Source organism: Natator depressus, chromosome 2 (genome assembly GCF_965152275.1).
Source record: "Natator depressus isolate rNatDep1 chromosome 2, rNatDep2.hap1, whole genome shotgun sequence".
Classification (NCBI taxonomy): domain Eukaryota; kingdom Metazoa; phylum Chordata; order Testudines; family Cheloniidae; genus Natator; species Natator depressus.
In genome coordinates this window covers 224,861,398-226,014,830 of record NC_134235.1, presented here as the reverse complement: position 1 = coordinate 226,014,830, position 1,153,433 = coordinate 224,861,398, and the positions used below count along the sequence as shown (strand labels likewise).

General features: G+C 41.4%; 5 protein-coding genes, 1 long non-coding RNA gene, 1 other non-coding gene and 1 pseudogene across 21 annotated transcripts; 2 read left to right on the top strand and 6 right to left on the bottom strand.

Annotated features, from left to right (window-relative positions):
• Window positions 1-133: 133 nt before the first annotated feature.
• On the bottom strand, window positions 134-451,019 carry MALRD1 (MAM and LDL receptor class A domain containing 1). Its single transcript, XM_074946044.1, is given in 42 exon segments — window positions 134-293; window positions 1,698-1,763; window positions 3,430-3,505; window positions 16,979-17,075; window positions 17,169-17,251; window positions 60,185-60,251; window positions 63,371-63,496; window positions 72,059-72,334; window positions 94,943-95,144; window positions 103,700-103,857; window positions 110,368-110,529; window positions 119,173-119,301; window positions 132,701-132,881; window positions 196,197-196,354; window positions 198,889-199,134; window positions 228,877-229,165; window positions 233,550-233,797; window positions 241,201-241,414; window positions 244,259-244,369; window positions 249,390-249,546; window positions 291,096-291,273; window positions 297,281-297,457; window positions 305,091-305,178; window positions 338,990-339,411; window positions 343,263-343,630; window positions 344,987-345,092; window positions 345,241-345,393; window positions 369,218-369,364; window positions 373,505-373,625; window positions 377,438-377,611; window positions 382,129-382,238; window positions 387,510-387,656; window positions 397,055-397,259; window positions 399,527-399,619; window positions 406,345-406,502; window positions 413,091-413,237; window positions 418,426-418,519; window positions 424,970-425,131; window positions 425,212-425,306; window positions 435,818-435,958; window positions 446,621-446,726; window positions 450,924-451,019. Coding segments are annotated over 42 exon segments (6,645 nt in total). The 3' UTR covers window positions 134-182.
• A 152,763-nt stretch (window positions 451,020-603,782) lies between these two features.
• Window positions 603,783-693,393, bottom strand: ARL5B (ARF like GTPase 5B). Of its 3 annotated transcripts, none has more exons than XM_074946042.1 (6): window positions 692,589-692,835; window positions 683,392-683,452; window positions 681,918-682,065; window positions 676,245-676,328; window positions 674,146-674,297; window positions 603,783-603,922 (listed from the first exon to the last, which is right to left on the bottom strand). In XM_074946042.1, the coding sequence occupies exons 1-6, from the start codon at window positions 692,632-692,634 to the stop codon at window positions 603,889-603,891; spliced, it is 525 nt and encodes a 174-aa protein (XP_074802143.1). In that variant the 5' UTR covers window positions 692,635-692,835; the 3' UTR covers window positions 603,783-603,888. The 3 variants fall into 3 exon arrangements, with proteins under 3 accessions (XP_074802143.1, XP_074802144.1, XP_074802142.1); XM_074946043.1 differs by lacking the exons at window positions 603,783-603,922; window positions 692,589-692,835 and adding exons at window positions 670,548-671,796; window positions 693,327-693,393; XM_074946041.1 differs by lacking the exon at window positions 603,783-603,922 and adding an exon at window positions 670,548-671,796 and having other exon boundaries at window positions 692,589-692,831.
• LOC141983537 (U2 spliceosomal RNA) lies at window positions 651,861-652,050 on the bottom strand. The gene has a single exon (XR_012638386.1). It is a non-coding gene; the product is annotated as a U2 spliceosomal RNA (small nuclear RNA).
• LOC141983545 (U2 spliceosomal RNA) lies at window positions 655,723-655,862 on the bottom strand (annotated as a pseudogene).
• Window positions 693,354-754,289, top strand: NSUN6 (NOP2/Sun RNA methyltransferase 6). Of its 7 annotated transcripts, none has more exons than XM_074946036.1 (12): window positions 693,354-693,777; window positions 696,385-696,496; window positions 697,477-697,632; window positions 699,045-699,124; window positions 700,456-700,565; window positions 704,595-704,748; window positions 712,072-712,153; window positions 722,520-722,639; window positions 738,912-739,056; window positions 740,843-740,991; window positions 743,172-743,297; window positions 750,903-754,288. In XM_074946036.1, exons 2-12 carry the CDS (start codon window positions 696,410-696,412, stop codon window positions 751,113-751,115), a joined length of 1,422 nt encoding a protein of 473 aa, XP_074802137.1. In that variant the 5' UTR covers window positions 693,354-693,777; window positions 696,385-696,409; the 3' UTR covers window positions 751,116-754,288. The 7 variants fall into 7 exon arrangements, with proteins under 7 accessions (XP_074802137.1, XP_074802140.1, XP_074802138.1 ...); XM_074946039.1 differs by having other exon boundaries at window positions 693,357-693,777; window positions 696,385-696,484; XM_074946037.1 differs by lacking the exon at window positions 693,354-693,777 and adding an exon at window positions 693,799-694,051 and having other exon boundaries at window positions 696,385-696,484.
• LOC141983498 (uncharacterized) lies at window positions 746,158-748,318 on the bottom strand. Its single transcript, XM_074946699.1, has 2 exons — window positions 747,279-748,318; window positions 746,158-746,699 (listed from the first exon to the last, which is right to left on the bottom strand). Exons 1-2 carry the CDS (start codon window positions 747,859-747,861, stop codon window positions 746,158-746,160), a joined length of 1,125 nt encoding a protein of 374 aa, XP_074802800.1. The 5' UTR covers window positions 747,862-748,318.
• Window positions 754,290-759,465: 5,176 nt separating the features above from the next.
• Window positions 759,466-1,146,876, bottom strand: CACNB2 (calcium voltage-gated channel auxiliary subunit beta 2). Of its 7 annotated transcripts, none has more exons than XM_074946027.1 (14): window positions 1,146,654-1,146,876; window positions 1,130,022-1,130,114; window positions 898,432-898,551; window positions 820,863-820,985; window positions 815,326-815,462; window positions 809,916-809,992; window positions 804,260-804,279; window positions 800,816-800,896; window positions 800,396-800,454; window positions 797,230-797,339; window positions 782,427-782,578; window positions 781,291-781,386; window positions 766,248-766,433; window positions 759,466-761,253 (listed from the first exon to the last, which is right to left on the bottom strand). In XM_074946027.1, the coding sequence occupies exons 1-14, from the start codon at window positions 1,146,756-1,146,758 to the stop codon at window positions 760,759-760,761; spliced, it is 1,854 nt and encodes a 617-aa protein (XP_074802128.1). In that variant the 5' UTR covers window positions 1,146,759-1,146,876; the 3' UTR covers window positions 759,466-760,758. The 7 variants fall into 7 exon arrangements, with proteins under 7 accessions (XP_074802128.1, XP_074802127.1, XP_074802130.1 ...); XM_074946026.1 differs by lacking the exon at window positions 804,260-804,279 and adding an exon at window positions 804,426-804,559 and having other exon boundaries at window positions 1,146,654-1,146,875; XM_074946029.1 differs by lacking the exons at window positions 804,260-804,279; window positions 1,130,022-1,130,114; window positions 1,146,654-1,146,876 and adding exons at window positions 804,426-804,559; window positions 1,019,421-1,019,483 and having other exon boundaries at window positions 759,467-761,253.
• On the top strand, window positions 802,234-818,408 carry LOC141983196 (uncharacterized). The gene is made up of 3 exons (XR_012638315.1): window positions 802,234-802,364; window positions 804,286-804,384; window positions 818,372-818,408. It is a non-coding gene; the product is annotated as an uncharacterized LOC141983196 (long non-coding RNA).
• Window positions 1,146,877-1,153,433: the final 6,557 nt, after the last annotated feature.

The window sequence follows — 1,153,433 nt, the reverse complement described above, 5'->3', positions numbered from 1 at the left end:
GAACTATCACATAGGTTTAAACTTTCACATATGCATAGATGGTATTTTCACGGTAGTGTTATATTTAGAACATAATTATTTTAATTGAGGAATTATTTCACAGTATCCTAATCACATACTTTCCACTAGATTTTAGAAACAAAATCTTCAGACAAAGGAAAAAATTACACATAGTATCAATTCTATTGTATGTCTACTTTGAATAAATTGCACAAGTTCTCCATGTTTTCTGTTGCTTTGCCATAAAGAGGATTGGAAAAGGAAGAGACACTTGTATCTTTACTGGAAGCATGCTAGAAGAAAGGCATAAAAATGTTATTTCAGCAGTAAGTGCTGTTTGGAAATAGGTGCAAGAATGGCAGTAGATATTAGGATATCCAAGTAACATGCAATGACACCTGCCCCAGAGAACATCCTTATGTTCAAACTAAGCCAAGAATCCCAAACATTTAGGTCCAGATTCTCAGCTGATGTAAACGAGCATACTTCTCCTGAAGTAAATGCTTGCTGGGTGGCCTTGGGCTAGTCAGTTCATCTTTCTATACCTCTGTTTTCCACCTTGTCTGGATAGATTATAAACATTTTTTTTACAGTGCCTAGCACAATGGGGCCCCAATTCTGATTTGGATTTCACGGTGCTACTGTAATACAAATGAATAATAATAATGATCTATCCCCGTGAGTACATTTTTGTAGCACTGTTATTATAGGGGTGCTTTGGTTAAGTAACTGATTGCTCATCCCTGGAGAGGTATTTAAAGCACTATATACATTGACTTATAGACAAGGATATAAAGTTCCTCTCCATGGAAGGCCTTTTGTCATCCCTGACCATTTCTAGAGCAACTGCCTTACTGATAAGGGTTAAACTGCTGCACGACATTGTGAAATGCTATGCTACATTAAGCAACTGAATGAAGTTCATGGCAGTAGCTTCAGCTGTACCTGGGTTGCACTGCTGCTAAAAGTTGTGGATGGTGGAATATCTATGAATTTCAGGAAGTTCCCAGCCCTTCCTTTAATATTACATTGACGACACCTCCTAATCCTGCTGTATGTAATAAGGAAAGATGATATCCTATTTAACAGATTATCTAAGACTCTTCTGAGAGATTATTATAAGCAAGCAACGGAATGGCTAGTAGCACTTAGAACCATGACAGTGAATTTCCATTTTGTAAAACTCACAGAGAAGGTAAAGACTCAATTTCAGATTGGCACCTCTTAATACAATTCAGTAGCATCATCATTTGTCTTGAAATTTTCTTAATTCTGAGCTGAACACAGTACGCCCAGAAGAGCAGTCTGTTTGCATTTACTGTATTTGGTATAATGAAATGTTTCAAATTGAATAGCCATCTTAGTTCTTTTAAAGAGAAAACCCAAATAAGGAGATTAGAAAAACATTTAATTTAGGATTTGCAACTTAATTCAGAATTTCAAATTAAACTCCATACAAGGTTGTTTCAATCAGTAATCTAGTTAAAAACACTTTGTAGTAAAGTCATCTTCATACTTAGTACTCTGCCTAACTATGCTTATCTATTGGATCTTTTCTGTAATATTTAGCAAATGCAAGCAGAAACAAGGCAAAGTAGAGAAGTAGTTTGTCAATAATGCAATAATTTGAGAGAGGTTTGAAATACCCATCATAGGAATGAACATGGCATTTTGAAAAGAAAATTATTGATACATACCTCCTGCTGCGTTTGCCATGGGGAAACACTGATTTGAACAATGGGTGGGGCAACACACTCAGAAGACTACAAAAGAGATAAATAAAGTTGCTCTGAAGCTGATCTAACAGTAAGTGACATTAAAGAGACAGATACCAGAACTATTGTCATCAAATGATATAACTGAGAGAAAAAATTAAAGCTAAACAACAAATTATACAATTATATGGGCAAAAATGTGGCAATGCTAGGTCTAGGTTGAGTCTGTCAGGAAGGTCAGTTAAGCTGAGTTTGTTAAGTACTTAACTGTTGTTCATCTGAAGATTAGTGATACTGTTACTGTTTGCCTATATTTTCTGATTGGAGACATGAATCACTCAAACTTAATGTTCTTTAAGCTCTGGGAAAATAGCGGAACCTTTGTTTTGGCTCTTGCAGAAAAAATTATTGGAAGCACATATCATTCAATTCTTAAAGAAAACAAGAGAGAAAATCTAGTGGAGCACCAGATTTCAATCACAGTGCCCAGGGATCTTTTATCCAGTATGAAAATATCTCTTCTGACACCACACTTCTGTTTTTCAACTTGCTATTAAATGAAGCCTGTCAAGAATCTATTTTAACTAAAATAGAAGTGTCCTACTAAAACGGACATGATTGTAATGGGAATGTTTCCAACATGCTCTTAAAAACCCAAACCTGCAAGTGAATGAATCTGATCTAATGTTTCCAAAATCAGATGTGAGGAATTTTTTATAGAAAGTAAATGGCATGCCATCGTTAATCCTGTTTAATGCTCTGGTAGAATCTGATATTACTTACTGAGGAAAGGATAAGAGAAATTTTATTTGCCATGGTAAACCTAGCCTAGTTCTTATAGTTCTGATAAGAGTAGTCTCAAAATGAGGTAGGGAAGATACTTTAAGATTTAATTTGCACCTTTTATTTCCAAGGCATATGGATAATGTTCTTCATATGAGTTATTTTTAAATTAAAAATAAGTCATAATACCACAGCAATGTAACTGAGATGCATTCAGTTAATGGGCTTGAACTGTCTAACTTAGAGCAGAATTTTTGGCCCACTATATAATTTGATGCTTGAATCTTTTCTTCCTGAATCTTTACAACTATATGAAGCTGTTAGATTATAATTTAATTAGCAATGTTTTATTAGTAAACTCAGTTATGTTCAGCAAATGCGATTAGGCAAAGCCATACCAATGATGATATATTCTGCAGACTTTTTGTTTACTATAATATTTTATAGCAATGCAAATTGCAACGAGTTTAAAAGATTAGAGTGTGTATCATAGTTTTCACTAAATCCAATGGTGTTGCATACATGTAGCTAAGTGCTGTAGGTTAGCTAGCCCTCTATGTTTTTAAAGTGCTCTTTATTTTCAGAAGCACGAGGAGAGAAGGAAGCCCAGTGAATGGGCATTTGCTCTAAATATGTGACTAAATACTCTAACCAAAATAGGTGTTATTCAGATTCACCAGCCAGAGAATATTAGCTGCAACCACAAAGACATTCCTAACACTATATTGCCTTCAAATGGGACTATTAGTATGCTGAAAATACAGTGCAGCAGAAATCTTACCTTGACTGCCAGTGGCAATGAAGTAGTTTTGTAAGACTTATTTTCTCTATTTAAAAACATTCATTTGTTTTCCTGGGCAGCATGTTTGAACAACACTGTGGCTTTGTACTTTCTACTTCTGTAAGTGAACAACTGGCTATTACTACTTACCTTTACTTTCCCAGGTGAGCTATGATCCTCGTACAATGGGTTAGTGAATGCAGTATTATGGATTTCCTCCAGGTTCCTTAAAAAGATATAGACTCTCAAATAGTAAAACTGGTTAAGGCTGAGCCAAAAAGATAAAGGGCAAAATTCTTTCCTGATATAACTCCACTGAAGTCACCGGAATTACACAGGAGATGAATTTGGCCTGATGGGTTTTGTTCTGTGAGCTAGCAGTTTTTGAAAAGACAGTAAAAATATAATTGTTTAACTTGTTTCTGCTAAAAAATAATATACTATTGCACATCCAAGGACTTATGCAACATGATTTACAAAGTGTTGTGTAAGGATATTTGGTGCTATACAATAGGTAAAACTGGGCCAAACAGGTAAGTTACAGACTCAGACCTTGTCTACACTACTGGGGTAAGTCGACCTAAGTTATGCTACTCCAGCTATGTGAATGATGTAGCTGGAGTTGACGTAGCTAAGGCTGACTTACTGTGGTATCTACACCTTGCTGCGTCAACGGGAGACACTCTCCCACTGACTTACGTTACTCCTCTCGTTCCGGTGGAGTACCAGAGTTGACTGGAGAGCGCTTTGCGGTTGATTTAGCTGGTCTTCACTAGACCCACTAAATCGACCCCCGCTGCATAGATCGCAGCCGTGTCAATCTCCGGTAAGTGTAGACATGGCCTTCACTTTAATGGCACAAGCAGGCCCGGCACAAAGACATCACAGTACAGTGCAGTAAGGAAGAGCGTGGCATGTGGTCTTAGACCTGAATGCTATACAAAACAGATTATTTTAATGGAGGAGCCTGATGTTCATTAATTAGGACGCTGTTCCAAGAATAAGGGGGTAACTTGCAAGAAGACACAAAGTCAGGAGTGGTTGAAAGAGACAAAGGGAATTTTTGGGGGTGGAGAGCATAACAGAGTTATAGACAGAGGAAGACAAGAGGGGGCATAAAGGAGATATGGGCAGGAGCAAAGTTCTGGTTTGCTCTGAAAGAACCTGCTTTTGCAAGTTGCTCTCACTCCCTTTACTCTCTGACTACTAGTTGGAATTATATGTCTTGCTTTTCAGCAGGACATGACTAGCCAAGTGGGCCCCTGCAGCTCGCTCACCCTTGGTAAGTCCCAATTATTAATCAGTCTCTTATCCATAAACAAGCAGATTTTCAGCTTCCTAATCAAACCACTTATGATTTTTTTGAGGTATGGTGAAAATGGATTGGAGTACTGTTGCCAGACATTCAAACAACAAAGCTAGTAAGCAGGGTAATTAAATATCACAAGAACGTAACACTTCAAAAGTTATAACAGTGTTATATTGGCAGCAGTATGTGGGATTAAATCATTTTCTTTATACCATTGTGTTGCCACTAAAACTCTAGTGATTCAGTATTCCTTAGTGTAACATAAATTGCTCATGAATAATTACGTGCAACCAGATTTTAAAAGGGATTTAGGTGCCTAACTCCCATTGATTAAAAAACAAATCTTACCCATAGTCTTAGCTGGCCACTTGTAATGTTGAAATGAATGGATTTTTTAATCACCTTCCCAGTAAACAACCTGTAGTTATACTTTAAAAAAATCCATCAGCTTATTTTGAGATTACTTAAAAGGGGGCAGAGTGGATTTTCATCTGTAAAACCTGTCACCTATGTATGCAGTTGCTTGAATCCATCAACTATATTACAAGATGCTTGCCTGCACAAAGTTGTGCAAATTTGGACCCATACCCCATAATGTGAACATGGTGTATTATACCTTTGGCTAATTAGGAATATAAGGATTGTCATACTAGAACAGACAGCAGTTCATTCATTTCAGCATCCTGTTATCAATGTGGATGCTGCACAGAGAGGCATAGAACTGCAGTATTACACAGAAGATGAAAATTCTTCCTGATGCCAGCTGGTCATCAGTTTACACCCTAATTTTAAACTTCTTGAGCAGTCAGTTTCACTAAATATATAGCAGTGACTTGAGTTAATCTCATTCTTGTAATGCTTGCTGTTACTTGACATTACTCTCGTTGGAAACGATAGCTCATGGCTGCAGCCATGAGCTGTATGTCCATCACAAGGTCTCACGATGGGAACTAAGTTACATATCGTGTCAGCCCTCTACAGTAAAGGGCTGACTCACAAATATCATAGTCCAAAATAATCAGTCCATAGGTCAAGTTTATAAAACGCAGCCACGTAGAATACTTCACATGTGAAAATCTCAGATTAACAAAACTGGAAAAAAAAGGGCTCAATTAGGGGGGAAAAATGCCAAATGGTTGGATTTTTAGGAAAAACAAACTAAACCACATGTATGGGTGAAACAGCTCAGATGGAACTGAGTTTTCTAACATAACCAGAGCTACCACAAAAAGGAAAGGAAAGAATTAATCATCTTGGGTTGCAGACCAGATCACATGGGTGATACTTTTGCTAAACTCATTTCCATGACGGAGCAGCAGCTGTTGCTTTTGTACAGATTCCACTCACCACGAATAGCATCACACTCTTATCAGAGATGGGAGAAAGTTCCATTGATCATAAAAACACTTGTCAGTGTTTAAAGAGATCGTTGAGTTGCATAAGGCTTTTTTAATGGAAAAATCAATGTATCTGGATTTAATTGGTTTGGATGTGACAATTCAGAATTCAATCTAGACTGCAAAACCAAACACTGTCAGTTTTAGCCAGAATACAACATACAATGCTATACAGTCTACGTTATAAGAAGAGTGTGCCCTCAACTGAATTTTACCACACTTATAACCAAAAAATAAAACAAACAAACAAAAAACAGCTAAAAGACAGACGATTCAATTCTAATTACACTAATCTCTTGAACACATACTTTATAGATGTTTCAAACTGTAAATCTAATGAAAGGTCTCAGTTCCTAAAATATTCACAAAGCTTTTTACACACAATGTAGGTTTGAAAAATATATTGTAGTCATGCCATTCTGCAGAGGAAATGTATGTCAGGGTGCAATCTGGGTAGACTCAAAAGACAGTTATGGTGATTGGTTTAGAATTACTGTACCTCTGGGTTTCTTGCTTGATTAGGCTGCTAATATACTGTCTTGTCTGCCTGGTTCTGTACTTCATTTCCTTTTCAGTTATTTTTTGCTACTTTGTATTTTTTTTAAAACACCTTTAACCTGATAGACATTATATAAACAGGGGCCCAATTGTGCACTGATCATTCAGGCCAAACTCATTCTGAATAAAGAATGAAGGATTCTTCTCTTAGAGCACACCACTTTCCCCGTGCCTAACACCTAGCGCAAAATCACATCACTCCATGAAAGGTGCAAAGTGGACACTGGTCTTTGTAGTGAAACCAAGCTGTGGTAAAGTATCAAGTGCAGTTAACCCTTCAGTCACTTAAATGCCTCTGCTGCATCAAATCCTCTTCTTTAAAAGCAGGAGTAACATCTCAGGTCTCTGTGTGGTGCTATCACATTGTGCACTTTACAAGCTTATACAAGCTCAAGTTACTTATCATTATTATTATTTATTGGCACTGTCAAGGTCCCTCCCCCACTCTGAACTCTAGGGTACAGATGTGGGGACCTGCATGAAAAACCTCCTAAGCTTATCTTTACCAGCTTAGGTCAAAACTTCCCCAAGGTACAAAATATTCCACCCTTTTGTCCTTGGATTGGCCGCTACCACCACCAAACAAATACTGGTTACTGGGGAAGAGCTGTTTGGACACGTCTTTCCCCCCCAAAATACTTCCCAAAAACCTTGCACCCCACTTCCTGGACAAGGTTTGGTAAAAAGCCTCACCAATTTGCCTAGGTGACTACAGACCCAGACCCTTGGATCTTAAGAACAATGAACAATCCTCCCAACACTTGCACCCCCCCCTTTCCAGGGAAATGTTGGATAAAAAGCCTCACCAATTTGCATAGGTGACCACAGACCCAAACCCCTGGATCTGAGAACAATGAAAAAGCATTCAGTTTTCTTACAAGAAGACTTTTAATAAAAATAGAAGTAATTAGAAATAAGAAATCCCCCCTGTAAAATCAGGATGGTAAATACCTTACAGGGTAATTAGATTCAAAACATAGAGAACCCCTCTAGGCAAAAACCTTAAGTTACAAAAAAGATACACAGACAGAAATAGTTATTCTATTCAGCACAATTCTTTTCTCAGCCATTTAAAGAAATCATAATCTAACACATACCTAGCTAGATTACTTACTAAAAGTTCTAAGGCTTCATTCCTGGTCTATCTCCGGCAAAGACAAAATGTAGACAGACACACAAACCCTTTGTTTCTCTCCCTCCTACCAGCTTTTGAAAGTATCTTGTCTCCTCATTGGTCATTTTGGTCAGGTGCCAGCGAGGTTACCTTTAGCTTCTTAACCCTTTACAGGTGAGAGGAGATTTCCTCTGGCCAGGAGGGATTTTAAAGGGGTTTACCCTTCCCTTTATATTTATGACACGCCCCCCAAATCTCAGCTAGGGTGAAACACTGGCTGGGATTTCTTCCTGGAGCTCTAGGAAAACAGAGTTAATAAGACACATGCATCTCTAAATATACTACCAAGTACATAAAGACTAGCAATATTTTCTACATCTCAAGGACGATTTTAACCAGTTGATTCTGGGAAACTTTCACGGGAGAGTGCATCAGCCACTTTGTTAGAAGCTCCTGAGATGTGTTGGATGTCAAAATCAAAATCTTGGAGAGCTAAACTCCACCGAAGAAGTTTTTTGTTAGTTTCTTTGACGGTGTGATGCCACTTCAGTGCAGCATGGTCGGTTTGCAGGTGGAAACGTCGTCCCCAAACATATGGGCGTAGCTTTTCCAGGGCGTAGACAATGGCGTAACATTCTTTTTCAGTGATTGACCAGTTGCTTTCCCTCTCAGACAGTTTTTTGCTGAGGAACACTACAGGGTGGAATTCTCGATCAGGTCCTTTCTGCATTAAAACTGCTCCCACACCACGCTCGGACGCATCTGTGGTTACTAGGAACGGTTTGTCAAAGTCTGGGGCCCTTAGTACAGGGTCAGACATGAGTGTCGCTTTAAGCTTGTTAAAGGCCTTCTGACACTTTTCGGTCCACTGAACAGCATTTGGCTGTTTCTTTTTGGTTAGGTCTGTCAGTGGGGCGGCGATTTGGCTGTAGTGCGGTACAAATCGTCTGTAATAACCGGCCAAGCCTAAGAAGGATTGAACCTGTTTCTTTGACTTTGGGACAGGCCACTTTTGGATAGCATCCACTTTGGCCTGTAGGGGGCTGATAGTTCCTTGACCCACCTGGTGTCCAAGGTAAGTCACTCTGTTTAGGCCTATTTGACACTTCTTAGCCTTAACAGTTAGTCCTGCCTCCCTTATGCGCTCAAGGACTTTTTGTAGATGTTCCAGGTGGTCTGCCCAGGAATCCGAAAATATGGCCACATCGTCAAGGTAGGCGACTGCATATTCTCCTAATCCCGCTAGGAGACCATCTACAAGTCTTTGGAAGGTGGCGGGTGCATTTCGCAGCCCGAAAGGGAGTACATTAAATTCATACAGCCCGAGATGTGTGGTGAAGGCTGACCTTTCCTTGGCAGACTCATCTAGCGGTACCTGCCAGTACCCCTTGGTTAAGTCCAAGGTAGAGATGAACTGGGCCCGTCCCAGTTTCTCTAATAGTTCATCTGTGCGTGGCATTGGATAGTTGTCTGGGCGAGTTACAGCATTTAGCTTACGGTAGTCCACGCAAAAACGTATTTCCCCATCTGGTTTGGGAACTAGAACCACTGGAGATGCCCATGCACTTTCAGAGGGGCGGATTACCCCCATCTGTAACATATCCCGGATCTCCCGTTCTATAGCAGTTTTAGCTTGAGGAGACACTCGGTAAGGTTGGACTCTAATTGGGCGAGCATTACCTGTGTCAATGGAGTGGTATGCCCGTTCAGTCAGTCCTGGGGTGGCTGAGAACGTTGGCGCGTAGCTAGTGCACAGCTCCTGGATCTGCTGTCGCTGCATACGCCCAAGGGTCATGGAGAGGTTCACCTCTTCCACACCACCAGCACTTTTCCCTTCATAATAGACACCTTCAGGCCACTCAGCGTCGTCTCCTCCCTGGGCTATAAACTGACAAACCTTTAATTCTCTGGAATAAAAGGGCTTTAGAGAATTAATATGGTACACCGTAGGCTTTCGGTTGGAGGTGGGGAATGCTATGAGATAATTAACAGCTCCCAGGCGCTCCTGGACCGTGAATGGCCCTTCCCACGATGCTTCCATTTTATGGGCCTGGAGCGCCTTTAAGACCATGACCTGGTCCCCTACTTTGAAGGAACGCTCTCTGGCATGTTTATCATACCAGGCTTTTTGCTCTTTTTGAGCATCCTGTAAGTTTTCTTTAGCAAGGGCTAAAGAGGTTCGGAGGGTGTTTTGTAGGTTGGTTACAAAGTCCAGAATGTTAGTTCCTGGAGAAGGTGTAAATCCCTCCCATTGCTGCTTCACCAACTGCAATGGCCCCTTAACCTCACGGCCATATACAAGTTCAAATGGGGAAAACCCTAAACTGGGGTGTGGTACAGCTCTGTAGGCAAAGAGCAACTGCTGCAACACTAGGTCCCAATCATTGGAGTGCTCATTTACGAATTTATGTATCATGGCCCCCAAAGTTCCATTAAACTTCTCCACCATGCCATTTGTTTGATGGTGGTAAGGAGTGGCAACCAAGTGATTTACCCCATGAGCTTCCCAAAGGTTTTTCATAGTTCCTGCCAGGAAATTAGTCCCTGCAACTGTGAGGATGTCGGAGGGCCAACCTACCCTGGCAAAAATGTCTGCTAGTGCCTGGCACACACTTTTAGCCCTGGTGTTGCTTAGAGCTACTGCTTCCGGCCATCGGGTGGCAAAATCCATGAAAGTCAGTATGTACTGCTTTCCTCTGGGTGTCTTTTTCGGAAAAGGACCCAGAATATCCACAGCTACTCGCTGAAATGGAACTTCAATGATGGGGAGTGGCTGGAGAGGGGCTTTGACCTGGTCTTGGGGCTTTCCCACTCTTTGGCACACCTCACAAGACTGGACATAAGTAGAAACATCCTTGCCCATTCCCTCCCAGTGGAATGACCCCCCCAAACGGTCTTTGGTCCTGTTCACCCCAGCATGGCCACTAGGGTGATCATGGGCTAAGCTCAAGAGCTTGGCCCGGTATTTAGTTGGAACTACCAACTGTCTCTGAGGATGCCAGTCTTCCTGGTGTCCACCAGAAAGAGTTTCCTTGTATAAAAGTCCTCTTTCTACAACAAACCTGGATCGATTAGAAGAGCTGAGAGGCGGTGGGTTGCTCCGTGCCGCCGTCCAAGCTCTCTGGAGGCTTTCATCTGCTTCCTGTTCGGTCTGGAACTGTTCCCTTGATGCTGGAGACATCAGTTCCTCATTGGATTGTGGACCTAGGCTTGGTCCCTCTGGAAGCGATATAGGGGATGGAGCTGTTTCTGTTGACTGTGAACCGCTCTCCGCTGGTGCACTATGTTGGGGTTCAGGCTCCGGCTGAGCCTCTTGTGTCGGGTTATCGGCTGCTGCCAGTTCAGGGTCGGTGGGGCCCTCTGGTGTTGAGGTTGCAAGTACTGGATTCAGTGCTGGCAATGGGTCTGGTGTTGGTTGTTCGGCTGGTTCCGGTTCTGGGACTGGTTCCGTCTGGGTCTCTGGGACTGGATCCACTACTGCTGTTGCAGACATTGGTCTGGGGTCCGGGTCTATCACCTCTGACCGGGTCCTGATAGAAGTTTCCGGAACAGAGCTAGGCCTCACGGCTTGTTTAGCCTGGCTGCGGGTGACCGTTCCCACCCTCTTGGCCTGCTTCACATGATTGGCCAAGTCTTCCCCCAACAGCATGGGGATGGGATAATCATCATAGACTGCAAAAGTCCACGTTCCTGACCAGCCCTTGTACTGGACAGGCAACTTGGCTGTAGGCAAATCGAAAGAGTTGGACTTGAAGGGTTGAATTGTCACTTGGATCTCTGGGTTGATTAACTTAGGGTCCACTAAGGAAGCATGGATAGCTGACACTTGTGCTCCGGTGTCCCTCCACGCGGTGACCTTCTTCCCGCCCACACTCACAGTTTCCCTCCGCTCCAAGGGTATCTGGGAGGTATCTGGGCCTGTGGACCTCTGGTGTGATTCCGGTGCAATGAACTGTAATCTGTTGGGGTTCTTGGGGCAGTTGGCCTTTACATGCCCCAGCTCGTTACATTTAAAACATCGTCCAGCTGACGGGTCACTGGGGCGAGGAGGGTTGCTGGAGAACGGGGTGGTGGGACGATAAGGGGTCTGGAGGGTTCTTTGGGAGGTCCTTTGGGAGGTAGGTGGGGCTTTGGGCGGCCCCCGGTAATAGGGTGTGGTCTGGGGTTGTCCCTTCTGGTCTCCGCTCCAACTGCGACCAGTTTTCTTCTTCTCTGCCACCTCCACCCATCTGGCTCCAATCTCTCCTGCCTCGATTACAGTTTTGGGCTTCCCATCTAGGATGTATCTTTCTATTTCCTCAGGAACACCCTCTAAGAATTGTTCCATTTGCATTAGGAAGGGCAAATTTACTGGAGATTCAACACTTGCTCCGGATATCCAGGCATCCCAATGTTTCACAGTGTGGTAGGCATGTCGGGTAAATGACACGTCTGGTTTCCACCTTAGGGCTCTGAACCTCCGACGAGACTGCTCGGGTGTTATCCCCATTCTGACTCTTGCCTTGGATTTAAACAGTTCATACTTGTTCATGTGTTCTTTAGGCATTTCAGCTGCCACCTCAGCTAAGGGTCCACTGAGCTGTGGCCTCAGCTCTACCATGTATTGGTCAGTAGAGATGTTGTACCCAAGGCAGGCCCTTTCGAAGTTTTCTAGGAAGGCCTCAGTATCATCGCCTGCCTTGTAGGTGGGGAACTTTCTGGGATGGGAAGTGGTACTTGGAGAAGGATTGCTAGGGTTTGTTGGGATATTCTGCTGAGCCTTTATCTTCTCTATCTCCTCCACATACTTCCTCTCTTTTTCCTTCTCCTCCAGTTCTTTGTCCCTTGCTTCCATAGCTCTCCTGTGAGCAGCCGCTTGGTGTTGTTCTGCCTCTTTTGCTGCCTCTTTCGCTGCCTCCCTTTCTTGTTCCTTCTCCTCCTTCTTCAGCCGCATGAGTTCTATCTGTCTTTCATGTTCCCTTTGTCTTTCCTCAGCCTGAAATCTGGCTAATTCCAGCTGTAGTCGAGCCGCGGATTTGGTCATTCTAACCTCTCTGTTTTTAACTAACTTTAGACCCAAAGTTTAGAAATAAACAAACAAAACTTGGCTGTAAAATTTTGCTGTGCTGGAATAGAATACCTATTCTCTGATAGTGATTGTCAGCCTACAGAAAAAGACAATTCCCTTGTCTCTGCTCTGGGCCCAAATCAAAGCAAAAAACTTCCAACTACTTGGAAACGTGTTTACCCAGCCCAAAGAAAAAACAAGTTTCCTTTTTAAACTTGTGCTCCTTGTAAAAACTCAAAATCCAAAAAAAACCCCCTGCCACTTTTGTCTCCAGGCAAATGGGTAGAACACCCCCCCTTCTATTTACTTTTAGGGGAAAAAAAAAACTCTGGGTTGGAAGACTGTGAATTTCCCTGCAGGAGTTAAGTACCCTGCCTCCAGGCAAAGAAAACCTGCAATTCACAAAGATAATCCCCTTTTGTCTCTGCTTGGCCACAAAGCAGAGAAAAAAACAAGCTGCTTTCAGTTTCAGCTGCTTCTGGACTTCCTTTTTTAAAATCTGTATTTCTAGTTCAAAAAAATCTCAACTGGGTCTCAAAATGATTTCAGGTTAATCCCACCACTGCGCCACCATGTCAAGGTCCCTCCCCCACTCTGAACTCTAGGGTACAGATGTGGGGACCTGCATGAAAAACCTCCTAAGCTTATCTTTACCAGCTTAGGTCAAAACTTCCCCAAGGTACAAAATATTCCACCCTTTTGTCCTTGGATTGGCCGCTACCACCACCAAACAAATACTGGTTACTGGGGAAGAGCTGTTTGGACACGTCTTTCCCCCCCAAAATACTTCCCAAAAACCTTGCACCCCACTTCCTGGACAAGGTTTGGTAAAAAGCCTCACCAATTTGCCTAGGTGACTACAGACCCAGACCCTTGGATCTTAAGAACAATGAACAATCCTCCCAACACTTGCACCCCCCCCTTTCCAGGGAAATGTTGGATAAAAAGCCTCACCAATTTGCATAGGTGACCACAGACCCAAACCCCTGGATCTGAGAACAATGAAAAAGCATTCAGTTTTCTTACAAGAAGACTTTTAATAAAAATAGAAGTAATTAGAAATAAGAAATCCCCCCTGTAAAATCAGGATGGTAAATACCTTACAGGGTAATTAGATTCAAAACATAGAGAACCCCTCTAGGCAAAAACCTTAAGTTACAAAAAAGATACACAGACAGAAATAGTTATTCTATTCAGCACAATTCTTTTCTCAGCCATTTAAAGAAATCATAATCTAACACATACCTAGCTAGATTACTTACTAAAAGTTCTAAGGCTTCATTCCTGGTCTATCTCCGGCAAAGACAAAATGTAGACAGACACACAAACCCTTTGTTTCTCTCCCTCCTACCAGCTTTTGAAAGTATCTTGTCTCCTCATTGGTCATTTTGGTCAGGTGCCAGCGAGGTTACCTTTAGCTTCTTAACCCTTTACAGGTGAGAGGAGATTTCCTCTGGCCAGGAGAGATTTTAAAGGGGTTTACCCTTCCCTTTATATTTATGACAGGCACATTATTATTATTTACCAAAATGTGCTGGGTGCTGAACACGCATTTCAGAATACGGAGTTGCTGCCTGGATGAAGTTTGAAACAACGTCCTCATGATTTCATGGCTACAGTGACCTGTGCGTCCGGACTTTTGGTCCAAATCAGCTGCCTGTTAATAGTGACCTAAAACAATTGCTGTCTAATGGTGGTTTGGTGCTGTATGTGAAGTGAGTTGGTAATCTCTGTCTCATTCATAATAGATAGGTTTCAGAGTAACAGCCGTGTTAGTCTGTATTTGCAAAAAGAAAAGCAGTACTTGTGGCACCTTAGAGACTAACCAATTTATTTGAGCATAAGCTTTTGTGAGCTACAACTCACTTCATCAGATGTTGATGAATCACTCTAAATCAGAAAAGCCTCCACCATCACAAGCTACCTTTTTGGAAATCACAGCAGACAGGTCAAGGACTAATTAGGCCCTGGAGACTGAACTATCTAACTTTTCATCCCCAGGTCACAGTTGAGATACATGTAGAGGGCAGTGTGGGGAATCCTGCACTTATTAAGATCATTATTATTTGTATTACCATAGAGCTTAGGAACCCCAACCATGGACCAGAATCGCATTGTGCGTGGTGCTGTTCAAACAGAGAACAAAAAGGCTGCCTGCTTGCCTGCTGTTGTCATTTCATGATGGTACCTCATCTGTGTAGAAAAAGAAGGTTCTAGAGCTGTCATTCTGGCATCTTTTGTCAGCTTATTTAATTAAAATAAGGGGGGAGGATTCTGTTCCTTAAATCCTGGCTGGGAAGCTGGAAGACAAGTGGGTGAAAGTTCATCTAAAGCCATCTAAAGCCTTAAGCCATCAAAAGCAGGTAGAAGGAAAAATTTAGGAAGTGAGAGAAGTAGCATAACAATAAATAATACTTGATGCTACAGCCAGTCAAATTAACAGTAAAAATGTTTTGGGAAAAATACCAAAACATTTTTGCACAAATGCTCATAGAAATTTTAAAAATTTCAGTCAGCTTTATGTGACACCGAGGGTAGCACAATTCATCTCACATTTCTATAGTGCCTTCTATCTAAGAACCTCAGAGGGCTGTACAAACTGGAGTGAATTAAACCTCAATACCCAATGAAGTAAGATATTGAAATGTTATTATTCACACTTTAGAGGAGGAAACAGAAACAGAGTAGTTAGGTGAGGCCACACAGCAAGTTAGTAGCAAAGCCAGGATTAGAACAAAAATGTTCTTAGTTCAGAGCTCACAGCTGTGTCCAGGAGACCATGCTGTTTCCTAGTTATGGTGGAATGTTGATTAGTGGGGTCTCCTCAGCAAAAGCCTCAGTCCATAAGTTTGCAGTGTTTAGCAGTGGGGTTGGGAGAGAGGGGCAGCCGTAAACAGAAAAAGGTCTGCAGTAAAGTAGGAGCATGAAGGAGATGAGGTGGTTTTTGAAGATGAAGCCTGGAGAAGAGAAACTGAGGGTGAGGGGAGTCTTATAATACAAAAATGACGTGGACAAGGCGGAAGAGCAATAGGAGTTGACAATAAAGAGAGACCCTGGTAGCTAGTTGTCTGTGTGTGTGTGTGTGAGAATTGACACTATAGAGAGGAGAGGCGAGTGGCAGTAGAAAGAAAGAGAGAGAACAAGAAATCCAGAAAATGCAAAAAGAGAGAGAGAGAGAGAGAGAGAGAAGGAGAGACTGGACTGTAGGAATGGAAAGGAGGGTTGAGAGTAGAGGAACAGAAAAGGCAAAGAGTGTTGCTAAGGTAACCCCAAGAGACCTGTCAGTGATCTGTGAGTCTGAGGGGTATTTTTCAAAGGTTATGAGAAAGTGAACGACTGGTTAAAGAGAACCTATGTAGCAGCATTATAGAAACAGCACTTCTTTATTTCAGCCATCCTTGCAATGGTTTTCCTTTCTCCTTTGATAATTATGGTGGAGTCATTTTATATTTTGGCATGCCAGCAAGAGATTGCTTTTATTTGCACAGCAACAGCAGCACATGAGGCACATGATAGATAGGGCCCAGGCTCTGAGGAGCTCACAATCTCGATGAGTATGGGTGTGGAGAGGGGAGAAGAGGACGGGGGAAGTGGTAAAAGCAGTGTGAATGGTGAAAGAGAAGAGAGCACACAGCTTAGTAGTTCCACAAATCTTGTTTGAATTCTTATTTGTCTATTATTTAAATAAATGAATAAAGATATTCAGTCTTTCTGAACTAATCCTTTTGTTAGAAAAATGTTTCTATTCCATGCAGAGTAATTTTCACATAGGGGGGATGCTTTGAAAACAAAAGTTCTTCAAAGTTTCGCAAATATTTTAGAAAACATTTAGGGCAAAATTCTGCTCTCTGAAGTACACACAGTGCCTGCTGGCTTCCAGGGGAGTTGGAGGTGTGCATCTGAGAATTGAATTTGGCCTTAGAAGTTTTGAGAAACCACAGATATCTCCTATGTTCTCCCATTTGAACATCAAGTAAAAGAAGACGGGTGTTTCTGAGCTGTTATGGATCCTGGGGCTCTGTAATTCAGTGATAATCACACAATGTTGCATTTAAGATACTCTAAGCCATCAAGATGCATTTCACTGTTTCCAGTTTGAGGTCCACTAAGGTCAGCTTGTGGTGCAAAGCTAGGTTTTATGTTTATAGCTGCATATTTAAGGCAAACAGACTGAGAGGAGATTTAAAAGGTGAAACCACAGAAACTGGGGAGTTAGCTGTTGCTTTGTGGCACATTTTTGTCTGCTTTTGCACACAATAAAAGGCTTCACTTACGTTCTTGGCACTTTTTTCTTCCAAAAGAAACACAACACAGCGACTGTGATTTTGATCAGTAGGAAAGCTAATGCAATGCTCAAGCCAGTCCAAATATCTGCAAAGTCAGACCAATGAAAGAGATAAATAAGCACAGGGAAACACTAAAAGAATGGCTTGAGTGCTGTTAATGTCTTTTCACCTGACCTACCATTTTGAAGGGAAATGGAAGCTGAAGCTGGGGGAGGATTAACCTTGATGTGGCAACGATTTCCTTCCCATTCTTTTCCACATCTGTGAATAAGATAAAAAAAATAAATTTGTGAGAAAGGAGGACCTGGGAATGCGTTTAAGCTGAGAATGTAGGGAACATGCTGAAGGATGATAGAAAGCACTGGAAATTATAGTTCAGGTAGTCCAAATGCTCTTGGGCATTTATAGCTGTGTTCAGAATGCACAACCTGCAGGATCAACATTTATGGACTGAAAAGGCAAATTATAAATACAAAAAAACAAACCAGGAAGGCTCATAAACAGCCCCTACGTTAGCTGCTCTGTCATCACTGTCCATCACCAAACAGCATTGTTCTACACCAATACTTGCCCAGTGTGACTCATTCCCCTGTTATTCCTGTTTTCTTTGGCTCTAGTGAGAATAAGAAACATTTCTGAGTAGAGAAGCCAACCCCCGCAGTGGAGAGGAAGGCCTGGGAGCAGGGAAGGGAGAGAAAGAATCTGTGTTTCTTTTTCTTTCTTGCTATCTAATCATTTGTTATTTTATTCTTCTTTTCAAAATACAATCCTTAACCAAATTTCCACTGAAAAACTAACCAAAATAAACCAGCCACTATAACCCTTCCAAATGACTTTAAAGTTGCTGATCTCTTCACTTTAAGGGGCTAGAGGTTCAATTGTGGAATCCATAGAGCACACTCTCAATCTCACCATATATGAATGCAATTGAGAGATAGAAAGAATCAGCTTAGTGCATCGATTTCATTGACCTATGACTACATAAATCCGGAAGCATGTCTATAATCCCTATCTAGGATGGTCTAGGATCCTGGTAATTATGATGGCCTTTTGCCTTTTACAGATGCTTGGCTCCTTCTCTCCATGACCATTTTGTTTTAATATTTCAATTTTGAGCCAATAAACCACACAGAGACTGTTACATTGAGTTTTAAAATAAGGATAGGTAAATCTATATATTGTGTGAATTACACATATACAAACAATATTAAAAGAACATTATTAAGGTTGGAAAGTCAAGCACTCAAAGGTAGGAAATCCCAGAATTAAGGTTGCTTGTACAACCTTAAATTGGCCCCTTTGTGCCTGTACATTATGATACAGTCTTTAATTATATGATCACAACTCTTTTTGTTTCTATATAAAGGGGCTGGGGGAAGAAAGAGATTTCAGAGATTCATGTAGTTTAAGGCCAGAAAGGACCATTAGGTCATTTAGTCTGACCTCCTACATATCACAGGCCATTACATTTCACCGTGTATTGAGCCCAACTTGTGTTTGACTGAAGCATATCTTCCAGAAAGATATCCAGTCTTGATCTGAAAAAATCAAGAGATGGAGAGTTCACTACTTTGTAGTTTGTTTCAAGCATCAATCACCCTTGCTGTTAAAAACTGTGCCTTATTTCTAATTTGAATTTGTCTGGTTTCAGCTTCCAGTCATTGGTTCTTGTTATGCTGTTTTACTAGATTAAAGCGCCTTTTTTGGCACTCAGTGTTTTCTCCCCATAAAAGTACTTATACACTGCAATCAAGTCATCGCTCAGTCTTCTTTTTGATAAACTAAACAGTTTGAGCTCTTTGCATCTTTCAACGTAACGTATTTTCTCTTTTTTTTTTTTGGTGTTCTCTTGTGCACCCCCTCATATTTTTCAACATTCTTTTAAAAATGTGGACAGCAGTACTGGATACAGTAAGGCAGTACTGGTCTCACCAATGCCGCATACAGAGGGACATTTGCCTCCCTAGTCTCCTGTTTACACATCCAAGGATCACATTAGCCCTTTCTGTCACAGCATGTTGAGATGCTTGTCCACTATAACTCCTAAATCCTCTTCAGAGTCATTACTTTCTGGTATACAGTACCCTGTTCTGTAGGAATGGCCTTGCCTTCCTTGTGGCTAGAGGTATATCTTTGCATTTGGCTATATATATTAGATGGATTAAGAAATGGCTAACTGACAGATTGCCAAAAGTAGTTGCTATCGGGAATCATCATTGAATGGGGGTGTTTCTCATGGGATTCCACATAGTATAGCATCGTACAAGGCCTGAAGCTATTGAACATGTTCATCAGTAAACTGGAAATAAATATAAAATCACCGCTGATAATGGAAAGACATTTTGTGAAACAAGCGAAGAATAGAAAGGGAGTTCACCTACTAGTCAAGACTTCCAGCCTTGGCTTCACTATTTAATTTACTTTTTCCCTTTTATCTGTTGGTAGGGAAAACTTAGTGTTGCATCAGCCCCTAGAATAGAATGTAAATCCATCATACAAGCCCTGTTTGTAATCTGGAGATTCACCCAAATCCTTCTGAGGTTTGGCCCTTAGTTAATTACAAATTGGCATTTCCCAAACAAGAAGTTGCAAATGTTATTTTCTCCCTCCTGCTGAGATGCCTGCAGATTTCACTAAACCTGGAAATAAAGTGGGATGGGCTCCCCCCCAATCAAAACCCAACCCAGCATATGTGGATGCTAAATTTAGCTTTTACTGAATCCAAACTCTTTTCTGAATGGAAGGGAGGAAGGTGTACAAAATGTTTTTACAAAAGTTTGCCTACATTTATGTAGGGCCAGATTCTGATCCTTCTACTCATGTTGAATAGCACCTTATACCACATATGTGCTCACTGACTTCAGTGAGACCATTTGTGGAGAATGTACTGTCCAATTTGAATGGCGGGATCTGGTCCTTAATGATTAAAGAAAGATGTTAAACATAGCCAGTCCATGAATTAAAAACAATTGCAAACAATATTTCTGTACAAGCCATACAGTGAAATCTCAATTATCCCAATCAAGTGGGGGACACTGGGAATACTGAGATAACTGAGAGAATTTTCAAAATCAATAAATCAAATGGGCATGACCTTATTTAGGATAACAAGGAGCTTTGGATGACTGAGATTCAGAAAAATGACACTACTGTTTGTCAGCAATCCACAGATTACATCCTGCATTACATCACTTTCATAGAAAGAAAGAAATCTCTCAATATCTCAATATCCAGTGTCTGCCTGAGATCTGGCTGAGGTGGCACTGGTGGGGAGAGGGAAATTTGTCAGCTCTATAACATTGCCCTCAGATTGTTAAGGCAAACTTCAACCTTAGTGTACAACTGAATTTCTCACTGTTTTGTAATACCCGAATAGCCATTGCCACAAAAATTACCTTTTTTATATGGTGGCAAGAAGACTGCACCCCTTCCTGACAGATTCAGATTTTGGCACAATGATCGAGGCATTCATGGCTCTTGGTTTGGTTACTGTGATTCTCTATTCCTAGGTATGAAATTGCTGATCTTGTAAAAGTTAAAATTGATCAAGAATACAATAGCCTGACTGCTCAACAACATAGGCTGTAGAGAGCATGACTCCAAGGTGTTTCACTGGCTCCCCAGTGAATTTCAGCTCAAACACGAGGACTTCTCCTATTCTCCCAGACATTCCCAATTTACAGCTTTACGCTGCATGATTAGCACAACGGCAATGTTCAGTGGAACACAGAACTGTTGACCCTAAGAGTGAAACTCATGCATGCAGAAGACCAAACTTTCTCTGAAACTAATTCATAAACCTGGAGCTCACTCCTGGAAGAGACCAAGGTGATCCTAAAACCATCAGCAGAACCAAAGGCAAAACCCTATTTCTTTGACCAGGCCTTCACACAGGAACTCCATACTAAAAAAAAAACAACAGGAAAATGAACTAAACAGAACCAACCAAACCCCTACAACTGAAAGGAGAGAGAGATTTATGTGTACACCTCTATGGACTGGATCCTCCATTGCCTTGTGCCTTGCATAATCCCTTACATCTTTGCAAAATGGGTGTAAAATGTCATCATTCTGATCTGGTGGTGATTTACACTCACTTTGCCCTCTGCACAGGTATATATGACTAGCAAAGGTGGAAGGCAGCAGAAAAATCAACCTCATGGTCTCTCTTGGTCCTGTTTTGTAAGTAAAAAAAAAAATCTCCACAAAAGATGTGCAAGGCAAGCTTCTGATTCAACAGCAAATTAGACTGTAAACTCTAAATTAGACTAGACTCTATCAGGGCAGGGAATATGTTTCCAGGTGTGTTTGTAGGGCAAATTACAAAATAAGGCCCAATCTGGACTGTGGCCTTTGGGCATTATTGGAATAATACAAATAATAAATAACAGTAATCATAATATCAGGCAGATATATAAGGAAGAAGATTTCTTAACCTTCATTATATACATATATGTAATCTTGGTATCTTACTGTCTTGCAGTAAACTTTAATTGCTCTAACAGCACCAGGTAGGTCTTTGCAGCTTGTGGTATAAAGCCAAGAGTCAGGTCACTTGAAGTCAAGTTAATGAAGGAGAACACTCCTAATTACCCTGCCCACTGCTGTGGTTACACCGTACTCACAGCACATTACTTTCAGTTGAAAGGCAGATGAGTTGCTTCCTTCAAAGTCACTATTGCTTTCCTCTTAAGATTTGGGTAACTGGGGATACACAAATTATGATGTGAAGGAGACACCCTCCAGGACAGAGGTCAAATATGCTCTCTGGGCAATGTGTTAAGTCTCCACCTCCACTCCTGCAGGGGTGGCAGGAGTTTTGAAGGCATTCCTTAAAAAAGCCTCTCCTACCCTGGAGCTATTCATTTTATTTTGAAGACAGGCGATTGTAGAAGTCACTGAATAAATTCCTTGAGCCAGAAGTTCCACATTAAGAGCATACAGTTAATTTGCTTGGACTAATTGCTTGCTGACTAATTAGCAGTAGCATATTTCAAAGAAGTGCTAGGTTTCTAAAAGCCATCCAACTCCTACCTGAACTAGGGAGATAACCATTCCTATCCATCCAGGCAAGGGGCATCCTCATAGTGAAAACAGGAAGAGGAAGAGAGAAAAAGAGATAAACCAGCATTTAGAATCCTTCCATCCTAGTACACAATCCTAATCTATCCTGCCTGATAAAATGTCTTCTGCTATTAGCAAGTTCAGATGGGAGCGTCACCCTGGAGTGGGACGGTTTTAACTCTTCCAACTTTGCCCCTAGGATTTCCAACTCATTACTCCCTAATACCTATACTGGTAATGCTGTGGAATGAACTATAGCACTGCCTATGTTTCTGCACCCTGGGACTGTGGTCGTGGCTCGTTTAACTCAGGAAATAAGGAACAGACAAGATTTTTTCCTTTAGGTGTTCGTACAGGGCAGGTCTAATTTACCAGGAACATGTCTGGATGACACAGTGCTGCATCTCAGGTTACAGAACTTTACATTACATTAAAGACCGTACATGTAAAACTCAGAACAATTAGAACTAATGCAAATGCTTATTTCCAATGCCTTCAATTTGATTTGAATATCTCCACCTTGGATCTGATTCTCTACTTGTGCAGTCATTTGCACTTGTGCAAAGTGGATGTAAAATGCTACCTCTCTGATGTAATAGCATTATACACCATCTTTGCACAGGTGTAAATGACACCACCAGTGCAAGGCAGTGGAGAATCAGGCCCCTGACCTTCAAATGTAGAGGTGATAAGAGCTCCTCATTAGCTGAGAAGGCAAAACACACAGTGAGCTGTATTTTCAATGAAGGGCTTGATGTATTTGAATAACTGAATGCTGAAAGCTGCTGTTTTCCCTACAGCAATAGTTACTAACGTTCCATAATGAGGAAGCTGCATGGATGTCAAACAGTGTTCTGCAGTTCTCTTTTAGAATCCTGCAATCCTTTGTCAACCCATTTTATTGGCAATACCTCATTCAAGGGCTCTCCTGTTTAGAGTGGGATTTGATAAACGGAAAAACGACTTCTAATCACAAATAAATGCTTCAGCTAAAAGTATTAAATTTACCCTCCTCACGTGAAAGTTAACCTCTTAAATGCCAGATAAAATTTCAGTAAAGTAATTTAAAAGGCAGATTAAATATCAGAAAACTTCCTATGATAAGCCAAATTACTAATCACTGCCAGAAACTTTTTGAGATAATGGAAATGCAGACAGAATAATCCCATGTGTTTGTTTATTTCAGTCTATACAAATATATATAAAGGAGTGCCTAGCTAAAGCCCTAGGCACCCCAACACAAGTTATGGGAACCCAATATAATAATTGGTAGCTAACCTAATAACATTAAACAAAACTCGGTACCCTGCAGAACTCGCACAAACCTTCCCACCCTCCTGCCCCGCAAACTCAGACTTCCATCAAGTCCTTCCCTTACAGAATAGCCAGAGAAAATAGATGGGATTGTGGACACAATATGCATATAAAAATGTAAAAATACCACCAGCACACCATAGGAAATCAAATTTCAACTTCTGTCTGATACAAGAAGCAACTCAATCTGCTTCTGACATACAGTCCTCAGTTAACTAATGGCAAGTACAGAGTTAACCATCCCTGCCCTTAAATCAGCATCAAGCCGCACCCTCTCCCCTCTTCTTCACTCCCAAGCCACAGAACTTTCAGTTAGCCGCTGGGCCAAACTAAACTTTTTCCCCCCACTGTGAGCCCTCTTGGCGTCTCCTAATTTCACTTCCATTAGCCACAGAGAAAGCATGATGAGCCATGTCATGTATAAATTCAAAATGGCCCTAGAGCAAGCTAATGTAGTCAAACAATTGTTTCCTTCGCATGTGATCAGAATTAGGGAAAGGGGACAAGACATGGATGAAGATGAGCATTGACATTGCAAGATGTTCTTATTTTTAAAACTAAGATTTAAATTGGACTGACAATGATTTTTTACTTTGGTTGTTGTATACGCTTGGGATACGCCTGCCTCCTAAACTTCACACTGCGCTAATCTTGTGACTGCTTCCTGATCACAAATTCACCTTTGCTACATTTGTAATATGGGTATATGGTGATTATAATGTAGTGCCAACTGTGTGCAGGATGAGTGCTATAGCCATTCATGCCATTCAACATACTCCGGCCTGGGCAACGGCTAGTGGTGGGGCCAAGGTGTAAATGAAAGAAACAGTTTTGTTCTCTGGGAAACGCAGAGACTTTAGTTATGTCCAGTTGCTGTGTAGCGACATAAGAGGGTTCCTTGCACTCCCACCCCTGTTTTCCCCGGGCATCCAGGGGATAATTGGGCACAGTCTAGACCAATATTAAACAAATTGGCAATCCAGGCATCCAGGTTCCCAGACCCTTGCCAGCTCACCTGGCAGGGTGATGGGAAGCCAGGAACCCTGGAGGCCCTGGGAGTCCCGGCTCCTGAGATTACAGCTCCTTGGCAGCTCAGGCTACTCATTTCTGTGGCTCCGAGGCAGCCGCCACGGAAAACTGCCTGGAGCTGAGGCTTCATTCCCGTTCATGGAAGGTTTCAAAGTTTCATTCCTAATCAGAACCAAACCCTCCGTGAACTGGATTTACCTTCCTCGGCTCAGCTCTAATTTTAAACGTAGAGTTGCATAAATATTAGCTGCCTATCTTCAGCTAGAACACAGTGGATCTGAATCTGATCAGTTATACTGCTTTTAAACTGGAGTAACTCCACTGACTTTATTGGAATTACGCCTGATTTAAACCAGCAGGATGCCCCCAGAATGAATATTTTTCTTTATATCTTATACCTTCCTAAAGGAATATACATATGTGCAAATTGCTTGTTTAATCATTTGCCTTAGTGGCTTTGTACATTATGGTATGCACAGCAATCTCCATGGAGTATCACACAACCACAGTGATGTGGATGTAGGAGAAAGTTACATTTCCTTAGCTCTTCAAAGAAACAGCTGCTAGTTTATGTAATCCTTAAATCCAAGTTAAAATATGTTGCACACACTGTATATTATGGCAGAATTTGGCCCAGTGAGGACTACAGAAATGAAATGGAACAATTCCCATAGGAGACGATCAGACTTCAAATCTATCATTTCAAACATGTACAATCATTTTAATGCTATCTTTTCTCACCTTCTTAAATAGTGGTTCTTTTGTGTCTAGTGTTAGAGATTTTTCACTGTCATATAAAATAACACTGCTGGCTAAAAGCCAATATGAGACACTACAGAAAATAACTCCTGGTTCTGAAGAAAAGAAAGGTTTATGCTAGGTTCAGTAAACAGGAAAATTACTGCCTCGCCAGCTAAACCATTAAACAAAATAAAACTTACAAAATCTATTTTCCAGAAGATATATTTGGTTTCTTTTTTTTAATGTAAAGTGATTGTTTTTGATGCAATATTTCTTGGTGAAAAGAACATTTCAACACTATCACATTTAGAGGTCAAACCACCAAATAAGGCCCTTGTCGTTTCATCTAAACTGGTGTTGACATTAAAATGCAACACCACTGAAAAGAAACAGAGGCTGAAAGTGGTGTCGTGGGTTAAACACACTGGCCATTAGCCACTAGAGATCAGAGTTCAAGGGTGGCTCAAGTCACAAGGGAATACCAATATCCAATGGCTTCATCCTAGCCCACAGTTTTTGCTTTTTACAAAAGTACCATGCCACAACACAGGACAATAAATTAATCCTTGCTTAAGAGAAATTCTAGAGTAATAGCAGGAATGTTGTGAATTAAGCAGTGGGGCCCTTTGTCCAGCTGGATGGAGAAGGTGAATTGCTCCCTTTAACTGGAGGGATGGGGCTGTCCAGCAGGCTGGTAGCAAGGGGCATGGTGCCTCTTTAAGGTGCCCCTCCCTGAAAGAATTACCTGTTCCAGCTAAAGAGGCAGGAAGCTGTACAGGCAGACCGGATTGGCATGCGGGAGATGCTGCCTCCTTTCCCACCAACTGACGAGAAGGGAAAAGGGACATATTTATTCTCAGGACAGTTCAGGGAAAGCCCTCTTTAATCCGGACCAGGCTAGCAGCACCCACCCTCCCAGCCATGGAAGTAGTTAAAATACCAGGTTTCTTCATTATATGCGACGGCCATTACACTAGTCACTCCTTTCCTCGGAGGGCTGGGAAGGAATTTTCCCTCACTGCCAGAATGGCTGAGGCAGGGTGTGGTGTGTGGGAGGGGTTCACTACCACACAGCAAGTTAGGGATCTGATGGGGTAAGAAAATCGGGGTTAGGCTATCATGTCGCAACTCATTATGGAAGCTTGTGGTGGATGTCCAGTTCAGTTAATTCCATACGAATGGATACATATAAATATAAAACAAAACAGATGGGGATTAGAGATCAATAAAAAATCACTTTGATACAATTGATTGGTAAAGGATTTAAAGAAGACATCCTTTAAAGGAGCAGAAAAAGGGGGTTCAGGGCTCCTATGACTGGTATGGGACGTAGTCAACCACCCCTTCTTTACAGCCCACATTAACTTTCCTACAAGTGGGAGTGGCAGCGTCCCAGCAGTGGGCTGGGTGGAACCAGGATGGAAAAGGGGAGGTCTGACAGCAGCACCCACATCTCCAGAAATGTGTATGGAATTACCTGCACTATTTTACCTGTCAGATACTCCCAGATATTTAAGAATAAAGCTGCAGCCTAATTAAAACTACATCCAATGTTTCCTTCCTTCTGGCATTGTTGGACAATGTAGCTAGGGGTAGAGTTAAAAGACTGTACTAGTATAATAGGTCTCCATGCTACAATTGTGTAAAAAAGGTTTGACTCCCTTTTCTCAGTTTGCACTCCCCCCATCTCTTTTGCAAGGCTTTCCCTCTCTTTATGTTCCCCCTTCTCTCTCTTCTCATTTCCTAGTTATAATTTTTGTAAGGGTATTGAGTGTGGAATCTGAAAAAGGACTAATAGATGACAACTGAATCTCTGCATTGATCAAATTACGGCTAGGAGCCTGCCCAGTGTCTGACCATTGTATGTACTTAGTCAATCATAGTAAAAACATCCTTCTCTTTGACAAGTGCCACCAAATTCACATACAGCTAAAATAAGAGAGAGAATCTGTAGAGGAAATAATGGGTTGCAAAGCTGCACCTGAATGCAGAAGGTACAAACACTGTAGCTTTAAGACAAACTTGGTGGCTCCAGAGAAGAAAGCTTTTGCTTAATGATAATTTTTTTGCTAGAACAGATGGGGATTAGAGATCAATAAAAAAATCCAATAAAATACCTAAATATATTTACACTGGCTAGATTTTACCATGATCATCTTCCTTTTACTGTTTTGCTCTTATTTATTTTTATGTCTGTTTATTCATATTCCCCTTTATCCCTCCATGGTCTCTTGTTGCATTCTTTCTTGATTTAAAACAAACAAATCTATCGTCATGTTAATTTCATTATGATTTACTCTCTGTGTTTTTTCTTATCTGTAATTCTAGTGTTACTTGTCTCTTGGTTATATTTTCATGTCTGTTTGAGCATTTCCACATTGGGATGCTATAACCATTTTTGGACTTTTGTCTCTTTTTTTCCTTTCATTTTAAGCTGTTGTGGTTCTGCAGCTGAATTGAAAGCATCTTATTTTACAAGCTGGAGTTTGTTGACATGAATAAACTGGGTTCCGCAATAAACACTGGTCTTATTACTGTGCAATAATCAGAGAGAGTCTGCGGCACTGCATTATTTAGACACGACTGAACTATCAGTTCTATAGTGATAGGAAAGGGACATTTATCCCAGTCAAAGCCAGTCTGCTTTCAATAGTTGTTTACCCTCTGAATATCTTTCAAATGAATGAATCTGCAAAGCCCTGATAAAATAAAGTCAGTCATTTAAAAGGCTTGAGCAGTGACTATGTTTCATTGTATGTATTATGCTACACATCTTTGTTAAAAAAAAAATCTGTGATAAAGTTTATTTTCCCTTTTTAAAAAAAATCTTGGTCTGGTCTTCTTATCAGTTAAAATGGCCTGCTTTAACCTTAGCCTGCCAGAATAGGACATTACTCCTGCCAGGTGGGTTGCAGTACATATTGGAGATTCTGAATCACTTTGTTATTCCCAGACAATCATAACTTCATCTGCTCCCACTGGATACAACATTACACAACAATGTCTAACACAGCCTCTTCTTAACATTTTACAAGTCAGGTGCACAACTGTAGCACCAGAGTGCATCAATAATTATGAAATGTATGCTTTCAAAACTTTTCTTTTTCATGTTTCAGTTGTATGCTTCCAGGAATGAAAAGCAGCAGCTCCGCACTGTCGAACTTCCACATTATACGGAAACAGTGGTTTACCTTCCATCTGAAGCATTCATTTCCTAGCAAAGGCAGCACAGTAAATTGTTGGCATCATAGGCATCAACTCCATCAGTGCTCTGGGGCTCAAACACTCACTGAAAAAAAATAGGGGGTGCTCAGTACCCGCAGGGCCGGATTAATCTTTTGTGGGCCATGCCCCCTGCTCTGCCTATGCTCCGCCCTGAGGCCCTGCTCTGCCTCTTCCCCCTCCCCGTCGCCCCACCTGCCACTCTGCCCTGAGACCACCTGCCACTCTGCCCCCGCTTGGCCTCTTCCCCCTACGGTCCCGCCTACACTCCATCCTGAGGCCCCACCCCTGCTAGCCTCTTCTCCCTGAGACCCCGCCTGCCACTTGCACAGAGGGGAGGGAGTGGAGAGAAGCACCCACTGGCACAAACAAAAATCAGCGCCTGTGGTTGGTATACTCCACATGTAAAACAATAATATCATGACGACGTCCCCACATGGATTGTAGTTGTCCTCTTTTGATACCCACAAATGAATCCCATCGCAATTAGGGGAATTCTCGCTCCCATTTCCAGAAATATAGCTTAAATGATAAGATATTTAGCGGACTCTAGGACACTATATAACTAATTACATAAAAAAGTCCTGACATGAGAAGAATGTAATGAAGGTTGCATAGTCAAGCCCTCAAACGTTAGGATATAGCAGAATTAAGGATGCCTGTGCAACTATAATTCAGGCTTATTTTGCACAGGCATTAAGAGAATGTCTTTAATTACAGAACCCCCATGCTACTATTTCCTCCAACACTGGGAATGTTACCTCTGGCATTTCCTCATGCCCGAGTACTGGAATTGGTTAGTCTCTAAGGTGCCACAAGTACTCCTTTTCTTTTTGCGAATACAGACTAACACGGCTGCTACTCTGCAACCTTAAAATAGTCTTTGGTAGGCAACTTCCTATTTTTTTTAAAAGGAAAAGGAAAAAACAGATTTTATTCTGAACTGGGTAACAACTCCTCCATCATCACCAGGGTTTAAACCCTGCAACTTCAGCACTGGGAATGACCACATAAGCTGGCAGTACAAAAAGAATGAAATGTTCGCCTCCATCCACATTCCTGAAACTTACTGAACAAATTACATGGCCTGGAAGCTGCTTGTCTGCCAGAGTTCAATGGTGGGTTGAATGGTTTACTTCATGCCACTCTGCTGCAACTAAATCCTGCATGTCCTCCTTAGTGCCCAGCACTCCCTGAGTATAAAGTGGCACCCTTTCAAATAGCCACAACACTTCTCCACTCTATAAGCTAGATCCTCAGTTGCAGCATAGGAACACTCAGTGCAGGTGAGGAAGCAGGAGTCCAAAAGTGTCCATTGCTCTCCCCCGATCCTGGCATCACTCTGCAATAGGCCAGTCACTGGTGCAAATTGAAGCTGCAACACCTGGCAAGAGCCCTAGGGCTAGAAATGGCACCCAAGGATCTTTAGGGCACATGGAACCCTGCTCTTGTTCCCTTCCTCTGGCCATGGCCCTAAGCCACCTGCTGGGAGAGGGTGGCATGGAGCCACAACAGGGGTTCTAGATCACCCGAGGATCTCTGGAGGCTTGATCCACAGTGTTTAGGGCCTTTGTGCACCAACTGAGGGAGGCCCAGAATCAGAACCTATTTCTTTTTAAGTTGTGTAAATCTCACCAGTCAGGTCTTTTCATTCACCTATTTTTCCCAAATACAAAGACACTGACATTTTTCATCTATCTGAAACATAAAACATAAGCTATCACTGCAGAGCTGCGGTGGATGGTGCCCACTACGACACGAACACAAAGAGAACTATAAAGTAGGAACTTTGCCTCACCCTTCTATTCCACACAACCAACAGTCATAACCAGACAAATGATACACCATTTCACAATGCTTCTCACAGAGTTAGGGTGCTGAGACAAAAATACTGCAACTAATACTTTGCATTCTTGACAAGGAAAGAAAATCATAATGATCCTATTAGCATATAACGTTGAGAAGCATCCTGGAAAGCACTCACAAAAATGATTTGAATTAGTCAGTTCAGTGGCATATATAGGAGAATGCAGTGATGGGAACATATGACAGCTTCTCTTCTGACACAAACACTGCATCCTGAAAAGATGTTTCCTTTTTTTTTTTTTTTTTTTTTTTATTACTAGACAGACTTTTTCCTACCAGTTCTAGTGAATCTGTTCATATAGAAACCAGACTGACCTCAGGTTTCTCCTGTTCTCTAAGGCATAACTAAGGTCTTTTACAAAATTGTCAATTTTTTCTGTCCATAAATGCTACCTCTGTCCTCCAAGATGCACTGGTTTCTACAGATTTTACAGCCCACTGTTTCAAGGTAGACTTTTTATCTATCAGCTCTCCAACTTTTGCATCTTTGTTACTTATATTGTGGCAGTACCGCAAAGCCACAATCAGGATGAGGGTCTGTACACCTAGAAGAAAGAATGGTTCCCTCCCTCACAGAATTCAGAGTATAAAAAGACAGATATTGAGTAGAAAGGAGGGAGATAAATTATATAAACAAAATGGTAAGGATGATGATAGGCATATGCCACGTTAGTTCCTGTGTTGCCAACTCTTGCAATTCTATCACTCATGACATTTGATTTGTTTTTAAAGCCCTAACTCCTGGAGTCATGTGAATATGTGAGAATCTCAGCTTTCATTTAAAAAAAAAAGGGCAAGTTTCTAGCCCTTATGGCTGCAGAAAAAAAAGCTTAAAACATGACCCAAGTACATCCTAAAGATTCAAAAGCAAGAATTTAAATAAAAAGAATGTAAAAAGTCAATGTCATGATTTTTCAGGGCCTGATTTATGATGTTTGCACATTTGCAGTTGGTAATACTATAGTTCCTTTTTAAGATATAGATATAAACGTATCCCTAACTTATTTTCTAGTTTTGAAAGGCCCCATTTACCTGCAAGTACACATGTGCCAGTGGATCAACACCATTAAAAAATAAGATTAAAAATACTAAATTCCCCTGTTATGCCAAATTCTCCTCTGACCCATAACCCCATCTCAGGCTCATTGACAGAGTAACACCTAGTCCCACTTTAAGGGTTTTCTGGGTCTCTCTATTTCATTTTTGTCAGCTGAAATGATACTCCAGATTCCAGAGGGAGGGACTCAGGGCTGTGAAGGTGCAACTCTGTGTCTGTCTCTGGCCTTCTGGAGGTCTGGCTTCATGTCTCAGGAGATGGTTGAGGTTCCTACCCCATGGGTCCTTCCTCAGGAGTCCCTGGGGCTTAAATTCAGGCTCGGAGGAGTGGGTGGAAATGGGGAAACCCTCTCTGATTCCTTCCCTCCTACTCCCACTGCTGCTCTGGCTGCAGCCAAAAAATTCTCTTATCTCTTGAGGGGTCAGGACTCTGTTCCCTCATATGACTGTCCTTGAGGGGCTGGGCTAGTGAGGCCTAGGGGAGTTGGGTAGGAAGGAAAGGGGTTAATCCTAGCCTGTTGCTTTAAAAAGAGAAGTGCATTTTCAATGGCAAGCAGTTTTTCATTAAAGTACTTCTTGAAGTTGTTGTGCAGTGATCACTGTGCACTGTTAAGTTGTCACCACATGATAATGTTTATTTATTTGCAGTTACTCATAACTCTTTAAAACTAGGTGCTTTTGTTTTTTAAACCTTACTCTAATCAGATAAACTTTAGTGCTATTAAGTACCGTACTTCAAAAGTTTAAACTATTCTCCTAAAGAGACTAAAGCAACTTTATATTGTATGAATACCTTGAATTGGCAGCGGAGGTTAACCGTAGGACAGGAAGTCATGTGCCAGAGTAGACTATGGAATGGTTCACCATAGCTATTTATTGTAAATCTCACAGAGCTGGCCTGTGCCAGAGCAGTACATTCTCACATGCTCCAGAGGAAATGCTAATCCACAGGCCCGTCTGTAAACGACAAATAAAAAAAACCAGCTGCTTGTGTACTCTATGGCATTGGCAGCTGGTACCCAAATAAGTAGTGGGATTGGAGGTGAATATCTGCAACCTGCCCCTCTATCCTGCAAGCTGATCATATTTTCAAAGTGAAAAAGCTGAGGTCAAGGGGATCACAGAGAACTATGTTGGCAATGGATGAGGGAGCTTGGCAGTAGATGAGGGAATTAAAAGGAATGCCTGCTTCCCTCTCACACTATTCAGATCAAAGAACTGCGACACTTTTCTGTAAAAGGCAGGGTGGGAGAAAACAGTTTCTTTCTCAGTCATCCCTTTACTGTTCTCGCCTGATCTCACATTCTCCCCCTTCAATCTCTGTCTTACCTTAACACACCACTTTTCCTACACCCTTTAATTGACTCTCCCACCTTCCCATCCCCCCTCCCAGCTAAGAACTTCCTAAACCTTCTTAGCTTCCTCAAACCCCTCACCAGGTCAGAAACATACCACATTCCTCCCTGTCCTCAGGAGGAGAATCCACCTCTTCCTACCTAGCCTCTCTACTGCTCAGAACTATGTCCCTCAGCTCTGAATCCTTCACTACACATCCCTCGGACTCAGAATCTTTTCTCCTCCGAGCTGAGCTGAGCCAGGATGAGGTAGGGACATAAACTGCACTTTACTCACTTGATGAAGGGATTAAATAGCTGAATTACAGGGCAGTGAATTACTTCCTTTTGGAAGCAAAGAGGGGTCTGGAAAAGAATTGTGACTCAGGTCTGACTCATAAACAGGCTGAGCCTAAAGTTTCATTCAAGCCCTAACATTATATATTCATCTACTTGTTATCTTGAGAAATGCAGTTGGAAACCTACTCTAATCATATATTGGTTAAACCTACAGTTAAATGCAGTTGGAAACCTACTCTAATCATAATTGGCTTTGCACATTTTCCCCACTACTTATCCCATTTTTAGTAAGTGAAAACAACCATCATTATTATGAACTAGTGAAGATTTGGAGGGCCAGACAGCATACATATCCCAACGTTTGATACCATAATATTCCATGATCATATACAATTCTTGCAGTTCAAGTAACAGCACACACGCATCAACTCACGATATTTTGCGCTAAAAACACAGGCCTCTACCACTGAAGTTTAGAAGAATGTCCATTTGCTTTCCATGGCATTAGGGCTTATACACGTGAGTCGCATCATATATGCATTTAACTTACGCAAATTCAACTATATGCGCTCAGAAAAAAAGAAAAATAACAAGATACCTGTAAATAGTAAATTGTGGAATTTCAATACAAGATCCCACTAACAACCGGAAATGAAAAAAGAAAGCAAAAAATTACAAACAAAACCAAAAAAAGTTAAATCAATTGTTTCAAAATCTAATTCAGCTAGGTCTAAATTTGGGATGATTGATCTGATCACTATTTTATTTGAGCCAGTTCACCAATCCCTTATAAGAAGACATTTGGCAAACACTGGATTAGAACAAAGACATTTCATGCTGGAGCTGATCCATTTATTAGTAAGAGCAAACTGTACTGCTGAGCAACTGAGATTACACCTTTATGTTCAATTTCATCAGAGTGGAAATAAGTCAGTTATATTAAAAATTATGAAAATTATAGGAGGACTACAATTCAAACAGAGACCATTTCAGAGGAATTATTAGAATGAGATTAGGTTTGAAACAGTCAGGATTACTGAAATGACAGCTATAAATCAACTGGTGACCCCACACATATAAGGTCAGAATTTATGGCAGACCGCAAGATGGAGAAGGAAAAAATACAAGGTCAAATCCTGCTTTTAAGAAACATAGCCATTCAAATAATATGATGTGATGGTTTCATTATTCAAGGGACTGTCTTCCTTCTGGCTTTTCTTCACTACCGAGGTAAATTGACCTAAATTATGCTGAATTTTGTAGCTGGAGTTGACGTATCTTAGGTCAACTTACCCCGGTGTCTTCACTGCACTCTATCGACAGGAGATGCTCTCCCATTGACTTCCCTTACTCTTTTCGGGGATCTGGAGTACTGGAGTTGACCAGAGTGCAGCGTCAATCTCCCTGGTAGTGAAGACAAGCGCTTATTTTTGATCACTTGGGGATTTAAGCTTTAGAATCATAGGAGAAGGGACCTTGAGAGGTCTTCTAGTCCAGTCCTCTGTACTCAAGGCAGGACTAAGTATTATTTAGATGATTCCTGGCAGGTGTTTGTCTTATCCTGCTCTTAAAGAGCTCCAATGATGGAGATTCCACAACCTCCCTAAGCAATTTAATCCAGTGTTTAACCACCCTGAGAGTTAGGAAGTTTTTCCTAACATCCAACCTAAACTGCCCTTGCTGCAGTTTAAGCCCATTGCTTCTTGTTCTATCCTGAGATGTTAAGGGGAACAATTTTTCTCCCTCCTCCTTGCAACAACCTTCTATGTACTTGAAAACTGTTATCATGTCCCCTCTCAGTCTTCTCTTCTCTGTACTAAACAAACCCAATTTTTTTCAATCTTCCCTCATATATCATGTTTTCTAGATCTTTAATCATTTTTGTTGCTCTTCTCTGGACTTCCTCCAATTTGTCCACATCTATCCTGAAATGTGGCACCCAGACTTGGACACAATACTCCAGTTGAGGCCTAATCAACATGGAGTAGAGCAGAAGAATTACTCCTTGTGTCGTGCTTACAACACTCCTTTTAATATATCCCAGAATGATGTTGCTTTTTTTTGCAACAATGTTACACTGTTGACTCGTATTTAGCTTGTGATCCACTATGACCGCCAGATCCCTTTCCACAGTACTCCTTCCTAGGCAGTCATTTCCCATTTTGTATGTGTGTAACTGATTGTTCCTTCCTAAGTGGAGTACTTTGCATTTTCCTTTCTGAATTTCATCCTATTTACTTCAGACCATATCTCCAGTTTGTTCAGATCATTCTGAATTTTAATCCTATCCTCCAAAACACTTGCAACCTCTCCCAGCTTGGTATCCTATACAAACTTTATAAGTATACACTCTATTCCATTATCTAAATCATTGATGAAGATGTTAGGATATAGATATTCAGGCCTGTCTGCAAAAGCCTGTACTTTAAGAATTTAGGGGTATTCTTATCACTTGGCTAGTTCTAGAGGTATAAAAGAAAGAATCAAAATCACTGTCTGCTGGTGTAAGGGCCCTCTCTTACTGTGACTGTTTGAGGCCCTGTTCTTAGGCTAAGGCCTTTGGCTAAGCAGCAGAGGCAGCCATAAGCCAGGAAGCGAACAGTCACATCCTCACATTCCAAACTAGTCACATTGAAAGAAGGTGCTATTGGGCTGTTAGGAATACAATCCTGTCCTGATAATTCCTATCACCTCCAGAGAAAGGGAAGTGCCTAGAAAATGTAAAAGGAAACTTAGTTTGATAGCATCCTGTCTGGCAAGAACTCACTTATCAATAGCTGGGATGTGAAATCCTCACTTCTGTATTGTTTTGTCATTAGAGTTCCAACTTTGCTATTGTTTGTCTGTATAATCTCTGTCTGGTTCTGTGATTGTTTCTGTCTGCTGTATAATTAATTTTGCTGGGTGTAATCTAATTAAGGTGGTGGGATATAATTGGTTAGCTAATCATGTTACAATATGTTAGGATTGGTTAGTTAAATTTCAGTAGAATGATTGGTTAAGGTATAGCTAAGAATATTACTATATAAATTAGGAGCAAACAGGAAGTAAGTTGGGATTCGAAAATAAGGAAAAAGGAACTTGTATTTAAGCTTGCTGGAAGTTCACCCCAATAAACATCGAATTGTTTGCACCTTCGGACTTCGGGTATTGTTGCTCTCTGTTCATGCGAGAAGGACCAGGGAAGTGCGAGAGTGAAGGAATAAGCTCTCTAACAGAAGATATTGATCGGAACCGGACCCAGAACCTATCCCTGCAGGACCCCACTTGATATGCTCTCCAGCCTGACTATGAATTCTCTCAGAATGGTTTTCTAACCAGTTACGCACCCACCTTATAGTGACTCCATCTAGGTTGTATTTCCCTAGTTTGTTTTTGAGAAAGTCATGTGAGACAGTATCAAAAGCCTTACTAAAGTCAAGAAATACCATAGCTACCACTTCCCCCCATCCACAAGCCTTGTTACACTGGCAAAGAAAGCTATTAGGTTGGTTTCACATGATTTGTTCTTGAGCAAATCCATGCTGAATGTTACTTATCACCTTATTAACTTCTAGGTATCTGCAAATTGATTGCTTAATTATTTGCTCCATTATCTTTCCAGGTACTGAAGTTAAAATGACTGGTCTGTAATCCCCCTTTTGCCCTTTTCCTGTCCTCTGAAATCTCACCCGTTTTCCATGACTTTTCAAAGATAATCACTAATGGCTCAGATATCTCCTCAGTCAGCTCCTTGAGTATTCTAGGATGTATTTCATCAGGCCCTGGTGACTTGAAAACATCTAATTTGTCTAAGAATTTTTAACTTGTTCTTTCCCTACTTTAGCCTCTGATCCTACCTCATTTTCACTGGCATTCGTTAAGTTAGATGTCCAATTGCTACTAAACTTTTTGGTGTAAACTGAAACAAAAAAGTCATTTAGGACTTTTGCCATTTCCAGATTTTCTGTTATTGTTCCCCCCCCCCCCCACACTGAGTAACAGGCCAACCCTATCCTTGGTCTTCCAAGGATAGGCATCTGTGTGCCTTGTTCAGCCAATAAACTACAAGGCCAAAAGTGCAAAGAGAAATCCAATATTCCATTAAAAAAAACCCCAAACCAAATAACCCTTCAACCGTTCCACTGCTAAGACAGCTAAATGCAGGGTTCCATATCAACATGAAGATCTTTGGTAGCAGATTTACACAATATTCTGCCTCACTTACGTTCTGGACTTTGGTGTGCTGGCTTTTTGCTCTGGACTTGTCTTAGCAGGGTTTTAATGAACAAGGAGTGAACAGCACAGTTTATTCAGCCAGTGACCTGTTTTGTGAAGTAAAAGTTGAACTGGTATTTTTCTACATGTTATTCATCACAACATTCACCTGCTTTTTTGTTAAGCTAGGTTTGCAGATGGAGCTATGCTTATTTACACCAGGTGAAGATTTGGCCCATAATTTGGCCCACTACAATAATTTACATACATCATACAGTTTGATCACAAGTTAACACCATAACAACTGCTACTTCAGTCTGTCACTTCTAGTGTAAGCTATTACTGGAATTATCTTTCTACCTGAATTATACAGTTAACTTACCAAGCTATGCAAAATTGTTGTCCAATAATACCTAAAGGTATACAACGCTAAGTGGGGTGACAAACAACAATAAGTTTCAGCTTATAAAGTATGCATTTGATTAGCAATATAGAAACACTGCATCAAACTATGGAATAAAACTGTAAATCCAAAATATAAGACTTCAGTAGGATCAGTATGTGGCCTAAAACATATAAATCCAAGAGATAACAACTGTTCCAATAGACTGTTTTGATGTCATATATTGACTGGAACTAAAAATTGGGGGGTGGGGGGGACGGATGGACTGAAAGGTATAGGTCAAATTTTGGTGCCTCAGTTTTTGGATGGCCAAATCAATGCATTTAGGGCTTGATTTTCAGTCACTGAACAACTGCTGCTCCTACTTAACTTGTCTCAAGCTGACTGCCCAAAATCTGAGGAACGTCAGTTCATGAAGAGTTTTGAAAATGTAGCCCCTAACGTATACATTTTTCACCTTCATAGAAGTTAAAAATGGAAAAAAATATGTTAGTGCATCCAGTCCGCCTCCCTGCTGATGGAAGAAACTGTAAAACTGCATATCTATTCTCTCAGATAAGGATAGCTTCTGTATGTTTTCAACCATTTTTAAAATTTTACTAAATATGTTCTAAAATCTTGGCTCTGAGGAATAGCTTAGCCGGAAAGCTGCATCTTTGAAACCTAAAGTATAGAAAAGGAAACTGTGAATATTTTGCTCTGAACACAGATCTTAACTATTTCTTCCTTCCTGATAGGGTGGGAGGTGAAAGAGGATAAGCAGTTTTCATATTTGGCATTTTTCTGATTGAGCTACTACACAAATGTACCTATCTCTGGGTATAATTATATTAACTGAGCATTTGACTCCTATCAAGACCACAGTAGCATTACTTATTTATTTAATTATTTTTTTCCCCAAGAAACAAATGTTGGGAACTCTCTTTCCATGAGGTTTCAATAAAAAACAGCCTTCCTGTTGCTCTGGTCACCCACATGGCAAAAAGGAAGTTAAACTGTTTGCTGACATGTCTCTTATGGTTTGGACCTGAGCCTTCTTTCATGAGCCTGTTGCCAAAAGCTTGACTTGCACAGAGAATATTGTGTGGGTTGTGACTTCACTGGGAACTGAGACCCAGGAATGGGCAAAATATGCTGTGGAGGCTGCACACTGGCCATATCTGTGGTGATTAGGAAAGCATTACTGGTTCCACACTTTGAAAGCTGCAGCAGATGTACTTATTTTGTGGTGACTGCAACTCCAGCCCCTAAACCCTGGCTTAGCTAATCACAAGGAAGGTAAGTAAATGGACTATTTTCTCATGACATTTCATAAACACAGGGTTTCAAAATGAATGTAGATGGAAGGGCCATTTTGAGTCCAATAACCGCTCCCCGAGCCGAACCCCTTGTGATATGCATATAATTGTGGTTTGCCTGAACTGGAGGAAAGTTCAGGATAATAATTTTGAAAGACTGGCATTGCTTAGATAGTATCTATATCAATACTACCTATATCTATATCATTTCCTGTCTCACCCTTGAGCCACTTGAGAAGCTACATGGAACCAGGTACACAACCGCTTGGCCATCTAGTTTTACTGTGTATTGATAAACTCACTGATGGTCGATAATGACATTAGTAAGTTCCGTACACTGACCTAGATCCAGATGTCTAACTCCATTAACATCAATGAGAATTACACATAAGGAATTTAGTCTACGTGTGACCCCCAAGACAGCAGAAGAGAACACATTTTCCACAGTATAAATTGCCAAGAACCAAAGACTCAGAGGTATACTGGTTACACTTTTGGTCTAAAGGACTGTCAATTCCTATTGCATACAATATGTGACTACCTATAACCACAAAAGTAAAAATTCAAAACACAGCTATGCAAAGATAGGCGCTACTGTAATATAAATAACAACAGCAACAACAAAAATACTAAAGTCACAGTGGGAGGAGGAGGGGAGGTTTTCTTCTCCTTTTGATACATGAGGGATTTAGGCTAGGGCAGGTTAAAATATTTTGTTGAAAATTGGTGTTCTGATGAAACAACCATTTTCTAGAAAGTGCCCACTTCCTTGAAAATTTTTGATTTTCCATCAGAAAACTACAAATGTTTTGGTATTTTGAAAAAGCTGAAATTTTTCACTGAAAATTTCAGCAGAATCAATTCCACCCCTCCTCATTTTTGTTGAATTGTGTCTGGAAATTTTTTTCCCCCAGCTAGCACTAATTTCATTTCAGAACTTCTACTGAAGTCAAAGCACATTACAGTTCATAGTATTAAGGTTAAAATCTTCTGTCCATTTACATAAGAGCATAGCCAATGAGCTCAGTAGACTAGTGTAGGTTGTTCTTCGACCCAATTCTAAAACAAAAGACTAATGCAGACATGGCCAAGGTCTGCCTTTGGATGTGCATGCATAGCTGGAATGATCTGCATGGGAGCACCACTGAGAGCATTATATGACCCCTTTTGGCCTACACTTCACTTTCAGTGGTCTCCAGAGAATCATAGATTGCCTTCCTGTGCCAATCTGAAAAAAGAATAAGGCAGGTCTGCTTATTTCACATATTGCACTAGAAATAGTGTTACACCTCCCCTGGTGACACAGAAACCACTAAACATTCAAGTCTAAGCAAAAACTTGCTATATAATATGGCACTCTTTGAAGGCTGTTTGATAAATAAATGCTACCTTATCTTGTCTCCGAACAACTTTGTGCATATATCCCCCTCAAGAAGTAGAGGAGATTGGTCAAACAGAATCTCCAGCCATGAAATCTCAGTTGGTTATCTCTTATTTGATTACTATTGCAGTACATACATACTCAGCAGAGCTCCCTTATCAGGTTATATGGTACAAACTTGGCTACAGGTACAAAAGTGCTATAATTTTACATTTTCTGGACTCACTGTTATACATTCTTTTTCAGAACATTGGTTGAACAGCCTCTACACTATGTAAGAAAAATACTGAAATACATTTGACTGGCCTGAAAATACTCTATAAACATATTCATAGTGACTATCGAAAGCAAATGCCAAGTGCAATGTTCTTATACTGACTGTATACATTAAGTTATCAGAAACAATTCTATTGTGCTAAAGATTACACTAGAGGTGAAAAAGTAGCAAAATGAGCTCACATGGCAAGGTCAAGGATGCTATACCAAGTATTGGTTTTACGGGATAGCATGGGAAAATGCTGGGTACAGTTGTACAAGGTACTGAGTTTCTTCTGCCAGGCTTACTTAAGCTGAAGCTCTTTGGGGACGGGACCAACTTCTTGTTATGTACTGTGACAGGGTCGGGCCAGATGGCTACAGGTGAGTAATAGAAGGCATATATATTAGCCCCAGGCTAAGTAGGTCCCTTTTCCCTGGGTAAGGTAATAGGGAAGGTTCCATAACAATCGGGAACCTTCTGGAGACAATTAAGACAGACAGGTTGATTAGAACACCTGCAGCCAATCAAGAAGCTGCTAGAATCAATTAAGGCAGGCTAATCAGGGCACCTGGGTTTAAAAAGAAGCTCACTTCAGTTTGTGGTGCGAGTGTGAGGAGCTGGGAGCAAGAGGCACTAGGAGCTGAGAGTGAGAACGCGGACTGTTGGAGGACTGAGGAGTACAAGCATTATCAGACACCAGGAGGAAGGTCCTATGGTGAGGATAAAGAAGGTGTAGGGAGGAGGCCATGGGGAAGTAGCCCAGGGAGTTGTAGCTGTCACACAGCTGTTCCAGGAGGCACTCTAGACAGCAGCATTCCACAGGGCCCTGGGCTGGAACCCGGAGTAGAGGGCGGGCCCGGGTTCCCCCCGAATCCTCCCAACTCCTGGTTCAGACACAGCAGAAGTCGACCTGGAGTGTGAATTCAGAAAAACGGCCAAGCTGAGGGCTGCCGTGAAGCTCCAAGGCGAGCAAATCCGCCAATAAATGCAAGACCCACCAAGGTAGAGGAGGAACTTTGTCACAGTACATGTAGAACACTTAGCACAATGGGGCACCTAGCAGCTATAGCAATACAAAGAATTACTAATAGTATTATGCAATACTTGGTCTTTGACTTATATGAGCATTGCAGTTATACTCTGCTGCACTGTAAAACTGTAAATAATAGAGCAGTGGTTCCCAAACTTGTTCTGCCGCTTGTGCAGGGAAAGCCCCTGGCGGGCCTGGCCAGTTCGTTTACCTGCTGCGTCCACAGGTTTGGCTGATCGTGGCTCCCAGTGGCCGTGGTTCGCTGCTCCAGGCCAATGGGAGCTGCTGGAAGTGGCATGAGCCGAGGGACGTACTGGCCGCCGCTTTCAGCAGCTCCCATTGGCCTGGAGCAGCGAACCGCGGCCACTGGGAGCCACGATTGGCCAAACCCGCGGACGCGGCAGGTAAACAAACCGGCCCAGCCCACCAGGGGCTTTCCCTGCACAAGCGGCGGAACAAGTTTGGGAACCACTGTAATAGAGCAATAGGAAAAATGGCAAGTTCAAGTTTTAATGCTATTTTGTACTTCTTGCAAGACATTTTTCACTGCCAATGTAAATAAATAAACAAGTCCATAATAATTCTAGGAAGAGGCAAAGGTCAGTTTTCTCTTCATGCCAACCTATTTAATCACTTATCATCCTCTTATATTAAACAAAACATAACGCTATGTTTTCTATTCTCATCTTGATGCATGAGGATTTGTGTACTTAGGGCTATGATTACGGAGATGACTGTCGAGTTCCAAGCATATTAGAGTTCTACGTTTGTAAGGAATTCTAACTGATATGAATTGCATCTTTCCAATATAACAAAATACTGAAAAATATTTAATGGTATAAAGGGAGTAGAAATATATTATATGTGTAAAGCCAATGGAAATATATTAACAAAAGCTTACCTATAGTACAAGTTAGTACAATACAACATAATACGTATTCTTGGTTACATAGACTGCTAGCTTTATTATTTATTTACTGAGAACCAACAAAGTGTTCCACAACTACTGGCAGTAAATACAAATATTCTCAGTCTCTGGTCCATATCTGGTCTCATCTTAATAGGCTTTACAAACTGGACTTACACAAGGTTTGGGAGGAAGGGCTAAGGTCTGGAGCCCCTGTGCAGCCCCCAAATGGCCATTATTCTGCAGCACCAAAGCTGCAATGGTAGGGGTGGCACCCTAATAGGTAGCCACTACAACTTTGCCTTGACAAACCAAATCATCCCATACACAACCCTCTTTGTTCTGAACTGTTGTGATGGGAACTGTCATGCAGCAATAATCTGCATATTGAGGTTACCCCAATGGGTTACTATACCTATATTAGTGCAATATTTTAAGTGCACTTAAAGATAACACATTTTATAAGAGAACTTACTTCAAATTTCTTAAAATCTCCAGATAAACATAGCATTTGCATTATTATTACTCCATGGAGGACTGAAATAAAAAAAAGGATTGTTTTTCCCCCCCTGTTCAAAAGCTGTTGGAGATAACCTCTGGTTAATGAACTCCTACTGACCATTGTCCTTCTAGACTACAATACATATCAAACCACCCACTTTAATTCATGTGGGAATAAATCAGTGGCTTGCAAATAGCTTGTTCCAGAGAAGAGCTCCCTATTCATAACATTAGAATTCTATCCTGTGCAAACATCAAGATTCTGAATTGAGCATTCTGGTGTGTCTGGTGTCACTGTTTGAAAGGGAGTCCAAGAGCCCAGGTCGAAACCTCCACACCAGTGTCTAAGGGTACAAAATTCCTGTTACATTTTATGGGAAATCAGTCATCATGTAGTCTTAAGTATTTACCATCTTTGTTTTGTTTTTGTTTTACAGTCCCAGGCCAATTTTCGGCCTCACTGAAGAGAATGGAAGTTTTGCTATCAATTGGAGTAGGACAGGAGTTTGTCTGTGGAAACCACCAGTAGTTAACAAAGGAGTCTGGCAAGAATGGTAAAGACACAAAATTAAAAAGTTATTTGAAATACATATTTGAAATAGCTTTTTGCTGAGAGTGGACCAAAGTGCAATGCACCAGGGCAATACCCAGCTAGTATATGCACCCTGCCTCAGTGCTTATGATGCTCTAACACAGAGATTCTCAAACTGTGGTCCGTGGACCACCAGTGGTCCATGAGCTCCATTCAGGTGGTCCGTGGATAGTTCCCTCTAAGGTGCATGCCTGGGCAGCTGCACACAAGACAATGAAGGGCCACCCACCTAATTAGTGGAGCTGTGCAGTCGTGGCTCCACTAATTAGGTGCCTGGACCCTGGAGAAGATGCACATGTAAGGTGAGTCTTGTGGCGAATAGGGGGTAGGTGGGAGGGGAAAGTGGGGTGAGAAGAGGAGGTGGGGGGAATTTGGGACGTGCAGGGCTGTGGCAGCCAGAGAAAGGGGCGACTTTCCCCAGCTCCAGGGCTGTGGCTGCCAGGGAGAGATGGCCCTCCTTCCCAGCCTCAGCAATGTGGCTGCTATGGCGGGGGAGAGAGGGAGAGACCCCCCTCCTTCCCAGCCCCAGCTTGGGGGCTGCCGTGGCGGGGGAGAGAGGGCACATCCATCGCATTAGAAAGGTAAAACTACTGGTATGAAAATATGAGTTATGTGCTTTTATGGGTAGAAAAAAAAAGTTAATTATTAATTTTTTTTATATAGCGCTTTTATCCAAAGCTCTTTACAATAGTTAGCCAATGGTACAAACAACGTTTGGAAAGATCATTAAGTGTTCCTCCAAGACTCGCAGCAATTTTCAAGTGGTCTACAGAAAAAAAAATTTTTTGAGAACCACTGCTCTAACATGTATAGAACCAGAGGGAAAATCAGGCAGCCAGTTATGTCTGACAGTCATCCCTCTCTGCTGCAGAAAGGAAATGCAGCACCAGAGAGTTGTCCAGCAGAGTCCTGTAATAGACAAACCAATTGTTAAAGTTTTCCCAGATTTTCACCCTGCGCATTCCAACTGGCCTCAGTGGGAATGCACAGAGTGTAAAGTAGGACAGGGCTCAACAGAGCAGACAGTAATTGATACAATTATTTTCCAGCACTCTGGCCTGTGACTTGTCTGTGGTCTGTTTTGCTATTTAATCCCTGTGTTCAAAAGCACACATATTGTAAATAAACAGAGATGAGTATAAAATATCGTATGTTTTAGCCAAATCATTTCTCATCCAACAAGGAGATAGTTCACTCTTGGAGTCCAAACCTTTCTGATTGCTAAAAGGTCATGAAAGTAAAATTACATGAATTGTTTCAAAGTTAACTCTTCAGGGGTTTAATTGCCTTCTGCATCTTACAGTGTGCTAGACACAATGGGCCATATTTGTCCCGGGCATAACTGTACTGCCCACTATGTTAACATAAAGGATCTTTCTAAAATAAATGCATCTTAAAATCTGCTCTAATTTTTTCAAGAGGACTGTTTATGCAAATTGGCTAGATGACCTGGAGACTAATAGATAGACATGGTTCTTTGAACTTTAGGGTAAAAATAAGAATACTTCTTGAGGGCTGTGTGGGAATAGCACATAGTTACAGCTTTCCTCTTAGAGATGCAGACTGGTAGCTGATTAAAGCAATGGCAAACATGAAAGGGCCCTTCAGAGTGATGAGAAAAATCCTCTGTGTATATTTGTTTAAAATTAAAATGCACAGAGCACTGCAGATCTGTCAGCATCGTAATAGCTGGCAAGAGAAGTTCAAGAAGTTCTACTTAATTTGGCTTTTGTTAGAGGGTGCCTCAGCCACCTAGCAACAGCACAAAGGGTTTAATTCTCACATAGTTAAACTCATGCTGGCTGAGCAGGAAGAAAGACAAAGTAAGATCAGAGAGAGGCAAGGTAACCTGCAGCTCTTGTGCCACCAGGGAGTCTTGCAGGGGCGGACTGGCTGGGTCACAGGTCAGGATACTATGCTATCAACACAGAATAGAGGACATACCTCTTTGTCAGGACAAATCTCCCTCTAACTCTTCTAACCACCAACCTGCGTCTTCCCAACTATGGGTTCTCCCCGCATCACATTCTTCTCCATTGCTCTAACATTTAACCACACTCTTCCCAGGATACAGTTTATCCCCCCAGGTCCTCTTCATATTATATTCTTTATGGTCTCTTTAGATGTGCAGAACCAGCATGCCGGTGCCTCTCACTGAGAAATCTCTACATGCAAACTTCTCTTAGGCAATGGAATTCTGAGCTGGCAGAGCTACAGCAGAGACATGCTGCTCTAATCATTTTAGGGTGAGATTCTGATACTCTTATTCACCTGGAGTGCTATTTTAAATCTACAAGTAGCCTCGCTAAAGTCAATGGGATCGATCTCAGAGCAAGGTACTTATTCATCTTGGGTAAAGTAACTGAAGTTGGCCCTTAATTATTATTTAATTCTGTGGAGTCCAAAAATGTGCTAGACACCTTATGGACATATAAAAGGATAGATTCCTGCCCCAAAGATGTTTTAATCTCTATAGACAATATGCAGACAAAAGGCAGAGAGAAGCTGTGAGAGGGAAGGGTGCAGCACAAGATGTTTTATTCTTTGCCTGATTTCCATCCCCCCCGGCCAGTTTGTTTGTTTATTTATTTATTTACTTCTGGCTTTCTGGCTATTTCCCTCTTTTTCAATATAATACAGAATACTATTATTTTTACAGCTTCTCAGCCATGTTCCTAGCAATGCTCCAGCAGATACATCAAAGAATGTGATAACCTCCTTCCCCACAAAACACCCAAACACCATCCCTCCCAGTACAAAGTCCTCCCTCTTACCTCTCAAGCACGCACCTCTGCAGTACAGACTCCTCCCCAGACACTTACCTAACCTCTTCCCCATTTTAGACACACTCGCCCACACTGACCTCAACATTCAGTGTGATGATAGAGATGGTCCTGGGGTGCTAGTCATTCTGAGGTAAGGGTAAGCCATAAGGTACTGCCCAGTTAGCAGCCCTCACCCTGACTCTCTACTGCTCACAGGTATCTGCCTTCTCTTTGAGGAGCGGATTGTCTTGTAAGTGATCTGTAATTTTGTATTCTTTGGCACAACTAAAAACTGTGGCAATCCAAGCTGGTACACAGGACATATATCAGACAGGCTGGAATGCTTTTTGCATCTCAAGCATTATGGGTAAGCCTACCCCAGGAGTTTTGTATGGGGAACTACAAATCTCAAGTCCAAGAGATGACTTTTTCCTCAGCATTCTTACAAATCGGAGTCACTTTCACTTTCCTTGTTAAATTATGCTCCGCTGCTTCCACCTTTCCAGTAGAACAGATCCTGCATATTCCGATGGGACTGATAAAATACACTTTGCTCTGTTTAAGCAGTAACATTTACCATGTTCTCCTTCTGTTACTCTCAGAGCAGGGGCTGGCTCCACTCAGCTCCTCAAACTCATAAGAATGGCTGCATATCACTTTCATGAGTCTCTCCATTTTATTTAGCAACTCAGGATGCCTTGGGTTTGTACAACTGTTCCGTAAAGAAAAAACTATCCACATACCAAACAAGCAATAAAAAGGGAACTGGAAGATATCCGGGTAACAATTCGCTGTGCGATGACAATAGACTAAATCCAGCTAGTGTCCTTCCATAAAGAGTGCTGTCCTGAATATTGTAACAGTGCTAGTCAAACAATACTTCTGTCAGATCATCAAAGCAATAATATTTCATTTCAGACAGTGGGTTACAGAAAAGTAGAAGATACTTTGCTTTCTTCCAGTTTTACAGAGCAATCCGACCTTCAGTTTCTCATTGCAGAAAATATGCTGCTTAGTAAAAAAATTAAATCTGATTACTTAAATTGATTACCACATCTTTACAATGCTGGATGCTCAGAAACAAAAATTTGGGGCAGTGCTGTCACATTTGTTTAATCAAATAAGATGCCTGCATCCATCGTGCTACTCAGAGGTAGAGTTTAATAGGCACAGTGAGGCAAACTGTTTTTTGGCATTAAAGAAACTGAGACAGGCAGATTCCTTCCGAAGACACTGTATCCAGAACAGCCAGCTAGCTCTGTTTGCCCAGTAGTGAACTCCAAAACCTGGAAAGCAATTTGAAATTGAGGCTTCTCTTTCTGGGGGAGAAGGAAGTAGATCTTTAGCCACCCACTTCTCCAGGTTCCCATGGGGTCTATAGGTGTGTGTGGGGAAGGTCTTAACTATTCCTTTCAGAGACCCCCACAACCCAATCTGTCTTGCTTCCTCGTTCTCCCTACTGGCTTCTCTCACTGCTCTTGTGGGGGTTGGTCCAGGTGCTTCTGCCCAGCCCTCAGCTATCTACACTTTTGGGAGAAGGGATTATTCCTCCGCAAAACAGTCACATATTTATTATTTTTAGGTGTCCCTTTCTCCCCTTCTGTGGTCTCTTGGGACTACTGCTATTTAAAACAGATGTCCCTATGTGTAGGGATGCATGGGTCTACTTCAGGATAGGGCTTCTACGTGCAAACAGGAAGAGAAAGAAGAGAGTCAGAACCATGTGTGCACGTGCACACACACAGAGTCTATATCTATATGTATGTATGTATTAAAAAAACATGCTTAGCCATGTACTCAACCTACCCCTCACCACACACATATATTAAAAAGACCATGTTTAGCCATGTACTCAACCTACTCCTCACTTTTTATGGAAAAGGGCCTCACTGGGTAGAAACAAATTTTAAAACCCTGCTTGAGTTTAAGTGTACCAATTAAATTTTAAAAGTTACTCAAAATGAGTAGAGCTGAGCAAAATATTTCATGGCACAAAATGTACTCAACAAATTTAGCTTGCTTTTCTGCAAATGGAAGATCAGGATTTCTTCAAAGTCTAATAGTTATTCAAATTCACTCAATGAGTTGTCATGATTTTTTTATTCTATGAAGTGATTGCAAAAACTTCTCTGACAGTCATTGATACTCAGTATTCATAATCAAGCAATATTTCATTCTTACTCCTCACAAAATACAACAAATGTCCAGTATTTACTAGCCTAGCTATTACTTCACCACAGTCATGGATACAAAGTAGCTATGTGAGGTTGCATGGTCCTTGTTGCAAAGGAAGCAGTTAGATATTGGTGTGGCTTGTTAAATTGTCTCTGTGCCAGAGCTCTGGCAAGGGGTTTGAGGAACACGTTTCCAACCTTTGCGTGAAGCAGTGTCCCACCTTCTGTAAAATACACCAATGCATGGTATTTATTGGTTTGTAATTTTCTGTGTTACTCACAGACAAATCACATCTGGATTCAACATATTTCTGGGCAGTAGGTGAGGATGCTGTCACAGAGCCAATTAATTCTCAGGATGTGTAAGAGAGGAAAGATTAGGAGAGGGCTGACGTAGAGTGACAGAAGGAAGATACAACTAGAAATGTGAAAGAAAGAGCACCTCAAGGTACTGTGTTGTTAACACCTTGTTTCACGAGTGTCTAGAAACAAAGTGCACATTCCATCTGAGTATAGTAGAACAATAACTCAGGTACAGCAATGAGAGAGGCCATAGAAAGCAGTCGGACTGATGGAAAGTCCCATCCTGCTCTATCTGACTGCTCGATACTAGCAATCAGCATCCATCTGGGAAATAGTGAAGGCAGAAATCATGGATGTTGAAGTAGTTTTCATTTAATCCTGGACAGCTGATGAGTAAGCATGGAACTCACCTCAAACAGCTAGGTACCTCACCTCTCAGAAACCACACAAACCACAATGATAGTGATGTCTCTATTATTAATAATAATAATAATAATAATAAATAAACAATACATTAAATAAATAATAAAACCCCAAGATGGGCAGCAGCCTGACTCAGCTCGAGTGGAGCCTTCCTTACCAGCATGCCATGAGTTAGAGCTAGTGCCATCCTTGATGATGGGGCACAGCAGCACCCCTATAACTTTCATGGCTGGTAGGAGGCCCAGTTGACCTTGCTGAGAGCTCTAAGTGGGGCACCAGACACCACTATGCACATCCCTAGACCCTGCTACTGAATGCTGCCAGTTCAGAGAATGCTGGCACTTGAAAATGTGGAAGGAGAGGGCTTCTGGGAGCTGATAGCATGTACCATGATAGTAGGTGCCAAGCCATTTTTTGCAAAAGGCCAGGCACAGACTACCGATCAGTGAAAGCAGCAGATTTAGCATGTCCTTGCCAGTGGAGGGAATGGGAGAACTATGGTAAAGAGAACTAGTAGCCAAACCATTTCACACACACACACACGGTCAGCCTTATCTGCAGCATGTTTCAGTCTGACACTGTGCATGTGTGGATTTGAGTTACAGCACATTGTGAGCAATATGTTGGAGAAGCTGTATGCTGTCATAGAAGACTGCTTGATCATCTCCAGTCTCTCTTCTGGGTTTGAGGCCTCCTTAGACAATGGGAAAAATGTGGAGAAGTTAGCTCATGAATGCTGTTTCCCTCACATAACTTGCTTCATGACTGCTTAACCTAATCATGAGGGAGTGCAGTACTGAGAACGTGAACATGGTTCTTAGCATACCATTAGAGATCTGCGGCCAGTTCAGCTGGTCTTACAGTTTCATGCCTTCTCTAAGAGCTACAGGAGGAGAATCAGCTTCACTGCCATCAGATGAAGAAAGGGGTGGGGTCTGGTGGAATTAAACACTCTGCATGCGAGACTGCCTCTTGGGGTAGTTATGTATAGTGCCAAGTGTACTACTGCTACCTATGCTGATCCACTCAAGAAAAACACCAGCAGAATGATCACTCATAAAGGATTGTACCTTTGAAGAATCCACAAAGCTGATTACTGGTGAGGATGTTGGTGTAATGATTTGGGGAATCTGCCTATGCACAATTTATGAATTCTGGGTGATTTTATGAAACTGCTGCATCATTGAATTCCTCAGCAGATGTACAATCAACCATCTGGTACCAGGTTTGGTGGCACCTCTCTTCCAGACCAAGAACAATGGAGAGTCATTAACCTAAATAGCTTCCTGTTCAAATGAGAGCACTTTAAAATAATGGGATTGCTGGAGGCTAGGGAACCTGGTTCTTCCCAGATTATCTGCAGCAGAGTGGAAAATCTAAGAAGAATAAGAAAGAAACCAGGCATTAGCACTGGCTTTTAAAAATTCAGATGCTGGGAGGTTCAGGGAAGACACAAAAGGACATACTTTCTGAGGAGGAGGGAAACTTTTGACCAACCCCAGCTGAAGGGAGTCTGCTGCAGGAGTCAGAAAGGAGAAGCCATGACCAGGAAGAAAAGACTGAGTTGGAGAAGTAAGGTCCGGGAGCGGGGGGAGGACCTGGACCCTGAAAAGACTCAAACCAAAATCCAAAGGGCTCTTCGAGTGGTGAGGATACTGGAGGGAGAGTTTTGCATGCAGGTTTGTTGTTTTTGCATGGATCTATAAGTCTATGTGCTTTCTGTATGAATAAAGTATTCATAAATAAAATATTGCTTGGGCATGCAGGAGTGAAATCAGGAAGGTCAAATCACACCTGGAGGTGCAGCTAGCAAGAGATGTTAAGAGTAACAAGAAGGGTTTCTTCAGATATGTTAGCAACAAGAAGAAAGTCAAGGAAAGTGTGGGCCCCTTACTGAATGAGGGAGGCAACCTAGTGACAGAGGATGTGGAAAAAGCTAATGTACTCCATGCTTTTTTTGCCTCTGTCTTCACAGACAAGGTCAGCTCCCAGACTGCTGCACTGGGCAGCACAGCATGGGGAGGAGGTAACCAGCCCTCTGTGAAGAAAGAAGTGGTTCAGGACTATTTAGAAAAGCTGGATGATCACAAGTCCATGGAGCCGGATGCGATTCATCCGAGAGTGCTAAAGGAGTTGGCGGATGTGATTGCAGAGCCATTGGCCACTATCTTTGAAAACTCATGGTGATCGGGGGAGGTCCCGGACGACTGGAAAAAGGCTAATGTAGTGCCCATCTTTAAAAAAGGGAAGAAGGAGGATCCTGGGAACTCCAGGCCAGTCAGCCTCACCTCAGTCCCTGGAAAAATCATGGAGCAGGTCCTCAAGGAATCAATTCTGAAGCACTTAGAGGAGAGGAAAGTGATCAGGAACAGTCAGCATGGATTCACCAAGGGCAAGTCATGCCTGACTAATCTAATTGCCTTCTATGATGAGATAACTGGCTCTGTGGATGAGGGGAAAGCAGTGGACGTGTTGTTCCTTGACTTTAGCAAAGCTTTTGACATGGTCTCCCACAGTATTCTTGCCAGTAAGTTATGGGCTGGATGAATGGACGATAAGGTGGGTAGAAAGCTGGCTAGATTGTCGGGCTCAATGGGTAGTGATCAATGGCTCCATGTCTAGTTGGCAGCCGGTATCAAGTGGAGTTCCCCAAGGGTCAGTCCTCGGGCTGGTTTTGTTCGATATCTTCATTAATGATGTGGAGGATGGTGTGGAGTGCACCTTCAGCAAGTTTGCAGATGACACTAAACTGGGAGGAGAGGTAGATACACTGGAGGGTAGGGATAGGATACAGAGGGCCCTAGATAAATTAGAGGATTGGGCCAAAAGAAATCTGATGAGGTTCAACAAGGATAAGTGCAGAGTCCTGCACTTAGGACGGAAGAACCCATGGACCGCTACAGACTAGGGACTGAATGGCTAGGCAGCAGTTCTGCAGAGAAGGACCTAAGGGTGACAGTGGACGAGAAGCGGGATATGAGTCAACAGTGTGCCCTTGTTGCCAAGAAGGCCAATGGCATTTTGGGATGTATAAGTAGGGGCATTGCCAGAAGATCGAGGGACGTGATCATTCCCCTCTATTCGACATTGGTGAGGCCTCATCTGGAGTACTGTGTCCAGTTTTGGGCCCCACACTACAAGAAGGATGTGGAAAAATTGGAAAACATCAGGCGGAGGGCAACAAAAATGATTAGGGGACTGGAACACATGACTTATGAGGAGAGGCTGAAGGAACGGGGATTGTTTAGTCTGTGGAAGAGAAGAATGAGGGGGGATTTGATAGCTGCTTTCAACTACCTGAAAGGGGGTTCCAAAGAGGATGGATCTAGACTGTTCTCAGTGGTAGTGGATGACAGAATGAGGAGTAATGGTCTCAAGTTGCAGTGGGGGAGGTTTAGGTTAGATATTAGGAAAAACTTTTTTCACTAGGAGGGTGGTGAAATACTGGAATGCGTTACCTAGGGAGGTGGTGGAATCTCCTTCCTTAGAAGTTTTTAAGGTCAGGCTTGACAAAGCCCTGGCTGGGATGATTTAGTTGGGGATTGGTCCTGCTTTGAGCAGGGGGTTGGACTAGATGACCTCCTGAGGTCCCTTCCAAACCTGATATTCTATGATTCTATGATTCTTTAAGTGTTTAAGAAGTTACTTTGCTCACCCGCTAAGTTCTTGGCTTCAACTGTCATGTGTCCCTGAATGGTTAAACTGCAAACCAGAGTATGCACTAAGGCAGACTTCTGAGAAAGGGTATGCTTAAACTGCCCGGGAAACTTGATCGTTTAGCACCAGGGTAGCTAGACTGTAGGAGTCCCACTTTCAAGAAGGGGTATCAGACAGGGAGTCTGCATGCCGGGAGTGAGTCTATAGGCCAGAGCCAGAGTCTGGGCCAGGAGCCTGCCCAGACTCAGAAGAACCTGGATCCAGGGTGTGAGCCTGGACACAGCAACACACTAAGTGTCCAGCAGGGGAAGCTTGACCAACTCTGTGACAGTTGGTAATAGCCAGATGATACCGCTTCTCTGCCTGCTGGAGAAGAAATTCATCTCTATGGTCCCAGCAGCATGAACAGGAAACTGATGAGATAGGTCTAGTACTGGCTCACCGTATGCTGAAGGGCAACTGGAAAATTACACAAATACATAACCAAGAGCGTGATACCCTGGGTATGTATGTGGACCCAGATTTGAAGTACATTACTTGCCTTCCTACCTCAGGGATGGAGGGAGGAAGAGAGTCATGAACTTGGACTATTTGAATCTGCAAACTTTAAATTCCACAAGCATTCTGGTAAGTACCATTTAATCACTCATATGATTGCTAAAAGCAAACACAAAAGAGATGAAGGTGGCCAAAGCAAATTCATTGTTAAATGAAAGCAAATACTCAAGAAAAATGTTGGCACTGTTCACACAACTTCTACAAAACAGGCTCCACAACACTGATCTTAAGGAGCCACAGAACATTTGCTCTTTTGTACTGAGAGACAGTTCCTTTTATGTTGCGAATGCTGTATTTTCCTGTATTGCTCCCTATTACTCTTGTTTTTATGACATGAAAACAAGACATTGTTCCTGAAGGGTTCATTTTCTCCTGAAGCTTACTGTTCACTTGCACACTAATATTGTTTGTGACATCACACTTGGTGGCTCTGGAGATGATTATGATGTTAGAGACTTCAGGTGAAAAACAGCAATAGGAGCATATTAATCCCTCCTGAGCAAACATTTTGTTTTCATGCAAATATTCTTATTAAAAATAAAGTGTAAAAAGAAAACAGAACATAGTATAGGAAAAACAGAATTGTTTCTGATCAGGATGTTCAGCAAGGAGTTTTCCATGAGACATCAGCAAATCTAAAAAGGAGCTTTTCCATCAATACTGTATATTTCTTTTTGCAGCAGGTGGCTTCATTCTTATTTATACTAGGGAAGTCAAATATTTAATCTGTCTTCTAACTCACAAATACACTGAAGTCAGGAAAATTCTTTGTATTTGCCTTGATATCACTTTGCAGATGGTAGTAATATAATGGGAAGATGCGAAACTGAACTCCTCTGTGCTACCTATGTAATCTGTGCATGAATGTCTTCATACAAACAGGCTCGTACCTTCTTCATTCTCCAAAAGCCAAATCTCAATACTACCTGTCTTTTCAACTGTTCTATTCTTCTTTGAATTTCTAAACTCAAACAAGTGGTCTGCAACTGGCATATAGGCTTCATTTCCTCTAACTCACTCACTTTGCTCTATGAAACTGCTCCACCAAAGTCTCCATTGACATAATCAAGACTAAATCTCAAGGCCTAAACTCCATCCTCCTCCTCCTTAATATTCCAACAACCTTTGACACTTAGAATCACCTCCTCCTCCTTAACATTCTGTGCCACCTCAGGTTTCATAACACTATCTCTGCTTGGTTCTTTCCCCCATCTCTCTGACCACTCATTCAGCAACCCCTTCTCTCCTCTCCTCTTCTCCATTCATGCTTACATGTCCCTCAGGATTACATCAAGCCCTCTTTTCTATCTATAACTTATTCTTGGGTAACCTCATCCATTTGCATGGGTTCAAGTATCACCTGCACACCACTGATGCTCAAATCTACTTATCAACACCAGACTTATCACCTGCTACACTGAACTCCTTATCATGGCTAAAACAAAGCACACATTCCTTGAAACGCTTTCTCAGCAGCATGCATGATGACCAAAGAGTTGCTTTGCTTTCAGTTTTTAAAACCAGCCTCTGCTCTTACCTTCTACCACCCTCACTCCAAGATCCAAAAAGACAATACCTGTAATATAGCTGGTATACCACTTCCCATGTGAAAATTCAGAATCACAAACAAATATATGTGCCTACACATAGACAAACATATTCACATAAATGCAGGCCATAACTTGCAACTTGTGTACTCATTTCCACCTGGGCAAAGAGGACAAAACAAATCAGAATGGTAGCATTTTACACCAATTTGTGCAGGTGTAAGTGACTACACAAAGTGAAAGGCAGTGGAGAATCAACACCACAGGCTCCTCCCCAAACATTCATGCACAAACTCTATGAATGTTCCCACATAAGTGAATATGAATGGGGGCAAACATAATCAGCCCAAATTGCAATTTGTTTCCTCCTCCTTCAATCTTAAATAAAGTAGAATTTCTTGCTTCCATATTAAAAGAAAGCAAGTTTCAAATGACCGATTTTATTGCCAAAAAAAACTAGGTACTGAAACTGAGGAAAGAAGCAAAATTTTCTGATTAAGTATGGCAAACTGTAGAACATTCCAGTATTTGATATAGTTGTAGCTAGATCAAAGCAAACAGCACACATCTTGGATTGTCTATCAGGCCAATAATGCTTGTGAAGGGAAGTGGGTCTCCTGTACTGACAGCTTTTCTTGAAAACATCATGTGAAAAAGCAGTGGAAATATATAGTTTGTATATCTAAGTAAATCCCATGAAAGTGTCCAATGACAAAGTGAAATTATTTTTTAAAATGTAATTTATCAGAAATCTGCTGGGAGAAACTTATGTTCCTGATTCCTTATTTGCTTAGTTATAAGGCCCCCTGCTCTAAAGTAAGCACCTATCAACTGACTGACAACTTAGCTTTCAACCTTGGTTTCAAAGAGTTGCAGCTTTTTTCAGAGTAACTCAGGTGAATTCAGCAGGAAAAAAATCAGCTAATAATTTGAGTGCAACTCTTAATGTGCCCGTACAAAAAGTTAGTGAGCTGTGCATCAAGTATCACTCTGATGTTACATAGAGATTCCACCTGAACAATGTCTTTCATTAATAAATATACCCATGACACAACAGCTCCCAAATCTTGTCTACTGTTAAAATTAAGTCCAAAATGTTCTAAAATGGCGTTCGTTTACGAGGGCAAAATTTTGTGTCTGCAAATAACTGTGCCTGCATTTTTGCATCTCTAATCACTGTGGATGCCAACATGAGTATTCATGCACTGCTACCTGCAGCGCAATTTGCATTTTTCACTCTGACTTTTCCTTAATAGGCCATGTAATATTTATAAGGTGTGGAATTTGTAGAGACAGAAGCAAATGTATTTGCAGTAATTATCAGCAGCAATTTTTCATTTTATTTACTCTAATGAATCTAGTTATGGTTATAAGCATAATATAGTACATATCATATTTGTTTACATTGAGATTATAATTAATTAAAATAATAATTAAACGATTAAATATTTTAAATGGTATTTTTCATCAAAGGATCTCAAAGTGGTTTACAAAGGTGGGTACAGTAAGTTTTACCCCCATTTTATGGATGTGGACACTGAGGTATAGAGAGATTAAGAGGTTCACATAAAGTCACACACTGAGTCATTGGTAGAGCTGGGAATCAAACCTACACCTCCTGGTTCCCACTCTTTTGAACTCTAAACCATAGACAATAATGCTTCTAACAGGTGAGATGTTGCTTTACATACAACCTACGCTTGGCTGATTTTTCTGCTACATCCCCACTCTACCATCCTTTCAGCATGCATTCACTTATACAACATTTATGTCACCCTCAATCTTTGAACCATTGTGTGTAGATACAAGTCAATTTTAGACAGCCATTCATGTTAGTAACAATTTATTTACGGACTTTTATCTAGTATCAAAAATCCAATGTACTATGGCGTCATTTAGAATTGTTTGTGGGCACCTAGGCTTTCTAAGTACAAATTCCTGCCATATTACAGGATTTAGAATTTGAGAGACCAGCTCAAACACTGAGGAAAATGTCTAGCTACTAAAAAGTTCCACTTTCATCTTTTCATGCAATACTGCAAAACACTATTGTGCCACAGGCAATAAACCACTTTGATTGTGGATTAAAACAGATTATTTGGGTCTCTTAAGAGTGATGAGTGAAAATTTGAGACCAGCTAGCATATTTAAGAAGAAATAGTTAAAAGGATCTTCTGAATAAACTATAATCCTGTAATCTCAGTTCTCCTCTGTAAAATAAAAAGGAAAAGGCATCTTTCTCATTTCAATCTAGTAAAACAAAATCAAACCCTGATTTCTATATTTTGGATAAGAACTAACATTTTCTGAGACACACAGAACCTCAATTAGTAATCTGTGTATGATGTTTCCTTGACATTCTAATCTCTGTAGCTCAGTTGGCTAGATTGTACATATTCAGTATAATTGAAAAACTGTGTTTAATGAAGATATATTTCTAACACACTTGTTTTACTACAGGGCAGGGGATGTAATTACATTTACTGCTTAACAATAGACTATCCTTACAATTCAGGCACTAATAAAAGTATGCCCTTTGTTCTCTTTATAGTGGGCAGATGTAGCTGATCCTAAATTTGACCTGCTATATATCCAGTGTCTGCTTTAAATAGAGGGAAGATAAAACAGTGAATTGAATATATTATGTGTGAACAGTAGTATGTATTAAATGTGAATGTACAGTACTGTACATTCTGTCTGGCTAGTATTAGAGTTAAAACTGTGTATAATCAATTTGGTGAGAAAATATTCTCTTGGCCCCAGCTTTCATTCTGACACTTGCACAGTCTTCTCACCACTATACCATCCCACATCAGAGCAATATGACCACACATTTTCAGTGTGAGCCTCTTATTGTTAAGGCAATGCTTTAGTCACAGGTATTTTTAGTAAAAGTCACGGACAGGTCACGGGCAGTGTCATAAATATAAAGGGAAGGATAACCACCTTTCTGTATACAGAACTATAAAATCCCTCCTGGCCAGAGGCAAAACCGCTTCACCTGCAAAGGATTAAGAAGCTAAGATAACCTCGCTGGCTCCTGACCAAAATGACCAATGAGGAGACAAGATACTTTCAAAGCTGGAGGGGCGGGGGAACAAAGGGTCTGTCTATATGTGTGATGCTTTTGCCGGGAAGAGATCAGGAATGCTCTTCAGAACTCCTGTAAAAAGCTAGTAAGCAATCTAGCTAGAAATGCATTACATTTTCTTTTGTTTAATGGCTGGTAAAATAGCTGTGCTGAATGGAATGTATATTCCTGTTTTCGTGTCTTTTTGTAACTTAAGGTTTTGCCTAGAGGGATTCTCTATGTTTTGAATCTGATTACCCTGTAAGGTATTTACCATCCTGATTTTACAGAGGTGATTCTTTTACTTTTTCTTTAATTAAAATTCTTCTTTTAAGATCCTGATTGCGTTTTCATTGTTCTTAAGATCCAAGGGTTTGGGTCTGTGTTCACCTGTACAAATTGGTAAGGATTTTTATCAAGCCTTCCCCAGGAAAGGGGGTGTAGGGCTTGGGGGGATATTTTGGGAGGAAGACGTCTCCAAGTGGGCTCTTTCCCTGTTTTTTGTTTAACACGCTTGGTGGTGGCAGCATAGGGTTCAAGGACAAGGCAAAGTTTGTACCTTGAGGAAGTTTTTAACCTAAGCTGGTAAGAATAAGCTTAGAGGGTCTTTCATGCAGGTCCCCACATCTGTACCCTAGAGTTCAGAGTGGGGAAGGAACCTTGACAGGCAGTAAACAAAAATTCATGGCCTGTGACCTGTCCATGATTTTTACTAAAAATACCTGTGACTAAAACTTGGGGGGGGCGGTTGCCCGGGTGCCCCATGCGTGCTGGGGCATTGAGTTGCACATCCACTACAGACAGGAACTTAATCAGGTCAAGTAGGAATGCGTGGTGCAGTGGAGTGACATTCACACCAAAGCAAGCCCCAGCTCAGGGTTCACATACAAATCGGTGGGAGATCTTCAGGTCAGGTGCAAATAATACAGCCCCACCAAAGCTGCAATCCACCACTGCTCTATGTTTAATTGTAAGCCTGGCTGGAGACAACTTTGTCAATATACGCCCTGCAGTGTCATCCTTTCATCAGTTATATGAACAAAGGGGCCTCTCCCTTAATTTAAGTTATTACTTTTTATGATTTATCAACTAATGAATTTATATTCAGCAACATGAACTGAATGGCAGGATCCACATCTGCCAACACTGTGCTCCAGACGTCAAACAGATGTTGAAACCTGATCGAGACTTGTGCCTACTACATGATTTTTTCTACCTTGTCTCCTATTATCCCCAGCATAGGGATTGAAGTACCCACCCTCCACAAATGAACCTTCATACTCCCACCAACCTTTTTGGCTGTGATTATCAAAGGGATACAGCAACTGTAGTTTGATACTGTAAGTTTGAACAAGTCAAATGGAAGGCAGATTGAGGCTCCCGTGTTCTTGATTCTTCTCTTGCATTCACCCATGACAGAGACTTAAGGAGGGGCACCAAGCAGGTAAAGCCAACCTCAACTTTCACCCTGATTAGAGGGCTTGATTGTTTTTGCCCACTAGTGTAAACAGCCACCCCAAACTCACTCTCCCTTAATACTGTAGAGATCTTAATCTATCTGTTAATAGTCTATTTGGCTAGCTGGTGGTCCAGCCTGTGCTGAAAATACAGAAAATCACTGCTCGTGACAAATAAAAAGAAATTGCTTTTCAGAAGCTGGAAGGGCATTCACAATTGCTCCCCTGGTTTGCACTGCAACATTCCTAAATGCATTTAACCCCCCCCCCTTTTTTTTTTTTTTTACATAAGTGGAAAAGCAACAGGTGAAATATGTACAATAAGTAATGTTATGCCAGAGATACATCACAAATTAATGAAGAGCTGGGAACATGGCCTGCTGTGAATCTTCCTTGAGATGCACAATATGTCTGTTGTAAACAAGGCATTATTTTTCATAACCATATGTTCTTTTAAATGTTGATGTGCAATATGAGATGGAGGAAACGTTAGGTGTTGAAAAAATAGGCCATCCTAACTACAGGACAGATGAAAGCCATGGAAAATTCTGCTTGTTCGCTAATATTCTTCTCAAAACACCCTCATTATTTGTTGGTCTCTTATTCACTCAGCTACTGTAAATGAGAATAGTGCAAACTCATGCAGTGCAAATTTACTCTTCAGAAATACATTTCCATTGACTGTCATTTCTAATTGTAGGGAACAAAAGAAACTCTTCTCAAAAGAATAAGAGAATGAACCTTACCGGCATAAAGGAACAGCATCTTTGATGATACAAGTTCCTCCGTTTTTGCAATATCCTTCTGGACAATCTAGGAAAATGTAAGTAAACAAAGGTAACTAGATTAAGGAAGATGTAATAGACATTAGTCTGTTCCTCCTGCCAATGCACGATTTTTTTACCTACATCAGATCTTCTACAATTTGATTTTCGGAGGTGCTGAATACTCACAGCTCTCATTTAGTATATCTGGTGTTTTGGGTGCTGAGCATTTCTGAAGACCAGCACTGTAGGTCCTGATTCAGTAACACACTTGGTCACATGCCTATCCTAAGCATATTAGTATCTCCACCGAAGTCAATAGCACTACTTGTGCTTAAAGTAATTCCTATGTTTTGCTGGGTCCAGGCCCTAGTGATTTCTCAGGTCAAATTTTACATGACTCTCATAGTGGGGCTTTTGTCATTCATTGAAACCTTCAGATATTACAATATGAAGATTCCCAACACTATACAATAGAGCAGTGGTTCTTAACCTAGGGTGCATGTGGGGGAGCAAGATGCCCTTTCTGGAGATGCGAGACATGCCAGATTTTTTTAGAAGGTAAATCATCAAAAACACAAATTAAGCACAGGCACGTAAGTACAACTACTTTGTTTCATAAAACCTATGTATTTATTAACATTATATATTTTTAATGATTACTGTAATACACAAACAAAAACTATACCTAGGTTTAAAGAACTGACCTACTTCAACAATTTTTGATAAGGGGTGTGAGAACATATTTTGAGAACCAAAGGGGTGCAGTAAAGGTTAAGAACCACTGCAATAGAGAAAAGAGTTAGTTTAGAGTGCTGAACTTCCTCGACTGATTTAGTGCCTATGTCTGATATTCTTATTAATAGTTTAAATGTAAGGATGAGATAAGAACAGATGTTCACCATCTGCTGTGTGACCAGTCTTTTCATTAAAGACTTTTCATAGATATATGTTCATACAGCTTGAGGGAAATCAGTCTTAATAGAATAAGATGTTTAAGAAGAAAGACTTGCCAAGCCAAGTGTTGTTATGGACGTTCACCACACCTTGGGTATTTGGTAGGCATGAGATCAACCTAAGTTCACATATATTTTAGCATTTACAGATTTAATTTTAAAAAATATTCATTCACAAAAAAGCCCCAAATAAACCAAAAACAAAACCCAAAGGTTTTAATAGTAACAAAATAATTTTTACAAATGTTTGTTATTAGTTCCTTTTAAGAATATCTGTCTTGTTTTATTTACTATTTTATTACCACTGAATAGTCTCCCACATTATAGTTATATAATTACAGCAGGGTGGTACATGCTCCTCTAAACTTTCAAAACAGTCTGTTGGAGTTTATACCCATGGCAATATCTATAGCAGTAAAACAATTTAGGCTGCTATCCTGCAACTCTAGGCACATGCAAAACTTTACTTTAAGTGAGCAGCCTCATGAACTTCAATGGGGCTAGTCTCTGGAGTAAAGTCAAGTATGTGACTAAGTTTTGCAGAATCAGAGGCAAAATTATTACTTACTGGTATGCGCAGTGAATTCTGTGGGCCTCCTTATCTGAGTAAAGTTACATGCATGCCTAAGACCCTGATCCTGCAAAGATTTGTACATGAGCTTCACTTTACACATTGTGACTAGTTCCACGGAAGTTTGCAGGATTCAGCTCTTAATGACAGAACTTCCATTAACAACAATGGCAGTGGCTCATTGCTTTGAAAATGTATTCCAAAACAACAATGATCTCCTGAGGTCCCTTCCAACCCTGATATTCTATGATTCTATTAATAGAAACCAGATGGCATAATCTGAACAATAAGAAAGTCATTGGTCAGATAACACAGTTGCAATTTTGTGAGACTGAACAAGTTATTATAACCCCCACCATTGTCCTGATCCTGCAATTGGCTGGGCATGGTATGTGGCATGGCTACACTCCAACACCTATGTGATGCCTTGCCTGGACACAGGGGTCTATTGGTGTTAGAATCAATGGCAGGATTTGGGCCATCTTCCTGGAATGGGGGAAAATGTATGACCAAATTCACTGCTGCATCGAGTCAGATAAAAGAAATAGTATGGGCTGTTTGCTGGAGAAAAATAAAAGAAAAAATATCAGATTAGTTATTCCATTCAGATACCGGAATTTCCAGGAAGATAGTGTGGGAAGCAAATTATTTAAAAGATATGCCACCTGAAAAGCAGTAGAAGGCCCTTTTTTACCTCTATTCACATTTACTGCTTTATGTTTACCATCTCACAATCCTCTACATTTAACTGAATATTGAATATACTCCCTTGCATTTATAACATTCACTCAAAACATTAAAAAATTACCAACGATAGATGACAACATCTATTTACCAAGCATTTTATATTAACTGTGAATTTTTCATGGTAAAATATTACTCTTTCATATAATAAAACATAATATAACCTATATTTCTGGTCTAATTCTTTTCCAGTTGCTCCCCCAGAAGTCAGTAAATGCTTCGTATTAACATCTGGGCACAGAATATAGCTTTATGGATGCCTTGTGAGTTAAACACTTTGTATAATATAACAAAATGTGTGTTCTAAAGATGATTTTCATTAGATATACTGCATTTCCTATTTTTATCCATTATTTTTCTGTTGTACTAAAAATATTAGGCTTTGCAATATTTTTATTATGCTAAGATGCATTCTCTATTTCCTGTTTTAGGCCCCAGTCCTGCACGTGCATTGTGCTTAACTTTAAGCACATTAGAAATCCCAGGGACCTCCAAATGTTCAATTCACTTTACTGGGACTGGGCCCCAGTCCTGCACGTGCATTGTGCTTAACTTTAAGCACATTAGAAATCCCAGGGACCTCCAAATGTTCAATTCACTTTACTGGGACTACTTGCATAATTAAAATTAAGCCTATATGTTTTCAGGATAGAGGTTTTACTGCCATTCAATATATATATACCAAGAAATATCCCCACTTCAAACAGTCACCATTTTTTCAATTTTTACCCCACTCTCCTCTCTATACAAATAACATAATGTTTCAAATTCATCCCTCATGTAATCTGACTGAGCTTCAGCAGGATGATTCTGTCAATATTGTGCACCATTTGCAGGTTAAATAAAAAAACTCTATATATTTCTATTGAAATGATATTTTGATGTGAAACCGACTACCTGAACAGCTGGATTCATCAAGACTGAAATCAAAGCAGTCTGCAATACCATCACAGCGCTTGGAGACTGGAATACATGTATTAGTTGATGCACACAACAAAGAACCATTGAAGCAGTCCTTTGTGGCTGGAACAAAGTAACAAGATGACACGGTCAGACACATTTCCTTTATTCATTGATAAAACACTACTGGAAAACTATAGCAGCTTATTTGTGTCAGAGTACATAAATCTGGATCGGCATTTCCATTATAAACTTCCATTTCAGAGGTGTACAACTTAGACATTAAAAAAGACAGCTTAGGTTGCCGAATCAAGCTTTTACCATGTTCAAATCCTGGGAGGGGGTGTTTATATTTGATACGTTGTTGGTAGAATAAGGTGCAATGCTTAATGAAAATCCACAATCAGACATCAGAAAAGATAATCAGCCTGCCTAGATAACTCAGTTATAAAGATAACTGAATTAATTCTTAAACATAGAACAGAAAATTTCTGTAAATGTATCCCATTTTGTTTCTAGAAGCTAAACACTATATATGGTTGATGTAACAAAAGGGGAGTAAGGCTACATTAAAAATCTAAACCTACAGACATTTGTCATGTTGTAGCATTCAGTTATATTCTCTAAACTCATCTAAAGGAATTATAGAGGGGAAATCTTGACAGAATCACATAAGCCTCCAGGTAATTCATTATGGCATCACTGATTCTATAAGATGTACCCAGTGGTTCTGCATTCTGTCCAAGGATCTAACAGCATTTTGTCACTTTGAGAAATATTCCAGCTAATGAAATGTTCTGTGGTACTGTCCCTGAGCCATTATTTCTGAACATCTTGGTTTAAGGGACTGTGAGCTAAATTCTTCTCTCCATTATGCTTGCGTAAACCAGGAGTAACACTCTGTTTTCACTTGAGTTAGACATATCACCAGTGTAACTGAGCAGAGTTTGGCCCAGATTTTAGATTTATAACAAGCATGAGAGAATTTAGGAATATTTTAAATACTCTAAATGACTGGATTACACCGAGCCAAAAGAAAACGCTGAATATAAAATACTGCACTTCAACCTTGCAATACGAATATTACATCAGATCCTGCCAACTCTTGCTAATGAAGGCATTCTCTCAGATGACAAGTAGACTCCTAGGACTAAAGGTTCACAGGATCAGGTCCATAAATCTTACACACTGCCAATTTACCAAGGACTATAAATATATATGAAATTACTAGTCACTTTAGGAAATATTGGCTAGTTTTCCTCCTTTTGCATACATCACAGGGATCAGGTTTCAGAGTAGCAGCCGTGTTAGTCTGTATTCACAAAAAGAAAAGGAGTACTTGTGGCACCTTAGAGACTAAGAAATTTATTTGAGCATAAGCTTTCATGAGCTTTAGCTCACTTCCTCGGATGCATTCAGTGGAAAATGCTTGTAGCTTGTGTCATTTGCACACAAATACAAGTTTGTGCATATAACTGCAGTAAGCAATAAATGCATCCAAAATCAGGGGTGAAATTGCATACAGCCCTGAGAATTTGATATTTAAAAACTCAAGTCTTTAACCTCAGCAATTTCACTTATATCTCTTAGACCTTTTGTATGATTTTTCTTACCCACCTATTTTAAAGAAGCTCCGTGTAAGGATACATGTAGTATTGCTTATGTTGTTTAATGTACACCATGATAAACATAGGAATTCTGTACCTGGGCTACATTTAAGTTGTGCTCAGCTCAGCTTGTGTTGTGGAGACAAATGTGGCATACAGCCACTTCTACTTTCCCCAGTCTTGGGACTGGCTCTCCGCTAGACTGATATCACAGGGTAAAATAGAGAAATCTCTGGGCTGCTTCTCTGCTTTGTGCTGGCTGTCATTAGTCCCAAGGACTGTTTAAGTAGCTGGCGATTGTTGGGGCACAGAGATGCCCTGAACATGCCCTTTTCTCCCCAGTTTACCACTTCTCCACCCCCTACCCCTGTACCGGGGAGGGCGGTGAAGAAGTTGCTTGAGTGGCTCTGCACCACCCTAACATTCCCCTTCCAGAGGTTGGATCTCCTTCATGACTGCATTGCATCACTGCAGTGGGTGTTAAGAAAGGGAATATGGCTGAGCTATCAATGCAGCAGTAACTAACTTTTAGAATTTTCTGACTTTTTAACATTGATATTTCTACTTTAATATTACATTAATGCTTTGGATTCAGTCAATACACTCGGTCATTCACACAGCTACAAAGGACTCCAGCAGAGTTATAATTAAATGTCATGAGAGACCACCATGTGTTTTAAGGATGCGGATGCCAAATGCAGGGATTAAAATGGGAGCAAATGGGTACAAATACTCAGGTTTGCATCCATAATTCATTCCGTAAGTGCAAATTAAGTGTGTAAAAAGAAAAGAAAGAAAGAAACTTTTTGAAAATGTATGATTTTAACATTTGTCATGTCTTTGGAAGTTCATAGGTGCACACCACAGATCCATTTTATTGCACTGTAGCGAAATGAGAAATCATTTCTTATTCATTGCTGTTAGCAGTTAAGTCAGATTCTACTGGAGGCATGTGGAAAGTAATGCATACACCCCTCGGGTCTTTATGTTTATTTTATACCCTTTCCATTTTAGATCATGCAATTTACAAAAAAAAAAAAAAAAAGCTGGTGAGATAAAGAGCCCTTTCCTAACATTAGGAGTGACAGAAGGGCTAGCTAAGCAGAGCATTTGTAAAGGCAGCATAACTTGAAGCTTCTGTTGTAAAGAGCAGCAAGAAATAAAATCCACCATATGAATAGATATAATACAACATTAACATGACACTGCACAAGCAAACTGTTCAGTGACCGATGCAGGAAATTTCTTTCTACATAAATCTTTAAATCATACATGGCAACATTTTTGTGGTGGTGATGGTGGTTGTAGTAGAGATGTGACTAATGCATTTGTGTTTGTTTCTCTTTGCTGTGGCCTCTTTCAGGATTTATACTTTATCTCTAAAGAACACATTTTGCCAACCTGTCTTCATCCTGGGAGATGATGCTATCACTTGATACAATCTGGGACTGAAACAGGATGAGCATTTTGTGGCTTTCTGTTCATACATCCAGGTAAATGAAATTGTGAAGGGAAATAGTACACATGAAATGAGAGGAGAACAGGGCCTGATCCAAAGCCTACTGAAGTTGATGGGAGTCTTTCCATTGACTTCAATGCTTTGGGTGAAGCCTTTCAAAAAGAGTAGCAAAGAAATTTCATTGAAAAGGACAGAACTATGGTTGCTCTTTGGAAGGAGCTGATAAAAGAGAATTAAATGGACAGTGGGGGGAACAGAAAAAATGTTTACTATTTTGTTAAAAACGATCTAACCTAAAAGAATGACTCTGGTAGTCATCAAAGCTTAACTGCACTCTGCTATGTTCATTTATGCTGAGGAAAAATTTAAATTCAGAAAAATCACAAAGATCTTCTAAGAAAACATCATCTGACCTGTGTTATTACATTACATACAGAGTGTGATTATTAGCACAACACTCAGTTTTTTTACAGAACGTGCAAAAATTCCAATAAAGTAAACTGAGTTTGTAAGATAGGTGTTTCCTTTTCCCCCTTCTGCTTTTCCTCTGCTGACAAATGTTCATGCTATCTGACACGCCAAAAGTAGACAGCAAGAGAAGATGAATGCTGCAAAGCCCTCAAAGCATACCAACAGCAAAGAGAGAAAAGTCTGCACAATAGTAACCACCCTGCAGTTCAGTTCCAAAGCATCACCAACCTCAATTGTGATCTTGAGAGAGGGAATGTCAACTGTCATGGCAGTGTTATATTGTCAGCTATCATATTGTAGGCATAAAACTATCAAACTTTTGGAGTAGGGATGTGATGGTAGGTTTGAATAAGTTTCCAATCCACCCAAAATTCCTGGGTTTAAGATCTCAGCATCGAGCTGTTTGTTCTTTGAATATGCCAGGAATTACTTTGCCTGCCTCCCAAGGTGTAGCTTTAAGATTGAAAGATACAGAAGTAATATTTCAAGAGCATTGGAACTAGTAGTGGGAGACATGTGTGATCCCTGGAGCACACAACTGGCCTGGTGGACTGGAGTTAGGATCTTAGCCTTAGGACATAATGAGATAATCTAGAGAATATAGGGGACCAGCCTAGGGCAGAAAGAGGTGGCTGCGTATTGAAAACGGGGACTTTTGACACAGCCAGACTTTGGATCCCTTGAAGTAGGTAATGGTCTAAAGACAGAAACATCCTGGAGCTTGTGCTTTCATTGATTCAATTTCAGAATTTTCTACAAAAACACAGAGCTCAATTTTCAGCTCAGATTCATAGGAAAGTTCTTCCACATAGTTTGTAAAATCAACCGCTGAACACCTCTTGCATTGATTGTGTTAGATACAGTATGTGATTGTCTGCATGGATAACATGTATCAACAGAGACGACTGAAAAATCAAATTTCCATCCAGCAGGAAAATCTGATATTGCAATATGTGTTTTCATACTGAAATGAAACATTTGGTTTTAGCTTATCAACCCGGAATGAAACATTTTGGGTTGGGCAGCATTAATCTCTGTGTCAGCCTGAGCTGCTGTAGTGCCCCCTGGGAGTTGGAGTTCCAGGTCCCTCATGCTTTCATTCTCCCCTAGGACACAGGTTGCTGCTACTATAGCACCAGAGTTGCTTTTGAAACTCTAGTGAGGTCAGGAGTGTTCCCTGGAACACTGAACTGGCAGAATCGCAAAGCAATGCAGCTGAGTGATCTAAGAACAAAACCAGAAATGCTTCCAGTTATGTCTATTAACAGAAGTACCATACAGTCATTTAAAAACATTTGTCACCATGGTTACTCTGTGGAGCAGTACAGTATTATGGGCTGCACTCCTCCCTGCTTGATTAATAAAATAAAATCCTTTTATATGCCTTAACATATTAAATAAAATCTCTGTGTGGTCCATTTCCAATATGTGCACTATCCATGTTGACTCAGAACTCCCTCAGAATAGCTATCCAGTTCTGGAAACCCATTCATCATTGCTCTTTGTTTAGCACCAGACCCATCAGCAGTATTTTAGATTTAAGGAAGATCTCCTCCACCTTGTTGGACCTTGCAAAATGGCAGCCTCCTAGGATGCTCTGTTTCAGCCACGCAGTTTAATTAACACAGTAACTCCTTGCTTAACGTTGTAGTTATGTTCCTGGAAAATGCTACTTTAAGCAAAACGATGTTAATTTCCTCATGAATGCAATGGGGGGGTTACGTTCCAGGGAAATTTTTTTCAAGAGACAAAAGACTATATTTTATATATATATTGTGACAGTGTCAGGCCAGATGGCTACAAGAGAGTGGTCGAAGGTAGATACATTAGTTCCAGGTTAAGCAGGTCCCTTTTCCCTGGGTAAGATAACAGGGACTATTCCAGAACACTCAGGAATGTTCTAGAACTAATTAAGGCAGGCAGGCTAATTAGGACACCTGTAGCCAATTGGGAAGCTGCTCGAATTAATTGAGGCTAATCAGAACACCTGGTTTAAAAAGGCTGTCACTCCAGTTAGTGAGGTGTGCATGTAAGGAGCTGGGAGTGAGAGGACATGCTGCTGGAGGACTGAGGAGTACAAGCATTAACAGACATCAGGAGGAAGGTCCTGTGGTGAGGACAAAGGTGGTGTTGGGAGGAGGCCATGGGGAAGTAGCCCAGGGAGATGTAGCTGTCGCACAGCTGTTCCAGAAGGCATTCTAGACAGCTGCAGTCCACAGAGCCCTGGGCTGGAACCCGGGGTAGAGGGCGGGCCTGGGTTCCCCCCAAACCTCCAAACTCTTGACCCAACACAGGAGCTTCCACCAGAGGTGAAGGTCTCTGAGCTGGTCCCCGACCCACATGGTGGATCAGCAGAAACTGCGGGGATTGTTCTTACTCTTTTTTCCCCATGCTGGCCAGTGATGAGGTTATCTGAGTGAACAGCATATTTGAGCCATGAAAGTGGCCAAACTGAGGGCTGCTGTGAATCTCTGAGGCGAGCAAAATCTACCAATAAGCACAGGACACACCAAGGTAGAGGAGGAACTTTGTCACTATATATATATATATGTATATATATATATATATATATACTTATACTGTATATATATATATATATACAGTATAAGTTTTAAACAATGTAATACTGTACACAGCAATGATAATTATGAAGCTTGGTTGAGGTGGTGGAGTCAGAGGATGGAAGAGGGTGGGATATTTCCCAGGGAATGCTTTACTGCTAAATGATGAACTAGCACTCAGCTGAGCCCTCAAGGGATAACACGTTGTTAATGTAGCCTCATACTCTACAAGGCAGCAAGAATGTAGGGACAGGAGACAGAATGGCTGAGAGAGAAAGAGACACACACTGTGTGTGTGTGTGTGTGTGTGTGTGTGTTTGTGTTAGAGAGAGAGAGAGAGATGTGCATTGGTACTTTAAGTACGCTGACTCCACTCTAAGTACACTGCCTTTTTAAGTAGATCAGCAAGTTGAGACAGCAGCTGCTGCCAGCAAGCTCCCTCCGTCCTGGGCTCTATCTGTCCCCTGCCTGCTCTGTGGAGATGGCCTGATGGGGTAAAGGAGCAGGGGGGAGGGGGACACCCTGACATTAGCACCCCTCTCCCCTCCCCCCCTTGCACAGCAAGCAGGAGGCTCCTGGGAGCAGCTCCAGGGCAGAGGGCAGGAGCAGCACGTGGCAGTGGGGGGAGGGACAGCTGAACTGCCCAGAAATTGACAGCCTGCTGGGCGGCTACTGCACAGGGAATTTAGGGGAGCAGGGAGCTGATAGGGGGGCTGCCGGTCCACCCTGGTTCCAAGCCCCCACCAGCTGGCTGCAACAGGCTGCTCTTTCTGCAAGCAGTGGACAAAGCAGGCGGCTGCCACACAACATTATAAAGGAGCATTGCACAACTTTAAACGAGCATGTTCCCTAAATGATCAGCAACGTAACAAGGAAACAACGTTAACCAGGACGATTTTAAGTGAGGAGTTACTGCACTGTAACAGTACCAACCCTTGGCTGTAGATGCTTCCTAGCTGCCGCTTCCTTCAATTACTTGCACAGAAGCTTTCTATCTTCTCTCAGTTTGCTCTCTACAGTATCTCTTCCATGCCATGTCCCACTGCACCCTCCCAGTCTTTTCTTCTCTATAGATCATCCCTCTGGAAAGGGTGATCTCCCTCTCCCTGTTCTACCATCACATTTCCTGTTGGGTATTTCCTTGCACACCTTGAGGCAGCTACAGTGGAGGACATAGACTTCAATACTGTCCCTGCCTTAGAAACACTAGATGTACCTGCATGTAACACCAGATAGGAGCAACATCCCTCCTCAAACAGAGTTAGCAGGCAACACCCAGGATCTCCAGAACAAATACCACCTAGCTGCCAAGGGGATATGGCTCTTACAGAGAAAGAAATGGAAGATACCGTGGGAGTGAGGAATGAAACATATGGGTCCCTGCTCTACCCCACTAGTCCTTCACTGGACCCATGATATCCATTCTCCATGGACCTGACCATGGGGACAGCAGTGTGGGGAATGAGGAGGAAGAGTGGGTCTGGAATGCTCCCTTAGAATCATAGAATATCAGGGTTGGAAGGGACCTCAGGAGGTCATCTAGTCCAACCCCCTGCTCAAAGCAGGACCAATCCCCAATCAAACCATCCCAGCCAGGGCTTTGTCAAGCCTGACCTTAAAAACATCTAAGGAAGGAGATTCCACCACCTCCCTAGGTAACGCATTCCAGTGTTTCACCACCCTCCTAGTGAAAAAGTTTTTCCTAATATCCAACCTAAACCTCCCCCACTGCAACTTGAGACCATTACTCCTTGTCCTGTCCTCTTCTACCACTGAGAATAGTCTAGAACCATCCTCTCTGGAGCCACCTCTCAGGTAGTTGAAAGCAGCTATCAAATCCCCCCTCATTCTTCTCTTCTGCAGACTAAACAATCCCAGTTCCCTCAGCCTCTCCTCATAAGTCATGTGTTCCAGACCCCTAATCATTTTTGTTGCCCTTCGCTGGACTCTCTCCAATTTCTCCACATCCTTCTTGTAGTGTGGGGCCCAAAACTGGACACAGTACTCCAGATGAGGCCTCACCAATGTCGAATAGAGGGGAACGATCACGTCCCTCGATCTGCTCGCTATGCCCCTACTTATACATCCCAAAATGCCATTGGCCTTCTTGGCAACAAGGGCACACTGCTGACTCATATCCAGCTTCTCGTCCACTGTAACCCCTAGGTCCTTTTCCACAGAACTGCTGCCTAGCCATTCGGTCCCTAGTCTGTAGCTGTGCATTGGGTTCTTCCGTCCTAAGTGCAGGACCTTTCCACAGGTCTCTCCCCTTTTATGTCACATGCAATTGTTCTTATAGAGTTTTCCTGTATTCTGCTCAAGAAATGGATTGGGCATTTGTTCCCCAACTCTGCTTCATTACTTGCCTCTGATTAGTGGTGGGAGGTTTGAACAAGGAGTTAACCACTGATGATCATACCATAAATGATCCTATATGATATGCAGATACAAAAAAAAATATGTTCTTGGCTGTGAAATCATACTAAATTTACTGGATTTGGATTTGTTTAGTACAGCTGTATTATACTTTGTCATTTTATGAAAATAAGATAGCATGGATATAACTACATCACTAAATGTAACTTACGACAGTCAGTTTCATCTTCATTAAACTGGCAGTCAGGCATGCCGTCACATCTCAAGAGTGATGGGATACAACCTTTATTTGCACACAGGAACTCTGTTTCCTTGCAAAGCCATGGAGAAGCAGTAGTAGGAATCTCAGTAGGACAATTCATTTCATCAGTTCCATCTGTACAATCCGCTACCCCATTACATTTTACAGCAAGAGGTACACACTGCTGTACATACACACAAGTGAACCGGTCAGTGTTGCACGTTGGAGGTTGGGGTTTGGCTGTTCCTAGACAGGTGAAATAAGACCAAAAAAGGAATATTTATCACATCAGTCTTGAAGTCAGAATATATCCTGACTCCTAGGGATTACTGGGAAGGCAATTCATTTTGCAGATTCAACTCTTCTAATTTGATTAAAAATTATTTATAAACACATTCCACCCTTAGTATAGTATTCACTATTGAAAAGTCTGTGTATCACCTCCCTGTTTATTTTGTTGCAGCATTTTTCTTGCAGAGCCTAAATGCACCATTTATTTTGATTCTTTTGTTTGTACCTTGTTTGTGCAGGAGGTACAAACAAGGGTTGCTAAAAGTTATCTTTCACCCTATATTAGAAAAAGGTTTGTAAATATTTTTGGCAGCCATCAACTTATAGTGCTCCTCTTTCAATGGACTTAATGGATTAAAACAATAACAAAGAAGGGTTATATAAGCCTCTAGATCAACAAGAACATTTCACACAGAAAGCTTTTATGTACTCCAGGGTTTACCCTTAGACATCAACAAAATAGCAAGGGGAAAATTTTCACAGGGTAGCTGCAAAGAAAACTATTTTGTTATATCAATGTATTGCTTTGATTCTGAAGCATAGCTTCATTAAATGGGGGAATTAACTCAAAGGAAGGACTGTATAATGGGTTTTCAGGGTACAATTCATCAGCAGCACAAGCAAAAACTGTACAGTTATGTTACCCTTTTGTGATGCCAGCAGTTAGTCAAAAGTTGGGGTCTAATGGCTTGTTTTGGTCAAGAGGAGAATTTGACACTGGAGTCAGGTGTTTCTCTGATGCAATCCTGTTTATTTATAAAGAATGTACAAAATCTTGTTTCCCTGAACACAGCATGAATCAAACAGCAGGAGACAGTTTCTTTGGACAGTTCCAGGCCTCTTTTGAGCCAGCACTTAGCCTAAAAGCTCTCTCTTTAAGCTTTTCTCAGAGTCACATTACCAGTGCTTGTTCTAGCTGTATCCTTGCTTTTCTGCTGTTTCTCCTGCTTTTCTTATACAGACAGACACACACACACCTCCACAAACAATACCCAGTAAAACACCACCACCCACATGTGTCTTGCATGTGCCCATGTTTTGGGTGGAGGCTGTTATTGTTTCAACTATCTGGTTCCAAAAAGGAGCTGAACTATTTAATATGTTTATCAATAATAAAAAGTATCTCTTACACCACAGTTTCATTGAGGCTTAACCCAACACATAACATTTGTTTCTAGAGCTGAAAAACACTGGAACTATTTTCTGTGAATAATACTCAAATGAATTTACTTCAGCATTGCTTGGGCTCCTTTTTGTGTGTTTGTGTGTGTGTGTGCAAATATATTAGTGCAATAGAGTTTTACTGACACAAATACTCATGGACATTTTAAATCTACACATGTGAGTGTTTGTGCTGGAAGTGCTGGTGTGCTCATCCATCATGAAATAGAAGTGCAGTAGAACCTCAGAGTTATGAACATGAAAGTTAAAAACTGACCAGTCAACCACACACCTCATTTGAAACCAGAAGTACGCAATGAGGCAGCAGCAGAAACCAAAAAAAAAAAAAGAAAGAAAAAAAAAGCAAATACAGTCTAAATAAATACTAAAAATAAAGGGAAAGCAACATTTTTCTTCTGCATAGTAAAGTTTCAAAGCCGCATTAAGCCAATGTTAAGTTGTAAATGTTTGAAAGAACAATCATAACATTTTGTTCAGAGTTACAAACATTTCAGCGTTATGAACAACCTCCATTCCCAAGGAGTTCATAACTCTGAGGTGCTACTGTAATAACGTGCAACTTATCTGGCCGATCACAACTAATCAACAGTGATTGAATAGACAAATTTGGAAAAAAATCATTATGTTCTTTCAGATTTGAAGAAATTGCAATCATCTTGTGAATACTCTGCAAAGAGAAAGACGGGCTACAGGCTAAATTCTGTGGATAAATAATTTCTTGCAAATTCTGGTCCAGACTCTTTGTTGTACTGAGTTTTTGTTCTGTACAACAGAGAGGGAAGGAGCCAACATGGAAGTTTTTATGGCTCCCTGATTTTCTAGTGTGTTCTGTTCCAACCAGGGCTCTGGTGGAATTTACAGAAACCTGGAGGTTGCACTAAACTCTGCCAAATGGTAGTGTCTGTTGCATTCTGGTCATGCCCTATGTCTGCTCCCACATATTCCATACACCAGGATTCCTGGAGAGGGTGTCAAAAGGGCCTGATTATGCAGTCTGTGTCCAGTATAACAAAGATCCCCCCATTGGAAAGATGTGTCTGATTTCCAGAGCCTTTGTACTGTGTGAGTGCAAAAGGTACAGATAAGATCAGGCTGGAGAATCTGGCCCTGTATGCTCAATTCTCTTTATATCTAGATGAATGTGCAGCATACCAGTAAGCCCAATGATTTACATTACCACCAACAGTGTTAAAGACACTACATGTCAGACAAACAGTTTTCCCATTAAAGCCAATGGGAGTTTTGCTATTGACTTCAACAAGAGAAGAAGCAGGCCTAAATCTGGAAATTCACCTGTGGTGCCAGCTTGTTTTATTAAATCATGTGAATGATGTTACATTCATGAATGATAAGACTTAGCCAACAGGAGTGTAATGTGGGGACACCCATGCAAGTTTTTGTTTGCTCATGGGGGTAGACCCTGTGGACAGCAGCTGCGCTGAAGAAATGATTCCGTCAGAGAGACGACGTGAAATCGTGTGCTACTGCTGCAGTGAAGCAGGGCACCTTGTACGGGAATGTACAAATGAGGCTATACCCTTTTATATTTTCCTTTGTCTTCCGTGCAGCAATCACTGCCAACTTGTGTGCAACACATTACAGGACCAGGACCTATGACAGTAGAAAGTCTTTATTGATGTACGATTGGCATCTAAGAGAAGCGCTCCACAATTGACAATAAGCACTTCTTTCAAGATCTAGCTGCTTTACCATTCAAATAAACAGAATTTATAATATTTTTGTAATAGCCCCATCTAGTGACTTCCAGTAATATTATAGGGAAAAAGAGCTCCCATCTCCTGCCCTGACTCTACTACTCTAGACACTGACATTTGACTCTAGACACTGAGATTTGAGAAATCTCTGAGGATGATGTGGGTCCAGGACAGAAAATGGCCTTCATACTACAGGCATATTCCGGGCCCCCAGTGTCCTGAGAATGGTGGTGCTGTGATGCTGGATGTGCTATCCTTCATACTCTGGCCATAAGGCATACTTAAAAATAGTCCTCATCAATTGTTTTGACACAGTAAAAATTATAAACTACTGGTTTATGTCAGAATGTCAACGTAATCCTCCTACCCAAGATTAGAATGATGAATTAACTTTTTAAAGAAAGTTTTCAAGATCTGTGCAATGTCACATGTACATTCCAATCACTGCTGTTTCAAGCATCTCATTTTAAATACTGTCTCTAGCCATGACTAAAAGTCTTTGTTTTTATTCTGACAGATAACTAGTTTAAGAATTTCATTCTTCTCTTTACCACAATATCTTTGCAAAGATCATATTCACTATTTTTAGCTGTTTTAATTTTAAAAGCAGTATTGGATCCATATATAATTATTAAATAGAAAAAATGAGGTACTCAAATTTTTATGTAATGTTTTACCATATGTTATAACTTGTTTTTTGCTTTACAAATCTATTGTTTTCACTTTATATATCTTCAAAAGGCTCCTAAATAATAGTTATATTTGGCTGATTGATTTTAGGAATTTATTTACATCACATAGTAAATAATTTAAGAGCTCAGACGAGATGATTTAATGGTCCCTTCTGACCTGTAATTTCTTTAAAATATTCATAGAGTTTAACATATTTTAACCTTTTCAATTTTTTTTCCTTTTCGTTCTGAATTTGGGCTAGATCATTGTTAATGGAACGACTCAATTTATGTAACGGTGGCAGAATTGGGCCCAGGATGAGGATTTAGTCCAGAGGACACAAATTATGCCCTTTCTTATGCCGAAACAACATTAGTGAAGTCAATGGCTGAATATGGCTCACTCTCTACTGATGCAAACTTTTGTAACTGACATTGTTACAGATCAGGTAATGTTACTGAATCGGATCCAGGTTTCTAACCTCCCCCAGCTTCACGCTCAGAGGTATTTGAATTTGTGGTTCCATTTTGAACCCTATGTCTAGTTTTATATATACTTCTGGCTCATAAAATGCTGATAAATTCAAGCATATGGTCCTGATTCAGGAAAGGGCTTAAGAATATGAACAATATCATCCTGCTTCAGTAAAGCATTCACACACATGTATAAATGCTTTGTTGAATTGTGGCTTAACATTTCTGCTTTCCTGACTCCCTCCCTGTAAATCCAAAGCAACACCTCTGATGTCAGTGGAATTTTCTAAATTTATGCCAAATCAAGTATCGCTCATGGTCTTTAAGACACAGAAGTAAAATTTGTGCAGACCTGACTTCCATACTACTATGCTGTCTTGTTACCTCCCCTTTTATGTTAACTATTCCACATTTTCTATAACTTTAAATACACTTGGTGAAATTATGCTCCAAATGACAGCTGATAAAACATCACTGAAGTCCATGGGGCTCCACAATGTGTCCCCCAGAGGGTAACTTAGCCCTAACACAGAAAGTAGGTTATAAATGTTTATATACAGAACAAATGAAATGTTTGTGCTAAGAATATTGAGCATTTATCAAACATTCATTTGTACCTAATTACAAAGGATTCAAACTCTTTGATTAGGACTGGGTAAGTCTGCTGTGTCTAGTAACTAATGCTAAATTGGAATGAAATCCCATTCAACATTGTCATTAACGCAACATTAATTCTTTGCATTCAAAGCTACTGTCTATTTTGGTATTTACACCTACATCACTGTAGTATCTGGTACTGACATATTTCATCCTTAATAGTGGGAATATTTAAATTGTTTTCTTAATATTGGGGAGAAAAACTAAAATATTAGGGATGCAGTGAGGTTTCGAAATGTAAAATGCACTAATATGGCTGATAGCAAGCTAGTTGAACATCAGACTTTGAGAGCTTCCTTCATAATAAATATCCTGTTTTAGTGAGTTGCATAGTGGCCTATTCCTGTGACAGCTTTAGAACTGACACATACCTATTACATACACATGAGCATTATATACATATTGTGTGTATAGATAGGTGTGTGTCTGTACATGTAAATATGCACACAAACATTGTATATATTACATACACACACACCGTATATAAGAAGGTGAGACGTGTCTCTCTTCTTCCTCCAAATGTGGAAAAGCTGTTCCCACTCCAAGGCTGAACTCTAATTTTTCCTGGGCCTCAGGAAGGAGTAATTTTTGGGGGGGAAATTCCACATTTGAGAGAGAAAAAGGAAATACTTGTGTGGCAGGTCAATTTTTTAAAATTGCATTTGTTTGAAATTTAGAATAAATCTTGAAAGTAGTGGATGGATTAGGGTGAGCTGGGGTCAGACGAGGTGTTCAAAGGAACATGATAAATAAATGTATCATGCAATTTATCACATGGATATCAACTCCATATATAAATTATGCAGTATTAAAAAGGAGACTTTGCAAAAGCTGAGAGAATAGCGGGAAAGCACAGCTATGATAACATCAAGCTAAATATAAATTTTGCATGTTTGTCAAAACCAGAGGTCTTGAGCATAGAAGTAAAACTGACCCATTGGCTTAGTACATCTGAATCTAGTTGTTTTTATAACTGCTTACTTCTGCTTTTGACATGTGGTGCATGCTAGTGTTTTCCTAACAATGCCCACATACAGTAAGTAATGCTAAGCAGTTTCATTCAGTAATGAATAGTGGTTTATTTTTGCCCTCAGATGAAGGGCCATGAAGTTTAACTCATGTACTTTCTTGAGAGAATAACTTTTATTGCAACACCTGGAAACCAAACATACAAGCTTTCAAGAGCCAATGTTCGTCCATTTACTTAAGTGCTGACTAATTGTTGAAAAAAATACTTCCCCAGTCACTGAAGGATAGTGACTTGTACTTAGGGCAGTATTATTTGCTACAGCAATGTACTATATTATATACAGTTCATCCACCCATCCAAAAAGGGGTGGGAGTTAAGGAGGGCAGGGAGAGATAATGCTGTACAAAATCATGTATTCCAAACAATATATCATGAGAAAACTTGAACTTCTTCAATTTAGACTGGATAGTCATTCAGAGCCAGGTCTGGGAGATACTGAGGAATGCATTCAGTATAAGGACATGGAGGGAAAAACAAGCCAACCAAAAACAATTTTACAAGATGTAAAGGGAATATTATCATCAATACTCTGTTTTAATGAGCACTGAAGTGCATTTGGAACTGTACAAATAAGTCCTGCCCCAAAGAACATTGCGCCAGATCTTCAACTGGTATAAATTGTCGTAGCTCCATCGAAGTCTATGAAGCTATGACAATTTACACCTTTTGCATAATACTAAATAATTACATGGATCTGTGCTGTATAATCTGTTTTGTCTTGTACACTGCCATTCATACCTACAATACATACAATGAATATTGAAATTTAAAGGAAGGTTTTAAAAATGTATTTAGCAACCACTTTAGGTGAACATGGTACAATGAAATTCCATTAACAGTCCAAAATCCTCCATGCACCACCTAGCTGTGTTGGGCATAAGGTAGGGGTGTACTCTGATCTCAGGCCTGCTACTGCAACCTGTGTGCATGTGGAACTCTCACGGAGGTCAACTGAAATTGTTTGGTGCCTTATAAATAGCAGGATCAAGGCCTGCCAGGCACATGGGTGACATCTCTCCCAGTATGATGTGGGGAAAGCTGCTCCTTTATGCTAGCCAGCAGGCTAGTACAAAACATCAAGATTTAAATACACCTCTTAAACATTTCAGGTTCTAAGTCAGGAAGCACCAAACTGCTTTTCCTTGTCATTGAAAATAAACCTAGCTACATTTTAGAAATCAGCAAACAAGTCTAACTGTTGACTACACTGACCATAGAACACTCTTAAAAAGGAGGCAATTTTTCTGAAAAATTGCTAATGCTATTTTATTACTGAAGTGTCCCTTCCCCCTCTTCCTCCCCACCCCACAGTTCTTCTTGGCAGAGCTAGGGAGTTTGGGGAAGATGATCAGTTAGATAGATCGATTAGATCAGTTAAACATGACAGTCTCTACCAGGTAAGGCCAGACGCATGTTGGCGCAGTGTGAGGAAGTGTATGCGACTGCCACCTTTGTTCTAACTATTCTGTTGATAAACTGATACATTTGATTTTAATCTGTTTAAAATATAGAGAGAAGGGGTGGGGTGGGGAGAAGGGACAAATTGAGAAATTCAGAAGTAGAAAATAATCAAAAAAGAATAAAAAGAAAAACAATGAAGTACAAGATGTCATGAAATAAAGTTAAAAACAGCATTAAACACTACTGAAAAGCCTACTGTGAGAGAAAACAGACTAAAAAGAGTGAAATGAAAAGGTACAGAAAGATAAAGAAAAAAGGTGTGTAAGAGAAGAGAAAAGGGAAATTTACTGGAGTTCTTTTCTTAAAAAAAGTAACCGTTTTCAAATTTTCTGAAAAATGTTCATTGTTTAGTTAGCCAGTTTTATATAAACACTACAAGGCTGAGAAACTCCTAACATTTATGACTGAATGGAGCAAAGCAGATGATAGATTCTTAATAGGGCTGGCAAGCGATTAAAAAAATACAATAATAGAATACGATTTATTTAAATATTTTTGGATGTTTTCTACATTTTCAAATATATTGATTTCAATTACCACACAGAATACAAAGTGTACAGTGCTCACTTTATATTATTATTTTTATTACAAATATTTGCATAGTAAAAAACAGAAGATGCTGTGAAGAAGAAATAGTATTTTTAAATTCACCTAATACAAATAACATAGTGCAATCTCTTTATCATGAAAGTTGAACTTAGAAATATAGAATTATGTATAAAAAAATAATAGCACTCAAAAATAAAATAATGTAAAACTTTAGAGCCTACAAATGCACTCAGTCCTACTTCTTATTCAGCCAATCGCTCAGACAAACAAGTTTGTTTATATTTGCAGGAGATAATGCTGCACGCTTCTTGTTTACAGTGTCACCTAAAAGTGAGAACAGGCTTTTGCAGGCACTATTGTAGGCAGTATTGCAAGGTATTTATGTGCCAGATGCGTTAAAGATTCCCATGCACCTTCATGCTTCAACCACCATTCCAGAGGACATGTGTCCATGACGATGACGGGTTCTGCTCGATAACAATCCAAAGCAGTGCTGACCAATGCATATTCATTTTCATCATCTGAGTCAGATGCCACCAGCAGAAGGTTGATTTTCTTTTTTTGGTGGTTCAGTTCTGTAGTTTCTGCATCAGAGTGTTGCTCTTTTAAGATGTTTAAAAGCATGCTCCACACCTCATCCCTCTCAGATTTTTGAAGGCACTTCAGATTCTTAAACCTAGGGTCGAGCGCTGTAGCTATCTTTAGAAATCTCACATTGGTACCTTCTTTGCATTTTGTCAAATCTGAAGTGACAGTGTTCTTAAAACGAACAACATGTGCTGGGTCATCATCCGAGATTGCTATAACATGAAATATATGGTAGAATGTGGGTAAAACAGAGCAGGAGATATACAATTCTCTCCACAAGGAGTTCAGTCACAAATATAATGAACTCATTTTTTTTTAAATGAGTGTTATCAACATGGAAGCATGTCTTCTGGAATAGTGGCCGAAGCATGAAGGGGCATACAAATGTTTAGCATATCTGGCTCATAATTACCTTGCAATGCCGGCTACAAAAGTACCATGCAATCACCTGTTCTCACTTTCAGGTGACATTGTAAATAAGAAGCGGGCAGCATTTTGTCCCATAAATGTAAACAAACTTGTTTCTCTTAGCAATTGGCTGAACAAGAAGTAGGACTGAGTGGACTTGTAGGCTCAAAAGCTTTACATTGTTTTGGTTTTTTGAATGCAGATATGTAATAATAAAAAGCGACATTTGTAAGTTGCATGATAAAGAGATTTCAGTTCAGTACTTGTATGAGGGGAATTGAAAAATACTATTTCTTTGTTTATCATTTTTAGAGTGCAAATATTTGTAATAAAAATAATATAGTGAGCACTGTACACTTTGTATTCTGTGTTGTAATTGAAATAAATATATTTGAAAATGTAGAAAAAATCCAAAATATTTAATAAAATTTAATTGTTTTCCATTGTTTAACAGTGCAATTAAAAGTGCGATTCATTATGACTTATTATTTTAATTGCGATTAATTTTTTTGAGTTAATTGCATGAGTTAACTGCGATTAATCGACAGCCCTAATTCTTAATGGTCTCCAGTGGCCCAGAGTTTCTCATGATGTGTCTGCTCCTGTTTATACCTGTGGTTATGCTGTATAAATACTCATCATAAAATCTCAAGACAAAGGTCAATCTTCTAAAGCTGAATAAATCAAAATTGTAACTAATTAGTTTTAAAAAAATCTTATTTCCAAGCATAATTTAGAACCCCTCAGTGCAGAAAAAGCTGAAGCAGCAGTCAAAAATTAGCATTCACATGTATCTTCATTTTCAGCAGATCATCTGTGCAAGGGCAAGTATCGCATTTGACTGATCTCTGAAAGAGCCCACAAAGTCAAACTTTTGGCCTTGTTTATGGCCTTCTGACATACGTATGAATTGTCACGGTTGTTCAGTAAAGCATTAAAATGACTACTGATGCCTATAACTCACTGAGTGAGCCCCAAGGTCTTGCTTTTGGTATATAAAGCCAAACATAATTTAGGTCTAATCTACCTGAGGGACCATCTGCTTTTGAAATATTTGCGTTGGATGGGGTTGGAAATGCTCACCATCTCACAGTGTAATTCTGAATGTACAGGAGACTAGTACTTCTGAAGGCTGGTGACATTGGAATGCTCTCCTCCCTCCATATATCACTAAGATTGTTTAAACAAAGTTTATTTGCTGCAGTGTTTTCAGCAAAGCTAGTGTATTGTAACAGGAATATAATATCAAGCTATTATACAGAGCTTGTCATCAGTAGATATCGAAAATGCTTTACAAAAGAGGTAAATATCTTTATCACCGTTTTACAGATCAGGAAACTGAGACACAGGGAGGTGAAGCGACTTGCTCAAGATCACCCAGCAGGCCACTTGCCAAGCCAGAAATAGAATCCACATCTCCTGAATCCCAATTCAGTGCTCTGTCTGCATCCCCAGCAGCACAGGAGTTTGGCTGGGTCACTGAGCCCTGGCATTCCACAATCTGAGAGAAACGATTAAGCAGCAGGGCCACGAAGCAACCTTCTTGAAGCATTTAAAAGTCAAGTGCTAAGGGCTTTTTAGGTGGTTAAGTAGCCCATGGAACTGGACGAGGGGAAAGATTTGCAACAGACCAAAGGAATACTACTGACCTGAATGTGAACCTATTGTGAGCTTCAGAGTGGTAACCGTGTTAGTCTGTATCAGCAAAAAAAAAAATAAAATAAAAAATGAGGAGTACTTATGGCACCTTAGAGACTAACAAATTTATTTGGGCGAAAGCTTTCGTGAGCTAAAACCCACTTCATCAGATGCATGCAGTGGAAACTACAGTAGGAAGATATACATACACAGAGAACATGAACAATGGGTGTTGCCATACCAACTGTAATGAGACTAATCAATTAAGGTGGGCTATTATCAGTAGGAGAAAAAAAACTTTTGTAGTGATAATCAGGATGGCCCATTTCAAACAGTTGACAAGAAGGTGTGAGTAACAGTAGGGGGAAAATTAGCATGGGGAAATAGTTTTTACTTTGTGTAATGACCCATCCACTCCCAGTCTTTATTCAAGCCTAATTTAAGTTTGCAAATTAATTCCAATTCTGCAGTTTCTCATTGGAGTCTGTTTCTGAAGTTTTTTTGTGGGAGAATTGCGACTTTTAGGTCTGAAATTGAGTGACCAGGGAGGTTGAAGTGTTCTCTGACTGGTTTTTGAAAGTTCTAATTCTTGACGTCTGATTTGTGTCCATTTATTCTTTTGCGTAGAGATTGTCCAGTTTGGCCAATGTACATGGCAGAGGGGCATTGCTGGCACATGATGGCATATATCACATTGGTAGATGTGCAGGTGAACGAGCCTCTGATAGTGTGGCTGATGTGATTAGGTTCTATGATGGTGTCCCTTGAATAGATATGTGGACAGTCTTGGCAATGGGCTTTGTTACAAGGACAGGTTCCTGGGTTAGTGTTTTTGTTGTGTGGTGTGTGGTTGCTGGTGAGTATTTGCTTCAGGTTGGGGGGCTGTCTGTAAGCAAGGACTGGCCTGTCTCCCAAGATCTGTGAGAGTGAGGGATCGTCCTTCAGGATAGGTTGTAGATTCTTGATGATGCGTTGGAGAGGTTTTAGTTGGGGTCTGAAGGTGATGGCTAGTGGCTTTCTGTTACTTTCTTTGTTGGGCCTGTCCTGGTGTAGGTGACTTCTGGGTATTCTTCTGGCTCTGTCAATCTGTTTCTTCACTTCAGCAGGTGGATATTGTAGTTGTAAGAATGCTTGATAGAGATCTTGTAGGTGTTTGTCTCTGTCTGAGGGATTGGAGCAAATGCGGTTGTATCTTAGAGCTTGGCTGTAGAAAATGGATCGTGTGATGTGGTCCTAATGAAAGCTGGAGGCATGTAGGTAAGTATAGTGGCCAGTAGGTTTCCGGTATAGGGTGGTGTTTATGTGACCATCGCTTATTAGTACTGTAGTGACCAGGAAGTGGATCTCTTGTGTGGACTGGTCCAGGCTGAGGTTGATGGTCGGATGGAAATTGTTGAAATCATGGTGGAATTCCTCAAGGGCTTCTTTTCCATGGCTCCAGATGATGATGATGTCATCAATGTAGCACGAGTAGGGGCATTAGGGGATGAGAGTTGAGGAAGCGTTGTTCTAAGTCAGCCATAAAAATGTTGGCATACTGTGGGGCCATGCCGGTACCCATAGCAGTGCTGCTGATTTGAACGTATACATTGTCCCCAAATGTGAAATAGTTGTGGGTGAGGACAAAGTCACAAAGTTCAGCCACCAGGTTTGCCAGGGGATACTGTTCTGAGACTGTTGGTTCTCTTTATTTTAGCCTGCCTGAGAAAGAAAGAGCACAAGAAGAACTGTTCACTAGCAGTCTTGCTATATTTTATTTTGGAAAAGGAAAAGCTTCCAAGGTAATGTGGCTACAGATTGGCTGAACTGAGAACTTTATTGTACTTTGGCTTTGAAAAGGGGAGGAGAGAACAGACTGCAAGTTTCCCAGGGACTTTTTGTTGTGTTTGTACAGCACCTAGCACAACAGGGTCCTGGTCCATGGCTAGAGCTCCTTGATGCTACCTCAATATATAAAAATAAACAACAGTGTTGGGAAAACAGGAAATTTAGCTGTCCAGTCTTGAGGGCCTCAGACTGGAACTTGGAGAGCTGGGCCGGATGGAGTCCTCCTCTTCCCTCAGGTGCCTCAATTACAAAGAGATTTCCATCCCTTCTGTTGCAGCAAATGGAGCACAGCAACTCATTTAAACAGCCTTGGTACTGCAGTCAGAATTCATCTGTGCCCTCCTTGCAGGGCAAATAAAATTTCCTTTTTGGTTGGGTATTGATTTGAATGGGGAGTGTTAAGGATGCGAGATATTGGAGGATTTGCTAATAGGCTGTAAGATGCTTGATTATCAGCCAGATTGTCTTTTTGAAATGAAATGATTAGTTATGCTTTTGTTAGGATATGCCAGAGGCATTTGGGTATGAGGGCATGGTAACTAATGAAGTATAACTAATTAAAGCAGTGATGGGTGAAAACCAAAAATATAGAATTTTGGTTTGCTTTAGCAGACAAATGTTTGGTATATGATATGATCCTCTTTGAGCCCGAATTGGCATGGAAATCATATAAAACAAGGCATTTTAACAGTATTTCTGATCCTTTCTTTTTTCAGCTGGGCTAGCACTACAAGGAGAATAGCTTTTTGTGCAGTATTTTAGGACTTCATCATCTGGACGCATTTGAAATTAGGTATGGAAACATTGTTATTTTTTAAAGTTAATGAACTTTTTTTATAACACTAAGTACCGGTTAAAAGTTCAAAGAGGAGGTTTGGACTGATCCTTAACTATATTTTCCCATCCCTAAAACTGACCTTAATTCCTGGGCCAGTAATTCCCATTCTGAATCCTGCCTCCCCCGACTGGTGGAGGGGAATCTGAAATCTCTGCGTAGCTTGAGTGGCAGGAGAAAATTCTGGATCCCCTCCATGACAAGCCTTTTTCTTTACATCTCATTTGCCAGGCAGTTTTGAAGACAGCAAGGTTTTTTTGCAATCAGCAGTTGGCAGTGCAGCTATCAATGGGCAGTGGATACTAGTGGGAAGTTTCTTCAACACTAAACTCGGGATGAGCATGATCATATTTTATTCAAATGTTCAAAAATATTCTTGGATCCGTAGAAAGTCTCTTAGTTAATGAGGGCTCACTATTTAAAAACAAATAAAAACCTCAACTGAATTAGAGCTGCTAGAAATGCTTTATTGCTTAGAGCTCCCAACCAGCTAAATTATGATTGCTTCCATTTAGAACATGTTGCCCCAGGAAACCTAAAGTAATTAAAGTGAGGCTGGAGAAGTAATAATGCAGTGAGAGAGAGAGAGAGAGAGAAAGAAAGAGAAAGGAAAAGTCTGTAGCAGCAAAGCAATCTTTTTAAAAGGGTGAATATAAGAAAAGTGTAACTTCAGGTGTGACAGACTTCTTTATCTTGCAGTTGAGTAGTCTTTGAACAAAGACAAATAAGGGCAAAATCAAAACAAAAGCTGGCACAGAACTGTGTAATCTTTCACTCAAGAACTTTATATATCTGTCAACTGCCTTTTTGTTCTCTGTTTTGGACCTTTTGCAGAGTTCTGCATAAAAAGCAAATCACACTTGAAACTCTAGAACACTGCTCCTGTGCCATTTGCAGAGTAGAATCTTCAGATTTTACTGTAAAAGAAGTGGCCACTAGGAAAATACATTCACAAGGAGGTGCTGCTGCTAGGAAAGATCCTGAATAAACTAAAAGATGGATTCCTTCCTCTCTTCCTGACCTCATCACTGCATTCTCGTATAGACTCTCTAACCAGCTACGCAGCTCTGCTGCTGGTTTACTCTTGTTTCTTCACCAACCCAGGTCAGCAAGAATCATAAAGAAAGGCCTCTTCTCAAGATGGTCCAAGACCAGCGGAGAAAGAAGAGGGTATCTGAGTGTCCTGCCAGTCTATACCCGTCAGCAGCAGTGCCTAAAGGCCAGCAGCAGATCATAATTCAACTCAGGTACCATCTTCTGTCTGTCCAGGAGGCCACAATTGCCAGCTGTGACTCTCTCTGTCCCAAGTTCAGCAAGAGATTATATTACACTTTGGATTTTGAGGGTGAGTGAACAGGGAACAAGACACGGAGGCAGGAAGGGGACAAATATGGAATGATAGATAGAATAGTGAGTGTACAATGAAATTAAGGGACTGGGTGGGAGATGCAGATATTGAATGGGGGACATGGGATTGGGATGTCTGGCTGGGGAAGGAGAAAGAGAGTGACTTTTCAAATTGGGTAGGGCATTTGAGGCAGGGGCAAGATGGAATGGGGAGGTGGAATATGGAACTTTGGAGGGTTACCCTAGGGAAGGGTGAAAAGTGTAAATGGGGGGAAGAGAACAAAGAGAATTTTTGTTGGAAGGGGACAATTCTTCAGATCCTGAATATGAAAAATGACCTTCAATAAGTTAAATATTGTATTAAATTGAGATGGGAAAAGGGATGCAATGTGATAAGAAGGAAAAAAAAACCCCTAAAAAGTCCAGCTTCCCCCCCGCAACTGACTTCATCTGTGTGAGTCAGAGGTTGTTAACACTTAACAGGCTGCAGCTCAATCTTTACCTTTGGCTCAGTCTACTTCTGCCTGTTGTCCCTGTATAAAATTGCCATATGAGTCACAGTATTGTGCTGATAGGTGCACCTGATGTCCGCTTCTTGTGAATTTTCTTTCTGATACAACCTATGTGTCAGATCATGGTGATGTCGATTCTGATTGCTGGTTTTCTGGTATACTCTGCTTGCTACTCATGTGGTTCTTCCCATTGAGATATTTGTTGTGTAGCTATTGTTTGTATTGTACAGTCAGATCTTAGGTACCATGTGTTATGTCTGTACTTTTCTCCTGTAGGTGTTTCAATGTGATATGACCATGACTTTGGACCTGTTGCTGTCACCCTTGCTGGTTGCCAATTTTGTATTATTTCAACATGTACTGGATCTCAATGATGGAACACAGATAGTGGCTTAGCTATCTGGTTACAGTATTTCTTCTGTCTTTCCTGTAGCTGCTTTAATCTGGTGCGAGCCTTCTGAGGTATTTTGGGTTACAGAAATGCATGTGAGGATGGAAGAGTTGTTTCCAACATCCTCCCCATCAGCAACTGTGAAGGACAGTATTCTATACCTGTCAGTGGTGTGTTTCTCAATTCCAAAATAGCTAAGTAGGGATCAATATCTGATGCAGCTATTTTTTGAAACACTGTATTTTATCATCTGAATGGGTCTCTCAGCCATTCTATTAGATTGCAGGTATCCTGGACTGCAGTGAGCGAGTTTCACTCCCCTGGGTCTCATAAAGTTCTCATTTCTCTGTTTGCAAATGAAATCTAGTCACCCACTAACTTTTTAGGGATGCCATGTCTTGCCAATACAGCTTTCAGTTTAGCAATAATAGAACATGCTACTTATGTGGCAGATGCAGAACTTCTGAAAATATGGAAAAGTAGTCCACTAGGAGTAGATATGTGTGTCTGCTGTAGTCAATAATATCTGCAGCGATGGCCGATCAGGAATATCTGATCAGGAATATCTGCAGCCATGGCAGATCAGGAATCTCACAAGATCATAATGGTTCTTTTTGGTTACTCAGCCTACATTCCTGAAATACTTTGTCCATCCTTCTATAAGTTGTTCTATATTTTGTGTCAGACCTGGCCACTACATTGCCTTCTCAGCTCTTGCTTTTGTTCAGTGAATGCCTTGATGTGACTCATTTAAGCAGTTAAGCATTTTCTGTGTTGTCTTGTTAGGAATAATTATCCTGTCACCAGCGATTAACAACCCTTGTTGTAATGAAAGAAAGTCTTTCACAGAACAATATGGCTGCTGTCTGAGATTCATTTGTCTCCTCTGCAGGGCCAACTCTTATGTACAATATCCTGTACAACTTGCATTACAGGATCTTTCTGTGTGTCCTCCTTCAGTTTAACAAATCTGTGCTGAGTGTAGAAGTGGCCTCAACTGCATAGACAACCTTCTCATCAGCGATTTCATTATCTGTTTCCGTAGTATATTCCACTGCAACTCTCGATAATGTCTGCAAATGATATTTCTTTACCAGAGGTTTCTGTGTCTTTGAGATCATATTTCTGCAACTGAAGTAGCATGCACTGTAGCCTTGCAGATGCTTTTCTTCAAGGTTTGGAGAATATTGCTTCCAATGATTTATGATCAGAGTGTACCTCAGCCTGTACTCGATATATGTACTGATGAAATTTCTTTATGGCAGACACAATTGCCAGTAGTTCATTCTTGATTTGTCAGCGCTCGTGATGCATATGAAAAAGGGCCTTTGTCTTGCCATAGACAAACTCCTAAACCACTTTTGGATGTGTCTGCTTGAATAGTGACTGGCTTGTTGGGCTCATAGAGACTGAGTACCAGAACATTACAGAGCACTGTCTTTAGCTGTTCCATTGCCTTGTCTTGTTCCCATGATCATTGCCAAGTTATGTTCTCACATAGGAATGTCTCAGTGAAGCAAGTCAAAGGTGCTTCACCTGGCATGTACTGTGCAAGGAATCTCATCACCCCCAGGCTTCTCTGTAATGCTTTTTTGTCCTGTGCAGGTCTCATGTTAGCTGTGGCTTCAACCTGACTGTCATCTGGCCTAATTCCTTGTGATGAGAGAATGTGTCCCATGTATTTGATTTATTTTACCAGAAACTGGATTTTATCTGGGTTAAACTTGATATTCTCTTCATGAGCCCTTGCCACACTTTATTCAGTATCTGATCATGTTCTGCCTGAGTTGATTCTGCTATTATCATGTTATCTGCTATTATATGGATGCCTGCAATATCTCCAGATATTTCATTATTCTTTTGTTGAAACTCTTCACTAGCTGACTTTATTCCAAAAGGTGGATGGAGAAAATTGTATCTTCCCTCAGCTGTATTCAAAGTGCACAGTTCAGATGACTCCTAATCTAATGTGACATGTTGAATTAATTTAGAAAGGATATATGGGCTGAAGGTGTTAACATAACTTAGTTACTGTTTAATATTAAACAATGTCCAGGATGTGGTATACAGAGAGTTCAGCCTGCTTAGTACCAGGCAAACATTCCATTAAAATAATTTTAACCTTGTCTTAAATACAGAAAAGAACGAAAAACAGTTAAAGTATTTGACATGAAAAGTATTAATCAAGGTGTCCATTTTAATAACATCTCTTGTTCTCTTTTCTTTTGGCTGAAGAGAGTTTTTGTAAGGAACCACCCCGTTGTTTGACAGTCTCTTAGATGTTATCAAAGATGGCAATAACTGTCCTTTTGGGGAAAAGAAAAGAGGTTAATTGAGATGGGTTGGAGCTGTTGTTGTTAAAGTCCAATCCCGTTTCATCCCAGGTGGTCTTTGGCATTCAGCTGGAGCCAGTAGAGGTGGAGATGTCATCTGGGTCCCTCTCTCTGGCCGGATCTGGTCAGGACATCTCTCAAGGTCAAGATGATGAAAGCCTGGAGGTGCAGGAGATGGTGGGGGTGTAGCCCTGATGGTGAAGCTCACTCCAGTACCCAATTTTTCTTCTCAAAGCCTTTCATTAAGGACTCACCAGGGGAATGGTGGGTGGAACAGCCCATCCCCTCATCATTTTGTCCACCAATTAGGCCTGGTTTCTGACACACCAGTTTTGAGTCACTGATTTCTAATTCCACCTTCTTCTTGTTTATGAGGCTTGATCTTAACACAGTCCTTGAGTTATATCAGTTGGACTTTTTGTTTGGACTAATTCAGTCTATCTCCCTTTTGTACCTTTTCCCATCAACATTTGTTGTTATAGGTTATTGTAACATCTTAAGAACCTACCCTAACTGTGAGTTCAACTCTAAAAAGTCAGTGTAAATTTGTAGGCCCAATTATCACAACACTTGCCAATATCCATCTTGCTCATCTGAAATAGTGGATATGCATTTACCAGATAGTTAGCATTGAACAGCTGGGGATGGAGTAATTCTGTCCCAGTATAGCCTTATTAAGGTCTCTGGGATCCAAACACATCCTAATCGTGCCATTTTTCTTTTCAATTAAGACCAAGATGGTAATCCATGGAGTGGGTCAGTTCACTTTTCGTATAGCCCTTTTCTAATAGCCTGAATGCATCTCTGAGTCTGTCTGTCACTGCAAAGGGGATATTTCTGCAGGTGTGTATGATGGGGTGACTGATGGGTCTGTATTTATGTGATGCTCCTCATGGAACTCTCCTAGTTCTCTAAGGTCTTTTGGGTATTGTGCAATCAATTTTTCTTTTGTGTTGGTGCTTTGGTGAGAAGCATGCCTATTCTGTGTATTAGGTAGCTGCGTGTAAGCTTCTTTGCCTAACTGTGATGTTGTAATGCCTTAGTGATGAAGAACTGAAGACTGACCTTAGCCTTGGCCATCGCTGCTGTTAGCGTGACTTCTCTTTCAGAGTCTATTCTGGAATTGCCATACGCTGTGCAACATTAGATGGCTTTATTCTGATGGGACCTGGTATCTTTTTCAAAAGGTGAACTGATAAAACATTAGCTTCATCTCCTGTATCATGCAGGTCCATTCTTTATATTCAGTGAATGTATTCACTGCTGAGTGTGTGTTATATAATTTCTATTACCCTGGGATTCTATATCTACAAGGGATTGCTCACGTTCTAGTTCAGCCAGAGATTTGTGGCTATGTCTTTTGGGTATGTTTGTTGCTCTGCACATAGAAGAATAGTGATTTAATTGTCCACACTTGTGACGTTACTGTAAAGGCTGGGCAGACTCTGGGTGGGTGTATCTTACCACACAGCTTGTGTATTGTTTCTTTGTGTGAGTTGTTGGTGAGTTTGCTTTGCTGTGATTCTCATGTGACTGGGTCTTGTCCGTACTTTTGTGTAAAAGCCTGTATAAATTTGTCAGAATGTGGCCCAGACTTGACCTCTATTTGTGTCTTTATGGTTTGAGAGGGTCTGCAAATGTCTATTCTTTTTACAAGCCCAAATCAGTCTCCCTCAACAATCTTTCCTTTAGTCCTTTATCAGTGACACTGAACACAGTGTTGTCTCTGAGCATGTCATTTTTAATATTTCCAAACTCACGTCTTACTTTTTGTCTCTGTGACATACTTGTCTATCTTCTCTTCTCCTAGGTGTAGGTGAGACCAGAATAGGTATCATTTGAACATCACATTATTCTTAGGGTTAAATAGTTCCTAAGCATTGTTAAGACCTGACCCCAAATGGGACTATTTTCAGTTGGCAGCTGTAAGAATGTGTTATGCACTTCCAGAGTCTCCTCTCCCACTGTGTGCAACAAAATGGCTTCTTTTATGTCCTCCTCTTTTTTACAGGCTCCTGAGGCTGTCATATAGATGTGGAGTCATTGTCCCCCTCTCCTCCAATTTTCAGCAGTATAACCAAGGAAAGATGAAGGTGTGGGTGGCTTGCAACCCTTTATGTTCATTTTTTCTTATTAAAAAAACCTGTTTTCTCTTTTACTGTGTTAGTTTTGGTTTCATTTGTGTGTACTGACTATGTTCTGGGTCTCAGTACTCTGTACTTTTTGGTTGGCTCCTGGTGGTCTATAGCTTGCAGTTTCTTCCTCTATGCAGCAGTTTGCACTATTTTCTAATCCACTGTATTCCTGACAAAAGCAGCCACGTCTTGCTTCATGCACAATGTGGTCACTTCTGACATGTCGTGCTTTCTAGCACAGTCAGGCAGCCATGAGTATGTTGCAGCTTCTCTAGTTCAGGAGCCAGAGTGAGACCAGGGATATAAAGTTTAGACCACAACTCTCTTTATTAGTTTATTAGTTACATAAGACGGCTCATAAAGATTCTAATCGTTTAGACTGTGTGTGTGTCTGCCTCATGTGAGAGACCTCTCACAAATTCCTATGGGAGGTCCTATGGTGATTACATGTGACTAATTCTTTTTGCTTCAGCCATACTTATTCCTTGTTTTGTGTTTTTTATCAGCAAACATCTGTGCAATCGCTCTTTCTGGTATGAATGTTTTGGAGACAGCCAAAGTCAAAACTTCAAGAACAAATATTTGTGGAAACCAAATTTTAAATATGCAAGTAAAAGTATTTGCATTGACAGACTGGTGCTCGTCCAATTCGGAGAACAAGTACAATACCTTGTGACTTACCTGACCAATCACAACTAACCAGCCTAACTCAATAGCTATGAATACCGACTATTCACAGAGGTCTATTAATCATCAAGCCATGTTTTTAATAAAGAATAAACCAGAAATTGCTATCTGCCTGAAAATATTCTGTAACCAGGAAACCTTTGGAAAAATCAGAGAACAGTCAGAAAATGGTACTGTACCACTCGAGTTATCTTATTTCTTAAATTATCATCATTTGAAAAGACAACTATGCCTGTTTAACTAGAGATTTTTTTTTCTTGAGTTAACACGTTTGACTCCCTGTGAAGTCAATCGGAGTTATGGAAGTGAACTAAGACAGAAGACAATCTATAGATTTCAGGAGGTTTAAACAGGGACTGTGGGGTATTACAATTAGTCACAAGTACAAAAATATATCACTTAAAAACCCTCTGATGTGACCCTCCTCACTATACCGGGTAATTCCAACATTCAGTTAAAGTTCTTAAATGATTCTTGAGAGAATGAGTTTGTTGACATAAAAAATCTAGGACAAGCACTTGACCATGTGAGCATATCAGAGCTCATCGGAAGTCATTCTAATAATAGCCTTTGCCTGAACTGCACCTTTCAGAAAAAAGCTGCACTTTGTATTTCTAGATTTAGCAAATCTCACATAAGTGAGAACATACTGCATCATCAAAACTTCAAGTACAAACCAGCATGTGGCTTATCTCCCTAGAGACTGGTTTTATCATCACTGACAATAGAGGCAGTGTTTTAAACAGTGTGATACAAGTAATTCGCACATGGGCTGTGTTTCCTAGATGCTGTCTGAACAATTCTGGGTCACTATTAGAGCTCTGTGAACAGTGGAAAAAATTATTCCAGAACATTTTCATACAAATCTGTATCTTTTTTTTAATTTTGCCATATCCAATCCGTATTGGTTATTTATCAACAAACACTCATGACAAACTGTTTTTCATTCACATAAATGTTTAAGGAATGACTGAACTTCATGAAATACCATTATTTGCATGCAAACAATGGTGTACATGTGTGAATAAAGGTACTTGCTATTTGTGCTGAAAATCTCCATAGACGTTAGTGGCTGAAAAAGAGGTAGTACGGTATCTTGCATATACTTTTTCTTTTGATATTGTATTGTATGATACAGTACACTGGCATAATAAATAGTATTGTAGGGCTTTAGGATGTAAGCCATTTTTTTTTGCACAGTTCAAATCACAAAGCTTTTGTAGTAGAAGTTCAAGATCATAAATTCTCAAAGAGCGAGGCAGCATGGTAAATTTGTTATGTTGCTGAGATAGTTTATGAAGAGAGTAAAGATAAAAGAACAAACCATTTACTTTTTAAAATAATTGTGAGTGACTTCTGTGCTCATAAAACTATTCCATCCCAAGCTAAAACCTTGTCTGATTGTTTTCATCCTGGAGAGAATTGTTACAGTGCAGCAGTGATAAATCCCTCTCAAATAGGGTTCAGAATAAAACCCTAACAGGCCTTCAATTATATTGATACTGTCGGGGGCTGCTATAATTACAGGTTTATTCAAAAGTTAGTTTTAGGGCAGAATTGTCCTCAGAGATCCACATGACAAATATCTTTATTCAGATATTCTTCTCTTCCTATATGGGTGGAAATTTTTTGATGGCAATGGGAAATCCAAACACATAGAGAAAGCCAAAGGACTAAATCAAAATCTGCCACATGGATCAGAAAGGAGAAATTTCCCCTTTACCTCCTACCACCCAGTTTTCTTCTCCAATGCAGAGACACACTGTCCTGTATTGTGGTCAGACTAAAAGTTTGTTTTCCATTCTACATTCTGATGGATGTTGTAAAATGGGAATAGTACTGTGCTTTTCTTTAAAAAAAAAAATCCATGCAGTGGTATCTGAGATCTCACAGTTTTTCTCTATATTCTTCACAGGAATATATTCTTAACTGTGGGTTTTTAGATACCAAGGTTGCAATGACTAGAAAATGCTGACTTTTAAAATGATGATCTCTTTAAATACTTTTTACTGGCTACTTCAGTTATTTTGGAACATATTAGTATCACAACATAAACTCACCATTGTAAAATGGTAAACACCTCATTTCTGATTGTGTTTCACTGTATTTGTATAATCACATACCTGCATCCATACATTCCAGGGTGAAAGAAATATCGTCAAGAGCAACTTCTGTGAGCTCATTCCCTCCCACCTCAATTTCAAATGTGACTCTGAAAGGACTGTTGCTAGAGAGAACCACATTTGCATATGTCCACCTGCTTCCTTTATTTCCACTTGAAGACCACATCAGAATATCCATTCCATGTTCTTCAGCAGTGTACACCTATTGACAACGAAACCCAGGAAATAAAATGTAATCAGCATGAAACTACAGAGAAGTACAGCTAGTTAGGTCAACCGAACAAAGTTTGAGGGCTCAGCCGACTGGCTATGTAATACGGAGCCTTTCTGCTGTGGCTCATTACTTGGTTGGTAATGACCAAATCTTGTAGAGTGGCCGTGGTGGTCTCAATCCAGTTTCTAGTAAACAAGAGTTCACATAACAGAAAATGCAGTCAGAAGTTATTAATTGGGAAACCCTGCTGCCAGCCTTGGACAGCATAGAAGCTGATCCAAAATCCATTTACGTCAAAGGAAATACTCAGCACAGAGGTTCAATTGACCTCTCAATCCCTCAAGCTGGTCCCTCTCTGTCTGAAATGAGGTGTGAGAGTATGTGAAGCTTTTAGATGTATAAACAGAGGACTGCAGCACCCAGTGGTTTCAATCTGGCATCTATTACAAACACTTACAAAAAATTGCACCCAGTGATGCAATTTGCACTGCACTCAGAGATGGCAAATTGGCTCGTATAAACTTAGTGATAAATGTCAGTGTAAAACAAAATCAAATATTAAAACAAACTACATGGAATGAATTTGCAGCAAAACAAAGCTACTGAACCAGTGCCACTCAAACACAACAGAAGAGCCCAATAAGTCTTGATATACTGTGATTTTTTTAAAGCAATTTTACTCCATCAGCTGACCAGCAGGAGGCACTGAAGCATTATATTTTTGGCATCTCAGATTGCCAGAAATTGTGTGTATCACCTTTGGGACTGATATTCCACCACTCCAGAGTTCATTTCCCAACCTAGGGTCCCTGATATGGCAATGAAATATAAAGAAAAGCAAAAGAAATGAAATCCAAGAAAATTCTGGGCTTAAATCCAGGTTGATTAATTGCATAACCTTCAATAAGTCACTTGACCGTCATGTCCCCCAACCAATTCAGTTGGATAATTGAGTTAAAAACCAACCAGGACCTTAAACCAGATACTTTCTTTGAGCTTTACTGCATAAGAATATTGAGACAAAATGTTATCAAAGCAGATATCTAGTGAAACAGAGTCAGTCACTGCTTCCAGCAGCTCTCTGCAGGTGTCTACGTTTTAGTCATCTTTAGATCAATGAAAAGCTGGCTGAAGAATGGAAGTAAATATCCATGTTAGGGGCATGCTTCAATGAGATTGAAATGGGCAGAACCAGTGGTAACTCCCACCTGCTTAGAAGCCTCTACATAGGGGAGGAACAACTCCTTCACGCAGCTGTTCTTGTCAAGCATCAGTTGAAAAAGTCAGGTACTCACTGAAGGTGAAAGAGTGCTTGGTGGAAGGATCTTAGAGCTTTCCTCTGAGGGCAATTTAAGAAAAGAAATGATAACCAATAGGGTGAAAAATGATGTGGTGTTATTCCCTGAGGAACAGACTTCATACTCATAGATTCAGCAATCATTTCACTGGATAGGTTTGCCACCCCCACTGTCATGACAGAGTATGTCAATGAATATCTTTCATTTCTAGCAATGGACTGATTTGACTAGAACAAAAGAGACACCAAACAAAACTGAAGTGCATGTGTGTATTATTTCTTATATAAAAATATACACACACACACGTCTTCATGAATAGATGAGGGAAACTAAATATAAAAAGGCTTCTATGACAAAGAATTCTTCTGAAGGGGGGGGGAAAAAGGCCCACTTGGGTAGCGAGGGATGACCAGAAGGTAAAAAATGTGTTGGTTGTTCCCCATAGCATTTCTGGGATTTAGTCATTTATCTTTTTCCCAGGACTGTACTTTCTAATTGTCAGACTAAGTATATTTCCACATCTAGGGCTGAAGGGAATTTTTAATGATCAGGTATTTTTATACTTTCAGTTTCTTTATGGTTTTTGTTTGTAATCTCTTTCTTCTTCCAGCTACCTCTTTCTAAATTTCAGTTTGTTGACAGGCAGGATATGTACTAACTTTCAGAACAACAATGCAAATTCTGCTCCTTGGCTGATATAATCATAGAAATATAAGGCTTGAAGGGACCTCCAGAGGTCATCTAGTCCAACCCCCAGTGCAGAGGCACAAATAAGTAAATCTAGACCATCCGTCATAGGTGTTGGTCTAGCCTGTTTTTAAAAACTTCCAATGATGGGGATTCCACAACGTCCCTTGGAAGCCTATTCCAGAGCTTAACTACCCTCATAGTTAGAATGTTTTTCGCAATATCTAACCTAAATCTCCCTTGCTCAAGCCCATTACGTCTTGTCCTACCTTCAGTGGACATGGAGAACAATTGATTACAGTCCTTTTTATAGCAGCCCTTAACATATGTGAAGACTAATCAGGTCCCCCGTCAGTCTTCTTTTCTCAAGACTAAACATGCCCATTTTTTTCCCCTTATAGGTCAGGTTTTCTAAACCTTTCTTCATTTTTGTTGATTTCTTCTGAACTCTCTTCCATTTGTCCACATATTCCCTAAAATATGGCATCCAGAATTGGACACAATATTCCAACTGAGGCCTCACCAGTGCTGAGTCTAACAGGACAATCACTTCCCTTGTTGTACATACAACTCTCCTGTTAATACACCCCAAAATGAAGTTAGCCTTTTTTACAGCTGCATCACATTGTTTATTCCCAATTTTGTAGTTATGCATTTGATTTTTCCTTCCTATGAGAAGTACTTTCTGCTTGTCTTTATTGAATTTCATCTTGTTGAATTCAGACCAATACTCCAATTTGTCAAGGTCATTTTAAATTCTAATCCTGTTCTCCAAAGTGCTTACATCCTCTCCCTACTTGGTATCATCTGCAAATTTTATAAGTATACTCTCCACTCCATTATTCAAGCCATTAATGAAATATATTGAATAGTACCAGACCTAGGACTGATCCCTGCAGGACCCCACTATGGCATCCCTGTTTGACAGCAAATCACTGATAATTATTCTTTGAGGCTGGTCTTTCAATCAGTTGTGCACCCATCTTATAGTACTTTCATCTAGACCACATTTCACACTGCCCTTCTCCAATCTTCTGGGACATCACACATCTTCCAAGAGTTCTCAAAAATTATTGCTAATGGTTCTGAGATTGTTTCTGCTAGTTTCTTTGGTACCCTAGGATGAAATTCAACAGGTCCTCCCAACTTGAGTATATCTAACTTATCTAAATATTCTTTAACCTGTTCTTTCCCTACTTTGGTTTGTGTTCCTTCCCCCCTTGTTGATAATATTAATTATGTTGAGTATCTGGTCATCATTAACTTTTTCAGTGAAGACAAGCAAAATAGCATTAAACACCTAGATGTCGTCAATGATTCGCTCTCCTTCCTCGCTAACTAGAAAATCTACACTTTCTGTCATCTTACTCTTGCTTCTAATGTATTTAAATAATCTCTTCTTATTGCCTTTTATGTTCCTTACTAAGTGTAACTCATTTTGTGAATTAGCTTTTCTGATTTTGTTCCTATACACATGTGTTTTTCTTTTCTATTCCTCCTTAGCAATTTGTCCCTGTTTCTACTTTTTGTAGGTTTCTTTAATGACCTGAAAATCAAAAAGGGGTTCCTGGTGGATCCATATTGGCCTTTTACTATTCTTGAGAGAAATCAAGTTGCAAAAATTCCTTATGAAATGCTTGAAACTGAAGATGTCTATTAATACATAGTACATTGGGTTTTTTGAAGGACTCTACCATTTGTAGATCTGTGAGATGAATGTGTCAGTGAGGCTCTGCTCTGTGACTCTTAGTTCTTCTGCAAGGTGCCTTTGCACCTGGTTCATTTGTATTCTGGTGTGGGAACTGAATTCTTTAACAAATCCCATTTCTTTGTTTTACAATTTTGACTCAGTTTTAATTCTCTGAAGCGTGCATTGCCTGGCAGTGGTTTGCTAATTCTTTTTTCACCAACTATAAATTTTTGGGAGAGGGGCACATACTTTTGAAAGTCAAGTGAATGTAAACTGCTACTCTTACTTTTGGCACCAGCTGCTGCAGCACACAAGGCTCTTCCATGCCTTCTTGATGGCTTTTAAATATATATATATTTTAAATAACATATTATCTTACCTGATTGATCTTACTTGACTAACAGTTGTCATGATGGAAGGGTCTGTATTAATTACGTGATTTTCTGTATATCTGTGAACCGGGCAGATCTATAGGTTGCATAGCAAGAAGTGTGCTCTCAGGTGACTATGAACTAATTTTATAGAATCTGATTATTCCCACCATATGCACTGTATTCTCCAGTCATGGAACTAGGAGAACCCGAGTCTTGTGAAAGGCAACCACACATGTTCATTTTATTGTGAGCCACAACCCAGTTTTAATTGAGAAAGACACCTGTTGACTTTAATAGAGAATGATGACATGTCGTTTTGTACCACATCCTTGCAAGTTCATGTCTTCAGACTACACATGTCTTTTGTTCCACTGTAACTGGTAGAATACCTTTCCTCCTCATGCTGAATCAACATGATTTAAAGCAGTGCCTCCTGCCAGACTGCGAGAAGTGGGACCATTAAAACACTAATACAAGATGTGCCAGTATACAGAATGAACAAGAATGGCAGGAACTGATATAAAATTATATTTGGCGTTCACAGTGGGAATCGGATTCAGGTTCTGCCCTTCTGAAGGCCTAGCCTCTTCCTTACTTCCCTGAATATAATGTAGTGTAGAACATCTGATTTGCCAAAGTAAGCACATGAATTAATTAAGCAAAGTTCGCTGATTACATTGTCCACCACCCACTATAACATTGAAAATACATTGTAAAAAGTTGTTATCCAATGTCTGTTAATTTTTTAAAATAACAATAGTAATGCAAAACCCACTGGTCATTTTTAGTGAATTTACTGTATCCTGGTTCATAGCAACCTCTGCTAATATTAACTGCCTGAACAAGCCAGAAAGTTGAAATATTGAAACTACTGTCATATGGGGAATTAATTTAGTTTTAACTCTCCATGGTATGACAATGTGTGGAAGAAAAGCTGAAGAGGAAGAAAGTTGAATAGTGAAACTGTAATTGCTTTACTCCTCTCCATACAGATAGACTCATATGGAGCACAAAGGACTGAAGAAAAAACTTTAAAAGAGAAGCCAGCTGTTTTATGAGAGATTGTGCTTAATATGTTGGTTTATCCAAGTTCTCTCCTGCTCTGCATAAACTTGGGTAAATAGCTATCCAAATCTACAAAGAAATGCATTGTTTTTATTTGCACGGGTAAAGTATTGTAATTTAACTGAATTGACCTGAAACTACTCCAGTGAACAGAGAAATTGCCATACTTGCTTAGACCAGTGGTCTGTCTAGTCCAGAATTGTTTCTCTCTCAATGTCTACTACCACATATTTAAGAGGAAGATGAAAGAAACCCCATACTGGACAATTATGGAACAACTTGCTTAGACTGAGATAGCTGTAACCCATCTGAAGGTCTAGGCCTCTTCCTTGCTTCCCTGACTGTAACATACTGTAGAACTCCTGGTAGTTGAAGATAGCAGTTGGCTAATACCCTGAAGTATGAGGGCTCATCTCCCTTATAAATGTTTTATCCTATCTAATGCAATTACCTTTATAAACATCTAATTAATAATTTTTAATACTACCTAAGTTCTTCTCCTCAGTGAAATGAAATATTTTGGCAATAAGTTCCACAAGTTAACTATGCATTGTGTAAAAATGTGTCTGTTTTCAATTTTCCCTTTTCACTTCCATTGAATTTTCTTGTACTATAAAGGGGTAAACAGGATCACCCAGTGTGCCTCTCTTTACCATTCACTATTTTGTATGCCTCTAACAAATCTCCTCTCTAAACCACAGTCCCAGTCTTTTAAGTCTGTCTTCTTCTGGAGTATCTCCATGACTTGAGTCACTTTAAACTCCCATCTCTGGACTATATCCTATGAGATAGAGTAATCAGAACAGAGCAGAACACTCCAGGTGGTGGATGTACCGTCAACTCTCATAATAGCATTATAATATTCTCTCTCATTTTGCAGACATCCTAAGATGGTTTGCTTTTTTTTGCCTCCACTGCAAACTGAGCAGAGGTTTTCACTTAGCTGTTCACAGTGATTGTTTGATTTTTTTTCCCTGAGTGATTATAGTTAATATCCTTTGCCTCTTAAAAAAAAAAAAAAAAAAGCTTGCTGCTGAATCAGGTCACCTATTAGATGGCACGAGGGAAGGACACAATCAAGGATACATTGTCTTCAGTGTGCAACTTTTTCAGGAGAAAGAAAATATGTGTATAATTTCTGGCGGACTAGTTCTGTCTGTTATGAATTTTACTGTTATGTGCTCCCACATGGAAGGCCTAATCCTGAAGGAGATAAAGCACACAACCGTACTCCTGTGCAGGAGTAAAAGTTCATGTTTATGGATCCCTTTGTAGAATTGTGGCCTAAAAGTCTAACTAATGTAGTTTAATAAATGATCACAGAAATGCAAGTTTTAAGTGGCCACCTGCTACCTGACTCATAGGCCATATATTTTGACATACAATTTACTTCTAAGGGCTTGTCTTCATTACCAGGGCAAGTCGATCTAAGTTATGCTACTCCAGCTACGTGAATGATGTAGCTGGAGTCGATGTAGCTTAGGTCGACTTACCCCGGTGTCTTGACTGGTGCTACATCGATGGGAGACACTCCCCCTTATCAAATTATCTTACTCTTCTTGGGGAGCTGGGGTACTGGAGTTGACTGGAGAGGGCTCTGCCATCGATTTAGCAGGTTTTCACTAGGCCCGCTAAATCGACACCCGCTGCATTGCTGATCTCCCCGGTAATGAAGACAAGCCCTAAACATTTAGTAATGCTTACATGACTGAAAACTTCAGTCCAACAGAAGTTCTCTATAAAAATAAAAGTAAAATCTGGGTCTTGCACACTGTAATGGTCAGGAGACACATAATTAAACAAACCCCAGCCTAAAAATGTAAAATCAAAATACTTGAATAAAATATTCAGAAGTAAACACTATTTGCCTTTTACCTTAATATAATCTGGATATTCACAAAGCACAGAAATTGCTGACCTTTACCTACAACTCTTTTTCTCAATTAACTTTACTAAGCAAAACATAAAGGAGCGTGTGTGTGTGTGTGTAAGTGGTAAAATAAGAAGGAGAGCAGAAGTTTAAAAAGTTGTTCAGAATTACAGAACTGTAACATTTCTGTATAAGAATTTCTTAGAAGTTCAAGCTGAATATCTGAAACTAGTATCCCTGGAGACTGTACAGCTTTGAGAAATGTTTTTGTTTAATGCTTGGTATAAATGCTCAGTTGAATGCACTGATTTTTAATTATTTGACGCTTCTACTGATTGGATATTACATAGTATACTGGGGGTTATTATTATTTATTATTTGGTGGCGCCTAGAGGCCCCAGTTGAAATCAGCACCCCAATACCTATACATTGTGAATAAACATAGTAAGAGACAGTCCTCTGCCCTGAAGAGCTAACAGTCTAAATAAGACAGTAAAAAGGTAGAAAAATGAAGTAGTATAATTCCTATTCTACAGATCTGGAACCAAGACATAGAGACATGAAGGCCCAGATCCTCAAAGGAATATTGATTTCAAGGGAAGTTAGGAACCCAAATACCTTTGGGCCTATGTGACTTGCTCAAGGTCAAAAGGAAGGTGGTGCCAGAATGAATCAGTTTTAGAACACTGGCCTGTTGCCTTCCAGATTCCAAGTCAACATGACCATCTTTCCTCCTTCTAACACGTTTTAGACAGCTAAATTAATCTGTATTGAATTTTGTTTCATGTCACATGTAATATGACTGACATAATCTCTATTTTCACATTTCCAAACTGACAAACACACAAACACAAATTTGGCTTGGGTCAGTAAACACATTACTATCTGAGACGTTATTTGTTCAGTGGATTATGTGAAATGAGCTGATGATCACAAGCCAGTTTATAGACACATGACAACTAGCATTTTTATAAGCCAGCTCAGGAGAGAGGGCAAAAAGACTCACCCTATTACCCTTAGAGGTAGGAGCATTAGGTAGGCTTGAAAAACACTGCCAAGACATTTTCATGGAAGCTTGCACTATCACTCTCCACCTTGCATCTGTTCTATGAGTAAATAGTTTACGTCCAGAACTTTTAATCTATTACCCTTCATGAGCATTAAAATTCATATTTTTAAAACAATGTTTTTCTTTTTAACTGTGTATAGCACATTTCAGGATTAGTGTGTTATATAACCTGGAAATAGCACTTACTGTATGTTGAGGACAGAAGCATGCAAAGCAGAAAAGTGTTGCTGTTCAGTAAGATTGGTTGCAATGACCGGACGAGTCTCTGACAGTGAGACTCACATATGTACTAATGGCATTTCCAATGAAATTAGGACTAAAGCAGAGTTGTCAGTGTTGATCTTGTCAATACAGAAAGATTGGGTAAAGAACCGGCAACCAAGCCGAGATTAAACAAAGCTAATATAATGTTTGAAATTTAAACCATTCAAAACACGAGAAACACAAATATAGATATCAGATATTTAAATAGAAATACTTTTTCTCTTACCTTTAAAGTTCCTGTTTGCTTGGAATCACACAGCCAGAACCAGAACCGGACTCTACACACTCCAAGGCTGGCTGGGAAGAGTTTTGTAGTAATTATCCTTGCTCTATTTCCTTCCTGCTGGGCAGATGAGTTGACATACAAAAAATGTTGTCCACTACCTTAAAATGAATGAAAATGTTCTTTGAATACTACTTCATACTTAAGAGCATAAGCCATGATAGATAAGTAGATAGGTAGCTAGCTAGATAGTGAGTGCAATAATGTATCTTATCAGACCCAAATATATATTTACACATAGGCCAAGGGTCTGATAACAGATGTATATATTATTAACACATACATATTTTACAAATTTATTCCTTAAACCCTCCTAAAGCCACTTTTGCTATTCAGCCACTACCTTGGGCCTAGCTCTGTTGCAAACAAAAGACATTACTAGAGGTGGACTGAACATATTGGGAATGTTCAGATCTGAATGCAAATTCATCTCTAAAAGAACCACTTTTTTCTAAAAAAGGTTTGAGATAGTGATGTCTATCTATGAAAGTCATTGTTCTTTTGAAAGGGTTTTGCTAGTACTAGAATTAACAATAGCTCCAAGTTATGTTACCTGTACGTTCTTCATGGAAGCAGGGGAAACTTGAAGGTTATTGAACTGTCTCAGGGTGACTGTCTGCTTTAAATGAAGTAGGTCCAGCTCCCTTATGCCAGAACAGGTGCTCCCAGTTTGGCCAATTAAGAAGATGGGGCAGAACTGGGGGTTATAAAGAGCCAGGGTGTTAGTTGGGGAGCAGGGAGTGCCCTGTGAGGGGCTGCCAGCATCCCCTGCGAGGGGAGGCAGTAGGAACCTGCTGGGGGAAAAGACCTCCAGGAGAAAGCCCTGGGAAGTGGTGCTCAGTTAAAATAGCCTGGAAGAAGTCCTGAAGTAGGTCCTGAATCAGGAGGGACTGAAAGGGACAAAGGGGAAAGTCCTATGGGTGGGCTAAGGAACTGTTTTTTGTGAGGTTTTTGCCTGTGTTTGGAACATAAAACTGCCTAGAAAAGAAACTCTTGGTGTGGCAGTGGGTCCTTCATGGGCTGGAGACAAGCAGCACCTTACATGGACATAATTCACTAAAAGACTTAAATCTTTACCATTAAACCAGAGATGTAGCACAGTACATTAACAGCTCTGTGGAATATGAATAACATGACCCATTGCCTGGTTTTAAATAGGTCTGATTCCTTTTGAATGCACTTACTCTTTTTTCCTTTACAGTGGCTTTCTCCCTTGACAAATCACTCTTACTCTCTTTACTAGAAGAGAGTATATTGATATTGATATATTGGTAATATTTGATCCTAGGATAACCTAATGGCAAACATCTCTCATTTTCATAGAATCATAGAAGATTAGGGTCGGAGGAGACCTCAGGAGGTCAGCTAGTCCAACCCCCTGCTCAAAGTGCTTGTAAGGTGTCAGTAATCACTACAGCTTTATTCCAAACACTTCACTTCCATACAAACATTGCTTCTAAAATACAGTGGCCACCACAGCAAAGCCAGTATTGCCACCAGCTATCACACAACGGCATCTGATATGCCACAGTAGTCTCTTTTCTCCAGAATAGCATTGCACTAGCAGTGTAAATGGGCCTTAAAATGGAGGTCAGTTATAGCTAACCTCACTTTAGGACTTCTTTACAGAGTGGTGTAAAGGGCCTTAGCGTGATGGAGCACTCAGGCTACTATCTCTTAGGGCTTCATTACCAGGGTGATTGACTGCAGAGCACTCTCCAGTCCGGTACTCCAGCTCCCCAAGAAGAGTAAGGTAAGTCAACCAGAGAATGTCTCCCATCAGTGCAGCGCAGTCAAGATACCAGGATAAGTCAACCTAAGCTACGTTGACTCCAGCTACGTTATTCACGCAGCTAGAGTAGTGTAACTTAGGTTGACTTACCCTGGTAGTGAAGACAAGCCCTCAGATGGCACTCACTATGTACTGTTGTCACTTTCCTTCACTTGACTTCTTAATATTGATTGTTGTAAAAAAATTCAATCAAAAGTCTAAAGGACTATTATAGAAATAAAATTCACTTTTGACTTTGGCACATGACAAGGTTGTTGTGAGCTTCACAGCGGTGTCAGCTCCTAAAAGACATGGAAATGACTTTGCACCAATCAGTAGCTACATTTTACATAAACATATTCATGAAATAAGAGTAACACACAATGTGTAATTATACAACCTTCCAAGTACATTTTTTTTAAGCAACAAACACTTTTTGATCAAGCAAGCTCTCTTAATATCCCATTTTCAAAACATTTACAATGGCTCAATTGCTCAGGTAAAACAAACTATCTTTGTTCTGGTGGTAGCAGTGAGGAAGGTCAGGGTAATTCTCCTCTGGAGGATAAAGTTCAGAATTTTTCATATCAAGGAACACACGGAATACTCTTTCTTGTTTAAACATAATCAGCTACAAGCATATTCAGAATCACAATAGTAGTGTGTCCCGGCCCTTAATGGGCTCTTCTAAACCTTTTGGTACATAATTGGCTAACAAGTTGCAAAATCAAATTGATAGGTTCCCTGTGAGTTTGGAGAAACTTCTAGGGCAATTACAAGTAGATTAATTTGGTCTAATTAAGACAGGCTTTTAGCAATTCAACAATAAGATTTTCCCTGGAAGGAGGACTTCACTATCCATGGTGGACAGTTTCTCCAGTGATGTCTTGTATCATTTCAACAGTCAGCGGTACACCACCATGCAGTAGTATCTATTTCTCAAACCACCACTCTCCCTACCTTAAAGGTGAGCTTGGGTCCCATCTGCCTTGTGCTGGCCCCTGCCATGATGCCTCGCATTTGAACTCTTGCTCGTGTGTGGTTGAATTTGGGGCTGTCCAAATTCCAGTTTCATATGTTCTGGGATTTGGAGTATTCCAAACTCCATTGTGCACCAGATAGTCCAACAATTCAAGTGTGAGGCATCATGCCAAGGTGAGGCATGGGTGTAATGCAGCTGGCCTCGAAGATCATGGTTAAGGAAGGTGGAGCTGGGGTTCTTCAAAGACAGTGGTGATAACAGAGGGTGGAGGAGGAGGCATGGAAGAAATATTGGAAGGAAGAATGAATAGTCTAGAGGGGGAGGCAAGACCCATGGAGAGGACCAGTGAATGGTAACATACACCTATTCCACCCCATCTCAGACCACACACACACAAACACACACACACACACACACAGACACACACACTTGCCAAACCTTCCTAGATACCCTAGTGACAAGCATGCCCAACCAGTCCCCTTCTCTGGAAATCCCAAATCTTTCTGCAGCCTCATGACAACTCTGGTTTAACTCCTCCCTGCTAATTATTACTGTTATGATCATAGTGCCTAGAGAACCCAAATAAAGTTGGGGCCCCATCGTGCTAGAGTGCTGTACAAACACACATTAAGAAACAGACCCTGCCCCCAAAGAGCTACTGATGAATGCTGCTCTTTTCCTGTAATAGGATAACCGGGGTGGGACAAGAGAGCTGTGTTACAGCTTTAACAATTAGAATATACCAAGGTGAATTCATTACTAAGATATCAGATGATGCCACTCATTGGCTCTGAGGAGTTTGGCTGATGGAACATCTAAATAAAGATCTATTTTGGTGTGATTTTTTAGCACAAAACTGTTTCTGGCAATTGATCTGGAAATTTTTTTTTGTATTGTGGTAAATAATAAACCTTTTGAGAAAGTGCAAATGAACACAAAGATATTTGCTCACTACTTGATTATTTCAAGAATCAGGCTCACATGGACTGGCGGCATAACATCAAAGGCTATTTGAAGTGAAGTGCATTTATTTTTACCTAAAATTGCACACACACTTAGTTCACTCTTTCATAAAGTGAAATTGTCTACTGGATTTCAAAACTGGATACAACATGCCACTCTCACAGACCTGCAAATGATCACTTATTCAGAATGAGACATTCAGTTTGCACCTCAATCCCATGTAATTTCTGGCTGAAACACCACGAAAAGGGAGGTTTTGCAAATTGCAATGACTATCAGTGAAATGCTCTCAGTTTCTGTCTGTTTGTCTGTTGGAATATATATTTTATAAATAAATATAAAAATATAATTTTTTTCATATGATCTGCTTATGTTGGATTATCAGGGTGTGAGTGTTACACCTCAGTACTTTCAAGAGGTGCTAGATTTTAAACATTCTCAAGTAAAAAAGTTATTTCAAAGTTATTATAGTGACATGGATATGTTGTATTCTAAATCAAATGGAATGTTACTATATGTTTGTATCATACCCAGCAAAACAGAGACCCAACCTAGTTGGCTCCTTGGTACTATGACAATACAAATGATTAATAAAATCATAATTTTGCTCTGGCATTGGACTAAAGTGTTTGAGGTTGGAGTATTTTTTAATCGATTATCTGTCTTTTCTGAAGATTTATAAAGCAACGCCTCATGGATATGCTGGTGGAAAATCTGGGGAGGTTAGCTTATGAGAAGAGCAAAGCTAGATGTGTTAAGCAAACTGTTAATTTTGTTTTAATTCTATTTTCTCTGTTTAATCAGCCTTGTTTTTATTGAGATTACTGTTTGGATAATTTCATGCAGATGTCTGCCTGGGAACAAGGACCCCGTAATCTTCAGAGAGAGGTGCTGGAGGGTAAAGAATTTCTGGAACCTGCACTCCCCTCTCAGTCTTGGTCAAGGCACACCAACTACCAGTCATGTTGTGTTGCCAACCGGCTGTAGCAGGCAGCCCTAAGAGGAGAATCTGAAAGACCAAGGAGGAGATGAGAGCTGGCAGACATGTTGGTCACAGGTACATGATGAAGACAATGGATATTACAATATTTTCATCACCTACTAATACTTGGTCTGCATTATTTGTTTTCTCCTTAAATCTTAGCATGACAGACTGTTGTCTTCATCATACCAGGTCATTGTATTCCATGTTAGTATACTTTGTTCTGTGAGTAGTATCAAGGGTTACTTTGCTATCAGAAGCTGGGATTTGGGAGTTGGGACATGCTAATACAAAATGTATGTGTCATTAGCTCTTGACCAGCCACAACATGGGGGGAATAATTTCCACTGAGATTTTTTATTGTGGCCCTCAACGATTGCTCCTTTTTCCCCCTTTGCTCCTCAATCATCCTTTAAGGACCTGAATCTTTATCTGGAACCCATGAGTGTTATGCTAAGCTTCAACCCAGGACAGACATTGAAAATGATGACCTGCAGCAGAGCGCTATGGTTGATGTCATTGGAATTGCATGCATTTACACCAGCAGAGAATTTGGCCCCTGAAGTCAGATTCTGTTGTTGCAGTAATTTCTTACTCTTTATTATTTGCACTGCAGGAGCACTTAGGGCCATCAGTCCAGGGTCAGGACCCTATCATGCATGGTTCAGTACAGATGCATAGTAAAAGGATCACAAAGAGCTCATCCTAGATTATGACAAAATACAATGGGTGGATGAGGCAGAAACAGGGAAAAGGAAAGGAGAAGATAACAGTAAAGTAAGCAAGTACAATAAGCAGAAGTCTCAGCTCACCACCTGCCTGCACATTTGTTCATTTATGAAATGGGTTTGCTATTTAAAAAACAATCCATTCTGAGTTTCGAAAGCCAAATTTCAGATTTGTTTTTGTTTGTGACCATCTGAATTAGATGCTGTGGAAGATCAATATCTCTAGAAATGTGTTTACAGCTTCATTACACAGGATATACAAAAAAAGCCATTGAGCTCAGTGGCGTTACTTTGAATTCACACCAGTGTAACTGAAAGCAGAACCTGGGTCATTATGTAAAGTGCAGCAGAATTACAACAAAATGACGACACTCAGTCAGAAATGTATAAGGCATCTCCTATGGAAAAATCCAACAGAAAAGGAAACATTATGTCACTGACTGTATTCTCTTTTTTGTATTTAATTTTTCATCTTTGTAGGTCTAAATGAGTAGGTTTACAAATACCTCTTTAATTAATAAGGGTTTTGCCAGATGCTTGCAAATGGACAGTAGGTTTATTTAATCCACTGTGCCTGCTTATAAAAAGTTTGTTTCTCTCCAGGGGTCATGATTAATAAGTATCCTTAGATTTGATTTAGCAGCTCATTGTCTAGAGATGACTAAACAAATGCATCAAACCACAATAGAGTATCAAGAATGATATAATCAAGGCCACTTTGAAAAGAGCAATCTATAAAATTACACTGATGCTGACCCAACCAATGATTAAAACGGCTGATAACAGGCCTCTCTGTTAGGCTGTTTATTTTTAATTGCATTCAGATAACACTGGTGGTTACTATGACTGTATACATGACAAGATTCAATACACTCATCTGGCCTACTTTAGCACTGCCATTTATGATGTCTATCCCCTATTGTACCTTATCATCCAAAAGAATGGAACATTTTTATGGGCATTTTCCAATTAGCGCCACAAAACTGTGGAATTTGCTCACCACCACTACCTTCTGGCACAATACACTGAATTGATCACAGGTCGACTAAGCAGGCCTCCTGCCTATTGTGGGACTAATTCTGCAGAATACTTTGTTTCCTCAGCAGATGACTTAATGATTTTCAGAGCTAAGAGTGAGAATTTTCCATCCCTTTCCCCAAACTGATGTGAGAAACTTAATATTACCTGGTGTGTGGTCATCATCAGGACCACTTTGCCCTGTGACAGCCCTGTTGCCAATACTCCAATCAAAATCACTGACAGAATCTCGTGTTAATCCACATGCAATAGTCCAATCTTGATCTCCTGTTTCAAAGTTACAGCTTCCAGGGATACTGGTATATTGGCCTGAAAAGGCAATAAAAAGTAAATTCACTCTCATGATATCAATATATAGTATATCAGTTGGTATATTTAAAATATGATGATAAGCATACCGCACATAGTAATAGCAAGGATTCTGTTCAATGAATGCCAAATTTAAATATGTTAAGCTGAGAATGTTACTTACTGTATGTTTCCACATTGTGGTATACATATATGGTATATCTTGATATAATGCAGGCTCAAGAGACAAAGTGGTCTCTTTATTAGAGAGATATAATATTGGCTCTGTATGCCCTCCACCCTTTGGATATGTTTAATGTCATTGGTGTATGGCTATGGCCAATGGTGAGGACATTAGGGAGACATGACTGAGTATGGGAGTTGTTTGATATTGCGTATATATTGGCATGGTGGCCTATGAGCATAGTTTTATAAGTGAAAGAAGATATGGTGGTTAACATACTGGATTTGGACTTAGGAGATCTGTGTTTAATGCCCAACTCTGCCACAGACTTCCTGTGTCACCTATGGCAAGTGACTCAGGGCCAGCTCCAAATTCTATTGAAATCAATAGGAATCTTTCCATTGATTTTAGTGGGCTTTGCAGCAGGCCCTTAACGCACTGAGTTCCATTCCCTATCAGTAAAATGGGGATAATATTACTCCCTTTCTCCCACTTTTGGTTCTTCTTGTCTATTAAAGTGTGAGTACTCTGTGGCAGGGACTGTCTCTTAGTATGTGTTTGTACAGCACTTAGCACTGTGGAGCTCACTGGCTGGTGCATCAGGATGCTACCAAAATACCAATAATGATCATTTATGATTTTTTTTAAACAAAGAGGCATTTCCTCAGAAATTGCATCCACTCACTTCTCCTACTAATATAGCAGATACATGCTCTTGGAACCAAGATGGAAGTAGTCTCATATTGAACTACTATTCCCTGCTTTGACAGTGTTCCTTTAAATCAGCCAGCTCTAGGTATTGAGAATTAAATTAAATTTATTTTTATGTGGTATGTTTCAACACAATGTCTCAAGATGCTTTACAGTAAGAGATAAAACAACAAGATGTTCTCAAGAAATTCTTCTTTTCAGATCTGCGGAGATGATTCATATGACTCTAAGATACATTAATGTTCAGGATAAAAATGTGTAGAGGGCAGTACTGTATCCCTTTTGATAATTCACCAGAAGCACAATACATCCCCTAATCAGAGAGGGTATCTGGTAGTTTTGCCTCTGGTTGGACAGGAAGAATGTATGAGTGCACAGATCAATCTTGGAGTACATTACATTGGGAAAAACTGATCAATTGATTGATGAAGGAGACGCATATCTGCTCACTATTTCAGCATTTGCCCTCTTACTTTTTTTCCCAATGGGATACTATTTTCAACACTACAAGTCAGCTAATTTCATAATGATCACTAAGGTGCAAAAAGCAAGAACAGAAGATAATATTGTCACGGCCATAGGTGCTAATATCATTAATGTTATGAGTCACTGAGGTATAAAAACTCAGGATTAAACTCTTAGTGCACCTGGACAGTCATTAAGGGATAAACCATCCTTGGTTTGGGCAGGCAAACCTTTTCTGGAGTTCCTTTGGATTTCAAAGCATCTACACAACAGGAAGTTTAGAGACTAGGCTCACCTTTCAAGGCCAAATGGTCCCAGGTGAGCAGCTTTAGACTCAGGGGATTCCCAGGGGAAAAGCCCAGGGGGTTAGGGAGGACCAAGAAACAGTGTGTTTAAATTGTGACATTCCAGGAGAGGGACAAGGACTAAAGGCTAGATCTATACTACAGACTTCTGCCAGCATAGCTATATTGCTCAGGAGAGTGAAGAAATATTATCCCTGACCAACATAACTATGCCAACAGAAGCCCCTAGTTATACCTGCAAAGCTGAGCTTCTGCCAGTACAGCTTGTTTTGCTTGTGGGCAGAGAAGGAGGAAGGAGTATGTTTTTAATATACTGGTGCAAACTGCAGCTTTGCCAGTATAGCTGCATCTGCACTAGGAGCACCTTTGCCAGTGCAGTATAGCAGAATTCCTATACCGGTAAAGTGCTCCTAGTGTGGACATAGCCTAAGTCAGCTCCTCTTGGAGAGGAGGCGGTGATACATTCGCTGACAAGAATTGCCTGTATGCAGTTCATGATCACTTCAGGAAGCAGTATTTGTGTACAGTCTGCAAACGAAGAAGTTACACCAAGCAAATGCCCTCACGCAGCATCACAGATTTCTTCTCCAATGAGACATTAACCTGCATTGATGCAGGCAAAATTAAATGATTTTCCTAAAGTCACACAGAGAATTTTAGGGCAGAGTTAGGACTCAAATTCAAACCTCCCATAACCCAGTCATGGGCCTTAACCACCAGGCCAACCCTCCTTTCAGCTTTGTGTGTACTGAAATTCACATCCCCATAGCCCAGACTGAAGTGCAGTGTAGACAAGCATCCACATGCTACAAAAACTACAGATCCTCTTTTACACTCTTGGACTGTAAATTAATCTGTTCTCCAATTACAAACTGCACATCTTAGCTCCTTGAGAAGAAGAAAACAATCTAAGCAGATGGGACCATTTCTGACATGTTTAATGTTCAATTATTTAATAGGATGCCCCCAAAATATTTTGTTTGCAAAAATAGGCTTGCTGCCATTATAGAAGTATCTTTTCAAATGAGAAATTAAAGCAATTCTCTTTATTATGATGCAGATATGCAAAACTATAAACTGTAACCAATACTGTTTTCTAGGATTTTCTTGTAAAAATCTGGTCTAGTATAAATACCTTAAATAAAGATGATTTTGAGCTATGAATAACATATGTAACCCCCTTAGGGTTTAGAGAGAGCAACAGGGTGTGTGCTTCTGGAGCTCCAGACAGAAGGGAAACTCATGGCGATGAGGGGGAAGTCCCGGAAGACTGGAAAAAGGCTAATGTAGTGCCCATCTTTAAAAAAAGGGAAGAAGGAGGATCCTGGGAAGTACAGGCCAGTCAGCCTCACCTCAGTCCCTGGAAAAATCATGGAGCATGTCCTCAAGGAATCAATTCTGAAGCACTTAGATGAGAGGAAAGTGATCAGGAACAGTCAGCATTCATTCACCAAGGGAAAGTCATGCCTGACTAATCTAATTGCCTTCTATGATGAGATAACTGGTTCTGTGGATGAAGGGAAAGCAGTGGACATGTTATTCCTCGACTTTAGCAAAGCTTTTGACACGGTCTCCCACAGTATTCTTGCCAGCAAGTTAAAGAAGTATGAGCTGGATGGATGCACTACAAGGTGGGTAGAAAGTTGGCTAGATTGTCGGGCTCAACGGGTAGTGATCAATGGCTCCATGTCTAGTTGGCAGCCGATATCTAGCGGAGTGCCCCAAGGGTCGGTCCTGGGGCCGGTTTTGTTCAATATCTTCATTAATGATCTGGAGGATGGTGTGGATTGCACCCTCAGCAAGTTTGCGGATGACACTAAACTGGGAGGAGTGGTAGATACGCTGGAGGGCAGGGATAGGATGCAGAGGGACCTAGACAAATTGGAGGATTGGGCCAAAAGAAATCTGATGAGGTTCCACAAGGACAAGTGCAGAGTCCTGCACTTAGGACGGAAGAATCCAATGCACCGCTACAGACTAGGGACCGAATGGCTAGGCAGCAGTTCTGCAGAGAAGGACCTAAGGGTGACAGTGGACGAGAAGCGGGATATGAGTCAACAGTGTGCCCTTGTTGCCAAGAAGGCCAATGGCATTTTGGGGTGTATAAGTAGGGGCATTGCCAGCAGATCGAGGGACGTGATCGTTCCCCTCTATTCGACATTGGTGAGGCCTCATCTGGAGTACTGTGTCCAGTTTTGGGCCCCACACTACAAAAAGGATGTGGAGAAATTGGAGAGAGTCCAGCAAAGGGCAACAAAAATGATTAGGGGTCTGGAGCACATGACTTATGAGGAGAGGCTGAGGGAACTGGGATTGTTTAGTCTACGGAAGAGAAGAATGAGGGGGGATTTGATAGCTGCTTTTAACTACCTGAAAGGTGGATCCAAAGAGGATGGATCTAGACTATTCTCAGTAATAGCAGATGACAGGACAAGGAGTAATGGTCTCAAGTTGCAGTGGTGGAGATTTAGGTTGGATATTAGGAAAAACTTTTTCACTAGGAGGGTGGTGAAACACTGGAATGCGTTACCTAACGAGGTGGTGGAATCCCCTTCCTTAGAAGTTTTTAAGGTCAGGCTTGACAAAGCCCTGGCTGGGATGATTTAGCTGGGATTGGTCCTGCTCTGGGCAGGGGGTTGGACTAGATGACCTCCAGAGGTCCCTTCCAACTCTGATATTCTATGATTCTATGATAAGGGCTGCAGCAAGAAGGCCCTCAAAGAGTGAAGCAGCCAAAAATCTGCCTGAAGCCTGAGAGGGACAGAGCAGCTAATCGGGCACACCCCAGGACAGGAGCCAGGAGGAGCACTATGCCAGGAAGAAATTGCCCAAGAAGGACAAATTGGAGCTGGACCCAGTATCACTGCTGCCCAGAGCTGCATGGGGCTGAGTACTGGGGCTTGTGACTTTGCATTGGGAATAAGGAGAAAGGCTGTTAGCTAGTTAAGCAGGGAGGTTGTCGCTCTGTGTGGCTTTGCAGAGAGCGGCAGAAAAGGCCACCAGAGGGTTTGTTGGAGGAAGTTCACTGACGATGACCAGGAGTACCCGAGATTCACTGCTGGACTGGAACATTGCCCAGGACTCCTGAACAATGTGTGCAGACACATTGCTGGGTGTCTGCCCTTTCAGACTGTGGTACCACTGGGCCTGTGGGGCCTTGAGTATAATGCAACCCTGTTTTACTGCGCCCCTATATTTCCCCCTATTGTTTTTCTCCACTCACCCCTCTGTAAATAAACATTTCCCTTTCCTATATTCATTGTACTTTTCCAGTGAGGGTGTGTTCACTCTGGGGGGTTTGGAACAGGTGCCCCTGGGGTGGAAGGAACTTTCCCTGCTGCCTTCCTGGGCGCACAGTCTCTTGGCCAGAGCTGCCTGCAGAGCAGACTCCATCTTGGCCACGAGGGCGCTAAAATTACACGTATAGCATGTGAACTCTAAGAGGAAGATCCTACAACTGGTGCCTTAGGAAAACCATTAAAGAAAAATAGGAACACAAACACATGGAACATTCCACACTGGTCCATATTGTATGCTGTGCTGCACTACAAAGGAAAGCTGAGCTTTAATAAGTGAAATAGACAAGCAGGCACTGCAAAAGAATTTGGCTGCGCAATCTCAAAAGCAAGTACATGTGTCTTGTAGAGTTCTAAACAGATCAAAAACCAAATGAATTTTGATTTTATAATGCTATTTATAATGCATTGCCTGACAGCAGGAATTCAGCTCTAATATCTTACCAGTGCTTCAGAAAGCATTTAATAATAAATATTTATGAACAGCATTTGCAGGGCTGATGAAGTCACCTGCATGTCTGCACCTGCTGGGTATTTCTTTTTTTTGACGTAAACAGAGACTGTTTAGGAGTTATGAGAAAAGGACTGGTCCATTTGTCTGCAAAATTGCTTTTATTTCAATAATTCAAGCACTGCACGAGATGGTTCGCCAATGTTGAGGCCTGCTATTAATCAGATCTGGGTGTATAATTGACTACAGTTCATGAAAACTGAAATGGCTTTCATGTGTGATTTTCACATCCGTACTTCCAATGGGCTTTGAAAGAAAATGAAAATTGTGCAAGAATGCCTGACTGGAAGGAATGAAGCATATAAAAAACAACTGCTGCAATTTTATTTTTTTTAAAATAGGATGCAACACAATACTCCATTACACCAATTGTATGTGGATATGATCTCTGCTGGGCCAAACGCCGTTGTAAATCTAGAGAAATGTTTCAGTGGAATTACTCCAGATTTACACAACAGCAAAACTAGATCCTTGACTTCAATAGTTACACTGGTGTAAAACTGGTGTAACAAAGTGGGGGATCAATTCCAACCTGGAGCTGAGAGAAAAAAGAAAAATCGCAGACAAAAGTTTCAAATATCCAAAGGTGATGTGAGGGTGGGGCAGGATGGAGCAGCAGGCGTTTCTCTCACAGTCATTCTGCCCCCTGTCTTTAACAACTCCTGCTGCTTCTCCTCACCAGGGGAGGGTTGTGGAAGGTCCCTGCATCCAGGCTGAAGGGGCAGAGGCTTTCCCCTAGCGTTGTGTGAGAAAATCTGACCTTTGCTATTTGGAGCTGCATTATGCTGGGGGTGTGGAATGATCAACAGCAACCCTGTGCAGGAAGAGCTCAAGGTGGCTGAAGGATGAAAGCACGCTGAAGTACATTTTGCTCTTCATTATAAAAGAGTAGTTTATGCCCCCGTCTAGTGCTTATTCTACACCACAGCAGACACACCCAGGGATCACCTCTACCCCTGTCTCAAATCCAAACACCCCCAGACCTTGGTACTGTGGTATTGTAGTAGCCAGGCAAGGTACTAACAAACTTCAACAGGACTTTATTTTTTAAAGTGGAAACCTCTTTTCCAAGTTGCTGCTGCACCCTGAGTAGCTCTCCCTCAGCCTCTTCAAATCCTCCCCACTCCTTCCTGTTTCCTGTCCTTTCAGACTCCCAACAGCTCCCAATCCTAATAATTACAAGCAACATTTAAACACCACAGGTATGCTGGACAGGGCAACCTAGCACTTACTTTAGCACTCTATGTGCTACATTGCAATATGGACTGTTGCCGGACAGAGGGGAGAAAGAAGTTCCCCATGCTCTCTCCATCCGTGGTAAATCTGTGAAGCAAAGGCCAGTTTTGCCTTATACATTTAAGGTGCATTGAAGTTAATATTTTCCCAAGAATAGCTTTTATACATCATAACAAACCTTTGGTTTGTGACTTGGATTGATTTATGGCATTAAATGCTCCCATTCATTGCCTGACTAAGAAAAGAAAGCTGAAGGTCTCACAAGCTATCTCTAGAGAACACTTACAGAAAGCAGTGGCAACTACTGTATGCAATAACATCATTTACAGAATAAATCAAGATCTTCATTAGTTTTCTGAGTGTCATTAAAAAGCAGTTTGCATTAGACACAGTTTCAGTGTGATGTTTTTCTATTGGGGCCCTGTAAAATATAATCGTGGATAGTTTACGAAGTATTTTGTTGCAGTCACACTGCCTGACTACTGAAGAAATATTAATGTAATGCTACAAAATATGATCAATCCTTTAAAAATCCATTTATCTACTTGAACTGGTTATCCTTTTAAAGGTTCAGTTCAGCTTAGATTTATTCCAGTTGTGAATCTGGCCAAAAGACTGCATAAAGACACTGCTTTAGGATCTACACTTTAGATATATACATTATTTACTTTAAAACAAATAGGGAGAGAGGGAGAAGAGTTCCGGTATCATATAATATTTTAATGATAATATGCCTTTTCCTTCCTCTTCTTCCTAATATACTTCCCAGAGTGACATTATTTGCACATTTGGTCACAATACAGATTCTCAGTGAACACTTTATATGGCCTCTGCAATCCCTAAATATAGGATTTAAGATTATGCCACTCTATTCTTTTGGAGCCTTGTCTAATGTGACCTTTCACCATATATGAGAGGGAAAAAAAACTATTTTTGTTGTTTAAGATGCATTTTCTCTCCCCTACATATCAAGAGTGATTTCAGTAATAGTTTCACATGTGCACCATAGCAGAAATTTGGCCCTATAGATTCAAGATTAAGAAACACGGATTGATTGCCAGGATTAAGTAAATGCCTTAATAAACTGTTCTGTCCTCTTGCTCTTAAAATGTAGTTCTCGTCTCAAAAGTGACTCTGCAAAAATGGCATTGGAGGCAGGGTGGGGACAGAGGCAAGGGCTCCATGTGTGCTGCATCTTAACATCAAATATGATCAGTTTAAGTGTTTAAAGGTAGTTTAACTGCAAGCCCTATTAATGTATGCTCTACAAGTCAAACTGGGTTCTTTCCTTCTCACACATCATCATCAATAATAAAGTTCTGCAGGCCAAATTAAGTTGCAATCTTCAGTTGTCACTGAGGTTGCGCAGGTGTAAACAGATTGGAATTTATCAAAGAGTTCTACTGATGATGCAGAAGGAGGAAAGTAATCCAACCCACTCATTCTGGTCTTTTGTTAGTTTTGGAGTAGTAAAAAGCTATAAAAATGTACTTGTGTCACGAAAATGAGCACATACAGGGAGCTGATCTGAAGGATAATTTTTACATGGTCAGTGTTTGGAGCAGAACCTTACTCTAAATGCTTCTATATTTTTACCAATTTCCTTATTAGGCTTTTCCCTTAAATGTTGACAGCTCAAAATCCTTTCAAGTTTCTTCCTATAGATAATGTGTATAGTAATCCTTGGATTATCTTCCTTTAAAAAAAATGAAGTTGGTCTTCTATTTGCTCTTTGTTTTGAGTATGTTGCACATTTGTGACTCAGTCACATTTAAATATTTTTGCTCAGTAAATGTCTTTGAGGATCTGAAAGTGTAAAACTTTGTGTGATGGGGGAACAAGAGAGGGAACAGCATGCTTATATTACCTTCTCCTAAGCAGCTGTACAAATCCATCTAAACTGGTTACAGTATTTAGGGTTAAAATTTTAATATTAATATAGAAAGTTGTACTTACTGCAATCAGCTTCATCTGATTGGTCCTTGCAGTCTGGTTTGTAGTCGCAAACAAGGTGAGACTCAATGCAGTTCTTGTTCCAACACATAAAATCAGTGAGTGCTGGGCATTCCCTAGGACTCTCTCCAACTGAAACCAACAGGACATTTAAATCAATACTTTAATTAAATCAAAGTATGACCTTTTTGATTTGTTTACCCATTATACACTATCACTTTAGTGATTTACTGCATCCAACAGATGTTATTCAATCCCACTCTCTTTTAATGATGTCTTGTGCCTGCCTAGACTGCTATATTGGTGATAGTCAAAGCTGTGAGGATGGAATGTTTTGGTGAATAGGAATTCATTTCCACATCAGCACAACTCAATTCCTAATTTATTTGTGGTGTGATATCTGTGCATACAATTCAATTTGCTACAAATAGGTATAAAGGGGGCAGGGCAAAGGAGTAAACCTAATCTCAATATATGACATAATTTAGAAATAAGATCGTGTCAAATTGCCTGAAATTATCACTATGCTACTTTCATACAGTGCATAGTTTTCTGAAGTGTTTCAGGTCATCTAATTGTGTGAGATTTTTCAGTGTGTGGTAGAGAAACCTATTGCAGTCAACATGCAGGCTGCATAGGGATTCAGCCTAAACTATTTAAAATGAAGATTCATTTTACCAGAACAACTTTTCAATCGCTCTTGAATCTTGGTAAAATAGTGGAAGAGTGTGAATGGGAATGAATGAATAAATTGGGGGCAATATACCCAAGGAATGAGCCAAGGCCAGCTAACTCTTGGATTCAGTCCTTTGAGATCTGTCAAGCTTAAAATACTGATCTAAATGTTCATCAAGTGGCTCAGTGAACTGGCTACATAACTCCAATTAGCATTAATAGGAGCTGTGCTGATAACCCAAAGCACAATATTTAAAATGCACTTCTATGAGTCTGAGATTATTTTTTTCTCCCAGTGCCTCAAGCTGTTCAGTGATACACATAGGAGAATGTGCTTTGACTGTATTCTTTGTAATTTGTTCTATGGCTCCTTCAAACATGACTGAAGTGGGACTCATCATCAGCTACAGCTCTGGGCAGAGCAACTTTAAGTGTGTAAAGGAATAAGGCCAACATTTTTAAGAGATTTCGTTGATTCTGTATGGCTCTCAAAACTTGGATTGCACAACTTCAGACGCCTGCCTAAAACCTGATATTCAGAGGCAGACCCACAAGCTCTCATTGATGCCAAAATGAGAAAGCAAAACTAAATCCTAGTCCCACAGAGCATACACACAAGGAAACATTCAAAAGATACATGAGATGTAACTGAAATCCTTCAAGGGGAGTTCAATGACTGGCTTAGTTAAATGTAGCACTGACTGAGGCAAGTCTTCATATGCGATAAAAAGCTATGAATAGTACTGGGCCTTAGATCTAAAGGCAGGGCCAGCTCTAGGATTTTTGCCGCCCCAAGCAAAAGAAATTTTGGCTGGCCCCGCTTTTTTTTCATGCCCCCTCCGCCCCGCCCCTTCCCAACCCCTTCCCCGCCTGCTCCCCCGGATGTACCGCATTCCCCCCCATTGCTTCCTGCCCCCCCCGTAACCCCCCCGCCCTAGCTCACCTCCGCTCCGCCTGCTCCCCTGAACCCGCCGCCGCTCCGCTTCTCCCGCCTCCCTCTCAGGCGAGGGAGAGGCAGCACGTTCAGGGGAGCAGGCGGAGTGGAGATGAGCGAGGGTGGGGGAGTGAGTGCAGGAAGTAATGGGGGAGGGGGGGGTAGAGGAACTGCTCCCCGCCCCAGCTCACCTCCGCTCTACCGCCTCCCCCGCTGCACCGCTGGTCAGCTTCTCCTCCCTCCCAGGCTTGCCATGCCAACAGCTGTTTGGCGGGCAGCAAGCCTAGGAGGGAGTGGGGAGAAGTGAGTGGCGGCGTGCTCAGGGGAGGAGGCAGAGGCGAGCTGGGGAGGCGGTGGCACATTTCTAGGGGTGGCATGGCAGGCGCCGGAATGCTGCCCCTAGAAATGTGTTGCCTCAAGCACCTGTTTGTTTTGCTGGTGCCTAAAGCCGGCCCTGTCTAAAGGCCTCAAACCTTGTAATGAAAGATAATACAATTAAATAAACAAATAATAATCATAAATTAAACATGTTGTACAGATTTGGAAACCGAAGCACAGAAAGTTTAAGTGATTTACCTAAGGGCACTCAGGGACTTAAGTGACTTAGTGGTAAAACCAGAAATAGAACCCCGGTTTTCAAAATACTATATACTTCTTAAAAAGACAAGGTAGTTAAGGTAATAGCTCTGTATAAGGTCAAAATCTTGTCTCTTTCACTAACAGAAGTTGGTCCAGTAAAAGATATTACCTCACCCATCTTGTCTCTCTAATATCCTGGAACCAACATGGCTACAACAACACTGCAATATACTTCTTAACTAATTTAAAAATTAAAAACATCTCAGGCAGTAAGCTGTGAACTATTATGTTGCAAAAGTAAGATTGGATGAACTGTAGATGGGTCCTTCCCAAACTGCACATCTGAATAGACATAACTATTGGAAAGTTTGGATCTAGATTCAAAACATTGTGGCTTGGAGTCTCCTGGAGTAAGAACTCACATGAACACCATTTTTCTGGGTAGCTGCATATGACCTGCAGTATACATTTACAAGCAGTATATAGATTGTGCCAAAGACTCTGGCAAAGGCCAAGGCAAAATCTTTTTGGGAATCAACATGCCAGAATTGGTACAAATATCTAAAAACAAAATACCCTCCCCCAGACTTCATAGTCTATCAAAATTCAACTCTAAATGCAGGGTGGGTGGGTGTGGGGGGGGAGGGGGAGCTCAGCTTTCTGCTGCCTACATCAATACTGGCCCTGATTGACCATAGCCACTGTATTGACAGAAATTATACTAAAACAAGAAACATGATGATGGTTTTTTATCATAAAAAGTAACTACAGAAACTACAGTGACTGAGGAAATTCACAAGAACAGCACCCTTTCAAGTATCATGTTACCATTGTTTTAAATATTTTTCAAAAAATAGAAATACTTAATCCCAGAACATTTCTGAAAACTAATATATGTCAATCTCATTTCCGAGGCCTGGATGCAATTTAACATAAGAACATGTTAGAAGCTGCTATCAACATAGAAAACGTGAGGCTTTTCAAAATATTATCCTGCCAATTCCTACCTGTCTGCAATTGAAAAACTGGGTTGTCAGACTCTGGCATTCTACCATGATTTAACCCATTGAATTATAACACTACAGTGTACAAGAGTGGCATTTAAATCTTTCTGTGGAACTGCTTTATGAACCAATCTAACTCCTCCTGATGAAGTACTTGATTATCATGTGGTTGAAAGGTAAAATGATGTATTTCATGTAAAATAAGAGTTTTTCTCCACAATTTCTTGTCTTGTTGCATTTCTCCATACTGTGGGGGGATGTGTGCAAATAAATGGCTTTTGTGTTTCATCACATTCCTTGGCTGTGCTTTGACATTTAACCAAGTGGAAAGGTACTTTGTTACCTTATAGTCTCATTCAAGATTAACAATATCCTTTAATACATGTGAATTTTTTTAAAGAATCTAACTCCTAAATAAAGCCCATGGCAATCTAAACACCGCCCCCATCTCCACACACAGAAATCATTCCAAACCAATAAACCTCAGCAAATTCCTACATACAAAGCAAGAGTTTGTTAAGGATCTCGTTTTCACGTGCTGGGCTGCACTTATATATTCAAAGAGAAAGATATCGGGAGCCATTGACCCATGGAACAGCAACATGTTTCAAAAGATCAGCACGTGCCAATCTCACAGTTACATTCTATCATGATATAACCCTTAGAGCAAGAATGATGGCATTTCACAGAATGGCATTCAAATGGAGGCTTAGGAGAATGTCTGTGGTTTCCAAATGGCTAGAGAAGAAAACTGTATGACCCAACAAAGGGGACCCAACAAAGAGCTCTCAAAGAGTTAACTTACCTAATATTTAAAAATAGTGGAAGACTCAACTAGACTCCAAGAGGCTCTGTGAATTGTATATACTAAGTTCTGCAACATGATAGATGCTTCAAACTAACGTGTTTACATTAATTTAATAGGCATTTTCCTATATGTTAATTTATTCTTTTTAAGGCATTACAGTTTAACTTGCATGTTGTTAACAGTGTAATTTTCAACCAATTTTTTGAAATTACTATAACATTACAATGGAACTGTGAGCTAGCGAAAGGTAAAGAATTTGGCTTGTTCTGAGTAAAGGATAATCAGGTTTATAAAAAATGCCATAGGAAGTTTGAAGCAAAAAATCCTTTATATCCAAGTGTATGTTTGCCACACAATTAAGACTCCCTGACATGACAGTGAAATATTACTTTGGGAAGATCTATCAGATATAACCCCAAATATGTAAGCAGGGAACATTGGATTACATACTACCTTTCACTGCATGGCATGGAAGATAATTAATTGTGGCAAGGAGAAATGAGAGATGGTCTTGCGATTAAGGTCCTGGACAGAGTACAAGTCCCAGCTTGCTCACAGATGCTATATGATTTAGTCAAATTACTTAATTTCTATGCAGCAGCTTCCTATCAGTAAAATGGGGATAAACATTTATTTTTTCCTATCCTCTGACTGTGAGGTCGATTTAGGTTGTAAGCTAAGCTCTTTGGGACTTGGGCTGCCTGGTACTATGTATCTGTACAGCACCAAGCTCCAGTCTTGGTTGGGCAAGTAATAAATGGTGAACATACACAGCAAGGGAAAGAACAGCAGCTGTCTTGCATTTTCTTTCCTGGTCCCCAAAACCCAATGAACCCTCTATACAGACCCATGGCTTTGGGGGAGGGAACGTGGAGCCAGAAGGGGAAGTTGAGACGTAAATCTGTGCAGCTTGCTTCCATCAGATATAGGTATATTTCCCATTGAAAATCCATCTGGGAATCACTGTAGGTTTGATCAGCAGTAATTTCTCCTGCCTAGGAACAAACCCTCCTCCTTCCTCATCTACCCTCATGGGGAATTCTGCAGCAGCTGCCTGCAAGGACTACATAATAGCATGGTCCTGGAGAACAATATTTCTGTTTTTTATTTGGGAGAAAATGATGATGTAGTCATAGCATATAACACTCCAGTTCATGAGTATTTCAGCAGGATGTCAAACAGCAGCTACTACTGTTAGACATTTTTAAATCAGCAGGTCCAGAAAACTTGTTTCCAAAAGTTTTAAAAGAACTGGCCAAGGAGCTTACTAGGTCATTAATGATGATTTTCAATAAATCTTAGAACACTGAGGAAGTTCCAGAAGATTAGAAGAAAGCTAATGTTGTGACAATATTTAAAAAGAGTAAAAGATGACCTGGGTAATTACAGGCCTGTCAGTCTGATATCAATTGTGAGCAAGATAATGGAGAAGCTGATACAAGATCCAATTAAGGAAGAATTAAAGGAGGGTAATATCATGAATGCCAATCAAGATTGGTTTATGGAAAACAGATCCAGTGAATCTAAACTGGCATCTTTTTTCCCCAGAGATTAAAAATCTTGGTTGATAAAAGGTAATAGTGTTGACATAATGTACTTAGATTTCTGTAAAGCACTTGACTTAGTACCTCACAACATTTTCATTAAAGAACTAGAATAAGATTAATATGGCACGCATTAAATTAATTAAAACTGGCTAACTGATAGGTGTCAAAATGTAATTGTAAAGGGGGAAACATCACTGATCAGGTGCATTTCCAGTGGAACGCTGGAGAGATCGGTTCTTGGCCCCACACTACTTAATATTGTCAGTGACCCTGGATGAAAACAAAAATGATCACTATAAAGTTTGCAGATGACACAAAAAATCGGGGAGTGTTAAATAATGAAGGGGACAGGTCACTGACAGTGCCATCTGGATCTCTTGATAAACTGGGAGCAAGCAAACAATATGTGTGTTATTATGGCTAAATGTAAATATATATATCTAGGAACAAAGAAAGTAGGCCATATTTACAGGATGGACATAGGGGGAACTCTATGCTGGGAAGCAGTGTCTCTGAAAAAGATTTACGGGTTGTGATGGCTAATCAGTTGATCATAAGCACCTAGTGGCCCAAGGTAGGCACACTGGAACATGGTGAGAATCTCACCCAAAGAGAATAAATTATATCTATCAGTCACTGAATGATGATATAAGTGAATGATACTAAAAGGTTTCTAGATTTGTTAAAGTTAACTTTTTTCTCCTGTAATGATGAAAATTTAAAGATTCCCAGTGATTCCTTTCTAGTGTTTTGTAAATTCACCCATCATTGTGGTACCTGAGAACTGTATAGGGGCTGATAAAGTTATTTCTCTCCAAAGGCCTAATCCAAAGCCTATTGAAATCAAAGGGAATCTTTCCACTGACTTTGTGGGGCTTTGGATGGGCTAACGTCATGATCCGACTCCTTTGAATCTCATGTTTCAGAATAGCCTAATACAGGAGAAATGATAGAAAAAGAGCAAAGAATCATAAAACGTTAAGCAATACCAAAGGGGGAAGAAAAAAATAAGAAAGGGAATAACTATCAAAAGCCATAAAAAGGTAACATGCTTTGCATTATGAAATACTAATACTAATATATATCTGGAGAAGCTAAACCAACTCCAGCTTTTATTTCTCTCTGAAGTCCGTAGAAGACTACCATTTCAGGGCCAATTTCTGCAATGGTTGTTCATATTTGTTATAAACGCTTGATCTCTTCTTGAGTTCCTGAGCAGGGCAAACTAGCTTCTTCACTAACTATAACGTGTTGCATGGTGCAGAATTGAAAATTCAAGTAATAAAGTTTAAGGACAGAATGGACTACTGGATCACTTAGTCTCACCTCTGAAATTAAGTGACATATACCCAGATGAATCTAGCAAGAGACCTGCCCCACATGACGCAAAGGAAGCTGCAAAGCCCCCAGGGACCCTGCCAATCTGACTTGGGGGGGAATTCCTTACTAACCCTGCATAAGTAAAGTGATGGCCTATTTTAAAAAGAACAAAAGTTGGGCTAAGCAACCAAACACTGGGTTAGCCACAATCTCTTGGATCTGTATATCTGGGCTGGAATTCTCACCAGAACAGATTTTCCTCCCAACACTTTCCGAGCTTCCTTCTTCTGATGGGGCGAAAGCAAAGCTCTTCTGAGGTTACTTCAATACTTTCACCTCTCATCCATGCCATAAGGAGAAAGTGAGGAGGAACAAAAATGATAAAAAATATTAAAAAGTGAACCAAACATTTCTAAACCATCTGTACATTTTAGATCAAATCTGGTTAGAGCTTTGGGCAAGTGTTCTCGTCAGCTCTAACTATAAATTAAACTAGTTTTCCTTTAATAGGTCGCAGTCCCCATGGTTGTTTTTATTTTTTTTTAATTGGATATGTTTATAGCACCTCTACAAGAGCAACTGGAAGGAGCTGAGAATGCCAGTCCTAATCACCTTAAAGATAAAGAAAAAACCTTGTGAAATATGGTTCCAAAGAGACAGCTCACAAAAGTCACTGGAATTGTACAGCTCGTTTCTTCTTCCTGCATTTTCACAAGACTCATTTAACAGACCATGAAAGCCCAAATGAATCAGCTAATCATTCAGCAGACACATAACATGGATCATTCCTCTCACTTATCTGGAAATTTCCATTACATTTGAATTTAGAATTATTGTTATTATCTGTGTTCTTTAATGATGCCTTGTGATAAACAATTAGTGCCAAAGTCACATCATCTGGTTTAGTGAGGTATTTTTTCAGGCTGATATTCTCATCTCTTGCATCCAGCTGGAGTAGAACTTGATATTTTTAACAAATTATTACAGGCAGCGATTCTTCCACTACCTTATGTACAAAATCCAGACTTATGGCAATAGCACTTCTGAGATTTTGCACGCTTGATTTTAGCCCACTATTATGTGATGGCAAACTATCAGCTCTGAGCCTGTCTCTTTCATTTCAGATCAACAATGCACAATATGCTCTTTAGGGGGACCGGAAGTGGTCCAGGACTGCAACTTCTTTCCAACCATTTTTAGAAGTTGCAAGATGGCCATAACGAAGAGATCAAAAGTTAGAAAAAATAAAACAATCCATGGACATTATTTTGTACCATCAATAACCTCTGGTTTTCCATTATTATAGGTCTGCAAATAACAAACAATATATGTACAATAATAAAAATAACATTTTTAAAAATAGGTATCAACCATTGTAAATTCACTCTGGATCATTTAGGACAGTTGGGTGGTTTTTCAGCAAGAATTATAATACATAAATCTGCAAATTAGAAAAAGATCAAATCTGGAACCTATCAAACCTTTCCTCTTTAAAAAGAACTGTTTGCATCTTGTTTGTTTCTGACTCTGACAAAAGACTCCAGTACCATTTCTCACAGTTCCCTATGAGTCCTGACACACATTAGGGGTGCAAGTCCCTCAAGGTGCTGTTTACCCTCAACTTCCATGGATGTCAGTGGGAGTTTAGTGCACTCAGTCCTTTCAGGATTGGACTCCAGCTGCTCAGCAATTTAAGAAATAAAGCTATTTGTATGCTCTGCTCAGATAAGTGTTTTTAGTTAACAACACTCTAATGAGTTAAAAAACAAAGGAAATCAAGTGAAAAGTTTGTGTTTTGTTAGGTTATGGCTTTCACAAAGGCTCTGAATTCAAGGAACAAGCAATGCTGATCCGTCACCAGGCAAAGTCCACTATGACACATATAATATGCATTGCACCTTTTAGCCGAGAGTTGTTGCAGGAAACAAATGAAAGGGTGCACATGCACAGTAAGTCTTTTCCAGATCTGGAAACAGAACTTGTGAGCTCTGGCTATTAACTTCTGCTATAGCCACTATCCAACATTTCCTCCCTGCAAAAGCAATGTTAATATGTGTCCATACCCTGGAGAGCAACAGCCTTCACTGAGACCCCCTCCCCCCCCCAGGGGTAAATTAGTCCTGTTAGAAACAGAAAGGTACAAGTAACCTGGAATAGCCCTCAGCAGCTCCTGTAGGAAGAGAACATGTGAAGGAGCCTCTCCTGGGCATTTGGGATGACCAGAGGTGCGCTAAAAACTTTCCACCCCATACTGCCTGTTCTCTGGGTGAGTTTTCTGATGCATAGGTCATTGTCAAAAAATTTTCCTAACCAATTTAAAACACACTGATTTCCACTGCTTTCTGATTATCTCCGTCTTAGAATGCATCATCAAGCTGTATGGAGGGAGCTGCCAGCTTGATAGTTAATTATTCTTTATTTTATTTAAGGCTTTTGTGGGCTGTTTTAGTGATTTATTCCTCTGTGTTAGTTACAGCGGCTTGAATATCTTTTATATTACACTGCAACCCTGCAGGTCTCATTGTTTACTGGAGAATACAAATGTGGCCACCACTGCTCTCACCTTAGCAATTCTAGCTAGGCTATAGATGCCTCTGCCTTCACGGTGCCCAGAGCAGTGTCACAAGCAGAAAAGTCTGGCCTGTTTGCACGATACTTGTGCTCACGGGTTTAACAACCATCTTCCTCAGTCATACACATCAAATAATAAAACCACATGCATTGTGCTACAGAAACAACTTAGACACAACACGCTTTCCGTAGTCCTGAGTGCCCCAGGCTAGGAACAGATGGGAAATCTTGTTTTTGCGAATACGGCAAAATGCAATTTATTTGCCTGTTCTACAAAGGTAAAGGAGCCAATAACAAACAAGAACAAGTAAGGGAAGGGCAGGCTCCTTCGTGACAACATACTGAGACAAATGTCAGCACTCCAGATGTGTTAGGAAAATTAAAAAGCTTGGCCCAAACTGTAGCATAGAAGTGAACAAAATCATATTAATGGCCTGATCCAAAGGACATTAAAGCCAATGGAAAGAATCCCTTTGATTTTGATGAGCATTATTTCAGGCCCTAATTGCACAGAGCAGTCAGGAAAATGGTGCCAAGTTATATAGAAATATCCCCCAGGAAGGCACTAAACCTGCATTTGTGGTGAATGCAACAAGCCCAGCAGCTCCATTCAGTACAGCACATGCATACATGTTAAGAAGGAGAAATAATCACCAAACAGGAAGTGTGGCTGGGGAAGCCAACCAGTCCCATATCCTGTCTCCTAAAAAGTATGCTGAAAAGGCATAAAATTCACACAGCCCCTGGCAGATTAACCTGTGCCTTTCTCTAAAACCCCCGTGGAGAGGGAAGTCCCATAGTGGGAAACGGCATGGGTTCCATTCTTTATTCAGCACATTCTTGCCACCCAGGCACCAATAAGATTGAATATTTGTTATGCGGCCATGGAGTATGGAGTTCCTCACAAAAGACAAACACCTCTCTACGCACCTGTGCTGTGGTGGCACAGGGCCCTTATAATACGGCAACTACAGTAGTCATCTTACAACAAACAATAAGGCTGTATTCCTCTAAAATACTGTAGATTACTTAAGCACCAGACAATTGCTTATAATAATTATTATGACAATATAGGTAAGCCAAGACATTCATGATTTCAACCAGAGACACCTCCCTGGTAATTGCAGCTCTACTAGTCAGCTAGGCAACCAGGGTTTAATCCATTTGGCAAAGAAATGTGTCTTTCTAAAATTAACTGAATTTGTGCTTTTAATCATATTTCAGCATGGAGGGAACTCCAAAGAATAGGATATCTACCAAGAAAATTCTGCAAACCTCACTCATAAGCTTTGGGGCCTAAAACTGCTTTGATACTGTGAAAACACAGGTGGCAGGAGGTAGGAAGGGAGAAATGACATGGAGAGGAAAATGCATCCACCTACCTGAGATAATGTTGTTTCCTTGTAGCTGAAGGGCCACATGTGGAAAAAGGGAATGGGCCCTGGGGTAGAGGGAGGAATCAGGGAACAGCTGCTCTAAACAGCCTTTTCCCAATCTTCATGCATTCCTAATATCTGCATAAAAACCAGAGTAGCTAATGCTGCCTAAAGGAGTCTAATCTCCTCTTCTGTACACTTTCACTTCCAATGACGGGGTTAGAGCGCTATTGGAACCAATAGAAACAGAGCTCCATTTTGGGTTAGCTGAGTGGGTCATAGAGGGAGGGACCACATAACTAGGTGAGGAGTCACAGGATTGTAGCCAGAGTTTCTTGTAAATCTTCATCCCCCCCCGGCCCCCTCGAGAATTCCCAGTTCATAGTATGCTGTCTCTGTTACCACAATACAGAACTGAGCAGAAGGAAGACCAATAGCAAAACTTTCATAGCCGCTGGGGTTTTGGATTATTTTTCCTCCCTAAAAGAGGAACACAAAGACCAAAGTGTAGAATCTGAGACTGTAACCCATAGAACTCTGGGCTATCCAGAGAGTAAATACAGAGAAATTCAAAAAATTACTGGGGAATGAGATTTTCCTTCCATTGCCTGAAATACCTGGTCTTTGTAAAGCTAAAAGAAAAGGAGACTGTTAAAGAAATTGGACGTGTACACCTGAAGTTTAATGAAAACCTCATTGTGCACAATAGATAAATGAGTAATTCACCATTTTGTAAAAATTTCCCAATAATGTTGCCAAAGACGTCTGCCAGGCAAGTGATAGCTCTGTAAAGGAAGATTATCTTGTGCTTCTAACTTTCCTCACTATATCTTTTTTCGTTTCAGTTTTGTTTATAAAACAGCTTTGCGCCTCTCTCATAATCACTTGGCCTCCTTTTGGAGTTCAACAGCATAGCCCAGACACCTACAAGAAAAGCATCCCATGAGTCACGAATGCTCATAAACCCTAATATTCTGCAAATTACACAGGACGATGGTGTTGCAGAAGTTGTAATGTATGTGAAAATAATCCTGACTCATATGTAATTGCGTTCTCAGGAGAGCCCATTTTTGAAGAAGTGCTCTTAAAACAAATAGTCGCTATAACATCATAATAAACCAAAGTTACTTCTGAATTGCCTTACTGCACTGGTCTTTTCATGCAAGGGTGGTTATAAAACAATATTAACATTCAGGTTCAGACAATAAGTCAGAGAGACTAAACCTAAAGTAAACCCTCCACATTTACATATATTTTGGAATTGAAAATCCATTGATGAGCACCCTACTGAGGCAAACATTTTCTTTCAAATAAAGACAGTTCTATATAGAATATTTTCAATAATAAATATAGTGTTATTTTCAAAATATCTTACAATATATGGAATTAAAGAGAACCATGAATATTTATTTGTATATAATACCAATACTAATACATATATATATTTTGCATACACTCTCAAAATGCAGTGCTCATTAGCTCGTAAAGTTAGTAGAAGCAAATTTTACAGCATAACCTCAATACATACATCGTTTACCTTTAACTTCATATAATGCAAGGTAATTGTAAGTACTAATAGATTTTGCTTCTACTAATTGCACTAGCAAATGTGCATTATTATTTTAAAACATTATATTCACATGAAAATAAACTGGTACCAGACTTATAACATGAATTTACATTTATTTTTTTTGTAATTTCCTTGTCATTTTTGTTAGCTGAATCCCTCTTAAATTCTGTAGTGAACTCAAATTTGTAAATTGTCCTGGACACTGTAGGAAGACTGACAAGACACCTGGACTTTGGTTTAACTAGTCCACAGCTTTATTAATGTAATACATCTGGGCACAATCCAGCAATAACTTGTCCAGTGAAGGTTAACCTTCCTTTGGTTATTTGCACAACCTGGGGGACGGCTGCTTTCAGCCCCTCCATGCCTTTAACCTGTTCCCAGAACTATTGCTGGGACCCCACTGCTCCCCTCAATATAAGGGTTGAGGGAAAGGGCAAAAGGGGTGGTCTTCTCACTGTACCAGACATTAGGAGCTGTAACCCCATTCCACACCTTCTTTAAGGAAACAACTTTCACTTTCAGTTTATCAGGCAACTGGACCCCATATTAAACAGTTACCTGCATTGGCAACTGTGAAGTCACAACAGCAGGAATACAATATGACCTAACCTACCCACTGGATGTCACGCTGCTCAGAGGGAGCCACCCTGCCTGGGTCAATCTGGCAGTGAGGGAAAAATTCCTTCCTAAACCCCAAAAGGCTACTAGAACGATGCCCACAGTGAAGTCCACAGACACAGCGCTACTCTGATCCCAAGCTGGGGAGAGAGGGGAAGCCTTTGCTCCCAGGCATAAAATGGCACCCAGGTAGGTAAACTGGCTCATAAGCCCTCCTCCTTGGTTGCATGGGAGCCAGTGGGCTTTTATTCAAAACCAAATAGCTTAAAAAGCAGGAAAGAGAATTCAGATATTTACTGGCTTTTTGTCCACTTGCTTGAGAATGTTGCATGGGTGTGAAAGTTCCCATTTAAACAGAATTTCTATTAAAATTTCAAGAATAAAAATAATTTGTTCATGTCTGATTTTATATATAGTGACATCACAGCAAATCTTATCAGTTAAACCATAATATGCTTAAAATCAGTCATGAGCTCACTCTTTCCATTCCAGCTATTTCCACAGAAAACAAGTCCCTTTCACTTACTTATGGAGCAATTCTTGAACTCAATATCATCTATTGCTGCTCCTCCACCTAGGTCTTTGGCACGAATGCCTTCAAATATGACTTGAAAATTCCTCAGCTTCCCCAAGTGCAATTCTGCTTTCCTCCATTCATCAGCAGGGTTCCCAGACTCACTCCACGCTTTTGAAAGGCCGTTATCAGTCTGAAGATGAAAGGAGATATGTATAGTAAGATATATGTAAAGCACAGATTGCTAAATTACTACTGCATGAAGACAAAGGGAAGACCCTGAGATATGTCCCTTGATACTCCAGTATTATACTGAGTTTTGTCAGTAAATGATTGACACATGTTTTGCTGGGATAGAGAGGAAAAAAGAGTAAGATGAAGAGACTATCATACAAATCACAAAAACATCTATAATGGATGGAGCACTAATACACAAACTACTTTGTGTATGACCAAACTTCAAAGCAGTGTATGCTGTTATCTTACACTTACACACACACAAATCAGTCTGTCTTATCATTCTGAGAATACCCACTGTAATAGTTAATGCTGGTTTGTGTAATACTAGTGATCAAAAATGTCACCAGCAGTACGTTTGACTTTATACCTGACTCAGGTGCATTCTTTGTGTTTGGAAATATATTATTGGTTACAAGGATATTTCTTCAATTTTAAATATAGTGGATCTCTCTCAAATAGGTACAATCTTTCCCAATTGTTACCATGGTAATAAGTGTAATAAGAAAACTAACAAAGATAAGAAATCCATAGGTTTACCCAATATGCTTTAAATGGAAACGGTAACATCCTGAATTACAAGTGTGCCAATGTAAATAAAAAATTAGCCTCAAAAGCCTGTAGTACAATCACAGTATGCAAGCTGAGCAGATGTACAGCATTCATTATGCTTAGTATTTGAATAGAACATAAGAATGGCCATACTGAGTCAGACCAAAGGTCCATCTAGCCCAGTATCCTGTCTTCTGACAGCGGCCAATGCCAGGTGCCCCAGAGGGAAGGAACAGAACAAATAATCATCAAGTGATCCATCCCCTGCTGCCCATTCCCAGGCTCTGGCAAACAGAGGCCAGGGACACCATCCCTGTCCATCCTGGCTAACAGCCGTCGATGGACCTATCCTCCATGAATTTATCTAGTTCTTTTTTGAACCCTATTATTGTCTTGACCTTCACAACATCCTCTGGCAAGAAGTTCCACAGGTTGACTGTGAATTGTGTGAAAAAATACTTCCTTCTGTGTGTTTTAAACCTGCTGCCTATTAATTTCATTGGGTGGCCCCTAGTTCTTATGTTATGAAAAGGAGTAAATACCACTTCCTTATTTACTTTCTCCACACCAGTCACGATTTTATAGACCTCTATCATATCCCCCCTTAGTTGTCTCTTTTCCAAGCTGAAAAGTCCCAGTCTTATTAATCTCTCCTCATACGGCAGCCGTTCCATACCTCTAATAATTTTTGTTGCCCTTTTCTGAACCTTTTCCAAGTCCAATATATCTTTTTTGAGATGGGGCAACCACATCTGCATGTGTAACATCGACAGACCCCTGTCATCAGTGGGCAGGATAAACCAGGGACCTCTGGAGCTTAGTGCATGAGCCTCTATTGCATGAGCTAAAAGCCAACTCACTGTTAGCTAAGAAAACTCATTAATCTCTCTCTCTAAATGGTCTCGGTGCCACTAGATGGGACAGAATGCCACACCCAGGAGGTGTGTGGGTTACACATGCAGTATTCAAGATGTGGGCATACCATGAATTTATATAGAGGCAATATAATATTGTCTGTCTTATTATCTACTCCTTTCTTTATGATTCCCAATATTCTGTTTGCTTTTTTGATTGCCGCTGCACATTGAGTGGATGTTTTCAAAGAACTCTCCACAATGACTCCAAGATCTCTTTCTTGAATGGTAACAGCTAATTCAGACCCCATCATTTTATATGTACAGTTGAGATTATGTTTTCCAATGTGTATTACTTTGCATTTACCAATGCTGAATTTCATCTGCCATTTTGTTGCCCAGTCACCCAGTTTTGAGAGATCCTTCTGTAGCTCTTCGCAGTCTGCCTGGGACTTAACTATCTTGAGTAGTTTTCTATCATCTTCAAATTTTGCCACCTCACTGTTTACCCCCTTTTTCCAGATAATTTATGAAAATGTTTAATAGGAGTTGTCCCAGTACAGACCCCTGGGGGACACCACTATTTACCTCTCTCCATTCTGAAAACTGACCATTTATTCCTACCCTTTGTTTCCTATCTTTTAACCGGTTCTCTCAATCCATGAGAGAGCCTAATCCATGACTGCTTACTTTGCTTAAGAGCCTTTGGTGAGGGACTCTGTCAAAGGCTTTCTGAAAATCTAAATACACTATATCCACTGGATCCCCCTTGTCCACATGCTTGTTGACCCCCACAAAGAATTCTAGTAGGTTGGCGAGGAATATCAATATTATAATTCATCATATAGTAAAAAATTACATGAAAGTATTTTTGTGAATAAAATCACAGAATTTATTTACTATGGTTGGTGGATCTGTAGCTGTGACTGTTCAAACTCTAGTTATTTGTGAAAATGTTGTGGCCCACAATTTTCAAACAGTTTAGAACGAATGGTTTGTCACCGAATTGTTTGTATTTTAGAAGCTTTTATTTTGCCATGGGATCCATTTTATGAATATGCTTGGTATCAGTTAGATTTTAAAGCTAAAATCTAACAAACTAGATTTCCCAATTGGATAAGTGTTATAGCTAATATTAGAATGGAATCTAAATAGGAAAACCTTTTTTAATTGAGTTCAAGAAGTGTTAGCTTACTATTTAATGCTAAATTATTTTCATGTCTCCTTTTAGCTCAAATTATATTTCTTATATAGGTGCATTTGTTTATTCTTAACTAAACAACAATTTATTAACTCACCCAGAACCACATTAGTATACAATCAATAGTTTACCAAGAAATACAGACACAACCAAGTTCTTGGCATGTACTGAAATCACCAATGCAGTCTTGCAAGCAACTGTCAAAGACTTGGGTTGAGGCTCAGCAATTATATCAAGGAGCAGAGCAAATAACCATGATTTCTTATAACATTTACTTATGATTTATTGATAATCAGTTCTTTAGTACCTACCACATTTACCACACTTCTAGTATTTCTCGAAAGAAAAAAAATACACTTGTCTTGAAGGCACTTTTAAGAGAATGGTTCCTGCTATTTGAATGGATTGGTCCAAAGGGACAAGCTTAGAATATCAAAAGCAATTGCTTAAATTTATGGTTCAATCTCTCTTCAGCCAATTTGCTTGGACTTACAAAAGATGGCACAGATATATCATTAGTTAAAACCTAAAATATGGCTATTTGAGTTTTCATTAAAGAATGTAGACTCAGCAAGATACCTTACAGTATTGTATGTTAAAGAAAAAAAGGGAAATACAACCTTTGAAATGAAATCTCACCCCTTCTTCTTATCCTGTTACCCCTGGAATAAGGAAGAGTCCTTTCTATATAGCTGGTGCAAGTTTTGGTCGCACTGGGGATTCTGCAGCTAGTTTGTGGGTTCAGTCAACTCTGTTTAGTCCTGTGGCCTGTGAGAAGGGTAGAATCTTTCCCCCACAGGCATTAAACAAGGGGGAGAATCTTTGCTGTACAGGGGATAAACAAACTCTTCAAAATCTCTTCTAAAAAACAACAACAAAAACCAAAACCCTCTGGGGTCCCACGTGGAGCCCTCAGATATATATACACTGATTTCAAGCTCCTTGAAGGAGGCTACCCTCTGATTTCTATTGACTTGTGCCAACTGAGTGCTCAGATTTTAGCTCTCTTGGTTTCTCTGCTTTTTTGTTGATATCCAGTAGATGATATCAATATGTAACAAATTTATTCAATGCTTCCTTTAGGGTTTAATTCATTTCATTTCATTATTTGCACCAACTATTAATATAAATCCTCTCTTTAAAGCAATATCTCTTAGTATTCTGAAGTTATACCCTTGCTAGAGGCATTTATCTTTTAACATTCCTTTTTCCCTTCCAGTGCCATACAGTTCCTATCGCTTCTGGAGTGCAACAATCATTAATCAGAGAAAACAAGCAAAATCCCTATGATTTTCTAAATCTTGTAGACACATGGTACTTTGATTTGATTGATTTGATCAATCTTTGATTATTTCTAACACTCTTCACATCTTTCAAGGCTTATCATAGGATGTGAGACATTACATTAGAAGAACAAGATAGATTATTCACATATAGAGATTTCTATCTGCATCACAGAGCAAACAAATGTATTGTTTCCAAGATGGCATGAAATTATATATATATTATATATACAGAGAGAGAGAGAAAGAGAAAGAGAGAAGGAAGGAAGGAAAGAGAGAGAGAGAGGAAGCTCCTGAGGTACCAGGAAGTTTGATCTCTGGAGCTTTCAGGTTTTTGGATCATCAGTCAGGCTATTCCTAACTAATTTAAACCTACATATTTTTCTCTACTTCTCTAGTTCTTAATTAACATATAGGAGACAATGGGGTACTCTGCACAGGAAAGGGGACATTTACACTTGTCTGTTGCCTCACAGGGTTTCTCCTTTACTAGACCAAGAGAGATGGAAGTCTCATCCATAAGTAAATTATGGAAGTCCTTCGTTTGTAAAACTAACAGTAGCTGGAAAATTCCTTATCAAACACCAGAATTTTCCTTTCCTAGGAATTTTGGATTGTAGTTTTAGCTTGATTAATGCTACACAGACACTGTGTTTCACATCTTGAGATGGACCTATTGATTCTCATTGTCTTTAGCTAAGGATAGGATTATGCATATTGGTGATTACTACCAGATAGTTAAAAGAGCAGAGGAATAGTGAACTTTAGTTGTCAACAACATATATTCAAGCCATATTTTAATGTCTATCCACCTTAAAGCTATTTGTTATTCTCCTGTTTAAAAAAATAATCAGTCACCTAATCAAGCTGAACGAACACCATGTAATGTAGGTGACCTATCGAATACGACCAATAATGAAGAATCGTAGCAAACAGTTTGTAAACAAGCAAAATCTAAAAGGAATGGAGGCAAAAGTAAAGGTAGGCAGGGAAGCAAAAAGATGAATAACATCTTGGTATATGGTATCCCTGTTGGGAGCATGCTTATGTGAATAATATTGCATCACACCTGGTTATGGAGACTGAGAGAGGTAGAGAAGTGAAGTGGAGCACTTTTGGTATTACATAAGCAATCCGTGTATGCAAATATTTTATTAATCCGTTTTACAAATTTCCTAATAATTTAAGCATGGAATTGCTGGTACCTGTATTAAAAGGAGGTCCTGAGACACATCACACATTGAAAAAACTGAGATGCGACTAAGGGACTGACTCCAACAGCATTGAACTGATGACCCTATACATAGTGTCTCATCATTAGCTATAGATATCTCTCATAGGTTGTGGTAATGACGGAGCACAGACACACACTGCAAACTTAGCCTCTGACCCTTTGTAATGTCTCACTGATTTAGAACCTATGGCATGTTTAGTTAAAGATAAAACAACAAACAAAGGCCTCTCATTGGTACTTAGCAATATAAATGAGATGGATGTTGATTAAAAACAATTATGACTTACATAACTAATTTGCTTACAATGAAACTCCTGTACCCATTCTGTTTCTCTGCGTTCAAATTTTATAGATCTATTCATCAGGTGTGTCAACCCCCATTTTGGATTACAAGCAACGTAATTAAGGGTGATGAAATTCTTTAGTCAAGTGAATGTGGGCCTCTCTCTAACTGTTCTTTTGGAGCTACAGCCTGAAAGCAGAAGTGTATATTAAAATGTTCTTTTTTGGGGGAACCAAGGTGAAGGATTGAAATCAGGAGTAAGGATTCTAGGATGACCCTGGGACTTCTATCAGGTAGATGCAATATAGTGAACACTGATTGAAATAAGGTTTGTAAAATTGATTGTCAAATCTAATGTTATTTCATTCATGTATTATTTTTATTCATAAAATACATAGGTAACATTATGTGGTAAAGGTTTCAGTAACTCCAAAATGTCCATCCCTTTAATTCTATTTTCCTTGAACAATCTCTAAAACAGGATTACAATTTATTAGGTTTAATTGGTTTAAAATTTGAAAATCACTCTCATCTATCCAGCACACAAATAAAATGAATGAACACCAAGAGAAGCATTTGGCTTTTAGTTTTACAGCATGGTAGACAAAACAGAACAGAAGCATTCTCTGGCATTAAGTGCATTTAATCGTTTTGTTGTCTCTGCACATACGTGCAGTCTGCCCTTGAAATCTCTTTGGTATGGGAAAACTTCCCCAACATTATTAGAAAGAAACCACTAATTAATTTTTACAAAAAGAAGTAGAGTAATGTCTATTGATTGGGGAATTAAACACAGCCTTAAACTGAAGCGGATATTAAAAATGCTAAATGATGATAGAATTCCTATCAATTTAAGCATTTAATTGAAACAAAGTAAAGTAGAAATATCCAGTACCTTTGCAGAATTGGGGGTCTTAATATGGTAAAGATTTAAGCATGTACTTAACTTTATGCATATCAAAATCAATGGATCAATTATCAGTGTGTAAAGTTGAGCATGTATGTAAATTCATGCAGGATCAGGGCCTAAATGTACCCCCTTTAACCATATCAGGGGCCCAAATTCATCACTCCTTACTCAGTCAAATTCCTATTGATTTTAAAGGGCATTTTGACTAACTATTCCATTCTTGTCTGTTCAGGTTCTGATGCCACACTCATCGCCATGGTATATGTGAAAGGGGTGCTGAAAGGAGTGGAGGAAACTGATTAAACATTTTCATAAAAACTCGTGCAAAATTTGTTACCAAGCCATTTTGTATGACGTCACAGCCCCAAAGTGTAAATTCTTTGGGCAATCACAGAAGATGGAATATTTTCACAGTGAGGTGTGCAAATACGCAAAAATACACTTTTGCTCAAATGTTTTCACATGCAAATTTTGTAAAAGTGGAGGAGATGTATCCTCCTATCTCAAAAAGCCATATATACAGTCATACAGATTAAGCATAGGGCAGGGTGCCAGGAGACTAGATTTCCATTTCTATCCATGACGACTGGATTCAGCGATTTTCTGCACATATATTATAGTAGTATCTTGCACAGGGAACTAAAAGGCAGTAAGACACACCTTCCTCTACACAGCTGCATTTAGGATTGGTCAACCAGAGCTTCAGGTGCCCTGAACAATGTAGCCCTTGCACTGTGGCTGCCACCCACTGGAAGTGAAGGGGCTAAAAGGGGATGGAAGCTGCCTTGTCTCTGTTCCCTCCCCCCTCCCAACAAATGCCAGTCACTGAAGCTGGTTCAGCATGAGGTGGGATGTAAGGTGCACCCTTTTTTCTGGTATGTACCTGGCATCAGCAGTTCACAGCTCATTCTGACAATATTCTGGATTCTGTTTCTGGAATTATTGTTTTGTTTACAGCATTCTCCAGCCATTCCTTCTGTTTTACAAAAACAAACAAACTCCAGGGCGAAATAAACAAATAATCTATGCTTTGCCTTTGACCTTCCTATTGCATCCAGTCATCCTGTGACCCTTATGTGTTGTATGTATACATATGTGTATTGACATAAACAATGCAGCAGATATGACCATAAGAAAGGTGACTCAGTCCAGAAAAGGTTGCAGACCACTGAGAAAGACTTTTTATTTGTTAAGAAGCTATTCTTCTACTGACAAACACACATATTGAGTTTATCTGGACTGCTGTTTCAACCTGGGCTGATGGCGAAAGGCCCAGGCTAACCATATGCTCCATTAGAGTAATAAATGATATTGAAGAGTTGTTATTTCTGGTACTTATACCAGTGCTGCTGCTTCTGTGATCACTCTGGTTGTTACTTTCCCTATCAGCGTGGGGCAATGTAAAAGTATCTTCACAGCACTTTTCAAAGTCTGCTTTGTGTGTTTGTATGCGTGTGTGTGTAATCTTGTCCATCTGCCACTTATTCCTAGCTCTCACCACATGCCTCTTTTGCCTCATAGTACCCAGCCTCCTTTACCTTCCTCCTTTCTTTCCCCCACAGGCTTCATTTCCCCCGCCTTGTCATGTTCACCCCTTTACAGTTCCCACCAGCCCTACTTCCTCCTTCCTCTCTCTACCAGCATCAATCTAGGTCCTACATCTATTTCCTCCACCTCAATTTGGGTGACATTTGCCACATCCCTGACCTCCCTCCATCCCGAACCTCTCCGCCTCCCACACCCGTCCCACCACCATGACCTCTGCCCCTCTTGTGCCACCATTCCTAACCTCCCATCCATCCCTCTCCATCTTCCTCCCTTGTCTTGCTGTCTCTAGATCACCCATTCCATTTCTCCAAAGTTCACAGCCATTCGTGACATTTTCAGAGCTCACTCCTGGCTTTCGCAGTGTCCTGGACTTCTTAGTCTGACATGGCTTCTGCAGCTGCCCTCTGTCACGGAGGCCTGTCCTCTCACATTCCCCACCCTGGATCAGACAGTGGCGGGGGTGTTGGGCTTATACTCTCCCTTTTCTGCCACTTCAAAACCCTCCCTCATCCCCCTTCTCAGTCTCTCTTTTTCTTTTGAACAGCACTGCATGCACATTTTTTCTCTTCTTCCTCTCCACATTCCTGTCACCTATCATCCACCCAACTCCTCCCCATCAGCTTTCCTCTCTGATTTTGACCCCTGGATCTCGCTCTTCATCTCCTCACAATCTTCCACACTCATCCTCAGTGACTTCAGCTTCCATGCTGCTGACCCCTTCGCTGCACGTTTCTTTGCCCTGCCGTCTCCTTTCAACCTGCAGCCCTGTCCAACTCTCCCACTCACCAAAAGTGCTGTTCACTTGACTTGATCTTTACCATGCATTGCTCTTGCTCTGATATCTCTGTTGGTGAGTTCTCCCCCTCTGGCCACCACCTTGTATCTTATAGGATCACTCATCAGCCACCTCCCTCATGTCCTGTCACTCGGCTTTTCTCTGAGTTCCAGTCTACCAATGTTGATGACCTCTTGTCTGCTTTCAACCCATTCCTCCCTTCTCTCTTCTCCTTTTTTTTCATTCCTCACTCTCCTCCATTCTTGACTCTTTGGCTCCCTTTGCAATGTCTTCCGTGCCAACCCACATTCCTGGATCAGACCCAACATCCACTTCATCTGCTCCTGCTCTCACACTGTGGAGAATCATTTGGGGAAATCTGTTGACTCAGCTGACTTCCTCCACTAAAATTCATTCTCTCCTTCATTAACACCATATTTCTAGCTAACAAACTCCACTTCTCCAGTTTAATTGAATTCCAGGTCCCCGATCCCAGCTATTAACTTTTACTCAGTCCTCAAACCCTCCATACCCCCACTTCCCTCTCTGCACAGGATCTCAGCGATTCTTTCCAAACGTTTCTCTTTCTGATAAAAAATTCTTGACCAGCTCTAGTCAAGGCATCATCAGCAACAATAGAGCAGCAACTGACAGTGGTTTCCAATAATAGTAGTCATGACTTCCAGTCTGCCAGCACCCAGTCATGCTAAGTGACAGCTGCCCCAAAACAATGGGAGAATTACCTTTATATATATTGCAAGAAGTTTAGATTTGTATATTTACACACCTAGATTTATTGGGAAATTTATATTCTGAGTAAACTGCATCTATGGGGATTTTCTTGAGAGGAATCCAAAACTTCCTCTTGTGGTCTGATGGGAATTATTTTATAGTGATTTCACTAAATTTAATGTCTGATTTTCCTCAGGTTTGTCTTCATCTGCAGAAATTAAAGTGCTTAGAACTCTCCTTAATCTCAGTTAAAAGAACTCCAGAGGAAATAACCTCTCATTAGGCTCAAACTCCTCTTGAAGTTCCCAATCCGCTTATCCTCCCACTGGGAATAAGAAAGAGGGTTAAGAGTTAACAAGGGTTAAGACTTATTACTACCTTCATTTGATTGCCTTTTCTTTTCTGAACCAGATTTATTATTTTTCCTGTGTAGTAAAGACTATGCAATTCTTTGCTGTTATAATGTGTTCATAATAATATTAAGTAGTGACCTGAGATGCAGAGGAATAAGTGATATTTCCTTACACAACAATATATAGTAACCTGCTAAGAGATTTTAACTCTCTGACACAAGGACACACCAGATATTCCAGACTGAGTATAAAAGTCCTGCTTTGAAAAAAATACCTTAATAGTACAATAAAATATTGTTGGAATCCCATTGTTTACTGCTGCCATGTCTCTCCTTCTCTCCCCATACCATGCTGACAAAGGAATTCAAAATCTTTCCCCACCTCATTTGCATCTGATATCTACATCAGCAGATGCACAGGAAATGATACTGGATTTTACCAACTGGATGAAGGCAATGAAAACAACTGCTAAATATTCCTGGTCTCCTAAGAACAAATATCCTCTTCTAGGCTTTTTCATCAGGGATAGAAATCTTTCAAGAGATACATCATAAAAGTCTTAAAATATACATTATTCATATTTATAAAGGGTCTTCCAGGGTTCCTTTCTGTATGCCTTCCTCCATTATGCCTTTTCGACCTGTATGAGATCCTTTTAACCAATGGGCAATAGGCTCCTACCCTCTCCTTCAAGTCCCTTTTGAAAACATACTTTTTCCAAGAGGCCTGCAAATCCTAGTCCTTTACTCCAAAGATTTTACCAAATGATAAATATCACCAAAAATATAAAACAATCCTTGCCTCCCCCTCAAAAAACCAAGTCAATTCTGGAACTAACATGATGCTTGTTTAAATGTCACTGCCCATTTGTCCCCTGTCCTTTATATATTTCTGGATTAGACAGCACACTCTTTGGAACCATGTGTTCTTACTTTCTGCACAGCACCTCACACACTTTTCATGGTATGTAAATAAAATCAATCAATAAAAATGGTTTATGTGAAGTCCTAGTGACTGCTCACATTTGCTCTGCTTGCTGATATTATAAATATAATTGAGGCCTTCCAATAGCTGACCTGGTGTTTCGATGCTGGAATACCCTCTGTGAGACTCAGGTCTCTCACTTCTCAGCAAGGAGCAGAATAGAGACCTGTGCTTCTGCTCCTGCCAATCCAAGATGTGGAAAAATGAGGAAAGCTCAGTTTTTGTTTGTCTATCCATTTTTGTAGCCCACTAGGCACATGCAGCTCTGCAAATCACATACACATCAGTGGATTCTAGCAGAGATTTCCAGATGTGTCTAGTCATTTTTGGTGCCTCAGGGTTTATGTGACCAAGTTGTCATTGCTGAAAGAGTCCTGATTTTCAGAAAGTGCTGAGCTCTTGACATATGAAACTTAGATCCTGCAAAGCTGTCAAGCTGCCTATGCAAAAACTGAGGTACCCAGAACCACAAGTCAGCTTTAAAACCTGTGCCTGCTGGGGACTAAATCCCTAAAGCCTGGCTTGAAAAATGTACTGCTTAATTTCCAGACTAAAACTCAAAATAAAACAGAGGGCTTCAAGTCCTTTTTGAAAAACACATAAAGGTTCTGTCTCTCTTTCCATTTCTCATTATTTTCCTCTTAAAACTAAACCATCCGAAAACGAAACTGCAGAAAAACCTGAGTGTCTCTGGATTAAGTTTAGAAGTGTGAGCAACAAGAGTGATGTAGTGGTGGGAGTCTGCTATAGACCACCGGATCAGGGGGATGAGGTGGATGAGGCTTTCTTCCGGCAACTCGCAGAAGCTACTAGATCGCACGCCCTGGTTCTCATGGGTGACTTTAATTTTCCTGATATTTGCTGGGAGAGCAATACAGCGGTGCATATACAATCCAGGAAGTTTTTGGAAAGCGTAGGGGACAATTTCCTGGTGCAAGTGCTAGACGAGCTAACTAGGGGGGGAGCTTTTCTTGACCTCCTGCTCACAAACAGGGAAGAATTAGTGGGGGAAGCAAAAGTGGATGGGAATCTGGGAGGCAGTGACCAGGAGATGGTCGAGTTCAGGATCCTGACACAGGGAAGAAAGGTAAGCAGCAGGATACGGACCCTGGACTTCAGGAAAGCAGACTTTGACTCCCTCAGGGAGCAGATGGGTAAGATCCCGTGGGGGACTAACATGAAGGGGAAAGGAGTCCAGGAGAGCTGGCTGTATTTCAAGGAATCCCTGTTGAGGTTACAGGGACAAACCATCCCGATGAGTCGAAAGAATAGTAAATATGGCAGGCGACCAGCTTGGCTTAATGGTGAAATCCTAGCGGATCTTAAACATAAAAAAGAAGCTTACAAGAAGTGGAAGGTTGGACATATGACCAGGGAAGAGTATAAAAATATTGCTCGGGCATGTAGGAATGAAATCAGGAGGGCCAAATCGCACCTGGAGCTGCAGCTAGCAAGAGATGTCAAGAGTAAAAAGAAGGGTTTATTCAGGTATGTTGGCAACAAGAAGAAAGCCAAGAAAAGTGTGGGCCCCTTACTGAATGAGGGAGGCAACCTAGTGACAGAGGATGTGGAAAAAGCTAATGTGCTCAATGCTTTTTTTGCCTCTGTCTTCACGAACAAGGACAGCTCCCAGACTGCTGCGCTGGGCATCGCAACATGGGGAGTAGATGGCCAGCTCTCTGTGGAGAAAGAGGTGGTTAGGGACTATTTAGAAAAGCTGGACGTGCACAAGTCCATGGGGCCGGACAAGTTGCATCCGAGAGTGCTAAAGGAATTGGCGGATGTGATTGCAGAGCCATTGGCCATTATCTTTGAAAACTCGTGGCGAACGGGGGAAGTCCCGGATGACTGGAAAAAGGCTAATGTAGTGCCCATCTTTAAAAAAGGGAAGAAGGAGGATCCTGGGAACTACAGGCCGGTCAGCCTCACCTCAGTCCCCGGAAAAATCATGCAGCAGGTCCTCAAGGAATCAATCCTGAAGCACTTACACGAGAGGAAAGTGATCAGGAACAGTCAGCATGGATTCACCAAAGGAAGGTCATGCCTGACTAATCTAATCACCTTCTATGATGAGATTACTGATTCTGTGGATGAAGGGAAAGCAGTGGATGTATTGTTTCTTGAATTTAGCAAAGCTTTTGACACTGTCTCCCACAGTATTCTTGTCAGCAAGTTAAAGAAGTATGGGCTGGATGGATGCACTACAAGGTGGGTAGAAAGTTGGCTAGATTGTCGGGCTCAACGGGTAGTGATCAATGGCTCCATGTCTAGTTGGCAGCCGGTGTCAAGTGGAGTGACCCAGGGGTCGGTCCTGGGGCCGGTTTTGTTCAATATCTTCATTAATGATCTGGAGGATGGTGTGGATTGCACTCTTAGCAAATTTGAGGATGATACTAAACTGGGAGGAGTGGTAGATACGTTGGAGGGCAGAGATAGGATACAGAGGGACCTAGACAAATTGGAGGATTGGGCCAAAAGAAACCTGATGAGGTTCAATAAGGATAAGTGCAGGGTCCTGCACTTAGGACGGAAGAACCCAATGCACAGCTACAGACTAGGGACCGAATGGCTATGCAGCAGTTCTGTGGAAAAGGACCTAGGGGTTACAGTGGACGAGAAGCTGGATATGAGTCAGCAGTGTGCCCTTGTTGCCAAGAAGGCCAATGGCATTTTGGGATGTATAAGTAGGGGCATAGCGAGCAGATCGAGGGACGTGATCGTTCCCCTCTATTCGACATTGGTGAGGCCTCATCTGGAGTACTGTGTCCAGTTTTGGGCCCCACACTACAAGAAGGATGTGGAGAAATTGGAGAGAGTCCAGCGAAGGGCAACAAAAATGATTAGGGGTCTGGAACACATGACTTATGAGGAGAGGCTGAGGGAACTGGGATTGTTTAGTCTGCAGAAGAGAAGAATGAGGGGGGATTTGATAGCTGCTTTCAACTACCTGAGAGGTGGTTCCAAAGAGGATGGTTCTAGACTATTCTCAGTGGTAGAAGATGACAGGACAAGGAGTAATGGTCTCAAGTTGCAGTGGGGGAGGTTTAGGTTGGATATTAGGAAAAACTTTTTCACTAGGAGGGTGGTGAAACACTGGAATGCGTTACCTTGGGAGGTGGTAGAATCTCCTTCCTTAGAAGTTTTTAAGGTCAGGCTTGACAAAGCCCTGGCTGGGATGATTTAATTGGGGATTGGTCCTGCTTTGAGCAGGGGGTTGGACTAGATGACCTCCTGAGGTCCCTTCCAACCCTGATATTCTATGATTCTATGATTCATCCCCATAGACAGTTATAGACGTCAAGTCTTCCTAAAATAATAATGTTTAGAGTACTTTAAACGGCCCAATCCTCCAAACTTTCCAGAGCCAGGCTTTCTGTTGGCTTCACGTGAGGAAGGCTAACTCAACTGGATCCAAAAATTGTTCACTCATGAGATGGGCCAATACTAGAACTTTGAATCCAACATAGGGCCATTCCCAGACTTGCACATGCCCCTGTGGTTTTGATTTTGGTCTGGGCTAGAGCTGAAACAGGAAGGAGCCTATCTCTCAAAAAAAGAAAAGGAGTACTTGTGGCACCTTAGAGACTAACCAATTTATTTGAGCATAAGCTTTTGTGAGCTACAGCATCACTTCATTATGCTCAAATAAATTGGTTAGTCTCTAAGGTGCCACAAGTACTCCTTTTCTTTTTGCGAATACAGACTAACACGGCTGCTACTCTGAAACTTTTCTATCTCTGGTTCAATAGCAGCAGATATCTCATATAAATAACTGACCTCTCGAAATGTCCACCATTCAAGATGCTGGAAAACTCAGAAGAGCAGCTGACTGCACAATAACCGCATTCTAAATGTTGAGAGCATTCCTCACTCAGGTAGGGATCATATGGCTTTTTTTTTTTTAACACTGTTGTGTCAGTAATAGTCTTATAACCCCAAACGGGAGAAAGAATCCCAAATGGTTTAATAGAGAGGAATAATCTAAAAAGAAAAATAAAACAAGACCTTTTAGGAAGCTCATGACAGGAAGAAAAATGAGAGCAGACAGTAAGGTCACAAGAAAGATGTGAGTTATGAATGACTGTGCCTGTCCTCTGGAACGCTGTCATTCAGTAGGCTCATAACAATTCAATACAAACAGCTCAGTAGCATTTTATGACAGCATTACTGACAGTAACTCATCTCAGCTTTGATGTGCTATTTTATTTTGGGGAAAGACAAGCACTGTATATAATTTGTTAAGTAAATCAAAATAAGTCGTTGCATTTAACCTTGTTAATAATGTACAAATACCACGAGTATAGCAATAGTTGTACAGTATATGTAGCTATCTCTTTGAAAATTTGTCCCTCTTATTTAATGAATCCACCAACAGGGACCTGAAGGCTATCAGAGGAATCTACTGAAAATTAGTATTAATTATCTAAAACTGCAGCTCTACATCAAACACAAACTAGTCCAGGTTCAATTCCAAAAACAATTTTATTTGGAAGAACTGCAAGAGAGACAAAGAGAAACAATTTCAATAAATGTAAAAGCTTTAAAGGCTGAACTTTGTATTTACTTTAACCAAGCAGGCCAAAAGATTTGAAAATATTCAAAAAAATGTAGATGGAAAAAATATCTTACACAGATATCAACATGTGATGGGGTGTACAAACCCCATACTTGGCAACAAGGGGTTAAGGGATTATTTTGGGCTCAGCTAGCCCGCGCACATGCCGCCCCTCCCCCACCTGAAGGAAATGCACCATTTGCTGGAAGAATTAAAAGGCAGGGAATTAGCTCATTTGGGTGGCAGAGCTGGAGGTGGGCAGACCTGCAGTCCCCAGCTGCAGCAGAGCAGAGCAGAGCAAAGCAAAGCCTAAGACTCTGACACAGCTGCCCAGAGGGGCCCTCCCTGAGGGAAGGGAGGATCACCCCAGACACAACTCTCTGGTTGTGTCTGGGAAAATATCCTGTGGACCTTGGACTTTGTGGTTTGGGTCTCCCCACCAAGGGAAAGCCTTGGACTAAGCTGACCCCAGGGTGGTAGACAAGTGGAAGAGGCCCAGGGAGGACAGTCTTAAGCAGCCTTAGTTGCCAGATTACTGGTAGCCCACGGGGCCCTGGGTCAGAGCCTGGTGGAGTGGAAAGGCCTGGGCTCCTCTCCCCAAAATTTGGCTGTCAGGAGTTGCAGTCGCGACCATAAGACCATGCACCCCAGGAGAGGACCTTTATACAACCATATGGCAACAATCTCAATGGTGACCATTCCAAAGCAGGGGGAATGTAATCAATCAGCCACATGGCAGAGAGGGTTTTACTTTCCAAATCACCTTGGGTTTGATCCTGCAAAGTGTAGAGTGCCCTCAGTTCCAGTGCCTTTAATCAGAATTCAGGACACTCATCACTAAGCAGGATTGAGGTGACTAGAAATAAGTTTGCCTCAAAGACTAGTAATTTTTTTTCAGACTGGATCCACAAATGCCACCTAGCTCTACCTTGCCCTAAATAAATGCATTTGTAAAACCCTAACCAATACTGAGACAGAGTGACAGAGCTAAACTTTCCAAAGGTATTTTTCCCAAGCATGGTGTGTCATGTACGCATACATTGGCCTCTGTCAGGGTTCCCTCCCCACTCTGAGCTCTAGGGTACAGATGTGGGGACCCGCATGAAAGACCCCCTAAGTTTATTTTTACCAGCTTAGGTTAAAAACTTTCCCAAGGCACCAACTTTGCCTTGTCCTTGAACAGTATTCTGCCACCACCAAGTGATTTAGACAAAGAACAGGGAAAGGATGACTTGGAGTCCCTATTTCCCCAAAAGATCCCCCCAAGCCCTTACACCCCCTTTCCTGGGGAGGCTTGAGAATAAACAAGATGAGCACAAACCAGCCTTGGATTTTTAAGACCCAAAAAACCCATCAGATTCTTAAAAACAGAACTTTATTAGAAGAACAAAAAAAAAAAAGATAAGAGAACTCTGTAAGATTAGAATGGAAGATAATCTTACAGGCAGTCAGATTCAAAACATAGAGAATTCCTCTAGGCAAAACCTTAAGTTACAAAAAGACACAAAAAACAGGAATACACATTTCCTCCAGCACAGCGAATTTTACAAGCCAAACAAAGAAAACCGAACACATTTTCTAGCTAGATTACTTACTAACTTTACAGGAGTTGGAAGGCTTGCATCCTTGATCTGTTCCTGGAAAAGGTATCACACAGACAGACAAAAGCCTTTCCCCCCCCCCCCTCCAGATTTGAAAGTATCTTGATCCCTCATTGGTCATTCTGGGTCAGGTGCCAGCCAGATTACCTGAGTTTCTTAACCCTTTACAGGTAAAAGGACTTTACCTCTGGTCAGGAGGGATTTTATAGCACTGTATACAGAAAGGTGGTTACGCTTCCCTTTATATTTATGACAGCCTGTGTGAAAATTTTGCTTAATCGTCAAAGCTAACTTACAATCAATTGCATTTTCAAAATGTTGTATAAAAAAGGAGGAAAACATGGATGAAAAAAATACTGAAGTTTCAGTTCCTTCTGGGCCTTTATTAGGAAACATGCATGTATTGTTCTCAGCAGGCTTCTATAATCAGTTAGTGACACTGCCCATTCTCCTCCTTCATTTTCTAAGTTGTGCAAAGCAGAGGTCATTTTCACTCCCTGAAAGTTCTTTTTTCTCCCAATTTCTGGTTACAGAATTAACATCATCATAATAAAAATGCCTATATTTTCAGCAAAGAATATACACACTGAAGATACATTTTATTAAAGAAAATAGTAAATATAGTGCTATGTTACTACTTCCTTAAACATGCCAGTTCTGATCTCTCGAAACTCCTGCAGTGGCTGAAGGCTGCTGCTGCCGCCTCACACTGTGATGGGTGAAGTATTTTCTAAGAGCCAAGTGCTGAGGCTCACACTTGGTCCGTAACTGATATAAGCTTTCATTGAGTTGATGGGAGCTAGCCTGAAAAAGGACTGGGTTAAAAATTTGAGTAGAAACTGAGGAAGGATCTCAGGATTTGGTTATAAAGGAGTAGGCATTTCCGGGAATGTCACCTGGTCACATGGCCTTCCCCAGAAGTTAAGGTGAATTTAGAGTTTAGATTGGTTTCAGAGTATCAGCCGTGTCAGTCTGTATCCACAAAAAGAAAAGGAGTACTTGTGGCACCTTAGAGACTAACCAATTTATCTGAGCATAAGCTTTCATGAGCTACAGCTCACTTCATCGGATGCATGTAGTGGAAAATATAGCGGGGAGATTTTATATACACAGAGAACATGAAACAATGGGTGTTACCATACACACAGTAACAAGAGTGACCAGGTAAGGTGAGCTATTACCAGCAGGAAAGAGGAAAAAACAAAAAACAAAAAAAAATCTTTTGTACTGATAATCAAGGTGGGCCATTTCCAGCAGTTGACAAGAACATGTGAGGAACAGTAGTGGGGGAAAAAGTTTTACTTTGTGTAACGACACATCCACTCCCAGTCTTTATTCAAGCCTAATTTAACGGCGTCCAGTTTGCAAATTAATTCCAATTCAGCAGTATCTTGTTGGAGTCTGTTTTTGAAGTTTTTTTGTTGAAGAATTGCCACTTATAGGTCTGTAATCGAGTGACCAGAGAGACTGAAGTGTTCTCTGACTGATTTTTGAACGTTATAATTCTTGACATCTGATTTGTGTCCATTTATTCTTTTACGTAGAGACTGTCCAGTTTGGCCAATGTACATGGCAGAGGGGCATTGCTGGCACATGATGGCATGTATCACATTGGTAGATGTGCAGGTGAACGAATCTTTGATAGTGTGGCTGATGTGATTAGGCCCTATGATGGTGTCCCCTGAATAGATATGTGGACACAGTTGGCAACAGGCTTTGTTGCAAGGACTTCAAAAACAGACTCCAACGAGAGACTGCTGAATTGGAATTAATTTGCAAACTGGATACAATTAACTTAGGCTTGAACAGAGACTGGGAGTGGATGGGTCATTACGCAAAGTAAAACTATTTCCCCATGTTTATTCCCCCCTCCCCCACTGTTCCTCAGACGTTCTTGTCAACTGCTGGAAATGGCCCACCTTGATTATCACTACAAAAGGTTTTCTCCCCCCTCCCCCCACCCGCTCTCCTGCTGGTATTAGCTCATCTTAAGTGATCACTCTCCTTACAGTGTGTATGATAACACCCATTGTTTCATGTTCTCTGTGTATATAGATCTCCCCACTGTATTTTCCACTGAATGCATCTGATGAAGTGAGCTGTAGCTCACGAAAGCTTATGCTCTAATAAATTTGTTAGTCTCTAAGGTGCCACAAGTACTCCATTCCTGGGTTAGTGTTTTTGTTGTTTGGTGTGTGGTTGCTGGTGAGTATTTGCTTCAGGTTGGGGGGCTGTCTCTAAGCAAGGACTGGCCTGTCTCCCAAGATCTGTGAGAGGGATGGGTCATCCTTCAGGATAGGTTGTAGATCCTTGATGATGCGCTGGAGAGGTTTTAGTTGGGGGTTGAAGATGATGGCTAGTGGCATTCTCTTATTTTCTTTGTTGGGCCTGTCCTGTTGTAGGTCACTTCGGGACAGCGACTGCACAGATTGCCAACATTTCATACATAGTTCAGCCTTCATTTAGTGGAGGGGAAGGGGATACATGATTCCCTCTGAAGGAGTATTCTCTGGTTTGCAAACATCAGAGATGCACATACTTTTTCCTGTGCCTTTTCAAACTCCCAAACCTGTTAGACTTTCATTAAAGGCATCTTTCATCTAAAGACAACAAAACACCTCTCTCCCCAGATTATATCTCTGTACATTTCCCTGAAACATCTGCCATCAAGTGCTTATCAGCATGCTTTGGCTCTTAGACTACACTTTCATACCATGCATTATGCTTACTACTTTGGTCAGGGTAACACAATAGCTCTTCACTTTAAATTCTCATTCAATATGCACGGTGCATTGTTTATCAGCTTCATATCCTCAGACAGAATACCAGTCATCTTATTCCCCCATATGAAAACTCTTACCGTTTGCCTCTAGAAGTATTTTTTAAAAACTCTCCTCAGTGTGTCTTTCCTTTCTCAAGCAGTTTAATGGATATACTTTTTATGCTTTGGTTTCATTTCTGAGATTAGCTCTGCTAATACTAAGTAACAGTTAACATCAAAGCCATTTTAAATGGGATCATTTGAATTTCAAGCAGTATAATTGAATTTTTTCTCAAATGTTGTCACACTTGTGATTTAATCTTTTTTTTTTTTAACAGGTTTCCACAGTTTTCTTCTATTTAAAAGGCTCGGGGCACCTGTACCTTTGTGGAAATCCAGAACTAGCATTTGTGACAATTGTTGCTATAAAAATAAATGGGCACATTTTAGAAAACATTACAGCCTTTGACTTTTAGACCTACCTGCAGTTTTATGCATCCTAAGCATCCACAAGACATGATTCCTAGGCTCACATGCAAAAAATAAACTCAAACTCTTAGATCATTGATTGTTTGACTAAATTTACACACAGCAGTGTACACAGAGCACAACACCCTGTGAAATCACACAATTAGCAAGATACTTGCAACAACAAGATCAACTCAAACTTGTCATGTTCCTGTTCACATATGTCTTGCCAACTGGACACCATTTTTTGAAAGTGTGACAAACACAAAACAATATTGCCTGTAGAATTGCTCCCTTTAATAAAGTTGTTTTTATTAGTATCTCTGTCCTTAACTCATGCACTTTCACACATCTCTGCAGTAAAGGCAACAACTTTCATATCAGTGCTGATAACTTCACTGCCCATCTCATTTAAGAACTGCATTTTAGCTCCTTATAGCTTTGTTGTTTGAGCATCAGCAGCTTCTGCTATCAACTGAATTATGGACAGAGAGAAAGGAATCAAATTATTCTTTCAAACTACTAGTATGTAGGTGCTAGGAAGAGTGAAATTGGGTTAGAATAGCAATGGGCGACTATCCAGTAATGGGGTCTTGCTGAACTGCATTACATAAATGATCTTGTTAGCTTCTTTTGTGGCAAGTGAAGCTTGAAGATAAAGCTATCTGTGGCTTAAAGAGCTGAAAGAGCTTAACTGGGTCCAGAAAATGCTACATTCTGATACGTAGTCTATGGCCCATAAAAAGTAAATGGCAATGTTAGATAAAGCTCAAATAAGCATTCAGAGTTGGGATGCTTATCAGCCGCTTACCTGAACTATGACTCCAAACTTTTCCACCTTCTGGACCAAACTAGACAGATCGTTTTGCATGTGTGTGGGAAAGCTACTTTTGGAGGTGGACTGCTCCCCACTCTGGGTAGACACACATTTTAGGGAGTAGCTTCATAGCCCGCAAAACCCCACTGGATAAAAGTATTCCTTGGGTGTGTCCAGGAAGCTTGTTTTCCTATGTGGGTATAAACCCTCACCCAGCAGTCCTGATTTCGTTCTCCAAGGCCTTCTTCAGGATATGGCTTATGGTCCTACTGGTCCTCTGAGGGAGGAGGTAGTTGTGAGTGGGACCCAGTAATTCCTCAACCAAGAACCACCAAATTGCACTTTTACGTCACTAAAGTTTTCATCCACACCACAACATAGAATGGAAAAGTCTTGCAGCCCAGGAGATTCCTGGGTCCCTCACTTCCCACAAGAGCCACAAATTTCTCAGGGTTAGGTTGTGTGATTTAAACACAGCCCTGCAAAGGGGTTGGTATGGAGCCGCAGTCCTCCAGGAGAAATGGTCCTTCTCTGAGTTTCTTTTAACACAACATAATCTTCCCGCTTGGACATTGAGCCTGTACCATGAGCCAGGGTGGAGAAGCAAGGGGTCATGGCCCTGCCTCCTCCATGCTCCTTTTAGACCAAAGTCACAAAAGTAGCATGTTCTCCCTAAAGCAAGGGACTGCAAATGTGATAGGCCCCTGCACAAGATGGGGAGGATCCTGGTTCCCAGCACACATTTGCATAATGGTCAGGTATTAATGCAGCCCTCATCAAGGGAAGGCGAGAGAAAACTGGAATCGGTAGCAGTTGATTAATGCACTGCCCAGAAACAGGCTGAAAAAAAGTAATGCCGTAACAACACTTTTTAAAGGCTAATAAATGGTGTAGGTTTTCCCTCACAGCATTACTTAACAGTCACTTAAACAGCAGGTTCCCACCTCCTTTGGAAAGCAACTGTCTGTTGGCAGGGGGCAGAGTGAGAAGATACTGTCCTTCAAAAGCCCTTTAAGAATGTTATTAAAAACAACCACAATGCTTTGAACACCTACACAAAAATGAATAGCTTTTGTTCATTTGCTAGGATTTTGAACTATGGCTCCCCTCTTTCATCTCCACTGCCTTGGAGCTTCTTCAGCCACCCTACTCCAACTTTTGTTTCCAAATCCCAGCTGAATTCAGTCTAGTGGCATGAGGTTTATTTAGCATATTTGTGCTTATGTCCAATGGTGACTAAAAAACCTTTGCTGAGGAACAAAGTCCTTGAAGGTATCTAAGCTGCATCGTCTATTTAATTCTCTCCTCCACTTGCCACTGGCTACTCAGGCCACAGAGTTGGCATTCCTGATTGCTAGCATGGTCTGAGATTATCCTGATTTGACAAAAGTAACTGCTCGCCATCCAATTGGTTTTCCTCTTATATTTCTGATCCCTAGATTCATGGTTTTCAAACTGCGGGTCGCGACCCAATACTGGGTCGCCAAATGTAAGGCACTGGGTCGCAGTGGCTCTGGTCAGCACTGCCAGCCGGGATGTTAAAAGTCCCCAGAAGTGGCCAGCAGCAGGACCGGCTCCTAGGCGGGACGGCCACGGGGTTCTGTGTGCTGCCCCCACCCTGAGCACTGGCTCCGGACTCCCATTCTTGGCCAATGGGAGCTGGGGAGGCGGTGCCTGCAGGTGAGAGCCACACGGAGCCGCTTGCGTGCCTCCAGCTAGGAGCCGGACTTGCTGCTGGCCACATCCGAGGCACAGCATGGTCTGTGGTGCCAGGACAGGCAGGAAGCCTGCCTTAGCACCCCCGCTGCACCGCTGACTGGGAGCCGCCCGAGGTAAGCCTGTGCCCCAATCCAGTGCCCCAGCCCTGAGCCCCCTCCAAACCCAGAGCCACTTCCTGCACCCCAAACCCCTCATCCCCAGCCCCACCCCAGAGCCTGCACACCCAGCTCAGAGCCCTGACCCCCTCCAACACCCCAACCCCCTGCCCCAGCCCTGAACCCCCCCCCCCAAAACCAGAGCCCCCTCCTGTACCCCAAACCCCTCACACTGGCCCCACCCTGGAGCTTGCACCACCAGCCCAAATCCCTGACCCCGCCCACACCCCAACCCCCTGCCCCAGCCCAGAGCCCACTCCCACACCCTGAGCCTCTCATTCCCGGCCCCACCCTGCAGCCCTCACCCCTGCACCCCAACCCTCTGCCCCACCCCTGAGCTCCTCTCACACCCCAAACCCCTCATCCCCAGCTCCATTGGATCGTGGGCATCAACTTCAACTGGGTTGCCAGAAAAAAAGTTTGAAAACCACTGCCCTAGATCACATGGGTTTCCATTTGGCTTTATGGTAAAATACATTCCTCTGCTTCAATCTACAGCACAATAATATGACATGATCATCATATTTAATCATTATTCTTTTTGCTAGTGGTTACAAAATTAATTCTACTAGCTCTGAATCACAGAATTAATCTATGACCAAGTACAAAACCTCACTTTGCTCTCCAAATGTAAACAGCAGGAGTTTGCCTGGGATCTGTGTTGGTGAGTATCTCGGTATCAGAGTGTGTGTTTGTTGAGAGGATTGGAGTGTTTGTAGTGAGGGCAGCTTGAAAGTTTGAGTGAGTGCTTGTTTGGTTGGCTGAAAAGGGCGGGAGTTGGGAGTGTTTTGTTTCAGGTGAGCGTGGCTGTTTAAAAAAGCCGGCGCTCCGCGAACCAGCTGAGCAGTGGGGAACCAGCTGAGCAGCGAGGAACAGCAGAGCAGCAAACAGCAGGAGTTTGCCTGGGAGTTCGCCTGGGGTGAGCCCACTGAGGCTTACACCCTAACGGCTTCTCTGAGTAATTACTGCATCTCCTGAGGAAGCTCGTAGTAGGAAGGTAATATGGATGGGGAGTGTTCAGCTGTTGTGACCTGCACTGGATGTGCCATGTTTGTCTTTCTTCCACAGGACAGAAGCGACTTTGTGTGTACAAAGTGCAAGCTGGTCTCCATATTGGAAGAGAAGGTTCAAGGTCTGGAGCAACAGGTATCGACCCTGCGTTGCATAAGAGAATCTGAAGATTTCCTGGACAGATGTCAGGATATGCTTCTAAGGGCACAAGGTTCTGAAGATTCAGAGCAGGCTGCGCAGCGGGGACAGGAGGACAGTGAAGAAATTTGGCAACATGTGACCTCCAGAAGAAGAAGGGGGAACGTCCATGTACCAGCAACGCAGATACAGGTAAGTAACCGTTTTCATGTTCTCTCCACAGGTACCATTGCGGGGAGTGGCCCAGTTGATATGTCTGGGAGAAGGGAGCAGAAGGAGACTCCGCCAGTTGAAAGGCATGAGATGCACTGTCCTAACGTTGGCGGTCCCACGACCACCACTCCCAAGAGAAGGAGGCAGGTGGTGGTGGTCGGGGACTCCCTCTTCAGGGGGACTGAGTCATCTATCTGCCACCCTGACCTGGAAAACAGAGAAGTCTGCTGCTTGCCAGGGGCTAAGATTCGCAATGTGACGGAGAGACTGCCGAGACTCATCAAGCCCTCGGATCGCTACCCCTTCTTGCTTTTCCACGTGGGCACCAATGATACTGCCAAGAATGACCTTGAGCCCATCACTGCGGACTACGTGGCTCTGGTAAGGAGAATAAAGGAGTATGAGGCGCAAGTGGTGTTCTCGTCCATCCTCCCCTTGGAAGGAAAAGGCCGGGGTAGGGATCGTTGAATCATGGAAGTCAATGAATGGCTACACAGGTGGTGTCAGAGAGAAGGCTTTGGATTCTTTGACCATGGGATGGTGTTCCAAGAGGGAGGAGTGCTAGGCAGAGACGGGCTCCGCCTAACGAAGAGAGGGAAGAGCATCTTCGTGAGCAGGCTGGCTAACCTAGTGAGGAGGGCTTTAAACTAGGTTCATCGGGGGAAGGAGACCAAAGCCCTGAGGTAGGTGGGGAAGCGGGATACCGGGAGGAAGCACGAGCAGGAGCGTGTGAGAGGGGAGGGCTCCTGCCTCATACTGAGAATGAGGGGCGATCAGCGGTTTGTCTCAAGTGCCTATATACAAATGCACAAAGCCTGGGAAACAAGCAGGGAGAACTGGAGGTCCCGGCAAAGTCAAGGAATTATGATGTGATTGGAATAACAGAGACTTGGTGGGATAACTTGCATATATATATATGGGTATAAACTGTTCAGGAAGGACAGGGAGGCCAGAAAAGGTGGGGGAGTTGCACTGTATGTAAAGGAGCAGTATGACTGCTCAGAGCTCAAGTATGAAACTGCAGAAAAACCTGAGAGTCTCTGGATTAAGTTTAGAAGCCTGAGCAACAAGGGTGATGTCGTGGTGGGAGTCTGTATAGACCACCGGACCAGGGGGATGAGGTGGACAAGGCTTTCTTCTGGCAACTCGCAGAAGCTACTAGATCACACGCCCTGGTTCTCATGGGCGACTTCAATCATCCTGATATCTGCTGGGAGCACAATACAGCGGTGCACAGACAATCCAGGCAGTTTTGGAAACTGTAGGGGACAATTTCCTGGTGCAAGTGCTGGAGGATCCAACTAGGGGTGGAGCTCCTCTTGACCAGATGCTCACAAACCGGGAAGAATTAGTAGGGAAAGCAAAAGTGGATGGGAACCTGGGAGGCAGTGACCATGAGATGGTCGGGTTCAGGATCCTGACATAAGGAAGAAAGGAAAGCAGCAGAATACGGACCCTGGACTTCAGAAAAGCAGACTCTGACTCCCTCTGGGAACTGATGGGCAGGATCCCCTGGGAGAATAACATGAGGGGGAAAGGAGTCCAGGAGAGCTGGCTGTATTTTAAAGAATCCTTATTGTGGTTACAGGGACAAACCATCCCGATGTGTCGAAAGAATAGTAAATATGGCAGGTGACCAGCTTGGCTTAACAGTGAAATCCTTGCTGATCTTAAACACAAAAAAGAGGCTTACAAGAAGTGGAAGATTGGACAAATGACCAGGGATGAGTATAAAAATATTGCTCGGGCATGTAGGAGTGAAATCAGGAAGGCTAAATCACACCTGGAGTTGCAGCTAGCAAGAGATGTCAAGAGTAACAAGAAGGGTTTCTTCAGGTATGTTGGCAACAAGAAGAAAGCCAAGGAAAGTGTGGGCCCCTTACTGAATGAGGGAGGCAACCTAGTGACAGAGGATGTGGAAAGAGCTAATGTACTCAATGCTTTTTTTTGCCTCTGTCTTCACGAACAAGGCCAGCTCCCAGACTACTGCACTGGGCAGCACAGCATGGGGAGGAGGTGGCCAGCCCTCTGTGAAGAAAGAAGTGGTTCGGGACTATTTAGAAAAGCTGGACGTGCACAAGTCCATGCGCCCGGATGCGTTACATCGGAGAGTGCTAAAGGAATTGGCGGATGTGATTGCAGAGCCATTGGCCATTATCTTTGAAAACTCATGGCGATCGGGGGAAGTCCCGGAAGACTGGAAAAAGGCTAATGTAGTGCCCATCTTTAAAAAAGGGAAGAAGGAGGATCCTGGGAACTACAGGCCAGTCAGCCTCACCTCAGTCCCCGGAAAAATCATGGAGCAGGTCCTCAAGGAATCAATTCTGAAGCACTTAGACGAGAGAAAAGCGATCAGGAACAGTCGGCATGGATTCACCAAGGGAAAGTCATGCCTGACTAATCCAATTGCCTTCTATGATGAGATAACTGGTTCTGTGGATGAAGGGAAAGCAGTGGACATGTTATTCCTTGACTTTAGCAAAGCTTTTGACACGGTCTCCCACAGTATTCTTGTCAGCAAGTTAAAGAAGTATGGGCTGGATGGATGCACTACAAGGTGGGTAGAAAGTTGGCTAGATTGTCGGGCTTAATGTGTAGTGATCAATGGCTCCATGTCTAGTTGGCAGCCGGTATCTAGCGGAGTGCCCCGAGGGTCGGTCCTGGGGCCGGTTTTGTTCAATATCTTCATTAATGATCTGGAGGATGGTGTGGATTGCACCCTCAGCAAGTTTGCAGATGACACTAAACTGGGAGGAGTGGTAGATATGCTGGAGGGCAGGGATAGGATACAGAGGGACCTAGACAAATTGGAGGATTGGGCCAAAAGAAATCTGATGAGGTTCCACAAGGACAAGTGCAGAGTCCTGCACTTAGGACGGAAGAATCCAATGCACCGCTACAGACTAGGGACCGAATGGCTAGGCAGCAGTTCTGCAGAGAAGGACCTAAGGGTGACAGTGGACGAGAAGCGGGATATGAGTCAACAGTGTGCCCTTGTTGCCAAGAAGGCCAATGGCATATTGGGGTGTATAAGTAGGGGCATTGCCAGCAGATCGAGGAACGTGATCGTTCCCCTCTATTCGACATTGGTGAGACCTCATCTGGAGTACTGTGTCCAGTTTTGGGCCCCACACTACAAGAAGGATGTGGAGAAATTGGAGAGAGTCCAGCGAAGGGCAACAAAAATGATTAGGGGTCTGGAACACATGACTTATGAGGAGAGGCTGAGGGAACTGGGATTGTTTAGTCTACGGAAGAGAAGAATGAGGGGGGATTTGATAGCTGCTTTTAACTACCTGAAAGGTGGATCCAAAGAGGATGGATCTAGACTATTTTCAGTGATAGCAGATGACAGGACAAGGAGTAATGGTCTCAAGTTGCAGTGGGGGAGATTTAGGTTGGATATTAGGAAAAACTTTTTCACTAGGAGGGTGGTGAAACACTGGATTGCGTTACCTAGGGAGGTGGTGGAATCCCCTTCCTTAGAAGTTTTTAAGGTCAGGCTTGACAAAGCCCTGGCTGGGATGATTTAGTTGGGGATTGGTCCTGCTCTGGGCAGGGGGTTGGACTAGATAACCTCCAGAGGTCCTTTCCAACTCTGATATTCTATGATTCTATGATTCTATGATTTGCTCAGTGAAGAATTACAAACTTGTAAAATACAGGTCCCACAGCAAAGCCAGTTAAATACAACACTTATACGCTTCAATTTTGTTTATTTTTATCAACTTTTCAATTTAGGCTGTGGCCTCAGGAACCACTTTGACACCATTCTTTCCTCTCAGAGATCACAGAGGTCATTTGGGGGCAATTGCACAGGCGCTCTGAAGGCTCTTTTGTGTTGGGTTCTACAAGGTTCTTTTCTATCCCTGCTCCGTGTTCAGCCTACAAGTGAGGCTACCAGGTATGGCTTCAAGATCATTTGCACTGTGATGCCATCAGGATCCAGATGATATACAACTCTAGGTCTCATTTTCATCAGACCAAGGTAGGGCATAGACAATACAGTGACGTAGATGAGAGTGAGCTGCGTGAAGTTTACTTCAGGTAAGGCAGAGGTGATGTTATTGGCTTGGATCTTTAGGGTATGGCAGGGGTGATTATTGTCCCTGTACTGAAGAGGTCTGTAGTTGGGATTTTTTTGGGGGGGGCGGGGGGGGGTTGCGGGCACTGAGACTGCTCCTGGAAACCTAGATGCAAAAGGTCTTTTTGGCCACTCTGTCTAGTAAGGTGATTGACTGTGACCTTTTCTTTTTGATCTGGTCCTCAGCACAGCCCTTGTGGCTTTTAGTTTGGACTACGGCAGTGAAATCTACATGGGGTTACCACTGAACACTGCTTGGAAGCTAGCTGATGCACAATTAAGCATCCCACCTGCTTGGAAGTGTTGTGCACAGAGAACATATGGCACCAGTCCAACAACTGCACTTGTTTCTTTTTCCCTGTTTGGCAATTTAGATAAACATGGACACTAATTCTAAAATATTCTGTATTTCAACATCTCAGAGTTGGGTGTTCTCAGTGGAAGGTCCTCAGCTCTTTAACTAACTTCCTTCCAAGAGGCTGATATAGCAAGCATTTGCTGATCTTGTAATTTTTCCATCATCACATTTTTCACTTCCTAGAAGAAAGAGATGGAGTCACTCTAGCTGAGAGATTCAGGCATGTCATGCTTCATGTGGCAAAATGGTATTGCCAGTTGTTGGCAGCCCATTGGGCCAGATTGTCAGTTACTCTGATCCTGTGCCTGGGGACAAAGGTAGATTTCAAACATCTTTGCTCTCTCTGTATTCTCGGGCCTCACACTGGCCTGACTAATCCCGGGCATGAGGTAGAGCAGACGCAAAACTACTTCTAACTCACATTCTGCTTCCCATGGCTCCCACTTGGCCCGGGAAAGCACAGAACAGATGTACTGTAATACTGTCCAGCCATGGTCCCAACACAGCAGATCCATGTGAGGGACTGGGAGCAGGACCAGTATAGATTCCTTTCACAAGTTCTACACTGGCCAAGGAGGCCCTTAGTGAATTCACTGGAGGATATTCTGACCCATATAAAGCCATATAATGCTTACAAATCAGCATAAGGGGAATTTACCATCACTGAGAACCAGGTCTGTTGTTTTCAAACTTGGGGCTTTATCAGTGCCATTATTTTAATAAACATGCAGTGGTGAGTTGTGGATATTAACATGTTTTCTGGAAGACTTCAAGTATAGCAAACTTTTTGTGTGCAGGGAGCGAGAAGACGCCTGTTCCATTGTCACATCTGACCCCTTCTAGCTCCAGTACACCCTCCTACAGACCTCCTGAAGTGCTTGCTGTCACAGTTTCAGGGTAACTGTATCTGTATTCCCACTCCACGGATCCTCGAGGGCATCCACTTAAAGGTTTCCAGCCGCCAGCTGTCACCTATTTTGGGTGGAGACCCAGGTCTCTCCCCTTTCTGACCAGGGGCAAGGGAAGAGAGGATCTGTAGCATCACAGATTCTAAGGCCAGAAGGGATCATTGTGATGGTCTAGTTTGACCTTCCGTATAGAACAGGTCATAGAATTTCCCTGAAATAATTCACAGAATATATCATTTAGAATACCAATTACATAATATCTTTCAGAAAAACATCCAATCTTGATTTAAAAATTGTCAGTGACATAGAATCCACCACAATCCTTGGAAAATTGTTCCAATAGATAGTTACTCTCACTGTTAAAAATGTATGCTTTATTTCCAGTCTGAATATGTCTAACTTCAACTCACAGCCATTGGATTGTGATATAACTTTTTCTGCTTGATTGAAGAACACATTATCAAATATTTGTTCAACATATAGGTACTTACAGACTGTAATCATATCACCCATTAACTTTCTGTTTGTTAAACTAAATAGACTGAGCTCCGTGAGTCTGTCACTATAAGGCATGTTTTCTAATCCTTTAATCATTCTTGTTGGTCTTCTCTGAATCCTCTCTAATTTATCAACATGTTTCTTGAATTGTGGGCACTAGAACTAAACACAGTACTCCAGCAGTGGTTGCACCAGAGCCAAATACAGTGTTAAAATAACCTTTCTACTCCTACTTGGGATTCCCCTGTTTACACTTCGCAGAATTGCATTAGGTCTTTTGGCAACAGCATCACACTGGGAACTCATGTTCAGCTGATTATCCACCATGACCCCCAAATCTTTTTCAGAGTCACTGCTTCCCAGAACAGCCCCTCTTCCCCGCCCCTGCACACACTGTGTAAGTATGGCCTGTATTCTTTGTTCTCAGATTTATACATTTACATTTAGAAATATTAAAACAGCTATTGTTAGCTTGCATTACATTACCCTCCTTTAGTTCTTTATTAATGAGTCCCATATCAGCTGGTTCATTATCTTGCTTGGGATCAATGTCAGGCTGACAGGCCTATAATTATCCAGGTCATCCTGTTTACCCTTTTTAAAAATTTGCACATTACTTTCCTGCATCTTCTGAAACTTCCCCAGTGCTGCCAGACTTATTGAAAGTCAACAGTAATGGGAGGAGAAGTAGTACACTACATCCAAAATGGTATTACCTGTTTCCAAGTCACTGATAACTCAGAAGAAAATTATCTTGAATGCTTATGGGTCAATGTCCTAACAAATAAAGCATAAGATGGAATACGAGTTTGAGTCTGCCACAGACTAGGGAACAGAATCACACTAGGGAACAGGATGACTGCCTCCTCACATACCTATCAATAATATGTAGGGAAAAAAACCTGTGTGATATGGGGACTTCAGTGTGAGTGACATATGCTGGAGGTCTGATGCTGCCAGTATATATAGTGACAATTTTCTAACTTAAAAAGTGTTGCAGCCAACATGAGGGGATTCCACATTTGACCTTGTCCTAAGACATACAGAGGAACTGACCACAGAACTGAAAGTTAATGGTAGCTTAGGTACAAGTGATCATGATTTGATCACATTTATAATGTGCAAGCAGAATAAAGTCTAGACCAGTAATATATATACTTGGTGCTTTAATAGGGCCAATTTCACGAAATATATAAGCGAACAAATAGAAGAAGGGGGAAGTTAATAATAATGAATATAAATCAGAAGTTAGAAACTGCAGAAAATTGATAAGGGAAGGCCAGGAGAAATATATGGCCAGCAGAGCTAAGGACATTAACAAGGAACTTTAAAAAATATACTAGGAACAAAAACAATCCTGACAATAGCATTGGTCCGTTACTAGATGGAAATTGTAGACTTATCTATAATAATACAGAAATTTTTCAATAAATATTTCTGTTCTGTATTGAGAAGAAAACCACATGATGCAGTCTCATCACATGGTGATAACACTCTTTCCTTTGCACTAGTATCTCTGGAGGATGTTAAACAGAAGCTTCTAAAATTAGACATTTTTAAACCAGCAGGTATAGACAACTTGCATCAAAGAGTTTTAAAAGAGGTGGCTGAGGAGCTCACAATTTTAAGGCTGCAGAGTTCCCTGCCTCACACTGTGATATCCCTAACAAGCCAGTCTGCCTAAAGGATAGAGCCTGTGTTTTGATTTCGCTCCAAAAGCACACGTTATCACAAAATTTCTAAGCAAGCACATTTATTCTTAAGGTAAAAAGCATCACAGAGAAAACATATTAAACACAATAAAAGAACCTGCATGCATGCTAAAAGTTTACCGAAGGTCATCCCTAACTCCATCAGAGGGTTCTGGTAAGTACCAGTCCTTCAAAACCCACAACTAGGTTTTCCCCCTTGGTTACAAGTTAATGGTAGTTTTTAGATCAATAGTCAGATCAGAACTGGACTGTTCAGCTGTTTAAAGAAACAGCTCTGGACTTTAACTTAGCCCCTCCAGTCTCTGAGAAGACGTAATCACCAGTCAGTGGCCTTTTCCTCAGAGTATAGCTTCAAAAAGCTGGGTTTTTGCAGAACCAGGGTTGTAGAATTTCCATTAACCACTCCCCTTGGATTCCCTGGGAAATGCACTTAATATTTATTGTTCCAAAAGTCCATGCCTGTCTAGCACATTTCAATAATCATTTAAACTCCATACATTTCCAGGTCTCCCATTTATCTCACTTGTTTCCTACGTATCTTAAGAGGTATGCATGCCTGGAGGGTACTGGATAAATAAGTAGAAGGACAGTGGAGAAGCGAGCATTGGAGAAAGACGTGAAGTATGAGAGGAGAAGGGAGCATTGAAGAACGAGAGCATGGGGGCAGCAAGGGTGTTCATTCCAGCCCTCCTGAATATCTTTATAGATTATAAGGCCAGAAGGGACTGTTGTGATCATCTAGTCCAGTTGTGGGCAACTTGCGGACCATCAGGGTCATGAATTGGCCAGGAATGGCGAACTGCGGCCACTGGGAGCTGCAGATGGGCATGCCTGCAGAGAGTCAATGTAAACAAACTGTCTCGCGGCCTGCCAGCGGATTACCTGCAGGTTGCCCACCACTAATCTAGTCTGAACTCCTGCATACCACAGGCCATAAGACTTCCTTGAATTAATACCTATTTAAATTACATCATATATTTTAGAAAAAACATCTAAGTTTGATTTAAGCAATTCCAGTGATGGAGAACACACCACAATCTGTGGTAAATTGTTTCAATGATTAATTACCTTCACAATTAATAAATTGTACCTTATTACTAGTCTGAATTTGTCTAGCTCAAACTTCTAGCCATTTTATGCCTTTGTCTGCTAGACTGAAGAATCCCTCTATTCTCATATTTCTGTTGTCCATGCAGGTATTTATAGATTGTGATCTAGTCACCCCTTACCCTTGTCTTTGTTAAACTAAACAGACAGAGTTCCTAAAAGACCACCCCTCTTCCAGCCTTTGGATACTTGCTGGAAGCCTGCAAGACTTACTAGGCTTGTTGGAGGACTTCATCTTCCATACATTAGCACGCTTTGTGAGACTCTCACTACCTGTTTCCACACCCACTGAAGTTTGATTAGGGCTCATCAGATCCTGACCAGTTTAAATAAGATTGTTGACCCTCCACCCCATCATATTATGGGGCATCTATAAGGAGAGACAGATGATCCTATTAAGGCTCATCCAGTGGCTGCCAAACCCATTATAGTTTGATGTGGACTAACAAGCTTCCTGTGACATGAAGGAGGTGGTGCTGAAGGAGGAAGAGGTGGATTGGGATTGCTTGACTCTTTAAAGTAATCCTATGGCTCACAGAGTGGTGTGGGTGGAGGGAACCCATCAACCTCCTAAGCCTCATGTGAGGAGGACCCTATAAGCTACTTACAACTTGCAGGGGTATGGCTGGAGAGGCACACAACAAGCCTCCTATGGACTCCAGTGAGCCTGCTAACCGCTGAAAGACATGGGGTTCTTCCCAAAGGACACTTACCAACAAGAATCCCTTCCCCTGTGCATCCCCTGAGGTCTGCCAGAGTGGTGCTTGGTTTATGTAGACCCCCAAGAGATCCAGAGGAAGGGAGATAAGAATGGCAGCTGCCCACACAGTCCCTCTGAGCTCCTCACTGTCTAATTCACTAAAAGCTAACTATAAGTTCAAAGATTTCCCCAAAGTGTATTTCAAGTGATGTACAGTATACTCCTGTTTATCCAACATGGGGGACATGGATTTTGTTCAGATAATTAAGACGACAGCCTGTTGCCCCAACCCCCCCAGAACTCTCCCTTGCAGTCTAAAACAGCTGGCTAGGGTACAGACTTCACTGTTAGTATGCGTATGCAGTAACAGCAAGGCAGGACACTTCTCAGCACCCGGATTCCTGCAGGCCATCCAGGGAGCATAATGGAAGCCATGCTAAAGAGGGAGCTGTGCAGCTCGGTGCTACATCAGCCAGGGTCAGAGCTGTGACATAGACCAGGTGGAGAGTACCTACATGGCAGACATGCAGAGAGGAGGCGAGGAGGCAGAGGGGAGAGGATGTGCATGTAGGCAGCTGAGCATGGGTGGCAGAGGCTTTCAGTGGGGTTGGGGGGTGTATCGTGACTGATGGGCAGGAGATTTCACTAGAGGTTGCATGGAGGCAGTTGTTTTGGGAGCAGGGACAATGAAGGGATTTGGATAATGTGGAGGTTTAGATAATAGGGTATTGGATAAATGGGAATATACTATATAGGATTTTAAATTCAAGATTCGCAATTTGCAATTCACACTGTGGTGGCTAGTTGCATAAGTCATCGAATCAAGGAACAAAAACAATGCCACATGACTTAAATAACCAGTGAAGAGCAAACGTACACACATGCAACCGACTGTTGGCAATCTGCTGAAGTAATTTGATAATAACTACCGATAGGTAATAAATTTTAAAAATAGCAATCTGCTCTTCTTTAAACTTAAATATGGACCCCTACACAGCAACACCATAAGCCATTAATAAATAATATTGTATATCTCTTATACAGTTAGACATTACAACCTTTACGGTTTTCCTAAATATTCCAATACTTTGTTAAAGTGACAAGTCTGTAGGGCAAGAATTTACATGAACATTCCCATCCAATTATCGGAAAAAATGATTTCTTTTGCTCTTCTTTGAGAAAAGAGAGAGTGATTACCCTCAATCAGAGATTCCTGTGTGGTTTGACACAGGGGGAAGTTCTCAATCTATCAATACACTGTTCTCTACTGCAGTTTTTCCCAAACTTGTTCCGCCGCTTGTTCAGGGAAAGCCCCTGGAGGGCCAGGCTGGTTTGTTTACCTGCCGCGTCCGCAGGTTCAGCTGATCACGGCTCCCACTGGCCGCGGTTTGCCGCTGCAGGCCAATGGGGGCTGCAGGAAGCGGCGCGGGGTACATCCCTTGGCCCGCGCTGCTTCCCCGGGCGCCACTTCCCGCAGCCCCCACTGGCCTGCAACAGTGAACCGTGGCCAGTGGGAGCTGCAATCGGCTGAACCTGTGGAGGCGGCATGTAAATGAACCGGCCTGGCCCGCCAGGGGCTTTCCCTGAACAAGTGGCGGAACAAGTTTGGGGAACACTGCTCTAGCGCATTTGGGTAACTATTTGTCTCTACAGCCTATGCATATTTGTATTAAGAATATGCCCTTTTCCATTTGATTGAATTGCTGTTGGGCTTGTAGAGACAGACTAGATCCTATGGGGTGTTAGGAAGTGCTGGGCAGGCTCAGGGGAGCGAAAATAGTAATGCTGAAATAAATACCAAGCTCATTATCTAGTCAAGGCTTTTGTTAAATGGTTTGTAACCTGTGCTGTAAATAGATGCTGAGCACGGAGACATCTTTACAGAGGATGCTTAGTCCTATTGCCTTTAGAAATGATGGAGAAAATTATAGTTTAAACAGGAAGCAATGGAAATAGAGAGCTGATTTACAATGTTAATGTATAGTTGTCAAACACACACTCCCCTTAGAATTCGACCCAGTAAATACTTCACTATATCAAAGCTCTATATAGAGACCTCCTCCTTGCTTTTCCAGTAGCCAGAGGTCATGTTATGGATGCAGAGATTAGGAGTTTCACAAGTGCATAAGTTCTGGACCTTTACTCCTCCAGCATAATTCTGAAACATTTATCCTCTGACAGCATTAAAAAACATACTGTAACAAACTATGAATTCGCTGTAATTCCTGCAATCTTCAAGTGTTTTCTGAGAAACAGCAGATTTCCTTTTGTAAAGGAAATGCAGTGAATGGCTTTTCCCTCACTTATAAGATGATTATTATTATTTATTATTTTAGGTGATGAACATAATTTACCATGGTTTCAGAGTAACAGCCGTGTTAGTCTGTATTCGCAAAAAGAAAAGGAGTACTTGTGGCACCTTAGAGACTAACCAATTTATTTGAGCATAAGCTTTCGTGAGCTACAGCTCACTTCATCGGATGCATAAAAGTGGAAAATGCAGTGAGGATATTTTTATACACACAGACCATGAAAAAATGGGTGTTTATCACTACAAAAGGTTTTCTCTCCTCCCACCCCACTGTCCTGCTGGTAATAGTAACCTATTTCCCCTTGTTTATTCCTTCCCCCCCGCCCATTGTTCCTCAGACATTCTTGTTAAACCCTGGATTTGTGCTGGAAATGACCCACCTTGATTATCATACATATTGTAAGGAGAGTGATCACTTTAGATAAGCTATTTAGATAAGCATGAAAAAACTTGTACAGATACAGACAGACATCATCTTCCCTTCCAAATGCAAACAGATGCACATCGTACCAAAAGGACTGAAGGTAAAAAATCCATTACAATCTACATACCACACAGACCATGCTGACAGCTTGTGCCACACCCTCTCAAAGAAACTGCGGAACCACCTGATCAACATCCTCTACAGCAAACAGGGAAAGATAAAGAATGAGCTCTCAAAAATGGATACTCTCATAAAAAACCAACCTTCCACACAAACTTCCTCGTGGCTGGACTTTACTAAAACTAGACAAGCCATTTACAACACACACTTTGCTTCTCTACAAAAGAAAAAGGACACTAAACTTTCTAAACTACTACATGCCACAAGGGGCCACAGCAATGGTTACCTCAACCCACCCAGCAATATTGTTAACCTATCCAACTATACTCTTAGCCCAGCAGAAGCAGCTGTCCTATCTCGGGGCCTCTCCTTCTGCCCCTCCACCCCCACGAACATGATACAGTTCTGTGGTGACCTAGAATCCTATTTTCGACGTCTCCGACTCAAGGAATATTTCCAGCACACCTCTGAACAACATACTAATCCACAGAGACCGCCCTACCAACACTACAAAAAGAAGGATTCTAGGTGGACTCCTCCTGAAGGTCGAGACAGCAGACTGGATTTCTACATAGATTGCTTCCACCGACGTGCACGGGCTGAAATTGTGGAAAAGCAGCATCACTTGCCCCACAACCTCAGCCGTGCAGAACACAATGCCATCCACAGCCTCAGAAACAACTCTGACATCATAATCAAAAAGCCTGACAAAGGAGGTGCTGTTGTCATCATGAATAGGTCAGAATATGAACAAGAAGCTGCTCGGCAGCTCTCCAACACCACTTTCTACAAGCCATTACCCTCTGATCCCACTGAGAGTTACCAAAAGAAACTACAGCATTTGCTCAAGAAACTCCCTGAAAAAGCACAAGATCAAATCCGCACAGACACACCCCTGGAACCCCGACCTGGGATATTCTATCTACTACCCAAGATCCATAAACCTGGAAATCCTGGGCGCCCCATCATCTCAGGCATTGGCACACTGACAGCAGGATTGTCTGGCTATGTAGACTCCCTCCTCAGGCCCTACGCTATCAGCACTCCCAGCTACTTTCGAGACACTACTGACTTCCTGAGGAAACTACAATCCATCGGTGATCTTCCTGATAACACCATCCTGGCCACTATGGATGCAGAAGCCCTCTACACCAACATTCCACACAAAGATGGACTACAAGCCGTCAAGAACACTATCCCCGATAATGTCACGGCTAACCTGGTGGCTGAACTTTGTGACTTTGTCCTTACCCATAACTATTTTACATTTGGGGACAATGTATACCTTCAAATCAGCGGCACTGCTATGGGTACCCGCATGGCCCCACAGTATGCCAACATTTTTATGGCTGATTTAGAACGCTTCCCCTCAGCTCTCGTCCCCTAACGCCCCTACTCTACTTGCACTATATTGATGACATCTTCATCATCTGGACCCATGGAAAAGAAGCCCTTGAGGAATTCCACCATGATTTCAACAATTTCCATCCCACCATCAACCTCAGCCTGGCCAAGTCCACACAAGAGATCCACTTCCTGGACACTACAGTGCTAGTAAACGATGGTCACATAAACACCACTCTATACCGGAAACCTACTGACCGCTATTCCTACCTACATGCCTCCAGCTTTCACCCTCACCACACCACACGATCCATTGTCTACAGCCAAGCTCTGCGATACAACCGCATTTGCTCCAACCCCTCAGACAGAGACAGACACCTACAAGATCTCTATCAGGCATTCTTACAACTACAATACCCACCTGCGGAAGTGAAGAAACAGATTGATAGAGCCAGAAGAGTTCCCAGAAGTCACCTACTACAGGACAGGCCCAACAAAGAAAATAACAGAACGCCACTAGCCATCACCTTCAGCCCCCAACTAAAACCCCTCCAACACATTATCAAGGATCTACAACCTATCCTGAAGGACGACCCAACACTCTCACAAATCTTGGGAGACAGGCCAGTCCCTGCCTACAGACAGCCCCCCAACCTGAAGCGAATACTCACCAGCAACCACATACCACACAACAGAACCACTAACCCAGGAACCTATCCTTGCAACAAAGCCTGTTGCCAACTGTGCCCACATATCTATTCAGGGAACACCATCACAGGGCCTAATAACATCAGTCACACTATCAGAGGCTCGTTCACCTGCACATCTACCAATGTGATATATGCCATCATGTGCCAGCAATGCCCCTCTGCCATGTACTTTGGTCAAACTGGACAGTCTCTATGTAAAAGAATAAATGGACACAAATCAGACGTCAAGAATTATAACATTCATAAACCAGTCAGAGAACACTTCAATCTCTCTGGTCACTCGATTTCTGATCTCAAAGTGACTATCCTTCAACAAAAAAACTACAAAAACAGACTCCAGCGAGACACTGCTGAATTGGAATTCATTTGCAAATTGGATACAATTAACTTAGGCTTGAATAGAGACTGGGAATGGTAGATTCGTTATAAAAAGTAACCTATTTCCCCTTGTTTATTCTTTCCCCCTCACCCCCCAGTTCCTCAGACGTTCTTGTTAAACTCTGGATTTGTGCTGGAAATGGCCCACCTTTATTATCATACACATTGTAAGGAGAGTGATCACTTTAGATAAGCTATTACCAGCAGGAGAGTGGGGTGGGGGGAGAGAAAACCTTTTGTAGTGATAAACACCCATTTTTTCATGGTCTGTGTGTATAAAAACATCTTCTGTATTTTCCACAGTTTGCATCCAATGAAGTGACCTGTAGCTCACGAAAGCTTATGCTCAAATAAATTGGTTAGTCTCTAAGGAGCCACAAGTACTCCATAATTTACCATGTTTATCACGTATGGGTGTGATTCTACACAAAAAAGGAAGCTATTATATTATTTTCTCAAGAGCATCATATATTTTCTCCATGTTCCCTCTTTGTGGCAGATGCAAATCTAATAATTTTACCCCTCAAATAGGCCTTGACCATCTCCTACAATAGTCTGCTAGTTTTTAATGGTTCGTTTGTCTCCAGGAATGGTCCAATTTCTTTTCCAATAACAATTTTGAAATGGGGATCTAATAAAAGTGAAGAATAAAATATCCATTTACATAGTTGTTTCTTACCCAGATCTGTTCCTATTTCAAGAGTTACAGGTGCATGATGACAGACAGCAACTGTATCAATGGTGTCAATTACAAAATTAATCAAGTCACTGGAGAGCAAAAAGAAATCCATATAGGAGTAGGACCCATGTACTGGGGGAAAGTATGAACAGTCCCAACTCAAAGAATGTGTGAGGCACCAGATATAACATAGTCTTAGGTCTTTAATGTGCAATTCCAGGTCCATTCTAGTTTTGGTTGGTTTATGACCTTGCAGGTGAGTTTGGCCAGAAAAAGATCAAGCACTTAATTAAAATCCTCAGCAATCACAATAGGGATATGATGTTCTCCATACATTTTAGTAAAAAAAAAAACAAACAAACAAAAAAACCTATGAAAGTTTTCATGATCGCTGAGGTTAGGTCCTTCAGTGCTTAATTTTTAATAAAAGAGCTGACGGGTCTCAAGGAATTTTTTTTTTTTACTTTCATAACTGACCCGGCAAGCCAGAAGTGCTCGGGCTATGAACTGCCAAATCCAGAGGTGCCGGGGTTCTGGCCTGGCAAGCCTTGGCACAAATTAAGCTCTGAAGCCCATATGTATTAGCAATGATTAGTTCAGATCCATTTATAGAATCATAGGACTGGAAGGGACCACTAGAAGTCTTCTAGTCTAGTCACCCACACTGATGGCAGGACTAAGTATTCTCTAGACCACCCCTGACAGTTGTTTCCCTAATCTACTCTTAAAAATCACCAGTGATGGAGATTCCAGCACCTCCCTGGACAATTTATTCCAGTGCTTAACCACCCTGACAGTTAGGAATTTTTTCCTAATGTTGAACCACCCTGGCCACAATTTAAACCCATTGCTTCTTGTCCTAGCCTCAGAGACTAAGAAGAATATTTTTCCCTCCTCCTTTTATGTACCTGAAAACTGTTATCATGTCCCCTATCAGTCTTCTCTTCTGCAGACTAAACAAAGCCAATTTTTTCAATCTTCCCTCATAGGTAGGGCCCTACCAAATTCATGGTCCATTTTGGTCAATTTCACGGTCATAGGATTTAAAAAATCGTAAATTTCATGATTTCAGCTATTTAAATCTCAAATTGCAGGGGTGTTGTAATTGTAGGAGTCCTGACCCAAAAAGGAGTTGTGTGGGGGTCACAAGGTTATTGTACGGGGGGTTGTTGTACTACCATCCTTACTTCTGCACTGCTGCTGGTGGCGCTGCCTTCTGAGCTGGGCAGCCAGGGAGCAGTGGCTGCTGGCCGGAAGCCCAGCTCTGAAGGCAGAGCTGCCGCCAACAGCAGCACAGAAGTAAGGATGGCATGGTATGGTTTTGTCACCCTTACTTTTGCATTGCTGCATTGCTGTTGGCGGGATGCTGCCTTCAGAGCTGGGTGCCCAGCCAACAGCTGCTGTTCTCCAGCCACCCAGCTCTGAAGGCAGCACAGAAATAAGGGTGGCAATACCACAACCCCCCTAAAATAACCCTGCGACCCCCCCCCCTTACAACTCCCTTTGGGGTCAGGACCTCCAATTTGAGAAACACTGGTCTCTCCCATGAAATCTATACAGTATAGGGTAAAAGTACACAAAAGACCAGATTTCACGGGCGGAGACCAGATTTCATGGACCGTGACATGCTTTTCATGGCCATGAATTTGGTAGGGCCCTGATCATAGGTCATGTTTTCTAGACCTTTAATCACTTTTGTTGCTCTTCTCTGGACTTTATCTAATTTGTCCACATCTTTCCTGAAATGTGGTGCCCAGATCTGGACACAAAACTCCAGTTGAGGCCTAATCAGCGTAAAGTGGAAGAATTACTTCTTGTGTCTTATTTACAACACTCTTGCTAATACATCCCAGAATGATGTTCGCTTTTTTTTTGCAACAGTGTTACACTGTTGACTCATATTTAGCTTGTGATCCACTCTAATCCCCAGATCCCTTTCTGCAGTACTCCTTCCTAGGCAGTCATTTCCCATTTTGTATGTGTGCAACTGATTGTGCCTTCCTAAATGGAGTACTTTGCATTTGTCCTTATTGAATTTCATCCTATTTACTTCAAACCATTTATCTAGATTGTCCAGATCGTTTTGAATTTTAATCCTATCATCCAAAGCACTTGGAACAACTCCCAGCTTGGTATCATCTGAAAACTTTATAAGTGTTCTCTCTGTGCCATTATTTAAATCATTGATGAAGATACTGAACAGAACTGGATCCATAACCGATCCCTGCAGGACCCCACTCATTATACGCTTCCAGCTTAACTGTAAACCACTGATAACTACTGTATTGGAACAGTTTTCCAACAAGTTATGCACCCACCTTATAGTAGCTCCATCTAGGTTGTATTTCCTTAGTTTGTTTACGGTGATTTTAGATTAAAAATCTGCCCTGATTGTCTGAAATTGACTGTTACTGCCAAAGCTTGGTGAAAGAGCATGGCTAACCCGCTGGATATGAAGGAGAAGCAGCAAGATACTGCTTTTCCTACCTAGTCATGTTCTAATTTAGTAGCTTCATCTGTGATCAAGTGTGTCTCCTGCAAAATCACAATATCTGTTTTTGCTCACTTTAATAACGAGTCCACTTTTTTCTTTTATTTGGAGTGTTGAATCCCTTTACATTCCAGAAAATACGAGATTCAGGACCATTTGGCTGTGTGAGGAATCATTTTTGTCACGTGTTATCTTACAAAGGAAGGAGATGGAACATTTGGGTCATCTGCTTTATTACATCCCATCCTGCCTCTCACACAGAATCCCACAGGGGTTGCGGGGTTGGGCAGTCTATGATTGAAATGTCTCCAATATTTATTCCACAGATTTTTAGACTACCTTGCCAGATACTCTCCACCTGCTAGACCTCCAGAGATTAGGGAAGGTGAGAGGGAATTGGAGAGAGGCTGAGGCAGCAGCATTAGTTGCAGCTTGATGCATATCACAGTCATGTACGGGGTAATTTTCCTGAGTCTGAGGTTTAGGAGTGAGAATGGGGGAAGAAAGAGGGGTGGGGCTCAACAATAGGAAGGGGGACACAAGAGGACATCAAAAAGAAAAAAAAATTATAGCAACATAGGAACATTTGTGTACCTGGCAAAGTGTGGGGCTGATATAATCCACTATCACACACTGAAAGAATGCTTCTAACTACTGACAGCTAAAACTCTCTTATACTCTTTGGAAGCAGATGGAGAAATAGGCAGCCTGCCACTGCTCTGGGGTCCCTGCAGCATCCAAACCCATATATGGGTATAAAAATTGTTGTAAGTAATAACCCCACCTGGGAAACATCCCCCAACAAAGAGGATAGGGAAGGTTTGATGTTTATGTTCCATAATGGAGCAAGCATCCAACAGATGGTTATATCAGTCTCTGAGATTGTGTTGGATGCATGAGCTCAATAGGGTTTTGTGTCAGGGACCCTCTGTGCCAAACAGTTCCAAGTAGGTCCTTGTAATTTCAGAGTTCCTGTGTGTGGGTGGGGTGGGTGGGGTGGGTGGGGCAGAGTTAATTTTCTGTAGGAATTGCCATCCCCTTTATTTTAAAAAAAATTAATCCAACATCCATTATCCCAACTCAGACACACAGTTTGCCAGCTAAAAATGTTTGATAGTTACATTACAATCTTGCAGCAATATAAAGAGGTAAGCAAAGGTGTTGGTGGCTAAGTTCCCTTATTATTGCCTCTAGGTCCATGCTGCAGCTATCAACCAGCAATGCCATGGCACTGTCTAAATCAGAGGATCTCTTCTTCAGGTCTCAGCATTCCCAATGACATACAGACAGCCCTGTCTCACTGCAGTTCACCATTGTCTGTGTTAGGATCTTCACATTGCTTAGCTCCTCTGTGCAGCCTTCTGTGCATAGAGCCACCTAGTGGTTTCTAGTATATGGTTCAGGTTGGATTTGTTGTTGCCCACCAGTGCAGGGTTTGGATGGGGAAGTTTTACGTTTCTACTCCCTCATCATCAGGCAGCTCATTAAAGCAATCACAGCCTTGACGATTCAGTTATCAAGTGTATGGCATTAAGTATTCAGCAGTGAGATGGCCCACACATATCCATGCTATATTACTGTGATAATTCAAAACCCCATATAGAAAACATAGAACATACAGGTGGACTCTAACTTCAGTGCACCCAGCCAGGGGCAGAGTGTTTATGTGTAAATAAAATGGGAGCAAGTTAGATCTGCAAACCAAGCACAAGCAGTTGGAGTAACCAGGAACACAACACACCAAAAGAAGTTTATAAGTTATTTATGAAGCTCTCAGCCTTCTGAGGCTTTTGGAATGAATGGGTCATTTGTCCATGTAAGGAGGGTCTGAAAGAGTTCTCCCCTGACAGCTAGCTGGGATGGGGAGAGGCTTCAGGAGCAAGTTGTATTTACATGAACATACCTACTCTGCCTAGATATCTAGCAGATAGAGCGGTGGTGATCAAAGTGATCAATTTTGGCTGGTGTTGGGTTACAAATCACTTTAGTACCGAATACAGGGGTAGTGAAATGTTATCAATATTGTTATCTTTATTGTATGAGTAAAGGGAGCAGAACTGTGCTTAACCTGTCCCAAATGAGGGGGGTCACCCTCAGCTGAAAGGACCTCTTTACACCAGGGGCTCAAATGCCAGACCTCTGTGAAAGTAAGAGCAGTGGAGACAGGTAGCCCAACCACAAGGAGTGGGCTCTCCCTAAGGGTCTCCAGTCTGGTTTAACCTGTTCCTCCCCACAGTTCAAACATAGAGCTAAACAGGTTCCATTAGGAGCCTTTTGTTATTTTAAGTGCTCAAAAGAGCTGACAATCACTTGTGGTGGAGCAGTGTTCTGCCCAGCCTAAGAGCTGAAAATCACTAAGAACTGGGTGAAACCTCAAGAGACTGACCTGCAGAGGTCACAGCACAGAGGCAGGTGGCAGATGGTGACCAGCGAGTGGAATGGCAGCTGGTGAGGCGGTGAGCGGAATGAAATGAGCGGATAGCAGGGCAGCCAGTGAAGAGGAACTGCGGCTGGTGGGGCAGCCAGCCAAAGCAAGTGCTCAGATGGCGGGGCAAGCAAGGTGCCTTGTTCCCTGGATCGGAGGTGAACTCACACAGATGCATCTCTGAACCCTGGGTCCTCACTGACCAAGGACAACTGTGAGTGGGGTAAGATAAGGGAGCAGAGAGGGGCACAGTAAAGGAACTTTTGGTTGTAGAACTCAAGAACATGAGGCGGAAGGCTCTGCCCGATACACTCTGGGGTGGGTGTCCTGCTCACAGTTTTATGATTATGAATCCTGCTTGTGGCATTTTCCCTAATTAACGTTGGGTGACTTCCCTCCTTTCATTAAAAGTTTCTTTTCTACACTCAGACTCTGCAAGTGGGGAAGTAGTGCCTCTCAGAGGCACCCAGAGGTGGTGTGTAATTTTCCCAGGTTACTGGGTGGGTGGTTGAGCTGGTTCTGCGTTGTTGTTGAAAAGGAATCCCTAGATATTGAATCCAGCCCTGGTTGCTGCCAGCTCCACCCAGCAGAAGGGTTACATTCAGATACCACATGTAACAATGCTGGAAATCTCATACAATACTTTAGCCCTTTTGTTTTGCCAATGCTCTGGCCCTGACAAAAACTGCCCTCTGCCCATAACTTTTCTAGCAAAATCTTGAAAAATCATTCTTTGAGATAGGTTTACCCCAATGAAGCTCTCTTGTTTTGTCTTACATTGCATAGAATGGATTCTTTGGTTGTGAACTTGAGAAATTTGATGATCAGGGCTCTGAGTGTAGCCTCAGGGGCGGGCCTTGGGGCCAGAGACCTGTGGGTTCTTTCCATATCAAATATAAAGTCATCAGGCAGATCAATAATTTCTATTAAAAGTCTGGGGATTGCCTTGTTGTGCTCCCTCAGGGACTGCTATGATTCTAAGTTTACGTCTGCATGATTTGCCTTTCAGATCAGTCAATTTAGCTTTAATTTATTTTCTGTCCCTGAGGTGTTTCTCACTTAGGGCAGCCATGCCCTGCATTTGACCTTCTACTGAAGAAATACAGCCCTTGGCCTCTGACCTCCTACCTGATAATAGTTGCAAGGAGGATTCAATTGCAGACATTAATGTTTGGAGAGTGGTGACTGCAGCTTTAATTGTGAGGATGTCAGCACATTCTCACTGCTCTCAGCAGCAGCCATCTTGGGCGGGGAGGAGGAGATGTCTCTCGTCTTCTGGATGTATGGATCCAAGAGGTGTTTGCTATTGCTGATGAGCCCCAAGTTAGCATCTGTACAGTTTAAGATGTGCATTTTTTGGTTTGTGGAAGGAAAAGGATGGTGCCCAGCAGCAGATGGGAGTGGATGCTGGCAGATTGCTCCAGAGCACTCAGGAGTTTACTGTGCCATGTTCTGCAGGCCCATGAATACTGTTCTTCATGTTCCAAATGAACTCTTTACCACAACACAGTACTCCAAGCCAGCATTCATGCTCTAATTAACTGGCACACCTCACTGAACTCCCTTTGGAGAGAAATAGCTTCTCCATCATGATTTATTGACCCACGTAGTACATTATTGACCAAGAAGAACCTCAGGATAAAACATTAAAAGCTAATGAGTGAGGGGGAGGATTTTCATTAGTAGTTAGACCTCTAAATTTTTCAGGAAATCCTCCTTAATCATTAAAGCTTCCCAGTGGAAAAAGTAGAATTCACATTCCCTTGAAGAACCCATCATGTGCACAAAGTGTTAAGCAAGAGGATATCTGGTTGAACTAACCATTTTTCTACTGCATATGAGTTAACACCCTCCCATCACAGAGCACAGTTCTACTCCTGAACCAGACTATCAAGAATACTGGGATTATACTCTGCACAATAGGAGATCTTTCATACCTAGCTATATATTGTATGTCATAAATCACAGGTGTTCTCTCCTGTTTGCTGATCAATGAAATGAATCTGATGGCACGATTCAAAATTTGAGTACTGCCTCTTCTGGATCAAACTAAGACTTCTTATTTGAATAATTCTCTCTCTCTCTCCAGGATAGATCAAACCAATTAAAGATAGATGAGGGGAAGGTGCTAAGTGGTGCAATTCAGGAGAAGGTAACCGTAAGCAATTCAGATGAAGAGCCAATAAAACCTAAAAATAGGTCTCAAGTTTTCTTTTGACAAATGGTACTGCACTTTATCATGCCCAGGCTCAATAGAACAGGTAATATTTTTGCTTCCCAAGTGACACAGGGTAAATGTACAGAACAGAAGTCTAAACAATTGGTTTAAAAGCTGCAAGATGTTTCACCTTTGTTCCTAGATGTATTTATTGATTCAGCCTAATACTGACTGAGTGTCCTTGTGAGTCCATTTCATGGCAGTTCCAAACAACTGAACAGAGTTTCCAGCAAAAACAACAGTCTTTCAAACATCTTCCATGCACCGTAAACTGCTCTGGAATCTGATCTCTACAAGTACAATTTTCCCCCTTCCCTAACCAACAAAGGTACAAATAGCTGGAGAGATACTTCCCGCATTTCCAAAAAAAACTGTATGTGAGTTTTAGGTGTCTGAATCTCAAGGGCAAAACACAGATCAATAACTTTGAAAATTTAGAAATTAATGCTTCACTGAAGTAAAAACTTCCTCAGCATTTTCTGGTGAGTAAAATATGGATTTTTTTTAAAAATTACTATGTATCTGTCCCAAAGTGGTGGATTTTTTTGCATGTTACAGGTATAACTATTATACACAAAAAAGTGAGGCCTGATTACATACATTTAAAATGATAAATTCACACACAGATAAATAACACAAAATGTATCAATAAACTTCAGATCTCCAATCCAGATTGAAAGGCAACTAAGGATGGATAGGGAGAACATTTTTCTAAATTACAGCACAATTCTCTGAATAGGTACACATTTTAACAGTAGGCTTGAAGTACTCAAACAACCTATTTGGCCTGATACCTTGTTCTGTGCCTGTGCAATACAGAGACAGCAAATAGAAAACTAATCATCACTTAATAGTACCTGCTGACATTCATTATGGATATTTGCAAGCATAAACTCTTATTGTGATGACTCACTGCATTTTGCTGCTGAACCTTAGACATTATCGATGTTATTGTGATGTCATCATTCAAAAAGAAAATAATATTTTGATGTTTACCTAAACTTTCCATCAGTCATTAGAGAATGGTCAGCAGCCTCAGACATCATAACTGTTAATTTACATATCCACTACTGAGACTAGATATTCTTACAATTATTTTTATATTTATATATCTAAAATAAATGTCAATAATTTTAATTCCACTGTGCTAACAAAGCAAACAGAGGTTTTAAGTTGCACAGCAGTGATGCTGTAGTCTGATTAACTTCTGTTGAATTTACCAAGAAGATTCACCAAAGCAATCAGATTGAGATTTCCGTTACATACTCAATGGCATTGTCCAATTGTACGTGCGCGGTTTTTGGCAGAGTGTGTGGTTTTACAGGACCCTGATACAAGTGGGCTCTCCATTCCCTCACATTTCATTTCAGTGAGAACAGTGGTCGCCATTAACAAGACAACTGTTTCCCCCTACATTTAGAATAATAAATAATTGTAGCAATTGCATGTTAAATATTGACTTTTAAATAGTGTCCACTGTATGGTTGATTTATCAAAGAAACTCAAAATCTGGGGCTTGGAAAATTGTGTATTCCCCACTCCTCCTTCACTCCCTGCCTTCCTTACCCTTGCCGTGAGCATTGGAAACTGGAATTGGTTGAAAAATTTTTGTTGAATCTTTTTTCAACAAAAATAGCTTTTCAATTAACAAAAAAAAATCAATTTTGTAGAAAACTCATATTTTTCAGTTTTTGGATGCTGAAAACTGAAAAAATTCTGGTTTGGTGTTTTTATATTTCTGATGAAAATCTGAAAATATCCAAAGGACAATTTTGATGAAAACAATTTTTTTCTGTTTAATCCCAGTTTTTCCACAGATTTCCCTCCCTCTGCGCCCCTGCTAACCAGGTCTATTAGAAATCAAAGTCTGCTTCTTTGCAAAGTCCCCTTTCCCTGGGAAAAAAATTCACACACCCCTCCTTCCACTTTCTACTCGGACTTTGACTTTGCACAATTATGTTTCTTGTTAGCTGCTAACATTTGTGTTAAAAGTAAAGTAATTCTCCTTGGTAATTCCATAAAACAAACTTATATTAAAGGGTATTCCTGTTTATATTTGTGTAAGACCCTGAAGATTTTCCATGTGATTTCAATTTCCTTGAGTGGAGTAAAATTGGGAGCATAAAAAGAGTGAGCGCCTGAGATGTAGGGGAGACAAAAAACCATGACTTTATAGTGTTAGTATGAAATCAGGAGAGAGCACCATTTTGTGCAAACCTATAGTCTAAGTATTCAAGGTACTTATAACCAGCAGTAAGGATTTCATTACATTCACTTTCATTAGTACTGTATCATCATCTAAGTATCATCTCTCACCACCTAGCGAATTCAAACAGTAACTCACATTACCACAAGTACTTCCTTGGGAAAAAACCTGCTCTCTCAGCAGTAATACTAGAACTCCAAATTTAACGCTCGAAAGTCTCTTTGAATTTTGTGGATGGTGCCTTGCCCAAAGTCAGGGAACAGGCCAATAGAGAATGGAGCAGAGCAGCCATTTTGTGGGGGACTGGTTGGACAGCCTGAGTGAAAAGAGCTAAAGAATTGTGACTGAGTCCAAAGTATGTGATGGGGAGACTGAAGCCTGTGTTCTCAGGAGGGATGTGGTGTGGGGTAATATGGAACGTGGACAACTTTTGTTTATGTTCCAGTGTTACCTGCTACTGTTTATGTTACTCTTAAAATAATATTTTCAGTCTGGCTACCTGATACCCCATCTTGCTGAACTTACTGAGGTAAATGAATTTAATTTGGACCTGAGGGCTGCACATCCAGGAAGTGGTAACTTCACTTCTCTGAACCTTGGGATGAGAAGAGAGACCATAGCTTCTCATCAAGGGGAGCAAGGTTACAGGAGGAGCACTACACATAGTAATTCAAATTGTTCACATTTTAAAAGTCACACATACAGTATAAATTAAAAATGTGGCCCTGGTTCTCCATTTTTATTTCCAAATTTTCAGTTATGAAGAGCCATATATTGGAACTCTGGATACTTGGCAGTCTGGGCTTGGTATCTGCATATTGTTTACTTTTATCTTGATTGGACTTTTTCTTATACAATGTTGGACTAACTTGTTTTGTAACTCTTTCATAAGACTTAGACTTTTGCAACTCCCGGTTATTGCTTCCCTCACAGGCAAAGGCAAACATAGGAGTTTCCGCTGTGTAACAACCACATCCCTTCTGAGGTTTACTTTATCCGTCTAATTGCACAGCTAGTGCATCAGGCCTAATGCAATCTATCACCATAGGGAGGTAAAGCAGGATCTTTCTGTGCAGGTGTGGGAAAAATTAATCCATGAACAAATCATAGGGTTTAAGCACTAATAGACTCCATTGCGAGAATAGGGGTGACAGTTTTCAAAACAGAAAACTATGCAGGTACGTGAGTTTCATGCATTATTGGTGCATTAAGGCAACCAAACTCAGGGATAGCCTTCAAATAAATAACAAATGTAGTTTTGGATATGTAAGCAGTTAACTCCAGAAATTTTACAGATTAATAGTTTCAGGCAGAATTGATACTAGCTGTGTTACAAAACCAATCTCTATCATCAGTTCAGTGTAGCGTGGTTGTACTCTAGAAGTGCAAGTGAACACAGCAAACAATTTATGACCAGGGAGAGGTGAACTGTAATTATTTACAAATGGGAAAACAACATCAGGGACAGTGACTTCTGGCACTTCATTTTTGGGGTGACAAGTAATGCAAAGTTTCCGACCTGTCCGCCACACCACTGGACATCTTTTGCAGGGCATCCTTTGTAGTTGACCATATACCCATCATAGCATCACAATGGAACCATCACTGCTTTTGGTCAAGTATCTGAGATGCATGGTAGTTGTTAGATGTATAAACAGACAGACCCAAGACCAAAATGTGGATCTGAACTTACCACCTGGGGACTACTCTTGTAATGAGACAAGCCAAAACCTCAAAATATCACTGAACTTTTGGAAAGTTGAGATTAAGACCTGAACTCTAATGCTTACACCAACAGGGAATAAAGCAGTGAAGTCCATATACTGAACCAAATACATCCACTGTATCTTTCTATTATCACATTCACTCGCAGCCTGAAAACTTTCTTTACAGCAGTAGCACACCACTTGGAAGGAAAAGATAAGAAACACATTCTAAACTGGCCTTTGGTACATGGTCACCATATTAGAAAAGTCACTGTCTTAACATCTGGGAGTTGGCCTACTTAAATAGAAAAACCAAGATTCTTAATGTAGTGAAAAGAGTTTATAAAAAATAGAATATTTTTACCATATCAGGGTAGAAATGCAGAAAGAAGCAAAGTGGGAGAATAAGCATCCTTACGGCCATAGCATTGCATGCTATTGACAGTAATTAGGAAAGAGCAACAGCATTATACAGCTATTATAAGCCTGGTTTATATAAATTACACACACACAAATACATTAAAAGCATGCTGAGGTTGTTCTTGCTCCAAACCCTGGAGGCACTAGAGCATCTCAAAAAAACCAAATTTCAATACTGGGAAAACAACATATAATGCCCTAAACTCATTCTCAGAAATGGCTACGCTGTTTTGGCTGAAATGTTCTAAAAAATTCAGCCTGAGGCAGATACCCAGCTTTGAAAATATCAGCCCATATATTAAACTTTGGTAAAGGAATAAGTAATGGAAAATAGTCTTCTACTTAGAAGTGTTAGACAAACTTAACTATAGGCCTATCATAATTAAAGAAAAAAAATGTAGGATTACAATCTAAAGTGCCTACAATAGAGTCCTTTATGAAATATGATTCTTGAGCCTCATATTCTAAGACACTAATCCTGTTTTATTGCAATGAGTTTATTTCTGTTATGTCAGATTATTTATGGGGATATTAAAAATTTCAGCTAAAAATCAGACTAATCATAGAAGATTATTATTTGAAAGATGTACTTTTATGGGGAAGTTAGTCTCTGATTAGTTGAAACCCACAAACCTTTATTCTAAATCAGTTAGAATACAATTGTTCACTAATGGTAGAGTGAGCAACTGTCATTCTACTGGACTCATATTCAAACATGATGATTTCATCTGCATCCATCATATGTGAGATGAGAAGTAATATCTTTTAATAGGACATCTTTACAAAATAAATGTATCTGTTTCTTGATTTGTAAGTAAACAAGAGAGACCTGATTCTGAGATCATTTACCTCAGTTTAAATCAGCACTAACTCCATTGTCTACACTAATGAGAAGGTTGATGTAAATGAGATCAGAATCAGGCACTCCTTAGCTTTATCTGTGAGTTTATGTTCCATGAATGAGAACTCATGGCAATGTTTAGTTCTATTTCCTCTTAAGTAACAGACAACCATGAAAGGCTGGGGCAAATAAGAGAATAGCTGAAAATAGTGGTGTTGTCAGACCCCAGCTGTCCTAGCTATAGGAAAGGAGGTCTTCTCCAAACCAAATGGACAAAGTGTCATACAAATAATAAAGGTGGGCAAGTGAAGAGTCCTTTAAAGTGTGGTTACCCTGGCTTGTAACCCAGTTAAATCTTCATACCTGCATTTATGACACTGTATAATGCTGAAACCTGAGAAGAAATGATGGGAGGGGGGTATAGCAACTGGGCCATGGGTGGTCTTGCCTAATGGTTAGGGTGGAAGGCTAGTTTAATGGTTGGAACAGAGATAGCCAGGCCTAGGTGCCAAGTCAGGAGCCAAGTTATCAAGTCCAGGGGGAGAGCTGGAGCCTAGAGCCAGGGGTCTGAGCAGTGGTTAGAAGCTGAATCCCAAGTCCAGGGAGAGAGCCAGAGCTGAAAGCCAGAAACCACAAGCCAGGGGTTAGAGTTGTGGTCAGAAGACAAAAAACAAATCCAGGGAGCAAGCCAGAGCTGGGAGCCAGGAACCAAAGTCAGGGATCAGAGCCAGAGTATCCGTCAGGGTGGGGGCAGGAGCTAGGATCCAGGAGCAGAACCAGGGAGAAGGAGCAGGAAAGCAGGAGCGCAGATCTGGAGTGAAGGCTAGGAGCAAGAAGGGAGCTGAGAGCAGGAACAGGAAGTACAACCAGCACCATGACTGTGGATGTGGAACACTACTGAACAGCCAGGGACCAAGGGTTTAAAACTGTGCCCACTGGAGGCTTCAGCCACTCAGGAGGCTGGGTTCATTACCTGAGGACACTGAGCAAGGTCTGGGTTCAGCTGTGGGTACCTGACAGTTCGTCTTATGCCCAAATCTAAGACATCCTGTAAGAAATCCAAAAGAGCAAAAATGCCTTCTTTTCTAGTCTTCATGTCTCTCTCTTGACACCAACCACAGATTTGTGTCCAAACTCTTATGTGAGCCAAGACAGAGGAAAGCTTGCCGGAGGCTAGGAGTGTTTCCATTACTTGGTATGAGCATCCCATCTTGTTTAGGGCTTGCCACTCAATAGCTAGGCTGTCAACTACAAGTAACTGGATTGTAACAGAACCTGGTACAGGAGATCCTGCTGGCTAGGAAAATGGAGTGGAAACCTCCACAGTACCTTCCTCCCATGTGAATGATTCACACAGCTTTTTTGGTCAGTTGGTGACAAAAATGGCTGTTGACTCCTCATATTTTGAATCACTTCTCCAAGTAGCAAAAGAGGGCAGGAAAGCATAGAGAACATTTGAGAACAGTGTGTTTCCAGTGAGCTTTGGTCTGCTTCCATGTTAAAGAAGAGTTGCTTATCTGCTCTCAGTTTAGCCACTCCTCTCTCAATTATTTCAATAGTTCAACTTGATGGAGGCTTGGAGAGAAGGGAAGATAGGGAAGAAAAAGTTTCTGCTCACTGCTGCTCCAAAGTAAGCTGGGATCGCAATGATAACACATGGAACATTGAACTGTACCTCTCCTTTCATCACCAAAGGCACCGAATCTGGTCTGAAGGTAGAAGGGATGGTCTCAGGCTCTGAAGCTATATAGAGAAATCCCAAGTACTTGCAGGAAGAGAGATGCAGTTCAAATATCCCAGACAGAGGGAACAGTCAAATTCTGGAAAGATTAAACAACTCTATTTTTTAACGTTCTTCCCCCCGGGGTTCCCTACTCCTGGGCCTCTAGTTCCATGAGGCTACATCCAGTTTGAGGTTAGATGCAGTCTGAGGCTAGATCCAGTTTGATCAGGAAGTGAGGTCTGACAGGTCTGAAAAGGGTAACCAGCAAGAGTTCAGCTACCTTCTACCTCCTCCAGGAGAGAGGTCCAGACCCTACAAAATATAGGCAGGAAAGGGAACTATTAAGCCAGGATGAGGGGGGCTAGAATTCCTGGGGGATTGCTCTTACCAGTGGTGGGTAGGTGAAGGGCTGATGTTGAGGCTGCTTTTAGCTTGGATGGCCAGGACAAAAAGCAACTGACTGGGATTGGGAGCATAGAGGGCTCTGGAACCATTCCAATATCTGTAGGTAGATGCAGCCTATTTGGGCAGCATAGCAACCACACAAACTCTTTCCAGCCCACACATAACAAGGAAAGAAAGCTTTTAAAGAAACATACATATAATTTAAAAGTACTTAAATTTCCCTCTGTACACTGCATTAGAATCTTGCATAAGGAGCTGTGATGGGGGATGGGGGTTGGGGTTCCTCTTGTTCAATGGAGGAAAAGAATAACTCAATATCAGAAACTTAAAAATAAAACAGTGACACATGAAATGCTGAGAAATTAATATAACAATAAGCATCAATATGGAAAGGCTATCATTAAAATGAAATGCAAGACACAACTTTCTCCAGTCCTTCTACTAATTGTAAATTAGAATCCGCTTAATATTCAGCTGCTGACTGGGTTCCTCCATGTCTGGCCCTTTCTGGCATGCTACTTATAGATAGCAGGTGTTAATTCTGAATCTATCTAATTAGATGCACCAGACACTACTGTATGGTGCCCAGATACCACCATGACAGGTGTCATATATACGCATGTAATAATAAATAATAAAATAATAATAATACTAGAGAAATAGATGGGAAAAGGTTAATCAATATGTGGGGAAGATTTGTGAAATGTTACACTGTTTCTCAGTGCTGCTACTAATAATCTTGCTTTACCACCACTGGCAGGAAGCCAGTAGCTGCAAAGATGCAACACTTCTACCTAAGGCATCTTTCATTGTTAACATTTAATTTTACCATTAAATAATGCTATGTGGCATAGTTACAAGGAAGTATGCACATAGATCATGGAAAGTGCAAGTACAAGGCCTGAATAATATCTAATTTGACCTTTTTATACAATTAATGGGAAAGTGGTCAGATCCTGCCATCTTTGTAAAGTAAATTACTTTGGATTGTCACCAAAAGTAGAAACAGGATTGTTTTTCCGTAACCTACTTTAGTCTATAAACTGGAGGCCAGAAATTGAAATAGTTTCTGTAAGTAGAATTGGGCTCCTCCCGCTATGAGTCCTTTTGGACTAATCAAGATCATTTTAAACATACTAGGACTTAATGTTCTAAGTCTGTCAACTAGTCAATGATCATGAAATGGAATAAATCCAGGACTTTGAAAAAAACCACACAAACTGTGTATCAAAAACGTGTAGATAAAATTGGTAAACTGTTTAATTTCATGCATTGGGCTTCAGTGCTACCTTGGCACTAACTGAGCTTTTGCTAATGTATCATCTGTTCATTTCAGTCAATTTTCAATAGTGGGATGAGATTTTCTGAGAACATGATCAGAAGGGAAGAGGAAAGGGGCTAGAAAGGAAAACAAGAAGTAGGGAAGAAGACTTGTCAGCTTCTTACACTCTTGCTGAGCTTAATTTGAATCCTTGGCAACAGACATTGTCATTTTTTGCAAACTGGGATACTTGACTGGAGCAATTAGACTGTGTGCTAGAACTCACATCTGGTCAGCATGAGACAGCCTCTACAATATATTCATTTCTTCAACGAGTGTCAGATTCTATTACACATACTACCTTTTAGAATAATACAAAAAATCATTCCATTTCCAACATTGCATTTTTAAAAGAACAGGGCTTGATTCAGCCCTGGGATATACCAGCTTCTGTCCGTGGACTTTAGAGCTGCTACCCCTACTGGCTGTAAATGTACCCCAAAATGTGCTGTGCAAAGCGAGTCTGTCTTGAGAAAGCTCCACCACCCACAGAGTCCAAAACACAATTTAATACTGCCTTTCCATGACAAAACTACTGGGATAAAGGATGGCCAAGCAGACAACACAGATTTCCTCAAGGGTGACTCTACAAGTCCTCTAAGATGGTGGAGTAAATCAAGCCCAGGGACTCAGTATTACAGAGCTGAAGTATCATGCAATGAAGTCCAAGTGGATATTGGAGATGGAATCTCAGTGCTGATGCCCAGCCTAATGGCCTCCTCAGGACAAAAGAAGAAGAAGAAGAAGAATAAAAGGGCCAAGTTCTTAAGGAACTCAGGTCAAAAGGATGAATAATTCAGTTACAAGCAATTTTTTCTGATCTTGTCTGTTTCTCACAAAACACTCAAGGGTATTTAAATGATAAAATCCTCTGATCAATCAGTTTCTTCCTACTTTGTCTTCACAAACAAGATTTCCAAGTGTAGTAGTGACCCTTCCAGGCTTTGGCAAAACAGCAATTTGCTTTGTCCTGCACTTGCAAGATTCATTATTCCAGGTCACCAAACTGTTTTGAATGAATGTTTAAATTTGGCTGCAATTTAAGAACACAATAAACTACCCTTACTGTTATTTACCAGTAGGAAGACTAAAATAATTTCCTAACTTATTCATCAGAGAAAATGTAATACAGTAAATGATAACAGTCCTGCTCAGAGTCTCACATACCTTTCTTTGCTCCTGATATGAAAACTAATTCGGAAAGACATAATGTTTTCCCATTATCACTGGCTTATCTTTATATTTACTACTCATTGCTTCAATCACAATTTTCCAGGAGTTCTGCTCATAAAGTGCTGGAATCATTGTGTCAAATTCATCCCTGGTATGACTCCATTTAAGTTAGTGCCCACTAAGTGCAAAGCGAGCTAGCTGCATATGGTTTTGTTCAGTCTGTGCATTTGATTAGTTAGGGGGCATTTTCTTGCCCATGAATTCAATAGTGAAGCCCCTATTAGAGTCAGAATCTTCCACCCTCACTCAAGTTGAGTAGCTCTTATTTTGCAAGTAGCCCCAATGATTTCAACTGAGGTTACCTGGGTTAACAGATTGTGAACCCCTTACTCCCCTGAAACAGGTTTCAGAGTAACAGCCATGTTAGTCTGTATTTGCAAAAAGAAAAGGAGTACTTGGGGCACCTTAGAGACTAACCAATTTATTTGAGCTGTAGCTCATGAAAGCTTATGCTCAAATAAATTGGTTAGTCTCTAAGGTGCCACAAGTACTCCTTTTCTTTTTACTCCCAACAGTGAGTGGTTACTTGTATAAGTTGTTCAATTGATTTATATAGGACGTTTGATTCACCAATGGGAATAGGGGGTTGAAAAGTGGCCTTTGGCGAGTAATGTGCAACTCACTATAAATAAGAGTGACAGAATCTGGCCCTTACCTGTGTTATGTTTAACTAGACTCCCCTGTATATAAAATGAAAAACAAAAGGAGATTTTTTGGGGTCAAAAATACTTTAAAGAACTAATGAAGCAAAAGTCCTATATACAGATTTGAGATGATCAGACTATTAAGGAGTTGAGAGAAAAACAAGGCGAACATGTAACCTACTGAACCTTGCTATGAAAAAAGTTGCTAGCAAATTTTTGCATTTGTGCACCAGATTTTTCTAGGGATCTATTTGGGAAGATTTCTTGTATCTCAGAGGAGGGACTAAAAATCCTTATCCACAGACTTTCAACTTGTCTGATTACACAACTCCCATTAAAATCAAATCAGTGAAAACTTTATGTTACTCTTTGAAAATGTACTCTTTTATCCTGCAACTCCACAGGGCTCAGATACACTGCTAGAAATGAACCCATGCAGACGTAAGGATTTGACCATTTTCTATGCAGTCAGAAATGAGTGTCAATGTGATGACACAGGCTATTTCTAAGCTCCTAAGCACCAATAAGTAGTTTCATCAAACTGCATACTTTCTTGGGAAGCAGCTCAAGTAAATGGGGGCCACTGATACTGATTTGTGAAAATTTCATTTTTAAGTTTAAGTTCTACAAAACCTAAAAACACAGGTGGCATCTGCCACACCCCCATCCTTCAGATTTCCCTCTTCACATCTCACTATGGAGACTTTTTTTGTACACTTAATTCCACTAAAAATGATCTGGGAATTTCAGAAAAGCCACAGGTCATCTAGACTTTGGGTTGTAGAGCCGACTAAGCTGCACATTTCAATATTTCTTCTTTTCTTCTCTCCTCCCTTCCTCCTGATAGCTGAAAAATCAACATTTGTGACAGTTTATGACTCTTGATAATAAGCGGCAGTACCCAGGTGACAAGTTCTGCAATACATTAATCCATTAGCAGCTGCAGGACTCTGGCTGTTGGGTACAGCTGGCCCTATGCCTGACTTATCCAATGGGTCGGCTAGTTCATAGCTGTGGAACTATCTATGAGACTTTCTCTGTTTAGGCTGCCATGAGCTGGGTTGGATGTCTTGTCCTCCTAAATGTCATTACGTCTTTGCTCATTTACTGGATGGAATAAATTCCCTATGACAAGTTCAGGAATAAGGTCCACTGTAAATTCCTAATGAGATCCTGTGCATATTGGCTTTGTCATAGTAAATGGAGGTAGCTGCCAATGGCTATTTATACCTTCCTTGCACATTCCTCTATTGCTCTAAGGGGACTGATCCAAACTCATTGAAGAGGCCCCAAAAGCCTTGTTCAGATCCTAAATTAACCTTTAAACTACACTATGTTAATTCAATGCAATTAAGATTGGCATCTGAAAACTCATTGCATCAAATGACATAACTCTTTGATTTGTAGTTTCTCTTCCACTGTGATGCCCAAATTTTGTTTCTTCCTTTGGCAAAGACAACTTAAACAGTATTGGAAACAATTATTCAAAAATAAGCAGAGAGAAAATTGTTGGGTTTTTCCTTCAATTTGAAAATGGTTTCTCTAGCTCTGTTGTAAACGTATTACACAGTAATAGAGAACCCATGTTCTCCATGTTTTAAAATAAATCAATATTTGGGTGTTGAGTGGGAAAGTAGTACAAAACATTGGGCATGGGATATTTCAGAGTTTTCTTCCTACGCTTTAGCCTCAAAAAGTCAGTTTCTCTCACATTTAATCCTATTCTACTGCAACCATACACAGATCATTTTAGATAGGTCTTAAAGCAATAGTGATGTTCTGATTAGTAGCACTCAGATTCAGCCTGGAAATAATCTATCTGCATGTTGTGGTTGCTGCACTGCAGCTGAACACTTCACAGTCTCAAATGAGATGGATGGCAAGGTAGATAATAAGTATCAGGAGGTAGCCGTGTTAGTCTGTATCACAAAAACAACAAGGAGTCCGGTGGCACCTTAAAGACTAACAGATATATTTGAGCATAAGCTTTCGTGGGTAAAATCCTCACTTCTTCAGATGCATGCTGGTCCCACCGAACTCCTTGTTGTTAAGGTAGATAATGCAATCTTCAAACACCGCTATAATGTCAGTGTCTTTCATTTGTATAAATGGTGAGGATTTTGATTAGCAGTACACACACTATTTCTACAACTAGCTGAATTGCCCATCAGTGTCATTTCAATGAGATAATTCTGATTCTACACAGAGATTTATGTTAATAACAATATGAGCATTAAAACAAAACCTAACACATTGAAAGAAATTTTCACAGAAATTTTCTGCAACTGACTCCCAACAACAAGTCTCATTATGCTTGACAGCAACACATAAGGTTCTCTATGAAGTCGTCCCACATCAGATGTGTTATTGACCTCATTATCTAAGATAATACTTTAGGAATATAACAAATAATATGCTTCTCTTGCTGAAGGTTCATAACCCTTATTAATGCTAACATAAATCATCTATACACATCACAAGGATACTATGGGCTTGATCTGCTCTCACACTAATATAAGTCTGGGGCTAATGCCACTGAATCAGGAATAACTCCTATGAAGTCAATGAAGTTACACTGGAGCAGTAGTTAAAACAGATTGAAACAAGATGGGGAACTCCACTATGTCCTCTCACAGACAAGGTACTGGCTGATCAGACTTCAGTCATTATGTGAGACTGGATACTGCTAAGTAGAAATTCAGACTACAGCACTGCTGTTGGGATTTGTATATGCAAAGCAATGGAAGGAGAAGACTAATTTCCTGTAGAAGAATTGGGAGACTCCATCCACAATGTGAATTTTTTTCTTCGTTGTCCATCTCTAATCCATGACTTTGTTATAGGACAGAGAACTGGGCTAGTCATGTTCTCACTCAAATTTCTGTCGCTCAAACTGTCTTTAACTTGCATAATTATGCAGCCATTAATTATGAAAAAAGACAGCAGCTCACAGAAGGGTGGGATGGTTTAAAAATAGCCTACAGGCATTTATGCAATGACTATATGGTTTAAGTTGGTTTAATTAAAAAAGAGAGGGAAGGGAGAGAATGACTTAATTGAATAGTTTTGAAACCAAGTGGGTACTACAGAAAATACTCTAACACGTAGAGAAAGGGATTTTTGTATAGGTTTTTGAACCATTCTAAAGAATTCCATAGCAAGGATATAAATCTGTATTACATTCTATGGAATGATTCAAAAAGCTCTATAGAAAGGGTGTTTCCTTAAGTACTATGGATCGGTGTGTGTGTGAGAGAGAGTGTGAGACAGAGAGAACTATTTGGTAAGGATCATCTGTTCAAGTTAAAGAGAACTTTAACAATCCCTTTATTCAGTTGGAAGAGGGGTAAATTTCCTAGTTAGTTCTTCAGTGTATGGTTACTTCCTTTAAAAAATGCTAGAGCAAATGAGGTTGGTTTCATGGACTCCAAACTCATTTTAAATAGTACTGGGATGGTTTCAAAAGCAATTGTGTGGCTAAATCTAATCAGATATTTTATGCTAGTGTATGGCTTAAGGTAACAGTGATAGTAAAAATACCTTTAAGAAAGACAGCATGCTCCAAACATAAGTAGAGCACTTCAGGTAAAGAGCATCTAAGAATGCCCACAAAATGCTGTTTCTTTCATGTGGGTAAGGCTGACCTTCCTTCGGTTTCTGAGCTCAAATGTAAAATAACTGCATTTCAAACTCTAAAAACAATTAACACAACATTTACCAACTCTTTCCACCTACTGTTAAAGTAGTCATTTAATGTGTATATATTACATCTCTTTAACGAGCACCAGCTGCTCAGTCACAAGAAAAGAGGTAGAACAAAAATCAAGTGTTCAGTATTTAAAGAGAAAATTGCAGAACATTGTGTTATTTCAAAAGGAAAACCTCTTTGGCTCCAATCATAGAATATCAGGGTTGGAAGGGACCTCAGGAGGTCATCTAGTCCAACCCCCTGCTCAAAGCAGGACCAATCCCCAATTTTTGCCCCAGATCCCTAAATGGCCCCCTCAAGGATTCAACTCACAACCCTGGGTTTAGCAAACCACTGAGCTATCCCTCCCCCCCTGCAGAGTCCACCTGCATAGGTCACTTAGCAGGATTGGGGCCACTGGAAGATCAGTAGAGGAATCTGCTTTTGTTTTTCCTCTTGAATTTATTCTATGTAATCAAAGTGGGATATACATATAATAAATAGACATCTGCATGTCTAGCAAAATCCTCCATACAGTAGTGTATTTGTAGTTATAGTTACTTTGGCAATCAACATTGATATCACAGTGTGTATATACATAATACAATTCCTTATTTACTTGTCACCGAGGTTAGTCATTTGTACATAAGAATATTAATTATTAAGCATTTCTAAGTTGTTAATCACTATAGTATTTAGGTGTCACAGATAATATCTTTGAATCACTTAAAAAGATTAGAACACAAAGCAAACACTGAAATAAGTGTTTGCCATTGTACTTCATTCATTCTAAACACCAGGATCTTTCTGCCTTTACCTATGATTGGATTACCATTGAAGAGTAATTTTAGAAACACATCAATAATCGGAATTTCCAGTCTTCACCTCGCTGTTTGATTTATGGATTCGATCTCTTCTGGAAAATAGCTGTATAAATTTATCTCATGATCCATTAAACTAAACAGCTAGTTGAAGATCAGTCACCTCTTACTTGTATGTGTTTGGACTAATCCAAGAAAAAAAAATCTGCTAATGACTGCCAAAGGCCCATTGTTTTGTTTAGTTCAGACAGACCTACTCTGGGTCATATGTCCAGATGTTAGAGTCCACTGAAGTGTTTTAACTTTGAGGGATTTGAATCATTCGTATAATACACAGGTTATCAGAGTAAGAATTTGCTGTAGATTATTTTCAAGGGCAGGATGTAATTTAAAATAAAGAGTTAAGATAATGTGTTCATTGGAAATCAGAGATGTCATGAAGTTCCCCAAAATGAATTCTGTCCTGATCTTTATTAGGCATAATCTCCCTCTCCTGCAGGGAGAGATCGTAACAGCCAGATGGCTAATATATGGCCCGATTGATTTAAAATTGTATTTTTATTACTAATATACTGTACGTGCGCACACACTCACACATGGGATGATTTGTCATTGCACTTATAAGTAGAACTACATAGATTCATAGTAGTGAAATACTTTTAGTGGCTTATAATCTACAAAGAGTTGAAATATGTGTTTATATAGCATCAAAGATATTTTTCTGTATTTTGTTTATAATCAGCATTTTGACTGTCAACTTGCTTTTTCACTTTAATACATCTCTGCCATAGCAATAAATATAATAACAAGCTGGAGGAAGGGCACCAGTCTTTATTTGTTATTGGATGACTTTTATTCAGTAAACTTTTGGTTGTACCACTTATGTGTTATGACATCATCCTAACTTGTGAAAATAAATGCCATTTCTAAAACTAAAGTTATTGTATATTTTGTGTGTGTGTGTGCGCGCGTGTACACGCGCATGTCCTTGCATTTGTGTAAATAGAAAGAAATATGCCAACCAGGGCATACTTTTTACATTTTCTCTTTCTTTGTGCTGGCTGCTGAATGCATTCTATTCATGGATGTCAACGCATCAGATCCACAAGGCTACACACGGCTATCAATGAAAAGGGAATCAAATAAAAAGTTAAAATTGCTCTGACATGGAAAGTATCAAAGACGACAGAGGTTTGATATATCAAAAGAAAAGCAGCATTAGGGACAGTGAACTCAGAGGCAAAGTAAAAGAGAGGGAAATCTGGTTTAATGAATTATTTAGACCTGTTGGTTAAGAGGTAAATTCTATTTATGTGGCTTTCATAGTAGTGGGGAGAGGGTTTCTAACAGTCCTCTATGGCTTTTTAGGGGAGACATTTTGGGTCAGAAGACTGGTTTTGTGAAGCAAGTTAAAGAGATTAGCATACAGTGTATGGTACTGTATGAAAGGCACAATGCTGGGCTAAACTGGGTTTGGGAGTCGTGAACAGTGAGTCCTCACTGATCCACAAACAACAGAACTGAAGAGAAGCCTCTCACCAGCTGAGCCAGTGGAAAGTGTGTAGAATCATTCTCAGCTGGAACCATACATTCTTACAGACAGTATAAGTATCAGCACATTCAAATAGAAAAGATGATTTGACCATTACCTTAATGAGAACCTGAATGTCCCCTGTGGCTTTTGAGGATGTGTAGTACCAAAAACTCATCATACAAGCTGTGCCTGACTCTTTCCACCTGAAGCTCTTCACATGGGCTTTTTCACCTCTTAGGCCTACTGGTGCAGCTTCAAGATACAGGAATGCTCCTAGAATCAAGAGTTACATGTTATGAAGAACTGTTTTAGTCTTTAAAAACTCAGCAGAACTAATGCAGAGAATGTAAAGTATACCCCCTAATGCACACCCTGGATCAGCCAAATCCATTGCCTGCAAGTAAGACTGGGAGATGGGCAGAGGAAAAAGCACAGCCCATGTTATACTAGGAAGTGGGTGGGAACAAGTTAACTTTTCACTGGGGATACACAGGAATTCTGTCCCGTCTCATTTCTACCAGAATAAGCAGGCATAAACCCTCCTGCTAGCTCTTATGCTGGCCGAGAATCTGGCCCCATATGTCTTTATTGAGCTTTATCGGTGGGCTGCCAATAGTTGCATCATTTCATTTTAAAGTAGAATTGCTACTGGTAAGGTCATAACTCCTGAAGGAACCATTTCTAACAGGTGGCAATTCTGTAAGCAAGTCACATCATGCAACACGGATAAATCTGAGGGTGAGTCTTCTATGAAAGATGGTCTCCAAAACACCAGGTCACACCAGCTCAAAGCTAGCTCTGGTAGGCAAAGGGCCCAACCAACCCTCAAGTCCTTTGCATCTGTGTGGATCTATAGCTGTCCATAGTGAATCAGACTAGTTCAGACCATCTGTACTCCTCGGTACAAAAGTATTATCCTGCATTTCAGATTAAGTCCCCAAAAGATTGCAAATGAATACTGATACTTAAATAACATTTCAGGAGATGAGGTGGCATTTCAGTTCTGCATTTCTTTCGCATGATGAAAACCAATCAGATAGATATTTCAATCGCAAAGCATAATAAACACAGCAAGGTTTCATATTCAATCTTTTTTTTTGCGATGATGCTAACAATAGAGTTGGAATTCAAATAAACATAATCATAGTATAAACAGTACATTGTTGATCAATTTATAACTGCATAAAATATTTCATTTTATATTAAAACTAGGGATACAAATCCATTTGAGTGAGGTGGTTTCATCATTTAGAACTGACTTCAACTTTTCTCAGGCTTTCTTGCATTATAGATGTTTGCCATAATATTATGGTGGGAAAAATATTTATTTCTATATGAGATCAGGCAGATGTTAAAAATTTAACACCAGTAACGTATTTTCCCAGGGATGGTGTCCCTAACCTTTGTTTGCCAGAAGCTGGGAATGAGTGACAGGGGATGGATCACTTGATGATGACCTGTTCTGTTCATTCCCTCTGGGGCACCTGGCATTGGCCACTGTTAGAAGACAGGATACTGGGCTAGATGGACCTTTGGTCTGACCCTGTATGGCTGTTCTTATGACTTTTAAAAAGCCAAAAGAAAGAGAAGAACAAATTCTCTGGCCCACTCCATCTCTTCTGCACTGCTTCCTACTCGTGTCATCAGTGGAGGGTAGGCCACTTAGATCATGTCTAATTTTGGCACTAGGTGTACAATAGTTTCATGTAATTATTCTATACCATTCATACAAGCTTCCACAAGCTCTAACCTCCTTTTCTACCTACAATCATCCGGTAAACTCAGGCCTTCTTGTATTCAATCCATATTCCTCCTATAGTCCTTCACATAATCCAGCCTAGTGATTCCTTCTGGCAACTGCTGAGTTCAAGTCTCATGACCTCTGTGCACTGTAGAAGGTGGAAGATTTGAATTTCAGGATCATTTTGGGGTTTACCTCAGGGAAGCTCTGTGACTCTGTAATGGCAACTTCAAAGGCAGGAAGTGAAGCTAAAGCCTGTTCAGTGGATATTGGGAAAGAATAGGGGCTTGGCTGCTCTTGAGCAAGAGCAGGGAGACATGAGAGCTTATGGTTTTCTGAGGTTTTCTGGAAGATGTGGTGAGAGCTGCAGCCACCCTGGCTACAGTCAAGGGCGGAATTTTGGGGCAGTTCTTATTTCCCCCAACAGCTTTGTTCCTCCCTGCTTAAAACACACTCTTTAGAGATGATTTAGCACCTTAGAGAGAGATTTCTCTAAGGCATGAGGGCATATGGGCTATGCTCCAACTAAATTTCTATGAGAGCTGAGAACCTAACTGCCTTTTTTAAAATCTCTTTAATATATTAGACAATTCCACCCCTTCTCAACAGTATATTCTAACAGTACCAAGCGACCACTGTTAGTACAGAATGAAAAGCTTACAGCAAAGGTCTGAATGTTCCAGCATTATGTGCCTGACATGAACAAGAGCTTTCTGGATATGAGATCTGGCTCTGGTGGAGTGGAGACTAATGAATCTCTGAGCCTAGTTAACTCATCCTTAAAATCTGTGGCCAGATCAAATGTCACTCTCTTGCCAAGTAAAATAATGACTTGCTCATCACATGCAGTATTATTTAGAAAAAGGGCAACTGAGAATCAAAGTTTTCTGACCTACAGTCATTGTAGAACAGTAATTACTATTATGTTTTGATAACCAATTACATGTTTCATTTATTAATAATGACACCCTAATTAGATATTTAGAACCCTCCTGTTGTCTCATGGGGAACACATGAGAAGCTTAACAAATAGGATTATATCCTTGTTTGTGAATTGTTAACATACCAATTTCATTTCCAAGTGTGTGGTCCCTGGGAGGTCTGAGACTTTGAGGCGAGCCGACTCCCAGAACCCAGTCAAAGTTGTCAGCTAGGGAATTTTGCCAGCCACATCTGCCTTTCTCAAATGTGCAGGAAGTACCGCATTCATTCTCATCAGTATTATCCCCGCAGTCATCTACAAAATTGCAGCTTTGTTCTGGTCTGTAACACTTGCCGTTCTGACATTCCCAATAGCCATCTGAGCAGGAGCCTGAAAAGAAAAGAAAAGAATAGGGGTATCCTAGTGAATCACACTGTAGTGCCTTCTAGCAAGGTTACTGGAAGATTACATCTGAGACAGTTTGATATTTAGGAGGAGGAGGGTGGACCACAGCATTTTTTTTTAAAAAAGTCTTTGGTCCCCCTGAAGTGCCAATCCATTATCAGTTTATTTCTTTTGTGTTTTGTGAAGAGATGGCCTAAATAAATGACTGTTTTCCTTGTAAAGCCTTTGAGGGCAAGTTCCAGCCATGCATTCCTTCACGAACAAAGCTTTCTAGTCTGACTTAATTGCTGACATTTTCCTTTCATGTGGTGTAGGATTAAGCCATTTCATTTTAACTGCAAAGCTGAGTTTAGTTTAGCATTCCCAATTTAAAAAGAAAGAGAGAAAAAAACCTTTAACTTTACAGTTTTCCCTTTTAGTGGACTTTGTGCAAGCTAGTTCAATGGGGTGGTACTGTCCTTTTTGTTTCCTGGCATAACTGAAAGATAGCTTTGCTATTGTAAAACCTGAGCATTATAGGACTCATTTCACAGGATCCATTTCCAAGCTTCATATTTTCATTTCACATCAGTTCCTGAAATGCTTTGGCTAGAAGATGGTCCCTTTAGCACATCCCTGGTCCAGAAACAGAGACAGACATGAAACAAAAACAAACCAACAAACCCTCATTGTTTTCCCAAACTAAGACCCTGATCCTGCCAAAAATGTATTCACTTCACACACATGGAGGCGTCTCACTGAATTAAATGATTGTGCACATGTATGTAAAGAGTTACTCACCTAACTGTTGGCAGGATTAGGACCAATTGTTAAGAAAAAGCAAAGAAGAACAAAGCTAAACATTTTGGTTTTCCACTATCACTAGCCAAGTTACCAGGAGAGAGATGTGAAAAGGCCAGACTGTTCTAAGGAGCACTGAACAAATGGTTTATTAACAAAAGAAAAATAAACTAAAGAGGTGGGGTACACATTTTAGTGGAATGCTGACTACCACCAAAATTCAGAACTTTCATTCCAAGGCTATACTAAAGTTGATTCTCAGAGAGTCCTATCTCTCCAAAGCTCTTACAAGAAGTAGAGCTCAGTGTAGTATTTTTTAAATAAAGAGTAAAATGATTTCCATTTCTTCAGTCTTTGATGGACACATAACTGCATCTGTGACTCTTTAAATTAGTTATAGCTGGAGTAGATGGTGCCTAATGGTAACTACTAACCAGGGTGGGGTTGATTGCTTCACAGCCACTGCTGTTTCCTAATCAGGTAAGATAGCATTTACATCCTTGGGTTGGCAATGAAGGTGGGTGTAAAACAAACTACTAGAATGATTTTCAGATGTGCTGAACACCTTCAACTTTCATGATCTTCAGTGGGAGTTGCAGGTACACAGTACTTCTGAAAAATCAGGTCTGAGATCTTTTCCTTTACTCTGACAGACATTAATTTTCCCTTCCTAATTTAACTGAATTTCGAACACACTACAGCCCTCAGTCATCCAGTGAGTCCCTAAAATTAGGAAAAGAAATAAGGGAAGGCTCCTCTGCTCTGTGGAAGTATTGGGAAGACAGAACCCTGCAGTCATTTAAAGAAAGGGAGAGACAGAAGACAGCTAAATACCGCTCACAAACCACTTATATCATGTCCTTGTATCCAGGCTCACTTCAGAAAAGGGGTCTCCAAGCAGGACTGACTATAAAACTAAATGGGCATATCTCCACCTTGTCCTTTCAAGGTGCTCTGCAATCAGGGATCCAACCCTAAATAACAGAATAAACAGGAGACCGTGCAAGCTCCTTAAGAGCCCCTGCTTCCTATATGACCCAAGGGGGAATAAAAGGAGAGGACCAACCATATCATTAAAAAGAACTGTCAAAATGCCACATCCACAGCAACAAACCCTGTAGTATGCACTGGAGGAAATACAATGTGGACCTGGAAATCTGCAGGAATGTTACCAAAATCATAGCAGTCTTCTCCAAAACTGGTAGAATATCCTCAGGGATTTTAGCCAGTGTGGCAGAAGAGTAGAAGTGCAGCAACTTGGTTTAACTTGTCACCCACTTGGCCTTATTCCTATGGCTTGTATAGCAATGTTGATAGATTCCAAAAGGAGAGTCTTATCCAGCCCTCCAAATCAAGGTTTACTCTATGGGGAGGAGCAGGGGCTTTCCAGGGACACAGGAGAGCTAAGAAGCAGGGAGCCAAACTGGGGGAATGGAAGGCTTATGTGGTCTGGTTTGTCCTAAGGGTTGGTAGCTAAGTAGGGTATTAGGTTGGGGCATGCATCACTGCAGGGGTAATGTTGCCATTAATCATACTGGTTTTTCTAATTCCCAACCCCCACAGGTGGATCCTGTAAGGTGTTGAGCCCTCTAGTCACATCTGGCAAGGCCTCTGTAACTGCTCTTCTCCACGGCAAGCAGGAGTGCTGTGCATCACAATAATTTCAAATGACCCATTCTCTCTCAGAATCACAATTGCCATGCTCCCTACTTCCCCAACAGAAGACAGACAAACCTTTTTGCTGCTGTTCTGGATATTTATTAGCATTTATAAACCTAGGATTTTGTTAGGTATAATGAAGGTGGTGGCTGCTTAACTTGGTACCTAAATTAAGCTATTTATTTTAAAGATTTTACATAATATAGCAGGTGGATGTTTTTAAGATGTAATCCTGCTATCCCTGTTTAGGTGCTTGCCCTAAGAATTTAGGCATAAATTCAACTTTCCTAACAAACTCAGAATTCAAAAGCATACTAAAGGATAGTGTCTGCTCCTCTCCATGCTTTCCATTCTGCCCACCAAATGCTTAACAATTATGATTACATCTCTATAGCATTTGGTGTTCCTCTGTATCAGGGGTTCTCAACCTTTTTCTTTCTGAGCCCCCCTCACTCCAACATGGGCTGGCATTAGGGCAGGGCAATTGTCTGGGGTCCCATGCCACAGGGACCCGCACGAAGCTACATTGGTCAGGCTTCGGCTTCAGCCCTGGGTGGCATGGCTCAGGGCCCCGGACTTCAGCCCCATGTGGTGGGGTTTCAGCTTTCTGCCTTGGGCCCCAGCTAGTCTAACACTAGCCATGTTTGGAGGACCCCTGAAACCTGCTTGCGGCCCCTCAGGGGACCCTGGACCACTGCTCTATATTAGTGCGTCCAATTTGAGATTGAAAAACTTGGGAGCTGAAATGTGGAACTGGTTGTCATTTGCATAGAAAAATTAACCTGGAATGCTGAATCCTGGGAAGATTTTTTTTTCAAGCACCTGTAAAAGTTTCAGGGGAGAAATAAGTCCATTGAAATGTATTTTTAAGTTCTAACTTCCAAAACCCCACACTGTATGCTTCATGACATCAGTCTATAACATAAGCCAAAGCCTTCTGGGTGTGCCGGGGGGGAAGTAATAAGAAAGGCCTAGTTATTTAATTGAGAGAAGCATCTTCTCTGTGAGGCTGAGGAACTGTTTTCCTGCAGCAATGCTCTGTAAAGATTGTTAGCAGGTGGACTTCATGCCCCTCTGTGGCAGCTGCATCAACACACTAGACTATAATGGACCCAGAGGCACTGTGTAGTGTTGTTCAGATCAATAAACTTTGAACTGAGGAGGATTTACACACTAGAGGATAACGGCTGCACAAAAGCTACTAGAATCAGTCTAGGCAATAATCACTATTTTTAAAAGGCTCTGAATAAATCTTGAAAGCGGGGAGGGATTACATTTTTAAATATGTATTTGGGACTTGGAAAAAGTCTCATACAAATGTATATAGAAAAAAACAGGCACCAACAACCCATCATTAAAAAGCTAAGAGGACTAACGGTGCAAACACCACTGCATTTAATTATAGACAAATAACAAGGAAAGTCAAAGCCTAGTTTTATCCTACTATCCCAAAGCGATTGAAAGGATTTTCATCAGTGACAGAACAATACACCAGGGTTTATGGGCTGCGGTATTGAGGCAAAGCAGGATGTGTTACAGGTGGAATGCCTACATTAAAGACTTGATCTTGCACTCTTATTCACGTAGGCTCCTTAACTTCAGTGGGAGTATTTACATGTGTAAATAAGTACTCCCATGAGTAATGATTAGGGGAATCTATATTTATGTGCTCTTTTTTGCTAATCCCCCAAATACAAAGCTACATCTAACGCAGAGACTACTGGAGTGAGTGAATGCCACGCTTTATCTGTTATGCCACAGTGCTAGCCTTGTTCCCTGTTTATTTGCTTCTCTGACAAGCAGTTTCATGTTGTTTTCTGTACTGTCCGCCTGTGTATAAAACATGCTTTCTGAGCTGGTCCATACCTTCACTGCATACAAATCCCTCCTACAGATCCAGGATAACTATAAGGAGCTAACTGGCTAATAATGGGTAGACTGTGCGTTCTTGGAAACAATCTAAGTAACTCACCAAGACACCTCTGCACTCCCCTGATCCCTGTGGCTGCTCTGTGAATGGGCAGTCTTCCTGTGCCAAATTAGAGCAATTGGGAGGCAAAAACCACAGTTCAGGATTGGCCCTGGGTCTTTGTCTCTGCTACACTGGCAACAGACAGAGCAAGTGATATAAGAATTCTTAATTTGGGGTGATTTCTGCCCCCACTCCCAACTGCTTTAAGGATAGATTCCATTGGAGCTGCTGTGCAATGAGACTGTGCTGCACCAGGGAATCTGGCTCTGTGTTTCCTGACATGACCAACTCCTGCATTGACCACTTTAATTATATGTTATTATTACTCCAAATGCTGTCTGCTTGTTTGTCTTTTTAGACTGTAAGCTCTTCAGTGCAGGGACTATGCCTTCTTTCATGTCTAGAAAGCACCTCACACATTGGAAGCACTATCAAATAAATAAATACAAATAATAAAGGCTGACATGGTTGAATAGATCTGTCTTGTATACACATATGTACTAAAGCAGCTACTCATAAAATAGACTGAGACAGAAGAGGGAGCAAAGCACTAAACAAAGAATCTTCCTAGATATCAGTGATCTAACTTCAGTGTTTTTCTATGCTCTCTCTGTTTTCAGTTTAATCATTTCCAACCCTGTACTTTACTTCCCGTCCATAGATATCTGACAGATAATAAGTTGTCCATGGCAAAGGTAATCACTTCTGCAGTACTAACAATTGCCACCATCTCTGTGACGCTCTCTCTGTGAAACTGGCTATTAGTAACAACTAATAACTGTTCATCCATAGTTTGCTGCAACTGTAAAGGTACATTGGACAAAAGGAAGGAATCAAATGATAAACACAGGTTGCTAAGCACAGCCTGGTCAGTCACTGTGCGCCTGGATTTATTATGTTTTACAAAAACATCCAGAATTTTGGTTTTAGAAAGTATTTTACAGCTCCCTAATAGCTATTGTGGAATGAACGGGAGGGGTGAGGGGGTGGGGAGGAAAGGCGGAAGAAGCAACCAGTGACAACCATTTAATGGCAAGCATGATCAGAGCTCACAAGTATTTACACTGATTAAAGAAACCCACATTAAACAAACTACCATCCTTAGCAGGACATGGAATACTTGTTTTCATTGTATTTGCACTTCATTGGATGTAGCCCTGACTGAATTAGAAATTATCTTTAATGTTTTTCTTTCAATAAAATATATATGAAAAGGAAAAGTGTCCTTCTGTTAAATGCTCCTTATAAAAGGAGCTTGTCTTTTGGCAATGGTGTTAAGCCAGCTGCACCTAGAAAGCATGAAAATATAAATACTAGTGCATTAGAGTGGTCATGTATTGTGCCAATAAAGGTTAAAAGGAAATGAAGATACTTGCAAAGAGACCCAAAACTACTAAATTATAAACTGAAATATCAATGCTCATATACCACTGAGTTTAATTATCATTTGCATTGGTAGCCAGGGATTAATATTCTGATTAATTCCCAGGTTCTCTAATGGGGCAATTGCATGGAAAGTACATTTGTGTTCCATTAGCACTTAAAAGGTTGTAGAAACATTAAATCCACATCCTAGCTCCTTTTTTGACATATTTTTTTCTTAAATAGGCTCAGCTACTATTTCTCTCAGCCAATCAAATTCCTTTGCCAGTAGTTAGGCTCTCTCCATTAGGCTCTGCTGCTGCAATTTATTTCACCCCTTGGTAGTTTTACTCTCCTTAAATGTTTTTAAACAATGTCATTTCTTTATTTATTCTTTAAATCCATCCAAAACTATCACAAAGGCTTTGCATGATGAGACACCTAATTTTTTAAAAGAGTTCTTAATATACTAGTTTCAATTTCACCCAGTATATGTGAAAATGTATTGAGTCATACCTGCTTGACACAGTCATGAAAACTCTGTACCAGAATTGTTTAGATGGAATCAAAAAGTTCAGAAACACGTTAAACTATTTCTTTTTAAAACATAATCCAAAATTTTTTAGAACCCTATAAATAGTTTGGGTTGGGACTATTTCCAGGGTTGGGCAAAGGTTCCACACATAAGGGCTAGATGCCTATGCAAGACAGTAAGGTGGAGTCTGAACCTCCCCTATGTCCCTGGCACAGGCTAGCTAGAGCTTTGTTTTGGGAGTACAGATAAGCAAGCAGATGATGTACAACCATTAACCCTCTTCTCCCTCCAGGAGCAGGTCAAGTGCAGTCAATGGAGAGATGGCATCAAAGAATTTGGACTGATAAGTTCTCAAAAAATCTATTCATTTTCTAAAATTGTAGGTAAAATTGTATGTTTCTTCCTGTGTTTTCTCCTTTCAAATGGTTATCTTCAAGCACCACCTTCAATTTAGTGGAAAATCAATTAATAAATATAATCATGAAAATGAGCAATGATATGATCCAGAATCCCAGGGAAATTGCAAGGGAGAAGTGGTATTTGACATAGCATTATACTAATTATGGCTCCATCATAAAATATTTAATACTTAGCTCCTTAACAAGCACATCTGTTTGTCTCTTGTTTTCCATTCTTAATTGTACTTTGTCATGGTTTCAATCTCATCACCTGAATTCCAAGACCATAGGAACTAAAGTATTCCAAGCCTTCTTCCTAAAAGCTCCAAAAATGTATTTGTAGTAATCTTGTACTATTTATTAATTTTGATATGACTAAACATAGTTATTTTTCAAAGTTAAAAGCTAATTAAAGTGAATGGGGGGTAATTCACACCTCAGAATTATTGGGTAAATCTATAGGCATCTCTAGAATTAGAAAGACAGAACTTCAAGTCACTTTCAAAAGGTTTTCTTTGAAACCATATGACTAGAAATATATTTTTTTCTTAAAATGAAAGCTTGAGTTCTGCAGAACCTTAATCTATCACAGAGGCCAGAATAATTAATCAATAGGCAGAGAGTCTGACACCAATAGGATAGGGGCACTCTGGATAATTCAGATCTCTGTATTTTTTCCCCTCTGTGACACTTCCTCCATTATCACTTTTGCTGTGAGGCAACATTACTGTAGGGTTCAATTGTGTATGTGTGTTTTTTAAAACACCATTAGTTAAAAAGAACATTTTTCCTCAAATCCCTCACTGATATGTCCCAAGGACGCAGCATCTAGTGAAGGGCTTTCATCACGATTTGTGATGCATAAAGGTAACGATATGTCAGCAGAGCGAATGTGAAAAATGCACCTTGTTTTGAAAGCAATGCTTAAAAAATTGCAATGACTCTTAAGCAGTTTCAAAAGTTAGAGTGCTTGAAATAAAAAGCAATACTGTTTAAAAAAATCTATATACAGTACCAGCTCTCTGCAAAGAGTCAGTTTGCTCTTGGGCTGGGCTCAAGCTGTTGACTTTAAGGTTATTCTAATGTCTCAAATGTTTCTGCCTTTTGCTAAATTTATTTCAGTTCTGGGTAACCCAGAGCTTTTATAAAAACAGTGGAGGCCACTTGCAAAAGCTGCTGCTTCTCTTCCCCATGATGCTTGTGAGAAGGAAGGTAAGGATCCCTGACACCCCCTTCCATAGTCTCATGGACTGGAACCCAATCCAAAGATCTTCATCTCTCCTCTTATTCTTTTATGTGTTCTTACAGAGGAGCAATAGTCTACTTATCTCCCTTCTATCATCTACCAAGACGGTGCAGCCTGCCCACTCCCACTCTCCCATCTGACAGCAGTGAGGTCAGGGAAACAATTCCAAAGACAGACACCCACGGTCAAAGGGAAATCCATGTCTTCCCTTTGTCCTGGACAAGGCTTTTCCTGAACCTGGGTGGGGCTTAGGTACATATTCCTAGACAGCAGCCACTGTTCACAAGTCCCTCTTTTACTGTTATCAGTTGCATTCCAGAAGTGCCTAAAGGCTCAACCAAGGTTGAGTCACCATTGTGCTGGGCCCTGCACAAGATGCAATCTAAAAGACAAGATGGACAGATAGGTATAGACAAGCAACAACAAAGTCAATTTGCCAAAAACTACAAAACTTGTAAGTTGAGTACAGTTTCCTCCCATATTCCCTTTCAACTTTGCCCACTAACCTCCCCGGAGTCCATGCTGCCATTTTCTTCTCCTTACCTGGAGGACCAGGAGGGTAGTAATGGGAAGGCAATATAGTTTGTAGTGGGCCTGTGAAATTCACAACTCGAAGAAACTGCAGTATACTAGAGTGTAGACATAGATGATAAATATACCCTGACTAAACTAGAAAAAGCTTAAAGAACTTATTTGAGTTTTCTCTTCATGTAAGACAGTAACTAAATTAATGTAGAGGTTTTCAAAAGCTGTGGAAATATGGAACAAGATTTGTTTGACAACAAAATACCCCAAAGATTATAAAAAAGGAATCATAATTAGGCTTTCATTACACAAGGCAGCCATGATTTTCTAATTTATCTCTTGGTATTCACTGTTTAAAAGAAGGATCTTTTTTGGTCTGACTTTCTCAAACTGTTTCATGAAGTAAATCAAAGTAGTCTCTACCATGACTGTATAGCAAGGATGGCAATGGGAGAAAAATAATTATCAACAGTATGAAATTCACACTCTTCCAAACTATGTACAACAAAGAGTTTTCATTTGTGGTTTCTATGAGAAATGCTTGTAGCTGTTTGAGTATTTCACACCTGCATAGTCACATGTATTTTGAAATATGAGACATTTAACCCCCAACTCCAGCCGCTATACACCACATAAAAGAGCCAGAGCAGCATAAAAGCACCCTAAAAAGCTCTGTATCTGGCCAGGAGAAGATTTCCCTGGTAGAGGAACTGTAGAAGACAGCAGAAAAGTTGCCTCTTGAGGATCTCCCTCCCAAGCCCCAAATGCAGAGCTGTATTGGGAACGGCGGGCGGGGGAAGGGAGCACAATCTCTGTAGGCAATGCTGGTTTCTTTAGGGCAGTCCAAGGAAGCTAAGTTATGACTGGGCCTCTCCGGCCTCTGGAGTCATGGGGTGTGATTGCTTGTAGACATACCCAAGCTAGCTATAGTCTAGTTAGCTCGGGTACTGGACAAGTGAAGCCTTGCCAGTGTGGGCTAGACAAGCCGATCCAGAACCCTAGACATTTGTCCAAACTTCAAAAGGTAACAAATAATGTTCACGAATCATAAATCAGAGGTTGACACTGATTCTGAATCTTTATTCAGTTTTAATCAACCTTATCAGTGAAATACAATGTAGAATTTAGGTTTCAACAAAACAAGTATGTTGATTATATTATTGTCTGCACTCCAAACTTATCTGGAGTGTGGATAATACTGTCTAGATGAGGCAGCTTGAAATTGTGAGGGTGCTGCTATAAATGGTTAGGTATCGGTGTATTTAAACGCTTTAGCAATACTTATCTGAAGTTGGGTGGAGGAGAATCTAAAAAAGAAGCCCAAAGCTGATTAAAGTAAATCTCTTGACCCCCTAACAACTTTTCATCTCTCAGTGCTCAAAAGGAATAAGACTCAGGATTACCTCATTCCACAGTGTGAAATTACAAATCTCTCTATCCATCCTGGACATAATGCCATATTGAGTTGAAAGGAACATAATGATTAAAAGATGCAACTGATGCCCTGAGCAGCCTTCCACTCACCTTTGATCCCTCAATGGAAAGGACAATAGGTAAATACAAAATATCTGACTCCTGGCGGAAGGTACGGACATCAGCAACCTTTTAATCACTAGACATCTCAAAGCAACATGTAGCTTTTAGTACTTTAGCTTTCTCCCTTATTTGGGTTCTATTGCATTATTGGTTGTTCTTATACAGTGAGAGGCGATGAACAGTACACCTAAAAATCTAACATGAGTGGTGTGGTTCAAGACTTTTGCAAAGCAAAGTAAATTGCATTTGGAACCATATGTTAAAGCATCAGGAGTTTCCTTATTCATAATTACTTATATTTTCTAACCTGATTAAGTAGTTTTTGAGATTATGCCATCTCACAAACAGCAGAAGTTTTATCACTAGATAAAACTGTTTAGACAAAAATAATGTAACAGTTATCCCCATTTAATATCAGTCCAATTCAGTAGAATTTCCATATTGCAGTATGTGATAGTTATTAATTACTATTATTAACAGAGCATATCATCTAAGGTTCTCAAAGTACTTTATAAATAATCATAATTTCTCACAATACCTTCTGAGGTAGGTAGGTATTAGTACATCCATTTTACAAATGACAAAATTGTGGAACAGAGCAGTAAATGCCCAGGTTACACAGTGAGTTAATTTCATAGCTAAGAGTCCTTTCTCCCAAATCCTTTTCTAAACACTATCCCACAATCTGTTCACATTAAAAACATGTTTAGCAAAGCCACATAAGTCCATCAACTATTGTAAGGAACAAAACATTATTTGACAAACTTTGGAAGATATCCTGTCCCACCTCAGGCCATTACAACGAACAGGACTCACAGGAGATTACAAGACTCCCATTGACATAATGAGCGATAATTTAGATCTGGCCCTAAATACATAGAAGAATATTTGCTTAAAAATTAAGACCAGTTACTTTCAACAACTCTCCTATTCCCAAGATGCATCTTAAGAAAGGGTTGTTCCTGGAACATTTAGTACTAGTCAAAACCTGGACAGGATTTCAGAAGGCCACTCCCATCAGCAGCCAAAAGAATACAAGCAACATAAAGGATGAAAATCCTGACCCATTTCCTTTAATGGAACTAGGATTTCATTCAAAAGTCTGGCATGCCTTTGGAAATAGGTTCAACGATTACATTTACTTGCCTTAAATGTGATTCTCCACTGATTCAAAATAAGAAAAAGTGGATTATTTGTAACCCTCAGTAGCTACCTTTCTCTGAGAAAGAATGAAAAGGGAACTGAACAGGAAAGTATGAACTGATCCTGGATGAAATGAAAACCAACTCAAAGCTCCCCACAAAACTCATACTCAGCTGACTCAAACCCTCATTTAAAAGTCAAACAAAACCTTTCCTGATGTTTTTCATACAAAACCCTTTTTGAAGCCAATCATACATTGCTGTATGTGAGCTGGTTAACTTAAAAAAATATTTTTAAAAGTTCCTTTGCATTTCATATGTTTTGGCTAGGACCAGAAACAAAGGTGCCCAAATCCCACAGTATTTTTGCTACCCTTTTGCTGACCAAATAGGTCTCATTTGTTTGGAGAAGATCCAAGTAGACATCCACATTTTGGGCGCTTATCCAAAATGATTCTCCAAATCTTTCAAGGTTTACACAGCAATAGATCATGTATTGTATACATGAGAATAAACTGGAATACTGCATTGCAGCCCAGCTAAATAAATCTCTCTCCAACTGCCGATTTCACCCCTTAAAACTTTGTTTGTGCATTAAGAGGCAAGCTCCTGTTTCCAGAACTCACCCTGAATAACTGGGCTGGGTGGGGAGTAATTCTTCAGGGGGTTAGAGTGGAAGGAATTCTCTTCCCCTGGGCTGTGGTGTTGTGGAAGAGCTACTATGTGGCTGCTACTTCAGCCTCATGGATTAGCTTTGTAGCCCTGGTGTTGCACCTACATAGGTATCTCTGTCCAGGAGATCTGAGTACTGGTGGATCCACATGTCTCCAAATGGTCACTGTATGGAACCATGCAGGGATCCTTCACAGAGCTGGGCTCTGAGGGGCATGGAGCATCTATTTATACGTTGATAGTTTTATTTATTTAGGTATTTTGTGTCCCCTCAGCTTTGTATCCACATAGGAAATAAAATGAATTGTCCTACTTAAAAATATTCATTTGATGTGACCCTTGTTTGTCTAAATTGTTTAATCGCAAAGGTTTTAAGAACTTTTCTCCCATGCTATACTATTTACTATATATGAGATGGAAACCTACCAATATTTGCAATTAAGCCATGCAATTACTCTAATGGTTTATTAAATGAACCATACACAGGAATATTAATTACCTTGCTAATCTCAAACCATCATTTTTAACTAAACAACCTGGACTAACATGAAATTATAATAAACAACATTCAGAAACTGAACAAAAAAATTGCACTTCTTAATTCTTCTTCTGTTCATTTTTGGATTAATGTAGGACTAATGGGTTCCTGCTACCAACTCTGGTCAGTTCCAATATCTAGTCACCTGGTAACATATGCATCTTGGTAGAATGTTACTAGAAACACACACACATATGTATATATAAAGGGAGAGAGAGAGAGAGAGAGAGAGAGAAAGAGAGTAGGAATGCTCTATGCATGTAAATACAAATCTCACATTAGACACACAAGAAATGCCTCAGACAACTGAATATGTACAAGATAAACATTTATATTGGGCAACATCATGTTCTAAGAGGAGCTGGGTAAAATTTTTCAACTGTAACTTTTCTTCAGAAAGACTCAGATTTGGGTTCACTCAGAAATTTCAGTAATTCATGTTGAATTTGCCAGATTGTTTTCGTAAAAAAAAATTGTGAAAAAAAAATCAGAATACTTTCTTTCAACGTTTTTCAGCAGCAAAGGTTTCCATTTGAAATCACTTTATTTCTAAATTTCCTTCTATTTCATTTTAAAAAATTTAAATATTTTTAAAAGCTCATATTTGAAACAAAACATTTTGTTTTGTGTCATACTAAATGTTTTGTTCCACCTGAAACTATTCTTTGACTTTTGATTTGTAAAAATGTTGCAAAAAAAATCTTTTGGGAGTTAAACTGATTTTTTTTTAATTGCCAGTGGGGGGGGGAAATCAATTCTTCACACAGCTCTAGTTTTAAGACATCACCCCAAATTTCCGACATACACTGGGCACAGTTCTTCACTTTTAGTAGTAAATCATTTCCTTTAGTCAGCTGATTTTTATTGTTCCCCTTAACTAGTTTCTTAAGACAGTTTTCATTGTATTTATACCAGCCAGAGTGCTGGTGATGCCAAAACATTTAAAGAGGCTTAAAAGAACAACTCTACTCTCTTCTCCTGGTTACAGAAAATTCCAAATAGTACTAGATAAAAATGTGTGATCCATGCATTCTATTGTTTTATAGATTTTTATATATTATATACATAGATATTAGTCAAAAGATTTTTTCCATGGCCTGGAATGAAAGCATTATGCTCAAGTAGTGGCATTCTGAAGACATTTTTGTCCAATTGGAAGGCAGCATTCACTGGACCGTCTGCTTTCCTTTTTTCTTTGTATCATTGACAATAACTCTTTGGAAACTAAATGATAAACAAAACTGGAGAATATAGTATACTGTGTGGTTATAAAAATCAGCTATTAGAAGACAGACATTTGGCTAATATTGTGCTTGCATCTGGCCTTGCAACTTAATTCAGCCTTGTGCAATGAAATTTACTGCAAACATTTGCACTGCAACTCTTCTATCATACAAGGCACATTCTGTTCTTTCGCAAACCATGTAAATTATAGTTTACATGCCCTCAGGCTTAGCCATAATAGCATCAAGGTAACAGTGCCATATAACATTTTATATAGCCAATTCATACATTTCTTTAGTAAGAGGAAAAAAGCAGTATTGATGGATGCATCTGGGTGGTAAAATGCTGGTGTTGGTTAACTTACATGAAACAGTCTTTCTTTAGTTCAGATTTCAGCTACATTAAAGTCTGAGAGAACTCAAAGCTATTCTATAAAGCAAAATAGATTAAACAAGAAAGGAAAGGTTGGATGGCTATGGATTCTTTTAATCCCATTTATTTCCATCATCTTGGGGTTTTATTAACTATTCAAATTATTATTATTAGGGTGGTCAAGTGTTGAAAATAATTGTGATTAATTGTGCGATAAAAAAATTATCATGATTTATCGCACAATTAATCGCGTTGTTAAACATTAACGGAATACCATTTATTTAAATATTTTTGATGTTTTCTACATTTTTGAATATATTGATTTCAATTACAACACAAAATACAAAGTGTACAGGGCTCACTTTATATTTATTTTTATTATAAGTATCTGCACTGTAAAAATAAAAGAAATAGTATTTTTCAATTCACCTCATACAAATACTGTAGTGAAATCTCTTTATCATGAAAGTTGAACTTACAAATGTAGAATTACGTACAAAAAATAACTGCATTGAAAAATAAAACGATGTAAAACTTTAAAGCCTACAAGTCCACTCAGTCCTGCTTCAACCAATCACTCAGACAAACAAACTTGGTTACAGAAGATGATGCTATTTTGTAGGAGATAATGCTGCCCGCTTCTTGTTTACAATCTCCCCTGAAAGCAAGAACAGGTGTTTGCATGGCACCGTTGTAGCCGGCGTTGCAGATGGGCTAAATATTCATACGTCCCTTCACCTTCAACCACCTTTCCATAGGACATACGTCCATGCTGATGATGGCTTCTGCTCAATAATGATCCACAGCAGTGCGGAACAATGCATGTTCATTTTCATCATCTGAGTCAGATGCCACCACCATAAGGTTGATTTTCTTTTTTGGTGTTTCGGGTTCTGTAGTTTCCACATCTGAGTGTTGCTCTTTTAAGACTTCTGAAAGCATGCTCCACACCTCGTCCCTCTGAGATTTTGGAAGACGCTTCTGATTCTTAAACATTAGGTCAAGTGCTGTAGCTATTTTTAGAAATCTCACATTGGTACCTTCTTTGCATTTTGTCAAATCTGCTCTGAAAGTGTTCTTAAAACAAACATGTGCTGGGTCATCATCCGAGACTGCTATAACATGAAATATATGGCAGAACGTGGGTAAAACAGAACAGGAGACATACAATTACCACCCCTCGCCCCCCAAGGAGTTCAGTCACAAATTTAATTAACACATTATTTTTTAACGATCATCATCAGCATGGAAGCATATCCTCTGGAATGGTGGCTGAAGCATGAAGGGGCATACAAATGTTTAGCATATCTGGCACATAAATACTTTGCAACGCCGGCTACAAAAGTGCCATGTGAATGCCTGTTCTCACTTTCAGGTGACATTGTAAATAAGAAGCAGGCAGCAGCATCTCCTGTAAAAGTTAACAGACTTGTTTGTCTTAGCGATTGGCTGAACAAGAAGTAGGACTGAGTGAACTTGTAGGTTCTGAAGTTTTACATTGTTTTGTTTTTGAGAACAGTTATGTAACAAAAAAAATCTACATTTGTAAGTTGCACTTTCATGATAAAGAGATTGCACTACAGTACTTGTATGAGGTGAATTGAAAAATACTATCTCTTTGTTTATCATTTTTACAGTTAAATATCTGTAATAAAAATAATATAACGTGAGCACTGTACACTTTGTTTTCTGTGTTGTAAGAGAAATCAATATATTTGAAAATGTAGAAAAAATCCAAAAAATTTAATTCCAATTGCTATTCTATTGTTTAACAGTGCGATTAATCGCGATTATTTTTTTGAGTTAATCACGCGAGTTAACTGTGATTAATTGACAGCCCTAATTATTATTATTACTTCCAGAATTGAACTGAGTAGCAAATTTAATCTTTTAGCTCAGTTGTCAATGCTGATCTGTGGCTCCACAGTATCTAGAAACATGCTGTGTGAGAAGCTCCAGCCCTAGCCTGAGGTGATACAAAGCATTTCCCCAAACCTCTTCTGTCCCTCTCCTTGTATGAATCTGGCCCAGATGTCCTCAAGTGGGAATTACCATGATACCAGTTATAATTGAGCATCAATTCTGAGTCTGATTCCTTGATTCTCATTCTGCATTCCTGAATATGTCACTCTTAAAAATTATTAGCTGCAGCATGTGCAGTATCTATGCTGGGAGCAGCTTCACTGTTGTGCAGTGGACAAGAATGGTGGTGTCGGGCAGGCCTCCAGAACAACAAAAGGTCTGCTCAGAGAGGCAGAGACTAAGGACCTATTCCAAAACCCATTAAAGTCAAAGGGCTCCAAGGGGCCACAGTATCTTAGGAGGCTTGGGAAGCTCTCATTATCCTTGGTCTTAGATTTGTTCATGTTGGACAGATATCCCCAGTAAGATCATTCAGTGGCTTTACTATGGTAGCAAAATTCTTCACAAATTTCCGGTAGCAGATTTAGATAGTAGCCGCTAAATCTTAGGAAGGTCTTGAGCTCTGTAATTACGTGGGTGCGGCCATATAGTGAGCCCTTTTATTTTATCTGGATTAATACTTGCACCCTCTTGAGACACAATGTGACCCACGTATTTGCCTGCTGTTCTACAGAACTGGCATTTATCAATTGAAAGCTTCAGTCCTGACGCTTCCAACTCATCTAGCACTTTTAGAAGTGGGACATGCATTCAAACGGATAGAAACCTAAAAGCACAGATAAACTCTGTCTTCTCCTTATCTTCTTCTCCCAGAGGTATCTGATAGTATCCACTTCAAAGATTCAACACAGAGAATCACTGCCTCCCCAGCAAACAGTCCAAGCCATCTTGTACTCATAGCATGGTCTACTGGTCAACTACAGTGTGCCTATTTAGGGTTCGGTAGTCAATATACATCCCGATTTTCCCACTCTTCTTAGGGACTACCACAATAATAATGAAGGTGTATGGGCTGTGGGATTCTTCGACAATGCCATCTGCAAGCAGCTGAAGATAAGGCTGCACATCCTCCATCTCTGAGAGAGCAATCTTCCTAGATCGCTCCCTGAAGGGTCCTGAGTCTTGTAGTCTGATGATGTATCCCATTCCCTTTGCACATCTCAGATCCTACTCATGCAGTGAGAATACCTTGGACCTTTCACAAAGTTCGCTCCTTAGGCAATTCCTCCCATCCTCAGGCAATGGTGAATCCCCAAAGTCAAACCTTGCAGGGTCTATCATTATACACTGGGCTTCACACTGTGGTTCCATGATGGTTTGGGGCTCAGAGAGGTCTGCTATCTTCTGCCTTTGTTTCACTACAATATCACAGCCTGTTTCATTAGCAATCGGTATAGTCACCTTTCCGGGGGTAAGATTATGTACCTCCTGGGGATCAGTGCACTGTTCCTTCAGGGAGCCCTCCTTCTGTCAGCTGCTCTACCATTGCTCACGTCCTTTTACTGCCTTTTAGGCAAGTAGCCATGGCAGGCACTTCTCTCTCGGTTCTTGCAGGCACCACTAAAGGGGTCATGCCCATGTACCTCAGTGCTCCCATTGGTAGCTCAGATATCTCCTTTTTAGCGTTGATATCTCTATAGGCTGCAGCACAAAGCCTGTGGATCATCAGGTGTTTACATACTGGTCAGCAGCTTGCCGTTTGCAGTAATCAGCAAGTACCTTGGAGATACGTGAGTTGGTCCCTATCAGCACAGACACATTAGTGACTGCTTTAGGGTGGGGCATAGTAGTGCAGTGGTGTCCACTTCTTCTCTTACTACACTTCTCTGGAAAGTCCAGGAGCACTATGACATACCCTCTGTGGAGAATAACCTTAACTTATGATATGGGTTTGACTCAGGATGGGGCTACACAACCTTTTCCAATGCTTGCTCCAGAGCATTTGCCCTTAAATTAGGTGAGCCTGCAGCCCCCAGGCCTGGGGCTGTTGGGTCAAGGCCCAACAAACCCGGCATATCAGCCAGAGTGTTTCCCTCTTTCCTTAAGAGGGCCGACATTTCCTTTAACAATTCTATATCTGAGGCAGGAGCCAGCAGGGACTGGCTTCCAGCACTACCAGCTTCCATGGGGCATCTGCCACTGCTAGCTCACTTGGAACTTGTAAAGCTTCCATAGCCACGAACGACTCACAGAGTGCTACAAAGGCACCATCCTCACTCGTAAACATGTGCCCACACATTCTGCACTTGCTCAGGCATTCTGTGGCTGCCGGTAAAGCAGATTCTATTGAGCCCTCATTGAATGCCTCAGGTATCCCTGTTACTATAAGCACCAATCCTCTAACATGTATACAGCCATTATACAGACTGTGATTTCCCAAAAATATAACATTGTTTCCCCCAAATTAATGGCTTATTCAAAATAAGCTTGTGAAGGGCGCTCAACCAGGGATCTCGGACAAGCCCCCCCAAAATGTAACCTGTTAGGTGGTGTCGGCAGCAACAAGGGCCAGCTTCAATATCGAGCGATACCTCATAACAATACAAAACTGAACCGGCTCAAGCCCCCCCACAGTAATCTGGGAAAATTAAACACCACCACTGGGTGCCTCCCACTGGCAAACACTGAGTCTATGTATAACAAAACTTTTATTAACAGAGAAAGGAAGCCCAGCATTAATTTGGGAAAACAACGCAACCATGATTCAAAAGCATGTGACCATAAGCAAACACCTACTCCACAATACACTGGGTAGTGTCCTTTGCCTCAGTTTCCCACCTTGCACTGTGAAACTCCAACAAATGAATGTCCCTTTAGCCCACCACTGTCCTTTCCCTCCATTGCACCTAACAGTTGGTTGTGTTTGGTCAGAGAGACAGATCGTTCAGAGGTGTGTTCACATGGGTTCACCTCCCACCCTGAAAGGTGGGGATGTCAAGCAGTGCCGCTGCTGATGCAGCTGGCTCACTGTTGCTGCTGTTATCTCTGCCGTCACGACTATCTCGGCTGCCCCTCAGGTCTGCCCTCACTGTCGCTGCTGCTGCTTGCCGCTCACTGCCACTTCTGCGACGCCATGTTCTGAGATTCCGCCACTCAACCCAGCTCTTCGTGATTTCACTGCGTACCTGGGAACCTCACCAGTAGTGCCGCCTACACATTTTTCTTTCACTGCAACACTGTCCCCACACCAGGTCTAAAGCTTAACCCCCTAGGCCTGCTCAGTGATTTTAGATTTAGTAATGAGTGGCCAGAAACAAGGACTCTCAATTGAGTCCAATTATCTCTGTCTTTAAACACTACAGAGGTTAGTGTCAAATGATGTCTAGGAGTCTTTAAGCAGGGTCCACACCACCCTGTAGGAACGCCAATCCCCACCCCTCTCTGCTTGACTGTGACCTGGCATCCCTACCTCCTGCTTAGCAAGTGAGGTTAAGTTTAGGGTGATCAGCACAGCAGCACAGGCTAAGTACAATTCTGCCACCGTTTACTCATACAATAAGGATAACAACATTTCACTACCCCGGCATTCAATGCTAAAGTGAATTGTAACCCACCGCCAGCAAAAATTGATCACTTCGGCAAAGCTGCTCTGTTTGCTGAACACCAAGATAAGAATAGTGTGTCTATGGAAATATGGTCTGACCGTGAAGTCTTTTCCCTCAGCTCCTCATTAGATATCAGGGGAAGCTCATTCATTCCCTGCTTTCACATACATGTAGTTCATCTACACTAGAGATTTTTTGCACTAGTATCTACAATGGTTCAAATGCCAGCCAAATGTGATGCACTAGTATAAAACAGGGCTAGCACTTCCTTTGGTTTCAAATCAGCTACACTGGCACAAGAATCCCTCAGGTAGACAAGCCCTGCATGTGAGCAACTGAGCATCTAGTAGGGAGGCAGTTGATCTAGCTATTTCCATGAATCTTAATTAAAATATGCTCCATACTATAGCTTCATTATCTCTGTGTGTCAGTAGTTAGTAGTATCCATAGGCACCTACAAGCCCAAAAATGGGATTGGGGGCTCCCATTTTATTGGGTGCTGTACAAAACAGAAACATGTCAATCCCCGCCATGAAAGGCTTATATGTGATGTTTTCATGGCTATCTGTTTGCAGGTACCACAGTAAATATACTGTGGGACAATTTATGGCTGGCTCTCAGAAGGTGCATTACAGTGGGGAAGGGGCACTCTTCCTCACTTTTCCAGTCCATCCATGCAGAGGCAGACTTTAGATACAGGATCTGGAGAACCCAGTGGGAGAAGAGAGTTAGTGCTGCCAGCAAAACTAGTGGCCCCAGAAAGGATTGGGCTGGATGCTGACATGGTCTATTCACTATGCCCCCCAGTGCTGACAGAGCTGTATTGGCAGAGCAGTGCTGTTTATGCCGTTCCAAAAGTGTAGCAACAGCTACTCCCCAGTGGGGTCCCCCTGCATTAGTGGAGGCATTGTGGGTTTTAAAGCCATGATGACTCCCACAACCACCTACCAGACAGTATCCCTGCTCCCTCAGCAGACCATTGCCTCAGAGGAATCATGAGTTTGCCCCATGCATGCACACAAATTAATACAAGCTCCTTAAATGTGCTTTGTTAACTGCAGTTTTTCAAAGACCATTCAATTTCAAAGTTACTGCCTTGAGGAGTAATTCCTCCTGACCTGTCACATACTTTGATGTCAGAGGTGTGACACATTTCCCTTCAATGTATCTCTGGATGCCCAAGGGCCAAGATACTTATCTGGTACTAAAGTTCTTTGACAAAGAGAAAAATGAGTGCTGACTGTGCCACATTTCAAAGGGCTACAGATGACATTAATCATATTCTATTGTCCCGCTCTCAAAGCCTTAATTAATTATGGGTCAAACCATGTTCTGATCTCACGATAGATCTGAATGTTCTTTCATTCTTACATTTAATGTATTAGATCCAAGAATGACTAACCACAGCAGTTTCATTCTTTAGACTTATTTTTACAAGGTAATGTGTGACTCTGTGTGTGTGTGTGTGTGTGTGTGTGTGTGTGTGTGTGTGTGTGTGTGTGTGTGTGTGTGTGTGTGTGTGTATATAAATATAAAAAGAAGGAGAACATGATGGAGTGCTGTGTCGTTAAAGTTTTATCAGCATGTGACTGGGGTGACCACATTACTCACAAGTGGTCAAACCACATGTGAATCATGCTGGTCATCCCAATTAAGTGCCAGTCAGGTCTTTATACCACACCATGCTATCATGCATTGTGCACCCACCACTTGCCTTACAGTAAAACTATTTTTAAGATGTTTGAGTATATTAAAAACATATTGCCACAATTTTTCATATCACTGTTCAGCTTGGCTCCCTTCGATGCTACATGCAAAAATGTACAGGTCTCAGCATGAGATAAAATTACAACAAATATTAGAATCCTTTAAAAGTGAACTAAAGGAGCTTTTCCATATATACCAGTGTCTCAGTTTTAAAGCCCGCTGTATTGTGACTTAATAGCAAATTCTGTGCCCCTCTGGTAAGAAGAGAATCTCCTGTTTCTAGCCCTAACGGGTCATGAACTATTGCTTCCTAAACCTGCCACTGATCCTGAACTAACATTGATGTCCAGAGCAATTTCAGAGGGGGCATTCCAGAGCTGAGGGAAAGAAGGAAACAGTTTAGATGGGAGATTGTTTTGTGTTTTGTTTTAAGTGACAGGTGTTCTGAGTTCAAGTGGTGCTAAAAAAGAACAAACATTGTCTCGGGGTAAATGCCAATAAGATTGTAGATCTATCTGTGAGACTTCAACTGCCTTTGAATTTATTTAAAAAAATACAATACACATATGGAATGAAATAACTGGATCCAAAATTATGTATGTTTTAATTAATGCAACAAGCTAAACTGATGTAATGAGACATAGTTGGAGCTTGGCTGGAGAAGATATACGAGGGTCTGAAAAGTATGAAATTCCAGGCAACATAGGTAGCTTGCACTCCTTGCTATAGGAGAGAATTGCCTTCAGAACACTTTACCAAGGTATTAAATGAGTTGTTGAGCGTATAATCAGTCTTGGATCACTTACGCTGAGGACTGTTATAGTGTGAAGCTACAACAATAACCCACTCATTCTACATTACTTCCACATTCTTCTATTTTTCTAAGTACAGGAAAAATCTTGTCTTAGTTTCAGGAGGTGGCATTGTATTATGTACAGCAGATGACTTTAAACCTGCTACTGTATTATTACAGTACCTACAACATCTCTATTAAGTTATCAACTTTAATCTCTTGTGCCCATCCTCATTCCCTACCTTACTCTTCTCCTTAACCTCTCACTCTCCTCTGGCTCGTCCCCTCACAATACAAACATGCTTTAGTCTCTCCCACCTTAAAAAAAACCCAGCCCATTCAGTGAGTTTAGAGATGAAAGAGAGATGAGCTGTTTACAATTCCGTTCTGGAGCTTCTCTCCTCCAAATCAATCCTAGGCCCTCTCCAATCCAGCTTCCAACCCTTGCATTGTCCTGAAACTGCTCTTGCCAAAGTCTCTATTGACCTCTTTCTAGCTAAAGCTCTGTATCAGTACTCCATCCTCATCCTCCTTGACCTGTCAGCCACCTTTGGCACCATCACCTTTGGTTCCTCTTCTTGAAATCCTGTCCTCCCTGGGCTTCTGCGTCTCTGTCCTGGTTCTCCTCTTACATCTCTAATAGCTCTTTCAGCATGTCCTTCAGAGGACCCTCCTCATCTCTCCTCCAACTCTCTATGGGGGTTCCCTTCTTTTCTCCCTCTCTACCTTAACTCTGGATGAGCTCATCTACAAAGACAAATTCCACTACCATCACTATGCAGATGGTTCACAGTTCTATTTCTCTACTTCAGATCAGTCTCCTTCTGTTCAAATTAAAATCTCAGTCTGTCTCTCTGACCTCTCCTTGTGGATGTCTAGCTGCCAGCTCAAGCTCAACATGGCTAAAACAGAGCACCTAATCTTCTCCCCAAAGACCTCTCCACCCCCTCCTTTCTTGATCACGGTGGATGGCATCAAGACCCTTCCTGTCACTCAAGCCCATAATTTATGCATCATCTTTGACTCAGACCTCTTGCTTGGTCCTCACATCCAGGCTATATCTAATTCTTGCCCATTTTCTCTGCATAATATCTCTGAGAGATGACCTTTCCTATCCATCCACATTGCTAAAACTCTTGTCCAGGTTCTCATCATCTTGCATCTTGATTATGGCAACATCTCTCTCTCTCTCTCTGGCCTTGAAAAATGCAACCTTGCCCTACTCCTACCCATTCAGAATAATTTTCCTAGCCTGTCACTTTGACCATGTCATCTCTCTCTTTGCATTCCTCTTCCTTCTCTATTGCATCTAACATAAGCTGCTTGTATTCACTTACATAGCTCTTCATAGTCAATCTCCGCTATTCATCTATCATCTTTCAGTCACAACTGAGGTGTCAATGCTTGCCTCTGATTGGCCTATGTTGCCAGCTTCCATTGCCTATTTGTTAAATTTTCAGATAAGCACCTTTCTGCTTTTTCCCCTGCTACTCCACAAGCTTGGGAGGAGCTCCAATGAACATCCCGAAAACTACCTCATTATCCACTTTCAATTCCTCCTCTAAACTCTTTCCTATGATGTATATGAAAAACTTGACAACAGTTAGGCTGCTGGTGCACAGAGACCACAATTGGTTAAGCTGCCCAATACTGTTTCATTGTTTACTTGTTCTTCCCCATCTTGTCTTGCCATTTTATAAGCTCTTTGGGGAAGGGAACGCCTTTTTGTTCTGCGTCTGTACAGTGCCTAGCACAGTGGGGTCCTGGTCTATGACTAGGGTGCCTAGGCACTACGGTAACACAAATAAATAATAATAACAACAATTAATAGATGAAAATGCAAAATGGGTCACTCTAACTCTAAGATCTATTAATATTCCACCAAATGGAAATTCCATTTAATTTAATTCCACCAAATATTAATTCCACCAAATTTAATAAAATGGAAAGGTCCTCAACCTTTTCTGCAGCCATTATTTGGCTGTGCAGGGGAGTGACCTCTGTTGACCTCCCCTACTCAGCCCAGCTATAGTGGAAATAGAACAGGGGACACTTGCCTGATATGGCCCTGTGACACGGTGCCTACACTGTGGGCTGAGGAAACCATGCCCCCTTCACTCAACTAGGCATGCTCCAAGTGCACTGGTATAAAAGGGAGCAGCTCATCTCAGCTGTGGCTGACTGCTTGGGAGGAAGGATGTATGCTGCTGTCTCCAGCCAAGGATCAGCCGAAGCCTGAGGCCATGGGAACTGGAGATGCTGCAACCCAGGTAGACTCCAAGGTATCTATGGAGACCTTGCTGAGTCCAGAGTCACAGGGGACTTTCAGACCAGAGAACTGGGAGATAAAGGAGATGCCAAGACCGTGACAGCAAGAATGATGGTAGGAAGCAGCCCAGGGGAATTTGATAGGGGCCCAGCTAGTGAACTGGAATTTTGAGCCAGTGTGGTTTGGTCAGACCCCCTACCCCACCCACTGACTCAGTAGCACATGCCCCTGCCCTGGGCTGGGGTCTGGTAGAGAGGGAGGGCCTTGACCCCCTACCCAGGCTGCCACCCCCCTTTCTTGTGTGTGGCAGCCCCCATCCTGACTGACTCTGGCTGCTTGGTCTTACTGTCCTGTCTCACCAGGGTGAATTTACTGACTGGCCACTAGGCCTTACTTCCCTGCTATGGGGGGTGAACCTATGGACTCTGGCCGCTAGGCCTTACTGCTGTCTCACTGGGGTAAATTTACTGACTGTTGCCATTAGGCCTTACTGCCCTGCTGACAGAAGCAAATTTACTGACTGTAGCTACTAGACCTTACTGCCCTGTTAAGAGGGGCAAATCTATTGGCTCTGGCCATTGAACTGCATTGCCCAGCTATTAGGGGAGAGTACAGTGACTTTGGCCATTAGGCCTCCTTACCATACTAAGAAAGGTGAGTCTATTGACTTGGATTTAGGAGTGTAATGGGGCGCACTCACCACGCACTGGATAGTCTCCCTGTGAGCAAAAGGGCAGAGAGGGATGAACTACGGGAAGAACCTTAGCTCGACTCCCCCCAGTCTCCTCTTGAACTGGCCAGGCACATAGTGGGGAGTAGGCTACTCCAGAAAAGGGGACGAACGCTCCAGAGCAAAGGCAGAGCAGGGGAGTCACAACCCTTTTCCAGGGCTGCTCCAGAAGTGCTGCAGCTATGTGCTGCCCCTTACCCAAGGCAGACTGTACATTTCAAATCCAGCCCACAGCAAAGAAAGCCACAGTGGAAGGAGTAAGTAGTGTTGCCTTCCTACACAGGCTACCATGGTAGAGTGTGAACAGCTCCAGATACTACAATAGCCATCATTATTCATACAGTGAAGAGGTGATAAGCAGTGCCCTGAAATGAGGCTTGATTGTTTCTGAGCCTCAACACTCTAAGCAGCTCTCAGTGACTTGCCAATCTGGGGTGGTTGCTAAGCAGCGCCATGCGGACAGGCAGTTAATCAGCAGTCCATGACAATGCTTTCAAAATGACTTTTTTTTTTTGAGTTGTCAAACTCTCTCCTCCATCCTTTAAATATTACTGCATATTTACCAAGGAGAGAAACAGCAACGGGAAATTCAGAGTTTAAATACTTAGAAGACTAGTACCTTGTTATAGAATTATACCTCTGTTCTCTTTTAAAATTAGCCGCTGTAACTATCTGTCTCCAGGTATTGACATGTGGGGAACAGGGGCCCCCTCCACCCCCTTGCCTGTCATCTATACTGTCCTCCCTCCCACTCCAGGTTGCAGCACATGAGGCGTTCTCAAACAGACAGACAAAAGAGAGGTTCTTTCCCTTATGAGAGAGAGGAATTGGGAGGGAAAAAAAAAGGCAAAGGTGGCCTGCCTTTCAGACAGTCTTTCTGGAGTCAGCTCTATGAGCTTGGTCTATGGGGTTCTATTGCCCCTTAGTGGGTCTATCACCAGCCCTTCCTCTTGGGGCGTACTGCTTTGCAGCTGGTCCATGCAGCGTCAGGAGTGATGACGCCTGTGATTGTCTTTCTCAGTTGCCCTGTTTCTGTTAGCAGTCTCCGAGGTGGAGCAACTCTCCTCCTGTTCTATCAAATGGCATCCTCCATGTGCATTTGGAGGCCAGACAGTCCTGGGTCCTGCAATGCATTCTTTGCATACACAGACAACACACCACTGGTCTTTATAAAATTAAACCTATGGAAACAAGACTAAATGCCTCAGTCTTGGTTTATCCCAATTGCACTGTTTCAGGTGCTGCTTTGTTTCCCTCTGCCCAGCATCAATGGGTATCAATGGGTCCAAATCCCTGCAACTAATTCCATCCCCATAACTGTCCATAATGCAGCAAAAAGCATGGCTTAATAGCAGGTCTAGCCTGGGACCTTTGGAAATCAGAGTTTAAATCTCTGGTCAGGATAAATGGATATTCTGTAGGTGAGAAAACGCAAATATATTTACATAAACTCTAAACATAATGTCAGCTAAGATGAATCCTAAGATGAATCCTAACACCCCATACTGTTACTTTGAAATTGCTGTGAACATCTGAAGTTGTACCCATTACATCCTGGATATATCATGCAAAGGAATGGGTCCCTCATGGCTTTTTCTTAGGCTTTAATAACTTTTGTTTGATAGAAGTATTTTTGAACAGCCTTTCACCATCAAAAGCAAAGCTTTTAACGTTTCAAATGTTGCCACAGGGACTCGCATCTACTGTAAATGCAGCAGGTCCAGAAACACCAGAGAGTACAGAATTAGAAACCTCAGCAAATGCACTTCTTGGGCCCAAATTAGTATCAGGTTTTTTACTTTTCAAGTATTGATCTTGTCTGTAATGAAGGCCACGGAGTCTGGGCTGTGATTGAAGTGAGCAGTGAATGGCATGGATTGTAAGGATTTGATGAGGTATTAAGGATATATTTTGAAAGCATTGCACACCCTGGGACAAATTCTGACCTGGATGCACTGTGCAAGATGGAGTTTCCAGCCCAGCTTGACTCAGTGCCTAAAGTGTGGTAGATGAAATTCTGAAGACGAAAACCATCCTTTAGCAGCAGCCACATAGTGAGTTTCTGTGTTTCTATAGGCTTTTCCATGGTATTGATCAGTGTAGTGTCTGTGCACCTCAAACAAATTAATGGACTCCTCACAATACTCTTAACACAATACTCTTTCTTAACTTTCTTTTACACAATACTCTTAACACAATACCTTAATTTTATTGATTGGGAACAGAGACAAAAGAGATTAAGTAAATATCAAAGTTCATACACAAGAAGTCTAAGGTAGAACCAGAAAAAATCTCTCCCCAAAATTCTACTCTATTAACTTTACCAGAAAACCCAATCTACCTCTCCCCGGTGCAGAGTCCATGACCTGCCTGCTACCACCAGGAGTGGCCATGAGAGCACTGGGAAGTGACACTGGGGGAGGAGGAGGAGGAGGCATCTCCCCAGACTTCCTGGTGTGGGTAGCAGAATCTCCACAACTGAGTGACAATTAGGATGGGCCTTTAAGCAAGGGACCATAGTGTCATTGTGATTTAAGATTTCCTCCTGTCACCAGGCAGTCAAGTGGCATGTAGATGCCATAGCTTCCAAGGGCTCACCCTCAGCCCCTAACTGACAGGAGTCATTTTGTTCCACACGCTGGCCCTAATCTCTCATCTTTTTGTGTATAGTTGCTTTGTAGAAGTTATTGCAGCCTAGATATGGATGAAAAATGTTAAAATAATTTCTGTAAATACGTCTGAGTTGTGTTTGTTTCCCCACCCAATCAAAGTTTAAATTAAAAAATTAATTGCACAATCAAAAATGTTGGAGAATTTTGACCAGTTCTGTCTCAGCCTGGGGAGATAGAAAGTAACAGAATTTTTGTACACGTGCCATCTGTAATTTTCAAAATGATTGTGTAGGTAAACGGAATAGAATACCTTCATGAAGAGAAACAAAGAACTTTCCTAATGGTTGTTAATGGTCCAATCCAGTTTAACAGAAACAACTACATTTTACATCTTTTGTTCCAATTAATTTGTTGTTGATGTTGCATCAGAGGTCATATGATTTCAATGAACCCTATGGAGTAATGGCAAATGTCAACTACCATCTTTCTGTACCTAATGGCAATTACTATCTCATTGCAACCAATCTCAGTCATTGATAATGCTAGCCACTCTGTCATTGTGTCCACAGAACCCATGGCAGTTAGCATGAACTATATATATAGGGAAGGGGACAGTAAGAGGGATAGAAATTAGAGATGACTGGAGGATGACAGTTCTGTTTTGCAGCAACATTTGAGATTTCAAAATCGCTTTGATTTTCCATTGGAACACAATCAAAACATTTTGACCATTTTTGTAAAAACCAAATTGTCAGTAGTTTTTAGCTTGAAACCTGAGCTTTTTGATTCAGGAAGCAAGAGTGTGTTCGTGTCTGGCTAGGGCACTGGCTGAGATCTGGGAGACCAAGGTTCAAGTCCCTGCTGTCTTGGAGTCAGAGTGATATAGGATGAAACTCTCTGCTCTGACACAGGCAGAATCCCAGGCTAATGCTCTCACCCTCAGGCTACAGAGTGTCTCCTGTCTCACCCCCCAACCCCGATGAAAACTTCATTGAAACCAATATGTTTCAGCAAAACAGGATATTTTGATATTTCATTTAATCTAGAGAATTCTGACCAGCTCTAGTATGGATATTATGCTGAAGATCAGAATCACAGGGCCTTTTAGAAACAAAAATGTTTCCTCACCCAAAGAGAAGAAAGAGGAAAGCGAATCCAAACCATCAACCATTAGAAAAATACCATTCTCTAGGAAAAGTATAGAGTTTCTGCAACAGCCAAGCCTAGACTGTTTTAAACTGTTTGTCATAATTTTCAAGTAGTTATATAATTTGATGGTAACTACTATGGTTATGGAAAGAACAAATGTGAAACAAAAGATCAATAAAATAAGAATTACAGCTTATTGTATCCCAATTCACTGTCTCAACGAGGCTTTCTGAAAACAGATTTAGGAAAATAACAGGATCCCAATTCAATGGAAACCCATTATAAACGCCTTCCCTTCAAAAGATACAAAATCCTGAGAGTCCTATACCGCCCTCAAGCCATGGCAAAAATCCCAATGAGAGCTGCATATTCATAGATTGCATCTGAGAGCTTAGCTGCCAAAAGCTGTCTAAAAAACAGGAAGAGCTTTTCCTGACACACGGGTTATGAATCACTCTCAATCAAAATTGATGAAAATTAAGGGTTAGCGTCTGACTTAAATTTCAGTTCATGCTGGAAGCTGTGTGTTGATTGGTGGCACACTAATTACAGTGGGAGCATATGCTGGAGTAGCAGCTCTGTCACCCTTGCAACAGTTCTTCTGGCAAGTGTGCAGGGAAGGGGGTTTGCCCTCTTCCTCTTGTCTCATATGTACCAAGGAGGTGCTAGCAGGGAGCTGTACCGATACTCCCCATTGGCATTCTGCCCACTCTTTGCATATGGGTCTAGGGAAGCAAGCCCCTTGCACTCTTTGTCCTTTCACACTTGATTTTTCAAGTGAATATTCCCGCTGACTTAAATGGGACCACTCCTGTGAGTTTGTCCTGCTCAGGATGAGTATGTCATGTAGATTCAGGTCAGTGATTTACTTTTCCAAACAGCTCTTCTATGCAATACTTTAGTCAACATACTAAAGAGCTACATCAAATTATATTCATTTCTGACCATTAAAAAACCCAAACAGAAAAATCAAAGCAAAGCTTGTTTGCTACTCTGAGCAATTTCACAGCATCAGATTCTGGAAAGTCTATTTAATACCTGTTGAAGGTGGTGCTGTGGGTTCTGCTGATAAGTCAGGTGATGGCAAACATTCCTTGGTGAATGTGATGTCATCAAGTGCTATGTCGCCCCTGTAGCCTTTCCCAACTTGCCCTTCAAAGGTGATCTGAAAGTCCTCATCTGCATCCAGAAGCACCAGTTTTCTCTGCCAGAAGTTTCCCTGGTTTCCAGTTAGGTGGAGTAGGATTTTGTCTTGGTTTGATGCTGTCACCTGATAGATGGTTAATGATCCAATGTTCACACCATGCATATGGTAATAAAATAATATCTGCAACCAAGAGTAATGACATTAAATACTCAGTAGAGAAAATTATGTATACTCTGTCATTATAATTATCCTAAATTTTCACTACAGAAGCATCCTCAGTTCTCAGAAGAGGATCAAAATTGGTAAATCATTCATTATCCAGGGTTTTAATTAAACACAAGGAAAAATATCATTAACAGTAATCTGTAGAACTATTCCTTCAGTAAACTAATGAAAGCTATTTTGGAAGCCAACATTTCAGGGCTTATAGAGCTGCTGGTAGACTTCTTCTGAGCAAATTTCACATTTAAATTTAAAACTCTGAAAACTGATGACACAGCAGAGGCAGGGAGCAATGTATAAACAATGTCCGTTAGCATATGCGGAGTATCTTGAATCACTCAAGTGTGACTCTTCTCAGGCTAATTATGGTGTTGTTGCTGGACTCTGAAGTGCCTCACCTGCACAGAGCTCTTTCCTATCCTAGTATGATTGCTTCAGAGTGAGCCTCTACCAAGAGACAGTAGGGAAAATAGAAGGACTCATAAGTAAAAAGAGACAAACAGAATATTGAACATGATGACTGTGCTCAAGTAGGATAACAGTAGATAAAGTACAAGGAAGAACCACAGTGAAGGGAAGATGTTGTCATCACCTGTGAAGCATTTATTCTTATACTTTGTTCTCTTTCAACCAGATTCTAGTCCATGACATAATTTTACCTCTCACTCCACGACTGCTTAGTCTCCTTAACAGACTCTTGTGACGGATTTATCAAAGACGTCTTAAAATAAATTACAACTATGAGTTCGATATTTTCAACTAATATCCTGGTACTGCAGTAAAACTTGATGGTCTATAATTTATGGGATCATCTTGGCACTTGACAAAACATAGACTCAACTCTCACTATCCTTCAGTTCTCTGGTAGACCAACTGATTTTAATGACAGATTACATAGAATACCTACCATAAAGTTGTGTTCCTTTCTATTAGCATCACTTTCTGCTTTTTGAAGGATACTGTTTTGGCTCGACTATATCTTGCCTTTTAACCACACTTTTTTTCCCCCTTGCTTTCTGCCTCCTTTTACATTTAGCAATTTGCATATCTTCTGTAGTTGAAATGGTGAGTGCATTGAAGTCAATGGGAGTTTTGCTATGGCTCTAATGTGTATACTTAAGTAGCTTCTGCACTGACTCCAAGGAATGTAGACTCATCTTCATTGCTAAGAAACAAGAAAATGGATCTACACTGGTGCAGTCCTGGGTCTTGAAACAGGTATTTTTGTGGAACATAAGATTTTGTATATCAGATGAATACACTGGTCAACTGAGATTGGAATCTGAATCTCATGGTGGCATCAACTGTAAATGGTATCCCCATTCCCACCGTAATATATATGTAGCTAAATATGCAATTCTGTGCATGAGAGAGAACCCTCCTGATCCCTACAGGCAATCAATGTACTCTGTGAAACACAAGATTTTATCATCCTTATTTCATTATATTCTTTATTCCATTCCATGTCTACTTTGCCTCTCAACCACTGATGCTCACCAGCACTTCTGAGCATCAAAATACAGTTGGCTACAGTTTACAAAGCCAGCCAGCCATGTGTGCATGCCAATATGATTCAAACCTGAGTTCTCTTGAAGAACTTGTATAAAAGGAAACTTCAAAACTGCAGAGATGTTCAAAAAAGTGCTTGAAAAGTGTCAAACCTGGTTTTGACTGTTTCAAAATAGGAAAAAGGTCTTCTGCCTAAAGATTAAAGGTATTTCCAAATACCTGATAAACACATTTATTCATGAAAAAGCTAACTGTTGCCAGCTGTGACCCTCCTCCATTCTTTTGGCACTTAATATACAGTATAAATCAATATTCATACAATGGACCATTTATCATTAGTTATTCTATATTTCTTCAAAGCATATTTTATTGTTTACACATAGATGTTAAAAGGAGTGGGACTATGAGTCTGAGAGCATAATGAAAGAGGATTTAGACAGAGACATCTTCCAATATGGGGGAAGATTTTTTTTCAATATATCTTTTTTCAGAAGGCTGTTAGGAAACTGATTTGAAAACATAAGTTCATGGCCCAGAATTTCCAAGTTAAATGTTTAATGGTTAGTTTATTTTTTCTCTATTGACAAACTGATTTACTCATGTTATATTAGTATAATAAAATCTGATCATCTTTGTTTAACATTTCCTGAATTTCTTATCTATAAAGGGTTTGGGATTTGACAAGATAGAGAAAGTGAAATAAAGTGATCTGGAAAACATCAAACCAACCAAAACTATTAAAAGTAAATTCCCCAAATCACTATTACTTCTCTTTTTCTATATGAACTACCTGAGTAAGGGGTTAAAGTTTGAGCTGAGGTTCCATCTGAAAATTCAGTAAATCTATTTAGAAATGTGTTTGGAACTGAGGCAGTCTAATCCAAAGAGTAGCTCTGCATCTGTACACTCAGAGGATCTCAATCAGCTCAAATCAAAAGCTCTTTAAAAATCAAATTTAAATTGTCAGCATCAAGAAGATTTCCGATAGTTACTCTCCTGACATGTCTAGTTTCTATATGGAATCAAACTAAGATAAAGTAGCTGTATTGGTGTAAATCAGCAAAACAGAATGAATCACCGCAAAATTCTAATATAAAAAATGAAACACCCTCTTTTACAGGTTAAAATGAAAAAAAAAAAAGATAAAATTTGTGCAACCAGGCAGGCATTGGTATCGTCTTCAATCAAGGGACTGGAACTCAAGTTCCTATATGAGGATGGATTAAGAATTTCAGCCATATAATTAGTAGTGGAGATACTTCAAGGTGATGGGGGGAGGAGGAGTGGTTGTCTTGAGATCAGAACAGCAAAGAACTGCTGAGCAGGTGTACATGTAAATGGATAAATTGAAAAGGTTGACACTTCTACTAGTAAGCTGGGTAGATATTTACATGCTAACAGTGATTTACTCTATCTTGCATTTATGAATTGAAATTATATTTCCTGAATGCTCGCTTTTAAACTCAAGATTCACTAGATTCCTTCCCCTAACTTTCAGGGCTGTACACAGTTTAGGCTTCTCTTACCTCTGCCCACATCTCCTTTTATCTTTCACCTTGTCTTTACTCCACCCAAAATGCTAAATTAACTTTACCCCTTAATCTCCTGTCTTTTATCTTGGCCTTCTTCAACACCACCCTCTATGCCTGGAAACCCCTTCCCAGCTGTGCCTTCAAACTTCCATTGCCTCCTCCTTTGAATGTCTCATAAAAATATTTCTTACAAAGGCCTCAAATCCTTATTCCTCCAGTAGTTTTATGCATGCATGCTCATGTGTGCAAGTTTGGGTGCATGAAAGAAGGCAGGAGTTAAATACTGGAGGAGGAAGAAGGAAAGACAATGGTAAACAAAATTATTTTTGCTAGTGAAAATACATAGAGTTGGCAATATTTATGTTTGATTCGGGAGTAGGGTTTATTATTTAAATAGGTAAGTGGATGTGTTATGCATGCATTACCAATTAGGTTAGCAAGAATGCTTTAATAATAGACTCTTTCAATAGACTACGTTAATCAGTCATGTGACAACCCCATTTATCTGCACACTGTAAAACCTTATAAATTGTAGAAAACAGGAGTAAATGCGTGGAAAAATACAGTATACAAATAGAGCAAGTAATACTATAAAAACATTTCCCCCCCAAAATTCCAGAAATCCCTTTCTAGTGTATTGTGACTGCAGGAGCCACAGGCATATCTGTTTTAAGCCACTGGGTTAAGAAGATACAAAACAGCAGTTTAGCAAAGAAGGCAGAGGATGCACTGAAACTAGACAGCCTTTCAATCCATTTTTTCCAAATGTCTACCAGGCTCTCTTTGGAACCAATGACAAAAATGTGCTGTAGCACTTCAATAAATAAAACTTTACTCTTCCCTAGTTTCTGATAGATCAGTGAGAAGAATCTTATCATGTATTCGTCCATTTCCAGTCACACTCCCTTGTATCCAGTTGTTAATGTACCTCTATTCAATTTCTCCATTAAAGCACAAAGCAGATATATGCAGGTTTTTCAGTGCTTTTGTTACATAAGCTTTTTCTAAGACACCCACTGAATAGACAATATCTGCTTCTACTACTGACTACTTCCAAATCTGCCAGAGTACTTAATTTATCAACAGAAGTCATTCTTCTTTGATATTCTGCACCGTGAGAAACAAAATGGTTGTTTGGTAATTGATTTCAAGGTCAACACAGGATCAGGATCATAATGTCTGTAGAACACTCCAGTTTTCTTTAAGAAACATGTTACTGATTATCCGTCACATTAGTGATTATTACTTTGAAGCATTCTACAAATCAAGCTCATACCTCCCAGTATTATGCCTTGACATACCTTGCAGTTTTTGCTCCTTCTGCTTAGCTTGGGACTGAAAATCCTGGCCTTCTGCTCCGGCAACTGAGGGAATGAGCTCTTTATGAAGATGTAATGACCAGATGGCCCTTGCAAGGTATGATCAGCAGCTGGTCCAGGGCCAGATTTCAGGATGCTGCCAGTTCTTAGATTCCAATCAAAGTCATCATTCTGATCCTGCTCCCAGGCACAAAGATCAAATTCAAAATCACAGTACCCCATGGATGTACCTGAGAAAAATAAAATATACTGTGTAAAAATATGGCTAGATCCAAAGAACCAGCTTATAACCAAATAGACAAACAAGTGATTTATCTACATCCTCACAAAGAAAAAAACATGGACTTGTTTTATTAATGAGTCTTTTTAATAGACAAGTGGTTGGTATACTATCATAAAAAGACGGCTGATAATTAGATAATTTTAAAAGGATTTCTGATTACCAAACAGCCTCTGTCCTTTAATTCTAGCTTATTTTCTCTAACCATTTGCTCTCAGTAAGAATTAACACACACATTTTAATGGGCAATATGCAAATAGAGATGCTTATAACTGAACATTATTTTATATCTATACATAAAGCTGTCAAAGTCTGATTATATTTATATGTGTAAAATGCATGTTTGATACTTCCTGTACAGTTTTTTCACAAGTTTCAAGTACTTAGATTTTTGTAAAGTGCTAAATTGATCAACATTTTAAGTCAGATATTCTTATAAGTTTATGTTGACAGAATTACAATATTCTAAGAGTTTTAGCTAGATTTTCTTATAATTTGCTGATAATTACAAACCTGAACCAAAGCTCACTAAAGTTAATGGCCGTTTTTATATTTACTTCAGTAGGGTTTGGATTAAGCCTCAAATAATTCTTCTTGTTGTTGCTAGAAAGAACATATTTTGAAGCTAAATTCTTAAATCAGGATGGGTCATTTGGTTTGACAAAAGAAGAACTCCCAAAAGCCTTCTCTTAAAGTACAAACAGAACCTGAGCCTTTTCAGAGGTCTGATAGTGTTCAACATCTAAAAGGTAGCTGTATTTAAGTGCCATCTGTTTAGAAGTCTCAGGAGAGAGGCCAACAATTCTTCAAGCCCTAGAGACGGGCTTGACCCAAAACAACACGGCCAAACACTCCCAAAATTTCTCTACTGGAAATGTAAGTGTCTGTGAAAAAGAAGCAAGGAAAATTCAAAAATTATCAATGAAAATTCAAGCAAAATGTGTTTATTTTCCTGACAATTTTTGTTTGTGAATATAGTGTAGACTTGAATAATAACTAAAAAGTCTATGTTGTGCTAAAAGGATTAGCACATAGTCATACAAAACATAAAAATAACTTTGAGTTATGAGTAACTGGCCAACAAAATTCATAAGGCTACTGCAGCCACTATGTCTGTCCCTGTTCATTTCATTGAGTTTTAAGACTCCCACACTTGCTAAATCCATCTCTCTTTAGTAAAGCACTTATGTACATGCTCAAGCTCCTTTCATATAGAAGCATGTTTTTCTGAATCAGGACCTGAAACTATACTGATATTTAATATACCAACTAATGCTACACATATTATATGTAAAATCCCCTTTGCAAGTACCTCTATGTTGAACTGTGAACCAAGAGATATAAAGACAAAGCCAACCTGTTGCTTCTGGAGTAATGGAACAGGGCTAGTGAATTAGCTAGTTATCAGTTTGACAACAGTTGAATAATTAAGAAATAAACTATTTTATATTAGGAATGTTAGGCATGTGATCAAAATTATACTGGCCACACATGACCTACATGAAACACCTGTATCAAAAGAGGTAATTAAATAGAGCAAAAGCTAACCTATTTCTAAGCTAATGTCCCTTTCTAGTCTGAGAATTTCTGAAAAATTACAATTTCAATCTTACAACTGGGGAAATGAAAACTTAATTCTGAAGTATATTGTTAGCTGGCAAAAGTAACGAGCAAGATGCTTTGGAGAATTTCAGTTGGCAAACTGATGCTCTATGATGATTGTTTTGCCAGCATTTCAATGTAAATTAAAGCTTTGGGGCCTTTATTATATATATAGGTATTATACATATAATAAAGGCCCCGAAGCATATATATATAATGAAGCAATTTGAAATGGGTCATTCTTCCAGTAAAAATGGAGTAGAAAACTAAAAACTCAGATTACAGTTGAACTGCTTAGTGATACTGCCATATTCCTTTTCACAAAACTACTTTACTTATGAGCAATAAGGTCTCTCTTTATCAGACAAGATGTGCAGATCTTCTCTTCCCAAAACTGCACCCTTACCCAGGAAACTTATAGCCAAGGTTCCACCTGCTTCCTGGGGCTCTCCACCCACATGTTTCATGTTGGGAGGGTGGTACCAGGTTCTAAGCCCTGCTTTCCTCCCCAGCCTCTGAACTAAGATGTGGGGAGGCTTCACAGGGGTGGTGGTTTTATTTCCCTCCTGGACATAGAGCCAGGTGCAATCTGGGCCCTAACAATTCATTTACTAAATTGACAGAAGTATTGTTTTCTTAGGGTGAAATTCATTCCTACAAACACAGTGGGACACCAAGTTACCAAGATTTGGTAGGGAATTCACTGTGGGAGAGAATAGAAATGGAATTCATTTCACCCAACTCCAAAGGCAGGTCAGAGGGTGGCTGTGCAGCCCCTCCAGTGGCACTCGTCCAGCCTCTGGGCTCAGAAAAACACTGCTGCCCTTCTGAGTCTCTTTCAGAAGGATATGCATACAGTAAACATGTATCCTGCTTTTAGCCCACTTCCAGTAGGCACTTCCACATCAGCTTATTCAGAGCTGGTTCAGAGATCCCCTCTGGTGCACAGTAAGCCTCAGTGTACAATAAAGATGCCTGCAGTTTCCTAACACTGTTGTAATAATGCTGCAATATATTCTGCTGTGATGACGCCATTCTGTGGTTACTATACTCCTGTGTAATTACACTAACAAAGCAGTACTAATGATACACTCCAACATATTACAATATTTGAAGAACAATAGCTGTGACAAATTTAATCAGCTATAGAATGACCAGTGCTTATCATATTAGATGCCTGATAAAAGCTGTGCCCTGATCATTCTTTCAGCAGCAATCTGCAGGGATCAATCCCAGATATTTGAAAGAGCTGACTGTCCCCAGAGTAGCCTTAGTCTGCCCGCTAACACTTGTAGTACCTGATCTGCTTTCCAGCACAAATATCCAAAGTTAAAAATCCATCCTCTATAAAGTGTTGTAAACAAAAACTCCCTTTATGATAAGACACACCTCTGTACAAAAGTAAATCCTTTATCCACAAGACGGGTTCACATACTGAACAACATACTAGCAATAGTGTCTCAGAAGCATCATCCTTTAGAGCACTGTTACATTAACTGTCTTTGTGGGTATTGCCTTGTAATATTGCTCTGTTAATGTTTTGGGTCATCATGGATTTTGCAGAGATTATGGGCCAGATTCCCCCAGTCTGGAGCAGAAAGGTGTAAAACCACAAATTTCGGAAGCAGTCTGGCTCTCTGCATTCAGGGGAGGCAGTGGTATCTAGAGTTATGGCCAGGGATCCATAAAAGCCCATCACTGAAAGCTACTAAACAGATGTGCTGAATCAGCATACCCTTCAGGCTTCCTGCCCCCACTCCCATCCTTGGTGAGCACTACCAATTTCTGGTTTTCTACACTTGAACCCTGCAGACTTTCCTCCTCTAAGGACTCCACAGAAGCCAGCACAGACCTAAGACTTCTGGGGCAGTCTTTTTCAAACAGTCATTTGCAGCTTAGCATTTGGTGAAGGGATCCTTCTCTGGTGGCTCCACAGAATGAACAATTGTGACAAACAGTCGCGGGTGGGAGCGGGAGGGCGGTATCCTTTAATGGCTCTCTGTTATGAGGCAGACTACAGAATGAAAAAAAATGGAAACAGTACTTTTCTGGGGTAAATTAGGATAGACTTTACCACGACATAAAACTGGAAAAAAGCTCACAGTTGAAGAAAGGTCATCCTTAGGTCAAGCCTGGATTATGACATGAAAAGAAAACCCTTGTTATTGTCCATGAGAAGGTTTGAATAGGATATACATACCATAAAACTAAGTATTGTAATGGTAATGGGCACCAACATCTTTTGTAACCATAAATATTTACAGAAAAAGCAATATCAAAGTCAAATATCTGGATTGCTTTTCTTTTTACTTAAGTTTATGTTTCATATTTATGAGAATTTTCTTCTGCCAAGCCACATCAACAGCCAATCCAAAACCATCAGTCCCAAGTATTACTGACAGAATGACCACCTAAATCTGGTTTACACAGAACAAGAGTTTCACCATGAACTGAGAGATGCGAAATCTTGAGGATAAATTGCAGAGTGCATAAGCATGTACTAATCTGATACTTCTGGTGATCTGAAAGAATGAGTCAAAATGAGTTTTGTGATCTCAGCATATAGCCTAGTGGATACTTTTCTTCAGCACAAAACCACTAATCTACCATGCTTGGCAGTCTCCATTGTGAGTCGAAACTGGGATTGCACAGGAAATCATGTTAACATTCACGGAGACAAGTTTGTCGGGAAGACTGTATAGCATCTGTCTACCTTATATCGCTTATGTGTAGGCTCAAACCCAAGCTATAAAGGCCCCACTTTCACTGCTATCAAATTCACTGCCAATTTTTTTCCCCATACAAAAACCTATTAGACTGTAAATTTGAGCAGTCAGCAATATTAGGGTTTGATTTATATTTCTGTCTCTAGAATGGAAATGGAGTCAACCAAATGCATAACTTATTTTGTACTATTTAAATGAGTACACAGAATTAGAAATATAGGTACATCTTTTCTGTTCTTTTCTTTTGGGAAATTTGCCTTGAAAAAACAGACTAATCTTTATTTATCATCATCATCCAAGGTAAGATAAAGACTCAGGACACAAGCCACAACTTTTATATGCCATTTCAACTGATTTTTCACCGTATTCACAAAGGTGAATGCTTTCTTCAATAAATGTTTTTAGACATTGTCTCATCCTGTTTGTGCAGTACTGATTAACCTGTAGCTGGTAAGCTTATGTCTTTGATCTGGTAACCAAATTTTAAAATATAAGAAGGGACTATTAAAAGTTATGGAGTCACAGAAATTTATTGAGAGCAGAAGCGAGCTGATCAACTATTTATTGCATGCTGAAGATTAGATTTGACTACATGGTCCTTCAGTTAGTTCAAAGGAAAATTAAACTATGATGCACACATCTGCTGTTCACTTTAGTGACCAAGATTTTAACGAGTGAGGTGGCTGCAGTTTATGTATTTTTAAAAGCATTTTTTAAAGATGATTTCACGAAAAACAACTGAAGTCTCCAGATTCTAGCTCCAGTCTCTAAGAATTTCATCTGTTAACATTCAGTGCTGTGAAGAGAAGAGGATGTGAAAAGGAGGCTTGGAGCCACTGTTACCAGAGCAAGTCACATTAGAATATGTCACAGAAATAATGTCCTCAGGGGACAGGGGAACACACAGGAGACATTTCTGTCCATTGTTCTCTTGTTGGCAAATTATAGCTAGCTGTTCTCTAATTTTTGCATTGAAAAAGTATCAGAAAATGGAAGGAAAAACTAGTACGCTCTAGCACCTATTAAATTCAAGAAAAAAACCACTAAGAAAAAACAAAATACCACATACATTGTTCAGGCAACATATATGTTGCAAAGTACAATGACAAGGAAATGTAAAGCTAAGTTAAGTTGACCATTTTGCCAAGTCTGTGTTTTATGGTGATACTATGGGTCAGACTCTGAAACTCTTATTGAATGTCTCTTGGAATAAGGTGTTACTAAACCAATGGAATGGGATCATAAGCTTGCTCTACATATTTAACAGTTGCATGGAATTGGGCCATATGTCTAATGAACACTGCTATAGAAACTTTAGGGCTGATTCTGGCCCTGCTCTCTCAATTTGCGCCATTCCAGTGTTTACATCCAGTGACTTTTTGGAATTCCTTCTTTTTAGAGTAAATTAGGAACGTTCCATCCAAGTGTCTCCGATCTGTTTGTTTTGACAGACAATGTGCTTTCCACAAAAGAAATTTTCTGCGGGAATATTTCAATTTTGCCAAAATGTTTCAACTTTTCTGTCAGGAAAATCAAAACAAAATACTTAGTTTCAGGTTGGGCCAACCAAAATCTAACCATTTAACTTTTTCAAACTGAATTGAAGTGTTTGGTTTTGGATCAGTTCAGCATTAACCTGGGTCTGCCTGCGGTGCCCTGGTGCCTCATGGGAGTTGTAGCTTAGGTGCCTCATGTCCCCACTCTCCTCTATGGAATGGGCTCCCCAGCTGGATCACTTTTCCCATGATGAACCACTGTTTCCCATCTGGCTGAACTACCATAGTGCATCATGGGAAATGCAGTCTCACAGGGGAGCCTGACCCACACAAAGAATGAGGACATGAGGCACTGAACTATAACCACCAGGAGGCACTGCAGCAGTTCAATGGTAATTAAGCTGTAACAAAATGCTTTGATTTGGTTCAACAAATTAAACAAAACATTTCAATTTGGGAATGTTGAAACATTTAATTTCAATTGAAAATACTGAAATTAAGTGACATTTGCAAACCAAAATATTGTTTGTTCTGAAACAAGTATTTTAGAACTTTCCGTTCTACAAAAAATATTGATATTTTGACTTATCTGAATTCAGAATGAAAACAAATGTGGAACTTAGAATTTTCCACGAGATTGAAAATTTTAATTTCTATCTACTCTACTCCTGGTTTACAGCTGTGTGAAATCAGAATCAGTCCCAGTATGTCTACACTGATATCACCATTCATGGAAACCAAGGAAAATGTTTGTCAGTGCAGAAACCAGAAACAGTGGGTCAAATCCTCAGCTGATATAAATCTGCACAGCTCAAATGATTTTAAATGACATTACACTGATTTCCTCTAACTGAGAAACTGACCTGATGTTTACTGAATGATCCCTTCTTTGTCATAATCTAATTTTTGATGAGCTGTGTTCATAACATTTACAGAAACAACTGGTTGTAGTGTACCAAACAATGCAGATTTGCCTGAATGAGAATTTACCAAGATTTTATTGACAAAAGAGGCTGCCAGCAATACTGAAATAGAGTATAGTGTGATCCAATCCTCTAGAGAAGTACACTTTTGATATGAAGTGCTGTTTTTGAATTCTAGACTGAAGATACTGTTTGTTGATTTCTGCTGCAAAACTAAAGTTGTCTGGTATTCATCAAAGAGCTAAGAGACTTGGCAATTCCTGAAACATCAAAGTAAGCAAGGTTCCTAAGATCCCAGATGTATTTTGCTTGACATGTTTTTGGCTTCTATTTTTTCATGTAGAAATCTATGATTTGGTTCTGTTTGTTTTAAAAGGCAGACTGGTTCTCTCAATTAATTTAAGTTGGGAAAAATTTGTGAGCAGCAAATTTTATTTTGCAAGACATGCTTTCAAATTAAACAGAGAAAAAACCCACCGATCCAAGGAATATACTTACATTATTAACCTCAATTAGTTGATGAACTGCCAATAGCGTTGCTGCATTGACAATTCACAGCAGGAACAGTTACTTCTGATAATTAGAGTAAGGAACTACCATACTTACTGCAAATGCTAGGGTTCTCATCTGAGTTATCAGCGCAGTCATTCACAAAATCACACAGATTATCCTTTGGGATGCAATACTTATTGGCACATGTGAATTCTTCAGAAGTGCAGGGTCTGTCTGGGATCAGCAAAGGGGAACAACCTTCAAAGGAAATATCATCCACTGCCACATCTCCCACATAACTGACACCACGTTTTGCCCTGAAAATAATCTAACAAAGAGAAATTTCAGTGAAATATTGAGGGGAAAGTATAAAAGCTTGAAACATGCCATGTGTGGTACACAAAACATGATGTATCTATGCTTCCTGCAAGTTGCCCAAGTCTTCTAAATGTTTAGTTCTAGATATTGCTCTCAGTTCTTACTGATGTAAATATAAGCTGCATAAACATGAATCAGTGCTGGTTTATGCCTCAAAGGTTGATGTTGTAGCTATTGGAGGAGCCACAATCCTACAATAACAAAGGGCAAAAAAGAAGAATACATAAAGTGTACAGTTAGAAAGCAAGGGGCTGATCCTGTTCCCCTTGAAATCAGTTGCAAACTTCTCAGTGACTTCAATGGTGTTGAAGGTTTTTTTTTGTTTGTATTCTGAAGAGTGCAAAATTAGATGTTTTAGACAGATCTTTAAATAAACATATGAATAAGAATCAGTCACAACCCAAATGCATGGATGCTTAGTTTACCATTTATATGGTATGGTGCTATATCTGCAAAAGTGCTGCACAGATATTAATTAACATCACTTGGGACAAAATCCTTCCATGAGTACAGAAGACCCTTCTGGAGTGGAATCAGCACAGTTCTGCTACACAAGGGAAATACAGGGATGGGACTGGGTAGAATGACCCTCTTCCCCTTCCTTTTTTCCCACCCTTTCGCTCTCCCCACTATTCTGCACAAACCTGATTGGCTGAGGAGTTCAACTCCAAAACGAGGTCATAGGATGAAGTATGGACCACCAGGGAGAGTTTGAGCTAATGACCAGATGGGGGACAAACCCAGGAAGATTTGGAGAGACAACAAAGAAAGAGCAGTGCTTGCAGTGGCAGAAGTACTGAGTGGAGGCAGAGACACCAGAGTGCACGGGTGTGGAGTCTGAACTCGGAGGTGCTTGGAGGAAAGCCTGCTGCTGCTGCTGCTGCACTGATGCTTGCAAAAAGGGGAATCCTACAGACACACAGCCTGGAGCGGACAGGACAGCTGAGACCACAAAGCAAGACCGGTCTGTTTGAGCTCACAGCGCAAACCAGCATCAGAGTACTCAGATAGGTTGGACGGACCCAACGGGCTGTGGCGGGGCAGAGGGTTGCACTGACATGGAGCAAAGAGTCTGTGTGTGCCTACCCAGGTGTAAGAGGGTTTATGTACTGTGTATTAATATGCAGCAGGATTAAAACAAAAGGAAGTATTTCTTCACACAACGCACAGTCAACCTGTGGAACTCTTTGCCAGAGGATGTTGTAAAGTCCAGGACTATAACAGGGTTCAAAAAAGAACTAGATAAATTCATGGAGGATAGGTCCATCAATGGCTATTAGCCAGGATGGGCAGGGATGGTGTCCCTAGCCTGTGTTTGCCAGAAGCTGGGAATGGAGAACATGGGATGGATCACATGATGATTACCTGTTCTGTTCATTACCCCTGAAGCATCTGGCATTGGCCACTGTTGGAAGACAGGATATGGGGCTGGATGGGCAATTGCTCTCACCCAGTATGGCTGTTCTTATGCTTTTATTGTGTATCAAGAGCAAGGGAGTCTGTAAACCCCTGCTAGAATTCCGACCCAAGTCTACTCCTGGCTTTACCTTGGTTAGATAAAACTGTAGTTCTCTTGTTAAGCATGGTGCTTGTTCCAGGGGTTAATACTGACCCTCAAGAAGAGAGTGTTGGTGTTTGTGCAGAGGTGTGTGGCTGGGAGTGGGGACCCCTTACCTAATCCTGATAACTCCCACCTGAAAAATGGGCCCAGACCCTTCTGTCCATGTACCTCCCAAACCCTTCTGCCTGTCCCATCTCTTCCCACCTCACAGCTCCTCATCCTACTCTCCACCCCTCTGAGCTCCACATCCAAATCCAACCTTTCCAACCCTGCCCTTCCTTTCTCCCCTCCCTACTACTCTGTGAAAACCTGATTGCCTGGTGGGGAGGTGCCACTCCAAAACAAGGACACCCTGGGAGGGTTTGAGCCAATGAACAGATGGGGGTGTGGGACAAGCCCAGGAAGGTTTGGACAGAGAACAAAGAAAGAGCTGAAGAGCAGCAGTGCTGAGCTGGGGAAGAGAGACAGATGCATAGACTGGAGCTAAAAAGGCACCTGAGACCACACAGCAGAACCCACCAGCTTGAGCTCACAACCCAGGCCAGTATCAGAACGCATGGATATGTTGGACTGACCCAAGGGGGATGGGCATTGCTGTGGGGCACAGGGGTCGGTGGGTGTAGCACTAGGAGTTGGGGGTGGGAATGTGTTGTATGCTGTATTAGGGCAAGGGAGTCTGTATAACACCTGCCAGAGATCCTATGATGAGTCTACTTTTGGCTTTGTCTGGTTTAGCTAAAATTGTTGTTCAATTGTTAAGGGTCAGTGTCAAGCACCACACTTAGGAGGGAGGGTGGGTGTGTGTTTGTGTGAAGACACAGGGGTGGGACCTAGGACCCTATCCCCAACCCTGGCAGTGCCCCACCTGACAAAGAATTTCACACAAGTGAGGTTCAGGCTAGGAGAAGTTCTGCAGCTACGTGGATCCTTCCAGCTTAGAAAGGGTATGCTGGGGGTTATCGTGCCATTAGGGCCTCCACTCAGTAGGCTGGAGTAGCAGCGACGGAGATGTTCCAGGGGCTGGGTTACCTCTCTTCCCTCCCTCATAGATTTCACTAGTGTCCTGCTGAGATACTTGGTCTGGGGACCCGGGAGAGGATTTTGTTCTTAATATTCAGAAGACCAACGTGAACTGAAGAGCTGCAAAGTGTGTAGGGTGAAAATGGGAATGATTAAGCTAAAATGTAATCTAGAATTGACTTAATGGGGGACATATGAAATAGAAGCACAAACCTGAAAATCAGAGCGAATTCCTAAGAACACTTCTGCTCTGTTCCACTGAGCACCTTGGTAGCCACTTTGAACCCAAAGGACAGACGTTACATCACCAATTTTACTGAGTACCTGGAAAAGAAATTGTGAATTCCAGGTCACATCAAATCTTTCTCAACTCATTAATATAAATATAGTCATTTCAGTCAGATTTTGCCCTTAAATTAACCCCTATCCCACACTTTAAAACAATCAGTGGAAAATAATCATGATTGTGATCTACTAGTACGTAAGCCTGATGCTACAGGTTCTGAGCAGGTCCTGTGTGCACGCTGAGTTCAGTGCTTTTTGTTGCCATTGACTTGAATAGGAGTGGAGAGCACTCAGCCCCAAACAAGAGATGCTCAGCAGCCAATAAGTTCAGGACCCATGAATGCAATAAAGAAAATAATCTTAATGGCAAGAATAATAAAAGGTCTAAGAGTTCATATGGAAGGACAAGTTTATTTATGGATAAATGGGATGTTCCCTGTGTAGTTGGGACACCAAAACACTCCTAGAACTACAATGGAATAATCTAATAGACGTATTTCAGAGTGGTAGCCGTGTTAGTCTGTATCAGCAAAAATAACGAGGAGTCCTTGTGGCACCTTAGAGACTAACAAATTCAGTGGCTTATGCCCAAATAAATTAGTTAGTCTCTAAGGTGCCACAAGGACTCCTCGTTATTTTTGCTGATACAGACTAACACGGCTACCCCTCTGAAATACGTCTATTAGATTATTCCATTGTAGTTCTAGGAGTGTTTTGGTGTCCCAACTACACAGGGAACATCCCATTTATCCATAAATAAACTTGTCCTCTCAATCCAAAGAACTTGATCTGTTTGGACAATGGCAGGTGCACAAAATATCCTCCTAATGTCTTGCCTCAGTGAATAGTCACTGAATTGGGGAGACACTTCTCCACATGAGCCAGCATTCCTAAATGTGCTTCTCTCTGACTTCTTGAGCATCTGAATTGAACTAAGCTGACAATATCAGGTAGATGGAGCGTGTCAAGCTGTCTCTCCAGTCAGTACTGACAAAACTACATCACATCCCCTGTTTCCAGAACTGCCTCACCTCTCAAGGATTTATCATCTTCCCCTCACAGTGTAATCCTATTTTTGAGGTCTAGGATGACCTAGATGTTTTTCACTTTAATGAAAAACTGGCATTTTTGAAAATTTATGTAGTCCCAGAAGTGTATGTGATGCTGTACAACAGGTAAGCTGTGCCAAATGAATAACAGGGTCCTCGCCCTGAAGAACTTTCAGTCTAGAGACACAAGAGGGAAGAGTGCAATACATTAAAACACAAGACAGACACAGTGGTGCATGGTGAGATGCTTCACAGAACACATGGGGTTTCAGAAGTTTGGGGTTTTTTTAAACAGAGGATGGGGATATTATTTTCCAAGCATAAGGAGTGACAAGAAAGGAAAGCGTCTACAGATATCCTCCATCAATAATGGTTTACAGAAATAGGAAAAAATAATGGAGAAAACAGAAATGTACATTATAATACATCTACATGTTTTCATTGTTATCTAATGTGAGAATAACTATGATCTTCTCAAAAAGCACAATTTGACTTGGATGTTTCTTATTTTTTTCTTACATTTGCATATTTTATGACTGATTAAAATCCAAGCATATCTATTTTATTTTTTTTAAATGTGAGAAATTTCTAATCTTTGAAAAGACTCAATCTTAAGAGATATAGAGAGCCCTGGGAAGGACTAGTATGACAGAAGTACTTAATAAATATATACTCAGGTTATACTAGCTCAGAGAGGATGATAGAGCAACAAATTAATATCACATCACCTCAGTGTCAGTTGTTATTATTCTGTGGTTTTATTTGCCTGAATTTTGACAGTGGTTTTAGTGGCATGGTTTAAAATTCACACAACATAACCCATTCATGACTTTTCTCTTTTTCTAACCTTTCCACAAAAGAAAAATATCTCAGTTACAGGTAGAAAAGGCTTAGAAGCCCCATGATTTCCCTTATAATGGCTGAGGACTACAGAACAGAAGACACGAGGCCTACCTCCTTAATGGAGGATTGGGTGGCAGCCGAAGAACCATGGATGGGGAGTTCAAGGAGAAGAAAACTGAGTTTGTTCTTACAGAGATTCCTTCACATAGTAACACCGTGTGTGTGGCACGGGGGAAGAGAGGGAGTGTGCATTGGGAAGAAACAGGATTTTCCCCCACCACCAGCAAAAATGTCTGTGGACCTGCCTCGAAACTCTGTTGATCCCCTGGGATCCGTGTGGTTCTTGGGGGATAACTAAGAAGCCAGGGCCAAGGGTCTTATCCTGCACCCAATGATGTCAACTGGAGCATTGCCAAGGACTTCAATTGGCTTTGGATCAGATTTAATCTTCACAGTGGCCCTGTGCTTCCACAGCTGCAATGCTGCCCACCCCTCTGCATCCTGGCATTCATTCATTGAATAGATGGGAATTCCCCTGCGAAGCAGGTCATACAGAAAAAATAATTCTGCTCCAGGCTGAATTTCCTTTTCTATGGGATCAGTAGAGACTGGCTTATGTTCTCTATGGCATTCCCCGCCCCTCCCTCTCCCCACCCAACACACACACCCACTCACTTTCCCTAGTGCATCCAGCTCTCTCCTCTCTCCATGTTATGTAGATCGCTGGATGAATGGTGAGGCCTCAGCAGGGTGTGAGGCAAAGCAGGGTGGTACCATGGACATGTCTGAGCCCCCCTTTTGTGCAGGAGGTGAGGATCCATGCACTGAGGTTCCCCTCCACATGCAATTCTGGGGGGTACAGTCTCCCCAAACCCTGTCCTACAAGAAGGGCCTGAGATGTCAAGACTGGATCCAAATATGAATGTCCCCAAAATTTGAGAGGTGTTTGGATCTAGGTCTTTGGTTCTGGCTCATCTCGGCTCCACTAACTTAAGGGATCAGGAATGTTAATGCTTCTACTGCTCCCCGTGTGTTCTTCCCTCTGTCTAGGAGAAAAGCAAGATGGAGGATTAGGTAACACAGAATTACGTATATGTGGGTTTGCGTGAATGTTGGATCCTAAACTACATATAGGAAAGTGACAAGGAGAACAAAAAGGGAGGCAGTGGAAAGAGAGGTCATAAGGAAAAGGTGGGCTCCGGGCCTTATTGATTCAGATGTACCTCAGAAATTGAAACAAAACTCGCTAGCATGCATTAATAGTGGCTGTGGGCATAATCCTGCCATATGTTGAAAACTCCTGCCCCATCTAACAAAGTATTTAAATACATACATAACATTAAGAATATGAATACTACTACTGAGATCAATGTGCCTATTCATATGCTTAAAGTTACACGCATGCTTAAATGTTTTGCTAGATCAGGCCTGGAATATTCAGTACTTTGCAGGATGAAGGCCTATTAGGGGGATATATGACCAGTTCTGAATCCTCACTACACTGAGAATGCCTGATTTAAGCTTCCAGCTTGTCTCCCTTATCTGTTTCTTTGTCCTAGTAAGTTACACCTACATCCAGCAGCTAATAACAATAAAGTAGAAAGCTGAGAAAGTTCGGCCATCTTGCTTTGCAGATACAAAATGCAGTTTTTTGGCAATTAAATTATGCAACTGTTTTAATTGTTTCTACTGGATAGATGTGCATATTGTAAGCGGGAGAGTACTTAATTCAGAGTTTGACCACAAGTTTTTAATCTGATACCAGACCTTGGAATATTAGTGAGGAAAGCTTTTCCAATTTATTCCCAAACAAGGCACCGGAAAAGAGCTTTTGATTGGTACCAAAACAGTTAAATGAAAGCTCCAGGATTAGTTAGTTCCAATATTTTTGAATCACAGACAATTCATAATATATTTTTAAGGCCAGAAGGGACCAATATGAGTCTGACCTACTTAACCCAGACCTTGGAATTTCACCTGGTGATTCCTGCATCCATCCCAATAGCTTGTGGCTGAACTAAAGCAAACCTTTTAGAAAGAGAGCCAATTTTGGTTTAAAGACTGTGGGTGATGGAGAATTTACCACATCCCTTGTTTTTAGTGGTGAGTTATCTTCGCTATTAAAAAAGTCTTATTTTAAGTTTGAACATAGCTGACGTCAACTTTCAGCTCAAATCTTGTAATCCCTTTATTTGCTAGAATAATGACCCCTCTAGTATCAGGTATATTCTCCCTCTGTAAGTAATTATAGCTCATCATCAACTCCCCTTTTAACCTTTCTTTTGAAAAGCTAAATAGGGTGATACATCTCTTACAGCTCCTTACATCTCTCAGAGGCAGGACTGTTTCCAGACCATGAATCATTCAATCTTCCCTTAACTCTGTCCAGTTTTTCAGCATCCTTTTTAAAGTACTTATAGTGTTTGAGTAGTCAGTGGAGCTTTGCCAGTTTACACCAGCTGAGATCTGGCCTTTGTGTATTTTATCCGAAACATTTTTACTATGGATTTTTGAAATGCTGCTGTTGTTCTATTTATAACACCATAAAAATAATTTACACTTGCTGCAATAAAACCTGTCTAGAATTGTTTCCCTGTTTTATTCTCTTAGTTCAGGTGAGTGGGGCCAATGTGCTGTTAAATGAGTTAGGTATTTGTGTAAACTAAACAGAAGTGTTTTCCTTTTTACAGTGGAGTGCAGAATGGGGTACGGGTAAACATTTTTTTTATAGTTAACTGCTAGTAAAATCTCAGTTCGGCTTGTTTCAATCAAATTAAGCAACAATACGAATGAAACCTCCAGGGGAAATCACACCGATGAGACAATTAAAAAAAACCCCAACTAACAAAAGATAGTTTCATATTGTAACCCTTTGGTCACATCCAAAGATCTTTGATGTTCAGATATCCACTCAATGTATCTTAGTCGCAAAAGAGATTATGCTGTACAAAGCTTTACTTGTACAGAAGCTGCATCTATGCTGTGAAAAGTTACCATTTCAGGAGCTTACTCCAGCTAACACTTCCCTCAGTCACACCATATTGTGGGGAGTGAAGTGTGGATAATTGTTCATTATCATTTATCAGCAATCTACACTTGATTAAACTAAATGATAGGGCATGACTTTCATACAGTAATTTCAGAAAACTCTAATGTCGTTTCCGTACCTGCAGAGAACCCACTGTTGCACCATTCATATGGTTCCAAAATACCAGTTTGCATTTGGGTCCAGTGACCGAAATGACTGGAGTGACAATTTCAGCAGTATGACCAAATTTTCCATTTGAACTGTCTGCATACAGATACCAGCCTTCTTTAGTCGCCCTGTTCAGAGAAGCAGAGTTTATTAAAACAATACATCTATTCATAGTAAAATTCTAGATTTGCAAATGGTAATACTGTTTTGCAATCATCTGAGGATCCACAAGCTCTTTAATTTATTAATATATCAGTAAATCTTACAAAACCCCTAGGAAGACAGGTGTTATTCCCATTTCACAATGAAGTTGAAGCTGAGATTTGTTTACTAAAGTTAGGATCCTAAACAACCTGATTTTCATGATTGATATACATGACTGAGCCATGAGCACCCAGAAGCTTCCATTGACTTCAGTGGAGGCTGCTGAGTGCTCAGCAATTTTGAGCAATTTTGCATCACTTATTTAGGAGACTAAAGAAGGGTTTAGGATCCAACTTTAGGATCCATTTTTAAAAATCTTGCACAAGGTCCTATAGGTCTTAATCTATTGCCGGCCAGGCACAGTTATCAGTTGACAAAAGCAAATGGGACAAAAGCCCAGTTTTGCCAAAAAAGTGGGGCACAGCCCCCTAGGAGCTCATGGAGGAATGTTCGGCAGGGGGAAGAGGGGGATGGTGTACAGCAACGCCAGCCACCCAGCCTCAGGCTGTCAGCCCCAGCACTGGGCAATGGGGCTCAGGTGAGAGGCTACACCAGGCGGCTCGGACGAGCGCTGCACGGTGTCCCATTTTCACTTTGGGAAATATGGTCATCCTAGAAATAAGGGAGTGGGTTGGGAGGTTGGTTTCTTGCAGAGATGCTTGTGTAAAATAGCTGAGCCAGAAATAGAAGCCTAACATTCAGGCTCTCTGCTCTAACCATTAGACACCAGTTCCTAAAGGATCTTGTCACTTGCACTCAGAATTTGGTGCATTGTTTTGTTGATGAGTTCCAGCAGCTCAAGGGGAATGAATAGATATTACAAATTCTGCACATTTTTCAATAATCCAGTTGAGATTCCTTGAAGCCTTGGACTTGAAACTGCTTCTTTAAAGAACATTTAAAAATAATTAATACAAATCTGTTCATTAGTGCTTTAGCCACAGACTTCCTCTCTCTTGTTCTGAGGGGGGAAAATGATAGTTATGCAATTGGAGTCACTTTGAGAGAAGGTATGCAAGTTTATCACTAGAAAACTGTAATAATACTTTATACAGCACCTTTCATTAGATAATATTAAAGTGTTATAACAAATATTAATTAAGCTCCAGAATGCCTCTAAGGTAGATGAGGGATATACATATGATTGCATATCATTGGCAGGTAAAATGATCCATCTCTGGGGTAGAACATCTGGGGTTGCTGAATAGTGCATGCTATAAGAAGTTAGAAACATAGAAATTGTCTTATTAGATCACACCAATGATCACTGTAGCCAGTATCTTGCCTCCATTCGTAGATTTTACGGCGAGGTCCATTATGAGAATCTGGTCTGACCTCCTGCAATAGCACATGCCATAGAACTCACCCAGTAATTCCTCCAACAGGCCTATATCTTGTGCTTGAGTAGAGCATATGTCTTAGAAACTCATCCAAATCCCAATTTTAAAAACTTCAAGTGATAGAAAATCCACCACATCCCACATGCTGTTCTAATGGCTCATTTTCTTTACTGTTAAAAGTTTAGCTGAACAGGAAGGTCTAAAGTCCCAGTAAAGAAAAATGATGTAATGAATTGCCCAGAACTTAAGTTTTTCCTAACCCCTGCAAACAATGGCTAACTTATGTCTTTAGACATAGAGTTTCCACCCCTCCTACAGTTTCAGCCTATTTAATTTAAGTGCAGAAGAGGAAGTGAAGGCAAATACCGTATCACTGTGAAGCTGTGGAGAACATTTTGGGAGGAAGACACCACCTTCAGTAGCACAATACCCATACACGCCAACCATAACAGTTCCATGGTTCAGAACTGATAGGGAAAAAAAAGATTACTACCCAGCTATCAGCAGCAATACTTTTCTAAAGTCACTAGGTGTTCCTTGGAGGTTTCCCATACAAGCTCTGGTCTGGCCCTACCTTGTTTAGCTGGTGAGGTTGCTATGATTACTGTATGAGATGGTATTGCTACAACACCATGTATCGAAACCTCTGTAAATAAAGAGGCGAATAATTCCCATTATGTCTTTTTGAGTTGGGGTAAAACATGAAGTAGTTACAGGTCCCATAAAATGAAGGGTTTATCCGGGCAGTGGTATGTCATTTTGCAGACAATCTCTTATGTTAATTGGGGTACATGAGATATGTATGATTCATAAGGGAAAAATGAAGAACAAAACAAAAACACAGCAGCATGTTGGCTGGGTCTATCCAGGCACATAGGCACAGGTGAAATCAAATACTTGCATGAGAGAAGCAGTAATGATCTGAGCTAACATGTCCACCGTCACACATAAAACATTGCTAACCAGTCCCCAGTCTTTAAATATTCCTTTCTTATAACAGAAGGAAAGTGCATGGAAGTTTATAGGTAGACTGTGATGAAGCAGCACAGCAGAGGTTAAAGAGAGCCTTCACGATCAGCAAGCCTTGCCCTGTTATACCTGCAGCCAATCTGGGAGTAAGCACCAGCCAAGGAGCCTCCAGCACCTAAGGTAACTGAGTGAGCGAACCCCAGAGACATTGTGGGGCTCACCGTCACCAACTGATGGCTGCTCCACATGAAGAAGCCTGGGACTGCAGCAAGATGCTGCCCAAAACCCAAGAGGGAACCCTATGGGAAGCAGGCTTCCCAGGAAATTGGACTAGAGGGGCGATGCCCCAAACTGAACAGACTGGTAGGAAGTAGCCCAGGGCAGCAGATTCTGACTCCCTGCTGGGAGGGGCACTTTCCCTCTCCCCTCTCCCCCCCCCCGCCCCATTCAGGGGTTGATGTACACAGGGCCCTGGGCTGGGACCTGGTAGAGAGGGACGAGCTGGGTCCCCTTATTCCTTTTGTAACAGGTGGCTTCGAGGCTAGGCAGCCTAGTGGTTAGAGTTGCTGGCTCTCAGCCCCCTGCTTGGTTGAGGCAAGCAGGGGGCTGAAAGCCAGCAGCTCTAACCACTAGGCTGCCTGGCCCTCCAAGACACCCGTTAAAAATGCCTTCTCAAATAAAACTTTGTATAAGCCACCTATCAGTGAAGCTTTTCATGAAACAAAAGCAGAACACACGATTTTAAAAAGTAGCGGCTGGTGTAAATCACATTGCTCCATTGACTTCAAGGAGCTTGAAATCAATGGAGATTTACACTGGTTGATGATCTCACTCTAGTAATTGCAAAGCTATTGTTCCACGATGATGATGTAGATGTTTGCAGGGCAGCTATTTCAGCCATAAGAAATCAGACCAAAGTTTACCCAAGTTTTATCTGAATTAAGGTAAACCAGATCAAAAAGTTAAGAGCAGACCTGGCATTTTTAACAGTTTTCCCCAATAAAGCTGCACACAGGGGAAATGGTAATGTTCTGGAACCTGCATAGTTGCAGATAGCCTCCTGGTTCAAGCGAGTCTAATTGCTGTTCCTATGGCTAGCCTTATTGTGCAAGGCCATTACCTCAGTGACATTCAATCATTCTGAGGTAATTTGGAATTCCTGGTTTTGCTTTGGGTTTCTCCATCAAAATCTTTCCTGGAGGGTCATAAAAGATGTATGAATAAGTTTAAATAGCCTTCTTCATAACAGGAATACCCTCTTCTCAACCATACCTCAAAAACTTTTGAGAAGTAGAAATTTGGCTGCTTACTGGAATGCACTGCTTCCATAGCCCAGAACTAGTGCAGGTGTGTCTAAAATCACCTCCAGTGGTTTGAACAACACCTAAAAGACAGGAGTTCATTGGTGCAGCTCTTGCAAAGTTGGGCTTTCACCAGAAATGCTTTTCTATTACCTGCAGGTAATAACATAGAATGAAGCAGCAACTTTCCTCACAAAACTGAGAAGCCAGTGGTGGATATTGAGCTCCCCTTGAGGTTTTTTTACACTGGTTGCTGTTGCAACTTGCATAAAGCTTGTAGGAGCACATGTTGCAGGACAGAAGAATTTGGAAGAGGCACCAGGAAATCAGTCTTTGTGCCCATGGCTTGAATGCTAGCTACAGTTGCGGCACCTTTATAAAAAGTTCTCTCGATCAAGAGCCAGTTTAGTTTTAGAAACATCGCATACTTTCATGTTATTACCTAGCACACGGTACATGAAGCAGCTGCCTTTAAAGTGAAAGATTTAAAGCTACATAAGACAAAGCCCCGAATATTGGGATAGTCCCTATAAAATGGGACATCTGGTCACCCTACTCCTCGAGCCTCATCCTCTTCGGCTTTTTCACTCAGATATTACCAACTCACTGTCTAGGAGATCTGCTATTGCACCTTTGGTCAGCTGTCAATCTTACTTTTGGTGTGTCAGCTTCTCAGTCATGCAATTTACTGACATCTCCCTTAACTCATCACTTTTCATTTCTAAAACACATCTGAAAATGCTTGTTTTTGGTTTTAGTCTCTGCATAGGACCGCTCTCAAACACACACTTGTTAATGACACCTCAGTAAGGCCAATCATGCAGCAGAGCACTGTTTGACATTAATAAAGGTGGCAGAATTGGGTGTTCAATATAGTGCTACACGAGTGTTAAAATTCACTACAATGCACACAGACTCCTTCAGTGGTTGGGGGCCTAGTGGCCACTAGATCCCTGGCTCATCTGGAAAATTATCCATTGGAAAGCTTGTCTCAACGTTGGCAGCTACAGCAGGCATCATTATATTGTGGACATTTACTCTTTGAAAGCAATTAATTTTACTGTGCTAGTGTAAGTGTTCCCTAGACACAGGAATTCCTGTAACACTTCAGTAACGCTAATTAATTTCAAAAGACAAAATTGCCAACATTTTAATGGAGTTCACTGGATGCACAGACCTCAGCATGAGCAGCTGGACTCCACTTCTGAAGTATGAGTTTGTTGCAAACACTGGCTTCCCAACACCCTTTCATATACAGGAGGTCAGCTAAATATGGGAATGCCTAAAAAAACTCTGGTAGGCATCCTCCTCAAAACCCTCAGGTTAGCCCCAAGCACCTTGATGTGATCATGGATGAGCAGGATTCTGGCATGTTTTGAGGGCTGGAGAGGGAGAGGGAGATGGGGGGAGAGAGCGAGAGACAGTGTGTAAGGCAGAGAGGGAGTGTTTAAATTGTTTTGCAGGCCCTCCCAAAATCCCTAACCCAGTGCTGCCAATTCAGGTTGTAAAACTTTAATCCTTTGCTTCATAATAGAAATTGTCTTGAGCTGCAGAGTTTGGAAGTGGCTGCAAAAAAGAAAAAACCTTCCCAACTCCTGAGGGATATTTGGAATCAAGTTTTGGCTCAGTATAGTGATAGTGTCTAGGCTCAAAATTGAAATCAAAATCTGACCTCTACCAGTCATTGGAAATGTTCACAGATGGAGTTTTAGTTCAGGCTTATCTCTACTTTGCAATTACCACAAATTCACAGAGAATCTCTAAAATAAATTGGTGCTCAGATGCATCAGTGGTTTACAAACATATGCATTAATACTTCACCTTTGGTGGTCCCAGTAAGTAGGAACCCTCACTTTGCAAGCTCATTGACCAAATGGCTAAGAGGGAGCTAAGCCCCTCCTCTTTCTTCTCATTATAGTGATGCTTATGAGAGAGGATTCATGTTATGTCATTTCTTTCATGTACTTTGTCACCAGAGTACAGTATCAGTATTTTAATGCCTCATATATTCCATGAAAGATGGTCGTAAACTGTGCTACATTGACCTTTCCATCATTCTACAGTTTGATCCTCCATTGATCATCATTATTCTTTGTTTACAGTGCCAGTAGCCTGCTCTGAAGAGGCTGGTCAAAATTCTAACTATTTAAATATTTTAAGTCTATGATATATGTCTTTACAAGGTTTATAACCTTCCACATATTATTCTGACCTTCTGCATTCTGACAAAAACACAAATTGTCAGGAAACTGCTATTGTGGCAATGCTTGTAGGGAGGCAGGAAGTGGAATACATTTTACTTACATTTCTTACTGTGTAAACTTCAGAGCCAGTTTCTGGTACTGCATAGTTCAGCCATACAGAGATGGCATTACATGCTACAAAAGCAGTGCAGAGATGCACCCATACTAACATTCCTTTGCCAGCTTAAAAGGATAAGAGACAGAGTAGGAAAATTCTTTGAGAGAGTTCAAAAAATGTTCCCATTCCACACTGGGTCAAAACCAAGACCTTTCAAAAATTTCTGGAGACACTTGCCCCAGAGATTAGGGCATTCATATAGGATATGAAATGAGGCTCAGGAAGGATTTGAAGATGGGTCTCCTAATATCACAGGGAAGAACTCTAACCACGTGGCCAGTGGCTATTCTAGTCCCTATTGCTCTCAAAATTCCATCCCAGACCTGAAAAAGTTTTACTGAAACTGATACAGTCCCACAGAGATTTGGTTTCTTCCTACTGGCATTTTCCCATGAAAAAACATTTTGTTGAAAAATTCCCAACCAGATCTAATTTGGAAGAGCTTTCAAACCAAGAAGAAAAGGGGCCTTTATGGCACAGGACCTATACGACGACAAATTAATCACCCATATTCTGGCCAACATCTGCTCTATACAAGTCAATCCATGCACATTATTACTGTTCAAAGGTCAAAAGCGAATACGGGGAGCGTAGTTTGTGGACAGTTGCCATGGTTGTGTGAGGAGGCATATGTTCCTGAAGCACAGGCACTGTCCAACAACTCATCTCTTTGGCTCATATCATGGCAGGATGGCTTGTCAGTGCTATTTAGGAGGCAAGAATCAGGGTTGGAGAACTTCCACCCTGCGTTTGTTCCTCTTAGGTGTCCTGGAGTGTATCTGTGCACATTGGGCACCCATCACTTGGACCTAAAATAGTAATCTCCTGATCTCAAGTGTACCCTGGTCTAGATTAACATAAAGAGAGAACAGACTCTTTAAGGCCCTGTTGTGACAAGTGGGCCTACAAATTTAGCCAAATCGTGAGCTCAACCATAAAAAAAATGGCAATTTTCATGAGATGCTACAATAATCTATAAGTAGCAAATATTGATGGGAAAAGGTACAAATGTGAGATACCAATTTTGGCTCATTAACTTCCGACTCCACGTCATAATTTTAACACAGCCCTTGAATCATATTAACTTGGCCTTTTTGTTTAGACTAATTAAATTGTATGTCAGAGATTAGGCCTAATTGGTGGACCAACTAATGAGGGGATGGGCTGTTCCACCCATCACTCCCTTTCTGGGTCCTTAAAAAGAAAGATTTTTGTGCACAAAAGAACAAAAAGAAGAACAGACAGAAAGAACAGCCAGAAGCTACTGGAGTGAGATTTACCAACATGGCAGCCACCCCCACCATTTCCTGGGACCCCAGGCCTTCATCATCCTGATGCTGAGAGGTGTCCTGACCAGAATGGGCCAGAAAGAGAAGGATGCAGGTGACATTGCCACCCCTACCAGCTCCAGCTGAATCTCAAACACCACCTGGAATGACAGTTATTACCATCTTTAATATCTGAGAGACTGTTAAACAAGGGGCTTGTCCTTCTAAGGGCATGGCTACACTTGCGAGTTAGAGCACATTACAGCAGCCCTGGGCACCCTAACTCACAACACATCCACACTGGCAAAGCACGTAGACCGCCCGGACTCCGTGGCTGGAGCACTCCTGGTAATCCACCTCAACGAGAGACATAACGCTTGCTGTTTGCTCAGCCAGGTGTGGAGTGCTCTCAGCAAATCTTTCCAGGTGACCATGCCTCCACGCGCCAGGCAATCCCCAGTATGGAGCAATGGTGAGGTGCTGGACCTCATCAGTGTTTGCTGGGAGGAAGCTGTCCAGTCCCAGCTGTGCCCCAGCCATAGGAATTATAATAACTTTGTGCAGATATCAAGGGACATGATGGAAAGGGGCCATGACTGGGATGCACTGCAGTGCAGAGTTAAAGTGAAGGAGCTGTGGAATGTCTACCACAAAGCCCAGGAGGCAAACTGCCGCTCTGGTGCTGCCCCTGTGACCTGCCATTTCTACAAAGAGCTGGACGCAATACTTGGGGGCAACCCCACCTCCACTCCGAGTACCACCATGGACACTTCAGAGCCCAGTTCAACAAGGCAGGAGGAAGAGGAGGAGGAAAGTGGGAGCGAGGGTGCTGAGGAGGAGGGAGACATCCTGGCATCCCTAGAGGCATTCAGCCAGGAGCTGTTCTCAAGCCAGGAAGAAGGTAGCCAGTTGCAGCGGCCAGTGCTTGGGGAAGGACAAACACCAGAGGAGGTGCCCGGTAAGCGGCTTTTATTTTGGGAAGGAAGTTATTCAGTGCGGGCTCTTGGGGCGAGGAGGGTAAGGGCTGCATGCATGCCTAGATGTGGAATAGGGCATTGATGTGCTCTCTCACATTGCAGTACTCGGCCTCAGCAATCTCTTCAAAGGTCTCATGCAGAAGCTGGGCAATGCACTTGCGCAGGTTCCTTGGGAGAGCTATGGTGCTCCTTGTCCCAGTCAGGCTAACATGTCCATGCCACTGTGCTGTGAGGGGCAGGAGGACCATTGCTGCACACAGGCAAGCTGCATATGGGCCAGGGTGGAAGCCGCATTGTAGTAGAAGACCCTCCCTTGCTTCCCAGGTCACCCTCAGCAGCGAGATATCTTCCAGAATGAACTCCTGTGGAAAATGTGGAGACAGTGTTCAGTATAGGGGCCCCCTGAAGCTGTTAGCTCTCCCCAAGGCACAGAAACCCAGAGGACAGTATGGCCGTGAAACAATCAGTCCCCCTTGCCCTGTGCTTACTCACCATTTTGGGACTCCTGTGGATTATGTGCACTCGCTTTGGGACGGGAAAATTCTGCTATTGTGTAGACTGTGCTTGTCTTTAAGTATGGGTCTATCATTGCTCTGTCTGGTGTGAACAATGCTGCCTCTGTTAAATGTTGCATTTCGCCTTTACAGATGCAACCTTGAGATCTCAGCCATCCGTGTTATCACCGGCTGAAAGACTCCAAAGAATTAGGAAGAGGCCACGTAGAAGCAAAGAGGACATGCTGCATGAAGTAATGCAGCAGTCCTTTAACGAAAATCAAAAAGCACAGGAGTGGCAGGAGACTGAAAGGAGGGTCCACCAGCAGAATGCGGAACGCCGGAACCAAAGCATGGAGCAGCTGCTAAGCATTATGGAGTGCCAAGCAGACTCAATACAGGCGCTCATAGCCATGCAGGTGGAGCACTACCGTGCCCACCTCCCCCTGCAGCCCTTGTCCCAAAACTCTTTCCCTTGTGCCCCCATCTCACCTCCAACACACTTTCCCCCACATCCGGGTTCTTATCACCCCAGCTGCCTCCAATACCTGTAGCTTCACCACCCAGCCCTGCAAACTACGATCCTTACCCACTACACTCAATCCCCATCACCATGCATTTTAGCCAGCCTGAAGTGCAGCACGCATTGTACAGCACTCCAGACAGGAAGGCAGAGTATGAGAACAGGACATAGGCAAGTTTGTGATTGAACCATTCCTCACCTCACCCCCTTGCCTTTTCTGTTTCCCAAGCAGTTGTGCTTCTTTTCAATAAATTAATTTTCTTTTAAATAAACGGATTTTTTGGCTTTGAAAACATTCTTTACTATTGCATTAAGTAAAAGATACCTTAGCCCAGGAAAGCAACAGGCACTGCAAGTCACTGTAGCAAACACAGATTCCTACTAACATTGGAACCACTGTTCTTCACTCCCGTGCATGGCACCAAACATTACTGGTGGCTTTCAGCCTCAAATTGTTCCCTTAAGGCATCCCTAATCCTTGCAGCCCCTTGCTGGGCCCCTCTAATAGCCCTGCTCTCTGGCTGTTCAAATTCAGCCTCCAGGTGTTGAACCTCTGAGTTCCATGCTCAAGTGAATCTTTCACCCTTCCCTTCACAAATGTTATGGAGGGTACAGCACGTGGATATTACCACAGGGTTGTTGTCATCGGCCAGGTCCAGCTTCCCATACAGACAGCGCCAGTGGCCCTTTAAACAGCCAAAAGCACACTCCACAGTCATTCTGCACCGACTCAGCCTGTTGTTCAACCGCTCCTTGCTGCTGTCAAGGCTCTCTGTGTAGGGTTTCATAAGCCATGGCATTAAAGGCTAAGTGGGGTCTCCAAGGATCACAATAGGTATTTGGACTTCCCCTACAGTGATCTTCTGGTCTGGGAAGAAAGTCCTGGCTTGCAGCTTCCTAAGCAGGCCAGTGTTCCAAAAGATGCGTGCGTCATGCACTTTTCTGGGCCAGCCTGCGTTAATGTCAATGAAAGCTCACGGTGATCCACAAGCACCCCTTCTGATTAACAAAGTCGGAGGTGGGCCTGTGCCAGAATTTGAATATGCGTCCCATCTATTGACCCTCCGCAGTTAGGGAAACCCAACTGTGCAAAGCCAGCCACGATGTCATGCATGTTACCCATAGTCATGGTTCTTCTGAGCAGGATGTGATTAATGGCCCTGCAAACTTGCATCAACATGATCCCAACGGTCGACTTTCCCATTCCAAGCTGGTTAGTGACCGATTGGTAGCTATCTGGGGTTGCCAGCTTCCAGATTGCAATAGCCACCTGCTTCTCCAACGTCATGGCAGCTCTCAATCTCATGTCCTTGTGCCGCAGGGTGGGGGAGAGCTCCTCACACAGTCCCATGAAATTGGCTTGTCTCATCCGAAAGTGCTGCAGCCACTGCTCGTCATCCCAGACTTGCATGACAATGTGATCCCACCACTCAGAGCTTGTTTCCCAAGCCCAAGAGCGGCGTTTCACGGTGGTGAGCATGTCCGTGAATGCCACAGGCAATCTTGTGTCATATGCGTTACGCGATTCGACATCATCGTCGGACACCTCACAGTCAGTTTGTAGCTTATGGAGTAACCTGACTGCCAAACGAGACATGCTGGTGAGACTTATCAGCATATTCCTCAGCACTTTGGGCTCCATTCCCTCAGACTGAAAGAGAAGACAGAGCGCGCAGTTCAAAAAACGTTGAAAGATGGCACCAGATGTGGACGGAAGCACAGGGATTGCTGGGATGCGAACCGATGCATCACGGGGCATTGAGACAGGACCCAGAATGCCCTGCAACCCCCCCTCCCCGTCCTCTTCCCACAAGCCACAGTGCCAGAATGGGAAGAGGTGCTCTATGGGATAGCTGCCCATAATGCACTGCTCCCAATGCCGCTATAAGTGCCGCAAATGTGGCCACGCCAGTGCGCTTGCAGCTGAGGAGTGTGGACAGACTGCAGCGCTTTCCCTACTGCGCTCTCTGAGGGCTGGTTTAACTCACAGCGCTCTACATCTACAAGTGTTGCCATGCCCTAACATTGGACTTTTACAAGAGCAACAGCAGCAGCAGCAGCCCATCTCAACCAATTTCTTTTTTCCCCCAAAAAGAACAGTTATTACCATCATTAATACGATCTAAGAGACTGTCAAACAACAGGGAGGTTTCCTTTTAAAAACCCACTGCAGCTAAAGGGAAAGGGAAAAAGGGATGTTGTTAAAATGAACACCTGATTTCATATTTTACATTTGAAATGGTTTAACTATTTTAATGGTGTGTTTGTCATGGTGCTAAGTAAACTGAGGTCTCTTTATACCAAGCCCCGCACTTTGTTTAATGTTGGACAGTGACTGGGTCATGTTAACACCTTTAGTCCATATATTCCATTTAAATTAATGCAACAGCCCCCAATCTATGCAGCTGCTTGCACAACACCCCGATGACTTCAAAAAGACTTTTATGTGGATGAAGGGTCCACTTGTGTGGAACTTACTGCAGGAACAGGGCCTAAATATGCAGGATTAAAGCAAATCATGTTCAGTAAAATGTATCATTTTCAATTATGTTAAAAGGGATTATCAACTCCAGATAATCTCATCCCTCTACTACATGTCTGGGTTGCTTTTCTATACTCCTGACTCATACTTATCTTTTGCTCAAATTAACAGTGGCCACTGAGTCAGAGGAAGAGGATTTTCCACCTCCCCCACTCAAAAAGCTCATTACTTTTCAATTATTAAAATATTTCCAGCAGCTGGTAACTCAAATCTACATTTTTTGATTAACTACTGAGAAGCACTGCTGAAAGATTATAATACTGCAGGCTTTCCTCTGTTGATATCTTAGACTCTTTGTTTTCTATTTGAAAACTTCTCAGTTAATTAAAAAAGGAATTGAAAGTAAACTGTGGTCAGGAATGTGGATCTTCACCTTGGAGGTTATGTGCTAAAGTGTAATTTAAACAGCAATAATTACCCAAAAGAGTAAATAATCCCAACATGGTTTTGGAAAAATGTTCCTGCCTCATCACCTCCCTCAAATGTTTAACATTCATGCATAATAAACTCGAAATTTAAAAAGCAATATCATTTTCAGGCCATCGCTAAGTAGAGGTAAATTTGCTGGAAGGTAGATATCCAAAAGGATGTGATAAAGCTATACCTATTAAAGGCATACAAAAGTATGACTTGGGTGCCCAATCATCCTGCAGTTGTACTGACAGAAATTTATAGTTACTGCTTCAGGGAGGTGATAAAACTGGCTCTTTTCACATTTTATTTTGAGATTTGGTTTCTTTACCTTGCATTTGGTTTAAGATTAATAGTTCCTTTATTTCCCTTCTCTCCCATAAACATATCTGAAAATTGGATTAGGTCCAGGGATAGTAGGCCACAGAGCTAGGGATAAAATTTTCAAATGTGAGTGTTTAAATTTTGGCACCTAAATTCATATTTAGGTGACTAAACAAATGGAGTGAGTGTCAGAGGTGAATTTAGATATCAGTGAGAATGGAGGTGCTCAGCACCTATGAACGGCAGACCTCTCACCCCTTGCAGAGTCCCAATTCAAAACTGAAGAAATAAAAATTCATTCATCCTTCCCAGGCTCAATCGTCAGCAGGTTCCTCAGTGTTCTTGCTTGCTCTCTGTTACAGAGTGCTACCACCTCCCAAAGCTTTCTCCCAGGTGGTCCAGCTCCTCCAGAGCTGCTGAACCTCAAGCCTTCTTCCCTGAGACTCTCTTCTCCCAGACTTGCTTCAGGAGTGACATCTCCTTCTCCTCAACTGCCCTCTCCCCTCAAGGACAGTCCCAGGGAACAAGGGCCATCCTGCAAGCCCCTATGTGATTCCTTTCCCAGAAAGTGGAAACTCCCAACTACTTACTTCTCCCCTGGGTCCCATCTGCCTATTTTCTGCAGTCCTTTCTTTGTAGGGACCACCCAGTCTGGTTCTCCCAAGCTGGGTCTAATCCTTAATTACCTGTCTTCTTTCCAGGTGCCATGGAACAGGTTAAACAATCTGGCCAGAATACAATGTATAGTTTGCTCCAATGGTACATTATTTTCTACCTTTTAAAGCCAAGCTCTGCTCAGCTTCCTCATATGAGTAGTCCCAATGACAAGGTGAGGCAATTGATTAACATAAGGAAAGCCATCATGTGCCCTCAATGCCCCTCTGCCATTTACATTGGTCAAACTGGACAGTCTCTACGTAAAAGAATAAATGGACACAAATCAGATATCAAGAATTATAACATTCATAAACCAGTCGGAGAACACTTCAATCTCTCTGGTCACGCGATTAAAGACATGAAAGTTGCAATATTACAACAAAAAAACTTCAAATCCAGACTCCAGCGAGAAACTGTTGAATTGGAATTCATTTGCAAATTGGATACAATTAACTTAGGCTTGAATAGAGACTGGGAGTGGCTAAGTCATTATGCAAGGTAACCTATTTCCCCTTGTTTTTTCCTACCCCCCCCCCCCAAGACGTTCTTGTTAAACCCTGGATTTGTGCTGGAAATGGCCCACCTTGATTATCATGCACATTGTAAGGAGAGTGGTCACTTTAGATAAGCTATTACCAGCAGGAGAGTGGGTTTGTGTGTGTGTGTGTGGGGGGGGGGTTGAGAAAACCTGGATTTGTGCTGGAAATGGCCCACCTTGATTATCATGCACATTGTAAGGAGAGTGGTCACTTTAGATAAGCTATTACCAGCAGGAGAGTGGGTTTGTGTGTGTGGGGGGGGGGGGTTTGAGAAAACCTGGATTTGTGCTGGAAATGGCCCAACTTGATTATCATACACATGGCAAGGAGAGTGATCACTTTAGATAAGCTATTACCAGCAGGAGAGTGGGGTGGGGGGAGGTATTTTTTCATGCTTTGTGTGTATGAAAAGATCTTCTACACTTTCCACAGTATGCATCCGATGAAGTGAGCTGTAGCTCACGAAAGCTTATGCTCAAATAAATTGGTTAGTCTCTAAGGTGCCACAAGTACTCCTTTTCTTTTTGCGAATACAGACTAACACGGCTGTTACTCTGAAACCTGTCATTATGCAAGGCACTGCATTTAGCCGTATGGAGTGGAAGTCTATCAACTGCATGAAAAAACTTGTACAGATACAGACAGACATCATCTTCCTTTCCAAATGCAAACAGATGGACATCGTACCAAAAGGACTGAAGGCAAAAAATCCATTACAATCTACATACCACACAGACCATGCTGACAGCTTGTGCCACACGCTCTCAAAGAAACTGCGGAACCACCTGATCAACATCCTCTACACCAAACAGGGAAAGATAAAGAATGAGCTCCCAAAAATGGATACTCTCATAAAAAACCAACCTTCCACACAAACTTCCTCATGGCTGGACTTTACTAAAACTAGACAAGCCATTTACAACACAGACTTTGCTTCTCTACAAAAGAAAAAGGACACTAAACTTTCTAAACTACTACATGCCACAAGGGGCCACAGCAATGGTTCCCTCAACCCACCCAGCAATATTGTTAACCTATCCAACTATACTCTCAGCCCAGCAGAAGCAGCTGTCCTATCTCGGGGCCTCTCCTTCTGCCCCTCCACCCCCACGAGCATGATACAGTTCTGTGGTGACCTAGAATCCTATTTTCGACGTCTCTGACTCAAGGAATATTTCCAACATACCTCTGAACAACACACTAATCCACAGAGACCTCCCTACCAACACTACAAAAAGAAGGATTCTAGGTGGACTCCTCCTGAAGGTTGAAACAGCAGACTGGACTTCTACATAGAGTGCTTCCGCCGACGTGCAAGGGCTGAAATTGTGGAAAAGCAGCATCACTTGCCCCATAACCTCAGCCGTGCGGAACACAATGCCATCCACAGCCTCAGAAACAACTCTGACATCATAATCAAAAAGGCTGACAAAGGAGGTGCTGTTGTCATCATGAATAGGTTGGAATATGAACAAGAGGCTGCTCGGCAGCTCTCCAACACCACTTTCTACAAGCCATTACCCTCTGATCCCACTGAGAGTTACCAAAAGAAACTACAGCATTTGCTCAAGAAACTCCCTGAAAAAGCACAAGATCAAATCCGCACAGACACACCCCTGGAATCCCGACCTGGGATATTCTATCTACTACCCAAGATCCATAAACCTGGAAATCCTGGGCGCCCCATCATCTCAGGCATTGGCACCCTGACAGCAGGATTGTCTGGCTATGTAGACTCCCTCCTCAGGCCCTACACTACCAGCACTCCCAGCTACCTTCGAGACACCACTGACTTCCTGAGGAAACTACAATCCATCGGTGATCTTCCTGATAACACCATCCTGGCCACTATGGATGTAGAAGCCCTCTACGCCAACATTCCACACAAAGATGGACTACAAGCCATCAAGGACACTATCCCCAATAATGTCATGGCTAACCTGGTGGCTGAACTTTGTGACTTTGTCCTTACCCATAATTATTTTACATTTGGGGACAATGTATACCTTCAGATCAGCGGCACTGCTATGGGTACCCGCATGGCCCCACAGTATGCCAACATTTTTATGGCTGACTTAGAACAACGCTTCCTCAGCTGTCGTCCCCTAACGCCCCTACTCTATTTGCGCTATATTGATGACAGCTTCATCATCTGGACCCATGGAAAAGAAGCCCTTGAGAAATTCCACCATGATTTCAACAATTTCCATCCCACCATCAACCTCAGCTTGGTCCAGTCCACACAAGAGATCCACTTCCTGGACACTACAGTGCTAATAAACGATGGTCACATAAACACCACCCTATACCGGAAACCCACTGACCGCTATTCCTACCTACATGCCTCCAGCTTTCACCCTGACCACTCCACACGATCCATCGTCTACAGCCAAGCTCTGCGATACAACCGCATTTGCTCCAACCCCTCAGAAAGAGACAAACACCTACAAGATCTCTATCAAGCATTCTTACAACTACAATACCCACCTGCGGAAGTGAAGAAACAGATTGATAGAGCCAGAAGAGTTCCCAGAAGTCACCTACTACAGGACAGGCCCAACAAAGAAAAGAACAGAACGCCACTAGCCGTCACCTTCAGCCCCCAACTAAAACCCCTCCAACACATTATCAAGGATCTACAACCTATCCTGAAGGATGACCCAACACTCTCACAAATCTTGGGAGACAGGCCAGTCCTTGCCTACAGACAGCCCCCCAACCTGAAGCAAATACTCTCCAGCAACCACATACCACACAACAGAACCACTAACCCAGGAACCTATCCTTGCAACAAAGCCCGTTGCCAACTGTGCCCACATATCTATTCAGGGGACACCATCACAGGGCCTAATAACATCAGCCACACTATCAGAGGCTCGTTCACCTGCACATCCACCAATGTGATATATGCCATCATGTGCCAGCAATGCCCCTCTGCCATGTACATTGATCAAACTGGACAGTCTCTACGTAAAAGAATAAATGGACACAAATCAGACGTCAAGAATTATAACATTCATAAACCAGTCGGAGAACACTTCAATCTCTCTGGTCACGCGATTAAAGACATGAAAGTTGCAATATTACAACAAAAAAACTTCAAATCCAGACTCCAGCGAGAAACTGTTGAATTGGAATTCATTTGCAAATTGGATACAATTAACTTAGGCTTGAATAGAGACTGGGAGTGGCTAAGTCATTATGCAAGGTAACCTATTTCCCCTTGTTTTTTCCTACCCCCCCCCCAAGACGTTCTTGTTAAACCCTGGATTTGTGCTGGAAATGGCCCACCTTGATTATCATGCACATTGTAAGGAGAGTGGTCACTTTAGATAAGCTATTCCCAGCAGGAGAGTGGGTTTGTGTGTGTGTGTGTGGGGGGGGGGTTTGAGAAAACCTGGATTTGTGCTGGAAATGTCCCACCTTGATTATCATGCACATTGCAAGGAGAGTGGTCACTTTAGATAAGCTATTACCAGCAGGAGAGTGGGGTGGGGGGAGGTATTTTTTCATGCTTTGTGTGTATGAAAAGATCTTCTACACTTTCCACAGTATGCATCCGATGAAGTGAGCTGTAGCTCACGAAAGCTTATGCTCAAATAAATTGGTTAGTCTCTAAGGTGCCACAAGTACTCCTTTTCTTTTTGCGAATACAGACTAACACGGCTGTTACTCTGAAACCTGTCATAAGGAAAGCCCTCAGTCAAATTCAACAACAAGCAAATGTAACAAAAATATGTGTATGAAACCTATGAGTCTATTAAAAAGATACCAAAGTCTAGATACTTGGATCAAATAAGAAAAAAATCAGATGCCCTCAAAATTACTTGATACATTTAGATAAACATCCTGTGTGAAGGATTTTTTGGTCCTTTGTGTACATCAGTTACGAGTGTGTTGTTCAAATTTGTCCTTAAAAACATATTGCTTCTGGAAGACACAGGAAAAACACCATTGTCCATTTCACTTAAGTGAAATGAATTTATGTGATTACTATGTATGGTTTTGTTCTTTTTCCATATATATTTATGTTGGCCTTGGCACACAGAAAATAACCAGAGAATGAAAGGCTGATTCTGACAAGTCACAGTGATGATATAACAAAGATAAGACCCACACTTCATTGTCCAAGATAGGCCCTTTGTTGTAAATATTGTGTGATTCACCTGATATTCAAACTTCAATTTTTGGTTCTTCTTCTCATAGCATGGGGGAAGGGAGAGAAACCATATCCACAAGATTTTAGAGTACAGGAGATTTATTTTTAGAGCACCTTGAAAACCAAGTTTATTAATTAGTCCACCCTATCTCCTAACAATAGTATCAGGCATTTGACAGAAAGTGTTACAGTTTGTGAGTCATTAACTATCAGAGTAAATAAAACTACTAAACCAGTCATATGAGTTTTGTGTTCTTTCTGTTTGCGAATGACTATAACTTAGAGCTGAACTATGATAATTCATTATATCTTAGTAGCAAAACACATATTTTCAATGGACTTCTCCAAAATTAAGCTATTTGGGGGGAGTATAGAGAGAAAACTGTTAGATTTCACAAAAAGAAAAGGAGTACTTGTGGCACCTTAGAGACTAACCAAGTGAGCTGTAGCTCATGAAAGCTTATGCTCATATAAATTTGTTAGTCTCTAAGGTGCCACGAGTACTCCTTTTCTTTTTGCGAATACAGACTAACATGGCTGCTACTCTGAAACCTGTTAGATTTCAGGGAGAGAACTACGCTTCTCCTTTGGGGTGCACCAGTGTGCCAATGGAGAAAACACAGACGGGTCTTGTACCATCTAACAGGATTGGAAATCACAGTGTCTGGCTGATATAGTTCCCTAATCATAGGACAGCAACCTGTTGTCATATTTTGTGTGTTCAATATGGGAATCACTTAGGGACTGTGCTCAAGTGGCTGCCTTAATTGAAAGTTCTCAATATAAAACCAGACAAGAATGAAGCCTTCTTATTTTACTGCTTGCTCTGGATGGGCAAGGTAAATTGCCTGAAATATGAAGGAGCTACCCAGGGTTATTTATTTTTAGGAACAAATTACATGATAACTGATGCTATCTGTAACACCCTTTTTGAGCTAACATTTTAGTGTTGGAGACTATGAATATCAAAGAACAAAAGCTTCTGCCCATATCATTTTACTTCATTTTGGTCCTCTCCAACTCCTGATTATAGTATCAGGCAGTCTCCAGACTGGAGCATAAACTGCTCAGTTTGCTGTATATACTTCAAGTCTAACATTAACTGTGCTTATCAGGAGGCACTCAAGGCCTTCTTCCGATCTAACTTACAACAATGTAACTCAAATGGGGTTGCTCATGATTTACACCAGAGTAAATGAAATCAGAAAGAGGCCGTGGGTGGACAGAGCCTGTGATACACTGGTATGGCAGATAATCTTCTCTTTAGAGAACTAAAGCATCACCTTCATCTACGTTCTATTTGCCCGAAGAGTACAAATCCTGGAATAACACTGTGACAGAGAATGATGTACAGCCTATGGGACTTAATTTTCTATCTTTTGTTTCATTGTGAATAGAGATCATGAGTGATATATATGTTTTTAAGTAAATAATACCTTTGAGAACAGATCTATGGGAGTTTACATAAAACTCATTCTTTTTCTCCACTTAGGTATAAATGTAAGATTATCTATAGCACTCTCAAGTATCATTTATACATTCTTTGTCTCAAAGACTCTTTTGAATACATTGACATTAATTTCACACTACCCCAAAACAATGTCTGTTTTATGTCAGCACATTCTAACACACACAAAAAAGTCCAGCATAAATATACTACAGTGGAAAGTGTCTAACCATTAAACTGAGAACACAAATATGTAGAGTGAACACTCCTCACAATACATTATATTGCATTTAAATTTAGTGTTTGTTTAGTTTGTGCATTTTAAGATCATAAGAACATAAAAACAGCCATATTGGGTCAGACCAAAAGTCCACCTAGTCCAGTATCCTGTCTTCCAACAGTGGCCAATGTTAGATGCTCCAGAGGGAATGAACAGAACAAGTAATCATCAAGTGATCCATCCCATCACCCATTCCCAGCTTCTGGCAAACAGAGGTTAAGGCCACCATCACTGCCCATCCTGGCTAATAGACACTGATGGACTTATCCTCCATGAATTTATCTAGTTCTTTTTTGAACCCTGTTATAGTCTTGGCCTTTACAACATCCTCCACAGGTTGACTGTTCATTGTGTGAAAAAATACTTCCTTTTGTTTGTTTTAAACCTGCTGCCTATTAATTTCATTGGGTGGCCCCTAGTTCTTATGTTATGAGAAGAAGTAAATAACACTTCCTTATTTACTTTCTCCACACCAGTCATGATTTTATAGACCTCTATAATATCTCCCCTTAGTCATCTCTTTTCCAAGATGAAAAGTCCCAGTCTTATTAATCTCTCCTCATATGGCAGCCATTCCATACCCCTAATCATTTTTGTTGCCCTTTTCTGAACCTTTTCCAATTCCAATATATCTTTTTTGAGATGGGGTGACCACATCTGCACACAGTATTCAAGATGTGGGCGTACCATGGATTTGTATAGAGGCAATATGATATTTATTTTCTGTCTTATTATCTATCCGTTTCTTAATGATTCCCAACATTCTGTTCTCTTTTTGACTGTTGCTGCACATTGAGTGGATGTTTTCAGAGAACTCTCCACAATGACTCCAAGATCTCTTTCTTGGGTGGTAACAGCTAATTTAGACCCTATCATTTTATATGTATAGTTGGCATTATGTTTTCCAATGTGCATTACTTTGCATTTCCCAACATTGAATTTCATCTGCCATTTTGTTGCCTAGTCACCCAGTTTTATGAGATCCTTTTGTAGCTCTTCACAATCTGCTTGGGACTTGACTATCTTGAGTAGTTTTGTATCATCTGCAAATTTTGCCACCTCACCTTTTTACCTGTTTACCCCTTTTTCCAGACCATTTATGAATATGTTAAATAGGAATGGGCCCAGTACAGACCCCTGGAGACATCATTATTTACCTCTCTCCATTCTGAAAACTGACCATTTATTCCTACCCTTTGTGTCCTATCTTTTAACCAGTTACCAATCCATGAGAGAACCTTTCCTCTTATCCCATGACTGCTTACTTTGCTTAAGAGCCTTTGGTGAGGGACCTTGTCAAAGGCTTTCTGAAAATCTAAATACACTATATCCACTGGATCCCCCTTTTCCACATGCTTGTTGACCCCCTCAAAGAATTCTAGTAGATTGGTGAGGCATGATTTCCCTTTACAAAAACCACTTTGACTATTCCTCAACAAATTATGTTCATCCATGTGTCTGACAATTTTGTTCTTTACTATAGTTTCAACCAGTTTGCCTGGTACTAAAGTCAGGCTTACCTGTAATTGCTGGGGTCACTTCTGGAGCCCTTTTTAAAAATTGGCATCCCATTAGCTCTGCTCCAGTCATTTGGTTATAGATCTACTATCACTTTTCTTTAGGTCTCTATTTTTTCTTTTGGTTAAGATGCAGTAATTTTTTAAAAAAAATTATGTGCATTTAAAAAAAATATTTAATCAGTCAGATATTGCATTTATATTTAAGCCAGAGGCAACGTGCACTCAACATTGTCTGATACAGTATGAGGAAAAGGCACAGATTGTCTAGCCCAGAGGTTCTCAAACTGTGGGTCAGTACCCCAAAGTGGGTTGTGACCCCCATTTTAATTGGGTCGCCAGGGCTAGTTTAGACTTGCTGGGGCCCAGGGCCGAAGCCTGAGCCCCCACTCAGGGCCAAAGCTAAAGCTTTAGCCCTGGGCAGTGGGGCTTAGATTACAGGCCCCCTGCTGGGGCTAAAGCCCTTGGGCTTGGGCTTCCCTTCTCCCCCGCCCCTCAAAGTGGCAGGGCTCAGGCAGGCTCAAGCTTCAGTCCCCATCCTGGGGTCATGTAGTCATTTTTGTTGTCAGAAGAGGGTCATGGTGCAATGATATTTGAGAATCCCTGATTCTAGCAGAATGATTTCAGAGAATTAAATAGAGCATTTCATTAAAAATTTCATGGATAAAAATTCGTTGAAAATTATGACTGCTAAAATCAGTCAATTTAAAGGGAGAACTGTCAATTTGAAAATTGCTTTTCTGTTTGAAAAATTTAACTACTATCATTAAAAGTAAGATTGAGATATCTTTTGAAGATACAGCTTTCTTTCTTTCTCTCTTCATTTTATTTGCTTTGTGCATTTGACAGCACTTTGTACATGGTAAATTTCTCTGTAGCCCAGTGAAATTTTCCCTCAGTCATTTTTCCCTTGCAATAAACATCAAGAAAGAAGCAAAGAACCCCTTTAAAATATTTTGAGGGAATTAAAAAAAATCAGGGCACCAAGAGTATCTAAGGTCCTGATTCTGACAGACTTACATACATGCTTAATTTTATACACTGTGAGTAGTCTCACTGAGGTAAACAGGACTACTAAAAAACAACAAGGAGTCCGGTGGCACCTTAAAGACTAACAGATTTATTTGGGAGAATTCCAAAGATTCCACCTGGATTTCAACAATTTCCACCCCACCATCAACCTCAGCCTGCACCAGTCGATACAAGAGATCCACTTCCTGGATACTACAGAGCAAATAAGTGATGGTCACATAAACACTACCCTATACCCGAAACCTACTAACCACTATTCTTATCTACATGTCTCCAGCTTCCTTCCAGGACCCATCACACAATCCATTGTCTACAGCCAACCCCTAAGATACAACCGCATTTGTTCCAATCCCTAAGACAGAGACAAACACCTACAAGATCTTTATCAAACATTCTTAAAACTACAATACCCACCTGGAGAAGTGAGGAAATAGATTGACCGAGCGAGACGGGTACCCAGATGTCACCTACTACAGGACAGGCCCAACGAGGAAAACAACAGAACACCACTGGCCATCACGTACAGCCCCCGGCTAAAACCTCTCCAGCACATCATCAACGATCTACAACCTACCGTGAAAAACGATCCCTCACTCTCACAGACCCTGGGAGGCAGGCCAATCCTCGCTTACAGACAGCCCCCCAACCTGAAGCAAATACTCACCAGCAACTATACACCATACCACAGAAACACTAACCCAGGAACCAATCCCTGTAACAAACCCCACTGCCTATTCTGTCCCCATATCTACTGTAGTAACACCATCATAGGACCCAATCACATCAGCCACACCATCAGGGGCTGATGCACCTGCACATCTACTAATGTGATATATGACATAATGTGCCAGCCATTCCCCTCTGCCATTTACACTGGCCAAACTGGACAGTCTGTACGTAAAAGAATAAATGGACACAAATCAGACAATCAGACAATCAAGAATGGTAACATACAAAAGCCAGTAGGAGAACACTTCAATCTCCCTGGACATTCAACAACAGATTTAAAAGTAGCCATCCTTCAATAAAAAAACTTCAAAAACAGACTTCAAAGAGAAACTGCAGATCTACAATTCATTTGCAAACTTAACACCATTAATTTGGGCTTGAATAAGGACTCGGAGTGGCTGGCTCACTACAAAAGCAATTTTCCCTCTCTTGGTATTGACACCACTTCATCAATTATTGGGAGTGGACCATGTCCTCCCTGACTGAATTGGCCTTGTCATCACTGATTCTTCACTTGTAAGGTAACTTCCTTCTCTTCATGTGCCAGTATATTTATGCTTGTATCTGTAATTTTCAGTTCATGCATCTGAAGAAGTGGGTTTTTTTACCCACAAAAGCTTATGCCCGAATAAATCTGTTAGTCTTTAAGGTGCCACCTGCTTCCTCACTGTTTTTGTGGATACAGACTAACATGGCTACCCCTCTGATACTAGGACTACTCAAAGTGTAAAGTTAAGCGCTTGCACAAATCTTTAGAGGATCAGGATTAATTGAAGGGCAGAGAACATAGAATACTATATAGATGTGGTTGAAGAGCAGACTGAAAACTTATCTAGAAAAGCGTAACAATTTTAGGGAGTCAATCAGAGTAGGCCAAACAGAGGCATGACTGGACTAGATGGACCAATGATCTGATGCAGTACAGCAAATCCTATCACCAGTTAAACAGAATAAAATTTTGACATATTCACTAGAGTTACTTGACAGCTGCTTGAGAGAGACATTAGAATCCTTGTCCTCCCCAGAACAAAATATGCCCATGAACACACCTTGAAATTCTGCAAATTCTTAAGTGTTTCCGTCTGTGCGGATTATCATTGGTACTGTTCATGGATCTTCAAACTCACTGGTCTGGTTATGTCCCCCATTTCAACTCATGCATGACCCCATTGACTTGAAATGCACAAGTTCAATTAAGAGCAGAAATTGGCCCACTTGGTTCAAATGTATCTTAGTTTGGCACAAACAATTAAGCCAACCTCTGCTGTTAGCAAAACTGATCAGTTTAGTTGTAGCCAAATAAATGCCCATTATAGCTGATTCCTGGAGCTAAGATTAGTAGGTTACTAATCGATATAATCCCTTTTTCTTCCTTCCGCTCTCTTTTCTTTGTTTTAGTCTGTCAGTGTTATCATTCTTTAAAAATATCTATTCAAAAACTCTCTTTTATCAGCATCTGATTTAAACACTGCAACGTACAAACCAAGACGTAAAATAAATGGCAGCAGAGATTAAGTATTCCATGTTTTGATCATAGCACAACAATTATTCCAGTTGTTAGGTGGAATTTTCATTTGGAGTTTTTAGCTTGGCTGCCTCTGACTGACAAAGAGCTGTGATTAATTCACAATTCTTCTGTGGCTTGTCTGAACACGCCACATCTCATTAGGATTTCATCATATCTTCTCAAATCCTTGTGAAAGGAAAAAAGGAAACAATAGGATAGACTCTCCCTCTCAAGTAATAAAGATGGAAGTAAAAATACCACCATGGCTTCTAATCACGGTGGGCATGATTTCTTTTAATTGCAATTCTACTGCAGTTTGCAACAATATGAAATTTCACTTTAATTCATCAAACTATTTGGTAAATATGCTTTTTTATTTGGTGTCAGAAAATATGACCCATCACTCTTGCTGCTTTTACTGACACCTCAAATGTTATCCGGAGTGAACAGTAAGACATTTGGTCACCGTCATGTCGTAACACTTGCTTTTCGAATCACAGGGATGTATTGGAACAAACTCCAGCATACACAGGCAGGACTGAACTTCCTGCTAAAACGCCCATATCAAATACAACAATATAACAGCATATGAGACAACAACGTAACATCAAAATAAAGGTACAGCACCATCGATTAGTGGAGGTACTGTCTACACTGATCATTACAGTTTTCTCCCCCCTAGTTAAATAAAAATGTTAAACAGTAACTCCTAGGCAGTCTGTCACCCACACAGGTCTCCGCATTGCTCTGCCCGCTGAGTCCCATAATCAGTCATGGAGTCATCATTGGTAGTTGGATTTAGAAAATCTGTGAGTGCAGGCTTCCCGTCCTCCAAGAGAGGGAAAATTGCTTTTGTAGTGAGCCAGCCACTCTCAGTCCCTGTTCAAGCCCAGATTGATGGTGTTAAGTTTGCAGATGAATTTATTTTCCCTCTATTGGTATTGACACCTCCTCATCAATTATTGGGAATGGACCACATCCACCCTGACTAAATTGTCCTTCAACATTGGTTCTCCATTTGTTAGGTAACTCCCTTCTCTTCATGTGCCAATATATATTTATGCCTGTATCTGTAATTTTCACTCCATGCATCTGAAGAAGTGGATTTTTATCCATGAAAGCTTATGCCCAAATAAATGTGTTAGTCTTTAAAGAGCTACCAGACTCCTCGTTGTTTTTGTTGATAAAGACTAACATGGCTACCCCTCTGATTCACTGACTAAGACTCTAAGTTTAGAGCCAATGATGCTGTTTTCTCTCTCTACTCCGCCATGTCTTGCAGAAGGGGTGAAACTGGTCCTCACCTGGGTTATCTGGAGATGTCAGCAAACCTTCTGTAATAACCATGTTTCAAATTCCTTCCCCTGATCACTGCAGATGAAGTGTAGTGGGCCAAACTGCAACACTATATGTTTCATCAATGAAGCCATAACTGTCTCAGACCTTTTATCCTTCCATGGCTGTGCCACCACATAATTTCCAGCTGGTGTCTCTGGTAGAGGAGTTCTCAAGTCAATCTGTACAAACTCCCAGGGCTTAATAGGCTGGAGCATTCCTCATAGAGGAATTCCACCTGTCTTTGTTAGCACTTACTTTCTTGACAGGTAACACAGGGAAGTGCCCAGTCTTTAAATCTGCAGCCATAACTAGCCAAAAATAAAAAAAAGTCTGATACCCTGCTCAGTGTCTTTTCATGCTTCAGGTGGCCTGCTGCTTCATTATCATGAAGGCAATCCAGTACTCTTCTCTGTAAGCTTGCTGTTACCTTAATTCACCAGCAAGTTCAACAGATCAATGGATAATCATTCTTGAACTACGCTGAACCTCCCCAATCTGGATCTCCTTTGGTAGTTCTGTTGGTGACTGAACATAGCACAGACTGTTCTTGCCAGATACACTCACAAGACCAGGCTAAGTCTATTCTCCCTACACTTACTCGGCTGGGCGGAGAGCATCCACAACCACATTTTGCTTTCCAGGTTTCTAGTGAACTGTGAATGTATATAAATCTCCATGACACTTTCAAAAGATAAGCCTGGGAGATTAAATTCATAACTCTGCTAGACACTAAAAATCATGGACTGAACACAGACTTGTGTGTTATTACAACAATCTGCAACCCACTAACCCCCTTCTTTTTGTCTTATAACTACAGTGGTGTTAACGGGCCACTCTACCTTGAATGGTCCCTTACAATATATGCTAACTACCTATGCTAACAATCTATTCCACCTTGCATTTAGCTGGGATACTTGGAATACCTTTCCGAGATCTGAAGAAGAGCTCTGTGTGGCTTGTAATCTTGTCTCTCTCACCAACAGAAGTTGGTCCAATAAAAGATAGGTTTCAGAGTAGCAGCCGTGTTAGTCTGTATTCACAAAAAGAAAAGGAGTACTTGTGGCACCTTAGAGACTAACCAATTTATTTGAGCATAAGCTTTCGTGAGCTACATGCATCCAATGAAGTGAGCTGTAGCTCATCCCTCTAATAGGCTGGGATCGACATGGCTACAACTACACTGCATGCAATGTATATTCAGACAGTTTGTGAATCCATCTCCCCAGGTGTTCTTCTGGGTTGAGCTTTGTAAGGAGCCACAGCAGGGCACTGTGGTCTGTGTACACTGTGAATTCACACCTAGTAAACACGGACAATAGGCCTTGAGGGCCTCTACAAATGCCAGACACTCCAGTTCTATAGCTGCATACTAGGTTTATCTTGCATTTAATTTGTGGCCATAGGTCTGTGCCTACCAAGCTCATCAATTTGTTCAAGTGCAAATTGAACAGCCATCTTTGATGCTTCACAAGTTACCAGGAATGGATGGGATGCATCCATGAATTTAAGCACAGCAGTTTAGAAGTCCTTCCTTCAGTGACTCAAATGCTCTTTGAAGTTGCTCTGTCCAATCAAAGTTGCTCTTTGTTAGCTGGAATAATGGCACTGGCTGCTCTGAGAAGTTTTTTTTTACAAGTCTTCTGTGGAATCCACAGAGGCCTACAAATCACTGTAAGTCTTCCAGGTTTGCTGGAACCTTCTAGTCCTTCATAATGTTCAGTTTCTGGGGTTGGGGTTCCAACCCATCCCCACTGATTATATGTCCTAGGAAGGTGATGCAATTTCTTGCAAACTGACAGTTGTTTCCTGCAAGTTTGAACACTGAATCCTTAAAAAGCTTTAGAATCCTTTCCACTCCTACCAGATGTTCCTCCCATGTTTTGTGGAAACAAATGGAGTCATCTAAGTACACGTGGATGTCTTCAGCTCTCAAAAAGTGGGTTAGATGATTCACTAACCTCTGATATGTGCCTGGTGCATTCCTAAATCTGAAAGGCATTCTGCAGAGATGAAACAATCCACAGGGTGTCACTAAGGCAATTTTGTCCTTGATCTTCAGGTGCCACTTTAATCTGATGATATCCAAACACCAAATCACAATATTTTGCTCCTGACATTTTATCCTGGGTGACTGCTATGTGGGGAAGTGGGTAGCTATGTTGAACACTCCGTGAATTAAGTCTCCTGTAGGCAACATGTATCCTCAAGTCTTCATTGGATTTTTTCACAGTTCCAATGTCAAGGTCACATAGATTGCTCAATCAGACCATCCGCCAGCATGCAATTTAGCTTCTCTTTCACTGCTATCTGATACACCAGGATAATCTGAAGCGGGGGCAGCCTCACAAGAACACTCCTTGGCTTAAGCAAAATCCAACGTTACTCCACAATCCAATGTTACTCCCAAACTCTTCATTATTCCTGGAGAACACACTAACATATAATCAGAGTAGCTGTTCTAGTCTCTTCCTTTCATTGCCTTCTATGGCCACTTCTGTCAAGTCACTCCTATGTTCTTTTAGTGACTGGGCTGCCTCACAGCTCTTGATCTCTGTTCTTGTGAAAGGCTTTGAGACACCAGCTAACTTGGACGCTATCCCCATGGTCTGATTTTTCATTAGCTGCACTTTCCTGGTCAGTCACATCAATTACTCTTACTCAGAACTCACCCTTTGGTCCAACTCAAGACAGAGTTTTTCTAAACAGCATTCCTAAGTGGACATTGGTAGCTTCAAACAGCCCTACTGGTTCACCGCAGCATTCCTTTATTCCAAGCTATCACAGGGAGAACTTCCTCTCTGTCATCCTTTAGGTATGGTAGAAACACTTCTGAGGCCCTCAAGGTTGCCCTCCTGGATCTACACTTTCTCCTACCCATCTCTGAATATTATCCAAGAACAGTTCGATTCTCCTAATAACCCAGGAGTATTTTTTTGATTCTCTTGGATGAAATCCACTCCCAATACAACAGCACTAGAAATACTAGTCACCACAGCAAAAACCCATTGAGTATGCAGAGACCCCAAGTTCAGTGGGAGCTAGATTTCACCTGCTGTCTGCTGTGGCTCATGATTAATAATCACCAGTTTAACTCTTGCAGTATAAATCTCCTCCCTCTGAAGCGCTGGGTGTTCTCCATGGATGAGACTTATTCCAGATCCCGAGTCCAACAGCATTGTGCTTTACCAGGCATTGATGTCTCCAGGTGCAGTAACAGATACCTGGGCAGCTCTTAACATGGCTATTCTACTAGTTGTGGATGTTGGCCGTATTGCATCATCAACTTCTAGTTTCCCTGGATGTGGTTTCCCTCTGCTTGAACAATTCTGTCTCCAATGGTCTTTGCCTCTGCATCGCCTGCAAATGTCATCTGTTCTGAGATCAATTTGGGAAACAGTCTCTCTCATCTGATCCTAAGGGCACGTGTGAATATCTTGCACTTGGGCTTCCTTCAATTCTTTAGCCACTTCTCTAGCAATCTTTTTTGAAGTGCTGCAAAGAAGTCACCCTGGGGCATTTCAAACTCATCATATAATCTAGTCCATAAGTTTATCCAGTATGTTATCTTCCTTCACCAGCAGATTATGAAGTTCCCATTTATAAACTCACTTTTCACACAGGACCCTCTCATAGCTTGCCACTGAACATAGGCCTTGTCACAGTTTCAGATTAAGTGCACTTGTATTCCCCCTCTGTGGTCAATCGAGGACACCCACTTAAAGGTTTCCAGCTCCCAGCCATCACCAGTCTTGTTCAGAGCCTTGTCTCTCTCTCCCTTCTGACCGGGGTGTTAAGGCTACACAGAGCCCTGGATTTACACTGTGACATCCCCAGCAAGCCAAACTGCCTAAGCAGGTCAGCATCTGTGCTGTTTTCTCTCCAAAGGCTACAGTGTAACTGTCTGCAGTAATAAGTTATCACACAGCTCCTTTTAAGCAAGCACATTTATTCTTAAGGTGAAAGCATTAGAGAGAAAACATTAAAACAACAGAAGAACCTATGTACATGCTAAAAAGCTTACAAGATGTCACCCCAAGCTCCAACCTAGGGTTCTTCTATGTTTCAGTCCTTCAAAATCCACAGTTAGGTTTTCCCCATGTTTACAAGTTTATATCCATCTTAGACCCAGAACTAGAACATAGGCTGGACAGAGCAGCCATTTCTCTATGCAGCTCAGGCCTTTGGTCCTGGCCTTCTATAATAGGTAAATCATCAGACAAAGACCCCCCTCCTCAGGATGTAGCTTCAAAAGACTGGGGTTTTGCATAACCAAAGTTGTGTAATGTGCATTAACCTCTGCCTAGGGCATCCCCAGGAAATCCACTTAATACTTACTGTCCCAAAAGTTCATACTTGTCTGCCACATTTTCAATATAGTCTTTTGAATATACAGTTCTTACATCTGTCACATCTCCCGCCTAGAGAGGTTTCATGCAATTCTGGCCCACAGTAATACATAAACTTAATACAATAAAGTCATTCAAGGCTATTTCAGGAAATTGCCATATTTGTGACAGGCCCCTCTCTGAAGTGCCAGTTCCAGATTCAGCACAGTAGGTTCTGCATCACTCGAGCCACCTCCTGGCCAGGGTAGTGCAGGAAAAGCCCTACCAAACGGTCTCTGCAATGCACAAAAACAACTATGCAGCAGTTCTCTGCCACTCCACCTCCTGGCTTGCTATGCCTTCTGATATTTCAAAAGGGCCAATCTCCTCTCAAAGCAGTCATATAGGTGTATCTATAAGAACCACAATCTGCACTAGGAAGCTGCTGGTAAAATGCTTTGGGATCACCACAGAAAAACACTGTTGGATATTGTGCTGCTTTCATATCAGGCCACTCATTCACAGAGAGCAACAGCTCAAAGTCTGTCAAGCGCTCACAGATTCTAGTCTCATCTGCATGACCAGTACATTTCTTCTCAAGCAAAAGTGCTTCTGCCATCTTGAAGCTGCCACCACGTGTAATATTTGCTTGTAGAATCACAGGGACTGACTGAAACACTGCAAGTGCCCACTCCAGCACAGACAGGAGGGACTGTACCTCCTGCTAAAACTCCCACATCAAATACATCAACATAACAATATACAAGACAAGAATTTAACACTAGGGTAAAGATACAGCACCAGGTATTGGTGGAGATGGTGTCTACACTGATTGTTACAATACTCTGCCAATATTTTAACAAGAGGTTCCCACAACCATTTCCCCTAGCCACTTGGGAGAAAAACTTACATTATGCTGCAGTATGTCAAAAAAGATTATACAGATAAAACCCAATTTCCTGAAGCCTGACTATCTGAATCCTCATTCTCTCCAAAATTTGAATCAGTCCCATATCCAAAATTTCTAATTAAACCAAAATTTGCTGAAGTGCAAATTGCCAAAGTCATCATTTAATTTAAATGAAACAGGTGACTGATGTTTCCAGCAAATCTTTCAAAAAATTATTGTGCTCTTCCTGGATGTCTGAAAAGGCTGAAGTCATGCTCTTGAGTGTTATGATCCATTGCTACAGTAGTCAAATCACTTATATATGCTACTACTGGAATAATTTGAAAAGAAGAAATGTTGGGCCAGCAGCATGCACCTCCCCGCACCCTTTGCAGAACTGGTTGCTCTGGAGAGCACAGAGAGAGTCAGTGAGGTGGTTTTTTTCCAGATTTGTTATGTATTGAAATTAGCTGAATGAAGCACAATAAAAGAACAAGTCGAATAAGCAATAGGACATGCAGGAAAAGGTAGAAATACATTGGCACCCCAGCTGAGTTGGGAAATGAGACATATGTGTCTTTGCTAATTTTTTCCTATCCTATCCTATCCCCCTAAATGTAGCTGAATTCTATAGACTTTTTGACTCTTGATCCTCCTCCCGCCCTTTTTTTTTTTTTTTTTTTTTTCAAGTGACTGCACTCCTGTGTGACTACATGGCATTTTTTCACCTATCTTCAGCCCCTTACTCACAATCACCACTTACTTTAGAATGGTTCTGATCACTTCCCTGATTGCTACAAAAACTGCTTTGTACTGCAGTATAGTCTGGTTATTTTTCTCTTTTTATTTATTTATTTTTTACCTTTTGAATGCCAAACTAGGATAATGCCTGTCTGAAAAGTAGACACAAAGCAAGACAGATGTGCTAAACATATGGTTATCAAGGGAGCTGTTTACAAAACAATAATTATCATGTGAGCTCAGAATTTAGGTTTCATATTCTTTTTGTTGTTTTTGCTTCATTGGTTTCGATGAGATATTTGGATATGAATTATCTAATACAAAGTTACTGCAGCAGAAAGAAGAAACAGATTCCTAAGTATCTGCAATATTTGCAAATATCTGCAAAGTATAAACCAAAGGTACCTGAATAGTCCTATTAATTCCAAAGACTTTGCTAAATCACTAATCATTTTCTCTCAAGTGGAAATGAATTATGAGGCTTGCAGTTATCTAGTTAGCTGCTTGCCTAGTCTATGCACTTGCTTAAGCCTAGACACATTATTTATTATTTATTATTATTTATTACAGTAGCATCTAGAAGTCCCATTGAGATGATTTATACAAAAAGGAACTTCAATGAGAGATTGAGAGGCACCCACCCCCAAATAGCTGATAGCCTGTTGGTTAGGGTGCTCATCTGGCATAGGAGAGAACTGAATTGAAGTCCTTGCCCCAGAGTGCAGATTCAGACCTCAGTCTCCTATGTCTCAGGCAAGAGCCCTAAAGGCTAAGGGTTATACAGGAGGGGCATAAATACACATGCATGCATACATAGATTTGCTGGCCTGAAATTTACTTTTCCAATCTGATGACATATTCTGAACATTTTTGGAATCACACTGAGTATTTTCCCTGATTTTTCGATTTGCTGGCTGAACCAAAAAATCAATTATTCACTCTGCTCCATTGTGGAGCTTCCACCCTTTATAGCTATTCTGCTGGAATCCTGCACCATGCAGTTTAAATGGTGCCTACTGTGACGGGGTGTACTGACCCCGCATTGGGCCAATGGGGACAGACGAATCAATTGGGCCCAAGAGGCCAGGCTCCCCTCTCCTCTGCTGCATATGCTCCAGATGCAAGGAACAGATAAATGGAGGAAGCCGAGCTCTGTCTGGGCAGGCTGAGGAGGAGGAAGGACATGTGTTGCAAGCTCCTGTAGAGATGCCTGAGACTCTCCAAGCAATATGAGCTATGGACCTGGGCTACTTTGCAGACAACCAGATGACTGCAGAGATTGACAGGGATGCCAAACTGCTGCCAGACAGGGAGATGCCTGAAATACAACTTGCGGTAGGAAATGACCCAGGGAATATAGTGAACATTGGTGTTTAAACCCTTAATGAGGAATCCCCTGGCTTCACAGGGCCCTGGGTTAGAGCTTGGTGGAGCAGGGTGGGCCTGGGTTCAGGGTGGCCCTACCCCACCTCACTCACCACTAGGTGTGGCTACTGTTTGTTTGCCTGCCCCAGCCATGAGGTTCAGGGGCCACAGACCATCTGCTTACTCTGCCCCACTCAGGGGCTACAAACTGACTGTTTGTTCGGCCCTGCCCAAAGAGTCTGAACTCCCCCCCCGCAAGCAGTTGCTGCTTGCTTGCCCCAGCCAGGAAGCTCAGAGGCCCCCTAGACTGCTTGGTTGTTCAGCCCCACCTAGGGGCTATAGACTGACTGTTTGTTCTGCTCTGCCCAGAAGATCAGAAACCCTAATTGTTACTGTCTGCCTTGGCCAGGTGTCTCAGAGGCTACAGACTGCTTGGCCTACCCCGCCTGGGGGCAGCGGGTTGATATTTGCTTGACCCCACTACGGGTCCTGAGACCACATTGTTGCAAATATTTGATCCCACAAGGAGTCCAGACAACTGTATGATGAGGTGTACCAACCTCGCATTGGGACAACGGGGATGGCCCCACTCAACAAACAGCCTCTCCCCCACCGTCACACCTACCCTCTGAACCTGAAAGAGTTTCATCCATTTAGCATGGAATCTGTTATACTGTATGAAAACAGGCAGTTACACAGTGTACATGTTAGAGCTGGACAGAAAATGTGGTTTTTCCCCCATGGAAAGTTTTGATGAAACTTAAAAAAGTTCAGTGAGAAATGGAAAATAGAAATATTTTGTTTTGGAAATGCCATGGACGCACCTCATGGAAGTTGAAATTTGGGTGCTCTCATGATCTCATTCTCCTCTATAGGTCAGGTACCCCGGTTAGATTACTTTTCCCACAATGCACCATGGATACTAGTCTAATAGGTCATACTGGCAGTAGAATGTCCATGCTTAATCAGGTGAAGAAAGTGAGTGAGGCCAAACAGAAAAAATTAAGATGTTTGTACACCAATGCGAGGAGCCTAGGTAACAAAATGGAGGAACTAGAGCTACCGGTGCAGGAAGTGAAACCAGATATTACAGGGATAACAGAAACATGGTGGAATAGTAGTCACAACTGGAGTACAGGTATTGAAGGGTATGTGCTGCTTAGGAAAGACAGAAATAAAGGTAAAGGTGGTGGAGTAGCATTGTATATCAGTGATGAGGTAGACTGTAAAGAAATAAGAAGCGGTAGAATGGATAAGACAGAGTCTGTCTGGGCAAAAATCAAATTGGGGAAGAAAGCTACTAGAGCTTCCCCTGGGATAGTGCTTGGGGTGTGCTATAGACTTCCAGGATCTGATTTGGATATGGATAGAGACCTCTTTAATGTTTTTAATGAAATAGATACTAATGGGAACTGCATGATCATGGGAGACTTTAACTTCCCAGATATAGACTGGAGGACAAGTGCTAGTAATAATAATAGGGCTTAGATTTTCTTAGATGTGATAGCTGATGGATTCCATCATCAAGTAGTTGCTGAGCCAACAAGAGGGGATGCCATTTTAGATTTGGTTTTGGTGAGTAGTGAGGACCTTATAGAAGAAATGGTTGTAGGGGACAACCTTGGCTCGAGTGATCATGAGCTAATTCAGTTCAAACTGAATGGAAGGATAAACAAAAATATATCTGTGACTAGAGGTTTTGATTTCAAAAAGGCTGACTTGAAAAAATTAAGGAAATTGGTTAGGGAAGCGGATTGGACTGAAGCATTTATGAATCTAAAGGCAGAGGAGGCCTGGGATTACTTCAAGTCAAAGTTGCAGAAGCTATCGGAAGCCTGCATCCCAAGAAAGGGGAAAAAATTCATAGGCAGGAGTTGTAGATCAAGCTGGATGAGCAAGCATCTCAGAGAGGTGATTAAGAAAAAGCAGAAAGCATACAAGGAGTGGAAGATGGGAGGGATCAGCAAGGAATGCTACATTATTGAGGTCAGAACATGTAGAGATAAAGTGAGAAAGGCTAAAAGTCATGTAGAGTTGAACTTTGCAAAGGGAATTAAAACCAATAGTAAAAGGTTCTCTAGCCATATAAATAAGAAGAAAAAAAGGAAAGAAGAGGTGGGACCGCTAAACACTGAGGATGGAGTGGAGGTTAAGGATCATCTAGGCATGGCCCAATATCTAATCAAATACTTTGCCTCAGTCTTTAATAAGACTAAAGAGGATCTTAGGGATAATGGTAGCATGACAAATGGGAATGAGGATATGGAGGTAGATATTACCATATCCGAGGTAGAAGCCAAACTCAAACAGCTTAATGGGACTAAATCGGGGGGGGCCCAGATAATCTTCATCCAAGAATATTAAAGGAACTCGCACATGAAATTGCAAGCCCATTAGCAAGAATTTTTAATGCCTCTGTAAACTCAGGGGTTATATCATATAACTGGAGAAGTGCTAACATAGTTTCTATTTTTAAGAAAGGAAAAAAAAGTGGGCCTGTTAGTTTGACATCTGTAGTATGCAAGGTCTTGGAAAAAATTTTGAAGGGGAAAGTAGTTAAGGACATTGAGGTCAATGGTAATTGGGACAAAATACAACATGGTTTTACAAAAGGTAGATCATGCCAAACCAACGTAATCTCCTTCTTTGAGAAAGTAACAGACATTTTAGACAAAGGAAACACAGTGGATCTAATTTACCTCGATTTCAGTAAGGCGTTTGATACGGTGCCACATGAGGAATTATTAGTTAAATTGGAAAAGATGGGGATCAATATGAAAATTGAAAGGTGGATAAGGATCTGGTTAAAGGGGAGACTACAGCAGGTCATACTGAAAGGTAAACTGTCAGGCTGGAGGGAGGTTACCAGTGGAGTTCGGTTTTGGGACTAATCTTATTTAATCTTTTTATTACTGACCTCGGCACAAAAAGTGGGAATGCGCTAATAAAGTTTGCGGATGACACAAAGCTGGGAGGTATTGCCAATTCAGAGAAGGACAGGGATATCATACAGGAAGATCTGGATGACCTTGTAAACTGAAGTAATAGTAATAGGATGAAATTTAATAGTGAGAAGCGTAAGGTCATGCATTTAGGGATTAACAAGAAGAATTTTAGTTATAAGCTGGGGACGTGTCACTTGGAAGTAACAGAGGAGGAGAAGAACCTCGGAGTATTGGTTGACCACAGGATGACTATGAGCTGCCAATGAAAAAAAGCCGTGAAAAAAGCTAATGCGGTCTTGGGATGCATCAGGCGAGGTATTTCCAGTAGAGACAAGGAAGTGTTAGTACCATTATACAAGGCACTGGTGAGACCTCATCTGGAATACTGTGTGAAGTTCTGGTCTCCCATGTTTAAGAAGGATGAATTCAAACTGGAACGGGTACAGAGAAGGATGACTAGGATGATCCAAGGAATGGAAAACCTGTCTTATGGAAGGAGACTCAAGGAGCTTGGCTTGTTTAGCCTAACCAAAAGAAGGCTGAGGGGAGATATGATTGCTCTCTATAAATATATCAGAGGGTTAAATACCAGGGAGGAAGAGGAATTGTTTAAGCTCAGTACCAATGTGGACACAAGAACAAATGGATATAAACTGGACATCAGGAAGTTTAGACTTGAAATTAGACGAAGGTTTCTAACCATCAGAGTACTGAAGTTCTGGAACGGCCTTCCAAGGGAAGCAGTGGGGGCAAAAGACCTATCTGGCTTCAAGATTAAACCCAATAAGTTTATGGAGGAGATGGTATGACGGGATAACATGATTTCGGCAATTAATTGATCTTGGACTATTAGTGGTAAATAGGCCCAATGGCCTGTGATGGGATGTTAGATGGGGTGGGATCTGAGTTACTACGGAGAATTCTTTCCTGGGTATCTGGCTGGTGAGTCTTGCCCACATGCTCAGGGTTCAGCAGATTGCCATATTTGGGGTCAGGGAGGAATTTTCCTCCAGGGCAGATTGGCAGAGGCCCTGGGGGTTTTTTGCCTTCCCCTGCAGCGTGGGGCATGGATCACTTGCTGGAGGATTCTCTGCACCTTAAAGTCTTTAAACCATGATTTGAGGACTTCAATAGCTCAGACATAGGTGAGAGGTTTATTGCAGGAGTGGATGGGTGAGATTCTGTGGCCTGCGTTGTGCAGGAGGTCGGACTAGATGATCATAATGGTCCCTTCTGACCTGAAAGTCTATGAGTCTGCTCTCTTGATAAGGGGACATAGTGCATCACGTGAAGATGAAGCCCGGCTGGGGAACGCAGCACACAGAGAGGAACAGGGACATGTGGCAACCAAAACACACTCGCAGGAGGTACTGTGGCAGCATAAGTGAACCATAAAATTTCAGTTCTTTTCTGAAATATTTCAGTTTTCACCTGAAAACCAAAACTTTTCAATTTTACGACATTCAAGGTTGTTTATTTTTAAATGAAAAAAATCAAAGTTTTCCCATGGAAGCAGACGCATTTTGAAAAAAAAAAAACTATATGAAAAACCTAATTTTCTGTTGAAAAACGGTTTCAATTAAAAATGTTAACCAGCTCTAGTACATATGTCTATCACTGTATATTAAAAGAGATAAAATATCACTGTACATTAAAACATGTACAGGGTGCAAATGCTGTAAGAGGATTCTGTAAAACAGAAAATTTGATGCTAATATTATCTACTATACAACAATTATATCATAAGATTTTATATTCTTTAGTCAGTTCAAGTTTTTTGTATTTGATTTACCATATTCCTTTTCTCTTCAAGCAGATAGACACACTGATGTTCTGTGGGAAGTCTAAATTGTTTCCAAAAAATGACAAAGTAAAACTGTATTTTTTAACTATGGTTAAATTATGGGGCTTTTTACAATAGAAACATGGTAATTTTACTGACACTAAAAACCCTAACATATTAAGCTGAAATGCAGTAGTTCTCTTATACTCATATTAACAATTCTGTCAGGTTGAATGCTCTATAGTATTACAGTGACACTAAAAATAAACATAAATCTAGTTTTAAACTACCATCAAAATAGTAGCTCTTATTGCAGTTAGTAACGCTGGTGTCCTGTTCTGCATTCCTTGCCACATATAAATGGTTATTTCCTACTTTCATAGAGAGCTGCATGCATCTATCATGCCAGATAGAAAATCTTGTTTTTCTCTATTCAGATTACTGAACATCTCTCATATCATATAGAAATCCCATGTTTCTTGATTGGAGCTCGAGCTGCACATCACTGAAAGAAGCTTTTAAATACAAGTATACCTGGCCTATTGGTATTTTCTTCATACAACATTAAATAGAAGTATGTCTGTCTAGCCTTCTTGTGTGTGTGGTCACACACAGATTAGGTAGAGAGATAGATATAATGGAGATATTTCAGCATAGTCAATATTATAATTCTGATATAAATTAAATGAATTATAGTACAATTTCATATTCTTTACTAAATGTAACCAAATCTCAATGAAAAAGCAAATTATTATGCAAATGAAATGATTATTTTTATTGGGAGCTAATAATTATCATAATGATTCTATTTGGAATCGGCAGTTTGACTTCAATAATATCCTTTGAGAGAGTATAAGAAATACACACAGGAATGAAGCACTAGGAGAAGATTTCCTTTCCCCTACATAAGAGCTAACATAAAGGAGTTCCTTTCAAGCTTCTATTCAAGATTGTTGGCATGTCCATATGGTAAATTCTGCCCCAAAAGGCATCATTCCAACCACATTCTTTAAGAGGAAGGAGCAAAATCCAAGCAAATAAAACGCTTGGGGTCAGTAGTCACTATGTAGAAAAAAGCCAATCAACTAGAATATAAGTATTAAAGCCAGACTGAGCTCTTTAAATCTGTTCCTCCCAGTACATTTTTTTTCTTATGTGGACCATAGGTTTTGTGTTTTGTTGTTGCTGTCTGTTTAGAGGAAAAAGGCTGGCTCACTTTGTTTCTTTTCAACCCACGTAATGCACATTATGGTCAAATTCTCAAAACTAAAGCCTTTAAAATTGAATCTCCAGGTTGTTGGGTTTTTTTCATGCACAAAGCCCTATAAATTGGTGTACAAATTTAGAAGTTGGGATAAGGCCCTTTTTTCATTTTTGAATCTCTGTTAACAAAAGTGATGTTTACATATCTAGAGATGAGCACATAAGCCTTTGCTAACAACATTCATAGAATTTTATCATTATAAAATACAATATCCTGACAGCATTGATCTACTGACAAAGGAGCAAAGTGAGTGGATATATTTTTCAATATGATGAATTTCTGCATTACAGATGTGAGAGGTATTATTTACAAAGTTTCCACTGAATGTCTGTAGAAGTTTCAGTTGTACTGCATAGTATACCATGAGCATAATGGAGGGAGATGGTTCTGCATACATTGTTCCCTATACTGGGTGGACAATCATCAAAAAGTTTTAACACTGTGAAGCAAAGAAACAAAAATTTGCCCTTTCCCAACAATTTTCAGTGAATGCCCTGGCATCACGAAGATAAATGATTTGTCCCATCATTGTACATTTATAACTCGGTTCAACATCTCCATCAACATTAGAGAAAACAATTTTGTAAAAGCTTCTACTGTGGATAAGGACTTCAATAGTGCATACTAGGGCTGTCAAGCAATTTTATTTATTTATTTATTTATTTATTTTTGAATGCAGGTTTTTTGTACATAATTCTACGTTTGTAAGTTCAACTTTCATGATAAAGAGATTGCACTACAGTACTTATATTAGGTGAATTGAAAAATACTATTTCTTTTGTTTATCATTTTTACAGTGCAAATATTTGTAATCAAAATATAAAGTGAGCACTGTACACTTTGAATGTTGTGTTGTAATTGAAATAGATATATTTGAAAATGTAGAAAAACATAAAAAATATTTAATACATTTCAGTTTGTATTCTATTGTTTAACAGTGTGATTAATTGCAATGAATTTTTTTAATCGCAATAAATTTTTTGAGTTAATCACGTGAGTTAACTGCGATTAATTGACAGCCCTAGTGCATATCCTTAATTATTCACAATCTCAAAAGCAGTGAGTCACTGCTTCCATGGGTGGCGTGTGAACCCACACTTCGGGGAGGCTAGCTCCCAGCCCAGCCCCACTCCGCCCCTTCCGCCCGAGGCCCTGTCCCTACCCCACCCCTTCCAAGTCCGTGCCCGCCCACCAGAGCCCCGAGGCCCCCCTCCATCCTACTGCCAGAAGAGTCCCAGCCAAACTGCCCCAAGCACCGGCCCACCCGCCCAAGCTGTCCAAATTCCTGGGCCATTGGCCAGACTGCCCTAGCTGCACCAGCTGGCCCGAGCACTGGTCCGCCCGCCCCAAGTCCTGGGCCAACAGCTGCTGTGACCCCCGGCTGGCCCAAGCACTGGCCTGACCCCTCAGGCCACCAGCTGGCCCAACTACTGACCCAACCCGAGCTGCCCCATGCCTATGGCCAGCCTGAGCAGCTGGCTAACCAAGCTCCGAGCTCCAGGCTGCTGGCCTGAGCTGAGCTCCTACTGGCCTTGGGGAAAAGGGGGTGCGAGGGTGGGGTCTCAGAATGGAGCAAGGGTGGGTCACGGCCTGGGTTAGGGATGGCTTAGCCTTTCCTGGCCTATTATACACGCTGCCCATGTCTGCTTCCATCTGTATTCTCAGATGTAACACATCAGCCAGTAATTATGAGGGATCCAGGCCCTTGAATCTGGGCCATGAGCCCCCAGGCAGGACGGAGACTGTGGCCACAACCTAGCCACTCACCCAAAGATGTGGAAAAATGGGTTAGTGAAGCTCTAGCTCACTAAGGGCCCACAAAGCTTCTGTTTGGAGGAGATGTCCCCTGAGTGGCAGGGACACATTACTTAAACCAGAAAGAGGCACAGGAAACTGTGCCTGGCTGCCTGGCAGATGCTATGGACCCTGCCTACTTGCCTGATTCCTGAGCCCTGCCTGTTCCTGGTTCCTGCGCTCCTTATCCCAGAACCCTTGCTGTTGCCAGTTCCTGCTTTTCTGCCTCATTCCAGGTCTCTGTTCCTATCCTAACCCTGACACTGACTCCGGCTCTGACCTTTGGCTTGGCACCTGACTCTGACCCTGGCTCTGGTTTCAGGTGCCTGACTCTAAGCATGATTAGGCATGATTGCTCACACCCTGGTCCCTACAGGAATACTGATTGGATGCCTCTTCTCAGAGCTAGTACTGCTGGAGATGACAACTCAGCATTGTGAAGGACATGGTGGGGCAGCAGTACTCCCCTGCTAGTGGTGTACAAGACATGTTAGGAGCGAGTTCAATTTTCATATGCACTGAGCCAAATTCTGGTAGAATAACTTAACACTGACTCTAATGAGCAAATGGCAGCAGAATTCACAAGTGCCATAGCTGACTAAACATATATAGTCCCAAGAGGTAAGTGTGTAGGTGTGAACATCTTACTCACATTGTGTGATCAGTTGATGGCCTGTGGTTTTCTTCCCCAGGATGCATGGTTGCTCCATTTCCAAGGCCCCAGTGGAATGCACTAGTGGAATGGACTGAAAGAGTTGCTGCTGTCACTTCTGTTGCTGGTTGATACCATTCACACAGGTTTTCACCTTCAAAATCACAAACTTCCACGACTTTACAAGACAAAATTAAAACACTTAGTATACGTCTACAAACGGGGAATGATCAGACAGTTGATGTTCAGGTCGAGTGAACAATATGGGTATAAAAGAATTTCAGTGTCGTTTCTTTAATTAGTATTTATACCGTATCGACAAGCATGGCTTTTCCCTATTGGTACAATACCAATCATACTCACTATATTATTGGCTAAGAAACCAATTCTAACCTGGGGATTAAAATAAATCATTTGAACTGTTATTCACCTTGGTTTCTACCAGATCACATTATATATGAAAACGACCCATTTCCTCTGGTGATGTCATATGCCAAGATATCAGTGTAAAAGCCATTAGCTATTAGTGTCATAGCAACTTTATGAAGAAAACTCAAAAAGCAAATTAGTTTTATTTTAACATTCCAAATCATATCTGAATGCCTTACAGTAATGCTGCCATTTGGCATTGGGACCAAAATACTGAATTACCATCTTATTTGGGTAGTATTTCAGCCTCCTGTGCCTTAGCTGATCCCTTCCTGAAGATGGGACAAATGAGTATTCTAGTTGCCCTTTCCCACTCAGTGTCCCCACACACAGAATCTAATGGCTAAGGCTCTGCGTTTGTCATGGAGGTTACGGAAGTCACAGATTACGTGACTTTCCGTGACTTCTGCAGCGGCCGGCATGCCTCGCCCGGAGACCACCTGAGAAGCTCAGGCAGCCGCTGCGCCAGTCGCACCAGCTGCTGCTGGGGCAGTCTCACCCTCCCACTCCCAGCAGCAGGAGTTTGGGTGTGGGGGCGCTCAGGGCTGCGGTTTGGGATGCGGGGCGGTGCTTACTTAGAGTGGGATCCCTGGAAGGGCTACAGGAACTCTCCTCCCTCAGCTTCTAGCTCCATGTGCTGCCTGGGCTGGCAGGCACCTCCCCCACAGCTTCCCATTGGCTGCAGTTCCCAGCCAATGGGAGCTACAGAACTGAAGCGTGGGGCAGAGCAGAGGCAGCACGTGGAGCTCAGGAGCTGGGTAGGGAGCCTTCCCCAGACCCGCCAACCCTCCCCCCCAGAACATCCGCGGTGCCCCCCAGCCTATTGTCCCAAGCCACCCCCTCCCCAAGTTTTAGTCAGGGGTATATAGTAAAAGTCATGGACAGGTCACAGGCCGTAATGTTTTGTTTACTGCCCCTGACCTGTCTGTGACTTACTAAAAATAACTGTGACTAAAACGTAGCCTTACTAATGGTCATTTCCACTACTTAGGGAACTGGTCAACTGCAGTGTAACTTCCAAATTATTTTTTAGAAACTCCAAATTTGCCTTTGTGGTGCAGGATGAGTCCCTGTCAGGTTCCAGGACTTTCAAACAGATTAGCACAGTTTAGTTCAGGGGACTGCTCTGAGGATTCTACAGGGGCATGTGCAAGTTGTATTGCTAACCCATGCAGCTTGTAAAGGTTGGTGCTGCTTAGGGCTCGTGTACACTTACAGCACTGCAGCTGTGCCGCTGTACCGCTTATTGAAGATGCTACCTATGCTGATGGGAGAGCTTTTCTCATCAGCGTAGGTACTCCACCTCCCCGAGAGGTGGCTATGTCAACGGGAGAAGCCCTCCCACCAACATAGCGCTGTCTACAGCGTGGGCCAGGTCACTATAAATACTTCGCTCGGGGTGTGAGCGACATAGTTATGCCGCCATAAGTTGGTAGTGTAGACCAAGCTTTAGATGATCTCTGTATTAGTAAGTAATAATGTGTGAGGAGAACATGTTGTCCTGGGGTAACCTCTTTGGGGAAGTAGAGGTTGGGGAATAAAGTAGTGGGGGGGGGGGCGCACTAACAGAGCAGCTTTATTAGTTTAAAAAGTTACAGTAAAGCGAACCACAACCAATGTCTCTGCCTAATTATCCGTAAGATTAATGATGCTTTCTGACAGTGATAAGTGGCACAGTCTAAAGTACCACACATATTTTTTTTTACAGTTTTGTGTATTTTATAAATATTACGTTTTAAACTGCAATTGACAGTGGATAACACCCTCCTGTGCACAGATTGCTGCCTGCAGGACGTACACCAGACTCTTGCTAGAACGCGGGATTTGGGATCCATGCCAAGTACCGCGTTATAGCGGGGACCGCGTTAAAATGAAATTACTGTATACAGTAAATGTCACATCCATAAAGTATAGAAAACCTTAGAAAATAAACTCCTACTTGAAGGAAACAATAAACGAGAAAAAAAGTGTTGCTTTATTAGAGATTTAAAGTAGACATTACAATAAACTAGTCTAGTTTTTCTTTAAAAAGTCGGTGAGTTGCTTTTGCTTCTTGCTGCTGTGCTGTTTCCGCTTAGCAAACTACAAAATACTACGTAGCTGCATAATTTTTATAGGCTCAACGTCTTGCATCTCAAACCATCTCAAAGCAGTCTCTAAGCCGGCTATGGTCGCAGTTGACGTTGGAACGATGTCCACTTCATCTTCCTCTTCTTCTTCCACAGTGAAGGCCAATTCTTCAGCTTCTGGAATGTTGTTTGGTCGTACTGTCTGAAGAATTTGGTCATTCGCTAGACTTTCAGCAATGGGACAAAATTCTTCTGCTTCATCGTCGCCTCTTATCCAGGACTCGATATTTTGTGGCAGAACAGTTACCCCGAGCCCGGACAGTTGCTAGCACAGTTCCTGCATCCACTCCATGTCTGTTTTTCCAACTTCCTCCTCTGTAAATCCCTCAAAGTCGAATTCCTCGTCAGACTGTGATCTGCTTTCTTCATTTTCTTCCAGGAGCGGGTGGCCAAACGACTCTCTCAGTCCCACCATCCAACAGCGGTTTTTCGTTTCAGTGCTTAATAAATTCCAGGAATCACCACCAATGTAAAAGAAGTCTTTTATAGTCTACTTCTTCAGAAAATTGGTGACAGACAACTCGCTTTCTATCATTTGTCATACCAAGTTCCGTCGATAGTGCTGTTTAAAAATGGCAATAACACCTTGATCAAGAAGCTGGATTTTGGAAGTCGTGTTTTTAGGTAAGTATTCAACCCGTATTTTACCGTCAGGGGTTCTGAGTCTTTTGGCCGGAGGATGCGCAGTTGTCCAGCAAAAGAACGGCCTTTTCTTCTAAGTGTTTTGCCCGCAAATGCTTTGGCACAGAAGGGACAAATTCGGTGAAGAACCATTGTTCAAAAAATCTCTCTTGTCATTCAGGAATTTTTGGAGTTCTTGTAAGAAAATGGCAGGCAATTCACATTTACATGATGAAAGCACTGAGGCATGCGAGACTTTCCAATGCACAATGGTTTTAATTTATGCTTGCCTGTTGCGTTCACACAAAACAATAAAGTAAGGTAATGTTTTGCCTGTTTATATCCTTCTTTCTTACATTCATCTGTTCTGACAGCCAGGGTTTTATCGGGCAACATTTTATAATAAATTCCTGTTTTGTCTGCATTGTAAACCTGTTCCTCCGAGTAACCCTCTGCCTGTAAAATTTCCCTCAGCTTCACAGGGTATGGTTGCATGGCATCGGCATCAGCAGAGTGTTTTTCTCCCAAAACTGCAATCTGAGATATTTTGTGTCTTTTCTGAAATCACCATAGCCAACCTGAACTCGCCTTAAAGTTGCTGAATTCATCATTAAGTTCCCTGTCAAATTTTTCCACTTGCGTGGCTATAAGCGGACCAGAGATCGGAATGCCTTTCTGCTGTTCTTGCACAAACCACATATACACCGCAGAATCAAGATCAGCATCATTCGCTAAACGGGCTCATTTTCTTTGAAGGCCATGCTCTTCATCCAGGTTATGAATGTAAATTCCGAGCTTGTCAGCATTCTTTAGCCATCCACGAAATGTGGACTTATTAATGTCAATATCGCGGCTAATCTTTGCCTGGGTTTTGCTATTTCTAAGTCGTTCGATAGCTTCCAATTTCTCCTGCACCGAGTAAGCCTTCCTTTTGCATGACATTTTTGACATCTTTCTAAAGATAAATACTGTACCTGTAAATTTTTATTACATTATATTTGTATGGCGTTCTAGGCCTACAGCAATCATCTTAGGGCTTGTCTACACTACCACACGGGGTCGATCTAAGATACGCAACTTCAGCAATGTGAATAGCTGACCCTCTCCCGTCGACTGCGCTTGCGCTCCTCGTTCTGGTGGAGTACTAGAGTCGACAGGGGAGCGCTCAATGGTTGATTTATTGCATCTATACTAAAAAAAAATTGTATTGTACAGTACTTAAATTTGGGATCCATGGCCGTGACCGCGTTATATCCGAATTTGCGTTATATAGACACGTGTTCTAGCGAGGGTCCGATGTACTTCAGGCCTATTCAGATATTGCCATTCAAGCGATGAATTGCAGTCATTTCTGTGGTGACTGCAGACTTCAGATTGCATGCAGTAGACTAAGCAGTATTCTCCATAGCTTTTATCCCCCTGAAGACATGAAGGGTGACTTGGAAGACAGACTTAAAGTGAATCTGTGAGAAAAAACTTGTTCTACTGAGTGAACTCTGCTTTATGCTAAAGTTTCATTTCAGTGTTTCTCATCAGTAACTAGAGCTGGATGAATACTGCATGAAAATGCCTATCAATATTTGAATTTGTAAATCACTTCCACTTTTTCCGTTTGGGTTCACTTACCATGGTAGTCAGTGGCTAATGTTTTGCTGGAACAAATGTTAACAGAAAGTAGATCTCAAAATCACATATGAGTGTATTTGTGGACAGTATATTTTATATTTATACATACACAAACAAAATGCTTTATAAATACTCACACATTTAATCAGGAAAGAAAAACAATACCATGTGATTTGTCTGACCAATCATAAGCATATAACATCTTATTTTTTCAATATTCATAATCAATCTATACAGGAAAAAGCTGAAGAGATTTGTGAAATTAAAATCAAATAATTTTGAAGAAACTGCTATATTCAAGGAAGTTTCATGAGTATTAAAAATAAAACAATATTATTTATTATTTTTTATTTGTACTATAGTGATGCATAACAGCTGATTGTATTCAGTGCTGAACAAACATATAGACTAGAGTTGGCTGGAAAATGCTGTTTTACTGAAATCAAAATGTTCCATGGGAATGTGTTGATTTCAACAATGTTTCATTTAGAAAAAAATCTAAACGAAGCATTCAATAATATCACAACATTTAATTTCAACATTTTCAGAACAGAATGTTTCCAATTTTCATTTTGAAACTGCTTTTCATGACAACAATTTTCTTTTCTATTATGATTTTTTTGAAAATGGAAATCAAAACTAAATGTTTTCATTGAAGAAAAATTAATTTTTTAAAAAACTGTAGTTTTGTGGCAAATTTTGAAATTCAATGTTTCATTCAAATTCAGAATGAAAACAAATTTAGAAATTGCAGAATTTCCCATAACCTGTAAATTCTCCTTTCCCACACCTCTAATATAGACACAGTTCCTGTCCTGAAGGGGCATCTAACTACATTTCCTATTGTGAACTATCAGACCAGGACTGTCAAGGACTATATTTTAAGGCACAAATATAAAGCAATAGTTTGATTTCTATTATTAAGTATCTTGATAATAGATATCCATCAGGAGCAGCCAACAAGTTACTTCCTTGTAACTCTTTTGGTTATATTCACTCTTCCCTACATGCCATATTATCTTAATTTCTTGCTCACCAACAACTGCCTTGCTGAGCAATAATTACTGGTTCCATTAATTTGAGAAACTGTATTTTTTTAAAATGGCTATGTATAGTAACCAAGCACTAAGTGATGTAAGCTTTTGAGTAAGTAATTTGAGTTGAAATATAAAGTGTCAAGTCCCAGTCAGCACATTGGAAGGTTCAAGATGCATAACATCTCAAATTCCCATACTACAAAGCTGAAGGTTAGTCTTCTTTGGGGAAGCTTATATGAAGATTAATGCCAGGGCACAAATACAGAATAACAAATGAAGATATGGAATAATTAAATATGTTTAATATCTCAGAATAAATTAGCATAATAATTAGTTCACTGACCACAAGAGGACTCATCAGACTTATCAGAGCAGTCAGGTCTGAAATCACATCTCTGGATCATCTGGATGCAGTGGCCTGTTTCTCTACAGACAAATTCCTTCTCTGTGCAATTGTTCGTAGGGAGTGTTGCAGGAACTGAAGTTCCTGAGGGCGTTGATGAGATAGTTGGCAAATTTCCTTATGAAAAAAATAATTCAAATAATGTATTTATTCAACAGTTATTTGATCTCTGCACCTGAACTGTGGAATTGCTGTGAGAATCTCCTCCTATCTAACATCCCTTTATTATCATCTCCTTGCTGTTCTGTCCATTAAAAAAAAAATACTTTGACAATCATCTTCCTGTCCCACCACTCTGACTGCGTCATGCCAATTTCCTCTCCACTGGATTTCTTTCTCATCAGGCTTAAGTACCTAATTCCCACAGTCCACTCCCAGCATCTGGCAGTCAGAGGCCAGGGACACCCAGAGCATGGGGTTGCATCCCTGACCATCTTTGCTAATAGCCATTGATGGACCTGTCCTCTATGAACTTATCTAATTGTTTCTGAACCCCTTTATAGTTTTGGCCTTCACAACATCCCATGGCAATGAGTTCCACAGGTTGAGTGTACATTGCATGAAGAAGTACTCCCTTCTGTTTTCTTTAAACCTGCTGCCTATTAATTTCACTGGGTGACCTCTGTCTCTTGTGTTATGAGAATGAGTAAGGAATACCTTATTAACTTTTTCCACACCTTCTCAGTCACATCCCCCATTAGTCATCTCTTTTCCAAGGTGAAACATCCTAGTCTTTTTAATCTCTCTTCATATGGAAGCTGTTCCATGCCCTTAAGCATTTTGTTGCCCTTTTCTGAACCTTTTCCAATTCCAATATATCTTTTTTGAGAAGGGGCGACCACATCTGCACACAGTATTCAAGATGTGGGCATACCATGGATTTATACAGAGGCAATACGATATTTTCTGTCTTATTATCTATCCGTTTCTTAATGATTCACAACATTCTGTTCTCTTTTTTGACTGCCACTCCACAATGAGCAGATGTTTTCAGAGAACTATCCAAAATGACTCCAAGATCTCTTTCTTGACTAGTTACAGCTAATTTAGATCCTATCATTTTGTATGTATAGTTTGGGTTATATTTTCCAATGTGCATTACTTTGCATTTCCCAACATTGAATACCACCTGCCTTTTTGTTGCTAAGTCACCCAGTTTTGTGAGATCCATTTGTAACTCTTCACAGTCTGCTTTGGACCTAACTATATTGAATAATTTTGTATCATCTGAAAATTTTTCCACCTCACTGTTTATCCCTTTTCCTAGCTCATTTATGATCATCCCACTATACCATTTTTTGTCCATCTTCAGCCTCCTCTGTTTCTTCCTACAAACTCACCACTGTTTGTGCTGGGGCCTTGTCCCCTGAAGCTCTATCATTTGGAACAGACTACTTAAATCCTTCTGCCTCCCTGTCTAGTTTCATATGTCACCTGAAGACATTTGCTCCCTTGTCTATATCTCTTAATTCCCCCCACCACCACCATTGCAGATATTTTTACATTAACTTTGTATCGTTTAACTTTAGACATTGTTTGTGTGAAAGATGTTATACAAAATAAAGTTGCATTGTGCACTATTTAGATTTATAAACGGGAAAATGATCCATGAGAAAAGCATACAGCATGCACAACAGTCCTGCTGGACCTAATAATTTTGCCTAGAAGAAGTTTTTGCATGTTAAAACTAAGTTTGTCTGCATGAGAGTCTGCTAAGATAGCAATTCTAGGAAAATCATTTTGTGCTAAAATGTCTGCAGTTCTACTACTCTCCGTTACTACTGTGAGGTATGTCTACACTACGAAATTAGGTTGAATTTATAGAAGTCAGTTTTTTAGGAAGCGTTTTTATACAGTCGATTGTGTGTGTCCCCACACAAATGCTGTAAGTGCATTTAGTCGGCGAAGTGCGGCCACAGTACCGAGGCAACTGTCGACTTCCGGAGCGTTGCACTGTGGGTAGCTATCCCACAGTTCCCGCAGTCTCCACAGCCCATTTGAATTCTGGGTTGAAATTTCAATGCCTGATGGGGCAAAAACATTGTCACGGGTGGTTCTGGGTACATATCGTTAGGCCCCCCCCCCTTCCCTCTGTGAAAGCAATGGCAGACAATCGTTTCGCGCCTTTTTTCCTGGGTTACCCGTGCAGATGCCATACCACGGCAAGCATGTAGCCTGCTCAGCTCACCGTATGTCTCCTGGGTGCTGACAGACGTGGTACTGCATTGCTACACAGCAGCAGCTAATTGCCTTTTGCAGCAGACGGTGCAGAATGACTAGTAGCCATCATCGCCGTACTCCTGGGTTCTCTTTTAGCCAACCTCAGTGAGGTCGGTCGGGGCGCCTGGGCAGACATGGGAGTGACTCAGCCTTGTCATTTCCCTTTTTAAGTTTCGTCTCATGGAGATTCAGTCCTGCCGGCAGTCGTACTGCACCGTCTTCTGGTGAGCAGCCAGGAGACGACGATGGCCAGCAGTCATACTGCACCGTCTTCTGCCGAGCACCCAGGAGATGACGATGGCTAGCAGGCGTACTGCACTGTCTGCTGCCAGCCTAAGATGTATGAAGATAGATGAAGTGGATCAAAACAAGAAATAGACCAGATTTGTTTCGTATTCATTTTCTCCCCCTTCCCTCCGTGAAATCAATGGCCTGCTAAACCCAGAGTTTTGAGTTCTAGCCTTGATGGGGCCATTCTGGTTCTCCTTGATGCAAAGCCACCCCCTTTGTTGATTTTAATTCCCTGTAAGCCAACCCTGTAAGCAATGTTGTCAGTCGCGCCCTCCCTCTGTCAGAGCAATGGCAGATAATCGTTTCGTGCCTTTTTTCAGTGCAGACGCCATAGCAGTGGGAACATGGAGTCCGCTCAGATCATGGCGGCAATTATGAGCACTATAAACACTGCGTGCATTATCCAGCCGGATATGCAGAACCATAACGTGCAAGAAAAGCAAAACCAGGTGAGGAGGAGGCGACTGCAGCGCGGTGACGAGAGTGATGAGGACATGGACATAGACTTCTCACAAAGTACGGGCCCCTGCAATGTGCACATCATGGTGTCAATTGGGCAGGTTCATGGCATGGAACACCGATTCTGGGTCCGGGAAACAAACACAGACTGGTGGGACCGCATAGTGTTGCAGGTCTGGGACGATTTCCAGTGGCTGCAGAACTTTCACATGCGTAAGGGCACTTTCATGGAACTTTGTGACTTGCTTTCCCCTGCCCTGAAGTGCAAGAATACCAAGATGAGAGCAGCCCTCACAGTTGAGAAGTGGGTGGTGATAGCCCTGTGGAAGCTTGCAACGCCAGACAGCTACCGGTCAGTCGGGAATCAATTTGGAGTGGGCAAATCTACTGTGGGGGCTGCTGTGCTGCAAGCAGCCAACACAATCACTGAGCTGCTGATATCAAGGGTAGTGACTCTGGGAAATGTGCACATCATAGTGGATGGCTTTGCTGCAATGGGATTCCCTAACTGGTGGGGTGATAGACGGAACGCATATCCCTATCTTGGCACCGGAGCACAAAGGCAGCGAGTACATAAACTGCAAGGGGTACTTTTCAATGGTGCTGCAAGCACTGGCGGATCACAAGGGATGTTTCACCAACATCAACGTGGGATGTCTGGGAAAGGTACATGATGCTCGCATCTTCAGGAACTCTGGTCTGTTTCAACAGCTGCAGCAAGGGACTTACTTTCCGGACCAGAAAATAACCTTTGGGGATGTTGAAATGCCTATAGTTATCCTTGGGGACCCAGCCTACCCCTTAATGCCATGGCTCATGAAGCCATACACAGGCACCCTGGACAATAGTCAGGAGCTGTTCAACTATAGGCTGAGCAAGTGCAGAATGGTGGTAGAATGTGCATTTGGGCGTTTAAAAGGTCACTGGTGCAGTTTACTGAGTCGTTTAGACCGCAGCAAAACCAACATTCCCATTGTTTTTACTGCTTGCTGTGCGCTCCACAATATCTGTGAGAGTAAGGGGGGAGATGTTTATGACGGGGTGGGAGGTTGAGGCAAATCGCCTGGCCGCTGATTACATGCAGCCAGACACCAGGGTGATTAGAAGAGTACAGGAGGGTGCGGTGCGCATCAGAGAAGCTTTGAAAACCAGTTTCATGACTGGCCAGGCTATGGTGTGAAAGTTCTGTTTGTTTCTCCTTGATGGAACCCCCCTGCCGGGTTCACTCTATTTTCCTGTAAGCTAAGCACTCTCCCCTCCCCCCTTCAATCACCGCTTGCAGAGGCAATAAAGACATTGTTCTTCACATTCATGCATTCTTTATTTATTCATCACACAAATAGGGGGATAACTGCCAAGGTAGCCTGAGAGGGGTGGTGGAGGAGGGAAGGACAAGGCCACACAGCACTTTAAAACTTATTGAATGCCAGACTTCTGTTGCTTGGGCAATCCTCTGGGGTGGAGTGGCTGGTTGGCCGGAGGCCCCCCACCGCATTCTTGGGCATCTGGGTGAGGAGGCTATGGAACTTGGGGAGGAGGGCAGTTGGTTACACAAGGGCTGTAGCAGCGGTCTGTGGTCCTGCTGCCTTTCCTGCAGCTCAACCATATGCTGGAGCATATGAGTTTGATCCTCCAGCAGCCTGAGCATTGACTCCTGCCTTCTTTCAGCAAGCTGATGCCACCTACCATCTTCAGCCCGCCACCTCTCCTCGCGGTCATATTGTGTTTTCCTGCACTCTGAGATTGTCTGCCTCCACGTATTTTGCTGTGCTCCGTCAGTGTGGGAGGACAGCATGAGGTCAGAGAACATTTCATCGCAAGTGCGGTTTTTTTGCCTTCTAATCTTCGCTAGCCTCTGGGAAGGAGAAACATATGCAGCTGGTGGAGGGGAAAAAAAAGCAAGAGTGGTAGTTAAAAAGACACATTTTATAGAACAATGGATACACTCTTTCACAGTAAACCTTGCTGTTAACATTACATTGCACATGTGCTTTCATTACAAGGTCACATTTTGCCTTTTATTGAGGGTATGTCGGTTTGGTGTGAGAGATCACTCACGCAGGGCCAGGCAACAGAATTCGGCTTGCAGGCAACCATGGTAAGCTGCAGTCTTTTGGCTTCTTGAACCTTCATAACATGTGGGAATGGTTTCAAACAGCAGCACCCTCCTTTCCCATATGAAGTAGCCGTTGGGTTGGCCATTTAAAATGGGTTGGCAATTTAAAAGGAGGGGATGCGGTTTCTGGGTTAAAGTGCAGCAGAAACCCAACTAAGCCCCCTGCCCCCCACACCCAATTCTCCGGGATGATGGCGTGGCTAACAGTGGGGAAAGATTTCTGTTCAGCCACAGGCAAACAGCCCAGCAGGAATGGGCAATTCTGAATATCCGCTTACTACAACCACCCTATTTCAACCAGGTGACCAAGAATGATATCACTCTCCTGAGGGTAACACAGAGAGATAAAGAACAGATGTTTGAATGCCAGCAAACACCAGGACCATACGCTTCAATGCTTTGTTCTGCAATGATTCCTGACTACATGCTACTGGCCGGGCGTGGTAAAGTGTCCTACCATGGAGGACAGAATAAGGCTGCCCTCCCCAGAAACCTTTTGCGAAGGCTTTGGGAGTACATCCAGGAGAGCTTTTTGGAGATGTCCCTGGAGGATTTCCACTCCATCCCCAGACACGTTAACAGACTTTTCCAGTAGCTGTACCAGCCGCGAATGCCAGGGCAAATTAATCATTAAACATGCTTGCTTTTAAACCATGTATAATATTTACAAAGGTACACTCACCAGAGGTCCCTATTCCACCTTCAGGGTCTGGGAGCCCGCCTTGGATGGGTTCAGTGGGTACTGGCTCCAGGTCCAGGGTGATAAACAGATCCTGGCTGTTGGGGAAACCAGTTTCTCTGCTTCCTTGCTGTGAGCTATCTACAACCTCCTCATCATCATCTTCCTCGCCCCCAAAACCGGCTTCCATGTTGCCTCCCACTCCTTGGACGGAGTCAAAGCACTGAGTTGGGGTAGTGGTGGCTACATCCCCTAGAATGGCATGCAGCTCATCATAGAAGCGGCATGTCTGGGGCTCTGAACTGGAGCGGCCGTTTGCCTCTCTGTTTTTTTGATAGGCTTGCCTGTGCACCTTAATTTTCATGCGGCACTGCTGCGGGTCCTGTTATAGCCTCTGTCCTTCATGCCATTGGAGATTTTTTTCAAATATTTTGGCATTTCGTCTTTTCGAACAGAGTTCTGCCAGCACAGATTTGTCTCCCCATACAGCGATCAGATCCCGAACCTCCCGTTCGGTCCATGCTGGAGCTCTTTGGCAATTCTGGGACTGCATGGTTTCCTGTGCTGATGGGCTCTGCAGGTGAGCTTGCCACGCTGACCAAACAGGAAATGAGATTCAAAAGTTCGCGGGCCTTTTCCTGTCTACCTGGCCAGTGCATCCAAGTTGAGAGCGCTGTCCAGAGCGGCCACAATTGAGCACTCTGGGATAGCTCCCGGAGGCCAATACCGTCGAATTGTGTCCACACTTACCCCAAATTCGACCCGGCAAGGCTGATTTCAGCACTAATCCCCTCATCAGGGGTGGAGTAAAGAAATTGATTTTAAGAGCCCTTTAAGTCGAAAAAAAGGGCTTCGTCGTGTGGACAAGTGCAGGGTTAAATTGAGGTAACGCTGCTAAATTCGACCTCAACTCCTAGTGTAGACCAGGCCTGAGTCAGCTGTCACACCATATATTACATTCCATTTTCTTCTGCATCTAACACCAGCCCCCCTGGAAGCTTACTTTTTGTTTGTTTGTTTTTTTTAATGAAACACAGTAAGCATGGAATTTTGTAGATGTCTTGGGACACAAGGTATGATGGTTCTGTAGACATTGTACCAAACTAGGTAGTGAAGACTTCAGGCAGACAGTAGTATCGTTCAAACTGTTTGTGTACTGCAGTGTGAGTGTTTGACTTCTTTGTTTTGACACTGTCAGAATAATGTCTTCATTAAATTGATTATACATATATGTATGTGCAGAGATATCTCTAAAAAAAAGAAAAGGAGTACTTGTGGCACCTTAGAGAGCTGTAGCTCACGAAAGCTTATGCTCAAATAAATTGGTTAGTCTCTAAGGTGCCACAAGTACTCCTTTTCTTTTTGCGAATACAGACTAACATGGCTGTTAGTCTGAAACCTGAGAGATATCTCTCTCTCTATCTCTCTCTCTCTCTGTCAAAAGATGAAATGAATTTTGCCAAATGAAATTTTAATATATTTACACTATTTTAGAAGTTTGGTGCTCCTTCGAGAAATCAAACTACCTTGTTGCTGGTTATGGAAAATGCGTTCCTGTGACTGCTAGTTAGAGCTGCTGACATTTTTTAGACACTGGAATTTCTGTCTTACAGAGCTTATTTTCTAGCCAGTGTCCCCAGGCATCTAAGCACAGTTTCTTCCTCTTGCACATCTGACTTGATCTCAGAACTTAAGCTTAAGTGTATATGGCAAGAGGCACTTCCTTTTTCTGTAAGGTCAGGCATATCTAACATAAGAACAGCCATACTGGGTTAGACCAAAGGTCCATCTAGCCCAGTATCCTGTCTTCCAACAGTGGCCAATGCCAGGTGCTTCAGAGGGAATGAACAGAACAGATAATAATCAAATCACGTTTTCTTTTCACTAATTTGTTTTCCAGATGTCCATTTCCTCAATATTTCCTCTCTGTACTCAATGTACTGGGTGCAAAGAGATTTATAGTTACTTTCTAACTTTGTTCTCACCATTGTAAAGGGTACAGTCTGTAAAGGACAAGTCATCAATTCCAATGTCTCCACAGAAACCGTCTCCCACAGTACCTTCCACTAAGATCTAGGGAAACAATAATTATGAAACCATTTGTCAGCATATAGTAGACTTTCACTTCTCATTATATATTTAATATCAATTGATAGAAGAGCCATTTACTATGTTTCATGATTTTAAAATGAGCTTAAATTTGTTCTTGTGGCGATACTGTATTTGGTAACACTTCATGAAAGAGACTGATCATTATCAATGCTCTCTGGTGTTCACATTAATCACAGTGAACTATGACATTAATGTGGTTGGTTATACAGTCACATTTAAATCCATTGAAACATTGTGACGTAAAATGATGGCAAGATGGTATAATAAGTGGCACATTATAATTAGCTCTTTTAGTAGTTACTGTAATAACATTAATCATGTTTAATTATTTTAATAGTTATGTGAATAAGTGATATACTTTTATGAGAATCCCATTAAACTGAAAATAATTAGATACACAGATATACTCTAGCAAACTTTAAAGAGAGGTACATATTTTACTAAATGTCATTAAAATAGCACATGCTTATGCATCCGATGAAGTGAGCTGTAGCTCACGAAAGCTTATGCTCAAATAAATTTCTTAGTCTCTAAGGTGCCACAAATACTCCTTTTCTTTTTGTTTATACATTTACTTCTCATTGTTGCCAAAATATAGAACAGATTAGTATTCAGAATAAACAACAGGCAAGAGAATTAGCTTCTTTCCTTTTGACTGATTCAGAACTGTCAAACACTGTGATGTCACAACCAATACAGTTACAGAGACCCTGTCAGCTTCAATTTTCTTAATTTTAACTTTCCTTTGAAAAATTCCTTGTTTCTTATAGAGTTCCCTTAAAATGCTATCTTCTTTTCAAAAAAAATTTACAAGGTTCCCTGTTCCCCTGTTGGATGTTTACCAAGGTTAGAGCTTGCTGAAAAATGAGAACTTTTTTTATTTAAAAAGGGAGAAAAAAATTCATTTCAGTTCTTCCCCCCGCAACAAGGTTTCCAATTCACCCCAATTGTAATGATCCAACACCCCCTTCAGAATCCCCAAAACATTTTAAGTTGTCTTGCAGGGTGCAGTTGTCTCTCCACCAAATTTATGGTTCAATCACACTGAAGATGCTTCCCATGAGTGACTGGATCAATTACTAAGTAATATAGCCTTTGCCACACTTACTGTCCCAATTTTCTTACCCTACACAGGAAAAGCTAATAACCCGAGTAGTCCAGGAAAAAACATCATTGTTAATTACTGAAATAACATGCACACAGGAATGAGTTTCCACAAAGCCCATGAAATGCTAGTTAAAAACTCAAATGCCGGTCTCAGCACATGACATTGGAGCTCAATATCCAGTTCACACAGAAGAACAAAGTATAAGTGGTAATCAGATGCCACAGTACTGCTTCACAGTACTACTAAAACATAATGCTTTTGCAATAATATCTAAAACTGCAAAAACAGAACATTTATTTCCAAAAATTTATGAACCGCAACTCCAAATAAAGTCACCAAAGATATGTGGTAATTGTGTGGAAGTATCTTGATTAAATGTCAGCAGCATTTTGAATAAAGCATCCTGGCATCAAATGCCATCTCAAAAATATACATTTGGATATTATGCTTTAATTCTTTTTTGTCCTATAGTTAATTAGCTGTTGTAAACCATGTGCAGGCAGGGTCCCCAACAACAAAGAAAAAAGAATGATGGATGCTTGTTTTTACTCTCTAAGAGAACCACTGTGATAGATAAACCTCAATATTGATGCAAAATGGTTATAATTAAATTATTATAATTTATTCTTATAATATTAGGTCATTACAAACTTGTCTGTGCCTTTACTGAATTTCAAGAGATACCTACTTTTCTGCTATGCCCACAATGCATGGAAAATATAACAACTTTACCGTATGTTTTTGGTTGCTTATGTTATTAAATAAGATATTCAAGTTAATTAAAGAAATTTCAGGAAGCTTCTGCTTTCTGTTCCATAGTTAAAAGTCTCATGTGTCAAAGGAAGGTGACACCTCCTTGGCCATGAAACCATGTTTACTACATCCAAGCGTTTATGAAGACTCTAAAATACAACTTTTATAACTACTAGAGTACTTTGTTTTAATTCTATACTATTTCCATTTTATACTATGTTTTAAAGTATTTATTGGTTATTGCAATTTGTGCTCTGTACAAAATACTTAATAGAAGTTTTAATGGCCAGTTGTAAATACTATAAATAACAGGTCATAAATCTAAGGAGAACTGGAAAGAAAAAAAAGGTAACAGACAACAAATTGTCTTTATCAAAAAACAGACCACCACTCTGGTCTAAAATACCATTTGGCACAGATATGATTTTTAAACAACAGACTTTGAAAAATATTTTTGTCCTGACTTTAAAAGAATGCAAGACTGTGTGTGTGTGGAGGGGTAAGCATGGGAGATTTATCAGAAGCCATAAAACATTAAAGAGGGCTTTCCTACCCCGCCCTTTGCAGGAAAAAGCCTCTACTTAAACCTACTCAAAAGGTACTCAAGAATTTTCCACTCTTCACCTTAATTTTATCACTCATCACACCTTTCCCTGCTGTCTATACGAGCAAGACTGCTAAGAAGAATTAAGTCAGAGGGCAACACCAAACAAACAACCTCACTGCTAAGATTTTAACATGGATAGGTGAGACAGTTAGCTCAAGCACAGCCACAAAATGAGTATGATTTATTAACACAGGTTTCCTTGCTAATTTGGACATAATTTACCAAAGAAGAGCATGCCCACAGGAGGTAGTCTCATTCTTAAAGGGAGGCCCATCTCTGTTAAAAGCTTTCCACATACAGGGAGACATACAGAAAAGAATACAATGGAAATAACAATTGTTTATCATTTGTGTTCTGTTTTGTGCAATATCTTTTCTTTCTTTAATAATAAAACAGTCATTATAATGTCGATCATTATTATGCCTGTTTTTAATTATGGTGTCCCCTCAGGCATGGCAAAGAACCCTATGTGATTAAAATAGTGAGAGTCACATCCTCTAAAGGAGCAGGGATCTACCTTAAAATACGGTAAAGGCAAGGAAGAGGATAATGTAGCAGTAGTAAACTGTTAGCCATACTCTTACTACTGGAAAACATACAGATTGAGGCCTGGGGTAAATTTCTTTTTTTGCTTTAGATATGCTTCTACTTTACCCTCACAAATATGAGCTTGCATATATTTGATAGTTTAAAGCTTGATTGTAGACTTACCATAATCCCTGAGTAAAGGGCAGCATGTCATTGCACTGTAATTGTAGGGCTCTGGTCCTGCCCCCATTAAAGTTAATAGTAAAATTCCCATTAACTTCCATGGTGCAGGACCAAACCCAAGGAGGAGACCAAGTGGCATGTAATCTCCATCAGTACTTTACCTAGTACAGATTAGTTCCGCTGTGCACTAACTCAGCTGCAGTAACCAGGGTATTGGAGGCTAAGCCAAGGCTCCTTCCATACCCTAGTCACTTGAATGGGAAGGGGAATAGTGGCCACCATGGAGTAGCCCGTCATCTGTGTCACCCATTCAGGGGTTTTTGCTCACCTTTATGCCCCTGTAAGAATATGTGTACAATGCACAATCCTGCCCACAGTCCACATGAAAATTGCAAGGATATTTTGCCACTAGGATATCATGTCACTGAAAATAACATTAAATCTAGATAATGTTTATCACTTATATAGTACTTGACATGTTTAAAGCACTGTGCAAACATTAAATAATTAAGATGCTGCTTCCACTCTGATGATGCATATGGTTCACAACATCAAAGACAGCTATCCAATAAAAGGAACAGGTACAAAAATAGATAGCAATTTATTTATGGAACAATGGTCCTGTAGACAAAACAAGTACTGAGTTGCAAGATGACACTCATTTGTGATTTCTCACTGACTAATGCACTGCATGCTGTTCTAGTTCTTGGTGAAATTAACTAATGTGTGCATGAAAGTTTTTTTTTTTAAAGCACGCTTTTGAAGAGAATATTAATTAATCCAGCATAATGTGTGCCTAAAATGAAAACCTCGAATAAAAAAACCCAACAGAATCATTGCAAGAAAAAAGTCTCCTGTCCTTTCAATGTGGAGCGTTACTTTCCCCCGTAACACACACACACACACTCAAAAATCATATCCTAAATAGTCACCCATCCTTTTGTTTTCCATTTAACTTAAAATGGAGCCCGTATTACACCTCAATAGTGTTCCTTAGTGCTGGCATTATAAAAAATGCACCGTGATAGGACAAATCAGGATAGCCATTTTTAGTGAACACCACACAACAAGGTATATAAGTAACTTGCCAACACTCCAGATTCAGTTGTGTGCAATTTTAATCGTCCTTGTTACACCCTGTTGTGATACTGAAAGACCTAATGTACGTCTTTCAGTGAACTGTAAGTCACAGAAAGAGAGCAGGAGTCCTGCAAATTAGCAATGTAAACATAGAAACAGGTTGTGTATTTTTTTTTTAAAAAAGTGTTTTGTCTGGTGAACCTTAGCTCAATATTTTTTTTCCTCTGATAATTCACTACCTTAAAGAAAAAAATAAAATAAAATTTGAATTTCTTGGAAGGCTTCTTTAGTTACTCAGTGACTAGTATCCTGGGTTTTTGCATAAAACATGATTCAAATTATTTCTTTAAAATAACACAGAAAACATAGGTGTTTGTTTGGGGAAGTATCTACTAGACATGTTAATTCAATTGTGCCATAGGGTCAACCACATGAGTTCAGACAAACTTCACAGTGTAGTTCTAACTCAAATAGACTACAGATCCTTAATATGAGACTTTGATTTATCCTTGGGCTATCTAAAAGAACAGCTGTTCAAAGCACTGAGGTTGTTTTAAGTACTACTCTGTATTTGCCAGTTTAAAAGTGGAAATAGGGTCAGTTTCTGATCTAGTTTTGTAATATATAGCTGGGTCTATGTGAAACCTTTGTAGATGTTTACCACTTTTAAATTAATTTGCCAGCTGAAACTCTTCAAACTGAATATGCTATTATAAAACAATCTGCAGGGAACTTACCTACCATGAAGCTCATTTCACATCTCACTTATTATTTGAATGAGGATAAATAGTTCCTGATTTCTCCAGCTCTAATAACTGCTCAATCCAGGTTGAATCAACGTGTACTTGCTGAAAGGCAGGTCTAAGGGTACTCTCTGGGGGAAGTGGGAGCCCTAGGTTCAAGTTCCTGCTCCAGAGTTAGGATTCAAACCTCCTACATCCTAGGTGAATGCCTTAAGGTTATGAGGAGGGCACCACTACAACCTCCTCCTCCATTTATATTAATCTATCCCTTCATTTCCTTTGCTTTTCTTTAAATATCTAAAACAAAATATTTTGTTTCAGGTCGAAGCATTTTTTCCCAACTTTTTCAATTTGCTGAAAATTCCAGAAATAATCAGTTTTTGTTTGGCCTGCCAGAACAGAAAAAAAAAGTCAGTTATACACAGCTCTGTATTTATGTGTGTTGTTGGATCAGCACCAGAGTGCTCAAGCCCACAATGCACAAAATATAGCTCAAGTTATATAACTTCTTTCTCACCCTATTGTATTTACACTGTCAAGAATATAATGGAATAGAAGAAAACTGGTGCCTACAAACTAGAAGAGTCATATTTATGTAAAGCTTTATGAATGACTAATTGCAAATACAATGAGAAGTCATTGTGGCAACTTAGAGACTAACAAATTTATTTGGGCATAAGCTTTCGTGGGCAAAAACCCACTTCATCAGATGCATGGAGTGAAAAATACGGTAAGCAGTATATATAATATGTATCACAGCACATGAAAAGATGGGAGTTGCCTTACAAAGTGGTGGGTCAGTGTTAATGAGGCCAATGCAATCAAGGTGGACGTTGCCCATTTCCAACAGTTGACAAGAAGGTGTGAATATGAGCAGAGGAAAAATTACTTTTTGTAGTGACCCATCCACTCCCAGTCTTTATTCTGGCCTAATTTGAGGGTGTCCAGTTTGCAAATTAATTCCAGTTCTGCAATTTCTCGTTGAAATCTGTTTTTGAAGGTTTTTTTGTTGAAGAATTGCCACTTTTAAGTCTGTTATTGAGTGTCCAGGGAGATTGAAGTGCTCTCCTACTGGTTTTTGAATGTTACAATTCTTGATATCTGATTTATGTCCATTTATTCTTTTGCGTAGAGACTGTCCGGTTTGGCCAATGTACATGGCAGAGGGGCACTGCTGGCACATTATGGCATATATTGCATTGGTAAATGTGCAGATGAACGAGCCCCATTCCTGGCCAATGGGAGCTGCGGGAAGTGGCGGCCAGTGCGTCCCTCCGTCCTGCCACTTCCTGAAGCTCCCATTGGCCGGGAACGGTGATCCGCAGAGCTGCAGGGGGCCATGCGTGTGGATGGTCAACATCTGCAAAATGTCTTGCAGCCTGCAATCAGCTTACCCTGATGGGCCACGTGCAGCCCGCGGGCCGCAGGTTGCTCACCACTGCCCTAACAGCATCCCAAAGGAAGAAGATATCATTGTAATCTGGTAGTGAGTTTTAACTGGCCTACCCAGCTGAATGTACTCCAACCCACTAATGTCATATCCGGTATCTAGAAGGTGTCATGTGAACTATCAATATAAAGCTAATAACATACTGATCATTAATGTAAGCAGAGTCAGGATGAGCTCCACCCTGACATCTGGTGGTGAATTGTGGCAAGTTGTGGAAAAGAACTTCAACGGCTGATCTCATTTGCATAGGCCTAGCATGAGCCCATAGCTGCCCAAATTGTCACTTTGGCTGCTGTGGGATCCCCAGTTTCTCTGTTATTGGGGCAAGAAGAATAAATTGTTATTATCCTGATTATGTGAATCAAGGACAGTGGAATTGTACTTGGCCTTTTGTTATGATGGAGGGACTCACCATCAACTAAGTAGCACTCGCTAGGCAAGGGACATGGGTTCCAAAACTCAGTGAATTGAGAGATGCTGGGGATAGGTATTACTACCTGGTGGTATGGGCCCCTGATGAGGGCCCTACATGCTAATTGCACCTCCTTCTTCCTCCACTGTGGAATGTCAGAGCTAATTTTGATTCTATTAGGAGTTAGTTACAGGCTGCTGAGCTGAATTCACTTTGGGCCAATGGTGCACAGCACTGAGGCTCCCCTACTACAAGCTGAAATCACTAAGAACTGAAATCACTAAGTGTTGTGTTAAGTAGTGGGGGAGCCTGAAGATATATTACAGAGCAGGTTGTGGGACAGCTGGAGCGGCTAATGGGACAGCTGGCAGAGCGGAGTGGCTGGTGGAGCGGAGCAGTTTGCGGGATGGCTGGAGCAGCTCACGTGTGGGGTCTGGCAGAGCAGAGCGATTGGTGGGATGGCTGGTAGAGCGGAGCGGAGCCCCATGGAGAGGTGGGGCAATCGGCTTTGGACCACGTAAGGTGCCCCTTAACCCTCCCATTTCCACCCAGGTTGGGAGGTAAAACTCTGCAGCTAAACTTTCGAACTCTGGGGCTGCACTGACCAGGGGAAGAGACTTTTGGGTTGTTGGACTTTTGGGACTTTGGGGGACTTTTGGGTTGCTGCACTCAAGAACCAAAGGGAAAGGACACAGCCCAATTTGCTAGGGATGGGTTTTGCTCATAGGTTGTGGTATGAATCCTTTTGGTGGTGTTTCCCCAACGTAATGCCACATTGTTTCTCTCCATTATTAAAAAGCTTTTGCTACACTCAGACTCTGTGCTTGTGAGAGGGGAAATATTGCCTCTTAGAGGCGCCCAGAGGGGGTGGTATATATTTGTCCCAGGTCACTGGGTGGGGGTTCGAGCCAGTTTTGCATTGTGTTATTGAAATGGAACCCCTAGATACTGAACCTGGCCCTTGTTGCTGCCAACTCTGATGGGCAGAAGGGTTACATTAATATTATTGAATGGTGAATGTACAGAGGATAAATTCAAAATTAGAAACACATTGGAAATTATCTTCTTAAAATATGTCTGCCAGGCAGGGCTTAAGTTACCCCACCCTAGACAAAGGAATGTGGTTCTGCTATCTGGAAGGCATTTTCAAGGTACATTAAGAGACAATGGGAACGCAATTTACATCAAAAGTAATCAGGAGCATCGAAGTCAACAAGGGAAGGAGACAACCACTCAGCATCACAGTAGGGGAGAGGAGTTTGCAGGAACAGATCAATTTGCATTTTAGCAAACATGGGCGAGGAGAGAGCCGAGGGGGGAGAAACCAGCATGAAACTTCCTTCACCTCTGCTGGAATCAGAGCACTGAAACAGAGTTGCTTAACACACAGACACTCAGGCTAGGATTCAACTCAGAAGTTAAGTTGACCCAGCTACATCCTCACCCTTGAGGGACATAGTTAAGCTGACCTAATCCCCAGTGTAGACAGTTCTAGGCTGATGGAAGAATTCTTCCATCGACCTAGCTACCACTTCCTGGGGAGATGGAATAACTGTGCTGATGGGAGAACCCCTCTGTCACTATAGTGAGTGTCTACACTGAAGTGCTGAGCAGCACAGTCATAGCATTTCAAGTGTAGACAAGCCCTCAGTGCATGCTTGCATGCTGGCTGGAAGCATCCAGTCAAGAGAGTTACAGCAGCAGAACATTTTGAGGTGCTCATGGTTACAAGGCAGGCCCTCACTAGTCTGGATTGTACCTCAGAATGTTTTTCTAGTTAGCTAGCTGCTTTAAAATGATCTATTTTCATCTGTGGCGTTAAGAAACATACCTTTCAGATTGGAGATATTTTCTCAGTCCCATTAAATACCACAAGTGAATGCTGTTAAATTGTAAACATATGACACAGCATTAAAATACTGGGCATAGGCAGGTGGAGTGAAATTTCACTTTGTCTTAACTGTTCTGCTAATCAGGTCTCTCAATTGGCACAATATGCCTCTCCTTGCATGTGCCTCTTTTTTAATGTTTAAATTAAAGTGTAAACATTAATACTTCACACAACTTGTACTGCTATTTTTTCACTTGAGAAGGCTAAATAGTCTACAAGAATGTACTCATAAGCAACATAAAAATATCTATGGCTAACTGGGTTTTCAGTGCAATTAGCACCCTAGGGAAATCAGATTTTTGGCAGCGCCTCCAAAATATAAGCAAATTTATTCCCTTGGAACTCAAAATGCATCCATTCATTTCTGACATCGTGGACAACTGGCCTAGTCAACCAATGCTAAGGCTGGTCCTAAGTGATATTCTAAGTTTGTCAAGGATACATTCCAGTGAAAAATTCATGGATGAGTTGTGGTAGCAATCTCATGACTTCTGAGTAGCAAAACTATGGGGAAAATCATAAATAAAACACACAATGGTCAGCATTTAAAAGTCAGCATTTACCAAGAGCTAGCAGATGGTGGTATCCGGACTACTTTTGAATAGGGAATATCTGTAGTATCTCAGGTTTCAGAGTAGTATCTCAGACACTAAAGCACGGTAACTATTGGCAAACATTGATGTTTAATGATGACCACTGCAAGATTATCAGAATTGCCATATCAGACAAGAGTACTGGCATGGCCGGCCCACAACATTTTGGCACCTGAGGCAGGGAGCTCAAATGACGCCGCCATACCCCCTTGCTTGGGCCAAAACTTTGAAAGGTCTCAATTCTGCCTTCTTCCTGTTCTACTCCTCTCATGGTACTGCTCTGCTACCTACCCCAATAAAGGAGAACTAACAACTTAAAGTACCTTGTTCAAAAATTTTAAGTAACACTTCACTTTCAAACACCAGAACAGCAAATGTAACTTTTCTTGTCTGCATAATAAACACTGGCATTTTTATCTGTTTGAACAATCAAAGTGGTGCTTTCCGTGCCTTCTTGGTTGCAAAGATTTTCTTGCAAGGCCAACCAGCCTCTCCTGTGTCATTGTGGAGTGCAGATGTGTTTTTATTAACTTCAGCTTGGAGAAGCTGCGTTCTCCATGGGCAACTGTTACAGGAAGTGTTAGAAGTATGCACAGAGCAACAAAAGCATTTGGAAAGAGGGTGGTCATCTTATTTGTGCACATATATTCCAGAACAGCTTTTGGATTTGATCCTGCTGAAATGTATCTTGAAAGGGCTTTCAGTTCATCACCTAAATCACTCGTATCAATAGCACGCATGTCATCATGTGTCAACATTGTCTGTCGTGCCCTTCATTGCTGGTGTAGGTCTTCTTCAGGAATAGTGAGGAGTTTTGGAATATCATACGACATCCCAAATACATTGCTGTGTTCCTTGAACTGCATGAAATGTTCTTCAACTGACTGTATTGCACAATCAAAGTTAAAGAATTCAACTTTGAATTGTTGTTTGGGGTCTCTTATGGGATTATCCCGTGCCTTCTTCTTTGGTGACTCTTGTATTCTTGAATGGGTGGGAAAATACCTTCAGTGTGAAGTTCCTCTGCCAAATTCTGTGCACTCTTCAGAACATTCTGAAATCCCTCATCTGACCGGTAAGGCTGTAGGTATGACTTTGCTTTGTCCAGGTGTTCCATTGCTCCAGATATAACAAGGTCAACACCTTGGAGTCTCTTGCTTACAACATTTATTTCAAACAGTATGTCATGCCACAACACTAAGCCAGACAGAAATTTGAAGTTATGTATGTTTCTGGTGATTCCATTTCCCTCTGCCACTGTTATCCTACGAACAGTTTCTGTCATGGCATTATCCTCCATAATGACAATTATGGCATCATCTATCTTCCCAATTTGGTGTTTGATAGGCTTTATCACCTCCACTTGACTTTCCCATCATGTGGCACTCGGTGGTTTCAGTGTCAGAGAGGATGCTCCCAGATGTTGCTTCAGAATTTGCCATCGATGAGTTGATGCAGAGAAAAATACACAGATGCTTTGAAATACATTAAAAAATTCAGCAGCCTCACTAGAAACTGATGCTGCATCACTGACCACCAAGTTCAATGAATGAGAACTGCATGGGACAAAAAAAGCTTGAGGGTTTAACTCTTGGATCCCTGTCTGCCCTTCTCTGTTCTTTCCTCTCATTATCATAGCCCTGACCTCTCATGTCAGCTATCGCAATTCCTGTATCTTCCAGCTTTTTAAGAAGCACATTTGTCATACCAGCTCCTGTAGTATCAGCAACGTCAATAAATTCTAGAAAATGCTCTCTGACAGTCACCATTGCAGGGACATTTTCACTAGGTTCTGTTGTTGTTACAAAACGCACCATTAAAGTAATTTGTTCTGTATGGCTGCTGTCAGGTGTGCAGTCCAGAATAACAGAGTAATATCTCGCTGACTTCAGATCTGTCACAATCTTCTGTTTGACTTTTGTTGCCAGTAACTGTATGATCTCATTTTGAACTGTTTTTTTAAGGTAGTGGTGTGTGTACATTTCTTGGGTGGTGACTCTTCTTAGATGCTCCTGGAGTACAGCATCAAACTCAGCCATCAGCTCCACAATTTTAAGGAAGTTTCCATTGTTTGGCACATTCAGCTGATCTGAAGTGCCATGCAGTGCTTGGTTTTGGGTAGCAAGCATTCTCCCAATGGCAAGGAGCCTTTTCAGAACATGTTGCCAGTAAAGAGACTCTGATGCAATCTTCTCTTGATGCTAATAATCTATGGTGGCCTTTAACCTTAGTCTCATCTCAAGATCTTTCCACCTATGGAATGCTCTCTGGTGCTTTGCTGCCTTCTCATGGCATGCCAGATTTCTAGCCAGATTTTTCCAGTCCTTTGTTCCTGTAGAACCCAATGTAGCTGGAACATTAGACTGGAAGAGTCTGCAACAAAAACAGTATGCAGCATTCTGGGTTTATATAATCCATGGCCTCTCCACTTTGTCACCATTGGGAATTTCATGCCAGTAATGTGTTGGATGGAAACTTCTATTTTCATTGTCTTTGGGGAACATGAAGTTTTTTACTTGCTGTGGCCCATGCAGTACAAGGAAGTCCCTCAGGCTACTGCTCAAGTGGGTCCACAGTCCTGGATCGAGACTTAAGGAACTAAACTCAGCAGCAGCTCTTTCTTGCACCTCCACCACACTCTGATCTACACTTTTCTTCAGGAATATGCATGGTTACATCCATTTGAGATGGAGATATGGATGCTGCAGTAGCTGCCAGGTCACCTGCACTCTTACTAACTGGAAGATCAGGCATCTCCTCACCACTCACATCCTCACTGGGGCCAGAAGGCTCACCGTGAACATTTGTGTCTATGTATCTCAGGAGAGCTCCTTCCTGCTTAGATAGAAAAGCTTCCTTTGCTTTCTTTCTTTTTCTGAATGCTGCCCCAGAGCGGCGTTTTCTTCTTTCACTCATGACTGCTATTCTGTGCCAACTATAGTGGCTCTCAACACTCAACTGAAGGGGACAAATAAGCAGGCTGGTAGCAGGGCCTGAGTGAGGGAAGATATCAGCATCTTAAGGACCTAACTGGCTCCTACTACTTCAGTTGACTGCCTGTTCTCCTCAAGCGGGTTCAGGGAAGCAGCAGGAAACAGGTAGCTCCCTGAGAAGCTGGTGTTAATCAGTCCAGGCTTCTGGGGGTGCTAGAGAGGTACATAAGAGGCTCCTCCTCCTCTCTCTCCCTGCAGCTCCTGCTGCTTTCTGTTATTCCCTCTCACCTTTTCTCCTGCCTGCCTGTTATGTCTCTTGTGCCCGCCTTCCTCCAGCACAGCACTCCACCATTTCTGTGCATCTAGAGCAGAGAGAATACATATGCACCAGCAGCAGACACAATTTTCTACACTCTGGGTCCTAGTGCCTGCCCCTCCACCCCAGTCTGGCACCTGAGGCAGCCACCTCAGTTCGCCTCATGTGAAGGCCAGCCCTGAGTAGTGGGCCAACCACTCAGCATCCTGAGGCTAATTACCACCAATTGGATGTACTTTTGAGGCTAAAACAAACACTCAGTATTGTTTCTCACTATGCAACATTATACTATGAGGAAAATTTTGTATTGATTCCATCTAATTACCAGTACCCTGAAACAAAGAACTTTTGTAGTAACTACCCTTCCTGGAGAAGTATAGGCAATTTTTCTCCTGAAAAGTTTGGGGCTTCTTGTGACAGTTCCTGTTAGAATTTCTTAGTTAGCTACATCTTGCCTTTTACATAGAGTCCCTGAAAGGGTCAGGTTCTCTATTTCCCTTCCCCCTCAAAAAATATCATCTTATAGTTTTAGGTGGATTCTTGTCACCACATCTTTCCCTTTAACAATTTGCTTACACTGCCATGGTGTTGTAGCTCTTGGTACCCCCATTCAGAGTTGTCCAATCTGGGTGTGTGTGTCAGTATTTATTCATCCACTCCTGCACAACCTCTTCCCACTAACAACAAATTAAGGGCCTTTGAAAATAAAATAAAACATGAAAATTAAGGAATCCATGACAGCGGAGAAGATATTTTGGCTGACCCTCTATGCCATCACTCTGGAAGATTTAGCATAGTAAGATGCAGCCCAGGGAAAAGAGGGGGCTAAAATGTCATGTCATGGGCTGCTCTGGGGGCTGGTATGTCCCTCCCTCCCCCAACATATACTAGAACATCCAGGAGCTTCCCAAAGTTACTATGCCCTCCCCACAGCTATCTAAGGGCTGCTCCACAGCAGCCCAGAATACTCTGTTCCAGTGTATGCTACATGCATTCCCCTCCCACTCCCAGTGGGGCCTCAAGGAGGCTAGCCTATGACTCTCCTACGCAAGGCCTATGCCCATGGGAATTTTTCCTCTGGTTAGCTAAGGAGATGTAGCTGGAAAGAGAATCAATCACTCCCTTCTATTCAGGGAGATTCTCTTGATAGTTGTCACAAATATTCATAGTAGAAATTGAGTAAGCTACCAAATCACTCTGTAGAACATAAGGATGGGGGTAAGTGTTCATTACTCGTATATATTGCTTATACTTATGTACCTTGACTTACACCAAGTTTTGCCTCAATCATCTGTAAAACTGCAATACCAATAGTAGGACAGAATTACCACTTCTACTTCCTGCATGCACACACTAACTCCACCAATTATAGAAAGAAAAGTAGAAAGTTGTGAGCAGAACAAAAAAACCTGGGATGAAATCCTGGCTCCATTAAAATCAATGGGAGTTTTGACATTGGTTTCAGTGGGGCTAGGATTAATCTTTGTTTCTTAAAACACACTCTCTCACATCCCTAGCTTGGCTATCATGTGCCAAGAGACTATGAAAATATGAAGTTTTGGTTAAGGCATAGGATTGGAAAAAGGAGATTTTCCTAAGCCTTCTACAGCTTTCCTATGAGTCTCTCGTGACATTTTCAAAAATGCCTCCTACAGCAAGTCAGGAAGGGGAAAAATCCATTAAATGTTTCATGTTTTACATCAAAGAAGGTAATTTGGGGAAAATTTTTTTGACCAGCTGTACTACTTACAGCACTTTGCATTTACACAGCACATTTCATCCATGACTCTCTAAATATTTTATGCAGTTGACCAAACATCATTATCCCTTTTTTATAATCCTTAATTACTAGTAAGGTTTGGGACAGTATAGGCTTCATTTTCAAAGGCGCTGAAAATCTACAGCTTCCCTTGTCTTCACCTTAACAACTGAGGCATCCAAGTGAAAAGCCACTTTTGAATATGTTGATCCTGATTTTTCATTGCCTCAGTTTCTCCATATTCAATTATGTTACAGGTCTGTGTGAAGCTTATGTTTTTTAATAGATGTCATGGACTTTGGGGATCCCTGAATGTCAGGTGCTACAGAAAACAAAGTTAATGTATTATATTGTTTAGCCCATACTAAAAAACAAAACTAAGAAAACTAAGACCGCAAAAGTAATAACTTAAAGCCAGGGAACGGCAATGTTAAGGTTGTACAGGCAATCTTAACTCTGCTCCCATGCTTCCATGTTTTAATTGTGACTTTTACTGCATGAACTCATTTTATATTTTTATTATTGTAGCATCTAGGAACCCTAGTCATGCACTAGGACCCCATTGTGCTAGGCACTGTACAAACACAGAGCAAAAAGATGGTCCATGCTTACAATCTTAGTAACATTTCTTCAGGACCCTTGCCTCAATTAGTGTCCATACTGAACAAAGTATTTTCCCTGTCTCTGATAGTAGTTTCCCTGCTTCACCAACCTTTCTATACTGTTAAATCATCTTTGCCTGAGATGACATTGCTGGAGTTTATAACATTACTTCAGAAAAATACTATTTTTGCCTTTAGAATATACATCATTGCACCAAATGTGTTTACTAAAAGATTTCCACCCACCCACACTTCATTTCAAATACACCAGTTGAACACTCATTATCAAAACAGTCAGTATAGTTTACACAAACAGAAGGATCAACATTCCCATAAAATCCACTTAACTATACATTTATTTGCCATATTCAGTTAAGTGTTTCCTTTCTGCAAAAGCATTTTGGTTTAAATAGGAATAGATTCTGCAGTCCCCCACCTCCCCCTCTTTACTTATCACAAGCTAAGGGGAGAAATTCTTGTGAGACGTGTGCATTAAATACAGTAGCACATCAGGGTTGGGGGTTTCTTTTGGTTTGGTTTGGTTTGGTTTTTCTAATTGGGCTGCACACATGTGAATACTGAGGTTTTGCATACACAATTGAGACATATATACGAAATACATCTCAGCTTAGATAGAGGAACCCAATTGCCCTTATACTGGAAATAACACTGTGGTTTGCAGTCCCTTGGTAGATGGCATATCACAGCCATAAATCATTATTATTTCTATTTATCTAATTTATGACAAATATGAAATTAGGTGTCACTGTTTGATGACTGTTCAGTAGACTTTGCAAAATCAGCTGGTGATCTCTGTGCAGCACTTAGTGGCCATGTGTCAACACAACAAAACTACAACCAGTTAGTATAACTCGCCCTCCAACAGGTCAAGAAATGAAGGAGCCTCTGAGCCACAGAGAAGCACTCCTGCTAGTTCGGGTCTGAGGTACATTGACCCAGAAGTGTGAAGAAGCTGGCATTGCCTCTGCTATATCTATTCTGTGGATAAAGAGGGCTTCAGTCTCCAGGGCTGTCAAGCCAAAGATTTTCACCTGCAAGTTGTGATAGATCAGTTAATCAAAACCCAGTATGGAATGAAGACCCAACACTTATTCTATCTCACCCAAAGAATACAAATGGAGCACGTTGGAGGTAAGTGAAAGGTTAATTAAAGTAATTGTAATCATCTCACTGTTACTTAGTACTCCCCCTACATACTTGTTGCAGGCATCTAGCATCTCTCATATATGTATATAGTAAGCTATTTGGGGCAGGTGCCATATTTTCACAGTGTGTGTATACAATGCTTAACACATTAGTGCCTCTAAGCAACATAACAACAAGAACAGAAGCAGCTAAAGCTCCATTTTCTAAGTCAAACCTTTTGTCCCCAAGATCAAGCTAATAACTCAAATATCATAACATGAATCTACAACTAATTCTATGGGTAAAACTAAAAAAAAAAAAAGGAGTGACTGACAATAAATCAGTTTAAGACTGAGCTAATGAGCTAAGTAACTGAAAAACAGTATAATGAAGGTAGAACTTATCTTATTTTTAAACAAACAACAAGATGACAAATCAGATAAGATCTCAATACGCACAATAAAATGGAAAAACAATTCATTTTAATCCAATATTTCAAAATGAATGAAATTGACTTTACAATCAAAGTAATATTTCATTAGATTGTTTCTAGTGCTAAAAATAAGGCCAATTCTTCATTTCAACACTGTATAGGAAATACACCAGAGGATTAATATGTTGTAACTAATTAAAAATAATACTTCTTCCACCATTTGAATAGCCAAATACTAAAGTGATGTTTTGCTGATCCCATCACAGATCGTGCATATTATATTGTAGAGCTGGATATATCATTTGAAACAATCCTAGTATTCATTTTCTCTTTTTCACCCCAAGTAGTCTAAAAATACAATGCTGATAATATCAATATTTCATTGAAACTGATCCAACTCTCCTTTTGTTTGCTTCTTCAAAGAAAAACAATAGCAAGTATATCCCAACAGACTCCTTTTTACGTGAAGACTTCAACATTATTTTCTCCCTAAATTGATACAATAAGAAGTCTACAATTTTTCACTTTCTGTGTACCCTGCAATAGATAAGCCACATGAAATTTGGCAGCACAATGGTTGCAGCATATTTTGTCTGCAAAGAAAAGGGACACTATCATATTTCTCAGTAATGTTGCCTACCAGCTGATCTAGGAGTGATGTTGCCTGACTCCGAAGTCAATTCTGAGTTTTCTCCTCATCCAGACCTTGGTGGTTAACCCTCTTGGGTTGTGGGATTTAAAGAGAAGGATACATGATGGGATCCTTCAGGAGTCTGGGACATAAATCCCCAGGGAGAAGGAAGCTAAGGATACAATATACAAACTATTTCAGTCTTGCAGATGCCAAGACTGAGAATTCACATCACGCTACATTAAATGAAATGAGACAAAATTGTATTTTGTATTATTTTAAGATTTCTCTCTGAACCATTTAGCAATTATCTTTCCTAACTCGCAGGGGATGGACGAGGCCCCAGAGGGCTATAGATGGGCAAACATAGTACCTATCTTTAAAAATGGGAATAAAGAGGACCTGGGGAATTATAACTTTGATACTTGGAAAGATAATGGAACAAATTATTAAACAATCAATTTGTAAGCACCTGGGGAATAATAGGGTTATAAGGAATAGCCAGCATGGATTTGTCAAGAACAAATCATGTCAAACCAACCTAATTTCCTTCTTTGACAGAGTTGCTGGACTAGTGGATGGCAGGAAGTAGTAGACATGATATATCTTGATTTTAGTAAGGCTTTTGACACAGTTCCACATGATATTCTCAAACAAACTAAGGAAATGTGGTCTAGATGAAATTACTATAGGGTGGGTGCATACTAGTTGAAAACTGTACTCAAAGAGTAGTTATCAATGGTTTGCTGTGAAATTTGGAGGGCATATCTAGTGGAGTCCTATGCTATCCAATATTTTCATTAATGACTTGGATAATGTAGTGGAGAGTTTGCTTCTAAAATTTGAGGATGACACCAGTCAGAGTGGTTGTAAGCATTTTGGAGGATGGGATTAGACTTCAAAATGACTTTGAAAAAATGGAGAATTGGTCTGAAATCAAGATGAAATTCAATAAAAACAAGTGCAAAGTTCTGCAATTAGGAAAGAAAAATAAAGTGCACAACTAAAAAATGGGGAATAATTGACTAGGTAGTAGTACGGCTCAAAAGGAGCTGGGGGTTATAGTGAGTCACAAACTGAATATGAGTCAACAATGTGATTCAGTTGTGAAAAAGGCTAATATCATTCTGGTATGTACTAATAGGAGTGTCCTACGTAAGACACGGGAAGTAATTGTCTTGCTCTACCTTTTACTGGTGAGACCTCAATTGGAGTACTGTGTCCAATTCTGGGTGCAATGTCTTAGGAAAAATGTGGAAAAATTGTAGAGTCCAAAGAAAAGCAACAAAAATGATGAAAGTTTAGAAAACTTGACCAGTGCGGAATGATTTAAAAAATGGGGCACGTTTATTCTTTAGAAAAAAAGACTAAGGGGGGAACCTAATAACAGTCTTCAAATATGTGAAGGGTTGTTATACAGAGGACAGTGATCAATGTATTTATTCTCTATTTCCACTGAAGGTAGGATAAGAAGTAATGGGCTTAATCTGCAACAATGGAGATTTAGATTACATTAGGGAAAAAAAACCCTCTCACTGTAAAGTTACTTAAATTCTGAAATAGGCTTTTGAGGGAAGAATTTCTGGACAAATGCTCCATGAAACCAATCATATAACTGAAATACATCTATGATATTTTCATCCTCTGGACAGATGATTTAAACTCCCACATAGATTTCCACCACAACTTCAACAATCACCACCCATTCATTAAACTTTCTCTGGAACACTCACACACTAGCATCAACTTCCTGGACACCTCAATCAGCTTCAACAATGGAATCCTACAGACAGTTATATACAAGAAACCCAAGGATCACCACACCTATTTTTATTGATCCAGTAACCGCCCACACACACCAATAAATCTTATCTACAGCCAGCCACTCCGATACCACAAAAAATGCTCTGAGGAGAAAGTCTGAGATATACACCTTAACACACTCAAAACTGCCTTCACCAAACAAGGAATCTCCACCAGAGTAGTAGATTGCATCATGGAATGGGCTGCCCAAATACCCCAAGAGAAGCTGCTTCAGTACAGATATAAAACCCCTTCCAACCACACTACCCTAGTTGTCACCTAGCACCACACAGTGGACCCTATATGGGGTATTATCAAACAACTGTGACCCATACTCGATGGGGACCCTATCTTGAAATAAATCTTTCCTGAACCCTGTCTACTGGCCTTCAAACAACCCCCAACCTCTCCAAGCTCATCACCAGAAACAAGCTCCCCACAGACAACTCAAAGCAGCAACAGACCATGCCCGAACAAGAGATGCAAAATCTGTAGACATATCTCCACTGCTACAAGGATCAACACTCCTCACAACACACCTTTCAAGATCCATGTGTCCTACATGTGCCTATCACAACATGTGCTATACCTCATTCAATGCACTAAATGCCCTGATAACAACTGTGTGGATGAAACCAGACAATCACTATGCTCTGAAATGAAGTCTCACAAGAAAATGATAAAAGACAAAAACACCATCTCACCGGTGGGTGAACACTTTTCACACAGCAATAACTCTATATCTGACCTATCAGTCCTCATCCTCAAAGGAAACTTGCACAACACTTTCAAAAGACGAGCCTGGGAGATTCAGTTCATAATTCTGATAGATGCTAAAAGTCATGGACTGAACAGAGACACTGGATTTATGGCTTATTAAAATAATTTGTATCCCATTAACCCCTCCACCACTTTTTGTCCTTTGGCTACAGGGATGTTAATGGGCCACTTTACCTTGAATAGTTCCTTATATTAACTACTGTGTTAACTACCTATGCTAAACTATCTGTTCATCCTTGTATTTAGCTGTGACACTCTGAGTATCTTCCTTAGATCTGAGAAAGAGTTCTGTGAAGCTGCTCGAAAGTTTATCTATCTCACCAACAGAAGCTGGTCCAATAGAAGATACTACCTCACCCACCTTGTCTCAGGAAATCTGAACATATTACACTTGGGTTTTGCTATCTTATTGCAAGGCAATAATAATAAATTGTAAGTCTGTAACTGTGTCTCAGGTAGAGTTGGGCAGGAAACAGTTTTTCCTTCCAGGGAAAATTTCCAAGAATTCAAAAAAATGTTCCCATCTCAAATCAGGATGAAATGTCAAAATCTGGGAAACTTAATGAACTGATAATCTCAACAAAATTTTGGTTCAGATCAATCTGAATCTTTCAACTCCTTTAGATTTTAAAACTTTTTTTTTAACTATAATTAACTTAAATTTCAAAAGGGAAATTTTCATGTTTTCAAGGACTGGCTCAAACGTATAAATAACCTTTATAAATTTGAAACAATGAACTGTAAAGATGGTGCATATGTTTGTAACATCTGTCACAAAAAGAATCCCCCAAAGGCTCAGAAAGCAGAATCCTTGAGCAGTATGTTTGTATACATTGCCTACCCACAAGAATGGAGCAAACAGAAAAAGCAGAGGGACAATACAATATGCAAATATAGGCACCTGTGTTTGCAGAATTACCCAGTGCAGTAAATCCTCACTTAATGTTTGTAGTTATGTTCCTGAAAAATTCTACTTTAAGCAAAATGATGTTAAGCGAATCCAATTTCCCCATAAGAATTAATGTAAACGGTGGTGGGGGCAGGGGTAGGTTCCAGGGAAATTTTTTTCACCAGACAAAAGACATGATATACATGTACAGTATACGTTTTAAATAATTTTAAACAAACAATTTAATACTGTAGTCACCAATGATGATTGTGAAGCTTGGTTGAGGCAGGGGCAGAGAAGGGTTGGGGCACAGGGGCTTGCCGCACTCCACCTGCCCGACACTCCTGCCGGGGAGTGGGGTCAGAGTGTGGAGCTTGCCCCGCTCCACCTGCCTGGCATTCCAGGTGGGGAGCGGGGTTGGGCACGGGGGTTTACCCTGGTTGGCCCGCCCAGCATTCCAGCCAGGAAGCAGGCAAACTCCAGACCCCGCTCCATGGCAGAAGCACCGGGCGGGCAGAATGGGGCGAGCCAAACAACTTTATAAGGGAACATTGCGCAACTTTAAACAAGTATGTTCTCTAATAGATCAGCAACCTAATAATGAAACAATGTTAACCGGGACAACTTTAAGTGAGGAGTTACAGTATCCTAGTGAGTTACTGAACTGAATAGCTGAAATCTTACCTGAAATCGCAGCCCTAAGCAGGTGTTGAAGAAAATGAAATGTTTCTGAATACAGAGACCATTTTTTTGTTGTTGTCTTTTTAAAGGGGTATTTTTATAGTAAGTGAAGTTTGAGGTGTTTTAATAAACTGTCCATATAATAAACTACTGTTTCACAGATAATCTGTACATTTGATGCCCAAATTTCACCATTCAATAAATAAATTAAGAGTATAACCATGGTGCACACTGTGTATTATACCAGGTAACATATATAGAGGAAAATACCCCCTTTGGTCTCGGACACTATCTATACACAATACTATGTCCTCAGTGAAGTTCCAGTTAAACATTGACACTTAAAGGAATGCCACTACATTCCAGTGCTGCACAGAGGATACAAATGGCATTGATAGCAGTTCATCATATGGTTCACCATTTGGTGTGGAAAGCCTATCCCCAAAACAGTGTTACTGAAGCCATACAATGCTCAGGGCATACCCTCCTACTTCCCTGAATTCCACTGGAATTCCACACAGCACAGCAGGTGTAGCTGCTGAGGGCATTAGTGGGATGATGATCAAGAGGTTAGGTAGGCACTAAAGGAAAGTTTCTTTTATTTCAAAAGCATCTATCCCACCATGCACCCTTTTAAGTTGGGTCTATCTGGCCCAGGGGTAGACAACCTATGGCACACGTGCCAAAGGCGGCACGTGAACTGATTTTCAGTGCCACTCACACTGCCCGGGTCCTGGCCACCGGTCCGGGGGGCTCTGCATTTTAATTTAATTTTAAATGAGCTTAAACATTTTAAAAACCTTATTTACTTTACATACAACAATAATTTAGTTATATATTATAGACTTATAGAAAGAGACCTTCTAAAAATGTTAAAATGTATTACCGGCATGCAAAACCTTAAATTAAGGTTAACCTTAAATGAAGACTCGGCACACCATTTCTGAAAGGTTGCCGACCCCTGATCTAGCCTATAAGAACATGAAGCAGCTGCCTGGGATTCTTTGAAAAGTGGACAACCTGATTGTTATACTGTTTCAAAATAATATCTTGTAGAAGATTCCCAATGACTTTAAAAAGTTATATATAACTAATCACAAATGAAATACCACTAAGGAAACTCATGCGCTTATATCCCGATAAATAGGATCTCAAACTTACCTTCCTCCCTGAGCAATAAGCTGTTCTATTATAATACTTACTAAACACTTCAAAGATTGTATTAGAAAATGGTTTTCAATGCACTCAAATCAAAATTAAATACTGACTAAACCAAAACTGCTGAATCATTACAACAGGGTAGCCCACTTCTGGGAGCTGCGTGGCCACAAATAGGTGGATTCTGGCCTTGAAACCAGGGTATTCACCTGCAGGAAGATTACTCCCCTGGAGGAGGCTCCTCCAGTGATGTAGAGTCACAGTGTCTCCTACCCTACCACCCCTATATACTCCAGCTCTGGTATAAAGGACATTGCCCGGACTTTCCTACACCTCACCAATGTCTAGCTGCCATTTCATTCCTGCCTGCTGCTGTTAGGTGGCTAATCCAGGGTCAGGGAAACATCAGAAGCCACTTTCATAGCCCTCCTGAGCTTCATAGCCCTCCTGAGCCCTCCTTAGCTTTGGATCTAGGCCTGTGGCTACAGGTATTGGAATATTGTGTTTGTTGCAAGTAAATAAAGGGTGTTGGCATACTATATTAATTACAAATTTGGCAACAGAATTTTCAGCTCTATCTTCTGTAATTTTTAGAATGCAAATGCCTAAAAACCAACGGACTACAGAACAATATTTATACTGGCTTCTGTTTTAAGTCATTCCGAAATATACTATCCCTTGAGGCAATTCTTTACTTGAAGTTCATCTGCTAACTTTAAGGTCAATATTTACTTAATGGATCAGTAACTCTTGATGAAATCTTCAGTGGCTGTCAATCTAATTTGTATCACTAATTTGTAAACAAAATTCAATAAAGCCAGAGTTACTATAATTTTATTACCTTCAAATAAATTGTATTTCACTGTAACAAAAATATTTTAAATAGTTCCAGCTACAGTAACTATGACTGTTTTTCTGCATCACACATGGGACTGTACTGTGACTGGCCTTTGCCAGGGTACATAGGAAAGCAGACTTTGCAAAGAGCCTTTACCGGTTATGGACACTACTCCACTGCAGTTGCTGTATATGGGAAGGCTACTCCCTGAGCATGCTCCCAAGGAGATGCATTGCTCCAAAGTTGTGGAGAGGAAGTTCAGGCACAACAGTCTCTTTCTCTCTCCTTTGCACTAGCCCACTAAGCAAGTCAGATATATTGTGGGGAGCAGATGCACCATTTGCACATTCCTTCTGCCTACCAGGCCACTTAGGAAGGCACCATGCCTGAACCCACCCAGAGGCAGTGCAGATCTGAATCTCTTCCCTGTACGACAGTGCCTAAATATCATTTATCTGTCAGTATGTTACAACAATATATAACTCAATGTACATGTCAGATCATGCAAAGACTACACATAACACATTCAAATATAAAAAGTATAAATAATGAACTGGTAATCTAACAAGACATGCTATAATTCAACACTATCTTGACATGTTTGGTCACATCCCAACCATTATCCCTGGTTGTTTAGTGAATAGTGCTCATGATGGAGTGTCCCACACAAGCTCTGACCGGGTTAAAATGAGCCAATTAGCTTTAAGGCTGCACCTGGGGGAAGAGTCAAGCTTGACTGATGAGCACTAATTGAAGATGAAGCCCAGCTGGGCAGGAGCAGTCTGGGCTTGTGTGATGCTTCGCAGACCAGGTGCCTGCTCATGCCAAGGCCCTTATGCCTCAACTGAACACTGACTAATGCTTAACTGGAAACCAGTCAGGGTCACCTGCATGTTTGTATTGTTAAAATAGATATTAGGTTTATGAAAATATGTTTAGACTTTATGAAATGCTTGTACGTTGCTCCATGCATTAATCTCATTTATAATATCTGTATCCCATATTATAAGGCAATATTTAAGTGTTTGCTCTATAACTGTAAAAGTGTTTGCACTGAAACCGTAAAACCACCGTCAGGAGAGAAGCATTACCAAATGTTGAAATCCTAGCTTACCACAGGAGGTGTTATCTCCTGCCCAACAAAAGAAGGCCTATGGACACCAGGCAAACCCTTGTGGAACATCAGAAGATAAAAGACTTTGTTGATTGCTCCCCCCATACCCATGAACAGGAGATATGCACAAAGACTCACCCAATAGTTTGAACTCTGGGGGTAGAGAATAAAAATCCCTGGCAAGGGGAAATTGTGTTTCTATGCTGCTTGGACTTTGGGCGGGCAAGATTTCTAAGCATAAGCAAGGGCTCCAGAGCTGCTTAGCCTGGTTAGCCCAAGAAGACATATAGGGTACATCTACACAGCAAAGAAAAAGCTGCAGCTGGCTTGTGCTGGCTGATGTGGGCTACCAGGGCTCAGGTTCATGGAGTTCTTTCATTGCTGTGTAGACTTCTGGACTCAGACTGGAGCCCAGGCTCTAGGACCCTGTGGGGCCAATCGTGGAATTTTTCTTCTCTGTGTAGACATACTCATAGAGCTTGCATTTACAGCAGCTTCTATTGTCTAAGACTCTAACTCATATGTGTATGTTTACCTGCTTTACCCTGGCAAATATTTCTCTTATTTTTTTCTTAGTTAATAAATCTTTAGTTAGTTTATTATAGTATTGCCTACAAGCATTGTTTTTGGTGTAGGATCTAACGTGTAACTGACCTGGGGTAAGTAACTGGACCTTTGGGACTGGGAATAACCTGAATATTGTTGTGATTTTTGGTGTAAGGGACCATCTATCAGAAAGGCAAACTTAACTGGGTGGCAAGATAGACCGGCATACCCAAGGAGACTGTCTGTGACTATGTTAAGGTTGCTATAGTGCTTGAGGAGTTCACACTTGATATTTGGTTGGTGAAATCTAAGTATAGAACTCACAGCCAGTTTGGGGTTTATGCCCTGCTTTTTAACAGTCTGCCCTGAGATTGGTTTTCATGCTCCACTCCCGACAGCCTGACAGAAGGGGGTGACAGGGAGAGAGTCTATAGTCACTCTCCAGGCACAGAGTGGCGATTAGGAGGAAACCCAATGAGGAACCAAAGCCCTGAGATCCTGTCCCAGATAGAAGGGATTTATCCAGAGGTATTCTGGGAGAAGAAAGCCTGTGGAACATGGTTTAGGAAGATGCCAAGGGAAAGACCAGTGAGGGTTGAGACAGTATAGACCTTGGCTACCGATGATAGGGTCCCTGCTCTGCGATACAACCGCATTTGCTCCAACCCCTCAGACAGAGAAAAACACCTACAAGATCTCTATCAAGCATTCTTACAACTACAATATCCACCTGCGGAAGTGAAGAAACAAATTGATAGAGCCAGAAGAGTTCCCAGAAGTCACCTACTACAGGACAGGCCCAACAAAGAAAAGAACAGAACGCCACTAGCCGTCACCTTCAGCGCCCAACTAAAACCCCTCCAACGCATTATTAAGGATCTACAACCTATCCTGAAGGATGACCCAACACTCTCACAAATCTTGGGAGACAGGCCAGTCCTTGCCTACAGACAGCCCCCCAACCTGAAGCAAATACTCACCAGCAACCACATACCACACAACAGAAACATTAACCCAGGAACCTATCCTTGCAACAAAGCCCGTTGCCAACTGTGCCCACATATCTATTCAGGGGACACCATCACAGGGCCTAATAACATCAGCCACACTATCAGAGGCTCGTTCACCTGCACATCCACCAATGTGATATATGCCATCATGTGCCAGCAATGCCCCTCTGCCATGTACATTGGTCAAACTGGACAGTCTCTACGTAAAAGAATAAATGGACACAAATCAGATGTCAAGAATTATAACATTCCTAAACCAGACAGAGAACACTTCAATCTCTCTGGTCACGTGATTACAGACATGAAAGTTGCGATATTACAACAAAAAAACTTCAAATCCAGACTCCAGCGAGAAACTGTTGAATTGGAATTCATTTGCAAATTGGATACAATTAACTTAGGCTTGAATACAGACTGGGAGTGGCTAAGTCATTATGCAAGGTAACCTATTTCCCCTTGTTTTTTCCTCCTCCCCCCCCCCCCACCACCCCCAGACGTTCTTGTTAAACCCTGGATTTGTGCTGGAAATGGCCCACCTTGATTATCAGACACAATGTAAGGAGAGTGGTCACTTTAGATAAGCTATTACCAGCAGGAGAGTGGGTTTGTGTGTGGGGGGGAGGGGGTGTGTGAGAAAACCTGGATTTGTGCTGGAAATGGCCCAACTTGATTATCATTACACGTTGTAAGGAGAGTGATCACTTTAGATAAGCTATTACCAGCAGGAGAGTGGGGTGGGAGGAGGTATTTTTTCATGCTTTGTGTGTATAAAAAGATCTTCTACACTTTCCACAGTATGCATCCGATGAAGTGAGCTGTAGCTCACGAAAGCTTATGCTCAAATAAATTGGTTAGTCTCTAAGGTGCCACAAGTACTCCTTTTCTTTTTGCGAATACAGACTAACACGGCTGTTACTCTGAAACCCATTTAAACCAATTGCAGTACACACAGTAGTAAATGTTTGGAGGATCAGGCTCTTAAACTGCAAACCTCTTGGTCCTTATATTTGTTTCTGTATAGTGTTGGGCACCACCACAGCACAACAAGTAAAAATAAAAAAAAATAAAAACAATTAGAGAGGAGACCTGGCTTTCATTCTTGTCTATAAAGCATAGGCAATATATCGTCACAATCTTCAATCAATATTCCACCACTTTGTGATCCATTAGTATGTAATTGTTAATCAAAACAGAATTATTATTATGTATTTAGTTACATATCTTCCCTAGTCATTTTTTAAACTAATAAATTACTAAATGTATTTTACCACCCAACTTTTGAGAAAATTATTGTGATTTTGAAGATAGATTTATATTCTGTAGTATCTTCCATTTTTATTTTTGGCTTGAGGGTTAGTTTTGGTTTTTCTTGCTTTTTGGGTTTTGTTTTTCATACCTTAATAGACAAATGACATATATGGTAGCAGAATTATACCTGAATAATGCAAATTTTGAGTAGCAGTAGCTAGTAATCTATTTCAATATTGAATTTGCATGTTTGAAAGAAGCTTCATAATCATAATAGACATTAGAGAAGGCCTGGGGTGATTATTGTGAAATAATCATAGAGGGTTAGAGACATTAAATGACTCCCTACGTCTTGTGATATTATAGGGTTGTAATTATCTCCATTTACAAAACTTGCATATGAATTAAATGTGAAATAGATCAGGGCAAAATTGCTTTTACATTATAAATAACCCCATAAATTTTAAAATATGACAGAATGTCCCTAGATATCATTTTAAAGATACTGTAGGCATCTGATTTATATCCATTCTGTAACTTCCTTGACTAAAAGGAAGGGGCCTGGACTAACAAAGAATATTGTTATATATCACTTTATTAATTTAAACATAACATCATCACTTATTTTTGCCAAATGTGGAGCAGTTTGAAGGAACAGAGGAAAACAATGACATTTATCTAACAAATAACCACAATAAAAACCTGTCCTCTCTTCTGAGGTGAAACTGTGTCAGGCATTGATTTCCCACTGATGATAAAGCAAACACTGTGCATCATCAATATAAGTGAGCTATCCTGGACAGTTCAATATTTTACTATGATTTCAAACACCACTTATATGGAAAACATGAAAGTGGACTGCTAAAGGAGATTAAGAAGATAAACACACTTAACAGTTATGTTTACCCATATTGGGATGAATGTCTTAGACCAGAAAAGGAATAAAGGAATAATGTTTTGTCAGTTCTGAGAACTGAACTTTAGTTTCCGTCCTGCACAATATTGCACAATGGGAATCCATAAGTGAGCTATGTATGATCAAAGAGTTTGCTAAAATAACAATTTGAGAGGGAGTTTGTAAGGGGGAGCCCTAATATAATCACTATGGTTGGGAAGGGACAACATTGTTCCTGCCTCCTCCACCTATAATCCAGACAGAGAACTTAACCACGGATGCTTCTACCCAGATCCTGGTATGGATTTGCAGAGACTGTGACCTGCATTTCCCACTCTCACAAAGCCAGGCTGGGGGGACCACCCAGTCTGAAAGGTGCCTGCTGGTGGAATCTCTCAGGAAGTAGGTGAGAGAATGACAGAAGAAGCTAGCTGGGCTGAGGAGCATCAGTGCCCACAAAGAATTCATTGAGAGTATTCAGATGGAGACGTCTAAGTTATCCAAGTTATCCAGCTAGAGAAGTCTGTTGTCAGGCCACCAGGAGAGGAGAATGTGCTTCCATCACAGGGAGGACACTGCCTGCTGATTATTTCTGGGAGCAGGCAGTGTTCAACCCCTACTCCCAACCTACACACCAAAGTGATGAAGAACTGTTATGCTGCCCTGGCAACGAGTGACGAGGAATCACCCCCAGAGGTGGATGAGGAGAACCCATGTACCCCAAAGCTGGGAGGAGCGCAGCCACCACTACCAGGAGGAAATGTAGGGTAGTGGTGGTTGGTGACTCTCTTTTGAGAGGGACAAAAAGGCACCCATCTGTTGGCCTGACATGGCATCCCGGTATTGCTGCCTGCCAGGGGCCCATATCCGAGACATTACAGAGGGACTGCCAAGAATCATCCAGCCTTCTGTTTACTGCCCCATGTTACCATTGTTACAAAAAATGCAAACATCATTCTGGGATGTATTAGCAGGAGTGCTGAAAGCAAGACACAAGAAGTAATTCTTCCACTCTACTCTGTGCTGATTGGACCTCAGCTGGAATACTGTGTCCAGTTCTGGGTGGCACAATTCAGGAAAGATGTGGACAAAACTAGAGAAAGCCCACAAAAGAGCAACAAAAACAATAAAAGATCAAGAAAACAACATATGAGGGAAGACTGAAAAAACTAAATTTGTTTAGTCTGGAGAATAGAAGACTGAGAGGGGACACAATAACAGTTTTCAAACACATAAAAGGTTTTTACAAGGAGGAGGGAGAACATTTGTTCTCCTTAACTTCTGAGAATAGGACAAGAAGCAATAGGCTTAAATTGCAGCAAGGGCGGTTTAGGTTGAACCTTAGGAAAAACTCCTTAACTGTCAGGGTGGTTAAGCACTGGAATAAATTTCCTAGGGAAGTTGTGGCATCTCCATCATTGGACAAACACCTGTTAGGGATGGTCTAGATAATATTAGTCTTGTCTTGAATGCAGGGGGCTTGACTAGATGACCTCCTGAGGTCCCTTTCAGTCCTATGATTCTATGATTCATGGTTCCTGGATCCTTTCAGTAAATCAGCAGATTATTACATGTTTTTAAAAACATCCAGTCTATTGGCTTGATTGTGATATCACTTATATCTGCTCTTTTTTTGGCCTGCTTAACATAATTAAAAATAATATTAACATATGGCCCTTTATTGTTTATAATTCACAAATTGTGTTTCTTTCCTAGAATGTAGTGAACATCTAAGTACACAAGTGACAAGCATTTATGAGAAAAAAGAAAAAAAAAAGAGGGGGGGAGGAAAGGGAATTTTTCTTCTTATATTTTCCTTACTTATATATACAGCCGGTCAAAAAATTTCAAACAAAAAGTTTTTTCATCAAAATCAATATTTTCTATCCGAAAATGTTGATTTCTATGAATTTTTTTAATTTTCCAAATGCATATTTCAAAGCCAAGCTAAATATTTCCTTTCAAAGTATTGATTCGATCTGAAACATTCCATTGATGTGCACATGGAAACAATGAGACACAGATATCCTAATGTGGTTAAATGCAGAGGCTGCAACTTTACTTAAAAACTACAGTACTACCCAACTGGAGTGACAGCCCAAAACTACTCAGCAGGGTTGTTCCAGTGCTGATCTCAAGAGGCACCAATGGCCCTCATGTACTACAAACCTGAGATTAAATGTGAAGGCCATGCCCCCTCTATATTCTTAGGTCTGGCTCAGGGCCCCAACTGGAAGCCAGAGTCTTGACCCATCCATTCCTCCACACCAGAGATAGGAGACATAAGAGAAAGTGAGCCACAAGCTGCATTACACATACAGGCAAACCCAATGTGCAAAATCATGCCCAGGACCAATACCCAAGCAGATTGCTGACTTACAGAGACCTCAATCAGACCTTTTCTAACCAAACCACCACATGCATCTGCCAAAGTTGTGACAATTGTAACTTCAATGTCATAAACATGCCAGATGGAAGGTTAAAAAATCCACACAGCAGTTTGCCAATTTTGCCATATCCTTCCAAAAATCCCTTCCAGAACATAAAACTGGTGAGCAGCTAAGCCCCCAGCACCAACAGAGATCCAGAAACTAGATCAAGAGTGAGGCTGAAACAGGAAGTTCACAATGAGCAAACAGTATCAACTCCCACCCTAACCCCTGCACACTTCACCTCCCCTATGGGGGAGCCAATCACATGGATGAAGCACCATCTCCACCACCCAGCGTATATTTTGAAAATACACATTTTTTTTCTAATTGACATTTTGTTGTCATTGAAAATGTCAGCAATCGGAAGAACAAGCTGTTTCCTATGCAACTTGGAACATGCATGATCACTTGTGCTTTTCTAATTCCAGCCAAAACCATCTCATTTTCAAAATCACCAAATTTGGAAGGGTAGGCAAACCGGCAGCAAAATTCAGTCAAGAATAATAGTGGACATAGGAATGAGCCACAGCTCTTGATCTAACTGACCTAGTAGACCTCTCCTTCCCAAAGCAATTAAATCCCCAAATGAATAATCAAGGTAGGCGAAAAGCTCACTCTACAATACATGGCCAATGCAACAATTGACAAAAACTGAACAACTCAGTAACAATTTCCAACTTTGAGCAATATCCAAGGCATTCAATATCATGCTGATGTTTTCTCTGCCCACTACTCCCCTTTTTACACCAAACTTGGCCCTATAGCTTTCCATGTTACCCCCTTTGACCTGAGGGCTAGTCAAAATTCAGGGCTCCAAACTGGGAAGTTCCAGTTTGAAGTTAAAATTGATGGTGACTGGTATCTTCTTGATGCAATTTTCTTCATTTCAAGGAATGTACAAAGTCCTGTCTCTCTGAACAGAGAATGAACCTAGAACAAAAGGAGCAGTTTCTTAGCTTACAGTCCTCAAGCCTCTTTACCCAGTACCAGACCCCAAAACTCTCTCTAACTATTTCCTGGATCACACTGTGCTTACAGGCTCCTGCGTGGCTTTCTTGCCCCCTTTCCCTCTCTCTGTTTTTGTCTGTTCTCTGTTTCTGTCTATTCTCTCCGACACCCCCATCCACCTGGACACAATACCCAGTCAACCCATCTGCCCACCTGGTGCTAGTTTCTGGACATACTTTATTAGGCCTTGTTTTGGATGTGACTCCTTAATAGTGTCTTACAACTGTCTTAAATGGATTAATTTCCATATAAGCTTGAGTGAGGTTTTAATTCCCATAACAAGATTACACTCAGCCCATAACACTCTGTAGAGGAAGGAAGGGTAGGAGAGCCCTATGGTGCTGTCACACTAAGTGTCCTCACTAACTCAAAACATCTTCCTAACCCTAATCAATGACTCATGTATGACTATTGATTTTGGAGTTCTTTAGGCAAACTACTAAGCATCCAACATACTTCCTTTCTATGCAAAAAAATTTTAAAAAGTATGCATGCGGAACTTGCACAAAGAGGAACTAAAAGATATTCAAACTCCAATTTAAATGCAGTGCACATTTCAATTCAAAGTCAAGTGCTTCCATGTTTAGGGCCTGGTTCACTTCTCACAGACACAGGTATAAATTATGAGTAACTCCATTTCAAACAATAAATTTATCCCAGCATGAAACTGGTATAAGTGAGAGTAAAATCAAGCTGCCAATGTGAAAAGTGCCGTTCACATTCCTTCCAAGTAGGTTGCATACTGTATGCCTAGTCACAATAAAAACAAATCCAGATGTCACACCACAAACAGTACAGTATGTACTACTGGCATTAATGTTTAGCTGTCAATATATTATATAGTAGGCTAAATTAATATAGAAAATGAGGTATAAGAATGAGTTTTAGTTCTGGGTTTTAAGAACTAGATACATGTTTGTATACAAACAAATTCTACTGTAATTACTCTCTGCCCTAGAGTAACTTGTTTTCATTCACACTAAGGACTGGTCTACACTACAGATTTAGATCAACGTAACTCTGTAAGCGTCTACACTAAAATGTAGCTCCCTTCAGTGCTCTCTGTAGGTTCCATCACCCTCCACCTCTGCGAGAGGTGTAGCACTTAGGTCAATTTAGTTAGCTTGACACAGTGTTAGTGTAGATACTGCACTGGTTACATCAACTGTTGCTGCCTATCAGAAGCCATCCCACAATGCTCCACACTGACAGTTAAATCAGTGCAAGTGCTCCTGGTCAGGACATGCACCAACGACAAATGGGGCACAGTGTGGATGTGCAAAAGCAATTTAATTACTGCAGTGGCTGTATATGGACATAACTTAGGGAGACCTATTTTTATAATGTAGACTGTAGTGCAAAGGGGCCTTAAATGGATATAAACCTGTACGCCCACTCTAAGGTTTCTCTAAATAGCCAAACTGATGTAACAGGGCCTTAGTGTCAACGAGAATGTGGCCGTTTGTCCCTTAACATAGTCCTTATGGAAACAAAACATGGCACCATCTACCTCTAATATTGCCTTAGGTCAGTTAAATAAAGGAATTAATTTTTGCTAATATTTTCTTTTCAATTAATTTTCTGATGAATTGGCATCACACGGTCAAATGAATAAACATCTCAAATATGTTTGCAAGTATACCAACCCCAATATGAACCACAAGACAAAGTAAAACTTAAATGTTCTATAACACAAAGCGTTTTTTAAAAAGAGGGCACTGAATTTCCAGCTGTGTTTTATAATAAATTTGTATTCTACTAACTGATACCTACTTTTCAACCTCTGAGCATTAGGCTCTTCACCCAAATATTTTGATGGGCTATTCAGTCTAATGTCATGTAGTAAAAGGTTTTTCACAAAAAATAAAAGGACAAGCTGTTCCATATTCCCAGCTGGCTTTGCAATCGACACAAGCTTAGTTTCATGGTATTAAATGCTGAAAGAACCAAGTAACAGCTGTTTCAAAATGCCATGTGTTCATCTTCAAAGATGATAACCAGGCATTCTGGTATGGGGAAATATGGCTGCAGCAGAACAAAATGTTTGGGAACATATTTAATCAAATGACAAATGTGTTTCAAAGTAAATTTGATCAGAGAGTGTTTATTACTTTTGGCTTTATTTTAGATTAGTGTAATCTCTCATTCTCTCAGCATTTTATGGTGCTCTAGTAAGTAGATGACAGACTAAAAGAATCATACCTGAAAAGGCTTAGCACTCGTAATATTGAGTGTTTGTCTTATCCATCTGTTGCCTTGATTTCCAAACTTCTGCCACAGCAGATGACCCCTTGAGTTGCTCAAAATTCTCCAGAAGACTGACAGCCTATAAATGTGTTTTCCAAACATATGATAATGAAAGCGGAAAATGCAGCTTTTATTGCCATGAGTGAAAGTGCTGTTAAAGATCGGACTCAGCAAAACTGCTCTATTTTGGAACACTTGCGGTTCTGAGGATTCTATATAGAGATAATGCCCCTTGACTGTGCCCAAAGTATGATCCTTTATTGGTCCTGTGTCAAATGTGGAAGTTGGGCCCTGGTTTCTGGTCCAGTCAAAGTCATCATCCATGTCCTGGTTCCAGTTGCACAGACCATTTTCAAAGTTACACTGTAGCTCAGATTCTGAAATATGTAAATACAGACCTTGTCAAATGAAAGCAATATGCTACATTAAACAAAGTGATCTACTAGAATTTGCTTTTTCTCCTCACAGAGTTAATCTCAATGTAATTAATTATATTTAAACCAGTCTGAACAAGAACCAAGGACTAGATGATTTCCTCACATATATGTGGCAATACACACATACTCAGTGGAAGTTATGCTAAAGTATCATGATAAACTCTGTCCCTAAATTGAAACTTGATTGGACAAACCACTAGAAAAATATACTGTAGGAAAGTGGTTCTCAACCTTTCCCGACTACTGTACCCCTTTTCGGAGTCCTGCCACCTTTAGAGTAAGCCCAAGCCCCGCTGCCTGGGGCTGAAGCATGTAAATTAGCTTCACGGGGACCTTGTAGCATGGGGACCCAGGCAGTTGCCTTGCTTGCCATCCCTTAACACTAGTCCTGCACTTGCGACTCCCCTACACCCATCCCATGGCCCCCCTGGGGTTCACGACCCCCCCTCCAGGTTGAGAAGCACTGATCTAGATGAGTTGACATACCCCATGGAAGACCTCTGTGTACCCACGGAGTACACGTACCCCAGGTTGAGACCCACTTAGGATACAAACTTGGATAGGAAGGGAGAATGGAATGTGTGACCTCATAGCTGCATTCTTTCTTGCAGGAAAAAGACTTAAAATTAGGTTTTAAACTCTTACTATCTTTCAGTACTCAAACTAATTAGATATAGGCCAAGGAGCCAATTTTGGATCCAGATTCAGATTAGTTTTAGGCTAGAATTCAGGGTTAGGGGCCAAACTGAATGAAGGTTGGTTGCAATGGTGCAAAATGTAATGTGCTTTTTTCTGCAAGATTTCAACCCCAAATGACAAATCTCCTGGTTGCATACATTCTGGGCTCTGTTTACCATTGTAAATGTTATATTATAGTATTATATTTGTTCAACTTGTTACCCTGGGAATTGGGGGAAGAAAAAAAAAACAGAAAAGCAAAAGCAGTGAAAGTGTGTGGGAATGTGAGAAAAAGGAGGATACCTTCGTATAGAATCTACAGTGTGAATACAGAATCATAATCATCAATACACCACAGAGTGAATACTCATGTTGAGAACAGCTCACACCACCTTGTGCAACAGTAAAACTTTATTAAAGGAAAAATGAAGCAATTAATACTAATAACCCAGAAAGATTATGGCCACATATTAAAGGCTTCTCATCCTAGCCTCCATTTGTGTGCACACCAATTTACAACGTGGCCTCCAATTGTGTGCCCACCTCTTAGCTCCTCCATCCTATGGTGGCACTGTGGCTTCCTATCTCACCATCAACATGAAGCCTCTTCCTCTTGACTTGTGTACCAGATTAGACTTTCCCCAGGATCAGTCTTGGTGTCTAACTGCTTTTCATAGCCTTCTGCATTTTATATAACAAGACAGCCCATGTAAATTAATGTTAGTATCAGGATTTAGGCAAAATTAAATCTGTTTAGTGATTTTAGTTTTTTTACATAAGGTTATATATTAGCAAAAACACTATTGATGAGTCACAATTTTTTTTCCATTACATTAAGGAATAATCTATTTATTTTCAAATTAACAGAAGTTTTCCATTAACACTGCACCTTTTCACCTCTGTATAGGATTAAATGCAGCCTGACAAAAATAAGTTACTTGATTTAGGAAAGCAGGAAGTATTGCATTTCAGGAATGAAAAAGATAACAGAGTGAGCAAATGCCAAAGAAAGAATAAGCCTCATCTGATGCCTCTTCAATTGCAAATTATCTGGCTCAGCTGTGACTTGAACTGGAGGTCTATGGATCACAAAGTGATTGTGGTAGGAAATGAGATAAAGCAGACTCTCCACAAGACATCACTTTCAGTAAGAGTGGCACCTTCCAAAAATTCAACCACTGGCAGGGTGAAACCATCACAAATCTCCCTCTATCCGAAAAACCAGAGGACCCCCCGGGGGGAAGACTGGAATCTGCCCAACAGACCCAAGGATGGGAGAACCAAAGAACAAGATAACATCTGGCAGCACAGAGCCGTCAGGAATGTGCCATCTGCTGATTGATTCAGCAACAGCATGATGAAGCAATTCCCACAGCCTGGCATAGGAATAAATTCCTATAAAAATGGTCTCTAGAAACTGAGAACTTTGGGGTCTGATTCTGCAAACTAACTTCCAGGAGCATCAGATGAGCATTGACAAGGCCCTGCTCCCTCCTCATGTCCAGGCCACCTCCCCAGTGGCTTGGCACGAGCAACTCTAAGGCTGGTAACTATGATAACAACCTTGCAGAACCTCTGTGTGTGTGTGTATGAATGAACGTGTGAATAAATATGAAATTGAATGGAATGTTATAGCTATAACTAATGGCTTCCTATGATTCTTTCTGTATTCACAATAAATGTGGCATTTTGCCTTATCCCCTTTAATAAGATCCTGCTGGTTTTTATTTTATTGGTATAACAATGCATGAGGCAAAATGCTTCCAGCCTAGACATCGTGAGAACACTCCAGACAGCTTGTAAGTAATGGCTGCTATGACTCAGCAAGATTTGCAAGAGCATGTGACCAGACCACATGACACTGATCTCCATTTTGGGTGCCTGTATTTTTCCACAAACTGGTCTGGGAACCAAGTTTGAAACATATGGTTCCCGCCATATGGAAAAGGTATAGATGGCAGGGAGTGACATCATCTGTTCTTCTTCACTCCCCCACAACTCAACAGCTGAGGGAAGCTCCGAAAGAAAAGGACTAGGAACGGGGGTGGGGAGCCCAAGCTGCAAAGCAAGTGCAGCTTGTGCCTTGAGAATCTGAAAGCCTATTTGTATCATCAGTCAGGGTGAGAATTTGCGCATTCATATCCAATCTTTCTAGTATCCTAGGCTTAGTTTGCAGTTTTGTTTATTTATTAGGTAATCTGATTTGTTCTGTTTGCTAGCACTTATAATCACTTAAAATCTATCTTTTGCAGTTAATAAGCTTGTTTTATGTTTTAATGTTTTAGTGTGCCTTTAAGTGAAGTGCCTGGGGAAAAATCGTAGTTTGGTTAAACAAGTTTGTTGCATATTCCTCTCCATATTAAAGGAGAGGCAAACTGAGTAATAAATTCGTACTGGTCAGGGTTTTGACCAGGGCAGGACAATACAGCTCTGGGGTCCTAGCTTGGGAAGCTGGGGGTTATCTTGGCTGTAGCCTCTCTATTGTTGGTTCATGTAGTGGCTGGCCAAAGCCTGCATGTAACTGGTGGGGGTGTAAGACCGGGAGCGGTCTATTGCCTGTCACAGCAGCACAGTGTTGAGAGGGAGCCCAGGCTGCTGAGTCCGAGGGCTCAGTGGAACCCCAGTTCCAGGTGGCACCATGTGGGTGGGGGGAAACCGTCTCACTATTGCCTCCATAATATACAGAATTGGAGGATATTATTCCCCACAGTATGTCAACATCTCATATAAATATAGATCTTCACCGTGCTTCATCTATTTAAGGAAAGTTAACATATTAAACAACAACAACAAAAAACCCTAGCACAGATCATATTACCACTCTGAGAATTCTATTCTGAACAAGGAGTGCTTTTCTATATTTTATAGAAAATACAGAAATATGGCCACATTTCTAATAAAGAAGATTGGTCTGTGCAGATTTGTTTTCATTTTCTACAAAGAGCTAACTTCTAGATCTCATCAGGTGCATATGGCACCAGTCAATCATTTGAAGATTGTATTTCAACAATAGATCTATTCATCCCTAGTGTAAGCAGTGCAACTTCCAGGGCTGAAACTGGTCATTATAACAACTTTGTTATTGGACAAGGAACAGAACTGAAAGTACTTACTGCAATTGTCCTCATCAGATCCATCCCCACAATTATCCACGAGATCACACACCAATAAACTGTCGATGCAAGCCTTTGTGTCTCTGCACCAGAAATGATCAGGACCTTCACAGCTTACTGCTGGAGGTGGAAGAGCACAGTTCTCAAAAGTTATATCATCAATTGCTGAGACACCATCATAAAATCCAAGGCTGACTTTATACAGTGATAATTGGAAGGGCCATGGGAGGCGGCCGAGCTGAACGAAAGCCTTTAACCACTGCTTTCCTTGATTATAGTATACCCTCCAGAGGACAGTAGCATTTTTCAGTCCATGAACATGTAATTGCATCTCTGCTGCTCCAACTGACTGTCCATAATTGTAATACCTGAAAAGGCAGCAGAAAAAGTCAAAAGGTGCAAATGATGAAGATGAATCATGTTAAATATACTGGGCCAGTATCAGCTCTGTTATAATTCTATGGAATTTAATGGAATCACCCCTGGAATGAAGTCAGTCCACAGAGCCCACATCCAGTTCAGCAGCAATTCACACCATTCTGTATGTGATCTCATTGTCATACCATAGCTATATTAGCTTATCTGCTTTGGCAGACTTGGCTGATAGATGAATCATGGACACTTCTGAAGAAGTTAAGACTATGATGGAGGAACGATTCTTAATTAACTTAGAATCCACAATTGTACAGAGAAATTCTCCTTCATAGTAACCAATGAACACAACACACTCACAGGCAAAATATTAATTGTATGAATGTAATTCAACAGATAAATTTAAAGTTTCATTGAAGGAAAGCAAAAATCTAATGAATGCAAGAACATGTCTTTCTTTCACCATAATTATTAATGACACTTTGCACTTCATCTAACAATCTCAAAGCACTTAAACATTAATGCTTATGACATCCCCATGAGTTTAGTATTACTATATCCCTCTTACATCTAGAGAAACAGAAATTATGTGACTGGTACAACAGTGACACAGCAAGTCAATGCCAGAACTGGGAATAAGACCGGAACTTTTGACCTCCATATTCTAACCACTAAACAGACTTGCCTCCCATTGACTACAGTACCACTCATTGATAAGAAGAGAGATGAGGTCATTTCCAATTAACTCTTTCTTCAGAAAACCAATTCTGAATTTTATCACTGAACAAAATTTCAGCAACAACAAACTTGTTCATTTAAAAATAAGCACCACCCTGAACTTTAACACACAAATCTTAGTTAACTTTCCCCACCATCCTGCATTTAACATTTTTTTTTGTTCACTAAATCATTTGATAAAGCCTGTCGTTCTGAGATTTACAGCTTGATTTAGAATCTCCCAGAGGCCTTGATGAGCCACTAGCCTTTTGTGTGGTTAGTTATTCCAGACTGAATCTCCTTAACATTTTGAGATTGACCCATCTTTAGTAGAACTGTATTATTGGAATCACCATGGGATTTCTGTGTATTACTCTGGGAAAAAAAAACATTTTAAAGGATTATGTCTAAAAGATCAAAAACTAAAACAGTCCTGTGTCTCAGGTCTGTTTTTCCAAATGCTTCCGCTTATTGTTGCCTAGTGGTTACAACAAAGTCTGTGCAACTAAAGAGTAAAAGGAGGCAATAAATATTGCCGAGGGAGATGTACACCACTAGAAATTCTAACCTCAATTTCAATCCAACAGAAGCAATGTCAGATGTTCCATAAATTTAAAATAAAACTTAATTCATACCAGAAGGACACTGTGCAGCCTGATCCAGCCTGGCTAAACGTGGGGCTTCGTATTTGAGCAACCTGTGAAAAGCTGCTGCTGTTCCTCAGAACAAACATAAAATGACCTGTTTGGGGGAAAAAAATAGAAAAGAACTATTCATACACAGAGCCAGTGTAACACACAGAAGATTTCAACAGGGGTTACTGCCCCTGATTTAATGGCAGGCAGTTTGGTGTATGTGTATCTGCATCAAGGACCTGTTTATGTCTTACCTTCAGATTTGTTATAGGTATGATCCTCTGGTGGGGCTTGTTTCTGAAAAGCAGATGGAAGTGCACTTCTGGAGCTTCTTATCCAGTCAAATCCATCTGCACTAACAGTCTCAAACCAGCCACAGCTGTCTGTTTCAAAGTCACATTTAGCAGCTGAAATATTGAAAGAGATGTTTCACTTTGTATTTCTGAACATAACCACCACCAGCTAATCAGACTGTGGAAAAACTTTCCAGAATGTAAGTAAAAGAACAAGGCTCTAAAACAAAACATTTCTACAATGTGCCAGACAGGTATCCAGGAAAAAGACAGGTGGGTAACAGGGTATGAGATTAGGTGATTTTTTATTATTTAATTTTCATTACAGTAGCACATAGAGTCATCAGCAAGGATCAGGCCTTCACTGGGCCAGGCACTGTGCACATGCGCAAACACATTGTATGATTTGTAGTCTAAATAAAACAGGAGAGGCAAAAAGTGGAAGAAAAATAGTATTATTATCCTCTTTTTACAGATTGGGAACTGAGGCATGAAGAAATTCAAGATCTCACAGAAAGTTTATGTCAGAAACAGGAATTGAACCTAGATCTTCCAAATCCCACTCAATGCTTCAATTACTAGTAAGATCTACCTTATTATTATCAACTATCATAAGTAAGGCTGTGCTTCATTCATGGAGGTCACAGATTCTGACTCTTTCCGTAACTTCTGCAGCGGCTGGTGCTGGCTCAGGGGCTGCCCAAGCCAGGAAGCCCTTGGGCCAACAGCAGCACTTCGGGTGTGTGGGAGGGGTCTCAGGGCTGGGGTAGGGTGTTGGGGTTCAGGGCAGTGCTTACCTGGAGGGGGGGGGTGCTACCTGGCTCCCTCCGGCATATCCCTGCAGCCAGCTCCCTACCCAGCTCAGACCGGCATGTCTTTGCCTCTCCTAGGCGGAGGGGCCTGGAGGCTCCATGCACTGCCCGCGCCCACAGGCACTGTGCTCACATCTCCCACTGGCTGCTGTTCCCATCCAATGGGAGCTGCGGAGTTGGTGCTTGTGGCAGGAGCAGCACACAGAGCCCCCCGGCCGCCCCTCCCCCTAGGAGCTGAAGGGACATGCCAGTCAGAGCAGGTAGGGAGCCTGCCGCCTGCCCCCCCTCCAGCACCAGCGGGGGGCCCAGGCCACATGCTCTGACCGCACCCCGGCACCAGTGCCAGCGGGGGTCCTGGGCCAAGCCACCGCTCGCTCCCCACCGCACCAGTGAGGGTCCCAGGCCACCCTCCCCAGCACCCGCAGCATCCCCGGCCTGGTCCCCCAGAGCACCTGTGGCCCCTGGCCCAAGTTTTAATTAGGGGTATATAGTAAAAATCATGGACAGGTCACGAGCCGTGAATTTTTGTTTACTGCCCGTGACCTGTCCATGACTTTTACTAAAAATACCCGTGACTAAAATGTAGCCTTTATCATTAAAAGATAGTATCAAACAGGTGAAAGTAGGACCTCTGTGAAAAAGACCTAATACGACAGCCTAGTTAAGTGTGAAAATACATTCACTGCATCCCCAAAATGATAAGACAGAGGCGTTAATTTAAAGGAAAAGTAAACATTTAAGAAAATGTGTGTAATGCTAAATGAAATATATCTAGATATTCAAGCAAGTGGAAAGATGACAGATGAGAAATGAGAAGCGTTGCGGCAAATTACTGAAATCCTGACAAATATGTGACACAAAAAAATGAAAAAAATAACAGACTCCACTCTCCTAAATATAATTGCTCAAATTTAATGGTATTTTATTCCTGCAATATATACATTATTTTTATAAAACAAAATTGTTTGAGGAGTTCTTTTATACAGAGATTTATTATTTATTCATATGAAATGGATTTAATAAAACTGTGGACAGCCATGGTAACCTAAGCATCACTCACATTGTCCTCAAAGAATACCTGAAACTTCAGCAAGTAGTACACTTATGCCATAGCCTTTCTGGCCATAAAGCTCAATTGCATCTGATCACAACACAGAAGTTAACATACATTTTAGACTCAAATTCATCTGAGTCCCTTGGAAAAAGTGTTGTTAATTTATGGCAATAAACAATAATTTATGGGCATTAAAATGCTGAATCCTGAAAATTGAGGGTATAGAAAACTTCAGATATCCTAAATAAATTAACCTAATACTATTTCTATCTTTTTCTGCACTGTTTTATGTTGTCCATCATTTTCAAGCTTTATCATATGTTTTAGTACCATTTTTATTTTTAATAATAAACAATTATTGACTGTATATGGTATTTCCATAAGAGATTGATTAGAATCTTTGACACATATTTTAAAGGCTTATGTAACATTTGGCCATTGGGGGTGAAGAGCTAATTTCGGGGGATATTAAGTGGAGAGTATTAGATAAAATATGCCATTATGAAAACCACTGAGAAACAAATACCCTAGAAATATAAAACAACAAGGAAGTTCAGGGTGTGATCAAGGAAAATATAAGTTGATATGGGGTATATAAATCAACAGTGCTGTTGATGCCAAAAGAAGTTATAGCGTAGATGACGAAGAAGAGAATGATTAAGAAAATCTTGATGAAAAATGACAAGATGATGAATAATATTTTGCAAATCTATAAGGAGCCAGGGTTTGGTGGAGTTGACTGTAGGTGCATTGAAGGAACATAATTAGAGAGGAAGCAACAGATAGGCAAGGAAAACTATTTCTCCTTTAGTTTTTCCTCAGGAGGGCCTGCAGGAAAAATATGAAACCATGTTCTGTATTCCAAGGGAGCCAGCAGCAAAGAAAAAGACAAACTTCTGACACCGGTGGTTACACCAAAAGAGGTAAATAAAGAAGCTAAAACAGCTAAGTCTCCAAGCCCAGATGACTTGTACCCAAGAGTGAAGAGATGGAACATAAAAGAAAGGAAGCAGTAGACCATGCATTTAATTTAGGAATGCAGGTATATACTTAGACAGAATAGGAACTGACTCAAACCTTCAACTAAAACTCAGACCAACCTTTAAGGTCCAAAATAGTTTGCTTATCTGAAGTTGCAAGTTAAGTAAAGAACGCAAAGGTTAGGCTGTTGGTATGCAGAGACGACTGCCTATAGGGTTGACCAATATTATCTCATTGTTTACTTGTACTCCTCCGTCTGTATCCATCTGTTGTTTCTTTTTGCATACTTAGATTGCAAACTCCTTGTCGCAGGAACCATACATGTATGCACCTAGCACAATGGGCTCCCGGTTTATTACCAGGACTCCTAGGCACTACAGTACTACTACTACTAATGATAATGCCATCTCATGGTGTTTTAGGCTGACCAGCTGGTACCTATCCAGGTCCTCCAAGGTTCTGTACCCAGGTTGCTTATTGACTGAAATGTGACTTAGTATCAGTTTTGTAAATGATTAAAAATAGTAAACAAAGATAAATTAAAAAATCATCACAGCTAAACTATTGTTATTCATACTAAATGAAAAATAAAGCATTGCAACTATAAAATCAAAAACAAATCAACAGGTTAGCATCAGTGTTGTACGGGAATTAAATCATCCAATTAGTAAAGTAATCAGATCAATATAACAAATAATCAATCCATATAAATTCTAAAAAGGAAACTAAGAAAGTACCTATCTGGTTGGTTACAAACCTCAACTTTCGAATTTTACCCATGTTAATCAAACCTGTAAACTGGAACTGGTTAAATATTTTGATACTGAAACCAAATTATCTCGTGTTTAACTAGAGCCTCAAAGCCAATTATAAAATTTCCTCATTAGATTTCACTTCTAGTGTGGTAGCTAACCCTTTCTCCCTCCTCTCCCCCTGAGATATTACAATCCAGATTTTAAGTGGAAGTTTGGTGACTTGTTTGACAGTTTACAGCTGGTGGCTTTAAGTTTCTTAGGACTCAAACACAAAATACAGAGCCCATTTTACTAAGTATTTTATAAGATTATTGTTAAGGCTTTTTAAACTGGGGGAACATTTTTCTGGCACCTTCCTTGTATGGACTTCACTGGTGCTCAAATGCATGCATGCATACAACTGCACTTTCGTATCCTAAAATTAAAGAAGAAGAAGGCTGGTGTGTCGCCAAGGGAATAAAAACAAAAAGACAAAAGAAAAAAATAGAAAAAAGGAAAAATAAGATACGAAAGATAAGAGTGAAGTCTTCTGGATTGTCCTGGCATAGAAATTGGAAATAGAGCTGGATAGGAATGCTTTGATGCAGTGATTTTTAATTTGGGAGAGAACCCCACCTCAGAATAAGTAATAGACTAGAGGTTAGGACAATCAGTGGAAGATTCAAGTCTCTATTCTGGGCAGTGGAAGATATAGATTCAAGTCTCTATTCTGCCTGATTCAGAGCAGGAACTTGAACGTAGGTCTCCGACACTCCAGGTGAGTGCTCTTAAGTATCAGGCAAGTGGCTATTCAGTCTCTCTCCACCTTTTTGTGAAAAATGTTAAAGATCTTGCTTTTTGTCTTGATATGAAATAGGAAAATATTTGAAATCTTCAGAATTTTCATGGGATGGGAAAACCATTTCCCCCAGTTCTAGCGGGAACTGCAGACAATGAACCAGAGGGTGATGTTGCTGGAACAGCACTTATTAGTGGGCTTTCTTTGGCTGCAGGAAGACTGCTCAAAGACAAGTGTAGCCTGTTTGTTGATGTCTTGACCACCTCTCCCTAAGGTAGCTAGCTTTAGGGTTTCAAGAGTGTCAGTCTTCCTTCAGGTGGTTTGTTGACCTGAAAGGTGGGGTTTCTTGCACTCTTGATTCTTATAGTTTGCAAACTTTGTTTTTTACTCCTCCTTCCAGCAGCTTCCTACAAGGCATTGGGCAAATCACGTACAAGGCCTATCTTGAAACCATACAACCTAGTCTAATCAGGATCGAGTTAAGTTATCCATAGCTAATGTCAATTTTGGGAAAGTCCTGCTTAAGCCAGCAATTAAAAAAAAATATTTGGAGACATCTGCATCCCCAAAAGTATGAAAAATACGGAACAGAGAACATTTCTGAAGTAGCTGTCATGGCCTCAGTCAGGAGAAAAGGTCTTGAGATGACATTATTTCACCAGTTTATGGAAAGTGTGAATTAAAATCTTATATAAAAATAACTGATTGAAGAGACTCTAGCAACCAACAGCCCCTCAACATTCATCCATCAAAAGATTAAAGATACATTTGAACATTTTATGACCTAAAGTCACCATTTATTTTGCAAACAAGACAACTTATGGTAATTTTTTTTAATTTAGCAACTAGGCCATAAATCATCTTATCTTTGGAAATATCCATCTTGATAGAGAAAAGTTACTATAAAGCTTTATCAAGACAGAACCAATTTAAACTAAAAATAAATAAAATGTATATAAGGTCTGTATTCCCATATACACTATTCCTCTTAATGTGCCACTACTTGATTGCACAACAGATTCTAAAATACAATGTGAAATTATTCTTGTAGTAATGCCAGCCTAATTTCTAGATTAAAAGGATTAATGCTTATATTAAGTGTGGACAAACTGCAGTATTTCAGACAACAGTAACAAAATAGTGCCTCAAATATAAACCAGATACAAACAAAACTGAATTTGAAGGTCAGATGGTTTGGTCAACTCAGGCTCCTAATGAACCCTCCCTTACTCTGCTTTGGTTCAATTCGGTTTCTGAAGAGTAAAATCAATGAGTCAAATTCACATGCTTAAGTGCTTTACTGAACTGGATCCTTAGTGAGGGGAGATTGCAGACTATCTTCAAACAAGTGGAAGACTACCTCTTCCCCAAGAAGTCATTTCTTGACATTTGTTAATTCCTTACCTCAAACCTACACTTTTGGGAGCATGTGATGAATGTTTAGCTTTAGGTACACCTAGCAAGCGAAATAAGTAAAGCCACGAGGAATCCATTTGTAACACTGAGCCGCACAATGTCAACAACAAGAGTCCTGAACCTAGACTAGAACCTTTTAAAAAATATAAACTAAATTCAAACTAAAAATAAGAACCTATTCTTGGGAGTCTATCTACTAAAGCAAAATAGTGTGTAAGCACGGGGTGTTCATGTGAACACGACCACATTGTCTTTAAATCCAGCAATCCTTTAATGCAGATAGAGCACAATGCTCCAGAACACTTTTTCTTTCGCTTTCCATTCCACTAGTCAGTGGGTCTGGGGAAATCCGTTACAACACCCATGTAATAGAACTAGCTGTGATTTCAATCATGTGGGCTTCGTGAGGGTGGCAGACCAGGTCATGTCAGAGTGTATTCAGGTCAATTCATTTGTGTATTAGTATAGATCAAGGCAATTAGTGTTTTGAGTGTTTAAACTTCATAAAACTAATGGGACGTTACATGCATTGTTTTCACTGACCTGTTCCTGTTATAATGTAATAGCAAACATTTACACTGTCTACAGCTCTGTAACTAAATAACTCATCAGACATCAAAGAAGCCTTGGGGAATGCTAATAAAGGACTTTTTCAGAAAAGGTGCTAATTCCAAAACAAACGTCCATCGTGGTGATGACCTAAAGTCAGAGGTGCAAAGTGCAGTCCTCGCCCATCATCATCATAAAAGGAAAAGCCCAGGTGGATAGAGAGACTGTCTCCTTGTCTTCTGTGAAAAGAAGATATAAATATGGATTCAAAGAAAGATGTTTTATTTCTGGACTGTTTGGTTTCTAACAGGGCAGAATAATTGAATGAGAAGACAGAAATCCCCAGAGTTATTGTGGGTAGCCCTGAAAAATTTTTGAGAAATTGGCAGTTTATTACATCGCAGTCACCATTTGGAATTACAAAGTGTAATTCACCTGTACATATATTTTACATGCTTTCACCTCTCAATAACTCTCATTCTTTTTCTTAGCTAGTAAACCTTTGGTTAGTTTACTACAGAAATAGCTGCCAACACTGTCTTTGGTGTGCAATCTGAAGTACAAATTGAACTGGGGCAAGTGACTGGTCTCTTGGGACTGGGAGAAATCTGATGTAGTGTGATTTTTGGTTTAAGTGACCATTACCACAAAGTTCAGTTTGTCTGAGTGGCAAGATAGGCTGGAGAGTTGAAGGGGACTGTCTAACTCCATGGTAAGACTGTTATAGTATACAGGACTTCATATCTGTTACTGGCTTGGTGAAATCTAATTGTAGAACACGCCACCAATTTGGGGGCATCTGCCCTGTTTTCTGACAGTCTGCCCTGAGGTAGGGCTCACAGTAGTAGTCCACTCCAGCCAGCATGACAGGCTTATTTTAGGAACAGACAGACATGACAGTTTGGTAGGCACAGCACATAGGTATATTTATCCTGTTTAATGAAGGAAGAATTTCTCATTCAAGACAGGCAAAATCAGAAGAGAAAAATAATTTGTAAAACTAACACTGCCATCTAATTTTGACTTTACACTGTAACAGGCTAAACAGACTAGGTAAATATTCCCTTTTACTGTATGTCTTGTGTGTATGCATTGTGATACATTTTAATTAACATGTTAATTAAATGATCACATACTATTTTTTCCACAAGACCCCACCTCATTCAGTGCGTAGCATAGATGGTGCTCACTTACTGAGCAGCTATTCAATATTTCAATATCAACAGACCTCAGTCAGAACTAAAAACTCATGAGATGGGCATAAAAATCATGTGATTTTAAAAATAAATAAATTTGAGGCTCTTTATTTGCCTTCTGGTTTTTGTTTTTTTGCTTTGGTTTTGTTTTTTTAGCCTTTCTGGTTCACATTTTCATGTGATTCACTGCAAACAGGAGGCTAGAAACTTTTTAGTTTTTGTTTAAATGAAAACAAAGATTCTCACGTAATAGAATATCTCCAAGAGCTGGGATTTAAGAAGAGCAACAAACACTGTGAGACTTGAGACCAAATTGCTGTCATACAAACACATAGCAAGAGACAGTCCCTGCCCAGAGATCTTACAGTATAAATAGACAAAACAGATAAAAGATGGGGCACACAGAAGTGAAATGACTTGTCCAAGGTCACACATCAAGTCATTAATAGACATATGGAACTGAGGTTTACTGTCTCCCAGTCTCATGTCTTATCCATTAGGCCATCATCGTCATTAGATTGGAAAAGAAAGCTTTTAGATTTCTTCCAAAATGTATTATGCAGGTTTTGGCACTGATAGTATATACTGGTGTTACAGAAGACACATATAAATATGATAGGTCACTTTTCTAAATATACTACTTGGTGAGGATTCTAAACGGAAACCTCTGGTCTAGAAGAAATTTCTTTTCAAAGAGAGAAATTAATCTTTGGAACAGTGATAGACATTTCTTTGGAAAAAAAACACTGTATGTCACAAAAGTTATGCAGGTGATGAACTAAGAGGTATTGCATGTTTTCATTCCTGAATGTTGCCACTGTATAATATTAAAACATCTAATCATAATCATACTTGGCTATTACAACGTGCTTCCACCCAAAGACCTCAAAGCACTGAACAAATATTAACGCATTTATCCTCACAATACTCTAAGGTAGGTAAGTATTCTTATTTCCATTTTGCAGGGAGGGAAACTAAGGCATAAAGTTGCCAGGTGTAGAGTTGAGATGCTGCTTGTAATTATTAGAACAGGGAGCACTGGCTGTTGGGAGTCTGAAAGGACAGGAAACAGGAAGGAGGGGAGGGAGTTGAGGAGGCTGAGTGAGAGCTACCAAGGGTGCAGCAGCAGCTTGGTAATGAGGTTTACACTTTAAGAATAAAGGCCTGTTAAAGTTTGTTAGTACCTTGCCTGGTTGTTACAACATTTTTGGTGATGAGGATGGATCTTCTGCCTCTGAACCCACCTGCACCCTTTCTGCAAAGCCCAGGTGAGCCTCCAATTGCTTTTACTGCCTGGATCCATATGTTTGAGACTTATCTGCTTGCAATCACTGCTACAGAGATTTCTGAAGTAAGACAGTGTGCTCTGCTAATCAACTGCCTTGGAGCAGAAGGGTAGCATATATTTTACATTTTCCCCTTGCAGATGATAAATATGAGACTGCACTCACTACATTAAAGAACTTTTTTGTACCAAAAGTGAATGTAGTAGTTAATTGCTACAGATTTCGCCAGTGTGAGCAGAAAACCGGGGAGACTATAATGCAGTATTTTGTTCCCTGAGGAGTCTGATTGTAACTTGTGACTTTGGGAATATGGCAGATGAGATGATTAGAGACCAGCTCATTGAGAAAACAACCATGCTTCATGCAAGAGAACGCTTACCTCTAGAACCACAACTTACACTAGAAAAAGCAATAACCATTGCTACTCAGATTGAGTCAGCTACAGCTGAAGCCAAAATAATGAGCATGAATACAGGAGGCACAATCCAAACTGACTCCTTTGCAGAAAAGTTCACTATTGCTGCAGACAAACGACTCCAAGAGGAAAACTAATGAAAAACCACTGAATCAGCAAATTCAAAATACAGTAAAAGAATGCTTTCACTGTGGATCCCCCCAACACCTTGCAAGCTACACAGGATGTCCAGCAAAAGTAGCTCAGTGCAATCATTGCAAAAAGATTGGTCATTTTGCTAAAGCATGTTGCAGCAGCCAGTTCAATCAACAGGCGCATGCAGTTACAATACCAGTTGTTACTGTGCTGAGCGTGGACAAAATCACTACTGCACATAGTCCAGAACAAATGAAGTGCACTGTAAACCTTTCCACCATACCCTCAGGCAAATCACACTCTATTCAGCTAATGTTGGACACTGGTTCAGCAGTATCTATACTACCTGATTCCATCTATTTGCATTACTTTAAAGATGTGCCTCTTACTGAACCCAAGCTTCACTTGGTGTGCTATTTGAAAAACCATATTCCAGTACATGGCTGTCTGCCAGCAATAGTTACTTTTGATGATTGCTGTGTAACTGCAGAGTTCTACATTGTCCACAAAGGCACTCCTATCCTTGGCAGAGATTTATTGGTTGCTTTAAATCTCAGGGTAGTTAATGGATGAATTGATCTTCCTCAGCACAGCACTCTTGCGGTACACACACCAGTTTCAGCTGCGACCCCCAACACCAGGTTGAGGAGAAACTCAGCTGTGCTTATGGGTTTCTGCATAAAGTTAAAATGTGGAATAATGTGATGCCTGTACGACAGAAGTTACGGCGCCCTTTTCAGTCAGGGAAGCTGTTTCAGAGGAACTTAGGAAACTTGTTCAAAAGGATATTAATGAGGAGATTGACTCCTCGGAATGGGTTTCACCTATAGTAGTGATGCAGAAGAAGGGTGGAGGCATTCGCCTTTGTGTGGACTTAAGGGAGCCAAATAAAGCTATTGTGCTTGAAAGCCATCCTCTTCCTCACATAGAAGAAGTATTTGCAGAACTCCATTGAGCAAAGATGCTTTCTACTCTTGATTTGCAGATCGCATACTACCAGGTTATGTTGCATGAAGATAGCAGAGACCTCACAGCATTTATTACACATGACGGACTATTTCATTTTAAACGTGTTCCATATGGTCTCATATCTGCCCCAAGTGCCTTTCAAAAAATGATGTCATTGATTTTGAAGACTCAACAAGAAGTTCAGTGCTATCTGGATGATATTATCGTGTTTGGAAATACTTCTAAGGAGCATGACAATAACCTGCAGTCTGAACTAAACTGCATCAGCAAAGCAGGCCTCAAGCTCAATAGGTCCAAATGCAAATTTAGACAAACTGAACTCTGCTTTCTGGGCATACAATTTCACAGGCTGGACTAAAACCTGATCCAGATCATATCCTGGCAATTTCAAATGCTCCTCCTCCAACAGATTTGCAAACCTTACTCTCCTTCATGGGTCTTACCTCCTGGTATGCAAAATTCATTCCCAATTATGCTTCTGTCATTGAACAGTTACGAGAATTACTACGGAGAAGTTCAACCTTAGTGTGGACAACAGAAGCATAAGCTAGTTTCGAAACGGTGAAAGACTTGATTGTACACAGTCCAGTACTTGCACTATTCGCTCCTGCATTGCCCACAATTGTAACTACTGATGCTTCTGATTATGGACTTGGGGCTGTTCTCACACAACTGCATGAGGACAACACAGAGAGGACTGTGGCATTTGCTTCAAGGACACTAAGTAGTGCTGAGAGAAAATATTCTACAGTCGAAAAAGAAGCACTTGCTTGTGTCTGGGCTACTGAAAAATGGAGAACTTACCTGTGGGGCCGCACGTTCAAGTTGCGCACAGACTACAGCCCTTTGACGACGTTGCTCACCACGAAAGGACTGGGAAGAGCAGGATATCATATTGCTAGATGGTCTGCAAGACTACTCTCTTTCAATTATGAACTGGAATATAAGCCTGTAAACCAAAATGTGGTCGCTGATTGCCTCTCTCGCCTGCCTTTGCCTTCACCAGATGGTCCACCAGAGGATAAGGATGTAGTAGTTGCGCTTATTAGAAGCACTCTTACTGCAGTTACAAGAGAACAATTTCAAGCTGCTTGTTCAGCGTGTCCAATTCAACAAAAACTACGGGAATTTCTGACAAAGATGGCCCCAGTAACCATAAAAATCTTGACCCAGTTTTGCTGCCTTATTTTAGAGTTCAGGATTAACTTTCTTTGCTTGATGGCTGTGTGCTACGAGGTACACACCGGCTCCTTGTGCCAGAAGAATTACAGTCAAAACTCATGTACCTGGCACACGATACTCATCAAGGAATTGTCATAACCAAACATTGACTACGGGATATGTATTGGTGGCCAGGGATGGACTCTCAAACTGAAGCACTCACAAAATCCTGTGTCACTTGCCAGATGCATGATAAGACAGCAGTGACATGTACCCCTCCATTACAGCCTGTTCCTCACTCAACAGAGTGGTGATTGAATTGTAGGACTCTTTGATACTGCTCCAAGTGACTGCCATTATGCCATCAGTTTAATAGACTATTTCAGTAAATGGCCTGAGGTAGCGTTTACATCGCAAATCTCTTCTGCTATAGTAATTAAGTTCCTCTCTTCAGTTTTAGCAGGGAAGGTAATCCCAAAGAACTGGTTTCAGATAATGGTAGTCAATTTACTTCCCTGCAGTTTGAAACTTTTGTAGCAGAGAGAAACATTTTACGCAGGTTATCCCTATATTACCCTCAAGCCAATGGGGAAATCGAATGGTTTAACAGAAGTTTGAAAGAGAGTTTGCAAATGGCTAAACTGGAAGGGTGATTGTAGCTAACCTTCCCCACTGATTTCTTGCAAGCATACCGGGCCACACGACAAGCCATAATGCAAAGATCACCCACAGAGTTACTGTATGGGAAACAGATGAATACTAAACTGAACATTGCTGGATTGTTACATGCACAACCTGATGCCCCAACCGAGGATGATGTGAGAAAAACAGTTGAACAGAATCAAGCAAAGTATAAGGCTTTCACAGACAAGCGGCGGGGTGCTAAGGAACCAAAGTTTGAGTGTGGTTCCTTCGTTAGAATACGAAAACCTGGAATTTTATGCAAAGGTGACCATATATTCACAACTCCTCTTAAAATCATAGAGAAGAAGGGACCTTACACCTATCGACTTTCTGATGGGTGGGTATGGAATGCGTCTTATCTTGCACCTGCCTTTGCAGCAAGAGGAGATTATGCCAACACCCAGTCTGCATTGGATGACTTCATCGTAGTATCAACACCACAAGACATTGCACTGGAACCGGGGCTTGAGAGATGGCCTGTCAGCCCCAGACGACCACCTGTCTGCACTACAGACTATGTTATGTAGTATCTACAGTGTTTTCAGTGTAATATTTCTGCCACCAGTAGAGTGTCTTGTTTCATATTTGTTCCTGTGGTTAGAACAACAATGTTTATTTTAATTGGGAGAGTTTCTTAAGAGAGGAGGGAATGTGGTGTTTAGATGCTGCTTGTAATTATTAGAACAGGGACCACTGGCTGTTGGGAGTCAGAAAAGACATAAGACTATTCATAAGTCTATTCATAAGACTAATGCTACTTACATGTTTGCAGGATCAGAACCTTAGACAGCAGTGTCTCTTGCCAAATCTGCCGTTTAGACATTTGACTACAGTGGAGATTAAGCATAATGACAGGTACTTTAAAATGATTACTTTTTAATCCAAAGCCCTTTAAAGATCAAGGGTTGGAATAAAATTAATTTGAGATGACTGTAAAGAGCTATTACTCTATTTAGTACTATGAGGCACTTGAATACTATTCAGCATTTAGAAGTGCCCTGGGAGTGTGATACTCGGACTGGTGCAGTTCTCACAGTGTCATCTACAAGGGACTATACAATGAGAAATTCTGCTCCTATTCAGTAGAAATACACAACCAGCTGTCTGGGTTCTGTCCTACACCCTATTTAGTGACAGTGGCACCACAAGAAATGAGTTTAGCATGTTTTTGTTTGCTTCTAGTTAGCATAATGGCTGATGCTGGTTTTAGTCATGTTACGATCTCATGGTTTTTTAACATGTACTAAAGCTGCTTGTCTCATTAAGGGTTTTGACTGAGATTCTGTTCAAACAGGGAGCTCTCTGGTAAGCAGCACAGGAAATTTAATATTGCAGTCTGATGCAAATATTTGCTTTGGGCCAGAAGCAAACCCCAGGATCCAGACCCAGAATCTTGGTTCAAAGCGCAGTTCCAATCCAGTTCTGCTTAATGAGGAGAATATAAACACTGAATTCCAGTCCTCTAAAATATGGGATTGTTCATATCCTGAATTCAGAGATGGTAGTAAAGTTCAGGCCCAATTCCATTTATGAGCTTCATTAAGACACTGCACAGAGCAAACCAGGATTACACTTCTCTAGTTACTTGCACTGACACTGCAATTAACAATGAACAAATTGACCTATTCAGTGCAATAGTGTAATCATTTATGACATCTCTCGGCAAAGACTTATTAATTGTGTCAAGTTCAAATAATACGCACAATATCCTAACCCACTTGGCCTAGATACCACAATGAATAAGGCATCATACACAGAGATTTCATCATTATTGCAAATCCCAAAGGGATGTGACCTCCTTGCAAACTGAGTTCCCCCAGATCAATCTAGCAAGGTGCTTAAGATAGTCTGATTATACGTCTACCACTGGCAATCATGTCACACCATCAACGCTTTTGGTGCTCATGTGATCGCCAGCCATGTAGTGTCATTCCTTGGTACATACACTTCAGAATTCACCGATCTTCCTTTTTTTTTTATATCCACACCAAGAAAGCCAAGAGAAACTGAACCAGTGCTGATGGAGGAGGTTGCTGAGTTTGGCTCAGAATATCCTCATTTCTGATCTTGTCCTGCCTCTTGAAATGAGACAACAAGCATCAAAACTGTCAATCTGGTGTTCTTCAGCCTTCCTTGGCACCATCATTCATTTCCATAAAACAGAGTTGCTAGAACTGTAGTTCTATAGATCTGTGGCTTTGTAGCAAGTTTGATGTCATGATATCCTCACAGAGGCCACTGAAGGACCTGAAAATGGCAGCAGCAGTTGCTTCATGAGCATCCACTTCTTTTGTGCATCCTCCAGGACAGTCTATGATGCTGATGAAATATTTGACAGCTGCCACCTACTGGATGGTCCGTCTAGACAGGTTAATGTCTGAGCTCATTGTAATCTGGAGTGAGAGGCTGTTTGACAGAAATGGCCAGGGACTTAGTTTCATCGAGATTAATAAGCAGACTAATGAGTGCTGCTTCTTGCCTGACCAGATTGCCCATCTTCTGAAGTGATTCAGCAAACCAAGACAACAAGACAATGTCACCGGCATATTCAAAATCTCGGAGCATAATCATGTTCAGCTCAATGCCACCAACAGCTGCCTCCTGAAGCTTATCCATCAACCAACCTAAGTTGATATTAAACAATGATAGTGACAGAATACAGCCTAGCCGAACTCCTGTGGAGGTAGGAAACTGCGCTTTGCATGTGCCATTCACTTGAACTCAGTTTTCCATCCCATTATAGAGCTCTTCTATCAGGGATTCTGAGATGCCTCATCGGATCCCACAAACTTGCTCAATGCACTGAACTGAAAGTCTGGTGGAAGTCTATAAAAAGTGATGTTCAGAGTTTATTAAGTTCAGCCATCTTCTCAAAAAGCTATCTCAAGTTAAAGATCTGGTTGACAGTGGAACAACCAGGTCTACAGCTGCACAGAGTATCCTGGCATGTGCTCCAAAGTGCATAAATGATTTGAAATATTAACAGGGAAGCAAATATTTTCCCTGGGACCAACAAGAGAGTAATACCTCTATCGTAAACACAGGCAGAATAACCCCCCTTCCTCCAGCCATCAGGGATGATATCAGTGCACTTGATGGTCTGGAAGAGCCTATGTAGCCACAGTACAATAATACTCTCACGTGTCTTCAGCAATTCAGGGGGTAACATTACAGACCCCTTGTGATTTCCCAGACTTCAGCTTATGGACTATGATCAAGATCTCTTCTTGACTGAAGGAAGATGGATCTTATAGAGCTTCTTGCTCTTCTTCAAGTGGAAGATAGACTGCAGACAATAAACAATTGTGGAGTATCTTGAAATGATCTTCGCTTTGATGCAACTCATCCTGCAGACTCTGGAGGATGCTGTCATCCCAATTCTTTACTAGACAAGCTGGTCCCACCTTCCCCTGCAGCTGCAAAGTTGATTTAAAGGTTGTGGAGACCATGCGTGGCAGCAGCCTGTTTTCAACTGGTTGTCTGAGCTGACCGGAGGATTCTTTATCTTCCTTATATAATGACTTGATGACATTCTGAAGTCAAATTCATTAAGACTTTGCTTTTGCTCTCAAGAAAGGTGTTTTTAAAGACTCAAATTGTAGCTTCGCTTTTTTCTTAGCTCCAACTGCTTTGAGCATCTCCTCACTGATTTATGGATGATGTTCGAAGGGCTGAGGCTCCATCACTGAGCTGGCAACAGTCTTTGAAGTTGGAGGCACACTTTTGATAGCAGCAGTTGATGGTTATGTCAAGTTCAGCACCTCTGGGCACTCATACAATCATAACTGTTGCCTGTCAATGATTATCAATGAGGGCATGATCAATAGCAATCCTGGCGAAACCATCCAGGTTGTACCAGTTCTGCTTGTGAAACTTAGGGTGATGGAAGAGCAAGTCATTGATCATGATGTCACAGGCACCCTCAAATTTCAGCAGTCACTACCCATTCCTATTCTTCTGCTTATATCAAACTTCCTGAGCATACTTGCACAGGTGCATTAAAGTCACCCAGAATCACAATGACATCACTTCTCAGAGTTTTATTAAAGATTGACTGGAGTTTCTGGTTTAAAAATATCTGCAGCTGTGTTGTTGGACTTAGTATCGGTGGAACTATACACAGCAATGATGGTAAGATGCCCATAGCCATCATGGAATTGGATGCTAATAACAACACTGTAATCCTGTTGGGCTTTGGGTAAAAGTAGAATGGTCACTGCTGGCTACAGCAATCCATTAGGGTTGTCTGAGAACAAAATCATATACTCCTCAGCTTTCTTTTCACCACTTGCATGCCAGTGCACTTCAGATACAGTATACACCTCAGTGTTCAACTGCTTGATGAGGAGAATGGCTGTAGCTATTTCAGACAATGTTTGAACATTCCAAGCACCAATTTTACATTTGCCACCAACACACAGGACACCATAATGGCCCCTTTGCAAGGTTTCATTGGTCATTTTTGCCTCACTGGCAGAGAAACTCTTGACTGTTTCAGTTTGTTGCCACTGGTCTGCTTTAGTGTAAGCACCCTCACAACATAAACATATTGACCTCGTACCGACACAGAGATCTGGTTAAAGTTAATTTTTATTAGTTACAACATAATAACCTCTGGAGGAACTGCTTCTCCCAGCATAAACGATCCATTAGGATAGGTTTGCAAACAAACAGCCATAAAAGGAAAAGCAATCCTTAAGAGAAGGCTGCCATTAGCCTGCTGCTTCAATAACTGAGGATGTTAAACAACAGCTACTAAATCAGTATGTCTGGATAACTTGCATCAAAGAGTTTTAAGAGAGCTGCCTGAAGATCTCTTTGGGTAGTTATGTTGATGTTTAATAAGTTTTGAAACACTGGGGAAGTTCCAGAGAACTGGAATTTTGTGCCAATATTTTAATAGGGTAAATAGAATGACCCAAGTATTTACAGGTCAGTCAGCCTGATTTTAATACTAGCCAAAATATTGAAACAGCTGACACAAGACTTGATTAATAAAGATTTAAAAGAGGGTAATCAAGCAATCAAGTTAGGCTCACAGAAAAATAACTCTTGTCAAATAACTTTCCTTTTTCAATGCAATTAGAAGTTTGGTTGATGTATATTATGCAATCCTTGGATGTATAAACAGGGAAATACCAAATAGGAGTAGAGTGGTGGTATTACCTCTATATTTGGCATTGGTGAGACCGCTAATAGAATACTTTGTCCATTTCTGGTACCCACATTTCAAGGAGGAGAGTGAAAAATTGGAGCGGGTTCAGAGAAGAGACATGATTATTAATACATTGGAAGGCATGTCTCACAGTGAGAGCCTCAAGGACCTCAATCTATCTATCTTATCAAATTGAAGGTTATTCGGTGATTTGATCACAGTCTATAAATACTTACATGGGAAACAGAAATGTGATAATAGAGGGCTCTTTGATCTAGCAGACAACAGTTGGAAGTTGAAGCCAGAGAAATCCAGATGAGAAATAATTGCAATTTTTAAGATTAGGGTATTAGCCCTACTCAATATTCTCCTGCTTACACATCCAAGGATCACATAATATACATAAATCCAAATTAACCACTGGATGGAAGTTGGTGGTTGCCTAGAAACAGGAAGTCATGACCTGAAAATATTCAGTGTGGCCAAACAGAGGACAGCAATATATACTTGGTGCTTCAAAATGGATAATTTCCCAAAGTTGAGGAAAAACATGAGCAAGATTGACTGAGATGAAAAATTTAGTCAGAAAAATGTGAATGAAAATTAGGATCTATTTAAGAAGAGTTTATTAGATGGCCAAAAAGCCAAGATTCAGCAATCAAATAAGAGGAAAACTTTGGCTAAACGCCCATTCTGGTTCAGTAGTGAAGCAAAGCCAGCAATTAGAATTAAAAATAAATAAATGCATACATAAAAATGACATTTAACAAATGGAAAAGAGGGAAAAGAGAGAAAAACTAAAATAAATTAGAAATTATGAAGTGTAGAAAATGGATAAGGGAAGGGAAGGACATCAGGTAAAAGTCCATGGCTGGCAGAATTAAGTATAATAATAATGAGTTTTTTAAAGTATATTAGAAACAAAATAAATTCTAACAATGATATAGGCTCATTATTAGATATTAATAGTGATTCAGAAAAGGAAGAAGTGTTCAATAAATATTTCTGTTCTATATTTGGAAAGAAGCAGGAAGTCAGATTAGATGATGTAATGGGCCCTTCTGGCCTTAAACTTTACGAGTCTATGGATCTCTATGAAATTAACCATGGAAACAATTGACCAAGGATTCTGGCAGATTCTCCATCAATGGAAATCTTTAAACCAAGACTGGATGTTTTTCTGAAAGATATGCTGTAGTTAAACTATTGAACCTGAAACACGAATTAATTCAGGAAAGCCCTATGTTATGCAGGTCAGACTAGATTATCGCAGTGGTCCTGTCTGGCCTTATAAATCCATGAGTTTGTGAAAATCCATCCAAGGATCAGGACCAAGTGGGCCCAGACCCCATTTCCCTTTCCAGATGTGAAGAAGGAAGGAAGGAAGGAAGGAAGGAAAGGAGTGCTTCTCCTCACCATGCAGTGAAAAAACAAGGGTCCCGCTAGATACCACCTAATCAGTGCCCAGGACTGTAATAGCAACTCTGACCTCTTTCTACCTTAATTAAGCTGCAACAAATAACTCAATAGTTGTACCTCACCCCTAGACAAACCTTCTGAAAAGGGGCTCTAAAAAAGGTCAAAAAACACAACCACTAGCTGCCCATCTACAATGAGGGTGCGGGAGAACCCTTCCTAGACCATTAACAAAGCACTTGCCAAAATGCATAGCTAAGTAGGAAATCAGTAGGAACTGGAAGACAGAACACAACCCAGGGGAAGGGTGACTGGGGAAAGAAAACAGCCCACAACCAGGAGCAGCACTATAAGACATCTCTACTCTCACAAGTTAATGAGGCAATTGTGCAGCCCAGAAATGAGCCAATCAAGCAGTGGGGGGAGGGGTGGCAACTAAGGGCCCACCACTTTGCTCAAGCCATGTCTATGCATGAGACTGCTAAGGGAGAAGATGAGGTGTCCATGCTGCTCCTCTCCAGATCTTTCTCCCGGGGGTCCAGCCACATATCTCCCCTACCCTCCCTCCCACCAAATGCAGGGCTGCATTTTTTTTCTATTCCAAAATGACTCAGCCACAAACAGGATTTTTCTTTCACATTCCCAGTATTTCAAGTGGTTAAGGCAGGACACCATGCCACTCAGGTTTGACCCATCCATCCCATCATAGTCAATCAAACATAGTCAATCAAACTAATCAAACTTGGACCACGTCCTTAACCACCTACCTATTATAATGTGTAGAGAAAAAAAGTCATTATTATAGGGGACTTCAACCTAAGTGACGAATGCTGGAGGTCTTATGCCAGGACAAGGCAGTTCTTGGAATTCCTAAAAATTATGGAGGATAATTTCCTAACTCAAAAAGTATTACATCCAACATGGGGAAATTCTATATTACATCTCATCATGACAGTGAAAGAGAAATTGATCACAGAACTAAAATTAGTGGTTGCTTAGGTATCAGCAATCATGACTCAGTCACATTTGTTAGATGGAAACAGAATAAAGTCATACACACAAATGGTGCACTGAAAGGGCCATATACACATACATACACGCACACGGTGCACTGAAAGGGCCAATTTCACAAAGCTGAAAACGATCATGAGTCAAATCAGCTGGGACACAGAAGTTAAACAGAAAAATGTGAATAATTGGGAACAGTTTAAGGTTTTACTAAATTTCCCAAAACCTATAATCAGATAGGAGGCCATACTGGTTAAAAATAACCTGGTTTATGTGGGATGTGAAAACAACTGTAAATGATATATAAACAAACAAATGGAAAAAGGGGGAAGTTTCTAGTAATGAGCATAAATTAGAAGCTATGAACTGTAGAAAATTGATAAGGGAACTGAAATACTGCAAGGAGAAATCTATGGCCAGCAGAGTTAAGGACAGTAAGAAGAAGTTCAAATACATTAGGAACAAAAGGAATCCTAACAACGCTGTTGCTCCATTATTAGAAGAAAATGGTAGAACTGTCTATAATAGGAAATAAACAAATTATGGTAAATAATGATGAAGACATGTCTCTGATACAGAGTGGTCTGGATCACTTGGTAAGCTGAGCACAAGTCATACATCTAGGAACAAAGAATACAGGCTGTACTTACAAGATTGAGGACTCTGTCCTGGGAAGCAGTGACTCCGGAAAAGACTTGGGGAACGTAGTGGATAATCAGCTAAACGTAAGTTTGCAATGTGACACTGTGGCCAAAAGGGCCTATGCATTCCTTCAATGCATAAACAGGAGAACAATGAGTAGGAATAGGAAGCTTATGTTACCTCTAGATTTGGCACTGATATGAGAGTTATTGGAATAGGGTGTCTAGTTCTGATCTTCATACTTCAACTTGGATGATGATAATAACTTGAAGAGGGTTCAGAGAAGAGCCACAAGAATGACTGCAGGTTTGGAAAATGTGACTTATAGAGAGAAAATCCAGAAGCTCAATCTATTTAGCTTATCACAAAGGGTAAGGTCTGACTTGATCACAGTCTATAATTATCTACATGGGGAAATAGAAATTTGATAACAGAGGGAGGGCTTTTCAATCTAGCTGCAGAATATATAACAAGATCCAGTGGCTGGAAGCTGAAATAGGCTAGAAATAAGGTACTTTTTTTTTTTTGAACATTGAGGGCAATTAACCATTTGAACAACTTAGCAGTGGTTGTGGTGGATTCTCCATCACTGGAAATCTTTAAATGAAGATTGGATTTTTTTTTCTTAAAAAGATGCTCTAGTTCAAACAGGAATTAATTCAAGGAAGTTCTAGGGCCTGTGTTATGCAGGAGGTCAGAGTAGACAATCACAAAGGTTCCTCTGGCCTTGGAATCTATGAATCTATGTAAGAATGTTCTAGATATTCACCGCCTGGAAATCCAGAGATTCAAACTCCCAAATAGATCTTTGAGTGAAAATTAACATAATGGTCTCCTTCTGGTCTTTTGCGAACATTTATCCACCTCCTATAATCTAGTGGAAGGGCAAGGTTTATTCCAGAACAAATGCTGAGTGACACACCAATGCTTTGAGTTTCACTACTGAAAACACTTCAATTTGCAGGGTGATTAAGAACAAGAACATAAGAATGGCCCTACTGGGTCAAACCAAAGGTCCATCTAGCCCAGTATCCTGTCTTCCGACAGTGGCCAATGCCAGGTGCCTCAGAGGGAACGGACAGAACAGGTAATCATCAAGTGATCCATTTTTTTTAATGGAAGTAATTTACAGCATATTTATCTCCACAAATGAAACAAAAAAGGTCTCAGATATATGAGCTTTTTCTAGTTACTCCTCATCATTTTATTCAATCCAAAATAACACCGAATACGCATAAGGAAAAATAGTGTATTCACTCCAGCCAGGTAAGTATTTCCCCTGGGTATCTCTCCTCCATCCCCTTTCATTAAAGGAACAGGATCCACCTGCTCTCCTTGCTGGAGTCCTGTGATAAACACAACTGCTTTCCCCTTCTCCCATCATTAAAGGAAGGAAGCAGATGCCTCTCGTTAACCCCTGCTGATTGCTTCCTTTTTATCTCTATCTTTGAGAACACGTTCTTTAAAGAGAGAAAGTGTGTTTCTAGCCCAGTGCATTCATCTGTTGAAGCCCCAAACTTTGAATGTAACTTGTTACAAACCATTTCAAAATTGAAACAATTGCTTTATTCAAGAGAGGTCCATGCACTAGAATTGTGGGGATGATGCAGGACTAAAGGTTACTGGGGAGGGGGTGGGGAGGAGGAAGAAGACACTGTATGGAGAAGATTCCACAGTACTTGTCCTCATTTCATCTGTCTGTTGGCACTACTTTGCAGTGTTGTAGCTGCATTGGTCCCAGGATCATTTTCATGAGCAGCAGCTATGAAATTCCCTCTCCAAAACTGATAATTAACGAGTAGGACCTTTGTATCATATTAGCAATGGTGGCAAAATGTTACATTGTAGCTCTGATCATATTCAGTAACACATGATACTGTATGGGGTAAGAGAATATGAAAAGCTTCTTTTTAGATAATACAATTTTGATATTATATTTGCACTGGTCTTTTACATAATTGTCAAAAAATAATCATACTATATTTTCCAATAATCTTTTACTAAGTATTGCTTATAGTACCTGTGATGAAGCAAGAATTTTCTGTAATATTTTATGAATCCTATGTGTGCCTTATGGCTATCCAGTGGTGGTGGGGGGAAGGACTGTTTGCTCTCAGGGCAGGCTGAGAGACATAGGTATGAATGTCGCCTATCTGTCTGAGCCTGAATGGGTCATTAAAAAAACCTGGCTGAGGCTGACCCCATGTCAGTGGAGAATCCAAGAAGACAATGGCAAATCCAATCACACAGACATTGACACCTAGCAACCCATGACCTAGAGGGAGATGGATTTCCCCACCTCTCAGCAGAGAAGCTGAGCAAAATCCACCATCTTGAGAATAAAGAACTGGGAAGATGTGAGGTGGGGCACAATAGTTGGCTTCTGGAAGTAGTTGGGAGCTCTCACCTGGGAACTGACTAAGAAGATCAAACTGACAGACAGACAGAGCCTGAACATGGAGTTCACTGCAGCTTGGCTGGGCTCTGGGCTAGAACGGACTTGGGCTATGCTTTACCTTACATTTTTTTGTGCTAACCTAGGAATTTCCTATGCTATATTCCTAATAAATATACAATATGCTATATTGACTAATAAACCTGACTGTTTTGACAATGCTATTTGAGTGTCTCTGCAAATATCTGGTGAAGTGCATTAATCCCTGAAGAGTGTACTAGTCTCTGCCAGGAGTCTCTCTCAGTTGGACTCACTGAACAGAGCTCATGGTGTGAAGCAGAAGTGCTGAAGCCCCAGAAGTTCAGTCTTAGAACACAGTGAGGCTGTGTAGCCTACCCTGAAGGAAGACTGAGTTCCCTTGGGAGTTTGGCACACAGAAGAGGTTCTTCCAAGCAAAGCTGAGGGCATAGCACTGATCCTATGGATCTGTGACAGTATCTCCTTTGGAAAAATCAGCAAATGCATGGTAACTTGGCATAATGATCATGGCTCATGGGCTTTTATAACAACATGGTCAGTATCTAAGTCAACAGCAAGGGTCTAATTTTGAAAGTTGACATATTCAACCATGATTGCTTGTGCAAACTGAGTAACTGCATCTGTACATGCCCAGCTGTGCTTCTAAATGGCCATGCCTATGCATAAATATTAGATTTACAAATCCAATTTTAGCATTTGTATGTGAAAATTAGACAAGTGCAACTGTGTGTGCTCATCTTTGAAAAATCAGGCCCTGACTACCAAGGTAATAATTTTCTCAGCCCAGCATAAAACTGTATCTAGTACTTTACATCATAGGTGTTGTAAAATAAAACACTCTTTTAAACAGCTCCGTTCTGCTGATAAATCCGCGTACAGCTTTTTTGTTTTAAACTTTAACAGGGCAGCTGTACAAAGACTACAAAGAGACATCAATACAGATTCAAATTGAAAGCACTGCATCTCTGGAGTTTTTACTCTTGATTCAATAACACCATTCATGAAGTAACGGAAATCTGGCCACAAGACTCCCAATGAGTATGTATATACGTCCTTACAGCATGAGTTACTAGTCAATATGTTTTCACTTACAGCATTTGGCTTCATCATTCCCATTTGAGCAGTCAGGTGTGAAATCACAAAACTTGTCAGATGAAATACAGGCTCCATCTTCACATGGTAAATAACCCCGTGGACAATAAAGGGATGAAGAATCAGTGCTTGTAAAGTTTGTTTCCCCTTTAAAAAAAAATGAAAACTGGTAAGATGTTCTTTTCACCATTTACATATATAATATTGCACGCAGATGGAATCAGTTATATATAAAGTGACTTTTTCACACCATTTTTGGTGAACTAGAAATCCAGTTAATGTTATTCTCCTTTCTAGACGACAGCAGCCATCTACTTGTGTATAATTATTTTCCATGACATCCCTAAGTGTGTTGGGTGCACCACAGTGCTGATAAGAAAAGTACTTGTCTAGAAAAGCTTAGAATCTAAAGACAGAAATTTTCAAAAGCACTGATGTGCAGAGGCTTATACTCTAAGGCTTGGTCTACACTACATTCTTACTTTGGTTTAACTACATTGTTCGGGGTGTGAAAAATCCACACCCTGAGCAATGTAGTTATAGTGACCTTAACCCACTGTGTAGACAGTGCTATGTCAATGGGAGAGCTTCTCTCACTGACCTAGCTAACATCTCTCAGGGAGGTGGAGTCATTAAGCTGATAGGAGAGATCTCTCCCGTCGGCATAGAGCAGTGGGTGGCAACCTGCAGCCCGTCAGGGTAATCCGCTGGCCGGCCATGAGACAGTTTGTTTACATTGACCATCCACAGACACGGCCGCCCGCAGCTCCCAGTGGCTGCGGTTCGATGTTCCCGGCCAATGGGAGCTACAGGAAGCTGCACGGACCGCAGGAATGTGCTGGCCACCGCTTCCCACAGCTCCTATTGGCTGGGAACAGCAAACCGCAGCCACTGGGAACTGAGGGTGGCTGTGCCTGCCGACTGTGAATATAAATAAACTGTCTCGTGGCCTGCCAGCAGATTATCCTGATGGGCCGCGTGCCGCAGGTTGCCCACCACTGGCATCGAGCGTCCTCAGACGCACAACAGCAGCGCAGCTGAATTGGTGCAGCTATGCTGATGTAAATTTGTAGTATAGACCTGCCCTAAGTTGTCCAAGATAACCAAAGTCCAACTCAGCCTGTTAAATAAAATTGCTTATAAAAATCAGCCGAAGTTAAAGACAGGAAGACTGAATTAGTCCAAACAAAAAGGTCTATTGATACCACCCAAAGACCAGGTTAAGACTGTGACCAGTAAACAAAGCAGAATGGAATCCAAAATCAATGGACCAAAATTGGTGGGTCATAAATTAGGCCTAATTGGTGGACAAAATAATCAGGAGGATGGGCTATTTCGCCCATTGCCCCCTTGCGGGGAAGGGTTAAAAATAAGACTTGGGAATAGCAGGAATCATGGTGCTAGGCTAGACGATCAATGGGCTGAAAGGAGCAAGCTTCACAGTCATGGCTGCCACCGCCACAATCTTTTGGGACCGTGCAATCCATCGTGGCACCATTGGGCCTTCAGCATCCTGATCCTGAGAGATGTCCTGACCAACCATGCCAGAGATAGGTACTCACATGATATCACCAACTGCACCAGCTTTGGCTAAATCCTGAACAACTCCTACAATGAGAAACTTAGGTTCATGCTCTCCCCACTTCCTTTCATGTGTTATTTTCCTTCCCACCCCCTTATTTCTTCTCTTTCCTATCTCCCCTTTCTGTTTAATCGGAGTCTAGCTTAGCCAGCCAATACTGTCTCTTCGCAACAATATAGTGAGCCTATGACCAAAGAGGCAGCAAAAAGCCACACCCTAAACAGCCCAATGCTGGTACAAGGTTGCAAGCAAGAGTCAGCACAAGATGTAAGGCCTCACAGGTCTAGAACCTTGGCTGGCTGAGCTGCCAGGCTCTGTGCTGCCAGCCAGAGGTAGCTGTAACCAGAATGTGCTCCACTGCCCACGACCTTCTGCGGACACAGACCATGGAAAGTCCTACCAGAAGTCATCTGATAGGCTCCCCGCCCTATATAAACCTAAGGGGCATTCCAGGAAATATCCAGGAAGTGTCCAGTATGGATCTCCTATAGCTGCCATGACCATTTGTTACTCCTGGCTTTGCCTCCTGACTCATATCCTGAAACTTGACTGGACACTGACCCTTGATATTGATGCTGGCCTGGACCCTGATTATGCTCTAATTCCAGCCTCAGGTTTGCCCCTGATCTGACCCTTAGTCCCGACTACCCTGGTCAAGCTCCTTCCTGTCACAAGAGACAGAAGCTGAATTTTCTATCTTTGCTGTCCTCTTTTGTGTATGTTTATCTTGTTTTGTCTCCAAGGAAGTGGGATTGGACTTTAACACCAACTCCAGACCATCTCAGCTATCTTCTCTTGTTCCCAAAAAGACAGTTAATACCATCTAAGACTGTAAAAGCTCTACAGTTAAAAGGAATAAAGAATATTGTTAAAATAGACACCTTATTTGATATTTTATATTTCAAATGCTTTAATTGCTTTTTCCTTTTCTCTATCTTTAATAAATGGTTAAAGATTTTTAATATTGATTGTTGCCATTAGACTAAGCAGGCCAATGTCTCTGGACTGAAGAGCTCGAACCATATTTAATTGTTTAGCGTTGTATAGTGACATGGCCATATTAATATCTTTGACCCACTGGGCCCATATATTCCATAAAAATTAACACAACAGCATCTAAGGGAGTTAGAGGACCAACTCTTATTGAAAGTCAACCATTTTAGAGTGAACATTCTATGTATAGGACATCTTTCTCATGGATACTTCAACAGCATATAGCTTTCACCCCTGCCAATCAAGGGCAAATCTTGCACTAATGTTTTGTGCCTAGAGGATTCAGTTTAGCAACTGTGCCCCTTACCTCTGATCATAATGTTTCCTGTTTATTATATAAGAAAATTCCCAGAAGCCAGATGTTCTGTGTTACACGGTCAGCAAGGTGTGTGTTAGAAGATAGTCCAGAACAGAGTTCAATGTAAGTGATACCCAAAATGTGCTAACTTTATTTCAGACCAGGGGTTAAAAAAAAAAAAAAAGACACACTTTTTCTTTTTCAGTTTGTGAATTAATTTGGTAGCATACCAGTCCAACTAGTATGGTTAGGACTTTGCTGGAAGTGCTCCCTTCTTAAAAAGTAAATTTCTAAAAAATGACACTACTATGTGATTAATATGAGGGTAGAGTTTTTCTTTTTTAAAGAACCCTTTTTGAAAAGGAACTCTCTTCTACTAATTCCTAAATGCCTTAATACAGTAGAATATATGGGGAAGCAGGGAAGGCATCTGAAAACCGAAAGGTCTGCATTCCCACTATGTCATACATTTTCCAGAAAAGGATTGAAGAAATTCAGGTTTCTGTGTTACACTCCTACAATCAGTAACTTCCCTAGAGACTGTCTATGCCCATGCTACCTTGTAACACTACTCTATTTAACAAACATATTCATCAGTGTTGAAAAGTACCAAGATGTATACGTTTATGATGCAGATGGAGTTTTGTCATAAAAGTCATACTTTCTTTCCATCCAGCTACAGTTTAGATCACTGTGATTCTAATGGAAACTATAGCAAGTCATGTTAGACATAAGATGATAGGCTTCACTACAGAATATGCACTGTCACAAATAGACCTATGTCTTGCTCTATTTTCCACCTAACACCCTTATAAGAAGTGGTCAGATCACTCCCACAAACACTTTAATGGCTTTTTATGCGAGGGGATTGTTTTAGAGTATAGCTAGGGCATGGATATAAAATATAGGAAATAGAAGGAATTTAATAATACATGCACATAGGGCCAGATCTTCGGATGGTGCAAACTGACATAACTGAACTGAAACCCATCAGAGCTATGCAAGTTAACACTGGCTGAGGATCTGATCTATACATAATGTCTATATACTTGTTTTTCGTCTGTGTCTGTATAACCATACAGCTGACAGCTACTTTGTAGCATCCTTTTTCATACTCACTGACTTTAACAAGGCAACATTACTCTGAAAGTATGAATATTATGATTTACACATCTGTAATATCTAATTCAAATTATTCTGGAATTTGTTGTCAATGAAAGGCTAAAAAATATCTTCAAATCAAGTTAGTTATTTCATTGTTTAATTCTTTTGTTAGGGAAAACCACAAAATGACATTAACTAGAAGAATTTTTTTTTGTGAAAGAACAACAAAGCATAAAAAAGAAAGTTAGCTTGACACCATACTTTGTCCTTCAGATTTTTTTTTTAATTTGCTTGCTTTAATTTAACTTGCCTTTGCTTTCTTGGCTGGTATTGGAAAATGATTTATATGCAGTGCCACATTCCGTTGTTATGCTGATGTCATCTATAGCAACAGTGGCATCCTCTGATAGAGCAGTGGCTTGTAAAATGATCTATAATGACAAAGAAATAAATAACCTTATTAAAGGTCACATTACAAAAGGAAATATCATTTCTTTACAATTCCCGGTATCTGTATGGAGAGTAAACACCATCTACAACCATCACAGTTTTGAAGGACACCATTAGCCAACGAAACATATGGTTGAGATTAGCATGGTAAGATTCAAGTCAGAAACTTACAACTAAACTCTCAAAGACATAACTACCTTTACAGAACGTTATGGAACCTAAACAACCTTGTTTCAACCCTAAGCAATAATAATCATCACTTCCTGAATGTACTGTCTTCCTCGTGGAACCATGAAGTCATGTGCCTTTTTAAATGAGCTATTCAGGGTAACTAAATGTGGTGGTTTACAACTCAATTTAACTGAGACATGAGTTCATTTATATCATGTCTGCTGAGGTCAATAAGACATTTCCATATAAGAAATACATACAGTGTAATGTGTGCATACAAAGATACTTTTAAACACACTATGCCCCAAACTCCCTGCCAGCTAGCATGGTAAAAAAAAAAAAAAAAGCATATTTCATACCTGAAAGTCACTGGAGGGCTATACTGATTCACTTAACTACAGCCCTCTCATTCAGGATTTCATTGATGTGAAATATAGCTTTTGTTTCTTAGCCATATTTTAAACAGTTTTCTTGATGACAAAAATAATCACGGGGGGAGTGAGGGTGGCTGGCACATTTATGAAACAAGACATGCTCACACGATCATCCAGCCATGAAATGCCTTTGGAGAACTTTTCAGAGAACCCCAGATCAATTGCCTGATCCAAAATAAAGGCAAAGTTTCCAAGGGGCCATTCCAGCTGGCAGGAATCACTGGGGCATTGGCACACTCTTGCCACACCCCTGCACAGTTAAGAGTGGTGTAGAAGCTACTATGGCTGTGCTATATAACCCAAGGATCCACCCACATGCAGGAGGAATTTTCATATGGCCAGATCCACCAGGTTAATGGCTACTTTATGCTGGTGGAGTAATGCAAATCTACCAGAACGCATGGCAAATCTACCAAAAGATCTATATCTTCCAGAAGGCAAATTCTGTGCTAAAAGACATGCAGGACTTGTGATGGAGTGTGATTATGTCCCACCAAGACGTGCTTGAAGGGAGATTGCCTTGTCCCACTCTTGTAGTCGGAACTGAGTGCCCAGGGATGATGAGTCAGGGCTCTGGGGGTGTTTAACCCTCATCCTGGCTTTTTGCGCCATTGGTGGGAATCACTACATACCAATCTCTGACCGTACCCAGAAAGGAGAGTATTCAGCTGACGAATCCATTTTTTCTAAACTGACGTAGCACTAGAATTTCAGGAAGTACCAATGGAGGTTTGCTGTGGATCCTACCTCGGGATTTGATAGCATAAGGCAGTGCTGTAGAGCAGATTTCATGATGACATTTGATACACCATGCCTAAAGGCCATACTTCTGTAATGTATGTTGGGCTCAGAGTTTGACTGGCACAGTGATGTGATTTCTAGTACCATACTGTACTCTTACGAATGGGCACAATACTTCTAGGAGAGCTGACTACTTTAGATACACTAAGTAGATAAATAAAATGTTTCGAGATATCCTATATAAGCCAGTTTGGTCAGGTATTCTATATGTGACCTATCTATATCTCTGTTCCATAATTTACTTTGTTTTTACTAGAATATTTGTCAAAATCAGGTAGGTTCCAAAACAGGATCTCTTTTCCGTTTGGTGGTCATTACATTTTCAAAGACTCATTGCAGGAAGTGATTCTAATGTTATTCAGCAATAGTATCACTGAATGGCCCCTTTCCAGGAAGTAAAAGAGGCAAGACTTTCCATGTCAATATGGACAGACGCATATGAAATTATTGCAGATTTTTTCTAACAATATTAATGAGAAGTCTAAGGATAAAAGCAAAATCTATAAATGTGAAGACAATTAATTCTAATATAAGAAAATTACTGACACACTAAAGAAGTGTGCAATATATAATTGCTGACTTGGGAATGCTTAATGCTATTGCTTTTGTCCTCTTGGTACTGATCTGATAAAATAAGCACATTGTTAACCTCTAATGATGTTCAAACAGCATCCTGCACAGCAGAAGTTGGGCTGATTAAACTCCTCAACTCTGCTAAAGTGTCAACAGTTTGCGTCACCCACCATGGAAGAGAACTCTATGTGGGAAACCATCTATTTTCCATATTACAGTGCCACATGAAGGATTACATTTTAATCCGGGAGCTAATGACCACTTTGCAGAATCAACACTGAGGATGTATCCTATGGGTGAGCACAGATGAAACATTAATTTTGTAGTAGCCTGGAGATCTGACCCTGGTTCCATTAAAATAGAAAAACACCCTGTAAGCCAGGTTCTCAAATTTTGCTCTATGGAGCACTTGCTGATCCCATGCTGCTGACTCTCCTCCTCATTTGCACATACTACTAGCATCAAATAAAGGTCCTGGTGCAAACACTTTCCCTGTATTACTTTTCTATTTTTATTATAGTAGCCACAGGCACATTATCAATTGTGACTGGGAGGTGAAGTGGTCCAAGTGCCCTGAAATGAGAGGAAAGCTGCTCAACAACTAATAATTGTGATATCTCTGCAGCAATCTCCTTATGGAAAGTTTGAGGACCCTGGCTGTAATCCATAGTTTGACAGTTTTTATTATGACAGTGGCATACAAAATGTAAAGACCAAAACAGGAAGATTGCTTTGCTAAATGCTTTACATTTTAGTTGGTGAGTGATTCATCAGTTGTTTTCTACACCTAGTTAAATGCAGGTATGAGATAATCTGCAAGTCAAACTAAACCCTGTGGTTGGAGATCAATGCTGAAGTATTGATTGTTACTGACTGAAATGTCCAGGAGCCTGCATTCACCCTCCCAGTAGCCAATATCATTAGTTGCTAATTTTTGAGTATAATCATAGAATTACAGAAATGTAGGGCTGGAAGGGACCTTGAGAAGTCATCAACCCCAGCTCCACGTGATGAGGCAGCAACAAGTAAAACTAGACCTTCCTGACAGGTCTTTGTCCAACCTGTTCTTGAAAACCTCCAGTGATCGGGATTCCACAATGTCCCTTGGAAGCCTATTCCAGAGCTTTACTACCCTTATAGTTAGAAAGTATTTCCTAATGTCTAACCTTAATCTTCCTTGCTGCATATTTAGCCCATTACTTCTTGTCCTTCCTTTAGTGAACATAGAACACAATTGATCACCATCTTCTTTATAACAGCTCTTTACATATTTGAAGACTTATCAAATCCCGGCCTCAGTCTTCTTGTCTCAAGACTTAACATGCCCATTTTTTTCATATCATAAAACAGGTTTCCTCAACCTTTCACCATGTTTTTGCCTCCTCTGGATGGTCTCCAATTTGTCCACGTCTTTCCGAAAGTGTGGCACCCAGAATTGGACACAGGACTCCAGCTGAGGCCTCACAAATACTGAGTAGAGCAACACAATTACCTCCCGTGTCTTGCTTACAACAGTCCTGTTAGTAGACCCCAGAGATATATGTTTTTTTCTCAACTGTATCACAAATACTCATCCCATTTTTTAATAGACTGCACATCTGCTACTTGATTTTCATCATAAATGTGTGATTTTAATGCACAAACTTCTGAAACATTGACATTCCTCTTTTATTTCCATATCTATAGAAAAAGCTTAAAGGAATTCTTTATAGAAGTGTAAGCAAAGATTATTTTAAATTAATAAATTAATTCTAAAAGCCATATTAGAATAACTTATTTGTACAGAAAAGAAATATAATTGCCAATAGAGTTACCTGGAAAGGTGGTGACATTTCCTCAGGTTTGCCTTCTATACGAATATTTGCTTTAGTCCACTGCCTCTTGGACAAACCTGTCATGTTACCAAGTTTTTGCAAATCCTCACCAAGGACGGTTCTCTTAAAGACAGAGAGCTGGGAATCCTGAGACAACTGATACCAAAATATTATCTGTTGAAATAAATGTTTATTAAAAAAGTATTGGACAGCTTGCCAACCTACAGCAATTTCAATATACATTTGCACCATTATAATATAAACTAACTTTGCATATGCAGTACCACTGTATTGTGTACACACGCACAAGACTAAATGCAGCAGGCATACAGGAAACACACTTTGAATGTATAGGATCCGAAAGGTAATCTGTGTCAAAAAGGTAAAGCCACTATAAATGTGTAACTATGATTTTTAAAATGTATTTCCATCATAACCTATAGACATCTATCTATGATTTCCCTTACCTCGCTGGGGGCTCTCATCAGGGAGCTCCACCAAGAATAATTTTTGTTTTCAAAACTGTACCCTGAGACATGGGCGAAATATCTGAAAAGGCAGCCTAAGCTAGGCTTAAGGAAAGTCAGAGAATGATGTAAAACCATGAAATACCAAATCAGTCCTCATCTGATCCTCAGTTTTCAGGAACAATCCCGTAAACCTTCCAGGGGCTGAAAATTATGGGAGAGGATTTTTTTTTTTTAAATTATCCTGCTGGTCTCCTGAAATGCAAGTGCAGGGTCAAAGCTTAAAAAGAGGGGACACCAGGATGGAAGCAGCTGGAAAAACTGGTGTGGCAGGCATGGAATCAGGAAGACAGAAGACACAATTCTTTAGCCCTTTAGACAGAAGTGTAATACCGGGATTGTTGGCTCATATATCCCGACCTAGTTTCATTACTTTTTGTTAAGTAGTATTCTGAAAACCATTCTGATCACAAGAACTGGAGAGAAATAAGATTTTCAAGGAAACTACATTTGTCTTATTTTTTCTCATAATTTTTCCCACTTTTTTAGATAATGAAAAGCTAGAATCCTCCAGCTGAAAATTCACTGCAAGCCCTAGATAGTTGCTAATCACTGAATGCAAATGAAGAGATATTCAGCTGGTGAATATAACTGGCTGTTAAGCAGTCTGTTTTCCAGTTTTTTATCCATTCTTTGTGCTGAGTGTCCACAGTGTTCCTTGGATCATAAGATTATACAGAAAATGTTCTCCAATTTACCGATTCTTAAATTACAGGCTGTAAGCAAACAGATCTAAAGAATTCAAACCATTTTAGGTTAACTACCACATAGCACTGTTGTACTGGAGAGTGTTGGTGGCTGCCAGCAAGTCTGTCTTTGATATATAGGCAATCACCGATCTCACTGAAGCTGATGGGTGGGGTAACCATCTTCCATTCAGGCTAAGGCCAGGTCTAAACTAGGAGCACTGTGCCAGTATAGCTATGCTAGGATACCACACCAGCAAAGTGCTCTTAACATGGACACAGCTTATACTGCCAAAACTGAACTTTCATCTGTAGAGCTTATTCCAGTTCTCCCAACCAAAATAAGATATGCCAGCAGAAATGCCAACGTAAGCTGTGTCTATACAAGGAGCTTTTGCCAGAATAGCTATGTCTGTCAGGGATCATATTTCATGACACCCCTGACCAGCACAACCATGCTGGCAGAAGTCTGTAGTGTAGACATCGCCTCAGTGGAAAAAACAATTAAGCCGCTTTCTGGCGTAAAACAGCTGAATTAATAGATGCCACCGCCTAAGGCACCGGGCTGCACTGGAAGGCTTGAGTGAGAATTAACTCAGGGACAATAAGAAGGTTTTCTCTGGGACTGGTTGAGTATACAGGGCCTGGGGCATTCATTTAGTTGCAGCTATGTGTATCAGCAGCAGACAGGACCAGAATGCAAGCAGACAGGAGGAGAAGCAGTATGAAATCAGCCCTGGGAGGAAGCTAAGAGAGAGAGAACTTTTTTTGAGCAGATCAATGTCTGGAAAGGCAGGTTTGGAAATAGCAAGCAAGGAAACTGCCTGCTGTTTGTTCCCACTGTGTTCCGGGAAACAGGACTGCCATGGTGCAGGCCATCCCTCTGTTCCCCCTTGCTGTCAAAGATGGAGATATGAGTGATACCTTGATTTCCTCTCCCCCAGTGTCTAAATAAGTCCAAGCAGGTCTTCAGGTACTACAGAGGGCCCCCTTTGGAGGGTCTCATTTATTAACAGAAAAAGACCAGCACAAAATATAAGCAAGACCTTCGCTCAGCTACCCCACAGCAAAGCCTTCCACGTGTGGGTTTGTCAGTCTTACACCATGGCCCTTTAGTCACAGCGTACTCTCACGTTGAATCCCTGATCTGGAGGCAGGGCCCCTCCAGGGCTGCTCTGCCAGGTGCCACTCACCCAACTCTGGGCGGAGCTGGGGCAAGCACCCGCACCCCGACCCCATTTCCCTGGCAGTAATGCTGGTAGAGTGCAGGGGGAACAGCAGGTGGAAGGGATGGGGAGGGGCCCCCATTTTCTCTGGCCCAGAGCCCCACAAAACAGTAATCTGCCTCTGATCAAAGTCTCACAAAGGAGAAACCAAACCAGCTGGGCTTTCACAAGCTTTCCACAATTTTGTAAATTAATGTTCACTGCTAACTGTTCAACCTTAGTTCTCTACTGTAAATTAAACCATGTCCTAAAGTTGTTGGTGTGCAATACTGTCACTTGCTACCTCTCTGGAGGAAAGCTGCTCTAAAGATGGATGACTTGTAAACACTGGTAGGAGCAAGTCTGGGAGGATTAGCATTTTAGTTTAAAATATTAGCAGGCTTTAAAATTTAAGGCAGGTGAAGGAAGGGCTCTTGTGCCTTGCCATACATACGGGGGTTAGGGTTTCGTGAGTTTAATGTCATCTGTCACACCAAACTTTGTGAAGATGGTGGAGCAGGGTCCCTCTTCCATTATAGTACCAGCCGGCAGGCTGGCCCCACACAAGGAGGAGTTCAAGCTGAACCTTCCAGAGGATATAACCAGCACCTGCTCTTCCCCTGTGCTCTGAGAGACATCCTGCCCATCTCAGACACAATGTCTCCAGGAGTTCCTGCAGGACCAGTATGCTGGCAATGCTTTACAGCCACATTCTGGCCCTCTTATTTCATTACAGGGGGAAGATGCTCAGAGAATGGTCTTCATTTGACTTCTGATTCTTCACTGCACTCTGTAAAGTTGTAAGAATTAAGAGGGGAGCCCCTTTAAGACAGGTGAAAGGGTTAGATTGGCACAAACGGGCTCTAAAATCCCTAGATCCAGCTGAGGTAGGATTCCTCCAGTGAGGGAACTAAGGGAGATAGCAATAGAATCTCTCCCCAATGCCCCATTGCAAACCATTCATTTTTGTTGACATTCCTCTACTTTTCAAAACAGAAAATTCCAAAACAAAAAAAGAATTTTAATTTCATCTTTTCTGACACTTCATTTTCTCACTTTTTTACCTTTTTCACCAGTGAATGCAAAAGAATGAATGATGTTTAGGATTTTGGAGGTTTTCACAACTTCCCCCCCCCTTTTTTTCCACTCTAACTTTTCAACTTTCAAAAAGTTACACAATGGCAAAAGGAAAAAAGAAATATTGTAACTTTGTGACCCTGTAACTTCCCAAAAGTTGGAAGAGTTTTGAAAAGTTAGGGATAGGTGGGGGAGTAAAACCCTCCCTTCCCCCACTAAAAAGGCACAATATTTATTGTTATTACAGTGTTTTCTGTAGTTCTGTGGCAAAAAGGGGACAAAATCTCAACATTTCAAAAAATAAAAAATATATATGTTGTGATCATTTTTGAAAACAAAAAAAAACAAAAAAAGTTCAATTTCAAACTCTTCAAAATTCCAAAACTTCCGACAAAATTGTTTTTCCATTTTTCTACCAGCTTAAATCCTGAGTGTCAACTCTGCTGATTTCTCTCTCACTGCTGGCTTCCTAGTCCTCCTTGCCAGCTCATTCCTCTCCCTACTGCTAATTGCTCTTGTACTCCCCTGCATAGCTGCAAGATTGAGCCCAGGATATGCAAGTTGATTGACTATGATGTGCTCTGTGCATACTGACAATGTGTCAAACACTACATTGATTAAAATACAAAACCCATGCACCTCAAATTATTTTCAACTAAAATGTTAGGGTATTTTGTATATGTGGTGTGGGACTGAACACTACCCAATTAACATTCAGCATGATTCACATGCTGAGACATTTATACAGATAATGATGGAACTCCCACCATGGAGATTTCCTGGTTGGGGTAGAGATGGCAGAAAGGTTCTATGCCGATCTGTGATTTTGGAGGTGTGCTAGGGTAACTCCGGAGGGAATGGGTAGGGCTATGCTTGGCTGTCCACAGTCTCCAGGAGAGTCGCCCTAGTGTAAAAGTAGAATGGTCTGAGATTGCTCTAAACTAGACTGGAGACTGGCCAGCTCCCAGATATCAGGAAAAAAGACAACTTTGTGTGTCCCACACCTACCCCTCCAGCTAGCCCATTCCTGAGCTCATACATTAATCTTGGCCAGAATAAATAATCAGGCCCAATGATCACTTGCTCCACTACTGAAATGCAGCCACTTTTTCAACCACATCAACTATAACAGCATTCAGCAGCACCACACAATACCTGAGGACATGAAGTGATCACAATTAGTATCAAACAGCTACCTGACAATTGACAGAGTCAAAGGACAGCTTAGTAATGATAGGACTCTCGAGGCGGGAAATGACAGGTTTCATGCTTGCCTGTGGTGATCCTCCAAAATAAACGAATGATCCTGAAAAATAAAATCAATGAAATGTTAGAAACGCTGTCCCACAATGGTGAACATTTATGTGAGAGAACTAGCTTTTCCTTAATGATCTCCTCATGCATATTGAACACCTTCATTTATTTTAACAAGTGGAGTAGCATTCTCTTCCATTAGATCATTAGGAAAATTTTGGGACAGACTTTGACTGCCCTGTAATGAGTCTGAAAGGATAGGGTGAGAGTGTAGGGAGCTCTCTTCCCCACTCCCAGTGCCCCCATGTGGGAATTCCTAAGTACAAGGGTGGGGGACATGTGGGAGAAGAAGAAACTAGAGACTCCAACAGCACTCAACACTCTAAAGGGTATGCAACTGGGCTGTTTGGAGTCAAGGTTAAGGGTCTCCCCCTCATTGTTCCTGAAAGTGCACAGAGGCCACTGTTGAGGGAGTAAACACTGGACATCTGCAACGAAAGCTCAAATGCTGGGGTCCAGCACTTCTCCAGAGATGTTCTTCTTGCATCTGCCCTCCTCAGACAGAAAACTTCAGACCTCTGAAGGGAAGAATTAGTGGGGGAAGCAAAAGTGGATGGGAATCTGGGAGGCAGTGACCATGAGATGGTCGAGTTCAGGATCCTGACACAGGGAAGAAAGGTAAGCAGCAGGATACGGACCCTGGACTTCAGAAAAGCAGACTTCGACTCCCTCAGGGAGCGGATGGGTAGGATCCCCTGGGGGACTAACATGAAGGGGAAAGGAGTCCAGGAGAGCTAGCTGTATTTCAAGGAATCCCTGTTGAGGTTACAGGGACAAACCATCCCGATGAGTCGAAAGAATAGTAAATATGGCAGGCGACCAGCTTGGCTTAATGGTGAAATCCTAGCAGATCTTAAACATAAAAAAGAAGCTTACAAGAAGTGGAAGGTTGGACATATGACCAGGGAAGAGTATAAAAATATTGCTCGGGCACGTAGGAATGAAATCAGGAGGGCCAAATCGCACCTGGAGCTGCAGCTAGCAAGAGATGTCAAGAGTAACAAGAAGGGTTTCTTCAGGTATGTTGGCAACAAGAAGAAAGCCAAGGAAAGTGTGGGCCCCTTACTGAATGAGGGAGGCAACCTAGTGACAGAGGATGTGGAAAAAGCTAATGTGCTCAATGCTTTTTTTGCCTCTGTCTTCACTAACAAGGACAGCTCCCAGACTGCTGCGCTGGGCATCGCAACATGGGGAGTAGATGGCCAGCCCTCTGTGGAGAAAGAGGTGGTTAGGAACTATTTAGAAAAGCTGGACGTGCACAAGTCCATGGGGCCGGACGAGTTGCATCCGAGAGTGCTAAAGGAATTGGCGGATGTGATTGCAGAGCCATTGGCCATTATCTTTGAAAACTCGTGGCAAACGGGGGAAGTCCCGGATGACTGGAAAAAGGCTAATGTAGTGCCAATCTTTAAAAAAGGGAAGGAGGATGATCCTGGGAACTACAGGCCAGTCAGCCTCACCTCAGTCCCCGGAAAAATCATGGAGCAGGTCCTCAAGGAATCAATCCTGAAGCTTGAGAGTAAAGTGATCAGGAACAGTCAGCATGGATTCACCAAGGGAAGGTCATGCCTGACTAATTTAATCGCCTTCTATGATGAGATTACTGATTCTGTGGATGAAGGGAAAGCAGTGGATGTATTGTTTCTTGACTTTAGCAAAGCTTTTGACACTGTCTCCCACAGTATTCTTGTCAGCAAGTTAAAGAAGTATGGGCTGGATGAATGTACTATAAGGTGGGTAGAAAGTTGGCGAGATTGTCGGGCTCAACGGGTAGTGATCAATGGCTCCATGTCTAGTTGGCAGCCGGTGTCAAGTGGAGTGCCCCAGGGGTCGGTCCTGGGGCCGGTTTTATTCAATATCTTCATTAATGATCTGGAGGATGGTGTGGATTGCACTCTCAGCAAATTTGCGGATGATACTAAACTAGGAGAGGTGGTAGATACGTTGGAGGGCAGAGATAGGATACAGAGGGACCTAGACAAATTGGAGGATTGGGCCAAAAGAAACCTGATGAGGTTCAATAAGGATAAGTGCAGGGTCCTGCACTTAGGACGGAAGAACCCAATGCACAGCTACAGACTAGGGACCGAATGGCTAGGCAGCAGTTCTGCGGAAAAGGACCTAGGGGTTACAGTGGATGAGAAGCTGGATATGAGTCAGCAGTGTGCCCGTGTTGCCAAGAAGGCCAATGGCATTTTGGGATGTATAAGTAGGGGCATAGCGAGCAGATCGAGGGACGTGATCGTTCCCCTCTATTCGACATTGGTGAGGCCTCATCTGGAGTACTGTGTCCAGTTTTGGGCCCCACACTACAAGAAGGATGTGGATAAATTGGAGAGAGTCCAGCGAAGGGCAACAAAAATGATTAGGGGTCTGGAACACATGACTTATGAGGAGAGGCTGAGGGAACTGGGATTGTTTAGTCTGCAGAAGAGAAGAATGAGGGGGGATTTGATAGCTGCTTTCAACTACCTGAGAGGTGGTTCCAAAGAGGATGGTTCTAGACTATTCTCAGTGGTAGAAGAGGACAGGACAAGGAGTAATGGTCTCAAGTTGCAGTGGGGGAGGTTTAGGTTGGATATTAGGAAAAACTTTTTCACTAGGAGGGTGGTGAAACACTGGAATGCGTTACCTAGGGAGGTGGTAGAATCTCCTTCCTTAGAAGTTTTTAAGGTCAGGCTTGACAAAGCCCTGGCTGGGATGATTTAATTGGGGATTGGTCCTGCTTTGAGCAGGGGGTTGGACTAGATGACCTCCTGAGGTCCCTTCCAACCCTGATATTCTATGATTCTATGATTCTCTCTCTCTCTCTCTGTGTGTGTGTGAAGCACTACAGCTGCCCAGCTATCCCACTCCTCCACATCCCACTTCCAGAAAGGTCCAGTTCTCAGAGTGTAGGAAGGGTGCACCACTAGGAGCGCTGACAGCCTGAGAGATCAAAAAAATACAGACCTCAGCTGGGAGCTCCAAAAGACCACTTTAATTGGTTTTAAATATTGGTGTAAATAATGTTTAGAATCAAAATTCAATGACACTCAGATTAGGTATAGCATTCAGTTTATTCTTAACAAATTCCCACGGCAGCCTAGCAGTGTTTAGGCATGTTAACAATGTTATGAACCAATGAAATAAGCTATACTTTCTCCTGTGGTCCGCAGGCTTCACATTGTTGTCTGTGCTAGTGGGGATGAAAGCTTAATTAAAGATCTAATCTGAATTCTGGCAAACTAACTGCCTTTGGATTGGAACTATAGCAGATGTGCTCAAGACAAAGGTAGGAAAGGATAAACATCTTCAAGGGCCCCTAAAGCTGCACATTTTAGGAGCCATCAATGCTGCCTTCATTGAATACTGAAAAGTTTTTCATGAAAGTCTATGCAAAGTAACACCAAGGGCACATTCTTGCCTATTGATATTACACTCATCGTCTTGTATCTTAGAAAAACAGTTACTGTGCTGGCACAATTATGCACAGTAGCCATTCCCCAGTGATCCATGGGAATGGAGCAGAGGGCTCCCAAGTGAATAATGACATACACAATTATATACAGGTTTAGATTACCCAGGTTGGTACAGGGAGGTGCCAGGCGCACCTTCCTGAACAAACAAAGCCTGCTACTCTCCGCGGCACCAATGACATCCTCACTGATAAGCAGGTAGTGTTTTCACTGGTACTTCATGGGACACAGCTTCAGTCTGTAGGTGAGGTTCCATAGTAGCCCTGCCAGGAGAGGATATGTGGGGGACATATCCTATCCTGAGCCAGCATTACTCACTGTTCAAGCTGTGCTGCTCCCCTCCCACAGCAGAAGGAAATTGGGGCCATATTGCACTTCTATAACTTCCTGCTGGCAGAATTATTGCAACCAGAGGTACCCTACCACCTGCTAAAAGCTGACAGGAGCTGGCATAAATCAGGAGTTAATCTACCCTGCTGAACTGAAGAAATATGGAGAACTACCAGCGAGATCCTCCCCACTCCAGCCCTTTTATACTGTTTAAAAGGGTCAGAGTAGCGTCAAGGAGCCCTAACATCCTCATATCTAACCAGGGGAGGATCCCCCATGCAAGCATGGTGACAGACAGGCAAAAGGAGTGTCGGGATGGGGCTGAGGTTAGGAGGGATCTGTTGAGGTGGGGCCACAGCATGGCAGGAATTATGGGCAGCTCTGCAACTCATAGGGTAGCCTAAGGAGGCTGCTCTAACTTAATCAGGCTCTGAAGACTGCCCAGGTTATGCCTGGGACTCCTTCTGCCCCCCAGGATTAGGAGTGCACAAAGGTGGCTTCAAAACTCCTTAGCATCCTTTTCTTGGGCTGCAAGTTCTACGTTGTGCCTCTTAATTCTGCAGGGTTTGAATGGAGTGCAGGAAATAATGTGTGGGGCCACGTACTGAATGTTCGGAATAAAAATGAAATATTGAAGAGCTGCTCATTAAGTAGTGGGAAAGCTTTATCCAAAATTGGCCTTGGAGAATGCCCTAAAGGCGGTCAGGTTTTGGATTAGTCTATTCTCCTCTGGACAGTGCATAATAAATCCTATATTTGATAATGCTGCAATCATAGAACGCTTGACACTGTAGGTTATCATGTAAGACATTTTAAGTATTGCACAGCACTTTGTAAAAGCATTTGACTTTTGCAAAAGAATGCAAATGAGCCCTCTCTATTTAAATTCCTTTCCCTCTGCTGAACACACTGCACAACAACAATGAGATAGCTACTGACTGAGATAGAGCAACAATGCAAAGGATACTGTACATTCTCCGCCTGTCCCAAGCAAAAGTGATCAGGATGTCTGTACTGCAGAAAAAGAAAACTGTTTAAATTATTTACCGTGGATTCAGTCCTGGCTTTAGTGGAAAATTTGCCTGAGAAATAACTAAAAGAGTAGGCTCTGTCTAAATACTGGATATAATGGTGGTTCACTGTATACATGAAAGAAGTTGGCTGCCTCCGTCCAGTGAGCAAGAGCTGAAGAAATCAAAACCAACATTACAACCAGCATTAATTAGCACCTCACTAGCTGTCTCGAAATTAATCATGGTATAGGCATAGAAACTTAAACTCCAATGACTTCTCTGGGGACTTCTCAGGAAGAGCACAGCTGAGGAACATTAAGGGGCCAGAGGGAATAAGCTTGTACGGATGCTATCCATGTTACCTATATTATGTCGTTTTTAGTCTCCAGTGCTGTCAGTCAGGCATCCTTCATGGACATTAAAATTCACTTTTAGAAGGGAAACTATGCAAGAGAGACTCACCGTGTTCACTGTTGGTTGTATGATCTCTGTTAGGAAGTTTTGTGTCATTGGATGTCTCTCCTTTTATTATATTCCATTTAGCATCTTCTGTGTTTAATGGCTTCCATCCACAAAAACCAGACTCAAAGTTACATGTAGTATAATTTGCTATTGTAAGCAGAAGAATAAGGAAAGTCATATATCACAGTTTTATGCTGGAATTGTCACCCTTATTCTCCTCAAGTGCAAAATGGTCTGCCCTATTTTAAAAAAAAGAACTAATGGTATGTTTATTGCAATCTGAATCACTTTTCTGGGGAGAACGGGGGGAATAACCAATGTTCTAAAAGTGTATGTAACATACGAAACAAGTTTGTCCATCCTCAGTTGTGATACACGTAATTCTAAGAAAAGCAGCCTGTATTAATTAAGAAGTTCTTGATTTTAATGGTGAAATCTTAACGAAGTTCTGTCAACAGGTGATTCATTTGCAAGTAGTAACAAATACTTCCTGAAATCACTAAAAAGGAAAACTTTTTTACAGGAGAAAGCTCATTAAGAATATATGGTAAAAATGTCATGGGCCTAAATAATTTAGATTCATTGAAAGTCCATGGAATTTAAGGCCTAAGTGCTTAAGTCACTTTTGAAAATGGGATTTAGGCTCCTTAATCACTTAGACACTTCAGAAAATTTTACCCAAAACATACAAGGCAATTAAACTGCAGTCAAGTTGTCTGAATGGCTTCAGATTAGACCATTACACTCTCTCAATTTTCTACTTAACTCAAAGAAGGCATTATCTCCAGAATTATAGCCAAATTAAATAATTTATTAGTATAATACATTATCAAAGTTTTCTTCCCAAGCACAGAACAACTGGAAATGTATTATATATCTTTTTAAATCCTTTAGGGCATTTATCACAGTTGTGGAAAGTACTGTAGGGATTGTACACAGTTGTGGCAAAGATCCAAAAGCATTTATTACATCATGCAACTATTATCCCAGATTCCATTTTTCAAATTGTGAGAAGCAGAGCACTAACATAAAATAGAATATAGCTCTGATCGCATGACTCGGCACTAAGATTCCTCACGCTATGCAGACAAAGGCTCTCCCAACTACTGATAAGTCCTATGCCAAGAAACAAAACACTTAAAGCAGCACCACTGAATTAGATGTACAACGCACATTTAATTTTAACCTAATACACTGGTCCCCATTTGCTATCACATATTAGTTAAAGATGGTATTTATATTATTAAATTTATCTAATTAAGAAATGCTTAGGCTTTTGACAAGGTATCTTGTTAATTAGACTTCAATTGCTAATACACTAAAGTAGAGTATGCAAATTGCTATCCAGTTTAAACTATCTTGCTGTGTACTAATTAAATACCTAGATCCCCAGGCATTATGCTTACTTAGGCAGTCATTTGATGTAGGGAATATGAAAAAAATGTAGAATGCATTTAGATTTGCTTTACTTAAAAGAACATCTATTTCCTCTGCCTCCCCCATCCCTCCTCCTCCAAATCCTGGCAAAGATCTTCTGCATGAGAAACTGAGGACTTGTCTACGCAGCCAGCTAGTGCGCAGCAAGCCAGGGTTTAAATCTATAGCGCACTAGTTTGCCACACAATAATTGGCCATGTGGATCCTGCTACAACACACTGAGTTCCATAGTGCACTTGGACCAACTGCTAGCAGCAGCAGCTCAAAGCACACTACAGAAGTTGAGTGTGGTAACAGGGTCCACATGATAACTTAGCGAACAGCAGGCTAGTGCACTGTACCTTCACACCATGGCTTGCCATGCACTAGGGGTAGGTCTACACAACAGCGGGGATTGACGCTCTGAGATCGATCCACTGGCGATCGATTTAGGGGGTCTAGTAAAGACCTGCCAAATCGACTGCAGATTGCTCTCCATTTGGCCCCTATACTCTACCCCCGACAAGAAGAGTAAGGTAAGTCAAAAGGAGATTTTCTCCCGCCAACCCCCCAGGGCGTAAACCCCACGGTAACTCGATCTAAGGTACATGGACTCCAGCTGCATTATTCATGTAGCTGGAGTTGCATAGTGTAGGTCGACTTACCGCCGTAGTGTAGATGTAGTCTATGTCTCCATGTGGACAAGCTCACACAGTACTCATCAAAAAGACCTTCCATAGTAAGCGATATTATTATTTGTATGTACACTATCCAAGTGCTAGAAACTTTATATATTAGCCAGAAGTCTCCTCTCATAAGGGACAGACCTGTCCAAACCTAAAATCCCTGTTTAAATACACAGGTGTTGTTAGATATTTGGCTGTGTGTGTGTGTGTTTTTTGTGTGCTGCCCCAGCTCTGCGCAGACCTCAATTGAACTGCCCAATGACCACAAGACTTTAGTAGCAAAGGCGCCTGGCCAGGTTTATTGTCAACCAAGCATGGTAATAGCACCTGGCAGACTCTACAAGGATACGACGACATATATGCCCATGACAATAGACGCAGCTCAGTCAGTGGCGGGACTTTCCACTGCCCCCTAGGCTGGAAGAAGGGTTAAGGCGAGGTATTCCAACTTTTACAGACTGAGACAAACAATGTAGGATCAACAGCTTACGTATTACCTTACGCGTTTTATGACATGATTGTTACCTCCCATTGTACTTTCCTTCTGATGTTAAAGACAAACATTCCCATTCACCACCTGTCTTTGTACTTTTACTCCCGAGGTATTAGACGAAATATAACTATTCATCACTTTTGTCAAATCATTTTATTGCTAGGCTGAGGTGTTCTTGTACTGGCCTGGTGGAATGTGTTTACATATTCAGTGTGCTTTAGCAATGATAGCAATACTTGTGCTGAGTTAATGTACCAGACACTGCCTTGCAGGCAAGCATCTGCTTTTGACATGGCCTGACTGTTGCTTATAGCATAACTTTTGCTGACGTTAGTTCAGGCCCCAGGCACCAAGCTCATGCTTCAGGCTCTTTCTTTCTACTTCAATAGGCTGTCTTCACTGCTTGGATTTTAAATCTGGATATAGATTTCCCTTTTTTTAAGAGTCTGTAAGGAATAAAGACAGTACTAATGCTGACTAAATACTTTACTGAATGACAGAAGAACCACCTCAAGTAGAATTCCAGAAGGTTCTATCTTGACTCCCTTTTTATTTAATGTGTGCTTATGTCAAGAGCTGAAAGTAAGCCGGTACGGTGTTCCAGTAAGAAAGTGGCTGCCAGTATGAGCCAGTACAGAGCCGACATTAAAGTGCTGCCAAGGCAGCGCTTTAAGCACTGTACCAGCACAGCCACTGACAGCAGAGGCAAAAGGGGCAGCTGCCCCAGGGCCCGGTGATTTAAAAGGGCCCAGGGCTCCTGGCAGCGGCTGGAGCCCCGGGCCCTTTAAATTGCCGCTGGAGCCCTGGGCGGCACGGGCCGAGCAGCACTGAAGGGCTGGCTGGGGGAGTCTGGCCCCAGCCCCGCCCTTCCACCTGAGGACCCGCCCCTTCTGCGGGCCCAGAGCCACCTCCCCTCCCCCACCTTGCCCAGTCCTTTAAGTTACTTTCACCCCTGCTTAGGTCCATTGTCAAGTTTAATGCAGAGATATGGGTCACAGTGTCTCTCTGTTGCTCAAAAGCTTGTCTCACTCACCAACAGAAGTTGGTTTAATAAAAAAAATATATATTACCTCACCCACTTGTGTGTCTAATATCCTGGGATTAACAAGGCTACAACTATACTACACATACATTTAATCAAACATTCTGAGTTTCACAAAACAAGTTAACGCTCTGTGAACCTTTTTTTCTCCATAAATGAAATCCATGTTCAACTATGCATTCAAAAAGTCATTCTATAAAACAGTTGAAACACAAAGCTTGTGTTACACTATATATACAATGAAGAAATCCATGAAAAAAATCTTGTATGCTGCTCAATCTATAATTCACAAACATTACACAGATCAAGACCTGATGGACAGATGTTAGCATGTCCTGCAAATTAACGTGTCTCATGTAGAAGGTATAAACATTTACTAAAATAAATATTCAGGATCAAGTAAACCATCCACCCACTTTAAACTCCCCAGCAAAATAAATATGTATATACTTTCATCTTTTAAAAGTTCATCTTTAAAATTTCAACTTTTTAAGTTTTCAAGTATTTGCAAGTGTAAATTGGCATCCTGCAGCAAAATGTGCATATTTCCAAAATTATCCAAATAATTGTCTGACTTTAGAGTATTTGCTACTCAATGATTTACATCTTCACTAAGCCTCATAAAATCTAATTTCTAGAGATGGAGCAGGTGAATTCAGAAGAGTTAAACCTCTTCTCAATAGGAGTGGTCTTAAGGGGCTTCTCACCAGACTTTCCAAACAGCAATAGGTGCTGTTTATTTTTTGGAAACAGTTACAGAAAGTCACTCCTCATAATGATGTTGTAGCTCTATGAATGTTGATTGGTCTAACTTGTTGGTAATGTTTATACTATCTAACACTATAGTCTAACCCAGTGGTTCCCAAACTTGTTCCGCCGCTTGTGCAGGGAAAGCCCCTGGAGGGCCGGGCCGGTTTGTTTACCTGCCGCATCCACAGGTTCAGCCGATAGCGGGCTCCCAGTGGCCGCGGTTCGCTGCTCCAGGCCAATGGGAGCTGCTGGAAGCGGCGGCCAGTACATCCCTCGGCCTGCACCACTTCCAGCAGCTCCCATTGGCCTGGAGCAGCGAACCGCGGCCACTGGGAGCCGCTATCGGCTGAACCTGTGGATGCGGCAGGTAAACAAACCGGCCCGGCCCACCAGGGGCTTTCCCTGAACAAGCGGCGGAACAAGTTTGGGAACCACTGGTCTAACCAAATATGGTAACTGAATTCCATACAAAAAAGTTTGCTTCATTAGCTATTATGGCATTTGCAGAAGATCCTTCATATTAGGTGGACAAAAATTTAAAAATATCACTATACTGTTACCCATCCTTCAAGTTAGTTTTCTAAATGCTGAATGCATGTTTTTTTATTTATCAATGAATGAATTGTGATCCATTCATTTATTGGCACCCATCGTGAAATGGGAAATTTAGCAATAGTTTTGAAAAGGACCTATGCAAACAGGAAATTTTTAAAATGTAGAACCTGAAACTGCAAACATGTGCCTTAGTAATTTACTCACATGAGTAGGTTGATTTCAATGGGACTACTCACATGAGTAACTTTATTCACACGCACAAGTGTTTGCAGGATCAGGCCCTTATTTTTCAGAAGTTTAGAAGAAGAAATGCATTTTAGGTATCTGAAGAACTGCATTGCACCTCTGAACTAATAGTTATATAGAAGTACAATAAAAAATTACCTATTTCATATGGTAATAATATATATTTTTATATCATCATTTGTGTCAAGTTAGCATCAATGAAGGAAAACATTATGTCCTCCCCTCTTACTATAAAGAAGTAGTTGCATTAAAAGAAATCTTGAAAGAACAGGAAATATCCTGTAAATCACTAGGCAACAGCTGGCTGCCTCTGTGTTAATTCAGAATGGAAAACTGCCAGCACAGTACCATAAGAGTCCTTCACGAGAAGGAAAATACTGAGAATAAATGTGTCCAAGAATAGATCCTAAAAAATGTACCAATGTGCTGAGTAGGAATTTTGTATCAAAATTCATGTAAAAAATTTAATGCACTCAAAATATTGATGAGGTCATTTTTATGACTACATTGAAAATGAAAGACAAGGTGGGAGAGGTAACAATTTTTTCTGGACCAATCTCTGTTGGTGCAAAAGGCCAGATTTACCTTACAAACTTACATTGGTATAACTACATCACTCGGGGGGGGGGCAATTCACACTCCTGAGTGATGTAGTTATACCAACCTAACCCCCAGACTAGACAGCGCTATATAGATAGGAGAGCTCCCATATACATGGCTACCGCCTCCCATGGAGATGGATTAACCACACCAAAGGGAGAAGCTCTCCCATCAGCGTGGTAGTATTTTCACTAAAGCTGCAGAGCTGAATGTGTAGACAAGCTCACAGATGAGCTTTTTAGCTTATGCAGAGCTTTTCTTCAGGTCTGAGAAAGGTAGTCAGAGCCTCACAGATAAATACAAGGTGAAGCAGAATGTTTAGCATAAGTAGTTAAATATTTCAAGGGACCACTGAAGGCAAAGTAGCAAATTAACACCTCCCCAGTCACAGGACGGAAGGAGAATAAAAAGCTGGGGGGAGAAGGGGGTTAGTTTACATTGAAAATGTGCATATTTGGGGGTGGGGGGAAGGACACTTTGTGCATTAGATTTTTTGCGTTAAATAGCATGGAAACTGTCAGAAGGATGGATTTCCTAAGCGGGGGAAGACCAATCAATGGAATGATCCTAACAATGGAATTCTTATGTTCACTGAAGTTCGATCCGTGCGGTATCCAAGACCATAAAGATACCTCACATGATCTAATCTTAAAAAAATATTATTTGTAAAGATTTGTTCCCTTTCCCCTTCCCTCCCACAGAGCACTGTCTCACTAAGGAGCAGCATATACCTGCTATATGAGTCACTGTTACTCACTCAAATTTCAGAAAAGCAGCCTCACAACAAGATACATTTTTTAACTTGATGTAACCCAGCTCAATAGGAAGCACATAATTCCTGTATCTCAAATTAAATCCAGTGTGGTAGTTTTCCCCTCCTAAAATATAACTAGAACCCTGTCAGTATGCAACACTTGTGCCATGTGGTGAAATCATTGTCACCCACCTACACAATGCCTGAATGGTGCTGCCTGAGGCTTTTTGTATGCAATCTACATGGGCAAAGAGGAGGAATGGACTCCTGTCATAAATATAAAGGGAAGAGTAATCACCTTTCTGCATACAGTGCTATAAAATCCCTCCTGGCCAGAGGCAAAGTCCTTTTACCTGTAATGGGTTAAGAAGCTAAGATAACCTCGCTGGCACCTGACCAAAATGACCAATGAGACGACAAGATACTTTAAAATCTGGAGAGGGGGGAAACAAAGGGTCTGTCTGTGTGATGCTTTTGCCGGGAACAGATCAGGAATGTTCTTCAGAACTCCTGTAAAAAGTTAGTAAGCAATCTAGCTAAAAAAGCGTTAGATTTCCTTTTGTTTAAATGGCTGGTAAATAAGCTGTGCTGAATGGAATGTATATTCCTGTTTTTGTGTCTTTTTGTAACTTAAGGTTTTGCCTAGAGGGATTCTCTATGTTTTGAATCTGATTACCCTGTAAGGTATTTACCAGCCTGATTTTACAGAGGTGATTCTTTTACTTTTTCTTTAATTAAAATTTTTCTTTTAAGATCCTGATTGCTTTTTCATTGTTCTTAAGATCCAAGGGTTTGGGTCTGTGTTCACCTATGCAAATTGGTGAGGATTTTTATCAAGCCTTCCCCAGGAAAGGGGGTGTAGGGCTTGGGGGGATATTTTGGGTGGGGGGGGGAAGACGTCTCCAAGTGGGCTCTTTCCCTGTTCTTTGTTTAACACACTTGGTGGTGGCAGCATAGGGTTCAAGGACAAGGCAAAGTTTGTACCTTGAAGTTTTAACCTAAGCTGGTAAGAATAAGCTTAGGGGGTCTTTCATGCAGGTCCCCACATCTGTACCCTAGAGTTTCAGAGTGGGGAAGGAACCTTGACAACTCCTCTCCAGACCTAAAGGACAATTACATAAGCAGAGCTCTTGCCAATGAACCAAAGCAGGTTTTGAATGCATCTCACCTCGTGGCAACCCTTCCACAGTGCCCTATCTCCTCCCCCTAATACTGCTGAAGAGCACAGCTCCATGGCCCGCAAGAGGTTCTGAGGCATCCTGCTGGCCTCTCTGAAGCCTGTCCTGCTGTGTTTCAAGCTTTCCACATCTGTGTGAAGAGACAGAATTCCCGCATCACAAGTTCCAGGGAGAAAAACCTGTTGGTTTCTGAGCAAGTACACTCGTTCTACTCCATAATCAGGAAACATTGATATTTGAGTCGGTTTTCCTTTGTGAGAAAATATAGGTTCTTTACCAGAGTAAATAATGCATCTAACTCTCCTGCTTGCTGTGTGTGAGAGAAAAGGGCAGAGAAGAATCAGAAGGAGCTATGAACAGTGTATATGAAATGTAATGAAAGGAAAACCATTAACTATATGTAATTGTGGCAAGTTACCTTTGCTTTTTCATTTATATAATACATGCTCTTAACAACCAGTCCTCACTGAGCAGGGCTTTATTCACTTTCATAAACAATTTTTGCCTCAAAAACATTTTATTGGATTCCAAGACAATATCCATACCATTATTCTCTTATATAGTTACTTTACATGAACCCATTGCTTGTTATCATTAAGTGTCCATCTGATTAAAAATGGATCCTTAAAGCATTGAGGAATACACAATGCATAGAGCACTCTGTATTGGGCCCTGTTCCTCCTCCTCAGGAAGGCAGGATTAAGCCTGAAGCAACCAGTAAGGCTTGAAACAGGGAAGTGCCAAAGTTATAGGCACTGGCTTGGGTTCTAAATTGGAGATAAACAGCATGACTTTCCTTATTTACATGGTTGGTTAAGTGATCAAAAAATAATGATTCAGACTGCAAGGCTGGTACAGGGGAAAATCATCTATAATTTTTAATTCTTTTCAAATAATTGTAACAGAAAATTGTATTGACTGCAGTCTCATTCCAACCTAATTTTAGGTGCCTACACTTTTAGGTGCATAGAATTTCTGATTTGAACCTGCAAGAAGCATTATATATGCAACTATCAGTATCTTATCTGTCATCTGCATCAATAAATGCAAACATTTGGAATTTCAGAAATGTAGCCAACACACACATAAGTATGCCATATAATCTTCATTTAGAAGCCAGAGCATCCATTAAAATTACTTCCATATGCAGCTTTAATCCAAGGCAAGCTCATCAATATGAGCATTGTCTATTAAATTTAATTACTTTCCTGTGGCTTGCATGGTAGAATTGTGGCTACTAAGCAAAGTAAGCTTCAATTAAAAATGTCATGGCTAAGCTACTGCTACTAAACTGAAGCAGTTGCTAATTAAAGGCAGCCTCCAAACGAAGGTCCACAGAAATATTATATTGCCACATTACACACATGTACACGCTCTCATTCAGTCAGAGACCTATGAAATTAGAGAAAAATTCAAAGTTTAGATGAAATTAGAGCAAAATCTAAACCCCGATTTTTAAAAAAAATCCCTTATAGATATATAAATAATTAGGGATACGTCTGAAACACAAACATCATACAAATCTCTGTGCCCCTCCAAACTATTTAGGATTTATTATCTGGATCTGAATCTTGTGCTGGAGCCTAGATAAATAGGAGTAAAAAGAAGTGGAAAGAAAGATGGTGTGATTAGTTATAAAAAATTTTACATGAGCTTGTAAATCATCCTAGGCCCAAACCTTCTGGATGAAAGCTGCTATATAAATAAGGTACTATTATTACCAGTTTTCTATCCAGTTCTTCTCTGGTTATGACACAAATGTTATCCTTCTATACCACAGTGCTTTTTGGCATCCTCTCTTTATAAAACAACTTAATTCACTTACAACAAGTTGTTGGATTTTCATCACTTCCATCAGAACTGTCCAGCTGGTAATCACAGGCTGATCCACTGGCAACACACTGGCCATTGGCACAAGTGAACTCCTCTGGGGAGCAGAGCTCTGGTGATTCTGTTGCCCAGTCTGAGAACTGGACGTTATCCAGACAGATAAGACCGGTCCTGCTCTGAATAGTTCCTTCAAACACAAGCTGTGAGAATTGTTATTGGTTAAAATATTTGCATAAATATATGAACTGACAGAAAAAAAACAGGGATTTTTCTTTCACAAAATGTGAAAAGATTTATTATAGATGGTGCAGGTGGCTGCCCTTTATAAGACTCTTATAGCTACTTATATCTTTGCCAAACAAACTGTTTAGGCTGTGTAACAAAGTTCCTGCTCTATCTTGGTGGGTCTTGCGCTTATTGGCGGATTTGCTCGCCTTGGAGCATCATGGCAGCCCTCAGCCTGGCCGTTTTTCTGAATTCACAGTCCAGCTCGACTCCTCCTGTGTCTGACCAGGAGTTGGGAGGATTTGGGGGGAACCCAGGCCCGCCCTCTACTCCGGGTTCCAGCCCAGGGCCCTGTGGAATGCAGCTGTCTAGAGTGCCTCCTGGAACAGCTGTGTGACAGCTACAACTCCCTGGGCTACTTCCCCATGGCCTCCTCCCAACACCTTCTTTATCCTCACCATAGGACCTTCATCCTGGTGTCCGATAATGCTTGTACACCTCAGTCCTCCAACAGTCCGCGTTCTCACTCTCAGCTCCTAGTGCCTCTTGCTCCCAGCTCCTCACACGCGCACCACAAACTGAAGTGAACTCCTTTTTAAAACCCAGGTGCCCTGATTAGCCTGCCTTAATTGATTCTAGCAACTTCTTGATTGGCTGCAGGTGTTCTAATCAGCCTGTCTTAATTGTCTCCAGAAGGTTCCTGATTGTTCTGGAACCTTCCCTGTTACATTACCCAGGGAAAAGGGACCTACTTAGCCTGGGGCTAATATATCTGCCTTCTATTACTCTCCTATAGACATCTGGCCTGACCCTGTCACAGCTGAAATTTCCCATGCTGGGTGTCTGCTTCACAATGAATTATTTTTTAAAGGTTCATCTGCTTCCAAGAGTGTGGCTAGAGAAAAATATATTGCCCATGTTAATTTTTTTTACAACTGTTTCACTGATAAGATGCAGCTCCTCCATGCCTCAGAGCTACCACTTACTCCACAGGTAGAGGACTATGCTGAAAAAATTGTATGTTATCATGAAATTAAAGATTATTATAATGCACATAGGCGCTGACTTCCTCTCTAGCGGGGGGTGCTCAAACACCGCTCCATCCAGGCCCTGCCCCCACTCAACCCCTCCTCCTAGCCCCCACCCCACCCCATCTCTTCCTGATCCTGCCCCACCTCTTCCCACCCTCTCCCCCCGAGCGCACCCCATCCCAGCTCCTGCCCCTCCCTCCCAGTGCCTCCTGCATGCCACAGAACAGCTCAGTGGGGCTGCCGGTGGGTGGGAGGCACTGGTTGGAGCTTGGCTGCCAGGGAGTGCTAAGCACCCACTAATTTTGTTCCATGGTGCTCCAGGGCTGGAGCACCCACAGAATCGGCACCTATGATAATGCGTATGCGCAAGAGAGGCAAAATAAGGTTGTACAGGTAACCTTTATTCTGGCATTTCCTAACTTTTGAGTACAAATTCAATGGGGGGGGTTGTTTGTTTGTTTTTTATGTAATAACTCATAGGGCGTAAGCCCTGTTCTTTATTCAGCTTAATTCAGCTTTCTTACTTTACAGTTTCCTTGGCACATAATCTATGCAATATAAAGGGCTTATTGTGGTTTGCTCATTCACTGAAATTAATTGATTCTAGTACACTAATAAAGTCTAGGGAAACTGATTGTTTAGATACCTTTCAGTAACTGTAATGAGCCAAATATTCTCTTTCCCCACAAATTTTTTTTAATTGATGGAGTTTGCATATACCTTACGTATAAAATACCAGAACAAATACATTACTAAAACAAGATTAGAAGAGAGACCTAATAATTCACTGAAGATTTTAAGAACTAAATTCTGGAAAAATTTGCATTCTTCTTTGAACCAAAAGAATCAAAGGGGCTATGTCCTCTCACTGACACTGGTGTTCATCAGGAATAACTCCACAGAAATTACTGGAGTTCCACGGGTGTTAAATGGTGTAAGAAGTGAGAGAAGAATCAGGGCCAAGCTGACTACTGTATGGGGATACATCTTTTACACATTTGTAATTAAAGCTACTGGCTGCAGGATGCTTTGTTAGTTTGTTTTCTGTTGAACTATAACCAGAGCCTAAGTTGCACCCAGTCAATTAAAATCAGAGAGCCATTGAGAATAAACATGATTTTAGTAAGTTATCTTAGTTTCCTAGAAACTTTAAAAACAATAACAAAATTATGCATTTGCAGAAGACAAGTGCTTGCCTTTTTCACTCATACCTTTAATTTTTTCATACTTGCTGGTACCTGCACATCTGCTCTGACCCACTCATTGTTAGTTGATGTGTTGGTTTCCCACAGCACTTGTTCCTCCTGTCAGATGTAGAATAAGAAGTTACAATGAAAAAGTTTATCTCCCTATGAGTTATCTGAACTTTTTTCCCCCTTGATCTTTTCATACCACAACCAGAACTTCACATCTGCCCTGTCCGTGAGGAAACATGACTGCGTGTTTTTATTTGTAATCTTTACATTACTCTTCCAGCCTGGAATCCAAGGGAGAGATGGGAGAAAGAGACACATTTTCAGTGATTAAACAAGTTAATTGTTTAATTAATCAGGAGATAACTTGGTAGCAGTATAATTAATTGCTACGCAAATTGCCGCCATTTTTGCTGAACTTAGCTTGAATTTAGTGAGATGTTTCCACTAAATATTGTGGGCTCTCATTGAAATCAAAGGTATGATGGGGCAAATCTCCCACAGATATTAATGAGAGGAGGATGGGGTCCTTATGTGTTTGGGGCTGTTGGTTTATTAACTATTTATTTATTATTAATTATTATAATTTTAACTAAGCATAGTAACATGTGTTACCATTACATTTAATCTGCTTACCTGTAACTGAATCTAGGGCTTGACAAAATTGCCAGATCAACTCTACTGAAAACTGAGGTTATTTTCTATTCACAGAACAAGTGAAGTATGGACAGTGGCACTGAGAACTTCCCCACCAAGCAACAGCAATGTGCTTGAGCCCTGGTCTCCATTCCCACTCTGTCTTTGAACTGTGTGCTACAAATGGCAACAAGAGGACCAGTTATGCTTTTGCTCACCTTATGCAAACTATCTAAATCCCTTTGATTTGATAATTTTATGAAAACTCTCATGATTATTCTGCTTCTGGTCACAACCACAACTAGACAGTTCAGAGGCCAGTTTAAATAAACAAACTGAACTTTTACACATTTCATAAGAAGGTTCAACGAATGAGCAGAAGAAACAGGACGGAGAACATTAAGGAAAATATTATAATTCCATTATATAAATCAATGGTGCAGCTTCTATCTGGAATATGGTGTGCAGAACTGGCCACCCCATCTCAAAAAGGATATTGCAGAGGGGGGCTTAGAATGTTCTCTGTACAGTTTGTTTGTCTGAAACTTGTATTGCTTTTGAATGGATTAATCCTCCTTCTCCCTCTCCAGCACATTCCTTTTCTTTTGCTCATTTCCCCAATCTCCCCTTTAGAACATTCTACACATTCTTCCAGCATCTGCCCGCCTGGAGATCTCTGGGATATATTTTAGTGATTAGGACTGGATGGAGAGCAAAACTACTGTTGCTTAAAGCACATATTGTTGAAGCATATAAATATTAAATAGATAGGGATATTGGGACCTGGCTGTGAGTGTCCAGCTTCCTTTCTTCCAATAGTATCTTTTTGAGATGGACATGGGCAAGAGTTGTGGGATGTCTTCCTTTTTCTTACAGTGCATTTCAGCTGCTATCCTTACAGTTGGCAGAGATAACTATATCTTTTCCCTTAACTATTTCCTTCTGAGCTCCAGTTATAAAAATAAAATATTCATTATTTTGACATATCTCTACAAGTGCATTCACACACAAGGCTGTGGTGACTGCACTGAATTCCTCCTGCTACTTTCATTTCAGTAAGTAATATGGAACAAATACTTGTTTCCCCCCATGATGACTAAGGGACCACTTTTCACTATGCCTGCAGGGGAGTTTTTTGTAAATGTTATTGAACATTTGAAGATACTTCTGTGCATGTGGGTGAGGACAGGCCTTCAAATATAAACCTAGTGGAAGGTTAAGAATTAAGTTATCTTTTACTGCCTTCTCTCCACCTGCTTTGTAGACCATATAATAAAGTAAAATCACTCCAAAAATAAAATGTTCTTTTAGCCTGTTTTTGTTCTTTCGTCACCAGGGCTCTTCTCTGGGGTAGGTATAAGCTATGAATCATTTCAAATATTTATGAAAAACCTTTTTAAAAGTATTGCCTTTGATGAGCTGGTGGCTCAGTCTCTCAGACTGATATCAGGGAAAACAAAATTAACCTGCAAGAAAAAGCACTCTTTTGGGGTTCAGCCTATCACATCTGCACACAACATAATCAGTTACTGCTCAGTTCTTTTAATTTTCAGGAGGGAAAAGGCTTCAACCCCTTTGTCCCAGTTTTACTTCTAGGGATACAAGTTCTGCAGTTTTCAGAGTTAGTCTGTATCGGCAAAAAGAATGGGAGTACTTGTGGCACCTTAGAAATTAACAAATTTATTAAAGCATAAGCTTTCTTGGGCTACAGCCCACTTCATTGGATGCATAGAATGGAACATATAGTAAGAAGATTTTATATATATATATACACACACACACATACACATACATACAGAGAAGGTGGAAGTTGCCATACAAACTGTAAGAGGCTAATTAAGATGAGCTATTATCAGAAGGAGAAAAAAACGTTTGCAGTGATAATCAAGACTGCCCATTTAGACAGTTGACAAGAAGGTGTGACGATACTTAACATGGGAAAACAGATTCAATATGTGTAATGACCCAGCCACTCCCAGTCTCTATTAAAACCCAAGTTAATGGTATCTAGTTTGCATATTAATTCAAGCTCAGCAGTTTCTCAGTGGACTCTGTTTTTGAAGCTTTTCAGTTGCAAAATTGCCACCCTTAAGTCTTTTACTGAGTGGCCACAGAGGTTGAAGTGTTCTCCTACCGGTTTTTGAATGTTATGATTCCTGATGTCAGATTTGTGTCCATTTATTCTTTTGCGTTGAAAGCACATGTTTTGGAGGCAGGACTTCCTGACTCTGCCACAAACTCCCTGTGTGAGCTTAAGTCAGTCAGTCAGTCTCCAATTCCGCAAAGACTTAGGCACTTCAGTTTATGCACAGTGAGTAGTCCAACTGAAGGCAATGGGACACAATGCCTAAAGTTACTCGTATTTGTAAATCTTTACGCATATTTCCAATCAAACTGGACGTGGTTACATGCTATTATTTTTTATGTTTAATATAAACAAAAAAGTAGGTGTAGTGGGTAGCGGTGGCCACTCCAGCTACACAGAGGGTGCTCTCAAAAAAAGACTGGTTATGTGCCTGGTGATGTCTCGGGAATCCTCCATGGAGATTTCTAGGAAGCTTTGCAGAAAGGTTCTGGGAAGGGCTGCCTTACTTTGTCCACCCCGGTAGGACATTTTCCTGCGCCACTCCAGTATTAACTCTGCTGGGATCATTGCAGCACACAGCATTGCAGCATAAGGACCAGGTCTGTACCCAGACACTTGCAGCATCTGCCCCCTTGCCGCCTCTGTTACCCATAGGAGAGTGATATCGCATAGGATCACCTAGGGGAAACGGGGAAGTTTTCAATGCTAGCCATTAAACTGCAAATAATTCAACAAGTAATCCGCCCTCCGTTTGGTGAAATTGGGGTCACACAACTGTGCTTTCCCAAACATGCATGGTTGTGGTTGGAAGGGATCACCGTGTATTGCAAGCAACATTGAAAAAAAAAGGGGGGGGGGCTTTCAGTTTGTCTTTTTCCCCAACCCAGTGCTGCTTTTGTAAAAAACAAACTATTTGGAAGGCTTTACACTGGTGCCTGTCCTCAAGCACCATCCAGGTTGCTAGGGGAAAGGGGACTTTTCTCAAGTTCCAACCTGTGATCCCAAGGATGTCTTCACAAAAGCAGCAGCACAAGACCTCTCGATCATGTCTGGAGCAGCAAACCAACTCTTGCAGTAGCCAGCGGCTACGATTACATTGTGGCTTGCAGTGAAGCGCATTGAGGGGTGTGTTTTTTTATAAAAGAAGAATTAACCTTGCACTAGAAACAATGTATGAACTGTCAGTGCTGTCCCTGTGCTTTGCATTCCTTGCAGCTGAAACCTTGTCCATCAGCGCATCGTCCACACTCGGACAGAGACTTTCCCAGATTAGAAGACGGAAAAATAAGCCTCAGGAGGACATGTTCAGTGAGTTAATGTGTGCCTCCGAGAGTGACAAGATGGAGCTCAGCGTATGGAGGATTACACTATCCGAGAACCTGGACCTGGACAGGGAGGTCATGAGAGCATGCAGGGAACAAGAGCGAGCCACGCAGGAAGAGATGCTGCAGATTATGAAGGAGCAATCTGACATGTTGAGGCATCTAGTTAAGGTTCAAGAAAGGCAGCTGGATGCTAGAGTCCCTTTGCAGCCTATGCTGAACCTGCTGCCATCATCGCCCAGTTCTGCATCTCCTCCCCAAAATGTCCTATGAGGTGGCGGTGGCTAAGGGGGAGTTCAGTATCCCTTGCACTCAACATTAGGGGAGGGTACAAGGACCAGAAGGCACCCCTTCCCACACCTTTGATTGTTATTGCCGTGCATCTGTAAGCAAGCTTTCCTTGTTCCCTCGCCTCCCCCCCACAGCGTTATCAGCCCTTTTGCCCCAGGTTATCTTACTTTTCTTTGCTCTGTCTGTGTGTTTGTGAGCATAATAAAACTTAACGGATTGAGGAGAAAAGGCTCTTTATTCATTCAGCACATGGTGCTTGGTGAGGGTGGAGTTTACAGGGGAGAAAATACAATGTGGGGGACAGTTTGGTAAGGAACAACACAGATAAGTGTCACATTGCTCTGGCTCATTGCTGAAACTGGTAATTCAAAGCCTCAGAGAGACGCAGAGCTCCTCGATCTTATTCCCCTGGTGTCTGGCTGCTCAAAATTGGCTGCCAGGCGATCAGCCTCAACCCCCCACCCCCACCCTGGCGGACACTTGTCTCCCTTTGTTTCACAGATATGATGGAGAGCCCAGCAGGCAGCAATAGCAATGGGGATACTGCTTTCACTGAGGTCTAACCTAGTAAGCAGACTGTGCCCACAACCTTTTAAATGCCCAAAGGCACATTCCATGCACCTTTCCCGACCATCCCACACTGATGTCAGTAAAATGGCCCCTGTGATCCACCAGCGCTTGCAACAACATTGAGAAATCCTCCTTTCAGTTTATGAACTCTTTGGCAAGGTGGTCTGGTGCCATGATAAGGATATGCGTTCCGTCTAGCTCCCGACCCCAGGTAGGGAACCCTATCATGGAAAAACCATCCACTATGTTGCCCAGAGTCACTGCCCTTCCTAGCAGAAGTCTGTTGATGGCCCTGCAAATTTGTATCACAACAGATACCACAGTAGATTTATCCACTCTGAATTGATTCCCCACTGACTGGTAGCAGTCTGGCATTGCAAGCTTTCACAGAGCTATCTCCACTCGCTGCTCCACTGTCAGAGCACCTCTCATTTCAGTATTGCTGTGCTTCAGGGCTGGGGAAAGCTCTTCACATCTTGAAGTTCCTGGAAAGTGGCCCTATGCATTCGAAAGTTCTGCAGCCACTGCTCGTCATCCCATAGCTGCATAATGATGCAGTGCCACCAGTCAGTGCTTGTTTCCTGGACCCAGAAATGGCGCTCCACCGTGTCAAGATGATGTGTGACTGTCACCAGCAACTGCGAATTGCTCCACTCTGTCTTTCAGCAGGGCTGCTTGCATGGCATCACATTGTTCCGTGAGGCGGCTCCTGTAAATACTGCAGTGTACAGGGTCCAGCGTCCAAGGTCCATGCTTATCATGCTATGGCGTCCATGCGGGTAACCCAGGCTTACGAAAAAAGGCGTGAAAAAGGCTTGGTTTGTTTGCTGTTGATTTTAGGGAGGGAGGGAGATAAGTGCAAAGATTTACAAATATGGATTAAATACACTGATGGGAGACATTCTCCCATTGGCATAGGAGCATCATCACTGAAGTGCTACCACGGCACAGCTGCACCAGTGCTGCTGCAGCACTGTACGTGAAGACAGCCCCACAGACCACGAGACAATGCCACTGGGCAATGCTATTTCAGATGTAAGCCTTGTGAGTGCAGCATGGCAAAGCTCTCCCCCTTTCTGATACTTGCTGTGTGGGGCGACAATTTAATTTCTTCAGTCCCATCATTAAAATATGGAGAGCCACTAGCCAATGAGACCAGCTGCAGTGCTCATGCCTTGAGTGAGTAATTGTACAGTAGCATCAATACTAAGTTCTGTGACAGGACTATTACAAGGGAGAGATTTACTAGGGATTCTCAGTGGCATCCCAACAGCAGAATGTGTCCTCGTTACAGATGCAGTGGCGTCAAGTAGAATAGTACAGGAGCCTGAGTCAGGATTTATAATTGAGTTTGACATTACAGTCAGCACGCAGCACTATTTGCTGGGATTGCTGATCACAAGAAAAAGGTGACTGTGTTATAGAATAAAGTAGAACATGTGACCAGTTGGTGCAGGAGTTGCTCCCAACTTTGTGCGGACGTATGATGCCAGAATCTTTGCTTTCTACTGCCTCTGCACAGGGGACAGGCGCAGTCTGAGCCTCCAGTTACCAATGCAAGTGGTATTACTTTCCCCAAAGGGACCTAGCCCAGCACGGAGGGAAGCACACATTGCATCATTTTAAAGGGTACCAGAGGTGCTGCTGTTGTCTGCTCCCTGGAAATCCCCAAAAGCCTTAACTCTGGCTGAGACAACCAAAGTACATCCTAGGATTTAAAAGTCATGTGGCCAGGTCCTCCCCGGGTTTAAATCAGTGCAGGTCCATGAAGTTCAATGGAGCCATGGTGATTTACACCATCTGAGGATCTGGCCCCCAGTCTGTCCCTAAATGTGAGGTATGCACACATACTACTAGACAAGTTTTTTGACTGACAAGAGCAGGACTTTCATTTCTTTACTGTCTGAAAATGAATGAAAGTTTCTCCTTACCTTATTAGTATACAGTACCACTTTGAGAACACTGCTATCTGCCATGGAGTAATAAAATTGAAAATGGCAATTCTTGCCAAAGCAGTGATACATGGAGCTGTTAAGATAAGCACTTTTGTATAATGTGTTGTCATTAGCTCCCATACACACATAATGGCCTGGAAAAAGAAAAAGAAAAGAAAAAAATTGTATACCATTTCACAAGACACCTCTTTCCCTCAGTCCTTAAAAATAAGGACTACTGGATTCCTGTCATCAAAAAGACAACTAATGGTTTCAACACCAGGATCTGGTTGTCTTGTTCTAAAATTATGAAATGATGTGACTTGAATTGACGGGAATTTCTTATGAAAAAAACCTATAACGATTTTGTTTATACTATGACCCCATGCACCCAAATACTGGTATCAGCTGATGCTATCCTAAAGCTGTTACTTCAGACAGTAATAGTCTCAGGCCACAACCTGTCCCACATTCTGTTTAGCTGCTTCACATTTTCAGTCATTCCATATCTAATCATTGTTGGATTTTATCTGAAGTTGGCCTTTCTTCCTTCCCAGTGTGTTTCTAGTAAATATATTTCACAGTAAAACTGCTATCGTCTCTAAAGAATGAAATGGCGGGGGGGTGGAATTCTGCCCTCCTGCAGAAAACACCATGAGGTGTAAGATCTCTACAGAGCTATGTGTATACCAAAGTGTCGGTAGCACACTGTCTTTCCATCTGAAGCAGGAAACCAATTTGGGCTTTTCTTGACCCTGCTGCCCCTCATAAAAGTGTTTCTGCAGAGACCTAAAAGAATACCTTACGTCCTCAGCAGTCTCTTTTTATCTATCAGAAATAAAAAGACAAGACACCTGTTTTAGCTAGAGCACAGCTTTTTTCCCTCCTGAGTCATAGGATACTTTGCTATTTTCTGCAGCTCCCAGTTAAGATATTTCATGACATACTTGTTTGTTATTAAATCACTTTCACCTTCTGTAAATATAATTTTGATCTCAAATTTAGACCATACTCCTGGAATGCTTGAAACATAAAACAGGGAAATGGCATTTTATAAAAAAAGGTTTACAGCTGACTTTCTAAAAAGGCCACATATTCCCCCTTATTGCTGCTCTTTTGCACTTGTTATTTAGGATTCCATATTGCAATACAGCACCTGCTATCCCTCTTCATCACTGAACCTAACCTTCATAGAGATGGCAATATTACAAAAAAATACAGTGTGCTAGTCTATACAGATTCAGAAAGCATCTATATTTTTATGACTATTGCACAATGAGATCAGCCATAAATTAGCGGTAGAATTTCTTGTGCCCATTCTTCAACTGAACTCAGAATCCTACAGCTGGTAACATTACATCTGGAGCTGGGCAAATAACTGATTTTTCCATTTACTGGCCCTTTCAAAAAAATGGTTCAACAATCTCAACTGGAAAATTGCGAAAACTGTTTTGTAAATCGAAAAAGTCAAGAAAGGTTTCATTTCAGGTTCAACAAAATATCTTCTTGAATCTGAAATGAACTAATTTGTTTTGTTGTCAGGAACTTTTTTAACATAAAAGCAAAGCAAATGAAAGGCTAGATTAAAAAACAAACAAACAGGGGTTGGCGGGTGCCTCCCTTATAACTGTTAGACCTGTGATTAGAGCATTCACGTGGGATGTGGAGACTCAGGTTCAGTCCCTGCCTCTGCCTGATGTGGAGCAAGGATTTGAACTCAGGTCTGCCACACTAAGCAGCTACGGGGAATGCATTCCCAGTTACATTTTACTGATCATTTCAACAGAGGTGAGAGGGAAGGGTATGATACACATTTCAGCCCACCCTCTAGGGTCTGAGCATGGTTAACGCCAAGAGATCACGTCACCTAGGACTGTGGTATGCCAACAAGGACAAAAATCTGGATCCTACTCTAAGTGGTCACTTGAGGACTCCAGTCATACTACTAGACAGTGCACTGGAGGAAAACTGGCCCAGCTCTCTTCTCCCTGCTTATCAGTACAACACAGGAAAGGGATTGGTTCTTATTTTAGAATTTTGATTTGGTTGCATGGGTACATGACAAACAAGTACCGATGGAAACACTATCTGGATAGGACTAGACAGATTTGAGTATTCCTACCACTCAACTAACAAAGCTTTGTTAGGAAATTGGAGAAAAGTGTGTTAAAACACATTTTAAACTTTACTGTAAGAGGACAGATGTACAGTATAAGGCCACTACATTCACAGCAAAAAGGAGATAATAAACACTGAAAGGAGTTCAAATAAATGCCCTTCTGAACTAAATTTAAAGAGTCCTTGACCTACAAGATTATGAGGAAGTAGCAAGAAGCAGCTTTGGAAATTCTGTCTGCTGAAAACTCTCCTCCCACTGCTGAAATAATTTAAGAAAAAATCCGGGTAAAACAACATACATTTTAATGATTTTGGCCATTTTCACAACATACACCTGATTGGATTTGCATCAGTAGTTACTCTTGAGGTTTTTTATTTGTTTATGTTAAACCAAGGTGTAGAATCTGTTTTGATTTTTTTTAGGAAGAAAGAACTGTGGGAGCCACATGCAGCATGGTGTAGGCTTAGAGACTGAAAAAAGAAAAATATCTGGTAATGAATAAAAATACAGTAAGGATAGAAGCGATAAGGTTAAAGGAGGGGGGAAAACTCTGAAAGAACTTCTAACTTTAGAAAAACTAGGAGAAATAAAGTAACATAACAAGTGGGGGAATGAAGCAACACAGACAAAAAAAAAATAAAAAGTCAGCCAAGGTCCGAAAATATTTTATTAAATTTAAGAATACCAGGAAAGGAGGATTACTCAAATCCTATAGTCAATTCTTTCTTTATAAATATAATTGTCTAGACCTGGACTCCGTAATTTAGTTTCTGACCCCTTCCTATTTATGGTAGTGGAAGCTTTGATCAAAATCACAAGCTAAAGCTTAGTCAAGCTTGATTTGCAAGTTTGAACCTTCCTACAATACATTTTTGAGGTTTCATTACACCGTAGCTCTGGTTTTTAGAGTTTTAGTCATTAAGATGACCTCTGCTCTCTCTTTATAACTTGAATAATTAGCAAGAAAAGAAATGCTGAAAAATTGTGCATCAAGCAGCGAGGAGCTGAACTAGTTCAGAATTGCTGGATGCCTTCCAACATTTCTGAAGAATTCATTTCTGTGTATTGCTGTGCCTTTTCTCTCATGTGTTTATGTGTTGTTTCTCCTTTACAATATAAAGTGCTTAGAGCAGCCCCAACCCACTGTTTATGAAGAATATATTCAGCCTACTCAATTACTTGTGTCTATTTACCCAATTAATGATACCCACATACCTGAATGACAGGCATTTAAAAACATGTTCATTTCCAATACAGATTAATTAAGGAATTAAATTTGACCCAGTCACGTACCCAATAGCCATTCCAGCAGATAAAAAGGGCAGTTAGGGTGTTCAGCACCTAGAGAAAAATGATTGCCTGCATTGGCACACATGAAGGCTCATAGCCATTACTGACATAATACTCCACTAATAAGTTAGTGTGTGTCACCGACTGAGGCAATGTCCTTCATGTGAGGTGTTGAATTGAAGTCCCTTCTTTGCTAACTGTCCAGGCGGAAATTAAAGGTCCCAGAATAATTCAAAAGAATGGAGGAATCACCTTGGTTTCCTAGGCAGCATTCCCTCTGCCCTATAACATATTTTAATGTCCAGAAATATGTACTATTAATAAGTGCATATAGCAACCACGTTTGCCTACAAGGAAAATACTTACTATCGACATCTTATTCATTGTTATAAAGTACTTTCGGATACAGAGTTGAAAATAATAAAAAGGCAGCCAAAGTCCGAAAAGGTTTTATTAAATTTAAGAATACCAGGAAACGAGGATGCTTCAAATCCTATAGGCAATTCTTTCTTTATAAATATAATTGTCTATAACCCAGATGTTATTTTTTTAAAGCATCTATGTCAACTACTATGACATTTTGCAAGAAGTACTTTGCATCTCTGGGCTCAGCAAACTTCAAACAGCAATCAATAGACTATAGACTTAAAAAGTTACCATTGCAACTAGTGCTACATAGAAACATTGGCGATAGTCCTAACAGAAAAGACAAGAACAAAATGAGCCTGGAAGTCCATTCCATGGCATTTTTGATGTTTTCTTATGCTTTCAAAAGTCTTTGTCAAAATATTGTATTAACAAGTGTAGCAGTTTTGAATGCCAGGACTATAATAACTAAAGCTGCATTTTTATTAAGAACATAAGAACAGCCATACTAGGTCAGACGAAGGGTCCATTTCGCCCAGTATCCTGTCTTCCAACAGTGGCCAATGCCAGGCGCCCCAGAGGAAATGAACAGGTAATCATCAAGTGATCCATTCCCTGTTGCTCATTCCCAGCTTCTGACAATTATGGAAATTGTGACAGATAGGGCAATTTCCTGCAATATCCAGGATTCACTTTATTGAATTAAGTGTATGTATCATTGCGGGCCACGGATTTCATGTAAGTCCGTGCAGAAGGGGGACCATAGCCCTCCAAGTACTAAGAACAGTTGTGGAGGGTGGGGTGATTAGGCAAATTTACTCAGGTTGTAACACCTTGTGATGGGGTATACAAGCCCCACACTGGAGAAAAAGAGGATAAGGAGTTGCTCTGGGCCCAGGCCGCCTCGTCCCACTGCACCAGGAAAGCTTTCACAAGCTGGAGTTTTAAAATGGGAAACAGAATACCTCAGTGGCAGGGAGGCAGGGGAAGTAGCTGACTGATACTCTGAGTTCTTGGGAGCTGGGAACACCACAGGAGCTCTTGCTGCCTCAGGCTTGGTGATGCTGACCTGAACAAGCCTGCAAAGGAGGGTGACTTTCGAAGGTCAGAAATGTATTTTTGTGTTCAGTTCTTTACTTTATCCTGTGGGAACGGGGAGGGGGTGATCCAGAGAGGCAGCTGCATAGCACTCCAAGGTGCAGGGCTTAGCTGTCTACCATTGGGCCCTGGATCAGAGCCCCGTGGAGAGACTGGGCCAGGGCTTATTTACCAACCTTTAAAGAGGGGACAATGACAGTGGGGAACCTAGTTGGTACAATGATCCTGATCCCAAGAAGCCCTGAGGCCCTTGCTGACTTGTGAAGACTTCCACATTATTGGACTCTTTATGTGTAACCCAAAAGGGGTGGACTTGAACGAGTGACTCGGCCAGAGGGCTGAGTCACTAAAAGGACAGACCACCACAAAGCAGAGCTATAGAGAGAAAGGGGAATGTCCGGGAGGAAGACAACCTGCCCACTCCAGCCTGACTACTAGGTGGCCTTGGAAGTGAGTGGTCCCCTTCACATGCCTCCAGAAAGCTACCACCATCTGGAAAGAGGCTCACATTTATAATTATTAATTATACAGATTTGTTTTGTCTTTGGGTGGTCCAATTAAAGGTGTAAAGCGAAACCTTGGAATGCATTGGAGGCTAATACAGAGCAGCACCTGTTAGGATATAGATATTCAGGCCTGTCTGTAAAGGCCTTTACTTTCTGAATTTAGGTATATGTTTATCACTTAGTAAGTTATGGAGGTACAAAACAAGAATCAAAATCAATCTGCCTGTTTGTAGGCCTTCTCTTACTGTGGCAGTATGAGGCCCTGTTCTTAGGCTAAGGCCTTTGGCTAAGCAGCAGAGGCAGCCATAAGCTGGGAAGTGGTCCAGACCAGTCACACTGAAATAAGGTACTATTGGACTGTTAGGAATACAATCCTGTCCTGATAGTGCCTATCACCACCAGATAAAGATGGTTAAAGAAAACTTAGTATGATAGCACCCTGTCTGGCAAGAACTCACTTATCAAAAGCTGGGGTGCGAAATCCTCATTTCTGTGTTGTTCTGTCACTGTAGTCTCCACCTCCCTATTGTTTGTCTGTATAATCTCTGTCTGGTTCTCTAATGGTTTCTGTCTGCTGTATAACTAATTTTGTTGGGTGTAAACCAATTAAGGTGGTGGGATATAATTGGTTAGATCAATCTGTTAGAATTGGTTAGTTAAATTTCAGTAAAATGATTGGTTAAGGTATAGCTAAGCAGAACCCAAGTTTTACTATATAGTCTGCAGTCAATCAGGAAGTAAGGAGGCGAATGGGAACAGGGAATGGGGGTGTGGGAATTGGAATCATGTTTCACGAAGGGGGGGGGAACGGAAACGGACACAGGCAAGGCTCTGTGGCATCAGAGCTGAGAAGGGGGACACTAAGGAAGGAAATTGGAATCATTGCTTGCGGGAAGTTCACCCCAATAAACATTGAATTGTTTGCACCTTCGGACATCAGGTATTGTTGCTCTCTGTTCATGCAAGAAGGACCAGGGAAGTGAGAGGGTGAAGGAATAAGCCCTTTAACAGCACCTTACAAATAACACTGCTGTGACAAAAAGGACTTGGGAAGGATTTAATTTGCTATAGAATCATGATGTAATCCCCCGCCCACAGGTAGGACAAAAAATATTAGAGTAAGGTTTGATTTATCAAAGATCAGCTCGTTTGAAAACTTAGATGAAAGCTCTTGATGTTCTCATACTAAATGCATAGATCTTGTTACTCATACTGAATATTCCAAAATAAAGGCTAGTTCAAGTATAAAATAAAGCATGTGATGACTTTTAATTCTATTTCCACAATGTTTCCCTCTGACTTGTCCTATAAATTACCACAGTCTAATGACAGCTAATAACCATGTATTTATTTAATATTCTTACCTCCAGTATCATTGCTTTGATCTTTCAGGGGGGCTGATTTTGAGGCAAGATTATTTCCTGCTTTTGTGCGCACCCAGGAAACGTGTTCAAATGATGAATCTGAATTCCAGTCACACATGTCAAGCTCAAAACTGCAAACGTGCTGCTCTAAATGGGAAAGCAATCATTCGGTTACCTCTGAAGTCATTATTTATGAGAATATTTCCCTTTAGAAATTAATGTTCATTAAACTACTTGATAGTCCGTCTGCCTCTGGTTACCTCACAAGTAACCAGCCTACCAGTGGGTTTATCGGGTATTCTAGGCTGCCATCTTTAGTGATACCACTTCAAAAAGTCACTGCCTAATGATGGATAATTCTTCCAGAGTGAAGAATTACGTTAATTTATAATAAACATAAAAAATTAGAACATGAACATTAGAAAATACAATGTTTTGATTGACCTGATCTAATTCTTTTTTCTGATTTTTTTGGTTTTTAAAATTTTTGAAGTTTTAGACTTTTTGTTGGGACAGGAAAACCTTTCAAAATTTTAATTCTTGCCAGAGGGGAAAACCATTTTCCGCCCAACTCTAGTTATTAAAGGCATTCTGTGGCAGAGATTGAATTAGAGCCTGGGGTCTTCTGGCTCCAGCCCAGAGGTTCACTTGTACAACCTTTACGTACGGTAGTACCTCTTTATGTAAGTAGTTCCAATTAGTAGAATAATTGGGCCTGTCCTATAGTTTTTGGGGACATTACCACAACTTCCTAAAGTTCTCTCAAAACTCTCAACTCTGACTTATTTGCAAGTCTTCAGACAGAGAAAAAATTAATCTAAGATCTTTTTGTAAAAATTCAATATTTCATAACATTGCTCCAGCTTTGCAGAAATTTAGCGAACTTAAAAACATGCAACTTTGTCAAAACAAAAAATAGTCTCTTCTTCTCCCTCTTTGGGAACATTGACTTTCAGAAATTCACTGTTTACTTTTCTTGTGGCAAGATTAGAATGAAGATGCTTGAAAATGCATGTCAGTATCTATCTATTTTTTTCTGCAATAGGAGTATAGACACTTTGATGTATATAGAAAACCTTTGAAATGCAAGCTCCACTAGATATGCTATTATAGGAGATTTTTTAAAATAGCTCTCTAACATTTACTATTTAACAATTAAAAGTCATTCTGTGTAGTTTACATGTGTTTATATAATAGCTGTAAATCTGTGGCTTTTTTGAGCTATGTAATTAAGCATCAGCCAAATTTAGTCAATTTAAATGATCTCTTGAAGGGCTTGCTTATGCTCATGCTTAACTTTACTACAATGAATGGATTAGGGCCTAATTTGCCATTTTTATTACACATAGAAAAGCTGAAATGACAGTATATAATTTAACTGCAAAGTACAAACTTCAAAGGATTTTAAATGTAGAGCCGTCACCCTGTTGATATCAAGTCAACCAAAGTCAGCTTTCATGTAATATATTACTTCTACAATTTTGCTGAATGGCAGACATGTACAAGCCTCAGAATAGTGAAGTGCAGTTTGACATTTCAGCAATCATTGCTTAATGATGACATCAGTGGGGAAAAAAATTACAAGAGGACTATAGGATCTAACCCTACTTACATAAATCAGTGTTTAGAAATACTTTGGATTATCCAGCTCTAATAAAAGAATGAAGACTTTAACTGGGTTTTGAGATGTTTATATTTAAGTATATCTGGTCTAATATATTTTTCTACTAATGTCGGTCTCAGTAGAAAATATTTTTGTTATGAAGTTGGATAAAACTCTCCATTCATTTTAATTCCTGGATCTTTTTAACTTCAGGAGGAGGGGGCTACATACAAGTGGAAATCAGTGGGAGGTAGAGGAGAGTTGTGGAGAGGATTGCTGGGGGAGCGCTGAGTAGACAAGGTGGTAGCAGAAGGCAGTTCCTTGTACAGTAGAGGAAGGAGGAGTGGCACAATGAGGGAGCAAAGGCGTTGATGACAGAAGCAGGAGAAGGGGGTGTGTGTGTGTGTGTCTTTTTCAGCCCATTCAGAGCTATAACATGGATATATATTTATCAATTATTTGTAGCGTTTTTATGTGCCCTGTTTTGGGGAGAAACCATGTCTGTTTTCAGTGGACAGGCAGAGTCTGGACCAAAAAATATTCTTTAAAAAATGAACATGCTCTCAATAAGCTAATTTATTCATGATCCCAAAAGCTTAGTTTTATATTAGTGAACACAAATGTAGCTCCATTTGCAGAATGGCTGGTACCTAGGGTATTGTGACAGGTAGGGTTTCTGGAGAAATGCAAGTTTCACCACAAATTTCATGAAATCAGAACTAGTCTCCCTTTAGAGCCCTCTTACCCAGCCATTTCACAAAGACCAGCACAATAAAGAGTTTACATTTCAGCTGGTCATGAATCTGGCCTTCTATTTGAAATGTTCTGCATTAAAACCCTCTTTCCTGAAGCTGGAATTCTGACTCTTTGCTCTTTGACACCTGAGATTTCATCTCGGGAAGTTGACTTCTTACCTATCATGTGTCTCTAAATTTGGATGTGACAAGAAATGGATCCAGGCTGAGCTCATTTGATGAGCTTTGTACTGCTGCAACGGATCAGTTGCTATGTTATGCTTTGTATATAAGTAAAATAAGTTTAAAACTTATAATTAAAGATATATATTGATTCAAAGGGGGGGGGGGATTTTTTGCTTTAAAAGAGCTCTGCTTACAAATAAAGCCAGTAGATTTAGAGAGAGAGATACACATGCTATTTGAGAAATCAGTTAGTGAAGCAAGGACATACTGGCTCATTGGCCACAATGACAAATTATCATTTTTTTTCTCTACATCTGTCCCATTCTCCCATCTCAGCTGCAGTAATCCTCCAAGGAAGGGACAGAGAGAGAAAAATCACATTTCTGCATTGAGAGTTTCACTGACTCCCTGTTTTAAATTTGGTCTTCTAAAAAGCATACTGCAGAAGAGCGGCAGTTCATAGGGCAAGTAGGTCCAAAGCCTGTAATTTGGTTCCCAGCACTCCTCTGCAGCCCTGCTGGGTAACAGTTACTAGTGGGTACTGGCATGTAAATAACTACACCTGGCATCCCACTTTGCTTCTACCTTTCCCAAATGCAGGACATCTGAGGCATAGAAATGCTTATAACACAGCAAGTTTCTTTACCTGAAATTTAATTTTCCTATTTAAATAGAGATGTGTCCTGTGAAATAAATATTAATCTAGCCTTGAATTATTAGGGTCCCAAAGATTTGTATTTGACTCTCAGGATGAAGGTAACATCATCTACAGATGTTCAGCATTTTAAAATATTAATCAGATTGGATATCTACTTTAGATGTCAGTTCTCATTGCCTTCTCAGGGGAGCCTCCTATTTTGGATTCCAGTGCACAAAACTGTTTGCAAAAGCTAAATATACCTGAAACATAAATTCTTCATTCCAGAAGATAACATTGTGATGCTGGCAGACCAGACACCAGCTTATGCCAAGGTCGCCATGTCTCAACTAAACACTGACAATACACAGCTGGAAACTATCTGTCTCGCTTGTGGGTTCATATTGATAAGCTAGGTACTAGAATTATAAGAAAGTGTTCAGTGTTTGGACTCTATCAAATGCTTGCGAGCTGCTCTACGTATTAATCTTACTTGTCATATCTGTATGACGCCTGTAATGTAATATTTGAGTGGGCGCAATGTGAGCCTCTGTGACCATGAATCTCCATACTGGAGAGGGACATTAAATAGTGAGAAGAGCTGTTCTTCTACAGAAAGTGTTATGCCGCTCCTGCAAGAAGAGACCCATTGATACCCAACAGATTATGGTTGGATCTTACAACTGGAAACTCCCTGCATCTGGACTGAGGAATCATCAACAAAAGGGCTAAAGACTCTTAGTTCTGCTCTCCTCCCCATGTTGCTGCTCTCTATGTTGCTGGATCTCAGAGGGCGGGGTAAGGAGTTTCGTAGGCATAAGCAAGAGATCCCCAGATACTTAACCTGAGTTAACCGTGAAGGACAAATACAGCTTGCTGATTATAGAAGCCTCTATTGCCTTTTAAAACCTAAGTAACTAATTTGTGTGTCTATATCCACTTGCTTTAACCTTGTAAATAACTTTTAGATTTCCTTTTCCTATTTAATAAATCTTCATATAGTGTATTATAGGATTGGCTTATAAGTGTTGGCCTTGATGTGAGATCTAAGGCACAACTGACTTGGGGTAAGTGACTGGTCTTTTGGGAGTAGGAGTAACCTCAATATTGCTGTGATTCTTGGTATACAGGCCATCTATCACAGAGATACACTCAAGACAGACCAGAGTATCCAAGGGGACTGTCTGTGACTCTGTTAAAGGCTGTTAATGTGCCCGATGAGTTTGCACTTGGTGAAGTTGGTTGCTGGAATCTAAGCTTAGAACTCAAAACCAGTTTGGGGTTTGTGTCCTGGTTTTTCAACAGTCTGCCCTGAGATTTGTACTCACACTCTTGTGCCACTATTGGGAGCATCGCAAACATATACCAGCATGGTAAAGTAAACTCAAAGAGACTCAGATTCTCAGGCCAAGCAGCTTTCAGCACAACTCAGGAGTGGGAAGATGCGAAGCTGATTTTAAGTCACCTTTGCACTCCTGCAATTTTGGATCATCAGTGTGCCAGTACAATCTCCTGCTGTAAATCAGACTAGCCAGTGGTCCAAAAAGGTTATTATTATAGTCAGGGACCTCTGGAAGTGCAGACAAGCCCCAGTCATGTCCCTTTTCTCCTGGACAAACTCTGTCTTTCTGTCTACAGAAAGGGGACTGGCATAGGAAACATTCCACAGGCTCTACACCACCAGAGAATGCCATTATGCTTGGATGATCTCCCCAATGGCTAGCTACATTGACTTAATGGCTGCTTAGAGGCAGCAGAGTAGTGCAAAGTATCCACAGAGCAGATGAGAATCAGTGCCTTAAATCCTTAAAAGGTTGGTTGTTTGAGGTTTTTTTTTAAAGGTCAGCTCCACAGCTTTCCCTCAGCTGGATGAAAACATGAATTCTCAGGCAAAGAACAGTACGTCTTTCCTGCCCATTGAAGATTTTGTGGTGGTATTTCTGCAGAAAGTTCCTGAGGCATTTATAATATACCAGATTTGTTAAAAGTATTTATTGTCCTTCTTTGTAGTTGTGTTTATGAAATCTGACAGCAGATAGTTTGGAGGAATAAAATATAAGCCACATGAAAATGATTAAGTAGTTGAGAAATCTTTTGAGTACAAAATGGCCACTTTGCGTTTTCTCTTTTGGCTTAAGGGGGAAAGAATTATTTTTGTGGTTAAAGGATTCTTACCGAATGCTGGAAAACATCCTCCACTGAAAGAAATATCATCAATAGCAATGGTGCCATCTGGTCCCCAGGCCTCAAGTGTCCCTTGAATGACAACCTGCATGATGTTTAGTAGCAAGTTAGGAGGAAATGCTATTCATGTTGTCTCACATACATAAAAAGGGGAAAAAAGGATACCTGTATTCTGCAGAATCCCTGAAGTTGTTACATTATGTGAACTAACAGTCTAATCACACAAGAGTATATACTGTAGAGTTTCTACTGGAAATAAAGAAGCCCAGGTCATGCAAAAAAAATTATCTTAGTGGATTAACAGCCTGGATTTTGATCACTACTGTGGTTTTTGTCGCCATGGATATACACCCTAATCATGCTTTCAGGTCAAAAGCTAAATTGACTTTAACCAAAAGGCCCATGCAGACCACAATAAAATGTATTCCTTTCAGAGGAACTAAGTCAATTAGGATCATAGTGGTTAAAAGATAGAAAAAAACGTATGGGATTATCAAGTCCCTCCTTCCACCAGGGCCTGGGGATAGCAAGTGTGCTTTTTTCCCATTTTCGGAGTTTACCAGGCAGAGATCTGGAGCAGTGGCAGGACAACTAATGCCATTCCAGCCTGTAAACTTTTGTCAATGGAAGGGCCCAAAAGTTATCAGATGTTAATCACTAACACCTCAAAGGAGATATTTTCCCATCAATGATACTGTACCATTGGAGCTATGCACAGATGTCTTGCATTTCTGTTAGTGATTTAGGGCTAGATTGTAATCCAGCCTATATGGCCACCCAGGAACATAAGGGGAATAAGACCACACAAGCACACTTCCCCTGTACAGCCTTCCCTCAGCCTGACCTCAGGCCAAGTGGGGAGAGTAGGGCTACATATCCAGTACTCCTTCACCAGAGAGGTCAGCAGGGAGTGGCTGGAGAGAGGTAAGAAATGGGTAGAACCTAGGCGTTGCTGCCTCCCCACCATGAAGGGGCCACTGCAGCTGAATTGAGATTATGGTGTAGGAAAAGAAGTAATTTACTGTGGGCAAGAGGCAACAGAAGATTATTTTCCCCCATGGGAACAAGGTGGGAGTGGTGATAAGGAAGGAACTCCAACACTGAATCACAGTTCCCTGGGCTCCTTATGGTGTGGTGATGCTACACCTTGCCCTTACAGAGCTATATCTAAAAGCACAGTCTAGTCTTACTATTAAGTGTTAAATTGATAATACTAAATCAGCAAAACTTCCAGTATTAGTTTTAAAGTTCAGAGACAATTTTATGGACTGCTTGTACAACTTAATAGAAAAGACATTAGGCCCCCAAACCCATATTTTGTAATTAATTTATGCCATAGATTATTATAGTCTCCACCAGTGAGTGCTACCTGTATTCCAAAACATTTGGGGGTAATACCACATAGGATTTCATTGCCGAACCATAGATATGATCATTATATTTATTCCTTACCTTGCTCCAGGGAAACAACATTAACTACTGTAATAACAAAACTATAATCACATTCAGTTTTTCTGGCTACATCTGAACTACATAGGCAATATTATATCATGTGTACCCAAATGAGCTGTGTACAACAAAGCTAAATATGCACACGTTCAAAGCTGAATATATAGCTGAATTTGCCAAAACTACATTGAGTTAGCCATGTCGTGTATATCCCAGCCTCTGCAGTACTGTGGAAAGTAGGATAACTAGTGACTATTTTCCCTTATTAATGCTACAGAAAAACTGCAGCTAGCCAAACACGGAGCAGCTGCCTCTTCAGAAATAACAGTGTTGTTCAGAAACAGTGCCATCTTGTGAGTTTATATTTGAGCTGGCCAAAAAGCATTCGGATGGAACAGTTTTCTGTTAGAACAAAACATTTAATCAAAATCTATATATTTCTCAAGAACACATCTATCTTGACAAAATTTTCTATGGGAGAATAACTTTCTCATTTCAGTAATGTCAAGATGTTTCATTTTGATAATACCAAAACATTGTTCCATTTTGTTTTGAATTATATTGAAATAGTTTTAATCTATATAATTGATAACTGACCAATTTTATTTAAATATTCTGATATATTGTGTGTATATATATTATTATGTACTATATTATGTTTCAACATTATCAAAAGGCAGAAAATGTTTTAACTGCAATGTTTCATTCTGATTTGTAATGAAAATAAACTTTGAAATGTGAGAATTTTTCATGGAACAGAAATTCTATTTATGACCATCTCTCATGTATACACATATTGTACAAAGAAGTTTAAATATATCAAGTAAAGCTTGGGTGAGTTATGATGTAACTTGGGTGAGTTATGATGTATAATATAATTATAATCACATATTCCATTTTTCCCTTAATTTATTTATTATAAGGTTTTAATTATGCCTCCAAAAATGTTATTCAGCTCGGGATCATAACTTGGAAAATAAAACAAACATATTAGTTTAAAAATTTACAAATAAAATAATAAAACAAATGTTTGACCATTTCACAATTAGTATTATGTATGTGGTTGAATTTGACTGGTTATTCAATAGGCTCACTTTTTTAACAATTTAAACCACTGTCCTGATTTTACCCCCTTGACTAATCTGAGTAGAGATGGGCTGAACTTGCGTGATTTGGGTAATACTAGAGCAGTAATGTCTTGTTTTGGTTTTGCAAAATCAGAGGTGGTTTCAGAACCATATTCTACAGAACTACCATACGGGGTACTATTAAATGTTGTACTGCTGCTATCCCCCTTAGAGACCCCCACACATAATTTTGTGACTAATAATAATAATTAATAATAGATGATGATATCGGGCATAAAAACAGTGTGTGTGCGCTCACTCACATACCAGGGAATACCCTTAAATGCACCTATTGAGTGCTTTCTAGAGCAGTTGACTCACATGACACTTCATGACTTTTGGGCCATATCCACTAGTACACTCTGACTGTTTTGCATCAGCAAGGCTAAGCAGCCATAAAGCTGTTTTAACCATCTGGCCTAGCTGGGTTTACAGATGCTTTGTGTTGCTGGAGTTGCACAAAATACCTGATGGGAACTGGTTAATCTGGCCCTTATTTTTTAAAGACATGACAGATGCCTTCTCTGGGGAAATAGATAACCTCAGTGGACTCTGATATAGTGAACATAATTTCAAAGGAAACAGAAGCTCTAGGTATTAAACATATGCATATGAAAGGAAGCTATTGCAAAAAGGAAGAAAAACCTTGCTGAGAGTTCAGCTGTCTAAGGAGGTACTCTGTATACTTCCTGGGTAGTTTGATTGCAAGCTTCCTTTCACAGAACCTTTTGAAGAATACTTTTAACACAGTGCAAGATGTTACAAGAGCATCCCCTCCCTGCAGCCTAGCAAGGCAAAAAAGGTTAGCAATAGATCACCAATAGTTATTGTACATCACCGTACTTTAATAACAGCCTTGATGATTGGTATAACCAAAGGTTCCCATGGGGTCAAATATGTCCCAAATTCCTATGAATCTTTTAAAGATGTACTGTTTTCATACAGTGAATGGATTATTTTAGATTGATATATATTACTCTGATATGTTTGAACACATTGCTGCATTATAAAGCACATGAATGGAAAAATAACATTACAGCAGTGGTTTATAAATAGCAGCATGGGCAAATTTTTAAGTTTGTGGAATTCTGTACATGTTCAGTTCCTGCATATTTCCTTTCCTTTACCTTCTTGCCACTGTTCTGACACAAAACTTTTCTGCTATTTGCCCAGTGTTCGATACTGGCTTGGGACATGCAGGAACTTGTCTTATTTCTTAATATAAAACTGAGGAAAGGGGAAAAAAAACCACTACTGAAAATGTACTAGTGAAGGGCTTGACACAATTGACCTCAGAGAGAGTAGGTTCAATGCCAATTTTAAATCTTTCTACTTCAAGATTGCCAATTCTGTATTTTTCTCTCTCAAACTTGGCTTGAGTTTCCTACTCCATGAGAAAAATGATAGTGTTAAATACTTACCTCACACCTTCCACTACTGTTTTGTTTTTTAAAAATGTTATAAAGGTCTTCTTCACAAATGGCAAAAACTGTATCCCCCTCTCAATTCATTTAACTCAATAACATCTGAACTGATTCCCCTCAAAATTTGAGCAACAAATATTTACTGTTCCATGAGACCAATCCTGGAAACATTCAGCCCAAAAGGCCGAGGAAATCATTATAATGGAAATGCTTTGTTAAGCTTAGCAGTTGCATTTGCTGCCATAACTATAACAATGAACACATCAGAATACCTCCCTACCAGACCTATTATTGCTAGCTAATCATGTAGTGCCAGTGGCCACCAGCCTGTAGGCACTACAATGGCTAAGATTATGACACGTTCTCTTTTTCTGTGACTGGCAGCTCTGGTTTGTATGGATGAATCCTCTGCACATGCTGAATCCCAATGAAGTCAACAGTCTTCCTAGGCAGGCAGATTCCTGTCTGTGCAATCAGACTGCAAGAATGGAGCCTAACACACCAAATACAGAAGCAATGACAAGTACAGAACTGAATCACAGGGACAGTATCTACCATCCCAACACTTTTATTCAGAGCAATCTCTGCCTCACCCAAAAAAATGGATGTTATTTAATATGTAAGACTTGCAGCCCAGAGTAACTATGGGGAAAAAACTCTGAAGAAAGAGCTCTGCTAGTCAAAGGATGGGCTGAGTTCATTCTGTGATGGGCAGCTTAAAGTGGTGCAGATCTCAATACATCAGAGCTCCCTATAGTTGGCAATAAGCCGATATGGCTTTTGATTGACTATATCACAATGGTTATTTTTCTACCTTTCATTTTTGCAGAAGTTCAGTGCTCTTGAAAAATGCCATCTTGACAGCCCTGGAGACTGAGATCATCTAAGTATCCACAGGACAGGTTCAGAAAGACATGTGCACTGCAAGATCACACACAAGATTCTGACAATATGCTTCCCCTTGGAACTGGAGGGAACACTTCCAAGGATGAGAGGGTACTTCAGTGCCGGAACTAGCCCATTGGGGGCCCTTAGCAGAAATATCCCCCCCACACACACACACACACAATATTAACAGAGGCAAGTTCTTATAATAAAAAGTGAATGGGGGGGCTTAATTTCTTGGGACCCTAAGCAATTTCTTAGTCTGCTTATGCCTATTGCTGGCTCTGCTGACAGTTCAGTCTCAGTGCCTGTTCAGATCCTTGGCCACTCTGATAAGAGTCCTAAAAGCAGTGACATTTCAACAGTAGTAATGATCTGTTCTATAAGGTGCACACCTGTCCTCCAGGAATTGGACTGTGACTATCAACTCATTTCACAATGACCCCCCCTCCCCCCGAACAGCTATCAGAAGGTTAAAATGTTTGCTAACCAGTCAACCAGTTATGATTACAGAGAAAAGATTCCATATTCAATTAACAATTCCCCTCGCCCCCCCCTTTTTTTAAAGTCTCAAAAAAGAAGGATGGGAGATAGAAAAGCAAATGTAAGGCTTGATCTTGATCTCCAGCATGAAGTTGCACACTGTTGGGTATCCAATAATATCAGATAAGCCCAAAAACTCAGAGATGCACTGCACATGTGCCCTGGGGAGTTGTGCCTTAGTAAATTAGAGAGGCACACACTGCTTTGAAAAATGTAGGACCCAGTGGACAGTAGCCACTTTTACAAGTCAAGAAGTGATGAATGTTCTTCAGCCTAAGGGCAAAGACCTCATCAAATGATATTATGACTGCCATGGACAGTAACAATATATTGCACAATGAGGCATTTGGTCAGAAGTATTACAAAGCAGAGACTTACTGAGCTCTTATAACCAGATGGTCCTTACCTGAAGGGTAAGCATAATAGCCAGATCCTCATGATAACCATGCTAGGAGTAAAATTACCCTGATATTTTTTAAAACAGTATTCTGCAGAACAGTGAGAATACATTGTGTATGATGTCATTTTGTAGGTATGATGCTATTCCTTACTGTGCTAGTGGTCTGCATAGATTAACGTAGGAAAATGTTGAAACTAATTGAGCAAACTTTTAGAAGGTTACAGCAGTTGAGAACTAGTGAAATCACTGCATAAATATATCTTGTAACAAAGCCACAAAGCTAGACTAAATATTGTAAATATTTAATCACCTAGCAAATCTCTATAGACGTTCACAGCCAATAAATAAACAAAAAAGCTCCAGTCTAGCAAAACAGTTAACTTCTTTGGGGTATGAAAGAATAAACAACTAATCTGAGCTCCGAAACAAGTAACTTTTATGGACAAGTTCCTATTTACAATGTTATAAGAGTGACTGTTCTGTATAAAATCTGAGCACATTTTAAATGGATTTCAGTTTTTAGCTTCCACATCACCACAAGATAAGATCAAGCAATAATAAATTATATGGGTCTTGAATAACTAAAATGTGTATCTATCCTTTCTTTGATTCACATTATTTTCCAGATCTAAGATAATTTTTATATTTATCTTCACACAATATACTAATCTCCCCATTATAAATATACATTGTAGCAATTTACAAACCTCAAATTTTTCAGTGCTGTTGATTGTGATCACATTTGTTCTCCATTGGTTTTGTAGCCCTCCTGCTTCTTGCCAGATGTTTTTAAAAGGACCATTAGAATGTGTTTGGAGTCCCACCATCAATATTCCCCTTATTTGACCAATCCAATAGTAAAATGAAATCTAGGACAAAGAAAAGTTCTGATTATTCCAGCAAATCACAATGACAAGAATATAATGAAAGGAAGGTGCAGTCCAAATACCTGGCAAATGTGTTTGCTATCAGTAGGGAGGAAAACTCTGCTCCTTAAAGTTGCAGGAGATGAGGCCACTTCAGAGGACAATAAGAGGAAATAGGCTATTTTTAAAAAGAGCAAGAATAAAATAGAAGGTTTAAGAACCAGTGGTATTCTAACAAATCTATAGAACATACCAGAAAAATTACATTATTTAGTAACTGATTGGAAATAACAGGTAAATAATTACATTGAGGAGATTTATCTATAAGAGGACTTTTTCTGGGATATTTTTTGTGGTATAAATTACAAACTATGTTAAAAAATAATCAGATATTCAATATTTTGTATTCTAGTCACTTTTCAATGTGAGGGCCCAAGCCTTATTAACTATACACTAAAACCCTGCTCTGAAGACAGAATTAATAACTCCCCCATGGGCTTTTCTATGATGCATATTGCAATAGTATCTGAGTGCTTCATAAACATTAATGAATTTATTTTCACTACACCCCTTTGAGCACAATCCATCTTGTCCATAGAATGAGGCAGGAGTCCTGTGGAAAAAATAGTTGTAATTAAAGACTGTATCATAAGGCATATGCACAGCAGGGCCAAATTAAGGTTGCACAGATAACCTTAATTCCAACATTACCTAACTTTTGACTTTTACTTTGCAACCGTAATAATGTTCTTTTAGCATGGTTTATTTTTGTGCACAATTTTCTAGGTTTGTAAAAATGCAAACTGAAAAAAATAGAAATTCTATGGACCAGCACTAGTGAGGGTGGAAAACTTTGTCAGTAGTTTTTTTCAAATATTTGTTGACAATAGAGGAAGAGACAGACTCAGGGATATTGGGTTCCTTTCCAGGCTTTGGAAGGGATGGAACTCTAGTGAGTTCAGACTCTTCTGACCATCCCCCATAGTCAGCCCCCCAAGCATGACCCCTTCTTCCCAATCCCCTTCAACCTCTCCCCACATCAGTCTTGTCTCTTCCCCTGGCTCCTCATCACAGTTCCATTCTTCTCATGTAGCCGGTCCTCTTTGCCCAGCCAGTCCATGTTCCCCTCCTCACGGCTCCTCACACAATCTCTCTCCCCTCCTCTGGTCTCCAGTCACCCAACCCCCATTCACCCTCACATCCCTCATCCCCACTGGTTCCTAGTTCCAGTTTCCCTTCAGAGGCTTCTCGTCTAATGTCAGTGTCTCCCCTCCCTTCCCTCCCTCCCCCGGCTCCTTGTTCCCATCTCTTTATCCAATCAGTCCCAGCTTTTTCCCCACATCCTGGCTTTTCATCAGATCTGTCTCCCCCCTTCCCCGCCCACCACATCTCCTTCCTCCCCCCACACTGATTCCCAGATCAGACTCCTTGCCCGGCCAGTCCTAGTCTCCCCTCCCTAGTTCCCAATACCCCCCACCTGAATTCCCAGTCCTAATGTCCCCCCTACCCCAGTTCCCATTTTACCTCTCCTCCTTGCCAACAGCCTCCCGTTAGTGGCCGTGTCGTCTCCTCTACCCCCACATCAGGCTCTTGTCCCCTTTGCATTTGAATCAAGTAGCTTCCTCTGCCATACTTTCTGAGCCCAGCAGGGAGCATCCATTGGCAACACAGGAGACATCATCTTTATGCTCTGTTCCCCTGCCTGGCCCAGCCTGCAGGAGCACAGAGCTTCAACTCCAGGGAAAGTTAGAACAGCTTAGATTTATTGATACAATTCAAAATGATTAAGGAAATGGTGCTCAGGAATATGCTTTATATATTGTGACAAAGTTCCTGCTCTACCTTGGTGGGTCTTGTGCTTATTGGTGGATTTGCTCACCTTGGAGCTTCACGGCAGCCCTCAGCTTGGCCACTGCATAACTGTTATGAGGCCGTAGGAGCTTGTCCATAAGATGCTGGAAGGTGGCAGGTGCCCCATGCAGTCCAAAAGGAAGAACAGTATATTGAAACAGACCCTCTGGTGTAGAGAATGCTGTCTTTTCGTTCACATCTTTGGCAAGGGGAAATCTGCCAGTATCCCTTTGTTAAATCAAGGGGGATCAAAAATCGGGCATTGCCCAGGCGGTCAACTAACTCATCGATACGGGGTATGGGGTATGCATCGAATTTGGATATCTCATTCAGCCAGCGAAAGTCATTACAAAACCTAGTGGTGCCATCGGGTTTGGGCACCAACACAATCGGACTTGACCACTGACTGTGGGACTCTTCGATGACTCCCAGCTCCAACATCCTTTTTACCTCTGCCTTGATCTCCTCCCTTTTTGCAGCTGGGACCTGATAGGGCCTTAAAGTTACCTTTGCCCCAGGGTCTGTGATAATGTGGTGATATGCTTCGGTGGTCCGGCCCGGTTTGGTTGAAAACACGTCCTGGTATCGGTTGATCATCTCAGTTACCTCCTTCTTCTGGTTTGGTGTCAGATCAGTGGATATCCTGATCTGCTCCTGCATATTATTTCCCTGGATCGGGGTCTCTTGGGCCACTACACACGCCTCTCGTTGGTGCCAAGGCTTTAAGAGGTTAATGTGATAAATTTGTTCTTGTTTCTGGCGTCCTGGCTGCTGCACCTTGTAGGTTACTTCCCCCACGGGTTCAACCACCTCACAAGGCCCCTGCCATTGGGCCAAAAGCTTGCTTTCTGCCGTGGGTACCAACACCATCACCCGATCCCCTGGTTGGAACTGTTGGACTTTTGCCTGGCGATTGTAATGGGTTCGCTGGGCCTCCTGCGCCTTTTCCAAATGTTCCCATACAATAGGGGTGACCCGGGCTATCCGTTCTCGCATCTGCAACACATGGTCAATTATACTTCTTCCCGCATTGGGTTCCTCTTCCCAGATTTCTTTTGCAATATCTAGTATGCCACGGGGGTGGCATCCGTATAATAATTCAAAGGGGGAAAACCGAGTTGAAGCCTGAGGTACCTCCCAGATTGCAAACATAAGGTAGGGTAGTAGGGTGTCCCAATCCTTCCCGTCTCGACTTACCACTTTCCTTATCATTGCCTTGAGGGTTCGGTTAAACCTTTCTACCAGCCCATCGGTCTGCGGATGATAGACTGAAGTTCTCAGGGTATGTATATGGAGCAGTGTACAGAGGTCCTTCATTAGCTTCGACATAAATGGGGTACCTTGGTCTGTTAATATCTCCTTTGGTAGCGCCACTTAGGCAAAGATCCCCACCAACTCTTTAGCTATCGTTTTAGAGGCCATGTTCTGCAGAGGGACGGCTTCTGGGTAGCACGTAGCATAATCCAGAACGACCAGTATATATTGGTGGCCCCGGGCTGTCTTCTCCAGGGGTCCCACTAGATCCATGGCTATTCGCTCGAAGGGGACCTCTATGATGGGAAGGGGTACTAAAGGTGCCCTCAAGTGGGGACGGGGACTGTGCAGCTGACACTCCGGGCAGGACGCACAGTGCCTCCGCACTTCTTCATGTACTCCGGGCCAGAAGAATCGTCACAGGACCCGTGCCAGGGTCTTCTCTACCCCCAAATGCCCCCCAAAAAGATGACTATGGGCCAGACTTAATACAGCATTCTGGTGTTTTTGAGGTACTAGGATCTGCTGCACCTTCTGCCCCTGTACTGGTGCAACCCTGTATAAGAGATTGTTCTTCATTACGAAGTAGGGTCCTGGTCCCTGGGTTTTCCCTTCCATGGGGACCCCATCTATTTCGGTCACCTCCTTCCTAATGTTGTCGTACCTTGGGTCTTCAGCCTGGTCCCATCCAAAATTTCCTCTCCCGGGGCTAATCTGCCTGAGATCCAGAGGACCAGTCTCTGTTGCCTCTACTGGTTCAGAGGCATTAGGGTGTGGGTCAGACTCGGGTGCTTCTCCCTCCTGGGTGGCCTCCTTTTCAGCTGCTCGGGTCCGCCTACCTACAAGAGTGACCCTCTGGCTTTGGGCCAGTATTCGGGTTCCCAAGGCCTTAGCTGCCCTTCTTTCCCTTTTCGTCTTTCTATGCTATCTGGGAGTGGAGAACAAATCTAGGGATATCTCAGAGCAGGTTGGGGGTTGACAGTCTACTGTGGATGCTTCACTACTTTCAGGGCTTCCCCCTTTCTCCAATTCCCCTACCGGGAGTAAGTCTCCAAACCCTGGGAAGTCCCTCCCTAGGAGCACTGGGTATGGGAGTTTAGGGACTACACCTGCTGCTACCTCAGTAGTGGTCCCCTGAATCTCGATTTTTACTGGGATGGTGGGGTAATAACCAACTGTCCCATGGACGCATGTTATCCCCATATGCTTAGCCCACAGCAGCTGACTACGCTTCACGAGCTTCCCCGAGACAAGCGTGATAGCACTCCCTGAATCAACCAGTGCTGTGGTCTCTACCCCATTTAGCTTCACCAGTCTAGTGTACATATGTGGGGTTAGTGAGACCCCCACAAGGTGGATTAGGGAGCATGAGTCTGCCCAGTTCCCCAGGTTACACTGCATAGGCTCCTTGGCATTAGGACACTGTGCAGCTATGTGTCCCCACTCCCCGCAGGCATAACATCTGTATGGAGCCCTAGGCATTCCCCCGTCTCTTGGTTTGGGTAGTCTAACATCATGAACCTCTTCCCTCTCAGTGCTCCGACTCTTTGTGGCTTCTGGTGGGCCTTCAGACCCTCTCTTTTTCCACCTGGGTTCTCCTGGTGGCCCAGTCACCTGAGCTCTACGGCTTGGTGCTGCTAGTTTAACCCGGGGTGCTTCTTCTTTAACTGGTCAGGTCAGCTCCCTCGCCGTCCTTTGTCTTTCTACCAGCGCGACAACCTCGTCGTAGGTGGAGGGTTCGTTCTGGCTTACCCAGGCACGAAGTTCTGGCGGTAGTCCTCTCCTGTACCGGTTGATGACCAGAACCTCTAGTATCTCCTCTGGACTCCGGGACTCAGTTCGTAACCACTTTCGTGCAAGATGGATAAGGTCATATAATTGGGACCGTGAGGTTTTGTTTTCCTGGTACCTCCACTCATGATATCGCTGGACCCGCACTGCAGTCATGACCCCAGATCTGGCCAGGATCTCTGCTTTCAGCTGGGGGTAGTCTGCCACAGCCTCTTCAGGCAAATCAGCAAATCATAGTAGGCCTTCTGGACCTCCCCACACAGGAATGGAGCGAGGATGCCAGACTACTGTTCTTGGGGCCAAGCCTCCCGCAGGGCTGTCCTCTCAAAGGCCAGGAGGTATACCTCTAAATCAGCCTCCCACGTCATTTTCTGCAGCCAATTGCTGGCCTGCATGATCTGCGTCCTATCATGGCCGTGGTTCAGCTCTGTAAGGACCTTTACCTGGTTTACCAGTTCCCACAACATAGCCCGGTCTTGAGCAGCCTGGTCCATCAGCAGGTGATTAGTCTCTTGCTGCAGCCGCCCTGCCTCCTGTTGGGCAGCTGCCTGGACACGAGTAGCCTCCTGCTGGGCAGCCGTGGCTTGTATCAGTGCCCGCACTACCTCCTCCACTGTGGTGAAAAAAATAAAAATAGACCCTCTTCCTTTTTTTTTTCCTTCCTTCCAAACACCCTCCTTTTTCCACTGCGCTGTGGACACCAGATCCCACTTCCAACATCAGTTGTGACAAAGTTCCTGCTCTATCTTGGTGGGTCTTGCACTTATTGGTGGATTTGCTCGCCTTGGAGCTTCACGGCAGCCCTCAGCTTGGCCGTTTTTCTGAATTCACAGTCCAGATTGACTCCTCGTGTGTCTGACCAGGAGTTGGGAGGATTTGGGAGGAACTCGGGCCCACCCTCTACTCCGGGTTGCAGCCCAGGGCCCTGTGGAATGCAGCTGTCTAGAGTGCCTCCTGGAACAGCTGTGCAACAGCTACAACTCCCTGGGCTACTTCCCCATGGCCTCCTCCCAACACCTTCTTTATCCTCACCATAGGACCTTCCTCCGGGTGTCTGATAATGCTTGTACACCTCAGTCCTCCAACAGTCCGCGTTCTCACTCTCAGCTCCTAGTGACTCTTGCTCCCAGCTCCTCACATGCACACCACAAACTGAAGTGAGCTCCTTTTTAAAACCCAGGTGCCCTGATTAGCCTGCCTTAATTGATTCTAGTAGCTTCTTAATTGGCTACAGGTGTTCTAATCAGCCTGTCTTAATTGTCTCCAGAAGGTTCCTGATTGTTCTGAAACCTTCCCTGTTACCTTACTCAGGGAAAAGGGACCTACTTAGCCTGGGGCTAATATATCTGCCTTCTATTACTCTCCTATAGACATCTGGCCCGACCTTGTCACAATATATATATTAAGCATATTCCTAGATATAGATATAGATATAGATAAATCAAGAGGATGCTCTGTGTTTGTGCTCCAGTGCAACATTTGCTAAAATGGTAGTTTAATATGGTCCCAACTAGAACTACACAGGCACTGGCCTTATTGGAGGCAGTGTGGAGGTTGCATCATCCTGTTGGTGCTCCCAAAGTAATTGGCCTCATCACAAATACAATATTTTCAGAAGGACAAGCTTCTTTGAAAGGTGACAACATGTGCTTCTCCCAATGCAGGGCCAGCTCTACTGGCTGGTAGAGGGCAGTGACCCTGTTTTTGATCCACCCTTGATACTCCAAAGCAGATGGTGTATCAAGTGCAGCAGGTGGAGCTAGATTCATGGAGTTCTTGCTCTTCCTGAACGTGAGGATTGCAGTTATACTAAATCCTGCATATGGACACAAGGAAGGAGCAAGGAAAATCTCATCCATCTTCTTTTCCCCTCCTTTTTTTCCTCAAACTCATACAAGGCCAGTTAAATTGTGGTCCTCTATCTTTAACTGTTGTGTGTGCACGGTGGGATGGACAGGAGGGGTAGAGAGTGAGGGGAGGCTCCATCACTAGGAGAAACCATGTGGACTTCAGTGTGAACTTTTAAATAAAAATAATGATGTCCCCACAGAAGCAAAAATATTAAATAAATACAATATGAGATTTATTTCTTATCCCTAGATATGTATCAACTGCATTAAACCACCATTCAGATTTAGCATCCCTCCATATAACTGGGAATTCACTAATTAAGAGGATCCAGGACCGGAATAACATCTTAAATCAATTCTAAGGTACATATCATAATTGGGAGTCCCCAAATGGTATGTTAAATTTTGTGAGTGAATAGGAATGTAAAGTTAGATCTCGGAAAAATATTTATTGTCAGCTGTGAGGCAGTTCCTCTTTAAAAGCTGAGCATATCCCCAGTAAAGTCTGCTCTGCCCAAGTCATCATCTGACTTAAGAATTATTCTTCTGTGTCTCTGCTGCATACAGGTTATAGCCACACAAGCGAGCAAAACATTACATAGTGCACTGTCATGGATATGTATTGGGAAATTTAAACGGTATCTGCCTACAAGCTTTGGGCTTAAATGTGCTTGACCCCTGTGCATGAGGAGATGGTCAAGAAGCACCCTAGGAGGTAGGGAGAAAGGTGCAGTCATAGTCCTTGCACTCACCTGAACACAGGGACAACTAAAGCCTTACCAATACTGCAGAAGAGACAGACAAAGAGGGGGGAAGAACTATGGTTTGGCCCCACTCTCTTGCCCAGTGGAGCTCTTCCCTCAGCCTGTCAAGGGACATAGGAGTGGTCATACTCTCCTTGTATTCCAAGCATCTTTGTGCCTGCCAGGGCTTCCACAGAGCTCCAGCTGGAGGGGTCCATTTCCTCCCCACAGTGAGCTGTGACTTGATGATGCAATTGAGCCCTAAGCCTGATCCTAGTCAACTCTACCAGACTCTCATTTTAATGAGCTTTTAAAGTCAGTGAGTAAAAACAGAGCTGTATCTGAATATACTGTATCTAAAACAACAGACAAGATCAGGTCTCACCTTCCAGATCATTTGACAGTGTTCAATTACAGTTTAAGGAGATATTTTAAAAGTACATTAAAAATACAAGAATAAGGTAAAGTAAAAGGGTCTTGGTACGTATGTATACCTGGAGCATAAAATATTGTCATTACTTTACTATTAACAAAGTTTCACAGAGTAGTGACAGCCAGGAAGAGATAAAGCTAATGCTAAGTGGGTCCTAGTAAATGATTATGTAAATCTTCATAGGAATAAACGCTTCCCGGTGAACTTGGATTTTATGCTACTATCAATTATGACGGCAAGAATTGTTCCCTCTCAGAGTGCACCCTGGGATTCATTTCTCATCATACAAATGCTTTTTCCAGTGTCCATGCATGTACCAGAGTAAAACAAATTGCGAAGTAAACACAGGTTAAACACAGAGTGGGAAAGGCCACACGCCTGAAAAGTAACTGTAAGCAGATAAACATTCAAAACCCCGAGACAATCAGAACCAATATTTACAGAAAATGAAAGACTACAATTTGGTCTCTCTCCTTAGATTAGCAACTGAAACAGGAATGAGAGGGCCAGATTCTACTACCATTTTTGCCCATGCAACTTATACAGCAGATTGTCTGGGTTGTAACGCAATCTGTATGCTCAGGATGCAGTTATTCAAGTTGTCCACCTTTTGTTACTAAGAATTTCAACTGATGGATCCTATTGAATCTTCAGCTGGTTCTGAATGTCTAGACAGATCAGAAATCCTTTTTTCTTGCTGCTTGGCAAGGTCATTGTAATTGTCTCTTAGATGTAGGCCCCACCACAGTTACCCAGGCTTCTGCCCTGTCCAGATAGGATTGCTATAGTGCTGTCCATGAGCTTACACTTTAAGACCCCTTGGAAACTTCACTTATTGCAGAATTCTGCTTCCTGCCTAGAACATACTATATTTCTACTCCATATGCTATGGTGTCTTCCAATTCATTTCTGGTTTTTTTTCTCTCTATTTTTGATAAATGTTATGTAAGAGCTAAGATTTATTTGTTATTGTTACAAATATAAAACACTTCATGATTTGGGTCCTTGAAATAAAACCAGGTCTATCAACATGGTGCTTGACATTAGCTCAAGTGTTTGAGTCAACAGCTACACAACCCAATACTTATGCAAAGAGGACCTATTTTCAAAAATGCCGAGTTCCTACTGCTTCCTTTGAAAATCAAGCCAGTCGTTCTTACTCATGTGCTATACAGTTCCACTGAAGCTAATGGGACTGCGCACATGATAAAGAGTTTCTGGACTGAGTCCTGGCTTTGTAGTGACTTAGTGGAGGACCCTGTACTATGGAATTTGAGCTTGTTGAAAAGTGGTAAAGATTTTTCATGAAAAAGTTAGAAAATTTCTAAATAATTTTCATTCTGCAGGTTTCAGAAAAGAAGATGTTTCATTTATTCACCTCTGCATCACCAGTTCAAATATAGCCTATGGCAGTAGTGCCCATATGTAGCATTGTTATTATTTTCTGAAAACTATTTTGGCCTATGAGAAATGAGTCGGTGGTATTGGTTGGTTTGTAATGGCACAGCTCTCCACATCCCACCACAAGTGATAGCTCCAAAAATTAGAACTTTCCAAAGTTCTCCGTCACCACTGCAGTGTACACATACCCCAATATCCTTCCTTAACATTGGTTTCAGACATGTTTTAAATACTATACGAATGTCACCCCTTTTGGCCTGAGTGGTTAACCAATATTCAAGGCCTTGCACACTGTCTCCATTAGGAAGATAAACTGATGATAGAATCATGTATTTCTTTGGTGCAATCCTGTTTTTTTAAAACAAAGACTACACTGAATACAGCAGGATCAAAACACAGGATGCAGTTTCCAAGCCTGACTTTTCAGCCAGCAGTCCACACAAGAAGCTGTCTCTCCTGGCTTTCCGTCAGGGCTTCAATACAAGTGCTTCTTTCGCTGTCTTCTGCTTTTTTGCTACTCTCTCTGCTCACTTTCTGGTTGCTTCTGACACAAAGGCATGGAGTAATCCTCAGGCCCTACATCTGCATTCAGTCTATCCAGTGAGCAGCAATTTCCATTGTTTCAGCTATCACTAAACAAAGGGAATTTCATTGTTCCCTCATTTATCCTGAGTGAAAGGTGGCTAGCACTCATCAGCTCCAGGTAGGTTTGTGATTGCCAATAGATAGATCAGTGGTTTTCAACCTTTTTTATTTGCGGACCCCTAAAAAAATTCATATGGAGGTGCGGACCCCTTTGTAAATCTTACCCATTGTCTGTGGACTGCCCAAGGGTCTGCAGACCACAGGTTGAAAAACACTGTTGTATGGCAACGACAACCTTTCATGTCCCCAACCTTTCGTGGACCCCTTACACATAGACTGTGGGCCCCCAGGGGTTTGTGGACCACAGGTTCATCAAGATATAGATCAAAGAATGCTTACTAGGAGCCACCCAGTACCCAGCACAGTAGTATGAATATCTGAAGAATAGGCTTACACTTTCAGAAAATGCATGCAATTGTGATTATTGCACATCAAGTGACTAATTATATAACTAATTGCTCATTTGAAAGGGCCAAATAGGCCTACACTTTTGCCCATGATAGACCTAATATTTCAGAAACAATGTGATTATAAATAGACAACTAAACATCCCTGGACACAAAAGATTCTACCCCACACAACATAATTGCAAGCCTGTTGTTATTGTTGTTCAATGCAATTAATCCAACATGACTTGAGTATTTGTAAGTTGGTGAAATAAAACAGGTGGGAGTTCATAAAGACATGGTTATTCCTTTTTTAAAATATAAGAGACCCTTACCAGTTTTATTCCCATTGTGGTCAGAATGTGGAGATCCCATGGTAGTCAGGCCATTTCTCCTAGTCCATCCAGTCTGTAAGTCCCCATCATGCATCATATTGCACAGGTCAGTTTCAAAGTCACATGTTTCATAGGAGGAACCTAATCAAAGAGGACTGTTTTCAGAAACTGTATGCCGTAAAGGTTTGACTCATTGAGCAAATATAAAATGCAACCATACCCAGAGAAATAGATACAAATGAAATTACAAATTGTTAGTTATTACTAAGGCTGCGATTTAGTCATGGAGGTCATGGGAGTCACTGATTCCATGACTTTACCGGACCTCTGTGACTTCTTTGGCTTCACCTGTCAGTGGCTGAAGCTGGGGCTACAGCTGGGTCTGCCCTACAGCTGGCGCTCCAGCTGGGCCCTGCACCCTTACCCCATGGTGGAGGCTGCAGCCGGGGCAGTGTGCTTTCGCCCCATGGTCACCAGCTCGTTTATTCCCTTGACCTGTCGGTGACTTTTACTAAAAATAACCATAACAAAATCTTAGTCTTAGTTATTACTTATAAAGCACCCAGAAATAGCTTAAATTACTAAAAAGACTTTCTAAACTGTAGACCAGACACAATGAGTAATAGCAATAAACAATGCAGTGGGAATAACAGGGAGGGGAGAATGAGGGTTGCAAAAAAAGTCAATGTCTATCTCCTGGAGGATCTCATGTCATGTTTTACTACTGCAGATATAATACAGGCCCTTTCCCCACCACATATAAGGTCCCATAAGATGCATTTTCACCATCTCTATAAATGTACAGGAAACTGTGCAGGCTAGCAAAATACTTTGTATGCATAAAAATTGTTCTTAAGAGATACTGCAAACATCATCAAGTTACCATTTACTTCAAATGCTTCAATACGCACTATTATTCATGTCAGCACTGGGCTTTCCCGTGCAGTAATTAAGATTACACATTAGGAAATAAGCATTTAACACAAATATTTTTATCTCCACTGTCTTTCATATCATTGTATTGAACCCTGGATTTTTAGCAACATGGTTATAACATTTATTAGGAAACTATGAACCCATATCCAGAAATCTCCAAGGGCCTAATCCTGCAAGTTACTGAATCCTTACTTGGGGGTGTCATCTCATCAATGGATGGATAGGGCACTCAGCACTTTCCAGGTGACATTTAGCACCTTTCATGAATGGACAGTAAATTAGTGCTAATGCTCAATTCGTTAGTTGGGGTGCCAGTTTGATGGAGCCAGGAGCACCAGAGACACCCACAGGGGTGGGAGAAGATCTCAACCAGGAGCAGGTAGGACAGTGCTCCATGCAGTCCCCCTACTTCTCCCTCCTATTCTCTTTCACCATGTGTTCAGGAGGAAGGGGTTGTTTCTTTCTCTTTCCGCCTTCCTCCCTCCCCCCTTTCCTGCTGCCCAGCATGGGGAACAGGAGAGACATTGTATACTTCTTTCAGACACCAGAGCATGCCCCACCCATCACTGCTGCCATTGGGCAGTGGGGTGCTGGTGGGGTTTGGTGATTGGACAAGCAGAAGGTGGAGGTGATTACTGCTACTTATCGCTAGGCAAGTAGCCATTTTTCAGGCATTTTTTCAACAGCAGCCAGCATGGCTGCATAATGAGAGAAGCAGAGCAGCAACTCTGGGGTCACTGCCAGAGCAGAAGATATGTACCTGGCAGCTTAGGGGAACCTCAGAGCAACCCAGTTCCTCTAAGCAGCCCCAGCAGTGCCCTCTCAGAAGTTTTGAGGAAGGTGGCTGCCAAGGCTAGCCCTGGAGTTCTAACTCATATTACGGCTCCCAAAGAACTTCTAGCTTCAGGACCTAGTCGCTGTGAATTGGGACCAGAAGCTCCAGAGGATGCAGAGAGAGGGGAACAAGAGCAGCCACTGAAAGGAAGAACCTGTGCCCAAGGGAGAAACAGCCTGCTGAACCCCATGCTTTGGTGAGGGCTTCTGAGGCAGCCTTACACTCTGCTTCAACTGGTGAGGCTCTGGGGGAGGTGGAGGCAGTTCTAGCCCCTCTGCAGTGGGGGACCCCCATTTGGTGATAATGCCTCTGGGAATTATGGATGGTAATCCCTCCTTATAGACAGTTTGGAACACAGGGGCCATTGGTGAGATGTTACTGCTGGGACCCCATGGCCCCGTACCCACTGCTGGTGTGGCTGGGGCTGTCTCTGGCACAGTATGGGAGCCCATCCCAGGTTTAGAAGGGGAGAGTCTTGTTCTTCAGCCCTCCCCACTTCAGTACCAACAGGATTCCCAATTGCTATTGATCCTGCTGCCTATGGGGTGTGCTGTCCCTCCTTCAATCCTGCACTGAACATAAGGATGTGTGAAGAAGGAACTCTGATAGCAAAAAAATGGTATTAAGCCAGACTTCAGACTGCGGCCTGTGCACCCTTCTGACTTTAGTTTGTTGGGGTTTCAACTCACGGGGCAATTTTACTTGAACAAAATTATACCTCCTGCGCAGCCTTTGAAAAGCTTAGTTCTGCATTAGAATCAGCACTGGTCAGGGAATCCGGACTTAGAGAAGTCACCCATTATCTTGGTGATTTTCTTTTTGTAGGAAGAACAGAAACAGACACTGTCTGGGAGCACCATTAGCAAGGAAAAACACGAAAGGCGCCGATGCCCATTTGGAATTGGATACCGCAGCGGGTATTTCTCATCACCCTTTTGAAAAATTGGCAGAATCGTGAGAATTATTATCCATAATTCTGGCAACCAAGAAAGCATGCCTCTGACAGCTGCAGGTTATCACTGGCCATCTAAATTTTGTATGCAGAGTTATGGCTCCTGGAAGTAATTTTAATATACACTAGCTGCAGCCACAATTGCAGGCCTCATCACTATATTTGGCTGACCAAGGAAACGAGAGAGGACCTAAAGGTTTGGGATATGTTTTTGTCAGAATACAATAGGGTATCATTTTGGCACGCAGAGTGATTGCTGGAAGTGGACTTGCAAGTCCACTTAGACACGGATGGTGGCATGAGCTTCCGAGTGTATGTCTGTCATGATATTGGTCTCCTATAGTATGCCGTTGGGGTGTGACAGGGCCCTGTACTCCCCTAGCCTGAAGTCCTCAGAGTCAGGATGATCCAGTTGTGGAAGACTCAGTCCTCTGGCTGAGTCCTGTGGGAGTCAACCCCTTCTGGGATATCAAAGGCCCACAAAAAGGAAAAAAGAAAAACAACAAACTGACAGGCTTGCCTTCCTTCAAGGGGCCTCTCACAGGCTGCAGTCTAGCTCAATGGCCAAACAATAGTTAGAGCCACTAACAATAGTACCAGAGTAATTGTTCAGAGTCAGCCAACCTTCCCTTCAGATTTGTTGTGATTGTGTGAGCAATCCCTATTCTCAGCCACAGTATCCTCCAGGAGCTGAGGATGTGAAAGTGTGTGGTCCTCTCAGGGCTGCTGCTAAGTCAGCTGAGCTTCCTCCGGCCCTGCCATATCTTGTAGGTGTGGTGAAGCAGAGCTGCTTGAGCTTCCAGTGGTTCATTAACCCTCACTTAACCAGTACAGGGTTTGTATACTCTGTTACAACTTCCAAGGGAAATGATGTGCTCAGAGGTGGCTGGATCATCCAGAGAATCACCAAGGACATCATATTTGTGCGGTTTTTCTCTATCTTAGTGTCCATCTCTATTTGGGGTAACAGATTCCATGATAAGTGAGTTCATTTCTAGAGTGAAAACATAGATTCCAAGATCAGAAGGGACCATTATGATCATCTAGCCTGACCTGTCCTTGGTATTAATAATGCCATGATCGATGCTCTGTCTTGCTTTCAGATTTTGGGAATTAGCAACACAGGCTGAAAGGACACAATAGCAATGCCTCATACCATGTGCAACCTTGATTACTGATCGCGTTCAGAGTAGCATGATACTCCATTGCCACATGGACATTCCAAATTTACGAAGCAGGCTTTTCAGAGTTTATGGATTTCAGCAAGTGCCAGGCCTACCTCACGTATGGCCCATCCCATAAAGGGATTCCCCAGTCTTTGCACTGGGTATGTAGTTTGCAGATTACTAGAAAGTTGGCCGTGTTCAAGGGGACCATGGGCAGACTGCAGAAAATCAATTATTATTCAGACAAAAAGAGATTTAATCCTTACATTCCCCAAGTTTGCAATAGCGTCAGTAAAGCAGTACCATTTACAGCAGCCTTCCTGGTGGTCTTTTTGAGGACTTTCAGTGTGGAGGAAATAGTTTCTGGTTCAAAGAGCAATGAGTCTAGCAAAGTGTTGCCACAGGAAACTTGCAATGGGATCAAGGAAAAGTCATCTTGACATTGTCAATTAAAAGCAGATCAGTTTTGTCATGGTACCAAAATTGTGCTGAATGAGAGTGGTGAAAAGGTTATTTGCCCCACGAAGGTATTAAAAGCAGTCATGAGCCATTGTTTGTCCATCTTCACTCATTGATATATTTGCTTTCCGTAATCGACTCTCTGCATAACTGTTCATGTACCCAAATATTTGGATGCTAATATCTAAATTCTATCATTAAATTTAATCAATCTTATTTGCGTTATTGTTGATTATGTCCTCTATATATTGTATGACTTTTCAACCAACCTTCATACTTTTGGGTAATTTAAGCACTACACCCAGATGTACAGACACTCTTTTCTTATCCTATGTATTATATAATTTTAACATTAGCTTTAATAAAAAAAATTATTGGGCGTATAACGATGCATCTGGCAAAAATCTGGCTCACAGTCCCCATTTTGGTTGCCTGCATGAGGTATCAGGGAAGGTTGTGGGATCAGCTAGTGCCACTCATCCACTCCATGGCAGGCTGTTTCCATTCCCAGCAGGTGATCATTATTCACTTGGGGTAGAATTATTTAGGCACAGCAAAAGAGCTTGGTTTGATCGTTAGAAGAAAGAGGGATTTCAGCCACATTTCATCTCTTTTTCCTGAAATAGTCTTGATCTGCTCAGACCAAGACAAGTTTGGTGAGGAGTCGCCAGACCTTCCAAGACTGACCAGGCCAAGAAAGCAGTTAACTGAGAAACTGGCAAGTTTATAAAAGTGACAAGGGGGTATAGTGATTTCCCATAAGGGAAGTAAACAGCCCCCCAAAACTGTTTAGAGAGGATGGAGTATATCTATCCAACACAGAGTAGGATATTTTCTTGGAGGACCTCGAGTAATGAGTGGATTCCTCTCTAGATGCCCGATGCGAGGATTGGAGCAATCATAGAATCATAGAATATCAGGGTTGGAAGGGACCTCAGGAGGTCATCTAGTCCAACCCCCTGCTCAAAGCAGGACCAATCCCCAATTAAATCATCCCAGCCAGAGCTTTGTCAAGCCTGACCTTAAAAACTTCTAAGGAAGGAGATTCTACCACCTCCCTAGGTAACGCATTCCAGTGCTTCACCACCCTCTTAGTGAAAAAGTTTTTCCTAATATCCAACCTAAACCTCCCCCACTGCAACTTGAGACCATTACTCCTTGTCCTGTCATCTTCTACCACTGAGAATAGTCTAGAACCATCCTCTTTGGAACCACCTCTCAGGTAGTTGAAAGCAGCTATCAAATCCCCCCTCATTCTTCTCTTCTGCAGATTAAACAATCCCAGTTCCCTCATCCTCTCCTCATAAGTCATGTGCTCCAGACCCCTAATCATTTTTGTTGCCCTTTGCTGGACTCTCTCCAATTTATCCACATCCTTCTTGTAGTGTGGGGCCCAAAACTGGACACAGTACTCCAGATGAGGCCTCACCAATGTCGAATAGAGGGAACGATCACATCCCTCAATCTGCTGGCTATGCCCCTACTTATATATCCCAAAATGCCATTGGCCTTCTTGGCAACAAGGGCACACTGTTGACTTATATCCAGCTTCTCGTCCACTGTCACCCCTAGGTCCTTTTCCGCAGAACTGCTGCCTAGCCATTCGGTCCCTAGTCTGTAGCGGTGCATTGGATTCTTCTGTCCTAAGTGCAGGACCCTGCACTTATCCTTGTTGAACCTCATCAGATTTCTTTTGGCCCAATCCTCCAATTTGTCTAGGTCCCTCTGTATCCTATCCCTGCCTGCCACCGTATCTACCACTCCTCCTAGTTTAGTATCATCCGCAAATTTGCCGAGAGTGCAATCCACACCATCCTCCAGATCATTTATGAAGATATTGAACAAAACCGGCCCCAGGACCGACCCTTGGGGCACTCCACTTGATACCAGCTGCCAACTAGACATGGAGCCATTGATCACTACCCGTTGAGCCCGACAATCTAGCCAACTTTCTACCCACCTTATAGTGCATTCATCCAGCCCATACTTCTTTAACTTGCTGACAAGAATACTGTGGGAGACTGTGTCAAAAGCTTTGCTAAAGTCAAGAAACAATACATCCACTGCTTTCCCTTCATCCACAGAACCAGTAATCTCATCATAGAAGGTGATTAGATTAGTCAGGCATGACCTTCCCTTGGTGAATCCATGCTGACTGTTCCTGATCACTTTCCTCTCCTCTAAGTGCTTCAGGATAGATTCCTTGAGGACCTGCTCCATGATTTTTCTGGGGACTGAGGTGAGGCTGACTGGCCTGTAGTTCCCAGGATCTTCCTTCTTCCCTTTTTTAAAGATTGGCACTACATTAGCCTTTTTCCAGTCATCCGGGACTTCCGCCGTTTGCCACGAGTTTTCAAAGATAATGGCCAATGGCTCTGCAATCACAGCCGCCAATTCCTTTAGCACTCTCGGATGCAACGCATCCGGCCCCATGGACTTGTGCACGTCCAGCTTTTCTAAATAGTCCCTAACCACCTCTTTCTCCACAGAGGGCTGGCCACCTACTCCCCATGCTGTGTTGCCCAGCGCAGCAGTCTGGGAGCTGACCTTGTTAGTGAAGACAGAGGCAAAGAAAGCATTGAGTACATTAGCTTTTTCCACATCCTCTGTCACTAGGTTGCCTCCCTCATTCAGTAAGGGGCCCACACTTTCCTTGGCTTTCTTCTTGTTGCCAACATACCTGAAGAAACCCTTCTTGTTACTCTTAACATCTCTTGCTAGCTGCAGCTCCAGGTGTGATTTGGCCCTCCTGATTTCATTCCTACATGCCCGAGCAATATTTTTATACTCTTCCCTGGTCATCAGTCCAATCTTCCACTTCTTGTAAGCTTCTTTTTTATGTTTAAGATCCGCAAGGATTTCACCGTTAAGCCAAGCTGGTCTCCTGCCATATTTACTATTCTTTCGACACATCGGGATGGTTTGTCCCTGTAACGTCAATAGGGATTCCTTGAAATACAAGAGATACCCAAGCTGATTGCTGTTGTCTCCTGCAGTGAGTTCCAGTGTGGCTGATGCGATAACAAGATTTGAAGTCCCTTTAGCGCAATGGGCTGCTTGGGCATTGGTCCCCAGCATGACAATTCACAGTGAGAGGGTCTCTCCTATGTCTCACGCAGCATGTGGCTCCCCTCATCTTGTCTCTCCTACCTCCAGAATGGAGGAAGGGAATGGATCATGGCTGGCTTCAGTCAGGGTCCCGGAGAGGCTTTCATACCACCCTCAGGTTTGCAGAAGCCAGGACCATTGGTGCCAGTTTTGGTCCACAATAGAACAGCCCTGCTGGGTCATTTGTGTTGAGGGGCAGGAGGGGGGGAAGTCACCATCATTGGGTAATAGTTTTAAAGAGAGTTGCCTCCTCTGCATTCAACCATACTATGATGTATGTCTCTTTCTGTGTCCACATCAATGCAGCACAATGATTAGTTATGAGGTGCAAAAGAGGGAGCAGACAGCACTGTCTTAGGCATTTGTGGTGTAGATTAATGTATAGATTAGCTGAGCCAGCAGCTAATTTTTTGCTGCTGTTTTTATCTTTGGTAATGTGCTACATCTTGCTGAAAAGCATGTCAATGGTTCATTATCACAAACACTGCTGGAGCATAGTTGCCTTATTATATGAAATAAACTGAATCACACTCAATCTTATCTCAAGAGATTTCCCATAGCTGAAAACCCAAATTAAAATGTCAACAAGTTAGAATAAGAAGCACAGTTCTTTTGTTTTAAATTAAAACTCTTGGTCACTCATGATTATTTTTTAAAAGATCGGTTCTATTTATTTTCATAGAACATCTAACTTGAAAGTTGTCCAATGTAATTTGCTGGAAGATAAATTTACGCAGATAAAGTTACTGCTTGGGGAGTGGAGAGGAGGAGGAAGAAATGTGTGGGTTGTTCTAGACACATTTTTCTCAGTGTTTGTTTTGCAGTGTTATTAACAAAACAAAGTCTTGAAATCCATCCCTAAATTAAAAAAATCTGTCTAAATCTCAACAGAGAAACAAACAGTTCAAGTTCAACTGTGTCTATTTAATTTTGATAATCTTGCTAGAAATATGAGACACTGCATCACACTGTTAAAGAATTTTTGATCAGAAGATACTGTCCCAACAAAGACAAACACTTCCAGTGAAAATAATGTGTATATTTTTAATGGCTCCTTGAGAGTGCTTTTGGAGAGTTAAAAATTTAGCCAACACACCTACTGTGTGTGTGTATATATATATATCTCTATATATATTATTTTCAAGAGTGCTATCTTGGGAATGCAATTTTTTTTTAAAAAGCAGTTTTATCATTTTCCCCCTAGTGAATATTTTGCAATAGAAGCTCACAGCTTAAATACAATATACATGCAATTTATTCCACTCTCTCTCTCCTGCACAAACAGCTCAGATGTGGAAGAGAAAAGATGAGACCAAAATGGTGATAAAAGTATAATATTTGAGGTTCCATTCCTACCATCCGATTCATGCAGCTAAAACTCTTATTTCCATATGGAGACCAAATTAAATCAGTGGAGTTCTGCATGGGCACAGGGATCCATTCAATCACATCAGAGTGCAGTTTTGGGGCCTAAGCAAAAGACTAGCTCAGATAAAAACACTGAATCTGAACAGCCCCGATTGTCAGTGGGCAATGACAGGGCAATATTTCAAAATCAGAACCCAGATCTGGATCTGAATTTTACGATTAACACTTGGGGCTTGTCTACACATAGAACCTGTTCAGAATAGTTTTTTTGTCCATGTGGACACACTTATTCCATGTTAAAGTCCCTTTATGCAGTTTAGCTTAATCCTCACAAAGGCACTTTTGGTGTGGAATAAGAGAGTCAGCACTGACAGCTAGTGAGGAATAAGTATTGCATTTTAAATTCACACACTAATTTATTTTACGATAGCTTCCCCATGTAGACAGATCCGATCTAAATCCTTAGATTCAGATGCTCCCAAACTCTGTTTGAAATCCAGTTTTCCCATTTTGTGGCTCTCCCATCTCTAATTTAAATTCAAGTCTATTTCCTCTTTAGATCTGTTCCCTGCCTCCTGTGAAAGAATTTTTATAGAAGAGTCTTTTGGGTCTCTTATTCCCTCTCCTGCTTTCACATGAATGATTCTCCTGTAGCACAATTATGCATGGGGCTGAAAAAGAGAATGTGTAAAGAACTGCAATAGAAATTAACAAAAAAGCATGTTTTCTTGTACATTCTGCCAATGTAGCAGAAAGTGTATTTCAGTGACCTATCTGCCTGGAGGAAATATTCTTCGGTAGAGAAAACAACAGCCGGGGACCATATATACTACATACTCAAACTGAGCTTTTCAGGTATAGCTGGACATAACATACAAACATCCCTTGTGTTCAAACTGCTATTATGTTGAAACTTGCCAAGATACATGCTTGGCACTGCATTTGTGAGGGGATTCAGTGGACTTAATTTTCTGCCTGGTAATTCATAATCCTGTCTATTGTAACAGGATACTGCATACAGAATGCTTAACCTTTGGTTTGGTGGAGCAGGAAGATAGAAGTGGGTTATGTCTGCAGGATACACATTTCTAAGCCTATAACCTGCTAACGTGAACATCTGTTTTCTGGAGGTACTGCCATAAGGTAGTCTCTGGTAGAACCTAGTGACATTTAAGTTTTCAAGTTAAAACTCACAAAATTCAGGAAATCCAAAATCCTCCTTGTGTTCCAGGAACAGGACTCTTGTGCTGGGCATTGTTATACGTACGTTGCAACGTAGCTTAATGTTATAGCAAAGGTAAATGTCAGCTATAAATTCAGTTCAACTAGGTAATTTTCAGCCAGCTTGAGTGGAGTCAGATTGTCTGGATCGCTGTCTTAGGTCTAGTTGACCACAGCCACATTCAGAAACATTGATGACATCTCAAGTTATTAAGCCAAAGCTATAAGTCCATAACTTTTTTTGTATTTGTTTGCTCACTTAGTACGTTGTGTGAGCTCTAGCTGTGTTACTTTGTCCACTATTCCTGTACCTGAACAAAATGGAAACCTTTATTACTGAACTGTCATGGACCTGCAACAAAGATTTTTACCAAAATTCTTTCACAAAATTATTTTTAGAGCAGACCTGAATTCCAGAAAAAAGTTTGTATCTAGCTAACATTTAATACATTTTGTCTCTAATAAGCAGTTGTGAATTAAAGGAAAGCGGGGTTGGGAGGAAGCTTCATCTAGTGACGTACCTTGAATAAGAAAAATCCATTAAAGATATAGAGATTTGGATAGAAATTGAAATTTAAGAAAATTTGGGAAAAGAAAGAAAATAGATGAACTACAATTCCATGAAGTTTCATCCAAATGAAATTCTGTGCCCTTCTGTTCACTACTAGTTATTTTATAAGTAAAGCTATCAAATTGTGCTAACTGTACTACAAAAAACTTTGCTTTACTTCTGATGAAGCCTACCGAGAGCTACTTACAATGTTTTTCATCACTGCTGTCTTCGCACTGGTTGGTGAAATTGCACGCTTCCTTTGGTGGAACAGAGGATCCATTGGCACATTGGAAGTCATGTCCTGTGGATGGCTGAACAATTAGAAGAGTGAGAGAACACCACAAACAACAGAAGCTGACTTTGTTCATTGGATATGCTACCATCCAGGCTTCCACTTTGAAGAGAACTATTGCAGCAATCTAGTACTGGCCAAGAAGTGTCCATAAAAAGTCAGGCTTACACATTTTGCTTTAAACTTTATTTTCTAGAGTTGCTCGTGTTTAGAGATTGATACTCTAATGAAATATGCTCTGTGTGAGGAAGTAACTTTTGAGCCATATATCAGTGTGTCCTTGGAAAATATGTAACTAAATTTCATCACTTCTTTTATGACTAGCGGGCTTGTTTTGTTGCATCACTATGTAAGACAAGGGTATATCATTAACTCATTGATTGGAATTATTGCCTGATGACTGGCAAAAATTTCAGATAAGTAAACAACGTAGGCACACATAGTATAATCAGACAGTTAGCAATATTTCTGAAGCCTTTTGTGCCTTTTCTTGAAGTAATCTGGCAGCAATGCTTAAGTATAAGTAATTTATGAAGAGCATTATGCATGAGCTGTAGAGATGTGGCAAATAAATTCAACACTGATTTTAATATCAAAGTGATGACAAATGATTGGTCTATGAAGAATGAGAATTTGTATACCCTATCCACATATCATGCAATAACCTGAGGCATGCTTGTATATAGGCTCTAATGATATCAATTGAACTACTTTAGGGTTGTTTTGATTTTGGCCTTCTCTTTGTGAATCATTTCTAATTTGAGCAAATGTACTGGATATTCACAGGTATTCTCCAGATAGCTCATTTGAACAACTGTGAGCCTACAGGTTTTTGCACATTCTGTTCACTTTGGCTGCTTACTATTCATGACATTTATTTGGTCACCTTAGTCACATGGCATTACTTCTGCCCCCTGAGAGAATGAATGCATATCTGTAAGCGAGAGAATAACGAATAAATAATCTTCTTGAACTACACCCTTCTGTGTACAATGAACAATATGACCCCACAAATAGCAGCAAACCAAATTTTTCACTCATCCATGCAAGGACCAGGCACAATTGCTGCCCCAGGACCAGAGAGGAATGGAGATGAGAGTTAGCTGTGGCTCCCCTGCCCCTATGTGTTGTCCAGTGGAGCTGGACCTCATGAAACATTGCAGCAATGTGCATTCTCCCCCTGGGGCAGTGCAGTACTGGGTTGAGCGTACATGGCGCAAATGAGCCATAACTAAGTCTATATCAACTGAAAAAATTTGGACAAAATGACATTCAGCTTTATAAACAGAAGTCCAATTAACCCCGCTGCTGTTGCTAGCTGATTTGTTTCCATAGATCACTGTTCACTCCTGCAGAAGTCACCAAACTTAAACAATAAAATTCAAGTCATTCATAGCCAAAGCCAAATTGCCTTTACACACTCTAGAGCCTTTGAAGAACAGCACTGATTGAGGAGTCAACTGTCTTTAATCTCTGTAAAGGTTTAACATAAGGGTAGCAGTATCAGATTCTGTGGTGGGGCAGAAGTTCACTCACTTGGAGCGCACAGATAATTCAGCTCCGGTTAGGGGTAGTCTCACCTCAAAAAAGAGCTCTGTGTAAGCTCGAAAGCTTGTCTCTCTCACCAACGGGAGTTGGTTCAATAAAAGATATTACCTCGTCCACCTTGTCTCTAGGTTTTTACATACACATTCATTGTGTGGACCACCTTCCTTCCCATTGGTGACCCAGTAATATCCTTGTGGTGATGTTTATATGGAATTGTTTATTTGAAAAAGTAAGACTGGGGAAAAAGTTAATGCCGGGGGGGGGGGGGAGTTAAACATGACCTAGCACCTAGAAGCAAGGAGAACCAGAAGTAAAGGACCAGCCATCTCCGTGGCCAAACAGCAATGCCCTGCAGACCACAGTTTAGTAACCTCTTTACTAGTCATTCTCACCTCAGAAATAAAGACCTAGTTGAACAGCTATAACCCTGACCATTAGTAAAGCAATGGGGTGGTCTTCAGATCACTTGTCCCAACAGGTTTATAACATTCTACATCAACATTTATCTCTATATCGTCTCAGTATTTAATCTCAGTTGCTAAGCCATGAAGTGTGCTGTCACTAGAGATACAACTATTTTCAGCAGGTAACATACAATATGCTGTCTTAAGTACTCATCATTTAAGTGAGTCATGTAGCTGTATAATGTATTCAACATAATTCAGCATAATAACCTGACATCCTAAATGACAAAATGCCGGGGGGATTTGTTTTGCCAAATAACAAAATTATTTTCACATTGAAAATCTTTTACCACTTCACAGGTTATTTTTTCCCCCGAATGGGCAGCCAAAGCAGACCAGAATGATGGAATATTAGTGGCCATTAGGGGGAATACAATCAGCAATCACAATAATATATCTGTTTTTCAAGAAACAATGAAAAAACCAAAGCAAGAACCCAAGATGGTTGTTATCACAACCTAGGTATAGTGTTACTAGTTGAACCACCATGTCACTGCCCCTCAATGACCTCCCACTTTTGGAACCCGCTCTCTGAAAAGGCTCACAATGCCAAGTGAGCTTAACTCCCATGTTAAATTTTCAGCTCATATCCTATGCTGTGTGTGGCTGCTTTATGCCAGACTGTTGTGGCAGAAAGCAACTCTAAAGCCTGTGTTACTGGCCACAGAAAGATCATTGTGCTGCAGGAAGATCATCTAGTTCAAAAAAGAAGCTTCTATGGCATCTCCTCCCCATTCAGTTGATGTAAGGGACATAACCATGGCTACCTTTATGCCCAGATGATTTCTGGCTATATTTTGTCCCTTGCAGAGTGCTTAATTTGTGCCAGGGCTTGCCAAGGCTGAGCCCCAGCACCTCGAGGCTTGGCAGTTCACAGCCCCGCCACCTTTGGGCTCGCTGCGTTCGATATGAAAGTAAATCACTGCTTCAGCCCCAGCACCTCTTTCATTACAAATTATGCACTGCCCTTGCAGGTGTTAACAGCTTATGTAACTTAGAGCTGCCTGCAGCCTCGATGCAGGGGAAGTAACCTTGTACCCAGCCAGCTCAGGACTGAGGAGTGCAAAAGTGACCTTGCGCCATTTTGACCCTCCTTTCTGAGCTGCACAAGGTGCTCCTCAGCACAGCAGAGGACCTAGCCCTTCATTTTTAGGGCCTATTTCTCTTTTACATATTGTGAAATTTCTCCACATGAAAAAAAGTATTATATTGTAACTCTTTATTACTTTAGTCAGTCACATATATACTGCAGTTAAATGAGCAGCCTTGTGCTACAGACTTGACTGTTCTCTGAAAAACAGCTGAGGAGAGCCAAGAAGGTGAGCACACAACAAGGCTGATAGCAGCAATATTATGTAGATGTTTATTTCTTCCCCTCCAATAAGTAAATGAAAAATTTAAATAATCCAGATGGCCTAACCAGACATTCTGATCTGCTGGATCATTTGAAATGAAATGTGATTGGAGGACAGAAGATACAAGGAGGTGCTGTATCCTGATTTGCCAGAGTATTCTGAGGCAGTCAATGGTCCCATCTTGAACTGTTCTGGAAAGCAGTGCACTCCCTGGTGTGAAGTCAGACTGTGAAGTTCTGTCTTTTACAAGTAGCACTTTCTTCCGTGAAATAACACTAGGACAGCTCTCTAAGCATCAGCATAAAGTAACTGTTGGCAACTATACAAATACAAACAGAACTAGCTACATTTTTAACACCATTCCATTTCTGATTCCAATAGCTTTATTGTACTCCACAAGTATTACATTTGGGTTTATATTAGGTATTCCATACCTAAAAAGCATTGGTTCTCAATATCTTCTCAGAGCTGGATAACTTTGTCCATGGATTCAGCTCCCCAAAGTGCACTGTGTGTCAAATCTGTGGGCTTGTCTACCCGGAGCCTTAGTCTGCATTAGAGGGGTGTAGATTCTAGAGTGCAATAGCATGTTGCGCACTAAACGGCCTGTGTGGACCCCACTGGCATGCACCAGAAGGCCCCTTATGTGCGTTACTGTTGTCCTGTTTCAAACAATACTACATTAACACGCGCTAGTGCACGTTAGAATGTACACCCCTCTAGCGTGGAGTAATGTACCATGTAGACAAGCCCTTAATCATAGCCATAGCAGAGGAACGGGCTAGGGATTTGGGATCTTGAGCTTTTCAAGTCTGGCCCAGATCAACAGTGACAAAATATAACTGTCACCTGAAGACTGTTCAGTAGCCTCTGTGAAATGAGTGGGTGTTCCCAGGGGTCAAGTGACCACGCTACTGAAAATGCCATCACAAGTGATAATTACATTTGGCCCTTGTAGTCTCACTGGAAAGATCACAGAAATGAAACTGCATTCCCTCCTTTAGAAATGGTCTCACCATACCAGCATCGAAACATTAGCTTAGCTTAGCTCTGTTGGGAAGCTTGTATTGTTCACACATGTGCAGTACCTGCTCTATGACTATTCAGAGAACTTCAGCCTCAAAGCCTGGAATTCTGGACCATTCCTGAGCATTAAGAAAAATCATGTTTAAAAAAATTAAGAACATAAATTCATGCTTCAACAAGAACTTCTTTATCTAAAGTCACAGGCCTAGCTAACAAATCCCACCACCTTGATGCTTTAATGGTAAGTGGAGAATCAATGTCCATTTAGAAAATATGTTGATGATATCTGTCTCAGACTTTACAAAAGGTTGATGTTCTGCCCTTACCTTTAATCATAATTAAGTATTTATCACACTGACTGCAAATTAAAATCAATATGTGACAATGTTCATCCTACTTAGAGAACTCTCTGACATCTGGAAGCATTTTTTAAAAGATCTTCAAGAATAGGCGACAGCTTATAGCATAGGAATAAGTCTTCTATATGTTCATAAGGATGCCCTACTTCAGTCATAAAATCTGAAACTTAGAGCACTGTAAAATGTTCCTTAGCAACAAAGGCAGCCTCCATCAGCACAAATACAGAAACAATTTGGTTTCATAGCATAACTGAGAGACTTCTCCCCGCACAGCATTTTCCCCAGCTGGGGAGCAACACACAGGACACCAGCCATGCCAGAATTTGAGATCAAAGGTTGTCTCTTTATCGTCACCCCTCTCCCCTTCCTATCCCTAGAACAAGAAAGGTGTAACACTAGTATTGCCAACCTCAAATGTTCTAAACCCATAAGATTAACTTTAATAAAAAAACAAAACAAAACAACAAAAACAAATCACGATTTTTAAAAATAATAAATTTGGGGGGTTTATTTGCCTTCTGTTTTGAGAGTCTTTAATGGTCACATTTTCAAGATTTTCTCTGCAACCATCAGGGCTGTAAGATTCTCATGGAGAAGCCCCCAGGAGTTGGTGCTTTAAGATAAATATATATCATGAGATTCATAAAAAAGATGAATGTTGGCACCACTAACAGTTTATGCCACTGTCCCCTGCAATCACACTTATTTATCTACAACTCAGACATTAGTACTTGAAGCACTTCCATCCTATATTGCACAGCTAGAAACTCTCATTACAAAAGGAAGGCCTTTGAAACAATTCAAAACTCCTTACTTACAATGTCCTCCTTCTCCTGAATGCTTATCTCATGCAGTAGACAGAGAGAAATCATTTATAAAATCAATCCTAACCCCAAAAGTAAAACACTTAATTGTGCAGATTTCGGGTTCTTTGAAATACAGGTCAGTCTATTCCCACCTGAAACCACAAATTCTATTACATACCCACCAAATTTGAACCAATGGAAGTGACACCAGAAGAAGACTGCTGGATACACCATATATAGCTTCATACTCTGGCCTGCAAGCAGACATCACATATTCTGGCTTTGCCTGTCAGGGAAATAGTTGCCCCTTTTCTGGGGGTGTTCCATTTATTGTGACAGAATTAAAACAATCACAAAACCCCAGCAAGGATATCTTTATCTAGGGTTTCTCCTTCACAAACTTCCAATTGTAGTGAGCAAATATGGGATAAAAATACCCCAAAACAGAATGAAAAATATTTCCCCTAACTATTTAGGCAAGAAAAAACTCTTTAATGTTTTTTTGATCCCCCAACCCTTCCCAGGAAAAACCAATAGGGGATAACTATAATTGCAGATACAAACATTTATTATTTTTCTCTTTTGTTATTTGAATGATCTGTAAACTTTTAAAACAAATAAAATAATTTAAATTTTTCCGCCCAGAGATATTTGTATATTTTTGGTTTGGAAAAGTTCCTTCTAGGGTGCAATACCTCCTGTAGAATATGCTGGAAGTGAAATTAATATTGAAATCTGTTGAGGAAATAAATAAATAAGGTCCCACTAAAATAAAGAGGTTATATTTTCTGAGGCACAATGTCTTAGAAACTAAGTTCCAGGTTCTACTCCTATATCTATGAAGACAGACATCGAGCCATAATGCAACCGCCATCCCACATACAGCTAACCATTGTAAAATGAAGATCCTCCTTGGAGAGCAGAATTACCACACAGTGTATCACTATAATTACATAACTTTGATCCAGAGACACAAATCCTACAAGGAAGAAGAGCCGATGTTATCTATCTTCTGGTGATACAAATCACTACAATGAGGAACATCATTTCATAAATATAAGAAATCTTACCTTGGGGGACAAAGTCTAGTGCTAAAATCTTAGACATTGCCTGAAGGCAAACAGTTATACCAATGCAAATTTGTATTGTTGCAATGATGGAAATCCAGCACTGTGGGTAGATATTCATTATTATAATTAGGTTTGAAATCTGCCTGAAGGCAATTTCCAGTTGCTCTGATCCAGGTCCATACAATTTGTCACTCTCCCTCTGTGATCATAACAGCTAATATGTTCTCTTTTAGCGCGTGTCTCCAAGCAGTACATTTAACTCCAGGACATACCTATCTTTTTTGTAAATAGTTGAGTGATTTAATAGCAGTGAATGAACTTGAAGGTTTATTAAAATATGTGTCAGACCTTCATAATGCATAATAGCAGCCAAATTGTCACAAGGATTAGATGTTCAGATACACCACAAAAAGTTCAGGTTCTTATCCATACCTTCCAACTACTTTGTTTTTCATCCCCTCCGCCCGATCACCCCAAAGTATCTGATCTGATTCCCCCTTTCTTCCCCCCCCCACTCAGCAGCCTCATCCCCCCATATCCATTCCCCTCATCTCTGATCAGCAAAGATGTTCCCACAGTATTTCCAAAAGCAGACTACCTTTCAAACTCATAGCTACCTTTCTCAAATGAAGCACTTTCCTGTCTCTTAAACCCTCTCTCCCCGCAGCCAACTGCATCTTTTGGTGATACTGTCCAGGTGGTCTTCCTCCACTACTGAATGCAATCTACTCAAGAAAACTTTTGTAAACATCATGGAAAGCATGTGCAGAAGGCTGTGAATTTTTTCTTTCTTATCTCATCCCTTTTATAAAGAAGGTTCATGTTAGGCTAGAAACCAGCAAGAAGCAGCAATCTGAGACCGGTCATAATTGATCAGAACCAGTTCAGCTACTTGAACATTTTCCATTAATATATATAGTATGATGAAAAACAGTGTTTGGTTCAAATAGAAGTTGCAGTGAAAAGTGCCCTTTTTAAGGATTTTATGTGGGCTTTTGCCAATTTTTTCCCCCCACTTTGGGCCTTTTATTTTTATGATGAAAATCTGAAAAATTGCAAACGAGTCTTTTGACCAAAAAAAGGGGGGGTTGCTGAAGTTTTTTTGTGGGTGTGAAATGTTTTTTCACCATCAGCTCTACAAACTCAGCCATCCCTGTATGTGACATAGCACAAAAGAATGCATGTTTTCCCACAGCTCTGAGAATGTGCACAAGCAGAGAAAAAGTCATTCTGAAAGTGAAACCTTATAAAGGAGCTGAAAAAGAGCAAAGACAATGTACTGCACTGCAAAATCTGTGGATATAGAAAGAGAGAAATAGAGTCCTGGAAAATGGGGACAAAAGGAGGTGTAAAGGCATGGGCCATCCCCACGGGCCCCAGTGTGGCCCTGCCTTAATTTTCCCCAATTGGGGCTGCAGTAGGTTCACTTTAACAGCACAGGGCAAGGAGAAACCAACATACACTAACAAAATAGCATAGCCCCATTTCATAAGGCTCCAGGGCAGGAGCAATTATAACAAGCAGCTCAGAAGGTCTTCATCTCAGGACCCTGGTTCAAAGCTCCCTAACTTAAAGGTCACAAAACAAAGTGTGAGTCAGGTTAGGCTAAGCTCCCACAGCCTGGGAAAGAAACCACCACCTGCTGCAGCCAGGACGGCTTCTACTCCCCTCTCTCTGTCCCAGCTTTCTGCTCCTGTTTAAATAGCCCCGTCCTAGAGCAGAGAAGGGCCTCCTTGATTACACCCCAGGCTGTCCTTGCCATAGGTTCCAGCCTGTTCCTTAGGGTATGTCTACACAGCAGCTGGGAGGTGTAATTCTCAGCATGGGTAAACATATACATGCTAGCTCTGCTCGAGCTAGCACTGAAAAATAGCTTGAGCTAGCTACAATCCCTCCTGCCTCCCAGGTCGGTACTCGGGCTGGTAGCCTGAACCACCACCACCTGTGCCACAACAGTCGCACCGCTATTTTTAGGTGCTCACTCAACAGATCTAGTGCACTCTGTCTGCCCACACTCCCAGCTGTTGTGTAGATATACCCCTGAAGGGGTAACATACTCCTTCACAGGGGTGTTAGAAAGAGATTGAAGTCCTGCAAATGAAATAAATGGGGACCCAGAAGGAAGAGGGGGTGAAAGAAGATTCCTTGAAGGAAATGGAAATATTTTGCCTTGAAACCAGAAGCAAAGATACGAACAAGCTGTGTGAACAGAGCAAGTGAACCAAGAAAAACACATGACCTTGTCTGCATGAAAAAGTTACATTGTTTGACTGAAAGTGGTTATGTGATGGTTCTCTGAGGACCCAGAGCTCTGAGTCACCTTGTTAAGCCCCTGCCATCAGTGTGAAGGATTCTTGCTTGTGCTTAGTTGAGTGTCAGCTCCCTAACATCACCAGCCTGTTAGCCCAGAGGAGAGAGCTTGAGTGGCTCTGCCAGCCCTTACTTTGCCTTGCAGGTTAACAATAGGTGCACCCCAATCCCCGAGTCCCTTTGAAGCATTCTCCTGATGTATTCAGCCCCTGACCCTGGCCATTCACAGAAATATCAGGCCTATCGGCCCCAAAGGACCAGAATATACAGCAGCTTGTATGATTCAGCTCAGGACCAGCACTTTGCTTAACACCACAGCACTGAGATATATTCTTATTGTCCCTATGAATAAGGATACAGCAAAGGTTAGAAATTCAGGAGACAGTGAGTAAGGATCTGGGGAAACAAATGGTTACATATCAGTAAAAACCATAACATGCTTTCCAGACACTAAACATAACTATCAGGTTAACTCCTGTCTAAAGAAATTTATCTCACCTTAGACTTTTTCAGTGTTTTCAACCAAGGTTGGCTAAGAGACCATCTTCATAAATGTAAACCGACTGCCAATTTATTTACATTTGGTTCAGAGTGAGAGGGAGTCTTCTTGGCATCCCACATATACCCCCAAAGTTCATTGTCAGTACTCAGACAGGATAATCACCCACGGCTTGTTTTTCTTGTTGACTTCACATTTCGTTATTAATATTTGACTTTGTATGTAAATAGGTATTCACTGTGTTAGCTTCCAATGTTTAATTTACATTCCAACAGAGAGAAACATTTCTTACCTCTGGTTTGGAGGAAAACCTGTTTTTCACCTCTGCTGGTGACTAATGCCTTGATACAGACTTTAACAACATTTTCAGTATACATGCACATAATTTCTTATATAATATTGTTGTCAAATATACGTATAGTTACTAAGGACCAGTGTGACCTGGCTTTCATTTAATACCTCACATGTCTTTCTTTGGCAAGCCAGAATGTACATCCCAGAATCGAGATATTCCCGTAACCCCCTTGCCAGTTGCCATTAAGGGGTACTTGGGTCACAGGTTTTAAACTGATTTAGTTAAACCAGTGTAAAAGGGCTGCGTGTACACTCTTATTTTGGTTTAAAATCACACCTAGCTTTAATCGATTCCTAATTCACTTAAACTAAATACAAATAAGCCTGCTTTAAAACAAATTGAGAATGTCCATGAAACTTTTTCCACTGGCTTAACTGAATCAGTTTAAAAATCGCACCTAACTTAAACTAGTGCAACTTTTTTGCATAGACAAGTCTTATTGTCAAGAGATCCCACCCTTGAAGATCCAAACAGTCTTTGACACGAGTCTGGAGGGTAGGAGGAAATGCATATTATACCTATGCAAAGTAACCTATTTATAATACAGTGCATGATGTTCTTAGTCATTCTCATGAAATTTCTATGGATCCAGGTACTGTCAAGTTAAACAGAAAAAGGAACATAAACCTGTAACATTAGCTTCATCGTCTGAAAAACATTATTAGGAATCTGCTGGCAGCACAGTTTCCTTGCTGGGCAAATTCTTCCCCAAGGGGAAATGTGGCTACAGCTTCTAAGGACTTACAATTTCATTAAATGTAATATGACCCTTGAATGCTAAGGCTACAATGTCATGAGATTGGAAAGTATCATAGCAGCAGTGTATTTCTCTTTAATACATAATCCCATTTGGCTCTATGCTTATCGTTCAGTTTTTATAAACATCATGAACTTTAACGTTGGTAACCTTCCAAGTGTGCTTACACAGGAACAATTTTATCTTGTAGCTAAAAAAATAACCCCCCCCCCAAGATAAATTACATATCCCAAAATTTCACAGTAACTGAAACGAGAAGTAGGAGTCGAGGTCGATATCCCAGAAATGCATTATGCATATGATGGTATGATTTCTCCAAATTCTAATTGCCAAATTCAAACTGAACTATGTTAATGAAAAAAACAAGCAGTTGCAGTAACCCTTGACTTGATCTATATTTAATGAGTATTGACAGGCTTCTTATTTTTATGTGGAAGGCAATAATTGCACTCCATCTGCTCCCAGTTAAATGGAACTAATTCAATTGTTAGATTACAAATGTAAAACACTAAGCTATAAATACATTGGGTTGAAATGGACCCAGGGCAAATTTCCTCCCCAATTGCTAATAGGAGCTAACAGAATCAATTCGAAGCTGAGTTAAATCCAATATATAAACTAGTGCATGACGTGGCATAAACACTACACTGAAAATTAATGTACCTTTGTATGCTGGCAATGTGTGGCATTACAATTGATATGATGAGTTATGCCGATTTCATACTGAAATCAAAGATGAAAAAACTATCCAGCACAATCGACCTGATCTTGTGAGGTGCTGAGCACCCTCAACTCTCTTTGAAGTCAATGGATGTTTAAAGCAGAACACCCTGCAGAATCAGGTCCTATAATAGCACCGGCCCTGACACTTGCCATAGACCACCAGCAATACCGATCCATTAAAATGATACCATATGGTCCATGAAACAAGTGTGTAAAGTACCCATGGTTGCAGTTATAGCCTTGACATTCAACATGTTTCTTATTTGTTCCCAACAAAAAACAACAACATAAAAAGGTCAATTTCCAAATGTGCTGCTGCAAATGTTGCAGCCTTAGAACAGCTAGAGAGACAGACAAAGCCCTGAACAAATGGCTCCTTGATAAACTAAATTGAGAGAGCTGAACCAAACCACTAGAGCATCATAGATTTCGACTAGGTAACATTGCAATAAAATACTAAGTAGCACAAGGGATGTCCTTATAATGAGAGTATAGTGTTCAAGAGAAGATGAGAAAGACTGATGGAAATAAGAACAAAACCTAACAAAGGAAATACAAAACATTAATCTTCCCTCCATCTTTCACATGTGCTATAATTCACATATTCACCTAAAGGCTTTATCAGTAGAAAAAGGCCTTGAATAATACAGTCATCTTGTCCATTTTCCTCTGTCAGTGCAAAGTCCTGTCTGGGCCAGGGGGCTGGGAAATCACTTGAGAGCACCGAAGAGACCCTGCTCTCAGTTCAAGTGCCTGGACCCAACACAGCATACAGCAGCCCAGAGATGCAATTGCCAAGAAAGTCCTGCTCAGTCTCAGGCTGGAGCATGCCCAGTGTGAATGGGATCTTCCAGGAATATAGCTGCTAAAATCTAAGTCTCCACTGAGCATGTGAGAAGTTCAATTTTGAAAGGCTTATTACTTTACCAAATTTGAGTGGATTTTCAGGACAGGGAAAGGCATATCTCTGACACAAAAAACAACCCCCTGACAAATTTCAAGTCCATTTTCCAAAAGATAGGGCCAGTAGAGCTCTTAAAAAAAATTATAATAAAAGGACATTTTTTAACATAGACAAAACAACATATATTTCCCTAATTTTATTCACAGAAATGGCTGAACCATTTTGGCTGAAATAAAAAAAAAATAAGTCTAATACAGACATGCAAAATTTCAGCCTGAACAGTTAAAGTTTGGTAAATTTATAAGCAACAGAAAACACGGTCTTATAATGGGAAGTGTCAGCCATCATTAATAATACATGGTGTTACCAGCCCTGCCTGTAATATTTTCCCCATGGCTATCAGAGAATCAAAAATATTTAATATCTTTGTTATATATTTATGCTGAATAAATTATTAAGATAGCACCTCATTTTAAAATATCCATGATTGTTTTCAAGACAATATACGTAAGCTGTAACTTTTGAAATACAGATAAGAACCTACATATTTTTAGTGTACCATTCTTATTCCTCCTGACTTTCTAGAGGCAAACATTCATTTTTTCCATGAAATTGAGCCAAGACATTTTCAAGAAGTTTCTTTTAACTGGATGTAAATATTTTATATATTTTAGTACCGTGATTCATATAAATGCTGAAAGGATAGATGATACATAAAATATGAAGATGCAAAATGAGGACTTGTAATAAAAAGCTCCCATTTTATTTATCATTTCTCTGGTTCCAGAAGTTCATTCTTTATTAAAATCCCCCCAAATATAAAGGATGTGAGTTGTTTAAACAACCCTATTTCTTGTGTCAGTATGAAAACAAGTCAATTGAAGTCTATTATGTAAATATGTTACTGATTTAAAACGCAGATGGCAAATGCTCATTAAGGGATAATGTCAGTAGTGGGGTTCATATGGGGGGATGGGACAGGGCAATGGGGGTGCAGCCCAGGAAGGCTTTATTCCCAGTAAGAGAGCAGATGTAGAAATACAGGAAGTCAGGGATTCTCCCTACAGTCTATTCCCGCACTTCATCCATAACCTGAAAGAAGAGGAACTGACAACCAATGGAATAAAAGGCTGCATTCTAAAGAGATATGGCTTACAGTGAGGTTTCATTACAGTAAGTACTCACTGAAATAAGCTAAATTGAAGAGCTAGCTAAATAAGCTAGTTGAAGCTAAATTGGAGATTTCTGCTCTACTTCCCTATAGCTGTAGTACTAGAAACCTGCATAAAGCTTAAGTAACCAAGTTGCTGAGTCCTTTGCAGGAGTTTAGGAAATAAAAGTGTCACCATTGTGGTGTTTTGAAAACTGTTAAATTACGATCTATTATTTCATGTTCTCAGGAGTTTCCTGGTCCTGCTTGCATGCTAGGGGCTCTGTAGAGAAGCCTGCAATCTGGGTCTAGCAGCAGTCAGTTTGCAACCAGCCAGTCAGCCCAGAGTAAGATGGGGGGCGTTTTGCCTCCCTGCTTTAGGGAGTAGCTTGTGTTGTCTTTCTCTGTTCTGGGGTTCTTGTGGGTTATCATTCTGAATTCTAAGAAATAAAGTACAGTAACATTGCAACCTTCTAGAACCTCTATTTTATCTTCTCCTCTGTATGTATGCTGTGATCATAACACCCACAACCAAGGAGCATGCTCCTATTCCAACCTATAGATGGGAACATTAGTTACTGTCTCTCCATGAGCCTTCTGCAAAGATTTGCAACCACTTAATCCATTTAATCGTTTCCCCAAGACCCGCAATGGGGCTTTGCTGGGCACAGGGCTCTGAAGTGATGGATCCAGTTGCAGGATGGGGACCTTAGTAACAAGATGTTTGTTCTTGTAAGTCATCTATACAGTATATAGATTATAGATTATATATAGAATTATATATATAGATTATATATATATAGAACTTCCTATAACATTTGGGACTCAGGTGTGCATGGGTGGCGCCTCCTGCCCTACCCCTTCTGCCCGAGCCGCCCCTTCAAAAGACACTATAGCCTTCAATGACGTAATTGTGAACAAGGACTCACCGCAGTACCATCTTGTGCTATAAAATTGTGCTGGCGAAAGCATACATGCAGTTTGAGAATTGTACAGAATCAGTGTATCTGGAAGAATAAAGATGGAAGCTAAAGCTTACATGATTGAATTGTATGAAATGAGGAGTATATCGATAATCTGAAGAAAAAAACAGAATCATAGTGTCAACTCCTGCTGTCTTAACAAACTAGCTTTGCCTACAAGTTTGGTTATGCGTGTTAACATAATTCAATGCTGTGCACTCTATCCTCCCCTCCCTTCTGAAGTTATTGCCGTGTGTTCTGCTTCCCACAGATTGCCTCAATAGCTTTTTGAAAAAATAGTTCTTATTTTACTGTGAAAAAGTCACCTCCCTCTCCTGTTTACTTTTACGCCTCAGGTTACGTGTTAAGTGGCATTATTTTGTCTCTTTTCATCTAGATTGTGTCACTAGCCTAGGTGTGTGAGAGAGGAACTATCTTGGGCTTTGTACAGAAAAGAAATGGGCCTCTTTTCTCCCCAAAATGTTAACCTATTTCAAGGACTTTTATATAATGTTAAACCACCTCTCCCTTTTGCTGGATAGCTCTGGAGTAGCATTATATGCACATCAGTTTTGATTTAAAATAAAATAAATTAGCCTGGCTTATATATGACAAATAAACTATATCAACTCTGCAAAAATGTGTCCCATAAAAATGTGTTTGACATTTCTGTAGCCATGCACTGGTATCTGGAATAGAAATCAGGAACAAAAATAGTGCCTATGTACAGTAGCCACTTTTCAAGTTAAAAAAGTAATATTTACAGCCATTTTATCTTTCTTAAAATCAGTATGGAATATTAAGGATTAATTATTAGTTAAAAATTCTTATTGATTTTAAATTATTTTATGTTCTACCATTATAAAAAGGAACATACAATTTGTAAGGGATTAACCATACTTCATATAGGTGCTGTTATTTAGCCAGTTGCTGTAATGTCCTTTAATCTCAACATCTAAAACAATTAAGTGGGAGGGTATGAAGCCCACTCGAGACACACTAGTTCATTAATGTGGAATATAATAAATTCTCACAGCTGCTTACAAGTTACTGGCCAATAGAACGTGACTGCTCTTTAGTTCAGATCCTCAACTGTGCTATGGCTTACTTTTACTTTGCACTATTCAGGGATGCTTTGCATCCTACCTGGCTAACTGGCCATAACAGGATCACCCTGGTATAAGTAGATCATAGAAAGTACTATGCCAAACCCCTCCTGTTGGTAGCTGGTGTCACTGAAGGGGAGGCCTTAGGATTCAACGATCCTCAGTTACCATAATAGCTCTCTGGGGATACTGGCAGCCAGTACAAATTAGAGCAGTGGTTCTCAACCAGTGGTACGTGTACCCATGGAGGTATACAGAGGTCTTCCAAGGGGTACATCAAGCTCTGCATCAGTTTATGAAAATAAGGGTGCCTCAGTCAGTCAGTGTGATTTTTTAAAATGTATTAGTCCTCTCCACCATAGGTGCTGGACATAGGGGTGATACTGCACCCCCTAGCTTGAAATGGTTTCCACCATAGACTAAGTTTACCGTTTGGTTCAATGGCTCTCAGCACCCACATTATACAAATTGTTCCAGCACCCCTGCTCTCCACTATGGGAAGAGAAACTAAAAAAACAACAACAGTCAGCATAAATAATATCACAAAAGACCATAGCCCCTAAAAGACTTAGCAGCCAACTCTGACTTTGGGTGTCCTTTCCAGATTTGTCCTAGCTAACTTGAACTTCTCTTGAGATTCCTGTTTTATCCTGCTACCTTTGCCTCAGGTGATTATCCATTTACTAATTCACTGCATTTACTAATTTTACTGTGCTTAGAGTGAAGCTAATCTGGTTCTCTTAAAAAGACATCCACATTTTCACAGGGCATTACGGCAGCTTGGGACTGCTGAGCCATAGGGAAGCATCACACCCTCCTTTCCCTCAACTATGCCAATTTCCATGCGGTGGATGGCATGCGAGTCACTATGCTGATGCTAAGTCACTCTATACTCTACCTGTACTGTTATGATCCTCCCCTTGCCTTTAGGTAAGACACCTTTAGGACTACTTTGGACCCAGGGTGCAAAGTAGCTGCAGTGAAACGGATGACCAGGACCAAAGAGAAATTCCATACCATTGTACACACCCTTTCCTGAGTTGCACTGAGCACTCTTAGGGCATGCCTACTCTGCAATTAGACACCCGCGGGTGGTCTGTGCAAGTTGACTCAGGCTTTAGGAGCTCAGGACAAGGGGTTCTGGGACTCTCCCACCTAGCAAGGTCCTAGAGCCTGGGCTCCAGCCCCAGCCCGAACATCTACACCACAGTTAAACAGCCCCTTAGTCCAAGCCCTGTGAGCCAGAGTCAGCTGGCACAGGCCAGCCATAGGTTTTTAATTGCAGTGTAACTTACCTCAGGATGCAGCTGAAGAACAGGGCCCTGTTTGTCAAGATTTTACATCACCTCATTTTCAGTTCCAAAGCAGAATTCAGTTATTTACATTTATAGATCAGCTACCATCAGCAGCATTTTTTAAATTTATTTACAAGTGTGGTCAGACTTCTTTCATACTTTCATTAATTCAAAAGTTTAAAGTGAATTGCAATGGTTATATGCGACATTATTTCAAGTGTGGCAATAAACCTTTATTACTTTTCTGACTGATGTAACTTGAGATGCAGCTGCCATTGACTGGACAGGTAGGAGGTCAAAAAGGATGATTAATTTGGGAGAGCACACTCCTGTCTGTATTTTTAAACTGTATAATGAGCTGTAATGTTAAATCATTTTGATGAAAAATTTTAGAAGAAGGTCATCAGAATGTGCAGGAGAAATTTGGGCCTTGAAAGTTTGATAAGTTAAACAAAAAAGTTTCCCCACAATCAAAAGTTTGGGGTCTACCATCTTATGATGGGTAAGAGAATGAAGTGACAAATACTGTTAATAGTTATGAATAGTGCTGTTAAGTGCTTGTGATGTTCCACCTCAGCAGTGGCTGTAGACTGCATTTCAGGGGAGGGTGATGTGATGCCTTTATGTGACATATGAAGCCTTCTCTGATGCTTCCGAATGAAAGGTGTTGTATGAAAGTATTATTGATGTTATTAATGAAAATTACATATCACTCCCTGTGCAGTAGTGAGAGTTTCCTTTGGTGTCCCCTTCCATTCATTAAAAGGAATTTGCAGACATTTCTCTAAATGTTTAATATTTCAGACTGTCACCCCACTATTGCTGTGCTCAAACTGTGTGTCAAAAAGTTGTGTGTCAAAAAGTTGGGTAAAGCATGCAGTCACATTAGTTGGGTCCAATGCCACATGACCTATAGAACAGTGTCATCCACATACTGGAGACCATGTAGCCCTGCAAACTCACTCTCTCTCCCAATAGCCTCCCACACATAAACAGGAACAAAACTCTGTGGCACTCCAACCGTTCACTACTTTCTATCACCCAAAACTACCCAGTGGGCCATGCCAACAAGAAAGGAATGGAGCCACCCAAGAGCGACACACGCATCATTGCCAGCGTGTGCAGCCATATCAAGCCTATAGTCAACTCATGGGCAAATAACAAAAGCAGCTGATATATCTTAAAGAATCATCATTTATACTTGACTATTGTCTATCACCCACAGAAGATCATTGACAAATGAATCCAGTGCATTTCCCTCGCCATACCAATCCCTAAAACTGTACCAACACGGTCAATTATTATTAAAATCACTTCAACATAACCGTTATCAGATACAAGACTGGAGAACAGATTAATTGGGAAGATTACCAACATCAAGACATAGCTTCTTGAGTTAACAATCACTTTCTTAAGAGAATTCAGCATCCTGCCCTTAACATTTACTCTGCAATGATTGCCAGATGCATTCTAATTGATTAAATGCCTATTAAAATTCTATTATGGAAAATAAAACACCATGACATATAATAGATAAATGACCAGTCATCTATCACTGCTAGAAAAATCACATTTATCATGAATTATTTAAAACTGAAATAGCTCTTCACAGAAGACTTGAATATCTTAATACCAGCTAAGGAGAAGCAAGTGTTCTAATGGACATTTCATGAGCAAATAGAAATTACAGTTCAGAAGTCTGTTAATTTTTTTAATAAATAGCAGACATAGCCTGATATTTACAACCTACCCTGAATGTTCAACTGAGGATATTAAAAGCCAATTAATATAGTAGCATTTTCAATTAAGTACCAATTACTAAATCATAAACAGGACATTCTTCATGACTTTGAATGAAACCAAGTAAATTCAGCCTTGGCCACTTTGTAGAGGTACCTAAGGTTGCTTTCCTTTATTTAAAAAAGAAAAAATAACTAACTAAACTTAGCAATTAAGAAAAGTGCCAGTTTGCTGAAGGATCTGGAAAAAAATTAAAGTTACAGTAAAAAAAAAAAATGTTCAATCCAAAGCTAAGGCCATTTGCAGTACAGGCTTCCCCACCACTCCCCTTCCACATGTAGGGGTGAGAAGGTAACAGTCTTTGGAACAGATTCTCATCTGCTGTAAATTGTCATAGCTCCCTTAACTTCAGGGGAACTATGACAATTTACACCAGGTGAGGATCTGCCCCTTTTTATCTGTTCAACTCCTTGGCCTTTCTGCTGAGACTGCTTGCAATAAAGGTGTCATTTATGGTGGTGGTAATTTTTATGATGTGGACTATGAACTAGACTGAAATAGCTGGTTCATTTCATATAACGTAAGCTACACAAGAACCAACAGATGGTAATGACTTCCACTCCCTGATGGCAGGAATCAAGTACTCAGAGTAATGGCTGGAGCCAGGTATTGAGAGAGCAGGTGTTTTGTAAGCTTACAGCACATATCTGCCAGTGAAGCTCATTCCAGACCGGCAGCATAGCTGATTAGTGAATTGACTGATTGATGTGGAACACTATCCACTAGTGACTAGAATAAGACTACCAAACTCATTTCTTCCCATGAGCCAAAGAAGATTTGAACCCATATCTGAAGATTGAAAAGACCAGCTCATAATTTAACCTGAAATAATCAATAAAAGATGAAAAATTATAGCTGCTCAGGGCTATATCCTTCAATTAGATGTGCAGGGGCACGGGGGTGTATCCAATTGCAAATATATCTTTAAAGTTATACATATTTTTTTGCCTTTTTCATGCACAAAACCTAAAGGAAATGTTAAGTTCCAGCCATAGAATTTCCCTTAATGACATCCCTGATCTTCTTGCAGACATGCAGTAGAGATATGCAAACCAAGTCATTATGATTTTATCACTATTATCCATTATACCTTTTGGGAAGATCTAAACTCTCACATTAAAGTTTTTCACATTAAACATGCCAAAAATATAAAAAATAATGATAGCTGAACATTCCCTCAGGGACTGATAAAAAGGTGTAAAGATGGATTGTAGCCTGCCTTTTTGCTGCAGACTCATTCATTCTGTTTGATCTTGCTGAAGGAAGATGGCATTTTTCCCCTCTAATAGGAAATGGATATTTCTTTATTTAAAAAAATACCTGTGTGTGTCTTCTTCTAAATCATTTTAATGGATGTTCAGCCCCTGCAAAATATTCTTAAGAGTACCAGAAGAGGAGCCTGGAATTCTGAAGATAACAATTGTATAGTAACAAGTATTTTAGGTTTTCAGCTACCTACATTGCTGACATTATTCAGTTTTAAAAATCCCACTGTAATATGAGTTACATATTATGAAAAATTGAAGATATTTTAGGATTTATTGTTAAAAATAATGGAGATTAGTTATTTATGAAAAAAACCTATTTTGTGTTTGTTCATTCCTGATTATTGCAGAGCAAAGCAAAGCAACAATAATAAAAAAGAACCCAGACTGCTGGACTTAGATTTGATATTTTTTGACTTTTTTTTTTTTTACACAAGTTAGATGAACAATTGTGTGTGTAATTTGGACATGCATGAGTTCATTTTTTAAATGTCTTCTGGTAACCTGAGGTTGCGGACCCTGGACCAGCATAATAAATCCTTTTCCTCCTTTAAGTGCTAGGCTTTTTTTTTCTCTCCTTTTTAAATAGCCACCAATGTGCAAAACTGGGGGCTATATAGCACAGAGCAGGTTTTTCACAGTCTGAAAATGTGGATATCAAATTCTGCACCTACAGCACCTCTCCGCACACAAAGCCCTGTATTAGCAAGAAATTTAAGCATGTGACTTCAGTGGGACTATTAACATGAATAAAGTTAGGCACAGGCTTATTTATCTTGAGTGCTTATTTATCTTGATGAATCAAGAATAAAGCCCCTCTTGTCCATGTATGTGTACCACACACAAGTACAAGATTGGCATCTATTAGTACATTGCATACACTGACTTATTTTTAACCAATATTTTTAAGCCAAAACAACTGTATTATAACTATATTCCCACTCCCCTTGTACATATTTCTTTTTAACTTTTAAAAGTTTCTTCTTGACATTGCAACAATGTGCAAATATAAAACTAAAGACCTTCTCCCCCATTATAATGCAGGTTAGCATTTCAATTTTATACATTTTTGTTGCTAAAGGTCCCATGGTTTAGAGGAAAGATGATGAATTCTATCACATACGTGTCTACCCTGTTATAGTGGGACAGAAAGGGTTGAATATCTAAAATACTCAACTTGCTAGGCCACAAACTCCTGCTGTATTTTCAGGTATCCTAAACCTCTATGGTACTAACTTTGTCTCTATATTATTCTAGGCTTTCCTGACTCAAAGGGGTGATGACTTCCTCCTGAACCTGACCTTCTGCACGGCAGTAGACAGCAGGATCACTAGATCTATTCATTAGTTAGGGCTTATCCACATGGAGTCATTCATTCTTATATTCTCCATTCTGCTAAAATCATGGGTGGGCTCAAGGATGAGCAAAGTTGTACACAGATGTAAACACTAAAAGTACCCTAGTGAGCACTGATGTAGTCCCGTTTCAAACATACTACATTAACATGCACTAGGGAATATTTTGTGTGTGCCAGCAAGGTCTACACGGGCCAGTGAGCACATGACACACTGGTGCACATTAGAATTTACACCCCAGCTGGTGCACATTAATGTTCCGTCTAGACAAACCTGCACAGTCATTGGGCCAAATTTTGCCTTCAGGACAGGGCTGCTTGAAACAAACCTGGGGCCCTATCTGTAGCCCTCTAGCTGCATATCTGATGATTCAGAGTACAACTTTCTCCACCCATGGTTTTAGCAGATTGGAGAATATAGGAATGAATAATCAATCATTTATCCATTCATCTGCCAAAAACTGCTCTGTCTTGGGTACTTACAGGGCCCCAGCACCGCAATAGCTGAATGCTTCACAATCTTTAGCACATTTATCCTCACAATATCCCTGTGAGGCAGGAAAGAACTATTAGTCCAAATTTACAGTGGGGAAACTGAGACACAGAGAGACTAAATGACTTGCCCAAAATCACACAGGAAGTCTGTGGCAGAGCAGGCACTTGAATACTGGTTTCTCAACACTTAGGCTAGTGCCTCACCACTATTCTCACCTGTTACAGAGAACCAGGCCTACGAGTGTGGGAATGGAGAGGAATGGGGTGTGTGTGTTAGTTGATTTAGGGGAAGGGCAGGTGAAAGTTTCCTGTTAAACAGGAAGAGGGTGGAAACGTGTGAGGTACACCTTAGGCAGGGCTGCAATAGGGAGGGAGAGATCCTGATTTGCTAGGGTGTCATGTTATCATCACATGGACTCAGTCAGCATGAATTAGCTTGTGCTCCACCCCAGTGGCACTGAACCATGAGCAGTAAAGACCACACATGTGAAGAACAGCCACAGTGAAAATGAATATTTTGCCAAAGGTATCTTTTCTTGTTTCAAAATCCTACAATCATCCCAGAGAAAACTTTACCAGGAATACAGAAAATGTTGTTAGAATTTATATGGATGAGAAAAGACCCAGAGTGAACGCAGATACTTCATCAGGGATGGCTAGCTCTTCCAAACATTCTATGGTACTATAAAGCCTGCCAGCTCAAGGCAGTAGTGGATTGGGGGTGCTCTAATACAGCCAAACACCCGGTCTTTACTGAACAAAAACATTGTGGTGGTGTAAATATTGCTAGGGCACCATGGATTAATAAAAAAGCCACGCCCTCCTGAAATGTAGATGTAACCTATGTAGAGGGGAGATAAGTCAATTTACTTACCAGTTCTGCACTACAGAATTCCTCTATCTGACTTATAGGAATTCATGATCTGTGCAAATCTTATCTTTGAAAGAGATTACAGCTGAATTTTCTATAGGAACCCTCTAACTACTGAAAGTGGAAATTAGAATAAGATTAACTTTCTTTTCTTAGGAATCCAGTACCAGTCTTTACCATGAGACTGTTACACACACACACACAGTTAATAATTTCAAGTTCCTTTTTATGAATAACACTCCAAAGATAGACAAGGTGGGTGAGGTAATATCTTTTATTGGACCCACTTCTCTCTAACATTCTGGGAATGATACAGCTACAACTACATTACATACTCCAAAGATAAACCCTGACAGCACAGAAGTTACAACACACCCTGAGTAGACTAACATCACTAACAAGAGATTTGTTATTTTCCTTTAAAATAAAGAAGTAACACAGGGCTGAGACCCAAATATACAGTACTTTACAAAATAAATACAAGGATTGGGATGTCTGACTATTGGAGATCTTCTACTTTCAAGTCGACTTACTCTGGGTATTATATTAACAATGAAACAAAACATTTAGTTATACCACGTAACCAGTTTCAGCATCCACACTACCAAGCACATACACAATTTCAAATAGGAAGGAAACAAAACTTGACAATTGCTGTAGCTGTTAGACTCACAGAGTGTCTTTGGCTCCATGATACAATACACATAACAAAGACATTTGGCCTCCAGTCTATAATTCCTTCTTTATGATGTTTCCCAGTCTCAATCCCACTGACTTCTGTTAAATTACAGGAAACTGTACTGAGATCCATCTGCCAACTCAGTCTGGGTTACCCCGGCCAGTTCCGTCTTCTCCCTGTAAAGCTGATCTGGGTGTTACTGATGCTCAGAAACAGCTGCCAGTTTTCTGCCTCTGACAGAATTTACTACTGGTTGGTCAGGAACGTCCAGATTCTAACTAAGGTGCATGTGTACACGTGCAGGAATGTCTGCCATGAATTAAAACTTCTACTTCAAAACAGGTGGTTAATGATTTCCTGCCCTCCCTTTAGTGTGCTGAAATAGAAACTACATCTTCACAAAAAGAAAAGGAGTACTTGTGGCACCTTAGAGACTAACAAATTTATTTGAGCATAAGCTTTCATGAGCTACAGCTCACTTCATCGGATGCATTCAGTGGAAAATACAGCGGGGAGATTTATATACACAGAGAACATGAAACAATGGGTGTTACCATACACACTGTAACCAGAGAGTGATCACTCAAGGTGAGCTATTACCAGCAGGAGAGCAGGGGTGGGGGGGAAACCTTTGGTAGTGATAATCAAGGTGGGCCATTTCCAGCAGTTGACAAGAACGTCTGAGGAACAGTGGGGATGGGAATAAACATAGGGAAATAGTTTTACTTTGTGTAATGACACATCCACTCCCAGTCTTTATTCAAGCCTAAGTTAATTGTATCCAGTTTGCAAATTAATTCCAATTCAGTAATCTCTCGTTGGAGTCTGTTTTTGAAGTTTTTTTGTTGAAGAATTGCAACTTTTAGGTCTGTAATCGAGTGACCAGAGAGATTGAAGTGTTCTCCGGCTGGTTTTTGAATGTTATAATTCTTGACATCTGATTTGTGTCCATTTATTCTTTTGCGTAGAGATTGTCCGGTTTGGCCAATGTACATGGCAGAGGGGCATTGCTGGCACATGATGGCATATATCACATTGGTAGATGTGCAGGTGAACGAGCCTCTGATGGTGTGGCTGATGTGATTAGACCCTATGATGGTGTCCCCTAAATAGATATGTGGACACAGTTGGCAACGGGCTTTGTTGCAAGGATAGGTTCCTGGGTTAGTGGTTCTGTTGTGTGGTGTGTGGTTGCTGGTGAGTATTTGCTTCAGGTTGGAGGGCTGTCTGTAAGCAAGGACTGGCCTGTCTCCCAAGATCTGTGAGAGTGATGGGTCGTCCTTCAGGATAGGTTGTAGATCCTTGATATGCGTTGGAGAGGTTTTAGTTGGGGGCTGAACGTGATGGCTAGTGACGTTCTGTTATTTTCTTTGTTGGGCCTGTCCTGTAGTAGGTGACTTCTGGGTACTCTTCTGGCTCTGTCAATCTGTTTCTTCACTTCAGCAGATGGGTACTGTAGTTGTAAGAATGCTTGATAGAGATCTTGTAGATGTTTGTCTCTGTCTGAGGGGTTGGAGCAAATGCAGTTGTATCTTAGAGCTTGGCTGTAGACAATGGATCGTGTGATCTGGATGAAAGCTGGAGGCATGTAGGTAGGAATAGCAGTCATTAGGTTTCCGTTATAGAGTGGTGTTTATGTGACCATCGCTTATTAGTACTGTAGTGTCCAGGAAGTGGATCTCTTGTGTGGACTGGTCCAGGCTGAGGTTGATGGTGGGATGGAAATTGTTGCAATCATGGTGGAATTCCTCAAGGGCTTCTTTTCCATGGGGCCAGATGATGAAAGTGTCATCAATGTAGCGCAAGTAGAGTAGAGGCATTAGGGGACAAGAGCTGAGGAAGTGTTGTTCTAAGTCAGTCATAAAAATGTTGGCATACTGTGGGGCCATGCGGGTACCCATAGCAGTGCCGCTGATTTGAAGTTATACATTGTCCCCAAATGTGAAATAGTTATGGGTGAGGACAAAGTTCAGCCACCAGGTTTGCCATGACATTATTGGGGAGAGTGTTCCTGATGGCTTGTAGTCCATCTTTGTGTGGAATGTTGGTGTAGAGTGCTTCTGCATCCATAGTGGCCAGGATGGTGTTTTCAGGAAGATCAACTATGTCCACATATCTATTCTGGGGACACCATCATAGGGCCTAATCACATCAGCCACACCATCAGAGGCTTGTTCACCTGCACATCTACCAGTGTGATATATGCCATCATGTGCCAGCAATGCCCCTCTGCCATGTACATTGACCAAACTGGACAGTCTCTACGTAAAAGAATAAATGGACACAAATCAGACATCAGGAATTATAACATTCAAAAACCATGCAGAGAACACTTCAATCTCTCTGGTCACTCGATTACAAACCTAAAAGTGGCAATTCTTCAACAAAAAAACTTCAAAAACAGACTCCAACAAGAGACTGATGAATTGGAATTAATTTGCAAACTGGATACAATTAACTTAGGCTTGAATAAAGACTGGGAGTGGATGGGTCATTACACAAAGTAAAACTATTTCCCTATGTTTATTCGCCCGCCCCAAATCTGTTCCTCACACGTTCTTGTCAACTGCTGGAAATGGCCCACCTTGATTATCACAACAAAAGGTTCCCCCTTGCCCCCCCGCTCTCCTGCTGGTATTAGCTCACCTTAAGTGATCACTCTCCTTACAGTGTGTATGGTAACACCCATTGTTTCATGTTCTCTATGTATATAAATCTCCCCGCTGTATTTTCCACTGAATGCGTCCAATGAAGTGAGCTGTAGCTCATGAAAGCTTATGCTCAAATAAATTTGTTCGTCTCTAAGGTGCCACAAGTACTCCTTTTCTTTTTGCGAATACAGACTAACACGGCTGCTACTCTGAAACCTGTCATTATACATCTTCACAGTCACTCAAAGCTCTACATCACCACCTTGTCTGGGAAGGTTTCCATATCCTCTCAGAGCAAGTAGAAACAATAGCTGTAATCAAAGCAATCAGTGTTTTTGGTTAAACAACAGGAAATAAAAAAAAGAAAAGGGGGTATATACATGCATCGTTTAGCAAAGGCTCCTCTATAGGTTTGGAATAGAACTAGAGAAAAGACAATTTTATTTTCCCTGTCAAGGAGGCCTATTACAAATAATCCTGATTTTAACCCAAATCACAAACCAGAGAGTTTTAAAGATCAGGAGAACAATGAAATATATATGATTGACCATATGCTGATCAAATAAACTTTTCTAATTTATTTCCCAATCAAAACTAACTGGCCCATGGTACCAGTACCTTCAAGTTAGGCATTATATTTCTCTACTTTCTAGGAGAATTCTTTTGTATAGAAAGAAAACTTTAACAGAAGAGATGGTTTCTGATCAATTAGGACCCAAAAATAACTAATTTATATCAATCTTTGCAGAAGATGTTCCTAACAAAGCAATGTTCACATACTACACAGTAGGGAAATTACTTGCATAGACTAATTATCCCAGAAGAATGGGCTTTTATCTGGAAAAGAGGGACTGCAACCTCAGTCTGCAGGTTGAAGATTCTTAAAGATATTGTTTCAATGGTATTTAACGGTCAGATTTGTTTGTAGATAAGTGAATGGGAATAAAAGTTGGAGAAATTGTGGTGAAAGAACAAATTTCATGCATGTATGGGGATATGTCCAGAGAGTATTGGGCTGCGATTTGTAATCAAATATTTAAAAATTGTTGGATACTTATTACCAAATGTTCCTTTGGTAATCCTTCCTAGTGGAAATCATCACAAAAAAAGAAATGAATACTTAATTTCTCTTCTGTTACTAGCCACAAGACTACTGATAGCCTCTCACTGAAAAAAGGAAACTTAGAGGAATGGCTTGAAAAACTAAGGAGGTTGTTGTAAATTAATGCATCCATTATGCAAAATAGACCTTAGGGTATGTGTTTCTCTAAACAAAAAAATGACCTCACTGTTATAATGATTATTGTTTTATTTCGGATATTCATATGTGTACAAAACAAAATTGAATAGGGTGCTGTTTGGGGGTTGTTTTTTCAAACGAAAGTACTTTGAATATTGAATAAATTGTAACCAAATAACCAGCAGAAGGTTGAAGGAGAAAGGTCATTATGAACAGTTACATGAAAGATTAGCTTGTTACTGGGGGGTGGGGGAATTGCTCACATTGTGGCATAAAAGGCATCTAAGTCTTAGCAGGCCAATTTATTGGTGTACACAATATTTACTATATCAGTGCTTATCCCTGTCTAGAGCAGAGTTGTGAATCTCACTTCCATCGCACACACCTTTATTTCCCTGCTTCCTTTCTCACAGAATATAAAATAAAATATCGTTGCTATAAATAAATGTGAAGTAATGTTGCTGACCTTTAAGACCCTTTGGTACTTTGTTGCACCTAACCGGTATTTTAACAGACTACGTTCCTCTGATAGTTATTCAGAAGTTGAAGATCTCCTTTGATATCGCTGGAATTTGTAAGGTACCATTTTTCCCTTGCTGCTCTCTTCATAATTCATTTATTTAAGAAGTCCACAAAGCTCTGCTTTTAGACAGTATGCCAAACTCTCTGAATTCTAACATTTTTATTTTGACATAGGATCTTTCCACAAGATATGCAGAGGAACGTCTGAACCAGCAAGAAGGGCCAGGAAGAATAAGAGACACAGGATGTGGAGATTAGATGGGAGAAGGAAGTTGGAAAAAACCTCAGAGTAGTAAGACAGAACCAAAAGACCCTTTAAAGTGTGCAATCCAAGTGTACATGTGAGAGAGCATCAGTGTGGAATGTCAGATCACACCGAGCAGCCCCATGATGCAGATGGAGAGGTTTGTTATGCTAAGATGAGTGTTCTCGGTTACATACATTTTCTAAACATAGATCAGTTAATATATGTGTTAGGTACCGACAGACAGGGAGAGAAATTAACATTAGTGGTGAAGGAAGCTCAAAAACGTTTGCTGGTTGGGTTCATCCAACATTTTTATACTTCTCCATTTTAGATATGAACTATCCAGAGCTCTTATTGAATCCCCTCCACTCTGGTCAGAAATGCAGTAAGAGCTCCTCTCATGTTTTGTTTTTGTTTTGTTTCATAGTGCTTTTTGCTTCTGGCACCAGAACCAGCAAATGTAAGAAATGTAGAAAATCAACACACCCTGACATACATACATACATACATACATACACACCCTCCACACACACACACAAAGATTGAGAGGAAGCATGCAATAGAGGTTGTAAACAAGGGACTGGGATTCACATGACCACAGCTGTCTGCCTACTTCTGCCAAAGATTTGCTTTGTGACCTTAGGAAACTGACATCCTCAGTTTCTCCATCTGTAAAAGAAGGATAATGACGCTTGACAATGATACAGGAATTACTGGGTGAAATTACTAGCCTGTATTATGCAGGAGGTCAGACTAGATTATCACAATGGCCCCTTCTGGCCTTAAACTCTATTAGTCTTCCCGACTTTATAGAGATGGTGTGAGGCTTAATTCATTAGTGTTATGAAGAACATTTAAGATCCTGGGATGAAAGATATTTATACGATATAGGAGGAGTAACAATTATCTTATATATACAGACATTTGCAAATAGTGGATAATATCACCTAATGAATATCAGGGGTTTTCAGGCGAGTTGAGTTATTGCGTCATAAAGCTCCAGTATTAAAGATATACTGTATATCTGTTTCCGAAGTTGGCACTACACCACTCACAGCCAAACTATTAACAAAGACAGATTCATAGCCATAAGACCAGAATGGACCATTATCATCATCTAAATCATAAGATCTCTGGGGAAAGAGAGACAGATGAAACCCAGGCAAAGCAGAGGATATGGCTGAAAGTAAGACAGGCTCCCTGGAAAGAGACAGTTGTAACAAGAGGCCATGGAAGTAGAAGCAAAAGATGAGATCTAAGATGTATTAGTACAGACAAAAAAATTGTGTCCTAACAACAAAGAGAACAAGACTGAGGGCACAGACCACATGGCAGAATGGATCCTCTAAAGGATCAGGACACAATACACTGCAGAGCTGCCTTTCTATAATGACACAATGTGAAGTTGGTTTTATTTTTATTTCATTATATTTTTTAAATTAAATGTATGCTATCTGAAGTGCTTCAGTAGAAATTGCAGGGAGACACTGAATCAAATTATTGTTATATCAGAAATTTTTTGCTAATAAAATAATATGATCACCCACACAAATATATCCATGTAGACATTAAAAGCTCAGGTTTAGACAATTCCTGAAGCACTACAGAAGTACAGACTTCAGTTCATTATTTTGGAGAATGTAGTTCTGCAAAGAATAACAGGAAAAAAAACTAGTACAATAAGAGTTCATTGTAGCTAGAGCTAGGCAAAATATTTTACACATCAAGTGAATCAGCAAACCTTTGTCTGGTTTATTTGCTTTGTAAGTGTTCCACCTTCTCCCTCCTTAGATTTTTCCCCTCCTCTTCCTTCCTTTCCCACCAGATTTCCTGCGTAGCACCACAAACCTTACACTCAGTGAAATTTAAAAGAAAAAGTGCATCTTTCACTGCAGAGGTCAAAGCTCAGATTCGTCTTGCTCCATCATGTTATCTCCTTCTGAACCTTACCCTGATAATCAGCAGCATTCACTAACACAAAAGAGAAGGGGACAGAGGTCACAGCACTGCCAGTAAAATGCATTCAAAGATAGATATTAGTAAAAAGTTTTGTTTAAAACAACATTCTGTGCCCATTGCATTTTTCCTAGGTACAGTTCAGGAGGTTGGCGGGAGGAGAGAGAAAGGAGTTGTACAGGTGTTTGTTATAGAAAAGCGTTCTTTTTTCCATAGCATGTTTTGTCATATTTTTAGGAGAGAAAAATGGATGAGTAGGTGGAATAATTTTTTTCTATACACAAAAGTACAAACAAAAGTGTAGTGAGAGTTTCCCCCTTCAGCACCTTAAGCCACCATGACCATCAAAGTACAGTCTCAGTGCCAGATTTTGCACAGCCTCAGCCAAACATTTAGTATGCCAAAGGAAGGAGGGTTCACAGAGGAGTTGTCATAAATATAAAGGGAAGGGTAAACACCTTTAAATCCCTCCTGGCCAGAGGAAAAAACTTTCACCTGTAAAGAGTTAAGAGGCTAAGATAACCTCGCTGGCACCTGACCAAAATGATCAATGAGGAGACAAGATACTTTAAAAGCTGGAGGGGGCAGAAACAAAGGGTCCTGTCTGTCTGTGTGATGCTTTTGCCGGGACCAGAACAGGAATGCAGGTCAGAACTCCTGTAAAGAGTTAATAAGCAATCTAGTTAGATATGCATTAGATTCTGTTTTGTTTAAATGGCTGATAAAATAAGTTGTGATGAATGGAATGTATATTCCTGTTTGTGTGTCTTTTTGTAACTTAAGGTTTTGCCTAGAGGGATTCTTTATGTTTTGAATCTGATTACCCTGTAAGGTATTTACCATCCTGATTTTACAGAGGTGATTCTTTTACTTTTTCTTTAATTAAAATTCTAAGAACCTGATTGATTTTTCATTGTTCTTAAGATCCAAGGGTTTGGGTCTGTGTTCACCTATGCAAATTGGTGAGGATTTTTATCAAGCCTTCCCCAGGAAAGGGGGTGTAGTGCTTGGGGGGATATTTTTTTGGGGGGGAGATGTTTCCAAGTGGGACTTCCCCTGTTCTTTGTGTAACACTTTGGTGGTGGCAGCAATAAAGTCCAAGGGCAAAAGGTAAAATAGTTTGTACCTTGGGGAAGTTTTAACCTAAACTGGTAAAAATAAGCTTAGGGGTTTTTTCATGCAGGTCCCCACATCTGTACCCTAGAGTTCAGAGTGGGGAAAGAACCTTGACAACAGATTTCACAGGGGAGACCATGGTTTCTCAAATTGGGGTTCCTGACCCAAAAGGGAGTTGCGGAGGTGTCACAAGTATTGCCTTACTTCTGCTCTGCCTTCAGAGCTGGATGGCCGGAGAGCGGCAGCTGTTAGCCAGGCCCCAGCTCTGAAGGCAGCGCCCGGCCAACAGCAGCGCAGAAGTAAGGGTGGCAATACCATAGCATGCCACCCTTACTTCTGCACTGATTAGGATTCCCAGGCCTCCAGTTTTCGACCAGAACGCCCAGTCGAAAAGGGACCCTGGTGGCTCCGGTCAGCAGTGCTAACCAGCCTGTTAAAAGTCCAGTCAGCGGTGCAGCAGGACTAAGGAGGCTCCCTGCCTGCCTTGGCTACACACAGCTCCCAGAAGTGGCCGGTATGTCCCATAGGCAGAGGAGCAATCAGGGAAGCTCTGCACACTTCCCCTGCCCCCTAACACCGATTCCGCAGCTCCCATTGGCTAGGAACAGCAGCCAATTGGAGCTGCAGGGGCAGTGCCTGCAGGCACAGGCAGTGTGCAGAACACCCTTGGCCACCACGCCTAGGAGCCGGACATGCCAGCTGCTTCCATGAGCTGTGTGGCACGAAGGCAGGCAGGCAGGACACCTGCCTCAGCCCCGCTGTGCCGCCGACTGGGAGCCAACAGAAGTAAGCACCACCCAGCTGGAACCTACACCCCAACCCCCTGCCCGAGGTCAGAACACCCTCCCACAGCCTAACTCCCTCCCAGAGCCTGCACCTCATCCCCCTCCTGGAGTCTACACCCCAACCCCCTGTCCCAGCCCTGAGCCCCCTCCCCTGCACTCCAAACCCCTCATCCATGGCCCCACCCCAGAGCCCACACCCCCAGCTGGAGCCCATAACCCCTTCTGCACCCAAACCCCCTTCCCCAACCCTGAGCACACTCTGAACCCTTGGCCCCAGCCTGGAGCCCACTCCTGCAGCCCAAATCCCTCATTCCCAGCCACACCCCCAGCCAGAGCCCTCACCCCCTCCCACACCCTAACCACCTGTCCCAGCCCAGTGAAAGTGAATGAGGGTGGGGAATCATGAGCAATGGAGGGAGAGGGAATGGAGTGAGTGGGGGTGGAGCCTCGGAGAAGAGGCAGAGCAGGGGTGTTCAGTTCTAGGCGATTAGAAAGCTGGCAAGCCTAGCACTGATGCCTCCAGAGCTGGGTGGCCAGAGAGTGGCAGCTGCTGACTGAGGGTCCAGCTCTGCAGGCAGCAGCACTGAAGTAAGGGTGGCAATACCATACCAGGCCAACATCACTTCTGTCCTGCTGTTGACAGCGGCTCTGCCTTCAGAGCTGGGGTCCCGGCCAGCAGCTGCTGCTCTGCAGCTGCCCAGCTCTGAAGGCAGTGCCACCACCAGCACTGCAGAAGTAAGGGTAGTAGTATTGCAACCCAGCCCCCCATAATAAACATTGTGACACCCCCCAAAAAACCCTCCTTTTTGGGTCAGGACCCCTACAATTACAATACCATGAAATTTCAGATTTAAATAGCTGAAATCATGAAATTTGTGCATCTGCAATTCTTCATTCCTGATGCCCTCTACACTACAGAACTAAAATTTCACCCCAATGACGTTAAATTAAGACTTACATTAAGATTTAAACCAAAAAAGTTTTTTTTAATACCACTGATGCTAAGTAAAATATGAATGAATGTGACTTAAATTGGAAAACTATTCACTGTGTAATAGAAGCTCCAAAAGAGGTTTACAGATGGAAATTAAATGAGGTAGAAATGAAAGAGCAAATGCAATGGGAATGCTGTTCTTCGTGTTCTACATTGTGTGGCTCCAAAGAGATCCCTCCTCACCCGTTTTTTCACTCCACTTAAGTCAGTACATTTCTACCTTAACAGGAACACACATTTGCATTTTGTATCTTAACATTTCTAAGTATCTGACAGGTTTCAGAGTAGCAGCCATGTTAGTCTGTATCCGCAAAAAGAAAAGGAGTACTTGTGGCACCTTAGAGACTAACATATTTATTTGAGCACAAGCTTTCGTGAGCTACAGCTCACTTCATCAGATGCATGCAGTGGAAAATACAGTGGGGAGATTTTATATACACAGAGAACATGAAACAATGGATGTTACCATACACACTGTAACAAGAGTAATCAGGTAAGGTGAGCTATTACCAGCAAGAGAGAAAAAAAAAACTTTTGTAGTGATAATCAAGGTGGGCCATTTCCAGCAGTTGACAAGAACTTCTGAGGAACAGTGGGGGTTGGAGGTGGGGGGAATAAACATGGGGAAATAGTTTTACTTTGTGTAATGACACATCCACTCCCAGTCTTTATTCAAGCCTAAGTTAATGGTGTCCAGTTTGTAAATTAATTCCAATTCAGCAGTCTCTCATTGGAGTCTGTTTTTGAAGTTTTTTTGTTGAAGAATTGTGACTTTTAGGTCTGTAATCGAGTGACCAGAGAGATTGAAGTGTTCTCTGCATGGTTTTTGAATGTTATAATTCCTGACGTCTGATTTGTGTCCATTTATTCTTTTACGTAGAGACTGTCCAGTTTGGCCAATGTACATGGCACAGGGGCATTGCTGGCACATAACGGCATATATCACACTGGTAGATGTGCAGGTGAACGAGCCTCTGATAGTGTGGCTGATGTGAGTAGGCCCTATGATGGTGTCCCCTGAATAGTATGTGGACACAGTTGGCAACGGGCTTTGTTGCAAGGATAGGTTCCTGGGTTAGTGTTTTTGTTGTGTGGTTGCTGGTGAGTATTTGCTTCAGGTTGGGGGGACTGTCTGTAAGCAAGGACTGGCCTGTCTCCCAAGACCTGTGAGAGTGATGGGTCATCCTTCAGGACTTGTGTGAGGTTCCAAGCCCATGGAGGTGAATGGGAAGCTTGGCATTGATTTCAATAAACTTCAGACTGGACCCTTCAAAAGTCACTGTGACTACATTCACATGCTTAAGTGCTGAATCAGGGCCTTAACTGACAAGGCCAAGGGTCAGATTGTGCAAACACCTACTACTGAGTGCATTTCTAATCGAATGAGAAGTGTTAGATGCTCACCAGATGCTCACCTAATGCATCATGACTAATATTTAATTGGGATATACAGATCCTCCATCTTCCCTATTTTTCTGCCTCTCTCTCGCTCTCTCCTCCATTGTTTTCTCCTTTAGTCAGTGTAAATGAAACTGTATCTTTGACTTGAAGTGTCTGTCACTACTATTTCCTTTCTCTGGCTCTCATAATGCAAATACTATTGTCTGACTAATGCATGAGTTTATTCCTGAACATGCTCCACTCCATCCTCTCTAAACCCCTTTGTTATGCTGAAGCAGATAATGTTTTAAGGTTGACATGGTTAACATAAATGAGGCTTTCATTATTGTCAAGGAAGACAGTTATGAAGACACTTTTTTTCTCCCATCCATTGTGTTAGTAAATTAATGGCATTCACCACCCAACTGTTATCATAAGTCTAGGTGTTATTTCTCTAGTTCTGTCCACACATTTTCTTCCAAATTATGATAATTGGCATGGGTCACCAATGAAGGTAAACGGGGAGAAAAAAGTTACCACTGAATCATGTTTCTTCAAGGGAATTATATATAATTAATAAAATTATATAGATTGCTAAAATTTCACCTTCCAGGTAGTGTTTATATCAAAAACATAATTACAAAATAATTGAAAAATGAGGACACCAATGTAGGTGTCCAATTAAGGATTCAGAAGCATAATTTTCAGTGCCTATTCTTGAAACTCTTGATCAGAGCTCTTACTATAGAGGTCTAGAAATAAAAACTGGACATACAAGTCCAACTAGGTTTGTTGGGTTAATAATAGTGAAGCAGCTGATGTATGGTCAGTTGCACTTCCAGACGGGAACGACTATCATACAAATAACCCTGATTCTACCTATCTAACTAATAAGACAACGACCAGTTATGTAAACCTTGGGCTGTTTTAACAGCAAGACACATTTCCAGCCAAATCATTTTAAATGTAGAACTAGAAGAATAGCCTATGTTTTGGTTAGGGCAGCAAACTGAAAAAATCAGAACCAACATTCAGTTCAGTTCCAAAAGTGTTTGGAATTTCTTGTGTGTTCATGGAGGGGTAGGGAAGCTGATGCTGAACCCCCTCTCTTGGGCAAAAACCTGAAGTTAAGTCTTTGTGCCCTAACTACCAGACTATTGGCTCTTCTGAGGTGGAGCAGTCTCGATTCATCCTGCTGAAGCTGTTCCACTTTGTATAAATACTTCAATATTCATAGGGCCAAAGCAAGCGAGCAAGAATAATTCAATAGCCTGGTGAATAAGACACTTACCTAGGAGGTCGGAGATGTGAATTGAAATCTTCTTTCTGCTTCAGGGGAGGGATTTGAATTCACATCTACTACCATACTTCCCAGTACCTTAATCACCAAGCTAAAAAAATCTCTCCCTCTCTTTGGCCCAGTGACTACATAAGTATTTATACCAAGTGCAACAGCTTTAACAGGAGTGACAGAGAGCCACCACCGTGGTGAGAATGCTCATAGAAATAAGGGGGAGATCTGAGTTCAAGGCTATCCTCCAGAATGGGGATTCAAACCTGGGTCTTTTGCACATACCCTTTGCTGAAGCCAAACCCAAAAAAACTTTTTCACAGCCAAAAACAATTGAGTCAAATTCACAAATAGTTTTGGGTTGACCAACATTTTTTGGCAAATAAACTATTCTTCTGAAAAATTTCTCCTAGCTCTACCTAATGTTGAATATTAACTTTCCTTCTAAATATTTAAAATCCTTCTCTACTACAGTAACCTTATCCTTCTCAGCTTTACTTAAAGTCAGAATCATGGCATTAGATATTTTTATGTTAAAAATAAACTAAAAACATTTTCCCTAGTCCTCCAGTGCCACTTACAATTTTCACACAGAAACTTCAGGTTTCGACCAAAATGTGAGTGTGCTGATTATATGCACAGAATCCTAAGTATGATCTCCTAAACAGGATAACATTGGCTGTTTTTGTTTTTTCCTGCAACCTCTGGAATCTATTAACATTTTCCTCAGACTATAAATGGGCATCGCACTGTGAACCATGCAATGCTGAAATGGTTACAGTTTTTGTGAGAACATAGTTCTCATGGCCAATATTTTCAAAAGTAACTGATTATTCTGAGTACCCCAAATTTTAAGCGCCCACCTTGATTTGTGGAGCACCTACCTTCTCAAAAATCAGACCCCCCTCCCCACTTAAGTTGTCTCAAGTTGGGCAGTCAAAAGCTAGTTACTTTTGAGAATCTTGGCCTACGTCCACTTTACAAAGGAACAGAGATAACAAACAGCCCTGCCCACTTCCAAACCCAGGCTAAAACAACTTGTTTTACTGCCATTTATAATTAGTGTTGATTGACAGCAAGTGTACAATGCTCAAAGCTGCTTTACAAAATTCCCTTCAAAGCAAACAGCAAGAATATGTAACTCTGCTCAATCTGGTCAAGTCCTTTTTGTGCAGCTAATGAGAACTTTATAGCAGGATTAGCAAAGGACCAAACCAATAGATTAGATTCACTGCTCTACACCTGTTATCTAGTGCCATTCCTGGATGAACCCAGCTTGGTCTTTGTGACTGAGCAGAGCAATTAGCCCTTTCCATCTTAGTGCCAAAATTCTAGAAGAGATTTTTCAGTCAGCATTTAATAATGAGATGGATGAATATGCCGACTATAGATCTATCGAGTAGTCTGCTTTGTAGCATAACATGATGCCAACATAATACATGGAGAGAATTTTTCCTTTTGAATAACCTGAGCAATTAACCAAATTTCAGATCTAGTGGGTGTCAGTTAGGAGGAGAAACTGATGCTGGAGTCAATTATTTCTTTGATGTAACCCTGTTTATTTACAAAGTCCTATCTCCCTGAACAAAGCAGGGATCAAAAAACAGGAGACCGTTTCTTTGCTCACAGTTCCAAGCCTCTTTTCAGTCAGCACTCAGCCCAAAATCTCTCTCTCGAAGCTTTTCTCAGAAACACATTCCCAGTGCTTGCCCTATTTTCTCCAGGGCTTTCTGCTGCTTGTCTCACAGACAGACACACATACCTCCACCGAACAGTATCCTGCAAAACCCCTCCACTCACATGTCTCTTGCCCGTGCCTTTGTTTTAAGTGGCAATACGTTACTGTTTTGGGTACAGGCTGCTATAGTTTCAGTTATCTGGGTCCATAAATGAGCTTGTTTCTTACATTTAACAAGAAAGAAGGGTCACTGTTACACCCACAGTTTCAATGAGGTTTATCCCAAAACAGAATATCACCACAAAATACCATAATTAGTAGAAGGGCTAATTTTGTTGCTAATGGCTTATAAAATTATTCCACAAATCCATATGGGCCCAGCCATTTAGCCTGATGCAATTTTTTTCATCACATTAATTATGACTTCTACTATGACCTCCTATTTAAAGCTCCATATTATTCTGAGCACATTTGAGGTAATTTTAGATTGTTGATTTGTTCCTGAGAATGGCTATTATAAGGATGTTGGGAGCTATATAAGAATTTGTAATAGAATACAAAGTCTTGCTTAATCTCCTTGTTAGCCTCTACCACTGCCCTGTTAAGCCTTTTAAGTGTGGAAATTATTCCTTTGTCTTTTCGTTTAATCATCCAGACTAACACCTTATCTGCTCTATTGCTCTTTTCATAACAAAATCCTTTAATATAACTCAGATTTTGGATTGTTCCATTTACTTCAAGTAAATTGAATGCATCATGAATTCTTGGGATTTTTAAGACTACCTTGTCCTCCTTGTGTTATGCTTCAAGATTTTTAACTAAATATGAAGCTGGGAGAAATAGGCATTTTCCCTCTTGCTATGCTATGAAGTGGTAGGTTTGGGTTTGAATAGCTGCTTTTCTATTTGTATAGGTATTTATGTAGCCCTACCTTCACTGTATCTGTGTTTTATTTCTAAAACACAATGTTTAAAAATAGAAATAGCAGCTGCAGAAGAAATAGTTGAGTTAGTTTATAGGGATTGTTGTCTGAGTGTGTGTTCGCACGTGTGTAGAAATTGACGAAAATCTAAGTCACAGAAATGTATTGTGTGTTTATATTTCTGAAATAAGTTAAGTCCTTGCACAGTTCTCAATTCCCCCATTTCAGCCTCTGCAGCAGACAAAGAACAAAAAATGATAGTATAAATCTGTAGGTGAACTCTTTAATAGGACTAACCAAGAAATAAATAATTCCTCAAGTCTTCAAGGATCACAGTCTTTCAAGAACATTCACATTAAGATGACGAACTTATGAAGGGACTGTGATTTACTTTTATTTTAGTTTCACTTAATGAAGGATTATCTACAACTTTGTGTTAATGTTTACTTTGGTATTTTGTTTTTTAATAACAAAATATAACATCGTAAAATTTTGGATTTCCTTTTGGACATACTAAACTCTCTGATCAGGACTGAAAAACTCAGACTGGACAAAATTCAACTTTTTTGCCTAACCTCTAATTATTTCACGTTAGCTTTATAAGACATGTCAGCTGCCTTGTCCACTTCACATAATCAGTTTCAGAACACAGGAGCACATTGGGCCAGATGAGATTTATTCTGATCCACTATTGCAGTCTTAGTTGGCAGAGTCTTTGTAGTGGCAAGGTACAGTGCTGGTCAGCCCAGTTGATTTTTATGGTGATGCAGCAGCAACTTCGTGAATGGCAATTTTTCTGATTGATGGATAGTGAATGGTCTATAAAAGTTCCCCCCATTGTTTAGAAGCCATAAACATTAAATCAGCAAAATCAGAATAAGACTACATCCATAACTATATCAGCTTTGGTAAGACACAACACTAACTGCCGCCTGGGATCAAGACAGCCACATGCCCTCCTGCGAGAATCTTAACATGTACATAACAGGGGCGAGGCCAAATTCTGGTCTGATTTAACCCCACTTCAACCCTTGTGATTTCAGGGCGGCTGAATAGGATTAAAGTCAATGGAAAGTTTAATTACCAACAGGCAAAATAACGTTATGTTGAGATCCAATAAGGGCAATTCCCAACTTCTGACATCCTCGTTGCATGACATGATTGCAGGTTTAAGCCACCAGTGACATCATACAATGGGTGATACTAGACTCAGACTTCCATCAAAGTAAATGGAGTTGCAGGGTTGTAACACAGAAGAATTTAGCCCAGTGTGTCCCCCACCCCCCTAAGTTGACTTATTAATGTAACATAACTGTGGTCACCAGGCAGCAATAGTGCAGACGGTCTTACACGGCCCATTTAACTAACTGTACAGGCAGTTAGATGTTGGAGGAATGCTAATTATTTAGTTCTGATGGAATTCTTTTTAGAAGATGAGCACATTACTGCCCTTGTCAACTGATCTTTAAGGCTGCCTGCAGGACATATCCACAAACAAAAACGTTACTACTTCTTCCCCATTTCCAGCTACGTGGAGTCAGGTCACTAGCTCAGTCTTTTCCAGACTTTCTGATCCAACACTCACTCCATATCCATTCCATCCTACCATACAAGGTTTTCTTGGCCGCCCTCTTGCTCTCCAGTCTTGAGCTGTAGTCTCAAATGCCTCCCTAACGGGATTCTCTTCATCCATCCTTCATTTTTGCTTATACCCTCTCAGATTCCTCTCTTACAGCTTCTATTGGATATCTCAGACTTGGTCTCACTGCTGATTACTTCATTTTACATGTGGTCCAGCACCATTAGCCCTCTCATTTTCCTCAAATACCTCGTATCAATGGCTTCAGATCTTGTCAAATGCCTCTTTAGTCACCCATATTCTCTGATCTGTTCAGAAGAGCTGTTCTTACCATGATTTTGTATAATTGTCCCTTAAGCATTCTGGGACTTTGTTTATCATAAATTATTCCATATATCTTGTGCAAGACCTCCGCAGCACTCAGCAGCTGTGCTTGCAATTCCCTGTTGATTTCTGCAAGCAAGGCTGCTGAGCGTGTGGGAAGATAAATAACGGTGTCTCTGACAAACAAGTTTCAGAGTAGCAGCCGTGTTCATCTGTACTCCTTTTCTTTTTGCAAAGACTTGTGGCACCTTAGAGACTAACCAATTTATTTGAGCATAAGCTTTCGTGAGCTACAGCTAACTTCATCACGAAAGCTTATGCTCAAATAAATTGGTTAGACTCTAAGGTGCCACAAGTACTCCTTTTCTTTCTTCTGACAAACAAAAAACATTATATTGTATCAAAATATCTCAATTCATTTGATTGGATGATTGCTGTTCTCATTTCCACAACTAAGGTAAAGAAAGAATGTGTATGAGTGTCACATCTCTTGTGCCATGTACAGATTTTTGGAAGCTCAGTGATATTATTCCTTTACTCATTACAGCTCATGAAGTCTATTTTTTTTTAGCTTGTAAATATAGCAGACATGAAAGACTATCAAACAGATAAAAATATGTGCTGTTAATGTGCTAATGTGCTATATTAAGATGCTCAACACTTTGGTTTTCATTTTAGTTTTACAGTAATATACTAGATTTGCAATTAAATATTTGATGGAGCCTTTTTTCTTGCAAATAAGGGGAGAACTAACTAATTAGGAAAAAGCAGAAAGTAAATATATTGAACCAATTTAACTAAAATGCAAGTAATAAGGTAGACATTTCTGTTTAAATTTAAACTTCTGTTGTTTATTAGAGTATATTCACAACATTGTTGGTTTTCGTCTATGTGATACATTATCAAGCTCAAACCAATTGGATATCTAAAAGAAGGCTTTTTGTGTCATCTTCCACCAGCATGGATTCAACATGCCAAATTCATCATGAGGAAGAGGATTCCAAATGCCACAGTAAAAAACAAATAACTGAGCAGCAAGTCAAACTGAGATAGGGGAAGTAATTAAGTGTGTTAGCAAAGTGAGCATTCTGCCTTGGAGGAAACAACATATCATTTGCATGCAATATATGAAAGATGTTAATTTCTCTGTAAACAGTCATGTTTTCAGTCTTGATAAATTGTCAGCACTAAATGATAAGGATGTGTATGAATACTAATATCACAGGTATTAAATTATTCATTTTCTAAGGAAAGGTAGACATGAGAGAAGGGGGAAGAGGATGGAAATGGTCTTAGACCCATGCTAGGAACAGTTTGTTCTGTTTGTTTTTAAATTAGGTTGGTGGGAATGCATGCATTATTAATCAGTTTGATGCTGGAAAGAAAGTTAGGAAGTGCATTCAGAAAGTGAAAGGAAATCTAGAAAGGAAGCAGAAGAGGGGAGTGGTGGTGATGGGTGGGAAAGGCAACGAATAGCCATTTGAGCTACAACTGGAGGTTCTGATAATGCAACTATGAGTGATGCACTGAGAATTCAGCATCCACATTTAAGCTAAATCTTCACTTCAAGCACTACAGAGGCACAGCTGCAGCTACACAGCTGTATTGCCATAGTGTAGATGCTTCCTACATAGACAGAAGGGGTTTTTCAATCAATGTAGTTAATCCACCCCTTGAAACAGCAGTAGATGGATTGATGGAAGAGTTCTATCAACCTACTTGAGTCTATACAATGCATGAAGTCAACCTAATTACAGTGCTTGGGGCTGCAAATTTTTTCAGACCCCTGAGCAACATAGGTAGGTCAATCTAAATTTTAAGCACAGACACTTAAGGAAGGCACTGCTTGGGCATGTAGAGTACATACCCAACATGTTCAGTGTGTCTTCACTATACTGGCCCAAGCAGTGCCTCATTGCTATTTATAGGTGGGGGGGGGGTGCAATGTATGTACTCGACCTGCCACCATAAGGAATGTGCAGTGTAGATGTACCCTCAGAGTCACTGCTTCCCACAACAGAGGCCCACATCCTGTATGTATGGCCTACATTTCTCATTCCTAGATGTATACATTTACATTTAGCCATACTTACTCTGTATGTGAATGTATCACCACACTACCCAATTCTAACTTAAGTTGAACTCTGAAGATTTTCAAATGTTTGTTACATTAAAAATGGTTCATTCTTGGGGAGTTTAAGAAAAAAAAACTTCAAAGTTCTCAGTAATATTAACATACATCATTCAGGTTTTCATATGCAGTGAGATCTGTGACCCAAGGACCTCTTGATGCCAAATGGCAGAGGCCACAGAGGTACATAAGGGTTACAGAGATCCCCTGGGTCTGGCTCCTACCTACTAGTCCACCAAAGAATGTCATGTAAGGTCTCTAATGAAAGCCTGTGTCACACTGGTGGTCATAATCATCGCATGATATCTGTATGGAAAATATGTGAAGACTTATGTATATGTAGTAAAAAGTATGCTCTCTGGGTCTGCAAGTTAAGACAGGTCACCAAAAAGTGATCCACATATTCCAGGGAGGGAAGAAGAGATGCTTATCTCACTCTGGCTGGTCACGTGCAAATTAAGTGTTGTATGGTTCACAATGGATGCCCATTTACAGTCTGAGCAAAGTGTTAATCAATAGATTGCAGAGGTTGCAGGAAAAAACTAAAAAATAGATGTGGTTATCCTGTTTAGGAGTAAGACAAACTTTTGAAACTATATCAGGGCTGCAGATGAATCCCCAATTATTCTTTCAGTCTGTAAGGACAAGCCAACAGGAGGGCTATCTTAAGAGAAGGGATCTAGGCCAACTTGGTTGAAAACACTGAGGAAAGGATTTGAGTAAGCTCACTTGTAAGGAGATGGGGAATGCCCTGTTAGTTAAGTTTAGGCTCTAGAAAACACATTATGATTTTGTTTTATATGTAACAATTTGTTTTCAGTATTCTCATTACTTAATCTTTGTTCTTTAATAATAAACTGGTTCTTGTTTTCACTGTATCTAAGTGCTGGGTGTTACGCAGATTGGTGATGCTGAGTTGAATCTTGCAAGATGACATGTACTAGTCCTTTGGTAACAGTGAACCTAATAGTTCTGTGCGCGTGCAGTGGAACAGGGGCTGAGCGCTCCTGAGTGACACTCGGAGGATGGGGGCTTGGTGTGTGCCTATCGCTAACCTGTACAGAAAGAGTAAGGCCTGCAGAGGCCTCGAAGGCAGCACTTCCGTTGCCAGAGGCTGGTGGTTGCGGGGAGCAGGTACAGTCAGGACTTCCTCATGCTATGGGTGGGTGGTGGTGAGATGCTTCATCAGCCTGGGTGCCCCAGGAAAGCATCACAAGATGGTGGGGTATTTTAGCAGGGATTTGTAAATTATTGTAATACAATTTTTGCATGGAAATAATGCAAATTTAAATTGTGGAGTTTTACTATGAAAACAAACATAAATGAGTAATTCTTTTGGGCACATGGCTAAAATTTTAAGAACCCAAATACTCAAAATAAATAATACCACCAGCTCTTATATAGCTGTTCCCACTTTGTAAAATCTACATAAAATAAGATAGAACTTCAGGGTTTTCGTATACACTGGCCGCTGTGCTAATCTACTCCAAAAATGGACAAGGAGAAAAATCTGGATGGAAGGCCAGTCTGAATTTTAAGGGATGGATCAACGCCTACTTCTAATATAGCCTAGGAAAAAGTTGTCAAGAATGGATTTAATTGAAGGAGATGAAATTCTAAGTGATGTTGATAATGTCAGCCTTGATTACTAGCCTCACTACAGAAGATAATTGAAAAAGATGTGAGTTGAGTTGAAAGCAAATTTGAGAGTTGGAATCAAAAAGGTTTTTTTTTTTAATGGAATGAAACTTAGATATCTGGAATGTCTTAAAAGGGGCTTTTGTACCTGAGATTTTTTAAATCTTTGCTATAAAGTTATGGCCACTTACACCATTCATGGTGTTTTCTTATTTTGTGTGTCCATGTTTGCTAATTACTAAATCCATTAGTGTTTCAATAATTTTCACAGTCCATCTTCTGCAGTGAAGTCATGATGCAGAATTTGTGACAATACACACACACACTTATTTGACAATAGATTGTAAACTTAAAATATAGAGATTACCACAAGAAACACAGGATTATGATATCACTGCAGGATCAAGGAGGAAGAAAATCTGGGCAGTGTAAAGAGGTGTCCCTTTATGGCCACCATATTCCATAACTGAAGAACCCAATCACAGCTCAAAGTTAGTCTACTGCATCAGCTGTTAAAGGATCGAGCAGAGCACTGGAGCTCTGCTAATGAGCACAGAACATTAACCTTATAACTTTGCATGTGCAAGCCTACAGGTAGATTGTCCTTCTTCAAACAAGCATCGTCAAGCCTTGTGAAAGAAATATGGACAGAAAAATAAGTAGTCAATTTTGTTCTCCTAAAAAACACACATCATTTCTCAAGTTTGCTCCAGTATAAGAGTTAAAAATTCCAACTTACTCATTAAACACATAGGATCTGGGTAATGTAATAAAAAGAGAGAAGGTCTTATATTTATTCATTCCCAACCATACATTCTGGGAGAAATCCTTTCGGGGCATGGAGGGACCAAGGAAGACCCACAATGCAGTACTGTTAAATATGTATGCTGGGGTAGCACTTAAAGGCCACAAGTGCAGTTCCTCCTCATTAAACCATAACATTTGCATGAGAGTGCAGCCAGCCACAAATGCTGCTACAATTGAGACACTAATAATGGCTGCAGATCAGCTACATTGCTGCCACATACCTAGACTATGGTTTAGGGATGGATTCTGTTTCCCCTCCCACCAACTCTCACAGCAATCTCCCACAAAAGTGGGATCTGAGTTTACCTGAGTTTTGGGAAGAGGACCAGGATGCACACCCTCCATGCACACCTAAAACTCTTCCCAACAGCAACAGTTTTGGATGTGCAAGGGATGTGGGATCAGACAAAGTGCCTTAAGAACTTTTGCACAAAGATTATTTGCTTTGAGTATAAACAAAACAAATCAAATCACCCTACATACATGGCAGTCTTTTCTGGTAGACTTAAAATTCTTAATTTTAAATCAGACTCCACAACAATCAAAAAAGAGAATATTACACATTCATAGGTGAACACTTGTCAAATAATATTAATGATGAATAATTTTACTGTTTGAGATAGATCCCTGGGTCCTATACTCCAGTCACTGATTGATACAGTACATCTTGGAATTTCCATATCCTATACTGTAGGTCATTTTGTTTTCCCCATGTGTAGGAAGGATAGTCATGTGGACTGGGACTCAGCTGGATTCTGTTCCTGGCTCACCACAGAGTTTGTGTGACCTTGGAAAAACTCACTTAACCTCTCTGCATCTCAATTTGATCCTCTGTTAAATGCAAATAATACATTCCTGCCTCAGAATAGCATTGGGAGGGTAAATTCATAAATGTTTGAGAGGCTCACTCACTATGGTGACAAGCACCAGAGGAAAGCCTATTGAGAAAATAAATTAAACAATCCTCAATTATCTTTTTATGATTACTAATGAATCTGGGTTTCCTTGGTCACCATTAAAATGCAGTGTTTGAAAGCAAGATTGCGACAATGATACATGTCAATACTGTTGGGGCAATTTCTTTCTGTGTTACAGAGCTAAATTTTGCCATGGATGAGTCCATCAGACTCATTTTGAAGTTACTATTTATGATATTTTAACTAGTTATTAAATATGAAATAAATATTTTCCATGTGAAGAGATACTGCAGGCAGGATAGGCTAATAACTATGATTTTCTATGATAAACTCTTACTCTAAAGGCAGTGTATCTTTTGTTCAAGGTGCATTTTCGGTGTCAGGTTCTCTTACTGATTTAGAACAATGCATGGAGTTCTATTGACTAGTGCTGTTACCAGTATTAGTACTTGGTGGCATTTAAACAAACTGCATTGCTGGAGTGCTGAACCTGGGATTTGGATTCATTTGTTAGACACAAAGACTGAGGACATCATAGTAATATATTTATTCCATTAAACTTACTAACTCTCCAGTAACAAAGGCAAGTTGCTGTGGCCTGCAATATTGAACTCAAAGAGAGGAATGGTGTGGTGCTAAGCCAAAATCCTGAGTTACTGCTGCAAGTCTGAGTAGAACTCAATTGCCAGTTTACAGGTATGGAATAAGAGGCTGTGCCCTGAACAAAAGAAGAAGAAATTAATCAAGATAAGGAAAGTATATGGCCTCTGGCACTTAAATCATACAAAAGACACTTCCTCCTCCACCAAAGCTTGCTTTACAAATCACCGTAACATAAAATACAAATGAAGAAGATGTCTAACTTTCTGTAGAATCCTTGGGCAAAATTCACTGTTAATTTTGGCAGTCGCAACGTGTGCTGGGAAATTATACAGAGTGTGACTCAGTGTTAAATGTGGTCCTTTAAATATCTTGGTGTCAGAGTCCTAAAACAACTTTAAACTCTGAATAAAATCACCAAAAATAAATGTACCTCATGCCATATACATTTAACTGCGCATTTAGGGCTTGATCCTGCAAGGTGCTGAACACTTTGGACCTGAGCCAGCAAAGCACTGAGTCACATTCTTAAAATGAAGCAAAAAGTATGAATTGGGGCCATAGTGCTTATCTTGCACAATTCAGCTCTAAGGGTCTAATCCGCCCTTGGATGAGATTGTGAGGCTCAGTTGAATTTAACTACCTTTGGTTTATGAGTCATAAACTTACTCTGGGCATTTCAAGGAAAGCTGCACAGAACCATCCAAGGGTTTATTGAAAACGGACAGGTGCACCCTGGTTTCCTCACCCGGAGTCCAATACACACAGATCTCTGTAAAATTATCCTGAACAACAGTTGGAGAACAGCTCAGTTTTAGTTATGTGTATATGAATAAAGGTGGAGCTTCGTTGCTGCTCTTTACAGAGTTTTGCCTGTGAAATTCCTTCTGTTGTCAAGATTTTTGGAAAGCAGTTGAAATGCACATCTTGTATATGAATAAAAATGGTTAATATTCTATTGCTAAAATGTTTTTGACCACTCTTATTCTTTTCCTTTCAAGAGCTGTGAAAACACAAAACCATGCATATTAAAATGAAGGGAAAAATCAACTCAGCAAGCCATAGTATACAGTAATCTTTTCAATTAATAATGTCACAGGCAATTGAGCACCATGAAATTAGAAACGTCACAATGTGCTTCTCCACATTTCACACACAAAAAAAAGTAGGACATATAAAGGCTTATTACTTAGAAGTACAGTGAAGCTTGAAGCACATGCATTTAAGTTTTAGCAGCAATGGTGAAAATGAGATCTGGTTCCCTCATTATGCAATATGACATCCTTCATCTAAAACCAAATGAGATAATAAAGAAAGAGAGACAAGATATATTTTCTGCATAAAGAACCATATAATCCTTTATCTCATTTGAATAATAGATTCATAACATCTTTTTTTTTAACATCCAACTAAATAACATCCAACTAAATGATACAGTTAAATATTAATAAATCTGCATATTTAATAATTCTAATACTACATGCTGAATTATATCCACGCTGATTGATATACTAGTGGTGTACCAAATAACACAAACATGATTATTACTTGTGAGGTGGTTGTATCTGAGGATTTTAAAAAGTCATATGTATTATCTCTCAATATTGAGACCAGTTCTGCTGTGCATTCTGACCCTGTTGCAGCAAAGCATTTAAATACATAGTTAGCTATGTGCACATGCACAGTTCAGCTGAAGGGCTGGCTACTGATGTGCTTGGAGTTAAGTACATGCTAAAGCGTATTGCTGGATCAGGGCTAAAGTGACCAGTAATCTGCAGGCCCATTGTGAGCACGCAGGCAAAACAGGATTGTTTCTAAACTCCTCCTGGAACAAAGGTAATAAACCAGGGGTGGGCAAACTTTTTGGCCTGCGGGCCACATCAGGGTGCAAAAAGGTATGGAGGGCCAGGTAGGGAAGGCTGTGCCTCCCCAAACAGCCTGTCTCCTATCTGCCCCCTCCCACTTCCCACCCCCTGCCTGCCCCCCTCAAACCCCCCGACCCATCAAACCCCCTGCTCCTTGTCACCTGACCACCCCCTCCAGGGACCCCCACCCCTAACTGCCCCCCAGGACCCAACCCCCATCTAACCCCCCCCACTCCCCATCCCCGGACTACCCCCCCAGAACCTCTGCTCTATCCAACTGCCCCCGTTCCTCGTCCCCTGACCACCCCCCCCTCCGAACCTCTGCCCCATGTCCCCTGACTGCCTCCCGGAACCCCCTGCCCCTTATCCAACCCCCCGGCCCTGGCCACTCAGAGCAGCATATCTGGCCACCGCGCTGCCCAGCCAGAGGCAGACATGCTGCCACACTGCTCTGCATGAGTGCACAACCCCGCTGCCCAGAGTGCTGCCCACGCAGCAGTGTGGTGGAGGGGGAGGGGGACAGCAAGGGAGGGGCCGGGGGCTAGCCTCCCGGGCCAGGAGCTCAGGGGCCAGGCAGGACGGTCCCGCGGGCCATAGTTTGCCCACCTCTGTAATAAACAGTAGTGGGGAAGAATGGGACACAGAGTAAAAATAACACTCTCCAATGTAAATTCATTTATTGTAACAAAAGTGAGATCCAGCCATGCCCTTCTCTCTTCTCCAAATTTCTGATTCTGTCTCTTTCAAAAACTTTTGCATTTTATTCATGAATGTCTGGTAAAATGTGAAACTTGATCTGGAATCAATCAGCCATTAAAGCAGACCAGGATTCTTGTAACGCTCTCTGAAGGGGATGAAGCGGGATGGGGGGCGGGGGAGAGAGATTCTTATTTATTTATACAAAAAGAAAGTATTCAAGAAACACCACAGAAAAAACAAGTCTTATGTGATTCTGCCTATCTATTTAGGTACCTGTATGTCTTCCCTCCATCAGCGAATGCCTCTCAAACATTATAAAACTAACTGGTACTTGTGAGGAGAAATACATTAGAGATGCCTGGGGGACAGAGAGATCAAGTGACTTGCCCTTAGTTGCACAAGAAGGAAATGGTCAAGCTGGGTATAGAATCCAAATGTCCTGAGTCTGTCCATTGCATTACCCCAAGACCTTTCTTCTTCCACGTGGCTAAATCAAAACAAACCTTACAAAACAGAAGACATGATATCCTATAAATTGGTAGTTGGGGCAAAAGACTGACAATTTGGGGATCTGTCTTTGTACAAGGCTCAGTGTACACTACAAAGTTTTGCCATTACAGCTGTCTCAGCTAGAAGTGTGAAAATAATCATATCCCCCAGCTGACAATAGCTATGCCAATAAAAGCCCTTGTAAAGATAAAGTCATACCAACAAAATAGTCCTTTTACCAGTATAGCTTATGTCTTTTGGGGAGGTGGTTTGACGATAATAGCAAAATAACTCTTTGTCAGTACACACTGTGTCGCCACTAGGGGGCTTTGCCAACATAGCTATACCAGGATAGCTATCATGGCAAAACATTTGTGGTGTAAACAAGCCCCAACTTATCAATTCTAGTTTGATTTTTATGAACCGTCCCCTTATGTCTTTTAACTGTCTTTGAGTGTGTTCTGCCTCATGCTCCTTCTGCTAAATAGACAGTCTGTGTATCCATGAATAGGCTGATTGTTGAAGACTGTCAGCACCAGGATAGATCTTATCTGGGGATAACAAAAGAGTGACTTGCAGTTTTTCCCAACATTTTTGTGGGGGAGGAAGAGGGAAAGGGGAGATAGGCAGCACTAGGGTTTGAAGGAAAGGAATTCCACAAGAAGCGGGACAAAGAAACCAGGTGTTAGCGCCAAAATTTAAAACTCAGGGTATTTTTACACAGCAGCTGAGAGGCATAATTCCAGCGTGGTTAGACACACGTGTTAGCTCTGCTTGAACTAGTGTGCTAAAAATAGCAACATGGCCATGGCAGTTGTGGCTTTGGTTAGCAGTCTGAGTACAATACCATCTGACTGCCTAGGAACATACTGAGGCAACTAGCCAGCAACACTGCGGGCAAGCAGAGGTAGGATAATCTAAACTAGGTCTTCAACTATGTTTTTTTATTTCAAAAGGGCAGACTTTGGGAAAATAAGGGAATCTGTGTTAGAGACCAGGCCATGAGTGGTCAGGTCTAGTGCTTGAAGCAGAAGCCAGGAAGGAAACATCCAATCTAAAGGTCAGGGCCAGAGTTAGAAACCAGTAGCCATGCCAAGAGTCAGAACTAGGACCAGGAACTAATAGCCAAGCCAAAAGTCAAAGCCAGGATTGGAAACGAGTACTCAAGAGTCAAAGCCAGAGTCAGGCCCATAAGGAAGCCAGGATCAGAAACAAGCTAGGGTAGCAAGGACTGAGCAGGTGCAAGACTGGGAAATAAAGCAGGAATAGGACTAAAGCGAGGCAAGGAGCAGGCACAGGGAGAATCGAGCTGCAGACATGAATGCATTGAGCAGCCAAAGAGCTGCTGCTACTGCTAGCTAAAAGCCAGCCAGCTGCCCCTCCTGAACAGTCAATCAGGTAGCATGCTGTAGGGCAGCTGTGCTTATGACATTGCCAGGAGACAAGTATATTGAAGAGCTCAAGGACTTAAATATAGAGGAAGTTTGGAATTTCTTCAAGTCAAGTATTAAAAAAACTACCTAAATTTGCAACCTAAGAAGGGCGGGGAGAGAACCTGTGAACAAAGGCTCTATACCCAAATGGATAAATAACCACCCCAAAAAGGTTATTAGGAGTAAGCAGAGAGCCTAAAGGGAATGAAAAAAGGGATTGGTCAAAAAAAGCTACATCTTGGAAGCTAGAAAACAGGAATAAAGTGAGAAATGCTAAAAGTCAAATTGAGTTAGATCTTTTCAAGGAACTTAAAAGAAGAGGGCTGTTTTGTTTTGTTTTGTTTTTTAAAGAATAATAATATACAGGGAGGTCAGATTAGATGATCTAGAGGTCCTTTCATGCCTTAAACTCTATGACATGTACGTCTACCCACGTAAGAATCACCATTTCCAACTGTTGTATAGCCATATCCTTTGAGGGACCCACAGACATGAAGGAAACTGGGTTGAGGAGAGAGAGGGTCGACTTCTTGTTCTAGAGGAGAAGCCATGAGGAGAGAGATACAGGTGAGAGGACTTGCAGTCCTGAAAGGACACTGACCCAGATCCTGAAGAACACTCCATTATGGTGAGGAAACTGAGGCAGGGATGACCAACAGTATTCTCCAGATTTGTGTATTTTTTGTGCTGTCCAAAGTAAAGATTGATTAAAAAGAATAAAGTCTGTGTGTTATGTGCGTCAATTATCACATTTCCTTGGAGAGGTAAACTGTATCCTAGAGGTCCCACAAAGATGTGCTTAAGCAACTGGAATATCTGTAGGGCATCAGCACTGGTTCTAGAGGCCTAAGACGTCTGGACCATGAGGTCCCATTTCTGTGAAGGTGTAACAGACTGTGTCTAGGAAGTATACTGGATAGGCCAAGGGGAAAAGATAGTCTGGGTATGCTCCAGCCCTAACAGAAACTTAAAAGCACTTGGATCAGCACAGTGAGACCCAAACACAGCACCCTGGAGAGCATCCAGCAGGGGGCACTTTACAAGGGCTCAAATGTGGAAGAACATAAGAATGGTCATACTGGGTCAGACCAAAGGTCCATCCACCCCAGTATCCTGTCTGCCGACAGTGGCCAATGCCAGGTGCCCCAGAGGGAGTGAACCTAACAGGTAATGATCCAGTGATCTCTCTCCTGCCATCCATCTCCACCCTCTGACAAACAGAGGCTAGGGACATCATTCCTTACCCATCCTGGCTAATAGCCATTAATGGACTTAACCTCCATGAATTTACACAGTTCTCTTTTAAACCCTGTTATAGTCCTAGCCTTCATAACCGCCTCAGGCAAGGATTTCCACAGGTTGACTGTGCGCTGTGTGAAGAACTTCCTTTTATTTGTTTTAAACCTGCTGACCATTAATTTCATTTGGTGGCCCCTAGTTCTTATATTATGGGAACAAGTACATAACTTTTCCTTATTCACTTTCTCCACACCACTCATGATTTTATATACCTCTATCATATCCCCCCTTAGTCTCCTCTTTTCCAAGCTGAAAATTCCTAGCCTCTTTAATCTCTCCTCACATGGGATCTGTTCCAAACCCCTAATCATTTTAGTTGCCCGTTCTCAACCTTTTCTCGTGCCAGTAAATCTTTTTTGAGATGAGGGGACCACATCTGTACACAGTATTCAAGATGTGGGCGTACCATGGATTTACATAAGGGCAATAAAGATATTCTCCGTCTTATTGTCTATCCCTTTTTTAATGATTCCTAACATCCCGTTGGCTTTTTTGACTGCCGCTGCACACTGCGAGGACATCTTCAGAGAACTAGCCACGATGACTCCAAGATTTTTCTCTCGATTAGTTGTAGCTAAATTAGCCCCCATCATATTGTATGTATAGTTGGCGTTATTTTTTCCCCCAATGTGCATTACTTTACATTTATCCACATTAAATTTCATTTGCCATTTTGTTGCCCAATCACTTAGTTTTGTGAGATCTTTTTGAAGTTCTTCACAGTCTACTTTGGTCTGAACGATCTTGAGCAATTTAGTATCGTCTGCAAACTTTGCCACCTCACTGTTTACCCCTTTCTCCAGATCATTTATGAATAAGTTGAATAAGATTGGTCTTAGGACTGACCCTTGGGGAACACCACTAGTTACCCCTCTCCAAGCTGAAAATTTACCATTTATTCCTACCTTTTATTCCCTGTCTTTTAACCAGTTCTCAATCCATGAAAGGATCTTCCCTCTTATCCCATGACAACTTAATTTACATAAGAGCCTTCGGGGAGGGACCTTGTCAAAGGCTTTCTGGAAATCTAAGTACATTATGTCCACTGGATCCCCCTTGTCCACATGTTTGTTGACCCCTTCAGAGAACTCTAATGGATTAGTAAGACATGATTTCCCTTTACAGAAACCATGTTGACTTTTGCCTAACAATTTATGTTCTTCTATGCGTCTGACAATTTTATTCTTTACTATTGTTTCAACTAATTTGCCCGGTACCAACATTAGACTTACCGGTCTGTAATTGCCAGGATCACCTCTAGAGCCCTTCTTAAATATTGGTGTTACATTAGCTATCTTCCAGTCATTGGGTACAGAAGCTGATTTAAAGGACAGGTTACAAACCATAGTTCCGCAATTTCACATTTGAGTTCTTTCAGAACTCTTGGGTGAATGCCATCTGGTCCCGGTGACTTGTTACTGTTAAATTTCTCAATTAATTCCAAAACTTACCTAACTAATAACCATAACACTGAGTGATATAGTTAATATCAGATTACATAATATGTTGCATTTAACTATTACTATAAAGTATATATTTCAACATACTGGATGCTCAGGGCACTCTCAGAAACATCTAGTTTAATATCCCTGAACTCTATGAATAAATGTAAACACAAAAAGAAAGTATTCTCGTCCCTTTTTCCACTGTATACACATTTAATATATCAATACAAATTTGAAAAAAAAATATTTCAGAGGAGATCTGATTAGAAAGTGGAGTCAATTATTCAAAATATGGATATGAGCGTTAAACACCCACTGTGACAGAATGTACCCGTGTCCATACCCTACACACTATTGTAATAATCTTTGTACAAAGTATGCCTTGTGAGATGTCATTTAAGAACTCAATCTGCTGATCAATAATATGATGGCAAAATGCACATAACAGCATTATATGTGAAGTTATAAACATAACCTCAGATCACAACTAAAACTATGTTTTCCTGAGAAGTCTGGTGAGTGGCCAAACCAGTTCCCCAGAGACAAAAGGCAAGCTGATGCCTCAGCCAGGTGTAAAGAAAGCTGATGGCCCAGTACCTTCCAAGTGGCCATTCTTTGCCAAGAAGGGGACAGGGGCAAAAAAAAGCTACATTTTAGCAAAGAAACGGCATAGAGTTTCCTTCCACACAGACTGTCGCCTTGCTCCCATCTGGAAATGCTTCTCAAGGGGCGTGGGGGGTGCAGAACTATAAAAAGAAGGGGCAGACACTCATCTCTCTCTGCCCATTGATTCACTGCACCAGAAGAAACAGGAGGAAGGATGCAGCCACTGAACTGAAAAAAGGGTCCTGATCTAAGAAGTTTGGTCAGTAAGAGTGGGGGGGAGGGGTAGAGAGAGAAAGTCTAGGACTGGGGGGTGTGTTGGGGTCATCTGAACTCTTACCAGCCTTGGTTATATTGAAGATATGGCTGGCTGGCTGCACCACACACAGACATAGTTGGGAGTGAGTTGCCTGCCAGAGACTATGAGTAGTCCAGTCCGGAGGCTACAGCGGCAAAGCAGCGTAAAGGGCACTCCAGGTTAGAGGTGACACAGCTGCTCAGTCTGGATTGTATCCTGAGTATACCACACCTACATCTTACACCAACTGCTACTGGAAATCTATACCACAGAAAATTCACACCATCCCTTGGCAAACAAAATCCAAATAGTAGAGACCATTATGTTGAGTTTTTGGTTTTGGTGTTGAATTTTGAGGATTTCAAGACTGTACTTAAGCTCCTGAAGGTGTTCCTGACTTTATTGATTTGGTTCCGGATGTCCTGGATTTTGTTCCACCACCCTGGCTGAAGGTGTTGCCCAAGTATGTGAATGTTTCTACACTGGTGAGAACATAATCCTCTATCTGTACTGGTGATGGTGAGGCAATATTAAAGGTCACAATATCTGTCTTATTGCGGTTGATTTTCAGTCCAATTTTCTGGCTGAATGCATGGAGTCAAATTGTTTTTTCTTGTATATGGTGTTGGGTATGTGATAGGAGAGCGACATCTTCTGCGAAGTCCAGCCAAAAAACACCAAAACCAAACTCAAGATTTATCAGAGCTCTGTACTTTCAACACTACTTTATAGTACAGAATGCTGGGGAATGAAAAAAAGTCTGACATGCCCAAACTTTCTTCACTCCATACAACCTGCCTCAGAAATATCCTCCATATCTTTTGGCCCAGAACAATCTCAAACCATTGACACAGTGCAGCCAAGAGGATCTGAGCACCATCATTGCCAGGAGGCGTTGGAGATGGATCGATCATGTGCTTCGGATGGAAACTGATTCCATCGCCAGAGTAGCAATAAGATGGACACCTGAAGGCAAGCAAAAACGAGGCCGCCCGAAGAACAACATGGCAAAGAGCTGTGGAAGCCGAGCTGAAAAACCTGGGGCACAGCTGGGGATCCATTGAAAGACTTTCCAGAAACAAACAGGAGTGGAGGAGCTTCGTCATTGCCCTAAACACCAGAGGCGTAATAAGAACATGATGCTGATGCTGATGTTGAGAAAGCACTTTAAAAGGCATGTATAGAAAACACTCTATAAGTACCATAGAGAGGTGGTTTTGTTTTTCTGGAAAAATATAGGTATCTCATGGGACAGCCTTGTGGTCACATAAGATTTCTCACCTCTATGCCTGTGCTGATAGATTTTCATCTCCCTAGGCAGAGAAAGAACAAAGAGGAAACAGAATCTTTTTAAAAAAAGGACAAGCCACAATCATGGGAAGAACAGGAATAAAGGTACAGCTGAAATGCAGCACTGAATTGCACCTTAGGGCATGTCTATATGGCAAGTTAGTGCACAGCAAGGGCATTTCTATAGGGTGAGCTAGGGTGCTGCAAGCTCTGTTGTAAACCTGCAGCACTCTAGTATGCCACTCTCTAACGGGCCCTTTGGGCTCAGCTACCGCACACTAAAAGCTCCATAACTGCACTTTGACCTACCGCTGTTTGAAACAGCGGAAGGTCAAAGTACACTACAGAATCTTAATGCATGGTAGCAGGGTCCACATGGTGATTTAGTTCATGGCACACCAGAGCACAGAAGATTTAGACCCCAGCTTGCCATGTGCTAACTTGCTGTATAGACAAGTCCTTAGACATATTTACAGTGGTTGCTTTTAAATCTTTCCTATTTTGCCTTGAATAACAAACTGTCTTTAGTATTTGCAGTATTCTAGGTTCTTCAGGAATAATTCAGGAACCCTTCAGGTACTAAGGTAACATTATTTTGTTATCCAAGGCAAAACAGGAGAGGTTTTAATGAATAACCACTCTCTAACATGACTTACCTAGGTCAGGTACCAGTGCAGAAAGGAACACAACTTCACCCTAGAGCTCAAGGAGAGTTTGCAAGCATGGCAGTTGGAAAGACATTTTTACTAGTGAAGTATGCAGATTTGCTATGGAGTTCTTGAGAAAAAAAAAACAATTAGCACAGATCCTCACAATGCCAGGTTAAAAAAGTCTTTTTCAGAGATTAACCACTCTTTAATCTGTCCCTGTCCCTTGACAAGACAAGAAGAAACAGATTTTTAGGCTACCTCTACACTAGCACTTTTGTTGGTCACGGGAGTGGGGGAAAAACAACACACAAGTCTAAACATTTAAGCCCTTATTTTTAAAAAGGGACCTCAGACCTGCCCCCAATGAAAGAGCAATTTTTGCCTAAAAATATCAGTTGCAGGAGTTTACACAACCTACCCACCCAGGTTGGCTGAAATGAATTGCAGGAACAATATTGCACCTACACAATCAGAGGCTGCACGGAAGCCCTTTTAAAAAAATTAGAGACCAAATGCATTTATGTTTTGGTAGACTTGCAACTCATTGCTAACAGAACACACAGTTTATCTGTAGGAGATTTGTCATGAATAAAGCATTAACTTTTTTCTCTTAAAAGAAATATATGGATTAGCTTATTTCTATTCTTTCATTTGCCACAGCAAAAAATAATGGCATTAGCTTTCATCACCGAATATCATTATGAAGATTTATCTTCTATATATTTCCAAATCAAACAGCCAGATTAACAAGGACGCAATTAAATGAACAATAATTTCTATCAATATACATTATTTTACAATGTACACCTAAGATGAGGTGAATCTAAAGCAACTCTCTGCAATTTTATCATGACAAATGAAGACAAAGACATTTTATGTTGACCGTAAATCATAACTTCTAAAAAGGCTGAAAGCCTATTACCACTATTACAGAAAGGCCCTTTTCTCGTAACAGTTCTATACGTATGGAACTAATTTATATAATGTATTGCTAACCTGAACTATATTCTTAATTACATCTCACATCAGGGCATAGAAAGCCCAGATGAGTTCTTAATTTCCTTCCCATTAAGAGTTCTGACTTTCCTGTTGTGACTTGTGATGTCACACGATATTGGAAAAGAAGCCTGCCCATCTTGGTTTCTATACTACCATGTGCCGTCTTCTTCATTCCCTCTTTTAGGATTTGCACAGCTCTCTCCGCTAGGCCACTTGAAGGAGGAGTGGTATGGTGCAGATATAATGTGTTGGACGCTTTCCCCCCTCAATAAATTTCTGAAATACTGCATCAGTGAACTGAGTACCATTGTCACTCACCACTGCCCCAGGCAATCCAAAAATAGAACATGTAAGTTGAAGGTGATCAATTGTAGCCTTGGCTGTAAAGGAGGGCATTGTGTGTGCCTCCATCCATTTTGTAATGAGCATTAATTATTAAAAATGTTTTCCTTGTAAATGGAGCAGCATAATCTACCCGAAGCCTCACCCAGGGTCACTGAGTCCACTCCAATCATGCTTTCAGTGGAATATGGTGGCTGGATTGGCAAACCATACACACACGTCTTGATTTCCTGATCCATTCCCAGCCACCACACAACTGCATGCAAGACCCTTCATGTGTACAATGCCAGGATGTGTTACATGAAACAACTTTAGTACCACTGGTCTACTTACTGGAAATATAATCACCTGGGACCTAAATAATAAGCAGACATCCTGAACTCTTAAACACCCCTTTCTGGAGTAATGAGGTTGGAGCTCTGTGCTTACCCTCTCCATCTAGCCATTTGTAACCATTCTCTGCACTCAGGACAATAATGGTCTCTGTCTCTCTTTTCATCTATGCTGCATCAGAGAAGTGGATAGTAGCTCAATAAGGAAGATGGTTTCTTTAGGCTGAGGTGTTTTTGGCAAGCTATTCAGTAAAGGAAGTCTAGTCAGAATATTCACATTACCAAATGCTTGACCAGGTTATAATCAAACTCAGTCAAAAGCTGACAAGGTGAAAGCCCATCTCTGAATTCTGTCAGATGCCATAAGGGGTACAGATTTGCTCTCAAACTTTTCAGAGGTTTATTGTCTGAATGTATAACAAAATGCCTGCCACGTTAGGTAAGAATGGAACTTCTTTACCCCAAAAACCACTGCTAGCCTCTCTTGTTCTAGATGGGAATAAATTCTCTCTTCTGGGCTAGTGACTTTAATGCTAGGGTGACCACATATCCCATTTTGGCCAGGATAGTCCCTTTTTTAAGCCCTGTCCCGGCCATCTTGACTTTTTTGGCAAAAGTGGGCATTTGTCCCATTTGCTCTTGCCAACTTTTGTGAAAAAGTGGGGTGCAGAGCAACATGGGGGGGAAACAAACGCTAGCCCCAGTCTCACATGGGGGTGAGCAGCAATGCCAGCCCTGTGTGGGGGATGGAGCGGCAGAGCTCGGGCAAGTGGCTTGAGCCAGCTCTAAAGGGGTGGGGCTCAGGCTAGCCCCACACGGTCACCGATTTCCCTTGGGGAAATATGGTCACCCTAGTTAATGCATAATTGATGGGATGCTTAGATCTGACAGACATCTGGTGGGCTAGTACTTCTCCCCCCACATATGGTGAGGCATCACAAGACAAGACTAGTTCTTTCTGGTTATCATATTGGCCTAAAAGGTTTGATGACTTTAAAAATGTCTTTGCTTCCGCAAAAGCTACTTTTTGGTTTTGATCTCCCTAGAATTTTATCCCTTTCTGTAACAGTTTGTGTAATAGAGCCAATATGAAGGCCAAGCTGGATAAAAATTTAGCAGGCCTAGAAAGGATTTAAAATTAGGACACTGACTTCAGTGGTGGCACCTCAGTAATGGCCCATACCTTCTCCTCTAGTGGATATAAGCCAGTTGCAGCAATTTTGTGTCCGAGGTAAATGACTTCAGCAGTGTGAAGAATACATAGCTATTTCTATAGTACCCACTCCAAGTTTTTCCAAGGGTTCTGACGCAAATTCCCTGGCAAACAGAACCCCATCAAGGTATACATAGACGTGTAGCATGCCTTGGAATACATTGTCCATGGAAAAAATACCCAGAGCTGCTCACACTCCAAATGGGAAGCAGCTGTAATGGAATAACCCACTGGGAGTATAGATAGTTACATAGGGTTTAGATCTATTGTCCAGGGGGATCTGGAGGTATGCATTACTTAAATTGAGTTTTGTGAAAGTCTTTCCCTCCCAAGATAAAGTACAGGTCTTCAATAGAAGAAAGCAGATATGTATCTAGCTTGGCCACACAGCTGATTCTGACCTTGTAGTCCTTGCATAGCCTCACTACTTGATTTCAACTCAAGGACAACAGGAGCAGCCCAGTCTGAGAATTGTACAGGCAGCTGATATTATTGAGCCTGTCATCAGTTCAGTTCTTGATCTTCCTTATTGAACATGGCATAGAGTAATAGCCTTGGCTTAACATCTGGATCCAGTAAATTCTGCCAGTGACCCCTTTCAGATTACCAAGACCCTCACTGAACAGCTCTGAGTGTTTTTCAGTACACTAGTATATGGACATGGTTGATGTCCACCCAGTTAAGTTTTAATAACTTTAACCAGTTTTGTCCCATGACACTGGGGCCTTCCCCCTTCACTACTACTAAAGGTAAGTTAAGCATCTGGTGCTGGTATCCCACCTCCATATTAACTTTGCTTCTCACAGGAACTTACTCTCTTGTACATACATACCACCACCTTTACCACTCCCAATTGTGGTGTACTGTCCCTTGGCCACCACTGGTGATAAGTAACCTTACTGACTGATACAGGAGTGTCTCTGTCTATAATCTCTATGGTTATTCTTTGTCCATTAGTTGTAACATCCGCTCATAGTGGCTTCTCCTTGTAATATTAAGCATTGTATACACAGAGTCCTCAGCTTCTGGCTCCTCTTCCTCCTCGGAAATAGGATGAAACTCTTTCACGTGACCCACATTTCCCTTCCATGTGTCAGTTTTTTACGTCACACTTGTGCAAGATGACCTTGCACTTTGTATGTTCCCCCTCCCCCACCATAAAGCAATTTTGTATGTTCTTAAAGAGGTACCTCTGTTTTCTTAAAAATTCATTTGCTTTGTGTGGAATGCTGGACAAGTTGTGCATGGTGCCCACAACCATTTGGCTGTGCTGCCTAGTGCCTCCCTGTAAATCCAAATCATGCTGTGCAATGGTTGGAAATTGCACAAGGCATGAAAGCTTTTTTAAAATCTAAGGTGGACTCTCCCAATAGACATCTCTGAATTCTTTCATCACTGATATCAAAGACAAATCTATCCTGCAGCATGGCACTTAATGTATCTCCAAAACCACAGTGCTCTGGCAAAGAACACAGTTCTGCTATAAATACTGTCACTGCCATTACAGATTGGCAGGAGAACCTGTTCAATTTAAAATGCTGCACAATCTCTGATGGTACATGAGAGCTTTCACCAGCTCAAAGGACTTGGCACTGGGCTTTTCCGGTGCCACCAAACTTCTAATTAAACTATATATTTTTGCTCCACAAATGCTCAATAAAATGGCATCACCCCCTATATCATTTGTAGTGAAGTACTGGGGGAGTCTGCATCCTGAATCCAGACGACCTGCTCTGCATCAAATGCTTGCATTATACCATATGCAGCTCTTTTTTCTTTGCAAGAAAAAGGTAGACACTTACATAGTGTGTAGAACTTTCTGGTTGTTTTCAGTTTATCCTCACCACCAGTGTAGTATATGGAGACCCAAAACAGATTAGAACTGAAAAAGATGACTTACTGTGGTACAGGTTCACAAAGACACTAAATCAGCTTCCAGGGTGGAAAAATTTCCTTTCACGTGTACTGGAGCATGCTCAGCACAGCGTTAGGGCTCTTAACAGTAAATAGCTATTCTCATATTGGCCACCGGGTGGCAATAAGCATAACCAAAATGCCTACAACATTACAACAGAACATGTCCGCAAGTACTGTTCACAACTTGGGTCCCCCAAAGATTTAATGGGTGCCATGCACTACCTTGGGTAAAAATTGACCAATTGAGGCCATTTTGACCTGCATCACAGCAACAGTCTGATCTATAGATCTGCGCAAAAAAAAACAAACGCCTTTTGAAAAACTGCTATTTTGGGGGAGAGGAGCTTATCTCTCCGGAATCCCTGACTCAAATGGGCCAAAATGTGTGTCACTGGCACTACTCTGTACTTCCATGAACCATGACAACTCTCAAGAAAATCTGTAAAAAGAAAAGGAGTACTTGTGGCACCTTAGAGACTAACACATTTATTTGAGCATAAGCTTTTGTAAGCTACAGCTCACTTCATCCGATGAAGTGAGCTGTAGCTCACAAAAGCTTATGCTCAAATAAATTTGTTAGTCTCTAAGGTGCCACAAGACTCCTTTTCTTTTTACAGATACAGACTAACATGGCTGCTACTCCGAAAGAAAATCTGTGGAAGCATTCCAATTTTAGAATATTTAGAAGTGTCAACCTTCAAACAGGAAGGATAGAGGGATGATGGAGGGAAAGGACACTTCTATTAGGAAAAACTATTTCACCAGGAGGGTGGTGAAGCACTGGAATGGGTTACCTAGGGAGGTGGTAGAATCTCCATCCTTACAGGTTTTTAAGACCCAGCTTGACAAAGCCCTGGCTGGGATGATTTAGTTGGTGTTGGTCCTGCTTTGAACAGGCGGTTGGACTAGATGACTTCCTGAGGTCCCTCCCAACCCTATTCTTCTATGATCTGCATATGATCATCTAAGAGGTGTGAAGTGGCCCTTTTGCCTCAATGTGATGTTCTCAGCTGAAGCTGAATGAGAACACCCCATGGAGAGCAATACAACGTAAAACAGTAGCTCTGAGGCATCGGAAAGCTCTATTCCTCTCAGGGCACATCTTCACTGGCAATATTAAAGTGTTGCCGCGGTAGCACTTTAACGTGGCTGTGTCTACAGTGCCCTTTTCAGCACTAAGGGCTTGGCTAAACTTGTGAGTTACAGCGCAATATAGGAGCCCCGGGCACCCTAGCTCACTACCTGTCCACACTGGCAAGGCATGTAGAGCGCTCTGAGTCCCTGGCTACAGCGCTGCTGGTACTCCACCTCGGCGAGTGGAATAACGTTGTCTGCGCCCCTGCTGGAGTGCCACAGCACCAGTGTGAACGAGGTGTTGCTTTACTGCGCTCGGATCAGCCTCCAGAAATGTCCCATAATCCCCTTAAGTCAAGTGGCCACTCTTGTCATTGTTTGGAATCGGCTGTAGGAATGCAGAAATGCCCTTTGAAAGCTCTGTTTCTGACAGCCGGCCATTAGTGTGGAATGCTGTGTGTGAGAGAGAGGCTGGGGGAAGGGGGTCTGCTGCTGTCTGAACTCACAAGACAGCATGCTGACATGCTCTCAGCCCCCCAAAAACCCACTCTCCCCCCCCACATACTCCCTGTCACACTCTACCCCATTCCCCCCCCACCCATTTCAAAAGCACATTGCAGCCACTTGCATGCTAAGATAGCTGCCCATAGCACCACTCCCAATGCTGCTGCAAGTGCTGCTAATGTGGCCATGCCATTGCGCTTGAAGCAGTTAGTGTGGACAGACTGCAGCGCTTTCCCTACTGCGCTCTACGAAGGCTGGTTCAACTCAAAGAGCTCTACATCTGCAAGTGTAGCCATGCCCTAAAACTTTTGTCGTTCAGGGATGTGAAAAAAATACCCCCGAGTGACAAAAGTTTTAACCCTGAAAAGCACCAGTATAGACAGTACTTTATCACTGGGAGCCACGGTCCCGGCTATCAAGCTACCATGGCTCGGTGGGGGCGGGGTGGGGGGGAGAGGGGAGGGGCAGGTTTAAAATCACCAGTGGAGAGTTCTCCCCCAGCGATAAAGCCTGTCTACCCACGTTACGACACGGCTGCAGCAGCGCTGGGACGTGGGCAGTATAGCGTAGACATACCCTGTAGTCGCAGCAGGGAATAGTTCCCACAAGGGGAATAGTTCCTAGTACTGGGAGCCCGGTTCCCAGTGCTGGTATACTGTTTACACTGGCACTTTACAGTGCAGGAACTTGCAGTGCTAAGAGGGGTGTTTTTTCACATCCATGAGTGAGAAAGTTGCAGCGCTGTAAAGTGCCAGTGTAGACAAGCCCTTAGTGAGTGTTCCCATCCCATTCCTGAGTGCTTTAGAGCCTGTGATATGAATGAAGTATGCCTAGTCTTGTCTGCTCCCCACGCAGGAGGGTAGAACTTCTCCAGAACCCTATTCATAGGAGGGGAGTAGGGAGGCAAGGTCAAAGTCCTGTAGATGATCACGAGTGCCCGAGATCCTGGAACACACTGGGAGCAGTGAGAACAGCTTAGGCTCCCCAAGAGGGGTAAAGCCCCCTATTCCCCAGCTCTTCGGAGAGGGGCAAGGATGGTGCTCAGAGCCCCCTAAAGGAACAAGATTCCCCTAGATCTGGGCTCACACATGGGACATGGACAATGTGGGGCTGACAAGTGCCTCTGGCCCCTATTCCCCCCCTAGTCTCTCTACCACTCACCCCACATGCCTCCGTGCACTGTCCCATGCCTCCCCTTCCCTAACCCCCGCATACATTTACCCCGCCCTACTACACATTGCCATTTATCTCTCTCTCTCCCCATCCCTCACTGCTGCCCCAAATCCCACATTCCCTATTCCCCACTCCTGTGCTCCTAATGCCCCTCCCAGGAAGCATTCACATGTCTATTTTTCCCCAAAAAACACTTTGATTACTTTCTCCCCTAAATAAAACTGCCATCCATGTCTCTGAAAATAATAGCAACCTCCAGTTAGGTGGGGGCCTATGATTAATTTATCCTTAATTATGTTAATTGAAAGGTAAGACTGCAGCCACCAATTTCAATGAGGTCTGTGCTTCATCCAGTCATTAGTACCTCTCAGTTTAAACAGTACAAGGCATGAGAAGAAAAAAGGTATTTTGGAGGCCTGTAACTGGGAAACCCTTCATCCAATGACCCCAAATTTGGATCACTAATGCTATCCTGTGACCCGTTACACAAAATTTCAAAGCAATCAAAGTAGCTATTCAGATCTTAGAGCACTTACAAAGAGTCAAGCTTTAAAACACATAAAATGGCAAGAACAGAAACTCCCTAGCTGTTTTTCTGTATCGGTGCATGTACACTGTAATGAAAGCACATGTCTTAAATACCATTCTCAATCTGAGTCCTCCAAAGATTTAACAGATGCCATGTACTACCTTGTGCAAAAATTTGACAGATTGAGACTTCTTTGACCTGTATTGCATCAATAGTTTGATCACTAACTCTGTACAAAAACACAAAGACAAAAAATGACCACCTAGAAACTTTTCCAAAAATGGCTATTTTTGACAGGGCTTAAATCTTCACAAACCCTAATCCAAATAACGCCAAACTTGGGTAATTGACCCTAACCTACACCCTCCTAAGGCACACCAAATTCCAAAGGAATCCAAGCATGTCAATAGGATTTAGCAAGGTCAACATTTGACCAAAGTTGTAGGGCAATCTAATCATAGTGCAGCTGCTGCACCACAATAATGGTGGATCCTTGTGCCTGTGTGGAGTCCTATTTAAGTCAACAAGTTTCTTCAGGGACATAAGTGTCTGGATATAGTTGAGGAATGGGACCTAGATGACTACACCTTTTTGTTTCTCTTATTTAACTGGAGATGAGTCACTGGGCAGAGTGGACCAGCACTGAGGTGGGACCAAGTATTCTCTCATGTGCTTGGCTGGCTGGTTCTTGCTCACATGCTCAATCTAACTAATCAAATATGCGGGGTCGGAAGGTCAGATTGACAGTGACATTGGGGGGTTTTCACTTTCATCTGCAGCCATTGGATGCGGGTCGCTTGCCAGGATCATCTGGGCATCTCTCAATCATTTCCTGCCATCATTGGGGTCTCAAATACTGGTGCACCTCAGTCCCTGCTATTCTCTCTGTGTGGCACATAACAGTCTAGTCACCTGTAGGCTGTAATACTTTGGTCTAATTGCAGTTGTTGGGCTTAGGATGCAGGTGCTGGGAGGTGTTGGTGGCCTGCGTTCTGGCCTTAAACTCTATGACTCTGTGGCTAACGGTGACGTTATGAGATAAACGCACTGAAGAACAGTAACCTTAAGAGACTATTTTATTTTGACCTATGGAGTCAAGGTGTCGCACTGCTTGCAATGGTATAATAGAATTCTGTTCCCTTTACAATAGAGTCCAGATTTTCAAATTGGACCTGAGCTTTTTAAGTCCTTTGAATAAAGTAGCCAAATTTTCAACAGCACTCAGTACCCAAGAGCTCGTGTTGTTTTAAATGATTCAACAACTCACTGTCCCAAGTACTGAATACTTTAAAAATCTGGCCATGTGTCCCTACTCTTCTGTCCTGTTTCCCTGACCCCCTATACCCCATCATTCTGAAATCTGTATTGCAGAACACAGGGTCACTTAAACGTTAGAGACAAGTTTGCCACTTATTTTCATAATCTGCTTTTAGAGCCTGGGAGAGAGACTCATGATTGTGTTTCCAATTCCATTCTCTGAGCAATCCGTATTCTTGTAAACCTATGGGATTTTGTAACCTCACAATCTGCAAAAAAGTAAACACAGATGCGAGTGATGTACATTCTGGGGCATATAAACACTGAGGCAAAACCTATGAATGGGTACAGGGAGACTCCTATATTTATCATGACATATGCAAAAATTTTGCAAAACAAGTTACAGACTGCATTATCCACTACATAAAAAGCTTTCCCGTAGGCTCAGCATATTGAGGTTTCACACAATGAGAGCATGGAGAGGTTTACTCATAACATTTACAATTACCCTTCGTTATCAAGATGCAGCCTGGCAAAGATGTGGCATATCCCTCAACAGCAGATTGTCGTTCATTGGCAGTGGCTTAATGCCAAAGCCATTACAATATAGGCACTTCTGCCCATTGGCACACTGACAGCTTAAAATCCTCAACATTGCATAAACAGATTTGAACTGGCAGCTGAAATATTCAACTATGTAGTAGCCATGTCAGTAGATTTTTGGTCACGAGCATTAATGTGTAGTGCATATAGGAAGCAGGATACAAAATAAGTGAATGAAAGAGACATCTTGCCATTGTTGCTTAGTTATGCTTTAGACAAGAAGGTCCAATTATTAATTAAAGCTGGGTAATTACTGCAGATAAAATGTTTCAGGAGCATTCACTTGAATTTAAAAAATATATTTGCTTCAATCATATACGGGTCCCTTTTGGGTTTGCTTTTTGCAAACATTTCATAGATAACATTTTACTCAAAGAAATGCTCATGGAAATGAAGTTGAAGCTCTGTATTCACGCAGGAAGTGGTACATGTATCATGATTAATGGAACTGGAGTCAGAGGGGCCCATGTTCCCTGGAAGGACAGTTATTTACAGGACACCAGGAAAACAGGGAACACGGAGGAGTTAGGCTGGAAGCAACTTTGCCACCTGGAGAGAGTAGTGCACAGGCTTTAATAAAGTTCCACTTGTTCAGCTTAAACTGCATTCAGCTTCATTCTTTGCAAATGAAATATGGTGGCAGCATCTGCACTTGCGAGAAGTCACAGCTCAGGACCTGGCAGCATGAACCATGGAATTGTGTGTGAAGCCTCCTGCAACCCTGGATTTTGTAGGCACAAACCTAGCCCAGCAATGGACCTGCTGGAAGGAGGAGCTTGAGCTGTACACAGATTTGGCCGCGCAAGGGGATGACAACAGCAGGAAAGTAAAACTATTAATTTACCTTAATGCGGATAAAGATGGAGAGGTCTGCACCACTCTGAAGCTCACTAAGGCCTCAAGCCTCACTGCAGTCCTAGGAGCCCTGGAGACCTGTTGCTCCCCAAAGCAGGACAGAACTGTGGAGTGACAGGTTTTTCCCCTTGAGATCAATCCGAAGGGGAGGGGCTAGAGCCCATGTTCCTGCCTTAGACACAATTGCATGTAGCGGCCTTTTGGGGAACTTGACAGGCTCCCTAATTCATGACAGGATAGTTTGTGGCACTTGAGATTGCCACCTATGTCTTCCTGAAACAGCCGCTCCCAATCTCACTTTAAACAGATACTTAGAGATGGGGAGTACAACAGAAGTCTCAAGAGAAAGGATGAAAGCCCCAGGGGGTCAAAACGCAGGCAGAAGTACATGCCATGAGACAACAGCAAAGGAGAGCGAGTGGCCAGGTTTCCATACCCATAGTGAGATGCACTGAGAGGAGAGTCGGAAACAGCATGTGTTAGTAGAGGAGAAATACCCTGCACTTGGACAGCATTGCACAAAATGTGACAATTTGAACCATTTTTGAAAGAGCCAAGGAAGGTTCAGAAAGATTCAGTCAGACTTGTACACGAAGGGGGTGGCACTTCAGACAACGGTGATGACATAATGATCCTTTTGTTGAGTTCAAGAGCATTTCAAGTTCAGATTTCAGGACAGGAAGGCAACAAGGGACAATACCAACCTCCATGCATACAACAATGTTAATAGGGAAATGCCCTGTGCAATTTCATCTGGATAGCAGAGCCTCCTGTAATAGGATTCCTTGGGGTGACTTGGACTCGTACACACCTTTTACAAACAGCAGTCACAATCTAATACCAGTCCTTAGGAAGATGTGACTTCATAATAATTAACGCTAAAAGTAACAAAGAGTACCAACAGAAGTTTGTGGTGGTAGATGGTAAGCATCATCGACCCCTCTTGGTGAATGTAGCCATACAAACCATGGATGTGATCAGAGTGCACCATCAGAGTTGTATAGCTCCAGTGCAATAAGCAAAAAAGAGGTAGTCCCATGGACAATGGAGACCATTTTAAAAGCATATGCTGATGGTTTCAAAGGTGAAAGGCGCCTCAATGGAAAGCTACAACTGGAAGTACACCCCCCATAGTAGAACCTGTATGCTTACCACAAAGGAAAATTCCAGTGCCACTACATAATCCAGTACACCAAGAGCTTGAAAGTTTGCAGAGGAGGGGGGGGGGATCATAGCTGTTGTAGAGACCAGTACAGCCTGGGTAAGCAGCACTGTGGTGGTAAAGAACCCATTCAGAAAATTATGCATCTTCCGAGACCCAAAGTTACTGAAAAACTGTACTATCCACTTCCTACAGTTGATGACATCTTGCCAGAGCTCTCCAAAGCCACAAACATTATAGTCTGTGAAAGGAGTAATAGGCTTTGGCACATAAGCCTGTAAAGAGTCCAGCATCCTGACTACCTTTGCAACCACCATTTGGTCACTACAGATGGCTGCACATGCCAATAAGCATAAGCTCAGCACAAGAGGGTTCCAAGCACTGGAAGGACTGCCTCGGGTGAAAATAACTGATGATATCCCTTATTTTAGGTGAAGGAAGCAATGGTACAGAGACTGAACAAGACCATAACAGAAAACTACAACGTTTTCAACAGTGGTGCAGGGACATGAACTTAAAATTCAACCCTCAAAAAAATGCAACTTAAAACCGTGTGATGTGACATAAATTGGGCATCTGTTCACAGAAGGACTAGAAGTAGATCCTAACAAGATCAAGGCAGAGACATCCCAGCTCCAGTGGATGTGAAAGGGACACAGCACTTCACAGGAACGATACATTTTCTGCCCACGTTCTTGCCACACCTGGCTGCAGTACTGGAACCCATAGGTCAGCTCACAAGGAAAGATGGTGAGTGGGGCTGGGCAAGTGCCCAGCAGTAAGCCTTTGACACACAAACAAATTATAAGAGATTCCCCTGTCCTGAAATACCAGCCAGGACAATCATCAAATCTCCACTGTGATGTGCTGGAGAAAGGATTGGGTGTAGCAGATTTGCAGGAGCAGCTGGTTTCTTATGGCAACAGAGCCTATCAGAGACGGAAGAGGGTTATGCCCAAATAGAAAAGAGCTTCTAGCTGTGGTATTTGGAGTGGAGTGATTATATCAGCATAGGCGGCAAGTTATATGGGCTCGTGGAGCCCTGGCACTAGGAATATTCAGAGCCAGAGGCCCTACTCCACCAATATTTGGAGCTGGGTCTCTCCTCCGGCCCTGCCTGGAGTGGGCCCCGGCCCCCACCTGCTGCCCCCCCATGCCACCCCCCCGCTGCCCCAGAGCGCCCCTCCCCGGAGCATCCCTGCCGGGGTGCACAGCTGCCTGCTGCTGTTGCCTATGGTAACAAGAGACACCAGCAGCTGACTGCTGCACCAGGGGAGGGGGAGGAGGCACCCACGTGCTTGGCAGCCCTCTTCCGCCCCCCCTCCCCCCAACCAGGAGGGGACCTCACTCACCTGAGCAGCTGCTGGGGCTTCGGTGAGCATTTGATCCTGTGATCTGCCCCTCTCCCACAGCCACCACTCCTGCCCCACACTGGGCAAGGGGCAGCCCCATCCCCCACCCCCAGTGAGGCTATAGTCAGGGGCAGCAGCATGGGAGGCCACACATGATGGCAGCCCCCTGCCCCAGTACTCACCATAGGGTAGGTGAGGGGGCTTCCTGGACCTGAGTGGGGCCCTAGGAGCCTGTGCAGAGTGAGTGTGCTGCATTGGGGGCGGGGGGGAGGGGAGAAGAGAAAAAAAAGAGTCCTCTCTGACCCTAGCCCTAGGGCAGCCTGTCTGCACCCCAAGCTCCTCGTCCCCGGCCCTGCCCCACCCCAGAGCCTGTGCCCCCAGCACCCCAACCCTGAGCCCCCTCATCCCCAGCCCCACCCCAGAGACCTCACCCGAGGGGGGGGAAAAAAACACACCCAACTTAAATTTGGCAATCAGTTTGGGGTATGAACGTGTTTAGCACAATACTTGATTTTACACCCTTTAAAGTAAATAATTGGTTGTACACAGGTGTTATGAAGTGGGAATGTTCTTAATGTTTTCTCTGAATACTGTGTGAGTGCCTCAGTTTCCTCTATGCATTTCTTAAGGATTTAGGTGGTGGGATAAGGGTGTATGATTGTTGTAGAGCCCTAGAGGGCTAATGTGATGCTGCCTACAGAGAGAATGACTGTCACTCTGTCTCCTGGCAACTGATGGCCTGGGCCCCTCCGCTGCAAGGTGCCAACTGAAAGCGTTGGAGAACAAAGATCGGGTGGCCTCCTTGTCCAGAAAAGACACAAAAGTTAGAGGAGGGGCTGGAGGCAGTGTCAGTTTGGAGCTGGCTGGGGAAACGGGGAGAGGCCCAGAACTTGGGTCTGGACTCCCCACCCCCCAAGTTGAAACTGACTGAGGGGTCCCGTTTTCTGTACCTACAACAAGCTCTGTTTTAATACGGGTGTTTCTTCTGTTTTACCAGCTGACTGAGAGTCACGTCTGACAGTGGAGTTGGGGTGCAGGGCCCCCTGGCTTCCTCAGGACGCTGCCTGTGCAGACTCGCTGCAGGAGGTGCATGGTGTGGCACACAGCATCACACTGGCTCTCTAGGTTTCTGCAACAATCACACACCCTTATCCCACCACCTAGATCCTTAAGAAATGCATAGGGGAAACTGAGGCACCCACACTATTCAGAGAAAACATTAAGAACATTCCCACTTTGTCACAACAGGTACAACGAAATATAATATATTGAAGCAGGCAAGTGCTGCTTCTGACTTTCCACTTTTAATGGACCCTTGAAATCTTGTGGCGCCGGCACATTGTAGCTTCATTTTATCCCAGCAACAAATTCTTGATTTGTAGGACCACTAACAATCAACAACCCTAACTCTAATCGTATATTTGTTTTAATTTTAGAAAGTATTTGCTTTTGAGGGTTGCTGATCAAAGAGTGCTTGGTTGTTTCCGTATTCGAAAAGAGTATTAATAACGTTGATATTCTTAAATATTTTTTTCTTACAATAGTGATATTGTGCAATAAAGGGAAACTGTTAAACGCTTATGGTTTCCAGTCCATTTTTACATTATTTAATAAAATATATATCGGCTTACAGGGCGGGTGGGGGACTAGACACATTCTGGGCACCACCAAAAATTATACAAACCTGCCACCCCTGTATATCAGTACACCTATGGCCACCCAGTAATAATTCAAATCAGACCACAAAAACCTAGAGACAATCATGGCAAAGCCCCTTAGTGCTCCAAAGGGATTGGAGCACTTGTTAATGCACTGAAGAGATCAGATATTCTCCAGGACAATTACTTCTGTTAGCTGACACCCTGAGCAGGGCATATATACTCACCATTAGCAAGTTGGGGGAAGGGGATCAAGACATAGTTCAGTGTATTAATGGATTCAATTTGCCAGTTTCAACAGTGAAGCTGATGGAAATCGAAGAGTCCATGGAAAATGACATCCAACTACAGGCAATCGAAAGACAGAAGAAAAAAAACTCAAGACCCAGTAGGAACAGAACCTTATTTCCAAATTAGAGATGAGCTGCTTAGGCAGGACACATTTCAAGAGAGCTGTTGTCCCCACATGATTACATAAGGATGTCACACACACACACACACACACACACAAAATGTCCAGGTCTGAGGCATATGACAGCTGTCTTTGATAGGCTTGAAAGTGTGTTTACTGGCTGGGGCTAAATACACAACTCCACTCCTTGATAAAAGGGTGATAACCACCAACAGAAAGACTGTTACCACGAGCAGCCCACTCGACCATGGGAAAAGATGACAGATGACTTATTTACCTTCAAAGAAAAGTAGTACTTGATTACAGTGAATAATTATTCAAATTTTTGGGAGGTCAATGCCCTGCCTGATACAAGAAGCAAGTCAGGGATTGGCAAACTGAAGGCCCACTTTGCAAGATATGGCACTGTGTTCATTGACAATGGACCCCCAATTTGCCACAGATGAATTCAAGGAATTTGCATGCAAATGGGAGGTTAGCCACCACACTTTTTCCCCCATTATGCCTACAGAATAATGGTAAGACGGAATCAGCTGTGAAAACAGATAAGAGACTGTTACACAAGGTTGTTTATTGTGGTTCAGGCCCCTTGTTGGCATTTTTTGGCACACAGAAATACCCCTTTGCAGGGATGCCAAAACAGTCCAATTCAGGCAGTAATGGGATGAAGGACCAAAACCATCTACCAATGAGGGAGACTTGATGCGGCCAGAAGCATGGAGACACAGCCAAGAGAAAATGGCAACGATCAGAGAAATTAGGCACTAGAGTATGGCAGATCAGCCAATGACCTAGCAGCTTGGAGACAGGCACTACTGTGAGGATCCAGGCATTAGAAAGATTCTAGAAGAAATGAAGTGAAGGAGTCATGAAAGTGCACCCAGGTCATAATGCAAGAGGGACAAATGATCTGAAGAAACAGGAAGCACTTTGAGCCAGCAGATGTAACACCCAGAGAAAGCCTACCATCACAGAACGGAAAGAGAGAACCATTCAGAGGCCAACCCCTCAGAGAGGGAGGAAACTAGGCTCAGAAACAGGGGACAGGGATATAGAGTTAGGTCACTTCCGGTGTAGTTGCCTATTGCAGAGACAAACATTACCACCAAGACCATGTAACCAGCTGATTCTATGGTAAAGACAAGACTCCAACTTGGTAACGTGCTAGCAACCTCTGGTCGAAAGGGCACAGAATAGGGGTTTAGGAGTCAATTATGTGTTTTTAATGTTTATAAAAACAGAAGATTTATCATGATCAGTGGAACTGGAGTCGGAGGACCCATGTTCCCTGGAAGGACAGATATTGATGGGACAAGAGGAAAACAGGAAAGGTGGGGCGGTAGACTGGAAGCAACTCAGGCACCTGTACAGAGCACTGCACAAGTTCTACTTGGTCAACTTAACCTCATTCAGCTTCACTCTTTGCTAATGAAACAGCATATTTTATGTGGCATGGGACATTGCTTAATGCTGCAAAGGCACAGAGTTCACAAAACCCCTTGCCAGAGCTCTGACACAATGATAACTAAATAAAGCAAGACTAGAATCTGACTGCATCCTTCTCAGCTAGAAATGCATTCATCATAAAGCTACTATGTCTGATTATATTGAAAGAAAAATCTAATAGCAACCTAATTTTAGCAAGAATGGTCACTCAGACAAGATTTGTGTGATTCCTGATTATTTGTCTCCTTTGCCTCAACTGACACTTCTACCAGAGAGTGAAAACTTCGGTGGCTTATTCTATCCCCTTCCTCTTTTTCCAACAGTTGTGCTCAATTAACCAGGGAACAGCAACAAAACCATAGAAGCAGAAATGTAGGGATGGATAGGACCTTAGGAGGTCATCTACTCCATCTTCCACCACTGAGGCAAGACCAACTATACGTAGAGGATCCCGGACAGGTGTTTGTCTAGCCTGTTCTTAAAATCCTCCAGTGATGAGGATTCCACTGTCTCCCTTGGTAATCTGTTCTAATACTTAACTATCCTTATAGTTAGGAAAAAATTTCTAATATCTAATCTAAAGCTCCCTTGCTCCAGATTAAGCCAATTACTTCTTGTCTGACTTTCAGTGCAATGCCATACCAGGCCACCCTTACTTCTGTGCTACTGCAAGAGGTGGCTCTGCCTTCAGAGCTGGGCTCCCAGTCAGCATCCACCACTCTCCAGCTACCCAGCTCTGAAGGCTGCGCGGCTGCCTGCGGCAGTGCAGAAGTAAGGGTAGCAGTACTGCAACCCCCTACTACAATAACCTTGGGCTTCCCCCCCACCCCCGCCCCCACACACACCATTCTTTTTTGCTTCAGGACCCCTACAATTACAGCACCATTACATTTCAGATTTAAATAGCTGAAATCATGATATTTACAATTATTAAAATCCTATGACTGTGAAACTGACCAAAATGGACCATGAATTTTGTAGGGTCCTATAAATAGGTTATAACCATTGATTTTAACATTTCAATCATGCAAATCATCTCACCAGGTTTCAGTAATACCAACAAGATAGAACTTCTGCTCATAAAGGACCAATTCCAATTCCTCTTGTTTGTTACCCAGGCTTCTAGCATTGGCATCTTGACAATTCAAGAATTACTTCTTTTCATGTCCTTTGGGTCAATGATTAATTTTGTTCTAAACATCTCAATTTTGTAATAAATGAGTGCTAACAACTTTCCCCTTTTTATCCTCCCCTTTTGTTATTGGTTTTATACCTTCCTGACTACTCTAACAAGCCTGTCGCCAAGGAGATTTGTTCCCTTTCTAGTGATGTGGAAGCTATCCAAACTATACAGCCCCCCTCTCCATAAAGGTGAGCCAGTCTTCTCCAAACCCAACACCGCTTATGGAGCCAGTGGTTCACCTCCACAAACTTCTTCCTGCCCCACAAGTGAAGGAAGACAGAAGGCAGAATCTCTGAGAAGATTGCTTGGACATTCTTCCGAATCCACTAAAGTTACCTGCTATCTGTGAGATATCCTATGATGCAGTGTCATTAGTGCTGATATGATCCATCACCAATAGATCCTCTCCCGTCAACTTCAAAAGACTATCCAATGTTAGTGATGTTTCACATCGTGTCCACCCAGAGCCAAATGACACATGACAACAACAACACATCTTGTTGTCCACCTAACATTTGCACAATGTTCTTTCAATTCTTCCGAGAACTGAATCTGCAACAAGGATCATCTGTCTTTCTTGGATGGTTGGAGATATCTTTGTGAGTAAGCTCGACTTTCTTATAGGTTCGGCCGAGCTGCCATCCACAGGTGTGTCCCATACATCTGTTCCCGAGCTCAGCTTCACTCTGGTGGTTAGCGGTGATTAACCACTGAGACACTACAAACAGAGGGGCCTGATCAAGGGTCAGAGCCACATGGCCTTTATCCATGTACCAACAAACAGACCTGCCTCAGCTGCTAGATCTATTAGAATTCTTTGAGGGGGGTCAACAAGCATGTGGACAAGAGGGATCCAATGGATATAGTGTACTTAGATTTTTCCGAAAGTCTTTGACAAGATCCCTCACCAAAGGCTCTTATCCCCTTACAGCTTACTTTTCTTAAGAGGGAAAGTCCTTTCAGGGATCACTAACTGGTTAAAAGAAATGAAACAAAGGGTAGGAATAAATAGTCCGTTCTCAGAATGGAGAGAAGTAAATAGTGATGGCCCCCAGGGGTCTGTCCTGGGGCCTGTACTATTCAACACATTGATAAATGATCTGGAAAAAGGGGTAAACAGTGAGGTGGCAAAATTTGCAGATGATACAAAACTACTCCAGATAGTTAAGTCCGAAGCAGACTGCAAAGAGTTACAAAGGGACCTCACAAAACTGGTGACTGGGCAACAAAATGGCAGATCAAATTCAATGTTGATAAATGCAAAGTAATGCACACTGGAAAAAACATCATCCCAACTACACATATAAATGATGGGGTCTCATATAGCAGTTACCACTCAATAAAGATCTTGGAGTCATGTGGACAGTTCTCTGAAAACATCAACTCAGTGTGCAGCGGCAGTCAAAAAAACATAACAGAATGTTGGGAATCATTAAAAAGGGCTAGATAATAAGACAGAAAATATATTGCCTGTCTATAAATCCATGGTATGCCCTTATCTAGAACACTACACGCAGATGTGGTCGCCTTATCTCAAAAAAGATATATTGGAATTGGAAAAGGTTCAGAAAAGGGCAACAAAAATTATTAGGCGTAGTGAACAACTTCCATATGAGGAGACATTAATAAAACTGGGACTTTTCAGCTTGGAAAAGAGACAACTAAGGGAGGATATGATAGAGGTCTGTAAAATCATGACTGGTGTGGAGAAAGTAATAAGTGTTATTTACTCCTTCTCATAAGCACAAGAACAAGGGGTCACCAAATGAAATAGGCAGCAGATTATATAGCCTGGTAGTTAAGGCACTCACCTAGCATGTAGAAGGCTGAACTTCAAATCCCTGCTCTAGCTAATTCAATACAGGAACATCCCCTGGGGTTTAGGAAACCCAGCTTCAAATCACTTCTACAAATCAGACAGAGCTGAACCTTGGTCTTCCACATTAGCGACGAGTGCTCTAACCACAGAGTTAGCCAGGGGGTCAGTCTCTCAAAAGATCTAGGTTTTGTTCTAATGTGGAACAAAACCAAATAAGTTCAAATAATGAAAACACATGCAATTGTTAACTGTAGGCAGTGAATTATTTGCTTCACTCAACTATGAATGCAAGCACTGTTGGATAGAATTAGCAGGTACACTGCAAATATAGCATTAAATAGAGACACAGTGTCAGCAAAACTAATGAGAAAGAGAGCTCCACTCTACTGGAGAAGGAACTGGAGTGGAAACAATCATCCTCAGCAACTGTCACAGCACAGCTTTGCACTTCCTACTCAGCAACTTTGGGGAATGGACTAGGGAGGGAAAGTGAGAGGTTTAATGTCCTCTCTAGAATTTTAAGGAACAGGATCTATAAAGGATTTTTGGAAGTTTCGTTGTCAGGTGCACGGCTCATTACTCAGGTGTCTTAGCTATAGGTCAGCACAATTGCAAGACTAGCACACACACAAAAAGCCTGAATGTTGACACAGTAGATGACCATGATATAAACAGCAGTTTGGGGGGCTATCAGGATAAACAGAGTAATCTAAGAAAAGAACTTGGAGTGATGCAGTCCTAAGGGAATTATTTTGTCCCATTAATGAGTATCCCATTCCCTCTGATTTAATTACCTGGGAGACAGCTTAAAAATAAAAGTGGTTGCAACCCTCAGCCTGAAAGGGGGAACCCCACCTATGATGGGGTGGTCTACTCACTGCTGGATGGTGCTGCCTCCTGGTGGTTTGGGTGATTAGCTCTGCAAGGCAGACATCCCTTACTGCAGTGGCACTCTGCCTCTCTCACTGCAGAAAAGGCTACTGCCTCTTCATGAATTAGGCATCCAGCCAGGTCACTCAGTGGTTTCCCCTTCCAGGGTAATCTTTCAAAGTCTCTTTCCACAAGCAGCATCAGGTAGTTCTCAGGCCCGTTGCCCTAGCAATGTCACTCTAGCAGTGACTCTTTACGGTTGCCAACCCTCCAGGATTGTCCCAGAGTCTCTACGAATTAAAGATTGATCTTCAATTAAAGATTGTCATTTGATAAAACCTCCAGGAACACATCCAACTAAAATCGGCAACCCTAGTAGTCTTTGTATCCACTGCCCTTAACATCACCCCTCTGCAGTAGGGAAACCCAGGGCCTCCCTAGGTTCTAGTCCAAGGCCCCGCAGTAAACAGTTACGGTCTGCATCTACTCCCCCCCCCCCGCTCTCATCCCTGAACTCCTTATCACCCTTCTTCTCCCCTTCCTTCTCAGTTATCTCAGGAAAAGAGACTACAGTCTTCCTCCCTGTTGCTCCCCTACATTATTTCCAGCCTTCTAGCTTTACAGAAGCCATCTCTTGTTCCCTCACAGGTGAGCTTCTTTCTAATCAAGGCTCTCCACACAGCCTAAATCTCTCTTGTTTGCCACTTAATTGGCTGCTTGAGCCCACCTGGCCTAATTCAGCTCTCTCAGGGCCAGGGCGAGGAGTATATCCCATCACACCACCATTTATGAAGACATATACTGGCTCCTATGGAATCTCTAATTTAACATGACAAGTATAATTCTGTTTTATACCTCTGTAAAACGTGATGTGGAATTTTCTGAGTCACCCAATACTGTGCTCAAATTGGAAGTAAAAAATGGTTTGAACTCCAGTGTTATTATCCTTGAAAAAACTTCCAGTGCCTGTCAATCACATAAGAGTACACACAGATGGGGGAAGGGTCAAGGGGAAGAGACTTTCTTGCTGATGGTGATCTACCTCATTTGTCTAAAAGGTATGCGTAGAAAACATTGATTAATGAACCAGCCTGTCATCACATGCAGCTTTCAAAATTATTTTAATATCCACATGAGCTGATATGGCATGAACAGAGAGTGCTATTTATTGACTTTTTTTGTTCAGCATAAACATGCATTTGCCTTTATTGTCAGAAATGATACCATTACACCACAGATTAGTCCCCAAAATGGCATACCGAAAACCTATGCTACTTCATCTCAGTGGGCCAGATCTACTCCCAGTCACACTGGCATAAATCTGGAATAATCCCATTAATGAAGTTACTGTGGGTTTATACCACTACAGTGGAGAGCAGTCCAAAGTCTAACTTTAGTACAGGTCATATGATTCCTTGCTGGAGCATATGAAAGTTCATGACTCTTCAAGGAGAAAATTGACTTCTTGTCAATATATTTCATTAATATCCCAGTAAATCAGATTCTGAGACACACTATATTGCATACAAAGAAAACATTTTCAGTTTGTTTGGCTAACATGTTATTCAGTTTGATATTGAGGATGTAGAATCAGCAAAAGTGCAAGCAGCAGCAACAAAAATGGATTAATTATTTATAGCTTAGAGCAGGGGTCTCAAACACACGGGCCGCGGGCTGCATGTAGCCCACAGAGTTATTTGCTGCAGCCCACCAAGCTCCCCGCACCCCCTGCCCCCGAGTTATTTCCTGCAGCCGCCAAGCTCCCCTCACCTGCCGCTCCCGGCACCCATGCACCACGTTCCCGCTCCCCTGCCTACCTCCTGGTGTTTCCTGCTGCCAAACAGCTGTTTGGTGGCGCTTAGCGCTTTCTAGGAGGGAGGGGGAAGGAGCGGGGAGCCGCACGCTCAGGGGAGGAGGCAGAGAAGAGGCGGGGGAGGGGTGGGGATTTGGGGAAGGGGTTGGAAGAGGTGGGGTGGGGGTGGGGCCTCATGGAAGGGGTGGAGTCGGGGCAGGGCCGGGGCGGGGTATCAGTGATGCAGCCCTCTGGCCAATGTACTAGTCCTCATGTGGCCCTCGTGGTAATTTGAGTTTGAGATCCCTGGCTTAGAGTAAAAGGACACAGACACCACATTATTCTTTGCTGTCCACCAAATCTGTTCTCATACAGTATCCTCCTCACTCAACCAGCTGTTGAATGATCTTTGAATTATTTGTCATAGCCTAAGGTTATTTGCTCCTCTTAGGTTTATGACTAGCATTAGATATTCAACTACCTATGAGTCTGACATTTTAGGAGTTTCTAATAAGCATAGAAGCTATCATTTGAAAGATCTTTCATTTGAGAGGGCAGAGTTAAACCATTTAAAGATGCAGTGCACAGGACTTCATTCTATGTACAGATTTTATTATCCAAAATTGGGAATGTACCCCAGCATTTGTCAGACAGTTTCCCATCTGTCTAAACACATTTTTGTCCCTGATCTAGACAGATAAATGGTGTTCTGTTGTGCACTCTACAATACATGCTCCATCTTAGAAAACGGAATGAACTTGCATTAGTTTACCTAGTTTGTGGACAAGCTCCATTTCTCTTTCTTCCTTCAAACATGTACATTTGCATTGGCCATCTTTAACTAACTCCCCTTTTCTGCCTGTTAGTGTATGTCTACACTGCAATTAAAAAGCCATGGCTGGCCCATGACAGCTGGCTTGGGCTAAGGGATGTTTATCTGCAGTATAGATGTTTGGGCTGCAGCCCAATCTCTGGGACTCTCCCAACTGACAGAGACCTAGAGCCTGGGCTACAGCCCAAGCCCGAACATCTACATTGTAGTTAAACAGCCCCATTGGCTGGCCTGAGCCCTGTGAGCCAGAGTCAGTTGGCACGGGCCAGCAACAGGGTTTTTAATTGCAGTATAGACGTACCCTTAGGGTACGTCTATACGGGGATGGGGGGAACCCTGTGCCTCCAAGTCTGAGAGCCTGGGTCAACTGACTTGGGCTTGTGGGGTTTGTGGTCTGGGTCTAAAAATAGTGTAGAGGTTCGGGTTTGGGCTGGAGCCCAGGCTTTGAAACACAGCAAAGAGGGGACCCAGGCTCTGAGACTTGCCGATGCAGGGTTTGGTTTGGTTTTTGCTGTACAGGCCTACCTTTACTCTGAAACAGTTCTGACACCTGAAGACCAAAGGAATGTGGTGGACTCAAATCTGCTGCAGCACTACTTGCAGGAAGTCACCATTTGTTTTCAGTGGGTTACTACCTGTGGCCTTTATAGAAACAAAAATGTCATGCTTCTTTATCTGCCTTCTATCAAACTTTCAGATCCATGCAATAGTTAAAGTAATTAATGCTTTGCATGTCTATAGGGCCTTCATCCACAGCTCTTAGAGCTTTGCAAGCATTAAATTCAGATTTGCATCACGACTGGGAAGTAGATGAAGGGTAGATCACTCACCACTGCAGCGCTATCTCTAGACAGTAGTTGTTCACAATGGTATAGGACAAAAAGTAACGAAGAATCTCATATCCAATTCAAACTGCAAAGGGAATTTAGGAAGGCAGAATGCAATTATCTAAGATGGAACTGGCCAGGATGGCAAGACTATACCCTGGGAGCTTTAATGATTGTAGTGAGCTCTGAGAAGTAGAAGAAATGGGACTCAGGTTTAGTAAAAATCAAAGAGAATCCTCATTCAGGATTCAGGACATGCAAACACTAGCTTTCCCTGACTCTAGCTCACACATGGAGGATCACACCCTGTCTTGGGGATGGTATTTGTTTTTTAATAGCCTGCATCACTGTAGTATCTAAATGTTTGCCAAGCAATTCCACAGCATCACCACATAGAATCTTCTTAACAGCTAGTCTAGATTAAGCAATCACAGAATAGACTGGTGAATATATACCACATTGCTACCAAATCTGAAAGATGCCGCTGCCAGAGCAGTGTCCAATAAGATGATTCTGAGCATTGATCAGTTTTGATTCAGGGGGAAAAGTGCCACAGAGGAAATCAACATCATGACTTTATGCTTAGTCTTAGCAGGATTAGATTTTTATCCTTAAATGTCAATTCCCCCCCCCCCCCCCCACACACACACACACACACAAACTGATGAAAAAATATTCCCATTGATAATAATCAAAGTTTACAGTTAGGCAAAGTAAGAAAAATGCTGCTTGGAAACTTCTTAGAATCAAAATCCAATGATTTAGACTTTTGAATTAGGTTTCTTACAAATGGACTGGCAAATGAACAGTAAAAAAACCAGATATCATTTGCTGATTTAAAGATACTTGCTCTTTGTATATTTTGAGGTGATGTTGACAACTTGTGTTTTAACAGTTTATAAAGTTTTAACTTTTTGAAACTCCCTGTCTACTGTCATTAAATAATTTTCTGAAACCCCCTGTGCCCCCAATTTCCCACAACTGGAAAATTCAAACAGACAAACATTGTTTAAAATCCATAATTGCATGCAACTGTGAAAATTTAAATCAATAAAAATCTAAAAAAATTCTCAAACAAACATTGACATTCTCCATCGAATTTTGCCAAGCCTATTATTGCAGTCTCTAGGTATCCCTTGCGGTCTCCAATCCAGATATTAACCCAACCTTTCCTAGCTTGTGAAATCTGATGGGTCAAAGCACAAAGTGGTTTGGCTGCAGGTCATAGTTCCCCTCTATGAGGCAGTCAATACTTTTTATTTTGCCCTGTAGCAACATCTGATGCAGAAGCATAAGTCCTGGTAGATTACTCAGAAAAGTAAAACTCAAGTTTTTATTATAACATTCATTATTCAAGCTCTGGTGTTTTTCATAATTAAATGTATATGTTGTAATATTATAGCCAATTTTTCACATTAGTTTCATCCACAATTTCTCATAGTAGAAAATGAGAAGAAAAAGCCCATGAACACAGAAACAATGATTAGAACATTTTCTGGTTCTCTTTTATATTCTTACGACCTCCAAAGGAAGTATCCAACATGAAATATCAGCACAAAGGCCCTTCCCCATCAAAATTATTGAGATAAACAGCTCCTCTGTGACTTGAAGACATTGAGGATTACGCTACCATGCACTGGCCCAGGAAGAGCTGTGGAAAACATTGTGCCTGAAGCCACTATGATGCCTCCTGCAGCTACTAGGAGAAAAGCCACTGTGCTCTGCCCTCTGATAGGACGCAGCACCCATCCTCATCTGCATCTAGTAGTGCAGAAGGGGTTTGGGTTGTTGACACTGTGTCATCCCACCCCACTCTCTTCAGAGAGGCTAGCCCTGGAAGTGGCATTCACTTTCTGCAGTCCCTGTACTACATGATTCTGCTCAGACTCTGAGTCTGTTTGCTTACCCTGTCCCAACATTGCACATCCATGAAAGATCCAGATACAGTCTAGCCTACAAAACCTTACAGTTCTTTGCATGATCAAAAGAGATTTTCAATAAAAATAACAAGTAATATCACAAATAGAAGAAACGGGAGTTGATAGTAATGAATATAAATCAGAAGGTAGGAATTGTAGAAAATGGATAAGGGAAGCAAAGGGACACAAAGAGAACTCTATGTACTGCAGAGTTATGGAAAATAGACATTTTTAAAGTATATGAGAAACAAAAGGAATCCTAGAAATGATACTGGTCCATTATTAGATGGAAAGGATAGAATTATAAATAATAATGCAGAAGTGTTCAATACATATTTCTGTTCTGTATTTGGGGGAAAACAGATACTCTTTCAATTCCACTAGTATCTCAGGAGGACATTAAACAATTACTGAAGCTAGACATTTTTTAAATAGGCAGGTCCAGATAGCTAGCTTTTAAAAAATTCTTGGATGTAGGCTGAAAAGCTTGCTGGACCAATAATGTTGATTTTCAGTACATTTTGGAACACTGCAGAAATTCCAGAAAACTGGAAGAGAGCTAATGTTGTGCCAATATTTTAAAAGGGTAAATGGGATGACCTGGATAATTATAGGCTTGTCACTCTGACATTGATCCTGGGCAAGATAATAGAATGTCCGATAAGGAACTTGATTAATATAGAATTAAGGGGGGGGGTATATAAAATAATGTCAATCAACATGTGTTTATGGAAAATAGATCCTGTCAAACTAACTTGATATCTTTTTTTGATGAGGTTACAAATTTGATTGAGAAAAGTAAAAGTGCTGAATTTATGTACTTAGAATTCTGTAAGGCATTTGACTTGGTAACACAACATTTTGAGTAAAAAACTCATACTATATAAAATTAACATGGCACACATTAAGGGGATTTAAAGCTGGCTAATTGATAGGTCTCAAAATGTAATTGTAAATGGGGAATCATCATTTACTGTATGTGTTTCTAGTGGGGTCCTGCAGGAATCTGTTCTTGACCCTATGCTATTTAATATGTTTATCAATGAGTTTGAATAAAACATGAAATTATCATTTATATAGTTTGCAGATTACACAAAAGTTGAGGGAATGGCAGATAATGAGGACATATCATTGATACAGAGCCATCTGGATCACTTGGTCAGCTGGGCACAAGCAAACAATGTGTTTTAATATGGCTAAATGTAAATGTATACATTTAGGAACAAAGAATGTAGGTCATACTTACAGAACGGGTGACTCTGTCCTGGGAAGAAGTGACTCTGAAGAAGATTTGGGGGTCATGGTGGATGATCAGCTGAATGTGAGAGCCCAGTGTGATGCTCTGGCCAAAAGGCTAATGTGACCCTTTCATGCATAAACTGGGGAATCTCAAGTAGGGATAGAGAGTTTATTTGATTGCTGTATTTAGCTCTGGTGCAGCTGCTGTTGGAGTACTGTGTCCAGTTCTGGTGTCCACAATACTAGATGGATAGTGAAAAACTGTAGAGGAGAACCACAAGAATGATTAAAGACAAGTTTTTTAGCCCTTTATTGTGATAGACTCAAGAAGCTCAATCTATTTAGTTTAATAAAGAGAAGGTTAAGGGATGGCTTGATTACAGACTATAAGTGCCTGTGTGGGGAACAAATGTTTAATAATAGACTCTTTAATCTAGCAGAGAAAAATATAGCATGATCCATTGGCTGGAAGTTAAAGCTAGAGAAATTCAGACTGGAAATAAGGTGTACATTTTTAATGGTGAGAGTAATTAACTACTGGAATAATTTACCAAGGGGGGTGGTGGATTCTCCGTCACTGACAATGTTTTTATAAAAGACATGGTGTAGGAATTATTTTGGGGAAGTTCTATGGCCTGTGTTATACAGGAGGGCAGACTAGATAATCATGATGGTCCCTTCTGGCCGTGGAATCTATGAATTGAAGATGTCTGAATACCTTTTGTAAAAATGAGTTTGTAGTCTCAATTACAGAACGCTCTTATTGCTAAAAAGAAAAAAGAAAAGGAGTACTTGTGGCACCTTAGAGACTAACCAGTTTATTTGAGCATGAGCTTTCGTGAGCTACAGCTCACTTCATCGGATGCATAGCAGTTTCCACAATATGCTATGCATCCGATGAAGTGAGCTGTAGCTCACGAAAGCTCATGCTCAAATAAACTGGTTAGTCTCTAAGGTGCCACAAGTACTCCTTTTCTTTTTTCTTTTTACGAATACAGACTAACATGGCTGTTACTCTGAAACCTGTCTTATTGCTAAAGTTTAATCTAATGGCTTGTCAGATGCAATAAGGAAAAAGGTGCACCACAGCACATCAACAGCCCAACAAGGTGTTTAGCAGCACATAAAACCATTTGAATAAGTTATTTCATTGTATTACATGTTATTTTTAATTGGCATTTTTTGGAATTGGAACTTAATGAACTTTTGATGCCCTGGAATGTTGGTGGTTGCCTCTAATGAATAATTATGATGGAGGCTGCTTTCATTAGAGGACTATTTTGTATACAGAAAAATAAATTGAGTCAGAACTCAGTCCTGATTATTTTTCTTATGAAATTGATCAACACCTACTACATAAAGAAAATCATGAGCCTGGAGTTTAGTCAGGATGAAAAGAGCTTGCTCATTACAGGTCAGGTTTCTTTCTGAAAGACATCTTACCACACAGCTAGAAGATATATTCTCTATATCTTGCAAAGAAATACCGAACACTTTCTCAGTCAATAGCAACAGGGCTATCTATTCCAATTTTGTTTGCGTATATAGCTCCCTAAACTCTGCAAAGCACTTAATGAAAGTTTCATGTCCCCTTTTGCTTCTGCTCAATGGGGGTACATCCCCTTTCATTGGATTTGTCATTGGAACAATTCTTAAAACTATGTTTGGTCACATATCTTTTCAAATTAATCACATTTGGAGTAAAGTACAATGAAGATTGTACTGATCAGTACTGACCTTCATCTCATCACCAAAACAGGCAACTCCATGAGAGATCAAGAAGGGATGGACAGACAGATTTGCTCTACTTGGGGTTACTAATGAAGAAATGCTTCAGGATATGGCCTACTTAGCACACTGGGTTGTTGCGAACACCATTACCACTATCCTCCATCTATGCAATTGCATCTCATATTTATGGAAACTCAACATGGCGGCTCTACTTTATAAGGTTAGAACCTATGTAACAGGAAAGGCTCTTTCCATATGCTCCGCTGAAGTATGACAGATCAGCCAAGGTGCTTTTCCTGACGGTCTCACAACATAAAAAGGATTCTGAAGGATAGATGTAGGACGCTCCCAGTGGAGGGTTTCATGTTTTGAGACTTAACTCCTTCCGCTAGAGTCCAAGATTACTGGCCTTTAGAGCTAGTTCAAGGCATCATTTTGGTCAAAACTCTCCTCAACTATGTTCCTGGTTATTTATTAAGGTTGGTTGGGGCAGTAGAGGGGATGGATGTAGATTGCCCTTACTGCCTAGATGCTGGAATGGGTCTTCAAATTCCTTGCCTAACCAGGAAGAGAGACCAAGTTTAGCTTTTGATCTCTGAACAGCTACGTGGCAGTAGCCTGCCCATCATTTGGATGCATTTGGGTGCAAAATCACCATGACTCTTGACACGCTTTTCTAGTATTAAGATATGAAGGAAGAAACCAGCCACATTTTTCATTCACTTGATTTGATTTCCCACTGTTTTCTCAATACTCCTTCCCCTTCAAGCACAGACTATGTACAGAGTCTACTGGCAAATATCTCTTCTAGCTAAGAGAACAAGAAAGCTGCTATCCTAGTCCCTAAGACTAGTACAAAACTCATCCTACTGCTACTGCTACAAGCAATTCATCTGAACACACATTGTGCAATATTTGGATTTCATGTGGGACTAAAATGATGAATTAATGGCAACACATTCTCCTTAATGGACACATTTAATGCCCCACAGACTAACTGCTGTTTTTTCCCCTTTTTTTGACCTCTGGAGAATTACATCAGTGCCTAATGACTGGACCTCTTTTTCAGTGTTTATCCATTTATGAATTCTACATTTTGTAGAAATACCAATTATGTTAATAATGTGTGTTCTACAGGTATGCTTCAAGTGCATTATTTATTTTTGTAGCAGCTGCAAGTCTGCTTTACAGAATAAATACACAGGTCTCTGTTCAGATGATTTTTACAGTCTAATTGTGGATGTAACACAATGAGTAAGAAAACCATAGGGAGGGGTGGGGTAAGGAAAGGCAATATATTTTACTCTATTCTAGAAGTAGTGGGGAAAAGGAGAAAAAATACAAAATAATTACAAAACTTTGCTTCTGTTTCTCCGTGAAATTTTCTGCTCAGTGCTTCTTAGTTTTATTGTTAGAACCATAATGATGTGCACATACATTTATTTTATATATTTATAAATATATAATTAGAGCTACATACATATGATATGAGACATATAAAATGGGAAAACTTTTCACATTATATTCACCATGAAGGTTGATATCCTCTTCCTCCAAAGCAGTGCCACACAGCAGCTGCTGAAGAAAACTGTACGCACAGAGGAGGCCTACTGACCGGAGGAACATAAGGCAATAGTTACTGAGCCCTTATTTCATGTAAAGCCATATGCCAGCACAGCGAACACCCTGCAGGTACAGCCTAATTTGTTAGGATTAAGTGTGTCTGAAATCCTGTCTAGCTATCTCTTTAAAATCCCTTAGTTTTATCCCCCAAGACCATTTGGAAATTGAACCTCTTGACCCCACACTGTCTTCACTAATCATACACATCATATTCTGGTTATCTGCCACCTGAAGAGGTCCAGCTAAAGTCAAAGTCATTATCTATCGAGTCTGAACATCAAAGAAAAAATTTAACTTTCTTTTTATTTATTGCCCAGATCATGTAGCAGGAAAAAAATGTATTTTCCAAGTTTAAATAGGTGATGCTGTTGTATTACTGATGCAAACATTTAAGCACATTATATTATATGGACTGCTTCATTATATAATGGAACATTATAACAAGTCTTGTCAACTGAGGGTATGTTTGAAAGAAAGCTATGGAGGGGGCATTAGCCTTCTACTCTGATTTCAATCCTGTTTTCTTTTAAATGTAAACATTTCTGAAAATATCAGAAAAGGGACATTTATACACAGTACATGATGTCAGAGTTAAAAATACAAAGCCGATATAAGATTCAGAACCAAGTCCTCAGCAAAGATGAGAGAATGACCTTAAATATTATTTATGTAAATCAAGAGGGACTTGAGGTAAGTGGAAACATAAAATAAAACCACAGAAAAAGAAAACAATTAAAAAGCGTTGACTGGAAAACTACAGTTGTGAGTCAATGAAACTTATCACAAATTCAACGAGCTGGAAAATTAAAGATGATAATAAAAGATTGTCAGAAGATTAAATCAAAAATAAGTCAAATACTTTACAAAACTCTACCATTTTCTTTTCCCTATACCCTAAATTTTCCAGAAAGCTGGTAAATGAGCATCCTTATGCCTCATCTATTGAGAAAACATGTCCTTGTCCAGCTTTCACAGAGACACTTTTAGTATCCACAAACCATCCGAGTCCTGTATCTAAATCCCTACCCTGTTTGAGTCACACCTCTGAATCTAAGCCCTGGCCTACACTACGAGTTTAGGTCGAATTTAGCAGCGTTAGGTCGATTTAACCCTGCACCCGTCCACATGACCAAACCTGTTTTGTCAACTTAAAGGGCTCTTAAAATCAATTTCTGTACTCCTCCCCAGTGAGGGGAGTGGCACTAAAATTGACCTCGCTGGGTCGAATTTGGAGTAGAGTGGACGCAATTTGATGGTATTGGCCTCCGGGAGCTATCCCAGAGTGCTCCATTGTGACCGCTCTGGACAGCACTCTCAACTCAGATGCACTGGCCAGGTAGACAGGAAAAGCCCCAGGAACTTTTGAATTTCATTTCCTGTTTGGCCAGCATGGCGAGCTGATCAGCACAGGTGACCATGCAGAGCTCATCAGCACAGGTGACCATGGAGTCCCAGAATTGCAAAAGAGCTCCAGCATGGACTGAATGGGAGACACTGGAGCTGATCACTGTATGGGGAGAAGAATCCGTGCAGGCAGAACTCTGTTCCAAAAGATGAAATGCAAATATATTTGCCAAAATCTCCAAGGGCATGATGGACAGAGGCTACAACAGAGACACACAGCAGTGCCACATGAAAATTAAGGCGCTCAGGAAAGCCTACCAAAAAACAAAGGATGCAAAACGGTCGCTCTGGGTCAGAGCCCCATACATGCTGCTTCTATGATGAGCTGCATGCAATTCTAGGGAGCGCTCCTACCACTACCCCACCCCACTCCGTGGACACCTGCAAGGGGGAATCTCGCTCAACAGGGATGAGGATTTTGTGGATGAGGAAGATGATGAGGAGGAGGTGGTTGAGGATAGCGCACAACAGGCAAGCAGAGAATCCCTTCTCCCCGGCAGCCAGGAACTGTTCATCACCCTGGAGCCAATATCCTCCCAACCCTCCCAAGGCGGGCTCCCAGACCATGAAGCTGGAGAAGGCACCTCTGGTGAATGTACCTTTGTAAATATAATACAGGGTTTAAAAGCAAGCGTTTTTAATGATTAATTTGCCCTGAAGACTTGGGATGCATTCACGGCCACTATAGCTACTGGAAAAGTCTGTTAACGTGTCTGGGGATGGAGCGGAAATCTGCCAGGGACATCTCCAGGAAGCTCTCCTGGAGGTACTCCCAAAGCCTTTGCAGAAGGTTTCTGGGGAGGTCAACCTTATTCCGTCCTCCATGGTAAGACACTTTTACCACGCCGAGCCAGTAGCAAGTAGTCTGGAATCATTGCAGAACAAAGCATTGCAGCAAATTGGCCCGGGCTTTGGTGGCATTCAAGCAACATCCGTTCTTTATCTCTTTGTGTTAGCCTCAGGAGAGTGATATCATTCATGGTCACCTGGTTCAAATACGAAAAATTTGTTTAAGGGGACATTCAGAGATGCCTGTTGCTGCTGGGCTGTTTGCCTTTGGCTGAAAAGAAATCATCCCCCCTGTTAGCCACCCAGTGGCGGGAGGCCTGTTCTTGCTGAGCTTTTTGTGTTTGGCTGACAGGGATCTTCCCTGAGACTAGCCACGCGGTGGCGGGGGGGTTTGAAGCGATCATCCCAGAGAATTGGGGTGGGGGTTTGGTTGTGCTGCACATTCACCCTAAAACTGCAGCCACTCCTTTTAAATACTCAACCCAATGGGCTTTGCTTGATATGGGATAGGAGGGCGCTGCTGTTTGAAACCATTCCCACATGTTATGAAGATTGAAGAAGCCAAAACCCTTTGCCTTACCATGGCTGCCTGCAAGCCGAATTCTGTTGCCCAGCCGAGAGTGTGTGATGTCTCACACCAAACTGGCAGGCACTCAATATAAGAGGCAAAATGCGACCTTGTACCAAAAGCACATGTGCTATGTAATGTGAATCGCTTGATTCAGTGTGAAATAGTCTTCCCTTTGTTCTCTAAAATGTATCTTTTTAAATTCTACTCTCCCTTTTTTCCTCCCACAGCTTCAAATGTTTCTACTCTCCCCCTATCATCTCCGTCCCAGAGCCTAGCACAGATTAGAAGGCAAAAAAAACGCACTCACGATGAAATGTTCTCAGAGCTCACGTAGTTCTCCCGCACTGAAAGAGCTCAGCAGAATGTGTGGAGGCAAACAATGGCAGAGACCAGGAAGTGTTAAATGAACACAATGAGAGGAGGGAGGAACGCGATGAGAGGAGGGAGGATGCAATGCTGAGTCTAATAGGGGAGCAAACTGACATGCTCAGGCATCTGGTGGAGCTGCAGGAAAGGCAGCAGGAGCACAGACCACTGCTGCAGCCCCTATATAACTGCCTGCCCTCCTCCCCAAGTTCCATATCCTCCTCACCCAGACGCCCAAGAACACGGGGCAGGGAGGCTATGGGCACCCAGCCACTCCACCCCAGAGGATTGCCCAAGCAACAGAAGGCTGGCTTTAATAAGTTTTGAACTGTAGTGTGGCCTTGTCCTTTCCTCCTCCCCTCATCCACCACCCCACCCAGTGCTTCCCTCCTCACCCATCCCTCCCGGGCTACCTTGGCAGTTATCCCCCTATTTGTGTGATGAATTAATAAAGAATGCATGATTTTGAAACAATAATGACTTTATTGCCTCTGAAAGTGGTGATCAAAGTGGGGACATCGATTGGCATACAGGGAAGTAGAGTCAACCAAGGGGGCGGGTTTTCATCAAGGAGAAACAAACAGAACTGTCACACCGTAGCCTGACCAGTCATAAAACTGGTTTTCAAAGCTTCTCTGATGTGCAGGGTGCCCAGCTGTGCTCTTCTAATGGCCCTGGTGTCTGGTTGTGCGTAATCGGCCACCAGGTGATTTGCCTCAACTTCCCACCCCACCATAAAATGTCTCCCCCTTACTCTCACAGATATGGTGGAGCACACAGCAAGCAGCTCTAACAATGGAAATATTGGTTTCACTGAGGTCCTAGTCAATAAACTGTGCCAGTGAGCTTTTAAATGTCCAAATGCACATTCTACCACCATTCTGCACTTGCTCAGCCTACAGTTGAACAGCTCCTTACTACTGTCCAGGGTGCCTGTGTACGGCTTCATGATCCATGGCATTAAGGGGTACGCTGGGTCCCCAAGGATAACTGTAGGCATTTCAACATCCCCAATGGTAATTTTCTGGTCTGGGAAGTAAGGTTCTTCCTGCAGCTGTTCAAACAGACCAGAGTTCCTGAAGATGCGAGCATCATGCACCTTTCCCGGCCATCCCACGTTGATGTTGGTGAAACGTCCCTTGTGATCCACCAGTGCTTGCAGCACCATGGAAAAGTACCCCTTGCGGTTTACATACTGTCTGCCAAGGTGGTCCGGTCCCAAGATAGGGATATGCATTCCGTCTATCGCCCAACCACAGTTAGGGAACTCCATTGCAGCAAAGCCATCCACTATGACCTGCACATTTCCCAGAGTCACTACCCGTGATAGCAGCAGCTCAGTGATTGCGTTGGCACTTGGATCACAGCAGCCCCCACAGTAGATTTGCCCACTCCAAATTGATTCCCGACTGACCGGTAGCTGTCTGGCATTCCAAGCTTCCAGAAGGCTACTCGCTTCTCAACTCGCTCAACTGCCACTCGCTTCTCAACTGTGAGGGCTGCTCTCATCTTGGTATTCTTGCACTTCAGGGCAGAGGAAAGCAAGTCAAAGTTCCATGAAAGTGCCCTTATGCATGCGAAAGTTTCACAGCCAATGGGACTCATCCCAGACCTGCAACACTATGCGGTCCCACCAGTCTGTGCTTGTTTCCTGGGCCCAGAATCAGTGTTCCAAGGCATGAATCTGCCCCATTACCACCATGATGTTCAAATTGCCAGGGTCCGTGCTTTGAGAGAAGTCTGTGCCATGTCCTCATCACTATCGTGATTGCACTGTGGTCGTCTCCTCACCTGCTTTTGCAGGTTCTGCACATACTGCAGGATAATGCGCGAGTTGTTTGCAGTGCTCACAACAGCAGTGGTGAGCTGAGCGGGCTCCATGCTTGCCGTGATATGGCATCTACAGGAGAGCAGAGTTGCAGCCGAAGCGGTGGATGATGATGGATGCCACGAGAATAGATATTTATACAGAACAACAAGAGGACATGTGAGGTGGATTTATGGCACCAGGAGAGCAGAGTTGCAGTAGAAATGGTGGAGGATGATGGTTAGCACCATGCACATTTCCTGAGGAAGAACACAAGTACCCAGGAGCACAACATGGAGAAATTCGCTACTGAGACAATAGCAGCAGAGCAGAGTTGCTGTGGAAGCGATGGATGACGACGACGGTTAGCAGTCCTACTGCACCTTCTGCTGACAGCAGTATGGCGTCTGTACGGAAAAAAGGCATGAAACGATTGTCTGCCGTTGCTTTCACAGAGGGAGGGGCAACTGACGACATGTACCCAAAACCACCTGCGACAATGTTTTTGCCCCATCAGGCATTGGGAGCTCAACCCAGAATTCCAATGGGCAGCGGAGACTGCGGGAACTGTGGGATAGCTACCCACAGTGCACCGCTCCAAAAGTCAACGGTAGTCATGGTACTGTGGACGCACTCCGCTGACTTAATGCGCTTAGTGTGGACATATGCAATCGACTGTATAAAATCGATTTCTAAAAATTGACCTCTAAGATCGACCTAATTTTGTAGTGTAGATATAACCTAAGAAAGCTACAAATACAGCTTGTGAAACTATCTGTGGCAATTTGTTGAGCTGAAGCATTTACTACTCCATGCTGATAAAGATAGATAGATCACAGGGCTAGTTTGTAGACATTTATATAGGCTGTCCTAGCAGAGTGCATGATGTGTGAATTTTTAAGAAGTTTGGGTAGCTCCAGAGTGTACAAAGTGGCATCATGTTACCATTCCACAAAAGACAGAAACAGGCAAGGAAGATAATCCCATTTACACACTTCTCACCTGACTTAGGAAACCATTCCCTTCTTACAGAGACAGTGACATCAGTTCAGCTAGTGTCCCAGCAGACCAGAATGGTGGTTGAATGTCTCTGGGGGGGGGGGGGGCTCAAGGCAAGCTGAAGAGAAAAAACACTGTTATTGAACATGGCACCTTTGTTATTTCTGTCTGCTGCATTTATCACATTTGTGGAAAGCAAAAGGAAAGTGTTCCAAAGTAAGTGGGCAAATCAGGCAACAGCTGGAGCCAAACCTTGTCCACAACAGCTGCCAATGCTAGGTGTGCCAGCAGTATAAGGGCATACCTAAAGTGATGCAAGTGGAAACAGTGACAATTGTGATCCTGCCACCCAGGCTTGTAAATAATGCAAAATTCCCATTCCTGATGTGATTTTGGCCAGGTTGGTGGCAGACATTGACAGAGAGATGATGCAAGCCCTCCATCACAAAGCATTATTGCTCTGTTTCCAGCTGTCTGATTTACTTCATGTTCTGTATGCTTGGTTAGTGTATGATCCTCCTCCTCCATTTGAATCTGCAGTGTCATCCTGAAATAATCTGTGCTGCTCCCAATAAGCAGCGGGCAATTGTCATCCTCCTCCTCTCACCTCTAGCTCATCCTGCAAACAGACCAGACTCCCTTCTCATCCCCATCTCCCCCCACTCCCACACACACACACACAGAGGAGAAAAATAGGTCATCCTTCTTTGATTGCCTTATGGACATTGTCGGGATAATCTTTGCCTTACCCACCCTTCTGTCCAATGCGAGCTGCTTGTTGGCCCAAAGCAGCTCCTCCCTTCTAACAGCAGCATCTGAAACAGGAATAAATTCAGCACGGCTTAACAGCTATTTAATGCAATGTACTGCCTGTGTTTCCAATATGGAATGTGAGAAAAATTGCTGTGATTCACACAACACTGTGGACCCGACCCTCAATGGGTGTGTGTCCACATAGTTCCATTGCTCTCAAGAATCCAGTCTTGTATCTTTCTCTGTATTACTTGAGTTTTTTGCAGGATAGTTAAGTTTCACTTCATTTCTCGATGGAACCACAGTGTCAGCCCATCATCAGGACAGCATGCTCCATGGGATGCACTTGCATGTGTCCAGGGATTTCAGAGTTCCTGAAGGTTAAAGTGGTTGATGAAGGATAAGTAGAAGCCCTTTGGGATTGTGCTGGGAGGAACAGATGAACTGATGCAATTGTAATGCCACCTGTGTTAGAACTAAAATATTTAGAATTGAACTGATGAGGGCACAGATGTTTAGGACTTGCTCAGAAATCATATAGTTGTACCAATATTGAAAAATCTTGTGAAATTTATGGAATACTTTTGTGTCTGGACACTACTTATTTTAAAAGCATCCCAGGAGCCTGCATTAGTACTGCAGGTTTCTCTAGAGCAGTCAGAATTGGAGTTCAAGTTGGTTTCATTTACACTTTCTTCTGGCCCCTTAAACTTGTAAATGAATCAAACTTAGGATCTGTCTATACTGGGGTTTTAAACTAGATCTAATTGAGTTACTTGGGTTCGACAAAGCTTGTATACACACAATGCAACCCATCACTGTGCACTGGCTCCACTTATATCAGGAACTCTGGACTCCTCTTGCAAAGTGGACTAGGTTTGTTTCTAGCTGAATTAGTCTGTCCTTTTGTTCATGTGCACATTTTTTGCAGGCTTCCAATGGCTATCGCACAGTGTTTTGCAGGCTAACCGTTACTGACCTGTCCGTTTACTTGTGTGCCTTCTCCACCGTGGTGTCAAGTTTCCAGGAAGATCCTTCCCCTCTTTAAAAGCTAGCACAGAGCCAGATTTTGCCCATTTCCTCCTGGATCCCAGTATATCATAATAGCACTGCAGAAGCACCATAGAATGCCTTTGTCAACTGCTTGGAGACATGCTGCGAGCCTGGATCTCATCGCCATTTGAGGAGAAGCATCTGTTCAGGAAGCTCCTGTGGCCAGCCACAAGAATAAGGCCCTTTTTGTGGACATTGCAAAGCAGAAGTCCATGAAGTATCACAACCTGGATGCTGACCACTGCTGAAAAAGAGCAAGTAGCTCTAGAGAAAGTACATTGAAATGAGGGATAAAAAGGAGAAAATCCGGTAGGGGACATGTGACCTATCCATTTTTTGACAATTGAACAGGATTCTACACAATTAGAGTAGAACTCCTCCCACGAGGCACTATTTGGAACCTGCTGCCCACACTCTGCCCATCAAGGACAACTGGCTAGACCCACCAGGGAATGAGCAGAGGGATGCCAGAAATGAGCTGCTCCCTTAGAGCCAGGATCTTTGAGGGACCCAGGAATCTGATTCCAGCTGGCTGTTAAGACAGCCCCAGTCCTGCCCAGACTCTTTTTTGGTGCTCTGTATGAACTGAATCCAAGTCCAAGCCACAACCCCAGTCTGGAAGCAGTCAGATCCCTTGGAGGTAACTTCAGTATGTAAATATCTAATCTGTATAATGTATTATTATTGTTGGTTATGTAACCAAGGAGCTCCCATCTCCCTCCCACCTTCTGCTGTTTCAGAATGGCTCCCACCAGCATGATGCAGTTACATTACAGCATGTATCCCCCCAACCCCACCCACCCAACAGCAGATTCAAATTACAAAAACATTTGTTTGTTCAAATTTCAATTTAGTGAGACAGTGGTTGCAGAAAAGAAGTTTGGGTAGCTTTCGTAGTTTACATGAGGTATAAGTGAATATTCCACACCCAGTCAAGGCACAAACAATACTGCTCCCCACTGCAGTACAAATGCCCTGTAACATGGTGCAGCTGACAATTACTGCAGGATCCTATCTATTCTTCCCTGTACTGTCTCAATGTCGGCAGGGGAGCTATAAGAGAACTTAAGGCTGAGAAACTGCTGAATTTTGATTCGCACATTATAGGGAATAGCCACATGACCAGGCCCTATGGTATAGCTTGCTTGACCTTCCCACTCCTGCAGCGCTTCTGGGGGACATTACAGCATATCTTACAAGTCTGCTCTTTGCTTTTTGAGTAAAGCAAATCTCCACCTCCTAGTCAATCACCTCAGCATAACACTATTGAGGGTTAGGAGAGCGTAAAGGGGATGTAGAGGAGATTACTATCCAGGTCGCTCCCCATAACCCCCCACCCTTTTCACCTCTGATGCCATAAAACTGCCTCCAGCATACAAACATAACTCCAAAAACAAATCTGAAACATAGCTCCAACCACCCCACCTTTACAAGCATGAAAATATAGATACAGAAATCCATATGCACCCAGCACCCTCTGTACATGCAGGCCATTTCCCATTCTTTGGGAGAAACCTTAGAGACGGTAAGAGTCTCAGGGGGGTAAAGTCACACAGAGATACTAAAAACTCATGGATGATATCCTGACCCAGAATGACTTCCTGGTAAATATGCTCCTGCTAGGCTAGCAGGCCATACTGTCCCAAAATTTGGGATCCAGCCATGCCCTTCAGCTCCTGAACAATGCAACCCCTATTTCTGGTATCCCTGCAGCAGTGCTCCCATTCATTCACCTCTCAGATCCAGCTTCTGGGCACCAAGGACACTGGGAGTCCAGCTCTTTTGAGCCCTGAAACACCCCTGAGAATTTTGAGCCATGGCACACCCCCAGAATTCAGGCAGACAAGAAGAGCCAGAGGCAAGGTGTACATTCACTTTTAACTTTATGCACCTGCACTCCTCAAAAATTGTTCTATTTGAAATGTTCTTACTGTTGCACTTTGAGTTTTGTTTGCACTGTTGCATTAATGAAAGGTTTGTGTATAGCTGATTATTTAGTAGATTGGAAATACATTTAACTAATCAAATAGCAAGATAGTATTTTTCCATTGGTTTCATTAAAACCTTTTTAATGGTTCTTTCATAATAAAGACCATTTACAATACATCCATTACGAGTCATCATTGCATTTAACACAGAAAATCCTTTCAATATAGCTGAAATAATTCATAGGGTTTTAAAAAAACCCATAGGAAACACTAAATTTCAACCACCCACAGACAATACCCCAGTACTCGCAATGGACGGGCTAACGTGTTCAGGTGTGTGACTCAAAATACAAACAGCAGGCATCCCTGACAGCATTCCCACTAGGATGGCCACTAAAGCATCCCCAGAATACCAGACGTTCCAGTACTTCCAGGAACAGGGTGGGCCCACCGGTATAACCTCATCTTGTGAGATCACGCCACATGGAAAACACCATTTTGAAGAGTGCTCCACCCCACCAGTATGACCTCACATGCACGGTGCATCCAAAGTCATGCCAGCGAGGGAAAAGTGGCATACTTCAAAATGGCATTCTCTGTCCATGATACCATGTCCGGTTTTGTCTCAGTACTGGACAAGGGACAAACCATTTAAAAACAGGGCTGTCCAGCATAAAACTGGACGAATGGCCTGCCTCATCCCCACAGGTTTGTCAGGTTTCAGAGTAGCAGCCGTGTTGGTCTGTATCCGCAAAAAGAAAAGGAGGACTTATGGCACCTTAGAGACTAACAAATTTATTTGAGCATAAGCTTTCATGAGTTACAGCTCACTTCATCAGATACATTCAGTGGAAAATACAGTGGGGAGATTTATATACATAGAGAACATGAAACAATGGGTGTTACCATCCACACTGTAAGGAGAGTGATCAGGTAAGGTGACCTATTACCAGCAGGAGAGCCAGGGGGGAAAACCTTTTGTAGTGATAATCAAGGTGGGCCATTTCCAGCAGTTGACAAGAACGTCTGAGGAACAGATGCGGGGGAGGGGGAATAAACATGGAGAAATAGTTTTACTTTGTGTAATGACCCATCCACTCCCAGTCTTTATTCAAGCCTAAGTTAATTGTATCCAGTTTGCAAATTAATTCCAATTCAGCAGTCTCTCATTGGAGTCTGTTTTTGAAGTTTTTTTGTTGAAGAATTGCCACTTTTAGGTCTGTGATTGAGTGACCAAAGAGATTGAAGTGTTCTCCGACTGGTTTTTGAATGTTCTAATTCTTGATGTCTGATTTGTGTCCATTTATTCTTTTACGTAGAGACTGTCCAGTTTGGCCAATGTAAATGGCAGAGGGGCATTGCTGGCACATGATGGCATGTATCACACTGGTAGATGTGCAAGTGAACGAGCCTCTGATAGTGTGGCTGATGTGATTAGGCCCTATGATGGTGTCTCCTGAATAGATATGTGGACACAGTTGGCAACAGGCTTTGTTGCAAGGATACAAACCCTGACCAGGAGTATTCTATCTGCTACCCAAGATCCATAAACCTGGAAATCCTGGATGCCCCATCATCTCAGGCATCGGCACACTGACAGCAGGATTGTCTGACTATGTAGACTCCCTCCTCAGTCCCTACGCTACCAGCACTCCCAGCTATCTTCGAGACACCACTGACTTCCTGAGTAAACTACAATCCATCGGTGATCTTCCTGAAAACACCATCCTGGCCACTATGGATGCAGAAGCCCTCTACACCAACATTCCACACAAAGATGGACTACAAGCCGTCAGGAACAGTATCCCCGATAATATCATGGCAAACCTGATGGCTGAACTTTGTGACTTTGTCCTCACCCATAACTATTTCACATTTGGGGACAATGTATACCTTCAAATCAGCGGCACTGCCATGGGTACCCGCATGGCCCCACAGCATGCCAACATTTTTATGGCTGACTTAGAACAACGCTTCCTCAGCTCTCATCCCCTAATGCCCCTACTCTACTTGCGCTACATTGATGACATCTTCATCATCTGGACCCATGGAAAAGAAGCCCTTGAGGAATTCTACCATGATTTCAACAATTTCCATCCCACCATCAACCTCAGCCTGAACCAGTCCACACAAGAGATCCACTTCCTGGACACTACAGCACTAATAAGTGATGGTCACATAAACACCACCTTATAATGGAAACCTACTGACCGCTATTCCTACCTACATGCCTCCAGCTTTCAGCCAGACCACACCACACAATCCATTGTCTACAGCCAAGCTCTACGATACAACCGCATTTGCTCCAACCCCTCAGACAGAGACAAACACCTACAAGATCTCTATCAAATGTTCTTACAATTACAATACCCACCTGCTGAAGTGAAGAAACAGATTGACAGAGCCAGAAGAGCACCCAGAAGTCACCTACTACAAGACAGGCCCAACAAAGAAAATAACAGAACGCCACTAGCCGTCACCTTCAGCCCCCAACTAAAACCTCTCCAACGCATCATCAAGGATCTACAACCTATCCGGAAGGACGACCCATCACTCTCACAGATCTTGGGAGACAGGCCAGTCCTTGCTTACAGACAGCCCCCCAAACTGAAGCAAATACTCACCGTCAACCACACACCACACAACAGAACCACTAACCCAGGAACCTATCCTTGCAACAAAGCCCGTTGCCAACTGTGTCCACATATCTATTCAGGAGACACCATCATAGGGCCTAATCATATCAGCCACACTATCAGAGGCTCGTTCACCTGCGCATCTACCAATGTGATATATGCCATCATGTGCCAGCAATGCCCCTCTGCCATGTACATTGGCCAAACTGGACAGTCTCTACGTAAAAGAATAAATGGACACAAATCAGATGTCAAGAATTAGAACATTCAAAAACCAGTCGGAGAACACTTCAATCTCTTTGGTCACTCAATCACAGACCTAAAAGTGGCAATTCTTCAACAAAAAAACTTCAAAAACAGACTCCAATGAGAGACTGCTGAATTGGAATTAATTTGCAAACTGGATACAATTAACTTAGGCTTGAATAAAGACTGGGAGTGGATGGGTCATTACACAAAGTAAAACTATTTCTCCATGTTTATTCCCCCTCCCCCGCATCTGTTCCTCAGATGTTCTTGTCAACTGCTGGAAATGGCCCACCTTGATTATCACTACAAAAGGTTTTCCCCCCTGGCTCTCCTGCTGGTAATAGGTCACCTTACCTGATCACTCTCCTTACAGTGTGGATGGTAACACCCATTGTTTCATGTTCTCTATGTATATAAATCTCCCCACTGTATTTTCCACTGAATGCATCGGATGAAATGAGCTGTAGCTCACGAAAGCTTATGCTCAAATAAATTTGTTAGTCTCTAAGGTGCCACAAGTACTCCTTTTCTTTTTACAGGTGTTTGTGGTCTCTGTAGAACATTTTGCTCGCTGTTTGCACCTTCGAGCAAGTCTCCACAACCGAGTCTTCCACCAGTCAGTGAGACTTTCCCCCTTACTCTCATAAATATCGTGCAAACAAACATGCAGTTATAATGATTGGAACATTTTTTACTGTAGCTTCCAACCTAATCCCTAAACAGCACTGCCTGCCTTTCTAACCGCCAAATGCCCACTTGACAACTATTCTGCAACTACTCAGGCGATAGTTAAGACGTTCCTTCCTTCTGTCCAAACAGCCCATGTATGGTTTCATTACTCAGGACATCAAGGGATAAGCCCGGTCTCCCAGAATAACTGTGCCAACCTCCACACCATTAATGTTCATAGTGGTCCTGGTGGCAAACAGTCCTTTCTTCACTAATTTTAATTCTATTAAGTATCGAAAGATTCTAGCATCATAGACCCTCCCAGACCACCCTGCATTTATGTCTTAAAGCTGCTGTGGTGGCCCACTAGTCCTTGGACCATCATGGAGAAATACCTCTTTCTGTCCATTAATTCTGCACCCTGGGGGATAGGAGGGAGTGAAGAGACCCAATGATGGACACATGAGTTCCATCAACTGCCCAATACAGTTTGGGTACCCCACCCAAACAAAGTCATCAATAATTTATTGAGCGTTGCCCATCTTCATGACCCAGTTAGACGGCAACTTATCATTGGCATAGCAGATATGCATGAGACTGACCACAACAGCTGATCTCCCTACACTGAATTGGTTAGCTGCAGACTGGTACATTCCAAAGGGGCCAGCTCCCAGATGTCAATGGTGACTCATTTTGTCATGGGTATGGGACACCACATGTTGCTATGCTGTTGCTGAAGCTCCAGGGTGAGCTCTGAAAGATTTCAAAAAAGGGAGCCCTACCCATCCTGCAATTTTCTTACCACTGTTGGTCATAAGAGCTTCGCAAAACAATCCTCTCTCATCATTCCCCACTGGTTTCCCAGGCCAGGAAGCAGTGTTGAAAACTTAAGGTGATCCAGAAACCAGTCTTCTTGTTCCAAACAGCTCAGTGTCCTCCTGTTCTTCTGCCTCATCCTGCCTCCATAGAATATTCCCCAACTCCCAACATCATCTGCTTGGTAGTGCAGTGGGCAAAGTCTGATGCTGAATTCAACTAGCTCTGAGTGCTGTAATACATCCCAGGTAATCTGTGTGTATTTGCACTTGTCACAATAGCATTGTTGGGTCCATGCCGGCTGGCAGCAATTAAAAAATGGTGTGAGCCAGCACAGAAAGGAAGCCTGGGGCAAAGAGAGAAGAAATATGGAATTTTAAAAAAACCCAAAAAACAAATTAAACTCACTCAGCTCCCTGCAACTCACAGCAAAAACAATCCTAGGATGCATGTTGCTCAGCAGCAAAGCAAAGGACCACATTGACAAAGTGAGAATTTTCTGTAATTTTTTTTATGAATCCTATATGTGCCTTAGCATTGCTACTCAGTGGTAGTGAAAGGGATTAAGTGTGCTCATGGGGAGCACTAAGAGACATAGATGTGCGCGTATTGCCTAGCTGACTGAGCAGACAGAATGAGTCATTAAAAGGACTGGCCCAGGCCAACCCATATCAATGGAAAATCTGAGACTATAATGGAAAATGCCAGAACACTGACACAGTCACAACCAGGATGTGAGTGGACTCACCTAGTGGTCAGTGCAGGAGTCAGTCAGGTCACCAGGAGATCAGGGGAAGTAGTCCTAAGTGAGGAGAACCCAGTTGCCTGGACAACTTCCTGTTTCTGGGTTAAATAGAAGGTGGGGACCAATCCGAACCCTCAGGATTCCACCGATCAGATCCCAGGACTGGAGTCCTCTGTTAGAATTCAGCTGCTATTCTAGCACCTATTAGCAGGATGCTGGGTGGCAGGTAAAGACTGTTTAACTCTTTCATGCCCTGTGGACTAAGGTTCAAGATCCCTGACAGATACCTAGCTGTCAACAACCTGGAAGATTGTGCTTGTCCCTGCCTCCTAATGGGGGCTGTGAACTCAGCATAGCCCAAGCTGAAAAACAAAGGCCTGGGAGGGAATAAGAAGTTGGTTGCTGGGCGCTCTCTACTGGTCATTAGCAGAGACTACTAAGAAAGTCAGAAAGATATAGAGCTTTCGGCAGGCTGGCTGATGAATTACTCTGGCTTGAACAGAATGGATTATGCTTTAACCTTTATCTCTATCTAACCTTTCTCTCTATCTATGCTAACCTAAAGATTTCCAAAGCAGCATTCCACTTGACTAATTAATCCTACTCTGTTTTAAAAACATTGGTTGAATGTCACTGCACATACTTCCCAGGGTCCAGGAGTCCCTGAAGAGGTACAAGTCTCTACCGCTAGTCTATCGCAGTTGGACTCACTGAGCAGAGCTCACGGTGTGAAGCAGGAGTGCTGGAAGCCTGAGGCTCAGCCTGGGAGGCACTGAGGCTGCATAGCCTACCCTGAAGGAAGAGTGGAGCACACTGAAGGGGTTCCTCCAAGAGACTATTTAAAAGATGGGGCATTGCACAGATCTCTGGACCTGTGACACCCTGGGGATACGCCCAGAGAACATTACACCATCAGTTTGCAGAAAGCTGCTGCCATGTGTTCACACAATGCAAATTGAAAATGGAACAAGTGTTCCATGTGCCTGCTATTGGTGCAACTCAGGTACTGTGAGTCACCTGACACACATCAAAACCTTTGAATTAAATGCCCCTGCGTAGACAAGCCCATATTTAGTGCCACTTACACATCAATCTGGGAGGTTTGACCTATGTCTTGAAAGATTCAACTGTCCAAATGCTTTGAATATGGACTGGACAGAGTAAAAAATGGAGGTGAAAGGATATTGGTGACTAAAAGTAAAAAGCAGTAATGATAAAGATGAAAGAGAAACTAGAAGACAAAGTAAGCTATTTGCCAATGTTGTGTTCATTTGGATTTAGATATAACCTTTACTGACAATAAAATCCAGATAAAGGATTCAGGAATATATGTTCTATCTCCAGTCATCTGGATTTTTCCTCCTTGATTAAAAGATGCTGTGAAGTTGTTTTGTTATTCTCCTTTGTTTAAACCTCTCTCTCTCTCAAACTTGAAAATACAGCAATAAAAGAAATTGTAGTTGTCCTTGTTGATATAGCAAACAATTAAATCATTATGTTTGCCATGGGGCTGAAATTAACATGGTTAGTTTTGCTTGGGCCACTTCCTTGTTCACGCAGCAGCTTCAGTGATTATGATAACGCCACTATCAATTATGACAGCAGTGCTGTGAGCATGGGGTTTGTTAGCACACATGTGCTTCCGTCTCCTGCTTGACAGTCTGTCACAGTCTCTGCCTTACTAAATCACACAGTACAAAAAACAGATGCTGTTTCTGCAGAGCACAGAGCACTCTTGGTTTTCAACAAACAGCTGATATTGTTTAGAGTTGTTTTAATTTCCTGGTGACAGTAGAAGGTATTTAAAAAAAAGATTTTCAATCAGGAAGACATTGTCTCCCCCTTAGATCGACAATTTATTACTCATATCCAGCAAAGCACATGAGTAGTCCCATTGACTTTGCTTGAATGGGACATATAACACATTAGTCCAATTTTGACCTAGTAAGTCCTCTTGAAACAACAAATGCAGAGACACTGCAATAATACAAGCACAGGCAACTTCACAGGACCAAATTTGGTTTTCCCTCTGCTTGCAAGTAGTTCTACTGAAGTCAATGAGCATTCTCTAGTGATACAGGCAAGCAAGCGGGTCACAACTTACTTTTCCAGACGAGTTACCATCCTTTCAAAAGTATAGATGATGCAGCTTTATCTATCCACAGTGTTACAGTTTGAAAACCGCAAATTTTGCCCTATACAAGCAAAGTCATCACCCATATTCTCCCTCCCCCTTTTAATATAAAAATCACACAAAATAAATTTTCAGCCCTTGCCTTTGATGGGTTTATTAGCTTTTATGGCAAGAAAGACACTGGAATGGCAGTCAAAAAATTCATAACTCCCTGCATTCTGTGAGTATATGAGATATGTATCTCTTGAGCCAGTGAGGATTACTAGCCTATAATTGAAGAGCTGTATGAAGAGTCTGAATCTCATGCATGATTACAATTACCCTGTCACAGCCAACGGCCCACATATTGCTATAGGAAATTACTGGGATTTTTTTAGCTACTTTGTGTTTTAAACAGGAGTAATATATTTTTTTCTGCATACAAGCTGGTTAGTAGTGATCAAGTGGAAATTTTCTGCATTTCTACAAAACACATCCTTAATTGTCATCACCTTAGAGTTCATATTAGAGTAGTATAAATTAGGCTTCCCCTATACTGAGAATATCTACTACCAAGTGTCGGGCTTACTGCTGCAAACAGTTCCATTGGTGGTTATGAACAACATATCAGTAACCATTTAATTATAGTCAGACATGGGTTACCTACTAATCTACTTGGTGCTTAGATAATAAGATGAGAGGCATTTTTAAAATACCTTATATTAGGTATTTTAGCAATTCTATACTAGATGGGTTAAACAGGTGTTGTACTGCTTTGCTATATTAAGATTTCAAAAATCAATCTAAGTTATTGAGCCCACATTTCCAAGAAGGACCTGCACGAGTGGGAGAGGCTGAGAGGACTGATTTGCTTCTGAGTAATACAACTATCCCATATAGAACATTAACCCACACACTGTCATGCATTCCATTGTTATGTTACAGCAGCACCACTCTAGTCATGGGTGCATCTCACCTTCTGCTTAAAGGTTAACCATTCTAAGTCCTCTAAAATAGATATGCTTAGACAGATTCCACCAAAGATTCGTGTGCCTCAGGAGAGTGCAAGTTAGAGTGAGCCATCCAAATTCGGAGTCATTTGAGCTAGGGGTTGTGAAGATATATACCCTGAAAAATAGCAGTTTTTCAAAAAGTTCCTAGGTGGGGGGTTTTCGAGACAAGCTAGAGATTAAACCATTGATGTGATGCAGATCAGGATGGTCTCAATCTGACAAGTTTTACCCAAGGTAGTGTGCAAGGCACCCACTAAATCTTTGGGGGATGCACACTGAGAATGGTATTTAAGAAAATGTATATTTTTACAGTGCACATGCGGCAATAGAGAAAAATGGCTAGAGGATTTCTATTCCCATCATTTATATGCTTTAAACCTGAACTCTTGTAAATATTCTGAAATCTGAATGGTTACTCAGATTGTTTTGAAATTTGGTGTGCCTTATGGGTCACAGGATAGCGCTAGTGATCCAAATTTGGGGTCACTTGACTAAAGGGTTCCCAAGTTACAGCCATCTTCATCCCCCAAACCCTGTTTCCTTCTGCTGCTCTGTACTGTTAAACTGAGAAGTGCTAATGACTGGATGACTCACAGACCTCACTGAGTTTGAAGGCTGTGAATTCACTCTTCACATAACATAACTAAGGACAAGTTAATGCTTAATAATAATTTGAGGGAATGTGCCAATGCTATTTCCCCTGGTGAATGACATTTCTAGTTCAAACTTCTCTACACCTGTGCAACAAAGAAAGGATAATTCGTATTTGTTGCTACAACTCATGTCGCTTGCTACAAGTTTTCTCTGTTATTTTATGGGGAGGTTTACTGGGAACAGAGCAGAATAGTCAGCAGCCAGTTTACCAACATTTTTGTTATACTGGGAAGGGAAGAGCCAGAGCCACAGACAGAGGACTTTGTAGGGGGAAGGAGGTTGGAAAGAAGAGAAAGGGACAGGGAGAAGGGTTGGGACTGCAGAGTAGGTGGTCAATGAGGACAGGTGACAGGCAAGCCTTGGATTGGTTCGTCGAGAAAATCTGTATTTTACTAGCCGCTGGAGAATGGGGGAGGGGTCAATTGGCTACTTCCTGATCTGGAGACAGACTAATGTGTTGTTTCCAAAGACATACAGTGTGGAGATTTGGAATGGACAGTACAGGTACTTCAACCAATAAGGCGGAGGGGGTTCTCAAACTGGGGGTCGTGACCCCTCAGAGAGTTGTGAGCTTATTATGTGGGGGGTCACGAGCTGTCAGCTGTCACCCCAAAACCCCGCTTTGCCTCCAGCATTTATAACAGTGTTAAACATAAAAAAATGTGTTTTTAATTTATAAGGAGGGTTGCACTCAGGGGCTTGCTGTGTGAAAGGGGTCACCAATACAAAAGTTTGAGAACCACTGCACTAAGGGAAAAGAAATATGTGCACTGCCATGGTTGCCAATGTGTGAATTCTCAGCAATTCCTTGGTCATGAGGTTGCAAAAGTTTGTGAGAGCAAGGAGTACACCGTGACCTGGAGGTTGCTATTCAAGACCGATATGGGTGCAGAGATGGCCTGCAGACATGGCATCATGTTTTGCCCACTCTGCAGTGTCTAACCACTGACATGGAAGAAATGATCTGGGCCTCATTCCTTGTGTGCACCTAATAAAATACATGAGAGTAGGTTTGGACTCTGTCAGAGATTTGTGTCCAGGAGCTATGATGGTTCCCTCTGATTTGATTGAGTGTCTGAATAATTGCTACCGTGACCATATGAAAGTTATTAATAAGAGTTGGAAGAACATTAATCAGGAAATTGGAGGGTTCATGGCTGACAAGAAAATGTGTACTGTATGGCATAGAAACATTACAAGCTCTGGCACCTCAGAGGTTTTTGGAGACAGAGGACAGAGGAACTTTCTCTCAGACATAAAAGTGTCAGTATTTTGGAACAGAAACCCGGTCTGTGATTTCTCTCACCAGACCTGCCATAAAATCAAACCTCCAACCATTGCGCAACACAACCAGGATCAGTATTTCACTGTAACATTCTCTCCAGTCACTGCATTTCAGTTAGGTAGTAGGAATGGAGGCGGGGGGAGAGGGGAAGAAACATTCGTCTACCAACGTCATGACCAGGATGTGGGTGGTCTGATATAGTAGTCAGAGCAGGAATCAAGAGTCAGGCTGGGTCTGCTACCAGGAGGTCAGAGTTTGAGACAGGCAAGAGGGCAAACCACAAATCAGGTGTCAGGAGGGAGGCAGGGTCAAGTTACCAGGTGATCAGCAGCAGGCAGTAGGATCAGGTATCTCAGGAGAAGCAGTTTAAAGCAGGAAGAACCAACTTGCATGGACAACTTCCTGTTCCTGTGCTGGGTTTACATAGAAGCTGTGAACCAATCAGGACACCCAGCATTATGTCAGTCGGATTCCAGGCCCAATATCAGAGTTCAGCTCCTATTCTGACAACAGTTGGCAGATTGGAGGCTTACTAGCTCCAACAAGCCCTGTGGACCAGTGTTCAAGACTTGTGGTCCCTGACAATTGATAAAGGAAGATTTCAGGGAGATGTGTTCCCTGATTGTGATGGAAGAATTCTAGGTACAGTAGAGGAGTAGGGGCCAGGTTGGAGTGGGGAATGCAATCCATGGGCTAGGGGCTTGGCCAGGGATGTGTGCTGAAGAAGGGCTGATGGGGCCCAGCTGACTTGGGGCCTGGTTGGCTCAATATGCACGTATGGGACATGATGTGTACAACTGCCTAAATAACTATTAACTCCTACCAATAACATATCTTTTCCTGTTCAGAAAAACTAGGAAATTCAATGGAAATGAACTCTGAGGTGTGTGACAGAGCTGTGATTGTGACATGAGAAGATCTATCTTTTGTATCCTCTCATATGTATGAGGAAAGGGGAGAGGTGCATGTGTACCTTCGGGATGCATAATTTCTATGCAGAATTGTGTAGATTATGTCAGTAGCAGGGCATAGGGCTTTTATTACAAAGGATATGGTCAGTAGTGAGGTGGAATGTGAGAGGATTCTAATTATTTTAATGATGGTTAAGTTAAAGTGTAGTTTGAGATGGTATCCTGTGAGTAAGGGCAGGTCTATACTACCGCTGCTGGTTGATCTAAACTATGCAATTTGAGTTACGTTAGTAGATCTACTTACCATGGGGTCCACACTGCGCTATGTCAATGGGAGATGCTCTCCTGCCAACATTGCTTCCACCTCTCATTGAGGTGGAATACAGAAATTGATGGGAGAGCACGCTCCCATCGATCGAGCGTGTCTTCACTACACCTGCTGAATCGACTGCAGCAGCAACGATTTAGCTCTTTAGTGAAGACAAGCCCTAAGCGTAAGGGAGTTTTAAAAGGCTGTGAGGTGGCTGTTTAATTGTATATGTGTGGTGTTCTTTCTGATGAGTCGGCTAAGTGAGTATATGCCAGGATCTGGCATCTCTTGAAACTTGTAGTGCCAAGAGCCAGTATATATGCTATGTGCACACTGAGGCATCACTCAAAGAGGAAAAAGGGAAAGTGGCAACCCCTCCTGCCTTTTTGGCCATTAATGGTGTTAGATAGAAGCCTACGGATGATGAGGATGAATGGGTTATAAAAGCAGGTGAAGAGCTTGTACATTCCAGCAACTGGGGGCTGGAAGAGCAAAGCTAGGAATGTTAATGGGGCATACTGGGGCATTGCCGAAAGAGGACAGAGTTAAGGTTGCAGGGGTAACCCTACCTGTGCATTTCCTGGTTTTCAGAAGTTTCTGTTTTGCTCAACTCAGTGTTCTGCAAGGGGCTGACATGCCCCCAAGCAACCTTAACTTTGTGTTCATGGAGTTTTTTAACCATTGAATAGCATTCAGTAAACACAGCACTCTGAGGTCAGGGTTGCTACAATGGGACAAAGATTGGTTACTTTTTTTCCTTTTTTGTGCTAGTGGTTAACTTCAGCCCTGGCAAAGTCACAGCAATGTGCGGAGTGTGAAACGACAGTTCTGTAATGAAGTCTGAACTAGTGGCAGTCAGTGAAAGAAGACCCTCAGTCTGTTCATTCCTTCGGAATAATCATTGAACGTTTCTCTCCACCACAGGCACTCTGCAGCTGACCTTCCTTTTCTATAGTCTGTGGTTTCCAATTATTCCACGACATTGGTTATAGACTGGCAGGGCTCAATTGTGGGTTTTAACCAAAAGGAACAGTCATCAGGCACATTTCTAAGCCAAACCAAACTGCCCTATGCCCTGTGGTTTGTAGTGAACTTAGAAAGTGAGCATATCACGAGGAGCAGAACAATTATCACAGATCCAAATGTAACTGTACCAAAAAGCACAGAACATGCCAATTGATAGAAGTCTAACATTCAGAGTTTCCTTAGATCTTTGGAACTGTTTGTACAGTGGTCAAAGGGACCCCAATTCCAATAAGGGCCTTTAGGTGCTGCTTCAAATGTTATAAAATTATTGCAGTTCCCCAATTTCCAAGATTGCCAGAGGCCAGTTCAGCACCCGGCATATATCACCCTAAGGCTGCTCTAAATTGCACTGGTTGTAACAACCCACAAGTGCGGCACTGGATCACTAAATCACAGTTACACTCCAACCACAACTCTCTAAAGGCCCTTGCCACCCTGGCCCTTGCATACCACTTACACTAAAGGTGGCATATAGTTGGCTGTGCTGGCTTGACATCACACAAGAATGCCTCCATGCCAAAGCAAGACCCAGGGGGCAGGCTAGGGGCAGCTTCAGTATTCCTTTGCACCACCAGAACAATGCCCAGGAACCATAAAGGGATAAGGATCTGGTTCAATGTTCATTATGGGAATGATGAACATTGTGTTACTTCCTCCTCATTGAAATCTTTGACATAAGAGTGTGGCATCAGGACACATTGATACAAAACCCATTACGTGATGTGCAGCTGTAACTTGTACTGCTTTGACCTTCTCAGATTCTCTATGCTTTGTCTTGTTCCTGTGTCCAAACCACCTCATTCCTCAAAGGTTAATGAGACTGTAAACAAGGGAAAGCTGTAAAGGCCAGACAGCAAAGTACTAAGCAATTGAAAAAGCCTAAGGGCTTGGCTACACTTGTGAGTTAGAGTGCATTAAAGCATCACCGGGCACCCTAACTCATGACCCATCCACACTGGCAAGGCATGTAGAGTGCCTGGACTCCACAGCTGGAGCACTCCTGGTAATCCACCTCCACCAGAAGCATAACGTTTGGTGCATCCCAGCTGAAATGCCCCAGCGTCAGTGTGAACGAGGTGTTGCATTACTGCGCTTTGATCGGCCTCCGGAAACATCCCATAATCCCCTTAAGTCAAGTGGCCACTCTTCTCATTGTTTTGAACTCACTGTAGGAATGCAGATACGCCCTTTCAAAGCTCCGTTTCTGACAGCCGATGTGCTTATCTGCTCCAGGACAAAGCAAGCCATTAGTGTGGAATTCTGTGTGTGAGAGGGGCAGGAGTGAGGGGGGTCTGCTGCTGTCTGAACTTACAAGACAGCATGCTGACATGCTCTCAGCCCCCCCAAAACCCACTCTCTCTCCCTCCACATACACATAACACACTCCCTGTCACACTCCACCCCACCCCCACTTGAAAAGCATGTTGCAGCCACTTGCATGCTGGGATAGCTACCACTATGCACTGCTCTCAGTGGCATTGCAAGAGCTGCTAATGTGGGCCACGCCAGTGTGCTTGCAGCTATCAGTGTGGACAGACTGCAGTGCTTTCCCTACTGCGCTTTCCGAAGGCTTGTTTAACTCAAAGCGCTCTACATCTGCAAGTGTAGCCATGCCCTAAGGGAAGCAATTGCAGAATCCAAGGAATACACGGAGTACTATGATTCCAGCATTAATGATAATAGGCCAGATCTCCTCCTCACACAGTTTACCTCTCATGAGTCTTTATCTGATCACTCCATCTGGGAAGTAGGATTTGACCCTCTCCCTAAGGAAAAAGCTCAGGGTTCAACTCTCAGAAACTGTGGATCTTTTAAGATTGTTGCAGATCTTGGAGAGGCCACCGGAAACGAGGTATGTCTATACAAATGCCTTGTGCCCCACACTGGCTTCGGGATCCCCACAGATCCCCAACTGCTTTAAGAGATATTGCCCCTTTGGCCTGAGTGGTTAGCCAATATAAGGGGACTCGTACGGTTGTTCCTGTTAGGTGTGTCTTTGGTGCAATCCTGTTTATTTACAAAGCATATACACAAAGTCCCATTTCCCTGAACACAGTAAAAACAAAATGCAGCAGGCAGTTTCCTTGCTCACTCTTTCCAAGTCTGCCTCACCTATGAATGCTATGCCCAAGGAAGTCTGTCTCTGCTCCCTCTCAGAGCCATCCTCATGACTGCTTCTCTTGCTGTCTGCTGGCTTTCTGATCAACACACACAGACACACACAACCACAACCACTCTCTCAGCCTATGTGTTTGCAATCAGGGAACCCTCAGACCACGTGGCCTGGCCAAGCGCCTTGGGCAGTAGCCTCCTATTGTTTCCATCTATCACTACATTACCAGGGACATTTAACTGCTCCTTTTATTCAGCCCAAAAGAAGAGTGTTAAGCACAGTATGCGTCCGATGAAGTGAGCTATAGCTCACGAAAGCTTATGCTCAAATAAATTGGTTAGTCTCTAAGGTGCCACAAGTACTCCTTTTCTTTAAGCACATGCATTGGCTCTAACCAGGTCTTTGTCTATAGGTTAAAGACCCACTTGATGGCAACCGTTAACACCTTCCAGCATAAACAGGGGGTTATACAGCATGGAGGGGTACAGTTTAAACTGTTCCTACAGTCTAGGACCCTTCAGAAGGTGCAGACACAGTGCCAGGGAGACACCACTTCCCTTCCATGAGGAAAGAGGGATATGTTCAGACAGAGGGTCTCTCCTCCGTAATTAGTATCCATGCTCATTCAGGGAGAGGTTCTTTCTGACTCTGATGTTGATGCACACAGTGCCCTCTGCATAAGGGCCAGGGACTAGGGAGAAATACATCACCTGCATTCACAGGATGCTCCATCCTCTGGAAAGAATGGGTAGAGAAAAGGCAAAATTGGCCATTCACACAGGGGAGAGTAAGATGCAGTCCCTGAGGGAATGCAGAATAGAGGCTAAACATCTGCTACAACTCCATATGGCCCTTACTATGGGTTGTGCCAAAATGGCACAATTAAGCTCTCAGCTAGATTCTCTGTTTTGCAAAGTTTATGCGTGGTGAAGCAGAGCTAGGGGTCCTGTCAGGCAGCTGGTTACAACTCCCCATTTCTCTGCCCAGCCCCCAGCTCTGCTGCAGCCATAAACAACATAAGATCCACCTGTCTGCTGGCTCATGCTCTGGCCTTTCCTGCTCCCTGTGTCTCCTCACTCTCAACATATCCATTTCATCAGGGCTATGATGGATCTGACCCCCTGAGGAACCTCACTATTCATGAGGGAAATGCCACTGCTAAGATTGCACCCAGTTCCCACTCCCTTCCTGCCACCTGAGCTGTGCAATGAGAGCGGAGAAGGGCTGAGAATCTGTGCCTCAGTCTTTGTGACCACCAACCAGTAAGTGCCAGTTGTGACAATCATGTTTGCAATTTCACCATCTCTCTACTAGGAACTGGAGGTGAAGATCCCGATGTTCTCTGTGGTTCATGAGCTGTTTGTTATTTTTAGTAGGAATGGAGAAACTTGTTTTAGAGTTAGAACTCAAAATTTCCACTCAGTTTAGGCAAAATGCAAATTTTGAACAGCTGCAAGATTTAATGTTATTCCAATCCTGGAAGCAGAGCAAGAATTACAATCCTTATTGTTTACCTAGCACAGGCTTCCATCCACTTATAAATATATGATTTCTTTAATTTAATTTCCCTTGAAAAACAATCCCTTAAATGAAAAGGAAAATTTTTAGCAAAGCCCACCTCCACATTCTTTGTCCCCTAATTAGAATATATACAGAACAAAGGGGTGCGGGGCAAAAATCTCTAAAATTCCAGCAGCAACTATTGGGGCAATAAGATTACATCAAAAAAGTCCAGGGTCCTCAGATTTGCAGGAAGAGGCCACAATATCTGATTTGCCTGTATTAAATAAAGTAGACAGCTGTACCTGATATGAAAGAAGTGTTGATAGGCTTACAGTGGAGAGCTTACTATTTATGCTTTAAAAATACACTTTTATGGTTACAGTTACCTCAGGAATTAAGGTTGTCTGTAACTCTGAAATATTTGTAAGGCTGAACAAAATGCAGTTTGGGCTCCAGCCTCAGCAGCGGACACTCCAGGCCAGGCTCCAGCAGCAGCTCCCTCCTCAGCACTGGCAGCTTCCTTGCAGGCAGCTTCTGTCCCTGGGTCAGATTGAGTTTGCAAGCTTGTCCCTTTCTTGGCCTGGGTGTGTGTGTGAAAACAGCACGTCTCCTCCCGGCCAGGGAGTGGAGGGATGAAAACAGCACAGTCTCCAGCACTGCTCCTGCTCTGGCTGCCTTGAGTTGGCAGCGCAGGGCTTTCCCACTCCTAGGGAGGAGTGGGGACAGGTAGCCCAGATATGACTACCTTTAATATGCAATACAGGCTCAGTACAGTATTGGCCTTTTTTTTTTTTTTTGGTCTTCACTGCTGCCTGATTGGTTACTTCCAGTTTCACATGGTGTCTGGTTGACTGGTCAGTCCATAACTCTGGTGTTCATATCTTTAAGGTTCTTCTGTACATACATACATGGATTTTTTAAAGTGTTGCCTCAGCAGGCATCTTACTCAATAAAGCTAATCAGTGAAGGGAGAAGAAAAAAGGATTTGAAAATGAATTTTTCTAACACAAAATAAATCTTCATTCTTTGATGGAATTAAAAGATACAATTCATTATCCATACCAGTAAATATGTTCTGGGGCTTTAAAAGACAACAGGGATAAATGAATAATCTAATACAGTGGTGTCATAAATATAAAGGGAAGGGTAAACCCCTTTAAAATCCCTCCTGGCCAGAGGAAATCTCCTCTCACCTGTAAAGGGTTAAGAAGCTAAAGGTAACCTCGCTGGCACCTGACCAAAATGACCAATAAGGAGACAAGATACTTTCAAAAGCTGGGAGGAGGGAGAGAAACAAAGGGTATGTGGGTCTGTCTATATTCTGTCTTTGCCGGGGATAGACCAGGAATGAAGCCTTAGAACTTTTAGTAAGTAATCTAGCTAGGTATGTGTTAGATTATGATTTCTTTAAATGGCTGAGAAAAGAATTGTGCTGAATAGAATAACTATTTCTGTCTGTGTATCTTTTTTGTAACTTAAGGTTTTTGCCTAGAGGGGTTCTCTATGTTTTGAATCTAATTACTCTGTAAGGTATCTACCATCCTGATTTTCCAGGGGGGATTTTTTTTTATTTCTATTTACTTCTATTTCTATTAAGTCTTTTTGTAAGAAAACTGAATGCTTTTTCATTGTTCTCAGATCCAAGGGTTTGGGTCTCTGGTCATCTATGCAAATTGGTGAGGCTTTTTATCCAACATTTCCCTGGAAAGGGGGGGTGCAAGTGTTGGGAGGATTGTTCATTGTTCTTAAGATCCAAGGGTCTGGGTCTGTAGTCACCTAGGCAAATTGGTGAGGCTTTTTACCAAACCTTGTCCAGGAAGTGGGGTGCAAGGTTTTGGGAAGTATTTTGGGGGGAAAGATGTGTCCAAACAGCTCTTCCCCAGTAACCAGTATTTGTTTGGTGGTGGTAGCGGCCAATCCAAGGACAAAAGGGTGGAATATTTTGTACCTTGGGGAAGTTTTGACCTAAGCTGGTAAAGATAAGCTTAGGAGGTTTTTCATGCAGGTCCCCACATCTGTACCCTAGAGTTCAGAGTGGGGGAGGAACCTTGACAAGTGGGTACAAGTAATTACCAAGTATAAAAGCTATAATAAAGGTTTCAAAGCGGTATCTCATGCTGTCTGGCTAACCACATTCCCCTCCTGTTTTGTAGGGTTTTAAGAACACAGATGGCAACTACAGCAGCTGCAGTACCTGTCACCGGACATCTAAGCAAATAATTTGTGTTCACTACCCATTGACTAGTGCAGAGAAATTGTCTCCTGAGGCTTCTATTATTTTTACTGTCACATAAATTATAAGCCACTTATTATGATGTTAAAGGATAGATTTATTTTCACTGGAATCTTACCTGCTGAGTAGTCTGGAGTTTTGATTAATGCTTTCTGTCCCATTTCATATGAGATCTGGAAGTCTCTAAATATACATGGAATTCAGTCACTGTGTTAGTGATGCAGTTATTGGTTAGCTCAAACTGGAGCCACTGGTTCACTCATTGGGGGTCAATTACCTCTCCATTGACTGCAGCCAGCTGCTCAGATATGCCCAGCTGAGTGTGGAGTCTTCCCTCTGATCCCAGCTAAGTTCAATGCCCAGAATGGGCCATCCTCATCAGTTGGTGGGGGGATCTTGGCCTTTGTTAGCATATAGGCTTGTTTGTCAGCCTGAGATAGAATTATGGGGTTCACTTTTTGATACTCTTATATCTTATACTAATATGTGTGAACAAAAGACACTGTGTGTGTTGCTTCTCCCTAGCCAGATGGGTTTGTTAATACAAATGGGGTAAGAGATAAGGGATAGAGCAGTTAAAGTGTTACTGGGCATGGTGGGAATGTAATATATGAGCTCACACTTGAAGACTGCCTCAGCTCCTTATCTCAAGGCAAGGTCAAGCAACCAGTCGGGAGGGGCAAAGGGGAATGGGGGGCAGGCATAAGACACACTAAAAGCCAAAGAAAAGCCAGGCCTTGGCCAAAACACAACCTCAATCCTTACCCCTCCCATGGGATACAAAAGGGGTGGGACAAAGACCCCAATTCATGACCCTCCCAAATGGAACATGACAATAAGTTGTAAGAGGTGGGACCGTGCATTGCAGGTATATTTGGGCCTGCTAAGGAGGAGGAGGGGAAAATAGGGAATGGGGAATAGGGAAGGTGGAATAGGTGAATGGGGAACGGGGACAGAGGCAAAGCTCTGCAGTGTCAGAGCTGGAATGGGGGACATGGGGTAAAGGCTCCGCAGCATCAGAGCTGGGAAGGGGGACATGGGGTAAATGTTCTGTGGTGTCAGAGCAGGAAATGGAACATTGGGAAACAGACTCTGCCAGCATGCAGAGCTATGGATATGCTTGCTTGGAACTAACCCCAATAAACATTGAATTTCTTGCACTTCAGACTTCTGGTCATCTCTGCCCAGGTCTCTGAGGTCATGGTCCTCCTCCGGCTCTCATTCTACCTCAGGGGATTTCCTTCCAAGGCCAAGGGGGTGTATGTGGAGGGGAAGGGTCCCCAGGTTCACTGTGTTCGGGGCTTTGGGGAAGTCTGGCCAGTCCCTTCCCAGGATCACAGGCTAGGGGAGCCTAGATGCCAGCCCTACCGTGATCAGTCTGGTCACTCCGTTCATGTCAGCAGTACCCAGGCACTGGGATACAGCTTCACATTGCTGTGGATGCACTGAAGGCAGATCACCCTGAGGCTGGGGTCCACTGGAGGATCCAACTGCCGGCCTTTGAACATCTGCCCATAGCCCAAGTCGACAAGGGCGAGAGCTGGTAGTCCACCAACAGCTACAGAGATCATAATTTTTGTGGCAGGTTGCTTGAGGCATGGAACTCAACCACACAGACCTGGTCAAAGGTACAGTCCATCAGGGAGCATTCCCACTGCAGGTGTCCAAAACAGCCACAGGAGAAAGCCTCATCTCCTGTTTCTGTGGGCGTGAATGGGGTCTCAGGTTCCAAGGCCCCCCTTATATGAGATGCCAAGTTGGAGCCACCACCAGCAGGTGTTCTTCAGCTCTTGGGCAACAATCTGGGATTGGGCGCCTGGTGGGTGTCCCTTCCCCTAGAACTGCCATCAGAAAGTCTCCGAGATGATGTCCAGTGCATTGAGAACTGTGGCCTTTACTCACCTGTAATCCCAGGCCTCATTGGTGGGGAGCCCTGGTATGCAATTTGGGCCATCCCCGTTAGATATGGGGTCAGGATGGTGGCCCACTGCTCAGGTGGCCACCAGATAGCTGAGACGACCTGTTTGAATGTCATGAGGAAAGCCTCAGGGTCATTGTGTGCCGTTCTGTTCTCCCATGTTTAAGAAGGATGAATTCAAACTGGAACAGGTACAGAGACGGGCTACTAGGATGATCCGAGGAATGGAAAACCTGTCTTATGAAAGGAGACTCAAGGAGCTTGTCTTGTTTAGCCTAACAAAAGAAGGTTGAGGGGAGATATGATTGCTCTCTATAAATATATCAGAGGGATAAATACTGGAGAGGGAGAGGAATTATTTAAGCTCAGTACCAATGTGGACACAAGAACAAATGAACATAAACTGGTCATTGGGAAGTTTAGACTTTAAATTAGACAAAGGTTTCTAACCATCAGAGGAGTGAAGTTTTGGAATAGCCTTCCAAGGGAAGCAGTGGGGGCAAAAGACCTATCTGGCTTTACGATTAAACTCGATAAGTTTATGGAGGAGATGGGATAACATGATTTTGGTAATTAATTGATCTTTAAATATTCATGGTAAATAGGCCCAATGGCCTGTGATGGGATGGTAGATGGGGTGGGATCTGAGTTACTACAGAAAATTCTTTCCTGGGTATCTGGCTGGTGAATCTTGCCCATATGCTCAGGGTTTAGCTGATCGCCATATTTGGGGTCGGGAAGGAATTTTCCTCCAGGACAGATTGGAAGAGGCCCTGGAGGTTTTTCACCTTCCTCTGTAGCATGGGGCACAGGTCACTTGCTGGAGGATTCTCTGCTCCTTGAAGTCTTTAAACCACGATTTGAGGACTTCAATAGCTCAGTCATAGATGAGAGGTTTATCGCAGGAATGGGTGGGTGAGATTCTGTGGCCTGCGTTATGCAGGAGGTCGGACTAGATGATCATAATGGTCCCTTCTGACCTTAGTTTCTATGAATCTATGAATCGTCAGATCCCATCTTTGTGAGCACAGCTGGGGTTTTTGCCTTGGCTGGACAAGGGCCACCAGGGCCGTGCAGCAAGGCAGCCGGTTGTTGGAGGCATTGTTGCTGTTGTTCCCAATACTGGGCCTCCAGTTCCTGGATCAACTGTTGCTGTTGAGCCCCCAGTTGCTGCACAAGTTGCTGTTGCTGTTGCATCTGGTCACCTGCTGTTGCTGCTGGGCTCTCCACCAGCCACTTAATCAGTGTTTCGGTCAGAGACGGTTGCATGTAGGGGGGTTCTATGTGGCATTCTCAGTCCCTAATCTCAGAGGTTGGGTTGGTGCCCAAATTCTCCACCAAGTATAGTGGCTTGGTCTGGTTCCTCCCTGTCAGCGGCAGAGGGAGGCCACTCCACCTCACTGCAGAACCCCTGGTGTAAACAATACAAAATGCAGCTTTAATAAAAATAATTATGTGACAATTTACTTTTGTGAGTACTGTGCCATTAATTTTTGTGGTAATTCTAACAAATTATCATATTTACATACTATATATGGAGAGCAGCAGGAGTTCTTTGTAGGCTGGCAGACCACAGATATGGGCGGCTGACACAGAATGTAAACAAGTGCGTCTTTCTGATGTAGTCCATGGAGGCAAAGGTCACTGGGTAATCACACCTGTTTTGTGTGTATGGTTAATTTCTGTGTCCAGTACTCAATTTCCCAACATGAGTCAAAAAAATAAAATCACTAATTTTTTCACAAGAAAGAGGAAACTGTCTGATTCAGGGGAATTTAGTGGTAGTGTTGTTCGTCAGGATAAAGCAGCAGTACAGAGCATCCCTGGCTAGCAAGAACATGATGACTAACCGAAATGTGGCGGGAATGACCTACTGCTGTGTTGGTCAGACAGACAAAAAAAATAAAGATTTTTTTCAAGAAAAAAAACAGGGCTAAGTGTTAGAAAAGTAAGCTGGGTTGAAGCATCTGCACAAAAGTACAGGCTCTTGGAGTTATGAGCAGAGGTCATGGCTTAAAGATTGTTAAAGCTTGGACTAATTCTAATATTTCAAGCTATGGGAACAGCAAATTAAAACAAATGAAGTCTCTGAGGGAAAAATATATGAGCACAAAGTCTGAGAGAATCACAAAGCTTCAAAAAAGTATTCAGAGTGAGGCAGAGAAAGATAAATTGATAGCATATCACATGCAAGGGCAGTCACAGCATATTGAAGCTACATGCAGAGTATTCTGTACAGCATTCTGCCGAAGTTAAACAGACTAAGTGTGGGCCAAATTCTTCACTCACATGTCACCTGCACTAGCATATAGCGGCACATTGAGGAGGAAACTAAGAAAAAATATTTAAAAATATAATATCTTGTAAGTACAAAATTGCAGCAAGGATTGATGGATCAACTACTTTGAGCCAGGCTTCCACTCTTATTATCTACATACAATTTGCAACAGAGGAGATGGAGCAGCCTACGAACATGATTGTTGACCTGATCAAACTTCCAGCCACTGATGCCTCAACCAGTGCCAGAGTCTTGCTGCAAATATTGGATGCGGTGGGATTCACAGAGGCTTACTGAAAGGAGCACTTGGCGGCTCTTGCTTGTGATGGAGCTGCAGTCATGCTAGGTTGGAAAATTTTGATACAGCTGCATTTTCCAAACATAATTGTCTGGCACTGCTCTAGCCATCGATTGGAACTCTCTGTTCACGTCGTGCAGGATGTTCATGCAGTCAACCACTTTAAAGTGTTTATGGACAAACTGTTCTATCTGTGCATGCCTCCCCTAAAAGCACAAGGGAACTTCAAGAATGCGTGACAACTTTGTGTGTAGAAATCTTGAAAATTGGGCACGTTCTGGGAACACCATGGGTTGCATCAAGTAGCCGTGCAGTGAAAGCAGTCTGGAAAAATTACCGTGCTCTGTTTCTTCATTTCAGCAGTGAGCAGAAGCACAAGATAAAGAAAAAGACATGTTCAGCAGACTACAGAAATACCTGACATCTACATCATTTGTACTCAACCCGGGCATACTTTCTGATGCTCTAAGAGAGTGAGCAGATCTGTCACATGAGGTACAGTCCATGGAAATCCAAGGTGCACAGCACAAAATTCTGAGGCAGAATTGTGTTTTTGAGCAGAGAATGCAAGAACCAGGAGAGCCAGAGAGGCTTGTGTGAGAAGCCGAAACAGTAATGGAATTTCAGGGTATCACACTGAACACAAACGTAAGGGGCATCACATCAATAAACCAATCCCAATTCTACAGAAGTTTGGCAAAACAGGTGCTGTATAGGCTCGTAGACAAAATGGATGAGCAACTTGTTTGCCGATGTCAAATTTCTATATCATAGGAATTGGGACCACGACACCGACATACTCCATGGACAACATGAAGTCCAGGCTCTCTGCTGTAGGTTGCAGTTGGACAAGAGAATGGTAGTGCGTGAGAGCAGAGAGTAGAAGGACAGTCACCAGAGGGCAGTGCCATCTCCCGTAAAATCTCTTGCAAAGTGCATCAATATCATACTGATAACATCAGGTGAATGTGAATAGGATTTCTCGCACATAAACATAATCATGACCCCTTTGCGATCATCTCTGAAAGTGCAGACCATATCACTGCTACTTTTCATTAGCTTGGCAGGATCATCTCTCATGATGTTCCATGCTGAGTCACATGTGAGATCCTGGATTGGGAAAGGAAGACACACTGCAACTGATCCCAGGAGCAAAGTCAGGGAAGAAAATATGTATGAAAACAACATAATACAGATGTGGAGGCTCCTTGAGTAGCTTTTTGTTTGTCTGGTAGGCAGAGAATGGGGGGAGAGTCTGGGTAGGTTCCAGGAAATATACTCTATGAGAATTTAAGCCCTGTCTGGGACTGACATAGCTACAAATACACTGCACATAACAGTACTTCTAAAGTGTTCAAAGTACTGACCTAATACTAACTAAATCTCACAACAACACTATGTGAGACAGATATTACAGTAATTATGTTTTTAAAGTAGCTAGAGGAACTTGAGAAGAGAGGAGAAGTGATTTGACCAAGGCCACACAGTAAGTCCATGACAGAGCCACAATTACAGGTCATGAGTGACTATTTCCTAACACTGTCCACATCCCTCCAAACCTTACCCAAATTATGGTCTTGTGATTAAGGCAATGACTGGGACTCAAATCTAGGTTCAATTCCCTGCTCTGACACAGACGTGGTCAAGTCATTTCTATGCCTCAATTTCCAATCTTCTTCTTGTACGAGCAATAAATACACCATCTGAAAAGGCTCTTGGTACATTACAAGGTAGAAAATATGGATAGTAGGGGATCAGCTGTTGTGACCTGCACAGGATCTACCATGTTTGTCTTTTTCTGGGAGGACAGAAGCAACTTTATCTATACAAAGTGAAAGCTGGTCTCCATATTGAAAAAAAAGGTTAAAGGAGTAGAGACCCAAGTATCAATCCTGCATTGCATTAAAGAAAATGAAGACTTCCTGGATAGAAGTGAGGATTTGGTACTTTGGGCACAGCATGCAGAAGAATCAGAAAGGGCAGTGCCAGGGGGACTGAAGAACAAGGAACAAAGTTGGCAGCATGTCTCTTCCATTAGAAGGAGGAGGAGACCCGATATACCTTCAACACTGATAGAGGTAAGCAACCACTTTCAGGCTTTCTGCACATGGATTGCTGCTGAAAATGCCTTGGAAGAGTCATCTAAGGGAAGGGATTAGAAGGAGACCCTATCAACCGGAAGGCATGGGATGCATCATCCGATGAAGTGAGCTGTAGCTCACGAAAGCTTATGCTCAAATAAATTTGTTAGTCTCTAAGGTGCCACAAGTACTCCTTTTCTTTTTGCGGATACAGACTAACACGGCTGCAACTCTGAAACCATCCTAGGAATGTCATTCATCTGCCATCTGAACCATAAATCCCGAGAAGTGTGCTGTTTGCCTGGAGCTAGAATTCAGGATGTGACTGAGAGTCTTCCGAGACTCATCAAGCCCTCAGACCGCTACCACTTTCTACTTATCCGTGTGAGCACCAGTGATACTGCCAAGAATGACTTTGAGCAGATCACTGCAGATTACATGGCTCTGAGAAGAAGGATAAAAGAGTTTGGGGTGCAAGTAGTGTTCTCGTCAATCCTCCCTGTTGAAGAAAAAGGCCCAGGCAGGGACTTAAACAAAAATTGCTATTACTTTTGACTAGCTGTTCTTCAAATTCTTTTTTGGCCTTTCTAATTATATTTTTCACTTTATTTGCCAGAGTTTATGCTCCTTTCTATTTTTCTCAGAAGGATTTAACTTCCACTTTTTAAAGGATGCCTTTTTGCCTCTCACTGCTTCTTTTACTTTGTTGTTTAACCACAGTGGCACTTTTTTGGTTCTCTTACTATGAGAGTTTTTTTTTTAAATTTGGGGTATACATTTAGGTCGAGCCTCTATTTTGGTATCTTTAAAAAGTTTCCATGCAGCTTGCAGGGATTTCACTTTTTGCGCTGTACCTTTTAATTTCTGTTTAACTAACTTCCTCATTTTTGTGTAGACCCCCTTTCTGAAATTAAATGCTACAGTATTGGGCTCCTGTGGTGTTTTCCTGGCCACAGGGATGTTAAATTTAATTATATTATGGTCACTATTACCAAGCAGTCCAGCTATATTCACCTCTTGGACCAGATCCTGTGCTCCATTTAGGATTATATCAAGAATTGCCTCTCCTCTTGTGGGTTCCAGGACTAGCTTCTCTAAAAAGCAGTCATTTAAGGTTTCAAGAAACTTTATCTCTGCATCCTGTCCTGAGGTGACATGTATCTAGTCAATATGGGGATAGTTGAAATTCCTCCATTATTATTGAGTTTTTTTATTTTAATAGCCACTCTAATCTCCCTGAGCATTTCACAGTCACTATCAACATCCTGGTCGGGTGGTCAGTAATATATCCCTACTGCTAAATTCTTATTATTAGAGCATGGAATTACTATACGTAGAGATTCTATGGTATAGTTTGGTTCATTTAAGATTTTTACTTCATTTGATTCTACGCTTTCTTTCACATATAGTGGCACTCCCCCACCAGCACGACCTGTTCTGTCCTTCCGATATATTTTGTACCCTGGTATTACTGTGTCCCACTGATTATCCTCATTCCACCAAGTTTCTGTGATGTCTATTATATCAATATCCTCATTTAATACGAGGCACTCTAGTTCACCCATCTTATTATTTAGACTTCTAGCATTGATATATAAGCACTTTAAAAACGTGTTACTTTTTAGCTGTCTGCCATTACATGATGTAATTGAATGGGATTTTTTCATTTGACTGTTTCTCAACAGATTCTACTTATATTGTATTATCTTCCATCCTCTCCTCCTTACTATGACACAGAGAATCTTCATTAATAGATCCCCCTGCCCCCCAAGAGATGTCTCTGTCCGAACCACCTGCATCTGTCTGCTTTCCCCCAACCCTTAGTTTAAAAACTGCTCAACGACCTTTTAAATTTTAAGTGCCAGCAATCTGGTTCCATTTTGGTTTAGGTGGAGCCCATCTTTCCTGTATAGGCTCCCCCTTTCCCAAAAGTTTCCCCAGTTCCTAATAAATCTAAACCCCTTCTTCCTACACCATCATCTTATCCACACATTGAGACCCTGCAGTTCTGCCTGTCTAACTGGCCCTGCATGTGGAACTGGAAGCTTCTCAGACAATGCTACCATAAAGGTCCTGGACTTCAATCCCCTACCTAGCAGCCCACATTTGGCCTCCAGGACCTGTCTCCTACCCTTCCCTATGTCATTGGTACCTACATGTACCATGACCACCGGCTCCTCCCAAGCACTACACATAAGTCTATTTAGATGTCTCAAGAGATCTGCATCCTTTACACCAGGCAAGCAATTCACCATGCAGTTCTCCCGTCCATTGCAAACCCAGCTACCTATGTTTCTAATGATCGTATTGCCCATTACTAATTCCTGTCTCTCTCTAATAACTGGAGTTCCCTCCCCTGGAGAGGTATCCTCAGTGCGAGAGAATACCACACCTCATCTGGAAGGAGGGTCCCAACTATGGGATTGTTTCCCTCTTCTCCTTCCCTGAGACTTTCATCCTCCTCAACAGCACAGAGGTTGTCAGACCAGGGGTGGGACCGTTATACTGTGTCCTAGAAAGTCTCATCTATGTACCTCTCTGTCTCCCTTAGCTCCTCAGTACAGCCATTCAGGTCTCTAAAGCCCATACACACTCTCTGAGGGCCAGGAGTTCCTTGCACTGAATGCACACATACGCCACCTGTCCATAGGGCAGATAATCATACATACTGCATTGGGTATGTAATAAACTGGATAGCCCCCACTCTGTTGCTGGACTTCTGCCTGCATTATCTTTTTACTCCTTTGTGAATTTTTTTATCGGGGGGTGTTTCTGGCTTTTAGTTTAAAGACTGTTAAGTTTATCTAGCCCCCACCCCCCCAACACTCCCTCCTGTAAACTCCCTCACAAAACTCTGGTTAGCTGCTTCTGTTCCCTAGCTCCTCTGGTCACTTAGGAGCGGGCTTTTTAAAGCCCTGGACTTCCTGAGTAGCCCCATCCCCAGTTAAGGGTTGCTGGATGCTCAAGGGCTTAGGGATCAAAGCCTCGTTAAGAAGTTCTCAGCCTTGCCTACCGGGCCGCTAGGCTCAGCACACACACGATCAGCACACAGTCCTCTAAACAAACAGACCACACAGTATATTTCAGTCAAACAGCAAGCACACCACAATCACAAACACACACACTACAGACAACAAACTTACCCCAAGGGTCACATAATTGCTCCTCCTTCACCTGGAGAACTCCCTCGCAAAACTCCCGTTAGCTGCTCCGGTTCACTAGAGGCTCAACATCAAGCTATTCCAATGCAGAGAAAAGATAAGAAGAGCCACAGGAGGCCAATGTGGCTGCACAAGGAGCTTTTTTTCTTAATCTATCTAAAAACCAAAAGTGATACATACAGGAAATGGAAGGAGGGGCATGTCACCAAGGAAGTACATATGGGAATAGCGCAAGCATGTAGGGACACAATCAGGAAAGCCAAGGCAATGAATGAGTTACAGCTGGTAAGGAATGTGACAACAAGAAGGGATTCTTTAAGTATGTCAGACAAAAAAGAAAGATCAAGGATGCTGTGGGTCCACTGCTCAATGGAGAAGATGAGGTGGTTACAGAAGATGAAGGCAGAGCAAAGTTACCATATACAATAAAGGAGAAGGGATGCAGATTGTGATACGTAAAGAAGACGTCAGAGATCTTCTGACCAATTTAAATGAATTCAGCGCCGGATACTATTCTCCTGAGAGCACTGAAGAAATTAGCTGAAGAAATCTTGGAGCCACTGGCAATAATATTTGCCAACTCATGGATAACAGGAGAGATCCCAGAAGACTGGAGAAGGGCTAACATAGTGCCCATCTTTGAAAAGGGGCGGAAGGAGGAGCAGGGAACTACAGACCAGTCAGCCTGACTTTGATACCTGAGAAGCTACTGGAGCAATGTATAAAACATTCAGTTTAGGAATACTTACAGGGTGAAGGGATAATCACTAGCAGACAGCATGAATTTACTAAGAACAAATCATGACAAAACTTGATTTCCTTCTTTGACTGGGTAACTGGCTTGGTGGATAGGGGGAATTTGGTGGACATAATATACCTGGACATCAGCAAGGCTTATGTCACAGTCTCACATCGCATTCTGATAAGTAAGCTGGAGAAATGCGGGCTTGACAGACCATTAAGTGGATACATAATTGGTTAAACAACTGCAAATACAGAGTAACTATTAATGGAATGATGTCAGATTGGAGGGAAGTCTCAAGTGGGGTCCCACAGGGAGCTGTTCTGGGTCTGGTGTTGTTTAACATCTTTGTTAATGACCTGGATGTAGGAATAGAGAGCCTACTGCTCAAATCTGCAGATGACACAAAGCTGGGGACGGGGGGTAGTCAGCACCTTGGAGGATAGAGCTAAAATTCTGAGGTATCTTGATAAATTGGAGAACTGGGCTATAGACAACAAAATGAAATTCAACAAAGACAAATGTAAGGTGCTGCACTTAGGGAAGAAAAACCAAATGCACAAATACAGAATGGGGGAAAACTGACTTGGCAGCAGCATTGCTGAGAAAGGTCTGGGAGTTGTGGTGGATCACAACCTCAACATGAGTCAGCAATGCGATGCTGTTACAAAAAAGCAAATGAAATTTTAGGTTGCATTAACAGAGGCATAGCATGCAAGTCATGGAATGTGATAGTATCACTCTACTCCGCACTGGTTATGCCTTGGCTGGAGTACTGTGTCCAGTTGTGGTCACCAATGAATAGAAAGGATGTGGAGAATCTGGAAAGGATCCAAAGGTGAGTGACAAAGATGATCAAAGGGAGGGAATGCAAGCCATACGAGCAAAGGCTGTAGTAACTGGGAATGTTGGAAAAGAGGAGATTGACAGGGGACATGACAGTAGTCTTCAAATACTTGAAAGGCTGTCATAAAAAAAGATGGAGAAAAGTAGTTCTCTTGCCAGAGAGGGCAGGACAAAAGGCAATGGGTTCAAACTACAGCATAGCAAATTTAAATTAAATATCAGGAAAAACATCCTAACTGTACGAACAGTAGGACAATGGAACAGACACCTCCGGAGGTTGTGGAAGCTCCTTCACTGGAGGTTTTCAAAAGGAGTCTGTCTTGGATGGTATAGACACAAGAAATCCTGCATCTTGGCAGGGAGTTAGACTAGATGACCCTTGTGGTCTCTTCTAACCCTATGATTTTATTTTGTCCCCCTTTCTTCTTACCTTCTATCTGTCTTCTCCATTGAGAATGTAATCTCTTTGGGTTAGGAATGGTCTCTTACAGTGTTTGTGCAGTGCCTAGCACAATGGGGCCCTAATGTTGGATAGGGCCTTTAGGTTCCTGTTTAATCAGAACAGATTTGCACATTGTGATTTCCGTTCTACAGTTTTAGGATCTTTCAACAAATTTTTAAACTGTTTTCTGGAGACTGTCTACACAACACACACACACACACACACACACACACACACACACAGAGCTGTAGTAATCTGAGGTTGGACTTTACTTATGAAAATATAAATCAAAAGATGAAAAGCAGGGCAAAGGTCAGCAGAAAACAATACTGAGCAATGAATTATGTCTATGTGTATGCCAGAATAATAACACTTTGATAGATTTTTTTAAGGTCAGAAGGAACCATTATGGTAATCTAGTCTAACTTCCTGTATAACACAGGGCATAGGACACCCTCCAGTATTTCCTGTATTTTAGTGATCATCAGACATGGTCTTTGTCTAAAGTAGACAAAATAAGGTAACAATGATACCATCATAATTTTTTAAGGAAAGGCACAAAGGAACACAAGCATTGCCACATTGATTAAACTTATGGTCCCTTTGGACCAATATCCTGTCCAAAAGTGTATATAAACTAGATGTTTCAGAGAAAAAGGTAAAATATAAGTAATAGAAAATTGCACAATAACATGTCTATGAGGAAAATCTGTTGTTCTCAGCTATCATGGAGATTTTTTTTTGTCACCAGTGATTGAATATTCTAAACCTATCCACTAAAAGCTAATTAAAATTAAAAGGAGAAAAAAAGCATGTTAACTACAAAATAAATTAGCCGGTTCCTGCTAATTTGAATTAAATGTAATGAAAAAAAAAAGGAAGAGTTAACCAGTGAACATGGAAGCCTTTGTAAATATTTTCACTGGCATTCGTCTGTATTTGTAACATGTAATGAGGTGAATTTTCAAAGTTAGGTGTATAAAATTACATGCATACAGGTGTATATGCATGTACATGGCTAATTGGGAAACTTCCTGGTCAGACATCATGTGTGTGCAAATTCCCTCTAATTATAGATTCTATTTCTCTAATGGAAACTGTTTTACAGTCTTAATTCAACTTTAGAAAGTCCTCAGTGGTTTTTGAGGGTGGTACAACCAATTAATATATAGCCCAGAGCACATCATTTTAAATAAACATCTGTCTAAGTATTTACATTGTTTTCAAAGATTAAAATTCCATTGCTGATGGCAAAGTTACAGTTTATGTTTCAAAGATACGATCAATGATGGCTACTCGTGATTATCTAAATGGTAATCACTTCAAAGTGTTAAACCTCACATTTCTAGAGCTGAAGCCTTAGGGTTTATTGCTGTATTATAACCTGATAAAAAAATATGTAGCTCCCATTGACCTCAATGGCAAAACTTCCTTGATTTACATGGCATGGTATCAGGGCCATTGTCCAGAATACCAGAATACATCTGTTTCAACAGAGATAGTGAGATATTTGAAATTCAAACAATGTATAAAACTAATATTCAAGATCCACAATATGAGACAGCCATAACAGGAACTCAGAATATCTGGACTATGTTTGGGTACAAAAATACTAATTACTCTTCAATTAAAGCCCTAATCAGAATATGTTTGCAAACAAACATACTAATTACTCTTCAATTAAAACCCTAATTTACCACTCAGTAACTTTCACACCCTGTTTCAAGCATCAAATTATATTGTTCAATTAGTTGCATCTTTCTCTGTCTAGTTTTAGTCTCCACTCTATAAAAGAGCTGGTTTGATAAAATCAATTATAGACTCCATTAACTCCAACTTGGTCCCAGTGCACTCTTCTGAAGCTTAACTTGCTTGTAGTATTTCCCTCTCAGATACACCTTGCCCTTATTTCCTCAGAATCTAGTTGCAATATATGGATCTGTGAGTGGATCAGTGGCTGGTATCATAACACTGACCTTACTCCCCTCTGGTTTGGGTGGCTGTATTAGGCAATGGTTCTCCAGACATGCCGGTTGTTTCGGTGACAGGGGTCAGCACTGAGTGTAGAAGCCGCAAATCTTGGGCCACAGCTAGCTGCAGTGGCACTGGGAGGTTTTGCGGGAAGGGAAATTTACTTGTGCACTCTCGCAGCTGCAAGCCCACCCCTGACACTGTCTCTGTCAAGGCTTGCAGTTTAGCAGGGTCAACAGTGGCCACACAATGTCCATGTTAAAAAAGGAAGGTGGCATTGGCCCACTGCGCCCTGTGCTCCCTCTTCGGGTTGGCCACCCAATGCTGCAGACAGTCCGGCACCTATGTCCCCGGGCCATACTTGCCATGTGTGGTACAGCAAGCCGGTTCAATGAATAGCTGGTGTAAATGAAAATGTTATGCCTTGTACTTCAGTGGAATAAGGGGAGTGATTATTATATTATACTGTGCACGAGACCCTGGGTATGCACTGACAATGATTGCTTTGTGCTTTCCATGTCTTACAGCTGAAAGTGTGCTCTTCAGCTCACCTTCCATACTGGCGGAGAGGCTGTCCCAGATTAGAAGAAGGTGAAAGAGAACGTGTGATGACACGTTTAATGAGATTATGAATGCCTCTGGGACAGCTGACACTGAGCAGAGAGTGGGGAGGATATCTTTCTCTTAAAAGCTGAACATGGACATTGCGAGCAGGAGGGAGAAGACGAGGAGCATGAGGATGGCCCGCAGTAGGAGATGCTGGGGATTCTGAAGGAACAAACAGACATGTCGAGGTGTCTGGTAGACCTTCAGGAGAAACACCTTGAGGCTATATTTCCTCTGCAATTCCTGCAGAGCCATATCCCCCCTCCCCTTCTCCCAAACATTTCAGGAGGCGAGGGAAGAAATGCTATATCCCTTCCACTCAACACTGCGGGACGGTACTAGTAATAAAAGGCACACATACAGTGATCCTTGACAGGCAAGGCCACCCTATTTAAAAGACAGGATGAATGTGTTTTTCCCCTCCAAATTGTATTCTGCTGACTGTCCAAGGTTACATTCTTTTTCTGATCTTTCATTTCCAATATGTTTGTGCAAGAAAAGTCCATGGCCTGAGAATGAAATAATCTTTATTATTTCACACCAGGAGGAAAGTGGAGAAGGGGAGGTATAGGAAAACTGAGGAAACACAGGGCGGGATTTCCTGGAGACAGAAACCTAGCAGGCACGGCAAGGTTCACAGTATAGGAAGGCACAACTCAAGAAGCAGCGCACATTCCTGAGGGTTATTACTGAATCAGGTTTTCAAAGCCTCCCTCAGAAGCAGTCCTCCATGCTGCACTCTTCTTTTTGCCCTGGTATCTGGCTGCTCAAAATTAGCAGACAGCCTATCCGCCTCCACGCCCCATCCCTGTGGAAACTTCTCACCCTTTGTTTCACAGATATTATGGAGCACACAGCAGGCAACTACAACCATGAGGATATTGCTTTCACTGATGTCTAACCAGGTAAGCAAACTGCGCCAGTCGCCCTTTAGACTGCCAAAGGCACATCCAGCCTAAGATAGAACTGCTCCTTGCTACTGTCCAGGTGGTCAGTGTGCAGTTTCATGAGCCATGGGAGCAATGAGTAAGCTGGGTCTCCCAGGATCACTATTGGCCTTTCACCATCACCAATGGTGATTCTGAATTTCAGAAAAAGTCCCTGTTTGTACTTTCTGAACAGACCCGTGTCCTTAAAGAGGTGGGCGTCATGCACCTTCCCTGATCATCCCAAGCCAATGTCATTAAAATGCCCTCGGTGATCCACCAGTGCTTGCAACCCCATTGAAAAGTATCCCTTTCTGTTTATGTACTCTGTAGCAAGGTAGTCTGGTGCCAAGATAGAGATGTGTGTTGCATCTATCGCCCCACCGCAGTTAGGGAAACCCGTTGTGGCAAAACCATCCAGTATCTCTTGCACATCACCCAGAGTCACAACCCTTCTTAGCAGAAGGCAATTAATGGCCCTCCATACTTGGATCACAGCAATCCCAACTGACGATTTCCCAACTCCAAATTGATTCCCCACTGACCGGTAGCAGTCTGGCATTGCAAGCTTCCATACAGCGATTGCCACTGGTTCTCCACAGTCAGAGCTTGACTCATTCTAGTGTCGCTGCACCACAGGGCTGGGGAGAGCTCTGCACACAATTCCTGGAAAGTGGCCTTGCGCATACAGAAGTTCTGCAGCCACTGCTCGTCATCCCATACCTGCATAATGATGCAATCCCACCAGTCAGTGCTTGTTTCTCAGGACCAGAACCACTGCTTCCCCATGTTCAGCTGCTGCGTGACTGCCAGGAGCAACTGGGAATTGTTTCGTTCTATGGCTTCCAGCAGGGCTGCTTGAAGGATATTGTCATGTTCCATGCAGCAGCTCCTCTTCCAAGTTTGGAAATACTGCAGGATAAGGTGGGTGGTGTTTGTAGTGCTCACAACAATAGTGCACAGCTGAGCAGGATCCATGTGTCTCAGGAGATGGCGTACACAAGGCTATGCCAGCCTTTTGAAAAAAGGCATGAAATATTATGGGTTGCAGTTGACATCAGGGGTATAGGGGAGAAAACTGCATCATGGGATGTTGAAGCCATGTGCCCAGTCCCCCATGTGAAAATGTTTTGGTCCCAAGAGGCATTGCAAACCCTTCCCCAAACCCCCTGCGGCGAGTTACACTGTGGGATAGCTTCCTATGGTGCACTGCTCTCAGCATCGATGCAAGTGTTACTAGGGAGGACACACTCCACTGACACAAGGAGTGTGGCGTGGACATACACTACTGACTTAATTACTGCAGCAGCTGGATGTTGACTTAACTTAAGTCAGCTTAAGTTTGTAGTGTAGACATACCCCCAAACTAAATTGAAGTAAACCTAGTTTAAACCAGTATAGGAGTGTTCACATAGCCTTTTGGTCAGATTTAACCAAATTGATTTAAAAATCCATATCTTGTATTAAAGCAATGCAACTTTTCCAGATAGACAAGCTCTGATTCGGGACTCCATAGCATTGAGTTCAGACTGCAGTTAAACATTAATGGCTATGGCTCTCTTTTTAAGAGTCATAAATCCCACACAATTAAAATGGCAGGAAACCAACAGTAAGAAAAGAGAATGCACTAAAGGTGTCAGGAGCAGTGGAAGAAAATTGCCACTATGTGATTAAGTAGTTTTAAGTACAAAAACGCCCAATCAAAACAAACTCTTTCCCTTTGCAATGAAGTCAGTCTCTTTGTGGCAGAACCATGAGGTATTTTTCAAACAAGTGGCCTTCCCTAGAAAAATAATATACTCATCACAAAGTCATGCAGTTTTGGTCTTCTCTGTCTGCCAGATCCTCTGCTAGTGTAACTGGCATTGCTCTATTGAATCATAGAATCATAGAATATCAGGGTTGGAAGGGACCCCAGAAGGTCATCTAGTCCAACCCCCTGCTCGAAGCAGGACCAATTCCCAGTTAAATCATCCCAGCCAGGGCTATGTCAAGCCTGACCTTAAAAACCTCTAAGGAAGGAGATTCTACCACCTCCCTAGGTAACGCATTCCAGTGTTTCACCACCCTCTTAGTGAAAAAGTTTTTCCTAATATCCAATCTAAACCTCCCCCATTGCAACTTGAGACCATTACTCCTCGTTCTGTCATCTGCTACCATTGAGAACAGTCTAGAGCCATCCTCTTTGGAACCCCCTTTCAGGTAGTTGAAAGCAGCTATCAAATCCCCCCTCATTCTTCTCTTCTGCAGACTAAACAATCCCAGCTCCCTCAGCCTCTCTTCATAAGTCACGTGCTCTAGACCCCTAATCATTTTTGTTGCCCTTCGCTGGACTCTCTCCAATTTATCCACATCCTTCTTGTAGTGTGGGGCCCAAAACTGGACACAGTACTCCAGATGAGGCCTCACCAGTGTCGAATAGAGGGGAACGATCACATTCCTCGATCTGCTCGCTATGCCCCTACTTATACATCCCAAAATGCCATTGGCCTTCTTGGCAACAAGGGCACACTGTTGACTCATATCCAGCTTCTCGTCCACTGTCACCCCTAGGTCCTTTTCCGCAGAACTGCTGCCTAGCCATTCGGTCCCTAGTCTGTAGCGGTGCATTGGATTCTTCCATCCTAAGTGCAGGACCCTGCACTTATCCTTATTGAACCTCATCAGATTTCTTTTGGCCCAATCCTCCAATTTGTCTAGGTCCTTCTGTATCCTATCCCTCCCCTCCAGCGTATCTACCACTCCTCCCAGTTTAGTATCATCTGCAAATTTGCTGAGAGTGCAATCCACACCATCCTCCAGATCATTTATGAAGATATTGAACAAAACCGGCCCCAGGACCGACCCCTGGGGCACTCCACTTGACACCGGCTGCCAACTAGACATGGAGCCATTGATCACTACCCGTTGAGCCCGACAATCTAGCCAGCTTTCTACCCACCTTATAGTGCATTCATCTAGCCCATACTTCCTTAACTTGCTGACAAGAATACTGTGGGAGACCGTGTCAAAAGCTTTGCTAAAGTCAAGAAACAATACATCCACTGCTTTCCCTTCATCCACAGAACCAGTAATCTCATCATAAAAGGCGATTAGATTAGTCAGGCATGACCTTCCCTTGGTGAATCCATGCTGACTGTTCCTGATCACTTTCCTCTCATGTAAGTGCTTCAGGATTGATTCTTTGAGGACCTGCTCCATGATTTTTCCAGGGACTGAGGTGAGGCTGACTGGCCTGTAGTTCCCAGGATCCTCCTTCTTCCCTTTTTTAAAGATTGGCACTACATTAGCCTTTTTCCAGTCATCCGGGACTTCCCCCGTTCGCCACGAGTTTTCAAAGATAATGGCCAAGGGCTCTGCAATCACAGCCGCCAATTCCTTCAGCACTCTCGGATGTAACTCGTCCGGCCCCATGGACTTGTGCACGTCCAGCTTTTCTAAATAGTCCCTAACCACCTCTATCTCCACAGAGGGCTGGCCATCTCTTCCCCATTCTGTGATGCCCAGCGCAGCAGTCTGGGAGCTGACCTTGTTAGTGAAAACAGAGGCAAAAAAAGCATTGAGTACATTAGCTTTTTCCACATCCTCTGTCACTAGGTTGCCTCCCTCATTCAGTAAGGGGCCCACACTTTCCTTGGTTTTCTTCTTGTTGCCAACATACCTGAAGAAACCCTTCTTGTTACTCTTGACATCTCTTGCTAGCTGCAGCTCCAGGTGCGATTTGGCCCTCCTTATATCTTTCCTACATGCCCGAGCAATATTTTTATACTCTTCCCTGGTCATATGTCCAACCTTCCACTTCTTGTAAGCTTCTTTTTTATGTTTAAGATCCGCTAGGATTTCACCATTAAGCCAAGCTGGTCGCTTGCCATGTTTACTATTCTTTCGACTCATCGGGATGGTTTGTCCCTGTAACCTCAACAGGGATTCCTTGAAATACAGCCAGCTCTCCTGGACTCCCTTCCCCTTCATGATAGTCCCCCAGGGGATCCTACCCATCCGTTCCCTGAGGGAGTCGAAGTCTGCTTTCCTGAAGTCCAGGGTCCGTATCCTGCTGCTTACCTTTCTTCCCTGCGTCAGGATCCTGAACTCAACCAACTCATGGTCACTGCCTCCCAGATTCCCATCCACTTTTGCTTCCCCCACTAATTCCCCATTGATTTCAGTGGAGACACTCCAATTTATATCCACTAAGGATCTGACCTGTGTTGCCTCCCCGCTTTCATTGTTTCTTTCTATCATCTATTTTTCCATCCTTTTCCCTTCCTCATCTTTAAAATTTTTACTTTTTTCTACAGAAAACAAACTCCTTTTGGAGATCAGAAACACTCTGGAGTTCCTTGATTAATGCTACATAAAGTAACCTTTGAAAGTAGAACTGGAACAAAAAGAGACACACTTGAAGAGCAATCCAGCAGGGAAAGAAAAACATAAAACTTATTAAACAATCTTCAATTAAAAATGCCTCTTGGAGTAAAATATATACCTCACTGTACATTACCTTAAATTCCCTCAGTCACCTCTTTGTATTTTCTTAATTTCTTCCTCTCATCTCAGCAGTGAGTTCTGGCTTCTGTATGAAACTCCTCCTGACAGCAAAGCCTCTGCTTTTCATACCCATAAGCCTCTACAGCAAAAGGAAACTTTTCCTCACCCTCCATGTAGTATTGCCACTGCAGACTCTCCTTACAACTGAACTATATTAAATGACAGCAGGAAAGAGTTTGAACAATTGTAGTACAGATAAAGCACCCAAAAGCATCACATCCAGCATGCAAAGTGCTAATACGGCCAAGTCTGACTGTGAACACAATATTGACCCCATCGTGCTGAGTGTCCTTGGCTCCCATGGAAATCCAGGGGAGTTGAAGTTGCTCAATATTTTGCAGAGATGGAGTGAATGGAACTGTAAACATCTGCTTGGCTCAATCATGTAAGTAGGAGTTTTTCTGCAAACCTTTGTGTAAAAGGGTTTTTGTTTGGGGCTTCTGGATAAGTGGTTCTGGGTTTCACCCATTTTCATATCTAATAGATACAAATAAAGCTACACGTGGTGTGAGTAAAACCTCACAAAATTTTTCTTCGCAAAGTCAAGATCAATCAGTGGTTTGGATCGGGGTTCCATTTTATCCAAATCCTCAACATGCAGGGAGATTTGAATAAATGTGTCTGGGTTTTGGCCCTTGTATAGTGATGAAGTTGATAGAAGCATTAAATGCATCTCTAAACAATAGTTTAAATATTATTGAATAATAGATTTTGCAGATAATTTTAAGTTCTGCATAAAGAGTATTCTGAGTGGCCCTAAGCAGGCACTCCTAGATTCAAGGACACCATTATTGGCATTTATGAGTATTTGAAAAAAGCACTTATAACTTCCTACATACTAATATTGGTGGACTGACTTATTCCTGCTTCTACCAGTCTTAAAAGTTCAGAATATTAATGAGAAAAATTGCTGTAAAGTAGAAACGTGTCCTGCATTTGAAAGAGTCCAGACTCCAGGGTAATAGCAACGTACTGTATATGCTACCACCAATTTTGTAAGACACAGCGAAGAGATATGTTCGAAAAAAGTTAGTGCAGACTTACAAATAATAAATATAAATGTGAAGTATTATCATAGTGCCCTTTTGCTGATTTAAACATGTGGGTATTATCCCAGTTGTATAGATGAGAAACTGAGGCAAAAAGGTTATATGACTTGCTCTTGGTCACACAACTAGTCTTTAGCCAGAATTGAACAGAGGTTTCATGACCCTTACAGCTGTAACTAAAGTGATATATAGATAAATACATATATACATACACATACACACACACTTCTCGATCCAGACATAGGCACACGTGAATATGAGGTTGCTGCATCTCATGTCTCTTCACAATGTGAAGTTACAGCAGATAAGCAGAGTGGTCTCTATACAGATTTCAGTGGAAGTAGCATCATGACAGCCATTTTCAGTAGCTGACTCCTACTAAACAGGTTTTTGGGTGTGCATGTATTACAGATGATCAGGGATTTTTCAACAAAATTTTTTTCATTGAAAAATGCTAATAAATTCTCTGTGGTGCAAGGTAGAGAAAAAATATTTAGCTATCGATAAAGAGAGAGAGCGCCCCATCCCAGAATAGCCAATGACTTGGTGTTTAGGACACACACCTGAGTTGTGGAAGACATGGGTTTAAGTCCTGGATCAGACAGAGCACGCTGTTCAGTATGGGTCTCTGACAGCCTAAGTAAATGCTCTAGTGACAAGGCTACTGGCTATTCTGGGAGGTCTCGCTCTCTTTTTTTTTTTTGGTTAGATGTGGAACAAAACTAATATCAGAATCTCAACATTTTTCATGCCATAGACTTCTTGTTTTCCAGCCAGCACTAGCGTATATGCTACCAAAACACTTCTATCAGATTATCAGTTTCTCTATGTAATAAAAATCACACCAAAACATGCACATTATATGTAGGCTTGGAACAATTAGATTTTTATTGGTTAATGTCGGTAAACATGAATTACGCTATACATACACAAACTGACCAAAAAGTATTTCCATCAACAAAAATTGAAATTTTACTGATAGGCAAAGTGAGAACATGCTGCTTGAGAACTTATTAGAGTTTGATTTAAGGATATATATTTTTATGTTTAATGTTGGGAATTTGGATTTTAATGGTTATAAAACTAACTTTTTGAATTTCAATATCTAATATCATTAAATAATTATTTGCCGATCTCCCCCCATAATTTCCCTCAACTCTGAAAATTTGAATCGATAAAAGTAAAAAAAAAAGCTTAAAAACAAACACTCATACTATCCACCAAAATTATAAAACAATAAAAATATCAAATTCTGCCAACTCCAATTATATATATGCAGTGCAGTTGTAGCAATGTCAGTCCCAGGATATTAGAGAGACAAGGTGGGTAAGGTAATATCTTTTATTGGACCAACTTCTGTGGTGAGAGAGACAAGCTTCTGAGCCACACAGAGCTCTTCTTCAGGTCTGGGAAAGGTAGTCGTAGCTTGTCTCTCCACCAACAGAAGTTGGTTCAATATAAGCATAATTAATAATTATATGTCAGATACACATGCTTTTGAGGCATGAATTTTCCTGACATACCACAGACTGTTTCTGGCACAGGACCTTTCAGCATGTAGAGACAATGAACAGACCAGCCAAACCAGAACCCCCAAACATGGAGATTTGAGTAATATAGGATCCAGACTGAAAAAACTCATTGCGTTGCGAAAAAACCTGACTGGTGAGGCTTTGCTAAATCAAGACCAAGACAATTTCTTGATTTTGTCCATCTATCACAACAATCCAGAACAATGCAAAGTTCACATGTTATCCACTGGTAAAAGGATTTTTATTAGGGCTGTCAAGCAATTAATCACAATGTTAAACAATAATGGAATACCATTTATTTAAATATTTTTGGATGTTTTCTACATTTTCAAATATATTGATTTCAATTACAACACAGAATACAAAGTGTGTAGTGCTCACTTTATATTTATTTTTTATTACAAATATTCGCACTCTAAAAAACAAAAGAAATAGTATTTTTCAATTCACCTAGTACAAGTACTGTATTGCAATCTCCTTATCATGAAAGTTGAACTTACAAATGTAGAATTATGTACAAAAAATAACTGCACTGAAAAATAAAACAATGTAAAACTTTAGAGCCTACAAGTCCACTCAGTCCTACTTCAGCCAATCGCTCAGACAAACAAACTTGGTTACAATTTGCAGGAGATAATGCTGCCTGCTTCTTGTTTACAATGTCACCTGAAAGTGAGAACAGGCATTTGCATGGCACTGTTGTAGCCAGCATCGCAAGATATTTACGTCCCAGATGCGCTAAAGATTCATATGTTCCTTCATCTTCAACCACCATTCCACAGGACATGTGTCCATGCTGGTGATGGGTTCTACTCAATAATGATCCAAAGCAGAGTGGACTGACGCATATTCATTTTCATCATCTGAATCAGATGCCACCAGCAGAAGGCTGATTTTCTTTTTTGGTGGTTCGGGTTCTGTAGTTTCTGCATCTGAGTGTTGCTCTTTTAAGACTTCTGAAATCATGTTCCACACCTTGTCCCTCACAGATTTTGGATGGCATTTCTGATTCTTAAACCTTGGGTCGAGTGCTGTAGCTATTTTTAGAAATCTCACGTTGGTATCTTCTTTGCATTTTGTCAAATCTGCAGTGAAAGTGTTCTTAAAACGAACATGTGCTGGGTCATCATCCTAGACTGCTATAACATGAAATATATGGCAGAATGCAGGTAAAACAGAGCCAAAGACATACAGTTCTCCCCCAAGGAGTTCAGTCATAGATTTAATTAACGCATTATTTTTTAACGAACATCATCAGCATGGAAGCACGTCCTCTGGAATAGTGGCCGAAGCATGAAGGGGCATATGAATGTTTAGCATATCTGGCACATAAATACCTTGCATCGCTGGCTACAAAAGTGCCATGCGAACGCCTGTTCTCACTTTCAGGTGACATCGTAAATAAGAAGCAGGCAGCAGCATCTCCTGTAAATGTAAACAAACTTGCTTGTCTTAGTGATTGGCTGAACAAGAAGTAGGACTGAGTGGACTTGTAGGCTCTAAAGTTTTATATTGTTTTGGTTTTGAGAACAGTTATGTAACAAAAAAAATCTACATTTATAAGTTGCACTTTCATGATAAAGAGATTGCACTACAGTACTTGTATGAGGTGAATTAAAAATACTATTTCTTCAGTTTATCATTTTTACAGTGCATATATTTGTAATAAAAATAATAATATAAAGTGAGCCCTGTACACTTTGTATTCTGTGTTGTAATAGAAATCAATATATTTGAAAATGTAGAAAAACATCTGAAAATATTTAATAAATTCCAATTGGTATTCTATTGTTTAACAGTGAGATTAATCATGATTACTTTTTTTAATCGCAATTAATGTTTTTTGAGTTAATCGCAAGTTGACTGTGATTAATTGACAGCCCTAATTTTTATATATGTGTAATTTAAATAGAGATTCTCCACCCCTCCTTCCCACACTACTGGTTATTCTTTGAGTTGTGTGATCTGTAGCGGCATGCACAAAATTAAGGTTACCACCTGCTCAATTTTTGATCCTCTGTTCTGCTCCCCCAGTTTGGAGAGATGCCTCTTCAGTTTTGCAAGACAGGTGGAGCAGGTCAATATGCTGCACTTGCTAATGCCTTATGGGAATGCTGGTCAGGTAAACCCCATGCCACAGGATCAGCTATTATGCAAGGTGACCATCTCTGTCTTTGCAGTTTTGCCCCTTCCACAGCATTAATCCTACACTCAACACGGGGAACACTGTGACAGTAATTACTGTCAAACTTCAACTGAAAATGCTGACAACTGTAGTTCGTTGCCTCCAGCTGATATAGTACTTCCCATGTAAAAAGAAACACTGTAAGAGCTGACCACCTCTCACAAGAGAGCTACCTGGGCAGAGCTGGGAGACAGAGATTTATCAGCAGTGCTGAACCAGCTGGTCCAATAATGTGAAAACTGTTTGTCCAGCTGTAGTATACAGCAGAGCCTTTGAAAAATAATAATGATATTTGTTACAGCATATAGAGCCTTCCATCTCAGGAGCTCAAAGTATTTTCTAACCATTAATAAATTGAACCATACATCCGTGACACAGGGATTCGTATCTCGATTTTACAGATAAGGAGACTGAGACACAAAGAAAGTAAGCAATTTGCCCTACGTTTCAAAGGAATACTGCGGCAGAACTAAGGGTCGAATCCCGGTTAAATTCAGTATTGTGCCTTAGCCACAAGACCATCTTTCCTAGTCTATTGGGGGAGAGGAATAGAAGAAGGGGAACTAGACAGGAGAGGAAATGGATAGGGTGTGAAACTCGTGGGACAAAAAATAGATTTGGGGGCACAGAGCAAGGAGGAGGAGCTTAGGAAAGAGGAACAATAAGAACTTGGTGAGGTAAGGGAATCATGTAGGAGAAGGCAATTGGGGAGGAAGGAAAAGAAAGATGAAGACTAGTAGGACTGGAAGAAAGGAAAAACAAAGGCTAGAAAGAGTGTGAAAGAAGGACAGAGAGGGAAAGAAAGGTATGGAACGAGCAGGGAAGGGTGATAAAAGGCATAATGGACAGCAGATAGACCAACTGGAAAGGAAAAAAAAGGAGGGGAGAATACTCAATATTCCAGGCAAAAGAAGAACTGGAATACTCGGCAACATAACAGTTTGTGATTCCATCTTGGTGCGGGTGTGGCTTGCCCTAAAGAATGTGGATCAGTAGGAAGAATATGGACTGAGATTAATTCATTTTTTGCCCAGCAGTAAAGCTGCTCACTCACTGCAACACAAATCGCGCAAGCTATTAAAGTTATCTCAGCTGGCATCTGAGAATGAAACACTTGAAAATCAAAGCGCACAATGCAAACTATATCTGATGACTTCTCTATGTTACAAGTGATGTAGGTCTCAGGGTGTCTTATGGTAATGCTATGGAAAACACACGTTGAAGTTTCTTCCAAAGGTAAGGTTCAGAGGCTTGGGAGCAATTTGACTAAGTGCATGAATGTCACATCATATTAAGATCACATTTCTGCCTCATTAATGTTTAAAAAAGGTTTCACAAGTTCCCCTATAATCACAGGTCCATTAATCACAAAAGATGTTTTTTGTTCTGACTAGCATTAAAGAGCTTCTATATTTTGATCAGGCTATATTAAAAAAAATACAATGCCAGTGTTTGGATAATGCTGTTCTGTGACCTTGCTGTACAAAGCCTAAGACAGTTCCCATATATACATGATAAAGCCAGATAAGGGGCCTGCCTATCCATTTTTACCACACTGTAACTCAAATTCCAATATCACCGGTCATCTGGTTTGGTTCTCTTGTTGTCCAATTAAACCCTCTTTTTTCTTTAATTTTGAGGCAGTGATTGAAATACCCCAGAATCTGGGAACCCCACTTTGTTTGGCAAGATATCCTTGTTTCCAACACTTAGACAACTGGCCTGATTCTGCACTCTGCTGCAGCAGTTTTTGTAGGGAGAACTCCATTGACTTCCATGGGGTTATACTGAACCCAGTTCCGAGCAAACTAGGCTGGTTTATGTTTTTGCACAGACAACAGGCGAACCTGGCTGTTTTGACTGATTTTCACTTTGAATTTCAGGGGTTCAGGCACAACTGAATTGAAATTGGAAAAAATACATTCATATGAACCCCTTGAGCCAAAACTGTCAAGTTTCACACAGTACTAATGTGGCGTCAAGAACAGTATCACACTGTCTTCTTGACACAAACCTGGCTGATGTAGCAAAAAGGCCACATGGGGGAAATTGATAATATGTATACATTATATCTCCATAATAATAAAGAATGTAGAACTAGTGAAGGAAGGAAGGGACCTGGGTGAAGGAGTAAAGGAGAACTGTGAGGGAGGTGGATAAAATTGGTGAAGATCTGTTGGTCACGGAAAGAGGCAGGTTTGGGGAAGGGTGTTTGTAGGGGGCCCAGTTCTGTTGGTGGGAAAAATGCTATTGGTATGTTCTTCTTACATCCTGTATCATGGATGTCGACAGCATTGTACAGGGGCCCCTTTTTATTTTTATTTTTTTACAAAGCCAAACAACCAAGCATTTCAAACTACCGGTAGGCTAAAGGGAGATTAAGAAGGGTTTAGGCAACACTCAGAACAGGAAGCAAAGGAGAAAGTGAAAAAAATGAATACACGCATGCATGCACACTGACTGCAGAGTAGCAAGGAAAAAGGTAGGGCTTGTATAAAAATTAGTGAGGGAAACTGAGAACCACAGGAGAGAGGGTAAAAGAACGTGCATAATGAGAGGGGAGCAAGGCAGAAAAAGCTAACATGACCTGTCTTGTTTTGAAAATTATAGTCACTCCAATCTGACCTGGTTGTCAAAGAGGTATGTGATGGTGCTCGCTCAGGGGTGGTTGGGAGGGGAGCATCACCTAGTGGTCAGGGATTAGACCCGTGACTTGCAGGGGCAGCGGTTGGGAGGGGAACCCTGTCCCACCCACTCCCACTGGGCCCTAACTTAAGGCCCTTTGAGGGCTGTCAGTGATCTGACAGCCAGGGGCGCTAAATGTTGCCCTTTCTGGGCCACTTTCTACCACCTCCCTGTGATTGTCCCAAGGCTGCCATCTGGGTTTAGTAAGTGTGAAGGGTGTCTGCTCACCACAAGGCACCTTTCAGTGTCTGCACGTCATGTGGGAGCTTTCTCTTGGGATGGAAAATGCCTCCTCCCGTAGTATGATCCATCTGCCTAGGCCATATCTGTCATAAGGCTTTCCCCTCCTGGGGAAGTCCAAACAAAACAAAGGGAATTAACACACCCAGAGTTCACATGAGAGGGAGAGGGGGATGCTTCCTTCTCAGGTCCTTCTCTGAAGCAGAACCTCCCATCCCTCAGGGAGGGATCTTTGGGCAGGTTTTAGGGAGAGATTCTGCTTTCCCTTAGCTCTTCTCTGCTGGAGCTGCAGGTTGCTGGTCTGTTCTTTTCCTTGGTCTGCTCCCAGGTGAGCTGTTCTCCTGCCTTTTAACACATTCCCCAGTTGGTGTATTTCCTATAGGTATGCTAGGACAGGGTTGGCTGAGCACAGAGTAGTTCCTTAAACTCTTGTTGTCCAGTGTGGGGTTTACATACCCATCACAGGGTAATATAGACACCAAGCACATGTGTACTTATAAATGACAAGATAATGCAGGATAGACTGTTTTAAAGTGTGAGTCTATTCTGAAAAGTGTCAGTAAAAGTATTATTGTGCGATCCCATGTTTATTATATTTCCATGACTCCCTATCAAATCTGAGGAGCTAAATGAATTCTCTGTATTAGTCTTCACTGCAAAGTATGTGATGGAGATTCCCAAACCTAAACCATTCTTTTTAGGTGAGAAATCTGAGGAACTGTCCCAGATTGAGGTGTCAGTAGAGGAGATTTTGGAACATACTGATAAATTAAACAGTAATAAGTTACCAGGACCAGATGGTATTCACCCAAGAGTTCTGAAGGAACTCAAAATATGAAATTGCAGAACTACTAATTGTATTATGCAACCTATCACTTAAATTATTTTCTGTACCAGATAACTGAAAGATACCTAATGTGATACCAATTTTTAAAAGAGGCTCCAGAAGTGATCCTGGCAATTACAGGCAAGTAAACCTAACTTTAGTACCAGGCAAATTGGTTGAAATTGTAGTAAAGAACAGAATTTTCAGACACATAGATGAACATGATTTGTTGGGGAAGAGTGAACACAGCTTTTGTAAAGGGAAATCATGCCTCATCAATGTATTATAATTCTTGGAAGGGGTCAACAAACATGTGGACAAGGGTGATCCAGTTGATATAGTGTACTTGGACTTTCAGAAACCCTTTGGCAAGGTCCCCCACCAAAGGCCCTTAAGCAAAGTAAGCCATCATGGGATAAGAGGGAAGGTCCTTTCATGGATCAGTAACTAGCTAAAACACAGGGAAAAAAGGGTGGGAATAAATAGTTTTCAGAACAGAGAGAGGTAAATAGCAGTGTTCCTCAGGGATCTGTACTAGGACCAATGCTGTTCAACGTATTCATAAATGATCTGGAAAAAGAGGTAAACAGTGTGGTGGCACAAAATTACTCAAGATAGTTAAATCCAAAGCAAACTGCGAAGAGTTACAAAGGGATTTCACAAAACTGGATGATTGGGCAATAAAATTGCTGATGAAATTCAGTGTTGTAAAGTGATACATACTGGAAAACATAATCCCAACTATATTTATACAAAGATAGGGTTTAAATTAGCTGTCACCACTCAAGAAAGATCTTGGAGTCATTGTGGATAGTTCTCTGAAAACATGCACTCAATGTGCAGCAGCAGTCATAAAAGGTAAAAGAATGTTAGGAACCATTAGGGAAGGGATAGATAATAACAGACAGTATCATAATGCTGCTATATAAATCCATGGTACGCCCACACCTTGAATACTGCATGCAGTTCTGGTTGCTCCATCTCAAAAGAGATATATTAGAACTGGAAAAGGTACAGAGAAGGGAAACAAAAATGATTAAGGGTAAAGAACAGCTTCCATATGAAGAGAGAGATTGAAAAGATTGGGACTTTTCAGCTTGGAAAAGAGATGACTAAGGGGAGTTATGACAGAGTCTATAAAATCATGAATGTTGTAGAGAAAGTGAATAAGGAAATGTTATTTAGCCTTTCACACAACACAAAAACCAGGGGTCACTGAAGGAAATTGATAGGCATCAGATTTAAAACAAACAAAAAGAAGTACTTTTTCACACTATGCACAGTCAACCTGTGGAACTCGTTGCCAGGGGATGTTGTGAATCCCAAAACTATATATGGTTCAAAAAAGAACTAGATAAGTTCACGGAGGATAGGTCCAGCAAGGGCTATTAGCCAAGATGGTTAGGGATGCAACTCCATGCTCTAAACGTCCCTAAGCCTTTGACTGCAAGATGCTGGGACTGGACATGAGGGGATAGATCACTTGATGATCGCCTTGTTCTGTTAATTACCTTTGAAGCACCTGGCATTGTCAGAAGAGAGGATATTGGGCTAGATGGACCATTGGTCTGGCCCAGTATGGCTGTCCTTATGTTCTTAGGCGTTTTCACATAAACAGTAGTTTTTTCTAATTGCTAACCCTGCAAATTCAACCTGGTCTATTTCTGTCTCAACCATCACTACTACTAATAAAGCTTCTTCAAGCTAAGTCTCATCTGTCCTTCTCCATTGGTGGAAATTCTGCTTTCAGTCCCACTTGACTCAATACCACAAACCAGAGCAAGTTTGTTGAGGGAAGTGATACCATGTTGAATGTCACTTTTTGGGGTTTCACTTAAGTTAAATCATTTTAGAAATGTGTTTAACTTTGGGCTGGGATTTCTCCTACAAATTGTTTTCAGTCCAGTGATCACACCAGTCTGCTTCTTCACAGCATAAATAATATTTTATTATAGCTCCTGAAGAGTTTCATAGCCAATATGTACTTGAAGGCCTCGGCAGACTAGAAACATTAAACTTAATGTTAAGGTTAATGCAAATCCTTGAGCTTTGACTTCCCTTTAAGACTATATAAAAAGGTTTATAACCAATAGCATTAAATAAATGGAAGTATATTGATCACCTAAATCTGAATATATATATGAAGAATCATTTTTCACTTTGGTTCGGTATTTTTCCTCAGGGTTGCAACATCATAAAATCTGCAACAACAACTGAGACTGTGATATGTGAACGAGAGTTGTGATCACTACTCAAAAGGCAAGAGAAAGTAAGCAGAGTAAGCAAAAGAACATTCCCAACAGACAAACTTATCAACAAGGTAGGAATGTGGGTTGTGCCGTATAGAATTTTATTCTGGTCATTTATATGCACAGAGCGTTGTTTGACTGGAAACAAAAATGCTCTTGGTCTGGTTCTGATGTTGATATGTTACTCAGCCTAAATAAAACATTTCCTTGAATCAGGTTAATAAAAAGAGAAGGCCAGTACAAAGTGGATAGCGGCATTGAAATAAGGTCTAATGTTTCCTCTAATCAGATATTGGTAGAACAAAGATAAATACCTTCTGTCTTTAACATGCCTTTATTTGCAGTTCCTAAGATTAGCCTTTAAGCAACCAATCAAGTAGCCCTCCAACACCCTAACTCAATGGGGGGAAATAGTAATCCTGAATAAGAAGAAATCAGAATTCTTAAGTATGCAGGATGTAATAAAAATTTTCATTTGGTTTGCTGCATTGTTTCCAGTTTTGCTTAGAATTTACCCACCCTTCTCCCATTGCTATGGAGATGAAGATAGTGTCTAGACTCAGTTGGCCAGAACAACAGCTGGTGTAAAGTGTCATAGCTGCGCTGACTTCAATGGAATCACCCTGATTTGCAGCAGTTGAGGTTCTTACCCTATATGTTTAGAAGCAAATTAACTGAATATTTCAAATCTAAATGCTTCTTACATTGCTTTAAATTAGACAACTTACTGTTTTCTAAGTGAAATTAAAAAAAAAATTGATTATTGACATTACATTTGCCTGGCACACCAGAGCCTAGTGCAGCCCAACATGGCACATTATAAAACAAATTCCCTCAGAACCTGGGTTTGCAGCAGGAAAAAACCCCAGAGCCATGACACTGATAGAGGCAAGGCAGGCATTTCCAGAGTTTCTCTTCACCAGTCACCTATCCTGTGCCAAGGACTAGTGGCAGGGCAAGCCATTAGTCCCAGCCATTCCAGCCAGCACCTCAGAGAATACAGCCCTCCACACCACTCTCTGTACTGGAAGTAATGGAGAACACCACCATTGTTTCTCCTCTATGTCTAGCCAGTTTAGGAAATAACAGGAGGCTCCCACAATATACAAGTTAACCTATTTCTTCTTCAAGTTGGAATAAGCTGGGTGCCTGTAACATGGATTTTCTGATGGTTTCGAGTATCTATATCAGTAGAGCGTCACCAGAGAGTGGAACAGGCTTACTTCACTCCAAAGAGTGTCCAGTGAAAACAATGTCCATTGAAACTAAAGCTCAGTTCAGCAGATGATTACATTCCCAAACAAGGGGAGCTGCAATTCAAATAAAAGTTTAAAAACTTTCCAACTATCAGAGTGTTTAGATGCAGTGTTCCAATTCAGCTTATTAAGGAGAGGATGCAGTGTCCCAATTCAGGTCATTAAGGAGAGGAGAATTTGCAGCTCAAATCTAATTCCAAATCAAGATCTGGGGGGTTGGTTGGGGCCCATTTAAACCAAGCCAAAATCTTTTTTAAATGTAAAACATTTAAAGTTTTCATATGCCTGTGCCTTTCTTGATTCTGACTAAGGCTGGAAGAGCACATGTCAAAATACCAAGAAGAAAGCGTTTCTTGGGTAACTTCCACATCCACCTGCAGCAGGATGAACTAGAGATCCAAAGAGCCTATTTTCATGAGATTTACAGCATGATTTTGCAGACTCACTTTCATCTGAACCTTTTCCAGTTCATACATTACTCCACCATACTGGGGAGTGTTAAATTAACTGATTAAAAAGTAGTCCATTTGATATGTTTTAAAAGTCAATAAGGTGATTAAAAGTTCATTTGTACATTACTGTATACCAAGCAGTCCATTTTTTCCATTTCTTCATCAATTTGTATTTATTTATTTTAATTCATTTCTTATCAATGAAACATACTGAATGCCCAGGAAGCTTTCAATTCCCAAAACATGCAGTCTTAGCAGAAAGCAGAATTTTCACATTCAGCTTCCTCCTGGGGCAGTATATTTTGCTCCTATTGACCGAAGTAAACGCTTCATGCAGAAAATAATTAAATTCTTTTCTTAAAAAAAAAAAAAAAAAGTAACACCACTTTTCTCTTGTTCCTTTTCAAAGGGCATGCATTCTTACAGATCAAATCTTAACCCTTAGGACACTAGCATTTTCCAGACTGCCAGCCAGACAAATGCTTATGGCATACATCTACAATCCTCAGTTGTTTTAAATGACAAAAATTCATTCACCTGTGTTTTTTAATGGGTTTTTGTGCCTAAGCAGAGAGAAGACTTATGTGTTACTATGTGGAGGCCAGGGGAATAGGGCTGCTTCTGAGGTAAGTAGAGTGTTTTATTTCATATTCACTTTTCTGTTGGTTGCTATTAATTTTTACAACTGACCTGGCATTCTGCAGGCAAAATAAGGAGGGAATTGTTGCTTCTTTCAAGTTACATACTTCTATTGTAACAGTGAAGGGCCAATCCCTGGATCTCTCACAAGCAAGACACCCATCACCACCAAAGGGCATTAAACCCAAAATTATCTAGAGCAGTGGTTCTCAAACTAGGGCCGCCGCTTGTTCAGGGAAAGCCCCTAGTAGGCCAGGCTGGTTTGTTTACCTGCCGCATCCGCAGGTTCGGCCAATCGTGGCTCCCACTGGCCGCGGTTCGCCGCTCCAGGCCAATGGGGGCTGCGGGAAGGGTGGCCAGCACATCCCTCGGCCCGCGCTGCTTCCTGCAGCCCCCATTGACCTGGAGCAGCGAACTGCGCCAGTGGGAGCCGCAATCAGCTGAACCTGTGGACGCGGCAAGTAAACAAACTGGCCTGGCCTGCCAGGGGCTTTCCCTGAACAAGTGGTGGCCCTAGTTTGAGAACCACTGCTCTAGAGTATCAAAAGGTGCTGAGCACCCACAGCTTTTACTGAAGTCTGTGAAAACTTCAGGAGCTCAGCAGCTTTGAAAAACAGTCTGTATGGGCCCAGTTCGAGGAAAGCTGTCTCACTTAGGGTGGAATTGAGCCCTAAGCACACATAATACTACAATACAAGATGGAAACCATTCTAAATGTCATAGTTTTGCACAGTTTCCCTCTGGATCCAAGAACAATTAAAACACTTTTGGCTGAGCTTGTGAGTTTGTTCAAATGAAAAAAAAAATCAAAGTGAAACTTATGGGGAGTGACACCTCCTGAACTAAACAGCCTCAGGAAGTGAAACTCCCGAGCTTTGGGGGCTGAGAGCCAAAGCAAGTGTAGTGGAGGTGGATACTTTGCCCCTTTCTCTCTTTGGTCATACTCCGAAAACTATTGGCAAACAGAAAGCAGCAAGATGTGATCACCCAGAAAATCATAAAAAGGGAGCAGACGCTAATGCTCTGAGAAGAGCTTTTTATGTAACTAACATCATCATGCTAATGCATATACTTTTTCATAATTCTGTATTTTAATTGTTGCCATAAGCCTCACTCAGCACTTTAAAAAAATGAAATTAGATGGACTGGAAACCTTCTGCATAATGCAGGGACTAAATGATCAGATCTTCTAATCGTATCACATGTCCCTTTTGACTCTGCCACCGGTTCAGATAGTGAAAGAATGCAATCAGAGTCACGGTTTCCATCTTTAAATGCATATGATAATGCTAAACTTTTTATTTCATATTGACATTTCGCACAGAGATTCCAATTTCATTTCAATAATTGTATGCTCTTTTGTACCAGTGGATTACAACCTCCAAGGCCTCTTCTAGTTTCCTGAATATGTGAGCCAGAGTAGCACCATGGCCTGTCTGAGAAGGTCCAAGTGCAATTAAGCCATTTAGAGAATACCAACCTGGAGATCTCTGCCCATGCAGTAATCGTAATTGTCTGAAAGAGTCAAGGGCTTTGAAGAATCTGCATGGCACTCTTTAAAACAGCACCTCATCCCTCCATGAGCTATGAATGTTGCCATGTTTTGTGCTTGAGGGTTGAGAGAGATTTGGAGGTATTCCTGTCTGAAGCCCAATAAAAACTTGAGTCATGGCTCCTGCAGGCCAGTGTGCCAACTCATCAAATAAGGAAAGGGGGGAAAAGTCACCATTACAGGCGTTTTCATATCCTTTGCTTCATGGCTTGCTTTGTATCCACAAACTAAACAAAATCCCCTCAAACAAGCACTTCTATCTCCAGGCCGTGGGAGGGGAGAGAACGCACTATTCCCTACTGGTAGCTCCCTTTGCATCAGTTTCCCCTTTCATTTTATAACTCCCCCCAGATCATCTATTTGATGGGCTGGAACCTGGTAAACCTTTATAGACAAGGCTGAATTCACACCTTGTCACAGGTACTGGCTAGTAGAAGATATATCCAGGTGCACCTAAAGATATACACTTATTACTGTTTTATAAGAAGAGCTCCTGCAGCTGGCTGCAGACACTCACGTCTTGTGTATTTAATTACTAACCATACTGAGGCTCCCAAACTACAACATTGTACTGGATGTTCTATATCTTATAAGTCTCTGTTAATATGCAATAAGATTTAGATTAAAAATATTTTTAGGAAAAAATACTTTTCCTATTACAAGTTTCTATTTAACTTTATTTATCTGTCCCATTTCATCCCCATTCCAGTGGTTTAGTGACTAGACTTAAGAAACTTTAGGTATTTACACTGAATTTAACTAGGTTCTTATGATGCCCATGGAATCAGATCAACTGCAAAGAACTTCCCCCACCCCTTTGAACATTGTCATTACATACAAATGATTAGCAATGGGATGCATAGCATATGTCAAAGGGACATAAATCAATTTGCCTGGCCCCATGTCCAAGGGGCAAAATAGAAATGTGTAATTTGCACCTCATTTATTCTCCTTTGTATGTGGAATTGATTGAGGCTGTGAATCATACACAGTGATCAGAGCTGGATGATAAAGACATAAAGTCTCTGTCTTCCATGTCAAAATCATAAGAGAGAGTGTGAATTAAATAAATCATCTAAAAGGTACAAACTGCTGCAGTCTTGGGTATTGTTTGGCAGCAACAAAATATGATAACAAAGGCAGTCACATTTCAGAGTCAGAAGACTGTAAATATGTGGTACCTGGCATGGAAACAAATGGTGTAAGTCCATGATGAATGACATACATGTAGCTTTGATTCACGTATATAGCCACTTATGTCTGGCAATTGATTATAAGGGGGGGAAGGTGGTGTACAATACCAGCAAACTTGTATGCTTGCAATTCCTTTCATCATCACTGAATCAATTTCAGCCAGCGCTGCTTCAGTTTTAGGCAAAAGACAGCTTTAAAATGTAGCTTTGCCACATGTGCTCTTCTTAAGAGAAATATTATACAAATCCCAACAGGACAAACCTATGGGACTGAATTCTGCCTAGGAAGATGTTTCTATTATTTCTGGCCAGACAAGTTCCCTAGTGAACATGAATGATTCCTAGAAGACCCATTTAATCTTCAGTTGCAGGAAAAACACAGGAGTTTTATTTCTAGCAGGACTAACATACAGTAGAAGCCAAGGCCTCTGATCCTGGCACTGCAAACCTATAGCCAGTGGTGAGCTGGAGCCGGTTCGCACCGGTTCGCTGGAACCAGTTGTTAAATTTAAAAGCCCTTTTAGAACCGGTTGTCCCACGAGGGATAACTGGTTCTAAAAAGGCTTCTAAATTTAACAACTGGCCAAAAGTGGCACCTTAGGCACCGACTCCATGGGTGCTCCGGGGCTGGAGCACCCATGGGGAAAATTTGGTGGGTGCAGAGCGGGGGGGGCGGGGCGTGAGGAAGGCCACCCGGGGGTGGGGGGCGGCGCGCGCAGGGGAACCGCTCACCGCCCCAGCTCTCACCTCCGCCTCCCTGGGCCTGAGCATGAAGCCGCCACCTTCTTCTCAGCCCTCCCAGGATTCCCGCGTGAAGAGCTGATTCACAGGAAGCAGGGGGGGGCAGAAAAGCAGAGCGGGGCAGTGCGTTCAGGGGTGGGGGCAGAGGTGGAGCAGAGGTGAGCTGGGGCCAGGTGCGGGGCGGGTAGCTGCCGGTGGGGGCTCTGCACCCACCAAATTTTCCCCGTGGGTGCTCCAGCCCCGGAGCACCCACAGAGTCGGCGCCTAAGGTGCCACTTTTGATGTGATCAATGGGGGGAGTGGCTGCTCCCCTTGCTCCCCCCCTAGCTTCGCTACCCCACCCCTAGGAGCCAGAGGGACCTGCCGGATGCTTCCTGGGAGCCACCCCAGGTAAGCACCACCGGGACTCCCCACCTCACCCTCTGGCAGGTCCCTCTGGCTCCTAGGGGCGGGGCAGAGTGGGCACCCCCTACGGTGGCCCACGAGACCCTCCTGCCCGGTTCCGGGGGCAGTCAGGGGAGGGGGCTGGATGGGGCAGGGGTCCTGGGGGTGGGGGGCAGGCTACGACCCCATCGTGGGGTGAGGAGGGAACCGGTTGTTAAGATTTTGGCAGCTTATCACTGCCTATAGCACAGTGATTCCTGGCAAGAAAAGTAGGGACTGAATTATTGGCAGTGTACACATAGGAGTCTATTAGGACAAACTCATTTAATTTCTGTCAGAACAAACATATTGGATTGAATTAGTAGCAGGACAAATACAAATTTATCCAGGCAAGACAAATACATGATGTTACATTCCTGGCATAACACGTACACAGGGCCATATGCTCCCCTCCCATGTAAAAATGTATGGAGGAGAACAAAATCAAAAATCCATGTTGGTTTTGATGCATGGCTCTGAGCCACATTTAACCCCACAGGGCTGGCAGGGACACAGTAAGGCAGACGGTACACCCACAAAAAGGGTAGCCAAGGGGTTCTCCCTAGAGGAACCTTGGCCATAAACTTGTGGATCCCCAGCCAGCTGTGCAGATGGTCTGTCTCCTTTCAACGTTCATTCCATTTCCCCCACCAGCCATGAAGCACAGGTCAGCTCCTTACTCTGTGTTCAGCTATATTTTGCAATATCTGACAGCCTGGGAAGAAGACTACAACTCCCGTCATCCACTTGGCAAATTTCAACCGCAACTAACTTTATTTAACTCACTGTTTAAATTTATTTTGTGACAACTCAGACCTGTACAAATGGCTGATGAGAGTTACATTCCTTCTGTGGAAATCATTGGGCTAGGCAGCCAGACCAGTGCTACATGACAAAACTTGACAGAACACAGGTATTGAATGAATGCGTTATGTGGAGCACACAAGCTACAGACCTTAGTAGGTCTACAATATAGTGATTGAGATCGTACAATGTAGACTTGTACAATACAGTGATTGAGATCCAGGGCATACTATACAATGGAGCACAGGCACTCTGGCCTACCTGTTACTCCTGGGCTGGTGTCCACAAGTCAAGGATGGCCATGAGGTGGTATTCAATGAGCAGGGATTGTAGTAATCACTAGAACCAGGATCAATAAGCAAAAGTCAGAGTCAGGCCGGGGCTGTAAATCAGAGATAGCTATAGGCTGGAAATCAGGAGGCAAGAGTCAGGGTCAGAGTCAGGCTGGGGTCAGAGACTGGAGATCAGAAGCAAGCTGGAATCTGGAGTCACAGCAGGCCAGAAGTCTGTGTGGTTGCCCAGACAACTACAGGGTTAAATAGTGCACTTGGCCAATCAGAAGGTGGCAGAGTGCTGTCACTCTGGATCCTTTGGACATTACTGCCTGTGGCACCTAATCGCCACAGTGCTTCTTGGATGTGACTCTGCATCCACTCTGTGCCCTCCCAGTAGTGATGGGGGAATGTCAGCCAACCCAGCCTCTGCAGACCTGGGTTTTAGTCCCATGGAACCTACACTTAGGTGCCTAAGTCTGGGCATTAAGCTCCTAAATGCCTTTGTGACTCTGGAGACCAGAAATTTACAGACCCTGCCTGTTAGGTTTCTCACAGATAATTTCCAGACACACACACATCTAGATGAAAAGAAAAGGAGTACTTGTAGCAGCTTAGAGACTAACAAATTTATTTGAGCATAAGCTTTCGTGAGCTACAGCTCACTTCATTGGATGCATTCAGTGGACTTGAGCATAAGCTTTTGTTAGCTACAGCTCACTTCATCGGATGCATTCAGTGGAGACATCTAGATGTGGCTATTACTCTTGTCCTGGACAGAGCAACCTCTACTTCTGCTGGAAATCAGAGCTTTGCCTGTCTTCACAGAAGATGATGCTCTTGCCATGCTAGCTCTTGAAAATGCATGGACCCCCACCAAACTGTAAAAGAAAGCAAACTTTACCAACTAGAGAGTGGAAAAATTAACACTACCACAACAGCCACTCTCTGTCTATTGAGAGCCTGGGACCAAAGCCCCCTCTCCCAGCCCACTACCTGGATAGATGACCCAGAACAGAAAAAAACAGGAAGGAAGAAAATCTGAGAGTCAGTGGTGGGAAAAAAAAACACTGACCCAAAGGAATTTTCATGTACCCATGTCAATACTGTGAAGGAATCAAACAGATCCTCCTTCTCATGAACTCAAACTGCTTTGACTCAACCCCAGGGTGAGGAATCACCATTTCAATTAAGAGAAAATCTCTTCCCTCACATCTGAGTTGGCCTTATAAAATACCAGGAACAACAAACCAAGCTCAAGGCCTTAAAAAAACCCCACCTTTTCCCAAGAACTCAGCCCATTCTCACTAGTAGCAGTCATGGAAGCACTAACAGGATTCAAGGCCACCAACTGTCTCTCTCACCACAGCTAGGACCCCTTACGAAAGAGAGCATCTACATATCCTTTGAAGAAAGAATTCCACCAGGAAAAGCGAAAGTATTTCTTACCGGTGCTAAAGAAACCATCATACCAGTAAACTCACAAATTAACTCCCAGTGTGTAATTTCCTTTTCTAAGCAAGCTAAAATTCAGAAGTTAGTAGAGAAATATTCTTCTGCACCACCCAACAGCCATTATTCTGAAAGCCATTCAATGACAGTACAGAGACAGCATTTGTTGCTCTGTTGGGTCATCTCATCCTGTCCATAGACAGTGAAGAAACACCTTGCTAGACCTCTCTGTGGCATTTGATAGTAGTGATAACCAAATACTCCTATGGCACTTCCAAGAGGCTTCATGGTCAAAGAAATGCCTTGAAATGCTGAGATCTTCCCTCTCAGGCTGAAACTAAGCTCAGTCCATTCCCCATTCCCCATCTTCTTTAAAACCTATAGCAAGTCATTAAGAGAGCTAGTGAGACAACAGATATTAAAATGATACTGTGACAGTCTGTACCCTATGTTCACCCCTTTCACCAGACTGTGATAAATTTTGTACAAAGAATGACTTGTGAGGTATCATTTGAAAACTTATAATTTGATGATCAATATTGTTCTGGTCAAATACGTGTGACAACATTGCACGTAAAGCTATAAGATTCCTCTGTATGGTATTACTAAGACATGGTCATCTGCCCTCATGGCATCCATTGTGGATAAGTTTACCATGTGATGGATTTACAGTAGAAGACGCGTGGCAAGCTTCATGGTTCACAGAGAAAGTGACAAAACATGGAATTTGTGCTGCAGCAGAATTTCATTGGCATTTTAGAGATGGACTACTATGTCAACGTGGGCATCCACAAACCATGACACACATTGCTGAGGACTGCAAAATGACTCAACTTCCTGGAGGTCTTCGTGCCTTGAACATTGTTGATAAGAACTCTGTGGCTTGGCTTGACCAAATAAATAAATAAAATATAAATAACTTGTAGTCACTTAAAATCTATCTTTTGTAGTTAATACATTTTTTTATTGTTTTATCTAAATCAGTGTGTTTGGATTGAAATGTTTGGGAAACTCCATTTGGGATAACAGGATTTGTGCATATAATTTCCTGTTAATAATATGACAGACTTTATATGAGCTTGTATTGTTCAGGAGGGGGTGAGCAGTACAAGACATACATTTCTGGGGAAAGTCTGGGACTGGGAATTTGCTGGTGGTGCTCTTCAGTGTAATGCAAGGGTGGCTGGCTATAGCACTCATAGAACAGAACTGGGAGTAACTTACATGCTGGAGGCTGTGTGTGAGCAGACCGGGAGTAGTAGAGTAGGGGACTGGAACACATGACTTATGAGGAGAGGCTGAGGGAACTGGGATTGTTTAGTCTGCAGAAGAGAAGAATAAGGGGGGATTTGATAGCTGCTTTCAACTACCTGAAAAGGGGGTTCCAAAGAGGATGGATCTAGACTGTTCTCAGTGGTACCAGATGACAGAACAAGGAGTAATGGTCTCAAGTTGCAGTGGGGGAGGTTTAGGTTGGATATTAGGAAAAACTTTTTCACTAGGAGGGTGGTGAAACACTGGAATGCGTTACCTAGGGAGGTGGTGGAATCTCGTTCCTTTGAGGTTTTTAAGGTCAGGCTTGACAAAGCCCTGGCTGGGATGATTTAGTTGGGGATTGGTCCTGCTTTGAGCAGGGCATTGGACTAGATGACCTCCTGAGGTCCCTTCCAACCCTGATATTCTATGATTCTTTGATTCTAGTAACTCTCACAGTGAAGTAGTGTAAAAGGGACCCCCAGGTTGGTGAACTGAGGGGATACAGTTGTTCAGCAGTTCAGATTGTACCCTGGGTAATGTCATAGGTACCCAGCACTACTTCTCTTTACATTAGTTGTGAATAGGATCTCCCAGTACCTAGCGATTATCAGGACCTAGATGAAGAGCGTCTGATGAAAGCTGAACCCAGCTAAAATTTAAAATTTGTAAAATTTAAAAATCAAAGCATTGCCCAGTCAACCCAATAAAGAAAGCCAAGTGTCCAACAACAGAATCTGAAACTCAGTTAATTGCAAGGAAAACAGAGGTGATGTTTGTCAGAAAGAGAAAAGAAATGCACAGAATTTGCGCCTCTATTGAATATATCTGTGTCTCGATTGTTAAATAGGTGTTCCACTCATTCATGGTCTTCAGTGTTGAATATTTCAGATTATATCTAGTAATGAATTTCCATGTCCTGAAACAGCTCCAGTCAATATAGATGACAGCAGACTTTTGATTAAGTATTCAAGTTATTATGAGCGCCTCATGCTGATGTTCTGTCCTCTGCACTGGATCCTCAATTAATAGAGTTTGATTCAAGATCTCTCTCATATTAACAGCCCTCTCAGGGACTAAACCCATTTGATAACAGGAATATTAACTGAAACATATAAAAATGGCTGAGTATTTGTGGAGAGCCAGTTTCAATTTCAGAATCACAAGTATTCATACCAGGAACCTGAGTCAAAGAGTTTTGAATGGTCCACTCGGGGAACAGAAGCATACTCTGCATACTATATAGCTCACCCTACCTGATCACTCTCGTTACAATGTGTATGGTAACACCCATTGTTTCATGTTCTCTGTGTATATAAATCTCCCTGCTGTATTTTCCACTGCATGCATCCGATGAAGTGAGCTGTAGGTCACGAAAGCTTATGCTCAAATAAATTTGTTAGTCTCTAAGGTGCCACAAGTCCTCCTTTTCTTTTTGCGGATACGGACTAACACGGCTGCTACTTTGAAATCTGCATACTATGTGATCTGCTTGTCATATCAAACATGATCTCACATCTACAGGTAGGCCATTTTCTAACTTAACTAAGGAAAAAATTAAGACAACTTTAAATTACATTCTAGCTAAATCAATTCCTCCTGCTGCGTCAATTAGACACAACATTCTTTTTCACATCATGAGCTCTTGGTAAACAGCTGATGCTTACAGCCCCAGAGCAAACCACATTGCAGTGGTCAGTGAAGCAATTCTTGTATATGTATTTTGCAAAGCAGTTTAGGATCCTTTAGGATGAAAGCTGTGCTACATAAAAACAAGGTATTATACATAGAATTACAATGGATATTTGTTTGGTAGAGAGTAGATGGTATTTCTGGACTTATATTTCTCTTCTTTTATATCCACTTCCTTAGACTTTGTGTTTCCCACTCTCTGTAATTTGCATTCCACGGCATCCTGCTGCTTTGTCACTGGACTGTGACTTGAACCATCATTCTTCTCCAGAATCACCTGGGGACTTCTTGCTGCAAGGCAATACAGGTAAAAATGGATGTAATGAAGCGCATTGAAAAATAAAAGAAAATATAAATATGCAGAGCTGACAAAGGAAATTATTTCTCCTATACAGTGCTGAACAAACCAACTACAAAGAGAGAAAATCAAAAGACCCAATGTTTTCATGATCTTTCAGTAGAGAAAACAGATGTCAGTTACCACAGGATCTGAAATGCAGTGCTAAGTGTACTTTGTTGATGAATGCGTTAATGAAAAATGCTCATCTGGCTATACAAATGCTTACATAACCTATACAGAGGTGATCCTGGCTATATGACTAAATAGAAAGTTCACTCTCTCTTAAAAGCATCTCTGGATTTCATAGCTACCCAAAGGGGAGGCCCCAGAACTGCATGTCACCAGCAGTTGTCCACAGCCCAAGGAATTAGTCTCAATACACTATGCAAGTACCACAAAGTGGCTATTCAAGCCACTTGAATAGAAGGTGAATAAATAAGTCATAATAAAAAAACCTGATTAAACTTTGATTTTACATAGCATTTTTTATCCAGGTATTTCAAAGCTCTTTATAAAGTAGAGTAAGCATTTTCCTAATATACAGTTGTGGAATTGGAGGCATAGAGAGATTAATAAGCAACTTACCCAACTGCATCAAGTAGGTAAATGACAGAACTGGCACTAGAATTGTGGTTTCCTGACTCCCAGCCGACTGCTCTTGCCACTACGCAGTGGTGCCTCTCTCACAAACATGACTACTTAAAGAATCTTTGCAACATAGAATATTGAAACTTAAATGCTTCCATATATTTTAATTGACTGCTTGTGTTTCCTTCTCTTTGTTGTTTCAATCTGCAAGTCTCTGGCTACCTATGCACCTTCTGAATTGACAAGACACTTAATAAGAATCAGCACCTCTTATTCTTCCTACTCACTGTCACTGATGCTCCAAGCTTGCTTAGTACTATTCACAGTCAGCTCTATCCATGCATTTCTTGAACAGTTAGAGAAAGAAAACTTGAACCAATGCCACTTTACTTGAAGCCCAATGAAAACCACTAACAATTTTAACAAATTTGTACACTAATGAGTTCTGAAGGATGGCATTCTGTGTGTTCTAGTTCTTTGAGCATTTTGTGTACAAAGAAATCTTGCATTATACACTACAAAAGGCAAGTTTGACAGGAATGAGCCAAGTCAGTAAAGATGAGCCAAGTCAATCTGGCAAGTATACAGCTGTTTCTAATACAGGACATCCTGATAGAATTTTGATGACATCTGCCAGCAAGGGAACAAACATTTCGAAATGCCTTTAACAAATCAAAGCCATATTGTCACTCAACTTTTTAACAGTTTTCAGAGTAGCAGCCGTGTTAGTCTATATTCGCAAAAAGAAAAGGAGTACTTGTGGTACTCAAATAAATTGGTTAGTCTCTAAGGTGCCACAAGTACTCCTTTTCTTTCAACTTTTTAAATACATCATGGTCACTTCATCCACAGAAGTGTAGCCTCCATGTTAACTATACAGGTCTCTTACAACAATGCCTTTCATCTTCTCCCCAGGAGGCAATCAAGGTTTTTTTTTAATCACAAAGCCCTCTGAAGGGAAGCAGTCAGAATTCACAGCCTTTTAACAGATGAGCTCTACCTTAGGGAAGAAGGTTAGGGGAAAACATATGGATGTTGCTATTCTCAAAGCAGTACAGAACTATACCTCCATAATGTAAGGGAAGCTCCATTAATGCGGTTTCTGACCACCAGCAACAGCAAATGCCTGTGAGAGGCAATATTTACAGGATACTTTTACACAGACAGATTGTGTTTTTTAATTAAAACTAATTCAAAATAAAGTCACATTGACTACACACTTGATAAATTCTGTCTGCATGATGTTTTAAATCACAGTAGTCATCACGCAGTTCATTCAGACTGAATAATACATGTTGTATTGTTAAATAGAAATTGAGTATTGAAACATTTATTGAAGATTAATAACCATGTAATAACAGGTATTAAATTTGTCCTGAGAGTGCTTTTAAAGTGTCCCTAATATTATGGGTCCCTAATTTTGAAGCTGAGTCTAGCCCATTCTGCCGTGGTGCTGTGGGGTTGCAGTCTGTGCTGCTTTCTGACTGAATCCATTCTTCTCTCTCTTTTCAGATTACTATGATTTGTTTGTATTATGGTAGGCCCTCGAAGCCCCAACCAAACTTGTTTCCCATTACACTCAGCACTGTACGTCTACACAGTATGTTAGAATAGAAGTAAAATGGTGTTATCACCACTGCGTACAACATTAGTGAGATCATTCCAGGAATATCATGTCCACAGTGCTTAATTTGTGCCAGGGCTGAGCCCTGTCACCTGTAGGCTCCACAGTTCATAGCCACAGCACCTCTGGGCTAGCCACATCAGTTATGAAAGTAAAAAAATTGCGTGAACCCCAGCACCTAATTGCTTGAGACCCAGAACCTCTTTCATTAAAAATTAAGCACAGGATGTCCAGTTGTGGTGTCCACACTAACAAGGATGTTGACAAATTGGAAAGCATTCAGAAGACAGCTACAAGAATGATTTGTGGTCTGGAAAACCTGCTTTACAATGAGACCAAAGAAGCTCTCCCTATCTAGCTTGACCAAAAGAAAGTTAGGTAGACTTGATCATAGTCTACAAGAACCTACCTAATAACATTTCTGATAGTAGAGAGTTCTTTAATTTAGCAGAAAAAGGCATAACAAGATCCACTAGCAGGAAACTGAAGTAGACAAATTCAGACTGGAAATACGGAGCACATTTTTAATAGTGACGGTAATTAACCACTGGAACAATTTACTTAGGTATATGGTAGATTCTTTGTCACTTGAAGTCTTTAAATCAGGATTGGATGTGTCTCATGTATAGGAATTGGGGAATATCCCTTTAAATAGCTTGTGAACCCTCTAGTGGAGCTCACTGTGTTCTATGGTTTAGAAATCAGCCAGAGCAGCAGTATAGATATCTAACTGTGGTCCTTAAAGCTTGAATATGTAACCATGAATAAAATATTAATGTGAGGCTAACTTTGTGCTTTTCTTGAAAAATTAATCTCAGTGTTTTGACCCAGAGGGAAATAAAATTGTTTATCTCTAGAATGCAGGAGTCTTAATTTACATTTTTAAAACTATAGTTAGAAGCATTTAGCTGAACTATTCCTCTTTCAGAATCAAATTTAATATACGTGTGAAAAATTGCCAGTACGATTATGATGGGTCCTGCACTTCCTCCTCTTGTGGGGGCGGGGTTCAGGGCACAGTTTCCTGCCCCTGAACTAGGGTATCTACTGTCCCACTAGTAACCCAGAGAAGGGTAGTGGAGAGGGAGGGACCCGGGCCCGCCCTCTACTGCGGGTCCCAGCCCAAGGGCCCTAGGGATAGTAGTAAACCACTTGAACTAGTGCTTCCTTCCCCTGGGCTACTTCCCTCTCCTGCTCTTCAGCTTGTGGGGCTTCCTGCCCTCTCTCTCTCCACAAGCCGGGTGTCTCTTTACCTAGGGTCTTGGTCTTCTAGCCAGCCATGGCACTTCTCCAAACTCTCCTCTACTTCAACTCCTTCAAACTGCTCTCTGCTCCGACTCCTTCCCCTGGCTGATTGAAGCAGGGGGTTTTTATCAGGTGACTAGCTTCAGGTGCTCTAATTGGCTTCAGGTGCTTTTAAGTAATCTACAGAAACCATTCTTCCCTCTACAGGGAATAAGGCTTCTCCTCATCCTGGGACTTACATATCTCTCCTATATCACTCTCCTGCTGTCTTCTGGCCATGCTGTATCACATAAGTAATTCATCTAGTCCAGTAGATAGGGACTAACATCCCTTCTTCTCCATGACCCTCTTATGGGCCAGCAGCGTCCTCCTCCTGGCAATTTTCTTGTTAGGTTTCATCTCTCTCCTGGTTAACCCCAAACTTTCTACAGTCCTTCCTCATTGCACCTCTCTTGTCTTTTAAACATCCTGTTTTGGAGCTCAGAGCCCAATCAAGCTTTTCTACTTGAGAGAATTTTGAATGAAGAAAGATCCTGGGATTTAGGGGGGAAGAGAGAATGGGTACCTGTCCAAGCCAGAACACCAAATCTGCAAGGGTATGTCTACACTGAAATTAGACACCTGCAGCTGCCCCATGTCAGCTGACTCTGGCTCACAAGGCTCGGGCTAAGGGGCTGTTTAACTGACGTGTAGAGGTTGTAGACCTCGCAAGGTTCTAGAGCAGAGGCTCCAGAGCCCAAGTCAGAATGTCTACACTGCAATTAAACAGCCCCTTAGCCAAAGCCCCATGGGCCAGCCGGCGGCTTTTAATTGCAGTGTAGACATACCCCAAGAGGTAGGAGTGAGGTACAGAGTGCCAGTCACACAACCTTTTGGCACTTCTTTTCCATATGTTGGTTCATGGAGACTTCAGAGAAATGGCCATTGTGCCCTTCTAGGAAAGTACAACAGCAAGCAGATTTAGAAGAGGTCAGACTCAGAGAAGACACAGAATAAAGTGGGCATTGCTCAAAATCAGATGCCTAAGAGTTTTGGCACCAATTTGAATATATAATGCATTTTCTAGCTAATTTCTTTCGTTACCTTATTTAGTGGTAAAGAGGGGCTGGAGGAGTTCCCATGGATCCAACTAATTTGCACCCCTTATTTTCCATACCTTCATGGACCCTCACATCTCAGTTGGCTCCCCCATGGGTGCTAGCTGCAGCTCCCTCTAGACCTCATTTATCCAGGTCCAAGTATCATCTGGAGGACACACAGCAGAAACGTGAGATGCTTTCACCGCAGCCAGAGCTGATCATGCTATCTCCTCACAGTACTCACAATAGCTCTTTCCAGACTGGGGAGAAAGTAACTGGGTTCAGCACCTGAATTCAGCCCAGCTGGCCCTTTTCTCTTCTTCTTCTGTGAAATCTAAATTACCAGAGATTTGCAACCATGGTAGCTCATTCTGAAGAATCCTCTGCTGATCTCTGTATGAATTTTCCTTTTGATCCACCTCAAGATATGCCATTGTTCATCCAAGATACCTTTTTTGACTCATATTCTTCTGCCATCAATGTTCCCTTCCAGTGACCATAAACATGCATCACCTGCTGAACTCTTGTCCCTTATTTATTTATCTTTACAGTCTTTGTACCACCTTGTTGTGCTTATTGAATACCATGACCTGTTTGGGCAATGTGACTGCATACACCTCCAGCTTTCACCCAGACCACACCACACGATCCATCGTCTACAGCCAAGCTCTACGATACAACCGCATTTGCTCCAACCCCTCAGACAGAGACAAACACCTACAAGATCTCTATCAAGCATTCTTACAACTACAATACCCACCTGCTGAAGTGAAGAAACAGACTGATAGAGCCAGAAGAGTACGCAGAAGTCACCTACTACAGGACAGGCCCAACAAAGAAAATAACAGAACGCCACTAGCCGTCACCTTCAGCCCCCCACTAAAACTTCTCCAACGCATTATCAAGGATCTACAACCTATCCTGAAGGACGACCCATCACTCTCACAAATCTTGGGAGACAGGCCAGTCCTTGCCTACAGACAGCCCCCCAACCTGAAGCAAATACTCACCAGCAACCACACACCACACAACAGAACCACTAACTAACAGAACCTTGCAACAAAGCCCGTTGCCAACTGTGCCCACATATCTATTCAGGGGACACCATCATAGGGCCTAATCACATCAGCCACACTATCAGAGGCTCGTTCACCTGCACATCTACCAATGTGATATATGCCATCATGTGCCAGCGATGCCCCTCTGCCATGTACATTGGTCAAACTGGACAGTCTCTACGTAAAAGAATAAATGGACACAAATCAGATGTCAAGAATTATAACATTCATAAACCAGTCGGAGAACACTTCAATCAATCTGGTCACTCGATTTCTGATCTAAAAGTGACTATTCTACAACAAAAAAACTTCGAAACAGACTCCAACGAGAGACTGCTGAATTGGAATTTATTTGCAAACTGGATACAATTAACTTAGGCTTGAATAGAGACTGGGAGTGGTTGAGTCATTATACTAAGTAAAACTATTTCCCCTTGTTTATTCCTCCCCCCCTCCCCCTCCACTGTTCCTCAGACATTCTTGTTAACTCCTGGAAATGTGCTGGAAATGGCCCACCTTGATTATCACTTCAAAAGGTTTTCTCTCCCCCACCCCATTTTCCTGCTGGTAATAGCTCATCTTAAGTGATCACTCTCCTTACAATATGTATTTTTTCATGGTCTGTGTGTATATTAATCTCCTCACTGTATTTTCCACTTTATGCATCCAATGAAGTGAGCTGTAGCTCACAAAAGCTTATGCTCAAACAAATTGGTTAGTCTCTAAGGTGCCACAAGTACTCCTTTTCTTTTTGCGAATACAGACTAACGCGGCTGCTACTCTGAAACCTGCATACACTTGAAAACCAAAGGCACATTTTTGGTTACACGAGAGACCATTTTTGTGCCACTACAGTTACATAGCTGCTACAATAAACCGAAAATGAGAGTTGTTCCTAATCACGAGATGTGTTTTCTTATGTGAAAGATTTTTCAGTGCCAGGTTTTATATTGAAATTACATGAGTATATAATGAGGGAGTCATTTTCTTTTTCCCCAGCCCTAATATTCTAGCTGCTGCTCTGCACACCTCTCTAGGATACGCCGAGAGGCCACTGGCACAACATACTGTAATCCTAAATACATATTTATAAAAGAAGGTTAGCCTGATGTTTTATGCTGCTTATTTTACATACAATCCATAGAACCGTGAACATATGCAATCTGTTTTAGGATAGACTACTTTTTAAAAAACATGTTGCCACATCACCTTTTCATCTAACACCTATTTTCAATTAGGCAGGATGGTTTGATGAAGCATTATCCCACATCCTTAGCAGACATGGTTAAATATAAACATTTGAGGGGGTGTACTTCTGAAATCTTGTTTTATAAATAATTTGAAAATAAAACTTCTTGTGTGCCTCCTTTAACAGCATTGCTAGCTATCACAATTTTATCACTAGTCTCACAATATTTCGTGGTGGTCTTCAGAGATTGCATGCAAATCCCAGCTTTCACTTTAAAAAGTAATTAAGATTCTAGCTTTCTTGGCTGTGGAGAAGAGCTTGAAAAGTGTGAACTGAGTGTACTCAAGTCTAAAGGATGAAAAAGTAGAAGGCGAACAAAGAACCTCAAATTTTGTTTATTTTAACTTTATTATTTTTAAGCCAATCTGATGCTTTTTGACTCAGATGTTTTTTGATGGTTTTTAAAGGCTTGGGGATAGCAATACTTCATTGATTACAGCATTCTGATAAGCATTGTCTCCTGAAATTTAAAATTCAGGGAAGAGATGAGAAATGCAGGAAGAGATGGGATAGATCTCATCACTAGGCAAGATGGGAGAGAGTACGAGTCGTATGTCAAGGGAGGGATGGGTGAACAGGTTTTGGGGGGAAAAATAAGAAATCTTTACCTATCTAGACTTGAACCTATACTGACTGTTGCATAAAATCCGTGCCCCTGCAACTCCTCCATTCATTTTCATTTTAATGAAAGTCTGTGCATTTTGTGGTTCCAAATGGAATAGGAAGGGATGAAATACCATAAGAAACACCAAGACCAGCTTCTCTTGTATTTATGGCTTGGCATGAAGGAAGAAGTTCTGGCAGTCTTGCAAGAAAGTCTCTTCTTACAAAATCTCTAGGAACTTTTTCACACTTAGGAGGTGTGGATGTTTGGATAAGCATCCAGGGTTTGGGGTGCTTATCTGAATCAAATCCAACATGGCTCTTGAGGTTTTCTTATATATTCATACTTTCCCTTCACATACAGTTAATAGTGGGCACTGGGCAGACAATACAAATGCCTGTGTTTTAATCAAAGGTTCCAGCAAACTTTCCCATTAGTCTCTGATAAACTCTGAGTTCAAGGTGCATGTTTACTTGCCGAAGGAATTTTTATCAGGAGTGTCTCATTTGTTCCCATAACCAAAAATCTTTTCCATAGCCAAGGAAGATGGCAAAAGTTTATATCAAGCTTCACATTGTAAATGCATTTAAAGTATAGCACCAAGTTCAGCTTCTAAAATCTGGTGATGGGGGTTGGGCTGAAAACTTCGAAAAGGGATAAATGGTTATTCCCACCTGGCAAAGTTTGTTTGTTTGAATTCCTGTCATTTTGTGCAATAAGATCCACGCTAAGGGCTTGGCTACGCTTACATTTTATAGTGCTCTAGCTTGCTAGCTCAGGGGTGTGAAAAATCACCCCCCTGAGCGTCAGAGCGCTTTAAAGCGCTAGTGTAAACAGGCTCCGAGCGCTGGAAGCCGTGCTCCCAGAGCTCAGAGCTAAGCCCCTCATGGAAGTGGATTACCAGGAGCACTGGGAGAGCTCTCTCCCAGCACTCGCGGGCGATCACACTCGCACTTCAAAGTGCTGCTGAGGGAGCGCTCCTGTGACAGTGCTTTGAAGTTTCCAGTGTAGCCATGCCCTAAGGCAAAACATTTGTTCTTCAGGAAATTTTTGCTAGTCCTTTCTGGCAGGGAGGGGGTGAGCTCCTTCAGAGTCAGGAAAATCATCCCAATCTCTCTCTCAGGTGGTCATGGGTGGAGTTGGGAGGGGTGGGCAAAGGAGGGTGTTGCCCCCCCCAAAACTGAAAGCCTCAGGGGAAGGCAGCCTGAGTGTGCAATGCAATAAGTTCTGCCAGTTTGTGCCCCTGAGGCAAGGAGTCAGAATTTTGTTTATAAACAGAGTGACTAACAGGAGATTAAGATAAGAAAGGACTGTTAGGATGTTTCCTAAAGTTAAATGATCTGTTCCAAGCTTGGTGAACTGCAAAAAGTAAGTAGCCTAAATGATAGAAAGTAATTATAGATTTTTCTACAGTTGTTTTAATTGTTGTATTCAAGAGGTGGTAACAAAATTATCTTTGAGAAGATAACTGATTTTTTAGTCAAGGAAATGCAGTAGATCTAATCTACCTGGATGTCAGTAAGGCATTTGATACAGATCCACATGAGAAATTATTAGTTAAATTGTAGAAGATGGGGATTAAGATGAGAACTGAAAGGTAAATAAGGAACTGGTTGAAGGGAAGACTACAACCGGTCATCCCAGGGAGTTTGCCTGGGATTGGTGAGTATCCGAGTGCTTGTTTGCTGAGTAAGTATCCGAGTGTGTGTGTGTTTGCTGGGAGGGCAGTGTGAGAGCCTGAGCAAGTGCCTGATTGGCTGGTAGCCTGCAGGGGGCGGGCCTTGGGGCTGTCTGTTTGTTTCAGGGAAGCCTGGCTGTTTAAAAATAGCCAGAGCTTCGAGAACCAGCTGAGCAGCGGGGGACAGCAGAGCAGCACACAGCAGGAGTTTGCCTGGGAGTTCGCCTGGAGTGAGCCCAGTGAGGCTTACATCTTGTCAACGTCTCTGAGGAAGCTCATAGTAGGAAAGTGATATGGAAGGGGGGGGGTTCAGCTGTTGTGACCTGCACTGGATGTGCCATGTTTGTCTTTCTTCCACAGGACAGAAGCGACTTTGTCTGTACAAAGTGCAAGCTGGTCTCCATATTGGAAGAGAAGATTGAAGGTCTGGAGCAACAGATAACGACCCTGCGTTGCATACGAGAATCTGAGGATTTTCTGGACAAACGTCAGGATATGCTTCTACAGGCGCAAAGCTCTAAAGATTTAGAGCAGGTTGCACAGCAGAGCCAAGAGGCCAGTGAAGAAGCTTGGCAACATGTGACCTCCAGAAGAAGAAGGGGGAATGTCCGGGTTCCAGCAACGCAGACACAGGTAACTAACCGCTTTCATGTTCTCTCCACAGGTACCATTGCGGAGAGTGGACCAGACGATACGTCTGGGGGGAGAAAGCAGAAGGAGACTCCGCTGGTTGGAAGGCATGAGATGCAATGTCCTGAGGTTGGGGGTTCCACGACCACCACTCCCAAGAGAAGGAGGCGGGTGGTGGTGGTCGGGGACTCTCTCCTCAGGGGGACTGAGTCATCTATCTGCCGCCCTGATCGGGAAAACCGAGAAGTCTGCTGCTTGCCAGGGGCTAAGATTCGCGATGTGACAGAGAGACTGCCGAGACTCATCAAGCCCTCGGATCGCTACCCCTTCCTGCTTCTCCACGTGGGCACCAATGATACTGCCAAGAATGACCTTGAGCGGATCACTGAGGACTATGTGGCTCTGGGAAGAAGGATAAAGGAGTTTGAGGCGCAAGTGGTGTTCTCGTCCATCCTCCCCGTGGAAGGAAAAGGCCAGGGCAGGGACCGTCGAATCGTGGAAGTCAACGAATGGCTACGCAGGTGGTGTCGGAGAGAAGGCTTTGGATTCTTTGACCACGGGATGGTGTTCCATGAAGGAGGAGTGCTGGGCAGAGACGGGCTCCATCTTACGAAGAGAGGGAAGAGCATCTTTGCGAGCAGGCTGGCTAACCTAGTAAGGAGGGCTTTAAACTAGGTTCACCGGGGGAAGGAGACCAAAGCCCTGAGGTAAGTGGGAAAACGGGATACCGGGAGGAAGCACAGGCAGGAACGTCTGTGAGGGGAGGGCTCCTGCCTCATACTGAGAATGAGGGGCGATCAGCAGGTTCTCTCAAGTGCTTATATACGAATGCACAAAACCTTGGAAACAAGCAGGGAGAACTGGAGGTCCTGGTGATGTCAGGGAATTATGACGTGACTGGAATAACAGAGACTTGGTGGGATAACTCACATGACTGGAGTACTGTCATGGATGGTTATAAACTGTTCAGGAAGGACAGGCAGGGCAGAAAAGGTGGGGGAGTAGCACTGTATGTAAGGGAGCAGTATGACTGCTCAGAGCTCCGGTACGAAACTGCAGAAAAACCTGAGTGTCTCTGGATTAAGTTTAGAAGTGTGAGCAACAAGAGTGATGTAGTGGTGGGAGTCTGCTATAGACCACCGGATCAGTGGGATGAGGTGGATGAGGCTTTCTTCCGGCAACTCGCAGAAGCTACTAGATCGCACACCCTGGTTCTCATGGGTGACTTTAATTTTCCTGATATTTGCTGGGAGAGCAATACAGCGGTGCATAGACAATCCAGGAAGTTTTGGAAAGCGTATGGGACAATTTCCTGGTGCAAGTGCTAGACGAGCCAACTGGGGGGGAGCTTTTCTTGACCTCCTGCTCACAAACAGGGAAGAATTAGTGGGGGAAGCAAAAGTGGATGGGAATCTGGGAGGCAGTGACCATGAGATGGTCGAGTTCAGGATCCTGACACAGGGAAGAAGGGTAAGCAGCAGGATACGGACCCTGGACTTCAGGAAAGCAGACTTTGACTCCCTCAGGGAGCAGATGGGTAAGATCCCCTGGGGGACTAACATGAAGGGGAAAGGAGTCCAGGAGAGCTGGCTGTATTTCAAGGAATCCCTGTTGAGGTTACAGGGACAAACCATCCCGATGAGTCGAAAGAATAGTAAATATGGCAGGCGACCAGCTTGGCTTAATGGTGAAATCCTAGCGGATCTTAAACATAAAAAAGAAGCTTACAAGAAGTGGAAGGTTGGACATATGACCAGGGAAGAGTATAAAAATATTGCTCGGGCATGTAGGAATGAAATCAGGAGGGCCAAATCGCACCTGGAGCTGCAGCTAGCAAGAGATGTCAAGAGTAACAAGAAGGGTTTCTTCAGGTATGTTGGCAACAAGAAGAAAGCCAAGGAAAGTGTGGGCCCCTTACTGAATGAGGGAGGCAACCTAGTGACAGAGGATGTGGAAAAAGCTAATGTGCTCAATGCTTTTTTTGCCTCTGTCTTCACTAACAAGGATAGCTCCCAGACTGCTGCGCTGGGCATCGCAACATGGGGAGTAGATGGCCAGCCCTCTGTGGAGAAAGAGGTGGTTAGGGACTATTTAGAAAAGCTGGACGTGCACAAGTCCATGGGGCCGGACGAGTTGCATCCGAGAGTGCTAAAGGAATTGGCGGATGTGATTCCAGAGCCATTGGCCATTATCTTTGAAAACTCGTGGCGAACGGGGGAAGTCCCAGATGACTGGAAAAAGGCTAATGTAGTGCCAATCTTTAAAAAAGGGAAGAAGGAGGATCCTGGGAACTACAGGCCGGTCAGCCTCACCTCAGTCCCCGGAAAAATCATGGAGCAGGTCCTCAAGGAATCAATCCTGAAGCACTTACACGAGAGTAAAGTGATCAGGAACAGTCAGCATGGATTCACCAAGGGAAGGTCATGCCTGACTAATCTAATCGCCTTCTATGATGAGATTACTGATTCTGTGGATGAAGGGAAAGCAGTGGATGTATTGTTTCTTGACTTTAGCAAAGCTTTTGACACAGTCTCCCACAGTATTCTTGTCAGCAAGTTAAAGAAGTATGGGCTGGATGAATGTACTATAAGGTGGGTAGAAAGTTGGCTAGATTGTCGGGCTCAACGGGTAGTGATCAATGGCTCCATGTCTAGTTGGCAGCCGGTGTCAAGTGGAGTGCCCCAGGGGTCGGTCCTGGGGCCGGTTTTGTTCAATATCTTCATAAATGATCTGGAGGATGGTGTGGATTGCACTCTTAGCAAATTTGCGGATGATACTAAACTGGGAGGAGTGGTAGATACGTTGGAGGGCAGAGATAGGATACAGAGGGACCTAGACAAATTGGAGGATTGGGCCAAAAGAAACCTGATGAGGTTCAATAAGGATAAGTGCAGGGTCCTGCACTTAGGACGGAAGAACCCAATGCACAGCTACAGACTAGGGACCGAATGGCTAGGCAGCAGTTCTGCGGAAAAGGACCTAGGGGTTACAGTGGACGAGAAGCTGGATATGAGTCAGCAGTGTGCCCTGGTTGCCAAGAAGGCCAATGGCATTTTGGGATGTATAAGTAGGGGCATAGCGAGCAGATCGAGGGACGTGATCGTTCCCCTCTATTCGACATTGGTGAGGCCTCATCTGGAGTACTGTGTCCAGTTTTGGGCCCCGCACTACAAGAAGGATGTGGATAAATTGGAGAGAGTCCAGCGAAGGGCAACAAAAATGATTAGGGGTCTGGAACACATGACTTATGAGGAGAGGCTGAGGGAACTGGGATTGTTTAGTCTGCAGAAGAGAAGAATGAGGGGGGATTTGATAGCTGCTTTCAACTACCTGAGAGGTGGTTCCAAAGAGGATGGATCTAGACTATTCTCAGTGGTAGCGGATGACAGGACAAGGAGTAATGGTCTCAAGTTGCAGTGGGGGAGGTTTAGGTTGGATATTAGGAAAAACTTTTTCACTAGGAGGGTGGTGAAACACTGGAATGCGTTACCTAGGGAGGTGGTAGAATCTCCTTCCTTAGAAGTTTTTAAGGTCAGGCTTGACAAAGCCCTGGCTGGGATGATTTAATTGGGGATTGGTCCTGCTTTGAGCAGGGGGTTGGACTAGATGACCTCCTGATGTCCCTTCCAACCCTGATATTCTATGATTCTATGATTCTATGATTCATACTGAAAAGTGAACTCTCAGGCTAGACTAGAGGAAGGTAGTGGAATTCCTCAGGGATCAGTCTTGGGACCACCTTATTTAACATTTTTATTACTGACCGTGGCACAAGAAGTGGGAGTGTGCTAATACAATTTGCAGATCACACAAAGTTGGGTGGTAATGTCAATACTGAGGAGGACCGGAATACCATATAAGAAGATTTGGGTGACCTTGTAAACTGAAGTAATACAAATGGGATGATATTTAATAGTGCAAAGTGCAAGGTCATGGATTTAGGATTAATAACAAGAATTTTTGCTATAAGCTGGGGACTTTTCAGTTGTAAGTGACAGTGGAGAAGAAAGAGGTGGGGGTATTACCTGATCACAGGATGATCATGAGCCATCAATGGGATGTGGCCATGACAAGGCTAATGCATTCTTGAGGTGCATAAGGCGAGGTATTTCCAGTGGAGCTAGGGAAGTGTTAGTACCATTATACAAGGCACTGGTGAGACCTCACCTGGAATACTGTGTGCAGTTCTGGTCTCCCATGTTTAAGGGCTAGTCTACACTGGCAACACTAAAGTGCTGCCGCGGCAGCGCTTTAATGTGCCTTGTGTGGTCACGGCGCAGTGCTGGGAGAGCACTAAAAAAAAAAACCCACCTCCCAGCACTGGGGCACTGTGTACACTGTTTTTTCATACCCCTGAGTGAGAAAGTTGCAGCGCTGTTAATTGCCAGTGTAGACAAGCCCTAAGAAAGATGAATTTAGACTGGAACAGGTACAGAGAAGAGTTACTCCCTTCTGAGGAACGGAAACCCTATCTTATGAGAAGAGACTCAAAGAACTTGGTTTGTTTAGTCTAACCAATAGAAGGCGGAGGGGAGATATGATTACTCTGTATAAATACATCAGAGGGATAAATACCAGGGAGGTAGAGGAGTTATTTGTGTTAAGCATCAATGTGCACCCCAGAACAAATACATATAAACTGGCCATCAACAAGTTTAGGGTTGAAATTAGGTGAAGGTTTCTAACCATCAGAGGAGTGAAGTTCTGGAACAGCCTCCCAGGGGAGCAGTGGGGGCAAAAAACCTAACTGGCTTCAAGGCTGAGCTTGATAAGTTTATGGATGAGATGGTATGATGGGACTTCCTACAATGGTGTGTGGCCATCGGTGACTGCCTGTAGCAAAAATCCCCAATGACTGGAGATGGGACACTAGATGGAGACGGCTCTGAGTTACTACAGAGAATTCTTTCCTAGATATCTGCCTGGTGGGTCTTGCCCAAATGCTCAGGGTCTAACTGATTGCTATATTTGGGGTCAGGAAGGAGTTTTCCCCCTGGTCAGATTGGCAGAGACCGTGAGGGTTTTTTGCCTTCATCTGCAGAATGGGGCAGTGGTCACTTACAGGTTTAAACTAGTGTAAATGGTGAATTCTCTGTAACTTGAAGTCTTTATGCTATGATTTGAGGACTTCAGGACAGCCAGAGGTTATGGGTCTATTACAGGAGGGGGTGGATGAGGTTCTGTCGCCTGCAATGCACAGGAAGTCAGACTAGATGATCACGATGGTCCCTTCTGACTTTAGTAAAAGTATCTGAGTAAGAATATACATTACAATTTTAAACCTAATCAGGGTCCCATAAGTGACTTGCCACAACATGTCAGAACTTGTTAGCATTAGAGCTGAGTGGGTCTAATATTTATTTAATTTTCTTTCTTGATATAGGAATTAGACACAATGGTCTTGTCAGATAAAACACTCGAGTTTTCAGTTGCCTAAGTAGCCCCTGGAATCACGGGTAAAGTCCATCCCCCTCCCCACCAATCTGAAATGGCGCTCCTGTGGGCAGGCAAAGAATTTGTCTCACACACACACACGGCCCCGTTGGCCTGACTGGAGCCGCTCCCTCCAAATACAGAAGTCCAACTATGCCTACACAGGTGATTTGTCCGTTTATAAATCAAAAATTCTTAGTGCCAAGTGTTAACAAGTGTTTCATCCACAACATTAGTGAAAGTATGCATGCACAGCAGAGAACATCCTCTACAGCTGCATGGCTTTTGTCAGTTTCCTTCCATCTTCTTTGAGAAACTAGATAAACTTGTTTCTAAGTTAAGCAGAGAGAATGTCAAAATTAATCATCTGAAATGGGGCTAGGAGCTAGCATTACTTTGGTAACATAGAACTCATAACTATTGTTAATTGTCCCAGTTTAACAACTTTTTCTGGCAGGGAATAAATTCATATTTTCTTTATTAATAACATACCGGTAATTTGTATTTTCATTCCAAATGATCAACAGTAATATAAACCTGACTCTTATAAATGAAACATTTTAACGGTGTTCCATACTTCCCACTTTGTCTTACTATTAAAGATAATAGCCTAAATTTGTGATGTGATAATGGAAAGACCTCATTTAGCACGTCCAACCATATGGAGAAATATTTTATCCAGTTAATGACAGAAGAGTGGCATTACTCTCAGTAAAAAGTGCAAACAAGCTGTTTAGTACCTCATTATCAAATTAGTGAAAAGCTTTTTGGCTAATAACCAAAACACTGAGAACTATAAAAATTGCCATACCAAAGTTCTAAATGCAGATGTTTGTATGTTTTACAATTGGATCTATAAATCCAAATAAGACCTTTGTTTAGGATGCCCCCCAATAACTATCAAATTTATGTTTCACACAATTTCCACAGTTTTCTGTAAAACACAAATGCATACAATAGTTAAAAAACAACAGAACAATCCTGTCCAAATGCATTCATTCAGAGCCATGTAGTACTAACTGGCTTCAATGCGAATGCCCAGCAGGAACAGGAGGTCAATTTGATCCCTCAGAATTTGTCTTTACAATTCAACTGCCACTGCAGAAGTCAATCCCAAAATAAAATTAATTTATTTCTATAATCAATAAAATACTATATAGATATAGATAGATATAACAACTAAGCTATTTAGAGAATGAATAAGGAAAGGACCACAAGGATCATCTAGTCTAGTGGTTCTCAACCTTTCCAGACTACTGGACCCCTTTCAGGAGTTTGATTTGTCTTGCGTACCCCCAAGTATCACCTCACTTAAAAACTACTTGTTTGCAAAATGAGACACAAAAAACCAAAAGTATCTATTACTGAGCACACTATTACTGAAAAATTGCTTACTTTCTCATTTTTACCATATCATTATAAAGTAAATCATTTGGAATATAAATATTGTACTTACATTTCAGTGTACAGTGTATATAGAGCAGTATAAACAAGTCATTGTATGAAATTTTAGTTTGTACTGACTTCGCTAATGCTTTTTATGTAGCCTGTTGTAAAACTAGGCAAATCTCTAGATGAGTTGAGGTAGCCCTTGGAAGACCTCTGCGTACCCCTGGTTGAAAACCACTGATCTAGTCTAACCCCTTGCCAAGATACAGGATTGGTTTTGTCTAAACCATCCAGGACAGATGGCTATCCAGCCTCCTTTTGAAAACCTCCAGTGAATGAGCTTCCACAACCTCCCTAGACAGTCTGTTCCATTGTCCAACTGTCCTTTCAGTGAGGAAGTTTTTCCTGAGAGTTAATCTAAATCTGCTATACTGTAGTTTGAATCCATTGCCTTTTGTCCTGCCCTCTGTGGCAAGAGAGAACAACTTTTCTCCATCTTTTTCATGGCAGCCTTTCAAGTATTTGAAGACTACTATCATGTCCCCCCTTAATCTCCTCTTTTCCGAACTAAACATACCCAGTTCCTTCAGCCTTTGCTCATATGGCTTGCATTCCATCCCTTTGATCATCTTTGTCACTCACCTCTGGATCCTTTCCCTACATCCTTTCTATACATGGTGACCAAAATTGGACACAGTACTCCAGCTGAGGCCCAACCAGTGCCGAATAGTGCCGTACCATCACCTCCTGTGACTTGCATGCTATGCCTCTGTTAATGCAACCTAAAATTCCATTTCCTTTTTTTGCAACAGCATTGCATTGCTGACTCATGTTGAGGTAGTGATCCACCACAACTCCCAGATCTTTCTCAGCAGTGCTGCTGCCAAGTCAGTTTTCCCTCACTCTGTATTCATGCATTTGGTTTTTCTTCCCTGAGTTTAGCACCTTACACTTTGTCTTTGCTGAATTTCATTTTGTTGCCAAAAGCCCAGTTCTCCAATTTATCAAAATCCTCTGAATTTTAGCTCTATACTCCAAATGGTTGGTGCACACACAAACATCCCACCCCACCCTCAGCTTTGTGTCATGTGCAAATTTTGATCAGTATGCTCTCTATTCCTACATCCAGGTCATTAATAATGATGTTAAACAACACTGGGCCCAGAACAGATCCTTGTGGAATCCCACTTGAGACTTCCCTCCAATCTGACATCATACCATTAATAGTTACTCTTTGTTTGTGGTTGTTTAACCAAGTATGTATATCCACTTAACAGTAGTTCCACCAAGCCTGCATTTCTCCAGATTACTTATCAGAATGTCATGTGGGACTGTGTCAAAAGCCTTGCTGAAGTCCAGATATATTATGTCCACCACATTCCCCTTATCCACCAAACCAGTTACCCAGTCAAAGAAGGAAATCAAGCTGGTTTGGCATGATTTGTTCTTGGCTGCTACCTTCATCCTCCAGGTATTCGCAAATTGAGTGTTTTATAAATGAAATTGGGGGCCTGATTCAACTCCCATTATAGTCAGTGAAAAGATTCTCAATGACTATAATAGGTATTGAATCAGGCTGTCGGTGAATTTAATAGACAGGTTGGAACAAAGCCCCAAAATATCAACCTTCTGTTTTATTAGTAGCCAATGAAGCTCAATACAGGGAAATTTATTAAACCGGAAAAGAAGACCAGAAAAGTGGTCTAGCTGCTGACTTTTCCAATAATTATATGCAGATAGCAAGTTAAAGACACCAACATTTATGAAATATTCTGTAATGGAAGTACGATTTGGATTCATGTGATTAAATTAGGTGTCCAAATAAATCTTAGAATCTTTTAATTTAATGAGCATGTCCCTGAAGCCATAGGAATTGCATAGTTAAGGGAAACAACTTCAAATGCACAAGAATTATTTTAAGGAAAAAGAACTATTATAAATTCAGGATTTCCCAGTGCAATACTTTCAATATCAATAATTTATTCCATAACTAATGGATCAATGAATTCAGTTTGAAAACACTGAAATCATAGTAGCTGTAAATAATGAAAGTCTGCCCACGTGTTATCTGCATCATTATGGCACTGCAAACCATTAGCTGGTATAATACTTTCCCCAACAACAAACAGCTTTATGCAGACTGAAATCAGACCCATAGTGGAACACTAAGAAATACTGTTCTCCTAGAATACTGTTCTCCTTCCCTTCCCCTGGGGTGGGAGCTTGTCACAGTGCATTATTTCAGATCAAGGAAATTCATGGCTAGTATTAAATAGCAAGATAACTGAAGACTGGTTGTGATGGGATCCCCAGGGTACAGCCTGGAACCGTGGGACCAGAAGTACATCTCCAGGAGAGACTTTCTCTATCAGCTTTGTAGTTTTAAATGTTACAGTAGTTTCATTGTACTAGAGAGAAGTCCAAGAAGTTTGAGTGCAGTTGTGCATTTCCCCTATCTTCGGAGGTGTTTGTATTCAGGTTATGTTTCAGATCCAGTCCAGAAACAGGCCAAAGATGGTAAATTTGGCTGTAATTTAAAAGTTACCTCAGATTCAGGGAGGGTTCACATCCAAAGTTCCAGTTTAAGCCCATTTCTGCTTGGTCGCAAGCAGCAATGCCTTAGGTGTGCCACTTGGAATTGGGCACTGGTTGATCTAATAGTTCTTGCTAGCACATCACTTAGGTTCTGAAGATGAAGAAAAGCAGACTTGGGGATTGCTTGCTCAAGCAATTCTGATTTGACAGCACTGTGCCTGATGTCTGTGATACTGTCATGACTGGGTTGTGGGCAGTGAAATCAAGTAGTCAGAGCAGGCTAAATTGGGTACCAGTGCTTCAGGGTCCAAGATTGGCCAGAGGGCAAACCAAGAGTCAGTAGGCTGGCAGGGTCTGGTTACCGGGAAGTCAGAGTCCAAGATAGGCTGGAGCTTAAACCAACAGCCAGGCACCAGGAGCCAGGCAGGGTCAGAAGCCGGAGTCTGGGATCTCACACACACATGGTCTGGACCAAGGAAGGCAAGCATTCAGTCTGTATTATTGCTCAGACAACTCCCTGTCATGGCTTCCCAGCTTAAGTACCAGTGCCAGCCAATCAGTGGGCTGTGAGGAGTTGCCATTCAGGTCCTGCTGCATGGTTCTTCCTGCTGGACCCACACTCACAGGGTCCTCCCACAAAGGCCCAGACCAAGCCTCCTGTGGAAGTGTCAGCAGCACAGAAACCTCATGGGTCCCAGGTTCTTACATGTACCACTGGAGTAAAAATCAAAGAGAATTCCATTTTGATTACCTGTATTTTATTTTTCACTTTAACTATTAAGACACTTTGGTTCAATTTGTCTCATGGTACAAAGGAGAGTCACAAATCAATTAAGCTTTTTTATTTAGTCCCACTATTTTTCACAGGGCAAGCAGTCATTTTTTTTTATTATTCTGAAACCTAACGGTAACAAGTTACATGTCACCAAACTATTTAACTGTTGATCATTTTAGCAGACAAAAGCAACTGATGTGTTTATCCACTGTTGCTTGAAAGGGGAGTGATGCCTTGGAGCAGCTGGCTGATGTCAAGGATTGAAGAAGTCAGAGTAAATTTTAAAACTCTCCAAAATTCATATTTGTCATATAATATCAATATAAGCATCATGGCAGTTCCAATTTCTGCAGAATCTAAGCTCTTTTCTACCACTTATAGTTAGATCAGTAACTTCACAAACATCAATTGAGTGATGAAAAACAAATGTAAAGTTGTCTCCTTGAGTCCTCAGACAGCATAAAGCAATTATTGTAAAAAAGAGGAAAACTGCATTCATTCATCTCAATTAGATGTTAACACTTAAAGGGACTTTTTTTTTTTTTTTAAAGTCACACTTTGAAGGGTTTTTTTTTTTTAAAAAAAAACTTACTTGTTACAAGTAACACCCAAGATTAACATGACAAAGAACAGAAAATGTTTTCTGTATATTTTTCCAGTTTATAAAGGGCATGCGGCAGTTTCACTGTTTATAGTTTATAGTCAGTTTCACTGTTTCCCTGGTAGAGTCAGTCATTTTCATTTATTTGTGTGATTCTTTCACACAGCAATAGGAAGAGGAAAAATGTTTGAATTAATAGGAAAAAATATTTTAAAAAATACAAAAAATTGGCAGAAGGATGTAAGTTTAGCACCTGAAACTATCTAAACCCTTTCTTGAAATTTGACCCGATTTCAATCTTTTAAACTCAGTGACAACACTTTAAGAAGCAAATTTTCAAGTAATTTAGGTGAGCATCTGTACATCTAATTTGCACAATTACCATAACTGTGTGCATAAATCAAGTAACTGCAAGCCGAAATAAACAAAAGGCAGAAACAGCAGAGGTCCTAGAAGTATCTAATATAGTTTTCCTCACTGAGTGATTCAAAACGCAACAATAACTTTACCAGTCAAAAGATTTGTTACTATATATGGGACACATTCTACTTTGGTCTTTGCATAAACTTCCCATTGTTTCCAGTGAAAGGTCCACACTAACTAATATCCATTAGTTTGAAAGTTTTTATTGGTACTTCCCATATAGGAGACATCCCTTTAAAATACAAAGCCCTAACTTTATAAATCTGGCCCAGGGATCTTAATTAAATAAGTAATTTGACCCTCTAGACAGAAGGAGGTTTGGCACCCCCCATTTTAGATCATCCAATCATTCCCCCAGAAAATGATAGCCAGAAAAGTTTAAAACAGCTAAATTACCATGATAAGCTGTTCAGAGCAGGTACTGTCTCTCTCTTCCTATAGACCTGGATAGCATTCAGCACAATTGGGGTCCCTGTTCTGATTAAAGTCTCTCAGTGTTACTGTAATAGCAGGTTTCAGAGTAGCAGCCGTGTTAGTCTGTATTCGCAAAAAGAAAAGGAGGACTTGTGGCACCTTAGAGACTAACCAATTTATTTGAGCATAAGCTTTCGTGAGCTACAGCTCACTTCATCGGATGCATGCATCCTGTCTGTGTGTCTTTTTGTAACTTAAGGTTTTGCCTAGAGGGATTCTCTTATGTTTTGAATCTAATTACCCTGTAAGGTATTTACCATCTTGATTTTACAGAGGTGATTCTCTTTATTGTTACTTCTTTTTTACTGTTACTTCTATTAAAATTATTCTTTTCAAGAACTGAATGCTTTTTTTCATTGTTCTTAAGATCCAAGGGCTTGGGTCTGTGGTCACCTATGCAAATTGGTGAGGATTTTTACCAAACCTTCCCCAGGAAGTGGGGTGCAAGGGTTGGGAGGATTTTGGGGGGGAAAGACATTTCCAAACAACGCTTTCCTAATAAAAATAAACCCAGATAAACATTTGGTGGTAGCAGTGGAAGTCCAAGGGCAAAGGGTAAAATAGTTTGTACCTTGGGGAAGTTCTAACCTAAGCTGGTAAAAGTAAGCTTAGGAGGTTTTCATGCAGGTCCCCACATCTGTACTCTAGAGTTCAGAGTGGGGAAGGAACCTTGTGAGCTGGAGCTCACGAAAGCTTATCCTCAAACAAATTGGTTAGTCTCTAAGGTGCCACAAGTCCTCCTTTTCTTTTTACTGTAATACCAATAATTCATAATTTATGCAGCATTCTAAATATAGGTAAATTATATATCCATCTGTGCAGCCACATCATATCAAAATACATGGGGCCCTACCTATAATTTACCTAAGATGTCCCAGCTGAATGATAGATTCAGACATCACAGTGAAATGGCTGCATATTACAAAAATTGAGGAGCAGCTCAATTAGCCCAGCTGCATTGTTTTTTAATGTGACTTTTCAATCTGAAAATAAAAGTGGTAAACCACGTCTATAAGATTCCAAGCACATCTGCTTTTTAGTATCATATTAAACTTTTAAAATAATGGGACTCATACTATCCAGTGATAGACACTATGAAATTATATATGCATCTTTCTTAGTCTAATGTACCCGAACAGCGATGTGTATGCTTTGCCTGAGTAAAATGCTGTTATTCATAAGCATAATTTGTTTCTTTTTATTCAGTCTAACACTCCTCTCAATCAAGCAAGAATATTAGTTTAGTTCAGGGGTTCTCAAACTTCATTGCAGCACGACCCCCTTCTGACAACAAAAATTACTACATGACCCCAAGATGGGGGACTCAAGCCTGAGCCAGCCCGAGGCCCGCTGCTCCAGAGGGAGGGGGGCAAAGCCAAAGCCTGAGCCCCACCATACCAGGCAGGGGGGCCAAAGATGGGGGGCCTGTAACCTGAGCTCCGCCACCCAGGGCTGAAGCCCTCAGGCTTCAGTTTCGGCCCCAGGCGGTGGGGCTTGGGCTTCAGCCGCAGGCCCCAGCAAGTCTAATGCCAGCCCTGGTGACAGCCCTATTATCTATATATTACATGTTAACATTAATAAGTTAACAAAGACCCTTCAACTAAATCTTTCCTTCATTTCAAAGCTCTAAAATTTCCATAAAGGATCTAAAGTTTTAATTTTCTCATTACCTTTTACAAGAGAATAGTTAAGAAAATCTTTACCATCTTTTAGCATTGCAACCTGAAAATCCCTTACCTTTCTTTTCATCTTCAGTGATGCCTCTGAATGATCTCATGCAGTACTTGGCTTATATCTGTCCTTTAAAAATTGCCTGTGGAGCAGGAAGGCTGAAACTTGATAAGATGTTAAAATTCCTGGCCTTTGTGAAGTTAAAAGGTGCGCTCTCTTTTCCAAAACATACTGCTAATGTTGTTTGGGGAAGAATACATGTAATGGAAATTACAGAGATGTAGTCAGCGGTAGTAGCAATATGGTATAGAAGCACTTTCCTATCAACAAGAAAAAGCAATTTTAGCATGGCATGGACTGAAGCCTTCCACAGTTTACGAAACCAGTTAGAGTTTTCACTCACTCCTGTCTTAGCACAACCATAAATAAAACAGATAACAAAACCTTAAACAACATAAGCCCTGTGCTTTGTCATCTGACCAATTTGTGCTTTGTGAGGACTGAAGAGAGAAGGATCCAATCGTACCCTCCTTCTGACATTCACCATACTATTCTAAATTAGAACTTTTGAGGATCAGAACCAAAAGTAACATACAAATATTGGGCCTGAAGCTGCTCCAAGTCGCATAACTTCCTTTGGCTTCAAGCATAGCAGGATTTTGGACCTGCTTCTTAGATCAAAGAGATATATTTTGACTGGGGCACAAAAACACCAAGAAGTTTAGATTTGGACACAGCAAATTAGAGCCTTCAGTGCTCCTGGGATTTTGTGTGTGTGTGTACATGTACACAAACACAGGCTACGCAGGGCCCAGAAACATGTCTGAATAAAACAAAGCCCTGCACTGAAGGGACTCAAGTGGTTTTCTCAGCCCTCCCCGACTAAAAACAAAACCATCTGGAATAGTCAAGTGGTGTGGACCCCTCTGTTGCACATCACACAAAATTACAAAAAGTTTCCTTGCTTACAGCCATTTAAGCTTCATCATATATTTATTGCTTAACACAATGTCAAAGTTTACATTCGAACTGTGATTAAAGATTTTATAGAGTAGGAATCTTTGATTCAACAGTAGGATTTGATATACATAGACTTGTGGCTCTTTTTGATAGTGATGCAAATAAATATTGTGGCAAAACCACGGTTATCTAGGAAATAGGGAGCAAATCATTTTTAAAAGGTCAAAGCTGATTCAAAGCTTTATTCAGAACTAAATAACCTCCCAGGTTAAGGTTTCAGAGTAGCAGCTGTGTTAGTCTATATTCGTAAAAAGAAAAGGGGTACTTGTGGCACCTTAGAGACTAACCAATTTATCTGAGCATAAGCTTTCGTGAGCTACAGCTCACTTCATAGGATGCACATCCGATGAAGTGAGCTGTAGCTCACGAAAGCTTAGCTCAAATAAATTGGTTAGTCTCTAAGGTGCCACAAGTACTCCTTTTCTCCCAGGTTAAGTGGCAGTACTTAAGAACTTGCCTTACTTTTTGTTTCTTAAGAGGAGAGCTCAGTTTGCAATAAAATATGCACATTCACAACAAGGTGAGGACATTAAGGAAAGAAATGAACAAACAGTAGGCAAATTGTTAGCTCTTTAGAGTGGATGGAGTAGTTTTACTGAAAATGCTTTAGTTTAAAAATCAGAGGAGCTGGAGGTTTACAAAGCAATACCAGCCTTGGTCTCTCTAACATGTACTTAACATTTTAAATTGGTACTTTGTATTTGTACAGCTGTCCTCATTACTTCCTCATTGAAGTTTGCAGCCCCACAGCTCCTTATCACTGAAGGATAAAATGAAGCTGAATTCTGTTGCACTCCTTGTCCTCAGTAAAGTGAATGGGAATTTTAGCATTGCTTCCGCTGTACCACTCAGAAGGTTTCTTAGATGGCATATTTCAGCACACACGTCTCCCATGGAACCCGTCCAGATTGACCGCAGCCAAGAGGATTTAGGATCAGATCCTCATATGCCCTGAGCACTTTTAAGGAGCTGGAGGAAGGGTAGAACAATTTTCAGGTGAAAACATGCCTGTTACTGTCACCATCCATATGCTCATTTCAGGACACCCAGGGAGAAAGAGCCACTAGTGACATCTCTCATAGAAAGATAAGAGGAGAACTTAATCAGATCCAGGCCCCTGAACATTCGAACTGTGAGAACTATTGAGGGCTGCAGGGAAGAACCGAAAAAATTGGTGAAAGTTTTTTGTGTACAACCAAACTTTTGGGCACTTACCCAAGACTGAATTGAACCATTTGAGATTTAACAATCTGCCCATCTTTAAATGTGAATAGCAGGACCAAGAATAAATGGAATATTAGCCTCATAAATGAATGGAAAGAAAATTAAAAGCCAATGCACTGCCCATTAAAAGGGTGACTATCTTTTTATTAACAGAAATGGTGGTGTTGGGGTTTCAGTAATTCACTCAGAGCAGGAGAAGCAATTACAGCCTGGGGATGATTACATCTAGCAAGGTAGTAATCGTTCCTTTCAAAGCCTTTCACTAAAGAGCATAGCAATAGGATGAGTCAGCTTACTCTCCAATGGCAAATATGATTACGGAGTTCTTAATGTTAATGTTGTTATTCAGGCAGATCAATTTTATTCAGAATACCAGATCAGTAGATATGGAGGATACATTTTATTCAAATTCAACCCATATACAGACCAAAGTAGAGTAAATTTCTATGGACAGAATAAGTTAGGCAGTAGCTTACACACTATTGCCTCTTTGCAGTAAGCAGAGTAACAGCCGTGTTAGTCTGTATTCGCAAAAAGAAAAGGAGTACTTGTGGCACCTTAGAGACTAACCAATTTATTTGAGCATGAGCTTTCGTGAGCTACAGCTCACTTCATCCGATGAAGTGAGCTGTAGCTCACGAAAGCTCATGCTCAAATAAATTGGTTAGTCTCTAAGGTGCCACAAGTACTCCTTTTCTCTTTGCAGTAAGTATGCTTTCTGGATGCAGGGGCTTCAAGAACAGCTTAGAGTTAGGGAAAGCCATGTCCAAGAGCGAATGGAAGTTAACAGCGCAGACAGCAGTGTGGAATCAAGAGACCTGTGTCTAGAAATGCCTTGCCTCCAGAGGATCTGGGCCCCAAGCGACTTCATGAGATGAGAGAGATGAGGTGCCAGTCTTTGTCCAGCCAGGGGAATTCAGAGGAAACATCACATTAAACCTCTGTTTCCATGTCGTTGTGAAAGTCATTCCTGCACAGAAATGTCCTCAGTTTTCACTCTGTCTGTACTCAAGCAAAACTCCTGTTGGCTTCACTTGCCAAAGTACAGACACTGGGGAAACTGATTAAGGACTTCAGAACTGGCCCACTGTCAGGCCATGTACCTCAAAGATATATGTACTATCCCCTCCTGATGTTTTAGTCTACACTTGCTGGCAAGGTAATCAGTTGAACGTGTAACCTACCGTTCATTATGGCAACTGGCTTCTTGTAACTATGAGATTTGAGAGAAAGATCTCCTGAGGTGATGGGATGGGAGGACGAAACATACAGATTTAAACAACACACTATTAACACTTCTATAGCACTTTTCAACCCCAGCTCTCTCAGCACTTTACAAAGATGGGCAAGCATAGTTATCCCCTATTTTTCAGATGGGGGAACAGGGCCAGAGGTAAAGCAACATTCACAGAGTAAATTAGTGGCAGTGCAGGGAGTACTACCCCTTAATACAATGAGGAATTTTAAATTCAGACACACCACTGTAAATATGTTTCTATTTATCTTACTCTTGAGAAGCGGTCAAGCAATTGTTTGCAGCTTTAACATGTATTAAATATTCACTTGCTGTGGAAAATCTACTCACCAGCCAGGGGGAATAGAAAGAAAAGGAAAACATGGCTTATTGTTTCTTTTATCTCTATTGCCTCGATAGCTATTCTTCATTGCTAGCAACAGCAATTTCTTAGAACACTACAAAAATGCAGATAAAATCTCTAACATGACATGTTAAGAAATAACATTTCAGCAATCTCACCTTGCATTCCAATCTGTAAAATTACTTGGGCTGCAGGAAGCAATAGTCTCTAGCAATTTGAATTAAAGCCTAAAACTGAAAGCTGCACTTTAAAGATTTTTTTTCACTTGAATTTTTGTTTTTGTAAGAGAACATGGAATTGACTTCTACGTATCATTAATTTATAAGGTAAATATAACCTTGCATTACAGCAAAGCCATAGGCCTATACACTGCCCTCAATCTGTGGCAAAACTTCCTCTGACAAGAAATCAGGAAGCATTTGTGCAGAGAGAGAGAGTATATTATGGGATGCATAGTGTGGAGAACTGGGAAGTATCAATTTCATTTTGTATGAATATTGTTGTGACGTTCCACTCTGGTGTTATCCGGACTGGTGATCTGCTAGGTCACTCCAATCCTTGACTCTGCGAGCCAGGCTTACCCGGCACTGCTGTGAGAGCCCCTACTCCTGGGCTGTTCATGCACAGCCTCTGGCATGTAAGCTGCTCCTTGGATTGTGCAACCGAATGACACTAGACAATATCTCCGGTCCCAGACACAACCCTAGGAACCTCCGTCTTGCAGTGTCCAGTTATGCCCGCTGGACACTGCAAGCTTATGAGTTCGTCAATTTAACAAAGAAATTGATATGTACCAGGCTTGTTATCCAAAGGGGCGTCTCTGACATCCTTCAAACCAAACACACTGCTTCAGGTAGAATAAACAAACAGATTTATTAACCATAAAGGTAGATTTTAAGTGATTATAAATCAAAGCATAACAAGTCAGACTGGTGAAATGAAATAAAAGCAAAACGCATTCTAAGTTGATCTTAACACTTTTAGTGCCTTTACAAACTTAGATGCTTCTTACCACACGCTGGTGTGTTGCTCTTCAGCCTGGCTCTCCCTTTTAATCAGCGCTTCAGTCACTTAATGGTGGTGGTGTCTGTAGATGTAGGTGGAAGAGAGAGAGCAAGGCGAACGTCTCTCCCTTTTATCATGTTCTTTCTTCCCTCTTGGCTTTGCCCCCTCCCTTCAGAGTCAGGTGAGCATTACCTCATCACAGTCCCAAACTGACCAAAGAAGAGGGGTGACTCCCTCAAGAGTCTAACAGATTCTTTTCTTGCTGCCTAGGCCAGCGTCCTTTGTTTCTGTGAGGCTGGGCTGGGTTTGTCCCATACCTGCCCTGATGAGCTGTGAACTGCCTCTCTGCTTTTGGAGAGTTTTTGCCTGGGCTTATTTTAAGCCATCAGGATACATTTTCAGCATCATAACTACATACATTAAATTATAACCCATAACAATTACTATAACATCACTATAACACCCATGCTCAGCATATCATGAGCCTTCCGAAGGAACCCAACATGAAAAACTTTGCATTGGATACCACAATCATTTTATAAAGATGAACATTGTGGTGTGGGGTGTTCCCCTGAGGTACAGAGCGTCACAACTGTGCATACCTCTCTGTGTTTGTTAATGATGGGTTTCTTGCTATGGAGTTAGATCAAAAGGGGTTGTTAAAGAAGCCAAGCAGGAAAGTGAAGAAATGGCCTAAAATGGATGCCAGGATCCCACCACAAAGAGAAGTGGAGCCATGGGCTTGTCACTTGAAAGGGATACTCTCTGCAGACTGGAAAAACAACTCAGAAGGGGCATCCCAGTCCGGGTTACACATGGTTTAAGTCAGGGGTCCCCAATGCAGTGTCCGTGGGTGCAATGGCGTCTGCTAGGGCAGTTGTGTGAGCCCGCAGGACACTGCGCCGCCGAAATGCCGCCGCCGAGCGCAGCTGCAGGAGAACCACCCACCAAAATGCCACCGAGAAGCATTGGCGTTTTTTAATAAATAAAGTTTACCAATATCATATGGTTGGTGAGAGATACTTTCAAAAGTGTCTTTTAAATAATATCTGCACAATGTATGCAGTAAGGGCTTGAGTCAAAGCCCTTTGAAGTCCATGGCAAGACTCCCACAGACTTCAATGGGCTTTGAATCAGATCCTAAATGTAGGCCAGCTCCCGGGAGGGACCAAGAGGCTAAGTGCACTACTTGACTCTATGCAGGAGTATTAAAAGAACTTTCATCTACTGAGATAGGATACGCTCCTGACTGAATGACTAAAATAACATTATTATTTTATTGCTCCTTCTAACTGGAATCTCATTGGAGTAGCAAGTCACTTGCGTTGATGGGAAAAAAGAGATAGTTATGTCACACAAATGTGTTACTCATTGAACCAACCATGTAATAAGCTCCAATTTCTCTTTGCTACACTTTTTTTTTAATTGCTAATTTTTTTGTGCTGATGATGAATGATACCAATTTACTCAGGACTGATTCTACTGGCTAGAGAATCAGGCACATGGCAGACAGCATCTGAAAGTTTTTCATAGGACTATTGTGCCAAACTGCAACGTGACTATGGCATATAGATGAATGTCTACTGTGGAGAAGTAGAAAATCTAATTTTACCTTTTGACCGAAGTCAAATTTGAATGCAAGCTGGTACACCAACTTACTAAGTAAGTTAAGTAAGCCCTTGCAAGGCGCTCTCTTGATATACTTTCTGCTCCAGTTTCCTCAAAAGAGCTAAATTTAATCACAACACTGAGGTCTTTTAAACCTCGGAGAATTGCATTTGCAAATCTCTAACTGCTGTAAGGCTTTTTGATGCTTATGTTATACCTTCAGACCTTTCTCCAGACATTTCCTTCATATATTTTTAGATAACATTCACTGTTACAAAGAAATCTTTGAATAAACATTCACTGTGAAAAGTGAAGGGGAGAAGTATCCAATAACAGAAAAAATAAAACCAAACCATCCAGTACATATACCTTTCTAAGTAAGAATCATATTATTGTGAACCTTGTCTATCTCCTCCCCATCCTGTCTTTGGCCCTCACCTAGCACATAACAATTAAATTGAGATTGTCCTCTCTTCAGGGCAGGTATTATGTCTTAGATGGCTTGAACACATTTCTGGGGACTCAAAAATACGTAATTGTAATAATATGCAAGCTCCTATTTATTTCCTTAAGAACGATCTAATAAAACTCAATTCTAATGACATTTAAGTACAGCACATATGCCATCAATGGAGCCTACTGGCTTCACAGCTTAAAGCGACACTCATGTCTGACCCTGTGCTCTGGGCCCCAGACTTTGACAAATCGTTCCTAGTAACCACAGATGCGACCGAGCATGGTGTGGGAGCAATCTTAATGCAGGAAGGACCGAATCAAGAATTCCATCCTGCCGTGTTTCTCAGCAAGAAGCTGTCTGAGAGGGAAGGCCACTGGTCAATCAGTGAAAAGGAATGTTACCATTGTCTACGCTCTGGAAAAGCTACACCCATACGTTTGGGGACGGCGTTTCCACCTGCAAACCGACCATGCTGCGCTACAGTGGCTTCATACTGCCAAGGGAAATAACAAAAAACTTATTCGGTGGAGTTTAGCTCTCCAAGATTTTGATTTCAACATACAACACATTTCAGGAGTACAAAGTGGCTGATGCACTTTCCTGTGAAAGTTTCCCAGAATCAACTGGTTAAAATCGTCCTTGAGACATGGAAAATATTGTTAGTCTTTATACAGTTAGTAGTATATTTAGAGATGCATGTGTCTTATTAACTCTGTTTTCTCCTAAAGCTCCAGGAAGAAATTACAGCCAGTGTTTCACCCTATCTGTGATTTGGGGGGCTTGTCATAAAAATAAAGGGAAGGGTAACCACCTTTCTGTATACAGTGCTATAAAATCCCTCCTAGCCAGAGGCAAAATCCTTTCACCTGTAACGGGTTAAGAAGCTAAGGTAACCTCGCTGGTACCTGACCCAAAATGACTAATGAGGGGACAAGAGACTTTCAGATCTGGATGGGGGGGAAAAAGGCTTTTGTCTGTCTGTGTGATACCTTTGCCAGGAACAGATCAAGGATGCAAGCCCTCCAACTCCTGTAAAGTTAGTAAGCAATCTAGCTAGAAAATGCGTTAGGTTTTCTTTGTTTTGGCTTGTAAATTCGCTGTGCTGGAGGGAATGTGTATTCCTGGTTTTGTGTCATTTTGTAATTTAAGGTTTTGCCTAGAGGGATTCTCTATGTTTTGAATCTGACTGCCTGTGAAATTATCTTCCATTCTAATCTTACAGAGTGTTTCTTTTATCTTTGTTTTGCTCTTCTAATAAAGTTCTGTTTTTTTAAGAATCTGGTTGGGTTTTTTGGGGTCTTAAAAATCCAAGGCTGGTTTGTGCTCATCTTGTTTATTCTCAAGCCTCCCCAGGAAAGGGGGTGTAAGGGCTGGGGGGGATATTTTGGGGAAATAAGGACTCCAAGTGGTCCTTTCCCTGTTCTTTGTCTAAATCACTTGGTGGTGGCAGCGTACCCTAGTCCAAGGGCAAAGATTTTGTGCCTTGGGGGAAGTTTTTAACCTAAGCTGGTAGAAATAAGCTTAGGGGGACTTTCATGCGGGTCCCCACATCTGTACTCCAGAGTTCAGAGTGGGGAAGGAACCTTGACAGGAGCCTAGTGGCTTCACAGATGCAGCTGCATGCAGGTTTGCCTCTTATGTAAATTTCCCACCCTGTGTTAAGTTTAGGTCATATTTTTTAACAATTTTTTTTTCAGTTGAGTGGGGAACAGAACATTTAAATTGTTCACAAAAAGCCAACCACATGTATTACTATATTTGCTTAAAAACAGAACAAATTATCTTCCTCACATCCATCCCTGCCTATTAGAATCATAGAAGATTAGAGTTGAAGGAGACCTCAGGAGGTCATCTAGTCCAACCCCCTGCTCAAAGCAGGACCACCACCAACTAAATCATCCCAGCCAGCTCTTTGTCAAGCCAGGCCTTAATAACCTCTAAGGATGGAGATTCCACCACCTTCCTACATAACCCATTCCAGTGCTTCACCATCCTCCTAGTGAAATAGTGTTTCCTAATATCCAACCTAGACCTCCCCCCTGCAACTTGAGACCATTGCTCCTTGTTCTGTCATCTGCCACCACTGACAACAGCCAAGTTCCATCCTCTTTGGAACGCCCCTTCAGGTAGTTGAAGGGTGCTATCAAATCCCCCCTCCCCTTTCTCTTCTGAAGACTAAATAAGCCCAGTTCCCTCAGCCTCTCCTCGTAAGTCATGTGCCCCAGCCCCCTAATCATTTTCATTGCCCTCCACTGAACTCTCTCTATAATTTGTCCACATCTTTTCCATAGTGGGGGGACCCAAAACTGAATGCAATACTCCAGATGTGGCCTCACCGGTGCCGAACAGAGAGAAATAATCAACTCCCTCAATCTGCTGGCGATGCTCCTACTAATGCAGCCTAATATGCCAATAGACTTCTTGGCAACAAGGGCACACTGACTCATATCCAGCTTCTCATCCATTGTAATACCCAGGTCCTTTTCTGCAGAACTGCTGCTAGCCAGTCAATCCCCAGCCTATAGTAGTGCATGGGATTCTTCCATCCTAAGTGCAGGACTCTGCACTTGTCTTTGTTGAACCTGATCAGATTTCTTTTGGCCCAATCTTCCAATTTGTCTAGGTCACTTTGGACCCTACCCCTACCCTCCAGCACTGAGTACTTCAGTTTTTTCCACATCATGTGTCATGAGGTTGCCTCCCCCATTCAGTAAGGGTTCCACACTTTCCCTGACCTTCTTCTTGTTGCTGACATACCTGTAGAAACCCTTCTTGTTACCCTTCACATCCCTTGCTAGCTGCAACTCCAATTGTGAGTTGGCCTTCCTGATTACACCCCTGCATGCTTCAGCAATATCTTTATACTCCTCCCTAGTCATCTGTCCAAGTTTCCACTTCTTGTAAACTTCCTTTCTGTGTTTAAACTTACTAAAGATTTCTCTGTTAAGTCAAGCTGGTTGCCTACCATATTTGCTTTCTTTCTGTACATTGGGATGGTTTGTTCCTGCGCCCTCAATAAGGCTTCTTTAAAATACAGCCAGCTCTCCTGGACTCCTTTCCCTCTCATATTAGCCTCCCAGGAGCTATATATAGGATTATATAGAGGCTATATATAGGATTTTTGGCACTCAAATTTAATATAACCCAACCAGGAGCAGTATTTTTAGTGTCAGAGGCAAAACATGAAATCAGTGCCATTTGGCTCTGCTCTGCTTACACCAGAGCTGAGAATCTGCTAAGGTTCAAAATGACCATTACTCCATATACAAATAAAGACATAAACAGTAGTACCATATGACCTATGGTAATGTTGGTGTTCCTTCCTTAACCCACTGAAATATATTTAATACATTATTTTTAATACAGTATATTTACCCTTCAAGGGTGAGAAGTCACAAATGCATGACCTAAATCATTCCACATGTAATGGAGATATTAGTACTTTTTAAGCAAAAAATGTTACAAGTGTAAATTAAATATGTTTATTTTATTTCACCTGTGGCTTCCCGCCGCTCCCCCTCATTAACAAACAGTGGGTTTTTGAAGCTTATGGGTGTCACACCATTAGTAAGAGTCTACATGAGGCTTCTGTATATTTTGTTACTGATTGTACATTGGAAAGTGTGATTAATTGATACAAAGGAATATATTTGTTAGATAATGGAAGACCACCGATCAGTAACAGTAACTACCTATATCACTGGAGGATTCTTCAGAACTGAAGGAATTTTAGGCTATACATTTGCAACATTACACATAAACAGAATAAACTGTGCATCTGCCAAATGGAACCTTATTACACAGCTACAGATTCTCTCAGGTTAGCTGGTGAATGGTTAAGACTTCATAACCTGAAAGGGTGGTTGACATGGCATATCCAATTCTCTCAGTCACTGCACTACAACCATGTGCCTGACTTTGAAGATTCTTGACATCTATAATTTTCATGGTTTATAGCATTTAATATGTTGTTCTCCCTATTTTAATTTTTATTGCCTCCAAGATATTCAGATCTCAAAGTCTGCTGGCTTTAAATTTGCTGAGTTTTAAAATCTAAGAGAGTAATCTCAAGGTAACAAGATGAAAGCATGAAGAGCAATATGAGTAGTGTCTTGAAGCCTGAAACACTGACAGCTTGAAGGATCTTTCTGTACATCTTTGTAAACTACACATTGTGCCTTGTATGACTCAAAGCATATTTTACTATCATAAACCTGTTGGCTAAATTAGCTACCCAACATCAACTAAGTTTTGAGCTGATTCTTCAATTAAACTGATAAAATCTTTCATCCTCTGAGTCCATTTTCATGACTGACTGATAAAAGGAATGTCAGCTTTCCAATAAAGGCTCCATAATGACTAATTGTATCAACATTGTATTTCACAGCAGGTCTGAGGCAGGTTAGTAAATAAAGATACCCATCTTACTCTAACCATTTGTGGTAAAATACATGCACAAAAGGATAGTTGCCAACTAAACTACAAATGAGGCATAGGAAGAGAATTCCCAAATTATGTCATCTTCTAATGAACAGGTTTGTAACACACATGCTAAAGGAGTATTTCTAATACCTTGTAACAGTATTTTATCCACAGGTTTTTCTCCTGAGATCTTTATAGGGATCTTCCTAGGATCAGTGCTCGGAGGGTGTTGTTCAGTATATTCCCTAATAACCTGGAAGAGGAAATGTGAGGTGGCAACATTTGTCAAATATGCTAAATTATGGAGCTTAGTGAAGTCTAGGGAAAATTATGAAGAATTGCAGAAGGATCTAACAAAGTTGGGTTATGGCTAACAAAACAAGAACAACACAATGGCAGATGAAACTCAAAGAAATCAAGTGCAAAGTAATGCAGATTAGATGGAATAATTAAAATAACATTAGTTATAGTTTCAAGGAAAAATACTAGGTGTCACGGTAGATAGCTAGTGAGTATATTTGGTTGTAGAACAATAGTAGTCAAAAGAGTTAAGCCTTATCAATAATCTTTAATATACTAAATTGTCACAATGTGATTAAGCAGGGCATCTTTACACAGCATCATACACTGACTGAAATAGATCAGCACTAAAGAGCTGGGCTTCTTTGATCTCTACTGGAGGTCACCTACATAACAAAATCAGATTACAATATGGTGTGATCCACAGTTATTGAATATCCTGGGTTAAAGTCCTCTCCGACTGGATAGAAATCAATATTTTAAATTCATTTTCTCTCAACTTCCACCTTCTGTGTGTGTGTGTGTGTGTGTGTGTGTGTGTGTGTGTGTGCACATGCACATAAGTTTAAGAGTGAGGATGGAGTGAGTATGTTGAATATTTTAAAATATATATATATATATATATATATTTGTTTTCACCTATTCTGGTCTTAAGTTTGTAAAGTGATATTAGATGGTGAGGGACAGTTCAAATGAAGTGTGTACCTGTAAAAACATTAACTAGAAAAATCTCTGAAACACTTATAGCGTAGATAATTTACATGAAATATGGCATTCTGCTACCACTTCAAGGGTTATTAGGAATGGTCAACATTATTGTGTCTAATTTCAACCCCATTGCAACATAGGGGCTTTGAAATAGATCAGCACATTTGCTGGGTGTATGTCCCACTTTGAGGCTTTTGAAGCAGAAACAAAAAGAAAAAACATAGGGTGACAAATGGAGTAGAAGGGGCGGAGGGGAATCAACACTGAAAAAGAGGAGCAGAAATGGAGACCAACATTTTAAGGATAAATGGTGCACTCACTTTACACACCATCTATTGGGCACCTGCTTTTACCAGAGTTGGGCTTTCTCTATCCTTGATTAAAGCAAAGGCTTCCCCTTAGCTAGGGAAATATTTTCTTTGGTTGTATCATTCTTGTTAAAAGCAAAAAACATGGTTTTAAATGACAGGAAAATACGACTTGGAAACTAGATCTAGTTTGGTGAATTCAAAGTATAATTGCTAAACCTTGATCTCCATTACAATCTATCATCCCTATTATAAGTATGTATGCTTCGAAGTAGACCCACTAAGTTACAGCAGACAGGATTCTACTGTTATTTACAAATGGTATCAAACTGAATGACTGAAATGTAACAGATTTGTACACAGACCTGCACTATATAGCTCCATCCTCCATTATTAGCTCAAATGTTAGGTACTAAATTAATTGTTTTTCAGTGACTCTAGGAGCTAAATAAAGTGAGTGCCTTGGCTACCTTTGAGTTTGAAACTAGTCTATGACAAAATACAAAAAGCTAAGCAGGATCAAAAATATATACACACACATAAGTGTGAAACTTTAATATACTCTCATACAAATGAACACACCAGTTCCAGGCCTGTGGATTAATAACTTTAACACGCCCAACAAAGGCAATGAAACAGAACCATTGCATCCAGCCATCTGTAATTATTTGGCACACACTTTTGTTTTCCAGTATTTTTCCATATAAGATCAGATCCTAAATTTGGGACAGTGGTGGGTGATATCTACTCACATTTTGGGGGGAAATGGGGTGGTTGTATATATTTGTCACCGCTCTTCTTTATTTCTCCAAAACAGGAGAATTCTCATCTGGGAAATCTCTCGTGTTTCAGTGACAAAAGGTTGTCTGTGGCTATATACACATTTATCAAACCTGCATACAACCCTCTTATATGGATCTGTGATATGGATCTTGCTTAAACAAGACATCAGGGGCCTGGAGGCATTTCATATGCATTGCCAGTGGCAACCATTGGGTATAACATGGTTTGACTTTATCAGTAATACGGATGTACCATTGAGAACTGGCTCAAAAGGATTGAGTTATCATTGAACGCCACCGGCTGGCCCTTTTTGGTCACATTGCCCACCTCAGAGACAAAGTCCCTGCATATCAAGCTCAGAAGATCAGATTTGAGGTCAGGAGGGGACACTGCCCAGTTACAGAGTGGTGGTGGTCACACGATCACTTGTGATTAACCACCAGATCAGTAATAACCCTGTGGAGCTCTTAGACAACTGGAATAAAGCCATACATTGTGGTCACAGACACTCACTGCTACGGACCCCCGCTGTCTAAGTGTAGTTTTGTTGTTGTACTGATCATCATAGGCTTTAACAGATAACTAAAACCCCTATTAGCGTCTACTGGAAGGCAGCTAGAGATGAATATCAATGAGAGGTCTAAAGTTACACATTAGAGGCAATGATTCTGCAAGTTGCTGGCTGCCCTCAAATCCCATTGACTATCCTGGACATTGAGAGCACACAGAAGCACAGAGGATCAAACTCATAGTGACTCAATACCTTGAATAAGCAAATAAATTCTCCTTGAAGAGACTCTCAAACCATGATGTGCTATGTATTTTTCCAACTATAAAAAATAACATATTAAAATACTAAATACTGACATGATTGATGTGTATTAACTGGACATCAATCATTCCATTCTGTTCTTTAACAATATTTCAAAATTTCAATGCATAATTTAAATATTCCCTCTAATGTATAGTATGCTTCATAGTTCTTTGCTTGTATTTTAGTTATGTCCGAGAACATCAGGAACAGATAAAAATGTGATCCATTATAGGGGAAACATGGTCATTCTCATCTTGATACAAAAGTACAGAAATGCACATTTCCCATCATTGCCCATAGCAACTGTGCACGTAAATCCCAATGCACTGAGATGAATAATGGAACCCTAGAAACTGGGTACGGAGAATCCTAGGACTCCTAAATCCACCTCCTGCAAAATGGCTTAACTGGGGACAACCCAAATAAACTTTATTTTAACCTCCCCAAAGGTAAATCACTTAAGCCGCTAGGTGCACAGCAACTCCAGAGAGATGAGGTAAAATGCAAGTGGAGGGTACTCAGCACCTTTCAGAAAGTGCTCAGGGTCTTGTAGGCTTGACCTCTTAATTAGGATTAAATTAAGTTTCTGAGTTCTGCACTACAGGATTTGTACATTTATATTTGTTTCCATTGCATAACGGTTCCATCTGCAATACTAATCACAAAACCAATGAGGATCTGCCTACATACAATACTGTACAATGCAAATATTTGACTAATCAGCTCATCAAGCAAGGTCATTTCACTGTCAAGCTACCAAAATTTAGGCTTCAAACAAGTTAAAATCTCATCCAGAAATTTTGTTATCTATTCAAATGCACCTTGGAAGTGAACTGCATTTACAGATGGAATTAATACAATTTCTATGTATCACTCAAGTGGAAATGTGCTATAATGGCATATTTTAAAAAGAAATAAGCAAGAATTCTATAAAAAAAAAAGTTTATCCCCAACCCACCTACTCCCCTACAATATTTTCTTTAACAAGTTCTGATTAAAACTGTTTTAATTGACAACAGAAGTTACCAAAGGGGGCACAGTAAGGTAATAATTGATCTTGTCAGCTCAAGTTATCCTCTTTTCCTTTGAACATTTAACTCTGGTCTACACTGCCACTTACAGCGCTGAAACTTTCTTCGCTCAGGGGTGTGGAAAAACATGGTGTCTCAAGCAGAGATCTGTCATCTACTCAGCGACTTTTTGACAGTGTAAATAGTGTGATAGCGCTGGGAGTTGCGCTCCCAGTGCTGGGAGCTATTCCCCTCGCGGAGGTGATTTTATTACAGTGCTGGGAAAGCTCTCTCCCAGCGCTGGACCCGCGACAACACAGCCACGTTAAAGCGCTGCCATAGATGCTGCTGTAGATGCAGTCAATTACCTGGTGGTAATGCCGCTTCAATGATTTTATTGGTTAGTTCCTTTGGAACAAAATACATGTATGAGTCTAATTTAGGAGAGTTTTGTCTGACGTCCCAATGCTTTTAAGTGTAATTTTAGCTGCCTTAAATGTTCACTCTGCTTGCTTTTTTTACTTCAATATTAAGCATTAAAAATAAAGTACCTGTAAATTCAATCCACTTATTCAATTTAAAATGATCAACTACACTTTAATCATATTGATTACTTTTTTGTAACACCAGAATAGCATTTATTATTACGTATGCTAAAAATACACAGAAAGGGTAGCTTTGGAGATTTAAACAGGTTTTACTTCTCATACTGCTTATGAATTAGGCAACATTTCCTCTATGCTTGTGTTTATATCCTGAGGATCTGTGGGGAGATGCAAGGCAAGGCAATGTGCTATGTTTATTAAACTCCATCAGTATGTACTTTTCTGTACAAAGAAAACAAAGAGGTCCCTACTCAAGAAAATTACAACCTAGGAGTCCACCCACTTAGATGCCAAGAACCGTCAACTGTCAGTAACGTCAATGGACCAAATCCTAGATTGTAATCTCTTTAGGGCAGGGACTCTCTCTTAATTGTACAATGCCTAGCACAATAAGCCCCAGACTGGGGCCCATACAAATAAAAATTGTTGAGTTCCTTTAATTTCCAGTGAGTTCTGTGGAATTTACAGGTGCTCAGCATATCACTATATTTGATCTCAGATACTCTAGGATCAGACCCTAAATCAGAGACAGATTACAGCACAGGGTGAATGTCTGATCATTTAGTCAGCGGTGCTTTCTTCTTCTTCTCCTTACTTAAATATATATTTGGTTAACCTTTATTAAAAGTGTTTGTGGAAGCTTTATAGAGACCAACAGAAACTATCTGGTTCCTGAATGAATAGAATAATTGATTGGACCAGCAATCGAATTAAGTGGAAGGCACTATATTTGAATTATTATCCTGGATTATATAATTTGTGTCAGAACAAGATTCCATTTTCAACCCAACTCAAGTCAAAGGGAGAAAAGACACAGGATTCAGTGAGAAATTAATTCAGAGCAGACAGGAAGGAATCCTTTACAAAGCATGCAAAGAATCATCAATGTGTGGAATTGCCAATCAGCTCAACGCTGGGCATATTTAGTCTCAATTAGATGGCATTATGAGAGGAATCAGTTTTGATGGGCTTTGTATTCTGTTCCAAGTCCCAAAAGGTACCATATACTGTGCTTATTCCAGCATAGGAAATAGGATTTGATTCTACAATAATTGCTGCCTAATTCTCCTCCAGGGCAGATGCACATTATGCTTCTTACTGAAGAGAAAATTGCTACTGTTAAGTAGCTGCTGTCTTACAACTTGTACTTAAATATATTTCCTTTCCAGGATGAGCTGAGGAAAGAAGCTTTTAGAGACATGGAGTCAATTTATGAAAGATGTTTAGACCTGGAAACTCCGAATAACAGCAGAAGGAGATGGCAGAGTTCAGCACACCGAGTTTGACCCTTCATCCATTCAGTTCAATGGTCCCTCCAAAAATGAAACAAATAGCAGACCAACATAAATTGTAGTGCCATTTTCTTTCATTACAAAGCATGTCAGAGGCAAACTGCAGCAAACTATATTTAAAAGGCTACTTGTCTTTTTTTATTTTTTTAATGTTCACTGTTTTGTGCATTTGTTTCTTTTATTTCGCTCCTTTGGACTACACTTTGTCATCAAAAAGTCGCGGAGTAAATGACAGCTCTCTGTTTGAGACACCATTTTTACCTGAAATCTACCCCAAACTTCCAGTTATACCACTTATGAAAGATATATTTACAAACTCTTACCAGAGATATCCTATTCCCAAGGTAAAATAAACTCCACTCTCATGCTTTATGCTGTTTTTGCTGTAGTTATTTAAAACTTGACAGAGAGCCTCGACACAGGAATGGAAGCCAGGAATTCCAGAGCTCCAGTCCCAGCATCTGACAATAATTGCCTCTGTGACTTTGGATAAGCCAATTAAATTTTCTACCTCAGTTTCCTGTCTGTCAAATGGAATAATACTCACCTACTTCAAAAGGGTATAGGGATTAGAAGCTAGTAGTTTTTCATTGGCGCTTTTTAAAATTAGGGTGTGTTTTTTAAAAGCAAGTTTCCATAAAAATTCTGTTTTTTCAGAAAAAAAAAATCCTTTTGGTCTTTTCCCCCTCCTCAAACACTACCACCTCTCTCTCCCTGGCCAACCCTTCCTCTACACTCCCCATTTTTTCCTTTCTCCATTTTTTCACTGGAAAAAAGGGAGAGGGGAGAAAGGAAAAATGGCAGGGGCAGGGGAATCAACTTTTTTTTCTCTCTCATCAAAACACTGGGCATTTTCTACACACATGAAAAATGGTGTTTAGAAAAATGCAGGCCATTTTTTGTGAAACAACTTTCAAATAAAAATGTTTGCCCAGCTTTATTAGTTAGTTTTAGTCAGTCACCAAGATTTTCAAAAGTGACTAGTGATTTTAGTGCCTCAGTATTTAGGTGCCCAACTTGAGACATCTTAAAGGGGACTGATTTCCACAGGGCAGGTGCTCAGTACTCTCTGAATATCAGGGCCCCGTAAGGCATCTCAAGTTGAGCATCCAAAAATCAAAGCACTCCAGAACACGTGTCACTTTTGAAAATCTTAGTACTTTCATATACCACTCCTCATCTTCTATCTTTCTATCCATTATTTCATCTACCAGGTGCTCTGCTGCTGACTCTAGGGCCTAGACACACGTTCTCTTGCAGATGAGCTGAGTGTTGCAAAAGCAGCCGCACAAAGTTTAGTCTGTTGAGCAGTCTCTTAATCCTGCACCCTGTATGCATAAACTGCTCCTATGGCAAAGTTTAATAGCAACCACCACAGGACCAGGGAGGGAAAGTAGATTTCAAGAAGCTGCTCATTAGCTTATCCACAGCATTCTCAGTGGGCAGCTGAAACAGATTCAAGATCACAAAGCTTTTCCCACCTACACTGAACCTGTCCTTACCGTAACCTCCTTGAACTAATTCAACTGGCCTGCTCCTCTACATTGCAAAATACAGGTTTGGAACCTGGTGAGGCAATACCACCCCCAGCAGGGACTCTGTGGAAGTAACAGTAAGAAAGAGAGATCGAGATTTTCGAGACAACATTCCATTGCACTACAATTTATGTATAAAACTTGGTCATTTTCATCATTCTTTTCAATAGTGCTATTTTTTCTGAACTGTTTCATGACTATGCAATGCTAGGAAGATCCAGAGGAAAACAGACAAAGTACTGCAGCAAAATGGAAAGGTTTTTTTTTCTCACAGGTTATGAAATACAAAGAAAATATATAGTGAATTATGGATATCTATTTGCATTTATATGGTTTTTTTTCTTGTGCTGTATTTCAAAGTACTTTACAGATAATGAATTACAATAGCTGTACATGTGCTGCCCAGTTGAAGAATGAATTCAGATTATGATTAAATTAATGGCACTGGCCTTTGCAAAGTCAGAAAGTTGTTGGTGTTGAGGATTTTTTGGCAGGGAGGGAAGGTGTTATTTGCTACAGTCTCAACATTAAAATATTTGTTCTTCATATTATCAGAGAATCAATCCCTGCCTAATAGCCTTTCAAACGATAGTCCTCCAGCACACTTGCTGTTGTCATCCGCTAGCTTTCCAGTCCCTCACCACCATATTCACCCCATCCCACGGCATGGTCCAGGTTGAGGGAGAATAGTTTTAATTAGAAAGAACTGAGTGGACCCAACAATAGAAGAGCTACTGGAGATACGGAAAGGGAGAGGTAGGTCCCAGAAAAGACTGGGAGTTGTGGCCAGAGAAGCGAGGGACAAGGAGCTACAAAGAAAAAAAAAGGAAGGACAGAAGCAAGATGCGGTACAAATAAGTTACGAAGGAAGGGGAAGGGGAGGGGAATTGTGTTCCCTTATGCTGTGCATTAGCCTTCACTGAGTAGCCATGTAATGTTATTGCTGCTGTCCCTCTTTCTGATCCCTACTGTGATTATCTCCTACTCTTGTCATGGAATTAGTCTGTCTTAAACATTTCAGGAGGCACCTACCACGCAAAATCATAGAATCACAGAAATGTAAGGCTGGAAAGGGCCAGGAGAGGTCATTACTCCAGCAACCTGCACTGAAGCAGGACCAAATATACCTAGATCATCCCTGTCCAACCTGTTCTTAAAAACCCTTAATGATGGGGGTTCCACAATCACTTTTGGAAGTCTATTCCAGAATTTAACTATCATTATCGGTAGAAAGTTTTTCCTAATATCTTACCTAAATCTCGCTGGCTGCAGATTAAGCCCGTTACTTCTTGTCTTACCTTCAGGGGACATGGAGAACAATTGATCTCCATCCTCTTTATAACAGCCCTTAATATATCTGAAGATTGTTATCAGGTTCCCCCCTCAGTATTCTTTTCTCAAAACTAAACATGCCCATTTTTTAAAAACTTTTCCTTATAGGTCAGGTTTTCTAAACCTTTTATCATTTTTGTTGCTTTCTTCTGGACTCTCTCCAGTTTGTCCACAAATTTCTTAAAGTATGGTGCCCAGAACTGGATGAACTACTCCAGCTGAGGCCTCACCAGAGCTGAGTAGACTGGAACCATCCTAAAGCTTACATACTACACTCCTGTTAATACACACAAGAATTATGCTAGACTTTTTCACAACTGCATCATATTGTTAGCTCATATTCAATTTGCGATACACTATAACCCCCAAATCCTTTTCAGTTATACTACCACCTACCCAGTTATTCCCCATTTTGTAATTGTGCATTTGATTTTCCCCTAAGCGTAGTACTTTGCACTTGTCTTTATTGAGTTTCATCTTGTTGATTTCAGACTAATTCTCCAATTTGTAGAGGTCATTTTGAATTCTGATCCTGTCATCCAAAGTGCTTGCAATCCCTCCCACCTTGGTGTCATCCGCAAATTTTATAAGCATACTCTCCACTCTATTATCCACGTTATTAATGAAAATACTGAATAGTTCCAGACCCAGTACAGACCCCTGCAAAACCCCACTAGATATCACCTCCCACTGTTACAGTGAGCCATTGGTAAATATCCTTTGAGTAGGTTTTTTCAACCAATTGTTCTCCCACCTCACAGTAATTTCATCTAGACCATATTTTCCTAGTTTACTTATGAGAATGTGATATGGGATTGTGCCAAAAGCTTTACTAAAACCAAGATCTCATGTCTACTACTTCCCCCAAATCACTAGGCCAGGAACCCTCTCAAAAAAGGAAAGTAGGTTGGGTTGGCATGACAAATCCATGTTGGCTACTACTTATCACCCAATTATCCTCAAGGTGCTTACAAATTCATTGTTTAAATAATATATTCCAGTGTCTTTCCAGGTCTATATAACTGCCCAGGTTTTGTTTGTTCCCCTTTTTACAGGTAGGTACTATGTTTGCCTTTCTCCAGTCCTCTAGGCCTTAGCCATTCTCCATGAGTTCTCAAAGATAATCACGGATGATTTCGAGATTGCTTCAGCTAGTTCCTAACCTGAATCTCATCAAGCCCAGATGAATATATCTAAATTATCTATATATTCTCTAACCTGTTATTTCCCACATTTTGGCTTGTGTTCCTTCTCCTTGGTTGTAAATATTAATTGTGTAAAGTAACTGTTCATAATTTACCTTTTTAGTCAAGACTGAAGCAAAATAGATATTAAACATCTCAGCCTTCTTTATGTTGTCCATTATTAGCTCTACTTCCTTACTCAGTAAAGGACCTACACTTTCCTTCATCTTTCTCTTGATGCTAATGTATTTATAGAACCTCTTCTTATTGCTTTTTATGTCCCTTGCTAGGGGTAACTCATTTTGTAACTTTCTGATTTTGTCCTTGAATGCTTGCGCTATGCTTTTGTACTCCTCTTCAGCAATCTGTCCATGTTTCCACTTTTTGTAGAATTCCTTTCTGATGTCAGGTAATTAAAGCGCTCCTGATGAAGCTATATTGGCTTCTTGCTATTCTTTCTATTTTTCCTTCACATCAGGACAGTTTGCTGTTGTGTCCCTAATATTGTCTCAACATATGTGAATTCTGACAAAATAATCATTATTTTTATAAGAGAGTGGAGTTGTGAAGATTTATTGCTTTTTTGCTTACTGTGCTATGATCTATGAATACAAATTTCAGGATGCATAATACTGGTCAGATTTTAAATGTATCATGAGAACTGTTGGGGGTTTCGTTTGTGTGAGAACAATAAGTTTCTCTTCACTTGAGAAGCTATAAAAGGCGCTGGAAACACCTCCATTTTGCCTCTTTCCTGCTCAAACCTCTGGACTATGAATTTATACTAATGGAAGCATTCTGCCCAAGGGACTGAGGACCTATCAATGACTTGGAAGCAACCAGAGACTTAACAAGCCAGGTGTTTATTCCATCACTGCTACAAGCCTGATCCAAGTACTTTGCAATTATTGTATGTATTTGATTCCTTTCACCAATTTTAACTCTCACCTTTCTTTCTTTAAAATCTAAAGGTTTATTTATAAAGATACTAAAGGACTAGCAACAGTGTGATTATTGGGTAAGAAGAGTTATATATTGACCTGGGTATGTGGCTGGTGTTTTGGGATCAGAAAAACCCTTTTGTTTGATGAAATTGGTTTTAAATAACCACTCAGCTTTAAATCTAGTGTCTGGGTGTTGGATCCAGGATTGGAATGCCTAAGGAAACTGTTTTTTTGACTTCTTGTTACACAGTATGGTGAAACAGAAGTTTACTTTTGTTGCTGGTTTGGTATATCTTATGGGAGAATAACCACCAGTTTTGTGGGGTGTCTGCCCTATTTCTCAGCGGTTTGTCCTGAATTTGGTATTCTCAGTTGTGACCTGTGTTCCCTGTAAGCTGTGTGGGTGGAAGGTGGTGATGTCCGGGTGTCCCCTTCCCCCTCTCCCCATCCCTGTACCCCATCGCCACAGAGCAGGGGAGAGGGGACACAGCCTGGTTCAGGACTCAGAGCTGCTGCAGTGAACGGTGAGTGAGTGAGTGCCTTTCTAAAGAGACAGGGCACTACTCTTGAGATTTCCCCAGCAGCCAGCTCACACAGTCTCTGTCTCGCATGCCCCCCTCCCTTTCTCCTCTCCTGCCTACGTACCCTATCTCTGCAGGGGAGGGGAGACAACAGGGCTCAGGACAGAGCATGAGAGCTTTCCATGAGTGTCTTAAGGAGACCGCACACAGCATCTCTCAGAAACTTTCCCAGCAGCCAGCACACACACAGTCTCTATGTTACAAGTCTGTCACACACACACGTCACACAGCGTTTGTGTCACATACAGACGCACTGTCTCTTTCACACTCACCTCCCAACATATACTTGTATTATTGTTGTTGGTGTTACTCCTTGGTGCCTCCTGCAATGCACATACATTTTCTGTAATTTTATTATTTCAAAGTGTGTTATTTTAGTGTTTTTATTGGTCTATGCATTTCATAATTTTTACTTCTCTTACACTTAAATTTAGTTCTTTGAGTAGTGAGTTCTAAAATGCCCATCCTGACCTGGCTGGAGTAATTATCTCTATGGTAACTTTTAAAAAATATATATTATATCTAGGTTATTTGTTTCTACTGGTGGCGCACATCCACACATACCTCAATGCACATAAAATTTATTCTGCAAATGGATGGAAAAAATCAGAGGGAACATTGGCTGTGACCCACAGAGACACGGTGACAACTCTATAAAATGCTTGTAAATTGCAGCATGCATTAACCTTACAAGTAATTTTCTGTATTACATGCTACAAGGTAAAAATATAAGTTTGTTTTATAATTGTAAAAATGCCTGCTCTGAATTTGTGAACTCAGATGGGAAGAGTGGCTTCCCCAGCCCCTCCAGGAAGACTATCAAAATTAAGTGGGCCATTGTAGGACAAAAGCTTTGTCAATTGCCTCATCCATCCATGGAGAAGTACATGTGGAAGGGCTCATCCCATCCATTTGAATTCTGGAAGAGGGAAATAGAAATAGCTAGAAGGAAGATTTTTCATTTCTTTGCTTTTAGGACCTTTAGGCTGGAGCTAAGAAACAAAAAAGCAGAGATCCCTGGGGCTGACTTGGGTTAAGCCTTACAAAGGCATTCCATACTGACAGATTACTACATTTCTGTCACCTTTTGAATCACAGCCTGAAATTCATTTGTCTATACATGGTTGCTTGCTTCAACCTGTAAATAACTCATTTCTTTTTTCCTAGTTAATAGATCTTTAGTTAATTACAGGACTGGCTACAGGAATGGTCTTTGGTGTGAGATTTAAGATACAAGTTGATCTGGGGTAAGTGACTGGTCTCTTGGGATATGCAGCAACTTGAATATTTTGTGATTTTGGGGGTAAATCACCATTTATCACTAATTCCAGGTTGCCTGGGTGGCAATATAGAAAGCAGAGAAGCATCAGGTCAAAAACTCCTTCTCCTATAAACCATCCTGTACAAGTCTCTGATATTACAAAAAAGAAGAACAATGGAGCCCTTTAGAGGCAAAAAAAAAATCCTTTAATATTTGTAAATCAGCTCCTAATGAGAATAAGAGGATTAGTGTTCTTCTGCAGCTTAGCTCCGGTCCTTTTAAAGAAAACTGTGTATGAATACAGGACAGTCCCTACATTCCTGAATCAGGACAGTCCCTACATAAAAGGATAAATGGACACAAATCAGATATTAGGAATGGCAATATACAAAAACCTGTAGGAGAACACTTTAACCTCCCTGGACACACAATAGCAGATTTAAAGGTAGCCATCCTGCAGCAAAAAAACTTCAGGACCAGACTTCAAAGTGAAACTGCTGCGCTTCAGTTCATTTGCAAATTTGACACCATCAGCTCAGGATTAAACAAAGACTGGGAATGGCTAGCCAACTACAAAAGCAGTTTCTCCTCCCTTGGTGTTCGCACCTCAACTGCTAGAAGAGGGCCCCATCCTCCCTGATTGAACTAACCTCGTTATCCCTAGCCTGATTCTTGCTTGCATATTTATACCTGCCTCTGGAAATTTCCACTACATGCAACTGACAAAGTGGGTATTCACCCATAAAAGCTTATGCTCCAATACATCTGATAGTCTGTAAGATGCCACAGGACTCTTTGCCACTCCATGGTAAGACTGCAACTGTAATCTAGCAGTTCACTTTTTTTCCCCCTCCGTTCCTGGAGGCAGTGCAATACCAGGGCGATGCATGGGGTGGACAGAGCAAGCTCCTAGTCCATCCCCCTGTTCCAAAAATCAATTTAATATACAGTCCTCAAATAAAGGACATATCAGATATTAAATTGATAAGAACAGATTTAATAATTTTATTAAGATGTTAAAATAAAAAAAATGGTACAGAGTTTAAGCGTAGAAGTTTCTGGTTATCAGGGAATAATGTACAGATTATCAAGGGGTGTGAAGTTTGGTTTAGGATCGGGTGGCGTAAGGAATACATAATCTGCAATATCCCCGACTGGGGGTAAAAGGTTAACGGGTCAAAGTACAGACATTGAGATATGAGGGTATATAGTCATAGAATGGCTATGTTCTGGTGTGGAGTACAATGAGTGGATATGATGATGAGGATGGATTTACCCTCATTTGGTGAGATTTAATGTTCAGTGAGTTTATGGTTCCAGTTCATACGGTCCAACGGAAAAAGTCTCTCAGTCCCTTTCTCATAGTTGATGCACGATGTCATTCCAGCTCACACCTGGTACTGTCGGTGGCCGGTGATGTGTTCGATGTAGATGTCCCTGGACCATCGGATGGTGTCCGAGATCATGAGGCGCCGCATGAGCCATGCGTAGTGTCAACCAATCCCGCAGGTCTGCAGCACACGCTCGTTGCAGGGGTCCCAGGCGCCCAGGGCTCCGACGATCAGGGCATCCATCTGCACCTCGTAGTCCTTCGCTCTCAGGGTGTCGGCTGGGGGGCGTATTTTTCCAGCTTACGAGCTCAGGCTTTGCAGAAGGCCGGGGTCCTGTTCTCAAAGGAGATCGTGACATCAGCGAGGATGATCTTTTTCTGGGCCTCGTCGGTGACTACCACGTCAGTTCGCAACTGGCTGTCAGTACCGGGGATGACGCAGTTCACGGCGACCTCCCCCAGGCGCGGTGCGATGGCTTTTACCAGGCAGTTCTGGATGGCATTGTGGCACAGCTGCCAGGCTCTGGAGTGGGGCTTGCAGCTGCACAGGACGTGGGGCAGGGTCTTGCTGGAGTAGCCGCACTTCCTGCAATGCTTGTCTCGGTTCCCATGATGGACGGCTCTGTTGAGCCGGACGCAGTTGAGCCGGGCATGGTGGATGAACCGCCAGTTGGGGAAATGGGTGAAGCTGCCCCTGGTGAGGAAGTGGTTGCTGGCATCCCACTTGCTGGTCAGTTCGAAGGCTTTACCCTGGTCTGGTTTACACTTCAGGGTTTTCATGTACAGTGAGTGGATGGCTTCCTTCAGGGTCCTCTCTAGCATGCCCCTGGCGCTTGGGGTGACAATTGTGTTGTTGTCGGACCTGATCTGTGGCATCAGGACTCCCAGCTCCTGGCACTCCTCGCACCACTCCCAGCAGCAGCCAAAGCGCTTCCCCCGGCAACGCGTGGTGTTGCGAGCACGGGACCACAGTGAAGCGATGTCGTGCCCATCCTGTCCAAATTCGCCATCTAGGGAACCACTCAGGAAGGTGGCGATGTCTTGGTTGGAGGGAGCTCTGCCGATCGGCTTCTTTGTCGTGTTATGGAGGGTGTTTGCCGCGATGTTCCTTACCATGGTGTCAGGACACGTCAGCAGGCGGAAGGCGTGGGTGATCACCGCGATGTCACACAGGTCGCCCATGCGTGGGACATTGGCACCGCCATGCCTGTGGGTGATGTAGACCAGCTCGTTGCTGGCTCTTTGGGGAAAGAACAGCCACTTCTTCACCAGCTGCCGGACGATCTTGTCTGCCTTGTTGAGGGGTACCTTCACCATGGTGGATTCCCTTAGGATGAACAAGATGCGGGGGTCAGGAAGGTGTTCAGGGCATTTATCTTCTGCCACGGTGCTAGCAGGGAGGCGTCAATCTTGGCGGCGTCCTGCAAGATCTCCTGGATGGTGTCCTCGGGTGTCTGCCAGACACGGAAACCCGTCGGCATGCCGAGGTGCTGGTACGCCTGCCCCTCTGCTAGGGGGATGATGGGCTCGCCCTGGATCTGGAACCCCATCGTCTGCACTGAGTCCCTTTTTGCTGCTGTCGATGTGGAGAGTTGCACACTTCTTTGCATTGAAGCGGAGCCTCATCCAGTCGGCAGCTCAACTGGTGGCATGTAGCATACCTTGGAGGCTCTCTGGGTCATCCACAGTCAGGACCAGGTCATCCATGTAAGCCTCCACTCACCCTCTCACCATGGAGGTTGAAGCCATCTGTGCCATTGGAGATCACTCGAAGCAACGGATCCATGGAGAGGTTAAAGATGATGGGGCTGAGGGGACACTCCTGCTTAACTCTGCTGCGGATCGGGATCTCAGTGGTCTCCCCTTCAACCGAGCGAATGGTGGTGCTGCATCCCTTATACACCTCTCGGATCACATGAAGGATGTTCTCTGGCATCCCAAACTCCTGGAGCGTGGCAAAGATGTGGTGAGGGGGCACGGACCCAAAGGCGTTAGCCAGGTTGAGCCACGCTACCACGCACTGCCTCCACGCCCTTCTGGCCATTTCCATGGTGGTTTGGAGGATGAAGTTATGTTCATAGCAGCCCTCGCAGGACATGAAGCCTTTCTGGATGGAGCTGATGGCTCCCCCGCTCACCGATCACTTCGTGATCCTCAATGCCAGGCAACTGGCATATAGCTTGTACATTGTGGAGCAGAGGGAGATGGGCCTCCAGTTGCTGGGGTCATCCCGCTCGCCCTTCTTGTACATCAGCACTGTCATGGCCTTCTTCCAGGAGCTGGGAGTCCATCAGAATTGCTTGCACTGGTTGAAGAGCGTGGTGAGGACCAGGCAGCCAGGATCTCACTTTTTCAGAAGGCTGCAGGGGATGCAGTCTTTCCCAGGAGCTGTGTTTTTTATTTTTGAGAGTCTGGCCATCACTTCCTTGGGCGTATAGTCAGTCTCCAGGACACCTACTTCATCAACACGGGGCAGGGGGCGGAGACACTCTGGGCGCTGCGTGTCGTTCCGGGCTATGCAGGCGAATACACCCTTGAAGTAGCTGTAGAGAACGCTCAGACGGGATCGTGCAGTAGGGCGAGGGCCTGTCTAGGATCTCCTTCATGGCCTTAGAGTGGTTCGCCCGGTACAGCTTTTGGATCCTGGAAGCCGCTGCTGGATCATAGCGCCGGCTGGCATCTCTACTTCTGGATCTCCTGGTGGTGGTGGTGTGGTTTGGAGCAGGCATTCTGTGGGCAGGCAGGGCATTCTCCTGGTTCGAACTCCTCCTGGAAGCGATTTCCTCAGACAGTTCTCGGGTGAGCCTGTCTATGAGGAGGTCGAAGTCATCAAAGGAAGCTGCCGCTTGTAGCTCCTCGGTCCAGGCAGTCTGCCACGGAGTGGTAGCCCTCACCCATCGGCCACTGGTCCTCAGGGTCCTCGACCTCGTCTGGTGCAGGCTTTGAGCCTGCTGCAAACTTGGCCTGACGTCTATCTTGTGGGTCAGGATTCCCTTCGGTTGGGTGCTGGGGAGGAATCTCTGGCGGGCTGGTGGTCGGAGAGACGCAGTCCGGCTTGGGCGTTGCTGGGACACCGCCAGTCCTTCTATGAGTGGCTGCTGCCTAGGCGGCTGCTGCTGGAGTATGAGATCTCCCGTAGGCAGTGTCCCGCAGAATGGACTTGGGGGCCGTGCTGGTCCATCTGGTGATGAAGGCCTGGTGCTCTGGTGTGGTGGCGGGGCTGGTTCCTCCAGTGACGTCTGGAGTTTGTAGGGTGGTCCGAGGCATGGCTCTGGCTCCTCCGGTGGTTGGAGTTCGCAGGGCAGTCTGAGGCTCTTCCAGTGACAGGATCCCAAGCAGCTATGTGCCGTGGGGCGCTGATCTTTCTGGGGACGGGGACGTGCTGGATTTTTTCAAAAATGGCAGCAAGAGAATCCATCTTCAGAGCAGGTGTTTCAAGTGTTCATCAAAAGAGAATAAACTGAGAAGAACAGATTGTACACTTGATCTTAGCTCATAGAGCCGAGAAATCTAACTACAGAATGCACCACCAGTTTGGAGTGTCTTCCCTATTTTTAATAGTCTGCCCTGAGGTAGGCACTCATGGTTGTGAACCACTCCAGACAGAATGACAACTACAATATCTTCTTACTGATCATTTCATGTGAGTATCAGTCAGGAATCAAGTTTGAGGGAAAAACCTTTTTCAAACCAAGACCCCATGTTCCAACAGAAAAAAGGCCCAGTATTTCATTCCATTGAGCCATAAAGAAAGAGAGGGTAATCATAACCCCCAGTTTGAGAACCCAACTTCAATATCAAGCCCCATGCACAACTGCAGAATGTTTTTACCAAAGTAATCAGAAATTAAATAGTTTTGACATTTAAAACAGTCATTATTGGGTTTTGGGGTCAACACATTTAGGTCAATAGGGGCAGTTTCTCTATACCTGCCATAGGACAGCATTGCATCAGTTCTTATTCTGAATATCAGCAATGCAATCTACAAGACTTGAAACTTTTTTTTTTTTTTAAATGAAAACCTACATTTTTTCAGCAGCTGATGTGGCTGCTAGAGAAGCACTAAGCATGGCATGCCACAGCATCTGAGCCCAGTCTGCTCCTCAGTGTCAGAGAAGCCATTCCCGAGAGAAAAGCTGAATATGAACATGCACATAATTTGCTCTTTGTTCCACTCTCCTCACCCCCACCCCATAAAGTGCTTAAAAGTAATTTGAATTCCAGAAGAGAAATCTCCCCTCTAGAAACTACTGGGTCCAGACTGCTGTTTTTTCCTCATGAACCATTAAACCCTTTCGCTGAACCACTGTGACTCTGCTATGAGTGCTCTAATTGCAAACATTACTGATAAATACTGTATTACTTAATGATAAATTAGCAGCATTTGACACTGCCAGTACAGTATATACGGTACTAAAACAGCATTTAGATAAGCATAGGAAAATGTGTTCTACACACTGCAGTAGAAATTAGAGACACAATTAATGGATGCTGGCAGCATTGCGCATTGGCAACAGTGCTATTCCAGACATTGCTCAGTGACTGCTAATAGATGCGGAAGCATTTTTTCCCCATGTACTAAGAGAGAAGTTTTACTACAAACCAACATTTTAATCGGACACATGCACCAATGCCATAGTACATCTGCACTTTTTTAGTAGCGAGCATACATAGCAGGGGGTTTGGTTACCTTCATTTTGCTGTGATAAGAGTGTCAAAGTTGACCAATTTTTGACCCACTTAAAAGGTTACTAGGCCTAAGACTGTCACAGCCTTCTAACATCTAATTAGCAGTTTACACGTCTCCAAAATCAAAGGAACAATCAGTGCTGGCCCTAGACCAAATGGTGTCCCAGGTGAGGCGCATCTTTGTCACCCCCCAGTCTCCATTTGTTAAACTTTTGAATACCTTATTTTTTATTGCATTTGTAGCCCATTTCTCAACTTTGATACACAATGTGCATGCATCATTTATCCCTGTCATAGAAGACTATACATTTCCCTTTTTTCACTAACAACAAGAACAGCACCCCAAGCCCGGCACCCCCCAAGCCTGGCACCCCAGGCAGTCACTTGGGTCACCTGCCCCTAAATCTGGCCCTGGGATGTTTAGCAAAATCGGGCAACATTGGAAACATTTCGTTGAAAGCATCTGCTCAGGGACAAAGGTCATTTTCGTTAGCATTATCTCAAAGAGGAGCTAGCAGAAATAAAAAAGGCACAGAGAAATGTAATTCTAACCACAAATGATAAAGAATTTTTTTCTCAAGTTAGATCAATGATTTTCAAGCTTCTTGAGCCAAAAGACCCATTACTAAATTACTTTCCTCATCAACCCTCTCCTCGAAAGAAGCATGCTCCCTTTTCCAAGTGTTTTTGTTAATTTTAATCAAAACATCCTGTCTCCAAACTGCCTTCAGTCTTCCACTGGGCTTTCTTCAGGACTGGTCTAGCAGCAGTGGAGTGGCAATACTGTTTGACCGGCCTACTAAACAGTAATTTGCACTCTCCTACCTGAAAAAAATCAAAACAAAAACAACAAAAACTGCCCTTTAGAAGCGTCCTCCAACGCCAAGCAGAGAAGTTAACTCTGTAGGGGGATGGTTAGCAGAGTGTCCAGAGAAGGAGATGAACACAAATAGCGCAAGAAAAACCCCACCACCTAACACAAGCTCAAACAGTGTGTAACTATCTTTTTTTTTGATAGGTGCACACATGTGGGTTTGCACGTAGCTACTATCAGTCACGTATTTTACTGAAACACTTCGGCATTAAACTACAAATAGTTCACCTATGATTCCTTACTTTTCTTCTTCCTTCTTTCCCTTTCTTTTGCTCCATTTCCATCTTGCCTCTTTTTCCTCCAATAGCTTCACTCTCATTCCATCCTTCTTAGTTTCGCTAACTTCCTCGCCCCACCTTTCCCCTCGTCCACAAGAACTTCTCCATTCCCTCTCACTTTCATATCATGCCTAACCAACCCCATCAATCTCTCCACACTTTCCCCATAACTCTCAAGTATCCTTAAATTTCACAGATCATCATTCACTTGAACAGATTTGGGGTGAGGTGACCATACGTCCCGTTTTCGCCAGGACAGCCCCTTTTTTAAGCCCTGTCCTGACTGTCCCAATGACTTCCCCCCCCCCTTCTCTCAAAAGCGGACATTTGTCCCATTTGCTCTTGCTCGCTTGATCAGTTGGCGAGAGCAAACAGGACAAATGCCCACTTTTGTCAAAGAAGTGGGGTCCGGCATGGAGGAACGTACGCAGGGGGCAAGCAGAGATGCCAGTCCCTTGCGGGGGGGGTGGGTGCGTGGAAGCAGCATTCCAGCATGTAGGGGGCAGGCAGGGTTCCAGCGACCAGCAAGAGCCCTGGGGCGAGGGGCGGGAGGGTTGTTTTGGCAAGCAGCTGGGGGTGTCCTATTTTCCCTTTGGGAAATATGATAGTTTGGGGGCATTTCAAGCTACAATGCAAAATTCTCCCACATCTGCTATTCAAGAGTCACTGCCTTCTTCGTTTTCAGACAAGAAGCTGCTAACTCACATCATCTTCACTGGCCAGATATTTGAAAGGCCAGCTGCAGCCCCACTACCTGAGAAACACATCAGGCTCATGTTTGCAGGAAGGAAGAGGAGTTCTCTGCCCTCTCTCCCCCGTGGCCCTTTCGTTAAACACAAAGGTGAGAGTATATTCCATGTTTGGACAGCAATATATATTGAGCTGATAAATTGTTAAAAATAAAGAAAGCTGGCCAATTCTGCTATTGAGACAGTAGACAATGATATGTCCCTAACGCAGGTGCTGTAGATCACTGGCTAAATGCAGCTCCTACAAAAGGAAACAAAATCCTTCAGTGCCATCTAGAGGACACTTATGAACTAGCAGATGAAGAATTACCTCTGCATGCTACCAGAAACCCAGGAGAGAAACAGTTATAGCCAGGACATTTTTCTATAGTAATGTTTAACCCTAATCTGTAATACAAAAATAAGCCTCACTTGAATATTTTGTGATTTTGGGGGTAAATCACCATTTAAGTGATGTAACGGTACACTTGGAATCCAAGTGCATAAGAGCTTCCCTACCATCCATTTGTACTAAAATCTAGAAAAGTTCTCTGTAATAAAGTTTAAATTGAATGTGTAAAACAGAATTAAACATCACCTCACTTAACTAACCCTCACTTTCACCAGTGTTACTCAGTCACCACCTCTCCCAACCCTTGCTGCTCAGAGGAAGAGAGGCCATCAGAGAACAGGGGGGTTGATCAACACAGCAGTCGTTTTGCTCTTCTTGGATGTTTGGTGGAGTCGAATGCACCCCCTGACACACTTGACACAGTACAAAATATTCACTCTCCGCCCCCCCTGCACAAGGAAAGAAAAGGCATGACTGAAATTTGTCTTCTTCCCAGTAGCCAAAGAAGAGGATAATTGGTTGGGGGGAGAGGCGGGTGTCAGGTGGTGGTGTTATGTCTGAGATATTAAGGTACTGTTATGACATCACAATTCAGCATCAGGATAGCTCACTTGCATCTCTGCACTTTAATTCACTTATTAAATGACTCTCTAAGCTCTTTAAATTTGAGCCTTACCTTCCTAGATTAAACAGTTACTAACCTTTCCATAACTGTTGTTATTCGAGATGTGTTGCACATGTCCATTCCACTGTAGATGTGCGTACATGCTCGTGCACAGTTCTCAGAGTTTTTTCCCCTTAGTAATATCTGTCAGGGCAGCACAAGTGCTCTCTGCTGCCTTGCACACTGCATGTAGGCATAGAGGGCAGAGCCGGCTCCAACCTCTCTCAGTTCCTTCCTACAGGAAGACTCCCATAGAGAGAGGAAGGAGTGCAGGTTGTGTAATAGAAATATGCAACACATCTTGAAGAACAGTAGTTATGGAAAAGTTAGTAATCATTTCTTCTTCAAGTGATTGCATAGTGCAGATGACTCAAAGCAGTCCCAAGTGGAGGTGTGTTGGGAGTCTACCATTATTGGCATTGCCTCACGCCCCGGTATCATAGAATGCTTTCCCAATACCATCTACTTCTGAGGCATTTGAGGCTGCAAGAAACTTGTTAAATCTCACAGAACTGCCATCATTAGCCGTTCAAGAGTCTTGCCTGGTGCCTACGTACCAAAATTAGTGACTTCGCCACACTGTGCAGGTCCATCAGAATCAGCTATTAGTGTACCAATTAAGATGGTACTGTCTAGGGAAAAGCCACAGATGATCTACTCAGCGACCTTTTCTTTAGAGTCTGAACATACCTCACTGGTACTGAGAGATACATCCCTGCTATCCTTGCAAGAAGAGGATACTTCTTCTTCAGACTGTGAAGTGGGTTCCGCTGTGTCCCAACCTCATTGTTTTCACCATCTGCAATATACTTCTTGTCCATCCTGGTTTCAGCATCGGTGTCAACAGGGGGCATACTGAGAAATTGGAGATGGGCCGTATCAGTGGCCTTTTGGAACCCATTGGAATTTCCCCCTCAGGCGAGAGCATCCCCTCACCCGACTCCACCTACTGGCCATCAGGAGCATCAAGGCTGCAAACATCCTACGGTTGGTACCGAGCCTGGCACGGAGCAGATTCAGGACTCCTCTCACAAGCACCCAGGAGAGGAGCAGGAACTAGACCAGTCCCCAGCACCATTGGCAATCTTTTCCTTTTTCTCTGATTAGGCAATTGTGATAGATACGCTCTCTCTGCCTCCTGATGATTTCAATACTCATCAGGAATTGTTGAGGAGGATGGCTTTGGCCCTACATCCATCCAGAGGCAATCCAGGAAAAGTCCTACAGACATGTAGACATCTTGTCAACAGCAGCCCCAGCTAGGATAGCTCTAACTATTAATAAGGCTATCTTGGGGCTCACCAAGGTTCTTTGGCAGCTTCCCTGCCATCTGTTGCAAAAAGGCTAGAGAAGAGGTTCTATGTTTTCTCTCAGAGATTCAAGCATCTCTGTAATCATCCCCTTCTGGGCTCCCTAGTAGTGTATGTTGGCAGCCAATGAGAGAGAGACAGACAGACAGACACATGGGCACCAGGCATCAACCCCAAAGAACAGAGACAAAAAAGCTAGACTTATTTGAGGAAGCTTTACTCCACAGTTACAACTTTGTATGCAAACCAACAAACTTTGGTCAGGTGCTACAATTTCACCCTGTGGGAGACAGTTTCAAAGTTCAAAGAAAAATTTCCACATGATGCAAAACAGGAGTTTCAGACATTGATCAAGGAAGGCAAGTTGGTTGCCAGAATGGATCTGCATGCTGGTCTGGAGGCAGCAGATAATGCAGCAAGTGGCATGGCCTCTGTCACCACTCTGAGGTGCTCATCATGATTACAATCTTCTGGCCTCCTGCCAGAGGTTCAACCATCAGACCTCCCCTTTGAAGGTCATTGCTCTTTTTGGCAAAAATTGAAGAGATCCTGCATAGTGCCAAGGACTCTAGAGCAATCCTAAAACCCCTAAGCATTTACACCCCAAAAGCAGTGGTGAGCTGGAGCCAGTTTGCACCGGTTCGCTAGAACTGGTTGTTAAATTTAGAAGCCCTTTCAGAACCAGTTGTCCCGCAAGGGCTTCTAAATTTAACAATCAACCAAAAGTGGCGCCTTAGACGCCGACTCCATGGGTGCTCCGGGGCTGGACCACCCACAGGGAAAATTTGATGGTGACTTCAAATTTTCCCTGTGCCCAGCCCCAGCTCACCTCCGCTATGCCTCCTCCCCTGAACGCCACCCCCCCCCGGCTTCCCACGAATCAGCTGTTCGTGCGGGAAGCCTGGGAGGGCTGAGAAGCAGGTGGTGGCTTCACGCTCAGGCCCAGGGAGGCGGAGGGGAGGTGAGCTGGGGCTGGGGGGGCACGAGGAAGGCTGCCCGTGCCGCAGCAGGTAACCCGGGCGGGGGGGGCGGGGAGGGGAAGGGCGCACAGGGGAACCGCTCCCCGCCCCCGCTCACCTCCGCCACCCTCGGCCTGAGCACGAAGCCGCCGCCTGCTTCTCAGCCCTCCCAGGCTTCCCGTGAGAACAGCTGATTCACAGGAAGCCGGGGGAGGGGGCGGAGCAGAGCAGGGCGTGTTCAGGGGAGGGGGTGGAGTGGAGGTGAGGTGAGGTGAGCTGGGGCCGGGCAGTGCTCCAGCCCCAGAGCACCCACGGAGTCGGCACTTAAGGCGCCACTTTTGATGTGATCAGTGGGGGGAGCGACTGCTCCCCCCCAGCTATGCTCCCCCGCCCCTAGGAGCCAGAGGGATCTGCCGGATGCTTACCTGGGGCAGCTCCCAGGAAGCACTGCTGGGACTCCCCATCTCGGCCCCTGGCAGGTCCCTCTGGCTCTTAGGGGCAGGGTGGGCACCCACTACGGTGGCCCATGAGACGCTCCTGCCCAGTTCTGGGGGCAGTCAGGGGACAGGGGAGGGGGGTGGATGGGGCAGGGGTCCGGGGGGGGTGGGCATCAAGGAACACGGGGGGTTGAATGGGGTAGGAGTCCCCGGGGGGCGGGGGTGGGCCACGACACCCTCGTGGGGTAAGGAGGGAACCAGTTAAGATTTTGGCAGCTCATCACTGCCCAAAAGTGAAGCAGAAGGCCTTCTGTCCTCACAACTCCCAGCAATTTCAGGGGTTTGCCCCCTTGAGACCAGGATATCCCAAGGGGAAGGAGAACAGGTTACAAAAGACAGTAACTATCATCCTCTGCAGATGCTGGTTCATCGAGGCAGGTGGCATCCTCTGAAAGCTCATTTTGGTGGGCTAGTCAAGAGCAGACTAGCAGTTCTAAAAGTGCCATCTATTTCTTTCCCAGTTTTTGCAAACCTTCTGTCTCACTTCTATCATGCTTGGGCCCACCTTGCAACAGGTCTGTGGGTTCTAAGCATGGTGGAAGTCACCAATATATTTTTACCACCCCCCCCCTTCTCCTTTTCCATCCTTCTTCAGAGACCTCTCTCACAAAACTGTTACTGCAAGAGATACAATCGCTTCTTCTTGTAGTAGCTATAGAGGAGGTCCCTCTTTTGTTTAGGCAAAAGGGTTTTTACTCCCAATACTTCCTGATCCTGAAAGTAAAAGGGGGTTTCAGGCTTATTTTACATCTAAGGTTGTTAAACAAGTTCCTAAAAAAATCAGAATTCTGGGTGGGACTCTAGCTTCCATTATTCCTTCCCTGGAGCCAGGGGACTGGTATGGGGCTTTTGACTTGAAGGATGGCTACTTTCACACGGCAATTAATCAAAGCCACAGAAAATTTTTAATATTCACTGTCCACTCTTGTCATTATCAGTGCAAGGATTCCCCTGTGGTCTCTCTGCTGCCCCATGTGTTTTTACTAAGTGTATGGCTGCGGTAGCAGCATTCCGTTGGAGGTTAGGGGTCCACATCTTCCCTTACCTGGAGGACAGGCTGATTTTAAGTGAATCCAGATTGCAGGTGTTATCCAGCATAAACATAATCTGATCCACATTTGATAACCTCAGCCTGCTGATCAACACAGAGAAGTCAGTCCTTCCTCTGGCACAGAAAACAGAATTTATTTGGGGGGCTTGGAATTTACAATGACCAGAGCCTTCCTATCTCAGCCAAGGTTTCAGACAATGCAAAGTATCATTGTAGACTTAAAAGGTTACCCTTCACCAAGTTAAGAAACTAAATAAGGCTGCTGGGACACATAGCAGCATGCACTTATGTAGTTCAATACACCAGGCTGCATTCCAGACTGCTACAAGGTTGGTTGGCCAAGGTGCATTTATCAAGGAGTCCCCATAGAGACACGTTGGTGCACATACCAAATTGGATCTTATCCTCCCTAGATAGGTGGGCTGATCCAGACAATGTCTGTAAGGGTGTTCCCGTCACCCCACCTCAAGATCTCTCACCTTAGTCATGAATGCCTCGGGCCTGAGTTTGGAGGGCACAGTTGGATGCAGTTGCACAGATGTGGTTTCTCTGGTCTCCCCAAGATCTCAGTCTACACATAACTAACAAGGAGTTGCAAGCTATCCAGTTATCTTGCATGACATTCCTTCCTCACATTGGGTACTGGAGCCACACAAACAACATTTTTTTTTAAAACTACACTAACTATACAGAAACTAGAAGAGGTACTATTTGCACAGTAGATTAAAAGACTTGCAGAAACAAGGAAAGGGAGCTTCAACAACCATCACGGGTGGTAGGAAGGAACTGAGAGGGATTGTGGTGACTATGCCATTTACATCTGCACATAATGTGGGAGGCAGCAGAGGGCACTGATGCTGCCCCAACAGAAACCACCAAGGGAAAAAGCTAACAACTGTGCCCTGGAGTGCACTTACACCTACAGTGGAATGGAGATGTGCAATCAGTAGAAGAATTCCTAATTACTTGATCAGTGGTTAAGTAACAACTCTTCCTCCTGCTCTCCACCATCCCCTGCTTGTCTTGCCGATTACACCCATAAAAGTGCTTTGCATTTAAGGGAAATCAAGAGTTTGAATTTGAGTCAGGTTATACTACAAATGCTCCCGTGTTCCCTTGCCAGTTCTGATGGGTTATAAACTTACATTTATAAGTGTTTTTCTCTCTCGTTGGTGTGTGAGAGAGCCACAAACAACTGAGGAAACTGGCTGACCGTTCACAGGGAAAGAGTGGAAGTGACTATATGCAAAGCGCTGTCAAATGCACAAAATAAACACATATTATAAACAAAGAAAATATGAACTAGTTCCTCCTTATTTTTGTCATTTGCTTTATTTTCCTCTATTGTTTTGAGGGGGAGAGCCAGAAAGCTGTTTGTGTATGCAAGTGGCATCCAGAGAGCAATCTATGGAGGGAAAGCCAATCAGCAGGAAGCCCAAGACCTGATATGAGGAGGCTGGATGAAAAGCCTAGCACTGATTAGGGAATCAAGTTGCATCTAACTGAGGGCAAGTAGGATGTGGAGGTGACTCTACAGCAGGACAAGAAGATGACCCCGCAGAGGGATGCAGGACCAGAGGCTATGGGACTAAACGCTGGCCAGTGCAACCTACAGCCCAGTACTTAATTGCCATGCATAAGAGGGAGGCAGCCCAGGAAGGGGCAACCTAGGAACTAGATCTGAGAAGATCTATGAGATTCAGTTACCCTAGCACCCTTTCAATTACCCTAGGCTGCCTCTAGGGAAGGAACCCCTTCTCTTTTATTGTAACTGTTCAAGCTGCTGCACACTTTTCTGCCAGCTCCAGTAAAGAATTCTGTCACTTACCAGATGTGTGTGTGTTTAAAGTGAACCCACCCAAAGGATGAAGTCTTCAGAGCCTTCTGCTTGCTTTTGAGCTGTGGTACATTGGCTGTGGTACCAAGTATCTAAAAAAGACAGTGTACCATACTATTCTCAGTGATGCTGTGCAGTGGGGCTGGTTAACCAGGTCTGGAATGCCCTCCGCTAGCTGCAAACCTTGAAAAACAGCCTACCTTTTCCAACAGAAAACATGGAAAGGGCCAGAAGTTTGGAGCAGCGGTTTTTAGAACGAAGTTTGGAAAGGTTACAAAATGAGGAAAAGGACAACGTGCACATCGGTGAAGGAGGTAGTTGGAATCAAGTCCCATACAGAACATCTAGTGTCATGGTGTCATTTACCAGGAAGCAAGGAGGTGAAGAACAGTGAAAGCCCAAGGATTGAGCACATGCTACCTCCCATCCCTAGACTCAGAATTCCCAGAGAAAAGAAAAAAACACAGTTAAAGAAAGAGAGAACACAAGGGATGGGAGGAATACCTGCATACATTCCTTCACCAGTGAGTAAACTCCTAGTCAAGCATTCCCCTCTTCTCCCATCCTGCTGTTGTACAGACTACCTTGCGGATGTGACAAGCAGTAGGGTGAGGCCTTACCTGAGAAGGAGGTTGGAGTTCCATATGCCCCCATGTGCACCCTGTGGAGGAATCTAGATCCGCTAAGTGGAGGTTGCTGAAACAAAGATCAGCCAACAGCCCCAGCAGATCGAGACACATGGCCTCTGTTTTGCACTCAAGAAACATAGTTGTATCTGGTGGAGTATCCCTTCAGTGCTAGCTGAGGGGCTTAACCCTCATGCTGATATACAGTGTTGAGGCATTTTAACGAGCCACTCATTTTGACCTTAGATACAGGTAATTCTTTCATTACTGCAGGAACACAAACAGCCTAAGTCCTATGCACATAAAATCTGCTAGTAGAGCTTGCTGGAGGAAAAGAATTCCATTTTGTGGCAACTTTCAAGGTTTCAAAGGTTGTTTTCATTCTGCATTGAAACAATAACGAAACCTTAGGAACATTTTTGCAAAAACAGAATTACAGTACAGTGGCTTACAGTACTGCTCTGCCAAAGCCAGCATCGTTCCGGGCCTACTGGGTAAGTGTATACTGGGACATGAACGTGTGGATGGATGACCAGGTGACCACCCTACAGATGTCCTGGATAGGCATTTGGGCCAGCAAAGCTGCCGAAGAGGCCTGCACCCTGGTTGAGTGGGCGGTTACAATCACTGGAGGTGGCACCTTTGCCTGATCGTAGCAGCAGTGAATGCAGCCAGTGATCCAGTATCCGGTCAAACAATTTCTTCTTGGATGACCTTTCATCCTGTCGGCCCCCGCGACGAACAATTGCGTTCACCTGGGGAATGGCTTCGTTCTTTCAATGTAAAAGGCTAGTGCCCTCCTGACGTCTAGGGAATGCAACCTATGCTCATCCTCTGACTTATGCAGCTTTGGAAAAAGTACCGGTAAATAAATGTCCTGGCCCATATGAAACTGTGAGACCACCTTGGGCAGGAAAGCCGGGTGTGGCCACAGCTGCACCTTGTAAAAGATCGTACAGGTAGGTTCTGAGGTGAGCGCCCTAATCTGAGACCTGGCAGGCAGATGTTATTGCCACCAAGAACACGACCTTCCAGGAAAGGGGAAGGAGAGAGCAGGAAGCCAGAGGCTCGAAGGGGGGTCCCATGAGCCACGACAGCACAAGATTCAGGTTCAACGGAGGAACGGGGTCCCTGACATGCGGGTAGAGGCGCTCGAGGCATCTGGCACGTATGTCCTGGGCGAAAACCGACCTACCCTCGAATGGCAGATGGAAGGCCAAGATAGCAGCCAAGTGGACTTGGACCACTGCCCTTCTAGCAACCAGGAAGGAGTAGTTGAGGTTTGCGTCTGCCAACTGACCCTGGTTGGCGAACAGTGAGGCGAGGATCAGTGCCTGCCCATCGAGTGCTACCGGGGGGCTAGAGACTGGTGCCGTGATAGGGCATCTGGGGCAAATTCCCAGCCGGGACTCACTACCAAACTAAATTACCACTTACCTTAATGGCTAAGTACCTACAAACTATATACAAAGAGGAAGACAATGGACTGTAAAGAACCGCTAATGCTCTTGCAATGCAAAACGAGGTGCTCCGACCAACCATCATGGGTGGTAAGAAGGAACTGAGTGGCGTAAGTTCGGCGGTGCCCAATATACTGCCACATGAGTGCAGCACTCAAAGGGGTGCCACAGCAGACCCTTCGGATACCGCTACGGCAAAAGTCTCCGACGACTGTACACATGGGTGCGCATGCACCTAGAATGGAATCAACATGAGCAAGCACTAGAAGAAATCTCTCTTACCACACAAACTGGAAATGGTTGCCCACATACTGGAGTAAATCTCATTTGTTGCTTTTTATCTGCTACCCAAGAATCTAGCAATTTTAGGGGAGAATCCCTTTGCTAGGAATTGAAACTCCTCTGCCTGCAGGACAGGAGGATCAGGAAAGGCAGAGGCAGCAGAGGTTGATGGAAAATTGAGAAGAAATTGTATTTTTGGAAAGTTGCTTTTCTGTTTGTCTATCTTGTCTTTTCAATTGTAAGCCCTTGGGGTGGGGGCTGCCTAGGATAATGGGGCTTCAACCCTGGGCGAAGCCTTTAGGTGCTACCAGAATATAAACAGGAATACTAATTCACTGCAAAAATGGCCAAGGACCCTGACAAAAGAAACCTAGATGGGAGATAAAGATAAGGTCAACATACACATATTTAGTCTGCCTGAACAGTTTAGTTTACCAAAAGCTAATGAACTACTTAAAAATCCAGTGATGCCAATACATCATTTTGATATAAAACGCTTACATTCAAACAGACTATATTGCATGTGCACTACGGGGAAGGGTGAAATGAAGCCTTTCCATTCTCTCAACCAAAAATGACCTACTTTTCTAACTTCTCTCAGTATGATAAATGGTGTGACAGAAATGGTGAATACCTTCTTTTTTCCAGAAAAAGGTAATGTTTTCCCCTAATACAGAGATGTTAATTTGCCCCATATTATTGAAAAGACACAAAGTTACCTTGGAGGAAGAGGAGGAGTATACTTTATGCCAAATGACAATTTACATATTTCTTACTTTGTCTAGTACTAATTATGTAAGAAGGTCTCTGTCATAGGGTAGCTGGCCCCTGTAGATAGACTAGGCCCAGCTCCCCTGGATCAGGGCAGGTGAGTCCAATCAGCCAGTTAAAGGGGGCTGAGCTACACATTAGCCTATAAAGCACTGCCAGTGGGAAGGAAGAAGGTGATTGATTAGGACAGGCTGTGCCATTGGGGGGGGGAGGGCGGGGGGCGGGGCGTAGGGGGAGAGCCACGCTGGAGTTGAGCTAACTCTGGTGGTAGGTCCCCTGTGGCAAGAGACCAGGTGCTCAGAGAGAGAGAGCCCTGAGGCTGCTGTCCCAGAAAGGGAACAGAGCTGGTCAGAACTGGGAATCTGCCAGAGGCCCGAGAGGGCACAGCTGAAACCTGAAAGCGAGAACTGACTTAAAAGACTGTTTTTCTGTTTGTTTACTTGCTTCTATTAAGAAAATAAACCTCCTTGAAAGAGACTGGGTATGGCAGCGTATATTTGGGAGTTGGAAAGAACCCCTGCTTGGTGACAGGCCCATTTTCCATTACAATCTTTAAGTAAAAAGTTCTGATGAAAATTAAAAAAAAAAAAAGTAGGTGAGATTTAATACTAGCTGTAACAGTGTAAAAGTCGTGGGAAAGCCTCACAAAAGGAAACCCAGTATTTTGAGTAGAAATGTAAAATTTAATCTTAATCAACTTAGTTTTGTTTATAAATAACAGAAAAGCTTAAGATTCATAAGAACTATTTTTAAATATGGCCTGATTTTCAGATACTGGTCATATGTATGTGCATGCATTTTGCATATGCACATTCACAAGTGTTGGTGAACAAAGAAGCACTGATGCTTCTCTTAAAAAATCAGGCCCATTATTTGTTAAATAATGGATTTTCGTCTGAGAAAAGCAAAATACTGTGGCGTGCACCACACTTTAGGTAATATACTGCATTACAACAAACTGTACTTTCAGAATTTTTAATGAAAATTAAAAAAGTGATTATGTGGAAACACCTATAACTCCATTTCTAAGATATGACTGTTGTACAGTTTTTTATGTCACTGAAATGCGGAATGAGGATTCCTTACAGCCAATATATTAACTTCTAAGAAATATTTTTAAACTGCAAACCGTACCAGCATTACATTCACTACAGATAGGTGAATTGTAATGTACTGAATACTATCATTATGAACAGCATAAGTTGAAGATGGTTGAGAAATTCTAACATGCGGTAGGACTTTCAACTGATATTTTTTTAAACCCAAATGGACAACTCAGGTAGCAAAACACTATACCTGAGTGTGTTTGCCAGACCAAACCCTTCATTTCTAAAGTAACATTGTGAGTGTGACAATGGCTATTATGGAAAACAATATGAAAATTGATGTAGGAAATGAAGAAGTGGATTTTCTATTTCTATTGTCAAGAATGCTTATTAATCATTTTCTCTCTGGCTGAGAAAATTAAGTCTCCCCTGCCCTGCTAAAGTGTTGCAAAAAATTTCATTTTATGTTTCGTTCTAGTATGCTTCAGCATAGGACTACTTTCTTCTAGATCACACAGCTGAACGAGAACCAGATCAGATCTGATAAGTGTCCTCGTGGAAAATATTTTCACTATAAATATTGAAATATATATATATATATATATATATAATATATCCAATATATTGAAAATATTTTCACTATAAATTTGAATTATTAAAATATAGTGCAACATATCAGTACATTTCACATTCAGTATATTCATTGCAGTTTTACTACAGTCGTAGTTTATAAAGCTGTAAGCTGCACTGATTTAAATCAAAAGTGATTGGTCCCTTATGTTAATCAGCAAGTAGGAATTTAATCTTGTTCTGTATTTGTACTTTTAGCTTCTCCCCTAAAGTAAGGTTCATTCTTATTGATTGGTATAACCATTAAAACATGTTTAATCAAAATAGTCAACACTAAGTTTGGTACTTTTTTGCTAAATCGGGAGGATATTCTATATACACATCATTTAAACAATTATATCACTTAACATACATTTGTTCAGATTCTTAATTTGTACATTGTTAGAAAATGATGAACGAAGCGTTTATTTACTAGATGTTTTTTGCTCTGGATTTGTGTCAAGCTGTATTTGGAAATTGGAATTAAATTACAAATATACAAAACAGCATTTTAAAGTTGTTTCTTAGTTAAATAAAACGATTTAAGTGTGCTGGATATAGGATGCAGAATTTTTTTCTTTAAGTGATTTTAAAAGATTACACTAAGTTTAGCTCTTTATATGTTGTCAATTTTAAATATTTAAACTGGTTCATTTTTAAAAAGAAAAATGCATTTTAATTAAATAATAACTCTGATTTTTATCCACCCTGCAAAGTTTCAGGTAAAAATACGACCCAGAACTACTTACCTCATATGGGAATAAAAAAGGGAATGTTTTATTTTAAGGCAGAAATTCACTTACACATATGAAAAAAAACCAAAAAAAACCCAAGCATATCAACAACCATAAATAACTGTTTCAATGCTGACCATTACAATTCTTAACATACCTAAAACCTGCCTTGGAGATAGCCATATCTGCAATTGGACCATCTGAACATAGATAGCCCAATCTTTTGAAAACATTAAAGTTATGCTAGGGTATACATCAATCTACTCACTTTTTCCCCAGTGTTAATGAAGAAATTTAAGATAGTAAGTTACAGAAACAGTTTGCATCATTACAAAAATCAAGTGTGAAATATTTTCCATGATGAAAGATATCTTACAAGGCAACCACTGAAAAATTAGAATAGCCAGGAGAACTTCGATACTGAAACAGATTCATATGTTCATCCTGTGGAAGAGTAGTGCATTAAAAAAGTTAAAAATACTTTGTGTTTCAGTTCAGCTGCACTTGATTCAAGTGCTGCTCAGAGGTTTTTGTCGTTATAAATTAAACATGGTTGCTCCCTTAGCAACCAGAAGTACCAGGAAAATGTTCATGTTCACAGAATAAATAGATGCAGTCTCTTTTGCAACAAGTTATCTCACTCCGATATGGGAGGTCATCCATTCCAGACCTTGGCATAATCTGAAAATTAATAAGAGAGGTCGCAATGAAGCTTAACCATTTGCTCTCACATAAGTCATCCTACCAAAAAGCACCATCTTTCGCCATCAATTACAGGTGCACGTGGCCTAGGTAGGATTTCTTTTAAAGCCAAAAGATACAATCACATGAAAGAAAGTCCAGCTTCAATTTCCCGTCCAGAGCCAAAACATGCTACTCTCAATACAAATCATCCAAGGAGTGAAAGGAAAGATATAAAAATCTTAATGGGTTTCCCACATAGCAGTACAGATGACTTAACACCATGCATTAGGGCAGGGGTTCTCAAACTTCATTGCACCGTGACCCCCTTCTGACGACAAAAATTACCACACAACCCCAGGAGGAGGGACTGAAGCCTGAGCCCGTCCAAGGCCTGCTGCCCTGGCAGGGGGTGCAAAGCTAAAGCCCAAGGGCTTCAGCCCTAGGCAGGGGCCTGTAACCTGAGCCCCGCCACCCAGGGCTGATGCCCTTGGCCCGGGGCAGTGGGGCTCGGGCTTTGGCCCCAGGCCCAAGCAAGTCTAACGCCAACCTTGGCGACCACATTAGAATGGGGTCCTGACCCACTGTTTGATAACTGTTGCCTTAGGGCTAACACAAATATCACATTTCAAATGCTGCTTACATTAGATCTTCATTGAATGCCAGGGTGAGACTAACACAAAATCATGTCTGGCTAAAACTCAAAGTTGACAGCTAAGAAGCACCAATGTTGTTTTAATCCATCAATATACAACTACCAGTGACATTTCTCTTTTGGCTATAGTAAACTGTCAAACCCTACACAGTATGATCCATTAACACCTTTAATTTTGGTAACGTAATAGGGCCAAGGAGAGAGTGATCCTTCCTTTTCATTAAAGAAAGCCTTTTTAAATAGTATTCAAATGATTCAAATTAAGTGAACAAATAAAATTCTATTTTGCGTACATTAAACAAAAAGACACTGGCTTAATTAATGTTTACCTACAATAAATTTTGAAATGAGAATGTGGAATTACATAGATTCCATATTAAGAACAAAGTTACAGTAAGTACATCACCAATTTAAATATGAAAGGAAATAATTTGACCTGAAAATGTAGATCTGTTTACACAAAACCAGATCCTCATGAGTTACCCATCAAAGTTGCCTTTAGCAAAAATAATAGTAGTTAGCTGGACAAGTCAGTGGCTTAATTTTTGGAAATAAATATCCAAAATTAATAGACCAAACATGGGTCAGCACCTCCCATTATAAGAGGTCAGGGAAAGTGACAGAGGTACAGGCAGACACTCACTTCACAGGACAGCCCCAGCTGTATCTGAAAAGTAAACTTCACATTTCACCATCGTGGGGAAGTTTGTTTTTTTTTAAACTTCTGAATGATCTGCTATATCCACTACTTTTGAAGCCCTGAGGCAGCATTATCACAGAATATTCTTCTACTATTTTACTGCTGAAACAAAATGAATTCTACAAATGATGAGGCTGTTTGAAAATCAAGGTGGAAGTTTAGGGCACTCAGGAAAACTGGGTAACTGAATCTGAAAGAAAAACCCATGGTTAGCTCCTGTCAGACACCAAGAATGTCTCATCTGTGAAGGCAAGGGGTCTGAGGAAAGCTCAGTTTTAAATTTTTGTAACTTTGCTGGCATAACTGAGACAGAAGTTTAAAAGTTAATAAGTCAATTACATCAACTGCATATAGGTAACAGGTTTTACACCAGTAACAAAGTAGGTCTTCATGCCATAGTGAATGTTGGCAAACATATCTTTTTGAGTATACATCTGAAAAGTCAAAATAAGGTCTGATAGGACTGCATATTAAAAAGACATTCCAGGATGAAAGGGTGGGAGTCTCCTGGTAGGGATTTCCAGGAGCACTAAAATATTTGTTGGCTTCTACCCAAGAGAAAATGGTGTTCATAAGTGATCCTCACAGTGAGGCTGAAAGCCACACACTATTTATATTCTTTACCCTCTGGTCAAGTCAGAGTTGCTGCCCTAGTGTATAGAGAGTTGAAGCAGTCACCCGGGTATTACAGACACTAAGCAAAGAGCAAGTAGGCTAGCCAGTCGACATAGCGAGAGTCAATAGGAGCGTAGAGCATCATTCTTTCAAACGGCTGAAAAATGCTATCAGTTAAAGCTGGAGGACTCAGCTGTAAGGAAGATCCAGAGGTTAGCCAAGGGGAAGATACACTTAAGTTGTCATTATGTCTGCAAAGGTGAGAATAAGAAAAATCCTATTTCAAAAGATCTAGACCGGTGCCAATGAGCTTCTAAATCACACAGTTTTCCATTTATTTTACATTCTTGAACTTAGACACATGTAACTTGACACCTACCCTTCTCCTGTCAAAGCACAGCAGGACTGAATGTGCCATGGGTGATCCTTTATAGAACTAAGGGTGAGGTATTTAGATATTTCAGCAGCTGTCATACAACCTTTCATGTCCTGCTTATTTGCAAAGATGAGAACTGCAGCCTTCCGTAAATCCTGGAAGCAAGACAGAATATGTATAGTACTTGTGATGCCAATGTTATGATAAAAATCTAAAAGGTTATATAATGTCAAATATATTTTCCCACAGTTACAGTAAAGTCATTCTATATTAAAATTATGCAGTAACATTTAACTTTGAGAGGCTTTCTACAACAATAAATTATAGTGAAAGACAAACAATGATTCATTTAGAAAGCTGTTCTAACTAACATTCCTCAGGCATCAAATTAGGGTTTGCTTCACTTCTTGGTCCTTTGGTCTTGCCACACTTCACTGATGACTAATTTGAAGACACAATAAATGATATATTTTCTAAAGCAGCTCAGTATGTTCAGACAATTAGATTACTATTGGAGGAACATTCTGGAAATCTTTAAGTGAGATAATGACAGAGTCGAAGAGTTAACATGCCATCATTCCGCTGAAATTACTTCCAACTCTAGGTGCTTTTTTTTTTTAAATAAAATTAAATGTTTAGAAATTTTATAAGGACAGGAAAGGAAGAAACTATACTTCATAATTTAACAAATCCATTTCATATCTTAAGACCTCTGTCACTTTTGACTAAAGGGCAGTACTTACTAGTAATGTTTGAATAGTTTAAGTTAGATGTGAGTCGTTTAGAATGTTGTCTAAACTTTCCATGTAACTAAGGCAACAAAAATAGGAACAGCAGATTTTTTTGGAGCAGGGCAATAGAGAAAAAAGACATTTCATAACCAAGAAATCATTAGGTCAAATTTTAAGAGTTCAATACCAATTAATCTGCTAGGATTAGTGGAGATCCATTTCTATGTCTGGATGCTTTGAAGAAACAAAAGCAAAGTTAAGGTCCAGTGCTGCAAATCCATACTCTCACAAGTAGTCCTAACTTATAGACTAGTCTGACTGAAGTCAGTCATCAGGACAACTCAAATGAGTTAAGACTTCTTAGAATCATGGATATGTAGAGCTGAAAGGCACCCTAATAGGTCATGTAGTCCTCTCCCCCCCCCCCCCCATGCTGAGGCAGTATTTGAATAGGGGTTTGCAATATTGGGATCCATTCTGAAATCATGGGGAAGATTTTGAACAAAAGACTTCTTCCCATCCATTTTATAACATATTTTACACCCCCAGACCCAGAGCAAAAACTATTTTTATTGAACTGACCCATTTACAGACAATTTCCTTTCATTTTTAGAAATAGATTATGAACCACTCAGATAACACTAACCAATTTATTTGAGCATAAGCTTTCGTGAGCTACAGCTCACTTCATCGGATGCATACTGTAGCTCATGAAAGCTTATGCTCAAATAAATTGGTTAGTCTCTAAGGTGCCACAAGCACTCCTTTTCTTTTTGCGAATACAGACTAACACGGCTGCTACTCTGAAACCTGTCAGATAACACTGAGTACTGCTCACAGCTAAACTTCATTTTAGATCAGAAGGGAAGCAAGCATCATCCAAAGATTAAGCATTTATAATACTATTCATGATTCTTTACATTAATAGGATGCAAGCAGCAGTGAAAATTAATCTCAAAACTTGCTTTAGAAGCTTTTAAGCGTCTTCAAAATTTCATTTTTAACCGTAGTTGTAAGACAGAGGAAGGAAAAACAGTACAAGTCAGACAGCATGAAGTTAAACATACAAAAACTTTTTATAATCTGTATAACTTTTATAAAAGAAACTGCTACCTTGTTACAATAGAATGAACCCTCCTAAGAGTGTTAGAACATGGAGCATGTATTTTTCATGATATTCTGACTGTTCTTGTCTAGACACCGACAATCTAAAATTTTTAAAAAGCACAGTTAATGTACATCAATACCTATGCTAACGAAACAACTTTGTTTTGTAAAAGGTTAAGTCTTCATGTTTATAATTATTTGGGTGCTAACAAAAAAGGAAGCCTACAATCCAAATGTATTGGAATACTGAGTTTTTAAATATACCTCATGAGCCAACATTCTGTAAAGTTCTTCTTTTGTGATAGAAAGTCGTTCTCTGTCAATGCTGTCAACAACAAGAATGATGAACTAGGAAAAATAAAAGAAAAAGGTTCTCTCAGACTACATGTAAAAAAGGTTCCATCTATGTATTTTCTGTAGTCTGAACTTTGCAAGAGAGACTTATTGGTTAGTAAATGTTCTTTATGCATATCCGACCTGGACTTTCCTAACCAACACATCTGACTTCAGAAAGCATGCTCCACACTCTGTCCCAATCAGATTTTGGAAGGCACTTCAGATTCTTAAATCTTGGGTTGAGTGCTGTAGCTATCTTTAGAAATCTCACACTGGTACCTTTGCATTTTGTCAAATCTGCAGTGAAAGTGTTCTTAAAATGAACAATATGTTGGGTCACCATCCAAGACTGCTATAACATGAAATACATGGCGGAATGTGGGTAAAACACAGAGCAGGGGACATACGATTCTCCCCCAAGGAGCTCAGTTACAAATTTAATTAACGCATTACTTTTTTAATGAGCATCATCAGCATGGAAGCATGTCCTCTGGAATGGGGGCCAAAGCATGGAGGGGCATACGAATGTTTAGCAGATCTGGCATGTAAATACCTTACAATGCCAGCTACAAAAATGCTATGCAAATGCCTGTTCTCATTTTCAGGTGACATTGTAAATAAGAAGCGGGCAGCATTAGCTCCTGTAAATGTAAACAAACTTGTTTGTCTTAGTGATCGGCTGAATAAGAAGTAGGACTGAGTGAACCTGTAGGCTCTAAAGTTTTACATTGTTTTGTTTTTGAGTGCAGTAACAACAACAAAATCTACATTTGTAAGTTGCGATTTCACAATAAAGAGATTGCACTATGGTATTTTACTCCTGGGGGAATTCTGTGTCACTGTGCATGCACAGAATTCATGTCCTCTGCAGATTTCTTTGCTTCCCCACAGAAAAATGACTTCTGACGGGGAAGCAAAGGAAGCAGCAAGAGCGGTCACGGTGCCACTCCCTGGCAGCCAGGCAGGTCGGCTTGGGTGCCTGGAGTAACTGGTAGAAATGTAAATCACCGCGGGGGGGCAGTCGTGCATGTGAGACGGCGTGACATCCAGTCCCTCTTGCTCGCTATTGCGGCATGCTGGGCATGGAGGGGCAGGGCTTCAGGGTGTTTCTGAGGAGGTAGGAGTGGGGCAGGCTCTGTCCCCTCAGGCAGAACAGAATGTATAGAATCACAGGACTTGAAGGGACCTTGAGAGGTCATCTAGTCCAGTCTCCTGTACTCATGGCAGGACTAAATATTATCTAGATCATCCCTGACAGGTGTATACTCCTGGGGGAATTCTGGACCACTGCACAATGCAGAATTTTGAAGAAATTAACGTGTGCGCAGAATTTCCTTTTCCCCACAGAAATGGGCTTCAAGTGCTGCTAGTTGCCACTAGGGGCCACTGGATCCAGCAGAGCCCAGCTCGCACATAGAAGACGCTACGGGGGGGGGGGGGGGGGGGGAGGGAAAGGGAGCTAGAGGGTTCCTGGCAGCTGCAGTTCCCAGCGTGCCCTGAGAAAAGGAGAGGGTGGCGGGCAGGAAACTCCATGTAAGCCTAGTAGTGAGCATCAGGCTGTTTCTCCCTCTGTATCCCTGGGCTCTATGGGGGCAGGATTGTGGGTGTCTGGCCCCAGGGGGCAGGAGGAAGGGAAGAAACAGGAACTGGGCTGTCATAGGGGTTTCTTTAACTCTATTCCTGCGGGAATTTGTGTGTGTGTGTCTGTATTGTTACAGACATACTTGCTGACAGGTATTTTGAAATAACTTACCAAAATAATTGAAACTGGCATGATTATGGAGTATTATTTTGACAAATAAAATTAGCAGAATTTTGCATAATTTTAAAATATTGTGTGCATAATTTTTAGGCACGGAATGCTCTCAGGATTAGGTACTTGTATAAGGTGAACTGAAAAATACTATTTCTTTTGGTTATAATTTTTTACAGTGCAAATATTTGTAATACAAATATAAAGTGAGTACTGTACATGTTGTATTCTGTGTTGTAATTGAAATCAATATATTTGAAAATGTAGAAAAACATCCAAAATATTTAATAAATTTAAATTGGTATTCTATTGTTTAACAGTGTGATTAATTTTTTTAATCATGATTAATTTTTTTGAGTTAATCGCATGACTTCACTGCAATTAATCAGCAGCCCTATATATATATATATATATATATATATATATAAAATAAAATAGTATCCTTTACTGGTGATCTAAGGTTGGATTATCAGCCCCAAGACTGTCTCGTGCGTTCTGACTATTGTACATACCCTGCTACACAAGTGCATGCAAATCCCAGATTACACATGTGTAGTCAGATGTGAACTTGCTAGTCATGTGCATAATGGAAATTTGACCCCTAGTGACTGCATAGTTGAAAGCCAGGCACAGAGCAATGATCACTTAGTCAGTGTGCCTTATGTATCAGAAAATGTCTGAGGTTGGATTCCCCCAAATGCACTGTAAAATACATTTTCACCTGTTACTATCTGGGCTTAAAAAATTTAATTGCCAATAGCACAGAGAAGATCTCAGTGCTTGTTGGAGGCCTGAGCTTTGCATTCACATAGCACTTAAGGGCGCTTATTCTAACTGGAATCTCTAGACCAGTGATGTCAAACTTGCAACCCATAGACCAGATCTCTCCTGCCATTAATCTCATGTTAGAGAGGAAATCCCAACAATGCTGACATATAAAGTGTCATCAACTATTTCACATTTTTGGGGTGGAAAAAAGATGAATTGGGAATGAAGCCCACTGACAGGCGAAGTCAGTGGCTGCACTGAAGAAAATGGAGAGAAAGAGAACAGCGGGGGAAGAGAGAGAGAGAAGCCTGAGGAAGGAAAAGAAAGAGTAGAAATAACACGGTCTTAAAGGGGAGCATTTTTCCACTAAATGATACTGAATAGAAGAAAGAATTAAAAAGTTAACCACCACATAAAGCTCTACACTCAATTTCTGGGCAAACCTCCCATTGAACAAAGAGGGAGCTCCACTATGGACTGAAGGCTCCTCCCACTTTGCTCAGTCTCAGAGCCTGGGCTCCAGAGCATCTACAATGTTATTTAGCATCGTAGCACAAACCCAAGTCAGCTGACCCGGGCTCTGAAACCAGGGATGACAGTATTCATGAGAGGTGGCTTTTACCAAGTAAAATCATGGTTTTTACCACCTGAGAAACTAGCTAGAAAGGCCTTAAACTGGGACTATTTTTAAAACTGTTTCATTAAGATTACATTTAGTTTTAGCTACACATTAAAACTGTGGTTATATATGGCTATAGATTCATAGATTTATTTAGGACTGTACAAATAAAAGTAAAACTGCAGTGGACATAATACTAATATATGTAATTATAATACTGAAGATTCAGAATAACTGTTTGATAAACTAGTTATCTGTAGACATGGACCACAATTTAAAAAAAAACAAAAAAAAAAAACACCTTCTACATATAATTCTTCACAATGTGAATGAAAAATGCAACTACCACAACGGTACCTTCTCATTGTGTCCTATTATATCGGACCTTCGCACTGTGATTACCAGTCATCATAATACAGTAAACTGTCATATCTGCTATAAACTACACACACTTGGGAAAAGGTTCCATTTGAACACAAAAGAAACAATGCATCACAGTGGCTCCCTTGTGTGAAGCTGTTGGTAGAACGCAAGCTGGCTACGTGACTTCATGCTACCATCTGGAATAGTCTTTAACAGATTCATGCTCTTCCCCCAAATTCCAGCCCCTGTAAGTCTTGGAGTGTTGTGCAAGGACTGCAATTTCTTGAAAGGGAGGAGAGCAATCTATATTACTTTGTTAGTAGCACCAACGGACTGTTGAAGCAAGACAGGCAGCACGCAGGGCTCTGCTGCCCTCTTTCTGGGTGAAGCAGGATTCCAGTGCTAGCCTGAGGGAAGTGATGTGTAAGAACTTCTGCTGCAGAGACTAGCAGAGAAATGAATTTAGGTAGCAGGAAGGCAACCTATTGGAAAGTGGAATGGCTATTCAACAATAAGGTAGTGTATGTTTTTGTTCTTTTCTAAACTATTCTATGTTTATTAAGGTATTAAATATCAATGTCTGAAGATCTTTGTAACAGATGACTGAGGTTTGCACATGCAAACTGAAGTTATGGAGATTTAATACATGCTGCACAAGCCTTATTAGGGGTCAGCAATTAAAAAAACCCAAAGAGGTTCATCTCTGCAGTGTTATAAACCAAAGTGGAAACAATACATTGGTCAGCTGAAGTCACCTCTGACCTTTGTCAATGGCAGCTTTATTGCTATATCATTCCTCCCACTCAGCTGGCGTTACTTTTGTCCCCTGAATAAATGCAGCAGCAGCTGCTGACCATTTTTATACAGTGCTGCATAGCAAAACTTTTGTTCTCTTTCCACTACTGTCACTGCTTCACAAAAACACTACTACGCATGAAAACAGAAGCTAAACCATTCGCTTGCGGTCTCCATCCCCAATTAAGTTTTGCATTCACTGTGGAGAAATGTGATGTATATGTTGGTCTTATTTTTCTCAAACAAGTTAGAAAACAGTTTCACTTAAAACCTGTGTTGAGCTAAACAAAACTCTTATAAAACCACTGAAATCTAAAATACAAGCTGTGCACACACCGGCAGGCCCAACTGGACTGTTAATCCCAGAGGACAAATAATATCATTTGTCTAGAATAGGATGGAAGAGTATTCTAAGTATTTTTTGCTTCAGAACCTTCAAGCCCAGCATCCCCTCCTATAGAGGTTTATTACAAGGCATTCTAAACACATACATAATGTATCTTTGTTTCTACTGTACTACTCAATTACAGGGTGCCTAAGCAGCAGGTGACAAATTTCAAAACAAAACAAAAAAAAAAAAACACTAAAATATCTCCTGATCCTGAAGTATCTATGTTAATATACATATTCAGATGTCCAGATCTAGGTCTGGAGTTAAAATACATTAAGAATTACTCCGTTCACTTGAAACACAATTTTTGTTTCACTAGAACAGTGGTGCAAAACCTTTCCATGCTACTGTACCCCTTTCAGGAGTCCGATTTGTCTTGCATACCCCCAAGTTTCACCTCACTTAAAAATTACTTTTATTTCTGATCTTGTAAGCAAGTGTCACTGCATGCTATTACTGAAAAATTGCTTACTTTCTCATTTTTACCATGCAATTACAAAATAAACCAATTGGAATATAAATATTGTACTTACATTTCAGTGTATAGCATATAGAGCAGTATAAACAAGTCATTGTATGAAATTTTAGTTTGTACTGACTTCGCCAGTACTTTTTATGTAGCATGTTGTAAAACTAGGCAAATACCTACATGAGCGGATGTACCCCCAGAAGACCGCTGTGTACCCACAGGATTATGCAGACCCCTGGTTGAGAACCACTAATCTGAAAGCTTGATTTAATGAAAATACAGAGCCATGACCTTATATCATCTACTGCATTTGGGCCTAAATTCTGTCCTCACATATGGGTAAATTCTTCCATATCCCATTAATGTAATCTCCACCCAAGCTATCAGGAATGAAATCTACATTTATTTGCTTTATTTTACACTTTGGGAGCAACTTCACATACCTCTGTATTTGAATAATAGGTATTCCACGATGACCGTAATGACTCCTGTCCTCCAATATCCCACATAAGGAAATGGGTATTTTTTACGACTATTTCTTCAACATTGCTTCCTATGGTTGGAGATGTGTGGACCACTTCATTCATTAAGCTAATGGAAACAACATCACACCACAAAAACTAATTAGCAATATCTTGAAACTTCCTAATGTATCAGTCGTATATTGTGACAAGTTTGTATAACAAAAAGTAAATCCTTTTCATTCCCTTAAAGCAATTATTTAAAACAGTCTTTTTCATCTAAATTTTTATTAAAGATAAAATAATAATGTATTAAAGCTATATAGAGACATCTTTTCTGTAAAAGATTTATTCAATTTGGGTGCATGTTATGAGTTACAATCAATGAGTGAAGAGACTGCCCTTTTATCTGCATTTGTAGTAGTACATACCATAGATAGGGATAAATATGCATACAATTATACATGAACGTCCGGTACAGAAAAGTAAAGCTTAAATCTGATTAACACTTTGTTAATATTAGTAAAAATCTAAAAAATTTACTTGTTTCAAAACAAAAGTTGCCATGATACAACAGGTCACCATCACTAGAGACAATATTTTTGAATCTTGCTAGAATAATCTGAAGATAAAGTTGTCAAAGCACGTGGAAAATGTAAAGGTTGTCTGATTTCACAATAGCTTCTGAAAGAAATTCTGTATCTGCAGCTGAAAATACCTCAGTACCAACTTTAAAACAATGGTTTATTTTGTCAATGTAGAGTACAGAAGAAAAGGGTTTGGGGAAACATTCTTTATTTCTTTCTATCTAAATGTATATACCACTTTCATCATCACAGTAATTGTGTGCTTCCCAAGTATTTATAGATTTACCCTTTATACTCTTGTGAGGTAAGGAAGAGTTTGTTTTGTTTTTAACTACAGCTACAGACCATAGCCATTTATTGCAGGAGCCATGGCAGCATGATGAAATATTATTCTGAAGGAACTGTTAGTTCCACCAGTGACATGCCTTTGACTACGGAGGAGATGACAATTTTTTCTTCTTTTGGAAATAATGGTCTGTACGTGGGTTTTGCAAACTGACTAAAAATAAAGGCAGATACGAATTTTAAATTAAGTTTCTTTCTGGAAGCTTTCACCAATGCGTGAAAGGATTTTACCACTCATCAATTTCCAAAGATCTCAATTGCAGAGATTTATTTTTTGTCCTCGAGAGCACTCTGTGATACTCTGTGCTGAGTATCTGATTCACATGAAGCTCAGCTCTAAACAATTCAACATCTGTATCTATTTTATTACTAATACACACAAAACTTAAGTATTATTGAATGACAAATACCTTCCTTGGACGAGCTAAGCTCTGGGTACCCCAGAGTCTTCAGTCAGGTCCCATACATTAATTGTGAAAGAAAGTATCAAACAAACAGAAGTTTTAAATAGCTCATATACTTACAACTGGTAAAGAATGGTGGTCTTTCCTGCATTGTCAAGTCCCACTATTATTACTTTGTGTTCTGCACAAAAAACAAAAGTAAACTGTTGTGAGCAGCCAAAGATACATTAACCACTTTTCTGATATTAAAAAAAGGCAAGGCTGCCTTGCCTGTTTTAGGTGAACAGCCTGCACAGAGTATGGAAGACTCCTGACTAAAAAACCCACAAACCAGTATCTTCTCCAGAAAGAGTTATTATACTTACAAGGAACATAAGTTAAGTCCATGGTAAAGTTTTATTTTAAAGGAATGATTACTAATAAAAAACAATTGTTTCATGCAAAAGAGTAGCATTAATATAAAAGTAAGCTTGAGAAATAAAGTAGACATAAGAACATGAAGACTGCTCGCTGACTGTGCAAACTTGGTTCTGCCAATGTACTTATGACTTAAATGTTTTTAGATATGTTCAGTTTGCATGAAAATAATTAGAATATGTGCCAAAGTGAAATTTCTTGTACATTTTATGTTCCGAAGTTAAACCAAATATAAAGACTGTATGTAATTTAAGACTTAAATCTACAAAGCAAGCCAAAAAGTGTGTGTGTGTGTGAGAGACTATAGGTACTTCAAGTAAAGAACACAATTACAGAATGACCAGTATTTTAGTAATATTTAAAACAGATCAAAAACTAAAGCTGAATATTTACAGCAGGCAAATTGAAGAACTTGGCAACTCAACTAATTTTCTTGCTACTCAATCAAGGTAAATCTAAAGACTGCATAAAATACTATGTTAACCCACCATATAACGCTGAATGAGATGCCTCAGTTTATGGATTGCATATATTGATAAATTATTTAAGGCTATGAAGATGCCATATTTAAATGGATAAGTATAACTTTCTACTCTTAGCACGGCAACTCCTGAACCCCAAGTGCTTGACTACTTAACAGTTACTCCTGAGGGCATTCTGTGCCAAAAAATTCAAAATTCTGCACACAATAATTCAAAATTCTGTAAGTTTTATTTGTCAATAAATAAATCCAGCATGGCAGTGGGGAGCACAGGCCACTGGCTGCACAAAGTTGGGAAATCACCCTGCAGCCTCCCCACCCCAGGGACACAGACTCAGTGGTGAGGCTGCAAATGATCCTCACGCAGCCTAGGCTCTGGGCCTGCCCCAGAACTATCAGGTGTATGGCAGGCAAGCTCAGCCAGGCAGGATACAAGTGAGGAGGGGCTCAGTGTGGGGGGATCCAGGTGAGAGGATTCTGTGAGACAATTTGAGTGCAAGCAGCTCAGTGGGGAGTCTAGGTGTGGGGGAGCTAGATACACAGAGCTCGTTAGAGGCATTCCAGATGCAGGGGCAATGGTACTCTGCAGGGGCTTCCAGGTGAAAATGGTTGGGGCTCAGCCGAGAGGTCTGGGTGTGGGGGGCTTGGTAGGATGGGGATCTGGGTGCAGCTAATTGGGGGCCAGTGACAAGGGCTCATCGGGGGGGTTTGAGTGCAGGGAGCTCAGTGGGGAGTGGTCTGGGTGCAGGAGGTGAGGTTCAGTGGGGTGGGGTTGGGGTATGGAGGGCTAGGCAGGTTCTGAGTGTACGGGGTGAGGCTTGGTGGGCGTGTTTGGGTATGGGAGGTCCAGATGCATGGCGGTTGGGCAGATGGGGGAGCAGCTCCCCATACAGTGACCCCTCCCCCCACAGCTGAGGAGAGATGGGGGAAGGAAGCAAGGGAGGATGCTGAGCTTCCTGCAGCTGAGGGAGGTTTCTGGGGATGGGTCTGACACAGCCCCAGATGCTCCTTGCAGGGAAAGAGGAAGTCCCATCTTCTTTTGCCTCCAGCCCAGCTGGGACTAGCAGCTGATACCGGCTCAGGGCAGAAGCCACTGGCTGGGGTGTTCCCAGCCCTGCAGTGATTTACCTCTCTGCTGGCTGCTCCGGGTTCCTGAAACGATTTACCTGCGCAGCTAGGGGATGGTGCATGACTGCTCTTGCAGCTTCCCTGTCAGAAAGTCATTTTTCTACAGGGAAGTAAAGAAATCTGGGGGGGAAATTAATTCTGCACACGCCCAGTGAGTATGCCAGCTCCATGATCCAAAAGCACTTCTGACCTGGAGAACACAGGAGGTGGTGGATCCCTTGAGTGTATGGAGAGAAGAGCTGTGCAGGCACAGCTCAGATCAAGTTGTAGAAATATGGACATCTATGAGAAGATTTCTTGGAGTATGTTGGAGAAGGACTACAAGAGGGACCAGGAGCAGTTCCAAGAGAAAGTAAAGGAGCTGCATCAGGCTTACCAGAAGGCAAAGGAGGCAAACAGTCACCATGGTGAAGCACTGCAGACAGGCCACTTTTACAAGCTGCAGTAGGCTACACTCTGCGGTGACCCCACCATGACCCCCAAGAGCCACGTGGATACCTCAGAGTCAGAGTCTCAGGCCATCGCAGGCAAGACTGAGGAGGTGGTGTCGGAGGAGGAAGATGGGAGACAGGCAAGTAGGGGATCCACTGTCCCAGAGAATCAGGAACGGTTTGTAACCCCAGAGCAGTCCAGCCAATCGCAGCAATGCAGCATGGCCGAGTGTGATGCCAGAGAAGGAACCTCTAGTGAGTATGCACTTAGCATTAATATGGTGGAATCACATATTCTTATTTGCTATTTTTTATTTAAATAACCAGTGGAAGTAAAGCAGCTGATTCTCATTGTCTGGACCAGCTAGGCAGAGGGTGACCTGCAAATTACGTACACAGGGATGTCCCAGGAATCCTTCATAGAGATCTCAATCCTTTGTGGAAGGTTTCTCTGGAGGGCTGCCTTATTTCTTCCACTGTAGTAGGACACTTTCCCAAGCCACTCCAGTATTAATTTGGTAGGCATCATCACAGTACACAGTCCAGCAGCATAAGGACCTGGTCTGTACCTGGATGCATGCAGCAGCTGTTCCCTTGCCACATGTTACCCTCAAGAGTGTAATATCAGCTAGGATCACCTACGGGAGACTGTGGTAGTATTCATTTCAATTACTCAAGCGGCAAACACTAGTGTCTGTGTGCCCCCCGCCATGATTTTTCACCTCTTCCCCCACCACCGGGGCTCCGGAACCAGAAGTGACAATGAGGCAGGGTCACTGGAATCAGGTGGGCCATGACTGCCCACTGTTTCACATGGTTGTGGTTTGGGTGGCAGGAGTCACCATTTCCTCCACAAACTGCAAGCCTCAGGCAGGCAGGGTGCGGGGACATGGGCCACCCCATACCTCTGACCGGGGCAGGTGGAGGGTCTGGGCCTTCCCATAGTGGCCTGGGCTCCATGTGAGGCTCTTACCGCTGCCTGGATCCAGCTTCTAGACTGGGCAGGGGGTGGTGCCTTGGGTGCCAGAGAGCAGCAGTGGCTACGGGCGGGGGTGGGGGATTAATGACTACGTTGTGGTGGCTATAGCAAGCAATCCCCAGTGATGCCCCTGCCAAGGCTTGCAGTTTGGGAGGGGGAACGCCGGTCCTTGACCACCACACTAAGCCCACGTTACCAAGGGTAGGGGCATGGCCCCTGGGCCACTACAATCCCATCGTGGGCTGCCCCCCTCTTCTGTAGGCATTCTAGCGCCTTTGTCCCCCAGCTGTACTCATCACGGCTGGGACGGCAAACTGGTTCAATAAATATCTTGTAGAAATGAAAATGTTCTGCTTCACACTTGCGTGGATTCTGGGGAGTGATTTTTATATAGCAAATCTGCACTGGAGATTGGGTCAGCACGGACAATTGCTCCTTTGTGCTTTGCATGTTTTACAGCTGAAAGTGTGGCCTTCAACTCTTCCTCCACACCATCAGAGAGGCTCTCCCAGATAAGACGAAGGTGAAAGAGAACGCGCGATGACATATTTAATGAGATAATGAATGCCTCTGGGACAGTGGACACTGACCAGAGGGTGTGGAGGATTGCTCTTACATGGAAGAAAAAAAAAGAAAGAAAGGACATTATGAGCAGGACAAAAGGCCAGGAGAATAAGTGTGGGGGATGTTGGGGATTCTGAAGGAACAAACAGACATGTTTAGGTGTCTGGTTGACCTCCAGGAGAGACATTTTGAAGCTCTACAGCCCCTGCAGAATGGCATTCCAAAATCACCATACTCCCCCCTCACACACACATTCCACTAGGCATAGGGGGCCAGTACAATATCCTTTCCACTCAACCCTGGGGGATGGTGTACAGACTCACAGCTGCACATACACCGATGTGTGACAGGCAAGGCCAGTTTGTTTTTGAACAAAAGATGAATTTATTTCCCTCCTGTAGTTCCAAGGTTTAATTCGATGTCACATTTTTGTTTATATATATATGTGTAATAAAAGTCCATTTCTTAAAAATGAAATCTTTACTAATTCAAAGCACTGGGGGAGGAGGGATGGCTAGGGAAACTTAGGTACTGGGTGTGTGAACGAGTTCACACAGAGCTGGAGTTGTGGCTAGAACCTGGGAGCCCTGGCTCCTATCCCCTCGATGTTGTAAGCAGTAGGCCACACTCCCCTCAGTCATAACCACCACTGTGGTGGCCCTCCATGCAGGATGAGTTGGTGGATTGCAGCCCATTCCCCGGGCATCAAGTACATACCCCTCACATACCCCACCCTGGTAGTGCCTTTGGAGGGGCCAGGAGCTGAATGGACTGAGGGGTTGTCTCCCCAGCAGTAGGTTGGGAGGCAGGTCTCGTTGGTGAGTGCTGGGAGTCACTGTTAGAGAAAAGCAAGAAGTGTATTTCCAACGTTACATTACTACACACACAGAGCAGTCATAGCAATGTTCAGACTATTCGCATGCAAAAACAGAAAAACAACACGTCACAGTGTGTCATTAATAAAATGGGTTTTCAAAACCTCCCTGAGATGCACTGCTCCATGCTGAGCATTTATAGCCCTGGTATCTGGCTGCTCAAAATTAGCAGACAGCCTATTCACCTCCAAGCCCCAGCCCTGTGGAAACTTCTCTCCCTTTGCTTCACACATATTATGAAGCATACAGCAGGCAGCTACCACCATGGGGATATTTTTTTTCACAGAAGTCTACCCTAGTGAGCAAACTGTGCCAATGACCCTTCAAACAGCCAAAAGCACATTCAACTGCCATTTGGACTTGCTGAGCCTATTGTTGAAGTGCTCCTGTCCAGGTGTCCGATGTACGGCTTCACAAGCCATAGGAATAAGGGGTAGACTGGATGTTCCAGAATCAATATTCGTATTTCAACATCTTTAATAGTGATTTTGCGATCCAGAAAGGAAATCCCTGCTTGCAGCTTTCTGAACAGGCCTGTGTTCTTAAAGATGCGGGTGTCAGGCACCTTCCCAGAGCATCCCACATTAATGATGGTAAAACACACCTGGTGATCCACCAGCACTTGCAACTCCATTGAAAAGTATCCCTTTCCGTTTATGTACTCTGTATCAAGGTGGTCTGGTGCTAAGACAGGGATGAGTGTGCCATCTATCGTCCCACTGCAGTTAGGGAACCCCACTGCAGCAAAACCATGCAGTATCTCCTGAACATTGCCCAAAGACACAACCATTCTTAGCAGAAGATGACTAATGGCCCTCCATATTTGGACCACAGCAATCTCAATGGAAATTTCCCAACTCCAAATCAATTCCCCACTGACCGGTAGCATTGCAAGCTTCCAGACAGCAACTGCCACTAGTTTCTCCAGTCAGAGCAAGTCTCATTTTAGTGTCGCTGCACCGCAGGGCTGGGGAGAACTCTGTACACAATTCCCGGAAAGTGGCCTTGCGCATACAAAAGTTCTGCAGCCACTACTCATCATCCCATACCTGCATAACGATGTGATGCCACCAGTCAGTGCTTGTTTCTCGGGTCCAGAAACAGCGCTCCACCATGTTCAGCTGCTGTGCAACTGCCAATGGCAACCATGAATTGTTTTGTTCCATGGCTTACAGCATTGTTACTTGAAGGACACTGCCATGTTCCACAAGGCAGTTTCTCTTGTGGCTCTGGAAATACTGAAGGATAAGGTGCGTGGGGTTTGCAACGCTCACCACAACAGAGCACAGCTGTGTAGAGTCCTTGCTTCTCTAGAGATGGTGTATATGTGGCTATGCCAGCCTTTTGAAAAAAGGCACAAAATATTATGGGATGCAGATGAAATCATGAGAGGGAGAAAACTGCATCATGGGATATTCAAGCCATGTTCCCAGTCACCTATGCAAGAATGTTTTATTCCCACGAGGCATTGCAAACCCTTCCCAAAACCACCTGTGAAGAGTTGCACTGTGGGATATCTACCCACAGTGTGCTGCTCTCTACATCGACGCATGAGCTGCTAATGAAGACACTCTCCATTGACACAAGGACTGTAGTCTAGACATGCACAACCGACTTAATTAGTGTGGTGGCTGTATGTCAACTTAAGTCAACCTAAGTTTGTAGTGTAAACATGCCCTTAGTTTTGCTCAATGTCTTTTGTTGTGAGGAGGAGAAAGGAGTTCCAGGTGTTTGGGCTCCTCCCTAGCTAGACCATTGTTGCTAATTTGAATGTCTGCACATTTTAGGAGAAAATAGTGCCTGACAGAATTAAGTTAAACATGCTGTGCAAACTTTACATACTACTTTCATCACAATATTATCTAATTCAATATCATAACAACTTTATTTCCTGTTTTTCCTTAATACATGCTTGATTTCTCTCACCTTTCAATAATAATGTAGTATTCTAAACTAGTCACTTCTACCATAGTACAGTTATCTGTTAGTGATCAGAGACATGTAACATTAAGCAGTATATTAAAATGTGTATTTCCATATATATTAGTAGTTTGATAGCACTTCGCTCAAATACATGTGTGAGGGATATTTTTAGTGAAAGTCAGGGACAAGTCACAGGCTGCCATGAATTTGTGTTCATTTCCAGTGACCTGTCCATGACTTTTTACTAAAAATATCCAACACAAAACTTGAGCCTTACATAAAAAACAAAGTGTTTTTTTGGAAAAGGTTAGGATGAACCATACAGAGAAAACAGTTATTTTGATTAGGCTTCACAATTCGCTTTAAACAGAAAATTTAAGGTATCTTAATGACCCAATGGGTGAAATCCTGACCCCACAGTAGTCAACGGGAGTTTTGATCAACTTCCATGGAGTCAGGATTTCACTCTTAGCCTTCTAAACCTATGCCTCAAAAATGGATACTTATGCTAAGGGCAAGAACTACACTCTTCACTACAACAGCTTATTAGAGTCTTGCAATTTTGATTTACTTGGCATTTAAAAACCAAGCAAACATATAAAACTAGCACCTTTCAACCAAGTCAAATAATTAACCTAACAACACTTGAAAAATGGCTTACTGTGAGCAACAAAAACAAATCAGTATCAGATGTGCAACTAATTTATGCCACTTAAATGGAATCCCCCAAAATCAAGGGACTACAAGTATGTGTATACAAGCTTTATAGAATTAACAACATTCATATTTTGCCTGTCAGCAATTTTATGTAAGAAAGTCATATTTTATGGGAGCCAGAAAGATCATGAAACCCTCCCCCCCCCCCCCCCCCCGAAAAAGTAAACCCAACTCTAAACGTACATAAGAATGGCCATACTGCATCAGACCAAGGTCCACCTAGCCCAATAAGCTGTCTTCCGACAGAGGCCAACACCAAGTGCCCCAGAGGGAATGAACTGAATAGGTAATCAACTGATCCATCGGTCATCCCATCGGCAATTCTCAGCTTCTGGCAAACAGAGGCTAGGGACGTCATCCCTGCCTATCCCGGCTAATAGCCACTGATGGACCTATCCTCCATGAATTTATCTAGTTCTTTTTTGAACCCTGTTATAATCTTGGCCTTCAACACATCCTCTGGCAAAGAGTTCCAGTTTGACTGTGCACTGTGTGAAGAAATACTTCCTTTTGTTTGTTTTAAACCTGCTGCCTATTAATTTCATTTGGTGAGCCCTAGTTCTTGTGTTATGAGAGGGCAGAAACAACACTTCCTTACTTTCTCCACACCTGTCATGATCATATCCCACCATAGACATCTCTTTTCCAAGCTGAAAAGTCCCAACCTTTTTACTGTCTTCTCATATGGAAGCTGTTCCATACCCCTAATCATTTTTGTTGCTCTTTTCTGAACCTTTTCCAAATCCAATGTATATTTTTTGAGATGGGGCGACCACACCTGCACACAATATTCAAGATGTGGGCATACCATCGATTTATATAGAGGCAATATGATATTTTCTGTCTTATTATCTATCACTTTCTTAATGAAGTCCCAACATTTTGTAAACATTCCCAACTACCTCTGCATATTGAGTGGATGTTTTCAGAGAACTATCCACAATGACTCCAGATCTCTCTCAAGTGATAATAGCTAATTTAGACCCACATTATTTTATATGTACAGCTGGGATTATGTTTTCCACTGTGCATTACTTTACATTTATCAACACAATTTCATCTGCCACTTTGTTTCCCATTCACCCAGGTTTGAGAGATCCTTCTGTAGCTTTTTGCAGTCTGCTTTGGACTTAACTATCTTGAGTACTTTTGTATCATCCTCAAGTTTTCCCACCTCGCTGTTTACCCCTTTTTCCAGATCATTTATGAATATGTTGAATAGGACTGGTCCCAGTACAGACCCTTGGGGGACACCACAATTTACCTATTTATTCCTACCCTTTGTTTCCTTTTTGTTAAACCGGTTACCAATCCATGAGAGAACCTTCCTTCTTATCCCATGACCGCTTACTTTGCAAAGACACAGACACTGAAAGTTTGACCCCTTCAATCTGACACAGCCAACACTACATTATCTTAACAGCACTGTTTCCAGCTGACCGCAATTTGGATGCACAGTTTCACAGAACAGGACTCGGAAGGAGAGAGGAACCGTAGCTAGTGAGACCCTGAAAGTCTCTGCTGTTGCAATGATGAAAAAGTAAGTTTGAGAGAATAGGGTGCATTAGCCAACCCCGCACTGAACTAACCTCCCCCGCTTCGATGCCAGCCTACGACCCCCATTCACACACGCTCCAGGCACTCCCCCCAACTCACACAGATACACCCCCCCACCTGCTCCCTCAACACTCGAGGGGCCTCCCTTCCCCATCACAGCCGGGATCCCATGCCTCCCTCCCCGGCAGCCCCCCAACGGACCAAGCCGGCACAGCCCCGCCCCGCCCCCGGCGAACGCCGCTCACCCTGGTCACAGAAAAAACTCCACAGCTTAGCAAATATCAGGCCCATGGCTAGGCTCGGCCGCGGCCGGACGACGTCACGCTCCGAGAGTCCCCACGACGCAAAGGAGCGCCAGCCGGCACTGGTGACTCGAAGGCGGCGGCCCCGCCTGGTCCCGGGAAGGGAACAGAGCCCGGAGAGGCAAGTAGGCGGAGCCACCCTCAAACCCGCCTCCCCAGCCAGCCACTGCAGCCAATGCCTTCCCCGGCCGCCTTGCGTCACTGCGTGACTCCGCACGCCATTACGTACGTGCCCTCCTCCCTGACGTGAAAAAAATAGTACGTGAGTTCACCCTCAGCCGTGGGGCTGGGCGTTGCGTTCTCCGACGGCCCGCGGTCCTAGTGCCCCTGGGCGCAGCGGAGCGTCAGGGGACACCGCTCCGCCAGGAAGCCTGCGCCGCTGCACGCCCCCGGCCACTGTCCCCCCGCGGTCAGCGGGGCTCCGAGCACCTCACCCGAAGCCCCAGCGGCCCGTAACCGCTGGGTAACGGACGCGGCTCCCAGCTAGGAGCGCCGGGCGGTAACTGCTGCTGCTGGTGGGGAAATGTGCCGGTTGCAGGTTGGGCCCTGACCCACGCGCTGATTGTGTTGGTTTGAGGTTCCCTGGCCGGCTAAATAATGCCGCGCACCATAGAGAGCTACAGCTCCATCAAAACCCGCGCAGAGGAGATACCGCGCTTCTCCCGGCCGTCCCTGTTTCACCTCTTGTGCCTCTCTTTCGCGAGGCATCCAGGGGGCTGCCGCCCGGCTGGTTCTTATTCCTGTTACGCACTGCGGGGGCGGGGGGGGGGCACTGCTCTGGTAACGCTCGGACAGAGCTTTCCGCACGTGGCTGGCCGTGCGGAAAGTGAGTTGTCCCCAGGAAGCCAAAGGGACGATTCAGGGGGCTCGTGGGTCCACAGGAGCCAGCCCCCTCCCCCGTGCCCCGTTCTCCTGTGAGCTGGAGCCGAGCGGCGCGCTCCCCGACGAGGGCTGAGGGGGCGGGAGCGGCCAGGCGGGCATCTCCTGCCGCGCTTAGAGCTCGCCTCCGCCCCCAACCCGTTGCCGGCGTGACAGTCAGTGGCAGGCCGATGAGCGCAGCTGACCAATCCCAAGGGAGGCTCGGGGCGGAGTTTTCCCCCGTACCCCGGAAGAGGCGGGACTGCGGCCGAAGGTAGGGCGGGCGTGCAAGGAAGCGGAATGCTGTCGGGGGGAAGCTCCGTAGTCACCGTTGAAGGGGCAGCAGGAACCCCCCTTACGCCCCCAACACCGCCGCGGGGCCAGCGCGGTCGGGGGGCGGGAGCTCCGCCTCACTGCGGAGAGGCGCGTCCCACCCGCGAGCCGTCTGCTTCCCAGACTCTGCGCGCGGCGTGGCTCCCTGCCCGGAGGACGGGCGTTGCGGCTGCTCTGGCAGGCCTAAGCAGAGACGCTGCGGGGCACGGTCTGGAGTAGGTGTCCCCAGAGCCGCCGGCGTTTGGGCGTGACTAAGAGCCACCGGGGTGGGGAGGGGGATGCCGCTCTGCGCGGCAGTGTTAGCCGGTGCTGGTGTTACCCTTCCCGGAGCCGTAGGTACCGAAAATCCTTGCTGCTTTAGCCGCGCCGGCCCGGGTAGCGCCAGTGTGGGTACGTGAGCCCTACCTGCTCTCTGTAGGGAGGGCCCTGCTGTTCGTAGTCTGGACGGGACGAACTGCCCCGCACACTTCCCTCCTCACTGGGCTTTTCTGAGAAATTTAGGCACTTAAAGAGGCAGATAAACACCGAGACATCCCCCCTTTCGATTTAAATGGGAGTTGGGCACCAAGGCACTTCTGAAAATTGTTGCCCAGCTGCATCTTCAGGTCCCTGAAAACCTGGCCATTGAACAAATAGCCTGTAAGGGATTACAAATATGAAAATATCAATGTAACTGGTTACATGGCAATACAAACACTTCTATCTTGTCACATAGCTGAGCAGTTTCACTATAGCTGCACATTTTGATGTAAATTAAGTGAACCCTTGGTTACTTTTTTGGCCTGTTTTTGGAGGCAGTTTATGCAGCCCATACCATACATATAGGGAGTGAAAGCAAACCATTTTGCCAATGGCATATCATAATGAAATACTATACCTAATGCTAAACCAGGTAAGATTTATTGCCACTTTTCTATGGAGATGTGTCTGGAAGTTTTAGGTCACTTATACCATGAAAATATTCATATCAGCATCTTTACATACAATGTTCGTACCGTAACACTATTCAGTGTAGTCCTGAGTTCTACAAGTAATGTTATTGTATAAATTACTTCATAATTGCAGATTTGTTTTAAATTGGTGCTTAACTGTGTTTTGAGAATGCATTTTTAAAAAAATGTTTTATTTTTTAAAAGAAGTTTATTCATCATGTTTCAATTTTGAAGTATGATGAATAGACTTCTTTAAATGGCAACATTAACTTTCAGTGGTGATTAAGTTTAGCAGAAACATCAAGGCAGCGTGCTTATTGGTCACATTGGGACATAGTGCTAGATACAGGGACAGGGTGCAGTGAGGCAGCTCATTCCTTTCAAGGGTTGCTAAAGTGGGGAATGAGCAATTCAGCTTCCCTCGTACACTCCCACCAAATCTAGTCTCCTCTGCCCACCCCAAAAATGATGTATCACCTTTCTTGTACCAAAAGCCTTGACTGCTTCCTTGACACAAACAAAAACCCAAGACATCTCAGATGCTTTCCTAAGTGCCAAATGTTCCTTTCTCAGCTGCCCGAACCTCTAGCTTTCCCCTGACATCTACAGTGCAGTTACTCATTGTTATATGTGTTGGCATTTTTAAATTTGAGGAAAGCTGAATATAAATAAATATATTAAGCACATACTAGGGTGATTGGATTGGACTTTGGGTAGGGAGGGGAGAATGTTGTGGAGGGTCCCTGATGCATATTTTAGGGCAAAGGTACTGCATAGGAAAATGGAAGGTAGATCTTCTAGTTAACATTTGGCAAACACCTTTGGAAAGAACATTTGAAAAATATCAAATGTAACCGTTATTTACTATCTAGTACACTATATCAGATACGTAGTTGTATATCATTATGTGCATTTATTTGAATTGAGAAGACATTTAATACTTTGTTCAGAAAGAACGAAAGATCACAAATGGTATCTTAAAACCATTCACTGTGTAACCATTTCCAGTCTTCCCCACAATTAAAGGATGTATCTTATCTTTGTAGTTGTGATAAAACAATTTACATGAATTTGAAGATTTTTTTTTTTATCATCACTGGTCCCTTTATGGTGGCAACCAATTTATTAATGAGATTGTTAGAATTAAGTCTTTGTGTAAAATGCAATTTCTAATAGTTAATTAACATGTTAAAATACAATTAGCAACTGCACCATCTAGCCAGTACAAACACCACCGTAACTCATAACTTAGGGATACATCTTGTAAAAAGTTGCATTGGGTTTTAGTAGCTTATGCAAGTTCATTCACTTTACTGTGAGCCATAATACTTAAAAATATCAAAAATCAGTGTTTTGAAAAATTTCTTACTGTTTTGATGAAATATTCACATTGGTGAGAAACCCGGAGGAGATAATGTCTTTTCACACAATACACCTAATTATGTGCCTCCTAATGTCCCATACATTTTCTTATGGTACTGTTGAATAACTATCATATACAACACAACCTGAATTTTTTTGCAACCCTTTTCATTTGACTGTTTAATTAGCAATTATGCAAATTAAATATTTTTAATAAAGAAAACATTAATTTGTTTATTGCTGTTGTTTACCAGGAAGGCTATTGCACTATAAAGGAAAATGTCTTTTTTTTCAAAAATATTACTGCAACCAGAAGTTGAAGAATACCTTGGGAACATGTTTAGAAATAAGGAGGTATGTGATAAGGTAACTCAACCAGTCAGCCTGTGTAAACAGATTTGCCTTTCACTGGTTGAATGTTGAACTGTGCAGCCATTACATTCTTTTAACTTTATTTTTTATATGAAATTACTGATACACTTTTATTGTGAGAGGCATTTATCTTTAGTATTTAGAGTTAGAGAGATCTTTTCAGCAAAGGGCTCTGATCCTGTAATGAGCTCCATGCAGAGCATCATTGACTTCAATGGTCCTGTGTGGATTCAGGAGTCTGACTGTACACTGCTCATTGAAGAATTGGGGTCTAGGATTGTTAATTCCATCTGGAAGTTATAAGGGCTAGTCTAATGTGATTTCTAAAAATATGAATATAGGTATAATATGAAATTTTGTTTTTAAACTTTTTGGGACTTTTAATAAACTGAATATACTGTTGTTAAATGTTTAATTAGTAAGTTCCAAGAAAACTCATCTTGGGGTATCACAATCTAGTTTTCTTTAAAGTCATCCAAGAACAATTATCACTACCGCATCCCCCCATCAAAAAGAAAAAAAAGCCCACCACCTCCCACAGATTAGACAAACTACCTGAATTTCTATTGTAAAAAAAACCATTTTTTTTCAAGCCGTCTTCATCCATCACACAAACTCATCACAACTCTGAGTCGCAGTCTGCTTTCTTTGTCTCTGTATACCTGTTGCTTTGTACAGCAAGCTAGAAATGCCACTTAATAGAGCAATATCAAATCAATTAAGATTAATTCTAATGCCTGTTCCAATATCAGTTTGTTTAGAATACTCTTGCTCAATAAATAGACTGTCCTTTTCAGCAGCCAGACTCTGATCTCAAGTGTGATTCTCACTGAAGTCAGTGGGAGCTGCATATGCATCTGAGGGTCTATTACATGACATACACAAAATAATGGTTGATTTAAACTTTTTGACTACAACAAGCACTACTGCCTGAAGCTGTTTATTACTAATATATATCTTTTTTTTTCTTTTAGCTCATAAGTGCTTTAGGCACACTGGAAGCAGAGAGGAAATATGAATCTCTATTAAATTGTCTATCTCATCCTCCAGCTTTCACAACTGTTAGAGTTAACACTCACTTGGCTTCAGTGAAACAAGTGAAAAATCTGCTGTTTGAAGAGATCCACAAGGTTTGTGCAGTTTTGTGTCCCGGTTATCACTAAAGATAGCTACAAGATTTCTGGTTTTCTAGCTGATTGCAAGAGCCTTTTTTCAAATAATGGAAACAATTTCTAAACTTGATGGGTATGTCTACTTTCAGTTTGGTGCCGGGATGAAAATCCTATTAGCACTTTCAGAGTCAAATGGAAACATAGGTAGAGTCTGTGAGTTAAGTCCAATACTAGTCAATATCTGATACATTAAAGGAAGTTAAAAATACTCATAGTGCCCTAGACCAAATGTGCTCTCATCAACAGGAGAAAAGACATGTTTGGTTTTTTTTGCAAAGTTCTAAAGAACTTGAGTTTTATTGTAGATAAGGTCTAATAAAAAATACCAGCGATTGATTCAGAGAATTTCTTCCTTTGCATTTTCAAAACGTGCACATTCCTTCAGAAATTTAAAATCTATAAATAAGGACCATATAATACTCATGGATTATTTGTATTATAATAGCACCTGTAGACCCTAATTAGGATTTTGGCTTGGCCCCTTTGTGCTAAATGCTTTACAAACGTAGAAGGAAGGCACTGCAATCTAGACAAGACAACAGAAATAGAAACTAGTAGTCTGAGAAGATATATGCAACAAGTATAGAGCTTGCTTTTAATAAAAGGTGACAGAAAAATGAACTGATGTTGCAATGTCTTATTTAAGAAGTCTGTGAAATTGAAAGAAACCGAGTATCCAAATAACTTGAGCGATTCCTGCCTGATGGTGTAACAAAATGCTTTGATGTTTAGTTAATTTTTTGATTTTTTTTTTGTTCTATTTATTTTATGACTGTCTTTATCTGACAGAGATAATTAATTGTAAGCCAGAAAGTCTGAAAGTAAATTGTTTAGAAATCCTACCATATCTCTTCAGTCTTTCTGAGAAGATCCGGTTCTTCTATAAATAAATTATTGATGTTGGTGGGTTTACAGACAGCAACTGCATGACAGGGACCAAGACATTTCTGTCATGCGAAAGCAGTTGGTGCTACTCTAACTATTTGCTAGGAGGGTAATGAGTTATGCTTGTTTTATCATACAACTTGTTCTAGGAATCTTGAACTGGTATTTTAGTCAGTTTTTTTTGCTTTGTAAGGGGAAATGCTTTGCTAAAAACACAGATACAGAGAAATGAATCCTGTCAATGACTCCTAGTGTGGTCGTGGCATTTCTGAATGTACTTATTTATCTCTGTGTTTTAGCTTGAGTATTTATAATATATAGCATTTCCTAATGTCAGATTTCCCAGCTTCTCATCAATTAAAGAGATTCTAACATTCATAGATATAAAGTGTGAACTGAAAAATAATTAATTCCAAGTACAATAAAGTACTTTTTAAAGCATTGTTGTTTGTTAATGTTCTTTTATTTTTAAAAAAATTCAACAGCAGTTTAAAGGTCTTAGTGTTCCAGTTCTTCAGCACCCAGAACTCCAGGACATCTTACTTATTCCTGTCATTGGACCCAGGTTTGTAATTTTCAGACTTTAACAACTAATTTGTGTTACTGAGTTTCACGACAGGTTTTACATTAACCCATTTTTGATAACTTAGACACTGTTAAAAAGTTGCAAGTGTTTTTTTAAGCCAAAATATGTAGTACTTGTCCTAGATAACATAAATTTTTGATCTTTCAAACTCCCTCAGAATTTTGTTATATTTTAAGACCATAATCTTCTCTTTCTCCATTTATGATAATGGACTTCATATTAGTTTTCCCTACAGCAATTGCCGTGTGGCAGAGTATGTTAGGAGGAGGTAGATTATCTCTGTTGAAGGACTAGGGACTCTGGCAGGACTTCAAAATATAGGGTCTTGCAGTAGTGCACAATATTCCTCCGTTAGAACATATGCATGTACAAGACTCACATGAGTGTATTTAGGGAAGGTAGCATAAATGATAAAGTTAAACAGGAATTCCAGGGTCACATTTATCCCCTTATGCTGATGTCCTACAGTATTCATAGTTAAGCTGGTTTTTTTTCTAGTTTTCATTTAGACAACTTTAGTGTTCCCTCATTGTTTCCACTCTTGGAAGTTTTTTCATTGCTTAATTTAACTTCACAGAAGGATAATCTAAATGATCTTTCTTACAACAAGGCTTCAAAATTACACACAGTTGTCAATTTTGAGTTTACCAAGACTCTGTCAAGTGGGCTTGTAAATTATAGGGATCATAAACAATACTAGTGTGTACAAACTGTACATTGTATTATGGTATTTGCTGTCTCTGTTTTACAGTGTTGGACAGTACTTTATTATTTGTTGTCCTGCACTGATTTTAAATCCTCCTTTGACATACCAATCTCTAAATAATCCACTATTTGTACTTGTCCTTGACAAGTCTGAGTCATTACTTTCCTTATCACCAATCTGGACACAGTAGCTACCAGCAAAATTCCCTGCATCGTGTTCAAATGTTTGTTGTAATAAAGATTTATGGCAGTTATTAAATTTAAAAGGTCACTTTTTGACCATCCTGGTTGAACACTAAGTTGTTACTGGCTGAGAAAGTGGAGAAGAATGATTTTCACATCTGTTAACAACTTGATTTTGTATATTCGTATCAGATTTTTGGCAGCAGCAGTTTTGGGGCTGAATCTGCATTTTTCCAAGGACTGCCACTTGGTTTTATTCTTTACTTTTAGCAGGACTGAACTGCATCTTGTAAATTTGATATACAGTAGGTGCATATTTATCCATCACCCTTTCTCAAACAGCATGTATGAACTGACTTTTTTTCTAAAAATAGACTGATGTCAGCAGATTTTTGTAATGAAATTACACTTCGTATCCTCAGGAAGGATCTACAAAAGCAATCATCTGAAGTCATTGTTGGAGCCCAGTGTGGGAATTCAGTGCTACGAGGAGCGCATGTCTTTGTTCCAGGAATCATATCTGCTTCAAAATGTAAGGGTTCTCTAATATATTCCAGTAGGATTTAGAGGGAGCGAAGCAGTCATCCATTCCAGTTGACATCTAGTATCTATTTTACTTTGTTTTTGTTTGTAAAACTTTCATGATTTTTCTTGTGCAATACTTATAACAAAATGGTGCATGCTACCTCTCCTCTTCTGTGCTGCTTTCAGTTCTCTCTCCTTTTTAGAGACTTCAATTTCTTAACAGCAGGATTGTCTGTCATTGATATTTTTACATTCTTCTTCTTTTGACTTGAAAAAGAGGGTTTTTTTTTACAAAGATCAGATGTTTTCAAGTGAGACACAACCTGACCAAACTGAAAAGTTATGTCATTTTGGTGTATACCGGAGAGATTAATTTTGTATATTTTCTAATAAGCTTCAGTAGTTGCTATTAAAGTCAGTATTTACCCTTAGTACTGCCTAAGAAAAACACATTCAATTTAGTAACTTCCCAATCTAACCAAGGGGAAATATGGGGCACATGATTGATACCTCTGTGTAGTTAATGGCCACTAAAGTAGGAGCTGTTAGCTTTTGAAAAAATGGCAAACAAAGACACATTGACTTCATGATATCTTAGGAACATAAGAAAGTAGATGTAAAGGAGAACTGAAGTTTTTGTTTTTTGTTTGTTTCGCATTCCCTTGACATTGAAATTGGCATGTTTGATGTTATAATGGTCTAGTGTGACAGATTGACAATATCCTGAATGTGCCTTATTGAATTGAATTGAATTAAATTAAATCTTATTGAATTTGGGTTAATACCTTTGTGGTAGATTATATTAAAAATGCAAATGTTTATGTACTATTGTGAGATTGTATGGAACTTCTATAGCAGGAAAACAAAATTAATACAATCTCTGGAAGGTATGAGAAAATTCAAAGGTCTTTTTGGAACAATATGTGTGACGCGGGTATTCTAGGAAGTTCCTTGAAGTGAGGGGAATGCAGGTTTTCCCCTCTGAAGCCAACATATTGAAGATAAGATCTGGGGAGAGAGACCTATTGTATACTAATTACCTGCTTCTGGAATCTCCAGATCAAAGACCCCTGCTCTGTATAAAAGGGTGGATTAAATTTCTCATGAGTATGCTTGTTCCGAGGCGAATCAGTGATGAACTTGTAACCCCAAGGAAACACTTAGGGTGGGGTGATGAAAAACTGCTCTTGACGGAGCCCATTTTAGAGTTGCAATGAAATCTGGTAAGCTTATTAGCATCTGTGTTTTTAATATGTTTTCTCTGTAATGCTTTTTACCTTAAGAATAAAGTAGGCTTCCTTAGAAAGAAACAGGTGGTAACTTTTATCTATACCAATCACTCTCTTATCAGAAAAATCAAGCAGATTTAGGCAGATTGTCTTTGCTGGGAGTAACACAGTGAAGGCAGGGAACTGTTCAGCCTGGACATACCCTGGTCAGAAGTGGGTGACATGCGGGTCTCCACACCAGAGCGGCAACAGCTCGGGTGTTGGAAGCCTGAGAGTGGATGCCCTTGCTGGACCACTGAGGGGAATACAGGTGCAGTTGCCCTGAACTGAGATCTAGTATTGACTTCTGTTATTTCTTGGTGAGAAAAATCTTCCTCATATCTAATTTATGGAGGTTCTGAAGTTATCATGCGAACCCTTGTGTCTCTCTTTCCCAGTGCCAGTGAGCCAGAAGATAATCTTCTACGTATGCTATTGAACAGTGCTTAGTCTTCAGCTGCATATTGAAACAATTTGTGCTATTTATTTTTTTAAAGATCAAACTAACTTTTATAATATAATTGTGGATGATTCACTTTGTTATTATCATGGTAGTGACTATGGCTGTGTTAACCACAAGTCTTTCTTTTTCCATCTAGATCAGCATTTCTCAAACTGGGGTCCTTGAGGGTACTACAGGGGATCCGCGGGCCCTGCTGATCAACTCCTCCCCATCCCTCCCTCAATGTCTCCCCCTCCCTCCCAGCACCTCCTGCACGTTGGGAAACAGCTGTTCAGCGGTGTGCAGGAGGTGCTGGGAGGGAGGGGGAGGGGCGGAGATGGGGTGTGCTCGGGGGAGGGGGCGGAAAGAGGCAGGGAAGAGGAGGGGCAGGGGTGGGGTGGGAAGAGGTGGGGAGGGGCTTTGGGGGAAGGGGTGGAGTGGGGGCAGGGCCTGGGGGGGCCTTTGGGGTCCTCAAAATTTTTTTAAATCAAAATGGGGGTCCTTGAGTTGCTAAAGTTTGAGAACCGCTGATCTAGTAAATTTTGGCCCTGAATAAAAAAAGCACTTATGCACGTGCTTAAATTCAGTCCTCTTCAGAAAAGTACTTAAACTCGTGGTTAACTTTAAGCATGTGCTTAAGTCCCATTGACTTAATACGTATGCTTTCCTGAATCTAGGCATTTATGAGAAAACAAGTACGTTGCTGCAACAGTTGTTGAAACTGCTTTTATTTTGTACCGTTCTAATCATAAATATGCAAAATAATTACTGGGTGAGCTAGTGATTTATCATCATTGCTGTACATTAGCACACAGCATCAAATAAAAGGGAAACATACTTCAACAGGACTTTAAAAAGATTTTAGAAAAATTACAGATAGGAAAACGAAGTGGAGAGTGTGCTGCCAGCCTGAGGTGAGGTACAATAAAGCCCTGTATCTAGAAATTACACTCAGCACAGATGGTATAACAAGACATGAATGGTAGTGCATAAGTGGGCCACTTAATCATTGATCAAGTTATACAGATAAGGAGAAAGAAAAGGAGTACTTGTGGCACCTTAGAGACTAACAAATTTATCTGAGCATAAGCTTTCGTGAGCTACAGCTTGACAAAGTGAGCTGTAGCTCACGAAAGCTTATGCTCAAATAAATTTGTTAGTCTCTAAGGTGCCACAAGTACTCCCTTTTCTTTTTGCGAATACAGACTAACACAGCTGCTACTCTGAAACAGATAAGGAGGAATCAGTGATTGAAGATCTTTAAGCTTAGTTTGACAAATTTAAATTTAAGCTTTAGGATAGTCAATGTAGCTGCCTGAATGGGTGAGAAAACACGAATATTGCAAGTTATAACTAAAAATTCAACATGCTGCTGCATTCTAAAGAGACAGACAACAAGGGAAAAAATCTTTTGGCTTTACAAGTGAGGGTGGATAAATAATTTGATGGGAGGCAAAGTTAAATATCTGCAAATTTTACAAATACTAGGTAGATGGTAGCAACATGGAGTGTCAGTGTTTTGGGTATTGTAGACATCCCAAGAAGAAAATTATCTAGTGTAGAAGCTATTTCTGGCTACAAGAATTGATCACAAATATAATACAGTTTTTAAAAGTTCTAAAAGCATGTCTCCATAATAAAATGATCCTTTCCTTCGGGCACATTTAATCTAGCCCCTTGGTCATAGGAAAGAGATCTCTGAAACACAACCCACAAGCCACGTTCATTCCCAGTTCAAAAGCTTAGTCTTGCCTCTGTAGTTTTCCTCTAGTACAACCAGCCAGGCCCTTCAATAAAAAGATCCTGGAAAAGCATCTGGAGAGAAATCTCTAAGGGTAGTTTGAATAATAGTTGCTCTCAGAATGAAGCTTTTACAAGTAGAGGCAGAGCTCAGTAAGTCCACATGTAGAGCATGCTTTCTTACTGCTTTGCTCCAAACAGGCTTAACAGAATCTCTTGTACCAGAGACCAAAGTGTTCTTCAAGCTCTTCTAGGCACCAGTGCAGCAAGATACTTGAAGACAGTGGGACTACTTGTCTTCTTATGATCAGGCACATGCTTAAGTACCTTGCTCAACTAAATGCTTTACACAGAGGTGGCTTCTCTGTCATATTTTGTGTGCAGAAAATAATTAGGCAATGGGAAGACTGCCAGGTGACTTTGTGGACTGGCTAACAGTGGGGATACTCAAAGCTTGTCTTGACCTGAAATCAATATTGCTATGATGCAAGGGGTTGAAGTACATGGCCCATCAGAAGTTCCAGATGAGTTGGGCACTGTTCTTTTGCCAACTTTAAATTTTTAAAAAATATCTTTCTTTCCCTAGTTATGAAAGCTGGAGATGTGGTCTCTGTATACTCTGATATTGAAGGGAAGTGTAAAAGAGGCGCCAAAGAATTTCTGGGAACCAAACTTTTTATTGGAAATGGGATTTCAGAATTGAGTCGAAGTGAAATCTTCAGTTCAAGTGGCTCACTGAAGTAAGTCCATAGTAACTGCAATGAGGATTAAGAAGCTGCACTTATTTTCTTTTTTGAGGGGAAAAAGCTAGGAATTTAGAAATATTCTGTAATACACATAAAGTCAGATTGTGGCTTTGAATGAGACATTACATTGGAGGCATGTGAGATGGGACACTGAGGCAGTGGGAGCTTTGGGAAAAATTCTGGCTGACTAAAATTTCCTTCTGCACTTCTCAGGAGTGCACATTACAACAGCTGCTCTATGACCCCTTGAAAGGGTGCAGCATGTACTTCCTCCACCTGATGAAGAAGAGAAAGAGCATCTTGGGACACTGACTCACCACCCTAGTAAAGAGGGCTGTAACCTAGATTCCAAGGGGGCAGGTGACAAAAGACTTCAGGTTAGGTATAAAAGAAGGTGACCTTAAGAGAGGGCTGAAAGTTAGGAGGGAAGTGGGGAATGGAAAATTACAATACGGTCATAGGAGTAACGAGGGAAAACCGTGGGGGAGTGTGCACATCTTAGATGACTATACACAAATGCAAGAACTTTTGGAAATAAACAGGAAGAACTGGAAGTCTTAATGCACAAGCAAAAGAGACTTGGTTTGATAAATCTCATGACTGGAATATTGCAGGGGGGACGGGGGACGGAGGGTATAGCTTGTTCAGGAAAGACAGGCATGGGGGGAAAGGTTGCATTGTACCTGTCAAGAATGTACCCACTTGTTCTGAGGTCCAAAAGGAGGTTGGGGCAGGCCAGTGGAAGGCTTCTAAGTGAAGATAAAAGAGGGGAAAAACAGCCCAACAAATCAGAGGGAGGAGGTGAATGAGGTATTTCTAGAACAAACAACAGAAAGATCCAAAAAAGAAGATCTGGTATTAATGAGGACTTTTACTATCCAGATATCTGTTGGAAAAATAATATGGCAAAACTCAATGTCCAGTAAGTTCTTGGAATGTGTTGGGGACAACTTGTTTTAGATGGTGGGTAAGTAAGCAGGAGCACAGTCACTTTAGACTTGATTTTGACCAACAGGCAATATTAGTTGTGAAGGTGGAAGGCAACTTAGGTGGAAGTGATCATGATGTGATAGGCTTCCTGATTCTAAGGAAAGGAACTGAGTGAGACCAGTAGAATAAGGACAATGAATTTTAAAAAAGCAGACTTTGGCAAACTCAGAGAACTAGTAGATAAGGTCCCATGCAAAGCAAATCTAAGGCAAAACAGCTGAGGAGAGCGGGCAGTTTCTTAAAGACACAATATTAAAGGAACAACAGCAAACTATCCTGATGAAAAGGAAATATAGGAAGAGAAGAGGTTCATATGGCTGCATCAGCTCTTTAATGACTTGAAAATCAAAAAGGAATCCTACAAAAAGTGGAAATGGCAAATTGCTAAGAGGGAATATGAAGTAATAGCATAAACATGCAGGGACAAAAATCATAAAAGCTAAGTCACAAAATGAGTTACACCTAACAAGGGACTTAAAAGGCAATAAAAAGAGGTTCTATAAATATATTGAGAAAGATGAAGGAACAAGAGAAAGATGAAGGAAAGAGTAGGTCCTCTATTTAGCAGCGAAGGAGAGCTAATAATGGACAGCTTCAAGAAGGTTGAGGTGTTTAGTGTCTATTTTGCTTGTTTTCTCTAAAATAGTTAATTGTGACCAGATGCTTAGCACAATTAATATTAACAGCCAGGGAGACGGAACACATTCTAGAATAAGGAAAGGATAGGTTAAAGAATATTTAGATAAGTTAGATGTATTCAAGTTGGCAGGTCTTGATGAAATTCACCCAGTAGTAGCTGAAGTAATCTCAGAACAATTAGTGATCATCTTTGAGAATTGTTGGAGGAGGGGCGATGTTTCAGAGGACAAGAGAAAGGTACTGTTTTCCTGCTTTGAGAAGAGGAACAAAGATGACTTGGGGCATTATAGACTAGTCGGTATAACTTGGATACTTGGAAAGATACTAGAACACAATATTAATCAATTTGTAAGCGCCTAGAGGATAATAGGGTTATAAGTAATAACCAATTTGGATTTGTCAGGAACAAATCTTGGCAGCCAATCTAATTTCCCTTTTTGAGAGGGTTAGATGCCTAGTGGATGGGAGAAGTAGTAGATGTGATATATCTTGATTTTAGTAAGGCTTTTGGCACTGTCCTACATGACATTCTCATAAGCAAACTAGAGAAGTGTGATCTAGATGAAATTACTATGAAGTGGTTGGAAAAACTGTACTCAAAGAATAGTTATCAATGGCTCATCAAACTGAAAGTACATATCTAGTGGGGTCCCACAGGAGTCCGTCCTTGGCCTAGTACTGGTACTATTCAGTATTTTCATTAATGACTTGGAGTGGAGAGTATTATAAAATTTGCAGCTGGGATGGGTTGATAACACTTTGGATAATAGGATTAGAATTCAAAACAATCACGACAAATTGGAGAATTGGTCTGAAAATCAATAAGAGGAAATTCAGTAAAAAAGTGCAAAGTACTACACTTCAGAAGCAAAAAGTCAAATGAATAACTACAAAATGGGGAATAGCTAGTTAGGTGGTAGTATTGCTGAAAAGGATATCTGAGGGTTATAGTAGATCAGAAATTCAATATGAGCCAACAATGTGATGCAGTTGCAAAAAAAAAAGCTCATATGATTTTGGGGTGTATTAACAGGAGTGTCATATCTAAGAAACAGAAGTTAATTGTTCTTCTCTATATGGCCCTGGTAAGGCCTCAACTGGAGTATTGTGTCCAGTATGAACAAACTGGAAAGAATCTAGAAAAGAGCAACAAAAATGATCAAATGGGTTAGAAAACCTGACCTATGAGGAAAGCTTAAAAAAAACTGGGTATGTTTAGTCCTGGGAGAAGACAACTGAGGGGGGAACTGATAAGTCTTCACATATGTTAAGCAGTTCTATAAAGAAGATTGTGATTAAATGTTCTCTGTGTCCATTGAAGTTAGAACAAGGAGTATGGCTTAATCTGCAGCAAGGGCGATTTAGGTTAGATATTAGGGAAAAGTTTCTAACTGTAAAGATAGGTCAGTACTGGAATAGAATCCTAAGGGAGATTGTGAAATTCCCATCATTGCTGGTTTTTAAGAACAGGTTAGACCAGCGGTTCTCAAACTTTAGCAATCTGAAGACCCCGATTTTGATTTAAAATTTTTCGTGGACCCCCAGGATCCTTGCTCAGCCTCAGGTCGCACCCCATATCTTCCTGCCCCTGCTCCACCCTGCCCCTCCTCTTCCCACCCTCTCCCCCAAGCACATCCCTTCCCTGATCCTCTCCCTTCCTCCCTCCCAGTGCCTTCTGGACCCTGCTGAACAGCTCTTCCCTGGTATGAAGGAGGCACTGGAAGGGAGGGGGAGGAGTTGATCAGCGGGGCCGGTGGCCCTGGACGTGATTCCGCCCCCTCCCATGAGCGCGCCCCATCCCCGCTCCTCCCCTTCTCTCCCAGCGTCTCCTGCACACCACTGAACAGCTGTTTCCCGGTGTGCAGGGGGTACTGGGAGGGAGGGGTAGGAGTTGAGTTCATCAGTGGGCCCATGGACCCCCTGGAGTACTCTCATGGACCCCTAGGGGTCCGCGGACCCGAGTTTGAGAAATGCTGGATTACACAAACACTTCTCTAAGTATACAGTACTTAGTTCTGCCTCAGTGCAGGGGATTCTACTAAATGACCTCTCAAGATCTCTTCCGGCCTTACATTGGGTCAGCCCTGCCGTGGCCCTTCCCACCCACTCTGCTTTTTGGGAAGCTAATGCTTCTGGTTTGCCAGTGAGATTGTGCCCTCCCCTCAAAAGAGGCATGGAAAGCTCCTTGTGTCCTCTTTTCCCCTTGCACATCTGTGGAGGGCTAAGATGGCCACCATCCTGGTCCTAAATCATACTATGTTTATGCTTTTATAGCAGCTAGCCCAAAGGAGCCTTGATGCTGACCAGGGTTTGTAGGTGCTACCATAGTATAAATATTTATTAATGATCCAGTTCTCAGTTTACAGTTGCAGGATGGGTTGTAGATACTGGTTTAGTGAATTCTGAAGACATTATTGGTCGGGAAACAAGTGGGTTTATTTTAACTAGCATTTGACATTGTCACATTGAGTTTTGCCAAGTTAATAAGCAGGATGCAGCTTTGATAAACTGTCCTACTGCAACCACTAAGTTTGCTTTAGTTTGGCCAGAAATGCAGCCTCACCCTTTCCACCACCTTCCAACACAGATGTTTTCAATTGTAAAGGAGCTGTATTTTAGGTTGACTGTCTTTAATGAAATCTGTTTATAACACTATTTGCCAAATTATTTGTTATCTTCAAGCATGCTTGGCGTCTTTGTTTTTGCTGTCAAAGAAAGTGATTTGGGTTTTTTCCCTCCAGCATAGAATTAGTATGTAAAGTGTGTCCAGTATTGCAGAACAGCTCTTTTTCATATAGTTACATCAAACATATGTGCCCGATTTAAAAAACAATCTACAAAAAACTTTGGTGTGAAACCTACCTCAGATGACAATATGGCAAAATTGAATATAGGACACTAAAGCTTGAGTCTGTCATATTTGCTTTTCTGTCTCAATTCTTCTTTGTCTGCATGCTGCACTTAGGAAAATAGATTCATTCTTGCTGACTGCAGTTATTTAGCAGTTTTGTTTTCAGGTTCATGTGTGCAATTTCTCTTTTTTTGTTGCGATTACTTAGTAATATTTTTATCTCCACTTAATGAAACGTAAACCTGTAGAGCCTATGTTAACTTTACACATTTTGTTTTTCCATGCAAATCAATGTTGATGGCTTTAATATATAGGACATTATGATTCTCCAGTACTATAGATAAACTGGCAAAATACAAGCTATATGGATCTACTATAAGGTGGGTGCATAACTGGTTGGAAAACCATTCCCAGAGAGTAGTTATCAGTGGTTCACAGTCATGCTGGAAGGGTATAACGAGTGGGGTCCTGTAGGGATCAATTCTGGGTCTGGTTCTGTTCAATATCTTCATCAATGATTTAGATAATGGCATATAGAATACACTTATAAAGTTTGCGAAGGATACAGAGCTGGGAGGGGCTGGAAGTGCATTGGAGAATCAGATTCAAATTCAAAATGATCTGGACAAACTGGAGAAATGGTCTGAAGTAAATAGGATGAAATTCAATAAGGACAAATGTAAAGAAAGGAACTTAGAAAGGAACAATCAGTTGCATGTATACAAAATAGGAAATAACTGCCTAAGAAGGTATACTGCGGAAAGGGATCTGGGGGTCATAGTGGATCACAAGCTAAATATGAGTCAACAGTGTAACTCTGTTGCAAAAAAACAAACATCATTCTGGGATATATTAGCAGGAGTGTTGTAAGCAAGACACAAGAAATAATTCTTCTGCTCTACTCTGCGCTGATTAGGCCTCAACTGGAGTATTGTTCTCCAGTTCTGGGCGCCACATTTCAGGAAAGATGTGGACAAATTGGAGAAAGTCCAGAGCAGAGCAACAAAAATGATTAAAGGTCTGGAAAACTTGACCTATGAGGGAAGATTGAAAAAATTGGGTTTGTTTAGTCTGGAGAAGAGAAGACTGAGAGGGGACATAAGTTTTCAAGTACATAAAAGGTGGTTATAAGGAGGAAAAATTGTTCTCCTTAATCTCTGAGGATAGGACAAGTAAGCGGCTTTCATTGCAGCAAGAGTGGTTTAGATTGGACATTTAAGAAAAACTCCCTGTCAGGGTGTTCAAGCACTGGAATAAATTTCCTAGGGAGGTTGTTGAATGTCCATCATTAGAGATTTTTAAGAGCAGGTTAGACAAACACCTGTCAGGGATGGTCTAGATCGGAGTGGGCAAACTTTTTGGCCCAAGGGCCATATCTGGGTATGGAAATTGTATGGCGGGCAGTGAATGCTCATGAAATTGGAGGTTGGGGTATGGGAGGGGGTGAGGGCTCTGGCTGGGGGTGCGGGCTCTGGGGTAGGGCCAAAAATGAGGAGTTCAGGGTGCGGGAGGGGGCTCTGGGCTGGAGCCGAGGGTTGGGGTGCAGGGTGGGGGGTGAGGGCTCTGGCTGGGGGTGCGGGCTCTAGGGTAGGGCTGGGGATGAGGGGCTTGGGGTGCAGGAGGGTGCTCTGGGCTGGGACTGAGGGATTTGAAGGGCGGGAGGGGGATCAGGGCTGATGCAGGGTCTGGGCAGCGCTTACCTCAAGCAGCTCCCAGAAGCAAAGGCATGTTCCTCCTCCAGCTCCGCAGAGGGGCAGCCAGGCAGCTCTGCGCACCGCCCTGTCCACAGGCGCCACCCCTGCAGCTCCCATTGGTTGTGGTTCCAGGCTAGTGGGAGCTGAGGGGGCAGCGCTTGAGGCAGGGGCAGCATGCAGAGCCCCCTGGCTGCCCCTACGCATAGGAGCTGGAGGGGGGACATACCGCTGCTTCTGGGAGCAGTGTGGCGCCACGGCACGTGCAGAGCGGGGCAAGCCTCTGACCCTGCTCCCAGGCTGGCATGTCAGAGCAGGGCAAGCCCCGGACCCTGCTCCCCAGTGGGAGCTCGAGGGCCAAATTAAAACTTCTGAAGGGCCAGATGCGGCTCCTGGGTCGTAGTTTGCCCACCCCTGGGCTAGATAATATTTAATCCTGCCATGAGTGCAGGGGACTGGACTAGATTACCTCTCAACGTCCCTTCCAGTCCTCAGATTCTCCTGCTCACATTCTTCTTCCAGCTTTTTAGAGTTTCTCAGATTTGCATATTAATAAATAATAGTAATAAAACCTAACATTTGTACAGCACTTCACATTTTCAAGTCATTGATCAGATATTAATTAATCCTCACAACACTGCTACAACGTAAATAAATTAGTAGTATGCCAGTTTTACATATGAGGAGACCATTCTTTTTTGGCCATTTTTTAATGTGCAAAATACAGAGAAATATTTTCTTTACTTTGCAGATCACCCATTTGGTGAATCCAATGTGATGACATTTCAAAGGGTATTCATTAGCTTGGGTTATAAAATTGTAAAAGGTTTATTTTATTTGAGTTGATTTTTATGTATTTTCACTTATGCAAAATTCTGTTCACAGTTACATAAGTATAACCCTGGTGATTTAAGTGGAATGTACCCCGTTATCATTAATATCAATATTGCTGAAAAACAAAAAGCAGACAATCACTGGCTAAAGTAGTATCAATTGAGTCACTCAGAAATTTTCTGAATATATTGTGAAAAGGTGATTATTAAGAGAACAAAGGAATATTTCCATGGCAAAATGTAGTTTTAGAACTTTAGAACAGAGCAGATAATTTAGTGGAATCAGATTTAATATGAGTTTCTTGCTTTTCAGAGGAATAGGTGTAAGAATGACAGACCCAGTCTACCTTAGTCCTTCGTTGGACAATGTGCTGTCCAGTTATTTGTTTTTGCAGGTAAGTGCATTACTAAATGGGGCTGTACAATTTTCAGAAGAATAAATATCCTTCAGGTGGTTCATTAGGACTCCAAAGGGATTCCATTTTCAGAGTGCTTCCATAACACCTAATTCAATACTTTCTTCACGGAAGTTGGTTATAGATCTGAAGAAGAGCACTGTATAAGCTTGAAAGCTTAAGTCTTTAATCAACAGCAGTTGATCCAAAAAAAGATATTCTCACCCATCTTGACTCCCCAATAGATAGATAGAATAAAGCATTTACAGGTATCTGTTTCAGACATACTGAAACTGATATATATACACACTCTTTTTGCACAGCTTCGAATCTTCTGGGCAGTGTTTTCAGCTTCTGCTGGAATCTACAAAAGAGCTCTTGTGGTTAGTCTGGAATCTGAGTCTCTTATCACATAAATTCCTATTGTGGTGATGCAGATTATTCAGTCAGGAGGCTATCTTTAGTTAAAAACAAACCCATCACTTGTTTTGGCTTGTAGAAAAATTCTGCTGTGAACAAAACATATGGAAAGTCTTGAACCAACAAAAGCATTGTGTTCCATATGTAATTCACTACATTGTACCATATCGCAGAAGTTCCAAAGTATAAGTGACATCTTGCTTGTGAGAATATCTAGTCATAGTGCAGGAGATTTAAGGACTATGTTCCAGCCTTAATTTTTCCATTGTTGGTTTCAATGGGACCTTGTTGTTCTTTTAATATATTGTAGTTTTAAATACATTATTACCATCAAAAGTATTTAATTTAAAAATATTGTCATGTTGGTACTACAGATGAAATATCCTTCTGCATCTTTTAATCATTGGGGAAGACTGCTTGGGGTTGTGGTGTGTGGGGTTTTTTTTTGTTTTGTTTTCTAACAAATTATATTATAAACTACTACTCGTTCAGGGCAATTGGCACACCAGTCTCATAGTGACATATGAGATGATAAAACTGCAGTCTTTTATTTGTTGTTGTTTTTTTTGTTTTAATATGGGGAGCAAACATTATCTTAGATAAGTAGTAATTCTCATTTCTGTTTATCAAAGTGCAGAATGTAATTAGACCAAGATCTCAACTAGATTTAGTTCCCAAGGAATTAATACTCTTTCTAATTTTGGTACAGTATTTTACATAAAGATTGTTCTCTAGTTTAAAAACAAAATGAAGATTACTTCTGACACCTTGTTTTTAAAATAAAAGATAAAAATGGTTTCCAATGTGTTTTTGAGCTGCCGTGCTAATGTAAAACTTCAGCCCAATTAAACCATCATTCATAGCTGTTCTGCCTTTGATAGTCTGAAATAGTTTTATAATTTTGGTTGTATAATGTATAACTCTCAGACAGATGCTTTTGAAACAATTCAAAACGTAGCCAGTCATAGCTATGTCTGCTATGACACTGACAGATCCTGCAGCAGTGCGCTATCATTTGTGATTTCTCTGGTAAGAATCAGTCCTCTATTTCTGTACCTAATGGTTCCCATTTTCAAGGGTGGATCTAATTTTAGAGTTCCCAATTGTGACATTACCCAGGGTAAAATCTGGACTGTTAAACAGCTGTGTCCCCTTAATTCTCTAGCCTGTGGTGCCTTTTACATTGCTGTGCTGTCAAAATATCAACTCCTCGTCTGTTCACACAGCATTCAGCATGCAAAATCACTCCCAGCTAAATACATGAGCACTCTGACCAGTCACTCATGAATTACATACAGGGTGACACCTGCAATTTCTAGTTCCAGCCTTGTCCCCCAGAAATATGCATCTTGTACTGGTCAGTAGTCTTCTGAATAGTACAAGCTCATCGAAAGTCCATCATTTCATTGAAGGAAAATGATAATGCATCAACCTTGTTATCCCAAATAGAGTTTCCTACACACTTTAACCCAAACAAACCGGTTAAAATAAAACAATAAGATAAGTTTATTAACTACAGAATGATAGATGTTAAATGATTACAAGTAATTACAAAGAAAATAAGAGTAAAATGCAAGCCAATATCTATCTTAACAAGCTAAGTAAACTTAAAAGCAAAAGTCTGACCACATGCTACAGCAGTCTGTACTAGCTGAAAAGTCTTCCAACTACGACCACCCTTCCCCCAGTTCAGTGATGATTTTTATCTTTTGAGTGTTGTAGCTGCTATGAGCAGAGATGGGGTGGAGAGATGAAATGGAGGCCGCCATCTGTCATTCTTATATCACTCTCCCATCTTATTCTCACTCTCCCCTCTTTGAGGATTACCCCCAGCTGGAGTGCCGGCGACAAGCAATCTCCAGTGTACATGAGGTTTGAACCATTCCACATGGTGAAATGTAAATTTCTTTTTTATACCTTTCCCCCATTGGGAGAGTGGCCGCTTAAGCAGGTGATAGCTCTTCAACACCTGCCTGGGTGTTGGTCTGTCCTTTTATTCCTGAGAAACTGGTTTGGGCTTGCTTTTCTTAGCTTGGAGCATGTTACAGCAAAATGATACAGCGTGTATCAGTACAAAATGTATGTACCTTTACATACAATGTTGATACACATATTTTACCAACACAGTAATGTTCAGCAGATTGTTTTCAAGTGATACTTCACAAGGCATATTTTGTACAAAATTTATCATAGTCTTGTAAAAGTGGTGACCATAATAGTAGAGCCCATCACACCAGCTTTAGACACTTGGGGTATGATTTTCAGAAATGCTAAGTAGCTGCAGCTTCCATTGACTTCAGTTAGAGTTGTGGGTATTCAGCACTTCTTAGAAGATGTCTGTATATTCTAAAGATTGGCTCCAAATACCAAATTATCTGATCAAATACCAGTACTCTACCACAGCTGTGGATGTCAATTGGACAATAAAGCATACACGCAATTTTGTTGAGTTCTTGTCCAGATTTTTAACTGAGCTGGAAGACAATATTTTAAAATATTTACATATAATTTAAGACAGCATATTATTTCTTCTTCGAGTGATTTCTCTGTGGGTGCTTCACTTTAGGTGATTGAGTGCCCTGTGCTTCTAGCTGGAGAATTTCGACAGCAGTATCTGCACATGCGCTCTCCCCGTCTCGTGCCTGTTGCAGCAGTTGATTAGCGCTGTGTGGCCGTCATGTTCCCCCTCCCCCCCCCAACCCTTCTCAACTGCCAGGCTAGTTGGTTAAGACTTTCTATTTTTCTTCTCCCCATATAAAAAATAAATAAATATTTCTTTATAACTTCATCCCGTCACAGGATAGTCCCTTTGAAATGCCAGGATCTCCTGGATTTAAACATTGTATCTCCTGCTGTGAGGCAATTCATATCTCTGATGGACACTCACAATGTATCACAGGCCTGGGGGAAACACATGTACCCCAAAAGTGCATTCATTGCCATAATCTGAAGACCCTCACCAGGAAAACAAGGGACCTCAAATGTAAGCTTTTCTCATGGAGAAGTCCCTCCATCCTGCCTCAGATTCAGGAACGCAAACTTCTCCTGGTGACTAATCACTGAAGGCGGCTTCTGACAGATCCCCCTCCTCAGCTTCATGCGGGAAGGACCTGTCTCCTAAAAGACCTGCAAATAGGAGAGCTTCCACTCCTACCAAACTTGCATCTAAAAAGAAGCTGTGGCAAAGTACCTATGAGTCGGCAGGGGCTTCTGGTACCATCGTTACCGTTAAAGCCACAGACCGTAAGCAGGCAGGCTCCAAAAAGGAAGACAAAGAAGAGACTGCCGTTTTCACTACAGCACCGGCGGCAACAACAAAATCCTCTGTACCGAGTGCCTCTGCAGTTTCTAAGGCACCAGTGCCACCTCCTGACTCTCTACTGCACATCACTGATGCATCGGCACTGAAGCCTCCTAAGTCCTCTGTGCAGTCAATGTAGACACCTATCCCTATAGCACTGCACTACCCCCAGGTACTGCAGCAATTCTCGGCATCGCAACAAATGCAAGTACCTCCTCTGTTACTGAGAATACAGCAGTTCCTTGCACCTAAGGACCTGACAGTGATCCTGGAACCTGAGTCCCTTCTCCTTGGTACTGACAATGCATTGATGCTTTCAGCACCACACACACCACCAGCTGCATCTGCCTCCCCCGCAAGAGGAGGATGAGGAGGGGGAACTTTCTTCATCTCAGCATTCCTCGTCCCTGCAGACCAGTATCAGATCTGAGCCACAAGAGCACCCTAGACACCATCCCAGACCAGACATATAAGGGTGGTATGGACACCCATGGGGAACCCCACCTGGGCCTTTCCCACCACAATGGTTGTTCTAGGACCTGCAGGCAGCATACAGGCCATATTTTCCCAAGCCACTATGCAGCAGGGAAATATATAGACACTCCTCGCCAAAGCGAGTAGCACCACCCGACGTCTCCCAAGAACAGACTTTTGAGGAAACCAAGCAGGAGTTAGACCAGGAGGCTATTCCTATAACCAGCTCGTCTTCCTCACCTCACAAGACCATCATGCCTCCGCCCCCTACTACTGGATATGATTTCAAACAGTTTCAGGAACTGTTTGAAAGAATAGCTGACACACTTCAAATCCCTCTTAAAGAGGTTACCGAATCCCAGCATAAGTTCTTGGACATACTCCACACATTGACATCTTCCAAAATTGCCTTGCCGATAAACAAAGCCATTATGGAGCCCAGCACAACCATCTGGAAAACCCCTGCCACTATCCCACCTATGTGTAAGAGGGTTGACAAAAAATATTATGTCCCTTCTAAGGGGCTAGAATTTTTTTTCCCACCCCGCCCCAACCAAATTCTCTTGTGGTGGATGCTGTTAACGAAAGAACATAAGGGTGGTCCTACTTGGTCAGACCAAAGGTCCACATAGCCTAGTATCCTGTCTCCTGACAGTGGCCAATGCTAGGTGTCCCAGAGGGAATGAACAGCACAGGCAATCATCAAGTGATCCATCCCGTCGCCCATTCCCAGCTTCTAGCAAACCCAGATTAGGGACACCATCTCTGCCCATCCTGGCTAATAGCCATTGATGGACCTATGCTCCATGAATTTTTCTAGTTCTTTTTTGAATCCTGTTATAGTCTTGGCCTTCACAATATCCTCTGTCAAAGAGTTCCAGAGGTTGACTGTGCGTTGTGTGAAAAAATACTTCCTTTTGTTTGCTGCCTACTAATTTCATTTGGTGGCCCCTAGTTCTTGTGTTATGAGAGAGAGTAAATAACACTTCCTTATTTACTTTCTCCACACCAGTCATGATTTTATAAACCTCTATCATATCCCCCCTTAGTTGTTTCTTTTCCAAGCTGAAAAGTCCCAGTCTTATTAATCTCTCCTCATAAGGCAACATTATTCCAGGTCCACACCTCATCATAAGGAGGCCTACCACAAGGCCTACTCATCAGCAACATTACAGTTTAGAATTGCCAATTATGAAACTCTCTTGGCAAAATATGCCCACACAACATATTCAAAATTAGCAGACTTTATTGAACTTACACCAGAGGAAAAGGGAGAGCAGTTTACATCACTCATTTCTGAAGGCCACCTTATATCTCGAACAGCCTTTCAGACAACATTGGATTCCGCTGACTGCAAGGACCATTGCAACTGCCATAGTAATGCACCGGGACTCCTAACTGCACCTGTTGGGGTTTCCAAGGGAGGTGCAATCAACCATAGAGGATCTTACTTTTGAAGGTCCAAAGCTGTTTTCCAGGAAGATTGACGAGTCACTTCACTCCTTAAAGAACTTGAGAGTCACTCTTAGATCTCTAGGCATCTATACACCTACAACAAAATGCAAACAGGGCAAGTATTCTATGTCACAACGTCTTAGGCTCTGTACACACAGAACCAGAGTCAGTATGATCCTCAAAGACCACCCAAACGAAGATCAAATTCTTCACAGCCATCCACATCACAGCAACCCATCTCCAAAATACAGATTTGAAGATTTGGTCACGGGATTGACAGACCTCCCCCAACTACTGTCGCTAACTCCACACTCTACCAACCATCTGTTTACAGACCATCTGGTACCCTTCTACCCATTCTGGCATATTTATCACGTCTGACAAATGGGTACTAGAGATTAAGACCAGCTACCCCATCCAGTTCCTCTCCATCCTCCCTCCCTGTCGCTCTTCAGGGACCCCTCTCATGAGTCACTCTTGAGACAGGAAATAGAATACCTTCTGCAACTAAGCACAGTAGAACCATGGCCAGTACAACACAGAGGGAAGAGCTTCTATTCTCATTATTTTTTAATACAATTAAACAAATTCGTCAAAAGACATTTCAGGATGGTGACTTTAGCAACAATAATTCCTGCATTGGAATGAGGGGAATGGTTTGCAGCTCTTGACCTGCAAGATGTATATTTTCACATCACCATGCACGCAATACACAGGCAATTCCTCCAATTTGTATTGGGACAAGACCACTTCCAATACACGATACTACCCTTTGGTCTCTCCACGGCCCCTCGAGTGTTTTCCAAAATTCTAGCAGTAGTGGCAGCCCACCTACACAAGCAAGAGGTCATGATCTACTCGTATTTAGATGATTGTCTGATCAAGGCTCACACTCAAGAAGAAGCCGTCAAAGCCATGCAAAAGACAATGTCACTTTTCATAGATCTCAGTCTGTAAATAAACCGTCAAAAGCCAACACTAACACCAGTTCAACAACTGGACTTTCTTGGGGCCTACCTACACTCTATAGAGGCGAAAGCATCACTACCACTTCAGAGATTTGTTGCCCTGACAGACTTGATCGATACCACGATACACAGTCTACAAGTATCTGCTGGGACCTGCCTTCGTCAGCTAGATCACATGGCGGTGACCTGCCTTCGTCTACTAGGTGTTCATGTCGTAAATCATGCCAGACTAAGCGTGCGCTGCGGGCAAGCTTGCCTCAGGACAGTGTGCATTCCACACAAACACAGACTGAACAAACTCCTAAGTATGCCAGTGAAGGTCAAGAACTCGTTACAGTGGTGGACTCACCTGCACAACGTGTGCACAGGCATCCCCTTCCTACACCTCCCCTCGCGTCCCGAAATGGTAATTACAATGGATGCCTCCCTACTGGGATGGGGTGCCCACTTAGACAGCCTCACAGCATAGGGCAGTGGTCTCCTTTGGAATCAACACTCCACATTAACATTCTGAAACTGCAAACAGTTCATAATACCTGTGCGCACTTCATGCCTCTAGTTGAAAACAAAACCATACAGATCATGACGGACAAACAGGGAGGAGCGAGATCGTACTCCCTATGCACTGAGGCCATAAAGTTCTGGACGTTATGCATCGAACACAATGTCAACGTATCAGCCACCTACCTACCGGGATCTCAGAGTATCGTGGCAGACGCTCTAAGCTGAAAGTTCACGCACGACCACAAGTGGAGAATAAACACCTCCATGATTTAGAACATATTTCAACAATGGGGATTCCTATCGATAGACCTATTTGCCACAAGCTGGAACAGCAAATGTCCAACTCCAATGCTCCAGAGTGGGTCTGGGACCAAAATCCATAGGAGATGCATTTTTCATCCCATGGGATGCACTTCTCCTGTATGCCTTCCCTCCCATCCCACTACTGCCCAGAATCACACACAGGATCAGATCTGATCAAGCCAGAGTCATTCTGATTAGCTCCAGCATGGCCTAGGCAAACATGGTATCCATACCTACAACAGATGTCAGCATGACCACCACAAATCCTTCCACTTTTTCCAAATCTTTCTCAGGATGCAGGCCAAACTTTGCAAACCTGGAGATGCTCTGTCCGAGGGTTTGGCTCCTCAGTGGTTTCAAGGTGAGGAGATGATCTGCTCCAAAGAAGTTAAGGAATCTTGCTAAACAGCAGACGGACAATTACACACTCGACATACCTCCACAAATGGAAGAGATTCCACATGTGGTGCCTAAACAAACAAATGGAAGCCACCAATTCTACCCTGCCCATAGTCTTGGACTACATCTTTACCTTAAGAAATCAGGTCTCTCAATGAATTCATTACAATTACAACCTTCCACCACAAGGTGGATGGCATTTCGGTCTTTGCACACCCAACTACTAAAAAATTCCTGCAGGGTGTTCGTAACGTCTACCCAGAACCTAGAGCCCCAACTGCTCCGTGGGACCTCACCTTAATGCTTTGATCTCTGATAACTGCCCCATTCAAACCTCTGGCTACATGTTAACTACTACATCTTTCCATGAAAGTAGCCTTTCTAGTAGCCGTCACATCAGCAAGGTGTGTCGGAAAAATAGGGGCCTTTATGGCAGACATACCATATACAATTTTTCTTAAGAATAAGATGACTCTGAGACCCCCAACCCTAAATTCTTGCCTAAAGTCTCTTCTTTTCACCTCAACCAGCCAATCCATCTTTCCACATTCTTCCCTAAACCTCATAAGGATAGGCAAGAGGTGACATTCCACATAAGAGTGGTCCTACTTGGTCAGACCAAAGGTCCACATAGCCCAGTCCTATCGTCCATTCAGAATTAACTCCGATCCACTCCTTTCACCTGAGGTGCACTGCTCTACAGCCACCTGAAGCGGAGCTTCCACAGGGACATCACTCGAGGAAGAAGAGAGGGTTACTTACCTTGTGCAGTAACTGAGGTTCTTCAAGATGTGTGTCCCGTGGGTGGTCCCCTACCCTTCCTCCTCCCCTCTACTTTAGAGTTCTAATTAGTCCTCTGTGGAAGAGAAGGAACTGGGGAGGGGTGGTGGCTGCACAGCGTTAATCAACTGCTGCAAGATGGGGAGAGCACATGTGTGGCCCAGCCAGGTACTGCTGTAGAAATTCTCCGACTAGAGTTAGAGTGTTCGATCACCTAAAATGGAGCACCCACGGGACACACATCTCGAAGAACTTCAGTTACTGTGCAAGGTGAGTAACCCTCTCTTCTCCCCAGTACATGTGCTCTGTTAATGCAGTGCAAAGCCTGCTTGCAAATGCCTTAAACCATGTGTTTGAGATCTAATGTTAGCATTGGAGCTTTAGCTTTGGAGTTGTAGTTTACATTTGTAAAAAAAATTAAGTTTCGGTTAGTATTCAGATTAAGGAATCTGATTGGCTAATCTACAAACACCTTGTCTATACCAAAAACAAGCCGCATCTCTGTCTCCTTCCTGGTTTCTCTGAGCATGCCTCCTCATGTGTCAGGCTTCTTGCCTTCACCTGTCTTCAGATGGAATTCCAGTTCTCCCACTCCATACCATTCCCTGGACTACTGTACCTTGTGTATCAACCGTGCTTGTACAGCAGCTGTGACTGTGATTCTTCCCTTGTGATCAGTGGTATGTGTATATAGTGACTAGAGAGCCACCTTATTGTTTGTTTTACCAGTTGGAACAAAGCTTTTAGAGAAAAGGGATTTTAAAACAAACAGTATACACATAAATCTATCTTGTCTCTAGGATTGCTATCCTTAAGGGTGGCCTAGGCAGGTCTAACTTCTTCAGGCACTCCAGTGGGTGCCGAGTGTCAGCCTGGCTGTTCAGCTTCTCAACTAGCCTCCCGCATAGAGAGTTAGGGCTTTTCTACACATGCAGAGGCGCAGCTGCACCAGTGCAACTGCACTGCTACAGCGCTTCTGGTGAAGACGCTCTATGATGATGGGAGAGAGCTCTCCCATCGGCATAATAAAACCACCTCTGCAGTCCACGGTTTACACTGGCGCTTATGTCGGTGTAACTTATGTTTCTTGGGGGGGTGGTTTATTTACGCCCCTTGAGCAACATAAATTATGCTGACATAGCCCAAGGCACTTTTTATCCAATCAGATTTCCTTTGTTTCTGTCAGCTCCTGCTCTTCAGCCCTGCTTCTCAAAACCAGGTCATTAGGCTCTGCAGGAGATTGAGGCAGACTCCAGAGCTAACAACTCTGCCATTGTTCCATACAAATCCACAAATGTTTGCTGAGGGGTGTTTTATTCTGAGCCATTATTCTACTTCCTACTTGCTTTCTTTACAGCCCTCCATTAAGCTAAACAAATACATTCATACAGTAAATATCCTAATGACCAGGTCAATATGGTATTACAGGGCAACTCCACAGTCAGTCACAGTATCATCCTGTTTTATTTAGCTTTATAGTTGCCTTAGTCATGAATCCCCAGGAAATGCCCAGCACCTCAATTGTTAATGCTTAAGCTTAGAAGAAAAGCGACCAGAGATGTAAAGTGAAATATAGATATATACACTTAATATGAAGTATTTAAATTGAAATTATTCAAGCTCTGTACTAGAGAGAGCAACAAAAATATAAGTGCCTTCACTGATTGATTGAGATGGTTTTCAGTATATATTCCCTTCGTTTGTTATCCCTGAAATAAAACTGTTTTAAAGCATTAATTCAAACTTTTTGTTTTAATAATAGAACTTGCCCTCTGCAGTTGTAAGCCATGTTTTAAACCCTCAGCCAGGAGAGAGAATTCTGGACATGTGTGCTGCACCTGGGGGAAAAACAACTCATCTTGCAACATTAATGCATGACCAGGTAAGAAAAATCATTGAGCGTTTTTTATCTCAGTAAGGGAGGTTTGACCTGCATTTCACTAGCATGACTCACTTCGCTTATCTATTGATATCCACAGATAACACAGAATAGCAAACCATTTATATTTGAACATGCTGCTTACTTTGCCGCATGTCAGAATTATTGAAATAAATACAGGTCTGTCTTATCGCACAGTCACTTATTACAAATAGAACCTTATTTGCCTCAAACTGATCTGGTTTTAGTGGACACTTGTGACCAAATTTTTTTTAAAAAGTGTTCTAATCTTTGTTTAGCAGAAGCGTTAATAATGTGTAGGGAAGTGTTGAGAAATGTACACAAGCCTTGAAGCTGATGATGTATGGGAAGCATAAGGAGTTATTTCTAAAATGCCCTAAGACTCCACAACTCTTTACAAAACGCAGAAAGATAAAGTCCTTGCCCCAAGGAGTTTTTCAGTCTTGGAGACAAATAAAATAAAATCAGAAGCCCTATTTATATTGTAACAGATTAACACTGTTAAAACGCCCCAGTGCAAATCAATAAATCACTGTTTATCCAATAGACACTGGAAATGGTTACTTGTATCTAATGGCTTGTCTACACAGATCAGTAATGCTGAGTAGAGGGGTGTGATTTCTAAAGTGTATTAATGTGTTGTGCATTAATTGGTCCATGTAAACCCTGATGGCATGCACTAAAGATTCCCTGGTGAGATTTAATGTATAAATGATACTGTATTTAAGCACGGTCATTGTTCTTTGAATGATTTCACGTGTGTATTCCCCTCTTGGTATGTGTGCATCCCGTGCACAGTCATTGAAGATTTTTCCTTTAGTGGTACCTGTTTGGGCGACTTGAGCACCCTCTGCTGCTGTGCATCGCTGTGCACTGGTATAAAGGGCTCAACTGCCCCATAGCTCCCTCAGTTCCTTCTTACCTCTTGTGATGGTCACTGGAATCACTTGGCTTGCCTTAGCAAGTGCTCTTAGTATTTGTATGCATTGTAAATTAATTGTAGATAGTTTTCTAGATAAGTGGTTCGCAACCTTTTCTCTGCTGCAGCACGCCTTTAATTATTTTGAGGCATACCACCATATTGTCTCCAAATGAACTCTGCCTCTTATTGTCTCGGTTTGAGCCGATTACCACCTTTGCCATTCACAGCCTGTACAATACAGTTAATTATGTTACATTCTAACATCATTAACTATATTGTACAGACTGTGAGAAGTATTTTCAGTTGACTCACACATTCACATCAAGATGCTAAATAATTTTTTTTATTATATGAGGAACAACAAATAATACAAAAGTTGAACCAATCAAGAAACCTCAGCTAACGATATTATATATCAAGATTTATGGTATTACCTTTTTATCTTTGAGGTACTTCTTTTTTAGTATGGCTTTGGAAGTGAGCAGCATCAAATGCCAAACTCTAGGTCAGAGATCCGAGCCTCGCACTATTTGATGTGGAATGGAACTCCAAAATGCTGCCCTAAATTCGATTAATAGGGCAATGATGCATGCTGAGATTCACAGTCTGTGATGAGTGACCACAATATATAAAAAATATATATTAAAAAAAAATAACAAAAAAAAAATTTAATCAGACTGGGGGTTGGGGTGCAGGGGGGTAGCTCAGAGATGCAGGCTCCTATGTAGAGGCGTGGCCAATGGGAGCTACGGTGGCGGCACTTGGGGTTCGGGCAGTGTGTGGAGTGGAGCCCCCTAGCTGCCCCTATGCGTAGGAGCCAGAGGGGGGACATACTGCTGCTTCCGGGAGCTGTGCGGAGTGGCCCCGGACCCTGGTCCCCGGTTGGAGCGCCAGAGCGGGGTAAGCCCCAAACCCCTGCTTTTCAGCGGGAACTCAAGGGCCAGATTAAAACGGCTGTCTGGCCGGATGCAGCCCGTGGGCTGTAGTTTGCCCACCCCTGGCTTAGACCTAAACCCGTGCAATTTATCTGTGCTAGAGAGAAGATCCTTGTTTCTACTTTGCGTTTTCCTGTTCAGTTCACTGAGGTGGCAGAATATATCAGCCATGTCATGTCAACAATCAAGTCCATGTACATTGATTTCTCAGAAGTTAGGAACATTTTGATCTCCCCTCTCAGCTTATACAAGCATGAGAGAACTTTTCCGTGGGAAAGGCAGCATACTTCAAAAGTAAACTCTGGTGCTCCACTCCTGTTTCTTTACACATCAAGAAGAAAAGGCTTGATTTTAAGGGCCGCAATTGTATAAAGTTCACTATCTTTACTGCGCCATCTAATACTAAAGACTTCTTCTGGCACTGTTTCAGCAACGAGAGCTTCATGGTGCAGGAAACTGTGAGCTACCAACATATCTGGGTTTCGATCCCAGACCTTGCTTCCAAATCCTTCACTTTGCCAATCTTGGAGCATGCCCCATCTGTACAAATACTGATACAATTTTTCCAGTGGAGTTCTCCTTCCTCAAGGTAGACTGTTGTCACACTGAATGTTTCTTCTCCAGCCGTGTGACGTGGCAGTTCTTTGCAAAACAAAAAAATTTCTTTGATAGTATCTCCATTAACGTACTTTACATTACATTTTCTGCTTGATTTTAATTTTTCTTGGAGCATCATCTCAGTATCACCTGACGTGTCATTAATGAGGCGACTTACCATATTATCTGAAAGGGGAACTTTTTCAATTTCCTTGACTCATGTGCACCTAACATTACTCTCCTGATTTCTTAGCATGCTGGTAAAATTAATGTCTCTGATTGTATGTGGCTTTCTTGCCTTTGCTACAAGCTCAGCGATCATGTAGCTTGCTTCCAGTGCTTTGTCATAAAATGTTGTGCAGTCTGTCATCAGTCGCGTTTACTTTTCATTCTGATCCCTCAAACGTTTTAAAAAAAATTATGTCCTTTTTGGCAAAGGATGAATGTTTGCTTGTAAGGCGTTGTTTTAACTTATGTGGCACCATGGCATGGTTTGAGAGTTTCTCCTTGCACACAAGACATTTTGGAAGAGAGCAAGATGGTTCTCCTATAGACGGCAATCCAAATTGCAGATGGGTCTCACAGAAGTGTCGGTTCACCACTTTAACTTTCTTTCATGTTCAGTTTTATCACTGCAAGTAGATGTGGAACTACCAAAATCTTCTTTTTTTCTTCAAATATTTGTCCATTTTTTGGGTCATTAATTCAAAATTCATCTTTGTAACTTTGAGATTTGTAAGATTTGAAAAACACACCACCATGTGACTCCTGTAACTCAAGTTCATATGAGCGTAGCATAACATTGCGTCTATAATAAGCCACTCCTAATTTTGTCTCGTGAATATTCATGAGCCAATCCAGAACGAGGCTAATAGGGTTAAAAATCAAAACACTATGGCAGCTAACATTAGGTCGTGATCGGTCTTTTGTGCCAGAATTAACATTTTCAAGAGTGGAAACTAACATTAAAGCTAAATATAAGAACTCTGGACAAAAGCATGCTCAGTGGAGAAAGTGACACACACTTGAGAATAATATTTTGGGATGACAAGCAATTAATAATTAATCATTTCTTCTCATTCCCAAAATAGTCTTCCCAACTTTCTCCACTATTTTTAAATGCAATATTAAGTCCCACTCAGAGTTGCCAATATCTAGAAATCAAAAAATAAATGTCAGACCTCAACAAATCAGAAGATTGACCGCCAAAACATGTAGTTATTTACAAAGAGTATATTGTGTTTTTCAGTCTACCGATTTGTGAACTGCCCCGCCCTTCCCCAGAGAGTGAGTGTGTGTTAGAGCTGTCCATGCTCCCAAATGAATTAGGTATGAGGATTTTGGCCCTACTGCAGGAGTTCTCATCCTACATCTAACTGTTCCCTGTCCAGCAATGAATTTTGCCCCTTAACCTCCAAATCAGTTCTGTGCTGCTAGTCTCCAAATCACTTCTGCCCCCCACCCCGTATCACTTCTGTTCTCACCCTCCACTAGTCCCGCTCCCACCTTGCCCCACTACTTCTGCCCCTCCAACTCCCCCACCAGTTCTGCCCCCATCCCCACCTCACACCAGTTTTGCTGCCCCTGGCTCCTCCACCTCACACCTAGCCCCCACCCTCTAGTTTAGCCCCTCTGCCTCACATCTGCTTCTCCTGGTGTTCTTCCCCACTCTCTTCCCAATCCTGAGTGGTTGCAGCGGGGGTCCCTGCTTCCCATCGCGAGGGGGGGAGCTCCAGGGGCTCTTCCATCACCTTTGGCCGGCGGCTGCAGAGAGGGGCAGAAGAGCCAACCCATTGCTCACAGGAAGGGAGGGGGAAGGAGAGGGAGATTGAACTCTGATTGGTTGCTCTGCCCCAAAGGAGATGGGGTAGTGTGACAGATGGCCAATCAGAAGGCAGCTTCCCCTCCTTCTTTCCCCTTCCTTTGCCCCCACTCCGCAGGACTCAGATTTGCTATCTTAATCTCGCATTGGGGAATGGAATGTGACTCATGCATAATATTTGAAAGGGGCATAATCCTAGAGAGCAAAAGTACAGAATGTGATCTGGCTCCAACGCTAATTTAAATATAAGCGACTTTTTTTGTTCTCTCATCTAGTTTTTTAAAAAATGTCACAGCGCACCTGTTCAGGCCTGACAGCACACCAGGAAATACTGTTCTAGATTTATAGTGTTAGTACTTGGGTAATAGTGTGGGTAGTGTAAGTTTTCCTTTTGGCCCCAGGATTGTTTGTTTTTTTCCATTACTCAGTACCAAGGGATGCCTTGGTCACCAGGCTTCAAGCCCTGCATCTCTTGTGGTAGGTCAACGTCCATGAGCGATCCAAACTCAAACTGCTTGAAGTGTTTAGAGAAGCTCATATTCAGGATCATTGCCAGATCTGCAAAGACTTAGTCTTGGACAAGGAAAGACAGAGAAGCCAGGCTAAATTTTTTGTACACGGAGGTGGTCCTAAGATCTGTATCTGAGCCTGGTTGGTCAGACTCGGCACCGAGTGTTTCAGTGTTTGTTAGGAGGGCTCCTCCAACGTTGCCTGAGTCCTAACACTGCTCACCCTCCTCAGTGCCTCAGAGGAGGCATAAGACCTCTGAGCAGACCACCGAGAGGGGAAATTCTGCTTCATGCACATATATAGTCCAACATGCCAGGCTGCATCTCAGGGCTCTTCAAAGGTGGCTGGCCTCTGTTTATTCACCATGTGCTTGCAAGTACTGACTTCACTAGATTGGTGGACAGACCCACCCCCCATGTTTATGCGGGTGTTCCCTTTGTTCACCTTCAGCCTTGCTGACGCTGGTGACAGATGCATCTGCCCTGGGGTGTGGAGACTCCTCTGGGCTCTCTCCAAACTCAAGGGTTGTGGTCTTCAACGGATCTCTCTCTTCATATCAGTGTCAGAGAGCTAAGGGATGTTCGCCTTTCCTGTCAAGCCTTCCTGTTGCATGTTAAGGGGGAAACCCTGTTTCTTTTCACAGACAACACTGTGGTGATATTTTACCTCAACAGGTGGGGAACTTGCTCTTGTCCTACTTTGTCAGGATCCAGTTCACCTATGGGACTTTTGCTTTGCCAGTTCAATCAATCTGCAAGCCTTTTACTTTTCAGGAGTGCAAAATGAGTTGGCAGACCAACTAAACAGATAATTTAAGAGTTTCCAAGTGTCTCTCTGCCCGATTGCAGCCAGATGAATTTTCCAATAGTTTGGGACTTCTCAGATAGACTTCTCAAACAAGGCCAACAGGAAATGGCCAATAGTTTTGCTCCCTACAAGGCCTCAGTCCCAGTTCCATCACAGACGCTTTCCTGCTAGCCTGGAGGAACAAGCTGTACTATGGTTTTCCCCCCATCACCCAATTTAGCACTGCTAAAGAGCAAGCTGGACTAGGCCCAAGTTATATTTCTTCTTTGAGTCGATGCAGACATGTATTCCAAGTAGCTGTGTTCACACAGCAGAGCCAGAGACTTTTGCCTAGTAGTACCCATAGAGGAGTGGTAGTTGCGCCTCATGTCTGTAGACCTGTTTCTGGCTATTTGAGGCAGCACTGCCCTGATCCCCCTCATTTCCTTTTCATGGCCTGTCTGCTGCAGTCGGAGCTCTGTGTGGTGGTTGTTTTCAAAACCTTGCAATTCATCCTCTTAGGCTAGTTCGCTGTACATAGTTAATAGTTTAGTTAGTGTTAGTATAAAAGTTATAGAGTATAGCATAGTGGTAGCGGTAGTGCTCATTCAAGCACTGCCTTTCATGTGGAGTGGTAGTTCCCTATAGTGACCCCCACACAAGGTGCTTGCTCTGTCTTGGTGAAGCCCACCTTAGAGAGCGCTGTTTGATCTGTAGATCATTCAAGAAGAGGACTTGGGTGATCCGGAACCTTCGCCTTAATTGGCATCTCCTTGAATAGGCCACGCCGTCTGACCTGGTACTGAGGCCTTCCTTGGGTTGCAGATCACACTCTGGCTTGGAAAGTGCTGCTGCCTCCTGTTCTAGGGCAGGGGTTCTCCGAAGAGGTACAAGAATTGTTCTCTATCATTGGCACCAAATAAGAGGTCTCATAAGAGCAGTGGTGAGCATTCCAGGGCCTGGGGGGACTCTTCTGTCTCCCCTAAGAAGAGCATGAACCAGCACAGGACCGACTCTGGCATGTGGGATGTGTGGGCACTTCTGACCCTCTTTTGGTACATGGTAGGGAGGGCAGACACTTGTATCGTCCACTCCATTTCTGGCCTCCAGGTGTCTGAGTCCAGGACCAACGGGAATGATGCCAGTACCAACAGTGTCTGTGACATGGGCGTATCAGGCTGTGGCAGACGTACTCTACCTTTCGATCCTATCTATGCCACTGGTCCAGGCCTTTGTGAAGCTGGTGAGCACGATGGCCCCCCAGTCAGAGCGTGCTGCTGAACCTTTCAGGCCTTCAGCACTGCACTAGAAAGCACCCCTCCTGGTGATTGGTATGGACCCAGCGCCAGAAGTAGTAAAAGGTTCTTCAGTACTGGGCCTTTCCTTGTCACCAGAACATTCAACGCCACAGTTGGTTCTGTGGAGGTTTTCACCACACCCGATATCAACATGCTGTGTTACCACTGTTTGCACTGGGACAGACCTTGCTTGCTTCACTGACGTTTTTGGCACTGGTAGTGCCGACTACATCAGGAGTGTCGATTCTGACCCTATTCTGGGCCATGGATGAGTCAGCTCGCTTTTTGGCTCCTTCTGGAGTCATTCCCCCAGTGTCTCCAAAGTCCTGGGACTCTTCTGTTTCAGAGTTGGGATCCTTGTCCTCCCACTCCACTTCACCAGTGCGGCTACCAGAGATGGCATGCGCTCCGAGGTCGGGATGGAGGCCTCTAGCCTGGCACCTACTGGCCACCAATGTTTTACCCATACCAGTGGCCCCCTTGGGCTCAGTGGGAAGCTCCTCGCTCCCAGAAGTCTCATTTGTCATCCAAGTCAAAAGAGGGGTTGCTTGCTCATACAGCATTGGTGGCTACGGATCAGTTGTGAGTCCAGACACCCATGGCTTCCTTTGCTGTGAAGCCACTGGAGTTTCCCTATCTGGAGACTACCTCAGAAGCAGGACCCATCTATAGCTGAGCCAACAGCCTCGTCCTTGTCCCTGGACAATGCGGTGCTGCCTAGTCTGTCCTCCCTTTCTATCCCTCAGGACTTCAAGGCATACTAGGACCTTTTATGCCGGGTTGCCACATTCCTCCATATTCAAGCAGAGTGAAGTCAACCTTGGCTCCTGTCATAAATATAAAGGGAAGGGTAAACACCTTCAAAATCCCTCCTGGCCAGAGGAAAAACCCTTTCACCTGTGTAAAGGGTTAAGAAGCGAGGATAACCTCGCTGGCACCTAACCAAAATGACCAATGAGGAGACAAGATACTTTCAAAGCTGGAGCAGGGGGAGAAACAAAGGTTCTCTCTTCTGTGTGATGCTTTTGCTGGGAACAGAACAGGAATGGAGTCTTAGAACTTAGTAAGTAATCTAGCTAGATATGCGTTAGATTCTGTTTTGTTTAAATGGCTGAGAAAATAAGTCGTGCTGAATGGAATGTATATTCCTGTTTTTGTGTCTTTTTGTAACTTAAGGTTTTGCCTAGAGGGATTCTCTGTGTTTTGAATCTGATTACCCTGTAAGGTATTTACCATCCTGATTTTACAGAGGTGATTTTTACTTCAATTAAAATTCTTCTCTTAAGAACCTGATTGCTTTTTCCTTGTTAAGATCCAAGGGTTTGGGTCTGTGTTCACCTATGCAAATTGGTGAGGATTTTTATCAAGCCTTCCCCAGGAAAGGGGGTGTAAGGTTTGGGGAGGATTTGGGGGGGAAAGACGTTTCCAAAGCGGGCTCTTTCCTGGTTATATATCTGTTAGATGCTTGGTGGTGGCACCAATAAAGTCCAAGGCAAAAGGTAAAATAGTTTGACAGCTCCCACTCAGCAAACAGTTTGCCAGGGCCCTGTCAGATGTTCAGGCAGCGTTTCTGCAGGAGAATACTCATAAACACAGCCCTCTCTCCCTGGGAGGGTGGCTCTTCCAGTTAACAAGGTGCTCCTTGAGCCTGCAAGAGCTTTTTGGGCTACACCAGCCTCTGTACCGCTAGTGTCAAGTGCTTAGAGAAGCGCTATTTTGTGCCTGTGGAGGGATATGAGTGTTTTTTCCCATCTAGCCCCAAACTCCCTGATGATCACAGTGGTGAATGACAAAGCCCAGCAGGGCAGGTTCAAGTCCAACCCCAAGGACAGAGTCTTTAAGTGCCTGGACCTCTTGGGCAGAAAGATATACACCTCCTCTTCATTACAGGTGAGGATTGCAAGCCAGCAAGCATTGCTGGCCAGGTATGGCTTTCTTAATTGGTTGGCTGTGGCCAGATTTGAGGAGCAATTGCCCAAGGCTTCTGGTGAGAAATTTTGGATGTTTTTCACTGAAAGCTACTTGGTGGCCAAAACATCTCTGCAGTCTGCCCTTCATGTTACATGCACTTTGGGCAAGGTGATGGCCTCAGCAATTATTGTGAGGAGAGGGCTTCCTGCCTTCAGAATTCAAGGATTGCTCTGGATGTCCAGCAAGCAATCGAGGACTTGTCCAAACACAAGGTTCACCTGTTGAAATACAAGACAGATGAAACCCTGCATCTTTTAAGGATTCAAGGGCTACCAAAAGGTCTTTGGGGGTATATATGTCACTGTGGGGCTCAGCAACAACAGCTGTACAGGCTGCAGCATCCTTTTGTGCAGCCCTTCCCCTCAAGACAGAGAGACTACCCCGTGAAGCAGGACAGGTCTCACAAGAGGAAGCAGTCAAGCTCAGGGCCTGGCCAGTCTGTGTGCCTTCCCTCTGCGCCTGCTAAGTGCCCATTTTGACTCACTGATCCAGAGCATTGTTCCAGTTGTTGGTTCTCCCTCGTTGTCCCCCCATTCCTTTGGGGATAGGCTGGCCCACTTTTACAATGCCCAGGTCTCGATTTACCTCTGACAGCTGGGTTCAAGACACCATCAGATCATGTTATGCCATCCAGTTCCTCTCCACGCCCCCTCCCTACCCCTCTTCCCCATCCGTCTTCAGGGACCCCTCTCACAAGACATTGTTCTTCCCAGAGATCAGCTCTCTGTTTGCGTTGGAAGTGGGGGAGGAGGTTCCGCAAAACACTGGGGTTATGGGGTTTACTCCTGGTATTTCCGGATACCAAAATCCAAGGGCAGAACTCAGAACTGGTTCACTGCTCTGGACCTTCAAGACACTTAATTTCATGTGGCCATTCTATCAAGTCACAGGAAGTTTCTTCACTTCATGATAGGAGATTGTCACTTTCTGTAAACTGTTCTCCTGTTTGGCCTTTCTTCTCTCTCCCACCCCCAAGTCCTTGTCAAATCCATGGTGTTGGTCATGGTGTATTTCAGGAAGAAGGGAATCCATATCTTCCCCTGCATTAGCGACTGGTTGCTGAAGGGCGGCTACAATTAGGAGATTCTGGCCCACATCAGCACCATGCTACATTTACTCAAACGCATGGGATTTGTTCTAAACACTGTGAAGTCAACTCAGTGGCTTCCACTGAGCAAACAGAGTTCACTGGGGCCCTGTCAGATTCCATGAGGTCAAAGGTGTTCCTGCTGACCAACGTTTTCTAGGCAATTAGACAGTTGTCAGTCTGCAATCACAATCATCCACAACAATCCGTGTTTGGCTGAGCCTGCTGAATTACATGTCCGCTTGCATCCAAGTGGTCCAACTCACCAGATTGCATCTTTGCCCTCTTCATAGAATCATAGGACTGGAAGGGACCTAGAGAGATCATCTAGTCCAGTCCCCTGCACTCATGGCAGGACTAAGTATTATCTAGACCATCCCTGGCAGGTGTTTGTCCATCCTGCTCTTAAAAATCTCCAATGATGGAGATTCTGCAACTTCCCTAGGAAATTTATTCCAGTGATTAACCACCCTGAGTTAGGAAGTTTGTTCTAATGTCCAACCTAAACCTCCCCTGCTGCAATTTAAGCCCATTGCTTCTTGTCCTATCCTCAGAGGTGAAGAAAAGCAATTTTTCTCCCTCCTCCTTGTAATAACCTTTTGTGTATTTGAGAACTGTTATCATGTTCCCTCTCAGTCTTCTCTTTTCCAGACTAAACAAACCCAGTTTTTTCAATCTTCCCTCATAGGTCATGTTTTCTAGACCTTTAATCATTTTTGTTGCTCTTCTCTGGACTTTCTCCAGTTTGTCCACATCTTTCCTGAAATGTGGTGCCCAGAACTGGACGCAATACTCCAATGGAGGCCTAATCAGCGCAGAGTAGAGCAGAAGAATTATTTCTTGTGTCTTGCTTACAACACTCCTGCTAATACATCCCAGAATGATGTTTGTTTTTTTGCAACAGTGTTACACTGTTGACTCATATTTAGCTTGTGATCCACTATGACCCCCAGATCCCTTTCCACAGTACTCCTTCCTAGGCAGTCATTTACCATTTTGTTTGTGTGCAGCTGATTGTTCCTTCCTAAGAGGAGCACTTTGCACTTGTCCTTATTGAATTTCATCCTATTTACTTCAGACCATTTCTCCAGTTTGTCCAGATCATTTTGAATTTGAATCTGATTCTCCAATGCACTTCCAGCCCCTCCCAGCTCGGTATCCTTCGCAAACTTTATAAGTGTATTCTATATGCCATTATCTAAATCATTGATGAAGATATTGATCAGAACCAGACCCAGAATTGAACCCTACAGGACCCCACTCGTTATGCCCTTCCAGCATGACTGTGGACCACTGATAACTACTCTCTGGGAACGGTTTTCCAACCAGTTATGCACCCACCTTATAATGGTTCCATCTAGGTTGCATTTCCCCTAGTTTGTTTATGAGAAGGTCATTTGAGACGGTATCAAAAGCTTTACTAAAGTCAAGATATACCACGTCTACCGCTTCCCCCCCCATCCACAAGGCTTGTTACCCTGTGAAAGAAAGCTATCATGTTGGTTTGATACGATTTGTTCATGATAAATCCATGCTGACTATTACTTGTCACCTTATTATCTTCTAGATGTTTGCAAATTGATTGCTTAATTATTTGCTCCGTTATCTTTCTGGGTACAGAAGTTAAGCTGACTGGTCTGTAATTCCCCAGGTTGTCCTTATTTCCCTTTTTATAGATTGGCACTATCTTTGTCCTGTTCCAGTCTTCTGGAATCTTTCCTGTCTTCAATGACTTTTCAAACATAATTGCTAATGGCTCAGATATCTCCTCAGTCAGCTCATTGAGTATTCTAGGATGCATTTCATCAGGCCCTGGTGACCTGAAGACATCTAATTCGTCTAAGTAATTTTTAACTTGTTCTTTCCCTGTTTTAGCCTCTTGTGTTCCTATCTCATTTTCACTGGCATTCACTATGTTAGATGTCCAATCACCACCAACCTTGGAGAAAACCGAAACAAAGAAGTCATTAAGCACCTCTGCCATTTGATGTGGCTCAGGACAATTTATTGCCCTATTCTGCATTCCCTGGACAGGTTGGTTCACCTTTCTCCATCACTCCTGGAGTCCCTGCGCTGGTTGGAGTCCCCACACACTGTGTGCAAAAGGGTCTCCCTTGCTCAGCCTTCTCCAGCCAAGTCAGTGATTGCCGACTTATATCCCTTCTGTGTTGAGGGGTGTATCTGGACTCAATGAGGATGAACAGCCTGTGGTCGAAACAGGAGGCCACATTCCACATCAATGTGCAAGAGCTTCAGTCCATCCACAACACACATTGTGCCTTCTGAAACCATATCAGGCATTGAGTGGTTCACATACTCACCGACTACCACCGCAGTGTACTGTGTGAACAAACAAGGGGGAGCCCACTCCAGATCACTCTGCCTGGTGGTGATTAACTTGTGGAGGTTCTGCATCGAAGGAGACATCACCTCAATAGCTGTCCATTTAGCAGGGGTCCAGAACTGCCTTCTGGATCATCTCAGCAGGTTTTTCTCCCCAAGCCACAAATGGTCCTTGAAGGCAGAGGTCCTTTGGATGGATTTCACAACACATGGTATCACCACGATTGACCTCTTTGCGATGAGGAAAAACAGGAAGTGTCACCTATTCTGCTTTCAGGAGGGGTTCAGCCCAAGCTCCCTCTCCGACGCTTTCCACTGCAACTGGCAGTCAACCCTGCTGTACGCATTTCCTCTTATCTCAGGCTCAAGGCAGATTGAACCGACTCATCCTGATCACCCCACTGTGGCTGAGACGGTGCTGGTTCTTAGACCCCCTCACTCTGTCAGTTCAGCCTCCCATCCGCTTCCTCCCCTTTCCGACCTTCTAATACAGGACTGTGGCTGCACACGGCATCTGGTGTTGAGCTCCCTGCACCTTGTGGCATGGCTGCTGCATGGCTGAACGAGGAGAAAGAACACTAAAACAGCCTACTTGGTGAAGTGGAAGAGGTTTTCCATGTGGTCCTTGGCCTGTGGGGCCCATCTGGCAGAGACATCTATCCAGGACATCTTGGAGTACTTGCTATACCTTCAGGAATTGGGCTGAGCACTCAGTTCTGTAAAAGTGCACTCGGCAGAAAATAACGGTGTTTCATCCATCTATCCAAGGGAAATCTGTTTTCTCCAATGCCATGGTGACAAGATTTCTGCAAGTACTTCTCCACTTGCATCCTCCAGTCCCCTTGTGGGAACCAAACACAGCTTTAATGGGGCCTCCATTCGAGCCCCTTGCTTCCTGTCTGCTGCCCTTTCTGTCTCAGAAAATGGAATTCTTGATAGCTATTACCTCTATCAGGTGGTTGGGTGAGTTGCAGGCCCTGATGGCGGGGCTTCCTTGCACACAGTTCTTCAGGGACAAGGTTACGCTCTGGCCACGCCCGAAGTTTGTATCCAGGATGGTCTGTGTCATTTGAACCAGGTGGTGTGTTTACCGGTATTTTTCCCCAAGCCACATTCCTCCCCGGAGGAGCAACACCTCCATACATTAGACCTGTCTAGCCTTTTGACTGAACAGTCTTTTTCTTTGCCTCATCTGTTCGTATCATATGCAGACTGCATGAAGGAACAAGTGGTCTCTGTACAGACCATCTCTAGGTGGATAACGTCTTGTATCAAGACTGCCTATGAGATAACATTGGCTGTGCCTCCTCAGCAGATATCGGCATGTTCAATGAGAGCACGGGCAATTTTGGTAGCGTTCCTCAATTACATTTTTCATATTGGATGTTTGTAGGGCGGCCACATGGTCATCCATCCATACATTTACAGACCATTGAATGGTCCTGTGATCCTTACTTAGATTCTGAGCTCCGCCTCTGGATGGGGGTACTGCTTGCTAGTCATCTACTTGGAATACATGTCTGCATCTGCAAGGAGGAGAAGGAGAAGATGATGGAGGAGGACGAGGAGGAAAGTTACTTCAAGATGTGATGCATACATGTATTCCAGGACCCATCCCCTGTCCTGTCTCCATTGGAGTCTTCCCCAGGATATTCGGCGTGAAGGAACAGAGGGAGGTTGGGGTGGCACAGCCTCATATAGCAAGGGAAGGGGCTACAGACACAAGGCAGGAGTATCTCCCGCCCCTACAGGTACTGCTAGCCAAAAATCTATGGCTCCGGTGCACGCGCACACCTACCTGGACTGTACATCTGCATTACATCTCAAAGAACCACAGTTACAGAAAGTAACAGTTTTTAATAGCCCCAACATGGCCTCAACAGCATTGGTTCTCCACTCTATTGGATTTGCAGCTCCAATTTCACTCCCATTGCACCTGGACTTTGATCTCGAAGATCATGATCGGCTGCTTCATCCAAGCCCTTCATTTAATGGCTTGAAGGCTCCATGGCGAAATCCTAGGGAGCAGTCTGGCTCAGAGCATGTTCGACATATGTTGTTAAATAGTAGAAAGTCCTCTACCAGAGCTACTTATGTTCATAACGGAGGCATTTTCCCATTTGCTCTCGTCAAAGTAGTCCTCTATCCAGCAGGTCCTGGACTATCTATTGCACCTAAAACAGAAGGGGTTGGCGATTTCTTTTATCAAAGTTCAGCTGGCAACAATATCGGTTTTCCATCTTCATGTGGATAACCATTCTGGATTTTTTGGTGATATGACATTCAGATTTGTGAAGGGCCAGGAAAAGTTGTACCCTCAAATAAGAGAACCTGTCCCTCCTAGGACTTGAACCTAGTTTTGTGAAAAATCATAGGGCCACTGTTTGACCCTTCAGCAATGTGCTTCTTACTGCACCTGTCTCTGAAGCGATAGCCATCAGGAAAACCACTTTTAGTCAGGAGGGTGGCCGAAATGCATGCACTGACATCTGAATTGCCTTATACAAGCTTTTTTAAGGATAAGATGTACTCGTGCTCTCATCTGAGATTTCTCTCTAAAGTGGTGTCCAATTTTCATATTACCCAGACAACTAACTTAGCCCTCTGCATTGGAGTTGTCTGGCAAGAAGGAACTGAGGGCGCTCGGGGTAGATGGGTCCTTTACCATCACGCAGTGGAACACAGCAGCAGAAGGTGCTCAAGCTGCCCAAACAGGTACCACTAAGGGAAAAATTTCCAATGCCTGTCATAGGGTGCATGCACACCAAGAGTGGAATGGACACGTGCAACACATCTTAAAGAACAGCAATTACAAAAGGTTAGTAATTGATGTGGGAGAATGGATCAGATGCAACAGGGTCTGAAGGCAATGTGAGTGCTTAATGTTGGAAGGCTTAATGAAAATTGTATGTCTGACAAAAGGAGAAAGTCTATGTGAAAGGGATGCATGAAATTTAACAGTTGGAGGAAGACAAAGGAGAAAAAACACACAAGCACTTTGTCCTGCCAAAAAAAGTATAGGGAGAGAGGAGTAAGGACTTGCCCCTACCAAGACATTTTCAGTCTGAAGGAAAGGGCTATGAGATTGTTCTTTTACGTGAGAGAGAGTGGGGAATCTATTTTAGTAATTTCAGAGAACATGTAACATTTATTAGCTGAATTGTCATTTTTGACTGGAGTAGAGTTACGTATAAAATATGAGGTGAGTTAAATAGATCTTACAATTTGCAGTAGAATGCGCTTCAGTCGCTATCTGTGCATTCACAGTAGGGCTTTGCAGTGGTTAGTTGTGTGTACTTTAAAAAGCCATACAATTTGCTGTATGGGACCATCTGCTTGAAGTAATCAGTGTGGCGCTTAGGGAGGTGGCCAGCCCTTCAATATAGGAAAATTGCAAACATGCATTAGGCATTCAGTCGGTAGAGCCATGAAATTTACAAGTGTAGAGCTTCAGTGTGGTGATGAAGAGTTTCTATATAGCAATGTGCCTTTGCCATTGATTTACTTCCATTTATAGTTTTTGCATCTGAAACAATTTTCATAATTTAGTGCTCATCTGCAACTTTTAGACATTAAATATTTTTGATTTATAAGGAAAAAAGTGTTCCTCTTATTATATGTAACTGTAATTCAATCCAGAGACTCTACCACCCTCAAACCACAGGAGCTGGTTGATAAATATGAAAACATTACAGATTTCCTTCCCACCCCATATTTAGTCAAATATTCAATGAACATTTTCTGACCAATTGTAGAGATGATCAGAAAACAGGAAAAATGTTTATGAATGAATTATTTTCATTTTTTCTTCTCATTTAAATGACCCCACAAAACTTAGATTAAAATTTTCTCATCAGAATTTATTTTTAAAGTAGAGAAAAATGTGTGTGTTATGAATTGGAGCTTAAATGAAAGATAACAGGTATTGCTGCAGCTACTCATCATTTTAACCACTACATTTGGTGCACGCTTCACTTTTTCAGGGTGAAGTGATAGCCATGGACAAGATAGCTAACAAAGTCAAAAAAATCAAGCAGAATGCAGCATTGTTGCAGCTGAATTGTATTAAAGCATTTTGCTGTGATGGAACTAAGGCACTTGCCATCGGGAAGAGAGAAGATGGACAAGGTAAAGTAAATGATTTTAAGAATTTTGATATTGTCTTTTAAAAGAAAATGATAATCCTATTTTTGCTAGTGCTGTTAATTCTGCCACAATATCCAAAGTTCTTGAAACTTTGGCACATACCCAGGGTGCTTCAGCACTGTGGATATCCTTTTACTTTCTATCCTTCTGCAAGTATCAGTTTCTCAGTAGTGCACATGCAAAACTCTTAACTGTCCGTCCTTATTGCAGCCTAATGTACTTAAGGAGGCATTCATTCCTTCTCCAGATAATATCAGAGAGACTGCCTATTAAGCCTTTCTTCATGATAGCATTTAAGCCCACATTCTGAATTTTTGGGGTTTTGTTAGCTCTGTCACTTAAGTGACTTTGGCAGATCACTTAGATTCTGTGTGCCTCTGAATTCCCATCTGTAGAATAGGGATATTAATATTTAACTCCCAAGAGTACAGTGAAGCTTAGTTTGTTAATGTTTGTATAGCTATTTGACAGAAACAGATGGAAAGTGTTACAGAAGCCTAGAGCATTATTTTTATTTCATTTGCTTTTCTGACTTGCTGTATTGATGACTCTGGTTCTGTTCCCAAAATGAAAAATTTTAAATGGTATATTTTGTCTTTGATTCTTTTTCATTTGCTATGCAAACTAAATTGTATCTTTTCCAAAAGGAACTGTTAATTGCCTTTTCCTGCTAGTTCAGAAAGGTCAGTAGCTCGCAAAACTAAGTGTTTGGTTGTATAATTCAGGCACTTTTCTCATGTGGGGCAGTCCTTGTTAATCCCCCATAATTTACAGTCAGATTGATTTCCAAGGTCAAATGTAGTATTTTCGTAAAGTTTTTCAACAAATATATATATGTTTTATAGTAGGTGGTATTTAGTGCTTTTCAGGTGAGGAAGCAGCAGCAGTGGAAAGAGCCAGGCATAGCACATGTAAAATCTATTCAGGATTTACTACACATCTCTACACTTAAGTCTTGCAAAATGCTCTGTATTCTAGTCCACAGTCTCGCCTGGGCAACAGCTGCCAGTCATGCCAGATAGTTGCAAAATATAGTAGTTTGGGGAGTGCTGGCATATGGCTGGCTAGTTGTAGGATGAAGCCACCAACTCATTTTCACTTGTGATCTAAATTGAAATTTTGGTAGGCATGAGTAGACACAACTTTCTCCCTCACTGTCTACTCCCAGATGTACATGGGGAACCAGTTTTTCTTGCCTCTGAGATCCTGAGCTGAGGAGTCACCCTACTCCTGGTATTGTAAGAACTTGTACAGCCCAGCAGGATTCACGAGAAGGACAGATTCAGGATAGCGAGTTGCAAATTCCCTTCCTCCACACAAGCAACTCTGAATAGTATTCTTATTGTAATTTTTGGAGCCACCTTGTGTCTCATTGCAGAGCTTACCACCCAAGTCCTGTTTTCATTGGCACTTTTTTTTTAATATTGTACTTTCAGTACATTAAATTAGGGTTCAGAAATGCTAAAGCCAAGATTGATCTCAAATTGTTTTAAGTTCACAGGGGTGTAAAGATATTGATAAGTAAAATGCTTCCTTCTCAGGAATGAAATCTACTCCGTCATTACTAGCTGTGTTGCTCCTGTAGATTAGGTCAGTTTTGCAGACACAGTATATAGAACGCAAACCCTCAAACACTTCATGTCAGGCAATCAGTGACAGCTTGCCACTATCTACAGGTGAAGTCTCAAGAAGAGAAACAAAGGCTGTGTGTTATGTATAACTAACTGGTTTTGCTGCAGTTTTTAAAGATGTCAATTGCCTTTTGCAGAAGGCCCTCCATTCTCAGCAGAGTCATTTGATCGAATTCTTCTTGATGTTCCTTGTAGTGGGATGGGACAGAGACCAAATATGGCCTATTCCTGGACTCTAAAAGAAGTGACTTCTTATCAGCCATTGCAACGCAAGCTTTTCAGCATGGTATGTATGAATCATTAAGCAGGTAAAGAAAACTGCACATAAATAGTTTTACAGTTAAGGATTACATGGGTGCAGCTTACCTCATCTGAATGCAGTCGTCCCTCAGTTTCTCCTGGCTCTCTGGTACTTGGATGCTGTGGTGTATTGTCCAGAGGAACAAAAGTCTTCCATCCAGAGCAAATAAAAGTCCGAAATGAAGGCCGCCTTTAAAATAATGCTTCCCTGTTCCTGGGCTGACTCCTTCCCTTTGATTGTAGGATCTACACCAGTTCTTTACTGCTCCCTGGGTCAGGCTTTCAGTCCTGGGCACTGGCACCACTGATGAACCTTTGCCTTCCCCCAGCCCTTAGTGCAGGGCTCAGCCTGAGCTAGACAAAGCTTTTCTCCAGGGTCTTCCCTGGTCATTCCTCTTGATCAGAGAATGAAAGGGCAGGGGCTTTCCTCTCATCTTCTATGTAAGCCAAGGCCTCTAAATAACTAGGTCTCAAGCCTATGCTGCTGTGTTCTTGCCCCAGGTCTTGTCCTATAACTTCTTCCATCTCTCCCCAGGAGTTTTCTGCATAGTCTGTAAGACTCCTTTCAGGTCCTGTCACAGGCTCCTTGATTCACATTGCCCCATTTAGGCTCATTTGTAGCTCCCTCTCAGCAGGGAATCATCACCAAGCTTGGTACAGCCCCTGGAGAGCTCTCCTTAACAAGCTTCTGTTCCTTTCAACTCTTCCTCACCATAGAGAGACCCATACCATCCTGGGTGAGCCCCACCAGCAAGCTGGTGCTCTTCTCCAGCTCCTTCCTTATCATAGAGAGACGTATAATAGATTAGATTATTCCTGGTCTCTCTCTCATTTGGAAAATGCTTCTGCTTATATATCCTGCCCCCGTTTCCAGCAGACCCTGCTTCTAGCCATAGTTCCCAGAATACCTGACCTAAAAGGGGTGGGATTGGAGTAGGAATGTGTTTGGCACAGACTTGCCCCTGAAAGGCAATGCACCCTCTGGTAGACAAGTACGCCTCACTGATAAAAATTTCAAACACCAGTTGATATTCCCCCTACTGCAATGGATTTACCCACTCACCTCTTCTTAAGTTGAAGAGAACTGTACTATTTCCTGTATCATCAAATCTGTTCGGGGATTTCACATTTTTGTATTCTTATCTTAAACTAGTCTACACTTGAGGGATGCTCATGTCTTGGATAGACTGTAAGCAGAACCAATTGAATACTAGGAAGTCTTGGTGCTCTGGTTCCTACTTTCAAGACACCTCTTCTTTTAGATCTCTCCATTGCATACTGCCTTGCTCAGAACAAGATGAGAAAACAGAAGTTGTGTTAAGCTCAGTTTTTCCATATTCACAGCTGACTGAGTCAAAGAGAGGAAGGAAAGTTTAAATCCTTGTCTAGAATCCTTCAGATATTTACAAAACAAGATCAGTTATTTTCCTCTCTTTCAAAAGACTTCTGCTTTTCCTAGGGAGACTGTGTCATGTGTCAGGTACTATTAATCTTACAGCCTTAGAACATCTGTAGATATGTAAAGATTCTTCATTCTGTCTTTGAACTGGTGTAATTAAAGTACAGTAAAGTAATAGGAAACTACATTTTCTTTTCTAATCCTTTTCTTCCACCAGTTTCAGCAGAAGATGGACTAATAATCATAGTGTCATAATATGTGGGAACAACATCAACTGTCAGTCATTGATCGAAAGACTCTGTGTCCACATTTGGCTTCAGCTGATGAAAACAGATCCAACCTACATCTGGATGAGTTACACAGAGCTTTCCAGAGGGCTGTTCTACAGATCTTGAGGAGAGAGGTCACTTCCCTCAGCCCAGGAAGATGCACAAGCTCTAATGCTAATAGGGCAGGCAAGGCTTTCTAATTGGTTGGCTTCTGTAATACAAAAACTGATCTTTCTTCCAGAAGTAAACTTGGAAATGTTAGAACTTATATTGCATCCCTTGAAGGGGACAAAACGTCTATACAATTAACAGGATGCCTGAGTCCTAGACAGAAAGATTCTGGCCTAAATAAGTGTTACATTTACCTACTGTACCATAAAGGTTCCAAATAAATACGCAAATCATAATTAACCTTTAAGAAAACTTACTATACTGTTCAAAGTAATTCTGCATTGAAGATGGTTACACCATGAAAGCTGAACCACAATCTCTTTCTAGGCAGTGAAATTGCTAAAGCCAGGGGGCATTTTGGTGTATAGTACATGTACAGTTACACTGTCTGAAAATGAGGAGCAAGTTGCCTGGGCCCTGGAAACTTTTCCCTGCCTCCAGCTTCAGTCACAGGTAGGAACAGTTTCAGTTTACTATGTGCAACTTGGTATGCCAGTTTCAGCACTGGAATTTTAAGCAATATGGCGAAGAATTCTGCTGTAGGATGTTACTCTGGAAACAGTGAAGAAATGGTTTATGTGATTTCCTAAAACATATAGGGTATGTCTACACTACGGAATAAGGTCGAATTTATAGAAGTCGGTTTTTTAGAAATCAGTTTTATATATTCGAGTGTGTGTGTCCCCACAGAAGTGCATTAAGTGCATTAACTCGGCGGAGTGCTTCCACAGTACCGAGGCTAGAGTCGACTTCCGGAGCGTTGCACTGTGGGTAGCTATCCCACAGTTCCCGCAGTCTCCGCTGCCCATTGGAATTCTGGGTTGAGATCCCAATGCCTGATGGGGCTAAAACATTGTCGCGGGTGGTTCTGGGTACATATTGTCCGGCCCCCGTTCCCTCCCTCCCTCCGTGAAGGCAAGGGCAGACAATCGTTTCGCGCCTTTTTTCCTGAGTTACCTGTGCGGACGCCATACCACCGCAAGCATGGAGCCCGCTCAGGTAACCGTCACCGTATGTCTCCTGGGTGCTGGCAGACGCGGTACGGCATTGCTACACAGTAGCAGCAACCCATTGCCTTCTGGCAGCAGACGGTACAGTACGACTGGTAGCCGTCCTCGTCATGTCCGAGGTGTTCCTGGTCGCCTGTGTGAGGTCGATCAGGAGCGCCTGGGCAGACATGGGCGCAGGGACTAAATTTTTAGTGACTTGACCAGGTCATTTTTTTTAGTCCGGCAGTCAGTCCTATTGAACCGTCTTATGGTGAGCAGGCAGGCAATATGGATTGCTAGCAGTCCTATTGCACCGTCTTCTGCCGAGCAGCCATGAGATGTGGATGGCATGCAGTCCTTCTGCACCGTCTGCTGCTAGCCAAAGATGTAAAAGATAGATGGAGTGGATCAAAACAAGAAATAGACCAGATTTGTTTTGTACTCATTTGCCTTCTCCCCTGTCTAGGGGACTCATTCCTCTAGGTCACACTGCAGTCACGCACAGAGAAGGTGCAGCGAGGTAGATCTAGCCATGTATCAATCAGAGGCCAGGCTAACCTCCTTGTTCCAATAAGAACAATAACTTAGGTGCACCATTTCTTATTGGAACCCTCCGTGAAGTCCTGCCTGAACTACTCCTTGATGTAAAGCCACCCCCTTTGTGGATTTTAGCCCCCTGAAGCCAACCCTGTAAGCCGTGTCGTCAGTCGCCCCTCCCTCAGTCAGAGCAACGGCAGACAATCATTCCGCGCCTTTTTTCTGTGCGGACGCCATACCAAGGCAAGCATGGAGTCCGCTCAGCTCACTTTGGCAATTAGGAGCACATTAAACACCACACGCATTATCCAGCAGTATATGCAGCACCAGAACCTGGCAAAGCGCTACCGGGCGAGGAGGCGACGTCAGCGCGGTCACGTGAGTGATCAGGACATGGACACAGATTTCTCTGAAAGCATGGGCCCTGCCAATGCATGCATAATGGTGCTAATGGGGCAGGTTCATGCTGTGGAACGCCGATTCTGGGCTCGGGAAACAAGCACAGACTGGTGGGACCGCATAGTGTTGCAGGTCTGGGACGATTCCCAGTGGCTGCGAAACTTTCGCATGCGTAAGGGCACTTTCATGGAACTTTGTGACTTGCTTTCCCCTGCCCTGAAGTGCATGAATACCAAGATGAGAGCAGCCCTCACAGTTGAGAAGCGAGTGGCGATAGCCCTGTGGAAGCTTGCAACGCCAGGCAGCTACCGGTCAGTTGGGAATCAATTTGGAGTGGGCAAATCTACTGTGGGGGCTGCTGTGATGCAAGTAGCCCACGCAATCAAAGATCTGCTGATATCAAGGGTAGTGACCCTGGGAAATGTGCAGGTCATAGTGGATGGCTTTGCTGCAATGGGATTCCCTAACTGTGGTGGGGCCATAGACGGAACCCATATCCCTATCTTGGCACCGGAGCACCAAGCCGGCGAGTACATAAACCGCAAGGGGTACTTTTCAATAGTGCTGCAAGCTCTGGTGGATCACAAGGGACGTTTCACCAACATCAACGTGGGATGGCCGGGAAAGGTACATGACGCTCGCATCTTCAGGAACTCTGGTCTGTTTCAAAAGCTTCAAGAAGGGACTTTATTCCCAGACCAGAAAATAACTGTTGGTGATGTTGAAATGCCTATATGTATCCTTGGGGACCCAGCCTACCCCTTAATGCCATGGCTCATGAAGCCGTACACAGGCAGCCTGGACAGCAGTCAGGAGCTGTTCAACTACAGGCTGAGCAAGTGCAGAATGGTGGTAGAATGTGCATTTGGACGTTTAAAGGCGCGCTGGCGCAGTTTACTGACTCGCTTAGACCTCAGCAAAACCAATATTCCCACTGTTATTACTGCTTGCTGTGTGCTCCACAATATCTGTGAGAGTAAGGGGGAGACGTTTATGGCGGGGTGGGAGGTTGAGGCAAATCGCCTGGCTGCTGGTTACGCGCAGCCAGACACCAGGGCGGTTAGAAGAGCACAGGAGGGTGCGGTACGCATCAGAGAGGCTTTGAAAACCAGTTTCATGACTGGCCAGGCTATGGTGTGAAAGTTCTGTTTGTTTCTCCTTGATGAAACCCCCCGCCCCTTGGTTCACTCTACTTCCTTGTAAGCTAACCACCCTCCCCTCCTCCCTTTGATCACCGCTTGCAGAGGCAATAAAGTCATTGTTGCTTCACATTCATGCATTCTTTATTCATTCATCACACAAATAGGGGGATGACTACCAAGGTAGCCCAGGAGGGGTGGTGGAGGAGGGAAGGAAAATGCCACACAGCACTTTAAAAGTTTACAACTTTAAAATTTATTGAATGACAGCCTTCTTTTTTTTGGGCAATCCTCTGTGGTGGAGTGGCTGGTTGGCCGGTGGCCACCCCACCGCGTTCTTGGGCATCTGGGTGTGGAGGCTATGGAACTTGGGGAGGAGGGCGGTTGGTTACACAGGGGCTGTAGTGGCAGTCTGTGCTCCAGCTGCCTTTGCTGCAGCTCAACCATACACTGGAGCATACTGGTTTGGTCCTCCAGCAGCCTCAGCATTGAATCCTGCCTCCTCTCATCACGCTGCTGCCACATTCGAGCTTCAGCCCTCTCTTCAGCCCGCCACTTACTCTCTTCAGCCCGCCACTTACTCTCTTCAGCCCGCCACCTCTCCTCCTGGTCATTTTGTGCTTTCCTGCAGTCTGACATTATTTGCCTCCACGCATTCGTCTGTGCTCTGTCAGTGTGGGAGGACAGCATGAGCTCGGAGAACATTTCATCTCGAGTGCGTTTTTTTTTCTTTCTAATCTTCACTAGCCTCTGGGAAGGAGAAGATCCTGTGATCATTGAAACACATGCAGCTGGTGGAGAAAAGAAAAGGGACAGCGGTATTTAAAAAGACACATTTTATAAAACACTGGCTACACTCTTTCAGGGTAAACCTTGCTGTTAACATTACACACATAGCACATGTGCTTTCGTTACAAGGTCGCATTTTGCCTCCCCCCACCGCGTGGCTACCCCCTCAACCCTCCCCCCTCCCTGTGGCTAACAGCGGGGAACATTTCTGTTCAGCCGCAGGCAAACAGCCCAGCAGGAATGGGCTCCTCTGAGTGTCCCCTGAAGAAAAGCACCCTATTTCAACCAGGTGACCATGGATTATGTCTCACTCTCCTGAGGATAACACACGAACGGATGTTGCTTGAACGCCAGCAAACATACACTGCAATGCTTTGTTGTACAATGATTCCCGAGTACGTGTTACTGGCCTGGAGTGGTAAAGTGTCCTACCATGAAGGACGCAATAAGTCTGCCCTCCCCAGAAACCTTTTGCAAAGGCTTTGGGAGTATATCCAGGAGAGCCGCGAATGCCAGGGCAAAGTAATCCTTTCACATGCTTGCTTTTAAACCATGTATAGTATTTTAAAAGGTACACTCACCGGAGGTCCCTTCTCCGCCTGCTGGGTCCAGGAGGCAGCCTTGGGTGGGTTCAGGGGGTACTGGCTCCAGGTCCAGGGTGAGAAACAGTTCCTGGCTGTCGGGAAAACCGGTTTCTCCGCTTGCTTGCTGTGAGCTATCTACAACCTCGTCATCATCATCATCTTCTTCGTCCCCAAAACCTGCTTCCGTATTGCCTCCATCTCCATTGAAGGAGTCAAACAACACGGCTGGGGTAGTGGTGGCTGAACCCCCTAAAATGGCATGCAGCTCATCATAGAAGCGGCATGTTTGGGGCTCTGACCCGGAGCGGCCGTTCGCCTCTCTGGTTTTCTGGTAGGCTTGCCTCAGCTCCTTCAGTTTCACGTGGCACTGCTTCGGGTCCCTGTTATGGCCTCTGTCCTTCATGCCCTGGGAGATCTTGACAAAGGTTTTGGCATTTCGAAAACTGGAACGGAGTTCTGATAGCACAGATTCCTCTCCCCATACAGCGATCAGATCCCGTACCTCCCGTTCGGTCCATGCTGGAGCTCTTTTGCGATTCTGAGACTCCATCATGGTCACCTCTGCTGATGAGCTCTGCATGGTCACCTGCAGCTTGCCACGCTGGCCAAACAGGAAATGAGATTCAAAAGTTCGCGGTTCTTTTCCTGTCTACCTGGCCAGTGCATCTGAGTTGAGAGTGCTGTCCAGAGCGGTCAAAATGGAGCACTCTGGGATAGCTCCCGGAGGCCAATACCGTCGAATTGTGTCCACAGTACCCCAAATTCGACCCGGCAAGGCCGATTTAAGCGCTAATCCACTTGTCAGGGGTGGAGTAAGGAAATCGATTTTAAGAGCCCTTTAAGTCGAAATAAAGGGCTTCATCGTGTGGACGGGTGCAGGTTTACATCGATTTAATGCTGCTAAATTCGACCTAAAGTCCTAGTGTAGACCAGGGCATAGGCATTTTTAGTTGTTGCAGATCTGAACAGCATATGGATTTTTTTTTTTACATCTGTTTGATCTGTGCCATTACAATAATGGCTGTGAATAATGGGGAGTGATAGCTCAGTGGTTTGAGCATTGGCCTGCTAAACCCAGAGTTGTGAGCTCAATCCTTGAGGGGGCCATTTAGGGATCTGGGGCAAAAATTGGGGATTGGTCCTGCTTTGAGCAGGGGGTTGGACTAGATGACCTCCTGAGGTCCCTTCCAACTCTGATATTCTATGATTCTACTCCTTTCTGTTGTGTGGTAAGATATTTCTCAGAAGAATAGAATAAAATAAATTTTAATCTACTAATTAGCAAATACTGAAACTCCTGGTATATAACATCCATAGATAGAAATGGACTTGCAAGTAAAAGTATTTGAGGAACAGGAAAGTCTTGTCACCAGTAAGTGACAACATAGTGTTGACCAGGAAAATGGTCTTTCACAAAGTCTTTCTGTTAGCATTCTAGATGCTGTATGCTGCTGCAGAAATGTGCTTTGTAACAAATAGCCAATTTCACTTTAGGTAACATGAGAGGTTGAGAGCTATAGTACAGGTGGTGATTTTCATAGTGAATCAGCATATATCTAATTGCAATTCACTGAAGGGAGATTAAATGGCTTTACAGTCATACTCCCACCAGTGTATTGCAGTGGTTTCATGTATCTGTATACCAGTCAGTCATTTAAAACAGAGAGTGATCATAGATAGTTCATGACAGGCTAGCATTTTCCTTGTAGCTCTTTGTTCTTAATGCATATTTATACTTCTTTGTTGTTCTTTTATTTCAGTACCTCACAGGAGGGGCAAAATAAATTTAATGAATGCTATTGAAATAGCTATAAGAATCATGTTAAGGATGGAAGAAAATGTAAAAAACTGCTGGTGGGGTGGGGGGGAGAGAATACAAAGGTGGTTGTTAATACTGTATATGCAAGTCACCCTGGCACAGCAGTGGTTCTCAACCTATTTACCGTTGTGGGCCGCATCCAGTACTACCTGTGTGGCCCTGAGGATGTCACATGTGCTGCAGCTCTGGGCTGATTGGGCTGCAGGTTGAGAACCACGATTAGTCAAAGGCATTGTCATTGTGCCAGAGGTATATGACATCTATCCATAGAATCATGGACATGTCAGCCGAAATAGTTCTGTTACAATATGTAGTTCATTTCAGAGCCAATATTTGCAGATAGTAGGGGTATAAAAATAAGTGTGATCTTTGGATTCAGCTATTCTAAGATACTTCTCTTGTTTATACTAGTACTTTGAGAGACTTTATCATCAGACCAGCAATAGTTCTGTTCTCCTAGGCTTCCACTTAGGCAGGGTGTTAAGGAGATTAATTGTTAATTTTACTGGATTATATGGTTGAGGAGAAGTCAATTTGATATTGGTTTCGCATGTAAATATTGTAATTGTGCATGTAGTAAATGTACCTAGAGCAAGTAATTGGTACATCTTTTAATTGAAATGTTTTAAAAAATGAGAGTTTGGGATAGTGGTATGACAATAAGAGTGGCTGGTTGTGTTTAGCAGTAGAAGAAAATAAGACGTACTATCCAACATTTAACGGAGCTGGGGCTTGTGCTGAAGGTTATCACATGCCCACGTTTCCTCTATCAGCTGTTGATATGAGTACAGTCGTCTTTGCCATCCACTTCCTGGGAGTTTCCAGGTTATACCTATCATATCCAAAATGAAATGCTTTGTTTACTATCAGAAAAAAGAAATCCTGATAAATTATAAAGCAAAATTCTCATTGAAGTAAATGGCAAAATTCCCATTGACTTCAGTATTGGGATTTCACTCATGAAGTTAAAAGAAAAGGAGTACTTGTGGCACCTTAGAGACTAACCAATTTATCTGAGCATAAGCTTTCGTGAGCTACAGCTCGCTTCATCGGATGCATATCCGATGAAGTGAGCTGTAGCTCACGAAAGCTTATGCTCAGATAAATTGGTTAGTCTCTAAGGTGCCACAAGTATTCCTTTTCTTTTTGCAAATACAGACTAACATGGCTGCTACTCTGAAACTCACTGTCGTTTCCCGTGGAGCTATATAGGTAGCAGGCACATACTGTGTTTAAACACTTGCTATTTCAGCTGAATAAGAAACATTTTTTTCTAATTCTGATACCAACTGATCTAGAGCTGGGATTACATTTCTGTCACTTTAAGACTAAATGCGCTATCTTCTTGTACCTGTTGAATAGTGTATAGATTTTTTTTTTTTTTTTGGTCACCACCTGTATTCTGTGTATGAAGTACTAGTATTTTGGGTCTAATTTTTCAGATTAGGGAGTGACATTAAACAGGGTACATTGCCACAATAGTTCCATAGACATTTTATGATTTCTTGTAACTAGCTCTCCAGTAGCATGAGCTAAGATCCTCTTTCCTTTTCCTTATGAACGGGCTACAACAGAACAAACTCCAAGAGCTAGGATCAGCTTGGCTTTGGCTCATATAGAAATTGTATATTAAATATACTAAAGATGTTCAATTAAAATTATTCTACCAGTATGTTACACTGCATTCTCCTATACATAATTTCTTGTTGAGTTCATATTTTAATGTGTGTTTTTAATGAATCAAAACAACAGTAAATGCAGACTAATGTAAATAAACTGCTTTACTTTCTCACTTTAAAAAGGACCCACATATTGGAGGAGAAGGCATGAGGGGAGCTGGACTGTCACTTGATCAGCTGAAGCTGCTGCAGAGGTTTGATCCATCCAGTGTGACGTTACATGGAATGGATGTGAACTCTTTGCAGGACTCTAGGGAAGAAGACCTGATCTTGCTGGCAAACAACAACTGCATAGGGTTTTTTATTGCAAAATTTATTAAATTGAACAGCAAATAAACATTTAGCACCACAACCTGAAAAAACCCCTTTTGAGTTAAGACTGGTCCAGCTGTTAACTGTTTCTTCTCATGCATTGTTGTCAAGCCAACAGGCTGATGACATGGTTGCTCTAGAAGCAGTAACATCTCCCACTGTTCTACTGGGACAGAGCCACAGTTGCAGAAGGTGTTGATTCATTTTGAAGTCTCCATTAGTTTTTGTATTTTTAGTAGGTCAGTGTGGCAGAAGGAAAAGTAAATGGATTCACATTACTCCTTGTTGACTTACTGTGTACAGTATTGCACATTAAGATTACTGCTTGTTTTCTGTTTTAGCTTGTTGGTTTAATGTATATAGTATTGCATAGGAACAGGTTTTGCTATGGGAATTTAAATTTTATAAAATGCAAAAAAATCCAGATTAAATACATCGAAAAATATAAAGTCAAATTTTTTCAAGAATGATAGTTTCTATGAGGAATTTAGAAATTACTGCATCATTAAATAGTGATGTGAAATAGTCACATTTCACAAAGAGCTGTTTTCATAAATTAATAATTATAACATCTCATCTCCTTTATTTTACTACAAGCAAGATTCTCTATTCATATTATAGACACACAGGCTTTGTAGAATGTATTTTACAGCAGCATATGTATACTTCCCCTCTCACTTCAGGGAATGAAAGACACAGTGCTTCAAGCTCAAACTTGCCATTTTTAAGCCTGGATCAGTTCAGTAACAGCACAGCTGGACTGATTGACCAGAGGCAGTTTTAAAGTCCAATATCACTTACACCATGAGGGCTACAGTCTAATAATCTATGCCATTGGGATGGTGAAAATCTCAGTTTTTTCATGGCACATAGTATCACATTCCTGTCTCTACCTGACAGATTATGAGATCCAATCCTATAATTACAGAATCATAGAAATATAGGGCTGGAAGGGACCTCATGGTCATCAAGTGCAGGTCCCTGTGTGGAGGCAGAACCAGTTAAACCTAGACCATCCCTGATAGGTGTTTGTCCAACTTGTTCTTAAAAACTGCCAGTGATGGGACTTCATAACATTCCTTGAAAGCCTGTTCCAGTATTTAACTATCTTTATAGCTATTGGGGAAAACATTCTATCTACCTAGTCCCACTACGTCTCCATGTTCATGGAAAGTACAAGAACAATTGAACACCATCCTCTTTCTAACAACCCTTCACATATTTTTAAGAGTGTTACCAGGTTCCCCCCTCAGTCTTCTTTTCTTAAGATTAAACAGGCTGTTTTTTAAAAATATCTTTCCTCACAGGTCAGATTCTCTAAACTGGTGGTCCTCAGACTTTTCATGGTCACGGCCTTACCCCTGTCCCCCCCGGCACTGGGAGCATGGCTGCAACTCGATGGGGGATGCACAGGAATAAGGGAGCTAGGGACAGGGCTAGGAGTGGAGCCCTGGCTAGGGGGTCAAGGCTGGGGCCAGCAGCTGAGTGCAAAGCGATTGCTGAGTCTGGGGCGGGACAAGGTAGCACTGTCTTTCTGCCCATTGAGGCTGACCTGGGCCCTGCCAGGCTCTCCCCACCCCGCACATTCCTCCGTTTGAAGTCCACGGTTTGAGGTCCAGTGCACTAAAACTTTTGTTGTTGTGGTTGCTCTTGTTTGGACTTTCTCCAATTTATCCATGTCTTTCCTAACGTTTGGCACCCACAATTGGATATAGTACTCCAGCTGAAGACTGACCACTATGGAGTAGCACAGGACTGTTATCTTCCATATCTTACATATATGTTACTGTTAATACAAGCCAGGATATTATCCTTTTTCACAACTGCACCACATTGTTGGTTCACATTCAGTTCGTGATCCACTATAATTCTCAGCTCCTTTTCAACAGGACCACCACCAACCCAATTATTCCTTATTTTTTTTTCTCTTCCTTAAGTGAAGTACTTTGATTTCTGACCAGTTCTACAAGGTAATTTTGAATTCTAATCCTTTTCCCCAAAGTGCCTGCAACGTCTTCCTATCTTGGTGTCATCTGCAACTTTTGTAAGCATACGCTCCACTTCAAGTCATCAGTGACATCATGGTAACTTGCTGCTTTCTCTCCCCTGTCTCCTTTGAAACATTGATGTGGTGGTTAATATATCACAAACTGCTGGAGACTGAAATCAGTGCTTAGTACCGTCTGAAAAAACGTTGTAATCCACCTTGCAAGTGGCTTAAACCCTAGCTGATCAGGAGGCATCAGGTCCTAATTGAGAAGGGAATTAAAAAAGATTGCAATGAGAATGGTTTACTTTAATAAACCTGCAAAAATGTATACTAATCCTGAATGTCTACAGCTATTTGGTGTACGCAGACAGTGTAAGGGCTTGCAGCTTCATGTAGTCGTCCTCATTTCCAATACAAGGAATATTGCTGGAACTAGCGATGTGTAGGAATGAAAATGGTGGGTGCCGTTCAAACCACCTAAATTCAGGGATTGATGGGGGAGTTTTTTTTCCTTGTTTTTGATTGACAACTTTTGTTTAAAACTATTACTTACAAAATGTTTGAATATTGAAGTAAAACTGTATTTGGTTTGAGTGAACAGCGTGACTGGTATTTCCTTCTGTAAAAGTCAAATAGTTTTGAGTTCACGTCAGTCTGTTTTCTACCTGAGATACTACTGCTTGGTTTGCAATTGAAACAAACTAGTAAAGGTTATATAATTTTGTTACTCAGTGTGGTTTGTTCTTAAATTTAGTTTCTGCTTTTAGCTAAGGTTGTTAATAGTATATGTTTATCATCTCATACATCATCTGTAAGTGAGAGCCATTCCTCACTGAGGGAAAGGAATCAGTTTGAAAGCTCTTCTCTACCTTAAATGTCTACCCCTAGGATTAATCATAACTAGCCGAACCAATGCTTTTAAACATGGTTAGCCCTAAGTACACTCGGTGCAAAGTCTTTTGTGAAGTCCTGTTACTTAAAATGTGTTAGCTAGCAAACCCATTTTAAAAATACAACCTGTTTTCCGACTCTAGACATGGCCACACGACTACTTAGTAATAGGATTTATTAGCTGGCAGTTGCACTTGTATGTCAATGCTAGTAAAAGACATCATCATCTTTTGAGGGGAATGCCTGGACTTAAATCCTGTAACAGTCAATTACGACACTATGGGTTGTATTCTAACATGTACATTGAGAAGAGCAGGGAACTTCTTAGTTGCTGCTTTCAATATGCACTAATAGTAGGAGTTGTGCTGTGCAACCGTGAATTTGAAATAGGCAGCAGTGTTGAATTGTGTCAGGCCTGCTGTGGTCTTTCCTCCATGGATTAAAAAACAAACAAATCTCTGTTCTAAAGCAGAGAACAGGCTGTGCCAAAGCTGATCTCAGCTGACCTATATAGGAGTTCTCAGGAACTAAATTATTAACAACCCCAGCTTCCATTGTTTCCACTGCTGCCCCAGTTCATATCCATCTACAAGTTCTTTCTGATCCAAAGGGATTAATGAAAATTGTAGGCAATTTTCCCTTCTGCTTTGAACTACAGAAGTCTAGTGTCAACATCAAGCTTCTGGTCCCCAACAGTTCTCCTCCTAGACTGCCTCTCCCAGTTACTCTGACACAGCATTGTTCCTTTGTAGTGTCTTTGTATTATAAGAGAAAAATAGTTTACCAAAAGGGATTTGGTTCCTCTAACTTCTAGTGTGTGGGGATGTGGGATGGATGCGTGTGGTCAGTTGACTCGAACTACCTTTTTTGTTACGTTCTCTACTGAAGTTGTATTAAAAGCAACTCTGAATTTTTTGTAAGCATTAGCAAGTGCTTTAAAAATATCCTGAATAATCAAACAAATAACAAAATAGTGTCATTCAGTAATTAACATTTTTAAAAAAAATCTACACTTCAATTACATATTTTTGGCTGAGATTTAAAAAGAAAGTAAATGGCTGCATGACGCTGGTTTAGTATTTTTGTCATGAAAAATGAGTGCTGAGCTTTGAAGTTATACAACTGTAACTGTTTCTGCTTTGTTGCCAAAGACATTAAAGGGACACTGAGTCAAAATCCTATTGGATACTTGTTTTTCCTTTCCAGTCTTACTATACAGAGAATGAGAGGTGGGAGAGAATATAAATGTATATATTGTGCTCCCTTTTAATCAGTCACTCTCTGTATGGTGACAGACTGGCTTGGTTATAGTAGGTTTCACTTTCTAGTGCTTATGCACTACCTAGTGCAGAATGTTAAAATCCCAAATGAAGATGTTAAACATTGAATGAAAAAGGATTCTTGCTACAAAACCTAGATCATGTGTCTAAACTACCTGACCGTAGCCCTTTAAAAACAAAGTCTCAAAGCAGTTTTACCTGTTTGTAGAAATGCTTAGAGATAAGCAGGGGGGACAAGTCTTACAACAGTACCAACTCTAGAAATTCATCTTCATCAATGTAAAGGTAAGTACCTAAAGTAGCATGAAAAAACGGGAGTCCTTGTGGCACCTTAGAGACTAACAAATTTATTTGGGCATACGCTTTCGTGGGCTATAACCCACTTCATCGATGGGAGCCGCAGGAAGCCAATGGGAGCTGTGGGAAGCGGCAGTCAGCTGCAGGTGGTCTTGCCTGCGGAAGGTCAATGTAAACAAACTGTCTCACGGCCTGCCAGCGGATTACCCTGATGGGCTGCAAGTTGCCCACCACTGTTCTATGTTATATATTTTTGATTGAGACTTCTAGAACAACTGTTAAAGAATGACAACTTTTCTAACCTTCATTAAATAATTTAGCACCAAATTTGGTTTCATACTATTATCATTTGTTGAAAGATAGATATGGGTGGGTGGGTGTGTGTGTGTGTATCTATCTCTGTCTCTCTCTCCAGGGGTGATCAGATTAACAAAATATGTATTAGTTAAAGGAACAAAATTTTGATCTGATATTACACCTTGTATAACCCATTGGCTTTTTAAAGATTTGTTTGCTGCCTAGGAACACACTATTATAATGCTGTGCTATAGAAAGAAATGGTGACCGTATGTGCCTATGCAATCCAGTTCTTATGTAAAAATTGGAAGGTAACTTAGAAGAGTCATTCTGGGAATTTGACTGTGAGAATCAAAGCAATATTAGTATTAAGAGTATTCACAAGAAAATGGCATATGCATATTACATTCACAAAATGTTTCACTCCCTCACAATTAGGTGGAAGATGTGAGTTATACAGGCAGACTCTATAATAGAAGAATGTTACTTCACAGTGTGAAAAGCAACTTCTCCATTCCTTGCCTACCTTGGCAGAGCTGCTTACGATGTACTTTTCTCCTGAGGGGAGGGAATGGAGCAGAGTAAAGATTGTAAAAGATTCAGAGAAATATGCCAATGGGTATCTGGGACATAATCCATTCAATCTGAATTACTGGGGGCTCAGACCACAATGGTAAAAAGATATCGGAGAACTTACAGAAAAGGAAAAACTAAAGGATGTTGCTTCCTGAAACATGATATAGGAGGCAAAGACCTTATGACAAATGATTAACATTAAAAAATTATGTTGACAGAAAATGCATTACCGTGAAATCAGATTATCTACTGATTTAAAATTTGGCTAATGAGCAGGAGTGGCATGTTCTGAAAGCCAGTTTCAGTGACTAACAAACCAACAAAGCTTAGAAATGATTAGCAGCAAAATCCATACTGCCCCACAGCTGTTCAACAGGGTGACATTCACTTCTGATTAGTAGGGCTGGGGAAGACTCTGACACCACATGGTTTGTAGATGAGTAGCCACATCAGAGGGGGAGGGAAGAGGTTACAGCTGCTCTGCACTTTGACCCTGGGTTTGGGGGGGCGGGGGTTCACCTCCTCATGCTCCACCAACAAAAAGCCAAACACTCTGCTTGTGTGGGCAAAAATGAGCTTCTTCCACAGCATTTTGCAAGTCTTTCTACATCTCATGGTGTAAACCACTGCCCTAGTTTGCTTTGGTTAAATACGGCCAAATCAAGAAGTGAAACTGAGTAGTTACATACTACAGTTTCAAAACAAAAACCCTCTCCTCCACTTCCAAACTCCAGAGATTGTAAATAAAAAAAACAAGTGACATACTCCATCCTGGGGTTTTAACAGATTCATATACTATCTTTTCCTGGATAATGATTAGTCAGTTGACTAATGGACTGCAAAATGATTTTTTAAAACTCCTGTCATTCCACACCTTCATCCCCATCCTGATCCTAGCTTCCTGCATACATATATTTGCTCTTTCTTACGCACTGGCCTGTATGCACAGAATACCCTCCCTGCTCTGATCTGAATGACCACTCCTCATTCCGCCTTCAAATCGCTCCTCAGGAGCGCCTTCTTCCATGGTGTCTACAAGAAACTGAACAACTGATAGCAGTTGGGTTGAACTGGGCGGGTGGTTAGCATCGATGTGTATTAATTTAAAAAAGATGTACAGAAAGGTATGTAATAAAATGTGCATGTACATTGTATATATTCAATTGTAGCCCTTTCCCTTCACCCTGCCTATGCTGATTGTCCTGAGGGCAAAAAAATAGGGAACTAGCAAGATACATGTATCACCTCTCCTGGGCAGGTTGCTGCATGTTTTATCATGCTTCCCATCCCTTTAGCTTGGCAGGGTAGGGCGGCTGTTTCTTACTGTGGGTTTGTGCAGGGCATATACACGAGGGCCTTGAGGCGGCTTGGGACCTCTGGCACTATCACAATAGAAATAAATATTACCAAACTTTGCAAGTGACTAACCATCGAGGAAAAAGTACTTCACTACCGCAGCCTTTCATCTCTCCGCCAGTTGAAGTATTTTAAAACATGCTGGTCAATACTGCCACGTGCCAAATGCTTTTCACCAGTAGAGTATCATAGCCAGCAGCTGATATTGGAACAGGCAGAGTGACAAGGCAGTACTACAACCACTTTCTCACTGGGGGAGAGCTGTCATGTGCAGAATGATAAGAAAATGAAATCGCTAGTTCAAGGAATGCACGGGGGAGGGGGTGGCTGGGGCAGGGGTCGCCGGGCCACGCCTGGCTATTTCAGGAGGCACAGCCTCCCCTAACCGGCCCTCCATACAATTGCAGAAACCCGATGCGGCCCTCAGGCCAAAAAGTTTGCCCACCCCTGATATAAAGAGATGAACAAACTGGCAAAGTTTCCATTTATAGCTGCTTCGAGATTTCAAATGCTGCAAAAAACTTTCCCTAAGAAATATTTTGAGGACAAAAACCTACATGGAATGGAAGTCAAAATAAAAGGCTAGGTTTTGACTGCCAAGGGTGGAAGCCACAGGTAGTTTCTGTGCAGGAACTAACTGACATACTAGCTGGAGTAGGTGAGAGAATTACCATTCACAGCTCAGTAACGTCAAGCTGGTCAAATTGCTAGAGTAGAACTGTAGAGGGCAAGGATATATAACAATGATCTGAAACATTTCAAACAGCAAATATACTTGCAACATGGGTTCCCACTGATGAACTGATACAGCTCCATGTTAAAAAAGACCCCAACATATACAGCTACCATTTGTACAAAGTCATTTAGTAGTGTAACAGGTCTACAAACTAGCTTCATTTTGCTAGCAAGGTAGTTAAAGTGTATACAAATGCTTAGAACTTTGTTTCTAGAAAGAGACCCTTACCGGCCCTTTCCCCAGCGCACACTTTCAGTCAAATGCCGTTCCTGGATGCCTATGAGTGACAGCAACGGGAGTTATGAGCAGATACCCGACACGAAAATTTCACCCTCTATTTATAAAAAAAAATACTCCAAAGTCTTTTTTAGGGAAAAAATATTTCCCAAAGGGTGGAAACATAATTATCTAGACCTGGAATAAAGGAATGGAATTTTTTTAAATGAATCTCATGTATTTCTTACACATTTCACTATAATGATATAAAATACTTGGTCAGGCAATTCCCATATCCACCTTTTTGCAAGAAAATATATAAACTATAAACACATGCGCAGTTATAAATGAGTATGACCCCAATTCTATATTCTTTATATAATCTGTGCTACTTACAAGCACGGGGAGTGTTTGATTCTTAAAACTAGTAAAATCATTATCTGTGACAGAACAGAATTTAATCTAGGCAGGGCATGGGATCTGAAGCCGAAAAGTAATACATTGTGTCCCACTTACCAGTAAAACAGGTACTCGGTGCACAACATAGTGAGTTGTCACTCCATTTGATTTCAACACGTTTCTCTAGTGAGTTCATAACGGATTGAACCTTTGGTTATAACAGTCCTTTTACTGGCAGACACACTTTTGGCTGAAGGAGGAGCACAGACCTGGCTGCAAGGTAGGGCTACAAAGTGGCAAGTGTAGAAAAAAGTGGAGAAGCTACAAAAAAATTTATTTTCCAACAAAATAACTCTCCACAAGCTGTGTAAACTTTTCTTACTAAAACAAGTACTCTAAAACACAAAGATTTTACATTTCCAGTGAAACACTTACAGTAACATTTGCCTGTGTTTTTACTCTCCTGGAGTCTCAACAAACAGCCAGCAGATTTATGCTTTCCCAATTACGTGTAGCAGTAAACTGCCTCATGTTCCCTGACTGCAATTCAGATTTTGAAAATAACAGCTAGAATAAAGAAACTGACTGGTTGGAATTTTGAGTCATCTCTTATTTCCTTCACTAGATCCTCTTAGACACACTGAACTTCTGCATGTGCGCACGCACACACACACACACCGCCCACCATGATGTATGCTCCACCATTCTGACAACAAGACAAAAATTAGAGTGTGTCCATTACAATTTGTGTGAAGTGTGTAGAACAATTTATAGCGCTAGGTTAGTTATCAATTTAAAATGAAAAATAAGTTTGCAAGGACGGCAAAAACTATAGGAATCAAACCTTTTATCTCAAGCATTCATTCATTCATATTTACAGTAAGTACAAGCTTTCAGCTATAGAAGAAAAAATGTCTAGATTGAACACCCTTACAAATTTCCTGAAGGAGGCTAGTTCCAGTTGCTAGTAATTCAAAAGCAAATCTGCTGACTTGGCATTAGGACTCTAAAACAGTGTGGTCAAACTTATATAGTAAGAAGGTGTCTGCAGAAATAACATTTATAAACTGTATATACAGTACACAGTACCAGTACATAGAAAATAGATTTTGACTTTATGATTCCCTGTGTGTAAGGCAAGACTGAATTCTGTCCCCAAATGGAGTCCACTAGAGGTACAAGCAACAGATAGTGGCTCTTAAATCAATATGCAAATCAAGTGCATACAAATTAAAAATCAAAACAGATGAGTTTCCGTTTTGTATGTGCTGATTCTGGCTTGCTGAATACACGGGAGGTTATTAAACATCAACTGTACCTTGTTTTAAAACACTAACACCACCTTGATGGCAACAGATATTGTTCAAGTGGCTGCTACCAAAAACAGCTTGAAAAAAGCACAGTACAACATCAGGAGCTGTGCAGTTGTACTATGCCAATTTATATAGCACTAATCCAAAAAAGAAGTATATGAATATTCTATTTCATGCTATTGCTATGCAAGCAACAGCAATGCAAATCAGCACACAGAAGGATACCATATGTTCTGCAATGAAGAACCCAAAGATATTTTCAAGGGGCGTTGTTATACAAGACTTCAAAGAAACACAAAACTGCCAGAGGCAAACGTTACTGGCGGATGTATACATCCCGGTTCCAGTCTCCTGTGTCGTTGCGTTTTCTAGATATCACTTCCCCATCCTTGTCACAATATTGGTCCCTTGATTTATGACGACTGCGTTGTTTGTTGCATTCGTTGTGGTCCTGCTCTCGGTCCCTTTCCTTTGAGCGATGCCTTGATTCCCTATGTCTGTGATCACTGCTCCCATGTGACTCATCTCTATGACTGTGAGCCCTGTGAGAATCATTGTGGTCTCCATGCTCATGTGAGTACTCTTCCTTTGGTTCTATGTAAGCTGAATCTCTGCTGTCTTGGGTTTCTGAGTCAAACGTTTCTTGCCTAGACAGGCCTCGGCTAACACCACTGCGATGGTTATGATGTTGTGCTGAGGAAGATGAACGATGTTGAAATTTCTTCATGGGTTCAATCCGTGCTTCCTCTTCAACTTGTGAGCCAGTTCGTTCTGGGGCTGAATGGTCATTCCTCTGATCTCCTTGAGAGCCCTGGTTAGTGTCACAATAGACAGTAAATTTGCAATCATAGGCACATATTTAAAGACATTTCCTCAATACAAATTAAGCTAAAAACAATAAAAGCAGTAATTTACATACACGACAATTCACTGTGAATCTAATCCAGAAATTGTTAGAATTAAACTTTTACTGAACATATTGTATTGTAATACAAGTGAGCCCTTCCATCCCAAGCAGGATGCGGGGAAGCAGTCAGTTTGTTCTGTGGTAGGTCCATGGCTTGTGCAACATCTTTATTTTCTGAACATTCAGTTAGCAACAACTGCAGTCACAACATGGAGGATGCAGGGGCAGAACTAGGAATTCAGAAGAGCTAGAGAGGCTATGTCAGCTTCAGAGATGGTAGGTATCAGAGGATATCAGAAACTTCTTTGAGGACAGGTATCATTGGAGACAGTCTTTAAAACACAGCTGGGTGAATGCTGAAGGGGTGGATATAGCAGTGGAAGGCCAAGATTTTGGCCTCTGGTTTTATTTTAAGAATTAAGATATGGCTTGACCTGGTATTGCTCATACTTGTATTAGAATACCAATAATATCATTGCCCCTCTGGGTTTTTCGGTAACAATTCAGTTCTCTCACTGTGATAAGACACTTGGCAATAATCATTTAACTATAAGGTCAAAGTCCAAGGAAAATGGAGGGACAATGATATTATCACAAACAATTTCCTAACGTAGTGCTACTACATAAGATTGAAATAAGAATTACCAAGTACAATCAAACCTAGTCTTCGTCAGCACAGTGTTTGAAATCACTGCAAAATGAACAATTGTGATTATTTAGCTCAGTTTTGGGGTTCCGTTACATTTACCTGCATTTGTCCCAAAACAACAGCCAAATGATTGCTGAGAATTAATTTCAGAATTAAGAAAGAAACAGTGTCCTGCCAAAAGGAATAGTCCTGATCACCTTTAGCTAGGAACTTCAACACGAAGCTATCACTGCAGGTACAAAGTTAAATCAAACTAGTAGTTCAAAGCCCTTGCTGTTGCCTGGGTGCGGCAGTTGGGCCAAGTAATCCACCTTCTCAGCAGCCTCCCTCATTCAAGCAATGAAACGGTTGTATGCAAATTAGCTATAGGGTAAGGCTGATGACTGAGTGATCTTTGACATCACAATGGTCTGGGACTCTTGGCATGGCATAGATACATGCCTTACTATACACTGCACCGGTACAATTTGTAAAGTACAAATTGCTGAGAATTTAAAAATTGGATGGTAACAGACTATGAACCTCAATTATGATTGAACTGGGTGGTATTCTGAACAAAAAGAGCTCTCAACCATGCTTGTAACTGTTTCCAATTGCTTCACACTGACTCAACAGACATTCTTGGCTTCGGGGTGACACACAACGTAAAAATCCTGGATTATTATTATATAGGTAGAATTTAACACAGTAGTACATCTGTTTATCCGAGTACAGTAAAAGCTATAATTGCATCTGCTTTGCCAAATTACATTGGAGATTATATCACTTGTGTTGTTCAGATTCATGAGTTTCTGACATCCTGTCTCTGTCAACACAAGACTCTAGGCTCTACTGAGGAAGTATTTTGTTTCTGTTTTGGTCATTATTTAGCTGATGTTGGCCTTCTGGGAGGGGAGTGTATTAAATATGAACTTGAATAGTTAGCACTATTCAGCAAGGTGGGTGGAAAGAAATGCCCAGAGTTGGTGTCTGAATAAAAAAATACATATTTATTATGTTCTGTTAGAATAAATTAAAAAGTAAAGGAAATAGTCTGAATTAACGATCTGCTCTAAATTTACGAAAAAAGTTAAAGTTTGTCACAAGGATGGATTTTAAAGCACACAAAATAAGAACGGTTATATGGGATATTTTAATTCCCAAATGGTCAAAATGTCAAATACAATCAATGTTACAGAATTTTGATCAGTAAAATTCAAAGCCAGCAATTTGCTGTGGTTTAAGAGCAAGTGCAAAACGTCTAGTTGCTCTGAAGAAAAGAACGTTTTATGAATTCAGATCCAGTTGGTCTGCTTTGACCGGAAACAAAGGGCTAAGGAAACTATACTTTCCCGCCGCTCCAACTTCAGAAATTGTTAGTGCAAAAAAAAAAAAAAAAAAACTAATGGAAGCCATGGCCACCTCCATAGTGAGAATTGGCCCCTAATATTACAGATGGACTGAGGAGGAAGCATTTGGATCCAGATTAACATTTAGGTTAAATTTTGGGGTTGTGGGTCAAAGTCAAATTAGGACTAGGATTTGGGTTTTGTTTCAGGAGTGCTGAAGTTTTATGAACTGTTCTAAGAAGAGTTCTGTCCAAAAAGATGGAAATATTATGAGATCAGCTCTTTTCAGAGATTTCAGGCTGAAATCTTTCAGTTCTTATGAGATTTTAGCTGCATCAAAACAAGAAAGGGAAAACAGGCCCTCCTAGTTTTGTATCCTAACAGTGGGTTCAGATCTGGAGACTGGAATGCAAGTTCACTCCATTCCTAAACTTTCTAGAGGCTCAGATATGAGGTTCCAGCTTTGGTCCACCTCTGCTTAAAATATATCTTCATATGATGAAGCAGAAGGAAGTTAAGGTTCTAGATTTTAAACGGGACCACCTTTGCTCAGCATTTCAGGATTAATAAACCATCAAACAAAACCGTGAAAGAGTAAAGATCGTTTTATTTTTAGTACTTAAAATAAAAACCTGTGAATTTGTAAGAAGAGATCACAGAGTTCAGACAGGTGAAATTAATAACCCATTATGGTCCTTGAACAGTGTGGTTAAAAATCAATATACACTAACATAGGTTGGTAGAACATAGAAATAGCCATTCAAGGGCATAAAAAGGCTTGAGCAATACTATAGCTATACAATTGTATCTAGCACACTATATAACACGGCTGGGTAACTTCAATACCTAGACTGCTCTTCCAGCACACATTAATTCAGAGCAGTTTTTCAGCCCTGGGGACAAACAAAGGCAGGAGCTAGCTGGGGCATACACTCTCTCTTCCCCAGGATGCTCTGTGAAGAGAGACATATCCTACAGACTGCATTAAAGTGATTTTCCTTGCAGGGAAGAGCCTGCCAAGTCTGCAATTTCACTGGGAAATCTCTATTAAAATAAAGCCTTCACTGCAGGGAAAATATTTGCAAGACCTACAAAAAACAAAACACTTCAGCAGTTGAAATTTTAAATGCAGGGACCATTCTTTCTACGGTCTTGTCTACACTGGCACTTTACAGCACTGAAACTTCCTTCGCTCAGGGATGTGAAAAAACATCCCCGTGAGCGATGCAAGTTTCAGCGCTGTAAGCAGGGAACTGCGCTCCCAGCACTGGGAGCTATTCCCCTCGTGGAAGTGGTTTTATTACAGCGCTGGGAGAGCTCTCTCCCAGCACTGGAGCCGTGACTACACAGCCGCGTTAAAGCATTGCCACGGCAGCACTTTAACGTCAGCTGTGTAGCCAGACCCAGGGAAATGTTTCTGTCAGTCGTAGGGATGGCCTCGAAAATGAAGAAGCTGATCATAAGTAAATCGTAGTCTGAAATTGGGATGGAAGAATTGGCTATTTTAGTTGAGGCAAATGTGACTCTAATTCTCTCCATGACCTCAGCAGATCCAACGTGGCTCCAAAGATACAGGGCATCAGGATGCCATTTATCATTCATACAGCAGAAGCATCTGAAGTCCCCCACCAAAATCAGAGCCCTATTGTGCTTGGTACAATAGGAAGAAAGAGTTACTAATTAGGCAAGGCAGACAAAGGGTGTGGGTGGAAACAGAGATGAAGTGACTTCTTAAAGTCACACAGTGGGTCAGTGACAGAGCTGGGAACAGAACCCATGTCTCCTTGTAACACCAACAGAGCCCAGTCGTTGATGGGTGGGATTGAATCTGGGACCTTTGGAGCTAAATGCATGAGCCTCTACTGCATGAGCTAAAAGCCATATGGCTATTAGCTAAGGCTGTAGAGAAGACTCATTAATCTCTCTCTCTAAGTGACAGGTTTCAGAGTAACAGCCGTGTTAGTCTGTATTCACAAAAAGAAAAGGAGTACTTGTGGCACCTTAGAGACTAACCAACTTATTTGAGCATAAGCTTTCGTGAGCTACAGCTCACTTCATTGGATGAAGTGAGCTGTAGCTCTCTCTCTAAGTGGTCTCAGTGCCACTAGAGGGGACAGAACACCACACCCAGAAGGTAGGTGGGTTACATCCTGATTCCCCATCCAATGCTCCATTGGCTAGCACACACTGGATCTCAAATTCCCACTTGCATAATATGCTAGCATATAAGGAGGGTACGATGAGGGAAGTGCGTGATCTGATGGCCAGTGGATAACGGAGCCATGGAGGGGCCACTTCATCCTCATGACTGCAGTAGTGTAGTGGCTATAAAATGACTCCATTACCACTCCATTGCCTGTGGAGGTGGAGGGATGGATTCCTCCCCAGCTTGTCCCTGTGGAACTCTCTCACACACAGCCCAGTCACTTAGGCAGGGCTCTGGGATATTAGTCACTTTGAAAGTTACCAGAGGCAGTAACATGCATGGCATTACTGTTAATCCTGTTGTATAACTATGACTGAATCATATATGAAGAGTTATAAAAATGCTGGTGGCTGGTAAGTATGTTACTGCAGCAGTGGTTGTTCTGGGCATGAGGAAATTCCACTTCCCATCACCACACATTTCAGCCAGGCCCTTTCACCCTTTGGAATCCAAAGATGTCTTGCAAATCAGCAAGTAAGGAAACAAATGCTCGTGTGAATCACAAGAAAAGTGTCTGTCTTCAAGTATTTACATTATAAAGAGCAAATGATTTTTCCTAAGTGCAGAGCTCTTCTGCTCTATCAATTTCCGGCTCCCAGTGAAACACATTTAGCAACTTCTGTTATCAGAATTCACACTGTGTGCCCTGGCAAGCCTCCCTCCCTTTGCAGAAATGAATGGCGGTGAGAGAAAAGAGAGAGAGAGGAAACTATACCTGTAAATTTATGTTTGGACCTGGGCTGATAGGAAGAGTGGCTGTTGCAAGTGTGCGAGTGAGGAGCTGGTTGGGAGGATTGCTGCAAGGAGGATGGGTGGCCTTCCAGTAGGCTTCCAGATAGTCAGCCAGGTGCTCACAGGCATCTTCAAGCTGGTTCTCATCCAGAATTACATCAAACATTTCCTGTGAAGGAGACATTTTAGTGAGAACAGCCACCTTAGGAGCCAATATAAAACCACAGAAGGTGCTGATGATAGACCACATTAGAAAATGCTTTTACTATTGCACCACAAATAAACCAGATTCATAATATTCATGTCCTGAATATTTTGTGACAGAACTTTAAAAAAAAACAAAAAAAACCCCCAATTGATTTAAAAGTAATCTGTACATAATAGTGAGATTATACTTTCCATGGCAAGCCTGAATGATCGACACTTGGAAAGATATATGTAATCTGGGAAGGCAGAATTGGTATTGTAAATATATTTTAAAACTCAAATATAGAAACAGAAGTTAAACAGTAGAAGAACCTTTTAATTGTTGGACTAAAGAGATGATGGAACAAGCTACCAAAGAACATTTTGGAATCCCTATACCTAGTGATACTTCAGACAAAGCTAGACAAAACTGATGACAATAATAGACAAAACAAATAATACTTAGCAGTTATGTGGTGATTGTAATCTTTAAAAAGATATTAACTAACTCATTCTTAATTTACCACTATATCCCATTCCCACTTAAAACCTATGGAATGACTTCTAGCGGCTTCAGTTGCAGTTGGGCGGGCCCCATATAGACTCTAAGCTCTTTGAGGCAGGGACCTTGTCTTTGTACGTGCCTATGCAGTGCCTAGCAAACTCTTGATATTATGGTATAGTGGTGGATCTGCAAAGCAAGGGACTAGAGCTTCCATCAGCTCTTCCCAATTGTATATCCCCTTCCTCTTGACGAAGCAAGGACTACCGTTCCCATCAGTCCCCTCCCCATGGCACTTCTCCTTCCGGAGGCCAGGTAAGGGAAAAGATCCTGAATCAGGAGGTGGCAAGGCTATTTTGGGAGTGGGAGCCACGTGGCAGCAGGGAGCTGGAGAGAAGCCCCAGGAACTGTGGACAGAGCCACATGTGGAACAAGCTGTGACTGCCCCTATCACAGCTGGGTACAGGTCTGTGTGGGACTTAAGGGGGAGCAGCAGCAGCAGCTGGGCTGAGAGCCAGCATGAAGGATCCCCAGTGAGAGACACTAATTGAGCTTGCCTGCAAGCCTGCAAATGCTTACTTGCTTGAATAGAGACTGGACTAGAGAGTGCACTCCAAGCACTAAGCCTGAAAAGCCCTAACTCTCAAATGGACTGCCCCAGAGATCCAAACAGGAACTGCTATTGCTCACTCTGAACTGCAGCTGTTTAAGCTTCTCTTTCTAGGGTATTTGCGACCTTTCCGCTTGCCTGCCAGCTCTAGTAAAAACCTCTCTCTTAGCCACATGTCTGAACATTTCATGAGATTCACCAGGGGTAGCGCCTACAAGGCTTTTAGCTGCTGAGGCAGCTTCGTTGCTGGCCTCTGGGACACAACACACCGGGTGCACTACTGGCGCTATAGGCACGCTAGGGATTTGGGGTACAGAGTAAACCCAACAATAAAGTATATTCATAATAATGATCCTCACAACATTTGTGTGAGTAAATAGTAAATTTGCTGAAAAATGCGTTTCTTAGGTCACTCACAAATTCCGGCTGAATTTGGTAAATAGTTCAAGCCAAACCAAAACTGTGAAAAAATAAATTAAAAATTTGAAACAGTTTATTTAGGCCATTTCAAAATGTTTCATTTTCATTTTTCATTTTGAAAATTAGCTTTATATATATAAAAAGGTGAAAAAAATGAACGTTACTTACTTGTAACTGGAGTTCTTTGAGTTGGCTCTGGATACTCACACCTATGGATATTGTTCCACCTTGTGATGCGTAATGGTAGAATCTTCTCCAAGCAGTGTCCGCTTAGATGCTTGCACGCCCCTGCCTACTCCTCCCCTCAGTGTCTCCCAGCATATGGAGGGCAAGTGCGGGGGAGACACAGAGCCCACTCCAACCTCAGTTCCTTCCACTGCCAACCCAGAGAAAGGAATTAAAAGACTCTGAGAAAGAAGGGAAGGAGGGCAGGAAGTGTAAATATGCAGCGCTATCTTGAAGAACTCTGGTTACAAGTAACATTTCTTCTTTGAGTGGCTCTGCATAGTTCCACTTATGGATAGTTTAATAAGCAGTGCAGCAAATAACCTAGAGGAGGGAACAGAATCCTAACTGAATAGAGATGGAAGCACCCATCTATCAGCCCTTGAAGCCAAATCAAGAGCATACTATTTAGCAGAAGTGTGCACTGAACTCCAGGTTATAGCCCTACAAGTCTCAGCAGCAGTGACTTGCTTAATGCAAGCAAAAGATACTGCCAAAGATCTAGTGAAATGAGACTGTACCATTGTAGGCACTGGGATGTCTGTAACATGTACTATTCAACAATACATTGTTTAATCCATTTAGAAATAGTCTGGGAAGACACAGCATGACCCCCTACAATTTTTAGTATAAGAGATTAATAATGTAGATTTTTTGGTAAACTTTTAATTCTATTTAAATAATATGCAAGAGCATCTAAAGAGTGTAAAAAGATTCACCTTTATTTGTATGTGGCCTTGGAAAAATTACTGGCAAATTAATTGTCTGATTGATGTGAAATTCAGAAACTATTTTTGGCAAAAACCTGGGGCCAGGTCTAAGAATCCCCTCACTTTTGTGAAAAGGCATAAGTGGTAGTTTAGCCATCAAGGTATTAATTTAATTCACTCACCCTTCTGGCTGGCGATATGGCAGTAATGACTACCATCTTAACAGATAAATAATACAAAGAACACTCAGCCAAGGGTTCAAAAGGTTGCTTCATGTGTGTAGATAAAACCACATTACGTTCCCAAGGAGGGACAGGATTCCCTCAAAGGGGGAGATATGTTAGATAATCCAACAGAGAGGAAAAGTTTAGGAGATTTTCTAAAGGCCTTTGTACTATCCAGGTAAAAGACTTGGTCTCTCCTAACGTCTAGCGTGTGCACTATAGCCTCCCCATTATCACGGTGAGACTTGGGGTAAAAGGAAGGTGAATCAGTTGGTTTATGTGAAAAGACAAGGCCACCTTGGGGATGAATTTCAGGTAAGGGCCGAGAATAACCTTGTCCCCAAAACATATTGTATAAGGAGTGTGTGCTATTAGTGCCCCTATTCTTCTTGCTGAATTGATCACCCCCAGCAAGTCTGCCTTCACCGACGGGTATGTGAGCAAACAAGCAGCCATGGGTTCAAAGGGCGGCCTAGTCAGGCTCTTTAGTACTCAGTTTAGGTCCCATGCTGGGGTGGAATGCCTAGGTTGGGGGAAAAGTTTTACTATACCCTGATCAACTGCTTTGTGATTGGGTGTGAGAGCACTGAGTATCCCTCTTTTGTTGATGGAAAGGTGCTATGGTCACTAGGTGAACTTTGAGTGAACTGAGAAATAGTCCTGATTTCTTGAGAGTCAGTATATAATCTAGGATCTTTGAGAGAGTAGCAGATGTCGGATAAATCTGTCTGGAATTACACCAAACCTGAAACCTGGTCCACTTTTGCAGGTAAGTACAACAGGAAGTTGATTTTCTACTGTGTAGTAACACTTCCTGTACCTCCACAGAGCAGGATCTTTCTGTGTGCTGGAACCATGAAGGAGCCAGGCCTTGAGTCGGAGTATCCACAGGTTGGGATGGAGAGTGTGTCCTTCGTTTTGCGAGAGGAGGTAGGGAGTGGGTTGGAGAGAGATCAGCAGGCACGCCACGAGTTGTGACAAGTAAGGATACCATGCCTGTCTCAGCCAGGAGGGAGCAATCAGTAAAACATTTGTTCTTTCTCTTTTTATTTTTAATGGGACTTTCGATAGTAGAGGGAATGGGGAAAGGCATAGAGAAGGTCCTTTTCCCATGGAATAAGGAGAGCATCTCCTAAGGAGTGTTGTCCTATTCCTGCTGTGAAGCAGTAATGTGGACATGTCTTGTTCAAGTAAGTGGTAAACAGGTCTATAGTCAGTTTCCCGCACCGTCTGAATACGTCATGTAGTACTGCTGAGTTACCTCCCATTTGTGGTCGTGTGGGAACTTGTGGCTGAGACTGTCCGCCATTGTGTTTTGTACTCCTGGAAGATAGGCTGCTGCTATTATGACACTGTACGAAATGTACCAGTTCCATAGCTTTAGTGCTTCTGCACAAAGGGAGGGTGATCTGGTGCCTCCCTGGTGATTTATGTAGTACATGCATGCTATGTTGTCTGTCAAGACCCTGGTGTGTGTACCCTTGATTAGCGGAAGGAAGTGGGTGCAGCATTCCTGATCACTCTGAGTTTGAGGAGGTTAATGTGAAGAGACATCTCCATGGATGACCTCTAAACCTTTGTCATAAGATTGTTGAGATGTATGCCTCACCTTTGAGCGATGCCTTGGAGGTGAGAAGTATCAGTGGAGAAGTTTGCGAGAAGAGGATTCCCATGCAGACATTTGCTGGGTCTTTCCACCAGTCCAGGTGTGTTTGACTTTGGTGGGCAATGACAGAGGTTTGTCTAGTCTGAATTTTTCAGCCTGTAGACTGAGCTGAACCACATCTGAAGGCACCTCATATGAAGTCTGGCATGAGATATCACAGACGTGCCTGCAGCTGTATGCCCCAGAAGTTGGAGGCAGTATCTGGCTGATATCTGATGACTAGTTTGTACTGCTTCTATGAGTGTGGCCAATGTGTGTGGAACCTGTGCTTTGGCAGGAGTGCCCTCCCCTGTAACAAGTCGAGATCAGCTCCTATGAACACTAGGTGCTGGACAGAGGTGAACGTCAATTTTTGGACATTGATCTGTAGGTCCAGCTCTGTGAACAAGTCTACCGAAGTTTAGATGTCCCAGAGGGCCTCGTTGGAGGTGCAGGCTCTCAGGAGACAATCATCCAGGTAGGAGTAGATCATAATCCCCTAGGTGAGCCGCCACTATTGAGAGGACCTCGGAGAATACTCTCTGAGCTGATGAGAGCCCAATGGGGAGTACTTTGTATTGGTAATGGCCTGAGGTAAATCTGAGGAATTGTCTGTGGGAAAGTAGGAGCAATATGTGGAAATAGGCATCCTGTAGGTCGAGGGCCGAGAATCAATCTCCTTGTTCCAAAGATGGAATAATCGCTGCTAGTGTGACCATCTTGAACTTTTGAGCTTTGACACATTTGTTCAGTGTTCTGAAGTCTGGTATGGGTCTCCAACCTCCTTTCTTCTTGGGTATCAAGAAATAATGAGAGTAGAAACCTTTATCTCGTAGGTGCTAATATCACTCATATGGCTCCTAGACAGAGGAGGTGATCTATTTCTTGTCATAATAAGCTCTTGGGAAGAGAGTCTCTGAAGAGGGACGGAGAAGGGTATTGGTTGGGGAGAGGGGGAAGGAAGTGAAGTGGATGGAGTACCCATTGCTGATGATTTCCAGAGCCCGTTGGTCAGATGTTATTTGTTTCCAGTTGTTGTGGAACGGTACCTAAATGGATGTGATGGGTTGGTCAGCTGCAGTTAGTGTTGAAGGGAGTGGTCTGTCGGTGTTCCAACCAAGATGTCAAAACTGATGTTTTGAGGTGGATGATTGTGAAGTGGAAGACTAGGGGCCTGATGGTTTATGCTTGGAAAATCTGGATTTTTTCCTTTGAGGCTCATAATAGCGTTGAGTTGGAAAATGTGGTGTGGGGGATTTATGCTGAGGTTGCAGACTAAATTTTGGTTTTTGTCCAGGTGTATGAACCCCTAAACACCAGAGAGTAGGCCTGGAATCTTTAAGCATATGGAGGTATGCGTCAGTATTCTTGGCAAACAATTTGCCTTCAAAGGGAAGGTCTTCTATTGTAGTCTGTACTTCCTTAGGGAAGCCAGATTGGTGCATCCAGGACACTCGCTGCATAACCACTGCTGTAGAGATGGACTGGGCTGTTGTGTTGGCTGCATCGAGTGCTGATTAGAGTGCTGTCTTGGCCACCAGTTGTCTTTCACTAATAATGGCCCTAAACTGTTCATGGTGTGACTCCAGGAGCTGATCAATAAACACATTAACTGGCATAATTGATGTAGTCATATTTTGCTGTCAGAGCTTGATAGTTTGCAATTCTGAATTTCAGTGTGGTAGATGAATAAGCCTTTATTCCACAGAGGTCGAGGAGCTTCCAATCCCTATCACAAGGGGTGGACTTCACCTGGTACTGGCAACCAGATAATGGAGGTGAATGACTTGGTACCGGTGGAGATTCCCATGTCCAAAGTAAACTTGGTACTGGAACTCTTGGTACTAAGCAAAGGAGACTCTTGTGTGTCAGATACCATGAGATCTTTAGATCTGGGGATGGCTGAAGAGCTGCCTCAGAAGGAGTTTTAGTCTAAAGTTCTCGGTCCTTTCGAGACCTGGACCTCAGCTGTTGGCAGAAACCACCCTTTTGGGAAATGTGGCTTTCCCCAAGGCAACAGATGCAGCCGAAATGTTTATCCACTACAGGGATGGCCTCCTTACAATAGAGGCAACTTTTAAAGCTCGGTGAACCGGGCATACCCTGTGCTGGGGCAAACCCCAGACAAAGGGGGAAAACTAAAAAAAAAAAAAAAAAAAATTTCCAAAAGAAAGAGAAAATAGAGAAAGCCCTACAACTAAGAAAGGGATTAACTAACTATTGAAGTGCTAAGAGAGATATAATGATCTGATGAATGGACTGCTAATAGTTTCGTTTCTAGCCGGGGTGGTTGAGAAGGAATTGAGGGGCGTTCACCCACACAGCATTGGTTAGCTTCGTGGCAGAGCACGAGCGGGGGGCCTTCACCGTTGCAGACGGAAAGCATCAGAGATGGACTGACTGTCTCTTCCTGCTCTCAAGTAGAAGATGCAATTCTTCCTGTTGAACCTTGTAGCAAACAGGTACACATCTAGTTGACCCCAAATGGAAAAGATGCTCTGAGTCAACTGATCCTTCATGTACCATTCATTCGAGAACTATCCCTGTTGAGACTATCTGGAATCATGCTGTTCTCTCCTGTTAAATGCAGGGCCACTGCGTAATTATCATGGCAAGTTCATCAGTCCCATAATCTGATTGCCTCTGCACACATCTGAGTGGAGTGAGCACTCCTATTTGTTGATGTATTGTCTGTCACTGCTTCCTGTGTATGTGAGTGAGGAATGATCTGAGGGCCAGATGAATGGCTCTTAACTCCAACACACACACATTTTATATATATATAGTAGATGGATGCTTTCTGTCTGCAATGGTGAAGGGCCCTTCTATATGCTTTTCCCCCTTTCCATTGATTCAGAAAGTGGTGAGGAAGAGTGGTCAGGACAGGGCAAGGATAATTCTAATTATATATATATATATATATATATATATATAATATATATATCACACACGTCTGAGTCATCTTTACAGTCAAGGTCATATGCATGCCCTTCTCTTGAGTAGCCCAATGATCTTGACCTGTAAAGAGGACTCAGATGTATCCCCCAACCACTGTTTGATGTAACTGAAGTTATCCTCACTGACAGCGAAGTGGGATTGAAGTGGATGCTTCTTAGGACACTTACTCTGACTGACCTCATGTCAAGAAGTCCAGCATTTCTTGAGGCATGTTGACTTACATTTTAAGACTGTCCAGATTTGGCCTGTAAACTTTAGACATCCAATGCCACATTGGTCTCTTTCTAAGATGTGCAAATAAAGTCAAGTAGTAGCTGCCATGAAACCCAGGAAGATTACTTTCTGAGTCTGACATATTTGAATGTTTAAAACATATTGCACTATTTTTAAAAATCTGTCCTCTGGTAGAAAGGCTTTCCCTACTACTGAGTCCAACATGGAGCCAATGAATAACGTTTTTGGAGCTGGACAGAGATCTGACTTTCTGACATTCAGAAGCAGCTCTAAGTCTGAAAAAAGGGTGGTTATATAGGCAATGTGGCTTAATAGAGCATCACAAACAGCAGCTTCAAAAATATGGGAAAACAAAAATAACTTGCTTTCTCAAATGAATCGCTGTCACAGAGAGACACTTAGTAAATACTCTTGGTGCTGTGGACAGGCCAAGTGGGAGCACCTTTTACTGGAAATAATGTCCTGCCACTACAAAATGAAGGTAGTTTTGATGACTGTGCTGAAATATGAAAATATGTGTCTTTTAAATCAAGAGATGCAAACCACTCCATAATTGAAAGCAAATGGATTATGGAGGCCAGAGTTAACATATGGAACTGAAACTTCCAAATGTGTTTGTTCAGGTTACTTAAATCTAAAATCAGATAAGCCCATTTCCTCCTCCTCATCCTTTTTCTGTACCAGAAAGTAACTCAAATAAAACCCTGACCCCACAGGTGACTGGATACATCTTCAACAACCCATATTAGAAGCAATGTCTGCACTTCTGAGAGCACATCATCATCATGAGAAGGTTCCCTGAAAACGAAAACATAGGGAGAATTGAAAGGGGGTAGAGTTTCTCAAACACTGTGTCACAGCCCTTTTCTATAATTTATAGGATCTGTTTGTCCGATATACTAAGCTTCCATTTGTTGATAAAAATGGGCTAACCTGTCTCCAAACAGCGGAAAGGAAGAATCTGAGGCCTGGTGTTCAATGATGATGATAGAGAGGAAGCAGATTGTTTAGATTTAGGCCTTGATTTAAAAGACCTCTCCTTCTGTTGGCTCTGGAAAGACATAGTCTGCAGATGTTTTGCTGATGTCTTTGATTTCACAAGAAATAAGTCAAGGAACACTGTGGATTATACTGTCTCTGATACAGAAAGGAGGAGTAGCTGGTCTCCTCCTAAGTAGAAGAAATCAAGCCCAAAGAATGAGCCATCCATCTTGTCTCCTTCATTTTACCCAGTAACTCATCCATCTTTCCACTGAAAAGAATATCCCCTTTGAAGGGGAAATCTTCCACCCTAATTCTGTTACTCAGAGCTAGAGAAGAGGAGTGAAGCCAAGCACGTCTCCTCAGAATAACCACAGAAGCCAAAGCTCTGGCGAGTCTGAGGCATCAAATGAAGCTAAGAGCATTCTTTGCCACATTTTCACCCTCCATTTAGCAAATGCAATTGTATGTCCTTTTGTCATCTGGCAAATCCTGCACAAACAATGTCATCTTTTCCTATAGATGAAATTGATGGTAGGCCATAATTACTTGATAATTTGCCACCCTAATATCAACATGAGAAGAGGAAAACACTTTTCTCCCTAGGGAATCAATCTTTTTTCCTTCTTTGCCACCAGGAATGGAACGTGCTTGTCCAGACCTCAACCTACTACTGGCAACAGCCACCACCAGTGAATTAGGTACGGGGGTGTGTGAAAATATGAAAACCCTTCCGAGGGTATCTGATATAATTTGACTGTCAATTTAGAAATAGGCTGGCAAAAGACAGCAGTGGACGAGAGAGTCTTAGCCAGCTGCAGCAGACCAACACTAGATGGAAGGTTTCCTCCACATCTACTGAAGGTAAATTCAACATGGATGCCATGTGATCCCCTAGTCATGGAACTTCCTCAGAAGGGGAAGAGGTAGAAGCTACTCCCACATGCTCATCTGCTGACATCAGGTCATCTGGATCATAGTCTGTTGCAACTACTCTTTTGAACAAGAGCATACTATCTTCCTTTTCAGACAGAGTAACATGAACCACTGTCTGAGATGAGGACAGATCTGGCAGAACCAGATCTGAGGACTTCTCCACTGCTCTATCCTTTACAGATGAAGCATCATCTCTCCATCCATAAGGAGAGCACAACTGATAAATTCCTGCACCCAGTAAGGCACCCAGTAAGGCCATGGTGGCACCCAGTAAGGCCATGGTGTTCAGGCCTGCTAGTCTTCTCAGCAGCTGGGACCTGGGAACATACCTGGAGGAAGAGGAGCAAAAGGAGACACAAACTGGGAGGAAACAAGTCTCTTCCTCTGTCCTGATCTAAATGTGGATCTGGCCTTGGATCCATGATGGAGTGCACTGGAGACAGCAATGAACCCAGATGGTGAGCAGAGCAATGAAGCCTGACTCTTCTTCAAGACCCTCTCACTCAGGTCTGAACAGCGTATATCAGCCACCAAAGTAAAAGTCTCCTTTGGATCAGAAGATGAACCTGGATCTAAAGCATAGGTCAAAGCTGAGCCAAAAATTTGGATGGTGCAGAATCTAATGAAATATTCAGCTCCACCTCTTTGGTGCCCGGAAACTGAAGCTAGAATCAGCCTGGATTTTGGAGCTGGAACCGTAGAGGCCATGTCAGAGTTGAGCAGATCCAACAAATTTGACATGCAGGATCTGGCACCGCTAATAGTGTCTGTTTTCTCCCTTGCCTCCTTCTTCAGAACTGATACAGCCAGAGCTGACAATGTACCTCTTGGTTCCATAGCAGGTGGTCTGCCTTTCTTTATTGACAGGTCCTTTGAAGACCTTACAGCTTGAGCAGCAGGATCTGGAGCCTGACCAGATGAAGGGTCCCATTTCCTGGATCCTTTAAGCTACTTCAACTTGCTGGAGGATTAAAGGCTGGCCTCTTAGACTTCGGATCCAACAAGCGCCTGAGACTTGAGGATTTAGCCTCAAAGGCCTCCTTAAGTAGAAGCACCTGCAATCTGTTGTGTCTCATCTTGCAAGCTCTGGGTGTGAAAGTCTGGCAGATGGAACATCCAGGACAGTGGCCCTCTCCCAAGCATGTCATGGTCATCAGATGCTGGGCACAAAACATATCTCTTGAATCCCACCTTCTTTTTTTTTTTTAATTCGGCTGCACTGTAACCCAGAACTGACTACTAACTAACTTAAGTAACTACGCTAAACAAGTATAAAGACACTAAGAAGTGGAGAAAACCCCAGATCTGAATGGACTGGAGCAGTTTGTGTCCATCTGGCATAGTGATTGGAAGGAACTGAGGTAGTAGAGAGCACTGTGTATCCTTATAGATCCTCATCCTCAGAACAATTGGAGATGCTGAGGGGAGAGGCAGGAGGGGCCACGTGGGCACTCTAATATACACTGCTTGGAGATGGTTCTACAATTAGGCACCACAAAGTGGCACAATACCCGTAAATGGGGATATACAGAGCCAACTTGAACACCTGAAAATGGCCTGAAATGAAACATAAAATCAAAAACATTTTGTTCAACTTGAAGCACTTTTTGGGTTTTTTTTTTTTGTTTCAGCAACCGCCTCCCCAAAAACAGAAAAACAAAAAAAGTCTGTTGTGGTTTGAACTGAACTAAGGATTTGTTTTCTTCTGATTTTTTGTTTTAGTCCCCAAATTTGCTCAGCTCTAATAGTGAGTAGCTGAGCATGATATTATCATCTTCATTTTAAATATGGAGAAACTAAGTGTTTGCATGACTTGCCCAAGGATACAGTGCAAATCAATAGTATGATCTCATATACTTCTCTCCTGAAATTAGTAAGAATGCAAGTGAATCCAGGTGAAGCCAACTGTGATAGTATCTGCCCAGTAGGAAATACAAAGAAGCCACCAATTCATTTTATACCCACCTGGGAATCCACCTGGCTGGGACTTATCATGGAGCCCCTCCCCCAGCCCCAACTCAGCCCTGGACCTGCCATGGCCTGCCACGCTCTGGTTCTCATGGGCGACTTCAATCACCCTGATATCTGCTGGGAGGGCACTACAGCGGTGCACAGACAATCCAGGAAGTTTTTGGAAAATGTAGGGGACAATTTCCTGGTGCAAGTGCTGGAGGAGCCAACTAGGGGGAGAGCTTTTCTTGACCTGCTGCTCACAAACCGGGAAGAATTAGTAGGGGAAGCAAAAGTGGATGGGAATCTGGGAGGCAGTGACCATGAGTTGGTCGAGTTCAGGATCTTGACACAGGGAAGAAAGGTAAGCAGCAGAATACGGACCCTGGACTTCAGGAAAGCAGACTTCGACTTCCTCATGGAACTGATGGGTAGGATCCCCTGGGGAAATAACATGAGGGGGAAAGGAGTCCAGGAGAGCTGGCTGTATTTCAAAGAATCCCTATTGAGGTTACAGGGACAAACCATCCCGATGTGTAGAAAGAATAGTAAATACGGCAGGCGAGCAGCTTGTCTTAACAGTGAAGTCCTTGCGGATCTTAAACATAAAAAAGAAGCTTACAAGATGTGGAAGATTGGACAAATGACCAGGGAAGGGTATAAAAATGTTGCTCAGGCATATAGGAATGAAATCAGGAGGACCAAATCGCACCTGGAGCTGCAGCTAGCAAGAGATGTTAAGAGTAACAAGAAGGATTTCTTCAGGTATGTTGGCAACAAGAAGAAAGCCAAGGAAAGTGTGGGCCCCTTACTGAATGAGGGAGGCAACCTAGTGACAGAGGATGTGGAAAAAGCTAATGTACTCAATGCTTTTTTTGCCTCTGTCTTCACGAACAAGGTCAGCTCCCAGACTGCTGCGCTGGGCAACACAGCATGGGGAGTAGGTGGCCAGCCCTCTGTGGAGAAATGCGTTACCTATTTAGAAAAGCTGGACGTGCACAAGTCCATGGAGCCGGATGCATTGCATCCGAGAGTGCTAAAGGAGTTGGTGGCTGTGATTGCAGAGCCATTGGCCATTATCTTTGAAAACTCATGGCCATCGGGGGAAATCCCGGACGACTGCAAAAAGGCTAATGTAGTGCCCATCTTTAAAAAAGGGAAGGAGGAGGATCCTGGGAACTACAGACCAGTCAGCCTCACCTCAGTCCCCGGAAAAATCATGGAGCAGGTCCTCAAGGAATCAATCCTGAAGCACTTACACAAGAGGAAAGTGATCAGGAACAGTCAGCATGGATTCACCAAGGGAAGGTCATGCCTGACTAATCTAATCGCCTTCTATGATGAGATTACTGGTTCTGTGGATGAAGGGAAAGCAGTGGATGTATTGTTTGTTGACTTTAGCAAAGCTTTTGACACGGTCTCCCACAGTATTCTTGTCAGCAAGTTAAAGAAGTATGGGCTGGATGAATGCACTATAAGGTGGGTAGAAAGTTGGCTAGATTGTCAGGCTCAACGGGTAGTGATCAACGGCTCCATGTCTGGATGGCAGCCGGTATCAAGTGGAGTGCCCCAAGGGTCGGTCCTGGGGCCGGTTTTGTTCAATATCTTCATTAATGATCTGGAGGATGGTGTGGATTGCACTCTCAGCAAATTTGCGGATGATAGTAAACTAGGAGGAGTGGTAGATACGGTGGCAGGCAGGGATAGGATACAGAGGGACCTAGACAAATTGGAGGATTGGGCCAAAAGAAATCTGATGAGGTTCAACAAGGATAAGTGCAGGATCCTGCACTTAGGATGGAAGAATCCAATGCACCGCTACAGACTAAGGACCGAATGGCTAGGCAGCAGTTCTGCGGAAAAGGACCTAGGGGTTACAGTGGACGAGAAGCTGGATATGAGTCAGCAGTGTGCCCTTGTTGCCAAGAAGGCCAATGGCATTTTGGGATGTATAAGTAGGGGCACAGCCAGCAGATCGAGGGACATGATCGTTCCCCTCTATTCGACATTGGTGAGGACTCATCTGGAGTACTGTGCCCAGTTTTGGGCCCCACACTACAAGAAGGATGTGGAAAAATTGGAGAGAGTCCAGCGAAGGGCAACAAAAATGATTAGGGGTTTGGAACACATGACTTATGAGGAGAGGCTGAGGGAACTGGGATTGTTTAGTCTGCAGAAGAGAAGAATGAGGGGGGATTTGATAGCTGCTTTCAACTACCTGAGAGATGGTTCCAAAGATGATGGTTCTAGACTATTCTCAGTGGTAGAAGATGACAGGACAAGGAGTAATGGTCTCAAGCTGCAGTGGGGGAGGTTTAGGTTGGATATTAGGAAAAACTTTTTCACTAGGAGGGTGGTGAAACACTGGAATGCGTTACCTAGGGAGGTGGTAGAATCTCCTTCCTTAGAAGTTTTTAAGGTCAGGCTTGACAAAGCCCTGGCTGGGATGATTTAATTGGGGATTGGTCCTGCTTTGAGCAGGGGGTTGGACTAGATGACCTCCTGAGGTCCCTTCCAACCCTGATATTCTATGATTCTATGGCCGGGTGAGGGGAGGCCTGAACCCAGCCCCGGCCCTGGTCCCAACTCAGCCTGTCCCCCAACCTGCCATGGCCAGGGGAGGGGTGCCCCTCCACCGGCCCCAACTCAGCCCAGCCCCCAACCTGCTGTGGCTCCCAACCTGCCTCTCCCCCCGGCCCCCAGCCCAGGTGCTGCTGTGAGGAGAGAGAGCTGGGGGGGAGTCCTCTCTCCCCACCATAGCCCTGGGGCAGCCTGCACCCCAAGCCCCTCGTCCCCAACCCTGTGCCCCAGCCCACCCCCCAACCCTGTGCCCCAGCCCTGAGCCCCTCATTCCCGGCCCCACCCCAGAGCCCGCACCACCAGCTGGAACTCTCACACCCCTGCACCGCAACCCTCTGCCCCAGCCCTGAGCCCTCTCCCACACGCTGAACCCCTCGTCTCCAACCCCACCACAAGAATTTTGTTATGTACAGCAATATGAAGGTGATGTGTCACACATCACCTCGATATCGGTGCACATGACAAAATTCATTCCAAACATGTGTGGGAAAAATTAGAGGGAACACTGCCAGAGGCAACTTTTGGTCATAAACCAAATCAGTTCAGTTTTGGATCAATAACCTATAAAGAGTTACTGAAGTAATTTAGTTCCTCAGCTATGGATCATGTAAAAATATTGGTGGCTCAGTATGTATATATCTCCAGGATTAATCATATTGCTGAAAAAGAAATATATTTGACCATTACGCCATGCAGAGATCTCAAATGGAGTTTTGTGCAAAATGACAAGTGAAATATGAACAAACAGTGGCAAGCACCAACAAATGTTACACAATTAACCTATTATTTGGAAACAAAGGACAAACTAGTCACTTTGAACAGGAGTCTACATTTCCACATCAGTAATGCATCAACAGTAACTCACTGGAGGACATTGAGCCAGTTTATCAGCTGCCACCATTTGAACATTAAGGTGTTTAGCCTGAGATTTCCCTCGAGATTTTATTAGCCTCTGTAAAACCTGTGGAAAATAAGACAGTTAAAATACATAGTGGGTGGGAAAAGAAAGAATTCAGAAGCAAGAAGTAGTCAGATAGTGGGAATAGGACCAAACCATTCCATTCAATGGGAGATTTGCCAGGGACTTGATTGTTAGCAGGATTAGGCCCAATGTATTTGTGTACTCTTCAAAAAAGTAACTCTCTTGTGTAATTTTTAACATATCAAATAATGTCTCATTCACTGGCTTTAAGAGCCTTTATGCCTTGCCATTTAGGCCCTGCACAACCTCGCTCCTGCCTACCTCTCTGCTCTCATTCTCTTTATTCCCTTTCTCTCTCTTTTTCTGCCCAAGTTGAACTAACTGACACCTTCTGGTTCTCCTATTCTCATGTGTGCCTTCTTCCATGTAACCATTTGCAATGAGACTCTTGAGAATGCTCTTCCAGACCCACTTTACCAGGCCTCAACTTTCTCCTTCCAACATCTCTTTAGGATGTACTTGTTCCAAGAAGACTATAAATGTAGACATCCCCACACAGTGAAATGGTGGTAAATTAAATGACTGAACATCTTAAGAATAAACTGAACGAAAATTACAGAACTAAACACTGTGTGTGCTGAACTGTACTGACCAGTTGTCCTGCTGCTCAGAACATCTCCTCCCTTATCTTCATTTCTATACTGTCTACTTGGATTATAAAGTTTTTGGGACAAAGACCTTAGCTCATATTTCTGCAAAGCTTTTAACAAACTGTTGACACTCTGTAAAGCAATATTACATAAATAATAATAAACAAGAGAACTGTTTCCCTTAGTTCTAACTTAAGTAACCACTAGAACTACAGCTATCTCTCTTTTGCAAAAAAGTGATTTTGTAACCCACTGATTGAGATTATATCCTTTTAATGGTATCTTCTCATCCAAAGGGAAATAATTCAAAAGTGCAATTCATTGATCTTCAATGACATCCAGTTCAGAACCTGTGTCTCTTTGTACCTGTGGCACAGGTCTCAAAGAATGAGTGGATTGAAACAGAATTAAGCGCAGTAAGATAGTTACCTTGGGAGAAGAAATCTTTACATATACTATAATGGGAGCCAGAGAAGTTTTACTTAGTTGAGCTGGATGATTAATGGTATCAGCATCAAGTACTACCAGCTGCAATGTCCTTGCTAATTCAAATATCCGTTCAATTTCACTCTGAACTTCAGCTGCAGATAAGTAGAAAATTAGAGTTATGAAAATATTTAACAGAAATTAATTCTAACAAATGTAAAAATGAGGTAGATTGGCATGCAGCTCCCACAACATATGAGTAGATTGGCAGGAGCTGTTAATTGTTAATGTCACTGGCATTCTACTGAAGCAAACATATCTTTAGCAAGAACATTCCGCCTACAGTTTATGTTCTCTGAAGGTCGTATTCTTTACCAGTCTCACCTTCATGCTTTTGTATACTACTAATATGCAGTTTTTAACACCTTCTTATAAGATCAAATCCATGTGTGTATAGCAAAGAGGTGTATGCAGCATTATGATCTCCTGTTTGAAATATGAATCCCTCAATTTTACTACAGTAACTCAGTAGATTCCTTATTTGTAAGTTATTGCAGCGCAGACCCTAATTATACTTAATGACCATAATTTTCAAACCTGAGTGCCTGAAGCTACACAATTAAATTTATAGTGAGGCACCTGGAAGAGACTTGTTTTTCATAAGGTACTAAGCACCCATAATTTCTATTTGCTTCAACATAAGTTATCAATGCTTACCATCTCTCAAAATTGGGCCCTATACGTAATATGGCACTAGGTCTGAAAATGTTGGTCAATATTTGTAAAGTACTTTGAAAACAAAAAATTCAAAATAATGCTAATAATCCTCCCAATAACCCTTGAGGTAGATAAGGATTATTATCAGATCTGGTCAGAAAAATATATGACAAAACAGTTTTTCATTGGAATTTGTCGATTCATCAAAATCAGAACATTCCATGGAAATAGTTTATTTCAATGCAGTTCCTGAGAAAACAAGCAGATTTCCGACAGAAACCTGTCTGGTTCTTGCCAGTTCGCCCATATACAGGCTTCTGGGGACCAAGGGCTTCACAGGTCCATGATTCCAAGGCAGCCCCTAGGAGGACTGCTCCAGAGCTGGGCCTCCATCCCTCTTCATGGAGAATTTCAAATTTTTTTGAAAAAAAACCCCTAATTTCAAAATAGTGAAATCTTCTAAGAAGATAACTTTTCTCTGCCAAGTTCTAATTATTTTCCCTATTTCACAGACAGGGAAACTGAGTCAGAGGTTAAATGATTTGCTTAACCTACAGATGAAGTCAATGTTGGAGCCAAGATCATAACTCAAATGGGAATGGGATTCTAGTTCTGTGCTCATTCCACACCACTATTTAAGATAACTAACTAGAATAATGTAAATCCAAAAGGGTAAGAAACTAGTGGATGCTGACATGCACACAAAGGGATTATCCAAACACTAAAATATAGTGTTATGTTATCAATTTTGTGTTTGCCTTTTGACCTGGGTTAGCAGCATGAGTTGTCACTAAATGCTTTGGGAAATGTAGCCAGCCTGCATGGACTAGGAGCACACACATTCCTCTACTTGGATAATTCTGTGGTGAATGGCATTACTTTGGAGGGTGACAAAAGATCAATGTGTCACTGTTAGAGTCACTAGGGTTCATAAAAAGAAAAGGAGTACTTGTGGCACCTTAGAGACTAACCAATTTATTTGAGCATAAGCTTTCGTGAGCTAAAGTACTCCTTTTCTTTTTGCGAATACAGACTAACACGGCTGTTACTCTGAAACCTAGGGTTCATAAGTTACCCAAAATCCCAATTTGTTTCCAGCAGCCAACCAAAGTACATAATACCCCAGCTAATCACTGCTCAGTTAAAGCCTTTCTATCCAAGGAGAAGATCCAAGACTTCACTCGTCAGGCCGAAAGGTAAAATGTGAGGCAGCAGGTGACAGCTCAGACCATACCACACTTGCTGGTTTTTAAGACTGTAACTAGTTTATCAGTGTTACAGCGTTATCACTGCGGAACAGGATAGTCCTTCACTTCTCTAGTAACTCAACAAATTAATCAAAGTAAAATGTGTGGTCTCCTGTGCAAAGCTGCAGTAGAAGAGCTTGGTTTGAGAGAACGACACAGATGTTGGGGTGGGAAAATGGAATCATCCCTCAAATGTGTGGAACAGATGCAGAGCATTTCAGTGGTAACTAGTACAGCCCACGATCTATAACGGCAACAGGGAGCTGCTAAATCCAACATACATGAGTGCTGTAGTTCAGCTGATGCATGGAATTCATCTGTTCATGGCTATATGTTTATCAGCAACACCAAAAAAGTGATAAAACAACAAAATTGTGACATAATTACTATCAAATATAGTACAGCTCAAGGGCTGTTGAACAAGTGGAAAAGTACCATATAAGAGACAAAACCAACCTGACCTGAAACCCTCAGACTAGCTGAAGAGTCATATGCTAATTCCAGATCCCCCCAAAATACTTCTTGGTGTCAACCAGCATGTTCAGAAAGAATTATATTATAAGAAATTACTACTTGCACCTGCCAATATATTAGACCTTTTGTATGATGTATATTTCTATTCTTTTCAAGATTCCATCAGAATCAGATTTCATCAACTTTTGAAATATGAAAAGGGACAGTGTCCTAAAAGAAAAATTTACAAGCACTCAGAAAAGACACAACTATTAAGTGAAGGCCACATGACCTTGAGAACAGCATAATCAATATGTCTGAAAGGAATCACATTGACTTTAGTGCTAGAATAATGGAAACTTCCTTTGCCACCACATGCCATCTTCTTAAAACTTATTTCAAAGAGTGAAGATATCAAAGATTTTCTGACATCCGCTTCATTCTAAACTCAAACTGTTTCAAAAACAAAGGTTTCAAAGCAGGTTTCTGATTATGAGAAAAGCAATCACACAGTGGAATGAAGTTAAGGCTTCCCTAGCTACTTAGTAAATAATGATGCTCAAAAGGGAAAATGCTTCAAGAAGATAGTAGGCTAGGACCCTGGCTAGTGCAAATTGGTTTAGCCCCTTTGTCTGCATGGAGATTTATACCAGTTGAGGATCTGACCAGTGTCCTTGGAGCTAGAATGATCTCTCCCAAAAGAGAAATTAAATTAGTCCTGGAAGTCTATAAAGGAAATTTCTGAAATCATAACATTTTGGAAACAAGACCTGAGGCTTTGCTGATTTCACAGTCTGAACAGGATGGCTGCTGTTTTCTTATGAGTGTGGGTACTCTGTAACTCTTGATAACACTTGGGCCAAAATTTTCAGGTGACTACTGACAACTAGACACCTAAGTATCGATGTAGATATCTATGCAATTGACATTATTTTCAGAGGTTCTGTGCTCCCCCTGAAGCCAATAAGATCTGCATTTGCTCAACACCTCTGAACATCAGGCCAGTTATTTATCTGTCTAAAATAGATTTAAATTCCTATGTTTAAGAATCCATATCTTAGCTTTTAACTAAGGGATTTCAAAGCCACATTATGTGAGGTTATGTACTTGTGCATATAGCCTTAACTCCAGCATGAGAGACTTTTGTTTCTCTCTCTTTTTATTTAATAAGCCTTACCTCTACTTCAAAAAAGGTAATCAAAACCTTTGAGCCATTTTTTTTATATATTGACACAAAGTAGAAAATCCAGCAAAAGTAATAGGGAAAAAAAGGAATTATTAAAGACAGTTTAAATGTATGGGCTCAGATATGGAGGAGGGGTGCAAAGGTAACCACTGCATTCCTGTAAGTCTGAATAAGTCCTTGAAGTCTGCACTAAATTACTCGGGCTGCTAACAGCCCCAAGAGGCCAATACAGCTGCCAAGAGTATTTTGGGGATATAAGGAAGTCCCAGTAATGCCACCTACACTTGCACTATGAAAGGGGGTTGACACAGAAGTTGCTACACTGGCACTATGTTTCAGGAGGATCCTTCTGTGGATGGCAAGAGCAGCTTTCAGGCTCCTCTGGAAAGGGAGTGGGCATAAAGGGTACGTCTACATAGCAGCTGGGAGGTGTAAGTCCCAGCTCGGGTAGACTTACACGCATTAGTTTGGCTCAAGCTATTATGCTAAAAATAAAGGTGTGGCCACGGTGGAAAGGGAGGCTGCTCAGGTTAGCTTCCTAAATACAATCTCACCCAATCACTGGGTATGTATCAGGCAGCTAGCTTGAGCAGCTGTGGCCACACTGCTATTTGTAGAGTGCTAACTCCAGCAGAGCTAGCATGTGTATGTCTACCTGAGCACAGAATTAACTTCCCAGCTGCAGTGCAAACATACCCTGAGTGATCTTACCACTGTGCAAGATCTGGACCATGAATATTGAATTACAAACCTAAAGCTGTTTTGTTTAGATGAAGCAAAGTATTTTGATTTTCAGCAACAACAACTAAGGATGGCATGTGTTTCCAAGAATTAACCGATGACAGACGGAATAGGGCTATTTTGACCGTACTGGTGTGTGTACATTTAAATGTCAATTTACACTAACCAACCATAAATCATCCAACATCCAAATACCAGACTCTATTTGACCTTTCTCTTGCAGCCATTTATTTATATTTTCTTACTAACTGTTGACATATTTTTAACTATTATCATTTTTGCCTTCTGCTGATATTAACATACCCTCTTTTAGAAGCATCAGGTCTTTAAGTTACTATCCTAACTTCATCAGCTATACAATCAAATCAGCCCTATTCTTCTGGAAAAAAAACAGCCAACCACTGATCTTACAAATGCTGTTTATACTGCAGAGAAAACAGTATGAACAGTCTCATAACTTATGCACAAGCATAAATGTCATGTTAGAATGATCAGTAACATCTCATACTAGTGACTTTTGACAATAATATTTTTCAAATTGACTCAGAAAGAGAGGAGATACTGGAAGCCCGATTCCGTTCTCACACAGGTTTTACATCGTGTAACCACACTGATTTCAAACAAGTTACTCCTTGATTTACAACAGTATAACAGAGAGAATCAAGGCCACTGGTTTCTAATGAATTATGAAAAAAAATAAAAGCTAGCATTCTATTGGGGAAAGACCACAATCAAACCAGGCCTAGCTAATAGTGTGGCTTAGAAAAGAGGTTGCTGCACCAAAATGGTAAAATCATAGAATCATAGATTTTAAGGTCAGAAGGGACAATTATGATCATCTAGTCTGATCTCCTGCACAACACAGGCCACAGAATCTTACCCACCCACTCCTGTAACAAACCCCCAATTTATGTCTGAGCTATTGAAGTCCTCAACTCATGGTTTAAAGACTGGAAGGTGCAGAGAATCCTCCAGCAAGTGACCCGTGCCCCACACTGCAGAGGAAGGCGAAAAACCCTCAGGGCCTCTGCCAATCTGCCCTGGAGGAAAATTCCTTCCCGACCCCAAATATGGCGATCAGCTAAACCCTGAGCAGGTGGGCAAGACTCACCAGCCAAACACCCAGGAAAGAATTCTCTGTAGTAACTCAAATCCCACCCCATTTAACATCCCATCACAGGCTATTGGGCATATCTACCCCTAAGAGTCGAAGACCAATTAATTGCCAAAATTAGCCTATCCCATCATATCATCTCCTCCATAAACTTATCAAGCTTAGTCTTGAAGCCAGATAGGTCTTTAGCATTTATTGAGAAGAGTAGCGACCTATACAGGAAAAAGGGGGAGGGATGACCATTTTGTTCAACATGTGTACAGACTAAACAGCAAACCAGTTTAAGAGACAGTAAATTTTACTAAGATTGTCCTATTAAAATGATTTTTGAAAACAGTCAGATATAACTGAAATATCTATAAATTTAAAACTAACAGTACATTTTGGGCGTTCTGCATAAAATGTAACTATAAAATCAAGTCCTGTTTATAATCGAATAACTTCTGCCACGGAAATTCAACCACCATAATTGGTGTAACATCAGAATACAAAGGGTTCAGTGAACAATATGTATTAATCACCAGCAAATATTCATTTAAAAATGGTAAGTCACACAAGGACATACCTACCTTTCCCCCTTTGTTTTTTTTTTAAACAAAATAACAAAAAGCCACTTTGGATGAGACTTCCTAGTTTGAACCCAAGTGAACGTTAATAGTGTAGTTTAGCAAATCCTGGAAACAATGGATTAATATAGAAACATGGACACCTAAAATTAGGCTCAGAAATCCATATCTAGGCACCTAAATAAGTGGCTACTTGTTTTCTGTAAATAGTCATGACTTTGAAAGTACTTGTACCATATCATTACAGTATTTAAGTGGCTAAAACACAAACTTTATTGTTTAAATACAATGATCAAGCATGTTACCGAGAAGCAGTAAGGAAAGTGAAGACATTTTTGTAAATTATTCATTACAGGCCAGATGGTGATATCCTAACTCACCTCCCGTTATACCTTATTCCACAAACAGTCCCATTGAGTGAGGTTCAACATGAGTAAAGGTAGCAGAATCTGGCTCTAAAACAACTAAACTGAAAGCTTGTCCAGCTATATAGTGTAACTACTGCAGTGGGCATTTAGAAAGGTGTAATGTAATGCATGTGTTCTTATAGTCATGTATGTATTTTTCCAACTGGACAAATAGGAATATTCATAATTGTAAAACTTTGATCAGATTTTCCTTCAAATGTAGCTTGATACATAGATCTCACTGAAACCTAAAATATATAACTTAAATGAAAAAAAATTTGATTTGTTGTTTTAAAATTACTGATGTTTAAAATAAAAAGGTATGGTACCACCATACCTCTTTTAGGTGTAAAAAGATTGCTACATGAATATAGACTTGGCCTCTAGTGCTAACGGAAAGTTGGGTGATATGATGCTGCCTGGTATCTGTAACTTACTGAATTGGGGACATTTATTCTTGTCCAACCGCCTCCCCTTTTTCTTGGAAAAAAAAAACCCATGAAATTATATTCAAAATAATGATGTTATTAAATCTGTAGAGTTAAATACTCAGAAGTCAGAATATGGGTGAGTTAGGGTTCAACACACAACTTTAATGTGTGCACACAAGTAACAGTTATACACAGATCCTGATCCTAAGCTGTGCTTGGTGCAGCTTAATGGAAGACTTGAGTATTCTGATGTTGAGTGGGGGCTAGAAATTTAGAGATCCCAGGCCTCTAAGCTATCCCGCCTCTCCAGGGGGGTGGCCAGGGCTTTGTTATACCTCAGCAATTGCTGGCTGCCAGATTGGCTCCTTGGGAAAACTGCTACAGGTAAGAGCATTCTTCTGGCTTAAGGCAGCCCCAGGATTGGGAGAGCGCCCTCAAAATCTGAGTTATGCAGAGAGTTTCTTGGCTACTACTTAGGGTCTGGCCAGTATCTTCAAAAAGTCTTAATTTAAAAGGAGATGGTCAAGGTATTTTCCTACCTTTAAAGCCATGTTTTTTTCTCTGGACTATAAGAAAACTTTGGTAGCTTGAAACCAAAATATATTTTCTGTCTCAAGTCTGGTCTACACTAGAGAATTAGGTCAGCTTAACTATGCCACTCAGGGATGTGAAAAATCCACACCACTGAGTGGCATAGTTAAGCTGACCTAAGTCCCCATGTAGGCAGCACTAGGTTGAGAAATGTTTTCTGTTCATCTAGCTACTGCTTCTCGCCAAGAGGAGAATCCTTCACGTTGGAGTAGGCAGTGTCTACACTGAAGCCCTACAGTGATGCAGCTGCAGCTGTGCTGCTGTAGTGTTTCAAGTATAGACAAGCCCTAAATCCTGTTTCCCAGTCCCTATTACATGCACTCAATAGCTAGGCCAAAGTGCTTTGTGAGTGTGTTGGACATCCAACATTCCTTTTTCATTTTGGTTTACATTTATTTTAAGAGCAGTGAAGTATTTATTTTGGAACAGAAACCATATAAAGAGGTCATAATTAAATTATTAAACACATTGAATACCACGCTAACATCTTCTTCCAATAGCATAATTGTGAAGAATTTAATGGATAAGACTGTTCAAATCATTCTGTTGGCTTTGCATATAGATTCAGAAAAATGATGGTTGAATTTTGGACTAACGATCCATAACAGTTTCATTTTATGCTTCTATAAGCATTTATGTTTCACTCTTTAGAATAGTATCTACAGGATACTAGCAAAATACCAAGGAATTCTATAAAGTTCCTAGGGTCAAATTTTCAAAGTTAGGCACTTAAATTATATATGCAAATTGTGTGCATATAACCACAGGCAGGCTGTTACAAATCAGATAAATGGGTTCACGATCATATGTACGATCAATTAATCATATTCAGAACTGTATTTTTTACATGAACATTCTCTGGTTTGAACTAGTGTATGCAGATCTTGTACATACAATTTAGACACCTACATTTGAAAATCTAACCCTTATAGTTCACTTGTCACCCTCCACTTTATTTTTAACATTTTAAAATAAATAAAGAAAATGACATCTCCAAGAAAAAAATCAGTGCATAATACAGCTAAGACTTCTGTATATCATTATAAAACCAGTTATTGGAAACAGACAGTGGCTTTGTGAGGCACACTAAATTGTAGAACACAAAAACAGCAGGAAACATAATTTGCAAGCTTATATACATACCCAAAACATCTGGAAAGGGAGGGCATTAATGAAGCAAAGAATGGAAAAAGCCAAGACAATCAGGTTCTTGTACAAAGCATACAGCATGAGATAAGGTTACAACAAGAGCAGCTAGAAATGTCACATACATAGGAACAACCAACAAAAAGGTTTGGGTGCTTAATACTAACAAAGAAAAGCAGCAAAAAATGCAAAGCTAACTCAGCAGCTTCTGCAGATGTCATATACACATGTAGAATCATATAGCCATGTATATGCCAATTTTGGAATGAATTTCAGATTGGTGAGTTTTTACCATGCACTTTACCTCCTTTGTGTGAAGAGTATTTTTTTTCAAAAAGATAAACTTTTTTTAGGTATTTCAAGCAATTAGCAAATGAACTGCCCTTTCGTTTTAGTATAAATTTGACTAACTATTGGCATTTCACATAAACATATAGAAATTACTGGCAAGCAAATATTTCCCTTCTGTATGCAGCTGTTTTAACACACAAAAGCAAGCTTTCACACAAGAGCTGAGTAAAACTTTATTTTTCCCTTTGTATCATTTTGCATAAATGTTGGCACTAGTTAGTATTTTGCTAACATTCTTGGATAGATTAGTTAGCATTAAAATACTCAGAAACAGAGATTTTTAGCTGTCGCTTTGGTTTCAAACAAGACAAATCCTCAAATCTTTATTTTTACATACCCCTTACTCAGGCAGTTTCCAAGGAAGACTGAACAATATGAGGTCTAAAATGAACATCTTCGTAATCCCTCAAATGCAGTTCTTTACTCCACATGTTTTATTTGGAGGGGGTGGGGAGCTTGGTTCTCTCTGCTCAACATGTTAAATCTGCTGTTGGTCTCATAGCAAAGCTAATATACTTCTACTATATACTTAACTGCTGTGCAGCCCTATACTCAGTGGTCTGGTGAAAATCATTCTTACAAAAGGCTGATTTATTTCCCCAGTGGAAACAGATTTTTATTGAGATTGCAAGTATAGCAGCTTTTCCCCTCTTTATTCATATTTTTCTTTCCTTTGAAGAGACAGTAATGTAAATCTTTATGGTAAGATTGATGTTTTTCAGGAAGGAAAAAACAATGTGACTAATTGAATAATAAGGTGGATGAGGTAATATCTTTTATTGGACCAGCTTCTGTTGGTGAAAGATACAAGAGCATGAGCTTACACAGAGCTCTTCTTCAAGTCTGGGAAAAAGAACAGGAGTACTTGTGGCACCTTAGAGACTAACAAATTTATCTGAGCATAAGCTTTTGTGAGCTCACGAAAGCTTATGCTCAAATAAATGTCTTAGTCGCTAAGGTGCCACAAGTACTCCTTTTCTTTTTGCGGATACAGACTAACACGGCTGCTACTCTGAAGTCTGGGAAAGGTACTCAGAGTGTCACAGCTAAATACAAGACAGATCAGATTATTTAGCACAGTGGTTCTCAACCAGGGGGTACATCAACTCATCCAGATATTTGCCTAATTTTTACAATAGGCTACATAAAAAGCACTAGTGAAGTCAGTACAAACTAAAATTTTATACAGACAATGACTTGTTTATACTGCTCTATATACTATACACTGAAATTAAGTACAGTATTTATATTCCAATTGATTTATTTTATAACTATATGGTAAAAATGAAGAACTAAGCACTTTTTCAGTTCTAGTGTGCTGTGACACCTTTGTATTTTTATGTCTGATTTTGTAAGCAAGTAGTTTTTAAGTGAGGTGAAACTTGGGGGTACACAAGACAAATCAGCCTCCCGAAATGGGTACAGTAGTCGGGAAAGGTTGAGAGCCACTGGTTTTGCATGAGGAGTTCACTTGTTGTAAGAGACCATTCAAGGTGAAACGGGCAGTTAAAATCTTGGCAGTCATAGGACAAAAGAGGGCTAGTGTGTTATAGGTTGTCGTAGTGAGCTATAAATACAGTGTCTTTATCGAGTCCATGATTTTTAGTGTCTTACAAAGTTATGAATTTAAACTGTAACTCTCATCTTTGGAAGGGGTTGTGCAGGTTTCCTTTGAGAATGAGGACTGAGAGGTAAGATATGGAGTGCTTGTTTGGGGAAAAGTGTTTGCTCGTGTGTGATAAGGTGTTTTTGTCTTATCATTTTTATGTGTGAGTTCATTTGAGAGTATAGTGGTTGTCTCATTTCAGCCACATAATTGTTGTTGGGGCATTTAGTGCCCTGGATGAAGTATACCACCTGTTGTTATAGGCATGTGTAGGATCCAGGGATCTTGGAAAGTGTGTTGTGGAGAGCATTGATCATCATAGCAATGGAGATATGTCTGTAGGTATGGCTTGTAAATGTTTAATGATACCTTGTAAGGGTTCCAGTGTGGGGTTGTAGAAGACAACTAAGGGTGTGTGGTCAAAAGGTCTCTCCTGCCCATATTGAAGCAGGTTCTCTGAGGTTATTTTGGTGGCTGATTCCATGATGTAATTGAGTAATATTTATATTAAAATTAGTGGTACAATTTCAGAGGACTTGGTGTAGGTGCAATTTATACCCTAAATGTTAATTTGGGCACAAATCAGAGTCCCTTCTCCATCTAACTACTTGATATATTCCCATAGTGCAGTTTGACAGATGCAAATTATGTCCTTAATTGAGTTTCAGGAGCCAGGTCTGGCTACACATTTTGTTGGTGCAAACTGAACCTGTTAAAATGGGTCTGCTGTTTTGAAAATTCACCCCTTAATATACTGTTTGTAATTCTACATATACAGCTGTTTATCATGATTAAAAATATAGGAAATTAAAATTTTAAAATGCTGCTGTTTTAATTTAAAAAAATCAAATTTCATTGCAATTAAGTCTAGTGAAAGTAATCTCTTTATATCCGCAGAATGACCAAATACAAATAATTGTAGCCCTGCCATAGAAAGGAGATCAAGAATGGATTCAGTGACTGATGCAGTTCTGCTATTACAATTGCAGCAGTACCAAGCGTCAGCAGAACGACCAAGGAAGCTAAATTTAAATTGCACGCACAACCTTAACTCTGGCATTTCCTAACTTTTGAGTGCTTGACTTTGCAACCTTAATAATGTTCTTTTAATATAAAATCTCTGTGCAGTTTCCTAGGTTTATTTTTTTAAGCAAACTGAAAAAAACAGAAATTCCATCATATGGCATCATCAGCGGGGTTGGAACTTTAGGTTCACGCATGGATCTCTGCCACTTGAGAGAACAGAGTAAGTGATAGCTGTAGCAGCTTGTTATCCTCTAGGCGGACAAACACTTTAGAGGGGAATGAGACATATGTTGTCAGTGGGTGCCATCAGATGGGTGGTGAGACTCAGGAATCTTGGGTCCTATTCCAGGCCTCGGAGGGTAGTGTGTTCTAGCGGGCATGGCTCTTCTGCCCATTCCTCCAAACTTAAACCCTTCTTCCCAGATCCCTCCAATCTGTCCCAGTCCCATCTTTTCCCCAAACTGGGCTCCTTGTTTGCATTCTCCTATTCTCATCTAAGCAGCCCCAGTCTCCACTCCACAGGGTTCTCATCCCAGTCCCACTCTCCTTGTCCACCAAATCAGTCTCACTCCTCTAGATTTCTCACCTCAGACCCATCTCCCCTTCCCAGTGTCCTTGCCCAACCAGTCCCAGTTTCCTCCCCTGGCTCATCATCTGATCTCATTGCCCCCCCCAACCCAACCCAGAGGCTCTGAGTCCCCTCATCATTTTCTTCCCTGGCTCCCAGTCTCAGACCATACCTCAGATCTTAGTTAGAGCTTCCATCTTCCTCCCCTATCCTCCAGCCCTTGTCTCTTCCCCACTCCGTTGGCTCCTTGTCTCGGTCTTCCACCCAACAACCCCAAGTCCAGCTCTTTGTCTTCTCCGCATTCCAATCATTCAATCAGGCAGCTTTCTCCTCCACACTGCCTGGGCCCAGTACTGCGAGTACATGAGAGACAGACTCCTCATGTTCCCAACTCAGTTCCAGTGTCGAGATCTGGCCTGGCCTGCAGCAACTCAGAGCTGCAATTACAGGGAATGTCCTGCTTAGCCCTGGGATGGAGCATACTGAGTTCTGGCAATCTTTGTGGAATTTAGCTGCAAAGTTCTAGTAAGTCTTTATTTAGCATGTATGAACTGTGATTTTTCGCAGGTTTATAACTTGGCCAAATTTGGGCAGATTTTGCAAGGAATGGCAAAAGGAACATCCCTGACACAAAAGCCCTCTCTGTCAAATTTCAAAACCCTGCTCCAAGGCATGGGACTCGAGAGCATTTCAAAGGAAAGGTTGCCAAAAAAAAATTTTAAGAGGGAAGAAAAATTTATCTTTCCTTAGCTTCATTCTTGGAAACAGCTGAACTGTCTTGACTGAAATTCAGCCTGAAGCAGATACCCTGAATGGAAAATTTCATCCCAAATGGTTAAAGTTTGGCAAAGTTATAAGCAACTGGATACAACTTAGAAGTGTTAGGCAACCTTAATAATAGATGGAGCTACCAGCCCAGCCTATATAACACACACACACACACACACACACACACATTTGTGTTACTGCAACTGAAATTGTGTCAGCACTTCCACAGTGAGTAGAAAGAAGAGATGCTGAGGTGCTACACGCTGAAGTCTGTCATTAGAGCATGGTGAATTGTTGACCATGAACAATTTATTCAGCAAATTTATCCCTTTTCCTCTTAATAAACAGACTGAAATTTTTACAGATTTTCACTTGTAAAATATCCATCAAAGAATTTCACATGTTCAAACACATTTTAGCCTATTCAACTTGGTACTCTTTTGACTACTGATTATTCTTCAAGTATTAGATATTAATTCTATGATATTTACGTTGTTCAACCGATCACCATGAACTATTTGCGTTCCATGATTGGATGACCTAATCTATATAATCAACTTTCACTTTGGCTCCAAACAAATTTAACTTCATCTTTTCATTAAATGATAAAAGCAATTTTAGCCACAGGCCTGAAATTCCATCACAGGAATGTTCACATGAACAACCCTTTGCACAAAGCAAATAAGAAGGCATGTGAACACAGTCAAAATGAAATTTATTTAGAAATCATCACAATGTTGTGTAAATAAGTTTTCTTACTATACACCCAGCTCTACTTGCCATCCAAGATCTCAAAGGATGGGTTTTCAAAAGCAAATTTTCAAGCAATTCATGTAGCCATTTCTTAGTTACAGGAATATATTCTAAAAAGTCCAACTACTACACAACTATAAATGTTAAGATACCCAGCAAAATGCATATTTATTCAGACTCTTTGTTTACAAAACTGATTATTAAAAGTATATTCACCAAAACCACCAGAACAGTTTCAAAAGCCATTCTAGTCTCTAATAACTAAGACATTTTCTATTGTCTATGCACAGTTTCACAGATTCCAAGGACAGAAGGGACCATCATGATCATCTAATCTACCCTTCTCTGTAACACAGGCCATAGAACTTTCCCAGATAATTCCTAGAGGAGATCTTAATCTTGATTTAAGTTTTTCAGAAAATAAATACAATAAACTAGATTGATTGTAAATATAATTAAAGTTGTGACACAAACAAGTCAAAATTAAAAATTCCATCTTAGCCTCACTACATATAGAAGTGCAATGCCAGATCCCAAGCTAGTGTATATCGGTGAAGTTAAAGTCAAAGGAGATACACCAGTTGGCATGCTGAGAATCTGGCTGAATATGAATTATGGCTATTTCAGTTTTTATATCAGCCATAACAATACAAAAATGTACTTTTTCTGCATTTAATTTTAATTAAGTTGCTCAGATCCAAGAGTATTCAATATTGAAAAGGAAAACTTCAAGGTTAGTAAAAGAATCTGATTTTTGCTGGGATACCCGTAATATATACTCATATTATTGAAGAACCCACCTAATTGCTGGTATTGTGAAACTGCATCTTTACTTATCCAAAGGGATATCCCCACGTTTTATCTGCATTATGGGCTAGTTCTTACTCCCAATGAGGCCAGTACCAAAACTAACGTTAATCCCAGTGGGAGAAGGATAGCCCAGTACCAGTAAGTATTTTCTCAGGCAGTGCTCTCAGAAATGACTTCACATTTCTTGGACCTCTGATTTGTTGGCTTTGTGACTGGAATTATCATGAACAGTGCTCCAGTCACAGCAGAGAAGGTAGATGATTTTTGTTAGAGTACTGTACTATAGTGCCAATCTCTGGTTATTATCACTAGATACACTACTTACCTAAGCTTGATCTTGTGTTGGACCGTTCTATTATCGCATGCTTACTAGGGTTATTTAATACGGAGCGTTTGGCAAGCGAGATGTCTGCTGTGACCCGTGTGATTGATATACTGTAAAACAAACAAACAAAAACCTGTATGTTACTCATCATGCATGAAAGTGGGGACAAAAGTCAGACAACTAATATTAAAAGGTAGCGAGGACCAGAAGGAGAGGAGAGGTAAGGAGTAGACAAAAGAGTGGATTATCTAAACCTTAATTAATACTGCTTCAAGTAGTACTGATGAAAGTGCTGCACCTGTATTCCTTTCTTTGTTTGCACAGTATGATTGCACACCTAATGGCAGCCTGGTTACCATCTACAGGAGCCACACTGCCAAGGTAGTGGGAACCAGAATTTTGTGAAACATATAGTTGCCTTTCCTTGGGCTCTTAGGATTTATACAGTTAGCAGGTTACACCTCATGCTTTCTCCACACTCCAAGATGAGATGGCTAGAAAGAAATACAGCAAGATAACCTTTGCAGAGTTTTGTGGCCTCTCAAGCTCCCTCCTACAGGTATCTCCATAGGAACGTAAAATCTGCCACATAGAAAACATTTTCCCTAATCTTTGTTTGGAATATTGATCCTCATGTGTAACATAAATAGCAATATCTATACAGTTACAGAAGTGATAAGAAGACTAAGTACCTAGACTAGTGTATGCTGCAGCCCAAGGCTGTGATTTTTATATCAAATGGTTCAGTTTTCTTGGGTAAGTTTATAAGAGGGAGCAAGCTTTACATTTCACTGTCACAACAGATTCCGCAATACACTATCGATTTCAAATGTTTGGGATCTAACTGTAGAGAAATTAAAGTATGGGTAGAAAAGCCAATGAAAGCTATGGGCTGAGTCCCTGGCAGACTCCATTTTGGGACTGTGAGTGAGGCTGATCCAATTAGAAATGATTACTTCCAGTTGGTCACAGTGACCTGCTACATAACCTTTTGTATTTTCTGTTTCCTATGAAAACAGCTCAGCTTCTTCTGGTTTCTACAGTCAACTTACATCCTTTGGCTTCGTTCCACCTTCAAACTTTCTGGATTATCCAGGACTAAACAGAGGTCACATTCTTCCAAAGATGAGATTGAAATCAGGCTGATCCCATTTCTTCTTCCCCCCGGTTTCCCTGTTTATACTTTTATTTGCCATTTAAGAGGGAGGAAATGATTTTGCTAAGAACTAAAAGGCATATTCCCTTGGAGGATAAGTCATATGCAGTTAAGTTAAAATCTCTCCAAATAGCTCTATTTACTCTGATATGTGTATGTATCTGTGTAAAATCCTGAACTATCAAATGCAGCAAACCAGAGTTTATACATGAAAACAGAATTATTTTTACAGTACAAATTAGAGACATTTTAAAAACATATCCGTGGTCTGCTTAACAGCTAAAAGCAAAGCCAAATGCCATGATTCTTGGTATAACATTGTACAGATTATTCCAAGTAGTTATGGAACACATAAATCTACTTTGCACTACTTTAGATTTGTTATATCCATTTGCTAAAAGTTAAATTTTTATATTTTGCAAAACAAGTTTTCAATTTTACATGTTTGTCAGTTTCCTTCATATGTGCTATAGAGAATAAACTGTCCCTTTTGTTTCCCAGATGTAATTATGTAACAGTGAATGAAGTCAGATCTCTATATTATTTTCAAACATCTTGTTTCATCCACGATGATTTTTTTAATGTATCACACCATGAAGACTCTGTTCTCAAAAAACTTACAGAACACAAGGAACTTAGCAAAAAAGGAAAGATGTTCCAACTTTTGTTTCTACTTAAAATTTTGTCACTACAATTTCTGAACGATACATATCCATTATTTGATGACTTCACTACTATAAGGGATGACTACTATGGTATGCCAGATGACTGATCCTAGAAGACAGTATCATTACAATTTTCTGTATTGTCCAGCATCTCACAAAGCCGAAGCTCTTAACTGAAAATGTCAAGTTTTCTCCAGACAATTTGGCAGCACTTGGAGAGATGGCACATTTTTACTTCAACCTCTGTTCAGCTAAAGCAGGGATGGGCAAACTACGGCCTGCGGGCCGGATCTAGCCCCTCAGGGCTTTGCTTCTGGCCCGTGGGATTGCCACCTGTGCTGCGGGCCCCACTCTGCTCCAGGAAGCGGCCAGCACCACGTCCCTGCAGCCCCATGGGAAGGGGGGGCAGAGGGCTCCGTGCTCTGCTCTTGCCTGTGGGTACCTCCCCCAAACCTCCCATTGGCCGGGGGAGGTATCCACATTGGCCTCCTGCACCCTAACCTCCTTCCCTGAGCACCCTCGTAGACCCCGCACCCCTCCTCTGCCCCAACCCCTTGCCCTGAGCCCCTTCCTGCACACCACACCCCGCACTCCCTCCCACACTCCAACCCCCTGCCCCAGCCCTACATTCATGGCCCTGCATTCAATTCCCCCACCCAGATGTGGCCCTCGAGCCAAAAAGTATGCCCACCCCTGAGCTAAAGCATTCATCAAAGAATACAAACATGCCTCCCTTCTGGTTTCTTCCACTTTATTTGTTCAGAAGGCAGCTGCCTTGCTATATATATTCATTTGGAGCCTGACTCAACAACTAATCAAGTCAATATAAAGATTCCAGTTAACATCACTGAACACTGGATGCTTAACATTCAAAGAACAGCATGTCTCACTGCTACAAGAAGTGTACTACTGGCTATACAAACATTTCTCTCCAGGAAAGCAGGTATCACTCATGTAACTTAAACTAAACAATGTTTAATTTAAACAAAGAATTTTTTTCAGTTCATGCCTTTACCACACATGTAAAACTTTGGGCAAGTGGTTAGCCACTTGGATTTCAGTTGCCACCTTTGGCCACAAACCGCCATCTTCACCTTACTTTCAATAATATGCATGTGTGTCTCTTGGACTTTTCCCATCCCCATACAGCAACAATGCTCTCTGCTCATGAAGCTTTCATTCCCTACCACAAGTTACTGCATACAAGAGGTGCTCTAACATTAATTGCACCCTATTATCAAAACTCTTTTCCATTGGTGTCCTGGTTAGAATGTTATTTCTCAGGGACCCGTTAATTTCAAAATAAGAACTATATTCAAGTAAATAGAGATTCCATAATACTTACCGCCCTTCAAATCTGTGTTTTAAAAAATCAAATAATGCTTTTTGCATCATATCTGTCACCTAAAAGCAAATAAGCAACAAATTAAAACTCTGCATATGAAATAAATACTACATGGCATTAATGACTTAGAAAAATTGGTTAACTGGTGTTCTAAGGATTACTAAAAACTTGTGACTCCTGGTGGCATGGTGTGAAAAGCACATTTACAATCTGAATACTTTAACTTCCCTTGTCTGAATTCTGATAAGCAAAAATATAAAATAAGAAAGCATTTATCCCATAGTCTCTTATATTTTTGCCTAAGCTTCCCAGTGGCATTAATTGATTCTGTTCAACATCATTCCCTCTTAATCTGAAATCGGAAAATAAAGACAGACCGTCTTTTTTACATCCTGAAAATAGTCACTGACAATCACTTACCTCATATCCCTTCAAGGAAGGCCCCACTAAAACTACTGGTCGCATAGAAGGCACTACATCATAGGGAGGGATGTGCTCTGTCTGCATAAATGGAAAACACTTTAAGAATCTCAGCATGCACAGAGAATGGCATTAATTTACAATATAAGTAACTCTGAATTTCCAGCAGTGTCACCAAAGGGAGACTTGGGGATTCACTGATTTTTCATTGCCTCTTCCTGCAAATAGACATGCAGTATAAGAAGTGTAGTTTGAGGATTTCTGTTGAAAAAGCTTACATCTGTACCCCTTCCCTCTCTCCCTATTTCATTGGGAACTGGCCCTTTTAGAAAGAGCCACACACAATCTGAGTGGTTAATGGTATGTGCTGTTTATGAAAGTTACTTTGCATGACCAACAGTAGGGCTGCGACATCTGAGTAAGGACAGAAGGTTCTTCTCAAAACCCTATTAAGTCCATTATAAAATCTAATAAAGCTATTATTACCACAGGGAGGAAGAAAACCAAAACCAAACCAAACCAAACCAAACCAAAACAATAAAAGGGGAGAAGGATTGCCTAGCTCTTCTTTTATATATATCAGTCTCCTGCTTAATAAACCACAGTGACATCACTGTAAATTCCCATGGAAGTGCTTATATTCTAACTTCCATAGTCACACCCACAAATTCTAAAATATGTATTACCATCATTGGCAAATGAAATCACAGTAACGACTGGTCGTGTTAGTATTTACAGAAAGTTTAAATAAACACAGCTGAGAACAGCAATGCTCCTTCTATAAGAAGCTCTCAAGGAGAGGGGTTATGTTAGTTACATACTATTTAATAAGCTACTTACTGATGTATCATGCACAATTTATGAATGTTTGAATAAATTTTCTTTAAGATATATTGGTATAAATAATGCATCTGTCAGAAGACTGCCAAAATCATATAAATTAATATTCATGGTAAAGAATAGGAATCAAACAGTTTTGAACTAAACTGTTTGCACAAGACATCCCCAAGACTACCAAAACTGGCTTATCAGGCAACTTTAAAAATAAAGTTTTGGCTGCTTTTTGTTTGTTTTAGGGAGAAAAAAAAAAACATGTTTCAAATCCACCAACCTGGAAAAAGTTTAAAAGGAAGTATGCCAGATCTATTTTTCAAAGGCCTACATAGTACAAATACATCAGTCACCATCATGGGATATTGGCACTGTTAATTATTTCAGGACTCAACATGTCCCAAGGTTAATCACATAAAAAACCAGTTAAAAACCTTTTCAAACACAAAAAACAGAGACAAACATTAATACAGCAACAGCACAAAATGCCACACAAGCAGCAGACTAAAGCAGTCTAAAACATGGAAAACAATCTTGTGGCTTGTGGCTGAATCTTTTTTTGTTTTGTTTCGTTACATCTAGGTTCACCACATAATTGGTAACATAAGAAGAATGAATATCAGTGCCCAAGGCATCATAAGCATGTGAAGAGAACTTATTTACACAGTGCAGGATCTTACTTAAGATGTTCTGAAGAAAAGCCCCGTAACAATGTTGTGTAATTATGAAAATATACCCTTTCAACTTTTGTTACTAGGAATGTAAATAATCTGATGCATGCATTACAGTGACAATCCCTAAGAAAAATCCATAATAGATCTGTAAAGGTTTATGAGGTCGAGGTTAAAATGCAGTAGAGCTTTCTTATAAGGTGGCTGACTATCCACAAAAGCTTAAACACTGATGCTATTAGTCAACAAGCTACCTGAAAATTAGGGAAGATACAGAAATTACCTTCTTTGATGGAATGCTAGTGTTTAAAATCTATATTGCAGCAACGCAGTTATTTTTGCCTTTACCAGCTAAAATTAACTATTTTGTCAGCAGAAAATGAGTGAAAAAACTATACAAAATTATTTGATGAAAGCATCAGTTATTAAAATTAATAAAGAGTTTGGGGGATCAATCCCTTACAATATCAGGGAACAAGCTACAGAAATTTTTCCCTCTAGGTCTCTGGTTGAAATCTGTCCCAGACTGGTGTTGGCAGAGATTTTACCATCAGATGGTTAAGTGATTTTTACTGTCTGAAACTAGTTGGGGGTGTCCATCCAGTTTTTAATAGACAACTGTCCACATGTTACAGAAAATACCCACCACAGCTGGAAATGATTCTGAGATTCTAATCAGAGAAGCCAAAGAATAAATAAGCATATAGAATCTCATCCCTGTAACAGGTCCTTCTAGAGACAAAGGTTAAGCCTTGTGGAGAGGCTTACATTGACAGAAGCCAAGAAAGAGATTCAGATGTCTTAATTTCGCATACTATTTGCATTTTTGATAGCTACAATTATGATTAATTAAAATATCATTCAGAACACAAGAAACTCCCATTCCATTCCAGGCATTCTATAATGGACTGAGAATAACAGCCATGTTATTTAAGAAAATTATTCACTGAAGCAAGTAAAAGGACCTTTTTATGGGGGAGAAGAATACTATTTTTTGAAGAAACATAAGAGGGAAGATAGGGGAGGAATTTTTGCACCACTAAGCTTGGAGGCATCCACAGAATTGGCAACAGTATGACAGTGTTACCTATGGATAGAGGATTGTAATTAAAAACCAAGGAAGAGACGTTAAGAAAAAATTGAGGATTAAAAAGAAAGTAGAATTATAGTAGCTAGCCTAGTATCGTAGCTGCTAAATATTTTGCTGATAAACAACGTATCCAAGCAGCGTCATAAGCACATCTTAGAGTCCCAGTCAAGGGATGCCAACAGCATAAGTCAGTAGCACCTTTGTTGGCCAGTTTTTGGACAGGCACTGGATCTAGAGAGGACCACCAGTCCCATTTTGAATAGTTAAGATGCTACAATCCGATTGATGGAGGAGAAGGCAAGAACATTGGGAGAGAATTTATATATGACAATAGGAAAAACTCACAGTAGACCGCCAAAATAAGTCTGCAGTTTTCCACTGGTCTTGCTCATCTGCAGATTTTGCACCTAGTGGATTAGAAGTTTAAATACTGACTAAATTTAAAATTGAAGGGGTTTTTTTTGTAAGTACAAGTTGAGTATTTGATTAGATTTTAATAATAGTTTTAATAGACTGAATTGTAAGTTAAAAAGCTTGAAAAAAAGAGACAGACAGATAGAATAAGTATGCACTAGAAAGGTGCATTATATGGAGTTGTCAATGTTTTACTTCCTTGAATGTTTAAAGAAATTCCCATTGTGCCTATTATTCCATCAAAAAGGATAAGTACTGTAACAGTGTTTCACTGAGTCACTGACTGTACCTAGCATGTTTGTTTTAATGTATGGAATCAATCATCAGTTGATCTGTTTCTTCCTTAGTTCTAAAATGATTGTCTTGTATAGATTATGGGTAATAATGCTAATGATGCCAGTGGCAGGATAAACACAGCTCATGTCAATGTAAACTTACCGATTTCTGCTTCTGCTTAGCTACAGCAGCATGGAAAAGAAACAAAGAATAACAAAAGCATGCACGTTATTGACTTGTCAAAGGACGCAGACAGTTAACAGGACTAGAAATGTGACGCAGTGCAGGTGAGCAGGTGGACAGATAGGAGCTTGGAAGTTGGTGTTACCTTCTTAAAGAAGGGCATTCTTTTCTCTTTGGAGTGGGGTGATGTTACACTGTTTGCACTGGGTTTGGGGGAGCGATGGTTTGCTGGAATATCATTTTCTTCTGCATCTAAGCCAGTGGCATCTATGTCTATAGCTATATACAGACAAACAATTCAAAATTATCAGATGGTAGGGAGAGGAGAAATAGGTTAAAAAGAAAAAAAGAAAATTAAACTACCTGAAGTAAAAAATCAACCATGACTACAGAACACAGTAAAAACTTAACGGGAAAAATTTAAAGGTGCAAAACATTAGGATTAGAAAACACACAAGGCAATATCTGTAACAACTACTGTAACATTTTCTTCAAATTCCCTTTTCCAGAATTAAATCAGACATCCACAGGTCTACTCTCACAAAACTGATAAATGGTCAAGTTCTGCTCTTTGTAATGTTGAACCAAATTTGGAGTTCTTCAGTGGAGTTACTCTGTATTTACATCAGTGTAAAAGAACAGAATTTGACCTACAGTATCTAGATTATTTATTTATATATTTATTTTACAGAATTCTAGTTCAAAATGTGCTATCTTGAATTAAGATTTTAGTATTATGTACTTAGGATACGAAACACAGAACACTTTTCTGTCTGAAGTTTTTAATTCCATGAGTCAAAATCTGCCTCAGATACTCAGTTACACACAATTATCTAAGAGCAGAATATAATTGGCACTACCTTTTAAAATCACATTATTTAAATAAAAAATGTACAGTAGGCACAAGATACATTCATTAGAAATAATAAAACACATCTAATGTTAATGAACACTTAAATGAATGGCAAGGGGAAGAAAGAAAACTTAGCCTAGTTATCATGGAGACATGCTGAATTCTGCTGAAAAGATCAAGTGAGGAAGTGGGGAGGGCAAGATGGAAGTGGCAACAATAAACCATTGCTACTCCACCCCATTCTCCAAAAGGAAATCATATGCATCAGACAGAGGTGGCAGCATAAATATATGGTGCATCCTACAGCAAGTTAGTGATTAGTGACAATGTAAACAATAAAAACATTAATGGACTCAGTGCTAAATGGTTTCTAGAACGCAAAGGAGAATGAAAAACTGAGCTCTCATCAATGTATGGCCAACAGAGGTCTGCTAGCTATATCTGCAACAAAGTATCCTAGACTTTTTTAGGCACCCTCACATAGAGCAGTCTACCATAACCTTGGGTATTGTGTTAAACTTGTCTCCAATGAGCACCCTCCACTGCTGACAAATGGACACAGGGAATTAATCCACAAAAATTGTGTATCCATATCCTGGGAAGATCTTACCTACCCTCTGACAGATACCTCGAGATTCTGTCTCTCTCTAAAACAAACAAACAAAAACAAACAAACAAACTTCGGAAACACTTGTATAAGGCAGTACGCTGAATGGAATTAATTCAAGGCCTACAAGGTCCATTAGTGGTAGAAGAAGTGTAGACTTTAGCTAAAACCATAAATAATCACCGTGATTATAAATCTACCTAGGTGATCTCCATGCTGCTGTTTTGTGGGTGGAACAGCACTGATCCATGCAGCAGTACTAGCCACCAAGTTATGTGACCAGTAAACAGCTGGATCAGCCAGTCTATGTGCAACTTCTGATTTAAGAGTTACTTGGGCCAGTCATCTCTTCTGCTTGACTAGCACACATTTTCTCCTGGTCCAGGTAGCCCAGTATCCCATCTTCTGACAGGTGCTTCAGAATAGGGCAATTACTGAGTGATCCATCCCCTGTTGTCCAGTCCCACCTTCTGTCATTCAGAGGCTTAGGGACACCCAAGCATGGAACTGCTTCCCTGAGCATGTATAGTTCTCATGCAATAATCTCCAAGAGTCTTATTGAGGTACATCTTCCTGAATAGATACTTTAAACAAGGCCTCCCCAGAAGATCATTTGGCCAGATTTTCATTCTGACATCACTTTGATTCCCCTACAACAGCCACAGAAAAACCCAACGTTTTCCTCCAAAATTTTCCCTCCCAAATTATAAATAGCAATTATTAGCTGTATAATACAATTAGTGTGCTACATAGTATAAGGATCAATAAGAATAAAATGGAGTAACTCAGTAGAAACAAGGGCAATTATCTCTCAGTTCCTGTGTTACTATGAACATATTTGCTACAGGAGATATTTTGATTAACTGGTTCAAGTGCTGTGGCATGGGTTGGAGGCCCAGATGACAAATCTTGAGCTTCTGCACTTTCCAGCTCTGCACCCTCTGGTATCTGGGTCTCAGTGCACCAGACAGCTCTTAACTCACCACGGACCAAAATAAATAAATAAATCCAACAATACAGTAAGAAACAAAACTTGAAACAATAAAAAAAGTGTAATAAACGCCAAACAAGAGAGTTTAAATAGCATTCACCACAACACTATAGAGCAGGAAGCCAAACTGGGGACGAACCACAGATCTGTGGCTGTGGAGCTGCCCAGAGCCTAGTCTTGAGTAGAGGGAGGAAAGAAGATACCACCAGCTGCTACACCCATTCCTATGCAAATTACTCTGAGTATGTTTAACTAAATCACTACACCACTCCGATAAAGACACCTTTTCAAAGAGAATTAAGATGAATTTTTCTATAATACAAGGCATCTGTAGTAACTGAAAAGCCATTGACTAAGTAGTAAAATATACTCCTTAATGCATAAGTAAATGCAATGGCCATCTCAAACAACATACAGGCTTTGATGTTCCAAGACTCTTCAGGAAAAGCAAGGGTATTACCAGAGATGGATGAAATATTTCAAGCTAAAAACTCCCCTCCCCTCAAAAGTCTTTTTCATTTTTGCAAAATAATTTGATTTTTTTAATCTGACAAATTGTACATGAGAAAATTAGCTTGTTGGTTTTGCATTTGTCATTTTAAGGTTGTGTTCTTTGCTTTCATTTTTCTTCTTTGATCTTCATGTTAGTCCCCCTTCTTCAATAGTAGTTATTATTGTTGTTCTAATGTACTTGGTCATCATTGTGATTTTGGGTCTTTATGTTTGGTCATCATACTAAGTTGCCATCACATTTATTATGTAGGCTATGAGGCTTTCATGGACTGATCAGACTGGTCCAGAAAGATAAAGTCTCTCATTTTTCAGTATTTGTTCATTTTGTTTGGCATTTGTTTTTTGCACTGCAGGTTTAAACTAGTCAGCCTGGTAACATACTGGTTTTTTTTCAAAAGTGAAATTAACTCATCCTAGTTCTCATTTCTGCACATCATGGAATTAGTCCATATTTTGGTACAGTTGTCAATCTCTCCCAAGCAGAACGACCAGCAACAGAATAGCAGGAGTGTTGCAGGTGCGTTACGAGAGTGGAATGGGGTGGTATGCATTGTCCACTGCCATGCCTAACTCACGCATCAGTTCCCCTCTCAGTATATTTTAGACAAAAATATGCAAAAACCAAAATATTAAGATACACCAGCAAGCAGCTATTCACTATTCATGACTATTTTCCCCAAGCCTCAATATGGAGGAGTCAAGCACAGTAAAATTAAACTCTTGGAAATACTGCTTCCTAAAAGCTCTGTTTAAAGGAATGCTTAAATACAGGGGCAGGGACCATGTGCTCAATAGGCTCAGGATGGAGGAAAATACCAGCTAAGTTGGGGCTCCTCCACACATCCGTTTGCGTTTTTGATTACCAGGTTAGCTCATCTCTGTCTCAAATTATATCTCAAATAATAATTCAATTTTCTGGCTTCATTTTCAGTTCTCTTACCACCAAATTCCGTAAAACATTCTGTGATCATTAAATGAGATATTTCAAATAAATGGAAATATATTTGCTGATCTGCTGTACAAATATTTGTAGTATACAAAGTGTTTCATCCTGAAATATCACTAATCACTACAGACAAAGCCCAAGTGCTATAAAACTATACACAGATCACTCTCCCTACCACCAAAATGCTCTGGGTGGAAAGTGGAAGCCTTAACAGTGCACATCAATACAGTTTAGGGTCCTCATACAACAAAACACCTAAGTATGTACTTAAATACTCTGTTGAATTTGGCATGAAGAACAACTTTTTCAGTTGAAACGTCAAAGTAGGGAACTGAAGTGAAATTAGCTAAAACATCAGGCTTAACACTACTGCTATTACAAAGCCATGTCTACACAGGCAAGAAAAGTGTGTTTTTCAATCAAATTATCTTATTTCATAATTTGATCATTTTAGCTGGTTGTATTGTAGCCTAGGCGCCATCGAAGCTAACTTGATTGGAAAACAAACTCTTTTTGCTTGTGTAGACAAGACTAAAGAGTGACATGAGGTTCTTATTGACTGCAAGTATTATGTACCTCTGTTTTTTCACTCATCCAAAAGATAAAACATCCAGCAACACAGTATCCCTTAACACAGTGCTAGGGCTTTAATACACTTCTATCTCTTAATTTAGTAGTTAAAATTATACAAAAATATTTTAGGAAGTTTAGGTATTTGAATATAAAAGAAATATTTCTTTTCAACCAACTGACATAACAATGAAAACTCCCAAATTCTTTCTTTCTTTCTTTCTTTCTTTCTTTCTTTCTTTCTTTCTTTCTTTCTTTCTTTCTTTCTTTCTTTCCTTTCTTTTTGCACACAAACTCCTTAGGATTCTGTTCAAGATAACCGGTCATGTCCCAGTTTCTTTTAATTAAACTAGCTATTCTTAGCATGCTGGTGAAACTCATAAGTGCAATTGCTTAATGCCACTTGAACATAACCTAAACTAAGTTCAAATGTGTCTGTTGGTGCTCTAAATGCAAAGAAGCATTTATTAAAAAGAATTCTGCATCAAGAAAGTAAAACAAATCTACAAGAATTGAGTCATGATCTGCTTTGTAAAACCTATCAAAATTGTGCAAATAAAAGCTCCTGATGTTATAAAATTATGTAGTTTGTGGTGTGTTTGTAGGACCCTAAAGATATTCCTGATTCATCTCAGCACCTTTTTCTTACCGGTACTAGAAGATTATCCTCACTCATCAGGAATTGCTCAGGAGAAAACTTTGACTGTCCTAGTATAAAACAGCAACAGCTGACAAATCACACAACTTTAGAAGGGCACAAGTTCTGGAAAGGTTTAATTTCACCTTATTTTTCCAGCCTAATTCCCCCCCCAAACACACACACACACACACACACACACACACATCCCCCATGATTTTATAACATAACGTCACAGTGAAATCAAGACAGCAGTTGAACAGATTTGATAACAACCATATCACTGCATGAACTAGCCAGGCAGAGGCAAGAACGAATTTGTCCAATTCCCTCATCTCCAGCACAGACGCAAACCAGTCTCACATGACAACCACCTGCCACTGTGCCACAGGAGACTAAAAGTTAGGAAGACCCTTTCTCCAACTCAGTTTAAAAAGTGTAACACAAAGTAGTGTAAATCTTAAATGACTAAACACAATTCTATAAACAGGTTGTCTAAAGGCTAGTGACCTACTTACCAGATGATGGAGGCGTTGATTTTCTGGAACTAGGTACTATGTCACCCAAACTGGATGATGAATTTCCTCCTGATTTACTAGAGTACACAAGAAATCAGTGTTAAAAGTCTTATCAATTAGTAAATCAAGCATGTATTCATTCTCTCTCTTTCAAACTATCAGATGGGTCACTAAACAAAGACAGGCAGTATTCCTGCTCTCAGTGTAAACTTACACTTTAAACAAAATGTATGCACACTTTGGGGACTGAGGGATTGTACACGTCAATTTGTTTCCATATTGGTCCAGTTTTAATACCTAATGATTTATTCTGCTGGTAGTTATATCTACTAGGAAGATATACCTACTTTCATTGTGATCTTAATATGAACACTTTTTCAGTAAATCCATTGGACATACAGATTAAAATTTTTGCCTTCATATACTTTCTCTCAGAACTGCTGATAGTAGTACTCAAGGAAGAAAAAAATATTATTTTCAAAAGCACACACAACAATTGATCATCACTATGTGGAACTAGTACCTTTGGCAAATGCAAGGTTGGAATATCCACAGCTCAAAGTTCTGAATGGAAATGCCTCATCACCAGATGTACACCTCTTATGGTATTTGCTTTGGCTTTCCAATGGTCAATACCTGTTACTTCTCACTTCTTTTTAAAATGTTCAAATAAACTAATAATCAAAACAAAATAATCCAAAACTCTGATGGAAAGGTACTGTATGTAGGGGTGTGTGTGTGCGGGGGGTGAGAGATAGAGAGAGCATTACAGGTAAGAAATGTTCCTTTTCTTCAGAACAGTGTAAATTACAATAGTATCCCAATTATACAGAAACTAAGAATCTCCAGAGATGTTTCTGGAAGCTTGTTAATTATTAACAAAACAAACACTTGCCTCAAATAGAAACTAGATTCACTCAGTAACAATATTAAAAAAATAAATTTTATTTACCTAGAAAAATAGAACAACTAACTGGATAACTGGTTTATGATTCATGGCACAACCCCACTAATTGACAGAGATTAGGAAGAACATTCCCCTATTAGCAGTTTGTGCCATGGCAAAACTTTCAGCCTCATAGGATTGGCCCCCACCAATCTCAGACAGGAAAGGTAATTAAATCTAACTTGACCATTAGAGGACAATGTGGCCACCTCCTGCAGAAGTGAACACATCGATGTTCACTGTAATTTGCACAAAGGACTTACATATGCCACCTGAGTGTCACAAACTGTCCTTGAACCATCATTAAGTTAGTCTTGGATGGCATGACAGACAGATATAAGGAGACACTTCCTCACTGTCTGGCCTGAAACTATGGAAGCCTCGGGGTAATATAATTGAGAATCTTTTGTGGCAGCGTGCCTTGGTACTGCAAACATATTACAATGGACTGCATCCTGACTTTAGTTAAACCAAGGTAAATCCAGAGTAACTCTACTTTCCTCAGTGAACTCTGCCTGTATTTACTTTGGCTTGACTTGACTGAAATCAGAATTGAGCTCAACATTTGAACACTTGCTGACTGCTGAATTGTCCCTTCCCAGTTCACATCATGCTACACTTAGGTGTCAAGAAGGCTATAATTTGAACCACGACTAACACGGCCCCTGTGTTGTTGTTGTTATTGTTATTACTAATTTGTATTTCTGTAGTGCCTGTAAGGTCTAGGCATGAACCAGGACACCATTGTGCTAGGGTACAAACACAAAACGAAAATACAAAAAGCTGCCCCAAAGAGCTTACAATCTCAGTATAAGACAAGAGACAACGGATGGAGACGGACAGATAGGGAAGACAAGGAAACAATAAGGAAATATGGATCAACGTGATAGACAGTGGACCAGGAGTTTAGTCACTGTTAAGTTGTTTTGTTTTGTTTTGTGGGGGGGGGTTGGTAGACATCATGGAATAGGAGAGTTTCAAGAAGGGTTCTGAAGGATGTATGTTAGCTTTGTGGATTTTTATGGGTACTACGTATACCTGTCAGGAATAAGATGGAACTAGCAGTAATTTCTTTAGTAGTTTATACATGTACCGTTATGGAAACTATAACTGGCAGAAACATTTAATCACAATCTGATCTAGAACCAGATGTGATAGCACTATCTCCAGATCCACGGGGCATGCATTTCCAAAAACACCATAACATCCACTTTTGAGTCCTTGAAAACTCCTCAGACAGCTCAATTTAATCTATCCTCTTATTTAAAAAAACCCAGGATAGTTCAGGTCCTCAGCGGGAGGGTCATTTCCTTCTCTTCCAAAGACACCCAGGATGTTGAAGCACTCCTCCTGGACCTTTCAGGCCATATTAGTGCCAGTTTCTGACAGACAAGCTTGTGGCCCAGTAAGAGAACTACACTCACATCTGATTATGTCTAAGACTCCTCCTTCAAGGTTTTTCATGCTGCCTTAGCTCTGGATTTAAGCAAGCATCACAAGGCCAGACACAACACAAGGTATTTGCCCTAATATCTGATAGCTGAAGGAGATATCCTGGAGAAGATCCTATATCCAAATGCATAGCGATCCTTGCCAAGGCATTACAAACACAGTGAATGACACAAGTACAGGAATCAGAGTAACAGCCGTGTTAGTCTGTATTCGCAAAAAGAAAAGGAGTACTTGTGGCATCTTAGAGACTAACCAATTTATTTGAGCATAAGCTTTCGTGAGCTACAGCTCACTTCATCAGATACATACTGCGGAAAGTGTAGAAGATCTTATTATATACAGAGAAAGCATGAAAAAATACCTCCTCCCACCCCACTCTCCTGCTGGTAATAGCTTATCTAAAGTGATCACTCTCCTTACAGTGCTCAAATAAATTGGTTAGTCTCTAAGGTGCCACAAGTACTCCTTTTCTTTTTGCAAGTACAGGAATGTAAACCAGTATGCTGAGTACACCAGGCACTCACTGGAAATATTTGAAGCCACAGGACTATTTTCCATATCTACAAAAGAAAAATGGACACAAGACAACATGCCTGGATAGCAAAGGTAACAAAACAAAACAAAACTCAAAATGAGACCCAAACTAAAAGATAACAAGAAAAAGGCAAGAGAGACAACAGTAAGAAGTGTATCACCACTGCTTCGTTCTTTGAAACCTTGGTGTGCTGCCAGACCCTTTCAAGAAATATTTTTTTTAATTTAAATAAAGTAACAAGGTAAATTTACTACTGCTACTAGACCTGAAAAGTACATGCAACAAGCAATCAAAGCTGAATTTAACAGCTGCAAAACTGGCACACAGCATTATCTGAGAGAAGCTTAAAATCCTGCCTGGAGAGAGAAGACAAGTGAAGAGTGGCAACTACTGGCCACTGGAACAGATGAGTAGGTTGGTTCACCGTCTACTGAGGAGGCTGTTCAATGCACTCAGAACTTCATGCAATGCAAATTCCAATTTGCCATGTGCCAGGGACATAAGAGCTACAAAGAGATGATCAGTTCTAGCATGTACCTCTGGAAGAGCCTTATTTATATATTCTCCCTCTTGCTGCATGATTGATTGGCTGCCTCCAGACGATGTGAGAGTCAGATAAAGGCTAGTTTTTATATTTAAATCCTGACATTTCCTGAGAACCATATGGTATTTTAGCCATTTGCCTCCCATTAACTTTTTAACCTGCATCTGAAAATGTAGGTGAAAAAGGTTACATTTCCATTGCAAATATGAATGCCGTGTCCTCTTATAAGAGACTGAATTTATCACTGGTATTTTTTTTCCTATATGAAGAATAAAATAAGTATACCAATCTAAGACAGCAGCAATGCCAGCCAGAACTTCAGGAGAATGAAGAACTTTAAAATCAGGAAGAGACAAATGCTTTGGTCAACACCAGGCTGGTGTGCTGAAGAGCTCTATGTGGTTTTGAGGGAAATGAATTCTCCCCACTCAAGACTGTGGAGTTACACAACAGTTATTCCATGGCCACTGCTGTTACCTTAGGTCTACAGTTGCCTGTGCTCTCACAGCATTCCTGATCCTCAACAATGCTTCCCTTTATAATAGCGCACAAAGGGCGTCCGTGACATTCAGCTTCCCTCCATGCTCTCTGCAAACCCACCCACAAATAGTGAAAACACACATGTTTTACTGCAATTAGAGCCCTTTATACCAGAGAAGGGATGAGTGGTATTTGCCACAAAATTTGTTGACATACTTATGAGGATAAACACTGCACTAGATATACTACAGTAGATAGCGTATCCTTACGGCATCTTGATACTGAGGTATACTTGGAGATACTGTATGTTTAATTTTAGGCAATGCTGAACACATAGTCAGACCTCAGTGATAATAGGCACACAACATCCAATATAAAATGTACTGTAAAAGTTGTACTGACAGAGAAAAAAACATTTTGTTAGGCGGACAAGTATGTATAGTCCGAGATAGGAAAGCATTTTCCTTGAGAAAAAAGTATTTCCAGAAGTGCAGATTCTGCTTTCAGTTCATAAGTCTATGTCACCATTCTCTGTGAATTCTAAACTGAACTAGTGTTGGAAATAGCTATAAAGCTGTGAAAACAAATTACAAAATGCTAAGAAATTCAGAGAGTCTGATTTTCAATTGTAAGTAAACTGCACTTTTGCACACCAAATTTGCATACACAGATACCAATTTGCATTTGCAGTGGTGATATATGTGCACAGTTAGGTATCTTGTTGGCCCTATCTATGTGCAAGTACCCAGTTTGCACACACAACTGTATATGTGCATACAAATTGGATGCACACAATTGTGAAACTCATCTCTGAAAATCAAACATGCAAAATTAAGGCTGATAATATTTTTAACTCACACCATAACAACAATTTTCCTTAAATATATGAGATTCATATTAATTGAATATTCTTAATTGTTTCAGGTCATAGTTTGTTTGCCCGTGTTTATCTATTTTATGTATTTCAAGAGTGCCCATTAACTTTTAAGGAAAGCTAAAGTACAGAATGAGTTTTGGATGAACTCATATTTTAAAACATTTTGTGAACTTTTAGGTTAAGACCTTGATAGCTAAAATTCAGCACCAGTGATATCTTTACATGACTTGAACACCCCTGAAATTAAGGATTCACACTGGAAATGCTGACACAAACTAGTTAGAATTACTGTGCGGCTAATGCATAACTCTATCGCTTTGAAATGAGAGTGGCACATTGTCCTCATTTAGACCAATATTCCCTGCTTTTTCTTAACAGTAGCAGTGAAACCAGACCACTAAAACTATTATTTTGTGACAGTGTTCCTTAATTAATTCAAAATTTTCAGAGTTAACAATTATATTAACTAAAGAGAAAACAATAAAGAAATATTGGATGCCTTGAATCTACAGTTATGATTCATAAGTTACACATCACAGTCAAAGATATTTTAAAATTTGTCTTTATTTTTATTACCTGGAGTAGAATTTTCCTTGCTTTGCCCTTTGTTCATGCTGTATCCTCATGTTTTCTAATTTGACTGGACTTGGTATGAATCCTATTTCACAGCCTTCTTTTACCAACCGTCCTATCCACCAGTCATTGTTAAACTTCTAAAGATATAAAGAAATGAAAAAAATACATGTATTACAAAATAATATTATTGGTTCATTTTAGTCTCTTTTTTTCAGTTTGCAATCAATTCTTTTTTGTATAATTCCTCTCCAGTTAGTCACTGCACTAGATTATTATGGCTATGAAGAGTCCTGGGAATTTTCAGAAATACTTTTAAGAATAATTATAACTTGCAAACAATTAAAATGCACAAACTCTCTCTCCTAGTCTTCATGATTCTCCATCAATTTGAGTTCCCCTCCACCTCTCCAATTCAACCCTTTCCATTTTACAGGTTGTTCTCTATGCTTTTCAAATACCAGCATTCCTCCTTTTCTCCCACCTTGTCTCTCTCTACAGTGGACAGTAGATACCTCTTCCATTCTGCTCTTACCATCTGTAACGCCCCCGCAACTTCCTAGCACTTCAAAGCCTGTCTCTTGAGGCTTATTTTTCCTGGACATAGCCCATGACTTCCAACTCTTTATTTGGCATATAAAACTCTACTCTGCAAAATCACCCTCTGCTCCATCATATGCTTTGAGACTTTGCCATTCCCCTCCCTCCTTATTCCTGATCTATCTGTATGGTATATTCTAATGAACTGTAACATATCCACATCCACATGAACAGACAAAAATTGAGAAATATTTTATGATATTTTTGTATGAATGGAAAAGTTACAAAGTAGGTTTAGCATACAAGACATCCCAATTAACAGAATGTCACTTTATGCATACATGTAACAGTGAACAGATCAGTTAGAGCCACGCTTCATTCGTATCAGCTTCCACTACCACACAGCTCGGCAAAGCAGAGCTGTTACTTTTTATCCCTCACCCATTAGACTAACTTTGTTCCAGCATTGGATAGGTCCCATGTTCAGCTTTCTGGGAATCGTGTGCATATGTGTCAAGGTTCCTCCCCCACTCTGAACTCTAGGGTACAGATGTGGGGACCTGCATGAAAACCTCCTACGCTTACTTTTACCAGCTTAGGTTAAAACTTCCCCAAGGTACAAATTAATTTTATCCTTTGTCCTTGGAATATCCACTGACACCACCAAACTCTAACTGGGTTTACTGGGAAACGTAGTTTGGACACGTCTTTCCCCCCCAAATCCTCCCAACCCTTCCACCCCACTTCCTGGGAAAGGTTTGGTAAAAATCCTCACCAATTTGCATAGGTGACCACAGACCCAAACCCTTGGATCTGAGAACAATGAAAAAGCATTCAGTTTTCTTACAAGAAGACTTTTAATAAAAATAGAAGTAAATAAAAGTAAAGAAATCCCCTCTGTAAAATCAGGATGGTAGATACCTTACAGGGTAATTACATTCAAAACATAGAGAATCCCTCTAGGCAAAACCTTAAGTTACAAAAAAGACACACAGACAGAAATAGTCATTCTATTCAGCACAATTCTTTTCTCAGCCATTTAAAGAAATCATAATCTAACACATACCTAGCTAGATTACTTACTAAAGTTCTAAGACTCCATTCCTGGTCTATCCCCAGCAAAAGCAGCATACCGACAGACACAGACCCTTTGTTTCTCTCCCTCCTCCCAGCTTTTGAAAGTATCTTGTCTCCTCATTGGTCATTTTGGTCAGGTGCCAGCGAGGTTACCTTTAGCGTCTTAACCCTTTACAGGTGAGAGGATTTTTCCTCTGGCCAGGAGGGATTTTAAAGGGGTTTACCCTTTCCTTTATATTTATGACAACATGCTATCAGGTGTTTTTGATCATTTATGAACAGAATGTATGAGTTTATTTTGGACTGAATTTTCTTTATCTAATACAAAGTTAATTGATTTTGAAGTTTTGGTGCATATGAGACGAAATGTAATTCAATATAATATTAACCAATGTGCACGAGTTAGAAGAGCAAACAGGATGCCTGGGTACCTTTAAAAAGGAAATAAAGGTAATTCAGAATATATTGGGAACGGAACAATGACACACTCTGATATTTGGAGTACTGTGTTCAATTTTGGTCACTTCTGTGGAATTTTTGTGATGCCTGAGACAAATTTTAAGTTAACTTATTTAACTAGCAAGTAAACACAAGTCTGATGCTCTGTAATTAGCCTGACTGTATAATGCTGCATTCATGCCACTGGCTCCTGTCTTTGTGAATGAGAGAATAGGTGAATCAACAGGAAGTAAGGGTCTGTATAGTATCTTTGTAGGATGCACAGTAACTTCAAACGTGAACTTCCTGCCAAAGATTAACTCTTTAAAGACAATATGATATAGTGATATCTTCCAGTGGTAGAGATAGGAAAGAGCTACAGAAGGGCAATGAATATTTTTAGAAAATGTTTCTTCACACAGAAGTCAGTGGACATTCAGCCCATAGAATTCACAGCTGCAATGTATCACAGTCAAATATTGTAACAGAATTTTAAAAAGGGACTTCATAACATTGTGACCAATAACAACATGCTAAAATTACTTCAATATTACAAACACTAGTAGAAGGCCTTGGCAGCAGGATATGGGTCCTGTCTGTGGCAGTGCAAAGGTGTGAGAGACTATAAGAGGTCAACACTGTAAAAGCAAACAGCACTGGCCAAAGGGGTGTGGCCAGAAAGGGCACCAAATCAGCAACCCCTCCACCAAAGGCTCCAGCTGGCAGAGTACTGAATAAAACACTAACAGAAATTAAAGTCAGCTTCTTTGGAGGAATCCTGACCAGACATGAAAGCACTGAAACACCACCCACTAACCAAAGAGTGACTATATGGGTGGTTTTTGGTATAGAAAGGTGTACTTTATCTCACCTTGTATCATATTTACAGAATTCAAGCTGAGGTTGGTAGAGAGGAAATTTGTTACTAATTCAATGTAGAGAATTGTACCACTGGAGAGGTTAATTTCCGATTGGGTTCTTCTTCCTTACTCAGGAGCAATAGATACTAATCACTCCTCAGAGACAGGACCAGTAGTCAGTGGGACTGCTATGAGTACCCGCATAGCCCCACAGTATGCCAACATTTTTATGGCTGACTTAGAACAACGCTTCCTCAGCTCTCATCCCCTAACGCCCCTACTCTACTTCCGCTACTTTGATGACATCTTTATCATGTGTACCCATGGGAAGGAGGCCCTTGAGGAATTCCACCAGGATTTCAACAATTTCCACCCCACCATCAACCTCAGCCTGGACCAGTCCACACGAGAGGTCCACTTCCTAGACACTACAGTGCTAATAAGCGATGGTCACATAAACACCACCCTATACTGGAAACCAGCTGACGGCTATACTTACCTACATGCCTCCAGCTTTCATCCAGACCACATCACATGATCCATTGTCTACATCAAGCTCTAAGATACAACCGCATTTGCTCCAATCCCTCAGACAGAGACAAACATCTATAGGATTTCTATCAAGCACTCTTACAACTACTATACCCACCTGCTGAAGTGAAGGAACAGATTGATAGAGCCAGAAGTCACTTACTACAAGACAGGCCCAACAAAGAAAGTAACAGAACGCCACTAGCCGTCACCTACAGACCCCAACTAAAACCTCTCCAACGCATCATCAAGGATCTACAACCTATCCTGAAGGGCGATCCCTCACTCTCACAGACCTTGGGAGACAGGCCAGTCCTCGCTTTCAGACAGCCCCCAACCTGAAGCAAATACTCACCAGCAACTACACACACCACACAACAAAAACACCAACCCAGGAACCAAACCCTGCAACAAACCCCAGTGCCAACTCTGTCCACATGTGAAGTCAATTAAAACTGAAATCGCAGTTTTGTATGACAGTATTAGTTACAATCCTATTTTGTGGGTGTATGTGAAAAATGCTGAAGTGTTGCCATGATTCTGTTCCTCAAAATTCTTAATGCAAATCCCTTTGGGCCACTGAAGATATTACATAGGATAAATTATAGAGGATTTCAGACAAGATTTTTTTCTTCATCGTGCACCCTTTGAATCTGAATTATTCCCTTTTATTTGTGTTTCATGTTTCACGGGAAAATTAATCATTAATCACCAATGTAAAATGGACTAAAATCTCTATTTATTGTTCCCTTTCCCTAATCTCTGTCTAGCTTTCTGTCTATCCATTGAGAATTCCTTTGGGGATGACTGTTCCATGAATGCTGGGAAAAGCACCTACCCACCTCATAGATACTACCATTAATAACAACAACTGAATTCCTTGTCTCTCCGTAGGAGTGAAATTCGGATGATTTCAAAGAAGCTCGAGATGTTTTACACATGTACAGATGAACTGTTCCAATCATTTTTATGCTGACTCCCAGCTTTTCCGCCTCTTCCACAGTTAATGACAATTTCACAGGAGGCAGATCACTTCAGCAGTCAACCATGAAACCAAGGAAGCAATTTTGCAAAAGCATAGCAGTTATGCTTACAACTAGCCTGGACAAAAAATCATTATACAATAACAACAATGCATAAACACCTCCCATTTACTGCTATCCTGCAGCCTCAATAAACAGAAATTTGTTTATTAAGACTACTGCATCAGTGAGTAATAGGAATTGTTGTGCCCTGTCAAAAGTGTCCAATTTTGGGGGCTCTTGGGAAGATCACCTTGGGGCAAAAACACCATGGGGCACACTGCCAGGGAGCTGGGGACTTAGATTCAGGAAATTCAGAAGAGAGAAACAGAAGCCTGTACCAGGCGGCTTCCCAGAGAAAGTTTTAAAATTATTTACTTCAGATGTTGACCTTCCACATTTTTTTCTTGCAAGAAGGGGAGAAAGAAGGAAGATTTGTGGGTATGAAACTTCCTTTGTGCCTGTGTAAAAATTTTCCAAAAACTGATTGGGAGAAAGGATAGACCAATGGCACAGACAACATGATTAGACAGTCACTTGGGAGGCTAGCATAAGCATATTGATAGTTATTACATTGTTTATTTACTGTCTCATTTCTTATAACAATATATTTAAATGCTGTCTATGATATAAAATAATTAACTGAAATCAGTGAAGGTACTCCAGGAAAAAAAAACAGGGCCAAGGAATTTTTTCACAAGCATTAGAGAGAAGTAACTGTTGGCTGCTAAATCAGAACCAATCCCTATAGTGTGAGGACAGTGAATCCCTGCAGAGATTACATAATTGAACATGCAGATTGCAGAACTAGATTTGTTTTAAAGCCAACAAAAGCGATACAATCATCAATCATCATTTTCTTTTCAAATGTTATGCACTTGAAAGCGGAATGTGCAAGAGATCATATACAACGAGCACAATATTTCCAGGAAGCTACAAATCCTGTTGCATTGTTACATTTTGGTAATATTTGTACAGTGCTTTGAAAATGTAAAGTGCTATGTTGATGTTAAGGGCTATTATTGTTATTATTATTAATAAAATAGTGAAAACAGCTGCAAGTTTTACTTACTTCTTTAACATGGAGAAAATCTTTTGCTTCAAATGAGATGGCCATGCCTGGAACTGGGACATCATCATCATGTCCTGCACTATAGCCGACATTTGTCCGGACTGCAAATGCAACAGGTTTTGTCTGCAGGGTAAAAGGTAAACAGATTTTGAACATTTTCTCTCTCATACCTATAGAGTCAGATATAGAGATATTGATATATCCTCCTGGAAGTTAATTCTCCCAATTAACATAGCAAAAACCACATGCCATAAAACTTATGAAATATAAGAACTGCTCTACTCAAAATATTTTTTGTTCACAATGTGACTATAACAGGTATATTCTAACAATTTCAGTTGAGACAAACAGCTGACATTCAGTTTCAAAGCAATAGAATTGTTAGTAATGTTCATGTAGAAATATAATTTGAATTTTCTAAAATGACTAGTGATTTTGGGCATCCAGAAACTGAAGCACCCAAAGTAGCTTGTCGCTACTGAAATCTTAGGTCAAAATGTCCATTTACAGCATACATTAGGTACAACATGTCCTTAAAAGCTCACCATCACAATATTACATTGAGAATTAGATGACCCCAAGACTTTTCCATCTATTAAATAGCCCAGCACTCTTCTCTTGGTGCTTAAAGTAGCTTAAAGTGTTTCCTACACTGAAAAGCAACTGTATAAAAACAGCATTCTGAAGTTCCATGTTTATTTTATCTCAATTGTTATATATTTTCTCATTTTATGAATGAAAGGATGTATTTTTAGCCACTAGCACTGCAGACTCACTCTGGATCTCAAAGTTCATTTTAGCTAAGGCATTAATACCACTAAAACATTCTTCAGTCTAGTTCTGCCCTCACTTACAAGAGGGTTGCAAATTTAACCATGATCAGAAGTTGATTGCAGTTGCAACTCTCTCATAGTTGTGTTGGCTTTACAGTGCAAAAAGGAGAAAATACTAGAGAAAACTTATTTTAAAGTGAGCAGATCTGCAGTCTACACTTACGCTATTATGCATTATGCTTATGTATAATATTATGCATTAAAATATTTTTGAGATGAAATGCCCTTAAATATGCAAAGAGGGTTTGATTCTATGCTCTGTGGCAAATTGCCGGCACTGCTATGATGGGTCCCGCGCTTTCTCTTCTTGGGCGGGGGGAGGGTTCAGGGAGCCGTTTCTCGCCCCTGATCTGGGGTATTAACTGTTCCACTAGTATCCCAAAGAAGGGGAGTGGAGAGGGAGGGACCCGGGCCCGCCCTCTACTCCGGTTCCCAGCCCAGGGGCCCTAGGGATAGTGGCAAACCACTTGAACTAGCGATTCCTTCCCCTGAGCTACTTCCCCCTCTGGCCCTTCAGTTTGTGGGGCTTCCTGCACTCTCCCTGCTTGGGCCAGGTTTCTCCCAACCCCTTGTGTCTGTGGAGTCCCTCTGCTCTGCACAAGCCGGGTTTCCCTTTACCTAGGGCAGTGGTTCCCAAACTTGTTCCACTGCTTGTGCAGGGAAAGCCCCTGGTGGGCCAGGCCGGTCTGTTTGCCTGCCGTGTCCGCAGGTTCGGCCGATCGCGGCTCCCAGTGGCCGCGGTTCGCTGCTCCAGGCCAATGGGAGCTGCCGGAAGCGGCGCAGGCCGAGGAATATACTGGCTGCCACTTAGGGTCTTGGCCTTCTGGCCTGCCACAGCACGTATCCAAACTCTGCTCTCCTTCAAACTGCTCTCTGCTCTAACACCAAACCACTCTGCTCCAACTGTCTGATTGAAGCAGGGTTTTTTAATCAGGTGACTGACTTCAGGTGTTCTAATTGGCTTCAGGTGCTCTAATTAATCTATAACAACCTCTCTTCCCTCTACAGGGAATAAGGCTCTCATCATCCTAGGGCTTACATATATCCCCTCTATCACACTCCTGATGCCCTCTGGCCATGCTGTATCACAGCTCATTTAAGTCAATGGTACAGGATCAGGCCTAGAGAGCACATCTGTTGAGTAAGAAGGTGCCAACTTTACTAGTCACTTCCCAGAGTAAAACCATACTTTAAGGTTAGTGGTACAGTGAGACTAAGTGACAAAATATAACAACCATTGTTAACAAACAATTAAATGTAAGAAAACCTATCTAAATGCAACATTAATGTACACATTTTAAAAACCCAAGTCATGAAAGTCAAAAATGTGGATTCCCAAAGCAATGTTAAAGCAAACATTATCCAGGTAGTAGAAACTCATTTGTGTTAATGACTACTCCTGGGGGAGTTCTGTGTCCCTGCATGTGTGCAGAATTCATGTACCCCGCAGTTTTCTTTGCTTCTCCACAGAAAAATGACTTCTGATGGGGAAGCAAAGGGAAGCTGCAAGAGCAGTCACACATCCCTCCCTGACAGCATAGGCAGGTCATTTCAGGGATCCAGACCAGCCAGTAGAGACGAAAATCATAGGACGGGGGGCTGGGCAGTCATGCATGCGAGAGAGAGAGACACACACAGACACTCTGTCCCTCTCGCTTGCTATTGTTGCATGCTTGGCATGGAGGGGCAGAGCTTAGGCTTGGGACAGGCTCTGTCCCTTCAGGTAGAGCAGAATGTAGCAGCCTGCCTGCTTAGAGAATTGTTCCCATTGTCTTTGTGAATTTCCCCAGGAGTATAAAATAGGTGTAAAAGTTTTAAGGCTCCTTTACATTGCCAGACTGGCATAAAGGACAGTATGGCCTTATAAATGCTTATAGTGCTTTAGTGATTAGAACTGGTCTAAATTTTTGGACTGAAAAAGTTTCCTATCAAAATGTGCTCCATGAACTGTTTGCTACTGACCTTTCTGGAGATGGTCAGTAGCCAATATAAATTGTGAATTTATTCCCCAGCCCTCGCTTGCTCTTCTGTTGCCTATGATGTAACACTGAACATATGGCTGCATATATTTGTTGACTAACAACTAGAAATAAAGGACCAAACTTAGCTACATTACTATTAGACAAAGGAGGTTTAGGGATTTCCTCCAATGCTCCCCACTCCCATTCGCCATCCATTGCATTGTAGTTTAAATAAATTATCTAAATAATTGAAACCAGCAGGATTGTGTTGCATTATTTTTACAAATAAAATATGCAGAATTTTGCAAAATTTTTTTTTTGGTGTAGAATTCCCCCAGAAGTACAATTCAACACAGAGTATAGACTTTTCTGATTTTGTAAGTAAATGAACAAATAACATATACAATCAAAGAAATGGCATAATAAAATAATTAGTTTATTTAATTTTACAGGTGCAGCTTACTTTTGATTATTTTTGATAATGCATAGTTTACTTATAGATGGTCTGTAGGCTGCTGTGTAATTCACTAAATAATAATTGTGGGTTTCATTTAAATTTCTCCAAATTATTATCCAAAATCTAAGCTTTAATCTAAAAAGGGGAGGGAAAAAGAGCCAGATCCTTGGGGTCAGGTCAAACTATGCTTGTTGCAAGACCCAGGGTGATTCTAACCTAACCAGAGCCCTGAATAATTTAGAACAGCCTAAATTATGCCACCTACAGCAGTCTCCTAGGGCCTGTTCTGCTGGCATAGAATCCTTGTAGCGCAGGGTACATTGGAGTCCACCTCCTGATGCTCCAGACCATGGTTTTGGGCCACTCAGAAATTCCCCTGATATCAGAAGTCCCCAGAAGCCCTGATAGGCCAGCTCTCTGTTCCCTTAGTGCTGCAGATCTGCCTCAAACTCCCTAGTCCTCCTAGTTGCTAAAATAGTTTCAAAGTGTGAACTGGAGATAACTGATGCCCTATCCATCTTAATAGAATATTAACACATCTGTGTGACAGTTTCAATGTCAGCATTAACTATCTCACTGCTTATTGTTTTAGCAGAAGCACAAAGTAAACATGACTTATAGACACTTCTAGATTTGGATACAGGAATTGGGGTAAGTTAAAGTGAGTAGCTAATTGCTGTAAAGTGTTGCTAGGGTGATGAATGAACAATTCAACACACTGCATCCCAAGTATAAAGATACCACTGTCTCTGCCCAAAAAAGAGAAGAGAAAAAAGGCAAAGCATCCTAACCCCACAGCAAAAGAGTCAGCTGCCTGAAACCAAAATCACCTGATACTTTTACCTGGATACCAAAAAGCCCCTAGTGCCATATCCAGGTTTTCCCTGACATATTGTACTATCGCATTACTTATTAGTACTGGCATTGCAGCAGTATAAAATAATAGGATTTAATATAAAAATAAACAAACAATACTTGGTATAGATATTATTCTATGTTGTTTGGATTGGAAAGGAAGGTGGGCCATAAGGGGGAGAAGGGTCTCTGCTGCTTAATGTAGGCCTAATGTGCTGCATAGGCTGTGGGGTACATGATGTTTTGCAAGAGTAATGGAGTCTCAGTAATATAATGCTTCACTGCAGGCCTTAGCTATGGTATCTTTGCTGAGAAGTGGAGTAAAACAGATGTTTCTTTTTGTGAGAATTACTGGTTTGCACATCAGCAAAGTGGCAATTAGGGGGACTGTACTGTGCTTATGAAGTATTTTCAATTATTTGTAAATTAAAATGCAAAAGTTCAAAGTAGCAGAGTTACCATGGAAACTTTATTTCAGGTCTTAGAACATAAGAACGTAAGAATGGCCATACTCAGTCAGACCAAAGGTCCATCCACCCCAGTATCCTGTCTACCGACAGTGGCTAATGCCAGGTGCCCCAGAGGGAGTGAACCTAACAGGTAATGATCAAGTGATCTCTCTCCCGCCATCCATCTCCACCCTCTGACAAACAGAGGCTAAGGACTCCATTCCTTACCTATCCTGGCTAATAGCCATTAATGGACTTAACCTCCATGAATTTATCCAGTTCTCTTTTAAACCCTGTTATAGTCCTAGCCTTCACAACCTCCTCAGGCAAGGAGTTCCACAGGTTGACTGTGCGCTGAGTGAAGAAGAACTTCCTTTTATTTGTTTTAAACCTGTTGCCCATTAATTTCATTTGGTGGCCCCTAGTTCTTCTATTATGGGAACAACTACATAACTTTTCCTTATTCACTTTCCCCACACCACTCATGATTTTATATACCTCTATCATATCCCCCCTTAGTCTCTTTTCCAAGCTGAAAAGTCCTAGCCTCTTTAATCTCTCCTCATATGGGACCTGTTCCAAACCCCTAATCATTTTAGTTGCCCTTCTCTGAACCTTTTCTAATGCCAGTATATCTTTTTTGAGATGAGGGGACCACATCTGTATGCAGTATTCAAGATGTGGGCGTACCATGGATTTACATAAGGGCAATAAGATATTCTCCGTCTTATTCTCTATCCCTTTTTTAATGATTCCTAATATCCCATTTGACTGCCGCTGCACACTGCGTGGATGTCTTCAGAGAACTATCCATGATGACTCCAAGATCTTTTTCCTGATTAGTTGTAGCTAAATTAGCCCCCATCATGTTGTATGTATAGCTGGGGTTATTTTTTCCAATGTGCATTACTTTATATTTATTCACATTAAATTTCATTTGCCATTTTGTTGCCCAATCACTTAGTTTTGTGAGAGAGTCTTGTACGTTTAAGATCTCAGTCGTACTGTTGCAATAATGTAGAATTTTAAAATTTAATTTTCCAAAGAAAAAAAATGGCACCTTTATGTGATCTTAATGTAACTGCAATAGCACAACTTATCTAAACGGGCAACCTGGAAAGAGTTTTGCAGTTGGAAGGATGAAACCGTGAGCTTCTTTACGGGGATGGGGTGTCAGAATTGTTTCTATAGCTGGGTTTTAATAGGGAGTTCCACTGGCAGTAAATACAGGAAGTGGGGTTATCGGTTGGGATTTATGTCAATGTGCAGTATAATGATGCATATGTATAGTAGGAGTTAAAGTGAGATCATTAGACTCAATAATTAAAGCAAAATTTGTGCATACTGGGGCTCAAAGAAAGGCCTCTGCTGGACTCCTCCTGATGCTACCTTTACAACAAATGGGAAACCAGCAGTTGCTGCCTGGATGTGTACAGTCATTGGAAGGCTGAAATTGGTATCACTTAAATATGTGCATACTTAAACTGGTAAGGAAAATGATAACTATCGGGCTGCTTGAAGAAGTACTACTCAACATAGTTAAGGGTTATGATACCTAACCCTTAATAATTTCTTGACACATTTTCCCCCAAATTTCACAAAGTGACTATAAATCATAGAAGACGTAGCTGTATGCCAAGTTTGAAGTTTTAAAAATCAGCTATTTCAATCATCCGAGTGAAGACGGTGAATGATTATTAGAGCATAATCCTCATATTAGTCATTTTCATGAGGCTATAACACAAAGCCACATGGGGTATGTTGAAAATACAGTCTAGACAACACAGCCTATTGGCATGTACTCATATTCATTGTGAAACTAACTTACATTTTCTTTGGAACAGACCTCACAAGTGATGGCACCTTAGCCAAAGACAAGAACATGTAGCCCATTTTTACAAACCCATTAGCACTCTATGAAGATCAGAATTTACCATCTAAGGACAGTATCAGCACTCCTCTTACCCATACCAGTAGCAGTTCTTCCTTGCTCATGCCAACAGTATGTGAAAGTAGTTGCAACAGTTGCCCAAAATAGTTCATTCGGCTGTTAAAGCAAATTACAACCTTCCACAATAGCAACAAATGAATAATGCATCAACTCTTGTATAGTCACGTCCTCACTCTAGTGGTTAAACCAGCCACATGGAGTGAAAGACTGGCAAACAATATTCCCTTTTACTCTATCATTTAGGAATTATTTCTCCTTATCAGATATTTGGAAATATTCCAACTAGTTGACTTGGGATGACAAGTCCAAATGTGGGGACAAGACAGCTAGGGTAAAGAGATTCCACTGTCTTTCCCTATATTGTAAAAGGAAGTTGTGAAGTTATGCATGAGTAGGTGTGAAAATAATTGGTTAAACTTCAGGTTTCACTTAAATGGTAAAAAGTTTTTTATGTAACTTGCACTTGCTTCACTGGATTCAAGGTAGAAGTTAAACAAGAAGTATGCCTATGAGATTTGAAAACAGGCATGTGTTCAAAGAAGTGCACAAAACCACTATGAAATTCTGATCTTTTGCACTTTCATGATCCATTTTTATAACTCAGATGACTAATTCAGAGCCTCTTATTGTATTAATTCCTACCAGCCCACCTTCTCAATCCTTATCTCTCTTTCTGTAGCTTTACTTGTCTGTATGATTCTTTTGTTGCCCTGCACCTTCTAAGTAACAATTCTGCTAATAACTGAGGAACACTTTGGATTCTTCGAATCTACCATTTTAAGAGTTGGCACATTTAGGTCAAATTGGAGTGAGATGGAAAAAAACCAGGTGTTAGGTCAGAACTACCTAACACTTGTTTTTTTCCATGTCACTCCAATTTGACCTAAATGTGCCAACTTTTAAAATGGTAGATTCAAAGAATCCAAAATGTTCCTCAGTTATTCTTTCAATCACAGCTAATGATTTAAAACTAAAATTGTACTTTCAACTACTGGTCTTTCAAGGCCACATGCCCCAGAAAGTACTGTGAAATGACTGGAGACTAACCCAGTTCATTTGTTTATCTTTTCTTTCCTGGAATAAGTCTGAATTGCTATATCCAATATAGCTTATATCATTCCCAGTCTATATCCTTTACACTCTACAGAATGGAACCTGTTGATCTTTTGAAGGAATCCGATTCCAAAAGGGACAAACATAGGAAGAGATATTCAACAGCAAAGGGCTAATATATAATACATATGCCTTTTCTGATGGTGAGCATTTTAAGAATTATGTACAGCACCCTAGTTCATGTGCCTTTTTTTCTCTTTTTTCTTCTCTGTCAACAAGCTGCCAGAAATCACTAATTAACTTGACAATCATACAACTATAAAATCATTAAACATATCTTTTGCATTCCTTTGTCTGTCACAAAAGAAAAAGGAATTTAAGATGAGCCCTCAGCACTCAAGGATCAGTTTGGAATGAAACGCAAACAAATATCAGTCTGTTTCTTAAAACCCAATATGCTTGTTGAAATAGCCACTTGTAACTATAGAATCAGTTTTACAAGGTATTGTCTAAAATGTGGGAATATTTCCTTTTTTGAAACATCAATAATATGTTAGAGTTATAAACATTAATTATCTAAGATACTGTTCTGAAAAAAACTATAAAAAGAAAAATGGTCTCTTTCCTTAATTAACAGAAACACCCCCCATCACTAATACTAGGACAGCATACGTAGCATGTGAACATTTTCCTGTTGATTCCTGCTTGTTCATTGTGAGAACTTCTGCATAAGACAATTTATGGCCTGATTCTGTCACGTTTGCTCATGCTAAGTAGCATCTTCTTCAGAAAGCAGTCCATTGAGATCAAGGGGACTAGCCACAGAGTAAGTCTTTACTCAGTGTAAGAAAGGGTGGCAAAATCAGGCCCTTTAATGGTGCCTGGATTTCACTCTTAATATTTAACTGATTAATACCCAGGAACAGTGGTTCTCAACCAAGGTACATGTACCCCCGATGGTACGCAGGTTTTCCAAGAAGTACATCAACTCATCTAGATGTTTGCCTAGTTTTACAACAGGCTACAGCAAAAGCACTAGCGAAGTCAGTACAAACTAAAATTTCATACAGACTATAACTTGTTTATACTGCTCTGTGTACTATAAATTGAAATGTAAGTATAATATTTATATTCAACTTGATTTATTGTATAATTATATGATAAAAATTAGAAAGTAAGCAATTTTTCAGTAATAATGTGCTGTGACACTTTTGAATTTTTATGTCTGATTTTGTAAGCAAGTAGTTTTTAAGTGAGGTGAAACTTGGGGGTATACAAGACAAATCATACTCCTGAAAGGGGTACAGTAGTCTGGAAAGGTTGAGAACCACTGTCCTGGAATATCAAATGGATTTCTGGCTCTTGATTAACCATCAGCAGAACTTGCTGTTTGTCTTTTGTACCACCACAAAAGCTGCATCAAAGATGTAGCATCAGCAAGGAAGACAGCAGTTGGAGGGCATAGAGCACCATGAAGGAGGATTTAAAACAGATCAGCAATGTCAAAATAAAAAGTATATTCTTCCTGGTCTAGATTTTTCCCCATGAGAAGATCGATGGTAGAGGATCTAAAATTGTCTGATAATTTAGGGTCTGATTTAATTCCTATTGAAGGAAACTAAAGGACTTGGATCAAGAGCCCAGTGAAGAAAGAGGAGGCTATAAACACTAACAAAAGGAAAGTGATGCATCGTAATTACATCCACTATTTAATATGAAGTATTGGATTATAATGTGATATCCTAGAAGACAGTTTTTCAATGATACTGATGAATTTAAAAACACTCATACATCTTCTCCTTTATTGTCTAGCTGAGAGGCAATTGACATGAACTGGTTGCTTTGCAGCAGTATAAGTAAAAAGAAAAATGTGCAATAACTGTGGTTCTTTGAGATGTGTCTCCCTATGGGTACTCCACTCAAAGTGCACTTGTGCCCCTTGCATCTTTCATCAGAGATTTCTCCTAGCACTATCCGTTTGGCCCACGCATGCGTGCCAGTCAGCTTTGTGCCCTGTGCCATTGTTATATAGCACTGTGCATGCAAACTGCCCTCAGTTCTTTCTCTATTGCAAAGCCCTATTCCAGAGAACTCCAGAGCAGAAGGAGGGTTGGTAGTGGAGAACTCATAGGGACACACATCTCGAAGAACCACAGTTACTGCATAGGGTAAGTAACCATTTCTTCCTCTTCTTTGAATAGTGTCCCTATGGGTACTCCACTCTACATGACTATCAATCAGTTCCCTCTAAGCGGAGTGGGCTTTGGAGTTGAGTCCTGTACAGAAGAGAGTACAGCCGAGCCAAACACAGTATCAAAAGCAGAGCCGTGAGTTATTTCATAGCGTTCAAAAAAGGTCTGTACAGAAGGCTAAGAAATGGCTTTACATATTTCAACAATGACATATTTTTGAGAAATGCCATTGAGGTGGAAATGGACCTTGTAGAGTGAGTTCTTACTAAAGAAGCTTGAATATTAGAAAATTCATAGCAAGAATTAATGTAGATGGATATCCACTTAGAAAGTCTTTGATTAGAGATTGCAGACCCTTTTGATCCATCTGTGAGCAAACAATTTGGGGGTCTTTCTGAAGAGTTTAGTCCTTTCCAGATAGAAGGCCAGGGCTCTCCTGATGTCAAGGGTGTGCAATCTTGCCTCTTGTTTAACGAGGTGAGGTTTAGGGTTGAAGATTGGCAGACGAATAGGTTGGCTAATATGAAACTCAGAGGAAACTTTAGGTAAAAGTTGGGGGTGTAGTCACAAAGTGACTTTGTCCTTAATAAATACTGTGAATGGGGAACATGCCATAATGGCCCCTATTTCCCCAACCCAACACACTAAGTTGAGGGTTATCAGGAATGCTGTTTTCATTGATAAATGGAGGAGTGAACAGGTAGCCACCACTTCAAATGGTGGTCTTGTAAGGCATTTAAGAACCAGATTGAGGTCCCAAACCAGAATAGGATGCTTGACTGGCAGAAAAAGATTTCTGAGCCCCCCGAGGAACTCCTGTCGTTTGATGGGCAAAAACAGAATAATCCTCTGTTGGAGAATGGAAAGCCGTGATGGCTGCCATGTGGATGCTAATGGAACTCAGTGATAGCCCCAACTTTTTAATGTTAGGATATAGTCCAATATATCTGGCAGCAATGACGTAGTCGGTGGAATATGTTTGAGGTTACACCAACAGACAAATCGTGTCCATTTTTGAGAATATGTGTGGCAAGTAGACTGTTTCCTGCTGTGTATTAGTACTCTTTTTACCTCTTCTGAGCAGGTTGTCTCTAATCCTGTGAACTATTGATACCCCCTCTCCCCGTGCTTTGAGTTAAAGCACTCTAGACTGAGGTGAAAGATCTTCCTGCCTTTCTGGGAGAGGAGAAGCCTGGAGAGTGATCTGGTGTATCAGGTAAGGAAATCATGTTTGTCTGGGCCAGGTCAGAATTATTAGGATGACTCTGGCTTTGCTCTTTTTTATTTTGAGTAGAACTTTGGCTATTAGAAGAGCTGGAGGGACTGTGTACAGTAGATCCGACAACCAATGAAGGTGAAAGGCATCCCCCAGGGATCGGTGACCCAGCCTACCTCTGGAGCAAAGCTGGGCACATCTCTTGTTGTTCACCACAGTGATAAAGTCTCCCTGGGGTTGCCCCATTGCTGGAATATGTTGTGTAACACATTGGAATCAATTTTCCATTTGTGGTCTTGGAAGAAATGCCCACTGAGTAGCAAAAATATGTTGGAGCCAAGCAGTGGTGAACTGGACATCTCAGATACAGCCAGGTCTCAGGGAAAATGAAACTCCTGTGGTACCAAGCATGCCATGGTCTCCACTGAGGTAATAGTGGCCAAGGGAGCTGACAATATCATGAGTCTTGGCTGCTCTGAGGGCAGTGCAGTCAGAGCCTGAATGGGCTTCTTCAGTATCAAGGAAGCAGAGGAAAAACTCTTCTTGCAACCTGGATCCGGTGACAGTACCAATGATCTCTCCAGACCCGAGGTTTTGCTGTCTTTCGGTCTAGTGGAGCACTTTGTACCTGAGGAACCAGGAGTCTCATGGGTACTGGACTGGAGAGCAGATGGTGCTGAAGTACCTGAAGACATGGACAACCTGTGCTTTTTTTGAGGTAGATTCCCTACCTGGTGAACTTGGGACATGGTCTTTGGAAGACTTTTGAGAGGAGTTTTGGGTCTTCCTCTTAGATGCCCTCAGAGCATAGCTCAGAGATAGTGGAGGAAGCAGACTTGCTCAGAAAACAATGTACTGGGGAAGAGGGGAGTGTCCCTTTCCCTGGGTCAGAAGCCAGGGCAGCGAGCTCTCCATAAGGACACAAAGTTTGACCTCCCTGTTTTTTATGGTTCTAGACTTCAACGCCAGACAGAAGCTACACTTCTGGGATTCCCTGCAATTTCCTGAGGCAACGGGAGTGCCAGTCATTTACTGGGATTGCCTCTTGGTACGACAGCCAAGAGAATCTGAGCACCATCATTGCCAGGAGGCATTGGAGATAGATCAGTTACATGCTTCAGATGGAAACTGTTTACATCACCCCGAGTAGCAATAAGATGGACACCTGAATGCAAGTGAAAACGAGGCCGCCCGAAAACAACATGGCAAAGAGCTGTGGAAGCCGAGCAGAAAAACCTGGGGCACAGCTGGGGAACCATTGAAAGACTTGCCAGAAACAGACAGGAGTGGAGGAGCTTCGTCGCTGCCCTAAACACCAGAGGCATAATAGGAACATGATGATGATGATGATGACAATGACAACAGACAATATTTGAAACCAGGAGAACCAGGCATAACACCGCAGTGAATAAGAATATCTACTAACTAATGTATATCTATGTAATACATATGAAAATTTTAATACAATTTTTTATATATACTAGGAAGCTAAAGCTACTCTATTTACTAACTAATTACACTAATACTAAGAACTACTATAAACTAGCTACTAGAATAAAAACTGGGACACATTGAGATAATTTCAATGGGGAGAACTGTCAGAGCCCCGTCTCAGGCCAAGGTGGTTGAGAAGGAACTGAGGGCAGTTCGCCCACACAGTGCTATATAACAATGACATGAGGCTGACTGGCACATATGTATGAGCCGAACAGATGCTGCTATGAGAAATCTCTGATCAAAGGTGCAGAGAACACAAGCACGCCTAGAGTGGAGCACCCATAGGGATACTACTTGAAAGAATAGCAACTTACCTTTTTGTAACTGTTGTTCTTCCAGATGTGTTGTATATGTCCACTACACTGTGTACCTCATGCCCTGGTGCTGGAGATGTTTCCCTAGTGGTAGCCTTAGGGGTGATCCTGCCCATTACCAAGTTCCACATGCTGTGAAGTGAGCATATAGAGTGGAGTCACCCCTCCCTCAGTTCCTTCTTTTCATCTGTGGTTGGTAGTCAGAGCCTCAGTGTTCCTACTAAACTACTTACCTAGTGATACTCATTTAGCTTAAAATTTGTTTTTTTGTTTCTCATTTTATTGTTTCATTATTTTTTTAGTATTATTTCTTTAGATTATTTTAGCTTTCATGTAAAAATCTATGTAGCAGGGCCTCCAGGCCCTGCCTCGTACTGGGAGGGCCTATGCTAAGGTGCTCAGGGTTTAAACCTTGCGCAGGCCACAGAAAACCTATGCCCATTACTGACCATCATTTGCGTGGTCTCAAGTCCCTAGGTGAGGGTCATGTTGGAGACAGGTACTCCATTTGTTATGGTTTTAAGACAAGGACAAAGAAATTGAAGGAGCAGTATCTTAACTACATCCTAATGAAGGCAGCCCTGAGATGGTCTCGGAATCCCTTGGCCATTGAAGGAAAGCTCGTCAGTGACCCCTTTTCAAATGCTCCCCCAATATTACAAGCAGAGTGGAGCTGGAAGAGATCCCCATCACAAGGACTATCTTCTTTGAGGTCTAGGGTTACTGAACAGTCCCACCCTAAGAAGAATACGAAAAACTTAATACCTGGTCCCTAAAAAAGGTGTGTATTAACCACTGAAAAGTAGAAGATTAGAACGGAAGTATCTCATCCATTACTTTAGTTGTTACTAATATGGTATTAGGATACACATATTTGACCACATTCTCCATTACATTGGTTTTATGCCAGTGGAACTGCACCGAAATCCACTAAGTTACACCAGGATAGCACCAGAAAGTACTGTACTAGAGAATCAGGCCCATTCAGTTTTACTTTTCCAGTTCTCTTAACAATAATAATATCTACCTGTAATATAACATTTTTCAGACAGATTCCAAACTGCTTTACAAATCCCCACTTTTGACCTAGGTAATATGCATGTGTGATGGGGCTCCTGCCCCACACTCGGCTCTAAGGGATTAATAGAGCCCTTGGGATGCTGTGCAAGAGGCAGCCAATCAGAGAGGCACTGTGAGGAGCAGCCAATCAGGGCCAGGCTGGCCCATATAAGAAGGGCTGCAGAGCAGAGCAGTTTCAGTCATTCCCTGAAGCTTGAGGAGGACTGGCTGCCTTGCAGGCTGGGCGCAGCAAGCACCCTGAACAGAGCAGTGCTGCAAGCAGAGACCGAGGGAGCTAAAGGCATCTGCAGGCTGAGGCCGAGGCCCAGGCCCTGAGGCAAGGGCAAAGGTGGGGCCATGGGGAAGTGGCCCAGGGAGATCTACAAGGGAGTTGGTGGGGATGCAGCAAGTGGTGGCTATTTACAGGGTCCCTGGGCTGGGACCTGGGGTAGTGGATGGGCCTGCCTGCCCCCCCTTCACTACTGAGGAAGTGGCCAGACATTGAGCTGAGGGAAGTGGCTGGACAGCTGACTGCAGGTCCCCTGGAATGGGGGAGCACAGAGTGTGGCACAACCAGAGGACTGTGTCATGAAGAGGATGACAAGGTCCTACAGCAGAAGTGATGGCGGCAAGATGGCACCAGAAGAGGGCACACTGGCTAGCAGAGCTGATCCCTGGGACATCCAGCAGGGGGCCACCGCAGTGGTGAGTCACACCCCATCACAGCATGTAAGACAAAGAAATTACTCAGCAGGAAAAGCAGCATTATTTTGTCCTTAAAGTTTACCCTCTGTCTCCCCAAAAGCCATTCGTATAGCACTTTCTCTGAACACCTGCGCTAAGGAACAGGCAAGTAGAACTGGAGTCAACTATTTGTTGCTGAGAGACTAGGCAATTCTCTGTAACAATCAATATCTTTTTACAAACACAATAGTGAAAAAATAAGTGAAATAATATAATTTTTGTGGGTACTTTGAGCAATTAGTACTTTGAGCTATTAAATGCTTTCTTACATGTGATTCAAGTACAGTAAAATATCTTTATGACACTAACCTCCTTGGTAGCACATCAGTGACTAAGCGTTGCACAGTAAATTTAGAATTATTTACTTGCATCTCATTTAAGAACAACATTTACTCATAACTTAGGTACTCTGTTAATAGAACATTTTCAGCATGGAAAAAGGTTACTTCACTTTTCATTTTTCAGCACTGTATTTGTAAAAAGGAGATTACTTTTTGTGCATCTGGCAAACAATGTAACAGCTGATAATATTGTATAGTGTGTGCACATAGCACATTGCATTAAGCCCCATGTTAGCCACAGCTGGCTAAATACTCAGGTTTAACTTTGCAGGTTTAATTCTGACATGATCATGACCTCTAGGAAACAGGCCTCCATTAAACATAAAATAGTTACTTTCTTGGTGTCCTCCCAATCAGTCATTTTAAGACTTGGATGTAGAATTGTTTGTGCTCTGTAGGTTATACCATCACAATAATCTCTCTTCTCAAACTTTTATTTTGTTTTAAACCATACACTACAAAGATGTCTTGGATTATTTCTTTATTAACAGAAAAATATTCAAAATATTAGTTGAATTCTCTTTGGCTTTGTATTAGAGCAACACAGAATAAGACAGATGGCCAAATTCTACTTTCCATTATATGTATGTAAATCCAGAGTCTAAACTGACTAGATTAACACAGGCACAAAATGAGCATAAAATCTTGCCCCATTACCAAAAGTGTAGAGGGTCCTGCTCAAAGTAAAGTTGTTTTGGTTCCACTTTACAGGCAGCAAGGAGGCTAGATTTCACATTCCCAAACAGAGGTGTGCACCTCCACTGTCTTGCAGTTCCCAAAATCCCCAGAGCTTCACTCTAGGGCTATATCTCCACTGCACACCACTACTAAAGTGAAGCATGATCTTTAGCTTGGCTCTACTTTCATGCTTTCTGGCTTGCCCAGGCCTATCAGAGAGCCACATGGTCCCTGGTTCTATTGCATAGAAGAACAACCCACTCATAGGGTTGCCAACTTTCTAATGGCACAAAATTGAACACCCCCGCCCCTGCCCCTTCCCTGAGGCCCCACCCCTGCCCTTCTCTGAGGTCCTGCCCCCGCTTGCTCCATCCCCCACATCCTCCATCGCTTGTTCTCCCCCCCAACCGCTCTTTCACCAGGCTGGGGCAAGGGTTTGGGGTGTGTGTGGGGGGAGGTGATGACTTCAGCTGGGGGTGCAGGCTCTGGCTTGGGTCTCGGGTATTAGGGGTGTGTCGGCTCCAGGAGGGGGCTCGGGTGTTGCGGGGGTGTGAGCTCCAGGAGGGAGTTTGGGTGCAGGAGGGGACTCCGGGCTGGGGCATGGGGTTGGGGTGCGGGGTCCTGGCAGAGCTTACTGCGGCTCCTAGGAAGTGGCTGCCAGGTCCTTGCTACCCCAGATGCATGGGCAGCCAGGGAGGCTGCACGCACTGCCCTCACGCCTGCAGCTCCCATTGGTTGTGGTTCCCAGACAATGGGAGCTACAGAGCCAGCACTCGGGGCGGGGACAGCACAGGGAGCTTCCCTGGCCGTGCCTCCGCTTAGGGGCCGCAAGGACCTGGCAGCCGCTTCCAGAAGCCACATGGACCTCATGTAACGGCCTCGTTGGCACTGCTGACTGGAGCCGCCAGGGTCCCTTTTCAACCGGGCATTCCAGTAAAAAACCAGACATCTGGCAACCCTACCCATTCAAGGGCCAGAGATGATTGCAGTCTCTGTGCCCAGGAGAATGCGAGATCTGGCCTTTCTGTATACTTTAATGGGACAGAAGGAGAAGAGGCCATGTATCTACACACTCTCATGCACTGAACATCCTAAACTGACACACATTGAGGAGAGACTGACTAGCTCTATAATAAAAATATTTACCATAAAAATGGCCATATTACTCAGACTGAGCATTAAAACGGGTTAGAATAAAAAATACTTGCTAAGCATTAGTAGACTACCAATCAATATCCATATATATTCACAGGTATGCTTCCAAGTGGCCTTTATGGCCAGGAATATTCCAGAGTCTCTGCTTGCATGAGTCACTGTGTCAGTGCCACCACGTTTCTAGAGTGAGGAAAATATGGGTGTCCTCTTCACAGAGATCAAACCAAGTATATGATACTACTACTCTAATTATCCCTAGACTGTAGTTGATATTTGCTTAAAAAACAAGTTATTTAACATGGAGCTATGTACAGGAGAAAGAGCAGTCCTATATGCAATGAATTCAGCAATTCATAATCAGTGGCTATTGTAAAAAAACCTCACAGTAATAATAACATTCTGATTAAGTTATAAATTACCATTTTGTAAAAATAAAATACATAAAAATCTGACTGTCCTGAATTTACAAATGGTCTCTTTATGTAGACTAGCTGAGGCAATGCCTTTTTACATACCATTATCCATTTCACAGCAGAAAATAGAGAAATAACTACGGGTACACTGCCAAATCCTGAGTAATAATTCATCATTAAATAGCACAGCACACAATATGTCATTCACTTCTGTTAAAAATTAGTTTTTCAAAAGAAGTTTTACTGAACAGTCATTGTAAGAAAGGATCTGAAAGCAAGCACAGAAATATTAAGGAGAAATCAAAACCAAGCACTAACCTAGGCAAGCATGCATGTTATCTCTTTTCTAAAACATTTATTCTCTGGTACAAAAATGCTCAGATGAGTGTCCTGCTCACTCATATTGTAGTAGTGAAAGAGTACTGTAGGCTGACTAACCACTAACTCATGCTGCACTATCACCACTAGGAATCTTCAATAAGTTACTACCCTGGACATACTTCTTAGCAATGCTCTAAAGATTTCTTATTAAAGGGCAACAACATCTCACTTGTCAGGCAGAGGAGAAAATTAAAAGTAATTCCAAAGGAGATAAATTCAGCAGCTAAAAATTCTCTTCAGTTTACTTCTCCATCAGGGCAGTTCCTGTGGAACTTTGACTAGGAAATAAAGAAACATTTGACGGCAAAAATTCATTTAATATTTTATGTGATCAAAATTCAAAACTCTAATTCACTTATGAAGGTCAAACACTGATTTCTTCACAGATAAAACGTAAGTCCCTTAGTTTAACATTTTAAAAGATAGAGCCATGATATTCAACACTGTTGCTTTTTGTAATTCATGATACTAACAGGGTAAAGTACAATATATCATATTTTCATGCAATTGCTTACCTCATTACGGTAAAAATAGTATGCCAATATATCATGCCAAATAATTGTCTTTCACTCTCTTTTAATCCATGTATAATTTAAATACACAACATCTACCATTTCACTATGTATTCTACAATTCTAAAATTAGAAAGGGTCAGAGAAGTTAAGTACTTTCTGTTCATTTTCTAAATCTCTCTGAAAATGTGATGACAGTTTAGCACTCAGTTAATCCATAGTTTGGACTACAAGGACAAATGCTACCAGATGTTAAACAGTTTTCCATTTGATCTTTCTAAGAGAAATGCTGTCATTTGACAAGGGACCTCCTTATCTTTAGAATGTATATATGCTAACAAAAAATCACAACAGAAAACACTAAAAGTCAGATTTTTAAATAGAGGTCTGTGCACAAAATCGGTGAGCAATCACCATACCATGAGTGTAAGTAGGGGGAAAAAAATCACATAAGGGATCATTGCGATCATCTAGTCTGACCTCTTGTGTAATAGAACTTTCAAAATAATTCTTACAACATATCTTTTAGAAACACTTCCTATCTTGATTTTAAAATGGTCAGTGATGGAGAATCCACCACGACCTTTGGTAAGTTGTTCCAATGATTTTCCTTGCTCATAAAAATGTATGCCTTATTTTCAGTCTGAACATGTCTACTTTCAACTTCCAACCATTGGGTCATGTTATCCCTTTCTCTGATAGACTGAAGAGCCCCTTATTAAATATTTGTTCCCCATGTAGGTACTTACAGACTGTAATCAAGTTACCCCTTAACTTTCCATTTGTTAAGCTAAATACATTGAATTCTTTGAATCTATCATTATAAGGCATGTTTTCTAATACTTTAATCATTCTTGCAGATCTTCTCTGAACCCCTCCAATCTATCAACATCCTTCTTGAATTGTGGACACCAGAACTGGACACACAGTATTTCAGCAGTAGTCACACCAGTGCCAAGTATAGAGTTAAAACACCCTTTTTGCTCCTACTTGAGATTCCCCAGTTCATGCATCCAAGAATTGCACTAGCCCTTTTGGTCACAGGATCACCATGGGAGCTTATATTCATCTGATTATCCACTATGATCTCCAAATCTTTTTCAGAGTAACTGCTTCCCAGGACAGATTTCCCCATCATGTAAGTATGGCCTACATTCTTTTTTCTTAGAGGTATACATTTATATTTAGCCATATTAAAACACATACTGTTTGCTTTCACCCATCTTACCAAGTGATCCAGATTGCTCTATATAAGTGACTTGTCCTCTTCATTATTTACCATTTACATTGGGTCATTTAAATAGCACACAGACACTACAAAGCACTATAAAAAACACTTGTTCAATGATTCCCCATTTACAATTACATTTTGAGTCCTAAAAAAGAAAAGGAGTACTTGTGGCACCTTAGAGACTAACCAATTTATTTAAGCATAAGCTTTCGTGAGCTACACCTCACTTCATCGGATGCTACTCTGAAACCTGTCATTTTGGGTCCTGCCCATTAGCCAGTTTTAATCCAGTTAATGTGTGGCATGTTAATTTTATATATTTTTAGTTGTTTTAATCAAAATGTCATGTGATACACCAAGTCAAATGCCTTACCGAAGTCTATTACACCAACACTATTACCTATACAGCCAAATGTGTAATCTCATTAAAAATTATATATATGTATGTTAGTTTAACAGGATCTATTTTCCATAAATCCATGCTGCATTAATTACAGTACCCTCTTTTAATTTCTATATTAATCAAATCCCATATCAGCCACTCCATTAGCTTCGCCAGGATCAAAGTCAGACTGTTTATCCAGGTTCTCATATACCCTACACATTGGCACAACATTAGTTTTCTTCCAGTCTTCTGCAACTCCCCCAGTGCTCCTATCATTATTGAAAATCAACATTAATGAGCCATCGAGCTCCTCGGCCAGCTCTTTAAAACTCTTGGATGCAAGTTATTCAGACCTGCTGCTTTAAAAATGTTTAACTTTAGTAGCTGCTGTTTAAAAACCTCCTGAGATACTAGTGGAATGGAAAGCATTATCCTAGGATATGTTTACATCACGTTTTTTCCCCCAAATACAGAACAAAAATATTTATTGAGCACTTCTGCCTTTTCTGCATTATTATTGATGATTCCACCATTTCCATCCAGTAATGAATCCTAACAATAACAATGGTCCTTTTTGTTCCTAATATATTTTTAAAACTCCATATTGTCCACAACTCTGATCGCCTTGTGTCCTTTTGCTTCCCTTATCAATTTTCTACAATATCTAGCTTCTAACTTCCCTTCTTCCATTTGTTATACATTTAAAAAAATTGTATAGCTTCCTTCCTATCCTCTCTAAACCTGGTCATTTTTAAACCAATATAGCCTCCTTCCTCAATTGTGGCTTTTGAGGCATCCAGTAAAGTGATCTTAAGCCATTCCCAATGATCATTCACATTTTTTCTGATTAAATTTTTGCTGATCTGGCTCATAATTGCTTTCAGCTTTATTAAATTTGTCCTTTTAAAGCATCAAGTGTGTGTGTGTGTGTGTATATATATATATATATATATATATATATATGTGTGTGTGTGTGTATATATTTTTAGTTCTGTGATCACTTCCTCTTAGTCTGTCAAGACAAGATCTAATATAGAATTCCTCTGTGTTGGATGCAGCACTTTTACATCAGACTGCCCCCATTCCAGCATGACCTCAGGAATGGGGGAATACACAAATAAGCTACAGAGGAGTGCATTGATTTAAATAACTTATTTTAGTCATGATTTAAATCAGCAAGGAGGAAACTTTGATTTAAATCTTCAATTTTAATCTTGTTTTGCATTTGTACTTTCTAGTTAATCATCCTAAAAGGCTGATTCTCATTGGTTGGTAACCATTAAAATATGTTAATTTGCATCTAAAGAAAGAAGTTATACTAGATTTGGTGGGGTTTTTTGTAACAAAGATACACTGTCTATATATGCATTTATTTAAGCAATTATAGCTTAATTTATATTTATTCAGATTCTTTTTAACATTTTTACTGTGTTCGAAAGTGGCTGATGATGCATTTATTTTTTACTAAATGATGATTATTTGTTTTACTTGTGATTTGTGCCAAGCTTTATTTGGATTGAAATTAAAATTCAATTGAAGATACACAAATGCATTTTAAATGGTATTTTTATTAGTTAAATACAATTATCTTAAATATGATGGATACATAAGAAAAAATAGTTTATCAAAAGGTTATTCAGAGGCTGCTCTGGGCATGAGCAAGCTGAGCAGCTGGAAAGGGGGCACATTTCAGGACCTTTCCTGGTTCCTTCCATGGGCCATGGTGGGGGATGAGGCTAGCAGGGCTGTCCTGGGAAGGGGGTGGCCCCCAGCCAAGGCTCTGAGGAGCGGAAAGCAGCTCCCTGCCAGGATGCTGGGGACCACTGCCTTGGATTTTCACTGTGGCTGCCCTGCACTATGAGCCCGACAGCGAGGAGCTCACCTGGAAAGGTTCAGGGGGCAGACTGGGGGGGTACAGAGACTGTGAGCTGGGATGGGTTGGAGTTGCAGGTGGGGGTGCCTGCGTTCCACTGTGGTCGAGCTCAGTAGCTCCACAGGAATGGTTGTGGCGGTCCCTGGCAAGGGATGGTGGTGATGGAGCCCAGGAGAGGGTGGCTGGGCGGGGAGAGGCAGATGGAGAGCAGATCCCTGCCCTCTAAGAAGTTTGTGTCATTGAAGGGGCAGCACACTGAAGTTTTGCCTAGGGAGGCAGATCGGTTTGAGAAGCTTCTAAGTTTATCAGTACATGTTTTGCATTTAAAACTAATTGATGTAATCAACAAAGTATTACCTGTAGTTAGTGAATTGAACTGACCGTTTCTCATGATCATGTCCTTCAAGATCTTAGAATTAGTAGATCTCACCTTCTCACATCTAGTTTTTATTCATTGATTGGAAGAGGAAAACAAGCTTCTTGCTTTTTCAACACCTAACAGGCTTCTTTATTTTGAATGAACTAGTCATTGAACTGAACTTTTGGAATAAACTGAAATGAAGAAATTTTCTTTCTACACCTGCAGAAGAGGTTTCTGTTAAAAGCAGTGGTAATCCTTCAACAAAATATTGTTCCAGATGCTTTGCCAGTGCCTTCCACTAGTTCAGAGGTTTGACTGTCTTTAAAGCTTTCTAGCAAACATGTACTGTTTAATATTTTTTGGATTTAAAGTAAATGATTTTAATAGAGTATAATAAAGAAGGCTTCAGCATGGGTTGTCAATTTAAATTTAATTTTAAATATATTTACATTTAAAATATTAAAATTTAAATACAAAATTCAATTAAAATTTGAATTTAATTTGAACAAAAAATCTAAATTGAAAAAAATTATGGATTTTTAACCACCTTGAATTAAAGCCATCTTTTTGCTGACCATCCATAGCCAATGATCATGGCCCAATGGCAAATTCAGATATCCCTTAGAATGCTGTAAAATCTTGCAGTTACTCTGCATTTACACTAGGATAAATGAAGTCCGAATCTAGTTCTATTCCTACTATGAAGAAAATGTAGAAAAGTCTAGAACTCATGCAGAAAATAGCATCAGTCACTGTTTTGACAATGTACCTGTAACAAGTTGGTGGTTGTGGTGGAGCTAGGAGAATTTATCATAAATCAGCTTTCCTTTCTTGCTGTTTGCACACAAGGCTGCACACCATCCATCCCATCCACTTTCCCCCCTCTCTTGTGGAATGACTGTTTCTCTCCAAACATTCCCAGTTCATAGTCAATGTAGAGGAAAGTGGAAAGAAATAATCTGAGAAGCTACAAAGCTTAAAACAGACAATATAGATGATACTACTCTTGAGCCTTTAATTTTTACTTCCTCTAGTGAGCATACCTATCTAATGATGGCACACAAATTGCATACCTCCTGCTGCAGCTTACCACAAGCCAGAGCCGGTAGAGCACTATAAAAAATGGCTCACACCAAAGATATGACAGAAAACAATAATAGTGCCCCTTGAGAGTAGCCACAGCCTAAGGCAGGGGTTCTCAACCTTTTTCTTTCTGAGGCCCCTCCCAATATGCTATAAAAACTCCACAGCCCACCTGTGCCACAACGACTTTTTTTTTTTCTGCATATAAAAACCAGGGCCGGCACTAACGGGTAGCAAGCAGGGCAATTGTCCGTGGCTCTATGCCACAGGGTGCCCCGCGAAGCTAAGTTGCACAGGCTTCTGCTTCAGCCCCAGGTGGCGGGGCTCAGGGCCCTGGGCTTCAGCCCTGTGCAGCAGGGCTTAGGCTTTCTGGCCTGGGCCCCAGTGAGTCTAACACTCGTCCTACTTGGTGGACTTCCTGAAACCTGCTCGCAGCCTCCCAGGGGGCCCCAGATCCTTGGTTGAGAACCACTGGACTAAGGTATATTACCTTATTTTAACCTTGTTGATGACTGAGAAACTGGTATATAAAACTGATGCAGTATAGGACTCTAACCAGATTTTTGTATATCCAGTGGTCAAAGCCATTTTTAAGCCCCCCTGCCCACTACCCCACACACTTTATGTATCAATAGATAACAGGTTTTTATCTTAAATACTAATTAATTTGTCAGCCTCTTCAATCAGCACTTTTAGTAAAGTCAGTACCATTGAGGATCATTTACTTCAGACAATTACCTACTGGAAAAAGAACTCCAAGCTCATGTATATGCAGTAGGACTTGGTATTCCAGAAATAATATGATCATAAAAAGGCAGCTAATCATATTCCACATGATTTTACTTATCTTAATTCTTGCCCTCCTGTTTGCCAAATGCCATGAAACCAAAACCAAAATAAATCAAGGAAATCTTAAAGGCTAAAATTTAAATCCATCATTTTGGTTCATTGGTTTATACTTTGATTGTTCAATATACAGCAAGGATAGCTTAGTATACAAAAATATCCACAGGAAATTTACAGCAGGACTCTTGCATCACTGATAGACCTGAACAGTCTACTTAGGGACCCTGAAACAAAATTCAGACCAGCATATAATCAGGTGAGCTCCCACAAAAGGATAAAATTACTTATCTGTAATTCTGCTTCTCTGAAGATCTCCTATTGCAAGATCTCACTTCTGCATCTTGGGTCTTTAGCATGACACTAATGGGCCTCCCCTAGCTCTTAAAACTTTTTTGATCTTGGAGGGCAGTGATAGCAGATAGAGCAAAAGCCAGGGACTTACTGACTGTAATATGCCTTCTCCCCACAGGCTCCAGTTAGTTTCTTTGATGCATTTAAAATGACCAAAAGGTGGTCCAAAATATGCTTCAAATAAATTAAAAAAAGAAGTAAGGCGCAAAAAAAAAAAACCAATTCTAAAAAAAAATACCTTTAAACTCTGGGAGGAGGTGTGCTGTGAGTGAGACTCCTGCAACATCTCTTCACAGAAGCAGAATCACAGATAAGTAATATTGGCTTTTATCTCAAGATAACATTTGTGAAGGGATCTCACTCTTGGAGAGTAAGAAGAGGATTGAGGGACATCCCAAAGCAAATAAAGGTAAATTTGTGATATGTAGCACTAAACATCAATAATTTCAGAGCAAGGATCAGGTCTTCATATATATTAGCAAAGCACCTAGCACAATGAGATCTTGATCATGATTGGACTCTCTATGTACTCCTGCAACACAAATAGGACATTAATAACAATACATTATATCAGGTTATCACCATGCTTTGTGCATGCTGTTAGTAGGGGGGGCCACATTTTCAAAATGCAAAAACGGGATACATGCAGGAGCTCTGCATCCCTCCCCCTGCTCCTCCTCTTTCCCCCCAGACCTCAGCCAAGCCAGAGCCGGACAGTGCTAAAAGCTGCCCAGGGAGCCCGGACCACTGTGAGGAGCCCTGGACCCTACACTAGGGTTGCCAACTCCCTACTTGTACAAAACTGAACATCCTTGCCCTGCTCTTGCCCCTAATCCGCCCCCCCCCCCGCTCACTCCACCCCCTGCCCCTTCTCCAAGGCCCTCCCCACTCACTCCATCCCCCCTCCCTCTATCGCTCACTCTCCCCACCCTCACTCACTTGCTCATTTTCAGTGGTCTGGCTCAGGGGGCTGGGGTGAGGGAGGGGGTGAGCGCTCTGGCTGGGGGTGCGGGCTCTAGGGTGAGGCCAAAAATGAGGAGTTCAGAGTGTGGGAGGGGGCTCCAGGCTGAAGCAATGGGTTGGGTTGCGAGAGGGGATGAGGGCTCCGGCTGGGGGTGCGGGCTCTGGGGTGGGGCCAGGGATGAGGGGTTTGGCGTGTAGAAGGGGGCTCCAGGCTGGGAAGTGGAGCCGAGGGGTTCAGAATATGGGAAGAGGCTCCAAGCTGAGGCAGGGGATTGGGGTGTGGGAGGAGGTATGGGATAGGGGCTGAGGGTGTGGGTTCCTGGGTGGGGCCAGAAATGAAGGGTTCAGGGTGTGGGAGGGGGCTTTAGGCTGGGGCAGGAGTGCAGCAGGGGTAAGGGCTCCAATGTGGGGCCAGAGATGAGGGATTGGGGTGCAGGATGGGACTCTGGGGTTTAGTGTGTGGGATGGGGCTCTGGGATGGGGCAGGCGGTTGGGACACGGGTGGGGTGTGAGGGCTCTGGGTGGGAGTGGGGATGAGGGGTTTGGGCTGTAGGAGGGTGCTCCAGGCTGGGACTGAGGGGTTTGGAGGGTGGGAGGGGGATCAGGGCTAGGGCAGGGGTTTGGGATGCAGGGCAGGGGCCTCCTGGAAGCAGCGGTATGTCCCCCCTCCAGCTCCTATGTGGAGGTGCGATCAGATAGCTCTGCGTGCTGCCCCGTTCACAGGCGCCACCCCCACAGCTCCCATTAGCCATGGTTCCTGGCCAATGGGAGCTGCGGGGGCGGTGCTTGGGGTGGGGACAGCTTGCATAGCTCCCTGGCTGCTCCTACATGTAGGACCAGGAGGAGGGACATGGTGGCTGTTTCCCGGGAGCCACGCAGCACAGAGGATAGCAGGGAGCCTGCCAGCCCTGCTGCGCGGTGCCACCAACCAGACAGTCAACAGCCCGGACAGCACCACCAGGATCCCTTTTCAACTGGGTGTTCCGGTCAAAAACCGGACACCTGATCACCCTAGCCTACACCTGCCCTGGGCAGGATGCCAGGGTGCCCAAGAACAGCCCCCGTCAGTGTCTCTGTTCCCTGGGGTGTGCCTCCCAGGGCAAGTGGAAGGTCCGTGGCTCCCCACAATGGCCCAGACTCCCTGAGCATCTCTTACTACTGCTCGGCTCCGGCTTCTGGCTTGACCAGGGATGGGGTGTCAAGGGGAAGAGGAGGAGCAGGGGGAGGGGCCTTGTGGTGAGGGGAGACTAAGGCCCACCTCAGCGCTCCCCGCTGGAAAGAGGCTGGCACCTCCCTGAGTCTCAGGCACGCACAGAGCGGTGCCACAGGGAATTCAGGACAAATGCTGTCCTGGAGTCATTCAACCTAGGATCAGGACTTAAATGTACATTTTGGGACTGTCCCACCCAAATATGGACAGGTGGTCACCCTAGCTGTTAGGCGTGAGGTTGAAGGATGAGAGCCAAACTACAAAGAAATGACAATATGACACCACATAGACCTCAGCACATAACTTATATCCATATTAAGATTGATAGAACATATTAATCTAGAATAAAAAAAAGATTACAGGGATGTTGTAATTATTCCCTAAATAAGCATTTTAGACCCAGGAAATTAAGAGTAAGGGATAAATTTAAAAGAAATCTAAATATACCAAGATTTGGAAATCAACTTAGTGCACCCAAACAGCCTTAACTCTGTCCTATAGTGCCTCATTCAGTAACAATATGATGAAGGGACGTCAGTATCTGTGGTCCCAGATTAGACTGATTTTTAAACACGTTAGATTATTTCATTTTCCCCTCTCATGGTGTCACTACTACAAGTCAGCCATTTAAAAATAATACAATTCTTTGTGAGTTTCTCTGAAGTAGTTCATTATTATTCAGTGCCTACTGTAATTTTTTTGGAAAATGCACTGTATTCTTCAGACATAAAGTTGTTGCAAAAGTCAATACAACTCAGTTTTAACTATGCTAAAATCATTAGTACATCCATAGTAATTTATTTTGCATTGCCATAGCTCCTGAGGATCCAGTCTTGTAACAGTAACCTTTTGTGCAAGACTTGTGCTTGGATTAAACAAATAGTAGGGAGGACAAGAGAACAGTGAAACAATCATGCTTAGCATAATAAGCAGCAGTCTCAGCACAACAAACTGCCTAGCCAGATCCACACTTTTCCAAAAGAGCAGGGTACTTGGATTCAAAGATTTGGTTTGGCCCATTATAGAAACAGATCTGGTCTTAATCTTATGCTGACATTTAATACGCCCACGTTTCACTGCTGTACAATTCAGTATAACTGAGTCTATACATCCATAGATTCACAACAAGCTTGATGTCACGATGTCCCCATGGAGGCCACTGAAAGGCCCGAAACATGGCAGCAATTGTGGCTATATAAGTATCCACATCTTTCGAGCATCCTCTAGCACTGTCGATAATGAAGATACTCAAAGCCAAACCCAGCAGCCAACTCCATCAGCACTGGTTTGACGGCTTTCTAGGTACAGACGTTATTAGGACAGAAGACCAACAAATTCCAAATCTTGATTACCAAGGAATGCCACAATGTGGTGGACAAACACATGGTTGCGACAAGCTTTGGTGACATGATAATATTTACAATGATGGACATAAACTGAATATCCAGCCGGACTACCACAAGGACCTAGCTAGGCACTGATCCAGGTGGTGCTCAATCTGCAGTGAGGCTACAGTCCTTTGGGATGATGATTACAGAAACAGAGATCAGCCAGAGGGTTTGGTTCTGCTAAATTATGTGGTGTTGGTGGTTGAACCAAGGAACTTGCTCTGAGTGTCCATCTCTAATTTTTTACTGTGTACTTCTTAGTAAATATAGGGAAATAGGGAAGAATGCTAATCATTCCGAGCCATTCACATTTCTGGTTAATGTAACTTTGTAGGGTGACAGGATGGCTCAGAGAACTGTTGGTATCAATTTACAGTAGACGTATGCTGGTAATGACCATAGAGCATCACCACCTGAGGGTTCCTTGTAAGTGTAAATGTTACATTTGCCAGTGAGAAGATGTGCACATTATAGCAAACACAGAATATTAGATTATGAGGGTTGGAAGAGACCTCAGGAGGTCATCAGTCCAACCCCCTGCTCAAAGCAGGACCAACCTCAACTAAATCATCCCAGCCAGGGCTTTGTCAAGCCGGGCCTTAAAAACCTCTAAAGATGGAGATTCCACCACCTCCCTAGGTAACCTGTTACAGTGCTTCACCACCCTCCTAGTGAAACAGTTTTTCCTAATATCCAACCTAGACCTCCCCCACTGCAACTTGAGGCCATTGTTCTTCTTTCTGTCATCTGCCACCGCTGAGAACAGCTGACCTCAATCCTCTTTGGAACCCCCCCTTCAGGTAACTGAAGGCTCCTGTCAAATCCCCCCCTCTCTTCTCTTCCGCAGACTAAACAATCCCAGTTCCCTCAGCCTCTCCTCATAAGTCATGTGACCCAGCCCCCTGATAATTTTTGTTGCTGGATTCTCTCCAATTTGTCCACATCCTTTTTGTAGTGGGGGCCCCAAAACTGGATGCAATACTCCAGATGCGGCCTCACCAGTGCAGAATAGAGGGGAATAATCACTTCCCTCGATCTGCTGGCAATGCTCTTACTAATGCAGCCCAATATGCCATTAGACTTCTTGGCAACAAGGGCACACTGCTGACTCATATCCAGCTTCTCATCCAGTCTAATCCCCAGGTCCTTTTCTGCAGAACTGCTCCTTAGCCAGTCGGTCTCCAGCCTGTAGCGGTACATGGGATTCTTCCGTCCTAAGTGCAGGACTCTGCACTTGTCCTTGTTGAACCTCATCAGATTTCTTTTGGCCCAATCCTCCAATTTCTCTAGGTCACGCTGGACCCTATCCCTACCCTCCATCATATCTACCTCTCCCCCCCACCACCCCCGACTTAGTGTCATCTGCGAACTTGCTGAGGGTGAAATCCATCCCATCATCCAGATAATTAATAAAGATGTTGAACAAAACCAACCCCACGACTGACCCTTGGGGCACTCCGCTTGATACTGGCTGTCAATTAGACATTGAGCCGTTGATCACTACCCATTGAGCCCGACAATCTAGCCAGCTTTCTATCCACCTTATAGTCGATTCATCCAATCTGTACTTTTTCACCTTCCTGGCAAGAATACTGTGGGAGACCCCACCACCAGTTAGCCTCCTTGCTGGTATCCTGAGCAGAGAGGCCATAAACTGAACAGTCATGGAAATGGAACTGACGTTTTATTAAACCTAGCTGTTTTCCCATGATTGAGGCACATTGGTAAGATGGAATAGGGAAGTTTGCATTGCTGGTGCCATGCTATATCTTTTTAGTCCTGTAATAGCAGTTTCTAGTCTCCTTTGCAATAGCATCAGCTTTACGAATATATTTACAAAGACTATTTCTTGCAACAAGTTAACTCCTTTTCTGTTCTATCTTATAGTTAGCTGTGACACTCTGGGTACCTTTCCCAGACCCAAAAAGTTCCATGCAGCATGAAAGCTTTTCTCTTTCACCAACAGAAGTTCTTCCAATAAAAAGACATTACTTCATCCACCTTGTCTCTATAATATTCTGAGACCAACACAGCTACAAAAACACTGCATACAACACTGCGAAAACAGAGTCACCAGTGCTGGTTTACATTCAGCTCAGGAGGCAGCAAGGACTGAAATAGCTTCAGTGACGCACACAAAGCAGCCTCATACTAGCAGGGTCTGGTTTTTATTAGAGTATAATACCATCAGTCAATACTCATCTGTAGCAATGTTCTGTTTGTAATAAGTATGCCAAAAAGGTGTGTCTTCCTATATCAATTACTTGGGGAATTAACAGAAACTATTTGAAACAGCAAGGTTGAAGGATAGAGGTCTCCTTTTAAGTCTGTTTGTGCTTACTGAAAACATGCTTATTCTAGCAGCAAAAAACCAGCAGATGAAAGCTGTCATCTGTAACAAAAATAATCTGCTGGGATTTCAAGTTCACTTTTCAATGTCACAAGGGAGGGCATTTTATGCTTATGAGATAGCATTTCACTGGTTCATAACTTTTTTTTTTGTGTGGCTAAAAATGAGGTTCACACACAAAAAAGATATACAATAACGTATTTTTAGACTTTTCATGGGGAGAAAACTCTACAGAAAGGACATAAATCCAAACCACAAATATAGCCCAGGGAAGCTATTATTTAAATTTTTTTTAAAAAAGAGGGCATTAGTTTATCTGTGATTATAAATGAAGATTATCAACACTTCATGAAAAATGCTACGGTACAGTGTTACATGAATGTTTCTTAATTTCAACATGATGCCTATTGGGTTTATATGTGATTCCATATTTTAAATACCTTTTTCCACTATATTTTCAGTAATTAGCCCAGCCTGGTCTAGACAGCTGCTAGAGTCAGAGGCTCATGTTCTTACAATTTTTCACATTTTTCTAATATGCGATGCATTGCATTCTTTAAGAAATAATAATGGAATAGCACAATGGCTGAGTTTTTTACTGCAAAACCTTTGCTTGGTAAAAGTTTTACATTTTGCTACTAGATCACTCTACCACTTTGCAGATGTTACATGAATATATATGTGTATTTCAAAAAGCAGATGTTAAATTATCTCCTAATCCAGAAGAATGGCCAGGAAATGGCAGATCATTTGAGAGAACACTAAATTCTAAACATGGGACAATGTGTCTACTTCATTTTTCAATTGATGGCAATGTGCAAGCTCAAATGAGACATCCTACAATCACAGTAGTAACTATACAATATTATTAATAATTATTAATGTATTTGTTTCTGGTATGTGAGGCACTTCCCAAAAGTGAAAGAAGATGTGGTACTGACCCAATTACATTTGTATTATAGAGACACTATATACTATTACACACACACAACAATTAAAAGAATGTCAAGGTTGCAAAGTCAAACACTCAAAAGTTAGGAAATGGCAATATTAAGATTTTCTGTGTAACCCTAATTTAGCTCCCTTTCGCATATAAATTATGATACTGTCTTTAGTTACATGATCACATACAGGTTTTTCCACAGGATCACTGTCTCATTCAGTTGGCAGAATGGGTGGTATTCACTTAATGAGCCACGTTTTGTTAAAGCTATACACTTTGTCAATGGTTTTCAAAGATATTTGCTGATAGCAGAGGAATGGTGAGACTCAGAAACCTCTGTTTCCACTCCAGGTTCTAGAAGGGAGAGTTCTCTAATGGGCACAGGCTCTTCTGCTTGTTCCCCCCAATCTTGACTCCTTCTGTCCCATCCTCACCAACTTGTCCCTCTCCCGTCCATCGTACACCCCGGCTCCTGACTCAGTCCCATTTTCCTTGCCAACCCACTACCAGTCTCCACTCCTCAGGCCTCTCATCCCACACTCAGTCTCCTCTGCTCAGCCTGTCCTAGTCTCCCCTCTGAGTCCAATTTCCTCACCTCCCAGCCTCTCTCCACTTCTCTTAAACCAGGGGTTCTCAAACTGGGGGTCGCGACCCCCTAAGGTTATTACATGTGGGTTGCGAGTACATGAAACAGAGAGCAACAGCTATAAAATACATAATTTAAATCTAACATTTTAGAAAATTATTCACCTGTCACAATGTAGTGTATTTACTTTAAAAACTATTGTAAATGTACAATACAGTGATCATAGAATCATAGAATATCAGGGTTGGAAGGGACCTCAGGAGGTCATCTAGTCCAACCCCCTGCTCAAAGCAGGACCAATCCCTAATCATTGTTCCTAATATTTATTCACCACTTTAAGGAAATTGGACTCTGGGGATTGTAGTATCGTGCACGCAGGTTTGTTGTCTTGAGACTACAAAGATGGGACTTAGACAACATTAGAGGGCTTGATTGTCCAGTAGTTGTAGAGCTGCATTAAACCACAGACCAATCAGAATACTGAGATCAGCACAAAAAAAAGGTAATTTATCATTTAACAGTCACACAGCTGGGGTGGTGCTGGGGGGCCCCTGCAGGGCTATGGCCACCCCAAAATTTGCCTTATCCCACCCATAGCCACCCCTCCAAGTGCAAAGGTCAAGCGTTGTGCAGAAATAAGACTGGCATAGTATGACATCACCACACTTATTTTTGCAGTTCTGTGCTGTTGCTGGCAGTGGCACTGTTTCAGGACTGGGTGTCTGGCCAGCAGCTGGCACTTCCCGGATGCGCAGCTCTGAAGGCAGCACTTGCTGCCAGCTGCTGGCCACAGTGCTGCCTTCAGAGCTGAGAGGCTGTGAAAAGTGATATTAACAAACATACAGATATCACCTTTCACAGCCGCCCTAGCACCCCATGGCCACCCTTACTTCTGTGCTGCTGCGGGCGGCCGCGCTGACTTCAGACCGCCGAGCTCTGAAACAGCGCCGCCACCTGCAGCAGCAGTGCAGAAGTAAAGGTGGAAATGGGGCACTAATGCTGCTGTGAAAAGTGATATTTGTATGTTTGTTAATATCACTTTTGTTTTTTTCACACCCCGACCGACAAAAGTTTTACAGACAAAAGTGCTAGTGTAGACATACTCTTACTCAGAGTGTTACAGCTAAATACAAAGTGGAACAGATTGTTTAGCATAAGTAGTTAACACATATTTCAAGAATACATTCAAGGTAAAGTGGCCTGTTAACACCTCTCCAGTCATAGGGAGGAAAGGAGTGCGAGGGACTGGGGGTGGGGGGAAGCAGGCAGCGTTAGTGGGTTATAGATTGTTGTAATAAGCCATAAATCCAGTGTCTCTGTTCAGTACAAGATTTTTAGTGTCTAATAAAGTTATGAATTTAACCTCCTGGGCTCATCTTTTGAAAGGATGGACCAACAGAAGTTGGTCTAATAAAAGATATTACCTCACTCGCCTTGTCTCTCTAATGCCCTGGGACTGACACAGCTACAACAACACTGCACGCCAACTGAACTTTAACACTGTTATAACTCATTGGGACGTACCCACTGCTTTCTTGGTACTAGAGCCTGGTCATTACTTGGGCTGCTGTGCTCAACTCTGGCTCTGCAAGGGAGCTGGAAGCCTAGCAGATCCAGCTGCCTGAGGAGTTCCCCTGTGTGGAGCACTGCCCAGAAGGCCTAAGACCATAATAGAAGTTCCTACACTAATGTTCACCTGGCTCCATTAGAGGAGAGCTGGGATGAAGTCAGAGTGCCCTATGTCCTAGTGAGCCCTGGCTGCCTGAAAGTCCCCTGGAGAATGAGAATTAAGTTTGAATAGTCCTAAGGGTGCTCTGACTCAAGCCAGGAACCAGTGTGGTCACAAGATCGAGAAAAGGGGTGTGTGTGAAAATAACAGTGACTAAAAGCCACCTCTTTAGCCACCCTCCTCCTGAGCTGTGCCAAATGCAGCCTGTGATCTGGGCCTAGATATTTATGAAGGGTTCCTTCCCCCAGCTTAAAACCACCCCCGCCCTCCCAGAGAATGGAATGTTTAATAGCTACTTTTCCAAAAGGTGAACATTACTTACGTGTAACCCTGCTTTATTATGTCTCACTCGTGGATCCCTTGCTCCAAGCATGAGACAGAGAATGTTTCATGCTAGCAATGTGAGACTCAAGAGTGAAAATCTTGCAATGATGCTATCTTAAAGAATATGATTTACAGCTGCTACACAGTTAGTCTTACACCCAGCAGATGAAGCACTAGCTAATAAGCCTCATTTTTACTACAGTAGTGGCATCATTGGCTCTAGCTTGTGGTAAGCCCCAGCGGGAGGTATACAATTTGTGTGCCATCATTAGATATGTATGCTCACCAGAGGAAGTAATAATTAAAGGCTCAAAAGTAGTATCATCTTGCCTTGTTTAAAATATATTGTCTGTTGTTTTAAACTTTGTAGCTTGTCAGGTTCTTTCTTTCTGCTTTCCCCTAAATTGAGTATGCACTGGGAACATTTGGAGAGAAAACATACAGCCATTCCATGAGAGAGGAAAAAAATCCTTACTGTCAGTATGAAGTTACAAGTGTATTTGAAAAGTGGATGGGATGGATGGCGTGCAGCCTTGTGTGCAAACAGCAAGAAAGGAAAGCTGATTTATGAAAAATTCTCTTAGCGCCAACACAACCACCAACTTGTTACAGGCACATTGTCAAAACAGTGACTGATGCTATTTTCCACATCAGTTCTAGGCTTTTCTACATTTTCTTCACAGTAGAACTAGAACTAGATTCTGATTTCATTTATGTTAATATAAATACAGAGTAACTGCAAGATTTTACAGCATTCTAAGTGATATCTGAATTTGCCATTGGGCCATGATCATTGGCTGTGGAAGGGCAGCATAAAGATGGCTTTAACTCAAGGTGGATAACAATCCATTATTTCGTTTAAAATCATGTTTTTTTATTCAAATTAAATTCAAATTTTAATTGAATTTTGTATTTAAATTTTAATATTTTAAATATAAACCTATTTAAAATTTAAATTTAAATTGACAACCTATGTTGAGGCCTACATTTTTTATAGTCTATTAACATCATTTACATTAAATCTAAAAAATATTAAGCGGTACATGATTACTACAAAGCTTTAAAGAGAATCAAACCTCTGAACTAGTGGAAGGCACTGGCCAAGTATCTGGAACCATATTTTGTTGAAGCATTAACACTGCTTTTGACAACAGAAGTTTTTTCTGAAGATACAGAAAGAAAATTTTCTTCATTTCAGTTTATTCAGATAGTTCAGTTCAATGACTAGTTCATTCAAATTAATTCCTGGAAGTATGCAATAAAAGAGTTATTACGACAGCAAGGAATACAACAATGGTGAAACTACATTAGTTTGCACGCTAAGAAATGGAGAGGGAAAGCATCAAATGGTCAAAATCGGTATAATTCCAGAGTTTTTCTTGGCTATTGTGTCACCAAAAATCTGTGGGCCAAATTTTCTGCTGGTGTGTATGGGTGCAGCATCGCAGACTTAAAGCATGTACACTAGCAGAGAATTTGGCTGAATGACATTATACCCTTGTATGACATAGCTATTTTTATATTACACACAAACACACAGACTATACAAACACACAGCCTCTGCAAGTAGACACTAAGCAAAGGATTAATGGCCAGCAGATAGGAATTGTTGATCAAGATCTAAAACTATACCTGTTTAAAGCATTTAAAAGGGCTGTTTTACCATTTTTATGTCTTCCCACTGGCTCTATAATTATTATACAAAGTCCTTGGCTGCCTTCGAAGGATCAGCACTCCAGTCCTTTCTGAACATTTAGCAGTTGGACAGTGAGATTTCCAACTGCAATTTATGCATTTATGTTATAATACACATGGCTACAATATGTTGAGTGAAGGAAGCGATGCCAAAACTTTAAATTAATAAACAAAAGATTTAAATTAACACTATACAATAATTTGAACACAGGGCAAATGGGAATTGGTTGATGAAATCACAGAAATATAGGCCAGGAAAGAATTTCAAGAAGTCTTCTAGTCCATCTCCCTGTTCTGAGACAAGACCGGCTCTACCTAGATCATCCCGACAGGTTTTTTTCTCATCTGTTCTTAAAATCTTCCAATGACAGGCATTCCACAATCTCTCTTAGTAACCTATTCCAGTACTTAAACGACCCTAATACTTAGAAAGCTTTTCATAATATCTAACCTAAATCTCCTTTGCTGCAGATTAACGTTGTCCTACCTTCAGTGGACACACAGAACAATTGATCACTGTCCTCTTTATAACAGGCCTTTACATATTTGAAGACTTATCAGGTCCCCACTTAGTCTTCTTTTCTGAAGACTAAACATGTCCAGTTTGGTTTTTTAGCCTTTTTTGTCATAAATCAGGTTTTCTAAACCTTTTATCATTTTTGTTGCTCTCCTCTGGACTCTCTCCAATTTGTCCACATATTCCTTAAAATGTGGTGTGGTGCCCAAAACTGGACACAGTACTTCAGCTGAGGCCTCACTAGGGCTGAGTAGACCTGAGCAATTACCTGCCGTGTCTCACATAAGACATTCTTGTTAATACACTCAGGAATGACAGCCTTTTTCAGAATTGCATCACATTGTTGACTCATATTCAACTCATGATCCACTGTAACCCCCTAATCCTTTTCTGCGATACTGCTGGCTGGTCAGTCATTTCCTGTTGTGTATTTGTGCATTGATTTTTCCTTTTTCAGTGCGGCACTTTGCACTTGTCTTTATTGAATTTCATCTTGTTGACTTCAGGCCAATTCTCCAATTTAATCAAGATCACTCTGAATTCTAATCCTGTTTTGCAAAGTGCTTACAACCCCTCCCAATGTGGTGTCATCCACACATTTTATAAGCATACGCTCCATCCCATTATCCAGGTCAGTAATGAAAGTATTCATTAGTACTAGATCCAGGACAGACCCCTGTGGGACCCCAACTAGATCTATCTTCCTTGTTTGACAGTAAACTATTCATAACTACTCTCTGAGTATTAGAGAGACATGGTGGGTGAGGTAATATCTTTTATTGGACCAACTTTTGTTGGTCAGAGAGACAGTCTTTCGAGCTTATACAGAGCTCTTCTTCAGGTCTGGGAAAATAACTCAGCTAAATACAAGGTGGAACAGATTGTTTATTATAAGCAGATAACACATATTTCAAGGGACCATTCAAGGGGAAGTAGCCTGTTAACACCCGTCCAGTCATAAAGGGGGGAAATAGCTAGGGGGAGGGAGACTGTTAATGGGTTACAGATTGCTATAAGAAGCCATAAATCCAGCGTCTCTATTCAGTGCATAATTTTTAATATCTAGCAAAGTTACAAACTTAGCTTCTAGGCTCGTCTTTTGAAAGTGCTGTGCAGGTTTTCTTTGAGGATGAGGACTGAAAGGTCAAATGTAGAGTAATAGCTTCTGAGTATGTCCTTTCAATACCTTACAATAATTTCATCTAGACTACATTTTCCTAGTTTGTTTATGAGAATGTCATGTGGGATTGTGTCAAAAGCTTTACTAAAATCAAGATATATCTACAGCTTCCTCCCATCCACTAGGCCAGTAACCTTGTCAAAGAAGGAAATTAGGTTGGCTTGGCATGATTTGTTCTTGAGAAATCCATGCTGGCTATTATATATTACCCTATAATCCTTACAAATTGGTTTCTTAGTAATTTATTCTAGTATCGTTCCATGTATCAAAATTAGGCTGACTAGTCTATACTTCCCTGGGTCCTCTTTGTTCTCCTTTTTAAAGATAGGCAAATGTAGTACCTTTCTCCAGCTCTCTGGTACCTCACCCATCCTCCATGAGTTTTCAAAGATGATGGCTAATGGTTCTGAGATTGGTTTAGCCAGTTCCTTAAGTACCTTTGAGTGAATTTTGTTCGGACCTCCTGACTTGAATACATCTGTGTGCATGTATCAGTTCTGTATCTGAAGTTAGCTCCTCTGGTCACTTGGGGCGGGCTTTTTAAAGCTCTGGTCTTCCTGAGTAGCCCTGCCCCCTGGTTAATGGTGGAATCTATCATTTCATGGTAACTTTCACGCAATTGCCTTCAACCTTCAGGCCTGGAATCAGGTCCCCCATTAATCAGAATTAAGTCTAAAATGGCTGTTCCCCTGGTTACTTCCTCCACGTTCTGAAACAAGAAGTTATCCAATAAGCTGCTGGAATGTACAGAGGACATTTTGTGTTTTGCCGTATTACTTTTCTAACAGATGTCTGGGTTGTTAATATCCCCCATTACCACCAAGTCTTGCATTTTAAATATTTCTGTTATTTGTTCTAGCATGATGCATTGTCATCTACTTGTCTTGCTTAGGAGATGACCTACTGAATGTTGTAACAGCTTTTTTTTTTGGCCTTCACAGTCAGACCCAGAGAGCATTGCTAAGGTCCTGGTTTGAAGCGGCAAAGACAAAGACTATTGTGGCTAGGTCAATGACCATGAAAGAGGGATGTAAGTCTGCTTTTAGCAGAAGTCAGGAGTAGACGTTTCTTGCTACTTTTGTTATCTGTGTCTCTAGGACTAGCAATGAGCCTGGCAGAATTCAAGACAGGTGGGTATTTGGATGAACAGAGGGCAGACATCTTCAGTGGAAAGTGCAGTCAAAGACTCCCCATCACCACCAGCATCAGCATCAATCTGTACCTCTGATGTTGAGTTTAGCTTTTCAATCAGGAACTTATTTCCTTCAGATATTGATCAGCTACCTGATGGCACTATCTGCTCCAGAAGGAAGTGAGATATCTTTGGTTCATCTGCATATTACTGGCATCTGAGCCCAGAGCACCTTAGAATCGTCCCAGAGCTCTGATATTTCCTATGTACACAGGAGGGTATAAAAGTCACACCCTTGACTGACAAACTAAAATCCATTTGTGCCGGATACAGAAAATGTCCTGTTTGATCAAACAATACCTTCTTCTCTACACACCTCAGCGAACACCCTTATGGAGAACTGTTTTGTTGGGTTCTTTGACTAGTAACGTCTCCCTTTAATTTTGGGCTCCAGCTCTCAGTCAGTCATTGAACATATTTTGCCTGACCATTGCTACTGAATGTATGAATTCTTGAACAACCATGTAATGTAAATATTTTATTTGTGTTACAGTATGCACATACATATATGGATTTCTGACCCCCTTGAAAAAAGCACCCTCTAAAAGGTAAGATAATTGGATTTGCCAATATTGCGTTAGGGCTGCTAGCACAGAATCATGTGACACAAACATTTTTCTTCAGAACATGTATTTAAATCAGTATTAACTATTTAGTGAAAAATGCTCTGTGAATTCGTAAATATTTGAGAGTCATTGAAATGTTCAACTGCTGTCACAATTATCTATAGTAAACCCTCACAGTGAATACGCTTTCCAAAGTGGATCAAAGAATTTTCCATATTTAAAAGAAACTCTCAAACTGTTACACATGCAAACATGCACTAAAATGGAATACATAATTGCTACAAGGGCTAAACAAGAAAACTATGTGTGTATTACTAAGGGCATAGGTTAAAAGAATGTAAGGAAGCGGAGACTGTTGCATTTTAAAAAGCTCCAGAATATGTTCTACATGTTTGTCAGCACATAGTTGATATAAAAAAGAAAATTGTATTTCTCTACGTGTTTAACATGCTGCTTGGTGAATTCTCTGTACTGTATAATTTGTTAAATAAGTAGTGTACAAACACGTTAAAATAGTATAAATACAAAGCAAGAGTTTAAATGTCACATCACTACAAAGCCAATGGAATGCATGCTGGCACCATTTAAAAATTATAAATAGGGATATTTTGGAAGAAAACAGGGGAACACCTTTTAACTCCATTATAATACACAGGACTAAGAGATTTGACCTTAAGACTTACCTCTGGCATGATTACTACAAGACCCCACCAGCTGACAATAGCTTGGCAGGTGGCAAAATTAGTCTAGAGTTTATTGTTCATTACCTGCTTGTTTTACTGTTACATCACCCTTTCCATCTCCTCTCTTTCCTATGCATTCACTTTCCTCCACCTCTTGTGTAGAGTCATTATCTAAGAGAAGGGACTGTCCTTTTATTACATGGGGCCTTAGGATTGGCTCTCTCTTGGATGGGCTCAAGTGCCTCCTGAGGTGTTTTGGCTGCATGGATCATAAAGAGGGGATAAGTGGTGGTACTCTCCCAAAAGTCAATAACTCATGGTCTCTACAGGAAATGGCGCTCTCGGCAGATGTGTGCATACTGAGACTGATGGACAATAATCTGGCCACAGTAATACATCCCTTTGTCACCTCCCAGCTGGACTACAACACCACAATTTCGCTGAGCATGAAATTGTCAGCCCTTAGAAATGCCAACTAGTATAGAGTGCAACAGCCCTTTGACTTCAGGGCCCCCGGAATTTCACTGAATGGGACTCAGCATGGGCACAGTGGGCTGTGCTAGCAGATCCTGAAGCCGGGCAAGGGTCTTTTTTATGCAACTTCCATATAAATCCCAACCCCATTGCTTATAACTTTGAGTTCCGAGTGTACCAAGAAAATAAACATGCCTCATTTGGTCTGATCATAAATTGCACCTCCTTCTCTCTTTACTCTTACTTTATGTACTGCCTCAAAAGCCAAATTTGAAATAAAATACTCTTGCTCTTATTGGAAGTGGGAGCAGTCTCCCTAACAGATGGTAGAATAATACGATTGCCTCACCCACAGATATTCATTTTGAATACCTAAGCTTTCTGCCTACAAAACACGGTTCTATGTTCGTGTCCTCAACCTGAGACCAACTCTGTAACTACTCAGCATTTAGACTTTACCAAGCCCAATATTTCATCTGATTTGCATTCAGAGGGAATGTCAATATACTTGCATCAACAATATTGTGTTCCTTTAAATAGCATGTGATAAGGCTTTCCAGGTTTGAGATCGCAAGCAGCAGAGTATATTTTACTTCACCAGCTTTGTACATTATGGCAGATCAAAACCATTAGTATTAGACCTGACCAGTGAATTCTCCAGAAGGCAACAGCTGGTAAAAAAAAAAAATCTAGTCTCACTAAACAGGCCCCCCCCCCCAAAATTATAATTTTAACAGGTGAAGAATCATTACCCTAGTTCCCTCTCTGCATGCAGCTTTCATCCATTTTACACTGATCTGGACTAAATCTTAGGCCATTTAACTTTCTCAACCAATTCCCCATACAGTGGAATCCACCATTATGGCAATCCCAGGGCCAGCCACCAATGGAAGAAGCCCAGGCAGCCACCATTTGGCAGATCCCCCACGATAAATGTTTCTTCTATGAAAGGGGCAAATCCTATCATCCTGATGGAAGAACCTTACAGAGGTTGTTTCTGCTAACTCTCCCCTCTTGCCGGCAGGTTTAACACATGAAGGCATGATCTGGTTCAAGGTGATAATTAAAATATGTTTACACCCAAATATTTGTGTGGCTAATGCCAATTTCATTGGCTATACTACTCACTCCTCAAGAAGAAAGTTGACAAAACTGGATAGCCCCTACAGAACAATCACAGTCTCTTAGATGAGCATAACTATATTTAACCTATTGTAAATGCATATAATACCATGCAAACTTAAAATTTCCACTTCAGCCACAGAGCTCAAATGATTACCATCACAATAAGGTATGAAACAGCTCAATTAATCTCTGAACAATTTAGGAGATTCACAGCCTAGTGTAAAAAGTATAAAACATTACAGACAAACTGGAGCCAAAGGAGATCACACGTTTCAATCAAGAGTTCCCTAAAACAAGTTTCAGTTAATTCTGAAAAGTCACTCTGTGACAGATTTATTTCTCAGACAAAAATATCATAGTTAAATTCAATCAGTTAAGTAATCATTGCCACTGCTGCACTAAATAGGCATTTAAAGTTAACCCCATTTTAAGTTACATCAATTTTAGAGCTAGTAGATGTTTTAAACAGATGCTACTAGTTTAGCTGGATCTGAGAAGGTCACCCTTCAGTCTTAAATTAGTAATGAATGAAAGTACTAAGTAGGGTTAAAAAAAATTGAAGTATCAGAGAGCCTGACTGTCCAGTAAATTCTGGAATATCACATTAGGAAATCTGAACTTAAATTTTAAGTGAAGCCATTTTGGTGGTGAAAAAAAATATAAAATATTTTGGTGGTGAAAAAAAAATTTCATGAACAAGTCTGTGTATGTGGAATATTTTATCAAATATAGAACAATATTTGACTCTGATCAAGGCTAAAAGTTGGAAGTCCGTCATTTCAGAGAAGTTTCTTAAAACATGCATGTTTAAAAAACAAGCAAAAAGACATTTCAGAAATGTTTGTAATTCTAATGGTTGTACGTCACATAAAGAATTTTGATAGCGAGATTGCAAATACATCTAAATAAATAAGTACTTTAAAAATTACTTAAAGGATTCAATTAATAGTTCTGTCTCTTCTAATTTTGTACATTTTAAAATGTATTTGCAAAAGCTCCAAAGCCTGCAACAGTAGATTTTCAGCAGTGTATCACAAAAATCCACACAATCACACATGCATGCAGACACACAAGCTTACAATAAATCACATTAATCACAGTTTAAAAGATTTAAAAAAAACATTCTAAGTGTGATCATGGTTACCAAAGTACTTACAGTATATAGGACTCTTCCAATTTAATAGATATACTCCCTGGGTTTACTCAGTCATATCTACTTACTTTTGTGACAAAAATAAGTTTTTACAATATTTTAGTCTTGTTAACACTACAGAGGCAGCATGGTTACGACAGAGTGGGATGAATGTTTTTCTGGATCATCCATCATCAAAAGTATTGGTAGTTAAATTCCAGCTGCAGAATCTTTATTTTAGGAGATACAAAACCCAGAGAAAAAACTTTCTGAAGCAAGTTAAGTTAACTTAGGGCGGGAAAACACTTATTTGTAAACTACGTGCATTTGATAAGAGGCCATTGAGACACAAACATGGAATCCCACATTGCCGCTACTGTGTCATTATAGAATAATTTTTCAGAATACTGAACAAAAAGAGTCTCCCCAAGTTTCCTTCATCCTAGCCTAATAGAAACAATTATTATTCCTGCACTCTGAAACAGCAAACCTTTGATGATACTAGAGAATGAGACTAGAGGACATGCTTTCCTACCCAGAAGTAGGCATAGCTCAGTGATCCCCAAACTTTTTAGGGTCGCGCCCCCCTTACCCCTGTCCACACCCCTCATGGAGCCGGGAGCGGGGCCATGGCTCCATGGGGGACAGAGATGCAGACAGGGGTAAGGGGGACAAGGCTGGGGCCAGGAGTGGGCCTGGGGGCAGAGTTGCAGCCAGGCCACAGTCAGTGGCTAAGGCTGGGGGCAGGGCTGTTGCGGGAGCCAGGTCAGCAGCTAGAGGCGGTACCACAGCAGAGATGGGAGTGGACTGGGGCTGGATGGTGCGCCTTCCCTGCCCACTATGGGGGCTGGCTTGGGACCCACAACACCCTCCAAGCATTCCTCCACACTCCCCTAGGGGGCACAACCCACAGTTTGGGGACCTCTGGCATAGCTCTTAAAGATAAAATAGAGTATACATAGGAGACTTATGTTCAAATTCTGCTCTCGGTTCCTAGTGTAGCTTCAAATTGCCAACTGTTTGTCCTGATAAATCTGCTGGCAAATGAACTGCAGGTTTCAGGAAAGGACAATGAAATTGATTTTTCGTTGACTACAGATTTGTGAAACGTGTCTTCAGTGACACCTTTGTAAAGCCAGTAATTGTAACAGTTTGGTCTCCTAAAAGCTGTAGTTGACAAAGTAAAAGAGAGATCTATATTGCTCTGTAGTAGTGCATCTTCCACTGGTGGGTGCCCTCTCGTCCTGGTTGCATCACTGCACGAGGTCCTCCCCTCCGCCCCCCTCTCTTCCCCCTGGGCTCTGCCTCAGACCTGCAATGGCCTTCTTCATCCTGCATCTTCTCCCAACTCCCCCTCGCCCCCACAGGTGTTCTGTGGCTCGGCCCTCTGGCCAAATCATATAAAACTCTAAATCCCTTCCAAGCACAAACAAGTCCAAATGAAAGTCAAAACAAATCTTCAAACTAATAGCTCTTCCAACCCACACAGGCTTCACTGTAGTTCCTGTGTTGGCTCTGTCTAACCTGCTCCTGTAGTTTTTTTTCCTCCATTGCTTCCTTTCTGTGTTGGAAGTAATGTGGATTTCTTTGTTCATTCTGGGACGGAGACAATCAGAGACGGGTGATGACAAGGATGTAATAGAGAACTTTTTTCCAGTGCCACTGTCCTAATAATGGAATGATTCAGTGCCACAGCTGGAGATGCCAGCCAACCTTTGGCACAGAAATTGAAGTTATTGACTGTACTAATCTGGCAAACAGCAGTACTGAAGTTGGTGCCAAGGAAGCATCTTTATCATCTCTCTGAGCTGAAGTCCATACCAGTGCCATCGGTGGATTCCTTACAGAGGTTGCAGACTTGGAGGGACCTGAAATGGCTGAAGGCATATCTTCAATTAAAGAGTCTTGAGCCATTGGAGAACCCAGGACAGAAAGGTTAAAAGCAGGTCAGACATCACTTGAAAAGCCTGTGCAATCAATGCGGCTGACAGGACTGGTGCTGGAGTCGAATCTGTTGGTACTGGACTCAACAGCTGTTGTTGTGACCGTGCTGGAGTTGGATAAGATGATACCAGTACAGTCCTGTCTCTCTATTGGGGAGACTAGGGACGAAGGCCCAACTCTACCAGGTGCACTGAAGGAATGCCAGCAATGTTTGGAGTCCCTCCTTAATGAAGCAGGGGAGTCTCTTTTGCACTGGGAACAGACGACTACTGCAGGCACCACCCCCACAGCTTCCATTGGCTGAGGTTCCCAGCCAATGGGAGCTGTGGAGCCAGGACTCGGGGCAGGGTGGGGGCAGCCCTCAGAGCCACCTAGCTGCGTCTCTGCCTACGAGCAGCAGGGACTGTTACTATTTGCAGGGAGCCTCTCGAGGTGAGTCCAGTACCCCGCACCCTCCTCCTGTGCCCCAACTCCCTGCCCCGAGCCCACTCCTGCACTATGCACCTGTCTTGGTCGTTCCTTTGCTTAGGAGCAGCAGGGACATGTTGCTGCTTCTGGGGAGCCACGCAGAGCCAGGTAGGAAGCCTGCCAGCCCTGTGCCAAGCGGACTATAAACCGGACTTTCAATGAAGATCAGAAATGCTGGTTTATAGAGCTTTCTGGCTGGTAAAGTGCCAGATAACACAGCTTTTACTGTACTATAAAACTACAACTACCCTTATAGAAAACTAACAGCAAAACAAATATGGGACAAAAGCTATCTGCATATGAGAGCTGCGACTCAGGCCTCGGGCAGTGAGAAGGAACCAAGGGAAGGGAGCACAATGCCAGCCGTAAATAGTCTCAAAAAGGGCCATGAGAAGGCTAAGGTGCATGCACTACCCCAATGGGTATTGCTATGGAAAACTCTCCATAGAAACTTGGAAAACCTGTATGAACCACTTGAAGAACACACATGTATGTTTTGTTACAATATGTTTTGGAATTAATTAAGTGTTTTCTTCTAGTCAGTTTATTAGGATTGATTTTTTTACAGTGAAATACAATTTTTCAAACGTTGTTGTTCTTCTCAGCTTTAAAACTTCTTCCAGATTCTTTGAGTAGCTTTATTCTGATCCACTAGGAAGATAGGATCTAATTAGATTGCTACTTTGGACATACAACTGGCAGATAATTTCCATGGTAGATCAGAAAATTCCAGGTACAGTGGAAGCACTATGCACAAATCATTGAAATGCAATAGTCTATGGTGAAAGCACTATTAGTTAAGAACTATTCCTTAAAGGTCTCATTTGACAGCAGCTTGGTGAATGACTAACCTTCAGTTTTAGAAACAGAAGAGGCACTCAGCTTTGAAACATGATTAATTTATAAACCCTCACAATTGCATTGTAAATAGATCTGATAATCAAGTGAGAAGATGTTCAGTTATACTTATTGTAGCAGTCTATAGAGTTCAAAATGAAAAGAAGTTTGTCTGTTCATTCCCCTTTAAGGTGTGAAGTCAATTAATCTTGGAGTCAATAAATATGTTTGGAACAATACTTACTAAAGAAAGTTAAACAATAGTACTAATCAAGTATATGTCAATAGAATTAATTCTGTCCCAGCAGGATTAGCATCTTCAATTCAAGATTAGTATCCTCCACTACTAATCTTTGTAACTAACAGTAATAATAATCATAGTCATAACTAATAAAGGGGAAGGGATGCAGAATGGGATAAGTAAAGAACATGCCAGAGAGTTCAAATCTGTGGGGCTGGATGCTTATCACCAGTTAAGTCCTTCAGTCTCCTCAGAAGAAATTTTGCAGGCACTGGGAATATTATTTACAAACTCATGGATGACAGGAGAAGGGCTAACATAGTGCCCATCTTTAAAAGGGTGGAAAGGAGGAGCTGGGAAACTACAGACCAATCAGCCTGACTTTAATACCTGGGAAGCTACTAGAGCAATGTACAAAACATTCAATTTGCAAACCCTGAAGGAGGAAGGGGTGATCACTAGCAGCCAGCATGGATTTACTAAGAATAAATCATGCCAAACCAGGATAACTGATTTGGTGGATAGTGGGAATGTGGTGGACATAATCTACCTGGACTTCAGCAAGGCTTTTGACACGGTCCCACATGCCATTCTGATAAGTAAGCTGGAGAAATGCGGACTTGGTGGAATTATCATTAAGTGGATACATAATTGGTTAAACAACCACAAACAAAGAGTAACTATTAATGGAATGGATATCGGATTGCAGGGAGATCTCAGTTCTGGGTCCAGTGTTGTTTAACATCTTTATTAATGACCTGGATGTAGGAATAAAGCAGGGGTCTCAAACACGCCACACTCCCCACACCCCCCCCCCAAGTTATTTCCTGCGGCCGCCAAGCTCCCCTCCCCTGCCACCCCCCCAGCGCGCCTCGTCCCCGCTCCTCTACCAACCTCCAGGCGCTTCCCGCCGCCAAACAGCTGTTCGGCAGCAGTTAGTGGTTTCCAGGAGGGAGGGGGGAGGAGCGGGGAGACACATGCTCAGGGGAGGAGGCAGGGCAGGGGTGGGGATGGAGTTGGGGTGGGGACTTCAGGGAAGGGGGGCACAGAATGGGTGGGAAGAGGCAGGGCCAGTGTTAGTGATGCGGCCCTTGGGTCAATGTATTAGTCTTCATGCAGCCCTCTTGGTAATTTGAGTTTGAGATCCCTGGTATAGAGAGCATACTGATCAAGTCTGCAGATGACACAAAGGTAGAGGGGTTGCCAGCACTTTGAAGGATAGAGCTAAAATTCAGTGGGATCTTGATAAATTAGAGAAGTAGGCTATAGAGAACAAAATGAAACTCAACGAAGACAAATGTAAGGTGCAACACTTAGGGAAGAAAAACCAAATGCACAAATACAGAATGGGGGAAAACTGGCTTGGCAGCAGCACTGCTGAGAAGGATCTAGGAGTTTTGGTGGATCAAAACCTCAACATGAGTCAGCAATGCAATGCTGTTGCAAAAAAAAAAAAAAGCAAACAATTTTAGATTGCGTTAACAGAGGCATAGCATGCAAGTCACGGGAGGTGATAGTACACCTCTACTCGGTGCTGGTTAGGCCCCAGCTGGAGTACTGTGTCCAGTTTTGGTCACCATGTATAGAAAGGATGTAGAGAAAGCGGAAAGGATCTAGAGGCGAGCTACAAAGATGATCAAAGTGACGGAATGCAAGCCATATGAGCAAAGGCTGAAGGAACTGGGTATGTTTAGTTTGGAAAAGAGGAGATCAAGTGGGGGGATATGATAGTGGTCTTCAGATACTTGAAAGACCGCCATAAAAAACATGGAGAAACGTTGTTCTCTTTTGCCACAGAAGGCAGGACAAGAGGCAATGGGTTCTTCAAAGTACAGCATGGCAGATTTCGATTAAATCTCAGGAAAAACTTCCTAACTCTAAGAACAGTAGGACAATGGAACAGACTGCCTCAGGAGTTTGTGGAAGCTTCTTCACTGAAGATTTTCATAAGGAGGCTGGATAGCCATTTGTCTTGGATGGTTTAGACACAACAAATCCTGCATCTTGGCAGAGGGTTAGACTAGATGATCCTTGCGATCTGTTCTAACCATATGACGCTATAATATTCTATAACAGTCATAAATTACTTTGTGTATGAACATCCAATACTGAGAAGACTGAACATTACCTGAAGTCATCATAATGGCTGGTCAAATATGACCAAACTCATACAGGATAATTAAGAAGTCACATACACAGCTTTAAATGCAAAAATATCATGTGAAAGGCTAGATCCCAGAGGGGAGGTTGGTGAGTGAGAATCCTCTATGATCTCTTCTGAGAATCAGATAAGGTACGAGATGAAACTTTCCCCTCTTTAAAATGGAAAAAATTACCTTCATCACCAGAGTCCCATACTAAGATGAGCAATCATACAAATTATGTGAGGCAGTGATGAGGGCAAAACAAAACAAACACCCAAAAAACAGAGCCATGTCAAACAAGGAACAACTGTTTTGTATTTTTAATGAAATCTTTCAAATTTGACCATTTAAAAAAGAAACATCCCATCAGAGATAAACATGTTGAGGGGCTGGAGAGTTTAGAGCACTTTACCAAAGTAATGAAGGATATGTAAATACTTGCATATGCTGATAACTGAATCAACCTGGAAGTTCGCAGTGGAAGCTACTATACCACAGATACTATACCACTGAAATCTATGCCATAATCTAAGCATAAGTTATTCATGTCACAGTCACAAGAGATGTAAACAGACAGTCCTTCAAGGTGGTCCTCTTGTGACAACCATTGGTACAGTATCATTTAAAATAGAATGATACCTTCTACAATACCTTTTGATTGACTATTGTGATATTATTTATGAAAGAGAAATTGATAGTAATGACTAAATCCAAGCAGTGTTACACTTGTGTTATCTAAGAGTCTGCACACAGTTCAGCATATTCAATTCCTCATTTACATCATTACTTCACATATAGCAATAGGCTTTCCTGAACAAAAATCTTCCTACTGTGTGAATTCATTTATTTAAAATCTATCAAAATCTCTAAAAACCTGGAGGTTTTTTTATGACAATACATACAAAACTTGAAAAAAAAGTCAATATCAGAACTCCTGAACCATCAACAAAAATTTCCCCTGGCCCTGAAACAATTCATATCCTCTTCAGCCTGTTCTCTCAGAGAAAGTTGAGAAAAACAGACAGACCTTGCAACATGCCCTAAATGTCAACAAATCTGGACTAAAAAAAAAATGCTTCACTTAAAATACAAAGCCACCAATCCCCTCCATTTAAATCAGAGGTTTATTAGTTCAAGTGCACTACTGCTCCCTGTGCTGACTAAATCTGTTTTGTAGAACAAAAACTTCCATTTCCAGCACCTTTGTGAAGAAACTAACTTGCTTCAGGAACAATGAGAGCTCTGCCATAAAATGGAACCCGATACAGTCATCATTCTAAATGTTAGACACGATTTAATGTGTCATCCAGCATCTTCAATTCCTATAAACCTTAAACTCCAATAATTTAGCAGTGTGCTAAAGACAGCCCATCTCATAAATGATTAAACCTGAATTTATTCAAATGATATGATTTTTTTAAGGTGAAAACACAGGGACAAAGGAGGATGTAAATGTGGTGGTGATACGCTGGAGTGCTTTTGCTGTTGAAATGAACAGGAATGTCCAGGGCTCCTCCCCTTCCATCACCACCAGCTAACCACTTTCTAAATGGAGAACAGTATACAAATTGCCAGGTAGGTGAGCAGTACAGCCAATGCTTGAGATTTTATTATGAGTCTTGCAGCATTTGGTGTTTTCCTTAAAGTCCCACTTCCTGGATTCATACCATTATGCGAGAATTTCAAGCTTTCATTTAATAAAAATGAAAAAAGGTACAGTTCTAACTTTCATAGTCACAGAGAAGAGCTTGAGAATGTGTCCCAACTGTACCTTAAAGGCTAAAAAGAAGGAAAAAGAAACCCAGTTTAAAAAAAAAAAAACCTCAATTTTTGTGCTAGATTCATGTTCTTTGGATTTCTGACAATGGCAATACCAGGTGGAAGAAAACAGTATTTGCTCCTCTGAATCTCTTCCACTGTTTCTTCTAGGGCTTGCTTATACTTAAACTCTGAAGCAGCAGTGCTATAGCTCTTCAATGAAGATGCTACCTCCGCTGACGGGAGGGGTTCTCCCATTGGTGTAGGTACTCCACCTCCCTGAGAGGCAGTAGCTAGGTTGATGGGTGAATTCTCCCACCGACCTAGCACTGTTTATTCTGGAGGTTAGGTTGCTTTAACTGCATTGCTCATGGGTGTGGATTTTTCACATTCCTGAGCAATGTCGATATACCGACCTAATTTTCTAGTGTAGATCAGGCCTAAGTCTCAGTCCCTTCACTATATTTTCTACTCCATCCCTAACAGACCTATATTATTTTTATTTAGACTTCTCCATATTCTGCTCTATACTTTGACCTCCTCCTTGGATTTTCTTTTTCTGCATGTTCTCTCTCTCTCTCTCTCTCTCCCCTCTTCCCCCCCCCCCAGCTTCCTCCCCCACCCACCTTCCCTATGTTTCTCCACACTCTCTCTCTTCCTCCTCCCCCTCCCTTTCCTCCCATATGTTTCTTCCCACATCTTTTCCATCTTCACCAAATATCTCTGCCAGGAATAGCCTGACAAAAACTGCTTGGCCCTTCCAGACAGTTGAAAGTGGAGCCACTCTTCTGAGGATTCTTGTTCAATATCTGTGCTGCCTTAACTCTCTTAGCTGTGCAGTGTGAGTGGATATTTCCTCTTGCAAAAATGAATTGCCTGTGAGAGGGGTGGAGAGAAATGCTTCCTAGCAAGTGAGGCCAAGGCTCTTCTGTGCAGCAGGATAGCACAGCTGTGCTATGGGGACAAGGAACCCACTAGGTTGGAGAGCGCGTCTTGGCCTGGAGAAATACAACCTTGCAATCTCACTATGGGGAAGTTGTGTCTAAACTGGCAAGAAAAAAAAAAGAAATAAAATAAAAGCAAACTGTCTCCTTTAAGAGTCCCCCTCTGTCAGAAATTGGGAGGGGAAGGCATCACCTGAACTGGTAGGCAAGCCCGTGGGGGTGGAGGCTCAGGTGAGACACTGATCCCTGTGCCTACCATGACCTGCACTATATGAATTACTGCTGGTTAGTTCCCAGGTAAATTAAATAATTAAACTGGAGCCTAATTAATCCATTTCCTTTATATCTTGTCTTTCTCTCCATGTATTCAGGTAAAAAACTCAACATCAAAAGAAGCAGCTGGAACATTGGGAGGCCTCAGAAGACCCAATCTCAGCAAAGTGGGATGTTTCATTACCTTAGGGTATAGGTTTGGTGGTCTATTGCTTTTTGGAATTAGTCAAACTATTTCTTTGGAATAATGCTCTCAGCATTTAGTCTATTCACCCTGAGTATCACACTCCTCAATCCTGCAGGCAGCTATCTGCATGAGGAAAAAGATTACTAAAATAGCTGAAGATTTTTGGCCAATTTTTTGTGTGGAAAAAACAACAACCTCAGGATTCCACACCACCAAAATGTTTACAAATGTGTGTCAGTTTCGCCAAACTTTTTGGTCAAAATATTTAAAAAATTTTTTTTAAATGTTTTTGTTCAAAACAACATTGTTTCAAAATTCCCTTAACTTTATTTAAAAAACCAGAAATATTATAACATGCTCAAAATCTAACAAAAACTTCGTTTAATTTGACCTGAAACAATTCCCCCCTCTCCTGAATTGTGAATGAACAAAACATCCATTATTTGCACAACTCCAGTCACCAACCAATTCACTTCTATTGCTACAAAGAATAGATCATCCAAACAGACCAAACAAGTGTAACTAAATTTAAAAAACATATCTTTTTTCCCCGTTATACACAAATAAATAGGTATCCATAGCAGTGTGGGCCTAAATGTCAGAAAGGGGTTGACCTGTACAGTACACTTCCAAACATAAGGTAAGAATGAATTAAAAAAAAAAACTGACTCAAACATTCTCATGTTTCTCAAACCACACCTGAGCCATATCTTTTGCAAAAAACAAAGCCTGAAAAAGGTTGTTTGTCTGACCTTGTGGGCTAATTTGTTTGCACTTTTCCTGTGTCATTTCATTTTCTGACCTGGATAAGATGCTCCTTTTTTGTAGTTGTGTGGCTTGAAAATACATTACAAAGTTCTTGCAATAAATTCTGCCCCTGCAGGATGGTGAACAGGTTTTTAGCCAGTGGGTTTGTTTTTTGTTTGTTTGTTTTTTTCCCTCTGCTATCTCTTATTTCTGGGAAGGACAAGAAAAAAGGGATTCTTTCTTTGGGTGATGTGTGGGTGTCAGTTTTGTGTTATAATGGACTATTATAGTTAGACAAGAAAGGGGCCAAACATCCGTGGACAGTAGAAGAAAACTGAACTAAGAAAGAGAGAGAAGCAGTGTTAAAGGATCAGAAGGATCCTCTTTACAGAAGATTTGGTTAGATGGCTTGTGTTCATTGAATGGTCAAACACATCAAATATAAACCAAAACAAGAGAAAAAAAACATGTCACCCACCCTCAAGCAAGTATGATGAAGGGCTTATCTGTAAATATGTATTTATAGAAATTACTCTTAATCAGCATTATCCATGGAGCTTAATGCAGCTCAATCTAACTAATCAATGTGAGTTTCCACTAGTTTTCTGTAAAGCAAAACATGGAAGAAGCAGATTCCTTCCCTGAAAGTTCGTGTGTGTGTGTGTGTGTGTAGGGAGGAAATATCCTGCCCTCTTTTCAAATAAGAATAAAGGAAGCATAAGTCTCTAAAAATGGAAAACAGACTCAGGAGAAACTGACTGCCAAGAGATGCAAAAATCACAATAAAGTCAGTCAAAGCTCAAAGTGGCAGCACCACGGTGGCATATCTTTTATAACATGTGCTTCTAGAGTAGATCCTTCAAGAAGTTCCTAGAAATCCTCAGACAGTACTAAAAAAAAAAATCACCCTTTATACAACTGGCATTAATTTGGTGAGGAGATTGTTTATGAATGTCAGCCTGTGCAAGATGAGATACACAGTGAAAAAACTAGTAATGGTGCATATTATAGGAATGACTTATATTTTTCAAAGCCATCAGATGCCAATAATGCACCCCACAACCTGATCTTATCCACTACAATACAGAATACTCCGTTCACAATGTGTCTCCAATCTTCAAATAAACATTGATTAATATTTCTGAAATTATGCAGGAGCAGTAGCATAGCAGCCAGCAAGCCAAACTGAAGACCAGGAAGTTTGAGCGGAGATCTGTTGAAGGAGAAAGGAGGGAAGCCCTTGTTCCTTAGTGGCAGAGTAAGTTCTTGAGAGTTTGTTTGCTTGTTGGTTTGTTTTCAGTTTTCAGAGGCTGGTAGAGGGCAGGCACTGGGAGAGAAGCAAAGCCTCTGATCACATTGGAGCCCTGATTGGGGGGGCACCCTGATTAAGGGGCCTACAAAGGCAGCCAAGCAGCCAGCCAGCCAGCAGCACAGGAACCAGCCAGAGGTGAAAACAGGGGCGTTTGTAAGGGGATGGAGTAGGCGTGTTCTGTTTTTGTTTTGTGGGGGGGGGGGTTCTCCGACAGGAACTTAGGAGGAAAGGCTATCACAGTTAGAGAGGCAGCAATGGCCGTGACTCAACGAATGAAAGAGACTGATGATGACGGGGTGTGGAAGCCGTGGGATGTATATTATCCTGAAAGGTTCTTTGTCTGTATAAAGTGCTGCCTGATGGATCTGATGGAAAAGAAGGTCTGAGGTTTGGATATGCACGTAGAAACTACGGCTGAGTTTTGAATGAGATTTGAACGGATGATGGAGGGAAGGTGAGAGGAGGCTGAAGAGAAAACTCAAGACTTGCAGATGCTGGACTGGAGAACCGTGAGGGTAGGCTGTGGGATGAGGTAGGCTGCTGGCCAGTGGAAACATGTCACTCTGAGACCCAGGCAGAGGAAAAGACCAGCTAGTGAAGGAGAAAGAGAGCTCAGGAATAGGTTTGCTGAGTTGGAGAATGAAGATGAGGCACAGCAGGTAGTAACAGAACATGGGAGGGAAAGGAAGAAGAGAAGAGAGGCTAGTCCTATAGAAAGAGTGGAAGAGACAATGGAGATAGCCAGAATCTGGGGTCCCAGGAGGGTAGAGGACGACTCACAGAAGATTGCAAGTGAGAACAAAACACAGGAGGACTTGCAGCCAGTAAGGACAGGAGGAGGAAGGCTGGAGAATCATGCCAGCACCAGAAAAAGGCAGGTTTATGTGATTGGGGACTCTCTACTAAGAAGAACAGAGAGGCCTGTCACCAGAGCTGATCTGAAGAACAGAAGGATGTACTGTGTCTGGGAACCAAGATATGGGACGTGGACCTGAGGCTGAAGAGGATACTAATGGGAGCAGGAAAGAATCCACTGATTATCTTTCATGTGGAAACAAATGATACTGCTAGATTCTCACTGGAACATATCAAAGGAGATGATGCCAGGCTTGGGAAAAGGCTTAAGGAAATGGAGGGTCAGGTGATCCTCAGTGGGATTCTACCTGTTCCTATAGGAGGAGAGCTAAGGCAAGACAAGATTATGATGATCAAGAGATGGCTCAGGCAGTGATTCTATAAGGAGGGCTTTGGGGTGTTTGACCTCTGGGAGGCATTAATGGACAGAGGTCCTCAAGGAATCAATTCTGAAGCACTTAGAGGAGAGGAAAGTGATCAGGAACAGTCAGCATGGATTCACCAAGGGCAAGTCATGCCTGACTAATCTAATTGCTTTCTACGACGAGATAACTGGCTCTGTGGATGAGGGGAAAGCAGTGGACGTGTTATTCCTTGACTTTAGGAAAGCTTTTGAGACGGTCTCCCACAGTATTCTTGCCAGTGAGTTACAGTAGTATGGGCTGGATGAATGGACTATAAGGTGGATAGAAAGCTGGCTAGATCGTTGGGCTCAATGGGTAGTGATCAATGGCTCCATGTCTAGATGGCAGCCGGTATCAAGTGGAGTGCCCCAAGGGTCGGTCCTGGGGCCAGTTTTGTTCAGTATCTTCATTAATGATCTGGAGGATGGCGTGGATTGCACCCTCAGCAACTTTGCAGAGGACACTAAACTGGGAGGAGTGGTAGATAACCTGGAGGGTAGGGATAGGATACAGAGGGACCTAGACAAATTAGAGGACTGGGCCAAAAGAAATCTGATGAAGTGGAACAAGGACAAGTGCAGAGTCCTGCACTTAGGATGGAAGAATCCCATGCACCGCTACAGACTAGGGACTGAATGGCTCGGCAGCAGTTCTGCAGAAAAGGGCCTAGGGGTTACAGTAGACGAGAAGCTGGATATGAGTCAACAGTGTGCCGTTGTTGCCAAGAAGGCCAATGAGTAGGGGCATTGCCAGCAGATCGAGGGACATGATCATTCCCCTCTATTCGACACTGGTGAGACCTCATCTGGAGTACTGTGTCCAGTTTTGGGCCCCACACTACAAGAAGGATGTGGAAAAATTGGAAAGAGTCCAGCGGAGGGCAACAAAAATGATTAGGGGACTGGAACACATGAGTTATGAGGAGAGGCTGAGGGAACTGGGGATGTTTAGTCTGTGGAAGAGAAGAATGAGGGGGGATTTGATAGCTGCTTTCAACTACCTGAAAGGGGGTTCCAAAGAGGATGGATCTAGACTGTTCTCAGTGGTAGCAGATGACAGAACAAAGAGTAATGGTCTCAAGTTGCAGTGGGGGAGGTTTAGGTTGGATATTAGGAAAACCTTTTTCACTAGGAGGGTGGTGAAGCACTGGAATGGGTTCCCTCCTTTCTTAGAGGTTTTTAAGGTCAGGCTTGACAAAGCCCTGGCTGGGATGATTTAGTTGGGGATTGGCCCTGCTTTGAGCAGGGGGTTGGACTAGATGACCTCCTGAGGTCCCTTCCAACCCTGATATTCTATGATTCTATGACTGAGCAGGGAGGGAAACATACTTCTGGGATGGAGACTGGCACAACTGATTAAAAGTACTTTAAACTAGGGATTTGGGGGAAACGTTTGGGAGGTGCTCATGTAAACTCCATGCCTGATTCTAATATTGAGTGGGAGGAACATCAAGTCAGAGAGGATACAGCAATAGAGAAAGTAACAACAGAAAGTAGGAGAATGGACACCAAGAGGACAGAAAATGTCAATGCTGGTAGTAGAAAGACTACCTAATTGGGCAAGGAATATGGGTAAAGACAAGCAGAAACTACTAAGACATCTGTACACCAATGCAAGGAGCCTGGGTAAGAAAATGGAGTAACTAGAACTGCTCGTGCAGGGAGTGAAACCAGAAATGATAGGGATAACAGAAACATGGTGGAGTAGTAGTCATGACTGGAGTTGTCATAAATATAAAGGGAAGGGTAAATCCCTCCTGGCCAGAGGAAAAATCCTCTCACTTGTAAATGGTTAAGAAGCTAAAGGTAACCTCGCTGGCACCTGACCAAAATGACCAATGAGGAGACAAGATACTTTCAAAAGCTGGGAGGAGGGACAGAAACAAAGGGTCTGTGTCTGTCTGTATGCTGCTTTTGCCGGGGATAGAACAGGAATGGAGTCTTAGAACTTTTAGTAAGTAATCTAGCTAGGTATGTGTTAGATTATGATTTTTTTAAATGGCTGAGAAAAGAACTGTGCTGAATAGAATGACTATTCCTGTCTATGTACCTTTTTTGTAACTTAAGGTTTTGCCTAGAGGGATTCTCTGTGTTTTGAATCTAAGTACTCTGTAAGGTATCTACCATCCTGATTTTACAGAGGTGATTCCTTTACTTCTATTAAAAGTCTTCTTGTAAGAAAACTGAATGCTTTTTCATTGTTCTCAGATCCAAGGGTATGGGTCTGTGGTCACCTATGCAAATTGGTGAGGATTTTTACCAAACCTTCCCCAGGAAGTGGGGTGCAAGGGTTGGGAGGATTTTGGGGGGAAAGACGTGTCCAAACTACGTTTCCCAGTAAACGCAGTTAAAGTTTGGTTGTGGCAGTGGATCCAGGGGCAAAGGATAAAATTAATTTGTACCTTGGGGAAGTTTTAACCTAAGCTGGTGAAAGTAGGCTTAGGAGGTTTTCATGCAGGTCCCCACATCTGTACCCTAGAGTTCAGAGTGGGGAAGGAACCTTGACAGGAGTACAGGCATTGAAGGATACATGCAGTTCAGGAAAGACAGAAATAATGGTAATGTTATTTACATATGGCAGTAGCGTTGTACATTATTAACAAGACAGACTGTAAAGAAATTAGAAGTGATGAAATTGATTAAACAGAATCTGTTTGGGCCAAAATCACTTTGGGGAAGAAGACTAAGAGAGGTTCCTCTGGTATAGTGCAAGGAGTATGCCACAGACCCCCAGGACCCAATCTGGATACAGATAGAGACTTCTAATATTTTTAATGAAATATGTACTACTGGAAATTGTAAGAATATGGGATACTTTCATTTCCCAGATATAAATTGGAGGACAATGCTACTAATAATGGTAGGGTCCAGATATTCCTGGATGTGATAGCTGACAGATTTCTTCAACAAACAGTCACCAAGCCAACAAGAGGTGATGCCATTTTAGATTTACTATTGCTAAATAGCAAGGACCTCATACAAGAATTGGTTGTAGAAGAGAACCTTGGTTCGAGTGATCATGAGTTAATTCAGTTTAAACTAAATGGAAGGATAAACAAAAATAGATCTACAACTAGGGTCCTTGATTTCAAAAGGGCAAACTTCAAAAAAAAATTAAGGAAAACATTTAGAGTAGTGGACTGGACTGAAGAACTCAAGGATCTGAATGTAGAGGAGGCTTGGAATGACTTTAAATCAAAATTGCAGAAATTATCTGAAGCCTGCATCCCAAGCAAAAGGGGAAAAAAAGTCATAGGGGAAGGGTTGCAGATGGAACTGGATGAACAAGCATCTCAAATAGGTTATTGAAAGAAAGCAGAAGCCTACAAGGCTCAGCAAGAAAAGCTACCTCTTGGAGGTCAGAAAGTGTATGGAAAAAGTGTGAACCACCAAAACCGAAACAGAGTTGGACTTTGCAAAGGAAATTAAAACCAATAGTAAACTGTACTTTAGTCATATAAATGAAAGGAAAACAAGGAAAGACGTGGGACCACTAAATGCTGAGGATAGGGTGGAGATTAAAGATAATCTAGGCATGGCCCAACACCTAACGAATAAGTTGCCTTAGTTTTTAATATTGGTAGTGAGGAGCTTATGGGTAGTGGCAGGGTAGCTAATGGAAATGAGGATATGAAAGTAGAAATTACCACATGTGAGATGGAAGTTGAACTCAAGCATCTTAATGGGATCAAATTGGGGAGGGGAATGGATAATCTCCATCCAAGAATATTAAAGGAACTGGCATATGAAATAGCAAGCCCAATAGCAAGGGCTTTTAATGAATGCATAATCTTGGGGGTCATACTCTATGACTGGAGGACTGCTAACTAGTCCCTATTTTTTTTTAAAGTATGTGTGAGGGGGGGACTGATCTAGGAGACTACAAGGCTGTTAGTTTGACCTCAGTTGTATGCAAGTTCTTGGAACAAATTTTGAAAGAGAAAGAATATAGAATAAGAATATAGTGGTAATTGGGATTGAATACAACATGGCTTTACAAAAGGTGATAGTGCCAACCAATCTGATCTCTTTCTTTGAGACGGTAACTGATTTTCTAGACAAAGGAAATGCAGTACATCTAATCTACTTGAATTTCAGTAAGGCCCTTGATATAGTTCCACATAGGAAATTAGTTAAACTGGAGAAGATGGGGATTAATACGATAATTGAAAGGTGGGTAAGGAACTGGTTAAAGGGGAGACTACAACGGGTCATACTGAAAGGTGAATTGTCAGGGTGGAGGGAGGTTAGTAGTGGAGTTCCTCAGGAATCGGTCTTGGGACTAACCTTATTTAACATTTTTATTAATGATCTTAGCACAAAAAGAGGGATTGTGCTAATAAATCTGTGGATGACACAAAGTTGGGAGGTATTGCCAATATGGAGGAGGACTGGAATATTACACAAGATGATCTGGAAGACCTTGAAAACTGGAGTAATAGAAGTGGGAAGAAATGTAATGGTGCAAAGTGCAAGGTCATGCACTTAGGGACTAACAAGGAGTCATTTTTCTGCAGGGATGCAAATAAATCTGCAAACAACAAGAATTCTGTGCCTGCACAGTGGCACAGAATGCCCCCAGGAGTAAATATTTCTCTCTCTCTCTTTCTCTGACACACACACACACACACACTTTGTGAGACAAACTGACCCCTCTCCCTCACCCCATACACAGTGATTTCAGTTGTAACAGTCCATCCCTTTCCCACCCCTCTACCAGCAAAAAAAGTAACTAACTACCTACACACACTTAACTTTGGAAAAGAGACCATCCCTTCTCAAACATTTGGAAAGTGACCAGCACATTGTGGGAGCTATTAAAAAGTAACTGTGCCATTTTTATTTCATTCTCTAGGTATCTCAGGAATTACTATGCCATAAATTTGACAAATGGTGACATTTTAATCGTGAACACTGTACTAGCTACTGATTCAGGGCCCTAATTTTGTGACAGACAGACAGACAGACAGGTAGACACACACAATCTTTGTGCCTATATTGATCAGTTTGCTAAACCTTTGAAAGTCTTGCCTAAATCCAATGAAATACATAAAACTTCCACTTCAAGAAAACATTCAACAACGGAAGGTCTCTCTGCCACAGAATTCAAGTATTCTTAATCAAGAAGTAGCAATCACTGAATACATACTTTACAACGATATTGAGGAGAATATGGTTCTTAAGTCTGCCCTACTATGAGCCACAGTGAAACAGCTCTTGCATAAATGGAAACCCATTATTATTGTTGTCACAGAACTCAGTGCATCATCAAGTCAAGCAAAACTAGATCAGTTCCCTCTTAGAGGCAAAAGACCAAAAAAAAAAAAAGCACTCAAACAAATGGACCAAACCCAGAAGGAAAAAAATCTAGAGAGTAAGCAAAGTCTTGCCTTCCACCAGAGATGTTTGCTGGCTAATTTAGTCCATCTTTCTTTTGCAATGCAGTGCTTTCCTTTCATTCATTCAAATGCATTGGTTTCTTGTCTGTATATGACAATTGAAACACAGTCCACTCAATGTGTAATTTTAAAAAATGTATTATTTATATTAAATCTTTCTCAATGCATATGTTCACATTTCATGTTTATGTTGATAATAGAAAAATGAAAACTTCTATCATCCATCTAGTGCTTAGGTGATCATAAATGCCCATCTCTTTGAAACACGTAAACTGAGTCTAAACATGATTAGAGTAGTAAAGGAATACACTGTAGACAAACACCATCTTGCACTTAGATGAATGGCATAGTAAACAAAGACAAATAGAACAGGTAAATGATGCAAAAGTGCAAAGAGGAAAAAAAGATTGAAAAGAAAAATGAAGAACACGAAGTAAAATGTGAGGAACTGAACAGGACTTTAAATTGTATAAATGTAGAATTATGACAATTGCACATTTAATGCCATCCCACAATCTCCTTGCCAAAAGGGAAGTTCATCCTTTTTCACCATTGTCCAAAGGGGAAGTTCCTACTCAATTTCAACTCTGCCCCCACTCAGTAGGGGGTTAAAACTTAAAATGTGAATTTTCCCCCAAATGTAATAACTTGGCAGAAGAACTGAATAAGGCCAGAGTTAAGCAGGAACCCACTGATTGGACTGCAGTGAAACAAGGATAAATGGAGTAGAGGATGACTTTAGAAGTGTTCAGTCTTCACAGCTAGCTTTGGGACTTGAGGGGCAGAATCTCTTCCATAGCTTAGAAGCAGCTACGCATTTGTAGTGCTGGCATCCCTGCTACTCAAGGCCTTTATGCAAAGCCCCCCCACCCCTCTCTGAGCACAAGAACAGGGACAACTCTTGGGTCTTGCACAGACTAGGTCCTCTCCCTGCAAAACCTGCTGTATGTTCTCTATACTTGGCAGACTCACTGTACGGCAGCTCCCCCACCTCTCCCTGCACTCCTGCCTGTCTGTTACCATAGAGACAGACTGCAGTGCTAGAAGCTGAGCTCATGAGCCTGGACAAGGGAATAAGGGAGCAGGCCTTGCATTGAGACTAGAGGGTTCAGTGTATCTAAATTGAAGAATTTGTGAGCCAAAAAAAGGATAGGTGGAGGGAAGAAGAAATGAAAGAGGAAAAAACATAATAGGGTAATACTTAAAATGTGAATCCACCCAAAATATATAACGTTGACTGCTTGCAAGAGTATTTTGGAGAAAACCTGAAGAGTTGCAGTCAGCCCATAAACATTGCTGTAATCTCATCGTGGCCCTTACTTTTTCTGTAGTGAAATCAAGATAATTTCCTGTGATGGGGTGTATAAGCCCCACTCTGGGGAACCAAGGGTTAATGAGCCGCTCTGGGCCCAGAAGGCTCCGCCTAGCCACACCTACTGGGCATGCTCACAATGGAAGCGGAGTTCAAAAGGGAGCGGCCCTACTCAGACAGAGCAAGGGAGTAGTCCTGTGTGGGTAGTTCCTGCAGAGAGACTGCAGGAACTCCACACCTAGTGTTGCCAACTTTCCAATTTCTCAAAACTGGACACTACGGCAGAAGCACCGAAACCTCCCCCGCCCCTGCTCCGCCTCTTCCCTACAAGGCCCCACCCCTGCTTACTCATTTTCTTCCTCCTCCTCTCGCACACGGCTTTTCCCCCTCCCTGTCGCCAGGACTGGGAGCTGCAGCCTGACGTAGAGCCTGCTCTCTGCCTGCCCACAAGATGCAGGTAGGAGGCAGCCTTGGCTGAGCTGGGGCTGGCGCGGGTTGATGACGTGGTGCCTCCCACTCTCTCCCCACCTGCTCTCCTTTAAGGCAGGTAAAAAGTGTTGGCCCCCTGCCGCGTTCTGGTGCTCCTGCACTACAGCTATGGTCAAAATAGCTTGGGCTGCTCAGCTCCTCCCAGGGATCCTCCCCTGCTCAGCAACTGGCAAGGGGCCTGGCCCCACTCTTTTATTTGGTGAAGGCTACTCTGGGCCCATGGCAGAAGCTGAGCCAGTCCTGCCCAGGGGTCAGGGCAAGCGGAACTAAACACCTCTGGCTGGGGGTGGGCTGGCTCCTCCCTGCACTCCCTGCTCCTACCTGTCAGGTTTTGCTCTGCCCTGGGTGCCAGCTGACACCGGTAGGCCCGATTCTGTGCCACCCATTTTTGTACCTCCCACCAGTTCTGCACCTGCGGCAGCTGCCCCTCTCACTCTGCCCTAGTTATGGTCCTGAAAAATGGCAGTAATCGGACTTTTGGTGTCTGGTCAATACTTCTGACCAGAGATTGTACAAGTCCCCTTAAAACCAGACTTTCCAGTTGAACACCGGACACCTGGCAACCCTATCCACACCATCTGGACCAGACACAACTGCAGAGCTGCCAAAGGCACCTGTGAAGAAACGGGGCCTTTGGCAGGAACAGGGGGCTGTGAGTAAAGAAGAGCCTCCAGACAGCTGTCAATGAGAGCCCCCTGCCATAAGGTCATACACCAATCCTTGTGACTTTGTAATGGGCTGAACAAGGTAGGAAGTGACCCAGGGAGCAAGCTTGGGGGCAGCTACTCCATACTACCGCATATCCACCCAGCCAGTCACAGAGCCCTCATTGGAACCCAGTGGAGCTGTGAGGGCCTAGGTTCCCCTTCTGCTGGCCACATACTCTCGCTGCTGGGCGACACAGCCAGGCTTGGACACCCCCTCTCCCTGATGGTTCCTTATATTTTGGAAAATTGGACCTGGTGGTTTCTATATCAGTTATGTAATACAAGTTGGATTTTGACCCTCAGTGAGAATGTGGGACCAGAATATGTGGTTAAGTGGCATCTGGATCAGCATCCGAACTTTGTGCAAATGAAGTGGAACCCTTTTCAGAAGTTTGGCAATCACAACTAGGTTATTTTGGAATGAAGTGAAAATAATGTCACTTTAAAAGCATCTGTCACCCCATAGCATACTGTTTTAATCTGAAATTAGTAATGCCATCTAACATTCATAAACTATAATGTCCTTCAAAATGACAGGAGAATGTTAATAAGTGGTAGCTAAATAATTATGAATAATATTTAGCTCTTTAAAACTATTTTTGAAATTAAAATGATATATTTTGTATTTTTGACTTTTCCAGTATTTTCCTTCCATGCCTCCTTTGAAGCTTCCCTTCTGATTTGCATTGCTCTGTATATCAAATGTTTTATAACAATTACATTTTATTTTATTGGAACTCCTTGGAGAAACTAAATTCTGATTTACAGAAAGTAGAATGAATTTCATTAGTCAAATAATATGATAATCTGCTCCAGGGATTAAGAAATAAACATTTTATTTTTCACATTAGACTCTTTGTTAATTAAACCAACCATCATCAGAATATCTGAAGTGATGCCAAATTTTATTTTTTTGATCTTGATTCTTTAAAACCTCATTTACTCTTCCTTATCTAATACATAAACACCTGCATATAGAATAATTTTAAAAGTTGCTTTGATTAACAGTGCCACTTATTTTGAATTGTTTAACAAAGACATTAGCAGCAGTAACAGATGCCAGTATTTAAAATTGTGTATATTTGCCCAGCTTCCACTTTAAACAACACTAAACAATAACTAAAACCAGGGTTACATGAAAGAATTCATGCTACAATTTAAATGTGCACCTTCTTGTGATTAAAAAAACCTCTTAATATACTTACAGCAGCACATTTAAGCTATTTATTTGCTGCTAACTGGAATGGGGAGTGGTTAATTTTCTGGGGTCTTCAACAAATTAGGGTCCTTAGGTGAAGAACACTAAAAATAACAAATGTATACAATAACAACCACCAAAGCTATTGGGAACACTAGATTATGTAAAAGGCAAGATAATGACAAACTCCTATTGTGAAAAATTTTAAACCTTTTTATCCAAGAAAAATCTACATCATCAGTATAACCTACAATATATGCTGTTAAATTTCAAGATTTCTGCAATATGACAAAAAACTCTCTAATAAAAACACTTTCTATTCTGGATTGCAAAAACATTTTGTATTTTTCCTTTTTGGCATTGACCTCAGCATTGTAAGACGTGTCAAAATCAAATTAATGCAAGATTTGCTGTAAAAGGAATGCTGTTAGCCTATTTAGGTCCCTACATTTACGTCTTACACAGCATCACTGGATGATGCTATTGAGATATAATTATAAAATCTTACCAAAACAAAGTTTCGGGGCCTATTTTCCAGGCTTATGTCGTCCCTAAAAATTGCTTGCTTGCCAAAAGCCTGCATTTGTGCACTTAAAACAAGTAACTGTCCGCAGAAAGTACACATCTCTGCACAACCTGCAATCTAGGAGGCCATATTTAAAATTATTTTTTTGTTTAAACCAAACTGAGTATTCAACAACTGATGCATGAGGTTTGTACTCCTTAAATTAAGGTAAACTTGTGCTTATGTAACCTTTCATTTATTACTTCAGGCTCAGTAACAATGTATTTTTCATCATCATTTTGTCCCTCTTAAATGATAACATTATAAAAGATAATAAAACAAAACAAATAGACTTCCACACAAAAAAAAGTTAACACATCTCAGTTACTTAGTAGGACCAATACCACTGATTGTGTGCATTTTATTTTTTCCTCTAATACACCACTCAATAAAGCAATGCTCTGTTGAACACTGGGATACACATCGCAGTGATACGTGACACTATTACAAACAGATAGCTGTGGGGCTACATGTTTCTTTTCATACACCTTTTCTCTGGCACCAACTTCAGGGCTTTAAATTTGATGGTCTCTCTCAGTGATTCTCAACCAGGAATACACATACCCCTGAGGGTACCCAGAGTTCTTACAGTACATCAACTCAACTAGATATTTGCTTAGTTTCACAACAAACTACATAAAAAGCACTAGCGAAGTCAGTACAAACTAAAATTTCATACAATGACTTGTTTATACTGCTCTATAAACTATACACTGAAATGTAAGTAACAATATTTATATTCCAATTGATATATTTTATAATTCTATGGTAAAAATGAGAAAGTAAGCAATTTCTCAGTAATAGTGTGCTGCGTCACTTCTGTATTTTTATATCTGATTTTGTAAGCAAGTAGTTTAAGTGAGATGAAACTTAGGGGTACACAAGACAAACCAGACAGAGGTACAGTAATGTGCTCAACAAATACTGATCAGTTCATCTGCTCCATTCTGTTTTTTCCTTCAGTAGCTCCTAACTCTGGTAGGAAAAAATAAAAACACAAAATGAAGACAAGTAAAAACACTAGTGATTGTGTGATTAAGCAAACAAGACATAGCATGTAAGTATCTATCTATCACATTGGGTATGCTGAAATTTAAGCATGTATATAAAGAAAGCTGGACATTTATTTTACTTGTTGCACAGATTAGTTAAAGAGGCACAATGATGTTGAAATCCTTTGAACCTCTCTCTCTCAACCCCCCCTGTCAAGATAGTTCATTATTCAAACTAATTGAACTAAGGAAGGATGATCTTGTATGGTTAAGGCACTTTACAGGGTCTCTGGACAACTAGTTTCAATTCCCAGCTCTGCCAGTTTTTCTTTGCAATGTTGAGCAAAGCACTTAGGAGTTTAAGGTTCTAGTCTGGAAAAGTTCAGAAAGCAGCTAAAAAACAAGAGATTTAGGAGATCTGGATTTGGATACTATGGCAATGGGTACATGTAAGTTTGTAGGACACAGAAATCTAACTATATCCTTTTAACACAGTACTGTATCTGAGCTTTTAAGCACTATCTATTGCAAAAACAGGGCACTGTTTTCTATAATATCTCAATATAAATTCAAAGAAATTATGATTAAGGATTTTTTAAAAAAATGTTTATTTTATTGTGAATACACACGTGAAGGAAACATATTAAGCATTCCATTTAATGAAGCAGTCAACTTTTTCATACTTCTAATTAAGGTTTGTACAATGCTTTGAAGATATAAAGGGTTATATTTATGCTAAATATCATTAATAAGCAGTATCAAATTCTAATGTCAGATTCACAGATTTGAGAATAAGGTGCAACAGTAGGTTTATGCACTAGGCTTACATCTCTGCAATTCTGGATTCACCTACATGGGTTAGCCCTAAAGGAAATAACATCTCCCCAACATGAGCTCTCCCCAATGATATAGTACATTTGGTATGATTTTCTGAAAAAGACTTAGTCATATTAGAACAACAGTTTTAGGTTAGGATTAAGATACACAGGGAAGGCTTGCACAAGATCACATTTACCATGCCTAGTGTTACTTAATCATCATGTATCAGAGAACCCATGTATTCATTAAATATAAAAATATATTAGACGATCTCCTTGTGAAGGACATGGAAGATACCTGTAATATTGTATGAATATTACATGTTCCATCTGTTTGTGTTGGATGCTGTATGACTAAAAAGGGGTTGCTAGGAACAGGAGCAGACAGCATAAAAGCTCCAAAAGGAGACAATAAGCTTCCAATTTTAAACTAAACTAAAGAGACAATGCATGTGTCAATTCCTTTGAAGTTTACCTCTGACCATGCGGAGTTTGTCTATTGTTACCAGGGAAAGGTCCCAAGTTGTAACTTCAAGGAGCCTTCTAGTGGGAAAACTGGAACAAAGACCTTTGGAATAAATAAAAACCTCAGCCCCTGAACTTGGGGATAAAGAAAGGAGCTGAGGCTGAAGGGGTGCAGTGTCAGAACTGCTGAGCAACAATAGCTGTTATACAGGGGGTGTGCAACCAGGGACATAATCTAAAGAGTGGGAGAATTAGGGGAATCCATCTCAAAGGGGAGAGAGGCTCAGGGCCTGTCACTGGGAATGGGGGTTGAAGGCATTTTCCAGTCAGAAATTCAGAGGGATCAAAAGTGCGGAGTATCACAGTTCAGGGCTAAAGCATATCAAAACAGAATTAAAGCTCCCAAACTTGGAATATGATCTAGAACCTGCAAAGTTCAAACAAAAAATCTCCAAGCAAAGCACTGAATAAAACTGTCTGAACCAACTCAAATTTAGTCCGTTTTATTTAAAAAAAACTCATTATATTTGCCCTGCTCCCCAGTCTTCCCTTCATCTGCATGGAATACCCATCTGACCTACTCCTCAGTCATGGACTTTCAGGAGTTTCTGCTAGTTTGGCCTGAAAGCTTCATCCAACTCTAGGCTTAATGTCAGTCTATGAAAGTTGCAGATTAAAAAGGTAAGAAGATGCAAAATTTCAGATTTAATTTTGAATTATTGGCAGTGTAAAAATCTAAAGAAAGTAAGCCTCAGACTCCTACATACAATACTACATTTCCACAGTGTGAAGTGGCTCTGTATGGTGTCTGAGCTGGAATAAACGTATAAGAAACCTCGGGGGAGGGCACCCACAATAGTGTATGCTCATGGGACTCCATGCAAAAAATGAGGGGAGGGAATCTAAATAACGAAATAATTGGATTTCATATATGTTTCTTTATAATAACTCTTCAAGTAGTAATACTTTCAGTTCAAATTTGACTTCATAACTACAGCACTATAATTTATGTCTTCCAGAATACTGTCTCTTATTAGTGTACTTGCATTTCCCAAGAGCAACATGTGCAGTTGATTCTTAGAATGGCACACTTGTAAATGCTTCTTTTCATTTTTAGTTTAATTGGAAAATCTAAGTGAAAACCCTCACGGGCAAGCCAGAGGCAAAATAGAAGAAGCTAGATTTGAGGCTCAGGTGCTTTGCATTAGTAAATGTTATCTGAAGCTCGATGTTAAAATCTAATAAGGTTTTTTAAAAGTCCATTTTCATATATGTCAGTTTATAGTACATTGATGGAACCAGAAAGCAGCCTGGGAACCTTATCTTCCACTTGAGCACTCTGACCCCTCCAGTCAGAATAATCAAAGCAGCTAAGGTGAGATTCGTAGCCCTGCTTTTGAAGACGTTTTCCCCCTTTGTTTTTGTTACAGTGGTTGAAAATAGAGGACTGCTTGACATCTCTCACGCCTTTTTAAGCGACATCCGGAGGAGTCCCTGGATGTTTGGGTACTGCAAAGTTTTACATAACAAAAAGTTGCCATTTCTATCCTATTACTATTTTACATCTTCAAAGGTCTGCACAAATTAATTAATCTTTATCACAGCATTACGTAAGTGTATTATTTAGCATTCAGTGCTAAAGGCAAAATGTTTATATTAAAAATCCAAACTACATGAAACCTACCTGCTTTCTGGTGTCTTTACAAACACACGTCAGCCCAGATTCTCCAAAAAATAAAGTGTAACACTTCAAGTAAATGAGTCAGTTTATGGTATAGTGTTGCAATCATGCAGTCATCAATTCACATATCAAGAAGCCATACAGGTGGGCTCCTACTCCATTGAGTCTTCCCACCTCAAAGGAGTAGCTGTGACTGGAGCCCCACACTCCCATTAACAGAGGCCATGGAGGTGGCTCCTAATCCCCAGACCTCAGATGCAGCAAAAGTTAGAAAACTCGTCACTATGATTTTTGTTAAAGTCTAGTTTCATGATGGATCTGATTAAACTTATTGATTTTGTATGAGATTAGCATGATTCAGTAAACAAAAGTGAATTTGGTGGACCCAAAATTGTATGAACAGAATCAACTGGTATGGTTCACTTCAGCAAAACTCATGCAGGTGACAAAAAGGCCTATGTTCATCTTTACAGAGGAGAAAGCAATCTCCTTTATCTCTTGCATTCTGTTACAGCCCACTGTGTGGATTTCAGTTCAGATCTGTTAGACTGCATTTACCTTGAAAACTTTACCTTGGGGTACACATCATAGGTATAAAATAGTTGGCTTGTGCATTTGTCATTCTGTATCACACACAATATTTTTGGCTGGTTTTAAACGAAGTGCACAAGTTACATTATTGAAAGAACATGTCAAGCCACGAGTGGAGGTAAAGCTTGAGGAACAGATCCTGATGTTGAATACTTTTCTCAAATACAGGTGAAAGTCAGCTGAAAGTAATATTCTGGTTTTTGTTCTATCAGTGGTTCCCAACCAGAGGTACATGTACCCCTGGGGGGACGAAGAGGTCTTCCAGGGGTACATCAACTCATCTAGATATTTGCCTAGTGCTACCACAGACTACATAAAAAGCACTAGCGAAGTCAGTACAAACTAAAATTTCGTACTGACAATGACTTGTTTATACTGCTCTATATACACTATCCACTGAAATGTAAGTAGAATAGTTATATTCCAATTGATTTATTTTATAACTATATAGTAAAAATGAGTAAGTACCTTCCTTTTCAGTAATAGCCTGCTGTAACACTTTTGTATTTTTATGTCCGATTTTATAAGCAAGTAGTTTTTAAGTGAGGTGAAACTTGGGGGTATGCAAGACAAATCAGACTCCTGAAAGGGTACAGTAGTCTGGAAAGGTTGAGAGCTACTGCTCTATACCACTTTTACACAGAGTATAGAGTGCAAGTGTGGCAGAAGAGCCAACATCAGCAGAACTCTTTAGACGACTCTTTGAATCTTCAGATATTTTGAAAGATTTATACCTATTCCCTATATAATGGAGGGCACAAGTCACAGCTCAGTTAAAGCTGAGTTTTGCACTTGAAACAGGGATTTTACCTCTTTTGTCGGAGGGACCCAGTACATCCTCTCCAGCATACCACACATACTTGGGCACAAAATGAATTTTCTAAGAGTATACAAGTAAATCTATTAGTTTATGAATTAATATTAAAAGGACACATTTATAAATTAGTCCTTGATGTCAGTCCAGTTTTGGCCTGAACCTTTTTAATGGGACAACACACTCTTCAAACTTTGCATATAGTTAAAACTCGCTGAAATCTTGTGTATAGGCTAAATGGGAAGAAATGAGGCTGTAATCATATTAATAACTAAAGCTTGGTCAAAACAGCATTTTTGAAAATAGATTTTCATGAAAAATTCTTTTCCCCACAAAGTTTTGCTCTTTTCCTGATGAAACTAAAAACAAAAACAACAGTTTTTTTGATTTGTTGTTTCCCCCCTTTCCAGACCTCCACTTTTTTTTCCAGGGGCAAAATGGAGAAGGTAAAAAAGGAGATGAAAAGGAAGAAATACCCAAAACTCAAACATTTTTCTAAATTTATATAAGTTTCTTTTAAAAATTTTCAGCAATTTTTTAAACAAGCAAATATTTGTTCAAAAAACAATTAGATAAATTCATGGAGGTCCATCAAGGGCTATTAGACAGGATGGGTGGGCAAGGTTGGAGTGCGTATCCTCTGTTTGCCAGAAGCTGGGAATGGGCGACAGGGGATGGATCACTTGATGATTACCTGCTCTGTTCATTCCCTCTGGCGCACCTGGCATTGGCCACTGTTGGAAGACAGGATACTGGGCTAAATGGACCTTTGGTCTGACCCAGTATGGCCGTTCTTATGTTTATTTCTTTTTGAGACCAGATTTTTTTTTAAAAAAATTCACAAATTTTGACTATGTTTTGAGAAGTTCTATTATTAATGACAGTTATAGTTACTGATTATAGACAGAGTCTCGTCAACAGCTCATGTCACTGTGAAGTTGGGCCAATGTGACATCAGAGATGACTCAACTAATCATCCCTCCTCCTCTGCAGTTAATTGGTATGCTGCAATTCTGTTGCTCCAAAAAGAGTCAGTGGCCTGAGAGGGACTTTGCCACGTGTTCTCATAGGTAGATGACTTAGCCCAACTGATTACTGCTCTTAAAGACTCCATGGTCACATGGTACCAGCTCCACTTGTCGGGCAACATCTCCCTCTAACAAAAACTTCTGTGCTTTCTCAGAAGGTAGTTCTACACTGATGCATACAGTTAAATGAAGTAGTACTCCCTGCTGCATAAAGGTGAATGTCTTGCTCTAAGCATAGATATTATCAATGGGGGAAATGGATGCCCCCTCTAAGCACTTCACATCCCCAATTATCTTCCCCTCTCCACATCCTCAGTGAGCCTTCTGTACCTTCTTACATTCTAACCTCTCTTTCTCAAAATGCCTTCCATTTTCACCTTCCCCATTTGTCTGGCTCCCAATCCCACCAGTGGTACTTGTTATATATTTGTACAAACACATAAAGAGATAGTTCTTGCAATGAAGGTTACAATCCAAGGTAAATATGAAATTTATAATAAAAACTATCCAAGGAAATTCCCAGAAATTCCCAGACAAATCTACATTAAATTGGAATTAAGATGGAAAATACATGTAAGTAATTTAGGGTAAAAATATTACAAGATTGTTGTAATTATCACACAAATATTATATACTCAGAAAATTCAGAGTTAAGGTTAAATTTAAAAGAAATACAAACATGTTAAGGTATCCAAACAACCGTTAACTGTGGTCTGCAGTGATTAATTACATTAAACTGGTTTTTAGGGACAGATTAGATTTTTTTCATAATTTTTTCCCTATAGGGCAGAGTTAAGATTGTGTGGGTGCCATACCTGTTCATTCCCACACTTAAACATGTTTGTATTTCTTAAGTTGAATTTTAACTCCGATTTTTATTTTTGGGATAATTGCAACATTCCTCTAATTTTTTTTACACCCCTAAATTATGAATGTTTGTTCAACCATAACTAGAACCTTTATTTTAACATATAAGTCCTAAATAAAAGGCAAAGGACAAGCTTTACTGTTTTATTTTTATAATCTGTTAAAGTACAGTGTCTTTAGGACAGCAGGGCCAACTGCTGAAAGCAGTGAGACAAGTTCTGGGTTTCAGTACACCCTTGCAGAGATTAACTAAAGTAAATAACTCAGGGCCAGGTATAAATCTCATTTAAGTCAAGAGGCTTGGAACAGATCAAAAGTGCTTAAATATTACAGTGCTTTACTCTTAGAAAACCTGATAGATGACACACAGATACATGGAGAAGTCTGGAACTAAACTCATCTGTAATACCCATGTATATCTGCTGAAATTCACACAGACTTTAAAAAAGTTGGATGTGCATATCCTCACATTTTAAACGGCTATGGGAGTGCGCTAACACAATGAACTTTATGATCATACAAAGAGTGGATGTGTTATGTCCAGTTTTGCATACACTGACATTCCACTTCCCCAACCCCTACCCCACAGAAATGCCAAGTCTGTCATAATGACTATGCATCACATAAAAATAACTTATTCCATCAGAAAGCTGTTGAAAGACAACACATAGCATGTGACTAGTTGCCTTATTCTCAAAACCTGCCAGTATAGATAAACATCTCCAGCAAGGCGAGGCAGAGAAACAGATAGAGGAGGAAGGAAGGAGGAGGAAGAACAAGACATCCTACTCTGTAGAGTTTGTATGAGAGGATTGAGAGGCTTTGTTGTACTACTAAGTCCTATTATCTCTGAAGATGCTGTATCCCTCAGAAATAGGTAAAGGTACATCTTGATTATAGGCTAAAATACAGATGCATTGTTGGGGAAGGTTTCATTTTATTTCACTTACAGAACCTTTTGGCACATTTAAGTAAGAATTTGTCCTAATATATCAAATGCTTCCTTTGTATAACTCCTGTTATACAATCATTACAGGATATTTTTTGTTAAGTTACTGCTTTTTCTCCATGTCTTCAAAGGCAGGCACATATTTCTACAATAGGCTATTTTTCTTAGCACTGTATGTGATATTTTCACATAATTCACCCAGAAGCAACACATTTCAAAGCCTTACTTGCGTTAATACATTTTGGTATTTAAATGTATACAAGCCTCTAAACTTTTCATACATACACATTAAATTAGGTTCTCCTGTGCAATCTCATACAGAGCAAAGTTAAAAATAGAGGTCACATTGCAAAAATCTTATTATTTAGACTGTCCGTCCTTTGAGAAGGGGACAATTTTTTCTTATGTTTGTTTAGTGCCTAGCACAATGGGGTCATGATCCTTGACCAGGACATCTAGGTACTACTCTATTACAAATAATTAATATTAATCATTTCAACTGAGGTAGTGCTGAAGGTATGCTAGGAACTATAAAAACATTTGAAAGGAATAGTCCATGCCCCATAGAATTTATAATCTTAAAAACATCACCACCATCACAGAAAAAAATTGATCTACTTATTGAAGACAAATAAGACGAAGGGTAGTAGTTGTATGGACCGGTTCAGGAAGTGCATTATTCCAAGGGCTTCATGCAAAATATCAGAAACACTATGGGATAAATAGAAAAATGGAGCACTGGGGCTTACTTCACTGGCACTGGGAAAAGACAAAGAGCTATATGATAAATGTTTCTTCTTCCTAAATATACCCTAGTCCATATATGACACTAAAGTTAGGGGGACTTCTCCCATTTTCACCTGAGTTTTCCATCTCATCACACTGGCTTTCTGTATACATAATAATTCATCTTGTATTTGCAAGAGCCTGGACAAAAATGGCCCGTCATTTGCAATGTTTTGTTTCTCTCAGTACTGTCAACCCCAAGCCTTCAAAAATAATGATTAACTCCATAAAAATCATGAGATTAAAAAAATTATATTGTTTGGGTTTTTAAAATTTACGTTCTGACTTTGGAGTCTTTTGGGTTCATATTTTCCAATCAACAACAATGAAAAGAATAAGGTAACAAAGTTCAGCACAAACTTTCTGCTCAGACTCAGCTACTACTAGGGTTCTTCCTTCAGGATTACTCAGCCCACACCCTAGATTATCTCTCACCTAAATAGCTACTCTCACCTTCCTTATGTCAAAATTAGGTAACAAACCACCTGCCACAGTGATCCACTTAACAAATATTGATCCTGCTAAGAAAAGGTTAACAGAGTGTTTAGGACAAAGACTGCTAGCCTGTCAAACTTTCACCTTAGACATTGTTTCAGGCTGCAATCAGTACTACAATCAGATCTTTACATACTTGCTTCATATTAACTGGGCACACAGTTCTATGTTACTCAAAGTCCAAAACTACTACCCAGTTGTCCTCATATGCCTCACTGGTACATCTTTTTCTACAATATTAAGACGTTTCTCCTCTCAACTGTAAGGAAGAAACATGGATGTTCATTAAACTGTTTTCCTAAGGTGCATGAAACACTTTGACAGTTTTATATCTACCCTTAATTCTCCATCATTTTCCCTTCAGCCTCTGCATTATTCATAATGACAGGTTTCGGAGTAGCAGCCGTGTTAGTCTGTATCCGCAAAAAGAAAAGGGAGTACTTGTGGCACCTTAGAGACTATCAAATTTATTTGAGCATAAGCTTTCATGAGCTACAGCTCACTTCATCGGATGCATGCAGTGGAAAATACAGTGGGGAGATTTTATATACACAAAGAACATGAAACAATGCGTGTTACCATACACACTGTAACAAGAGTGATCAGGTAAGGTGAGCTATTACCAGCAGGAGAGAAAAAAAAACCTTTTGTAGTGATAATCAGAACCTGCACATCTACCAATGTGATATATGCCATCATGTGCCAGAAATGCCCCTCTGCCATCTACATTGGCCAAACCGGACTGTCTCTACGTAAAAGAATAAATGGACACAAATCAGAGGTCAAGAATTATAACATTCAAAAACCAGTCGGAGAACACTTCAATCTCTCTGGTCACTCAGTTACAGACCTAAAAGTTGCAATTCTTCAACAAAAAAACTTCGAAAAAACCAGACTCCAATGAGAGACTGCTGAATTGGAATTAATTTGCAAACTGGACACCATTACATTAGGCTTGAATAAAGACTGGGAGTGGATGTGTCATTACACAAAGTAAAACTATTTCCCCATGTTTATTCCCCCCCCCAACTGTTCCTCACACGTTCTTGTCAACTGCTAGAAATGGCCTACCTTGATTATCACTACAAAAGTTTTTTTTTTCTCTCCTGCTGGTAATAGCTCACCTTACCTGATCACTCTTGTTACAGTGTGTATGGTAACACCCATTGTTTCATGTTCTCTGTGTATATAAAATCTCCCCACTGTATTTTCCACTGCATGCATCTGATGAAGTGAGCTGTAGCTCATGAAAGCTTATGCTCAAATAAATTTGTTAGTCTCTAAGGTGCCACAAGTACTCCTTTTCTTTTTGCATTATTCATGTATGTCATCCATTTCTAATTCCTATGACAAATAAAGTAATTAGAATTCTATTTAGGATCAACATTTCCACTCACAATCTGAAAGAGAAAAAAAGTAAAAGCAGCTGCGTCACTTGCTCCTGACTGATAGCAAATAAAGACAAAGAAAAGACAGGCACACTTGGAAATCAGGAATCTATACCCAGTGTTTGCAGCCTGGTTCAGTGAACAGTGAAATAATGTGAACCGAACTTACTGTTTCATTAATTTCATTATTCATCAAGGAGGTGAACAACTCATTTTCTACTTCCATTTATGGATATTTCCTGTAATATTTCAGAGATATGCAACTAGATTTAAGCTATTCTGGTATTTGTTTTTAGAAATAGTTTTTTAAATGAATGCGATGAACATCATAAAATGTAGATTACTTTAAATATTAGCCAACATGTGTATACAACAATTTATATCCTACAACCACGTAGCCATTACAAACTGTTCCTCCAGTGTATGCTTTAATCCCTTTTAATGCACAGATGATTTAAAACATCAGTTTGTGTGTGTTTTACGTATTACTGAAACACCTTTGTTATAACAGCTTGATTGTAGCAATGCCCTCACATTTCAACTGTTTACAAGCTGTCTCACAGCCAGAGACAGAGTCAGACCTGGTGACTATTCCTCCGCCAACTGAAGTGAGAATATTGTTTTGATGTACGGAAATACAGTTTTTAAAAGTGAAGGTCTGCTGGCAGTTTCTCTGTAAACTAGTATGGCAGCTGTGCTAGAGATCATGAATATTTCATAAGGGCTGTCCATGCAGTCAAGCCAGCATTGCTAAGCCAAATTCCCATAGCAACATTCACATAGATTTACTCATCGCTAAAAGATGCATCAGTTTAGGAATAAGTGCTCTAATGCCACTCATTATTCTAGAAGATGTTATTACTTGAACTCTTCTTTTAAAGCTAAATTATTTTACTAATAATCCTGATTTTTTTTTTTTTTACTTTTTCTAGCAATAGTTGCTTTGCAGCTCCTAAAACAAAACAATCAAACTAGAGCAATCCTGACATACTATTCTGTGGTTAACCAAAACTCCTGTTATCCAAAGATCAGCTAGCATCTTTTAAGGGGTGGGTAAGAGAAGGAGGCGGAAACTAGACTTACTGTTTCTGTTATGGAAATGAAACTGCACTGGCATAGCATAGAAGTGCAGCTGGAGTGGGGCTGCAGAGAGCTATCCAGGAATCCCGAAGACCAGCAGTCTCCAGCACCTCTTGAAAAAGGCGGTTTGGGAATTCTTATCAGATATCCTATAAAATTATAATTCTCAAAAAAGACTTGGGTAATCCCCTCCTTCCCTCTTTGTCTGAGCCTTCTGGCCTTCAGAAAGCTGTCACTCTGTGCACCCTGGTGACTGTCTGAACTGACCAGTTCTCTCTAATCAAGTGTATCTCAATAATCTGAATTCCTGCTTTCGTGAAGGTTTAGGTGACCCCAAGAACTTTCTAAAACTGAGCTACCATAAATGAACAGAGGTGATGGTGAATATATAAGGAAACTGATAAAGTGGGAGAGGAAAAGTGGGAACAGAAAGATCACAGGAAAGAAGGAACAGAGAAATGGAGGAGAGAAGTAAATGGAAAAAGGACACGAGAGAGGGAAGGGAGAGAAAGTAGGTGAGAAAGAATGAAAAGACTAGATTCCAGTAAACTTCTTAACACCACATATGAATAAGAGAGACAAAAATTAAACTCAGGAAAAAGAGACCTTGAAAGAAAAATACATTGGAAATGACGCACCAAGATTTAAGACACAGCAAAAAGGAAAGGAAAAAAAGATAAAAGAATGAGGAAAAACAAACAAGGACATGTATATATATATATATATATATATATATATATATATATATATATGTTTTTTAATCATAAGTACAACTGATGCAAAAAATTAAAATGCATAGCAGAGAGAAACATACACATACTTTTGTAGTGTTGTGACTAGAAAACTTTGCTTTTGCATATGCATCTAATGGAAAATACATACGCATGTTGGTAAGATCTATGCCTCATTTAGTGTTTATTAATTTGCCACTACCTGCCAGGAGCATGGAAGTACAGTAGAATTTCTGTAAGGGCCTCAAACTTCTTACAAGGTGTTCTGAAATCCTGATTGCCCCTACTTTAGTAGGTAAGTAAAATTGTTTTCTTGTTAAGAAAACCAATGAAATCCTCTTAAACAAAATGGGCCAGTGTAACTGCCTGTCTTTACTTATACATGCCATGTAGGAAACAATCCTGTACCTGACAGATAAAAAAACTGGACTTCCAATGCTGAACTTCTATGATTGAACGATAAACATGATTTATGGGGCCTAATCATGCTCCGGCAAGACCCCCATTGATTATAAAAAGGGACTTCATGACTTGTCCCTGTGTACTAGGAATTGATAAGTTATATAGCAAAATACAAAAGTTAGTTCAGTTCTTTAAGTAACTAAACTCTTTTTTAAGCAAACTGAGTCTCCCAATACAGACAGGGCAATCAAGAATGGCAGTTTCTGTCTTTAATCAGTTTGTTTGATAAGTGCAATTTCCAAAAACTTATGTAATTTCCTTAACAAGAGATCTTTGGAGGTATTTTTTAAAAAAATATTTAGAAAAACATTTCTACTGGTAAGCAAATGAGACAACAAGCTCTTAGAAAAAGAACAGGTTCATGAACCTGTGATGTGAAGAAGTGCCTTACCTTCGCTTTTTCCAGCTGTGCCTGGGCCTGCCGCTCTGCCTCTCTCCGCACTGCCTCTCTGTCTTCCTCCAGTGATACATCTGAATCGGATGGACGGCTAGTGTAGGAGTCCGCCGAACCCTGCACAGGAAAAGGAGACATAATATTACAAATAGATGCAGCATTTGCAATAAAAGGGTGAACTGTTCCCGTACCATTTCTCTCATTGTACGTTTGTAGAAATACCTTGAAAAGAAAAAAGAAAAATACAGCAGAAGAGACAATCAGTTAGAAAAATTATTAAGTAAGGGTTTCAAATTTGGAGACCATCCAAAAGTCAGGTCTCTCACCAGGGGTTTATTTCCCGCCCTATCCCCACATTCTAATTAGTCTGCTTTTTGGTAAGCAGAGCTGGTTTCTGTGTAGAGCAACGGCAGTGGTGCAGTGCAGGGCTGAAGGACATACAACAGTTTCAAGGATAGCTCCATAAAAATAAAAACCATAAACAAGGACATTTTAATGCCAGTAAGGGAACAGATTCAATAAAAAAATGCCAAGTCAGTATTAACAATTACTATTACACAAGATCACTGCAGAGAGCTTTAACCCATGCCTTCCATTTTAATTTTAGGGCACCTAACACTCTTCCCATCAGAAATGAACATGGCTCAAATCCATCTCAGCCCTTTAGCAAAAACATGCAAATGACCACAAATCAAGTTCCAACTGATTAAATATGTCTCAACTCAACACCTGTGTGCAAGTATTGCCACAATGGAACTAGTCAGAATACCAGAATAGCTCCAGCTCTGATTTTTGTCTCATCTTACAATCACAAGAAGAGAATTCTGCTAATTCAATCAGAATGAAAGCAACTGTTTTCCCTTACTGTAGAATTAATAAATAAATATGCTAACAATGAAAACGTAGGGCTTACACAGATATCAGAATTCTTCAGCCGTCCTCCTTTGGCTCTTTTCAGAAGCCTGATCCAGGTGGCCTTCATTAGCCAGACAGCTCAGTTATTGTCCGCAGCTGCAGCGCCCGGCACTGATTCTCACAAAACATGTGCACACCGAGCACCGCAGAATCACTGCTCCTTTCCTATCCATGCTCTGCTGCAAGCTCCTTCCTTCTCTTCCCTCTGCCCTTCAAGCTTTTAGACACCCTGTTCTTAAGTATTTAGTGCAAGTAAATACTTAAATTTTCCAATGCCAGTAAAAAAGGCTTTAATAATGAAAAACAAAAACAAAAAAAACCCAGTATATTGGTTCAAGTATATTGTAAGAGATGTTTCAACTCAATGCAGGAAAAGGTCTTTGTTGTTATTTTTTTTTTCCTGTTATAAATAGTACTTATAAGAGAACCTTTTAAAATCCGGTGCAAAATGTATTCAGTGATATTTACAAGTACAAAGTTCATTTCATCTCTTCAGAGATCAGATGGGGGTGGGGTAAGAGGCTTTTCACATCACTGGGCATGCTCCATATATAAAGCCTTTTACGCAGATGCTCACATCACACTGTGTTGTTAGTCTATGTCAAATTGCCATTTTACATCTCAAGGGTAAACAGCTGGAAAATAGCAAGGTCCCTGCAAATCTGGAATAGTTGGTACAGTGTCTTATTTTTATCACATATCAAACTACATTTCTCTCTCAGAAAATCCAGTTCTGTCATACATGCTCCTCATTCTCAATTTAAAACACTAAGTCAGAATCTGATCTCAGTTACAACAATGTAAATCTAGAATAAAACCAATTTACTCTGTTTACTCTGATGTACAAGAAGAGTTTGACCTACTAATGTGGCATTGTCCCACACTAGGAAATCAGTAGGTAAGTAAAGCAGTGAATAATTGCAATACACACATACACACACAAATATTGGATGCTAAAGGTCAAAAATATATTTAAGACCCTGAACTTGTGCATTAGTTTTAATTTGGTTTAGTCAGTCATAACCTATAATAATTTCCCAAAATGATAAGTGATTGACATAGCTCTGTGTGATTAACTAGGACATTCATGACACAAATTCACAGGCAGCTATGCACAACCTAAGTGTAAAAGAAAATCTCAGTCTAGCTGACTTTGAAGTGTCTGCCTTTGATTTAAATTCAGTTACATGAAAAAGGCAGGATAATAGGAAATTCCAGCTGAGAACAGCAGTCACAAGAAATCTGGTATTGTAAGTCAGACCTTCTTAAAGAATTAGAGGCATATGGCTGGGAATGTCTAAGGACCAAATTCAGTTCTTATTTATGTCTGTGAAAAACAGTAACTCCCCTACAGCCATTGGAATACTCTGGATTTACACTACTGGTGTAACTGGTAACATACTTTGACCCTAAATTAGTAGTTTAAAAGAAAGGGAGAATTCTTAACTTTCAAAAACTTTTCTCTCAAATTTATAATAGTTACAATTTTGAATTCTGATGAAGCTGCCTTTGAACTGACATCCAGGAAACTACTCTTCAAGAAATGTTTTGCTTACCGCAAATGCAATACATATATTAGGCTAATTTTTCTAATTAACAATGGGGTGGGGGCAGGGGAGACTTCACAACCAAAGTACTTACTATGCTAAGGAAAGGCACAAAAAAAGCACCCACACAAGGAAATAAAAATAAAATAAAATACACATTTCTATCTTGAATATTTTAGATAGTCTTGTCTGTTAGGAGAAGTACCAGAGGTTCTATACATCTTAAAGTCCTTGTCTACATTAGTTTATTTTCTTAAAATTGCTCACCATTGCTACTGATACAGCTTCACTAGTGGCTACAATGGCAGAAGAGTAGTACAGCAAGCTATCAGTGGTTTTAACTGCATTGCTTGTGTCTCCTCTGAATGGTGTTAGGTGACACTGTACTCAATACAAAAACAACAAGGGGTCCGGCAGCACCTTAAAGACTAACAGATTTATTTGGGCATAAGCTTTCATGGGTGAAAAAACACTTCTTCAGATTCAACTTCTTTACCCATGAAAGCTAATGCCCAAATAAATCTGTTAGTCTTTAAGGTGTCACTGGACTCCTTGTTGTTTTTGTGGATACAGACTAACATTGCTACCCCCTGATATTTTTGCTTAATACACTATTTGTAGTAATCTAGCCACTCAATAACAGACTTAAAAGTGGCAGTTCTTCAACAAAAAAACTTCAAAAACAGACTTCAATGAGAAACTGCAGAACTGGAACTAATTTGCAAACTGGACACATTCAAATTAGGCCTTAATACACTAGTGGCCGGTATCAGTTCCCCCATCATTACCATCAACAGTGCAGCTGCAACAGTTGGCAATGTTAAGAAGAATCCTCATCCAAATACAGCCTAAGGGTGGTGCAGTGGCTGTGCCCTCCCTGTGCTCTCAGGAGTCCCAAGGGTATTGTACCTGCTTCAGGAAGACTGTTTCCTACAGCTCCCATAGGTGCAACTCCACGCTGCCTCTAATTCAGGTCTATATCTAGCCACACAATCAGACCTTAAAAGGTATTTAAAAAATGAAAAGAAAAAAAAAGTTCTGTTACTATAGCATTAAGGTTGAAATTTTAAATCATAAGAGTCAATTCAAATTTATAATTTCCACAGCAATTCTAATGTGCCTCCTTTGTGAATACATAGTATTTTTCCATTCCAGAATGTGATATTACCTTTTTTTAAATTAGCTTTTCTTCTCCTTGGGCAACACTATAAAAAGGCAATATAAATGGTCTTTGATCCCCATGAAAAATCAGAGAGCTGGGAAGTAGAATCCTCAGCCCCAACTAGTCAGGCTGTCTGCTCAACTGAGCTGGGTCTGCTAAAATTGTGCATAGAGAGCTAATTTCTCCTTTTGGGCCAGTGAGTTCGTGTAATGCGCTGGCTGTGTCCAGGGTTGGCCACAATCCCTCCACACTCCTAAAATGTTACAATTGATTCAGCTTAATTTTGTTCTGCATGTACAAATCATGCTGCTAAACAAGATTATTTTGCTAACTGCAAACACAGAGAGATGTAGATTTGCTGTAAAAACGTGGAGAACAGTGTAGATATGTCTGTAGAAGATTATAATTTGGAGACACTCTCTCATAAGGGACACTATTATGAACATAGGAAAAGGCTGTGTGCAGCAGTTCACCAGAGATGCTCCCAGTTTGTTTTATTAAAAAGTTATAATACTTTCTCATTCACTGGTTTGTTATTTATTGAACCTCAAGGTTGCTACAGACAGGACTTTGGAACTCTGAACCTAAGAACTTCTGTGCCCTCAGCACAGGGGGACAGAGGTCCAAAGGGTGGGGGCAAGCCAGGAAAATGGTGGGCCTAAGGTCAATTGGATCTGTACCGATGCAGGCCAAGAGGCTATTCATCACAGCAGAGAGAAGTATACTGTCCTCTGGGGTTATTAAAGCTGGGAGCAGGCTGGAGCCTTACCCTAGCTCCTCTGGAGCCCAGCCACTCAGGTTTTGTCCTGGTTCAGGTGGTTTACATTCCATTCTCCTGGAATATAGAACAGCTCTAGTGCTAGATGTTACCATGGTCTCTTTGGTTGCTTGGATGTTATTAGCATCAGCATTTACAGGAATCCATCTGGTGCTGGGCAGATCTCAAGGTCAAATCCTCTGTTCTCCCCCCCCACATGACAAGTAAATCAGTGCTTCCCTTATTCATCATTACACTGACTCATGCTCCCTTTCTTAGATCTTCACTTAAACATTGTATCATTTATTATTTCAGATCTAAGGTATTATTTTGGAGTATGAACCCATGCATATCAAGAATTTGTAGTTCCAACATGGCCACATTGGAGTTGGTACTTCCCCCTCTGCCTGCAGGCTATGGCTGTCTTATTAAATTCCTTCATGTTTGAAGTGTTTCATCATGTTGCTGAATTTCTATTTGCTTTACTTGCATGTAGAAACTCCTTGATCAGATGATTTTTTGAGAGTCGGTCTTTTTCATTTTTCTTATGTCTTCTGAGACCCCAGTACACCCTGGATATAGAGTAGCTAGGTATCTGGTTTTCGATCGGTGTGTGTGTGTGTCTCTCTCTCTCTCTCAAATATATTGTGACATTCCCCTCTGGTGATATCCGTACTGGTGATCCGCTAGATCACTCCAATCCTTGACTCCAAAAGCCAGCCTTACCCTGCTTTGCTGTGAGAACCCCCACTCCTGTGCTGTTCATACACAGCCTCCGGCATGTAAGCTGCTTCTTGGACTGTGCAACTGAATGACACTAGACAATATCTCCGGTCCCAGCAATAACCCTAGGAACCTCCATCTTGCAGTGTCCAGTTATGCCCGCTGGTCACTGAAAGCTTATCTGAGTTCGTCAATTTAACAAAGAAATTGATATGTACCAGGCTTGTTATCCCAATGGAGTCTCTGAAACACTTCAAACTAAATGCACTGCTTCAGGTAGAATAAACAAACAGATTTATTAACTATAAAGATAGATTTTAAGTGATTATAAATTAAAGCATAACAGGTCGGACTTGGTCAAATGAAATAAAAGCAAAATGCATTCTAAGCTGATCTTAACACTTTCAGTGCCCTAACAAACTTACATGTTTCTCACCACAAACTGGCTGGTTGTCCTTCAGCCAGGCTCTCCCCTTTCATCAGTGCTTCAGTCGCTTGCTGGTGGTGGTGTCTGTAGATGTAGGTGGTAGAGAGAGGAAGAGCATGGCAAACGCCTCTCCCTTTTATCATGTTCTTTATTCCCTCTTGGTTTTGCCCTCCCCCGCTTCAAAGTCAGGTGAGCATTACCTCATTGCAGTCCCAAACTGACCAAAGGAAGGGGGGTGACTCACTCGAGAGTCCAAGAGAACCTTTTGTTGCTGCCTAGGCCAGCATCCTTTGTTCCTGTGAGGCTGGGCTGGGTTTGTCCCATACGTGCCCTGATGAGGTGTGAACTGCCTCTTTCCTCTTGGAGAGTTTTTGCGTGGGCTTATTTTAAGTCATGAAGACACATTTTCAGCCTCATAACTATAACTATATAACTCAAATATATACATGTAATTATATCCTATAACATTACTATAACATTGCTGTAACAACAAATATTATAACATCACTATAACAACAATGCTCAGTGCATCATGAGCCTTCCGAATACACCCAACATGACAAACTTTGCATTGGATACCACACAATCAGGGTGTTCTCACGAGGTACAGAAAGTCACTATTTGAGAGAGAGAGACACACACACACACACAAGGTGGGTGAGGTAATATATTTTACTGGACCAACTTCTGTTGGTGAAAGAGAAACTTTGGAGGTCTGAGAAAGGTTTTAGATATTTTCTTCCCATCTTCCCTACTCAGATATAATACATTTGTCATTTAAACATATTTATTCATCATAAAATAGCATGTTGTAGTATGTTTCCTTATGTCTTTATTCATTTAATGCTGAAAAACAATATTAAAACCAAAAGGATAAATTTATTCAAGTCCTCGGTTGCTGCAAAATGAACTGCAGATCAGCAATGATAGATCAGCAATGACCAGAATATAATCCATAGAGTACTAAACATGGACCCTCAGTCATATTCATCTTTAACATAGATGTATGTCCCTTAGAGATTACATGTGCCAACATTCAATTCTAACCGGTCAGATTAACTTGCAACATTGCAAGCTGAAATCTGTGGGCCACAAAACTCCTTATTAAAGTTGATGGTAGCTGCAATTTGCTTCATTATATGGAAAATCAGGGGCAATGCTTGGAATTCTTAAGATAAGTTGTCAATCAGTCCCACTGTTGGGCAAAGAGGCCACAGGTGGTGAATGTGTGAACTGCAGATCTGCGATAAATTCTTCTAGAAATCTAGGAAATATAACTTCTTTGAATGACTATTTGAAGGAATGCCACATTAACATCTTCATTAATGTGATATTACTTTGAAATTATACATTCTATTTATATTAGAACTAAATAATCAGGGATCAATGTTTTTCAAAAAAATACCAAGTCGTTTATTTCAATCGTGGCATTTTAAATTTGTTAAGTAAACTAAACTGAAGTTAAAAAGAAAAGAGAGAGATCCTATATTAATTAAAGGGCTATTCTTCAAAAATTCTTGGCTCCTTTGGTACTGGCCATTAATGCTCCACAGCTTGGCAACCACAAAGTCTAGTCACATCGTCAGTCTTACTTCCTTGGCACAGGCCTTGGGGAACTTGACGAAACACCCACTACACTCACATTTACACCTGAAGGCTCAAAATCATACTTTCCCACTATGACTACAGAAGGAATGTAATCAACTTCTATGGAGGTCAACGGAGTCCTCTGTATGTTTACAGAACCGGAGGTCTCTTCAAACTAATTGTCCTCTACCTTCAGTGCTCCATCCACAAAGCACTTTTAAGTGATATACAGACTGAAACTAAAACAGTTGGGAAGTTTAGAGCAACCATGTGGTATAGAAATAAGATATTATGCAGGAAACTACTCTCCTTTTACTCTTAAAATGACTTTGGCAAATTTGTCAGACAGACCCAGCTGGACATTAATAGCTTCCATAGCAGTTAATTCAGCCTTCAGCTGGATGAAATGAGAGTTTTTAAAAATAGGCTTTGAGTTTGCAGAGGCCTTGGATCAAGCAAGGAGCGGAATGCATTGGACAAACATATTTACAAACATAAAGTCTCCACTCCTGTCTGGCTGTTCATGACAATGACAGACATGTTTTTGGAAAACAGTTCAGCTGGTTGTGGAGCTCAAATTCATGACCTCAATAGCAGATCATTCATTTACAGGTTTGTTTTTAACATGGACATATGGAGTTTTAGGGCCAAATTCAATGGTGGCATCAATGGTGGTATGAGTTGGTATTTCAGAGAAGTGAGTTTGGTGTTTGACTATTCTTCAGAGGGGTATTTTTAACAAATTTTCAAAGGGCTTTCTAAAGTGCACCTGCAAGCTTTAGCATTTTTAGTGGCTATTTAAAAAACAATCCCTTATAGAAATGGGCCTAAGTTGCACAGTTCAGAACCAGATCCAAACTTTCCACATGTTCTGTTACTTTTATTTAACATTTGTATTACAGTAGTGCCTGAAGACTACAACCATGTTAGGCCCCATTGTGCTAGGCACTGCCACAATCACAGAATAAATGTCAGTCCCTGCTCCCAGGAGTTTACAGTCTGAAAGACAAAATGGAACATGGATGGCAAATGGAAAATCTGGAAAGAAGAAGTGAATAATGAAATCCCAGGGATGACAGAATTTTGAGACATGTATGGTTAACAGCAACCTGATATCTGCTGGGAGAGCAATACAGCGGTGCACAGACAATCCAGGAAGTTTTTGGAAAGTGTAGGGGACAATTTCCTGGTGCAAGTGCTGGAGGAACAAACTAGGGGCAGAGCTCTTCTTGACCTGCTGCTCACAAACCGGGAAGAATTAGTAGGGGAAGCTAAAGTGGATGGGAACCTGGAAGGCAGTGACCATGAGATGGTTGAGTTCAGGATCCTGACACAGGGAAGAAAGGAGAGCAGTAGAATACGGACCCTGGACTTCAGAAAAGCAGACTTTCACTCCCTCTGGGAACTGATGGGCAGGATCCCCTGGGAGAATAACATGAGGGGGAAAGGAGTCCAGGAGAGCTGGCTGTATTTTAAAGAATCCTTATTGAGGTTACAGGGACAAACCATCCCGATGTGTAGAAAGAATAGTAAATATGGCAGGCGACCAGCTTGGCTTAACAGTGAAATCCTTGATGATCTTAAACACAAAAAAGAAGCTTACAAGAAGTGGAAGATTGGACAAATGACCAGGGAAGAGTATAAAAATATTGCTCGGGCATGCAGGAGTGAAATCAGGAAGGCCAAATCACACCTGGAGTTGCAGCTAGCAATAGATGTTAAGAGTAACAAGAAGGGTTTCTTCAGGTATGTTAGCAACAAGAAGAAAGTCAAGGAAAGTGTGGGCCCCCTACTGAATGAGGGAGGCAACCTAGTGACAGAGGATGTGGAAAAAGCTAATGTACTCAATGCTTTTTTTGCCTCTGTCTTCACGCACAAGGTCAGCTCCCAGACTACTGCACTGGGCAGCACAGCATGGGGAGGAGGTGACCAGCCCTCTGTGGAGAAAGAAGTGGTTCGGGACTATTTAGAAAAGCTGGACGAGCACAAGTCCATGGGGCCGGATGCGCTGCATCCGAGAGTGCTAAAGGAGTTGGCGGATGTGATTGCAGAGCCATTGGTCATTATCTTTGAAAACTCATGGCGATCGGGGGAAGTCCCGGATGACTGGAAAAAGGCTAATGTAGTGCCCATCTTTAAAAAAGGGAAGAAGGAGGATCCTCGGAACTACAAGCCAGTCAGCCTCACCTCAGTCCCCGGAAAAATCATGGAGAAGGTCCTCAAGGAATCAATTCTGAAGCACTTAGAGGAGAGGAAAGTGATCAGGAACAGTCAGCATGGATTCACCAAGGGCAAGTCATGCCTGACAAATCTAATTGCCTTCTATGACAAGATAACTGGCTCTGTGGATGAGGGGAAAGTGGTGTTCCTTGACTTTAGCAAAGCTTTTGACACGGTCTCCCACAGTATTCTTGCCAGCAAGTTAAAGAAGTATGGGCTGGATGAATGGACTGTAAGGTGGATAGAAAGCTGGCTAGATCGTCGGGATCAACAGGTAGCGATCAATGGCTCCATGTCTAGTTGGCAGCCGGTATCAAGTGGAGTGCCCCAAGGGTCGGTCCTGGGGCCGGTTTTGTTCAATATCTTCATTAATGATCTGGAGGATGGTGTGGATTGCACCCTCAGCAAGTTTGCAGATGACACTAAACTGGGAGGAGAGGTAGATACGCTGGAGGGTAGAGATAGGATTCAGAGGGACCTAGACAAATTAGAGGATTGGGCCAAAAGAAATCTGATGAGGTTGAACAAGGACAAGTGGAGAGTCCTGCACTTAGGACGGAAGAATCCCATGCACCGCTACAGACTAGGGACCGAATGGCTCAGCAGCAGTTCTGCAGAAAAGGACCTAGGGGTTACAGTGGACGAGAAGCTGGATATGAATCAACAGTGTGCCCTTGTTGCCAAGAAGGCCAATGGCATTTTGGGATGTATAAGTAGGGGCACTGCCAGCAGATCGAGGGATGTGATCGTTCCCCTCTATTCGACATTGGTGAGGCCTCATCTGGAGTACTGTGTCCAGTTTTGGGCCCCACACTACAAGAAGGATGTGGAAAAATTGGAAAGAGTCCAGCAGAGGGCAACAAAAATGATTAGGGGACTGGAACGCATGACTTATGAGGAGAGCCTGAGGGAACTGGGATTGTTTAGTCTGCGGAAGAGAAGAATGAGGGGGGGATTTGATAGCTGCTTTCAACTACCTGAAAGGGGGCTCCAAAGAGGATGGATCTAGACTGTTCTCAGTGGTAGCTGATGACAGAACAAGGAGTAATGGTCTCAAGTTGCAGTGGGGGAGGTTTAGGTTGGATAGTAGGAAAAACTTTTTCACTAGGAGGGTGGTGAAACACTGGAATGCGTTACCTAGGGAGGTGGTGGAATCTCCTTCCTTAGATATTTTTAAGGTCAGGCTTGACAAAGCCCTGGCTTGGATGATTTAGTTGGGGATTGGTCCTGCTTTGAGCAGGGAGTTGGACTAGATGACCTCCTGAGGTCCCTTCCAACCCTGATATTCTATGATTCTATGAAGTTTTGTTTTGCTTCAACAACCCATTCAGAATTGCCAAACTTGGATCTAAATTCAGATCCAAATGCCCCAAACTTTGGGAAATTTGGATCTTGTCAACCTCTATCATTTAATTACATTTTCCCACATGCTTCAAAATATATTCTTTGAAAATTTAACCCTGAACATTGTCCACACTGGAGAACTATAAAGAAAGAAAGAACTTATTTTATTTGCTGCTGTTCTTTACAAATATTATATTCTCTTTTTTATGTAGAATCACTCTTTCAAGTTCCTTTCTCTAGTCTGATATTTTAAATCTAGTTCTGATGACAACATTTAATAAATATTGTTGATGTCTGATTTTTTTGCTCCTTGTTTAAACATGAGAGCATTGCTGATCTCAGTATTTCATTTTTCAGAACAGAACATTTACAGATGAAGTAACTTAGATAAGGTCTCTTGATTTTTAAAGAATGGTTGTAAAAGTATTTTACTTTTTGCTGCTCTTTACTTCCCCATTCTAAGTATTTCCACATGCTAAACATCTTACCTCTCTCCATTAATCCTAATCAGTTAGTTTTGTAAAGTCTACCACACTCAGAAGAAATTGTTAACATATACTAATCCAGTTGCCAAACAAAACAAAACCAAAAAAACCCCCACCCCAAAGAGAACTATATTTTTTTCATTCCTCTGCTCAGGTCATTTTCTGGATCATCTGACTTCTACAATGACCATCTTGAGTGTCCGTTCATGATCCTTTGTGAACAGCAATAAATTATTTTAGTGGAATGAAAGACTATAACTTGATCACTGTTTGTATCAGTGAGTCTTTCCTGTTAATATGTATGTTTTACCATATATTGACTGCTAAGAAACTGAATCTTAAGTGTCCATTAACTCACTCTTCTCTTCCACAAGAAGAGACTTTATTCTTATTAGATATCTGTTTATTTGTATAATTCCTATTTCCAGTTTACCAGCCATTCAACATTACTTTTACTCTTACCTGTGTCACTGTTATGGTAATTATGCACAAAACCAAGGCGCTTAGTCCAAGTGGAGATAGAGCATTTGTTTGCTAGATTACTCAAAATAAATGTGGAAGTGGGTTTCTTTCAGTTTGACATGTGTCAACTCATATACAGACCACTATGTAGGATATGTTTTAGACATCTTCACTAATGTTATGTGGCAGTACCTACAAAAAACAATTTAAACAATTTAAAGAATCAGATTGAGAGAAAATAAGGGCCAGGCCCATGTGTAACAGACACAGAGTGGTGTCCTTTCTCTTTTCTGTACAGAGGTGGGCACTGAACCACCAACATTAAACAATAGTTGCACAACACAGTAGCTCTGATATCACATAAGAACAAGCATATTGGGTTAGACCAAAGGTCCATCTAGCCCAGTATCCTGTCTTCTGACAGTGACCAATGCCAGGTGCCCCAAAGGGAATGAACAGAACAGGTAATCATCAAGTGATCCATCCACGGTCACCCATTCCCAGATTCTGTCAAACAGAGGCTAGGGACACCTTCCCTGCCCATCCTGGCTAACAGCCATTGATGGACCTATCCTCCATGAATTTATGTGTTCTTTTTTGAACCTTGCTATAGTCTTGGCCTTCACAACATCCTCTGGCAAGAAGTTCCACAGGTTGACTATGCACTGTGTAAAGAAATAATTCCTTTTCTTTGTTTTAAACCTGCCGCCAATTAATTTCATTTTGTGGCTCCTAGTCCTTGTGTTATGAGAAAGAGTAAATAACTTCCTTATTTACTTTCTCCACACCAGGCATGATTTTATAGACCTCTATCATATCCCCCTTTAGTCATCTCTTTTCCAAGCTGAAAAGTCCCAGTCTTATTAATCTCTCTTTATACGGCAGCCATTCCATACCCCTAATAATTTTTGTTGCCCTTTTCTGAACTTTTTCCAATTCCAATATATCATTTTTGAGACGGGGCGACCACATCTGCATGCAGTATACAAGATGTGGGTGTACCATGGATTTATATAGAGGCAATATGATATTGTTTTTCTTATTATCTATCCTTTGTTAATGATTCCCAACATTCTGTTCGCTTTTTTGACTGCCACTGTACATTGAGTGGATGTTTTCGGAGAACTATCCACAATGACTCCAAGATCTCTTTCTTGAGTGGTAACAGCTAATGTAGACCCCATCATTTTATATGTATAGTTGGGATTATGTTTTCCAATGTGCATTACTTTGCATTTAACAACATTGAATTTCGTCTGCCATTTTGTTGCCCAGTCACCCAGTTTTGAGAGATCCTTTTGTAGCTCTTCACAGTTTGCCTGGGACTTAATTATCTTGAGTAGTTTTGTATCATCTGAAAATTTTGCCACCACACAGTTTACTTCTTTTTCCAGATCATCACTGACCTTTCCTAGTCAAAAAATAGGGAAACACTGGGCTAGCTCACATATTGTAGTGTGTCAATTGTTCATAAATGTTAGCTTTTTATTGGACTACACTTTATGGGCTACATTGTACTTAAACCTAGTGCTACCCCCCAGGGGAACAGGAAGTAGTTAGTACTCCCCATCCTGCCAGTGAGCTTTGTAAAGGTTGCCCAGACTGCAGCTTCAAGAGACGGCAGCAAGAGCAGGGGCTACACGCCCAATCCTCCCCCTTGCGCCCACAAGCATGTGGACAGGAATGAGAGGAGGGTGGCTCCAACACCTTCATATGCTGAAAAAGAGTGACATAACCCTCCAGAGCAAGGTGAAAGCAGGGATGAATTTGTGACTGAGTCATAATTCCATCCTGGTATTCCTCTTGTGGTAATGCATCTACTCACCTCTCATGTGCAGCGCTGAGCCTAAGAGCCCAATCTAACCCAGGTGTGTTATATGATACTTATACACACACACATACAGTCATGACAATTCACATGTATTACGAAGTAAATATAATTACAAATAGGTGAAAAGGGGGGTATTTAAAGATAGATTTTAAAACACAAATCACTCAAGACAGCTGTAGAAAATCGTATTTGATAGGTAGGGCCCTACCAAATTCACGGTCCATTTTGGTCAATTTCACGGTCATAGGATTTTAAAAATCATAAATATCATGATTTCGGCTATTTAAATCTGAAATTTCACAGTGTTGTAATTGTAAGGGTCCTGACCCAAAAGAAAGTTGTGGGGGGGTGTCACAAGATTATTGTGGGGGAGGGGTGGGGGGCAGTACTGCTACTGTTACTTCTGCGCTGCTGCTGGCGGCGGTGCTGCCTTCAGAGCTGGGCAGCTAGAGAGCAGCAGGTGCTGGCCAGGAGCCCAGCTCTGAAGGCAGAGCCATAGCTAGCAGCAGCATAGAAGTAAAGATGGAATGGTATGGTACGACCACCCTTACTTCTAGGCTGCTGCCTGGTGAGCTGGGCCCTCAGTCAGCAGCCCCCACTCTCTGGCCACCCAGCTCCGAAGGCAGCAGTGGAGAAGTAAGGGTGGCAATACCATACCATGCCATCCTTACTTCTGTGCGGTGATGGTGGTGGCTCTGCCTTCAGAGCTGATATGATATGGTATTGCCACCCTTACCTCTGCGCTGCTGCCGGCAGGGTGATGCCTTGAGAGCTGGGTGCCTGGGCAACAACAGCCGCTCTGCGGCAGCCCAGCTCTGAAGGCACCGCTGAAGTAAAGGTGGCAGTAACGTAACCCCCCTGAAATAATCTTGCGAACCCCCTGCAACTCCGTTTTGGTCAGGACCCCCAATTTGAGAAATACTAGTTTCCTCCATGAAATCTGTATAGTAGAGGGTAAAAGCACACAAAAGACCAGATTTCGCACAGGGAGACCAGATTTCACAATCCATGATGTGTTTTTCATGGCCGTGAATTTGCTAGGGCCCTACTGATAGTACACCATTTCTGTTAATCACATAGGATCAAATTTGCTCACAAATGCATCAAAGTAAATCTGGTGTAACTCCACTGAAATCAGCAAAGTTGCTCTGGATTTACACAGGTGCAAATGAGAACAGAATTTTTAAATGCAGCATTAAAAGGAAGAGAAGGAAAGAAAATTAAAGAACTGAACTACAGATTTCCGTAAAGTTGAACTCAGGAAGGTGTCATCTAATGAAGATTCATAACCAAAATCTCCATCAATATATGCTAATCTGATAGGACATCAGAATGCAAAATAAGGTACAATAAGAAAATACAAAGAAAAACATAAAAGGGAAAAAAGGTTCATGTGTTATTTCTTACCTCACTGATGGAACATTTTAAAGAGAGTCTGAAATGCTCAAGTCTATTAAAATGGAACAGGGACTCTCAAATTGAAATGTGCAGTGAGTTTTCTGGGTGTTAAAATGTTCACATTCTGATATAAAGGAATCTGGGATCAGGAATGAACTCCTTTCAGTGACTCTTTGGGGGAAGAAAATTAAATTGAAGGAAACAGATAGGGTATATTTTTTTCACAGCAGCAGGCATGAAAGTGTGTTCAGCTGTCTGCCTAATTATTTGTTGCAACAATACCGAATGCTAGCAAAGAAGACATACTGACTAAAAAAAAAGGCATGGGGGTCTTGGTAGTTAATCAGCTGACCATGAGCTCACTGCGTAATGTAGGAGCCAAAAGGGCTAATGCAATCCATGGATGTATAAACAGGGGAATATTGAATAGAAGTGGAGAGGTTTTCATCTCTATATTTAGCACTGGTGCAACCATTCCTGGAATACTACGTCTAGTTCTGGTTTCCACAATTCAAGAAGAATGTTGAAAAGTTAAAGAGCCATGAGCATGATTAGAGGATGGGAAATATGCCTTATAGTGATTGAGCTCCTTGAGTTTATCTGTTTAGCTCATCAAAGAGAAAGTGAAAGGGTGACTTGATCATAGTCTGTAGGTATCTACATGGAGAACAAAAAGTTGATAATGGGTTCTTTGATAATGGGTTCTTCAAACTAGCAGACGAAAGTATAACAAGATCCAAAGGCCTACTGTTGTTCCCATTCCCCATTTCTATTTCTCTTAGATATTTTAGATATTTGTCCTTAGATTATGAGCTCATCTATGCAAGGACTCTCCTTTCTTGGATATTTGCACCTAGCTCATTGCACTTGCTAACATAATTTAAAATATTTCTTTAATAATTTCTTCTGAATAGACTTCATAAATCACTCATTACCCAAAATGCATTCGCAACTTTTGAACACCCTCCCTCCCCAAAAAGGGAGAAATTATTTGAAAAGAAAGGTAGAAATCCTACCAAGAAAGATGCTTTTAAAGACTATTTGGCTTGCTGATGTTTAAATATTAACCACCACAATAAACAGATATTGTACATCATAAAACAATAGATTGCATCATTATTTAAAATGCCAAATAATTCCAGTGCTAACCACTCGTGCTAATGCTAATTTAGCATTACAATGTATGCATTCAGATCAGAAACCTGTTGTGTTGTAAATGACAGTGTACAGACACTTCAACATGAAAAGTGAAACCCCTCAAGGCTTTTACTCATTTCTCAGTAAGAAGTTTCTATAATTATAGGGTCCTATGTTACTGTAATTTCACCAGTCATTACACCCAAATTTCCTCATTTTTCCTCCCTACAAACTCTTCATTAGAACATTAATCTGTGAAGAATACTTACCAAAAAGAATCTAACATTGCAATGAAATTGTTAATAAGACATGACAACAAGACCACCTTTCTTTGCTTAAAGAGGAATTCAGAGTTCTTATGGAAAAAAAATCACTAAAATTCTCCACTCTTCCCTTTTGTATTTCATAGTACTCATTTTCAGTCAGTTATATTTGGATCTGAAAGTAACATATAGTATACGTAATTTAAAACAAGTTAATAGTACATGGCAACTGCCAAGGCCTAAGGGCATGCCAATTGCCCAGAGTTAGTTTAAAATCTACAGTAGAGAACTCTTCACAAGGTAAGATGCAGGCGGTCTTGCTAAATATATAAAATAGATGAACACATCTTTTATATATTTTCTGAAGGTCAGTGTTGAGTGACAACAGAACTATAGTTTAGATCTTGTAAACATATCACAAAAAGGTTTAGCAGACCTATTTATTAGAGCTGGCTGGAAAATGGAAATCTTTTCAAGGGGAAAAACTGTGTTTTGGGGGGAAAACCACCCCAAAATCATTCAGATAGAAAATTCCCTACAAGCTCTGCTATCTATCCTTACAGCTAACTTATATCAATCTACTTAGAATCAGAACACCTTGTTCTTTTAAAAATAGAAACTATCACTAAGATAACCCAATTTTGCTATTGCCTTATGCAAGCAGTGTAGATTTTGGAGCCTTGTAAGTCACTTTCCAGTTGGAGCAGAAATCACTGACAGAGTCAAGGTATTTTCTAGTAAACTTGTACCAAAGTCTTGTTTATTTGAACTAAGGTGGTCATAAACCACTTTCTTGCAGAAACCTCAACTAAGGCTCCATTGCGCAGTCACCAAGAAGCAGCTATTTCCTATACTGTGTCTTGCCAGGATTCTCGTTCTTGACACATCATTTTGTTTTATTTTTCCAATCTCAGCCCGTGGGTTTTATCCCTGGAAATCCCTTACTGCAAAACTGCACACATGGTCTCAAAAGGCAGCCTAGAAATGCAGTTGCTCTGCAACAAAAGAGAAGACGCACACACACACAAAGGAGAGGACTTTAACCCACGCAATCCCTTTACTGACTGTGTATGGCTACTGCATGGCATAACAAGCTCTTTCTATGGAGAGTTTCATCCTGAGAGTTGATTCACTGAGGAGTCAAAACATTCAGGACATTAGTAGTACCTTTTCCCCATAACACTGCCTTAGTTACACAGGTCCAGCTCCCATTCAATTCAAAGAGAGTTAAGTCAAAGTATCTGAAGGCAGAACCAGGTCCCAAGTCCTAAGAAGTTCACAAAAGCCTGGAAACAATTTATTTTTCTATATACAAATCATTGCCTTACTTTTGCCTTTTGCATAAACTCGATACTATCTCTGCACCCTCTGACAGAACCCTGTTCTTAATATAAACCTCCCTAAAGCATTGACTGTGAGGTTTTGGGAATTAGGAGTGAAAATAGATGCAGCTGTGCAATAGAAAATACACTGACACCCAAATGGAGCTTTCGCAAAAAGAAAAGGAGTATTTGTGGCACCTCAGAGACTAACCAATTTATTTGAGCATAAGCTTTTGTGAGCTACAGCTCACTTCATCGGAGCTTATGCTCAAATAAATTGGTTAGTCTCTAAGGTGCCACAAGTACTCCTTTTCTTTTTGCGAATACAGACTAACACGGCTGTTACTCTGAAATGGAGCTTTGTTACACAAAAAAGAAACCAATCTACTTTCTTGGCAGATACATGGACCAGCAGAGGAAGCCTTTTCAACCACATATTTTTTGTCCACTTAATAATTCCCAGTGGTTAGTACAACTAATTCATAACATTTTAGGAAATAAAGCATACCCAGCAATTAACAGACAAGGACTACTGTCTTTATCTTTGCTTGGTCTCTCTGTTTCTTTGGAATAAATGAAAGCACACTTTACTTTATTTAGTTAACGTAGATAATGTTCTGCACAATTGGAAATTATCACTTTGAAGGTAACCAAGATAAATTAAACTACAGACAGCTCGCAAGACAAAAAAATAGGTCCTATCACTAAGTCACTTGTCTTTGAGTAAGAAAAAGTCAAAGGAACAAACAAAAAATCCCATTCCAAGGCAAGATGAGAAAAGATACAAAGTAAATATTCTGAGTATATACTGGTTTCAGAAATTCCCTATCAGAAAAAAGTTGCTTGGTTTATTCTCCTTTCCTGTAAATTAAAAAATTTTGAATCCAATTATTTACTAATAACCTAGAGTGACCCATATAAGGTATTGATTTGACAAATGTGATGGAAGAGGTCACAATGAATTTTGACATCTAGTTAGCTCCTCATTATTTATTTGCAGAAAAAGGGCTCTCTCATCCACAATTCTTGTCTGGCCTTAACCCACATGGTACAACTGCACTATAAGTTGAAGCTGCAACCCCAAATCTAAGTTGTACTTGCGCCTTCATAAAGGTCTTTTCCACAGTTTTGCTTTCAGTCCTGGTCAGAGGTGACTGAAAATGAAGAGGGTAAAATCAGAGAAAACTGACCAAATATATTTTTTACACAAAAGTTCAGGGTGGTTCCTATTTTACTGAATCAGTTCACCCAGCAATAGGATGCTGTTAGCACTGCACTTAAAACTGTGAATTAATTTGGAACTAATTAGTGAATCATGAATAGAAATATTTGTCTTAAAAAGACATTAGCCATTGTGCAACACTGACAGACCCCGGTCGTCAGCAGGTGGGATCGAACCACGGACCTTGGGAGCTTAGTACATGAGCCTCTACCGCATGAGCAAAAAGCCAGCTGCCTCTTAGCTAAGGCTGTAGAGCAGACTCAATCTCTCTAAGTGGTCTTGGTGCCACTAGATGGGGCAGAACACCACACCCAGGAGGTGTGTGGGTTACATACTTCCCCTAGCTGAGGAAGCTGTGTCCCGAGCTTCAGAGACTTCCCAGTTGAAATCCCGGACGAGCTCCCACTTGTAATGCCGACACTTGTTTATTTATACATTGGTCTGGACAAACCAATTCTAGTACCTCATGATGTTTGTTAGTCCCACAGACAAACTTTGGGAATCGTATCTTCAAGAGGCAAAGAGTCCTGTGGCACCTTATAGACTAAAAGACGTTTTGGAGCATAAGCCACGAAAGCTTATGCTCCAATACGTCTGTTAATCTATAAGGTGCCACAGGATTCTTTGCCGCTTTTACAGATCCAGACTAACATGGCTACCCCTCTGATACGTATCTTCAAGGTTATATATCCCAGGTATGGAACCATTTGCCCTTCTGCCCCTTCTATCTGAAATATACTGCCAACTGACTGTAACTTTCAATAAGATAAATGCTCATTATAGAAAGTTTCACATATGCAAGTAACTTGAGAACCAGTATCTATTAGGCAGGTACTCTTTACTCCATCTAGGTATACATAGCCATGACAAGAACCAGGTCCCACTAACTGCCAGATGGCGTCACTGACACTCATTAACATCTGTCTCCTGAACCCACTGACTAGCAGCCCTGCTCTGAGAGTTGTTAGTTTCTTTTCTTCCTAGCTCAAACTTGCTCTGATTTGAATGCCTACCAGTCAGCTGCTGATGTATTAAATTGGGGTTAGGAAAATTCTGACATTCATTCTGAAAATGTCCTATTTGCCCACAGTTAAAATATAAAGGATTTCTTCTGTTAAATCTTGGTATTGCTTGTTTATGAAATTCTTTGGGTCTTTGAGGAAATCGTGTATCTGAAATGGGTGTTTCAGAACTTGGCTGGGGCAACTGCAGTCCTACCAACTGCTGCTCAGCCTGCAGGTATTTCTCCTTCCAGTCTACTGCAGTGACTTCTTCATGCGCGCTGGGAGTATTTTCATATGCCTTTATCAACTGCAAGTTACTCCTACTCAATGGCCTTCCTTTTTCTTCTAGTTCTTGTTGAAGTTTTCTCTTTTATCAGAGTGCTCCCTTTCAATGGATCTCACCTCAAAAAGGAGTGTGGCATAAGAGACACTCTTTTTTCTACCACTACAATTAATCCCTTTTAAAAGAGTGTATTTAATAAGGATCTATGCCAACAACCATGGAAAAACTGATCTGGTATATAAGTGTCCAATTCAGTATCTTTAGCGCACCAGCCTCCAAAATTTCTTGGGCTAATGTGTGTAGTCTAGTCAGGTATGCAGAAGGTGGTTCTCTAGTGTGTTGGTGAGTTTCAGAAAATTGAGCCTTAAGCTCAGATGTGTTTATGACACTTCCATATGCCTTCTCTAAAATCTCAAAGTATTCTCCAGTGGATGCCTTGCTACCAGCTCCTAAGGCCACCTTCAATGCTGGGGGTAATAAACTTTTAATCATCTTCCTTCTTTTGACTTTGTCAGAAATCTCACTGTCTCCCATCATCTCTTTGGCTTGTGCTCACCAAGTAAGATAATCTACTTCTCCATTGGGTCTGGGTGAATTACCTGAAAAACATTTCAGTTTAAATTTCACATCAGTCACAGTTACATTGGCAGATTTCAGCACTCTCTCTAACAAAAGATGTTGCATGTCATAGCAGGAGTAGAGGCTTCTACTGGACCGCGGTCTATAACTGGTGTAGCATCTGTTAACCACCTGGTCTGTCTATCACTCACAGGTGTAACCACAGCCTGTGTCTCAGTCTTGAACCCTCTGTCAGAATACACAAAATATCCCTAATTCCTGCACTGGGGTACTCTGGGCACAGAACTAGTGGGTATAAATGGCAAAACTTCAAAATGGATAGGAGTCACATCCCATTTCTGCCCTGGCTTCTGCAACACACATTTCCTTCCTATATGCATCACAGAAACAGTCTTCAAATTCACAGAGAATCGTATCTTTTCATTCTCCCTTCACCCGCCTCATATTAGTCACATGACCAAAGATTCCAACAGCCCTCTTAATTTCTGCTGTACTATCAACAGGAGGCACATCAGTGACCAAAATGGTCCTATAGGGATCTAACCCTAACTGTGTGCAAGTTTCCATTATCTTAATAATGTTAATATAGTGCACAAATTCAATTATATTCAATAACACCACATTATTTTATAACTAACTGCAATATTCCTCAAAAGAATTCAGAGGTGAGGTCTGAGCAATCCTGAAGTCCCTGTCTGTTTCGGCGCCAATTTGTAACCTTTGGGTGGGCTACAGGGCACTTCATTTCCCATCTTCAGTGCCTATAAAAACCCCAACTCCCATAAAAGTAGCTGGAGACCCAGAGTTCAGGAAATCTAATGATTTTCAGGAAGGATTGCACAGGGTCAACCGCCCCACATTCAAGTCCCAAAAGAAACTAAAGAAATGAAGTTAATTAAATAACTTTATAAAAACTTATGATGAAACAAATAATAATCTAATTTTTACAGAATGACATGGCTATTTTATAATCCACAGACATTATCTTCACAGTTATACATAAACATAAATAAAAAAAAGAACTAAAATCTGAACAGTTCAGTCCCTACAAAAATACAGTGAGAAGAAACTGAAAATTCCCAAAAGCTTAGGTTTTGTTCACCGAAGTCTCAGTTAGAGTCTTTGATCACCAAATCTATACAGTCTGCTGAGTCTAAAACAACATTTTCCCTCCACTCGCTTGTAGGAATTTTCAGCTGGAATCCATGCAGACTCTTCCTCTGCTGAAATCACTGCTAGCCAGTCAGCTAACTGATTAACCAACCACTCAGTTAAGTGTATCAATTTAAAGAAAACCCTGCTACAAAATGCTTTAGAGTTAGGGACAACAGCCTGCTTTCCGCTTCTGGGCTCAGCTTCTCCCAACTCACACAGGACACATGGTCCTCTGCAAAGCAGCTGCCCTGTCTGCTTGCCCTCTTGAAATCTGACTCCAGCAACAGGAAACCTATTGGAGCAGACCCAGAACTACACACCGAATTCCAGAAGCTTCTGGATGTGGAATGCTTAATCTGCCTAGCAACAATGACCCAGACACAGTGCACTCCTACCTCCCCACAATGGGTCTTAAAGAGATATTTCCCTATTAGGCACATGGGTTACAATTGCCCACCTGATCAAACCATACATTTCTCTGTTTTAATAAGTGAGCAAATGATATAATTTCAAAAACACGTAAAGTCTACCCAATCAGATCCAAACATACTCTTTTTCATACTCATCTTGAATACCACTGTATTTTCTAAAGCAAACTTATTATTATGTAGAGCCCAACCACCTTTGGTTTTGACCAAGATAACTTGACTTGACTCACAAAGATACAGGACATTGCAAACTGGTTCTGGGTTGTTGTTTTTTTATTTTTCTTTTTTTTGCGCCCTTGTAAAACAGAACCTTACCTATTAAAGAGAATACTGGCATGTGCACCAGATAGAAGTATTTTATTCTTTGTAAGATCAGATATATGGCATGATGATTTTTTATGTCACTGAAAATGTTATATGATTGTGGCATGTAAGGTTTCTTAAGGAAAAAATATCCCCCCTCCCATCTGTGTATAATGTATTGTATAGGATAATAAAATCCACACATGTACCTGATTAAGTATCTAACATCTAATTATTGACAAATTCTGGGTCAAAGTCATGAAGTAGAAGGAAAAAATTCACAAGGGTAGTTCTACCATTAGATCCCTGGTTTAAGCAACAGACATCTTCTTATAGCACTTAACGAGTTCAAAGTATTTTACTGATTAATCATCTCAGCCTGTCAGGTAGTTTATTAAATTTTTTTTCAGATGGAGAAACAGAAACAGAGATCAAATGATTTTTGCAAGGCCACACAGATAGTCATTGATATAGGTAGAATTAATATCCAAGAGTTCCTGACTCCTAATCCTATGCTGATTTCTCTAGATCATTGTTTCCCGAACCAGAGGATGGTATGGGATTCAGTGAACTAGCTGGAGAGGTGGGGTGAAAAGGGGAGTGCAGAGATATACCTCTCAAGTGTTCTTCAAAGCTTGTTTTTCTTTTTTAAAAATAAAGCCTGTAGATCTTATTGTTGTGAAGAAAACCTTCCACAGCCAAAGTGCGGACGCACCACCTTTTTTCTTTTAATTAGAAAAAGTATACAGGGTGAGAACAGTGGGTGCTTCCTGGGGAGGGGTCAGTGCAGTGGGGGGAAATGGTTGAAAACAACTGGTGACAAAATAATTCTCACACATCTCCTAAAAAGAAGATAACTAATACACAGAAAAATGGGCCAGAATATCTTCTTAATTTGTTGTAAATCAGGAGTAGCTCCATTGAATTATACTGGCGCAGGTATACCCAAATGGGAAATCTTGATGTATTTATATTAAAAATGTATATTCCCTAAAGGTACGTCCTTCCCCCGGCATCTTTCCCATAACTGTGTCAGAGATATCTAACCTGTGTCTAACTTTGCATCTTTATTACCTCAGGAAGCCCCCTAAAGAATGTTCTGGAGGAGCCACTGGCTGAAAGGATGTAGCAGCATAAATCCTGAGGATAATCCAGGTAATGTAGAGCAGGGTTAGGGAGCAAAACAGAGGCACTGGGCTTTTGCTGATACTTCAGGATGTGCTGGATTTCCACCTAGGTCTTGGGATATCCACAGGTTCAGACAGCCAAACCCCCTACCTGCTCTGTTGGTAGGTAAATCTTGACCCAGAACAATTCAAAGGAATCTTTGTGAGGTGAACAGCAGAGTTCTCAGTGAAGTTTGTTCTTTATCCCTGGTTTTCCATTGGGATGCAGTGGGATGACATGGCCCTTAGTCACCTAAGAGGATTCTAGAATATTCTCATAGAATCATAGAATATCAGGGTTGGAAGGGACCTCAGGAGGTCATCTAGTCCAACCCCCTGCTCAAAGCAGGACCAATCCCCAACTAAATCATCCAAGCCAGGGCTTTGTCAAGCCTGACCTTAAAAATATCTAAGGAAGGAGATTCCACCACCTCCCTAGGTAACGCATTCCAGTGTTTCACCACCCTCCTAGTGAAAAAGTTTTTCCTAATATCCAACCTAAACCTCCCCCACTGCAACTTGAGACCATTACTCCTTGTTCTGTCATCAGCTACCACTGAGAACAGTCTAGATCCATCCTCTTTGGAGCCCCCTTTCAGGTAGTTGAAAGCAGCTATCAAATTCCCCCCTCATTCTTCTCTTCCGCAGACTAAACAATCCCAGTTCCCTCAGCCTCTCCTCATAAGTCATGCGTTCCAGTCCCCTAATCATTTTTGTTGCCCTCCGCTGGACTCTTTCCAATTTTTCCACATCCTTCTTGTAGTGTGGGGCCCAAAACTGGACACAGTACTCCAGATGAGGCCTCACCAATGTCGAATAGAGGGGAACGATCACGTCCCTCAATCTGCTGGCAATGCCCTTACTTATACATCCCAAAATGCCATTGGCCTTCTTGGCAACAACGGCACTCTGTTGACTCATATCCAGCTTCTCGTCCACTGTAACCCCTAGGTCCTTTTCTGCAGAACTGCTGCCGAGCCATTCGGTCCCTAGTCTGTAACGGTGCATGGGATTCTTCCGTCCTAAGTGCAGGACTCTGCACTTGTCCTTGTTCAACCTCATCAGATTTCTTTTGGCTCAATCCTCTAATTTGTCTAGGTCCCTCTGTGTCCTATCCCTACCCTCCAGCGTATCTACCTCTCCTCCTAGTTTAGTGTCATTTCTCATTTCAGTGAAAAGTAGAATTACAGTCTGTTTTCAGGAAATTCCAGAGCTGGAAAGTTACTTTACAGAGCAAGGGCTCTGTGACCTAGCTTAAGAATTCGTATTTATATATCAGTTTACTGACATTATATTTTTGATTGATATCAAGTTTAGGACACTTCTTGCTTAGGTTCAGAGGCTGTTTTGGAAGAAATATACTGGACCTACTCATATAAACCTTACCAGAGCTTAAAAATCTATTGATGTCAGTGGGAGTTTTGAGTGTAGACATTTGGGCGTCCACAGCTTAGAGCTGGATGAAGGTAGAAGAAACTGGCCCATTTTGTTTTGGAATAAAATGAGATCCTCTATAAATGCTTGTTTATGTGGTCACAGAAATAAATTAGATGCATACAGCCATAGTACACTTAAATGCAGAGGCTGAAACTGTATTAAAACCCTTAAGCAATGGGAACCATTCCCCTCAACTACCCTGTAGGGCTGTTACAATGTGGATTTCATCTGGGCATCAATGGCCCTGAATTCCACAAACGTGAAAGCAGGTATATGGGCATTGCCCCTGCTATGCCCACAGGCCTGCATAGGTACCCTAGCTGGAAGCCAGAGACCCAACTTGTTGCTTCCACGCCTAAGGTAGGAGAGATGAGATGACGGGAAACTGAAACATGTGACTTGTAGGCCCATGCCCAAAGAGACAATTGAGTTACAATGACCTTGCATTGGACCAATTTTAATACACCAACCACAACAATACCGCAATAAGCGTAATTTAAATCCCCAAACAAGACCTCTGGATATCAGATGAAAGGTGGAAAACAACCACACAACCTGTTGTCATATGGGAAAAAAACAGCAGCAAAGAGAAGCAGCCCACAACCCTGGCAGAAGAGAGCCAGTCATTTGGCCCATCACGCTCCCTCCCCCACTTTTGTCCAATGGCAGCAGGAATGGACAGGGTGCAATCAAGTACTTGGATGCCATGTTAGATAGCGCAAGGAATTGCCATGGGTGTAGGAGTCACTTCTCTATAGAATCATCTCCACATGTTAGAATCTATCTCTCTTTCAAACACAGTCCCTTTGCTCAATACATCCTGTTTTGTATACTCAATACATCTCACTTTGTACATATCCCAAAAACTTATAAAACTTTTTTTTGGAGAAAACCCAGCTTCCAAACAATAGTATTCAGCACTTGCTGTGTATACAGATTTGTATTTCCATTAACTAATTAAATCTCACATCCTATCAGAGATAACCAAATACCACCCCCATTTTACAGATGTGGAAGTGCACAGAGTGTGTAAGTGACTTGTCTAAGACCACACAGTCATTCAGTAGTAAAGATAGGATTTTAACTCTGATGCTCCTGGCTCCCAATTCTATGCTTAATTCACTGGACCATGCTCTGCCATTCAAATTACATTCATGTGTCCTTTACTTATTCCACACATCTATTTTCAGCTGCATCATATAACATAGTATTAGAGGCCATTGCCTTAGGTTATACAATAAGATGAACACTGAAAAGTCATTCCAAAATTTCAAGCTTAGACATTTATAGATTTCTGCCTCAGGTAATAAACAGATTTCTGCTATGAAAATGAAACCTGCAATCCAAATGAGCAGGCTCATTTATTAGGCTAAAGGAACAATCCTGAATTCTAATTCAGTTGATTTACAGTTTTTTTTAAATCTGCATGATAATGACAGATTACCTCTGATGAACAGAGGGGTGGACAGAGTTCTTTTCTCTGTATTTTCCATTTTTAGACTTGGTTATTTCTAACCTCTTTGCCCTGTTTTCACTTAACTTATTAATTTTTATTAGAGGTTGACTCAAGATGAGAATTAAAATGTATCAAGTGCTACAATATCTGACCTCTAGACTTCTTCAATAGCAAAAAAGAGAGAGATGTGAATCTTCCTTTCCTCATGGCAAAATATGCCCTATAAATTGTCACATCTCAGCAAAGTGAGAATGGAATTATTACTTTCTTGTCATTTGTACTGCTGGATAATTAAGGGGGCTCAAAAAGTAGGGATTTTAAAGTGGCATATAATTCGACTGCTGAAAATTGTGACATCCAAATTCTTATTTTAGGATCGGTTTTGAAATGCATTGGGTAGATTTTCATACATTTCCACCAAAAAAAAAGAAGTAAAAAAAGAAGGTAATAGCAACTTCTCCAGTGTGGCTTAAAGAACATGAAATTGGGATCCATCAGCATTGTTTACTTGCTGTTGTGTGAGAAACTTTCTGACATATAAGAGGAATATGTGCAAATTGTGGAGATTTGAAGAGTCTGGAAAAAAGAAAGAATCTATCTTCAAACAAAATCAGGCCAACTTATTAATACAGATAAGTTAGAAGGGTTTTGAAAACTATGGAGACTACAGTTAAACCTGTCTCAGGAGAGTTGTAAATTACAAAATCTGAATTTACAAAGCAGATAACACATACACTGACCTTGGGAAAAATATGACTAAAGCTAACATGCCCCATAAAATACAATTTTGAATACATGAATCAAAGTTAACACTGAAATGATAAAGATGTCTGTACTATTCCTTTTAAGGACAATTTGAACAAAAATAAGACGGACAAATTCTACTGTCAGATATGCCAGTGTAAATCTAGAATAATTTCAACAATTTGAGGAATTATTTTAAAAAGAGAGTTCAAAGATGGCTACAGACATTTGAAGATTGTAAACACCAAGAAGGGAGAGGAAATAGTTAGCAAATGTATCTAGTAATGGGATGAAACTAAGAAAGGGAAAAATTATACTGAATATCACGTGTATCTTCCTGAGAGTGAGATCCTTTAGCCTATGCAATAATCTCCCAAAAAGTGGATTTACTTGTGGCACCTCAGAGACTAACAAATTTATTTGAGCAACTCAAGTGAGGAATGAATGCTCGCACAGTGTTATTGAGGATTTTAACAATGTATCATTTGTCAAGTGTGGCATGAGGCGATAAATTAAATTTTCCTGAATAGTGAGAGTAGTCATAGTCCCCTAGTTTATCTTTTGAAATTGATCCTCGAGCAATATTCTGTCCTTCTAGCCACAAAAGCATGTCGGCTCACAACAGAAAGAACAATCTCCTGTCAGGTATCTGAGACTTATTCTGCATAGATTAAACAAGTAGAGCTCCAAGAAAAGTTGAGGGAAACGGGAAAAAGAGAAAGTCATCCTGAAAGAGACGGGAAAGAGATTGAAAAAGACTGAGATTTTAATAATATATAGGGAAAGAATAGAGCTCCTGTTCTAAGGGAAAGAATAGAATTACAGGGGTGAAATCCTGCCACATTAAAGTTGATGTGAGTTTTGCCATTGGAATCAGAATTTCACCCCAGAAGTTTCCATTTCTGTAAGAACAGACAGAACACATTTATCTATGGTAATTTCATGTAAATTTATCTTAAAGATACATTATAAAAGCTATACAAACTTCATTTTACTGAAAATTTTTTACTCAAATTCAGCTACACTAAGCAGGTTTAAAACAAACAAAAGGAAGTATTTCTTCACACAACGCACAGTCAACCTGTGGAACTTCTTGCCAGAGGATGTTGTGAAGGCCAAGACTATAACAGCGTTCAAAAAAGAACTAGATAAATTCATGGAGGATCACTCCATCAATGGCTATGAGCCAGGATGGGCAGGGATGGTGTCCCTATCCTCTGTTTGCCAGAAGCTGGGAATGAGCGACAGGGAATGGATCACTGGATGATTACCTGTTCATTCCCTCTGGGGCACCTGGCATTGGCCACTGTCGGAAGACAGGATACTGGGCTACACAGACCTTTGGTCTGACCCAGTATGGCCATTCTTATGTTCTTAATGTTTTCAATCTTGTTGTCTTTAATTTTATCATTAATCTCAGGTCTTGTATGTTAGAATAAAATTTTACATGTACTACCGGAATACCTCAGACTCACGTTTTAACATTATTTGAAATAAACACCAAACTTAAAAGAAAATCTACAGATTCTGTGTGTCACATTTTTGGCTATACTTTGTTGTGTAACGACTCATAGGTAATTGTTTGTGTGGGATGACAATATAACTGTCTTTTCCTCAATGCAGAACATATGGCTTCATAAATTACAGATTCATACAGAAAACTAGATACTCACTTGCCTATTAAGAATCCTGAATCAGTACATCATGTTCTAGAAATTTGCTGTGTGCAATGTCCAATTACTTCATGATTTTTAAGAAAAACACACAATTACAAAGTCAGAACCAATTAGGAGTTCTGCCTAAATACCACTGGAATGATAAAGTCATGCATGAAATAATTTTAAATTTATAGTTCTGCATAAATCTGATCCGAGAAATGGAAAACCTGTCTTATGAAAGGAGACTCAAGGCGCTTGGCTTGTTTAGCCTAACTAAAAGAAGGCTGAGGGGAGATATGATTGCTCTCTATAAATATATAAGAGGGATAAATACCAGGAAGGGAGAGGAATTATTTAAGCTCAGTACCAATGTGGACACAAGAACAAATGGATATAAACTGGCCATCAGGAAGTTTAGACTTGAAATTAGATGAAGGTTTCTAACCATCAAAGAAGTGAAGTTCTGGAACAGCCTTCCAAGGGAAGCAGTGGGGGCAAAAGACCTATCTGGCTTGAAGATTAACCTTGATAAATTCATGGAGGAGATGATATGATGGGATAACATGATTTTGGCAATTAATTGATCTTGGACTATTAGTGGTAAATAGGCCCAATGGCCTGTGATGGGATGTTAGATGGGGTGGGATCTGAGTTACTACAGAGAATTCTTTCCTGGGTATCTGACTGGTGAATCTTGCCCAGGGTTTAGCTGATCTCCATATTTGGGGTCAGGAAGGAATTTTCCTCCAGGGCAGATTGGCAGAGGCCCTGGGGGTTTTTCGCCTTCCCCTGCAGCGCGGGGCATGGGTCACTTGCTGGAGGATTCTCTGTACCTTAAAGTCTTTAAACCATGATTTGAGGACTTCAATAGCTCAGCCATAGGTGAGTGGTTTATTGCAGGAGTGGGTGGGTGAGATTCTGTGGCCTGCATTGCGCAGGAGGTCAGACTAGGTTAACATAATGGTCCCTTCTGAACTTAAAGTCTATGAGTCATATAAGTTTGTCAAAAATATGTTTGCCCATGTAAACTCAGCAACAATTTGTAACTTAGGTTCTGGAATTGAAGAACTCAATCTTTCAGACATGAGCTTGCTCACTTATCCACAACAAATCTCTGAGGGTAATAGCAATCTACTATTTCTGTAACATTTCAAGCTTCCTTCAAGCAATACCCCACTGTAAATATTGAAATGTAGTTGCTTTTTATGACTTTCATCTCTCTCCCTGGCCAAATCTCAGGGAATTGAATAGATTTCCTTCCCTCCCCTTATCCTCCTACATACACCTAAAGAGGATACTTGGCTTTCATTCAGTTAGGGTCCAAAATCTCAACTGTATTCCTAAATCCTTACTTAACAGTAAGAAAATTCTCAGGATTCCCTTACAATGACCACAACGGCACCGCACCTTTAAGCGGAGGTTGGGGGAAGGTGGCAATTTGTCTGTGTGGCTGAATGAAGGGAACAGTGTTTTATGGCGGGGGGAGGAGAGAGGTCAAACTGCTGCAAAAGGGGACGAGGGGTGACACTGATTCATCTTGTGAAATCCGAGAGCATTTAAAAGGGACGGAAGAGTTTAAAAGGGGCAGCCCATGTGGTGAAACCCCATTTCACATGGAGCCAGCTGAGGCAGCACCCACCTACCCACCCACCCACCCACCCTCTTTAGGTTTGGTTTAGACCTGCTGTGGGCATTGCACTAGCCACCCCTTTTTAGCGGGGCTGGGAAAGAATTTTTCCCTTACCCCCAGATTGGCCTAGGTAGAGTTGAGGTTTTTTCACCTTTCCTACAGCAGGTTCGGGGAAGGCTTTGTTGACATGTGGCATGAAGGGAGTTAGGCTATATGTCATTATAAGTGTGGAGCGGATGTCCTGTGCAGGTACCCCATAGAAAAGGTATACTGTGACCGGATAAATGGCCTGGTAAAGGACTTAAAAAGGAGGTGTTGGTTAAAGGCACGGAATGTGGTGTGCATTTTGGGGCTTGAGGCTCTTATGATTGGTATGGCAGGGAGCCAACCTTCCTTTCTTATAGCCCACCTTAACTCTCCTACGTGGAAGAGTGGATGGTAAAGTCCCAGCAGTGGATTGACTGGGGGACCTGGTTGTAAAAAGAGGGGGGGCTGGTGGAAGCCCTCTGGAAAGTTATTGAACGAACATGGGGTTACCTGCTCTGTAAACCCAGATATCTAATAACAAAGTTGCAGCCTGATTAAAACCATGTCAAATGTCTCCTGTCCTTTCAGTATACCCAGAAAATGGCTCATTCATTTTGGGCCTCATTCTCCACTACCTGGCACCTTGTATAGTAATTTACACTTGTACAAAGAGAGTACAAAAAGGGTGTAAAATGCTACCAAAATCATAGCATGTTGTACCCACTTTGTACTATAAAGGACTACACAAAATGCAAGAGAGTGGAAAGTCAGTCCCTCTAATGTCTTACAACTAGCACTAGAGGTTATTTGTTCAATTTTCTAGTTACTAATGGATCAATAACATAACGACTAAAATTAAATGCTGCAACTTTCCAAAATCATTTGTAAAACTAACAATTTAGCCAAGAATACTGCATGCTATAACTAGGCTTGGAAGGATTAGATTTTTTTGGTACATACTGGTAAACGTTGATTTCCCCAAGTACCCACAAACTGATGGAACAATATTTCCATTTACAATCAAAGTTTACTGATAGGCAAAATAAGAAAAATGTTGCTTTAGAGTTTGATGTAAGAATATTTATTTTGCCTGTTTTGACACAAAATGTAATGTCCGATGTCATTGTCTGACTTCACCCCCCCCCCATAATTTCCAGTAACTGTGAAACTTTATATAGATAAAAATTGAAAATGTTTAAAAATAAACATTCAATATTACCCATCAAAATTACAAAAAAAAAAATTGAATTGTGCCCAATCTAGTTATAACTGAGCACAATATTACTTCAAACTGTGGAACACTGGCTTCTTCTGTAACTGATTTGTCTGCTACAAGTTCTTTTCAGTCTATTTTGTTAGAGTTTGTGAATCTTTGTGTGACTTAAAGCAGTTCAATATGTTAAGCACTGCTTTTAAATGATCTTCTCATCTGTCTTCCTGTAATGCTTGAATAAATTAAAATATAACTGTCACAAAAAAAAGAGCATATCTACTTAGAATCAAGAAAAATGAAAAACAATGCATTTTAAATAATCAAATTAATTCCTTGAGATTGTGGAAGTATCCAGAGCGCAATAAATGGAGCTTTCAGACTTCAGAAGAACAGTACACTTAAGCAACTTGAGTAATCAAAACCAAAGCATCTGCCCTGCCACTTGTAATGCAGAACTTTATTTGGATGTACTGTAGGATAGCTTTCTTTATTAAAAGGATTTTGGTTGTATCATCTTCCTCTAAAGCCTGTTAAGTCCTGATCCAATCCGGCCGTGAGTTCTGTGGGTGTACAGATGTCCATCAATGCTGAATACAATGCAGCATCAAGGCCTCAGTCTGTAAAATATGCAGACTTCTTATCCCATAAAAGTAGCAGATGACATAGGAGAGACTCTTTTCATTTTGCTCCCCATTTCGTCTTACTACATCTTTATTTAGATTTTATTTCACACAAAGATTTAGCAGAAAGGGTGCCAAATCTCATTCCATTTTTAAAATAAACTGTTTGGAAGGTAGATTTAGGCATTAAACTGAAATGTTTTGAAGTTTTCTACAAAATTGTTTTCCAGTGTTTCTACACACATATAGCCAAATCCAGACCTGCTGGAAGTGGGTACAAATACTTGGAAGTCAGTTGAGCTGTATCGAGTTATACTATGGGCCAAATCCTGCTCCACTTATTCATGTGTACAGTGCTGTTGAGCACAGTGCTGAATTTGGCCCATATTATTCAGAGGATTCAAATCTATATTTATAGTTGTACTAACATACATCACCACAACATGACAGAAATAAAGGCAATTTAATTTTAATCTACCAATTTGTACCTATTTCAATTTTTATGCTAAATCTAATTTTTGTAACTGCTAGACCATGGAAGAATTATGAATAAAATTACAGTAATTTATACAAGTACAAAAACAAAATGGCATTGATCAGAAATTCAAAGCTGTATATTAACTTTTGAAAGACACTCAACTCAATAAAAGCACATTTAATTAACATCTTACCACTTCATAATCTTCACTGTCATAAAGATACATATCTGCACCTTCAGGATCTTACATGTCCATTAAGTCCCAAAGTAAGAGAGAAGCGTATCTTTAGTGTCTGTGTAAGCGATACAGCTTCTACAGCTGGAATAGAGTTCCAGTACTTGTTTCCCACGCCCAAAATGCTCTTTAAGTATTGTTCTCAGAGCCAAAAACAAACCCTCTTGCTGTAAGCAGTTAAGGAAATGGTCTGGCAAGCTACACCAGTAAAAAAAATCCACAAAGAAAAGCAGCAGCAGCAGCGCCAGCAGCTAGGATGTGTTAGGTTAATCCATTACTACAGGCAAAGCAATGCAGGGGGTGAGCCGGGGTATTCATTTAGGGTTCTGTTCTTAATCACATGTTGCTGGCCTTGTACTGATTGGTTGCAAAAGGAGTGTAGTGAAAAGTAACCAGAACTCTAGTGACGTATTGTGATGAGAGAGAGCTCAGTGATATCAATGAAGTACCATTTCTATTTCTTTTATTACGAACAGACACTTAATTGATTTGTTTTCAGTAAGCATGTATAGACTCTTGGAGTAAACACTGGACTCCGATGAAGCACTCAAAATATTATTGAGAGGAAACAATTTAACTTCAAGAAATCAAGAAGAGTAGACACTTTTCAATTTGCAAACTAACTGAGCTAGCCAAAATTCAGCCCTGTGTTGACTTCAGGGGATCTACATCAATGTATATGAAAGCCAAATTCACCCCCCAGCACTGTTTCTTCCTTACTAGGGTGGTCTCTATTACTTACATTCAAAGTTCATGACTCAAATGTAGGTTGATTCTACAGTGGTCTACTAGTGAAATACGAACAGTGTGACTTATCTTTATCAAACTGCCATCACATCATAACAGAAAATCACACCTATTGCCTCAACATTAAGGGAAAGTGTCCCAATTTACAGCACTGGGATTGGCCTAAAGCCATGCATTCACTTCTTACTCAGACAAACTTTCATTAGGCAAACTCATTAAAGTTACAGTTTGTCTGAGTAAGAACTGAGAAACAAATGAATATGGACTTCAGAGTTTGGCCCACTGAAATCATTCTGTAGCTAATACCAAAAAAAAGGGGGGGCAATTATTTTTTTTAAGTCTTATTAAATATCCTTTACAAGCACAGTACAAAAGAGATATACAGGCTGCTTACTGGTAACTCTTGTTCTTTAGAGTCACCTCTGTACTTTCACACTTGTGGGATATGGCACCCCCTGGTGTCAAATCCAAGAACCCCGACCAAAGCAGCATCTGTTGGAGTTCCACAAATACCACCTACTGATGTCAATGGCCAATGTCTGAGTACATATAAAGGAGTGCAACCCTTACCCACACAAGGCAAAGAGCACTAGGAACCTCATGCCCTCTGTTTGACAGATCTTAGCCCCCTGTTTAGATTAGTTTCCTTTATCTGTCTGTGCCACTAGTGGGAATGCACAGAGGCCCCTGAAGTATATTTATGTAGTGAATGGGTAACTATTGAAAGAGGAAATACTTGTGCCCTGGAGACAGGCAATTTAATTTGAGCCCCGTTTAAAATGGTTAAAAGTACTAGGAATATGGGGTTACAGAAAATCAGGCGCAGTTTGTTGTTTTACTCCATGTTAGGCCAGGCCTTGGATACTAAGTACTGTAAAGGAGAAGAAAAATGTCTGCCACATGGCTTTCTGTTATTGGGCTATGGAATCTAATTGTCCATCAGTGTTTAATTGTTTGAGACATTTCAGGTGGAACCCTGTTTCAAACAGACCCCCGAATCACTCTGCACTGTGCATTGCAGGTGTTTGTACTATCTGAAGTAATAAAGAATCCTGTGCCTTCGAAGGACAGACCCTGAGTTTGAAAAGTGTGTCATATTCACACATGTTCAGTAGAGACTTACTAGAGCTGAACCTCAGAAGAGTCTATCCTCACTGAGCATGCTTGAGCTTCTCACAGCTCCTTGTGCTGACCAGACTGCACATGCACCATCCCCACAGAGCAACTCAGGATGCCCACTCCAGGTCTATAGGGACAAAGCCAGACTCCCAGCAGCTCTGTATTGGGGTGGGGCAGGGTACCAGAACTAAGAGCAGAGAACTTCCCCTCCTCTGCTCTCAGAGACCTCCCTGCTAAAGTCCGGGCAGCCTGGAAGAGGAAGCCATCTCATTTGAATACAGAGAGGACCAAAGCCAGACTGGAGAGAGGGAAAGGGACAAGGAGTCTGATGAAACTGGGACCAAAGATGGATGAGGAGGTTGCGAAACTGGGACTGGCAGCCTGGGCGGGCAAGGAGATCTGGTGAGGGTGTGTGCTGGTGAGGGAAACATTGGTGGGAGACGAGAAGCCCATTCGCTTGGGGGAAAAAAGAGGAGAAACTTAGATTAGACAAGGAGCGGGAGGGAGGAGGAGAAGACAGGGACTGCCTGGACAAGGAGATTGGAGGTACCAATGTGGGGGGGAATAAGGAAAAGGAGATAGCTCTGATAAGGAGCTGGGTTGTGAGGGGAGAACTGGGACTCGCTGGACAAGGATAATAGGACTGGGACAAGGACAGTAACTTAATTAAAGGTTGGTTGCCAATGGCACTTCTAGAGAACAAAAATCCATGAACAGCTGAAGAACATTCCCCACTTCCATATGTGCACAAATTCACTACCTTTGTCTCCTCTGTATGTTCCTGTAGATTTTGTTCCCTTCATAACATAAAAAAATGTCAAATGCTATTAAAAATATTTGGCTCAAAACCCAGGCTGTCATTTCTAAAGTTATGCCATGTGTACCAATCTCCATTCCCTGCCTCATGTTGACTTTCCAAATGATCTAATAATGTAGCTGGATTAGCAGAAGGACCTGGTATTTAAGCCCTGGCCAATGTCTATGTAGCATGGCTATGAATTCCCTACAATATAAATAACTTTGTATATCATAATATTGCAACATAGTGCCTTTGGGAAAAACAAATTGAAAAATCGCTGACATGGCTGTCAAGGTTAATAGACTAAACAGACGCTGCTCAATAAACATGAAGCACTCAACTTGTATTCAACAGCACATGCTATTTTTTCCTACAGGAACTTGAATGGAAAGCAATTGAAGCTCTAGTACCTAAACCAGATTCAAGTTAGTGAAGAATGTCAACAGTTCGTAACTCTCACTTGTGTAGTTAGCAACAAAATTGGTTTCCTGTAAACATCTCTTACGTCTCCTAAGAACAGAACTTCAGCAACATTATTTATGATTTGACGACTTTTCATTTACCTGCAATAGAGAACTCATGAGAACTTATCTCACCCCAAAATGGGAATCTGAGGAGCCCAAGATTTCCCTTGTGGATGACCTGCCTTCCCCACTCAACCACCTCCAACCAACTCATCAACACCACTGTCACCGAAACCCTGGAATTTCTCTCTATTATTTGGACAGATAAAATTGATTGCAAATACATTTAATTTTTTTTAAATCAGCAAATTGTAAACTCCTGACTAAACAGATCAGAACAAATATCGGGGCTCAAAACCTTTTTTCTATGAAGCTTACCCGGAGTCTCTATTCAATATCACTTTCACTGCTACCGCAACTGCAGAACCACTGAAAGCTCTATAAGACTGCATTACAGGAAGAAATAAAGGAAACTTCTACATGAGAGAACAATGAACTTTAGGACTAATATTCTTTTTTTTAATAAGAACAAATTCCCATGCACTTGAGATTAAAATATATCTAATAATAGGCTTTTGGCATTGCCATACAAGTCTATACTAATGAATAAGGTTAAAAACTGAGTGAAAAATATAAACTTGCTTCAAAATTATACTTTATGTAAATATATTTCTTTGTTACTAATTCCGTATCAACTGAGGCTACGTCTACCCTGCAAGCTAGGGGTGCGATTCCCAGCTTGCTAAAAATAATGTAGCCATGGTAGCACAGGCGGCAGCAGCAGCATGGGCAAGCTGCCCTGAGTATGTTCTGTCCCCTCGAGTGGCACCAAGATCACTTAGAGATTAATGAGTCTGCTACAACCTTCACTAACAGCCATGTGGCTCTTAGCTCATGCAATAGAGACTCATAAACTAAGCTCCAGAGATCCCAGGTTCAATCCTGCCCGCCAACAACCGGGGTCTTTCGGTGTTATATGTACCCAGGGTGTTCAGGTGGATTTGTATTTGGGGTGGCTAGTCCATGCCACCGCTGCCAATTCCTGTGCTACCACAACTATGCCGCCTTTTTTAGCATGCTAGCTCGATAAGAGCGAGGGCGAGTGGCTTTGCAAGCTGGGAATCGTCGCCTGAGTGTGATATGATGTAATTTTGCTATAGCAGTTTCGATAGGAAAATGCAGGCCCTGGAAACTGTGTTTCACTTGTCACCTGTTGCTCCACTACAACAATATTTTCCCCCTTTTTCTTCTTTTCTGCATTATTTTTCTGTCATTCAAGACAGCCTGCCTTCCACTCCTCAGCAAACTCACACAGCATGTTAAGAGGTGCAGATCAGAGTTAAACTGCAGCCATTATGTTGTACATAATTTGCCCCCTATTGTAGCAGTCCTCGCTAGTGACCATGTTGCAAATCATTCTCGCTTATAGCCTCCTTTCTCCTTCACCACAGTTGCGGATGCAGAGTTGTTTCAGAAAAAATGGAAGTAGGCAGTGCCTTTAAGATACAATCCCATGGCATGGCATGGCATGCACAGAGCATTGCCCCAAAGGGGCTCACAGAGGTATTCTGCACTGATATCAAGGACTCTTTGAGCTCCCTTAGCACTGAGATTATATCTGGCCTTATGTACAAACGCCATCATCTGCAATATAAGTCCACACACAGTTTGGCCAGTTTGTAAATTTATTTTAGGAATGGTATATGCCTCAAATATGGCTGCTGAGATTGATAAGAATTATTGTAATTTGAAATGTATTAATGTTTATTAGATATAAAATTCTTGGACTGAACACATTTTTAAATGACAAAGAAGATCTCAAAGTAATGAATAGAATTAAATGTAATAAATCCCTGTGGAGCTACTGGAATACTATTTAAACTTTATTTTTAAACACTGAATCTGCTTATCATGCACAGATTGTTTTTTTTGGTTATTATGGTAACCATTCTCCAACACAATCCAACCTGCCTGGAGTTTTCTATTTCAGGATACTTCAGTGATAACGTTAACGACAGAAGCTTCACAGCTTAAAAATATACATACACTGGGGACACATGTTATCTTGTAGAGCAGGAGGAGATAACATGATAGTGTTCTTGCAATGTCATGGGAAGTCACATACTGTAAGTGGCTGCCATTCTCCTTACAGCAAGATGCTAATACATTCAATCCAAAAGATAACATGTCACAAACAGATTTGACACCTTCTGCAAGGATGTGGGGCCTAACTGCCTGTTTTATTGTGGCCACTTTGCAGCACTGTGAGAGCATAAAGGGGCTATAAATATGACAGATCTGGCCACAGGGGATTATCCCCATATTATTTGTGCTGTAAAACTACTCTAGCAACTCTCAGAGTGGTAGCCGTGTTAGTCTGTATCAGCAAAAAGAATGAGGAGTCCTTGTGGAACCTTAGAGACTAACAAATTTATTTGGACATAAGCTTTTGTGGGCTAAAACCCACTTCATCAGATGCATGCAGTGGAAAATACAGTAGAAAGAGATATATATACAGAGAACATGAATATATATATACAGAGAACATGAAAAAATGGGTGTTGTCATACCAACTCTAATGAGACTAATCAATTAAGGTGGGCTATTATCAGCAGGAGAAAAAAAAACTTTGGTAGTGATAATCAGGATGGCCCATTTCAAACAGTTGACAAGAAGGTGTGAGTAATAATAGGGGAAAAATTAGCATGGGGAAATAGTTTTTAGTTTGTGTAATGACTCATCCACTCCCAGTCTTTATTCAAGCCCTAATTTAATGGTGTCCAGTTTGCAAATGAATTCCAAATTAATTCCAGTTCTGCAGTTCTAAAAAACTACTTCTCCTTGCGACATAGGCAGCTGAATGTAAATTGGAGCACCCCTAAGGCCTTTCGTCAGGGCCCAAAATATAGGGGTTGCAAGAGTGCCACCACCCCATTCCTAAGCCAATCAAAACTAACACCACGAAGATTTGTAGAGACTGTCGTTGCAAACATAGGGGTCATTTTGTATCCAAGCAAAAGGTTATATTATAAGAAGTACATATACTTTTGAACCCAGAAACTGGAATACTGGAACCAGTCTTTGCATATGTAACCCACACACATCCTGGGTGTGGTGTTCTGTCCCATCTATTCTCACCAAGACCACTTAGAGAGCAATTAATGAGTCTGCTCTACAGTCTTAGCTAACAGCTAGTTGGCTTTTAGCTCATGTGGTAGAGGCTCATGCTTTAAGCTCCAGAGGTCCCAGATTCAATCCCACCTGCTGACGACTGGGGTCTGTCGGCATTACACAAACACCACCAAGCTCTTTAAATTAAAAAGTTATCTAGGAAAAAATAGTCTGTGAGAGGATAGTACAATGGTTTGACCCTTTTTGTCACACCACATTGTGGCTGAGCTGCTGTACTGCATTAGCTTGCAACACAGAAGTTAAATTTACAAGTCTTAGTGAAGTTTAGTCAACTGTTCGTAATCACATCCACCCACCCATCCACAAAAATTCCCCAAATGTTGAGATTAATGGATTCTGTTGGGGATCCCTAGTTCCCAATGTCCTTGGGTGAACTGCGCCAAATAAATTGTGGGGATTACTTGGAAGTACAGCTGTGAATACCAGCTAATGTGAGCAACCAGGATTTGTTAAGGAGCGCACTAGAGTTGCAGGTAACCTAGTTTCTTTGCAGACTTCCAGCAAGCTCCATATTTGAGACATCAAACTGTCAGCACTGTGTCTCTTTCTCACAAGGAAAAGGCTTTAATCCCCAACTTTTATAAAAACATTTGTGTTTATTAAACAAGGTAATGATTTAAGTACCAAGTCCCAAATTGTGAGGAATGAGTGGGATCAACTCATATTTTAAAAGTGTTTGTAAACTTTAGTTGTAATAGCCTTGCATTCTGTTCTCCTCATTCCAGAAACAAAAGGTTATCTGTTGAGGATGGCAATGACAGCAGGTCCCAGAAGGAATTCTGTCTCTCTCTCTTCCTTTTATTCATGTATGTATTTTTGGCACAAGCTAGCATTGCACATTAAATCTTTTCGTTTAAGATAATTCTCACTAAATATTGTAGTGCCTTTGGCCTCGTTATATCTTCAGCTCTTATTTCCCATTTACAGTATGCTTTTAAACCCCTCAGCAATGCTGAGGCTTGAACATTTGACAATGTGAAGTAATGTTGGCTGCCTTGTAGGCATTTTTTTTTTTAAATTCTTGGATAACACAGATTTGCCTGTTTTAAAAGACACTGCTGAAATGTGAACTCTGGGTGAAATTCACTCCTGTGCAGAGAGGCCTATCTACCACTTAAGTCCCACTTCATACCTCAGAATAGAGATTAAGTGGGACTTAGCAGAGCATATCCTTTGTAATGGTCCTATTCACTCTTTGAGCTTATGAGTGCCACCTGGCAGTGGGCATTCATTTTCAGCATAGTCAATAGGGAGCCACGTACATAACTCTCAACAATAGGATTTGTGAACATAATTCCCCATACATTACTGTGAAAAAATACTCCTAAGAAAGCAAGTGTTTTTGCTAACTGGAGTCATTTATCCTTAGCATTAAACAGTTTGTGGTGTAATAGATATATCATGATCAACAAGTAATCCTTCTTCGATAGAACTAATGCAGCATGTTGCAAGCCACTAGCAGAGTTCTTTTGCTGAAAAGTGACATGGGATGATGATAAACACTACCACCTTTGTCCCAAAATTGTTAGACATCTGTTAATAATCACAAATGCAGGAAAGACTAGAAGAAGGCAAGATGGGAACTGGTGTGTGGGTCCCTGTATCCAATTTATTTTGCATTTATTTTTTTCGAGTGCAAGCTGCCTGGTTGTTGCTGCCAAGACATTTCGGATACAAAGATCTGGATATTACACAAAATCCCTCTCTCCTCTTGGGAAAGATTTTTTAATTTCAGGGTCAGTCATACTGTGCTAAAGGTACTTAGGCACTGCAACACCTGACCCTGACCCCTGCCACCTATTGGAATGCTGAATCCCGAGTTACGTGCCCAGGTTCCACATGTACTGTATGGGAGAGTTCGGTGCCTAAGGAAAGGATCATCAAAAGCCAGCAAGCTAAATGGGAAGCTGCCTAAGGTATCCAGAAGCAAATGCAGAGGAAAGCCCTTTCAGTCAGTCAGCCCTCAAAGGTATTTAGGCTCCTGACTAATGGGCCAGAGGGAAGCACCTGTCTCCACCTGGGACTCGCAGCTGTGAAACATCCCCTGAAGTGAGGCATCTAAGCCAGGTCAGCCCAGGCCCTAGCAAATGAAACCCACATCTCTCTCAAAAATAGAGAGAGGGATTATAGCAAGTAGCCTGGTAGTTAGGGCGCCCTCTTGGGATAAGGGAGTAGAGACCTTAACTCACATCACTCATATCCCAGGTGAGTGCCCTCACCACCAGGCTACTTGGTATGTGGGGTGCTCTCAGTCTCTCCTGTTTGAGCTGTTCCATCTCCTATAAATAAATATTCACCAGAGCAGGGACTTAAGCTTGATTCTCTCACATCCCAGATGGGTCCCCTAACCACTGGGTAGGAGAATCACTCTCTCTCTCTTGCTTTCTGACACAAGGCAAATGTAATTATTTATACAAAGTGGAACAGTTTCAACAAGAGAGACCGAGGCAGCCTTAACACAATGATTACCATTAACATATCAATATTTACCAAGAGTTTGGATTTTGAGACATCTCATAATTAGAAAGGAAATAATCACAACCACTGTATCTAAGTCGTCTATCATGCTGCTCATACCAACACCTGTATGCTGGAAGTATACCAAACCAATCTCTAGTACAAACGGTAAAGCTACTTTTGTATTTAAAATAGACTGACACAGAGAATTATTTTCTAACTCAAACCATCAATTTGATCATCTTAAACTAGCACTTTCTGGAGTTGGAGAGCAAGTTGCTGTGTTTTACTCTATGAAACTTTTCAGTATTTGTGATGACTGTAAATAGAAGTTTACTTATTACATTGAAGCTGACATACTGTGTGGAAACATTACAACTAGAGCCGGTGTAACATTTTCCAACTGAACAATTTTTCCACTAGAAAACAAATTCTGATTAAAAAAATTGAAACACTTTGCAAAAACATCAATTTTGTTGACGTTTTCGATGAAAAAATTACCTAAGTGCTTCTTTTTGACCATTATAATTTATAATATACAAATCTCATATTCCGTTATAAACTAATATATCAGAATGAAGCACTTTGATAAGGTCATTAATTTTGATATTCCTAAAACCATTTTTATTGGGGGGGTGGGGGCGAAATTTCATTCTGCGGGAAACTTTGACTTTTTGTTCCAGTTTGGGACAAAAGAAAATTTTGAAACGATGGAATTCCCAATGGACTAGAAATTCAGTTTTAAAACAGTTCTAAGTAGAAGTAGAAAGACAAAAATAGACTCACGGACATCACTATCATACACTATCAGAACTCAGAAGGTTTTTTTAAATGAATTATTAATAGTTCAAATATTATTATAGTATAGCTCTTCATGTATATTACTGTAAATCCTTTATATAAAATTACATTATGCAAATTCTACAAATGCACTGATAAGCACTCAAAAGTCAGAAAAGGAGGTTATGGTTGCATATGCATGTATAAAGTATTTAATAAGAATTTGTATTAGTCTATATATGTAAGACAGAATTCCCAAAAGTCTTTCATATGACAAGTACTCAGTGAACAGTATTTAAATAAATGAAGACCACACCATCTTAACAGAGTAATACTGAAAGTTTTCCTGACTTATTTAAGTTTGTATCTAAATTACCTTCACAGTGAACTGACTGAGCCATTGGATTGCACCCTAGGAAGGCCGTGATGACGGCTAAAGAGGAAGTGTACTGTACATGGATGGTGTTTAAATAATTTAAACACATACCTTTTTGTTTCATACGTCAAATTCAGAGATATTATTACATACATCAAATTCAGAACATTTACACTGGACCATTATGACAATTAAAACAGTACAAGTGTACCAGAATAGGAACCCATGAAAAAAATCAAAACATGTTTGACATTTAGACAGATAAACAATACACTGTGCAGTGCATATATTGTTTGAGAAATAGTATGTGATCATGTAATTCAAAGGAAAAAGAGTTAATTCCTCACAAACTGCCAAACCCCAAATGTGATCACACAATGTGTGACAAAGCCCATGATGAGAAACACAATATTATTAATGTAAAAATCTTAATATGCTGTGTGTTTCATGCAGTGAGTAATTATGATTTTTGCCTTCATATTTCTGATGTAAACATTTTTGAACAGTAGAAGCGATAGGGCATCAGCTGTGTGTGGAAAATAGGTAACTGGGTCTAAACTGACTGACGTCCCTCAAAGTGAAAGATATTTGAGAGGTTTATAAACTATTTCCTGACTTTTATGTGCTTACCAATGCAACCTAGTTTGTCTGAAAACATATTTTCTTTATGTGACATTCAAATCCTATCATACAATCAACAGTATAGCAGTATTACTTATTGGAATACCAGAATAATATTTGTATTTATTATTACCCAGGAATAAGTGTGTCATTGTTTTAATATGACCCTCCCTCTACTTAATTTGTGCAAATGAGGTTTAAATATGATCTTCAATGAGAGACTGAAATTCCTTAAGTTATTTATATAGAACTGGTTCTCCGGCAATCTGTAAAATGTTTGACAATGTTTGAGCATGCAATGGTTTAAAAAAAACATTCAAATACAGTTTAAAAACACCTTCTACTTTGAAATTTAAAAGTTGTGATTGGTATAAACAAGTTATCCTGGAAGTCAAAGCAATGGGGGAGGGAAGCAAAGAGGTTGGCTGGGCTGGGAGCCAACATCCAAGGTTAAGAAGTCTGAAAATTAAAAAGTAATTATATGTACCATTATTGTTAAAACATTTAATATTACTGTCCTTTGGTCAGTAGGAACACATTCAAAGGAAAACTTATCTTTGACTGGAATTATTAGCAAAGATGCAAACAGGATTTATTCTCTAATGCTGGGAACCTACAAATTCCTATTACCAGACAGCTAATAAGTTTTAAGTGATGAGCACTCTAAACTGTCAAACTCTCAGCATCATTTCAGCCCCAAAATGTGCTGAAAATCAAACAAGACAAACTAGACTAAAATACAGCACATGCAGCATATCATTAATGATCAGTTCAAGTGAAAATAAAACAAATTCAGTCAACTATTTTTATGCCCAGTGGCTTGTTTTAAATATTAAATAATAGAACCAACAATAGATGCAGCCATCTGTCCAGTTAGCCCTAAAAACTATACAAATGTAGAATTATACAAATGTAGAATTATATACAAAAAACTGCATTCAAACATAAAACAATGTAAAATGTTAGAGCCTGCAAGTCCACTCAGTTCTACTTCTTGTTCAGCCAATTGCTCAGACAAACACATTTGTTGACATTTGTAGGAGATAATGCTCCTTGCTTCTTGTTTACAGTATCGCCTGAAAGTGAGAACAGGCATTCTCACGGCTCTGTTGTAACTGGCGTCACAAGCTATTTACATGTCAGATGCGCTAAAGATTCATATGTCCCTTCGTGCTTCAACCACCATTCCAGGGTACATGTGTCTATGCTGATGATAGGTTCTGCTCGATCACATCCAAAGCAGTGCAAACCGACGCACGTTCATTTTCACTATCTAAGTCAGATGTCACCAGCAGAAGACTGATTTTCTTTTTTGGTGGTTTGGGTTCTGTAATGTAGACTTCTGAAAGCATGCTCCACACCTCCTCCCTCTCAGATTTTGGAAGGCACTTCAGAATCTTAAACCTTGGCTTGAGTGCTGTAGCTATCTTTAGAAATCTCTCACTAATGCCTTTTTTGTGTTTTGTCAAATCTGCAGTGAAAGTTTATTAAAATGAACAATATGTGCTGGGTCATCAACTGAGACTGCTATAACATGAAATATATGGCAGAATGCAGGTAAAACAGAGCAGGGGACATACAAGTCTCCCCCAAGGAGGTCAGTCACAAATTTAATTAACACATTTTTTTAACTAGCGTCATCAACATAGAAGCATGTCCTCTGGAACAGTGGCTGAAACATGAAGGGGCATATGAATGTTTAGCATATTTGGAACGTAAATACCTTGCAATGCTGGCTATGAAAGTATCATGCAAATGCCTGTTCTCACTTTCTGGTGATACTGTAAATCTGAAGAGGGCAGCATTATCTGCTGTAAATGTAAACAAACTTGGCTGAACAAGAAGTAGGACTGAGTGGACTTGTAGGCTCTGATGTTACATGTTTTGGTTTTGAGTGCAGTTATGTAACAGAAAAAAAATCTACATTTGTAAGCTGCACTTTCACGACAAATAGATTGCACTACAGTACTTGTATGAGGTGAATTGAAAAATATTATTTCTTTTATCATTTTTACAGTGCAAATATTTGTAATAAAAATAATGTACACTTTGATTTCAATTACGACACAGAATACAATGTATATGAAAATATAGAAAAACATCCAAGATATTTAATACATTTCAATTGGTATTCTATTGTTTAACAGTGTGATTAATCACGATTAATTTTTTTAATCGCATTAACTTTTTTTGGTTAATCGTGTGAGTTAACTGTGATCAATCAACAGCCCTAATAGTTTTCATGCTACTTTTTCCACAAAACCACCATCACTATAGTATCCATGCAGTCAGTACTGTAATATAAACACAAATTTCCCTGAAATGCACATTATAAGCCACCTGTGCATGAAGCCACTCAGAGAAATAGTAGAGTAAAAGAATGGACTTTTAGGATCACAAATTGAAGGAATTTTATTGAGTGACAAAAGTTACAAATGTCTGTGTAGTTGGAATGAGCATTATAGTGATTCTGATGTCTTCAGTAGCTCTCCCCTGCAGTGAAGACAATTGCTGTAAGTTAGAGCAGCTCAGTGGCTACACAAACTTACAGCAGGGCTGCACTGTCTCCTGACACAAGGAGAATCCAGGCAGTACAAAACTGACTTAGATCCACCTTGGTCTTCCCTCCTCCTGGGCTGTGCATCTTGAAAGGCACGGAACAGACTTCAGCCCATTGTTCTTTAAGAATTCCTAGCCTTGCTTGTTGCAAATTGCAAAACAAATAAAAGATAGTCAACTACCATTATAAGTTCCACTAAATGGTGTAAGTATAAATAAAGGAAAGTGTGTTAAATCCTCTAAAGGTCTTATGTAAACTGGCAAAAGCAAGGATAAATATTGTGGCAATATATACATGGGATGCCACTCTGCCTGGAATCCTCTGCAATTCCTATCCACAATGGGTAATTTAAGGACAGAATGACAGCTTCAGTATACTGTGACCAACTATTGAGTCTGCTTCTACAGATTCTTACTACTACCTAATCCTATGTATCTCAATATTTACTATGCTGGTGGTTGTGCAATATGTAAGTTTTTAATTGACTGATGCTATAATAGTCAATTTTTTTTTACAAAGGATGTCCTAAATTAGACAAATAAAATATATAGATATGGATGCAATGCACATTCACATGCAAAATAGGTACTCACATGCATGAAACGGTCAATTGGAATTTGTGTGGAATTATGTATTGTGTCTAATTGTGATGCAACGTAAGTGCCAGTTTTTCCAAAAGTTATCATTAATGGTCATCTTACTAAAGTGTACAAATCAAGAAATAGCAAGGACACAACTCAGACTGCATATCTTAGTCTTACTCTCTACTCCCATTTACTTTTTCTCCACCCACTAAACATAGATTTTTTTTTCCTTTTAAGTGATGAGGTCTATGGACTGTTACAAGCTAATGCACACATATGACATCACCAAAAATCAAACCAGCCAATAAGAATGTGGCTTTGCACAATTAATATCTACAGCCAAAACTCTCAGGTCAGGTAAGGCTAAAGAATCTACTAGGCATCTTATCACCACATCTAGGAGCAAAATCTATGCCCAGCACCCAGCCCAAGAAGCTGGAATGGGTGCTGGGGAACTATGAAAGGGTTGCACATCACCGCAACAAGCTTGTGGAGTAATTAGTGAGCTGTTCCACAGAAATTACTTCAGATCCATGGCTGAAACAGCCCCATTTTCCCCTAATGAGGCCACACCACAGGGCAGAGGTCCAGAAAGCCTATACAGTCACGCATTTTCTGGCCCAAATTCCACTCTTTCTTACCTGTCCTCCACCTCCCCAGCCCCTTGTGCTGTTGCTTTAGTGTGACAAGAGGGAGAGATACTTTCATGGACTACTATATTTCACAAATAAGCCATGGACTAGCTGTATCCAGATATAACTTTATTAAAAGTTGGTGGGCAGATGGGTTAGGGGAGTAGTTTCCTTAAAGGGTAGGGTAGTTTCCTTAAAGAAAAAACATTTCCAAATGAGTTTTTGAAATTTAAAATGTTTCATGAAACTCCTATACATTTTCCTCAAACCTCTCCCCATCCCTAATTTTACTTAGGTTGTTAGATCTCCAAACAGGTGCAGTACCAAATCAGAATCTTAAAAAAAAAAATGCTCTGACAAGACATTTAGTGAAACGTTGTATTAATGTGCACTGAATTTAAGAACACTTTAATAAAAGTCAACTGACCCACAGAATGTAAAACAAACTTTTGAATTTCTCATTGCTCTAGCTTAGAAGCAACACTTCATTCTCTATGACACACAAAGATTTTTAAGAACTGAAGTGAGGGTAGGACACACTATAATAAAAACCACTGAAACATATTCATGCCTTGTTACTTTCAACAAATACTGTTTGCTTTTTAAAAATGGAGAGATGTGGAGTAACTACTTCCGATAGGTTTACTGGCATTTTTTGAGTCACATTGGCAAATGTGGTTTGCACTCAAAAGATTCATTCTATTTAGGCATATTCTGATGGTCTGGTTCTCTACTGCCTTGCAATTTGTGAAATCATTTACACCTGTGTAAAAGGGAGGCACACAAGATCATCTCTAAGCCAGGTGCAAAACAACGGAGATGTAGGCCATGGATCTTTACACCCAGAAATGAGTATATCTGTGAGCACACTGCTTAAAATCTCACATTTGAAAAAACCATATTTTTGTCTTAAAATTTCCTCTCAACCAAAACAAAAGTATTTTTCAAGTATCTTTAGAAACTTTGCAAGCATTTTCTAAAGGTGGCTAAAACTACAAGTATAGTAGCTGATTTTCATGTAAGTGCACTCCTTTACATCTACACGTAAAACAATTTCAGGGGCACTATGTCCTCAGATCTCCCATCTCCCTAGTTATGGCACACCATCATTTCTCTACTCTGTCCAATGCAAACATTTAATCTTTGATAAAGAATAGTAATAGACAGTAAGAAAATGGTGTGAAAATTAAACAGTAACAACAAATCATCTCTTGTATAGCTATTCTTAAGTACTCCACTAAAAGCAACTCTCCATCCTGGTTTCTTCACTGAGGAAAGAGACATAGCCATGCAGCCATTACACAAGACAAAGCATTACTGGGCTTTAGAAGAAAGACACTGGAGCCTGAAAAATTCTTCTGATGCTTATGTTATATTGCCAACATTATTTAAATCTCTAATAAATGAAATAGGAACTTGGAGCCATTTTTTTAATGTTCGGCTGAAATGAGTGCCTGCTTTTTAAAAAATCTATCCCCTCTTTTCTATGCTGAAAAAACTATAATACAGAACAAACTGTAATACTGTAAAAATATTTGATATCTTGTTACCTTTTATTTCAGAGCATAGCTCTGGCTTGGATCTTCCAATCTGGAACAAAGCCCTCCTTAACTATGGATAAAATAAACACTCATGATCCTATTCTAAACTAATCTAATCTGAACGAAAAAGATACAAAGTGCAACTTGAGTCTATAAAGAAAATGTGTACTTCAAGGTTATTGCCAGTAGAGAGTCCCATTGCTCTCATATGGAAGAAGATATATAGTAAAGTGTTTAAGTAAAACCAATGCTAAAAAATGCAGAACACACACAGGCTAAATTGTTATGACTACACTTCTTACGGTTCCAGACAGAAGTGCTCTCAGCAATAGCCTCTTGTAAGCTCCTGCATCCTCCTCCAACTACACAAAGTATTTGCAGTTTCTCAAAATAACAAAGATTCAGCAACTATTCAGCAAAGTGAACTTTAAAAAGAGAATTAGGACTGTTAGTAAAAAGGGTGCCATTTTTAATAAACAAGATTTCAGCACTGCTAGATGAGAGAAACCATTACAGAAAAGTGAAACAATTTAATTGCAGTTAACTTAATTTTGTTAACAAGCCTGCGTATTTCATTTTCAAAATGAAAGCACACTGAGCATTTGTCCTTCATTCCTTCACCATTTGCTTACCCTAGGAATAATGTGTTTCGTTTGAGGAGACATCAGACATCTGTCATGCATGTCAGACTACTTCAGTGTGGACTAGACCTGCCAGAAGGAATACTTCTCACAGGAGCAAAATCTCAGAAACAAAACAAACGCACCAGTAAAAACCAGAGATGACCAAGTCTGTTTTGTTAGCCATCAGCTGAGTTCTTTTTCCTTCTAAGGCCTGATTTAAAGTTCCAATTTTGCCTACACAGAGCTTTACTGTTCTTCAGAAATTTCTGTCAGCTATTGATCTAATTCAGTTCCTATACTCAGTTACAGCTCAGCAGTGAACCCCATCAACATCAATTAATAAGTTACGGTGGGAGGGTTTTCTCCATTCTTATCATAGAAAAGGAGCTTGCATGCTTGTTGGAGCAATATAAAATTTTATTAATTTCAGGTGCATGCCTTGGAGCAGGCTTAGGCCAGAATGCTAAATAATGACAGACTTGTTGCCTGACCTCCTGTAAATATATAATAATTGGTTATCCATCCAGAAGTAACATTTTTTTAAAGAAGGAAACAATCATTGAAAAGTATTCCTACATATATATAGGCAATCAAACTTATTGTTTCCTATGCGCAGTTATTAGCAGTTGATATATTAAGAGGGGTTATGTGTGAAAACACAACAACTCAAACTAGGTTGAAAATCTCATTCTGTGGCCATTTTTAAATTATAAGATTTTACAAAGAGTATCAACCATACTATTTTGTTTGTGAAAACAGCTTCTTCAAAAAATGCACTGTTTTTTCAAACAAAGGACCCAATCCTGCAAATATTTATGTGTGGGGACTTTTACACATGTGCATAGTCCCAATGAACTCAATGGGAATACTCATGTGCACAAAGGTACTCATGTGCTTAAGTGTTTGCAGGATTGAAGCCCTACTCTTTAAATGAGTATGTGGATTAAGTGTTAAAAAGAATGTAGTATTTATCGTGGTATGTTGGATACATAACCAACAAAGCAAAATGTCCCTCAAAGTCAGAGGACTATGCACTTGCAGCTCCAGCCGAAGTCAATTGGAGCTGAATGCACACCGCACCTCTAAAGATCAAACTCCTAATGTGTATTTCTTTACACGAGTCTAACTGGGATAAGCCACAAAGTTTAAATGCAGATCCAAACTTTCAGAAGTCCAGGACATTGAGGGGCTACTACTGAGTAGGACCTATAGAACAGCCACTGAACATTGCTTTCCTCCTCATTCAACCTCGGAACAGCCATGCTGTGAGATGCAGAGAGCTGAGCAGGGGATGCAGAGCGTGACCATGATTCTGCATGAGTGGGTTGGGATGGAAAGGAAGGATATGGGAGGCTGAATCAAACGAGAAGGTCAGAAAACCAGCACTGCCTCGGCTATGCTGGGGTGACAAGGATAAGCTTGGCCTGATCTGCTTTCAGTTTGAGGATGACCCATGGAATGATCAGGATTGGAGGAAAAGTGTATAGGAGAGCCGACTGCCAGCTGAAATGGAAGGAGTGGGTTAGGGAACCTGGACTGAAGCCCCCTCGAGAGCAGAATAGACAGCATTTCTGGTTGTCCCTGTAGTGAACAGGTCAATTGTTGGGATGTCCAATGCTGCAAAAATAACTCTCAGAATACTGGGCTTTAGGAAAAAAATTCCTGCTGAGATGATCTGCGAGATGATTCTGGATCCCAGGCAAGTGACTGGTTATAGGAGTGATACTCTCATTGATGTAGAACTGCCACAGCCTGATCACCTCTTGACAGAGCACCCTGGAGTGTGTTCACCCTTGCCTATTCACATAATAGATCAGGGTGGTTTTGTCAGAAAGTATGTGTAACCCTTCTGCCCATCAGAGTTGGCAGCAACAAGGGCCGGGTTCAATATCTAGGGGATCCATTCCAATAACACAATGCAAACCGGCTCGAGCCCCCACCCAGTGACCTGGGACAAATATATACCACCCCCGCTGGGCACCTCCAAGAGGCAATACTTCCCCTCTCGCAAGCACATAGTCTGAGTGTAGCAAAAAGCCTTTTAATAACAGAGAGAAACAATGTGGCATTATGTTGGGGAAACACCACCAACAGGATTCATAACACAACCCATGAGCAAAAAAACCACCCCAAGCAAATTGGGGCATGCCCCTTTCCCTCGGGTTCTTGAGTCCCAGCACCCAAACGTCTCTTGAGTCCAGCAATCCACAAATCACCCAAAGTCCAAAAAGTCCAGCCCCAGAGTTCAAAAGTTCATCTGCATAGTGTTACTCCCCAGTCTGGCTAAAATGTGCCTGTGTGTGGGGAAAAGGGGCAAGGGGCACCTTACGTGTCCTGAAGCTGACTGCCCCACAGGGCTCTGCTCTGCTACGCTGTCTCACGAACAGCTCTGCTCCACCACGACCGGCTCCGCTCTGCACCGCTCGCCGTCTCACAAACAGCTCTGCTCAGCTCGCCGTCTCACGAACACACCGCTGTCTCACGAACGGCTCCACTCCACCACGACCGGCTCTGCTCTGCACCGCTCGCTGTCTCAAGAACAGCTCTGCTCAGCTGGCTGTCTCATGAATGGCTCCGCTCTGCACAGCTCGCCGTCTCACGAACACACCGCTGTCTCACAGACAGCTCCGCTCCACCACGACCGGCTCCACTCCGCACAGCTCGCCGTCTCACGAACAGTTCTGCTCAGCTCGCTGTCTCACAAACACACCGCTGCACTCTAGATCTTCCGGCTCCCCACTACTTGACACAGTGCTCAGTGATTTCAGCTCTTAGTGATTTCAGCTCTCAGTGATTTCAGCTCATAGTAGTGGGGGCCTTAGTGCTGGTGCACCTTAAGGCCAAAGTGAATGCAGCATAGTACCTGTAGCAAGACTCCCAAAATTAGCTCTGACATTCCACAGTGGAGAGAGACAGAGGTGCAATTGGTGCTTCAGGCCCTCACAAAGGGGCCCACACCACCAGGTACTAATACCTGTCTCAAGTCTCTCTCAATTCACACAGTTTTGGAACCCATGACCCTTGCCTAGCGAGTGCTACTTAGTTGATGGTGAGTCCCTCCATCATAGCAAAAGGCCAAGTACAGTTCCAAGCACAGTTCCCATAATCAGGGTAATAACAATTTATTCTTCCTGCCCCAATAACAGAGACACTGGGGATCCCACAGCAGCCGAAGTGACCATTTGGGCAGCTATGGCCTCAGTCTAGGCGGCGGGGGTGTGCCTATGCAAATGAGATCAGCCCCTGAAGTTTTTTTTTCCACAACTTGCCACACCTCACCACCAGATGTCAGGGTGGAGCTCATCCTGACACTGCTTACATCCTCCCCCCAGCCGAGAATTTGTCGTCCCGACAAATCACACGCCCTTTATACCAACTCATTGGTTTCCTCCAAAGGGCCTCAGGAAGCCCACTTTAGCTTCCACAAGCCTGTGTGCTAAATGTATTGGCTCCTCACTAGTCACCCCAGGTGCATCATAAGTTAACCGTTTCACTGGTCTTATCACCCTGTCTCCAACCTACATCAGCGAGATGTCGGTGGGAATAGTACAGTAGTCCTTCTGCATAGCCATGGTATACAGTAATTACTGAGTGTGTGATAATTTGTTCTTATGTCCCACAAGGTGTGTTGTTACACACTCTGAGGGTGATAACTCCGCAGAAAAGATTACTCACTAATTGTACTATAATTTAATAATAAATTAGTTGTTTGAGATCACACACTGAGACAGTGGCATAGCAGAGCATAGGCTCCAACAGCTTATACTCCACATATAAATCATTCATTCTGAGGATCACAATAAAGAACTACTATATATAATTTAAGGGCTTGTCTTCCTTGTAAAAATAAATTAGGGGCAACACTACATCCCATCCACACACAAAAGCCTATAGCTCAACTGTGGTGGTGCTTTTAACTCAAACTGGCGGGCCTGTCAGGGGACATAAACTCCAGTTGGAGTTAGCACAACTCATCAGCTAGTAACACCATCACTCTGTGCTGCTGATAATGACTGTATAGTGTGGCAATACATCTCCTTTGAATCACCGGCCTCAGCATTTCCCCTTCTGGTGGTGGGGCCTGGAGTAAATCATCCCACTCAGGAGAGTTGTTATTCCTCTCTCAGGCTCTATTTTTGAATATTTACAAGGTGGACCTCAGGGTAAGCCCTAGCAGTATTCTCCAGCCAAACACAAAAAGGGAATCTCTTTCCCTGCCCCGTCTCTGGGGTGTTGCCTTGTTATGTTGGCTTCTGGATGTCAGTCCTTCTCGGGTCCATTGGTTCGGTTGCTTCCTCTAAACTAAGGAAAGCAGCCTTCCACCCAGGAGAAGCCTTTTCTCCTTGCGGCCACTAGCTCTCCTGCAGCTTATCTCTCCTCCCAGTCTCTCACAGGCAGCCCTTAACTGGACTCAGGTGTTCCTAGTTGACCTGAAGTAACCTCTTTTTAGCTTGGGGGAAAAGAACCTTTACCATATTAGGGCAGATATATTTGCCTTCCACCACTCTTTGATAGCTGTCCAGTCTGACTTTTTCACAGTACATAGAGTGTTATTTCACAGTGTGGCCACTCTCACTCAAACTAGGCTAACTAACTGGAGTATAGATCATTTGAGTTAACTGTGCAGTGAAGACAGCTATAGAATTTTCTAAGGCCATGTGTACATGGGGACACTCTGGGCAAGTCTACACTAGAGCACTACAACAGTGCACGCTGTAGCACATCTGATGAAGACACACTATGCTGATGAAGACACACAATTTGCTTTGTGTCCATATATCTATTTAGTCGATAGAAAGTGGCGTTTCCTGCAGCTCCCATTGGCCGGGAACGGTGAACCACGGTCACTGGGAGCTGCAGGCGGCCATGCCTGCGGACAGTCAATGGAAACACTGTCTTGTGGCCTGCCAGCAAATTACTCTGACGGGCTGCATGCTTACATTGCCCACCTCTGGTTTAATGTGTCTGTGCTATCAGAGAAGGAACATCAGATTACATAATAAAAATGACTGTCACTCGTATTCAAATCTGACTAGAACCGGAAATCAGTTTCTACATGTAGGGGTCAGGAAACATGTCAGGGCAAGCTGGCGTCTACGATCCCTCCTACTGTTGACCAAGGTGGCAAAATGATATTATGTTGCTTATTCTGCTTCCTTAGAAGCGGCGTGCCAAGCTCATCTGTAATGGTCCATATCCTCCCAGGTCATTAAGTCCAGCCCACCAGATTGTATGTGCTGCTTGATGCAATCCTTGTAGCGGAGTTTGGAATGGCCATACTTCCTACTGCCTTTTTCAAAATCACTAAACAGAACTCCCTTAGGCAGTCAATTGTTATACATATGTATAACATGGCCGACCCAGGTCATTTAGCTCTATGTTAGCATGCCTTCCATGCTTAGCATGGCTGTCAGCCATAGCACTTCATTGTCGGTGATTTTGTCAGACCATTTGATTCCCATTATGTTGCACAGGTGGCGTTGCTGCAGACCATTACGTTTTTGATATGTCAACGAGAAAGTGGGCAGGTCTCTACCGAGTATAGAAGACAAGGAAGCACAACAGCTCTGTAAACTTGGCATTTTGTGGATACTTTGACCCCCCGTCTTGTCCATAGTCTTTTTTGTGGACAACCAAAAGTTGCGGCAGCTGACTTTAAGCATGCTGAAAGTTCGTTGTCAATACTGTTCTCATCAGTAACTGTGCTACATAGGTAGCACAAGGACTTGACATTGTTTAATTGGCAGCCATTCAATTTTATTTCTGGTGGTGATGGAAGTGATGGGATAATGCCAGGAGATGGTTGGTACAGGATTTGTGTTTTCTTTACATTAAAACAGAGGCTAAAAAGGGATATAGCATGGGCAAAGGAATTCAACAAATGTTGCAGGTCATTATAGGAAAGGGCGACAAATGCTGAGTCATTGGCATACAGTAGGTCCGTTGCTTGACTTTGCTGGGATTTTCTTTTGTCCTTGAATTGGTGGAGGTTTAGAAGTCTGCCATAGAATTGTGTTGTTAGAGTGACACCTGTAGTGGTCGTACGTGCGGCGACTTCTCGCACTCCAACCAGGAGCAAAGTAAATAATGTACAGGCAAGCACACAGCCCCGTTTAACCCCTTGGGCTACAGGAAAGGGATCACATGAATCAGCATGGATGTTGTCCTGGAAGCAGTGTTTAAGGTTGATTAGTTTGTCTGGGCAACTAAACTTTGCAAGAAGGCACCAGAGAGCAGAGTGTCCAACAGAGTCAAATGCCTTACTAAGGTTGACAAAGGCAACATACAAGGGCATTCGTTGGTCAGCAGCTTTCTCCTGTAACTGGTGTAAGGTAAATATAATGTTGGCAGTGCTGCGTGATGAACGAGAACCACACTGGGATTCAGGGAGTACATCATCTTCAATAATCTGAAGCATTTTCAGCAAGAGCTTACCCAGGGTCTTACCAGTGATGAAGAAGAGCAAAATGCCATGATAATTGCCACAGTCACATTTGTTCCCTTTGCACTTGTAGATTGTTATGATTTTGGCGTCTTTTAAATCCTGGAATAAAACCTCGTTTTCCCAGCAAAAGTAAACAGGTCTAGCAAAGCATTGTGAAGTGTAGACCCACTGTGTTTCAGCACTTCAGCTGGGATTTCTTTGGCTCCAGCTGCCTTTCTGTTTGCCATTTACATAAGTGTTTTCTTAGTCTCCTCAAAGTTGGTGGATCTTTGAGTTCAAATTGAACTGATCTTTGTTTGATTGAGTCCACTATTTGATCATTTGCGCTCAGCTCATGATTGAGTAGAGTTACAAAATGTTCCTCCCAACTTTCTAGTATCATACTGTGCTCAGTCAGGAGGGTGCCACCAGTTGGACAGTTATTGTGGTCCATAAACGGAATTTAACTCATGAAAAAAACCTCTGGCGTTATTACAAGAACTACAAGAGCTTGTAGTTCTGTTGTTTTATTTCTCCAAGCGTCATCCATCTCCCACAGATTTTTCTGCACTGTAGATTTTGATTTCCTGAAGGCTTCTACAGCCGCGAGAGAGGAGGGGTTGTTCTGTTCAACTTGGTGTATGGCTCAATGGGCCACAAGGAGTGCTTGAATATTGTTGTCATTTGCATCAAACCAGTCCACATTTTGTTGAGTTGGAACACCAAGGATTAGTTTAGCTGTTGATAGCACTGACATTTGAAAAGTGTCCCACCTTTCATCAACTGTTCTGCTTACTCTTGCATGGCATAATATAATAGTGCAGCATGAATGGAAGTTGCTAACTGGGTTCTCTCCTGTTCTGTGCAAAGTTTCGAAACATCAACATGTTGGTTCAGTTTTGGAGCAATTTTGGCTCCAAAATCCAAGGATGATGAATCCTGATATTCAGTTTAGTATGGATAAGTTGGCGATCCATAAAGCATTCTGTGCCTCACATAGCCCTGGTAATGTAAACATCCTTCAGGCCTTTACGACAAGTGATCACATAGCTCAGAAGGTGCCATCGTTTTGACTGAGGGTGCTACCAGGAATAGAACCACTTTTCTGGCAAGTTGAAAAAGGTGTTCATAACAGCAAGGTCAAACTCTGTGCAGAGTCTTAGGAGTAGTTCTCCATTTGTATTTAACGACCCACTTCAGAATTTCCCCATGACTCTGTTCCAAGTGGTATAATCATCTCCAAAGCGAGCACTGAAGTCACCCAATAATAAGATTTTGTCACTGCTGGGTATGTTTCTTCGAGTGTCATTCACCTGGTGAAAGAACTGAGTCTTCATTTCTTCTGGAGCAAGTATTGTTGGGGCATAGGACTTATTATTGTCAGAAAGTGGTTGTGGGACTATAGTATCCTCAATGTCATTAAGTACTCAGATATTGACACAAGTTGCTGTGGTAGTTTATTAAAGATGGAGTTTGCTATTGCGAGACGTACCCAGCAAAGACTGGCATTTTGATCTGCCTTGTAACCTGATCAGTAGAAAGTGTATTCTTTTTCTCTAAGTGCACCACTGTCATGTAGTCTAGTTTTGGATAAGGCAGTGATATCTACTTGATACCTGTGTAGCTCTTTTGCGATTAATGCAGTTCTCCTGAGAGCTCCATTTTCCTTTAAGTCAAGTAGTATGCCAATATTCTAGCATCTGATTGTCAGTTTCTGTCTGTTTTTGTGATTGTTTCTCCCACTTAAAAAGGGAGATCCCGTTGATCATGGGAAACCAGCCAGGAATCAGTGAGAGGTGAGCCTTTTTTACCCCAACTTTTACAGGGGCCTTCTCAAATTGAAGCAGGATGGGCTTCTCTGAATAGGGCCCCCTGGTCGCCTAAGTAGGACCTCATGTTCCCATCACTGAACAAGAGTCATATGACCCTCACACCTTGCCCGTTCATGTGGAGAACATTGGCTACTGGCTTTCAACTTCTCAGGCCTGTCAGCACCACCTACAAAACTCACGCCACAAGTCTTTTGGTGAAGGGTTGTTGAATGATGATGGTGAGGTCCTGGAAGGTGGAAACTATTGATACCAGTAGATTGTCCACGCAGAATAGTTTAACGTGCAACCTGCGGTGCGTAGTAACAAGATCCACGCTCTAGGATGCGGCAACCTTTACCCAATAAAGAGCTGAGGCTCGATAGCTGGAGGGTGCTGTGTCTGCCCCACAGTACCTGCTAACTCAGCTATGTGGCGCCTGCCACTGTTCAAAGAGGGGCCTCCGCAAGGCTTGATGGCCCATATTAGGATTCTTTCACACAGTTGAGCCCTAACTGTTTGCCCTGTTGCTGATGAAAGGTGTGCACATAGATTCACCAGTCCCAGATCCAGATACTGGACATTTAGCCCAAATGAGGACCTACAGGAAAGGTGGGATAACCTCCAAGGTGATCATTAGATTACAACCTTTAAAAGTATACACATAAAAAAGGGTCAACATCACAGTTTGGCTAAACTGACTAAAAATAGGTGATTTTTCTCTCATTGTGCTTCCAACTATGCCATAAAAAATGGATGACTGACATGGTTGTCTGTGTTCTATTTACAATCTTTGTTGGAAAATCATTTATCAGAGAATAATGAGTTTCAGATAGATCTTATCTTACAATATAGAAGTAATCATCCTTTAACAGGCTGACAATTCACAACTCACATTTATTTTTATCAGATAAGGATATGGAAGTAATGAAATAATCCTCTCATATTAATCTGAAAGGCATTGTTTTGTGGTTTACAGTTTGACACCACTTTCTTCTGTTGATACTGAAGCAGTTCCTCGCCAGTTAAAATGTACACTGAAAAGATCTGTAGCACATAGAATGTCTCAGTTTAAAGTGTAACAGCTCATTTTTTCAATATAATGTAATAAATTGTAACAACCTTTTATTACAAAATAAGGAAGAGATGGCAAAAATGCATCTGTCCTCCTATAAGAGAGTGTAACAAATTTAGACAAGCTACAGTATGTTACAAAAACCAAAAACTCTGTGTTGAACCATTATTAAGGTTGCAGTTCAAGCACTGAAAAGTTAGGAAATGGCAGAATTAAGGTTCCCCGTGCTTGACCCCTTCTGCTCCATCCCTGTGCACTGCACCCCAGTCCCAGTCTCCCTCCCTGTGCTCCTCATCCAATCTCCTTTCCCCAGACCTCCCTCACACTTACCTTGCTCTTTGTCTCCTTGCCCTGCCAATCCCAGCTCACCCCTATGACCTAGCTGCTTGTCAGATCTGTCTCCCCTCAGTTCCTTCACCCTACTCCAGTCATCCCTAATCCCAATCTCCTTGCCCAGCCAGTCCCAATATCCACCTCTGGCTCCTTGTCCAATCTCAGTGTCCCCCTCCTCACCATTGGCTCCTATCCCTTCCCACCCACATATATACACCATGTTTCCTTCCCCATCTCTCAGTTCCAGTCTCCTCTGAGGTCAGATTAAATGATCTAGTCAGTCCCTCTGGCCTTAATATCTAGAATCTATTAATTCTCTGCTCTCCCCTAGTTCCCAGTCCCATGCTCCTTGCCCAGCCAGTCCCGGTCTCCCCCGCACCCCAACTCCTAATCATAATTTCCCTCCCCTGACTCTGCACCAACCTCCAGTCTCAGTTGTGTGTCATCCACCCTCCCCAGGCTCTTTGTCCCAATCTACTCCATCCCCACCAGTGCAACTCTTGTCCCCTCTCTACCTGAATTAGGTAGCTTCCACCTCCTCACTGTCTGGGTACTAGAGGGGGTGGAAAATTGGGCGCATGGAAGAGACAGTCTCCCTGGTCTCAGTTCCAGTACCAGGCCCCAGCACAGCCTACAGCAACCTAGTGCTGCAACTGCAGGGAAAGTGCTATTGAGCCCCATGCAGCCCCAGGCTTGAGTATGCTCAGCGAGGATGGAATCTTTGGAGATTTTAGCTGGGTATCTCCAGCAAACTTCTACCAAGCATGTGTGAAATGCAATCTTTCAAAGATTTATAATTTGGCCAAATTTTGATGAATTTCAATTGGAACAGCAAACGGCACATCCCTGATACAAAGGCCACACCCCTACCAAATTTTAAGTCCAAACCATGGGAGAGATCTTGTGCTTCTCAAAGAGGTCACCTACATTTTCCAACATGGGCAAAACAAGCTATTTTTTTCACAGTATTGTTCTCAGAAACAACAGAATTAATTTGGTTCAGGCAGGGACCTCAATGTTCAAAGTTAATTTATTAAGACTAAACCTCTCTGGCCTCTTCTGGGCAAGGTTCTCCTACTTAATAACTTAATGTAATGTGTAGCAAGTCACTTGCATGCTATAAATTAGGCCAGTTAGGCAGCCCACATAGTGTTAAGATGTGATTTTTGGACAAATTATGCATTTGAATCATTTAAATCAAATTTGAACACCATTGGTATTTGCTAATTTCCAGACTAACTCCCTTTTCTCCTTCAGTTTAGCTCACCTTTATCAGTTATTTATTTCTGTAAAAGTCTGGCAATATATGGAAGAGAGTTAGGAAATAAAAATCAGAAATATTCCTAGTTGATTTTATGAGTTAGGTGGAGCTGGATTATATAATGAGCTCATGCTAAATGCAGGACTTTCCCTTTCCATTTGTTCCACAGTTACACACAGTCTAGATTATTGATGTCATCCATTATCATTAATTTATCTTTAGGCTAAGAAAGCAAGTAAAAATTACTTTCCTCAAATTGGGACTATTTCTGCAGTATCCTCTCAGGCAAAACTCCCAAAGACGTCAAGATTGGCTCATTATGACCAACACCATTTCCATTCCCATCATATTCCTATACTAACATTACCTGTTTTAAAAGTCAGTATGCAGAGTATAATTAACTAATATTAAATAAAATATGACTTTATCTTGAGTCATATATTTAACATTTCAAACCATTTGGATTCCACGATAGACTTACACTAAAAATGGATTTTACCTCATCCTTTAAAAAAGTCATAGTAAAGTGTATCAACTTAGAGTAGAGTCAAATACACCCTTTTATACCAGGTTTGAATCTGTTCATTAGTTTATTATCTAACATTGAAATGAGTCTCATCTATGGACATAAGAGATTTCAGTAGCAGAATAAATCATGCATATTAAATCTAAGTGCATTAGCCACAGAGAGAAGTCAAGAATCAGAAAGTAAACAGAGAAGGTAATTAAGAGGATGACTGTGTGTCCCAGATTGGGTGTATGGGCAGTATTTAGATAAGAGGGGGCTGGAAGGAAGCTTGCAGAAGAGCACAGCTACTGCACGCCATTTCTAGTATACAGCAGACATGACCTTGGACAGATTTAATCCATGAGGAGGACGCTTAAGTAAACTGTAGAGACACACAATGTGAATTATAAAGGCAATTGAGCAAATTTTATACACTAGGAAAAGAGAGAGAGAAACAGAAACAGGAAAGGAAATACAACAAAGTGCAGAAAGTCATGTGCCTAAACAGGTATCTTATCTCCCTGATTGATGTTGAATTTGATGATAAAATAATGAACAAAAAATAAATAATGAAAATAACTAAATATCTAATTTATTGCATAAAGGCTATATTCTACCCGGGGTCTTGGAGGAGACCTCCCACGAACAGCAGCGAGATAGACAACAGGAAATATTGTATGGACTGTAATGAAAAACAGAGTTCAGCTCTCTCTCCACAATGTATGCTATATCCCTTCCCTAAATTATTAAGAGCTGAAGAAATTTTGTAAGTTTGTTTTAAATTAAAAATAATGCTAATCCATTTCCCTTTATTTTTATCACATGAAAGTCAGAGACAAACACACTTTGTTGCAGCAGGCAGTGCTTGTTCAGGAACGACGTATATTTCTCCTGTTCACCTCAGTGACAGCATGCAACACCCTGCTACTTCAGCTCTTAGGCCTGGAGTCTATGCTGCCAGTAAAGGCAAAGATTTACAGAACTGCATGGTGGTTTGACAACAGGGACAAGTGGGATGTAGGATGAGGCTGCCAAACTCATTCTCACTTGTAATCACTGAGGATTTGAACCCAGGGGCTGAATCTATTAAAGTCAATGGCTAAACTCACAGATTTCACCCCAGATTTCTTTAAATCCAATGGACTTTTAAGAAAAATTAAATTATTCAGAATCATTTTTTAAAATGTAATTCTTTTTACCCGAGTGTTCTCTTTCTCTGTAACTATTTTTTTTTTCTTTCTTTGGTCTGCATTCCTCAACTTTCCTCCTCTTAACCTGCCCTCTTCCTATGTCAGCTGTCTGGAATTTCACAAGATTCCTGATTTCTCTGAAGTACTCAGGAGATAAGGAATCATGCAAATTTAACTTTGTTCCCATTGGCATGGCATCAAACCAGATGGGCAGCTGTAAATTAACAGCAAAACATTTTTAGTTTTTTATATCTACAGTGCCAGTTCCACATTAAGATGAGGCTTGCCCAGTAACACTGTTGCATTTTCATAAAATCCCCTCTACTTTTTTATTGTGACATACAGTAGATTTGGTCAAGGCAAATTTATTTGTTGTGAACTTATTTATTTATTTCACCAGTAAAATCTTTTAGGTCATCTGTGTAAAAATGAGCTTTTTAAATTGCAGTGGTGAGTTTGTATGAGTATCTATTCAAGTGCTTGTAACGATCAGGTTGTTTGGGGCCCATAGTACTTCTCATATCTTCAGATTTTATTTGATTTACAAAATATTTTGTGACAAGCCTCTTTGTCAGAGTATTCCAAAGTGTGTGTGTGTATGTATATGTATGTGTGTGTGTGTGTGTGTGTGTGTGTGTGTGTATATATATATATATATATCTCAAGGCTGCCAAATTGGGTCAAGCCAGATAATGAAACAGGTCATGTTATCGCTGCAAAAATGTCAAGATTTAAACATTTCCTAAACTGAGGCTGCAAGGTTTTCTTGTTGTTAAGTAATGCAATACATTTTCAACATAATTTGTTTTGTCCTTGTTTGTATGTGAGTGACTGATTTAAATGTAGCAGAATAACATTTCCCTTCAAAGGTAAATCAATTAGCTCAAAATTATTGGGCCTCCCAATGCAGAACAGGACACCTAAGGATTTTATTTTACTGTTTATTTTCATAATTTATTCTTCATCTTTCTGTCAGGCAGAAAGCAAGCAAAAAAAAAATCACACTTTAGGGAACTGAATTCCTTGCACATCTTAAAGAGTCATCAAATTCAGTTGTTACTGGGGCGGGGGGGAGGGGAGGGTGCAAGGAAAGTAGGATTAAGGCCTTGATTTAATATTCCAATTCGGGGTGTGGTGGGGAGAGTATAAAGTGGGGTGACAAATACAAGCAATTATCATAGATATGTACAGATTTCCTCCTACACATAAGAGACATTCTCAATCAGAATGAGTTGCCTCCTGCCTGCCCTTCCTAGCATGCTTCACAATGATTGTTTCTTTGTAAGGAGATTTAGGCAGTTTGCGTCAATCAAGGATTTAACAAGAGAGATAAATGCCATCCCCTCTTAACATACACAAACAGCTGCCAGAACCTGTCTCCATGTTCTAAGGGAATACCGTCAACAAGCAAAATTATTCACGTTGGTCATTTCTGTATTGTCTGCATTTTTTAAAATTTACTGCAAAAAATTTACATTTTAATTGTAAGGTTGATTCACCTGCCCTCATATTTTTCCAATAAAAGCAAAGATTTAGCAGGAACTATCTGGTAAAAGGCATCTAAAGATAGTAGAACTGGCATAAATAACAGGAGATTGGTATGAAAATACTTGATAAATTGTATAGTATACATATAGTAATATATATAGTATACTTCATGTTTTTCTTCTGTAACAATTTGCTGAACAAACAATGGGTATATTTTATTCTTTAAAATATAATTTAAAACTTGCTACTTGTTCCATTTCAAATGGGAACAAATAATCATTACCTCACAAGGTTGTGGTGAGCAGTACCTAATGTTTATACAGAGCTTTGAAAATAAAAAGGTACAATAATTATATTATAGCTGAAACTGGCAATCCAAGGACAGGTTCAAGGAAATATGAGCATAGTCAGATCTACTACTGACAGTATATAAAATAAAAAGGTCAAAAGGAACACAATCTTGGATTCAAACTAAAATACTAACACAAAATGACTCTAGCTCCGGAATATGTGACTTAGCAACAGCATAAGTCATCTATGCCTAGTCATGTTTAATGATGTCACACCAAACTCGGTAGTAAGATCAGTTCACTTGTATGTCTGCCAGCTACAAATTGATTTACCACAAACAAGCTTGATTTTCCACTGCCAGTGTAATAATAGACTGCTAATATCACTTTGGAATGTTCTATTTACATGATTTGTCTGAATGACTTTGTAAAGGGAAATCATTCCTCACCAATCTATCAGAATTATTTGAGGGGGGTCAAACATATATGCGGACAAGAGTGAACCAGGTGATAGAGTATACTGGGATTTTCCAGAAAGCCTTTGACAAGATCCCTCACCACAGTATGGAGTCATAGGGTAAGAGGGAAGGTCTTCTCTTGGATATGTACTGGGACCAGTGTTGTTCAACATGTTCATACATAATCTTGAAAAAGGGGTAAACAGTGTGTTGGCAAAGTCTGCAGATGACACAAAATTACTCAAGATAGTTAAGTCCAAAGCAGACTGCGAAGAGTTACAAAGGGATCTTGCAAAACTGGGTGCCTGGGCAATAAAATGGCAGATGAAATTCAATGCTGATAAATGCAAAGTAATGTCCATTGGAAAACATAATCCCAACTATACATACATTCAAAATGGTGGGGTTTAAATTAGCTGTTACCACTCAAGAAAAATATCTTGGAGTCATTGTGGACAGTTCTCTAAAAACATCTGCTCAATGTGCAGTGGCAGTCACAAAAGCTAACAGAATGTTAGGAAACATTAAGAAAGGGATAGGTAATAAGACAGAAAATATCATAATGCCACTATATAAATCCATGGTACTCCCACACCTTGAATACTGCATGTAATTCTGGTAACCCCTTCTCAAAAAATATACATTAGAATTCGAAAAAGCACAGAGTAGGCAGAGTAGGGCAACACAAACTATTAGAAGTATAGAACAGCTTCCATCTGAGGAGAGATTAAAAAAGAGTGGGACCGTTCAGCTTAGAAAAGAGACAACTTAGGGGGGACATGATAGAGGTCTATAAAATCAAGAATGGTGTGAAGACAGTGAACAAAAAAGTGTTATTTACCACTTCTCATAACACACAAACCAGTGTCACAAACGCACAGTCAACCTATGGAACTCATTGCCAGGGGATGTATGAAGGCCACAAGTATAACTGGGTTAAGAAAAGAATTAGATAAATTCATGGATGATAGGTCTAACAATGGCTATTAGCCAACATGATCAGGGACATAACCCCATGCTCTGGGTGTCCCTAAACCTCTGACTGCTAGAAGGTAGAACTGGACAATAGGAAAAGGATCACTCATTAAATTACACTGTTCTGTTCACTCCCGCTGAAGCATCTGGCACTGGCCAATGTTGAAAGACAGGATACTGGGCTAGATGGACCACTGCTCAGACCTAGTATGGCTTCCCTATGTTCTTATGTTAATAACAAATAATTTACGTACATTCGTGGTACCCATTGACATCAGAATCTGTATGCCCCTAGATATAGTCTCTGTGATGCCCTACAGCTATCTCTTTAAATCAAATAATTTACAAATAAATAAATGTAAAAAGAAAAAATATTGAAGAGGTATATAATTGTGCATTATTATAACAATTTATGAACTACTGATAGTAGCATTTGCAACATGTTAGCAAATGAATTACAGACTCATGTTTCTGCAGTACTGTAAACTTGTGTTTCTGCAGTACTATAAAGTCATAAATCAAACACCTCTGCTCCCCTATACCTTCAGAAAAAAATAACTGAAATTCAGAGAAATCAACTTTCCAATTAATAAACTAATTGTTAGTAAGAAAACATGCAAGTAGATGGCATGTAAAAGGGCACACAGAAGGGTTGTGAGATAGTTAATCTTCAAGATAAGCCACATTTTTCCAGGAGTCTTCCATCTGCATGTGCAACCACTTGCAGTAGACTGTGGAATTTAGATGGTGGATTCTGCATGTGCAAACAGATTTGCATGTAAGTTTGTACATATACAAATGGGAGGTGCTTTTGAAACACTGGCCCAATTATTACCAGAATTCACTTTATGAAAGTGCAGCAATTTAAAAGACACCCAGTAAGGGGTTGGTGGTAACACACACATACAAAATGGGAAATGACTGCCTAGGAAAGAGTACTGCAGAAAGGGCTCTGGGGATCATAGTGGATCACAAGCTAACTATGAGTCAACATAGGTCTAGGAAACATGAAATTTGTAAAAATTGGGTTTGTTTTAGTCTGGAGGAGAGAAGACTGAGGGGGGACATGATAACAGTTTTCAAGTACATAAAAAGGTTGTTTACAAGGAGAAGGGAGAAAAATGTTCTCCTTAACCTCTTAGGATAGGACAAGAAGCAATGAGCTTAAATTGCAGCAAGGGAGGTTTAGGTTGGATTACGAAAAACTTCCTGTCGGGGTAGTTAAGCACTGGAATAAACTGCCTAGGGAGGTTGTGGAATCTCCATCACTGGAGATTTTTAAGAGCAGGTTAGACAAACACCTGCCAGGGATGGTCTAGATAATACTTAGTCCTGCCATGACTGCAGGGAATTGGACTAGATGACCTCTCAAGATCCCTTCCAGTCCTACGAATCTATGATTCTATGTCCCTGCCTTACAATGTATCTACTAACCTGTATATTTCCCTGACAGTTGAGCTGCAAGATGTAATGTATTCCTATTCCTTGCTCCCTTCCACCCTACCCACCACATACACACACAACCTTTTTGGAATGGTAGTACTACTGCTGCCATGCTAGTTCTCATATGTTGCCTTAGTTCTCCATATCTTAATAAAGGTTTAATCACAAATTTAAGTGCACCTCATCTACCCTAGTTTCTTCTTTAAAGAAGCTATTCATGACTTTCCTGTGATCGTCATTAAATTGGCTGCATTAATCTTTTTAGAGATACTTCTAAGAGTCCTGTTAATAATGTAAGAAGTTAGCAATGGATCATTCTGATTTCTTCAAAAATAGTAAAGGTTCCCAGGTCTAAAGAACGTTATTGAATGATATGAATGTAATTTTCAATCATTTCAAGATTCCCTAGCATTCTGAAGCATAGCCTGTGATCCTGACAGCATCCCAGTGCAAGGGGCTCACTGGTATCTGGTAGTGAGTTTCAGCAGGCCTGACCAGTTCAGCATACCCCAATTTATTACCATCATAAACTGTATCGGATATGTCTCATGTAAGGTATCATTGGAAAACTAACAAAACACTGATTAATATTCTTGTGTGGTGCATGTACAACAAACACTCAAGGGACCATACACATATGAAGGAAATGTGTAACTAAACTGTGCTTCCCAGACTAGTCTAGGGAGTGAGCAAATACGTTTCTCCCAAAGGACAAGCCAACACCTCCAGACTGGTGTCAGACTCTATTAGCAGTCATATGTCAAGAGGCCGTACATTTGCACTGAAGAGGGCAATATTGGATCAACATTTGTTCCTCGGCAGCGTGGTCTTTGCAAGGGCAGCATCTCCCTAATTTTCCTCTGCATCTGAAATGTGACTTTCAAATTCTAATATGAAAGCAGCACATTTACAAAAAGTGTCACGGAGACAGACCAGTATAAAAATATTAGAGCCCCTATTCTTCAGTTCAGTAAGTCTGTTTTATGTTGCTCACCCATTGCAAATCAGCCTGAAATGAGCAGATTCAGCCACTGGCGGATGGCCCAGAGCTGCTGTAGCAGCTTATATGATACCAGACTATTGGCTTCCAAGCAAAAGGGGCTGGAGGTGTGTGGAGGAGGAAAAGGTGGCATGGCTAGGGCATCCCATAGGCAGATGGCACAATGTAGAGCAGCCTTGGGGCAATTTTAAATTACCTCATGGGATTAGCCCAATGCAGATGATTTAAGGCCATCTTTGCACCTCCCTACCAGAGCAACACAGAATGCTCTTTATCTGCTGCTCAGGAAGTGACCCTGAGAGTATTGACAGGTTTCAGAGTAGTAGCCGTGTTAGTCTGTGTCCGCAAAAAGAAAAGGAGTACTTGTGGCACCTTAGAGACTAACAAATTTATTTGAGCATACGCTTTCGTGAACTACCGCTCACTTCATCAGATGCATGCAGTGGAAAATACAGTGTGGAGATTTATATACATAGAGAACATGAAACAATGGGTGTTACCATACACACTGTAACAAGAGTGATCAGGTAAGGTGAGCTATTACCAGCAGGAGAGCGGGGAAAAAAAACCCTTTTGTCGTGATAATCAAGGTGGGCCATTTCCAGCAGTTGACAAGAACATCTGAGGAACAGTGTGGGGGTGGGGGGAGAGAAACATGGGGAAATAGTTTTACTTTGTGTAATGACCCATCCACTCCAAGTCTTTATTCAAGCCTAAGTTAATTGTATCCAGTTCGCAAATTAATTCCAATTCAGCAGTCTCTCGTTAGAGTCTGTTTTTGAAGTTTTTTTGTTGAAGAATTGCCACTTTTAGGTCTGTAATCGAGTGACCAAAGAGGTTGAAGTAGAAACCTAGGTTTTGTGGAATTGTAAAACATGACTTTGCAAATCCTTACCCAAGTATTCTCCCATGGGCATAATTTCATTGACTTCAATGAGACCACGACAGATATAGTGATTTCCTGCATATCCTTGGGAAACTTATTGAATTAACTTTAAATATCTTTAGGGTACATACTATTAAATACAAAGTTTATATATTATTGTGGGTTAGGATTTCATATAACCTCTCAAGGAGGGAGATGCGATGTGAGGCCTGGGAGCTCAAAGGACCACACTGAAAATGTGCCAGACAAGAACGGACTTTTGGGATGATAAATTAGATGTGGATTTCCTGGGTGTAGATGCACATCCTTACATCTAGGGCAGCCCTTTGTGCCAGACACAGCCTTGCAGAGGACTTTGCCTCCCACACTCCCTCTGTTGGCCACTTGCTCAGTCTCAAGGATAAGTCCTGGCCAGTCCCTTCTCTGGGCTCCCTCCCTGGGTCTTCTGTGGCTCAGCCCTCCAGTCAAGTCACACACAGTTCAGTCCCCATTTGGGGTTAACTAAAGGGTCCAACTCCAAGTTCAAAATCAAATAATCCAAACTAAGAGTCCTTTCTGTTGCTGTCAGGCTCCACCAAATTCCTGTTTCTTCTCCAGCTGGATTCCCCTACTGCCTCCCTTCCCCAGAGATTCCAACAGCTTTACTTAGGGATCCCCCTGCTGCAAAACTTCTCTCATAACAACTAGCTCTTCTGCCCCTCCTGGGTAGAGTCATCATATTTCAAGTCCCCAAACAGAGGGCCCTGCCAGGGGGAGGAGAAGCTCAAGGGTGGCGTACAGCAGCTGCCACTTTCTAACTACCCAGCACTGAAAGCAGCGCCACCAGCAGCAGCACAGAATTAAGGGTGGCAGTACCATACCAAAAACCATGGACATTTACTCATGTTTCAAAAATCCACCCAGACAGAAATCAAAGGACCAAAAAGAGGTCATGTCCAGGGAAACCCAGATATATGGTAACTCTACTCCTAGGCTGCTCTTCTAGTCTCTTCTCCTTTTAAGGCCCTAGCCCAAGGCTCTACCACAGGAGCTTACTCTGCTGCCAGTAGGTCTCTCAGCCTATCTTCCTTCAGCTCTTCTCAGAGAAGAACTCCACTTGTTTTTCCCTCCAGGGTCTCCTCCCCTCTACTGAGTTCTCAGCTCTATTTAAGGCCTACCTCCACCTCTTCAAGCCAGGAGGCAATTAATCACAGCCCAGGTGCAGAACTTTACTAATTGGGGGTCAGTTTCTAATTAAGTTTCTAATTAAGCCCCATTACACCCGACTGGGATCACTAATTTGCTCTTAGGTTGCCAAGTCAGGAGAGAGGCTGACTGAGAGCCTTACCCATGATCCCAGCTGGCTTCAAAGGCATGCTAGCTCATGACATTGGGGAATATCTAAGGAGGGGTTAAAGCAAATTCCCCTACCTCTAGTTACACAAAAACCCAGCCTTTTGAAGCTATGCCTTGAGGAGAGGACCATCATCTGCTGGTTACTTGTTCCTGAAGCAGAGATCAAAGGCCTAAGCTATATGAAGAAACAGGCTGATCTGTTCAGTCTCTCTTCCAGTTCTGAATCTGAGACAATTATGAACTTGTAACCACAGGGAAAACCAATTATGGGTTTTGAAAGACTGACACCTACTACAGCCCAAGGTTGCAGTGACCCCAGACTGGTTAGGTTTTTAGCATGTGGGTAGGTTTTTTATATTTTTCTCTGTAATGCTTTCATCTTAAGAATAAATGTGCTTGTTTAGGAAGAGCTGTGTGGTAACTTGTAACTGCTGGCAATTATGCAATTCATAGCCTCTACAGAGAAAGCCAAGTGCAGATACTGGCCTGCACAGGCAACGTGGCTTGCTGGGAATATCACAGTGTTAATCAGGGAGTTGTACAAATTTAACACAACACTAAGGAGGGAAAGAGTGATGATGACTATCCAAGAGAAGTGATGATTGAGTAGCTGGGAGCCTGGAGTGGATGTCCTTGGGGGACCACAAGGGGGAATACAGGATTTGCAGGATCAGGCCCATGGTCCTTTAGGAATGGTTTGGCACTTTGTAATCCACTCTGAGTAAGGGGTAATTTGTAGCTCTATTGTCTCGGGGCAAAGCAGGAACTGAATTGTGATTCTCAGTGTCAAAATTCAGGCCCTGCTTTCCCCTTGCTTCATGGAGGAATAAAGCTGTGCTAGCTCTTTGCCTGGTACAGCATACTTCCCCCTCTCTGCTGGCTCAGTTCCACTTTCTCCGTACCCCAGATAGGAGGAGGAGTTCACCTGGCAGTGGCTGCTCTTCTCCCTACCCCACCACATTGGTACCTGCAATACAAGTAGCTCACACAGGGGACTAAGGAGATTCAGTCCTCTGAGTGGGAGCATAGCCAGGGTCATCACAAACTATACATAATCACAGATGGCTTATTTTATAGCTCTGCTTACTCTTCATTTGTGTGTCTTACAAATAAGTTATATTATATTTATGCACACATTGCTTGAGCTGGACTCCCACAATCTTGACCTATATGCCAGTTACTTCCTTTCATCCATGTCTCTCCAGAGCATAATAGTGCCATTCAAAACCAAATGGTTTTGTTTGCACATACTTTCATTCATCAGTAAGGGTTGTCACCACGGGGCGGTTATCCCCCTCCAACTTTTCATAGGTCTACATGCTCCATTATGTCCTCCCCTTTTTGCTGCTCCCCACCCCAACTTTGCAGGATATAATACCATCTCATATAATGTCCTATATGCTCAAGTATCAGGGGGCCGCCGTGTTAGTCTGTATCCACAAAAACAACGAGGAGTCCGGTGGCACCTTCAAGTCTAACAGAGTTATTTGGGCATACGCTTTCGTGGGTAAAAACCCCACTTCTTCAGATGGGTTTTTTACCCACGAAAGCTTATGCCCAAATAAATCTGTTAGTCTTTAAGGTGCCATCGGACTCCTCATTCTATATGCTGACACAACCATGCTCTCTTCCCCCTGAATTTTTCTGAAATAACTCCCCTGGTTGTCACCTGTCCTGTATTATATAAAACAATCCCATATGTAACTTTCTGACCTGTCAGAATACTGAAATTTCAGTTTCTTGTTCTATTGATCACTCAGATTATGTGTTTTTGGCTTCTTTTTGTTAACTAAAAAAAGGAGTCTGGAAATCCTTGAAAAACATCCAAACTATATGATAAAAGTTATGACTGGTTTATAAGTTTATTATGCTCTCTTATTGCCTTATACATATCTTTAGTAAGAAAACTCATAAATTAGACAAAAAAACTAACTAAAAATTATTTTGCACAGCCATGTCTCCACTCATTCCCACTGTATTAATGTTCAGCAGGATAGCAATAACTGTGGATTAAATCACAGATGTGTAACTACACCCTGTTCAGTTTTAAAGGTTGCACAGATTTTAGTGCACTGCTAGGATCACTTAGACGTAAGGTCAAGATAATTATCATACAATAAAATGTATTTGAGTGTAATGTGTGTGCACTACAATGCTACAAGCTTCTTGAAATTACAGAGATTTCTGGGTAAACACTGGTACATCTGAATGAGCAGCAGAATAGCAGAGGTTGATCAATACCCAAGTATTCATTTTCACCACAGATCAAACAAACAAATTTAAATTGTCCAAGTAAATTAATTACCACATTCTATTGAAATGTTATTTTCTAAATTCTGCCAGGTTAATAACAACACATTGTATCTGAGACAAAAACCACAGAGTTATATCACAACACATTCCAGGAAAATTAAATTTGAAGCATATCAAGAACGGAAGGTATCACTCTTGCAAAGGGGTGAGAAATATCAGAGCAGAAAGTGTTTCTGTGTAGCAGAGGAAAAAAAATATTTTTATAAAGCAGAGGGAGAAATGGGGCATACGAAGCTTAAAGTGGTGGGGTAGAAGCAGCTTTTAAGAAAGACTCAAGACCACATTGTGTCTTAGAGATTCTAACCTCCCCAAGTTTGAGATTTTATTAATTTTTCTTATGACTGTAAAATTCATACTAATCTATTTAAATTTACTAAAAAAACCCAAACGTATTTTTAGTGTAAGATGACTAGAAATTCATCTTGGAACTGGGACAGTGTAAAATATGGAAAGATAAAAGCATGCACTGCTTCCAGTGATTCTAAGAAGGTATAACTTATCTTTCCACAATCATACATCACAACAAGTGAAAATAATCACTATTTTAAGGGGCTGATTCTGCATTTGACTGCATAGAGTGGACTTTTCATACTATACCAGGTGGCCCCATCAGCCTGAGTCCTGCACAAATTTCTGAACCATGTGCACACTCTTGAACCATGCCATGGACAACAGGGTTGAGAAGAAGTCTTAAAATGGACAAACAGTGGATGAGGCTATGAGTGGCCCTACTTATGCTTCAAGCTCATATTAAGTATGCAACTGCTGCTTTGGACTAAAACAGGAGCCCTGTCAATTTGTAGCAGTAAATAAAGATACACTAGAGGCAATATGTGATAAATGGCCTGAGAATCAGTATGCAGCTGCATTTCTTTCACTTCCCAAGAGATGCAGGTCCCTGATTTTCAACCAGTGATGGATATGGACCATGTGGTCTATTTTCAGCATGTTATTTCAACACTTGCTTACATATTACATCTTAAAAATCCTTGATCTCAACAAAGAGAATTATGTTTGCAGCACGGCAACTAAACTAAGTCAAAGACATCTAACAAACTCTTTAAATGTACAATAACCTAATGTTCAAGATTTCTTTCATCTGGCAAACAGAAAAATACATACTGCTGAGTATTCAACTATTGCAGTTATCATACACACACAATCAATCAGTCAAAACTGCTCACAACTCTGACAAATGTCCAAGAACAAAGCCAATCTTGTTACATCCAACAGCAGTTCCCTAGGAAACCAAAATACAGCAACATGCAAAGAGAATGCATATGCAGAGCAACGAACCAAAATAAGCCCTGCATTTTCATTGGTTCTGACTTGTTTGAAACATTAAAAACGTATCAAAATATACAAAACAGGTAACAGTGAAATACTAATTCTAAAGCGTTGTCATCTGTGACCTATGTTCTCCCTGCTCATTTGTGAACAAATAAAGATAAAAGCAATATTCTGCTGGAAGCCTTTTTGAATGCTCCTTTCTTTTGCACTATTAGTGCTGTTTGTCAGGTTTGGTTCTATACATTTTAGATTCTGAGCATATCACAAGTAAAGTCTTTATAATTATCCACAGCAGGAAACAAAACATTACATTACACCAAAACCTTATGCATCTTTCTTAAGCCCCTGTTGGTTATTTGGGGGTGGGGGTGGGGGAGGGGGGAAGAGAGATTATGTGTAAAAGGCACTTTTTCAGGGGAGCTGCCTGGGATTTATAACAATATACTGAGGTCTATAGAGAAGAGCAGGGTGAAGTAACTCCCAAAATTACCAAGGAAGTGTAAAGTTATGGTAACAGTGGTAACTAATGGTTAAGCACATACAGTAATGTTTTCAAAAATTCCTAAGTGACACAGAACCTTAAAGTTATATTTTAAATGCTAAAAAAAAGTGTGTTTTTACAGTGACATAGTTAACATGCATTAGTTATCACATTGTAAAATCATAACAGAGACAAGGCTCTGTAGTTTTTAACCTCAGTGTAACTATGTCAGGTCACACATGGGTCAGGGTTATAGTGTTTACCTCCCCATGTTACATAGTAGTAAAAACTGTGTGTGCTTTGCCGCCACTAGGATTTTACAGCAAGATAGCTGTCTTGAGTTAGATATCTCAGCGTAATACCACGCCTTTTTGGTAGTGAAGACATTACTTCAGTCCGATTTTCAAAAATGACATTAGAACTTAGGAGCCAATCTCTCACTGACATGGGTTTCTAACTGCCTCAATCACTATTGAAAAATTTTACCCATAATTCACATTTCAGAATGAGCAATCAATCACTCAGGTCTTGAAAGCGTGAGATCAACTAGTGTTCTTTTGAAAATGTAGTTTCCTGTCATTGAAGCCCTCTGTTAGGAAGGAATGACGCAAACACATTTCTGGATCAGACAGCAAACTGGAAAATGACTGCACATCTTTCTTCAGAATGAATGATCTTAAAATTTCCAAATCTATCTCATCTTTATCCTATATTTAGGGTTTTCTATAACCCATCACTGTACTAACCCAGGCCCTTCATTTACCTATGCCTGTTTATTTTTAATTAAATTTGATGATCTTAGCTTTTCTCTTGTTCAATGGCGTATAAAACTGATTTGTGAAAATCAGAAGAGGAACACTATACGTCTGTTAACACACTATATTATGGGGACCTCACAAACATACTTATCATTTGATTTGAAGTTCTTAAAAGACATGATGGAATGGTTTTAAGGTTAGTGTAATCCCAACCTTTATTATGCAGCAGTTTCAGACTGAAATATACTGACCTTGAAAAAAGCATAAACCATGGACAATACTAGTGAATTTAATTGCATAATCTTCAATCACTACAGATTATGTTGATCAGATTCAGACAGAGTTGCCTGCTACTGTGGATTCAGAGTAATATCATGAGGGAATAACCACATCTTTTCTGGTTGAATTTTGTCCAGCATTGTTTGAGAAGTTTCTGAAGTTCCTGGAAGCACTTCAGGACAAAATCTGGATGTTGGATCCATGTCCATTCTGGCTGACTAACACCAATGGTTAGATATTGTACATTGTTAGTGGAGGCTGTAAATGTCTACAAGAGATTGGTGATTGGACCAGGGCTAGCTGGCTGTAGCTCACTCCTGATAACCTATCGTACCACCATTAGTTCTAAGGACTTGAGGAAAACTACTTATTTTCTGGAACTTATATCTCAACAAGCGCCCCAAAATAAAATCTTGGAAACCAGCAGTGCAAACATGAATTCTTGCCATTTTCATCAATTGTTTATCGGTTGGGAAAACAACTGATAAATATAGCAAGAATACACATCTGCACTGCCAGTTTCCAAGATTTTATTTCTGGGAGCTAGTCGAGATACAAGTTTCTGAAAATGAGTCAATTTCCTCAAGTCCTTAACCCATCCTACACTCAGTAAAGTACTCACTTCATTTCAGATACATTAGCTAAACTCACACCAGAGGCCTTGCTCTCTAACTTCAGTATATACAGTTCTTGCTTTGATCAGGACACAAAAGTGAATGAAAGATAGGCACAGGGATAGATTGAAGCAGCAGGCCTCAACTTTAATGTAACAATGGCAAGGGGAGTTATCCACCTACACCTATTCCTTGTCATATACCAGGCATTTTGAAGGGTTAAAATCCATTGCTGGTGTAATAACCTGGTATATAGATTTGTGTATAGGCCCAAAGTCCAGAGTTTGGTCAAGAGGTCAGAGGCCTAGCAATAGCTAAGAGAAAGCAGAATAACCAAAGATAACCTTGCTTTTGCTAAGATATTCGTGGTCAGCAAAAGCCAGATGTTGGCGGCCATAATTGTGTCTCATTCAAAGTTGCAAATAGAACAAAGAAACCCTGTTTCTGTTGTGTTAGTTTCTTCTGTAGGGAGATGATCTTCCCACACATCTAACCTTGAGTTTATGAAAGGTTCAAGCATGTCAGTATAAGATATGGCCTCCTCCCACCTCCCTTTCCCAGGGACCAGTGCCTGCCTTAAAACACAAATGAACAACTTGAAAGACTATCTTTATTGCCAAATCCTAGATATGTATCTGTTTGACAGTCAAAGGAGCTACTTCATTCCTATGGACCCCAAATCAGAATTCAACAAATATATTTTATACTAATACATTTATTAAAGTACTAATTAAATGTTAAATGTTAATTTGTCAACTTGAGACCATGGGTGGAGACATTATATAACCTTTGACCATTGGTTGCTGTGCTATCATGTCTTGCTGCTAGACCTATCCGGGGAAGTGGGACTGCCTACCCCGTCACTTTCCCCTGCCCATAGAAAATCCATATATTCCATTGTAATCAATTGATTGACAGTGTCTGTGAGCCTAATAAGCAAGGGGACACTCCGTCAGTGCTGTATGCAATAAACTCCTGTGCTTGACCTCTACATGGTGTGGATTTATGTCCTTCACATTTAATTGGGTCTAGTGTGGCGTTAAGGGCTCCCACCTTATAACCAATAACTTGGGGTAGACCCTCTTCAGCCTAACCCCTAGTCGTCAACTTACTTCTAAACCTCTCTCCCTCCTCTCTGCCCCCCATGAGAAGGAAAAGGGCACCCAGGAGGACCTCAATCTGTGAAGACTTTAGGTTTCCAGTTTCCTTATGTCCAAAGATTCATCAGCCAGATCCTGGGTCTCATTCACCTCTGAGAGCTTGTCAGCCTTTATCCACAATGGTCACCAGTCACAAGTTGTGACAACCTTAATTCTGGCATTTCCTAAAGTTGAATGCTTGACTTTGCAACCATAACATTCTTTTATCATAGATGCTTGTTATATATGTTTTAATATCTACAAGCAGATATAGTTCATTGTTGGCCCAGTGTATTTAAGGGTTTGTTCTTTCATAGTGCTCAGCATCCATGCAGAGAAGTTTCACATTATATGCAGGAGTGTGCACTCAGTTCAGCAATGCAAGCAACAGCATACAGAGGGTATGCCTAAACTGCAATTAGAAACCAGTGGCTAGCCTGTGTCAGGTAACTCAGGCTCACAGGGCTTGGACTAAGGGGCTATTTAATTGCAGTGTAGATTTTCAGGCTCCCTGCACAGCCAAGGGCCTGCTGACAACCAATCACGAGTGGGAGGCTATCCCTGCAGGAAATGTCCACATAATGGGAGTTTCCTCCTCCACAGCCAGGGACCCATCCTCCTCTTTGCAAACCTGGCTGCAGGTTTCTGCTTCACCAAGCCAGGACAGCTGCAGCAGAAACTGGACCCCTCTGCCATGTAGGGAGTCTCCTCCAGGTCCACGGTCAGTGGTGGAAGGGATCTTCTATAGCCCTGTAGGGTATCAGAACAAGCCTTAACTGCTACAATCCTTCTGTAGCCTCATCAAACCATGGTTACCACAGCAACACCCTCATACATTACTCCTGGTTGGGGTAAATTGCCATGGTAACAAGCCAGCTTCCTGAGGCACTATTCTCTATACCCCCAATTGAGTCTCACCTGCAGCAACCACATTTTCTGGCCCTGGATTTACAGAGAAGAACCTGACAGATCACAAGCACTTCTTGTTGTGGATTTTTCACTTATTTAATATACATGCTTTGTAGCTTCTGAGATTGGCAATTAGTTTCTGAATTTTTTGGTTAGGCTGTGCCTCACGTGCCTGGGCTGAAGAAGTGCCTGCTTGAAGCCCTGAATCAGTGCAGAAGGCAACCACGGAGATGCTAAGCTCATTGGGTCAAATTCATATATGACAGGGGAGCTGCACCTGTTAACACCAAGGCTGAACTGGCCTCATCATTTACAGGTACCTTTATCACACTGCACTCCGAATTTTGATAAATAATTACAGCATTTTAAAATATTGAATGAACAATTGGCACTCTTAAAATTACTTTGTTCTGATTCTTTGTTATCCTGCCTCTTGGATAGCTTTCAGTGCAGAGTAAGTGCAAGTGGAAATAAAATGCTACATTTATTTGTTGGAAATAAAACTCCAATCTACTACATTTTACACCATTTGCATTTTCTTTGCAGTGATGTAAATGACCACACAAGGTCAAGACAATGGGGAATCAGGCCCCTTTTCTCTGTGTGATAGAATTTCTTCAGAATAAATCAACACTGAAAACTTGCTACTGAGTAAGGAAGACAATGACTCAGATAACCTCTGCCTTCCTGCACTCTCCAGGCCTAGACCATTTAAATACTTCAGTTAAAATATCCTATTTAAAACAGTACAGTCTTTATTTAGATAGTAAGCTGCTCAAGACAGAGACTTTTCTCATTTGCCTGTAGAATGCCACACACACCACTTGGAGCTAAAAAATCATAAATAATGTGGTATAGGTTCCAAGTAACAGAATTATTGTTAGTGAAAAATCCTTATCTTCTAAAATCCGGCTTTAAACAAAAGGTGATATGTGTCTCATGCTCAGTCTTGAACATTTAGGACTGTAAATAAATCTAGATGGGCACTTTAAAAAAAACAACCCTAAATAAATCAAGTGTATTCTTTCAGTCAAATCACACTGAATAAACGGGAGTTCTGCAGAATGATCAGATACAGTATATGACCCTTTAGTTTAATTCCATCTTGTGTCTATCTCAGATTTTCATAGAAAGATTTTAAAAATCTATCTTTACCTGTGAACTAATAATCTCGGCAAGTTTTTGGATCAGTAATTTCTTGAGTTTCCAGATATACTTAGATAATTGCTTACTCAGAAGGTATCTCAGAAAACCAGAAATTATGTCAGTACACCCAACCACCCTCTCACCCGCACCCCAAAGCTAAGAGTATTTGGGATTAAGCACTGTACAGTAGATGCTTTGGCTACAGTTTACCATTTTACATAGGAAGGCAAATTGTAAAGCACAGGAAAATAGCCTTGAGGCATTAGTGTAATATACAGTGGTTGAAGTAGGGAAGCTAAAATTATTTAATACATTTTAAGCCCATAGTGCAATAAATAGTCTGCTGCAAGAAAGCAGTGCTGGCTAAAATATAGCTCTGTAACTGCGTTAGCTTTTACAACAGAAAACATAATTGGGGAAGCTTAGATGAGTCTCTCTGTAGAACTATGAGATCTTACAACCTTTCAAATTGAGATAAGCCAGAACCCACTACTTTGTATTCAAATGTACCAAAAGTTCTGGAGTATTTGAATCTGGAGTTTGATTTGATCCATTTTCAAGATGAGGCTAGCAGCATTAACAAACCCTAAAGAAATATAAGTAGAGAGTAAAGGAATATACTAACAAGAGTGACTGTTCCATATTACTCTTGCAGGTCTTGCACACTAGAAATCTTCTGGGCTATTCACACAGGGGGTTGTCCCTGGACTGGGTGGTAGGGAAAAGAGCTGGAGCATGCTGTATAAGCCCCCATTCCCTTCCAGCACTCCCTGTTATGAATTTGTGTGAACAATGTGCATTTGCTCCTTGCTAGGAAGAGAACAGTATTTGGCCCATTATAATTTATATATGTAAACAGATTAAAAGGTGCTCATTCATGCACATTATACACTAATGACCAAAACCTGTTCTCTCTTATGCCAATGCAACCGAAAGCAGAATTTGCCCCTGACAGTATAAAGGGTGAGTTCAAAAGGTAGTACCTCTGCATAGTAGCCAGTTGCACCCACAAGGGCTCGTTTGCTTGCAGTTGGTCCTGGCGACTCACTCAACTCTCACTAGTAGCTTGAAGTAGCTGCATGTGCACTGCAGGACCTCACCCTAAGACATTGCCTTGGCTGTGCCTACTCAGAGTAGCTAGTTGTGATAACTGGCATGGAAAGGGCAAGTCTGGCTTTCCAGGTGCACAAAGTTTTCTATGTCAAAGCTGACAAAACAACTTGCAAAGTGTAACATTGATAAAAATAGTGCTGTAGCAAACTAGTGGATAGCTTAGAGCAGTGCTGTAGATGGATTATGACACACTGGTAAATCACAAAGCCAAGGAGTCATGGTCAAACATTTGCTAAATATCGGACCATAAAACTGAATGAAGAATAGAAAAAGAAAGAAAAGTATGCCGGCTCAGTCATGTTCAGGGCCACGTTCACCACTCAGAAACTGTGGCAGTGGGGCAAAAAGTATGCTGTCAGAACAAACACAAAAAGAACAGGAGTACTTGTGGCACCTTAGAGACTAACAAATTTATTTGAGCATAAGCTTTCATGGGCTACAGCCCACTTCATCCGATGCATAGAATGGAACATATAGTAAGAAGATGTGTATATATATATATATACACACATACATACAATATGAAAAGGTGGAGTAAAAGGCTAATTAATTAGTCTAAGGCTAATTAATTAGCCTTTTACTCCACCTTTTCATATTCTCTGTATGTGTATATATATCTTCTTACTATATGTTCCATTCTGTGCACCCGATGAAGTGGGCTGTAGCCCACGAAAGCTTATGCTCAAATAAATTTGTTAGTCTCTGAGGTGCCACAAGTACTCCTGTTCTTTTTGTGGATACAGACTAACATGGCTGCTACTCAGGAACAAACACAAACATAATATGCAGAACAGGAAATTATGTGATGAACTCAAAGGATAAGACATTTATTGGAACATGGAAAATAAGAACATTATACCAGGCTGGAGCACTTGCAGTCTTTCACCCCAGAATGCCACCTGCCATGGGGGTGAAGGACTGAGGCAAATTCCTACTTATGTATCAATGTAGTGCCCAACACAGGAACCCCAGTCCTGATTGGACTTTTGAGTGCTACTTCAATACAAATGACAGTCACATTTTGTATAAAGGCTACATTTATACATAGTGTACAAAGATTTAATAAATTACTAATAGACATTGTAAACACATTACAGCCGTGATTCATATAAATGGTTATATGCACAAAACCATAGGGTATCAAAGACTGTGTACGTCAAGATTATAAGCAACCTATAAACCTTTAGACTCCATAAAACTCCATAGAGATTAGTCAATCATTTATTAATCCTTTGGGTACATCTAAACTTCAAGCTGAAGGAGTAATTTCCAGGTCGAGGAGACACACCAGCGATAGCTCCAATTGAACTACAGCACTAAAAATACAAGTGTCGCTGTCATAGTGCGAGCAGCAGGAGTATGATCCCATTTCAGGACTGTGAGTCACCTTGTTACCCCCCTGCCTCCAGCAAGAGGTGCTTAACTGGATGTTAGCTCCCTGATACCACCAGTCTGGTAGCCACCCAAACAATCTCCTCAGGGCTCTGCCAGCCCTTACTTTCCGCCACTTGTGCAGGGAAAGCCCCTCGTGGGCCAGGCCAGTTTGTTCATCTGCCGTGTCCGCAGGTTCAGCCGATCGCGGCTCCCAGTGGCTGCAGTTCGCTGCTCCAGGCCAATGGGAACTGCTGGAAGCGGCACGGCTGAGGGACATACTGGCCGCCACTTCCAGCAGCTCCCATTGGCCTGGAGCCGCGAATCGCGGCCACTGGGAGTCTCAATCGGCTGAACCTGCGGATGCGGCAGGTAAACAAACCAGCCCGGCCTGCCAGGGGCTTTCCCTGCACAAGCGGCAGAACAAGTTTGGGAACCACTGGTGTAGACAAACCTTAAGTGTCCTAGAAAATTGGTTTATAAATATAAAGGTGTAATGAAATTCAGTTTGCCAGTGACACAGATGTGTAATAATTATGTTTAACTAGAGGTAAAGTACCTTTTTTATTCTTATTGTTTTCTGTTGTCAGTTATCTTATAATTCAAGCTGAATTTGGGGGTTTTAAATTTATCAACATGTCTCCTTCTCCTTCCAACCCAGCTGAAAGGTGCCTATCAAGCTCTTCTATTTCTGAACCCAGCTGAAAGGTGTCTATCAGGCTTTTCTATCTCTGAATTGTTCCAAAACGATTATTACTTAAATAGAGTTTGTTTAATCCAAACAGTCACTTCTTAAAACATGTGGGATACCAAAAGCATATGTATTCAAAATCTTCTTCTCTTAATATTTAGTGATGCCATCAGTTGTACTCCAGTACCATCCTTTTCCTTATTTCACTGAAATTTAGGATTGGCCAACTCTCTAAAAGAGAAGATTGTGGGCACCAAACCAGTCTTCAGTTTTCTTCCCAAATTGCTACAGTTCATTGGTTTCTCTTCCACCAAGAATCTTCTGTAACAGTCTTTTTGTTGTTGTTGTTGTTGGCTTCACTGATTACATCAGCAGAGCTTGCAGGAGAAAAGTCCCATAAATGCCTGTGTCAAACAGGTAATTATGCACAAATGTGGAATGGATTATCCATGGTGAGGCTGATTTTCAGAGATACTGACCTCAGTGGCACCTGCAGGTAGAGGCTTTGGGGATCATATTCTCAAAGGTAATTAGGCACCTAATTCCCATCGGAGTCAGTGCCTCCATACCTTTGAGAATCTGGACCTTGGTACCTGCAAATGGAGAAATATCTACAGATTTTACAGATGTGACTAAGAAAACCACTTGGAAACCTGGCCCTAAAATACAGTTTTAACCAACACCATTAGATAGCTTTCCCTCACTAACAAGCTAACTTGACAGAAAAATTATTTTAGAGACACTTATCCTTTTCATTCAATGTACAGTGAGATTATTACAATTTCTAACATTTATCTGATCACTTGTGTGTATTATGGAGGCATCAGTAGCAACTCCGTAATTAAAGCCCCTCTGTCACATTTTAGTGACAGCATTTAGTCTCCAGATTTGGAAGAATAACTCTTCAAGGACAATTCAATTTTCTATACAATTTTTTAGTAATTAAAAATACACAACCTTAGTGTGACTACAGCCTTGTTTAAATTACATTGACTTCTGAAAACCAATCATGATACTGAAACAGACAGCCGTATTCTATAGTCTATCAAGACTAACTTGTCTACAGATATGTATGGGGCAATATAAGTATCACCTATAATTACTACATTTGATTATGAAGAAGATTTTCATTTCTTTTCCTGAAAACTTCAGTACTTACAAAGGAGAAGAATTTACATCATCAGTAACAGGACACTAATTCCCCAAGCCAATGTATTCATTGTTCGTGATGTAACCACAAACAGAAGTTCCTTGAAAACCAGCTACTACAAGAATACAGTTTTTTCCATTAGCGTGGGAACATACCACATTTCCCAGAGGATTAAATCTGCATTTCCCTTAGCAACAATAAAATGAAGTAAATTAGTGCAAGAGGAAATGGAAAGTCTTAGATGTAAATGAAAAAATAGTTTTTAGTTCTGATTAACATTAACTAGCTTTTATGGGTTCAGCATGTAGAGAATGGCAACATAACTTCTCAAAAGTACTCATTCCAGGTTTAGATTACTGACCTAGATTATTTGTTTTTTACAGACAAAAGTACACCTTTTTAAAACTTTCTTTCAGTAGTATGGCCAGAGGGCACTCCAGTCTCAAAAATAAGAGCTTAAAAACAATACAGCTGCTCTTCCATTTAAAACATTTAGAAATATATCTCATACAAAGAAGTCTCAAAATATTATTTGTCTTAAATCCAAAACGTAAAAGGAAATTGCAGTTAAGACTGAGATTGCAAATCCAACACACACAGACACACAAAAGACTACAGCAGCTGTACCATCCCAGCACAAGTGAGTGTCTTGATGATGCTATTTGAACATTAAATTCAGAATTTCAGGGATTCTTTGCATGAGAATTTTTGATTGTAAGGTCCAAAATCTAGCAAGTGCTTTAAAATAGGCTCAATTCCCTCCAAATGAGCATTCAATTTACCTGCAATAGCTATTTAAATGTGCACCTGTATCCTGTCTTAGACTACTGTAATGCACAACCGCCTTCAAGATCCTTTTCTTGTCAGCAGTAAGATTATTTTTTTAATGGAGCCATGAGTAGGGGCCTAAATGAGAATATATTTATATGCACATAAACTCGTGGACCATGCCTTCTAACCATTGCAATGGTCATGCCCATAAACACCATAGTGATGATATAAAGGACAACATCTTCTCACAGAGGCTGAAATTTACCCCTCTGCAGACAGACAGCAAATAAGGCCTACTGCATCACTAAAATCACACTTGAGTCCAGAAGGCAGAATCCAAATTGCTGCTTCAGCTGTGCACGCTTAGTGGGGTTTGTGCTGTGCAAGGATGCAGAGACTCAGGCAAATTTGGTCCTATTTTTGTATAGTTTTGTTTGAATGAATTTTCCTGGGTTAGTTTGTAAAGAGAGTTCCAGAGAGGTGCAGGAGTTGAATTCCATTAAACTCTTCCACAATTGCGATCAGCAGAGTATAACCATGTATTTAGGGACTTTGGTTTATTTGTGAGTAATATGCTGCAATAACTAGCTTTTAAAAGTACATTTCACTATTAATTTAAGATCAGTTCAGCCCTGCATTACAACTGTGAAGTGAAATTCACCCGGGGGTGGAGTGTTGGCAAATGGTGGCCTCCATGCCTAAATCCCACTTAGGGGCCATGTGAGGAAGTCTATCTGCTGAGAAGGATTTCTATGTCAGGATAAAGAAACATTAGAGATGGAGTATGAGAGGGGCTGCAGAAAGATTATTATGTGGCCTCAGTGTCCACAGTATCCTGTGCAAATAGCACAGAAGCTGCAGTCAATATTCCACCATATAGGCTGAAATGGTAGCCACACAAGTGCTATGAGGCAGCATTGCACCCGGTGGCCACCACTACATCTAGGTAGAACCCTAATGCCTAAGTATTTGGAGACTGGCATGAACTTCACCCATGATTCTTCTTTATTTTTTCACAGTGCCTTCACCAGTTAATTTATAATCTGTAGCCCTTATTCCCTTCTTATTCTAGTTTTACACTAATGTAACCCCACTGACTTCAAGAGAGTTAATCGTGAAGTATACCAGTATGAGAGAAGAATCAAGTCCAGTAACAATACTATCATAGGAATTATAATAGAAGTAGCAAATTCCTAAATGTCAGTTCAACAGGGAGCAGCCAGAGGAAAAAAAGGCTTCGAAAGCATCGCAATGGGGAATCATCATAAAGTCATCCTGTGCTACTGACATCATTGCAATACACTTCACTGTAGTGCGACAGTCTGGATAAAAATAATGAAAAGACAGAGAACACACAGGAATAGTAAAACGGTTAGGAGGAAATACTTATACTGAGCATAAAACCAGAGCATATACATACCAGCTAGATGGATACAGTATTTAGTACTTAGAGCTGTTTACTGAAATTGAGCATATACATGAATGTCTAGGTATGATACGCTGAGAAGCCCAAAGCAGTATTATTTCGTATGTATTCAGTACCTTGTACTTTTCTATTCTGCACAGTTTTCACTGCCTTAATCAAAAGCCAAGGCCAACATTGAGCACATTTTGTTATGTTCTCTTAATTATAAATCTAATCCTTTCTCATCACTAAGGATTCCTTGGTGTCCTGAACTACTCTTATTTTGATATAAGTGTCACCTTGTACTGTTCTCAAATATTGAGGACTCCTCATTGACAGTTGATAAGAGCAGTTTCCTACTGAGACTCAGAATTATGTACGGCTGTCTATCGTATCTGATGATGGTGTCACTACATCATGTCTGTTCTCATGAGGTTCCAACTGAAGACTTTGCATTACTCTTGGCCTTCTTTTCTGATCAGTTTTCCACATTTGTCTTCCTCGAAGTATTTACAAACTTTATTGATAATTGCTCTCCTTTCAGATGCGACCTTGGCTATGTCTTTGAAATTATCAATATATATATGCTGCATCAGGGGAGACTCTGCTTAAGGGTATTTTAAAAGCCTTTTGTTGATCACCCCTCCTGTGCTTTCTGAGTTTCAGCTCACCGTAGAACACTTCCTTCAGGGGTCTATCATCAACCATTCTGATAACATGACCTGTCCATCTAACTGAGCTTTGAGGATCTTTGCCTCCACACTGGTTGTTTATGCTCTCGAGGATATTAATGTTTGAGACTGTCTCACCAGTGGCCCTTCAGAATAGAGCAGAGACAGCAGATGTGAAATTTTTCCAGTTGCTTAATGCATCTGTGGTAAACTGTGCAGGTTTCACACCTGTATAAAAGGGGTGCTATCATTGCTGCATTGTACATCATCAGTTTTGCTGACTGTTTGATGGTGTGCGGGTTGCGTGTCCCATGGCAAAGTCTTCCAGAAACTTTCGTATTCTATTTGGTATTTCTTTATCCAGGAAACCATCACTTGAGATGGTACTGCCAAGATATGTGAAGTGATTGACACTCTTCAGTTCTGTACTATCAATGGTGATGTTTGACTCAGTTATAATGGTTGATGAAGCTGGTTAGAAGAGGACTTCAGTTTTTTTCCAGACTGACGGTGTGTTGAAATGGTTTAGTTGCCTCTGAGAACCTGTCAACAATAAACAGGTCGCTTTCACTATGAATAAGTAAAGCATAATCATCCACAAAAAGAGCTTCACACAAGTTCCTTAAGAACTTTTGTCTTTGGAGACGGAAGAGTTTTCTATCAGTTCTGTACCTTATGTATATTCCATTTTGAAGATTGTCCATTCAGAATGGCTGCAAAACAAGAGACCATAAAGGGCTGTGCCAACACTCTGTTTCATCCCTTTAGTGATTTAGAATGATTTAGAATGATTTAGAAAGGCCACCATCTGAGAGAGCTTGACCAGATGTGTCTTCATGGAATAGACTTATGATATTAACAAATTTGATGGGGCACCCAAACCTATCTAGAATTTTCTAGGCCATTTCTGCTCACGGGTGTCAAATGCTTTTCTCAGATCAAATGAAGATGGCACACAGTTCCATGTTTTGTTCAAATTATTTTTTCTGAATTGGTCTCATAACAAAAATGTCTGTGCTGCTCCAGTCTGATCTCAACCTACATTGGGTCTCTGATAGAAACGTCTCTGATACTATTTTCACAAGCTGTTTGAGCAAAATACAGGCAAAGATTTTACCACCTACAAATAGCAGGGATACACCCTGGTAGTTACAATAGTCAGATTTGTTGCCTCTATTTTTGTTTAGTGTAATTATGATTGCATCTTTGAAATCCTGAGGAATTTCCTTGGCTTGGAAGTATAATGCATTCCCAAATGTCAGTTTATTCTGTCAAAGAATAAGCTACCTGAAAAAGGAGCTTTAATAATGGGATGGATGGGCCCAATACAATATGTATCCAGACCCAATGAATCCTACACTTGTCATTTGGTAATCTCAAGTGTAAGTGAGAAAAGAGACACTGTAGCTAGGTAGCCACATGCTTGGAGTTACCCAAATTATTTCAGATACAGTATACCCACATTATCTCCAATTCTTCCCTAGTGCTGGCATACACCCTATTGACAGAGTTGTTACCACTGGAAGAAAACAGTGACTATTGTACAAGTCCCACAAATGCAGACATTGTTAAAAAGTCCCATCTTTAAATGAAAAATCACAGCATATTCAGACTTTAGAAAGAGGTGAACTGATTTATTTTTAATGACAAATATTCTGAGATAATGCCTCATCCTTTACACAACATCAATAAGAATGTGATATAGATGCTGACACTTGAAATGGATAGGACACTTTGTTCAGATGAAAGCTGGAAAGTCACTTACAGACCCTGCTTTATTCTTTTATCATTTTGTAAAAAGCCAAAGGAAACAGCCCTACTTTATGGTTCCTGCAACTCTGTTGGTTCCTGAGCTGGGAACAGTTTGAATTTTCTGGCAGGCTGATAGCTTTGAAATGAAGAGTAAGTTGAAAAATAACAAAATGGCTTCATTAAGTGTATGGGCTTTAGAAAGTGATCCTAGAGAGGCCCAATTGCCATCACTGAAATAGCTGGCAAAGTGCTTGCTGAAGTTCTGTTTCACTTTTTTAATACATGTAGTGTACTGAGACAATACATTTTATACTCAGAAGCACATGAATGAATCTTTGTAATTATATAGATAAATCATTAGCAACTGATGATGTCTCCCTTTTCCTTGCTGAGTTGGACCATCTTTAGAACCAGATTATGATGGTAGTGCAGTGCAAAGAGGCCACAATTTACCAGAGAATCTGGCTCATTGATCTTTAATTGAAGATCAGGCAGGTGGGTAGCTATGCACAAGCTCAGATAAACACAGCTCAGATCTTCCAGTTCCCTGGGAGCTTTTGGATCTGGATTTCTAAGGCTTTTTCCTTGTTCGCCCTGGAGGTAACTGCACACTAGGGGCGAGAGTTGAACTTCAGAGATCACTACTATCCTAAAATCAGAATCCCTTTTCTACTAAGGATTCCTTCTTTAGCCTAAGGGAGAGTTAGTAAAGACGGGGCATTCATTAGCCTCAGCCTAGGATGGGAAACTGAATTAGCATCTCTGATTAATTTCTTACTTTGCATCATTGCATTTATCTATTAAAAATACTGGAATTCCCTGCATATTACTGCAATAAAGAACAAAGTGTAATCCTTTTCCTAGAGGTTATAAAACACAGATTAAATTAGCTGCAATATACTAGTTGTGATGAAATCCTCACTTCTTGTTTTAAGAGAGACTGATAACTTAAAAATCTTACTTCTGTCTGAGAAGCCTTTACCCACAATTGTTACAAACAAACTTAAAAGTACTAAAACTGTGAACTTAAACAAAAATATCTTCTCATTTTTTCAACTTGATTACTTTATGCTTTAGACAACAATGTGTGTATTTCCACTGTTTTCTCTGCGGAGTCAGTCATTTTCCCCCTGTTGTATATATGGGTCTTTTATTCAGCAACAGAGGAGAGGAAAATAGGAAGACATGATTGTAAAACCACAGAAATTCATGGAGAAGCTCGGGGGAAGTTGTATCTGAAGCAGTTTTCAATTCATTCTTTTCAACCAATTAAATTTAAAATTCGCAGTGTATCTTCCAGCACAATGAAGCTCCAAATGTTGAAGCAGAGAGCCGAACAATAAAAAAAAATGAACTAAAACTTAAGAATTGTGAGAGTGCTTTAAAATACTTAAAATGCCTTAAAACTGGAGATTTTCCTTGCTCAATGGTTTAAGGAGGGGGGACAGCTATTACAATAATATCTACCAGAAAAACTACATAGAAAAAAATCTACCAACCAACCTCAATATCCTTAGAATTATATCGGAGTCTGTGAATCTATTGCTGTCAAGTATCAGTCTACCATCTGGCACATAGATAGAAACTTTAATGTTTACTTACTCTAAGATTGGGATTTACCCTGAATAGTGGCCAAGGATTTGCTGAAGTGAAACAACAGCTTCTGGAGAGGAAACTGAAATTCACTATTCTGTATCTAACAAAATTGATTTGTTACAATTGCCAAATTTTTACTTACTGAAGCCTTGAGGAAGTACAAGAATTCATAAGGCAGAGGAAATGGAAAGTCTCAACAGTGGAGACTTCTGAATAATCTACACGTAAGGCACATTGATATGATTTGAATCAAATTCTGCATTTCTGACTTTCAAACTTGACGGTGTGTGTGTATTAGGGGGGGTTAGGGATACATCGATTCCCCATCTTTTTCAGGAATAACTATTTTGAATCTGTTCTTACTGACAGCACCTAAACCTTTTTGGTTTTCACTCATGAAGAGTTAGAAAGAAAACTCTTCTGATAGCTAAATTTGATGTACCTCTGTGATGCTGTCTGACTGAAGATGACCGTTTATTTCATTGGTGCTACCGCTGTTGCACAACTGCACTAAATTTGGTACAAAGTGTATCATGTAAGGTGTCAATGGAAAAGTTAAAATATGTCAAGTATGAATATCCTGGTTAAATCCATGTATCATCACTGTATCTGAAGTTATGAATAATGGCCCTGTATTTGTACCTCAAATGTGTTTGTACTTGTGGGGGAGGGACACCTACAAGGTAGTTTACATCCCATCTCACTAGCCCAGTATTGATGGCCTATTCAAGCTTTATGGGCCATTAAGAAGAATCAAGTCTCCAGATAGCTCTTCCTGAAGACACCTCAGACAGCAAGGTGCCAATGATGACCCCTGTGATTCAGCAAAACATGTAAGGGCATGTGATGTGGACATGGGACATCAGACTCCATCTTTGTCGGTAACTTTCTATACACAGGGGCTGTAGACTTTGGTTGCAACTGTAAATTTCTATGAACATGGCACAGCATATAAAAGACACCCGAGGCATCTCCATTTTGCCTCATTACTGCTCCAGTTCCCTAGACTGTGGATTTACAACTAAAAGGAATATTTTAAACAATGGATTGAGGACTCTCCAATCTTCTGGAAGTTACCAGAGAGACTTTTTACAAGCTAGCAGACTATTCCATCACTGCTATAAACCTGATCTAAGGACTTTGCAATCATTTGTATGTATATGATCTTTTAATCTTTTATAACTCTGTTCTTTTCTTAATAAATTCTTAGATGTTTTACCCAGATATCATGCTGTCAGCCAATCCTTAGTAAACTATGAGATACATATTGACCTGGGGGTTAGGGTCTGATCCTTTGGGACTAGTAGAACCTCATATATGATGAATGGGTTTTCAGTAACCTCTCACTATATTAGACCAGTTTGTCTGGATGGGAACCAATGGCTGGAATGCCAAAAGGAGACTGCATTTAGCTTCTTGTTAACCAGGGTGGTGTTACAGAAGCTCTTTTTGCTACTGGTTTGGTGAATCTAATTATAGAATAAACCATCAGGTTTTGGGGAGTGTCTGCCTGAGTATGGCCTATCCTAGGCACCTGGTCACAACATCATAGACTATATTTTTTCTGACATCAATTTTCTTGCCCATAAGTCTTTCTACTGTTTTATTTTTGTGAGATTGCTTCCCATAGAAGGCAGCTAGTAGTTGTGTGTCATAAAGAAGACATAGATCTGCCTTGCTAAAGTATACCCCAAGTGGTTAATACATAGTGATTTGCTGCTCCATGTAAGATTTTTTTTCCATATGCAGATTTACATGTGGTGATACCGAAACAGTATATTTGAATTTATTGTTAAAGGATTATTTCTTAAGGACTTCAGTCAGAGCCAACTGTAACCAAGTGTTAGTGCAATATCTTAATACATGCATAAATTATATATGTTCTCCTTCCACTGTAGAATGTGGGCTTTGTTTTTGGCTGATGAACTTTTAAAGGGGCAGTGGAAAAAAATGTTTCCTCGTATTTCTCATTATCATGTGGGAAAGTATATGTAACTGGCTTATTTTATTATAGCAAATATTATCATTTCATGGTTTAGTTGGTTTACTTTTCTGAACATGAAATTGTATATCACATAACAGTAAGCTACTCTTTGTATACTTCAGGAAATTCTAAAAAAAATTAAAGATGAAATGAAATCACACTGGAAACTTTGGCCTTCCAACTCATTGCTTTAAAAACTAACACCAACTACTTCGCACAGGTTTCACCGTAAAAAAGTGGTTACCAAGCCTTCTGTAACTGTTGTTCTTTGAGATGTGTTGCACATGTCCATTCTCTGTAGGTTTTTGTGCCTTTCAGTGTACAGCTGTTGGAGAGTTTCTACCCTTATCAGTATCCTTCAGGGTGGCCCAAGTGCACTCTGCTATCTTGCGGACACTGTGCAGGCATACAGGGCGGAGCTGTCCCTAACTCCCCTCAGTTTCTTCCGATCAGAATGACTGATAGAGGGGAAGGAGGATGGGTCATGGAATGCACATGCAAAACACATCTCAAAGAGCAACAGTTATGGAAATGTTAGTAACTGTTTTTTCTTCGAGTGATTGCACATGTCCACTCCACTGCAGGTAACTTGCAAGTAGTCCTCTTGTCTAAATTTATCATCTCTAAATTGTTGAGAGATTGCATAGTGGTGGGGGGTGGGGGGGGGAAATGTGTGACATAATGACCAAGTTGCCACTTTGCAAATGTTGAATATGGACACATGAGCCAGAAATGCTGCAGAGGCTGCATGGGATCTAGTCAAATCACCCAGTATTCTCTCAGTGTTTCTCAACATTTTTGAGACCAAGGACCGACTTCATGCCTTCCTAAACTGTGTCAGGGAGCTCTCACAGACTGGTCATTGAGAAACATTGCTCTATCTGGTGTGTTCATGTTACCTGTTGATTGACATGAAGCAACACAAAAAAAGGATATCCATGACTAAATCCTTTGCATGGAAACTGGGCTGCCCTTCATTCTGTCCACTTATGCAATAAACAACTGAGATGAAGACCTGAAAGATTTACTCCACTCCAGATAAAACGCGAACACTCTTCTAATGTCTATAATGTGCAGTGTGAGACTTTGGGAAGCAGATTGTGAAGAAAATTGCTTGGTTGATATGAAAAACAGAGACCACTCTCATAAGCAAACTTGGATGGGGACAAAGGTAGACTTTATCTGCATACAAAAACATATGAAGGATGTGATACTAATGCCTTTAACTCCCCTACTTTCCTGGCCAATGTAATGGCTACTAAAAAGGCTGTATTCACTGAAAGATGCAACAGAGAGCACATCACTAGAGGCTCAAAGTGGGGAATCAATCAACTTTGTTAAGATTAGGTTCAGGCCAATTGTCCAAGTAAAAGAAAACATGGACTACCGGAGGAATGCTACAACCATCAACATATGTTAGGTAAAAAAACACTTGGGGGCAGCCAAGAAACAAAAGGTGAGGAATGTGAACTGATAATGATGGCCCCTGATGGTGAATCTCATAAATTTTCTGTGGTGCTGATGAATTGTGAAAGTAGGCATCCTTTAAGTTGAGAGCAGCATACCAGTCCCCAAGCTCCAGGGAAGCAATAGTGGAAGCTAGAGTGACCATCCAGAATTTCAATTATTCTCTTTTTCTTTTTTTTTAAAGGAATTTGCTTATTTGCCTTAGATTTAAAAATAGGCCTGACACCTTGTGACGGTGTCAATACTCACCACCACTGGTGCCTCCCGCTGGTTGCCCCGGGAATTAGCTCTGTCCAGTCATGGAGCACCTTTTGCACGTGGTCCCTTACCCTTCATCTGCTCTGCTGATTTGGGAACCCGTGTTGCTCCCCGCTCAGCGGCGTCCTCTTCAGGACACTGCCCTTTGGCAGTGCCCACTGCTCTGGTCTCAACCCCTTCAGGGGGTTTGGTGTTATCAGCAGTCTTTGCTCTACACCCGCCCTAGTGGCCAACTGCAGCCTCAAAGTCTAGCTCCTTTGTCGCAGGGGACAACACAGCCTGTATCAGGCCAGGCTCCTCCTCAGCCAGGTGTAGTACAAGGGGGAAGGCGGGGACCCAGGCCCACCCGCTACTCTGGTTCCCAACTCTGGCCTGGCTCTGATTTGCTGCCCTCTGCTCGGCACTGATTGGCTCCCCCACAGGCCCTCTCTGATTGGCTGCAGTTCCGCGCAGCCACTCTGGCCTGTTGTAGCCCAATCTTGCCTGGGGGTGGGGCACTGCCCCACCACACATCCCCTTTTGCTTTCAGGATCAGGAAGTATCTGGAGTAAAACCTCTCTTCCCTGAACAAAGGAGGGACCTCCTTTATAGCTCCTACAAGGAGAAGAGATTGTATCTCTTGCAGTAATACTGTCTCATAAGAGGGGTCCCTGAAGAGGAATAGGGAAGGAGAATAGAGTGCGGATACAAATAAAATGGAGTATATATCCCACCACCACAGTGCTTGGAGCCCTCCAATCTGTTGTGATATGGACCCAAGCATGACAGAATTGGGTCAGGAGGTTTGCAAAAGTTGGAAAAGAAAAAGATGTCACTCTTGGAACTGGTAGATTACTCTTGACCTGCCATCAAAATGAGCTCCTGGAAGATGTCACCTGCCTTGATGAACCAGCAGCTGTGATAGCAGAGGATGATGGTGGTCGTCATCATAACCTCTGCTCCTTGGCAGGATTTGGGGTCAAGGAGGAACCCCCTGAAAATACTGGGACTGAGGAGGATGGAAGGCCTGCTGTTTCATTGCTGGGGTGTAAATGTCCAGGGATTTCTCTAGAGTCTTTGAGACTACACAGGGTCTTGTCCATCCTTTCTGAGAAGAGCAATGGCTCTTTAAAAGGTAAGTCCTGGACTGTCTGTTGCATCTTTGGAGGGAGGCCAGAAGAGTGTCACCAGGATGAGCACCTCATTGTGATAGCAAAGGCCATGCTGTATGCTGCAGAATTTGCTGCATCATGACCCATCTGCAGAGCCGTTCTGATGACCAACTTGACCTGCTCTATTAAAAACTGGAAGAAGAGGATACTCACCTTGTCCAGTAACTGTGGTTCTTTGAGATGTCTGTCCCTATGTGCTCCACATCAGGTGCACATGTGCTTCTTGAGCTCTTGCTCAGAGATTCTGTTAGCAGTGTCGGTTCAGCTTGTGTGTCTGTGCTGCACACTGATGGTATATAGGGTTGTGTGGGTGAACCACTCCCAGCTTCTTCACGAAGGGGCAAGCTGCCATATGACCCAGGAGCTACAAACAGTTCCTTACTGTAATACAGGGGCTTCCTTGAATTGTCCCACTATTTGTCATATATATTATTATATAGTAAAAATATACTGGGGAAGTTATATCCTTCAGTCATCACCTCAAGAAATCAATGCTCATAAGATAACACCTATCTTCAGCCTCACTTACTCTCCAGCCTGTCTAACGCTGGTCAACAGACAATTATGATAGCATTGCTAACATTTTTAGCTCTGTGATAAATGAAGCGGAGGTAGCTCCCTTTTATGGACACCCAGCCAGCCAGTTAGCTGTAAAATCCCTCTTGGTGTCTCTTTTCTGCTTGCTTTACCTGTAAAGGGTTAACAAGCCCACAGGTAAAAGAAAAGGAGTGGACATCTGACCAAAAGAGCCAATGGGAAGGCTAGAACTTTTTAAAATTGGGAAAGAAGCTTTCCCTTTGTGTCTGATGTGTCCCTCCGGGAAAGAGGGGGACAGAAGGCAGCAGGAATGCTGTGTAAAGCTTTAAGCCAGGTATGAGAAATCATCAGATCATACCTAGAATTACTTATTTGAAACCCCCCAAATATGTAAGTAAATTATGAATGTTTAGATAGACATGATCAGGTTTATTTCTTTATTTTGGCTTGTGGATCTCCTCTGTGCTAACCCCAGATGCTTTTGTTTGCTTGTATCCTTTAAGCTGAACCCCCAAGAAAGATATTTTGGGTGCTTAATTTTTGGAATTGCTCTTTTAAAAACTAGCAAAAGCCTAAGTTCCAGATGTATTTTCTTCCTTTTTGTTTTTAATAAAGTTTACCTTTATTAAGAACAGGATTTGATTTTTGGTGTCCTAAGAGGTTTGTGCATGCTGTTGGATTAGCTGGTAGCCATAGCTAATTTCCTTTGTTTTCTTTCTCAGCTCTTCCCCGAAGGAGGGGTGAAAGGGCTTGAGGGTACCCCACAGGGAGGAATTCCCAAGTGATTCTTCCTGGGTTCAAGGGGTTTTTTTTGCATGTGAGTGGTGGCAGCGTTTACCAAGCCAAGGTCAGAGAAAAGCTGTAACCTTGGGAGTTTAATACAAGCCTGGAGTGGCAAATATTAATTTTTAAAATCCTTGCAGGCCCCCACCTTCTGCACTCGAAGTGCCAGAGCGGGGATTTAGCCTTGACAAGCTCTTAAACAAAAACATAAAGAGTAAGCAGTTACAACCAACACTCAGATGTTTTACAATGAAGAGTTAAATTTTGTTGTTGTTCCTGTATTAGAAATTAAAAAAAAATCTAATTACATATTTTTAAAGATCTAACCTTAAACCTCAATCCTGCAATTTTATCCACAAGCCTGAACTGCTAAATCTGTGCAAAGTCCCATTTGCTAACCCACTTAATGTAGGATCAGGGTCCTACACAGGTATTGATAGCTCAATATACTAAGGATTATCTTATTCAAAACATCAGTGGGCTGCTGATCAGTATCACTGCCAAAAAGCCGCAGATCCTGGCTGGTTGAAATCCTGGTTCTGTGGAAGTCATTGGCAAGACGCCTATTAACTTCAACAGGGTCCTGATTTCATCCCAGATCCATATCAGGCCACGCTATTTAACTAAGCTATATGCACCAAGGAAGACCAAATGACCCTCAGATCTGTGCATGCAGCTCCCACTGAAAATAAAGAGCGTTTCAGTGGTATAATTCAAAGGGAAATTACCCCAAGGTTCACAGAGAAAAACTGGAAGGTATAGATTAGAACATAAGCAGATGAGCTTTGTGCCTTCTGTGTCAAGTTATTGCAAATCCCCTGAACCTTCCTATTCTCCTCTTCTAACCATTTGCTTTTCCTTGTATCTCTATATTTGCTCATTCTTTTCTTCCACATCAAATTCAAATGCCATTATTTTTAAAGCTCTCCATAACTCTGTTTTTGCCACACATCTTCAACATCTTTTACACCCTTCCCTTCCCTCCTAATACTTTCCCCTCATCTTCTCCCTGTTTCTTCAACCAATTTACACTTCAGCATTTTTCTTTCAAACTGCTCCATACATTAGTAACAGGTTCCCAATCAATCAATGTATCCAAAATGTCTCCCATGCCTCTTTCAAAAATCTTCTAAACCGTCATTTGCTCAGTGAAATATTTTGGCTGCAATTACTATATTCCATCATATACAGTGTCTTGTATTTTTTTTTTAACTTTACATGCATTTAGATGTTAAGCACTTCAGGAAGCAAGTAACAGACCCCATCCCTGTATAGCTTGCTTCCTGTATCAGTGCAGTATTATATATTCCTTCATCTATAAACACACACGTTTGTGCGATATTAGATATGTGACCAAGAGAAATAATAAAAAGGGGTAAAGGGAACATGTACTTTGTTCGTCAAGAGAATTTGTCTGTGTAACTGGCAACTACTGAAAAGTCAATTTAAATGTTACACAAAATTGAAAAATTCTGTTTAGACACTTTCAAGCCCCTTTTTTAAGGTACATCTATCTCACTTCTGGAAATAATAGTGCTTTCGGTTTTGCATCCACCCTTTGCCTATCCTCAGAGGAAGAAGAGTTATTCTAGCTGGAGGAAGACTGACTTTTTTCTTTTTTATGACAACACGTTGGAGATTGTTGTCCCCAAGCACTAGCAGTAGAACGTCAAGTGGGCTCCACAGCTTTCAGCAAGAGAGCTGAGAATTTACTTTTGGATTTCTGGGTCAGACATACTTTTCTGTGGAATAGGCCTGACACAGAGCCAAGATCTGTAGCCTTCTGAGGGCTTGTGTGGCCAGAGAAGTTTTAGATGGAGGAGAAGTTAAATACGGAACTCTGGAAAATCATCTTATACCTAGACACTACGTGAGTTTCCAAAAGTTGCATTTCTCTTGTGGAAAACTATAAGGTGTTTATTTTTTTAAAAATATCAAGGAACAATTAAAAGGCTACATATTTTGTGTTAATTGTAACTGGATAAGGGACCTATTGTAAACTAATACGATTTAGCATTAGTATTCAGAATTCAACAGCATCTTTAAACTTAAAAAAAGTCTCTCTCTCACACACACACTCCACCCCCCAACCTCCTCAGGTAAGACACTATTTTTTGGAAATTTCAGCCACATACAGTAAATGTGCTATGTTTTGTTCCATAATTGTAATCTAAGAGCCTTTAGAATCAACATAGAAATGGAAATACAGAAATGTTAGAAGCCTTTAATGCTCTTCTGCTGCAGCACCTCATCCCAGCTCAGCTGACCGAATCATGCCCATTTCTCTGTAATAGAGACTCTGACCCAGAAGTGCCCCCCCCCCCAACTCTCACAAAAAAGACAAGCTCCTTCATGCTCATATATGGAAGACGATGAGCAGTAATAATGAGGATGTCAGACAGACTTCTCTAAATGTCCACTGGAAGTCCACTGGACTCAATTAAAAGCAAGCATTCTGTAGATCAGTGACAGAGCATCTTTACGGAATCATTAATAAATTAGATGACAACCATGCTTTTAGATTCATTTTGTCAGGATCAGCCTTGATTTCCCCCCTCCCCAACAAGCTCCACAAAACTCACACTGCAGTGCTAGCAAGATTTCTGCTGCAACATTCTCATAAACTATAGGAGTTAGAGATGAATACGTTCTTTATACAGGTTAAAAACTGGGGTTTCAAGTTTCAGATAGTTCACAGCACTAGTTCTAGCTATCCTCAAGACCACTAAAACAAGTCTGGACTTCAGAGGAGTGAAATGGAAAGACGGTATCAAAACAAGGCAGTTTTATGGTATCTCAAGGGCTGCCAAGCTTGACAAAAATGCTGTTCAAACCATTAGGAAGCTGACAAATTCCCAACTTTCCAAGGTACAAAGAATTAACTTCTAGCTCTTGAGATAATGGGTCTTAAAACAGTTACTGCTCCCTCAGATCAACAGTGCTGCAGTGTTTGGCATTGGTTCCAAGATCAGGACTTGTGTGACTGTTGATCCATAAAACACTGTAATAAGTGAAGATTGGCCATTGGAGCAGACCTCCAGTTATGCAATTTCAAGCTTTAGAAGGGGAAATATTAATTGTAGCAGTAGTAATCATTTGACTGAACATGAAGATATACAATCATAACAGGGTCTCTGCTTTGCAGGACTTATAGTCTAGCGACACTGAGAAAAATCAAATTGTACAAACAATACAGGGAAAATGCAAATCTTCAGGAGTAACACATGTTAAGACTTGATTCAACAAAGCACTTAAACATATGCTTAAATTTCAACGAACGAATTGTCCCAGATGCTCAAATTAAGCATATGATTAAGTACTTTGCTGGAGTAGGGCCTAAATTCTGTACACTGTGCTCATGGTTCAATCCTTGGGCCACCAAAACTTACACTGACTTGAATGTAGGCTAAACTTCCATTGGGACAAATACCAAACTCACTGCAAGCGGCAGGTGCTCAGCACCTGTCAGGATTTAGCCTAATAAGAACTTTGCCTGAGGGTCTGATCTTTCTAGGTGCCTTCATTTCCCACTGACAATAATGCAGGATTTAGACACACTGAGTCTAAAGATAAGAAATTTTCAGAGCTAAAAGGTTACTACTTGCCTGTGTTGGCAATAGTGTGTTAGTAATTGCATATTTATCCTCATAAAATACTGATTTTAAAATAATTTGATATTTAGTCGGACATCAAGATATACCTCTGCCTCTTTACCTATCAGTGTATAATTTGTTTATTCTGCATTGATTAGGAAGGTGATGAGGAGCAGGGGAATGTGCATGCCACAAGGAAAAGAGGTGAACATACAGTCGAGTTACATACACGGATTAAGTCTTTTTCAGACCTATGAATCTCTTTCTCTCCCCTTTGTGTCTCCCTTTCACACACACACGTTCTATTCTAAATGGTGTTTATGCAGGTATTATCTTTACTTATCAATCCAGCTAAAATTTGGCAATGTTTTTGAAGGAGGGAAAAAATTGCAGAAACCAGAGATAATACTGAATGGAAGCCAAGCACCTTAGATACTGTATATCTGTCCTTAGATTTTACTCTTATTGTCAGCACATATGATGCCATTTTTTCCCATTTTCAGGTTAGATTCATCCTATTATACAAATACCTAAGAATTTCAATCGAAACAATTAACGGTTATAAAGGTCTATTCCCCTCAAAAAGGTAAAACATCTACATATTGGACAATTGAAATGAGTACTCAAACTTTCGTCCTCTTACAGTGATTGCTTACATTTAGTTTCCAAAAAGAAAAGGAGTACTTGTGGCACCTTAGAGACTAACCAATTTATTTGAGCATAAGCTTTCGTGAGCTACAGCTCACTTCATCGGATGCATATTGTGGAAGACAACTTCATAATTACAGTGGCTTTGGGTATTATTTCAAGAAATCAAAGAAATAAAACCCAGGAAAGAATTTTCTGTAGTATCTGGCTGGTGAATCTTGCCCATATGCTCAGGGTTTAGCTGATCGCCATATTTCGGGTCGGGAAGGAATTTTCCTCCAGGGCAGACTGCAAGAGGCCCTGGAGGTTTTTCGCCTTCCTCTGTAGCATGAGGCATGGGTCACTTGCTGGAGGATTCTCTGCTCCTTGAAGTCTTTAAACCACGATTTGAGGACTTCAATAGCTCAGACATAGGTGAGGTTTTTCGCAGGAGTGGGTGGGTGAGATTCTGTGGCCTGCGTTGTGCAGGAGGTCAGACTAGATGATCATAATAGTCCCCTCTGACCTTAGTATCTATGAATCTATGAAAATAGATTGGTGATTCTTTGCCTTTTGGTTTTTATTTCTAATCACTATTTTCCTGTTGGTATAATAAATATTCTGAGAAAGGAAGATAATCTGCTACAGTTTCTCCCACTCCAGGATGCCTAATTTGGAGCTCTCCAACCTGATCAACAGCAGTAGGTATTATAAAGACCTATAAAACTTAGACAATAAGACTTACAAATTTATTCAATAAAGAGAAACATATTTCAGCAATTCTTATACCGTATGTCTAAACCATGGAACACAAACAAAAGTAGTATATCAACCATGTTTAAATATAATCTTGTATATTAAAATGTATTTTGTTGATTTCAAAATAACCTGAAACTTAAAGGAGCATTGATATTCACCATGTAGGTTCTATATAAAAGATACAGAGGTGTATCCTGTCAGATGACCATGCTCTTTACTACTGAATGCTCCAGGCATCAGATACAAGGCCATGTAGGCTTGGGTAATACAAATGAATCAAGTTATTAGGGGTTTTTTTAGATTTCAACCTCACCAAGCCAACCTAAAACCTGCAGAAAACCTAAAACCATCTAATGAATAGTGGTTGACGTGGCAAGGTTTGTGTGAAATCAAATAGTTTTATGTGCTGCTTATTCTGTACAGCTTGCTATGCACTGATAGTATTATATAATCATATGTGATTAGTTTTACAAAAGGTCATTGTTACTCTAGAAATATATTTCTTATTTTACATTTTTCAGTGCCTAATCCTGGTATTTGATAAAGAAATTAATTGCAAGGAGTGAGGGAAAGAATGTTTCTATTTTTTAATAAAAATTCAATAAGGAAAAAATTTCAGAAGAATGTTCCTGAACACAGAAGTTTTTACCCAACAAACTCAATCTCCGTATATAGGTCTTTGCTACAACATAGCAGTTATTTATGCGTTTGGAACCAACTCCTAAGATTTATTTAAAATGCATTTTAAATAGAGAGCTTATATATGTCATATAAAACCTAGAATTACAAACCACACACCAAGTAAAAACTAGAAATGAAAACATTATTAATTAAAATGATTACTCTACAAAGATTATTTTTAATTCTTATTTTTAGGACCTGGTCCTTTACCCTCTGAAGTCCATGGGAGTTTTGCAATTGATTTCAGTGTAAGCAGCACCAGCCCTGTACTATGTAGAATTAGGATAGGTATTTGATGCTGAAGGACTCATAGCAACATTAAACGAAGAAAACAATCAGTCAAAATATTTACAATTTGGGTCATGGTCATAATTCTTTAAAAATATTTGTATATTTAACATTTTAATGTAATGTGTTAGTACCTTTCTTAAAAGAACCATTGAACAATTATTGTAACAATCTAATTTCTCAATGTTCCTTGTCTACATTTCATATATATATACACACACACACACATAGACACACACACACACATATACATTTTTAGAGGTTTTGATAACTTTTTGTACTTACCCAGGACACATTTTTACCCTTGGGTGTTTTTAGCATGGCAACATGCACTGCTGAGATGACCAACAACAGCCCCACCAGCATGGAAAGTCAGATGGAGGGATATTCCAAATGTCTTTGTTACCCAAATGTATAAAGTCCCTTAGCCTGGATGATACAAGCACACTGAGCATCAGGCAAAGTAACAATCAAAAAAGCCATTTTTCTTCTTAAGATACTATCCAGTCAGACAGAGACAAATATCTCTGTAATATATAGAGATATACAAATATATATATTCAGCTGCAGAGATGTGTGTACTTTTGTATATCCATCGAGTCCAAAAGTTGACTATTCTTTCAGAAAGCTAAAAACATAAATTCACAAATACCTAATATCACAAATGCATTCTTCCTTCTGCTGTGAAAATACTGTGCCTGATTACTCACCAAGCTTTAATAAAAGCGTTGAGGCTAGAGCTTACAAGAGAATTAAGACAAATACTGGAAGCAACTAGCATTCAGAGGACCTTGAAGAGATGGTTGGCTGCTGGTGGCATCATGTAAGAGCTACTGTGCGTGAATATTTCCAGGACTCCAGGACTCTTCAGAAGGATAATAAGAATTAGATCTCAGTTTCAATAAATAATGTATGCCAGCAGGTACAGCATACCTATTGCTACCTTCTGCGCAGTCTCACTACATAGCGTCTGCTGCTGCTGCTTCAGAGACTCATAGTGCACCTGTTGTTGATGTGACTCCACACTGAAAGCCTGGTAGCCTAACAACGAATAACATTTGTTTAGAAGATGAGAGAGAATCCCCAGAAGGGAGAGCAAGAGCTGAAAATCAGTGTCTCTGCTTGTTTCTCTTTGTTTATCTGCCCTTCTGTCCCTTTACTTTTACCTCCTGTCAATCTAGATTACCAAAGCAGATTCAGGCTAAATTTTGCAACGATCAGTACTGATTAGTGTGAGTTGATTGAAATCGGATTATACAGGAAGACCTCTGCCTTTCTCACTCAGCAAGCAGGCCAGTACCATTTGAAAACGATTTATGCTTCACCTCACAATACCACAGCATTAGGAACAGTCCGTTTAAAGAGAAACAATGCAACATGGGTAACCCAGATTGTAGTTTCTTTTAAAAAGAGAGGCAAATTTTTCAGCAATCCCTGTTTTAATAGCTATATGAATATATAGTAGGATGCCTCAAATCACTTCCAAATGGACAAGTTAGCTAAAGATTTTGGGGATTCACAGGAAAGCACAGTATGTCAAAAATATTATTAAGTTGCTAACACTTTGCATATATCTGATAACTACTACCCATATAGGATGTGGAACCAAAATTATTAAAAGGTTCGGAATAACAATGTAAAGCATTAGTTCTGAGCATTAATGTGAGAACTGTAGCACTTTATTGCCTGTGTCTATACAAATAATAAACCCATAAGAATTGATGTATATTATTTCAAATTATTCTAAATTAAAGATGTTATTATGTAGGCTGACGGAGCCTTATTTAAATACAGTGGCATTACACATTTTCAGTAATTAAGCATAGAGAACATAGAATGCTTATTAACTACAAAATTAAGAAAATATTATAATGTTACAGTGTCACAGGATATAGAAATATTTCTCTTGAGTTTACTGTGAAATCCTGGAATGAAGGAAACAAAATCTAAAGTAGAAAAAGAAACTGCTGAAATGGAACACACAACCAAGCTGAGATGGTGAAAGAATTTCAGAACCAAAACAAGGATACAACTATGCAAGATTCAGTTAAGACCAGCTAACTGACATCTAGAAAATGCATGAAGGAGATGCAATCGATACATTCAGTAATGGACTAGAAGACATAGATCTGATAGGACTTGCCAAATAACTTCACTTTAGTATTTACTCAACATATATATCTAGGCCTTGATTCCACAAAGCACTTAATCATGCGTGTATCTTCAAACATATTCATTTCTTGAGCTATGCAAATACAGGCCTTTCACATTTGGTTAATTCCAGCATGTAGATGTCCACAGGTTGTTGCTAGGCTCATTTTAAAATTTAATTTAATTTATTTATTTAGGTTGTATCCTTCCAGGACGCCAATATGAGCCTTGTTGCTGTTAAGGCAGCTCTAAAGAACCATGTGTCCTCTGTATGTGGTAGCCAGAAAAGTTGAGCTGTATTGTCCATGACACAAGAGGAGTTATGAGGAGTTCTTAGTTTATGTTCATCATGATGTTGAACTTTTCTAGAGCTCTAGCCCAAACAGGATAGGGCAAATTCTGAATATACCCAAACTGTACTTACCTGGATGGTGTCCTGCATACTTAGACGTTTTTAAAATGATTCACTCTAATACACACTGGAACCCATACAGGGTATCATTAAACAATTATAACCCATTCTCAGTGGGGACAACATCCTGAAAGAAATCTTTCCTGAACCCCTTCTTCTGGCCTTCAAACAATCCCCAGCCTATCATAATTCAGCTCCAGTTAGGGGTATTCTCACCTCAGAAAAAGAGCTCTGTGTAAGCTTGAAATCTTGTCTCTCTCTCTCACCAACAGATGTTGGTCCCATACAAGGTATTACCTCACCCACTTTGTCTCTATTATGATACAGTCAATTGTATCATAAATGAAAAAAGGTTTCTAACCTTAGGAGAAGGATTAAGCCACAGTGTAACTTGGCCCATGCGGAAAGAGATAAAATGTAGTACTATACTTTGGCTGTCTGATATGTTAGCTTTGGCTGCATCATGGGACTGTACCTGTATTACATAAGAGGAAATTTTCTTAGGAAGCAGCAGATTTAAATGGTTTGCTTCAGTGCACCTCACAGACAAATATACCTGTAAGCTGTGTTTGCTATTTGCACAGGCATCCTTTAAAAGAACATACAATTTATGAAGTAAAAGATCCATTTTGTCCTCCATCTTATAAAAATATCTGAGTTGGACTTTCAAAACTATACCCCAATATTTCATCAAGCAGAACTATAAAATCAAAGCTAATGCGCAACCTGCCTTGAATGATGCTTGCAGTAAGTGATGTAACTTGATCAGGTAGGATCTTTGACAGACGCATACAGTCTCATGACCTGTATTCACCTTGCTTGTTTACAAAGGCCTTCAGATTGAATGCAGAGATCTTTGATAGGTCTTTCTTCTTCTTCTAACTGCTCCTCAGCATATGATATACAGAATAACTTCATCCTATAAAGTTCTAAGACATAACACTAGCACTGATTTTTACCAGTGGGATCCCCATTCCCACTGCAATGAGGCACACATCAGAAATGCCTATTACCCCTACTGTAGTTTCCACTGCATGCATCTGATGAAGTGGGTTTTACCCACGAAAGCTTATGCTCAAATAAATTTGTTCGTATCTAAGGTGCCACAAGTACTCCTCATTCTTTTTGCTGATACAGACTAACACAGCTACCACTCTGAAACCTATTACCCCTCTGCTATTCTTGCCTCTAGCAGAATCACTTGCCAACAAAACATGAACCAATCCATCATGTCATATAAGGTTACCAGATGCATAATGACAACAGAACTTCAGGCTTTATACAGTTAACATATTAATACTGCTCCTCCTCTGCCTAGACAGGTCTGCTCCTCATCAAGTTATGGGTCATTTGGATTTCTGATATGTCAGCGTAATGGTCCCTTGCTCTGAAGTGGGGAGGAAGGCCACTCTGCTGCATTGCATGAGTCAACGGTAGTGGGGCTCTGGCCTCGCTGGCCAGAGCCGAGCAATGAGCGGTCTATAGCTCGCAGACTCCTGACTGGGGAAGACAGCAATTAAGGGCCCTATCAGTGGCAAGCAATCCCACCACTGGGTCAGCGGGAAAACCACTGAAACACGCTGCCTCGTTTCCCAGCAGCACAACTGCATCAAGGTCTGGTTCCCCAGCGCTACTTCCTACCCACTTTCTTACTGTTGCTCTGTTGAGCTAGTGTTCCATCTTGTCACCTCGCAGTTGTGTGGCAGCCAGTTCAGCCACTGCTTGGGATCTTCCATCTTCTCCAGCAGCAGGGCGCTGCTCTGCTCAGGGGCTGGTCTGGGATCCTATAGAAGGCTCAGCTCCCTGGAAGAGATGTCCGTTCTCTCCGGTGGTCCAGCACCAACTGAGTTCCAGAGCTCTCCTTTTATACTTCCTGCCCTGCCCTCATACTTCCAGTGAGAGAGGTGGTGCAGATTTGGCTCCACCCTCCAGGGAGAGTGTAGTGGTTCCTCTCTCTCATGTCCGGAGGGAGGCCACTCTGCCTCACTACAGTCAAGATGTACATTAATTGGAACAAATCCAAGGGTTAATTCTCTCCATTCTGCTCAAAGTCATAATAATAATCATGGGTCTTTCCATGGAAGTCTACTAATAATTTTGAATTGGGAAACTGGATAGCACTTGTACTCAAAACAATATGATAAACATTCCCCCTTTGACAATAAAGATTAAAATTCCCAATGAAAGGTGGAAATTGCTAAATCTTTGTGGAAAAGCCAGTACAATTAAAATGACCACATGCAACCAAACTAAACTGCTTAATTAATAAATTCCCTCCATATTTTAGATAACTGAATCTTAATTATAATAAAAATTACTTTAAAGCAGCTCTTAAAATGATTAGGCCTGATTACACTCATAGCAGTTAAAAACAAGTGTAGCAGTACTGACTGCAGATAAGTTAGTTCTGATTTATAACTATGTAAAACTATGATTTTTAAAATCAGATATGTAAATTACATCTTTAGGCCTTTTGTTGCTCACTGAAATGAATTTCATTCTCCTCAGTATTTCCCACGAAAGAGGATGCATAGGCAACAACTTTCAAGACATGAAACACAGCACAAAAATCCCTAGCATGGCCAAACTGTATGTAGGCACTTCTACCCTAAACTATAAGTCAGACTTTGAGCACTTCAGCACTGCCCACTGATGAAAGCTGGTTTTTTACTGATCAGCAACAGTAAAACTGACATTTGCCCAGCTCCTTAGGCCACACTTTTTTCCTGTTTGAAGTACATATTCAGATACATTATATTTTTAGGCCCAGTTCCAAAAAGGGACTTAGGTATTGCAGTGCTGAGCCTTGCACTGTCTAAACTTTAGCAACTCAGTGGAACCCATAAAGGTTAGGTGCCAGCTTTCCCTATAAAGTGCATGGGAAGAGATAGGATGCACAAAGGCCAGATGCTAGGCAGGGAGCCATCTAACCTAGCCACAAGCAGATGGCAATGATTAATAGATTCCAAGGCCAGAAAGGACCATTATGACCATCTATTCTGACCTCCTATACAACACAGGCCACAGAACTTGCCCAAAATAATTCCTAGTAAAATTTCCAAACTTGATTTTAAAATTGTCAGTGATTAAGAATTCACTATGACCCTTGATAAATTGTTCCAATGGTTAATTACTCTCACCATTATAAATGTATACCTTATTTCCAGTCTGAATTTGTCTAGCTTTAACTTCCACCCTTGGATCATGTTATACCTTTCTCTGTCAGACTGAAGAGAGCCCATTGTCAAATATTTGTTCCCCATGTAGGTACTTACAGATTGCAATCAAGTCAGCCTTTAACCTTCTCTTTGTTAACACTCCCACTCAATAATGATTCCACATTTACAATTACATATTGAGACCTATCAGTTATCCAACTTTTAATTGGTTTAATGTGTGCCATGTTATTTTTATATTAGTTACGTTTTTTTAAATCAAACAACTTGGCACCACATGATAGACTGCCTAACAGAAGCCTAAGTATGTCACGTCAACACTATTACCTTTATCAACCTAATAATCTCATGGAAAAAGATATCAAGTTAGTTTGACAGGATCTATTTTCCATAAACCCATGTTGATTGCCATTAATTATATTACCTTCTTAACATTTTTTAAATGACTCCCATATAAGTGCCTCCAATATCTTGCTCAGGATCAATACCAGACTGACAGGCCTATAATTAACTATAAAAATATATAATAAACACATAATAAACAAGACATCTCATTACCCCTTTAAAAAACTGGCTCAATATTAGCTTTCTTCCAGTCTTCTGAAAATTCCCTAGTGTTCTGAGATTTATTGAAAATCAACATTAATGCTCCAACAAGCTGCTCAGCCAGATCTTTTAAAACTCTTAGATGCCAGTTATCTGGACATGCTGATTTAAAAATATCTAATGTTAATAGCTGCTGTTTAACATCCACCTGAGATACCAGTGGAAAGGACAGAGTCTTATCATACAATATAACTACATCATCTGTTTCCCTCCTCCTCCTATTTTCCCAAATACAGAACAGAAATATTTTATTGAGCACTTCTGCATTTTCTGCATTATTGAAAATGTTACCATTATCATCTAGGTATTGAGGGGACTTTTAGAGTGAAAATTTAGTTGCCTAGAGATTTTAGGCATCTGTAGGGTTAAGCAACAGCTCACTGGGGACCGTAGGATTTCAGCTGCACCTAAATTTTGGACCTAAGTGTCTGTATGCTTATTGTTTATGGTATATTTGTCAGTTAATTTTTATTGAACAGTTCACATAATATATATATGCACTTCATATCAGAAAATAATTATCAGTACAGTACTTACCTTATGAATACATGTTCATTGTATGTTGATATGGCAGTACTGTTTTTATGTTAAATATTACTACTGTGTATATTCCAATAATATATCTGTAAACTACACATCACAAAAATACAGCACTGTCCATCCCCATATACTAGTCAATTAGCAGTATCAAGTTAAGGGTTGAATTGACGTTCATCTTGAAGGCAATAAAATGTGTGGTCTGTAATATGCACAGCGTGTATGTGAGCACGTGAAAGCACACACTCATGTACCTGATTCATACACAATTCTGCAGCAGGGTTACTACAGACTTTGGTATCAGATTAAGCATTATTTCTTTTTATTAGATTACACTAAACATTACAATGATCATGTAATCTTTTGGGGGCTGAATCTGGCCATAAAATGATAGCAAATGTCCAGGTATAAGAGTCAAATATCCATCAACAGAAGACCCAGAGACTAATTATGAAAGGAATTCCTCTGCACTGAGAAGAGAAAAAATTCAGAAGGGTTAACTTCAGGGCTACTTTATAAAGAGGCCAGCTCTGAACACATGGAAAATTAATTTTACCTGCTCATTTTCTGTGATTGATTCTCACCAATGGAAACATATTACATAGCCAAGCCTTGTTTAACTGACTGGAAATAATAACTACTTCCCCACCCTAACCCCCTAGTTCACAAGAAAGCAAAATTAACAAATTCATGGCTGCAGGAAGGAGCCTCAAACACATGGAAAACAAGTGGATTCTTGGGAATACCATCTTTTGATGGCCCTGTATCACTCGAAAACTATGTGGCAGAAGAACCACTAGGAGGCAACTCAAGACTGAATTCCCCTTCTTCAAAGGTCAAGCTCCATAAAATGAAACCTCTATACTGGGCTGGGAAAGGGAGAAAGGGAAGGGACAAGACATTAAAACACATAAAACAGAGGCTTTATTTTATTTTTATTTTATTTTATTTTTTCAATGTACTTAGCAGTACCGTATGCAAATAAGTGAATACGAGAAGAGTTGGTGGTCTTCTCTAAAAAGCTGCAGCTAAGTATTTGCCTGATTGCATGCTGTGTACTTATACAGATAAAATGGCATCTGCTGTGAATGAACATTTGTATTCTCTGGTAAAGGTATATATTCCCATGCTACAATTGAATTTCTATGAGGCAAAATTTTAATACAAATAGAATGGCCTATTCCTGACCTAAGCATCTTATTTATGGGGACTAGCTAGATAGATGGTTCATAAACTTTATAAAATATGGCAGTGGTGACTATTTTAAAGGACAGCTAAGGACATTTTCAAAACCACACACCTAGCGTAAGCGTAAGTACTCCACTTCCCCGAAAGGTGGTAGCTATGTAGATGGGAGAAGCCCTCCCATCAACATAGTGCTGTCTACACTGGAAGCTCAGTCAGTATAACTGTGTCACTCAGGTGTGTGGATTATCCACACCCCTGAATAATGGAGTTATATCAACATAAGCTTGTAGTGTAGATTCGGGCTTGGTGATCTTCCTTGGATTACACCATTGTCCACTTCTGGGTTCTTTGGTTTTTGTCATCTTCTCTGTCTTTTTTTTTTTTCTATTTTAAATGCAATGCCGTTTACTATTGGTTCATTCGTTTCACACATTTTTGAGGTTTATTCAACTCGCTAATTTAAAGTGCTTTATACAAGCATTTACAAACAGTGTACATTTATAGGGATCATTTCCCTGACTCCTGTAATGCAGTCACCTCTGGAGTGCTGTTCAGAGTGAACAGCAATACCAAAACAAGAATTTATGGGAAATGCCATATCCATTTGAAACCAAAGGAGGAATTTTATGCATGTAGACAAAACAATTATCTAAATAGAAATTTGGTCAGGACACCAGATTAAAAGCGCCATGTGATCTTTAATAACTTCAAGTGGTCAGGATCTTAGTGATACCCCACCTTGTTGGAGCACTGGTTTAGTACCAAGTTGGAGGGAAGAGACATCTAGCATTCACCAATAGCATTTCCTGTAAAACCCTGGCTTTCCTTGGTGGTTTTCCATCCATAGTCTGACCAGTCTTACACTGCTTAGCTAATGATTTTTGATGAGATCCCAACCCATGGTGGCAAGGGTGAGGTGCTATAACAGCATTTGCAAATGGAAAGATGACAAGTTAAATAATCTCACCCATTTCAAAGACAGGTAGCAATAGGAAAGATCATCAGCAATGGAGGCAAAGCTAGTTGCAAAATATTGGGGAAAATAAATGTTGGCACTAAGCTGAAACTACCTTAACTGATATAGTTCATGAGAAGGAAGCATGGAAAACTTCTACTGTAACAAGTGTAACAAAATGTAACTTTAATGAAGATAGCGGGTGAACCCAGGGATGACTATGATTGACATTACTGAACTTTACTAAATTTACTAATGATACTAAAACTGTACTGGAAGTAAACAAACAATACTCTAAAAAATCCTAAATCAATACTAAAAAAGCATTTGCTTGCAATTCTCCTTTTCATCACTTTGACTTTTGGCAAATTTAGATTTTGCAACAAGTTCTAGAAGTAGATGAAAGTACTACATAGAGATATCTATGCACTAGTGGTTTAGTGGTCAAACTATTTTAAATTCATAGGAGTTCACCCCATGCTGCCATGGGCTCTAATGAAGCCATTATCACGAGCAATATCTAAGATAAATTTAAGGGCTTCAAATTTGGACTGAGGAATTCCAAAGATTTACGTACAAAGGTGATACTCTGCTATTTGTATCAGATCTTCTGTATGTGTTACAGGATATTTTCTAAGTTAACTGAAGCATTTAGCATAATATCTAATTGTGACTATTTGACCTATATTAAAAATAACCTAACTGATGTTCCCCTACCCTAGCTCCTGTCCACCTGTCTGCCCTTAGACTGATCTCTTTGAGGAAGGGACTAAGTATTGTGTGTTCTTCTATAAAAAATAGAATAATACTGGAGCAAGTCAGTGTTACTGTTTCTATATACAGAAATCTATAGACTCTCAAACAGAGAGCACAGGGGGATTTCAAGTGGGCTAATGAAGGGACAAAATACCTGTGTAGACATTTCACTGTGGTGAGAATCAATATGACAGCTCTCCAGAAAAAGTATTGACATTATCAGTGCTTTGACAGTTCAAGTTCCCAAGCACCACTTCCAAAAATTTTCTTTCCGGAAGGGATATAAAAATTAGAATCTCTTTGCAAATTATACTCCTTATTGCTGTTACAGTCTGTAAATGTGTGTGCCTTGAAAATGTGTGTACCCACGCATACACAAGTTAAATTCTGAATTTCAAGCTTTATCGTTTATTGCCGCTATTAAACAAGCTCTATAATCTTTTTAAGTCAACATAAGTGGAACAGCAGTATGGTTCCACCTAGAGAAAAAGTGTCAAACCCACTCCCCTCCACACTGAGGGGTAGTTAGTTTTTAAACTAAGAGGAGGCACAGCCCTTAACAATCCAGCAAGCTCACCATACTTAGCTTTTGCTATCTAGAACATTCAAACTCAAAAGGTATAGGAGCTCTGTAAAATGATCCAGCATTTATGGTAAGGTTAAGATAATTTTCTGGCTGATTTGGACAGAAAACAGAATTTCTGAGTATCATTATCATCAACATCCTGGAATACTTCTGCCATTTTTCAGTTAAACGAAAGTTACAGAATGGAGAGGTGACAGTTGCAATTAGAGGCAGGGCTAAGGCTAATAATGAAGCAAGTAGGTATGATCTGGAAAAGAGATTTAGGTTTCCAGACATGAGATTTTACCAGGATCTCTATGTTCATAAAGCCATAGAGGCCACCAAAAGACCCAAATGAACAAACTGTTGAATCTCATAAAGACTCTTGACGTGTGCACTTCCTACCCCCCCACACACACTCTGCCACTCTGCAAGCATTCCACAACTCATCCTGTCCATCTCTACAAGCAAGCTGCCACAGACAGATAAGAAAACAGAGAAGACTAAAAAAAAACCCAACTCAAGAAAAACCTCCCCAAAACTTCGACATGGATCGGTGAGAGAAAGCCAACTAAGGCACTGTCAAGAGATTAGGTTTAAACTCTAATCATGAATTTATTGGGATACTGAAATACTATTGTAACTTAATATTTAAGTTTCACCTATTAATCATCAAGTGGTAAAACCACATATTCCTGGAGAGGCGGTAAGAGCTAAATATTGGTAAACAGATAAACAGTGGGCTTATTTGGATGTAAGATTCTTAATATTTATTATTGGTCTGTCTTTCTTAAGACAGCTCCTTAATTGGCTTCATCTAAGTAATTTATGCAAATATTTTCTTCAATTTCATAGGATTTAGTTACGAATGCTTATGTTGCCCAGTTATAAACTGTTTAGGTTATTAATAACAAATTCTTTTACCCATATAGCAACAATTTAGTGTCTAATAAGATACTAAAACAGAATTTATGATTATTTTGGAACAGCAGCAACATACTTTGGGGTCTTAACTTACTAAGAGAAAAGTACTCCCTGAGGCAATTCACTCTCAAAGGTGTAATCTCTGTTAAAAGCTCTCCAGAAAAAGACATACAGAAGAAATTGCAACAGAAATAACTCATTTATCATTTATATTATTTTGTTTAATGTTTTCTTTTTCTTTCTTTAAATAATATGATAGATATGGTTAATAAGTGTGATTAAATACTGGGAGCCACACTACTGAATTGGCAGTAACAGAAACAATCAGTAAGAGCTGGCCTACCATTTCTTGCTTCTCTAAACTAAATATTTTTACTCATTTTAAAAATAAAATTACTTGGCATCCAACAATTTATAATTACCCCTGCCAACCGCATACATTGCTGCTTCTAAGAGAACAATAACAGAACACACAGTACTGTAGGTACGTAACTAATCACAAATATTTTATTTACATGACATTTGAAAATCTGTATTTTCCTGAAGGGATTTGAGTTCAGATCTCTAAGTTTTCATGCCAGACATGATGTAATTAATTTAATTACTAGTTGAGCATCTTTGAACTCCCTGCACTGATTTAGGGGTTAGTAATATCACTACCTCTACAAATAGAAACGTTAGCACAGTGTTTAGCTGGTAAGTAAATGGGGAGGGAGAAGAGTAGTTTTCACATATTTTGCTTCAGAAAATATGTGCTGTGGCTACTGCTACTGGTTTGGAATTTAAAAACCTTCAGCGCTGTGTCAAACCATTAGTTTTAAAATTAATTACAAAAATATAAAGATCAGAGAACTTCAGAGCATACAGTATCACAATATTTATTAAACATTTTGAAATAAGATTGTACAAATAAAAGAAAAAGGCACAACTAAATACAAGAAAGAAAGAAAGTGTGCTCAATTTAATTATGTTAAGCCGGTAAAAGCTTTAAAAAAAGATTCCTTTTACCAGTTAATTAAATTAGAAGATTAAATTGTCATCTTGGGAAAGTATCAAGAACATAGAAAGGGCAAGAGGCAAGGAGATTTATTTTTTACTTTATATTTTACAAAAGCTTTGCTAGCTACCCTTAAATGTTTAAAATGGACAGTAATTATTAGAGCGGTCATGGTGTGATGGTAGCACTCTGGTGGTGTCACCTAGTGGTTAGGCTACTAGGTATCTACTCACCTGCCCACAATGGCCACTGACACCTCTCATGGTGGTCTACCTTTTGGTGGGTGTTAATCAATTATCTGTATCCCTTTCTGGGGTAACAGAGTTCCAAGGAAGATATTGGGCCCCATCCCCTGCAAAAGGGCTGGGGGAGAGAAAGCAGAACCTTCAGTCTGTATAGCAACCCCTGCAGGTGTTCAATCCCAGTTGTGGAGCTTGCAAAGTCTTTCCCTCTCTGCGTTTCCCCAAGGGGGAGTCTAGTAGTGATTGTTTTTGTGCCCTCTGGAACAAGGTGGTTGGTATGGGAGCCTGGGCCCTCCCACACCACCAGGCTCCAGCCCAGAGCCCTGAAAGAAGCAACAATGTCCAGCAGTTAGAGTGCCTTAAGCAGGGCCGGATTAACTCACCTGAGGGCCCATGGCTATTAGATTTTGTGGGGCCCCTGCATACAAATCTGTTTCCTAATTTAAAACAAAATGATCACAATTATGGCATCGAGGCTATTAACGCTATACTAAATTTGCCTTTTAATTAACATAAAGCATTTCTGTGGTTACATTTCAGTTTTAAAACATGTAGAATATAGTTAATTCAAAATAGCCTACTTCTTACCTTAGAACAGCTGTTACATTAGTTTCTTTCTGGGAGGGAGTTTGGGTGCAGAAGGGGGTTCCAGGCTGGGGCAGAGTGTTGAGGTGCAGGGGAGGGTGAGGGGTGTGGGCTCTGGGAGGGAGTTTGGTGCAGGAGGGGATTCTGACCTGAGGCAGGGGGCTGGGGTGCAGGAGGGGGTGCAATGTGTAGGCTCCCCATGCTGGCAAGTATCACCCCCGCAGCTCCCATTGGCCAGTTCCCGGCCAATGGGAGCTGCAGGGAAGGTGCTAGGGGCGGGGGCAGCACACGGAGCTGCCTCCCCTCCCCTGCCAGGGGCCGCAGAGACGTGCCAGCAGCCGGCCACTTCCGGGAGTGGCATGGGGCCATGGCATGCAGCTGAGGATCTTTTCCTGTATGTATGATCCTCTATCCCAGATCATCTTAGCTCCACTAACAGTAGCTTCAACCTCATACCATCACTTCAGGAAAGTCCTGCACTCTCACCAGGACTAAAGTTGTCCAGCCCTTCCATTCAGTGACACAAGGACTGATACCCGTGGACACTTCCCCCTCCGGCACGGGATGCTCTTAGAGTCACAGGGCACTTGGCAGCAAGTCATCATGGAGGGAGTCGGGGATGCTGCAGTCATGGCCAGGCAGGGGAGCCCACAGTGGAGCCTGAGCTATGCGATGTCAGGAGCCAGATTGAAGAGCCACCTAGACAACAGAGTCCCATGGCAGGGAGAAGAAGCCAGGCAGGTAGCAGGGCTGGACTGGGCTCTGGGTGGAAGTCACCCCCTGCTCCACTATGCCTCCCCCAGCCACCAGCTCTCCCTCTGGTCGCCCTTGGGGCTTCCCACTGCCCTGCATTACAGCATTTTTTCCTTTAAAAAACAAAACAAAACAAAACTCCAGCACTGCTTCTCTCCCACTGTGTCTATGCAAACACAGCCAGAATATGTGTGTATATGAGTACTTTTGCATCAGAACTCTTATAGTTAAGAAGAAACCAATCACATAATTTTTTTCTCTGGATATAATAAGAGAAAAATAAATGGATGACATCCCAAGTGATATGCTAATGTATTCAACTGTAATGGAGAAAACCAAGGGAAAGAAGATGGTGACAAACCATGAGGCATTTTTTCAGAGAGAAATGGCACACTTCTTGTTAGCTTGATTGTTCTGCCCCTTCACCCTTTTGTCTCTTGTTTTTCTATATGCAACATGCAGAGCAGGCAAATCTTGACATACTTTACACGGGGCATCTTAAACTACACCTTTTGTTTGAAAATAGATGTTAAACTAGATTTGAACTAAATTACTACTATTTATTTGTATTACCATAGTGCCTAGGATCATCCAGTCATGGACCAGAACCTCACGTGCTAGGCATTGTACAGAACAGAACAATACCCCCAAGAGATTACAACCTAAGTATAACGCAAGAGACAAGAGATGGATACAGACAGATAGAGGGGGAGTACAAGGAAACAATGAGACAATACATGATAGACAGTGGTATCAAAACATCAGCAAATTAATGGTTGTCAAGTTTTTGTAGGTATCACAGCAATGCAGTTTTAAGGAGAGTTTTGAGGAAGGATAGTGATTTAAATTAACAGATATTTATGGGGAGTTCCTCCCAAGTATGAGAGGCAACATGTGAGAAAGCACAAGGATGCATGTTTGAAAATTTAGCAAGTGGGCAATGGAAGCTTGCAACTGCCCTAGGAGTTGCAGGTCCACATTTTGATAGTGAATGGGAGATGATACATAGGGTGACAATAGACCACGAATGGCCTAAATAATGATGTAAGCTTCTGATGCAGACCATAGATGTAATGATGTAATAATGTAATGATGTAATAATGATGTAATAATGTAATGATGTAATGATGTAATGATGTAATGATGTAATGATGTAATAATGATGTAAGCTTCTGATGCAGACAATAGACCACGAATGGCCTAAATAATGATGTAAGCTAATGATGTAAGCTTCTATTTGATGCAGCTTCTATTTGATGCAATAGAGAAGGGAAAGCCAGTGCAGGGATTCAAAGTAAGAACTGACATGGCCAAAGCAATGGGCTAGAAGAATGTCTTTGCAGCAGCTTTCTGCATAGATATGAGCAGGGCAAGGCTGCACTATCAAGGCCAAAGAAAAAGACGTTGCAGTAATTGAAACACAAGGATGAGAGTTTTAGCAGACTGGCTAGATAGGAAAAGTTATATTCAGAAATGTTATGTCAAAAGACTGCAAGGTTTAGATATAGTCTGAATATGAGGACCAAGAGAGGTCAAAGTCAAAATGATGCCCAGGTTATGGACCCAAGTGACAGGTAGAAGGATGTTATTGTCCACAATGATTGAAAGAGGAGGTGGGTTTGGGGGTGGGGGTGGGAGTGGGGAAGATTAGAGCTGTTTTAGCCATGTTTAGCTTGAGCTGATGACTAGACATCCATGAGACGATGTCAGACAGGCTCAGATTTTAGTTTGGACAGAAGGAGACAGGTCTGGAGCAGTCATAGATATGTGAGTTTTCAGAATATAGATGATAGTTGAATTTGTGTTTGTGGATCCGATTACCCAGAGAAGAGAGGAGAAAGAAGAGAGAAGAGACGCCAGAGTCATGGAAGCCAGGGGAGAATTCAAGAGGAGGAGGATGGTCAACTGCATCGAAGCTGTGCAGCAAATAAGAGGAACTGCAACCAAAGTGCTACAAGGACACTTGATTACAGAATGGAATAATCAGAAACATAACTGTTTGGTCAATAATGCATAGACACGGCTCAGTCAGACATAAAGAAATATTTATAAACCTGATCAACCAGTTCTTGACATGCCTTTGCATTGTACAATGGACTGTTAAAGTAAGTTTAAAAACCAACAAAGAACGTGGATGACTTTTTATAAACTATGACCTTTCAGCTGGACAGTTCAGCAGCTAGCAGCTTTCAACTTGAGTAAGCAGTGTGCAAAGTTGGCCAAAGGATGCACCTCAGAGGGGCTCACAGAAAGTGATATAAAGAGGTAAGCTGCTTACTGGAGCAAACCAGACAGTATTCAATGTGTGTCCTAAGATGGCTGAACCAACAGCTATGCTTAACTTGTCTTATATAAACTGGTGTGACAAGACACATTGCACAAAAAGACTGGAAAACTTCAGACCCAGTTGCAAGAACTCAAAGGTTCTTGTTCCTTGATTGGATGGAGAGAAAGGACAACGCTCATTTTGAATCTTCAGCAGAAGTATGGGTCACTATCTGATTGGTCGATGCCAGCAATGCCAAGAAGAGAAAACAAGCTGGAGCACCCAGAAGAAATGGGATTAAATGGCCTGCCTCCTTAACTACATTGCTTCCCAAAAGCCAAAGACACCTGGAAGCAGAAGAGTGAGGTATTGGGCCAGCCACCTGGGAGCCCTTTTGGTGATATCAAGTACCTATCTTGTATGGGCACCTTTTACTGTCGCATTCTATTTTCCAGCAATTTGAGTTGCGCTCTGGTGCACCAGGGAGAGACTATAGATGTGTCTGTCCTTTGCTCCATATGTGTTTGCAGTGTCAATTCCTGCCATGAACAGTAACTGAGTTGAAAGCTGACAGTTGAGCAAATATTTGCTGATAAGTTTTTCTTGGGTGATCATCCAAATCAGTCAATTGATTATTTCCTGAAACTGAGCATCTAAGTAGCAAGGAAGTGTACTTGAGTATGTGCTTTAATGACTGTCAGAGGTGGAGTGGGTGTCCTTGTTTTGTAACAGGTTCCAATCAGAGTTGTTTCACAATCTTAGTTAAGTTTGTGTATGTCTCTACCGCAGTTACTGGTTTCATAATGCCTTTGAGTGCTAGGTGTTGCAGACATAAAAAGAGAACGTGTGCAAGCCTCTTGAACTGTGCTCAATCTATACAGTTTGTCATAATGAGTTATGTTAGGTAGTTAGGTGTGTTAATCATATCCTGGGGCTACTAAAATTAGTCAGGAAGTAGGTTAAAAGGGTTGACTACTGTAAATCCATTGGGAAGGAGACCTTGGTGAACTGGCTTAAGTAATTGACCAGACAGTCTTATGCTGAATGATGGAGGACACCTATACTTTTTGCCTATACCACCAGGACACATCCACCATCGAGGTGAAGGATAGTAGGCAACTGGTGCATGGGGTACTTGCAGTACCGTGAGGATAGGTATTTTGGCTAAGTACAGTGGGGCAAGAAGTGCCATGAGGTATGGTCCAAGCAGAGGAAACAGGACTTCAAGGACTTCACCCAAAAGATCCCTCTTCCTCCAACCTCAAATTTAAAAACAATGATGGGTTTAAGGGAGTTTTAGATGTGTTACGGTATTAGACTGCCAGAAATCAGAAGTTTGAAACTAAAACTGAGTCAATTTAATTGTTATTCAGCCAACATATTATGCCAGCTTCTTAAATATAGTTTAAGTAGGGTACTTTTATTCTTCTGTCCAAACAATGCAGAACAGTGTGTGCAAGTATTAAATGACAATAATACTGGGGGGAGGAGGGGGAAGTTCTCTAGATCCTCTCCTTTTGTATGTGAGCCTAACTTCCACTAACATGGGAGGAAGTTAAACAGAGAAAGGAGAACAGACTCCATAGTGTTAGCACTTTTTTAATTTAAATTTTAACTTCCGCATTAAAGAATAAGAATAGTTAGATTTATCTATGATTATTTGGATAAACAATCAAATCAGTATGTGCATAACAAAAGCTCCAGTGTTTGTTTTTATATTTCATGTTATTTAATATTAAAGAGATGTTTGAAGTAATGTATATATTGGTCATTTGTATTATTTATTCCAAACAAACAAAGAAAATGATGCTGTTTTAATTCTGACTTTGAATGCAGAAGAACTCAGAATACCTGTCTGCTCTTTTATTAATACAGTTCATTATGTCAACTGTTGCACCAACAAAAACCAAAATACATTTGAAGTCAAATAAATCATGGCAAACAATTACTAATACACTTACATTTGCAATGTTTTGTACCTCTGCAGTATATATTAGACAAATAGATTTGGGGTTTTTAATGCATTTGTTATTTTCTCTGCCTGATCCCCTATATCAACTTTGATTTAGATCACAACTGTCTTTGACCTTGTTTGTCCTGTGATCATAAATAAAATATTTCATATAAGACCCTCTCATGTCACAGAGAAATACATTGCCCACACCTGAGGAACAGCAGAGCTATTTCTCCTAATATATTTTCTATTTTCTTGTGTGACAAGCTATAATACAAGCTGCTTGCTGAAAATGTTAAGCAATTCAGTACTGCAGCTTGGCCAGATTGCATAAATCTCCTGCTTCTTATCACATCTCTCTGACAACTGAATAGCAGGCTAGAAGAGGAATGTTAAAGCATAAATGCATTACTTAAGAGACTATCATGTCACCTAAGTGTAGTTCAGACACATTTCAATTATCATTCAATTTTTTTTTTATTACTAATACCTTAGTTTTCATGATAGCCTTCCTTGTGGAATTTAATACTCAGCCAGCCATTTTGCAATACAGAGCAGATTTGTCAAACAAGAATATTACACTATTCTGTTTTGAAAAACACCAGACTGATTAAACTGTCATGCTATGCTTTTGTCATTGTGCTACTGTTTGCTCTGTGGAACAATGCTGAAAAGCAGATCTATTCTACATGAATATTTTGATTGTGTTGAAACTCAATTTTTACTGGTCTGTAGTTGTTACTTATAACCTTAAATGGACTTTTAATATACCTAATATATAGGTAAATACAGACATCCCTTCCTAATGTCCCCACATACATAGAGCTTCCACCAATAAAAACAGAACTGCCTTTGGTTTTACCCAAAAAAAGTGTCAGAAAGGTCAGACTTCTAATCTTTTGACATTGCAAGTTATTGTCATCATTCCACTCTAGGTAGACGCAAAACATTTATAATACATTTAGGAAATCTGTACCTGTTAGAACTGTTCTTGTACCTCTGTGCTGAGAAAACTCATTGCACAGATGAGAAGTGTTCTGGAGGGTCCTTCAGACATGTATTAAAATATTTGAATGATGGACACTGCAGCATCAAAAACACTAATGATATGTTCAGCTCCTAGTCATTGTCATTCTAAATGAATCTGAAACTTACATAGGAAACCCGTACTCGCCGACGGTGTACAAGCCCACAGCACTGCATGAAGAGGACAGCAGAAAACAATCAGTGTATAGTTTCACCAAGCTTCAGTCTGTCTTCTCGTTTCCTCTAAGACATGGTCCATTTCTCCTCACTTTCCAGCCCCAGGTAAGGGGAACAGGTAGCGAAAACATACAGCCTCCAGCTCCCAAGCAATTTTTTTAACTCGTCCTGAAGGCAGATGAAACTCCTCTTTTTTAGATGAATGTATATTTACAGAATTGTATCCATTTCCTCAGTATCCCTCCATCACTAACACATGCCTATTCCTATAAATCTTATTACAGATGGCATAATGTTCCTATCAACCATTCAGAACTTAGGAAGACTCAAATAGAACAGGATCGTTACATCTCAGGCTACTGCAATACCCTGCTTTTTGAAGGTCTCTTGCTGCCACTGCTGTTGCTGCTGCTGCTCTTATAGCTTTCCTCACAATGCATAAACTACCAAGAGCATCCTTGATTCAGTGTTACCTCTGTACCATACTGGGCATATCTGATCTGTTATTTATCCCTCCTCCTCTATCCTGAAAAATTACCAAGTCTAGACTTTAATTCACTCTGGATTCTTTGGATCACAGAACCACCCTCCAAGTTGTCAGCTGCTTTGTCGTGCAGTAGGTGTTTCACATGAATCGTAGGCAGGACTGCTTCGTGGCCTTCCCTACCGTACTCACTGAGGCACTGCAGCTGCACAGTCTCTTCTGTTGCTATTCTGACTACAAGAATTGGCGAGAACACACCAAGCCGAGTGTATACATTTAGACTTAGATATTAGCACTTTTCATTGCCTAAAACGCTGTTTGAGTTCATTAACTATTTAGATAATTCATTATCCACACTTTCGATATTGATCTTGAAGATAGAGAAATAATAAAAAGTTATTCTCCATATATTAACAAGAGAGATAGGGAATGTGTGAACTCTTGTCAGATTAAATTATCCTGTCTGTGATTACTATCCATCTCTAAGCAATCATTCTCCAGGGGTGGATTGAATATTCTAACATTGAAAAGGCTTAATAGGCATGTCATGGCTGAAAATTAAGTCCTTCAGTACTTTGTGGCACTGTCCTGTGACTCTCAGATGTCTCCAGTACCACATTCTCTGAACAAATGAGCAAGTGACTCACATCCCTTTTAATATTGAAGAAAAAATTAACTCTTCCATCACCTTGCTAAAATCACTGCTAAAAACTAGAATGGTAAAATGTAGAGTACAAGGTATGTTTAAAATAAAGCTATTAAGCAGCAGAGAGAGAGAGAAAAAAATCAGATTAAAATAATGTACAAGTTTATCTTTTTTGTACTGAGGCAAAGTGTCAGGAGTAAGGCCCTGCAGCAAATCAATAAGGCTGCCTGATGAACCGCCCTGCCTGAAGCAGCTAGTAAGCCAGTTCTTAAGACCAGCAGCAGCAGCAGTTAGCTGACTGCTAAATGTACAAGCTCATGGATTCTCTGCCTCCCTGTGATCACCTCACTCCAAGCCCTGGTCCTGCCTTGCCTCTGCCCTGCACCCAGCCTTGTTGCAGTCCTGTCCAGGTCTTGCTCCTGCCTTTGGATTCCAGTTCTGACCTTTGGCTCTGACCACTAGGCCGAACAGCCTATGATCTGGTCTCCTGGCAGTTTGAGCAGCCCAAAACTAGAATAGAGCGGAACAAGAGCTGACAAGGGGCCCATAGCCCAGCAGCTATTATGGAACCCTCCCCCAGGCCAATGTTTCCCTGCCAGAGATAGTGGGTGCCTTACAGACTCTGCAGGTACAGGTTGCTACAGGCACAGAACATGGTGCTGCGTAGACAGGCAGTGCCACCCCCGACTCCAACCCCCACTCACCATGAGCCAAAGATTCCCCTGTCTGATAAGTATAATGGTGATCAGGGCACATTTTGGGGGTTTCTCAGTCAGTGTTGCCTCCTATTCCTGCTGTGCCCTTAGTCATTCCCCACTGACCAATTTAGGGTGGGACTGATTGTCAGTCTGCTGACTGGAGAGACTCTGACTTGCACATCCTCATGCCTAGAGAAAGCTAGCCCACTCATGTGCCATTCTGAAGACTTCATTCAGATCATGGCTATGATCTTAAAAGACCTACTTCTGAACATACAGATGAGGCTGCTCTTTGGGTGTTGCAGCACGGGCACTGGCCGGTTGTATGCCACAGAGTGCCATCACTTGCTAGCAGATATTGAATGGAATGAAGCCGCACAGCGCTATCATTTCTGCCTCCACTTAAATGATGACATCATGAGCTCCTGATTCCCTGGGCACCCTGATTGACCTCGGCATAAAGACGAAACATAATATAATGTATAATGACAATTGGATGGAGTGCCACCAAGAAAGAAGATCAGCTTCCAGACTCATGCTAGTCCTACTTTCTCTGGCCCGTCTACCTTCAGTGCCTTCCTCACAGCCTGGATCCATGCAGCTTGACCAAGCCCAGCCCCGCCTCTCTGATGCAGAGAAAAATCAGAATTGGGCATCAGGGCTATGCCTAGACTGTGAAAAACTGGGACACTTCATGTCAGGCTGACCAGCCTACGTCTGGTCTGCACCCTGGTCAGGAAACGCCAAATCCCAGCCCCAACAGAGGGGTTTGGGCTGGGTTGGCGTCTCCTCCTATTATCAGTACCCAGCATTGATACTTGTCTCCTGGTATCTTGGCAACAACTAACCAGGTTCATACGTATCTCCAACTCCCTCTGCATGTCCGACACCTACCACGTCTGAGGTCTACCTGGAGGCACTGGTGGATTTGGGAGCCTCAGGAAGTTTCATGACCTGGACTTTGCATGAGTACATAAGATCCCCACCCAACACAAGGACTCTCTGGACTTGGTGAAATCTATCTGCCCAGTTATCTACCAGACCACACCCTTGGAAGGTGTTACTCTCCAGGGTCAGCATGAGACCCTCCAATCTAGACTTATGTGAGCACCATAAGTGCTCTCCAGTAGTCTTTGGCATGCCCTGGCTCACCACCCACAACTCACATGTTTGTTGGTGGGCAGGCACGATATAGTTCAGCTCACCACGTTTTCAGGAGACAGAAGTGTTGGCACTCACCTATGGGGACCATACACAAGGAGCCCTCTATGGCTGCCTTCCTCAAAATCCCGAGTCTGAGCAGGCTAATTCCTAGGAATTCTTGTTACCTTCTACAGCCTGGTTCACTGCCTCAATATTACCTCTTTGCCAATGTGTTTGACAAAGAGAATGCAGACACGCTGTCACCCCATCACAGATTGTTCCATCAACCTCCAGCCCAGAGCAGAAGTCTCTTTTGGCCACATCTACTCCCTTTAAGAGATGGAACTTCAGGCTCTCCATGACTACCTCTAGGAAAACCTACAAAATGTGTTTAACTGTCCTTCCACATCTTCATTGAAGCTCCAATTTTCTCTGTAAAGAAAAAAGATGGATCTCTAATGCCCTATGTTGATTATCAAGCATTAAACAGGGTTGTGATTAGAAATCAATGCTTCCTACCTCTCATTAATGAGCTTTTTGAAAGATTCCACTCCACCAAGTTTTTTACTAAGTTGGACCTTTGCAGGGTCTGAATTAGGGATTAAGATGAGTGGAAGACCACCTTTACAGACACTGAGTACCTAGTCACGTTGTTCAGCCTGTGCAATGACCAACAAAGTTTCAGCACTTCATAAACTATATCTTTGGGGATATGCTAGACCATTATGTAGGCACTGACATCCTCATTTGGATGACATCCTCATCTTTTCCAACAATCAGGCTTCTCACAACCAACATATATACGCATCCTAGAAAGACTTTGCTAACACCATCTATATGCAAAACCCAAAATGTGAGAGTTTGATCAGAATACAAAATAATTTCTTGGTTACATTATCTCCCCAAAGAGTCTAACCATTGACTTATGCAAGGTAACAACCATCTCTGACTGGGCCACACCAAAGGGCACCTGCAGGATCTAACAGTTTGTAGCCTTCACTAATTTCCACAGGTAGTTCATTGAGGGCTTTTCCAGCCCAGTTGCTCCTCTGACTGAACTTATATAAAAAGAAGTCCAGCTCACCCGCTCCTTGGATGACAAACCACCTTCCATCAGCTAAAAGAAGTTCACCATAGCACCCATCTTGGTTCACACAGATCCCACAAAACCATTCACAGTGGAGGCAGACACATCAAATATCACCCTTGGGGTAGCACTGTCCCAGCTAGCTGGTGCTGATGGTTGACTTCATCCATGTCCCTATTAATCTTGTGAGCTAGCCCCAGCAGAGAAGATTTATGGTATATGGGACAAGGGACTCATAGCTATCAGGGCATCATTCGAGGAATATCACCACCTATGGAGGGTGCCAGATTCCCTATTCAAGTGTCCACAGATAATACTCCACGTCCATAAGAACGTGGAGTATTTTCTAACAGCCAGACACCTCAGCCAACAACAGATCTGCTGGTCACCCTTCTTTAGCTGGTTTGACTTCAGTCACCTATATCGCCCAGGAGCAAGAAATGGGAAGGTTGATGCCCTGTCCCATAAGTCTGAATACCTAGAACCAGGTGAGAAGACTCCTACAATTCTAAAGGCACCAGCTTCATTAATAGAAAAATAAAACAGCCTAATGGAGTTAATTTTTGCCTTATTACTGAAAGACCCCTTCACCACTTGCAAAGTAGGGTTCTCTACCAGAAGGACCATTTCTGCATCCCAGAGGGACAACTAAGGCTACAGGTTCTTAAGTTATGTTGTGACATGTCTTTTGCAGGGCACTTCAGCCACCTCAGCACTTGGAGCCTAATTGCAAGGAGTTTCTGGTGTTCAGGCTTGCACACCTCAGTCAAGATTTACATAAGATCCTGTGACCTGTGTGTCTGGACCAAGTACCCCACTCAGAACCACTCAGCCAACCCATGCCTATTCTGCTTTAACAATAGGCTACCTTACCCCTTGACTTTATTGTGGAACTGCTGCATTCCCACGGTCAAACAACAATCCTAGTTGTAGATGATCTGTTAACTACACTGGTACACTTCATCCTTGCCTTGCCATTCCTACTGCCCAGGCAACAGCTTGCCTCTTCCTGAAGAATGTCTATCATCTCCATGGAATGCATCAGGCACAGAGTTAGACCATAGTTCTCAGTTTGTTTCCTGGTTCTGGTGGAAATTTGTAAAGATGGAGCTCCTCCTCTCATCTGCCTACCATACACACACACACATTAATCGACAGGAGCTGGTCAACCAGATTCTCGAACAATACCTGTGCTTCTTCTTGAACTATCATCAAGATGACTAGTTGTATCTGCTGCCGTATGCTGAGTTGTTACAATAATATCACTCGCTCCTCTACCCAACAAACCCATTTTTGTGCTAACTATGGCTTTCATCTGAACATCCTCACAAACTCCCCAGTATCTGCTGTCACAGATCTAGCTACCCATCTCTCCCAATTACACAAGGAACTCAAGAAGTACTTAAAAGCAAATTAGGAAGTATATAAATATCACTCTGATCAGGACTGTCAGGTTGCCCCTGACCTTGCCATAGGAGACAAGGTCTGGCTGTCCACCTGCAATCTTAATCAACTCACACCTGGGCCAAATTGGACCACCAATATCTGGGGCTTTTCAAGACTGAGATTCTGATCAACCCAGTAACATTTAGATTGTAGTTACCCAAGTTCCTGAAAATCCATCCCACATTTCATGGCTCCCTTCTGAAGCTGTACACTGAAAATCCCTCCCCACACTACTCCAGCCCTTCACCTCCACCTGCAACAGTCTAAGGGCACATAAGAATAGCCATACTGGGTCAGACCAAAGGTCCATCCAGCCCAGTATCCTGTCAACCGACAGTGGCCAATACCAGGTGCCCCAGAGGGAGTGAACCTAACAGGTAATGATCTAGTGATCTCTCTCCTGCCATCCATCTCCACCCTCTGACAAACAGAGGCTAGGGACACCATTTCTTACCCATCCTGGCTAATAGCCTCCATGAATTTATCCAGTTCTCTTTTAAACCTTGTTATAGTCCTAGCCTGCACAACCTCCTCAGGCAAGGAGTTCCACAGGTTGACTGTGCACTGTGTGAAGAAGAACTTCCTTTTATTTGTTTTAAATCTGCTGCCCATTAATTTCATTTCATGGCCCCTAGTTCTTCTATTATGGGAACAAGTAAATAACTTTTCCTTATTCACTTTCTCCACACCACTCATGATTTTATATACCTCTATCATATCCCCCCTTAGTCTCCTCTTTTCCAAGCTGAAAAGTCCTAGCCTCTTTAATCTCTCCTCAGATTGGATCTGTTCCAAACCCCTAATCATTTTAATTGCCCTTTTCTGAATCTTTTCTAATGCCGGTATATCTTTTTTGAGATGAGGGGACCACATCTGTATGCAGTATTCAAGATGTGGGCGTACCATGGATTTATATAAGGGCAATATATATATATATATATAAGGGCAAGATATTCTCCATCTTATTCTCTATCCCTTTTTTAATAATTCCTAACATCCTGTTTGCTTTTTTGACTGCTGCTGTACACTGCGTGGACGTCCCTCAGCCCACGCCACTTCCAGCAGCTCCCAATTGGCCTGGTGCAGCAAACTGTGGCCACTGGGAACCGCGATCGGCCAAACCTGCGGACACGACAGGTAAACAAACCAGCCCGGCCCGCCAGGGGCTTTCCCTGCACAAGCGGCAGAACAAGTTTGGGAACCACTGCCATAGAGATTGAAAGAAGGGGACTCCAGGGAAGCAGGAACACTTAAGGAGTAGTGTGACAAGGCAGGTTCCTCTTCCACTCTGAGGTCCCTCACAAGTCTCGGATGCCTCTTGCTTGTCAACACTCTGTGAGTCCCCATCACAATCCTTGTGCAGCACTTCCAACTACAGTGTCCTTCAGCCCCTTCTCCAGGGAGAGGAAGCAATCTCAGCAGCCAGAGACCTAGCTTCCCATGGGATCTGCTAGCATCTCCTCCCCTTTGTACTGCCTTCCTGTGCTTTTAACTAGCCTCCCCAGCTGGTGGGATAATTAGCTCTTGGCTCATCAACCCCCACTTTATTTAGGCAATTAATTACTCTGCTCCTCCAGCCGGCCTTTCCTGGTGGAGTTAATGCTTAAGTGATCAGAGTGCTGGCTCAGCTACTAGCTCTCAGCAGTCTATCACAAGTAGACAAAAAGGAATTGGCTGAGTGGTTTGGGGAAAGTTCTCTTTCTGGTTGGAAGTAATGGAGATTTGGCCACACTAATAAAGGAGGACTTGAGGGTGTGTGTACTGAAGCCAACAAATCAATTTTGAAAATTGGGTGCCCACAGTTTGGTACCTAATCATATATTTAGGCACGCAAGTAAATGGATTTTCCAAAGAGCTGAGAACCTACAGACCCCATTGATATCAATGGAATTAGTTCTGTCTCTCAGCCAAATTCATCCTGGGTATAACACCAATATTAATAGAGTTGCATATAAAATAACTGATATCAGTGGGAGCTGCAAGTGCTCAACATCTCTGAAAATCAGGTCATTTTTACATTTAGGAAGAAAATATAGATTTAGAAACCTAATTTTAGGCACCTAATTTTGAAACTTTTGGTCAAGGTTTATTTTCTGTCCTGCCAGGTAGTGGAAAAGGCCTTGAGTCAGGGAACTTGGCACATCATACAGACTGCTATTCAGTTCCTGGCAATCGTTTCACAGTGGGCCAGCACAGTCTCTGTCAAATAAGTGACCACCTACGCTTCTACCTCAGATCTGCTATATTGAAACAGAGCTGTTACAACTGACCAGAACTAATATAGTCCAATCACTAATAAATGAAGTAACAGTGTTAACTAATAAGAAAAATAAGAACTCAGAAGGTGGTCACATCTCACTACTGAAAATTATATATAAATAAATGAGATGCAATAAATTGTCCTAAGTAACTTTTAAAGATGGAAAAGTATAAACACAACAGTTCCCTGTGAATGCTTCTGTGAACATTATGCTTCAAGCCTTATGCACTCTTTTTAAAAATATTTTTTTAACATTCATGTAATTTACTAAGAAAGTGTAGTCAATGCCAGCAATTTCAATGTAACAGACCCATTAGATAGGTTCATATCTGTTGTGATTACAAGATTATTAATTAATTGTCCCATGGAAAACAAAATAGTGTAATAAGTTTAAAATTCCCCAGGATGAAGACAAAGTTCTCTGCATTTCTGCAAATCATTCTGAAACTTAGCAAATAGGTCTGCAAGTAGGGGGTACAGAATCTATTACAGACCCAAGTTGTTCAACCCTTTCATTAGTGAGCATTTACACATATAAGTAATTGATTTAGAGTAAGGCAATAAATCTGTACATTGACCGTTACCAAGAACATTAAGCTTGGTTTCATCTGTTTCTTTTTTCTCTTGATGACATAAGATCCTTTAGGAGAACAAGTATCTTTAATCCATACACTGAAAAGAACATATTTCTCTGCCTTCCACTAAACCATTTGCTTTTAGCAACTTTTGGGGACACAAAACCCTCTGAGTCAAATTCATCTCCATTATAACTCTGCTGGCATTAATGGATTTGCAAAGGCAGTACATTTGGTCCCCGGTACCATTACCAGAACAAAATCCAATCATTTTACAGAAAAAAGTCTGATAGGCTGTTAGTGTGCTGAGCCTGAGACCATTACCTAACTGCTGTCAAGTTTTAAGGAGGGTTTTGAAGGAGGATAATGTGGTAGCTTCGCAGATGTTTACAAGGAGCTCCAGCCAAGCCTGTGGAGCAGCCTAGAAGAAAGCTGATATTTGAAAATGTAGTTAGTGGACTATGGCAGGTGGCATCATGGGCCAGTCAGAGGTAGGAGCTGACATCTTGATAGTGAATGAGATATGTGGATGTATAGATCTGTATTCCCCTTCTTTGGGTTTCTTTACTTTAGAAGTTGTGTAAATAAAAACAAACAAGCTCACACACACACACAACGAAAACCACAACCAGAGGTGGTCAGTATTATCTTTGCAGTTTCTTCACATTGGCTCCTCCAGCCAACCTGCATTTTCTGGGTATAGTTTCAGCGAGCTCACCCTCATCCAAGGCCTCATACTGGCCAGACATTCTGTAAGCTGATTGCATAATTCCAGTCTGGATCTGATGAGATGGATTGATATACTGGATGCCAGCATACTCAAAGCACCGCAGCCCAAACTAATTAATTACCTTTCTTAATGGCCTCACATACATTCTGAATGAGAGGAGTGAAAGGATAAAATCCTGCTACTCCCCACACAAAAAAGTCATTGGGAAAATGAGTTATAATTCCTTACCACCTTCCTGATCCCTTGGAGAGGAGATCCATTTAAATATAATTTCATTTATCCCTGATTCCTTGCCCAGGGTCTTCAGTAACCAATTAAGCAGATAACCAATTTATCAGAGTCCTGGTTTGCAGCAGCCCAAGAACCTAAGAAAACTTAGACCCACAGAATCATCTGTGGGGCTCCACCACGGGAGAAAAGTAGGAAGGCATCACAGAAACTGGGGATTATGTGGGAACCTGGACAAGCCCTGTATGCCCTCTGTTGTCCTCTTGCATTTGAATTTAGCACGCTAAATGTCATTCATTATGAGATGTGACTCAAGATACAACATAACACATAGCATGGGAGAGTACTACATTCAAAGAAAAAGAGTGAACAGGAAGATAGTGCAGGCGGTAAGTATGGCACTGGGGATGTAGACAAACTCTAGGCTTATCTATCAAGTAAGAATCTGTCAGATTAAAGCTGGTAGAATGTTATTAAAATTAAGTCAAAATTGCAGTAAAATATGTAGCATTTGAACCTTCCTAAATGCTCATGAACAGATGACAGCAATATTCTTGTGCTAGTCTCTACTACTCGTAATGGGGGACAATCACCTCAAGTGCCTCTGGCTGCTGCATGCAGTACTGTAGTACTTTTTTCCACTCCTGGCACCCCCTGTATGTTGTCAACTTCACTTAATGGGTTTTCAGTAGTTCAGCCCTTCAGCCAGGTCATACAGTCAAAAATAAACCCCTTCTGGGATAGTTTGTTGGACTCTTTGCTATCTGTCTACCCTCACCAGGGTCTTCAGCCCCAACTCTGGGCCCTTTAAATTCAGCCCTTCATTTCTTCTTCCCAACAAGCCTTGTCCCCTTCTTGGGGTTTACGCTCCCAATGAGTCTTGTCCCATTCTCAGGGTTTACACCACTTCACTGGTGGCCAGTGGGGGAACGCAGGACCACCCACTACTCCAGGTTCCAGTCCAGGCCCTCCATGAACAGCAGCCACATTCCGCTCATTTCAGTTTGTTGCTTCTGCTTCCCTGGGCCTCTTCCTACTTGCCCCCTTTATCTTCACACCTCACCTAAGGGCTAAAGTTCTCAGGACCTCTCTCTCCCAGTTTAAGCAAATGCAGCTAGAGCCAAACTCTGTTTGTCCCTCAAACTCCTTTGACCAGAGTAGCATACCCTCCCTTGTCCTACTGGTCCCTTCTAAGGCCCTGCAACTCCTTTCATCTGAGCTAGCTGGGCTCTGGCTGGCTGCTTCAGGGCAGCCCCTCTAGGCAGGCTAGGAGGACTCACTTCACTGCTCCTTTCCTGGGTATGGTGTAGTAGGACTGCAGGGCCTCCAGCAGGGGGCCATGAAGGCCTAGTGCACTCCAACAAATGCATGTTAAGAGTAAAATCTGTACATTTGAGTTACATAACTCTCACATGGCTGGGACAGACCCCGTAACAACAAGAGCCATTAATCATTGCTGAGTTTCACCCATAGAAGCATGGCTGACAAAATAAATGTATCAAGTGTATTACAGTGGATTTTATATGCTTAGTTTTGGTGCTTTTTCACTTCCTTGCTAATTTTCAAAGTTCAGTAATTCACAATAAGTGTCGCAATCATTAATGTGTGCTGCTCTAATTCAACAAACTGTGGTTGTGTATTGTCTTTTAAAAGTCAGAATGTTTAAAAATGTATCAAATTCTGAATGGATTTCACTTTTTTTTTTCCACAAGGTCACGTCAAATATGCTGTCATCACTGACATTTCTTGGTTTGTCATATTTGCTGGGGTAAAAATTTCCAAGTGGCCCCAGACTTGGGAGTCTCAATTTTTCGATGTGATTTTTGGGAGCTGTTTAGCACAACTCCAATGAACGGAGTCAAAAGAAGTTCTGAGTACTGAGCACCTCTGAAAATCAGGCCCAAGTTGTTTTGAATTTGGGCATCCAAAATCATTGGGCAGTTCTGCAAACGTTGGCCTGAGGACAAATTCCGCTGAGAGACCTGCAAGTCAGCTCTCCCTAATGTGCAGAATGGATAACTGAAGAGCTGATAATTGCTATGCTAGAAGGGTTAAGAGCTCCTCTGATGATTGGTCAGAAACATTTTCCTGCTATTAGGTGCAATGAAACATGTAGATGGATATTAATTATTTTCAGTCTCTCACAACACAGAAAAATTTAAACCCTTCATGACCCAAACACAGAATTCTTTAAAATCTCAAACCAGTTGTAGGTATTCCAATACCACTAAGAGAAATAATTTCTAAATTAGGTGCCTTCAGCTAATATTGAGTCCAGTGGAAAGAAAGACTGGGAAGTCTGGTTTGGCACATAATCAGGAAACATGGCAACTCCTGCAAGGATGAGAACCATGACTGAGTGATGGAGCCAGTGGGAAGTCTAGACTGTTGCAGCCTATCACGTTTTTTTCCTGCTTTGCTTTTCATTTGCCTAAATGACAGCTTATTTAACATGTTCCTTTTGAGCAATTTGCTTATAGTTTAAAATGCATGGCGATTCAGATACATTTTGTATAAGTGACAGCTTGTCACAATTCAAATTGGGATGGAGCAAGTGAGGGTGGAACTGCTGGCACATGTTGCATAGTTAATGGCTCATTACCTATCAGATAAATATTTGTGTTTTGTTGTGTAGTGCTGGAGAATAACACAGAAAACAAACAAAAGGTTCTGTCACCCAACATAAATGGAAAGATATGAGCCTTTTCAGGGCATTCCCCAAAAAATCTTTTCCATTAACTACTTGCCAAATATTGCAGCAGAGCTAGGCTCTGCCCCTAGGAAAGGGGAAGGCTTGGGCGGATGTATAATCAGAATAGACAACAGGCTCAATAGCTACAAAATGGGCAAAATAGCTTCTAAAACTCAAGCCCTGAGGCTTACTTCCAGAACAATTCTACATCACAGTGATGCACTACAGGAGCAGTTACATTTTCCAATGAGTTTAATATTTCATATTCTTTGTATCACAACTCATTTTTATGTTTCAGACAGAACACCAAAACAAAATACAAAGACAATGAAAAAGATGACATACATGACCCACGTAGAAGTTCTTTGAACTATCCTGATCTGTCACACCCACGCAGCTGTATAATTTTCTGTATTAAGCCTTTCTGCTATTATGCAAACCTTTACATGCTGTATTAGGTCCTTCAAGTAGACGTCACTGGGCTTGTTATCTGTATAATTTTTTGGTTGAGATGCAAGATGGAATTTTCCAAGAGGTGTGGTGTGCGGTATGGGTGTGTGTTTTTACTGCAAACCAAAATAACTAGAAACCAGATAACCAGGGACTAGTACACTGACTCATAACACCACTCAACATTTCACATGAAATTTCCAACAGTATTTTAGATTAAAGACACTACCTTTATTGTAACAAAAATTAGACAATTCAATTTTTACAATGCGGGTAGAGCTGCATTTTTAAACAAAGTATCTCTGCGTTCCTGTTAAAACAATTATTTTAAAAGTAAAGTTTCCTTCTCCCTGTTCCGCCTATTCATAGGCTACGTTGCCAAAAATATCAGACAACGTCAAACCCAGAAACGAAGAAAAAACAAACTCAGGCTCAGGCTCCATTGCCTCCTGTAAAGACAGCCATGAAAGGGAGTCTGGAAGAAGAACATGCTGAAGAAGCACTTGCTGAACTTCCTCCATACTTTTCTACTGAGGGAGGTTGCTCTCCCCATGGAAGAGCCAGCCTCTCTTCCTCCAAACCTGGAGGATCTGCAGGAAACTGGACCATCCACAGGGAGGTCCTAGGATTCTGCATTGGCCATGGGATTTCTTGCCTCTCTCTTTCGCTTGTGGGAAGTTTAGCTATAAATTGGCAGCTGCCCCAGAACCCCTATTTAACGGTGTTTCCCAGGAATAAAGTAATCACCACACAAAAGAGACTACAACCTAGGGCTATATTCCACTTTGCAGAGATTCCATAGCAGACTTCAGAAGTAAAGTGGAAGAGAAACCAGCTTTCCTCCTCCTGTTCCCAGCTCCTCTTTTCCACAAAGCACAAATTTGGTAGGCTCTGTAGGAGTCTCCTAAGGGCATTAGGAGGAGAAGAGATGGTACTGCAGATGCAATGGACCCCTCCTTCCACACACTAAGAGTCAGATCTACATAAGGATGGGTCTCCTCACACACAGGTTATAGGAGAACTACATGATAAATATGAACCTTATTTAAAATTTGGTTTGTGGCTGCCTAAAACTACTTCTTTTCTGCTCTGATGGTTCTAATAGGATTCATACATTTTCCTTTCATGCTAGGGTATGCCACCTCCCATCTCTACATGCCAAAATGAGAACTCCATTGCCTTCCATAAAAATCTGAATTGTCTGGTATTCTTCAATTTTGTATGCAACAATTCATACATGAAATGTGCAAAATAAAATGTAAGGAGGACAAAATTGAGTGACCAAAGTTTTATTGTATTATCACTGTTTCCTAATGTTTCTGAGAGTAATGATAGAAAATTTACTACAAAGAGGCATTATTCTAATACACAGTGGCACTTGGCAGTGTTCTTCTCTTTTATGAGGGGATGAACTGTTCTATTTGTTTTTTGCCACTAGGTGGCAAAGTTGACCACAAAACAACAGCCAATTTTTAAGTATTTTGTCTTAACTAGAGCTGAAATGCATACATTTGGGAAATTCAAAAAGTTTCACCAAAAACATTCAGCAAAATTAAAAAGTATACTATAATTCAAAAAACCTGAAGAGTTACTTGTGACACTGACTACAGTCTGGCAAGAATATTGAATTACTTCAAGAATATATAAATAATATAAAGTTCTCTTTCAGTTTTATGAAATTTTTAGCTGGGCTGGGCAACTTTTAGATGACATGGAAGACCCATAAAGCTATGCAATAGTTAACCTATATAATCACATAGATATACAGATTTTAAGGCCACAATGAACTACTGTAATCATCTATTCTGTCCTGCATTATACAAGCCATAGGCTTTTGCCTGGTAATTCTTGAAGCTGAGGGCACTATTCTTCCCTACTACATAACTCCACAGAATCAAACTCAATAACCTGTCATTGCATTATAGTATATATTTTGGAAACACATAAATCATGTGATCTAATTATTGTGACCATCTTTCTCTCATCTCCTTTCCCCCCTTCACTGTCTGTCACATTCACTTGTTCCATTATCTTTTGAACTAGATTCTAAACTCTACATGGCAGAGTCCATGTCTTCCTAATCATTCGTACAGTGCCTAGGCACAGGGAGCCATGAACTTGACTGGAGTTTTTGGGGGCTACCCTAACAAAAATAAAACAATGACAATAATACTAACAGTCATAATAATAATGCAATGCTTACTACATTCCTGGAAATATACCATTCTAATCGATCCTCAAACTCACTGTAAGTATATTGTGGGCCAGACTCTGCCTGGCCTTTACATGCGTTCATAGCAGAGGAAAGGATATAACTGACCTTCTCTTCTTGCATTGCCCATATAATGTCCAGGCAAAAGTCCTTTTTTGGAATTCAAAGAAGAGTAGGCACTGCTTCCTGCCTACTTCATTGCACGTGCAAGGTGCTCAAAAGGGGCAGGGAAGAATCAGAACCCTGACTATGCTCTCTCATGCACCATCCAGCAAACCTGGCCAGCAACAGGTTGGGGATAAGCTGCACCTCACAAAGGAGTGTGGTAGAGAATACAATAAATGTGGTAAAAGGTCTGCATTGAGCGGGGCCCGTACTGAGCCAGCAGTGTTTGACTGAAGCAATCTACCCTGTTAGCAGGTGCTGATTCTGCTGAGAGTGGGTTAAATGGGCTCTGCTGACTCATGGAGGCAACTGAATCATTACCCCCACCTTGATGTCAGAGAGATGGAATGGGTGAGAGAGAGAGAGAGAGAGAGAGAGAGAGAGAGAGGACTTAGTAGGTGAGCCTAGCATTCTTGAGAAATTAAGCCTTAGCAACAGCCAAGACTAGGAAAATGGCTGGAGCTGAACTTTATATTATTATTACTATCTCTTAATAAAAGTCAAACCCCAGAAAAAGAGACTGAATTTTTGACCCTTCACAATGTGTGGACTTTGTTTATGAGCAGGCAGGGAAAGGCACCTCCTCACAGGATCTTTTTTAGGGATAGCTGATATAACTGTGTGAGAGTTTTGATCACAACCATTACAGCAAAGTGGGAAGAGATGACATTGTACATCCTAAAATTTGATACTCTCCTTTTTGGGTAATTTTTAAAGTGAAAATCAAAGAAAGATTTCCAAGTTAGGACTGAATGAATGTCTGTGGAACAAACCAAACTGAAATAAGTCTTATAATGCAGTTTACAGTGCACATTTGGAAAGTAAATCAGTTATTGCACTGGATTTGGATTTGATTTCTGTCCCATCACAAATCAGTTCTTATTCCTAGGTACTAGTCATTTTACATTACTATAAATTGGGGATTATAACAATGTAGCTAGCTAAAAAAATTTTAAGTTATAATAAACATTGGAGAGCCCAGCAAATATTTATAAAAGACACAATCCTGCTATGTGTTCAGACGCTTCCCGCAGGTCTCATTGGCCGGGAACCACAAAGTGCGACCACTGGGAGTTGCGGACAGCTGTGTAAATGTAAACAAACAATCTGGTGGCCCACCAGCGGATTACCCCGACAGGCTGCGTGCAGCCCGCAGACCGCAGGTTGCCCACCACTGGTCTACACCCTCTATTGTAAAAGCTAAGAAGTTTCACAAGTCATCAATAAATTTAGGCTTAAAATTAGATGGAGTGAAATTCTGGAACTGCCTTCCAAGGGGAGTAGTGGGGACAAAAAACATAACTTGTTTTAAATCTGACCTTGAAATGTTTATGAAGGGGATGGTACAAAGGCATATGGCCCTTCCGCGACTACTATTAGCAAATATCTCCAACAGCCAAAGATGGGACACTAGATGAGGAGTTACTACAAAGAATTCTTTCCCAGTAGAGTTGCCATAAACCTGAACACCCTTGCCCCGCCCTGCCCCTTCACCAAGGCCACACCTCTTCCCCACCCCTTCCCCGAGGCCCCGCCTCCCCTCACTCAATCCCCCTCCCTCCGTTGCTCACTCTCCCCCATCCTCACTCACTTTTACGGGGCTAGGGCAGGGGGTTGGAGCGTGAGAGGAGGTGCAGGCTCTGGTGTGAGGCCATGGATGAGGGGTTTGGGGTGCAGGAGGGGGCTCCGGGCTGGGGCTGAGGGGTTCTGAGTGTGGAGGGGTAGGGCTGCCAATTTTGGTTGGACATTCTCCTGCAGGTTTCATCACATGACATAATCTTTAATTAAATATTAATCTTTAATTTCTGGAGACTCCAGGCCAATCCTAGAGATTTGGCAACCTTAGGGACGGGGCTTAGGGCTGGGGCAGGGGTGCAGGATCTGGGAGGGAGTTTGGGTGCAGGAGGGGGCTCAGGGCTGGGGCAGGTGGTTGGGGTCCGGGAGGGGGTGAGGGGTGTGGGCCCCGCCGGGCGGCACTTACCTCAGACCGCTCCCAGAAGCGACCGGCATGTCCTGCTCTTAGGCTCAGGGACAGCCAGATGGCTCTGAACGCTGCCCCTGCCTACAGGCACTGCCCCCCGCAGCTCCCATTGGCCATGGTTCCCAGCCAATGGGAGCTGAGGAGTCGGCGCTTGGGGTGGGGGCAGCGTGCAGAGACCCCCTGGCAGCCCCTGTGCTTAGAAGCTGGACATGCCGGGTGCTTCTGGGAGCTGCGTAGAGCCAGAGCAGGTAGGGATCCTGCGTTAGCCCCACTGTGCCACAACCAGACTTTTAGCGGCCTACTAAAATCTCCCGGATTGCTTTCAATAGTCACTGGGAGATTGATGTCGATTCCGGTAGACTCCCAGCCAATCCGGGAGCGTTGGCAACCCTACTTCCCAGGTGTCTGGCCAGTACGGTCTGACTGATTTCCGTATTTGAGGTCAGGGAGTGCTCTCCCGGTGCCATCCACGAGCTGGCACACCTCCAGTCAAGAAGCCAAAAAAAGACTGTGAGGGGAAGGTCTCCTACCTTCTGCAAGGGAAAGTATTTCAAAGTTCGCAAGAACAGAGAACGAAACAATGCTAGCCAAAGCAGCAGACGTGCCAGCACCGTCGCTGGCGGCAAGAAGGAACTGAGGGTGGGGGGAACCGGCAGCACTCCTTATACCACACCATGCGGGTGTCACTCCAGAGGGCGCCAGAGCGGTCTCCTATGGATACTGCTCAGGGAAAAACTTCCGGCAACGTGTGGCTAGCACACACACCTAATATGGAATGGACATGAGCAAGCACTCGAAGAAGAACGTAGCTTTTCACAACAGCTTCATTTATATAAAATGATTTTAATAATATAAAAGACTAGTGTGGTTCACTGCATTTTGTGTTTAACTTGTTATACTCTATATGACCCAGCAGGAGAAATAATTCAGTTAAAATTGTTTGCTGTTTCCAGATGCATATACAATAGATAAAACATATTGCACTGCATGATATGCTGCTAATATTTGTACATTTCTCAGAAGCTGCAGCTTTGAATCCTGAAACTATAATTGAGTTAGGTATGAAGTGACAATAAAAAACAGCAACAGTAGAATAATAATTTTCTTCTAAGGAAGGAATAAGGCACAGTAATTAAGATGAAGACACATTTTTAGAGGAAAGTTCAAAATATAGATTAAAAATAAGTGAAGAAAAAAAAACTCTTAACCTCTTCTGTCCACGTGTATTTGCTGGTGTTGATGGGTAGGGGTGGGTTGCTTGACCTTGTGTGACTAGTCCTACTGGAAACACTAATGCTAAGGGCCAGATTCTGATCTAAGTTACAAATCCTTGTAAATTCAGAATAACTAAGAACAACAATAGATTTACTTTGGACTTATACAGCTGGAAGAATGGTCCAGTGGTTAGGGCTCTAGCTAATGATTTGGGAGACCCGCATTGAACTCCCTGCTCCTCCACAGATTTCGTGTGTGACCCTGGGCAAATCACTTAGGGAACTGAGGCACAGATAGGCTATTTGTAAAATGGGGATAAAAGTACTGCCCTACATCACATGGATGTTGTGAGGATAAATACATTAAAGATTGTGAAATGCTCAGATACAATTACTTGATCGTTACTTACCATATAAGAAATAGCTGTAACTGAAACATTAGAGAACTTTGGCTCTAAAATTCTACTATGTATATACCGGTAAGTAGCTGAAAGCCCATGCTGTCACACAAGTATAATTCATATAGTCATGAGTGGGTAAAAAACCACAACAGAACCCTTGGACTCCATCTGGTTCTCATGGGGCCCACTGATGGTTGAACTTGATGATATTCTATAAAAAGAGAATTAGGGATGTGTGCTGCTGTGCAGGGCTGTGAGTGTTTAGCATTATTGAGAGTGCTGGTTATGTTGTTGTGTGTTGAACTGTGGCAGCTGGACCAAGTAATGCACTATCTATGAATTCTCCCTTATACTATTGCTGAAATTGCTACATGCAAATTAGCTATAGAGTATGGGTGGTGATTGGTTGACTTATCTCTGATATCACAATGGTCTAGCACTCTTGGCATAGCATATATACATGCCATGCTGCCACACAGGTATAATCTGTAAATTCAGAATGGCTGAGCATTTATAAACTGGACAGTAACAGACCGTGAATCCCAGTGATGACTGAACCTGCTGATATTCTGAACAAAAAGAGTTCTCAACCATGCTGTAGCTGTTTCTATATCTTCACAAGGACTCTTCAAACATTCTAGGCTTCAGAGCTACACAGAGAGTGACAATCCTGGAATCTTATTATGTAGATAAAAGGTGCCTGAGATAACACAAAGACATGTTCCTGCTCTGCAGAATTCATAGTTTAAGAACCTGATTATTTCCCTTGAACTGAGCTGTATGTTTTCGCACATGTAGTCTTACTGAAATCAGAACGTCAGGATTAATGCCTACTTTTTATGCCCATGGACTTTTAACTGACTCCAGCTGCCAGAGATGGGGAGAAGGAAACATTGCTTTACACTTTCCTCTGAAGGTCAATAGCTTTGTTAATTTAAAAAAAACCCAAATATTAGCATTATTGACAAAATGCAATGTTATATGAAAACACACATGGGATCAAACTCAGAGGTCACGTGTAAGTTGGTGCTAGTTAGACTCCAGTACACCCACTTTACTAACTTTTAGGTTAACCTAAATAATTTAACGACATGCTAATGAGCTAGAAAAAGGTATAAGTTGGTCTAAGGATATCTAATTTATATCAACTCGATCCTCTATGAATTTGGCTCATGAATGATAAAATCAAATATCCACTGCACTAAATGCCCCAACAACAACTATGAGGGTGAAGTAGGGTTGCCAACTTTCTAACTGCAGAAAACCAAACACTCTTGCCCCGCCCCTGCCCCACCCCTTCCCTGAGGCCCCACCCCGCCCTGCCTTTCTCCAAGGCCCCACCCCTCTGCTCACTCCATCCCCACTCTCTCTGTTGCTCCCTCTCCCCCACCCTCACTCATTCAGTCATTTTCACCAGGCTGGGGCAGGGGTTTAGGGTGTGGGAGGGGGATCTGGGCTGGGGCAGGAGACTGAGGTGCAGGGGGGTGAGGGTTCAGGCTGGGGGTGCAGGCTTTGGGGTGGGGCTAGGGCTAAGGGATTCGGAGTGCGGGAGGGGGCTCAGGCCTGGAGCAGGAGGTTAGGGTGCAGGCTATGGGAGGGAGTTTGGGTGCAGAAGAGGGTTCTGAGCTGGGGCAGTGGGTTGGAGTACAGGATGGGGTTCGGAGTGCAGGCTCCAGGCAGCGCTGACCTCAGGCAGCCCCAGCATTTCCCAGAGACAGAGGAAGTCCGCGCAGGTCCCAGGAAGTGGCAGCATGTCCCTCCTGTTCCTAGGTGGAGGGTCAGCCAGGGGGCTCCATGCGCTGCCTCCCCTGCAGGCGCCGCCCCGGCAGCTCCCATTGGCCATGGTTCCCAGCCAATGGGAGCTGCAGAGTTGGCGATCGGAGCAGGGCCTGTGGGTGTGGGCAGCATGCTGAGCCCCCCTGGCCTCCCCTCCACCTAGGAGCTGGAGGGACATGCCAGCAGCTTCCCAGGAGCCACACAAAGCAAGGCACGGAGCCTGCCTGGCCCCCCTGGTGTTGCGACCAATCGGACTTTTAGCGGCCCAGTCAGCTGTACTGGGGGTCCCTTTTCGACCAGGTGTTCCAGTCTAAAACAGGATGCCTGGCAACTCTAGCATGAACCTAGACAATCACTTCACCTTGAATAGTCTCTTATAATATTAGTTAACTATTTATGTCAAACAATCTGTTCCACCTTGTATTTAGCTGTGACACTCTCAATAAGTCTTCCAGACTGAAGGAGAGCTCCGTGTAGCTCAAAAGCTTACCCCTTTCAACAACAGAAGTTGGTCCAATAAAATATATTATCTCATCCACCTTCTCTCTCTAAAATCACACATAGGAATAGCTGTATCATAAAATCATAGAAGATTAGGGTTGAAAGAGACCCCAGGAGGTCATCTAGTCCAACCCCCTGCTCAAAGCAGGACCAACCTCATCTAAAACATACCACCCAGGGCTTTGTCAAGCCAGGCCTTAAAAACCTCTAAGGATGGAGATTCCACTACCTCCCTAGGTAGCCCACTCCAGTGCTTCACCACCCTCCTAGTGAAATTGATTTTCCTAATATCCAGCCTAGACCTCCCCCTCTGCATCTTGTTTTGTCATCTGCCACCACTGATAACAGCCTAGCTCCATCCTCTTTGGAACCCACCCGGCCCCCTTCAGGTAGTTAAAGGCTGCTATCAAATTCCCCCTCACTCTTCTTTTCTGCAGACTAAATAAGCCCAGTTCCCTCAGCCTCTCCTCATAAGCCATGTTCCGCAGCCCGCAAATCATTTCCGTTGCCCTCTGCTGGACTCTCTCCAATTTGTCCACATCCTTTCTGTAGTGGGGGGTCCAAAACTGGATGCAATACTGCAGATGTGGCCTCACCAGCGCCAAATAGAGGGGAATAATCACTTCCCTCGATCTGCTGGCAATGCTCCTACTAATGCAGCCCAATGTACATTCTCTTTCACACTGTTAAGGTGTACATGAGCCTTGGGAACAGAAACACAGTACTACATTTACTGCTATGTGAAAGCTAAAAACAGGATCAACTTTTTATATAAGTAAGTGCTATGCTAGTACAAACGGTTGAGGAATAGAAAGAGAACAAAAAAAAAGTAATAGCTAATTTTAGCAGTTATTTCTTATCTAGTTTTCACCATGTACCATCATCTAAACTGTCACTAATACTGGAGTTGTATCTCTTTATTTATGGATAGCTCTCTTTTTCACAGAAGAGCAAACCTTAATGTCTCATCTACTATATGTCAGGTATTTATACTATCTCCATCCCTGTGGTATCTGATGCCTTACAACAGATATGTTGATCTGGATCTCTCTCAGTTTTCTTTTGTGCTTACACCTTTTTTAAAAAAATGGTGGATTTTAGAACCTTACTAATTATAGAAATGATCATTTCTCATTTAGTGTTGGCACCACAGATCCTTCAGATGTTAATCATCCTAAATACCTTTAGATATTATGTACTGGAAGTAGAAATATAAATGACTGTAAAACAATAAAAAACAAAACAGCTTGTCACTTTCAATCTGTTATCTTCTTCCCTGAAGATAAAAATATTACATCACTTTTTGGCTTTGATATTAATTGCAATATGCACTGAAGAAGGTAAAAGCAGTTTTTTGACCCAAGTGCTTTTTTTCAGGGTTTAAAACAAAATTTCAGTAACAAGAATATTGTTTTGTTCCCCCAGATCATGTGTTCAATCCTAAAAAAATGCACTACAAAGATTTTTTTAAAAGTACCATCTAAAGACATTTTGACTTCCCCTCTTCCATAGCCAACTCAATCTGTACCATACTTCACTTACAAAAATAGTCTCTCTTGACTATCTGCACATATTTTGGGTTCCTGCCTTCATGTATCTTTGTGGGAGGCTAGAGATGTATTTTGCTCAGCACTTTGATATTTCCAGTAACAACATGTATATCTGGACTAGGTCTACTGGCAGTGCTAATGTGAGTGATGCTACATAGGAACTCCGAGTCTGAGTCCTAAACCTGGGGTTAAGAACCCTTCACAAGCAGCATGCTCAGCCCTAAAAGCCACTCAGTTCAAGGAACAGATCTAAAATTATTTGGAGGGAGCTGCATCCAGCCCTCCTTGGCTAGGGTCACAAGGATGTGGGGTGGGACTGGGCAGGGGTAAATTGAAGGGAATACAACAGAATTGGGAGGTCTGGTTAGGCTTCCAGTTTCTACTAGGGGTCCAGGGAGCAGCAAGAGCCAAGTTAACACTTTTCCATGTATAGCTATGAGATTGCACTTCTTTTCCCCCCTGTACCAGTCATCCATATCTTTGTAATCTCAAGATTAGACTACTGCAGTGTGCACTACATGGGGCTACACCTTCAGTGTATCTGGATACTGCAGCTGGTACAGAATTCAGTGGTATAGTCTTGCTTTTCATCATCTGCACTGACTGCCTATTGGTTTCCAGGTTGATTTTCATAGATTCCAAGGCTAGAAGGGACAATTATGATCAGCTAGTCTGAGCCATGTATAACACATGCCATAGATCTTCACTAAATTAATTCCTGTTTGAACTAGAGCATATCTTTTAGAAAAAAATCCAGTCTTGATTTTAAAATAGCCGGTGATGGAGAATTCACCAAAACCCTTGGTAAATAGTCCCAATATTTACTTACACTCACTGTTAAAAGTTCACTCCTTATCTCCATTCTGAAGTTGTCTAGCTTCAACTTCCAGCCATTAGATCAGGGATCTCAAACTCAAATCACCACGAGGGCCACATGAGAATTAGTACATTGGCCCAAGGGCCGCAACACTGACACCTTTTCACAGTGGTGTATTTAGAGTTAGTGGGGCCCTGTGCTCAGCTTCATTTGTGGGCTCCCATATCTCCCTCCCCCGTTTTTCATTCTTTTTTCTCCATTCTTCTCCTGGGGCTCAGGGCTGGGGGTGCAGGGTCTGGGAGGGAGTTAGGGTGCAGGAAGAGGCTCAGGGTGGGGGTTCAGGGTCAGGAAGAGAATTAGGGTATGGGAGGAGGCTCAGGGTGGGGAAGCAGGGTCTGGGCAGGAGTTAGGGACTTAGGGTGTGGGGGCGTCACAGGGCTGGGGCAGGCAGGCGGGGCAGAGCTCTTACCTGGGGCAGCTCCCGTTTGATGCAAGCGGGCTGCAGGTGGCTCCGTGCAGCGCGGCACCACCCCCATGGCTGCGATTCTGGGAGCTGCCCCCCGCCAGGCAGGGCCGCCCGGATCACAGGGGCCACAGGGCCCTGGGCTGCAGCTCTCAAGCCCCTTTTGGAATGTGGCCCTGCGAACATGGGTGGAGGACTCAGGAGGAGCAGGGGCAGCTGGAGAGAAGTGGTGGTTTCCCCTTCAAGCACCAATTCTCTCTGGCCGGCTGTGCGGCCACCCTGTGCTCCTCCTGAGTCCTCCAGCGTGCGTTCGCAGCGCTCCTCCACCCGCACCACCGCCTGCTGCCTTGAGCACACTGTGTCCCCACTCCTCCCGCCTCCCTCCTGGAAAGTCCTAAGCACCGCCAAACAGCTGTTTGGTGGTGGGCAGAGGAGCAGGGACTCGGCGCACTGGGGTGGAGGCGGGGGGGTGAGGGGAGCTCTGGCAGGCTGCAGGAAATAACTCTGCGGGCCACATGTTTGAGACCCCTGCATTAGATCATGTTATACCTTTCACTGCTAAATAGAAGAGCCCATTATCAATTTTTTGTTCCCCATGTAGAGGAACTGTAATCAAATCACTCCTTAATTTTCCTTATGTTAAGCTAAATAGTTTAATCTCCTTGAGTCTATTACTAAAATGAACATTTTCCAATCCATAAATCATTCCCATGGCTCTTCTCTAAACCCTTGCCAATTTATCAACATCCTTCTTGAATTTTGGACATAGTATTCTTATAGTGGTCACACCAGTGCGAAATACAGAGGTAATATAACCTCCCTACTTCTACTCAATATTCCTCTGTTTATACATCCAAGGATTGCATTATCCCATTTGGTCACAGCATCGCACTGGAAGCTCATGTTCAGCGGATTATGTGCTATGACGCCCATGTCTTTTTCAGAGTCATTTGTTCCCAGGATAAAGTCCACCATCTTGTAAGTATGACCTACATTCTCTGTTCTTAGATGTGTAACTTTACATTTGACCTTACTCAAATGCATATTATTTGCGTACATTCAGCCTACCAAGCAATCCAGATTGTTCTGTATCAATGACCTGTCCTCTTCACTGTGGTTGTGGAATGGACATGTGCAACACATCTCGAGGAACAACTGTTACAAAAGGTTAGTAACCATTTTTTCTTATTCAAGTATTGCACACATGCATTCCACTTTTGGTGACTCATAAGCAGGAGGCGGGATTGGAGTTCATAGACACACAGACTGGAGTACAACTTGTCCAAATTTAGCATCATCTCTTGAGAACTGAATGATAGCATAATGGGATGTGAAGGTGTAAACTGAAGACCAGGTTGCTGCTCTAAAAAGCCTTGGATAGAGACTTGCACAAGCAATGCCTCTGAGGCCTCTTGCAATCTTGTAAAATATGCTGTGAATTTGCCAGCACGGAAATGCCTGCCAGATCATAACAAATACAGTAAGTTATCCAAGATTAACTTTGTTGTTAAGAAACTGGGAGACCCTTCATTCTGTCTGCTATGGCCATGAATAGTTGGGTTGATAATCAAAATGGTTTAGTCCTATGTAGTACCCCAATTCCCTTCTAACATTTAAGGAGTGTAGCTGTTGGTGTGTGGTCTTGGGTAAAATGAAGATAGGTAAATTGATTAGTTAATATGAAATTTTGATATCGCTTTAGAGAGAAATATCGGATGAGGGTCTAATTACACTGTATAAAGTGGTTCCGACGTCAGGGCCCACAATGCAGCCACATTCCTGGCCAAAGTTATAGCTACCAGGAAAGCCACATTCAGAGAAAGGTGTAGTAAGGAGCATGTTGCTAGGTCAGGGGACCTCAGACTTCACTGCACCGCAACCCCCTTCTGACAACAAAAATTACTACATGACCCCAGGAGAGGGGACCAAGGCCTGAGCCTGCCCAAGCCCTGCTGCCTCAGGTTGGGGGGCCAAACCCAAAGCCCTGCTGCCTCAGGTTGGGGGGCCAAACCCAAAGCCCTGCTGCCTCAGGTTGGGGGGCCAAACCCAAAGCCCTGGGCCGGGGGGGGGGGGCAAAGCCAAAGCCCAGGTTTTATCCACCAATCTAGAGAAGACACTACCTGCGAGAGCACTGTGAGCACAGTGTTCAGACGATGGTGACTAAACAGAGGCAGCCAACTTTGATGAGGCCTGAGATGCCGCACAGCATGTTGTATTACATATGTACATGAAGCCATATGCCCAAGGAGCCTCATACAGTTGTGACTGGATTAATCTTGAGGTCTTCCAGACAAGAAACTGGTTTGGAATCTTGTGTCTGGAAGGAAAGCTCCAGCACTGCTCCCATAAACTCTATCCTCTGCACTGGACAAAAGGTAGATTTGTTTACACTGATAAGTAAGGTTTGAAGGTTGATTGCATGAGTTGAACAGTGGAGACAACCTGAGCCATGGACCTGCCCTTGACTAGCCAGTCATCCAGGTAAGGATAGGGTAGACCTGCACGGCTAGTCTCCTCAGGAATGCTGCTACCACAGACATATACCGACAGGCCAAAAGGTAGCATAGTGAACTAGTAATGAGAGTGCTTCACTATGAACCTGAGAAACTTTCTGTGACCTTCATATATGGGACACTTGAAAGTAGGTCTCTCTTAAATCAAGGGTGACATACCAGTCTCCAGGGAGGGAATAATGGAAGCCAGGGTGACCATGAGAAACATTATCTCTCTGAGATGTTTGTTGAGCTGATACAGGTCTAAAATAGGTGTCTGACTTCCCTTTGCTTCCAGGATTAGGAAATAATGGGAATAGAGTCTCTTCCATTTGAGACACTGCAGAACCTCCTCTATGGCTCCCATCTGAAAGAGAAACTGAACCTTCTGGATTAAGAGCTCCTCCTAAGAGAAGTCCCTGAAGAGAGAAGAAGAGAAGGAAGAGTGGGGTTAGAAATAAACTGGAGGGTATATCCCACTTCCACAGTGCTTAATACCCAGCACACTGTGGTAATGTGGGACCAAGCACTGAGGAAGTAGGAACTGTTTGCACTGTATTGAAAAGTTAAGGGAAAAGTCAACTTGGCACTGTAAAGTGAAAACAGCTTCTGTACTCAGTTCCTACTTAGATCTTAGTCCTGCAAGCCTTCATGCAATAAAAGGCTGTTATGTTTCAAGACAAGTGTAAGCAGGGGTTACTCAGGACTACTAGTAAATTTACCTACTAGGTGTGATCCTCTGCACTGGGTGAAAGACACAAGCACATCAAGTTTCTTTACTAATATGCACAGGGTACAGTGGGTGACATGTGCAAAGAGACTGGACACATCTAAGGAGTGCAAACCAAAATCCAATCTTTATCCAAATGAGGAAGTCAGATGTGTCTTCTCCTGTTGGACCTTACTCCTACTACTAAAAAGAAAAGGAGTACTTGTGGCACCTTAGAGACTAACAAATTTATTTGAGCATAAGCTTTTGTGAGCTACAGCTCACTTCATCGAATGCTCGTAATAGGCAAGAGGTAACATGATGGCCATGCAGCAGTCCTCTCAGTCTTGTTATTATTCTTCATTAGAGCTGGGAAGAAAATGTTTTTCCCCTCCTGTAACAATTCTTGATTTAAAAAAAAAATCCTGTTTCGCACTGGGACAAAACGAAGACCTTCTTATTTTTAATGAAAAATCAGGAAGGGAGAGAAATGCCACTCCAGAATAACCCAGAGACCATTTACCGGGCTGTGAGAGGCCCAGCTTGAAGCCCCTGCTTGCCTAATTCAGGCCAAGGATTTGAACCTGAGTTCTTCCACATCCCTTCTTAGTGCAGTCACCACCTGGCTCTTGGACCGACACACACACACACAACCTGAAAACTTTTCCTGGCAAAAGTTTAATCAAAACCTGCACATTCACATAAAAAGTTTTCAATCTGATCAACTGACATTTTTCAACAGAAAACTGTTTCACTAAAAAGTTCCCAATAAGCTCTATTCTCTATTTATAATGAAGATGCACCTACAAATCCCAACCAAGGATTGAGGCCCCATTGTAGGCACACTGTACACTCTTGCAACACAGATAACAATCCCTGCCCCCAGACCATTCACAGTCAAGAAGATGTAGTTACCCTGAGCTTCTTATCTTTGCTATCACTTTTTATTTTGCTGTTTTGTCCTCAACAAAGCTAATTTTTCTCTTTGATATAAATTTAAATATTTAAAAATTAAACAAAGAAAAGATGTACCTGAATCAAATGCTGGACACAAACATCCCTGAACTGCAGGGAAGTGTGTGTGTTAATGCAAATGTTGTGGATCAAACTCATCTCTTATTTTTTTTCCAAAAAGGGATATAGTAAGATGGTGTTTGTACTCTTCCTATAGAGCATTAGACTGGTATTACAGACTCACACGAAACACAACAGTCATTCAGTAGAAAGGAAGACAAATGTAGGTAATCCAAAAACAAAATAAAAGATGTGTATGGGCTTTCGTAAAAGAGTTATAGTTTATATTTTAAAAAGGGTTTTGGAAAGGATATAAAAACTTGTGCTTCAGGTTTTAACTCACTCTATCTTAGGGGGACAAGGTGAAATTAGAGGACAATTTATCCTACAGCTGCATACTGCAGGGTTTTGTGCACCTTCTTCAGTGAGGGGAACAAATCTGTCACAAGACAGGCAAGGTTTGAATCTGCCATTTGAAGCAGTTGTGGCACAGAGTGCCAAAAACAGGAAAGGGAGGTGCGGGGGGGGGGCACGAGGGGGGAAGGGTTGTTGTTTTTAAACAAAAAGAGTAAATTTTAAGATTGCCAGGTCAGCACAACCTGGTACTATCTCACCACCATTGGCAGGAAGAGAAAACTGAGGGATGGCTGCGGCCACTTATGTTCTTGGCTGGAGGGAGGCACAAAAATGTGCAGCACTCAGGCGTAACCGAATGAACATGGATAGTCAAATCTTCCCATCTCGCATGCATGTAGCACACGTGCACCTAGAGTGGGATCCACAAGCACAAATACTCAAAGAAGAACATAACGAATGATTGTGGAGACACCTCTACAGACAGACACAGAAAGGACAACTTCTCTATAGGACCATTTAAAATAAAACCAAGTTTAGAGTGAAATGATTATTATGAACCCAATCTTTCAGGATGCTGAGTTATGTCTGCACTCTCTAGGATAAGGCCCATATTCATCTGAACGCTGATTCAGCAAAGCACTTAAGCATGCATCTAACTTTAAATGCAAGTAATCCATGGGACTACTACTCACATGCTTAAAACCAGAACTAGGGCCACAGTCCATTTTAGGATTTTTGCAAAAAAAGGTGGTTACTTATGTAAGGGGACTGTTGCCTCCTTACTAATATTCAGTGGGGGTGTTTTAGTTGCTAGCTCCCAGTACTAAAAAGGGGGAAGGATCGATGGGGAATCAGGACCCTGGGACTGACAGCCCCCAGGAACAATGGGGAGAGGCCAATGCTCCAGGTCAGCCTGAATGACAGGGCAAGCAGGCTAATCAGGGAGTCAGGAGGCCAGGAAGGTCCCGTCCTCCATGTGAGCTGGATTTGCCTTGGTCAGAGAGAGTGGGGCCGAGCTGAGGAGAAAGCAGGAAGCAGAGCTGTGCCAGATCCAGAGGGACCAGAAAAGCAGCCCAGAGAGAGCAGACCCTGTCCTGGGAGCAGAGCTGCAGCCCCAAAGCCAGAGGCACAGCCCAGAGAGAGCAGACTTGCCCTGGGAGCAGAGCTGCAGCAACCAGAGCCAGAGGGGCCAAAGAAGCAGCCCAGGGAGCTGGAGACAGAGCAGCAGCAGCAGTGCAGAGACAGAGTGGTGCAGCTGGGGCTGGAGCAGTCTGGAGCTGGGTGCGGTGAGCAGCTGGGGAGAGGGAGGGGGACCCTGGGCAGCGGGCCCAGCACAGGGAAACGCCTCAGCCAAGAGGCTCTGCAGGCCAGGCTTGGATCATAAGCCCGACGGGGCGGGGGCAACACTGGGAAGAAGGGTCCTACCACTTAGAGCCAGAGAGCGTGTGGCCACCACCAGAGCAAGTGTCCAACCCACAGCATCCCTGCAGCACAGCCAGGGCCTGAGAAGGAGGCCTGGGACTTACAAGGAACAGACTGTGAACTGCCCTGACGTTCCAGAGACACTGTTTGTGATGTTCCCTGCCACAGAGTGGGATGATGTGTTTCCTTTAACCTTTCCCATTTTTCCTTATTGTTTTTAAAATTAATTGTTGATTAAATAACTTGCATTTGCTTTAACTTGTATGTAATGGTCAGTGGGTCAGAGAAGTGTCCAGTGCAGAGAGAGTACCCCGGAGTGGGGACACCCTAGCCCCTGTCCTAGATGACCACAGCAGGGTTGGGGGTCGAGCCCCCCAGGAATCCTGGGCCCAGCTTTGTTGGGGTTACAAGGACTCTGCCAGACAGGAGAGTGGAAGGGGAGTCCTCAAGGGCAGGGAGCCACTGGGTAAAGGAAGTGGGAGCGAGGACTCAGATCCTTTCGCTAGCCTACTTCACTGGAGTAGTGCAGAAGCCAGCAAAGTTCCCCACAAGAGCGGGACTATTCCCCCGCTTACACTTACCTGTATTGTAACTGTTGTTCTTTGCGATGTGGGTGCAGATGTGTATTCAAGGGCTAGAGACAGTATGAACTAAGTTCTAATTGGAAATAAAAAGTGAACGAGATTGTTGATTTCAATGGAATTTCTTCATATCTGTGAAACCAAGAGTAGAATTTGGTCCATTGAAATCCTAAAGTCACATATCCTATTGGAACTTACTTTGAATAAAACAGGAAAAACATTCACATCCTAGTTAAAGTCTGGGACAAATTCTGTTTCCATTCTGAGTTCAATTAAACTGGTTTGACCCCTCTCACTGAGCAGAAGGTATCCAAAGGCTTTGTATTTCTGGGCATATATTTCTGTGTGTGCATTTAAACACATTTAAAAGTTATTTCCATGTATGTGCATTGGAAAGGGTACAGTTTATATGTAAATCACCACAATTGCTCTATGGTGCATATATAAAGAGAGTTCTATGCTCCAGCATGGCCCATGTTATCCAACTTCAACTTCATATGCAAAATTTCAAAAGCAAATAATTATGAAAAATTTGACAATAATTGGTTTCAAGCTCAGTCACAAGCAGAAAGAGAAATAATGGAACCTAAGACAAAAAGGGCAGAGGGAAAAATGAGAGTGGAAAGTATAGGTGAAAGGAGCAACATTTTATCCCCTGTTCCAGTTACTTAGATGGTATCTAATACTGGACATACCCTATTTAATTTCAGCATTGGAAATGCTATCTAAGACAATTCAATCTATCGTACCAAGTTCTCTATACTTATTATGTGACTGATCAGGCCTAAGAGCTTTACAAAACTTAAAAAGATAATACAGTAAATGTGAATTGTCATTAGGCTTCTCACTTAAACTGAGCAGGGAATAGTTTTGATCTCTCTTACACCTGAGGAAGTCAAGAATAATTCTACTGAATTCAAGGGAGTTACACTGTACAATCGGGTAACTGACAAGAGAATCAGGAGAATCTCAATGATCACTCTTCTTACATCTCCAATGAATGTGAAAATGGAGACATTAAGGACCAGATTCTAGCCCACAGCTTTGTCCCCTTATGCCATCAGAGAAGCACAATGGGGGACAGAACAATGCCTGCCAGGGCAAGCAGGGATTCTCCAGACATAGGAGGATTCCCTGGGTGACATAAAGCTGGCATAAGCCACTCAAAAGACTCAATTATTGATTTCTTCTCTGATCATCCAAAAAAGAGTGATGCTATCAAAACACAGGTTTCAGAGTAACAGCCGTGTTAGTCTGTATTCGCAAAAAGAAAAGGAGTACTTGTGGCACCTTGGAGACTAACCAATTTATTTGAGCATGAGCTTTCGTGAGCTACAGCTCACTTGAGCTGTAGCTCACGAAAGCTCATGCTCAAATAAATTGGTTAGTCTCCAAGGTGCCACAAGTACTCCTTTTCTTTTTATCAAAACACAATTTTCCCAAATCTCTCTTTCTAGGACAAGCTACACTTGTGGTGTAAAAGTCATTCACATCTACTGGAGGTTACATAATATTAGAAGAATTTCACATGTAACTGAGAAGGGGTCCATCATTTCATTGTCCTTCTTCAGAAATGACTCAAGCCTCTCACTGGAAATCTCACCTCAGACATAACCCTGACTGCATCACTTCCCCACTTGAGAAATGTATCTCCAAAGCAGGTGGATGACCACACTTCTGGATAATGCTACACTTGGCTAAATGTTGTTTACTATTCATCCTTCCCCTTGTGCGGGACAAAATGGAATGAAGAATATGGAAACTCTTGTAGGGCTGAAACTTGAAGACAATATAGAGCACTATGAAATGGACTTTATCTTCATGCATTCTATGTCTAAGTCAAAATAGAATGTTGAATAGATTCCACTCAACAAAAGCCAGACTACAGGCAGCTAAACTCCAGGAATCTACAATTTGCTAGGGATGCAGCCACTCACCTTCTGCAATCACAAAAATCTCTCTTTTGGTCCTGACACATGGATGTTCCCTGATAGAAAACCATGTGCACCTACATCTCAGAAATGTAAAACTGCTTCTTTACCTTCTCTGTTACACTCTGCCTCTTTGGCCTCAATAAAGAAAATACCACATTACATTTCCTCACAGCTCTTTACTTATTTTTTTTTTAAAAGTTACTGAGATGCTGAAATTATACACATACTTCCCCAGACTTTGAGTCAGTGTCAAACCAGGTAAGGGACACAGGATGCAAAACACCACTACATGAGAACTCCACAAATCTTATGTGACACAGAGCACAACTAAGTTGGAGATGGGTGGAGCATGGACAATGCATCTACAAACTATATAGTAGGGATGTAAATATCGTTTAAAAAGCTAACCATTTAAACGATTAAAATCATATTGTTTAATCATCAACTGATTAATGGGAGAGGGGCTGGGGCTGCTCCGGCCAGCTCAGGGCTGGGGCTGGGTTCGCTCCAGCTGGCCTGGGGCTGAGGTCGGCGGGCCAGCGTGGCTGAGGCTGCTCCGGGAGGCGCAGCTGGGGATGGGGTCGGCAGGCCAGCACGGCTGGGGTCAGCGGGCTGTCCTGGGGCTGGGGTTAACGGTTAGGGTGGTTTAACTGGTAATGCTTACCAGTTAACCATTTAACCCTTTAATATTTTACATCCCTACTATACAGATCCACTGGCTCATCTGCTTTGATCACAAGGGTGGATAGTAGGCCACACCTGCTACTACCAGCTACAGACTACAATAGCAACCATGAAGCAGTTGCAGGGTTGCTGAAGAGCTCCTTTGGGGGCTGGGGAAGGTTCTTTCTTCGGAGTCTCTTGGTAGGTTTCATACAAAACCTGCTTACTCAGGCTTGGAGATATGGCATGTCAGGGGAAAAATTTGGTCCTTAAAAGGTAAAGTTTCTCTAATTATGAATTTAATTATTCTCTATAGCGAAAAACAATGGCACCAGCTATTTAAAAAAAGCAGTATCTGGGGAATTACAATAAACTAACTTCCCAATTAATTTCTGCCTGCCTGTTGTATCCAACAGTTGTTAGTAGATAGCACTAATTAGTGTGACATATTACGCTATACATGGTTAGTTAGGCTGCACTCTATATTCTCTGTTACTGACTGTCACAAGAAATCTAGATGGCACTTTACACATAGCAGTCTCAATACACCATAGCAACAGGAAGAGACTGAAGTAAAATGGTTTAGTTTCTATAGCAACTATCAGATAGACCATGTGTAATCAAATGGATTCATAGCGTGGGACACAAAATGAGCGACTTTGCATAGTGGATGATTATTTATGTATTAAAACATATAGGACTTTAACATTTAACAAGTATAACATGAGCACATCTTATTTAGATTTTGAAGTGATATCACAAGATATCTAGCTATGGTACATAAGCTTCAGTGAAAATGTCTTTCAATGATTCAATTACTACTAAAATTCATCACCTCTAAATGTAAAAAGTCACCCCTATAAAAGGTAATGTGTTTCCTACTTCAGTGGATGTTCATAAAAACAAGTGCTAATAAATTACCTAGTGACTTTATTTTCATTCTCAAGATTCAAACATTGCAAAATGGATACAAATGTATTTCTTCTCATGATGTCCTACACAGAATTGCTCCTGTAAAATGTCATTCAGAATTGTTATGCTTAAACAGCCTCTTTCTAAAATATAAAGATTAATCCAGCACTTCATCATTTACTCCTAATAGTGAAAGAAAGATGTTGAAGATGAGAAAATGAGAAGAGGAGAAAACTGCACTTTCAATTACAGTGTTCCTCTATTAAAAGGGAGGCAGTTGTGTTGCTCACTTTTTTTATGCTGGATGGAACATTATATTAATGGTACCTACCTATTGTTGTCAGGTTAATTTGACATCAGCAATGCAAGCCAATTCTCTTTTCTAAAAGTCAATATTTTTAATCTTGAGAGCAACACAGATAAAAGTGCCAGTGATGGCAACACAGAAAAGCAGCTATGTAGTAACTGCAGCTTTTGATAGAATATTAACCTCATATAACAGGTTCTCAATCTGCTATTTAATTTCCCGCTTGGTTTGATAAAATATAGTATCAAAATAAGTTCAAAATCAAGAAACAAAGAAAAAAAAGACTGCTTATAATACACTACTTTAGCAAAATATGCACAGAATACAATTTTTAATAGACTGCTGGCATGTAAACAATTTTAGAATTAAACAAAATATTTTTCAGAAGTTTAATTTTACAAACTAATATAACACCACAAAACCTTGTCTGCTTACTCACATATTTACTATTAAATCTCAGTCTGTTTTTGCTATATAGCTGTGTATTTAAATAGAGCCAATTTGAACAAAGAGAAATATTTCAACACAGGATAAGTTATTTCTAACTTCTCATCAGTAATTTAAAATTATATTTCTTTCAGTGAAGGACATCTGAGCACTTAATTGCTCCCTCAGTCCCTTTTTGAAGTGGCAGGAGATTTATCCTTTGACACCTGTGGATCTCAGGAGCAATCAAGAACCATCTACATGGAAGTCCTGTGCTTCCCATACCCATAAGCCTTCCCAGCTATGTAGCAGCATGGCTCCCCCAGGAAGGGGAATATACAGTCTTGGAGGTAATAGAAAGCCTGACAGGAAGCCCATTCTCTCCATCCTTTTCCATGCTTCCCTGTACAGAATCCATAGGTGTGTGATGCACTCCAGTCATGTATATGGAGAACTCTGAGTTCAAACGCATCAAAAGACATTGTTTATGCCTTCAGATGAAGATAAACTCACCATGAACAGAAAATAAAGCAAAGGACTGATCTGTGAATTCAGCTCTTCAATATGATTTTTGATATGGCTAATCAAACTACATTAACCGTTCAGCAAAACAAAGACTTCTAGAACATTAATTGAGCACACAGTGGTAGCAGACATTTTACAATACTTAATATGATTAATTTAAAATTAATTCAAATGTCTAATAACTGTATTTAATAATTTCAAAACCACCACCTTCCCCTGTCACACCCCCTGAGCAGACAGCAGGGCAAGAAAGGTATAGGAACCACAATTGCAATTCTGTGCCATCAGAGGATTTCTCTACACTGGGATGATCCTCCACGTGGCCAACTACACTAGCTTTGGAGCCAAAATTGCCAAATAGGTCGAATAGACCAGTGGTAAGAGAGGAGCTGAACCACGGAATTCTATCAGTGTGTATTTTTTTAGACAAACCCTTAAAAATATAAGCTTGGCCACATGTAGGTGTGAAAGAGCTCATAATACATTTTGTAAGAGAAGACGTTTCCACAGGGCCAATGTAAAAAAATTCCCCTCCCGCACTTACATTGCAGAATCTTTTGTGCCACTTGGTTCCTGCCCACCTTCCCAGAGACTGTGGCAGTTCCAGAGTGCTCAGTATGCATTCCCAGATTAAAAGTACATTATGATGAATTAGGGTTGAGAGTATAAATCAGTAACATAAGGGTAAAACCATTACACATATACTGTAATTATGCCCCAAACAGATATTATACATACAGGTAATTCAGCAGTGTGATTAAAAATATAAAAGAAATCTAAACTACTACTCTTTTAGCATTGCTCATGATATGCGACTTCATCTCTTGTTGTTAGGTGCTCAGATGACTATACTTGTGGGCTGGAAATAGCCTAATGCTACCTCACTCTGTTGATGGCTTATAAAAATGTGGGAAATCTTAGCCTTGGAAAAAATGACTACCCTACAGAACAACTCATATGATAGATATCATCACTAATTTTGAGACAATGGCTTCAACTGAAAAGCCAACACTCTTCATTATGACCTATGAACTCTCATTTGTTTTGTATTATGTGTTCACTGTACTCTCTGCTCAGTTGTGATTTATGTGACCACTTCTTTCTTTCTTTTTATCTTGATATTTCTCTTGAATCCATGTAATGAATTCAGCTTTGTTTTTTTTGTGACCGCAATAATAAAAAAGAAGTCTCCTATACTCAAAATTAGATAAACACATTTTAGAAACAAAACAGTAATATTTATATGATTTTTTCTTCCTTTTTATGTAGGATGTATTTTATCTTACTTCCATGGCCTTTCAAATGGGTTGACTCAAGAAGAAAGAATTTTTACCCAACTCCATCATTGAAGGCAAGATTCTGACATCCTTACACACCTTAGGTTGTACCTTGTTTGAATGTCTTTCCACCTTCATATATTACCTTGAACACTATCAATAATGCACTCCAGTGCTCCACAGGGCTTTCACTTCCAACAGACACCAAAAAGCAATATGTACCCCACCTACATCAAACTTGCACTCTACTGCAAAAAAACTTTTAATAGTGGCCTTTTATGCTTATACATCAATTATATAAACAGACTATATATAATTTACTGTCTGTTTATATAAATTATAAACAGTCCACGCATTTGGGGAATTATTCTGCCTTGACACTGCTGAAGTCTCTAATAATGTTTTGAGCCCCACATCCTCTATAGACTGGCAACAGTGGAGGACAGACAACACATCCACATGGACCTACGAGTTGAACCAGCAAAATCCTTGACAATGACTGAAATGTGAAAAAAGTGGTTACTGTTCTGTAACTGTTGTTCTTTGAGATGTTCTTGCATGTGTCTATTCCACTTCAAGTGTGTGCATGCCAGTGCACTGTGGTTTGAAACACGAATTGGGGTGGCACATGTGTTTTTGCTGCCTTATGCCGCAGCAACACCGCCACCAACTCGATTTAGTTCTTCCTTATGGGACAGTATAGAGGGGAAGGAGACAGCATTATGGAATGGACATGCGCCATGTATCTCAAAGAACAGTTACAGAACAGGTTAGTAACCATTTCTTCTTTCTTTGAGTGATTGTACATGTCCATTCCACTTCAGGCGACTCACAAGCAGGGAGTCTGGAGGTGGGATTGAAGTCTACCTGAATAATGATTGAAGGACCTCATGTCCAAATCTGGCATCATCTCTAGGTTGCTGAGAAATGGCATAGTGTGAGGCAAAGGTATACACTGAAGACCAAGTTGCCCTTTACAACTTTCTAGGATAGGAACTTGAGCTAGAAAGGTCAAAGAGGCTGCATGCAATCTTGTTGAATGTGTTAGTACTCTGCTTGATGAAGCTACATTGGCCAATCTGTAGCATAAGTACAAACAGAAGGATATCCAGGATGAGATTCTTTGAGAAAACGCTGGAAGCCCCTTCATTCTGTATGCAATTCCACTCAATAATTGCAAGAACGATCTAGACAGCTTAGTCCTATCTAAGTAGAACACTAACACTCTCTTAACATCCAAAGTGTAGAATATCTCCTAATCCTTATGATCATGAGGCTTCAGGGGAAAAAAGGGTAGATACTTTGCCTGCTTTTTATGGAAGTAAGACACCATTTTGGTGAGAAACTTCAGATGAGGACGTAGGCAGACTTTGTCATTGCAGAATACTATACACAGAGATTCAGACACTATCGCATATAATTCACCTACTCCCCTGGCTCAGGTAATTGCCACCAAAAAGGCTACTTTCATCAAGAGATGTAGCAATGAACTGGTAGCCAAAGATTCAAAGGGAGGACCCATTATCTCTGTCAACATCAGGATTAAGTCCCACAGACGAACAGGATCCTCTATCTGGGGATATAACTGGTCCATACCTTTCAAAAACCCGATTGACATGGGATTGGAAAAAAAGAGAACAATTATCAGTTGGAGGGTGGAAAGCTGAGGTACTTGCTAGGTGGACCCTGATGTAATTAACAACCAGAGCCTGTTGTTTCAAGATAGTCCGGAACATGACGTATTGGAGCTCAGAGAGGGGAAACCTCTATCTGTTGTGACCAGACAGAGAATCTCTTCCACTTCACCAGGAAAGCATATTTAATAGATGGTTTTCTACTATCTAAAAGTATGTCTTGAACTCCTTTTGAACACACCTCTTGAGGTGTTAGCTATGGAGCATCCAGGCTGTGAGATGGATGGCCTGTAGTTTGGGGTGGAGGAGGTGACTGCCATCCTGAGAGATCAGGTCTAGGTCCAGTGGTAGTGTCAACAGAGCTCTGCCTGAGAAGATCAGCAGAGTGCAAAACCAATGTTGCTGAGGCCATTGTGTAGCTATAAGTATGACTCCCAGCATACTCCTGCCTGAATTTCAATAACACTCTGGACAGGAAGGGAACTGAAGGAAATGAATACAGGAATCTGAATGCCCAGGGCAACAGAAAAGCATCCATGAGGTCCCTGGTCTGTGACCTGCTCAAGAACAAAACTAGTGACACTTCCTATTGACTTGTTGCAAACAAGCCTGTGGTTGCAAAATGAACCTGGCAACATCTGGGTGGAGAGACCATTCATGGTGAAAGATCTGCTTAACGGGTCTGTCAAATTGTTCTGGACGCCAAGAAAGTGAGAAGCTTTGAGGTGGATTGAGCTGGCAATACAAAAGTCCCAGAGCTCATTGCTTCTTGGCATGGCAGAGACAACTTGGCTCCTCCTTGCCTGTTCACATAGTACATGGCCGCTGCATTGTCTGGAAGTAGAAGCAGATTTCTTTCCTTCATATGAGGAATGAAAGCTTGACAGGCTAGCCGAATGGCCTTCAATTCTCTGACACGTATATGTAAAGTTAAGTCTTGGGTTGACCATAAACCTTGCATCTTCAGGGATCTAAGGTGAGCCTTTAACCAAGACAGGAAGCAACTGTAACTAGAACAGTGATGAAAGTTATTGAATTTTAAAAGCAAGTTAGTGGAAACCTCCAGTCGAGAACCAAGGGGAAGTATGAAATAGCATCCACTACAAAAGTTTAAATATAATCAAATTTCACCTTTTATGTTTTAGTAGCTTCTTTTTTGTGTGTAATGAGTAGGAGCCTACTAAATCACAGCCATGAAAAACGTGTATTGGACATTGAAATCTGGTTTACTCCCCTGAAATTTGGCCTTTTGTGTACTTCTACCCTAAAGTAAAATCCAGTGCAGTTATATATACAGGTTCCAGATGTGATTATTAGCTTGTTTCAATATAAAAAATAGAAAGGTAATGAACTTGACAGGATTTATTGATTGACACTTTACAGCAGCAAATAACACTCAGGGCTCAACTCACGAATTGGTAGATATGGGCATCTGGGACAAGTGAAATTATTTTAAAATAAGTGTCCAAAGTAAATAAAAGACTTCTACAATCATTACTGCAGTGGATTGTGTGAAAGAGTTTGGAAACCAAATTCTACATGCAGATGGTGGCAAACTCTTTTGTCCAAGCTGCAACGTTTTGGTGGATCACACGGCAAGCAACAATTCAGCACCACTTAGACTCCGAAAGCCATCGAAACAGAAAGAGGGCTGGAAAATGAAAAGGTAAATACAAAAAACAATTTAATCTCTTTTTAAGAAGTTAACAGAGATCTCTGAGAACCATCATCTAGCTACAATGGAACTTATGGCTGCATTTGCAAGTGCTAATATACCACTGGAAAAACTTGATCACCCAAAGCTGTGTGAATTCATTCAACAGAATGTACAAAATGCCAATTGCTTACCAAGTGCGAATAAGCTACGACAGGGCTACCTTTCAAAGGTTTTTGCTACACATTTTGAGGAAAGGAAGTCTCTAATTAACTCATGTGAGTCTTTTGCAATTATTTCTGATGAATCCATTGATGAGCAAGACAGTTATATTCTGCATGTTCCGTTTGATTTTATTTCTGACAAGGCTGAAGATGTACAGACAAGGAAGCTAACAGTGCTCACCAACCACATTCACATGGATGCTGTTAATTACAGTACAGTTTGTCAATTGATAATTAAACCATTTAAAAATATGGTGCGGACTTCGACAAAGTATCTGCTTTCATAAGCGACAATGCAGCTTACATGATGAAATCTTTTAAATCTGTTCTCCAAGGTCTAATGTGAAATGCTGTCCATATTACATGTAAATTCTCTTGTCAGTGAGCTGTGAAGGTGTGAGTTTGCTAAAGCTGATAAACTGGTCAGCTCCATAAAAAGATCTTTAAACACTGCCCTAGCTGCAAATTTTGATACAAGCAGAACATCGTAAACAAAACTGAAATGACTGAAATCGGGGAACAAGAAATTGCACTTCCCCCAAAGCCAGTAATTACTCATCGGAATTCCTGATTTTGGGCTGTACAATATCATGCAGCTCACCTGAAGTACAATTCAGAGTTTGTCCCAGAAGAGCTCACACGGACACCAAAAATGCAGGTTTTAACAGACCTTTCAACCTTCTAAACAATGCTCAGCTGAACAAGGAAGTTCAGCTTGTTGCCAAGACTGCCACAGAACTGATGGACTTAATCATTTGCTTCGAATCTCGACATGTCACAATCCATGAAGCTTACAACAAAGTAATGGACGAACAAAAATCACTGACAACACTGAGTTAAATGCCAGTACTCAGCAGGTGTTTTCTTGCATGGTAAAGAAGTTCAGACAATGTTACTGCTACGGGGAAGAGTCAAGCAATGCACAAAAAGACAACTCAAAAGTTTCAACAACCTGCAGGAGGGTCCTAAAAGCTGTTCATGTTTTTGACCCTGCAAACATGCACCTGTTGATGGTGGATTTAACCTCGCTTAATGCAGTTCCTGGCTTTGACAAGAAATGTAGGCTGGAGATTCTTTCTTACAAAAATATCGCAAAAGAAGTGGACTATATTTTGCCTGTGCTACAGTTTTGGAACTCAGTGGAAGGCAGAATCCCCCATCTCACAAGGCTAGCTCAGCCACTCTCTGACAATTCCAATGAACTCTGTGGATGCAAAAGAGCTGTGTATAAACACAGACAGGTGCTTTCAGCGCAGACATGGGAATAAAGAAAGACACAGTTGCAGGAGGCTCCATTGACTTCAACCATTGACTCCAGTAAGTAAAGAGTGTGACCTGTTAATGCTCAGCTTTTCACAATAGTTTTTGAGTTACTGTCGGATAATTAATAACATTTGAAACCAGAACTTTTTTTTTGCCTGTTTTTGTTAACTCAAGGGCTTTACATGTTTGTATTTTGCTGTTTTTAAATACATATTCATGCTTTGTTACAACACTGTGACATTCATGATTTAAATATATGAAACCATGAAACTCAAGATTTTTAAAATGCTATGATCATGAAATTTACAAAAATAGACCATGAATTTGGTAGGGCCCAATAATAAGTCTCAAAACAGCTAAATTAGTCGACCCTCTTGGTAAAAATTTGGGGTTACTAATAAATTGTTTTGCTGTAAAGTCTGGTGATGAGCTCTCCTTAAAATCTTTGCGGCTATCTGTTACCATTTTCTATGTTAACTTTGACTAAGATCAAATTTCTAAACTTTAGAATTGTGCACTTATTGTAACTTTGGGGTTTATCAGTCATGTAAAAGAATCACAAAGAAAGGTATGGGCAGGTTTGGGGGTTTTTTATGTTTTTTTTAGAACATATGAACAACTCTGCAGAATATATATCTTTTTAGTAATTCAAGTAATGTGGTTTTTTTTGTTTTATAGGAAGATGAAAATGAAGCTAAGGAAGAGTGTCAAGTGGAGTGCCCCAGGGGTCGGTCCTGGGGCCGGTTTTGTTCAGTATCTTTATAAATGATCTGGAGGATAGTGTGGATTGCACTCTCAGCAAATTTGCGGATGATACTAAACTGGGAGGAGTGGTAGATACGCTGGAGGGCAGAGATAGGATACAGAGGGACCTAGACAAATTGGAGGATTGGGCCAAAAGAAATCTGATGAGGTTCAATAAGGATAAGTGCAGGGTCCTGCACTTAGGACGGAAGAACCCAATGCACAGCTACAGACTAGGGACCGAATGGCTAGGCAGCAGTTCTGCGGAAAAGGACCTAGGGGTGACAGTGGACGAGAAGCTGGATATGAGTCAGCAGTGTGCCCTTGTTGCCAAGAAGGCCAATGGCATTTTGGGATGTATAAGTAGGGGCATAGCGAGCAGATCGAGGGACGTGATCGTTCCCCTCTATTCGACATTGGTGAGGCCTCATCTGGAGTACTGTGTCCAGTTTTGGGCCCCACACTACAAGAAGGATGTGGATAAATTGGAGAGAGTCCAGCGAAGGGCAACAAAAATGATTAGGGGTCTGGAACACATGACTTATGAGGAGAGGCTGAGGGAACTGGGATTGTTTAGTCTGCAGAAGAGAAGAATGAGGGGGGATTTGATAGCTGCTTTCAACTACCTGAGAGGTGGTTCCAGAGAGGATGGTTCTAGACTATTCTCAGTGGTAGAAGAGGACAGGACAAGGAGTAATGGTCTCAAGTTGCAGTGGGGGAGGTTTAGGTTGGATATTAGGAAAAACTTTTTCACTAGGAGGGTGGTAAAACACTGGAATGCGTTACCTAGGGAGGTGGTAGAATCTCCTTCCTTAGAAGTTTTTAAGGTCAGGCTTGACAAAGCCCTGGCTGGGATGATTTAATTGGGGATTGGTCCTGCTTTGAGCAGGGGGTTGGACTAGATGACCTCCTGAGGTCCCTTCCAACCCTGATATTCTATGATTCTATGATTCTAAGAAAACCCATTTCAAAACCTAAACATGGAAGAGAAAAATTTTAAAAATTAGAAGATTGCTGTCATGTTTGAAATATTTGTAAGTTGTGTAACAGCAGTTAAAGTTTTGCATTGTAAAATGTACAGAACATTCTCAATAAAGTCATTGCAAATTTAAATTCATGCTGCACTGGGAAGTTGTGTAAGTGGCTCTTGGTGACATTTATGATTATATTAAAATGTTGAATTCTCAAGACTGGTACAGAATACCAGTAAAAGTATAAAAGCTTTTAGAAATATGTGCATAAGGGCAATGTGATCCTCATTACTGATAACACTTGCTACTCAAACTTGTCAAACCTTTTCAATCTACCAAGCAATGCACATCCTGAAAGGGCAGTAATAATTCAAAATCGTTCACGTATCCTTGAACATAGATGCATAGTTATTAGCATTTGACACTTAAGCATTTGGATAAATGAATGACTAATTAAATTGGTATCTGAACTCTTCTTCTCACAAGCCACTGAAGTAAAACTTAAATATTAAGATGGGGATGGTTTTCAGGGCATCTCCTAAAGGAGTGTTCCTATGCAGACAATTTTATCTGCTTGTATCTCGATCCATTTGAAATGTTTTATACTGCATTATTACTTTCCTCAATGTAAACTTATATACTTATAAGTTATAAAATAAATATAAACTTATTTCTGGAGCTATAAGTATGACCCAACCATGTTTCTGGCTGCAGAGTTGATGGCATCAAAACCAGCCTGAAGTAAGAGCCTACCCACCAACTAACCCACATCCACAACAGTGAGGACCTCTTGCCTTGCGTCCTCTGGCAATCTGTCCTTAAATTTTAAGATATTGTTCAAGAATTGGAAATCATAACACTCCAGCAATGCCTGCAGATAGCAATGCTAACCTGTTGTCCAGCTACTAAATTTAATTATCTGACAAAGAGACCAAGTATTTTTACGTCCTTTGCTTTCAGGGTAGGTGCATGCTGACCCTCGTGCTCTCTCTCATTGGCATCTGAGACCATCAGTGATCCCGGAGTGAGGTGGCTGAAGATATGCTCCCCTGTGAGGGGACATAATACCTGTGTTCATCCCATTTTGCTGTGGGGGTAAGGGAAGATGGAGTCTGCCACGGCACTTTGGTGGACTCCAGAATAGCTTCATTAATTGAAAGTGCCACTTGAAAAGGTTCTACAGCACCTAAAATGTCAACCAGTCTGTGAGGCCTCTCCCTAACTTCCACCTGGATATCCAAGGTGGAAACCTCCCTCTTTAAAAGTTCATGATGGGCTCACTAATCACCGGGCAGAAGCAAAGATCTTTCTGACACCATCACCTCATCAGGTGATGAGGGGATGAAGCCACACCTGGCTGTGGTGGAGCCTCCCCCGATATCTCCAAGGAAAGATTCACTAGAGCAATGTCCTCGTGCCTGGTAGCAAGCAAGGTCTAAGAGGTATCGCTGAGTGAAAAATCTCCAACAGCAGTATACTGGGTGCACGTGCACACCTGAAGTGGAATGAATGTGTGAAATCATTTGAAGAAGAAACTGAATGTTGGTGATTCACACCATCGTGTACAGATGATCAGAGTTTTTAAAGTACTGTTTTGAAGTGGTCTTTTTCACTGCATAAGTCACAGACAACCATACTATCCCCACGTATAAATCAGAAGCAGGGTTTGAACCCCTTGACCTTTAGCTTCCTTCTTTAGACCCTATTACTTAAACTACAGGAGCAGTTGATGGCCCCACTGTAGACCAGCCACTGGAGGAGGACTCAACACATTATCCTACTGGATTACACAACTAATCACTAGTCAGCATGAAAAACTCAGGTGATCAGGAATCCTGGATTCTCTCCCTACCTACGATAAAGGAATGTGGTTCAGAGATAGGATAACCAGCCCAGTTTATCCACTGTACCTGTACTGGGAAAGATGTGGGAACCTCCCCTGGAAGGTATGAGATCACTTGCTTAGACCTCCAAACTGACATAGAAGGGTTCCTTTGTCAACTCCTGAAAACCAAGCAGTGGTCACACAATATTTGTGGGGTAAAAGTCAGACCAGGAAATTAAATAAATTGGGAAAGTATGAGTTCATACTCCCACCTGATTATTAGTAGTAAACATTTATATTACAATAACACACAAAGGCCCCAGTTGGGATTTCTGCATCACTGTGCTAGGTGCAGTACAAACGCAAACAAGATAATGCATGTCCCACAGGGAATTCCCAGTGCTTCTCCAGGCAACATTACTAGACCAGCTAGCTCTCTGCTGAGAAGCAAGGATTTAAAAAAAACAACAGAATGGCAACCGCATATAATTGTAAATTCATAGGTCAGGAAAAAATGCTATAGTTGACCTAATGATATTTTCTGTAGCCCTTAAGGGGAACACAGTCTATTATAATAATGCATTACAAAATGACCTTCACTCTAACATTATTTTCATTATAATAACCAGCAAAATATACTACAAAAATGTAATGTTTTAAATAGTGTAACACACATACACACCCCTACCTAAACATTTCAACCTGTTCTTAGGAAGTTTGACTCTGATATGTCAATCTTATCAAATCCAACCTCTGTGATATAACAAACTCTTCTGTGATGTCAAACTCTACAAACGTTATTAGAAAGTTTATTTGAATAGTGCTTTGACACCAGCAAAATATTTATATTAAGACAGTTTTGGGTGAGCGTATTTAGTGATGAAAGGGGGGAAAATCATTTAGAGAGCACTTCCACTACAAGCTAACTTCTAGATAATGACGTATCTGGATGTAAATTTAGAAGCTATTATTCAACAAAGCATCAGCAATGAAAATGTTCAAAATGTTATGTAAAGATAACCTGACCAGAAAACATTTTTTTCAAAACCTCTTGTGAAATATGATCAAGTACAACTGACTATTTTACCATACTTCATTTAATAATTTCTTTTATTTACAATTTATCTGGAATATTCTTAAGGGACACAGTAAACTTAAACAACTTGGTCTGATTTTTCTTTGTTTTTAAGATAAAATGGCACAGGCATCACTTAAAATTACTATCATTGAAAGAAAAAAGTGTTTTGTCTCTTATTGCCATTTGTTTACTTTGTGCATTTGACAGCACTGTGGCCTCATGAGTAGCACAGGACAATGTCCAAAATGTCCAATATTTGTACACCGTACTCATGTTTTTCCAAGGCAATTTATTGCAGGAAAGACCCAGTACTGTAGTTTATTGCTACTCTAGGCGGCAATAACTGGCTATCAAGAGAAAGCTACACCTTACTGGGAAATGATATTAATTTTTCATTAAGTTTACAGGAGCTATATGGAAATATTTGGAGCATGTGGGCTACGTCTCAGACTGTGAAGTCACATTGTAGTCGTACATACCCTGCCCCAATTCCAGATGTTGCCATATACTATGAAGTAGTACAGTGTTATACTTCATCCCCAGCAATGTTTCTAAGTGTTTTAGACGTAATCAGTTGGCGTCTCTAGCCAGGCTCATTGCTTATTACTATTTTTCCCTCGTGACTAGGGGGCGTGTTCCACAAGCAGACAGCTTGTGGTTTTGTTTTTGTTTTTTTTATTTTTGCCTTTAAATCCTCTTTTTCCTATGGCTCTGGATGCATATTACCTTGATAAACAAACAACATTCAGCAGAAAATGCAGTATCTGAAAAAATTATTCACTATATAGTACGTATGATTAGAAACCAGCATATATAATCACCACTCATAATATCCTCATCCTATTGTGACTTATGTTCACACAATCCTGTGGAGTGGTAAATAATGATGGTGACAAGTCGCTTATGCAGAGCGACCTGGATCATTTAATAAAGTGGGTTTATTTGAACAATATATATTTTAATACAGCCAAATACCAGGTCATATATCTATGAAAAACAAATATAGGTCATACTTCTAAAACGGTGGGAACGTATCCTGGAAAGCAGCAATTCTGAAAAAGAATTAAGGGTCATGATAGATAACCAATTGAACATGGGCTCCCTGTGAGATGCTGTCATTAAGAAGTTGAATGTGCTCCTTGGATGTATACGCAGGAGATTATCAAGTAGAAGTAAGGAAGTGGCATTATGGATTTGAATAAGGGCATTAGTGAAATATTGTGTCCGGTTCTAGTGTTCACAATTCAAAAAGGTTATTAGCAAGGTGGGATAGTTGCAGAAAAGTGCTATAAGAATGTTTTTTAGATTTGCTAAACATGCCTTGTAGTGAGAGATTAAAGAAGCTCAATCTATTTACTTTATCCAAGAGAAGGTTAAGAATTGACCTGATCATGGTCTACAAATACATACATGGGAGAAAGGTTTTTGACAGTAGATGTCTCATTAATCTACCAGAAAAAGGCATACCAAGACCAAATGTTTAGAAGCTAAAGCTAGATACATTAAGACTAGAAATAAAGATGCAAATTTTTAACAGTGAAGGTAATTATCCATTGGAAAAATTTACCTAGGGATGTAGTAGATTCACCATCATTTGAAATCTTTAAATCAAGAGTGAATATTTTGTAAAAGATATCTTATAGCTCAAACAGAAATGATGAGCTTGATGCAGAAATTACCAAATGAGATGTTATGGCCTGTTTTATGCAGGTCAAATCAAGTGACAATAATGGTCCCTTCTGGCCTTAAAATCTATGAATATATTAAAGGTAATGTATAATAAATGATTTGACCCACTATTCAATCAAGGGCTACCCATCTCCTTGAGGGCAGCATGACCTTTACTCCCATTGGGAACAATGGAAATTAGAGGACATTATGAAAGGAGGCATCTTAAAAGAACAAGAAGAAGGGTACCTGGCACCCAATTTTGAAAGACAGCTGTTTTTTTGTGGAATTCTCTGTAAAAGAACATTAGCTGGCTGACACTGCTGAAGAAGATATTCTGAGTTCAAAGGTAATATAGAACCTGGACAAAAATCTATTTGTTATCAAATTAAACAAGGAGTCTGTATTAGTTATATATATGGACCTTATTCATCAATTATATTATACAATACACTTTCTTCAGAAATTTTCATGGAAAAAACGTACATATCTGTAAAAATCTGTAAGCATTTATCAGCATATGTTACTTGGCCCACAAGAGAAAAATGTGTGCTAAAAAGAGTTGGAGACATTTTTGTAGTGTAAAATTAGAAGCACTACCATCGTGAATGCATCAGAACACTGATGAATGAAAATCTAAAGCTTATATTTAACACCATTTCCTGCCGCTGTTTTTATTTCTTTTTCTAGTTGCCAATTTTTTCCATTTTCCTTTAGCTTCTCCACAGCTAACCCATCCTTTGCCTGCAATTATCTCTCCCTTTATATGCCACTTACTTTGGCTTCCCAAGTTTCTCTCAGCAGCTTCACTTGCTGCCAGGAGCACTGCTGTGGGGGGAAGCTTGCAGGGCTATGCACACCCCAAAATTTGCCTTTGCCTCCCCATAGACATCCCTTTCAGTACAAAGGTAAAAAGTTACACAGAAGTAGGGGTGGCATAGTATGATATTGCCAACCTTACTTCTCCACTGCTGCGAGCAGTGGTGCTGCCTTCAGAGTTGCAGAGCCAGAGAGCGGCAGCTGTTGGCCATGCACCCTGCTCTGAAGGAAGCGTCACTGCCTGCAGCAGTGGAGACGTAAGTGTGGCATGATACAGCAGTGCCATCCTTACTTCTGCAGTTCTGCGCAGCCTCTGCCCCCCCAATTTTCTGTCTAGCCTACCTCCAGCTCCCCCACTGCGAAGAGGCTGGCGCTGCTTGCTGCTCAAGTTTCTCCATCTTCTCCAAAAATATTGCTCTTTACTGAAATGCAACTTTCCTAATTTTTATTCAGAAACTGGAACCATGCATATAATCCACATTATATCCTTTGGTATCTATTCTATATTTCTATTATGTTCCTTAACTTATTGTGATCTGTGTGTTAAGGCACCTTGTTACCTTTCCCTCTGAAACCTGTTTGCTGCTCTCTTCACGATCACCGCTCAAAAGGTTTGTTGAGTCACAGCTCTTATCTGCCTAAACTATGACCACTCATTATCAGTAATGACTCACACCTCTCCAGCAGCTTACTCAGGCCCCACAGAGAGCTTCGAGCACAATGCCCAGATGAAATAATAAAGCATTTTTATTATTATTTTAAGATGAGGCCCTGCCATCTGTGTGCATTTGTTTTGGCAGTAGTTTATTGGTACAGACTACAGGGGGGAAATCTGGTCTAGAAGAGGCAACGGCTGATTGGTGGAATATTCTGTCTCACAGCAGTCTGCTCATTCACAGATAACAAAAGCACCCTCCCAATAAGGCTCCAGATCTCATCTTCAGTAGCTTACTTGAGTCTCAACAACGAAGGAGTTTACAAAAAACAGGAACTAGCGTTGCTTTTGTAAAACCCAATCAGGATAAGTAGGAGATTCTACATTTTAGGTACATACAGTAACCCTACCATACATACCAGCACAAGTAGTTAAAAATCCAGATGGAAGCAGTACCCCAATCAGAGGAACAATTCCCTCAAAAGCAGTAGGAAACCTCAGAGAATGAGGCATCCCAACAAAATTGGGACATGAATTCCCCTAACAGAAGCAAGATGGGTGAGGTAATAACTTTGATTGGACCAACTTCTGTTGGTGAGAGAGACAAGCTGTCAAGCTCACACAAATCTCTTCTTCAGACCTGGGAAACTTACATCAAGTGTCACAGATAAATATAAGATGGAACAGACTGTTTAGCAGAAGTAGTTAACATGTATTTAAAGGGACCATTCTAGGTGAAGTGGCTCCCCGCTCCCTTCCTTTCCTCCTGATGACTGGAGGGGTGATAACCAGCCACTTCACCTTGAATGGTCCTGTAGTGGGGCAGCTGCCCCACTCTGGCGTGGAAAGGGTTAAATCAAGCCAGAGAGGCTGAGCAGAGCCCCAGCCAAACCTGGAAAGGCTTACTGGGAGCCAATCAAGTGGAGGCTTGGAAGCAGCCTATCAGGGCCAGGCTGGGCCCTATAAGAAGGCTATAGGGCAGAGAGGAGCTCAGTCTCTCCCTGGTGCTTGAGGGAGAAGGACTGGCTGTAGAGAGAAATATCTGGGACAGAGCAGTGCTGGGCAGGGTCAAGGGAGCAAGTGGAGCTCCAGCCTGGCTGGCTCCCAGACTGTGGACTTGATACAGGAGCCGAGTAGGTGCTGGGGCTATAGAGAAGTAACCCAGGGAAATCAGGTAGTGGCAGAGGGGAAAGAGAGGCAGTGAGCAGTTGCCAGCTATAGGGTCCCTGGGTCAGAGCCCAGAGTAGTGGGTGGACCTGAGCCCCCCATTTGCCCCACTGCCTGATGAGGGAAGTGGTCTGCCAAAGGACTGCAGTTTGCTCCTGAGTGAGGAGCTGGACTAGGGGCTGCAGTTCACCACTGCAGTGAAAGGCCGGGCAAAGGACTGCCAGTTCCCCCAGACAGGGGGAGACAATGGAGTTGGGGCACAGTGGGAGGGCTTGCCCTGAAGAGCAAGCTGCGGTCCGGGAGCGATGCGGGTCCCTGCAGACAGTGGAGAAGCAGTGATGGAGAGTGAGACACCATAAGAGGAGGGCTTATTCCCAGAACAACCAGCAGGAGATGCCACAGTGGTGAGCACAATCTGTTACAGGTCCCTTGAAACGTGTATTAACTATGCCCTGGTCTACACTATGAGTTTAGGTCGAATTTAGCAGCGTTAGGTCTATTTAACCCTGCACCCGTCCACATGATGTAGCTATTTTTGTTGACTTAAAGGGCTCTTAAAATCGATTTTTGGTACTCCTCCCCAACAAGGGGATTAGCACTAAAATCGACATCACTGGGTTGAATTTGCGGTAGTGTGGATGCAATTCAACGGTATTGGCCTCTGGGAGCTATCCCAGAGTACTCCATTGTGACCACTCTGGACAGCACTTTCAACTCAGATGCACTACTCGGGTACCCAGGAAAAGCCCCGGGAGCTTTTGAATTTCATTTCCTGTTTGGCCAGCATGGCGAGCTCATCAGCACAGGTGACCATGCAGTCCCCTGAAAGTGGGGGGGGAACTGGATCTGATCGCTGTATGGGGAGACAAATCCGTGCTATCAGAACTCTGTTCCAAAAGATGTAATGCCAATACATATACCAAAATCTCCAAGGGCAAATGTGAGGTGTTTACAATGCTCACAACTGCAGCGGTGAGCAGAGCGGGCTCCCACTTGCAGTGCTATGGCGTATGCACGGGCAATCCAGGAAAAAGGGCGAGAAATGATTGTCTGCTGTTGCTTTCACAGAGGGAGGGAGCAAGGTAATGGTCACTGATGACACATACCCAAAACCACTGGCAGTTTCCTTGTCCGTTATCTCAATTTTTTTTTAATTAATAAAGAATGCATGGTTTCAAAACAATAGGTACTTGATTTTGAAGGGAGGAGGATGGTTGGCTTTCAAGGAATTAAAATCAACAAAGGGGGCGGGTTTGCATCAAGGAGAAACATGCACAACTGTCACACCGTAGCCTGGCCAGTCATGAAACTAGTTTTCAAAGTCTCTTGTGATATGCAGTGTGCCTTGCTGTGCTCTTCTAATCAGTGTCTGGCTGCTCAAAATCGGACGCCAGGCAAGTTGCCTCAACCTCCCACCCTGCCATAAACGTCCCCCCCTTACTCTCTCAGATATTATGGAGCACACAGCAAGCAGCAATAACAATGGGAATGTTGGTTGCGCTGGGGTCTGACCAACAACGCCAGCAAGCTTTTAAACGTCCAAAGGCACATTCTACCACCATTCTGCACTTGCTCAGCCTATGTTGAACTGCTCCTTACTACTGTCCAGGCTTCATGAGCCATGGGAGCAAGGGGTAGGCTGGGGTAGGTGAAACTGCATGGTGCTGCCGGCTGGGAGAGCAGCCTGAGGCAGAAGCCTCCAGCTCGCAAGAGATCAGGATAGCAGAGTTGCAGCAGAAGCGGTGGAGCAAGCAAAACACCATTGATGAGGACGGCTAGCAGTCGTACTGCACCATCTGCTGCAGAGTTGCAGCGGAAGCAGTGGAGCTGTTCACCATTGATGCGAAGGCACCCAGGAGCTGCTGCTGTGTGGCCAAGGCAAAAGAGCAGGAGCCCTGGAGCTGTTTCATGTGGAATGTGCGCCTGCAAGACTTCACCAGTGACAAAGGACAGGAATATGATGCACCTAAAATCTAAAAAAGCCTGCACATTTCCCAGAGCCACTACCCTTAATAACAGAATGTCAATGATTGCATTGGCTACTTGGATCACAGCAGCCCTCACAGTAGACTTGGCCACAACAGCAGTGGTGAAGGTGAGCTGAGTGGGCTCCCGCTTGCAGTGCTATGGCGTCTGTGTGGTTAACCCAGGAAAAAAGCCGCGAAACGATTATCGGCCGCTGCTTTCATGGAGGGAGGGAGGGGCGACTGACATGTACCCAAAACCACCCGCGACAATGTTTTTGCCCCATCAGACATTGGGAGCAAAACCCAGAATTCCAATGGGCAATGGAGACTGCGGGAACTGTGGGATAGCTACCCACAGTGCACCGCTCCGAAAGTCTATGCTAGCCACGGTACTGTGGATGCCCTCTGCCGACTTAATACACTTAGTGGGGATGCACGCAATCAACTGTATAAAACCCGCTTCCGAAAAATCGACTTCTATAAAATCGACCTAATTTCATAGGGTAGACATACCCTATGATGCTAAACAATCTGTTCCACCTTGTAGTTCGCCGTGACACACTGAGGTCTGGTCTACACTACAGACCTATATCAGTATAATTACATTGCTCTGAAAAATTCACACCCATGAGTGACATACTTATACCAACCTAACCCTCATGTAGACATTGCTATGTTAGCAGGAGAGCTTCTTCTGCTGATACAGCTACTGCCTCTCAGGTAGGTGGATTAACAGGAGAGCTCTCTTCCATTGGCTTAGTGTCTTTTTTAAAGCACTACAGCAGTGCAACTGTGCCCATGCAGTGTTAAATGTAGACATGCCTTGAGTATGTTTTGCAGACCTGAAGAAGAGCTCTGTGTAAGCTTGAAGGCTTGTCTCTCTCACCAACAGAAGTTGGTCCAATAAAAGATAGAATCTCACCCTCTTTGTCTCTCTAATAACTTGGAACCTACATGGCTACAATAACACTGCACCTAACAGAGGCACGCAGTCTTAATGGACTTTAAGAGTTCTGACAGGTATGAGTGCTCCTCAAAATGGGAGAACAGAAAGTAATCTGTTTCAGATGGGTGACGTCCATCACTACAAACAATTTTGCTCCCAAGGAAAACAAATATTAACCTCAACTTTTATCTCAATCATAAAAAGATCCTAAAGAATATGTGGAGCTTCTAAGAAGAATCAGGAATTCATAGTGAAGGAGCTATGTTTGGGTATGGACATGGAGTTTTGTTCCTTGAAGAAGATAATTTTACAAAAATTGGGGATGAGCCTGGAAAGATTTAGACCTGAGATCCTTCTAAAAGTCATTTCCATTTGTGAATGCCTGAAAGAAGCATAGAGAGCAGGACCCACCTGAGCAGAGAACATTCCACCAGGTAGATTGTAAATGAACCAATCTGTGCCTCAAAGGGGAGCCAATCGAAGGCAGAATACTAGCTTATTTGTGTGAGGCCTATTTGGACTGGCTAGTGGAATAGCAGTTAGCAAGGCCCTTTTGAGGGACAGAAAGAGGCAAACCAAGCAGAACAGACAAGGAAATACTTCCAGGTAGTATCCAAGACAGATCTTAAGAGCCAGAAAGTGAGGAGTAAGGCAGCTCTATTCAGGGACCAAACAGCCAGGGAAATCTACAGCACCTAATGGAGACCCAACAGGACCAGAGACACCAAAGAATAAGCTGGCAACCATGTCGGGTTGTTCGGAGATAGACAGAGGTAAGCAGCTATCCCTAGAATCAGCACAGAGTTGCTTCAGTCTGGAGACAGGATCGAACTCTCCCTTATGTAGGCACATGGGCACTTTAAGAGACAAGGCCATTCAGCATAGGGACAGAAGTCCCTCAATGTAGGCCTCTGAATCTGTCCATTGCAGAAAGGTATCTGCCTGCCATCTGGGTCCCACGTCTTTTTTTCAGTCTAGACCCCCCCCCCCATGAAACTGCCTTGTTGTGCTGCCCGTAGGTGCTTCTGTTTACCTTTGATAACCCTTTCACTTCTTAGTTAAATGTTCATTCAAACTAGATTATTAGTGCTCAAAATCACTATTATCTGTGTGAAACTGGGATTGCCGCTGCCCATGCTGGATCTGTGCTGTAGATAAGAGTCTTCAGTTTCCAGGACTATTAATCTAATAGTTTTCATAAGTATTACATTCACTTAAGACAAAACACATTACACAATGGTGTCTAACAAAGACATTGTGGTTCCATAAATCTATCATATGTCCCCCTAGAACATAAAGGTCAAAAGATGAATGGCATTAATAGTGATTTGTACTTACTCCACACATCTAATGAAACTGCAGGTTGTAACTTTTGTTTACTTTCTAGCATCAAGCAGAATCTGCTCTATATCAATTTGAAAAGTTCATAAACCAAACATTTTAAAAAGTTCAAGAACTACACGCACATCATGATATAATGGAAGTGCTTAAGTTTCCAGAATACGCTGTAAGTTTCCCTCTTGACATTCCTAAAAAGGCAGAAATATTTTAAAAGCATAGATTGAGCATTTTGCACTGTTAACAATAGCATTCTTCAGTCTTTATAAATGGCTTTTTACTTTTATTTATGTCACACTAAAACACTAACAAAACATCACTGCACTGTATTTAAGACAGACTAGGATAAGTACTGAAGCTAGGAAGTGTCAGAAGAAATAATGTAGTTTTTAATTAACTTTGTGGAATAAAGAGACTGAGAGCCTTTTTATTTCTCTCAAAAGGAATTACAGTACATTCTTTTCCAATGCTTGAGAATTAACTTTTCTGTTAAATATCAACTAGAAAAATATAGTCCAGTATTTTTAGACCAACTTTCAAAACTGCCATCTAAATGATAGACACAAATTCTGCATTGTCACATATGAAATGGATAATGGCATGCTAACAATCCATCTGTGTGCACACATTCATGTAGCCACTTAAAGTGGTTTAAGTGTCTGAATAAAAATTCCACCTCTTACTCTCAACCACATGGTTCATGTTGATTGTGAATTGCATAGGCTTTCTTTGGAAAGTTAGTTAACCACACAATTATGTGCTCAATGCTTTAAATAGCAAGGGCCAGAAGAGTACTAGACGTAATTTATTTTCAGCTAACCTTCTCTTTTATTATTTCTTTGTCATTTCCAAGATGTAATTCCTCAGGCTGATTCCTATCACCACAACATTCCGGAATGCACCATTCTAGGACACAAGAATTACCGGAAATGCGACAGGAGCAAAAGAACTGGCTAACATGCTATAAGGTAAGTAGCAGTGATAAAGTACAACAGAATGGTTTTAATTTTTTTTCTAAATATTGGTAACTAGCTCCACTGTTCCTAACAAGGTTCTAGTTGCTGAGATGTCACAGCAGTTGGAAGCTCGTCAGCAGGTTTTTGCATAACCAAAAAAGATTTTTGAAAGGTTAGTTTAATATGTACACTGAATGCCTCTGTCCCTTGTTATTCAAGGCATTCAGTATTTAACTACTGTATATACTCTATCATAAGCCAATTCATTTATAAGCTGACCCCCCCCCCAAGATGGATAAGAAAAAATGGAAAATTTTTATGACCCATTCATAAGCCAACCCTATAATTCAGGGGTCAGCAAACTTTGGCTCCCGGGCCATCAGGATAAACCACTGGTGGGTCGAGATGGTTTGTTCACCTCGAGCGTCCACAGGCACGGAGGTAAACCTAAGTAAACAAAGTGTCCCAGCGCACCAGCTGCTTACCCTGACGGGCCGGGACAGCAACTGGTGGGGAAATTTTTTTGGGGGGGAGAAGCTGATGGTCAGGGGAGTAACCCCTGTGACCACCCCCCACATGAACCCACTACTAGACTGGGACCCCCACACTCTCCCCATTCCATCCCTTCCCACCTTATCTGGGGAGGGCCAGGGGAGGATGTCTCTGGACTGGCCAGAGCTGCTCCGGCAGGCTGGGCAGCGTGGCCACAGCCTGCTCCAGTGGACCAGACCGGGCGGCAAGGCCACAGCATGCTCCAGCGGGCTGGGCTGGGCAGCACGGCCACAGCCTGCCAGCCCCGGAGCTGCAGCTGCTTCGGAGGCTGGGGGGAGAGCAGCGTGGGCAGAAGCAAAGAGACTCTGGCCCCGCCTCTTCCCTTCTGGCTCTCCTGGCTGTGCTGCCTCTCCTTGCTCCCTCTGTTGGGGGGGAGGGGGCTGTGTCCCACCTCCGGCTCTATACCCGTTCATAAGCTGACCCCCTTGTCTAGTGCTTCCCCTTTTTACTAAAAAAATTCGGCTTATGAACGAGTATATAAGGTAATTCTATGCAAACCTCTGAAATTTACCTTTTAAATAGGACAGGTTAGTAAAGAAGGTAAATTAAGAATCTCTCACAGTTCTCATTTTCACATCTCTGATCATTTACATCTGTTATCATTTGCTCTCAATATGCTGCATCATTAAGCCAAATCATCTTTCTGATAATGTTACAAATACCAAAGATTTAAATCAGCAAGTTTTTGATTAAATCATTATGGTAAATTAAATAGAATGTATTCATTATTATAATGAATATCTCATCTTTTTTAAAAAGCTTTTTTGAGGTACATTTGACTATCAATTTTGTATGAATGCTCATGTTAACATTACTGTATTCAACACTCCTCTGAATGAATTTTAAACCATAAGAGTAAAACGGTTTCAAAGACAGCTATATGAAATATAAATGTTTTGATTTACATATACAAGAAGCAAAAATAAGTTATCAAAATTTTGATATTTCAGTAATATTTTCATAGAAATCGATAACTTTATTTTAAATCATGACATGCACATATACCAGGACATGGCTGCATGTACAGTCTGAAGCATTGATAATAACAGGCTTTAAAACTATAATTAAAGCATCCTAAAACTCTGGTCAGGAAAGGGACTTTTCCCAGATATTGTTTAGAAGTGGCAAGTTCTTTATTGAGGTGAATGCTATATGGGTAGTTTGCATCCTATGGACCACCATGGTAGATGTTCTGTCACCTATGGCCATGATGGGTAGTGACAGAGCAAAGAAAGCAGTCAAGACTCAGCCAATAGGCCTTGAATATAGCCAAGGTTCTATTCTATTAAGTATTGAAAAGACCAACAGGGCCAACTTCACGTCAATTGCCACTTTGCAAACTAGTGTAAAGAATATAGGACACATGTAATATGATCACTTCTCCTCATTAAACAAGCATACTATTGCATTCTGCACTATTGTAAGTGCAAGCTGTGGAGCAGAACAGTGCTATATGCTCTGCTAAAAGAGAGCTATAACAATGGTACATATGCTTTCGTGAGGTCAGTGAGAAGAAATTAGGACATATAACCTGCACAAATTGCACAGCTGTGTAAAACTATCACAACCCATATACACTGCAGTAAACAACAAAACCAGTGAGTATAATATTACAATAATCACTAAACCATTGTAAAAAGAAAAGGAGTACTTGTGGCACCTTAGAGACTAACCAATTTATTTGAGCATGAGCTTTCGTGAGCTATAGCTCACTTCATCGGATGCTGTAGCTCACGAAAGCTCATGCTCAAATAAATTGGTTAGTCTCTAAGGTGCCACAAGTACTCCTTTTCTTTTTGTGAATACAGACTAACACGGCTGTTACTCCTAAACCATTGTAATAATAAGCAGTTGTACTGTATAGCACTTTACATCTTAAATAGGCTTGAAAGGATTAGATTTTTATTGGTGTCAGTAAAAGCTTATTTCACTGTACACATGCAAACTGACAAAATATTTCCATCGATAATCAAACTAGACAGGTAGGCAAAGGGGAAAAAATGCTGCTTGAGAACTTAAGAATTCAATTTAGGGATATTTACTTTGTATAATTTGCCATGTGATAATTTGTGTCTTAACAGTTAATTTTATAATTTTGAATTTTGATGTCTGTCATTAAATTGCCTGCCTGTCCCACCATTTGACCCTCCCACAATTACCTACAACTGTAAAAATTTAAATTGATAACTAAAAAAAAGGCTTAAAATCCATAATTTGCCAAACTGAATTTTAATCAATATAAAAAAAACTTTAAAATAAATATAAATCAGTTGAAATTATTTAAAACAAATTGAATTCTGCAAGCCTAATTGTAAAGCACTATAGAAATAATAACTAGATAAACGGATATATTGCTAACATTTCTTCTCAGTTCTAACTTAGATGAAATTATAATAAAATTAATCTCTTTGATAAATTATACATTGATCAAGCAGAGAAATTCAACAAATGTTACAGAATTTGATTTACCACAATAGCTGTGTATTAATGATTTTTTAAGTAAAAGGGCAAGAAAAGCACTATTCTTCTCCAGTGTAACATCCAAATGATGCTGCTGAGTTTCTAAATTGCAGACTGTCATGGTTGCAAGTGCCCCCTGTTTATAGTTATTACCATATCTTTTGTTTCCCTTTACACAGTAGAAACAAAAGCTCAACAAGGCAGGCAAAAAGTATGAGCTTTTTAAAATTTTGCTGACATACTGATTAAAGGCATTCTGCTGAACAAAACCTCTAAGACTCTTGCATTGTTACTTCCAAAAGTTCAAACATTCCTGATCTTCTTATTGTATTATAAATGTCCCTTTCCCATGGAGCCCAAGTTACTCCTACGTTCTGTGGGGTAGGAGCTCCTCATTTTTGCAGGATCTTGAGGACCCTGACATGTATTCTAACTCCCTTCTTCCCCAGCATGTGTAGCAGATGTCTGTCTGCACAGCCCCCCGGAACACACACAAACTGCTACAGGGACAGCAGGAGGTAGAGCTGAGAGAAAAAGGCAATCTCAATTCTAGCATAACTGTGGGAGGCAGAGCATATAGGTCTGCAGGTAAATGAGAATTTTGGTGTTTCAAAGCCTGCCTGAAGTTATGATGAACCCAGTTTACCCACCATGGATGGCTACCCTAGTGACAGCCTCTGGCCAAATATGATGACCACCATGTTGGAGAGCATAAGGCTCCGTTTATTACACCCTGTCCTGCTCCTCCCCAAGTGAAAACTAGAGGGGGATGTGGAAATATATACTAGCCTCATGCAGCCTATATAAAAAGCATGAGGGCTCATATAGCGTGTAATGATTGACCCGGAAAAAGCCACTACTATGGTATTGTCATCGGCACTCTTACCTCTATGGAAACACTGTACGGAATCCATAAAATTTAAGTGAAATGTTTTTCTAAAAGTATAAGTTAAAACAAGAACTATTCAAGATCTGAAATTATTAAGATATGATACTGTAACCTTATTTTTAAAATAAGTTTAAAAGTAAATTTAAATTTCAGTTTGCTTTACCTGCCTATTCTCAGGTTGAGGGTCCTTTGTTTCTTCAGCAGGAGTTTTAGGGTCCTGAGTTTTTTCTGCCAGAGTTGATTCCATCATTCACACTTAAAGTAGCACAAGGAGCTGTGTTCTTTACAAGACTTTAGTGTTCTTGATAGCATCAGCTCTTGCAAAAAAAAAAAAAAAACCTAACACCACAGAAACCTGAACTCAGGTCTTGGCAGGTAAACAAAACAGGAAATATTTGTTTTAAAATATATACTTTTAGCATGCAATCTAACTTTACTCATATACTATATTCTATTGGTTTAGCCTCAAACTATTATTTGAATGTATTTTTAAAAGCATTTCAGTCATTTAAGATACAAACGAAGTAGATACTATTAGAAGAAAGCCTTAAACGTGGGAATGACCAGATGGAGTCAACTGGTTCAAATCATGCAAGCTTACTGGGATGGATACCAACATTTGTGTGCTCTGTTGTTTGCCCTGAACATTTTTTAAATCTGTAGTGACTGGCGCTATAGTTCCCAAATAGTCCACAGCAGAAGCAAAGTGCCAGCGGAAAATGGAGCAAAACTCAGAGTTGGGAACAGAAGCGTAAGCACAACAGCAACAACGATAAAGAATGTGGTCAAATTCTGCCCTTGATTACACCCTGCAACTTCAATGGAAAGGAATCTGGCCTACCATGTTATAAATCAGGGTGGCCAGAATTGTGTTCAATTTAGAGTTACATTAAAAACTTGACAGGAACCTACCTATTAAATTTACCCAATCTAAATAAAACAGAGTAGTCTGCAACCAACCAAAACTTCTGGTAGTACTGCCCACAGAAGCCATAGTTTCTCTATGCAGTGTTCCATCATGAAAAAGAACTCCACACTTCGTGGGTCAGTGGGATATATTTTATTAACGTCTTATTGAACACACCTAAGGTCACATTAGAATTAGACTTGCTTTGTAACGCAATCAGAATGTATAGCATTTGACTCACTAGAATAAAAATAGAAATAACTTTCTTGCTGTATTTCTTTGCAGATAAAATAGGAACACTCTTAAAAGCATCATGGAATGACCAGAATCCTATTGTGGGTCCAAAACATAACATTAAAAAAAAATCACTTTGCCGCAAAACTTCAACACATATCCTTGAAAGGTAATGATGTTCTCTGTTAGGTTACCACGAATACCAGCAGCCTTAGATAAGGATAGAAGATATGGATCATCCTGTGGTTTGTCTGCAGTAAAAGGGATAAAAGAATCTTTATTTGAAATGATACATGGACACAATGTGCCCTTAAATTAGAGAGAAACTCAAAGTTCAATTTGATAACCAAAAATACTGAACAATAGATAACTATTAATATGCATGATTGTAAAAATAATAAAATCACCCATTTAAAAAAAAAACACATGAACAACAAAGAATGGCAGAATTCTTCAAGGTACTTCGGGAAGAAAGACAGTGAAACAAAATAAAGTCCTGGCAGCCACTTAGGAATTTTCCAGACCACTGTTTGGCAATTTCTAAAGCATCACACAGAATTTATGGACAATGAAGCTAGAAGGGAAAAAACCTACATGAAAATCTGCGACTCCCCAAAAAAATTAAAGCAAGATTAAAATCAGATTTTTGATGATTGAAGGACATCAACAAGGTTAGTAGTATTAATTAAGCAAGTGGATTCTAACTCACAGAATAAAGATCATAGAAGATTAGTGTTGGAAGACACCTCAGAAGGTCATCTGGTCCAACCCCAGCTAAATCGTCAAGCCGGGCTTTAAGGATGGAAATTCCACCACCTCCCTAGGTAACTCATTCAGTGCTTCACCACCCTCCTAGCAAAATAGTTTTTCCTAATATCCAACCTAGACCTCCCCCACTGTACCTTGAGACCATTGCTCCTTGTTTGTCATCTGCCACCGCTGACAACAGCCTAGCTCCATCCTCTTTGGAACATCCCTTAAGGTAGTTGAAGGCTGCTATCAAATCCCCCCTCACTCTTCTCTTCTGCAGACTAAATAAGCCCAGTTCCCTCAGCCTCTCCTCATAAGTCATGTACCCAGCCCCCTATTCATTTTCGTTGCTCTCCGCTGAACTCTCGCCAATTTGTCCACATCCTTTCTGTAGTGGGGGGAACAAAACTGGACGCAATACTCCAGATATGGTCTCACCAGTGCTGAATACAGGGGAATAATCACTTTCCTCGATCTCCTGGCAATGCTCCTACTAATGCAGCCCAATATGCCGTTAGCCTTCTTGGCAACAAGGGCACACTTTTGACTCATATCCAGCTTCTCATGTACTGTAATGCCCAGGTCCTTTTCTGTAGAACTGCCGCTTAGCCAGTCGGTTCCCAGCCTGTAGCAGTGCATGGGATTCTTCTGTCCTAAGTGCATGACTCTGCACTTGTCTTTGTTGAACCTCGTCAGATTTCTTTTGGCCCAATCTTCCAATTTGTCTAGGTCACTCTGGATCCTATCCCTACCCTCCAGCAATCAAATACTACAGGCCACAAATTAAAAACTGAATTTGTGGCAATAGAAATGGAGTGTTTTTCCTTGATTTCAGGGTAATTATACAAAATAACTAGACCTAAGAAAGAGAACCCACTAATATAAAGGAGTGGTTTTAAAACTGCTGTTTCCACGGACCACTACTGTTCATGTAACACTTGCTGGTAGTCCATGGAAAGCTCATTCATCACATGGTACTGGCTGTCCTTGTTTCAAGGTGCTAAATATTTTCCTAATAAGGTTAGCTATTGCTGTAGTTGCCACTAGGATGTTATTCTTTCACCAGTGTGAGGGAAATTCACAAACATGAATCAGAAAGGTGGTGGGCTAAGGGACACGCTGTAAAAACCTGGCCTACACTTTGAGAAATGAAGGTTACTTACCTGTAACCGGAGTTCTTCGAGATGACTCTGCATAATTTACCCTTATGGGTATTGCACTGCCTGATGGTGCCTAATGGTAGAACCTTTTCCAAGCAGTGCCCATTAGAGCACACATACACACCTCCTTATCCCTCCACTCAGCATCTCCAAAAGTTCCAAGAGTGAGGCTATACAAGGGGGCACTGTGCCCTCTACTGCCTCAGTTCCTTCCACCACTAACCCAGAAAGACCACAATCAGACTCTGACAAAGAAGGGAATAACAGGACTCTAAGAAAGAGGGGCAGTGGACAAGACGTGTGACTATGCAGAGTCATCTCAAAGAAACCTGGTGACAAGTTAGTAACTCTCATTTCTTCAAGGAGCTCTGCATATTTCCATTTATGGGCAGTTTGACAAGCAGTGCTGAAAAATTCAGGCGGTGGGAACAAAGTCCTAATTAAATAATGACTGGAGCACTGCTAATTTCAGACAGACAAATTACTTGTCTGATTAATATGAAATTCAGATACTATTTTTGGTACAAACCTGGGATCAGGTCTAAGATCCACCTTATCTTTATGAAAAACCATAAATAGCAGGTTAGCCATCAATGTGTGCAATTCACTCACCCTTCTGGCTGACCTTGTAGCAATAATGAAGACTGCTTTAATAGACAAATAAAATGAGAAACACTCTGCCAGGGGTTCAAAAGGTGGCCTCATAAGCACAATAAGACCAGAACGAGAACTCAAGATGGGATTGGACCTTTAAAGGAGGATACATGTTAGATAACCCCTTCATAAACCTTTTAAACAGATTCACATATAAGCAGCGATCTACCATCAACCAAAACATGATATGCTGAAAAAGCCACCGGGGAACTTTTAAAAAAGTATTAGTTCATCCTTCAAATTTTAAGTACATTAAATATTCCAAAATATGTGGTATGGAAGCTGAAACTGGAGAATCAGATTTTCCCAGCATCCATGCAAAAAATCTAGACCATTTAAAATAGTAACAGTTTCTAGAAGACAGTTTTCTATAATTAACCAGTACCAATATTCTGTATCAACAAGGAATAGAACTGTTCAAGACTAGACAAAGTCCAATAGCCCAGGGTGTCAGATGAAGAGACAGAGTTCAGATCAAAGATCCTGCCTTCTTGTTGTGACAAGAGATCTGGAGACACAGAGAGACACATATAAAAGCTATCTGACCTGACAGAGGCCCACACATCATTGCTGTCTCAACCAACCTGGAGCCATCAATATCATTTTATGCTGTCCTGACCCATCTTCTTCACCACTTTCTGAATTAATGGAAAGGGAGGAAAGGCATACAGAAGGAAGGCATCTGAGATAGACTCTCCCCTTTCTTGAACAGAAGAGAGTACACTTTTTGTTGATCCTTGTAGCAAACAGGTCTACATCAGGCCAATCTCAACAGGAGAAGACATCTTGTCCTACTTGATTCTTCAGGGGCCACTTGGGAATCTGAGAAGTGTCCCTGCTGAGAATCTCCTAGCATAGTGCCGTGCCTTCTAAATGCAGGGACACTGGAAGAATGTACCACTCCCATAATTTGACCACTTTGGCACATAACTGGAAAGAATGAGGACCCCCTTGTTTGTTCATGTAATAAACGGTGGTTGTATTGTCCATTACAACTTGAACAACCATCCCTTTTATATGAGGAAGGAAGGATCCGAGGTCCAAATAAATGGTTCTTAATTGTACAGTAATACATTTTTTTGTAAACTCTTTTCTCTAAAAGCCCAGTGACCCTGGATTGTAAACCAATCTAAGTGGGCTCCCCGTTCACTGTTGGAAGCATTTTAATTTATGGTGAAGGTAAATTGAACAGGATACCTCTGAGAACATTTGATCTGTCTGTTCTCCACCTCAGTGAATTTAGAACATCTTGAGGCATGGTGACAACATTTGAAAATTATCCATATTGGATTTGTAGATTAAAGATATCCAGTGCTGCATTGATTTCATTTTGACACAAGCAAATGAAGTTACATAAATGGTAGATGCCAAGAAAAGCATTGGCAAGCTTGAATTTGCAAAACCACTTTCCCTATTTTAGAAGCCTGTCCTCTGGAAGAAAAGCTTTCCCTGGTATTAGAATCTATAAAAAAAATTCTCTGTCGAACAGAAATTTGATTTATTTTTTTAACACTGAAAAGCAGATCCAGACCTGAAAAAAGGAAGATTGTAAAACATTGTGAAGTTACAGAACCTCACGTGCAGAAGCTTTTAGCAACCATCCCTCTGGAGATAGGTAAACAAAAACACCCTCTTTTTCTCAGATGTTCTAGCTCATCAGGCATTTTGAAAAGACACTTGGCACTGCAGGCAGGCCAAATGGGAGCACCTTATTCTGGAAATGGCATCCCACCATCATTAAACCCTGGTATTTTCAATGACCATATTGAATAGCGATATGAACATAAGCGTGCTATAAATCGAGAATGGCAAACCAATCCATAGACATAAGCAAGGTTAACAAACGAAACCAGAACTTCTGGATGTATCTGTTCAATTTTCTTAAATCTAAAATTGGATGGAGACCCCCCATCTTTTTTCTGTACCAGGAAGAATCTTGAATAGAAGCTGTGACCCCACAGACATTATGGTACCACCTCAACAGCTCCTATCTGAAGCAGCTTGTGTATTTACATAAGAAGAATAACCTCATGAGAAGATTTCCTGAAAAGGGAAGGCTAGGGGGAATTGAAAGGGGGCAGTCTTTTAATGACAGTCTTTCTTTATAATTTCTAGTATACCCACAAGTCCAATGTAATCAGCCTCTATCTGTTGAGGAATTGGGCTATTCTGTCCCCAGATACAAGAAGAGATGGAGCCTGTCTGATTGATCCATTACTCTCAAACCTCCCATCAAATCTGAGGCCTGGTATTCAAGGAAGGTGAAGCAGATGAAGCAGATTGTTTAATCTTAGGTCTTTTAGATACAGACCTCTTTTTATGCTGGGTCTAGAATGAAGATGGAGATTACTGGTGTTGTTTCTGACATCTCTGATTTGAGGAAAAATAAGCAGATGACTGAGGTTAATAGTGTCTTTGAAGTTGAAGAGGAGTAAAAGGTCTCCTCCTTATCAAGGAATAAAGACCTAAATAACAAGCAGTAGTTTCCTTTAATTTTTCCAAAAATTAATCAGTCTTATTTGGTGAAAATACCATCTTTTTGACAGGGAGAGTGTCCACCTTAATTCTGGAGTCCATGGCCAGAGAAGAGGAATGAAGCCAAGTATGCCTCTTCAAGACAGCTGTGGATGACAATGCTCCAGTGGAAGAGTTTGAAGCATCAAACAATGCTCTGAGGAGGGCACACTTTGCCACACTGACCTTCTGTCAAAATAGCTTTAAGCTTTATCATCTGGCAAATCTTGGACAAAGACAGACATCCTTTCCCACAGGTGGAATTGGTAATGGGTCATCACCACCTGATAATTAGCCACCTTAATTCCCACAGAAGAGGAAGAAAAAAAAAACAAACTTATCCCAAGTGCATCAGTTTTTCTCCCCTCTGTATCAGCAGAGTGAAGTGAGCTTGGCCAGACATAAGCCTGTTATTTGCAGCTCCCACAAGCAGTGAATTTGGCACAGGATGTATAAAAATAAGAAAACCCTTCATGGGGAAATCATGCAGTTTGTCTGGTTTCTTGGAAATATGTTGACAGGAAGCAGGAGTTGACCAAACAGTGTTAGCAGGCTGTAAAAGACTATCCAGGATAGGGAGCAACATTCTAGTCATGAACATAGCCCAAAGAATGTTAAATACTAGATGGGAGGTTTCCTCCAGGGCCACCAAAGGTAAATTCAGTGTGGCTACCAAATGTGGTCATGGAACTGCAAAGCATCCTCAGAAAGGGAGGAAGCAGAATATACACCTACATGCTCATGAGGCGATAAATCAGAATCAAAGCGAGTATCCATTTGTTCCTGCTCAAAAAAAAGTTAATCTGTCCTGTAACTGTTGTTCTTTAAGATGTGTTGCAAGTGTCCATTCCACTTTAGGTATGTGTGTGCACAGTGTACTGTTCTCAGAGATTTTTCCCTCAGTGGTACTCCTTTAATGGAGTTACATTATCCATGTTGTTGATGAGTAATCCTAGAGCACTGAAGGTGGACTGGATCACTCAAAGAAAAGAAGCTATCAGGTACGACCATCTGCCGATGGATCCAGAGGAACCAGATCCAAGGACTGTTGAGCCGCCAGATCCTTATAAGACGATATCACCTCTCCATCTATGAAGACAATGATCCAAAAATTCTTGTGGTGGAATCCAATAAGGACATAAAGATCAGGACTGCCGGTCTGACCAGTAGCTGGGATCTAGAAACATACCGGAAACACAGCCCAGGAACTAATCAGGTTTCTTAATTCTTCCTCTAGCCTTCTCTAAAGTAGGATCTGACCTTGGATCCGCTGTGGACTGCACCAGAGACAGCAACAGAACCGTAGTCAAAGAGCAAAAAGATGTGAAAGATCTTCCTGAAGATCCATAGGACTCTTTGGAGGAAAAGGCATAGATGGATCCAGAGAAAGATTAGCAATCTCCACTGCTCTTGTCCTGTATTCAGGTGAAGAAGCAGATTGCAGAACCCAAGCAGACTGTCTCTTCCTCATAGCCAGCTTCCTGTCATTCAGAATGCTCCAGTGAAGGAAAATGCACATCAGCTCCCACTGTTAACATCCTTTTTAGATCCGAGGATGATCCCAGAACACGAGTCCAGGATACAGAGAAATACGCAGCTCCACAACTCTGGACTTCAAAGTGGAAACCAAAACCGATTCAAAGTGGAGCTGTAGAGGCTATGTCAGAATCAGATGGATCCAATAAGTGTAATGTTTGGGATCTGGCGTTGCTAACAGCGACTGTCTTCTCCCTCAGCTTTCTTCTTCGGGACCGATATAGTCAGAATCAAAATGGCTCTATGTTCCTTAGTAGGCAGTCGGCCCTTTTTCTACTCAAGTTGCCTTCAAAGCCTTAACTGAAAGATCATGAACCTGCACTGACAAAGATCCCAATGACTTGGAAATCTCAGACAACTTAGCCTTGCTGGAGGAAGCCACTGGAGCCAAAACAGGCCTCTCAATCTTCAGAGCCAAAGACCCTCCAGAACCAGACAGCTTAACAGAAAGAGCAGAAGTCTGTTCTGCCCTGTCCTTGCATGTTCTGGGAGTGAAAGTGCAGCAGTTTCTGCAGAAAGTGCAGAAAGAGCACCCAGAAGGAGCGTGGCTTTTTTCCAAGCACTTAAAACACCTAATGTGTTCATCTAATGCAAAACTCTTAAAGCCCAGCTTCGTCTTCTGCAGTTCTGCTATCATATGAAACCAACTTTACAAACTACACCAACTATCTACACTTATTACTATTTATCAGGCACTGCCTCACAATAGTCTTGCCTAGTGGTTGGAGCAGAGGTCAAAGCTGGACATAGGGTCAGCTCAAGGCTGGGCCAAGGGGAGCACTGGAACTGGTGCCCAGGGACAGACTGGGTCAAAACCAAGATCAGAGTCCAAAGACAAGCCAAATCGATACCGTAGCCAGAGTCCAGATACAGGCCAAAGGTTGAAGCCAGGTGGTCAGAGTCTGAGGGGCATCAGGAGGCAGAGACCAGGCTGGAGTGGGGTCAGTAGCAGGGTTGAAGCAAGGTCAGAGCAGGGCAAGGACAAGGCTGGAGCAGATGGGAACAGGTTTGGCAAAGCTGGGGCAGGAACATGAACCAGATCAAGAGCAGGCTGGCAGTCTAGAGAGTCTGTTACACTGTGAGGCAGCAGGCAGGTTCCTGGCTGGGTAGTGCTGTTGCACAGACTGGCTTGCAGCTCTGGCAGGGTTGTGAAATAGTGAGCCTGGGGGCCATCTGACCCAGCCTTTGCTGAGGGATAAGCTGCTCCTGCATGCCTGAAGCCTGAGTCACTGCAGGCTCTGTTGGAAAGGTAAATCAGTGCACCTACTGAGTTCCCAGGGAGTGGGCAAGCATAAGCCCACCCACATCTAAAGGCCACTACCCAAGCCTAAGGGGAGGAGCCACTGAACCCAGGGCTCAACTAAAGTTGGGGAACAACAAATGAGAAACCAGGGATGGGAGTGAAGGTTACAGGGTCAAAAGCAGGTATCCAGAGGGGGAGACAGAGCAGAGAGCCCCAGACGGCACCCACTGCTCCTTGAAGGCATCCAGAGAGCCACTGGATGTGGTGCAGAGGAACTCTGCCCGGACACATGATCTAAGGGAGGAGTGGAAATAGACTCTGCAGTCGCAGAGCACCTCCCCGTCCAGCATCCTCCTCTTGATATGGTGGATGGCCACCTTAGCCAGTGCCAGGAGGAAGCTGACAAGGAAGTTTTGCAACTTCATGGGGCCATGAATGGGGCGTGCATACAGCACTGGATGTGGGGAGAAGTGCAGCGAGAACTTGAGGAGAAGGTTCTGGAGAAGCCAGAAAAGGGTCTGCAACCTGGTGCAGTCGAGGTAGATGTGTGTCATGGTCTCCCTCACACCACAAAAGGGGCAAGCAGAGGGGTGGGGGCTGAACTGCACCACGTACACATCCATGCTCACAGCTTCATGAAGGAGCCACCAACTAATATCTCTGGCAAGCCAGGGAACAAGCGTGGAATACAGACTGGCCCACAGGGGTTCCTTACCCTTCACAGATGGTGGGAGGTCCCATCACTTAGTGTCAAGGTAGGACACAATGGTGAGAAAGTGAAGGGTATGAAGAACATCCTAGGAGTGATTCAGAAAACAGACCAGCTGCAGGTCATATAGCCAGCTGAGGTGATGTGGAGGGGGTGGCCATGGAGGTTCGCTGACCAGGAGCCTGATGGCAAGGTCCAGAGGTGAGGGGAGGGTGGGGAGCACCCTCCTGCAGGGCCTACTTGAGGCAGGTCCGAGAGGCGGGTGGTAAGGCTGCCCTCACCTCCTGGATTATACGCTGGGGGACACAAGGGGTGGAGAGTCCTATGCGTCGGCCGAGCACCAGAAGGTCCACCCAGTCCCTCTGATCTTAGTCTAGGAGGTCTCCAATCCTGGTGGCACCTGCCAGGACCAACCTTCAGTGCACCATGAGAGACTCCACCACCTGCACACCGAGATGGGGATTGTGTAGCAGGGGCTCTGCAAGGAGATGGCCATCACAGACAGTCACCAAGGAGGTCCTGGTAGAAGAACGGCAGCTAGGAGAGGTCTCGTGGAAGACCTCTTGGATGGAGGTAAAAGAGCTGCCAGTCATACTGGAACCCTCGGAGGCAGCAGAGGAAGGCGTGTGCTAGCACACTCCACGCCAAACTATTTACACCACAAAGGAGTCTCTGCAGAGCCTAGAGGTGGAAGACGTGGACCTGACTGCGGAGCTCACCTCCCATCCATCCCTGATCATCAGGCCAGAGCTCTTGACCTAGATGACCTGAGTGAAGGAGGCTGCCAAGTAGATGGCTTGGCATGCCTCCCCCTTTGCCATGTCAACCGGGTCCAAGACCACGAGGAGCAGGTCATCAGCACATGCTGACAGGACCACCTACAACTCTGGCTTGCGGAGCATCAACCCTGTCAACCTACTGCGGAGGAGATGGAGGAAGGGCTCAATGGCCAGGGAGCACAACTGGCCAGACAGTGAGCAGCACTGACACACCCCTCGACCAAAGATGACAGGTTCAGGAAGGATCCAGTTGAGCTTGACCAAACACTCTGCAGAGGCATTGAGTACCTGGATAAAGCCCATGAACCGGGGCCTGAAGCTGAACATCCACCAAGTTCCCAGGAAATAACCCTGGTTCACCCTGACAAATGCCTTCTCCTGGTCCAGGGACAGGAAGGTGAATGACAGATCATCTCTACACCCCAGCTGGAGGTGGTCCTGGACCAGATAAAGAATATCAAAGATGGTATAGCCCAAGACGGTGTAGGTCTGGTCGGGATTAACCACATCCATCAGGACCCCAGCCGTAGAGAGCGGCTTGTAGACAGAACTCCAATTCTGAAGGTCGCGGAGGTCCCCCATCTTGGGCAGCAGGGCGAGCACAACCCACCTGCACAACAGGGGGAGCACCCGGCTCTCTAAGGACGCAGCCCAGACAATGGTGAGGTCCAGGCCAAGGATGTCCCAGAACATGCATTAGAACTCCACGGTCAGCCCATCGATGCCCAGGATTTGTTGGTGGGCATCAGACAGAGGACTTCCAAGAACTCAGCGAAAGTGAGAGACAGCTCCAGCTAGTCCTGGTCACCCATGCTGACAGTCAGGAGCCCATCCCAGGGGACCTCACAGGCATCATCCGGATCCAGGGAGAAAAGGTTAGCATAGTAGGCCCTAGCCCTCCATTGCATCTCTACCAGACCCATAAGGGGAGTGCTGTCCTCTGCCAGGAAGCAGGTGATGTGTTTCTTGGTCCCCCCTCTTTTTCTCCAGGGTGTAGAAGTGGGACCCATGATCCATCTACTGAAGGAGGTGGATGTGGTCATAGAGGGCCTGGAGCTCATCCAGCTTCTCCCAGCACACTCTGCAGGCGCCTCTCCAGGTTCAAGACCTTCCACTCCAGCTGCTCTATAGTCGCATCCCTCTGCCAGCTGGCCCCGTGTGTAGTGTGGCAGAAGAGTCAGGTACATCCCTCCACTGCTGCGCTTAGGGAAAGGTGTGCCTCTCCCCTTGCCAGGCCAGCCAGAACTCCCAGAAGGAGGCCACGAAGCCCACATCCTCCAGCAAGCTGTTGTTGAAATGCCAAAAGGCCAGTCCTGGCCTCTAAGAGGTAAGAGAGACCATCAGAGCCACTAGATGCTGGTCCAAGAATTGGGCTGGTCGGATGCTGAAGGAATTGGAGGGGTAACTGAGTGAGCAGCCCTGGTTTGGGTGGGGTTGGCCTCACATTATTCTAAAAACTATACGAAGAACAGCAACTATAAACTGTCACAGCACATACATGGAATAAAACCCCAGATCTGAAGGACTGGAGTGGTTCACTTCTGTCTGGCACAGCGGTTGGAAGGAACTGAAGCAGTAGAGGGTGCAGCATCATCTTATATAGCCTTGCCCTTTTAATGTTTGGAAACTCTGAAAGGAGGAGGAGGAGCAGCAGCATGTGCTCTCTAAATGGCCTGCTTGGTTCTACCATTAGATGCCAAAAGTGGGAGTATGCAGAGCCAGTCAAAGAACTACCCACGGTATAAAGAATTCAAAATGTGGCAAAATGTAGGGTACAGAAGCAACGAAACACATCCTTTGTTTGGGGATGTATCTTCAAGCCATTTTCCCCCTCAGAATAGCCCAGCACATCTGTGTACAAGCAAACCTAAGGTAAATGCTAAGACTTAACTGCTGGACTATTCTAACCAGAAAGGTAAAACAAAATTACTGCCAGTAAAAATAATTTTACAAATGAGCTATTACTTTAATTCATAGGACTAGTGAAGAGAATAACAAGAGTACACATCCATTAAATCTTAGAAGTGTTACCTAAGTTAGAAACATTGCTACAAAGAAAAGGAGGACTTGTGGCACCTTAGAGACTAACAAATTTGAGCATAAGCTTTCATGAGCTACAGCTCACTTCACTGGCTGCTACTCTGAAACCTGTCATTGCTACAAAGAATACTTATATGACATGTTATGCTACTGTTTACAGACTGACTCAAGTAGTGTACAGTAATAAAAGAAACTTCAGAAGCAGCCTATATAAAGGTAAAATTTGGAGAATGATGCTTGGATAAAAATGTAATCTTCAAAGAAATCTGTTGTTTATAATGACTTATTTTTATCAGAATAATGTTTAGCTATTACATCTCAGCAATGTATTAAATGCAGAATTTTTCTACTTATTTACAAGCACAGGAACATTTGGGACATGACTCAAATTCTGACAAATTTCCCATTTTATTCCATTCACAAAAAACTACTGCCTGAATAGTATTCATTATAGAGGAAATTCAGTAGCAAACGGCTCTGTAGACTACTTAAGCCTTGCTACAAGGATCTGCAAGGGAGGAAGATTCTGGGCAGAACAGTCTCAAATAAGGAAGGGGACAATGGATTTGTACTTATGCAGCTCACTGACAAGTAAGTAATGTAGAGAGGCTACAGAAGCTATTGTAGTTCATAAACTAGGAAAGGAGTCATGGAGGGACCAACTGTGGTTTCATGTGTATGAACTCTGTCTCTCCCTTCCAATCACTATTTACCCATACAAAATCTGTTTAATCAGAGTGTGAGCAGGGAGGTGTGACTTCCATCTTATGTTTGTACTAACTGAACATAAGTAATTTCAAGGTTTTTCTGTTGTTCACTATTCCACTGGAAAAGTACCACATTCATTGCTCCATCTTAAACCAAATGGCTGACAGTTTTAAGACGACGGTCATTTCTGTGGGAACTGCTTCCACATTAACTTTGAGAGCAAAGTCTGAACTCTGACATTTGAGGAACTATGGCTCAGATCCTCATAGGTACTTAGGCTCCTAATTTCCACCAAAATCAATGGGAACTAGGTGCCTAAATACTTTTGAAGATCTGGACCTAAATGAAGATTTCCACAGCTGGTGTTTCTGTGCCTGGTCTTAAATTTGTGATGTTTTGGGTCCATGGAATCTGAAAGATCTTGAGGAAAACAGCTGTAGTTTATATAACTTGCATGAGCCAAATAGCTATGATTCAAAGATCTTTTTACTCCAGGAGTTAAGTAGCAATTTATACACCAGAGTCTACACAGAACTTTCAAGGCAAGAGTAATTTTGCAAAGAATTGTTTGTATGTCTGCTGAAAAGAATTTATCCAGTGGGCGACCTAAAAAAGTAAATATTATCCTTACTTCAGTGTATGTATACACACCTCAGTGTGATACATTCTTATTGTAGGAAAATCCATAGTACATAGAAAAAATTAATGGCAGAGTATGTGCAGAAAAAATATTATGAACCAGAATATGTAGAGAAGAACTTGACTTTCTAACTTAGGAGTTATACCACTATTTAACAGGAAATAAGATTCACAATTACATGACTTAACATGAAAGTTATCTGCAAATTCTACATAGCAACAAGGAGGTTTTAGCTTGTATAGGCCCCTTTTACTAGAAGAGCCTCTGAACTTTATTGGGAGTGTTCCAGAGGGAAAGCCTGTTTGCTGGAATCTAGCCTTAGAGACTACAACTCCCATGTCATCTTGGGGAAAGAGGGAGAGACTGCCTCCTGCAGGAGAGAGGTGGTGGACTCCATTTTGGAAAAAGGAGAGAGAGATTGCTGCTGTGGAGCTCTGTCCATACCAGGAGCTGCTGCTGAGAGCCTGCAGGGGCTCTGATGGAGCAAGGAGCCTCAGAGGCTGTTGGTGGCTTCACTGGAGCCAGGGCAGAGACTGTTGCTCTGCCTACAGCTGATTGAGGTGGGCCTGCAGTGAAGGAACTGTGAGTAACCCCTGCTTGTAAGGGAAGGGGCACAGCAGAGAGGCTGAGTCTGAGGTGAAGCAGAGTGATCTTCCCCCCTGAACTAGGACCCTGAACTGCTGACATTTGGTGGGGCCAGCTCCAATCGTCAGAGGGGTTGTGCTGCTTGTTGCCTTGGGTGGAGTGATACACAGAAGCAACAGAGTGCTACCTCCAGCTGCAGAGCTTCCAGAGGGCCCTGCAAGCGTCTAGGACTCTGAAATTCAGAGCAGTGTACACTCGGGGTGGGGTGAATGGTGGCAGTGTAAATGCCAGTTAGATTTCACCACCCTCCTTTCACTAGGAGGGTGGTGAAGCACTGGAATGCGTTACCTAGGGAGGTGGTAGAATCTCCTTCCTTAGAAGTTTTTAAGGTCAGGCTTGACAAAGCTCTGGCTGGGATGATTTAATTGGGGATTGGTCCGGCTTTGAGCAGGGGGTTGGACTAGATGGCCTCCTGAGGTCCCTTCCAACCCTGATATTCTATGATTCTATGATTTGTTTCATTTATTACTGTATACTATATTTGTTAATTGATTTTATTCAACTGCCCCCTGTGGATTTAAATTAGTAGTGACATATAATCTGAAACTGTTATACCCTGATTTTTTATGTTGTTAAGTAAAGGTGTGTTAACTCTAATTTAAGTATAGTGGATGTATATTATTTATAATTGGTATTTTTGAGTTATACCCATGCCACAGATTATATTATTATTTATTATTAGAGTAGATTTATTCCTGGAGGATCCTAAGGCACACCATTGAGAGTGTATAGGAGCCAGCCAGGTGGACCCACCACCAATTTTAAAATTCTTTAGGAGTAAAGGGACTGCAGCAGAGGGGTGAATAGAGGAGTCCCACCTATCCAGCAGCACCACTGAGATACTCAGGATTTTCTTTAATGTCAACAACATCAGGTGCCCAGGCACACAGGTGAGTGTTGCCTGCTCCCAAGTAGGAAAGGGAGGTCACAGTTGTATGTTGCCATACCAGCTTACAACTCAAAAATGGTCCCACACAGAAAATGCACAAAATCTGCAAACTCCAAAACTTTTTGAAGTAGTGTGGGAAGAAGCAAAAACACAAACGTTATACTATTCTGGATAAACAGAGACATCCATCCCTTCTGTGGATATAGGCTGCACAGAGACAAGGAAACTCAATGAGTTTCTGAGCATGTTCTAATATTACAGGCCTTGAGGAGAAGTGTGTGTGGTTTGCCTAGGGGTATTTCCAACAGCATCTTCCTCCCTAAAACTCTTTCTGCAGCCTTTCCCCATCTCTTTCCTAATGCAGTAGTCAAAGGTTTTGTTTTTCACTGTTCATAGTTGTTCCTAGCTACAGCCACTTCTCATTACTATTTTTTTCAATAACTGGATTGCAAGATACATGTTAACCTTGGCTGCTTAGTTTTCTAGCAACTTTTTGTGGATCTTTGAATTTTCTGCACCTTTTTACTGCAAAGCAAAAGTATGCACCCTCTATTATTTTTTTTAATTGCTTCCTGGTTGAAATGGCCTATGAAACAAGAAGATAAATTACTCCAATCACCTTAAATTTAAAAAGTGGTTGAATGGCTCTGTAGGGAAATTAAAACTCTTGCTGAACAAGGATTAGTGAATTGTACACAAGCTGGATTTCCTGAGTTTGCCACTTCCCATATTACTCTCTCTCTCTCTGTAGAATGGCATTGCATAAAATAAAAGCTTTTTAAAAAAAAAGTATATTTCCATGGACCAGCTGATATCTTCCCGAATCAGCTGGCTGTGGCCAATTTCCAAGCTTTGTTTTGCAAGAGTAGGGAAAATTTTATTACTGAAAAGAGCCTCAAGCTTGGTTTTAATATGTCAATGAATGGTGTGATTTACAGAATTAAGCTGCATGCTTTCAAAACTCCTGAGCTCTAAGAACCAATACCCCACTTTTCTGACTCCATAACGGAATCCCTGTGTTGTATTTTCTGCTGTATGAAAATAAAATCCAGGACTGTTACCATGTGGACTGCAGTATTATGAGTAAAGGAATAACCCACCTCACACCATCTGAATGACAGGCCCTCTCACAGCAATGTTTCTTGGGATTTGTAGTATTAGATTAATGAGAGGTGTGAATGTTTTTTATCAGCTGAATCTCCAGAGCAGTGAGTGACCCATAAATTCAGAATGTGAATAACATTAGAGAATACATTACATTCTGCAGTGTTCTACCCACAAGTGGTTGCATTACAGACTTAGGATGGCCAGGTGACCAGTTTTCAACTGAAAGTCTGGTCAAAAAAGGGACTGGACACCCAAGTCTGGTTACTGGAGGCGGGGAGGCACTGGGTCATCATCCATGCCAGCCCCTACTCAGCCAGAGCCACCTCCTACCTGTGTCGGATGGCTGCAACTTCCAATCCTGGCTCTGCAGGCAAATCCCTCCTGACCTGGGTGGGCATTGTAGGGGTGGGAGAGGAATAGCAGCCAGTGACAGGGGGAGGGGGAGAAGAGGAGTGGATGGGGGCGGGGTTCCGGCACTCCTACTGGAGTGTCCGATTTTTAAATATTACCAGATAAGCAACCCTAATTACAGTAGTACATGTGTGAAGAGATTCTTACATCTATCATATACAGTATATATATAGAGAAATTTGTAGGAAAATATGACCCAAATCTCCACTCACAACAGCCTATGTAAATTATGTTAATGCTATTGCTGTAGGAAAGAGAGACACATTCTGCCTTGCCTGTTTCCCCTGCAGCCTTCACTGAAGTCAGTGGGATTGTACTGGGTAAAAATCAGGGCAGAATTTATCCCCGTTTTCTCCTTTTCTCACAGAAAAGCAAGTAAGAGAAAAAGATACTTCAAGATAGCACAAATTGCATTCTATCCTATCTTTCCATTAAAAGCATGCATGTTTGCAGTGTGAGCAGTAACTAGTGGATGTGCTTTCAGAGAGTAGGGATGCTCCAAATAAGGAACAGGAAATGTTACCCAAATGCTTCAAAATCACTCTCATTTATGGTGCCTAGAGACCTAACAAACAACAGATTGCTGGTAACAATATCAGTCAGCTCTTGTTAGAAATCCCTACTATACTAAGTACAGAGGTAAAATTCATCTGGTTACAAAGCAGAAATTGTTTTACTTAGAACCTGGTTGTCATAGTTTCAGGGAACTGTGCCTCTGAGCACTAAGACCCAAAAGCCCACTTTTCTGCTGTGGTCTGCTCAGGAGATGCTCCCTTGGGTCTCATGCTTCTAGCTGTCACCTCTCAGGCCAGGGACCCGTGTCCCTCTCCCTCCAAACCAGAATTTTAGGCTGAAGCCTCCTGTAATTCACTGTAATTATCCCAGCAGCCTAGTTCAGCACCTATAGTTTTGCGCTCGCTCGCTCTCTCAATGGCTAAGACAGTTTTACCAGAGACCAGACAGTGTTACGCAGGGCAGTTATTGTAGTGCAGTACAGTTATTGTAGTAGAAAAGCATTACAGACAAAACTTATAATAAAATAATATAAGTTCTAAATGCATCCTTAAGCTTACCAGAGGTCCCAGTCTGTCCTTTGAGGCCCCTGACAAGTTCCAGTCTTTTAAACTCTTCAGCAGGGTCTGCTTGTAGGTTCTTGTCAGTTTGTTGGACCAAAGTGAGTCCCCACACCAACCCCCAATGAGTTCACACTGGCCCTACCACAAGCTCGTCATGTTCTGGGTCTCTTGAACCAATACAGGCGATTTATCGCAGGTGGTGTTACTCCTGTGCAGTTTTTTTACCTGTTACAGGGCCTGCAGTGATTACCCCTCACTGATTTTAGTTCCTGAACAGAGCTCAGTAACCCTCCACAACCAGCCTTCATGCAAACTCTAGCTCACAGAGATAGAGATAACATTTAAAATAGTCTCAAGATATGCCTGTGTTCATCATATCTGTCACACAGGTATTTTGAGTTGACTGGTTGCAAGGTAAAATTAAAATACTCTCTATTGATTATATATATAGATTATGGCTCCAGCTCTATCAATCTGTCTATGTTAGGTACTTATAAGGCGTCCACTAACAAAGTATCTGAGCCATCTCACAACCTATAATTTATCCTCATGATGCCGCTGTCAAATAAGGAAATACTATTATTCCTATTTTACAGTTGGGAAACTGACATGGAGAAGCTAAGTGAGGTGCTCAAGGTCACATGGGAAGTCTGTGGCAGAGCAGAGAGTTGAACTCCGGTCTCAAGTCCTAGGCTAATGCCCTAACCACTGGCCACAAAACACTTTAAAGTGCTTAACTTGAAGTAAATGGCTTTTATGCACTTGCTTAAAGTTAAGTGCGTGCTTAAGTGCTTTGCTGAATAGTAACTTATAAGGGAAGCTTTTATATTAGTTATAAAATAAAAAATGTTGTTGTTACTTGTTACACTGGAAAATTGGTTCTGTTAGTTTTCCCATTTTAACAGTTTACCAATTTTCTAGCAGAACATGTTCTCCCACTATAAGCAGTACGCTATTTCCAAGTGTATCCATGTAACTAGAATCACGTGCTCTTAAGGTCTTTAAACTTTCCTGAGGTTCAAACAGTACCTATTAGGGTCAGCCCTAAAGTTCCCCGCCTCTCTCCTGACTCAGGCTTGCATCTCCAGTCAGCTTCCTTCCCTTCAAAACAAACAGTGCTTGTCCTAACAATGCAAACTGAAATTGTAAATTACATGAAGATTTGTGAAAAAATAAATAAATGAAAGTAAGCAAAATAAAGCCATGAGCGGGCTCAATACTGTGTGCCACAGATCCTAGAGAAATCCCTTTGCAGCCAACCACTAGGTCTGCTGTGAGAGGATCCAAGCCTCTGCTGTTCTGGATCCCCTGCGGTGTGTCAAGCTTCTAGAGCCTCAGCAGGCCACAGCACTAGCTCTTGTCTTGGCCTTGCTGGCACATTTCCTGGGCACTGATTCCCAGTCTGTTATCTCTTCTCGGTAATGAGGCTCGGACCATAGAAAACAAACACTAAACGCATGTCCCTGTTTCAGCTCCTCACTATTCCACGGCATTCTTTGGGCTAGGGTCCATAACGCTTGGGTTGTCCAGAGTCCTTGGGGCTATCTGAACTCAGGAAAGCAGGACCTCCTGCCCCATGACATTGCTAGATGCTGGGACACCTCTCCCTCCTGGAGCCCCTTACCCAGCTTCTGTGACCTTGCTCTTGTCTACCACATACTTCTTCCTGTCTGTCTGGCTGGCTATTCCTGTGTGTTTCTTTATTTAACCCCCTCTTGGTCATGTAGAGTTTTTTGTTCTACTCCTGGTAAATTTCCATTGATCCTAGAGGAATCAGCTAAACTTGATTTTCTAAGGATGCAGCTGCATTTTTTGCATAGCCTTTGTGAAGTCTACGTGCTATTGTAATCCTTAAGTGTTTCTCTTTGTATCTGTTGGGGTCTGTATGCTACAAGACCTGTCAGCAATGACTGATCCACATACATATAGGCTATGGTTGCCAGGTGTCCAGTTTTTGACTGGAAAGTCTAGTTTTAAGGGGACCTGTACAGTCGCCAGTCAGCAGTATAGACCGGACACCAAAAGTCCAGTTACCACAATTTTCCAGGGCTGTAACAAGGGTGGGGTGAGAGGGGTAGCTGTCCTGGGCACACAGCTGGCAAGGGGAGTGCAAAAATGGGGTGGTGCAGGGTCGGGCCCAGTGGTATCACACACCCCCCACCCCCACACACATAGGATCAGGCCCAGCAGCATCAGCCAGAGCCCAGGGCAGAACAGCACCTGCTGGACCAGAGCAAGGAGTGCAGGGAGAGGCAGGCTCACCCCCCAGCCAGAGGCGCTTTTGGCTCTGCTTTGCCCTGGCCCCTGAGCGAGGCCAGTTCGGCTGCTGTGTGGGCCTGGAGGAGCCACCACCAGGGTAAGAGAGTGGGGCCTGGCCTCTTGCCAGTCACTGAGTGGGGGAGCTGAGTGGCCCAAGCAATTTTGTCCATAGCTCTAGTGCAGGGGCACTGGAACAGGGAAGGCCAGGGGACGATGGCTCATGACTTCTTCCATCAACTCTGTACCTGATGAATGTGCCTCTTCTCTTTGCTTGTGTGTCATCTGCTTATGCTTCTCTGAGGTTTTGGGTTGAGATCTCACTACAGTTCTGTATCAGGTGAGACATTAGGTCATTCTTCCAATTCAAATTTCAATATGCAATTACTCTACAGGTGGTTAAACCCATTCATTTGCTTCAATTTCTTCACAATTTGCATGGCAGCATTTTAAATATTGTTTGCCTAATTCAAAGCATCAATAACCTGTGCAAGAGAAAATCCCTAAAGTTAATTACACAAATCTAATGCACAAAATTACCAAATTTATACTAGTTACCCTTTGAAATCATCCCCAAAGTCTCAAAGTTATATATCCCAGGCTGGATTTTGAACAAACATCACTTTAAGAATGAGGTCTATTTATATTTTTAACAACCTCCTCCTGATCTTTATTTCACTTCTGGATTTATCAATTGAGAAGCCTTTTTTATACATACAAACAAGTTGCATTCACCACCATTTATCTATCATATACAATTCATATTAGACAATAAATCAGCCAAGACAATAAATGTAACCAATAATGTCTGTTTCCCTTTGTAATCAGCATGCAATAATGTAAAGCCACAGAAACAACACCAGCAGAGACATACATATAAGTGGCACAAGAACCTTTTTGTCTATTATGTGCCATGCTAGCTGAGGAGTTCACTGAGCTGATTGAGGAGCTGCAGGACCATTAATGTGAATTTTCAGTAAGTTCTGGAGCACTCTGGAGAAGTTACAGAAGACTGAAAGAAAGCTAATGTGCCAATTTTTAAAAAGGGTAAATGAGATGACCCAGGTAATTCTAGAACTGTTAGCCTGACATCGATCCCACGCAAAATAATGGGGTGGCTGATACAGGATTCAATTATAAAAGAATTAAAGGAGGGTAATGTAATTAATGCAATTCAACACTGGTTTATGGAAAATAAATCCTGGCAAACTAACCTGACATCCTTTTTTGGTGAGATAACAGGTTTGGTTGATAACAGTAATATTGTTGATATAATATACTTGGACTTCTGTTAGGCATTTGAGTTGGTACTGCACAATATTTTGATTAGAAAACTAGAATATAAAATTAACATGGCACATATTAAATGGATTAGAAGCTGGCTAACTAACAGATCTCAAACAGTAACAGTAAACTGTGAATCATAATTGAGTGCGCGTGTTTCTAATGGGGTCCTGCAGGGATTGGTTCCTGGCCCTATCTCTATTTAACATTTTTATCAATGACCTGGAATAAAACATAAAATCATCACTGATAAGGTTTGCAGATGACACAAAAATTGGAGGAGTGGTAAATAATGAAGACAGATCACTGATACAGAGTGATCTAGATCGCTTGGTAAAGGGGACACAAGCAAACACTATGCATTTTAATACACATAAAAGTAAGTGTATACATCTAGGAACAAAGAAAGAAGGCCAGTGTTACAGGATGGGGTATTCTATCCTGGGAAGCAGTGACTGAAAGAGATTTGGGGGTGATGTTGGATAATCAGTAAATGTGAGTTCCCAGTGGATGCTGTTGCCAAAAAAGCTAATGTGATCCTGGCATGCATAAACAGGGGAATCTCCAGTAGGAATAGAATTTTACCTCCATATTTGGCAATGGTATGACTGTTGCTGGAATACTGTGTCCCCTTCTGGTATCCACAATTCAAGAAGGATGTTGATAAATTGGAGAGGGTTCAGAGAAGAGCCTCTAGAATGACTAAAGGATTAGAAATCATGCCTTATAGTGATAGACTCAAGGAGCTCTATCTTTTTATCTTAACATAAGAGAAGGTTAAGGGTGACTTGATTACAGTCCATAAGTGCCTGAATGGGGAATATTTAATAATAATTCTCTTCATTCTAGCAGAGAAAAGTATAACACAGTCCAATGGCTAGAAGTTGAAGCTAGACAAATTCAGACCAGAAATAAGGCATTCATTTTTAATGGTCAGATTGATTAATTATTGGAACAATTTACCAAAGGTCATGGTGGATTCTCTGTTACTGACAATTTTTAAATCAAGACTGGATGTTTTTCTAAAAGAAATGCTCTAAGACAGTGGTTCATAACCTGTGGTCTGCGGACCCCTGGGAGTTCGCAGACTGTCTAAGGGGTCCACAAAAGGTTGTTGTTACCATAGAATAGTAGTTTTCAACCAGTGTTCTGCAGACCCCTGAGGGTCCACAGACTATGTCCAAGATTTCCAAAGGGGTCCAAAACCTCAAAAATTTTTAGGGGTCTGCAAATGAAAGAGGTCGAGAACCACTGCTCTTGGAATTATTTTGGGGAAGATGTTAGACTAGATGATCACAGTCATGTCTTCTGGCCTTGGAATCTATTAATCTAGGAATCTATGCATCAGACTAAAGAATTGGGAATACAGTTTGAAAATATGCTCTGTGACACTGCAAAAGATAATAACAATAATACATCACAGTTAAGACAAAAAACAGTTAAACTGGAGTTTTTCCAAACCCACATAGCTATGCAACCAAGGCTCGCATAAATAAGCCCATCACAAGAACCTCTGTGTGCTCAGAACTCACTCTTGAAGAAAATGATCCATAAAATAAACATTTGAAACACTGGACTTTCATCAAATCAAGAGGCATGTATTCTTTTGGATGGTACGACAACTGAAAATTTGATGGGGAAAATAAAAAAGATTAAAACAAGTAGGGATTTGAATATGGATGAACACAGTGATCAGAATTTGATTTTCGGTTTTGGATTCTAGTCCTCACACAGATGAATTGTTGTTGGTGAAATGTATACTCTACAGTTTACTCTTTATTAATTTACTCTGACATTATCTTTAGCAAAAATTTTGAGATTGCCTTTTTTTAAATGTTATTCTAACGGAATGTTTCTTTGCTACTATACTCCAGTCGGATTACTGAAAAATATGGCCAGTGAAGGTAAACAGGGACCTACTTTCAAAAGAACTGTGTATAAAATACCATTTTTTTTTAAAAGAGATGTTGAAAACGCTAAGGGTCATGAACACACACTGTATTCTGCAAAAGGTGTAGTAAGAGCCAGTCAAGCCCAGCCTGTCTCAGTGCTCCTGAAGTATCTGTGGCGCTTTTGGCTCAACCCCTCCAAGAGCATGAGCAGTGGTTCAAAGCCACTTTCTTACCCTAATCAAGTTGCCTACAGACTCTGTGGTCTAGTCAGTTAGGCATGGGCCCGGGAGTCTGGAGAACTGACATCTAATCCTGGTTCTGTTACAGGCTTCCTGACCTTGGGAAGGTCACTTTTGGCCTGATTTTCAGAAGAGCATGGTATTCAAAAGTACCACTGAAGACCACAGGAACTGCAGGTCCTCAACACTTTTGAAAAAAAATCAGGCCTCTTCTTTCTAAGACTTGATTTCCCAATCTGTAAACTATGGGTAATGATTTTACCTACCTATCTCAGAGAGGATAAGCCCTAACTAAATGTTTATTACTAGTACTATCTGTATGCAAATCATTATTAACGACTCTGCAGGCAGAGGTGGAGTTAGAATTAGAAATTCCTGGCTCACAGTTCAGGGATATACTAACTAGACTATCAGAAATTTTCAAAGAAAAGTACATTTTCAACTGTCCACATATTTCAACATAAACAATGTCCAATCTCTTTAACACTTCTCAACCACTGATCTTTTGCAAATGAAATCATACAAGATAAAGTTGTAAAAAATTCTGCACTAATTTTAGTTAAAATATATTCATAAGTTTTGCCCACCCATGCTACACAGCTTATTTCAATACTGCTGCACTGAAATCAAAAGGCAAAAGTTTCGAACAGCACAGCACTGGAAATGCTCAGCAACAGAGTTTTCAGTTGCAGCAGTGGGTTTTTTAAAAAAGAACATGATTCAAGAAGAACAGTGCTTAAATTCATTCTGCCTGAAGGAGATCTAACTTCCTGTCTGGAGTTTTCATTGCTATCAGCTTCCGGTATAGGTACATATTACCATGGCAACCATTTTCCTGTACAAATGCGACCTCTGAGCTATACAGTCCTTCAAAAGGAACATGCACAAAAAATGCAGATTGTTACCTCTTGGCCTGAGCAGCTAGCCAATATTTGGGGCCTCACAGGGCTGTTGCCGTTAGGATGAGAAATTGATTATATGAGTCAGGTACTTCTTTGGTACAAACCTGTTTATTTACAAAGAATGTACACAAAGTTTTGTTTCCCTGAACACAGTCGGAACAAAGAGGAGGCAGTCCCCTTGCACACAATTTCCAAGACCACCTTTCTAGCAAGTGGTGTACCCAAAAGAAACACTCTATCTAGGTCTCCTCCTAGGACCGCCCTCACACTGCTTCTCCTGCTATCTGCTTACTTCCTGATTCCTTTCACACACAGAGCGACAGCTGCACCAAATCAACACTCTAGTGGTTCTCAACCTGTGGCCCAGTCAGCCCATGTGACATCCTCAGGGCCATACAGATATTATTTATATTGTGTAGATGCAGCCCACAAAACATACAGAGAGCTGCATATGTGACCCACAACAGTAAATAGGTTGAGAACCACTGCTCTAGCCCCTGTATTTGCAACCAGTCTCCAGGGAAATGCCGATACCAGATGACTAAGCTTCTACTCAGGCCTTGCCATGCTGGTCTGTGCCTTTAACTATCACTAAACAAAAGGACATGTAATTGCTCTCTCATTTAATCTGCAGGGAAAGTGGTAGCACACCCATCAATATCAGCAAGGTCTGTGATTGCCCATAGATCAAAGACATATTTGCGGCAGCCACCAATGCCTCCAGCATAATATTGATGAGGGTTTCATTTTCAGCATGTCACAAGAAAATACCTATTTCAATACAGAAATAAAACTCCCTCCAATGGTGTATGCCTAGTTATCTCCTACCACCCGATACTGGAACCCTTGCAGGATAATATCAAACAACTACAACTCATACTCGATGGGGACCCTCTCCCGAAAGAAAGCTTTCCTGAACCATCTATCCTGACCTTCAAACAACCCTCTAATCTCTGCAAGCTCCCCAAAGACAAGGACACAGCAACTCAAAGTGGTACCAGACCCTGCCAGAACAATAGATGCAAAACATGCAGACACACTCCACTGCTAGAATGATCAACACTACCCATAACACACCTTTCAATATCCATGGGTCCTACACATGCCTATCGCAACATGTGGTATACCTCACCCAGAGCATTAAATGCCCCAGTAACAACTATGTGGATGAAACCAGACAATCACTACTCTCTCAAATGAAAAATGATAAAAGACAAAAAAACCATATCACCTGTGGGTAAACACTTTTCACAAAATGATCACTCTATATTTGACCTATCAGTCCTTATCCTCAAAAGGAAACCTACACAAACTTTAAAAAGACAACACTGAAAGCTTAAATTCATAACTTTGCTAGACACTAAAAATCATTGTCTTCATAAAGACACTGCATTTATGGCTTATTACAACAATCTGGAACCCACTAAGCCCCCTTTTTGTCCTATGACTACAGGGTGTCAACGGACCACTTCACGTTGACTGGTCCCTCCAAATATGTGTTAACTACTTATGCTAAACTGTCTGTTTGACCTTGTATTTAGCTTTGACACACTTAGTACCTTTCCCAGATCTGAAGAACAGCTCTGAGTAGCTCAAAAAAGTTTGTCTCTCTCACTAGAGAGAGTTGGTTCACTAAAATATATTACCTCACCCACCTTGCCTCTCTAATAAGAAAAAAAAAGAGTTATCAAAAGATATACATTGAACTTGCATTTCTAATCAACGAGACTCTAAACACCATACTGCCTGATCTATCCTTTTTATTAGTATTAAGAAAATACAACCAATATGGTTAATTGGACACAACCTGTACCTTAGAAAGCATGGACTGACTATTTGGTACTAAAACATAATACTTTAACATCATATTAGATAGTGAAGCCATGACTGAAAGGAAAGATTTTTGTAGAAGAACATGGCGTCACTGAATGTATACTGAGCACTGAAACACATTAGTTGCATGTAAAGATTCATAGAAATCTTCCTGGCAAATAGAAATTGGCCTAGCAGAGGCATTAAACAAAGCCAGAAAAACTGGTCAAGCTACAGTTTTGTGTCACAAGGGATTTGGCAGGGATTTGTTTTTACTATGGTCTCCACTTTCTAATTGCAGTTCATTATTGACTGAGCACATGTTAGGGAGGGTTTGGCTTTTCTGCATTGGTCTTGTTATGATTCAATTTAATCAGCATAAAGTGCATTATTTTGTAATGCACTTTATACATATTATTAATATTTAATAACTACAACAGTTGTTCAAAGGACAAGTTATGCAGTGGAACCACAGTTACTCTTCAAATGATGATAGAAAGAATGTCAGTCTAGAAGTTACATATATATAATTTCCATCTACAATATGTCCTTAGGGAGAAGGAAGAATTAAAAATAACTAGGACATGTTTTTCCTTTAATTGACAAAAATTGTACATGAAAAGCTAACATGAAAAGTAGATAGTAAAGTATCTTTTCACTGTGGTCATCAGTGCATTCATTTTGAACATAGTAATTGTAAGGTGATAAAGTATTATATATTATTCTACTACTGGGAGAAGACTTTAACACATAAAGGTTCCCTTTATTTTTTTTGGTTTTTCACTCTTGACTAATTTCCCCTTGATCTTTTGATCTCACCTTTCTTTTCTCATTCAGAACATATTAACAAATCCCCCACCCCAATTTCCAAGTGGTACAGTGGCATTCAATTATGTGGTCATTCAACTATATGGAGCAAAGCTAACTTTCCCAAAAGCATTTTCTGTCAGTAGAATGTATTTGCCCTTCACACATAGTGATTCGTGGAAATTTAGTTTTAAAGATCAGATTAGAAATCATTTCTTTGACTTTTCTTTTTTCTTTTCAAAGGTCAGAAAGAATTCCACACCTTTACAAGTGAAATTCAGCTATAGATGGAGAATGTTTTAACTTGAGGAAGTGCCAGTTAAAACGAAATATAACCTGACTATCCTGTAATGTCAGTTTAAGAAAATCTGGATACTGGATCTCTTGGGGTTTTAAGGACAAAGATTAATTTCTCTCCAAACCTGTTCTGACATTTTGGGGTTCGGTCCTGTGTGGTACAACTGTAAGGGAATAGCGTACAAGTGAAAGATGGCATGTGTGCTCATGAAAAGAATTAGCAAAACAGTGGAAAGTGGCCTTCTGTTAAAGGCCCAGTCTGTACTAGAAAACATCATAGTTACACTTCTGCACAAGTAGCAGTGGAAAAGGTGCATCATAGACATGGCTCAGGCATTTTTATCACAGGGTCATTTAATATTAGTAAGCTTCGTAGCCAAAATTCACTATTGGTGCAGCTCCACTGGTGGTAGCAACAGTGGAAGTTTTAATCTAGACAGGGCTCAATCATTTTTATTCAAATTATCTAAGCCTAATGCTCATTTTTATAGACTGAGTGCACAAACTGAAAGTAAATAAAAGACGTGTGAGTTTCCAGCTATATAATTAAACGATGTAGTCCAACCAACAGAGAACAAGAGGGGGCATCCTGTAATTCTACTTAATTTTGCAGTTTAAAATTTCGGTTTCATTATGCTATATTTCCTTCATCTCATTTCAGTCATGTACATTACATTGTTTTAAAATATATTTGTGAAAGCACAGTATTTCAGTAAATATGTTTGTTGAACATGTGCTTAAGTTAAAGACAGTACAGGCAACTGGCACTCTTAAAATTAATAGGAGGAATTAAATATAATTTTAAAGCATTTATTCAGCTAAAGAAAGATTTATATGTTATTTTTATTCAAGAAAAATACTCTCAAGAGCTGTGTGAATGAAATGTTTATGTAAGAAGCTTCCTTCCACCAACAAATTAAAAATATAGTGAATAGATACTGGTTAGTGGGAACACACAGTGAGGTCACCAGGGGATAATATCAGGAAGAGTATTGCACACAGGCACCCCTGCCCTCGCAAAGATGCTAAGAACATGTGTCTGTAACAAAGAGAATTACAGTACTGGCCTAACTTAATCTCATTTTGGTTTTACTGCTCTCTCTGTAAATATAAACTGAAGATATTCTGAAGTCAACACAGGATTTATAAAATATGAAGAAATTCTGCTGTTTAATAAATAAACTGTCAAATATTTTAGCCAGCCATTACTCTAGTGTCATTGAGCCCATCAACTTGATGAACAATTGTTATTTCTCTTGGACACATTTTATGGAGTCTTTTAACATAGTTCCACGAAAAACACTGGTGACTTGTACACAATATTAATTAAGAATAAACACTGCTTGTTGATGAGAGAAAATGAAGGCAATGTTGGTTGTTCAGACTTTTCCCTCAAGGCAATGTTAATAGATGATCCTGTTTAATTTCACAGAACAGTACTTGGTAAAGGAGCAAATTATCTGCTACGAGGTTTTCCAGAAATAGTTGTCAGAACAGTAACTTGGGTCTACTAACAAATTTCACTAGAACTATAGATATGTCCAATTCCAGATAAACTATGCCATGTTAGCCAGGAACCAGCTGAGATGACATAATGTTACATAATATTGATTTTTATTTGTGAAAGAAGGGTTAGATTGTGACAGGCTTTTATGGTACGAAGACTGGGGCAGTACTCACTGGGTGCTCATCTCCTTTTCCTCCCACCCTGGACAAAGGCTTGTCCCAGTTGCAATCCCTGCATTTAGGAAACTACAGGAACAATTCCCCAAGAGCATGCTACATCCCAAAGTAGGGAAGAATGGGTGTCGAGGAAGCAAGGCCATGACACAATGCCCACCCTGCGCAGGCTTAGAGTGAGCTGTTGCACCATCCAAAGGATATACAGTTTCCTGTGTGCACTGTGCTTATGAGAAAGTATTCCAGAATGTGGGAATTAAAGAAAATAAGCAACATATAAAGCATATGGAGCCAAATTGTGATCATCTTAAATGCCAGGTCCCACTGAAGTCAGGGGACCACAACTTGGCACAGAGCAGGTAGCTAATACATAAATATTAATAATAATGACACTTATAATTAAGGATAGTCTGTATCCAATCACTTCAGAGTCCAATATGTGATATCATTATTCATATTATGCAACATGTACCTGAACAAGACAGCTAGAATAAAAACTATGCATTCAATGTAAAGTAATCGCAATTTGCTGGTCTGAGGCAGAAAACCTCCCCATGTTGCTTGTGCAGCTCTGCTCCTTCCCCAAAATGGACCAGTGATAAATGCCACCACTTGTCCAAAAGGTGATAATGGAGAGAGCTCAAATGAAGGGCAGTATCACCATCATTAATTGTTATTGTTTATTTATAAGACAATTGCTATGTGCTTGTGATCACCTTATTCATATACAAGGCCCTTTTGAGTTCAATGGCACTAGAAATTTAAGTAATCACACAGTTGGGTACTAATAATTTTATAATAATGTGTTTTGAAGTTCTCACATCCTGGATTTCTTCCCTTTAACCTAACAACCTTGTTCAGAGAAATGTTATTTAACATGAATTCTAGTCTCACATTGTGAACCACAATATTTCCCTATGTAATATTTGAAACAGGAAATTTTATGTTAATTATGAGATAGCAGTTGGCAAGTGTTCACTTTTTTAAAAATATGCTCCCTGATTTTCTGTACCTGGCCTTACATTCAAAAGTGGAATGTTTTTATTCCTACTACACTTTTAATTGTAAATTAAATACACAAACCGCTTTCAGTTGTAGATTAAATATACAAACTTAGCTAATACAAAAAGGATAACATTGTGCAGAACAAGCTGCAACAGAGCAGTTTCAAATTCATTAACAATAATGGCTTTAAATTTATTTACAACTTAATTAGTAGAGCACAATCTAATTTGCTGATGTGGAATATTAATTGAACTTATACACAAAGGATAGATACCGATGTAAAAAACATATGGTACAAATGGTACAATATTGTGTGTATATATGTACTCCACAGCTATCATGAGGTTTCCTGGAAAATAACACTCCAACTGACATCTCCATGTTAAGTATAAATAATATGTGTATATACTTATTTATATACACAAATAGGCTCTAAATGAACCTCATAACCCAGAACATAAAAGCCTGAATGGAATCAAAGCAACAATAATGCTAAGATTTTCATGAACACATTATTGAGATTGGAAACAGATTAAATAAATATACAGAAAGGTGTCTCTGTGCTGTAAGTGTAAAACTGGCAATTGCATGGCAGACTGGGCATGAAATGGCCCTGGCATATACTCCATTTCCAATGAGTGATGCTTAAGAGCAAACACTCCTGCATTCAAACAAGAGTATACTTGCCTGGATGCTTGGAAGAGATCCAGTGGCCCCATATGGCCAATTGCAATGCACTTTCCTCCTTTCCAATATAGTATCTGACCAAAAATGGCTAGACTTCATGTAGGGGTGAAACAGGGCTGGCTTCTGGGAGAGCAGCAAACTGGTATATATTTTCTGGAATCTGCCATCTTGGGATCCAGAATTTAAGCTTTCATTTTAAAAAAGATGAGAATATTAACAGTGTTAGACCAGTGCATCGGCGTCTTCTACTATGGCACATTAACACATATCCCAGAAAACCATGAAATTTTCATTAAACTAGGCCTGAATTCAATGTTAAAGATGTTGATAATTTTAAAAGGCAAAGAATCTCAGACTCACATCTTTGCAGAAGGAACTAAGTAAACCACTGTATTTATAATGTATTTCTGTGTAAACTTAAAATTTGAACTTGTATTTTGCTAGGGACTTACAATCTTAGCCATTTAAGTACAACTTTTTAAATGTGTTTTTTGAAAAATTCAGCCTACATTGTTTGAGGAAATGTTGCTTTCTATTAGGCTGTCTTAATAAAAATTATATAGGAAAATGCTGCTAAAGAGACATTTGGAAAAAAAGGCTGGTTACATTTTTTTTTCCAAAGTAAACAAAACTATTTCTGCAAGGCTGATGGCTTTGGCACTAGCTGCAATTAAATCTAGGTAGCTTATTTCATTCCTGATTTTAAACAGGGTCTGTAAGTTTGAATTTTAATGAATCTTACAGTACCTTTCATTTATCTGACAATAAATAGTAGAAGTAAGGAAACCCTTGTACGTGAGAGACAGATCCTGCAGTGACTGGGGAATAAAACAAACAAGGGAGTAAAATGGCAGTGCTACTTCCCACCTTGAACGATGATGGTTACATCAGGTATATAACAACAGATAAACCCACTAATGTGCAGGAATAATTATTCCCTCCCTCACATATACAAAATAGGTACTGCACACCAGAATATGGGTTACCAGATCAGACATAAGGTCCACACAGAGCCAGCCCCCTCCTCTGCACTGCACTTCTGTTTCTCCTTACACATGATGCAAACTTAATTTGTATATGAAGTGTAGCAGAGGGTATTTGCACATTATGCAGATATTTGGGTAGGACACCTAAATTCTCTCCACATCAACTGTGATGCACAAAGCCACTCTGCTCCCATTTTGGACCACGGCAGATGATTAAGGATCAGTCTCTTATTATGTGTTAAATAAAGCTGCAAAGAAAGTTTATCACCTCTATTCATTAGAACAATGGTTTAAAAGAATCCACACCTATCCCAATCCCTGACCAGCCACAGTGGCTCCTCTCTTCCATTGCAAGTGGCACACATCTCACATAACACATGCATTCAGCAGCCTTGTCATAGTCCACAGCCCATTTGAGATGTGACACCTCCATCTGGGCTGTAGAAATACCTGAAATTGCTAATGCTGTCAGCCACAAGGGTCGACTGTGATGCCTGTTGAGTAAGGCAGCCCGACAGCCCCTTCTACTTTCCCTCTCCCGGAGCTCTCTGCTGGATCCAAAGGATCAAGGAGTAGACGGAAGAAACGCCTAATGGCAGCAAAGGCACAGGCCGCAGAGACAGAAGGTGAGGGGGTGCAACATTTTCCCAAAGTTATCCCAATTTCCCCCTCAGCCTCCAACTTCCACTCCACTTTATCCCACGGTGCCCTCCCACACATGCTAGTAGACTACACATGCCTTGTACCATCCACCCATCTTATATAGCAACCTCCAAAACGCTCCAGTATGCACCCATATATACATCCCCTCCCTCCTACTCACAGCTACTAAGTTTTGAAGTTAATTTCCAGAATTAGTGCAGAAAAAAATAGGGGTTGGAAGAAGCATGGAGTGTGGAAAGCAGGGGATGAATGTAAAAATTAAGAGTCAAACTTTAATGTATTTTCTTGACTTAAATTAGGTGATTGAACCTTGTCCCATTGCTCCCAATACCTGACCTGGCTATTCTGGTGGCAGTTCTTGTTTGTGTTCTACAGGGCAATTATCCTGTTTGATGTAGGCTATATTTTCTTTGGCTTTTTTGTTTTTCCTTTTTACCTCTTCTTCATCTTTCTTTTCTCCCTACCCCATCTCCTGCCAGGCTTCTTATTTTCTTTTTTAATTGTGACTTTCCTTTCATGTACCTCTCTCAAAATACTCTCTGCTGAAGAAATGTAATATGGATATTGCTTTTAGCACCTGTCAAGATTCCTTCCCCACTCTGAGGTCTAGGGTACAGATGTGAGGACCTGCATGAAAGACCCCCTAAGCTTATTCTTACCAGCTTAGGTTAAAAAACTTCCTCAAGATACAAACTTTGCCTTGTCCTTGAACAGTATGCTGCCACCACCAAGTGTTTTAAACAAAGAACAGGGAAAGAGACCACTTGAAGACGTCTTCCTCCAAAATATCCCCCCAAGCCCTACACCCCCTTTCCCGGGGAAGGCTTGATAAGAATCCTCACCAGTTAGTACAGGTGAACACAGACCCAAATCCTTGGATCTTAAGAACAATGAAAAAATCAGGTTCTTAAAAGAAGAATTTTAATTAAAGAAAAGGTAAAAGAATCACCTCTGTAAAATCAGGATGGTAAATACCTTACAGGGTAATCAGATTCAAAACACAGAGAATCCCTCTAGGCAAAACCTTAAGTTACAAAAAGACACAAAAACAGGAATATACATTCCATTCAGCACAACTTATTTTATCAGCCATTTAAACAAAACAGAATCTAACGCATATCTAACTAGATTGCTTATTAACTCTTTACAGGAGTTCTGACCTGCATTCCTGCCCTGGTCCCGGTGAAAGCAACACACACACAGACAGGGAGAACCCTTGGTTCCCCCCCCCCTCCAGATCTGAAAGTATCTTGTCTCCTCATTGGTCATTTTGGTCAGGTGCCAGCGAGGTTGTCTTAGCTTCTGAACCCTTTACAGGTGAAAGGGTTTTTTCCTCTGGCCAGGAGGGATTTAAAGGTGTTTACCCGTCCCTTTATATTTATGACAGCTGGTAAAATAAGCTGTGCTGGAGGGAATGTATATTCCTGTTTTTGTGTCTTTTTGTAACTTAAGGTTTTGCCTAGCGGGATTCTGTATGTTTTGAATCTGATTACCCTGATTTTACAGAGGTGATTCTTTTACTTTTTTTTTAAGTAAAAATCTTCTTTTAAGAACCTGATTGCTTTTTCCTTGTTCTTAAGATCTAAGGGTTTGGGTCTGTGTTCACCAATGCAAATTGGTGAGGATTTTTATCAAGCCTTCCCCAGGAACGGGGGTCTAGGGATTGGGGGGGAAAGAAGTTTCCAAGTGGGCTCTTTCCCTGTTATATCTGTTAGACGCTTGGTGGTGGCAGCAATAAAGTCCAGGGACAAAAGGTAAAATAGTTTGTACCTTGGGGACGTTTTAACCTAAGCTGGTAAAAATAAGCTTAGGGGTTTTTCATGCAGGTCCCCACATCTGTACCCTAGAGTTCAGAGTGGGGAAGGAACCTTGACACAAGCCATTAAACAAAAGAAAATCTAACGCATTTTCTAGCTAGATTACTTACTAACTTAACAGGAGTTAGGAGGCTTGCATTTCTGATCTCTTCCCGGCAAAAGCATCACACAGACAGAACCCTTTGTCCCCCTCAGATCTGAAAGTATCTTGGTCATTTTGGGTCAGGTGCCAGCGAGGTTACTTTAGCTTCTTAACCCTTTACAGGTGAAAGGGTTTTGCCTCTGGCCGGGAGGGATTTTAATAGCACTGTATACAGAAAGGTGGTTACCCTTCCCTTTATATTTATGACCCCCCCCCAAATCACAGATAGGGTGAAATGCTGGCTGTGATTCTTCCTGGAGCTCTAGGAGAAAAAATAGTTAATAAGACACATACACCTCTAAATATACTACTAACTGTATAAAGACTAACAATATTTTCCACATCTCAAGGACAATTTTAACCAGTTGATTCTGGGAAACTTTCACGGGAGAGTGCATCAGCCATTTTGTTAGAAGCTCCTGAGATGTGTTGTATGTTGAAATCAAAATCTTGGAGAGCTAAACTCCACTGAATAAGTTTATTATTTCCCTTGGCGGTATGAAGCCACTGTAGCACAGCATGGTCGGTTTGCAGGTGGAATCACCATCCCCAAATGTATGGGCATAGCTTTTCCAAAGCGTAGACAATGGCGTAACATTCCTTCTCACTGATTGACCAGTGGCTTTCCCTCTCAGACAGCTTCTTGCTGAGAAACACGACAGGATAGAACTCTTGATTCGGTCCTTCCTGCATTAAGACTGCTCCCACACCACGCTCGGACGCATCTGTGATTACTAGGAATGGTTTGTCAAAGTCTGGTGCCCTTAGCACAGGGCCAGCTGGTTAAAGCTTCTGACATTCTTCGGTCCACTGAACGGCATTTGGCTATTTCTTTTTGGTTAGGTCTGTCACTGGGGCGGCGATTTTGCTGTATTGTGGTACAAATCGCCTGTAATATCCGGCCAAGCCTAAGAAGGATTGGACCTGTTTCTTTGACTTTGGGACAGGCCACTTTTGGATAGCATCCACTTTGGCCTGTAGGGGGTTGATAGTTCCTTGACCCACCTGGTGTCCAAGGTAAGTCACTCTGTTTAGGCCTATTTGACACTTCTTAGCCTTAACAGTTAGTCCTGCCTCCCGTATGCGCTCAAAGACTTTTTGTAGATGTTCCAGGTGTTCTGCCCAGGAATCCGAAAAGATGGCCACATCGTCAAGGAAGGCGACTGCATATTCTCCCAATCCTGCTAGGAGACCATCTACAAGTTTTTGGAAGGTGGCAGGTGCATTCTGCAGCCTGAAAGGGAGCACATTAAATTCATACAGCCCGACATGTGTGATGAAGGCTGACCTTTCCTTGACGGATTCATCTAGCGGTACCTGCCAGTACCCCTTGGTTAAGTCCAAGGTAGAGATGAACTTGGCTCATCCCAGTTTCTCCAATAGTTCATCTGTGCGTGGCATTGGATAGTTGTCTGGGCAAGTTACAGTATTTAGCTTACGGTAGTCCACGCAAAAACGTATCTCCCCATCTGGTTTGGGAACTAGAACCACTGGAGATGCCCATGCACTGCCACAGGGGTGGATTACACCCATCTGTAGCATATCCTGCATCTCCCGTTCTATAGCAGTTTTAGCTTGAGGACACACGGTAAGGTTGGGCTCTAATTGGGTGAGCATTACCTGTGTCAATGGAGTGGTATGACCATTTAATCAGTCCTGGGGTGGCTGAGAACGTCGGCACATAGCTAGTGCCCAGCTCCTGGATCTGCTGTCGCTGCATACGCCCAAGGGTCATGGAGAGGTTCACCTCTTCCACGCCAGCAGCACTTTTCCCTTCATAGTAGATACCTTCAGGCCACTCAGCGTCATCTCCTCCCTGGGCTGTAAACTGACAAACCTCTAATTCTCTGGAATAAAAGGGCTTTAGAGAATTAATGTGGTATACCTTAGGCTTTCGTTTGGAGGTGGGGAATGCTATGAGATAATTAACAGCTCCCAGGCGCTCCTGGACCGTGAATGGCCCTTCCCACGACGCTTCCATTTTATGGGCCTGGAGCACCTTTAAGACCATGACCTGGTCCCCTACTTTGAAGGAACGCTCTCTGGCATGTTTATCATACCAGACTTTTTGCTTTTTTTGAGCATCCTGTAGGTTTTCTTTAGCAAGGGCTAAAAGAGATTCGCAGGGTGTTTTGTAGGTTGGTTACAAAGTCCAGAATGTTAGCACCTGGAGAAGGTGTAAACCCCTCCCATTGCTGCTTTACCAACTGTAATGGCCCCTTAACCTCGCAGCCATATACAAGTTCAAATGGTGAAAACCCTAAACTGGGATGGGGTACAGTTCTGTAGGCAAAGAGCAACTGCTGCAACACTAGGTCCCAATCATTGGAGTGCTCATTTACGAACTTACATATCATGGCCCCCAAAGTTCCATTAAATTTCTCCACCAGGCCATTTGTTTGATGGTGGTAAGGGGTGGCAACCAAGTGATTTACCCCATGAGCTTCCCAAAGGCTTTCCATTGTTCCTGCCAGGAAATTAGTTCCTGCATCTGTAAGGATGTCAGAGGGCCAACCTACCAAAAATGTCTGTTAGTGCCTGGCACACACTTTTAGCTCTGTTGTTGCTTAGAGCTACTGCTTCCGACCAGCGGGTGGCAAAATCCATGAAAGTCAGTATGTACCGCTTTTCCTCTGGGTGTCTTTCAGAAAAGGACCCAGAATATCCACAGCTACTCGCTGAAATGGAACATCAATGATGAAGAGTAGCTGGAGAGGGGCTTTGACCTGGTCTTGGGGTTTTCCCCACTCTTTGGCACACCTCACAAGACTGGACATAGGTCGAAACATCCTTGCCCATTCCCTCCCAGTGGGACGACTTTCCCAAATGGTCTTTGGTTCTGTTCACCCCAGCATGGCCACTAGGATGATCATGGGCTAAGCTTAAGAGCTTTACCTGGTACTTAGTTGGAACTACCAACTGTCTGAGGATGCCAGTCTTCCTGGTGTCCACCAGAAAGAGTTTCCTTCTATAACAGTCCTCTTTCTACAACAAACCTGGATCGATTAGAAGAGCCGAGAGGTGGTGGGTTGTTCCGTGCCGCCGTCCAACCTCTCTGGAGGCTTTCATCTGCTTCCTGTTCGGTCTGGAACTGTCCCCTTGATGCTGGAGACAGTTCCTCATTGAATTGTGAGCCTGGGCTTGGTCCCTCTGGAAGTGATGCAGGAGATGGGGCTGTTTCTATGGACTGTGAACTGCTCTCCGCTGGTGCACTATGTTGGGGTTCAGGCTCCGGCTGAGCCTCTTGTGTAGAGTTATCTGCTGCTGCTGGTGCAGGTTCGGTGAGGCCCTGTGGTGTTGGGGTTACAGATATTGGATTAAGTGCTGGCAATGGTTCTGGTTCTTTCACCGGTTCCAGTTCTGAGACTGGCTTTGTCTGGGTCTCTGACTGGATCCACTACTGCTGTTGCAGATGTTGGCATGGGGTCTGGTTCCACCACCTCTGACCGGGTCCTGGTAGAAGTTTCTGGAACAGAGCTAGGTGTGACAGCTTGCTTAGCCTGGCTGCGGGTGATCATTCCCACCCTCTTGGCTAGCTTCACATGATTGGCCATCATCACAGACTGCAAAAGCCTTTGTACTGGACCGGCAACTTGGCTATAGGCAAGTCAAAAGAGTTTGACTTGAAGGGTTGAATTGTCACTTGGACCTCTGGGTCAATTAAATTGGGGTCCACTAAGGAAGCATGGATAGCCAACACTTGTACTCCGGTGTCCCTCCATGCTGTGACCTTCTTCCCACCCACACTCACAGTTTCCCTCCGCTCTGAGGGTATCTGGGCCTGAGGACCTCTGGTGTGATTCCGGTGCAATGAACTGTAATCTGTTGGGGTTCTTGGGGCAGTTGGCCTTTACATGCCCCGGCTCGTTACATTTAGTCCATCGCCCAGCTGACTGGTCACTGGGGCAAGGTGGGTTGCTGGAGAACGGTGTGGTGGGATGATCAGGTGTCTGGAGTGTTCCTTGGGGTGTAGTTGGGGTCTTGGGCTGGCCCCGGTAGTAGGGTGTGGTCTGAGGTTGTCCCTTCTGGTATCCACTCCAACTGCGACCAGGGTTGTTCCTCTCTCCTCCCTCCACCTGTTTTGTTCCGGTTTGCCCTGCCTCTCTGGCGGTCTGGGACTGCTCATATTGATCAGCATAAGTAGTAAGACTTCCTGCTGAGTCCATTTTCTTATCCCATAAACACTGTTTTATATCATCCTTGGACATATTCAGGAATTGCTCCTGTATCATCAAATCCCGCATTCCTCCAAAGTTAGTTACAGCCCGTCCGTTGAGCCATTTATCAAACAGATATGTAATCTGGTTTACATAAGCCACATTACTTAGTCCAGGCCCTCTCTTAAGGCTTCTAAATTTTACTCTGTAAGTTTCAGGTGTAACTTGAAATTGCTTTAAAACCAAATCCTTGAATTATAATCAGAAGCCTCCTCAATAGGCATCTTATTGAATATGTCCAGAGCTCTTCCAGTCAATTTTGCGACCAATGTGGTCATCTTGTGAGCTTCAGGAATTTTATGGAGTCTACAGTCTCTCAAAGGTGAGAAAATATTCAGCAATATCACTGGATTCATCATCCTGTGGACATAGTCACTCCCATTTGTGGATTGTTGGGGAAGGATTGTTAGGGTTATCCGGTGTATTCTGCTAAGACTTTGCCTTCTCTTTCTCCAGTTCATGCTTCCTCTCTTTCCCTCTCCTCCATTTATTTTGCCTCCATTTCCAGTTCTCTGAATTCTACCCGTCTTTCATGTTCCTTTTGTCTTTCCTCAGCCTCAAATCTGGCTAATTCCAGCTTCTGTTGAACATTACATTCTGTCATCCTAACCTCTGTTCTTAAACTAACTTTACACCCGAGAGTTAGAAAGAAAACAAAAAAAACCTGGCTTGTAAACTTTTGCTGTGTTGTAACCTGATACCTTTTGTCTCTGATAGCTGTTCTCAGCCTACAGAAAAATTTTTGTTATGCCTGCTGCTCTGTCCCCCAGGCAGAGAGACAGAATCAACAGCTGCAATGACCTTTTACAAAACCTTTTAAAATCCTGCTGTGCTTCTTGTTCAAAATGATTTCTCATTCAAAATGATCCCACCGCTCTGCCACCATGTCAAGGTTCCTTCCTCACTCTGAACTCTAGGGTACAGATGTGGGGACCTGCATGAAAGACCCCCTAAGCTTATTCTTACCAGCTTAGGTTAAAAACTTCCTCGAGGTACAAACTTTGCCTTGTCCTTGAACAGTATGCTGCCACCACCAAGCGTTTTAAACAAAGAACAGGGAAAGAGACCACTTGAAGACGTCTTCCTCCAAAATATCCCCCCAAGCCCTACACCCCCTTCCCCGGGGAAGGCTTGATAAGAATCCTCACCAGTTGGTACAGGTGAACACAGACCCAAATCCTTGGGTCTATTGGAGTGGTGGTAAGGAGTGGGTGGGTGAGATTCTGTGATGTGCAATGTGCAGATGGTCAGACTAGATGATCATTATGGTCCCTTCTGGCCTCAAAGTCTCAGAGTCTACGAAATCTGGTCTGTACTGACCAATGTTTTGACTGGAGTACAATAATACTTTCACTCCAAGAGTTTGCAAAACACAGATCAGGCAAACTGGAATGAACAAAACATCTGACAGAATATGGTATGGCACTTTCAATCAATGATATTTTAAACAAATACCATGTTCTGTTGGTACCACATATTTTGTGGTTGCATTTTCTGGGACCCATCTTTGTTCAGATTTTATTTTATATCTTAATGATTAACCACAGTGACAGTCTAATTTTTTTTTAAATTGTGTTGCAAAGACAGATTAAATTGTGATATAGACTGCAGACACCAGGCTTGTTTAGACTGATATATTGAAGGTTTTATAAATCTGTTTTCAGCCTTTAAATACTGGCTTGATGCCTGTTACACTGTGTTCAGTCACAAACATAACTATAAATAATGATGTCATTAATTTATTATCCTTCTGCTTTCCCTCAAAGACATTTGTCTTAGTGTATAGTTATTGACTGAATTTTGTGAATGGTAAAACCAAAACCTACAGAAAAAATAACTTGTAAGTATAGACGTTTTTAATTATTCTTGCTTGTAAACAGGCCACTTAACCTTATGTACAGCAGAGACAAACATTGTCAAAAATATTATTGTTCTTCCTACATTCAGCTATGAGGCTAAATTCTGGTTGTCCTTTCCATGTATTTGGGAAGAGAGGAGCCAGGAGGGAAACTGCAATACTCATCTTCATGGAGCTAATATGTTGCAGAGATTGGATGAAGAACTTGGGGAAGAGATTGGAACTGGGAGACAGTGGGAGCGGAGGGAAGAGACAGATTGAATAAGAAGTTAGGAGTGAGCAAACTGGTACTCACTTGGCCATGGGAGTGGAGACTGGGACTAGGCAGGCCAGGACAATGGGACTGGGATAAGGAGCTAAGAATGGGGAAAGGGACAGGTGGTCAAGCACAGGGCAGAAAGGGTCAAGGTTGGAGGGAACAGGCAGAAGGATTCTATGACCTCATAAGAGCATGCCCCTCTCCAAAATCTGAAATGAAACCCAAGATTCCTGAGTCTCACTATTCCTCTGATGGCAGAAAATATTTGCAAAACCCACTGGCAAACTCTCTCGTTCCCTTCTAGTGCTTATCTATGTAGAGGCTGACAAGCTATTATTGCAATCAGTTAATCCATTAGTTCAGGTGGCAGAAGTCTGTGTGGTGGATATAAAGGTTCCAGTCCTGCTGATGACCCATATAGGTGTCAGTATGATGCAATTAATGGAATTTCTGGGGCAGGTTTCAGTTTTCTTTTTTTAAAAGCTAGGAAATTACACACAGAAAGTATGATAAAAGAACATTAAGTTTGCAAATTCAAGCACTCAAAAGCTAGCAAATGCCTGAATTAAGGTTGCCTGTGCAACCTGAATTTGGCCCCCTTGTGCATTCTGATAGTGTTTTTAATTATATGATCACATACTATTTTTTACAGAGGACCCTTGCCTCTTTCAGTGCACAGGGGTGAAGCTGCTCCAGCGATGAATCAGGGTTGTGTAGTTAAGGGGGCTGTTGTCTGTAGGACCCTTGCCTCATGTGTTGCACAAGTTGAAAAGTGTGAGACGGAATTGCAAGAAGAGAAGAGATGGTTAAGGCAGTTGAATGCCATCCTGGAGAATTGAATGCTGTCTCTGCGTCTGCCACAGAGTTCCTATGTGATGCTGTTTCCAAAAATGGCAGTGGTTTAATCCCCCCCCGAAAATTAACCCAGAAGGCATCCTGCCTAACCAGGTGCATGTAGCTTACTATCTGGGGAGTGCTGTCCCTATTTATGTGAATGTAGGAAGAATGGAAGTGGCATTTTTGCTGAATTTACATTTTGTAAAGACTGTAAATGCATAAAAGAGTAAATCAGTTTCAAATGTGGAATACTTGCAAAATGAGACCTATAGTGGACTACAGGGCGTCTGACCCAGAACAGTACCTGGTTCCCCATTTGAACCTCTGTCATGTTGTGAAAGAGATTCATTGGGTTTGCACAGGCAAACCATTCCTCGTTAACACTACAAAGGTCATATATGGATTAGAGAAAGATATTAACCCAGAGAAATGCAAGATTATCCTGACAAAGGCCAAAGATCTGATTAAAAACAAAGTAGAACTAGTGGGGGGTCCAGTGGTCAGTGTTCATTCTGGGGAAAAAAGCCATTATAACCCATGGCACCTAAGAAGCTCTCCTCAGAACCACATGTCCCAAGCTACACAGTCCCTAAGGGAGTTTTAGTTAAATTGGGAGTGAAAGTCCTTTATCACCTTGACCCCAAGCTACATAAAACAAATGTTGAGATGACTGACACTTGCGGAGGACATTCCTTCCCCGTGGACTCCACTTTGCTAGACAATAAGGACTTCCATGCTGTGGAAGTAACTGTAACCTCTGAGGAGATGAATGTTTCAGATTTTAAATTCAGACAAGACATACATGTCCTGAGTTCAGATTATGCATTCCTATCCCTAAATTTGGCCCTAGCATCCAGTTTACTCACTCACTTCTCCTTCATATTATATTGTTTTGAAAAATTACAAGGTGTGAGGATAGAGTACAAGTTCTTTTTCTCCTCATCTGTCCCCTACAAAATCTTGGTCAAAGAATTGCGAGATCTCTGTCATTACTGGTGACAGAAGACCCAGAGACAAATGAGTTAATGCAGAAAGAAAATGTCTGTACTGAACTGGATACAAATGCTAGCGCAAAGTCACTTGGTGGAAGCGATAACAGAGAAAATGAATTGTTAGCTTAAATTTAAGTGTTAGAATATTTGTTAGTTTGAGGATAAGAAATTAGTTATGAATTTAATTTCAAATACAAATGTGATATGCTTAAAGTTCATATTGTGTAATAATGTAAGGAGAAATTCTTAAGCAGCTTCCTCATTCCATCTGTGGAGTGGGGAAGATATATGACGTATAAGCCTAGAGTAGTATGGACATGAAGAATAAACTTTATTTTATGATATTTTCAGTACGTTTATGCTAAGGAATTTAGCAAGTAGCTTTTGAAGCATCTTGGCTTTGAGATTTGATAAAGCGAAAATCTTTCACCTAGTTCCCCAGTGTTCACAATAGGGCAACAGTTCTGTAATTTCTTACTTTGCTCATGATGCCCTGTCTGACTTGAGAAAATGTAAGCATGAGACGTGAATGGGTGGGGAACAATTTTTCTAAGCCAAAGGACAAAGAGTCATACATTATGACCAGGAAGGTGCCAGGCCCTAATAGTCAGGAGGCCATTCAGGACTGTTCACCTAAATAAGGGAAGTTTAAATCCATTTTGGTGGATTCTTCATGTCCTGTTATTCACTACAATTGCTTTTGGAAAAACCACACCGGGGGATGTGACAAAGAAACAGTACCCTAAGAAGGAGGGCTCCAACGGCAGAACAGAAGTCAGACTGACCTCACTTCAGGACTGGACTGTGCAGTTGAGGTGAGAAACCTGTGGTCTCCTGATCTGGTCAGAATATTGCTGAGGAGGTCATTTGGTATGATGCCAGGTTGACTTTTACTCATAAAAACCAGATAAACAAGATAGTGAGTCTGCTCCTCTCAAGGTCACCATGATGACAAACAGAGGCTGATATCCCTACTTTCCCTTCTAAAGTAGGGACAAAGACATTGCAGACCTGCCAGCTGATCAGAGGATAGCACCCGCTAATGCGACAGAACCTGAACCAGAAGACATTGCCTAGTTTCCCAAACTGCAGTTCCTGAATGACTCTTAAACTGAAGAGCAGATCCTTTTTCTTTTCTGAGTACCTTTTCCTTTTGTTTCCTTAACAGGACATCTGAATACCTGTAGGGAAGACTTGCCCTAACCTTTTTTAGGTGCCGATGTGTGTGTGTGTGTATATGTCTATTAATAGCCTGTGCATATAAACCCCATAGTACAAATTACCAATGGGCATTAATTAACCTGGGTTCAAAGCAGATATTATTATCATAGAACAAGATACCCCAATACATAACAATGCAAAGTTTAACCCCTTGTTTGCACAAAGGAAAGTATAAGCTCCTAAATAAACTGCATGGAGATAGAGAGACAAAGTGGGTGAGGTAATATCTTTTATTGGATCAACTTCTGTTGGTGAAAGAGATAAGCTTTCAAGCTTACACAGAGCTCTTCTTCAGTCCTGGGAAAAGTACTCAGTGTGTCACCGCTAAATACAAGGTGGAATAGATTATTAAACATATGGAATTAACATGTTGTAAGAGACCATGCAAGGTGAAGTGGGCAATTAATACCTCTGCAGTCATAGGACAAAGGAGGGTTAGCAGGTTACAGATTGTTGTAATGAGCCATAAATCCATGAATTTAAGCTCCCAGGCTCATCTTTTGAAGGTGTTGTACAGCTTTACTTTGAGGTAGAGGACTAAGAGGTCAGATATGGAGTGATTGTTTTGTGAAAAGTGTTCTACCGTTTTTCTGGATGAGTTCATTTGAGAGCATAGTGATTCTCTTGTTTCATCCATATAGTTGTTATTGGGGCATTTAGTGCATTAGGTACGCCACATGTGATAGGCAAGTGTAGGACTATAAAGACACTGAATATATGGTTCGTTACAACAATGTGTAACCATCTAACCTCCTTTTGTCCTATGACTGCAGAGGAGTTAACAGCCCACTTCACCTTGAATGGTCACTTGCAACATGAGTTAACTCATGTTATGCTTAACAATCTCTTCCACCTTGTATTTAGCTACAACACTCTGAGTGCCTTTCCCACACCTGGAGAAGAACTCTGTATATGCTTAAAAGTTTGTCTCGTTTACCAACAGAAGTTGGTCCAATAAAAGATATTACCTGACTCACCATGACTCTCTAAGGCTTGGTCTACATTGCAGAGTTAGGTTGACATAAGGCATTTTATGTCAACCTAAGTATGTCAGTGTCTACATTACAGCCTTGCTCAGACCGATGTAAGTGCCCTATTACACCGCCATCACAACTCGACCTCCACGAGAGGTGTAAGACTTATGTTGGTGTAGTTAGGGTGATGCAATGTCTGTGTAGACACTGCATTCCTTACATCAGCTGTGGGCTGTCATTCTTGTCAATGTCACGGCTAACACAGGTCAATTTAAGATTGTAGTGTAGACATGCCCTAATACCCTGGGACCAACATGTGTACTACAACAACACCCCTCGCAAACAAACAAAAACGTACAGAGATAGAAAGACTGTCAGTCATTCAATCATTGGTGTTGTTAATTTTGTGATTTAATTACTGATTGTGCTCGTGTAATGACTTGACCAATTGTTGGTCTTAAATTATTATAATTTTAATTAACTAATTCTAATTTGTATTGTTAACGCCTTGATTGGACGAACTTGATTTACACTGTAATCAATATAATTTTCATATTCTTTAGTACTTTAGATAAGAATAAGAAATTAGTTACCCTTATAATTTTTTCTGCTCTTAAATAAAAGTTACAAAAAACCACTCCAGATTGGTTCTCTCTGATCAAATGGTGATGAGGTAAAAACAACCTTAATTAAAGGGATTTTAATTCAGTAATAATAGAGCATTTGACTCTATTATTGAAAACCCTACTACTATTATTACATGACTCCAAACAAACTTTTCACAAAAACCAAATTGTATCACTCATGGCTTGCCTACACTTGAAACGCTACAAGCGAGAGCACTGTAGCGCTTCAATGTAGATGCTACCTATGTCGATGGGAGGGGTTCTCCTATCAGCATAGGTAATCCACCTCTCTGATAGGGAGTAGCTAGGCTGACAGAAGAATTCTCCCATTAACCTACCGCTGTCTACCCCCATGTTTAGGTTGGCTTAACTGCACTGCTCAGGGTTGTGGATTTTTCACACCTCTGAGTGACATACCTGAGTTAACCTAACTTTTTAGTGTATACCAGGCCTAATTGTGTGATTTCCAGAAATTCTGAGCACTTATAACTGCAACTGAAGTCCGTGGGACCTGTGCTTTAAACATGTACGTGGAATTATATAGCACTTTACTCTGAATAATCCAGTCCTATGCGTCTCATATTGGGCACCCAAAATTAATGGAAATCTATTACCTTAATTTCTGTGTGCATCACTTCCTCATCTGTAAAATGGGAATGATACATCATCTCATCTCACAAGGATGTTGTGAAGATAACGTTTGTGAAGCACTCAGATACTGTAAAGATGAGCGCCACAGAAAAGCCCATGAGAAAATTAATAATGATTTCTCAGAGCATGTTTGAATAGTATGCAGTAAATAGGCCATGAGCACATACATGGAACAATGAGGAGAAAAAAAATATTCGATAGCTATTCATTAAGAGAACACCATCTATTCTGGGCACTGAATTAGGAGGTATCCTGTGGAAAAAATAGTATGTAGTCATGTAATTAAAGACTGTATCATGATGCATATGCAGAAGTGAGGCATATGAATAAATAACTTTAGTTCTAGCAATTCCCAAATTTTCAGTGCTTGACTTTGCAACCTTAATAATGTACTTTTAATGAAGTTTTTTGTGTATAATATATCTGTACTGTGTGTGTGTGTGTATATATATATAATATACAAATTTAAAAGCCCCTTCTTCAGGTCAGAGACAAAATGACTATTGTTCTTTATTATTTGTATTAGAGTAGTACCTACAGGCCCAGTCATTAATCGGGTACTCATTATTTTAGGCACTTACAAATACATAATAAAGAGATGTTGCTGGCCCCTAAGAGCTTACACGGTGATTATAGAGATTAAAGGAAGTTTTCAGCCCTGCTGAACTTCTTTTACTCTTCATATCTCAAAATAATGTCTTACTATTTTTCAGGTGCAGTGTACTAGCACTGATTTCAACAGGATAACATAAGAAAATATCACTGCTGGCTTGCTTTGCTTGATTGTGTTCAGTTCTTGATGCACAATCGGGCTACCACTACTGGGTTATTTATTAGGCCAAATTCATCCCTCATGTGTCTCCATTGATTTCACTGGAGCAATGCAAGGGATGCATTTACCCCACATTGAATATCGGATGGTAGGGTTGGAGCTTTACATAATTAATATGTATATGAAAATCTGATTCTTTTAAACAAATTAAAATATTATATTTTGGAGTATCTCTAATTTTATTATCTTAAAATCTCACAGATTTTCCACTGTTATAAACCTTAGCAATTCTTTTTAGTGGGAATAACCACCTTAAATTAAATAAAACAACCCCAAATTAATACATAAAATTGAATACCCCCCCTAAAATTAATGTCCACAAAGAGGCAATGATTCCTGTATCCATACATTCTATTGCCACCAGTGGGGGTTGCCAAACTCACAGATTGAGGGCAGTGTATGGCAATGTACAGTCTTCAGCTCAGACATCTTATTAATCAGGCAACATTAACCAGTTCTGGACCAAATTCAATGGCATCTGATGTGTGTAACATAAGACTAAAATTTACACATGGAGTGTTAGTACAACAATTAAAAGAATATTTTGTATGTACTGGTTTTTAAGTCTATTGTTAAAATATCTATAGACTAAACTATACAAAAATGTGTAGTGGGAAAATGGATAAAGCAATTAGAGGTATAGTGTTGTGGTGGATGAATATAGGAACTCCTTAGTATACTTCCCAGCTCAGCCACTGACTTGCTCTGTGGACATGGGAAAGTGACTTGAAACTCACTAGGCTATACTGACTGGAGGGGAGAAGGCTGGAGAATGTATATCCCATCCAACTGGTCTCCATAAACTCTTCAATGGCCCCTTTCTGCCTCATAGTGGTCCTAGAGACAATTTTCAAAAACTACCTCATGTTAAAAATGCCCTTCTTCTCCATGGCTTCATTCTGTCCTTCCCTGCTTGTGGCCGAGTGCGAGACAATTACAGGCAGAAGCAACCATTGAGAAGATACCATCTAATATCTAAAGGAGGGGCTTTCCTTATGGCTGTCCAGCTCCTCTAGCCCTGAACTTGTTTATAGGCCAAGTTTTGAGGCACTCCATGTGTGACATTAAAAGAGCTAATTTGCATATTTCAAAACAATTTGTACATATCCATACACTTAACCTAAGGTCCACCCAACCTCCAGATGCCACCTCCAAATGCTGGGCTGCTAGCCCTTTGCTCATCCTTTGCAAATGGAACAGGTCTTCATATGCTAGAATAAGAATAATTAATCTCATTGTGCCCCCAAAAGTAACTACTGCTGCAGAAGGGAAAACAATAGTTAGTGTATACGAAAGATACAAGTACAGAAAGAGATCCTGTAATTTGTATCTGTGATATTCTAGGAACACCACACACAAACTTAAGTAGTGGAGAGAAGTTGCACCTATTGCCTAAATGTGCTATCAGCATTTGACATCCAATGTCTGCTGTGCTTTTGCATCTAATGGCAGTAATGCTGCTAGCGATTCCTCTTTGGGCTAGGGCAGGGGTTCCCAAACTTGTTCCGCCGCTTGTGCAGGGAAAGCCCCTGGCGGGCCGGGCCGGTTTGTTTACTGGCCGCGTCCGCAGGTTTGGCCGATCGCAGCTCCCAGTGGCTGCGGTTCACTGCTCCAGGCCAATGGGAGCTGCTGGAAGTGGCGGCCAATACGTCCCTCAGCCCGCGCTGCTTCCAGCAGCTCCCATTGGCCTGGAGCGGCGAACCGCAGCCACTGGGAGCCACAATCGACCGAGCCTGTGGACGCGGCAGGTAAATGAACCGGCCCGGCCCGCCAGGGGCTTTCCCTGCGCAAGTGGCGGAACAAGTTTGGGAACCCCTGGGCTAGGGTACCAAGCTGGCCGAGTAGGAAGGAGAGTCAGAGCAGGACTGCTTGCCCAGGGTGCAATCCTGAGCTCTGAAAGAAACTCTGCAGTAAGCAAACTCATGCAGAAACACTTCTCCCACATACCTGCTATGACTCAAACAATTCTTCTGTGTGTTATTCAGAGCTGCTGCATTTTTTGGGGAGAATACTACAACCATTACTGGAATATACTATCCACAGTGAAAAAAAAACCAGTTCAAAGCAGGTTTCCACTTAAACACTAAGATAATCTGTAAATTATGGTGTGAATGACCAAAATACACAGGTTTTACGTTTTATGCATTTGTCATTTATTTACTTGAGTAACCCAAAAGTTAATGTGTGTTATGTGTCTTCCCCCACTCCCACCCCTGGCAGCTATCACAGTGGCATCTTTGAAATTTGAGAGTTATGTCTCATACTGGCAGGAAAGGAGGAGGTTAATGCACACGTGTGCACGCTGCTGCTGAAGCTGCTCCTGGCTGTACCCAACTTCCAGAGGTACATAAGAGGCTACAGAGCATTTCGGGAAGTGAGTGCTGACACAGATTCCTTTATGAATGTTCCCTCTAGCTGACGGATTATGTTGTCACTACTAAATACAGAGGATTGCTCTTAGTGTGCTTACTTGTAAAGTTGGGGGGGGGTGTTAAAAAAAAACCAAGGATACAATGTTACAAAGAATTTACCGACATACATCCCAGTCTCTCATACTCTTCAGGTGGGTTCACATAGTCAGAAGCAGCTCCATCAGCACAGTTCTTCCCTCTGATTTTCAGGCAGGGGCAGTTCCCTTTCTCCCTGGCTCTGGCAAGTCATACACTGAGGTACATCAGAACAGTATAAATAAACCCCCCAAGAAATGAACAAACAAAAACTATGTTTTAGTGGCAGTTAAGGTTGCAGCAGCAGGCACTCCATTAACTGAAAATCTTAAAATTATGGACACAGGAAGTTAAGGGGAAAGCCGTCCTTTTGCATTCCTCTCCACCTTCACTAGAACACTGCCGATAACACTCTCCAATGCTTCATAAGGCTTTCACTTCCATCTCGATACATACTCTAATTTCATCAGACTTGCAGTCTGACACAAAACTAAGATTTTGCATTCAAGTATAGGAAAAAGCAAGGGAATCTGGAAAGCAAAGGAGACAAAAACCAAAAAGGTACATGCCTTGTTGCAGTAAAATGGTGAATTCTGCAGCAAAAATGCCAAATTCTGCACCTGCAAAATCTTGAATGAAATGGATGGGAAAATTCATTTATCAGAGCTTTGTTGCAGGCTCTCTTCAGACTCAGGCACATGTCACTGCATTGTTAACATTTGCTTCACATTTTCAAGGTTCTGTCCTCAACCATAACAGCTACTTTTTATCTAAAGACACTGAGTTTCTGGAGCACAATTCTGCAACAAAAGGTGAACTTGCAGGTACAGAATACACTGTGCCTTGGATATACTTTATTGTCACTGTGGTTTTCACTACTCTGTGGGCCAAATCAACCCATACGCAATAAACCCACACTAAATACTGCAAACTTTACAAGGCTCTGTAGTAGGAAGAGAGCCTGAACCTTAAGCTCTTGTATTAGAGGCCTGGTATGAGGCATGACCTGCTCACAGAATCTGGCAAGAACAGGGCTAATATTGCAAAAATACACATTCCTAAGAAGTGCTAGTCACAGAGTATTTACGCAAACACATTCCAATATCAAGTGGTACCAGAACATCCCGATATCAAGGATGGAACAAAAACATTCCCCAAGGATAACAGGAACACACCGATCCCTCCTAAAAGATAAGGTCATGATGAAAGTACGTAATGGAGATGTTTTGATCGAAACAACATGTACAAGGTGATGAGTGATAACTAGCCACATCTGGGAGCAGTAACTATAGTAACTATGTCAGAAGGGCAGTATTAACTTGTTTGTATCGGGTATAAAGATGTATCTCAGAGGGAGTATCTTTGTCTAGCCTAGGGAGGAACAGAAAGTCTCGCCATTCACTGAGCTGGTCCATTGCTATGGGCATACATGTATTAGTGGACTGGTAGAGTCTACAAGATACTAGTACCATGCTTCGTCAACAATAAATTTGGCCGGGAGTCTTCATCCCTTAACGGACCTTGTGGTCATTGAGCAGTTCGCTTGAGGTCTGCCGTGCCAGCTGTCTGCGCAGGGCTGGGGCGGCACGCAGAGCAAACACACACGCAGCCAAACATCTATCAACATCTAACCACAGGCTCCCCGTCAGAATTTCCCTGGCATTATTCCATCAAAACTAATGAATCCACTCTGAAATCTGCACATATCTGGGAGATTCACAGACTGTGAATGACTCTGCACTGGTTCTCTGTCCTTTACAGCCCTCTCCCAGCCCCATGGCAGTCTGGTGAGACCCATCCTGCCAAGGATTTCCTTTCCAGATGGGCTCCTGAAATAACACTGGGTTGAGAATGAGAAAAGCCTCTAAGTTAATGCTGCCTCACACAGCAATATTTTAAGCAAGGAATCCCCAGGGGTTGGGGGGACTATGATGTCTCTGTTAGAGCTGTCACTCCAGGTCCTCCCACCAGTCTCCCCTTCCCCCTACATCCTTAATCACCTCATGGAATTTCTGTGATAAAAAGAAAGTAAATACTGCTCTTGGCAACAGCAAACAAGACTAACGGAAAGCTACTATGTTCTGTGTCTAATAACACCACACTGTGCCTTGAGCCCTAATACTGCAAGAAAAAGTCTGTCTGTCTAGTCTGTCCTGAACAGCAAAAAGTTTGCAATATCCTTTGAAAACTGAATGACAAACTAAAAAAAGCATAACATACCTGACGTACAAAACTATTAGAGGTAGTGTCAGAAGATGTACTCCCATCTGATCCTTTAAATCGGTTTTTTCTTCTAGCGCCTTTTCCGTAAGACTATAAAAAAATAAAACAGGAATACTGTTAATTTCCCTTACACAGAAACTTCCAGTACAAACATTACTGATGTAACATGACATGTTTGACTGCTCAGGGCTCAACTGGGCAACCTTCGTCAAGTTGGTGAGCAATTATGTAAGTAATTGATGGGACACGTGCATAAGCAAGTGTTGACCAACATGAATACGGTTTGCACAATCAAGCCCTGAAAGGTTCTCTCTCTCCTGAAGCAGTTTTATAAACTAGTACAATGTAATATTATGTTCACAAGTCAGAATGAAGTATGCTTTTATTTTATTTTATAGTTACTGTAAATGTACTTCCTAATAAGAGCGTTGCTGGAGAAATCTACAGTATGTCCCAATTATAGCCAAATCAACTGGGAGAAAGAAACAGAAAAATGTGAATGATAATTGGGAACTGTTTGAGAACAGTTTAGTAGATGCTACAAAATCCACAATCATACAACGGAAAAAGAAAGTTATACTGGTCAATAAACCAGCCTGACTTAGAGGGGAAGTGAAAGCAGCCATAATAAATAAATAATAAATATAACTAATGGAAAAAATGGGAAGTTGATAATAATGAACATAAATTAAAAGCTAGGAATTGTAGAAAATTGATAATGGAAGCAAAAGAACACCAGGTAAAATCTATAGTCAGCAAAGTTAAAGATAATAAAAATGAGCTTTTTTAAATATATCAGGAACAAAAGGAGTCCTAACAATGGTATTGATTCATTACTAGTTGGACATGATAGAATTGTCAATAATAATGCACAAAAGGAAGACATATTCACTTAATATTTCTGTTCAGTAGCCACTCCCTCTTGGTCACTGTACACAACACCACTATCCTGCCTGTCACTCAAGCCCATAACCTGTACATCATCGTTGACTTGGACCTCTCTCTAGGTCCTCACATCTAGGCTATGTCTAAATCTTTCTACATAACACCACTAATATACAGCCTTTTCTATCCATCCACACAGCTAAACTCTTCTCCAGGTTCTCATTATCTCACATCTTGGTTACTACAACATCCTTTTCTCTGGCCTTGACAAATACAATCTTGCCTTGCTCAGATCCATTTAGAGTACAGCTGCAAAGATTATTCTTCTAGCCCATCACTTTGACCATTTCACCCCCCTTTTTGAATCCCTCCACTGGTTCCCTCTTCTCTATCACATGAAACTTATGATGCTTGTACTCACTTTCAAGGCCCTTCGCAGTCAATCCTCATCCAATCTATCATCTTTCATTCACTATCAAGATGTCAACTCCTGCCTCCAATCAGCCAATAATGCCAGTCTCCATCACCCACTTGTTAAATTTTCAAACGAGCACCTCAGTTCTTTCTCCCATGCTACCCCTCACATCTGAGAGTTCCCCATAAACATTAAAAAAGCTACCTCATTATCCTCCTTAAAACTCTCCTTTGCCATGATGCCTACAAAAATATGACAACAGCCTCTGGTGTGCTGATATCACTGCCTACCATGCTGACCAATATTGTCTCATTGTTTCCTTTTACTTCCCCATACATTTATCTGTATCTGTCTTTGTCTCTTGTCTGATACTGTAAACTCTGCACAGAGTAAAAAACAAAACAAAATAAAAGGAGGAAAGATTTGGGCATCTGAGGAAACTGGAGGATGATATACTTCAAAAACAGACTCCAACGAGAAACTTCAGAACTGGAATTAATTTGCAAACTGGACACCATCAAATTAGCCCTGAATAAAGACTGTGAGTGGATGGGTCACTACAAGAACTAAAAACTAATTTCTCCATGCTAATTTCCCCCCTACTGTTACTCACACCTTCTTGTCGACTGTTTGAAATGGGCCACACTGATTACCACTACAAAAGTGATTTTTCTTCCTGTTGATAATAGCCCACTTTAATTTAATTGTCTCGTTAGAATTAGTAAGTCAACTCCCATCTTTTTAGGTATTATGTATATATGTCTTCCTACTGTATTTTCCATTCCATGCATCTGATGAAATGGGTCTTAGCCCACAAAAGCTTATGCCCAAATAAATTTGTTAGTCTCTACGGTGCCACAAGTACTCCTTGTTGTTTTTGGAGGTTGATAGGTATCCTCATCATGCTAAAGAGGTGGTGGGCCACATAATCCCCTTAAATTTACTCTTGCTACTAATAATGTATAAGTTTGTAACTGCATGGCAGCACTTCTTAACAAAGAATCGATTTCCTAATACTCTCTGCAACATTGCCCCCCAAATATTCAAAAATCATGAGTCAGTCATGAGATTATTTTTAAAATTCTCATGATTTTAAAGTCAATATATTTTGGGTTCCTTTTAATTGCCTTCTGGTGTTTGAGCCCTTAGGGTTCAAATTTTCAAGCTTTTCTCTAAACTTTGAGGGCTAGCAATTTGCTTTTTTGTTTTTGTTTTTAAACGAGAGCTGAGATTCTCACATAATCACATGACTCCAGGAGCTGTGGATTTAAGAAAAACACGAAATATCATAATAAAATTTTGAGGTTTGGGAACAGTGATTCTGTCCTTTTATTATATTTTGCCCCTTCATGTGCATTTCCTCACAGCTGTGTTGTGCAAGATCAAGCTCTTTATTTGCATGAACAATTGTTTCTGGAGTTACAATTTTGGAAGAATAGTAAATTGATTTTTCACAATGTACATAATACTAGACTGGAAATTTCAGTATTAAAATTAGGTATCTTATCTACATTTTGTTTATATTCCAGGAAGAAGTATATAACAGTTGGTTATAACTGAACAATTACAAATAACAGGCTGAATTGTGACACGTAGCTATTGGCCTAAATAAGTGGCAAGGTGGGCAGCCTTTCTTGGACCCAATGCACCAAGGTACTGCATATGTTTTACCATACTTCTGAATGTTCCAGCATGCTCCCACCAGGGCAGCCTGCTCCGTAGGCTGATACACAGTAGTATTTATGTGAGGAACAGTCCCTGTAATATGGGCTTGTATGCTATATGCGCAAAGACAATGTTCCTCAATACTACCCAAGAATATCTGCATGTGGTCAGCAACAATCTGGCACAAAGTAATTGCATTCGTTTCGCAATTAGTAAGACTCCAATCCTGCAAACACTTAATTATGGGTATAACTTCAATCATGGGAGGAGTCTCATTGACTCAATGGGACTGCTGATACAAGTAAAGTTATGCATGCCCTTAAGTGTTTATATAGAATGGGGACCTTAGCTTGCTTTATTACTTAGTTACTTAGGTGTGTAAAGTTCTTTGAAAATGGGCTCCGTTGCTATAGACAAAGAAACACAACACACACATGTTTAAATTCTGTTGCTTCCTAAAATACCAGTCAGGCTGTGTAAGACTTTTTTTTTAACTACAAGTATTTTTTGTAAAAAAATTTCATCTACCACACTCTTTAAGAAGAAAAGTGATGAAGACATGTTTTTCATTCTCACTTTTACCTAATAATAAGTCACTCACCCTTTATTTAAATCCATCTTATCTAATAAACCATGAAAATCATACTAATCATCTTACACATGCATACTGGTTCCCTGAAAATTAACACTGTTTCATATATATGAACAATTATTTCTAAGTTATTAGGAGCTGAAGAGTGTTCATTTTTCCACAATGACACCCTATGATTTTAACAAGATCCCTGCTGTGTCCAATGCACAGAAAGCCTGCATCCACAATACTTAATTCTCCAAAGTACATGACATAAACAGAATACATGGTTGATCACCAAAGGAAAAATACTGCACTAAATTACATCTGGAAAAGTGGATCTAATGGCATCAAATTACTCAATCCACAACCAGAAAACCAGTCAGTGTGGACTGAAAATAAGGTGTAAATTTTTAACAGTGACAGTAATTAACCACTGGAACAATTTACCAAGAGTTGTGCTGGATTCTCCCTCACTATTTTAAAATCAAAATTGGATGTCTTTCTAAAATATATGTTCAGGTAATTATTTTGGGGAAAGTTCTATGGCCTGTGTTATAAAGGAGGTGAGACTAGATGATCACTATGGTCCCTTCTGGCCTTTGAATCTATGGTAAATTGTAAATGCATATCTATGAACAATCAGCTACCATTCATTTGTATTTTACACCAAGGCAAAAAAGAGCAGCATGTGTAATGCTCTCAGTAGTAGCTGATCCCCAGCCTATAATGGAGAATACAGTGCTAGTTATTAAGACGTATATTAAAGAGTTAGAGGCAGAGCTCAAATTTTAAAAGCAGACATGTTTGCCTCATTCAAAGACTCAAAGAAGGATTCAACAAGCAGAGTCACTAACGTTACTCCTAGGGGAATTCTGCGTTATTGCATGTGTGCAGAATTCATGTTCCCACAGATTTCTTTGCTTCCCTGCAGAAAAATGACTTTCTGATGGGGAAACAAAGGGAAGCCGCAAAAGCGGTCATGCACTGCTCCCCAGCAGCACGGGTGCATTGTTTCGGCATCTGGAGCATCCAGCAAAGAGGTAAATTCCTGGGAGAGGGGCCAAGCTGCAGACGCCCCAGCCAGTGGGTCCTACCCTGTGCCAGGCTCAGCAGGGCTAGGGAAGACGGGATTTCCTCTTCCCCTGCAAGGAGCAGCCAGGGTCAGACCCCCCCCCTTCCCCGAAACCTCTCCGGCTGCAGGAAGCTCCACACCCACCCTCCTTCCTGCCCCCATTGCTCCTCAGCCATAGCAAGGAGGGGTCATTGTATGGTCACCGCTGTCACCATGTCAAGGTTCCTTCCCCACTCTGAACTCTAGGATACAGATGTGGGGATCTGCATGAAAAACCCCTAAGCTTATTTTTACCAGCTTAGGTTAAAACGTCCCCAAGGTACAAACTATTTTACCTTTTGCCCTGGGACTTTATTGCTGCCACCACCAAGCGTCTAACAAATATATAACAGGGAAAGAGCCCGCTTGGAAACGTCTTTCCCCCCAAAATCCTCCCAAACCCTACACCCTCTTTCCTGAGGAAGGCTTGATAAAAATCCTCACCAATTTGCATAGGTGAACACAGACCCAAACCCTTGGATCTTAAAAACAATGAAAAAGCAATCAGGTTCTTAAAAGAAGAATTTTAATTGAAGAAAAAAGTAAAAGAATCACCTCTGTAAAATCAGGATGGTAAATACCTTACAGGGTAATCAGATTCAAAACATAGAGAATCCCTCTAGGCAAAACCTTACATTACAAAAAGACACAAAAACAGGAATATACATTCCATTCAGCACAGCTTATTTTATCAGCCATTTAAACAAAACACAATCTAACACATACCTAGCTAGATTACTTACTAAGTTCAAAGACTCCATTCCTTTTCTGTTCCTGGAAAAACAACACACAGACAGAGAGACCCTTTGTTTCTCCCCCCTCCAGCTTTGAAAGTATCTTGTCTCCTCATTGGTCATTTTGGTCAGGTGCCAGCGAGGTTATCCTAGCTTCTTAACCCTTTACAGGTGAAAGGGTTTTTCCTCTGGCCAGGAGGGATTTTAAAGGTGTTTACCCTTCCCTTTATATTTATGACAGAGGTGCAGGCCTGGCCCTTGCACTGTCAGGGTCACGTGCAGCCTCACTGCCGAGTCCATGTCCTGGGGTGGGGGCTACAGGGTGATCTCCCACCTCTGTGCCGTCAGTGGTCTGTGCTCCTCACTGCTATGCTGGAGCCTCCACATTTATTTACTGACAAATAAAATGTGCAAAATTTTGCAGAATTTTAAAATATTGTGTACAGAATTTTTAAAATTTTGGCGCAGAATTCCCTCAGGAGTATAACATCTCAGTACAAAAATGATGAGCTGGAGAGAATGGAACAGAAAGAAAACTAAAATCAAGAGCTGGAATGCAGATTAGATAACCTATAGATCCGGGAATGAAGGACTAACATAAGGAACAAATGAGTACCTAAAGTAATTGAGAAGCATAATCCTGAAAGATTTGTCGAATCTCTTAATAGAGAATTGCTGGAGTGAGAAGAGAATGTTTCTATTCTAACAGACAGAACACACCAAGTGATCTTTCCTTCCCCTGCAGCAAGATTCGAGACCAAGAGATTTAAATGTGCACATGCACTAGATAACAAACAGCAGAACCTAAGGAAAATTCAGGACATGCTGACCTGTTCAAGAACAGTTCAAGAACAATCCATTGCCACTGTAATCATCCCCACCAAATGGGATTGTTCAGTGCTGCGGTATATCAAACCCTCTCTGATATTCAGTAGCATGTTAGCCATACCACGATTCAGAGGCAAGTACTGCAAGCACTTTAGTCAGTACGCAATATAGACTCTAGCACCTGGTGAGTTCCAGTAAGCACTCAGACACACAGCTCAGACAAAAGCAATTGTTTAGTAAGGCAGGCAGAAAAGAAGGTCACAAATATCCCACATACAACAGCTTAAACTACAACAAAAGATAAACATCACAATTCCTCCTTAGTCCATAGGGGGGATTATGAAAGAGGATTAGGCCAACTCAGGCACAGTACCTGGAATGCCCCCAATAGGTGCAATGGGGTGTCAGTCAGTAGTTCCCAACATGCTAGAGTTCAATACCATAAAGATATCTCTTTGGGGGCTCCTCCATGCAGTTGTCCAGTTGCTGTGCAAACTGCTTTCCCTGAAGCAATGTTTAGGCTGAAAGCCTCACCCCACAGTCTCCTGTCCTTTTTACAAGTCGCTTGGAGGGATGCTGCTTCAGTGCCCCTGTTAGACCCCTTCAAGCCCCCCTTTATTCAGAAACCTGGATGCAGGGTCAAGCCTTTGCTCCTTCCCCACCGGCCTTGTGTCAGCCTGCAATATGCTGTTGCCACTACTGCTGCTAACAACAGCCTCTCCCTTATGGGGCGCTCTGCTTCTCATCAGTCTCCCAGATCCCAGGCTACCTCTGCTTTGCTGCTGGATCTCAAGAGGGCCAGCTCCCTTCCCACAACAGACACTTTCAAAGAGTTTCCGCCACCCTCATCCTCTTAGCCAGGAGAAGGGACTGGGTCTGCTCTCCTCACTCAGACCAACCATCTCCCTAACTGCAAGGGAATCTTCTCCCTCTTGCTGACCTACTACATGCCAGAGGTGACAATGGAACGTAGTGAGTCTGCTGCTCATCAGATTCATCCCACCATAGATTCAGACCTCTCTGCCTTCAGTCTGAGTGAAAGGAGTGTGTAACAGAGGCACTAGGTCTTAGGGCAACATGTGCTCATCCCAGCAAGCCTCTTACGGACCTTGGGCCCTTTAAGACTGGGAGCTGTTGTTGGAGGTCTGATCCTGCCTGCTCCCACTCATGTGCCCAATAGGAATTTTCATATAAGGCTTCCTGACTCAAACAGGAGAGCAGAAATGAGAGACCAAGCTCTGGGAAAGCCCGGAGTGGGGGGCGGGGAAGGTGTGCAGCGGAGAGGGGTGTGTCTCTGCACCTGTCAGACAGAAGGCCTGAGGGAGAGACACCAGCAGAGAGCAGGAGAACTATGGTGAAGCCTTAGCTAAGGAGGACTGTGGAGTCCTGAAGACAAGGTCTAAGACAAGACCCAAAGGGGCAGTGAGACTGCCATTCAAAATGAAACCAGGAATATGACCTCTAGAAGGCAGTGAGCAGGCATTAAAGGAAAGTAGGGATTGAAATCACCAGAGAGCTTCAGATGGACCTAACAGTGGGGAAAACCTAAAGAACAAGGGCAACAATTGATGGCATACCATATATAACTGAGAAACAAATGCCTCCAGTAGAGACTGGGCACTCAAAATAAGCCTACTGCTGACAAAGAGCAGGGTGATGCAGGCTGAACCCCTCAACAGTTTGGGGAGGAATCAAGAGAGAAATAATTCTTGAAATCTGCCCTGTTTTATATTAAAGGCTATTAACATTTTTTTCTACCACAAAAGAATGCAACACTGGAAGGAGGTTACCACCTCCAGCCATCAGAGTGGAAAACACTGCCTCATGCTGGTGACCATGCTGGAAGCCTAAAAAGGGTAATTTGGTCTCACCTTCCCCTAATTCTAATCTATTTTATTCAAGCACTACCATGTTGGAGCTGGCAGTTGAGGAATACTGACAGATGAGAATAAAACCTTCAATAGCTCCATAATAAGCAGTGATTAAATACAAACAATAATTCTATTAAATTAAGAGTAACAGGATCTCTTTGGCTATTAATTATAAAGTTAGTTTGTGAGTTAATATTAACAAATTAAGGCTTTGCAATAGAAGAATATATTTAAAGAATAGGTGAAATGGGGTATGTATATATGGGGTAAATCGACTCAGCTGTAACTGGTCAGTAGAGGGCAGGTTGAATCTGCTGCTGCTCTTCTGATTCCTCACTAGAGGGTGATATGTCAATGAAGAGGGGAAGATTCCATGGCAGATGGATGATGGGTGGAGACCTGAGAGAAAACAGTGAGGACAGCTGGTGCCTGGTGACTGCTCAGGTGACTAAGCTGGGGTTCTGCCCCATGTGTGCCAATGGATCTATCTTGCTTTAAGAATAACAGGATGCATGTACACATTTGTAGATAATATTCACAAAGTGGAAAAACAAACAAATTACTCAATACTCACGCCGCGACATCAATTTCTCTCCAACAATCGAAGCTGCTTAGCCTCGTGACAACATTACACATTCACACACACTCAGAATTCTTATATTAGAGGATAACCTAAGTATACAAATTAGAAACAAAAGCAAGAACTCCTGAAATGTGGAAGACAGAAGCCCCTTGAAATAGAAAGAAGGGAGCACGTATTGCCACAACAAAGACATCACAATATGGCTAGAAGTTTGAGGCTTTGTAAAAGGATATGAAAGAGATTAAGAAAAAAAGGAAACAAGGAAGAAGGATCTTGTTTTCATTTACAATTTGTCAAGCCACTAGGAAATTAATTGACAGATAACATAGAAGGAGGTAAAGAAAGAGCAAGATGAGAAGGAAATAATTAGGAAGGAACTCACTTCAGATAAGATATTTCCCCTCTCAGCAGGTTATTTCATAATTGCCAATTACAGGATTTCATGAACCTTCCTCTAAAAGTATCCCACTCTGGTCTCTGCTAGAGACAGGATAATGTACTAGATCAGTGGTTCTCACCCTCAGGCCACTTGCAGCCCAATCAGCACAGAGCTGAGACCCATGTGACATTCTCAGGGCCACACAGGTAGCATTGGATATGGCCCACATTGGTAAATAGGTTGAGAACCACTGCACTAGATGAGCCAGTATTCTGGTCTGTATGGCAATAGTGCTAGGGATTTAGTCTCTGGACTTCACACACAAACACAAAAAAAGATCAATTTGGAAGCAGAAGCTGAACTGTGGACTCATTAAAAAATAGGATCAGACAGATCAAGAAATTACCATGGAAGAACAGCAAAGCATTGACACTTGCTCTGTCTTTTACTATAAATAACCAGGTGGACCTATCTTCTTTAAAAATTACTTGATTGCTAAACTGATGTGTTCTCATTTATTTGGCTTTTTGTTTGTGAAAAGCTGATGAAATAGGAAGTCAAGGAAAAAAATAAGGGCCTGATTTTCACAGGTACTGAGCACCCCAAGCTCCCACTTATGGAGTTATGGGTGCTCATGACTAAGGCTAAGATTTTGACATGGTTGTTTTTAGTAAAAGTCATGGACAGGTCACTGGCAATAAACAAAAATTCATGGAAGCTGTGACCTGTCCGTGACTTTTCCTGCTGCGGCTCCATGGTTTCCCCCGCCACGTATAGAGGTTGTAGCTGCTCTTTCAGTAAAAAAAAAAAAAATTAGACTTGTTCAGAAAACCAACATTTTTCCTGTGAGAAATTTCAGACAAAAAAAAATAAGAACATAAGAATGGCCCTACTAGGTCAGACCAAAGGTCCATCTAGCCCAGTATCCTGTCTTCTGACAGTGGCCAGTGCCAGGTGCCCCAGAGGGAATGAACAGAACAGGTAATCTTCAAGTGATCCATCCCCTGTCGCCCATTCCCAGCCTCTGGCAAACAGAGGCTAGCAACACCATCCCTGCCCATCCTGGCTAATAACCATTGACCTATCCTCCATGAATTTATCTAGTTCTTTTTCAAACCTTTTTATAGCCTTGGCCTTCACAACATCTTCTGGCAAGGAGTTCCACAGGTTGACTGTGCGTTGTGTGAAAAAAAACTTCCTTTTGTTTGTTTTAAACCTGCTGCCTGTTAATTTAATTTGGTGTCCCCTAGTTCTTGTGTTATGAGAAGGAGTAAATAACACTTCCTTATTTACTTTCTCCACACCAGTCATGATTTTATAAATCTCTATCATATCCCCCTTTAGTCGTCTCTTTTCCAAGCTAAAAGTACAAGTCTTATTAATCTCTCCTCATACGGCTAATCATACCCTAATAATTTTTGTTGCACTTTTCTGGACCTTTTCCAAGCCCAATATATCATTTTTGAGATGGGGCGACCACATCTGCATGCGGTATTCAAGATCTGGGTGAACCATGGATTTATATAAAGGCAATATGATACTTTCTGTCTTATTTGATTAATGATTCCCAACATTCTGTTTGCTTTTTTGACTGCCGCTGCACACTGAGTGGATGTTTTCAGAGAACTATCCACAATGACCTCCAAGATCTCTTTCTTGAGTGGTAACAGCTAATTTAGAACCCATACTTTTATATGTATAGTTGGAATTATGTTTTCCAATGTGCATTACTTTACATTTACCAACATTGAATTTCATCTGCCATTTTGTTGCCCAGTCACCCAGTTTTGAGAGATGCTTTTGTAGCTCTTCGCAATCTGCCTGGGACCTAACTATCTTGAGTAGTTTTGTATCATCTACAAATTTTGCCACCTCACTGTTTACCCCTTTTTCCAGATAATTTATGAACATGTTGAATAGGACTGGGCCCAGTACAGACCCCTGTGGGACACCACTGACTATTTACCTTTCTCCATTCTGAAAACTGACCATTTATTTCTACCCTTTGTTTCCTATCTTTTAACCAATTACGAATCCATGAGAGAACCTTCCCCCTTATCCCATGACTGCTTACTTTGCTTAAGAGCCTTTGGTAAGGGACCTTGTCAAATGCTTTCCCTCAAAGAATTCTAGTAGATTGGTGAGGCATGATTTCCCTTTACAAAAACCATGTTGACTGTTCCCCAGCAAATTATGTTCATCTATGTGTCTGGCAATTTTGTTCTTTACTATAGTTTCAACCAGTTTGCCTGGAACTGAAGTCAGGTTTACTGGCCTGTAATTGCCAAGGTCACCCCCTTTTTAAAAATTGGCGTCACATTAGCTATCCTCCAGTCATTTGGTACAGAAGCTGATTTAAATGATAGGTTACAGATGACATTTAGTAGTCCTGCAATTTCACATTTGAGTTCCTTCAGAACTCTTGGGTGAATACCAGCTGGTCCTGGTGACTTATTACTGTTTGGTTTATCAATCTGTTCCAAAACCTCCTCTAAAGACACATCAATCTGGGAGAGTTCCTCAGATTTGTCCCCTAAAAAGAATGGCTCAAGCTTGGGAACCTCCCTCAAATCCTCAACCGTGAAGACCAATGCAAAGAATTAATTTAGTTTCTCCGCAATGGCCTTATCGTCCTTGAGTGCTCCTTTAGCATCTCGATCGTCCAATGGCCCCATTGGTAGTTTAGCAGCCTTCCTGCTTTTGATGTACTTAAAAAATGTTTTGCTATTACTTTCTGAGTCTTTGGCTAGCTGTTCTTCAAATTCTTTTTTGGAATTCCTAATTATATTTTTATACTTCATTTGCCAGAGTTTATGCTCCTTTCTATTTTCCTCATTAGGATTTAACTTCCACTTTTTAAAGGATGCCATTTTTCCTCTAACTGCTTCTTTTACTTTGTTGTTTAGCCACCGTGGCTCTTTTTTGGTTCTCTTCCTATGCTTTTTGATTTGGGCTATACATTTAAGTTGAGCCTCTAATACAGTGTCTTTAAAAAGCTTCCATGCTCCTTGCAGGGATTTTACTTTTGGCACTGTACCTTTTAATTTCTGTTTAACTAACCTCCTCATTTTTGTGTAGATCCCCTTTCTGAAATTAAATGCAACAGTGTTGGACCACTGTGGTGTTTTCCCTGCCACAGGGATGTTAAATTTAATTATATTATGGTCACTGTTCCCTCTAAGCTGTGCGCATGTGCGCACGCACACAGATCCTAAACTCCGCGCACACAGCGAAACACTGTGCTCACAAAAATTTGCACAGAAGCACAATTTGCACAGAAGAAATTTTTTGCACACACGGCCTGTCAAAAATTAGAGGAACATTGATTACGGTCACTATTATCAAGCAGTCCAGCTGTATTCACCTCTTGGACCATATCCTGTGCTCCACTGAGGACTAAATCAAGAATTGCCTCTCCTCTTGTGGGTTCCAGGACTAGCTGCTTCAATAAGCAGTCATTTAAGGTGTCAAGAAACTGTATCTCTGCATCCCTGCCTGAGGTGATATCTACCCAGTCAATATGGGAATAGTTAAAATCCCCCATTATTATTGAGTTTTTTATTTTAATAGCCTCTCTAATCGCCCTGAGCATTTCAAAGTCACTATCACCATCCTGGTCAGGTGGTCTGTAATATATTCTTATATTCTTATTATTCAAGTATGGAATTACTAGCTGTAGAGATACTATGATACAGTCTGGTTCATTTAAGATTTTTACCTCATTTGATTCTATGCTTTCTTTCGCATATAGTGCCCCTCCCCCACCAGCTTGATGGTGGGGGAGGGGCACTATATATCTGTTCTGTCCTTCCGATATATTTTGTACCCTAGTATTACTGTGTCCCATTGATTATCCTCATTCCACCAAGTTTCTGTGATGCCTATTATATCAATATCCTCATTTAATACAAGGCACTCTAGTTCACCCATCTTATTATTTAGACTTCTAACATTGGTGTATAAGCACTTAAAAAACTTGTCACTTTTTAGCTGCCTGCCATTACATGATATAATTGAATGGAACTTTTCTTCTTTTGACTGTCTCTCATCAAATACTACCTGTATTTTATCATCTTCCATCCTCTCCTCCTTATTAGGACATACGGAATCTCCATTTATAGATTGGAGACCTAAAATTTATAGATTGGAGACCTAAACTTTTATCTAAAATCTTATCTACACTAGGATCAGAGTGTGCTAGTTATTACTATGTTTAATATTTATTTTAAAGTAGCACTCTCCCAGAAGTCCCAGTCAGAATAAGAGCTCCTTTATGGTTGTTTGTGTTTGCACAGCACCTAAAACATAACATGCTATTTGGGACAGGGACTAGCAGGTTTCAAGCATAATTTCCTTGATCAATGCCTCCAAGGACTTTTGTTTTGTTTGCAAACCATGTTGGAAAACCATAATATAAAACCTTGCAACAGATTAACTACAGAGGATGTCGGTGGCTCAACAATATGGAAACAAACTATTAAGTATAATTGTTCCTTAAACTGCTATAGCAGGGTTTGGCCAGCCTTTGTTGATCCACAATACAGAACATGATATATAACCAAAAAAAAAAAATATGCCTAGCATAGGTAGAATCCTAGGATAGGACACAGTTTTGAATCTAGTCACATCCATACAGGTCAAGCTAAGTTGTAGAATGGTATTTTCTAAAGCACTTCAAGGAGTGACACTGCTGCATAAAACTTGAATGGTTCTGTGACCTCACCACTGGGAATATTGGCATGGAATACTTCTAGTAGTATCACAAAATATGATAGTCCCAAGTACCTTAAACGTGTGGGTAAATGTGCATTACTAGAATATATGTAGTACAGTAAGTGATGGATCACATATCCTACATTCAGCCTCTTTCTCACTGTGACTACTTATAATAGCATCAAGTTTTTACTGTATTAATTTTTCAGAAATAATGGAAAAAAGGATAATGGTCTCTCAATGCAATAAAATGCTAAGGAATTAATTGAATATTAATATTTAGACAAAGAGGTGTTCTATTCCAATAATATTCTTTGATACAAAAGGATTACATCTGATTAGTATACGTGCCTAAAGGCAATGATGGACTTTGGTACAGAGACGTGCAATTTGCTCCTTGCATTTACTCAAAAGCTTCACTATCTTTACCACACACACACACGCGCGCGCGCGCACGCACACACACACAAAAAAAGCCACCATTTGTGCCCTAGCCATTCAGAAACCAATTATATAAAACAGAATACAAGTACTGTACTGTACCCGAGAGACAAATAATGCAGGGTGTTGCTGGTGAACTAGCCGTTCACCTCCAAAGAGAGATTCTTTTATGCCTAGTTAAGACCACAGATCAGAATGAATTTTGTGACCAATAATGGACATTTGTCCACATCAGAAAACCACTACAGAATTTGGTACAGTTGTCAGTCTCTGCTCAGGATAGGGCAGAGACCAGAAGAACAGAAGTATTTGTAGGTCAGGAATTAGGTGCCAGGGCACCACTGTGTGGGAAGGCTTGCAAAGCATATGCCTACACTGCTACATTTCCGACTGTAGTTTCAGAAGTAGGGCCCTACCAAATTCACAGTCCATTTTGGTCAACTTCATTGTCAGAGGATTTTAAAAATCATAAATTCTGTGATTTCAGCTATTTAAATCTGACATTTCACAGTGTTGTAATTGTAGGGGTCCTGACCCAAAAAGTAGTTATGGGGGGTTTGCAAGGTTATTGTAGAGGGGTTGCAGTACTGCTACTCTTACTTCTGTGCTGCTGCTGGCAGGGCACTGCCTTCAGATCTGGGCGCCCAGCCAACAGCCATCGCTCTCCGGCTACCCAGCTCTGAAGGAAGTGGAGAAGTAAAGGTAGCAATACCGTGACCCCCTAAAATAACCTTGTGACCCCCCTGCAACTTCCTTTTGGGTCAGGACCCCCAATTTGAGAAATGCTGGTCTCCCCGGTTAAATCTGTATAGTACAGAGTAAGAGCACACAAAAGACCTACATTTCACAGGGGGAGACCAGATTTCCCAGTCCGTGATGTGTATTTCATGGCCATGGATTTGGTAGGGCCCTATTCATAAGCAAAAAGAAAAAATATACACTTTTTCTTCTTTTTTTTTTAACACGGACTGGTTTCTCAATAGCTGAATTGTTATTCATTTTTAATGATCTCCAATAAAGGTCAATTAGACTGACACCATTTTCATGTGACAACATTTCTAATCCAACATTTTTGAGATACTTAATGGACCGCCTTTTCAACTAAAATAAAGGATCAGAAACAGTTTTGACAACAACAGAAAGGTATCACCCCAAAGAGAACCAGAGTGTTCATTATTTCAAATGCACACAATCAGATATCAGCACACACTGGGCTTAAAAATAGCAAAATGAATCTATGCAGACATGTAAGGTAAAGCGAAGAGAAATATTATACAACATTAACATACTAAACCAAAGCTTTATCTCAAAATGCAATATCTTCAATAGATGTAAAAAGAAAAGGAGTACTTGTGGCAGTGAGCTGTAGCTCACGAAAGCTTATGCTCAAATAAATTGGTTAGTCTCTAAGGTGCCACAAGTACTCCTTTTCTTTTTGCGAATACAGACTAACACGGCTGTTACTCTGAAACCTTTCAATAGATGTGTTAACCTCCATTTCTCTATCTCAAACACGCACACTCTGCATACAATATATATTTTACTTTAACAGCATCCTTGCGGGGGGACAAGATGGTACACCCAGCTTCCTAATTTTATTCTAGAAGCTAGAATCTGTAAAGTCAGGAACATCTTTATCCCAGCCGAGGTCCTTACTCCTGCTGCTTTATATGGCATAAATTCTGTCTTCTCCTATAAAGCGGGGTTCCTAATCTATGGACACATATTGGATGTGAGTGGGGAGACAGGCTGTAGAGTAATATTGTAAGCAACATGTATGTCGCACCAGACACAACAGGTTGTTAGAGATGGGGAAATAACCCGTTGCTTTAGAAAGGAAGGCACTGAACAACAGTCATAGTACTATGTTCTTACATTCATCTGTACTCTTTAGAAAATGACAAGGTTTACAAAATATCTATTTCACTGAACACTTCCTTGAATGAATATGTTTTAATTAAATTGCATTTTAAGGGGGGGGGGACGGATTTCAGATCTCTTCTAAGAGCTATCAAACTTCCCTTCTAAATGGGAATTGAAGCTGGAGGGTAAGGAGTTTGGGAAATCCAGCTGTTCCGCTCCTAATCTCCTTGAGGCTTTCTGTTAGCTCAGAAGGGTTGGGACCTCCTATGGCTCGTTTAAAAGCGTTTCTTTGCAGCGAGGACTCTGTTCTGAGGGTGAGGGATGGATGTTCTAGCGCAGACGGCCACGCTGACGAGCTAGGGGATCGGATTAGCTTTGCACATCTGTCCCTACGGGGACTAGGGAGAGTGCCCGCCCTCCCCCCAGAGCTCCCCCTGCCCCTTATTACAGCAGGGTCCTGAGCGGGGAGGAAGATGGAAGCCAGAGACGAGCTGAAGGGACCCGGCAGACACCGAAGGCACAGCCAGGGACCCCAGGCCCGGAGAAGCCCCTCGCCCCACCAGGTACCTGCGCGGCTGTTGCGGCGGGTGGGGGGTTGTCCAGCAGCTCCATCTGCAGCTCCTGCGCCGCCGCCGGAGTGGGAGGCGATTTGGACATGTCGCTTTGGACCATTGGAGAAAAGTACCAGCCGGCTTCGCCCCACGCAAGCCCCGCAGTGAATCAGTACAGAGCCCCGCGCCGGCACCGCCCGCTGCCGCTGCCTGCCCTCAGCGCCGTGCCATCGGGAAGCCTTCAACGCCGGGCGGGGAGCAGGAAGAGGCGGCGGCCGCCGGGAGGGGGCGAAGGGAGGGAGGGTCGCTGGGACTCCGCGCGGCTGCCCCGCTCGCCTCGCCCGAGCTGCGGCTGCTGCGGCTGGAGACTGGGGCGCGGGGAGCGGGCACCGTCGCCGCCAGGCTGAGGGGGAGGAGACGGGGAGGCGCGCTGGGAAGAGGGCGAGCGGCAAGGACGGTCTCCCACCCACGCGAGCTCCCCGGCAAGGGGCGAGCCGCGCCGAGCGGCCGCGGGAGGCTGGCTGCAAAGGCGACGCCCGGCGGGCAATCACTGACACCCCCCCACACACACACACACACCACCCGCCAGCAAAGTTTCTCCTGACGGGTTGGGGGCGGGGGGCTTAATACTGAGGCCGATGAGGCAGGTTGGTAAGGGCTGGATGCAGCCCAGTCCCCGGCACACCCAGCCACATCTGTCACCTCCCACGGGCTGGAGACTTTCTAAAGTGGCCGCGAAGCCGGGGCAAACTTGGGCTGCGGGACAGATGCGGCACCTCGCTGCGAGCGGGCTTCCTTTTATGGGCATTGCTGAAGTGCAGCCCCGTGTCCCACACTGCACGGGACGTGGGAGCCCCTCTCCCAAAGAGTTTGCGGCCTGAAGACACGACTGTTGTCAAAAGAAAAAAAAATGGATGCAATTAAAACATTCCTTATATTTCTATCCTCTGTAAATGATAGCACAGATCACTTCCTCAACGCCACGGGACCCAAAGGTCGAGTTTCCTTTGGCGTATGCCACAGCTTGGCCATTGCTGCATTCGCGAGGCGAGTGTCCTCAGTTTCCCGGGATCCCCCATCTCCTGTTTAACGTTATTCGCAAACATGTTCCCTCTATTTAAGTGGAATACGAATGACCAAATACGTTTTCAACTTTTTGTATAAAGGCAGCTAGTGAACGCACAGTATGCCCTCCTCCTTTCCCCCACCAACTAAACTTATACATATCTAAGCAGACCTGGATGATGATGCAGGACCCTTGGTGGCATATTCCATCTCTAGACAGCTGTACAGTTGAAAGTACGACAAAGGAAGATCAGGGAGTATTTGCTGTTTGTAGGTGATGTAAACTACAGGAAGATAACTCCTCCCCCACAGTGATACTGATTTTATGAGGCAACTGGCATCTCAGGCCACCTCTACACTAGAAAAGTTTGCCACTAGAACTTTTGCCAGCTTGCAGCCACCATCATTGCTATGTTGCTAACGCCTGTGCACACCTGGCTGCTTTTGCTGGTGCTGTGCATCCTCACTACCAGAGGTTGTGTCTGGCATGTCAAAGTTCATGGCAACTGCACCTGCATTCCCCCTCCATCGTCTACCAAGGGCACTCACTCCAGGCTTCCAGCTCTGTTACCTCTCTTGGGAAGAGACTTGCATTTCTCTCCCTCCTGACCAGGGTTTTTTCGAAAGCACACAATTCCTACATCACCTTCACTGTGATATTTCCAGCAGTCCAGACTGCCTAAACAGGCCAACATTTGTGCTTCGCTTTCTTGCCAAAGGCTCATGAATAATGAATTGCCAGCAGTTATAACTTACTACACAGCCCTTTATAAGCAAGTACATTTATTCTTAAGGTGAAAGCATTATAGAGAAAACTTATTAAAAACAATAAGCGAACCTACATGCCCATTAATAAGCTTACCAGAGATCACACACACCCCCACACACCCCGACAACTCCAACAAGGACTCTGCTCTGGTAGGAGTCAGTCCTTGAAACTCTACCAAGGGGTTTTTCTGTAGTTACAAGTTCATAAAGGCCTCAGCTCAGAACAAGCACAGCCACAAATAGTTCCGTCTTTTATACATCTTGGGCCTTTGATCTTCAGACTCTAGGAACAGTTAATTGGCAGATAATGGTCTTCTCCTTAGTGTGTACCTTCAAAAGGCTGGGTTTTTGCATAACCCAAGGTGTGAATTTGCATTCACCTCCCCCTAAAAATTCCCCAGGTGGACACTCAAATACTGTTTGTCCCAAAAGTCCATTCTTGTCTGGCACTTTGTTCAGTATAGTCCTTTGAAATTCATAACATTCCCCACGATTCACAACCCAACCACCCCCTAGAGAAGTTATGTGCAGTTCTAGCCCACAATAACACAACTTTTGCATTTAATACAATGGACTCCCAAGATATTTAAACTTAATTCAGTAAGGTTGTTCTATTGTAGGAAATTGCCATATCTGTCACAAGGTAGAAGACATGGTACACTGTGGCTAAGCATCCCCATGTCCCCTGAGGCACAGTCCAGCTCAATGCCTTGTGGGACCTTTAATTCTCTGGATGCAGTGCTGATATCCCACAATGCACTGCATCCAGGGAATTATGAGAGCCCATGATTCCCTTTCCTCCATCCCATAATTTTATTTTTTTAAAAGTTCACAGAATTCCTCATGTCACTGTTCTCACTCTGCCATCTCACCAGCGGAAACATGGATGCTACATATGTCAGAGGATGGGGAAAGGAAAAGATTTGGAGTGGGACAAGCTATACACCAACAACACACATGAACTCTACCAGGGATGATCAGGTTTCTCACTATAGTGATGCTGAAATCACCAAGATTAATAAAATTATTGGTGATTTCATTTACCATGTATATGATGATTCTTATGGACTGACTCCAAATTTTATGTCTGCCATGATAATGGTTGATGCCTGCAACTCCCTGCAGTAATCTGTGCATAAGGCTGGGCATACTCTGGATCCAGCTTTTGGGACAGAAGTGGAAATTGGAGGGATAGAAATGATCGCTGTCATGTGCCAGCCATTGTCTCCTGTGGTTTGAGGTTTGGGGTATACCTATCCTGACTGGATGAGTGATCTTTTTTGATAGAACTAGTGAGGTTCCAGACAGACAACACAATGGATAAGGCAGCAGTGGCACTGGAAGGATTGCAAAAGTGCAGGGGCGGTTGGTCATCATTGGCCTGGCCACCCCTCAGTCATGACAGAGGGGCAGCTGGGCCAAATTTGAATCAGTGCCATTGTGATGTGGTGCATGGAGGTGCATTGCCACTCAAAAGTGGTCTGAATGCCCTGCTTCCTTGATGAAGGGGCAACTGAGCCAAGAGAAGGAGCTCCGCCATCATCATACCCAGCTTTTTTCAGGGGCCAAGGTAGGGCCTGGATCCCTCATTGTGCCCCTGCCAACTTGAGCTTTTCAAAAGTGGGGGTTGTAATGAAATGCTAAACTATAGTATCCTATTCAGCCACTTATTTAAATGAACCACAACCATACCTTCAGAGCACTAATGGATCTTATGATGAACACATCTGGTGTGTATAAGCAAGCTCTGTGACCAGTCCATAACTGAAGCAGAAGTACATGACATGGTGTCAGGAGTGAACTAAGAACAGAAACAAAAGGAAAACAGCAACAAAGGTTGCAGTTGGAAGGAAAACAGCAACAAAGACTGCAAGATCTAGCAACATGCAATGATTCAATGCCCCAGAGAACTTCAGCTTTGACAAACCTTTGCAATGGAAAGACTGGAAACAGAATTTTGCAAGATTTTGAATCGCAAACAAACTCCACAGAGAAGCTGGAGATATACAAGTATCTTCTTTAATTTATGAGATACGGAAGCAGGCAGAGAATATCTTTAAATCCCGTGACCTTACTGAAAACAGCCACAGAACTGACTCTGAAAGGGTTCTATGTTTGGCGCATACCTTATACATCAGAGAAATGTGGTTTATGAAAGAGCATGTTTATATCACAAAATTATGTTTTATAAGAGCTCTGCATACAATGGCTGAAAACTGTGATTTGGGGAAGGCAAAACATGAAAGTATCACAGACAGGCTGGTTAGTGGGTTAACAGATAAAAAACTTTCACAGCAGTTACAACTGAAGAGAGATTTAGCTCTATCCACAGCTGTCTAGAGAGCAAAGCAGTCTGAACTGGTGAGATAGCAAAACCTAAAGCAACTTGACAGACTTGAAAAATCTGCAACTAGCTTAGAAACTGTAAACAGACACTGTGTGTGTGAAAAGACATCATCATAAAATCCCTGAGGCAAGGAGAGAGGACTCCCAGGCTGAGAGGGACAAATTGCAGCCTACATGCACAAGGTGTGGGGAATCATATCCCAAGAGATGGTGCATGTCCAGCCAGAGATGCGTGGTGTAATAAATGCATGAAATGTGGACATTTTGAAGCTTTTTGCCACACTAAAGCAGTCAGGGAGTTGACTGATATTACTGACAATCAAGAGTCATTGTTTTGGGGATCTATAGCATGTGAGGCCACAGAACCTGTTTGGAAAGTAAAATTGAATATTCATGGCAAGACTACTGACTTTAAAATTGACTCAGGAATTGACATCACAGTCATCTCAGAAGGGGCTAACAATCACATTCAGTCCCCACCCCCTCCAGAGTGGAAATCACCTGACACAACTCCTATTATCCCAGCAGATATTCTGAACTGTATGGGCCAGTTCACTACAGAGAAATAACTTATAAAGACAAAAGCTGTGCATTCACAGGATCAAAGCCTAACAACCTTCTCAGTCACAGTGTGGCAGCCATGATGGGCCTAATGAGAAAGGTGGAAGAACTTGATGTAGGATTTGATGGTATTGGACTTTTGAAAGGAGATCCAGTACAAATCAACTTCAGACAATACTGAACCATACAGTGTACAAACTCCTACCAGAGAGACGTTGGAAGAGGCTACCTGCAGTTTTATTAGAATTCAGAGGGCATAATTACCTGGTCATAGTGGAATATTTTTCCAGGTATATAGAAATAATGTACTTGAAAGACATATCATGTCATGTTATTGAGAAACATGTCACTTTTGCTCACTTCTGTATTCTAGAACAACTAGTGACAGAAAACGGACCGCAATTCGCTGTGGCAGAATTTAATTAATTCTGAACAAAATATGATTTTGATCCTATTACTAGCAGCTCACATTACCCAGAAGTGAATGGAGAGGCTGGGAGAGCAGTATAGACAGCCAAGAAAATCCTACAGCAGGAAGATCCATTCTTTGCTCTTGAGTTACAGATCAACACCCATAGTTACTACTGGATATAGTCCAGAACAACTCCTGATGCTAAGAAACTCAGAACTGCTGTTCCAACTTTGGAAACGAATCTATTTGCAAAGTGTCCAGATGTGAAAAGAGTAGCCAAACTGGATAAAAGGACAAAAAGAGCCTATGAATGCTTTTATAGTAGATACCACTCGAAGAACTGCTGGGTCTAGAACCTGTTGACGAAGTTTGTATCCAACTGGATGGAAAAAAAGGATGGACAAAAAGGATGGACAACTCCAGCTCTCCTAAAGAAAAATAATTCGGCACCCAGATCATATGTGATCAAGACCTACAGGAAGTTCAGCAGAAATCATTGACATCACCAGTTTGTTCCTCAGAAAGAACAATTGACAGAGCAAACTCTAACGGTGACAGATGTGGAACACAAAGAAGATGACTCAAGTATTCCAAACTGAGCATAGCCAGTCATTGCAACTAATGGACAGCCATATCAGCAAGTTGTTACATGTTCAGATTGTGTAATTAGAAAACAGTACAATTTAGAGACACTTAATAGACTGATATGTACTGAATTTCAAAGATGGTGTGAAAGTATAAATATTATAAATGGTAGGAATGTAGAACTTAAAGGGGGAGATGTAATGGAATGCTAAACTTAATTATACTCTTCAGCCACTAGGTGACACTGTGTGTAAAATACCTTCTTTAAATACACCTCAGCCATATCTTGCAGAGTGTTAAACGATCTTACGATGAATACATCTGGTGTGTATAAGCAAGCTCTTTGACCAGTCCATATCTGGTACAAAAGTACATGACGGGGACACTGTCCCCGTTTAAAAAATTAAGAACAATGGCCCTTTGTCCACCAATCTCTGGTGTCCATGAAGGTTGTTGCTCCAACTGCCCACTTAAAAGATCCTATTAAACCATCAATAATGCATTTAGTTTTAGACAATGAAAAGCACCCCACAAAAACTCCAAGCACCCTAAATCTTCCTTAAAATTATAGATACAATGATAATCAACCAGCAGGATGAAAATAATCATATATAGGAAATAAATCAACTCAGCTAACAAATCAAAGGAGCAGAAAAGCCCTTTCACCCTCCAAGAATAAACCTTCAACTTTTCCCGCAAGTCCTATCAAACAATTAACAATCTTGTGCTCTCTGTTATTCATACTGTGATCCCTAAACACCCTCTCTGTAGGCTTGGTCCTTATAGGTTACCCCCTTGGTTCAGTGCTCGTAGAGAATTGTCTTGCTGGGTACAGCTGCTTGTGGCGTACAGATTTAAGACTGTTGCTTTTGCTCTATCTATGCAGGAAGTGAAGATAAGTCTCTTTGCTTCTATCTTTGCACCTGCACAGTTGCACTGTTCTGAATGATTGGGAGTTTAGTGAACCTTACTGCATCTACGTCACTGTGGAGTCAGATTTTTTACACTTTGAAGAAAATTCATGTTACTCTGTAGAAAAAGTAGCTGGGAGCTGGACTG

Excerpts from the sequence above, each read along its gene's own strand:
- ARL5B (XM_074946041.1), bottom strand. The coding sequence starts at position 692,634 with ATGGGCCTGATATTTGCTAAGCTGTGGAGTTTTTTCTGTGACCAGG. Across the intron at positions 683,453-692,588 it reads GAGTTTTTTCTGTGACCAGG|AACACAAAGTAATAATAGTG; the intron begins GTGAGCGGCGTT and ends TTTTTTGTGCAG. Across the intron at positions 671,797-674,145 it reads TGTGCTTTGACAGGAGAAGG|ATTATGCCAAGGTCTGGAAT; the intron begins GTAGGTGTCAAG and ends ATTAATTTTCAG.
- NSUN6 (XM_074946036.1), top strand. The coding sequence starts at position 696,410 with ATGTCTTTTTTTTCAAAAATATTACTGCAACCAGAAGTTGAAGAATAC. Across the intron at positions 697,633-699,044 it reads TGTTTGAAGAGATCCACAAG|CAGTTTAAAGGTCTTAGTGT; the intron begins GTTTGTGCAGTT and ends AAAATTCAACAG. Across the intron at positions 700,566-704,594 it reads AATCATATCTGCTTCAAAAT|TTATGAAAGCTGGAGATGTG; the intron begins GTAAGGGTTCTC and ends TTCTTTCCCTAG.
- CACNB2 (XM_074946026.1), bottom strand. The coding sequence starts at position 1,146,758 with ATGGTCCAAAGCGACATGTCCAAATCGCCTCCCACTCCGGCGGCGGCG. Across the intron at positions 797,340-800,395 it reads AAACACAGATTTGAAGGGCG|TATATCAATCACACGGGTCA; the intron begins GTAAGTATTATG and ends TTTGTTTTACAG. Across the intron at positions 761,254-766,247 it reads GTCCAAACATAAATTTACAG|GGCTCTCAAGGAGATCAGAG; the intron begins GTATAGTTTCCT and ends GACACTAACCAG.
- LOC141983498 (XM_074946699.1), bottom strand. The coding sequence starts at position 747,861 with ATGCAGAGCTCATCAGCAGAGGTGACCATGATGGAGTCTCAGAATCGC. Across the intron at positions 746,700-747,278 it reads AGGCGGAGAAGGGACCTCCG|CTGCATGTGTTTCAATGATC; the intron begins GTGAGTGTACCT and ends TTTCTCCACCAG.